This window comes from Arctopsyche grandis, chromosome 8 (assembly GCF_051622035.1).
Source record: "Arctopsyche grandis isolate Sample6627 chromosome 8, ASM5162203v2, whole genome shotgun sequence".
NCBI classification, from domain to species: domain Eukaryota; kingdom Metazoa; phylum Arthropoda; class Insecta; order Trichoptera; family Hydropsychidae; genus Arctopsyche; species Arctopsyche grandis.
Genome location: NC_135362.1, coordinates 15,002,557 through 16,076,904, shown reverse-complemented (window position 1 = coordinate 16,076,904; position 1,074,348 = coordinate 15,002,557). Strand labels below are relative to the sequence as shown.

The window sequence follows — 1,074,348 nt, the reverse complement described above, 5'->3', positions numbered from 1 at the left end:
TGATCAACAAGCGTATGGAATGGTCAACGAGCTACTACAACCCGATTAATCTCTGCAGCCCCCCTTCTATAAATTCTCATGAGTAGAGGTCGGAATCTGAAGGGGCCGGAAACGTGCCGCCTATTGTTCCATTGTTGTAAATCCTTTGTAAAAAAGGTTCGGCAAACCTTTAACAATGCATTTACAATCTTTGAACAATAAACAGCCCCTTCAGATTCCGGGCTCTACTCATGAGCCGCCACTGATACATACATAGGTGCCCATAATTACGAAGTGGTCTCAAGAAAAAAAAATCACGAACTCATCTATTTTGGATCAACGTTATAGGACGAAGGAGGGTGTGAGACTGAAATAAAAGGGCGGATTGGCATGGCGAAAAGCGCAATGTCGAAACTAAGCAAAATTTAGAAAGACTGGGTGATGAGTGAATCACACGGTGGTGCCCCAGCTTACGAAAATGTGTCCAATCCCAGCTTTGTTCTCCCCGTATATAGAGTGGAGACATTGAAAATAAACTCTTTTGAGATATGGTACTGGAGATGGATGCTTAGAATCCCCTGGACCGCAAGAACAAGTGCCTCTATTTTGCAAGAGATAAGAATCTGTCTTGGACGTATCCTCCAGTTCTTAAGATACATCGCGAGGCGAGACCAGGACTAGAGAGCGACGCGGAAGTGCGCCAGCACAGAAAAAAATAGGATCCTTTTTTCAATTTCTATTAACCTTTTTTTTTGCTCTCTAGAGAGCAAAAAAAGATTAACAATAGAAATTGACAAAAGGATCCCGTTTCGGGGCATTCGTCCGCCGAAGACCCACCAGAACAGCTTGGGAAAATTAGACGTTTTGGGAAGCTTTGAGGAAAGCAAAGAAAAAGGAATTTTTTTGCGGACTCCAGTTTAGAAACCCTGAATATGTATGTTGGATTTGAAAACATAATTTTCGGGGAAAAAATTGAAAACCAAAGATCCCATTTTTCCCATAGTTAAAAAAACGGAGAAATTCGTATTTAGGACCCCGTATCATGTGTCCGAGGTACTCCATATTTTTCCGCTTGATGACAGAAACAAATTCCCTGCCTCTCCCTATCATGCCGAGGACAGCTTCATTTGATACTTGTTTGGTCCACGAGATCTTCAGCATACGCCTGTAGACCCACATCTCAAAAGCTTCGATGCGGCTGATCTTCAGAGTCCACGTTTCACATCCATGTAGCAACACTATCCAGACGTAGCTCTTCGCAAATCTTAAACGCGTACGAAGATTGAGATGCTTGTTTGTAAGCGCTGCCTTCATTTTGATAAACACTGTTCTAGCCATCTCGGTTTAGAAACCCTGCTTAAGAATACATTTTTGCGGCCTTAATTTAGAAACCCTAATAAGTAGTCACCGGACCCAGAAGGTGCCGCGTATTGTTCAAAGGTTGTAAATGCATCGTTTAAGGTTTGCCGAACCTTTTTTACAAAGGATTTACAACAATGGAACAATGGATAGCACTGTGACTATCCTACCTCTACTAATAAGTAGTCACCGGAGCCTGAGGGGGCCGTGTATTGTTCAAAGGTTGTAAATGCATTGTTAAAGGTTTGCCGAACAATGGATAGCACTGTGACTATCCTACCTCTACTAATAAGGATAGGTGCTAGGGTGCTATTTTCCAGGAAAGACGGGTTGCCTATTGTCAATTTCTAATGTGAACCTTTTTTTGCTCTCTAGCTTTGTAGGTTGACAATAGGCAAACCCTCTTTCCTGAAAAATAGCACCCTAGCGCCTATTCTTAAACCCTACTTCCGTAATATTACGTAAGCCCCAGTGAGAAAATCTTAAAGGCATAAAGATTATCAAATAAATTAATTCCCATTTTATGAAGTTATTATGTAGATATGACCGACAATTTCAATAGAGTAATTATTTTCGAAAATGCATTTAAAACTTTTTGAAAAAAATGATTTTGCGCTGAGTTGTCTGCGCTGAAAAGTCGGCGCCGAGCTGACGAAATAAATACGGCAACTTACCATTAGACATCTATGTAGATGGTCAAAATTTTAGCATATTTTAAACGTGTCTATTACGATTATTTTTCACCATCGAACTATCAGAAACGAACTATCAGAAAGCGCACAAAATGGCAAATTATCAAAACGATCGGAAGACTGTAGGAATAAATACTGAATCGATTTCGAAGTGAAACATAGAATGGGCTTGTAAAAAATGGTCACCTTAATGAACATAGATAAAGAAAAAAAAATGGTAATGATAGTATGAGGGAACAATTTCCCGACCCATATTTTTGCCGGACGTATATTTTCATGGTAAACGGACTACTAGTCATATTTTATTTTATTTTTATTTTACATATATACCAGGAAGGCCTTACAGGTAAATCCCAATGCGCCTTCCTGGCCAATTACAAATACAAATACAGCATTTTTATTATAAGTCGTTGAATTGCGAGACACTGAAAAAACTCGCAAATTAACGAGACATCTATGAATTGTACATACATTTTTATTGTACATCAATCAAATTTTTCAAATAGTGGTGACATAGTAGGTAGGAAGGATTTTTAGCCAATTTTTTTTTCCGGGAACCGTTTCAACAATGAAATCAGAGGAAATTGGCAAACTCTGATAGGAAACGATCAACCTGGAGTCACAAATCCAGGTCTGACCAACAGCATACTCTGAAAAATTCATTTTCATTCAGGGATAGAACCCGGCACCTTCTTGACGGTAAGCAGAAGCTTAACGTCCGAGCTATGCTGCTACTGGTCACACCCTAACACTTGTCACGAGAAAATTGGACACAACCTAAAATCGGTCACGAGAAGATTGACCGAATTTAGGGTGTGACCAGTTTTCTCGTGACCAATTTTAGTGGGACGGGTGATCACGTGTGACCGATCTATAACGACCGGTTGTCTTGTGACCGGTTCACATTTGACTAGTAATCAATAGAGGTAGGATAGTCACAGTGCTATCTATTGTTCCATTATTGTAAATCCTTTGTAAAAAATGTTCGGCAAACCTTAAACAATGCATTTACAACCTTTGAACAATACGCGGCACCTTCTGGGTCCGGTGACTAGTAATCACCGAACCATTTTCATTCGGCCTTCCGATATTTGCGTTTTCGGGCGTTAGACCCGTGAGGTAGACCCATTTTCATTCCATAGGTAGGTAGATTAAAATCTAGTCGAAGCGATCGAACAAAGTTTCACCTTTCACCTTTCCACTTAATCATAGCATCAATATGGACTAGTCCACTCGCCTACAGAGAGCGAGATATCCAAAACCACCCTCACACGTTCGAACCCAAAATCGCAACGCAGAAATTCGCCTGAAATGCAAACGTGCATACACACACACACACACACATACATATGCTGCGAAAGGAATTGCGCCGCAAATAATTGCAATTCGCGAACGCAAATACACGGCGGGGCGTGTTTCGCGAACAGTCGCACAGGTGCCGCTGAGGGTCGGGGGAGGAAGAGGGATGCCATTGGCTGCGACTCGGCCGGCGAGGTGGAGGGGGGGGGGCAGGCTGCGCGCGCATCAGACTGTTTACAAGGTCATGTTTACCAACACGAGCCGGCGCGCTCGCTGACTACATACTGCACAGTACTGAGTGCTGAGTTCCGAGCGGCGAGTGCTGACTTGCTGCTGGCCGCGCTCGCGAATTCGCCAAACTCGTCACAGAGCTTTACATAGCCTCGGACAGTGTCGGCGACCGAGGACGGGCGCTCTGCCCCCGCAGGTGAGCCGCCGCCCTCCGTTTCAGCCCAGCCGCTGATTTGCGCATCGATCGACCCCTGCCACCCCCTCCCCTCCCCTCGTCATCGAATTTTTCTCGGATAGAGTGATGACGTCGTAACCCATCAGAAGTGCACCCTGTTGCGCTCTCTTCGATCCCCCTTTTTCCATCCGCAAGTGGCGCATTCTTGACCTACACTCGCCAAAAACTGGTCGATGCACCGCCGTTCAGCGGCACGACACCTTTTTCGCTTGTTTTGGTTTTTTTTTCCATACATATGTGCATGCGTGCATTTTTCTCGATGATTCACCGCACCATGTCTGCACCATATATGCACTCGATGTATGTGTTGACGAATTGTGCATGTTGGAGGCCACAAACGGGGGCCATTTCATTTCAGCTCTTTCCAGGGAAGTAAAAAAGTTTTGACCGATTTGAGTTGTTTTTCTAGGAGGGGGAGGGGTTCTAATATGTTTCAAAATTTGAATACATAAATTAGAAGACCCGCCACTGAAGGATGAAATAAGGAAAAACTTTTTCTGCTATCTTTGAGCAATGTTGCTCTGTTGTATTGCTATTTGCCATTGTCCCGATAACCTGATATAGGCGTCGAGGTTGCTTGAATACACTAAAAATGGTTCATTATTGTCAATTGCCAGATTTATTGATATCCAAACCGGGACATTTTAATTGTATTCCCCCCCCCCCCCTCCGAGGCACATATATTACAAGAATGGTGACTTTTGAATGAGAACTTTTTCATAAAAATCGTAAACTTCCTTTTGTAAACTAGTATTTCCTTTCTTTTTTTCCAGTTTATTTAGTTATTTTAATATTTAATGAAATTAATAATTGTCGAAGAAGATTGAAAATAAAATGATTTTCTCAACCGCGCTTTTCTTGCTTTTTTTTTTAACCATGTGGATCTACGGTGAGATTGAGATTCGTGTATTTTTTGCAGTTTCATAACTGCGGGGGGTCGGTATTTCTGAATAATGAAAGTTCAATAAGCAGCAATCGAAAACCAGAATATTTGACTAGGTTATGTTAATATTTAATTGATTATTTTAGTAATTAATAGTAAATATTTTAATTAAATTTTTCAAATAATTGGATTATTTCAATTTATTAAAACAGGATGACAGAAGTCTCGGAACCAGGGTAAAAGTGAATATCTTAAGGTAATAAAAGCTCAATCTATTGAATATAATGCACATTTTTCATATGTATAACTGTATTCTCCATTGAAATTAAATGAATTCAATAAAATAGTATCAATTTGAATTGTCGTTTAAATTTTTCAGAATGTATAGGATTTTATAAAAAAATCTTACTGTAAATTTAAAAGATAACATTAAAAATATATTTTTTTTTTATTGCCCCAACAAGTTCTGAGACCTCTGGGCTAGAAAATTGGATTGAACGATGGACGAGAAATGGTCTTGAAAGTAAATGTCGAAGTATACGACGAGTGTGTTGGATTGACAAAGTTATAGACATGTGTGTTGTGGAAATAAATGTAGAGAAGATCGGAAATTACTCGGCTGATAATAATGGAGTCCTCAGTACCAGTCTCGTGATTCATGACTAATCATGAGTCGTGAAAGAATATAAAATGCACATATGCAGAGGTGGCTCGTGACTTTAAAACCAGGCGAAGCACGAGGAGGCTAAAGCCACCCCCCCCCCCCTCCATATTTATTTTTTCAAAAAAGATGAACTTAATATATTTTGCGTAACATTTTATACAAAGAAAATGACTTTTTAAACAAATTGACGACTTCGTTCACTATGTGTTCTGACAAAGCAAAAATATTTAATGAAAAAATATAGACGATTGAGGCTGGCGTATTCTGCCCCAAAGAGACCTTTCCCCCTCTAAAAAAACTAAAAGCGACCTTCTGATTACGGTACTACGGATCTTTTTCTCTGCTTCAACTGTCTACACTCTACACACAGTACCACTCGCAAGTGCCAGAGTAGCAGGTTAACTGAAGCTGGCAACCACGGGACCACGGCAGATAGGCGACTGCCCCGAACTGAACTACGAACCGGTTCTGCTCACCACGTGGTGAACGGGATAAACAAACACTTGTTGACTCTTAACGAGACAAACAATATACAAAATTTATTATTTTTTTGTTTGAAAGAAATGTGTGTGGGGCAGTTCCCAGTTGCCCTGGGCCGCCAATGCAGATATGTATTCGAGAACCAAAATCAGTTAGTTCAGTAACTGAAAGGGTCTTACACTACACGTGCAATGCTATCTAAACTTTATTCGTTTGGGAAACGTTATTGCATCACTTTGATAATATTATTTGTACACATGGTACTGAACGATAAGTCTCCTTTCTACGACTTTGGTTCAATTTATTTATTACAAATGATTGAAACCAAATCTTAATTTATATATAATTCATACACAGTCGATTTTATGATTTTTGCATTTATATAATTTAATCAGTATTCACGTTGCTTTCTAACAGACTGTTATCAGTTATCACTGATTGAATAGTCTATGTACTATTTATATCTGAAATTACTACAGATTATTCTAATTATTCATGGTTGAATACTAATACATATAATAATTATACATAATGTGAAATGCAGTGTAGCTATAGAATTATGTATGTATAAATTTTCATCTGCAAGATACTTACATATCTACATACGTATGTATAATATATCGAATGATGCGTACATACAGTGGCGGACTGGGACTGAAATCAGTACATGCCAGGAGTCAAAGGGGGCCCACCCAGGGTTAAAAAAATTTGTCCCCCCCCCCCCATATGACAAAATTTTCTTCTTTCCATCACGCTAAAAATCAAGGATAAAAAAAATTCAAAAATGGGAATAAACTAATTTAAGTACAAGAAAAATGGCAAAAGCAAAATAGATCCATACATAAATTAAATATAAATTACATTGTAAATTTCGTTTTAACCCTTGTCCTAGGTAAATAGAATGCATCATAAAAGAATGCGGCATAAAAGCGGTTTTTACTTTCGGTATAAAACAATCGGGGACGTCATTTCAGCTTTTTCTTGGGAGGGGCAGGCAAAGATTGGTCAAATTGAAAATTTTTCAATAAATCTTGTTTAAAAATGGAAAATATTCTTTGCATACACCTTATTGAGTTTTAAAATATGAAAAAAATAAGCTTATTTTTGAAAAAATAATTATAAAAAAATATTATCTAAAAAGCGAAAAAAGCGCCGCAGGCGAAATTTTTTTTCTATGTACATACATATGTACGTAATAACAATAGAAAAAGTTTTGAGATCATGCAAAAATTCGAACTCATAATCGATCGCTGATCACGTTTACATAATATAGAAAAATGTGTATGGCTCTGTGTGACTTATTATTATTTATATTAAATAACTAAAACTTGTTTTGAACCGAATTCGTTACACATGAAGTTTAAATCCATCTCATTCGTTGTTTTGTGAGAGAATGGACGTCTGCAAATAAAATAAAATAGGAGAAATAAAATCATTTGTGATTTAACCGATTCAGTAAAATATTAATTTAAAACCTTTCTTGAAATCAAAAAATATACGAACTTTCGGAAAAATAAACGTTACACATTGTTTTTGAGACAAAATAAAGTAAAGGGGACCTTTCTAACGATTCGCTCCATAGGATGAACAATTTCTAAGAATTTTACCCAAGGCATACTACTTAAAAACCAAAATATACTTGTTTCGAAATAATAAAATCTTTTTTTTTTCAAAGCACATAGCAGCGATTATTTTATTAGATACCCAAAAGTAACATACAGTAGCATTCATAGATCCATAGTATATCATTAATCGTTAAATTCATAATATTTTCTAAATTCACACTATTCCTTAATTTAGGGAGGCGAGCGCCCCCCTATTACGTCCCTGAAAAAAATGCATAATATTTTCAGTTAATGTTAATCTAAAATCGGGATTTTGGGGAGGGGGCCCCTATCCTATATTTCTGTATACATGGTTGTGTCTAGATAAGGAATAGATTTTATATTCCGAAACTGTTTAAAATTGTGTATTTAAATCTTACTATATCGTCGAAGTATAATTAAATGTTATTATGAAGTAAATTTAAATCGCTGGTTGATGATGAATCGTCCTATCAAAATTGTTTTAAGCAATTCAGTTTATATTATTCACAGAAATTTGTTTATTCCCATTTTTATTTCAGTATGTAGTTGTTACATAGGTATTGGTATATACATATACATAACCTTAAGGTTGGAAATGGGCCCGGCAAAAGGGCCCACGAAAATGTTGAAACTTACATTTCGAGCCTAATAAAAAAAAGTTAACCGATCCTTGGGCTGTTAAAGCAGGTATTAATTGTTTGTGTATATCGTAAGAAATTCGTTTTGTTAAAATACCCAAACTTTAGGTCCCAAAGTGCAATATCCTATAAATTTTTACACACGTTAAAAAGTTATTTAATTTTACTGAGGGCCCCTATTTTCTAACAGATAGTGGGGCCCACATGCCATCGGGCATGTTCGCTTGTATGGCCAGTCCGCCACTGCGTACATATATATGTGTATCTTACCAAAAGAAAGCTGTCTTGGAACGGGTTTGAATTGACCAAAAACTTGGATGAGCAAGTGACTCTTGCCTCACTAAAGTGTATATTATAATGTAAGTATACAATTCGCAACTGGAACAAGATTTTTGGTTCGATCCAATCTTGAGTGATAAGTTTAACCACTATGTTGTTTGTTTTTTTTTAATGAAATATATTAACAATGAATTCCTATTTCCCAGACATTATAGTCAGATTTTTCTATTCGGATGTGGTTATGATATCTTGCCTTTAGAATTACATATGTACATATCTTGCGGTTGTGATATTAAACTGCTTAACCGTTTTTGATAAAATATGTATGTATGTATATTCACACATGACTTGTGTTGGCGTTCACACTGAATTACTGTTGATTTATACAAGTACGTATCAACATGTTCAAAATAATAAATTATCGTAAATTTAATCGTTGCCCATTCTCTGATAAAAAATACAGGTATTGAAGTTGTAAAATGCATTAAATTCGTTCATTAAAATATATGATGTAAAAAAGTCTAAAATATTGACTATTATTCTTCAAATACTGATAAATATGTTCTTAGATATGTATGTTTTTACTCTTTATTTTTTTCTATATTTGTTACTTTATTACCATAGCAACTTTTTTTTTAATACAACTTTTTCACTACGATTCACTTTTGTTGAGACAATTTTTTATGAATATTGGTAAGTATTATTTAAGAAGTCAATATTTCTTAATTTCATTCTCCAATTACATATTTGTGATACAATTCGTATTCTAAAATTACTTTTACCTCATCTGAAAGGAATTCGAAATCGAAATGTTATCAGACAAGTGAAGAGTTTCTTGTGTGGAAATCATTTTGAATGAATCATACAAAACGAAGCACTCTGTTATCATTCAATTTCGCTTTCAATGATTCATTCTTTGTATCGCAACCGAGCACGTTGTATCTTGTAACCATGTTTAAGTTGATCGTCGTAGTGCAACACAAGGCAAGTAAATATCATATTAATTTGCATACATACATATGTATGTTACAGTCCAAGTGTTCATTCTGGTTCGTTCATACACGAACTATTGGTTTTAGTTGAAGTGTTCAAATAGATTCCCATCGGGTATCGCATTTAACTTTTGATCCGTCAATACCTTTGTTGATGTCAAAATGCAAAGTATTTGAAATAGAAAATCTGATTGATTCACATTACGTCGTAGTATAATTCATGTTTCCAATGATTTTTAAAATATTGCAACCCAGGGTACGAATCAGTGACGGCTCGCGAGAATTCATAGTGGGGGGGCTGCAGCAATTAATCGGGCTGTAGTAGCTCACTGACCATGCCGATGATCAAATACAAACAAAAATAGCATACTGGGTACAAATAGTATTATACTGGGAGGTCTGCAGCCCGCAGTCCATATGGACAGCAAAAATAACATGCATTTGTACTTTACTGGGAACACTGCAGCCTCGCAGTCCATATGGATGGGCAGCCACTAACTACGAATAAATAATGGAGAATGGAACAAGCGATTGTGAATATTGTTCTTTCGGGTATAATACAATTGGCCACATTAGTTCCTGTGTGAACAAACTAGTATGTTCATGAACGATCGAAATGTACGCTTGGACTGTAACATATTTGTACATACATAAAAGCTTGTCTGAAAAATGTGTTTTTTTTTATGAAGTGGAATAAGTGACGTGACGTCATTGTTCTTAAAATTTGAATATGAGTTCAATTCGTCAAATGATTGAATGCAATTTCCATATGAATCGTCTTCATCGAAAAGTGGATGAAAGACAAGGAGTTTTTCTTCCACACTCTTGAAAAAAAGGTAAAAAAGCCCATGGTGGTGCTTTTTGTTTCGTTTTAACCATCGAACGTTCACCTGCATATTTTGAGGCGAGCCAAAGGACTAAAATTAGTGAATATTACGGACCTGTGAGATCTTTCGTTTTCCCTACTTGTTTTTTGTAATAAAAAATAATCAAAAAATAACTTGGGTGGCGCAAGCAGCTCTCATTCGCACCATTATACAAAGGGACGATACTTATTTCTTCATTTACCTTATTTTTTTACTTGAAAATTGTTGACATTATGCATCATCAGTGAGTATAATATAATAAAAGAGGACAGAAATATGTATAAGAATTACTGTTTCTAAAAAAATATATCGTGAGCGATGAAATTTGAAGCCAAATCGAAACTGATTACGGTTGTGTTTTTCTTTGTTTGTGTTTAAAACTTAAAACAACGTAATCGCACTAAAAAATCGTGACTTATTTACATAAATCACATTATAATACGTAATATAAATGATAAACTCCATGACAACGCCTACATTATTTTACAAAATATTTACATTTAATTAAAAAAAATGCAACCGTGATTACATTATGGTCTATAAATGCTTTTCGTGATTCATATTGTAGCATAGGATCGATTCTTTTAAATCAAAATATATATCGTAAAAATGTGTGCTATCTGTGACAGGACACGTACATACAATTACTGAAATATTCCAGAATTAAAACATGATACACAAGATCTTTTATAATTTTTGAAGGGAAAACTATGTTTTTAGTATGCTTTCAATTTTATTACATTTTCATATATGGTCTTATGTACATATATATGTACTTGTATTACAAATTTAAATGAAAGTACCAATAGACTAATTTTATCAATAAAGAGTCGATACTCGTTAATTTAATACTTACAGAATTTTTGTCTAAAATCAAAATATCTAAAACATCACATTTAAAATCCCTTCCCGTGTTTGAATTGGTAATTGCAGATTTAACAATCATATTTTAAATTGAGCCCACTCAATGTATCAAATATGTAAGTCCAAAGTGATCCGATTAAATCAATGGACTAATAAAAGTCTTGACACAATTCAGCTTGGCAAGTTGAAATCGAAGACGTCGCAATAGATTGACTGACAGATAAATTAATCTTGCGTCTATAACTGTCAATTTAGAAAACATGGTAAATCGAACTCAAACAATCAGATCAGAATTATTCCAAGTGGGTGCGAACACGACGCGAAATGTAACACTCATTTGAAGTTATAGAATATTCGTAAACTTTCAAATGATTCTTTTTTGCTTAGCAATTCGAGTAAAATTGAGTACCAGGACTACTTGAAAAAATCATTGTTAAAGCGGACTCAAACAATCAGCTGTATGTGTGCTTGCGTCGAGGTTTACTATGGCGTATAACACTTTTTTCATAAAATGACGTAATACGAAGATTCAAATTTGAAACCGATTTCTGAATTTATGTATATTATAAATTTATGTCTCGAGAAATTGGTGGAACGAGGTAGACCCACCCATATGTAGCGTGGTTCGGTGATTACTTGTCAAATGTGTATCGCTAACAGGATAACCGCTCGCGCTGATCTCCCGTCGCACGAAAATTGGTCGCAAGAAAACTGTATGCAAAATTGGTGGCAAATACTTTTTTTTTTACGAGATTTTTATTATTATCGACTAGACATAATTTTATCGTATGTCCGTATCAAGTGCGAAGTTCATATGTTTAGTCGATAATAATAAAAATCTCGTAAAAAATAGTATATGCGAGCAATTTTCGTGCGACGGGAGATCCGCGCGAGCGGTTATCCTGTTAGCGATTCACATTTGACAAGTAACCCGTTTACCAAAATTTTGCCCCCCCCCCTGAAATGACGCCCCTGCTCCACAGCCCTGGTATTTTATACAGGGTTTGGTGCATCCGCTCTAAAATCGCCAGTCAAACGAACGACAGATTAACAGAGCGGCAGCTTTAAACGTAATTCTCGTTTTCTCGAATGATAGATTGCACATCAGATGACGAGTAACCTTTCGATGTGCACAGATGCAATTATTAAAATTGAGTTGGATCTTTCTGGCGAGTTTAATAAGGCAGGATTCGGAACTTATCGAATATTGCCTTATTAAAATCGCCTGAAAGATCCAACTCAATTTTAATAATTGCATCTGTGCACATCGAAAGGTTACCCGTCATCTGATGTGCAATCTATCATTCTAGAAGACGAGAATTGCATTTAAAGCAGCCGTCCGTTAATCTGTCGTTCAATTTGTCTGGCGATTTTAGAGCGGATGCACCGCATCCATTTATACAAGCTTGACGACGAAATACACCGAAAAAGTTGGGCAAACGAGTCTCGAGAAATTTCAAGTTGGTGGAACGAGGTAGACCCACACGTAGCGTATATGTAGATAAAGATAAAAATAATGATAGAAATATTTTGTCACTTCAAAGGCTTGCAAAGAACTTCTGTAGGATCTCGAGGGTCTCTTTTTATTATTTTAATCTCAACAGTGCAGTGCGGCTTTTAATTTCACTTAACTGCGTCATTCGCTCGAAAGGCTGAAAAGTCGTGCGTCATAAAACAAACCAACAACAAGTGACACCTGAAGCCCATAGAAAAACAGAACGATGAAAACGATGGCGCACTCGCACCAACAGTTGTCGATCGACGCGAGTGTGTGCGCAGTCTCCGTGGTGGCGGTCCGCCTCAAGGTCACGGCTCTTCACAGACACCACAGCACCTCCGCTGACATACAGACATACAAACATAGACACCCAGACACCGACACATACTCTCATCCGAACCGCTGCACCTCTGGATCTCTGTTCTCTAGCTACATCGGGATCGAGACCGGGATAACGCCGGTCAGTTCCCGAGCTTCGAACAGACGCCTCGCGTTTCCTGCTGGAACGCAGTTCCAATTACCGAGCCGTATGTATACCAACCACTATTGGTGCATCTCTCATAGTGTTCGATAGCGAAAGTGTTATCGTTCGTGAAGAACTCGATCTGAGACGTGACCAGTTTGCCAGGTTGCTGTTTGCACAATTGTGATGCAATGTGCCATTGTGTCAACTAATGCGTGTGAAAAATGCAGTCGCTTCGGTTCTGTGTGACGTTGCTGAATGAAAATTTACTAATTTCTTCATTTTAACAGTGATCATTGCTCTAAAAATTGTGTATTCAATTTTTGTATAAGAAATTTGTTTGAACTTTATTTTCAATTGTGTTCATTGTTGATTAGTGTCTGAATGCATTAAAAGTATTGGATCTTTTGGTTGGAATTTGAATAAAAACAAGTTTTAAATTTTATATCAATGTATTCTATATGGATAGAAGGATTATATTAAATTTTTGACTAGCATAAGGAAACATTCATGAAATATAATGGAAAGTGGAGATTATTTTTAGTATGGTCAAATTCAAAGAATACATTCTTCACTTGTATGTGTTTCATTAATAGATTATTTTCTATAAATAAAATTACACTTCAATGAAGTGCGCATGCCTTCAATTTGACCATACTTTTTAAACAATTACACATATTTACTTTCTAACGTTTCATTCATTCTACTGGTTTCAGTGTAATAAATCGAGATAATATAAATGCAACCAAAAACGTGGACAGGACAAAGCACACGACAAACACATAGAAAGTGTCTTCCGAAAAGACATCAGTAAATGCTGGAACTTGGTTGTAGATCCGATCGATGACGTGTAAGTTACCTTTTTTACTATTATACATTTTTGGTTTTTAGTGGATTTCCTTTCAATTCTACTTTTTTCCGCCTTGTTTCTTGAGTTTATTCGATTTTTTATCGACGGCGTCTATCGCTGCTTCTTCTTTCGGCGCCAAGGGTGTAATATATTTATTATAAAGTTGAAGGAGTTCGAGACACGATAGATTACCAGCTTTAAAATTGATTGTATTGAGACCGCTGCTTCCTGAAAAATACAAAATTATGTTAGATACATTATAGACATTGCTATACAATAGCATATTCTTAAAATAGTTCATTACCCGCTACTTCAGGATTTAGTAAGCAAGATATGGATGGCTCTCGTCTGTCACATACAATTTCAGTTTTAATTAAGCAACTAGGATTTGTACCTAAGATTTTTGGAGCTGTAATATTGAAGACAAAATCTCTGAAACAACACAAAAATACATATAATTTTTCAAATAATATTTAAAATATAATTGAATTATCGACAGGATCATGTCTACAGAAAGAGAATTAACACCTGGTGGTCCAGAACCACTGGCGCATTTGTCGATTCCGGACATCGCATCAATTGGATTAAATGCAGCGGTTAGCATCTTGGGAAAGGCGTATGGATGCGGGCAGTGTGGAGGTAAGTTTATTAATAACTAATCGATATCAAGTAACTGCCCATTATTTTTACATTACATTAATAATGTAAGAATTCAGTCATTTGATACTTTGTTTTTGTTTTGATTTTTCAACTATGCTGTTACCGAAATGATTACATTGCTGAAAATATATGCAAAAAATTGGTCAACTAGTTTTAGATTTTTGGCCATAAACTGTATTAGATCATGTGAACATTTTAAAATGATAAATTAATTCGATTTTGAATTACAGTGATTCTTGTGACGCAATATTATTTTATTGTATCAACATCAAGAATGGGGCGATTTTCCAGATATGCAATTTGTATATTTCATTGTAAATATCAAAACACAAACATGTACGAAAGTAGGCATTGTATTAATTTACGACTTTCGATAGTCTGCAGGCAGGTTGGTTTTATTCATTCTTTATTTAAATTCCTTATCAATTTGCCTAGCATGTCGATGATGAGTATGTATGCACATATGTTAAATATGAAGAAGTGTCTATTTTCTAATTCCGCTATTTGTACACTCAATTTTCTGCCACAACAGTATGTTATACAAATCAAGATTTATTTAGAACATTCCCATGATTTATTCGGGACCCACCTAGATATCTTCTACGAACACGACCAAGGTTAATTTATATATTTGAAAATGTCACAATTGTTTGTTTTGCCCTTGGTAGAATCTATGGGAAGGTATTCTTTCTATTTTAAAATTATTATAATGATAATATTAGTGTTTGGATGACCTTTTCCACCAGTTTAATTATACTCTTAGATCATATAAATTTATTATTTATTTGGTTTGACGGAATTGTATCTGTTGATTATACATATGTTGAAAGCAAACATTGCTTTTGCATGAAAAATTATTAACAATTTCTTTAATAGATTATAAATAGAACATTTCTTGTAACCTCTCTGAAATGAACATGACCCAATGTGTGTGTTGATATGAGGTCAACTTCAATATTATTATGAATAATAACAGTTTTAAAATGTCCCAGAATGAAAGGTCTTTTTTTAGAATCTCAGTTATATTTGTAATTAATAACTGAGATTCTAAAGACTTTTTGTTATGGAATTCAAGAAATAAAACCATTATTATAAAGCTCTATGATAACTTTCAAACAAATTCAAATCAATCTATGAAAGATATCTACCCAATTTAAAGAGTGATTGCAAATAAATTAATACCGGAAATAAAAGTGCCAAAAAATCCAAAATCGGTTTTACGTCAGAAATACGTCCTATATGCCAACGACAACATTTTAATAACAATAATTTAAGTTCCCAAAAATATCAAAAGCAAGTTTGTATTGCTCATACAATTGTACAATGCATTGGCAAGAACCGATGTATTTCAAAATCTCAAAAATGGCACTTAGATCCTTTTATATTAACAGTATTCAAATATTCGCGAGTACAGCGTTCTCATTTACATAGGGTGTGGTAGACCTGATAAACATGCATCTTTGATGCTTTGTGTCACTTTTTCCAGAATTTGATGGCCCTGCTTTCGTCAAAGCATGCTTCCCAGACGCTGTATAAAAGTCCTAATATGCCAATCGTCCTTAGAACTGTAGGCTCGTGCATTTTTTCATTCAATATACTTCGGTTTTGGTACTGAGACTTGTTACAAAACTCAACAGATAGATTCGGTAATATGAGAGCAGTTTTGTGGTAGAAAACAGTAATAGCACTCGCAGGCGAGTTCATTGCCCGATCGTAGTGGGAACGATCCAAACGACTTTTGCAGAATATTGAACGCTTTGTTCAGTGCTGTCAAATTCTCGAGCGAACCTAACCTCAAAATAAAAGTCGAGCATAGTCCAGAGCGAAGTGCGCCATTTCATTCAGATCGATAAGGAGGAGGGTTAGACGAGGAAGGGGGTTAGGGGAGTGGGGGGGGGAGTGGGGGCTCACCTGCAGTTGACGGCTGCCTCGTGGAAAGGGTCGAAAGTGACGACGACGCGTTTGACAGGCTGGAGCTTGATGAGCCTCAACTGCTTCCCGACGGCCGCGGCAGCCGACGTTGACTTCCCAATGAGACCGCTCCTCGCGATGGACATCGCTCTTGCTCTTGCTCTTGCACACGCGCACTCGCGCGCACACGCAAACTCACACTCACACCCAGCCGCTCACGAACACCTACGCGTCTGCGAACACACCCACACCCTGGCCATGTGCACACCCATCGTATCGCTCACTCGCTCGCACTTCACTCTCTCTCCCTCTCCCTCTCCCTTTCTTCCCTTGTGGCTTTCGCGTGCATCGACTCCATCGAATTTTATCCATGTGGGATTTTCATTAACTTCGATTGTACTTTGCCTTTGGTATTGATCAGTGGCGTTACAAGTCAGGTGCGGGGGTGACACCAAATCTTCTTATCTTCTTCAATATATATAAAAAAAATCAATGTCTGTCTGTGTGTGTGTGTCTCGAATAGGCTCCTAAGCCACTGATTCGATTACGATGGAACTTTCAGGATTTGTTGTATGCATGTCCGGGAAGATTACTGTGGAAAAAAAACGGGAATGAGTGTCATTGCAACGCAATAATTTCAAATGTGTTCGCTACCTGCGTTTTTCCGACAAATGTGAACGAGAACGGGAACGGGAATTGCATGCGTTATTATGGCATTGCAACGCATGCCGGGGTTCAGCTAGTGAATAATAAAAATCTTGTTAAAATATGTACTACGAAATTTTAAATGAATTCATGCGCAGATCAAATGGTATTAATCAATGGTTCGGTGATTACTGGTCACAAAGTCACTAAAATCTCTCTAACGGAACATCTGCAAGCCGAAAAGTCCATCATACTAACGAGAACTTGAGTGCCAAATATTGTGTGTTCGCGATTTTCATGGCAAAAATTGTCTTTGTGACCACCGCAATGTGACGAATAGTCCAATTACCTTAATCAATACGATAATATGCGATTTTGTCTTAAAATCGATTGTGAAAGTTTATTTTCGTCGTTAGAATGTTCTGAATGGAATGAAGCGAGATCGATTTTTTTTTCATATTTGAAATATGCCGGGAAGACACCGTCTTAATGCTTGCGATATCGAACCATGAATAGATTGTAGGATTTTTTTGATGGGTAGTATATTTTGCACGTCAGTATTAATCATTTGCTAGACAAGAGGTGAACGATGAAATTAAAAAAAGTTAGAAGAGGTTAGTAAAAATTCCCCCCTGGGAAAAGCTGAAATGGCGCCCCTGATTTTTGGCTTTTACAGTCTTTAATTCAAAATCTAGTAGTAATGCTCGTTAGCGTTGAGTCAATTCCGTGTGAATTTATCAAAGTCAACGGGAGGTGCCACAAATAACACCCTACCCAGAGAGATGTAATAAGAATAGAGGGGCCTTACGAATAAATAATTGTTGTCAATTTTACGCGGTACGTCTCTATAAATACGCTACATCGCACGGAATACAATCGGATCAATTCACTTAAAAAAATGTATCCCATGTTGTTTATTGTGTGCTTTTGAATGTATTGTGCAATTTTTACCGATGTTTGCCCATCTTGCGAGTAATATAGACAAACAGAGAAGTTTTTATCGGACATACGTCGAGCACCGAGCGTCAAATACGACTGATGCTAAAATTATTTAGATCCGACTATGGACAGAATGTCACTCGACAACAATATAACACCTAAAGCCACTTCTATTAATATTTAATTTCTCTGACCCTACCACTAGCGTGGCATTGTAAATTTCGAAATAAATATTGAATGAATCGGCAACGACGGGTTGAGTCATTTGACGAAACTAGATTAGATATAAATGTGGTAGGAGCATGGTCGTAGTCGGAGGTGTTGGGAGCGGTCGCGAGTCGCGCAAGTGGCTGTGGCTGTGGTTAGATAGAACGGTGTGGGTGTGTTGTGTGATGGCTGTCGCGGCGCCCGACGACCTCCGCGCCCCCCCCGACACCTGCTGACGCCCCTCGCCTTCGCCTTCGCCTTCGCCCCTCGACTCGTCATCGCCATCGCTGTCGTCACCGTCACCGCCAACGTCATCGTCATCGTCATCGTCGTCGACAGCTCGTCACTTCTACCTCGCCTAAGCTTCGTCTTCGTCTTCGTCTTCGCTACCCGCCATCATGTATCCTCAACGTAAGCCTACACTCCGGGCCGCCCCGCCCGCCTCGCCTCGCCCCGCGTCCGACCGCCACTGACTCGATCGATACCCCCCGCCTCCCTCCCGCCCCTCGCCTTTGTCTCACCCCCCCACCACCCCTCCCACCCCACCCCCTCCACGCCGCATTGTGACCCTATTAAATATGTCACTACTAGACATACTAAATATACGAACAAGCCAATTCTATTTCTCACCATTTTTAATTCGCGACGAATTATACACACACCCCCCCCCCTCACCCCTCCTCTCCTCCACCTTCCCCTCTACCCATCCTTGTTGAATTATACTGTCAAATGATAATTCGATGTAAATGCTTCTCCCCATGGGTAAATTCGTCGCAATGTGTGTTATTGTAAATTTATAAGTATACTATTATAAACTGTTGTACCGGATTTTTTCTCATGTTCTTCTCCCGCCGGTGTGCCAGATCGTAGCGTACAACAGTATCTACGGTTCCGTTGGGTATCTTTTAGTATCGTTCGGATGTTCCTCACCGTAATTGATGTGCCAATTACTCAAAAGTTTCATTAGAAAATTTTCCGATTTGTATGTTGGGTGCAATGCTCCGTTTCAGTACAATATTTCTAGCGTCTTTTGTTTTCGTACGTTTAAATATCTTTTCTTTTATATGGACGAATTTTATTAGTTTTGTTTTTTTTTTACATTGTGTTTTTTGCATATGTTTTTAGAATGTGTTTTTTATGCATGAAAATATTTTTTATTTGCTCTGTTTTGTTTTAGTATTATTATTATTTTTAGCTTTTTTTTATTTGTTTGTTTGTGTATTGTTTGTACTGAAGCTTTTTATCAGTGACGGCTCGTCGTTTCAATTCTCGACGGTGCTGTTGTAGTCGAAAATAATTCACACTTCATATTTGTCGAGCGAAATAGCAAAATGTATGTAACAATGGTAAGACATTTAATATTGCAAAATTAACTCGAATTCAATCGGAAGTGTGGGTACTTACTTACAATACTCTCACTCTGTTCGGACTTGGCTTCGAAAGCTACAGCAGATCGTCGTCTTCATCGCTTTTTAAGTAAATTTTGGATGAGACAGAACGTTGGTATGAGAGAGAGAGTCAAAAATTATCTGCATTTTGTTCTACAATTTATTTACTACAGGCGTCGATAACCTTTTTTTTAGTTTTGGGTCAAAATTAAAATATTAAGATGTTTCGGGCCAGTGAGTGTTTTCGTTTTAGTGAAAAATAAAATATATATTATAGAAACAAAAACTCTTCCCATTTCTCGTATTCACAATTTTCAAAACTTTGTAGCTATTCCTATATTCCTGGAGTCGTTCGTTGAAATCATTATAATGGTTCATCATTTCATTAAGATCAAGTCTTAAAAAACTATTGTTTATCATTGAGTTCGAGATGATTTTTATCGATTTTGTTAGTAAATATTTGTATGTCATCAATGCTCTCTATAAATCTATAAAGAACTGCCTCAACTTAACCATTGTATTTCAGTATGTAACAGCAAATCTCCATATTTTGACTCGATGTCTTCCAAAAAAGCTTTGAATCAACTGTGTGTTAATGCAAATCATTGCTGCTATTTTGATAAGGATCTTAATAACCTTTTTCATTACAAACTCAAGTTGTTGCGTAGATGCTTTTATTTTTGACCCGGTGCATATTTTTGAATAAGATAATTTTTTTTATACTTAATATATGTAAACAAAACTCTAGCCCCAACTGGTTAAGGGCGCGATCACACAGCGAGGGAGCGGTATGCTGTACGCGGGATATTTTTTTTAGATAGTTTTAAACACACACAAAATGTAGGGTCATACCCGGTATGATACGCCGGATCTTACGGGATCGTGCGGGATCAGAGCGGTCTCGTTGAAATTCTATAGAATTGTTTATACTAACTTGACGGTGATATATAGCAATTCGTCGACCCTCGGACGACGCTTGACAGTGATCGATAACGGTGTATCCCATATTTGCAAAAAAATATAGCAGAACTTGTCGGAATAATAAGATTATAGAAAATACAAATTACATTAAGGATTTCAAGCTTTTATTGTTTAATAATTCAGTTTTAAACTTAATTAGTAAACAATTAACAAAAATAGACAAACAAGTGTCCGGTTTATAACAACAATTGACTAATATTTCCGGGTAGGTTTAAGAATTAAATACTCATTCGATACTTTCATAAACAAACTCTGCGATCACGGACAAAGATGTATTCAGCATAAAGGGTTTTATGTAGTACACTAATTGTTAACCGGAACCAATTGTTACTAAATAGACAGAAATGACTAGACAATGGACTCAAGTTTTTTGGTACAAAAACTAAATACGTACTTAAATCCCTAATACCATCAACAAATAAACGAACAAAGATGTTTTTTACGTAAAGGGCTATAGTGCACTCAATATGGACTGTAACTAATTGATACTGAATGCATTTCCATATGAATGTATGTACATGTCGATACAATAACATGTTCGTTTAAAGAGAGCCCATTTTTACTTTATTTTATATCAAGAACAAAGTATTTTTTATTTATACTTTTTATACTCAAGAAAGTGGTGACTGCAATTGCAGTTTTGTGTTTAACATCACAAACAGTTCGTCTTTTGAGCTCGGTCACCGCAGTTCATAATATCGGTACATCGCAATTCATAATGTCAGAAAAATTAATAGAAGTTGTGCGACAGTACGAATGTGTCTATGACGTCAGATCTGTTAAATATAAGGACCAAAACATTCGCAATGAAGCTTGGGAGGAGATGTCAAAAAAAATATGGGATACACCGTTATCGATCACTGTCAAGCGTCGTCCGAGGGTCGACGAATTAGTATATATCACCGTCAAGTTAGTATAAACAATTCTATAGAATTTCAACGAGACCGCTCCGATCCCGCACGATCCCGTAAGATCCGGCGTATCATACCGGGTATGACCCTACATTTTGTGTGTGTTTAAAACTATCTAAAAAAAATATCCCGCGTACAGCATACCGCTCCCTCGCTGTGTGATCGCGCCCTAACTCAAATGGGTCATATGAAATTGTTAATTGTGTCACTTGGTGACCTGGGAGTCATAGGTTGCCGAAGCCTGATTTACACAATGGTAGGGCTTCAAAATGTACATCATTTTTCTATAGTCTCCTCCCTTTATAATACACTTGGTCCAGCAGTATACAAGCTCGCATATAAGCCGCTTTTGCACCGCTTCCTGCACGTCTAAATCTGTTGAAAATCGACACATTTTTAAGCAGAACAGTCACTTGTGATGAAATGTGGGTACATCATTATGAATCAGAATCGAAGCGATAGAGTATGTGGTGGAAACACCTGGAATCTGCTGCAAAATGCCTCACTCTTCGTCGATTCTCCACAGACTTAAATGTGTAGTAAGCCGAAAACATTCTCCTTGGAAGACTAAACTAAGTGTATGTAAAACGGAGTAGACTATGTAGATAATTTATGTACATCTTGAACCTTTACCTTTGTGTAAATAAATTGTACAACAAAAAGTGTAATTAATTTTTGACTCTCATATATTATTACTTTCTTTTAAAAAACATCATTTTTGTCAATGCGATTTTGTTCTATCGACATGTCGCAGCACCGACAATAGGCCGTCACTGTTCTGTGTTATTTTTTATAATATTTAATCGACTAGTCAATTTTGTAATGAAGAATTTTTGTTTGTATTAGTCCGTAGTAAAATAAGTGAGTCTGCAGTAATTTCAACTACAAAAAAATTTATGCATAGTTCCAGTGAAAATTTAAATTATGTTTCATATGTGAAGACTTATTTGTTTAGTATGTATTTATGTAAGTGTAGAGATAAAGTTTAAGTTGATTATCAAATATCTCTAATTCAAAATTATAAGCTTGATTTTTTTTGATTTTATGTATTAGTACTACTCTAGATGGTTTTTAAATGATACAATAAATTATATACACAAAAACAAACTGGTATATTCAGACGGGTACAAAAAATAGCATGTGCATGAATTTTGCACACATGTATGTACCTCATGTGACAGAATTGTCATAAGAAATTGAAAATATTGTAAAACTTTAACAAGATATGTTCATCGTATTTTTTTTTTTTTTCAAATTCTTATGATTTTAGAAATTGGCAGTTATAATTTGTATATAATGAAATAGGTCATATAAGCAAACAAAATGTATTATTAATTAGACTATACTAAACCCATTAAATATTACATTAAAATTAGAAGTACTTATAATTTTGTGTATTGAATGTTTTATTTTCAAATTGAATTTGTATGAGATGCTACACTTATAATTACATATAATAGTTTCCAATAAAAATGTTATGTTTAAATTAGTTGAAGCGTTTTCGAGATTGATTTTTTTCGTTAATTTTTTTTTGTTTGTGTACGGATTGGCATGTGTTTGAATATATTTGAGTGTAGATTTTGGCACGAAAATAGTTTTTTTGTTTTTTGCTTTTTTTTATACATGGTGGTGGTGAATTGATCACTATACTTTCACCCTGTCATGTGTGTTATCATTTTTAGAATCATGGACCCCATCGCCGCCACGGCCCCCGAGTCCCTCACAGCCCCAGACCAGCTTCGAACAACTTTCACGTAATCTCATTTAAGACCATATTTCAAATTTACAGTTTGATGTGTAGTTTCAATTTTGAACAGAATTTTCAAAATCATTGTTTTCGTATGTGTGTGTGTGCTTGTGCAGGTGCCTGTTTATAAATGCTACATTAATAATACATACATGTATGTATATGACATATATATATATATATATATATATATATATATATATATATATATATATATATATATATATATATGTATATATTTATATATATACATATATGTATATATACGAAATCAAAATTTATTCTACATTCTATGCACACCATGTGGAATCACTAGTATTATAGTTCATCATGACGTACATCAAAATTTTTTTGTTCATTTCTTAATTTTTTAATCAGAAGTAATTGCAAATATATTTTGTATTAATACAATTTTTAGTGGGTTCTTGATACAAAGGCAATATTGTCATTGTTATGTGACTGAATAAACGTTTAGTCAAAACCACTACTAACTAATTATTTGTGATTCTATGATGGAAATGATTACAATTATTTAAACCTTCAAGCTTGTCTTAACAATTGGCTATTACTTATACTAACAGGAGATGGACACGCATAAATGAAATTTTCTGAATATAATTATGCATATTATATTAATTTTTTATTTTTATTTTAATATATGCAGAGATATTTTGTAATGATGTATGAAAGATTTGTGATTTTTCTGATACATATTATACATTATAAATATTTATTTTCCAATTGAGATCTAATTTAAAATTAAACTACATATAACATCGTACAAATGGCATAAAAATTGTGCTATTTTTTAACATAGCCAATCGATTATGCGTTGAAATCTAATCAGAATCGTTTTATTGGACGTGTCAGGAGCTCACTAATTTTAATAATAACAAATGTTCGACTAACGCTATTTTTAGAACTGCAAGCAAAAGTTTAATATCATTATTATTTATACAATACAATTTTTTTTCCAGTTAAAATGCTACTTTGACGCATTTAGAATTCGTGTTTACCTTTGTCTTCTGTGATTTAATTTTTTAATTACTTTCATATGCACACATGCTTTTGTTAAATTTGTCTACTCTTTTGGAAATGACCATTTCCATTAAAAAAAATCATCATTTGTTCTATCAACTATTTTATTCATATTTCATACAGTTGTCTCTATTATGGGAGATTTAGATACTTATTTACACAATTATCACTTAACTTAATATTTATATTATACAACTTTGGTTCTTTTCTTTTTGTTTTAATGAAAATATTTTCTGTTATGGGCACTTTGATTAATATTGATTAATGCTACCGTTTCAGGCATTTATTATAAAATTAAAACAATGCATTTGTAATATTTCAGCAATGTAGTCAAATTCATAATTATTTTAATGCAATGTATGGAACAGCAGGTTTATTTAATAATTAATTATTCTTATTTTGTATTCATTTACATAAATAAATTACCATTCCTGAGTTTACCATGTTTTTTGCAAGGAATATTTGTTTTTAATACATAAAACTATATTCGGATGTATGCGTTTTTATACATACATAGTAGAATATCTTCATTTTATGTATATCAGATAGATTCTTGTTTGTGCATGGTTTATCATCAATTTTCATTGATTGTGTTGTAATCATTTTAATTGTGTATTTTCGTTCTATAACCAGCACCCCCAGCCAGTGGAAGTGTCGGTTCCAATGCAAGTGGTGTTACGGGAGTTTCGGGAGGGAGTGGGAGTGTCGGAGGAGGGAGTGGAACATTGGGGTTGGTACCAGCCAACCCCCAACCAACCGCTGATTTACCAGTATTCTCATGCCCTCGTCGACCCAATTTAGGTCGCGAAGGTCGACCTATTGGTCTAAGAGCAAATCATTTCCAAATATCAATGCCTAGAGGATTCGTCCATCACTATGATATCAATATACAACCAGATAAATGCCCTCGAAAGGTAATGTATCGAATTTTTTGATGTTTCTTTTTTATTTTTTCGTTTTGTAACGGTAATCTTTAACGTCTTTTTTATTTGTTTAGGTAAATAGGGAAATTATTGAGACAATGGTACATGCATATAGCAAAATTTTCGGAACTTTAAAACCAGTATTTGATGGCCGAAATAATCTTTATACACGAGACCCATTACCGATTGGTAACGATAGACTCGAATTAGAAGTAACCTTACCTGGTGAAGGTAAAGATCGTGTTTTTCGCGTAACTATTAAATGGGTCGCACAGGTAATAAATATTTCCCATATAGGATTTATTTTTTATTCTATTACAATATATGAATTATTAAATTGCTTTTTATATTGTAAAGGTTTCGCTATATGCTTTGGAAGAAGCGCTTGAGGGGCGCACTCGACAAATACCTTATGATGCCATCCTTGCCTTGGATGTTGTTATGCGGCATTTACCATCTATGACGTATACTCCTGTTGGCAGGAGCTTTTTCTCATCTCCAGATGGTTACTATCATCCTCTCGGTGGGGGGCGAGAAGTTTGGTTTGGTTTCCATCAATCTGTTCGACCAAGCCAATGGAAAATGATGCTTAACATCGATGGTAAATTTTACTTTATTATTTAAACATACACGATTTTCTTAAATGTTCGTCCAAAGTGTTTAAAATTGTGATGTTTTTTAGTTTCGGCAACTGCATTTTACAAGGCTCAACCAGTGATAGATTTTATGTGTGAAGTTCTCGATATCAGAGATATCAACGAGCAGAGAAAACCACTGACTGATTCACAAAGAGTCAAATTCACCAAAGAAATCAAAGGTTTGAAAATAGAAATAACGCATTGTGGTACAATGAAAAGAAAATATAGAGTATGCAACGTTACACGACGACCTGCACAAATGCAATCGTAAGATAGATTTTAAATTCAATTCAATATTTTAAATGGTTCGTTTCTATACTAACTTTTACGGGTGTGGTTTTCTAGATTCCCTTTACAATTAGAAAATGGACAAACAGTGGAATGTACTGTAGCCAAGTATTTCTTAGACAAGTATAAAATGAAATTACGCTATCCTCATCTTCCTTGTCTTCAAGTTGGTCAAGAGCACAAACACACATATTTACCCTTAGAAGTATCAAATATCGTTCCAGGACAGAGATGTATAAAAAAATTGACAGATATGCAAACGTCGACGATGATTAAAGCAACAGCTCGTAGCGCTCCAGATAGGTGCATATTTATTGCTTGGATCACGTGGATTTACCATGCAAGTTAATATATTCATATATGACGTTCTTAATTTTACAGAGAACGAGAGATCAATAATTTAGTTCGACGAGCCGATTTCAATAATGATTCGTACGTGCAAGAATTTGGTTTGACAATTAGCAATCATATGATGGAAGTACGTGGTCGAGTATTGCCACCTCCTAAACTACAATATGGTGGACGAATTTCTTCACTGGGAGGACAAGTAAAATAATTTACATAATACGAATGATATTTCTTTGTTTGCAAACATATCAATTGGAATTTTTTTGTCAAAGTCACTTTTTATGAGATCCATTGTTGATCAATTCTTTCCTATTATTTTTTTTTATTTAATTCTTATATATTGATTGCATCAAATAAATATCATTCCATTATATACATAATTAATGGAATATTTCTGAAGCAGTTAAAAGTTTGGTTAGCGAACAGTAGCGATGTCGGAGTAAGATGGTGGCTTGTTCACAGAGTAAACAGCAGGCGCTGCCCAATCAGGGAGTGTGGGATATGCGTGGAAAACAGTTCTTCACTGGAGTTGAAATTCGCGTCTGGGCCATCGCATGTTTTGCACCGCAACGTACTGTTCGGGAGGATGCTTTAAAGTATGGTTCATTTTTAACACAACACGATTGAGCGTTTTTTTTCTCTATCAACGTAATTTTAAAATTGTTACAGAAATTTTACGCAGCAGCTGCAAAAGATCTCGAACGATGCTGGCATGCCGATAATAGGACAACCTTGCTTTTGCAAATACGCCACTGGACCTGATCAAGTTGAACCTATGTTCAAATATTTGAAATCTACATTTGTTTCATTGCAGTTAGTTGTCGTTGTTCTTCCAGGAAAAACTCCAGTTTATGGTATTTATTTTCTTCTTTTAATTTTCCAATAATATTTAAATATGTTACAGTTTTCTTTTTTATTTGAGTGAATTGGTTGTTACTGATTATTTCATTAAATGCACAAGTTTTACAAAAATTAATCTATTAATTGCATCTCAAGTATTCTCAATTTTTGCTGTTAGATATCATGCGCATTTATTTATTTTCTTTTCTTCTTTACAGCTGAAGTAAAAAGAGTTGGAGATACTGTTCTCGGAATGGCTACTCAATGCGTCCAAGCAAAAAATGTCAATAAAACATCACCACAGACATTAAGCAATCTCTGTTTGAAAATTAATGTTAAATTGGGTGGCATAAACTCAATTTTGGTGCCGTCTCTTAGACCCAAAGTGTTCAACGAGCCTGTCATATTTTTGGGAGCCGACGTGACACATCCTCCCGCTGGAGACAATAAGAAGCCATCTATAGCAGCCGTTGTCGGGTCAATGGACGCTCATCCGTCTAGATATGCAGCCACTGTACGAGTACAGCAGCATAGGTACTTCATTTTTCATTATGTGTTTCTTTACCTCACACACTTAATTTAACTACCATGATGAGTTGATAATATTTAAATATAACTTTGATTCCTTAATAATCCTTTTAACCCTCCACCCGCCAATATAATTTTCGCCAACCGGAAAAATATTTGCATACTATTTTTTTTTTTGTTATGGAGCAATGTATGGAGCGGCGTGCACGCCGGAACAACATTTGTTAGAGCCGACAGAGGAGGACCGGTTGCCGAAAAACAACATTCGTTTGAACCGGCGGGCGGGCGGTTAAATAAACATTTTTTTAATTGCTTTTTAAAATTCAATTACTATTTGGCTTTGTAAATATTTTTAACTAAAATCTACTAAGTTCTATTATTGTTTAACAGGCAGGAGATTATTCAGGAAATGAGTAGTATGGTCCGTGAGTTACTCATAATGTTCTATAAAAGTACGGGTGGTTTCAAACCGCACCGAATCATCATGTACCGAGATGGTGTGTCAGAAGGACAGTTTATACATGTTTTACAACACGAATTGACTGCGGTCCGTGAAGCTTGCATTAAACTCGAAGCCGATTATAAACCTGGTATAACATTCATTGTGGTGCAAAAACGTCACCACACCCGACTGTTCTGTTCCGATAAAAAAGAACAGTCTGGCAAGTCTGGAAATATACCTGCAGGCACGACGGTAGACGTTGGCATAACACATCCAACCGAGTTTGACTTTTATTTATGCAGTCATCAAGGTATTCAGGTAAAAAAATACTAAGTTTACCTTTCTCATGCTATCACGAAATAATTTTTTATTATGTGTGCATTTGAAAATCACGAGGTAAAAAGAAACTTTATGGTCGTCATTAAATAGTATGATGGTCATCATTACATAGTATATTACATGTGAATGTTTTTTTATAGTATTAGTTGGATCATTATTGTATTAGTTGGATCATTCATCACCTGTTTGTTTACGTCGATTTGGTTATGTGATATTACATGTTTATTTTATTTTTCAGGGTACAAGTCGACCATCTCATTACCATGTCTTGTGGGATGATAATCATTTCGATTCAGACGAGCTGCAGTGCTTGACTTATCAGCTATGTCACACGTATGTGCGCTGCACAAGATCGGTGAGCATTCCAGCGCCAGCATACTACGCTCATCTTGTTGCGTTTAGAGCTCGCTATCACCTTGTGGAAAAAGAGCACGATTCTGGTGAAGGCAGTCATCAATCTGGCTGTTCCGAAGATCGCACTCCTGGCGCAATGGCTAGAGCTATCACAGTTCATGCCGACACAAAGAAAGTCATGTACTTTGCTTAACATTTTTTAAAATTAACACGTTTTATAAATCATTTTGTTTCGAATTTTGTTACTTTATTTATATATATTTTGGAATGATATATGATATCAAAATATCTTATTTTATTTTGTTCAAAATCACCAACTTTGGCTGAAATTTCAATCATATGTGTTGCACATATATTGAATTTATTTTTATTTTAACATAAAACTACATGTGTGAACTGGCACATAGCTTATTATTGTTTAATGTTAATTTTTGTATGTAAAAATTACATAATTTTTATAACCAAAATAATATTCTGTTGAAATACATCTTTCCATTGATACATATAATATAGGTATTAAATAGATAATGATTTATCGAATTTTTAATGTTAACACATACACATTATTCTTCATATATTTATTTAAGTGAGCTTTTATTATTTAGATGACCAAAATTATTCATCATTATAATTGATCCTTGTGTAACCCAAATTAACTGGACTCAAAAACAAACCGTATCATGTACATTACAGGTAATTTAATATATATAAAAATCAGGCTATGCACAAAAACTATATGTATAGTACTTAAAACTAAATGTATATAAAATGCAATAAGTAAAAATGTGTGTTGATATAAACTTTAAAATTAATGAAATACTGTCCGGATAAATCCAATATTTTATTGATGGATGAAATTAATTAGTTTCAATTTTAATAGGGTAAATCCCATTATTTTCTTATATCAGTAAATAGTGTGTTTGGCTAAGTTTAGACTAACTCTTTCCTTCCTGAATTAAATTTAATGCCTTTTTGTATGTATTTATTTACATGTGATTTTAATCGTCATTAGTATATTTAAGTCTTATTGTTATTATAAAATGAAATTTTTCATTGAAAGTGTAATTTTTATTTATTTTACCATCAGTGTATTTTTTACAATTACGTACCTGATACACGCAATAATCAGTTTAAACCATTGTTAGTCTAAATTGGAACATCAAATCACACTATCGTAGTTAAATTAAACCATTTCCTTGGAAGTTTAATGTGGCCAAAATTATAAGTAGTGTAATCAAAATTTTTATGTGATTAAATATTTGACAACCAAAAAAAAAAAAAAATTCTTAGTTGTAATAATAATTTATAAAATGACCTGTTATTTTAATAAGAGAGACATTCAATGAGTTAATTGTATGGGGGTTTCTGAAATCGTGTGCGTTTAATTAAGTATTTTATGAAAAACAGATATGCACTTGTTTCAACTAAATTTAAAGCCTTTTATAAGTTTTTGTATATATCGAGGAAGCATTCATGTTTCGTTCTTCTGTACAAGCTATCTTGTTGAACATGCGCAAAACACGTACACATTCCCTTATAGAAAATGAAAAAGGTCTTGTCAAAATTATTTTTTTTGTGAATAACTTTCGTTTATCTTGTAGAATCTCTTTGTTTTCTTTTTTGTATCATTTAAAATAGCCCATATTAGTATTAAAAGAAATAAAATAATCGTATGGAGATAAATACATGTAATTTTAATATTAAAAAAAGATCATTTTTTCCACTGCCATATATTAATGTGTATTTTAAATATGATTGTTATAGAATTAGATCTCAAAGTTGTATAAACTTCATGCAAATCTGGATACCAAAGGAATTAATAAAACCTATGCATGCCCAGAGTAAAGTTAAATTTATTTTTTTTATTTCAAATTGTTAAATTGATTGTTTTGTAACTTTTTGATAGGATATTTTCAATACATGATATTTATTATTTTATAATTGTTTATTTCAAAACTTACAAAGCGTGCTTTTTTTTCACCACGGTTTTTGTAATAAGTTTTTTGAAATCATATATTATTCCCCCACTAGTTAGTGACTTTAAACATTAGAACGAAAAATTGACATTGTAATATTGAGATCACTCAATTGTATCATTAAATATTAACTATGTCACTAATCCACTAGTTTCTACATATGCAAAAAATAAACGTGAAATAATTTAATTATAATTAAATACATACAAGGGATTTTATGCAATTAAGTCGTTAAGGTTTTTTTTAAGTTTTTTTCTTTTTATTTTTTCTTCTCATCGTTGTTTCAACGTAATGATAATTCGTAATATTGACCACTATCTACTCTGCTTGTAATTCGTGTAATGTGAGCATATATGTAAATTGGGCTATATATGTATATACATATATAAATTATGCATTTCGTTTGAGATGAGAGAATTTTAATATATGTAGTGAGTAATTATGTATGTATATTAAAACAAAATTATATTTTAAGCTCGTAAGGGTTCAAAGAACTCCATGAGTTGTATTGACATTCAGCACGTAACCTTATTTTTTCTACATAATCATTAATTATTTTATCCAAATATATATATATATATATATATATTTGGTTTCATTACATCATTGAAAAAATATTGAATATGTTCTAAGTGTATTATTAAAGACCGACACGGTTTGATATTTTTTATTATTTGTTGGGGAAATCTATTTGCATTTGCTGCGGTGTCATTTTTAAAATGCACATGCAGTGGCTGCATTTAACAATTTTGTAATTAGAGACTTGATTTTATCACGATCGGCATTTTGTTTAATTTCATTATTTGACAATATCCTCTTTTTTATAGAACCTCCACTGATGTATTATATCTATATTGATGTTAATTAATTTAATATTAAAAATTTAGATTATCCGTGTTGAATGTTTGTGTCGTGTTTATACTCGAAAGGGTCGCTTTATTTATTTGTGCCTTTTTCCAGCATTTAAATTTGTTCTCATTGTTTTTTTAACATATTCTTCAAAACCAGTTGAAAATACTAAGCTTTGGCATTGTTGCAATAATTACCGGTGAAATTAATTTTCAAATCACTTAACAGCGCAAATTGATTGGTATTCGCCGTTTAAATTTACATACATGGATAAAAGTATGTTGCTACTAGTTTTGACCAATACTTTGACGCAAACACGTTTGCGTCTTACTTTGTGTATTCAAATTTATTTTAGTAATATCGTTTTCTACAATTCGTAAATAGTATGTAATTTGAATTACTTTGTGATCATACTCAAGCTAACCACTTACCCTGAATTAGTATTAACACCTTTTTGCGTCATATTTTATGTAAAAAAAAATGAAAATATGTGAAAACTGACTAGTTTTTGTAAAAATTACACTTTATTTTGCATTTCGGTTGCAAAGATTGTATCCAAATTAATTTAGACCTAAATTTGAGTCATTACAACACAACTCTATTGATCAATAAGTCAATTGCTAGTAAATTTCACACTTTGCAAAATTCTCTAGTCAAATTAAGTCAACAGGCAAAAAAATTAAAGAAATAAATGTTGTGGTTTTCACACAATCGTGATAGTCCAAAATATTGACTCGCTGGTGGCGGCAAAAGAGTTAATTGAGAATTATGGTGTACCGTATCTCATCAGCCAATGTCGAATGACCGTTGTAAAGCTGCTATTATTTCTCATGAATTTGACAAATTCTGTCAAATAAACCGTTGTTATACTGGTTGGTGCGCTTTCAAATGAAATTGTCCTTTCGCTTTATAGTAATTATTACTAATGTTTGCAACATGCAGCTAACTCTAAATTTGGTGTTTTGTTCACTTTATTGTATTGATTTAATAACCAAAAGCTGTTTTCAGTACTCATAATTCAATCGAATTATTCGCATTTATGTCAAGAGAAAAAAGTCATCGTGAAGTTTCAACATTATTGCAATTTGGTACAAAAATGAAATAAAAGTCGTAAATACCTTAAAATATAATGTCAATTTACGCTTAATTGCTATTGAGTTTATGTTTAGTATTCTAAGTGATCATTTGCTTTAAACATCATTAAAAGAAAAAGGAAAAATATTGTTTTCTTCCACATAATGTAAGCAGCTATTGTTGCAAGTCTCTTTATATCTGCTTAGACTACATTAGTTGATAAGTTTTAATGAATTTGTTCTACAAACGCGACCGATAGATATAATTTATTTTATTCTACTTTTAGGCTCAAATGGAACTTTTAGAATATGGAACGTATCCTGAACTATAATATTATTGTTTTTTTAAATAATCAATATTTTAATAATTATATATATATTTTGTGTAGATTCGCCGTAAGCACCAGTAACGTTTGTGTCAGTATTCTTCCTTATCAGAACACCAGTCGTCTAACCCAGATTGTCAGAAATGTCATTGTTCTTTTATTAGTGATGAAATGGAAAAATATATATGGGTTTATTTGTTTATAAGTCTTCGTGCAGGGTACAAGTTTAAAACGGATGTGGTGTGCCTACTACTAAAATACAATTGTTAGCCGACTTTCAATTTTTGCAATATGTTAATTAGTTACAGACATTCTTTAGGTACAATCTTTCTCATTATTCACCGGATGTTTTTAATTAAAATTATTTATAAAAATCCTACCATATTCTGTATGTTCTCAAGACCACAATAAAAGTCAATATTCTAGAATGAAATGTGTTTTCAATTTGTCTCCCGTTACAATTGTATTGGATTGGATTTTATAGGATGGGGAAAATTATAATAAAATTCAATATATGTACATATGTAGGTTTACAATAATTTACTGAAAATTTTCAAAATATAAATATTTGAGTTCACAATAATATATATATGTATACGCAAGTGATTTGATTAATATCTATCAAACCAATTAACTTATTGGATAAATTTGACAATGTATTTATTAAGGCAGTTCACTTAGGACAAAGTTGTCTTTTTGAAACATAAAGAAATATATTTTCTTTTTTTAATATGAACACTAGTATAAGATCGAACCCGTTGCATTTTAAGCATAGATCTCACAGTGAGTAGTGTGCAGATCAGATACATTCAATTTTAATTCCAGTTAACGGTGTAAAAATAAGCCAAAATTATAATCAGTTAGTATATTATAAATATATACAAATAGAAATTAAAAGTACACGTTTTGAAATATTAATAAACACTGACGCTTGCATATGAATGTATATTAAAACCAAGCGAGATTATATAATATGATCATTTTTTTATTATTATTATTCAAACTGGGAAAATAGACGGATCTACATATATAAGATCACAAAAATATCCTTTGCATTCAAATTTTACTATCGGTTGAAGTCAAAATATCGTTTAAAACGGCTACGTTAACACAGTACAACTCTTGGATAATTGTCTTCAACTCTTGTGTAAGAATATAGTAATCTGTTGTTTTGCAATAGGTTGGACATCTTAAAACGAACAAGTTTATAGCATTGCAGTTTCAAGCGCGTTAGCACTTTCGGTGCAAAAGCATTCGAATGTTATTAATATTATTGAAGGGGTACATTCTCTGGAATCGTGGGCGAAGTTGCTACGGGTTGCGATTTTCTACGATCTCGGCCCTCGCTCATGCATTCGTCGAAATTTTGTTCAGAATTAGACCTCGATACTTTCCCCTGAAACGAAAGATCATTCATTTTTAACATATTGCATACAAATTATATGTATTGGAGAAAATTTTCAGTACCTTTACGTTTTCATAAGCGCTGCCCATTTTTTCTTCGAATGAACGGAAAGAATCTGAATTTCTCATCTGTCCTAATTTTGAAGTCAATCCTCCGAACAAAGACGACGTCTTCTCGGCTGTTGTTTTGATCACAGATTCGGTCTTTTGGAATCTGAAAAACACACATACATAATTATTAAAAAAAATCAAACATCCACATTTGAACCCAATTACAATACCCATATTTCTGCAAACATTCCCATATATGCAGATAATAATAAATTATTGATATCACCTTATACTCTAAACTAGTTCAAAACAATTTTAATGTTCACAAAATATGCTCCATATTAATATTATACAACAATCATTTTATAAAAGTTTTATTCTAATTTTAAAAAATGTAATCCTATTTTTTGAAAATATTAAATACTAGTGTTTTTCAGTTTTAATATTCATTTTTTTTATTAAATTAAACGTCATGGAATCTATGACCCAAACAAACATACATACATACAAAGTCTCCTTCGAAATAATATATTAGATGTACGTATACAAGGTACAGGTAAAACTTATACTATTCAACAAATTTAAATACCAATTTAGCCTAAGTTACAATAATAAAAATAAAACAATTTATATCAATTTAAATAGCAAACCACACCTTATATATAAAAAAGCAACACCTGAACGGAAATCAACTCAAATAAAAATTAATAATTTAAGAAAAATGTTTACACCATGGTGTAAAATCACCACCATTGAAATTGATCAGTTTATTGTATGTCAGTGAAGGCAATGCAATTACTGTTTAGTAATAAATTAAAGGAAAATCTAATAAATGTTTATACATATGTATCGTACTTTATTGCCAACACTAATACCCAATAACCGATTTAAAAAAAAACACTGCTTATTTAGCTTAGAGCTTACACTGACTTTTTGCACACACATCTTGAAAAATATAGATCATTTCACATGATTCTGTGACTATTTGGCACATGGCGATCTCACACACGGAATATCTAGCACTCGAAATTTCACCCACCGAGAGTCACGCACGTGACCTGTCACACTAACGAGAATTTGAGTGCCAGATATTCTGTATTTCGCGAGTTTCGTGGCACCAATTGCCGTGTAGGAAATCATCCATTTAACAATTCACAATTAGAATAATTTTACATCAAACCTAAATAATAGCATAGCTGTTATATTATAGTAACATACATAACTACCATATTAGTATCGAATCAAATAAATAAAATACATGCAAATAGTGAGACTGATTAGTAAAAGAGAAATGCAAGAATATCGAATATCAGTTACGGATTACTTACACTGGAGCATCCGTAACAACTTTAGTAATCTGTCCAACACAATTTTCAACATTATGATAGCTGTCGTTGAAAGATATCCGGCATCCAAAAATAAAATAAAATGAAAATCATCAAATTACAAAAAAAAAAAACTGAATCTTCTTTTGTGCATGCCTATTATTTTACTAATTATACTAACACTAATAAATATTGACACATATGTGAATAAACGTATAAATTAATATAAAATAATGACTTACACTTGACTCTCCTTGACATTCTTGATGCCTTGATTCATATCATCGGCGAACTCTTTCCACACGGAAATTCCCAGCTTACGCTTCAGCTCTGAACTTACTCGAACCTTGCTAGCCAATACTAATCTGAGTGTGGCGATTTCGTCTTCGACTCTCGCTAACTCCTGACTCCATTCCGCTTTCTGCTTCTCGACCTCCTCCGGAGTGAGGCCGATCAGCTCAGGCACGGCTTCTTCGCCGGGAGTGACCGGAGCAGCTTCATCCACTATTAAAAAAACAACACACACACAAAATTAAAACAGACTTTCCAAACCAAACATTACCATTAGAATAGAATTGACGCACACCTCAAATGCAAAACCGTAGCGCGCAAAGGTCAAAGTACTACAACGAAAATATGCATTTGAAAGCACTACTGTTTTGCATTGACGGTGATGTGTGTGTGTGTTTGGTGTTAGTAGAACCTCCTGCGGCCAGGCCTAGGAACTTCTTGTAATTGTTGTGGCTAGAGATCTTGACTAAGTACGGTTTGGAGAGGTCCTGGAAGGTGACGCGAACGTCTCGCACCTTCCTTTTGAAAACTAGCAGCCGCCCCCGCCTCGGTTTCTGGTCCGAAACGAACTCTGTCTCCACGCAGAGGAGACTATCGTCATGGAGATCGGGTGGCGAGAGGCGGCTCCACGCCACAGCCTCCGACTCGTCCTCATCCTCGTCCTCGTCTAGGCTTGGCGTCGCGTGCGATTCCAAACGGATAAAGTATGGATCCTCGATGTACTCCAGACTCTGAGGTTCGAGTGCTTCCAACTGTTCCAGTGGTTCTAGCGAGTCGGGGTCGCCGTCCCCATCCTGCATGGCCGTCTATTGCCCACTGGTTACCTGCTGGCGTTACCTGTGCGACCGCTCTTGTTTTTTATGTTTTTACATCACCGCTCAACAGTTAGTTCATCTCAAACCCAATTCAAACGTGACGGCGTCGAGTCACACATCGAAGCGTCCACGTGTACGAAAGCAAACTATGCCAAATAACGCAAAAATGCTTTCACGACACAATAAAAACTACAATAAAAACCTTGTAAAGATACTCGAAACTACATAAATCGAATGACTCGGCTAACGACCGAATTGATCGAATCATCATATATGTATGTACGTTCAAGTCCCTTGAAACTTATATTATATACATTCAAATTCATTCGTTAGCTTATTGAGTGTATCTAAGAATCAATAACACATATTTAACCTACACTTGTGCAATGGTGATCAATCGAGTATGCACAATGGTAGTATATTATGTAGAGAACGTGATATATTATACATATAAAAGGACTAACATCCTATGAGACGAGCCGAATTTCGCTAAAACCTGTTTAGTGTAAAAAAAATCCATTTAATACTTCTCTAGTCACGCAGGCAACATGTTTCAATTCCTTTAAAGGAGCTTTCTATTTATACAATATGGAAAACATGCACAATATAACATGCTTCTCTTGTGTTAGCTTCACATTGCATGGGAAAACTCCCTTGGACATATTAACAATTTATATTTGATTTATTATTATAATAAATACAATATATATATATGGATAGATAATAACAAAACCTGTGACCTGACAGGTTGCCCCAATGCGTCACACCAGTCTTACAAAAAAAAAGAAAAGAACAATAAAAATTGGCAAATAGACTCGTGTTGAATCTCATGAAATTGACCAGTTCATCAACATGACAATCAAACAGGTCTAAAGGTTCATCTATCACATTAAGGAAAATGAGTTATTGAAAGCAGACGTTTTCGCAGCAATAGGTTGGAAAAGTAAACGATTACGCAAAGCTCTACCGCATTCAGGCGCCCAAAATTTAAGTTCCGATAAAATCGAAGGTTTGTCAATACTTCCCTTTAATACTCCAAAGAAATATTTGGAAATGGCAATAATTCTTCTCGAAGAAAATGAGTCAAAGCCTAGAATACCTTGTAAAAAGTCAGTGGGAAATAAATAGGGGTAATATTTATATTTCCTCGTATAAAGGTTGTCACAATTTTTGCTAAAACCCAGTCAACATGTCGATATATGTAGTTACTTTTGGATACAAAACGTACGCTAGTTAAAAAATTCGGATGTGACCAACCCATGACTTAATCTATGTATTTGAGAAATACAAGAAGTGTGAAAAACAAAATAAGGCTATGAGAGTATTTTCGATACAAGTTTGAGCTCTAATGTAGAGAAACTCACACAAGACAAAAGTTTTACTTCTGGCTAATCAACAATTTCAGATTTGCGAAAAAAACGGAAGGGGAGAATATCCGCCACAACAACAAAGTTAGATAAATTGCCCCAATCTAACAGAAGATGGTCGATCTAGATTTAATAACCATCCAGATTTTGCCAGCAGCGTATACAAATCGAATAATTATTCGATTCCGGCCGGAATTTGAACCCTCGACCTTTCTACTGGTAAACAATTTTTTGTAAATATAGCTACGCTGTAGCTATATTTACAAAAAATAATGATATTAATTGATTATACCATGACTCAATATCAGACCCCGAAAAATGACAACCGTAACCTACACTTACACAACTCGTGGAAAATGTCGAAATGAAAAAATTCTACCATTTTAATATTTATTTACGTATTAGCCACAGTGATATTACAGAATAGTCGCCAGAGATATGACAGAACGCGTCACTGTGACCAGACATACATACATATAAGCATAATACAAATATTATATATAAGAAAATTAGCCAGACATCTACATACATATGTATGTTATAGAATATATGTTATAGAAAAATGTATTATCTGTAATATAAATAATACATTTTTGAAATCATCATATACATATATAATATCGCTATTCTGTGTGTCTGTCTGTCTGTATGTGTATTTGAGATAACGCTCGCCATACTATAATAGTCGCTTCGATCCGACATACATACGTCACAGCTAAACCACTTCCAACCAAACGTATACGAATAACAAAAGAAAAAAACTTGTATATAAACTGTTTGCTACCAATGTTTCCTCTAGGCAAATAGACAGCGCCAAGTCTCTGAACATTTACCGCCATCTATTTAAATTTTTTTTTAATTAATTTTTCTATTGGTGTTTTATATTGTTTACATGTACATAGGTAGGTAAGTAGGTAGTATTTACCGTTTCTTTTTCATATTAAACAATTAAATATAAATATTAAATTAAATATATTTAGAAGGTATTTGAAAAAAAATCGACCGCGTGCGGATCGAACACAGAGCCGACACATTTCTTTTATTTAATAACTTAATATGCCAACACCCAAGCGATGATATTTCATCGGGTACAACACTAGTATTCAAATAGTGACAAGTGGGTAGAATGATTTTTGCCAATTTGATGGACGAACCGCTTCAACAATGAAATCAGATAATTTGGCAAACTCTGATAGGAAACGATCGACTTGGAGTCACAAATATCCAAGTCTGACCAGCAGCATTAAAAACTATGCTCAGAATAAATTTTAAAAACCCAATAAACATTTATTTCATCGACACAATAAATAGACAATTATTTCATACCAAAATAGTCAAATTACTTTCTAGCTAAATTCTAATACGATTCTAATCAACAACTATATGGTAATAATTAATTTAAATCGATATATCGACCGGGTTTCAAATACATACTCATAGCGAACGACTCGAAAGCAAACCAGCCTGCCGTAAAACGACGATATTTAACTTGAAAACGTATGTATGTAATCCAGCGCTTCTATTGAGCACAATGGCAGTGTGTATTGCATCGTCATAACGTGTTACACTTCCACAAGTATCGATCCTCGTCGTGACGCAGCGGTTAAAAGTTACGCAAAAGAAAGGAGCGTTTCAGTGGTTCTTACCTTTGCTTTTGGTAGCATTTTCAGAATTTATCCTCGCCTCGATGTCACCTGTGGAGTCGGTTGCCATCTCGCCAACCCGCCGAAGCTAATTGGTCACATTGGGCTCGTTATCAGCTCAAAATTGAACATGGAACGGAATCGAAACGATTTATTCGATAGCGTATCACGCAAATATCAATGAGCTATACACACATACGACAATTCAATCACATCGGTTGCCATCAAAAGTAAACATAACGAAAAGAGCAAGGGCATGACGATAAGGTTGTAGGGAATGGCAAAATTCCTCTCTACGAGTAAAGGTCTGTTCATACCTATCCAGCACGACCCGAATCCTGCAAGTATCCTGCAAGTACGCACAGTATTCTTTAGTACATTCTATATGGACGCGCATGAATGCGTAAATGCGCATGCGCGAATGGAGTATGAATACTTCCATATAATGTACCAAAGAATACTATCCGCACTTGCATGACACCTGCAGGATACGGGTCGTGCTGGATAGGTATGAACAGACCTTAATTCCACGGTGGTGGAAATATCTAAAATGATACCGTAGTGAGCTACATTTGGCCGAAGTTTATTTTTATAATTCTATCCTTATCCTATTGGTCGTTTTTTTTCTATAGATGCGTTGATCGGGATTTTCAATATAAAATATAATATGTATTTTAACCCTTTGAGTGCTGACGTCTTTTCTGATGAAAGCCCGCCACGCTGAAAATTTCGCCAACATTTCCAAATAGAATTATGTAGAAATCCAATAAAGGCCAAATCCAAAAAGTATAAAAATTGTAGCACTACCCTAGATAACTACCGCGAGTTTTGCAAATGTGTATTTAGACTCTCTAATCTGTCTTGCAACAATATAAAATAAACAAAAGTATGTATTTTTCCAAAACTAGTTCCATCTTCTTCATTGTTGTTAAAATGTAATGCACACAATCTAAATGCCAAGCCACAATCAAAAATACTCGGCAGTTATTTCCATCGGGAAATTCTGCTATGGTTATAAATTCAGAAATTCCGGTGTAAACCAGTCTTTATAAATGTTGACAAATGAATGACACGGATTACACGACCCATGTTCAATGCTACCTGGAAAGGCTTAGCGGGTAGTATTCTTGTTTACTTTGTACATGCTCAAAATACAACGCCGATCGGCGTTTTTCAGGTACATGGACTTGTTGGCAAAACGCCGATCGGCGTTGGTCAGCATTCAAAGGGTTAACGACATCGGTCTGCCCGTCTGTAATAAACATTACTTATTTCCTGTTTTTAACCATTGAGATGCTTGTTTGCAAGCGCCGCCTTCATTTTAATAAATGCTGTTCTAGCCATCTCGATGCGGATTCTTAGATCTTCATCTGGGTCCATCTCTTCATTCAGCCAGGTACCCAGGTATTTGAATCTTTTTACTCTTTATAACACACTCATTATAACCACTTCATATTATTATATAGTAATATTCTAATAATAATAATAATACGAAAATAACAGCAAAAATGAAATGTTATAAAAATATTCTTATTTTGTTTAATGTCTAAAATAATTAGATATGTTACAAATAGACAAAATAGAATAAGAAACATAGACAAAAACAATTAAAAAAAACATTATTAGCTAATATAAAAAATTCAACGAAAATAATTTGAGTGTGGGTGGGGGTGTTAAAGTTAGTAAATTCAGCGTTCCGGCAATCCTTTTTTCGCACTACATCCCTGCAGAGCAGGTACTAAAATACCATAAGTAGAGGTAGGACCGGAAGCGTGCCGTTCTTTATTTATTGTTCGTCGTGTATTGTTCATTTTTATGATGAATCTTTTTTTTTTGCACTCCAGCTTTGTAGTTTCCTCTATTTCCTGGAAAATAGACCCAAAACGCCCTGTTTCCTGGAAAAAGCACGCTTCCGGTCCTACCTCTAACCATAAGTAAGGGACGACGGCCGGTTTCTATTTGGACAAAAAATGGGTTGACAATTCACAATACTTGACAATAATGTTACGTACGCCGCGGATTGAGCGAACTGCACTTAGACCAACGGATATCTGTTATCGGATTAACTAAGTGCATGCACTTACTTCCAAGGATTATATCTGGACTCTAAGTGCATTTAGGCTAAACAATGACCGTTATTAGTTATTTCTCAGAATCGGTACGGGGAGACCCAATGTCGTGGAAATACATATCCGAATACGTGACTATACAACAGGTAAACAGATTAGGCGTCCTGAGAGATCTACCCTTTATAAGGAGGTACGTAGGCGATATCATGTCATTCTGGACTGAGCAGTGACAGTGCGTGTATCTCCTTAATCATCAATAAATGCTGTGAAACGACTGTTGGCCTTTTACTTGGATCCTCCACCCACCCCTACGCAACAATATTATACATAGTTCACTATTAACAATATATGTAGTTCACTATTGAGAACAATAGGAAACTCGTTTTCCTGGGATATGAAAACGCCACCGCTGAAATCTAACCATAAGTATTCATTCCAGTTATTTCCTTTCAAAGGATGCGAGAACAATATAAATTTCTTAGTATTCGTTCTTTATTAGTCGAAAAAAAAGGTTCACACCCAAAAACAGCTCACTTGGCGAACACTGTTGTTCTGAGATTGTCCACATTTTTTATTATTATTTAAAAACCTTGATGATATATTTATACCTACCTATACATGATTACGATGCAAAAACAGCGAAAAATCAGTTTTCCACAACGACAGCAGTGCAGCGGACAAAAAGTGCCGTTTTCAAAGCTGTGAAGTTCATCGCACCCATTTGTTCTGTTCTCTGGACTGATCAAGGCTGACACAAACCAGTTATCGTCAATTGATCGTTTCGAGTATAATTAACGCGAGTTAATTGTGAAGAAAATCAAAAGTTTCAGAACACATATCACAAAAATATTAAAATTCATGTGTAAATTAATAATAATAAAAAAAATATACTGAAAAATTGGTAGGTATATTTATAATTTGCTCAAGATTGGACTATGTCTACATATACATATACATATATACATATACATATATATATATATATATATATATATATATATATATATATATATATATATATATATATATATATATACATATATATATATATATATATATACATATATATATATATATATATATATATATATATATATATATATATATATATATATATATATATTTCATTTTGTGTTTGAATTAGAAAATTGATATTAAATTAAATTCTTAAATATTAAAATATTAAAAATCAAATTGATAAGTCGTTTAAAAATCCAATTGGCCAATTTTCAGTTCCGAAAACACTTTCTGTTTGACTTGATTCACAAATTGATCTCACTTCTTCGATATGTCCAGAATCTCGGAAAAAGCAGAATAAACATATACAAGCCACCAGTATTTTTAAATATTCGCAATCCGCAAAACATTATATTTAATGTTTTGCGAGATATTTTTCGAAATAAAGAAAAGTGGACTTATGCCACTTTCAATTATAACGGCTCATATGAAGTATTTATTTAAATTCCCGCATTGAACGTCGTCCTGGAAAGTCCCGCATTTGGACATGTAACCTTTTCAACATGTTCGTAGGAGTACAAAGTAGTTGGTTCCTCTTACTCGTGTTTAGTATACATGACACTGATAAATATGCTGTTTTTTTTCCTCACGGTTTATTTGTCTCACACTGGCTGCAGTTTATGCAGATCAGCATTTCGTCAGCAAGCCAGTATTGCGTATGTACTCGACTTGACGTGAAAAATGAAGTTGAGATAAGGCTTATAGTATAAGGGCGAAAACATACTATATATGTAAATGGGACGTGGTAAGTGTTTTTTTAGACACTTTTAAACATGTGAAAAAAACGCAGCACCCCCAGCCCATATACATGGTACACAGTCCCAAAAATCACCCCCTGGAGTGTTTTCGGTGATATTTTATCATTGCTTGACAGTGAACGATAACGGTGAATCCCATATTTGAAGAAATGTAGGAGAAACATAAGCACACATATGTGCATGTGCAACGACACCAACGAATTTGGTTTGGGGAACCAAACTGTCACAGCATGGAGCCATGGACGTGACGTTCCGTACTATTCAGTGTGTTTTCGCCCTAAAATGTGCATTTGATTATTGATATGGGTGACCTAACTTGAGATTATTTTATTTTTAATATATTTAGAGTTTGTACAGCAGAGATCTTGATCGGGCGGGTGAAAAGAGGAATCTTTTGTATTGCATATCGTTTTTATCTAGTCACATTAATTTATATTTAATATTTTATCTACTCCTCTTTTTAGTAACCTTTTTTCATACATCTGTATGAAAACGATTGACATAAACATTTTCAAAAAAATTTAAATCAGTGTGCACAAGACAAAACTAGATTTGTATTTACACATAGGTTTTTGACAACCCTAAATTGAAGTGTATGACTCATGACAACCAGGTGAGAGGCGGCAACGACTACACAATATACAATTACGAATCTTTTTTTTTTCTTTTATTGTTATTTTTCATGTCTGAGAATCTCGTGATATAAATAAACTTGGAAAAAAAGTTAAAGGTGACGAAACGTTGCCAAATATAGTATGTATTTACAAAAGCATACATCGTCATTGTAACCAAAATACAAAAATTTGAATAGTCAATTTGTATAGAAAATTATTTAAATTTGGTTGTACATATGTACATAAACTAAATAGTATAAACATATGGTAAGTTTTAGATTACATTTAATCTGCTTGGTTAAGACCAATGCTTATTTTATCAAACGAGAAATAATTTAAACAATTTCCACATCCGTGACGAAAAGAGATAAGAGATTACACTCTATAGACTTACAGGTCACATTTGTTCAGTAGGTGGGATTATTAATAAACAAATTTTATATAGGAAATACACGCAAACTATTGCGTGAAATATAATCATGTCTTATCACGAAAATAATTACTAACCATACCACATTCGTAAAACGAACCAATTAAACTTGAACAATTTAATAATTTAACATTCAAATACGAATCCGATAAGAATTTTGTTTAAATTTTTACGCTTTATATTGGAATTAAATAAAGTGGAAACTGAGCTGAAAAAAAAACCATACAATTTTGTATGAAGGTTTACTTTACTATTTAACACTTTCAATGTTAAAGTATAATTGTATAATCACATATTTATTATACATATTTGCTACAATATGGGATATGAATTGATCGCTATTGCAACAATAACTATGAGAGGATGTCAAATCAATAAGAGACAAAGTCCATTCGAAAGAATCAATTGTACAATTTGTTCAATTTGTATTACATCAACAATCTCATTATAATAATGAACTGCTGCACGCATATATATTTCTAATCGATTTGTCAGTGTATATAAAGAATAATCAAAATAAAAAATATAACTGCGTACATTATATGATCGCTGGGATATTGTAATGAAAATCAATATTTCGTTAAAAAATTGTGTAAACGCACTGAAAATACACACGAAACATTCGAGTGCAATTCATGCCTTATAATTTACATGAATCATATAATAAATGCGAATGGCGTCGATGTAAAGCTGTAATAGCTGTAATGAGAGGAAGCTGGTTTTTTGGTACAGTGAATGATTCATTTCAGCAAGTGTCTTCAAATGTCATGGGGAGAGTGTGGGTGTAAATGTAAAAGTAAAACGTAAATGGTAGGTCGAGGGAGGGTTGAGAACTGACCGGGTGAGAAGTGCGAGTCGGCGGGGGCGCCCCGCTCGTCGAGACTCATCGTGGGGCGGAGCGGGCGGGGTGGGGTACCAACGGGGGGCGAACGGGGGGCGGAGGCGCTCTCGACGCACGGGGGCGACGCTCGCAGGGGCACAGTCTCTCTCGACCGCACAACAAACCACCACTGACACGAAACTCGCACACTAAGTTACCCAACTATACGGCCATACTCCTACTTTTGGCATGTCAAAAATTATCGCGTCAATTCAAATATAATCATTTAATAGTTAAATTGACTACACTCAGGTAGTTTCCTTTTTAAATTATCGTTAATGATATACTTTAACTCATTTTTAGTCCGTAGAGTTATTCCTGCCTAAAATCTGTGAAGATCATGAATTTGTTCTGTAATTGTGCTATGAATTCTCTGTGTGAAATTGTATACTAGTAACATTAATTCGCCGACCTTTTATATTAAACGTATATTCAATGCAGTGAGATGATTAATTGCGAAATCTCATTGGCTATCGAGTGTAGCTCTTTCACAAGCTGTTGAGTCCCAATCACTGATTAAACGACGAGTGCTGGTCATTAACCGTACGACGAACACTGATATTCAAATTTCCACTTTACAGTATAAATTTTGGTTGTATTTACGTTTTAGATACCGATTCGTATGCGTTGAAACTGGTAAACGGGATAATTGCCTAAATCTTGTAAAAAAAAGCATTTGCTGAATAATATTTGGGCAGCTTTTTGTACGGAAATTTTCCTGTGCGATGAATTTTCATGCGACAGGAGATCCGCCCGAGCGATTTTTGTAGCGGTGGTTATGCTGGTAACGATTCACATTTGGGATGTAATCACCGAACCGTTGAAACTATAACATATGATTTTTATTTGACGCCTTTGAGAAAATTTATTTTGTATAGACATCTTGTGGCCCGTTATAGACAGGTAGAGGTACGATATGTTTTAGCAGGGCTCCATATTATACATATGTATATTAGTAAACGTCATTACTCAATGAAGGGGCGATTAGATGGTGTGCGGTTGTAATATAAGTCTGTTGGGTTGGCTGGTTTGATGTATGTATAGTATGTATAGAGTGGATTTCAAGATCGATGACGTATTTTGCTAGTCATAGAAGGGGTCCTATCAAGAGCGGGTTTGCTGCAAATGATTGCAAACCACCAGCCTGCATGCTCTTTTGATTGCATTTTAACTGTTTGAATTTCAGCATGTACGAAAGACGAGATATAAATGGGGTTGCGCAGATGCCATTTCGATGTACATTGATGATTGGCAATTCTTAAAATTGAGTTTTTCTGGCAAGTTTAAAATGGCAAAAGCCGAGACAAAAGTATGAAATGAGCATGCGGGCGCTTGGTCTTTTGCAGCGCAGGGATCTGGAGCATATCAGATGGTAATGACCCTTTTGTCTCCGTAGGAAATCGACTTCATTTTTCCTGTGTATGCTGTAAATGAAATTGAATTCAATCGGTCATCTTTTGTTTCTTAAGTATTAGGGTCGTGGTTTTATGGTAAAATCGTATTTCTTCGTACGTGTTTGATTTGATATTTAGATAGAACGAGATTGATTTTTATTATGGAATGATACATGTGTTCTCTAAAACTTTTAGGTCTCAACACGTGTGATTTAAGGTCTGTTCATACCTATCCAGCACGACCCGTATCTTGCAGGTGTCATGCAAGTGCGGATAGTATTCTTTGGTACTGTGGCGGCTCGCTATACGACATGGTCGAGTTTGATCACCTTCCTGCGAGTGGGGACCAACTCGGCTGTGTTCAGAGTAGCTACCTCACTCTGCCTTCAGCTGTCATAAATAAAACACGTGCATTAACATGCCAGTCGTCTCATTCGTTCATCCCCCATAGTACATTATATGGACATATTCATACTCCATTCGCGCATGCGCATTTACGCATTCATGCGCATTTACGCATTCATGCGCGTCCATATAGAGTGTACTAAAGAATATTGTCCATACTTGCAGGACACTTGCAGGATTTCGGTCGTGCTGGATAGGTATGAACAGACCTTTAATGTGCTACAAAATTTGTATAAACAAACACATGTACCCTTATGTGAAAGTTTTTATTCCGATCATACGGTTTTTCTTTAATAATCGTTTAAAAATGAACTGAAAAGCATGATAAAATAGACTAATATACAAATGAAGCGATTTAAAGTAAAAAAGTAATTGTAAATATGGCCGTGATAGACGTGGTTATAGTTGAAAAAGTGGCAGGAAGCTATGGCCGTAATAGAAGGTGCGTGATCGATGAGTCGGCAACGGCAACGGCAACTAGCTGGTGGGTTGCGGATCGCAAGCGTCTGTGTCAGTGTTCGTTGGTTGTCAGTGTCGCAGTGTCGCAGTGTCGCAGTGTCGCAATGTCAGGGGCTCTGTTCGTGGGGGGCAGCGGAGGGGGCGCGGCGAAGCACCTGGTGGAATTCCGCGCGGGACGGCTGGCGCTGCGGGACGGAGTGGTGACGGCCGACCGCCGGCGAGGACTGCTCTACCTCTTCCAGGGCGACGACTCGTTGCTGCACTTCTGCTGGAGAGACCGCAACACCGGACACGTCGAAGACGACTACATCCTCTTCCCGGGCGACTGCGAGTACGCTCGAGTCGCGCAGTGCACCACGGGCCGCGTCTACGTCCTCAAGTTCAACGCTTCCTCGAGAAGGCTCTTCTTCTGGATGCAGGTACTACCATCATTCACATCACCGATCACTGAATTGCACAATTTCTCAATTCTATTGTTGATTTCATTCATTTATTCATTCATTCATTCCGACCACTCTACACTCTACAATTCAATTACAATTATATTATAACAATATGTGCTACTTTTTTCTCGTTGTTCAATGCCGAGCGTCGTGGTTATTTCTATCTGGAATCTATTGGACTAGTGGATTCTGTGCCGAGTTGAGTTGCCGAGCCATCCCGTCAGTTATTTTATTTGATCCGACCATCTAGTGGGAGACCATCCTCTCACTCACTTTCCTAATGTTCCGTTGACTATAAGCTTCTCTAGAATTTACACATTCCTCCTGACAATATGCCAATAATAGGCAAGAATCCTTTTTCCAAACGTTGATTTCTTCATGCCATTGTATTGAGTCCATGAAATGCAGTGCAATGAAACGCATCCAACACCAGATTTTAAAGGCATCTAACCGGTCTCCGTGATGCGAATGCGAAAATCTAAAGATGGTAAACGCTACATACTCATGTACATACTTAATTAATTTGCGCGAGCAGAATACAACAGGAACAAGAGGAACAGGCTTTTCCTCCCGTGTTAATGTGCGCGCGCAGAATACGGGAGGAAAAGCCTGTTCCTCTTGTTCCTGTTTTATCCTGCTCGCGCAAATTAAGTGAGTATGTACCGTTTACCATGAACCCTTTTTTTTGATCTTTCGATTTTCGATCTTTGCCTTCCGATATTTGCGTTTTCAGTAATTTCACATTCCGACAATACTATGCAATCAACAGAGATCGCACTGGACGGATTTTCGTTTTACTTATTATAGAATAGTTTTTCCATATCTTCGTCATCACTGTTTTCACCGTTCCTATTCTTCTGCAAATTTCTGATTAACAAACTCATTTTGAAATAGAAACATCTAGGTAATTCAAATCGTTGACTTCGTCGTCGTCTTTCAAAGCAACCAGGATTTTGTTTGTATCTATCTTTAGGCCAGGGTGTTTACTCTCTATTTTTTTTATTCTACATAGTAGTTCGGCCATTTTATCATCATAGCTAGCCATTGACGTTGTTTCGTCTGCGAATCTTACATTAGAAATTAAATTTTTGAACAATTTTTTAAAGGAACCCAAGACTGATAAAGATGATGAATATTGCCGCCGAATCAACGAAGTGCTGAATAATCCCCCTTCAGTGGGTGGAGGCCGCAGTAGCAGCGGAGGTGCTCCGGATGGCGAACTGCAAAACATATTAAACAATATGTCGCAGCAACAGCTGATGCAACTTTTCGGAGGAGTAGGTCAAATGGGTGGCCTCTCTTCATTGTTGAGTACAATGGGGTAAATATTTTAACTTTAATTTCTTATGCTCCTCAAAGTATTTTGCATACTCATGCTTTTGTCGGTTTTCAGCCGTTCTCCTACTGGACAGAGCTCGCGCTCCAGCAGTAATGCGACGCCGACGAATCGTCCGCCTTCGGAAACCCCGAGAGCACCCTCACGTCCTCCGCGTGTTGTGCCGGTCACCGCACCGACCCCCACAACACCTTCAACCCCTAATACACCTAACACACCTAGTACTCAAACGCAACAACCTGCCACAACTAGAAGTAATTATACACATACATTTTATTAATGTTTTGGAAAATTTGTTGAATCGTCGTTAATAGCGCATTTTTGTAATTGCAGGTCAACCTATACATTTATCTGATCTACAGAAGTATTTATCTGGTTTGACCAATACTTCAAGTGATGAAGGCTCGTCTTCGAAACCTTCTACTAATGAAGTGGTAGACCTTGCTTCTGTGATATCTACACCGGAAGTCATCGCCACCGCAGGTCCACATGCTTCAGGCCTTATGGAGCATTTGCCCCCACCTGCTGCAGATCAACAACAAGACGATATAAAAACAACACTTCTTTCGCCGCAGTTTGCACAAGTAAGTTTTTATGTTATTTTAATTAATGTACTTACAGTAAAAGTATTAAAAAACGTATTTTATTATTCCAGGCAATGACTTTATTTTCCAACGCTATCGCATCTGGTCAATTAGGTCCAATTATTTCCCAGTTTGGTTTGGGGAGTGAAGCTGTTTTAGCAGCGCAAAGTGGTGACATGAAAGCCTTCATAAAAGCGTTAGAAAAGGAAGAAAGCAAAACAGATGAAAGTAAAAAGCCGAAAGAAAAAGATGAAGATGAAAATATGGCTCTAGATTAGCATTCAATTAACTGAATTTATATAAAAGCGTGGTTTTTTTTTTCACATCCTAATTATAATTAATTACAAATTATTCTTTACTATTGGATTGTATTAGCATTATTATTATTCCAAATAAACGTATAATGGCAATAATGATTTTATCATACATGACTTACCTTGTCTGCATTTATATACTTCCACACAACATAAAGAAAAAAGAATTACATATAATCAGTATATAAACTTATAAAAAAAATTAATATTAGTATATTTAAAAAAAATATACAATTTTTGAGATTTGCAATAGATAATTTTGTTACTACATATATGTACGTTTGTAGTTCAACTATAATTCTTTTAACAGCTTTACTTAAATATAATGTAAAAATGTAAGCTGTGAATGCAGAGTATTGACATTCAAAAACTTTTGTGAATACTAGCACCCAATAATAAAACCAATAAATTAAACCGTCTTACTCACTCGTCATATTATTGCGTAATTGGTTGAGAATGAAAACTTTTTTATATTTATACATACATATGTATATTCATATAAAGTTATTGGTCAAATTTATGTATGATCAAATTTTCATTACATTCTACATTAATAATATTTTTTTTCATTATGCATTGCTTAATTGGAAATGCATATGTATTGTAATTTCTGTAATTTAGATCCTGTAATAAATTTTCATGAAAAGAAAATAAAATAAAATGAACTATATTTCAGATTTTATTTCGTTTTTATCTTTTTTTTTTAATTTACTAATTTAACATCCGAAATCTACACTGATAATTTGAATTATTTAAATTTTGCGTAATTATTTTTAAAAATATAGTTTTAGAAACGGGCAATATTAGAATTTTTTTTAAAATTGACTAATTTCAAACAAAATAACCAAAGAAAAATTGCTGCGTTTTATTGAAAATATATATAAAAGAGGTTTCGATAACTTAGGGACGTTTGGAATTGAGACTGTTTTTAAACTAAAAACTTCTTAAAATATCTATTGGGACGTAAAAAAGTTAAAAGCACATTTTTTATTATTACAATAATAAAAATATAATACGTATATATATATAATTCTAGTTACTTATAAATACATAAAAAAACTAATATTTAAGCTGAAAACAAATCTTCATATGACACGATATTTCTACCATCTCTATGAGGTCCTTTCTGTGAATGTGATGCGGCAAGTGTACACCAGGCTGATGATGAAGATGCTTCGTTTATGCGTTCCATCTGAGGTTGTCTTCTAGCCATGGAAACCTAGGACGATAAGAAATAAATAAAATCGATACTTAACAACATCCATACATCAGCTTGGAAACATCTTTATACCTCGAGTTGAATTCCAGAAGCCATTGTGCCATTCATTTCAGCAATCGCTCGTTGCGCAACATCGTGTCTATCAAACGTTACGAAACCTCTGTGCAGAAAAATTGGATTAAACATTATGAAAAAAGAAAACTACATCATTTAATATGTAGGTGTAATACCTATGTTTTTCGATTTCCATAGATATATTAACAATTGCACCGAATGTTCCCAAATGCTTTCTCAAAAATTCTTCGGATATTTTGTGTCCAGAAACAAAAACAGTGTTTCCACCACCTTTCGTCTTCAAAGGTTCTACTCGTTCCTCCCTAAACGTTATCATATGAATATAAAATGGTATATGATATATGAAGAAAAATGATAAATAAAGGAGTACTTGTCGCGGGCTACTACGAAGGAGTCATAAAGAGAAGTAGCAGGTCTCGTAGGCTTAACTTCCGGTGGTTCCCCGGGAGCGGAACCTGGGCTGGCAGGGCTCGCAGGTGGCGCAGTGCCTCCGGAAGCTCCCGAACCCGCGCTGAAGGGCGTGTAATGAGCTCCAGGTCGTCGGTCTCGAGCGGCTCTGGGTCGCTTGAAGGCTTGCGGAGTTTTGGATCCTGCAGGTCCCAAGGCTCCGATAGCACCGGATTTGAGTAGCTTCCGGGCATATTCACGGGCGTCTCGTGCTCCAACCACTCCCGTCCCAGTGGCTGCTGGCTCGGGTCGCGCTGTCTTCAACGCCACCACCGCTTTCTTTTTCTTTTTCAACTTCTGGTATTTTGCTTGCAGCATCAGCTCCTCCTCGGTTAAATTTGTGGGAAAGTGCAAATACACCATTGCTAAACTTTAAACCAAACGTCAAACTCAGTCTCGGCGGCCAATCTGACAGTTCACTGTTTACGATGCACCGGTGAACCTAACACGGAATGTAATGGCTACTACCCTTATAGCTACATAAATATTGAATTTTGTAATTTCCATGAAAATACTATAAGAATATACCACATAAATAAATATTTGTATCATGGTTACGGTGACCATATTTTAGGAGAAAATAAAAGACATGTATAGTGGTGGATTAAGTAAATGGGGGGGGGGGGGGGGGAGGCCCAAGCGCCCCCGTTTTTCCCATTTCCGTTCCCGTTTTTGGGATTTTTTTTTCACAGTAATCTTCCCGGTCATGCATACAACAAATCCTGAAAGTTCCATCGTAATCGGTTGAGTGGTTTAGGAGCCTATACGAGAAAGACAGACAGAGGGACAAACAGACATTTAATTTTATATATATATAGATTATGTATATACATTTTTCGTCCAAGGCACTATTACGTGAAAGGTAATTAAATTTTCATTTGTATAATTTTTGACAAAAATTATGAATTTTTAGATTAAATAACGGGTTTCCGGAAAACCATTAGGGTGACACCACTGCCTCCACCCACTTCTACGCAACAATTCTATGTAAAATAGGTATTAATTTAATTTATTCTTTTGGCTTACGAACGTATTGTGGACAACGATAATAATTTGTAAGTTGTAAATTTTGGTAGAAAAGGTCCATTTCGGGGCTCCCAAGATTCAGGGGATCCAAGAGCGCGCTTATTTTCATGTATGATAAACCGCCGCTGCATATCTAATATATAATTTCGAAAGAGACTTTGTAAGTTTGTAAATTTGTAACTATTGTTGGTTGGTTGGTTGAACTTCGTAAACAACACAAAGTTTCTATGACGACATGGGGACGGGTGGTGCCATGGGGTGCCGGTGGGGGGCGTGAAAAGGTGGCGGGCTGCGCCGGGGGGGCCGCCGGATTCTGGTTATATATAATTTCGAAAGAGACTTGTATGTAAGAAATATTGGTTGGGAACTTCGTAAACAAGTCAAAATTTCTATGACGAGTCGTTTTTATTTTCGATTCAAATAAATTTAATAAAAAAACAAATGAATATTTACTATTAGATTCGCCATTTTTACGCTGTTTATATTACAAATACTGAGCGAAGCCGGGTAAAACAACTAGTGTACAATATATGAAACTGTTTCATAACATAAAAAAGTTATTTGCACATGTTGGTTTCATCAAAACTTAAAATTTTTATATCATTTATTATAAAATAATAGCATGCTATATATTGGTTTTTAGCATTAATTTTGATATTTTTCATAATTCTAAATTAATAAATTCACTGGCAACACAGACCAACCAAATCGTAATAAATGCGATCAGAATATTGTATCAAATATTCCTTTTTCAGTTCCGGATCTGGATTTCCGTTTCAGTTCTGGTTCCTGATTCCTTTTTCACTTCCGGATCCCAACTCGTTTTTCAGTTTCGGTTCCAGATTTCTTTTTTCAGTTCTGGATCTGGATTCCTTTTTCAGTTCTGGTTATGGATTCCTTTTTCGGTTCCGGATTCATTTTTAATTTCCAATTTCAGTATCAATTACTGGTTCCAATTCGTTTCTGATTGGCTGTGGCTAAATATTATTTTTTTTCAATTAAAATAAATTTAGTAAAAAAAACAAAAATAATGTTTACTATTAGATTAGCCATGTTTAAGCGGTTTATATTACAAATACCGAGCGAAGCCGGGTAAAACCACTAGTGTCTTATATTTATAAAAGTATTCAAAAACTCATTCTTACAAATCCTTTTGTTAAATGCTGTTTTGTTGAACAAAAATATTCAATAGTTATTTTTAGACATACTTTGAACTCAATGTAAATATGTACATTGTACATAAATATATTCATTCACATGCCTTTTCAATTTAAAAATAACTAAAACATTGATAAAAATCAGTATGTTATAGGTCACACAACAATAAAATTTACATTATGGTTTACTAAATAATTGTATAAAAGAGATGACAATGGAAAAAATATTTTAGTTATCATCAATAGTAGCTGTCGAACACTAGTGAACGTAACGTAAAATTTGTTAAACTAAATAAGTGCATATCAAAAAATGAGTACATATATATTTTGAAAATATTATCGTTGTATAGTGTTGATTCAGTAATACGTAATCATTTTTTAGAAACTTTAAATCTTCAATTATGTTTTTAATAATACTAACGAGCGTTGTGTTATTTGTATTTTGGGCACTTAAAGATTCAAGGAGACCTTCAAATTTTCCGCCTGGTACTATAATAACAAATTTTAAAAGTAGTTTGTTTAAGTTATATTAAAAATTGAAAATAAATTATATTACTGATTTTAGGTCCCAATTGGTTACCTTTTGTTGGCAATATTACAACAATAGCTAAGAAACTAAAAATTACTGGGTACCATCATTTAGTATGGGATGATATGATTAAAACTTATGGGCCTATAGTGGGCCTCAAGTTAGGTAAAAGAAAAGTAGTCCTTATATCTGATACAGATTTGATCAAAGAAGTCTCTATAAGGGACGAATTTCAGGGAAGGCCAGATGGTTTTTATTGGAGACTACGAGCACAAGGTGGACGTTTAGGTTGATATTTTTTTTATATATTTATTGTTTCAGAAATAATAATAAAATACAATATAATATTAGTGAATTATAAGTTTTATAGCATGGACTTGTTTCCACTTTGATGAAAACTATCGACTTTTGTTATTCCAATAAGTCCATATATTTGGTAAAAGTCGTATAGTCTAATTTTATGACTGTGGAATAAACACAAAAAAGTCTTTTGAAGAAAGAAAACAATCATTCCGAATTATCATATAATTTGAAATTTTCCAAGAAGAAAATTAGCCGCAAGAGTTATTGCAGTACCAAAATATCTTTACCTTTAATTTATACTTTATTAAAATTTGCAGGTATAGTTTTCAACGATGGACCAGATTGGATTGAACAAAGAAAATTTTCATTGATACATTTGAAAAAATTGGGAATTGGTAGTACTGCAATGGAAGATTTAATCATAGCAGAAATTTTGTATTTCATTGAGTGGTTAAAAACTAATTCTGATTCCCCTATTAATATTTCCCGCATTTTCACCATCCCTGTATTAAATATAATATGGACTTTAATTGCTGGCAAAAGGTAGGTGAATTTTTTTGCGATGTGATCATAAATTGTAATAATTTTAATATAAATGTTTATATTATTATTTAGATATGACCGCAAAGACAAAAAATTATTAACAGTATGTAAATCGATAGATGACAATTTTCAAAGGATTGACACTTCTGGTGGAATTTTACATCATTTTCCTATTTTGAGATTTATAGTGCCCAAGGCGAGTGGCTACGAAGCATTACTCGCAAATAATTACACTATGTGGAATTTTCTTACAGTAATTTGAAGAATTTCTAGAAATACAATTTATATTATTTTCTTTAAGTATATGTATATAATAGATTTGTTAAACCGTTATAGGAAACTATAGATGAACACAAGCAAACGATTCAACCTGGAAAAACAAGAGATTTTATTGATGCATATCTTCATGAAATTAACCACGAAAACAATGATAACACTACTTTTACAAGTATTATTTACAATTTCATATATTTACAGCAAATATGTATCTATACATATGTACAATGTACATATTCATACACAAATTCCATGTTTCAAATATCATATGTAACACACATATACATGTATGTATGTAAATATACAGGTAATTAAAATAAATAGTTATTTTTTAAGATAATCAACTACATGTTGTATGTTTGGACTTCTTGCAAGCTGGAAGTGATACTACAGGCAATACTTTAGAGTTTTTAATTTTCTATCTGACCCAAAATCAAGAAGTTCAACAAAAAGTTTATATGGAAATTGATCAAGTTGTTGGAAAATGCGCGCAACCAAACTATGAGGATCGATTAAGGTTTAAAAAATGAAATTTTTTATGATGATTCAATAGGAGAACACATTTATAAGAAAACTATGCTATATATTTCGACTTTAGAATGTCATATACGTCTGCAGTAATTATGGAAGTGCAACGGTTAGCGAATATTGCTCCTACTGGCGTTCCTCACCGGGCTAATTCCGATGCTCAATTAGCTGGTTATAAAATACCTAAGGTTCATAATTTAATATTATATTATATTGACAAATCTCTATTGAAATTTGGCATATAATCTAAATAAATATTTTGAAGGATTCAACCATATTATTACTATTTTACAACATGCACATGGACAAAAATTGGGAAGATCCAGATATTTTCCGACCCGAAAGATTTTTGGATGATCAAGGAAATCTCATAAGCAACGACAGATTTGCCCCATTTGGAATTGGTTTGTATTGTTTGATTATAACTAAACAGTTTGACTCTACAACTAGGATTCCTCGATTAAACGAGTATCCGAAAACGCAAATATCGGAAGGCAAAGATCGAAAATCGAAAGATATTAAGTCGAAAGATCAAAAAAAAGGGTGCATGGTAAACGGTACCTATGTATTTATAATATATATATCAGTGGCATGCGGTGAAATAATCACTAATGTCAATATTTCTCAAGTTTTTTTTCTTTCTAATAGCAGATCTACACAAATATATAAATATAATTCCCATCTCCGAACACATGTTAAATGAATTTTATTGTTTTAGGAAAGAGGCGATGCCCCGGTGAGAATTTGGCGAGAAAAAATATATTTCTCTTTTGCGTTTATTTATTACAATATTTCAACCTACTCCCAGCACCTTCTTTTGATATTAATAAAAAAATTGAAATTGTAAATGGAATAACACTGAGTCCAAAGTCATTTGAAATCATATTCAAACCTAGAATAAAATAAAATAAAATATTTTTTTACCACAATTTATATTTATACTCACCAGAAAAATATAACACCTTTTCAATACATCTTAAATTGAAGTTTTTTTAAAACAAACAACTTTATCGAGAAAAATAAATTGTTTCAAATTCAATAACATGTTTTTATACTGAATATATTACAAGAAATTACTCTTCATAAATAAGAAAATACTTTGTAAATAACAGTAAATATGCAAGTAAAACAAGTGACTCCTTAATTATGGCAATTAATTGCGAAATTAAGTAATTAATGTAATTAAACATATGTACACATATTATTGTATAATTTATAAGAAATATCTAGAAACATAGAGAAACTGAATTAGTAACAATAATTTTATTTATTGCCATGACTATAGTATGTACATATGTACGACGGGGTAGCCAAAATTTTGATTTTTAAAATTGTTTCTTCAGTTAAACATTTTCATAATTCAATCACCCACTTAGAGACTTGCCATTAGACACAGTACCCTTGTCTCAAAACAATTTCCTGTTCTTAAAGCAGTTGAGGAACTTGTTAAACTTAAGTCCATCGTTTTTGAGACGGTGGACAGGTGGACAACATAGAGCAAAAAATATATATTTCCAATTGGACAAAACTACGGAAGTTAAACTCGTTTTAAAAATATACGTAATTTACACAAAATTGGAACTTGGAATATAAGAACCTTAAGAGGGCTGAACACCAACGCCTTGTCCATACAAACGTATTATACTTCTCCCTTCCACAATTATGGCACTAGAGAAATTATTTTTAATATGCTATGGATATCCACCATTGGCATGCATCTGTGCTTTTATTTTTTTGATTAGTTATTTTTTATAGGAGCTAAGAGCCGCCAAACATCTATAAAATCGCCTCTTTTTTACACCCACGAAAAGAGTCCAGCGTGCTTATTTAACGGTCGATTTAAAAAAAAATTCGCGCACAGTTGCATAGAAAATATCTTTCTCATACCGATGATGAAATTTTTTTAAAAATTGGTCCAGTTTCGGAGGAGAAAATTGGAGAATACGAAACCTCAATTTTGTCAATTTAAAATACGTATTATCTGGTCGAAGCGCAACTGTCACATTCACTCAATATATATATTGATATATATTGTCGCATTCACTCAATATATATATATCGAAGAAAGGAACGGCAACGAAATTAAGGTTTCGGGTGTACAGCCCTCTTAAATGATGGTGGAAAATTGATAGCTTAAATTATAAAAGTGTTTTATTGAATATCCTCTCATACATGTATACATGATTCCAATTTAAAAACAAATACATTTAAATTTTTATTTACAATATATAATAATTAAAATTGATAAAATTTGTTTATGAATTATGAAATTTCGGTAAATATCCCAATGAATCTAAATTTAATATTGAATTTGCAATTATTCTTGCCGTTCTCTTTAAATAACCACCACTCATCAGCATCACTATAGGTATTTTCTTTTCTTTACATATTCGAAAAACTAATTCATCCCGTCTCATAATACCCTGAAATTCGTATATATTTTTACAATTGTTTATATTAAATTAAATGAATATTATATTTTAAAGTATACTTACAATATCAGATATACGTAGCAAACCCAATGGATCTCCAGCTAGTATATCAGTTCCAGCGTTATATATTAGAACATCTGGATGAAATTCACTGAAAGCTCTACTCAAACCACTAAAAAATAAGAAAATCTTGGAAACATAAAACAAACTTTAAATATTTGTAAATTATACACATTAACTTACCATTGGAGTTTAGCTATATACAGATCGTCATCTGTTCCGCAATGCAATTCTATTTTGCATCTTATCGCTCGTTTTACTTTGTGGGCTCTAGGATAAATATCTGCATTATACATGTCCAGTATATATACATTTTCGTCACCCAAAAAATCTAATTCGTATCCGTTACCCTAAATAGAAACATAAACATTGCAATAAAAATATTTAATGTAAGTAAACTTTATTGTAGCACAAACCTGGTGGGCATCTAAATCTACTATCATCGCATTTCGGACTCCTTTTCCACTGTGAAACAAAAATTTGATCAATAAAGTAATATCAGCATACGGACAAAATCCAGCTCCCTTATTGGCACTACAATGATGAAATCCTCCACCAATATTGATTGCCCACCCTCTATCGATCGCTAATTTTCCAGCTAAAATACTTCCACCAGTCTGAAAACTATTGAAAGGTTTACTGTCTTTAAAATATTTGATGATTTTAATGCTAATTTAAAGTGAATTTGTTTTATATATTTACCGCATTGGTTTCAAATATCCAGTCTGAACAAAATAATTAGGTACAAATACAAGAGGAGCAACTTCAGCGATTCTAGCTACATTCACACTCCACTAAAAGTATATACATAAAGTAAAATGACACAATATGAATACAAATTTAATTAAAAGAATACAAATAATAACATCGTATTTTCATACTTTCAAAGTATTCAAATATTTTCTAGAATGCACAACTAGTAAATCATCTTCGTCTGCCTCTAAAGGTTTCGTCACCATATCTTTCGTCAGCATTCCGGCTTCCACAAGATACTGAATAAAATGTTAAGTAGCCAACAACATAAAAGTTAACTACATGGTACACATATTATCAAAGTAGATACCTCATATATGTGACCCCATTTAGACGAATCAAAAACATGAAGTTTTTCAAGACCCATAAATTTTACGTTGTATTCTTTTCTGTATACAATTGGTAATTGTCGGGGCAATATGTCGAAATATAGGCTAAAATTGGGAAAACTTCAATTCAAACAATGTTTAAAATAACAAAATTGTCAATGTTTTTGATAAAATGAGCAATGAACTAACCTAGACATTATTAATGTCGAAAATGTATTAAACTTTCACTGAATTTTTATAAAACTCAATAAACATGAGTATGGGAATATCATGTAATGAAACATTTTGTAGAAAACTGCAAATTCATAATTCTAGAAGCAAATAAAATTGAACTGTCAGTCTGTCATTGAACAGCTGATTTTTTAAATGTGGCTACTCGAAAAAATATAGTAAGCACTGGTGCCTTGTTTCTTCCTTTAATAATATTGTTTTTGATATTCTTTTACTCTTTGAGTTATTGGAAACTTCTAATACATTGAGATTTTTTTAAAAATCGATTCTACTCATTAGTGAAAAAAATCGCTCGCGCTCTCTCTTATATAATTTACTATCATACCCCTTAAGAAGTTTAATATAATGTTTGTTCAACCTATTTTCCTGTTTGATATATTGTTAATTAAATCTATAGACTAGACATTGATAACTAGAACTAATTATTTATTGGGAAGTCAACTTTTATTTATGATTTCTAGTTTACGCACAGTTGAATTTGTCCATGTTAAGAGTAGCCAATGGAACTCGTTTAGCTTAAATAATGTGTATATCTTGATGCGCCGAAACATACTGTAGGCAGGGAAGGAGTTTTGATCGTTTCACGGCCTATGAAAAAACAGTTGTGTTTGTAAGAGGATCGTTTATTTTATATACCCATACAATTGAGTTCGATGATCACATCCCAAATGTGAACGGCTTCCAGGATAACACCTGCTACAAAAATCGCTCGCGTGGTCTCCTATCGCACGAAAATTCGTCACACAGGAAAAACTTTGTACAAAAAACTGCCCGAATATACAAAATTAATTTTGGACGACGTAACTTAACACAATTTCCATCATTGGCTACTATTGCTAATGAAATACAAGATAATGATCTTTACATACATATATATTGAACATTTGAAGCAGCTTCATGAGGATATGCAAGTTAGATTTAATGATATTATAATATGAATGTAATATGAATGCACAGTCATATGAATGCACAAGTAAGATTTAAACAAAAAAAAGATAATTTTTCGAACAGCACTGAAATAGCGAGTATATTTCCGAAACTTTGCGAGAAGGCAAGTTTATATTTCACTGCATTTTCTACATCTTATCTCGTCGAATCTGGATTTAGTCCTGGGCACAAGAATCACATTATAAAATTATCTTTCAATGTATTATTTCAAATTTAAAACTTATCTCTCAGTCAGTCAGTCGTGATTCAACGAGATTGCAGAACCGCGTAGAACCCACTACTTCACGAACGCCTGGAGGACTACGTGTAGTCCTCCAGGCCAATTCACAGCTGTACAGACGCCAGGGGTCCTTAACTCGAGAGACGCCTGAAGTCGGTTTGTGAGATAGCTCGTGGTAAGCGTGGGCGGGGCTGGTTTCCTCAAAGTGCCTTCCTTCGTCGTCGGTGGTCTGGTCTCTGCTGATGTCGGCTGCTCTGCTCTGTCCCTTTCTCCTTCGTAGTGTGCGTGGGATGCGTGATGTGGAAAAAGGGAGGGAAATTGTAAACCAATGAAAACAGGGCGTAAATATGATCACAATGATTATATTTCCACGTTGAATGTACATAGAGCAAACAGGGGGAAAGAGGGGGGGGAGTCAACAAAGAAACCACGCGTGCTTTTTGTGGTTAGCCACGCGTAGCTGAGTTGTCTGCCTTCTGGACGAAGACAGACCAGGCTTCCTCTGGCGCACACCGGACGGATACTGGAGCTGGTCTCCAAGTATCGTCTCAACCCACCAGTCTCCAGCTGGTGGTCGGTGGCAAGGAGCGAGGGCCACGCAAAACACCCAGTGTTTACGCGCCAAACCGTTGTAGGCGGGGTACGTTGTGTTGACCGTATCCCGGCCTAACGAAACACTGTTGTGTGGTTCAAAGATGGGGTCACCAATGTAGGCGGGGTACGATGTGTTGACCGTGCTGTTGAATGATCAGAAGGTTGCGTAGATCACGTCGGGGTAGTACCAATGTAGGCGGGGTAGCGATGTGTTGACCGTATCCCGGCCTAACGAAACACTGTTGTGCTAGTTTTATAAAGTTTTATTGTTTGCCTATGGTTGTACAAAGGTATAGTATTTGTGGGCAAAAGTATGTCGTTCAGCGGTCTCTGGATATGGTAGAGTGTCGCTGGCTCGGCATTCAGCTATGTTCAGAAGGTCTCTGGATGCGGCAGTGTGTTGCTGGCTCGTTGTTCGGCTATGTTCGGAAGGTCTCTGGATACGGCAGTGTGTTGCTGGCTCGTCCGGCTGGTTGATCTTCCAAGTCCGCGTAGTGTAGTGGTGGCTGGTCAGGAGCTGTATGTTGACTGGTCTGCTGTTGTGTGTCGACGCTTGCTGCTGTGGGTCGACTGGCGTTGTTTGGGTTGTACCTCCTTTTATAGTGTTTTTGGAATGCTTGGTGGAAGTGGTTATTGACGCGTACGAGAGGAATTTTGTTTTCGTCGAGGCGTCGAATTTTCTGGAATGCTTGATGGAAGTGGTCGTACGAGCATTTAGTTTATTGATGCGTACGAAAGGAATTTTGTTTTCGTCGAGGCGTCGAATTTTCTGGAATGCTTGATGGAAGTGGTTATTGACGCGTACGAGAGGAATTTTGTTTTCGTCGAGGCGTCGAATTTTCTGGAATGCTTGGCGCCTTTCCGCTCGATGTATTTTAATGGTGGCGGCGTGTTTCGACCGTTTTGGTTCCACTCGACTGGTAGGGGCGTTCCGCCTGAGTTTAATATAATGACTGCAGGTGCATGTCGTCTGGGTTTCGGGAATGTAGTTTGTTGTTGCGGAATATTCTCGAAGGTTTCGATGACGATGACGACGACGAGATTCCTACACCGTTATCGACAACTGTCAGTGGCCGTTACGGTGGCCAGCACAAAAATATATCGGCCAACTCGTGGGTGGTAAGGCCACGAAAGCCGACCATCAGACGTAGTCTGAACATACTCCCCCCGTTGGAATCCAGAGGATCGGATTCCAAAACAAATGAATCAATAGTGCACAAGAGACTAATGAAACATGACAAATGAGATAACAAAAGAACACAACAACAAAGACATAAACAATACACAATCAGTAATCAGAACAAAGGTTCGTCCACCGTCAATTGTCCCGCTGTACATTAACAGCTGACTAAGCCTGCAAGAAACAAACAAGAAAGTAGACAAACAAACAAACAAACAAAAAACAACAAAAAACCAACACCAGTGCTAGGTAACAATATTTTTTAATCGTTACATGTCCCATATGCATTGATAGCTTCATTACCAGCACCAATCAACAAACAAGAGACAAAAAACTAAATGAAAACACATTGAAATGAAGCCATAACACAAATGAAAGACGCCAACTTTAATGTGGGACGTTTTGAACGTTCGCCACTCCGTTGCACAAATTCACTGAGTGCTGCTCGACTGGCAGTCGAGCTACTCGCCGGACTGCTCGCTTGGTGTTGCTGATGGAGGAGTAGTATGACCTAGAGTAGTAACATCGCATGATAGGCGTCGCTGCCTATCACCATATCCACTGTACCGGGAGTATCGAATGACGGATCGGCAATTGGGAGATGAAGCGGCAAATGGCTCCGAATCTCGGACACGTTGCGCGATGGAAGTTGATTCGCGATCTCGGGCATGATTGCGCAATCGAGATCAACACTGGAGCCCTGATTGGGGATGCGCGGTAGAATTCGAATTACCGCGCCACTAGTAATGGACGTCCTATTTGAACCTATTCCTACCAGGTTGACGTCCATCCTTTTCGACTTTAATGGTGCTATGGAGGATGAACGAATGAGACGACTGGCATGTTAATGCACGTGTTTATTATATGACAGCTGAAGACAGAGTGAGTAGTAGCTCTCCGAACCCAGCCGAGTTGGTTCCCACTCGCAGGAAGGCAACCAAACTCGACCATGTCGTATAAGCGAGCCACCACATCACTCCCCCCCCAGCATCAGCGATACCAAAATTACAAAGAAACAAATTTTACAATAGAAAAAAAATTATTGTTACACAAAGAGAAAAAATTATTACGTGGGGAGAAAAAAAATTGTTGACGTGGGTCATCCGCTGTGTACATAGGTGTACCGCCCTGAATGGTCGGTAGATTCGAGGGCGGTGACGTCGCGAGCAGGACGGTGGCTGGTCCGATGGTCGCGCCGATGCGATGCGATGCTGCGGCGGCGCCGCTCTTCCGAGGCTGATGTCGGTTGGTGGGGCGGCGGGGGCGGCAGGGGCATCGATGTGGTTGATGATACTCCGAGCTGGACTGTGAGTCGTTGTGGCTCGTGGAGGTGTTGTAGCGCTACCGCCCGTCTCGGCGTGACGACGCTCGTGGGGACGGACGTGGCCTTGATGATGATGATGATGATGGTGCTGAGGTGGTGTATGTCTTGTGGTGCTGGATGACCGTTCTATGTGTAGTGGATCGCGCATGACTCCACATCCAGCTGTCAAGATCGTCGTCTCATTCGCTCCCCCATTTTTTTAAGCACCTGTCATCGACGTTGTGGCTGGACGTCGGTAGGTAGGTAGGTAGCCGTGTCTGCTCGTTTATTGTCACCCGCGGGCCGCGACGCGTGTTGATGGCGATGGGGGGCGCGGCGGGTAGCTTCCCCGCCTGGCTCGGCGAGGCAGGGAGAAGCGGCATGGGATGAGCGGCATGTTGAAATTGATCGAGGCTGCGTGGCTCGATGTCGGGGGTCACCAGTATGGAGGATGAACGAATGAGACGACTGGCATGTTAATGCACGTGTTTATTATATGACAGCTGAAGACAGAGTGAGTAGTAGCTCTCCGAACCCAGCCGAGTTGGTTCCCACTCGCAGGAAGGCAACCAAACTCGACCATGTCGTATAAGCGAGCCGCCACAGTGCTTACGGACTAAACCAACGACGATTTTGGGCCAACTTTTTTAATCAGCAGGATAAAACCAGTAGCGTACAAAATATTGAAATAAGAATTAAATTAAAAAATTGAAATTAAATATCAAAATTAAGCTAAAAAGCGAGATTGAGCTAAAATTAGATCATCTGTTCAGACTATGTCTGATGATCGGCTTTCGTGGCTTTACGACCCACGATTTGGCCGATATATTTTTGTGCTGGCCACCCTGCGGTTGGCACACAAACTGACAGTTGTCAATAGCGGTTTGGCGCGTTAACACCCCGGTGTTTACGGGGCCCACCTCGCCACCGAAATCACCAGCTAGAGGCTGGTGAGGGTTGTGACGATACTTGGAGACCAGCTCCAGTATCCGTCCGGTGTGCACCAGAGGAAGCTTGGTCTGTCTTCGTCCAGAAGGCAGACAACTGAGCTACGCGTGGCTAACCTCAAAAGGCACGCGTGGTTACTTTGTTTACCCCCCCCCCTGTCCCCCCTGCTTGATCTCTGTATATATATATATAAAATACAGTCACCATACAAACAGAATTACAACCTGTTTTCATTAGTATACAATTTCCCGCCTTTGTCCTGTATCACACTCACTTACGCACACTGTACGAAGGAGAAAGGGACATAGCAGAGCAGCCGACATCAGCAGAGACCAGACCACCGACGACGAAGGAAGGCACCTTGAGGAAACCAGCCCCGCCCAAGCTTACCACTAGCTATCTCACAAAACCGACTCCGGGGGTGCTCTCGAGTTGAACATCCCTGGAGTCTGTACATTTGGTCCTTCGAAAGAGCCGGATTTCTTCAGAGCTGGTCTTCCAACGTCGTCTAATCTAGGTTGGTCGTAATTAGCATTTTTCTGTTGTTGTTGTGATTTTTGGTCGCCATTTTGTTTCTTTTCCCGTGTCCATTGTTTATTTTTTGTCGTGTCCAAAATGGAAGCACTTCGGAATACGCGGAAAAGCATTCGCGCTCGGTTAACGAGAAATGCGAACCATTTGGAGGGGGATCTGAGTATTTCCATGCTCAAAATCAGACTCGAGATAATTAAACCTCTGTTGTCTGATTTCGAATCGGTCCAAGCTCAGATTGACGAGCTGGACGAAGCGGAGGCTCGGGCCTCCGAGTCCGTCATTGACGAGTTCGAGACGGAATACTTAATCGCCCTCGAACGATGTATGGAAATGCTCAGATTGCGGGAGCTGCAACTGAGCGCGTCGCGGGTAGGTGGCGCTGCCGTCACGGTTTCCGCTGTATCGCAATCAAATTCGGCAATAAAATTGCCCCGTTTGGAGTTGCCCACCTTCGAAGGCAACGTCCAAAATTGGCCCCTTTTCTCACAACGCTTCTTGGTCGCTATGGCCGGCGAAACTTCTCAACTCGCCCGTTTCCAATACTTGTTGGCAGTCCTAAAAGGAGAACCCAATCGCGTAGTCAGTGGCTTAGAGTTATCTGATGATTCCTTCTCCCGCGCTTGGTCCATTCTGGAGCAGCGCTACAACAATAAAAAAATTGTTGTTCAGTCCCACATTCGCGCAATATTGGACGCGGAACAAATTGCGTCCAATAGTTACGCAAGTTTGCATCGCTGCATAGACGATTTTAACATGCACGTCCGTGCACTGGCCAACTTAGGCGTTCCGGTCGACACTTGGGACGACATTTTGGTCATGTGCATCACTAGGAAGCTCGATCGATACACGGTTCGACAATGGGAGCTTCAAGCGCCAAAACATGAGGAGTGCACATTCCACAAACTCATCGAATTTCTGACGCTTCAGTGCCAATCGATGGCAAATACCGACTTCGTCTTAAAAGGCGAGTCGAATCCTCGACCAAGAACCATTACGAATCCGAAGGCAGCAGTTCTGCATGTGAGGAGGGAACGCCCCTCCTGTATCAGTTGCAGCGGAAGTCATTCTCTGCTAGCCTGTCCATCATTCCGCCAAATGAGCGGTGATGAGCGTAGGTCGAGCGCCATAAAACGTCGACTATGTCTCAACTGCTTGAGACCAGGGCACATAGTTCACGCGTGCCAAACAAAGCAGAGATGCTTCAAATGCGGTCATGCCCATCACACCATGTTGCATGACTCAACTCCATACCAAACTTCGCCTTCAAATAAGGCCAAACATTATCGGAGCCCCAAGAAATCAGAGAACGCCAAACCCGTAAAATCATCGTTGGTTTTACACTCGGTGAGACGCGTATCGCCTTCTCACGCCCGAACTGTCCTGTTATCCACCGTGGAAGTACAAGTTCGCGGCGGAGATGGGCGTTCGCACAAGGTTCGAGCATTGTTAGATAACGGCTCCGAACTCAACCTCATCTCTGAAGACTTAAGAAGGCGACTCGCCTTAAAGTCGAAAAGGATGGACGTCAACCTGGTAGGAATAGGTTCAAATAGAACGTCCATTACTAGTGGCGCGGTAATTCGAATTATACCGCGCATCCCCAATCAGGGCTCCAGTGTTGATCTCGATTGCGCAATCATGCCCGAGATCGCGAATCAACTTCCATCGCGCAACGTGTCCGAGATTCGGAGCCATTTGCCGCTTCATCTCCCCCTTGCCGATCCGTCATTCGATATTCCCGGTACAGTGGATATGGTGATAGGCAGCGACGCCTATCATGCGATGTTACGCAATGGCAAACGTACCATTTTAGTTCCCTCCAAGTCACGCGGTGACAGAGGAGGACGCATCGCGATGATGAATACAGCTTTCGGCTGGATATTGGGCGGCTCTCTAGAAGCGCCCACAGTTTCAAGCGATTCTCGGAATTGCCATCACACAACGGGTCGTGATCCGTTATCTTGTTTTGGCGCGAGACGTCCAGTCAAGACAGTTACGCGTCCCCTGGACGAATCGCGTATTTCCGCGGTACGAAGATTCCGCTTGCCGAAGCGCAATGTACCCGCGCCCTTTAACCCTCACATCTTTCGACCTTCCCAACCCAGCTCCCATAACTCCTGGCCAGTTCCTAGTTGGCGCACCACTAGTTGCGCAACAGCAGGAGGATCTGGTCGATCAGCCCGGAGCGAGGGTGCTACCACACCAGCACATGCAGCAGCTGCCCCTGGCAGACAGGGGCACAGGAGTAGGTCCTACTACTCCTCCATCAGCAACACCAAGCGATCAGTCCGGCGAGTAGCTCGACTGCCAGTCGAGCAGCACTCAGTGAATTTGTGCAACGGTGTGGCGAACGTTCAAAACGTCCCACATTAAAGTTGGCGTCTTTAATTTGTGTTGTGATTTAGTTAAATGTGTTTCCATTTAGTTTTTTTTGTCTCTTGTTTGTTGATTGGTGTTGGTAATGGAGCTATCAATGCATACGGGACATGTAACGGCTTAACAATATTGTTACCTAGCACTGGTGTTGGTTTTTTGTTTGTTTGTTTGTTTGTTTGTTTACCTTGTTGGTTGTTTCTTGCGGGATTAGTCAGCTGTTAATGTACAGCCGGACGATTGACGGTGGACGAACCTTTGTTTTGATTACTGATTGTGTATTGTTTATGTCTTTTTTGTTGTGTTCTTTTGTTATCTCATTTGTCATTCTTCATTAGTCTCTTGATTAATTCATTTGTTTTGGAATCCGATCCTCTGGATTCCAACGGGGGGAGTATGTTCAGACTATGTCTGATGATCGGCTTTCGTGGCTTTACGACCCACGATTTGGCCGATATATTTTTGTGCTGGCCACCCTGAGACAGCGGTTGGCACACAAACTGACAGTTGTCAATAGCGGTTTGGCGCGTTAACACCCCGGTGTTTACGGGGCCCACCTCGCCACCGAAATCACCAGCTAGAGGCTGGTGAGGGTTGTGACGATACTTGGAGACCAGCTCCAGTATCCGTCCGGTGTGCACCAGAGGAAGCTTGGTCTGTCTTCGTCCAGAAGGCAGACAACTGAGCTACGCGTGGCTAACCTCAAAAGGCACGCGTGGTTACTTTGTTTACCCCCCCCCCCCCTGTCCCCCCTGCTTGATCTCTGTATATATATATATAAAATACAGTCACCATACAAACAGAATTACAACCTGTTTTCATTATTATACAATTTCCCGCCTTTGTCCTGTATCACACTCACTTACGCACACTGTACGAAGGAGAAAGGGACATAGCAGAGCAGCCGACATCAGCAGAGACCAGACCACCGACGACGAAGGAAGGCACCTTGAGGAAACCAGCCCCGCCCAAGCTTACCACTAGCTATCTCACAAAACCGACTCCGGGGGTGCTCTCGAGTTGAACATCCCTGGAGTCTGTACATCATCGTTGATGTTTTGAATTACAACAATGTTTTGAATGGCGACGATACGCATTTAAAACCAGAGAAATATTATAATTTCTCTGCTTACGAGCGAAAAAATATCTTGATATAATTTTTTAAAGTCGTCACGATATGTTACTGTATTTCGACGTCGATGATCGATAAAAAAAAAACAATTCATAAAAAAACGCGGTGTCGGTTGTCGGTGATTTGTCAAGGGGTTTTTTTTTCTTTCGTCGAAATAAAATTAATAATTACACATTATCCGATAAATTTTACCTCTGAAATGATTTAATTACTTGATTTATTTCGACGAGAGAAACAATTGAAGAATAAAAAAATCCGTTTGATGTGACCGACAACACCCCGGGTTAGCAAAAATCGTTGGATCACCCATACTAATACATGATATATTCTCAGTAGCTGTGCTTTACGGGGAAGTAAAAATAATAATTCTTTGATTTTTTTTCGATCTTAGTGCGTATCTTCGTAAGTCAAAACATCTTAAGTCGAGGATTACCTGTATGTGATTGTTGATGATCTAATTTTAGGGCAATCTCGAAAATTTATTTAAATTGTGCATGTTCTGTTTTAACTTTCAATATTTAATTTGAATTTTAATATAATGATTATAATTTTATTTTGATACTTGAATTTAATTTTAATATAATAATAATAGTTTTAATTTTGATATTTAATTTTTATTTCGATATTTTGTACGCTACTGGTTTTAAAAGTTGGCCTGTGGGTCGTTCGTTGGCTTGGTGCGTACGCACCATAAGGCGAGTCGCCTTCTTAAGTCTTCAGAGATGAGGTTGAGTTCGGAGCCGTTATCTAACAATGCTCGAACCTTGTGCAAACGCCCATCTCCGCCGCGAACTTGTACTTCCACGGTGGATAACAGGACAGTTCGGGCGTGAGAAGGCGATACGCATCTCACCGAGTGTAAAAACAACGATGATTTTACGGGTTTGGCGTTCTCTGATTTCTTGGGGCTCCGGGAAGTTTTGTATGGAGTTGCGTTATGCAACATGGTGTGATGGGCACGGGGCCCTTAGCTCCTCGCCACCGAAATCACCAGCTAGAGGCTGGTGAGGGTTGTGACGATACTTGGAGACCAGCTCCAGTATCCGTCCGGTGTGCACCAGAGGAAGCCTGGTCTGTCTTGTCCAGAAGGCGGACAACTCAGCTACGCGTGGCTAACCTCAAAAAGCACGCGTGGTTGACCCCCCCCTCTTTCCCCCTGTTTGCTCTATGTACAGTCAACGTGGAAATATAATCATTGTGATCAGATTTACGACCTGTTGTCATTATTATATAAACTCCCGCCTTTGTCCCATATCACACTCGCTTACGCACACTGTACGAGAGAGAGATATACATCGAGCCGAGCCGACATCAGCAGAGACCAGACCGCAGACGACGACCTGCAGATCCCGTGGAGGAGACAACGCGCCTCGCTTTACTACTGAGCAACATCTCACAAAACCGACTTCAGGTGTTTCTCGACTGAGGACCCTGGCGTCTGTACAGCGTTCGACCTACGCTCATCACCGCTCATTTGGCGGAATGATGGACAGGCTAACAGAAAATGACTTCTGCTGCAATTGATGCAAGAGGGGCGTTCCCTTCTCACATGCAGAACTACGGCCTTTGGATTCGTAATGATTCTTGGTCGAGGATTCGACTCGCCTTTTAAGACGAAGTCGGCATTTTCCATGGCTTGACACTGGCACGTTAGAAAACGTATTATTTTGCTAAACGTGCAGTATTCATACTTAGGAGTCTGAAGCTCCCATTGCTGAAGTGTACGCCGGTCGAGTTTTCTGGTGATAAACATCACCAGAATTTCGTTCCACGTCTCGACCTGGACGCTCAAGTTAACGAGCGCACGTACGTGCATGGTTGCATCATCCACAAGACGACGCAGACTGACGTAATTATTGCTCGCGACTGGCTCGGCTTCAAGCAACGCCTGAAGGTGATGCTGAAAAATAATTTTCTTGTTGTTATAGCGCTGATCCAAAATGGACCACGCGCTCGTAAATGAATTTGAAGCTAATTCCAAGCCGTCAACTAAACGTTGGGGCTCTCCTTTTAGGCTTCCTAGTAAGTATTGGAACCGGGCGATTTGCGAACTCTCGCCGGCCATAGCGGCCAAGAAGCGTTGTGAAAAAAGCGACCAATTTTGGACGTTGCCTTCGAAGGTGGGCAACTCCAAACGGGGCAATTTTACTGCCGAATTTGATTGCGGTACAGGTGACATTGTGACGTTAGCGTCCTCTACCAGTGCATCGCACGAAGGCGGCCATATGCTCGCTTTCAAACACGTCCACGACGAACTCGGAGGCCTGCGCCTCATCTTGGTCCAGCTTGTCTATCTGAGCTTGGACCGCTTCGAATTCAGACAGTAATGGTCTGATTGTTTCGAGTCTAGCTTTGAGCTCGATGATGCTCAGATCGTCCCCCAATTGATTCGCATTTCTCGTTAACCGAGCGCGAATGCTTTTCCGCGTATTCCGAAGTGCGTCCATTTTGGAGACGACAAAAACAATGGACACGGGAAAAAAAAGGCGACCAAAAATCACAACAACAGAAAAATGCTAATTACGACCAACCTGGATTCGACGACGTTGGAAGACCAGCTCTGAGGAAATCCGGAACTTTCGAAGGACCAAATGTACAGACGCCAGGGGTCCTCAACTCGAGAGACACCTGAAGTCGGTTTGTGAGATAGCTCGTGGTAAGCGTGGGCGGGGCTGGTTTCCTCAAGGTGCTGTAGGAATCTCGTCACGGCAATCGAACATCTACTGCGACGGAGAATACTTTTCTCACGCTCAACCATTGACGTCATCTCGAGTCGAGAAAATTCCACCCCAACAAATCAAGCAGAATGACGCGAAGTCAAAGAACACCTGCACCCATTAAAGTGCACAAATAACGACTATATTGTAACCCATTGAACAAACATCCAGACTCACTGGAACAAAGGGCGATAAAAACTAAATCGAGTGGAACGACGCCACATATTCGAGAAACTTCTAACATACAAACAACAAACCACATTCCTCGCACACGTAAACACCACCTGCGGTTCTCAGAATCAATCGCCAAACACAAGTCACGTGGATCCCCAAAAACAATATAAAAGGAGGTCCACCCCAAACAACTTCAGTCGACACACAGCAGCAGACCAGTCAACAGGCAGCAGCCACCATGACAGCAGTCGACATCCAGCTTCTGACCAGCCACTACTACACTACGCTGACCTGGAGGATCAACCAACGAACGAGCCAGCAACACACTGCCATATCCAGAGACCTTCTGAACATAGGCGAATGCCGAGCCAGCAACACACTGCCATATCCAGAGACCACCTGAATAACATACTTATATAAACTAATGCTTATACACTTGTATACATTGTTATACCAAAATAAATACTACCATATATATAGCAGTATTAAATACTAAAACACAGACGAACCTGTCTATAATACATGGCGGACTGGTGGTGAAGAACACCTCCACAACCAAAGTCAGTCCCCATAGTGACTTCCTTCGTCGTCGGTGGTCTGGTCTCTGCTGATGTCGGCTGCTCTGCTCTGTCCATTTCTCCTTCGTAGTGTGCGTGGGATGCGTGATGTGGAAAAAGGGAGGGAAATTGTAAACCAATGAAAACATGGCGTAAATCTAATCACAATGATTATATTTCCACGTTAAATGTACATAGAGCAAACAGGGGGAAAGAGAGGGGGGAGTCAACAAAGAAACCACGCGTGCTTTTTGTGGTTAGCCACGCGTAGCTGAGTTGTCTGCCTTCTGGACGAAGACAGACCAGGCTTCTTCTGGCGCACACCAGACGGATACTGGAGCTGGTCTCCAAGTATCGTCTCAACCCACCAGTCTCTAGCTGGTGGTCGGTGGCAAGGAGCGAGGGCCACGCAAAACAACCAGTGTTTACGCGCCAAACCGTTATCGACAACTGTCAGTGACCGTTAGGGTGGCCAGCACAAAAATATATCGGCCAACTCGTGGGTCGTAAGGCCACGAAAGCCGACCATCAGACGTAGTTTGAACAACAGCTTTCTTATATCGTGGATTATTATTTCTTATACATGGAGAAAACTTGAGCGTCCCAATATAAAATTGACTCCTCGAGATTTGATCCATTCTCTAGAATTAACAGTTTAGATATATACATTTTTGTATTTATTATTTTTCTAAAATATCATCCCCTTACAAAAAAATCTTGGATTCCTCATTTTTTTGTCATGTCTCTTGTTGGTGTAAACCAGCGTTCAATCCAGAACGCGTATCTATTCCTTTCTACCGTTATTAAAAGAACGAAACCCATTTCGTTCCGGTATATTCGTCTGCACCTATAAGATGACCCATGGCTTCGTCTTGGTAGTCTATTTTTCATTCATTTTTACGCCCCTGCCACCATAAAAATATCTGCTAATGTTGTAAACCAGTTGACGTCCGCGTCAACAATCAATGGCTGCGCTGAATTTCGTTGATCTACATAGCTGACTGCACCTCTCATTTTCTGTACGACTGGGTCTACTAGTTGCCTTTTAGTGTAAGATTTCTGGACGGTTCTCTCTCGATATCGCGTCTGGCGGTTCGCGTCTCTAGTTTCAAAGCTTTGCACGAGTTTTTCTAGGTTTTTCGAGGTGGCTATCGAAGTCTACCCCTTCGAAGTCGTTCCCCTTTCAATACCTGGCTACCGAGTCATTCCCCTTTCAATCCAGACGAGCTCCCCCAAAAAAAGTACTGAGCGAATCTCTTTAGTCCCTTTTACCACGTGTCTCTTCACAAATTGAATTATAGATTTGTATATATACAAATTCATAGTCGAGCAGTGTCGACAATGAAGGGTAGATAGTCATTTTCTGAGGAATCGCTTCAACAATTAACTCGGAAAATTCTCACAGGGGAAACGATCGACTTGGACGTCACAAATATCCAAATCTGACTGGCAGTACCGCGGAAATACTTGAAATCACCCACGGTACGATTCTTTTCAATAGAGGTAAACCCAGAGCTCAAACACTTGAGCTTACGGGCCTATGGTAATAGGTTGGCGTTATGATAGTAGTGTTCCATTACCACTAGCATTACATAGCAGTGTTTGTAGTAAATGAAACTAGCATAGGGAGGTACGCGATCGAAACATGGTGTCGAGGGGAAACGATGAAAAGAATGCGCATGGGTGGGGCCGTGGAGCGCGCGGGGTGGCGGTGTAGTGGGCGTCGGGCGTCGAGTGTCGGGTGTTGGCGAGCGTGCTCAGCGTAACTGTCGGGACGCGGCAGTGGCACTCGCCTCCGCCTCACGCCAGTCTAGAGCCAGCCTTCGGAGAGGCGTCACGTCGTCGCGTCGTCATGGCTACCGTCTACAAGACCGGAGACCTCGTCTGGTGGGTGGTCTCGCCTCGTCTCCGTCTCTCGTCTTTCGCTCTCGTCTCTCCTCGGCTCGCGTTCGCCTCCGCCTCCACACCTCGACTAACATTTCGTTTGTTTTGCGTTGTTTCAGGGCGAAGATGAAGGGGTTCAGCCCGTGGCCGGGTCGAGTGAGTACCGAGGGGCGGCGCGGGGAGGGGCTCGGGTTCCCCGTCCCCCTCCCCTCCCCTCCCCTCCCCCGCTTCACCCACCACACCTCGCCTCGCACATTTCAAAGTTCGAGTCGTCGTCGAATGGAAAGAGCGAGCGCGGGAAACGGCACGCGTCACTCGTCACTCGTCACTCGCTGCGTTTCCCCACACCTCGCCAATCACCCCTCCCCACTCCCCGCTTCGATTTCGCCCCCCTCTACCAGCTGACACTTTTCAAACAATATCACGACCTCTTGTCAAATGTCATTTTTCCCGCAAAAACTATTATTCAAATTTGATCATCACATATCTGTTCGAACTCCTCACTCCCATTCTGGAGTACCCCCCACACTTTCCGTTTCATGCGAGACGCAGTGAGTCGAAGCGTCTACGAGTGATCGAATATCTAATATCCTTAACCTACACGGATGAGTTTCGTCAATTGACGAAGCGAATCGTCTAGTATAGTTCAGATCGTTCCGACCGAATGTTTTTGAATTTTTTCACTTAAGCCATTTGCCAACATTGTGCGATTGTGAAATGACAGTTTTGTCATGTATACCATATATAAATTCGAATTGAATCGATGTTTTTTTATGTAATTGGATTCGAACGTTGAGTGATAAATTATTTACGTATAAAATTTTTTTAAATAATATATTCCCCGCGTCCTCGCGATTCCGTTCGACATGTTTTCACTGATGATTTGTTCTATAATCGATGTTTGCTCCGATAGGTTTCTCATCCGACCAATGACTTGAAGCAACCGCCTAAAAAGAACGTATCAGTACAGTGCATATATTTCTTCGGTTCCAATAATTTGTAAGTGACCGTTGGAATGTTTTGAATATGTCACGCAAAAGATTTTCCAATTGTTTTAATTGATTCGTTGTGTTTTGTCAGTGCTTGGATCGAAGAGCCGAATATAAAACCATATCAAGAGTATAAGGAGCAACTCATAAAATCGTGCAAAACTGCAGGATTTAAAGACGCCATTTCACAAATCGAAGAATATATTGTGAACCCTGAGGTTAGTATTATCAAATTTTACGTTTCTTGTCGACTTTTATTGGTGATGACCCACATTTTAACCATTCGTGTGTGTAACCTACATTTGGAAATATTGATATTTTGCAGTTGTAATTGATGAATGTTAAATGAATTTAAAACACAATTAATGTCCTTAAACCTGGTATACTGATTGATTTATAATCATAGTACTTATGTGTAGTATCACTTCTCGTTTTCCTAACATAACTTTTTATTTCATAATATGTGGTTAGCTCACTACACACCAGTTGGTGTTGAACATTTCACTAAGTTTTTCAATCTTACCGTTATTTAAATAATATATGTCGATTATTACCTTATACAGACCTTATGTGGTCCAAAATTATGAACTCGGTATCATACACATCTATATATTTTATGTAATTTAAATTACATATTTATTTATTAAAAAAAGAAAAATAATGTATTACAATATTTTTTCAAAATATTGATGCCAAAAAAGTTTCTACATATTTATTTATCCATTATATATTAGCCACGATCTTAGGTGCCCTACGCGACACATGTATAATCAAACTTTTGTACATAAGTACCAAATACCATCATCACTCATAATGATTATGAGTTAAAAACAGTTCCTGGAAAGATGCACTAGATTGCACTGAATAGTAGTGCAGCTTCGATTAGTCATAATTTTCAAAGGTGCTCAAAATGAACTTATGCAATAGAACTCCACAAAAAAAAGGTTAGCACCCTCGGATAACATCCAAATACCCCTTGACGCTTTATTAAGGAATTCTATTACGTTAGTTCTTCTTGAGCATCTTTGAAAGTTTGGATGTCTCGAGAGTGCATTTTTCCGGTCGCCGTTGAAAACACTGCGACAACCCTTGCCATTAAACTCTTTCACTGCGGAATCACTATAACTCCTCCGTCATATGAGATGTTCCTCTTCTAATTCATCAAATAAAACTGAAGAGTCGATTGCAGTGCCTTAATATTCCTACTGCTTCAACCAGGAAGGTCGAATGTTCTAACATGTTATCGTCATCGCCTAGTCTTGCAAAAATGTTGAGATGATTGTTGCGAATTAACAATTGGGAAACACTAAAGATTTTATTTAGTCAATTGATTAAGCCTGATCATAAGTGATAATTCACTTATTTTCAACAAAATAAGGTTATATGCATCTAATGTGTGCTTCCACACAGCATAGAGATTAAAAGAGTCGCCATTTGACTATTATAATACTACTGAAGTTTATTGAAAAGGCATAATATATCTTTCATATAAGGAAGCTTAATCACCCAATTCTCACATGACACTCGCTCTACTAGAAACGCAAAAACTTTCTTTCTAGAACCATCTCACTTCTGTATAGAGAAAGGAATGATGGTTATCCATACTATCACACAATGCCTTGAATAACCTAGACCTCATGGTTCGATTAGGAAATTCATTCATCCTCTTCACTGAAATATTAATCTTGGTGTTCAGAAAGCTTTCGAGGATTGACGGAAAAAATCTGAGAACTGCTTCTGGTCGTTTGAAAAATGTGATTCCAAAAGTTATTAATTTATGTGACATAAAATATTGGGCATTTAAATTGATGAAATGACAAAAAAATTCTGTCGGAAAATAATCAATTTATATAGCATTATATAGTAGGCAAAAATCTAAGTGTTAAACTGATAGTTCTTCCATTGAACCAAGTTAACTGGTTTTTGATCAAATCAAATTCCACATTTAAAAATATTTCGAGATATTTTTTTGTTATTTGAATATCATCTGTGTACATTTAAGTAGTAAAATTGATAATCGAATATGATTTAACAATCTTAACAATACTCTACAATACGATGTTTAAATATGTATATACATGTATGGTGTTTTCATATTTATTTGACTTTATGATCACTTTATTTTAAAAAGCGATATCCACGAGAGTACCATGGTCTTGAATCGTATAAAAGTACTACTACCATCTAAATAAATGGTAACTATTTTCTTTTGTGTTCTTTTTGACAATTTTGACTTGGACGAATTTAACTGAAAGTGCGTAAATAATTATTTCCATCTCTCCCAATATATGTATTCATTATGAAATATAAATTTAGTGTTTACTTTGTAGGTACTAATTTAGTGTTCCACTTTAGATACGGGCAAGCATTTTTTTTATAACTTTGTCTTATCGGTGTTAGTTTGTTGTATAAACATATTTTTATTATTGTCAATGAATCGTCTGAATTTTTATAAGCTTTTTGTTAGTTGCATTCGGCTATTATGATTGCATATAATTTTTTAAGAGCTTTTTTATTTATGATACTATCTGTCCTTTTTAGGATATTTGGCTCATTTTTTCTTCCTCTCTCCTCTTATATTGTGGGTGAAGTACTCATCGGTACTCCACTTTGTTATTAGAGGCTCATATCCTTCTCTTAACCGCTTAGCTGCCCAAAGCGCCTTAAGGCGCAAACAGCCGTATTTATTATACGCTCAGCGCGTCGGCTGGGCGTCTAAGCGGTTAAGCCTTCTTGGAACTTTCCTGGTTAGCTGTAAAGTTCCAAAGAAGCTTTAGAGAGTTGTTAGTATGATTCTCCAGTCTGCTTCTATTTAGGGACTGCTGTTGTCGCCTTTTCTGTGTGTTGGTATCCTTGAATCCCTGTGAATTATACAATTTGGGACAAACCATGGAGCATCCAAAATGGCTCGCAAAATTTTATTTTTGAAATCTTTGAATATTTTCTATGTAATACGCAGATACTGTCTGAGCCCATAGATTTAGAATAACGTATGTATGTAGATGAGACATTGCAAACAAAATTGAGGAATGAATGAAAATTAATAAAAAGGAAGAAAGGGATTATGGACAATGGATCTTCTTACTTAAACGCCAGCTAGCTACTGAGGAAATTGCACTCTTCAAAAGGGGAACAAGATTCGAGCATCATACCTCATCTGTTATTTGATATATATGGCTGAGCGTCATAGTTGTATCCCATACAAAAAAAATGTTTCAAGATATCCTTATACTCGAAATTTGCTCTCCATGGTCAGATTCGAGTTTCTGATTATCTAGTAGTGCTTCCTAAGTTTCAAATTAAGTTGTTAATGTTTTGTTCAGATATTTTTTATTTATTTTATTTATAGTTAGTTTTGGACCATTGTGGCATTACAGGAAGAACCTAATACGCCACAATGGCCTACATTTGATAAAGAAAAACAATAATAAAATACATAAAATTAAAAGCAAAAATGCAAGGCAGAAAAAACACGATTAAAAAAAAGCAACAAAAGAAAAATAATAAATAAACAAAGGTGTAAAAATCAAATATAGTAGAGTAGATTAAGATTCCACACATACATCACATTCAAATTAAGAAAATAATGATGAGCGCAGGATACCAGATAAATATGTTAACATGATATCTGACAATCTATGCTCACTTAGGTGGATTCAGGCACGGCAGCAACGATTTTATTGAGAAGTCGAATAGCTCTTGGAATAGGAGCCATTCGAAAAACTGTTCTAGCAACAACGGGCATGACGTATTACCATGCAGTAGTTGGAGAACGAAAAGAATTAATGTGAAATTTCTCCGAAGTTCAAGGGAATTATACCCAAGCATGCCCAAAAGGAAAGGAGTAGGATAGAGATATGGGTAGTACCCAAACTCTTTCTTATAGAGAAAACGAAGAAATGCTTTTTGCACTTTTTCGATCATAAGAGTAATTTGCCTTATGTGGATTCCACACAATCACATTATACTCTAGCTTACTTCTAACAAGCCAGTTGAAAAGCAAGCGAGAAGACAAGGGGTTGGAGAATAACCGAGCATATCTCAAAACAAATCCAAGTCGACGAAAGGAAACGTCAGCGACTGTCTTGATGTGGTTGTGAAAGGTGAATTGAGGATCAAAAGTGATATCCAAATCGACCATAGATCCCATACGTTTCAAAAACGCGGATCCAATGAAATATCCGTGACAATAGAGCGAATGTGCACGGCCATAACTCATAATGGCATATTTACTAGTGTTCAGTTCAAGCCATAAACTGGAACTGAACTATTTAACAGCATTAATATCTGCTTGAAGGAGAGAGGCTTGTCTCTCATCCTTAACAGCAAAGAATAATTTAACGTTGTCTGCAAACAAGAGACATGAAGCATTGCGTAACACTTTAGGGAGGTTGTTAATAAGTATTGTAAATAGTAAGGGGCCTAAACTGGATCCCTGAGTTACACCAGATCGCGTAAAAAATGAAGGAGATGCAAAAATACCATATCTAACAAATTGCTTCCTATCACTAAGATAAGAAGCAAAGCATAAGATATATTTTTTCCATGTCAACCTGTGGTCAAGATGCTTACCCAGAAGTCTCATATTCAATTTTACGAAAAGAGAGGCATTCTTCTTCATTGTGAATGTGACATGGCCAAACTTTTGCTCGTTATCCTGTATTCTCCAGAGCTAAAGCCACTTTTGGATTTTGTCCAAGTTTTCTTGCAAATGAAATGAGGCCATTTTGGGATCTTTGTTTAAAGCCATTTCTACTGCGTCTGCAAAGGTCGTTTTGTGTTGTTGGTAAATCTGCTTTGTACATGAAATACAGAATTGGACCTAGATCACTGCCTTGGGGCACTCCGGATTTAATCGTGCATATTTCTGATGTAATTTTTTTTTTAACGTTTTACTTGGAAGTACCTATCCTTTAGGTATGCTTTTAGTATCAAGTAGACACTGTAATAATCCCTTTTTGTTTGAATTTGTATTGTAATCCGGTGTGTCAGGCCCTGTCAAAACTCGACTAATATCAAGGAAGAGAGTTGAACAGTATTTAATTTTATGTAGGTTCTAATATAAAAAAATAAAATATATGTTGAAATATAATGCTCCCTAATCATAACATGATTTCAATTGTATACGAGGATTTTGGTACTTGGATATATGGACGCAACCACGCAGTTAAATGAATGATCTCTAGGTGTCGCGAACGGTTTAGGTAAAGTGACAGTACATAACCAGTGAATAGTGGTTCATTGAAAAATATACTGAATTCGAAAGACACTACCTTTGACAAAAACAATGATATTAAGTTATTTGGGTAAACCAGGGCTAGTTTTTACAGTGATTGCTATTTATAGCGTTCGTTTCAGTTGAAAAACTATAATGCAGTGGTTAGTAACCTTTTTGATCAATGTACAAATTTTGATTGAATATTTTTAATTATTTAAAATAAGGAGCTGTCGGACGGAACCAAAATTGGCAAGCCTACCAAATTAATGCAACTACTTTTTATTTTTTTTGTGTTAATATATGTGTACACTGAAGGCTCGGTTGCGTCCATATAACCAATAAGTACCAGATTTTATATATATTTTGCATTATACCCAAAAGTTACCAGAATTTTGTTTTTGACAGTGTGTTTAATACACTCCATCAATCTTTTTTTAATATTTTTCAACCTTCAACTTCGTGTATTTTGGCGTTACCATTGTTTTGTGTTTTACCTATTCCTCATCTTCAAAAATATTTATTTTTCATTTGAGGAAACAGAATACGGTTACATGTCAGATGAGGGTAAGAAACAATGGTCTTGTTTTTTTTTTTAAATACGTTGCACTCGACAGTATGCACGTGCGTTGTTGAGTGTAAGAACCAATTACCAGTTCATTAAATTTTGGGATTTTCTCCTCACATTAGTTGAGTAATCGACCAACAAAGCTTGATTCAAAATGAGACTGTCGGCTTATCTAGAAGAAACGATTCGTTGCCCAATGTGTCCAATCCCTTTGAAATTAAGAAAAAAGACAATCTAAAATGGTCGTTATTATTCGACTATATGTACATATGTCATTTGCTTATCGTGATTTTTTGGGTCATAAGAAACGGGGAGAGGCTATTTTAAACTTTCTTACAGTGCAGCTCCAATGATAACGTTAATTATTGACAATGATTAGATACTGTTAAAAATATCGGAGGGATCTCGAATTAAATTGTAATGGGAGACCCTCCCATTACATTACATAGACCGATCTGTGAGTAATACCGATACGTGTTTATTTGTCTGTGACACGAAAGAGTAGGTGCCAGTTTAGCGTGCACTCCACCTTAAAGGTAACTGGTTTAGCGTGCAGTCTACCTATCTATTTTTAATACGCCAAACAATGTTTTGACTGTTCGAGAAGCCCATTTTCCGAGAGAACTGCAGGTTGACTCCTCCATTGCAATCAGTCGATTAAAGTCTCTAAGAAGCATTCTTGGGGAATAATAAAAACTAAATATACCGTCAGCACGCTAGGCCGGCGCTGTATACGCTGGCAAGATGTCAAACAAATATTATTGTCAAGTCCTGTTACGGTAGAATGCACGCTAAACCGTCAAGTTAGTTAAAAACAATATTAACATTAGAGCTACATATGTATTTAAGTGGTGAATACTGGAAGTAAATATTACCCTTTCTCGGGCACACCTTTTGTTAATGGTAGATTTATTTTCATGTGTATGGGTAGAGGTTGAATTACTGCTACGTGTTTTTACATATATGTGTACATCCATGATAATAAAGTCACTCACTGAAAATTTACTAAATTGAACTAAACTAAAAAAAATGCGCTGCAGATAAATTTTATTTTCAAACTTGAATGTTGTAATTTTCTTTATCAAAAGTGCTGTATTTTATTTTTTTACAAACTTTGTTTTATCAGTGATAATAAAAAAAAAAAAAAATATATATATATATATATATATATATATATATATATATATATATATATATATGTATATATTTAGAGTGAACATTTCCTTCAGACTAGTCCATGCAGAACCCTGCAAATAATTCCTGGCTTTTTTTCAAAAGATATTAACTATCTTATAAATAATAATAAAAAACGTTACAGAATTCGAAGATCTGCATCATTGTCACTGGCAATAATTTAAACATATAGAGGGTTAGTGATGCCCGGGGTCAATTCTTCGACTGCATTCCTCTACAAAATTATATAATATATTTAAATAAAAGTGGTAATTTTATTAAATTATTATTTATTAAAGTGCAATTTAGCGCCCCAAATGGTTTTTTTCATTTATTTAAATCTGCAGACATATATTGGGAAATCCACACTTATTCAATTCTTTGATGTGATGCCCGGGGCCGTTGCACCGTTTTTTCGGTATTTGACAATACATAACTGTCACAACTTTGTAGAACGCACCAGTCACTACCATTTTTTTTTTAAGTATGTATATTATTGCTATGATTTTCTCCGGAATCCCGAAATTGACCCCTGGAGTAGCCCAGGCCTTGGAACTTTACCCCGGTTCCCCCCCCCCCCCCCCTTGTCAGGCCTGAGTGCATCACAGATGATATTAGTATCAATGGTTCTTTAGAAGTAATTTTACATGTTCTTCATTTAAAATATCGTGGGAAGCGAACACCCATATTGGGAATATTTGTATGTAGTATTATATTTATGAAATATTCGGTTTCCTGAAAGTTAGTACGACATTATTGGTTCATTATTATTTTTTTATTTAGAAATTTGGCGATATCGATGGTCATCGAACAGATCCTGACGTCGAATTTAATAAATTGAAAGAGGCCATGGCTGAATCGGATGACAGCATCAGAAAAAGCATAGAAAAGCCCAAAAAAGTGAATTTCATTTATTTATTTTTCATTTTAAAATACATCTTTGGTGAGATTATATATCAAAATTGGCTTGTAGGAAAAGGTTATAAAACGAGCATCAACTGGGGCGAAAACTTCAATTTCACGTAAAAAAGCAAAGGCTGAAGCTCAATTATCTTATTTAAATGATTATGACAATGAAGCGGTATCGATGCTCAATCATTCTTATAAAAAATCATCATCTTCATTGCTCGACAGACCAGATATCTCTTTACCGGTAATTATTTAATAAATATTTAAAAATTTAATTTATATTATACGTAATATAAATATTATTCTTAATATTTTTCGTTTTATAGGAAACACCAGTCTTAGATTTGGTTAATGTGACAGAAACATTGAAAGGAAAAAACATTCTTCCAAGTCAGATGAAATTCGGTTTCTTGGGACTTGGAATAATGGGTAGCGGTATTGTCAAGAACCTACTCAACTCTGGTCATAAAGTTATTGTATGGAACAGAACAGCAAGCAAGGTAAGTTGTATACTGACTTTTGTTTAACATGCATGCTTTGCAACTAACGATTATATATTTGAGTGTTATGTCGTTATAATGAGTTTACATACAGTGGTGTTATTAGATGGTTCATTATCTACATATGTACATGTTATAGTGAAGTGTCAAAAAGAGAAATTCAATCACAGTGAATACTCATTTGAATAAAAAAACCACTTGTAGTTCGAGTGTGTGCAATTTATTCTGCTGTTATTGATGAATTTTAAGAAAAATGAAGAATTGTGTGAAATTTTAGTTGGTTTATTTTACAATTGGATTGAATACTAGTGAAAATTAAATCTGTATTTTAGAAATTTAATTCCACTTTCTCAAATAAAACACTATGTCTGAAGAATATCACTTTTGATGGTAGTTTTAATAAAACACATAATTGAAAGAAAATTCTTTTAATTAAACTTAATATTTTATAAACGAAGGAATCTACGGATGTCTGTTAATCACAAAAATATATTTTTTACAATAGATTTTCAGATAAATATTCCTAATTATTCTTACTAAATATCAACTCTCATATTTAATTATTTTTACTTGATGATTTGGAAATAACTGTTTTAACTTGAAGTAATACTTAGTAACACTAGTCTTTAGTCATCGTTCACTAAATATTTGAATTAGAAGTTCTATTAAAGTTAATAAAAATATACACAAAACACTCAAAAAAAAAAACATTCTTCTACAATATGCAATAATTAACATTTTTATCACTGATTATCATATTTGGCTATTATTATTATTGAAATTTAACTTCGGATTTTTAAATTCTTTTGATGCAGTATTTGTTGCTATTTCTTCACTTAAATAATTGACTAATCGATTTCTTGTCATCTTTATTGTGGATACAGATCAGTCGTCTTAAAATTATTATTATTATCATATCTCTAATAAGTAAATAATAATCACCAGTTCTCGATTTCAATTTCTTCTTGTTTTCTTAATAAATATTCTGTCACTGGATAGAGCGTGTACTCTGAACAGCTTCGTGACAACCCTGTACTACAAAGGAGTTGTTGCAGTGTTACTATCATTCACCAAAACTCCATTAGGCGAATTCTGCGAAGATTCTTGCTCTCCCGAATCCGAACTCTCGGGAACTTCAATTGCTAATAAGACTCGTGGGGGCATCAATTTGGGAATAGGAAGAATATGTGGCCTCTGCCACAACTCGGGCAAACTAATACTCTGTGTTAACTTCAAATGCGTTGAATATCGATTTCCTAGTAAAGGCTCCTCCGAATGTGCAGCAGCTTCTATATCATCTTCTTCGGGTTTTTTACCCTCACAATCATTCATCCTTTTGGAATTGCACAACATAAATTGTTGAAGATTGTAAGGTGGTAAAATGTCAAATGGTGGAAAAAATGGCATATGCTGTCCACACTCTTTCAGATAATTGATGTGAGTTCCATCTGGCATCACTGGAGGCGAGTTTCTCCTCGAATCGATCGATCTTTCACTAGGAGTATAATATATAGATATTTTACTCTGTTCATCATCAATGTTGCTAGGATCTCTCATCGTGGCGAGTTTTTCGATTTTGCTCTTAAAATATGGATCTATTGAGTCCAGATCCTGAGGATCAAACACAATAGATTCACTACGACCACAGGAACCACTTCGGCAATTATCAAAGTACAAACTCGGCAGATTTTCCAGTACTTTGTTGAGCGTTTGCTGCTGGTATTTACACGATTCGCGTATTCGCAACACCTGATGTGCACTGAATTTTCTAATTTTATTTCGTTGAAACACATAATTTTCTCTCACCCAGCTTAGTTGGTTTGCTGAATAATCGCGCACTCTTTTCACCTGATAAACAAAAAAAAATTAATATAATACACTAACATTAAAACATATGATTGCTTTAAACTAATTACCTGATCATAGTACTGATCTCTCAATGCTGTCAGATGATTAGTTCCAATGTCTCGTATTTCACGCAAATGTTTTGCTTGACTAGAATAACTGGTTTGAATCCATTCCACCTGTTGAGCACAGTTATCCCGAATGCGATTTACCTATCAAAAATTACAAAGAACACATGTAATGAAATACTAACGAGTGTGCTTTTTTCAACACCTGACGACACATTCGCATGCATATAGATAGATATGTATATAAGTTCATAATCGTTCTAAAAGATGAGTTATGATGATGCCTAAGGTATTCTCATGCAAATGAATATGTATTGTGTTTATATAATATCGTCCTTCATCGTTTCTGATGAACGACACATTTTGTGTAGAACATACATATATTGTAACAAATAGCCTCACATTAAATAAGTGTCCATATCTGTTAGTTTCCATTGTTGCGATATATATTTATATCTTATATTTACATCCTTTCCTCTATTTAACCTTGCTGCTATGTGCATTCAATACACCGCAGCTAGTCTATGACAAATAAAATCTCTTTATACAGCCTTTATTTGTTTTCACATCAAGTTTATTTATTAAATTAGCGCGAGCGAGCGTATGAATCCAACGTTGTGATTTTTCGTTAACATTTTGCACGTTTTTATAAATTATATATTCAAAGTTAACTGATCTATATGTATTAGCAATTTCAGTGATGAAAATTTGGAACATACCTGCATAGCATAGTTTTCTCTCAGTTTTTCTAATTGTTGACTCTTGTACTGTTCTATGTTCTCTAACATTGCAGAGATCTGCTTGGCACGTGGAGCATCTCTATCAGTAGTTTGACAGCAGCTACAACAGCTACAGCATTTTTCAATAATGCCAAGCCTGCAATGGTTTGCAAACATTAGTCAATTTCCAAATTTCAATCGAAGGTCGTTAAATTAATCAAATTGATACTCACTTGTCAACTACGTAACGCAGGAACTGCACCATGAGTGTCATACCTAAAAAAGCCGCTGCACAGGTTGTACCAAATAACAAACTATTAATTTTAATATCGTACAGTGTCACAGGATCAATATTTAAAATCACTTCGACCGTCACATTAGCGGTGGGATTCGATGCATAACATATGTATATTCCACAATCTTCTCGCGTGACGTTTTGCACAAGCAATGTACCGTTCTCTAAAACACGAACTCTGGAATGACTATTATCTATCTCGTTCATATTCTCACTGTGAGCTGTTGGATGTTTATGGAAGACATCGGGTATATTAGGATCGGGATTCCAGTGGAAAATCTGCCTGACAGGGGTGACCCATGTTATTGAAGGCTGTGGGTTCCCTGCATATTTACACTCCAAAATAGCATTCGATAATATCACATATCGAGACACCGGAGTGCTGTATATAATTCTGGGCGCAGTGCAGTTGAGATGTTGTAAAGTTGGGAGCATATCATTGGGATACGCGTGAGGACCGCAACTCAGTTCCGATTTCAGCACTTGTTGTCGGTTTTCTGCCCAATTGGCGAACCAAGCCATTCGACAATCACACGCCCACGGATTTTCATCGATGAAAAGTTCAATCAAATTATCTAACTCTGCGAAAGTCTTGGGTAAGTAAGTCAGTTCATTTCCGCTTATGTCCAAAGTTTCTAACGTTTTCAAGTTTGTAAAAACGTATGGCTCTATCTCTTTGAGTAGCTCATTGTTCCGTAGATATAATTTCTTTATATTCTTCAGTCCTTTGAGGGTGGTTTCTGTCAACACTTCTATTTTCGTCTGCTCGAGGTACAGCGTCTCAATTAACATGTTCTTTTTGAAGGTTCTTTGTGAAATTTTCGATATGTAATTATCACCAATGTTGAGCCAGCTCAACTGCGGTAAACCTTTAAAAGCTTCGTCGTATATGTTGAGCATCGGATTGCTTTTCAAATTTAAGTACCTCAATTCTTCCAAAGAGTCGAAGAGACCCTTCGTTATAGACGTCAGTCTGTTATTCGATAAGTCTAACTTCGTAAGCGCTTTCAGATCTTCCAAAGCGTTCGGATATATCTTCTCCAGACGGTTATCGTTGAGGAGAAGTGTACTCAGCATACGGTTAGTTCTGTTGAAGTGGTTGAGGAATGTGACAAACTGATTGTGAGACAAGTCCAGATAAATCAAATTAGCCAACGGTGCGAAAAGTTGGAAGGGAATGGCGTGCAGTTTGTTGTCGGCGACATAGATTTCCTCCAAACTGATCATGCTTTTGAAGAAGTGGCGCGGCAGATCGTTGAGTTTGTTGCTGGTGAGATTGAGCACCGTGAGGCTGCTCAGCGACCGGAAGGTGTCGTTGCCTAGGTCGGTTATATTGTTCCTACTTAAATCTAATTGCTCGAGGTGAAGATGAGAACGGAGTGCGTCCGGAGCCAGCGATCTGATCCCGGCGTCCGTCCATTTGAGCTGGCGGATCGGTTGCGGTGCGCCTAGTAGCGCCCCCGCCGTCAGTTGATGGGAGCCCCCCTCGAGAGCGGAGACGCACGTCAGGCGGCCGCGGTCGGCGCACGAGCACCCCGCGGGGCACTCCGCACCAACCGCTACCACCAATAGTAGAGCACAGCACCATGTGGCCACGTGTTTGATTCGCACGCGGCTCATCGTGCCCAGCGCGAGCGCATGGCCCCTGAAACCAGCTAACTGCAACACAATATCACACACACACAACTATTAATTCAAGTTTGCACATTTTATTACTTTTTACAATAACTAAGGAAAAACGGATTTGATTTTTTATTATATTCAATGTGTAAATACATTTCTAGGTGCATAAATACCGCACAGCATACATAAGGCCGACAGGGGGGGGGGGGGGCAAGTCCCAAGGCTCGAACTACTCGAGGGGCCCTGTGTCAGAAATCATTCCTGTTATATCACACTTTCTTATTCAATTATTGAAAAAAAAATTACAACCAACATATATGTATTTTTCTAATAGTTTTGATATACTTTTCGTATATTAAAATTATAGGTATGATACATATAAGATCATTTTATTTTAGTTTATCATAGGGCTCGAAATAATTTTTACCAGGGCCCAGGATTCCTTTCGGTGGCCCTGAGCATACATATATAATGAGCTGTGTAAATTGTTAACTCTATTTAAGATTTTTTACATTTTCAACTTTCACTTATCAGGCTCATTCGAACGCGTTTCATATCGCTTTTATTATGTAGGATTTCAGAACTTATAAATCCCTTCTCTAATATCAGCAATGATAAAAAAATGACACTGCTTTTTAATTCCAATATAGATAATGGTAAATCACTAGTTACAAACATGTCGCTAGCAAGTCATATATTATTAGTAAAAAAAATTGCGAAATTGGAGATCTTTTAATGATTCCACAGTCCTGCTTTTATATTTTATATAATTTTTACATTCACTTTTGTTTAAATTTTATTATTAAGACATACTTTCACGTTGGTACTATTGATGTGTATTCTGCTTGAAATTGCTTTTTTTTATCAAGTAAACCTTGTCAATTAAATATATGTTACTATCAATGCACTTTCGATAGTATGACTCGTTCATTTCGGTCAAGGTCTAAATTCGCCGCCTTTCAAACTCATCCATTTTTGAATAGGATTTCATATCGGCTTTTGATTTACAAAAAACCGGCAACAATACGAAAAGCGTCGTCGAACGAGCAAATTACAATGTCTAAAATTAAAGAAAAATATTTTGAGTGAAATCGAGTGTTCGTCGTCTGGTATTTTGTTATTCAACGTTGCCAAATGCGTCATTCATTCGCCGCACAAACGGCCCCTCATTATTTTATAATACAAGACAATTTGCATATGGCTAAATGACCGTTTGCACACATTTTACTTCCTTTCGCGATAAGTGTCACGCTAGACGATAATGGTTAGCACTTTAGAGAGTACTAATCGTCTCGAGACGAAAACAATTGTCGCGATGGTTCCTATCGATTTAGCGTCGTTCCGAGTCAAGGGCGCGAACGTGTAGGGTCGAGTGTACTATGTATGTAGATCGATCAGATATTTTGCAATGGATATTGCACGCTAGACCGGGATTGGGACTGTTATGCAACTGTGGCGTGCGCCAATCAGCTGTTCCGCATATCAAAACAATTAGTTTTTCAAACGCTGAAACGATATTGGAAATGGTCGACGCGTTCGTGGGTCGAATTTTTACGGTCTGATTCGTCTCCCAGATGGTTTGCGTGCTCATACTAGCGGTCTGTAATCCCCGGAAGTCGTAATCGCGCTCCTGCGTTACAACTGTTGCACTCGTTCGTAATATCGTTCCATCAAAATTGAGGTTTTTATATATAGACACGATTTTGTTGTTCGAGTAATATTTTCATATATTTGTAGTTTTACGACTTTTTGTATAATAAATGCATATGTATGGGCTACTTTCAGTCGGGTAAAATTGCGTCAATGCTATACAATTCTCTTCTAGCCGACGTTTTTAATTATTTTTGCGTTATTTGTGAGATTATATAAATTGTGTTTACGCAGGTGTAGATTAAATTTTTGTTTTGGTTTTGTTGTGTAATATTATGCGCAAAATTCTGACGACTGACTGGTTTTTTTTTATATATTTGTTTTCGCGCTTTTTTACACGGTTCGTTTTCTTGAGACAAAAGTATGTTTCGTTTGTGCTCGAACAATTATCATAAAGCAATACGATAAGAAGTGCGTGCAGTGCGCAGCCATCAAAAATATCCCCTTTATATCCGTTTTTGCTTTTAGTGGGAAAAAAAAAAAAAAAAAAACAATTGAACAACGTTTGCAACGATGCTCGTCGTGCTCATTATTTGTCTATGGTTTATTCATATGTTCGCGTTTTGACATTTGTTGCGGAGAGGTGACGTTTATGAATGTGAATGGCGATTCGAACGTGGCGGCCGCCGTTACAACAATACGGAGAGAGCGACTCCGTCAGATGTGGCGGGACGGGAGCGGGGGTGGGGGTGGGGGCGGAGGCGCATTGATCGGGCGCTCTGCCCCCGCTACCGCTACCGCTCCCGCTCCCGTTTCCGTTCCCACTCCCGCCCTTTACGACCGCACAGCTGCCGTCTTACATAATGCGGGGTGCGAGGAGAGGGGTGGGGGGCGCACCCGTCACTCTGGGTCGTGGAAGGTTCTCGGTGTAGGAGAGGAGAGGGTGGGGGGGGGAAGTCCACACGACGACGTGCGACGCACGAGCGTCGGTGACGTACCTAGAGCCGTTTGGCGATCCGTAAAGTCGCAGGTCGCCGCCCTTCGCACGGCCACACGAACACCAACACATTGCGAGGCGAGACGATACGAGACGAGAAGAGACGCGACGCGCGCCGCCCCGCCCGACGGTCGCCCCGACACTGGCGCGCGTCTCTCTCCCACCCACACTCTCGCGCTCGCACACCCACACACTCACACCACACCACTCCACTCCACGCTCGACACTACGCGAACGCGTTGCCCCCTCCCCCCCCCCGCCCTCTTCGGACGGAACCAGTCTCGATCGTCGACGACGAGGTGTATTGGCTTGCCCCTGCCGCTCCGAAGATGGACGCTATTATGCGTCTTACGGCTGCTTCTCAAAAAAAACGTTAACAACTCGTTCCATTATGTCCTGGCTGTATGCCTCGCTCTCGAATTGCAAACGCACGCAACTACATACATGCATATGGGTCCACATCACGGCATTGAATGTTCGAAAGATCGAAAATCGAAAGACCAGAATTTCGATCTTTCGAAAGTCGAAATGCGATGAAATTATCTCTCTTTTTGTCGTACAGCCTTACTTAATGTGCGCGGGCAGGATACGGGAGGAAAAGCCTGTTCCTCTTGTATCCTGCTCGCGCAAATTAAGTGAGGCTGTACGAAGGGGGTAGAGGGAGTTTTACCGCACGCCACTGATATATATATACTACCCGCTTTTCATATGCATCCATGGTAAACGAACATTTTCGATTTTTCGACCTTTCGATGCGGTGACGGTCACCGCATGCATATATGTAACGATTCTTTTACAAATCCTCATAATACACATCCAGCGCTCGGTCTCACTAGAATTGCGTCCAGGATGGTATTGATGAAGAAAATTAGGAAAATATTGCCAAAGAGAAAAACCCAACGCATTGCACAAATACACAGATATTAAATTACTAAGCAAATAATGCATGGTCTCAGTTGCAGTACTTAGGATTTCGGCCCACTCAAAGACTTAAACAACTATAAAAGAAAAAAACGCACCACGGCGAATTGTTTTAATCCTTTTCCGTCGAACTACATATATTTGACGACGGAATTAATTATATAACAAATTCGAAACATTAAACAATCAAACAAAATCAAAACAAAACATACTTAACTATTATTGCGCTCTAGCAAGGCTACAAACGGCCCACCGCTATATATGCCGATTGTTGAAATGATTTCTGAATATTGAATTTTCTAAAACATCTCATCATAAGCAGTGGTGCCGAGAGGAATCCTGGGCCCTGGGAAAAATAATGGAACTGACCTCCGATCTCTACTCACGGTACTCAAGTCACGGTTAGGGATCACCGTCTTTTTACCGTCAAATTTCATTTACCGGTAAACAATTTTCCCCACTACTGGTATACATACTGGTATTTAGCGGTAAATGGAAAAAAAATGGGAGGTAACTGAATGTGGCTACTTTTCCTAAAAACGTTAACCTAATTGAATCCTAAATAAATGTCAGGTGAATAATGTCATATTTAAAAAACATAAAGTCCATTTAATAGTTTATTTATTCACAGTTTGGATTATAATTGAAACAACTGTTGCAAGTATCAGCGTAGTCACTCTTAAAATCCATCTTTTTGGCCAAATTCCTTTTAAACTAATTCCAGACTACATAATCCACAATTCGCCATTGGCATCGATTTTCAATGCAATATTATGCAATAATATATCTGTTCGCGATAAAAATAATTTGCAGTAAATTTTCTATTGTACCGGTATTTACCAATGGCCAAATTTGGATGATTTACCGGTACGGTCAGCATTCTAAAATAGAATTTCAATATTTCAAACATTACCAATAAAAAATGCTTTAATTTAAAGGAACGAAACATAGAAAATTCGACATTCATTTAATCAAGGAATAAGAACATGCATACTTATTTAATTATCTATAAACCTATTACGCCTGAAGAAACAGATCTTTGATCAATGTGTTTTGCCAGTGATGATGTATGAAACTTGGACATTGAACGGCGATGACGAAAGAAGGACGGCTTATATTTTAGGTAATATAATAACAGTTTATGGAGTGAATTTGGACGAATACAGTTTTTACAAGGTTTATATATTAGTTTTTAAATAAAAAATGCCACTTTGCCCGAAGAAAAAGATTTTCGATCGATGTGTTTTACCAGTGATGACGTACGCATATAAAACTTGGACATTGAATGTCAAGTTGCTACACAGTCCAATGCTCTTAAAGAAGTATGGAACGCTGTATGCTTGGCATAACGAGGAAAAAATAAGAAACGGAATACGTGATTGAGAAGGATGACAAGAGTAGTGGAGAGAGTAAAGAGATTAAAATGGCCTTGGGCTGATCATGTAGCTAGGAGAATGAAAGAAAGCTGGACAAAAGAAGTGCTGGAATAGTACCCGAAAAAAATTAGAAAAAAAAATGTGTGTGGTGAGATTGATGAGAGTTGCACAAAACGAAGACGAATGGAAGTGTGCTGGAGAGGCCACCCAGGAGATGGCAAATGTCTGTAAACGATGATACCTTTTACGTTAAAATATGCAAATAAACAAATATAAATTTAGTTTTTCGTGTATAACGCAGGTCATTTAACATTTTACATGTGCCATGACCTGATAACGTTATGTACCCATTTAATAGGCGGATCTTGCCCCACGAAAACATTGATGATTAAATCTGAATCCTGATATTGTCAAAATTAGTCATATATGTTTTTGAGAAACTCAATTTTTTTTTTATATCCCTTAAAACTCGTTATTTATTTATTTAAAGTTTGAACCATTGTGGCATTACAGAGATTCCTAATGCGCCACAATGGTCAACAATATAACAGAAAAGAAGCAAAATAATAAATATAAAAATTAGGGATGACAAAAATAAATATATATATATAGGTACACAAACAAAAATACATTTAGCACAATCATATTCCAGTTGGTATAAATTGACAACTTTTTTAGAATTTAATTTTAAAATTTAGGCTGACTATTCATACTTCTTTTCTCGGCAGTAAAATTACTTTCGGCTTGTAGTTTGCTCGTGTTTATCAAGAAATGGAAGTAATCTTGGCGTTTTGACCTTTGAAAATTTTTATTTGATTATGTCCGACCGCAAAGTCAACGAATACGAGTCGAAATACGTAAATGCACCGAGCTGCAAAAATAGAAATTCGCAAATAGCTAACTTGAGTAAACATTGCACATTCGTGAAAACTTCAAAAGATTATATAGCGTTTTCTTTTGATTACTTTCGTCTTGTAGAAGTCGTAAGGTTGTCACATCGCAATCAGGAATCGTAAAACTTTTTACTAGAAATACAATTTCTATTTCACACAGTATGTATAGACTTGGAATAGTGTAGTAGTTTCATGCTAGTACCTGTGTTTTCAAATAAACCGATATCTATCTAGTGTGGCTGTTTGTTTATTAATATATTTGAACATCCATTAAGTGATGTCTGCCAAGTTTTACGCATATTTACATTTTTACATGCCTATAATTAATTGGCTGGTTTTTATTTCAATTTTTGGCTTATTTTGACAGTTGTATCGTAATTTTAGATATGAAGTTTTGTTGTCCAAAACATTGCGTTCATAATGAATTTTAAACCGAAAACATGCGATATAGAATTGATATTTAGATGATTCCAATAAAAAAGATACATTGAATGACCGAATTCGCACTTAGTTCTAACAATTAAGTTGAAAGTTACCGATCAACTGTATTTAACGTAACCAGCAGTAAACGTCTGTTTTTGCGTTAATGCTAACCACATAGGTCTCCCGAGTTCGATCCCTGGTTTGCAAAGAATTTATTCCGAGTATTTCTGTCAGACTTGGATATTTGTGACGCCAAGTCAATTGTTTCCTATCACAGTTTGCCCATTTATTTGATTTCATTGTTGAAACAGTATTTTTTGAAAAATTGCGAGATAAACGCACCATTATTTGAATATAATTTCAAAATTTATATATGTATGTAGTTTAATGTCGTAGGTGTCGTTCAGGAGTATCCCGTAATGACATGATGGGAAAATAGAATCTAAAGTTTTGTTAGAATCTCTAGCTAATGTAATTTGGATATTCGCCATATATTTGGCCATATAAGGATTTGATTAAAGTTTATTACTTTTTTTCGCCCACTTTTCTTTTTACTATTCACTAGACTTTTCTATATTCCACTTCGCTAACGATTCAGTATCTATTCCTACAGTCTTCCGATTGTTTTGAAACTTTGCCATTTTGCGCGGTTTGGTCAACGATATAAATTTAAATCGATTCTGATAGTTCGATGGTGAAAAATAATCGGAATAGACACATTTAAAAATGCAAACATTTTTGTCATCTTGTCGTTTAGCGGTCAGTAACCTTATATGTTTGACTTTTCGCCACACTCTCGTTTTGTTAGATTTTAATTGTTTAAACGCCTATAACTTTATCTTTTTCATACTATATCTTATAAAATTTGCTTTTATATGCTCTCATATATATTTTTACTTCACTAATATGTTATTTCAGATTAATGTACTAGACTTGTTAATGTAAAACAATGGTATGTATAATTATTCGTGAACGTCTTTCACCACTTTCATTTTACGTTCTACATTATTTTCTAATCAAATCAAAGTCGATTGCTTTCATATTAAAATAGATGTTTCTCCTTTTGTGATTCGCAAAATTTTCCAACGAATGCGTCCCTTTTTCTAACCTTCACTTTGACCCATAAAAGGTCAAACTTTTCGTGAGACCTCCCATTGTCGTGTCGATAATTGCCGACAACAGACTGCAATATTTCCATTGAATGAATAACTGAGCGTCAGTGTTTAAAAATTCTTTAAAATGTTTTAGAACGTGTATGGACGCATGTTTTTATATTTTTGTGTGAAATTGGGATGAATTAATTTCGCATTTTGGCGTTTCGCCTGCGAATTGTATCTACTAACATACATATATCGTTTTCGAATGTAGAAAACGGCTTTTTCCGCTCGGTTTTCCTCGCTGTGTTTGAAAAGGTTAGACGTGATTTATGTGTATTAGTGGAAATGTCGGATTCGACGGATTCTATTTCAAATAAGAACATTTATCAAATCGACGTGCGCACTCCGAGAGCGCAAATGATGTTCCTCTCTATAACGTAAATATAAATTTATATTTTATCGCCAGGCGCATCCGAGATTGCAATTATAGTATTTTTATCTCAAGAATTTTTTTCTTATCTGTGGTGAAAAATTTTATCTTAAAAGCAGTATTTTTAAAGTGTGATTCACTTTAAAAAAAACAACGGTTTTGTACCATTCTGTACATAGGAGAGGTAAGAAATTACCGGTGTTGATAAATAAAATGACAGGTTTTAAGTATTCGTTGATTTGATATCACGTGTTTATCGTTTTATAAAATCGAAAGATATATACATAGCTAATATGTTTGTATATAAACAAACCGGTCCGTATTTTGGCTATTATCACATTTTTCGATGCTCTTTTTAGTATTATTATCATGTGTGTTTGCAAAATGATCGTATAAAATTTTCTCACTTTAGCATGCGTTGTTTATGTGTGCAAGCAAACTATCAATGACAATTCAGTTTCAATTGCTATAATATAATATCTACGTGTCTAATCTAAGATCGATGATTCCTTTGTTGTATTGTAAACCGTCTCGTGTAGCCATATTTGTTTACAATACCGTTTGCAAATAGCAATTGGAAAAAAAACTGTTAAATTTTTCCTATAACGTTATCGAATTATTGTGACATTACATATTATATTATCATCATTTACAGCCGTTCACCATGTACTGCTGGACGAAGGCCTCGCAAAAATGCTTCTACATATTATGTTTGTCTCATTCATCTCACCCCACATATTGTAACGTAGAGATTAGGTGAGTGGCGCTCGTGGACTGATGGTTCACGACCGCGGATCACCTGATCTCTCGTTCCCGCCAAAAAGGCCTCCACGAATGAATCAGCCGTATGTAACGGCCAAAGGGATCGTCTGACTCATCGACCAATGATTGTTGAGATATGTATGTATGTGTACTGTGTCCAGCGAGTATAAATATGGGGCGTTCTCGGCATGGAATTCATTCCAGCCCGGACCGCCGCCAAGAGAACACGAATAAACCGCTACTACCAATCTTCCTGCGTCTTTCTCCGATTCTGGAAGCCCCCCCTTCACGTCCACGCAACAATATCTTCCTTGCTACCTTCCTTTGCACTCTTTTACATTCTCTCAAGATAAGAGGATTTCTCTTATTCATACTTTTGGCTACTTGACCCTCTTAATTCCATTTCAATCTCTTCAGTCGCTCCACTGTATCAACTACCCTTGTCATACTTCTTACCCATGTTTTCCGTTTCCTGTTTCTCCTTGTTATGCCGAGCATACAGCGCTCTATACTTCTTTGAGAGCATTGGAATTATATGATTTTATGGCGTTCAATTCCCAAGTTTTACATGCATACGTAGGGACTGCAAAATCGGTTTACCGGTAAATCCACAAAATTTCACCACCGGTAAATACCAGTGAATTTTAAACTTTGTCGGTATTTACCGAACTATTTTATCCCGAATTAAGTATATTTATTGGCATAATATTATATTAAAAATCGATTCAAATGGAGTATGGTGGATTAAGTTGTCTGGAATTTGTTTGTTTTCAGTATTAAATATGACAATTTCAAATTGATAAATTCACTGGCAACACAGACTAACCAAATTACAATAAATGCGATCAGGCGGTTGTTTTTTTCAATTTTGATCGAAACTTTCAAATGGTACAAACTTTAAATAAATAAATATGATTGATTAAAAATAAAAATTAATTTATTGAGACGAATTTACTTTAACGCATTTATATGACATTATTCACCTGAAATTCATTAATTGTTTACGATTAAATCTAGGTTAATGTTTTTAGGAAAAGTAACCACATACAGTTTTAAAGTAACCACACGATTTTTTTCCATTAACCGGTATACTGGTAGTAGGAAAAATAATTTACCGTTTACCGATTTATGAAATTTGACGGTAAATTGCAATCCCTATTCATACGTTATCACTGGAAAAAACATATTGGTTTATAATCTTTTTCTTCAGGGACGTAAATGTAGTTTTCTTATTTAGTTTTCACTTCTCACTACAATTTTGTATGAATACGTGTCGTATAACTTATTTCAAATTTAACCCAGCAGTATAGTTCGGTTTTTCCTTTAATGCTAACTACTTAGAGGTTCCCGAGTCCGCCCGTAGGTTGACTTTGATTGAAAAGTATTTCTGTAGTATTACTGCCGATCATACTTGGATATTTGTAACTCCAATTCGATATTTTCCTATGAGTTTGCCAATTTATTTGATTTCATTGTTGAAACGGTTCCTCATCAAAAATTGTCACAAACCATCCTGCCTACCATTTGTCACCACTATTTGAATATGATTCCAAATTTATATATGACCATAATATATTATATTTGAAAATGGCAAGCAGTGAAAGTCCACTTTATTTCATTTCGAGAAAAATTTCGCGAAACATTAAATACATATAATGTTTTGATTCTGGGCATATCGAGTTAAAATAAGTGATAGCAATTTGTGAATTAAGTCAAAGAAAATTGAAAATTGGACTTTCGCCACTTAAATATAACGGCTCATAGTTTAAAACTATAGGTTTCACTCAGGGGCAACCCAATTTATATTTTTTCATGATGCTATATCATTGAAAAATATAAATTTAAAAAATCTATATATGTATGTACTGGTGATTATATTAAATTAGTGATTAACTACAAATATAAAAGTAGAATTTCTGTCGCTTGCCCAATTATGTCTTACAATTTTTATGAAATATATTATAAGTTATTACTTACATTGTTGTTATAATTTATAACAAAAATGTGTTTACATGCTATGTTCTTCTGTATCGTTAAATGGGATAAAAATAAATTATGGAAAACATACCCGATGTGTAAAATATGCATTATGGAATAAGCCATGACATTTCATTTATCATTCGAATTCCAGTTAATATTTATGTTTTATTATTTCCTTCGCGGAAACAATAGTGTATACGTTGCTCAATTGAGGTATAATGTGTACAGTTTGCATATTCGAGTAGCTGTGTCCTGTGTTAATATTTCAAACGTTAATTTTATATGTAGTGTGCGAATACCAGCGCGAAGTTTATTCCTGACGCATTGGCATCTGTCAAACTGTCAAGTGACTTTTCTCCATCCGGCAATTTTACCCATCCGCCCGAAAGTCAGGAACCGTTTTGGGCAAGAGAATTTAATGAAGGCGAAATATTCATTTGCATGTCGCTGACGACTCGAATTTGACTTAATTCGCCGATTCCTATGTATATGAGATCGCAAAATGTATTCGGTAAATGAGGATAATTTTGTGGTGAACTTTGCATTTTATCTAGGGACGTGCCGTGCTATACTTACTCGCAAACATATATAGTCATGCTAAATGTGTATGCTAATTTGCTTGTGAATTGGAGGAAATAGATTCTTGAAATGGAGCGAGAGAAACCGCGGAGGAGGGGATACAGCTTTCTCTTCGAATGTCAAAGGTCGTGTCAACCACTGCTGTTGCTGAAAAACCTTTCATCGTTCTACTTGGTGCTTTCAGAATTGTTTTTTCGCGCTCCGTTTGAGATGTTAGTTTTGTCGAGCATCACTCTCGAGAAAATGGCGTCGCATTGTCAACGTGCAAATTCTCCCGTCAATTAGTGGGTTTTGTTTTGACGCCTCTTTTATGCCGGGCGTCGCCTTGCTAAATTTCAATATTGCCAAGTCTTATTTGCTAAACGAGTTCAAATTGATGACGGGAGTCTGAGCGCAAAGAACACACCCAAAACATTTCCCAGCTTAACGTGTAGACAAATTCAAAATCAGTACATGCTCATATTTTTCAATTATAAATTACACAATGTTCATATCACTGTAATCTGCTTTTCATGAATCTCATATGCTTCTGAATCAATTCAGTCAATTTATAATTCTCTTGAAACTAAATAATCCCAAAGGCGCAAAATTTGAGGTACTTCTCACTGAACTAAAATATTTCCAATCTATCGTGATAATTTTGTACTCTCCTTGAACCGTCTACCGATTGTCACACACATACATACACTGTAGGACGTAGGTTGTACATTTTTCACGGTCATGGATCAATATTGAACTGCGGACCCGTGGACACCATCAAAATCGATATACTAAAAAAGACTACGCTTACACCTCTCAATCTCACGGTATTTATTTGGTAAATTTAAATTTTGGCAAATCCAAAAATTTAAATATCCAAGCTAATTACATATTTAATTAGTTTAATGAGCTACTCATATAAATGAAAACATTGATACAATTAGGTCACATTGTTCTGATTCATAAAATTAGATTTATACAAGTGTGCCCCCCCCCCCTTACTTCGTTTGATCCTTTGAAGTTTTAAGAAATAAACAGAAAGGTGAAATCTGAGTTGACGAAGACTCGAAAAATGATAAAATGACGAAATTTGAGTGTGTACAAACTCTAATATCACGCATACACGCGTACTTGTCCCGTATTACCAGCCTGAGATGTTCTTCTGTACGAGTATGAGTTTATTTTTCGAGTCTTCATCAACTCATTTTATTTATGTTTATGCCGTAAGTGCCACCGGACGAAATCATTGTCTTAGATTCCATAGCTTGCAGCCTCAACCCAAAATCGTAAATAGTGTAAGTTCCTTTTATGAATGGTCTTATTTTCAACATTATTTTCGTCATCATATCACCATCCCTTGATAAATGAAGGCCTATCTTAAAAGCTTTACCATGGTGTTGTTATGGGATTGCCCCAATGCGGCATATATGGCCAATTTTGTACATATTGTCGGTATACTGGCAGAAAGCTTTACATAAGTCAAAAATGTTTTGAAAATTTTGATTTCGAAGCTTTCTATTTCTTCGAGACTTTTTCACCAGCAATGCCTTCAAAACCTTCATTTACTCTGACTGGATCAATCTGACCTATCTGTAGCAATATCGTCTTCTTTGCTAGTAGATGAAGATGAAGGTACGCGCATATTCGCACACCTTGGGTTTTTCGAAATCATAATCATCATTTACAAAACTTTAACTAATTTCGGATAAACTGTCTTGACAAATTTCTTCTAAACGCGAATCATCCATTTTGAAGATGGAAAAATTCAAAAAAACGAACGAAAAAACAAATAGTTTACGGAAACATCTGAACGAATATAACAGAAACTGAGGAGTTGCAACAAAAACCAATAAATAATAATGTAGAGAGAAAATTGTTTGTACCCAACATTACCAATGTTTATTATTTGTGACAATTTTTTTTCTAGTAAAGTCACGTTTTGTCTTTGAAATGCACGAAGCCACCGATGCACATGTTTGAAAAGCGAAAACGGAGTGTTTATATGTTTGTAAAAAATTATTTTTGCGTAATTTTACAGTGTGTTGGTTGTTTGTCACTGAAAATACACAACAACATTACGCGATCATCAACGCTTGCGAGTAGGTACTCTGGTCGCCGTAATATTTTCTAAATAATATTTTTCAAACCCTAGTGTGATATCTATTGTCGGAGATTAAAATATTAAAGTGCGCATATATGCGCAATCCCGTCTCCAAGCTATCGAAATGAAACGCGCACATATGCGCGCCCCGGCGCCTGGTCAAAAATTAAAAATGCATATGTATATGCGCGCCCCGGGCTCCACGTGTTAAGGAATATTTTCTTTCATACATAATTGTCGGAACAAACTATCGATTTATTTATTGCTCTTAGAACTCTTCCAATGTAAAGATCCACCTCTTACCATTGCATTGCGTGGTTTCAGATTCCATATTCTACATATGCATATACGTAGGGACGTATGTAGCAATAAGCTACCGTTTCTGAAAGTGACTATACCCGATATGAAGTCCACGTGTAATAGACGACCCCGTTCGTTTTAACGACCAACCCCTTATTGAACCGGATAACGATTTCTGTGGCGTTGTGTCGTAATATATTTTTATAGGGCGTAATATACACTTTTTTCGAAGAACGCAATTCGTAACAAACGCGATCGTGATGACCTCGTTATAAATTTATACGACCTGTCTAATAATGTCTTATCATTTTGATGCTATGTATGTATGTACATAGTTGGGTACTGGGTATACTTATAGCACGGTACACAAGCCATGACGTTATATCGATACAAGTGCAAAAATCTATAACCATATCTGTTAAAACTGCTATTGCAATGGAGTAGACAAAAGTGAGGTACATCCTTACAATGTACCGTGCAATTACAACGCCTGGTGATTATTTCAAACCAATGTCGACCTTGTTTTCAAGTTCAAGTACGAATGTAATCAGATGATCTAGATGCAATGCTTGTATTGTGAACAATTTCAATTAAATTAACGGTATTAAGGTTTTAGAGTATTGTCGTCTATTTAACTGGGGGTGCCCACCTCTCCCCTTCACAAAGAATAAACAGTTTTCCTGAAGAATTACTGCTAATTGTAAAGATTTACAACAAGAAAAGAAATTCTAATATTTTATGAATTTGATTGTATATACAAGAAAGTATTTGAATTTGCCCCCGCCCCCTCCAAGATTAAATCTTACATAGGTGCGCCATTGATACAATCTAATCCACGTCCAAACATGGTTTATTTGTATGTACTTTGAATCATTTAATTTGGCACGTGTTCTTATTTAAAAGATTGTTGAAAAATTGATTGATTTATAAAATAATAGAAAAACATCAAATATCAGTATAAATTGTATAACGTGTTGTGAATTGATTGCGGGATGACGACGATCCCCCACTTTTTACATTAAAATTAGTCAATATTGTTTTTTTTTCTTCTAATTGGCAAAATTACGATTAAAGATCCGTTTATATTATCTAGCACTGCACGTCACAGCACCGCACAGAAAATACTACTTCTATTCATACTATACAGTTGCGAGGATACGGCGCAATATTACTTGCGTCGTATTGTGGAGTCAATATCGTCACGGTATGACGTATACGAAAATATGCGTATGCGCATTGCAGCACTTTTGTTAGTACGGGTGCACTCGCCACTATGATGTCGCGGCATGCTTAAATATTACCACAATGGCCAAAGAAAACCAGTTCTGCTTGATACGTTTCGCGTGTATTACTTTGTAATATTTTTATTTTGAATAGATCATGTCGGATACGGAACATGTGAATGTGTCCATATAGAATGTTCTAAAGCATATTTTTCGTGTTGCTGTTTACGTGCAGTTGCCAATTGTTGTTAAATTAGGTTCACACATATGAAAGCGTTAATGTACATGAGCCAATGGATTATATGTATGTATATGGTCATATAGAATGTACCAAAGAATACTTTCTGTACTTGCTATTTGCGTGCAGTTGTCGGTCTGTCCTGTTCTAATATAAATAGACCTTAAATTGTACCAAATTTAAATCTAAGAATTTTATTCTTTGCGTATACGTTGATAATTGACATTTACACCTGTTATTTTTAATTTTATACTAGTGTATTATATTTTTATCAAATAGGCAATCTAGTACAGTTTTGTGATTGCAATTTACTATAGTAAAGGAATATACGTATATACACACAGGTGTTGTATTTATTTATCACTAGTCGTTTTCACGGGGTTCGCTTGGTATTTGTAATATAAACCGCTTAAACAAGGCCAATCTAATAGTAAACATTCTGAAATTAAACTGGAATCAAGATCTGAAACTGAAATAAGAATCCGGAATCGAAATTGAAACCAGAACCGTGAGTATGTACCGTTTACCATGCACCATTTTTTTTTTGATCTTTCGGCTTAAGATCTTTCGATTTTCGATCTTTGCCTTCCGATATTTGCGTTTTCCGTCGTTTAACATTCTGTCTCGTCACGTAGACCCGATATTTACATATGTACAAATGTTCACTCCAGTTCATTCATGAAAGTACTAGTTTGTGTACATATACACAGACCATAGATCTTATTTTAAGTGCTAAATATCAAATGCTTTCATCAAATAATCTAGTATGTTTATAAACATACTAATTTGTTTATACACTTCCGAGGGAAATAATGAGATTGAAGATTCTTCGTTCAAAGATACGATGTCAAAAATGTAAATGTACATTTATTACATAAGGATTTTATTAGACGGATATTTCAAGAGAAAGTAAACTTGAATTAGTGACGTGATTTTCTATTCATGATCTTAAACCTGGACGCAATTCATTAATATGTGATACACATAGCTGGGAATGGCTCAGATAAAGATAAATTGAATCTGATGGATCGGCCAACAATGAAATAAGTGACATCCGCAAACGATCCCGGTGATTGAAATGTGTCATTCTTCGATGTATCCGTACAACCTTCAAGCATAATATTTATGATTATGTCGCCAGCGTTAAACTGAAATGTCTAAAATTCCTTCGAAGATCATAACTAAAATTAATGCATCTGAAAATCCTAAATTTTAAAATCAATTTGAAAATTGGCTTCATCAACTTTCAGAGATAAGAAATAACAATTTGTTATTTTCTTGCGGGAACACGTGTGCAACCCTTTTTTCACCCCAAACGCACGTTCGTAATAACGTGACTCGTGACGTTCTTTTAAAATTTTGCAATCCTAGGTATTCATACACAGAAGAATGAGAATCAAAGGTCGGCAAGCGACTAAAAATACTTTAACTAATGCCTAATAGATTGTGTATGTGTTATATTGAAGTGTATCTTACAGTTGTAATATATTTTGACTAGTTAGAATATATTCCACCTAACCTGTTATCAATTACCGTTATAGTTGAAATTTATATATTCCGTCTGACCACATAAGTTGATTCATATGGCGAATTATATTCCAACTGGTCAACTACACTTCAACTATTAGTTGGTACCAAGTTAGATGGAGAAGTTAGGTTTCCGTAAAAACGGCACTCGACTAGTAAATTGAATTGGAAAGTCAAATTTTCGTTGTGAACACATTCTTAGAGTTATCGTTATACGATACTCATTGCCATAATTCGTAATTAATACCTAGCAAATATTAAGGCATTATTGAATTCTAAATTATTCGTTACAATGTCAGAGCTGTCAAAACTCAACTGTCATAATACAACTGGCGCACACTGTTGAAAGTGTATATGCGCTTGTAGAGCTATAATTTACTAGTTAAATTGGGTTTACCTCACGGCACCGAAAGTGAAAAGGTCGAAAAAGCAAATATCGAAAATCGAAAGTGCAGTGAAAATCGCAGTGAAATTATCTTATAATTGTCATACAGCCTTGTTTAATGTGCGCACGCAGGATACGGGAGGAAAAGCCTGTTCCTCTTGTTCCTGTTGTATCCTGCTCGCGCAAATTAAGTGAGGATGTACGACGGGGGGAGAGAGACTTTTACCGCACACCACTGATATATATGCAAAGCGTTTTTCATATGTATACATGATAAACGAATATTTTCGCCTTTTTCACTGTCGACTTTTTCACGGTCACCCGAATAAACTATGTACATAGTTGGTTTGTCCAGTATTTATTTTGTGTACAATTTGATTGGCCAGATTGGTTATTATATGAAAAACTGGTACGTTCAATGCATTTGTATGTATAATATGTTCATATTACTGACAAATATTTTGTAATTCTACAAAATTTAAAGTGGTTTTCAAAAAACAATAGAACAAAGTTCAATTGAGACAAAAATTTGTTTCACAACACTTATTTTGATAATATTATTATTGTACTGAAGTAAAACTAACTATAATTTGGACTTTGCTACTACATACTATACATTTATGAGCAGTGTGCTTAGTGATGACTAAACGAAACTAGCGGACTTTTTTTAATGTACATTTGTATACAGGTATGAATTTAAATATTGTTTGCATGTCTGAACTACGAAAGTCATTTTTAACAAATGTCAACAAATTTATTTTTGAGAAAGTCACTCTGGATGCATTATCCTGTTATTAGATACCATTCAATTTTCTCCTGTCTGTGAGAACTACCTGCTTTTTCTTACCTGTAACTTAAATAAAGGTGTTCTTCTCGCTGAAAAGGTCAACTTACGCTACCGTTGAACGTCATGGTACAGAGCACCTCAAACATTCATGCGCATTTATGAAAATTCGTACATATGTATATGTATGTATATGTATATAATACAAATACGATCCGAATTGTGTCTGAACTTCAGACACTACACATATTTTGCACAAGGCTTTGTACACGCGTAGCTCGCGACTCGTTACTTCGCAAATTTTTCTTATCAACTTCAATTGTGCGATAAACGTCGCCATTCTGAAGACTTGTAATTTACAAACGTGATACCGGATATTATTATATTACATCGCGTTGAATGTATTTCTAGCTGACGAACAAAGAGTAATATAGAAATTTGCGTACATTTGGTTTTATCAGTCGATGAGATTATTTTTAGTGAGTTTGTTTTGCTGTATATTTGATATTTTAAAATGGTTACTTTGTAGTGTTCGTCTTTGGCCAAAAATATTCAATGTTCAGACGTGAAAATTGTCTCTGAAAGTTGACGTCGACATTTGACCTTACTTCAGTGAAAATGACGAAAGTTTTTCAAATACATATGTATATTTTCGACATTTGCACTTGTAAATTGACACGATCAGTTCAACAAACTCGGCGCGTTTTTTTTTCTCTTCACTGACGAGTCGTTAAATTAAATTTCCCATCAGAATTGCAGAAACTTTTTATTATATTTTATTTTCATTATTGAGTCTCATCACATGAATTTGATCTTGGATTAAGTCCGAAATCGTATTTTATTTCATTATCGATCTTAAACCTCTAGATGTTACCATTGAGATAGTTTATATAGTTTCATTTGAATTAAAAAATATATAGTTAAAACTGTATATACTTATTGTAGAATTTAGCGTTACTCAACAGTTACTCATTTATTGGGATCATCATAAAAATTGTGATTTTGTCTTTGAAGCTTAGATAAAACGTGATGTTTCCAATGCGATTATTTTTATTTTATCAACAATACCAATGTTCCATTCCAAGTGCCTCTTTTAATGTAGTCTATGATAAAACATTTTAATGGTTTATTAAGATTAGTAGAACAAGCCAAAGTTATATATACGCATTTTTTTATATTTGCATTCCTAGTAAGAGAATTCGATTATTTCGAATGGTAAAATTGTAGTAAATCATTATTTGACTACTTTAAAGTAACATTTTCTCATAAAACGGTAAATTTTCGAGATATTTACTGCCCTTAAGCATAATATCGTTACCTCAACTTTAAAACTCTGTAAAATGTTTGTGTTATAATTTAGAACTATTCCACATCCACGCAAAAACCGTATCAAAAATTTAGGTCAAATAATCAGATACAATATAACTGCCGATAAAAAGTTTTTTTTCCCAGAACAAAATGTAATTTTGGATTTACGAGACTTACAAGTTCAGTGTAAACATATTATTTATATGAAATATGAGAGCATAATAATCTATTATTGTAATCAAATATTTTATGTTTGGTGCAAAAGTACCTAAACCTTGAGTTGTGACAATTGTACACAAATTACTTGCGAACTACACGAATATAAATTTATTTTTTCGTCGTACGTACAATTTATCGTAATCATCATTAAAAATATCGTAAGTGCACATATAATATTATGTATGTGTGTATGGTTTTCTATTGGTGCGCGTATGGCGAGTGGGAGCCATTCAATAGTCGTTTCAAACATTCGGGACAATCTCGAAATGTCGTTTTGTCGTCGGAATGGCGTAATTCGTCGAATTTTAACGATTCGATTGATAATGGTCGATATTTCCCAACAATAAATTACGAGACTGGTGTGTATTGTAAAATCGGCGTAGTCACGGGTCTGTCGTAATGGCGGCGACGCGTGGCTTTCAGCGTTCCCGGTGGCGCACATTGACATCTAGCGGCACGCGGACGAACTAAACGTATGAAGAAAAATCGATTTCTTTTGTTTTTTTTTTTTTAATTTAATTTTACTTTATTTTCAAAATTATTTATTCCATAGGCAATCAGAATTAATATGTAACTAATAATAGGTGTTATCAGTTTGAAAGTAAAAAAAAATGTATATGCACTATTGAATAAAACCACACTGTGATATTCTCATTGTGGACACTAATATCAGTAATAGTTGAAATAAAACTATTACTGATATTACTATAATTCCATGGAGAAAGATTCTATCAGCTCAGTATTGGTTTACTTTTCAGAAATTTCTATGTCAAATTAATATTTTATTTCATGGACATTTTCGATCTATTATTCCTCGCACATTTCAACAGTGAATTAATACATTTGTCGTCATGGAAAATTTTACCACTGATTGGCACTTGAATGTGACTGAATATGAAAGGATGTTTCTAATCCAAGACACTTTCTCGTATGAATTGCAACATACTAGTCACCTTGATGTGTTCATTAATTTCATCACTGTGGTCAACGTTCGTTCCACTAGCTCTTATCATTGTACTATGCATTATTTACTTTTTTTAATGAGCTAAATTTGATACTTTCATTGTCATTATTATTTTTTGTGTTTAAAGTATATTCAGAACGCCAATCTTTACTTATCAATATAAAAAAATCCACATTTTAAATGTTATTTTTTTGTGTTGTTTTAGTGTAAGGAATTTGAAAAGGTTGGTGCTACCGTAGCTGTAACCCCGTGTGACGTAGTTGAAGATGCCGATATCACTTTCTCGTGTGTTGCTGACCCGCAGGCAGCGAAAGAAGTATGTTTTGTTTGGTATTGTAATGAGAATATGTTCTAGTTTAGCATTTGAAAATTTAATTGGTTTTTACAGATGGTGTTTGGAAACTGTGGAGTGTTACACAGCGGATCACTGGAAATGAAAGGCTATGTTGAGATGACAACTATTGACGCCGATACCTCTCACGATATCGTTGAAGCCCTCAGTGCTAAAGGAGCGCGCTATTTAGAAGCACAAGTATGTTATTTCATGGTAAATAATTTAATTCGATGACATTGTTTAACATTTGATACATTATAATTTCAGATTCAAGGATCAAAACCCCAAGCAGAAGAAGGTACATTAATTGTATTGGCAGCTGGTGATAGAACTCTATTTGATGATTGTCAAACTTGTTTTGAAGCCATGAGTAAAAACTCTTTTTATTTGGGTAAGAGTAATATATGATAAATATTAGTTTTATTTGAATGTAAGTAATTCGTTATTTCGAAATTAAATGTGTTCATCTACATATCTAAAATATTGTTCAGGTGAAATTGGAAATGCATCTAAGATGAACCTCGTCCTCCAATTAATTAACGGAGTTGTCTTGGCCGGACTCGCTGAAGGAATGGCATTAGCTGATCGCGCTGGACTTAATCAAAAAGATTTACTTGAGGTTTTAGAACTTACCAGTCTTTCATGCCCGACTGTTATGGAAAAAGGAAGAGGTGTGTAATTTGAATTTATTTATTTGATTCAATTTGATTCATGTATTCTTTTCTGTACAAATGTTTTATTTTTTTTAGCTATGCTCGGACGTAGTCACATAACTCACCAACCTTTGTCCCATTTGCAAAAAGACTTAAAACTAGCTTTGGGAATGGGTGATATGTTGGAGCAATCCCTTCCTCTGACGGCGACCACAAACGAAATCTTCAAACACGCCAAACGTCTCGGCTACTCAGGTCATGATGCTAGTGCAGTTTATATAAGAGCAAGATTTTGATTGCACATCCTCGGACTATTAAGTTAAATCAAAACGTCTATGAATGTTTTAAAGTGTTTTACAGTATATCTGAAACAATCTTTAGTATTATTTTTTAAATTTAGTTCTTTTTGAGTTTTACTTTTGTAAAAATGTATAACTCATCATGTGAGTATGCAAATTTATGCGTGCTCAGTTCAATTTAATTTTTTTTTTCATTTCCGCTGTTATAACAAATATATATGTAGAATCTCCAAAAAAAAATATTTTAATCTCATTTACTGATTACAATTCTACAGAGAACTGTTTTAAATAATTCTTTGGATTTATTTAAATTTACATATATCAAATCAATTTATTCATTTTTCATGTTATTTTTATTGACTAAGTACGTTCGTAAAATGTATTTAAATATAGCTAAATCCAAATTTTTATATCCAAAAAATTGAGTAAAATTTGTAGGTATCGTAATTTGACATGGAAGAAAAGACACTTTTATATAAAAAATTGGTATGAAGAAAAATCATTTTTATATTTTATACGTACAATTTAAATTTATTAACTTGGTTTGATTTTTAATATATAAAGCAGTGAATGCGTGTTTAATACGTAATTAAGGAAGAATTGTGCAATTTTATGTATTTTTTTTACTTTTTATAATATTAATTTCGATAAAATTCAATTCTATTTGTGACCAGCTAATTAGAAGAACAATATCCAAGATGAATTACGTTGTCGTAATTAAGTAAATTCATTATATAATTTTGATAATTGCATCAACAGTAGTTTTTTTTTATTTACAATAAAACCATTTTTTTATGTAATGGAACTGATCTACATAAGAAATTTTTAGGTATATATACATGTCACTTTATTACTAAAATTCATAGTGTAAAAGGCAATTCGACTTTGTCTTTTATAAATATAACTAGAATTTTTTATGTGGATTGGTTCTGTTAAGTAGAACTACCTACATACACACACATACGTATGTAATTTCAAATTATACAGCAGGTACAAACAAAAAAAATACAGGTGTCACAATTTTTTTCTCTGAATTTATTTAACTTTTGTTATAAAACGATCGAAAATAACCATTTTTTTTTATATTATATTATGTATTCTATCAACTGAGATGTGATACAATATTTTATGTTTTCAATATCGTATTTGAATTTACACTTGGTTTTTTTTTATTATTTTATAAAATTAGTCTATAGTTTTACAGAAATGCGTGGTACGTTTTTATTATGTATAATTATTTACGTGGATTTCATTAAAACAAAAAAAAATAGTTTTTATTAATCACTAAACATCATGTTGTACCAAATGCAAGATCAGCCTTAAATTAGTTTTATGATGATTTATGCTCGAGTGTAGTGTAATACTAAATAAAATTTAGTTTCAAACATGTCCAACCACATTTATTCGTAAAATGTGCAAATGTAGTTGTCAATTTTTGTTTGAAATTTATTTTGTTATTATATGATAACTTTGAAATGACGTATCAGTTTTTTTAATATAATTTTGTAAGGTATTATGTATAAACCATAAAATTTGTGGTTGTTGTTCTTTATAACAGTAATAAAATCTATTTTCCTGCCTTAGTTTGTTTCCATCCATTCTAATTTATTTCATTTACACCTAAAACGAAATTAATTGGTAATACTATCGATATTATCATATCTTTTTTCTCATCTACGGCCAGGGTTGCCAAATTTCTGAACGCACCATTTCGAACGATCAAAAAAAGAAGTTAAAATAATCAAGGAAGAAATTAAGAAAAACATCATTTTATTTAAATTATAAAATATGTAAATAAGTATATATGTATGTAGAGAACATATGCAAAAATAATCGCATAATAATCCGCAGGAATCACAGTTATTAAAATACAATACAGTAGATACAATCACAAGAATACAATTTTGATTTAAATGAAAAAAAAATGCAACCATAACAGTTTTATTAAATGTATATTTTTGAGCCTTTAGCTTGTTTAAAAATAAGTTCGAATTTATTGCTCGATAAAAATTTTCTAAAAGTATCACAATTATAAACAAAATTTTGTCTGATCATTAATTCAGCTTCTATGGTTTTTAATAATTGTTGACACAATTTCTCTCCTTTCTCCAGGCTGCACTCATTAGACTAAATGGTCTTTTTAAAATTGCATTGGAATGTGGAATTGAGAGTATGTGGGCCACAATTTTATACAAATTATAGCAAGCAGAATGATTAAAAAATATTATCAATTTCTCACCTATTGTTTTTTTTTCTATCATATTCAGTAAAAATTTTTTTAATAAACAAACAACTTCGTATAGAAGGTCAATATCGCAATATTAAATAATTTTAGATTAACTTGGATTCAGCTGATACGAACACTTTCAGCCGACGCTGACAGTTTCAAATATTATTCATAAAAGATTAAGCGAGCCTCTATAACTATACATGTAATCGTACATTTTTCAGAGGCAATGCGGGACTCGGGATTTGTCTGTTGAACTCGGGACAGTCCCGCTTAAATAGAGACGTCTGGCAACCCTGTCTACGGCACACATAAAATCTTTTCAAATTGTGTGGCACCGCTACGAGCGAAAATATGTATTCTCTATGAAAATATGTACATATATATGATTTAAGATTTCATTAAATTTTCGCAGTTCTAGGGAAAATATATGAAACAAATGTTATGATTTCCATACATGTATTTCGGTTTTAAGGTCTTGAATGCAAAATATTCATTAATTCTAAATATTGAGCAATAATAGATAACTTACTCTTATAGCACAATGCCATATTATTGAAATACAAATATTAATAAATTTCACAAAATTTTCTTATAATCAAAGAAAGAATTCATAATTTATGTATGTATGTATATGTATATAATTTTCTTTTTTGCTATACTCCCAATATTAATACTTAATTTTCATTTATAATTTTTTGGCACGTTTGATTAAAAACCGTAAATAAAAATAGCGTCGAAAATATAATTTAGACTAAATGATTTAGTAAAACAATTATACATACTACAATATACACTTATTGTAAACACGAAATTTGCAAGTCAATAGCATATATTAGATTTTAAACACTACACAATAAAATTTTCAGTATTTTAACAAATTTTATGTTCGTCAAATTTAATATATCTGGTTAATAAAGTATAATTTAGGTTCATTCATATACGAACCTTATAAGCAACTGAAAACTTAGAATTTATGTATTCGAATCAGTATGATGGCACTCACTTATCTTGTAAATCGCATTTGAAAAATGTTAAATAAATCAAGCGATTGTAGGAATGTACACTATTTCATATACTAAGTAGTTTATTTGAAATTGAAATGCATCAGTGATCGAAATTTTCAAAAGATTGTTTTATCATAATAACATTTATGGTAAAAGTAATCGAGAATTAAATAACTAGCATTTTTAACTTAAATTATTACAGCATGACAATTGTTTCTTGCCATTAATCAACTGCTACAGGATAATCCGTAATCTAACATCTGATAAAATGACCCAGTCATAAAATTTTGAGAAAATACTCACTTATCGGAAATTATACAATAAGCAAAATACACAAACATCGTTTTGCCAATAAGTATTTCTATTTGGATCTTGCTATTATATATTTCTACTTAATAATATTGAAGTTAGTATTGACTTGAGTATTTTTTATATTTCACTTCAAAAGTTTATGTGATCAGATAAACATAAATAGAATGCAAATCGAGAAACACATCAAATACAAAACATCAAAAAAATGCAAAATAGTACATTTTCTAATTCTAATAAAAATATAGAATCAGGGATATGTAAATATAAGTAAATTGTGTACTTAAAAATTTCTACAGCTTGATATTCTAAACAATTAAATTAATACACACATTAAGAATCGTACAAATACATTTTTAATTCATACATGTTATTGATTTTGACTAATACTTTAATTAGATTCAGGCACATAAGGAGTTCTATCGCAACAAGGAACAATGAAAAACTAATTACTCTAGAATTTCTTAGGTCCTAAATCGTCATCAAGATCTTCGTTTGCCGCGTTCTCTAGAACCGGTTCGACATCTCCATAATTAGATTCATGATTCCCATTATTTACTGGTCCATCGTTGATTGGTAATAAATCTTGGGGATCTGGAAGCGATTTAGGACGAAGTGATGACGGTGTATTATTATTCAATACCATGGATTCTGGTGGAGTTTTCAGTGATTTTGCAGTGCTCGTTGGTTTCACCGCTTTTAACGCGTGAGCCAATTCTTTGATCTCCCCTTTAGCTTCAGTGAGTTGAGCAGCAATAGTTTCTTTGTCTAATCTCAGAGTAGCAATCATCGTCGTTTTACTAGAGTCAACTTTCTTCAAAGACTCCAATTCGGTTTGGCAAAAGCTAAGACTTTGTTTCGATTCTTCGAGTGTTTTGTTAAGATTGGTAATTTCGTCTTTTTGTTTGCGCAATTTATCAGTCGATTTTACTTCGTTCATTTTTGATTCTGCCAAACGGGATTCTGCATCTCGGCTTTGGGATTCTAAAGTATTTTTTCGAGACATACAGATTAATTTTTCGTCAGCGCAAATTTTGAGTTGATCTCCCATGTCGTCCATCTGTTTGAGGAGTTCATAGTTTTGCGACGATAGTGACCACCAGTTGCATGTTAGAAGAAAGCACATCAGGAACAGAGCAGCGAGGAGATAATTTGGGCATCTTGCATGACCTGAACGCATATTGTCAAATCCCATTTCCTAATTTTGGATTATATAGAATATATTAAAAATGGTAAAATAAACAAGAAATCATATCGCGTCTTTACATAAATAGCAATAGTGACAAGTCCACGATTTGAGCTATTAAAGCAGTTTGTTTCGGTTTTATTGTCTCCATTTTTGTTTGCATTACAACTTTAAATACATTATAAGTATCAAATTTAATAATTGAATTGTTAACAAATACTAGAAATAAAAGTCTAAGGAACTTACAATTGAAACAGTTAACTGTAGTCTATTATAAAAAAAAAATTTTAAGTCACTCAATTTACTGCAATGTTAATATGTTGCTTGGGGCAATTTGTAGGTCTTACGAAGTTGTCAGCTTTGCAATCTAAGGACGCGATATATGAATGTAAAATTAAAGAAATGAAAATTGACATCTAGAAACAGATTTAATATGCGATCACTTTTAAAAAGGTAAATTAAGTTGATGGATATATAAAGGTCATCAAGTGGTAGTAAAGATTAGCCAATTATTGACGAACAAATATAAGCATTTTATGACAGCGAATATATTAACTGAATAATGCGGGTTATGTGAATGTATTAGGGCGGAGCACCTACCGGATAAACACAAGAGATGTAATAAATGGGGGCTCGAGTGGCCTTCCCGCAGCTGCCGACGTAAACACTACACGACTGACGTACGTCGTAACATTTCCATTTGCGTCCTCTTCAACTTTCATTTTCAACTTTAATTCTTATGAAACATCAATATCGTGTTGTTTCGTTTTTGTTGAAGCCTTTTATTTTCGGACGTCAATAAAAAAGTACGAAAAAAATATATTTCATATTGTTAATTGGGTAATTGGATTATTCGTCACATTGCGGTTGTCAGAATGACAATTTTTGCTATTAAAATCGCGAATACGCTATATTTGGCACTCAAGTTCTTGTTATTAGTATGAAGTATGACTTTTCGGCTGTCAGATGTTCCGTTATAGAGATTTTAGTGATTTTGTGACCAGTAATCACCGAACCGTTAATTGATCAAATAGTGAATGTTTTATTTTTAATCGATCTAAGATTGAATTCAGAACATTCATTGAGAATTCAAATTTAAATTTGTCGATGCCTAAAAACATATTTTAAGGAGAAAATCTCAATTTTTTTTAATCAGACTACTATTTAAAAATATGTAAAATTTTAATTTTTTCCATTTTTACAAGGTTTTTGCCATTAGACTTATTTTCGAACAATTTTGTATATTCTAAATATATGTATGTAGAGAAAAAATATACATCTAGAGTGGGGCATATACATATGACGGATGTAAGTTATTAACTTTTAATTTGTAGGAATCTCGTCATCGCCATCGAAACATCTAGTGCGACGGAGAATACATTTCTCACGCTCAACCATTGACGTCATCTCAAGTCGAAGAACACCTGCATCCGTTAAACCAAATCGAGTGGAACGACGCCAAACGTTCGAGCATATTCCACCCCAACAAACCAAGCAGAGCGACACAAAGTCGAAGAACACCTGCATCCATTAAACTAAATCAAGTGGAACGACGCCAAACATTCGAGCATATTACACCCTAACAAACTAATCAGAACGACACGAAGAACACCTGCATCCATTAAACTAAATCGAGTAGAACGACGCCAAATATTCGAGAAACGTCCATCCTAAACAACAAACCACATTCCTCGCATAACTCGCACACGTAAACACCACCTGCGACAAGTCACGTGGATCCCCAAAAACAATATAAAAGAAGGTCCACCCCAAACAACTTCAGTCGACCCACAGCAACAAGAGTCAACACACAGCAGCGGACCAGTCGACATCCAGCATCTGAACAGCTACCACTACACTACCCTACAATGGAAGAACGCTTGCAACTCAGCCGAATGCCGAGCCAGCAACACACTGCCATATCCAGAGACATCTGAACATAGCCGGATCCAGAGCAACGACACATTGCAGATCCAGCGGCCATGACGACACCAAGTCAACAGCTAATAGCCGCTTCGAGAAACTTCCCCAAATATTCTAATACACTTGTACAATATTTAGGCAAACAATAAAACAACTTAAAACAAGCACAACAGTGTTTCGTTAGGCTGGGATACGGTCAACACTACCTACCCCGCCTACAATATATTTGATGTTTCAGTTGTTCGGGTGTTGCAGTTTCTCTCAAATGACGTCCTTGGAATTAACTACGAAAATTTAAGCATTTGACGTAGCGGATTTGTCGAATATGAGATGTAGGAATGTAGTACTTATATGATCTTATAGGAGCTTATATAATCCCGGATCGAAGTCACTGATCTTATCCATTTCCCCATAAAACACGTCGCACGGTTGGATCATTCCGTCCGAAAATGCTCGAATAAACTGTTGCCACGTTATAAGTCTGAATGCACTCGGTTCGGTGATTATTCTGCAAAAGGCGATCTCGCGCACGTTACTGAAATCTCGATCTCGCGAAATATTGTACTGACGAGAACTCGAGTGCCAGCAACGATTGTCGTGCGCGCGATCGCAATTTGCGCAATAATCCTTTTACCAATGCACTCGCATCATATCGATCTAATATAAATTGAGTCAAGTGGGACGTTGCCCCCGAGTAGCGAAGGTAATTCCTGGCGAGATTATTTCTGCATGTTGTACAGGAGCGCTGGTGATGCCATCGTGAGACTATTGTATTGTTGTGAAATATATCAGATCACCGACTTTGATTCCTGCTATATTCCTAAACATATGTGCATGAATTGTGACACGGGTATATTTTGCTCGTGTGATTCCCTGAGCATTTTGAAGTAAAGACGTGATATTGTAGGGTAATTGGATTATTACACACATTGCGATCGCCTAAAAGACAATTTTTGCCATGAAAATCGCGAATATGGAATATTTGGCACTCGAGTTCTCGTTAGTATGATGGACTTTTCGGCTGCCAGATGTTCCGTTATAGAGGTTTTAGTGAGTTGTAGGCGAGCGCCTTGTGAGCAATAATCACCGAACCATATTGCAGTGAATGGTTTGGTGATTACTAGTCAAATGTGAACCGTTACAGGACAACCAGTCGCTCTAGATTAGTCACCCGTGATCACCCGTCACACTTAAACTGGTCACGAGAAAATTGGTCACACCCTAAAACTGGTGACACCCAAAAATTAAAAATTGGTCGAATTTTTGGGTATGACCAGTTTTTTCGTGACTAATTTTCGGGTGTGACCAGTTTTAGTGTGACGGGTGATCACGTGTGACCGATCTAGAGCGACCGGTTTTCCTGTGACTGGTTCCGGTCTCCTTGACGGGCCGGAATGTGAAATTACCGAAAACACAAATATCGGAAGGCAAAGATCGAAAATCGAAAGATCGTAAGTCGAAAGATCAAAAAAAAAAGGGTGCATGGTAAACGGTACATACTCACTTAATTTGCGCGAGCAGGATACAACAGGAACAAGAGGAACAGGCTTTTCCTCCCGTATTCTGCGCGCGCACATTAATACGGGAGGAAAAGCCTGTTCCTCTTGTTCCTGTTGTATCCTGCTCGCGCAAATTAAGTGAGTATGTACCGTTTACCATGTACCTATGGGAACTAGTCTTATTGTGAAGGTCTTCTTCACCACCAGTCCGCCATGTATTGTAGACAGATTCGTCTGTGTTCGGTATTAATACAACTATATGTTGAATGTGGTATTTATTTGGTAGTAACACGTATACACAAGTATGGTTAATTGTTGGTAAAAGTATGTCGTTCAGAGGTCTCTGGATGTGGTAGAGTGTCGCTGGCTCGGCATTCGGCTATGTCCGGCTAGTCTCTGGATACGGTAGAGTGTCGCTGGCTCGGCATTCGGCTATGTTCAGCAAGTCTCTGAATACGGCAGTGTGTTGCTGGCTCGGTCGGCTGGTTGATCTTCCAAGTCCGTGTAGTGAAGTGGTGGCTGGTCAGGAGCTGTATGTCGACGCTTGCTGCTGTGGGTCGACTGGCGTTGTTTGGGTTGTACCTCCTTTTATAGTGTTTCTGGAATCGCCTGACCGATGGTGGTGGTTTGTTGATGCGTAAGAAAGGAATGCACTGTTGTCGAGGCGTAGAATTTTCTGGAATGCTTGATGGAAGTGGTTATTGATGCGTGCAAGCATTTAGTTGTTGATGCGTACAAGAGGAATGCTTTCGTCGAGGCGTAGTATTTTCTGGAATGCTTGGCGCTGTTCCGCTCGATGTATTTTGTTGTTGCGGAATATTCTCGAAGGTTTCGATGACGATGACGACGACGAGATTCCTACATACCCTTTTTTTTTTGATCTTTCGACTTGAGATCTTGTTCCGACCAAGTCTTCATGGTCAGCTTTCGTGGCGTTACGACCAAAGGAGCCGTTTTGGAGGGAGATCGGCGCCGAGCGCGCGTACCCGCCCCCTATTCGTTTTCCGCTTCGGTCGAGTGAACATCTCTGTTCGCTACCGAGTTGGTTCCCACCACCGAGTCCCGATCAGCTCAGCCTTGATCGGCAGACGATACTGGAAGTACAGCTTCAGTATACGTCCGGTGAGAAGTGAGGAATTCCTGGTCTCTCTTCGTCGAAGTCAGATCACGTAGCCACGTGGTTGAGTGAGGTTACCATAACCTCTTAAACACGTGCGCGCTAATTTCAAGTCGGACTCCCCCCCCCCCCCTTTTTCTGTCCCCCCTGCTTGATCTCTGTATATACATATATATATAAAATACAGTCACCATACAAACAGAATTATAACCTGTTTTCATTACTATTCACTTTCCCGCCTTTGTCCCGTATCACCCTCACTTACGCACACTGTACGAGAGAGAGAGCGATATACATCGAGCCGAGCCGACAGCAGCAGAGACCAGACCGCAGACGACGACCTGTAGATCCCTTGGAGGAAACCAGCCCCGCCCACGCTTACCACGAGCTTCTACGAAACCGACTTCCGGGGTGCTCTCGAGTTGAACATCCCTGGAGTCTGTACATTTGGTCCTTCGATAGCCGAATCCTCCAGAGCTGGTCTGCCAACATCGTCTAGTCCAGGTTGGTCGTCATTTGCATTTTTCTGTTGTGGTTGCTATTTTTTTGGTCGCCAGCATCCATTTTGTTTTGTCCGTATCCATTGTCCTTTGTTTATTTTTTTTCTCTTCGCGTCCATTTTTTCCTTTGTTTGCTTTGCGTCGCAGTTCAATAATGGAGGCTTTGATTGCTCTTAAAAAGGCACGAAAAGGTATTCGAGCTAAATTAACTCGCAACGCGAATCTATTGGGGGACAATGTAAGCCTCATCGAGCTCAAGGCTAGATTCGAAATGATCAAACCACTATTGTCTGAATTTGAATCGGTCCAAGATCAGATAGACGAGCTGGACCAAGAAGAGGCGCAGGCCTCCGAGTCCGTCGTGGACATATTTGATAGGGAATATATGGCCGCCATCGTGCGATACACCGAAGCAATCAATTTACGGGAGCCGCAATTTAACGTTCCGCCATTAGATGTCGTTACATCCGCTGTCACACCTGTGCCGCAGTCACCGATACCGCAATCAAATACAGCAATCAAATTGCCCCAGTTGGAGTTGCCCACGTTTGAGGGCAACATCCAAAATTGGCGCCAATTCGCACAACGCTTCTTGGCCGCTATGGCCGGCGAGAATTCGCAAATCGCCCGCTTCCAATACTTGTTGGCAGTCCTGAAAGGAGAACCCAGTCGCGTAGTTAGTGGCCTAGAGTTAGCTGACGATGCCTTCTCCCGCGCGTGGTCCATTTTGGATCAACGCTATAACAATAAAAAAATTGTTATTCAACATCATCTTCAGGCATTATTTGAAGCCGAGCCAGTCGCGAGCAACCATCACGTCAGTTTGCGTCGTCTCATAGATGATGCTAACATGCATGTACGTGCGCTCGTTAACTTGGGCGTCCGGGTCGAGACCTGGAACGAGATTCTGGTGATGTTTATCACCAGAAAACTCGACCGGCACACACTTCAGCAATGGGAGCTTCAGGCTCCCAAGTATGAAGACTGCACGTTTGTCAACATGATGGACTTCCTAACGGGCCAGTGCCAAGCCGTGGCAAATGCCGACTTCGTTCTAAAGGGCGAGTCGAATGCCCAACCTCGAGTTGTCAGTGGCCAAAAGGCGGCCGCGTTACATGTGGGAGGGGAACACCCCTCCTGCATCAACTGTAGCGGAAGTCACTCGCTACTAGCATGCACATCTTTCCGCCGTATGAGCGGTGATGAGCGTAGGGCGGCCGCTATCAAACATAGGTTATGTCTGAACTGTCTGAGACCGGGTCACATGGTTCAAGCGTGCCGAACCAAACAAAGATGCGTGCGTTGCGGTCGGGCGCACCACACGCTCTTGCATGACGCAACGGCGTGTCAGGCTTCACCTTCAAACAAGGTCAAAACTTCCCAGAGCCCCCAGAATTCGAAGTACGTCAAACCCGTAGAACCGTCAGCAGTTTTACATTCGGTGAGACACGCGACGCCTTCACATTCCCGCACCGTTTTGTTATGTACCGTAGAAGTACAAGCACGCGGTCGTGATGGGCAGTTGCATAAAGTGCGGGCTTTACTTGATAATGGCTCCGAGGTCAACATAATGTCCGAGGACTTAAGAAGGCGACTCGCCTTGAAGTCAAAAAAGATGGACGTCAACCTGCTGGGAGTAGGTTTAAATAGGACGTCCATCTCCTATGGCGCGGTAGTGCGTATACTACCGCGTCTCCCCAACCAGGGCGCCGGCATGGACATTGATTGCGCAATCATGTCCGACATCACGCATCAACTGCCATCGCGCAATGTGTCTGAGATACGGAGCCATTTGCCGCTTCATCTTCCCCTTGCTGATCCGTCATTTGACTCTCCCGGTACGGTTGATATGGTGATGGGTAGCGACATCTATCATGCCATATTGCGCAACGGAAGGCGCACCATTTCCATTCCTTCACGCGGTGACAGACAAGGAAGCATAACCATGCTAAACACCGCGTACGGTTGGATTTTAGGTGGTTCGATTGCCGCTCCCGCATCATCGAACAATGCACGTAGTTGCAATCTCTCACTCATGCGCTCCATCAGAGCATTCTGGGAACTAGAAGAACCGAACACCTCCAAGGTAGGGTTAGATGAGGGTCATCCCGCCGAGCAGTCATTCATACATGGGACTACTCGCGATTCTTCGGGTCGGTTTATGGTCAGACTGCCATTCAAGGCAGACAGTCACTTATTAGGCGATTCACGCACTGCGGCGGAAAAAAGATTCCGTGCGCTTAAGGGCAGATTTGCTCGTAACGAACAATTTCGCAATCGTTACGAGGCATTTCTGCAGGAATTTATCGATCTGGGGCATATGTCGGAGTGCAATTCAGAATCCGTCCCAAATTTCTATCTCCCTCACCACGCCGTCTCCAAAGAAAGCAGCCTCACTACAAAGCTACGCGTAGTGTTTGACGGGTCGGCAAAGTCATCTTCGGGAACATCTCTAAATGACGTTCTCCATGTCGGTCCACGAGTTCAGGACGACATATTCGACATTTTATTACGTTTTCGGCAGCACTCAGTTGCAGTGACTGCGGACATCGAAAAGATGTACCGACAAATCAGGGTACATCCAGATGACCAACCATTTCAACGCATTATCTGGGGTTTGGGTAAAGGGGCGCGAACGTATCAGCTAAACACTGTGACGTACGGCACTGCCTGTGCTTCATTCTTGGCAACCCGTTGTTTGAGGGCCTTAGCCGATGAACATAGGGCGGAATTTCCCGAAGCTTCCACAGTGTTAAGCAGAGACTTTTACGTCGATGACTTGCTCTCGGGTGCCAGTAGCGTCCAGGAACTCACAAAACTGGCCGAGCAAATTAACTATATTCTGGCTCGGGCTGGTCTCCCTCTTCGAAAATGGGCTTCCAACACCACTGAACCCATCTCCATAATACCCGCTTCCGATCAGGGCACCGATCACTGCCATGTGATCAGCAAGGACGAGACATCCACTCTCGGATTGAACTGGCACACCAAATGTGACACGTTCGCTTTCCCCATCAATCTGAATACAAATGCGCAATTCACGAAACGGAATATACTAGCCCAAATAGCGCGGTTGTTTGACCCACTGGGCTTATTGGGCCCTACCATCGTTCTTGCAAAACAGTTAATGCAAGAACTATTCCGCGGGGGCCTCAATTGGGACGAGGCTATTCCCGAGAGATTAGCGTCCCAATGGGAGATTTTCATATCACAATTGCCCAAATTGAGGGACATAATGATTCCCAGACATGTTTTATTACCTAACCCGGTGAGCATTACGCTACTCGGGTTTTGCGATGCATCGCAAAAGGCATACGGCGCATGCATTTATGCGCTGTCCACCGACCGATTGGGACATCGCGTCTGTAGATTGTTTTGCGCAAAATCTCGAGTCGCCCCCTTAAAGACTTTGACTATTCCCAGATTGGAACTGTGCGGCGCCCATTTACTTCACACATTGGTAGAGCGAGTTAGAGTCGCAATCACCGTTCCGATTGACGAGGTGATTTTATGGACTGATTCTACCATCGTGTTAGCTTGGCTCAAGGGTGAATCTTCACGTTGGACGACCTTTGTGTCCCATAGGGTAGCCAAAATCCAGTCAATGAGTGGAAAGCATTCCTGGAACCATATAAGTTCCCAGGACAATCCCGCTGATTCTTTGTCTCGAGGATTCATGCCCTCTGAATTACAAACCATGTCATTGTGGTGGAATGGACCCAAATGGATCCTCCAGGACAGGAACACATGGCCAAAGAGCCAGGTTCCCATTGAAGAGCCTCAAATAGAGGCTAAAGGGACGCGTGTAGCCCTAGTCGCTAGTACTAGTGACTGGGAGTTATTATCCCGATACTCTTCGTGGCACACGTTGACCAGAATTACTGCCTATTGCCTACGATTTATCGCGGCGTTGAGAAGAAGGGGGTCCATTAGTGGTCCACTATCGCGTACCGAACTAATCGCCGCGGAAACTAAAATCATCAAGCACGTTCAGTCGCGATTTTACAAAAGGGAAATTGCCCTACTCGAATCAGCGTTGCCAATTCCTAACAATCGCCTGAAGGCCTTAAGACCTTTTTTGGATCCAGAAGGTGCCCTACGGGTGGGAGGGCGATTGAGCCACACTCATTGGCAGTTTGAGCGCAAGCACCCTCTGATTGTTCCAGCTAAAGCCCATATTACGGAGTTGCTAGTTAGAGCCGCTCATGAACAATTACTCCATGCAGGCACACAATTGGTGTCCGCCCACCTTCGAGAAAGGTATTGGCTAATCGGGGGGAGAAACACCGTTAGTCGCGAAATTCGAAGGTGCGTACGGTGCTCCCGGGTCATACCGAGACTTCAACAACCCATAATGGGAGATTTGCCAGCATTACGCACTGCCCCGGCACGTCCGTTCCTTAATTGTGGCGTAGATTACGCCGGCCCGATCCTCATCAAGGAGAAAGCGTCCCGAAATCGGTCTTTCCTGAAAGCCTACATCTGCATATTCGTTTGCCTTGCTACCAAGGCTGTTCATTTAGAGGTAGTGCAGAGTTTAACGTCCAGGGCATTTATCGACGCACTGAAGAGATTCATATCTCGGAGGGGGCTCGTGGCTGAGATCTGGTCCGATAACGCCACTAACTTTATAGGAACCGATAGAATGCTCACTAAACTGCTAGCATCAACCGCTCATAAGCAATCGCTACATTCATTTTGTTCTGAAAAGGGAATGAACTGGCGCTTCATTCCACCACGGGCTCCGCACTTTGGTGGGCTGTGGGAGGCCGCCGTAAAGTCAATGAAGCGCCACTTAAAACGCGTCATGGGTAGTACAACCGTAACGTACGAGTCTTTGAATACTCTAATAACACAAATAGAAGCCGTATTGAACTCGCGACCTTTGACCCCGTTGTCATCTGACCCTTCCGACCTAATTCCCCTCACTCCTGGTCATTTCCTAGTTGGTGGGCCACTGATTGCGCTACCTCAGGAAGATCTGGTCGATCAACCCTTAGCGAGGGTGTCAACTTACAAGCACCTGCAGCAGATGTTGCAGCATTTCTGGAAGAGATGGGCCCGAGAGTACGTCACGCTACTGCAGCAGCGCCACAAGAGTGGCTCCAGGGAGTCACCCAACTTGCAGCCGGGGGATATGGTGATAGTCGCCGAAGAAAACGCACCTCCCTTGGAATGGCCCATGGGACGGATCCTAGCCGTTCATCCTGGCCACGACGGAGTGGTGCGAGTCATCACCATTCGCACAGTAAAGGGAGTTATCAAAAGAGCAGCTCGGCGAGTTGCTCGACTGCCTGTTGAGCAACATTCGGTTAATTTGTGCAACGGAGTGGCGAGCGTTCATAACGTCCCACATTAAAGTTGGCGCGTTATTTGTATCTGTGTTGTGGATTCAGTTTATGTGTTTTAACTTAAGTTTTTGAGTTGCTTTTCTTTTATGCTTCTCTTGTTGGTTTGATTGGTGCTTTGTAATGGAGCTATCAGGATAGATTGGGACATATAACGGTTGAACAATATTGTTACCTAGCATTGGTGTTGGTTATTTGTTGGTGTTTTGGTTGTTTGTTTGTCTATTTTTTGTTTGTTTCTTGCCGGCTTAGTCAGCTGCTTATGTAGGATGGGAAACTGACGGTGGACTAATGTTATTTTGTTTGCTGACTGGGTTATTTTGTTGTGTTGTTTTTTATTTTGTTGTTATTTTTTTGCTTACTTGCTTGGTTTTTGTGTATTTCATTAGTCGCTTGTGCACCATTAATTCTTGTTTGTTTTGGAATTCGATCCTCTGACTTCCAACGGGGGGAGTATGTTCCGACCAAGTCTTCATGGTCAGCTTTCGTGGCGTTACGACCAAAGGAGCCGTTTTGGAGGGAGATCGGCGCCGAGCGCGCGTACCCGCCCCCTATTCGTTTTCCGCTTCGGTCGAGTGAACATCTCTGTTCGCTACCGAGTTGGTTCCCACCACCGAGTCCCGATCAGCTCAGCCTTGATCGGCAGACGATACTGGAAGTACAGCTTCAGTATACGTCCGGTGAGAAGTGAGGAATTCCTGGTCTCTCTTCGTCGAAGTCAGATCACGTAGCCACGTGGTTGAGTGAGGTTACCATAACCTCTTAAACACGTGCGCGCTAATTTCAAGTCGGACTCCCCCCCCCCCCCTTTTTCTGTCCCCCCTGCTTGATCTCTGTATATACATATATATATAAAATACAGTCACCATACAAACAGAATTATAACCTGTTTTCATTACTATTCACTTTCCCGCCTTTGTCCCGTATCACCCTCACTTACGCACACTGTACGAGAGAGAGAGCGATATACATCGAGCCGAGCCGACAGCAGCAGAGACCAGACCGCAGACGACGACCTGTAGATCCCTTGGAGGAAACCAGCCCCGCCCACGCTTACCACGAGCTTCTACGAAACCGACTTCCGGGGTGCTCTCGAGTTGAACATCCCTGGAGTCTGTACAGATCTTTCGATTTTCAATCTTTGCCTTCCGATTTTTGCGTTTTCGGTCATTTCACATTCATTCCGGCCCGTGAGGTAGACCCGACTGGTTCACATATGGCTAGTAGGGTAATTGGACTATTCGTTACATTGCGGTGGTCGCAAAGACAATTTTTGCTATGAAAATCGCGAATACACAATATTTGGCACTCAAGTTCTCGTTAGTATGATGGACTTTTCGGCTGCCAGATGTTCCGTTATAGAGATTTTAGTGACTTTGTGACGAGTACTTTGTGACCAGTAATCACCAAACCGGCTAGTAGTCCGTTTACCGTTTACCGCAGTGAATGTGTTAGACGAGTGACGAGTGACGAGTGTGTTGTAGAGAGTGCAGGGTGGGGAGCGGGGTTGGCGCGGTGAGATTGCCAGCAGTGGAGTGTCGGCGTCACGTGACCGCCGGCCGCAGCACGCGGGACCGCGATTTCCCCGCCGCCCCTCGCCCCGCAGCCGCACCCGCCGCCCGCAACCCGTCACCCGTCACCCGTCACCCGCACCCCTCGCAGACATGCCCGCCCTCAACCCGCTGCCTCCCAAGGAGAACGCCCTCTTCAAGCGGATTCTGGTCGGGCCTCCTTCGCCACACCACACCACACCACACCACACCTTACCTCACCTCACTCACCACACTCGACACACTCGACTCGACTCGCACACCATGACATGCGCCTCTGCCCTCGCCTGTCATCGCTTCGGGGCTCCGTCGTTGAAACGAGCCGTCGACAGAGTCGCGGGGGGCGACTCTGTCGACGAGTCATTATTAGGCCCTCGACGAGTGCGAGTTTGCGTTATCATCGCCGACCGGCGCACTCGCTCTATTTCTAGGTTATGTCAACACGTCTAGCTGCACGCTCGCTTTGTCGTCTCGTTCGATTTTTCGACAACAGCTGATGCGATATATTGCTACTTTGACATGTTCTGAAAATACTCGGATTTTAAAATCGTCGATTTTCAGACTCAATTCTTTCTATTACGTAGCCTCTACTGTCAATCGGCGGTTTCGATTTTACCATTTTGCGCGTTTCTAAATGTACAAGTCAAAGTATTTGCGCAATGTGTGTGTAGTTGTTACACTGTCGCTGTCTATTTTTAAATAGAAACTTGAGTAGGTTCGCTACTGTCGGTTAATATATTCACAAACTATTTTATCGTGACTTGAATTAACTGTAATATGATACTTTTTGGTAATGCATCAAGAACGTTAAAATGTCGTTGGAACGTACGTAAAGATAATAGCGGGAATAAGGCTCAAAGTTTGACCATGTCATAAATGTCAATTCAAAAACTTTTAAATTAATCCCTTATATGGTTTTGAATTTAAAATTAGGTGAAATGTTAACTTCGTAGTGCGTAAAAAACATGGTTGCGGAGTCTGCTCAAAATTTACCTATTTGACTACTGATTCGACTTCAATTCCAATTTGAACAATTTTAGTAAGATCGACCTTTCTTGCCAACGTTAAAAATTAAAAATAATAGCGATTTTAAAAATATAAAAAATTAAACATCACTAAAAATTGACATGTAACCCATATGGTAATGAAATAAGTATAAATAAAAAGTAAATACAATTCATATGCATGTGTGTATACACAAACAAATAAATTTAATAAAAAAGTGAGATTAAAAATAAAGTATAAGATGGAAGAAACATCAAAATATGTGCAATTCAACGATTCAACGATTAATTCAATTCATAATTTTTATAAAGAAATTATTAAATTTTAATTTATTAGTGAATTTACTTCAATAAAATTGGACACTAGTTAAGGCGTACCATAATACTCTTGATTAAAAATAATAATAAAAGGAGTCTAAAATAACAAAACCCTGGTAAAAAAAAAATCAACATTATTTGCTAACTATTCATCCTCAATATTTTTTTTAATGTGAATAAATTCCCGATTTGATTGAATTTCTATTACTAATATTACACGCAAGAGTATATGGATAAAAATACGTATAAAATTGAAAAAAAAAATGATAATTGCATGTCTAATTTAACGGAATTCTTGTGTGGAATTCTTTCTAACAAGGAAACTGTTCATCGTCAATGACACTTGAAATACAAGGCTTATTTTGAACACTAATGGTTCACAAAATAAAGTTTATATTCATAGAGTAATACGATGTTCAAAAAGGAGAAACATTTAGGTATGATTAGACAGGAACAAAAAAAAATGTTAGAAAATTGAATATAGTTTACTTTGATTTGTAGTCGAAAATTATAATTCACTGACATACCGTACATTTACATATTTATACCTAAAGAAACATTGAAATCATTACAAGCAATGATAATTTATTATTCATTGTGTTACTTTTCTTTTACAGCGTTGCTATGAACGCAAACAATACAAAAATGGGTTGAAACTTGCTAAGCAAATTCTATCGAATCCGAAATTCTCTGAACATGGAGGTATGTGAATTTGGTTATTTTATTGTGAAATTATTAGTGATTCATAAGGTGTTGATTATTTTATCCTTTTGTAGAGACATTGGCAATGAAAGGTTTAACCTTGAATTGTCTCGGAAGAAAGGAAGAGGCCTATGATTTAGTACGCCGCGGCCTAAGAAATAATTTGAACTCGCACGTTTGCTGGCACGTTTACGGCTTGTTACAACGTTCAGATAAGAAGTATGACGAGGCCATCAAATGCTATCGGCATGCATTGAAATGGGAAAAAGACAATATTCAAATATTGCGGGATCTCTCCCTACTTCAAATTCAAATGAGGGACATGGAAGGCTATAAGGTATTGATTATTCTTCAAAATTAATTTTTAAAAATGTATTTTTAAAAAATATCGTTTTTTTGATCATTTGTTTGTTATTTAGGATACGAGATATCAATTATTTATGTTGAGTCCCACTCAGAGGGCGTCTTGGATCGGATTCGCTATGAGTTATCACTTTTTAGAAGATTATGATACTGCGCTCAGTATATTAGAAACGTTTAGAAGATCTCAAATGAAGACACAATTGGATCAAGATCATTCGGAGCTGTTGTTATATCAAAATCTCGTCTTGGCCGATTCTGGACAACACGAGCGTGCTTTAAATCATTTAGAAAAGTTCGAAGATCAAATATTTGACAAACTGACAGTGAAGGAAACGTCTGGGGAGTTGAATTTAAAACTGCATAGGTAATCTAATTCTGCTGTAATATGGATTCAATTTTTATTTATTGGATTGATAAAAATTATATATAATTGTATTCATAGGTTTAAAGAAGCTGAAGCAATATATACGGATTTGTTGAAAAGAAATTCAGAAAATGTTCTATATTATACAAAATTATTAGAAGCGAAACAAATTGAATCCAACGAAGATAAAGTTGCATTCTTTGATACTTGCCGTAAGGAATATTCCGGAGCTGCAGCACCGCGAAGGTTGCAATTGAACTTTGCCACTGGAGATTCGTTTCGTCGTTTGGTTGATCAATATTTACGAACGGGCCTTAACAAAGGTGTTCCTCCACTTTTTGTCGACTTGAGGTTCGTATGATTTCTCGCATGCGGTGTAATCACTTTGAAACGCTTTTTATTTGACTATATTTTTTAGGTCTCTTTATAATGTCAAGTCTAATGTAGAAGTAGTAGAAGCTCTGTTACACCAATACATTGACAATTTAAGTACGAATGGATGCTTTAGTGGTGAAGAAGGAGAGTTGAGGCAGCCGGCCTGTGCTCTTTTGTGGACTTACTATTATGCTTCGCAACATTATGATTTTCTCGGTGACACTACTAAGGCGTTGGAGTACATAAATACAGCAATTGAACATACTCCCACTCTTATAGAACTTTTCATAGTTAAAGGCAGAATATATAAAGTATTTATTTATGCCTTGAAAGTTCATTTTAGTAATTTATTTGCGTGTGTGTGTGTGTGTAATTGTTTTCTTTGTGAATTCATAGCATGCGGGAAATCCTCGAGAGGCCTATAAGTGGTTAGAAGAGGCTCAATCTCTCGATACTGCTGATCGATATATCAACAGCAAATGTGCCAAATATATGTTAAGAGCTGGACGTATAAAGGAAGCTGAAAATATGTGCGCAAAGTTTACAAGAGAAGGTATTATTTTGTTTCTAGTTTTCCGTTGTATAAAAAAAAGAATAATAATTAAATAGATTTATTTCTCAGGTGTTGAGGCTACTGAAAATCTTAACGAAATGCAGTGCATGTGGTATCAAACTGAATGCGCAGTAGCTTACCAAAAATTAGGAAAATGGGGAGACTCCCTGAAAAAGGTTCATGAAGTTGATAGGGTAAGCAAATTTCTTAAAATTAAATATGCATGTTTGATTTTTATATATTATTCAACGAATTCTTATATTTATACAGCATTTCTCGGAAATAATTGAAGATCAATTCGATTTCCATTCGTACTGTTTGCGTAAAATGACATTACGTTCCTATGTAAGATTGATGAGATTGGAAGATGGTTTACGTGCGCATCAATTCTACTTCCGCGCTGCCCGGACTGCTGTTGAAGTATACTTACGCTTACATGATCGTCCCCTCAAAGATGCCAAGGTGGAAACTGAAGATAATACAGGTTCGATAACACATTCTTTTATATTATTAGTTTTCTTTTCAGATATTATTTTTCATTTTTTATGGTGAATCTTATTCAATTTTTTGTTTTGAAAAATTGTGTCTTAACACACCTTAAGCGGGTCACGTAGTACTACGTTTCATATGAACTTGACGAAAAATGCGGAATACGTAGTATTACGTTTGATATTGGTTCATCGCGGAAGGCGGGATATGTAGTACTATGTTTATTCCAATAGTATATGGAGATTTTTTTTATGAGTGAATTTTGAGCGATTTTTATTATCTATTGTATTTATTCGCGCAGCCTTGTGACTTTCGCCCGCTAAAGGTGTGTTAATCCTAAGCTATTTCACGAAGTACATGCGAAGAGTCCTAAGGCATTTTTTCGTAAAAATGGTAGTTTTTATTTCAGTTAATATTCAACTCGGTAAATTTTTTTTGTAATGTCGTCTCTATGATGTATTGGGTAATATGTAATATTTATATATGTATATGAATACGTAGGTTGGAGTGCAAATACAAGAAAAAAATTTATCTATCAAAATAATAATTAATAAGTTTCAATTTTGAAGGACTGTTGAAGTAATACTGAATATTATTTGTAAATGCGAAGTACTAAGGTCAAAAAATTGTAAAAATAAACTTTCTTTGTTTATCAGCAACAAATTTCTGCAAAATTATTTTTCGGACATACAATAGAATACTTGAAAGCCGATATTTAACATGTTAACATGTTGTCAGACCAATGAGCGAAGTAAAATATAGAAGAGCTTTGTCAAAATGTGTTTGAAAACAGGAGCCGATAAATCGGCCCTTGGGATTCTTCGTGTATATCAGTGGGGCTAATAAATCGACCCAGTGGGATTAAAAAGGTTGATTTAATATGAATTTAAAATTTAAATCTATTATACTACCAAATGTGAACTTTTGATATTTTGCATGATTAATTTTTATTCAGACATACATACTGAGGGAAGAAGTATAGCAAATAGAGATTTTATATGGTCAATGATTTGAAAGGTAAACCTTTTAGTTAGATCGAATATGCATATCTATTTATTGAATTTTCGAAACTGAATTAATAATGGTTTGCAATATTTTATATTATCGTAACTTATTTTTATCTCTTCCGTAAAAAAAGGGTGAAAAAAACAGATCATCATTTCCTTGACTGTTGAGGCAATACTTTTATCATTGTAGCAAGTGGTTTGGTGATAATTCCGTAAACCACTTTGGTGATGGTTCCGTAAAAAGCGATCTCAGGCATGTCACTAAAATCTCGATCATGGAATATCTGGCACCCAAAAACACGCGAAATATTGTACTAATGAGAACTAGAACCCCAAATATTCCATATTCGCGATTTTTGTGGCAACGATAATCCGTTTAAAGTAGCAAGTATGGTCTTCTTCATTTGAGTTTTGTTAGTTATTATTTTTTTTTTTTTATTGAGATTAAAGGTACTTCTCAGTGATTACATAAGCAAATTATTATTTTCAGCATTGTTTTATTGTTCAAAATTGACATATTTCCATGATAACATTCATAGAACACAATTTGAATAAAATCGGTGTAAAAGCATAAATAATGCAAATTAAATTTACTTACATAGTATACAGATTGTCTTACGAATACAATAAATAATTCAAAGTGGAGTTATTTACACAAAGATCATCAAATTTATTATTAAATAATTTTTTGATGCATAAGATGAAATTATACGCTTACTTCTAAATTTGGTAGTATCAAAATGCTCAAAATTGATCCCATTTAACTTAATCTTTTCAAATACCTACTGGAATATTTTAAGTTTTTACAAAATATAAAAATTTAAAATAAACTCAAAGTTTGGAGATTTCGCATCGTTGAATTCATCTACATATTTGTGAATTTATTGAATCATTTCGTTTGGAATCAAATGTTGGTCAATTTTTTTTAAAATATCAAATCAACTTAAAAATTGTCTACTATTGTGTTATTGATGGTTTTTTTTGACAGTTTAAATAATTTGAATACGGAATGTTCTACATACTATGTTCAATTAATCTAAAATGAAGCAAATATGGCATTTCATGATTTTTAACAGTATTATTATACTACATTTGTCAATTTTCCAAATGTCATGCTCGATAAAACAAGATGTATAAATATTAATTTACATACTGAACAATTGTTGTTAAATAATCTCATGCAATCGATACTACATACAACATGGCTATCTACATATGTATATTTTGTGCAGTATTAATACTGTTAAATACATTTCAATTGATTATTTCGCAAGTAGCATTGTACATTTAAAATAATTTATAAGCAACGTTTTTCTCAGAAAAAATAACATTAATTTAAAGTGAGGCACTCTTCAAGTATTCATGCATTCAAATACCGAAAGAGTGCAATTTAATACTGCTAAATACATTGTTCAATCATACGTATTTATTATTGTTTTACATAATTTTACATTCACTCATTTTTATTCAATATATGTACATTTATTTAGCGGTGCATATCTGCACTTTTATGTGTTGCATGTATACATTTGTAGTTCATAGTTTTTCTACTCCTACATAGGAAAAGTATTTTAAATAGACTAGCCGGAATTCAAGACATTTTTATTCACTATAGGATTTAAAAACTTAAACTGTAACATCACTTATATTCACCACTCCAATTTCTATAAAATCTAGTTTCAATTATCACAAAATTGAAATGAGTTATCATTTCGTACGTTCTATTATAGTCTTATTATCCATTACGACACAAGTTTATCACATTTATTATTAATATTTAAATAGTTCTTATTTAGAGTTCACTGACATAAACAACAATTGTATTAAGTTTGTACTAAAACTGTTTATTCACTCAACTTAATGCTGCTATTTCTTCAGCTGTTCTATAATCGTTTCTTGTGGGCTGCGGTGTTAAAAAATATACATGTGCACCTTCTCCGGGTAATCTGTACGCCACAAGAGAACCAGGTCTTCCTTCCGCCACTTGAGTTCTTGGACCTCTGTTTTCTTTATAGTTATTTGAATTTTGTTGAATGAATCTGTTTGGAACAACAGGTCTGACTAATTCTAATTGTTCATTGTTATTGTATTTGTTAAGTTTTTCTATGTGTTCAAAACCTTCTGACTTAATAATTTCTACATTTTTTACTTTACTTTTCGAATTTTGTTCTTTTAAACTTCGTAGTCTTTGTTCTGCTTCATATTTTGCTTGTATTTCTGGATTAACAATGGGTATAAATTCACTTTCTGGATTTATCAGCGGTCTGGGCTGTCTATAATTTACTTGTGTATCACTAGCTAATGATAAAATTGATTGGGATTCAGGATTAACTCCATTTCCGTATTGTACGTTTACTCTATTGTCAATCGGAGGGATTACAGTACTAGTGCCGATTGGACTTATAGGTGCTGTAACAGCTATTCCCGTTCCATCAATGTTGCTTTGCTCAATTTTTTGTCCGAATATAGTGAAGTACTTTTTTGTTATATCATCAAAAAGACCTTCTTCTTGTTTGGTGTAATAGGCGTGGTCTATTGGGTTTTTTGTGGTTGGATGTAATATTTGTACTTTCTTAGATTTTAAAGATGAAGAGATAGCTCTTATCGAGGTGGGAGTGTTTGATTTTATATAGGTTTTCTTCTCTTGATTAATGTCTTCATAGTCATAATCGTTGGTTTTAGCGGTTGTATAATATCTCGATGACTGAGGTGATTCAGTAGTCACTTTTAAATTTTCAACAGAATATACGGTTTTTGGAGCCGACTCATATTCATTTTGAACATTGTATGGCTTGCTGTATGCAACCATTGGTCTGAAGGGTTCTGAATCCATTTCAGGTGCACGGAAAGTGTTTTGTTCCGGACGACCGTTATTACTTTGGTAACTAAATTGATATACCGGTCTAGGAGTAGGTTTAGGCTTTTGTCTCGCATCTCTATATGATGCTTGACGATAAATGTTTTTTGGTCTGTGTGTGGTATAATAATCTATCGTCTGTTGAATGTTTGCGATTTGGTCATAGAAGGACTCTGGCCTGGTTTTTTGTGGTATGGAAACTTGTTGCACGTAATTGTTTTGTATCTTGGGCTTTTGCACACTGAAATATTCTTGAGTCAACGTTCTGGAACCTTGCCTTTGAGGAATGAAGAAGAATGGTGATGGCTCTCGACTGGGCACCGGTTTGAATTCGATGTTACTTGCCGGTCCAAAACCCCCTTGATTATATGTGTATTCTTCATTCTGTACTTGTTGCGCGTTATTGTTGATTGTTTGATAGTAATTTCGACCGTCGAAATAATCGGCGACGTTTGGAGCGGCATTGGGTGCTTTTGAACCTGGCTCTTCGTAGAAATAGAATGACGCCACTGACTTTCCATTTTGGCCCGTGCTCTGTAAGAAGTCGGGTCGTATGCGCGTGATTGATGGTGCCTTTTGTTTTGCGAATTGTATTTGCGGCAGAATGTTGTCATAATTAGGATTGCTGTAATAAGCTCTTAGCGGCACGGGTGTTGAGGTGACGTACGCCTTGTCGGTGAACGGATTCACCTGTGATCTATCAGGTGGGCCGTATACGAGGAACGGTCTCGGGGAAGGCGAAACTGTGTTTTCATCGTAGTAATTTTCCGGATAGTACAAACTTGTAACCGGCGGCGACACAGGTTTGAGTGTTGTTTTGATCGGTTTGTGCAATATGGTGGTGGTGATTGGTGAGGGATGTTTTTCGGTGAATTTGATCGTTTTGATTACGTTGGGCGACGCCGTAGTTGTGGTCTGTGTTTTTCTTATTGGGCTCGGTTTTGAAATGACTACCTTGCTGGGTGTTTTTGGTGTAGGCTGTGAGGTGACTGTCTTTGGCGGTGTGGTGGAGTATTTGTCGGCAATGTTTACGCTGTTCGGTGATTTGGTGTCAATGTTGGTCGTTGGCGGAAGATACATGTTGACGGAGTGAGGACGCGTTTTGACTATAGTCGTAGATGGTGGCGGTGGTGTGGGTGCGTAAGCATGCGCCGTAGGGCGCGTCGTGGTCGGAGTCGTCCTAGTGGGTTCCAACCTCGCGAAGAAGTCGGGAGGAGGCGGTAGGACTATTCCCGGCACTAGAGGTCCCGCCGGCACTTTGCTGGTGTTATCAGCCTGATAGGAAAAACTGTACGGCGGCGGATAGTAAATTGAAGGGTCGTCCTCGTCGTACAGGTCGCTCAGGTTTCCTGGTGGTGGAAGGAAGCTGGCGCCCGGTGGTAGTCCGCCTGGAAAAGAGCCGTTTATCGGTCCGGGGAACGGGAACGGGAATTCGCTCTCGTTCCTCGGCGGAAAGTAAGGGTACGGAGCAATTGGGAACGGCGATCCCCCGGCAGAAGGGTTTCCCGGATAGGCATTTGGAGACGGGGGCGCGGACGACGGCGGATAGGGGGGCGGCGCCGCAGGAACAAGGCCGAAGCCTGCTCCCGGCGGTCTAGCCGGGAAAAGGGGCGCAGGGATACTGCCGTTCGGTGTGAGGAAGACGAGCGGACCGTTGTCTGATAATCGGACGGGAAAGGGCGGCGGCACCTCTGGGTTTTGGGGTATCTTTACTTGCCTGGGTGGCGCCTGGTAAGCGTCTATCGGTGCCCAAGTCACCGAGCTCTCGCTAGCCTTATTATTGTGCTCCGGGAACGAGCCTCCTTTCAGTACCAACAAGTGGTCTTCCGCTAGCCAAATTTCCTCGCTTTTCAAACCTCCCAGACTCTGTTCGTTGTCTTTAGCTTTCGTCTCTGGATTTGCCGTGTAGCTCAACACTCCGGGTCTGCTCGGCGTCTTTACAAACAACTCCTTCTGGATCAACCCGTATTTGCCTTCGGCCACTTGGTCAGCTAGTGTTTTTTTATCTTCGTCGTCTTCGACAGTCTTCTTTTTATTCTTCTCTTTGCCGTTCCCCGCGCTCGACATCAACATACCGTCGTCCCATTGTCCTTGGTTCCAGCCGACGTTTTGATTCTCTGTTTTCACAACGATCCCGGCGAATTTTTCGTCGCGGTTTTTGTTCTCCTTTTCGACGAAGGCGAACGTGTTTTTAGCGTGGTTAGCGAATGTTTTCGCCGGGTCCGTCGGTATTTTATTTGTGTGATTCGACGGCTGCAACTTGAGGTGACCTCCAGCTAGTCTGGCTAAGGTCCTCACCCCTTGCGACGCCGACTGCAGACTCCTCTGGTCTCGGGGTTGTGGAAAAGAAGCAGGCGGAAGAACGTACGTGGGTACTAGCACGCTGCAATGTGCTATACCCACACACGCTAAACACATCATCGCCAACACCTTCGCCATTGCATCTGACACCTGAAAACAATTAAAAACGTACATTTTAAAATGAGTCGATTAATTTTATTTTTCGCGCAATTGTAACGTGGGAAGTGCGCGCGATGGATTCGAAAGGAAACACGGCCATTACCGAATTATCCAGCAATGCGTGGGTCGCTTTAGTCGCCAAATTGACACGGTTTAAAAGTGCACATTCGAACGAATGCATCGATTTTCACCCGGGTGATGGATGGTCACTAGGAAATGAAACTTGTTGCATTTAACATGTGTTCGGTTGATGGGCCGTAGCTGCCAACCTGGTTTCACTTTCTTCTACATCGTCTGCATACTTAAAAGTAACTTTGCTTCCGTTTGATGGACGCATGTACTTCCACATATACTAATGCAATGATTTTTTTTATTGTTTCAGGTACGGAACGTTCTAACGCTTCATTTGGTTTTTAGTTTGTCATTTTGTGTGACACGCATCCGAACCGGTAAGTGTTCACTTTTTGTCGTTGGATTAATTTGACATTAACGCCAATCTGGCGAATGTCGCCGCAGTGCGCAAGGTCGTTAAATCGAAGGCTGCTAACCGCACAATTTCAAACGCGATTGCACAACCGGCTATAACATATCCGACAAAAAATAAAATAAAAATAAAATTTCGCAATTGAAACGTTGCGAAAGCTCCGAAGTAACTTTTGCAAATGTGCGTCGCTCCTCGGCTTGATTAATTGAAGAACTTATTTACGATCCGTTTCCGCGTGCTTTTTGAGTCGTATCGCCGAGCACGCACGCACGATCATTTTCTTAGATATGTTATATATGTATATAATGGTAGCAATTTCCAATTGTATCCGTTTTAGGCGTTGTCCTCAGACCTCTCTCCGAGTGCCGCTTATTGGAGCAAGGTCTTGCCGGTATGTGCCATTGTTGCTAAATAGATTTCGTTGTTAACCTCAGGGCGCCAAAATTGACCCGACATATTTATTATACGCCCGCCCGAGAACAATGTCATTTTTTTACAGACGCCTACGGCAATCGACTTGCACTCGGTATATTTTATTCTATTGTAAAAAAAATAAATAACTCGGTTTATTATTTATTATCCGACAGTGTAATTTGAACTTGCATTAGAAAAGTCACGACGCGTTAAAAACGGCGTGGGTGGAAATATTCAACCTTTTTAGATGCAAATCTCGCGCAGACAATCGACTATTGTTACATTTTAAGTGCGCACACATATACACCACGTGAGTTTCGCGCTTTTTGAATTTTTCTATCGTTATCACAATTTTCACACAGCGCAGGAGCGACAGGTAATGATAATTATCGGATAATTTCAATCACGATTTCCAATTTGTAAAAACGTTTCTCGTTTTGTCTCCGGTGGTTTGGTTAGTTGGTTGGTCAGCCGTGTGCCATTATCGGGCGGGTCCAGTCGTGACGGTGGCGCACGTTCCGTGATCCAGTTCTGATCTAATAATACCTGATCGCCGACTATAATCTCGTCTATCCACAATAAGCTTTAAAACGTATATACTATGCTTATAAATTTTACTTTTCGCAGCTCGATTCGCAACGTAGATCGTTACTAAGTATCGTTGAGATTGAAATTTTCATATTTCGAAAGCTTCCTATGGTGATTTATGGACAATGGTTTTGGTGGTTAGGAGAAACAGTATTAGTCACAAGTCAAAATATATTGTTTGAATTCAAATTTAGTATGAGATAATATTAGAGTCAAATTCAACTAAAGGCAATTGAAATTTTTAATTCATTTTTTAATCATAAATAAGTAAGTGTGTATTGAACTGCTTTCCCTGCCCGTTAATGATACAATGTTGTACATTAAAGTCAATTTACTAAGATTCCTTAATACTGCCGCATGTTTTATATGTAGATCTTTTGCAACATTTGAAATAAGCATATCTAGCACCTGTTTGTACGTATGTACATGTGTGCTTTTTTATAGGATTATTTTTTGTATCCATGACAGGTCAACTGCCATAGGCTACATTCTCGCCAGACCCGTTTGCTCTCTCACTGTGTTGCAATTGTCTACTACGGCCGATGCTAATTAAATCAGTGTAATTTATATATAAATATTCAATTTTTCATATTAAAAACCAGTTTTGAGTATATTATTTGATTATTCATTGTGTTAAGAAGCATGTGAGGTTACATTAGATTTCACCTATTTGTATGTAGTGTAACTGTTACGTGATAGGCAAACAAGTGCAAGCGTGGCGGGCACGCGAGCACTCCTCATGTTTATTTTCATTGCCTTGGGCAACAATTTTGTTGCGTTCTTCGACAAACGTACAACTTTATATATGCGAGGTAAATAAAAAAAATAAATTTCGTTGGAGTAAGAGAAAAAAACACGGTTTATTTTCACGCGATCTCGGTAATAATCTAATCGTATTCAAATCGCTTCCTGGCGAACGCCCCGTGGCGCTTAACGCCTAATGTTTATTGCGCTCACATGAATCTGTAATTGATTTTCGGTTTTAAACGTATCTTTGTCAATGTTCTTTTTTTTACACGATTCCGTTAAATTTGATTTCGAAATTGCAAGTCTGCGACCGACCGTTTTGAGCCAACATTCCTTATGGAACTAAAATCGCTATGCGGAACCGTAACTAGAACAGACTGCAGAATATCATTTCGTTTTCCAATACACACCTACTATTTATTATACATACGGTATAAAATAATTGAACGTTGAGAGCGAAAGCGTTTGCATGCCTATCTATCTAAGTATGTATGTATCACTTGTTCCTAGCCGGAGTCTATAGAATTCTTTACATATAAAATTTGCCAATTTCGTTTTATCTCAGTTTCGTTCGATTTTTGAGCCGTGTCGAATACGAGAGCGGAACTGGTTCTGCCGCTCTAGTTGAAGGTTTCGTTCGGCGAACACACCTGTCCACAGTCGTTTTTAAAGGGTAACCGTTCTGAACGAAAATTGAATTTTTTTACTAAATAACGGCGATTTTTCGATACAATGGGGCCGTTTAGTGTTTCAACAATGCTCGAGTATCAGCATTTTCGCACACTTTTCATAATAACGTTACTTGGACAAGCGCCGCATGTGCGAGACATGCTATTTACCAATCTTTTTTTCCTCCTTATTATAATTACTATTTTTTTTGTTTTGCATTAAAACTGACACACTTGAAATGTGTATTAAATTTGCACACGATCACGTACAGGTGATGTAAATAATGTTCGCTAAACATTCGGAACGTCTCTCGTACGTGCAATACCGACTAATTAATGACACATCAGTTCTTCATCCCGAAATTTTAAATTAAATAATAATAAAAAAAAAACATGTTTCTTTTCATCTCAAACTTTTCCGTCTTTTTGAATAATTGCACTGATTGCACTTTCCTGTGCGTTCAATTATTTTTTTATTATTATATTATGCAATTTCACCATTAGAACTAAAAGGTTTTTTATTGTTAATGTCATTATTATCTATTCTCAAATGTACCGATAAATTTTGTTAATGTCTTTTCCCAGACCTTGTTGTACCGAAACTGAGAACATTTTCTTTCGTTCAGGGTTCTGTCGTTCTCATCATTGTTGATTTTCATCGTTCGCACGAATACGTTTTTTTCTTTTATTTTAACCAATTAATTAATTATCTAGTATAAAACAAAATATTATTGTTCATTTGCCTATACATAGTTCACGTTGATTACGTTCTTCGTGACATTTTACTTCAGCAGTTTTTTGTTTGCATGTATGGTTCTTAACCACTGAATTTTAATGAAAAATAACATGCAATGTTTTCAATAGTGATTATATTGTTATTGTATTTATATTTATTTTCAAGTCTATGCAAGTTTGTCTCGAAGGTTTAATTAACCTACATACATACTATCGATGACTACACGAAAAGTTGTCGCTAATTGTTCTGTCTATACGAACGTGCGAAACTTTACAAAATTTTACATTATTCGTCCATCATGTATCGCGGTGTAATATCACAGCATTGCCCAACGCATCTTGTCGCCTTTGTTGCTGATATAACACACAATAAACGGGTCAACGGATCATTATCATAAACATCGGCACATCGTTGAGACACCGAATGTCTTCTATGTATAATATTATTATATAATGTGTAGTCGTCGTGCATTTTTTTTGTCTTTTCATCTTTCGTTCTACTCTCACACATTCAAGTGTTTCAAAACTTTCGTTTCTCTCCTTATCTTGTCTCGGTATCGATCGACCTGTTGGCATTTTGGGTCAACTATTGTCGTGTTTCAGTTTTTAGTATATTTTTGAATTTTTATGCGACTTGCTCAACGCAGTTTTTGTAATAGATCACACAAATGGAAACTAACGATTGGTTCTCCAATACATGATAGATCGGAAGTGTTTTAATTGCTTCATTTACTTATTTGGTAGTTAAAACGATACTTAACGTGGAGAGAGTCGTTTGTTGACCACTTGATATATATATATTTATTTTTTTCTGTTATATTATAAAAGTACCGAGCTTTCTCCTTCTGCTCGAGAAAAATGGTCGATCGTAATACTTAACGGATTCGTCACACTTTCGTTACGTAAGCTTAATTGAGAACGATTACACTTTGATTGATGTCGGTATTAATCTGACGCTATTGGAACTACTTTTGTAATGTGTGCGACACAGTTTATCGTTCGATCCTATTATTATTTATTACGAGCGTAGGTTCGACACCACCGTGCACGATATTTATCATTATCAACGTGAAAACTAGGTTGTATGATACTATTGTTTCGCGCCCTGGTTCAACTCCAACCAAGCAACACTAATATTAATGAAAATCGTATGTAAATTATATTGTGATTAGTATGGGCATTGACGCTTCGACCTCGATGGCTCGTCGGCAAAAATGGGCTAAGGCAGGATCGCGATGTGTCACTCCGACACTGTACTATCGGGTCGGAAAAACCGGATTTTCCTCGTCAGCTGATGGCGAAGCCGAGATTTTCAATGGTATAATCTCGACAGGTATCCCGGATCTAAGTTCGATGTTAGGTATGTACGTATGTGTTATCTCGATGAGTTTGATCCGTCAATTATGACATTGACTCATCGCACGATTCAACCGTTCGATTATTCTGAATATGATTTCGAATCGTGTGTGAAGCGTACATACTTGTATTACAATTGGATAACTACTTAAATGCAATATGATTATGGTGATTAGTTGTAATTTTAAAACAATGTATAGACAAGTGATTTAGTTTGCATGTACATACATATATACATGCATGTATGTATTACGTACACTGACAATTTATGTGCATGTCTATTTATAAAATCGAATGTCAGTTTGTATTTTCCTTGTATATTTCTATAATTGGAACATAATATTATTCGAATTCAATTAGATATATTTTAATATTTATCATATACGTTTTTTTTATCAAATATGTATTCAATTCTAGGCTATCCTTTTCATCTAATTTAATTCGAATTGAATAAAAATATATGGTAGTGTTAAAGATTCTTGTGATCTTTAGGAACTGCTATTCGAGTCCTTATATGTATTATGTATATACGGGTCTAGGATTATTTTTTTTTATGAATGCTAAAGGAATTCACACCTACACAGTTTGAAATAGTCTAAATTGATCACCATTATAATTTTTAGGGAGTTACTGCACAATAGTGTGTAGGTGCTGATTTACTAGGTTACCAAAATCTTATTTAAAATGATTTTAGTTTTGTTGAAATTTAAATTGTATTTTAAATTTCATGGGCATTTTTGAGATAAAGTGGCATTATTGCCAGCATTTTGTCTCCGCCTGGGTGGTATACATATTTTCTTTCGTAATAATTTCCCAACTAACGCGCGCCTGCACCGGCCAAACAATGAAACGCACACCCAGTGGCGTAGAGTTACGAAAAAGTTTTCAAAACAAATAATAATCTTTTCGACGTCTAATCTAGCTAACATCGTAGTAGTGGAGTTCGTTTGCGCAACCGGTTCTTTTTTTCGTATGACGACCGGCACTTGTTGCAAGTCACACTAAAAACACTTATAGTAATGCAATTTTTCACATGTCAATTACGTGGTAAATCTAATGTCTTACATTGAATTTGATGTGCATTGTGACGGCGAATTTTCCTTCCTCGCTCTAATTCCAATAGTTTTTATTTGTTGAGGGTTCACTGTAATTTATCAATGGAACTTGTCAACTGTTTCGAATCATCGTGTTCAACTTTTATGTTCCGATGGTACACTTTTGTCGATTTTTCACCGCACGGTCAGACACTGGTTTGGTCCTAGGCACACACTCGCGTTCGTCATCGTCAGTGACTGTAAGTGCACTGACAATTGTTTCAGTACCGATACCGTTTAATTGTTGTCGAGTAACAGTTTCGACACGTCTTCTCGCCGCGGAGGTTGAGTCGCGTTTGAGCTCGGTGGTAGGGACGCGAACAGTATATACGGTGGACAGGTCCGCTTCCAAACCGTTTGCATGTGTGTGACATGACGTTGGATTTACCAAGATGTATTCTCATCTGCCGACGTCGGTTTTGCATATCGAACTGCATTTAAAAAGAATTTGGACAACAGCAAAGAAAAAAAGTTGACATTCCTGATGACGCAAATCCCCAATCCGAAGACGTGGTCGTTCATGGTAATGTTTCGTGCAAGCATTCCGCACTAAAATGTGTCGAATAAATCGTTTATATACAATGTATTATGTTATTAATACATCAATCTTCGGTAAACTGTTGTTGATTGGTTGAATAAATTTTTGTCTCGTATTTGCGGATTCAATGATACAACTCGACTAAATTATTATCTGACTCAGAATGTACATATCTATGATGATTTGCTGAATTTTAGTCCGCTCAAAAGACACTTGTAATTGAGAAATTTGAACAAGGTCTAGTTTTAATACGTAAATATTGGCAATTTGTGTCAATTGTGCTATCAAGAAAATAAAAGAATTTTTGATTTATATAGATATTGAATCACAGTGCGCTCCGTTCTACCAACTTGCAATATCTCAAGACTCGTTTTCTCAACTTTTCGTCTGCTTAAACAGGAGTTTGTATACTGTATACAAAAATGTTTTTTGTATACATGTATGTAATATCTTTAATATACGAGACATATTATAATCATTCATAGATTTTTAAGCTATTAACACAACTTTGAAATATTAAAAAAAATCGTTTAAAATCAATTCTTACTATATTTTTTAATAGTAATGTTTATCGTAAAATAAGTATTTCAATATGTAAAACATTATCGTATGTGTGTTTTGTGTATATGTATACAAATTTGACGACGAAATATACCGAAAAAGTGGTGGAAATTGAATCACGATCCTCAAGTCTTGTAACTGATTGTTTTACTGTTTTAATTATAGACAGATGTTGGAATGAAAATGTTTAGATAAGATGCAAACACATTTTAGAATTAAAAATAAATATTTTTAAAATGATTTCGTGTGCGGATATTGCAGTGTTGTACAAAACTTCGGTTGAATATTATAGTATTCTAATTATATTATCGAATGAATACTAAACTGTAATAAATTTTCGGAACATGATCAATTTTTTTATTCTTCTGAATAGAAAAAATCGATGAGTCAAAGAAGTTCACGGATGCATTTAATATACATAATTCAATCTAGTCTTACGTGGAAAAAACGATGGTTATTTTTTTTACACCGTTTACATTTTTTATTCTAATTTGTTTACAAATGTATGCTTGAAAACAACCGCTTAGATTCGATTTAGATTCACATGCTCATCAGATGGTGAGGGGTTTTCTGTTCCTTGACAGATATGCTAATTTGTACGTGGAAAGTCAATTTGAAATTTCTTCACGATTCCTTACTTTCGTATGTTGATTGTTGCACTGAATTTCCACGATCGCATTATTTTTTTGTCATTAGTACATTTGTTTACATAAAACGTACGGTGTTACGTAGTTTGCATTGGGGGAAAAGTCACAGTTTTTCCACGCGGTATTTCCTTCGCGCGACACGCTCCATCGCGTGCTTTATTTGCATGCGAATAATTTTTTTCGACAACTTTTTTCCGATTTGCGTCCAACGTACAGACGTCGCTGCCTTGGCCTCCGAAGAATGCTAAGAATGTCGCGATCGGCAAAAGATTCCCATTTTTTAGCTCGTGTCGTTTCGTAAGCGCCATCCAATTTGTTTTCCTGAACTATCTTAGCTCAATCGAGAAAACTTCCATTAAATTGCTACATATAACGAAACTGGTATTTAATGTATTCGATTTATGAATTATTTATTTTTCTAGGACTGCGCATCATTAGCGGTTTTAATTAAACAATCGGCGCTAACCTTAATACAAATACTGAGAATGTTGAAATGCAAATAGTATTTCTGCGATATTTGTGTGTATTCTTTGTTAACGAGCACGCGAGCCATCAGTTTGTGTTTTGTATTAACGGAATTGTAAATCTTATTTTGTTTATTTAAATGTAAAGTAGCTATTTAGAATTTTACTACATTTTTATTAGATCCTCTTCAGATGCAAACAAACAGTGCGTCACAGCGATTTTTTTTATATACATAGCTCGCTCGGGACATCCTTTAATTAATTGGTTTACTTATGGCGTCATATCGAAAAATACTTAATAATTTAAGCGCTTTCTTATGTAAATAAACATCATCGATTTTCATAATGTTCAATAAACAAAATCGATATATTTATGTATGATTAAAAATTTTAATTTTATTGCAAATGCCCGCATGATAAAATCAACACACAATAAACAAATGTGTATAATAATAGAAACTTATTTTTTGCGTTTTGCCGATTATTTTATACCTCATAATGCTTAATTGCATGGTAAATACGTAATGATTATATTTAGAAGTAAATAAACCATTCGCGAATTTTCAATTATCGCTTTTGTAATTTTCCAGGAATAATCAACTCTACATTATAAATGGCAATAAATTCATCGAAAGTTCAACGAACCGTTCGGATATGTTTTCACCGAAAAGTGTTCGATTTGTTTTTATTTTGCAATAATTATAATTTCGCCGTGTCCGCGAAGAATGCACCTTTATGACCCACATAAAATATACGCTCGTTGAAATTAATTTCTTCCATAAGAATGCCTCGGCTTTATAATATTTATATTTATACTCGTCTTTGGTTCAAGGAATTCCCGGTGTAACCTTGCAAGGCCGTTCGCTTTGTCACCATGTGACCCTTTGCGTCCACGTCCGTAAATAACATCTGCGACATTAAAAACTTACTGTCTTTGCGACCGAAGTCCAATGCAGCAATAAAAGTCTTGGAATTTTAATGCCACATCCACTTTTTATTCGTATCTCATTCGTGAATTATCAAATTTGGCCGCGCGATCGTGTTTGACGTTTGCTCGTTCGTCGATGTCTCTCAGTTGGTGTGATAAAAAATAATGCCTATAGGGAAAACCAGTGATTATGTCGCAGCCTCATTGTCCTTTTTTATCACCAAGACAAATTGCGAAGTGACTGTTTCATTGTGTTGTAACTTTTCTGATCTGTTTTGAATTAAAATGTACATAATTATACTTAATTTGTACATACATTGGTTAATTTGAAGAGCCAAACAACCAAGATTAAGGGAAGTGTCTATTGAAAGAAAGCTTTCGGAGCAACTTCCCAAAGTAACTGAATATGTATGTATATTATATTTCTTTTTTTAGATTTTCTATGACACCTTTAAGATTTCCAATTCCATTTGCAATTTTACAGCATTAAAGTGAACGGGTTGGTTGGTATATGGAAAAAAGTTGCACAGCTCTTATACCTAATGACTCATTTCCCTTTTCTCGAGCTTTTCATCTCGTAAATTGTGCAAGCCGGCAATATTGAACGATGTTGTTAGCGTTGGACTTGGTTGTTGTCGTGACGTGATCAAACCCACATCACCTTTTATTTAGGTTTGTCTCGACGAATGTGTGTATTTATCTGTAAAGAAGGGAAATATCCATTATGTCATATTTTATGCATCCGGCCCTAGTACGTAACCTGTCCGTTAAGAAGGGAAAGCAATAATCTCAACTGTTGTTACCTAATGGTAGGTGTGCAATTTACTGCGACACACTTTATCAATTTGCTTTTGTGTGCAGCATATTCGAATATGTATGCAATAAAATTTTGCCGATTTCGACGAATTGCCGAAAAGTAAAAATAATGTTTGGTATTTTTTTGTCAATTTACCAGGAATTTTTGCATTTTCTGAATAAAAAAAACAATTATGTAAAGTCAACCTGACGACCTTCACGTTAATGATTAATTATTATAATAATTACATATTTTTATCATTGTGAAATCCTATTTATAAAATATTTTTGAATTATTGTCAATAATCGACGCCGACCGAAGATATTATCGATTTGTTTATTACACGTATCTAATATTGTGAATTTTTCATTTAGTGACATTGATGATATAACGTGTTTTATTTTGATTAATTGCTACGTTACCGATTATATACCCAAGCATTATTTACTCGTATACCATAGCATTCGAAATGGAAAAAATTGCTCGGCAATGAAATGATTGATTGCGCGAAACGTATCGGGAACAATTGTTTGAAAATTTTCAATCAATTATGTACTACTTGACAGTAGATTTTTAGTCTCGTTTTAAAATTGTTTACTAAATTTGTAAATTTGTGACTACTAAACACATTCTTACAATTTCTATGATGATAATTATCTATAAGGCAACATGTCGACATTCTAGAGATAATACATTAGTGTGTATTCTGCATTGGCTTGTTGAAAACGCACTACTTCTCACTAAAATTTCCAAGAATATACTTTTATAAAACGTTCAGTACCAATACTTAATATATATATCTACCTTTTCTATAAATTTATCAAATACTTGGATTTTAATTAATCATTGAGACAGCTCTTTGCTGAATTGTGACCTAAACAAACGTTCAAACCATCATCCCCTCCTTTATTCTCAAAGGATAACATCATCATCCCCTCAAATTCATCCGCTCAAAACGAAGTCCCAAAAAATAACTAATTGCAAATGTTTGTCCAGATACAATTTCGTTCAAAACTTAGTGTTAAAAAAAGAGTGTATGAAATGCATACGGAATTTAATAACTTTATATGACTCGCGCGCTTCATACGGAGCGGAATTTTACACCGCACGCGAAGTTTGCGACACATCCACCGATGTAATAAGAGAACCGCGAGCAAGGAGCGAGATTTAGGTGCTAATTAGGGTTGTTGCGGTATTTCGGCGAGATGTTTTCTCGTCGTAAGAAGGTATGAGGATGAGGCCGAGGAGCCGAGGCGCCAGTCGGCCGTCGCCACATTATCTTGTCGCCGTATACGGGGGCATGCCAAAGCCGAAACATCTCCGCACACTCGAAAGGTCACATTCTTCAGCGGCGGGGTTTTCCTCACACTCACACATCCATGACACCAGCTCGCGTGTGTTACACGCAGTGACGTCACAGTTTCTGGATCGGTGGTCGAGGTGGTCGGTCGACCTTGTCTCGACCGATTAGGCGGTGTCGTCGGTGAGGTCGTCGAGGAGATTCTCCGCAGCATCAGCGGCCGCCGTTAATCAGGTTCTGTCCGGCCGCCGGCCTGTATGCTAACGTGCTCGATCTGGTCTCGATGAAAACATCCGCTGAGGTGCGAAATATGACGCCCCGTACTTTTTTTCGTTTTGCGGGAAAAACGTTGTAAATCTTTCGTGTGTATTTGGATATATTTTTTTTGTCGAGTCTTTTATTGATCTGCATCTTCGAATGAATCTTTTCTGTACTTTGTATGCTCGAATTTTTCTGTCCTAGTGGTTTCTCGGAGCTAGCAACTTGCCTGCCAACATTTATGTCGGCTAATGCTCACAGCATGTGTATTACAATCGCACTAATGATTCTACATGATTGTTCCCTCCTTTCAAAGACTCAAAATATTGAACATAAAATAGACCAGATGATCACAATACTTTTATTTTTTTTTCTTTTATCAATATGTATCAGTTTTCAAAAAATCCATTCGTTTGGAAAATTGTTCCCATTGTCAATATGTATGTATGTATGCATATCGTTACCCTTAATTGTAAAGGGCGTTAATCCAGCTTCAGTTAATAACACTTTTTTTTGTTATTTTTGAAAACGATGTTTTCCAAATCCACCTCTATGTAATTTTTTAAAATCACTAAAAATAAATTCAAAAAAGAACGATAAAATTAATACTACAAACGTATACGGTGAATAGAGCAGTTTTCATTCTCATCTGAACAAAAATGTAATTTTGGATTTACGTGTTTAAAAGTTACTGTTGTCGTTAGACTCACGATTGTGATTTTTTATGATTTATCTATGATTTCTTCTCTATGATTTCTTCTCACTATTTTCGGTCAAATTAAGTATTATTTTTTTTGTAATATTATATTAACCTAAATAAATGTCGCTAATATGTATAATATGGTATACATATTTATAAGCCGTTATATTTTGACAGAAGTCCAATTTTCAGCTCCATAAAAACTATTTCTGTTTGACTTCATTCACAAAATGTTATCACTTGTTTTAATTCGATATGTCCAGATTCTCAGAAAAACAGAATAAACGTATTACAGGTCACCAGTATTTTTAAATATTGTAAGATGCAAAACATTATATTTAATGTTGTGTGAGATATATTTTCTGAAATAAAGAAAAGGTTGATTTATGCGAATCTTGGCCATATAAATAAATAATATTTAGCATTAATTAGACATTTATCAAAATTGGGAATATGTAGGTATAATGAATGATTGGTTCAATGTGTAATTATTTACCGCACGTCTTTTTCGTTGATTATATTAATTATATTTAATTTATTTTATACAGTCTATCGAAATTCTAAATAAAGCAATCATCGTTATGAAAAAGTATTATTGAGTAATATTATTCGCTCTCAAATAGTATCTGTGAAATCATACCATTTATATCGATATGACGTGATTGACTGATGAAAACGACATTGTTGAATTGCTTCAATTTGATTGCGTTATACACGCTGTTGATTCGTAATTATTATTGTAATATAAACTACTACGTACGTCCAAAATCCACGACGTAATTCATCATTTGTGGATGGTATTGAATTTCATATCCTGTGCCATGCCGGGCACTATGTGTTTACTGCGACTATCGGCTGCTATACTTATTGGAAGAAAGTCATGCGTGACTCGTGATCAATTAATTTTTACGTCAGTTTGACTTTCGGGTTAGGCGTGTGCCGTTGTCGTGATAGTTTGTGTGTTTATTTGGACCTTGATACAGTTTATTTTGTTGTTTGTAAAATGCTTTTACAACAATACCGCAAGTGTGCAGACGTCGGTGACTGGTGGTCTGTGTCGGCGATTGTTGCACAATAGATTTTTTTTATATCTTAATGTACATACATAGTTGATCAAAGCTTAGCTTTTGTATAGACGAAAATAACATGGGCCGATTACGATAAATATACATACAAAAGATTACGAACGCCTTGTCAAGTTTTTCCTTGTATGTTTTTCATTCAAATGTTTTAGTTTTTTTGCAGCAATCAATTACGATTGCAAATAATCAGTTTAAAGTTGTACAATAACGCTCAGAATGACCTGGGCGGATCAAGGAATATTTTAAATTTATTTTCGTATGGTTATTACACGAAAAATTGAAGATGAATGCTTTTAATAATTTTACAAGAAGTACACAATGTTGCACAATTTTCCACTTCTGAGATACATATATGTATATCAAATATGAAAAATATGAGGGACTAACTTTGCTCATACAGTTGTCGTTAGGTTTCATACAGTTTACGATTAAGACTATTAAATGGAAAGAAAAAATAAATTATATTTTGTGTGACCACTACTAAAGACATATCTTAATACTCAACATTTTTATGGAATAATTTTGCAAATAAGTTATTATCTCAAAGTTATCAAAAGTACATTATGATAATAATAAATTAATGAAGCTCGTTATAATTTTAATAATACTTTTTTTTTTTAAATTTTTTGTATCTTAATTTTTTGCTTTTGCTTTTTGTTGTATCTATTAATTTTTTATTTTATTTTTGTTTTCTCCCTCTCTTATCTTATTTTATTATGTAGGCCATTGTGGCGCACTACGTTCTTCCTGTAATGCCATAATGGTCAAAAACGTTAAATAAATAATTATTAAAGGGTTTTTTGTAATTTAGAAGTAAATAGCGGACTAACATGAGACTCTTTTAGACATTTTTCTGATCTTTTAATACAATTTTTGCCAAGTTGGTCTACATTATATACTGTAGAGCTGTATAGTCTGCAGCTACAGCGTATTGAAGTACGTTTATATTATCTAGCAATGCAAGGAAAAGACTAGTTATATTCGTGCTATAGAGCACTGCCCGCTTTCGGCACGGTCTTGCTTGTTTTGGTACGAGTGCAAGGTAAAATCGGATTACATATGTAAATTCAAAGTGTGATGATACGACGTCGTATCTTCGTGTCAATATTGTCTCAATGTGATGTTTCTGAAAATATTCATATGCACATGGCAACACTATCGTTAGTACGGGTGCACTCACTATGTCACATTATACGTGAATATTTACACAATAGCCAAAAAAACCCGGTTCTTCTTGATACGTTTCGGTGACGTGTACTGCTGTATAGTATGAATGGATCGTGTCGATTGCTGCTGTTTCGGATACGCCACATACACATTACGGAAGGTATGAATTTTTCTTACTGCTGTTTACGTGCAGTTGCCGGCTTGAGCTATACAGGTATAAAGGAATCTTTATAAATACTGTTGAATTTTACGAACCTAAACTGAATTCGTTGATTTTTAACACTTCGGATTAAAGTCAATTTCCTAATACGTATTAGCACAAATTTCAATATGAATCCACCCACTGACGAAACAACTCAACCGCGGTCGAATTTAATTAAGAATTTGTTCACTCGTTTGAGTTTCTTAAACGAAGTGCATCTTCGCAACGCGACGACCGTGACATATTGCAAAAATTTTGGTATTATTTAGATTACCTACTCTTTTTCGCCCGCGTTAATTAATTCTACGTCAACGATACGCTTGGCTCTGTTGTTATCCGCATATATGTATGTACCGTACATATGTACATTCTTATTGCCGCGTACGTGTTTACATTGAAATTAATCCTGTTTTAATATACCGATTGCATAAATGTGATGAAACTGAACCCGCGTTCTGAAACCGGTGTTTCTTATTATTTTCGCAACTGCCTTTCCGAGCTGTTTGAAGGCACAATTTTAAATTAGAATCGGTATACATTTATGCTATGTAATTTTTTAATTGATCCTTAATTTTAGAATCGCTCATTAGAATATTGGTAAGCGACGTCACGCTTGGATTATGCGTGGAATATACGGCGAAAAATATACACTTGAATGATCGTTTATCGTTTATGCAGATTCTCAATAATATGTTGTGCATTCCATGCGCCTCTTAAAAGATGGAGCCTCCGTTTGAATTACAACACACATCTCTGAAATGTCAACGAAAAGATGTTTGTTGTGATTATATCGTCAAGGTCTAACTGACGCATTAAATGAAAATATGTAAGTAGTCGCAAACCGTAAACATTTCACTTATATTTTTTTACGTTGCATTTTTGTCGAGTTCCTCGTATAAGGGTTGACTCATGTTTAATTAGAGCCAATTTGACTATCGCAGTATTTATATGTATCGTGTGAGGTGTCGTGCTGCTTCGTCCAAGTCCGCATTCTCGGTTTGATTAAAAAACATTGAAGAGTGCTAAATGCTAAAGGAGACCTTCATTGAGTTTTCCACATTTCGATTTATTGGTCCAGCATTACATCTGGATGATGTCACACACCTGAGGAAGTCGACATGTGTTCGTGATCTTACGTACAAAAATTTGTATACTAGCGTAACGACCGATCAAGTTTTTTTTCCGATTCGCGTGCAACTCTCGGGAAATTAGTCGACAAAAAGACGATTATCTCGTTATTTTTTCGAATCGACAACTTTTGAAGTTGTTATTCACTCCTCTCATTATCGCTGTGAAGGTCGACCAAAGGTACTTTTACCCATAATTCGTGTAATATTAATCATTTTCTGGTGTAATGAGAGTAAGTGAATACTGAATGCCAGTACGTGGTATGTACTGTCGTAAATGCAAGGTTACGCTAATACGGTCGATGTTTTCTTTTTCTATCGTATAAAAAATATTGGTTATCATTTCTATTACATGTAAAAAAGTTTCGATCTAATATGTTAAGCTGTTTAGGAGATAGTCAAATTCAAAAACTTAAAAGATAACACTTATAAGGGGACACTTCCAGTGAACTTAAAAATTTGAAGAAAAAAAAAATAACGTATTGATAAGCATATCAGTAACCGATATTAAGTTTCAATTTGATAGGACTAAAGGTTTTCAAAAAATCTCCAAAATACACAGACACGCATACTAAACACACTCTGATGGATTTTAAGTTCAAATCACTCAAAATCTTGCATTTTTGCCCCATGGACTTTACCCTCAAGTATAACTTTTTGACATCCGCAACTGCATTAGGGGGTATTCTAGTCTAGAAATTTGAAGAAATCGATTTTTTTTTCTTTCATATTTTCAAAGCTTAACCTTTGAGAATATGTACTTAAGAGGATTTTTCGAAATTCAAATTATTTTCGGAGATAATAGCTGCTTTAGTGTCGTGGCATCTGACCGACACGTAAGTTAACCCGAAACTTTAAACGCGTTTTTCTCGAAACTACTTTTTTCGAAACGGTTGACATGATATCTCTAGTTCTACTGGACCAATTTACTTGAAATTTTGTGTGAGCCTTCTCTATACATTCCTCTATCGCATGAACTAGAACTATGACAAAATTTCAATTTTTACTATTTTTAAAAAATTCGGAAAAGTCAAAAAAACTGGTAAAAAATAGACTTTTTATTTCAAACAGCCGCTATTTTGCGAAAAAATTTTTGTTTGACTTTTCCGTAGTTCATGCCATAGCAGCATTTGTTTGGATTAAGAATTAATTTGCTTTTTTGATTTTGGAATACTAGGAGGGTTGGAATCGTGTCAACCAGGGCGCACCATTTTTTCGAGACCCCTCACTTCATCAGCCTGTAACTTTTTGAATTTTGAATTTTTTTTTCTTTGTATTCTTCAAACATTATTTGGTAAAATAATGGCTGGTAAAAATAATTTTTGGTTTTTTTTTATTGCACCTGAAAAAATACCTAAAATTCATGCCTCTAGACTAGAATACCCCCTTAATATTTTTTGTGCAATTAACAATATATGTAATATCACTATTTTTTATTGTACAAAAACGATTCTTGAATTTGCGGATGCCAAAAATTTACTTGTCCGGGTTAGTTCCGTTAAGCAAAACTGGGTCCGTTTATTAAATTTCCAATTATTCGCTGCTTACAGGGTGATCGTGACCCAGCCGAGGTAATTGTTTAAATATCGGCCCCCATGCTCGTGGGAACCAGTGGTGTTTTAATGTTCTACATAATGAACCTGGAGAAATGGAAGAAAAATGCGGTGAAACCGCGGGAAAACACTATACCGTATATTCGACAAACTCAATTTCTATTTCGCGCTCATTGTCCGTTTCGTGCCATATTTAATTATCTCGCCTGCTGTTTCAATTGGCAAACAAACATTAGCCCTTACTCGCAGACGCAGCATCTGTGAAAGTTTTCGCTTTCGTTATTGATTTAAGTTGACTTGTCAATCAAAACTGGATTTATTAATTTGTATGTGTTGTACAATTCCATGAAGTCTGATTCATTGCTACACTGTAAGCTTGTGCAATCACTTCCTATGTTTCATATGTCAGGGAGTACGTTGAATCCGAACTTGTGCAGTCTTATTGAGCTTGCATATAGTATGTTCTTATATATCGTATACTAGTGGTTTTACCCGGCTTCGCTCGGTATTTGTCATATAAACCGCTTAAACATGACATCTAATAGTAAACATTTTATTAAATTTATTATAATAGTTTTATTTTAAATAAATTTATTTGAATACTCATTTGTTTTTTTTATTAAATTGTCACGAACAAACAAACATATATATATTGTCTCTTTAGAAATTATATGTATACCAGAATCCGGCGCCTGCGCCCTGCAGCCTTCGCCCCCGGCGGCGCCTGCGCCCTCGGTGCTTTCGCCCCCGTAGACTTCGAATCCTTTGAATCGAAAAAAATCAAATCGGCGCCTATGAATCGAAAAAAAAAAAAAATCGATGACGTCACGGACTTGCGAACCAACAATACAATACAAACATATAAAGTCTCTTTCGAAATTATATATTAGAGATGTGCACGTAAGTACATACTTTCTTTTTTTTCCGTTTTTTGTTAATCATACATATTTTAAACTTAAAAACGACGACTTAAAAGTAAAAAATGTTTTTGTTCTTTTATTTGTTTTTTTCTTTAATTGTGTATATATATCTGAATTAATTGTGTATATATATTTTTTTCATCATCGTATTCCAACTCTAGGTTTTCGATTGCTTGAGTAAAAGGTTTAATATATTCTTAAATTCTTATATTTATAAGCTTTTTATTTATATGCTTACCAGTCACTTAGTTTTCTAGTTATACATGTGTATAATACATTTTTTAGCGGCATTATGAATTGTATGGAATTTCCAATTCCGTACTGTAAATTTTATAATTTTTTTCCATATGATAAATCATCTCTTGACATCGCTGTTCGCACGAAATATTTTATTATTACGTTTTTTACCTACAAAAAAGAGAAAAATCTTAAACGACATATAACAGTCGCATTGTATTCAAATTCAAATTCATGGGTTATGGTCATTCGTGTTCACACCGAGTCAAATTTGAAGTGTGTTGCGAATTGTCAAAATACGTATGACAATAAATCATTGTTTTAAAGGTGAAATTGACTGACTCGTTTGCAAAATAATACGACTAAAAATTGAAAAACGCGTTCGAACGTCCGTCGCTCGCTCTCGACAGCATTTCGGTCAAGGATGTGCAATATTGCAATGTGGCGAAAAGAAATGCGGCGAATGTTCTTTATATTATACAATGCCCGTGACTAAGGATAATAATTTTTTATGCACATAAGAATGTACTAAGCCAGGTAGGTATCTTTTGTGATGAAAATGTAACACGCGATTACAAAACAAACGGTGCTTCTTTTTTATTATTAGAATTGGCCGCATTTTGATCGGTCCGTAACCGGTGAAATTTTCATATATGGATTGTATTGATTTTCATCTAAACTCGAACACTGTCCCACGGCACAGCTGGGTCGTATCATCATCTGTGAGAAACGTTAATTTTGCTGCCGTTGAGCTATTTCACATTATCGAACAATAATCGTCTGCAAAAAGGTTTGGCAGACATAGTTTTTCTTTCGACTGCGTGTTTGTTTGGTTTTCACCGATTTTCTTTTCGTCCCGAGAAAAACTGGTATACGTATCTGTCATTCATCGTTGACCTGCATGCGTCATGTGCATATAAGTATTGTATATTCATATCCGTTTTGCGATATATCGTGGCAATTTACTGCAATTTATTTGATCTCATCACTCCGCGCACAAACACAATTGATTCCGTCACCTTGGGAACTTCTTCAAAAAGGATGTTCCCTATTTACGATACATCAGCCTTATTAACATTTAAAATTGAGATTTTTGTCCGCGTTTTATCTCATTATTATTCGTTTGTGTGTGTGTGTGTGTGTGTGTGTGTGTGTGTGTGTGTGTGTGTGTGTTTATATGAATTACCTGGATATGTCAATGAGACGTTTACATACGTATGCCAAGGTTTGAGCTGACACATGGTCAATTAGGCTTTAGTCAGAGTTACTAATGGATTTGAAACGTTGTGGTGACGACTATTAGATCATGCGATTGTGTCACTTAAATACTTTTAAGGTATCAATTGTTATAGTTAAAATGATTTGGAAAAGTTATCTCGAAACGAACTTTTAAATAAAATTTATTGGATTATTTATTTTTAATTTCAAAAATGAAAGTAGCATGGTTTCCCATACATAAATAAATCGGCTCAGAATTTATCAGAATAAAAATACACCGCCGCACTGAAGATAGTGATTTTCAACATTTTTGATCTTCCTCATTTAAAGAAATATACGCGATTCTTATTGTTTAGCTCTAAAAGTCCTGTTTGATAGATATTTAGTGGTTGACAACAAAGATCACCGAACAGTATTTATATATTATATATTGCTTACTTCCAAAAATCTAAATTTCTCTGGACTTTTTAAGTAAAAGTTAATCCCGGTTCAATCCCGGGCTAATCTTTCATATACTGCTGGTTAGACTTTGATGTTTGAGTCCAAGTCGATCGTTTCTTATCAGAGTTTGCCAATTTTATCTGATCTTTGTTGAAACGATTGCTTAAAATTGCCAAAAAAATCATCCTACCAGCTGTCGCAAATCTTCTATATTAATGTATGTATAGGTATAATTATTTGTAAATGTATATATGTATAATTTGTAAAAATATATGTACAAGTCTAAAAATCCATAGATATCTCAATGTATTAATTAATTAATTGTTAATTTCGTGTTCTTCAGCTTCTCGATACACAGTGATTTATGTAATAAAAATGCTGCATTGTTTTTTCGTAATTAATTTTCCAGGAAGGCGCATTGGGGTCTTCCTTGTCAAGCTTTCCTGATATATATCTATGTAAAAATAAAAAAATTGAAAATATTTCATGAACACTGCACTATTTTATTTATAAATACTTTTATGCTATATGGACTGAACAGCATAAAATACTTTTATGCTATACTAAAAAGCACATATGTTAGGCTAATGAATTTGTTTAAAATTTATGGAATGTTTATCGCTATTTATTACTTGCGTGACTGCTTACAATTCGTATAGTTAAATTTTCAAACGATCGCAGTTCACCTCTTTCGACCGGGGGTGACTTTCATCGTGTGCTTAGGCGTAGTCCGATCCGGGTTTGTTAACCTATCGAATCCGTTTGGGATGACCCACGGATCCGCTTTCCGTCGACGATATAATCGCGGGACGGGGAATTCCCGCATTTTAATGGGCGCCTCGAGCAAGCCCCCCTAATAGGGCTACTTATAATATTTATTATTATGACCATGTTCCGATGCGGCCCTGTTCGGCCTTTGCTTCTTCTGCGATGACAGTGAAGGCCGCTCTCGCACCTTACCATCGTTCGCACCATTGTCAAGTTCAATGTTGTGCAGACTTTCACTGGCTCATCCGTGCTGCTGCTGTAAAGTAATCGCCCGTACCGATTTGAAATCCAGGGCCGTGCCGTTCAAAAAGTACATAAACTCGACTGATAATTCGTCGGTTAAAACTTGCACTCTATAATAAAAGTTTCTCCATAATAACAGTTGTAAGGTTTTGTTTATGTTCTTTGGAAAATTGATCTCAGCGCTTCGTTTCGTCCTGTGCTAGTTAGAATCGTTTATGAGTCAGCTTTCTTTGATTTCTGTTCTACTTAATGTTTAATTCATTTTATATTCGAATTCTGTCGCATTTTGAAAAGTATACTATTTTTATCATTCCCAAAAGAATTACTAAATTTATCCTATATGTTAGAAGTATGACAAATTTGTTTGATGTAATGGTGATGGTAAAGAAATTGAAATGGCAATCGGTGGGTCACGTAGCTAGAAGAACAGACAATATATATATGTACGAAAGAAGTGCTCGAATGGTACCTGAGAGAATGTAAAAAGAAGGAAGGAAGGCCAAAGAAGACATGGTTGGATGAACTCAAAAAAATGTGTGAAATGGGATGGATACGAATTGCTTAAAACAGGGACGAATGGAAGCGTGTTGGAGAGACCATTCATCCAGCAATGGATGGCAAATGGCTGCGAATGATACTTAACGAACTAATCTCATTTAATTATATATGATATTTGTCAATTTTTTTATCGAAAATTAGACTAACGAGTTTTGTCGAATCTTTTTACAACAGAATGGGTCTCGAGATTTGGAAAAACTCATTTAGGGGTTAAATTACCTTTGAAATTGTTGACATATAATAGCAGAATGCAAGCTGTGTAGCTTAATTGCGTGTGTATGAGTAGGATGAAAATTGAAAGTCACGCCCATGTTAATATAAGAACCCTTAAGGTGCAAACACACTGAATTGTAAGGCACGGCACGGGCGCGTTCTTGGCCTCCTGTGGTGAAAACATAACTCACCACCACAAGGATTTTTTTCGAAGTTTCTCCTATATTTCTTCAAATGTGGGAATCATCATTATCGATTACTGTCAAACCTATGTCAATACAATGATTTTTGGCCTGGGTACCATATCACAGATCAGGTGTGCTAGCGGTTTTTACATGTGCAAAACTATCTAAAAATCGATAGCGTGACATGTATTGGGAAAATAAAAAAAAAACACGTGCCGCCTATAAAATCATCATCCTCCCAATCATCTCTTTACCGAGCGAAGCTTGATCCATCAGCTATTTACCATCCGTTAAAATATGATGCTAATAAGATCTAAAGATAAAGCATTCCTTGAAATATGGAATCGTATATGTACACGCTTATGGTTTTTCTGTGTGATTGCACAAGGAAAAGTAAACTGTGGTATTTTTGTATGCCAATAAATTAGTGGTTTGTCGTTAAATAAAATAAAAAATCGGTAATGTATGCGTTTGAGTCGCGCAAGCAATTAAAATCAAGTTCAGCCACATAACTTTTTTATGTTATTTATTGTTTCAGGTGAGTTGCTTGACGATGGTGAAATCGCGAGTGAAAATTATTGTGCACTTTGAACGCACAATCACGTGTGTGACGCGTGTGCCGCACGGGAATGTCGCACAGATTTTTATCGATGCACCCACCACCCACCTCTCGTCGCCATTGTTCTTCGCGGCCTGTCCGTGAGACTATTCTAACTTAATTATTTAAACTAAGTCACGTCGAACATGTGTACGTCGACAGGTAGGTAGGTTACGTGTGGGTAAAGTACGGTATGCATTGTGGAACGGGTCATCCGAAATCGTCAATTAACCATTCTTCAATGCTGCCTCGTTTGCAACGAGATGTGCATCTCAATGAGAAATTCGTGCTCTGCTGATGTGTCTTTTTTTAACCATATTTTCTTTGTCAACTTATGTGGGATGGTTACGTACTTTGGAATCCCCCAGATGACCTGTTCGTCATAAATCTGAAGAGGAAATTTGGCACGTCCGAAAATAAATTGAATCTCGTGCGGAATGTACTCTTGTGATTTATATTCACTTTTTATGTCCGTCGTTTGCGTTCGTTCGACGGATCGTTGGTGATCAAACTTGGGAATATTTTTATTTTATAAGGAATGTGTTTTTGTATTGGATTTGAAAATATTTGCAACGTTTATGTGTAGACGCTTCCAATACGTAAACAAGCAAAAATGCCGTCTGAACATATTTGAATGTGCGGGACTTCCTTTGACATTTTTTTTCTTTATGTACGTACATGTATTTAATTTGTATTATTTTATTCGTAATGTTTTATTGATGTACTTTTTATATGTAAAAATAATTATTGGAAAACCTGATGGAAAAAATCTCATTTTTACACCATGCAAATTATGTGACATCAACGAACAGTTCGTTTCCAAACCCATTTCAATTTATCATGCTAACAAATTTTGTCAAAGTTTATTATACATATGGAGCTTCGCTTATAAATATAAGCGAAGAAAGGCTAAATGGATTTTCTTTTAAAGAAAATTAATAACAGATTTTTTCCAAGAGAAAAGTTTCATTATATTTTTTAAATGTAATATACATAAATAAGTTTTCAATAGGCCTTTACCTTTGTAAAATGTTCTCATGGAAAATATTCCAATCTGGCGTATTTATTTTCAACTCAGATTATCTTGATTTTTTGATATACGTGAGTATATTTTAATACAGTTGTATTAAAAACATACAATTTATTGCAAATTTTGATTTGTGAAATTAATATATAAAATCTTTTCATAAGTCAACGTCTTCAATCATAAATAATTGTAATACTTTTTGATGTAGTTTGTGAACCCAACGTCCGGCTTGCATTCTCTGAATATCTGTTGCAGTTTATTTGCACGAACGTAAAATTAAACCTGTCTCACTCGACAACTGTAGGCGCCACCTCTATTTTTAACCCTCGAAATCGTTTAATTCTTCTTTTGTGTTCGGATGCGACAAATTTCTGCAATCCGTTATACGCTTACGCGGCAAACGACCTTTGCGGATTCTTTACCCTCCCATTTACGCAAGATATATTATTATCGTTACGACCATCAACCATTCGAATATATTATGTACAACGCAAGAGGAAATATTTTCGTTTTTGATTTAATTTTTGACGGCACGTTGCCCACAATTGGATTCAATCAACCTGTCATATGTGTTAAATCAAGCGGTAACCTCACATCCTTATTTTCGTTTCCTCCGCCATTGATTGAGTGTGTTCACCTCGTCCGTGATGCAACTTCATCGTGCGATGAATAATCGAATTTTCAATGTGCGTATGTACACACATACAAATATGTATATTTTCATTTCTTTCCATCGTGATCAAGATCAAGATCGACCTCTAGATCTAGGGCTTATTGTTGCTGTCGAAGTCGTGCTGTGAACTTAATTACGAACTAAACCGTACAAAGAAGGTGACTCGACGTTGCTTTTTAAATTGAAAACTTGGCTTTTATCATACTTAAATACTTACGAAGAGAATGCCGGTTGTGTTTGCTTGCGTTGCGAATCGAATTCGCTTTATAATTCGCCGTAAAAATTGATTGTTCTCACCTTGTAGATTTTCACTGATATTGTATGTTTAAAATATGTGATTTTTACTCTTGTGAGACAATCGGCTTTTGTCGTCATTGTCATCGTAATTTTTTACGCTTTCTTTGACGTTACTGGTCGCCAGTTTTTTGAACCCATATACAGGCATGTGAGTTTTTATTCGGAACTGTTTTACGTAGGTGTTGGGATTTTTTCGTTTTTTTTTTAATTTTTTTTGGGTCATGATTCATAAAATTGTCTTGTTTTAAAGGCAAATCTAGTGATTGTTGAAGTTTAAGTAATTGGACAATTTATGTGCATTTTCATTTACAACAAATATTTTTATAATTTCCTTTGGAGAATGTCACGGTTTAATTATTAACCGCATATTAAATAATTCAATTCTGCAATAAAACATGATTATTTATTTTTATTTCAGATTTATCTAATTCAATAATAATCATTATGCCTACTATAACAGCAGACTTGCTGAATACCTACCATTAAATATGACTGGATTGTAATAATCATATTAGATATAAATTTTGAATCATATATAGATGATACTAAGTGGAAACCACAAGAATGTACATTTGTTACTATCGTTTTCAAACTACTGTGCTTGAATTATTAAAGTTCCTGCAGTGTAATTTTCATCGACATGTTTATTCCTTAATTGGTTTTGTAACCAAAAAAGGTTGTTCATTACTGGTTTAAAATTATACAAATTTCTTGACGCGAATTCTCCATTTAAGTTAACGACTTGGTTGACTTCTTTTTACGGCAAACTGCGGATTTTTTTACGCTGCGAATATTGTCTCAGATTTTCTTTCATCTGGCCCACGCTCGAATGCGCACGCGTGTGTTTTAAATTATATCCATGTGACATATTGTGACGAAATATCATCATCGATGTGTCGTAGACCGTAATGCGATTTTGGCAGGAATGCAGGAAACGACGCTCCACATGCGCTTCAATTTCAAAATATCGGCTCTTGCTCAAATTTCGTTGACGGAGTGGAGTGGTCGGTGTGTTGTCACTTAACGGCGTTAAAATACGATAACGATTTGTCCCATAAGACGTGTGACCCAGTCTCTCCGTTTTGTAAAATATTCTGAAAGGATCTGGCATGGTCCAGATGACGGAACGCGTTTTTAAGTGGGACGAAATCTCGGTGTGTGCATGTAGATAAAAAGTACCGTAAATTGTGCACAATCTCTTGGCCGCAGTGTCCGATGCATAACAAAGGCGTTATTAAATTCGATCTATATATTTGTAATGGTCGATCGTTTCATTGCGACATTGACTTGGACAGGGTTTCTCAACTGTGCTTATATAGCTTAACAAGATAAGAAAGAAAAATAGACTATTACGACTATTATAATAGAAATGTGGAAAATTTTGTTCAGATTTTTAGTTGTTCATCATTTTTTAACTTTCTGCGCATTGTCTGCGCAGATTATGGTGGTGACAGACAACAAATTTTATTTAAAGAAAATGAGCATTTTATAATACATTTTATTTGTATTACATACTATTTCAAACTTTATTTTTTGGTTGTGTTCAATAGTCTATTAGTTCACATTTCGCTGTGTTCAACATTCACGTGTTCAGTTTTCGTGTCTTCAAAGTTGTGTGTTCTCTTGTCATGCGTTCAGTTGTCATAAAAACAATTCTAAGGACTGTTAGGCTATATCTAATTTATAATTAATGGAATATATAATTTAACTTTACTTTAGATAGAAAGTAATACGTATTCGGCTACTTTACTCTTATAATTATATAACACTTGGTACACTCCTAAATTTATTTCGACTTTAAAATAGATACACCTTAACGTATAAAAACTAATTTTATTAGAACAAATACAAACAAAATAAAAATAAGCCGGTGTACGTAGATATCACAACAAAATAATTTTATTAGAAATACTACAAACATGGTTAAAAAAAATACTGGCGACTTTGTGTGATTTTTAAGTGTAAATAAATTAATTCCAATGATAATTATTTTTCTTATATGTATGTAATAGATTTGTTAAATGTTAGAATAATTTGTTTAGTGTTGAATACATTTAACTGAAGTTGAATAATTTGTTGAGTGTATATATTTTTTATTAAATAAATTTCGATTAATTAGAACCCTTTTGGAATTGGAGTTATAAAATTTTTAAAAGGATAATAAAACTTGTTTTGTATATTTATCAAAAAAAAAAAAAGATTTAATAAACGATGGTTTGATATGTATGGAGATTGTATATCGTGAATTACATTTAGAAATACCGTTCTTGATTATTCTGTTGTCAAAACTTTCAAAAGGTTGATATCCACTTAACTATAGCAATCATTATCCAATAGTCATAGATCAACATCGTCCAGATTACGTTATAATAATGAATGTCGACACATTTCTATTGTTGTCGTTTTTTTTTCTTTTATATTATTATTTAATACACAATGACCACCGTCTATGAAGATTTATATCTATCCACCATTCACTTGCAAATATTTTTAAATCGGTATTATAAACAAATAATATCCATCTTAAGCACGGGATGAACGTGCTTTTTGTTGGAATTTTTTTGTTCTGTTTTTTAATTTTTATTTTGCGACGTGTTTTTTTCACATCTTAAATATAAATGAGCCATAGGTGACACCATATATTTAAAGTTGTACTTTTTTCATAATTTAAATGAAAAGTGAACATTCGGCGCTTCTAACTTGTGATACTGTTGACAGGCTTTTTTCATCGTTTTTACTGTATTTTTTCATATGGCACATTTGATTGTATTATTTTGCACATCGGTGATTCGATTTACGCAACGGATGATATTTTTATTGTATGCGTATAAATAAGCACAGTTTGCAACCGAGTTTCAATTTAACGCTAAATGATCTCGATGTTGGCAAATAAATATATCATTTTTATATTGAACGAGTCTACATACATAGTAGAATTGCGCCTTTTGTCGAATTTTTCAACAGTTTGTTTGCGGAATGCAACACATTCCTTTTGCTATCGGTAAAAAATCGTGATACGGTTGCGACAGATCGATTATTACCGAAATGTCATTATGACAGTTCCTATATATACACTCGGTATGAAATTATTATTTTCGACATTGCATGCGATGACTCAACTTTTGAGTATAAAGAAGTATCTTTCAGACCCGTCGAATCCTACACACCAATTTTACCTTCACATTTAACTCTTTATAGTTATTGCGAGGCTTTTGCAGTATGGGGCGTTTAACGCACACGTTTATTACAGATGACATTTTAAGCATCTTCGAAACGTACACTTGTGATATTTATAGCGGACGATCCTTCGGTGACATTTCAGATAAAAGTTCGTGCTTTCTAATTTTCGCTTCGAGATTATAATGCGATTTGAGTCAAGTCGTATCATCTTTTGTCGTCGGGTTCGTATGCATGAAGCGCAAGACTGCAATAAGTTATACTTTCGAACGTTGCTCAACGTATGTAGCATATTTTTCAATATAATTACTGTTTTCGGTGTTATATTTAGCCCATTTTCAATATGCTTTTAGAATGTTTATCCAGCTTAGCAATCAATAAATCTTTACGATTGATCACCAAGCCACCAAACTTGGCATGCAATCTCAAGTCGCGGAGGAAACGCTTGTCGAAAAAAGTTATCATTAACATTAAACACGTATGTATGAATGTCGACAAAAAGATATATCGTATCTGCATAGAAACAATACTACAGTTAGATTTATCCAACCGAAATGACGTACGATGACTTCACATGGATGATTTTTTTTTTTAGTGAAGCGATCCCACTAAATTTGAGGCTTTTTTAACTGCAATGTAATTTGACCACTTGTCGTATACAATAGTTTTTTGTATACACTTATACACATATACACGTGCAATAAACAACTTTATCTGAGAGTTAGAAGTTCTTACGGTAAGAACACATTCATAAGTGCGGCACGGGGCGCAGCTGTGAGAGGTGATCTTCATGTCATTATTAATTCGTACGATTGTACTATTTGGAAAAGTTTTTCCCACATTTCGTCAACATACACGGATAAAATATCATCGAAAAAAATCCAAGTATGCGAAGATACGCGACGGTACAGATTTGGCCTCCCAGCGTTCTATTACATTTGCGAAACTATGTAAAAAACAAAATTTCATCTATTGTTACTACGTACATAGATAAGAGTAAAAAACGCGTGTCACATACTTCTCTGTCTTCAACTTTTTGTGTAGTTATATTGTGACTAGACAAAATTATAAATATTGAATTCCAGAAACACTGCAGTTACTGCAAATTGAAATTCGTTTTTTGTGTGTACGCGGTTGAACATTTGATAAATACAATATATGAGAATGAATTGAATATGCGCAATTTTTGTCATTGAAATTTTCATGCGAGTAACGTAGCATGGAAACAACACATTTCTTCACAACTTGTTAATTAACATTACCCAAGGTACTACGTCACACATTTTGTATTTGAAAAACACATACGAACACTCGTGCTCGTTGTTTTCTTTGTTATACATAATACAACACTACTTTGACAATGCTCGTACAAGGATTCTAGTTTTTCCGCAAGCAAATGATCATTTAATTCCAAACCTATTTTTCAATCCTTAATGATTCTTACACTTTACTGTACATTTTTTTCAAACACACAATCGTAGACATTGGTAATTACGCCCACTTGACCAGGAAGTCTACCGTTTCCAATGAAACATTCGAACGCTCCATATGTAGTAGTAGTCGTACACATTTTGACCCCTGTCATAAAAATTTAGCCCGAACGTATAGATTTTGCGCCAGATAAAACAGAAGTCAATTCGTGTGGATTATTCTATTATACATATACACAGTAATATCAAGGTCTCACTCGAACGGATTTGTGCAATTTTTTTACACGTCGAGACTACTGAAATGTACGATCAACACATGTGCACTGCAATTAACAGCGCAATCGTTAGAATAACTCAAATTTGGAAACACATATGTAGTGTAGATTTTAAAATGAAAAAAAAGGAATCATACACACATCAATGCATGTAATTTCGTAGATATTTTCACAATTGCTGTTGTGCCCTTGCTTGGTCAGATTAAATATGTTCGTACGTCTTTGACCCTATAACGCCCACGGTATATTTAAACATGAATTATGTCCGCATATTAGGCTGTTTCTTTGGTTTTATTTTCGGTTACCCTTTTATTACGTTTCGGTGTCATTACGCTACGCGTGTGCTCAGGTTATGACCGCGTGCTAAATGATTTCTATTCATGTAAGCGTTACGTTATTCTTTCAAGTGTGTGTGTTTTTACGTTTGTATATGTCGTGCACGACCTTCGTAGTCGGTAAAAGCGAATCGCTATTTTTGTGCATAATCTTAGTTATTTTTTAATTGTAAGCCTTTTTAATTATGATTGAACACCGGCAGACTTACCCACGACGTAAACTTATGGTCTCGGTACGTAGAGATTTTTCGCAATGAGATGTACAATTTCTTTTCTACTTTGATGTTACTACATACGATTACTTACTCTCTCGAAGGGAGATTTTTGTTATTTTGACTATAAAATTAAAATTTATATTCAACTAGTATCTATTATTGCAGGGTGTGAAATGAATATTCCAGAGCAGTGGTTCTTGTCACTTTTCAGTTTACATGTCACTTCTGAAATAGTTGATATATTCACTTGATAATGTTTTTTTACATCTCGACTGAAATACAGTTGAAATTATTTTTGCTGGTAAAGTATCTCTTCAGAAATTGACGATGTTCTTCAGACAAAAATGTATTTATTATTTTTTTCGTATTGCATATAAGTATTTATTTAAGAATATTTGGGAATAGCGGCATAGCCGATGGACCTAAGGGATTTGTTAATACATTAAGACATTAAGTTATACAAGAATTCAAATATTAAATAAGAAAAAAACAAAATCAAATACAAACGAAACCAAAAAGAAAATAAAGAACTCAAAATAGAGAAAAATAAAAATAGAAATTAAAAAAAGGAAAAGAAAATATAAAAGATAAACTGAAAAAAGGAAGAACTACAAAAATCTATTATTTAAAAAAGTTTAAGTTACTAGAAGTTACTAATTCATTGGATAGACTATTCCTAATTTTAACCACTCTAATTGAAAAGAAGGATTCTTGAATTATTTTGAAGTAAATATCTTTTTGGAGTCTGAAAGCGTGACCTCTCGGATGAGAGGTATTGTTAAACGTAAGGAGGTTTTATCATAGAGTTGTAATGGTTATTTATAATTTTATAGACTTTAATTAGATCACCTCTCGTCTTTCTTGTCTCCAAAGAAAATTTAAAATTATTTTTTTGACATTTTAAGATCAGACAGCTAACCTACATATGTATGTGTAGCTGTCTGATTTTAAAATTTTGCAATTTTTCCAAAGAACATAATTTCATTTAAAATTATTTCGTATTTTCTATTCAGAAGATGTTCTAAAAATACTGAAATACAGTTTTCGCTCGTTATTTTTTTATTATTCGTCTTTTATCTTAATCTTTTTATTATCATATTTATTTATCACAACTAATCCAGCGTTTGACCATCAAGTATGTATGTCGTTTTGTGATACAAATATGTACTAGGCTATTCCTAAAACGATTACTACATAGATTCGACTTTTATATATCTATTAAATTTTGTTCAAATCGCTCGCTTTATACGTACATATAGTTATATATATATACACCGGAATTGACTCTCTTACTTGAATTACATATAAAGCATATTTTGACTGTATGATGTAATTAAAAACGCATTTGGTAATGTCGTGATTCACGCGGTCACCTTTAATGTCATGAAATTATTCGAAATGGATGCTAAAATAGTTGAAATTTAATTAACGACGAACTTTTTGCACCGCCATTAATTTATTATTATCATATAAGCAAGTGGCGATCGCGCAAAATAATTTATCGTTAATGCAAAATAGAATCGCACAAAACGAACACGGCATGCTAGAAATGAAAAATGTGTATTCAATATGAACGTTGTTTATATGACTTTTCCATGTGAGTATTCATGTTTATTATTATTATGGACAACTTTAATAATTGATATAATTTACAAGACGGAACCGATCCAACATTACTTACTACCTGTTGTTACATGGATTCGCGTGACTCGGAGATGGATTTTTCTGATTTGGATTAAACACCCGTATATTATTGATTTATAATACCATTCACTTTCACCTTTGCATCACGTTTTACATCCCACAATTCGTACGCCAAAATATGTATATGTAGATTGAACTGCAATGCTATGGGTTAATTCTAAGTATAATTATTATAAAAGATTTGCTGTCTCCCGCTTTTTTTTCAATTTACACGTATATATAATATCATATTATTATCTGAATACATATTTTTATTTATGATATTATGTATATTAGTAATGCAAGAACTATTTCACGATTTTTCCTATATTAAAGCACAGTAATGTCAAGGTGTTCAATATAAATTTTCTAACATTATTATTATCGTGGTCGTTTGTTTATTCACTTTTTATTTTGATGTCGATCTGTTATTAAATTTGTACGGTGTTGGGATTTTCCAGTTTTCCTATATATCACATTAAATTATGGTATTTGTGGTCTTTGGTTACGGTCGTTTCGTTCTATTGGAAATAATTGCGATTATTTATACTTGAGTCTAGGTTCACGAATGCGGATTTTCTCGCATCGGAAGTCCGGAAAACTCGTCGTTTTTTATTGCAAATGTCGTCAATGAATTTTTTTGTGTCGATACAAAACTTGTCACGAGATATGAACAATGTGTATTTTTTGCCATTGTGTTCATCCGCTTCGCGTTTCTTGTACACAATTTTTTACAAAGGCGACCTTAACCTCGAGGCTTCTTCTCAACCCGACGCTGTTATTACAATCGTCATCATCTTAAGGCACTCAATTGACTTATGAGACCAATTTATTTTTTACACTATTGCCATATTGACACGGTTTGCTGTTAATTCTGAGAAATACGTCGAAACTAGTAATACGAGTTTAACTTTTTTGCTAAGAAAAACTCAGTGTTTCCGCGACCGTTTTTTTCCCTTCACGGTTCCATTATGCAATATAATTCAATCGCTTACAAGCAGTGACAGACGGTTAAGGATTTTTTATTATTATTTGGTTACTGTCGTCTACTATGGAACCTTCTCGAGGCGCCAAGAGTTTTCCGACCTCATATCACCGTGACCTCTCGTATGTCTCGGTTCAACACGTGAACAAACAGTGGGCCAAGGAAAACTCCACACTATGCATGTAAGTACGTACTTAACAATATTAAAAAGTATGATTCGGCAATTTTTTATTTATATACGCGCCCTTTGGTCTTTTTTCAATTGTACAATATAAGCTAATAAGCGCTTACGGTAAACTTCACTCTGCTCTTAAGAAATTTCGATTTGACTCATGCGGGGCTGAAATCACTCTTCCGATTAATTCTCATGACGTGTATTTTTTCTTTATAATTAAATCCATTGTAACTAAATAAATATGGATATGTATATTTAGTATTGTCAGATCTGCAAGCCAGTCACTTACTCAAGTAGCACGCTTTTTCAGGCTTTGGCAACCTATGACCCGCGGGTCACCAAATGACTCATTTGACAACATCAAGTGATCCATTTAAGATAACCCGTTTAAGGAGTTTTTTTCCGTATACCAAATATATAGTACCAAAAATATTTTATTTAAGAAAATGCGTCAGGTCAAAAATGAATTGTTATTTAGTGACGAAAAGACCATTGCATAAAGAAAATTTATTTGTAAAGCCATATACGCACCAAATTAAGGATATAATAAAAAAAGGCTTTCAAGATCGTTAATAAAATGATCTGCACTAACACACAGACACTAAGCTTTTTTGTAAAAAATTGAGTCTAAATATGGAGATTTGCTGTTACATGCTTACATATGATGGTTAATTCGAAGCAAAGTTCTTAATCTATATGTAGAGTGCTTTGATGACATAGAAATATTTCTTAACGAAATCGGTAAAAATGATCTCGAACTCGATGATAATAAATGGTTTTTAAGTCTTAACGTACATAATGAACCACAATATACGTAATAATTTCAACGAACGACTCCAAGGAAATAACTACACAATTTTGAAAATGTACGAGGGGAAGATTTTTTGTTTCTCAATAAAATTTATCTTATTATTTCACTTATTATTCAGTTTTCAAATGAAAATACCGACTAACCCGAACATCTTAATACGTTTTGGTTGATTTTGACCCGCGGACAAAAAAGATTGCCGTCGTCTTTCAAATTGGATTCGTGCATATAGCCATATTGCTTCCCAATTAAAATATATTGTGTTGATAAATTATATTTAGACTATTTTGATTCGTATCCCGGAAAGATGCACTAAATTGCACTGAAAAGTAGCGCAGTTTCGAGAAGTCCTAATTTTCAAAGGCGCTCAAAAAATATTTTAACATACGAATAACCCTTGACGTAAAAGGTTAACATACAAATACCCCTTGACGCTTTTTTGTGGAATTCTATTGCGTTAGTTCTCTTTGAGCATCTTTGAAAGTTTGGATGTCTCGAGAGTGCAACTATCTCGAGTGCATTTTTCCGGTCACCGTATCACCAATGTTTATTTTATTTTTAATTATATTTTCCCATCATGCCATTACAGGTTGCCGCTAAGCGATATTAAACTTGTACATATGTATATACATTTATAAATTATAGATTTGAAATCTTGTTCAAATAGTGGTGACATAGTAAGTAGAATGGTTTTGCCAAATGAACCGTTACAACAATGAAATCATATAAAATGACAAACTCTGATAGGAAACAATCGACTTTCAGTCACAAATATCCGTGTCTGACCAGCAACACTTCAAAAATACTTTAAATAAATTCTCTTTTAACCGGGTCTACCCAGGTATTGAACCCGGGAACCTCTCTTTGGTTAGCATTAACGCAACCACCGAGCTATAGTGCTGGCCCGATTTAAGTTCTGTATAAAATAAGAAGTTCAACATATTCATCCCAACTTCCTCAATATTTTGGTACTTCCTACTACTGCTTAATCCATTTATGGAGTCGTAATTCTTAAGTGAAATATTTTGCATTTGTGCAATTCAAAATATTCAATTGACTATTCCTTGACATATACATTCAAAATATTCAATTGACATACACAGAGACACCCAGATACACATACATTTTTTACTACCCTCTTCTTACTTCACTAACGATTTGGACGTCAGACGAAATTTGGGTTCTTTTCCACACTCTTCCGGTCGTTTTCAAACTTTGTTTCATGTTTCTAGATCATGAAGATGTGATCAGTGATCGATTCTGAATTCGAATCAGTAAAAATCTCGAATTCGAATTTTCGCATGAAAAACACTTGCTATATTTGAGCAATATAATATACAAATATAAATTAAAATGCTTTATACTACAAATATTTAGTTTTAGTATTGTATCATTACTAGTCACCGGAGCCTGAGGGGGCCGTGTATTGTTCAGAGGTTGTAAATGCATTGTTAAAGGTTTGCCGAACAATGGATAGCACTGTGACTATCCTACCTCTAATCATTACTACTGTCGTCGGGTTAGTGTGACAAAACGGATAAAATTTTGATTTAAAATATTTATGGTAAAAACAATATAAAAACATTGATTTATGTATACATACATATGTATATTTGCGCGTATGGTAGCTGAACGAACAAAACGTTATTGTATTACATGGGATGCATTAAATTCAACAGTATAATTTAGTCGTTTTCTTGTTTTTCAAAATTAATTGCTTATATTTTCGTGTACGGTATGTTATAACTCAAAAGCAAGATAATAATGCCACTAATACACGCACATTATCGTAAAATCTTTTGATATTCAATTTTATAGTAAAACATTATTATTTATTTATGGCGGAGTTGACTTTCGGACAAAGGGGCAATAATTGAATAACGATCCATTTAATACGCGCCGATATTTGCATATTCGTGCTGATGTCATATTATGTGCGATTTTTCACATTAAAAAAATACATCCCTGTAAGTATAATTTTAAACTTACCGATATTTTACGGTAAATTTTACCGTATCGCAATAATTGACCACGGCATGACATACATGTTAAATATGATTGCAAATTATGAGGACGCCGCATAACGAATACCTTTATTAATTTGTTTTTCATGGGAAATTCGTAACTATGTTTATATGCATGACGGGCGGAATATTCATATACATAAATATTTATAAATGTTGAAGATGTATAAACCGGACGTACACACGTAGGATGCATCTTGAACGAACCGGTCACGACGGACGACCATTATTATTAACCGGTCAAAGTTATCGCATGATTTAACCGATAGCGTCATAATTCTACGCCAGTTCGTGAGGAAGACGTTCCAATCGCAAAAAATATATGTAGTTAATTCTTCGTGTATTTTTTTTATTTATTTATTATTAAATTGAATAACGAGTTTAGTAAAAAAATGCTGTGAATGCACACATATATTCAAATGGATGATTTGATATCACTTTTCTTTATCATTCGGAAAAAATTCAATGCGATCGATCAGTTTTATATTTTGTGTTTATGAACAGATTTATGTTTTGTGTCAGGAAGATAAATTTCAATAATGAAACTTTTAACACTGCCTACGAATACGACAATCCATCATCATGATCCACTAACAAAGTTTAACTAAAAAAGACAAACTAAATTTTGGCGACTTGGAAAGTCTTTTTTACGTTTTTATCTAATACTAGGTGAACCCCGCATGCGTTGCAATACCACTCATTCCTGTTTTTCCGTTCTCATTTTTGGGAGATTTTTTTTTCAGAAACCATCGCGAACATGCACACAGTGACGTATACGTTGCAATGCCACTCATTCCTCTTTTCCCGTTCCCGTTTTTGGGCGATTTTGTTTTACAGACACCATCGCGGGCATGCACACAATAACTCGTAATCTGTTGAATGGTATAGGAACGCATACGACACAGACATTGAATGGCAAAATGTTACACAAGTCCAATGCACTCAAAGAAGTATAGGACGCTATATGCTCGGCATAACGACATAGGAAACGGAATACATGGGTGAGTATTGCAAGGGTAGTCTAACTATATATAGTGGAGAGAGTGAAATGATTCAAATGGCTATGGGCGGGTCACGTAGCTCGAAGAATGGACGAAAGAAGTGTTGAAATGGTACCCGAGAGAATGTAAAAGGAAGACGGCTGGATGAAACTAGAAAAATGGCAAAGTATGAAAACGATCGGATAAGAGCCAAAAATTTTTACTGAATTGTAATCGTAAGGCGAAGTAAGAATAGGTATGTAAAAATATTTCGGTTGAGATGGATGAGAATTGCGCAAAACCGAGACGAACAGAAGCGTGTTGGAGAGGCCTTAATCCTGCATTGGATAGCCAACGGCTGTAAATGATGATATACTTTTATAGATGAAAGATCAACAATAAGCAGATTCTAATAGTGGATTCGTAAAAATTGTATCTACTAAACCAGGGCCGATGAGTGGGGGGGAGGGGCGTGTCGGGATATTATTAGCTATAATATTAAATGGATTCCTGAGATTTGCTATCGTCATTGTTAGACGTTTCTTAGAACATCGTCGAATAAAGACATTAATTTTTTTTGAAGATGAGCCTTACAAATTTAATACTACCACGTTCATTGCATTTTTTGATCACATTTCAAACTCTCGTTAACACCAAACAAATTCTATTAGACACAAGGCTTCGCTTTTGATCCTGATCGACAGGTGTCAAAAGCAGTGCACGTTTTTCTCGTTAATACTATCGGAACGAGAACGTTTCAAATTTCAATATATGCACGGTATATACACGGTAATTGTTCGTTAATTATTTGATATTGTCGTACTCTCTCGCCCGTTGGGAATGCGACGTTTCGAAATCTCAAACAGTGCTCATTGTCTGAGCCGTGCGCCCCCGATCATTATTGTGAGATGCGTGGGAAGGTTCTTACTCACTTACATACATACATACAACAACAACAATAAAGCCAAATGCAGACATTATGTGTCCAGAAACAGTGTCAAGTGAAAAAAAGCCAGCCAAGTTGGCTCCAAAAGTGGATCAATCGCGGCGAAACAGGTGTGTATGCGTTCATATCACCATCGCTAGGGGTTTTTTTTTAATTTGAATTTAATACTGCAATGTGTGTGTGCTCTATGCTAAAACGTGTTCTGTTGATGCGATCTGTCTATTGCTTCATTGAATCCGATATTTTATGCGCGCTCGCGTTTCAATTTATTAAAATTAATCGTGTTCGATTTTTAGCTTGTATGCTGGTAGTCGATTAATGACAAGTTTAACCCTCTGGGTATTTTCAGATTACTGCAAATTTGTACTGACGCTATTTCAAGGCCAAAACGCTGAAGTGAAATGTATGGCATTTTATGTCCATTCTATTTGATTCTCAGCCCATGGTGCAGCGATTTCCAAAGTTTTCGTAGATACGCCCTTCTATATATGTATAAAAAATTTACCCTTATAATTATTTTTATATCACGTTTAATACAATTTTCTGCTCATTCAAAATTTCCTTGCAATACACAGTTGAAATATATTCATAAAGAATATAGTGAAATAAATATATTCGGAAGAAAAGTATCCATTTTTATTTAATATAAATATATCCTTATGAGTAGTCACCGGAGCCTGAGGGGGCCGTGTATTGTTCAAAGGTTGTAAATGCATTGTTAAAGGTTTGCCGAACAATGGATAGCACTGTGACTATCCTACCTCTACTTATGAGATAGTAAAACACGATGTTTCCCGCGCAGAATTCGAACAGGAAATATTTGTCAAAAACCATTTTTCTAAAATTTGAAGTTTTGACTTTTATGTGGATTTTTTCCCGTGAACGGATCCTGCAAAAAAATTAATGTCGAAACCGTTTCAGTGATCGTTCTTTTAATAAATTTAGCATTATTTTGCGCCTCTGAGTTTAGGAAATGGTGCTGTATCCTTGGAGATATGACGATTTTTTTAAAAGAATGCATCACAATTGTCTTCGTGGCATTATAAGTTGCTCGATAGCAATATTTTACGGTGTAAAATTATAACGTAGTTCAATTTATGTGTTTTTCAATTTCGTTCACGTTGCGTGTTATCGCGTTTTATGTGTGTTTTCATTGTGAAATCCTTTTGTCTTCGTCGTTTACTAAATTTTATTTTAAAATATGTTGAGAAAATTTGATATCGTTTGTTTATCGGTATGTATTTTGACAGACAAAATAACAAAATGGTTATATTTCGTTACTATATATGTACATATAATGTACATATGAAGTTGATCATTCAATCCAAAATAAGATTTCGATGAGCTTTTGAATAGTATGGATACAGGTGCTTTGAGCGTTTTATTTATAATTGTATGCATTGCATACAGATACAGTCTGTGTATCGAATCTGAAAGTGCACTCGATGCTTTCAACCACTAATAACGAATTAATAACATTCAACAGGTGCCACTTTGTTGTTAACGTGACATTTCGTTAATATATACATTCTGTTGCTTCGATATGCTCTATTTAGTCATATCCAAGTACGTTTACGCCCTTGTAACGTTCACCATCGTACATAATGACATATACATATAATACGTACGTATTTTCTTTTACTCGCTTTTCAATGAATTTTTCAATTTTCTCGCAAATCTCCGACAAATCCGACGGTGAAAGTGTCGTTAGAATCGTATAATGTGTACTAGTCGAAGAGGTAAACGCTTTCCGTTTGTTTCGCGAATGTTTGCCATTTTTTTTTCTAGTCAACTATGTATGTACATTCGCACGGTGAACTTTTTTTTTGTCCATCACGCTTTCCGTTACGATACGCTCAAGTATTTATTTCGATTGTGGAGTATACGCCGGAAGTGGTGGCATTCCGCAATACGGGCTTTTAAAAGTTAAACTTTGCCATAACTTATGTCGCTGACTGTCCTTTTTGAGTTTTGTTTATGAATCAATTGACACCCTTTTTGGGAGCTTTCTTTACAAGCTATGACGTTTCCGACGATCTTTTTAAGGCTATGCAAATTTGTAGATACACGTTGAATACGCTTTTGTACAGATGCTACTTTGTGTAATGGTCTGTTTATAAATGATTGCAATTCCAATTATTTTGTATACGTATTCGTAATATCCGTAAGATTTATGGGCGCGCGAATGTATTAGTAGAAAGTCGTGCTTTAAGTACAAGTTATCTCGCAGGTGAAAATCAGCAATTTAGTTTCGCATTTTATTAACACTTTTATTTTCAAAGGAATAACGAGAGCACTCGCGACGTTCAGATTGTTGTTGGGACGGGTTTCATTATAAATTGAACGGCTGAAAGTCCACTCGGTATATAAACGCAAGAATGCTAATCGACACTTAACTCTATGGTTAGTTAGTTCGTTGTACGTTAATCGATGGTTGTGAGCGTTGCGCACTACCCACGCAATCGTATATTTTATTTATTGAAAAATATTTGTATCGATTGCATTTTTTGTCTATATTTATATCTATGCTACTTTCTAACGTTATTATGACGAATGTCTACCAAATAATTGATTACAGTGTTTTGACTTTCATTTTTTAGGTCCAACAACCGAATGTACGTCAATATTACTCATTAATTTATAGAATGGGAAGTGTATTTGATTGAGTGTTGTTCCACATAATTAACCATCATAATATGGAACTACTTACATACACTATTATGTTATAATAGGGCAACTGACTGGTATGAATTAGTATACACCTGAATTTAGTACTATTAATTTTGATTGTACATTACTAACCTGTGTAGTTATTTTTAGACCGGATTTGACATACAGTAATTATTTAGTTTGTACACCTGAACTGATCTCCGATGAAGGTCTTATAATTTTAGAATTCATATAAACCTATGCGGAATATAATGTTTTTTAAATACAGGTTTTATTTTATACAATTTTTAAAACTGTTATCGATTTTTGTTATTGTTTCTTTCTTTCGTATCAGTATCCTATAAAATTAGATAAACATTTCATTTAAATTACTTGGATAAATATTATGAGTTTCATCTTTAATGATCAATAATTACTATCTGTAATTTGGATTTTTTATAACTTAATTACATTAGTTATGAATTTTGCTTTGAGAGATCCAAGTCATATAACTTGACATTGACACGCTTATGCTCATTTTTTTTTATTTTGTATAATTTTAAAGTCGAATCTAATGCGCTAATTTAATGGATTAATTTTTATCTGAGTGTTGTGTTAGATATTCATTGCAAAAAATAAAATAAAAATTCAGAAATAAACCGAGGATTTCCTTCTATCGCGAGAGTTGACCTTTATTCAACATTCAATGCAATCGACTTTTCTCGCCCCGCCAGCGTGTGTTCGATAGTAATCGTGTGCAATGGCGGCTTGATGCACATTCGTATCATTTGCCGAATGCAATTTTTGCAAATTGAATTAACGACATGCCATTGGGCACAAGTACACGTCGCAAGATCAAGTTTTTTCCGCAATTCTAACGATGCGACCGCGATTTTGTTATTTGTCGACGATTTTCTCAGAACGAGCGAGAGGAAATTCGAAAATAAATTGAGGAAAAGGAAAATGAGATAATTGAATGTTCATACATGTTTGTTTAATGTCTAGATATTTACGTAATTTGTCGACTCGACCGATGGAAACACTGTTACTACAGTATAACGGCGTGTATTAAATTTACTCATTCAATAATGTCGTTTAGTATGTTTGTGAATTTGGATATATGTATGTAAATATTATGTCCACTTTATTGATTTGAAAAGGCAACTGATATTAGAAGGACAGTCTGAGAAACACCGTTTTAGAACAGTGAATGTGGTGCAACGTCGTTGCTGACTGTCACCGGCCGCACCCATAGCAACCGACCAGTCGTTACTCCAAATCAGATAAATCTCTGAATTTTGCATATTCCCTATTTTCCTCTCTGAGATACAAGCTCGACACATTTCCTATTTATTTAAAAAAAATCATCACAAATTCCAATACATATTTCATTTTTTGATTGCAAAATGTTCCTCATTTTAAATCATCGATTATAATTGAAGTGAAACTTCCTTACGTACGGTAGAGTGAATTTGATTTATGTCGCTGAACTCGTTACGAAACGTTGCACTCTTGATTTAGTTTTTATTTCATTTTTCACTATATGTGTCATGACAGGTTGCCCCAAAGCGACACCTATGGTTAAACGTACATTCACACTATAAACATTATACATGTAGGTATATATTTAACAAACAAAAAATTCTGATTTGAAAGAAACAGGAGGGCAATATCGATTTGATTGGATCCGTCTCAACAATTACATAAGTTAGATAAAACAGCGAGGAGAACCCATGCCTCCATCCTGCAAGAGCTGAAGGTTGCTGATAAGCTATATTCCATATGCCTTAGGGTGAAATCACAGCGGTGAATGTGGCACGTGGTTTGTTTTAGATATGTACTTTTAAACATGCGAAAAAAATGAGGTGTGCCATGCACATATTCATGGGACGGGCAGCACGTGTCGTCCCAAAATGACCCTCTATACCTTTTTCGGTCAAATTGTATGCTTGTATTTATTGACAGTGATTGATAACGGTGTATTCCATATTTGAAGAAATTTAGGAGACCATCCATGGCGAGGAGCCATGCACACGATGTGCCGTTCATCGCTGTGTGTTTTCGCCCTTATCCTCCAGTTTGGAAAAATTGGTCGTTCTGAGGTCGTTGAGGGAAGCAGAAAAAGAGGACAATTCTCAACAAGATAGTGACCAGGTCTAGGCTGCCATTGGGAAAATGGTTATCGACTCCAGGGCCGACGAGAGGAATCCTGGGCTTTGGGAAAAAACTATTCTGGGCCCTATGACAAGCTCTAAAAGAAGATGCGAATAATCTTTCAGAACTATTTTAAAAATACTTATAACAAGTACGATTTCCGACACGGGGCCCCTCGATTAGTTCGGGCCCTTGAACTTTACTTCGGCTCCCCCCTCTTGTCGGCCCTGGTCGAGTCGTCATTGCGATCATCGGAGTGTCGAGAGGGCTGGAGGACCATGATTATGGAAATCAGAAGAAGGGAGAGTCACGATCCTCAGATACGAGGAAAGAGATCGGAAAGAAAATAAAATAGCAAACTAAAACAGGAGACGGTCGATTTGGATTTAACCATCCAGATCTTGTCAGCAGCGTATATAAATCGAATAATTGTTCGGTTCCGATCGGGATTTGAACCCACGACCTCCCTACTGGTAAACAATGGCCTAACCAGTTACGTTGTGGCTAATAGTGGGACACTAGTTGAGAATTACCTCACAAACCTAATCTGTTCCTTATTTAGTATGCATGTAGCTTTTTCCATATAGGTATATATATATTTTTTTAAGTAATGTTACAATTGACGTTTTATATGATGAGTTACATTTACCGATAGAAAAAATGTTCTTCTACATATTTGTTAAAATTCGCAATGCTATCGTGTCGTTATAATAATCTGCATGTATTATGTCTAGATACTACATATTGTAGTTCAAGCCTTTTAAAATCGTTACCAGTTATTCAATTAGAACGAACCATTAATAGATTGTGCAAAGGGTTTTGGTACATTTCAAATTTCTTAGTATTGTATTGTTATTAAGTAATTGTAGGTGTAATTGTAAATCTCACCACTTCACATTTGACCTTAAGTGTAAAGGCACGATCGGCTGCTTTATAGCTTTATGAACTGGACCACCTGGTCGCTCACCGTTCGTTACAATATATTTCCTGTTTGCCAAAAAAAAAATTTTTTTTGTCTCACCCGCCGCTCATTCTTTCACATGATTGTATGTATATTATTGCCGTGGTCATGGTGACCGGAAAATGTTTCGATATCATTCGATATGTTTCACCTTTTGGACCGGCGCTGATTTAACGAAGCCGAAGTCCGGCCCATGTGAACATTTTGCCCGTTGGCCTTTGTTCGCCGTCGGAATGCTGGTCTAATTTTTTTCCTTCCAATCTCAATATTGTTATTATTGTATGTGTGTGTGTGTGCATAATATAATATCGGTGCAATGAAAGTAAACTGCTCTGGATACGTTTAAAAGTATATGATTTGCTTTAAACCGGCTGCAAAATTTCTAACCCAAAATTGTCAGTAATATTTTTTATGTTTTGCCTTCGTCAACTATTATTTGTAAGTAATACGATTGGCTGCCATATCAATGTATCTAACCAGCGATGACGTGTGGATGCAAAATTTGGGCATTGAACGCCAGAATGCTGCATAATGTCTAGTGCACTCAAAGTAGTATGGAACGCTGTATGGTTGGCATAATGAAGAAAGATAGAAAACGGAATACGTGGGTTAAAAATATGACAAATGTGGTTGATGTAATGATGAGAGTAAATAAATTGAAATGGCAATAGGCAGGTCACGTAACTAGAAGAACGAACGATAGATGGACGGGAGAAGTGCTGAAATGGTATCCGAGAGGATTTAAAAGGGTGCAAGGGAGGCAACAGGGGATGAAACCAGAAAAATATGCGGGATGAGTTGGATGAGAGCGGTAGCCGTCACTGCATCGAAAGTGACTTGATCGAAAATCGAAATTTTTTCGCGATTTTTATGTCGATGTGTGAAATAGTCCGTTTACCATGCATACATTATTTTCGATCTTTGCTTTCGATGCAGTGACCCAGACCCGGCTGTGAATGATGATACAATAAATAGCCTGCAAGTATCACCTCTATCATTGAAGTTTATAATATCTGTTGCACACCCTCGCAAATTCTTTAGAATAACCACACTGTCATTCAAGGAATTGATGTTTACAAGCTTTTTGTTAGTTTCACTTGGTTTGTCAGGTGAAATTCTTAACCGGCTGAAATTTGTGAGATGATATCGAACCACTTCTACTCTTCCGATCGCTTTGATCGCATGTGGAGGGGTTAGATGTCAATAAATAGGCAAACGTCTCTGGCATGACGCTAGAGGAATTTAATCATTTAAAATTACATCAAAATCATTTTGTCAGATCGTAGTGATGACAGCTGGCTTTCCGGTTGACGTTTTCGCCACCCCCACACAAATTTAAATATTACGTAGTTGGGCAGTTATAACAGTTACTTTTTTCACACTACCTCATATAAACTTATTTATACTACACGCATACATACTCTGTATGACGTCACTTAGTCCCCTTGTATCCTGCTCGCGCACACATAAGTAAGGCTGGAAGACAAAAACAGGCACATTTTCACGGTACGTCACCGGATTACATACATACATTAACGATTTTATATAATTCTGTACATGCTTGGGAAAGGAAAAATATTCTTGAAGTTTTTGGTAGTTACTAAAACTAAACCTGTTGAGGTATTCTTATCTAAACAGGCATGATATGCCATTAATGCAGCGATAAGCGTTGTAGTAAGTGATCATGGCAGAGCGTGTTAACCTTTTATTTCATTAGCATCTATGAAATTAGCATTATAATTCCAATCAACTGCGTTTACTTATTCTATTCAATCGTTTGCACTTACAAGTGTTAAAACTCTAAATGGCAAAGGTGAAACCACACTCTAAATGCGATAGAAATATGGATTATTATAGGGCAGAAAAAAATCGCTTAATCGCTTTTAATTAATTTCAGTTCGTAGAGCAGGGTCAATTATAAATAAAATATAGCTGGGAGCCAATTTTATGTATTTATTTTTATTATACGTTCGGTTCAGCGCTGCTAGAGAATGTGTGGATAAAATGCTACATTTTTTACGCGAATGTTAACGCCACGAAATTACGTTCACGTGTTTTTACAAGTGGTTTTCGTTATTAGTTTGATTTATATGTAAGTTTGTAAGGTAAAGTTTTGTATGGCATTGTATTCTCTGCTCTAATTCTGGTTTTTGTCGGCAAACTTTGCCTCGGGGCAAAAGGCGTTGCTGGTTTGCAACTTGTAATCATTTCTTTGTCTCAGGAATTAACCTTTTACTTGTTATCTGGGTGCGTTTTCCGGAAACTGCACGATTGCTACAGAATATTGTTATCATATATTAATTTTAAATTAGATCAATCTTTGACATGTTCCTGTCATTCGATATTGATGCCGAGTTGTGATTAATAGCACCAACTACCAAAGTTCCAAAGGAAGTTAAAACAAATTAATTCATTAGTCTTTGAACAATCTTTTCATTAGCTCTGATTTATTTAAAAGCATCATATTTATATAATTGCATGGCTAATATTGAACAGATTCCCATTATGTGGTTTCCATCGATCCAATGTCAATTAATATAATTATTATATAAATCGTAACAATATATGACATCTATGGTCAGACATTAAAAACATCGTATACAATACGAATTTTTATATTCAATTAACATTCACAGAGAAATCTGGCTAAACCTGTGATATAACAATAACTCAAGGTTTGCAATAGAAAATTGGGGAGGGAAAGCCAATTTTACAGGAACCGTTTCAATGACAATCAGAAAAATTGGCAAATTCTTATAAGAAACGATCGACCTCGATAAACCAAGTTCTGGCCAACAACGAGACTGTGGGAATCGAACCCCTGACACTCTGCTCGAAAGAATACAACACTCACCAATAGACCACGCTGCTGGTTAACCTCTAATTAATCTAATCTTCAACAAGACTTTGTTTACTTGGTTACCATATAAATTAATCAACATTCAGTACTTGCATAATAGTGTGTGAATATGTCGTGTTTTAATAGTCGGGGAGATGAAATGAAACTTTAAAAAGTTTCCACATTGAAAAATATCTGTGAAGTATATTTCATAAACACTTTGATTACAATAATTTTAATGTTGTTGATAAGTATAATCATCTTTGTTTTTCATTCATAGTACTGTGCATACATTCACCGTTTTTTTAACTCACATATGACATAACCAAATCGACAAAATGTTATATTATATATTTTTTTGAATAAAAGTGAAACTATTATATTATAGCGTGATAGATCCAAGAAAATATTATTGACACGGGCGAGCCTTTAGGCTACTGAACCAAATTGTTGTTTTAAACTAACTGCGGTTCACCGACCCATCATTAGCATAGCAATCATCCGCCCGCTTCGATTTCGTTACAAATCACGTTCGTCTATCGATACATCGATCATCATAATCAGATCGACAACAAACACTACCGACAGGTCGTTAATTTTGACCGAATTACACGGTGAGGTCAGCACGTGCGCTCTTATGCTAATCAACCCGAACCAAAAATGTAACTTTGTACATATGTGAGTATTATATGAACATAATTCTTGAGAATTGATCGGGTGCTAATGATCAATTATCGTCAAGGACGATGACGATTGCACACAGTACTAGTATATTGATAAATGTTTCACCATTACTCTGAATTTAATTTTTTTTTATTAAAAATCTATAATATTTTGTTTCAGAATTGCTCGCTCCGGCTGAATTGAAGAAACTTCATAATAAACAAAGGAAAGCGAGGCGCAAAGCTGAGAGGGAATCAGCCCTGGTAGCTGCTAATGCTCCCAAACAACAGCACAACCGTCCTTGTCCCCATCACGATGCTCCAGATGATGCTCCCCAACTTGAAGAATTAATACCGGACAAGTTAGCTAGAGTAAGTGTGATATATGTAACTACAATTAATGGTTTACTTATTCGTAGACAAAACCTTTCAAGAATTTAAATCCCAGTGTAATTTTAAAATTTTTATCTAAAATCTATATAGTATTCCCTCCTATAATTTGCTTTTAGGATTTATAAATTCAAATCAACATCTTTGGGTTAAAATTTTCCACTTTTTCTTTTAATTGACTAATTTTTGAAATAGTCGCTGCTTATTCAGATCTTAACCCTACCATAATTACAATAGACTGGAAGAGTAATATATAAAAAAAATTCTCTCTTCTGGTGCCATTTTATCAATCTCTGATAAATCATCACTCGTCGCCTGGCTGCTCATCAAATAACAATAGACTGCTTCAAAGCAAGACAGCCAAAAAGCATATTGACAATAGTGAGCCATTTTTTGTGCCAAAAGCATTGTCCCAACGCCGATCTTTGATCATCACTGATTATATTTATGTTCTTCCAATCAATCATTACCCCATCCCCCAAGATTTTGAATTGGTCTTCCGAATCTCTTAATTTTAAGTTACCAAGGCTTTTTCATTTTCAAGCGCCTCAATTGGTGAATTAGTAGCTAACAACTTTATGGCTCTATATTGGGGTGACATTGTATTCACATTTCGTATTTTCCGGATCACCTCTCGCATTGTCTGTATTTTCAGGTACTTGTGGATCTCTGCATTTGTCACAAAGCGATATGCATTGGTCGGGTCCCCTGCGAAACATCAATTCTCGTTAAATGAACTCTCCCTTTTTATACTTATCTCGTCGGCTTAGTACTAGGATCATCATAGTAATCATTTCAGAAATATTTTCCAATATCTACTAGGTTTTGACTTATCTCAACTTTAAATTTAATATTTATTAAATAAAATTATTATATACATATATTTTTTTGGTTTCATTACATACATGCATGTAGCTGTAGTAAACATAAAATTATTATACTTATTCAAAATTGATGACAAATTATATTCAAGTATAGAAACGAAGAGTTCATTTAACGAGAATTGGTGAAACCGGGCCCACCGGTATTGATGATTCTCAGAAATTGGTTTTGGCATCTTTGTATATATTTAATATTGGCTTACCGTACCCTCACAGTTGTATGCCATACGTCCATACTGGTTTCATAATGGCTTGGTATATTAATTTTTGCAGTGCAGGTCTAATTTGGAGTGTCTTCCTATTAGCCAGTACATCTCTCTCTCTGTTTAGTTTGGATATGCTCTATTTTTTTTTCTTGATATGATGATGCCTCTATTTATGCCTTGAAACAAGGTGCAGTCCCTAAATATTTGGCTCAATTAGCTTGTGGAATTTGCACCCCGTTGATGAAAATCTGAAGGTTGATATCATTTCATCGCAGTGTAAATGTGACTTGGATTGATTCAAGGCTCGTTCAGTTTTATCTTCCAATATTTGGTCCATTGGTTTGAGATTCGCTTGATGACCTAACTAATCACTATGTCATTGACTAATGTTTCTTTTCTTGTTGGGGTGTCGGTAGGTCTTTTAAAACGGCTAATGATTTTCATGCTAAGTTAATGTTTTTTTACTTTCAGGTGGAAGATCCGTTGGAGCAAGCTATTAAATTCCTAACTCCTTTGCAAACTCTCGCCGCAAACAGAATAGAAACTCATCTCATGGCGTTCGAAATTTACTTTAGAAAAGGTTTTGTACAGTTGTTAGTTAATCATTTAATGTTTTGTAGTTTAAATCCAATTTCTTATTTGATTTGACCATTTTAGGAAAATTGCTTTTGATGCTTCAAAGTATTAAGCGGGCTAGAAAATTGGAACCGACACGTCCAGAATTGCATGATTGTTTAGCACGGTTTCATGAAGCTTTAAATGCGGCGAAACTAGAGCCCAATACTTTTGTATCGCAAGTTCTCAATAAGGCAGCGGAAGATGTGAGTCCAATATTCTTCTTTTCATATATATGTATGTAAAAGTGATAAACAATTATGTTAATTGGTAATTTCTTAGCTTTTCGGTGGAAAATCTTCGGAAGAAATAAACAAAGAGTATTTGGAAGATGCGGGTAGTAAGTCAGGAGCGGCTGCATTACAAGGAGCAAGAGTATTAGCTCGTTTAAAACCTTCACAATCTCTCAAGGCATTTAATATTGCTGCATCATTTACGCATCCGGATTGTAGTATTCAAGTAATTTGTCTAAAATAATATGACATTTATGTATCGACTATTATCAGTATAAATATTAAATTATTTTGTTATTTTATAGAATTGCGTCAATCTGTTGGAAGCGGTGAGGAATGGTGATTTTGGTGCAGATGAGGCAGCACTCGAGGATACGTGGATGATGCGTTGTAGGGAAAAGTATCCTTACACTTTGGCATTCAGGCCTGCCTCGGAGCCGGAACCGCCGCGAGTTCCAACTCCACCACCTGGCACCACTGCCATTTCTGACTATGTGGATTCACCTTACGTCTGCCCTCTTTTGGTTTAAATAAACATTATCGAGTGAGAAATGTTGATAGACTGACACATTGTTATATTATCGTAAGCATTTTTCGCCCACATCTCATGATAGAAATTAATCATTCATGATCATAGTATGATTTAAACCAAAAAACGTTTAGGTGTTTTTATTTCAAATTTTTGCGAATGTATTATTATAATATATAATTGAGTCCCCCCCCCCCCCCCCCTTCATTGTGTGAATATTTCTTAATCTTCATGTTATAATGAATGAAGTAGAACTCCATAAATATATATTTCAGTGAATTGGCCAATAATCGTACATATGTATGTGTGTGTATTGTATTGCGCTGGTTAAAACGTAACATATTATTTAAACAAAATTGACATTCAACTGCAATAATCGCATCTTCAAGATGTGCAAAAAACTATATATGTATTTCAATACCAAACAATTAATATATGTAATACACAAATACTTATTCACACAAAAATGTTACAGGCTTGTATATTTTTGCAATAAATGTTTTCTTTGCAACATAAAGAAGAATTTGATCAAACTTTCAATTATTATGTTAGTCGAATTGTTTAGTAAATTTATATGACAAGTGGAACTTTGTGGTTAAAAACGCTTTTATATTTATATGTCAAAATTGCTCTGATTAAGTCGTAATAAAAAGACCTGAAAGGTAAATGTTTGGTTTTTATATTTAGAACATTTTTTTACAACAATGAATGCTATGTTGTATTATCGATGATCAAAAAACTGATTATAAAAAAAATACATGAAACTTTTGATTAAAGTTTTATGAATTTCATTGTGTTTTGTTTGAATGTCTACATTTGTATTTGATTTTTAATATCGTATTATTATGTACATCAAATAAAATTTAACTCACTTTTAGGGCTCATCAAATTACAAAAATATTATCTCCAATATTTTCTTTTTTTTTGTAAATGGAAATGCTTTGTATATACATGAAAATAGGTAGATGATAAGAAATGTTATCTTAACATAATTTTATCTGAGTTAATTATATTTTATTTGCTTTTTTTATTATTACTAGGAAATCACAAATTTTTGGTTTGAAATCAAATGTAGTCTGGTGGAATTTAGATGGTATTAGATTTTGAGGTTAAAAACAATTACATGTACAATAAAATATATGGAGTAAATCTTTTAATGATGAATATGTACAATGTTCTAGCATGTGAGACATGATTTTATCATCCCCAATAGATTGAGTTACCAAACAGTCAAACACGTTACCAAAATGATTTGCTAATCGTTTACGAAAACATATAACAATGCATTTAGACGATAATCCATAAAATTGACTTTTAAGTTTACACCTCTGGATATTATCAATGTGGGGAGTTTTCGGCATCATCTGTCACTAACACTCACCGAGTTGTCATAACAGTTCTGTACAATGCTAACATTGTCTATTATATTCCGTTTAAACGTTTCTTTTGACTGGTGTAGTTTTATATATGCAGTACTTTGAGATCTATTAAGATGATGTAACACGTATGTCTTGTAGAAATTTTTATAGCATTTCTGGACATTGATACTTCTCTTGGAACCTCAATTTTATAGTGGACAACAGTCGTTTTACAGACAGTCTTTGAATGTCGTAGTCTTAACAATTATATTTTATACGCGTGTGTGAAATGAAGTGAAACGTAGATTAAATCTCGCAGTTCTACATTTATAAGTTTATACTAAGAAATGGCTCATAGCTTGTTCTTTCTTTTGATAATTTTCTGCTCTAGTTTTTTCCATAATGATATTCAATATTATTATTTAGCCACAATAATGATCATAATAATATTGTTACTCATGATCATAACAACTGATTTTCAAGTTTTGAGTCGGTCGAACTGCTGCAGTAACGTGGTAAGTTTAATACATTAATGTAACTAGTTTCTGCTAATAGCAACTTAGTGAATACAGGACGTAACTATAAAACTACATTTAATATTTAGGTGAGATAAATAATATGTTAATTTAACCAACTTCTGATTTGTTTTTTACAGTAGCAGTTTACTCAAGTATCGAGTATACCACAAATTTGCATAGTTTCTAAACAGGTATGTTTTAATCCTCCACAACTATCTTGCAGAGGTGATAGGCATTTTGTGTATACAACCATACAACCTTAAATATTGGTTCTCAACACAGACGTAAAAGCTTTTTTAAACATAGTAGGTTGGATGCAATCTAAAGTGGGTTAGTTTATATTTGTTGATTATTTCTTTTTACAAGCTTTTTTTTTAGGTTATTTTCCTGATAGATTTTGCGCATATCGGAATGAATTAAGTATTTTCATTATTAAATATTGTCTTGGCCTTGTTTAAGAGCATAATCTATCACAATATGAAGTTTGAACTTGTGAAATAACAATAAACAATGATTCTCAATCTGTTGGTCTGTTTACAGAATATAAACATCTCACAGAACATTTTTTTGAAAACACTGTCCTATACAATAAGAAAATTTAGAATAATAAGAGTATTGTTTATATGGCAGTGTTATATTCATTTACATATATGAGCTGTTATATTTGATAGTGTCATAAGTCCACCTTTCTTCATTTCGAGAATTATTTCGCAAAACATTAAATATAATGTTTTGCGTTTAACAATATTTAAAAATAATGGTGGCCTGTAATACGTTTATTCTGCTTTTCTGAGATTCTGGACATACCGAATTAAAATAATTTATAACAATTTATGAATTAAGTCAATTAGAAATAGTGTTTTTGGAACTGAAAATTGCACTTCCGCCACTTCCAAATATAACGGCTCATATTTGTATACACACAATGAAAATGTTTTCTGAATCTCGGAGAAAGGTCATAATAGTATTATAATTCATGATGTTTTGATGTCACACAAGTTTTATGAACACTATTGTGCTTGTCATGTTGTAATCGTTTTGTTATAAGCTTTTATAGTTGAATGTCATGGAAAAATTTGACTGTCGTAAGATCAATTTTTCGAAATGAATTGTTAAAATGCAAAATGTTCCATGAAATTAATGCAATCAAATTTTTGTACCATCAATAAAAATGAAAAAAAATATGTTCGAGTTTCTTTATGTAATTTACATGTATTCATTAATTTCCTTTTTATCATCTTCAACATTGTCGCAAATAATAAGACCATAAAATTTTCAGCTCAGTAGTTAAATCCCAAAAATAGTATCTCTTAGTATGACTTGTACGATGTTTATATTTTGATGAATAATAAATAAATCAAGTGTCCGAGTTGATTTCATCAAAGTCAATAATAATTTTCTTTTGCTTTGGAATATATTGTCTGTAAAAGTGAAATGAAATGTTCGTATGTTACATGATTAATAGTAGAAAATTCATATTTATAACATTAATACAAACCTGTAAGTAATTTTAGCAGAGTCGAGCATACGTTTTGATGCCTTCGTCCCAGGTTTATCACTGTGTTTATCTGATAAGTACACGATTTCTTTTATTCCCGATTGGATGATCAATTTCGCACATTCATTGCAAGGGAACAATGCTACATATATAGTGCAATCTCGAACATTAGCTACATTTTTATTCAATATAGCATTCATTTCTGCGTGGCAAACTAAAAACAAAAACGTCGTAATTACACGGATATATTGTAATAATTGAATCAATAAATTTAATTGAACTGCCTGACTACTGTTAAAAAAATACTTAAAAATAAAATTAAATCACCATAAGCATATTTATTGTCATATGAGGAGTCTGCATCTTTACACCAAGGATATTCGTCATCGCTGCACCCCCAAGGCATGCCGTTGTACCTTTGCAGATGTAAGATATTAAGAAAAAGATAAGTAAGAGATAGAATAAATGAAAATTTTCATTCAATGGCATTATCTAATTTGATAAATCTTTGAATGAAATTTACTTTTGATCCCAACCATCAAAATAATAAAACCTTTCGTATTGTTTTATTGTATAAATGATCATTTGAGAATTATTGAGAATATTTACCCCATGCCGACGACTTTGTTATCTGGAGATATGATACAAGCTCCAACTTGAGTGCATGGATCTTTACTCCTCTTAGCGGCAAGAAAGGCTAATGCCATAAAATAATCCGTCCATTCGAGATAAGTTGAACGCTTTCCTAGACTGCATGTTTTTGGGCTGAAATTTAGAATTCAAGTATTCAAACTATTGAATGCTTTTTTTTAATTTAACCGTTTGCCGCGGCCGTCTTCTATGGAAGCTTTGGGCGACAAGTCTGTAGCGCGGCTGTCTTCCATAGAATTTCTGAACTTTGCACGGGATTTTGAGGCTTATATGCGCCTATTTCAACTGTTTTAAGGTTCAAAATTGGTTAAATATATTACTGAGAGTCGAATGCCATCTATTCAATTGCAAAAATTAGTTTTTTGTGGAACCATACTGAAACCTCGTTTATGTGACGTCACGTCTTCATACAATTATAAAGAATGATTATTTGACAATTAATCCAAAACTACGAGATATATTATGTATTTTATTGTTGAAAATAATACTTTTTGTGTTAATTAACATATCTGGTTACTTGAGTAAATATTAAAATCTGTATTTAAGGTCGAAAACTCGATTGGCAAATTCGCGAAAAAGGTGCCGCATACAGGGCTTATTCGCTATATTTATTGCCGCGGGCAAAGGGTTAATATATAATTTCGAAAGAGATGTAAGTTTTGGGTCGTAGAATTCGTGCCGTTATCGAAAAAATATATTTTCTAATGACGATATCGAATTCGATTCCTTTTTCAGTTACGGATCCCGATTCTTTTGTCAGTACCGGATCAGGGTTTCTGTTTCAGTTCCGGTTCCCAGCAACCCAGTTCCGGATTGCTGTTTCAGTTTCAATTCCGATTCCCTTATATACATATAAAAAAAAAACCATTCGTTTCTGATTGACTGTCATTGAATATATTTTTTTTTCGATTTAAATAAATTCAATAAAAAAACAAATGAATGTTTACTATTAGATAAAGCGGTTTATATTACAAATACCGAGCGAAGCCGGGTAAAACCGCTAGCAATAAATGAACATGGTAAAAAAAGTCTTCCAACCAAACAGCACGTGTCATTTTTCTAATAGTACATAAATTCATCACGTGGTAACTTTTTGGTGAGCGTGAAAAGCAAATGTGAATGACAAAATAGGACTACCTTTGAGGAGTGACGTGTAATTTGGCTACTTTAGACTCCAGTTGTTCAGGGATGGAAGAAGCCGACGATGACACCTCCATGACATATGTCAATTTGCTCAAATGATTTCGCGCTAAAAGTATTTGGTCCACAGTTGTATTCATAGCAAACGTCAAGTTCACCATTTTACGAAAGCTCATGATGGAAACGATGTAAGTTTGTGTGGTCAGCAAAATCAATTTTCGACTAGGTACAGCTTAAGCTACGCCTTTAAAATCTGATTGCAGCTCTAACAGATACTCCTAATCTGACTTTTTTAAATATTTCTGTCGCGTTCTCTCACGAATGCACTGAGCGGTAAGTATGTTCTCTCACAATGACGGACTAAAAAAAAGAGTGCTATAATTTATTAGCTACATGTTCGAAAAAATTTTTTTTGCCAATAAAATGGTAAACGGACTACTAATCAAATGTGAACCTGTCACAGGACAACTGGTCGCTCTAGATCGGTCACTCGTGATCATCCGTCACGCTAAAACTGGTCACACCCTAAAATCTGTCACGAGAAAGCTGGTCGACTGATTTTAGGGTGTGACCAGTTTTCTCGTGACCAGTTTTAGTGTGACGGGTGATCACGTGTGACCGATCTAGAGCAACTGGTTGTCCTGTGACCGGTTCACATTTGACTAGTAATCCCCGAACCCAATAAAATATGTATTGAAAGTAGGGATGCCAGCCGTTTAGGATCGGCCTGGATTGTCTAGGAATTGAAGCTGCTGCCCAGAATCCAGGATGAATGTCAAAATGTCCCGGAATTTCAGAGAAAGTTATCGACCAATATGCAGAGAGATGTAATAAGAATAGAGGGGGCCCTTACGAATAAATTGTGGCGGCTCGCTATACGACATGGTCGAGCTTGGTCACCTTCCTGCGAGTGGGGACCAATTCGGCTGTGTTCAGAGTAGCTACCTCACTCTGCCTTCAGCCGTCATAAATAAAGCACGTGCATCAACATGTCAGTCGTCTCATTCGTTCATCCCCCATAAGATAATTGTTGTCAATTTTACGCGGTACGTCTCTATAAATACGCTACATCGCACGGAATACAATCGGATCTTTTCACTTATAAAAATGTATCCCATGTTGTTTATTGTGTGTTTTTGAATGTATTGTGCAATTTTTACCGATGCTTGCCCATCTTGCGAGTAATATAAACAAACAGAGAAGTTTTTATCGGACATACGTCGAGCACCAAGCGTCAAATACGACTGATGCTAAAATTATTTAGATCTGTCCGTGGACAGAATGTCACTTGACAACAAAATAACACCTAAAGTCACTTCTAGTAATATTACATTTATCTGCCAACGTCACTACTTTAGCGAAATTGCCCAAAGAAGGGAAGATATAATTCATACTTGATGCTATTGTTTTCTTAACACGTTCAACCCGGCGTGTACCACCGGTGGCCACGCGGATAGTGCTATAGCAGACTATAATTTTCCGGTTCCACTTCATTGAGCACCCTAACACTAAAATTCATTTAAAATTCTAAAGATTTAGGGACAACTCATTATATAAAGTGATTTTATGCCGTCACGCGTAATTGGGTGCCGATACGCGTGACAGTGCCGCCACATGGGCAAATGTATGAAATCATGCGCCGGGCTGAATGTGTTAAGAAATGCATCACATATTTAAAACAAAACTACGAATTTAACGAAAGAAACATTAACAAAATAAAATGTCTATCTTTGAAGAAAAATATAAGAATGTTTTGAATTGACATGGGAATAATTATCGAATATCCCCAACATATTGCAAATCAAAATTGATATCGATGCTCTGTATAATGAATATACAGAGCTTCGATTGGTGTTCCCTGCTCTGAACAAAAAGCAAACCGATGACAAAATATAGGCAGAGTTCTTCAAAAAAAAATGAAAAATCGGTTGAGCTGATGAAAATTGTGTCTTCTATTTTGTCCATTCCTGTAAGCAATGCCTACCCAGAAAGAGTTTTTAGTCACATGAAGGCCAGGAACAAAATGAATGTCAACTTAGTAAAGGCGGAATTGCAAGTCAGACTGAATCATGAATCGTATGCAGAATTTGCGGACATTCTTAAAATATAACAATTAAATTAAATATGAGACCAATTAAGTTACCATAATTAGATAAAGTTATTGAAAAGAATAACACAATAAAGCAATTGTGGTGAGATACAATACATTCTTATTAGATTTTAGATCTCTTATTATTGCTATGAATAAAAGTTGACCAAATAAAACATAAAAAACTGTATTATTATTTTTTTGTAAATAAAAAAATCCTCGTATGTTAAGTGGTTTATCAGTGGAGAATATTGTGAAATTACATAAACATACGTATGCATATTTGTAGATACATTTCAGTTTTGGGCTTTATGCCCAGGAATTGTCTCGGAAAAAGTTGGCAACCCTAATTGAAAGAATTATTTACTAGAAACTTATTGTTACAAAAATTAGATATTTCCACTAAGCATATTGTAAAGCATTTTCTTGGAATATATGTAGATGGTTAATGGTATTTATTAAATTAAAGTAATAAGGGAAAACATATTTTGAAAATTATTAATTATTTATTTATCGATAAAAATTTAGTGCTAATAATACATATAAAAAATTACAAAATTTATCCAATGCTATTAATTAAAATCATCCTATAAATACATTTAAATATTTATTTATTTTTAAAACGTTTTTTATGTATGTACTAGCTATGAATTCATCTAAGTGCCATAATTTTTTTCTTAATTGTGATAGAAACATCTAATATCAAAAATTAATGCATGTATGTACATACATATTCAGTGCAAAATTCATTTTTGACATGTGTGTCTATTGAAAGTTCTAGCGACTGGATGTATTAAATTTACTGAAATATTCATCTGTTGGCTCATTTCTATACACAATTTTATCATAATATGCTTTTTTATCTTTTTGTTGTTTTGAAAGCATTAAATTTTCTTCTTTCACTTTCATAGCCATTGTCCTGCAAAATTCAATAGTAAAAACATTTGTGAATACTAACAAAATTATATTTTAAAACTAGCTAACATAGTTACCTTCTTTTCTTTTGATTTTCAGTATCAGACAGTGCAGACAAATTAGACATATTTATTACAATATTTTCCCAATCATTGTCAAGTTTTTTATCAGCTTCTAACTGTGCCTATTAAAATTTATATATGTTTGTACTTAATATTAAATTATTGCATACAATATATTATTGGGTGATTCTTTAAGTCATGCCCGATTTTAAAAATAAAATTCAATAGGTTAAATTTTGACGAAAACAGTTTTATTAATCAATTATATATCCTTTTATACAAATCCTTCCTATGAGACTGTCGATTCCATTTTTGTATAACGTGCTTGTTTTTTCTTGAAATTCAGTTTCTTGCTATTTAAATTATTCTGCAGAGACTGGAACAGATAAAATATCGGAAGAAGCACCAACTTGCAATATCTCAAGACTTATTTTCCCAACTCTTTTATATATACAAAACACATACACGAAAGTGTTTTACATATTTAAATACTTATTTTACGATATAAACAATAAAAATTAAAAAAAATAGTAAGAATTGATTTTTAAACGTTTTTTTTTTATATTTTAAAGGTGTGTTAATGGCTTCAAAATCTATGAATGATCACAGTATGTCTCGTATATAAAAGATATTACATACATTTATACAAAAAAATTTTTTGTATACAATATACAAACTCCTGACATAAGTTGGTGAAACGGAGCACAAAGGCGGCGCTGAACCCATGTATCGAGCTCGGAAGCAGGGCCAGTTTGAGGGGGCTGGCTACCTGTGTGCAAATATATTTGGGTTTCCCTGCCCTTATTTCCATAAATATATTCATACAAAATGAATTAAAAAAAAAAAATTTTTTTTTAACCTCGTGCACATTTAAAAAATTCTTAATTATGTATAAAATAAAGTTTCATATTGTATAATAAGTAAATACATATGTAACTGCTATTTTGTGATTTTTCAGTCAATTATTTTGCACCATTTTTTTACAAGCATAATTTTCATACCATTCCGAAGTGTTATTCAAAACATTGAAAGATTATTTTTGATAGAATTTCATCACAATATCCAATTACATACATATGTATGTATATCGGACATAAATTCATCATGTGACATATTTAGGTAGTGATATTTTTTAACGAAAATAATTGGTGAAATAAAGATGCTAAATCCAAACATCCTATGTATGTCGAAAATCTAACTGACTGAATAGCTAATAGTGGTATGCATAAAGTGACCATACGTCCCGTTTTGAACGGGACCGTCCTGTTTTTAGGTAGCCTGTCCCGTTGTCCCCAAGCACAGCTTCGGGACGTCGAAATGTCCCATTTTCAAAAAGAGAGTATATTTATTGAATTATTATATATATATATATATATATATATATATATATATATATATATATATATATATATATATATATATATATATCGTATAATTATTGAATACATTTTATGCCTGCCCGGAACTAATGCACCCGTAAAAAGAGTCTTTTCACAGATGAACAAGTTGTGGACGACCGAAAAAACACAATTGCAAATGACAGCTCTTAAAGCGATGTTGTTAATTAAAATAAATTTTAAGAAATCCTGCCAAGAGTTTCATTCTTATTTAAAAGCAAACCCAGTAATACTTAAGAAAATTTGTTCATCAGAAAAATATAAAACAACATAAATTTTTTTGTATTTATATTATTCATTCCTGTTCTTTTCTTTTCTTCATCAACATTCCTGTTCTTTTTATTAATAAATAAAAACTATGAAAAAATACGCGTTTTCTTGAATACACATATTATTACGTAAAAATTGGTAGATGTCCCGTTGGACAAAAATAAATGGTCACATTAGGTATGCATGAACAATTTCACTATAATTGAGGAAAATATAGTATTGGCTTAGCCAAACAACAGACAATAAGAACTAAATTTATAAAAAGCGAGACTTAATACAAAACAATAGTAAAAAATAGTCAGTTTGAGAAATGATAATAAACATTGTTCAAGAAAACAAAATAAAAAAAACAAACGTTTGAAAAATCAATATAAACAAATATATGTAGAAGACGATAGACATTTCTTAAAAATATGTTACATTTATTGCATAATATGATTACATGTTCCCACGACCGGGGAAAATTATAAATACTATCTAATAAAAACATACGTTTTTTTTTCAAAACTTCGACATCACGATCTTCCATAATTTGGTGATCGATTGGATAATATGGCCAAAGACGATAATCTTCGTTGTTTCGGGTTCGGTTTTTCAATCCTCGCCGTCACGGCTGCCCCCTGCGTCTGCGTCTCTGCCTCGGTCTGAGCTCGGCCGTCCGCGTACATTGCACACTTTGTTCATATCGACGGTCCGGCTTTGCTCGAAAGTGAATCCAAGCTTTTTTAAACGGCGAAATGCTGATGAATTGTTAACGTTCATCTTCTCGGCAATCTCCTTGGTTGTAATTCTTGGGTTATTTTTCACCAAGTCACTCACGATGTCATCATCGATGACGGAAGGCCGTCCAGATCGGGGTTGATCTTCCATGTTGAAATCACCATTTCGAAATTTGCAGAACCACTTCTTAACTGTTCGGAGAGCAGGAGCATGGTCCAGATACACCTCTTGGATGTTTTTTTGTGCAGTTCCAACACTCACTCCTTTCCGAAACTCATACAACATAACATGCCTTAAATGTATCTTTTCATTTTCCATTTTGAAAATTCTCTTTCATGTAATATTAATTGTAATATAATATTGTAATAAACCAACTTATCTAGAGTGTCTCACGTCAAACTGACAGCGATTCTGTCAAATTGTAAGAAAAAAAACCAACTCAGCACCACTGCCATCTATGAAAATCGGGCACGAACTTATGCAATCATCCAATATATTACATACATATTAACTTTTTATTTGCGGAAGACTGATTACAATCCTCATCGCACTACTCAATGAATGCAGGAGACTGTAATCTCAAATAATATATGCTAAAAGCAGGAGGCTGTGATTACTGATCACAGCCCTGTTATAGCATTTTTATACTGCTCTCTATTGGTTAAAAAGTTAAGCTTTGAATATTCTTACCATTTTGAAAGATTTTCATATTGTAAAGTATACTTACTTTGTGTTCAGCAATTTGATTCAATTGAATCATTCTGATGGTATATTTTTCTTCTGGAGACATTCCTTTATACATGTAAGTGATTGATCTGTGTGGTCCAAAAACACTTCTTGCTGTATTAGGATTTTCAGTCATCAAATCGGAACTAAGGGTATTATACATCTCAGCTAAATTATCTTCATTTTCATTGTTCAAATCATTTGTAATTTTATTGGATTTTTCTTCAGCCTTTAATTTTATAAATTATATAAATACATATTTTTAAAGTAACTTTATAGAAAATAAATAAATGTGAAGTTACCAATATTTTGTTATAATGTGCATTGGCAGATTCCAATTGTTTTTTGCAATCTCTTTCGATTAGTTCCAATTGTAAAGCTCTTTGGTCCCTAGCAATAATTGCTTGTTTGTATGCACGTTCTGCTGCTTTTTGTTCGGCATCCTTAGCTTGTTTTTCATGTATCTACTCATAACATAATTAAAGGTGTATTTTATAAGCAGCTTTTATGTTCTTATGATACACTCACTACTAGTGTATATTACCTGCTGTTGTAACCAAGATGAGCATTGTTCCCTCATTATTTTTGTTCTTTCTTCACAATATAAGTCTTCTCCTTCAAACCTAACAACAAACAAACAATTTTAATTACAAAAATTTATCAAAAATGTTTAAAATATGTATAACTCATATTACTTTTGCCCAGATGGTAGACCAACATCTTCATCGGTAGAGCGGGGTGGTAATTGCTTCTTCAAAATATTTGGATCATTCAGATCATATTCCCGAGAATCAATTTGGTTTTGAAAAGTTTTTCTGTATTCGTTTATGTTATTTGATATTCTTTGTCTTTCCTGTAATAGAATTATTAAAACTCTTTATTTTTTAGTTTAAAACCTAAATAATAATAAAAAAACTGCTAAATAGTAAGACAGTTTTTATATTTATTTAAACATATTTTTAAATTAATAATACACTTAAATGTATGTATTTGATAAAATTTAAAGGCACCAACAAATGCCCTTTGCATCGAATAACTTATATTTTACCTCATTTTCTCTTTGATTTAATACTTCTGCCAATTGATTGTCTTTTAACATTTGCCTGTCGAAAGCATTTTCAAAATTTCGTTCTGCTTCTTCTTTTACCTTTTTTTCATAAATTTGAGATTGCAAAGCATTAACGTCAACCTTAAAAATACAACAGGAAAAAATAATAGGATCTGCCTTTAATTTTACATGTTAATTTTGTATAATTATATAATTTGTCTTTGTACTCCAATTTTTCGAATTCTGGGATTGAATATTCTCGCTTGTCTCTCTAATTCAATTTGACGGCGTCTTTCTCTTTCACGTACTTCTGCTTTGTCTTTTTCTGTGGCAATGTACAAATTTCCGATCATACTTACCAATTAATTTAAAACTTGAGTTATAGTGAGATAACAGACTAAGTTCATTAATTCGTATCAAAATGAAAACTAAAATGAAATTATTTATTCCTTGGTAACGGTTTCTATGGAAAGAAATTGTAATGATTAAACTGATTCAGACATGTTAACGTGAACATAAGTATATCAGAGAAAACTGTTTTTAGCCAAATAAATGGAATACAAATCAAATCACAAATATGCACAAATGTTATATGTGTTATAATATAACGTGTTTCCTGCATACATGTATACGATGGAATGAAATTTATGTTCTAGCGTCATATACATATTTTATTTTATTGTTACAATCAATATACACTCGTCATTACAGATCGCTCCAATGCGACGAGTGTACGATAACGGTCAGAAATACAATAATACATATACAATCAGAATACATAGCATATAACAATTAATCAGTACAGAAATAATAATCATAGAGACATCTATGGATTATTTTTAGATTTTTGTGTACAATTATTATTACAATTTTTATACATATAATAAACTCGAAATTATAGAGATGTCTATAGAGATATCTATAGATTTCAGATTGCTGTGCATAATTTTTACAAATTATACACACAGATTTTGTGACAACAGGAAATGATCTAATACCAATTTTCAGGAACCGTTTCAACAATGATCAGATAAAAATGGCACACTCTGATAGAGAAACGATCGATTTGGAGTCACAAAACCCCCAAACTTAACCAGCAGTTTGACGAGGACACGAACCTTCGACCTCAGTGGTGCTAAATATATACGCTACCATTAAGCCATACTGCTGGCCAATATGTACATATTTAGATTTTTTTTTCTAAATTTATAAATAGTATGAATAAAAAGTTAGGTAATTGGGAAATTTATCTGCAAGTAAATTTACATTTACATGAAAAAATGTAAATGTAAATAAAAAATTACATTAACTTTCTTGAGAAACAGAAAATCAATACGCATGTACATACATAATATTTAATATAATAAGTGTATTTTACACGTGTAGTTCATCATAATACGTATGTATAGGTAAATTTCGTACTATTTGAAACCTGTAACGGTTTTTAAAAGTATTTCAAAAATATTGTCTAAATGGAAATTCGAAAGTAAAATATTTTCACAAATAATAATACACTTAAAAACATTACACACATCGATACAGATATCTATATAAATAGAAAATTAGCATCATGTATCAATACTCAAATATGCACTGATACCGAATCATATGACATCAATTTAATTCAAAACTCGAATCCGAAATGTTCCTCTCCAACTTATATTTAAATATGTTTAAATTCGTCCATATATATGTATATATGTATGTATGTACATAGAAATTCATTGCACTCTCTAGGTATCGACGATAATATTAATCGATCCTGAGACTCATTTAGGGGTAAACGAATTATTGCGCAAATCACGATTAACAATCGTTGCCACAAAAATCGCGAATACTGAATATCTGGCAGTCAAATTCTCGTTAGAACAATATTTCACGTGATGGAGATTTTAGTGACTTCGATTGATGGAGTTTTTGGGTGCCAGATATTCCGTGATCGAGATAGTGACGTGCGTGAGATCGCTTTTTGCGGAATAATCACCGAACCCATTTAGAAACAGTCATATACACGTCGAGAATTATATCACGATCCTGATACGATAAGATGACCATTGTTTTCATATTTAAAACCGGGATGTATAAAATAGCGTAGACAGCAAAAGAGGATAAGTCACTGTTGTATAATAAATAAAATAAAATAAAATATCTCATTTTTGTTAAATGAAGAATATGTACATTAAAATGCATTTATTTTCTTAATGCTTTACATGTATTAAGGTCTGTTCATACCCATCCAGCACGACCCGAATCCTGCAAGTATTCTGCAAGTACGGACAGTATTCTTTAGTACATTATATATGGACGCGCATGAATGTGTAAATGTACAAGCGCGAATGGAGTATGAATACGTCCATATAATGTACCAAAGAATACTATCCGCACTTTCAGGACACCTGCAGGATACGGGTCGTGCTGGATAGGTATGAACAGACCTTTATGGGTATTTATACATCCCAAATGTGAATCGCTACCAGGATAACCACTGCTACGAAAATCGCTCGCGTGGATGTCCTGTCGGGCAGTTTTCTGTACGGCAATTTTTCTGTGCAACGAATTTTTGTGCGATTTTCGTTAGCGGCAATTATCCTGGTAGCGATTCGCATTTGAGATGTAACCCGTTTACCATATATTGTTCTTTACAGTAAAAAATCCTTCTGCTGGTGCATTTGTTCCTGATAAATAGAAACAAAATTTGACTAATTTGTCAATACTTTTGTAGGACACGTGATTTTTTCCGAATACTTTGTATATTTATGCATCTATTAGATAAAAAATTCTATTACATAAAAAAGTGTAATGGTTTTAGATATCCAAAAGACCGGTCTCCATCACGGGCCCGAATGTGAAACGCCCGAAAATGCAAATATCGGAAGGCAAAGATCGAAAATCTTAAGTCGAAAGATAAAAAAAGGGTGCATGGTAAACGGTACATACTCACTTAATTTGCGCGAGCAGGATACAACAGGAACAAGAGGAACAGGCTTTTCCTCCCGTATTCTGCGCGGGCACATTAATACAGGAGGAAAAGCCTGTCTCTTTTTCCTGTTGTATCCTGCTCGCGCAAATTAAGTGAGTATGTACCGTTTACCATGCACCCTTTTTTTATCTTTCGATTTTCAATCTTTGCCTTCCGATATTTGCGTTTTCGGGCGTTTCACATTCGGGCCCGTGAGGTAGACCCCCAAAATACTAATACTGTCCTGGTAAAATCAGTACGAATGGTCACCTTACACTATTTGATGTGTTTGAAATTGGTGTGAAAGGGTATTTATGTATCAGCACGGTTCCTAAAAGTTGCTAAAGCATATGAAATAATTTTAAAGCCGAATGGCATGAACGGCAAAGGGCGAGCGAGTGTTCGCGAGCATATGCGCAAAGTGGCAACTGCAACTGGCAAGTAAAAAGTGTGTGTTCGCAAGAGGCAGTAGGTGGCAGCGCGGCGAGTGCGAGCCGCGACGCGACAGTATATTTGATTTCAGTCGAGCGGCGGCTATCGTCGCGTGCAGTCGCTCTTTTGGAGCGTCGCTCGGTACACTTTAGTCGTCGGAGTCTCTCGTGGCGGCAGTGCGAGTGCGAGTGCGAGTGCCAACGGCCAGCGCACCCGACAATGAGCGGCCGACGAGCGCACACCATTCCTGCATCCGCTTCCAGACACCCCACCCCCACCCCCACCCCCTCACAACACGTGCTCCCCTCCACCCACCCCCAAACCCAACCTCAACACCCCGACGCAGCCTCCACCTTCAACCTCCCCGAAGACGACTCCAAGCTCATCAAATACATCGACGATAACGTGGTCGGCAAGAACTCTTCCTTCCAAGGACCCTTCGGACGCCGCAAAGGTAATTACAACTACATACATATATATACCAACCACCAACCACCACCCACCACCCATCACCCACCACCCTACCCCATCCAACCCCTTCTACGCTGTTTTCAAAATTCATCAATGAAAATGTCACTGCATCTATACAAATTGAATCGAACATTTCCCTAGGAAAGTCTGTGCGCAATTTCCACTTGAAATTTTTCAATTCGGTCCAACGGTTCTACCGTACGATCGTTTTTACTTTATCTATGTACGTAGTAACAATAGATGAAGTTTTGTGATCATGCGAAAATTCGAACTCGAGATTTTGTTTTTTTTATTGTTTAATCAAAACAATCGCATTCGAAACCGAACGAGTGTTTCAAACGATGCGTCATTAAAAATTTAAAACATTTGAAATGTGTATATATAATCAGGTGTTTTGTTTGAAATTCGTCGATATTTTTCTGGTAAACTAAGCTCTGATAACAATAAGCGATCATAACGATCACACCAAAGATAGACGCCGCCATTATTTTATTCTATTTTATTCTATTGTCAATCCGACTCGACGTATTCTTATTGGAATCTTATATGTATCCTGTCGGTAATTGTCACTTGTTTTTCGCCTTCCGCCGCCATTTTCTTCTTTGATTATATTCCATTTCATATCTTTCTCTTCCACACAACTCGTCTGTCGTTTCCTTTTCCGCTTTAAGCAATTCCATTTTTGGGTCACTGCATACGCAATCAGAGCATTCGATACGGAAAGGGTAGTTATTGCCTACGAAATAAATGGAAAGTAAGGGTAAGTGGAACTCTAATTATTCACTTATCCTGACTATTTGGCGCGACATGAAACTCGACATGACAATCGTAAAATATGCTAAACTTTCTATGTAATTCACAAAAACGTATCTGTTTAAACTCCTATCAAAAAATGGCCAATGATTATTAAATCAAAATAGTGTTGGAAAGGTGCAATATAGTTTGAAAGTATTATTATGAAACTGAAAAAGTTTCAGTTGTAGAAAAAAGAGACTGAAAAAAAAATTTGAAAAAGACGATGTAATACTTAAGTTTTGAAAAGGTATGCATCAAAATACAGAATATCAATATTTGAAATTGTACAAATGCAGAATATTCGAATTTAGGCGTTAAAGGACCAAAACCACCCACTCCTACCCACCTGATAAAATAATTATTTTATCGCGAATTAAGTACATACATATATAGACATATTATTGCATTAAAAATCGATACAAATAGCAAATATCAAATTCCAGAATACCTAATCCAAAATGGATTAGGTAGTCAAATGTCCAAAAAGATGCATTCGCAAGGGTGGCTACGCTGATGTTTGCTTAAGGGTAGCAACACAGACCAACCAAATCGTAATTAATGCAACCAGACGCTTGTTTCAATTATGATTCAAACTTTCAAATGTCCAACTTTAAATAAACATATCTGATTGGTTAAATCATAATCATAAAAAAAATTATAAATTATTACGAATGGACTTTTTATGTATTTATATAATATAACAATTATCTGAAATTATTATTTTTAATTATTTGTGATTGAGTTTAGGTTAACGTTTTTAGGAACCACATACAGTTATCGAATCTAATCCACGATTTTTTTCATTTAACACATATTGGTTGTTATTAAAGAAAAATTACACCGATTAATTTACTAAACATACACTTGCCGGTAATGGTGTTCAATTGTAAATCAACAAGTCTGGTAATTATTCTATTTCACTCGTCATTATTAGCATGAAAACTTTAATCTATAAACAACTAGTGTTGTTCCCGTTGATATTTCAACGGCTGATTTTGAAATGGAATTGATACATTAACCACACCCGAGGCTATGTATTGTCGCTGACATATTCTACATGCACAGCCCTTGCATATGCATATCTACCTACATATATAATATACTCTCCTCACCATTTAATGTGCTATTTATTGCTGCCCTCGCGTATTGACCCTTCATTCCACCCCCCGCCTTGCCCCCTCATTCCAACCCCGCACACTCACCCGGCCGTCCTCGTACAAATGAGTATGCGTTCTTGTCAGTGTTCACGGCGCGATCTCCTGCGTTCGTATGAACTTCTGATAGTTGTAATATTGATATTCCACATATGTAAATATAATTTGGATGCCCAATCTTCTCAAACGCTTTTGATTGAAAAAAATCATCAAATTACTCCTCGCGAATAATAAATTTGTGACATTCCCGCATATGTTAATTTTTGGTATAGCACTTTGCCTATACATATTTCTGATCTGAAATGTTTACACACATTCTGTTGTCACAGCTGATTCGAGCGTTGTTTGCTCGCATTGAAAATACGCTACAATAGTACACAGCTCGATTATGCAAACGTTGACAACACTACACTCGCCATTTTCAGAAATTCGTCATAAATAACCGGTGCACGTGTGACACATGCTCGGTTACGTTTTCTATGCAGGAGACCCGAAAAATTAAAGGAGAAATTCTAAAATACCCGACCAAGTGGTAAAATCCGAAGCTCGATTTGAAATTAGTTGTACAAATGGTTTCACAACTGAACCGATGTCAATCCAGCCCTTTAATTTACATCTGTAATCGAACCATTCGCCCAAATATTCCTTTAAGCTTGCACGTTTCTGAAACCCTTCAACCCCTTAACTGAAGCCTTAAAAAACACTAGTTGCTTTATTAAGTCAATACCCTATAGTTGCACGTTCTATTGTACTATGTTGTATCGGTATACAACATAGTTATGTAAGTATATATTCTAGAAATTTCGCATGACAATAGTCCATCTATAATTGATCTATTATTATCATCGTGATATTCAATTTCTGCTTGTTCTTATTCGTATTCGTTTCAGGAAGCTGTGATCAGATCTTTAAAAATTCATTAGGCGAGAACGAGTTTTTGTCGTTCTGTCACAAAGGATAATCAATTTAGAATCAATCTTATGCTATTATCGCGGTATATTATAATTGCTAATGCTAATGAAATACATAACTACCTGTTCTATAATTGAATTCTCGCAACAGTTATGTGGAGGAATATATCGAGTTGATCTCGTGTTTGATATATTTAGTTCCACTTAGTGCGATTATAATTATTCTGAGTAGAAATTACGTTTTATCTTGACAATGAATCTTTAATTTGTATAAAATTGAGTTGCAAGTTATTTTTTGGAATATTCGGAATATTATTTAGAATAACTTAGTGCTTTATTATATAGAATAGGGATGGCAAATATGATTTTATCGGCGTGCCAAAATAAAAAGATACATATAAAAATAATCATGTTGAATGTATAGTCATTCAACAATAATGATTTCAAGGAATAAATTTTTTTTGTGTGTCGTCGAAGATTTTTCGCGTGCCACGTATTTAGTGTTGTAAAAGCTCCGATTCAAATCGGTTAGCATTTATTGTCATTATTTTTTTCCTATTTACAGCAATTATTATCTAGAAATGGTTCATTTTTTTTAAATATTGTACCTTTGTGACTAAGAGGGACTAAGCTAGTTCCCTAAAATTTAAAAATATTGACAATTCAATTAGAATAAATTCAAATTGTTCACTCGCCCCTATCTGAGGTAGTGGTAGTGAATTGTTATGGTATGGTCCGTCGCATCGTTTGCTTGCACGGGCTGAATTCTGTTCCTTTCGTGGTACTGGCAAATTGTTATGTTTGTACAGGCGTTCTGTCGAAGACAAAACATGTTTTAAGTTACTCGTCTCTTCAAGCATTCATGGAGTTTCCATTAAGAATATTCTGATTTGTGTCGATCAAACATCATTTTGAAATTATAATTTTTTTTTCGTTAAAATAACACATGTTTACACAGAACTTCTTGAGTACAAATATGGCAAGGGACTCGGTTTGTGAAACGATTCCCTCAGAACAGATCAGTGCGGAGTGCGCGGAAACGAGTAACGAAGCCTCGGAACAAATCATTCAGAAGATAAAATTTTGAAGACAAACAAGACGTTATTAAGAAATGTAGGCTACTTAGGATATTTTTAATAAATATTAAAAATTATACTCATCACTTCAAGACAGATTATTTGGGTTATTTTAGCAAGATTGTAATGTCTGTGCTTTTTATTCATAGAATTTTCTTTTAACATATAAATACATACATATGTATGAACATACGTAGATTTTGTATGTATATTATGATACATTCCGGACTTTATCGTCATGTCCCTCAAATGCGTTCACCATAATAATAATACACAACCTTCTCGTGACAGTTTATATCTTTTTTTATGAGTCTGTTTGTTTCAAATGCGGTTCATAATTTTTCACCGTAGATATGTTCTCGAATTTTCATTTATTTTCACATACATGTTTACAGACGTAGGTAGGTATAATGTGCATATTTTTTTATAACTTCGAGCCTTTGAAGAACGTGAACATTTATAGTTTTCGATTGTACGTATCCATATTCTGTTTGAAGTTTTCTTGGAATATTTTAAATATCACACACCTTCAAGTTCGAGTCTTCGAGAACAAACGACCTCGACCCATTTCCGCGACTAATCCGCGAAAAGTATGTGATCACATTTCGCCATTCTCGTATTAAAAATACGATGAAAAATTTGAAACGTTACGCACAACATACAATACCAAGTCGATAAATTTCACCCAAAATGCTTCCCGAACAAATGAATGGATATCTTTTTGCTATTTTAAAATACGCAAACATCGTAAATACTTACATGTGCAAAATCATTTGAAGTTGAATATGTGAGTCAAGGTTTTGTTTTTTTTTCATTTCATTTCAATGTGGGTTGTCAACTTCAAATCTGATCATCAAAATTCGATAAATAAACATGGAGAGTACATACATACATTTGTGTGTAATTGTAAGTAATTCTGCCTTTGTTATAAACAGCTCTTGAATGATTTTGTAACTGCTATCAAACTTTAGCAATGTATGCATTTGATTTTTTGAAATAACAACAACCATTTCTTTCGTGTTATTATATAAAAACATGTTTTTTTACAATATTTTTATTTGGTTGAATGGTACATTTTTACTGACTGATGTTGCTCTACCTACATATACATATAAATTCATATGTACATAAATATGTTAGAGTCGCATTTATTTTATAGGTACCATTTATCGGCCCGGAAAATAAAAAGAATGCCCCTCCTAAAATAGCTCGCACGCCGGTAACAAAAATAAAATTTGACAAAAAACCCTAACAACGTAATCTTAAATGAATAGGGCCAATCCTAACTTAACCTAACCTAATATATATATATATATATATATATATATATATATATATATATATATATATATATATATATATATATATGTATATATATATATGTATATATATATATATATGTATATATATATATATATATATATATATATATATATATATATATATATATATATATATATATATATATATATCATCATCATCATTTACAGCCATTCGCCATCCACTGCTGGATGAAGGCCTCTCCAACACGCTTCCACTCGTCTCTGTTTTGCGCAACACTCATCCATCTCATTCCGCACATTTTCCTAATTTCGTTCACCCATCTTCCTTGCGGTCTTCCTTTTACTCTATTGCCTTCTCTCGGGTACCATTCAAGCACTTCTTTTGTCCACCTTTCGTCCATCCTCCTAGCTACGTGACCCGCCCACTGCCACTTCAATCTCTTCACCCTATCCACTATGTCCACTACCCTTGTCATATTTCTCACCCACGTGTTCCGCTTCCTGTCTTTCCTCGTTATGCCAAGCATACAGCGTTCCATACTTCTTTGAGTGCATTGGATTTTATTTTGCATCTTGGCGTTCAGTGTCCAAGTTTCACATCCATACGTCATCACTGGCAAAACGCATTGATCAAAGATCCTTTTCTTCAGGCAGAGTGGCATTTTTGATTTAAAAACAGCATTCATCCGTCCAAATGCACTCCACCCTAATTTCATACGTCTCTTTATCTCTTCATTTTTACTACCAGACATGTCAATTATTTGACCTAAATATAAATAATTATTTACTACTTCTACTGGTTTATCATCTAAGGGGATGCTATCAGGCATGCAATAGCTATTGAACATTAGTTTAGTCTTATCTACGTTAATTTTTAATCCTACTTTTCTACTTTCCCTGTCCAGCTGTGTTAGTCTGATAAGTAGGTCAGCTGAATCACGAGCTACTAAAACTATATCGTCTGCGAACCGAAGGTGACTCAAAAAGCGACCATTGATGCTTACTCCGGCTGTATCCCAATCCAATTTCCTGAAAACTCCCTTAAGCACCGCATTGAATAACTTGGGCGAGATTGTATCTCCTTGTCTTACTCCTTTTCCTATGCTAAATCTATCTGTACCTGAAAAAATTTTAACCGAAGCTGTGGCATTCTTATATATTGCAGCTAACAGTCCCACATAGGGTTCCGGCACTCCCTGTGTTTTTAGAGCGTTAAGTACTGCATTATGACTAACTGTATCGAAGGCTTTCTCATAATCGACGAAACCTAGGCACAATGGCCGTTGATATTCGTTGGCGCGCTCGATTAGTTCGCCAACTACTTGGAGGTGGTCCATTGTGCTGAAATTTGCCCTAAACCCTGCCTGCTCTATAGGTTGGTTCTCGTCGAGGATATTCTTCAGCCTTTCTGTAATAACCTTCGTGAAGAGCTTGTAGACCGCTGAAAGTAGACTAATGGGTCGGTAGTTCTTGATATCGCTTTTGTCGCCTTTTTTGTGTATTAAAATGATAGTTGTATATATATATATATATATATATATATCCCTTATATATATGATATATGCACTAGTTATTTTAGTTGATTTTTTATATCGTGCAGGATCAGATCCAATTTTTCAAAGGTAAACTTCTGCGTATTCAACACAAACACTAAATTGAATAAAATCATTTGAAAATGTGTGTCGAATTGGCATATTATCTGATGTCACGTTTCGCTCGAGAGCTCCTTTTGTTATGTAAAATATAAAACACACATACAAATATAATAAAATGGCACCAGTACTGTACTGTTTGTGGTGCATCGACAAAGAGGAAAACGCGCACTCGCTATGACACTAGATTCTAGTGACTAGATACACGTTTAGCTCATAAAATATTGTTGCATCTTGTAAAACTGTAAATTAGTGTTATATGTAGTTATAGGGAGTTTCAAAGTGAGTCTACGTTATGGCAAAACAGGTGTATCCGCAGACAGTGTGGGTTAGGCAGTGGTTTATATCTATGTATGTATGTAGTTATATAAAATCTAGGTAGTATATCGTGTGTGTACGAAATGTCAACAAGTCGATTAGAAGCTTCACAGACAAAAAAACATGAGATGTTAACAAACTGATGTAGCCTCTCCTACATCGTCATATCCTTGACTGATCGAGATAAAACTTTGTACTATTATCTCTCTGGTCAAATGAGATATCATGTACTGACTTTGTGTATTAATTTTTTTATGAAGTTCATTTATTTTTATTTATACGTAGTGCTATCATTTGATTGGGTTTTTATATGAAAGTTTTCTTTAAAATATTTAGAAATCCGCCTTTGTTAGTATTTATAATATAGTGCATGTTATTATATTGAAAACATCTAATATTCTCTTGTTATATTCTGAAATATATCGTCATATAATATTGAATTTATTTTATATTAGTCTCTGATATAAGATTTTTAATATCCGCTAATCCTTTTTCCGATTGTTTTAAAAATTATTTGGTATTTTTTATAAATTTAATGGGGAATATAATTGAGTTTATTTTTGATTATACATACATAATTACGTTCATGATACTTTCAGTTTGACAGACAAAAGAAGTTATGGACATAAACGTACTTTATTGGAAATATAACATTGCCAGTAAAAAAAATACCGTGTGATTTAACAATTTTTAAGTGCAAATAGATAAAATTTCAGTGATAATATTTTTTTTCATGTGCAATAATACATATTTGTTAGAATAATTTATTTATCGTTGAATACATTTAATTTAAGTTGAATAATTTGTTTTCCATGCGATATATTTGTTATGAGTGTACCTACATTATTTTTACTTACCTCCTTTACGTTTTTATGAAAGTGAATATGATCAAAATTAACGTTCAATTAATTAGCACCCAAATTTAATCACCATTGTTCCAGTGCATTTAAAACCGAGTAATAAAGTCATAAGTTTATGACTCATATCAATTTATTATTCTTTTTTTATATTCGCTAACAATAGACGAAGTTTTGTGATTGTGTAAAAATTCGACCTCGAGATTTTAGCTCATTTGAACCCAAAATCGGTCAGTGATCATGTTTTAATGATTAAAAAAAAATTTGTGTGTTTTATGTGTGCCTTTGTATTCTTCTTTAATGTATTAATAAAAATAAATAATCGGAATAGCTCTACGAAATACTGTCTTTTTAATTCATCAATTAAACAATATTTATGACCTGTGCTTCTATGTACTTATGTATGTAAACGATTCATAAATATCGTCAAATAGTTCGTATTCGCTTATACTGGGGAGACATAGAAATTCAATTCGAAACTTTGTCGCAGAATTTTCCGATTATACAATCGGAAAATTCTGACACAAGGCGTTCCGTTCCGTTGTCTGAAATTAAAAAAAAATCAAATAAATATTTTGACCTTTATCTGGGATTAATACTGAAAGATACATAGCTGCGTCATAAAAGTTTCTATATTTTATGGTTGTCCGTCTCTACGCCCACGTATGTATGTATGTCCATTGCTACATCGATTTTTCACGAGAGCGAAGGTCTCTTCGAATGGCGGTGGACAGCTACATAGCTGTTGACCAGCAACGATGATAATATGCATATCGTGTGCATTGTTTACAAAGGACCAGTTGCATTTGTAAACGTTACGCATGCAATTAGCATACATTTACAAACTGTCAACGTTGCGATACGCTCCGAAGGTCAAGCTGAGCGATTTATTGGCATTTCCTTAAATTTTCAGACTAAATGTATTTTTGCCGATGTCCGGTATTCTATTGTACAATTCACCGATCGATGCGAGGCGTGTTAGGGTTGTGCGTGAGTATATGCGCACCGAACCGCGAAGCCAAATTGTTCTACGACCATAAATGCGAAGAGTTGATAACCGTTCATACTATTTATTAATTGATTCCGTTCATATTTTTTCGATGCATCGAATCAATCCCATATTAATAAACGAGCTAATCAAAAGTATACAGTGATTTTGCCAAATCGTTTCGCATCTTCAATGAAATGGGTGAAATCACATTTGTAACTGGTGACATTTCGATATCTGCATCTGGCTTCCGAACATGCAAGTAAAACTACGTATGTGCGAGCAGGATGCAATTGTGTGATTTACTAGCGTGTGTACGAGCTGGATGCAGGATACAAGCCACGCGCATACTAACACAAGATCAATCTTCGTTTGAGGAATAATCCGTTCAACTAATATTGTAACGTCTGGACAAAAAAAGACAGGTCCGGTCGTGTCGAGACAATAGCAGCGCAGTTCAGTTGTTATTTTTGCCCATCCCTACGAAAAATTATGTTGCCAATAAATCACCCTCCTTAATATATTATGTATCGAGCAATGCTCTGTCCACTATTGATCCAGACAATGGGGGCATTCAAATTGAAAATACAATTCATAAAAAAGAGGGATGCATGACATGCATGACACCCCTTCCCATTTGGATTTGCCTTGGATTGATATTCTCGATAAATAATTTATATTATTTTAACATAGATATATACCAGGAAGGCTTAACAGGTAAACTCCAATGCGTCTTCCTAGACAATTACTGACAAATATTGCAGCATTTTTTATTACCTAAATCGCTGTATTTCGAGAGGCTGAAGAATATGAAATTAACAATTAATTAATTAATCCATAGAAACATCTATGAAATTAGAGTTTTACATAATTTTTAACATATTGTACATAAATCAAATTCAGATATATGTGACATAGCGGGTAGGATGGTTTTTGCCAATTTGATGTAGGAACCGTTTCAACAATGAAATCAGATAAATTGACAAACTGATAGGAAACGATCGACATGGAGTCACAAATATCTAAGTCTGGCCAGCAGTATTAAAGATTAGCACGGGATCAAACCCGGTAACCTCTCGGTGCTAAACATAAACTGAACCAGCGAGCCATACTGCTGGCTAATATAGGTACATATATAAGTACGTATATTGTGCAATCCATAGACGTATGAAAGCTGTATGCTCGACATAACGGTGATAGATAGGAAACGGAATACGTATGTGAAAAGTATAAGGGTAGTTGATATAGTAGAGAGGGTGAAGAGATTGAAATGGAAATGGTCAGGTCACGTATTATAGAAGAATAGACGAAATATGTGCTGGAACGTTACCTAAGAGAACTTAAAAGGGTAAAAGGAAGTTGGATAGACGAAATTAAGAAAATGTGTGGGGTGAGGTGGATGAGAGTTGCGCAAAACAGATACGAGTGGAAACGTTTTGGAGAGGATTTCATCCGGCTGTAAATGATGATGACATTCTAAATATTGAGAAGGCCGCAAGGAAGATCGGTTGAAGAAATTAGAAAAATGTGTGGGGTAAGGTGGATGAGAGTTGAGCAATCGAGAAACCAGGAAGCGTGTTGGAGAGGCCTTTCATAACAACCATTCAGCAGTGTATGGTGAATGGTTGTTTAGTGATGATATTTTGCAATTATTTTCCAAAAACACCCTTTGAAATATCAACGGGCACAAGACTAGTTTTATGATAAAAACTTTTTATTAAAAATTGGTCGTGAGCTGAATGTGGATTCGGGGCTGAAATTCTGTTTTTTGCAGGTTCAAGAATTCAGACTTTCGCGTAATAAACCAAGTTGCGAAATTTAGTACTCCTCGGCAAAACTTTATAAGTTTAATTAAATTTGCAATTTAAAATACATACGTAAGAACGTTTGCTAATTCTCTAAGAAGGACAAAACACGTTATGAAGATAAAGAAACTGATAGATATGGCTTCTAAATGACTCATGTGGCTTGTATATCTAAATACATATACCACATATGTTTGTATTTATGTATATAGAATAAGCATACAAATATTTGGCGGATTTTCAGATATCGTCAAATTTTCCTTCCGTCCATTGACTGCTGGTTTGTGACCTTTCGCAATAAAAGTCACTATCTTGTCAGCGTGACCTTAAGGTTACTTTTTATGGTTAAAATGTCAAAAGTATTTTTTTTCGTGACCGTGTGCGTGTGCTTTCACGTAATTCCGTTCGTAAATGGGCCAGAAGGTTACGGTCAGCGAATATTTCCTTTTTGTCACGCGATAATGTTGTAACCATTCATTGTCTCGAAGCTCAAATTTGATAAACATCGAAAGTTTATGCGATTAAAATATTTCACACGAAGGTTATAAGCTCATCGCGACATGTATTCATTGTGTTTAAGTGTTTACGTTGTACTTTGCGGGTAGATTGCAATTTTTGTCGCAATACGCAGTATTTATTTTTTATTTGACGTTCGGCAGTGGCGTTCATTGTTGATATATTTTAATAAATTTATTTACTGGCCTTGGACTTTCGACGCCTCTCGCTGATTTTGTTGATCGTTTCTTCTATTGAATATGCAATTGTGCATTCGCAAATACAACATCGACGCTTCTTTAAATACATCCATACTTAAAAGTATAATGAAGCAAGTATTATTGCAAATCAAATTAGATATTTGTTTGAGAACTTTACCAGTCGATTATCCAATTACTGTACGTATTGCGTATAGACTGGGTTTAAAGCCAATTTAAGTTATATAGAGATTTGGTTGACGGACTATTGGCCGAATGAACATTTCGCCGAAGGACACTAGGTCGACGGGCGCCTGGTCGAATGCACTTTTGGTCGACGGACATTTAGCCGAATGAAATATTAATTATTTAAATTTACCAAAAATATCAAATTTTAATGAGATCGCGGTGATTTCTGAATAATGTATCTGGTTTCAGTGAGTTTTGAGTAACTTCGATACACAATCAGCCTAATGATACAAATCAGCTAAAAGTCCGCGCACCAGAGGTCGTCTATTATGTAGGAAAATTTTTAGTCTAAATTTCAGAAGCGTTCACTGGTTACTACATAAGCGATTACCTACCAAAAGAGAAGTCACGGGTTCAATTCCTGACCAGAATCAAGAATCGAAAAATTTATTAGATTTTCTCGATGATCGTGAATCCAGATCGACCGTCTCCTGCTTGAGTTTGCCAATTTATCTAATTTGATTGATGTGACGGTTCCAATAAAATCAGAATTCCTTTCCTCTTTCGCAAATTTGGCTACTCCAGATCTTTTGATTGTTGCTAGCATAGGCGCCGTGAAAAAATTCGGTCCCGGGGGAAATTCTAATTAATCTAAATTCTTATGATGTACATAGGTATAATGTGTTTTGCAACTTGTACAACTTGCATGCATATATTAAAAATATCTAATATATAATTTTATATAATATATATAAAAAGTCGTCTGTGTTCAGCACACCCCGCTCGCCTCGCACCGCTACCTACGCAAAACTACTTGCAAGAAAAGTCGGAAAATATGTACATATATTTGTCGGGAAACATTTTGTCTGAATATTATATTTTTTATATGCATTCATTCAAATAGTTATCATAAAGCATATGAAAATTGTGATCTGTATTTGAATAGAATTTACATATCTTGTTAATATCTTCAACGATAGTCGAAGCCATCGAATAAAATATTCAACTTAACCAGAGATCCAATGTTAAGTCTCAGTGAGCCATCGTTGTGGATGAATAGTAACTATCATATTGATAGTGCAACCAATGTAATGTGACAATGTAACATTGATTAATTAATATTCAACGAGCGAATTTCGGTATAGCGCGTATCTCAGTAGGCGGGCCCCGTACACTATTGACATTTTTAGGTCATACAGCACGCCCAAAGCGTAAATCAACGCTTCTAATACAATGACATTTGCAAATCTTGAAGAAAAAAATAGGTTCTCAAATGTAAGCCGGTCGCGATTTTTTTTAATTTTGCAATAGCGACATTCGAAAACTAGCTTTGGATTTTGTGCGGTAACTTTCTTATATCATAAACATATGCTCATTTGACATTCGATCTTTGAAATTATGTCTATATTTTGAAGTTGTGATTTATGTATAAAATATCGCTACATTATGTATGTACATATATGTACATATGTATGTATATCGGTATCCGCGCGTGAACACGTCTCCGTGTGAAACTGCTCAGCGCCTGTAACACTTGTAATTTCGATACTTATATTTGTGTTTTACGGCGAGGAAGTAATAAAACAATAGCAAAATTATTGAAGGATGCTATTTGAAAAGGGGTGTTATAAAACATTTACAGGTAGCTATGAATCAAGAAACATAAAAACAAGTCGATCCCAAGGACGAATCCGGGAGAAAATTGTATTCGATGTTTTATTCAGGAAACACATTTTGGAACTCATTTCCTCATACATATGTACGACTATACATCGTATATGTATTATAGAAAAATATAAGGAAAAATTCGGTATTTGTACCTATGTATATTAAGTGCTATTATAATTTTAGAATAATCATAGTCATTGATTAGGTTGACATATAAAGGTCTATTCAATTATTCACTAACTAGCAAAGTAATATCAGTGCACAGAAAAGATTACTTTTTCGCATACTATACAGCAGCGCACGTTCAGATAAGTTTTGGCCGAGTGCAAGGCAAAATCAGCTTTCATATACATATGTATATTACAGAGTGCGACGATATGGCGCATTATTGCTTGCGTTGTATCGTCGAGTCAATATTGTCACAATATGAGGTATCTGAATTTATTAATTTGCGCTGCGCACTTTGCACTCGCTACTATGACGTCACGTCAAACGTGAATATTTCCACATTGGCAAAAGAATACTGCGTTTGCTGGATACGCTACGGTGACATGTACTGCTGTATAATGTGAATAGATTTTGTCGACTACTGATGAATGTGTCCATATACATAGAATGTACATACCAAAGAATTCTTTTCGTACTGCTGTTTACGTGCTGTTCCCGGTCTGTGCTGTGCCAGTATGGATATACCTTATTTGATCTTTAGAGGTTAGTTGGACTTGTCTTTTCAATTTAAAAAATGGTTGTAGTTTCAAATGGTGAGTAGAGGTTACAGAATAAAATAATCAAGACCAAGTGGATGATGAATTGAATTGGAGATGTGTGGAAATAGGCAGGAATGGAGGGAGATTGGAGAAGCATCCAGCAGCAGTGTATTGATGATGATGATTTTGGCAGGTACATTATTAAACTCTATTCTAAAATTCAGTATATTTATACTGCTCGACTAAATAATGACAACAGTTTCAATGTTTTTGAAAACTTTTCATGCATTTCTGTAAAATGTCCCGTTTTTAATCACTTTTCACTTTGGCAAACAAAACAAACTTATCATTCGTTATCTTGATCAGATAATGTATTAAATCTACTATGGATCAGTATAAATATTTTCGACATCTTTTGACATTTTTTTTCTCCTTCAGTACAATAATGTACATATGCATACAATTTTTCATACTCAATTATCTGGTTTGGCAACACGCCGCTGTTTAGAGACACGTTTTGGCACCATTTAGTTCCCAGTCCATTACCACTGTATTGTTCTTCCTACAACGTTATAAAAAAATAATCCGAGAAAAAAATGCTCGTTTTGGCAGTCTTTCTTCAACCGGTTCCACAACTATTTTACTATTTTGGAATGTCGTCGTATCTATGTATGTAGACTAGAAACTTCATTCAAATTTCTACACACGAATATCTAAATACACACAATAATAATTATATATATGTACATATATATGTATCAGTGGCGTGCCGTCATTGGACTAGAGGGATAAGGCTAACCCCCTAAAATATTTTACATAAAATTAAAAAATATTCAATAACAATAAATTCAAATTATTGTCCATATTGAATATTCTGATTCGTGTCTATCAATCTATCATTCATAACTTCGTGTCTATTAAACATCATTCTAAACTTTTTTTTAAATCAAAATAACACATATTTACACAAAACATTTTAAGTACATACAAATATGGCAAGGACTCGGCTTGCAAAACGATTCCCTCAGAACAAATCAGGGCGGATCGCGCGAAAACGAACAATTAGGCCAGTGATGGCGAACCTATGACCTGTGGGTCAGACACTGATCCAAGAATGCTTTTTTAATGACCCAAGTGTTGACGCTTTGAAATAAAAAAAAATACTAATAACGTTGAGAGAGGAGTGTACCGTCTTGACATTTTTAAAGAATTTAATAATACATTTAACTTACAGAAAATTGTTTCTGTAACAACAGACGGTGCTCCCGATATGGTGGGAAAAAAATATTGGTTTTATTCAGAAGCTTAAGAAAACTATTAGACATTCTCTGATTGAATTTCATTGAATAATACATCACTAAGTTCTATGTGCGAAGCAAGGCTTAAAAACATTTTCCAATGTAATTCCAGTTGTAATAAAAGTCATCAACTTAAACATAAATGCAAAAGGTCATAATAAACGAAAATTTGCACAAATTATTAGAAGAAATTTAGTCACAGCAATGTTCGATGGCTCAGCTGCGGTCAAATTCTCGATCGGTTTGTCAATTTATCAGAAGAAATAAAGCTCTTTTTGAACAATAAAACAATAGTCATGACGAATTTTCAAATATAGATTAAATGATTTAATGTTCTTGTGACATCACTCAGCATTTCAATGAATTGAATTAATTTTATTTTATATCCACACAAAACAGAATCTGAAACAATGCAGTTAGACTTAGAAATGCAATTAGCCGAGTATAGTATGGAAAAAAATTTGAAAACTTGATTTTCAAGTATAGGGAAAATTTCTGAAAGTAGTACAGATAATAATAGTCCGACACCAAAAATTGATAATATGATATTAAACGTGTGGGATTCTTTGTCAGACAATTATAAATATAAAAAAATTAAAATACATCTAGTCCCCCGTTTTAAAAGTTACGGCACGCCACTTTCGGGATACGTTTAAACTTGAATAATCAGGAAATTGTAGTATTTTGATTATAATGAAATTTAATTATAACATACGCTATTCATACACATGCTTGTCTGTATTTATTAATTGCAAGCTATTCTAAAATTTCATCGTGATAATGTATGTATGTCGTTGAAAACCCTTTCATGCACCTAACTGTCAAAACTGTTTTCGAGCTTATACAGAGGATCTGATACATGCTGACGTTACATATTTTATATACCTATACATATGTATTTAAAGATATAGAGATAGAGATTCGACCTCCGATTAGCGCTGAAGAAATTGATGATATACAGTATATTAATGCTTCCGATGATTATATGTATATATGTAGGTACATATGTATGTACTATTCGTACATAATAATTTTATACGTAATTTGTCTAGTATCGGAATACATACATATATTTGAATTCATGATTAGTCTATTAGAGGCAAGTTGTGCCAAATTAATTTGGGCTAGATATACAATGCAGCAAATTGCCCAAATTAATGTGTCATTCATACATTTATCGACTCGTTTAGTGCTTCTAATTTACAGTACTGACGCTGTAAACTTCGTTCAGAGTTGTTTGATCGCAGGTAGACAACATTGGTACAAAAGTTTCATCACGACAATTATCACGAACACCCAAACAACACGAATTACTAGACGCGTCGATTGTTTGAATAGACGATGAGACGCCGCTTGCTATTTTCTTATCAGCCAACTCACCCTGCTAATGTCAACAAAACGCGTTTTGATAACGCGAATAAATATGAAATTCACATCACATTCATCTTGTAAAATACCTGGAATCGTCTGTGAAATGTGTATTTTTTAGACGTATTAATAATTCGAACATTACCCCATGGGGTTTGGTTTCATTAAGAAGTCACTATTTTTATTATGCTATTTAGTAATAAAATCTGCAATTTAAATTATATATACATACATATGTATATATCTATGTTGCACTTTAAAGACCGCTTGTGCATGAATTATTTTTGAAATGTGTGTCGAAATTTGCGGTGAAAAATTGGGCAAACGGATTAATGATAAACGATCGAGGTTGATTTTGTACGTCAGTAGCTTAATTGAAAATTCGCCAGTAGGTATAATAAATAATATTTCGAATAATAAAAAAATGAATATAAAAATACCGGTTCTATTTTAAAATCTGCATATTGTGAGTAGCCGTAAATATTTTTCTAGAGAAAAAAAGTTTTTCCGGAGCGGTTATTATTATTCTTTTTCATTTTCTTTACCACCGGATGAATGTCGACCATCTATAATTGTCGTAGTGAGATTTTTTTTCATCTCCATCAAGCGGAGGAAATTGAAGATAGTGCGACAGAAAAAACAATTCTTAAAACAATATACATTGTTACTTAGAGTCGCAACAAATGTTATAATTATTTAAGAAAAACTACACCTATTCATTTTACACCTTCTACTTTACACTTACCTGTAATTGTATATAATTTTAAATCAACGAGTCTGATAATTGTTATGTTTTTTCATTTATTATAAGCATACAAACCCAAACGTTAAAAAACTAGTGTTGTGTTGTGGTATTTTTGCAATGAAATTGATACATGAGCCACATCCGAGGCTATTGTCGCTAACAGTTTCAGCAGGTACAGCCCTTGCTATAAATTCGCATATACAATATACATATGTATCTACACTATATAGTATTCATGTCTTCATTATTGTATGTGTTATCTATTGCTGCTCTCGCGCATCGCCCCCTTACTACACCTCCTGCGCTTCCCCCGCATTCCATCCCCGCACGCTCACCCGGCCGTCGGCATACAATGGCCACGGCGCAATCTCCTACATTCTTATGTATTGCCGTAACTCGCCGGGCCGTCCACGTACGAATGAGCATATGTATGTATGTATGTGTTCTTTGTCACTGCTCACAGCGCGATGTGCACTTGCATTCTTATGAGCTTCTGATTATTGTCATATTTATTTTATGAAATCTCCACATTTCTTCATTCAAAAACATAGATAGATAAAGTAAAAATACCGAGTTCCCTTGTATCTTGCTCGCGCACACGTAAGTAAGGGTGTGTGACAAAAGCAGGCAGATTTTCACGGCACACTACTGACACATACATACATCCTTTCTATATTTTATATATATGTTATACTAGTTATAGTTTTTTTTTTATTAAAGGAAAACAATAAATATAGGTTGATTTTTTCTACTTAGGTAATATGTCATAAATGTATGTATTATTTACATAAGCTTGTATTTTACTGGTATGAATTTTAGTCTATTTTTGTCAGTATTTAAATATGAAAGGTCAGTATTTATATCAAATGGCCAGTATTTCAATTAAACGACCAGTATCAATCGTTCAGTATACAAGTGGTCAGTATTAATGTTAAATGGTAAGTTTTATTTTGACGAACGGCCAGTATTACTTTTTGGTTGGTATCACCACAAAGTTGATAGCGATGCCTGATGATGGACAATTCCATCCAACAGGCATTGCTATTTTTTCTGGCGAATGTACATATGTATGTCAGATTTTTATAATATCCATTTGTTATTTATATTGATATTTAAAAATATAATACTGACCAAAATTGTATAAAATACTGGCCATTCAATTTGTTCCCTAAAATATATAATGTAAAAAAAAATCATAATCTAATATTTAATTTAGAAAGATACTTTGTATGTATGTTGGTTTAGTTCGTAGAATCCGCGACGTTCAATTTAATTAAAAAAACACATGAATATTCAAATAAATTTAAATAAAATAAAACTATTCAAAAAAATTTAATCAAATGTTTACTATTAGATTAGTCATGTTTAAGCGGTTTATATTATAAATACCGAGCGAAGCCGGGTAAAACCACTAGTATCCTATAAAAGCAGTACTCTATTGCCAATATCAAAAAGTCAATATCAAAAAGTAAAGGTCAATATCAAAAAGGCAATGAAAGTTTTTGTCATAAAATTTTTTTACAAAACAACTTTGTGAACAGACGTTGATCAATTATTAGGTTATCATAATAGTACTTGTTTAATAAAAAGGTGTTTTACATTAATTTTGAAAGTGTTTGTCAAATCTGGATTTTGTTAATTTTATTTCATTATTAGTATATACATATTATCAATATGTGTTGATTGATCTTATCAATGCATCAATCTAATATCTTTGTATGTATGTACATCCCAAAAGTGTTGTAATAACACTAATCTTTGTATTATTAGAATTTCTTAGTAAATGTAACAAATTTCAAATTCAAAATCAAGCGGGTGTCATTACATAAGGTTAATTCGTTGCTATTTTCAGATAGGTAGTTGTTTTGTTTTATAAGTGTGCTCATTATCGTGATTGGCAGGAATTATCGTAGATATGGTTGACTTCTGATTATTACGAATTCGACCTTTACATGTAATATATTGCGTATAAGTACTGTATTAATTTTACGATTGGTATCGAACTCCTGAAAACAATCTTCTGTACAGTAGTTATGTATGTACATGGCAAATTTAACATGTGGCTGGTCACGCTGATTTTTTTTACTATTTATTATACTAATGATTTCGAGTTTCATCATGGCAATGTGCTCGCCGTACGTTTTGACATATTGCGAAATATGTGGATATATTCTTTGGTTCATTCACCCACCTAAACTTTCCAATATTCAACGTGCAGATTTTCGCTAATGGCTTTTGATTGTAATTGTAAACATGCCTGTTATATAACTGGTGAAGTTAGAATAAGAAGAGGTTTTGGTAAATCTAGTTTGCGTACTAATGAAATTAGCATTGATGGGAAAGCGCAAATATGTACGACTATGAATATTTTACTTAAATTATTGCCATTAATGTTAGGCAGATGTGATAGGAAACCCACTATCGTTTTTAGTAGTACATACATACTTGACTTTGATTGACTGTCATGATGTTGATTATATCGACACATGTGCATAGTAGTATTACAAAAAATATTCACGATTGCAAAATCATACCTTCTCATGTGGGTTGGTTCCGTCTGGTAGAATTACTAATACTGATCCATGGAGTACTAATACTGAATGGCACATACATATGTGAGCTGATGTAAATCATTAACTTTCAAATAAGTTTTTTTTCCACTTAATATTTTGTATTTTTGATTTATGAATAACTAATAAAAAGTACGCATTTAGGTCCGTTTATATTATTCAGCACTTTCGTTAGTACTAGTACACTCGCCACTATGACGTCACGCCATGCTTGAATACATATATCCACAGTAGCCAAAGAAACCCTCTTCTGCTTGATACGATTCGGTGACATGTAATGCTTTATAATATGAACATATCGTGTCGGTTACTGCTGTTTAAGATACGTTACCAACAAATTACGGAACAGATGAATGTGTCCATATACATAGATTGTACTAAAGAATATTTTTTATACTTCTATTTACGTGCAGTTGCTGGCTTAAGATGTACTGATATAAACTAACCTTTTTGCATAACGGATTCGTCAAATATTAGGCTTCTCCTCAATATGACCTAAACGTGATAATAAGTGAAAGTAAGAAGAGGTTAGTAAAAAGACAAATATAGAAACACTGCGTCCCAGATCTTCATACATTATTAATTGACGAGTCACTTCTAGTTATTAATTCAATATCATTAAGTAAAAAATTAATGCGATTTAAATTCAAAATTAAAGTCGAAGTCACACGATTTTTGACGACTCCAACTGCACAACCCTAGTTGTTACACATCTTTATTTGAGCATTTTTATTCGAGTACAATACTTTGTACTATCGATAATCCACGGGAAGAATTTCTCACACGTTTTAAGTTTATTGAACATACATATTTATTTTGTTTTTATTTATAAATTTTTATTGCACGCTCGTTGTGCAATCGAGGTCGGCTCTCGCAGACGTGCTCGATCAATAAATCAAGCAATTAAACATTAAAATTTGCATCCATGAATGTCGAATAATGATTATTGCACTCATAGGAAATATGTTTTGTACATAAATTTTTACATTGTGTATAAACTGATGGGAGATTTTTGTATCAATAATAATAAACACCATATTCAAATGTTTAACTTATAAATTATCGACACTTTTAATATTTATTGTCGTGTGTGACATTGCTTTGTGTTTGGACTCGCGTATTTTTTTCCAACACTTAGTTTTTGAACACATCAATTTGCTAATAAATCAAAGGTGGATGTCCGTGACCGATATACTCGTTCGCCATTACGCGTTTTTGTTAATTTTTTGCAAAATGAAATGACGTTTTGATTTTTTAATTTTCATATTCATAAATACGTGATTTAGCGTTTACGTTTTTATGCGGTTATGTTAAGTATTACGTTTGTTTATTAAATGTGCGATGTTCATGTAATACAATAAAGCAATTTATCGTTATGGGTAGTGTTCTAATTGCGGTTTGTTGTGATTACGGATGAAAGTCAATTGTATCATTTGCAAGTCGGCGTAGATCGATGTTGTCATATTTTAGCTGTATGTTTGTACTTGATAGGCTTGTTTCCTGTAATATTATATTTTAGGTTTGTTAAATAAGACGAAATTATATTGAGAGCGTAACTTACATATACATATGTATGTAGCCGTGTTAGAATATTGATTAATACGTCCGGGGCTTAAATCCTGGCCGAAATCTTATTCGTTTATCTTCATGGATTCTATAAATGATTGCTACATATATTTGGATTTTAATTTGACTGCTAGTGTCGAGATGCTTTTTAAAAGTTCTCCCTTTCTTTGATTCGTTTCTATCTCTTTCAAAAGGCAACAGTTTCTATTAGAGATATAACTTTTCTAGAATCTTCTATTAAATACAATAATTTTAAAAGAGAAAAGAAATTCGAAATAAAAGGGAAAGAAAGTTCTTTTTACCAGTTATCTTTTCAGATCAGGGCTGTAGGCCGTCGACAATTTTTCCTAGTTTTGTTTCGATAACTAAAATATCTAAGATTAAGTTTAATAAAAATTGAAAATATGTAGTTTAATGTTTTTGTCTAAACTCTCTCTTTGGTAGGTTTCAAATGTATAAAATATTAAATTGAAACTATTAGTGCCCAATAATTGTAAAACAATCTTATTAATAAATATATTTATGGGTACATGATGGATACTTTTATCTATGAAAAAAAATAAGCCCTCTACTAATAAGATTCATAAGATAAAATACGACACCATCAGATGAAAATACTGTACACTTGATTTCAGTTCTTTTAAGCATGAATATATGTTATAACTTTATTTTATTTATCAAATAATGCTACTTGTCATTATAGCTTTAGTTACTATACATACTTCATATGACATAGTTTTGAACCTAATTTAAGTTGCAATTAATTCATTTTATCTGAGCTGATATTGTCCAGACTGCTTAAACCAAAAAAAAGTAAATTTGAGGAACAATGAAGCATAAATTGAAATATAACTGTCTAATAATTTATTAAAATATTACGAAGGCTGATCAAATTAGATCATGAAAAAGTGATCAGTGATCGATGCTGAGATCGAACCAGTCAAAATTTCCAGTTCGAATTTTCGCATGATCACAAAAGTTCATCTATTGTTACTACATACATAGATAAAGTAAAAACGTGTGTTATACATACATATGTACATAAAAATACAAATATTATAAAATTGAAACTCATTCAAGCCAATTGAGCTCTAATTAGATTATCGCTCCCACTCTATATACAATGATTTAATATTCAACGTAATTGATAGTCGATTTGATGATGTGCCAAGTGCACAATGATCATATTTTATGAGTCGTTGTGAAATTCGCTAATTATTGCCACCGTTGGCTTTTTCCACCGTGCGTCGTTGCATCCGAGGTGACAGATGCGCTCGTTTCACGATGACGATCATGCATGTGCTCTTCACGAATTCTATGCGCTGCATCATAACCTTCAGAGGGCAGCTTTTGACCTACGCGTCTTTCGGAGGTTACTAGGGCCGTTGAACTATATATGTATATATATATATATATGTATACATATGTATGTATGTATGTATATGGATATTGCGATCGTTATGATCTTTTATTTTCGGGTCGACGAATCTTTAGCTATGTTTTAATTGGACTATTGCATGTATGTTTGTATTGCTGAGGTTTGATTTTGTACGTAGGCGTGTTTTGCAAATTTAAATTATTGCCGACGTTCTGGTCCAATTGAACGCGTTTTTTCTCTCGTAGATTCTGTGACACGGTTCGTTCGATCGAGCTTGAAGCGAATAGATTAGAATAAATTGTCATGTGTAATTAGCTAGTGGTTTTTTCCAGCACGTCTAAACGACGCTTTATGCGTGACGTCATGCTTTTTTTAGTGTGATGCCAGACTGCGTGGCGCGCTTCACGCGACAGCCAGGGCTGTGCATCATATTTTTATCAAAAAAAGTTTTTTATTCGTTAAAAGTTTTTAAGTCAAATTTTTATTTTATTAGAATATTAAAATATTTTTTTAATTCTAAATTGATTTGATTTTGTGGTATTTTTCCAACGCCATTATGTATGTAAATAAGATAAGTTAAATTGTCGTGTTCCGTAAACGTAATGGTTCTTGATTGGAGGTCTATAGGATTTTAGAAAATTAGAAATGAGATTCTGGTTGGTATTGGATCAATTAGTGTGTTCATTAACCTAATTAGTGTGTTCATTGTTGTCGTGGAAAATATTGATTCAATCGATTATATACATACATATGTTATATGCACTAATTATTACTATATTTTTGTGATTATAATTGTTTTAATTTGTATATGTTAAATATATTTTATATTCCGCTACTTGCACAAAATAATAAAAATAATTCATTTAATTTAAATGTTTTGGTTTACCATGTATTTTGATTATTTTAAATTACATACTGAATTTATTGTACATATGTACATACATATACACGTCGATGGTTTAAAAATCGCTGCAATTGATTTTTTTAAATGATACCCTCCGTGTGATGTATTGATGTATATGTTACAGTTGAAGTGTATCTTCCGGTTGTAATATATTTTGTTTATTTGGAATGTATTCCATTTAACCTGGTAGCAGCTACCGTTATAGTTGAAGTATATTTTCAGTTGTAATATATTTTGACTAGTTGCGTATAATCCGGGTAAGTTGATTCATATGGTGAATTACATTCCAACTGGTCAAAATATATTACAACTGAAAATACAGTTCAACTATAAGTTAGTACCAGGTTAGGTGGAGAGGTTAGGTTTTCGCGACTCGACTAGTAAACTGAGTTGGAAAGTCACATTTTTGTTTTGTTTTGAACACATTCTTAGAGTTATCGTAATACGATACTCATTACATTTATTCGTAATACCTAGCAAATATTAACGAACTATTAAATTTTAAAGCAAAAACATCAAAGCTGTCAAAACTCGGCTGCTTGCAAAAGTCGACACAACTGGCACACATTGTTGAAAGTTTATTAGGGCTTGTAGATATATTATTTACTAGTTTAATTTTATTCGAATATAAATGACCTAAAACTCTAGTTGGAATATATTACAGCTGAAAATGCACTTCGACTGTAACATATAACATATGTACATGAATATGAACGTCAATGTCAAAACAAAAAAAAATGAAGCATTTTTACTTACATATATCTTAATATTTTTATCTTTGTGTTCGGTGGAGGATTATGGTAGTACATTTTCGAAATATATCAAATTTCCATTTACGTCTGTCTGTGGCTTTCAGCACAAAGGCAGTTCGTATTGTATTAACGTTATAACTTTCACTGTTCGTCTGAGCTAATTGAGAAAATGAGACGTAACTTATCCGAAGTGATTCAAGTCTGAGAGTAACTAACTATCTCGGAAGCGTGTCTGGGGTATGATTTATTATATTGTTTTATATTGTACATTTATAAGACGAATGCTAAAAGCTCGCATGTTTTACTATTAAAATAGCTTTCGAACGCCTTGCGTTGCGCTCTTCTTTTTTTTTTAATCTTATTTCTGTACATTTTCGAGTCCCGCACGTATAGGGTTGGCACGTTTCTAAAATACTACACGACCCTTGTGTTATTTTATTATTTTATTTTCGCACTTCTTCCAACACGATTCTACAGAAAGCTCTCGCTTGATATTTTATTTATAGCGGATCGTTGTTGCTTATACCGTTTCTTTTTTTCTAATTTACTTCAATTGGGGGTATACGTATAAATAGATCATCCATTATAGCTAAATAAACTGTCCGAGTCTTTCGATTACTCGCACGCATTACCATCAATCTTGCCTTGTCAAGAACAGTAGACGATCGATATCGTGATTGTTTCTGATCTTATCGCCGCTACAGATTAAGTTTCATATATCGAAGTTTGTTCATCAAGTGTCCAAAATTTCAAATTGCAATGTGCGCTTATTTCCCAAGGTAATCGACAAATTGTTATCGATCGTTTAATGGACGATAACCGGCTAGATTGACGTTTTATTTTATTTATTTTTTCGCCACTCGTTTATTTAAATATTCATTCATCGATGATGGAACGTCACTTTCATTTTCAAACTAGTTTCGGCGATTACTCATCGATATTTTCTAATCGGAAAGCTTTCAAATTGTATCTCACGCTCTCTATCACAGGATCTGTTTGGCACCATATTTTTATAAAATATTCATTTTACCAAGTATATTAGTTGAAGAATTACACTTGGTTGAAGAATGCTCATATAAAGGATACTCGTATTTCTGACATAATAAACACAGTAAATTTGTAGGTAAAATAATTAGGACAAAGTTTGAGTTAAAAAATATACATATTTATATTGAAATATTTATTTAAACAATTTTAAAAACACGTTAAAATAAGTTGCCGAAATATAAGTACATTTTTTCACGATGCAAATATTATAGTAACTAAGTAAACACATAAGCATTACTGTCAATACAAATATCAAATTAATTTTTTTTATAATCTATAAACATAGGTACATATGTACATACAAAAATATGAAGAAAAGTAAAAGTTATGAAGTGTGTTTGTTACATTTGTGTATTTTTTTAATGTTTGGAAATTTAAATAAACATATGTACATACATATATATTAAGTGTCTTCGTTGCCACGCTGTTTTTATTGAAACATCAGTGTCGATGAATGTATGAATTTTACCAATTTAATGAATTAGGCAAAATTGTATCGAATTCGTGAAATATGTAAAGAAGCGTCAACCACATTCGGGTAATCGTTTTGTTATTTATGCACCGATTTTCATTTCAAAACACATAATATCTAATTACTCCATTTGGTCAGTGACAATTGACGATAGCGGCGACCGACCCCGCGCTGACCCCACAACCGCGACCGATATATTTTTTAATTTTGACAATGGTTCACATTCTCGTCATCCTCATCATCGTCGACGTCTCGGCCGTCGTCTTCGCAGGCGTAGTATTTTTCTCGGAAATCCCGTCGGCTGGAACAAAGCCTGTTGTCCCGTTGGACGCAGATGGCCGTCGTCTAGTTTGGCCTACTTTCGTGCCGATGATGTGACGGTTGTCCGTCGTCGGATCCGGCCGTTTGCCAGCTAGATATAATGACGAACGTATGTCATGCTCTCGCTTGGGTTCCTGCTTTTTTCGCGATTCACCTATATCAACTTACTGCTAAAGCCGAGCGTGCGAAATTATCTGACCCTAATCGGAGGCCGCACCCATACGCTACCAATATGCGATTAACAGATCATCAAAAAACACTAGAGACATTAAAGTTCTGGTAGGTTCTAAAGCACTGGTATTATATACATACATATAAGAGTAGATCAATTGATATTGAACCTTTTTGTAGTGTAAAGCTACGTCCAAATTAGGACATGTGTGTATCCCTGTTTCGCATGCGGGCACCTTAATGTGTCTTCGTGCACGTGTGTCCTAATTTGAACGGGTCATAAGAGTAAGATGCTGGTTAAAATTATCGTTTTTTTTACATGGTTGTTCTAAATATTTGTCCGAATACTATTAGGTCTAAAGTTCAACATCGTTGACCAGTAAACCAGTGTCTCATCAACCAGAAATTACCCTTGCGCTTTTCATTAAGTTCAAGGCTTTTATTATATAAATTTAAAATAATAAACAGTGACTTCACATGCGATGTGGTTTTTTATTAAGAAATTTATTTAACACTTTGCACTCTTATTGGAATTTCTCTTCACCACTAGTCTACTCTAGGATGGAAAAAATTATACGATTTTTTTTTTTAATTTTAGTTGTTCATATTATTAAATTATATCGAAGATCGAATTGGTAAATTCATTTTAACAAAAAATACGCAATTTTTTTTTTAGATAAAAACTAAATATTATGCTCAGTTATTTTGGGACTATCTGTTCGTCTCCAATTGTGACCATAATAACATGATGTTGATTTGGGATAGCATTTTTCGAATATAGTCACTAAACTCAATTATTTCAAACCATCATAATTACTAAATCGAACTAAATGATAAGTTTTACATTTCTTGTATTATTTATGGCAGCAGTTTTGTATAATAAATGAGTTTTATTACTAGAAACTTTTAAAATATGCCTATAGAAATGTTTTCATACCTACCCTATAGTTCGTTAGGCAGTTTGGGTCCAAAGATGCAAAGCTATTGTCTGTTTACTCATTGTATTTTAATGCGGACCCACCCTCATAAAGTGTATTGGTTAGTTTTTAAACTGTTAGTTAAAATCGTATTTTCTATTCGTTACCAACTTGTAGGACACATCGAAAAAAAAGCCGGATCATCCCAGAAGGCGGGCAAAGACGAAAAGATTAGATTTAACAGATACACGGTGTTTTTGATCACTATTTTTTTACACTTTTCAAACAAATCTTGCCTTTGAAGTTCACGACAGACTCATCGACCACTATGTCTCTGCACGGTATAATTAATTGTCTGCATTTAGCATCTAAATGATTCAAAAAGCCATTGTGTTCTACATTATTATTTTTGAGTTGTAATATCCGAAATATTTGTAGAAAACGATCTCTTTTGAAGACACTCCTAAAAAACATATTTTCAACCGAAAAATAATTTTTTTTTGGTTGAAAATATGATTACTTAAAATCGACCAATTATCACTGTTTATATCTCTGATATCATCTTCACTATCGCTCAACGGTATCAACATTTTTTTACTTGGTTGGGGTTGAATGCCACTTCCACTGTCAAAATTTTCTACATTATCAAATACAAAATAGTTATCATCACTATCACAATCATTTTGGAAGTCTTCTAGGTTTTGGAAGTTTTCTAGTAGGTAACGAATAGAAAATGTGATTATAACTAACAGTTTAAAAACTGAAATTTCAATGTTGCCAACACTTGTATTTATTATTTCACCATATGCACTAATATTACCGAGCACGTCGTTATCACATCATATGTATATTCCGTAGAACTTTTATTAAATTGATTCATGGTGCAAAATATATTTCGCGTTTTTATCATTATGTAAAATTATGGTCACCCCACCGAAAATAGCTTCTTAGAGCAGAATGTATCGATACCGACTGCCCAAATAAAACGGCGCACTCAAATGTAGAAGCAGGTAAAGAATGCAAATATTCTTAGAAACAATATAGACGCTAACCCATTACTGTAATTATCCTATTTATACATTTTCTAGCATCTCGTATCCTTTAAGTACACTATTGTAAAATAAAACCTTCAAAAATTTGCCAATGAATATTAAAAATAAAGCTCCAAAGTAGCCGCTTAACAAAGCCACTATACTGGCTTTCAGAGCTGGCAGCCGAATATCCGAAAGCCACTATAGTGGCTTTCAGAGTTCAAGACGTTAATATGAATTTGAGTATTAGTGTTTATAGAGCTTTGCCAGTGCTATCTCCTTCGCATATACAAAATATATTATATAACATTACATACGTTTATATACATATATCAAGATCTATATATGTACATATATCAAGGTTTATTATACATACATGGGTTTAAAATATGAGCATGACTTGAGATATGAGAAAGTGTGCTGTAAACTATACAGTTCTACATTTCCTTTGCATTGTCAGTTAGGCTCGATTGAGCAAATATGTATGTATACTGCACAGATGCGCTGCAGCTTCTACAGCTTTTGGTTACTTATTTTCGACGAGTTTTTTGTTTGATTAATTTTCCTTGTGACTTAATAAACCAGCACCGTCAAAACTTTGATTTATGCAATCGCAAGTTTTGTAATTAGATCATAAGTTTATATGCATGTATGTAGTTTGTATGTTTTATGTAGTTTGACCATTTAATATATTGAACATGCAGTTTATTGACATCCACAATTTCATGAAACTTTTATTGCAAAGTATGAAAATAGGGCGATCGAATAAATGCACTCAAGAGAACCGCACTCTCGAGACATCCACATTTCAAAGACGCTCAAGAAGATCCAACCCAATAGAATTCCACAAAGAAGCATCTAAGGGTATTTGTATGTTATCCGAGGGTGTTCACCCTTTTTTGTGGAATTCTATTGCGTAAGTTATTCTTGAGCGCCTTTGTAAATTAGGATTTCTCGAAACTGCGCCACTATTCAGTGCGTTCTTCCGGGAACCATAAAAATAGACTTATAAATTATGCATTTTCATGTGTGTTATTTGTTAAAACTGTGTCCATATTTAGTAGTAATCATGGCACATTTGTTAGTGAATCAAATTCACCTTAACAATACCTACAAAATCTGAACACAGTTCATGTAAAAGGTCATCGTTATTGAGACCAGTTCATGACCTGCCAATCGCTCCCGATAAAGTGAACACACTTGTGAATATTGACGTGCATCATCAACACGATCGTCGTCTTTCGCAGCCGCTGTGTATTTATTACATCGATCGTAAAATTTCAGATGACATGAAATCCTAATCGTTTGATCTTAATCTTCGATCGTGTTGTGTCGCACTTGGGATCGGTACCGAGAGTGTAAATATTTGATTTGAAAATATTAATTTGTTTGCCCGAAAGCAAACATAGCACTTCGTGTTTGCGCAAGGCGATTATTTACCAACGTTAAAATTCGAGATCGAATAATATTGACTTTGCCATAACTCAGCTATCGGTTATTTGAAAGCATCATTGAAACGATGTACATATGTAAATCGTTTTTTGAAATGAGAATTTTGTATATAATATATGTACCTATGTATAATAATATTTATGGATTCGGCTTATAGCCACCAAGCCAGCTTTCCTCATTTGAAACAAGCATTCCTTTGATAATACGCGAACCTTTACGTACATTATGCTTTCTATCTTACAGTCGTTCGATATCCAAGAAACCATCATGCACTTTTCCGCATTGCTCGATAATAATCACCCATTCTCAAGTTGCGTCAACTATGTCAGGCGTTTCATAAGAACGATACCATTCTTACTACGAGTCGATTTTTAACCCCTTTCTTCTTTGGGATGTTTTAATAATTGGTCTATTTTGTATGAAATTACTAAGAATCTAAATGTACGTACGCTACCAACACGATATTCAGAGCACAAACAGATAGCAGTCAATGCTATGCATAGTTTTATGAATTTGTAAATGTAAAATAAATCTGACGCCAACCTTCCACGTCAAATACAACGATGCTTTCTCGTTGCGTTTCTCCATATTGTTTATGTGATATTATGGCTGTATTTGGCAGATAGATGACAGTGATGCCTACAGGTATTAGTTCCATTTTTTGTCTTCCATTACACGTGCACTGTAACCGACTTGGATAGTGATATTTTCTGTACACTCGGTCGACCCCCTATGGCGTAAGTATGCGCCCCTCACGTCCTGCTCTATATGTTTGTGCCTTAACAAGAACGTTACAAACAAACAGTTGATGAGATAAAAATAATTCGGGATGAGATTCTATTGTTTGTATTCTTTATTAGGATAATAACTCCTATAGGAGTCATGCCTAAAATGCCAGTTGCGAGAACGGCGTTACTCACTGTGTAAACAAAATACTTTTATATATTTACTATTTAATAAAAGGGCAAACGGTTAATAAAACTCAGCTTTGAATAATATTCTTCTTCTAAATTTAAATATGCTTATTGCTACAATTTTTGCTGCAAGATGTTTATTGCTGCAAGACAATTAGACTGGAATATTTATTTAAAATTATATTATGTTTAAATTTTCAATTCAGTACATATGTAGAATGGGGTCTTTGATTCGTGATTATAATTATTATCTTTCTAATTTAATGAATACTTTTTTTTGGTCATCGATATAATCAATCATGTTCGTCGCTTACATTTTATTGTCGAACATATCGTGCTTTTGATGACGTGTCTGACCCATTTATTTGACGAGATGTCGGCATTTCGCACATGTGGACTAGATTTCATTCCCTTTTCCCAGATTCGCTGTTTGTTCAGCTTCTCTAATAACATCATAGAAAATTTGTTGCAGAAATTACGTATGTAGGTACATAGTTAGTGTTTCACAAGTTAACTTGCATATTTGAACCATAATTGCATGTAGTGTGACCTTAAAAAGCGGTTCGTAATATAAATAAGCGTTAATTTGTACGTACTAAACTTAATTATTTTAATACGTCATATGTGTAGTCGAAATGTTTTGTTAATCTTTTGTTTTCATCTACATGTGTATGTGTATCACATGACAATGAAACTGTTGATTTACATCTTCTGAATATAAATATGGTTCATTTTGTAATTCATGTCACCTTGGTATTCGTGACATCCTGACGAACTTCCGTAACACCACTTCGTCCTTGCATTGTACGTTCACGTTCCAAAAGAGTATGTAAAAATATAAAAAAAAATCCTTTTTGATATGCAGGCAGGGTACTTTCATCTTCTCGGGACTTGTGTACTTGCCAAAAATAAAAGAATAACTTTCTTACACCTCGTACGCAAATCTGTGTTCTTCAAACGCAAATGAATTTCCATCTTGGAAACTCTTTTCTTTGCGTCTTGATTAATCTTGGTATTGTATCAACATTTGGCTTTCGTCCATGCTTTTTATAATTATTGATCTATAAATACTAATCGATGCGAATTCGTCTTGTTTTATACGAAACGGATGGTTCGCTTCTGCAATAAAAACAGTAGTGAGTTTAGTGTGTAAATATTATACTAGTGAATTGGTTCCAAGGTTTCGATTGTTCTTGCTGTTAGAAGTTTTGACGTACGCATAATTATTATCTTTATTTATTCACTTGCTTCCTGTTTTATTTCTATTGGCGGTGATTTAATTTCGCAATTTTTTTTCGAGTTTTTGAGGAGTTATCATTATATATTGGTATAACGAAGACGCCGGTTTACGTAGTCGTTTGCCTTGAATGTCTGGTCCAGACGAAAAGTTCAGTGTGTCCTAAAACTGGATCTAATGAGCGTCAAAATACATACGTACAATGCGAGCGATAAAAATTCCAATACCTAGTTAAGCTTCAGGATGTGTTTTTGACTTAAGAAGGTTTTTAATTGATGACGCATCCTTGATTTGCCACCACATTGTGAGAAACATTTCTACTTAACGTATAAATAATAAAGTGTTTCGGAAGAGTACCTTTTAGCCATTGTGATTTTCGTTGTAACTACTTTATTTTTCATTGTGAAAACATTAGTAATGATTTTCGTGATAAATATGTACATACATACATATGTTAAATATATGTAAATACATATAGAAAATGTCAATTGCAGTTTTGTCGAATAAAGGGATTGCAATAGCGAGTGTCGATACCGGTATAATCGGTATTTTACCGAAAATACGCATTTGGTAATACCGGTACTGGAAAAAGAAATACCGATAGTATCGATTTTTTTCAAACTCGTACATTTTATTTGTCGAAAACGAATATCTCCATGGTTTAAAACTACGAAAACAACCGATTCGAATATATTTTGCGTCCGCGACATTGAGCGAGTTATTATTTTATAAATCTCTATTTATTTTATCTTGCCACACGTCTGTAGTATTGTTTTATTTTTTACTCTTTTCCGAAACATCGTTATATACATATGTACAATGTTCGGCAACATTTTCGGTATCGCGGCCCCCTTTACAATGTGTCTCAAGTTCGTAAGCCTTTTCAATTTTAATTTTAATAAGAAAATGTTTACTAAACTAATAAATACAGTGCTGATTAAGTTACGTATATACATACATACATTGAAAATGTGATAAAATATATTATTTAGCACATATTTCAGTACCATATATACATACATATACGATGATGACACAATAGGGACTATTTTTCTAATTAATGTATGGAAAAAATAAGCTTAAGTCGGAATTGCAAAAAAAAAAAAACTAAAAATCACACAAAAAAAAAAAACACTTCTACGTTTCTACAAAGCATTATAATCCTTTACAACTGGGACGTATCTACTTTATAGTTTTGTACCCGAACATCATGTATTTGAATGTTTGGGTTTGGCGTATTTTTCAATAAATATGTTGAAACATGCAGGCGGTGCTCGGGATATCGGAAGCAATGTTTTTTTTTTATTAAAAAAATTAATTAATTAAAAAAAATACCGAAAGTACTGGTAATACCGGTATCGTTCTTTTTTATTTCAATAATATCACTATTAATATTTTTATACTTTTTAAAATCAAACGTCCAAATTTAGTATTATGTATTTCCATTAATCTTTACTAGTTGATTTTATGTATAGAAAACGGAATACGTGGAAGAGGGGTATGATAAAGTTGAATGATATAATGGTGAGAGTAAATAAATTAAAATGGCAATGGGCGAATCATGTAGCTAGAAGAACGGACGATAGATTGACGCAAGGAGTGCTCGAATGATACCCGATAGAATGTGAAAGGGTGCAAGGAAGGACACAGTAGAGATGGGTGGATGAAATCAGAAAAATGTGTGAGATGAATTGGGTGAGAGTTGCCCAAAACAGAGACGATTGGAAGCGGGCTGTAAAGACCTTCATCCAACAGAGATGGCGAATAGCTGTAAGTGAAGATAATGATGATGTAATATAAGGGACAAGTAAGATCACTATGGCAAGTCTTACAGAACTCATTATTGATTGAGTTAATGTAGGTCGGATTTGAAGTAAGAATTTAGATCAACCTGCTTAGTACAATCTATTAATTTTTAAATTAATTCGATGTGAATTATATTTATGGATATTTTTTTACTACACATAATCTTAAAAAAATATCTTACGTCGATTAGTTCCATTGCATAAAACTACGTCTTCCATATGGATAAAGACTATATATTCATTGTAGTTAAATCAAATAAAATTTGAATATTTGATAGCAGCTGCTATTACACTACCTGTAAATTAAATAAATTGTTCCACTTTTATTGGAATCTGGGATAGCAATTTATAAGCCAATTCATATTTTATGGTTTAAATTATTACCCACGAAAAGTTGCATATTAAAGCTTACTATTCAAGATCGAAGCTTTACAAAATAATATGGATTGCCAAATTTCATGTCGATAATAATATTAAATTAAATTACCATTCACTTCTCACTGATCTTGTAGCATTTATCAAGTTTTGGATTATATTGAATCCAAATCCCTTCCAGTCGGTGTAAAATCACTGGAAAAATTCCCTTCCCAAACAACGACGAATTTTTGGGCAAAGCCTTTAACAATGATCGAAAACGAGTTTATCTTATATAATAGCGATAAAATAAAGTGCCAACTTTTATACAAATATTATTCGCATGGACTCACATTTATTACATTATAAGAATGTAACGTTATACATAAAAAAGTACTAGCATTATTTAATAGCGACCTTGCCCCAAAGTTTGCCGTTGCGGTGACAATTTCACTGCGAAATTTCCATTTCGGTTTTCGAATATGAACGCATTTGAAGTACACACAACAATAGGCGAGATGTTTTTACGATATTACCGCATCGTCGTTCGAGTCTTTCGATGGGTGACCCACATGAGATCCATGCCAAAACATGGCGGTCGGTCGTTCTACACTCGATGGTCGGTTGTTATAGTATGCTAATGTCGACCTGACACTATTGTGCCGATCTGCGACCGAACAAACCGTCTGAGGAATATGCAATTAGTCATGAGCTTTTTCGATAGTGTCGCGAGAGAAGGCCAGACGGCGTGTGCAAAAAGAATGAAGGTCCAATTTGGATTATGTATGCAAATGACAAGGAAGATCGTAATCTAAATTTATTGTGATAGGTTGGCGCTTAAATAGGACGTCTTCAGATTAGAGCATGATTTTGATATGCATATATATAAGAGTTTCATTGAAATGTACTCTCTTCTATGGTAAAATTGTACCTATGTAGATGCCTCTCAAGATAATACAAATAATTATTCGCATAAATAATTCATTAGAAAAACACAATAAAAGTAGACGATCACAAAGATATAAATAAAATTATAGATAGTAAATGTACAGACTGTTGTTCTGATTGTTTTAAGTAGGTCAGCATATTCATAAAACTAATACGTATGTAGGTATTTTTATTCAAATTTATGTCATCATTATCGTCTTTTTTTTTTCTATCCACTTCTTGACCTTCCTTATTCAACTTCCTATAATGCGCAACTTTCATCGGTGACCTGACAACTGAACGCATGACTAAAGAACATGAGTATTTTATAATTTACCTATTATTTGGGAAATGTCGGAATTTAATATTTTGGATTCAGATATGTTAAAATGTAGAATGACAAAATCTGTTTACTTGAATTAAGGAAGAAGAACAAAAATAAGAATAAGTAAAAGAAATCTCACGGTCTTATTTCCAGATTCTTTTTAAATTAAAGATTTTGTCACTTTAAATTCACATATTCCTGTATTTCTACATTCGAGGAAAAATAGGAAGTGGAATACTTGGGTAAGAAGTATGACGAGGGTAGTGGAGAGAGTGATGAGATTGAAATAGGAATGGGCGGGTCACGTAGCTAGAAGGATGGACGAAAGGTGGATAAAATAAGTGCTAGAATGGTTCCCGAGAGAATGTAAAAGGGTAAAAGGCGAAATTGGATAGACGAAATTTGGAAAATGAGTGGGGTGAAATGGATGAGTGGAAGAGTGTTGGAGACGCCTTCAGTCAGCAGTGGATGGTTAATGGCTGTAAATGATGATGATGGCATTCTAAATATTGGGATTTGGTATTTCGATACGTACCCCATATAACCTAAATAATAACACTCTAGTTTTTTTTAAATCGCTTTATTATATTAATATTTAATCACACCTTGGTCATGCTTGGCACTTCTGTTCCATTTTCATTTTATAATACCGAAGAAATTTTCCACATTTCAGTCTTAACGTGACACAAAGCAAGCTTAAATTGATTAGTGTTCACCTGAATTCCTCGTAATATGCTATATATAGACTAGTTCCAGTCTAATTGAAGTTCTATTTTGAACCGTGGATTGTTCTGACGTGCGTTGAGTACGGTCCTGTCCAAGATTACGATCAATTTTCTTAATATTTATCTCTAATTATTCTACCTTTCCCATTTTCCGCTCTGTATGCCACATGTAGTATGTGCACAATCCGAAGTGGCGTTTAGTCGGTAAAAGTCAAGGATTTCGCAAAGAATGGAACTCGAGAGAGTATCCACGAAAGCAAGAGTTGGGTTTCAAAGGCCACACTGTCGTTTAACTTTATTCGCGGCACCTCAAATTGGCGTCACGTTCTTGCTCCGTTGAGGTTATTTGGGTCAACATTTCTTTGACAGCTATGAAGAATTACATACACACACTCACGCGTATGCGTAATTTTGCTATTTTTTTTCGCACATCGTATATTTTGTGAAGCGTGATGCTCGAGATGTATGTATATGTATCCGACGAGCACATGTGGTGCTCGTGTGTCACAAAACCGTCGAATTTAATTTTTGACAAAGACTTGGTGACACGACGATTAGTGCAGAATGTTTGCAAAAATTTATGGCATTCGAAGAAAACTTTTTCCATTTGAATTAAACGAATTTTATTTTGAATATACATATTTCGCTGGCACAGGTGTATACGGGAGTTTATTTACGATTATGGTTTTCATGTTTGGGTTGATCGCACTGTTTTATTGTACTCTCGGGTCAACCCCTCGGCTTGGTAAAAGTATATTTTTCGAATGCCATTAATAATGTCTGCTTTAGCTCCTCGGCCGTATTGGATCTACATAATAATATTGATAAAATGTGTCTTTGAAATACAGTCCACTCTCGATTATCCGGGCTAATGCTGGGGAGTAAGTACACGGATAATTGAAAAACACGGATAATCCGAATCATCAAATTTTGACTTGGTTTCCAATATAATATCATATTTACAAAAAAAATTTTTTGTTTTATAATTTAAATACTAATTTAAATATTTATTAAGAAAAACGCTCATAGTTAAGCAGATAAGTGGCCGGTAGTAGTTAGTTCTTGCTGTTGTACCGTTTTATGACTAATGTAACCACTTGTATTTTCTTCACTTGTAGTGTCACTCTCATTTTCTTCCTCTTGAGAAACAAAAGAAACGATATCTGCATAATCAATGCGTTTAAAACCTGGATCACTTAAATCATGATTGAGCCACTCCTCGATGTTTTCCTTATCCACGTTTTCAAAAAAAATTTAATTTTCCAATAATCCACATATTTCAGAAATATCATTTGCTTCATTCTCTTCAAAATCCACTAAATCTGTTTCCATGTCAGGAAGAATCTTTCTCCATGATCAAACAAGTGTTACTGGCTTTACTTTTGGCCAAGATTGTTTGAACCAATCTTAAAAAATCTCCCTGTTCATCCATGCCCCTTTCTGACTTTAATAATCGACGGGAAGATTTTTCATTCCAGTTCCTGATTTCCTGAAAAGTTTCATTTAATGAGTTCCTGATGCGTTTCCGCAACACGTGACAGTTATCCTTTCTTTGGACGATTTATGTCCAGGAGCCGACTTTTCTCTCATTGAATCCAGCGTTTTTGTCCAGTACAGTTTCATCTGCATGATAGATTTGATCGGGTTGCAAATATTCTCGAAATTTGATGCAGAATTCATCAGCAATTAAAAATAATTAAACATACGTATGTTACAAAAAAATCTTATCTGAATACACGCAATTGTTACTTCTTCGCGGATTAAATGCGACTGAAAGAATTAACGCAATAGAAAAAGACATTTAAAAAGGGGACGAAAAACATTTCTATGTGACATAATTTGTTTCAAATAACACACGTGTTTACGCATAAGAAAATTTATAAGAAAACATATAAGAAAAAAAATGAAATTAATTAAAAAAAAAATATATATATTTTTCAAACACAGATAATCCGTAAACCGGATAAACCGCGCCCGGATAATCGATAGTTTAATGTACAGGCATATGATTTTTTTTATAAATCGGACTTCTTATTTGAACGTACTATGTATGTACATGTTTCTTTCTGCCTACTAAAAATAACCTACATAATATGTACATACATACAAAAATGTCCAATTTGCGTTAATTTTAACTACTGACAGGTTCACGGGTTCAAGCCCTGGGTTTACCTCTATTGGAAAATAATATTAGGAAGTATTTCTGTAGTGCTGCTGGTCAGACTTGGATATTTGTGACTCCAAGTCGATCGTTTCCTATCAGTTTGCCAATTCATCTGATTTCATTGTTGAAACAGTTCTTAACCACATTGACAAAACCACCCTTCCCACTATATCACCACTATTTATAAAATTATAATCTATAAAATATATATGTACAAGTTTACTACCATAGGTATAACCAGGGGTAACCCGTAATGGCATCATGGAAAAATAAAAGAAAAAAATACCCAAAATAGACACACACATTTTTCTAGATCGAGATCGGTGATCGATTCTGAGTTCGAATCAGTCAAAATCTCGAGTTCGAATTTTCGCATGATCACAAAACTTTATCTATTGTTACTACATAAAGTAAAAAGAATTGTTTGATTGTGATCATCATAACACTTGAAGTCATGAATTCATGATATACATACATAACAATTGTGTCTCTGTATGTATTTTTATTGAGTTTTTTTCCATTTTTGTTATCATTTAATACGACGTTTTTCTTATCTCAACAGGATTATACATATGTATATAATAGCATTACCGCACATATATAATATTTTTTTGTTTCTGTTTCCGCAACCCATTTTCCGATTTACGTTATTCAGTACTTTCCTTTTGTGCGTGAAATATACATTGCTTGCGTGTCGTGAAATTAAAGATTAAAAGTTTGATGGCAAATATTATAGAAATAAATCATTTATTTATTTAAAAATAAGTATTTAAGTGTCGTTTTAATTGTGCGCTTAATTCGCTTGGCTAACATCTAATACGAGTAATTACAGCGTTCTTTTATTTTTTTTTAAATGTCGCATTTTGATACTGACCTATCCAATTGTTTGACATGATCATTTAATGTTGACGTCACCGTTGAAGGGTGAGTGTAACGTTTGGTGAGAGATCGATTTGGTTTCCTGTAAGTGAATATAGGTCAGGAAACTGGGTCAAGGATACTTTCCTTGAATTCGCACCGAAAATATGCACATCCTGACTGTCTTAAAATAAGGCCGAGTCATTGTTCGGCGTCTATCTTTTACTAGACGAAATTAATCGGATAAGCCTCTTTCTATTTGCAAAACAAGATAATGAATATATGCAGATATGCATGTATACATATATGTGATATGTGGTTATCGAACTATGTATTATATCGTATTCATAAATGTTGATAACGAACGCTAAACAATGCCCATATTCAGGCAAATACTGTTGAATAATTCGAATGATGGTGTCTTTAATTCCCAATAGATAGGTCTTGACCTTTTCACTATTGCATCTGGGCGTCCTTTGTCTATCTCAGATTTTACAACTTTTGTGTTGTGCTAAAAGTGGGGGCGTATCTAACCTTGCAAACTTTATACACGCATATATTATTCACTATTGAATATCATATTATGATCCAGATTCATTGGGGTATTGAGGAAATGAAAATTTTGAATGCCGCTTGTTTTACCAGAGGCGTCAGTGGAATTCAAATGTCGCCACACACAATAGCCCGTCGTCAGATATTTACATATTGTGCAGAATTTGCATCGAGTTAGTTTTGAATTAGCAAATTCACAAATTACAACGTACGCAGAGCTACCATTGTGGGACTAATTTGACGGTCATCCACCAAGTTGACCTCAGTTTGACCCCAACCTTTGAAATTTTAGCAGTGCGAAGAAGAAATGTGATAGAAAATATGTGTTTAAATGAATGTTTTCGATAGTTCGCAATCAGAGTCTGTGTGGCACTTTCAACAGAATTATTCTTCTTTCAAGGTTCAAATGTTTACCTTCTAGTCTCATGTTACTTAGCCTTATATTTGACATAGCATGTGAAGGAAAATCGTTAACCCTTTGCTGCGCTGCGCACCAGTTCGTGAATAATGAAGGGCATCAATGTCCGAGAAACTCGATACGACGGTCAAGGCAAGAGCTCAACGCTCTGCAAAGGCAAGTTAGAAACCTTTTCATGCTCGTTGGGATTACGTGTTGTTAATGTAATCAATTAAGCAGAGGAACTGTTTTGACATGAAAGATTTATTCGCCAAATATTATATTTTAGACTATTGACCTTAGAAATTGTGTTTAGTTGAGATACGCCGTAAATAGATTTGATCAAATTCAAAACAATGTATAAATATATCGCGTATTAGATAGTAGTAATTGATCACTTGTCCGATAGCGATGATGGAAACGTTATTGAAAATATAATTTAGGCAATGGCATGCTTTATTAATATTCATATTCATATATGTATGCACAAAGCAGACTAATTTTCGTTGAAAATTTGCATCTGAAAGAACGTTCCGAAAAAATAAATTCACAAGGTTCAGTTTCGGTCCGCTTAAATTCTTCCATTGAAACAAATCAAGAAGCCACACACTTCCTATCCGAAAACAGTTGGTTAAAATTGTCGCTACGTGATATCTATCGCTGATGATCATTTCCGTCATGGCACTTCCAAATTTATGTTTATTGAACTTCTCACCCTCGCCATTTAAACTTTAGTGCCGCTATACGCAAGAATAAGATTACCAATGTATCGCCAGTTTACTTCCAAGGTTTCCGTTTACGAGTGTATAGAAATACATGCGCTCGAGAAAAAAAAGCCTTGATATTAAAGCAAAACTTACTTATCTGAAGATCATGTACACACACACATGTGTGCTTGCTAAAATGCGAGTAAATCGAATCGTATCGTCGAGCGATAACCTAATGTTAATATTTATTTCATTGAAGTGCACCCGTGCAAAAAAAATATACCTTTCAGAATAAACACAAAATTAGATAAAATAGCTATTGTTTATATGGGACAAGGTCGTGTAAATTCTCGAGAATTTTTCGCATACATAAATTTAATTTGCAAATTGGACGTATCGCTCAATATCGAGTGCGTGTTTCCTTCGACTTTTTTCCTGATACTTTTGAAAGTTCGAAACGGTGTTTTTTTTATATTTATTTATCAACATAATCGTAAACAATCTTTCAGCTATCTGTAAAACTTGAATAATCAAATAATATTTTGGGTCAAGCTCAAGAACCATACATATTTACATACAAATATGTATCTACCATCTCTCTCTCTCTCCCTCTCTTTATACATATATTTATATTACACATTTTATTTACAATTTCATCAATTTCTTTAGTATTTGCATTTATGTACACAATCGTCGGTATTCTGGCAGAAAACGTCATATATGTGTATACATATACATATATACATATATTGATGTTCTCTTGAAAATAAACAGACTTATAGAAGTTGAGTATAATAAGGTCATAATAATTGCACTTTTTTATCATTGAGCGCAAATTAATGAATTTTATTATTATTGATTGCCACTCCCATATTAAGTGACGCCTACTGCCAAAGCTCCCGTTGCTTTTTTCATTGTCGCGAAGTTACCACTCATTGGTACGTTCTGCATCATAGCAGATCTTGCCTTGGTGTGTGGACAGATTCGCACGCCCATCTCGAAAAAAGCTCGGCCACTTTTTTTTTTCACTAGGCAAACAGCAGTTGCAAAAACTCATGTCGGTCAAGGACCACTTCGGAGGCGTGAAAAAAAAGCTAACAGTGTTTAACTATGAATTAAACAATTAGTCGAGAGAGAACCTCATCGGTGAGCGACCTCGGTTTTCGGCAATGCTCCACTGAACCGAGTTTTGCAAATTTTCATTATTAAAACTCGCCGCGCTTTAGCGGCTCTCAATTAGCCGTTCAACCGTAGTCGGTGCGAATGATTAGCACTGTGAAGGTCTCCTCTTCCATCTACATAATTAGGAAAGGCCTAGTCTTTTTATAGCAGAATTTCGTCTTCAATGGGCTCAATCGACACACTAGTATTTCCCTCTAGTTCAGTGGTTCTTAGCCGGGGGTGCGAGAAGGCATATCAAGGGGTGCGGGAGGCGTTTCTAACAATACATTTAGTTTTGTGATATTTGAAAACTATTTTAATATTCGATGACATCGGTTATTGACATTTTTTTCGTGACGAAAGCGCTTGGGTAGCTATAACTAATATAATATAATTTATGGCAAGATATCGCCTCAAGCTCTCACCTCATTTCTCGCAAATAATAACGACAGTTTTCTCAGAATTTGCACACCGTCGTCTCCACTGGTATACTTTTTACAATTGTTTTTGCGAAGTATAGATATATAGACAGCAAAAAACTTCTTGAGACTAGCATGTGTACACACAGGAAAGTTCGATTGCAAACGTTATCTACCATTTTAAAGCAGAAACAAATACGAATATTTAATTGTTCAGTGATTAAAGCCCGAATAGGATATAATATGATCACACAAACGTAAGAATTTTTCTCGCAAAATTTTGAAGTACTTATTAATATTATTATTTTATACGTTCTTTCTAATTATTATTTAATTGGCTGTAGTAAACCCCGCCATGTCAAAAAAAGCGCCAGTGAGGAGACGATTATGGTGGTTACAGATTCACTTGTACAACAGAAAAAATATGGTACACAACGACCTCAATGCATCTCATGTTACAAGATGTTTTCAAAATCCAATCTTAAACCAGCAAAGTTGTTAGAATATCTCAACAGTGTGCATGGTGGTGAAGGTGCAGGTCATAATAGTCTGAACATCTCGAAGTCAAAAAGGCTTGATTTGATGATGAGTGGTACAATCACAAAATTATGGGGCGCAATAATTCAAAAGCCCTTGTTAGAAGTGTCCTATCAAATGGCATATCTGTGCGCTAAGAAAAAAAGCTTGCAATAAATGTATTTTTCTAAATCAAAGATTCCAAAACTCATTTTTTAAGGGGGTGTGGGAATATATTTTCAGATTCAAAGGGATGCGGCACACTGAAAAGATTAAGAACCACTGCTCTAGTTCATATTTTGTATAATACAACTAAAGAATCACGTTTTCCATCATTGACATAAAAATATATGTACATACATGCATACAGTTATACTTATGTAGATTCTTTAAGAATTTGTTTGGTAATAAATCGGATTGAAAACTCAAACGATTTCATTACATATGTAGGATCATTTTTATTTTATACAGAGTGCACTTCAGATGCAAATGCAAATGCACTATGCAAATATTTTAGGAGATAATAAAATAGGGTCATTTAGAAGGTATCTAGAAACACTTACCTTTGTCCAAAGTCTTCAGGATAATCGGTATGTTTTCCTTTTCTTAAAATATCCCGAAATTTCGTAACTATACGTTGGTAACACAATAATTAACGGTGCTATCTTTATTTTTTTATTATCTTGTTGAAGACGAATCTAGAAATATCGGAAACTTTGATAAAACCACGTTAAATTGACGAAAAGTGTTTCTCTCGTGGCGATTTGGGTTTTCAAGGAATTTTACAAAAAAAAAACAGCACCCTTACATGTTCAAATACTTTTAAAGACATCTGGTTTTTGCCCTTTCGAATGGTATACCACTTATTTAGGTAATACGTCAATTTTTAGAACTGTGATACAATGGTCGTTGACACAAACGCACCCGCAAATCAAATTCAAACCAAAAAAAAATTCAAAACGGTCATTATATTTCAATTCGTAACGTATTTCTTCTCATCAATTTCATATATTATATCTTTAATTTCAATTTCAATTATTTATATCTGATCTGGGAATAGTCTTCGAAAATAGTTGGAGTTTCAACATTCACATTGAGAATATCTGTGATAGGGCAACAAAAATCCTTGGATTCGTAATCCGTAATTCGTCCGAACTAGGGCTCACTGCCATTCGTCTCTTATATTGTACATTAGTTCGCAGTGTGCTCGAGTTTGGCTCCATTATATGGTCTCCCTATCAACTTCGTTACTCTCTAATGTTGGAACGAGTCCAAAGGAAATTCCTTAGATTTTTATATCTGAAGACATTTGGATTTTATCCATATCTGTTCCCTAGTGCCTTTGTCTTGGGATCTTTGGGTTTCAACTCCCTGGCAAAGAGAAGAGATTTATTTCTTGGGAAACATTTCGTAAAATTACTTAGAGGAGAGATTCAAAATCCCGCTATCCTGGAGAAACTAAAATTCTGGACCCCGGAAAATCATAGAGTTTTAAGAAAACATGATATATTTTTGCCAATTAGGGCTAAATCAAACGTGCTCATGAACTCCCCCCTCTCGAGAGCTGTTCGACTCCTTAACTTACTGGCACATTACTTGGACCTATTCGATGCCAGTTATGTTCAGTTGGTGGAACACATCCTAAATAGCACGATATAAAATTTTCAATCTTATTTCTTTGTTTTTATTTTGTGTACATATTTTTTACTCGATTTTTATTATTTTTTTATGATGTTTTTTTTTATGATTTTTATTATTATTATTTTTTTTTTTTTTATGATTTTTATAATTTTTTATGATCGTTTTTTTTATAATTTTTATGATTTTTATTATTTGTATTATAATCACATTGACGCTTTGGGACAACCTGTCAAGTCTCTGTGGTATTGATTTTTTTAAAATAAATAAATAAATAAATATAGATCAATACATGTTGGGCTAACAGAAAACGATAATTTAAATCCCCTGAAATTGAAAGAAAAACTCGGTTTTTCGTGGAACGTATCTAAGTATAACGCATATTGAGGGACGATGTACATATTTATGCAGGTAGGCAGAAATTAATGAATTTCTGCATATTTTATGAACCTCTAAATAATAATTTATTCCGGAAACAACCTTTTATAGTACTGTTAATATATGTAGTTCTACCTAATGAAGCTAAGTCGTAATATGAGCATCGTTTTAACATCTGTAATTTACATTTGTATACTATTATAATTATACAATACCTACGTGTAAAAGCAAACATAAACTTAAGTTTTAATGGCATTTACAATAGGTAAATAATCTTAAGATTTTATCAGCCTTTGTTTACAATGTACAACAATAATTTACAATAATCAACAAAAAATCACTTACGTATGTTCATTTCTATGCTATAGTTGTAAATTAGAATGGTTCCTTTTGTATATAATATAATATTATGGATTTGACGGACTGTTGACGCTAAATTTTTAGTTGAATTTAGCGATTCCGAATCTTTTTAGAAGCTATTTTATTTTTTACTTTATTTTGTATTCAGATTTGAAACGCAGTGTTTCTAATAATATCTTTGTCTTTTTCGCATGTTTAGGTCATATTGAAAATTTTTTAAATCGAAGTGTTTTTTTTTAGCGAATCTGGATCTTATGACAGCGGAATTCTTTGAATTTTCAGACTCGTTTTCGCTAATTTGGACATGAGGCTACTGTGACAATACAGCGTGCAGGAAATGACCTTGACTCAAATTAAAAAAATCTGGCATTCGTCTCGTATCAATTAGGAAGGCGAAGACGAGGGGCGTGTAATTGAGAATGACCGGTTAATGAACGGTCATCGGACCGTCCTTCCCGAAGGTTTTCGCATTGCGAATAAATTTATTACCCGGAACGATTACGCAGTAATTGGCGGGAGTTTAATACCGAGGGTTTGATCGGGAACAATTAAGAATCTATCCACTTCCGAGAACCGTGCAAGATTGTTCTGCATTTCTAAGCATTCGCGTTCTATCGGCGAGAATCCGCATTTCTCACATTTTCCGACGCACGTTATCTGATTGAATCAGATCAAGGTTCTTCAAACGTTTTCCGTGGGGGAGATATATACATATAATACGTGCTAAGAAAAAAATTATACTCCGACATAATAAATTTCGTTGTATAATAATAATATATTATGTTTGCTTATATTGAGTAAATGTATGTACATTGAGTTTGCGTGAGGGTTTCCGTTTTGTGTTTTTAAATTAAATTTCTTTTTCGGGGTCTGACTCAGACGTGTTCATTGTAGCGTATAAAAATGGAAATTTTCGAGGAAGATCAAAAAGCCTCATCCAATTATAAGGTTCCGTCATTCGTGACGTTCAGCGAAAATTGTATCAAAGGCGTATTATGTGAACATGATCGAATGAAAATTCCCTTCATCTGACAAATAGTGTTTGTATTAGAAACGGAAACCATACATGCGTATTTTGGTGAATTTTCTAGATTCAATTTATAGCATATTATTGTTTGTTTTTATTTTTCTGTTGGATCACTGAAATATTGCACACTTATTTTTTATCATCGATGAACGACCGTGAACTTCGTTCTGTTTTTGCTCAGGTGGAACAAAACGTGTCTATTTGCATATTACGTTTGGTGCCATGGTGTCTTGTTTATTACCGTTACGTAAGAGAAGACTTTTACTTAATTTCGGCGAATTAATTTATATTGTTTATAAAAGTTCACAATCAATTATCGTTTGACCTTCAATATACCATAACCTCTGTTTATCCACTTGTATAAACTTTGCGGTTTCAATGATTTCATTCTACGATACTTACAATGAAAAAATAATCAATAAAAATTCTCAAATGTATGTATGTACCTACTCACCTTTGATATTTACTTTATCTATGTATGTACGTAGTAACAATATATGAAGTTTTATGATCATTTTACGAACTCGAGATTTTGACTGATTCGAACTCCGAATATATCACTGATCACGTTTTAAATGGTTTAGAAAAAATGTGTGTATTTTGGAGATTTTTTGAACACCGTTAGTCCTATCAAACTGAAACTTAGTATCAGTCACTGAAATGCCTATCGATACTGCGTATATATTTTTTTCTCTTCACTATGTACATAAGAGCACAAATATGTATGTGCTCTTCACGAAAAGTTCTAGTATAATTCTTGTATCAATTTCATTAAATAAAAAAAAAGAATATTTTTTTCTGTGTTCGTTTCATCGTTTTGTCTTGCCTTTAGTGAACTTAACGTTTCATCTGGTGTTGGTCACTATTGCTACGGGTGTTCACCGATCGACAATTATCATATAAATAGAAATGACATCATTTAATTCGCGTTTGACCTTTTGGATGCGTGATTGTCAACAAACGTCGAACGTGTTCGAGACGTGGAAAGTATTCAATTGTTTTTCACACATGGACTTGTTCGTTTGACGAAAATTATTTATGCAAAACGAATTCCCTTTTTCGTTGTTTTTCATTTTCACCTTTTAAAATTCATCGATTCACGTTTTCTATTGAAAAATCGAATATCCGATGGGCATTTTTTGGGGTGTGTGTGTTCATTATTTGTTTTTCTGACCTCGCCTTATTCACTGCTAACGTTTGCATATATTGGCCAAGGTTTAATTCGATAGCAATCTTAAAGTTAAATTTAACTGGTAAATTTAGATGAGAAACTCAGTCAACCCGAATAAAGTTTCCGGGCATATGTACCTTGAAGATAAACGGCTTTTGAATATGCGAAATCAATTCACGCTGAGTTTGAGCAAATTCTAAAGAAATTTCATTATGAATAGGCTGTACATATTTCCACCACCATTTTCAGCGTGTTATGTTTTCGTTTTTGTCGTTGTTTACATTTTTCTTCCGCTTTGAGATCGCATTTGTTTTGGTTTAAATCTCAGTTCTTCCTCTTCCTTCCCGTCTCAAACAATTTGTTTTACGTTTTATGTGTTCCACATCCCGGTGGCCTAATACCTACCCGAATACTCGGAAACATGCCAGGCACGAACGGGAATACAACAAGAAAAAGAGACTCTGGCACGAATGCACACCCATGAATTTTCATTCGATTCGAACGATCGTCTACCCTGGCTTTTATGTGTTTACATTTGGTAAATTTAAAACAATTTTGTATGGCCAAAAGCCACTAATTTTCGATTAATGGCAAAACTGCTAAAAAATTGGCAAGTTTACGAATTATTTTCAGATTTTTATTAAATAGGCTTTCCAAGTTCTACCTACACTCAATATTTAATATTTAACTACAACGAACTGGTTCGGTGACTATTCTGCACAAAGCAATCTCGCACATGTCACTAAAATCTCGATCACGGAACATCTAGCACTCGAAAATCCGTCGAGAGACACTCACGCGAAACATCATACTAACGAGAACTGGAGTGCCAGATATTCTGTATTCGCGATTATCGTGTGCGCTATCACAATGTGCGAAATAATCCGTTAACCAAACAAACTTTAATACACATGTATGTACGTATCTTCAATATTAATTAACCATTCCGACAATCCTATTTCATTTATGGCATTTCAATAATTGTGAATAATAATGTGAAAGCGGAATTTACATAAATACTGTCATATCTCAACATTATATTTATGTACTATATATTTTACGAAATTAATTTCATATTTGAACAAGGTTTTTTATGAGTGAGACAACATGTCAAATAAAGTAAAATGTGGTGAAATGCAAATACATGTAAAACACTTAAATCTCTAGCAAAATCTTCAGTTATTACTGAGAGAGAGGCTGACTCCGTGTCCCATAAATAAATTATAATTTAATAACGCTATTTCATTTGAAATTTAATTTGTACCGTATATATGTACAAAAGAACTTGCTCCAAAGATCAACGGGAAAGGTTCACCTTTGACATTCTTATTTCTGACCGCTCGAATTGACCTCTATGTGATTACAAGGGCTTCCGATTTGATAGTATAGTTTCCTAGATATACATGTATGTTTGTATGTTGGGAAAATTCATGTTTGTCTGTCTTGGTTGCGGATTTCCCATGATCGGAATGATTAATTTACAACCAACGGAAACCGGTATGGGGTTTGCACAGTTGGCTCACATGGTGCATCGATTAAATGGGTCACAGGAACGCACTTGGCGAGAGAGCTTTTCCTATAATATAAAACCGACCGAAGTGTTCATAGCATAAAAATGGTCTTTTTCAGCATTTCACCCTTTTAACCCCATTTTCTCATACTATGGAAATATTCTTTGTGTGCGTTCGTTCAATGAAATTTGCATTTTTGCTGATCACGACTGTTTTTTCTTTCTAGTATGTACATACTTAGAATGTTTGTGTGTGGATTGCGTGATTCGATTTATTTTTTAATTTCAGTTTTGATAATACATACGTACTATTGTTTGTTGTTTTCATTATGATGATGCATCGTTTGGGAATAGTCAGCGTTTGTCCAATCTTCCAAGATCGTTCATTTATTGTCTGCATTAATTAATAGACTTGGCGCAGTCGCCGTACCTTTAGTTTGTCATAAATTTTTAATGTCAGGAAACGAAACAATAAACGTGAAATGACCAAGTCATTCGATCAATTGTTTTAGTGGCGTAATTTACACATGGAAATTTTCCATACATGAAGTCTTATCATAAAACATAGTAAGTATTAGATTTAATACATCATTTTTTGATTTTTCGAGATCATAATAAATTAATTTTCATCTGCCTACGGATAACTACGTTTATTGTGACAAATATGCAAACATGTATTGGAAAAATCAAGACAAGGAGATTGAGTTGAAATATTAGTTTTCGTGCTAAGATTCAAATATCAGTCTTCGCAACCAGTGAATTGAAGCGGACTATTTTTGCAACTGCTCCGCTCCAGCTCCATGCTCCGAAAGTTTCAACATAAATCATGTGCATACAAACAGAAAATAAATAAAAAAGCCGACTTTTTTTATTGTTTTCAAATTTATATGTAAAGATCTCATTTAAATCTACTTCCGTAAATCGATCATCAATCATATGTCCCTCGCATTTTTTATTCATTGACTAATGATATTAATGGCCGTGTTTCAATTATATTTACTAAAATATTTATAAAATGATAAAATAAAATATAAATACACAGATAATATAAATTTAACAAAACTAGAGTCAAACTAAAGAGTGAGAATCAGCATACCAAAACAATAAAAATAATCTTTCCCTTATTAACATTCGAAATCCAGAATCCAGTCGCTGTCACATTAAAAGTCACCAAAGAGAGTTTATCTCTATGCGCAGCAGTGTTGCTATGTGTCAAAAGAATTCCATTGTTGAATTAACATATTTAATATTTGTTAATGGCGACACTATGAAACATTTATACAGTGCGTCAAAAAACGGCATAGGCAGGGTGAAAATAAAAATATATTCGGAGCAGTGAAAACACTACAAAATTTTACGTGCTCCGCTCCGCTCCTGCTCCGGGCAAAATGTCATCGCTCCAGTGTTCCGTGGTCCGTGCTCCTGCTCCGCTACAATTCTCTGTTCACAACCACTATCTTAAGTCATGATTGATATGGTTAAAAATAAATAATACTGAGAGAAAAATATATCAGTAGTTTCAAATACACCGCAAATTAACGCATTGTATCACAAATTGCTGTTATACGATATTCAAGTGAATTGAATTTCTTAAGAATGTTATTCGTTGAAAACAATAAAATATCCATATCGCATTCGTTGTAAAGTTTGCATTCATTTTTCGATACTTCAATGTCATTTACATAATCTACGTATTTACATATTTTGATTGATTGAATTTGGTAGCCATGGTGGTTCTAAAGTGATCTAAATATTATTAGTTTCAGTTAATATACCGATGTATTTTCATTGGTCATACTTGTAAGTAAATTAAAAAAGAAAATTATGTAAAATGTCTACAAAAATGTAGTCTATTTATAATAGATCCAATTATAATTAATAGTTTTGTCTAATAAATTGAACCCTTTTATATTCATTCTATTGCCAAAATCTCACGTAATTCGGTTGTCTGTATGAAATTACGTAATCATCGAATTAGGTACATAGAAATAAGGACACACGTGCGAATTGTGGGCAACATTTCGTAATCTATCATAGCCTTATTATGTTGTTTTGGCAACTACAGTTTGGTCGTAAATTCATATAACTTTGTGACAATTTTGTGAAGATAATTAAACTTATTTACACTTGGCTTACATGTTCATCATACATGTAAATTTTCATCATAATTTTCAACTCGGAAAATTTTATCATATTATAATATAAATTTGTATTATTATGTGTTTAAATATATCTACATATGTACATTGGTACATTAACTTGTAAACTTTGTAAATTTAAAATTACATATTTTCAGAAGAGTAAATTGCATATTTACCACTATACTATTGACCTTATTGACCACTATACTATTGACAGTTATGGTTTTGAAAGATTACACAGGTGGATTTGGTTCTAAAAGAAAACATTGAATTGTTGTTCTTTTTTACCAAAAGTTATTAACACGGCTTACAAGATGTGTAATAAATCCGATTACATACTATGTATGTACATACTACATAATAAATAAAAAAATAATTAATAAAATAAATAAATAATTCTATACACTGAGGGGTCATGGGTTGAATGCCTGCCTTGGCGTCGCTGGTCAGACCTTGAATATATGTATGTGACTCCAGGTCGACCGTTTCCTATCAGAGTTTGCTAATTTATCTGATTTCATTTGTTGAAACGGTTCCAAAGAAATTGGCAACCTATTCTCATTTGTCTCCATTATTTGAACGTAATTTCAAATTTATAATAATAATGTTATAAATTTATATAAAGTACATATGTATTTAAAAATTTGGCCATGAATGTCGCGTTGAGGCAAAATCCGTAATGGCACCATGGTAAATATAAATTTATTAAAAAATATACATACATATATATGTATGTACATACATATTTATAATACCAATAAAGTCAGGATTTTTTTTAGTATTTCAAATCGTCATTTAAAATAATAAAAAGAACAATTTAAATGCATCTCTACTGTCCAATTTCAAGCACTTACTGAAAGCATGAATGTATCAAGATTTTAAAACATTGATATGTTAATGAAATTATTATTGTGGTTGTCAGGACGATTGTTTAACAGATGGACAGAGTGACTATTCAAATGCTATTTAAAATCCTTTGAAAGATAGGAAATACATTCCCTAAGCAGATGAATTATGAAAAATGTGAATATGGAAATGAAAGAGTGGATGACGATTTTTTCGAAATCTTTTTTTCAATCAAAATACAATCGGTACGAGTATTGATGTAAAATATTTGTGCCCATTTTAACCCTTAACCTTCATCCCATCAGAGGGGTATGCAAACCGACACGTTTTACAACTTGTACCAAAAGGAGGTCAACTGGATGCACGAAAACTCCGCAAAACGAAGGGTGGATAAGGGTGGGTGATATAACGTGAACGGCCTTGAACCCCATCGATCCATGTTTTTGAGCATACGAAGGGATAAGCGGGTGGGATCGAAGGGAACCACGCAAGGTGTGGGATGGGAGCTGGGAGGGCACGTCCTTCAACGAGCAGCCCTAAATTCCGCACTTCCGGGGTTGAACGACCCATCGAAGGTCCTTTCTTCCCCGTGTACGCACACACGTTCTAATATACAATTGAAGAGACTCGCCCGCAAGCAATTGCTTTGTATTGTAACGAATACGGGTCATGGAACTTGTTCCTTCTGTATCTTTTGTGTTCGGAGATTCTACCTAACGATGTCAATTAACGTGGTTATTTGACCTTGTGTATGTATTATAGATGAGTTTCACATTACTTTAGAAGGGGCTGGCTATTTGGGGTTTCCTTTTCAATTCGTTTCGGTAGAGGAATAATAAGATTATACGTTTATATGATAGCTGTACATTCTACGTATGCCAGTGCCGAAAATATTTTACCTTTGTTTAAATTTGATAGTTCAAGGTACATGTCAAACCCTGCTTAAAGTTCTTTGTCGAAGAAGGCTGGCTTCCCATCTTCGGTTTTAAACTTTTTATTGCACTTTTTTATTTTTTCCTATGGCTTATCACATGAAATAAATAAAAATACAGGATTTTATGAGTGATATTTTTTATTTAAATTCAAATTGAAAAGGTTAACAACTATGTTGTATTCAGACAGAGTCCGATTTAGATGAAGAATACTTCAAGCTATTCCACAATATTTCTGGACCTATTTATAGGGGGGGACTCTTGAAAATACAATTTCCCCCTTTTTTTTGATATGTAAAATAACTATTACAGAAAATACGTGCGCCACAGGAAAAAAAAATTATTACTCTTTATTTTCATGTTATTTACATGTCAAAATCTATCAAAACATTCTTTGCTGCGCCGCAGCCAAAATTATTCAATAAAATATGATATTTTTGATCATAACTAATCTAAAATTATAAGATAAGATTTCAATGTTGAATATTTGGAGAGTGTAGTTACTAGATTCGGTATTGGATTTTGACATATGTATGTAGATATTTTTTATATTCAATGAAACACTTGTAGATAGATGCCTTGGAAATACCAATGTCTTTGCTCTGTACAAAAGTTTTGGTTCTAGATAGTATAAGACCAAGTAATTAAAACGTCACCTTGAGACTATGTATTCTGAATACGTTGGTAAGCTTATCAAATTTACCAAAGAAAATTACATCTGTTTAATAAACGAAAGCAAACCTTCAAGAAAATTGTTTCATTTCCTTCAAATGCATTGCTAGTACAAATTTTCTTACAGAATCGCTATTTGTAAAAAACCACAAACAATAGGAGAGACTATTTTTGTCAGTAGCTATTGATATCGTTGAAATAATTATCGGCAAATCATATGCAAAATACCGCTTGATGATAATACAGTTGGTAGAAGAGTTTTATTGTTCTGTCAATAATATTTTTATTTTTTGTATTTATATGTATGTATATTTTTATAATTAAAAAATGTGTTTGTATTAGTTTATGAAATAAATAAATACATAGGTGGGGGGGGGGGAAGGGAGGTACCAAGATTATGTTTTTTTCAAAAGGGAGTCCTAGTAGCAATAAGTTTGGAAACCTCTCGTTTTTTTTACAGGTAATTTACAATTTTCAATTTATAACCGCCATATTTTGCATACTATCTCGTGGTTACTTTGACCCTCCGTTTTTCATTCAGCCAAACAACATCTAGTAATATAAATATGCATATTGATGCGCTCATCCAGAACAAACTTCAATGCATAGAATCGCATTCGTCACTCATTTAATGTATTCACCGCTCAATTCTATCGACGATTTGACCCATTTTCCACGAACGTCCTTTGCTTTCTTCGCGACGTGTTTTCATTGCGGAAACAAAGGATGTCCGTGGATAGAGAGAGAGATAGACAGATACATATGCATATGTACATACTCGTATAATATCACGCTCGTCGCTACAGCTAGTCTCGTGCAACTGGCGCCAGTTTTTCTTACGCGAGAGCTTTTGCATAATTTTTCACGCGTCTATTCTTCGGCGTCGCTCATTCTGCGAAACTTTGCGGATGAATCGCTCGTTCTAAAAGAATATTTTATCGTTTCGAATCTTGGGGAGGGAAAAATGCGCATTTGAAAAGCGTCGCGTATAAAACGCGCTGGAAAATATATGAGCGTTTAAATCGGGAGACCGGTGGGCGACAACGAGCGACCACTGACACATAGGTGGATATTATTGGGATATATAAAATATCCGGACTATCGCACGATATGTGCATTCATTATTCGAATGTGAATATTATATTGTGTACATATGTGTATTTTTATCTGCAACTGCGCAGTTGAAAATTTCTCGTTGCACTTTCAGTGCATTCGATTCGGCGCCGTGTGGCATCGATTGTTTATCGCTGTCGTTACGTTAATTAATTGTGTGGGTTTTATATTTTGATTTAGTTGTTTGTTTGTTATATAGTATATTATTATCTATTACTTTTAAAATATATGTACTAATAATCATTTTACATTCTTTTGATATACATATGCCTGCGTAATAAGGAAAACTGTTTTTATGGTTTTCTGTAATTTTAGATTGAATTATTGACATTTTTAACTCAACGTCGTAACTTTATTATTATATAATGTGATGTTTTTAAGTTTTTAATTTAATTCCACAATCTCGTGAGAAGAAAACATACGTACATGTACATACATATATTATAGCACATTAGGCTTAAAATATGAAACTTCATCATCTACATGTAAGCACTATTTCCGTCGTTTTATTTATTAAAATTTGTATTATTTTCGATTATTTATTAACATATGAAAAATTGTGAAAAAAGAAAAATACACGAACAATTGTGTTTGTTTCGTGGATTTAACTTTGAAACAATCAATGAGAGTTTCCGAATGTTTAACGTAATCTAATTCTATTGTTATTTGTCATATGAAATACATATGTCCATAGATAAACGCTTTATATATGTAGGATGACCATACGTCCCGTTTTTTACGTACTTGCGTTCATTCCGTCGTTTTTGTAAAATTGTTTAATTTGTCCTGTTTTCTAAATAATTTATTTCCTAAAAAAAATATTACATACATATGTACATATGTATGTACATATATGCATTTACATACAATATATTCATTTATTTTTAAATTAATTTAAAATACAATACTATTTTATATTTGATATTTTCTCGTGTTCTATTTTCTTCTTTTAAAGAATCGTTTTGGTAAAAATTATATTATTTATGAACAGAAGAAGAAATCAAAATTTTCAATTGCAAATAATTTTTTCAATTATACGAAACCAAGAATATCTTTTTTAAATTTTTTACTTATTTTCTTAGTTAATTTTACGTTTGTGAAAAAAAATCTGCGTTGAATGACCATCAAATATTATATAATTTTTTTTTCTCAATTCTATTGTACATATTTTCAAAAAAAATTTAATTCCTTAACAATATTAATGGTTATTTGAGGGAAAAATTATATTTTTTTTGGACGTGCAACATATTTTTTTAAATAGGGGGGGGTAAACCATTTTTTGTGGAGTGTCCCATTTGAGTCTTGAAAAATATGGTCGGCCTAGTTTTATATGTATATTTACTTATTTATATGTATTTTCTGTAATACATATGAAGTTTTGTTATCATGAGAAAATTCGATGTTGAGTATTTTTTTTTACATACGTACGTACGTACTTCTTTCAAAATTTGTTGCATTCTGAGATTGCATTCAAGTTTTGTGGGTCGATTCTACACATTTGTCTAAAATTAGCTTCAGACACAGAGTCCATGTGGACTATGGTCCACTGATGACAGAAACGCCAGCCGTGCTAACTTCCACTTATAAATAAAGGCACGCGACAAGGCCATTGTCAATAACACGACCGGCTAATAATTATATCGAGGAGACGCGAACCGTCACATATCACACACAAACAATGTGTATCAGACGCTCACGTTTGACAAACAAACAAAAAAAATCTCATTCTCAAATATTCGGAGTGAAATGTGGGAGCTCGGTGGGGAGGTTAGTCGAGAGGAATCTTTCAGAAGGAAATCTCAGACGCATTTCGAACGATGTCTACGGAATTTCACAGAAGATCTTTGACGTTGTATAAATTTGCACGTATATACATACATACATATATAGGAAATATAGGATACGAAATATTTACCAAAATTTGTAACATTCTATGCACTTGTATGTATGTACAATAAAATAGCGTTTGAAGATTGTTCTATGAACGGTCATGTTTTCTATTTTGCATTTTGCGTACGTGATTATTTCTCGTCTCCGATAAGAATATCTCAGTTGGCTTATCTTTATACAAATGTGTAAACAAAACATTGAAGGTAAATTTATTTATTTACAAAACAATATTACTTCGCATTACATTCAGGCTTAGCTAAATTGCATATATATGTATGTACATATAAAATATGTGTAGGTTTATTCAATATTATCTAACTCGATTAAAATTCCGCGATTTTTATTGTGGTGATATGATGAGAATTGAGGGTTCTTTTTTTTCTCAAATATTAAAATACTAAAATTATAATTCCATTTCACATCTACATACGAAAATTGCGAAATTTCCGCTTTATTCCATGGTATTGTAACGTGGGAACATGAGAGAGGACGTCAGGACCAAAAAGGTTTCGCGCATAGATAATAGATACCCCGGATGAGGCTAACGGGAGTCAGTAAGTACCCGAACAAAGGATACGGTGGAGTTCTCACAGACCTGGGTGAGTTCAACACTAGATACGCCAGCGTAGACCTAGACAATAGACACACCAACAGATCGTAGAGGCGATGCTGTGCAACTTTTCAGAGGTACACACGGTAAAACAGACATTCTGGAGTGAGCGGCGGTTGTATGTGGACCTCCTGAACCCGAAAGACGTGGAAAGCCCGCTCTATAGTGATACGAAAAAATCCATCTGGTGCGATCTCTGGTGAGCCCCATGGCGTTATATGGAGACGAGACATGGACGCTTAAGGGCGAAAACCCACTGAATCGTACACCATGTACATACGTCCTCATGGCTTCCAGCTGGAAAGGGCGTTCCTTCAGTTCGTTGTTAATTCGTACGATTTTATTATTTCGACAAGTTTTTCCTACATTTCTTCAAATATATAAATCACCGTTATCGATCACTGTCACACCACACAAGGATCAAATTTCACCGAAAACACTCCAGGGATGATTTTTGGTGACTACCCCTGGAGTTGGTGACTACATGTCGTAGGAAAGATTATGTGTGCTCGCGATTTTTTTACATGTGCAAAATTATTTAAAAAAAAAAACCTTTTTTGTGCCTCTCTGTGTCTTTGCACCCTAAAAAAGACAGAAATGGTCATATGTTAGATCTAGCCTTCGAAATGTGGTATTGGAGATGAATGCTGCACATTCCATGGCCCGGGAGCACAAACATCTCCATCCTTAAAGAGTTGGTAGTTTCAGAGAGACTCCACAATATGTAGGAAAGGGATTATTTCCTTCTTTGGTCATATTGCCAGGAAGTGGAGAGTTTAGAGAATCTTGGTAATCGCCGGAACATTGGGGAGAAGGCGAGCTAGAGGACTGTCCCCCATGAGATGGCTAGACCAAATTAAAGAACTGACAAGATTTTACCTAAACGCTGCTTTTAACTTGGAACAGGATCAGGAGGAGTGGAAGAGCATGGTCCACGGGATTCCAGATGATATCAATGACCACGACGCTCAGCATTGAGCAAACGAAGATTTCTATGTTCGTAATTTTCGGTGACTGGTTTTTTGGATTTGAGATAATCGACTAAAAGTCTGGCTAATTTTGATTCAATTAGTATACAGATTTGGATTATTTGGTGGTATGAGTGTAAGGATTTGATAATTTACATGGAACGGCCTCTATGTATTAGTATGACCTCTTCAAAGGTCAACCAATTAATTTGTAAACGTCCGAAGTTGGGGTTATTGAGATTTGTTTGGGATTAGAATGGTCCAATAGGATGTGTTGCGAGGCAAAGAATACTTTCAGTATTGAAAAAGGAATTTAGAACACGTGTTATATACATACATAGCAGGAATGCTCGTATGAAGCGCAATCTTATGTAGAAACGTGCGTTTAGAAATCGTACTATGTATGTATTTCAAAAAAAAAAGAAGTCGAATTGCTCTTATCTCGCGTGGAATTTTGCACTTCGCAGAATACTAATTTGAGATTTGCTTTGTCTGCTGGTCATCCACCTTAATGCTTGGGTGTCCACATTTCGATTATGTCTGTAAATCTCGTCATTCGTTGCACCCACACATTACTTGTATGCTAGCCACTGATGAGTATATAAATATATACATATGTACATTCATATACAACGTTCCATTACCAATGATATAGCTTACATTACCTGTTCCACCCATTTCAAACATTATTAGTAGAGGTATCTGTGATTGATCGTCGAGGTCATTTTAATAATTTGAAGTGCATTAAACGTGCAAATTTCGAATTTGATTAATAGTGTGCGCATTCTTTATTTACGTGTCAATTAAAGTGTGGATGGATAGATCAAAGCGAAACCAGTATAGGAGTACATATCTAGCTGTGGTTTTTATCTCTTGTTTGAAAATGTGCGAATGATGTCATTCTCATGACCACACCAAGGTCAAACCGATTGCACTTTGTGACATTGTAAAAAATGCAATTTTTGTTTCGTACCGATTTTTATGATTGGTTCCGCTTTGTGATTTTTTTCAGCGTTTGCGGTTCAAGATCGCTCTTGGGTTATGATTTTTTGCTCAAAAATATGTATGTACATACGTAAGTTTTTCAAATTTCAATTCTATGCTGGCTATACGAGCGCTTTTCAAATGCTAATTTTTAAGTGTTTGGACGTGGGATTGTGTGCTTTATCTCGTTCATCTTATTCGGACAACGCAAAGAGCTTTTCCATTGATGACCCATTTAAGGCATTATGAATAGAAAAGCTCTAAGAGTGTTTTCAATGAACGATCACAGTTTAAAGATTTTTCCAATGGTTATATAAATGGAATTCGTGAAATAAATATACATACTTGTTAAAGACGAGATAACATTATGTTGTATTATTGTGATGAATGATACAAGCAGTCTCAAATACTATATTTGATATGTTATTTAAATATGTATTTAACCAGTTAGCTGCCCACTAGCGCAATATATGTACATACATATATGTATATTTACCTGTACGACAACAATTTTTAATTTAGTTGAATATAAAATCCCGAAAAACTCAAATCATACGTTTTATATTATTTTTGTTACCAAATTCATCCAAAGGTGCGGCTTAAAAACTATTTTAAAACGTTAAATATTGTACGTTTCTGAAGAGCAATCGACGCGACTCACTCGTGAGACGCTGGCGTACAAGCGAGTCAATGCTCTGACTCACGGGTGAGTCGCTGGCGTACAAAGTTAAACAACATGCAGCTCTCTAGTTGACTATTCAACGCGTATTGTCAAACATATTGGTGTTCTAATTCAACAGGCATAAATGTTGAATTAAAAGACCAAGATCACGGAGTTTTTTTTGAATGGTTGATACCATGAGATATGAAATCATTGATATGACCTGAATTGATATTTTCATTGTTCTGTCCTTTTTCAGAAGATATTTAAAGGACTGCAGTTTTACGTCTTCGTCGCATTTTTTTCTACGGAAATAAGAAAAATTGCCAACATAATAAAAGTTTTCCTGGAAAACTGTTAACCTCTTTTGTACGTTTGGTCAACGTACTCAAATTTTTAACTTGGCACGACTTTGGCATTCGAAATTCACAGAATACGAAATTTTATTAAAACATACATGCAATAATAAGCTGAATCAATACAATAACATTAAAATCGTAGAGTTATATCGGAAAATTTCCAGATAACAGCTGCTGTGGTCACTTGTGCATTTCCCGACCTAACCATTATCTATCAGTTAACACGTGGACAAAGCAAACACGTTTGCCGGCGATTAGAACACGTGCTGATCGAGCAATAAACGTATTTTTGTTACATAATAAACAGTATTGTTGTTGCAAAATCGAAACTATTTTTATACAGTTTTATTATAGTATAATACTTTTGTTCCTTAAAATTTTATTTAGAAATTGTTACGTACATATTTTTGTACAATGTGTTTCACGGATATTAATGATAATCGTAATCAAACAACTGAACTCCTTTCACACGACTCTTTGTGTTCCAAGGTGGTTCCATGTCTGATAAGAAAAATAAAAAATCACGACATGGAAGCAATAATATTGTACATATACCATGTTTAGTAAATAGTAGAGTGATTTATTGATATTTTGTTTTGTCGCCATCATGAACCGTGAATCAATTGAGCGTCCGCGTTGACCCATTTGGCCCTTATCGCTTTCGCAATGATAACGACCCTCGTCACCGGATGGGTCGTTCTTCAAAATGACGAATTAAGCTTGTACGATGATGACAGGCCGGACATTTTTCCTCGATTAAATTTTCCGACATTTCCTCGCTGAGATTATGTTAAACGTGTAATTTCATTTGAATATTTTATAAAGAAAAAAAAACGACAGTACTTCCTCAAAGTGATGATGATTCGGTTTGTCAAGGTGCTTTCTCACGTCATACTGTTTTTGATGTAAAATAGTAAAATAATTGACGTATTTGTTTTTTTATTATTTTACAGTTGTATTTTGTGACTACAATGGATCGGGAAGGTCACTTCAGTTCATCGAAGATTACATTCTCAAAGAAGTTTTACCTACACATGGTGGAACATGCTCTTCCATGTCAAATACGTCTCACCAGACCAATCTATTCAAGTATGTATTTTTTTTGTATTATAATTAATCATTATATAATATGTATTTTTTTTACTAATTTTCGTCTCTTGATCACAACTATAGGTTGTGATCGAGAAATCTCGTCTCGGGAAATTATGATTTTCGAAAATATTTTTTTATGAAAATTCGAGATTCTCGTTTCTCGAGAAATCGTTTATTAGAATCTCGAAAATATCGACAATATTTTAAATTTATCACTACATGTTTTTATTCAATAAACTGATTCATTTATATACATACTTGTTAACTCGTAAATAATTTTGTGTGAAATGTTTAGTGTGAATATATGAATGAAGCATGAAGTTTTTCCTAACAGACAAAGATGTTTGATTTATTATTTATGTATTTATTTCACACATAGTAATCAATTTTTGGTCAGTATTTTAATATGCATAGATGGTCAGTATTTTTATTATTTGTCCGGTATGTCCAGTATTTTTATTTTTTGATCATTATGTATATTATCTTTTGGTTGCAAAAACACGGGCAAAGCCGGGTAGTAACACTAGAATTTTTTATAAAATCCTTTATAACATATTGTTATTTTTACTATTTTAAATAACTATTGTATATTTTTCTTTTTTTTCTTTTCATGCCTTCTTTTACAATGTTTTTTTTAAATATAAATTAACTTTTTTTTTCTATTCAATGTTCTATTATATCTTTCTTTCGTCATTTCTTTAATAAATTTATCAAATAAAATATAATATAGGCTTTTGTCGTCTTTTGATTTTGTATGTTGTCGAGTTTATATGTTAAAAAAATCGATTCACTATATAAAAAAAATATATATATAATCGAGAATTCTCGAGAAACAAAAAAGAAAATCTCGTATTCTCGAGATTCAAATATTCCGAGAAAATGAGATTCTCAAATCTCGAAACGAAAAAAAATTGAGAAATCACAACCTCTAATCACGACCAACAAGGGCAAGATTTTTGAAAAGGTTCTTGACCTCTGTTTTATGAGCTCTTTGTGTTTTGACTCCGTTCGATCGATCTTCGTTTGACCGACTCTGATTTTCTGAAATTTTAGTCTGCTTGGACAGGAGTTTTTTACATATGTACATAGACATATGTACGTACATATATAAAGATGATTTTTGTATCCATATTTTATTTATTTATATTACATTTTATTTAAAAAAAATCTTGAGCCATAGTGGTTTTACACCACTACACGTATTATATATACATATAGACATAATTAAGAGAAAAAAATATATAAATAAGAGATGTAAAAATTACCTCTAACACGAAAACCATGTGAAATGCAAAGGAGGTATGTAAAAATACAAAAAGAGAACAAATACTTAAAATTTAAAAACCCCAAGGAAAGTGGACATGTTCTGGTGCAATTATAAAGATATTGAACTAAAAATTCTTAATTATGATGAAAAGCTTTTTTCAGCCACGTTATAAGGCTCTTTAATTTAAGCAAATAGTCGTGATTGACTTAGCCATTAAACCAACAGAATAAACTAAATAATAAAAACAGATATTACTTTCTTATTATTGAATGAATAAAATCTCTACTATTATGTTAAATAATTGCTACAATATGGAGTTATTAACAATATATTTGTTTAAGGAATTCTATCTATGTATGTATATACATATTTCAACTTTGCATTTAGGGTTATAGGAATTATAGTAGCACTATGTTTAAAACGTTGCTTCAAATAAGTCAAAGTGCAGCGAAAAAATATGGTTGCTCATTAATTTGTATTTAATGTTCAAAGTGTAAACAAAATTAAGAGTATATTCGGATTCGAAGTTGCCTAAGCGATTTTTTACTGTGCATACTAGCGTATAAATACCGGTTAGGATCCCACGTTTTTATGACTATTTTTTTGGGCTTGAGCAAGTTCGTCTACCTTTTTGTTTAGGAAATGTGCGAAACGCCAACGTATCAATTTGACCACGAGGAAATGATCATCGTGCCAAAAGTTGCGTGCTCGAATTGTACGGTAGTGCCAAAGCATACTATCCGCTTCGTGGAACAGAGCTTTTTCCGAACAGAAGCTTTCTTATCAAACGTATAAATAAATAGAACCATTTGCCTTATTTTTACTTTGATCCACGTTTAAGATTAATTTCCCGTAATGGCGGCGAACTGTCAACATCTGTGTTTCAACATGTACATACATACAATGTAGAAGGACGTTTCCCGTAAACGTGAATCGTGTTTTCGACATCTGTTTTTTTTTTCTTCTGGAAAACATCTGTAACAATATTGGAAGCTAATGTTTGACCTCTGTGAATATGATAGATTATGGACGTGAGGTTTTCCGTATTGGAACTAGCTTGAAAATTGATACAGGCTTGTATGAATGTACATATATAGAAGTGTGAATGCTAGCATTTGTTGATTTTGTTTATACGAAAACTTCAAAAATGATACCTTCACACAAAAATATCATCGTCAACATATAAAACGCTTGTCTTATTTAATTTCTTGCGGATTATATGTAATTGAATATTGTTTCTGTGTCTAAAAAGTAAACATCAAGTATAAGGTTAACATTTCTCACTACATTTGGTAGTAGATGCCTGTTTAGATCCTCTCGTTCCTGAGGATCCTTATCATAAATCTCTGTTAATTACTGCTGATCTAACTTTTTATCGATCACTTAAATCTAAACCTTATACTAGATTCCTTTTTGATCTTGGTAACTATAACGAGATTCAAAATGAATTAAACTCTGTTTCTTGGTCTTATTTACATACTGTTTCTCTTGATGATGCTGTAAATTCATTTTATAATCTTATATATAATTTAAGGGATAAATATATCCCACAGAAACATGTTCAAAGTAGAAAATTTCCCGCTTGGTATACTGCACCCCTAAAAAAAGTCCTGAAGGAAAAGTACAAATTTTTTAAGAAATTCAAAAATTATAACAACCTGGCTGACCATCACACCTTTGTACTATTACGCAATCGGGCAAAAACTTTAGAGAAAGAATGTTTCAAAAATTATATGACTTTAGTAGAAAACGACATTTCCTTGAATCCCAAAGCATTCTGGTCCTACATTAAATCAAGGAACAAAAACAACGTCCTACCTCATATTCTGTATCATGGTGACATTACTGCTGATACGGGGGTGGACATTTGTAATTTGTTTTCTTCCTTCTTTTACTCGACGTTCCTTAAACCGGTCTCTAATCAATCGACTTCCTCTTATCCCTTACCAACCAACGTCTGTTCTGTCACATCTTCCTCTGAAATTGGATCAATTGAAATTCGAAGTGAAAAAGTATTAAATATTTTGAAATCAACTGATATTCATAAAACAGCAGGCCCAGATTTAATTTCTCCAATTTTTATCTCAAAATGTGCTGAAAGCCTAACTTTACCACTAACCATTATCTATAAAAGATCTATTAGTGAGGGCCTTGTACCTTGTATCTGGAAATCAGCATTCATATCTCCTGTACATAAGAAAGGAAAAAAAAACGAAATTTCCAATTACAGGCCTATATCAAAGCTATGTATATTTGCTAAGATATTAGAAAAATTAGTGTACGACCAACTTTTTCCAGCTATCTCGCAATCTCTTAGTGTGCAACAACATGGTTTTCAGAAAGGACGCTCAGTTACAACAAATTTACTACTATTTAATGATTTCGTTACTAATGCCATGAACGATCGGTCTCAGGTTGATACTATATATACAGATTATAGTAAGGCATTTGACAAGATTGATCACGATATTCTCCTTGAAAAACTTTTACAGATCGGTATTCATGGTGATCTCTATAGATGGTTCACCTCATACATTACGCGTCGATCACAGGCTGTCTCATTAAATGGATTTATATCGAAATGGATGAATATTCCTTCTGGTGTTCCACAAGGCTCCCTCTTGGGACCTCTATTATTCAATATTTTCATCTTCGATATTGAAAAATGTTTTCAGAATTCAAATGTACTATTATTTGCTGATGATATGAAGATTTTCAAGAGAATAGACAACCGAAATGATGCTTTGGCCCTACAAGATGATTTGTTCAGACTAGAGGCTTATTGCAGCATAAATAAGTTGGAAATTAATGTAGCAAAATGCTCCTGCATAACCTTCACCAGAAAACTATGTCCAGTTGACTTTCCTCATTCAATTAACGGACATAGACTCACAAGGGTATCGGAAATTAGGGATTTGGGAGTCTTTTTAAACTCTGATCTATCCTTTAGTAAACATATTGACAATGTTGTAGCTCGAGCGTCGAAGGCCCTCGGGTTCGTCATCCGGTCCTCCAAATGCTTTACTTCTATAAAATCATACAAAATACTATATTGTGCATACGTAAGAAGTATTGTTGAGTTTGCATCCCAAGTTTGGAACCCAGATTACTCTGGTGCAAGAGACAGATTGGAGCGCATTCAGAAGAGATTCCTGAGGTACGTCAGTAGCCGTTTTGGATTAACCTATACTTCCTATGAAGATGCTTGTAGGTGTCAGCATCTACTTCCTCTTGTCAAAAGAAGGGAGATAGCTGACATCTCAACAATTTTGAACATCCTTAACGGCTCGATTGACTGTCCTCAATTATTGAGCAGACTATCATTGCGTGTACCAAATAGAATGACTAGATGTAATGAGCTCCTTTACATACCTAATACTTTTTCTAATTATGGAAGAAGCTCATTCATCTGGCGTGCAAGCTCCACCGTCAACACACTAATCTTAACAATTTCTATGTTTGACTTATTTAATATTAATGCTATACAAGCTAGAGTAATTATTGCAAATTTGTTTTTCGATGATTAATTTTAATGAAAGTTTATGATTATGATTATGAATTTTTATTTTGATGTATTTATTTTGTCTTTTTGTTTTTTGTTATATATTATATTTTTTATATTATTTCATAATTTTTATCATATTATTATTCTTATTATTCTGATATTTTTATTATACTGTTATTTCTATTTTTTTTCTTTTTTTGTTTTCTTTAACTATCTTACTCTATTATCATTTTTGTTTCTTATTTTAAATGTTTGAGCTTTTCTTTTTTTACCTATATGTGAAAATTATTAATGGTTTACTTAACATAATTATATTTTTTTTACTATCAATCTAATAAACTGTAAACTGTAAATTTTCCAAATAAATAAAATAAAATAAAATAAAATAAAATATATACATATATACAATAATTTGTTTTGACTAATTGAAATAATTTTCAATGCATTTGTTTTTGTTTATCTCTTGTGTAAACTGTGGAAAATGCCATTGCTTTTATGCGATCGTTTGACCTTGAGAAAACTCATGCAGAAGCAATAAATGCAGTTGGAAAAGCGTCAGAAATTACATTCCGTGCGACTATTTATCGAATGTTTCGGGAAAACAGTGTGGGAGTTCTTAATTAGATTTGCGATAGTCTCCGAGTGTGGTGTATATTTGTATATGTATGCGATTTTCCGAGATCGTATTTCTTCTTTTAAATGTGTCTAAACACATCTGACATTGAAAATAAAGGGAGCCAAATTTTATATGTTTATTTTTATTTTTTAGAACTGAAGCCAGAGAGGTAGTGCTGAATTCTTGCAACTGCAACTCAGACGATGTTGTGCTCCTCGGAGGTTCTCTGTCTTTGCTGGTGAGGGCTCTTCGTCCAAGAACACCCGTCGTATTCGTTGGTCCAGCGGAGAGCGCAGCCACATTAGCACCATGGAGAGAATGCGGCGCCACGGTAACAATATTCTACATATGTAATTTTGACACGTGTGGCGCAGGTCATCGCGCACGTGGCTCTTTGACATCGTCCCCCAGGCCCCAGGGTCGAAAACCCTCTGCTCAGGTCGAGAGCCTCACAAGTCCCAGACAGGGAAGGTCACAAACCTGAGCGCTCTCGTATGCACTCAACACGACCCCTTCGTCTGGTCGCACTTTGAGTGTTCTCTTATCCATTTACTTGGTGTTAAACTGTAAAAAAACACTGCATCGATTAATTAATTTATAATGACTTCGTTTTTAAATGTAGGATCAAAATAGGGTCTGGAACTAAAAAAAATGCCTTAAGGGGGGGGGGTGAGGAAATTAGTAAATTCAGCATTACGGCACTTCTTTTTTTAGCACTACATCCCTGGAACTCAACCTTTTTGATTTTGGGAACTACTTTTCATCTAAATTTCCATTGACAAATTTTTCAGATTTTAACAAAAAAATCTAAGCTTTTTTGTTGTTCCTTTTTTAGTACTTGAAAGTTCAAGATATTAATTTTAAATGGCAAAATATCGTTGAATAACAACAGAAAGAAAATAATTTTAATATTTCCCTCATTTCATGACTCATGTTTCAAAAGCCGGTTTTCGTTTTTTTGGAAAATGGTTAAAAACCGGTTTTTCGGTTTCGGCTTAAGCTGGCTTGGCAGCCTTAATTCAAAACACAGCTTGATTTAATTCACAAATTTAATTTAAAAATATTGTTGTTATTAAATATTGTTTAACGAAAAACATTATATTAAATGTTTTGTGAGACATTTCTCGAAATGAAGAAAAGTGGACTTGTGTTAATTTCAATTACATATAATGTACACCCGAAACCTTAATTTTGTTGCCGTTCCTTTCTTCGATATATATATTGAGTGAATGCGACAATATATATCAATATATATATATATATTGAGTGAATGCGACAGTTGCGCTTCGACCAGATAAAACGTATTCTAAATTGACAAAATTGAGGTTTCGTATTCTCCTATTTTCTCCTCCGAAACTGGACCAATTTTTAAAAAAAATTTAATCATCGGTATGAGAAAGATATTTTCTGTGCAACTATGCGCGTATTTTTTTTTAAATCGATCGTTAAATAAGCACGCTGGACTCTTTTCGTGGGTGTAAAAAAGAGGCGATTTTATAGATGTTTGGTGGCTCCTAGCTCCTATAAAAAATATCTAATCAAAAAAATAAAACGATAGATGCATCCCAATGGTGGATATCCATAGCATATTAAAAAAATATATATCTAGTGCCATAATTGAGGAAGGGAGAAGTCTAATACGTTTGTATGGACAAGACACTATTAAGTGTCCAGCCCTATTAAAGGGATGTTTTCATTTCGCCTATTTTTATGCAACTTATTCAACATGCGATCATATGTTCTTTAACATCTGTTATCGCTGTGTTAAATCGTCTCTTAATTATTCAGTTTCTTAAACTTTTGGTTTTGTGATTAGTATATGTACACTAAGCCGAATTGCCTGGCGTTGCTCGATTGGATGAAAGTTCGATAAAAAGTAAAAACTTTCAGTAGATTTTGTAGTGTGTAGTCGAAATTAGAGCACCATAATAAATAATACCATATTTGGTGGTTCTAAATTTAAAAAAAAATGTGGATAATATGTTTCTAGTTGATTTGTATAATTTTATATCACATCATTTTTGATATTTATAATTATCAATCAAATAAAAAAAATCAGTAACATATGTAAATTATTCACTTAAAGGTTCAGCTCTTTTGTATGTAAAATTATCAGTACAAATTCTTATCGTAATGTCTTTGTTACATGGCAATTTTGACCAAATTAAATTATCCATGTAACATAGCAAGCAGTTGCACTCATTTCACACACACACACACACACACACACACTCATTGCATCAGACAGGCCCTGATCGAATCAAGGGACGATTCAAAGGACTATAATAGCGTATTCGTTGACCTCTTTCAGTCTCCAATCACCTCTTGGCTTGGGGTTAACGACTCTAACGACAATTCAAATTAGATGCAGCTGTATGCATGAATACCGTATGAACTACAATGTTCTCTAAATGCAACAACTTTGTTTTACAGATTGTCCGCATTGCCGAAACCAAAGAAGGCTTTCTAGATTTGAACAATTTAGAATTGAAGTTGCAGCAGTTTTCTGGATGCGGTCGCAGACTTATTGGATGCTTCGCAGCCGCTTCCAGGGTAACTGGCATCCTAGCTGATGACGTGGCTACTACTTTACTTTTACACCAGTATGGAGGATTGGCCGTTTGGGGATGCTCCTTGTCTGCAGCTGGACGAGGACTTGACATGAACCCCTTACTTCCTGGCCTAGAGGAAGGTGGTGCTGCAGCTCGCAAAGACGCTGCATTCTTCACTTGTGCCAAGTATATTGGTGGTGTGCAAGCACCATCAGTACTGATTGCTAAAAAATCTCTCTTCAAACAGAGCCCCTTGTTTACTACTGATGATGTACAGGTAATTGAATCAAATAACTTCAAATATACATATACATACATATTTATAACTTATTTAAATGAACTATTGTGTAGGATATTATTATGAAAGAAGAAGACTGTGGCTCACTGGAAGCCGTCAGAGCTGCTCTTGTAGTTCAACTTAAAGAAGCCGTAGGCTTACAAAACATAGAGACTAGACAAGAACGCATTACTAGGTATGTAGTCGATTTGAACATGTAATATTTTGATTAAATAATCTTAAACAGTTCAAATCTGGTTTGTTTCGCATAATAAATCTTCATCTATATTTTTTTCTATGTTTATTTTGGAATATTGCCAGTGTGGTACATGTATGCTTTAAACAGGAAAAAAATTATATCTGTTCGTATATTTAAGTCAGTTTATGATATCTATTTCATATATCATATTTATCAATTTTTTTTAATTTGAATAAATTTTTTTGCCATCTTGAATTATTTTAATATTAAATTAAGTTATATTTTTTAAATTTATCAATAATTTTGTTTTCATTTATAGGCAAGTACTGTCACATATAAAGAATCTTCCGGAATTGATCCTACTTGGAAACGACATAACTTCCGTTAGAAAATTACCAATTTTCTCATTACTAATCAAACATCCACGTGGTACATTTCTTCATCACAACTTTGTTTGCGCTGTTCTGAATGATGTGTTTGGAATACAAGCCAGAGGAGGCTTAAAAAGTACTACTAACTATGGCCAAGAATTGTTGGGTATTGATGAAAATTTAGCCAAAGAATATGCCAAGCTCCTTGGTGATGACATGTAAGTAACATTTATCTTGTAATTTATTTTATGAAATTTTAAAAATTTATTTGTATTTATTTATTTATAGACATATACAATCTGACCTTCAAAAATGTTCAAATATGACCTCACAAATATCATCGACAAACATGTACGAACATCTTCGTCCAGGATTTTTCAGAATATCTCTTCCATATTTCATATCCGAGACCGAATTAGCCTTTATTTTAGAAGCGCTAAAAATGGTCGCTACTGAAGCTTGGAAGATTTTACCACAGTATATCGTAAATGCAGAAACTGGAGTTTGGACACATCACACGTATCCACCAATGCGTGATAGGAAGTCTATTAAAAACATCCGATATATGGATGGAAAAATGACAGTTAATGAAAGGAAAATTTCAGGTTTATATAATTATTCATCATAAATTCAATTTGGTTTTGAATTATTTTGTTTATATTATTCATTTTTTCTTTTTAGTGTGTGGCACTTTTCCTCAAACGTATTTTGAATGCCTTCAAGCGGCACGTAACCTATTTAGCCGGGCAAGAAAATCTGCACAAAAGTGTCCACTGACGGAACAGAATATTAAATTTAATGCAAGAGCAGACTACTTGCGATGGTATATGCTTCCTAAAGAGGCCCATGACTTGTTATTAGGAAGCTCTGCAAATGTAAAACATATCACTCCATTTGATCCTACAATGTATTCAAGTGGCAGGAAAAGTGTGTCTTCAATTTCATCCGGTCATAGTTCTCCTATTCCTTGTGGATCTCCAAGACATTACAGTCTCTCCGCTATTGATGTTAATCAATTCTCAATGTTTAATTCACATAAAACATTATCAAGAGAAGGAAGCTTGGTAGAGCATGTTGTCAAATCTCATACTGTGAATATGGAGAAACCTGAGTCGCCACCAGTAAAATTTATTGTAGGAGATATGATTGCATCATCTGCATGTTATAATGCTCCTGTGTCGAATTTAATACGAGCCGAGTATAGAATGGCTCGTGCTAGATGCCACAGCCTGGGTTCTGATAGTCCACCACCTCCACCCCATACACCCCCACCCAGTGAAAAATTACTCACTTGTAATTGTAGCAGTCAGACTGATTTGCAATCCCTCGATGATCTCAATAATTCTCCTTCTTCAAGCTTTACATTCTCTAGAACTAATTCTGCGCATTTGGATTGTAGTCAATTGGGCAGATCCTCGCCTGCAGTTTCCATAACTTCACAGACTTCAGAAGACTTACAGGCATACGTCAAAGAAATGACGAGAGAAATAGCAACCGAAATAAAATCTGAAATTAGAGAAGTCATATCTAAAGTTGAAGATGTGTTGGAAAATACTGAACACGTTGATATTTCAAATATTCATTTCAATAACAACGTACCTCCCAATCCATTAAATAATTCTGTGTCTGTATCAGATGTAGCGCAATATTTAATGGGTGTTTCGCGAGAAATGGCTAGTGAAGTTAAGCATGAAATAAGAGAAATGGTAAATCAAGTGGACGAAATGATTTCACCAGATATGGGAGGAAACTATTTATCTATGTCTTCACCCACTGCCTCAAGGAAGAGTTCTCCCCCCGAAGTTATACGACGAAGATATCGTTCTGGCTCAGAAGCCTCATTTAGTCATTTAAAATTATCTCAAAATGATTATCTAAGTGAAAAGAAAACATTGAAAAAGTCTCCTACTAGTCCTTCGTTTCACATAACTGATAAATCTAGTCCAGTTAACCAAGAAAATGATAATTTAGTTTTTTTTCGAGGCCAACCCAGAGCCAGTCAACCTTCAGGTAGCAAGTCGCCGCAACATACACCCGATACTTTATCACACGACGTTCCTTGTTCTGGAAATCTGTCATTTAATTCAAGCGAAACTTCAAGCCCTGACACGATTATTCAAGTTCTAAGCAACACAATTGTGCCCAATGTAATGACAAAATCTATCAGCTCTCATAAGTTGTCTGACGATGAAAATTCTTGTACTGAAAGCGAGTGTCAAAGACTTTATTATAAAAATAAAACGTGGTATCACAATAATTCTGTCAGTTCCCAAGATAGTGGTATAAATATGTATTTCCATGACCATGAAGGATGTCATGACGCCGGTGAGTCGATTTTTTCATTGAAGATATTTCGTATTTAAATTAATTTTTATATTAAATACATTTATTTATATAATTAACAGTCAAACGTCGACCTAGCTCTGATTCATTGTGCTATAAAAAGAAAAGGAACCAAACACGCTTAAAAAGCACATGTCATTCACAAAGGCAAGAGAAAAGTGAGGTTCCTGACATCATCGAAGGTGTACCCGTGTGCTCGGGGGAACATAAATCTCATTTTAATAAAAGTGGTGATGCTAAAGTACCACTTAGCAACAGAGTCGACTTTGAAATTCATGACAATTGTAATTTAAGAAAAGATAGCAGGTAATGTTCAGATTTGTTTTGTTTCTCTAATATGTACATATGTAGTATTTATAGATTTTTGTTAAAAAGTACATTTTTCAAATTTCAGTTGCTCAACATCTGACTCTTCATATTCCAAATGTCCTAGCAGAATATCTAACGCAAGCTCAACAGACACTGACTATTCAAGAAAGTCTAGTTACAATGTAGACACATACAGCTCAAAAAGATCCAGTATGAATACGTCATCTGATGATTTTGCAAGGTACATATTATTTTATTCATATATATGTAAGTTTATTGTATAATATTTAGAAATCTATTTTAATTTCAATGGTGTTTTTTTTTTACAGGTGTTCAGATCCTTCATGTTGTCAAAATTTGGAATCCGTAACAGATATAACGACACCTACAAACACTTGCCGTAGCAGGCTAAGTTCTAACAGTAGCACTGATTCTGAATGTCCCGGTGATTTGATTTTCGAAGAAGATGGTAAATGGCATTGCCCACCAAAAACAATATGGAAGGCAACTGTTGAGGTAAATATATTTTTTTAATAAATTCTTTTATTACACTCTTCATTATAATTATTTTTTTTAATTTTCTTCGAATATTTCAGGCAGTACATGAATTCAATATGATTCGTCATCAAGATAAAATTCTGGTTTGCATGTCTGGAGGACCCTATTCGCTTGCATTGTTGCACACATTACACCAATACCAATTCTATGCACGCGCTAAAGGAATTCATTTTACTATTGGTATGTCGATGCTTTTTATTTATTTCGAAAATCAAAGGCTGAAGCTTATTGTAATGTTATTGTTATTTTATATTAGGTGCTATTACCATAAACGATGGATCATCTGATATAGATCCATTACATTTAATGGCCTATTGCAAGACACTCGGCATCAAATATATTTATCAAGATAATTGCCAAACTCCTCCTGAAAGCGATTGTAAGTATTTCATATAATTTTGTCTAGATTTTTATTTTTTTTGTTTAAATATTCATTTTCTTTTTTTAGCTTCTAGAAAGTTTATGCGTGATACTGACCTGTGTAGTTTTACAAATCATTGGACCCGACGACAGATTTACCGTTCGGCTGTTGAGCATGGATATAATGTCATTGCAACTGGACAGCATTTGGACGATGTAGCTCAAAGTTTCATAATATCCGTTTTTCACAATGGACGACTGAAGACTATGAAAGCGCACTATATCATAAGGTTTTGATTTTTAATGATTTAAATAGATTTACTATATGAAGTGTTAATTTATCATAATACATATATGTTTACGTTTCTCAGAGAGCAAAATTTACGTGTCATTCGTCCCTTTATATATGTGAGAGCAAAAAATTTAATTCAATTCATCGAAACCAGACATATTCCATCGTTTAGTTCGGTGAAGTATGATGACGCTCATATGTGCTATAGCCCAGAGAGTACATTTACTAATGTGTTTACTGATTCTAATAATCACGAAGTTAGAGATGTTGATCCCGATGCAAGTCCCAATGAAGAAAACTGCAATTCTTCAATCAGGTATATCTTAATTTACAAATGTTTAAATATTTTGTATATTATGTACATATATTTTGGAATTATGGAGTATATATTGTGTTTTTACGCATACTTAGCAAAGTAAATCGATCTTTATCTGCTCCTGGTGATGCTGGTGATGTATCACAACAAATGGAATCCAGAGTAAGAGTTCGTGCCACTTCAGCTCCATGTGGTCCTTTGCGAGTGCCTTTACTGGCACATCAAGAAGCATTACAACCGGGACTTTTTGCCAGTCTCAAATCAGCTCTCCACCCACTCATCAGTGCCAAGTAAGTTAATTATAATTTAAGCGTTGCTTGTTATGAAAAAAAAAATTAGGATGATAATGAACTGTTGGATTTATTTAAGGAATATCGACAAGGACATGAGAGAGTACAGACATAGAAAACGATCTGTAATTCAGATGAAAAATGGTGCACCAGTTTACAATTCAGATGAAGGCACCGATGAAGAACCCGTAATGTAATGATGATGACAAATAACTTGCAGTTAACTCCATTTATGCATTGTTATATATGTATGTATATATATATATATATATACATTACATGTATATGGATAAACATCTGTATATACATACATACATATATGCTTGAAATAAATATTTTTATGAAATATGAGCTAACCAACGTTTGTTGGATTGTTATTTTATTGAATCAAAGTCACTATTTTATAAACGTTATTAAGTTTCATATATTATATAATATTTTACGAGATTTTGTCAGATTGCGTCTGTACATCTCTAATTGTGTAGAAAGCACAAAGTGCATTGAATTATTATTTATGTATTAGTTGTAGATGTGGTTCGTTAGAATTATTGGTGTGAGATTCATATAAATTGTTTAAAAATTGATGAATGAACGGTAAGCTTGACAAATATTGATAATCTTGAATTTCTGACTCAAAATTACTATTACAACTACATATGTACATATAATATACATGTGTGTTAAGATTTTATCATTAGCACATCTTCCACGCAGAATAAATTTTTGTCATGTCATTTATCACAACAAAATTGATTAATTTTTTGTTTTGAAATTGAAAATCATAAATAAAATTCGTATATTAATTATCAAGCGTAATTATACATATTTTGTGTTCCAGTGATATATGTTTTTTTAGTAAACTTAAGATGATAATTTACATCATTTCAGAGATATCGCAGTAATAGAACTGATTTTTCTATTTTTTTAAAATTAATTTTATATAAATACAATCCATCTCTTGAACTGTTTTGATTTTAAGATATCGTTAAAATTAAATTTATATTTGTTCATTATGTACACTGGTAAGATATACAAATTTATGAACTATGTGTATTGCTCTTTAGATTATTTATAATTTCTTAATGTTTTTATTAATTTTTCCATTATGTAATCGTCGGTATGTTTCTTGCAAACTCTTGAACTCGGAGCATACTGTTTGTATAATAGTTTCCATTGAACTTAATAAATAATACTACTCAAAACCAGTAAATTTTAAAGCCGGGATCTAAAAATAATGTGATTTAATTGTACATTGAAGATTTAATTTAACATTGAAGACAAATTCACCTTTTGTAGATTTAATGGACACTACTTAACTTAATTTCAAGAGATAGTTATCCGTATATCATATTTTGTCACAAATATGTATTATTTACTAATATTATTAACTCTATAATTTTTTTTACATTATAATAAAAGAGTAATGCGACATATTTTATCGAGTTTTTGGGACAAATAAATATTTTTCATATAATAGGTCTTATAACATCAATTCAATAATTTGGTAGGTTTATTAAATGAAAACTATTTTTTATTCGAAGATTTGCTCATCTGACGAGTTGTATTTAACCTTAAACGTTATGGTTTGATATTAAAATAAAATAATATGTGCCAACTTATTTAACATTTACCTCAAATATACATACTAAATACTATGCAATTAAAACATGTACCCATTTATTGAAAATGAAATTATCTATATGACTGTTATCAAAATCGAGTTTATATCTCATCATATTAGACGAGCCAAATATGTAAATGATTGGAAATTGAAATATCTATGTATTTATAATATATGCATGTATTTACTTATTAAAATTTGTTTAATTTCTGTACTCATGTACATAATATCAACCCCATACACTTATTAGTGTACCTATTATATGTAATTGGATATATTTATGAAATATTTATATTTTTTGATTATCTTTTATATGTAATAAAATAGCAGCTCACAATGAACTTCATGTCGTATATACATATTTATGTAGTTGTAGACTACTACTGTTTGTTTATAAAATTAAAGCATTTCATAGAAATGAAAAACAATTGTATCACACATCTTAATAAAACTTTGCTGCTTTTTTAAGGATTAAAATAAAATTACCAACTAAGTGTTTATATGAAAATCTTAAATGTTAGAATTAAAAAAAAAAGAAACTCAATTTCATGTGGAGAATAATGTGATGTGTGTGCTAGTATGAAGTTGAGCGATGAATTGTTGCTTCAATTTTATTGATGCAAAACACATATTCGTGCAATTATTTATAGTTATTGTATTCATATAAAGGAAATAAATGTTTTCTCTTTTTTTATAACCTTTTTTTTTATATATGTATATGTATGTAACATTATCATCAATTCAATTGTAAATATCATTACATTTATATTCGTTTGTATTTTCCAAGCAAGAAAATATTTTATGTATTGTATAGGCAGTTATATTTAAATTTTTGCTTATTTTATTTCGTTTTTTTTTATTTGTATGCTTTGTTGAGTCAAATATAACATATATTCGGAAATTTGTATGCTTTATTTCACATTATTTTTATATAACACTGACAATTAATTAAAATAAATTGTATTTCAATAATATCATATTACAGAATTACTTTCAATAGGAATTTGAGATATCTTGGACATATCAGATTATTTGAAAATTACCAATGAATGTGCATTTAAATATGTATATGCACATGTTTTATGCTTGAGGATAATATATTGGGTATATTCATTTTTTTTGTCCCTTACAGCATCCTCCTTCTCCTTTTTGATCCCCTCCACTCTTTTTCGATGCGCAGTCGCAGTTTGAACCACATTTACAATTTGCTCCGCATTTCTCTGCTGTGCAGTTGCATTCTATAACAAAACACAGATTTATGATATTCGTATGTGTATTATCATTCACATTGACAGATTAATTTTCAATGTTAATAGTTGAAAAGTTATGACCTTTTGATTGATACACAAAAGCATTTATTTTTTAAAATTGATAACAATACGATTATGTGCATAATTTACTTTTGACAGGGATATTATGCCATAGTAACAAGTTTTACATTACAATGCATAATTTACTATTGCATATTATTTTGAATTTCGTTTGAACAGTCAGCTGAATTGTGAATATGTACATATATAAATAATTGTAAATCAATTTGATTTTACTAATTTTATTCGATTTCAAATTGATAACATTCGGTAAAAAAAGTACATATCGCGTTCTTCGAGCGCAAAAGTGATAATTCCATGGTGCCAAATTAGATACCACATACCAAAAAAAGAAACAATATTTAAAAATTTGTATTTTGATATAAAAAATATTTTTTTGAAAAAAAATTCAATTTAACCAATTTTTGCATGCCAAAAGCTGAAACGACGTCCCTATAGGATACACTCGCTTCATAATAGTTTCATCGTATCTTTATTACAACATTTAAAAAACGTTATAATTGAAATATTTAATAAAGATTTATATTACGGGCATAAAAAATCTCGTGAATTTCTGTCCCGGGTCGGCCTGGTTCAGAAACCCTACTTTATACCCATCAAGAACATAACAGTATAATAATTGGATGATTATAAATATGGCCAAATGATTATGTGGTGTAATATGACCACTTTGTACACGGCTATATATTATTAATAATAACTTCCATATAGAATGCAAAAGAATTTTAACAACGAAGGTGGTTATATTACACCACTTCAGCCCCTACCTAATGCTAATTACTTTAGTTGTTATTGATTAAATCACTTTAGAAGATGAGCTTTCTTCGTTAAACTTTAAATGAGTGATAATTATGTAAGTGTAAAACATAAAGTACTGAAGGTGTACATATATACTCACTATCTCCGCACTTGCAAGGCATTTTGATCTGATGATGATGAGCAGCTTCCTCGTTAGAGTCTGACGGTCGAATGTGCGCCTTAGAGCAAGTACAGCTACGTGTCCGTCTGTAGATCGATAACCTTATATATACTCGTATATGTACACGAGAATGTTCTGTGAGTTGGGTTGCTGGGTACGTGCGCAGCTAACTCGTGTTTTGACATTAATTGTCTTCACAATTGTATGTTATTGTTTTCAGTACTCGACCAAGTGTGGTTCGTGTACTTCGAACAATGAAATGTTACCGAATAACAAAACGGTTTCCCGAAAAAAAAGTTAAATGGAATATTTACTAACAAAGTTCAATTATTTTGTATTCAATTTTGTATCAGCTTAGTTACACTGTTTTATCATATGAAGGGGTATTTTATATCACGATCTGCACTAGTAAACGGGGCGTATTTTCTTTCATCGAGGAAAGTCTAGATAAATGTACATATGCATGTATGTATATAATTATTGGTCACTGTTCCAATGATATGAATGTATTTGTAATCTAGGCATTTAAAATCTGTCAAATATAATTTTTAAAATACGCTTTCTTGCGTAGAAAGCCAAAGCATTGTAACTCATACTTGTATCACAACACGGGGAAACATTTATTTTTTTTGTAAATATATTTGTGAAAACTATCATCTACGTCGTAGATGTAAATTTTATAATGATCAAAAAAGAATATGTCCAACTGAATCGAAGCATTCTAATTAAATCTACATATTTCTTACTGCAGAATTTAATATGTAAACAGTTAAAGCCAAAAACGTAGCAAAGGAGTGACTCATTGATGTATGTACTATGATGTACTAGATGGGCCCAGACGTGTTATTTTGGTCGGAGATCTTGTCTTCACTAACTGAGGGGTGCGGGGGGTTTAACTACCGGGGAAGTTTTTTTCCTACGACGCAGCGGTACCTACCTACCTACTAAGAGAAACTGTGCATGCGCCAAAAGGGAGACAAGTATAACACGTGAGGGCGGGTCTAGTATATTCTAGATCTATGGAGTGACTACAATGTTTTGCCAATATGGTCACAAATCATAATAGTTCACAATTTGGATTTTAAAATTCAATTATAGTACTGATATTTTATGATTCGGTCTCCCTCACGGGACCGAAAGTGAAACCCCCGAAAACGCAAATATCGGAAGACAAAGATCGAAAATCGAAAGATCTTAAGTCGAAAGATCAAAAAAAAAGGGTGCATGGTAAACGGTACTATGTATATATATAGGTATATGAGTGGCATGCGGTGACATTATCTTTCTTTTTGTCATACAGCCTTGTTTAATGTGCGCGCGCAGAATACGGGAGAAAAAGCCTGTTCCTCTTGTATCCTGCTCGCGCAAATTAAGTGAGTATGTAAGACGGGTTTGTTATATTTTGATATACATATGTACAGTGCCGGTTTTAGGGGGGGGGGCTGCGTCGGGCGGCGCCCGAGGGCGCCGAGTATGTTGGGGCGCCACTCCATGCACCGAAGGCGCTTTAAAATTTTAAATTAGGGCGCCAAAGACCCAAAAATTTTTTGATCAGAATGCCAAAGGCGAAATTTAAATTGATTATTTGAAATTGAAACTTATTTCAGGTCTACAATATCACAAAATAATTTGTCACAATTTTCTAGGGGTGCTTAGAAACAAATGCCCGAGGGTGCCATAGGGTCGGCCGGCACTGCATATGTACATATGTACATAGGTAGTTTTGTGTAATGGACCTAACTTCAAATTAAGTAAAATATGGATAATAGAGAAAACCGAAAAAATGCAGCCCAACAATAAACTGATGTTTGTCATTAGATTATATCTACGAGTTTTATTTTTGTTTAATGTAAGAAAAGTAGTAATAAGGGTATCGTTTATTACTCTTAACTACGGCATAGGTCGAAATAAATCGATTCAGAATATTGACTCTGTTATGTATATGTGTATAATGTATGCACATACATATTTACTCAAATAAAATTACTTACTATTGAATTATGACTTTATATTTTTAACATTTAATAAGCGTTATTTGAATATTGTGAATACATTCTGAAAGTTTCTATTTCATGTAGAATTTTTAAACGAGAGTATTTAATCAATTCCAAGGAATTAAATCTACATAAAACTAAATTACATTGTACATACTATCAAGATAGTATGTACAATGTAATTCAGCCTTTTTCTCAACAATATTTAAATATTTTTATATATGTAGGTACTAGGTAAATAGACTGGTATAAGAGTATTTTAGCAGATATTATAAAAATGAATGATCGCTCTAAATATTAATAATATGTTCGCCCATGCTCAAGTTATTTTTGAAAAACAAAATTATAAAGGTGATTCATTTGTTTATGTGAATAATACGCGTAGAGCCACTTATCGCTTCTCTTTAAATCAGCATGTCATCAGATTTGCGCAAATTAGATATCCAGTATCTTTGAAGCTGAATATACCTTAGTCACAATATAGTTTGAGAACAAATTTGCTATTTACTTTTTTCGATGCGTATTATTCACATAAAGTTTTTTTTTAAATCTATGTAATGTATTTACGTACAGGTTCTTTTGTTATTTATCGCGAGTCGAATTGAAATGACTAGTTATTTTACTGGGAGGTTGAAATCTAGAACGAGAAAATGTACAGAACGACGATAAGTAAAAGTAGTCATTCTAGTACATATTTTTTGCCGTAGGTATTATAATATTATAACAATCATCATTTTTTATTATTATTAACATAAAGCTGATGATTCACTCGTAGCTTGCTTAATTGCTTCGCCGAAAAGTTCGCGATGTTGAACTTATTACAAGCTTTTTCTATCTATTATATGTATGTATGTAGTTTCATTAACAATAAGCTCGCGGGTCTGTTACAAGTTAATGAATGTCTCATACATTTTTTAGCACGAAGCAAAAAAAGGCTTAGAACTAAAAGTTTCTCATCGCATCACATACATGTAATAATAAATTGTTAAAAATTTATGACTTTTTAGCTAGGCCGCCATTTTGAGTAGGTATATCCTTAAAGTGAGTTATGTTGTGAATTTTGTATTAGTGTCACATTTTTTATTAAAATTATATAAAACAAACTGAATTAATTTATATGCTCTATGTCACTTTGTGCATGTGCTGATATTTCTGCCATTTTGACTGAAATATGTACATTAAAGCGAAATTCTATCAAGAAAGAATATTTATGTCTCTATGGTTTCATGTTGAGAGCAATTTCCAGTTTATTTAAGCTCTATGTATGTATGTATGTTGTATTCTAACGAATCTTACTACGGTAAAAAAATAGTTGTATGACCGGCTTTGGTAAAATCTCTATATATGTAATTATCCTGTTCGTATAAGCTTATGAATAAAATAAAATAAAAGCTTTTAAAACGAAATCCGTATACAATTTCTCTATTCTATTTCAATAGTTTTTAATTCCATTGTCAAAGGACTAAATTTTCCAGTTTTTCACAAATACGAACCTACTCAAATGTCTGACGATATATCACAAAATATGGGATGAGATATTTCACTCTCCAAATTTAAGCAAATTATTATTATACCTTCTTCTTCTTATGCCAAATTCGTCTTCTATTCGTATTCAACTACCATAGGCAGACATTGTTTATAGCCTATGCGAATTCTGTCCTATCATTGGCAAGCCCAAACAATTTTTCCAGCCTGAGTCCCATCCATGACCGGATGTTCCGGAGCCAAAGAGCCTCTTTCCGCTTGCCTTCTACTTTCCCCTCTATTATTGTTTGCAGAAGGCGATACTTGGAATAGCGTGGCCAAAATATTCCATTTTATGGTGCTCGACTGTGTCAAAAACCTCTCTCTTTTTTTATAAAGAAGCTGGAGGACCGTTTCGTTTCTCACATGCTCCTTCCATGAGATCCTTAACATCTTCCGGTAACACCATATTTCACTCACTATATTCGAGAAGGATTTTTACCATTTCCAAATACTTCTTTGGGAGGATTAAAGGGAAGTATTGACAACCCTTCGATTTTATCGGAGCCTAAATTTTGAGCTCCTGAATGTGGTAAAGCTTTGCATCATCATTGACTTTTCCAAACTATTGTTGCGAGAACGTCTGCTTTTGTTCTAACTCGTCTCTTGTAGAGGATATCCGGTTCCTTAACGTAATAGGTGAGGATTTGGACCTGTTTGTTTGTCGTGTTGATGAACTGATCACTTTCATAAGATTCAACATGAGTCTATTTGAATGAGATGAATGATTCATAGTTTATTTATTTTTCATTTTTGTTTTTTTGTAAGACTTGTGTGCGCATTGGGGTAACCTGTCAGAACACAGCGATAATTAATTTGCTATTATTATTCTTTGTCCATTTTTCTTCTTCTTGTTAATGCCTTGTCCGCATCCGGACGTTGGCGACCACCTCGTCGATTATTTGAATATATCCGCATCGGTCTTCAACGGCTCGGAACAGCTCTTCGGCGCTCATATCGGTCCACATGCGCATGTTTCGAAGCCAAGATAACTTTTTCCTGCCAATCCATTTTTTTCCTTCTATTTTTCCCATATTTTTCCCATCAAACGGAGAAATTCGTATTTTGGATCCCGTATCATGTGTCCGAGGTACTCCATCTTTCTCCGCTTGATGACAGAAACAAGTTCCCTGCCTCTCCCCATCATGCCGAGGACAGCTTCGTTTGATATCTTTTTGGTCCACGGAATCTTCAGCATACACCTATAGACCCACATCTCAAAAGCTTCAATGCGGCTGATCATCTTGGTTTTCAGAGTCCACGTCTCACATCCGTGTAGTAATACTGTCCAGACGTACATAGCTCTTCGCGAATCTCAACCGCGTATGAAGATTGAGATGCTTGTTTGTAAGCGCCGCCTTCATTTTTACAAATGCTGTTCTAGCCATCTCGATGCGGATTCTTAGATGTTCATCTGGGTCCATCTCTTCATTCAGCCAGGTACCCAGGTATTTGAATCTTTTTACTCTTTCTATCACCTCTCCATCCAAGGTTAGATTCCCGGTGTCTGTTTGCATTCTATCTACTATCATAAATTTTGTCTTCTTTAGATTTATGCGCAGACCTCTTCGATTGCTTTCTTGATGTACACGGTCTAGAGATATTTGCAGGTCTGCTAAATTTTCAGCGACTAGTGCCGTGTCATCAGCATATCTTATATTGGTGATCGTCTCGCCGCCCACCTTGATGCCCTCCGTCCATTTTTAATATATTTATTATAATAAAATAAATATAAATAAGGGACCATACATACATATATGTATAGTTTCATAGACAATATTCAATCATTTGTCCGCGCACATTTAATGGGTCCGTCTTTCCTTTGCTTATAATCATTGCTTTTGTCTTTTTAATATTGAAAGACCCCATTTTTACAAGATTTTTGTGACAAGATTCTATTGCGTTCAATGACGATTGTAGGTCTTCGTCACTCTTAGTTAGTATTGCTGTATAATCAACGAAACTGATATTATTAATAGTTTGACCGCCTATTCGTTATCCTATTCGGATATCGACTGCCTGGTTGAATACCATTTTCGAATAAAAATTGTAGAGTATGGGCGACAACACACAGCCCTGTCGCAACCCTCGACAAATTTATATGTTTTCGGTTTCCAGGACTTTGACCAATACGACAACAGATTGATTCCTGATTGGTTCTTCAAAAGGGCCATATTCTTTTCATCTATCCCTGTTTGTTTTAGTGCATGGATTATTATTATATAAACTTCGATAAATGTATAATATGAGTACACATTATATATGTACATATGTATATGATATATTGATCTAGATATACATGAACATATGTATGTATTTACATATTATGTTACATTCATTTAAATGGAAATCTTCTTTATCTCATATACATAAAAACGATTTTTTTTTTGATAATATAACCATAATTTTTGTTAGATTAATTATTGGTTTTATTTTTGCCAAATTTTCAGTATTGACGCGTATCATACGCAGTGATAAGCCTATATTTATCTGAAATATGATTCACTGTGATAGATATTCATTATTCAATGTTTGTCAAACAGTTGGTATAGACGATAAAGGGTTTCAAATATTGTTTTATTATACTTTAAATTTATTAGTTATAGAGGTCGTTGATGTAACGTATGAAGGCTTTTAATTTGTTTCCAAAACTAAGTCTTAATCGAAATATTTGCAAAATCATAGTAAAATTATTGATCAAAAATAACTCATTTCACACCAAAGGATATAAAAAAAAAAAAATTGTAAAACATTGTACCTGTTGTATACTCAATGATAAGTTATCATAGATAAGACGGATAAAGAAGCTAGTAATGGGCGTCCATAATCAGACGAGTGTAGATCGTGAGACCAAAAATACGAATTCATAGTGCTACAGTTTAGAAGAAAAAAAAATATTTCAAGATGGGGCGAAGCCCTCGTAGATCACTTTTATTAGTATTCGGACTATTTTTACTGTTGAACTTTGGGTGTGCTCAAGAAAATCCTCCAGGTGTCCCGGAGGATTCAAAGGAGGATCTGGAAAGTAAAGACGTGAAGTCGGAATCAGTGCTAAAACTCAATGCACATATACCAGAACAAGAACAGATAGTGGTGAAAGACGAGGAATACAGAGGAGTAAATATCAACAAAGAAGTTCCTTCTGAAATTCCTAAAGAACCTGTCGAGATAATAGAAGATGCGAAGGTATCCAATTCCAAGTTGAGCAAATCCGGTGCCTATTCAATAGATGACGCTGTCCCGAGTTTCAGGTCATCTAATATCGAGGAAGCTTATGGTAAATTTATGTTTTGCTATGAATATTTGGAATCTATTTAATGATTTTCATTTTGGATGAATTTTAAAACCCACCAAATTACGTATAATATGTATGCAGATGAATTCGATAAATACGAACACGGATGCGTCATATCTTAGATAAGCATATTGTCATATTTGAATGCACATTTTATAATACTCTTTTAGTCAAATGTTTGAATATCTTTTTAGTTGGACACATTGATCGATGGTCATTTTTTTTTTGTTGAAAAAATTACTACCTATATATTTATGTATGTCGCCAGGGTCTACGTGACGAGCCCGAATGTTAAATTACAGCAAACACAAATATCGGAAGGCAAAGATCGAAAATCGACAGATCTTAAGTCGAAAGATCAAAAAAAAGGGTGCATGGAAACGGTACATACTCACTTAATTTGCGCGATCAGGGTACAACAGGAACAAGAGGAACAGGCTTTTCCTCCCGTATTCTGCGCGCGCACATTAATACGGGAGGAAAAGCCTGTTCCTCTTGTTCCTGTTGTATCCTGCTCGCGCAAATTAAGTGAGTATGTACGTGAGTATGTACCGTTTACCATGCACCCTTTTTTTTTGATCTTTCGACTTAAGATCTTTCGATTTTCGATCTTTGCCTTCCGATATTTGCGTTTTCTGTAATTTAACATTCTGGCTCGTTACGGAGACCGATGTCGCCATTATGGCGATAGGGAGTGGCTTTTGATAACGATTGTGCTGGTCGATAACAAACTAATGATAGAATCGGTTGAACATATTTTTATTAACGTCGATTATCTCTTTGTTTATAATATAATACATATATAACATAGAGTATTGAGTAGAATATTATATATTAGGTTTATTAGATCGTTCTAGAAAAATGTCAGTTTCATATAATCTTATCCGTGTCGCAAATGTCAATTACTTTTTTAACTTTCATTTTTATTTTCAATACTTTGGTTGAGTTTGCTGGTTATTTTCAGATAAGTTTTTGTTAATACCGTGTTAACACGATACGAGTAAACCCAATAACTCGTACTTTGTTACGAGTCACTCGGAAGTGACTCGTAACAAAGTACGGGTAACGTCCGAGGGACCAAATTAGCGGATTCGGTCTGAACGAACTCATATCGTGTCAACGTGTTATAAGATGCCAATAAAGTCGTTTCGAATACGATTTTTCACACTTGTAAGAATTTTAGTATATATAATAATTACATAAGCTTTTCTGCATTTTTATAATATTATACGTATGGGTATTTGATCAATAAGGGCACATGTATTTGATATATGTAATTGTAATTAAAATAAGAGACAATTAACTCAAACGGTTAAATTAAACTACATTAAGTGTGTCAATTATATGCATTCATTACAGGTACTAATTTGTAATTTTTAGAGTTATTGTCTTCAATGATGATTCAATTTTCGAACTCGAAACGCCTATCTTTTTATCTATATAGTTTCAAGTATCATTCTAGGCATTCGCATTTTATGTTTTTTTTCAGTCTCGATAAGCGAATTAATCATCAGATAACGAGTCTCGTTGTCACAATAATTTCACCCACAAATGGTCACAAAATAGTACCGGAAAAATAATCTTATCAAGGTGTGGCGACATCGCATAGTCAGCCATATTGTGAAATCCTACTTACAGATAAAAAAAAATGCGTTAAAATTGGGCAATGTACTAATCGTTATGATGAATATTTTATATCCTCTGAAAACCAAATTAAAACGTTTATAATTCATAAATATTCTCAAAGTATTATATATCAAGAAAAGCATTTAAGTCAAGTAACGCTTAGCATTTTGTATGATGGAATTGGGAGAAAAAGTCGTGTAACAAGAAAAATAATAAAAAAAAAATTGTTACTTCAGCACATATCGATGGACGAGTGTCACCTTCCACAAATTATAACAACAATGGGCAACCCTATGTCATCACTGAAAATCGTTTGAAAACCTTAAGGGAACGTTTCGTGTATCCTTTCTACGATCAAGGAGGCGATGAAAACCAGGGAGATTTCCAAAAAGATATACATCATTCGACACCACAGATCCACAAGAACTTCAACTTTCAATTACCATTTTTCGGTTTCCGTTACAATTACACCAGAGTAAGTCCATTTAGAATTAAAAGAAAGTAATTGTATATAAGAGAGTTTTTTATTTATTTAATACAATTATTACTTCCAGGTTTCTATGAATGGTTACCTTGAATTCAGTGACCCACCCAGTCAGTATACGTATCCTCTGACGTTTCCCATAAAAGAATGGCCTGCAGTGAGCGATCCGTCGTTCATCGGAATATTTTTCAGCAAATGCAGAATCGGATCTACTCGTCAAGAAGATGTGAATCAGATGATTCCCGGAGTTTATTTCAGAATGGAAAGAGATTTGCAAACAAGAACTGATCAAATGGGCGTCGAGATGAGGGAAAGAATCACGTGGGACTTGAGGACAGGACTTATTGGAGCCGACACATTCACACCTAAACACTCAGTCATTGTCACATGGAAGAACGTGTCATTCGCTGGTGGTTACGGTAATGCTCTTTACAAGGTATTTTGTTTTATTCTTAAATCTACTATCACTTATGTTTGTATTGAAAAGTTGATGATAAAATTATATTGCCTTTCAGACAAATTCATTCCAAATGGTGCTTGCAACAGATGAAGTCTTCACTTATGCGATCTTCAACTACATGGATTTACAATGGAGTGCTCATACTGAAGCAGGTGGTGATACTGCCGGTGGTGAAGGAGGAACTCCTGCCTTTGTAAGTGATACAGTTTGGTCAATGTAGTGATTAACAGATAATTGAAATTTATTCTAAACGTTTTTGTGCAGATTGGTTTCAACGCTGGTAATGGAACTCAGAGCTACGAATACAAACCGTATTCCCAATCATCCATTTTGAGAGATTTGTCAGGAAGGGGCTGGGGAAATGGCTTCCCGGGAAGGCATATATTCAGAATTGACGAAAAGATATTGGTTGGAAGCTGTAATAAAGATATCGGTACGTCTTTTCATATTAACTTCTTTTAGAATATGGTTTAAATTTCTTGGAATTAAAATTTTAATGGTGCCTGTAGATGGTGCAAATCTTCCATTGATGTTCGCACCCGAAAGTGGAAACATGCTCGGTGGTACTATCGTTAACGTCACGGGTCCCTGCTTCGAAAGGACAGATAGGGTTATATGTCGTTTTGACACTGAAGATGTAGTGGGAAAATATGCCGAGAAGAATATATTCACATGCGTTCAACCTCCACTTATGGCTGAAGGATATGTGCGATTGGAAATTGCCGTCAACACTGAAAATTACAAATGGAAAGGAAGATACTTCGTTGGTAAGTTTCATCATAGTAAAGTTTCTTAAAATGTAAACAAAAGTTTAGTGTCTAAAATTTAAATTTTCATTGCAGAAACACCCGGAACAGCCACAGAAAAAATTTTCTTCGAAACAAATGATATCCATGAGAAGAATCCGTCTGAGATCAAAATCACTTGGGACAAGAGAAATTTGACCATGAACGACCAACACAATGTAATGATATCACTGTGGGGATATAGAGAAAACACTATCAGGCCACAATTCGAATACATTAACCATTTGGAATTGAACGCACAGAACGTAGGCGAATACGTCATATCTCCTGGAAATTATAGGCTGAGAGACGATCTCCTCACCAATGACTTGCAAGTCGGATTCATTCAAATCAACTTGACTAACACTGGTGACAATTCCGTCTCGCCGTAAGTACCGTATTTAATTTAATTGATGTAATATATCTACCACTACAATAAGAATATAAAAGTAATATTTTAATTTTGTATGGAAATAGCGTCTTGTGGAGTAGGCCTATCCCTCTAGCTTGGTATTTTAATTCACAATGGGAACGTTTATATGGCTACAAGTGGCCCGAAAAGATGTGCAACAATTGGTTGAGGAGTGATCGATACTTGAAAAATTTCGCCGCAGAACTGCCATTATGTCCTTGCACCTTGCAACAAGCTCTCCTGGACAAGGGAAGGTATATGCCTGATTTTGATTGCGACAAAGATGCAAATCCAAAATGTTTCTACAACAAGGGTGCTATGCATTGTGTCAAGACTGGAAATCCAAGGTAAAAATCAGAGAACGTATATTTGAAGAACTTGATCGTCCTTATAATTTATTTCGTTTGTTCGCATCATTATATTTGATTCCGCTTTATACAGTTGTAAAAAACTAGATAAAACTTTATAAATATAACGAAATCGAATTTTAGTGAAGAGGGCGCTGGACAGCAATGTTGTTACGATAAAAACGATTATTTGATGTTGTCTTATGATCAACAATGGGGATCTAGGCCATTAAGATCGCACAACTTAGGATTCTTACCATGGAATGAAGCCAACAAGGTTAGTGTTTAAAAGTTTTATTTTAAAACAAATAAAAAAGCAAAATATAAATTACAAGTACAAATTTTCAGGTACCAACAATGTCTCATTGGTATCATGACCAAGCACCGTTCTATCAATGTTGTCTCTGGCAACACGAACAAGCAATTGGGTGTGAAACATACCGGTAAATAAACTTTAAAACACTCTAAATATATGTACTATTTTATAATATAACATACTTTTCATAATATATATATATATATATATATATATATATATATATATATATATATATATATATATATATATATATATATATATAATATACTTTTGCTTTCACTGTCTGATATGTATCTTAAAGATTTGAACGTCGGCCATCTCAAGATTGCGTATCATATCAACCACCTGGTGTTGCTGCTGTATTCGGTGATCCACACATTGTCACATTCGACGATAATCAATATACTTTCAATGGAAAAGGTGGACATTATACTTATTCTCAAATTCAGAGTGATGTTATATAACAACTTTAAATTGACAAGTTTTTTTATGGTGAATTTTTAGGCGAGTTCGTTTTAGTGAGGACAGATGTGCCCAATCTTAAACTCGACGTGCAAGGACGATTTGAACAAGTGGCACCAAACCTTTACGGAAAAGTAATGGCCACCCAATTGACATCTGTAGTGGCTGCTGGAAATAGTTCTGCCACGATTGAAGTGCGTTTAAGGCCACAACATGCCCAATGGCGTTATCGTCTTGATGTTTTAGCTAATGGAAAGAGAGTATTCTTCGATAGGAAGTCACTAAAAGTACAACACTTCCCAGGTACTGTATAATGATCGTTTACATAATTGTAATAAATTCAAGTAGTTAAAATTTCATGAATAAAATTTGTGTCAATAGGAGTTACTGTTTATACTCCTACATATATTTTGAATCAGTCTGAAGTTATCATGATGTTCCAATCTGGCGCTGGGGTGGAAGTAGTCGAAAATCAAGGTTTCTTGACAGCTAGAGTGTATCTGCCTTGGACTTACATTGTAAGGAATTTAAATTCGGCAATCTTCACAATAGTGTTTTAAAGTCGACTTAATTTATAACAAGTAAGCATATTTTTACAGAACAAAACACGTGGTCTTTTTGGAAATTGGTCTTGGGAAATAAATGACGACTTTATCAGACCAGACGGTACTATTGTATCCGTTAATGTGGCCGATACTCAGAATATTCACAATGAGTTTGGAAAACTTTGTAAGTACTGATTTGATACGTGGTTGGGATACATTATGCAAAAGTCACAATTGTTAGTTCATTTTACAATATTATTTTTAGGGATGCTAACCGATAGAATGGTTGAAGGGAGAGGGTCAGCATTATTTACAAGGGAATTTGGTAGAACGGCCTCATATTATAATAACGCAACATTTTTGCCAAACTTCGTACTAGAACCAAGAGACTTTATACCACCGAATAGAACGGAGGATATAAACAAAGCAGCCGAGTTATGTGGTGGGTCATATCAATGTCGTTACGATTATGGAATGTCGCTGAGCAGAGACATGGCTCACTTCACTAAAAATTATTATGATTCAATTGTAAGTAGACAGTAATGGCAAAAAAACAGTATAAAAGCATAAGGATCTCTTTAACTTTGAATGTGATTTAAGGTCAATATAAAGGAATTAAATTCTAAAAGAGTCATTAGTTGTGGTGTGCTAGAAACTCCACGCTTTGGAAGAAAGAGTAACTTTTTCTTCGTGCCAGATACTAAAGTGACATTCGAGTGTGATAAGAACTTTGTCCTGATCGGTGATCAACGAAGAACTTGTATGCCAGAAGGAAGATGGGACGTGCCTCAATATGGCTACACCGAGTGTTTGAGTAAGTCATATTTTAAATTTATTTAATTAAAATTTAGTAATAAATTGTGGTTTCGGTTAGTCGGGCTATGTAGGTTCACTTTCTTTGTATCATTGAAACATGTTTGGTAAATACAGGAACACAGGAATATTCGTCGCGTCAAGCAGGAATGACTGGTGGAATTATTCTCTTTGTGATGATACCGATATTGCTCTTTATGGCTATAATATGGTTCTGTTGTTTCAAGAAGAGGAAAGACAAAGGCAAAACTCCGTTCTCTTTTGATTCCTTAGAACCGAGATCGCGTTCCAACTCTCGCGTCAATTTTAAGGCAGCTTCTATGGGAAACTTGACAGATTCCTATAAAAGCGATCCGTATCAGAGCCCTTACACGAGACAAAAAAGCGAACCTTATCTGTTGAGAGAAGATTCCCAACCGATAGAAAAACTCACATCTATCGATCCGGTGAATGCTGACATTGAAAACGAAACCAAAACATTTACAAGTCCCTCGCAGATGGATTCAATGAGGTCAGCAAAGGAAAGTACGTCCCCGATTTACACATTGCCCAAAAAGCGAAGGAGTTACGATAGTACTTATCGAACGCATGAACCTTTGACGGGGCATCCGAATTCTGAATTCCCTGAAAAAATTTTCGATATCAGCGAAGAAGATGTTTTATCCTCGGGCTCCAATGACGACAGTGACTTGACCAATACCACAATAACAAAGCCAGCCAAAGATATTACTTTCATAAGCTCCAACAAGCAGAAACAATATGGTAGACGACGACAAAAGAAACAGAACGATTCAGGAATATCTACTTCTGGATCCCAAGATGCACCAGTATTTGTCGATTATGATGATCAAGACAGTGCACTTTCGTCTCAATACAGCCCGACTGGATCAGACGCTTACAGTCCGCCAACTAGTCCAGTTTATGGAATGGACACTGCCAAAGGATACCTTCCAGTCATGATGCCGGTGCTTGAGGAGCCCAAGACCACGCCCAACCCCAAACTAAGTACATTCGCAACACCCATGAAAAAAGGCAAGTCTACTGATGCCCTCCAAAACCAACAAGATCCACTGGCACCAGGGGAATTGAGGACGTTTAGCAGTCGCACTACCATGGTGTGAAATTTAATTTAATTTTTAAACGATGTATAATTTGACATTTTGATTATAAAATGGATGCATTTTAACGTACAAAATACATATATAGTTTTGTTTAAGTTTATGTTTGTATGTACATATTTACATACATATATGAATCTTCTGTTGGCGTTGATTTTTGTATTTTTATAATATATGTATATTATTACATAAATGACATTTATGTAATACCTATTTTTATGTGTTCAGTTCAAACAGTATTTTAAATGAAATTATTCTTATAATATAGATAAATATATGTATGCATATTTTGGGCATTTACTTCTATCAATAACGAAATTTTAATATCTTAACTGTATTAATTAAAATTAAATTGAAATTTGTTTAGTAGAATTTTGTACTGTATTGCATATATTAAAAATATAGACAATTATAACTTTTTATAAGTTAAACTCAGATGTAAATGCCCCATAAATGGTGATAAATATTTTTATTCATCGATGCAAGTGCTTAATTTGAGATTAAACTAGGATTTATATATAAATAGTATTTACATGTTCATATTTTTAAGACAGAATTTATATTTACAATGAAAAATAAACAAAATTTACCTTTTACAATAGTGTTCATTAATCGAAAGGAAAATTTCTATTCCTCATATTGTGCGTGACATCCAAAACAACCGCAAAATAATAAAAAAGAGCAATATCGGTCTTCTATTTTTTTTTTTAACTCTAACGTTTTGATCAATTACATAGATCTGTTAAATTAATTTTACTTGCAAAATAATCGCGTGACATATGTGGAATGGAAGTTTTATTTTTGATTGATTTGACTTTTTATTTCAAGAACACTAATTATTTTTGCAAATCCAATAAAAGTTCCAATCCACATAGAAGTGATCATTTGAAATCAAAAGGTGAGAATTTTTATACATATATATATATATTTTTTTTGCATATAATGTAGTACAATGATAATTTTTGTTTTGAATAGGAAACCAAGAATATTCTTCGAGATGGGCTGGAATAACATGGGGTATTATCTTGGTGGTAGTTATTCCGATTCTATTAGTGCTCGTTTGGGCCGGATACAGAGTCATAAAGAAACGAAAAGAAGAAGAGGAAAGAGATGCATTCCCTCAAAGGTATGATTTTTCCCAAGCCAAGCTTGTCATTTAATTTTTACTTAATATATTTTTGTTGTTAAATAAATTATAATTATTCCAGACCGATTCACTTAACATCACATATAAACCAAGATGAAGACAATTTGTCATTTAAGAAAGAACCACTTGAATATACAAGTGAAGGTAATCAATAAAATAAAATATTTTAAACTTAAGACCTTATTACAGTTATAGTGCAAATAATTTATGGAATGTTGTTTGAAATAAATTTTGTGAGTATACTACATACAAAGAAAATATTTTACAACGATTTTTTTTTTGTACACAATTTAATTTTAAGAGATGTTTATGCATTAAGTTTTTTTTCTATTTGTATTCAGTTTAATAAATTTTGTATTAAATAAAGAGTTTTATTATTTATTACACTTGCATTTCTATTGTATCCAGTCGTATTGCTCAATATTTGTGTTCGCCGGAATCGAAGCAATTCTTTCGCTGACAACACAATAATAAACTGTAATAAAATCAGCACTGTCTCATATATCGCTAGTACGACAGTGAACATTGTACTCAAACGACAGCGTCAAGATGAAGTCGGCTCAGTTCCTCGTTTTAGTCGGATTTTTATATAAGATCATTTTGATAAGGACTGTTAATTGTGATCAATACTTTGAATCTAGCCAAGTGATTCCTGGTTATAACAACCATTATCAGCCCGAGTACGCAGACTGTAAAAACATATGTGCAACATATGAGAACAGGTAATTATTTCTATTAAAATGTTATCAAATACAACTATCATAGGTACATATGTTGATTTATAAGGTAAATACATATACATATATCTAGTTGAACATGTTGAGAAAACCGTTAATTTATGAAATATACATATTTCAATGGGAATTTATTCATTAATCTGGTATCTGGAATAAAATTTTCGATTATTTACATACATATCTCTAGTCATCATCATCATTTTCAGCCACTCATCATCCTCTGCTGGATGAAGGCCTCTCCAGCACACTTCCATTTTGTGCAACTCTCATCCATCTCATCACACATGTTTTTTTTTAATTTTGTCTATCCATCTGCCTTTTATAATTCTTTGGGGTGCTATTCTAACACTTCTTTCGTCTATTCTTCTAGCTACGTGACCCGCCCATTACTATTTCAATATCTCCATTATATTCACTACTCTTGTCATATGTACTTCTCACCCATGTATTCCTTTTCCTATCTCTCCTCGTTATGATATGTATATGTTACAGTGAATCTGTATTCCCGGTGAAAGTATACTTTAGCCAACCCAGTCGGTGAAAGGGTATCACACAATAGAATTATTATTTATAAATACATTACGTGTTATCTATTGGGGGAAGAGAGAATCTAATATTCCCAGTGTCAGATTCACAAATATTGTATTATGTTCCAACGGAACGTGTTCGGCATACTCCTGGAGACTCAGACTAATTGATCACGAAGGACGTGAACGCACGAAGAAAGATATACAAAAGAAGTGTAAAAATATAACTTGCCTAGAGATACAAACATTCTTCAACTTATGTGCGTTTTTAAAAAAAAAAAAAAAAAAACGAAAGAGTGAAAAAATATTGTCAGACGAAAAAATCGAAAGCAAGCTGATAAGAGGCTTGTAATAGTAAAATGGAAGGCTTTAGTTTTTAAGCTGACGATTTTCCTCTTCTTTTAATATGAATTTCTTAAAACGCCAGTGAAAGTATACTTTCACTGCTAGTATGAAATCAAATCAAATAACATATACAAAAATCAAAACAGTTAATAGTATATATGTATTTTATTGTTGATTGATCTGAAATTGAGTACAGAAACAAATGAGTATTTATTTATGTACATTTGTAAGAAAGATTTTGAAATTTCTATTTCTATCTTCTTTCAGAATTTGTGCTGGATTTAGTACTATCGAAATCTTATCGTTTTATATTTGATTGTCCATTGAATTAGATAATCTGATACTGACATATGTACATGTATAGTACGACACCATGCTATCTCATGTGTTCGATAATTTCTTCAGACTTTTGAGACTTAAAATATATATATGTACATATGTACAAATATTAAAATTCCGGGCCATCCAAGTCATATTCCATTTATCCTTCAATGTTTTTCTTTTACCTACATTCATATGTATATGCATGTTTAAAAAGTTTTATATCCACACCAGCCCAAAAACAAATTTATGTAATATTTTTACAAGCTCAACTGCTGATCATAAATAAATTTCATACGTGTAAGCAAATACACATTATTAAAAAAAATTACAATGCAAAATTTTCAACAATAAAAAATTAACAAACATGCATTTATAAAAATGCTGACTTCAAAAGCAATTATTACGTAATATTTCTCTATAATTTCAGTGAGCATTCAATGTATCAACCGAAATATTGCAATTGTCAAAATTCAAACGACCAAAACAACTACAAGCAATACATCTGGGAGGATGTAACAAACAAATTCCAATACGGAGCTCAAGGTTGTCCGTATCAGGCATATTCCCAGTCATATCCAGCATATTATTCCGAGCAAGAGTTGTATCCGCAGAATGCATATCAATATAGTCCCCCGACTGAATCTCTACACAATGAGTATCGGAGCAATTTAGATAATGCATACAATCAGAATTATCATTACATCGAGCCGGATTCTGTACCCATGCAGCAATATGATACGGATCATGGACAGTACTATATAATGAAAGATAATATTCCTATTTTGCGTTTTTCTTCCAATTTACTGAATGTTGAAGCTGTGTACGTGCCTAAAGAGCGAGAAAGTCAAACCGATGAATTGAGAAATTTAAATGTCAGAGATAATACAACTGAAACAACATTGCATATACGTTCGAGTACTACTATTTCTACTACGGAAAGAACAAACTTAACTCTTAATCAATTTAACTCAACAACAATAAACAAAACTCATAATGCAACTGAACGAGCTAACAATCAGGATAATATTTTAAGCAAGGAAAATAGTTATGGGATGAAAAATCTAAAACAATACAAAAGACATGTTTCTAATGGAACAAAATCAATAACCTACAACAGAGAAGAATTTTGCAAGGCTTTGGGAAAGGTGGGCATTCAATGCGATAGTGTATTTCGCCAAATGTGCAAAATAAAAAATAATGGATATGCATTTTGTGACAAAATGTAGTGTAATGCTTTTTATCACTGTTTGAGTTTTATAGAAATAGTAATTATTTGATGTAATTTTTTAATGTTCATAGCATAATTTAAAAAAAAGAATTAGCCAATAAATCAAGAATTTTTAATCATGTTATATCATTTCACATTCTCAAATTTATGCTTCTTTTAAAGCTTTTGTTGAATATTGAAAGATTTTGCTTTTTTATCACGCATTGTTATTATTATAATATTATTGATATGTAAGAATATGTTTAATCTTTTATAGAAAATTAAAAAAAAACATATTTTTGTTTCATTTCCAAAACAAATAGCTTTTGGCATTTAATAAAACAACCACAATAATAAGAAAGCAGCATCAACCCATAATGAGAATAGTCATTAAAATAAAAATCAGGCAAAAAACTTGGACACATACTAAGAAATATAAATCTAACATTACTATAAAGACAACTTACATAAAATAAACAAACAAAAAATATTTAAATAAATTTTTTTGACAACTTAAATAAAATAAACAAACCCAAAACATTTTAAAATAAAATTTCCTTAATATAATAGTATGATATACATATTAACATACCCACATATATATATGCATATATAAAATAAAAACTTATTTTAACTTTTTCAATTCCTCCATATTCACCTGTAAACATTTATATAATTTATAATTACAATATATTAAATTTGGAAGAAATATGTTTATACACTATTAAATTATACCTCAATATTTAGGATATCGGAGGAATTTTCTTTTTTTTCAACCTTAACATATCCACGTGCCATTAATTCTGCAAATTTAACGTGTTTATTTACAGACACAATAAAAAGTAGCTTACTGCGTTTAATGAATAGAAAAAAACTTACTCAAAAGAGAATAAAAGGATCTGACAAATACTTGGCGATGAGACACTGGCATCGACGATTCGTAATACCGTTCAGTAACATCATATAAAGTCAATTTTTTATTCTTCGCGATTTTTCTGGTCTTAGCTATTTTCACTAACAGGTGATGTGGATCACCAAATTCACTAAATAATAATAAAAAGAAAACAATTAAATCATTTGTTATATTTAATAATTATTTTATTGATGGAAAAAATGTCTTGTATACCTTAATATTTTTTGCTGTTCCTTATACTCATCTAAAGTACTTTCAACGCTTAACTCATTCCGAAAACGGTTAACATTCTCTAGTAAAGTTTGATTATTTTCCTCAAATTGAACATCTGGAGGCATTTGATTTTCTATCATTGTCACATTACGGGATTCAATATTCTCAAAACATTGTGGTGTAGTTGGTTGATTATGAACGTCTACAATGGTCTGATTTACATCGCTACGATTGATAGTAATGTAACCAGATTTAGACCTTTTTCTTTCAGGTTCACCCGTTTCAGCCATATCGAGACGTTTTAATGAATCTTGTAACAAATTAGTATCATTTCTGGATACAGATCCATGATCCAACATATGGGGTCCTTCCAAATTCTCTTCAATTAGATTTAAAGTCTGGTGTGGATTCGGAGATAACATATTGGTAATATTTCCAATAAAGCTTGCTTTCATAGATTGCTCTACTTTTGTATCTGCTCTAATATCCTAAGAAATATATACATATATAAGCATACTGTTATAATAAATATGTTATTAACATTAAATGTGTGTTTCATTGAAATAAGATTAAGAGCCTATCTTTGATACCTCTTTGGGTCTCAACACGAAAGATTCCGCATTGCATGTATTAGAATTGGGCTTTGTAATAGTATTGCGAACAAATAGGGGACACAAGGTCTTCGAAAAAACAGAATTCACTTTCAAGCCATCATTTAGAAAAGCGGGTTGCATAATTAGCCTCTTGTAATGAAATATATCTCCGTACCATACAATATCTTCTTTGGGTTCCTAAAATAAAAAAAATGTATGCTTTCATAATAAAACATTGCAATAATAAGTATAATTGTAAGACAATCTCAAAGGAAATTACTTCGCATCGCATTTCTATATTATCAATTAAGCGACTTCTTATGTAATTTGCTGACAATACCAGTTTTTTATTTATCATTTGTACTTTTGCCTTTTTTCTTTTCGGCGAACTAGGCACTATCGATTCCAAGGTCTATCAATTAAAATAAAGTAAATTTTCAGGGCTAGTAAAATGGTTAGCTTATTTTAAATGAAAAATATATTGAATTTACCGCATTGATTGAATCTAACATACGCTTCGCCAATTGACTTTGTCGAGATGTGTCATTTACTATTGCCTCCCCAATAACATTTGAAGTATCACTTGAAAATGAAATAAAATTTAATAAATCATTTATATAATAAGTGTATGTATGTTTTGTTTTTAAACTATTATTTGATAAGTAATATTTTATTTATCGTAAATCAATTTTAAAATAGTAGTAAATTGATATTACATAATACTTCCACAAAAATAAGGATACAATTTTATATTTACGAGTAATAAAAGAATGAATATTATAAAGCATTGATTGGGAGTAAGAATTCGGAAAGTATAGGAATTTCTGGATATGACTAACATTTCAGGTGGAATCTCAATGCGGATTTCAGGAATATCTAAAAGAAAAATCGAAGGAATTGATGAATATTAAAAACAATCACTATTAATATATGTACTTTAGCTCATTATGGACCGCCCGAATGTTCCGAAAACTCTGCGTTTTTTTCCCAAGTAACCGTAGAAATAATAGGTTTCGTAAATTAAACATCACTCCTAAACCTTTCTATCAATTAAATTGAAAATTGGAATAAAGTTTCTTTACAAAATTGTCTTCGACTGTATAAATTATCAGATCAGTATTTCTCAAACTTCATTTAATTTTAATGAAGGGTTCAAGTTGAGAAAAAAAAACAGTCAATTTTTATATCTGGGGATTTGAAAACTTTTTTGAATATTATCGATAAATTTATTGTAAAAAAGTCAAGCTTTAAATCATATAAATATATATATTTTAAAATGTGATTATCGTTATTTTGGATAAATATGGAAGTTTGAAACTAAATCTTTCAAATAATACTATTTTTTTGTATGAAGTTTGGAAAATTTAAAAACGTACACTTTCTAGACGGCCGTTAATTGAAATTTTATTGAAAATAGAAGGTATGTGTTAACGGTCCATAGTGAGTTTTTTAGTAATTTGGATAACATCAATATTTAGGTAGAAAAATTATAAAATTAGTTCCATTATGAAATTCAACAGGAGAAATATTAAAAATGCAACAGGATAAATAAAAATATTAGTGCAAAGGAAAATATAGTTAATTGCATGAAAATATTGTAATACTATGTATATTAGTATCTGTAATTAAATCTATATATGTATGTACGTATATATTATAAATGATATGTACGTTTATTGGGTTTATATTAATTCATACCTTGAAACACATTTATTTCCGTCTCATTTACAATCAAATTGTCATTAACCATTATTATAGGAATATTTCTTGGAGGTGCATGAATTTCAGCAGTAGTGTTTATCAGAATTGGTCCTTCACCGGCATGTATAATCTGATCCCCAGCCACATTTTCTTCGCCGAAATTCTCCTAAAATAAAGTATCTCAATCTCTCCAACAAAACAAAATAAAACCATTACACGGACGCAATTCTGTAAAACAGATCCAAACATACACACACTTTCGCATTCTTTTATACTACAAAAAACATTGAACAAATTGCAATGATAATGTGTGTTGTATCCGTTATGCAGAACAAGCCACATACAAAAACCTACATATACAATTGGAGGCACAATTTGGTCAACTTCTGTCAATGTGATTGTACTTATATCTTGAGCGATAAAGCTATTCAAGTTTATATCCTAAAATAAAGAAATAAATGCAGTAATATTAGATAATAAACACATGTGAAAGTAAAAAGGCTGGAAAATATATCTACAAGTGGAACATTTTGTAGGGGAGCTTCAAGTTCGGGCAATGTTACAGCTAATGGGTTACGTTTATTCTTTTCCCTGAAAATAAATTTTAAATTATTTACATACTTATTTATTTGAACTATTTACATAGATTTTATACAGAGAAATAATAATACTTAGTTATTGGAAGATTTTCTTTCGGTTTATCTTTTTTTACAAGATCTTTATATGATAGTACATCATCTGTAAGAATTGTAAGAAAAATTTGATAATTTATCTATGTATATATATATATATATATATATATATATATATATATATATATATATATACTTACAATATAAAGAATGTTATGTATGCATAAAGTGACCATACGTCCCGTTTAGAACGGGACCGTAGCGTTGTCCCCAAGCACATCTTCGGGATGTCGAAATGTCCCGTTTTCAAAAGGAGAGTATATTTATTGAATTATTATATATATATATATATATATCGTATAATTATTGAATACATTTTATGCCTGCACGGAACTAATGCACCCGTAGAAAGAAAGAGTCTTTTCACAGATGAACAAGTTGTGGACGACCGAAAAAACGCAATTGCAGTTCTTAAAGCAATGTTGTTAATTAAAATCAATTTTAATAAATCCTGCCAAGAATTTCATTCTTATTTAAAAGCAAACCCAGTAATACTTAAGAAAATTTGTTCATCATAAAAACAACAACATAATTTTTTTATATTTATATTATTCATTCCTGTTCATTTCATTAATAAATAAAAACTATGAAAAAATACGCGTTTTCTTGAATACACATACTATTACGTAAAAATTGGTAGATGTCCCGTTTTGAGGACAAAAATAAATGGTCACATTATGTATGCATCTAATGACTAGATACTTACAGGCAAGCAGATCAACTTTTCTCTGAAACAATATCAATAGGCCCATTAACAAACGAACGCTGAGACGGAGTGAGAATCTCCGAGAGGGAGCGCTGGACTCCGTCGATACGAACATGCGAAGATCTTCACTGCAATACATTTCACATGTAAAATTAAAGCCATAATAACAATATGCAAAGTTGAATTAAGTGATATGTAATGGATGAGAACCATATATCGATAAAGTTGCACGTTCTTATGGTTCTGTTGGTGACAGCCTTAAACTGCGTAGGCCACGAAGCGGCGAGATGACATAAATAAAAGCGACCGCCTTTCTTCAACAGTTGCAGATCGTAAAACATGTTGTAGTCTTAAGAACAGAAGCTGGAAGATAAACCGTTTAAAGTAAACTAAAATTGGAACAAGCTTTCAACGCAATCAAATGGACGCGGGCTGTAATATGTATATTGTAATAATTTTAGAAATGTCAAGCATTACTTGGTCTTTTTTTTCAAGTTAAAGAGACGCAGCTACTGAAACGGAGAAAAGACGCCACGCCAAACGGACAGTGCGCGCTTTCAGAATTACCAACTGCAACATTCAACACGCAGTGCGGAAACATTTGGCCAAACTATTTTTCATGCCAAATATTTAATTTTCTGCTTTTGAAATCATTATATATACGATTTTAATAATATTTAATGTGTCAATTTATGTCGTTGGTCATGTGATAGCCATTAGTCACTGGGTTTAAAAGTGTGACGGCTCGCTATACGACATGGTCGAGTTTGGTCACCTTTTTGCGAGTGGGGACCAACTCGGCTGTGTTCAGAGTAGCTACCTCACTCTGCCTTCAGCTATCATAAATAAAGCACGTGCATCAGCATATCAGGCGTCTGGCATCATAAAATAATACATCCCTGCACTATTGTTGGTTTGGCTGTGTGCTGCCGAGTATCGCTCTATATCGCTCGCTATACAAATACATGTTTGTTTTCTGCTCTCTACATACACAAACACGACACAAGACGGTGAATTGGAACTTTTTATTCGTAGAGGATAACTTTGTTCACATTTTAAAAGGAGATACCATCTCGCCCAAGCTATTCAATGCGGTGCTTGAGTCGCTTCTTGAATCATCTTTGGTTCGCAGACGATATAGTTTTAATAGCTCGCGATCCAGCTGACCTATTTAACAGACTAACACAGCTGGACAGGGAAAGTAGGATTAAAAATTAGCGTAGATAAGACCAAACTAATGTTCAATAGTTATTGCATGCCTGATAGGATTTCATTAGATGATAAACCAGTAGAAGTAGTATATAATTATTTATATTTAGGTCAAATAATTGACATGTCCGGTAGTAAAGATAAAGAAATAAAGAGACGTATGAAATTATGGTGGAGTGCATTTGGACGAATGGATGTTGATTTTAAATCAAAAATGCCACTCTGCCTTAAGAAAAAGATCTTCGATCAATGTGTTTTGACAGTAATGACGTATGGATGTGAAACTTGGACACTGAACGCTAAGATGCTATACAAATTCCAATGCACTCAAAGAACTATGGAATGCTGTATGCTTGGCATAACGAGGAAAGACAGGAAGCGGAACACTTGGGTGAGAAGTATGATAAGGGTAGTGGACATAGTGGATAGAGTAAAGATATTGAAATGGCAATGGGCGGGCCATGTGGCTAGAAGAATGGACGAAAGGTGGATAAAAGAAGTGCTTGAATAGTATCCGAGAGAATGAAAAGGGTAAAAGGAAGACCACAGGGAAGATGGGTAGACGAAATTAGGAAAATGTGTGGGGTGAGATGGATGAGAGTTACGCAAAACAGAGACGAGTTGGAGCGTGTTGGAGAGGCCTTCATCCAGCAATGGATGGTGGAAGGCTGTAAATGATGATGAATAATAGTTGGTCAATTTAAGAAGCACTCAGTTTCATTAATGAAATATACTTACGCCAAGAATTGTGGAATTTAGAAGTCATTGATAAATAGTTGGACGTATATTTTGGAAAAATAGCCCTTGACACTTATTTTTTAATAATGAGTTTTTGTCATGTAATGATAATTCGATGATTACATCGCAAAAATGAATCGCTACCAGGAAAATCACGAGTCGGATCTCCTGGCGCATGCAAATTCGGCGCACAGAAAACTGCACAAATATTATTGCGCGAATGACTAGAGAGTCGATAATAATAAAAATCTCGTAAGAAATACCATTAAAATATTTCCTTTTTTTACTTTTAAATACTTACCAGTAAATAAAAATACAAGCCATAGACATTCAGCTGCGGGCATGGAAGTCTCGGTGCATCTTGGTTTACGGCCAGAGCGTCGGGAACTGCCACAATACTGTCAAAATTTTCTAAATTTAAATGCATAACATGTCAGTATTTGAAATAAAGTTCCGTGTACCTAGTGAATACAATTAAAATATAATTCAATTATATATTCCCCAATAAAAATTACTTACCTTATTGTCACCATGATTTTCTCTTCCACGCTTATCGGAACGTTGTGTTTTGTTTTTCTACATTGGTTTGCATAATATCTAATACCTCGCCGAATTTACTTTGAGACATTCTAAAATACGAGTGAAATCTGGTCAGAGCCTTTTTAAGCCGTGGCAATAGTATGATACTCTCTTTCTTCATTTCATGAATTTGAAATATCATGTAGCCATAATTTTCGGTATTTTCTTGACTCTTCTTCCTCGCATAGCAAAGATACTACATATATAATAGCGTCCATTTCGTCCATCCTGCTCGGAGGTACTTAACGAATGATTGATATAATTTGATGCGTAGTTCAAATGCTGTTTACCTAATATTGCCGCGCAGCATCGCATCCATATCTAAATTTGTAAAATACGTACTAAAGAATTTGGACATAAAATTCATACTTATAATAATAAAGCATTGATTTATATATTTTTTATTAAATTTTGGCACAAATTTCTTTGGTATACAACAATACAATGAAAACAAGCATATGTTATAATTCGATATGTTAAAAAAAAAAGAAAAATATACTCACTAAAACATTGTTTGTTAATAAAATTAATAAACACGTATAATACTTTTTAATATCAATTCATAATAGTCCCATGCCATAAAAGTGGCACCAGATAACAATATCAAAGATTTTGTTCATTATCTAAATGTACATAAACCGATAAGAGCATATTTTGCCCGTAATAATTATCACATATTATCAATGTTGAAGTCTTTATGATATTTTTTATTAAGGTCTCCAATAAACTCTTCCTTTAACTTTTTCAGACACCTGTACAAATTATATCTCGTGTTAAATTAATTGTCAATATTAATTTAATATTTCATGCAGTGTATGCCATAGGTCTAAACAACTTACATTCGGTACTGTATTGAGTTTCTAAACTGATTTATTTCCAGAGAAGGCGCATGAGGCATGTGTACAATAAACGCAGATGGTAAAACAATGAAAGTATATCCTTGAGCATACATTTCCATCACGTGCGACACTTTATTCCATCCAAAACCGGTAAACCGTGGATCATATGATGGAATTGAATTATGAGCTACAATATATGGTTCATAGTCTGGCTGCCACTCAATCTACCACATTAAAAATCATTGAATTGTTTTGATTCAATAAACAATATCATATTTTTAAAACAAATTATTAGTATTATTAAATATTCAACCTGATATGGATAGCTAGAATTTCTCCACTTCAAATAGTCTGTCGGCGCATGGCCTTTCTTCCATACATGATATCTAAAGGTGTATAAATTCCCAGCCTCCAGCTGTTTCAAAACATTGGACTTATTTCTAGGAAATTTTGAGCGATAACGTTGAGTCTCGAAAGCTGGCACAACCAAAGCCTGAAAAATTTAATGAGTTAAATAGTGATTGTGACCAATAATCGTATTTTATTTACCTTTTTTAAAGGTCCTGGATTAGTAAGCTGTATCGATTTCCTAAGATAATCATAAATTCCGAACATCGGTAAGAAGTCAATATCCATTAAAAATACATAAGGAGTCACAACATTTTTCAGTGCTACATTTCGTAAGTGATTAACAGGATAGTGTGTCTAAAACACACAAGAAATATAATAATGAAAAACAGACATACATTTACGAATGAACATTAAACAATATTTTTATCAACATACCCCTTGCTTGTAAACCAAATGATATGCAATGTTTTTTCTTTTCTTTAGCAATTCGGACCAATCTTCCACGAAAGTTAGCAGTTCTTGCGATTCTGCATCAGATATGTAAAATGCCAAACTCATAGGACCTATTAAAGTCAAATATTGAATAGAACCTCACAATTGTAGTATTAATATGATAGACTATGCATTTACCTTCCCAGTGCGAGCTCAATTCTTCTACAAATTGTAGCCTATCCATCGAAAGCTGGGCAACTAAAGTTACATCATAACTATCTTTATGACTATAAGCAAACTCCATAAAATATAAATGGGTTCTCAATTTTGTCATATGACCATGACGAAAAGCAAAACATGGATCAGTATCATTGAGCTAAAAATAACATTAATTAAAATGTATTCTATGATGAAGACAATATATTAAAAAAATAATAAATGAACTAGAATTCACTAAACCTTATTAGAAGAAAAATCTTCTTTGCAAATAATTAGTTTGCTTCGTAATAAATTACCGTCATATCCTAAAAACATTTGGTGAACATTTTGGAAGTATTTAATATTTTTCAGTTTCACTTTATATTTTCTTGGTGAGTTCCAATGTATAACCTGTATGATTTTAAAATAAGAATGATTTTTTTAAGAAAAATAAGAATGATGTTAGAGTTGTGAAATTACTACCTTAATAATGCTATAGTTTCTAGCATAGCATCGTTCGCTTCTACTATTATCGCTCAATTGAACATTCCATTCACAATCCATTTTATAAACTATATCAGGGTATTGTTTAATTATTGCATTGAAAATGTCTTGATCAGCAAGTTTTGTTCCGGTGTATTTTAAAAGATTTACTTCGGTAACATTTTTCCATAGAAGTAACCAATTAATTTGAATTCTTATATTATCAAGATGAAGAAGGATGACTCCAGTGTTGAAACCTCGGCCTATTGCTGGCCAAGGTTTAAATTCATGCCACAATTTTCCCAAATACCAATCACTTTGATTTTCAACAAGACCAAAAATCTGCAAATGTAATTTGAATTAGATATGAAATCAAGATTATATTATTTCATGATTTTCAAAAATTAAAAATTTACTTCATTTTTCATTTTCTGGAACAGCACCCATAGTTCTGCGATATCAGACAAAAATGTCAAATCTGTATCGAGGACGATTACTTTTTTCAGATTTTTCGGCAGAACATTTGGCAAAGTCAATTTTAAAAGACCAAAAATCCCCGAATAATGCGCATTAGGAATCCATGAGACCATTGGGATGGCATCATTCGTATGATAAAAAGTAATTGTAACTGCAAGACAAGTAAAAATATTTAAATCATAAATACTAATGCTTCCAGATCAGAAGTAGAAAACATAAAGAAACCTTCAGGGAGATCCCAGGTATTAAATAAAGTTTCAAGTATGGTGAAGGCTACATCGTCCACCATTAAATGAAAATGAATTGGATTTCTTCTATAGAACAGAATTGATTTGATCAACGGGACGATGCCTCGTGTTGAATTGTAACCTCCACAAACCATCGCAACATGTATTACTTCGCAAGCGTCTATATTTTCATCAATAACCTGTAAAAGTCAACATTACATAAAATAATTTGCATATCGAAAAAACTTGTAAAGATGGATAGGGCTCCTAACTGTGTTGCTGAAGTCGTGATTCAAACTGACACCGGCCTTATTGTTTTTCAGCAAATCTTCCATATGATTGTGGGACATCTTTAATTGTAGTTTTAACATTTCATTTTGTTTCTCCAGAATAGAAATATCTTTGTCGGGCCATTTGTAAAATACTATCAGAAGAGTAATCCACGCGCCAAGCACGAAACTTAGCCATGGTCTCGAAATAATTCGTAGCATAACATTTCTGAGGCGGAAAGAACAAATTTTTGCAATCGCAAAGCTACCTGTGAATACTCAACATAATACAAGCTTAAACATTGATTTGAGGTTAGCTTAATTGAAGATATAACATGTGTAAAAATACTGAATCAAGTTAGAACTGATAATTCCGTCACTCGAGTGATATAAATACAGTAAAATTTTGTTATAAGAGTGATTTAAAGAGAGTTTAATAGAGTATTACGTCGATAAGCCGCCTGATGCAGCTGTCAAAATAGTCTGACAGATGAACGTTTTATGGTAGACGGTGTTGCCATAACACGGAAAATAAAAATTCATTTTACGGCGAAATTTAAATTATTATATTTGCATCACCAATCAATAAATAAACATGCGATTTTTTTATTTTGCAGTTTATTACTCTTACTCTTATTACTCCCAGGGTATAAATATAATTAAATTATGTATTTAACAATCGAGACGCATTTTTTACGTGCAGTTTTATTTGTGTTGGTTTATGGTAGGCTGAAAGCATTCATTTTAATGCATATTATAATAATCCATACACTTTTTTGGGGTCTACCTCACGGGCCCGAATGTGAAACGCCCGAAAACGCAAATATCGGAAGGCAAAGATCGAACCCCGGCATGCGTTGCAATGCCATAATAACACATGCAATTCCCGTTTCCGTTCCCGTTCCCATTCCCGTTCTCATTCTCGTTCTCGTTCCCGTTCCCATTTGTCAGAAAAACGCAGGCAGCGAACACATTTGAAATTAATAATAACAATAACGCATGTTCAGCATTTAATAATAACAATAACGCCACAATAACGCATGCAATTCCCGTTCCCGTTCCCATTCCCATTTGTCGGAAAAACGCAGGCAGCGATCACTTTGGTCGCGACGCGAAAACATTTGAAATTATAACGTTGCAATGACACCCATTCCCGTTTTTCCCGTTTCCGTTCCCATTTTATCCCGTTTTTTTTCACAGTAATCTTCCTGGACATGAATACAACAAATCCAGAAAGTTCCATCGTAATCGGTTCAGTGGTTTTAGCAGCCTATTCGAGACACACGCACACACACAGACATTAATTTTTATATATGTTACACCGAATCCGTGAAATTGTCTACTACACGCATTCGGCAAGAGAATTGCCGAATGCGTGAAAAATGCAAGCATGTTGCCCAGTTCACGGATTTGGCAATTTTTTTGGCGAATGCGTGTATTCGGCAAGAATTCGTCTGCTCAAAGCATGGAGTCGGCAAATAGACAGCAGCGCTCCGGTGTTGTTTTTTAGAACTAGACAGCATGGACAAGTGTCAAAGTTTAGTTTTGTTTAATTTACATATTATTATGTATAATATGACTACATACCTATATTTCGATCATCTCATATGACTTATACATAAATTAATGCCATTTTTATACATTTTGATCAATATTTTAACAGTGAAACATATGTATGTAGTCATATTATACATAATAATATGTAAATTAAACTAAATTAAACATCCTTATTCAGCTGTCACTTTGACACTTGGTTATAATATAGCACGCTGTCCAGTTCACGCATTCGGCAAAGAATTTACGGAATCCGTGAACTGGGCAACGTGCTTGCATTTTTCACGCATTCGGCAATTCTCTTGCCGAATGCTTGTAATAGACAATTTCATGGATTCGGTGTAACATATATATAGATGAATGAATTTGAAGACGAAAGTGATGCTGGGGATGGTTTTTTTTGGTGTATATTAAGGAATATGTATATTTTCCTGGTTTCCTAATGAAGAGAGCATCATCAATGCATCTTTGCAATGCAATAAATTTCTAATCGTAACTTGAAAAGTTGCAGTCAATATTTTAACCTTCTTTTGCACTTATTTTGTAGTTGTATTTTACGAATAACGTGGTATTATATTTACCCAGTATTGGCACATCAAATAAAATTTGAATTTTATTTGTTGCTCAACTGTAGTATTAAAATACCTACAGTTATATTATTTTGGTTTATAATAATGGGTTTGTTTTGTTGTGTAATTTTTACGTAAAATTAATTACAATAGCATTTTGGGGGATCGCGACTAATTCGTAAGCAGGTTGGCGGACGCTCTGTGGCAATGTCGACATGACAAAAAAACAAAAACAATAAATGGCCGCAAAAGAACAATTCGTCGCGATCAATAATGTGTCAAAATTGTGCATTACAACATGTATGCGAAAATATTATTCGAATAAATAATAGTAATGGGATTTGCGTGGGTTTCGTCGATGGCGTGCCGATACCGATTCGGTACCTTTTTACACCATTCGGAGACGAGCACGAAACTTTACCGAAACCGATAAATATTAGCGTATAGTCAACTCGCAAATGCAATAAATATCTGCATACTTACCATTTTTCCGATTTATACATCAAAAACATCGAAGAGAATGAAATTCTAAGGGTGCAAAACAATGCAAAGCATTGCACCTAGGAACGAATTCAACGTTTAGTAGTTTTATATTATACAAGTTATTTTACCCGGCTTCGCTATTTTTTATAAACAGCGTAAACATGGCGAATCTAACAGTAAATATTCATTTGTTTTTTTATTAAATTTATTTGAATCGAAAAAAAAAAATCGACTCGTCGTCATAGAAATTTTGTTTTGTTTACAATTACCAACCAAAGTTACTTATAAACATATATATTTACATACAAAGTCTCTTTCGAAATTATATATTAGATTTTATAAAAAGTACTTGTTCAATATCAACATCAACACTTAACATTCATATTTGACACATGGCAGTTTATAGGAATCATCTAAAATTAAGTTAGATAAAAGCCCAATCTTTCTATTGATATGGTGCAATATATGATAACTACTAAAATATAATTAAATGGCTACTTATTTCAATCGAGATGAACTGAGAAGTATCGAGATAAATTGGTGCACCCAATTTAGTTATCGTCTGTCCACTGAATCTATACATAGATAAAAAGGCCAATGGGATAATACTGGAATTAATATAAATTGTATATAAAATTATTATTTTGAATAAAAATACCAAAAATTTCATTTAACTACCGCCATTTATGTTTTAAACTAAAAACTGGATAAACGTCAGGCACTTTACAGAAATTCAAATTTAAAACGCGTCTTACACGATATTTTTGCAACATCGTAATGGCGGAGGATCCATTTACTTATATTGATGACCAAAATGAGCAATATGGCAAAGTATGAAAACGATCGGATAAGAGGCAAATTTTTTCCTGAATTGTAATCGTAAGTGAAAAGTAAAGGAGGTATGTAATAAAAATGAACTACGCCCGAAAAAGCTCGCGTGGCGTCCACTGCTGTATGTAATATATTGACAAAAGAAGTGCAAGACAGGTATTCAACAGAATGGTGAAAGGAAGGCACTAAGGAAGATGGGTAGACGAAATAAAAAAAAAAACGTGTGGGATGAGATGGTTGAGAGTTGCACAAAACAAGACGAATGGAAGCGTGTTGGAAAGGCTTTCATCCAGAAGTGGATGGTGAATGGCTGTATATGATGATGATGATGATAATGTAATATTAATTAAGGATCAAGTAGGATCACTATGGATAGTCATATAGGACTCATTATTGATTGCGTGTATGAAGATCGGATTAGAAGTTAGAAGTTAGATATCAACCTGCAATCAATCAATTCATTTTCAAATTAATTCGATGTAAAACATATTTATGGATGTTTTTTTTATTGCACGCATACTCATTTATATATTTGCGCATATAAACATGAATAATGTCCCATTTTGTGGATCGATTTTCGGAGATGGCCGTGCCGCCCAGCAGCGATGATATCCATAAAGCGATTATCATTTGTGTCAAAAGTGATTTCGACGAGGAAGCAAAAAAGTTTAACCCGGAAATTGGGTCAAAATTCCAAGCACGGAGAGCTAGAAAGAATATTGGCAAGCAGGAACCAAAAGATTAACCACTACTAGATGAGTATGAGCCAGTTTTTAAAACTTTTATTCGGCACATGTCACACATGGCTTTGTTGTATTTGCGAAATATAAACATATATTCATATTACATCACCATTTTAGGTATGTATTACGAACGACGAGACGCACATTAATAATAATGAATAAATGATTTTTAATTGTGGGGGTGGGTGTTGTGCTGATGATACGGAGAATGATTGCACATTTGTTGCATCGATTGACCCTGAATGTGGTTGAGCAATTGCAGTTAGATTGGTGGGTGTGTTTTCAAGTGCTTCTTCTGGGATCGACAGAAGTCACCCCCGTTTGTGTCTTTAGCATTTAATTGTTCATCGGTTTTGACGATAATAATGTTTTATTGTTCTTTCATGCTGGACTCTTGTCAGACTTGGCCGCACCCCTTTTTTAAGTAATTGGATCAACCTACCCCTCGTAAATTATTACGAACCGTAAATGGCGTGCAACACTGCACTCAACCGCATTTCGACCCATTGCTGGCAGATGAAATGGAAATATATGAGGGTGTGTCGATAATGAAGATTTTATTTTTAATTTTTAGCCCCAGGTCCACAAAACGAATTCTGGTAGTAATCGAAATTTTTTTTAAATTTTTGTGCCCGAGTCTTGTGTCTGAATTTGATTTTGTAAATATGTAATTCAGTTTTTTCTTGACAATCAATATTTCCTGTACTCACTACAATTTTAGATATTAACTTTCCTTTCGTCTTCATCAGAAGGTGATGGAAAATCTTAATGGAGAATAAAAAAAAAGTAATGGAGAAGATTTTACTCCAAGAAAAATCTAAAATAGAAAAGTATTCACAAATGCATGGAAATGTCTGGAATAGAGCATTCATTTTATATGACTTGATTTTATTCAGAGAAATGTCGATTTTATTCACTGGGAAGGTAAACGTTGAAATATGTATATTTGAACTATTGTGCTTCTTATAAATAGTCAAACTGTTTAATAACTTAAATTATTGCAGACGATTTGGAGAATAGTGCAATCCCTATCGTCTAAATAAACAATATACATATATGTACATAGCTAATATAAATGATAAAACAAATCAATTGACAAATAATTTATGGTAGATGGTATAGCAGTTCCATTCATCGAATATATAGTGATGAATGGAAATGAGTAGTCGCGACAGCAAAAATATAATTTGACGATACAAAGACACGATAACGTAGGGAGGCTGCTCTTACCCTGAGAATGGCCTCAAAGTATGTGCCCTTCCACAAACATCTACGACGCACCGCAACCCCTTGGTTGCCCGAAGAGTTTGTTTGTTTGATGAGTCTACTTATTTTTAAAGGTTTTATATTAGTTTTTACAATATAGTGATTTTTGTTGTAAAAAATACAGACTGAAGTGCTGTTGTATTACTTAAATTTCAATTATAAATAGAATCAGTATCAATAATGCAGATGGTTTAGTAAAGTGGTCATATTCCTAGTTTTGAAAAGATTAAACACATACTATTTTCTCCCGTATTTCTTTCGGGGCATGCTACAGACGTTCCGTGACAAGTGGTTATAAATTTGTAGGGATTACGCAGCTATTACTTCAGACTTGGGGAAGAGCGTTATGGTGCTTGCGTGGGAAAAAAATATATAATACTCGTTCTAATGAATTCTATGTAACAGATATTTGATACTTAGTACTGCCAGAATCGTGGTTGTAAGCTTGTAATTTTAGTTATTTCAATTTATTACATTTTTATAGTACATACATATGTATATTTATATCATGAAATTTATTTTAATTTAAAATGTAAATAGAACTCTTGCGTGTGTAATAATATCGGTCATAGTAGTCCCATGTGGTTTAACAATGGCCGTTATGGAATACGAAGGGGTGCGTGATGCTAAATTGTTAAAAACGGCGTTTAAGCTAAAACTCATCCATCTTTATCAACGATTATTTATATTGATGACGATATATGTATATACGTATATTTTACATGTGTGATATATGTATGATGAAAATAAAAATATATTTCTACCAATTAATCGGTTTTAATATGCGTTATCGATAAGCGTTTTCGGTCGTCAATAATTTTGAATTATATATAAAATAATGGCTAAATTTTAATTTTATGCTAACCAGTGCTTGTATGTTTTATTTTGATTTTCCGCATCGAAAAATATTTGTTTTTTTTTTTTAAGATAAACGTTCACTGCTTTACGAATCTGCCTACTCTCTCTGACCAATGACAGTATCGCGTTCCCCCTTGCGCTTTTACTTTCAAACGCTTCTCAACCTGTGTGTACTAAAGGGGCTCCAATGTTATTGTATGGTAAAATATTTCTACTATGTACACTAAAATGATTCTTATAAAAAGTATTTTGTGAGTAATAGAATCACACAAAGTTTCATCTTTCAAAATAAATGAATCAAACGTCATACGATTACAATTTAATAGAAATAATAAGCACATGAAAATGATCGCAACAATATCATCATTCATCGAGTTATGCGTCAAATGCGTCAAGCCGCAAATGCAAATTCAAATTCAGTGGTTATAATGAAGCTAAAAAGAGGCCTTGTAAAAAAATCCTCTCGTTCACGAGATCAACGCGGGACAAACACTATAAGATGACAGCGATAGTCTAATCTCCACCTAATGAAAAGTAGTATTGTAGTATTACAATTATGAAAAAAAAAGTTTGCATCATATTTTCAGGTCAAGATATATGATTTAGGGACGTTAACGTATGCTATTTATGAAAATTAAATCCAAACAATGTAATAATAGTCAACTTCTGTAGAGATTATATGTACAGACGTTGTGTGTATGTTAAGTATGTTGTTGTTGTATGTTAAGGCTGCGGAACCGGAGTTGCATTTTGACTGCTATCAGCAGAGAAATGTTATAATAATAGAAGGGCCTTTACTGTGTCAATTATACTCGTAACGTTTCCATAACTACAGATACGCGCACGTAATAGAACCGGGGTCATCACATATTCAATACAGAAATAAAAGTTTTATTTTGGGGGTTGGTAGCCAATCCGTTCTTTTTCAATTGGCGGATTATTTTTATCCACTTTTTTTGCATTTGTCTGTCTTTGGGATCTCTTAAATTAACGTGTAATGTATAGTTTTAACAAAAATATGTATAATATAAAATGAACGATGTTTATATTAATTAAACTTAAATAATTGGTTATTAATATAATTGAGTATTCGGCGCCACCAACAGAAATGTTTTTACATTTATTTAAAAATATTTTTTACATTTCTCTGGTGCCACCCCTGAAATTGTATGTAGAATGCATGCAGTCACCATACAATTTTTAAAAGCTGTCAAACTACGATGTTAATTGAACAATATGTTACTTAAATGATTAATTTACTTATAAAACTGTATCCCATGTTGTTTATTGTGTGTTTTTGAATGCATTGTGCAATTTTTAACGAAGCACTTACCCATCTAGCGAGTAAAATTAACAAACAATTGGACATACGTCGAGCACCAAGCATCAAATACGACTGCCGGGTAAATTATTATGTTATGTCCACAGACCTTTGCCACTTCACAGCAATATGAAGCCTAAAGCCACTTCTATTATTATAACTAGAGCGTGGATAGAGAGCGTGCTTTTTTCAGGAATCGGGGTGGTTTGGCTCTATTTACAAAGCTAGAGTACAAAAAAAAGGTTGGGCGAACCTTTTACAACAATTGAACAATAGCATTTACAACAATTGAACAATAAACGGCGCGCTGTGGATCCGGCCACTAATTATAACATTTCTCTGGCTGTCAGAGTCACTAGGCAAACCCCTTTTCCTGGAAAATAGCACTGTCGTGCCGATGCTTAAACATAAGTATTCATTGCAACTATTGCACCTTTCAAAAGCGGTGCCTCCTACGTCATAAACTCCCAACTTGATGAATACCCGAAAAATTAACTCGAAAAAAACGAACTCTATATAATATAGAACTATACAAAAAATATGCAAGTACGTGTGTATGCGTGAGATTCATGGGAAGGGCCGACGAAACCGTCTACCCCCACTCAGAACCTTAGGGCTTGTACACACAGTCATTTCCAAGAAACATTGTGACGATAATTTAATTTTTCTGTTCTTCATCAACTGGGAGTCTGTGCCGTAGAGTGAACCCTTTCAGAAGGGGTCTACGTGACGAGACAGAATGTTAAATTACAGAAAACACAAATATTGGAAGGCAAAGATCGAAAATCGAAAGATCTTAAGTCGAAAGATCAAAAAAAAATAAAATGGTGCATGGTAAACGGTACATACTCACGTACATACTCACTAAATTTGCGCGAACAGGATACAACAGGAACAAGAGGAACATGCTTTTCCTCCCGTATTCTGCGCGCGCACATTAATACGGGAGGAAAAGCCTGTTCCTCTTGTTCCTGTTGTATCCTGCTCGCGCAAATTAAGTGAGTATGTACCGTTTATCATGCACCATTTTTTTTTGATCTTTCGACTTAAGATCTTTCGATTTTCGATCTTTGCCTTCCGATATTTGCGTTTTCTGTAATTTAACATTCTGTCTCGTAACGGAGACCGTTTCAGAAGATACGAGAAGAATATTAATTTCTTGATTGGTATTCGTCCTTTATTAGTAAAAAAAAATAGCCCGCGTGGTCACCTTTGATATACAGTTTAGGTTTGGTCATCCGTAGTGGGTGCCGCCTCACAGTTTGACAGCCATCCCTTTTCTAGATAGTAGCCGTGCGATTACTGCGGTGCGTTACCATTTGATAATGCCGGTTCGGCTCGCGAGCACGCCGTGTGTCGTTCAAATCGTTTGCCGTGTACTATACTCGTGACAATAATACTAATAACATTATGACAGTCGACAGATCTAATTTATAATATTAAAACACGCGCCAAAATCAAATTGAAAATTACGCAGGAACGTAACGTCACAATATTTGATTTCGGTCGGGTCCGCAAAGACAGTTTATTTATTTAAAAATAAAACTAAACAATTAATTTGAAAAAAAAAAAACAAAAACTATAAACAAGTGAATATCGTTCGTGTATGATTTGAATATTCATTGACGTTATTATTTTTTTTTATTGAGTGCGTTCAAAATTCAATCTACATATCTGCAGTACGCGTGCGAAAATTTGCACGCTGCGAAGGAAAACGGACTTTTCGCAGGTGAGATTTTTGATTTATTTATATTTTAAAATGTATAACGTGTTGACGATGCGTTTTAGCGATTCGCATGGCGTACGCAGAGATTAAGTGCATTTGAATATGTCATGCAGTATGATTTGTTCTGTGGGGTGCATTGAATGCATTCATTCATGTCGGCATCCTCGGATCAATAGTGACATTTTAAAATAGAACTTAAAATTTATGTATTTTTTTTTCATTTGCATACAATCGTTGTTATTGTTTAGGCTGTAGTGAAAATTTGGCATTTATTTCATTTAAAAAAAATAAATTAATTCCATTCATATTATGTAGAGAATTAGATTATTATATATGTACGTGCATATGAACAAAAACAAATATCATTAATTTTATTCAAAATTAGTCGAATCAAAAACATTTCAGTTTATTTTTGATAACAATTTTTCTAATCTACTATTCTAAGTACATATGTACATATTTTAATAAAAATTATATGTTGTATCTTTCGATTTTATTGAAATTTCGCTTTTAGTTTTGTCATTTGAATTCAAACGTCGATGTGAACAAAACAGGTAGCTAAAATCCCTTCAATGCATTTCCTGTGAAATAGGTACCTGCACTATGTATTTCATCTACCTGTAGGATTAGTCAAGAATTAAAAGCATTCTCACGATCTAAGGGACAAATTTTAAAACTACCATGATCGGATTCAGGTAACGAAATTCTTTTATGAATGTTCACAGTGCATTACGTCGTCATATTGATACATATATAAAATGTGTACATACATATAATAAACAAAAATTTGTATGGAAAGATAATGATAATCTCAATAAAAGATACAAAGTGTGACGTTTGTATGAAATAAAAATGAGAGATTCTTCTCAATTATACAATAAGCAAAAATTTCATAGGGCATTGTTGGGAATTTTTAAGTCGGAAAATTTATGAAAAACGTGTCGGAAGTTCTCACATACGAACAATGGAAATTTGACATTTTTGCAATGCAGATCTTGATTATTGAAACTAGGATCTAAAAACCTAGAATGATAATGTTTATTTTTGCTTCATGTTATCGTAATATGGCGGAAATTGCCATCTATTATGCATATAGATTCTAATGATCTGGTCATTATGACTGACTGTTGCCGTAGTTAATAATTGCCATAAAATATGTATATAGAAAATTCACACGTCCAAATTTGTATATATGTACGTATATACGTACATATGTATACAGCATCTCTCTATCGTTTGGTATACAAAAGTCGAGAAAAGTTCTTCGAGTATTTTATACCACAAAATTAAAGTTTATCTTCGGACATGCGATCACCACAAACCGATAACCTCGCAAATGTCAGGGACATACATATGTACATATGTGAGGTTGTTATCCGACTGTATAAATACATTATAGTCAAAATGGTTCACACAGTCACGACTTCCACTGCAGGAGAATATGTATTATGTACATATGTACATACATAATTGCGGTTTAAAATTTTGATTATTATAAATTCCATCTTCCAACCATGCACAAAGATCGGCTTTTAAAGACTTTCGTAGAAAATGGGCTAAGCCTGTAGCATTATTTGTATAACCATTTTATATATACCGTATATAATATACGAATAGAGATATGTATGTATTGTGATTTGAAAATCTGACAATATACATACGTGCGTTTTATACATGTACATACCCTGAGAGTTTAATACACAATACATATGTATATATTTAATGTAAATTAAACTGTCAATCATTATACCATTTTTTTGTTATTATAAATCGAATAATGTATGCACATACAAGTACATTTTTATATCGACACTATATTTCAATCTTCGTCATTAAATGTATGTATGAGTGATTCTGTATATTGAAAGATCACTATATCTCCACTCTAGAGTTCACACTTCAAAATTTGATTGTTGAAATTCGTTATTGTTACATTTGTTTATGATTGAATGCAATTGTTTGTATTGTATTACAATAATATGAATAAAGATTTTTTTGTTTTTATGTACATACATTTGTTTATATTTATTTTACATTGTTTACGCAATGTATTTAAATTTATTTTTCATAATAATTTAAAATGAAAATTAGTATTAATTTATTCTGAATTAAGCTGAAAATAAGATTGTGCTGATTGTCCTAGCTGGATAAAGAAAGTTTATTGACTTTATTTACTAGTAAATGATTGAATGTTTTATTGACTCATGAATTGGATAAAATATTAATGTATGTAATAGACGAATGTTGTAGGTGTAATATATTTTATGTGATAGTGGGATAAGCTCGTAGAAAATTCAAATTTGTCGTAATTACTTATAATGACAAATGTTAACATTTTATTTTTGATTCCATCATTGCATGTAACATATTTTCACGATGCTTTAGTTCAGCATTGTGTTCTTTAATGCAAATCATAAAAGCATGGTGAATGTACATGTACTTGTATTTCTTCCATGCAAGCTTATCTTGCGAATGGAATATTAATATCGCGGCGAAAAACACACTGTGATGAATCACTGTGGGAACGTGCCTCGGAAAACTGGCTGCAATGAAAAGCTAGCAGCGTCTTAAGAAAACAACTTTTCCATCTATTTTTCTTGCAAGGGAAAACATCGCAATGAAAAACGCTCATCTCGCCGAGGGCAAACAGTCAACGTCGCGCAATGTTTGCTCAAATCTATCTGCACATTTGTTTCTATTTTTTTTAATCTGCAAGGCTTTGCTTTTCGTATTTTTGATTTTTGCGTTCGATCATATATGTACATTATCTGTGGATTTTCGCAGGTTTGTTCTTATCTGGACTCGGGGTTATCGCATTTGACACCTTGCTGCTGCACATTTTATTTATCGCATGACGAATTGATTCCGTTTAAAGTGAATCGTTGATTGTTATTATCGCAATTGGTCTACCGCTGATGCAATTTGTGATGACCCGAAAATATGAATTACGACTGAATGTCACTTGATGTGTTTTTTTTGTTGTTCTTGAACGCCCACATCTTCCTCATTAGTGCATCGATTTACGCCTCTCGGGATGCGGTTGTTAAATGTTATTTAATGTCCAGGTTACTTTCAAACGCTTACGATGCGTAAAATTTATAGATTTACGTATCATATGTACAACGTTACGTATAATATGATTTATACATAGATATTATAAAAAAGTAGTCAATTTCACACACGCAATTTTTTTAAATTTCAATATCAAATTCATCGGTTTTTTATTATTTATAATTGATGCATTTCAGATGATAAGTGATTTAAATAATTTTTACTTTATTAGAATGTGACTTTCTCAAACGTGTCTTCGCTGTGGGATGCGGCATGATAATTCGTGAATTCTAATTTAAAAAAATAAATGAAAAATTTTGATCTACTTGATATAAAATACGTATTTCTAAAATTTATATTGGGTATTTTTTGTTTTGAAGTCGATAATATTAACGTATTTATGGACCGCTCGAATTTCCAAAAGCTCTCTATGAGAGTCCGCGTATTTTTCGAAAAGTAACGGTACAAGTAATAAGGTTTGTAAATTAGTTGTAATTAAAAATTGGAATACAGCTTCTTTACAGTTGTCTTCGACCGTATGAAATATCAGACAGTATTTCTTAAAATGTGGTGATTGCTGTATTCAATTTTGTATACATTTTATCGGTCTCCGTGACGAGCCAGAATGTTAAATTACAGAAAACACAAATATCGGAAGGCAAAGATCGAAAATCGAAAGATCTTAAGTCGAAAGATAAAAAAGGGTGTATGGTAAACGGTACATACTCACGTACATACTCACTTAATTTGCGCGAGCAGGATACAACAGGAACAAGAGGAACAGGCTTTTCCTCCCGTATGCGTGCGCAGAATACGGGGATTTGAAATCTTTTCTGAATATTATTATTTTGGAATATTATCGATCAATTCCTTGGAAAAAAATCAAGCTTTAAACCATAGAAATATATATTTTTAATTTTATTTATCGATATTTTGGAAAAATATATTATGCTGGCATGATATCTATGAATGGGAGTTTGAAAATAAGTCTTTTAAATAATACGTTTTTTGTATGAAGTTTGACGGCTTTAAAAACAGACACTCTGTGTACCTTCGAATGAAGTTTTATTAAAAACACAGCGAATGTGTTCACGGTCCATAGTGAGTTAATAGATCGATAATTCTATAATAAAATAAATTATGGTTGACGTTGGTCCTTTAAGTCTAAAATCGCACGCATCTTATCGTAAAGTAAGTGGATAAATTTATAGTCTTAAGCAAAACATGTATTATAGTATTGTCACTGTTACTTTTGAACGTAAAATGGTATGAAATTTTAGTGTCTTTTAACATTTAAACCTGACAATACTTACGGTCAAGGATTCTCGTAAGATTTCAACTGATCCTCGCTACAGATGTAAATTTTTTATTATTGTTAGAGAGGTTCCACAAGCTCAGTGCAGTGTAGTCAGTAGTGGATGCTGATCTAAGTGTATGTATAATATATAAGCTGATTGTATGCCAACGATCAAATATAAAATATTTGTTGAAAACTATTACTAATACTACGTTTTGAATATACATTTTTTATATATAATTTGGAATTCAGTCTTCAATACCTTTTAGTTGATTGTATGAAGTATACGATTCATGAACTTGATAATTTATTAATTGAAGCAAAATTTTGAACTTTTGTTTTTATCAATATTTTTTCTATTGATTTACATACATATGTATGTACATACATATATTTCTAGTTATATCGGACCGTCCAACCTGTGCGAATGTTGGGACTTGGTTCACTTTAGACTTCTTGAACTTATGTCGTTTTGCCTTCGGGTCAAATCTACGGCGGCAATTACCTGAGGCAATTACAAACAGTGCGGGGGCACTGGATTTATTCAAATTTCTGAGTCACACATACACACCGTTTGAAACAACACGTGCAAACGGCGTCCCACGTGCTTCATAAACGGTTTGTTGTTCGAGCATTCGCGTTGCATCAGAGAGATGGCGGATGCGAGACCTTGACACGCAGAATGCCAAACCCCTGGATGGCCATGGGATGACTATGGGATGACTGGCTATGGGGAGGGGAAGGTGAGTGGGTGGTAGGGGGGTTGCAGGAGCACGTGGACCCGTACGGAGCGCATGCGCTCCGGTAGCGAGACGCTCGGTTCGATCCGCAGAGTCACCCTACCTACCCCACCAGCCCTTAAACATTCTGGTGGTGGGTAGTTGCCCACCCTCACCTGCTCCTCTACCCCCTACTGCCCTACCCACTGCTCGACGAGAGTGAAATCCCAAAGCTTTTAATATATATCATTATATTATAGCTCCCCGAGCCGTTCGATACGCTTGCACTTGCAGAATCATTCGCACCCGGCGTTTTTAATTTATCGTCAATGCCCTTCTTTTTGTTCAATTTCCTTATTTTACGGCTCCTTTCTTCGAATTGAAATTAACGCCTGTGAAGTGTGCTGATTCCTGTAAAGGTTCTTAGATTTTTCAATACATAAGATATTGGGTATGCAGTATAATGTTTATAATACCTATATGTATGTGTGCACAATATTTATTTTATTTTATTTACAATTTTGTCATAGTGACAACAGATTTACTCCAGTGCGTCACTATGGCTTATCGTATACAAAAATACGTACATACATATGTACATAAATAGAAATACACAAACATATATAGAAAAATAGACATACATACACATGTATGGCTATGTATGTACATATATGTAGATACAAAAAAATAGCAATGAAATAGGACTAAAAATCAAAAGCATCTATCTGCATATGTACATATGTAGATTAAATCACAAAATCAACAATCCCTCAACCAAATCAGCATATTTCAGATTAAACAAATCCAAGTTTATATCAATCTGGTTTAGCAGCTTGATTTTGGATGCTGATTCAATTATTATTTTTATTTTGGGTTGATCTTTATATATGTATGTTATTTATTGGTTTTTAGAAAGACTTCTAACTTTTCAGTGAAGTACATACATACATATAAACTTAGTTGCATTTTAAGTATAGATATGCTAGTTTAAAATTTTGTACTGTAAATTTTCAAACTGAAAGTTGGACTATTACTTCTGAATTTTGAGATTTTTCAGAATTTTCGCCTGAAGAGTTAGACATATCTAAAGGATAATAATTATCTGTAAATTTAAAACAAAATTGTGTTGAGAAAACTCCAGACATGTTAGCATGTAATTTTCCATTGTCGTTGATTCGACGAAAAAATTCTGTGTCTGCAAGTTGAGTATCGTTGTTCGAAGTTATTTGAGGATGTTTTGAATAAAATAGTACGCATCATGGTCTTCCATCTCACATGGTGTGAAAATCATCTTATCCCAATTTGATAGATCTGAGATAAGCTAATTTTTGTTGATTCTGCATACATATACATATGTAGTATAAATTAGGGTTGTCAGATGTCTCGATTAATCGGGATTGTCACCAGTTTTAATTCTCGTGTCCCGGTGTCCCGAACAAACCTCTCGGGACACCCAAATGTCCCGGTTTACTAATTTTTAAAATCCTACAGAAGTTTTAAACTCAGAATTAAAAAATATATATCTAACATAAACTATGAAAAAAGTTCGATGATAGATGAAAGAAATAGACTTTCTGTGGATACTGTTGAAAGTATTTTAAAATGCATTAAAAACTATGATTTAAATTGTTACCAATTGTATGATTATCTAATTACAAACAAAATACTCTTGGAAAAGGCTAAATCTAATGAAAAGTATAAAAAAATATAGATTTTAGAAACCTATTTATTAAAAAAATTGTATTTTTTGTTTGTATTATTTTTATTTTTTAAATTTAGATGTTTATGGTTGCTTTTGTTCCTATTTAAGTAATTAATATAATTAAATTATTTAATATAAATTAAAAATTATTTGATCTTATTTTATTTTTGGGGGTGGGGGGGGGGGGGTATCCCGGTTTGACTTGCATGAAATCTAACTACCTTATATAAATCTAACGCTTTGTGGCTTCGAATTCTTTTGAACTTTGCGAATTCATCTCCTGCTTTAGATTAATATATACGATGACATAGCTGTTTATTGATAAATTACTTAAAACCAGATTCAACCCTCGTTATGCTGTACAAACTATGTAGTAGCAAAAAAGTTACGCCAGGCAAAATTGAATAGATTTCATACACCCCGTAAGATGAATGAGCACAACTTCAACAAAGAAAGGCTCTATCGCTTTTCCGATAGGGTAGAATAGACTCGTTACGTTATGCCGCAGAGTGTGACTGTACTATATCTAGGAAGTATGTATTAGGCGTCTGTATTTGAGGCTGCATTTTCGCAATGCAGCAGTTCGGCGACCCCCTCTGCGGCTGAATTTATAGATCTGCTGCAGAACCTTCTTAAATATTAATGTCGGCAAAGGGGTGGGCTGTTACCGAGAGGGGAGATTGATGACCGCTCTATGGGAAAACTTCACTTCATAACGTATTCCGAAACACAATATGCCGGGAAAACAGGGTAAACATTTGTCTATTTGCCCTGTCAACGCACAATTCCGGCTTTCAGGAGTCGGTGCGAACAAGGAGGGGTCAAAGCGCGTTTAGACAATTTGTCTTTGTAATGCTTATTGTTTAGAATTATCCTGAATATGCTTCGAAGTCTAACTGTTGAATGGAAATGCTAGGGAATTGCAATCAATCATTGTCTTTGTTGGTTTTAGTACTGAGTAATCGTCTTAGATTCAGTGTTGGCTTACCGTTTAATGATGATGTGATTTTATATTATATTTTATTCAATATGCTACCATAATATTTGTGTCATTTGACCTAAGTAAACTGAAATATCGTTGAACATGATCCTAAGTAAATTTCATTATGGCTTCATCATCGCACGGTATTGCGGTTTCAAAATTTCACCCCTTTCGTTAATCGCCTCTTTTTATTTAAATTTTGGTCGAAATTTAAAATCTCAAAAAGTTTCCGACTCTTTAATAATCGTACTTTTTATACATTTAAATATAATTTGAATTAATAATTAAGGATTCTTTACATATGTATATACGTATTTATGTATATCGTGTACAAAGTTTTGAAAACATGAATTGAGGTTCCGCATTTAATATTATAGATATATGATAATATTATGTTTACATTTGTTAATTTTCTCGCAAATTTTAATTTTCATACCTTCGTTGTATGTATGTATGTATACCATTTTAATACTATTCCGGAAAACATTATAGTAATAAAATATACATAATGCACATAAACATGCGCATGCATTCCTCGTGGTAATTTAGATGTTTTTATTTGAGATAACAACACATATCATCGCGCCTCGCGCCTCGGAGGCTTCTATTTCCGGTAATATTATTTTTTACGATGTCATCTGTATCTTCGTTTATCTGATTATGCGTTTTTGATGGCAACAAAGACCGCACAATACGCTTTTAACGGTATTGCGTTGCAAAGAGGTCGCGAGTCCTGTTAAAACGTCGTAACGGACTGTTGACTGTTTTTTTTTCTTTTTTTCTGAATTATTATTGTATATATATATATATATATATATATATATATATATATATATATATATATATATATATATATATATATATATATATATATATATATATATATATTCTGCGCACGCGCAAGTTTACGCGGCTGTCGACAGATAGACATACATATGTACGTTGTGTGTGACGAAGTGCAGTGTGGTTAAATTTCAACCGGATGCTGTGTGGGGTATGTTTAACCCCCAAGCGGTTATTACACGGAAGTTGCACTTTATCTGCGGGAACTTATCCAATTTCGTCGAGGATCAGACGTGGAATTGAACTTAGGGGAAGGTGGGAGGGCGTTGACAAATGTCTTGGGATTTCGTTGGATTTGTAGAAGGTTCAAGTTTGAAAGTATCAAAACGGCGAAAGTCGATAATAAATGGTGAAATGTGGAAAAAACCCATCGAAGTCACGATGCATATACAAAATTTTTCTAAATTCAGATTCAAGTAAAATAGGATGAGGTTTGATTTGGCGGCATTCAGTTTTTGTCATGTTTTATTTGATAATTGATATTAATAGGAAGACATTTTGTATATTTCATAAAAATTAAATCTGAAGCATCGTGTTACTGTAGAAATTTTCTTCAAATATGATTGTGGCTGAATTTCAAGTCTTTCGGAAACTTGTGAAAAACTAAAGCATACGTATGTATTATATGTATATGAAATTCAACTGGTCCAATGACGGGGGGGGGGGGGGATGGCACTCCCCTTTGATCCGCCTATGTGTGAGCTCCAAATAAAACTCTATTTTTTTCCTGTTTGCATAGATGACAGATCAGTGACCTATACTTATGTATGTACCTACACTTATGACAGATCAGTGACCTATACTTATGTATATATTATATGAAATGCGCATTGTGTCAAAATTTTCAGGTGGAACTATAGGCATATATTTTTCACAATGTAAGAAAACTATAGGACGCTATTGCTATCTTTGAGGGCGGATTCATATTATTGTGCTATGAGATTATCTGACAACATAATGTATGTACATACATATACACGCTTAGGTAAAAGTCGGAATTCTCGACAGGGCGGAGACCGCTAGGTCGCTCCTTCCTGTGTTTGGCTACTCTTTGCGATGCCAATAGTATTGCCCTGCCCTGAATTAACTCGACTTTTACCAAATGAAATACTCCGACATATACTGCCAGGTTCGCATATAATTTCGGACGGTTGGGCAGCGTATGGAAATATTTCGCACGTGGCGATCTCGAACACAACAATCGTTACCTCAAAAATCGCGACTATGGAATATTCTCGCTAGTGTGATAAGTTGCGTGGTCAACTCTCGGTGGGTGGAATTTTCGAGTGCCAGATATTTGAACCGAAAGTCACCGAATCAACGAAGACACACACTTGTGTGTGCCGTGAGATGGAATAAGGAGGCAGCGTGGGGGGGGGGGGGGGGGGAGTAAGGAGGTGATGCGCGATGAGCGATGGGAAGTGACCGAAAGGGCTATGCTGAAGCCGTTAGCGACAATAGACTCTGGTGTGTTCCAACGTCTTTCCAAAATCACGAGTTGAAATATCAACGGGCAGAACAATGGTTTATAATAATTTGTGTAGCTCAATGTAAAAATATTCCACCGAACTTGAATTTTCTACCGAACAATGAGTGAATCTATGTAAGCTTCGCCGATACGAAAGATGAATTTAGGCTTTATGAGTATTGGGGTTTCCTTGACATTTTTGATTCCGGGAAATGGGAGGGAGCTCGGGATCGTAATGATGTAAAATTTGTTTTTTTCAATTTAATTTATTTTTTAATGTTATTATATAAAATTTATGGGTACCATTTATCGGCCCGGCAAAATAGCCCTATTTCCAGACAAATTAGGTATTTATCATGACATTATATGCGAATACCCATCTCTAAAACATTTCGCCGTGCAAATAAAAAGAGTGCCCCTCTTTAAAATAGCTCACACGACGGATTCGGTGTTCGCCCGGCAAATCAAACGTCAAATGGGTTGCCAGTAACAAAAATATATACCAAACCTAATCTTAAATGAATAGGGCCAACACTAACTTAACCCTTAAATAAATAAGTGTTGGCTGTTAAGATATTACAATGGGTTGAATGGATATTACGATGTATGTACATACCATGAGGACAGTGGGAATGGACAGGAGCGGGGCGACGCGCTATTATCCAACTGTCAAAAATTATAATTTCACTGATAGAGGCCAGTGAAAATGTAACTGGTTATAATTTCACAGAAACGACAAAATTTATTTTTGTTACTGGCAACCCACGTGACGTTTGATTTGCCGGGCAAACGCCGATTCTGTCGTGCGAGCTATTTTACATATAGATATGTTAATTTGACATTAAATGTCGTTTTGACATTTGTCGTATAATTTATTTTACAGCCGTGCTAAAAATATTATCTCAAAATTTATTTATTTACAAAATATTAAAAGAAATAAAAATAAAAGTATTTATTAACTGGAAAAATGTAATTATATAAGTAAATTTATTTGAAATAGCTTCTCAAGAATACTAAAATATATTAATGAGAATCCGAACGCATATTTCTGGATTTAGTGCAAATATGTATATCCAGCATAGGAAAAAAAATCTTTCAATTTTGATCGACGTCGGTTTTATATGTACATACAGACTATTTTTAATTATCTGCTTTTTCTAACACAACGAATTTTTTTTAATTATCTGCTTTTTCTCCTGTCTTCTGTCTTGTATTTTCATTTCTTTTTTTGAAGTCGAGACTATCTTTATTTACGCTTTTTTGTAGATTTGTCTTTGATAACTCCTTATTTAATTCTTCATTTTTCACCAAACAAACAGTTATCCTATCTTCATCAGAATCGAAAAAGCTTTCTTCAATACTAGAATCGTCAAAACAAGAAGGATACACTCACTTCATAATACAGTTTCATCGAAGGATATAAGTACATTCGCCTTTATTATAATATTTAAACAGCGTTTTGATTGAAATATTCTTCCCGGGATTCGAGAAAAGAATTCCCAAGACACGGGACATCGAAGATGTGTCCGGTCAAAAATCAAAAATCGGGTGTCATCGGCGTTTATCAGCAATCCTGACGAACGCTGGTTTAACGAATCTCGTAGTTTGTATTGAGGCCACAATGTGGCCAACTGTAAATAAATTGTAAAATTGTGGCGCGTACACGTGTTTAGAATACAAAAGCGCATTAAGCATGTTTGTAATTGTACGTACGTAACAAATTACGCTCTAAGCCTCGCAAATTTAAAAGTATGCGATAAGAACCGCACACAAATTTTGCATTTGCGCAAAAAAAATTAAGCCTGACGCATACTAAATACGTATATATGTGTGTATGTATGTATGCATTCGAGATCAATGTCGTCTGGTCTGGCAATATACATACTTACATACATAGAACCTTATTCGAATTTTCCCGTACACTTCCTAATAGTAGACTGTTTTTGGAATTGTAGTGTGAGGGGAAGTTTTCAACCATAAAGCGGGTCTTGACCTTCGTAAATGCTGAAAATATAGTACTGCACAATCAGCTGGGCGTGCAGTCTGGCGAAAGTGAACCTCCCCTCTCTTTCCTCCTCATTTACCTCCTCTTCTCCACCCCCCCGTTGCCTAGCAACTCCGTTCGTCTGCATGCTTTGCCAATACCATCACTTTTCCCGCCAAAAAAAAGACCCCAGTCGCTTTTATTGGCGACCCTATGACGTCATAAATATGGTTTATTTTATTTTATAGCTTTTTATTTCATAGAGAGGGGGGGAGTAGATGGTGTTAATTCAGGATGGGGAGGTAATTGGGATGTTGTGTATATTTTTTAGGCTAATTTGGTCATAAAGCAAACAATGATAAATTCAGAATACATACATATGGAGCCCTTAGAAACTCGGATTACATATGTACATATGTAATTCATTATTATTACAACGAGAAGTAAAAATAGTTTAGATTATGTTGTGTTTTAGACTGAAATATTGTGAAATTGATAAAAAGTTATAATAAAACAATACAATTTCAACACAATGAATCTTTGATTCGATTTGAATATCGATTATGTATGAAAAAATGTATGAATGCATACAAAGTATGTAATCTTAAAAATCTAAAAAATATTTTTTTGAATATCATTATTTGATATCATACGGTGACGTATATTTTTTCCACGAATTTAATAGATATCATTTATCAATACGTAGGTATGTCTCAATTAAGATCGAGCACTCATTATACACTACTGGAATTTGTTTTGATTCATTGATTGACACATATCACTTTCACCGTTTATTTAGATTCAAAACATATATGTATTAATCGATGTATCCTTGATCCTCTTAATGTAAGTAGGTAGATTCAGACAAAAAAATAAAGTGCCGATTTTTAACGTAAGTAATTAATTAGCAAAACCAGACAGACACGTAGACATTAGTATAATGCTAGTATTGATCGGTTCGCTTCGTACGCTCGAGTTAAATTAATATATATTATTAGTTTTGTGTGTGTGTGTGTGTGTGTTTGTAATCGTTATGCATCGTAGAGCCAATGCAACACATGCTTCGAATTTCTAAACGAATTCCTCAATGTTAAATACCCATCTATGTGTGTATCTATCGTCAATGATGTGAGCGATTCGCGTGCAGATTCGATACAAGAAACGTGCGAGGAAATTGAGCGCGAAGAACGAATGAATGCCTTCAGATGCATTTTTCGTGCGTTTCTGAAAGTGCACTTACACAATGAATCGTCTGACGTAAATGTGCACACTCTCAGGTGTTCGTATGAAAATTTTTGATTCGAGATTTTTATCGATGATGCACGCAACATCTCTATTGAAAACATTTATGAAAATTATATTGAGTATAATATAGCGTGTTTTGATTTTTTTTTCTTTGAGTAATTTGCAAAGTGGGCTCGTTCTACGTCGTCCCATTGCGATTGAAATTGTGTTCGCTGAGTTTGGTGTTTTATATGATTTTTAATTAAAAAAATTCGATTCGAATCTATAGTTTCTTAAACGGATGTGCTGAATCGTTGAAATGTTTTCATATAATGTGAAGTTCGTTGTTCGCATCTCGCTCCACGTTCCGTTTGTTCGGAAATCAGAGCGGAAAGGTAAAAATACATACCCAAATGTGGACTAACACTATCTAGGCTAATTTATGAATTATAATCGCGATGCATTTGTCGTTGAACACTCGATAATTCATTCTAATGTTTACGCAAAAATGATTTTAAATGAAAGTTAATAATTCCGATCGGCCATATTTTGGCATTGATCGGGGAATCAAGTGATTATGTATTCAAATTTATGCAGTATTTATTATTATTGTATAAATGTTTCAACGCTTGCTACTATCGTTGGTCAATTATGTAAAATTTACATAGATCGAAATCTTAATACAAAGGTATTATAAAATGTAATCGGAGTTATGTACGTTGTTTTGCATGAAAGGGAGAGTGAGCACTTCCGGAAGTTTATGCGGTATTTTTAAACCTTAAGATTGTGTATATGTGTATATGTAGGTACATATATAGCGCACTGACATATCGTAAACAATCGACTGAGATGTCGCAATCGATCGTTTTTCCAAAACAAAAACAAATAAAATAAAATAAACACAAACACGCTTAAATCACGGAATGTGAAAATTGTTTCCTCTGTAATAAAAATTTACAACAAGAACGCTTGACACACACACAATATCTACTCGTCACGGAATCGTTCTCCGATATAAATAAATGATTAAAAAGTCGAATTGTCGATTATGCGAAAACGAAAAGAACATGCAACATCCGCTTTTGTGCGAATTTTCGCGAAAATCGATTGAGAGTGTCCGCCGGAAAATGTCAACTTAGCGTATTGTAAAATCGGCGCGTGAATCAATAGAATTATTTGTTTTTTCTTTGTGGCATTCTTGTACATATATACATATATAGTTCAAGTGACCTTTGTGTTATTTAGGGTTACGATATTTATCATAGAATATGGCCTTTAAGTTATACATATAATATACTTGATTTTTCAAATGTTAAATGACATGTTTTTTTTTGTTTCAATTTCAGATACCTACAACTTCCTATGCTGTTGTATTTTGGACATATTTGCAAAACGTCTCATTGAGGTGTGTATTATATTTATTTAAATAGTTGTGCAATGTGCTTTATTATTCTCATGCAATGTTTATCAACAATGACAGGAAATGATTTACTTTCGAAGGTGTTCTTTACTTAATTGTCTCTCGTTTCCTCTTTTCGTTTCTGCGCAAATTTTCCCCTTTCTTTATTCTTCGCCTGATTTATGCCGGACAAGTTTTCAATTTGCAGTCGAGATTTAAACGGTTTCTGGTGTAGCAGAGGTTAACGATACCCGAGTTATAAGGACATCTACCGACAATGGCAATTGTGCTCACCAGCTACTTACTTACCGGTCAGTTAAATGCCACGGTGACCATAATCGGAAATCGAACAATAGCCGACTCGGTCACAACAAATCAAATATTCTCCGCGCTGCGACCTTATGAAACCCATTGTTTTTATCGTCTTAATATTGCGTTGCATCATTTCTCCGTGGATTTGAATTCTAATGTTGTCCGTTTTGAATTAAAAAGTTATATTATTTGAATATCGCAGTGAGTTTCTTCAGATTTCTCCACGTCACGCCGAAGAAGAGAAACTTTAACCGCAAATTTTTGCTTCTTGAACCGTTGCGTTGCCGCCGTTGATGTCCGTCATATCGATATGGCATAAAATAAATCTTTATTTTTATACATTAATAAGCTTTTTGTCGGTGTTCGGACGCTGAAGGGTTGAATCGATCATCGTGTCTTTGTTGAGTCAATGTGACATTATTATTATTGCTCGAATGAGTCATTCGAATTATTGTACTTTATTTGTTTGTACCCATTATAATAATAATAAATCTTCCGTTTCGAAACTGGTTTCGTTCGTAAAACATCGACAATACCTAATACGGCACTAAATGAAGAAAGTAATTAGTTCGATGCCATTTAAAACAATACGCCCATTTACATAGGAATTTCTTTAACATAAGGTCAACATTATAAAGTACACGTGCTGCCAGTAGTTTGCGGTTTTTTTCCCGTTTTTCAAGTAATCGGTAGCGTAGGTAATGATTTGATTTTATTATAGGTGAAGTGTTCGTTTATAGAATGGCGTAAAGATTAGGTATTGCATTTTAATGAGTATTTCAATTCGTGTTAAATAATACACGGTTTTGTTTCTTAACTGCAGTGGCGTAAATGCTACGGATAAACATCGTTTATTTAATGCGTACTCTTGGCAATTAGTGAAGAACGCACAATAATTGTAGATGGAATTTAATAGCAGTTCTCTAATTAGTAAGTGAAGGATTCTGTCAAAAAAATTACGATTACCATCTTTGAATTGTAATTTTTTTTTAAGAATTTCAATCGAAAGTTTTTTCATTTTTCATAAGCGCTTGTATTTGATCGTATGCATGATTATTTTTCAACTCTTAATGTATTCAAAGTGTGCTCATTATTACAATGAATATTAATAAGATTTGACAAGTGTTTTAATCGCGTTTGTTCAACGGAAGTGGTATTTTACTTACATATAGTACATACATACGTATTCTTACTGACTTTTCCGTATGATTTAAATGAATCATATTATCTTTCTATTTTAGCACACTATTTGGGTTAATATGTATAATTTATGATTCAATATACGTTACAATAATAAACTAGAGATATGTAGTTGCGTGTTAGTTTTACTATCTGAATATGATTGTTTCTTTCGTTTTGAAATGCCTGATTGCGATTTTTGAAATGTAACGACAAAAAAAATTAGACCTATTGTACTGTGAGAAACGAAAGTTTATCTATGATAAAGTAAATTTGGACCTTTTGAGACGTTTTTCGTTTTGAAGGAAAGTGAAAAAATTCAAATAAATAATTGAGAAACTAGAAATGATATTGGCGAGCATTTATTATACGAAATGGAGCTGAAAAGCGACCCGAATTCGACCACTATTTTTTTCCCCAATTCACGCAGTTTGATTCGATCGACCGTGACGTTTCTTATGTCCATATTATAATAGAAATAAATATACGCAATTTCGGCATTTTATTTCGCGGTCTCTCGTAATCGTTCGCCGTGGTCTCGAATTTTCATCGTGGGCTAATTTTCGACCGCATTAAAAATGTCTGAAAATTACCTCAGTCTGACAGCTTGTGAAACGATCGTCGCCAATTTCGGCATTAAAACACCATAATTGTTCCAATTATTCGCACTTCGTTAAGTGCTAAGAGCGATGCTCGATCTATCATTCACGTATGCGAATGAAAATTTTTGCGTAATTTATAATAGCTTTGTTCTCGAAATGTACAAGCGAAATTGTGGCCTTTATATGGTGCGTTAATGTCTACTTCTCGAGTATACTGCCTGTGTGGTCCCTCCACTTATTTTATTATACATATATTATGTCTGTGATATACAACTTTTGTAAGTGGACTGTCTGCTGACCTTCTAGGCAGTAAAATATTTTACGTATTTTCTATTCAAGCGCTTTTATCTTAAAGGCTGCACAAAAGCGCCTTTTAATTCCTATACTATTAATATTTATGTAAATCCATTAAAATCATTTTCTTGAATATATTATGAGGAAGTACGCTTTAGAATATTTTGTTCCATAAAAATTCCTATTGTTCTGTGTTTCGAAAAAAAGTGGCTGAGGATCCACATGTAGTATATTTAATGATGATGCATGAGTTGTTTGAATCTGAAAAGGATCGATTCTGGATAGTTCGATAGCATTTTATATTCCATAAAGATATAAATGTAGTAAATCTATAAACATACATATGTATGTATTTATATTTAAATTATATTTTATGTATGTACCATTCATATGTATGTACCATTGTTGGAATATCGAGATTTGATTAAGTTAATCTCATTTTTATCAATGCTATATTTTGTTGATATACTTACAATTTTCGTGTATTTTTGTGTTATTAATATTTCTCTAATTTTAATTCAAGAAAGGTTATGATAATATAGTCATTATCCTCATTTCGCCACCCACTGCTAAACTTCTTCAATGCTTCTTATAATATTTTATCTACTTTTTCTACCATCCGTTGGAATACTTTTTTTCCACGTTCCCGCTTGATTTAAGCATCAACAATGCATAAAAACAAAGCAGAAATTTTAGAAATACATCTGTGCATTATTGTATATATGTATGTATGTACATATGTATGTAGTAAAAGGTTAAATAGTTGGTGCACGCGACGTTGGCTGCCATCTTTCACCATCCGCTAGCATTTTTGGTAATCCAGTTGAAATAATCGTCGAGGTATCGTGGAATCGTCATTTCAAGACAAACGAGGATCAAATTGAGTTCTAGTACTTTACAATAAAGTGGAGATTCGCTGTGGTCGATTGGAATCAATTGAGACAAACTGGAAAAGTGGCAGAAGTGAATTAACCAGTCGGGAAACTGACGTTATCCGGCCCTAACGCATACATATGTATATACTACATACGTACATACTTATTACAGTCGAGTGTTTATGCAGTTTATTAAAAGGAACATGCACGTACATATTATAAACTAGAATTGTGTGTATGTGTATGGGTGTGCTAATCAGTGAAAGTGACGTTTTCTCAATAATAATCGCAACCTTTGTTGTTTAACAATTTTATCGGAATTATTTTTTGATATTTTTGTATGACAATATATAATATTGATAAATCAACGTTCATTGAAGAGTTTAATCAACTAATGCTAATTTTTTGACAAATCGTTTTTTTAGAATTCGTACCCGTATATTTACATTTATATTGTTTTTGTCACATGACTTTTAAGCTTGATTTTTTTCTTATAAAGATAACATATTTATGTGTGTGTGTATGTGCATATTTAATTGTGACCCGATTAAATTAATTAAGAGTGACTTATCTCAACTTCCAACCTTCCATTGTGTAAATGAATAGTACATTTACTAAACTACATGATTACAGTGAAAATAAAGGAGGTATGTAAAAAAGAGCTTCAATCCGATAAACGATATCGAGTCATCCAATTATCTGTCTAGTCAAATCTTCAGTCGATACTAGGGCTTCTGATTTCCCAGACTATTTCTATTCTCGGGACAGGGGGACAAAGTTCAGGATCGTTGCCAGGATCCCGGGACATAAGGATGTGTTTTTTTTTCAATTTAATTTATTTTTTATTAATATAAAATTTATTTATTTAGAAAAAATAAGCAAAATATCTATGTATTAACTGGAAAAAATGTAATTATTTATTAATTTTTTTTTTTAAATAGCTTTATTCATCGTCAATCATACAATTGTCTCATCTTCATCAGTACTTAAATAGTTTCTTCCATTGCGGACTCGTCAATACAAGAAGGATATACTCGCTTCATAATGGTTTCATCTTAGGATATACATACTTTCGCCATTATTAAGCCACTTAAATAACGTATTGATTGAAATATATTTCCCGGGATTCGAGATATGAATTCCCGGGATACAAGACATCAAAAATTGTTTCAGTTTCCGTCAATTTCTGTCCCGAGTCGACCCGGGCAGAAACCTTAGTAGGTACGCGAGTGCAATGTAATTGTAAATTGAACAAACGAGGGTGATGTTTTCTTTCAATTCCCAACCATTGGACTCTGATGTCTCATAATTTGATTAGGTCTATTACAAATTGTTACTATTGCCTGCCATACTATAAACAAGTCGTGTTAAATTGAATCGAACGATCCGCCTGCACGCATCCAAACACATGAATTGTGCAATTATATTGGTCACATGAGAGTCATTGCCAGCTTTATTGCACTTTCTTTGATAGAGTCGGTCTGTTTCGATTTGTCCATGTACTTGGAAGATACGTTAACAATCCCGTTGTGTAATATTTCGATACTTTATTTAAAGGGTTTCGTTAATTCGCTTACTGTATCACGTACGGAATAATTTAGCGGTTTCTGCAGTTCGATGCTTTTATATTCAAGAAGTGTTTAATTAGTTCGCACTATAGTTGTGCGAGCCCACTCTTAAATAATTAGCTCAATTGCGTGCGCAATTTGCTCGCGTTGCACATAAACGATGATTACGTATATTTGAGAATTCTCGATTGAACAAGAAACTGCTGGGGTGGCAATTGGAGCGTATTCGACAAATCAACAATTTTCGAGAAAGTTGAAGAAAAATCTTTGCATTGTTGTATTTGATGGAAATAATTGTTCCACTATATTATTAAATAAGGTTTTGTTTTGTTGGAATATATAATAAAAAAAAGTGAATAAGAACGATGAGTCGTTCAAAATTATTCACTCATACTGGATTGACATGGTACGAGTGCACTCAGACCGAGTTCCCTAATTTGGTTACTTGTAACGAGGTAGCGTCCGGCTAACGTAAAAGTAACTCCTGAGTGGCCAAATTAGCGGACTCTGAAAACGATACACTGAAAACGAACACTCTTTAATTGAGTTACGAATATAAAGATTTTTTTTAAATAACCATGATACCATTACGTGTTTTACACCAGGGCGATATATTTGGTATTAAACTTGTACACATGTATATATATTTATTCATTAAAATTTTGAAATCATATTCAAATAGTGGTGACAAATGGATGGTTTTGTCAATTTGATGAGGAACCGTTTCAGCAATGAAATCAGATATATTGGCAAACTCTGATAAGACCAGTAGTACTACAGATAATACTCGGAATAAAATTTTCAATCGACCCGGCAATCTCTCGGTGATTAGCATTAATGCAACCACCAAGCTATGCTGTTGACTTCTCCAGATAGTATGTATAATGGGTTCACTGACTGGAAGAGTATAAGAAAGTTTATTTTACCTTTTTTTCTAGTTAAATTACTCACATCTTTCTAATCGTGTTAACAAGCATAAAATTTTCTATGTATAATGCCTTTAAAAATTTTCCTCGTGAGCTCATTGTGTTAAGTTTATTTACAATTATATAATATTTAGTAGATACTGATTCATTTTTAAAGTAATTATTCTAAGATTAGAATTAATTGCCTACAGTTTTTGCAATACAAACTGATCTTAAATGATGATAATGATTCTTTGAAATATATGCCAGTAGTTTTAAATTTCTAATGCCAGTAGTGTGAAATTATTATTTAACTAACATTTTCCATGAACATAATCGTTCCAGCCAATTTCCATGGAAAAATAGTGTCACAGGAATACTTCAATGTATCGACGAATGTTACATATGTCTCAGAATCGGGGAGCCTATAAATAGTACCTTATCAGTAGTTAGTTGTAATAAAAATACTTGTGTTCGTATTGAACAAAATTTAATTCTTTCAGGTGTTGAATAAACACTGACGAACGATCAATTTATCTATGATTTGATTGCTTAGGTTTCACCCGAAATTACAACGCATGGCTTAGCCAAGGAATCGCAGTGGATTGTGTATTTATGTGGAGCACTTGTATGTAGAGACCGGTCCTCTGGTCAATTTCGCACCCAAAAGTCAATGGAAATGAGCAGTCAGTCGGTGCATCGCCATTGTTGAGAGCGCGAGGTCGCCAAGTCTGCCGGCTCGCCAAAATGCACCATTTAAGGGGTGGTCTCGAAATGTGAGGCAAATTTAGACCTTCACCGACCGCTGTTGGCAAAAGGTCACCCAGAGGCGATCTTCGCCACTTTGGTGCTCAGAATCGGTATCGAACTTTCGACCGGGTGAACTTGAGGCCACTGTGTTGATGCTGGACGATATGGACTAATGTTTCCTGCGATAAGAGATACGACAGCTTATATTATGTAAAGAAATTTCGAGTTCGTCGTGTTTTTTTCTTCGTCATATTCACCCGAGTCTGCACGGCCCCTTATAAATATATTTTTATTATTCTATCAATCATGCGCACTCGTCCTACAGATTGCTCCAATTCGATGAGTGTATTATACAGATCAAGAAATATCAATTATTATAAATGCATGATTATTATATACTTTACATTAAACACAACATCTATGATCAAACATTGTCCAGAAACATTGTAAGCATTATACATATATACAAGGCAAATATGATCAAAATCTATGGAGAAAGTTGCAGCACCACAAATCATCGAAAAATTGAGATGCTGAATAATTCGAATTTTTGCGAGAGATATACATAGGACAAGGATGCTAATTTGTAAGAACCGTTTCAACGAAAATCAGATAAATTGGCAAACTCTGATAGGAAACGATTGATCTGGAGTCACATATCCAAGGTCAAGCCAGCAGCAACCAGTGGGAATCGAATCCGTTACTACTTTGTTCGAAAGCATTATATGCTAATCGCTAGTTATTGGCTTCTGGTGATAATTTACTTATTGAAAGGTTCACATCAGTGGCGTGCCGTGAAAATCTCTCCGGTTTTGTAGCACAGCCTTAATTTCGTGTAATAAGAAGCATCGGTATGACGTAATGGTAAGAGCACACTGAAAAGTAATGACTCCAGATATGAGAGGCGTGTCGTCATTATTAATTCGTACGATCTTATTATTTCGACAAGTTTTCCCTACATTTATTCAAATGTGGCAATCACCGCTATAAATCATTGTCAAACCTAAATATGCATGTATGTCGATACAAGGATAAAATATCACCGGAAACGGGTGAGGTTTTTGAAGGGACACGATGGTACAGATTTGGCATACCGGAATACGTCTAGGGTTTTTAAAACTATTTAAAAATATATACGTGCCGCGTACCTATCTGTGTTTAGTAGACTGCACTGCAGCGACGCCAAATATCGTTTCTTATGAAATTTTATGAGATAGAACCCACTATGAGGGGCGCGACACTGCGCGTTAAAGTTTCCTTTTGTACCAGCTCTGATTTGCTGCGCAGTGTCGCTGCAGCGCACTGTCGCCTAGTGCGGCTAGACCTTAACAGAGTTGTTTAACTTAACTTGTGTCCTGTTGTGCGTCAAAAGCAGAGATATTTCCACGGCACGTCACTGATTCACATTCTGGCTAGAGTTGAAAAAATTGTCTGTTTTTTGTGATTCTTTGTGTATTCTTGTATTTAATTTTTAGGTATAATTGTTACATAATTTATGCGCTGAAAAACGTAATGAAATAAAATTTTACGGTGCATTTAAAATGGCGGTCAGAGCACGTAGACGTCATTGATTTTTGAATTTCGCGCCAATTAAGTTAATTTTCGCGCTTCGCCATTTTTTTCTCACGTAACAAATGATTTAATGTCTAGCTTTTATGTATCAACTTTTGTTGTAAACGACGCGTCATGCAAATGTGTACATCTGGCAAATAATTAATTATAATATAATGAATAAAATGAGTAAAATTCTTGTCGAAAAAGCAGTTTCTTATTAATTGTTTTTTTTACGCAAAATCTTCATAGCATTTAATTATTTTGTGGCAATGACTTTTTTGTTTAAATTTATACTCGTAATATTACATCACTATTGTGCGTAAAAGTTTATTTTATAAAAAAAAATATCATCATAAAAATAATACATACATTCGTGACTAGCATGCAAATGTTTACACGATCGTTATTAAAATAAAAATTATAGTACACGTTTGTGTTTCAATCGAGATAACAAGATTTGAGTTAACATGGCCGTAGTTAACGTAATGCTATAAAATTGCATAAAAATTCTTTTAATTTGCGTGAGTCATAACATTGACACAATGCAAACATTTATTTTTGCTATCGCGAAACTATAACCATGAAAAAAATATGAATTTTCCCGCAAGTGTGTACGTTTTTACAATTGGACGCAAATTTTCAGTGCCGGTTGTTATGTAAGTAAAAGAATTTTTTTTTTACTGAATTTTTCTGAAAGTTGACTTCTGTATAAATTATACACCTGTATAAATGAACGTTGTTTATTCGAGCTAATGCCTAATCACACATGAACTTACTTATCACGACAGGAAATATCTCTGTATCAATCAATACAAATATTGCTATCTTGCAATTTACCGAATTCATAAATACTGCAAATAAAATATAATATAAATCGCATAATCTACTCCACCGATCTAATAAAATGGTTATGTTATACAGGTTATACATATGTACATTCGCTTATAATTGATACCGCGTTATAAATATGTAGGAATGATAAAATGCCTAACTGTTCATGACATTGTCCATCGTTCAAAAAAAATCGATTGAATAACATTCAAAATGAGACCGGAGATATTCAATTATGTATTCGATTAAAAAAACGACCTTATGTGATACGACTTTGAAGTTAAACTGTAATCTTAACCCAGAAATTCTTCACAAACTTAAACTACATATCTAGCACAAGTCGAACAATTTGCATACGAATATGTGCATACATTTATGTACATAGATGTGGATAGAATCACGCAATTCGAATAATTACACTTTTTATTATTGTTTATTAGCAAGAGCCTATGTATTATACGTAGATCTCGTTAGCGATCAATTGTTGAAACATTTTCGGCCAATCGAAAGTAGAACTCTTGCGTCATATAATTTATTGATTCCATTTCGGAGACATGCCTGAGCCTTTTACGTAAATAATAAACGTGCGTCAAGTATGAACGGAAGCTACAGTGTGTATTATTTTCAACGAGTTGAAACTACGGTTTATTTGGATTTTGTGTTTCTTATTCCCGGATACCGAGTGCATCTGTGGGAGAGTTGCATGGTGCATTCAGAAGTCACCAGACAAAGCGGATGTTGACGGTTATTCAATTTTGAGCAGGGCGTGAACTCTCAAGTGATTTGAAGATTATCCACCATACGACACCAATCATGTAGTATGTATACGATTGACCTCTTTCGGTCGTTGTGTATGTGCTTTTTGCAATGTTAATATTGCGGATGTGTTTACAAATTATATCCGACGGTTAATTAAATCTGGGATAGTCCACTTATGTGCTGTTAACAGGAAGAAAGTCAAGAGAAGTTGTGTGATGTGCGCTCAGATATGAAAATTTCAAGGAAATGAGCTTTAGAGAGTTTAGATTATATCAAACTGTAATCTTCTCATCGTTCAGCTATATGATACAAATCAGTCGTATGTTTTACCAGATAGTCGTTTTATTCAATCAGATTAATCTACATATGTAGTAGATATGTAGGTAGGCAGTTGACTAGTTATTTTTTTTTTATATTTGAACTGACCGGATTAATTTTAAAATGCACTTTTTACAATTTTTCAATTCGGCATATGTATTGTAAATTTAAATGATCACTTTATTTTTGTATATCTATTTTTAATCAGATGATAAAAGGTTTCATTGATAAGAAAATACGCTTTATTCTTTTGTATTGCTCTCTTTTGTGCATTGTATTTTGATTGGTTTTCACAGATGAATGTAAATATAAAAATGCTGCAATTTATTTTACGATTATGATGAGTCACAAAAGAGATTTATGACTACATTAATACGACGATTTTTCGATTGAATGTATAGAATTCAGGACCGTAGTGTGGGGGGGGAGGGGGGGCAAAAACGCAGTTAGTAATATCGGTGATTTTTTTAAATTATATGATCAGGGGCGGCTCGTCCTTAAGGGAAAATGGGGCACTGCCCCATACACATTTCTCCCAACCGAAAATTAAAATAAAATTTGTAATAAAAAATGTATCGTGTTGGTAAATCTTTAAGAGTCAACAAGTGCTTCTTTATACTGTGCAGTGAGTAGAACCAGTTTGTAATTCAGTTCGGGGCAATCGTTTTTCTGCCGTGGTCCCGTGGTCACCAGCTTTGGTTTGCCTGCTACTGTGTGAAGAATGTAGACAGTCAGCCGAAGTAAATAAAAATGATACGTATTTCCGAATACAGAGAGTGGCTTTTAGTTGGCTGCGTAAAGGTCTCTTTGGGGCAGAATACGCCAGCCCTGATCGTCTATATTTTCTATGCGATTTGAAAAATACACGACACTGTCAATGTTTTTCGACATTTCGACTATATTTTGCAAGATATGCTTAAATTGTCAATTACGTTATGTCATTTTCATCATTAAATAGTTTTTTACTTTATCTATGTACTTTTAAATAAATCTATTCTTTTTTAGAACACACTATGTAAGAAGTCAACAATTTGCTTCAAAAAAGCATTTTCCTTGCATAAAATATTACTAAAAATATATTAAGTTCGATTTTTGGGAAAAAAATAAATGCGGGGGGGGGGGGCGGCTTCAAAAGTCAAAAGCAACCGCTTTAAATGATTTTTAAAATGTTGATTTACAAATTTTACAATTAATGTTTATGTATTTTAAATGCAGGTGAGGGCCACAAGGACATTTGCCCTACATATGACAATATTCTACATTTGAATATAATGTATTATTTTTAATTTTATTAAATTAGAAAACAGTAATTTTTATGTTTTACGTAAAGGACGTATTTGAAAAATATGAATAAAAAATAGATAAATAAATAATAAGAGGGGGGAGGGCTTACTAGCATGTTTGCTCATGGGCGCACTTTACCCTAGGTATCTACGGCACTGGATTATATAGGTAAAATAAAAGCAATCGATTCATACAAAACCTTGTACTTGTTTTATGTCGAAAATTATTGAGGACTTGAAATATTGATTTCGATTTATTGTTCTCAGTATTCAATATTTATCCCACAAATATTTTTCATTCGAATAATATGTATGTATGTACATATGTATGTATGCATGCATGAAAGCATTACATGCATTAAATCGAGAAATGAAAGACATAATGTGCTAAGCAATTTTCTCTATATGGATCGAGTTTTATAATCTAGTGCTATTCGACCGAATTAGACACAACATTAGAAATAAAACATAGATAAAATATAAAAAGGATTTTTACTAATGATTAGTATGTACTATACATACATATCATATGTATGTACATAGGTACAGTTATCGACATTGTCCATTTGCAAAATTATCGTATGACTATCTATGCAGAAGGTACGGTATCTACATATGTACATATGTTTGTATCATGCGATCAGATTAACAATTTTCGCCGTATAGCAAGTCGTATACCACGCACGTGAATGTATGTACAGGTGTTTAAAAGTGTGTATACCTGCTTACCTGTATAAAATTTCGTTTCGGAATTATTGTGTTTAAAATTTGCATGCGTCGAGTCATATTCGGTGACCCACTTCGTCATATTTATCCGATCAATTTGACTACTGTATATAGACAAAAGCACCATTTGTTCGCTATCTAAAACTTTGAGCACTAGACGATGGTCAAAATTTAATTATACGTTGCATTTATTGCACCACTGTGTGTATGGGTATGTGCTTTTAATCTATGAGTAAGCGTTTGGTATGAAATTCGATATTGCAAGATGTCCAGCTTTCAATTGGTCCAAATTGACATGTTTTCTTTTTCAAATGAAGTATCGTTTACGTTGTGAGATCATTTTCTAGTCAAATTAGGCTTCAAATAGACATGGATTAAAATTTTAAGTGGTGGCATAAACGTACTGCTCACGAATATCAGCTCAATTCAAATAACATTGTTTTTTTTAATTTAAGTTGTGTAAACTTATGTATTATAGAATGTTTTTAGGGTCAAACGCTTTCTTGACTGATGATTTACCGAAAAATAAAATGAACATTTCCTATACATAATTGTGTTTTATAAACAATGTTTTTCGTTTGTTTCTGTTTTATACTTACATATGTATATACATATACATATGTATGTAGATAAATATCTAAAAAAAATAGTATAATTACAGTTAAATTTTCCAAAAAATGAAAATTTGTCAATATATTACTACCAAATTTTTACACTACCGGTAGTACCGGTATTGTTAGTTTTTAAGCAGTTGGTGCAGTAAAATTTAATTAATTACTAATAAAATGTAAGTTATCACGATAATCATTAACTATTTTATAGTTAATGAGCAGGCGAATTACCGATGTAAAAAAAGTGTGAATGTGTACCGAATGTCGAATTTTGATCAAAAACCGGTAGAAACGGTTTCGTTAGTACCGGTATTGAAAATTTTAATTACAGTGGATGCATATTTTGACGAATCGTCGGTGATCTTATTTTTGACTTTTTGTTAAAATATTTGTAAGCATTTTTATATCAAGCAAGTGCTTGATATCAAAAGTTTATTTGAATATCTATTTTATTTAAATAAAGTTTATTTGAATATTTACAAAAGTTATTTTGTAAATTAAAACAAGTTGTACTTTTAGGTCAATTTTTATTGTATCGTAAATAATAGAATTGTGTATAAATCCCTTATGGAGGGGGGGGGGGGGGGTAACCCAGATGTTGATTTTTTCTTCGAGTAAAAATTAAGTGTCGCGTTTCCAATAAAAATATAATATTGTATACGTAGTGTGCTTGTTATATTGATATTCAATTTTATGCGTGAAGTAAAATTGACAATATATGTACATATGTGTTACATATTCATAGATACGTTCAGTTTGAATGGTCTACTTACATATTATAATTGACAATATTTAACTACAAAAATCTTACGGCAAACAGCAGACAGGTTTCTCTCGTAAAAATGTTATTTTTTATGTATGCATTTTTGCGGTACGATAGATCGATTGAGTTACGGTCGCCGATAGCTTGACGAAGTTCGATTGCGATTTCGTATTAATTGACAGGTTGGGTATGTTTATATATGTATGTGCTTGCAATTTATTGTTATGAAATCATTGAAAAAAAGAAACATTATTATGCGGCGGCACTCAATCGGTTAACTTCCAACGCCATCTCGGTAATTTTCTATTTGAGTTTTAATTTTAATTATGTATGAATGTTGACATCACCTTAAACGGCTAACGCGTCTCGTTCATAATACTCAATTATGTATTTGTGTGAACGTTATATATACATATATTCTATTTTAGGATAAAAAGGATAGCTTTTAATGGGGTGGATGACCCGTTCCGTGGTACCAATTTTATCCGAACACACATACTCCATTACGTCTAGGAACACCCTTGTAGACTTGTCTGGTTTGGTCTGTAGCATGGGGTTGGTATGGGTGAAACCCGAGCACTCAGAAGAGCCCCTTTTAAAATAACACTTGACTGATTAACCCTCTCGTGTCCGCGCCTTCCGATAAATTTTATCACTTTTGTGATAAAATTTATGTATGTGTGTCGGAATCGTTGTAAAAATCGTCGGCATTGATAATCGCAATGTTTTCAATATGTTATGAAATTTATGGCAAAGCAAGGTTTACTCTTATAACAGTTTAAATTGACGTTAAAATCGAGGACAACATAATCAAGACGTGCTTACCTATCTGCAGTCGCACGTGTGCATTATCAATTTTTGCATTATTCATGGTGTCGTTAGATATTCGCTCATGCTCATGTCGAAAATGGTATAACAATCTCGATAAGATCAATAAATATATTTTTAAATAAAAAAGCCTAGTATGTAGTAGATTTGGTGAAAGATAGAAAAAAATAGCAGTAAATCTAAATAATAATAATAAATTCCATCGGTTTTGTGAGGAGTTCAAATTACAAATGTTTGCTTTATCATTCAGTGGATTCATTTTTTTTACTATAGTAAATGAGATAACGAATTCTAATGGATCGTCCAAATTAAGACAAAACGCACACGGACGAACACGGGCCCGCAACGCGCCGTGGTGTAGACCCCAAAACGGCAAATATTTAGAAGGAAAATCCTATTACAACAACATTACAACGTTGTTATAATCAGAAATCGGCGGCCAGGATTCTTTTCGGCACAAAAAATGGTTCACTACTGTCAATTACTATTGTCAACCTTTTTTTTGCTATCTTGCTTTGTAGGAAAATAATCCTGGCTCCCGATCTCTGGTTATAATTCCCGTTTCTGTTGATATTAAAAATATTGCAACCCAAATTAAGCATGTTTGTATATATGTACATAGAAAATGGGATAAACAATTTAGAATACGTAAACTTTTTCTTAATAGTTCGTCGATTTCTTCTATTGTGTACAATATAACTAGCCAGATTTTTTTGTGTATGAACAAGCTAGATTGTTCATGAACGAACAAAATGTACTCTTGAATTGTAAAGGCGGAGAAACACAAAGACGCACTCTTTTTTTTGTAACCCGGATCTTACCGTGCGACTTTGGGCCGGGCCGCACCGCTCAACTCGCGAACAACTTAGTTGAGGGCTACCAGACCAATGCATGCAGGTAGATGGGACATGCCACACCCGTCAACTTGTTCGTCGCACACATTTCCATACATTTTTTCGTGTCGCGCGACTAGTCGGCCGACAAAGTTGCACGGTGCGGCCCGGCCCTTTGATCGGTCGATTAGTTGCACGACCTAACCAAATGTTTATTTATTTAATATACTTGGGGGAGGCGGCAAAGCCGATAGACCCAAGGGGTTTAGATCAAACATATTTTTACAAATTATACATATGTATGTATATGCAAATAAAATGAGAAAAATTAAAATACATTAAAAAAACAATATTAAAATAAAAATAAAACAGCAAAAAAAATATATAAACAAAAAAACAGAAATACGATTATTTTATTTTATTTTATTTTATTAATTGAAAAATCAACAGACAGGATGTACATAGATATGTATAAAAAAACAAATAGTAAATAAATAATATATGTAACATCCGAGTCCAATAATAGATTTTTACAAAAATGAAAAAGATAAATATAAGGAAAACAAATTAAAAAGTAAAGAATAAAGGCATGACAAAATATGTAGAACATTGCATAATTAAACTATAGTATTAAAATATTTGGAAAAGGTTATAAAATAGAATATAAGAAGAAATTGAAATTTACAAATATAAAACAAATGAAAAAGGTAAATACAAAATAAACAAATGAAAAGGAAAAGAATGAAAGCTATAATATGAATTAAATAGCACATTACATAACTAAACTAAAGTATAAAAATATTGGAAATATTGGAAAAATAGAATAGGAGAAGAAATGAATCAATCGGTCAAAATTCTCTTGATGTTAGACCTGAATTGATGTAGGGAAATACCAAATAGATCAACCTCATTCAGCTCTCCGTTAAACATACGATAAACGCGCTGCAGATAAAAATATTTTTGGGAATTAGTATTGAAAGGATTAAGTGAAAAGAGTGCAACGCGTCTAGAGTACCGAACTGGGATTCTGAAATTAACCTTATTCAGTAAATCAGAACAATCAAGGAAACCATTATGGGAAAGAAGAATTGTAAACAGTTAGATAGAGCGGAAGAAAAATGTAAACAGTTCGATAGAGCGGGTCACATCCGTCAACTTCTTGGTTGCTCACATTTCCATACATGTATTCTGGTCGCGTAACGAGTCGGCCGACTAAGTCATTCGGTGTGGTCCGGGTCTTAGATAGTTTTTTTTGCACATGCAAAAAAACGCTAACACGCCTAATATATGCCATCGAAATCCTTGGCAATACTCACCCCCTGGAGTATTTTCGATGATATTTTATACTTGCATTATTGACATAGCCTTGACAGTGATCGATAACGGAGATTCCCAAATTTGAAGAAATTTATGGGGAAATTGTCGAAATAATAATATCGTACGAATTAACAATGACACACCCATTCACGGCTGTAGTCTACCTAGGCATGCCGTGCCGTACGATTCTATGTTTGCGCCTTAGCACATACATACATATGTACAGTGAGTGATACAAAAACCTACGCATGGAGATTTTTGAGCAAACTTCGCGCGACAAACTTTCCTACTTACTGAAAACAAGAAAAAACCCAATTTTTTTTATAAAATGGTTCTACGAGCCCTCGGTACAGAAAAACACAAAACAAAGAGTCAGGCCCTATAAAAAACCATAAAGAATAAATTGGTTGACTTCATGCCAAGAAGAATTTCATTAGTTCTTAAGAAAAGAGGAAGAATAACAAAATATTTACATTTCATTAAAATAAACATTTAAATTAATCATTTAAAACATATGTATATAACTTGTTAATGTTGTAAAAATTATGTAAATTATATAAAAACTCTAAAAAGTCCCAAAAACCAAAAATACATTTTTCACATTCTTGGTCTATTTTTGAAAGTAAATTCATTGATATAATTCATAATTTGTCTTGTTTTATTAACTTAATGATCCTAATTATAATTATTTTATATCAAAAATATTCCTGTAAATCGAAAAGAAATTAAATTATTCGTTCACTGTATATGTACATATGTACATACATATGAAGAAAAATTTTCAGTATGAACTTTTTTGCACCAGTAAGTGAAAATGTAAACTGATCGATGTCGATCATTAGGACATATTGTGAACCTTGTCGAGTTCAAACACACTGACTCACTGAACAACGGATTCTGTTTTTTTCGTCGTCAGTTTTGTGGTTTCACGCTACAGCGGAAATACACCTTGTGAGTAAACACCGACTTAACACCTATAATTATACCAAATATCTATGACAAAAAAATAATACGCATAATTTCCATAGTCGTATTCCAGACATTGAACTTTGATATAACACCCATACCTATCATTTATTTTTTATTTATATATATATATATATTTATTTATGCGTATTGAAAATCTGTCAAAATTACATATGTAAATGTACGTACATACGTATAGTAAATGTTATAGAGTCAATGACACAAGAATATGTATGCTATATGTAATATCTCTCTGATTGCATTGTGATCGCGTTAATAAAGGATTAACCGAACTGTGGGCTCGTAAGGCTTCGTTAACCCTTTGACTGGCACACCGTGTAATGGAATAATTTGATTTATTTTTAACGCACGCGTACCGCTATATCATCATCGCGTTCGATTCATCATCGGTTCATCGATTTCACCCGAATCTAACGGAATACACACGTCGGATTTAGTCCGCTCGTTTTTTAATTGCCGCCAATTAAACCGCACGAAAGTGTGTAACTTGGATTATTCACATGTACGTACATTTTTTTTTCTCGACCGGCTCAAAATTCGACCGTTAATTATTCTGAAATCAATTATACTGACCTTTGTATTTGAGATGGCGTTAATTGTCCGATGATGGTTATTTGAATGACCGCTCGCCGATGCCATTTATACATATGTATAGAATCGACATTACGATGGATTCAATGCGTTTTTAAATTCAAAACGAACTCGCATAAATCGTACGGCTTTTATGGTGTGATCGGCTCGTCTGGGTGATTAAAATCTGTGATGTTCCGAAAAGATAAAAGCTCGCTTGATGCGGTGATCTAGCTTTAACTGGTATTAATGATGACCACACATGTGTGAATTGTAACTGAGATAATATAATTTGTAATATTAATGTTCCAGTGCAGATCTGGCCATGTACAATTTCATTGAAACTATGTATATATATATACATATATGTAACCTACATATGTTTATGAGATGGGATTTTCTATTCAACAAAAAGCTCTTTATACTTGTACTTGCACTTTTCTTTCTAAATTTGCATAACAGGATGTGTATGTGTGTATTTATATTGTTACTGAATATCAAGGCCGTGCTTGGGAAAATTGACGAAGGATATCAGCGAACTTGATTTACATCCTGTTTAGTATGATCCTATCACATTAAACGGGTTGTAAGAATTCACTATCTGTGTATATAATTAATGTGAAAAGTGTTTTGAATACAATATAATATTCATTTAAAAAATCTGTATTTTTTTATTTAAAATAATGTTTAAGCTACCTGTTTTTTGTAATTTATATACCTTTATAAAAAGCCGCCCGAAGAAAAAAATCTTCGATCAATGTGTTTTGTTTTTGAAACTGAGCGCCAAATTGTTACATAAAAACTAATGTACTTAAGAAGTGTATGTATGTAACGCTGTATGCTCGACGTAACGAGGAGATATAGGAAACGGAATACGTTGGTGAGAAGTGTGACAAGGGTATTTGATATAGCGGAGAGAGTGAAGAGATTGCTATAGAAATGGATGGGTCACGTAAATAGAAAATCTCAATGTAGAAGGGTGCAAGAAAAGCCACCTCAGAAATGGGTAGATGAAGTTAGGAAATTAGGAAAATGTGTGAGATGATATGGATGAGAATTGCCCAAATCAGATACGAGTGAAAGCAGTGGATGGTGAATAGCTGTAAATGATGATGATATGTATCTACATATATACAATCTATATTGACATACAATATCCCATATAGATATTGTCTTTATAGAATTGTTTCTAAGCTGTGTATGTCATATTGATTATTTATATGTAAATTGAATGTAAAAAACATAATTTTAAATATTTGGTAGAAATTTGAAAATAATCAATGTAGGTGTCCGAATTTCGTATACCAAAAATATGCATCTTTATTTAAGGTTTACTTCACCCTTTTGTTATGCAACGTATGCAGATTATTTTTCCATCAAAGTAGGCTTATTGGGATTACATCCCTTTTGTTGCAATTTAATTTATATCTCAATTCGATATCCCATTTTCCGCCCGGTTATGCACGAATTTTATCTTTGCGATTTGTATGAAAATATTTGATGTAAAATTGCATATTGATAAAACGTGTAACAAACTACATACGTCGGCATAATAATATTCCTAGAATATAAATAAATGTATTGAAACTTTAGCACGATCGTACAACTTTATCCATTGTATTTATTACACAAAGATACGGAGAAAAAAAATAACTCACGCGACGAATAATAAGACTTTTCCGCGTGTACAAAAAAGCTCAATCGCAATATTGTGTTGAGAGATCGAGATGCGCCATTTTATTGGCATTGAACATTACAAATATGGCCGAAGCTCAACAATGAACATTTTGTAACTTGCTATTGCGCCTTTGCTTACATTTGTTTTTTTTTATTATTATTTTGCTATCATCAATATTTATTTATATATGTATGTATGCGATTTTTTATTTATTTATTTTTGTCTTTCGGCATTTGAAGAGCGCGCGCGTTCGCAGTTACTCGCGGTGATGATGAATGTCTTCCAATTAAGCCAACTTCCATATATGCGTTGTTGTACAACATCAGCAACACGACAACAACGACGACTTTTAGCAAAGGCTCGAAGGCCGACAACGGCGTTAATATACCTACAAAAGAATCGAAAGATCGTAATCTATATAAGGTGTTATAAATTATTTTGACGTTTCCAATCAACTCGTCGACAACCGATGATTACGCGCATCGTCACAATGGTTGACGATGGAAATTAAACGAGCGTTCAAGTTCAACGGATTCAATTTTGCATACAACATAATTTGAGCCGACGCTTAAAATTCAGTAATATTTTTTTTCTTGGAATAATAATTCTAATCGTGCTATTTAGCTGGTCGATTATAAGCGCGCCATATTTTGAAATGATCGCGTGTTCATATCTCTGTAAAAATATCTATAGAGGTAAATAAATACAAATTTGCCTTTCAAACTGATTCGTTGTATACTTTCATTTCGGACCGTTTTTCAATTAATTTCAAAACGCATGTAGTGTCAAGGATTCGTCAGTGCTTAAAAATGATATTTAGAAAGTATGTGTGCATAGCAATGCACAATTCAGTCGATCAAAAGTTTAGAATAATACATATGTATTTATTTATTTATATATATTATTTTTGCCATATGTGCCATTGGCATAGCTCGGTAGTTGCGTTAATGCCACTACCGAGGTACTTGGTTTGATCTCCATTGAAAATAATTTCGGTATTTCTGCAGTGCTGCTGGTCAGATTTTAATATTAGTGACTCCAAGTCGATCGTTTCATATCGGGATTTGTCAATTTATCGAGTTGCATTGTTGAAATGGCTCCTCACCTAAATGGCAAAACTATCCTACAAATTATGTCACCACTATTTGAATATGATTTCAAATTTATAATCTATAAATGTATGTACAAGTTCAAAACCATAGGTCGCCCAAGGGTAGCCCGCAATGGCATCATGGAAAAATATAATTTAAAAAAAATAACAGGTTCCTCAAAATGAAAATTATGTCCAAATTTATACATACATACTAAAAATATTATATAATACAATGTTGGTATACAATATGTATTATATAGCAGTCAAAAAAATTCGGATTTGCGAGAAACGGAGAATGGGGTGCCGATTTTATTGAATCCGTCACAACAATTAAGTTAGATAAAATAGCAAACTCTAGCAGATCTGAATGTATATATTTATAATGCAATGGATTTTGTGTATTTTTTTTTGAAAAATAAGAAATAGTCATAAAAAATGTATGTGGTGTAACTAGATGATAAATGTGTTCCAGTTTGATATTTTATATTTTAAGATTATTTAAGGGTGAAATTAATAAATATATACATACATGCATACATATATTCAGAAAAAAGTTCCATGAGAAGTTGCTTAAAATTATCACAAAATTCAGAAGTAAGCAAATATTATCGAATCGAATCAAGCAAATATTATCGAAAATTGGCAATGAAAGTTTACGATTTTATTTAAATGTCGTTTATAGATATTTTAGCATTTGGTAATATAATAAATATATATGTACATAATTATGCGAAGAGTGTCATATGGAAAAGCTCTGAATAAGGCATTTATTCAAAATATATAGTATATATATAAATATATATGTATATATATTTTTTTTTAAGGAATTACCGTAATGTTTTTTAAATTCTATATAATTTTTTATGTTAAATTTATTTGTTTAATGTGTAAAGCGAGAGCGGTTTTTTCATCGTTTTCCTTGCATATAAAATTATAGGCGTTTATGCTTTTCAACATCTCGTAAATACGTGTATAACAATATAAAATTGATGTTACAGCAATTTCGTTTGCCGTTCTCCCTTCTATAGAGAGTGAGAGAGGGTTGTTTTTTTTCGATTGTGAGAACTCGGCAGGCCCTCATTTTCTCATTATTCCATTCACATAGTCCCTCTTTGAACCGAATACAATGAAGGCTTCCGATCCCTGGTACTTTGCTGATTTCGCTCTCGTTTAATGATGCATGGCAATTTAATTAAGGCAGTTCTTAATTAAATTGCAATCAGAATCGATAAACCCAGACAACACGTTTGTATGATACTTTTATTTTATTTAATGCGTGTTGGAACTATTCAAAACACGTTTTTATGAACTTTGAATAAAAAGGACAATGATTGCTCTGATATCTATCTTAATTATATTGAAGCGAAAAGTGCGTAGGATTGATAATTTTTAATTTGAATTCATAATGGAAGATCTTCGCTTTAAATTCGATCGACGCGTGGGTCTTTTTCGACCAATTAATTTCGTTTCATTATGCAACGGAGAATGATAATAAATTACGACGATCACTATAGCGAAGATGGCGATGATTATGGCTTGTCGTTCAGGTTGACAGCCAGTGACCTGTTTATCTGAAATGATGGTTCGAATTATTTCAAAGATTATGTTACGCTCGCGGTGATATATTATATTTGAAATTTATATATTAAACCAAGGCACTGCTAGGTATTTTTATATGGAATTTATTTATATTGAATCGTATTTTATTTAATTGAAACGTAACATTGCGCTATAGGATTCGTATAATTTATTGGGTCAAAGATTTGATTTAGTCGCTAATCGCGGACTGAAGAGAATGTGCATTTCCAGATAAATTACACTTATTCGTTGTACTGATGAAAGAGAATGAAGTCCAATTACGAGAAATATTTTTCAATTTCTAGCAAAATTTTTATTTACGACGTAAACGTTTAAAATAATTTCATTGGAAGTTACTGTCGATGGGGAATGATGAGGGTTTTTGTGATGGAAGCGTTTACGTACATATATTATGATTTCTCTTGAGTGCTGTTTTTCACATTAAAAATGCATTCATGGGAAGATATTTCTGTTTGTTTTTTTTATTTGTTTTTAAAGAAATATAACGTCAAATCCTATTTTAGAAATAAAATGACTGACGCCTGAGGGTTACCCAGAGCCTTAGCTAGGGTAGTTTGCGCCCGGGCGCAAACATGGTACTAGCCCCCCCGCAACCCTTCATATCAAATATTTATTTTTTACAATATTCGAATACATACAAAGTTTAGGTTTAAGTAAAATATGAAAATTACCGTTTTTCCATTTATTACGACCAACAAATAAATTCAATTAAAATTTTCATAAATAGGTAGTTTTCGTGCCCCTCGTGGGTGAATAATGTTCGTCTGCACTTCAAATAAACATTAATTGTAATATTTGAGATAATTATCAACATTTTAAAAATCTTCGATTTACAGACAAATCTAAATACGTAATCCCAAAATAAAATCAAAAATATTATTTTACATAATATGGAATATTACCAACCCTGTTTTTGGCGACCCCCTCAATTTTGCGCCCGGGTCATCTGCACCCCCCACACTACGGTTCTGAAGCTATGAAAGATTAAAAAAGATTTTCAATGTGACATTTAAATTACGTGTGAAAAAATTGGAAACAAATTCTCATCTTGTCAATTTTTTGCGACTTGGTCTTAGTTCACTTTTTAGTGTCTATGATACACGTGTGCACAGAAAGTTTAGATGAAATCCGTTAATCGAATGGAGCAACTAGACAACGTGCTGACTAACCGTTTTTGACGAATGCGATTTCTACAACATTTTGCCTGTCGATAATGCGTTTTTTGCACGGTTTTCATTTATTTAATTGCTGAATGTAAATGAATGTACAGCTTTTACTGCAAATTGATTGTGTGACGTTGCTTAATCCTTGAGGGATGGACGGTGCTGAGGAATCCATTTACCCAAAGCTGTACATTTTTGTACGCTTCCTCCAGGGGAAAGATTCAATTTGTTATCCAAAGGGGGATTAGTCCAATTGTCTAGATTTCCTTGGATTTACGTCCACCCTTACGCACGTGAGAAACAAATTGCCACCTTATATTTACCCTGTTACATCGCACGTTGCACTATTCATTCAACTCTTAATGATATTGTGTTATACTTGTTTCAGAAGGTGATGCAAAGACGTCAACATGAGTGTTAAGGATTATATGTTTAACTGAAACAAAGTTTAAATTTTTAATATGGCTTACACTTATCGATGTAATTCGGGACCTACGAAGTTAAACAGGACTTCGTGGGGACCCATGACGTCACCTACTCAGATCGAACTGCCTGGAAAGATGATTGGAAGGCCGTTGAGCGGCAACTTTGACAGAATCATCAACTCCTTTGACAGGACTAATGCTTTTGAATGTGTGCGGAGCGCTTTTGAGCAGGCCAGTCAAAATAAAAACGTGGACAAAGTAGTTGAAAAAAATGACATTAATAGGACTAATGGCGATCAAGTCGATGATGGTCCTGATAAGAAAGAAAGGTTTCAAGGGTCTGGAGATTTGATCGTCAATGGAAAAACGGAGAATTTGAGCAGCAGTTATGAAAGAGCTGATATCGGTCTGGCTTCGAAGCAGACACCTTGCAATGACGAGGACGTGAACGAGTACTATCGGGACAGGCTGTATATGTCGCAGGCGAGGCAGTTGTTCCCACTTCAGGAAGATCTTGCCGATTGGATCAATAAGACAATAGGTGAGTCGTTTTATTATCTAAATCCAAAATAATACAATGAAAAAATCTAAACAAATTGGTAGTCAATGAGAGTTGCTTAAGTTTGTTGCTTGAAGTTAATAAAAAATAGGTTTTGATATATTTGATGGGACTTTAGGTTTATTTTGATGGGTGTTTGTCTACTTTTGTTAAAGCGTTGTGATTAATTTGCTACTCCTATTCTGATAGCACCATTACATCCCCTACTTCTGTTTTTTATGACTCGTTTCATGCCAAGATTGAAGCCAATTTGGCAGTATATTTCAATCAACGTATACGTATGTACATATGTATATCCAAAGGTTCAATAGCATTATGTTATTATCGAATTAAAATATAAATATTTTATATTATAATATATGTATGTTCGAAAGTGAAAATCAATTTCTAAAAAAATTGTTAGAAATACGTTTTATGTCGATTTTAATTGAAATTTCTTTAGAAGGCTAGTCAGGGCGTTGATCTTTCTTTCGCTCGTGACGGTTTAATACAGTTCATATGCAGTTTTATTGCAGAAATCGATTATATGTACATATATACATACATTCATACACATACCCACCCAACTAATCACGACGTAATCGCATCATCTTAACAACGCGCTCAATATTATTAAGAATTTAAAATGTTGGTTATTTTCCACTTAATGCTTCGGATACGAAAAATCCATTAAAAATACGATAAGTTTCTTTTAAATCGGTTGAAAAGATTAGCATCCATCAGACGTAAAACGAAGTTTGATTGATGGACCCATTTAAGGAAAGATGGATCGAAGGGATCCCTTTCGGTAAACTGAAATACGAAGAGTAGTTTGTGTATTTTTTTTTCTTTATTGGGGTTGAGAACTTCTGAAAATTCCTCTAATTATCTCGTTCATTCCCAGCTCACCTCTATCCATCACTTCTAGAAGATTGATGCATAAAAACGAAAAGATGTAAACACAAAAGATTTATGTCTAAAATAAGATGTTTATGTACTGTAAAAAATGCGCAAATGCATTCAAATAGTTCTAGAACTGCAGCTGATAATTTTTCATCGTATTTTAAATTTATCGCAAGTGTATTTTAATTTAACCGCATTCGAAAAGGTTAAACAATCCATCAGGTCAAAACATCCCCCGATTAGATTCTGTCCATTAGACCTATTTTTTTCTTCTAACTACTTGTCAGATGCATTGACGTTTACCCTCGACATACATACATACCTACATATGTATTTAGTAACTAGTAAATGATCAATCGAGACGTTTAAACCCCCGGCTTTAGATGCTCAGTAAATGTAAATCTGTTCAACATCAGTTCATTACAGCATGCTCGTAGGAGAATCTTGCGAGCACATGTGTCGATTGAAATAGAAAAAAATCTCCTAGAACTTGTCGACTGCTTACAACGCAATATAATGAAATATGAGTGTATCTATATAGAACAATAGGAATAGTTAAAAAACGCACATACACATTTTTTCTAGTCGTATGCAAATTTTGGTGCGCGTATCGTAGGCGTAACGCCGTTTTGTAACGCGTTATGGGGGGGCGTGATGATCCAATGATGATGATGATGTTGATGTCCGGACAAAAGGTTGCGTTTTGTCTTTCGGGGCTACATACATATGTACATTACGTCTATATTTTTCCATCAAATAAGTGCGATGAATTCTTTACCGTCACATACTAATACGTACGTAATACGTAATTGTCCGATGCAATGAGTATTTTTGTTTTTCCTATGACTATGACTTTTATTCGAATGTGCAATTTTAATTACCGAAAACACACTCGGGTGTTATGGAATTTATTGAAAGATTCGTAAAATTAGTTTCAAAAACAATTTGTAAGTTAATAACTTTATTAGGTATTTTTGTCGATTTTTTTTTACTTATGTAAGTATAGCTTTTCCCGTTTCGATTTAATTAAGCGGCGATTCGTTAAAGCGGAATTCAAAGCAATTAATAGGTTGAAACGTTTTTTGATTCTACGTTTTACTAAAAACCGTTTGATCATTTTCGATCGGTGTTTCCGCAATTTTGTGAGAACTATTTTAATAGAATTTTCTACTCAATCTTCGACTGTTCTTGGAAAATAACAAAACAGTCGGATGTTTATTGTATAAATGTTTTCTAAGTACAAGACACAAAAGGTGTCAATTTATTAGACAATAAAAAAAATTGGTTATAAAATGTTTGATTTTGTATTTGTTACATGTATTGTATATGTTACAGCCCAAGTATATATTTCATTCGTTCATGAACATACTATAGGTAGTTCGTTTATACACGAACCAATCTGACCGGTATAGTGTACATAAAATAACAAATTAACAAACGAACTACATAGTTTGTTCATGCACAAACTATTAGGCATAAGTTTAAGAATTCTCAATCGCTTGTCTCATCCTCTTAGGTAGGTGCATATATACATATGTTTACTTTGGGTTTCAATATTTTTAATATTAACGGAAACGGGAATTATAGCAACGTTGTAATGTGGTTTCCATAGAATTTCCTTTTTAAATACTTGGCGTTTTGACATCTCAAAAGTTTTGACAGCTCAAAATTTTTGACGGCTAAAAATTTTATGCGACACTTGTTGAATCTATTTAAAGATATATTTTGACTGTTAACACTGTTAAACTAAAACAAACAAGTATGTTCATAAATGAACACATACAATATTTAATATCGAATAGTCGATACGTACAAAATTACAGATCAAACTCAATGACTAAATATGCAATGATAATAGTATGAACGTTTTTAATCAATATTGGATACGTGTCATGGTATAAAAACATGTTTAAATCATACGAATTATGATTTAAGAAACACAGCTATGTATAATAGTTGTGCGAAAATATTTTTGATTATAATTCCGTGTTGATTTTTTATGTGATTGAAAAAATTACATAATCCGAAAATGTTCCATATATGGTCACTTCGTGTATATTTTTAATATAGATAGTGATTATATTATCAGCACATAATTCTGCCTTCCTAGTGATACGTTCATTAGCTGTTTGGGAAGTGAATAAAAACGTGATAAGCGCCGTAAGCTCAACAGAAAAACATCGCTCCATATATGGAACACCGAACGTACAGATTTCTGGCATTTTTTTGCGATTCTTATGTAAATAGCGTAAGAGCATAACAAAGGTCGAATTTCCTGGTCATCGTCAGGTGGGAGTCGGCTGATCGACCATGGTCAGACGTCCGTGTCGAATGCAAAATGAACATGCAAATCGTCTCGGTGATGCATCTTCCGACGAAGGTCCGGTGTGATTTTTATTTAGAAAATTGCCAAAGATGCTAAAAATCGAGTCGGTGTTCGGTTGCGTAAGTCTTGAGTGACAAAGACGTTCGCTTTTCGGTGTGCAAAATCGAATTGGTGTGTATTGAGTAAGCGAATGGTGCACACAAAAACCTAATCGTTACACTTGCTCAACGATTCCAGTCTTCAGTTCTTTCATTTTCACGAATAAAATTTAATATTGTGAAAATGCTCGTATTTGATGAGGAAGTGTGGAGTGTTGCGTTTGACTTCAATTACAAATTAGATTACTGTTTTTCTTATTGTTATAGAATGGCGTTTTCCTTGATTGCCTAAGACATTATTCAAAATTTTCCGTGCCTGAGTAATCATTTAAAAAAATATATATATAAAACATTTTTTACTGTCATCTTTAGGTTCTGTTTTCCTTTTTGACAGCGAACTGAAATAAACCTAATAATTTTCCGGATTGTAATATCCAATCAATTGTACGTGAATACAAAATTATTGAATGGATATATACAGAATTTTAGAAACTGTTTCAGACATTGAACTAATGAAAATGATGATCCATCAATCTTTCTCGTATAAAATCTTCAATCTCTCAGACTTTCTTTTTTTTTATCCTTTTCAAGTGTGATTATAATATTTTGACCGTGATATTTTCCACCTCAATGAGTGTGGTTATCGGAGATTATTTTAACTTATTTTTCTGGCGCCGGGTTCGATCCCATGAGCTGACCTCGATTGAAAAGAATTATATATAAGAGTATATCTGTAGTGTTGCTGGTCAGACTTGGATATTTGTGACTCCAAGTTGATCGTTTCCTATTAGAGTTTGCCAATTTTTCTGATTTCATTGTTGAAACGGTTCCCGATTAAATTGGCTAAAAACCTTCCTACCTACTATGTCACCACTATTTGAGTATGATTAATGTACAATAAAATGTATTTACAATTCATAGATGTCTCGTTAGTTTCGAGTTTTCAATGTCTCGTAATTCATCGACTTAATAAAAATGCTGCATTGTTTGCAATTGGCCAGGAAGGCGCATTGGGGCTTACCTGTTAGGCCTTCCTGGTATATATGTAAAAAATAAAAATGAATTTGGACCTCGCAGGGATGTTTTGTATTTGCCGCTAACGCTTATATTTTGGTGCTGGCTGTAGATTAGGTTATTTGATTTTTTTTACTTTTTCTGCTTTTATGTTTATGTTATTGTTTTTTTACGAGTGTATTTTGTATTTTGCATCTATAAATGTATTTTGAATATATGTACATATATATATATATATATATATATATATATATATATATATATATATATATATATATATATTTATATATTTATATATATATAAATATATATATATATATATATATATATATATATATATATATATATATATATATATATATATATATATATATATATATATATACATATATATATATATGTATATATGTATATGTACATATATTTTTGTTTTTCTCATCTCTCTGTATTTTTTCGACCATAGAGGCACATTAGGGACTGCTGTAATGCTACAGTGGTCCAAAATTTAACTTAAATAAATATACTTATTTTGAAAATTTTATATTAAAGCTAAATATTCAAAAATGAACATGTAAAAATTCGCTCAATTTCAAGTTTAGATGTTTCAAAACCTCAGATAGACGAACGATACGCTTTATATATTTATATAAATTGTTGTTTTTATAATCAAGATATACGCACGTATTTTATTGTCGCTGTTTAAAACGTAGATAACAAAACACGAACAATAAAAAAATGCATACTCTGAGTGCAACGTGACACAGATGTAACAACTTTGAGGATGTACCAACATCCGGTTTTTGCTACACTAATAATAATTTTCACAAATCACAAGATAAGCGATTTAATCGTCCATTTTTATAACAACTCTGGGTACGTTCAGTTGGCGGATGCGATACTTGATGTCTGAACAAGAAATATGCTAGTGCGAAATTTGTTATTTCGAGATTATTAGACTGCGGTTTCGTCGTATTACATCGTGAAAAATTATTGAATATTTTTTATATTATATTTATGTAGCTTTCCGTCATAAGGTATATGTATGTAAGTATGTGTGTAGAATGGGAGCCGGTTTGGACGAAGGTCGCACAAATCGACCTTCCTGAATCTGGAAACCCGATTCGAGATCAAGACTTGGGATAATGAAGACATGTCGTGCCGGTCCACTTTCGCCATTCGTCCGTCTGTGCCTAGATGTCCTTAGACAGCGTGAGATAATAACAATGTAGGATCTGGTCCATCTGGTTACAATAAAAATATCAAGACAGATCTAATAATCCCTTCCTTTTCACATTTGACAGCTAATTGCGCATACCGATTCCGATGCAATGTCAACTGGGTGTATGAATAATGCGCAGCACAAATTTTGTTGGGTGTAGCTTTGAGCTTTTGTTTATTTTGGATTATTCAATCAGTGGTAGATTAGCGAGAAAATGGTACTCGCAGAATGCGTTGACAGTATGTGAAATCGACCAACACGTGTAAAAAGTCAAGAAGAGATTCACGACCCACATTTTATTTGCGTCTAAAGTGTTAGTTCAGACGTGGGCGATTTTCCATAAAAACAAAATAAAAAAAATTAAAAAAAAATTAAAACAAAAACCCACACTAGTTCGCCATTTATATTTTCTGTTTTGCAACAATGCGAAGAAGACTTGCCTATTGGGCGACCTTCGTCATATTCTAGTAAACATAATCGCACTGTCAGCATTAAATATAATTTAACGATGACTAAAACAGTTGACCCCCCATATTATATGATTATTTTATCAACAAAAAAAATGAAGTAAAAAGCTAAAAATTCCTCAAATGGGAGTGGCTCATATATATATACATCCATATGTACTGTCTATGGAAAATTATGAGATTAATAAATTAAAACATAACAATATGATTGTTTGTTTATGTATTTTATATTATGCTAAATGCGTGGTAGTATAGGACATCACTAAAGACGTTTGTTACATATGCATTTGTTTAAATTAATTTATCGAATGAATTATACAAAAATACACCCACACTACGTCATAATCAGAGATGTGTTAGAGCTCATCTTGAATTTATGTATGCATGTTTCTATTGCGATTGCGTATTTTCGCAAAATATCGATTGCGAATTTGATGCGCTAGGGAAGGAACGGGATGGATGTCGTGTCCTTGGCCCTTCTAAGGCAACCCTGGGAATTCAGTCCCGAAATTTGTAGGCGTTTGTAGTAATTTATATATTTGAATTATGTCTTTATATAACCGAATGTAATAAGTAATAATCTAGAATTGTGGTAGACAGGAATAGATGTGTATGTTTTGAAACTATAACCTAACATATGTATGTATGTAAGTACATACATGTGTTTATACATGAATGGTAATAAGTTTACATACAAAATTAGACCAATAACACGGGATGTTCTAATATGTTTATACCTACAGTAAATACCTACAAACAAACTTTATCTTTTTCAGCCTAATATAAAACATAAGTTCTACGTATGCATTTACATACATATGTATGTATGTTGCTGAAAATAAAACTAAACGCAAGATATATATAGCTATGCCTATGGTCTATTGTATGTATGTATGTATATGTTACAGTGAAATTGTTATCGTCAGTGAAATTATAATTTCACTGACTCAAGTAGTGATTACGTATTTAACAATAGAATTACAAATTCACTTCTTAATAAATAACAATAAATTGAAGAATACTAACAAAGTAGAGTTTTTTAATAATTTAAGCTTTATTGATTATTAAAACTAGTTTTTAGTAAATTTTGAAATCAGTGAACTCAAAATGTTAAATGAAAATAGTCTTCTTCTTTTCGACGATAATATGTGTGTTTCATTCAGTTTGGCGTGAATTTAAAAGCGTCATTCTGGTCGTCGTAATTTACTTTATTTTCATAGTACGTAATATCAATTAATATTGAATCATAAAGCATTATCTAATATATAATTTCGAAAGAGACTTTGTATGTATGTATGTAAGTTTTGGTTCGTAGAATCGGTAACGTTAAATTGAATGAAAAAGCAATTGAATATTTTTAAATAGAATAAAACTATTAGATTAGCCACGTTTAAGCGGTTTATATCACAAATACCGAGCGAAGCCGGGTAAAACCACCAGTATAATATAATCTTATGTTGGTATTTCACTATCATTCAACAGTCAAAAATTATAATTTCACTAATAGTAGCCAGTGAATATGCTATTTCCGTAGTGAAAATATAACTATATCCAACGAATTTGTAATTAGATATGAATTCACTGAAACGTCATTGTAATTATGATTTTATTGCTGTTATATAATTTCACTGTAACATATATTATATATAATTGAGACCTTCATGATGACTACAGATATAGATCGGATGGTGATTATGGCAAAACTGACTTACTTGGTGAAAACTTTTGTTTGTCTTCTAAAACATTTAGTAAAAATTTCAAACACGTACAGCCAGTAGATGAAAAATCGTGTTTTCCACTGGGTATTAAGTATTTGATGTACTAAAAATTACAGCGAATTAATTAGTTTGTGGGATCAAATGCTTCATTTTGTGTACACTAGTTTTCTTTTCATCGAATTTCTTTCATATTATCATCTCGTAGGATGTCAACATTCCGCAACTGGAATTGTTCATATTTTTTAATAATTATTCGATCCACGTAGGTATTCTCGACCACATTTTTATCACATTTTATCGTGTTATGTTCATAAATTCAATCCCAGCATTTCATGTCGACCAATTAGTAGTAAAAAGTTTATCGATCTTCCGTAGAAATCTCATTTATCCAATAATGCAACGTATTAATTAACCGTAGCTATTCTCACAACAAACCGAACTCGTATAGAAATAAATTATTTTTTCAAAACATCATTAAATGGTTATTTTAATGAATGTTCGAATACAAAACACACTTCCTGTAGCTTTTTTTTTAATATTATAGTCGGTACAAATACACCTCCTGAGACTAAATTTACTGCTTTGAAATAAACGGTGTGAATAACATACGTACATACATACATAGGTTTGTTGTTGAATTAATGTTTGGTTCACTTTTGCGACAAGCGACTCATTCGAAAACATTAAATCTCGATTGATTTATGCATTTTCGCTTTGCATTCATTGTTTGCTATAAATTATCTCGATTATGACGCGTTTATTATATTTATGCATTGAGATACATTGATTTGTGGGGTGTCCGTTATTAAAGCTTCGCTTATCCTTTATTGTGTCGTCCTGCTGATGTAATAATTTACGAATCGAAACGCCCACCACCCACTAGCCAGCCCCAGCATCAGCTCGAGACTTTGTTGTCTCTTCGACTTGAAGAGGAGCGCATCTCGAATAGAAAAATAAAAGATCAAAATAAACATAGAACACTTTTGTGTCCCGAGAATAAATGCAACAGGAGACATCTGCTTCCTGGTCGTCTTCCTTTTGGGTCATATCACGCGTGGCGGTCTGCGTGTATTTCTGTGTTTCTTAGAACCGTTTTCGTATACTGTTTATATTTTTTTCCACGTGGGATAAAGTCGGGTGGAAGCCGCTAATTTTCATTTTATCTTTTTTCATTACCTATTTATTTTTTGCTTTGTTTACGGTTCTGATCCGGTTAGCTCCTACGGGGAATCCTGTCAATGTTGTAACTGTATCGACCAGTTTGGTCGGACGCTGTCGAGAAATTTCCAAAACAGTCGTATGATTCGCTAGTCTTTTTTGCTCGTCTCATGTCCCCGTTAAACGTCGATTGCAATTGGAACTGATCGTTGCAAGAAAGCGACCAGATTATCTCCAGGGGTCACAAGAAACTGTCGTAGTTTGAACCTGACCCCGAATAGCGTGCCGCGATGTCAGCGATAGTCAAATAGTCACGTTGTCCTGTACAATATAACGTAGATACTAACAATTTGTTAAGCTGTATTTGTTCTTTAATTCTTCAATGTGTCCTCCTATAGATATCGTAAGTTGATTATTTAAGTTTAAAGCACTTTGGTAATATGAGTATATGACCTTGAATATACAAATGTGACTCCAGGTAGATCATTTCCTACCAGAGTTTGCCAATTTATCTGATTTCATAATTGAAACGGTTCCTCACCAAATTGGCCACCTTCTTTTCGTTACCTATATAGTACATACATATGTATATGAAACTTTGGTCATAGGAGTCGCCTGGGGTAAACCTGTAATGGCACCATGGTAAAATATAGGTATATAAAAAAAAGATTACAAATCTGTTACATAATTAGTTCTTAAATATCAATAATCTTCATAGTTACCCTACACTGTAAGGCTTGCAGTCATGCTGCAAATAGAAAAAAATCGAAAAATTGAATAAATACACTTTTATATGGGATAAATCCAAATATTTACGTTTGGATATAATGTGAAGACCACAGTATTGGATTTTAAAGCTGAATGTAAAGTCATATATGTATGTTTGTACTAATTTTCAGATTAGAAGCAAACAAATATGTACACCAATGTAGTCGTAGGACTCTATGTATATACATATGTACATATGTATATAGATTTTCTTGTAATCTTTGTAAACTACAATAGGCCAGATTAATTATATTAGTCTTCCTGTCACCAGATTTATACAAATTTAAACAACTTGCAATAGAAAATTATTTTCTGCATTTCCATTTCAAAGCAAACATTTTTGGTATGTTTTTATTAATAATGTTGTTTGAAAGCATCATATAAATGTTTGTACGTAATAGACAATTATCGAATATTAATTCATTAGTTATAACTTATTTCTTTTATTTTATTTTAGGTATAACTCATTTGACTGGTGAAAACTTTTTGAACGCATTGGATAATGGCGTAGAGTTGTGTCAACTTGCTACCATCTTAAGAGACAAAGCCAAAGAAGCAAAAGAAAAGGGCATTTACATTGGGGTAAGACAATGATTTATGTGTATACAATGATATTACTTAAAAAAAATTATAAACATATATATTATAATATGAAATTTACTTTTCCAATAGCCGATACCACAAGTGCAGGGCAAATGTTGGCAACGTGCAGCTCGTCGAAGTTTCTTCTCAAGAGATAACATGGTCAACTTTATAACATTTTGTCGACAGCTCGGTGTGCACGAGAGTCTACTTTTCGAAAGTGATGACTTGGGTTTGTATAAAAATAGACATATTATTTGTTATTTGACAAATTTGCAATGTTGAAAATAATCCGATTCTTTTACAGTGTTACACGCACAGCCAAGAAATGTTATTTTGTGTTTGTTGGAAGTGGCAAGAATAGCCACCAAATTCAAAGTGGAACCACCCGGACTTGTGCAGTTGGAAAGAGAAATCGCTTTAGAAGAAGCCGGCGTGATGGACGAAAAAGACGGTAGATTAAACTCAACTCTGGCTTGGCAATTTCAACAAGATGGTGATGATGCGTCGAAAAAACAGTAAGATAATAATATGTACATACATATGTTGTACAATGCCAGATATTTGATTTAATAATCAGATTGTTTTATTTAATCGAATTGTATGCATACTGATAAAATAAATGTATTATTTTTAGATCTGATACAAAACTTGAACCATCTCCAATCGAAGAAGAAGGTATTGAATTTATTTATCAATTTTTTAATACTAAAATTCAGAGGGAGATAAATATATTATTGCTGCTAGGTTTTAGTAGTATATAATTACAAATTATTTGATGTCCTAAAATGTTTTAAGTGGAATAAACTTTGATTGAAATTTTTGAAAATCAATATTAATTTATTTTGATTTTAATTTCAGTGTCGCTTCCTGTTGGCCTGTTCGCTGCTGAAAGTGAAGACAATCGTTCGGTTAATACAGAAGATACTTGGTCAAGGGGAACTCCAGAAGATCTTGATGTTCCATTAAAACCTTTGACTGAATTGGATAAAAGAGTATGCTTGACATTGATTTAATAAGATATACATAAGGCTTAACCAAAATGATAATTAATATATGGTGTCCTTATAAAGAGGATGAAATATGTATTGATTCGAAATTGGCGCATAAATATATATGAAAAATTTGGTTTAATTTTTTATGCACTTGGTAGCATAGGAAAAGCTGCCTTAAATTTCATTTAAAAGATAGTTGAATATAATTTTCCTTAAAAAGGTTAAACAGAAGTGCATTCCGGCGCCTTTTTTTTCAAAAAAAGGCCCTGAATATACATACATATGTAAGTGCAGTAGATCTGATATAATTCAAATATGCATTTGCTTTCCAGGTTCAAATTGTAACTAGATTGATGAAACGGAATTGTAATTGTTCTGAAGGAAAATGTTCTAAATTATTGAAAGTGAAGAAAGTTGGCGAAGGACGTTATAATATTGCCGGACGAAATGTATTCATTAGGGTAATGGTTTTTATTTTTGAATTGTAAAGTATGCATTACAAGTTTGTGTTAAATAAATAATATTGTATGGTTTTTGTAGTTGTTGAAAGGACGTCACATGATGGTGCGTGTCGGTGGTGGATGGGACACCCTGGAACATTTTTTGACTCGCCATGACCCTTGCCAAGTACGTCTTATATCATCACAATCGTCGTCTGCTACACCGAAGGTTACCACAGTAGATCTAGTCCAACCACCGCCAACGCTTGACACAACTGCAATTGAAAACGCAATTTTAGATAGTATAACGGCACAAAGCAACGCCAATGGTACCATTTCACCCAGTGAAATGATCATGTCAGCCATCGATTCCTTATCAGAAACATCCTCCGTTAACAGTACAACATTTTCGAGCACATCGAAAACTTCTAATGGAAAATGTTCTCCGAATAGTGGAAAGAGCACACCAAATTCCACTAAATCAAATTCCAACAGACGTTCGTCAAATGGTAGAACGACTCCCCAATCCACTGGGAAAACTTCACCAAGAAGCGTTAAATCTCCAACAAATGGCAAAGTTTCACCTATAGAAACTAAACCATTCACGAATGGGAAAATGTCTCCGTCGTCATTGAAATTAGACTTGACGGCGCCAGTCAGCAATCGCAGGATCAAATCAGCGGGTGTGATTAATAATAGGATGATTTCACCGATTGAAAGTAGCTCTAGGTTACTTCCGGCAATGTCTAAAATTAACGCTCAAACTACTCGTTCCCCCAGAACTCCGACAGCCGATAGTAGAAAATCAGTTCCGTTGATTGTAACTCCTGATAATAGTGCTGAAAAAATGAGGCGGAGAAGTTTAAATCTTACCTTGACCTCAACGAAACCTTTAAAATCACCATCACGAACGATAAGAAGTCAAAGTTTAAAATCGCCCATTAATTGTAAATCATTGACGACTAGTCCCAGATCCCCTAGCTCGCCAATAATTTCATCGTCTAATATCGAGAAAAGCGTCAAAATGGCTCTGCCATTACAAAATAGTACTCCAAACAAATCATTTTTGCAAATAAGAGCTAAATATAGAAGTCCTCCACCCAGAGATGTGCCGCCGAGATAAGACCATGATTTAGAAATTTCATAATGAATTCCATTTAAATTTTAAGTTTTTTTAGTTTTTAAACTTAAAAATACCTGATTTTATAACTATATTGTATTTTAAGTGATTATCTTCCAAAATGAACCAAAAGAGGTCTTCCCATTTTGTAACCATTTCGAAGTTGTTTTGTAGATATCATTTTGTCAAACTCGTCATTTTTTTAAGAAACGAAGCAATATACAAACTAGTCAGCTGCGTTTATTGTTAATTTTTTAAGAAATATTATATGAAAAATCCCTCACCAAACCAAAGTAAACAAAATACGTATAAACTTACATTTTATTTGTAAATTTTTATACATCACCCCGCAAAACATAGATTTTTGTCATACGATTCAAATTTGCATCGTTAAAAACATAATATGCGTACACATTTGATATTTCATTTGTTCAAATAATTTAAGCTGTTCAGTTCGACAGTGAATCAAATCTAATTACGTATATCTCAAATGTATGGATTGATTCGTTACATTAGTATCTAATGATGAACTAATATCGTTATCAAACATATGGTAGTATTTATTTCCTTCTTGAATAATTATTGTTACCACGAATAATGAATAAATCGATAAAACAATTTTACTATCATTTTATCGTAGATTTTTAATTTCATGTTAAAAATTTGAATATAGGAAAACAAAATGTGTTCACATTTGAATCAAAATTAAAGATCATACACATAGGATTTTTTCAACCACCTTCTGCTCTGTGAATTTTATATATTTTGTCCACAACTATTATAATTAAGAATTAGTGAGGATGACTAATATTTGATAATATATTATTTATTATAGTTTTTCATGCAATGAATAGTCAAATAAACAATTAAAAACGTAAAATGTAAGCAATTTTTAATTTAAAATATAATAATAACAAATGTGTGATTTTCATAAACATTTGAAATCCATGTTTTTAATATAAATTAATATGCCTAGAGATATTTTTCCACATTTTGTATTTATCCATATCCCATCATTTGTATAACAATAAAATCACGAAATCCCATTGACAGTACAAAACAAATTTCTTTTTAATAGGAATAACATGGTACACTAATACGAAAATGGATTTATGTATAAAATTGATTCTACAATCATTCTCTTAGCTCTTAAAAACTCTTAGCTTACGCAAATGCAGTCATGTTGAAATTCCATTTTATTATTGTAATTTTACATTTTTTGATATACCTATATACATTTATGACAATTAATCAAATAAAATAATTTCTTATCATTTAATATATGATAATAAAGAAGGAGATTGTTTGATTTTAACATGCATTGTTCGAAATATTTACTAACAACCCATATACATATATTATATTTATCTCGAGTATTTCAACTCATTGTGATTTTTATTACATTTAAAGGACTGTAATTCATTGAATTTATTGTTAAATTTAAATGTAATGTTTGCAACACAGCGTTTCAAAGTTCTGCAGGTATTTCCATATAAATATTATATACGAGTATGTCCATACATACGTACATACATACATATGTATGTATTTATGTCGATATATTTATACATAATATGTATATATGTATGTACATGTATGTTATATTATGACTCTTTCTTTATTAAACTGTGTAAAAATTGTTGGTATTCAAGTCTCTGTCATTAAGACTTGTAATAATATTAAATTTTAATTCAAGAATTTAAGATGTAAGCTATTTATATCAAAAGTGGAATAAGTCTTAAATATAACAGAAATAATACTCTGCGACTATATGTTGTGAAATACCAAAAGTAGAGTTGGCGAAAGTTTAATTTTGCTATTGAATGATTTCAAAGTGAAAATTTATAAAGCAGCTTAAAATTTTTTGAGTTCCTCAAAAAATAAAAAAATGATTTATTCCATTTTTAAATAAAATGCCCAACGTTAATTTATCGATACATAAACATTTATGATAAATTATATTTGAAAACCTTTACAATGTAGTATGTGGTTTCATTGATTTTTATGTTGTATTATGCAGAAAAAAATATGAAATGGTTGAGCTATTTGTTTTTATATCTGACCAAATTAAAAAAAGTACGATGCTGAAAAAATATTTGGTAGAATAAAATACACAAATTTTTCAGCAACTGACATTTATTATTTGCCTGATTGTAAATTAATTGTTTGACACAATTAATTTTCAATTAGTTTAAAATAAAATAATTTATGGGAAATACCAAGTAAAGACAAAAAGATTTATTTGGTATTAACGTCGATGAAATTTAAAATTGCCTTTTAATTAAAAGAAAATAAAAACAGCAATCAATCATAACGAGTGTCATAGAGCTAATGAAAATGCAAACCGTAAGCCACTAATAAATATTGTATTCCAAGCTTCACTCTATTGAATATTAAAATCCCGTAGTTTTATTGATTTAAATCTATCTGGGAGTTTTAGTAATTCAAGGTGTAGTAAATATAATATTATATATTAAATTAAGTTTATGAAGATATTCACATTTAACTTTCTTTAATGCATATAATCGAAGTACAATTATTTTATAAGAATTTATCCATTATGCCTACCAATATCAATATTTATTTTGATAATAACAAAATAAAAACTATTTTTACACCCATATTATCACAATATCATATAGCCTTTAATTAGTATACTCTTACAAATATATAATATTTTTAAATACTTATGATAAGAATAAGCTAACAATTGCCATTTTCATAATAAAGCCATTTTTTGTTATAATTAAATAGCCTTGAAAAAAAAAAACAATTCTATATACCCATATAGAAGAAACATTGTCAACCACCAAAAAATATATAAATATCACACAATATCACAATTGCATCGTTATATTCATATTGCACCAAGTAATTTCTCGATCCATAATTTCTCACTTACACGTATGATATTATATTGCAACTATTCGATGCACTCAATCAATGCTTACTGTACTTTGAATTGCACATGCTCTATGCTTAACAGTCACATATACATTAAAATAAAGAACATATAAAGTTTAATTTGAATTGTTTTATTTTTATATGTGTGTATGGCTGTACATATATTAAATCTAATGTATGATGAGATTGTCTTATTACTGATGCAATTTGTTTTTAGGTGTGCCGTGCTGGGAGAAGATACTGCCCACCATCCAAACCTATGCTCAATCTTAACTCCAACGCCAAAAAGTTTACTTATTATAATAATTTTTTTAAATTCAACGTTTCTCGCGATATAAAAGTCACTCTTGTTTAATATCAGACTTCTACAAAAATGAACTATTTCAAAAATAAAATGAATAAAATACATATATGAGTGACTAGTAAGTACAGTAAAATATGTATTTATAAAAACATATTATTTATTGTGTTCCAAGTATTATATAATTTGGGATTAAAGTACATATGTATGTATGTATGTATGTACATATGTCACCTATGTGGTTATATTTATTGTTTTCAGTATTGTAGATATGAGTCGTTATAATTGAAAGTGGCATAAGTTCACTTTTTTTCATTTCGAGAAATATTTCGCCCAATATTAAATACTAGCTGTATTACCCGGCTTCGCTCAGTGTTTATAATATAAACCGCTTAAACATGACTTAGCTAATTTAATTAAAAAAATAAAAAAAATTTAAAAATTTAAAAAAAAAATAAAAAAAAAAATCAAAAAAAAAAAAAAAAAATCAAAAAAAAATAAAAAAAAAATCAAAAAAAAAATTTAAAAAAATCAAAAAAAAAAATCAAATTTTTTTTTTTGCCTTCTAGGGCTTCGCCCTCGGCACCCCCCTGAGCCTTTGCCTTCTAGGGCTTCGCCCCTCCACGCCCCATGAGCAATTGCCGTTTAGGGCTTCGCCCCCATGATCAGTTGCCTTTTAGGGCTTCGCCCCTCCGCGCCCCCATGATTCAAAGCCGTCTAGGGCTTCGCCCCCCTTAGTTAATGCCTTTTAGGGCTTCGCCCCCCGCGCCCCCAAGATTAATTGCCGTTTCGGGCTTCGCCCCCCTTAGTTAATGCCTTTTAGGGCTTCGCCCCTCCGCACCCCCATGATTAAATGCCGTCTAGGGCTTCGCCCCCCCCTAGTTAATGCCTTTTAGGGCTTCGCCCCCCGCGCCCCCAAGATTAATTGCCGTTTAGGGCTTCGCCCCCCTTAGTTAATGCCTTTTAGGGCTTCGCCCCCCGCGCCCCCAAGATTAATTGCCGTTTCGGGCTTCGCCCCCCTTAGTTAATGCCTTTTAGGGCTTCGCCCCTCCGCACCCCCATGATTAAATGCCGTCTAGGGCTTCGCCCCCCCTAGTTAATGCCTTTTAGGGCTTCGCCCCCCGCGCCCCCAAGATTAATTGCCGTTTAGGGCTTCACCCCCCTCCGCGCCCCCATGATTAAATGCCGTCTAAGGCTTCGCCCCCATGATCAGTTGCCTTTTAGGGCTTCGCCCCTCCGCGCCTCCATGATTAATTGCCGTCTAGGGCTTCGCCCCCCTTAGTTAATGCCTATTAGGGCTTGCGCCCCATGAGGCTGGGCCCCCCGGGCCCCCTTCGGGGCCCCACGGGGCTGCGCCCCTTGTGGCGCCCCCTTTTGAGCCCCATGGGGCTGCGCCCCATGAGGCTGGGCCCCCCGGGCCCCCATTCGGGGCCCCACGGGGCTGCGCCCCTTGTGGCGCCCCCTTTTGAGCCCCATGGGGCTGCGCCCCATGAGGCTGGGCCCCCCGGGCCCCCATTCGGGGCCCCACGGGGCTGCGCCCCTTGTGGCGCCCCCATTTGAGCCCCATGGGGCTGCGCCCCATGAGGCTGGGCCCCCCGGGCCCCCTTCGGGGCCCCACGGGGCTGCGTCCCTTGTGGCGCCCCCTTTTGAGCCCCATGAGGCTGGGCCCCACGGGGCTGCGCCCCTTGTGGCGCCCCCTTTTGAGCCCCATGGGGCTGCGCCCCATGAGGCTGGGCCCCCCCGGGGCCCCACGGGGCTGCGCCCCTCGTGGCGCCCCCTTTTGAGCCCCATGGGGCTGCGCCCCATGAGGCTGGGCCCCCCGGGCCCCCACGGGGCTGCGCCCCTTGTGGCGCCCCCTTTTGAGCCCCATGGGGCTGCGCCCCATGAGGCTGGGGCCCCACGGGGCTGCGCCCCTTGTGGCGCCCCTGGCGGGGCCCCATGAAGCTACTCGCCTTGCGCCCCCGCGGGGGTGAATCCATTGAAACGAAAAAAACAAATCGGCGCCCATGGATCGAAAAAAAAAAAATCGAATCACGTGTTCGATGACGTCACCGATCTACGGACGACGACGACGACGACGACGAAAACGACGACGACGACCAAGGATATTTACATACATACAAAGTCTCTTTCCAAATTATAGATTAGACTAGCTGTATTACCCGGCTTCGCTCAGTGTTTATAATATAAACCGCTTAAACATGACTAAGCTAATTTAATTAAAAAAAAAAAAAAATTAAAAAAAAATTTAAAAATTAAAAAAAAAAATAAAAAAAAAATAAAAAAAAAATCAAAAAAAAAAATTAAAAAAAAATAAAAAAAAAATAAAAAAAAAATTAAAAAAAAATTTTTTAAAAAATCAAAAAAAAAAATCAAAATTTTTTTTTGCCTTCTAGGGCTTCGCCCTCGGCGCCCCCCTGAGCCTTTGCCTTCTAGGGCTTCGCCCCTCCACGCCCCATGAGCAATTGCCGTTTAGGGCTTCGCCCCCATGATCAGTTGCCTTTTAGGGCTTCGCCCCTCCGCGCCCCCATGATTAAAAGCCGTCTAGGGCTTCGCCCCCCTAAGTTAATGCCTTTTAGGGCTTCGCCCCCCGCGCCCCAAAGGTTAATTGCCGTTTAGGGCTTCGCCCCCCTTAGTTAATGCCTTTTAGGGCTTCGCCCCTCCGCACCCCCATGATTAAATGCCGTCTAGGGCTTCGCCCCCCTTAGTTAATGCCTTTTAGGGCTTCGCCCCCCGCGCCCCCAAGATTAATTGCCGTTTAGGGCTTCGCCCCCCTTAGTTAATGCCTTTTAGGGCTTCGCCCCTCCGCACCCCCATGATTAAATGCCGTCTAGGGCTTCGCCCCCCTTAGTTAATGCCTTTTAGGGCTTCGCCCCCCGCGCCCCCAAGATTAATTGCCGTTTAGGGCTTCGCCCCCCTTAGTTAATGCCTTTTAGGGCTTCGCCCCTCCGCGCCCCCATGGTTAAATGCCGTCTAGGGCTTCGCCCCCATGATCAGTTGCCTTTTAGGGCTTCGCCCCCCGCGCCCCCAAGATTAATTGCCGTTTAGGGCTTCGCCCCCCTTAGTTAATGCCTTTTAGGGCTTCGCCCCTCCGCGCCCCCATGATTAAATGCCGTCTAGGGCTTCGCCCCCATGATCAGTTGCCGATAAGGGCTTCGCCCCTCCACTTCCCCATGGTTAATTGCCGTCTAGGGCTTCGCCCCCCTTAACTAATGCCTTTTGGGGCTTCGCCCCTCCACGTCCCCATGATTAAATGCCGTCCAAGGCTTCGCCCCCATGATCAGTTGCCTTTTAGGGCTTCGCCCCCCACGCCCCCAAGATTAATTGCCGTTTAGGGCTTCGCCCCCCTTAGTTAATGCCTTTTAGGGCTTCGCCCCTCCGCACCCCCATGATTAAATGCCGTCTAGGGCTTCGCCCCCATGATCAGTTGCCTTTTAGGGCTTCGCCCCCCGCGCCCCCAAGATTAATTGCCGTTTAGGGCTTCGCCCCCCTTAGCTAATGCCTTTAAGGGCTTCGCCCCTCCGCGCCCCCATGATTAAATGCCGTCTAAGGCTTCGCCCCCATGATCAGTTGCCTTTTAGGGCTTCGCCCCTCCGCGCCCCCATGATTAATTGCCGTCTAGGGCTTCGCCCCCCTTAGTTAATGCCTATTAGGGCTTGCGCCCCATGAGGCTGGGCCCCCCGGGCCCCCTTCGGGGCCCCACGGGGCTGCGCCCCTTGTGGCGCCCCCTTTTGAGCCCCATGGGGCTGCGCCCCATGAGGCTGGGCCCCCCGGGCCCCCTTCGGGGCCCCACGGGGCTGCGCCCCTTGTGGCGCCCCCTTTTGAGCCTCATGGGGCTGCGCCCCATGAGGCTGGGCCCCCCGGGCCCCCTTCGGGGCCCCACGGGGCTGCGCCCCTTGTGGCGCCCCCTTTTGAGCCCCATGGGGCTGCGCCCCATGAGGCTCGGCCCCCCGGGCCCCCTTCGGGGCCCCACGGGGCTGTGCCCCTGTTGGCGCCCCCTTTTGAGCCCCATGGGGCTGCGCCCCATGAGGCTGGGGCCCCACGGGGCTGTGCCCCTTGTGGCGCCCCCTTTTGAGCCCCATGGGGCTGCGCCCCATGAGGCTGGGCCTCCCGGGCCCCCTTCGGGGCCCCACGGGGCTGCGCCCCTTGTGGCGCCCCCTTTTGAGCCCCATGGGGCTGCGCCCCATGAGGCTGGGGCCCCACGGGGCTGCGCCCCCCGGGCCCCCTTCGGGGCTGCGCCCCTTGTGGCGCCCCTGGCGGGGCCCCATGAAACTACTCGCCTTGCGCCCCCGCGGGGGTGAATCCATTGAATCGAAAAAAACAAATCGGCGCCCATGGATCGAAAAAAAAAAAAATCGAATCACGTGTTCGATGACGTCACCGATCTACGGACGACGACGAAGACGACGACGAAGACGACGACGACGACCAAGGATATTTACATACAAAGTCTCTTTCCAAATTATAGATTAGATGATGTCTTGCGTTTAACAATATTTATAAATAATGGTGGCCTGTAATACGTTTATTCTGCTTTTTCAAGATTCTGGACATATCGAATTAAAATAAGTGATAACAATTTGTGAATTAAGTCAAACATAAATAGTTTTTTTAGAACTGTAAATCGCCACTTTCAAATATAACGACTCATATACGACGGGCTGAAAACCAGACTGGTACAAGTGAAATTTAAAAAAAAACCTGGTTTAAGTGCTAAAATAATAGCATTTCATTATGCTATTATTTTAGCACTTAAACCAGATCTTTTTAAAAATGTCACTTGTACCAGTTTGGTTTTCAGCACGTCAAATTTATGTATTTTAATGTAATGTTTGAAAGAAGATCATATTTGGGAAAAGGTTCAAGGACGCAATTTGGGGGGGGGGACAGGTAGGTGCATTTGCCCCCCCCCCCCCCCCCCCCGATCTGGCCAGGTCAGGAATATTCATGTCATTTGAAGAAATACTATGAATTTTAAATATATCGATTCTTCATTACTCAAAGTGTAAGCCAGCAGAAAATACAACAAGTTTTAAATATGTCGATCAGAAGCTTCTTAAAATTTTAGCCAAATTTTGCCCCCCCCCCCTATAAAAAACTGAAATGACATCCCTGAAAAAGTTTAAACATCCATATATTATATACGTATGTCATATTTATACAGAAAATTAGGTTGTATTAATATCTGAATTTTTAAATGAAATTTTAATATTAAAATTTATAAAATATTTTTATAGTTACATTTCAATATCAACGACGATTATATGAAGAAAACAATGTTAAGTTTCATTTAATTTATGAATAATCCTTGAACAGATTAAATTTTAGATTTACCATTCGGAAATACACGATAGCAAATGGAGGGTGAATCCTTGTATTTGGTGAATATTTTTTTAATGTTCGTCTCGATGAGCCGTTTTTCAAATCTGGCACCTGTGCTTTGAATATAAATATTCACAAATGAACCACGACTACCTTCGTCATGTATTGAATGGAGAGTAGCGTATTATGATAAAATGTCGATACATAATACTATTTTAGAATTCCACTCAAATGAATATACATATAACCAAATCGTGTGTATGTATTTAAATTATTTCAAAATCGTATTAAATAATGAGTGTCGTCATAATGACATTTGAATATGTACAAATATGTATACTATATATATATGTATGTACACACTAGTATAAATTTAAACGTAAAAAAAAATGTACTTAAAACACATATGTACATATTGTTTTTATACGGTAGTTTTTAGATTTCGTTTGCAGCGTGGGAATCTGGCAAGTTCGAATCGTATCAAATCCTCAAATTGGTCCCCGAGCTCAGTACATAGTAAGGTCGAACGTTCCCAGCCTTCGAAAGATGGTCCAATATGGGATTCTGTTCGTGTAACACCGCATTACTTTATTGGTCATAAACGTTCAAGCTAAATTGAAATTTGTACATCATCACAGATGGACGAATCGATGTGAGATAGGATCTGAAACAGGATATGGTGGTGTCGATTTGCAAACGCGAGGAGTGTTACGGCGGCGACTCGTGGACAACATCGCGTTTCCAATAGTAATCAGCAACACTTGAAGCTGGCCGTTTGAGATTGATCGATATTTCTCGGAAGAAGCCGTCGCGCGATGAATATCGATCAGGTGGACTCCTGGCCAAGAGGCCAAAACTCACTGCACGCGCCATCACCTATCCAGTGCCAAACGTGGCGTGCCCTGGGTGGTAAAAGTGATGCACAATAAGATTGCTTATTATTTCAATCTTCTTGATCGTCTGCACTAAAATTTTTGATTAAATATTCATGAATGTGTTTTTGTCGTTACAGAAAAAAAAATTATTTGACTGATGTATTTTTCGTTTTTCTTTTTTTGGACTTTTGATTCTAATAAAAATGCCACTTCTGCTATTTTTATGCAAAAAATTGAGATTGAAACAAGATTCTGATTGCAAATATAGGATAAATTTATGTTGATAAAAATTTTAGTATTACATATATAGTATGTATTTTGTTATTAAGATCATTTCCAAAATCTGCATGTATGTACTCGGTGCGCCCCGTTCTACCAACTCACATTATCTCAAGACTCGTTTCCTCAACTTTTTGTCTGCATAACCCTTTGAATGCTGACCAACGCCGATCGGCGTTTTGCCAACAAGTCCATCAGCCTGAAATACGCCGATAGGCGTTGTATTTTGAGTATGTTAAAAATAAACAAGAATACTACCCGCTAAGTCTTTCCAGGTAGCATTGAACATGGGTCGTGTAATCCGTGTCAATGTTTATAAAGACTGGTTTACAGCGGAATTTCTGAATTTATAACCATAGCAGAATTTACTAAAATACAGCAAACTGCTGAGTATTTTAGATTGCGGCTTGCCATTTTGATTGTGAGCATTATATTTTAACAACAATGAAGAAGATGAAACTAGTTTTGGAAAAATACATTCATTAATAGACTTCTTTTGTTTATTTTATATTGTTGCAAGATATATTGAGAGTCTAAACACACCTTTACAAAACTCGAAATCCTTGGCGATAGTTATCTAGGGTTTTTTGGATTAGCTACAATTTTATACCGGCTTTCTATTGGATTTCTAAATAATTCTGTTTGGAAATGTTGGCCAAACTTTTAGCGTGGTGGGCTTTCAACAGAAAAGACGTCAGAACCAAAGAGCTTAACAGGAGTTTGAATATTGTATACACAAATATTTTTTGTATACGTGTATGTAATATCTTGAATATACGAGACATATTAAAGATATTACATACGCATAAATTTAAAGCTATTAACACACCTTTAAAATATAAAAAAAAATTTAAAAGTGAATTCTTACTATATTTTTTAATACTTAATGTTTATCTCGTAAAATAAGTATATTAAGTATATTACAATGTGAAATATTTTCGTATACGTGTTTTGAATATATAAAAATTCAACGACGAAAAAGTTTGGAAATTGAGAGATTTGCAAGTTGGTGGAACAAAGTAGATGCGAATGTACTATGTACGTTATTGTGATTTGCAGTGAATGCGCCCAATTTTAGGCAATTTTCACAACCGTTAACAATATATGTAATATTAACAAAATTGATTCTTCTTCAATGAGATGTATAGATATGTCATAAAAAAGACCCAGCATTATATAATTTGGAAAAAAAATAGATTTATATTATTTATTTCAAGAAACATTTTCCATATATATTTTTTTTTTTAATGTAACATACGAGTGTATATTTAACCGGTCTCCGTCATGGGCCCGAATGTGAAACGCCCGAAAACGCAAATATCGGAAGGCAAAGATCGAAAATCGAAAGATCAAAAAAAAGGGTGCATGGTAAACGATACATACTCACTAAATTTGCGCGAGCAGGATACTACAGGAACAAGAGGAACAGGCTTTTCCTCCCGTATTAATGTGCGCGCGCAGAATACGGGAGGAAAAGCCTGTTCCTCTTGTTCCTGTTGTATCCTGCTCGCGCAAATTAAGTGAGTATGTACGAGTGTATGTACCGTTTTCCATGCACCCTTTTTTATCTCTCGACTGAAGATCTTTCGATTTTTGATCTTTGCCTTCCGATATTTGCGTTTTCGGGCGTTTCTCATTCGGGCCCGTGAGGTAGACCCGTACATACATATATGTATATATAAAATTGCACCTAAAACTGCATCTCCCGCTCTATCGCACACATGTACTCGGATATACTCTTCGCACGCATGTCGCGAGCTCAAATCGGTTATTTATCTCTTATATTATTCTGCGATCCGGATACATTCACGACGAATTTCGAATGTTGAATGCGTAGTTTAAATACTACACGTAGTATTTTTCTCGTTATCGTATCCATCTCTTTTCTTTACGTGTACTCCTAGGAGAATGGAAAATATTTTTCGAATTAATTAATTAATTTTCGAACTGGGAGGGTATGGGGGGTATGAGGGGTGATTCGTTGACTCCACCCATGATAACGCCACTGATTACGCCTTTTTCGGGCATTTAACATTCGCTAAGAACTAATTCGGGCTCGCTACGCCAACCCTTTTTTACCACACCCCTGAATGTATCGAGCTGAAAATTTATATTTGTATTCTTTATGTACTAAATTTGATAAGGTTTTGGTCAGAAAGCAATTTTATTAAATAACTAAAACTTTTATTGGACCGAATTCATTACACATGAAGTTTAAATCCATCTCATTCGTTGTTTTGTGAGAGAATGGAAGTCTGCAAATAAAATAAAAATACGATTGTGATTGAACCGATTCAGTAAAATATTAATTTAAAACCTTTTTTGAAAACAAAAAATATACGAACTTTCGGAAAAATAAACGTTACACATCTGTTTTTGAGACAAAATAAAATAAAGGGGACCTTTCTAACGATTCGCTTCTAAAACTTGCTTCGAAATAATAAAATCTTTTTTTTTTCAAAGCACATAGCAGCGATTATTTTATTAGTTACCCAAAAGTAACATACATTAGAAATAAAGGTAGCATTCATCCATAGTATCTGATAAATCATTAAATTCATAATATTTTCTAAATTCACACTATTCCTTAATTTAGGGGGGCGAGTGTCCCCCTATGCTCCCCCCCCAAATTATGTCCCTGAAAACAATGCATAATATTTTCAATTAATGTTAATCGAAAATCGGGATTTTGGGGAGGAGGCCCCTATCCTATATTTCTATATACATGGATGTGTCTAGATTAGGAATAGATTTTATATTCGGAAACTGTTTAAAATTGTGTATTTAAATCTTACTATATCGTCGAAGAGAGAAAATAGAAAAGTAGGATTAAAAATTAACGTAGATAAGACCAAACTAATGTTCAATAGTTATTGCATGCCTGATAGCATCCCATTAGATGATAAACCAGTAGAAGTAGTAAATAATTATTTACATTTAGGTCAAATAATTGACATGTCTGGTAGTAAAGATGAAGAGATAAAGAGACGTATGAAATTAGGATGGAGTGCATTTGGACGGATTAATGCTGTTTTTAAATCAAAAATGCCACTCTGCCTGAAGAAAAAGATCTTTGATCAATGCGTTTTGCCAGTGATGACGTATGGATGTGAAACTTGGACACTGAACACCAAAATGCTACATAAAATCCAATGCACTCAAAGAAGTATGGAGCGCTGTATGCTTGGCATAACGAGGAAAGACAGAAAGCGGAACACGTGGGTGAGAAGTATGACAAGAGTAGTGGACATAGTGGATAGAGTGAAGAGATTGAAATGGCAATGGGCGGGTCACGTAGCTAGGAGGATGGACGAAAGGTGGACAAAAGAAGTGCTTGAATGGTACCCGAGAGAATGCAAAAGGGTAAAAGGAAGACCGCAAGGAAGATGGGTGAACGAAATTAGGAAAATGTGCGGGGTGAGATGGATGAGTGTTGCGCAAAACAGAGACGGGTGGAAGCGTGTTGGAGAGGCCTTCATCCAGCAGTGGATGGCGAGTGGCTGTAAATGATGATGATGATGATATCGTCGAAGTATAATCAAATGTTATTTTGAAAGTATGAAGTAAATTTAAATCGCTGGTTGATGATGAATCGTCCTACCAATTTTTTTTTAAGCAATTCAGTTTATATTATTCACGGAAATTTGTTTATTCCCATTTTTATTTCAGTAGGTAGTTGCTACATCGGTATTGGTAAATACATAATCTTGAGGTTGGAAATGGGCCACGCAAATGTTGAAATTTACATTTCGAGCCTAATAAAAAAAGTTAACCGATCCTTGGGCTATTAAAGCAGGTATTACTTGTTTGTGTATATCGTAAGAAATTTGTTTTGTTGAAATACCCAAAATTTAGGTTCCAAAGTGAAATATCCTGTAAATTTTAATACACGTGAAATAGTTAAAAAGTTATTTAATTTTACTGAGGGCCCATATTTTCTAACAGATAGTGGGACTTGCCATCGGGCAAGTTCGCTTGTATGGCCAGTCTGCCACTGTACATAGGTATGTGTGTACATATGTAAAGTTTCGTTCCAGTTGTATACGTCCTACCAAAGTAGGAACTGGAGCGAAATCTTCATATAAAGTGTTTCATTTTTGTTAATCGCATAGTAGCGAATTTAACTGTCGTGAAACTAAAATTTATATTTTGTCTAGTAAAAATTTCAAAACGCGTACGTTTTTTAACGCGAAATTGCACGCCTTGCATTTCAATCGGACCGATTCGCTTAATTTTCGCTGTGCGACACATTAATGGCATTGCATAAAGTAAACGGACCAAATTTAAAGTAAGACTATATATAGAATAAATCAATTTAAATTTGGTACGTCGAGACATCAACGTCGTGCTCGGTTGTCAGTGTTGCCACGCCACAGTAGCGCCAACCTTGTCTGCTAATCGAGCTAATTTACACATTTAATGGCGTATTTCCGAGTAATGAAATAAAAGTTTACGTGATTCGCCTCAGAATAGACACATTGAATTTTGTTATGTTCTATGAGAAGACGTGATTTTTGAAATTTTGAATTTTTAGACGATTTCAATGTGTCTGTACTATTTTCATCCAGTAAAAAAAAAATCATATTTAAATTTAAAAAATGTTAATTTTACAATTTTTATTTTGCTGTTTTAAATTATCAGAAAAATACTCAACTAGGTACAAATTAAATTCAAATCAGTAACTCAATTGTATAAAAAGTAAGTACGACATTGGATGAAAAATAGATTGTTTATTTCATCGCTGCACACTTCGATAACTTCCGTATATGTATAAATGAACGTTCACTTTTATTTTTTAACGATAATTCACCTTTTTTGATTGGAACCTTTTTTTTTTAAATAAAAATGATGTATCATGAAATAAAATGGCAACAAATTATTTGGTTAGTTTATAATTCCAAGAGTGAACAGTAAACAAATGAAAAATTTATCAGTAATTAATTATAAACTTGATCAGCAACTTATTCTAAATGATCAGTAGAATATAATAAACGATCAGTAAATTATACAATTTTATTCAGTAAATAATTTTTTTTTCAGTAAATAAATCCTTTTTGATCAGTATGTTATTTAAATACTTAAAATCAAAAATAATTTTCTATCAGTAAAATTATAATTTTTGACAGTTGGATGATAGCGCGTCGCCCCGCTATTGTCCATTCCCACTTTCTCATGGTCCACATACTGTAATATCCATACAAACAAATCGTAATATATTTTGTTTTTAATTTTATTTCATCAATATATTTAAAAAAAAACATATCTTAGCTGCCAACACTTTTCTTTAAGGGTCAGGTTAGGTTAGGATTTGGCCCTATTCATTTAAGATTAGGTTGTTAGGGTCGGTATTTATTAAGATTAGGTTAGGTTAGGTAAACGTCAACAGACACGCGAGAACTTAGTGAGACTGATCTGAACCCGGAGCGAGGACCGAGGGGGTTGAAAACGGAGAGGGGGAAGATTATTAAAAGAATGTTGCTAAGTCGCAAAATTACTGATCACCTTATAATAATCATCGTCCGTTTCATTTTATCATCTGATCATTTTGGTTTTATAACTGATCATTTAGTTTAATAACTGAGTATGTACATATATGACAATTGATCACAGCGTACTGATCATTTAGAATACTCACTGATAATTTCGAAATATTTACTTATTTTTGACAATTTAGTTATTTTGTTGATCAAAAGCTGAATAAATTACTGATAAATTAAATACACGCCAAATAAAAATATACTTGACCTTTGTGGTGACAAAAAAAAGAAAATATTGAAAAGTTGCAACTACATATGCATGTTGCAACTTTTCAACAAAATCAATAGCTTTGAAAATAGTTTTACGTGTACAAATATATATGTAAGAAAACCACGAATATTTTATTTTATTTTTACTTTTTTTTATAGACATATGTAGATATAAGAAGGCCTGACAGGTAGACCCCAATGCGCATTCCTAGACAATTAATAACAAATATTGCAGCATTTTTATTACATAAATCACTGTATTTCGAGAGGCTAAAGAACACGAAATTCACAATTAATTAATTTATTAATCCACCGAGACATCTATGGATTTAGACTTTTACATCCATTTTTAAGTATTGTACATAAATCAAATTGAGATATTTGTGACAGCAGGTAGGATGATTTTTGCCAATTTGAGGAAGCTTTTCAATGAAAATCAGATAAATTGTCAAACTCTGATAAGAAATGATCGACTTGGAGTCGCAAATATCCAAGTCTAACCAGCAGTATTAAAGATTAGCACGGGATCGAACCCAAAACCTCTCGATGCTAAACATAAACGCAAACACCGAGCCTATGTGTATATACATATGTACATACATATATGTATGTAGGTATAAAGTAAAAGCTCATTTCATGCTGACAAGCTCGTGAGCACCAACCGAAAGCACTCTCAATTGGCATAGAAACGATATCAATCTCCATCAGATTTTCTGAATCTAATGGATTTGAATTCGAGTGCAGTTCAACTCGATCGTTCCGAAAACAAAAGTATAAACAAATAAAAAATTCACCATTCGAAACATTAAATCAATGACATCCTTAGTCTATCGCTTTTCGACATCTCATACAGAATTGAGGTCGTCGTTCAGTCTTGAATTTTCGTAACTAGAGGACACACGAACACATCGATTCGTGTCTGAGAATAATTAACAACATAATCATCATTTTCGGTTTGACTCGTCGCAATGTCAAGGATTTTCCACGTTGATAATCGTACCGGATTTTTCTACAAAACGAACACCATATAAGGACAGCTTAAAAAGAGTAATACTGAAATGCATAAATATACAGTGCATATATATACATACATATGTATGTATATAATAAATCAAAATCCAAACATTCGTTTTGCATTACCGTACCGTTATACGAATGAAACGTGACCTCTCTCATATTTGCTGATCAAACGTGTTGCATTTTTTTCTCCTTTGATTTATCTACTTAATTTCCATTGCAGACATTGCAGAATAATTGAAAGAAAAGTGAACTTGATCGTGATCTTGAAAACTAAAACCCAACGTCAGTTCTGAAGAGCATCTCCGTATTATTTTTATTAAAGAAAAACGAGTTTCTAATCAACGATCACCTTGTAAATAATATATGTATAGTGTTAACATGTGAAAAGACATAAAAGATGTTTAATAACAAGCCGGTTATTAATAATACCTATAAATAAAATATTATTCATAAATATTACGTATATTAAAATATATTTAATAAAATAACAATTATGTCATTTGAATCTGTGTATAAACTTTTGCTCAAACCTACTACGCACCTCTTATTACTACATATTATAGGCCTGTATTTAAATGGTCAGTTAATAATTAATTTTCAGTTAGTATTATTAGTCTGTTTGCGGTCAGTTAACACATTAAATTTTCTGCAATTAATTTAATTAGTCAGTGATTCAAAATAAGAACACTCACATGGAGAATTCGATTATGTGTCTTTAAATAATTGGAAAACATGAAAGCAGAAATCACATCACTGTACAATTTGAACATTCAAGTCAAGTAGAATAGTGGTGTTTGGACCATACCAAGATATTCAGAATTCAGCATATGTAGTTACTTTGCTAAACGTAGTATTTTTTACTGACCGTTTAATGTTTTTACTGACCACTTTTATGAATACTTCCTGGCCATTTTTCTAATTTAGTTACCGTTTTTGTATTTAGTAACTTGCCAAAAAATTTGTTGCGCATATTAAACAGTAAAGTAAAATTTTCGCAGTTTGTGCGTTAATAAGATAAAAGTTTTTCCAATGCGACTGATATAATTCGAACATTTGTATGTAGGACAGCAAGAAAGTGTTCTGTGAAATAATGAATTTGAATAGCTTCAAACAGTAAAAGGTTGGAAAAAGTTTAAATATCACCAATTTCAATAAATAACCTAAAAACAATGTAATTATCATATTTGTACTCATTTATAACTTTTGCTCTTCTAAATTCATCCGAATTCGCAAAAGCGATATATATATATATATATATATATATATATATATATATATATATATATATATATATATATATATATATATATATATATATATATATATATATATATATATTATAATTAATCTTCCTTCTGTATGTGCATATACGTATATAAATGTGTCAATTTCATTAAAGGGCAAAATCTGTTGATCAATACCATATATTTTTCTTTATACAAAATTATTTAAATTTTAAAACGGCGCTAGTGAGACTATCTGGCAGCACTTTCTGGAGACTAAAGGACCTTGACTTTGTACGACATCGGAATACTTAAACAAGCCTAAATCTGAAACTTGAATTGCATTAAAATCAAATGGAATAAATACATCAGGCGATTCAGTCGTAGACGAACAGGATTTGAGTTCAAGGGTCTTGCGTGTGTGAATAATCATCGAATATTCCACAATCACGATAACACGACTGTTATTTTATAATTTACTACGACGCTTACATGTATGTACGTACATATATGTAATGTGCTATCGTTGTGCTATCGTTGTGTCTGGACGTGTTAAATCGTTCGCATTCTACCATGGAGGATATTGTTACTATAAGCCAGAGAATACTCGCGGACCTTTCAAAAAAAGGATCTGGTGCCAATGTCCTTACCAAGGACAGGGTGCGATACATCAGCGACGAAATTAAAAATATAGTATCCATCGCACGCGTCGCTTTTAATAACCTGGCCTCGCTAAAAATCGCTGTGGAGTCCCTCCAGACTATCCACACTGATGTCGGTGAAATAAAGAGGATGATGTGTCGTCCCTTTCCAGCAGCTCTGGCTCCAGCTGTTTTTGTTGAACCTACAACTCTGCAATCGGGCGAGGTAACATTACGAGAACTCTCCACACTGTCAACTGAATGTAACAATACTACAGTACATAAACAAACACCTGTCAGATGCCCGTATGACGTTATAGCGGCATCCTCTACCGTTTCACCTCCGCCTTATTCAGCTTCAACTTCACTCGCGTCTGCTTTAGCTTCAGCATCTACTCCTGGGTGTGCTACTGTTTCTGCTTCTACTGTTTCTGTTTCTGCTTCTCCTCCTTCTATAAAACCTGCGAAATCTTACAGTCAGGTCGCAGCGCTATCTTCTACTGCTTCACCTCTGCCATCTTCATCTTCAGCTACACTTACATCAGCTTCTGCTTCAACATCTGATTATGTTCCTGTCTCTTGTGCTCCTGCTTCTGCTTCTACTGTAGATCCTTCAAATTCGTTCAGTCAGGTCGCTGGGACTTCTTCCGGGAGACTGCCATACACTCGTGGATCTGGAGCACCTGATAAAACTTTACAGGTGGCCACTATTCCGAAATTGAAGAATGTACACGTTTTTAATTTGGCAAATAACTGCACTTGTGATACTGTGAAACAGTTCATATTAAATAAAATTAAAAATAAAAGAATCAACGTTTCTCAGGTTGCTAAAACTGACATGTGCTCGTCATTTAAAATTAGTGTAGATACTGAAACTTTTAATATAATTATCAATCCTGAATTTTGGCCTATGGGTACTGGCATAAGAGAATGGTTATTTCTCAAAAAAATCTCTTCGAAACCGATTGCCCAAACCCGTGACCCGTAGCATTAAACTTTATTATCAAAATGTGCGGGGTTTAAATACAAAACTCAAGGAATTCTACAACAACGCCGCTTCTAGATCTATTGACGTCCTTGCTATTACTGAAACATGGCTAAACTCATCTGTACATGATGCCGAAGTACTTGACAGCAGTTTCAATATATATCGCCATGATAGATCTGCCAGAGGTGGTGGTGTTCTTCTAGCAGTTAAAAATACAAATATTATTTCGGTTGAAAGACTTTGTCATCTTGAGGACATTCATGAATGTGTATGGCTAAAACTAAGATTTGTTAACATTCCTTTTTTTATATACATATGTACTATTTATTTTCCACCAAGATCTCCACCAAATATTTATAAGCGATTTTTTGATTTAATTATATCTAATTATTCACATTTAAGTAATGGTCGCATTTTTATATCTGGAGATTTTAATCTGAATTCTTCTAACTGTTTTCCTGATGACCTTAATTTTTTTATATCTTTATTCAACTTAAAACAAATTAATACTATTCGAAACTATTTTAATAATTCCATGTTGGATTTTCTATTAACAAATTTAGATTGTCAGAATATTATTATTTCAAATTCAGTTGATTCCTTGGTTCCTGAAGACAGCTATCATCCTGCTCTTGATATTCATTTAAAATTAACTATAACTTATTCCTCACTTCGTTTAATAAATAACTGTCTTAATACCTCTGTCATAAATGGATGGTTATTTACAAATGTTGATTTCAAATATTTAAATGATATTCTTTGTAATTGTCAATGGGAGCGAGTTTTTGAGTGCAAAGATGTTAATTTGGCCCTCTCTAATTTCTATGACATTATATATTCTATTTTTAATGATTGTTTTCGGTTGAAAGGATTAGTGACGAGTAAAAGGATTTATCCGCCTTGGTTTACTAAAGAAATTATTAATCTCTTAAAAAGTAAATATCAAACACATAAACTCTGGAAGAAATCGAGCAATCCTCTTATCTTAAATAATTTCCGTATTTTACGTACGGAAATTAAGAAATTAATTAATAATGCATATAATGTTTATGTAGCTGATTGTGAAAGTTCCATAGTTAAAAACCCTAAGAAATTCTGGAACTTCATTAATTCTAAACGTGTAAATCGTGTAAAGTCGACCATTATGTACAATGATTCTGGATTGTTAGAGGGTGATCAAAACATTGCTAATGGATTTGCCGACTTTTTTAAATCAGTTTTCAATAATCCTACTGATTCCATGGAACCTACCAATGACTCGGAATTTACTTTCCCCACTTTAGCGATTAATCATCTTGACTCTTCCGATCTGAAATATGGCTTTCTAAAGTTAAAAAATATTTATTCTTCCGGTCCTGACTCCATCCCTAATTACATCCTAAAAGGATGTGAGGTTAGTCTCTTAGAACCTTTAAAATTCATTTTTAATTTAATTCTAAGGAACTCTTCATTCCCCAATTTATGGAAATGCTCTAAAGTAACTCCTATTCATAAGAAGGACGATAAATCTTGTGTAAGGAACTACAGACCAATAACTATCTTGTCAGCGCCAGCCAAAATGTTTGAGGTAATATTACACAGATACATTTTTAATCACTTTCAAAGTATGCTCATTGATCAGCAGCATGGCTTTCGTCCGGCCAGATCAGCCATTACCAACTTGTTATGTTTCTCTAATGACATAACCAGCACTTTGGATTGTAATAATCAAATGGATGTAATATATACTGATTTTGAGAAGGCGTTTGATAAAGTTGATCATAAAATTTTGGTTAGTAAATTAAGTTTTATTGGATTTACTTATAATCTTGTTGGTCTTTTTATTTCTTATTTACAGGATCGACGTCAATTCGTTAAGTTTGGGAGTTGCTTTTCTTATGAGTATGTTGCCACTTCTGGGATTCCCCAAGGATCAAATCTTGGCCCTTTATTATTCCTAATATTTATCAACGATATTCAATCTTCTATTCACCATTCTAAATTTTTATTATATGCGGATGACTTAAAAATCTATAAGAGAATAATTGATTTACCTGACGCTCTTTATTTGCAAGAGGATTTGAATTCTATTTATGAATGGGCTAATGTTAATAAACTTCCCTTCAATATCCTAAAGTGTCGGGTCATTTCTTACTCTCGTTCTCGTTCTCCTATTAAATATCCGTATAAATTTCATGATTCTCTTCTTCAGAGAGAATTATTTATATCTGATCTGGGAATAGTCTTCGAAAATAGTTGGAGTTTCAACATTCACATTGAGAATATCTGTGATAGGGCAACAAAAATCCTTGGATTCGTAATCCGTAATTCGTCCGAACTAGGGCTCACTGCCATTCGTCTCTTATATTGTACATTAGTTCGCAGTGTGCTCGAGTTTGGCTCCATTATATGGTCTCCCTATCAACTTCGTTACTCTCTAATGTTGGAACGAGTCCAAAGGAAATTCCTTAGATTTTTATATCTGAAGACATTTGGATTTTATCCATATCTGTTCCCTAGTGCCTTTGTCTTGGGATCTTTGGGTTTCAACTCCCTGGCAAAGAGAAGAGATTTATTTCTTGGGAAACATTTCGTAAAATTACTTAGAGGAGAGATTCACAATCCCACTATCCTGGAGAAACTAAAATTCTGGGCCCCGGAAAATCGTAGAGTTTTAAGAAAACATGATATATTTTTACCAATTAGGGCTAAATCAAACGTGCTCATGAACTCCCCCCTCTCGAGAGCTGTTCGACTCCTTAACTTACTGGCACATTACTTGGACCTATTCGATGCCAGTTATGTTGAGTTGGTGGAACACATCCTAAATAGCACGATATAAATTTTTCAATCTTATTTCTTTGTTTTTATTTTGTGTACATATTTTTTACTTGATTTTTATTATTTTTTTATGATGTTTTTTTTTTTTATTTATGATTTTTATTATTTTCTTATGTTTTTTTTTATTTATGATTTTTATTATTTTTTTTATGATGTTTTTTTTGTAATTTTTATGATTTTTATTATTTGTATTAAAATCACATTGACGCTTTGGGGCAACCTGTCAAGTCTCTGTGGTATTGATTTTTTAAAATAAATAAATAAATAAATAAATAAATATATATGTATGTACATACTGCGTGAGAATGTGGAGCTTTTGATTTAAAAGCGAATCCAATCAAATGTGTACCTCATTAATCTTTGTATCTATAGATATCTGTTAGATTTTGTCCCAAAGAGTGTCGTTAAGTTGATTCAAACGACTGTTATGCGGTGTGACTTAAAATACAATGGTTTGTTGATTATTTCTGCGGTGGTAATAACACCAAATGATCATATTGTCAATACAGTCAGACGGCATGACGCTAGACGTGCCTTATCTTTAATTGACGCTCGTTCACGTACAACATGAGCAAACAGGAATTAAATCAACAAATCATCAAGGGCGTGATGGCAATTATAGTGGTTAACAATTAATTTGATACGACAAACGGAGCTTTACTTTTGAAAAGCTTATAAGTTATACATTCAGTTGATGTTACAAATGTAGCATCATCAACTGGATAATATTTGCAGTATTCTAGCATAGCAACTACATATATGTATAAGTAAGATGACACGTCTTCACACGATGATTATTGTCGTTGGCAACTGGAAAATTCAATGACCTTCAATTATCCTTAATTATACCTACCTATCTTGTGAAAACACACCCACCGAAATAATTAACAGTGCCGCCATAATCACATTCGAAGTTTGGTCACGAAGATGCCAAATATCGTAAAACAATCCGTTTACTAGCTTCTCAAATACATAGATACATACATATATTATAGTAAACAATAAAAACATGACAGTTGAAATATAGATTTAAGGCAATATTTTAATGTTGAACGACCAAATGACCCGAGTTTAATAATTGTAAAAGTTATTTTTATTTATGTATGTATATGTTTAAGAATATTTTGTATGAGGAAAAAAATTGCTAAAATTTTTGAAAAACTTATTATAAATGTTACGAAAGTATATGATCACTGTCAATTTTCGTTTGGAAAATTAATGAGTGCTATGATCTTTCGTCAAAATAATAAAAATGTATTAGCCCATTAAACATTCAAATAAAAAAATTATCATTAGAATTTGGATTTTTTCCCTAGAATTTGTTTTGTAAACCAATATGTAGTACACTATAAAATTAAAACTAAATAAATACAAAAATAGATTGATATTGTTTTCGTTCTCTCTAAAATGGGACATAAAAATTCATAACGTGTGGAGTAAACGACAATTTGCTTTTATTTGGACATTTGTAAGAAGGTGCAATAAACCTCGAGATCAATAAATTATTCACAAGGTTAGTTCGTATTTTTTTTTAAATATACGACAAGATAAAATCTAAAACACAATGCAGGTATTTAATTATCAAAATTATATTTATAGTAAAAATAAATACCGAAAGTATCCAGATATCAGAAAGCCTCAGTACAAATTCGTCAACAAAAAATCAATTCTAAAATTAAGAAATTAATTGAAATTGTAATCAAAGCTGAAAAGGTTTCACAGTGTTGTCCGTAGTGAGATATACGATAAAATGCGTAGTTCAATATATGATGAAATATTTTTACACGATTCATTGCAGCATGTTCTCAAAAAAAACAAAATATGATAAACTTCGTTATTGGCGAAAATACGCCTATAGCGAACATTTAGATACATACATATGTACATAATTAAATTGACTTAATACCTCTATATATGTACATATATATTATATGTATGTACATGTTTCACGAAAGAGTTGACCGAACCGGTAAGATGCAAACCCAAACTTTTCTTGACAATGTGTGTAAAACTGTAAACTGTTATATGTAATATACACGTTAGCAAAATAGAATACCTACTTTTCGAATGTGTATTTATTACGCCATTATAGCTGACGTATGCTAATACACACATCACTAGTAGTAAGGACGTGATACGAAAGCGTTTGGATTGAGCGGGTTTTACCTGAAAGCTTCTGCTGCTTAAGAAACTTTTCAAATTCGAGATGAATCAGCTGTAGTTATGTACAATAGATTAAAATTCACATTCGCATTTAAAGCTGTGATTTAAACCAATAGGTGATTTTCAATATACTTATGAAATAATAGGCAAACGAGGTAGTTTAATTTTCTGCATTGTTCTCCTTCTAAATATATTATAACAAACTGTAGATACTTGGCCAGGTAAATAGTGGAATCTCCAAAGACTATACGTGACCAAAGTCGCGTACGCATTGACAAGGTGACGTACATGCAAATTATCATCTCATTGAGATTTTACTTCGGTCATAAATTATGACGATTGGGATTTTAAGGGCTGAATTTACCCGAACGAACAATCGATTCATAGCCTTCGTTTTCTCAATTAATTCCTTAAAATCCAATACAGGGTACAAACCTTTAAACTTTTCAATCCTCCTTACTTTTTCATGTATCTTCATACTGTTATCAATCTTCCAATATTTTAAAATTTCAATATATGCACATATGTAGTTCATAATTTCATATGATATATGCAATCATATGAATTTAATTATTCTCGATAGAATCTAAATTAAAAATCAAGATGCATATGAAATAATTATATATGCAATTACAGTGACATTGCAAATGTCAAATTTCAATGACGAGCAGCCTTGATTGTTAAATAACATTGAAGAACGACATTACTGAAGATTTGTCAATTTTCCATGGTTTTTTAGTTCAGAATTTGGACACTCGAATTATACCAAATTATTTAAAATCACTGGGTTATTCCACAGCGCAATAAAAATAATTGCTTTCTGGAAAACTCAATTTAAACGCAAACGTTATTTAATTCCTGATCATTATGATAGTTAGGAATGTGTACACTTAAAAACGTACACGCAGTGGATAATTAAGTGGAAAATTTTCGTGATTGTATTTTCACTAGACAGGAAGGGGTATCGGAATGCAAATGAGACTTTTATCATACCGATTGATATCTTTAAGTATTCTGCGTATGAGCCGTCACACTTAAATTAGCATATTTGTTTAAGGATCCATAGTGAAAAACATCATCGCGAATGTCACCCTCATCTTCAGTATTAAGTAATCGTGCACACACCGCCCTATTTAACAAGTATACATATGTATGTAGACACATTCATACGTATACATATATATATATATTTGGATGGATGAGTACGCGTGTGCGTGTGAGGGCGAGAATTCCAAGATGTGACGAGAATTTCATGGCAAAAAATTGAGATCCGTATTCGGCGGTTGCATTTACAATGCACATTGTCCAAGTTTCGTTTCAGGGACGGAAAAATCAAAATTAATTATTCGAAATATACTGGGTGTTTGGTAGCTAAGTGCAAAGCCTTAAAGGGTTGATAGCTCATATAATTTAAAACCTTTTGAGCCACACATACCTCAGTCCAAAGTCTTACGGTTTTTTTTTATTTCATTTTTAAAGATTTTTAGAAAAAACATCAAAATATCACAGTTAATTGCTAATACTGCCTAAATTTGAAGTGGTATGTTATTCAGTTATTTTTTTGTTTGTCTAATGTTTATTCAATCAAATAAAAACAAATACAACCATCTGTGTATGTGTGGCTCAAAATGTTTCAAATGATATGAGCTATCAACCCTTTAAGGCTTTGCACTTAGCTACCAAAAACACCCTGTATTATTGAAATGATCGATTTACATATGTAGGTGAAATTCTGAAACTACAAAAATGTACATATGTAATGCAACCTTTTAAGAAACTGCAAGCCAATAAACGCATTTAAAATACAATTAAAATCAATACATTATATCTTTCCAGGTAAAAAAAAATAATAATTATAAATGGTGTGGTGGAAAAATTAATGCCTCACAGCCTTATTGTATAATACATCTTTTATAGTATACTAGTGTTTCCACCCGGCTTTGCTCGGTATTTGAGATATAAATCGCTTAAATGGCTATACATGGCTAATCCAATAATAAACGTAATTTTTTTTTTATTAAATTAATTTTAATCTAATTTTTTGAATATTTAACAACAGCCAATCAATAATTGTACACACACAAAACAAATTACATACATACACACAAAATGAACGGTCTTTGTTTTATACATAAGACTAGTGGTACTACCCGGCTTCGCTCGGTAAATGAAAATGAAATGAAAACCATGAAGGAAAATCTTCATTTGCTTTTTAATTAAATTTATATATATTTGAATGGAAAAAAAATGTATTATTTAACGAACGACCAACCACAAACGTCTTTGACCAATCCAGCCAATCAGAAACGTCTTTGACGACAGGCGTTTCTGCTTTATACATACATACATATATATAAAAAGAAAAAGGTTTGTATTTATAGCCGATTGTATATAACAACTAGTGTTGTACCCGATGAAATATCATCGCATGAGTGTTGGTATAGCAAGTTATTAAATAAAAATAAATAAAAGTAATGTGTCGGTCCTGTGTTCGATCCGTACGCAGTCGAATTTTTTCAAATACCTTTTAAATATATTTAATTTATATTTAATCGTTAAATATGAAAAAAAATGGTAAAAACTACCTACCTACCTATATGTAAACAATATAAAACACCAACAGAAAAATTAATTATTTAATTATTTAAATAATTTTTTTAATAGATGACGGTAAACGCTCAGAGACAGCGCTGTCTGTTTGCCTACAGGAAACATTGGTAGCAAACAGTATATAGAGACTTTTTTTCTTTTATTATATTCGTATACGTTTTATTGGCAGTGGCTTAGCTGTGACGTACACATGTACAAATGTCGAATCGAAACCACTATTATTATATATGTGCATTATTAAACGGTGAGCGTCATCTTACACAGACACACAGACAGATAGAATAGCGATATATATGTGATTAGAAAATAACTTGAAAGAACATAATCATAATATAAATTTGTTGGTTTAGTGTTGGTTTAGATTATTGATAATGAATTCTTAAAATAATACTCAACCAAGACTTTCATGAAATTCGAATTTGATGAATTTTTGGGCTAAATTTTCTCACCTTTTTCGAGCGATACTATAATAACTAACATTTATTGCATAATTTGAAATTTAAAAGGTTTTTCAGTTTCATTTGCAATCGAAAACACGTTTTCTTGTAGGAACATTATTAAGACCTTATTTAGGATATGGAGTAAATAAGACTGCACACTTCTCTCAGTTCCATTTATTTAGAGGCATTAAGCGGAGTTGAGAAATTTCTGTTTCAAAATTCCTCTAAGCCAACTGTCACATATCGTTACATCTTGACTTCGAGGAGGCCACGCCATATCAGATCCACGTTCAACCCATCGTTCACTGAATTTGTCGTCAAGATACTCTCTAATGCGATGAGCATAGTGTCAACATAGCAAATAAACAACACGTAGCAATTCACTCAGCACGAAATATAGCAAAAGAAAATTTTAGACATCTCAATTATGGGTGGCAAAATTTTAAGACATAAATTATTGCCGTCTTTATTTTAATTGTTCATATAGAAAATGTCCAGAAAAATGGGAATAGAGAAGTATGAAGGCGGCAGATACACATAATCGTACGGCACAGCATGCTTAGGAAGATTCCAGCTGTGGATGGGCGAGTCTTATTTTATTACTAATTCGTACGATTTTATTATTTCGACAAATTTCTTCTCCTTTTATACAAATATGGGAATCGTCGTTATCGATCACTGTCAAAACTCTGTCAATACAAGAAAAAATTATCACCGAAAACATTACAAGGGTGAGTTTTGACCTGGCATAGATCATGTGTGCTAACATTGTTTTATATGTGAAAAACTATCTAAAAAAAAAAAAACACGTTCCGCGTACCACTCTGTGTGTCTGAGCCATAATTCCAATGTTCACTTATTTACTATCCACCCCCAAAACCACTTACTATTTTTATACGGCCTACCGGACAAATATACATTTATGAAAACTTGAGACCTGCTAGGAATCTCATTCAGTATCAGTAGAGACACTAATTTTGGGCATTTTGCTATTAATGCTTAATTGATGCTAAAATTCGGAATAGATGCTAATAGATGATAAATTCGTAAAATATGCAAAAAGTGAAATTTGCATAAAATTTATAAAATTAATAGAAAATTTAGAAGGGTCTTCCTATCCCTTTGCCCATTTATTATGTGAAGAAATTGAGGGGATAAAACAGAGCTTATAGTTTACCATAGACGGTGTTTTTCCTGTCGAAACCAAGCAACTGCTTTTGTCTACTACTCTAAACAGTTGGAGCTGTGTATCCAAAAGGCTGCTCAAAAAAGCGTCTTAAAACTAGACTTGCACTCAGTACTAAATGAGACAAATCTGTTCCTCCAAACATTGAGTAAACTACATATTCAATCTACATATCTGTGGCAGGTACAAAATTTAATATTAATGTTAAAGAAACAGTTTTGTTTTTTAGAAATCTGCCATTCTTTAATGTATTTACAGAGGCTCAATGTTTGGAAGGATATCAACACTTTTTTAGACAATTAATAGAGAATATAAAAAGTTAATCCACGCCGGATATATTGCTATTATCGATGGCAATAAAAATTAAATATGAAGAGTTTGGTTGTGCAGCTCTAAAATCTATTTGTAGGTAGCAAAAAAAAAATTTGTAGGTAGCATTTTATAAAATTTAACAAATTCTAGATGAGGTGGGGGCTACCGATTTATTGGATCCGTAACAATAATTTAGCTAAAAAATCGGAAAATTCTAGCAGGGACGGTCCATCTGTATTCTAATAGCCATAAGATCTCAGCAACATATTTGGCCGAGATTCAAACCCACGACCTCTCTACTGATATGCAATAGCTATAGCTCTACTAGTGCACTACGCTGTGGCAAAATATATACACAAAAGTCACGATTCTAATGAACAATAAAACATCTATATTAAATATGTGCATATACTTATGCACATACATATGTATGAATAAGAAAAGGCAATTTACGATTGTTAGAATCAAGCCAATGGAATCCCTGCACCCGGTGACCAAATATGGCAAGTCATTCATCAATACCAGAAACGGCAGGAAACCAGATGCGGTTTTGATAAGAGCGCAATTCGGCAATAATTCAACAATAGCCCTAAATGAAAAACAGTAGCAGTACCCTTCTGTACGTGTGATTCACATAATTCAAATTCAAATTGCAGCTCCACCGCACATGCTAATCGTATTGACGCGGATATGTTGAGGTAGTTTCTAAGAAATACGCGTGGTTTTTTTGACCATTTGCTGCTGCCTCTTCTTATTTTGTTTTCATCTGTATTTCGTCGATCCTCACTTGTTCATGCGAGAGCGCGCTTCTTGCGCAATCAGATCTGAATATCGCGGATGATTCCGGTTTTGGCAGCGGTCGAAAACAATCGTTCCATCGTCAACGAAATCAACTAACTAATAAGGACTCTTATGAAATGAAAAAGAGCGCTTCCGATATTATTTATTGATGACCTAGTGGCTACTGCTGGATTTTGATTCCTATTGGTTTTTTTTAAGAGTATTTCTAAATTCCGCAATTCCAATACCCATAGGAAATGCATGTTTAGAATATATTTAAACCTTCAAATTTAACAAAAGCTTTTGAAATATTATGAAAATAAGACGGATTTTCAATGAGCGAAAACTTTATAATAATATTAAAAATCACAGTCATACCAAATTTATAAAAAAACTAAGTTTTAATGTGTTGGAATTGGTAATCATCGAGCTACACCGATTTCACAAACCCATAAAAAATCTTAAAATGTGTTCATAGATAGGTACTAATGATTGCAATTTACAGTCAAATTTCATTTACCAGCAAACGGTGCGCATTTTTACAAGCCTATTCTGTTTCACTTCGAAATCGATTCAGTATCTATTCCTACAGTCTTCCGATCGTTTTGATACTTTGCCATTTTGTGAGCTTTGGGCATTTGCACTACAGGTATACCGATATTTACTGGTAAATGAAAAAAAATCATGAATAAGATAACTGTATGTGGTTAATTTTCCTAAAAACGTAAACCGAAGTTGAATCATAAATAAATAAAAATAAATTTCAGATGAATAATTACATACAAATACATACAAAGTCGTAATAATTAATAGTGTTATATCATATTTATTTATTTATAGTTTGGATCATAATTGAAAAAACCGTCTGATCGCATTAATTACGATTTAGCCAGCATCAGCGTAGTCACTTTTACAAATGCATCTTTTTCAACATTTAATAATGTAAATAAACAAATTTTAAACTACCTAATCCACAATGCGCCATTTATATGGATTTTCAATGCATTATTATGCCTGTACATATAGTATTTAATTCGCGATAAAATAATTTGCCGGTAATTACCCGTGGTAAGATTTTGCCGATTTACCTAACATTTAAAATTTTTCACAAATCCATAGTCACTTTTTTAAGTATTTAAAGATAGCACTTCCCATATAAAGTAAATATTATATTACATATCCATCAGTCTGAAAATGTGAACCGCTATTTTCAAGTCCAAATTTTCAGTTGCAAAAACGCTATTTCAGTTTGACTTTATTCACAAATTGTTATCCCTACTTTTCGATATGTCCACAATCTCGAAAATGCAGAAGAAACTTAAATAAACAAGCCAACAGTATTTTTAAATATTGTAAATCGCAAAACATTACATTTAATGATTTACGAGATATTTCTCGAAATGAAGGAAAGTTGATTATAGTAAGGTATAGTAAGTTGCCGATCAGTTTAACTATAGATACCTGTGATTATATGTAATGTACAATTATAGAATTAAAAAAAATATCTCGTAATTTAATGCGTGTGGTGTTCGTTTAATTACGGACAAATTTGCGTCAATATTGTAATCTTATTAAATCTTTTAATTTCATCGATGAACGTTTTAGTCATCCATACGTGGATGATCATAAATTTAGAAGCTAGTCGCATACAATATGACGCTGAAATATGTGCGTGTCGGTTCGGGCAGTCAACACTTGTCCGAAAATAGTGTAACGGTCGTGCTCGGTACTCGTCAGCTCGATTTCGCACATATGTGTGCGAGTGTCGTCAAACAGTTCTCTGGGATGCAAATCTGTCTTCGGCGGCCTCCCTCATGCCAATGAGGCCGCCTCATGATCGCGCAAATAACTTATTAAACCAAATCACATATGCGAACACCGAAAAAATCCTCCGGCGCTGGCCACTTTACATGCATGAACCTGTGACACGACGAGAATACATTACGGACCCCTACGGAAGGTGACGAATGGGCGGGGAGGGGGAGGAGGTCGGAGGGTGGGGAGGTAACAGCCCCGACACCCGCTATATATACCGAAGCAGATGCCTACACAGTTATCTTCACTCGGGTGGAAGTCACAAGAAGTTGGCTTAGCTCCCAATCGAAGACTTCTTCAACATTGTTCTAAGCAACATACGTAGATAAACCAAGATGAAACTCCTCCTCGTATTTTTGATCGTCGTTGGGTGCGCTCTCGCCTATCCCAGAAATAACAGAAGATCGTCCAACACTCGTAAGTCCACGCAGCAGTTCAAGTGCCCTTACAAAATTATTGCGATAAAAAAAAACTAAATTAAATTTTAATTTCCACAGAAGCAGCTAGATTGCATACAGCCAGATTGCAAACAGCCAGAATACAAGCGGCTAGATTGCATGCAGTCAGGCCGCAAGCCCTGCGCAGATCATCGGCTGTCGTTCGGCCCAGACGAGCTCCGATCCATCGAACCATGCTCATCAGTGGCTATTACAGTCCTTACAGGGGTCAGCACCTGCGCCGCCAAGGATTGGAACCGGATGCAGCCATGGCAGCCTTCGCCACCGGAGATTCAGTAGCGGCCGGTTCTTATCTCGGATCCAACTTCGGACCAAACTGCGTGTCGTGTGATCCAGCAGTCGAACAAGACAACTCAGAGTTGCTCGGAGCACCCGAAGCCGACCCAGTCGAAGATTACCCCGAAGCTCCTCTTGGTTTGGGTCCAGTCGCTGATGCTCCTCTTGGTTTGGGTCCAGTCGCTGATGCTCCTCTTGGTTTGGCTCCAGTCGCCGATGCTCCCTACAACGAAGAAGCAGTAGATGTCCCAAAACGCAGACCGAATAAGCTCGCTGAAGATGACGATGATGAAGAAGACAGTTACCCCGTTAAAAAGACGAAAGGCACCAACAACTATTTCCCCGTCATGTTCACCGTTCCCAGGACAAGGTCTGGAGCTGGTGGATCAGGAGGTGGTGGTGGTGGTGTAACAGCTATTGCCAACAGTTACAGCACTGGAAAGGGTGGTGTAGCCACAAGCCACGCTACAGCCTACGGAGGTGCTCCACCAAAATCCAGGAAAAGCGCTCCACAAGAAGACGACGACGAATAAATGTACCAACTGAACCCAAAGTAATACTGCCACATTCGCTTATATTATACAAAATCGGTTTATAATATTATAGTTAAGAATTTATTTCATTTATGTAATATAAATTATAACAAAAAAAATATATATTATTAAATAATGCAATCTGAAATATTGTTGAAGAATAAAGAGTATGAGAATATTCTCAATAATTTTTTTTGTTTCATTCGAAAAATTCTATTCAACACAATATGTACATTTTCAGTCCAAGTGAGACTTCGAAATCAACGGTTATGCTTCCCATTATGCATTACTGCGAGATAAAAACTGCTGTCAGTCTAGACTTACAGTAAGTTGTATCAAAGCTATAATAGTCTTATATTTTATTGACTTCGTAAGATTTTCTCAAAACTTAAAATCTTACATTAAAATTTACAAATCTTGAACATTTTTTATATGTACATACATATGTACATACATATGTACATACATATGTACATACATATGTACATACATATGTACATACATATGTACATACATATGTACATACATATACATATGTAGTTAACAAAATAACTTTTTTAATAATTGAAATTGATTTTATAATAATAATTATATTTAGAAATAAACATATTGTAATACATAACAACGTTTGATAATTGATAAGTATTTATATAAAATGAAATAACTTTTAGATAGTGTAATTAAACGAACATCTTTTATATAATCAATACGGGAAAAGTTTAAACAAAAAAGGAATACATATGTAAATATGTTCATACATTTAATAATCGAAATCAAAGTAATATTTTTTTAAAAGTGACATTCAATAAACAAATCATTTCAAATCGCCAGTTTGACTCCGAATGAGAATTTATACAAAGTTTAGGCTTTTTATCGATTAATTCATTATGTTCGACTAGCGTTAAGACACACACACACACATACACAGATTACCGTCTTCATATATTATATAATTCTGAATATGAATTACATACACCTTACCTTCTAGAATAGGATACTATTATATTTAAACGATTTCTAAATTTTACAAGCTTTGATAGGCAGATACCAAAACAGAGCAATGAGAAGTATTCTAAATGTTAATTTATATGTATACTAGAATAAAATCCATATTGAATGAATTGAATTGGATGAATGTTATGGATACTCTTAAAAGTATGTACATATGTATGTTGGTCTTTATTTACAAGACAGATAAGAAAATGTTACCTTTATATTTTAATAAGTACTAGCGGTTTTATCCGGTTTCGCTCGGTATTTGTAATATGAACAGCTTAAACATGGCAAAACAATCTAATAGTAAACATTCATTTGTTTTTTACTAACTTCTTTTACGTTTCACTTATTTGTTAAACTTATTTGAATCGAAAAAATATATATATTCAGCGATATCGATATAGTCGTCAATAGGGATCTCAAATATTCGTCGACTTCAACTATTCGAATGTCGAATAGTAAATCAAGAGCTATTCGAATATTCGAATATATTCGAAAATTAAAAAAAAAAGGTTATTACATATGTATGTACCAAGCATAAATTTGAATGAATCGACTTATCCGAGTTGCCATTGAATTTCACCTCGTTTTTACAACCAATAATAATTTCAATTTTTTATTTTCTTTTTTCATTATGATTTCTTGTAAAAATTTATATTTCGCCGGTGACTTCTTAAATATTCTTATTATTTTTCTGATGATTTCTAAAATTTCGTAGAGATTATTATCGATCGAAAAGTGATTTTCTTCAAACATTTCCGTATTTAATGAATAAAAATCCGTTTCTTCACATGTAGACATTTCATCTTCTTCATTATATTAATTTTTATCACAATAATTATCCCCATTATATATTTCATTTTCTTTATAATCGTCGGCTTCTTCGTCATCACTGCTTTCGTGTTGATTTTGTGTATTTACTTTATAAAAAAATATATACACGAATAATATTCGAATAACGAATGGCTGAAAAATCAGACGAATAATTCGAATACTCGAATATTCGAATATTCGATTGGGACCCCTAGTCGTCATAGAAACTTTGATTTGTTTTCGATGTTCCCAACAAACCTTACACACAAAGTCTCTTTCGAAATTATATATTAGATTTTGTAAGAGTATTAGATATACGTAATTATGGTACTAGGGGTAGTAATAAGTTAGAAGTGCAGAATTTAAAGTTAAAGAAAAATAGGAAAAACGTATTATATGTATGGAGCTGTTGTTAATTATAATAAGTCGGATAAAATTAGGAAAATAAACAATATTGACAGATTCCATATGAATAAATACATAGGTATAGTTTTTTATTCTTTATTGGTAATTGTTCCATATAAATATATAATACATATGTAAATGGATATGTACATATGTTTATTACTTTTTATATTTTTACATTATTACATTATTGTTGTTATAGATTAGCTATTGGAGCTACTTCTTAAAATAAATAAAAAAATTCACATGGAATTACTGGGCAAATATGTATATGTATTTTCTAAATAATATCTAATATATAAATTCGACAGATACTTTGTAACTATGTAAGTATGTAATGTTGGTTGGTAACATCGTAAACAAATCAAAGTTTCTATGACGACGATTCGATATGGTTTCGATTCGATATATGTATATTTAATAAAAAAACAAATGAATATTTACTACTAGATTCGCCATGTTTAAGCGTTTATATTACAAATAATGAGCGAAGCCGGGTAAAACAACTAGTAATATATATTTTTGTCGAGCATATAAGAATTTTGTCGAGCTTTTTCATGCATAGAAAGTATGTAGTTTAGAAAATTTTGATATACCGTGGAAATACAAGTGGTTTTTCATGCTGTCGTGCTGCTTAAAAAAAATCTCTAGCGCACATATAAAAAGTTCATAAGATACTCAGACATTACCAAATTAAAAATCGTATGCGGTTCAAGCGAATTAAAATATGACAGCAGTACTAATCTCACACTTCCGATCTCAAAAGTTGAAACGTTGCAATGCACAAATGATACAATACAATAGTTTTTTTTTTTTTACTGCTGGCGCATTCTGATGATTGCTTTTGATTTTAATGAGTGAAATTCTAACAAAAAATCATACTAAATAAAAAAGAACGAGTTTTTACCACCGTGTGTGCATATAATTGTAGCTTGCCAATTTCACATTACCGAAAGATAAAACCATACAAGATGTCGGTCAAGATTTGCATACGAGAAAGATTAGATCTGTTTTAACTTTCTTTTAATGCGAATCCCAGCGTCGAATTCACTTTAAAAGAAAGTCAAAAGTGTTCATGGTAAATGAAAAAAAGCGCCTGGCTTGGGTCACACTTTCAAGTCACTTTCTAGCCTGATTTCAGACAAAAATAACCCTTAACTCCTTATTTATTTTATTGCGATGATTTCAGAAATAAACATTACAAAAACATAAAAAAACATGTACATATATTATTCCATTTTATTATTCGGTTCTAAACGAGATAACGTAAATTCGCAAAGAGAAAATGATTCACGCCATCTTACACAATATGAAAAATTTGAAAACTCCATGGACTGTATGTAAGCAATAACTTTGAAAAATATGACTGAAATTAACGATCGTATCGTGTCCGTCACTGTTGACGTTTTGTGAGACTGGGTGTCTGCCGTGGTTCGGCAGTTCGCAAATGAGTCACACATGAGCTGTGGGTAGTAAGGATGGTAAGTGATGCTAAAAGAACCGCAGAGCAGATCATGCGCTGAATTGACAATGCAAATTGCATCAGAAATAAATAAACATAGTGACATTGACGCTGCCCGTCCACATCAAAGGAAACACGATATAAATTTATAGGTCGTTGTGAGCCGAAAACCAAATAATACACCCAACGCAAGTACATATGTATGTACACACGTCTACAATTATAATGATCCGTGTCAATGCACTGTCGTGTCACGATTTCGTTTTGAAACACCTCATTAATTCAAACAGAATTTTAAAAATATATAAAATTAAATATTTTTCCGACTTATTCCGATATTAATATACAATGTAACTAATTTACTTTTCAAATTTTAAATCCATATCTTCTTCACTATCTTTCTGTTCTACTGAAGGCTGCAGACTGTCGACAACAGACTTCCATTTTATTATTTCTAAAACTTATCGATTCCCGGGACACGAGACGGAGCTCGGTATCGTTTCCGTTATTCCTGAGACCCCGAAACATACGGTTAAAAAACTCACCCCCTGAGTGCTTTCGATGATATTTTATCCTTGTATTGACATATGTAGGTTTGGCAGTGATCCCATATTTGAAGAAATATGAGAGAAACTTTCGTACAAATTAACAATGATATGGAAATACGCCCATCACAGCTGGAAACCACGAGCACGTCCTATGCCGTACTTTCCTGTGGGTTCTTACCAATATGAATCTCTAAGTTACTTGTGTTTTTTTTTTTTTTTAATTATTTATGCTTCTTTTTATACGCACTCAACAGATATTTCTCAGCCACGTAAAATTATTTTATAATGTAATAGACACATAAACTTCTTCTAGGTATGTATTTATATCAAACAGGTACATATATGTATGTATATAATGTGTCTTAGTATTGTACACATTGCAGCCTTTTCTACATATATTCTCATCATTTCCATTACCTTTCTATTTTCTACGTACTCATTCATGCTTTCGTACCCAATAGATAATTACATTGGCGCAGAGGGAACTAGAGGCATATTTTCGACAGACATACATATGTATGTACATAGGTACCTAGCTAGTGGCGTGCCGTGGAAATCTCCCTGTTTTTGTCGCATAGCCTTCTGACGTGTGCGCGAGCAGGATACAAGAAGTCATACCGAGTCCATTTATACATACGTACATTGCATCAATCAGATTAATTATGTGACCAGGCCCAATACATTCCGGATTCGAGAGACGATTGGAAAATCTTTATAATCATGATTATGTGGTTATAAGATTTTTAAGGATATAGACCAAAAATTTTATCTAGTTCTTTGTTGATTTTACATATAGTAAATACATATTGTATGTACATACCTAGATATACTCGTCAAATTGAACTCTTTCGTATTATCACAAATTTCATAAACTAAAATTGAGAAAGGATTGATTGGGTTCTACCCAATTTGTAATTTTGAGTATTATATTTATAATATATAGGTTAGATTGATGAAAACCCCAAAATAGCTATAAATATTTATGAATTTGAATCGGCACGTGGTTTTCGCTTTAATAATGCATTGTATCCTAATTTTTGTATAGGGAACGTGCTTGCGGTTATGCTTTCGGCTTCTTTTTTTATTGTGTCCCTTGACATTACCTCCATTATTTAAAATTTACGATTGGTTCATTTGCAAACGTTAAAATGCAATTACCATAATAGAGGTCACTAACAGAGAAAACAGTCGACACGCACAGACTAAGAAACGATTTCGTAAAAAATCAGTTTATACAATAACAAAACGCTTGGATTGATTCATAATACGCATGAATATTAACAATATAATCGAGTGGAAAAACTAGTATAACCTGAACATCCCACCGTTAAAATTTACCGTGGAAACTCACCGATCAAAAAAAAAAGTAATAACCGGTCGTCTTCATATTTTTTCCTTCGTTTAAATTTGCATTTGAACGCCGATTTTGATCTCTCGCTCCAGTGATGTAAATATTATCTAAAATTTGACCATAATGTCACCGCACACAACTCGTATATTCAGGAACGATAATACAATTTTTCCATTCTTACCTTTTACCATAATATTAAATAGTTATATACTATTAAATGAATATTATATAGCAAAAAGTTTTGTTAAAATTAACATATAAGTTATATTGTAAAATTGAATCAGACAATTACGTGAATATGAATAATATCCATCCAATTACGTGAATATGAACCATGCAATACCCAAAATCCATGTCCAAATATTATAAAAAAAAATCATCGTGTTTCGTCGAAGTCCTAACGCTTTCATCCGTCTTCTCTAGAAGAGTCTGATTTCAACCGTATATAAAATATAGCCCTTAGAAATTGTCTGATGCCAATTGGCCAGTAGTACAAGTCCCGAGTTGGAGCCCTGGTTCAACCTCGATTGAAAATAATTTACTATGAGTATTTATGTAGTGCTGCTGGTTAGACTTGAATATTTGTGACTCCAAGTCAATAGTTTCCTGTCAGAATTTGTCAATTTATCTAATTTGATTGTAGAAACGGTTCCTCACCGATAATTAGCAATCAACCTACCTACTATTTTTCACCACTATTTGAATATAATTTCATTAATTAATTTTATAATCTATAAATTTATACATTTATGTATGTATGTACAAGTTTAAAACCATAGCACAGTATGGCCTTTTGCAGATCTCCCTAAGCACGCGCTTACTTTGTTTTAAAAACGCAATTAATTTGTTTTAAAATCGAATATATAATTTCGAAAGAGACTTTTTATGTAAGTATGCAAGTATGTATCTACATATATACGTAAGGTTTGGGTGGTAGAATCCGTGACGTTAAATTTAATAAAAATACAAATGAATATTCAAACAAGTGTTGCCCCCATCAAGTTCTTGTTTTCCATATTTAGAGGCTTTATCTCCTGTCCGTCTATCCTGGCTGAGTTGGGCCTTCATTATCCGGAGAGTGTGATATGGACCCGCCATCGTCCCCTTTTTCACACTCCTTTGGCTAAAACCGTGGCTTATAGTAATTATCCCATTCCTCGTGGCCTCCGTTTCTTAAATTCACTGGATGGTGCATTTGACATTTGTCACATTTGCTTCCTGAGTTACGGAAGTCGCGACCAATTAGAACGGTTGAGTTGATCAGTTAAGAACTTTTTAAGAATCTATTTTGTCATATTTCTTTATTTTTCTTTTCTTCTATTTATTTTACTTGTATTTCATGTACCCTTTGTTAATCTTTTTAGCACACTCGTCGCTTTGGAGCAATCTATTAGACGAGTGTTTTTGATTAATTGATGTCTTATAAAAATAAAAATAAAATAAAAATGGAATTTGCCGCTATCAATCACTGTCAAGCTTATATCAATACAAGGACAAAATATCACCGAAAACACTCCAGGGGGTGATTTTGGGACGGTGTGCCTTGAATATGTACTAGGCTTGCCGCATTTTTACTAGCCTCTTCTTACTTTGCATTCGATTTTTTTCGCATGTTTAAAAGTATCTAAAAAAAACCATGTGTCGCTTTCTTTTCTGTGTGATTTCGCTCTAACTGGTGATTACAACTGAGCCACGTAGACTTCAATTTTTGCGGTACGCCCCTCAGCCTCTCAGCCCCTCATCACAGCCTCGCCAAGAAATCGAAAGGACAGAGCAGTAAAAGCTCCCTCCCAACCCTCGACACCTGCAGATGTCAACCACAACCACAGCCGAGGACGAAGTCATGCACGACATCACCACGCACCGAGCCGCCATCCTACATCCAGCTACAAATCAGCCATCACCATGAATCATGAACCGTTAACGATTAACCCATGTCTACGGCCGTGCACACAAGCTTTTTCTACTAATTTGCTTTCGAATCTGCTGTCCTACACCCAGCTACAAACCAGCCATCACCATGAATCTTGAACCATTAACGATCAACCCATGTCTACGGCCGTGCACACAAGCTTCTGCTACCAATTTGCCTTCGAATCTACTGTCCGACACCCAGCTACAAACCAGCCATCACCATGAATCATGAACCATTAACCATCAACCCATGTCTACTACCGTGCACACAAGCTTCTGCCACCAATCTGCCTTCAAATTTGCGGTCCTTCAAATCTGCTGCCGACCTCGAGCAGAACGCCCAGTTGACATCCAAAAGAGGAGGTAATGGATACAAACGTACTTTATTGGAAATATAAAGTTGCCAGCATTAATAACCATACATGTTGTTTATAAGTTTAAAAGTCCTAGTAATAAATTTAATTAAAGGGTGCTAATGAAATGAACTTTTTATTTTACCATTTTCACTTTCATTATAATAATTTACACTCTTTACTAATATATCGCACTAAAAGCAAATTATTCAACTTTCATTAAATGTATTAAAAATTTATTAAATACTCCAACATTTGACAAATATATTGCACATTTGAAATATTATAATCTCTTAAAATGCTGTCGTTTCTTTTATTCCAATACACATACATATATAGAATCGGTTTCATAGCGACAGAAGGACATCAAACTCTAGAGCTTTTGGTCTACGTGTTTGCTATTTCAAAGCGTGTCGCACGTGCGCTTCGGAAAGTCCACAGTCTAACTGTTGTTGGCAAGTGTTGCGTTTTGTGGAGGAATTCGTTTGTCATTCGATAGGTTGGGGATATAAGAACAATGTGCAGAATATTTTGCGGTCATTCCCGACCATTGTTTTCGGCTACCAGCTGGCTGCAGGTGTGTCCTCAAGAGAAAAGACAGATAACATCACCGGGACACCGTTACTATCACGTCAAATTGACACAATGATGGCGGGGAAAGACCACACATTAGCTGCGGGCGAGCTTACGCACGTCACAAATTTGTTTAAATTACCATTATAAACAAATTAAATAAATACATAGTAGTACGTATTGTTATATCTGTAAACTCTCTTTATGTTTTGAATATTTGAAGAATACTTATTTAAATTTTACGAAACGTCCAAATTCGAATTTCCCATCCGACATTGATTTAAACAACGTTAATTTTATGAGTATTTTTTTGTTCAAATTAATGCTACATACCCATGCTAGCTCTCAGCAGCTTTTTCAAAAAATCCACAGGAGCATGAAAAAAATTACGATTTAGTAAAAAAAACGCTTTCCCCATACAAACACCTATTGCGAGCGCGACGGGTTTTGTATGGGGACTTTCGAGCGAAACTGCCAATTTGAAATCTCGTTAATCAGTCAAAAATCATTATAATCAATCCAAATAAACTTCAATAGGTGAATATTGACTCTTTATTTTCTTTTAAAATAGTGAAATAATCGAAACTATTCTCGAAAAAGAGATATATGAAAAAAAACTACTTTTTGTCGGTTGGAGACACAGGACATTGTACAAAACCAATGATTTTTAAACTTATGTTCCATTGATACATTAATTTAAAAAGATCCCTTAAAAGCTATCCATTAGGTTCATAGGTGAAAATCCAAAATTCGAGTTTTTTCGCTCCGGCGTTTAGGTTTTCTGATTTCCTGGGACATGAAACGGAGTTCGAGATCATTCCCGAGATTTCCGGGATCCCGGGACGTTTTATGTAAATCTTTTTTTTCAATTTAATTTATTTATTTAAAAAAGTAAACAATATATCTATTTACTGGATAAAATGTAATAGTAAAAAGAAATTTATTTGAAATAGCTTCTACCAAATGAAGACAAAAAGCTAGATTTGGCATAAATATTTCCAGCATTAGAAAAAACTGTTTCAGTTTGGTTCGATGTAGGTTTTATAGTCGAAGGGACGAAAACATTTCTTTCGTCTTCATCAGAAACTAAAAGAGTTTCTTCCATTGTAGAATCGTCAATACGAAAAGGATAAACTCGAAACATACATGATAGTTTAATTGTAGAATATACATGCGCCTTTATTAAACCATTAAATGAACGTTTTGATTGAAATATTTTTCCCGGGATTAGTAATAAGTAGAGCGCGGATAGAGAGTGTGGCTCTATTTACAAAGCTAGAGTGCAAAAATAAAAGGTTCGGCGAACCTTTAACAAAGCATTTACTACAATTGAACAATGAACGGTGCGCTTTGGGCCCACTCACTAGTAATAAGAATTCCCGAGACACGGGACATCAAAAATTCCACGTGTTCCCGGAAATTCTTGTCCCGGGTCAACCCAGGCAGAAACCCTAGTATGTATGTACATACATATTGGAACCAAAAAACCAAACCAAAAGTTAACAAAAATCTTCCAACGATATTTTAGTATTTTTCAATACCGTTTTAGTTGAAAGCTCATTCAAACTTCTCATTCTGGTCGTGAAGAGCAATTATGAAGAAAATCAGATACCTACGTTACAATTTATTTATATTGAATTTATACATGCATTCATATATTTATTTTATTCAAATTTAATGAAAGGCTTCAAGAATCACAAACTCGAGGTCGAATTTTTTCATGATCATAAATCCTCATCTATTGTTAATTGTTCATAGATTAAGTTAAAAACTAAATGACAAATATTTAAAACTATGTAAACTCCAAGATGCACTTTTTCGAAATGAACTCGGAAAAAGCCGGGTATAAGACAACTTAGTGTACATACATAGGTACTGAAGAGCTCTATATATCAAAATAGAATAGTAAAAATGAATTCGCAGTATTCTATGCCGAATGTTTTTATATATGTATGTACTCGTAGCTGACTTTTTTTAAAGTTCAGATCTGTTCGCACGATTTATAAATACATATGTACATACATACATACATACATAGATAATATCATAAATAATATAAAAGTTGTAAGAGTAAATTCCCCGTATTAAATATACGACCGCTTATACATATGCACCTTTTGAAAACAATATAATATAAATATTGTTTATACACTGATACGGATCATTCTGTGGAATATGAATACATAAATAATTCATTGTTTTTATTGCATCAATGAGGATAGAATATGTATGTATGTACATATATATTTGAAAAATGACAGCCTCAGGAGACCGCTTTCCAAGAAAACTCACAGACAATTAAATTTTACCGAGTAAACGTGATTTTATAACCTTCAAATGTAATTCAAATGCACTGTGATTAATTATTAATGTTTCAGTAAATGCTAAATATGTATGTATTTATTTTAAAGCACCTAAATATTGTACAATGTGAACAGTTTTAATAACTATTAGATATTTTATGTTTGTGATGAAAAAGTGGTTTTATTTTTAAAACCATGGTGTTTTGTCCTTCGCTGTCGATTTAACATTGCAAAATCCCGTAACCGAGAGAGTTCCTGTTTGATTAAATTTATGCTTTGTTCTATTGTCTTCGCTTTGATGTATTCAAAAAATAAAAAGTACATAATTGACACGACTGTAAACAAGGGAAAAAATACCTATATATTTAAGAACGAAGAAATTCACAAATTGTTAATTAGAACTATGAGTATTACAAAAGAAAAGTGAAATTATTATTTTCCTGGTCCCAATTTTTCAACTAAGGACTAAATCGTAGATGCAAACAATTCTCTGAAGCTAATTTTAAATTAAAAAATAGCTTTCAACTATTTTTTTTTCATCATAAAATTGAAGTGTAATATTGAGGAACCGGGTTAAAAAACCGTATACTTAAAATTAATACGCGATCTCTAACTGCTGCTAACAATATGTTAATAATATTTAGAACAGTTTCAAGAAATTTAAATTTGTGTTGAAATGAAGAACTTCGCCATTTTAAATTAGATATACAACATTTTTTTAGTAAGTTTGTAACGATCGTTCTATGTATGATATAGTAAACATATTGACCATGAGATCACTCAACCTGCCTCGCGCAAAATATCTATCCCGACAACACAACAGATTTTTTTCCATACAGTTCATAGTATCGTGACTATCGTATATGGATCTATATTATAAATAATGATACCTAACTAAAAAAAAATTAAAAAATATATAAATAAACCCAGTGGTATACGTTCCTTAATTATACGGCAAAAGACCGGTCTTCAGATGTGCTGAAAAAAATCGCGAAAAAAGCGCGGCTCTAGCGAGAGAGCCTTTATCTGTTGTAAAAAACCGAAACGAAATAAAACAAATTAAATAAAAAAGAAGTAACAAACCAGTTTGTACGGGGAAACACCACAGTACTGGTGCACCGAAGGATGCTGGAAGTAGCTGACGTATAAATGGATGGAAACTAGATGCGGTTGATTCAGTCTCCATCGAGCAATTTGATCGAGATGAACAAGATTGTGGGTTTGTTCTTGGTGCTGGTGCCGTTGGTGGCATGTCTGCCAAATTTAAATGTTGACGGTAAGAAAGACATAAAACTAACGTATCATTTGTTTTTCATTTTCAAACTATGATATTATTACTATTATATTACATTCTTATTCTTAACTAAACAAGGTTCATATTACGGATAAATCGTATTTTGTAGCTCATACATGACATATTAAGCATAAAAGGAATTTAGATAGGGATAATAATAAGCAAGAATACAATCTAGTAAATAAGGAAATTAAGAAGAGAATAGTCAGGGATGTCAGGGATTTTAACAGCAAGCTAATAGAAAATACCATTAAGAATAACCGTAGCCTGAAAAAGTGCAAACAGGATCTTTTCTTAGGCAAAAACCAAATGATCGCAATCAGATCAGAGAGCGGAGTAATAATTAGGAATAGAGAAGAAATCATAGACAGAGTTTACACGTTCTATGCAAAACTATACGAGAACGACAACGGCCAATTCCCCACTCTGGAATCGACACACGGCCAAAGGGTTCCTGCAGTATTGCCTAGCGAAGTAGAGGCCGCGCTAAAAACTGCAAAGAATGGTAAAACCCCAGGGGAAGATAATATTCCCATCGACTTACTAAAATGTGGCGGCCCCCCCCTAATTAATATCTTAGCTAGGCTTTTCAGCAAATGCATCCAGAACCAAGCTATACCAGAAGGATGGAATAACGCAACTATCATTTTAATACACAAAAAAGGCGACAAAAGCGATATCAAGAACTACCGACCCATTAGTCTACTTTCAGCGGTCTACAAGCTCTTCACGAAGGTTATTACAGAAAGGCTGAAGAATATCCTCGACGAGAACCAACCTATAGAGCAGGCAGGGTTTAGGGCAAATTTCAGCACAATGGACCACCTCCAAGTAGTTGGCGAACTAATCGAGCGCGCCAACGAATATCAACGGCCACTGTGCCTAGGTTTCGTCGATTATGAGAAAGCCTTCGATACAGTTAGTCATAATGCAGTACTTAACGCTCTAAAAACACAGGGAGTGCCGGAACCCTATGTGGGACTGTTAGCTACAATATATAAGAATGCCACAGCTTCAGTTAAAATTTTTTCAGGTACAGATAGATTTAGCATAGGAAAAGGAGTAAGACAAGGAGATACAATCTCGCCCAAGTTATTCAATGCGGTGCTTGAGGGAGTTTTCAGGAAATTGGATTGGGATACAGCCGGAGTAAGCATCAATGGTCGCTTTTTGAGTCACCTTCGGTTCGCAGACGATATAGTTTTAGTAGCTCGTGATTCAGCTGACCTACTTATCAGACTAACACAGCTGGACAGGGAAAGTAGAAAAGTAGGATTAAAAATTAACGTAGATAAGACTAAACTAATGTTCAATAGTTATTGCATGCCTGATAGCATCCCCTTAGATGATAAACCAGTAGAAGTAGTAAATAATTATTTATATTTAGGTCAAATAATTGACATGTCTGGTAGTAAAAATGAAGAGATAAAGAGACGTATGAAATTGGGGTGGAGGGCATTTGGACGGATGAATGCTGTTTTTAAATCAAAAATGCCACTCTGCCTGAAGAAAAGGATCTTTGATCAATGCGTTTTGCCAGTGATGACGTATGGATGTGAAACTTGGACACTGAACGCCAAGATGCAAAATAAAATCCAATGCACTCAAAGAAGTATGGAACGCTGTATGCTTGGCATAACGAGGAAAGACAGGAAGCGGAACACGTGGGTGAGAAATATGACAAGGGTAGTGGACATAGTGGATAGAGTGAAGAGATTGAAATGGCAATGGGCGGGTCACGTAGCTAGGAGGATGGACGAAAGGTGGACAAAAGAAGTGCTTGAATGGTACCCGAGAGAAGGCAAAAGAGTAAAAGGAAGACCGCAAGGAAGATGGGTGAACGAAATTAGGAAAATGTGCGGAATGAGATGGATGAGTGTTGCGCAAAACAGAGACGAGTGGAAGCGTGTTGGAGAGGCCTTCATCCAGCAGTGGATGGCGAATGGCTGTAAATGATGATGATGATGACATGACATATAATGAGACTTTCAAAACACAATTTCATAGATGATGTATTCGGACTTCAGTTGCAAGTTCTATACAATTTTCCGATGAAGGAAAATTTTTGTTAGTATTACTTAGTATTTTAAATTATTTATTTATCTACGTAAAAGTATCAATACATGAAGTGTTTTGATTTTTATTTGTTTTAAATAGTAAAATTTGAAAAAAATTATTATTGAATAATTGATTCTCTTTGCTCATTATTCCAAAATAAACTGCCACTTCCGTTTGAGGGATGCCTACCAAATGTTATACATAACTTGGTATTATGCTTAAACTTCTAGATATGAAATTTCAGCTCAATAAACCAAAAGGTTTCTGAGAAAAACATAAAAAACCTCGATTCTCTAGAGTAAAAGTACTAGTTAAGGTTCAGGTAAAAATATTTAAAAAATATTAGGTTATAGAATTTATAATTTATATTACATATAAAAAAAAATTAGTTCGATTCAGTTAGCGGTTTGGAAGATAATTGAATTCAAAAACTTAAAAAAAAGAGGACACCTATAAGGGGAGGTACCATTTCCGGTCATTTTAAAAATTTGAAAAAATTTTACGTCGTGTCGATAAGAATTTCAGTAACCGTTATTAAGTTTCAATTCGATAGGACCAACGGTGTTCAAAAAATCCCCAAAATACACAGACACACAGACACACACACATTTTTTCTAGATCATGAAAACGTGATCAGTAATCGATTCTGAGTTCGAATCAGTCAAAATCTCAAGTTCGAATTTTTGCATGATCACAAAACTTCATCTATTGTTACTACGTACATAGATAAATTAAAAAATACCAGTAACAATGGCTAAAAAATGTACGTTTATTTTGATACCAATAATCTGCATTGAATTTGGAATATTGAGTGCTAATATGACTATTAAAGTTACTTTATTTATATAATACGAGTATAATAAACCTAGTTGACTAAAAATAATAGTTATGTTTTTTTTTTGTTACCTAGCTTAAATCATTTAAAAAGTATTATTTCAACGTTCATATTCATTATTCTTACTATTATTTATACATACTATCCAAGATGGTCTAAGGAGGCCACTTATAGAGATGCATATATTTTTTTTTTGCACAAATAATGGCAACTTGTCTAAAGAACATTATCAAACAGCATTTCTTTGCTCATTGGATATACATATATCTTTAAAAAAAATCAATCCATTATTTTTTTTATTTTCAGAATATGTGCCATTGAAGAGGGTTGCTAGAGGGTACGGAGGTGGAGGTGGTGGTGGTGGAGGCGGTGGATTTGGAGGTGGACAACATGGGGGCGGTCACCACGGTCACGGAGGTGGATTCGGTGGACAAGGAGGCGGTGGCCATGGAGGCGGTGGCTTCGGTGGACTTCATGGCGGTGGCGGTGGACAACATGGGGGTGGAGGACTTCATGGGGGCGGAGGACTCCAGGGAGGTGGCGGTTTCGGTGAATCAGGTTACGGAGGAGGTCTTGGAGGACAAGGAGGAGGTCTCGGAGGGCATGGAGGTGGCTTTGGAGGACAAGGTGGATTAGGAGGACATGGCGGTGGTCTAGGAGGACAAGGAGGTGGATTAGGAGGATTAGGTGGACATGGAGGTGGCCTAGGAGGACAAGGGGGTGGATTAGGTGGACATGGAGGTGGCCTAGGAGGACAAGGGGGTGGATTAGGAGGATTAGGTGGACATGGAGGTGGCCTAGGAGGACAAGGGGGTGGTCTTGGTGGACATAATGGCGGTTTGGGTGGACATGGAGGAGGTTTTTCCGGTTCCAACTCACAAGCTCAAGCTAGTGCGTCTTCATCATCCTTTGGAGGTGGATATGGAGGGTAATTAACTTATTTATTTAAGAACTCATTGATTATTTAAATTATTCAATGTGAAATAACTGGCTGTCAGTTAATGTACGGATATTTCACATTGAAATTAATTGGAAAATTTTCTACACAAATAATCAGCATACATGTAAAACAAACTAGGTTGATAATATACCAAATATTCATTTTAATTTGCAGTCACAAAGGTTGATAACATCACGTGACCGAACTACTGAAGATCAACTAGAATTGCACCAAAACTCATATTAATTAGTGACATCTTGTTTGAACCCAATTGTGATATTAATTTTAAAAAAATTATGTTGCTGAAATATAATTCCAATATGAAATCAAACACAACACATTTAAATTGTGAATTTAAAAAGAAATTAATATGTTTGTGTATTTAAAGTTTAATTCAAAAACTGTTTCTTATATTTTCATGTAAAAAGTTAACTCAAATAAAGAATGCTAAAACAAACACGAAAATGCAGGTCTTTAATTCGAATACCTTTAATTTTTAGAGATCTAAGGAGAACTGATTTAATAGGTGTGTCATGTGGTACCGCAAGACGATGCCGTTTTAATCAAAATAAAAATAAATATAAGTGTAAGATGTAACGATAAACTTTGTGTATTATGAAAATACAAAGTACAAAGTAAAATTAAGAATCAAATATTAGATCCTTATAAGGATTCGTATACGAAACCCATTGTGAAATTAACATGTATTATATTCAAATATGAATTATATAAATAATCAGGGAGGGTAAAACAAACACAATAAGAAAATTTCAATAAAAAAAATTAATTAAATATATTTCTTTTACACAAATACAAATAATTATTTCAAAACAGAAACTTATGGACTTAAAAATCTAAATTATCTGTATTGTAATATTGGCACCACAAATAAGAGTTTGATGAGATTCGACAATTTAATCTCGGTCCGCTCATTAAATGGTATTTAAAACATTAATGTCATATAAAATATTATTAATCGTCATGAGTGTATGTATGTATGTGTAATATTGAATATGGTATGATGGCGTGAATATGGTGCTCTTTAAAGCTATATAGCAACTATTGCCTTCGGAACTTTTATTTTTTATTATTCGCATCAAAATAAAAAAAAATTATTCGTCCTGAAATATAATCGAGGACATTTATGATCCATAATATTTATTAAGAATATTTGCGATCACTATGATGTGTGGTAGATACATTAACGCTAAAAATAGTAAATTTAGTTAAAAACAAAATTTATAAAATAACAATATTGATTGAAAAAATTTACATTAAAATTAAATTAAAATATAAATACATAAATATACAATATAAAAGGCAAAAATGGTAATAAAAACAATACAGGAAACAATAGAAACAACAACTCGTAACAAATCATTCTTCGCAACAAATCCACATGCTACAAAATAGAATTGAATTACACATTACATAACTATTGCACTATATCACACTAATACGAATGTGTATATTCTTTCGTTAAAATGCACAAAGGCAGTATAGCAGTATAAATAATGTATATTTAATTAAATTATTTATATAAAAAAATATGCTAAAAGGACATTATTATTAAACGAATATTTCACATGATTACATTATTCACCACCAAAAACAACAAACAACATTCATTCACACTACAATCATTAACATTAACACAAATAATTATCTAAATTATTTTTTAGACACACACGCCTTAAGTATTATCGTATGATACATATACATACGTACATACATACATATATGTATTATATATATACAAATATGTTATACGGTTACAGGAGGTGCAAGGAGGGTAAAATTTTACATACAAAAAACGTAACCATAATCACAGTTCTGAATATTATAGGTTATGCATGTACCCATTCACTAAAAAAAGCACCTAAATATCAAATATGTATATATCGATGTACATATATTCCAAATATGAAAATCAGTTCTGTTTTTATTATATTAAAAAAAACTCTCACAAATAACTTATTTATCAGTAATTAATTTATCATTCGATAAAAACAAGTTGTTTAAATTTTCCCTTCTGATCAAAAACGAAATAAAAAAAACTCCATCACAAGAAACTTTAAAGGTAATAGTCAAATGATACATAAAAAAATAAGATGTAAATATAGAAACACCAAATCTTCAAAATATCTATTGTATATGTATGTATATGTATATTATATATTGCACTAAAATGAATGAAAACGAAACAAATTTGGCTAAAATATTCAAAATTGCGCATCTAATTTCAATTATAAATAGTTTAATTGATATTTTGGGGAATGCGTTTAACAGCTAAAATACTGATAATTATGCAAAATTAACGTTATTTTCACTCACATTAAAAAACACATTAATGTAATAAGCAGTAATGTATTTCATTGGTCCCAATAATTCTACGTAAGTGTAATACTGCAAATGAATTACATATTTTTTTATTGTTCAATAAAAGGAAAAAAAAACTTTAAGTAGTATACATTAAAATATTTCATTCTTCGACAAAACGATACTAAGAAATTTGAATGTACCAATCGACACGAATTGTGGCATTTCAGCCCTTTCACAGTATTACATGGACGCTATGATAACATTATTTCATTTAAACAAAATTAAATGAAATATTCGTAATTTTTTTCGTAAATTACAAGAAATTTTATCAAAAGAAAACCAAGAATTTAGAAAGCAATTAAAACGATACAATCTCAATAAAATATTATTGAATAATTGATATTTGCATAGTATATATACGAAACATGATAAAACTTTTATCAGCACATTTGAAAATCGTAAAAATGTAAATAATAAATATAAAATACACATAAAAATTGTTTAAGTGTATTATATGTATATATACATACATATGACCTAAATATTTTATATAAAGTTAACAGTCCTTTTAACCATTCCAAAATTGGATGAAAAATATTAATTATGCATTGCACTTCGACGTTTATTCAATTATGACAATTCCATGATCTAATTAAAAATTTTCTAATCAAAATATAATTTGTTTAAAGCGGTGAATATATTTCATCACCATAGACATATGCCTAAGTAGAAATGTAAAAATGTGATACAACCAGTGGCAAACCCAAGGTGGGCATGGGGCACTACCTTCCCCCGAAAACGTAAAAAAACATTATAAATGTCTACAAAAAACTAAAATTTAATTATTTCAAGGCCTTTGAGAGAGAGGCTGGCTTTTTTTCTTTAAATAAATTTTCATAATTGTTTAATAGATTTTATTAAATTTGCTAAAGACATCTTTATTTGTTAAAACCATTTCTCCCCCCCCTCTCCCATATTGAATCCTGAATATGCCACTGAATACAACATACAATATTAGTATGTACATATGTAGATGAATATAATAATATAAAAAACCAATATTTAACATTTATTGTATATAAAATTATCTAATTGTTGAATTTTCCACTAAGCATAATTAAAAATGGTGAAATAAGGTAATTCTATACGTTGATTTCAATAAAAATGCGAATACGCCTCAAATACTTCACACAATAAAATAAATCTTTATGCAAAATTATAACATATAAAAAATATTAACCTTAATTTACATACGTATGTATTGCATATGTATGTATTGTAAATGTTCAAATTATCACTTTTCATTCAAAATATTTAACAAGAATAATTAATTAATATAGTAGCTCAATAATTCACGCACTTCCTTTACTTATATTATAAACATTTATGGCATTTTTATATAAAAAAATATTATAGTAGATCACTTTCAACTGGTACTATGATATAGTATTATAAAAAAATTGACTTAAGTAAATTCTTTACCACTCTTTTCGTATCGCAACGACATGGCTTATCGTAAAGTTCATCACTCTCACATTAAATAATAATATTTCATATTAGTCTATAAATTTCATGTTTACAATTATCGTTGAAGCGATATTTGTTTACAAAAATTGCACATAAAGTCTTCACACCGTGGTATCGTTCGATATCGCTGTAAGTGGTGTTGTCGATAAATCTTGAGGTAGAGTAATGGGTTTAGGAATACACTCTACTGACTTAGATGATACAACATCAGATATGTCACCTTCTGGGTTAATATCTATACGACTTGCTTTATACCAAACAACTATGTCGACAACAAAAGCTAATCCCATTATACCTCCAGTTGTACCTGAAATTCATGAAATTAACACGAGATTAACTAGAGTTTAGAAATAAATTCATATTATCATAATCATACCAATGTAAATGACAATTTTGAAAATTCATAATGGCTATAAAAATTTGACGATCAATATCAAACATGAACACTGAAAAAGAATGTCTCTTACCTAAGAAAAACTGTCGGAAAAGATCAGAATCGTATAGGAAACAGGCTCCTTTCTTTCCACAAACTGAATCCCATAGCAAACAAGCCGAGTCTACCACTACACCGAATATTATTGGACAAGGAACATTGCCAAATAGACCAATTGCAAACTGTATAATTCCCATCGCCATTGCTTTGTCTGAAAATAAATTAAAACACATGCATAAATAACAGCTGATACTGTTGTAAACACTGGAATGTGTACAATATTGATTATTAAATGATACATTTGGTGATATATTTTATACCTATGTACATTTTGTACGTATGATATAATTTAATTGACAAAAATAGAAATACACACATAAATATATCTATGTGGGAAGTATATTTAATCAATTTACTAACCATAAATTTCCGTTACAGATACTAAGGCGAGAAAGGTAATATTGAACGTGATCAGTATTAAATTTTTTGATATTATATTGTTAACATACATATGTACATATGTATACATATATTATATTTTTTGAATTTACTTACATAAAGATTCACAGTCACATACATAAGTTTCATATATAAAGAAAAGGCTTGCACATAGCATCTTATATATAAAACAAAGACAGTTTGTTGTGTGTGTAATTTGTTTCTGATTAGCTGTAGTTTAATACTCATTTTTCGATTCAAATAAATTGAATAAAAAAACAAATGGATGTTTACTATTAGATTGTCCATGTTTAAGCGATTTATATTATAAACACCAAGCAAAGCTGGGTAAAACCACTAGTATACATATGTATAAATCGTATTGTAAATAATATTCCCGTATTCTAACTGGTATATAAATTATATTTGTTAAGAAAAATAAATCCCTTTAACGTGCAATTATTGCAATAATAATAAAATTTCATAGGCATCACCGAAATTATATAAATTTAAATCCTCAGTTACGAAATTTCAAGTATCAAAATTTGGCAATTATTCACATTGCTTTTATCACACAACTACATACTATTTCAATTACATGACTAAAATATTATATGTGAATACGTACATATTTGTTAAAATAATACCTTTTCCAATGTTGATAATATGAGTAATAAAATAAAGTACATAATTATGATTTTAAATATATTGTTCATAAACTTCAAATCTTAATGTTTAAAAAACATCACGCTCAATAGTTTCATTATATCATTGGTCATATTTTATTCCACCTTTTGATGTCAAAACATACATTAACAGATATAGAAAATACGTAATGTTATACAGATGAAGTCAAGAAAACGATAAAATTTGGAGTTTATGTACTCTGCCTAAATGGGAAATACTTTATAACATGTGAATTCCACATGATCCATAGCTAAGATATAAATTAATCAATTTATTAACAGAGTACAAAAATATACAAACCTTTTGGATCTGTGCATCGCATAATGAGTAAAATTGATCCAACTTCGCCCGTGGCATGGGTGAACATAACAAATGAAAAAATACATATGAATAAGACAAAATTGTGACAGTTTCCAGTGCAGTATCCTCTAGTTGCAAAGCCCCACGCCGAATTTACGCCATCAGGATTCTCAGCATCAGTTGATATTTTCCTAATAAAGAGAAGAAAAAAAATTAATTCTAATTTCAAGCTTACTTATATGTAAATGAAGAAAAAAATTTAAATGAATTCATTTAAATTTATCTTACCAATTATTGTTTTCTTCCAAATTTGTTTTAATACATTCACAATTGAAATATTGAAACGTTCCATTGACGAGACTGACGTTGTGACAACCCGCATGACATGCTGAGAAATATGTTTTGCCATCCTTAAAAAATCAATAAAAACATCCTAATTAATTTCATAATATGTATAACATAAACTATGCGAAACTTTAAAATTTAAAAAATATATAAATTTTATAATTACATCTATAAAATTCGATTACTTACTTGACCACAGATTACACTGAATTCATCTTTATCACAATAGCAATCCGACATGCATACAGGTTTGGTGAAAAATCTAGGCAGGCCTTTCGGTGTTATAGTATAATTAGTGACAGGAACATGTGATGAATGACTAAGTTCACTCAATCCCATTAAATCATCCATAGGACATCCGACAAACATCAAAGTAAACATTCCTAAAATGGAAATCAACAGTTATAATTAATTGATCAATGTGTAATTTCAACTGCAAGTGCATAAAGCTTACCCATTGCGTAGGCAATAGCAGTAAAGGCTATCCAACCGGCTACAAATCGAGCTGTAGGTACAAACTTCAAAATAACAGCCCCACTTAATAGAATACCCATCCCCATTACGAGTATGCCACCAACACCTAAAATGAAAAAAAAAATTATAAGCATAAAATTGATTTTTGAAATATTTATAATTATAATTAGATTTTCTACTAAAAAACGTCTGAACGTAAAAGTAAAAGAATACTATACATTACTGTACCAGATATGAGATTAGCCTCATGCGTCGCTAGTCTGAACTGAGACTCCAGATATTTGGGCAGAAACGTGTATAATCCAGCGACGGGTAACAAATGCAACACCGAACTAGCCGTCCTAAGCATCAATATGTCGTTGTTAAATTGTCGTTTTAATGTTTTTGGAAAGTCTGAAAACCACAAATTACAATTTAAATTAATTCTAAATTTTATAATAGTGTGAATTTTACAATTGAAAATTAAATTCACCTTTCAATTGTGGAGTTTTCTGTGGTGGGGGTTTCATATGAGGCAGCTGACGGGAACGTGCAGCCTGGGCAGCTCGTGATCCAGGCAATTGACGAGGGAAGCAAAACATCATCAAACCCATGATAAAAAGTAATGAAGAAACCAAAACTAGACCTGTAATCAAATCAAATTCAGTATTAAAATTTTTGCATCGATACTTTCACTTTCTGGATAGTAAATTTTACAACTTATTTAAGATATATTTTTATTATGTATTGCTCAGAGCACTATGTAAATATGTATGTACATACATACATGTTGTATGCCAATTAGAAGAATCAAATACAAAACACTTTTTGTATGATGTATTCTTTAAACAACTCACAAAAACGTTAAAATGAATATGTTCATTGTAAAAATCTTACAATGCCCTGCTATATATTTTTGAGTATGTACATATATTATACAAGAAAAAATAATTTTGCTAAGTCAATTTTATATTGTAATGCCTTAAAGTACAACGCTTTGATTGTTTTAAAGATTTTGGAAGAAACGTGTTTCGAATAACATGAATCATTTTATTCAGCGAGATGAGATTCTGAATCAGAAGCGACCTGAAATTTGTAGATTGACTCATCCTCTCGAAACATGTGCCTCGTTTGGACGACAATTAAAAATCGTGTAAGCAAAACGGCACAAAGGAAAAGCACTGTGTGCGACGACCGATCGCATGGGTTCACCTGTAAAAATTACAAGAAATCCACAAGAACCTGTTCGTAAATCTGCACAGGCATTTGAGCGATTCGAAGCACGCGATGGATGTCTCGCAGAGATTGCAAAAATAAAACATTGCATCGCTCGTGTAGGATTTACAACGCATTGCCAATTTTGAATTTGCTTACAAATAACCAGAAATATAAAGCCAACGTGGGCGGTACCTAGATAATAAGTATGAAAAAAAATATCAATTCGAAGGATTGTTGACCGTTATTTGGCGAAATTGCGTCTAGTCAACTTCCGCATAGAGGTATAGAAATCTAGAGGTTCTATCGAGGAAAAACCCGACTTCTACGAACAAAGTTTCAGAACACCTGCCAAAATTTTAATGGGGTCATCGCACGATTCATATACATCGTATAAAAAAAGGTGCAAAGGTATTTTTAGTCATACAAATTGAAAAAGAAAACAGAATCGAAACGAACTTCAAAAGAAGATAGTTTGTTTCATTCTTGGAAATAAAAATCAGCGTCAGACCTACGAAATTAGTGCAACTAAATTCGCAAAAAATAACGGGTTGAGCACACATTTCTAATTTATTTTGAGATAAATACGTTGAAATTGCACATGTCCAAAACGTGAGCTTCCAAAGCTACATAACATCAAGAAAACATATAAATTAATTAAGGACTTTGTTCTATAAAAAGTATGTTTTTGAAAAAGCAATTAAACTTTTGCAAAACAACAAAATTACAGAAAACATTCTTTTACTTCAAAATTACAGAAAACGTTCTTTAAACGCTTCTTTTATTTTTCCAATTTAAATTTATTTCTGAACATGTGTAGAATCTTATAATCACCCCGAAGAAAAGTCACTTGGTGTAATTTCTAAGGATAATCTACATTTTGTCGACGCTTTAATTCACTATTATTCGAAATATTGAAAAATACTTGAATTTTCTTTCGTTTTGCATTATAGTACAGCTCAATTGTAGAATTTTACCAGAATATTTTTGATATAATCTGCACCTCGAATAGAAAATTGATCCAGACCTTAAATTTGTTTCTAGGACCTTATATCAATATGAAATAAACAAAAACAAGAAACTTAGTATTGACACAAAAACATAGAAAAGGCAAAAACAAATGAACTATGAAAATACATGCGATTCGTATTTATAAAAAAAAATCATCTTTTAGAATTTGATCTAACAATCGATGCCTTAGTAAGTATAAGACTTAATAACTTGGAACTATCTACATATGTATATAAATATACATACAAACATTTGTATAAGTAAAACTAAAAAAATAAACCACTTCATCAATATAGGAGTTTGATAAAGTTCCGAGAAACATAAAATACATACAATGCAAAAAACAAATGACCAATGATAAGTTTTAGATATGTTTGTACATATAAAAGCAAATAACAAAATAATCAATAAGTTTTGCCCATATCACGGTGATTAGATTATAACAATGTAAAGAAGCTTTTGTAATATCCCGAAAGAAAATACATATATCATAAATGAGCTGCAGTCAGGCGAACCCGTTGAACCATATTGTGTTATGTGCACAAAGTGACCCAGTTGTATTATCGCAACACCGAATGTGACCCGTATACAAAGATAATCGGGTTACAGGACAGATGTTCAAAAACTATTTTTCGTGACTTTTTCGAAAGCATAATCATTCAAAATTATGTGCATTTTTTGACCATTTAATTGAATGTCAACTAAAATCTTTTTATCGTGGTTACACTGGAAACCCACTCGGGTGTGGACCATTTGTATAAAAGCTTCCTTTGCTTTATTGCTCCATTTGATGAACGTCTTCTGCTTATTCTACCAAACATACTTTCTGTTTATGAATCTGCTTCCCTCAATTATTATTCCTTTGGGATCAAGATATCTGCCTTCTTAGCGAATTACCTTATTGACACTTTCTAATTTGAAGTTAATATTCATTTTCATTGTTTCGGGCTTTGTCTGGCATTGCGATAAAAAACTAACGTGCCTGAATATTGTAAAAAAAATATTTATTTTAGCCAGTACTTTTTTATGTGTTAATATAATCACAGTACTCTCGGCTTTCGATATAGCACAATTTTCAAATAATTATTTAAACATCAATCAGAAAGGCCAATTTCTGGAGGAAGTTAAAACAATATTCCATTAGTTTTGAGTATTTCCATGGTTGATAGTATTATAATCCAAACTGGGTGCTTCCTGTCAGAATTTATCAATTTATTTGATTTGTTATTAGTTGTTACGAGACTTCCACACAAAAAGTATTAAAAAAAAAGATTCTTACCCATTGAAATAATTGCCATCTACGTCCGAATTTCAAAGTTACGATATTCTACTATTTGAAAATTTAATTTTAAAATAATTTTGTAGTACATAGTTAAAATAACTATTATATGTATGTACATATGTATACATCTATAAGCAAAGGAAGTGTTTCTTCTCTGTCGAATCTTTGAGTAGAAAAGATTCGACACTGCCCCGAAATTCTTATTTAGAAAATTTCAGCAGTCAAATCAAATTTGGAGCTTTTTTTGAAATAAAAAAAGACATCACCATATTAATTTCTTCTTAAGCGTACTCAATCAACAGGAAGAAGACATATATTTTAAACTCGTTTCTAAAAATGATTTACACAGGACCTATGTATAGCGAGAGAAATGTTAAGCAAACTCTTTGGAAGCAGCGAAAATAATTTAGAATCCGTCGATTGTGTTAAACAAAATGTATCTCATGCTGAAAAATATTTATCGATTAAATTTATCTATAACAGAAAGCTCAAAATAATTAAGGCATGGAGATAGTTGTGATAATGATGATTAATACCGGTTTCTAATTGAAGACTTTAATGTATTCGAAATGTGTTAGCGAAAGTATTAGCGATTTTTTCGACAAATTTTTTTAGAAATAAAGTGAGAATTCCTTTTTCTCAAGAAATACATTTCAGAAATCAGAAACACTAGTCAATTCCGATAATGTTCCCAAAACAAATACATGCATAGTGGTGATAACGATGAAATAAATTAGTGTTATAAAACAGCTACTCTGGTATTTTCATGTCTGCGAGAAACCCAAAGAACCAGGCCACACCGGGTGACTTGCGGGCAACTCTGCGAGTGACTTTGTTACCCAAGCATGGTTGCTTGTTGTCACTCTTGGTCACCCAAATCGGACAACCAGAGGTGACCACGAATCCGGTCAATGTGTGACGATGCAGCCACACATGCTAATAGATTTTTCAATACGGGACGATACAGCCACACGTGTTCATAGTTTTTTCACTATAGTGTTACCCATGGTCACCGACAGCTAAATCACTGTGTGGCACTCTTCAATACAACGAAATTAAGGGATCGAGTCGGTTGCTTAGATAATAAAATCTCGGTGACCAGACCCAACGCCGGCAATCTATCTCAACAGCCAGGTGACTAGACGCCCTGGGCAACCGATGGGTTGCCTGGTGTGGCATGCTCCATTCAACTGTATACATTTGAGTTGCAACAAAGTCACCCGCAAGTTGTGCGTGAGAGTTGCCCGCAAGTCACCCGGTGTGGCCGGGCTCAAAGCTTGGGCATATCCATAGTAGTTCCACGTAAATACAGCTGATGAATCGGCTTCGACCGATGTAATTTTCAAACAGTTCTCAGATCACCATTTGAAAAAAGTTAGAGAATCCGTGGCAGAGGCCGCGTCAGTGGTTGAGTCACGCGGTGCAGGTCAACAATGCAGACGATTCGACGTGACGCAGGTACGAGAAGATGAGCCAAGAAAATCCCGTGAACGACGGTGAATGAGTGCATTTTCGCACGCGTTGGTCGTGGCATCGAACCCGCGGACACTGTTTCGTCACAGCCACTCCTCGCCTGCGATTGCTCTTTAAAATGCATACATATGTACAGGTATATATGTATATATATATATATTGTACATAAAACATAGACGAAGACCGCTCCTGTAGTCCGAATTCAAGTACTGAAGGACCAACACTGTAGGCATATCGAATCTGCTGTGAAGAATACTTTTGTGTTAAAATGCATTGTGTTTATTGTTTGCCATACATACACACTTTGGGTGTGCCAATTGTGCAATGAATAGTTTTGAATCGTACAGTATATGCACATATGTACATATGCAATGTACCCTACGCTCCGTAAGAAATATTGATGAGTATGTAGGTACATATGTAATATCGTCTTGCAAAAGCTGGACCTCTATGTAAATGTACAAGATTACATTATCTGAAAACGTTTGTGTATATTAACTTTATTTTTTATTATATACGAATAAACGTTACCTATTGTACATATGTACGTAATCAACTAAAACTCCATACTGAATGGAAAAATTACATGCTTAAATCCATTAAATTGCATTTTTTTTAACTTGTTGTAAGCGTTGTTTTCTGCATGTTGAAAAATTTTGCTAAAGGTATTTTTTCTGACATCTTCAATGCAAGACAAAATGCAAAATGATGAGGGGCAATTAATTGCTTGGATAAATTCCGACAAGACAATTTTGACGGAAACTTTTGAGTTCTATACAAACAAAAGAAACGACCAATTTTAGTTCAAAATTTATAACAACAATGTTGGGAATATATAAATAAGTAAAAACAATCGAATCAATATAACACTGAAATGCACCTATTATTATAAAAAAATATATTCTTATTAACTAAATAGCAAGCAAACAAACACGAGTACGACAAATAAACACGTTTTGTATATTTGTTCGTTGGGCTAAAGTACAGTTTTCAATTTAGAACCACCAAATCAGGTATACTATACACATATATAATTATACTCAAATGTACATATATGGCTTTAGTACGTAGTCGAGCGCGAGATTACTATACCGAATTAGTATACCGAATTTTCTTGAAAAAATTTCACCCACCCGAGCAACGCCGAGCAATTTGACTAATCTATGATATACTACCATTTCTCACTAATACAATTTCTTTAATTTTATGTGCATTTAGTAGATAAAATTATATTATATTTATGTGCATTTAATAGATAATAGTGCAGTACACACAGATGCAGGCACACAGAGTGGTACGCAGCACGTGTTTCTTTAAAGATAGTTAAAAAAAACACTGGCATGTCTATTCTGTACCGTCGCGATCCTTCCCAAAACTCACCCCTGTTGTGTTTTCGGTGATATTTTATCCTTGTATTGACATAGTGTTTGACTGAGATCGATAACGGTGATTCCCATGTTTGAAGAAATGTAAGGGAAACTTGTCGTAATAATAAAATCGTATGAATTAATAATGACATGAAAATACGCATATCACAGCTGAAGTCTACCTAGGCGTGCCGTGCCGCACTTTTTAGTGTGTTATCAATACCCAGATTTAACCAGTACGTACATGAAATAGCTGCATAATAAAAACAACTAAGATAAGGCTTTCTGTGGAAATTTGATAATAATAATATTTCGGATTCCCTACACGAGATAATAATCACCGATTAAACGAATGTTTTACAAATACGTTTACGCATCCACGCACGCGTCGGAAAAATCAGTATAGTATTCGCGAGACAAGCTTGGCCCGTCTCCACGGACGCCAAAATAAAACGAGAAAATAAATTGTGACTTTTTTAATGCAAATGACTTCTAAGAATGCAATGTCAAAATTATTTTGACCGCTGCGTGATTTCAATGTCTAATAGGACAGACGGTGAGCGCGAGCGCGCAACAAACGACCGCACGGCCGATTTTACCTGTCCGACCACTCTTCGGCCGGTGCAATAGACGATACTGCATTTCCTCATGCACATATGCAACGTGTGTACATGTAGATCCGCCAGCTGCCTATTTTGTCACAAGTGTGGAGCGTGGAGCCGAATTTATGATCGCCTCAAGTGGTTCTGTTTAAAAACCACGAAGACGCAAATTGACGCCGCGGCAGGAAGCTGCGCCACTTGATCGTCATCTAGCCGAGGGACCACTTATCCAATTGCCGCGGAAAAAGCGGTTCCGCATCAGCACTGATGACCACCACTTAACTAGGGGGGAAACTCTCCATCTCAACACTCAAAGTCAAATATATTTATTGCGAGCGTGCGCGCTCGTGACAGACATCTAGGCGCTGGCATAATCCGAAAGCGACTCAATTATGGAATCATCAGAATTTCAAATCTGACGAGTTCATAACGTGGACACTAGAACTGCTTGTGTGGTGATATGCTGCTTTGATTTTTGGCAAGATTGTGCTATAACTAGACGATTCGGTGACTATTTCGCACACGTCACTATAATCTCGACCACGAAATATCTGGCAATCGAAAATTCCACCCACCGAGGGTAACCCACGCGAACGATCACACTGACGAGAACACAATTGCCAGATATTTCATATTCGCGATTTTTGAGGCAACGATTGTCGTGTGTGAGATCGCCGTGTGTGAAATATGACAAATAATACACCGCTCCAACAAAGTGTTCAAAGTAAGAGATCAAAAAAATGTGTTTCTACGAAGCTAACAATAAAAAAAACCCTTTCTTTTTCAAAAGATATTATAAACATGAAAGAAGTTGATGCTAAATCATGTTTCAGAAGTCTAAAACCGTTATCTTCATATTTGTTGACAAACATTTGAATCATAAAGCTTGAATGAAAAGATAAGAGATTGATTATACTTATATAATGTATATAATACAGACTTCAATGTTTTAAAATAAGTTGAATCAGCTTTATAACATTACATAGTACGAGTTTATGAACACGGATTTTTTTTTCCAACTCTTGACAAGATACCGAATCGCTAAATCTTGAATAAATATGGACAAGCAGCTGTACTTTAAGGGCGCAGATACACAGAAGCGCATGCAAAAAAACGGTAGCGCGCATAATATATAATATAGCACTCAGGCTTAAGATCTTTGTACGGATATGGATTTGAAATTTTTTGATGACGGTGATTCCCACAGAAGAAATGTAGAAGAAACTTGTCAAAAACAATCCCCCATGGTTTTTTCACCACAGGAGGCCAAGAACGCGCCCGTACCGTCATTCAGTGTGTTTGCGCCTGGGTCAAATTTTTACATTTTGTCACATATTGATGAAAAGTATGTCGCATTATTATATTGAATGACAAGCATTTCTAGCACTAAAAATATGATAATTATTTCCAATACTTAGTTTGATATTGCCAAATTTCGACATAGACACGTCTTAGATTATGGTTCAAATATGTATGTACATGTCCTAAAAGATTAATATTTTTGCAGCCTTACACATTAACTAAATGACTAAATGACATTACTAACAAATTAACTAAATGCCGACGGCAAGTCAAAGGTTACAAAGAGAATAATGCTAAAATTACAATCGTTTAGTTTAAATCATAGAATTTTAAGTACATTGAAAACCGTATTATTTCTAATAAGACTATATGATAGCTGAAGTGAAAATTTTGCTGTGATATGAAACACTGTGTAAGCAATCTTATTATTACTGGCAATTATCTCATAAATGATAGGCAGAATAAAAGTCACCGACTAAAAAGTGTTATCTATAAACAACTCGCACTTTATGTGGTCATCAGAGCGTAATTAATAACACAATGGTACTTAAGTTTCATTGAAGTTTTAGAATTTAAAACATATTTATTTTTATTATATGCCAATTTGGATATGTTGCCGTGGAATGTTGACGAGGGTTGGTAGATGAAAGACTCACCGAGCCACCAAGCTCCGACCCACCGAGGGTCCGTAGGTCGGAGACCAGCTGGTTCAGACAGGTTCACGTAGACCCGAGTGCAGAATGAACCCAGGATGAAGCCAAGAGCCGGACCGATGATCCGCACGCCAATAGTTATAGCTGCAAAAAGAAAGTAAATAAAGTTTAAGTCCAATTAATTTTGAAGCAAAAAACACACATTGAAAAATACGCAGGACGTAATCGAGAGCAAAAATCAAATTTTATAGCCGTCACATCGTTTGAAACTCAAATTGGGACGACTCACGATGTCGATATCAAAAGGATCATACTACCAATTAAGATTAAAAATATAATATTAAAAAAGAAAATAATTAAAGGTATCAACCCTTTAAAATCTATAAATGGTTATCTTTTTTTTTTCATTGAAATGATTCGTATGTTTGTATATGTAATTGACATTTGGAAATGACCAATCACTATTCGATGGTGCGAAATAAAAATCTTGAATAATTTACATTTAAAATACGAGTTGGTTCAAAGTTCAACTTATTAATGAGTACTTATTTATCTTAAATTGTTTTGTAAATGCCTAATTAATTTCACAAAAAAAGTTGAATCGAAGTGAATCAAAACAAACGACGATTTTTCGTCTGAAATTGACTATTCATTCGTTGATACATTTTTTAGAAATGAATTCTGGTTAAATAACTAGCCGGGCCTAAATTTATACATACATTATATACATACATATACTCAATATACGTACGTACATAATTCATCATTTCCCGACTTAAAAATACCTAAATAAATAATAAAAATGACTCGAGCTAAACACTTGCATATACAAAACTAATAATAAGCTTGTAAAAATATAATTATTAGTAACTTAAAAATTATAAAAACTGCGACATTCCAGACTAAGTAATCTCACATTGCTAGCTATTGAACACAAACAATAGTCAAAAATGGAACTTAGTGATTTTGAAAACCTTAAATAGAGAAAGAAGAATTTTTAAAATCGGTCAGTTAAGTTAAATCTTCTAATATATGTATAATTTGGAAAGAGATTTTGTATGGAAGTTTTCGTTCGTAGAATCCGTGACGCCATCGAATAATCTAAATTTCTATGACGACGATATCTATTTCGATTCCGATTTCATTTCCGATTTTCAATTCCGATTTCAGTTGCGGTTTCGGATTCCAATTTTAGTTTCGGTTCCGAGTTCCTTTTTCAGTTCCGGTTTCGAATTCCTTTTTCAATTCCGGTTTCAGATTCTAATTTCAGCTGACTGTCGCTAAATATATATTTTTTCGATTCAAATAAATTAAATTAAAAAAATAAATGAATGTTTACTATGAAATCAGCTATATTTAAGCGGTTTATATTAAAAATACCAAGCGAAGCCGGGTAAAACCATTAGTTTACTATATTTATAGTCCTATCAACAAATAATTATAATTATTTCATCTCATATTTTTAAAAAACACGACAAGGTCCAAAATTCCTAGCTACGCCACTGGTAAAAAATAAGAATCAATACTTCCGGTTAGCATATTGAAAACCTCATCGAGTACAACTATGTAGGTATATATATATATATATATATATATATATATATATATATATATATATATATATATATATATATATGTATATGTACTTTGAAATACGAGTGATGATTCATAGTTTTCTCGATACATACTGGACGAAAGTGTGCTTTTCCTCAATGACATTCTTAAACGTTACTATAATAAGTAGTGATAGTAAAAATACCAACACGAGTGTAAAGCATGAACATACGACTACGGAAGTTCACTGCACATGGATAATTTATACATACGACAATTGCATACGACTCGTAGACAATTTTTGAATGTCGTCAATGTGTCCATCTAAATTGCACAATAAAGCCATCAAAATTGCGCACCGCTAAAAATGTACATGCAATTTAGAATTTTTTATCGATGTGCATTATGATAAAGAAAACACAGACGGAGGAAAGCAAATAAAATGAAGTGGGGTCAATATACACCTAGTGAGACGTTCCGTAGTTTGACCTTTATTATCAAAGGTTATCTATCGCTATCGGAATATACATTCGCGTGTTTTATCTTTGATATTGTCACCCTGTTTAATCTAAGCGCCTGCGCTTTTCGAACTGTACTAAAATTAGCCTATGAATGAACGGTACAAAAAAATGTTAAAAAGCATCTCACATACGTATGTATGGGCCGCATAATTAAAGCAACACAATAATTTTTCGAAAATGCATACGAAGACACCTTTGTTTATAGCACGAAAAAACCAGACAGACGGATTCAATTTATTCATGAGACGAATCGCGTCTCAGAGATGCGTCACAAGATCCACAGAATACCATAGTTTTGTATCTAATTAAAAACCAAATATATTTCTGATCAATCTTTGGCATTGACTATTATTAAATAATTTTTATTTTTATCACATATTCGATTTTGAGCATTGCTGCTGAACTATCAAAGAAAAATATTTTTAGTAGTGAAATAATTCAAATGTATACAATTTGTCTTTACTATTAATAAAATTATTTGAAAAATCTGAACTTACTAGCAGTAGAAAAGAAGCTTGTAATGAAAATACAATACAGTGGGAAAGATGAATTTGCTTGAAGAAAAGCTATACGAAGTCTTTTAAATTATTATTTAAAAAACAGCAGAAGACGACATGGATTAATATGATTAAAATTTTGGCGGCAGTCAAACTGGTATCATCATTATTTACAGCCATTCGCCATCTACTGCAGAATGAAGGCTTCTTCAACAGGCTTCCATTCGTCTCTGTTTTGGGCAACTCTCATTAATCTCATCCCACGCATTTTCCCCTGTGGTCTTCCTTGCACCCTTTTAAATTCTCTCGGTTACCATTCAAGCATTACTTTCGTCCATTATTCTAGCTACGTGACCCGCCCACTGCAATTTCGATCTCTCCACTCTCTTCCACTATATCAACCACCCTTGTCATACTTCTCACCCACGTATTCAGTTTCTCATCTCCGCTCGTTTTACCGAACATACAGCGTTTCATACTTCTTTAAGTGCATTAGATATGTGCTTTGAAAGATCATTAGAAAGGTTTAAATCTCAGATATTTAGGCTCATCTTTGCAAAAAATTGCATCACTGTCAGGAATAAACAAATTCATTGTCAAATTAGACGGCGATTAATTTTCTTCGAGCAGGGGTCACCAGACCGTCGGACCGTGGTCGTCCAGTGGCGGCTCGCACTTAATTTAATAGGCGAAAAAGCTTTAGTGCATCCTGTGGACGCATCGGTCAATTCAATTATTGTTTTACCCTATGAACTGTCCTGGATGCGATTCAATAATGGAGCGGAACGCGTCGAGATCGATACGTCTAGACTGCAATGAATGCGTCGCGAACCAAAAACTAAAAAGCAAAAAAAATGAAGGTCGACAGACGACCGAGTGCATCGTAACAGGGTCACGGTCAGAAGACGCCGAGCGATGACGCTAGTAGTCATCCAAAGTCAATGTTATCAGTAAGAAATGGGAGGACTGCTAAAACTGCTTTTCTATCGAATGAAATACAAGCTGATTGTAATGTATATAGTGAAAAACACATAAATATGTATGTACGTGAATTATATCCGTTAAAGGTATTTTTTCAAAGTTCTTATCATTTATCAGTAAAAATATTCAAGATTTATAAATCAAAAGAACACTCTTTATACTGTTACAAAAATCTGTAAAATTTTTGGTTATTTTTTTTTTATTATATGTATCTTCATACGTATATTGCATATATTTACTGTGTCGATTCCACTTCATTTTTCATTGTTCTAGTGGCTAATTGGATAACTTTACATATATTCACAATAGTCAATAAATCACTATAAAATGCACTTCAGATTTTGAAATCATATGAAAACAGATTAAATCGAGGCAAGGATGTATTTACATATTCCATTTGTAAAACTTGCTATACATGCATGTACATACATATGTATGTAGGTATTCGGCACCCTGTATTGGTAATTCAAAAATATTTGACAATTAACCCAGTGGTAAAAATAGGGAAAAAATTTATTTTTTTTAAAAATCCGGGTCTGGTTGTGGAAAAATGTCAGAGTCGGAGTCGTGTTTTTTTTTCACGACTCCATAGCCCTGATTGCAAGTATTATAAGTCTAAAGCCCGGATAACCAGCGTGCCGTTCATTGTTCAAATGTTGTAAATGCATTGTTAAAGGTTTGCTGAACCTTTTTTACAAAGCATTTATAACAATTGAACAATGAGCGGCGCCTTTTGGGTCCGTACTCTAATTATAACAACAATTCGAATTCAAAGGACCCTTCATAATATTTACAAGATATTGCTTAACATGTGCATATACGTACATACATACATATATGTAGACACCACCCCTCCTAAACACATGCCTAAGTAAACAGAATTCAAATGACATAATAGGAAATATAATCAAGGGGAAAATGTATTCAATGCATACATACATCAACCAATAGGAAGCGTTTAGAAATGCATTCTAACGAATGAGAAGACAGTCATAACAACAAGCGACCAATGACAGGGCAGGAGATGACAGATAGAATACTCCCGGCTCGATGAATAGATTCAATTTAAACGCCTGGATAGGTTAGATCAGTTCGAGCATCGCCAATAGCCAAACGACTGACATTGACCGAATAAAAAACGAGAAAACAGGCTTTTAATTGAGACGACGACCGGATCGGACCGGATCGGACCGTATAGGATGCAAGTTCCCATGCGAAGCACTAACTTTACACCTGTTTTGCAGATATTCGACACCGGGAGTAAGTGGTACTCTGATAACGAATCGAGGAGGTACAAGAATAAGGTCAAGTATAACATTACACCCGCATACTATAATACATCGGCGTTTTCCGAAGGACGAGAGCGAAGACAGAAAAAAAGCAAGAGTCGGTTTTCAATCCGAGTGCGCAATACAAACCAGTTACACAGTTGGATGAAGACCGGTGTAATAAATTACGCTAGATAGTGAACGTAGGATCCCTGCTGAGTTATCTGGTCGAAAGCGACAAAGCGCATTAAAAGCGGTCGTAATTACCACAGGGAGTAATTGGACGTGGGAACGGATTACTGTGAGCACGGTTAATGGGTTAAATAGACTCATAATAGTGTGGATGTGCATAGGTAGTGCAGCGCGTGCATCGTGTCTAAATCGATAGAGCGCATCGAAAGCAGCTTTAATGACTTTCAATATCGAATCGTAAAATTATGCAGGTCGAAACTTTCAATTCAGTCGAATGCAGCCTACAAAGTCCCTATCGATTTAATTAAACACCAATCTCATTTAAGTAGGCATAACGAGAAGTTACTATGCTGCCGCGATCTAGATCTCAAAGAAAGTATACCGCTTAGAATTTTCCATTTGCAGATAAAGATAGATACATATAATATGTATATAGTCAGAATTGATTTTGTTTTCTAGTGAAAAAATCACTCCATTTTAATTGCAATTAATAAAATTCGAGTCAATTTTGACAAAGATACATTGAGTCGATTTTAACAAAGATCTATCGGGTCGATTTTGAAAATGATCCATTAGGAAATTCATAATTGTTAGTAGTGGCGGCTCGTGCATATGAACTACGGCGCTGCAGCACCCCTAGAAAAAAATATTTCGCGTACTTGCATTTAGAGGTTGTGATCGAGAAATCTCGTCTCGAGATTTCTCGAGAAATGTAAATATTAAATAGAGATTCAAATATTCCGAGAAAATGAGATTATCAAATCTCGAAATTCAAATATTCCGAGAAAATGAGATTCTCGAATCTCGAGAATCAAAAAAACTCGAGAAATCACAACCTTTACTTGCACTGAGATATTCGACATACTCATTCATAATGAGTATGTTAAATATCTAATCATTTTTATTTTAATTATATTCAAGGATTGTAAATGTATACAAATGCGATTTTTCCTAATTTTTTTCTGAGGGTGCTGAGCGCCTGCAGTGCCGCAGTTCCTATGCACGTGCCACCACTGGTTATTAGTGACTCAGTAGACAGAATCAAAAAGTTTCTAAAATCCTTTCCATTCTTGACAGTGTGCATTGAAAAAGTTTTAAATAATTCGATTTTCTTATCGATTTCAATAATACACATGGTAAATACATACTACTGGTTAAATTTTAAATTAACTCCTATATATTTTCCCAGTATCATTACTAGAGGTAGGATAGCCAAGGTGCCGCTCATTTTTCTATTGTTGTAAATCCTTTGTAAAAAAGGTTCGGCAAACCTTTAACAATGCATTTACAACATTTGAACAATACGCGGCACCCTCTGGGTCCGGGCTATAAATTCATTACATACATACATATTTACAAACATTCAGCAAAGTTTACATTTATCCTTAAGTTATCTTATGTGTCACCTCAAAACACTCATCAAACTAATCGCAGAAAGTTCAAAATACTACAAATGACCCAACTGAAAATGGGCGAATGGCACACACCAGTCTAAATAAAAACTTTTAAAAGCATAACTTTCATGATTTGATTCAAATCATCATCCATATCCAAATTCATCATATCCATTCGTCACTGTTTTGCGCAACTGTCATCTCATCTCATCCCATACATTTTCATAATTTTGTCTATCCATCTTTCTTGCGGCCTTCCTCTCACCCTTTTATATTGTCTCGAGTACCATTTTAGCACTTCTTTTGTCCACCCTTTGTTCATTCTTCTAGCCACGTGGCCCACCCATTGCCATTTCAATCTCTTTACTCCATCCACAATGTAACCATTACATCAACCAATTTTATCATACTTCTCACCCTACTAATTTGGTCTTAACTACTTTTACTTAACTCATTTTGAATCCTACTTTCCCTGTTCAGCTGTGTTAGTTTGTTAAGTATTATAAGAAATTTAAATATATTTGAGTATTTTTTCCTCTTATCCCTTAAACACTTACATACATTAAAATAAGATAATAGTAACAGTACTAACAAGAAAAGTAATTTGTAAAATAGATAATGATTACAGGATTAGGATCTATGTATTAGATAAGATGTATGGCAATGTAAATATAATTTAAACTCACCTATATAAAGTGGTGATTCTCTGCTGGCAACATTGTCGTCGATGTACGGAATTCCCAGAGTGCAGATGGATGTCTGTCCCACGCCGACAGCAAGTAAACACAACACAAATATCGGCATTACTATGGACGTCATGTGAGAGTGAGCAGCCTGTTCTTGCATCACGTGTCCTTCGCACCCGACAGATCTGATAGGTCCCGTGGGACCATGCAGGCACACTCCAGGCATGCTAGGCGTTGACATGTTGTCAATGGTACCGTGCATCACCTGGCTGGTCTCCAACAGCCGACCGCCAAAAATGAAATGCGGCAAAGCACACCCCAGAGAACCGATGGCGAAGATGACCATCCCCAAAGCGATCCAACGAGGACGATGCCCGCTTCCGGCATAGTAAGTGAGAAGAAGCGCCGTGCATATTTGACCCACTTCCGTTGCCGCCAGTAGTATTCCAGTAGTTTTCGATTTGATTTGGAACAGCTTCTCTATGGTAGTAATCATGCTAACGAAGTATGTATAAAAAACACCCTGCAATACCCAGCCTAGTAAAAATACCACCATGAAGACGTGTGTGGATTCGAAAACGCGCGCCCATTTCGGCTGCCATGATCCCAAGCCGCAATGGGATTCTTGGTCGTCCTCCTCAAGATTTAAGCCCGTTACGGTTGCCGTTTTACCATTTACGCATCCATTGTCCTTTTGAGGCAAAGGTGACCAACCCCCTGATCTTCCGTTAAGTTTGGGAGCTGCCTCTTCAGCCTCCCCCGAAAGACGTATGTTGTCGACGTCTTCATTCTGGATGCCGCCCATTGTTCCACCTGTCGACAATGCAAAAAAAATCATAAAAATATAAGCCAATGAATTACCATATACTAGAATAGACACTCGATTCAATTGTGGACGACCTTGGCCATTCGGTAAAAATCGTATTTAGTTGGCAATTAACCGTTTATAAATATTTATGACTTTGGTATTTGTCGGGTGCCCCAACGCGTGTTTGCGTATCGATCGATCGAACGAACGCGGACACCGCTTGCTGCTCCAATAACTATCATAAATCCAATTGTAGAACGCGTGCGTATCATTGGAAACATTACCGAATCATTATGTAACTAGGTGAACGTTCAATCAGTACTTCTCAAACGTGCTAGACTGCGGAAATAGCTCCATTAGGAGCCTAGATACAGTTTTACGATTTCAGGTATTTTCAGATTAAAAGTATTTTCATACAAGTTTTGAACTTCCTGGTAGGAACATAGCATCAAGATGATGAAGATGATGAACGACGAATCTGGAAGATATTATTTGATTCGAGCTACAGCGCGAATGGATATTATAGATCAAATCCAATTTAATAGAAATCTGGTTGAGGAGCTGGATGCCCCTGGCCAACAGGCACGAAAACATCAAACTGGTACGTGCCCCAGGAGAAAATAATAAGATACGGTATCCAATGTATCTGAGTTGGCTGGGAACATTGAAGCTCGATTCGGCCAGAATTTGAGGATTGCTCACCAAAACCAACCAGTAATTTATAAAAAATTTCCCCTAAATATACTCTACGTCGTGACTCGATGGAATTACAACCTAGTGCTCTCAGCAGGTATGCACTAGGATAGAACCAAGGGTAGCGATCGTAAACCATCATGTAGGTATATCTGAGAAACCTTCTCTGTACTCTTTCGATTCTCAAACAATGGACCCTATCACTAGAAATCATATAATAGAGTATTTAAATTGGTTTCGCGATCTGGTGAAGCTAGAGAGCTGCTTTTCTCGATGTTGAACGGTAACATGAGCATGAGGCATTATACATATGTATATTAACTCCGACCATACATATGTATGTGCCACTACAGGTTGCCCAAGGTGACACCTATGATCAAACTTTTGTACATTAGTACCAAATACCATCATTACACATAATGACTATCTACAAAATATGAATTGAAAGCACTGTGCGACAATCACTCAACCCATCCACTGCGGAAGCCGCTATAGCAGTTCCGTCATATGTAGATGATCCTCTTCTCAAATTCATCGAGGAAACCAACACTATTACATTTTTTTAAAAATGAAAATCTTTCATACACAAACTAGGTTTTAGTTTAAGTGCTTAAAGTCAAAAACACTCCCCCAGTGTCACATGAAACATTTATCTGTCAAAAATCCAAGTATTTAAAATGGAAATTGGAGCAAACGATTGAGAATACTTATGTCTAATAGTTTGTATATGAAAAAACTAGTTCTTTTGTCAATTTGTTCTTTTGTGTACAGTACAACTGGCCACATTGATACTTGTATGAAAAAACTAGTATGTTCATGAACCAACATGATAAATACTTGCTTATCAGCTTGGTTTCGGAAGAATTTTAAACATTTCAACAACGTTCCAACGTAATTTAAAATATCTAATCTAATCTACCTTGAATCTGGTACATTTTAAATATAACGTAATATGCATGTTTATATTAAGATTTTTGATGAAGTCTGAGTGTTGAAATGCATTATAAATAAATCAGGTATGTATGTACATATATATTGAGTCGGTTAGCAAATAATAATATAATGTAAAACGAGGCACAGATACATAATAAAAAAAATGATATCTTTATAGGCCTAATTTATTCAAAGACTGAAAGTGTTAAGTGTACATACCTATCTATGTATGTATATATTTAAAAAATATATATGTGTATATAATATACGCAAGCACGTCAAAGATTTGTTTAATATTTTTGCTAACATTAAATTCCATTAATGTATACAGCTAAATAAACGAACAGATGGCTCGAATGATAAATTGGACAAAATTCGAGTGAAAGTGCATGCATAATGCAAAAAACGACGCCTAATCATTGCACTATTAGAATACGTTAGCGCGAATTGGATTGTTAGAAAGCTATCTGTGGATTTAACTCTAATTTAAATTCTGAATAAATTCAAACATCGAAAAGAAAATCTTATTTTACTAAGCTTTTTATTATCACCAAGATAACAGACATTGTATCCCACGAAAATATTTCGAAGCATTCTTGACGGGATTGGTTGGTTTTAATTACAGTTTTGGAATCAGTGGTGTCGCTCTTAGGTCAAGAAACTAATGCCACTTCATAACATCACGATTTGGCCTTCGATTTTTTTGCCAGCAACCGAATGACTTTCTTGTCGGTCGAGCTTCTCAGTCGTGTCCAAGATGCCCGATGCGGTTCCGATGCGATTTTGCAAAATCCACTAAACCGAAGATTCCCAAGCGTCAACCGGTATGCAACCAAAGAGTATGGAAATTTAGAAAAGATGAAAAAATAAAAGCTTCAAGTGAAACCAAGTGTGGCTTATTAAGTTATTATTGCCACAATGAGTGTGGAGAAGATGGCGTGACAAGATTTTCTCAATTTTTTCATGCATTGCACAAAAACAAACATTGACGTCATTTAAAGTCGTTAATGAAAGTCTGATCAACACTAATAAAACCGAACAGGCATAATTGATCAATTTAGGTCAACGGGTTAAAGATCCGCGTGTGTCAATAAACTAAGTAGGCCGAAAAATTCAATATCATTAAACTTAAGTAAGTACGCATTTTCATTTCGAAAATTATAAATTTATACTCAAAACATTGAAAACGCCTGAAATGTATTTATTATTAAAACAAAAAAAAAGAGATAACACTCTTAGATGGTGAAGGTCGGTCAAACGTGGGTAAGGTGAACCACGAAATGCAAATAAGTGTCTAAAATCCGCATGTGACGTAGCCGATAACTAAAATATAATTAAAATACATCTAAATATATCTCCGAGTATTATTTTACGATTTAAAATATAGCACTAGTATATACTTTGACACGTCCGATATTTTACATCAACTTTTACACACTAGGTGTATGCTAATTTTGATTTTTTTAAACACACCAGCAAAAATACATAAAAAAATAATAAATAATATTACTTCGCGAATTTTTCGATATTGTGCAATTTCTCGTGGATTATTAATTAAAATAAAAACGGTGACACATCGCAGCCAGTGATTTCCAACGGAGGGGAGGGTGAACACACACACCATTAATCATTCGGCGATCATACGCGGCGATAAAAACGTCTTTTGTAGATTTAATGCAAAATTATTATATAAATCATGACTGGGCTAGTATGTAAATTAGTAACACGATCTGATTGCGCTAAGAATCAAAATATAAATAAATAATAATATGCACGAGACGACGATCGCTCGGCGTTTTTATTAATTATTTATTTTGAGTTGTGAAATTAATCAAAAGTATTTTTTCAAAGGCACGTGTTGAGAATCGACGCACGTACCCACCCGCTCCCTATACTATTGAAACTTCTCCGAATTTTTCCAACTATGGAAAAATTCCAAGGAAAATCGATTTATATAACAATAAGCCAGTTTTACGAGAAAGCGGCTTTTGACCTCAACTATACAATCAGTTAAACATAATATAATGTAAGCTTGTTTTATATTACATAAAGTAATGCCTTATTGTAATATAGAAATGTAATAATTATATTAATACTATTACGATAAACTAGTGATAAACGCGATTAAAATTTCATCGGGTGTATTATAAGTAAAAATTGCCTACATACTGACATATAAACAATATAAAAATCTGATTTAATTAGATTCAGTAGATGGCGCTAAATGCGGTATAGTATTTATGTATATGTTACAGGCCAAGTGTAGATTTCGTTCGTTCATGGACATACTAGTTTGTTCATACACGAACCAATCTGGCCAATTATAGTGTACACAAAAGTGATATACGAACTGGTTTAGCACAAACTATTAGGCATATGTTTAAATACTCTCAATCGTTTGTCCCATCATCTGAGTATGTATGCTTACTCTGGGTTACAATGTAAGCATAAACGAGAACAACAGCAACGTTTTAATGTGTTTTCCATAGGATCTCACTTTTAAATACTTGGCGTTTTTACATTTCAAAGGGTTTGACAGCTCAAAAGTTTTATGTGATACCTGGTGTTTTGAGTGTCAGCATTTAAACTACTATGTTTATGAACAAACCAGAGTTAACACTTGGACTGTAACATACATATGTATATACACTGATTGCCAATTACATATGTTTATTGTGATATCACTACAAATGATGTGGTAAATAATCCACAAACAACCAAACACGTTGTTTGGTAGAAAAATCTATTTATAGCCGCCAAAATGGTTAAACTTTGTACATTTTTCGAACAAATCGCCTTAGAATGTTAAGCTGATAACTCCACAAGACCTACTTACATAATTGTCCAAAGCAGCTTTTAAATCATTACAATAAATCAAGAGGAGTAAACATAAAAACGAAAATATTGTGAGGGTTCACTCCAGTTAACTGCCATTTAGTAGTAAGTTCCTTCAACTTTAATTTTCTACTAGTATTTTTTCCGGTGACATTTCAATGAGTGGTTTTCGGTAGGAAAGAAATACATGGTTTGTAATGAAACTTAAAACTTTATTTTTGTACATCGTATTGCCAAAAAGGGGGGCGTTATTTATTTATAAAGTTACGTATAAATCAGGAATAAATCAATTTAGCCAAATTGTGGATCCCTTGCACACATATGTACATTACATTACAGTAACAAACCAGTGACCTGTAAAGGCTTCTAAAATCAAATTTAACAAATCTTTACTAAATTAAAATTGATAAATACAAAATTTACGGTATATTGAAATTATAAACGAGTAATAAAAATCACCAATTATTAAAAACATTGATTATATATAAATTTCATCTCAATTATGTTGTTTTACACCGCAAAGTACTGTCAAATAACACAAATAAATTCTTAATATATATGTATAATAAATCTATTAAAAAATATATATATGTACATACATTGAAATGTGAAAATGTGGTAGACTGATTTATTCGACTGTTATTCTATGAATGTACATACATATGTACATACATATGTTAAGAAAACTACATAGTAAGTTTGTATGCGAAAATGAAGAAATTTATACTCATTCGCATTGAAAAAGGAACATATTGACGTTCATATAATATATTTACATATTTATAACCGAGGAAGGCTCGTGGAAAAAAATTAAAACCTTCGACTATAAGCAAATAAATCAAATGGTTCACCGTTTATTGCAGTTAAGTTTGACGACTTCGATGCAAATGAAAAATTTGAGTTAGGCGCAGAACAAAGAGGGGTTAGTAGAATGAAAACGAAACCGCGCGATGCGCCTAAGCGGAAAATCTATGGGAAAATGGTCACACCGAACGCGAGAGCCTAAATGCATAACATTTGCGTTATCGTAACGGCGTAACGGCGCATTTTCACTTTCGACTGGCAAACGAAAGAAACGACTCGGTTTAGAAATGTCGGTCGATATGTGGAACGTCTGCTTTTCACTTTCGTCGCATTAGTTTTCACTTTTTTAGACAATCTGCCGACTAACGGCCGACAGGTCGACCGACCGATTCGCTTTCCACATGTGGCCGTCGCCGAATCGCCGAAATCGACTACCAACCGCGACCGGTTTTCCAATTTGATGTCATCAATGATGGCCACGTGGTCGGAAAATGTGAGCTTTCGATAAATTGGAACGCACATTATATTTTTTTAAGTCGAAACTATTCATCGTTTTGGTTAACTCTGCAGTAAGAAGAAAAATACGCCATTCTTATAGGTCAACTAAAACGATCTAACCGATAGGAATTTAGATCTAGAGTATTTTTTTAATTTAAACTTGAGAAAGCATAGCCGATGGACTCAATATTTCCCCGGAAAGCCAGTTGCCTGTTGTATAGTATCAAACTTATATAAATTTAAAGATTATAAATTTTTAAATCATATTTAAATAGTAGTGACATAGTGTCACTACTATTTAAAAATGGATTAGAATGGTTTTGCTAAGTTGACGAGAAACCATTTCAATAATGAACTCAGATAAACTCTGGTAGGAAAAGATCGACCTGGAGTCACAAATCTCCAAGTTTGATCAGCAGCACTACAGATAATATTCGGAATAAATTCTTTTCAATCGAGGTCAAGCTACTAAAACGAACCCAGCAACATCTCGGTGGTTAGCATTGACGCAACCACCAAGTGCTGGCTCTATGTATGAACTCTGTTTTAAATTGAATACTGCCTGATCTTTTTGCGGAAACTTTCTGTGCAAAGATTCAAATATACTAGCAGTGGTTACTAACCATTAATTGTACCTATATAATCTCAAACCAGTTAATTGAATCGAAAAAATACTTGTTTAAACGTGTTTCTACACTGCTAATAAATACTTAAGTATGTTTAGATTTTTAATGGTATTTGGAAAAGTTTTCGAAAATATATGATATTTCAAAAGTATAAAGCGTAGACGGAGCTACTTATTTACTGGTCGGGGTGTACAACATTACTTTCAGTTTTTATACATACACTGTATATGTATATTGTATGTATGTAGGAAACCACTGGAGAAAAACTCAAGAAAACTGTAATGGAAAAGCAGTTAAGCTCGAAATGAAGTAAATCTACAATAACTATGTGTATACCAGACATGTGGAGAATTTGGTTTCGTTACACTAATTAGTAAAAAACGCAAATGACATTTTTTATCAACCTTTATCTTTAATCGCTTTTTCGACCATATGTTTAAATTTTTACACAGATGTGGATTTGAAATACATAGTTCTAAAATGATTGTATGAAAATATTGTTTTTGACCAAAAGTGGATTTACAAGTTAGAGAAACGACGAGGAACATATGTACCTACATATACATTATGCAAGAGCACATTTTTTCCCTTCAATACGAATATATAATCTCTCGCCTTTTACGAATTATTTACAACTGAGCTTTATACACGATGATGAAAATGATACGATGGAGCTTTCCGTTTTGGCAATATGCGGCGAGAAATGAATGAGAGACGCCACAATAAGTACCATCAATTATGAGTCAATGGTGCGTGTGCGTACCCATACAAATAAATAATCGAGTGTTAATTGGTGAAGTGAGCAGAAAAAGAAGTCTGAAATCAATTTCAGGCCTGGGCAACTTTCACCTGATCTTCCGGCATTTTTTTAAAAGCCGTGTGGGCCCACGAGCAATTTTACACACGTCGACAATACAGGTTTCGTGGGCGGATAAATTGCTCTCCAAAAACAAGAGAGAAATAGTATCCGAGAAGCGCAGACAGCGTGGCTTTGCGCACAAAACCTAAACATCCAGAGGTATTTCTAATTGCGCTGATGAAAATAATAAACAAAAAAAAATAACAAAGCTCGACCATCCGTTTTGGGATGTGCATAGTTTTGTGAACGACCGCAGATGCGCGTCGCGTTCCTACATACATAGAGATACATTCGAAACGCAAGTTTCTCAATCTGTGAAGCTCGGGTTCAAACGAGAGTTCAAGGCGTGTATCGACGCAAATAACCCACACTTCTATTTCAAAATTGACCGATTAACGAGCGGTACGTTCAAACATAATATATGCATAATGAGAATGTACTAAAAAAAAATCAACATCAGGACACGCGTTTAAATGTGGGTCAAACTAGACTTGATAAGCTTTTTACGTTCACTTTGGCGTGTGACAAACGTATGTACGTATTCGATTGCTCAATTCTCAAATTAAACAACTTACACACACGCGCACAATGGAAATATATCGTAGTAATGTGTGTATATCCCAAGCAAATTAGAATCAGTATTGCGTAATCTCTTTGCGCAATTGACAGCTTCGGTATATGCATGCCTCTCAGATCTATACATATGTACATTCAAACGTATAACATGTACATAAGTCCTGATATGATATGTGAAAGATTTGTGTGAAATTTTTAAAATTGCGTGTTTTCAATGACGCTCGTGCATCGGTCGATATGTTACGCAGATGAAAATGACACGACAAAAGTTATCGGCGTACTAATGCAACCGAAATTATAATACATACGAATAATGTAATGTATCTTTAGAATTCAAACTATGCCGGAGGTATGTAAGAAGATGCTGAACTTTGTACTCGACTCAAATGATGAAAGTTCAGACAAATATTAACCAACATAATTCTAAATGTCTTATAATATGAACGTTGTGATTTTTTTAACTAAACACTATAATTTGAAATTAGTAGGCAACACATGTTGCCGTTTTATTACTATTTTAATATTTTATTAAAAACAGATTTATAAAATTATGTTACATGTTAACAATTGTCGTCTCTTTGTGACCCGGACGTGTGGATCAGATTTGTATGCGACTGGTGGGCGAACTAAAGATGAGATTTTACACCAAAAAAAATAATGAGACAATTCTAGTGAAACTTAAAAGTATTAGTATAAAAACCAGACCGCATAGAAGTCTATTCATACTATTCAGTAGTTCACGGCTACAGCACAGCACAGCAGCTCGCGTAAATGACAGTTTCTATTCAAACTATCCAACAACTCACGGTTCCGGCACGTTTAAAAAAGTTTTAGCTGAGAGCAAAGCAAAATCGTGCGTAAATATTTTGCTTGATACGTTACGGCGACATGTCCTGCTGTATAGTATAAATAGATTTTATCGGATACTGCTGTTACGTCTACGCTAATGTTAGACATGAATGTATTCATACTTAATGTACCAAATTGTACTTATCATACTGCTAGTATCAGTAGTGTCGCTAGGCCCGTGCGGGGAGTGCGGTCTGCACCGGATGACACCAAATTGTCCAAATTGAATAACGCCAATTCGACATATTCGTTGTTTGACGGTCCTCGAGCGGCTCATTGCAATTTCTGTATATACAGATTTCTGTATATATACAGCTTTCTGTATATATACAGCTTTCTGTATATATACAGCTTTCTGTATATATACAGCTTTCTGTATATATACAGCTTTCTGTATATATACCACTTTCTGTATATATACAGCTTTCTGTATATATACAGCTTTCTGTATATATACAGCTATCACGAAATCCGTCTGGTGCAACTATATATATAGCATCAAATACGAGCCATAATTGGTTATTGTTCGAATTCCTGAGAAATCAGTGTATATACCTAAAAGTAAGAAGGTTAACTGATTCTGAACTTAGCTTGTCATTTGGCGCTTCTCTCTCGTAAGTCATAACAATTAAAAAATATTAATAATGATATATATTGTTTTTAATACGAAGTATCGTTACTTTGCATTAAATACTCAATACTTTTTGGCTCATTTGTGTAGATACAATTGTTGTACCGCACCAGGTGACACTACCCCTAGCGATGCCACTGCTAGTATGAATAGACCTTAGTACACACAAACGTAAATAAAAACGAGTATTACTTATGTACATATGTATTCAAAATAAATTTATAGTTCCAATTTTCTGAATAAGTTTCGAGCATTACATAATATGACGTAACAGTAAAAACATGCCCATATAAAACATTATTATGTATATAAATCAATATATCATGTGACATATCATCAATTTTATCAGTTTCTCTTGACCTACGACTATCACAAAGTCACTTATCGCCGAATGCATTTTGACGCAACGCGTTATAAACATGTATACATATACATAGATAAAAAAATGACAGTTTTGATATAACGAACCAACAACAATCCGTCGCGTGAGAGAGTCCCTCGTGACATTATCGAACGAGTGAAAGGTTACCGTTTCATACGATTAAAATTTTATCAAGCACGGAGAGTAAGATAGGAAGCAAGTGAATAAGTAGGTACGCACTAGCACGGTGTGTGCAGTACAGTTTATATTTGGCCCCGAGTTAAATTTAAATCCAGAACACGATCTGAAGGCGGTCATCAAAAGCGAGAGCTTTCGAATGCATCGGACATGGGAAAAGTGATACGGAATCGGCGAATGTGAATTCGATTTCAAATGGCAAATAACCATATATGTACATATGTATATACGTATGTACGTACGAGTAAATACGCGAGTGCGAACAAACAGCAAAGTCCAAAAAGACATTGGACAGAGAGCGGAATCGAGTCGAGCTTATTTTAATTGTGCTGAATCATCGTTGGGATACGCAAAGCAACACACAACCCCTATACGTACAATCATAAACCCATATCAACGAATTCAAACACGCATACCTACAGGAAGTTTTATTGATTTTTTCATTTTTAATAATTTAACACCCTGCTTTATCAATTGGTCATGAAATAATTACATTAATATAATCACTATTCTGACACACCAGTACTTGCAGTACAAAAAGAAGATATCGAAAAAGCTTTCTATGAAATCGGTTCCGTGACAACACTACACAACCTGAAAAAAACTTGAAATAGTAGTACAAAAAAAATAAATAACTCATATTCTTTTGGCAAGCGTTCAAGAAATCATATACATAAATTAACGATTTTCTCCTGGATCTCAATTAGAAACTACAGTTGGCATCCTAGACGACAGAATGAAAGCAGGAAGGTGAATTGGATTTGTGTGATGGGGGTCTGCCTCGTTCCACCGACATCAAATATCTTGAGACTCGTAAATATTAATTTTACGAGAAGAACATTAACTATTAAAAAAATATAGTAAGAATTGATTTTTAAGCGTTTTTTTCATTTTAAAAGTGTGTTAACAGCTTAAAAATCTATAAATGATCACAATATGTCTTGTATATTAAAGATATTACATACACTTATACAAAAATACATTTTTGCATACAATATTCAAACTCCTGTTCAAGCAGACGAAAAAAGTCAGTCGAACGGAACGTACCGGTCTGATGCCAATTTAGTATGAAAGTCAATAAAAATTGAAAAATTCAGACAGAAGACAATTTGGATAAGCTAGATTTCAGACAATAACATTCTTAATAAATCTGATGGCGAAAGATGTCCTTGACCATGAACGCGTCAAAAAAATATTTATTATCAGATCAGTTGAATTCTATCACTCGTGTGCAATTTATGACCCAAAAATAAAATGAGCTAAATACGGTGGAGGACTCTATCGGAGGATAGAGTTTTGTAGAGAAGAATTGTGTGTTATCAATAAAAATCTCGCATCAAAAACAATTCCACTTGAACCAAATAAGACAAAAACAAAAACAAGTACATTTCAGAAGAAATTACACGGTATTTTAAAAAGTAAATACATAATGTACATTAGACATTGTTTGTATACTATTGGACGCGTTTCAGCATAGTTTCTCTTAATTAGCATTGAATTCATACATAGCGTTCCGTATCGTGACACTAATGCGACAAATGCCCATTAAAATTCAATTTTTCCAGTGCTACCGACTCCGACACACCAAGAGACCGATCGGTAAAAGTAGTACCGTGGCTAAATTTCGCACTACACAATGACGACAAACATTTTCATATTTGCAACGAGATTAGAAACGCTTAGAAAGAAAACGAAGATACTTGGACGAGACGACCGGAGCCCAGCTGCCGAAGGTAAAGAACGACCGGTCGTCAATCAGTCGAGTGATGCAGAATGAAGAAGCAGAAATAGCAGCAATGGACTCGACAGGAGGTCGACGACTGCAACATCAGCAAGAAGCAATAGTGCCGACAATGATGATGATGACGATGGACGAAGATGGGACGGGACACGTAGACGTAGGCGAGCACACGCCTATTCATCTGCATTAATTCGACCTGATCTAACGCAACGAAGCTGTAGTTGCGAGTCCAATCACACACATGCAGTTATGTATACAATAATACATTCATCTGATACACAGAATGTGTATTGTGTATTGTGTAAGACACAAATTGACGACACTAAAAAGAGAGCCTCGGAACTTGACCGAGTCAAATTCCCGAGGACATTTCTCTAAATGGTTTCAATCATCCTTTTGTGTCACCTATGTATGTATGTATATATATTATATAAATGTCTACTTAGATTATTGGTGTGCAGGAAATGCGTATGCGTTTCTTGAAGCAACTTAATATTATAATATGATGTTAATGGAAATTCAAACAATAAAAACATTCTTCTAAAACCTTTATTGATGTTTTATTGAGACTTTATAACGTTAAAGTCTTAACAGATAGCTTTAAAGCGACGACTGTGGTATATGTACAGATTAAGAATTATTAATTATATATACAGGTATACACCCATATATGTATGTATTTACATTAAACATGACATCTACATAAATTATATAAACGAATTACATCGATTAACATCCACAGAGACATCAATGGACAAATTTGCAGCATTTACATATAGAAATCAGCGAAATTCCAGATGTTGAAAAACTTAAAATTTTGCGAGAAAAGTGTACAGGTTGCCAATTTGTTGGAACTTTTCAATGAAAATCAGCTCTGATAGGGAGCGATCGACCTGGAGTGACATATCCAAGTTCTGACCAGCAGCAACCGGTGGGATTGAACCCGTGACAACATTTTTCGATGTATATATGTAAATATATATAAATAAATTCAGCGAACATTCATAAAAAATAGCTGTTGAAAGAAAGAAAAGAACATAAATAAAATTGTAAGTTTTATTGACAAATATTGCAATATGTAGATTTGATGTTATCTTCTTAGACTTTGATTTGATATGAACACATATGTATATTATGTTGTTAAAGAACGTTAAACAAACAGTCGTTCGGTTTTTCGGAATGAGTGCAAGTTGCTGTGACTAGCTTCACTAGCAAATTTAAAAAAAATAAATATTAACATTTATTTTCCATAAAAGTTCTTAGACACTTTTAAATATACATATGTACATTTGATTTTATCACTGAAAGTGTGTCAAATGTCAAGACAAAATAAAAACGACATTTCCACGAGAGGAAAATATGGAAAATCAAATGCGTCAAAGTACACACAAGAATGACCCAATTTATCATACATATTATACACCACACGTATGCGACACGATTACCTATCAATTTACTACATCGAATTCACACATGAAAAACCAACCAAAAAAAAAAAATACATATATATATACATATATACATACATACATATTAATAAAACACGATAATATTCCACGCACACACACACGCCATTACATCATTCCTACATATATCTACGACGACGGTGGCAATTGTATAATAGCGTCCGAGAGCGAAAAAAATGACATTGAACTTCAAACGCTACGAACGAGCACGACACGACACTTAGGCGATTGAATCGCTCTGTCAAACCCCGAAACGACCAGGTTGCAAGCGGAAAAATTTCGACAGGTTTAATTTTCCGACAGTTTTCCGAGCGCCACGCGAGAATGTGTCGATTCGTTAGGTTTGTGCGTGAAGAAGCACTGACCATTGGTTACATCAAATGTGGGTCGCGTTGTAATTTCAATAAACTCGAATTGCGCAATATTCGTCGAAGGAGAATATGTGTAGTGTGGCAGTCGTCGTCGAAGCATTTGATCAGCGAACGAATTGAGATCGCCAAATCATCAACGAGACCGCAGGAAAAGTGCAAATAGCCGGTTGACCCACAATGTTAACTCGGACAATGTTGAGAAACGAGAAATGCGGTATCGATAATGCGTACCAGAAGTCGTATTTCAACGAGAAGGATATTCAAGCTATAAATAAATCTAATCCTTCACGCTTTCGATTGATAAATCAAGAGTAAGTTCTCCACCTTCGTATTAAAACGATAGTGAAAATTACGACATAATTTAATACGTAGGTTTCAAACTATTCAAACTAAACTGAGCACACTTGGGTCGCCACAAATCAGAATTAACCATATGTATCGAAGATTTTCTCTTGTTTGCCATTTTCTGTGACCCAGAATATCCACGTTGAAGAAAGTTGCCTCCAATATAAGGACATATAATTTAAAGATTCAAAACAGTGTAGTATGTATGATTGTTACGCATATAAGCCAGCAGTATAGCTCAAGTCCTGGATGACCTCAATTGACAATCATTTATTCGGAAGTTTTTCTGTAGTACTGTTGGTCAGACTTGGATATTGGTGACTCCATGTCGATCGTTTCCTATTAGAGTTTGCCAATTTATTGAATTTATTGTTGAAACAGTTCCTTATCAAATTGGCAAAACCATCCTAGCCACTATATCACCATTACTTGAATAAGATTTCAAATTTATAATCTATAAATTTATACATGTATAAGTTTAATACCAGGTGTCACTCAGGGACAATCCGTAATGACATCTTGAGAAAATTTAAAATAAAAAATACATTACGACATTTACGTAATCTCTAATATAATGGAGTAAATAAAAATTGATTAAACGATATAAGTGTAACAAAGAGAAAAAATATTAAGCATACTGAAATGTATATTTAAAAAATATCTGATGATGATGAACATAAATAAAGTTGTTTTAAGAAAAAAAATAGAAGATAAACTTTACATACAGGAAGAATGAAACCTATAGGAAAGCCTTAAAAGAGTGTTTATATTTACGGACAACATAACGAGGAAGCCTTGAAAAAGTTAACAAATGATTGAACAATTACCTAATGAAGCTATGAATAAAGACTCAAATAAAAGCTTGTACAAGTTCTGTGATAGGACCAATTATATGCAAACTATGTGGATACTAGTTCGGTTCGTAAGCTTCGAAGAGATTTTCATGAGGGTGGGCCGATCAGCGGGTAGATAGGAGTACGAATTGAATTAAAGTAATATTTGATTTAGGTGTAACAAATATAAGCATGCAACTCGTAGCCTTGAGAGTTCAAGACAAGAGCCAGATTTTTTTGATATACCGTCTCAAAAAAAAGCGCACCTCTCGAGATCTCAAAAAGAAGCACAAGTACGAGAGAGACCGGCCAGCCAGCTAAACACCAAAACGAATCTTTCCAAAGAGCCAACGCCAAGAGAATAAGACGAAGGAAAAAAAAGAAGTCTTCGAACGGCGATGGAGAAAAAACTTGGCAAGCGAAATATATGTAGTTAGCATGCCGCGGTGGGTACGCATAATCAGAGAATCGGCGTTAAAGAAAAATGACTGAAAATTTTCCCTCAGTAGAAAAACAACGTATGACGTGTGTCACAATACAATCAACGATCAAACTCTCAAAATAAGTCTAGTAAAACTGTAATGTACGAGTTCAATTACAATGACTTCTCCAACCCAGTATAATATTTTTTAAACTTAAATTTTCGAAGATTTTTTTATATAAATCGTCTAATTTCGAGATGCTGAAAACTCCCAATTTGCGACACATTTATGGACAAATTTGCAGCACTGTTTATACGAATCAGCGAAATCCAAGATGCTGAAAACTAGAAAATTGCGAAAAAATGGGTAAAGGTTGCCAATTTGTTGAAACCGTATCAATGAAAATCAGATAAATCGGCAAACTGACAGGAAGCGATCGACCTGGAGTCACAAACCAAGGTCTGGCCAGCAGCAACCAGTGGGACTCGAATCCGTGATCACCATGTTTGAAAGCATATATGCATTTATGATGCCCAAGTTGAAATAAGTCTAAGCTAACAATACAATATAAAAAAGTAACCTTCATCTTTCTCAGACGCCCAATTAGATGCAGTAAAACAACCCTAACGACAGATTCCTACCATAGTTTAAGCCTGCCAATTGACACTCCTTGCCAACTGGATACTGTCTATCTTAATATACGAACAACACATCTCCAATAAACAAAACATAAAAAACTTTCTTGCTATATACTAAAAGAACAAATTCATAAACTAGGAACATCAATAAGAAACACAGTCAATAGTATATCTAAAACTTAACACTTGATTACTAAGCGTGAGCTGGATTTCAGAATTGTAAAACTGAAGTACGTATGTACATATGTACTTGTTTTTATGAGTAATCTTTCAAAGGAAATTACGAAAACATAGACACACAAAAATCGTATCGATTGTGACACTTACAGATAAGAGAAAAAATATAAGCTTATAGCAAATTTGCGTGTGAGCAACGTTAAATATTTAAATAAATTAGAAGTGATTACAACTAATTAACATTTTGCGAAGCAATTTTTCGCACGGGGCAATGACATTATTACAATTCGTTTTGTAACAATTGAATCAGTCTAATTTACACTGAATGTCTCTCTAATTTACACTGAAGGCATCACTAGCATATCTTAAACATTCACAGCCTCTTTCACCATAACAATTACGACCTATTCACACGACGATCTTTTCTAATTGTGCCTGAGTGTACGTACACAAATTGATCGTTAAATTAATACAAACGAGACACTCACTTCCTAATGACTTTTACATTAGAACGAATCGACGTATAAACGTGACAAAAAATCGGCTACAATTAATCATCAACTCCAATATGCACACGCGCTGACGCATTTCATAACAAATAATTATCTGAAGCAACGTGAAAAAGCATTTGCGAGCAGCGGGTATTGTGTTATCAGACAATCCAACGACACCCACGATAACCTATATATGTTTATTTACTTTCACTGTCGTTTTATCTCATCGCATTGCCACTATATAATTATAAGGGTAATTTGTACGATGTTAAATAAATACGTTATTTTTATAAATCGCGCGCAACAATACATAACAGACTCTAATCGGCCGAATTTCACTCTGATGCTATTACGACGAGTGTGAAAGACTAAGAGGAATAAGTATGTATGTAGAACGTAAACAATACGTAAACAACGCAATCATTATCTATCAATGTTTAAAACGGTACGGTGATCATTGGTCACAAAAGTCACTTTAACGGAACATCTGGCAGCCGAAAAGTCTATTTTACATACTATAACTATCATACAAACGAAAACTTGAGTGCCAAATATTCCGCATTAGCGGTTTTCATAGCAAAAATTGTCTTTATGACTAATAATCCAATTGCCGTTTAAAACTGCTATAAATATGTATATCTTATTCATGTATCGACCGGTTGAATCATCGGTCTAATCTTTCAATTTATGGAATGTAGTATCTACATAGTTTGCAACAAAAATGTACAAAACAACAAATTTATACAAATAATAATCGACAGTAACCAGGTGCGGTACATCCATAGAGACTAAGGTACTGCAGCATCCCAAACAAACCGGTATTTATATGAAGAAACTATAGACAGGTTCATGCAGTACTTTAAAACATTTTCCACGTACTGATAGTAACAACAATATACTGTTTGAAATTTGTTGTAAAAAAATAATCAAAATATTACATTATGGAGTAGATCTTTTCAGCAATACTTTATCCGTATTAACTCTATTGAGAAGTTTGAGATTTTCTATTACACTATTAGCAATAAGTAGCATATTTTTAACTAGCAATTAAGATACATCTTACATAAATAAATAAATAAATAACTAAATATATGTATATATGTATTCGGGAAAATATTTCTACAAGTTACTGGTTGGTTTGGTGGGCAATCGCTATACTTGGCTCTATCCTATGTAGTTCTTACCTCCTGGTAGCACTACATAAGTTATAAGTTATAGAGTCACGGCGTAGATTATATTGGGGTAAACATTTTTATAAATTACTAATTGGTTTGGTGAGCAATTTTCAAAATCTTGCAGAATTGAGCTTTAATGTTCCAAGCCAACTTAAGTAATCTGAATGCCGCAGTTTTTTCCCTTCTCCCGTGGCACGTGCCAATTTGATGGCTTCGTCACCTGTCACAAGGGGCATAATACTGCTTAACCAAATTTCTGTTAGCTAGGATTTATTTAATCAAATATCTGGTTGAGGGATTGTGCAATTTGAGATCGTGAATGTGCTCTATTATTATTTATGTGGTACTAGTAAGGCATAATTACTTGTGATCGAACTGCCTAATTAATATCTACATACTTGCTAGCAATCGATCTCATCTTTTAAACTTGCTAGCAAACGAACGACTATACTTTAGATCAGACCCCATTAAAAATAGATTTTGAATTGGTTGAATAGAAGATTGTTACATTTTAGATTTTAATGATATGTCAGGGTTTTTTGTTTGTTAATTTCGATATCGAGAAATTCAAATGTGCGTACATACAGTGCAAATATAATTACATACAGTGAAATATTAAGCAACTACGAGCACACCCGTACACCCGTACGATTTTTCAAGAAAACTTTGAACAAAATTTGGAAAAATTGTTGACGATCGCCTCATCCCACGCTAGTCACGTAGGCAAACGCTTGTTCTCAGGTAGGCGACTGGTGCCTCTATATGTTAACCTTTATTGGGGTGCCGGGTAATAAAAAAAAATTGTCTAGCAAGCAGGTGGTTGTTACTTTTACGCGTCAGCCCCATGCCATACTAACTGTACCGTTAACCGTGCTGCGGATTTGATGCAACGATGCAGTTTTGATTAATGAAGATTGCACTTTAATAAGCGAGCAAAGATTTAACCCTTCGCTGCCGCCTCGCCGGGTGGGTTGCCAACCTCCATTATTTATCATGATATCAAGACTCTAAATATGGATCATTTAGCCACTTAAATTATGAGATGAATCTACATACATACATATGTATGTAAGTGCTATGCAAACAATCACACCGCAAGAATACACGCTATCATGGACGAAAGACAAATATCGCACTAACGTTAAAAATATGCACGCAATGAATTTAATTGAAACGAAAGTAAAAATACAAAATAGATGTACATGGTAACGATATTATTTCAGTACACAAAAGAAACGTTCATTGCTATCAAAAAATTATTAACACCAATACAGTACGTACAAAGTGCGCGATTAATTTTTCATTCGAAAGAGGTACGCCATTTGTAATATGTATTTTCACACGAGTCATCTTCCCATTAAGTGATCATTTTGATGATAAATTGAATTAATTAAAATAACACACCGATGTTTTTATCTAAATAACCATTTACAAGTCAATTCCGTATATTTTGTAGAGTAGCGTTGTTAATAATCATAATAAAAATGTTCATAAATAGCTTGAAATATTCAATTATCCCTCTATATTATTATTCTTATAAGATTCTAGCATGTGAAAAAGTTAATATGCATATTTCCCAACGGTCCGCGCTCAAAATGAAAGTTTTACGATAGGTGTATTTCCGTTCCCGAAAGACGTACCGACGTTAATCTTTTTGCGACAGATTCAGACGAGACGGATAAAAACTATTCGGGCAAATTGGTGCGCGGCAAATCTCCGCGAACGGCAAATTCTGGGCCAAATCAAAGCAGCACAGAGGCCGAGTTTTCGATCGACGCGCACGCCGGGGGTTAAAAGCGCCGAAGCGAAACCGGTCTCAATCGGTTGGCTCACTTTCAGTTTCTTCCCAGCATCAGAACTGGACCGCAGCAGCGGCAGAGACGACCAGTATTAACACTGTTTTTGCAGACAAGTTTCACCGCAACTCGAGCAAAATCCGGTGCCGCCATAGAACGCGGTCGAGACATATCCACTCCTATTTATTACACGCGCATGTATACCTATTAGCGCGCGTTACTTTCGCTACGAAATAAAAAGTGAAGAAAAAATCAAATGAGGAAAGAAAAGCGATAGTAAACCATCACTGTCGCTATCGAAGCGAGAGGAGTGCGTCGGCAGCTCAGATGCGTCAGAACTTGCACTTTTCATGTAGACAATCTAAAAATATTTCGTATTAAACAAACCTGCATCAATTCAATAAACAAAGTTTGTTTACACTCGACGAACAATACGAAGGTAGGTACCACTGAAAAAAGGAGCATTAGCATAAACTGGAGATTAACATAAATTATCTACTTTCAATAGAAAATATGACCTCAAAACAAACACGATACCGAACTTCAAAACCTAACAATTTTCAAATACGTTTTCAAAAACTACTATCAAACAAAGTTAAATTGTTGTTTTAAAAGAGCACAAAAAGCATTCATAACTCCATACTTAAGGCAGATTCTACAAATTAATCGAATATATAATTTCGAAAGAGACTTTTTGTATTTATATATGTAAGGTTTGTTGATAATCGGAAAACAAATCAAAGTTTCTATGACGACGATTTAATATGGTTGAATATTTCTTTTTTTTCGATTCAAATAAATTTAATAAAAAACAAACGAATGTTTACTATTAGATTCGCCATGTTTAAAGCTGTTTATATTAACAAATATTGAGCGAAGCCGGGTAAAACAACTATCAATATAATAAAAATAACTTTTAAACGTATAACAAATTTAATATATACATGTTACAGTCCAAGTGTACATTGCGTACGTCCCTTCAAGAACATGATAAATTTGTCAAACGAACCAATCTAGCCAGTTATACTGTACACAAAATAACAAATTGATAAATTAAATAGATTATTAGTCATAAGTTTCTCTATCGTTTGCTCTATCTTACAATCTCTTTTATGTATACGTACCCTGGTTTTAAAATGGAAATGGGAATTATAGCAACGTTGGAATGCGGTTTCCATAGAATTTCCCATTTTACATACTTGACAGCTAAAAGTTTCATGCGACACCTGGTGGAAATATATTTGAAGAAAGCTTGAAAAAACTAGTTTGTACGTTCATAAATGAAACGGCGTGAACACTTGGACTGTAACATATGTATATTTATACAGCAAATCTAATTGGAATATGTATAAACGGGAAAATTGCATGAAAAATTCTTATAAGAATAAAGAAAAGCTGAAAATTTCCAGCCAAATTTTCAAGTTAATAAAATCATGACACAGAAAACGTTTCTAATAATAATAGAAACTTGTAAACAAATGTCGAAAAAAAAAGACTTTTCCGACTTGGCACATATGAGAGATTGTTGACACGGAATTTTCCCTAGATATTTTCCAAATCGCTTTCAGACGAATACCAAAATATTCCACACACACACAAACATCCATCACACCGTAAACAGTCAATTTAAATTCAGATCGAATACGCATCAATGAAAAATCGTCACATACGAATCGTTCAACTCGTCTCTATGTATGTAGTTGATTTCGGATTTTCCGACGCTTTTTATTTTCAAACCTCAACTACGAACGTTCGGAAGGCCGCAAAAGGTCAACAATATTTGAATACACACATCAGAGAGACGATGGTTTGTTGCGATTTGTTTACGGGCGTGTCGCAGAAGACCGGGCGGCGTCTATTTGTAAACACGGTCATGGTCGACGAGCGTGCGCTTATGCTGAAACGTGCGTTTTTTTCAAAATTCACCCGTCGATTTGTTTACGCGCACGCGTTCAGATCCAAACGGCCACATGCGACATGATTCAATATTCATAGTTGATTGTTGACTTACGTTATTACGCTAGTGGCGGAGACGATTGTTGCGTGCGATTTCGAAGGTGGTCGCAAAATAAGTGCGAGGCTGCTGCGGGGCTGTCGCGTGGCTGAAGTGCTGAAGCGGCGGCGGGGTGGGGGGGCGGGCGGGGGCGGAGGCTCTGGGGGCGACACTCGCTCGTCTGGTGATAGGTTATGCGCGAGCCGAGTGTCAACAGAAAGCGCGCGCTCCCGGTGCGAAGACCGGCGGCCGACTGAGGCTTGAGCCGATCGCCACAGACCGACCCCCCCTCTTGCCCCCTGGCCCTCCCCCACCCCCTCACTCTTGAGCTCGTTGCCCTCCCCCTCACGTATCCTACCCGCACCCCGCGTTCCCTTTCCCTTACCCTTTCCCATTCCATCTTCTCACCCCTACTGCTCTAAATATATAGAGGTGTTATCGCAATGACGAGCGTGCGGGGGTTGGCAACCTGATTTCGTCTCCAAGTGACATTTTCAAATTTTAATTTGAAACATATTTTCGATACTCCTTTGTTTTTCGAACGATTTATTAGCACTGAAACGTTTAATTTCAAAATGCCACTTTTATGATTATGTGGAAAACACGATTTTTCTCTTACTTTTTTGTTGTTTTAATTTTTGTCTTTACCAAATACCATGTTATAAGTGATTATAACAATAACTGCTACAGTCTTTTGAACGAACACATATTTTGGTCATATCAACTAGTGTTGTGCCCGTTGAAATTTTAACGGGTGGCGGCAAAGCCGATAGGCCCAAAGGGTTTGAACAAACATATTTTACAAATTATACATACATACATACATATATGCAATAAAAATGAGAAAAATTAAAATACATTAAAAAAACAATATTAAAATAAAAATAAGAGAAAAAAAACAGAAATACGATTATGGGAAAGAAGAATTACAAAAATCCTTTAGTTTTAAATAAAGTATCGAGCTTATTCTTAAAAATATTAATGTTATCAGAGGTTACTATATCATTGGGAAGACTATTCCAAACTGAAACCAGTCTGTTTGAAAAGAATAAATCTCTGATCAATTTATTAGATTTTTTTCGTTTTGGAGTCTAAGCGAGTGTTCTCTGAGGCGAGTGTTTACGTAGAATGTAATAAGATTAGACATATGACAATTATAGTGATTATTAAGTATTTTATAGACTTCTTTAATAGACTTTATAGATTCATTCTTTTCAATCTTTCGTTATAAGTAAGTGATTTGAGTTCAGAAGGAATCTTTGCAATTCTCCTTTGAACCCTTTCAATACATGTAATATCCTTTTTAAAGTGAGGATTCCATATGTTAAAAGCGTATTCTAGTCTATGAAAGTTTTATATAATTTTGATAAAATAGTTAAATTTAGAAAATTGAATACCCGCTTTATAACATAATAAAATATAATAAAAATGAGTAACTTTTTAGGTCGCAAGTGGTGATACCTAGCTCTAATTGGTGTTGGACGCAATTGAGGAAAAGGTTGATGATTTAAAACAAAGTTACAATACGTATAGTAATAATTAATCTGAATCGGAACTGAAACCGGGATCGGTATCCAGAACTGAAAATGGAGTCCGTATCCGAAACAAAAAGGAATCCAGAACCGGAAATGAAAAATGAATCAGGATCCAGAACTGGAAAAGGAATCGGGATCCGGAACTGAAACAGTAATTGGGATCCGGAACTAAAACAGTAATCGAGGCTGCCGTACCGAGGGGGTGCCCCACCGGCGCCCCGCGGCCGCCACCAGTTATTAAATGAAATTATCAGTATGAATTGTGTACTATTCATATAATATTAAAGGTATATATTTAAATCTCAACGACTTTTATTTTCAAAATAAACACGGAAACATGGAAAAAATTACGATTTTCTGAAAATAACGCTTCCACCATACACCCACATATGGAGACTTTTTGGCAAAACGGCGACATGGAACTCGCGGTAATCAGTCAAAACATATGATAATCGACCCAAATAAATTTCAACAAGTACATATTGAATGGTTTTTTTAAACAGTAAAAAAATTAAAACCATTCTCAGTAAATAGATGTATGAAAAAATTTTGGTCGAGATAAATCGATTGGTTGGTGGCACAGGACAATGTTTAAAATCAATAATTTTTTTTTTTTATTAACGTTCCCTTTATACGATGAAAATTTTCTACTAGGTCCATATATGAAAATCCAAAATTCGCGTTTTTCGCTCCGGCCTAATGTATGTACATACATATGTAAGTAAATAGAAAAATTTTCAGTTTTTTTGAACGATTACTAATCAAAACTATTAAAACCGAATACATTGTTAAAAACAAATAAAAAAAACGATTTTTATGATGTATTATAGATAAATCTTTTAACTCCATAAACTGATATATAATTATAGTATTTAAATATCATATAAGTGAAAAGAAGCACATATTTTATTTAGCATGATTTACTTCGACAAGAAATCGATCCCCTTTAGTTCCATCTTTTTATATCATGTAATACAATTGATCAATTATTGACATTAACAACTTAGAATAAATTCTTATTTTGTACAGAAATTCTTAACTGGATAGTATTTATAAAAAAAATAACTACAAATAATACGTAAAATAGATACAATTTTGCCTAATGGAACAAACACAAATGTGTAATTTTTTGACATCCAACGACAAAGTTCACGAATCACGAAAGTTTTTTTTAACAATATATTCTCATAAAATTGAATAATGGTAAAATTATAATATATTGTTGTTAATTCCAAGTTTTATGTATAAATTATGCATAAAATGTGCGAACATCTAAAAATTATTCATGTGGGTGATTACATGTAGCAAAACTGCATTCAAAAAGTTTTACCTTTTATTATACCCACATAATAATCCAGTATCTAAGATTTAACTTTTTACATAAGAGATTAATTTTTATATAAAAATCTTGGCATAAAAAGATTAATTTTAACGACGTATGTATGTATGTAGTATGCATACACACTTATTCATATATTTTTGTATGACTATAGAGTACAAAGTGTTCTATTGCTTGTTCACACCGTCTTCCATTACAATGATACAGTGATAATGAAAAACGTCAGTAATTTTAAACTAACTTTACTATTGTTTCGTTAGTCACCACGTTCATTCATAAAAAGTAAAAGTACTTATTTGAATTATGAGAAAATAAAAAAACGAAACTTAAAAATGCATACATATGTTATCGGTAGCGAGCATCAACAGTATGCACTCATTAGCATTATTTAATTCATCTCACATCGCTTCACACGAGCGTAATCAAACTAATGCAACGAAAAAAATCTGTTACATTATTGTTTGAGGCACATTAAATAACATCTACGGGTCTAAATAACACTTGAACATACATTTATATCAATTGTTCATATTGATACACTGATGTTGGAATGTCAGCACCCGCATTAGAAGAAATCGCACATACCTCCTATTATAAATTCCAATTAATCCAGACTCGTCTATAAATGTTACCAGATATACATATACATACATACGTACATATATGCGTAAGTAACATGATAACAAGGTAAATTAATAATATACATACATGCGGGTAAATGCTAAATGCCAATAACAATAATAATGTGGAAACCAAACTTTTATAATTACCAATTAATTTACAAAGTTTGTCAGTAACTTTTAAAATAAATGTTCAGTAACGATATACGAACTTAGTCATCAGTCTTATCAGTAGAAAATCATTCGTGTGCGTAATAGGTAACGAATACAATTAAAAATCAAATGTGAAATAAGACTGGCAATTTAGTACTGTTTAATACTGGCCTAAAAATACCCCCATAGTATGTTAAGAATTAATTTGACTAATAATAATGATTTTAAATATAGACAGAATTGAAAATGTTTTCGTGTATTTGTCCGGGATAAAATGTATCATATTTCATTTTTTAACCCACTATATTACATGGTATATGTACACTGGCCTGGCCCGAGGGTATATGGTGCCCGTAGGCAGATTGGTTTCAGCGCCTCTCCCCCCTCCCCTAAAATTTTTAAACAATAAATTTCATGAAAGTTCTTGAAATATTATGTTGAGGAAAAATATAATAAGACAAAAACAAAAATTTAATTTAATTTTTTTATTCAAAATAGGCACGGCACGTTTTATGTATAAAATAAAATAAAATACGGATAACTATGAATAAATTCGGTAATGTAGACATTAATTTATATTCAACAATTGAAGAATTTTATAGAGTGACATTTCTTCTTTCAAATATGATTAACATATTTAATTTCGTGAAGCAAATCCATCCATGGTATGTATGTTTCAGCGATATTTTATATAAAATTCAATTCCAAATTACCATTTGTACCGACAACAGTTTGCCGTTTTACAAGTTTTATTCGTGAGTCGTTGATATTTGACAGTTGACTTCCTGCGTTCCTCCTAAATTTTATATTTTACAATCAGTATTGTTACTTAGAGTAGAAAAATTAAGTCGAATATAGTGTTTCACAAATTCAAAGAAATCCAATTTTTTTTTCAATTAAATAATCATAAAAAGAGAAATGACGGCGCTTCGCAGCGCCCCTTGTCTATGGCGCCCTAAGCGTGTGCCTAGTCTGCTACACCTTTGGGCCGGCCCTGTATGTAAAGTTATCGATTATATCTATGTATGTAAGAATACAAAGGTGACATCTAAGTTTTAATGATTGAAATCATCGTCTATTTTTTACTATTTACCTATTTATTATTTAATCATATCAACTAGAAAATATAACCGGCGTTTCGAAGTTCAAAATTATAATTTGATCTTAGCAATATGTAAGCATAAAAGTTATTTTATTGCTTATAATCATTTGTTTGGTCTTGTGTCGCTAAGCACGATACATTTCAGTGTATTGATTCGTTTTGTGAACAGCACATAGTTAAATCGACAAACAAGGTTCAAGCGAATTCCTTCAATGGACCAAAAAAAAAAAAAAAGTCATTACTTATGAATTAGTAAATATAATCAACTAACAGAATGCAACGTGATTTAGTGTACTTTAAGACTCAATAAATAAAATCGACCGTGGTTGTTTATCGAAGTTCTCTATAAAATGATTATACGTTTATTCAGCTAGACTTATAAATAATAAATCACAAGTCAAACCAAAGTATATGCTAATGATATTAAATTATTTCACGGCGAGAAACTGAAACAAAAATCGAATCTGTCTGAATCGCATTTTTATTTTTATAACGTCCAACGATAAATACATGTAAATGTGTTTTGAAAAAAAGCAAGTCAAATTTCAAACACAAAAGCATACATTCGTACACAAATAATACAAACTGATGACGTGAAAGTGTTAGTATTAAATTGCCTAATATGGAAAAGTATTTCTATGAAAACATTCAACAAGTTTTGACAGTATAGGTCGGTGTTGAGGTCAAACAGTAAACAATACAAAGTGAAATGTGATGATTATAAGATCACAATTTGAGGTTATCTATTGTGTTTTTCTTGAACAGAAATGTTCAAATCAACACATTAATAGGTTATAAATATCAACCGATAAAATATTCATTACATAAATTGTTACATCCGTAAAGAGAAGACATTTCATTAAAACTTTTAATTTTTTGTTCATAGTTATACAATACTTGGTTCTGGTCAGTTTTTACGTACGTTTATCTGAGATTAAGTTTTATATAATTACATTATTTCAATCATGTTAAAATAAAATGAAACAAATGCTAAAAACAAATGAATGTTTCATATAAAATTTTGAATAGAATACATTTATTTGATTAAATTGAATAAACATTACATCACAGCGTATTGCTTAGAATAGTTAAATTTAAAAAAAACTGCCTACTTAAATGTCAGATTATTCTAGAAAAAAAAACGCATTGAACGGAAAAAAGCGATGTCTCTTGAAAGTCGACAAATCAAACAGGATAAACAAGTCGATTTTAGAAAATAGATCACTGATTTAAAAAATCGAGGTTACACGGAGTGTTGTCGCCGTATTACAATTTCAGATTAACCCTATAAACGACAGGGTGTCTCGATTAAATTTATCGCTTCATAAATAAGACATGCGATCGCATATTTATGAGTTGAAGACAGGACGAAGGGGGAGGGAGAGAATCTACAATGATACTTTAAAATTCCATACAGAGCAGGGGGCAAGAAGGAATAGGCAATGGGAAGTTAATGGATTCGGTTCGAAATTTGAATTAAGCTACTGACGCAAAAGAATTTTAAATAGATAAAGAAGAGCATTTGAATAGTTCTGGCGGTGCAAATTTTAATCATAATTTAGCACGATCGGTAACGGTTAGTTTGAAGGAATATAACAATCATGATTGACATGACGAGTTGGGAAATTTATACGACAGGATGTCATTTTGTCCTGTAAAATACATTTAACCTTCTGACTGCTGTCCAGAGACGGTAATCACAATAGTCGCAATGTAACGTCGCATTTGCATCCGAGAAGTTAACGAAACGGAAAATTCAATAAAAGAATTCGTCGACATCAAAACCAAATGGTGTAAATGGAGCATTCTAAAAACACGACGAAACAAGGAAAAAATCCCAAAATAAAATATTTGCGATAGATAAAAAAACACTGCTACAAAGAAACTGCAAAACGCCAACTATACATACACAATAAATAATAAATCATCGAAACCTTATTTATAAAATATGCGTGGGGTTGGTTGAGGTAAACTTTTATGCATTTAAAAAGTATAAATAAAACATACGAATCGCCTTTCAAATAAATATTATAGAAAAAAAAATCTTTTGAAATCTCCCGGGGACGCATCTGCATTTTTATAATATGCAACTTTTGATATATGCAAACGTCACCCATTGCAGTTTAGGCAAGAGTGCACCTTTCTAAAAGAATCATATTATACCTTTTGACGTCGTCTTCGCTTCGAATAGCGCTTTGAATATTAAATCGCATGTGACGCGCTACAAAAGAGAAATATGCATTTATGAAATTTAAATTTGAGCACGAAATACATATATACATGAATGTGAAAAAAAAACACATCGAATGTGGCAATAACAAATAGGCGAATTCAGTATGTTGAAAAATTGCCAAATTATAATCGGTCCCCCATAATGCACAATTTAAATTTCTAATGTAAACTCCGACATGGTAAGCAGATACGGTCGGATCTATCTGCACTCAATATTAATGAGAACTAAAATTTGCGTACCGAGGCACCATTTCTTACAAATTTACAAGTTTGACAAACAACTTACAGTTATTCACGAACCTACATACATATGTATAATATGTATGTAGCTAAGTATACTTTTTATTGTAGATAGGGAAACGTCAAGTTCCATCAGTCGTATATACATATGTATGTATGTACATAAAGCTAGTCACATGCCAAGATCTAACGATCATAAATCAAAAGGCGAGTTTATTTCCATGTCCATACTAACAATGTATATAGTATCAAGATAATATAAGAAATTAATATGTCATTTAAAATATTTAAACCAAGAATTTTATATACTATATACATATGTATGTATGTATGTTACAGTCAAGTATTCACTCCGGTTCTTTCATGAACATATGTACATTTGTACTAGTTTTTTCATACACGAACTAAAACCAATAGGTTTTAGTTTAAGTGTAGTCAAAATCTATCTTCAAATACTTTTAGCCGTCAAAACCTTAGAGATTTCATATTTTATTACATACATACATATAAATATCACATAAATTACCTTGAAAGGAAAAACCTGAATTATTCCAGCATCTACAAACTAAAAATTCGATACAAATTTTTAAAAATTACATCGTATCGATAAGAATTTCAGTAACCAATTCTTATTTTCAGTTCGATAGGACTAACGGTGTTCAAAAAATGCCCAAAATACACAGACAAATATACTAACATACACACACAGAAACATAGTAAAAGACAGACACAGATACACACACACATAAATTTTTTCTAAATCATGAAAACGTGATCTGTTATCGATTCTGAGTTCGAATCAGTCATAGATAAAGTAAAAATACAATACATACAATATCTTTGCACTGAGCCATCGATATATGCCATGACAGGAATCACCCCAAGGCAACACACGGTTTGATTATTTTTGTACATCAGTACTAACAATTTTTCAAACATGACGTTATATAATACAAAAGAATACAACAGATACATCTCCATCAACATTTTTTTTAAACAAAGCAAATTTGCGGGAAATAAAAAAATTAAAAAGCATTTTAAAAGATTCAACAAATTTGGGATGCTAATAACTCAAATTCGCGAGAAGCTGCGGGGGAGGATACCGATTTATTGGATTCGTCAACAACAATTAAGCTAGAAAAATCGGAAAATTTTATAGGAGACGGTGGATCTGCGTTTTAATAACCACAAGAGCATATTTATATTTGCAGCTTATTTGGCCGGGACTTGAACCCACGATCTCTCTACCAGTGAACTACGCTGTAGATTTCAAAACGCCAAGTATTCAAATATAAAATACTATGGAATCCGCATTATGACGTTGCTATGATTCTCGCTATAGGATTATATTAAAAATGGGACAAGGATGGGACAAACGAGTGAGAATACTTAAACTTACGCCTAATAGTTTGTGCATGAACAAACTAGTTCATTTTTTAATTTGTTATTTTGTTGAAAAGTTGTTATTTTGTGTATAAGTACTATAACTGGCCAGATTGGTTCGTGTATGAACAAATTAGTATTTTCATGAATGAACGAAATATACATTTGGAATTTAATACATATATGGTATACGGGATACATCCCAAATATGAACCGTACAGAAAACTGCCCAAATATTGGTCAGCAAATGCCTTTTTTTACGAGATTTGGGCAATTTTGAGCAATATTTGCGCAGTTTTCTGTACGGCAATTTTACTGCGCAATGAATTTTCGTAGCGGCGGTTATCCTGTTAGCGATTCACATGTGGAATGTAATTACCGAACCGTAACATATACATGATGGTAACTTATAATTAGCTTTGCTGTTTTAGAATTCTCGTAACAATTTATATTAGAAGCATCTGCCCGCTGAGCTATTATTGGTGGTTTTGGAAGGCAATTGATAATTGACAATAGGTCGGTTAAATAATTGATTTATCTCGGTCACCCGCATGGAACAAATGTGAATTAGTCAATACGTTAAAAAAATCACACACACACATTTTTTCTAGATCATGAAAACGTGATCAGTGCTCGATACAGAGTTCGAATCAGTCAAAATCTCGAGTTCGAATTTTCGCATGACTACAAAACTTCATCTATAGTTACTACGTACATATGTAGATAAAGTACATATATGAATTCGATGCCTCCAACAAAAAAAACTCCTATTTAAACTGAAGCAATGGCAAAGTTATAGAAAATTCATGCGCGAACGTATATGCACCGTTCAATCGCATGTGAGAACGTTCGTGAGTGCACTCGTATGTTTGTGTCCTAACGCTAGCCGAACATAACGAATCGATAAAAAGCCTAAACTTTGTATTAATTCATTTTGCGAACACAAATATCCTCTTATAGGTATGTATATCTGAGTTCGGTGAGCTAACCATTAAGCCATCGTCGAATTTTCCACGTCGAAAGCCACGCCATATAAAAAGTACGTAATAATGATTTTATTTAGCAAGGTTTTGAACCATTTTTTTTCCATATTAAACAATTAAATATATAAACTAAATTAATTATATTTTAAAGGAATTTAAAAAAAATTACGACGACGATAGAAAAATATGATCAAATATTTGCGTTCGATCAAACACATTTTCTTGAATGTGCTCGATCGATTCCGGTTCCGGATTCCTGTTGCATTTCCGGATCTCGATTCCGATTTCAGTTCTGGATTTTGATTCCTTTTTCAATTCTGGTTCCGGATTCCTATTTCAATTCCGATTCCCGATACCATTTTCCGATTTCGATTTCATTTCCGATTCCCGATTTTGATTTCTATTCCGGTTACTTTTAATATTATTTTTTATTGAATAATTTTATGTTCCATAATAATTGTATGCACATGCGATGATATTCAAATCTATCTAATCACTAGTATTGTTATATTCCTTATAATAAAGGAGAACCAAACTATTAATTGTACACTGAACAAATATCTTCGCAAATAATATAATATATTTTATATACATATAACGATTTTTCCTAATCCTCATCAGTGTTTATTGTATTTGGCATCTAAGAAAATTTTAATTTTAATTTTAATCGTTTTAAGTTCAGTGAACCTTTCCATGTGCATGTGTACATATTATGTATGTACATTAGTGCAAATAAACTCAAAAACATTAATTGAAAATCAGAATTTCAGTATACTACCTATACATTTTTCTAGATATGATGAAAATAAATATAATTAATTTTTATGCAATTAATGAATCCTTTTGGACAATCAAAATGTGCCTATCTAAATATTATATTATATGTATGTATACCAGAGTTCAACAACCGACATTTCTTAAGTAAGAGTTGATTTTTATTAAATACATTTCATCACACGTCGCCGACGAGCACGCAATAAAATGCCATAAGAAAACGTTAAACATTAGCCAATTATGTATAAATAAATACACGATTTTATTATATTTTGTCGAAGCAAAACGACCCGATTGAGAAATATGCCAACATTTTGAGATAACACGTCTGAAATTCACAAATTACATAGATATGTAGATTACAAATTTAAATAAAACATCGTGCAAACTTTTTCATATGTCATAGTCGATTTAGATTTATAAAATTAAATTTAGAAAAATTGCCTTCCAAGTCCAATGTAGTTAAGTCCAGGGGTGTACTTAAGCCGGCTAGCTCCAGCTCGCGCGAGTCAATTGAAAAGATTTTTGAAAATCGGCGAATCTTTTGTTGAACTCCAGTAAAAAATATACTTTATATTTCATCAGTCTAATAAAAACAAACTAAATCGGATACCGTAGCATAATCAGCTTGCAGCTAATGTCCCAAATACAAATATTTTAACAAAATGTAATTTTAGTCGAATCCATTATCGAATATTTGTACCATTTCAAACCAAAAATAGATTTTAATTCAAAACCTGTTCAAATTTCAGTTTCCATCGACAAGTTTTTATTTTTTAATGGCCAAATGACGCAATTTTTTTTTTCTTCAAAAAAATGGGTATTGGTTGTTATCAATTTAGCAGAAAACACCCCTGGTTATGTCCATATTAAACGACACAGCTGTTTGCAATGGGAGGAAAAATACGCGATACCCATTCGTCAGCTAAAATGTTCTGACTAAAAAGAATGTATTATGTATTATGAGGTTTGCGTACATCGAATCGTACGTGGCACGTGTTTTTTGTAGATAGTTTTGCAAACGCAAAAAAACACTGACATGCGTAGTGTGTGCCATCGTAATCTTCCCAAAACTCTCCCCCTGGAGTGTTGTCGGTGATATTTATCCTTTTATTGACAGGTTTGACAATAACCGATAACGGTGATTTACATATTTGAAGAAATATAGGAGAAATTTGTGGAAATAATAAGATTGTGCGAATCAACAATGACCTGAAGAAATGCCCATCCCCAGCTAGAAATTACAAGCACGTCCATGCCGTACGATTCCTTAAATTAAATAAAACTTTTTGACTAACAAGAATCGAGATTTAGAGTTTGCCTAATATAAAACTACTGAAATGAAATATAAATACATTTAAAAAAATAAATAAAATAAAAACTGAAACGTATGTGATCCCAAAGTTAAAGCAAGGTTAAACAAATACATCGAGAACCAATGATCAATTTAAAACAATGTATTTATACAGGAATGACGTTTGATTTACCTTTGTTCTGAGAATGAAAAATATATATGTCTAAACTTATCTGTCAATTGTAAAATACAAGAAGAATCGATTTAATATGTCATTTGTAACCATTCACTATCCACTGCTGGATGAAGGCCTCTCCAACACGCTTACACTCGTCTCTGTTTTGCGCAAGTCATCCATCTCACCCCACACATTTTCCTAATTTCGTCTACTCGTCTTCCTTGCGGTCTTCCTTTTATCCATTTATGTTCCCTCGGGTACCATTCTAGCACTTATTTTGCCCACCTTTCATCCAAACTTCTAGCTAAATTCTCATATGTACCTACACACGTATGTAAGTAGGTACATTACATTAGTAAGTAGGAATTAGTAAATCAAAAATTAAGTTGAAAATAAAAATCAAACATGTTTATAAAATATATGTACATATGTACATATGTATAAGAAAAAAGGCACTCTTGGTTTAGGTGCATTTTGTAGATAGATATTTTCAGAAAAGGTAATAAATTTAATGAACATTGCTTTAAAGATAAAGGAAAACTATAGGTGAAACGAATCGGTTAATTGATTGTATAAGAATTTCTTAAATAAAAACTATAATGTAGCCAAGCCGCGTTTAAAATTATTATAATTGAGGGTCCGAAAAATAAATAATGAATATTTTAAAAGTCTCAGTAAAATACTACATATACGTTACAGCAATGTGAAGAATACCGCGGACATAATTCTCAAAAAAAAAACGTTTTCTATTTTATTACATGCAAACTATGGACGATTAGAACAATGTCTGAGCTACTAAGCCACTACTAGACGATATATATATATATATATATATATATATATATATATATATATATATATATATATATATATATATATATATATCAGTGGCGTGCGGTCCATGGATGCGGTGGATGCGGCGCATCCCCTATAACTTTAAAAAGCCAAGAGTATTTTTAATAAATATTTGAATTTCGCTTCGATGTATTCTTAGTGATGTACGTGATTATGATGTAGTATATGATATATATTTCACATATCACGTGTTTTTTGTTACATGATGCATTATATAGGATCTTTTGATAATTTTTATTAAGGATTCGCATAGGCCGCATTCGCATAGGCCGGCCACAGGCGAGTGACGCTGGCGAGTAGACGCTGAGTGAAGTGCGCGCGCGTCATGGATTCGGAGTCGCGACCGATCCCATTTGCGCATGCGCACTATGAGGCTGTCATATTCGCGCGGACGCGTTGACACTTGTTTAACCTCTACGGTGGATTCGGTTTCTCTGTTTGCTTATCTATTGAGTTTCACTTGGAAGCCGCTGTTGATCGATATTTCCGCACGCTACGCCCCAAGTTATTTATCAAAAAGCTAGCCGATTCATTTCTTTAGACGAAGTTAATCATTTATACTGTAAGTTGGTTATTTTTTACTTTTGAATTAAGTTTTCATTTAAATTAGTTTCGTCTAACTTTATTTTTAGTTTACTGTTCCACTACTTACGAGTTTTCATTATTGCCTTTAATATGGATATCGAAAATAACAATGAGAGTGGACTTGTCGTCGAGATCAATAATAATTGCAATTGTTTAATTGAAAATGTGCTGAAAAGAAGATTTGCTTCTCTCCCATTTAATGAAAAGGAGATTATTGTTAAGAGCCCCAAACCCACACCAATATTAAATATTCAGTCTAAAACAAAAACATTTAAAAGGTATTTTAACACAGAAACATACGAAAAAATTTCATGGATTTGTGGATGTGCTCACTTAACGAAATTATTCTGTTGGCCATGTATTTTATTTTCTCAAGAAGTGAATGTCTGGAGTAAATTTGGATTTTCTGACCTAAACAATTTAAGTAAATCGCGCAAGAGACATGAATGTTCTCAAGCTCACATATGTTCTGCTGCTCAATTTAAAAAATTTGGAAAGGGACCTCGTATAGAAAATTTTTTAAGTGCTCAATTTAAAGCAAATATTGAAATGCACAACAAAGAAGTTACTGCAAATAGATACATTTTGTCGAAATTAATAAGCGCGATCTGTTTTTTAGCAAAACAAGAACAACCTTTACGAGGACATTTTGAGCACCAGGAATCGGAAAATAGAGGGAATTATATTGAATTGCTGTATCTGTTGAGTGAATCAGACATAAAATTGAAAACTCATTTAGATAACTCTACGGTGTTTACTGGACTATCGAACCATATACAAAATGACTTGGTATCCGCAATATCAAAAGTCTTGCTAGATGAGATTAAAACTGAAATACGTGCATCAAAATTTGTTTCCATAATTGTGGACGAATCTACAGATATCAGTCGCAAAGCTCAGCTATCTACTATTTTTAGATATGTAGATGAAAATAATGAAATTCAGGAGAGATTTGTTGGATTTGTCGATGTTAGTCCCAATAGAACAGCTAATGCTCTTTTTCAGCACATACGTGAGACCTTGGAAGAATTTGGTTGTTTGGACAAATTAATTGCACAAACGTACGATGGAGCGGCTGTAATGTCCGGGGAGCATAATGGAGTGCAACGAAAAATTCGAGATATTTGTCCTAATTCTTTATTTGTCCATTGTTACGCTCACAGATTGAATTTAGTTTTGTCGCAATCTGTTAAACATATATCCGGATGCAAACGTTTTTTCAGCCGTATGTTGTCATTTTCAACTTTTTTTTGTAAGTCTTCAAGAAGAATTTCCCTTCTCGATTGTCAAATAAAAAAACGATTTCCCACTGCTGCCCCTACACGATGGAACTACAATAGCAAAATTTTAAATATGATATTAGAATATCAAACAGAATTAATGGAAATATTTAATCAAATAATTAATGACGAAGACGAATGGGATACTGATGCTGTCATAAATGCTGAAGTCCTTCATCGTTATTTAAAAGAGTTTGAATTCAATTTCAATTTGCATTTATTTTCTGCAATATTTAATTCGGCAGATTTTTTATTTGAAATTTTACAAAAAAAAACCTTTGACATATCGTATTGCGTAAGTGAAATTAAAAAATTTGTAAAATATTTAGATAACAAAAAAGACGATTTTGATTCATTGTGGAACAAAGTAATAACTAAAAATTTTAATAGAAAAAGAAAATATGCTGAATGTGAAGAAGATGTGAAAACAACGTATAAACTTCACTATTCTGAAATTTTAGAAACTCTTTCAGTAAATACAACCAATCGATTTCGAGATATCGAAAATTTAAAATTTCTCGAATTTTTTAACGTCAAAAAATTTAAAGAATATGAAAATAATTTTCCAGATTTCCTATTTAAATCACTCCACCTAACTTATGGAAAATACTTTGATTTTATGAAATTAAAAAGCGAATTAATTTACATGTACTCAACGCAAGATTTTCATTTGAAATCTATAAATGACGTAAAGGAATTAATTGTGAAAGATGATCTAATAGACGTTTTGGAACAAGTATTTAGTTTAATACAATTAATTTGTACGATACCTTCCACGAGCGCATCGGCTGAACGATCATTTTCGACTATGAAAAGAATTAAAACGTTCACCAGAAGTAGTCAAAGTGAAGAAAGACTCTCTGGTCTTGCTTTAATTGCAATCGAAAAGAAAATAATGTCAAATTTAAAAAACAATAAAAAATTCTATGATGCGGTTATCGATGAATTTTGTAAAAAGGAACGAAGAATAAAATTAAATTTTAAAAAATAAATTGGTCGGTTTTTTTTTTCAAACAAGGGACAGCATCCCTTGTTTGAAAAGTCACCGCCCGCCACTGATATATATATGTATATATATATATATATATATATATATATATATATATATATATATATATATATATATATATCCACATCAAAATTGCAAATAATAATGGAAAGTTAGTTCTGAAAGATAGGCGCAAACCGGGAAAGCACAAACGCCAATCGCATAAAATTTCATAACAACAAAACCTCGATAATGTCGAGCACACACGTTTGCAAGAAGAACATGAATACAACAAAACGACGCTGGATAAAGAGAAAGTGAATGATGTGCAAACGCGGTCAACACGAGCTTCTGAATGACACTCCATATGTCAAAATGTAACGTGCGAGATGAACAAAAAATATGTGTACGGTTAAAATAATAAAATAGCCACGCAAAAAAACATTAAGAATATTGTCAAAAGAGAAAAAGTGAAAATTTTACTTGAAAGATTTTAAACAAGGAAGAACCATACCAACGCGACGAATAGCAAGTCTCAGAAATCTTACTTCTATCCAAATAAAATTAAATGTCGCGATCAATATACATAAGTGTTGCGCATGCCATTTATACTAAAGGTACTAAAAGGTACATTTATACTATAATGTGTGATATCAATAGATTTATCGAAACCTTTTTTCATTCATCTTTTAAACGCGAAGCCGTCGTGATGACTCGTCCTATGTACCATCCCGGAGTCCGAGTCCGCAGATTGGCGAGAGAATGATTATGATTATAAGAAATATAAGAAATCGCTTCACACTTCCTTCCGTTTACTCTGTTGGCGTATGCGGAAACAAAAACATTGTCACTCAGCGGCGTGGGTCTATGGCCTCATACAACCATATGATAGATTCGGCTAATATTATTAGTATCAATCATTGCATTAAAAACTCAGTCCGTATTATATGTACATATATGTAGTCTATTCTGCTGGTTATGTATTATATAACCAGTAGAATAGACTAGTGGTTAGCATATAATGCTTTGAACAAAGTGGTCACGGGTTCAAATCTCACTGGTTTCTGCTGGCCAGATTAGATTTGTGACTCCAGGTCGATCGTTTTCTATCAGAGTTTGCCAATTTATCTGATTTCCATTGAAACGGTTCCAACAAATTGGCAACCTTACCCATTTTCTCGCAACATCTCGAGTTTTCAGCAATCTCGAATTTCGCTGAATTGTATAAAATTGCTGATAATTTACACATTTGACCATAGATGTCTCTGTGGATGTCAATTGATATGTAAAATACTAATAATACTTATATCAAATGTACAATGTTTCTAGCCAGGAAGGCGCATTGGGATTACCTGTTAGGCCTTCCTGGTATAAATTAAAAAAATATATATGTACATATTTCACTTCAATAGTCTTTACAATAGACAAACTCCATATCACGATTCCTATTGGTCGAAAAACTTTCTAATGGACCTCACGATTCTTAAAGCGAAAACACACTGTGGTACGTTTTTTTTAGATACTTTAAAACATGCTTAAAGAAAGCAGCACCCCTAGCCCATATACATGGTAAACAGTCCCAAAAATCACCCCCTAGAGTGTTTTTTTTGTTTGTACTTGCAAGTGCAAGTATACCCGAATTCGGTTTGGGGAGCACCCACTGTTTAAGGCAAGGACACGTGACGTCTTATACCACTCGGTGTGTTTTTGCCCTTAATGGCCAGAAAATCTTAGGCCGACCAGTTGAAATAGCGAATTTATATCCCTGCTGCCAACACTAACATAACGGTCAAGATCTGTCTATCTAATTCAAAAAACTTCGAAATCAGAGTAAAATTTATCAATAAATTAAAACAACAAAGAAGAATGTGATTTTATTATACATACGAGATATTTTCTAAGAAATCCTTGAAGAAAATTGAATTGTAAAAAAAGAGAAAGATGTGCGTAGAAATTGCGTAGGAGTATCCTACTTTACAGCTGACCTTTAAGACGATAATTCAACATGGAAAATAATAATTATGTAAATTTTGTTTTAGATGTAGCATTACTATTTCAGAGGATGTAATGTTATTTCTGAGATATGAAGATATGATATGAATTCACATTTAATTTCGACCCAGTTTCGATTCGTTAAACTTACGCTCGCCGTTAATTACAAACGATTTACAACAGAGCAATCTTCCAAGTGTGTCGATCGATGTCACTGTCGATAGTGAGAAATAAGCAACGGATATATCTAGGTATGTTTGTATATACTTACTTATGTATAATTCCATAAAGAAAAAATCGAATGCTGAAGTAAGTGGTAGGAGAGGATGGCGACAGTGCGCGAATGTGCGAAGAGGGTCAATGCCGAATCGGGTCGACAAACCTCAAAAAACACACTCAAAAGTGGAGAAAGTGGCCCAGGCTGAAGAGTTTACGGCGACGAGAGACTTGCAAAAATGACCAACAGCCGACCACACAATGCCGACCGCGAATTTAGGACAAAAGTGGAGAATACTTTCACGCGAGAAGGTACCAAGTCGGAGAGCTGCGAGCCTCGTCCACTTGCAACCCCGTTAGCCGAAGACGTACCTTGGATTAATATATGCCCAATAATTCGTATGTTGTGAAAGTGTCTTGTGCACCTACCTACCTACCTTTCTTGTGACAAAGACTACAAAAGAAAGACAATCGAATACTAGAGAGGTAAACTGATCTTGAAATTTTACCTGTACCTGATAAAGACGTATTTTAAAAAATCTACTGAGCGGGTTTTAAATGTAAATAAGAAACAATTACGTTAAAATTTAAACAATATTAGCGACCAATAATTGTAAATCTATATACATACATACATATATAAAAAAATCAATGTTTGTCTGTTTGTCTGTCTTTCACGTATGCGTTCCTATACCATTCAACCGATTGCGATGAAACTTACAGGAGTTATTGTGTGTATGTCCGCGATGGTTTCTGCAAAAATAATCGCCCAAAAACGGGAATGAGTAGCATTACAACGCAATAATTTCAAATGTTTTGGCGTCGCCACCTGCGTTGTTAGGGTAAAATAAACAAACAATTGAATAATTTCAAATGTGTTCGCCGCCTGCGTTTTTCCGCATTTTTCCGCTGGATAAGTCAGATTACCACGACTTTAACTCGGGAACGGAAAATGCATGCGTTATTGTGGCATTGCAACGCATGCCGGGTTCAGCTAGTATAATATATATTATACATTGGGGGCATTTATGAAGACTTTTTTCGTGGAAAGTAAATACGTGACATTTTACTAGTGCAAATCATTATCATTGGGTTCGGTGATTACATCCCAAATGTGAATCGCTACCAGGATAACCACCGCTACGAAAATCGCGCGCGCCGTCGGGTCTCCTGTCGCACGAAAATTCGTCGTACAGGAAAATTGACGTACAGAAAACTGCCTAAATATTGCACAGCAAATGCTTTTTTTTACGAGATTTTTATTATTTATCTTATCATTTATGTAGTTTTCAATACATACATATATGCTTCACTCAATGTTTTCAATATAATAACCGCTTAAACATGGATATTCTATAGTCGATCCGATGTAGCGTGAGACGAGAACCGAGCATGCTGTCGCAGTCGTGTAATGTGTTGTAACATCGAAAGGACGTGAAATAATTTCTTTATTTTTTCTTATTATATAATATTATTTCAATATAATTGAATGCAAGGTCTTTAATAATATTACTGTAAGTTTTTCTGTCCATAACATGACGTAGACCATTACTTTTATCGTCTAAAAAATATAAATTTCCATCAATATAAAATATAAATATATGTATTCCGTAAATAAATTAATAATATCACCAACTTACTTTTTTATATTAAAATTTTATTCATGTAAATATTTCCAAATACGAAACACAAACGAATTTAACGAAAGCCAATCAGAAACGAATTTGATGATAGCCAATGAGAAAAGAAATACACACACAACGGTTTTTGCTTTATATATAAGATACTATTATATGGGGCCCTAGTGATAGGGTCCATTGTTTGAGAATCGAGAGAGTACAGAGGACGTTTCTCAGATACATACGTACATATATGTACCTACATGATAGTTTATAATATGAAAGTTGAAAAATCAGACAAACATACATACATACACACATATGTGCATACATATATTCTATTTTTAAAATCCCACAGTGATAAAGATCAATGGTTTTTTGGCTTTCTAAAAATTTTAGTAGTACATATGTACGTGAATTTTGACGTTGTCCACCATTATTCATTTGTTCGTATTTAATGAAAAACTTTCTAAAGAATATACCGATTTAAACGAGGGATTTCATGAGTTTTCAATAATATTCTAATTTTAATTGAAGCACATTCACTAGAGGCAGCGGCGGTTTATCATACATGAAAATAAGCGCGCGCTTGGGACCCCCGAATCTTGGGGGCCCCGAAATGGGTCTTTTGTACCAAAATTTACAACTTAAAAATTATTATCATTGTCCACAATACATTCGTAAACCAAGAATAAATGAAATTAATACCTATTTTACATAGTATTTAAAATAGTACCTATTTTATTCCAAAAACTTTTAGTGTTTCATATAGTAAACTTACATATAGTTAATGAATAAAAAAAATATGGTTATGTAAAATTCTAATGAAAAACCGTATACTGAAAAACACGTTAAAAAACGATCATAACATTTTTTTTACTGAAGTGGATTCCTCAAATTCAAATGCCCTTCGGGCCCCCCATTTACTTGATCCGCCACTGACTAGATGTTTCCAATTTTAATCCTAAAGTTCGGTATGACTTACATATTTATTTAGTGGTACATAAAAAACAAATTAATTAAATATTAATTATATATAATATACTCAGTCTGTAGAATCCCACTGCAGGGTGTAAGCCTCCTTCGGGGCACGACAACTCAATCTGTCACGAGCCAGTCTCAACCAGGGTTTACCTGGTGCTTTATGTCATCAGTCCGTATGACCAATGACGGCCCACATTTCTTTTCGCATCTCTGAGCTACCATTGGGTGACACATTCCGTCTAGCGTTCTTCTGACATTCTGCAGACTTCTGATCTCTTCATTTCTGACTTTCTTTTAATGAGATGCCCAGCATTTTCCTCTCCATAGCTCTTTGGGCCATTTTAAGAGCATGCAAAGCACGTTTGGTCAGAGTTCAGGTCTGCAGCCTATATGTGATAGCTGGTGCCGTAATTGGTGGTAATTTCGATGAACAGCCCAGCCGTATAAGTTTGCGAATCTCTATCATTCGCCCAAATGTGAGAAGATGACCCAAATATATTACCTGTTCTATCACCTCAATGTCAATGCCATCTATTTGGATCTTATGTGTGACCTAATCGTAATTTTTTAAGATCTTTGTTTTAGATACATAGGTTCATTTTAAATCCTGCCCCCGACGATGCCGAACTCAGATATGTGATCATTCCGCCAAGTTCCTTCGACAGCTCCGAAAACATCACTATGTCGTCTGATTTATAAATCTTATTTAAATCACTATATAAAATTGTTAAAACTGTATAAACAATGTATAAGAGTAAAGTTTCGCTTATGAACTATAATCATTTGACTACGAATGTAATCGTCCATAATGTCTTAATGGATATTAGCAATTTTGTGTCGGTTTAATGACATGCGTAGTCAAAATAAATAGCTGGGTTCTATATTCTAAATATATCGATTAATAGCCACAATCATGATAAACAAATACATGAACATTGCATAATATTGTGAATTACGAAGTCTTATCTCCTGACCCACATTCGATATTTACTTAAGCACACCCAACAGGCCAATTTGTGTACTAATCGGGTAAATAGCGATATATCAATTTGGTACATACAAATTTCAAAACCACGAATTATTTTGTTGAAATTTTGCTATTTTACATATATAAAAAATAATAAATAAGTTTTGAGAAAGTTATGTATAAATAAGTTTATTGTAATGAAAGATTATATTTCCAAAATTGTAAAAACCACATTATTGTCCCTACACATTTTATATTGTTATTTAATTAATCACACAAATACACAGGTAATCGTATGTATATATATATATATTAAGAATATGATTTGATTGAAATATTTCAATGGTAATAATTTACGTATTTTGAACGATAGCACAGATACATATGTAGGCACAATCAGATATTATGCCAGATACTAAACACGATGTTCACCAATTTGCAAAGTCTATATCAAAAATTTAAAATATAATTGAAATCAAAATTGTAAAAATACATAGATCGAGATCCATAAAAATACAAATTAAATGATTTACAATATAATACAAATTAATTAGCAAATAATAGTATAAATATCAAAATTAGGTGTACCTCACGTAGATTTTCTGTTAAATGGAAGCTGTCGTGGACCATAGTTCACCATGAGAAGGAATCCCACAAATAAACCAAAAATTAAAATATTTACGTGATTCGTTGCCAGCTCCTCTAAAACTGCCACGACAGCTTTTCCAGTATTTTCCGATCCACAACACTCCCACATTTTTTCAAGCTGAAGTTTGATTAATCAACTGAAAAACTCAGGAAAAGAATTGACGTTTGCATTGACGTTTCAACTGTCATAAATGTCACAACTTTTGGCCATAATACACTAAAAAGCATACACCATAGATGTCATCTGTCTTCGACTTTCATACTATTTATTTTTATTTTTATTTATTTTATTTTTATTTTACAAAATCAATTAATCAAGCACACTCGTCTAACAGATTGCTCCAAAGCGACGAGTGTGCTAAAAAGATTAAGAAGTACAATAGGAAAAAATACAAGTTAAATAAACAAATTATATATACATATATACAAATTAAATAAGGAAAGGATAACTAAATAAAACATGAAATCATAATAATTTAATAATAATTTATTTTAACCAATCGTTATTATGTTATGCTAACAATTTTCACGCCGTGCCACCCCGTTACATGAAAAAAAATCCTGGGATATACAAAGGGAGAAATTAAAAATTAAAAATATTTCAACAGAAAAAAAAGACGAAATTGTTAAGCAAATCAGATAATGAGAACATCAAACAAACAATTGGCCGGTAATTGGATTATTAGTCACATTGCGGTGGTCAAAAAGACAATTTTTGCCATTAAAATCGCGAATACGCAATATTTGGCACTCAAGTTCTCGTTAGTATGCAATGCCGGCCTTACACCCGATGGCGCCCCCGGGAAATTTTTTCTAAACACCCTTAGAAAAAACTTTCACTTTTGGCGCTCTAATCTAAAATTTTTAATGGCTTTTGGTGCTCTAATTTTAAATTTTAAAGCGCCTTTGGCGTATCGTGTGGCGCCCTAACTTATATGGCGCCCTCGGGTGCTGCCCGACCCAGCCCCCCCCTAAACCCGGCACTGTTAGTATGATGGACTTTTCGGCTGCCAGATGTTCCGTTATAGAGATTTTAGTGACTTTGTAACCAGTAATCACCGAACCCAATTGGCCACAGGTTTGTTTCTTCTTCAATTTAGCCCTGAAAGTATGAAAATATATTTAAAAAAAAAGGACAGTATATTTACATACTTTCAGCACTTTTGTAGATATACTATGGTAAAGACGAGCAACTGTACTGTTATCTGATTAATTGTTGCTATAAACTGGCAAAGAAAATTAATTGTGGATCTAGTATTTCTAATCTTAGCACTGAAGTTTATTTTTAAAACAGGTGTGCAAATCGATGAAATTCAAAAAAACCGTCAATTTGGAGCATGGGATGTCCTGAATATGTTTTTAATATATTTTATCTCAATGACCGTCTTTTATAACGACAATAGAGAAACGACACACAAACTATGTATTTAAAAATGCGAAGTAACGAATGCGCGTACTACTCTCGAACGGGCGGGTAGGGGGCGAAAAGGGCGCTTTGTAAGCTACCGATAAGCATCGACGCAAGGTGGCCATCGTGTAGCTCTCTCAACCCGTTGTACGTTGTTTGTCGCTACCGTAGCTTTCACGAATATGGCTTTAGCATTGCAAAGAAGAGCTAATGTAAGTTTATATATATATTCAATATTATTTCCATACTTATTACACGTATATTTTATTCGATATCCAATTTTCGTCCGAGTGATTTGTTGGCTCACAAACACTAACATAACCTATAAACAAAACTTTTGACATTTACTTAAATTTATCCACTCAATTTCACATCATCTCAATACATACTTAAAACAAACTCTTTTTTAACCTATTTCATATATTTTAGCTCCGTCTTCCTCCAGAAGTCAACAGAATACTATATATTCGCAATCTACCATACAAAATTACGGCCGAGGAAATGTATGATATATTTGGAAAATACGGTGCTATAAGGCAGATCAGAACGTAAGTATTCTTTTAAAGACATTATAATTAGTGTGCATTGCATGTTATTTATGTGGTTATTTTGTTACAGTGGAAATACTCCTGAAACCAGAGGTACCGCATTCGTAGTCTATGAAGATATTTTTGATGCCAAAAAAGCATGTGATCACCTCTCTGGTTTTAACGTGTGTAATCGCTACCTGGTTGTCCTCTACTACCGATCAAACAAAGCTTTCAAGGGAATCGATATTGATAAGAAACAAGAAGAATTAGACACAATCAAAAAGAAATATGGCATAACCACAGAAGAACTCAAGAAGGGATAGTTTATTTAAAATTAGTTTATTATTTAAGTTATAGAGTAAGGTTAATGTCATATTTTCTGTACTAAATGATGTAATTTTTCTGTAACTACCGGGACTGCAAAGTCGTCATTAAAAATCGAAATACGCCTCATTTCTCATTTAAATAACTAAATATTTTCACTTGATAACACATGTAAATATTGAATTATTAACTAGCTTGTAGAGCTTATATTTGGCAATGCGGGTGACTCGCCATTGTCCAGTGTATGCCGATCTAAGCATTGTGCTTCATTATACCAACTTACAATATCACGAACAGGGTTTTCTCAACATTTCGTCTGCTTAAACAGGAGTTTGTACATTGTATACAATTTAATATTTGGGTACATGTTTGTAACATCTTTAATATACGAGACATATTGTGATCATTCATAGAAACTACTTCGTAAGTGACCAAGATCTATACACAAAACTATTTGAGTATAGTTTAAATCACCCCCTTACAACCAATATTTACTAATCTCCCATCGACAAAAAGTTCAAGCAACTTCAGACAAACGTACCTATTTATTTATTAACTTCATGTGAAGTAAAAAATTTGTTAATTTCATGATACATCACGATTCTGGAAAAATAAACTTTTACACATTTATTTTTTTCTTATTTATTTCATATAGATACTAATATATGTAGAGTATTTTCTTACATAGACAGACACATTGATAATTTTACATGTTAACTGATGATTCTACATATATTCGAAATCGATTACAAACAACTATCACTAAAATAGTTGATGCTATGCATCCACAACTTAATTGACGCAAGTTATAATCTGTTAACATTAATTACATTGCAATTGTATATTTGATATAATGGTACAGGCATATTGTCATTCAATATATATATGTACAAATAATCAATTGTTATCTATGCACTTCCTATCAAGAAAGTAATCAATATATACATAAAATATAATACTGTTAAATGAGAATTTTTTCCTTTGCAACTTAATATTATAACACAAATCCAAACACTATCGGCAATTTTACATTTAAAAAAAACACAACATACATACATACGTGGAAACATTAAATTTGTATACACAGTTATTTTATGAAGAGGCGATACCGAAGAAAACACCACCAGCGAAACCAGCTGAATAGTAAGAGTTTGTTTTCATAAATTCAATGATCTGAAAATGAGACAGAAAATATATGTAAATAGCCTAAAGAAACAAATATTAGATAATAATTTCATGAAAATAAGTCTTTTAACATACTTTATCTAACCAAGCTGATGATCTTTTATTTGTTTCCTTTTCAATTTTTTCACTGATGTTATCAACATTCTTGTGAATTTTATCCCAATTAATATTCACATAACCACCTTGATTGGCTAAATGTAATAGTATAATTCCACTACCAAGTCCAACGGCAGCCACTTTGCCAACTTTCATACCAATATAACCGGTGAACCTTAAAATATTTTTTAAATTAAAACCTATCACATGACTACTGCGTAATAACAATAAAAAAGCAAACTAATAAGAGGCTTGTAATTAATAAAAATATACCATCCTGAAGCTGTCCCGAATACGAGCTGTTTGGTATTTGATGATTTTGCGATGTCACTAAATGCTCTATCTATGACTTTTTTTGTTTCTTTGATGAAACCATCAACTTCTTTTTTATCATCGGCAGGAACCACGACAGGACTCATAATTAAAATTCTAAAAATCAGTAATTTAACACAGTTAAAATGTTTCTATAGATAGAGATATTTGAATCAACTGATCATTTTTGAGGCTGTGAAATCATTAAAATTATAATCTAGTCAACCTTGATATACTTTTCATTGCTTGTACTTACATCATTCGCTCAAAGAACATAAAAGTATTTAAGACAAATGAAACAATACATAATTATATGTATATAGAAACCTTAAAAAATTAGTAAGTTCGTTAATTTACATAAATACAAAGGTATTTATATAATTCAGAAACAATTGCGTTGACTTATTTTTTTTTAGCAAAATTTTTCAAGCGAATAATGACGAGTATACTAAAATGTATAAAACATGATGAATAAAAAAATAGGAACAAAATTAAAAAATATATTAGAATTACCAAGGATTTGCAATAACCAGAAACGTCGATGGCCCAACCAACCTACAAACGGTCAAAGCACAATGGTAACTGACCATAAACGTTGCTAGGTCGGAGAGGTCTGATTTTTGCGTTGTACGAAAAATCAGCGAAAATTTAATTTGTAAGACTTCACGTAACCCACGATCTTTTGGTTTTCAATAAAATGCTAATTTACTATTTTAGTAAGGTATTACGGTGATTGGCTCAGTTTATGCGAGTAACTATCGACTGATTTTTTTTAAGTAGGAATAATAGTAAGATTCTTGGGGGGTACACATAGATATATAATACACATAGATGGGCCCTGACGCGAGATTTTGGTCGGAGATTTTGTCGTCACTAACTGAGGGGTGCGGGGGGTTTAACTAGCGGGGAAGCTGGGAAAAAAAAAGGTTTTTTTTTCCCTACCACGCAGCGGTCGGCGTTTTTTTCACTTCCCCGCTAGTTAAACCCCCCGTAACCCTCAGTTAGTGACGACAAGATCTCCGCATATCTATCGACAAGATCTCCGCAATCGACCTTTCCTACTTAGAAGCTAACTACCTACTGAGAGAAAGTGTGCATGCGCCAAAAGGGAGACCAGTATAAAGCGTGAGGGTGGATCTATGTATTATAAATCTATACAATAGTATTGTAACGTTTGAAATATTCAAAACATTCAAGAATCCAAGCCTGTTCAAATACTTACGTACCTGGATAAGAGACACGCCGGATAAACCTTATCAACTACAAAGACTGTACTCTCAAACAGACAAGTCAGACATTCTCTAGTGAGCGGCTGTTCCGTGTGGACGACATTAATGAGTCAGACTAAAACTACTTTAGCTTCTCATTTGGCATTCATTATCGAGTTACTATTACTGCTAAAATTCAAGAAACCAACTACATATTGTAATCACTCGTCTACTTTGCTGCCAAAAAAGTTTTATGCATATGAAACGATCATCATTTTTTATCCATTTGTAAAGAAAACCTAGTAGAATAAAATTAGAATCCTACTCACTACATGTTTGTTACTGAGAGCTGGCGCTCACACAGAAGCGCGCGAAAGAGACAAGGCGTCTTTTTTTTTTTATTGAATGCAGCTATTCACCTATTCACTGAAACTGCACAAGCGCATTTGTTCGTGCCAACTCTAGGTAACAGACCTATGCGTCTTTTACTCCTATCTGTAATCTCTTTTTCACGTCCACGCAACTATGTTTAGTGTGCTCGATTATGTTATTTCTCGTGCTAAGGTACATAAATTGGAAATAATTGTTGCATGAACGTAAAAATGAATTTCTCCAAGTAAGAGTGATTGTAGGAATATAGCACAAATTGTAGTCGAGTTCCGTCACCTTCCTGCGAGTTGGGACCAACTCGGCTGTGTTCAGAGTGGCTACCACACTCCGTCTCTGGCTCTCATAATAAAAGCACGTGCATCAACATGCCAGTCGTCTCATTCGTTCATCCCCTATAATATCATCTACTCCCCCATTGAACTCTAGCTGTACAAATTACATCATCGCTTCCTGTTCGAACACGTAAAGTCAACTTTGGCCGAAATACCTTCCTTCGAACTAGGGCAAAAACACCATCAACTCGCTTCAGATACAAAATCACGAGTACACGGTAACCCCACCGGAACCGATGATCTCACCACTAACTACGCACCAACCAAACCTTGACACAGCTACACAAAGGACAACCTCGAAATCGTAGAAATCATAATTATAAATCACCAGCCAAGCTACCCGTTGCCCAATCAACGGCTAATATAAACCAGCGCGTCATCTCCTGATGCCAGTGAGCTTCGGGAGCTCAACCTGTTCACTCCGTCGAAGCAACTACCTACTTCGCCATACATACAATCACGATGCGGTGCAAACGATCGAAAAGCGCCAGACAGACTGAACCACAGATTAACGACACTTGTACCTTATGCGTGCGTACTACTCGCACTTACACTAAGCGAAATCTACCCGAAGTCCCGACATACCTACCCTGTATACATTCTGTGCTTCTGATACTTTAGTTCCGAATTTTTCCTTATTAAATTATTAAAAACTCGCCAGAAAGATCCAACTCAATTTTAATAATTACCATTTTAATAATTGCATCTGTGCACATCAAAAGGTTACTCGTCATCTGATGTGCAATTTTTCATTCGTGAAGTCGAGAATTGCGTTTAAAGCAGCCATCCAGTTAATCTGTGGTTCAATCTGTCTGACGCTTTTCGATCGTTTGCACCAAACTCCACTTGCCACGTAAAGGATGTAACATTAACCGAATATTAACTTGGCGATGCTTTAGTGTGAGGACCTGATGCAAGTGAGGAAGCGGCTGACTAATGGATATAAAGAGAAATGCTCGAGTGGGGATGCCAGAGACAAGCGCATAAAAGTCGGTGCTAAGACCAACGATTGCTGAAAGTGTGACAGCTGACCGTGAAAGAAGGGCGACGGCTAGTGTCTCCGTCTCAACTTCTCCTTTCTGCCATTAATCTGACGGTGATTCGACGCAACCGTTCGAGGAGTATCGCGTTGATATTTGAACGAATCCTTATTGCTGCGAAGTAATCATGAGTCGCCGAAGTAATTCGCCTCGCGCTGAAGATGCGACTGAAAAGTTGGAGGACGCCGTGGAGGACACGCGGAAATTCCTCGACAAAGCAATCAGCGATATTGGAAAGAAGGCCGCGCTGCAGCAACTCGTCATAGGATCTATCTCCGGATGGTAAATACTATTTATATATATGATGTCATAATATTCGACTATAAATGTGCGTCATATCTTAGACTGCTTTCGATTTTTTGGCACAACTATACTGATAAGATGTCATCGTATTAATTCAAACGCGATAGTGACGCGCAAAACCAATATTTATTCAATTCGTTACTTACTGACGAATAAATGCACACATTTCAAGTCATCCAAAATATTTACTCAATATATTTGTATTTTTCCAATGGTGTGCATATATCTAAATCGTGTAATTTTATTGAATAATTTCAATGCCATTTACTTTCGAATAATTTGCAAAAAAAAAAAAAACATTAATGAAAATGTTTAAATTAGGCTTACAGGTTTCGTTGCCATGAAGATAGGTGGTCTTTCTGGATTTAGTGTTGGCGGTGCTTCAATGGGACTCCACTATGCACAGCAGAAAGGATATATAAATTTAGACTGGGATAAGATTAACAAAAAACTCGATAAAATAAGCGACAAGATTGAGAAAGAGGCTACAGGAAGTACTCCAGCTTGGACAGATAAGGTAAATGAAATAATACTTTGTGTAACAACCAACATTTCTTGTGATTTATTAAATAATTATATTTTCTTTTTTGCAGTTGGAACGATTTGTCGATCGAAAACTAGATAAAGCTGAAGATCTCTTGAAAAAGAAGCAACTTAAAGCCAAAAAGTGGTATCATTCGGCTACAGGAGATGAGCATTACAGGGCATCCGAAACTCATGTTTTCCTTGCATCGTTTGTCGCCGGTTTAGCTATTGGTCTTATGTGTGGTCGCTGAAATGTTTCATAGTTTAAAAAGAAAGGATAATAATTTTTAATACGTTTAATTTTTGTAACAACTATTATATCATAAATTCATGCTGTTCAATCGATATTATATTATTGATTCATAAATTCGAACATGCCTTTTGTATATTTTTAACAAGTTATATTTATATAAATTTGATTTTATATATAAAATATATTTTACTAAAAATCCCAATATAATTTAGAATCTCAAAAAATGAATTAATTGCATCTAGTCTTGCTGACTATATGTACGTCCACAATGAAAAAGTATTTTATTTATCAATAATCTAATTAATTATGATTCGGAGATACTACAGTATTGCATTATCTAATATTTGAAATAATTGATTTTATAAAATTAATCATATTTAGATGTTTCATGAAATTTATATAGAATTTAATAAAAAAAAGTCTCAACAAATATAGTTGACTAAAATTGTATTTGCTTACTGCAATACACCAAAAGTCATATTTTCGCTTCATTGTGGCTATTGATGAGGTACATCTCTAATAAGAGACGTATAAAATAAACCGTTCACTCAAAACCCTACATTAGGATTTAAGTTTGTATTTTTTTTTTTGTTTCTTAATGATTATAATTGTGATATTTTTTCAACTATAGTAAGCGCTGATATTTATGTTAATATTATGTATTGCTTAGAAAATAAATTTGAACTAAAACAATTTCGCATTTTACTACCTACATACATATTAACAAATTTATATTCCTATACCTTTCACAATTTGTGTTAAAAATAATATACAGTCAAATTCTCTGCTAAGATAAAATAAATATTCTATTAACTAATTAAGTGTAGCTTCACAGTAATACACGGCATCACTGGCAATCGTTTTTGCTCGATTTTTAACTTTATTACAGATGTTACTGGATAATTCAGAATTACAAGATTTTTCGACAAACCTTTCAGACTCTTTAATTATTTCTTTTTCATTTTTTAGTGGCACAGATTCTCCAGATAGTTTAACAGCAGTTGATCGTTTTAGTACCCCAAAATCACGCCGTTTATTTCTAGGTTTAATAGACTTTTTCCTTTTTACTGGGGGGTTAATGTGCTTTTTTTCACGATGATGTTCAAGTTTTTTCTAAAACAATTTATCTCTCGATAAGTTATTACAATTATTTTAATAATAACTTATATGAAATAAGAGAAAACCTTTGTGGATAATTTAGCTTCACATCCGGGAAAAGTGCAATCATATGTCAAATTTTCATGAACTGAATTTATATGATGTACTAAATTGCTTTTAAATGTATAAAACCTATGAAAGATTAAAATGTATTTTAATTACACACATGAATAATCCGATGCTACCAATTTGTCAAGTTGTTAAACCAATGAATGAGCTATAATACATCAATTACGCCTCACCATATGTATGTACATTATCAGGCGTGGTCTGTCCATATACACCGTTCATGCAAAACTTGGTGTGGGTTCTACATGAACGCCATATGAGGATGGCACGCCACTGGAGCATATGTATACTTACTTTGGACATGTAGGACACAGAAATATTTCTCTCTCTTGATTAACAGGGTGTATTTTTAAATGTCGTACAATATGAGCTCTCATCCTAAATACTCTATTACATATATCACACTCGTATCCTGCAAAAAACCTCACTTACTAATTGAAATGTACGTTGGCTGAAAATAAAATAATATCATATGATGAATACTTACTATCGCTCACATGCTCAGTTCTTTTATGTTGCAGAATATCGGCCCACCTTGTAAACACTTTTCCACATTCACATGTGAACATTTTATGATTTCTTTGATGTTTGTACCTAGCTGATTGATTATCAAATGATTTATCACAAAACTTACACCTGAAAGAAAAAGTTTGTTAGGATATCCAATTTCATAAATCATTTAGAATTTGCTGAATTTTTAATACTTTAATAGTTTAAGTCCAGTGTGTAAATAAATGTGTGCTGCCAGATGAGTTTTTTTCTTAAAACCTTGTAGGCAATATTCACATTGAAATGGAAAGTTTCGCTTGTGTTTGTTTAATATGTGTTTTTGGAGGCTTTGTTTACTACGAAATCCTTGTTGACAATCAGTACAGCTGAAAAAAAAATTATATGTGATTGTAATATAAAATTGAATTATAAAATAACTAATTTTACTTACATGAAAGATTTCTTTTCTAAATTTTCACCAGAGTGTATAATTTTTATGTGTCTTAGCAGGTGTGATCTTGTGGTGTATTTTTTTCGACACTCTTCATATTCACAGGTATAAGGCCTCTGTAGTGTGAAATAATTAAAACACATTATAATAAACTGTAGAAATACATACTTCATTTTAAATATTAAACACATCTAAATGATACAACGATCACGGTAAGTACAGATATTTGTAGGTTAGGCAAGCACAATACCTCAATATTATCATGGGACGGTGGCTCCGGGAGTTTTGCAGTCTCTTCCACCCGTGAACAATCATGTTGTTTGATTTTCACACTAATCATTCTTGAAATTAACTACAAAATATTAGCGTAGTGTCAACATAATACACTACATCAAAAACGTCACACAGAACACTTGACGTTTGTTTCGATGTTACCACCCTCAAAAATAAATAATGTGCATTTTCATTATTTTATGTTTGGTTCGGTGATTACTAGTCAAATGTGAACCGATCACAGGACAACCGATAATTGGTCACGAAAAAACTGGTCACACCCAAAAATTAAAAATTGGTCGAATTTTTGGGTGTGACCAGTTTTTTCGTGACTAATTTTCGGATGTGACCAGTTTTAGGGTGTGACCAGTTTTCCCGGGACCAGTTTTAGTGTGACGGGTGATCACGTGTGACCGATCTAGAGCGACCGGTTGTCCTGTGACTGGTTCACATATGACTAGTAGTCCGTTTACCTTTATGTTTATCTATGAGAATAAAGGTTCGGTGATTACATCGAAAATATGAATCGCGCGAATAAAGAATTGCAGACGAACGGTTGAATAAAAAATAATTTATTTTAATATTCGGTACAAGAGTTGATTACGGATTAACTTAAATTCTAACAATATTGAGTTTAAATACTCTTTAGCAAACAATGAATGTGTTGAAGACACGTGTTGTACAATCTTGGTTTGTCAGTGCATGGGTTTGGTGGATATAATAGTGTTATTCATTAACTACGTGTGTCATTAATCAATGGTGTACTTATAATATTAGGTGTGTCTTATCTCTACTGGTTAGTCGTTTGTTCTTTATATTAATCATGTGACAACGAAGGAGTCAAATGGTTTTTTTACGAGATTTTTAATATTATCGACTAGACATATGAACTTTGCATGTTGATACGGGCATACGAGTCCGTAACGTCATTTTACATTTGATGTAGTCACCCCTTTACCGATAAATAGGTAAACGGGTTATTGCGCAAATTGCGATCGTGCAATAGTTGCCACAAAAATCGCGAACATGGAATATCTTGCACTCGAGTTCTCGTTAATACAATACTTCAATACTAATAGGGCTCCCTAAATACTATTTTGCAATCCCGTCTCTAATTATGATTCTTGATAGATTCCAATGTCATACCCAGAGCCCTCTCCCTCAACCCTAAAAACAAAGATCAAATAGACAAAACGGTAATCGGATTATTTCGTAAATTGCGATTGCGCACACGACAATCGTCGCCACGAAAATTGCGAATACAATGGAATTTTCAGGTGCCAGATACTCCGTGACCGAGATTATAGTGGCATGCGCAAGATCACTTTGTGCGAAATATTCACCGAATCAGAAAAAGCACCCGAATTTTTTTTCCAAAGACTACGGCCAAAATATTGTTGCGTAGGGGTGGGTGGAGGATCCAAGTAAAAGGCCAACAGTCGTTTCACAGCATTTATTGATGATTCAGGAGTTACACGCACTGTCACCACTCAGTCCAGAATGACCTGATATCGCTTACGTACCGCCTTATAAGGGGTAGATCTCTCAGGACGTCTAATCTGTTTACCTACTGTATAGTCACGTATTCGGATATGTATTCCCACGGTATGAGAAGTGCAATCATTGTTTAGCTTTCATGCACTTAGCTTGTCGTTAATCCCTAAAACCACTTACACCGGTCTCACGGTCTCTCAGGACATCTAATCTGTTTACCTACTGTATAGTCACGTATTCGGATATGTATTCCCACGGTATGAGAAGTGCAATCATTGTTTCATGCACTTAGCTTGTCGCTAATCCTTAAAACCACTTATACCAGTCGCACGGTATGCATTTAGTTAATCCGTTAACAGATCACACAGTCTCTGGGAGAGAGAAAGAGTCGGAAAGTAAACGGATTGAAATGGAATTCAATCGGAACCATGCAACGGCAGAGAGGCACATTTATCAGATTGGATAAATGTTGGTTGGTCAGTCGGCGGAGTCAATCAAGTCACTTTTGGGAGGATAGAGGCACCGCTTCAGAGGGAATGGCAAAGGAAGCACGTTCTGGGTGGAACGTTGGTCTGCAGCAGGATGCTGGGCCACATGACAGGAAGACGGGGCCACCGCAACAAATTTGGACGTTGGGGAAACGAGCGACTTGGATCAACCACGTGAGGGCATTTGAAACCGAAGAAACGCCAGATTGCGACTTCAACGAGAGAGAGCGGAACAATTGATATACGTCAACATCGAAAAAAATCTAGTTGGAAACTAATGGAAACACGAGTACCTGAAAAAATACATGGACAGTTGCAGCAGTGATTAGATCATCTCGCAGATGTAACGGGAAAATACATCAGAAAGAAATGGATTTCAGTTGGGTCAATGGAACGGAAAAGAAGCACATTCAACAGAGTGGCAGACTGTTGGGTGCACATTTACCAAGGTCAATGGAACGGAAAAGAAACACAACCAGCAGAGTGGCAGACTGAGGTGTGCACATTTTCCAGGGTCAAGGGAACGGAAAAGAAGCACCACCAACAGAGTGGCAGACTGAGGGGTGCACATTTTCCAGGGTCAACCGTCACTTTTGTGAGGATGGTGGCGATTCTTGTGGGACATGGCTTTGGAGCACGTTCTGGGTTGAACGTTGGTCTGCAGCAGGATGCTGGGCCACATGACATAGGAACACTGGGCCACCGTAGCAAATTTGGACGATGGTGACACGAGAGACATGGACCAAGTCACTTTTGTGAGGATGGGAGCGATTCTTGTGGGACATGGCTTTGGAGCACGTTCTGGGTTGAACGTTGGTCTGCAGCAGGATGCTGGGCCACATGACAGGAATACGGGGCTGCCATAGCAAATTTGGACTTTGGTGATACGAGCAACATGGACCAAACACGTGAGAAATTTTGGACCGAAGAGCTAACAAATAATGATTTCCAAATGTAGAACATCGGATGACTAATTTTAGGCGAGTAGAAATGTAACTGTAACTGTTTCCATTGTAAAGGTGACGTAAAGTGAAGTGTAACGAAAGTTTAATGTAATTGTTTCCATTGTAAAGGTGACGTAAAGTGAAGTGTAATGAAAGTTTTTATGTAATTGTTTCAATTGTAAAGATGACGTAAATCGTAGTGTAACGAAATTTTAATTGTTTTTGTTTCCATTGTAAAGATGACGTAAATTGAAGTGTAACGAAAGTTTTATGTAATTGTTTACATTGTAAAGGTGTCGTAAATTGAAATGTAACGAAAGTTTAATGCAATTGTTTCCATTGTAAAGATGACGTTAATCTAACTGTTACAGAATTTAAATTGTAAAGGTAATGTTAATGTAACGGTAGTAGAAATTAAATGTCATTGTTTTCATTGTAACTGCAAAGATAACGGCTGTAATTGTAAATGTAACTGTGACTGATATCGGAGATAAATGTAACTACTGTAGATTTATCAGTTATGATTTGTTGGTCAATCGGGACGATTTGACCTAAGAGGGAGGCAATGTTACGTACGCCGTGGATTGAGCGAATTGTACTTAGACCAACGGATATCTGTTATCGGATTAACTAAATGCATGCACTTACTTCCAAAGATTATATCTGGACTCTAAGTGCATTTAGGCTAAACAATGACCGATATTAGTTATTTCTCAGAATCGGTACGGGGAGACCCAATATCGGGGAAATACATATCCGAATACGTGACTATACAACAGGTAAACAGATTAGGCGTCCTGAGAGATATACCCTTTATAAGGCGGTACGTAGGCGATATAATTCATTCAGGACGGAGCAGTGACCGTGCGTGTATCTCCTGAATCATCAATAAATGCTGTGAAACGACTGTTGGCCTTTTACTTGGATCCTCCACCCACCCCTGTACGCAACATTATTATATAAAATTAAATTTTATATTTATATTTTTTCATAAAAAATGGGACTGTCTCATTCAAATGGTACATATAGTACGTTTTGGTCAGCCTAGTAATATAATTCATATCCTTGAATATTCTACATATGTGCGACACTTTAATTTTCCCATGAAATTTCTTATTTATAAATTCAATTCGAATAGGAAACACTAATTAGAAAAAAATCAATTTAATGCACACTCGTTTTATGTACGATGAAATTGTTAAATCGATTTGTAAATTAGAGCAAATCTAATTTATGAATGGGTGGTTCTTCATGGGTCATCCATATATCCTATTCATGATGTTGTAATGCAGTGGCGTGTTTATATAACAACATATTTTTATGAAAATATAATTTAATTTTTAATAAATAATTACATGGAATTTATTTAGACTGTAGAGTGAGACTATGTATGCATGTACTTTGCATTTGCTTTAAAAAATCTTGACAAATATTGGAAAATATTTTTCGGATAGTGTTAGCATTAGGGATAGGGTAACCAGACTTGTTGATTTTCTCAACCATGTCCTCTTTTTAAAAGCGTTTCGGGATATCAAGTAGGAATTTTAGTGTCTGTTAGATATTCTTGCAAACATTGAAAACAATATTGCTAATATGTATAAATTATATGAACGCAATGTTTATAGTTACAGCCATAAGTCATACAATATAGGTTTATGTTCAAGTTACATTTCAAAATAAAATATCCCATATACTTAAATAGGGTCTACCTCACGGGCCGGAATGTGAAATGCCGGAAAACGTAAATATCGGAAGGCAAAGATCGAAAATCGAAAGATCTTAAGTCGAAAAATCAAAAAAAAAAGGGTGCATGGTAAACGATACATACTCACTTAATTTGCGCGAGCAGGATACAAGAGGAACAGGCTTTTCCTCCCGTATTCTGCGCGCGCACATTAATACGGGAGGAAAAGCCTGTTCTTCTTGTTCCTGTTGTCTCCTGCTCGCGCAAATTAAGTGAGTATGTACCGTTTACCATGAACTCTTTTTTTTTGATCTTTCAACTTAAGATCTTTCGATTTTTGATCTTTGCCTTCCGATATTTGCGTTTTCCGGCATTTCACATTCCGGCCCGTCACGGAGACCGACTTAAATATTATGTACTTTTAAAGGAAATAAATTGCAAATAGTTAATTGATGTTATATGTGGCTTTCCAATAAACATAACACACACTATTTTTATTACTCAATTGCAAATACGTTTACACAAAAACTGTTTCCCTACCACTGAAACGCGTTAAAATTTTAGAGAACACATTCTATATATATGTACACATATGCCACTTATTAAGTAAGTCCACTTTCAGTTAGTCTGCTAACATACTACATTTACTTTATATTTCTACTTAATTTATATCTTCATAAAATGTTTATTTTATTTAAAGCTTTATATCTATTATTTATATTTTCTGTGGTAAATTGTCATGAGGTTTGTTACACATACATATCTTGAAATTAAAGTTTAAAAATTAAAAAAAAATATAATTCACCATTGCTTTATTTTAGAATACATCAGATTATGAAATCGAAGAACCAGAGGTACTATTGGATGAAGACTGTATTCAACAATCCCTTGCAACAGAACATGATATCATAGCATTAAAAAACTTTCAACCCCCCAATTCTAGAGCCGGACGCTGTTTACTTGCATGCATGTACAAAAAAATTTCAATAGTTAGTTTTATTATCATTATCTTTAACATAAAAGTTTTAATATATAATATAAGAATATTTACATCAAATGTATTTACATATATTACAGATAACTCCAGAAGGAAAATACAGTATTGATGGCGGTTTAGTAGCAATGAAACGAGCACTAGATCCTTACCCTAAAGTGTTAAGTAGTGTTGTAAGCATTATAGACCAATGTGCACTAAAAGGTAAGCATTAAAGTAAACAATAATATTGACCAGTGCGATTTTTATGGAGGAACGAACTAGAATAGCGTTTTGACACCTATTTTCGTGATTTAAAGAATTGTTCAATTCAAAAATAAAATATAAACCACCACACGCAATAAAAATTGAATTAACTATCCCGATAGTAAATGTTCGATGCTAGAATGAATAAGCTTAAGACGCGGGCTCTGGCATCAGTTCTTCTACAAAAACGCACTGGAATTAATTAATATAGCGCAATAAGTTTATATACATACATACATGTATGTAAATAGCATACTAATAATTAATTTGTGCTATTTAGTAAATGAAATTGAAGATGATAGTGATGGCTGTGAAGTGGCAGCTGCTCTTTTTACATGCATAGTCAACAACGTAGAAGGGGTAAAATATTCAAATGTTTTAATATACACACATGTATTAGAATATTTTAAACAAAATTAAATATTTGTATCATTTTGATTTTCAGTACTGGCACTCTGATAGTGATACAGAAAGTTCAGAATCTTGAAGCCCAAAAATAATAATAGCTCCAAGTCCATGAAAAAAACACGTTTATTATCTATAAAATACTTCTTTATTTTTTTCCAATATTTTCTATATAATAAATCAAACTTGCACTATATATTTTAGTTTAACTGCAAATAAACAAATTTTTATATAGAAAAATAATATATAAAAATGCAATGTGTACGTACTTAAAAATGTACAAATAAAATATAATTAATAACAGAGGTGTTTAAGTCAATTGATAATGGTTTAAAACTAAAATATGACGGGATTTCAATGACTTTTCTATTCAATTTATTAAAAATAATTTAACACAAACTTTAAAAATATATTTATTATACGGAATGTCAGATTGAATTTGTTGAAAATGCCAAATGATGAAAATTAAATATTAATTAATTGTACTTTCTATGACATTATAAATTTAAATACTGTGTGATAATTTTATATTGCAGTATCATAGACTTATTCCGAAATTCCTTCTAGCAATTTTTCCTAGAAAAAAAAAGAAAAATAATTATGTATTACACAAAAAAAAAAAATCGATGTTTATTAATTGAAGTGAAGAGAAAAATTCACAATCGAGGACCACTCTAATTAACAGATGTACATATTTAAGCTGTAAATAGAAATACATACGAGCATCGCTTCATCGCCATCTTCCAAATGCATCACTTCAAGATTTTCTTCCAAATCATCACCAAGAAGATTAGCAACCTCATCGTCAACCGGTAAATCCATTAGTATATCTTTAGTGGTTTTAATTCTGAAAATAAAATATAATAAAGACAATGACACATATGAAAAAAATAAAACTGATGTAAACTTTATGATATATTATTTTACTTTATTTCTTCGGGTGATATTTCAGAACTATCTTCCGATAACCATGTTCCATTAGAAACCGCTTCATTGTATTCTTCTTCTAAATTTCTTTCAACATTTGACACACCGAAAGGCGTTGATTTTATTTCTTTTTGCCATTGGATTCCATATTCTTTCTGATATTTCTCTAATCTAAGCGAATCCTAAAATTGTAAAATTTATAAATTAAAACTCTCAACTAAAAAAAAGTATATATAAAAAAAATAAAACTAACTTTAAGTTCGGGGAATAGATTATCATAATTAGCAGGATCGGCGAGAGATTGTCCAGTTTTTTCGTTAGTTGCTGATGCTTGTTGCCTCCATTTCTGAACAACTTCTGAGATACGTGAAGGCAAGTATGATCTAAAATAATAATATTAAATAAGATTCAAAATTTAAACGTGTATCAAATACATACTAAAATATAAAAAAAATACCTAGCAAAAAATGCAGCTAAAGGTAAACTGTCACCAGATATGAGTAAATCTAAGCACCCATCAATGTCCCCCAATAAAAATTTCATTAAAAATTTAACATTAGCCGCCGTTTCCTTTTCATCATCATTAGCTAGCTGCGATAACAGTTCCTCATCACCTAAAAGCATATTTAACTTTTAATAAATAACACATTTAATTTAACGTTCAAATTAACAAATGAAAAAAAACATACCGGAGCTGGTTGCTAATGTCAATAATCCTGTTACATCATCCGCTTTCCTGAAACAATGACTAGCTAACTCCAAATTGGACTTTTGCAAAGCTAAATCTGCTACACGTAACCAGCGCGAAGGGTTGTCGGCCAACTTGGAAGCTACATCGACATCTTCTAATTGTATGGCAAGTTCAAAGCGATGTTCTGGATCAGTAGATACTGCCAAAGCTTGTTGTTTGAAACCCTAATAAAATCACATATAACTGAGTAAGTTTATTGTAATATTTTATAATAATAAGAAAACTTTATATGTATACCTGTTTTTCAAGGAAATGTGCAACTCTGATGCGATGTTCCTTTGGAACGGTTGGTAAAACTTTATCAGCTGTTTCGAAATCACTCCTCATAACAGCAGTCTGATATTCCAATACTGATAATAATATTGAGTACGATATTACATTCAATTCCTTGTCACCGACATAGAGCCTGTAACATTTTATTTGCAAATTAATACATTATAAATATAAGTACAATATGCATAGAAAATATGATAAAATATTACCTATTTTCTTTGGGGACGTAGCCCAGTAAATACATTGTGTGATCGAGATGGGCTATTGTAACAGTCTCACCTCCAACGTAATAATTTATACGATTTACGGCATTAGTGTATATGAAACAGTCCCCAACCCATAATCCAGTTTTTACACATTCATTTACTTCACCGAGGACCTAATTTGTAAGTAAAAAACAATCATTGACATAAAAAATATTTATATTTTTGCAAAAAAAAAACATTTACTAATAATTTTCGAAATTAGTTAAAACATTTACCTCAAATGCATTTTCTATTCCGTCCTCTGATATTCCTTCATTAGTTTCACGCGCTCGAGTAACGACAGATGCATCATATTTCAGAATGAAATAGGAATCATCTGTGGCCAAACAAACCAAGTTACCATTCTCTGTCCAATACACATGCTTCGGTTGAATTTCTATCCTGTAAATAGTATTAAAAATAATCGTTTCCAGTTATAAAAGTAAAATAAAATAACGTATGTATTTATTTGCTTAAATACCGTCTTATTAGATCCAAAGATTCCCAGTCATAAAATGAAAATGCCATTCCACTGATCGATTTAACACCCAACATATAACCGCCGAAAATTCCTACAATCACAATTTACAGTATATATAAACATATAACCCAAGGTGACATGTTTCATTATCAAACAATGAAGCATTAACATTACCTTCAGCTCCGTAATCAGGTTTGAAACTCTTCCTTTCTTTGAAATTTTTGAAAACTTTGACAGTGCTTGAAGATTCGAGCGTAGCATATTCAGAGCTATCACTAGCCCAAACGAATTCTTGAGCCGTACCGAAAGCCTTATTACGCAGAGCCATTGCAGTGTAAATTATATATTCACCGTCTCCACTAACAACCACGAATCTTCCATTTGGGTTATGTGCAATAGTTTGAGGAAAGATTTCACATGAACCCATATCTTTCACCACAACAGGTAAACGCTCGCCATCTTTGATATCAGTACCTAAAATTATTCATAAAGTTAATGGATAAAAACTCTCAATTAATTTATCAACTTAAAGATGTACGTATCGTACCTTCAGGCAAGGCTTTTAAGTTGGCTTGTTGTATTTCAGAGTGTTTAGCCCAAATAATTTTACCGCCATTAACATCCATTGACATTGCTGGTTCTTCACGGCCTACCTTTATCATAATGGATCCCTGATCATATCTGAAAACAATTAAATAAATATTATATTATATTTTTCCAATGAAAAATGGAAATGCATATGTATTTAAAAGAATACCCAAGTGCCACATTATTTGATCCGTGCATGCAAGAAATAGTCCAAACTCGTTCAAAGCCATAGTTCAAAGACGACTCCAATCTAAAATAAGTAATTTTTAGAAATGTAATATTTTTAAATTAACTCAATAAGGCGAACAACCAAATTAAATATTCTATACCTGTATGTTCCTGCATGCCAAATTTTCACTGTGCCATCTTCTGATCCTGTAATTAATATGGGTAATTCGGGATGGAACGAAACAGCCGAAACATTCTGAGTGTGACCTGATACGTAAATACTTTGGTGTAAATAAAATCGTAAAAAAATAAATATATCTTTCATAGTAGGGATTTAAATGGTACCATCTAAGACTTGTACGCAAGTTTTATTTTGATAATCCCAAACGCGAACAGTTCTATCATCTGCACCGCTAATTAAATATGGTTTATCCCCACCATGATAATAATCAACACAGTTCACGCCCTTTTCATGACCTTCTAGAGTGAAATTGGCTGTAGAGGATCCCAACTGCCAAACCTGAGCAAAGTCAAAATTATTATAAACTGGAAATTAAAACTTAGTTAAAATCACAAAATATCGACTTACTTTAACAGTTCTATCAAGACTGGCACTGGCAAATGTGTTATTGTCTTTCGGATTGATCACAATTTTCATAACATAGTGGGTATGGCCATCAAAGACTTGTTGACATGCCCAAACCTTTTCCCAATTCCACAATTTGATTAGCATATCATCTGCAAAATTAATGAACATATGCTTTCAGAGAAGGGTTTTTATAGAATTTGTGAAGTATCTTTTATTTCAACTTACCGCTGCTGGTTAGCACGTACGGTTGGGTAGGATGTACGGCTATACATCTCACATAATCTGAATGTGCTTCAAATGCGTGCACCCGCTCTAGCGTGTTATAGTTAAAAACGCGAATCTGCATATCGTCAGATCCTGTGATAATCCAATTTTTTCTTGGAACGAATTGTGCAGCTCGCACTGGCAAGTTGCAAACCTATAAATGTTGATAATAAATAAATAAAAACCCTAAGCTCTCAATTGCTTGAAAGTGCGATAATATTACTTTACCTCAAATCGCTTAACTTGCAGTTGTGTTTCATAATTCCAAATATTAACATCGCCATTGTATAATGAACAAAGAATCCATGGCTCCGTGGGATGCTGATCCACCGATTTCACTCTGTCCGAGCGAGCCGTCAATTTACGTTTTATATCCAATCTTAGAGGCTGTTAAACCGAAGATTTTTAAAAATTGTGTAAAATATTAAAACCAAAATTTCAACTATCGTAATTTAAATAATAATGGAAATAAATGCATAATGCCGTTTAAATTAATATTATGTTATAAACATCAAATGACACATTCATACATAGGGGTAAAAAAAAATATATGATCATTTTATTTAAGATGTATTATTTGATTTGTGACATAGCGACATTACAGATGGCTCATTTTATAACACAGTAGAGGTTCTATGTTGTAAGAAAATGTGTTAATAAACTAATGCTATACAGTCAATGATAGTGTCAATGAAAGGAAGCGTGCCATAAGGTATTATTATATGAACCAATCAATACATTTAGACATCAATTTGTAATTCAATCATTTTCCATTCAAATAAAGTTCATTAAGCAAAAATGAAATAAAATCGAACATAATCTCAAAATAATCAAAGACGAAAATAAATCCAGTTTGAACTAATGGCTATCGGCTTGACATGCCAACTCATTAGTTACTAATATAATAGTAGGTTTGAGTAGGAACGAATTAACGAATACGAGTATATAAGAGATATATAATAATTGCCAGTTTGTAAATCCAAAGCCTAAAATTCGACAAAATTTCAATAGAATACCATGAGTACTTCGATTACGATATATGTAACCATTGAAATTGGATCATCATCAGTAAGCGGTCAAATAATGAAAGTGTCACATTTTAGACAGTGTATGGGATTATAAATGGGCAGTTATAAAAAAATGAATTGTAGGATTGTTATATATAATTGAAATATAAACCATTTTGGTGTATCGGCGTGTCAGCGAGACGTCAACGAATCACCACACCGCTGACAGCTCCTGGGAGACGTGTCGCGTGTCGCCTCTCGCCACACCCTACACAGCCAGCACCAACAACGATACTTATTATAATGGTAATTGGATTATTAGTCACATTGCGATGGTCACAAAGACAAGTTTTGCTATGAAAATGACCAATGATCACCGAACCATTAAAATATAGATTTTTGTTTTTAATTTAATCTTTTTATTTCAGAGAAACGCTACAGTATTGGCCGTCCCACTCAGGGTCGTTAACCATTTGAATTTTAGCCCAAAAAATAAGAACCCTATGATATTGTTGCGTAGGGGTGGGTGGAGGATCCAAGTAAAAGGCCAACAGTCGTTTCACAGCATTTATTGATGATTAAGGAGATACACGCACTGGCAGTACCCAGTCCAGAATGACCTGATATCGCCTATGTACCGCCTTATAAAGGTCTGTTCATACCTAGTCGGCACGTACCGACTTCAGCAGGTATCCGGCCGTACGAAAAGTATTCTTTGGTACATTTTGTATGGGTATATTCATACCAACCGTCACGTTTACGCCACGGCAGGCTTACAGCAGTACCCGACATTTCCTGTTCATACCTTACAGCAACATCCGTCAACGTATCGGATCCGTTTTTTTGGCCATCGTGGAAATATACACGCGAATTACGTGCCATGAGTCTGCCGTTTTGCTGTTTTGGACCAATTATCGATAGTGACAGTTGACAGCTGTTCAATCTTTCAACATGGTTTTGGCGCAAATATTTAAATTTTTTTTTAATATTTTACGGAAATATTTAAAAAAAATTTGTCCATCATCCACAAGCTCCTTATACAGTGTCCAAAACTCGCCTTCGGGTTTTCTATTTTTTAACATGGGATGCACATAAAAACGCCTCCGTGCTTTTTTATTGCCTTCCTGAGCTTCTTCTTCCAACAAAAACGAATGCACGCGTATGCATTCATATTGTAAGTACTCAACAATACGACATAAGCAATATTGCGCCGTGTCGTCATGGCCTGTAATGTATAAGTAAGCCGATTTTGCCTTGCACTCGGCCAAATTACTGTAAGCGTGACGTGACCGCGACGTGTAGGTAGATATGAATAGAAATGTAATAAAATGACATATTTGAAACGGAGTCGTGCAGTGCTGAAGCCGTGCAGTGCTGTTAAGTATGAACAGACCTTAAAGGGTAGATCTCTCAGGACGTCTAATCTGTTTACCTATTGTATAGTCACGTATTCGAATATGTATTCCCACGACATTGGGTCGCCCCGTACCGATTCTGAGAAAGGACTAATAGCGGTCATTGTTTAGCCTAAATGCACTAGTCCAGATATAATCCTAGAAGTAAGTGCAAGCACTTACTTAATCCGTTAGCAGATAACCCTTGAACGATCACATAGTCTCTGGGATTCTATTCGCTTAATCCGCGGCGTACGTGACAATATTATTGCGTAGACGTGAAGAGGGGGCTTCCAGAATCGGAAAGAAAGACGCAGGAGGATTGTAGAAGGTGTTTATTCGTGTGCTCTCGTCGACGCTCCAGGTCGGAATGATTTCCAGGCTGAGAGCGCCCCATATTTATACCCGTTGGGCACAAAACACATACATACATACACATGTAAACTATTGGTCGATGAGTGGGGCGATCCCATTGGCCGCTGCATACGGCTCAATCATTCGGCGAGGATATTTTGGCGCGAACGAGAGATCAGGTGATTAGCGCTCGTAAGCCATCGGTCCACGAGCGCCACCCACCTAATCTCTACGTTACAATATTACTAAGGGTCAACGGACTATTTCGCACATTGCGATCGCACGACAAACTTGCTACAAAAGTCGCGAATATCGAATATCTGGAACTCGAGTTCTCGTTAGTGTCATAGTTCGTGTGGATAACTCTCGATGGATGGAATTTTGGGAGCCAGATGTTCCGTGATCGAGATTTCAGTGACGTTTGCGAGATCACTTTGTGCGGAATAATCACCAAACCATTATTAAATACAAAGTATCCGTTTTTTAGTTCAAATAAATTAATACAAAACTTATTTAATTAGTATAAATTAAAAACCTACCTATAGTTGCTGTGAAGATTGTTAAATTTTATCTTCAAATTATCTCTTGTCGTTTTCGGCGTGATTATTTTATATTATTGTCAAATCTTATGAAGGCTTTCATTAATTTTACATTTATTAAGGTAATTCATATCATTCAGGTTCCATAATGCAGAGAAATTATCGTAAGAAAGAAAGAGTTTATTGAAATTTGTTCTCGACACAGTCTGAAATGGTAAACGGGTTACTTGTCAAATGTGAATCGCTAACAGGATAACCGCTCGCATGAAAATTGCTCGCGCGGATCCCTTGTTGCACGAAAATTGGTCGCAAGAAAACTGCGCGATTTTCATGCCAGCGGTTATCCTGTTACCAATTCACATTTGACAAGTAATCATCGAACCCTCTGAAATATTGCGAACTGAGGGAAGGGATTGTTTATAATTTAATCCACGCTTCCTGGTATCGCGGATTTCAAAACATTTCGGATACGCGGCAATATTTTAATGATACTTTGATATTATTCCGATATAGATCGCGTGATAGGTTGATAACTGATAATATTGATTGTGTAATTTTATTCAATTTTGACGTGGTATTAATTTCGTCTGGCAACCCCGATTATTTTATTTCATACCCCGTCTTGGTTATGGAGACTGACAGTTCAAATGGTCGGGGCGGTGCGCCCAACAATGAGATGTCTCAAGAAGAGGACCAAAAAGCTTCAGCGTCTCCCACAATTGATGATGATGACTGGCTGGTAAATTTTCATATTACTAAAATTATGACTTATTTAGATTTAATTTTATAACCTATCATCAATGTAGTGTTCAAATTTTATTTTAGTACAATTATTCGACAGCGCATCTTGAAATCTTGAAATATTTTTATATCGATTAGGTATTTGATAAAAATTTGAATTTGTAAGCTCTCACACTTACCGCCTTTCCCCTGAACTTCTCCAGAAATTTAGAACTGTTCCTTATTACAGTCTTATTTTCTAAGAGTTTCGATCCGAGTGTTTCTTGTTTATAAAATTTAATATACAATCAACTCGGGTGAAGTTTATGGTTTGGGCGTGTGAACACCATGTATGCTGACTTATAATTTTACAACACATATACATTAAGAAATTGCTTGAAAAACATTAGCAAGCAATTTTTTAATGTATGTATAACAATAAGAATTTGCAAAAAAAACAATAGCATTAAACAAGTATGTATATATATGGAAAGCATTGGTGGATCCATATTGCAATTCAGATTTTTGCTCACATACTTAATCAATAATAATTTCACCACATATGTATGTGTTCATAATATTCCAATATATAATATGTATGTATATACATAGTTGAAAATAAACATGGAATCATATAAAAAAGTGACATGTTCGTTTTTATAGATCAGACCATGCGATTCTTACAAAGATGAATATAAAGATTGCAAAAGTTTTAAATCTCGATTTCACCAGTATTTTGTTTTTGGCGAGTTTCAAGATTGTAATCAATGGAAAAAAGATTCCGACAATTGTTATAAATGGATAAATTATCAAGACTACAAAGCAAAAGTAAGTTGAAGTATAATAGTATAATGACTTAATAGTATAATAAACCGAATTGTTTCGATATTATCTAATAAGCAATTCCAAATTCTTATTTATCAATATTTTATAGCATACCCTTATTCAAAGTGAATCAGATAGAAGAAAAGTTCGTATGGATGCACATTATAACAACAATGTATGGAGAAATAGGAAAGAGCCTCCGAAAGATTGGAATAAACCATTACCTGAATGGATAAGACAAAGAGACGAACATTCATATTTAACGGCAAAATCTCAACAAATGAAAGGCGAGGAAAGTATTTATATGGATCCAACTAATACGTATTGCTCTATTTCGTGAATATAAAGTACAATAATTTATTACATGCTGTTATTTTAGTTAATAAAATATTTGTTAAAGATTTCTTTGTATTTTTAAATTGAACAAATGTACACTTATGAAACCCATATTATGTAATAGAATAATGACCGGGTTCACCTCAAAAACTAAGGATTATACTATCAATGTACCTAAGTATATATAGCGTTTCTCATTTATCGATGTTTTCCATTTCTCGAGAAATGAAAATTTTTTTTAATTTCTCAAGAAATATCTTCATATAAATTTTTTTTTCATAATTAATAAAAAACTCATTTATTGACTATATTACTAATTAGTTCTTGTAATTTTAGTTATAATACAAATTTTAAAAATTATTAATAAAAATGTACGAACACGAACCTAAAAATGCAAACCACTAAAAATAACTTTACAAATATCAGATGTAGTTCTTTACTTACGATTTATAAAAGTCTTATACTAATTCAAAAATATGTGTTAAACAAACAAAAAACAAAATACAATCTATTTATTGTACAAAACAAACCCATTTGAAAATTTCGCATGAAGTCATTTTGATTACGATGTACATATTTACAAATTATTCTTTAAATACCCTCTTAAAAACATAAACCATCTAGAGTGGAATCGGCCATTTTCAATCTTTTTTAGTTTTTTCAACATTCTCACTTATTTAGAGTCGATATTAGCTTATTCGACATGAATAGTAACTGCAAATTCATTATCCGCTTGCCCATCGATTCGAATACTTGGAACTCTTTTTCTTATAAATCGGGACTCGTTGGTGTTGTTGGATTAGTCTCTTTGATGGAAGAGATTGGGAGATTTCATTCGTTCGTAGATTTTAAATGTTCAAATAAAAATTATTTTTGTAAATGTATTAGTAATGTCATGGTTTAATTCCTTACAGAAGATTTTATATTGTCAAGCAATATCTAAGGGATTTTACAAGTGTTCAAACAGGATTCCATCAATTTTCGAAAGATATGCGAATTCCTCGAGAAATAGGAAATCCAGATTTTGGATAATTCTCGAGAGGAAAGACTATATACATATGTGTAGATGTATCACTGGTGAATGGTAAAACTCACTAACAGTGTTTCTAACGCATGTCACCTGCAGAATCACACATCTTTGAAACTGCTTGCACACGTTTCTAATGCTGTACGATGCAGAATTCCACCAGCCAGACGGCCAAATTCCATTTATTTTCATTTGTTCTTAAATAACAAATGTTTCCAACTTTACCAGTTAGATTAGTGATTCTGAACCTTTTCTGGATTCACAGAATATAGTATTGACCAGTGTAGAGTGGACTATTTCATGCTGGTATACTTTTATAAAAGTGTAATATATATGTATATATACATACATGAATTATATGGTCCAAGCTCCCGATAGTAGGCTATTTTTTAATGTCTATATTTGCCTCATTCCATCTGGATAGTCGTCGCTCCACTGTATTAGTTTATATTTTCATTTAAATGTTATATGTATGATATATAACTATTGTAGCGTATGGGAAAAATACGTCAAAGAGAAAAATAAAAGTCAAATGGCGCGCCGTTTGACATAATTGGTTTCGAGGATTATCTCCAGGCAGTCGGCTAACAATGGAGACCCCCGAATTGACTTAGTGGCCGGTAATGGCACTCGGTCGTTTCCCGCTAGAGTTCTCAGAACTGACAGCGCGAAAACGTGGGACTGCGTGCCTTGCTCCGTGGGACTGCGTGTCCATGTACGTGCCTAAACAATGAAGAAGTAAACGGACGTCTAAGATGCAGTGAGTGACCTGCCCTTTATAAGCAGGTACTTTGGCCATATCAAGGCATTCTGGACGGAGCACTGGCTGTGCGTGGATCTCCTTAATCACCCAATAAATGCTATGAAGCGACTTTGGCCTTTTATTTGGATCCTCCACCCACCCCTATGCAACACTGGTTGTCAGAAGTGGGATCCAAGATGAGCTGAGGAACAAAGTCACCAGCGAAGGAAGAGAAGCTTCAGCGAAGCCATCCCTTTTTTTCGACTATAAAGAATCATCACACGCGTGCACAACCCATGCATATCCGGAGTTTCACGGTCATTCTAACCTAACCTATCCGAAATATTTTTCCGAAATTTATGGTTGCCATTATTGTTAAATGAAATAAAATTTAAAAAAAATTATAAATGTATTGAAACGTACAAATTTAGTATAGACTCTATGGAGGATGAACGAATGAGACGACTGGCATGTTAATGCACGTGTTTATTATATGACAGCTGAAGACAGAGTGAGTAGCGGCTCTCCGAACCCAGCCGGGTTGGTCCCCACTCGCAGGAAGGCAACCAAACTCGACCATGTCGTATAAGCGAGCCGCCACAACTCTATAAATAAAAAATACAAAATATTCAAAGTAAAAAGTTAAATTTACAGTTTATAATTTATAGTAGCTTGAAAATTAGGCCTATGACAAAAAAAAACATTTTTGATTCCACGAAACTGATCGTTTGACAAGAGAGCACACAACCATTGAACGAATAGAACAAATCGCACGATTGTTGAACGCAGCGTCAAGTTCACACAGTGGCAAATTAAGCCCTGCGCTACAAACGATAGCAAACCATGCAGACGCATGCTCATTTCATACTTTTGTCTCGGCTTTTGCCATTTTAAACTTACCAGAAAGATCCAACTCAATTTTAAGAATTGCCAATCATCAATGGCTACGTCCACACTACCGATATCTACACCTGATATTTTCGAATTTTCCATATCCAGTTCCCATATTGCAACCTGTGGTTGCTATTTAGGAACTGGTTATGGAAAAATTCGTAGATATCGGTAGTGTTGACGTAGCGAATGTACATCGAAATGTCATCTGCACAACCCCATGAATATCTCGTTTTTCGTGCATGTTGAAATTCAAACAGTTAAAATTCAATCGAAATGAGCATGCAGCCGAGTAGTTTGCAATAATTTGTAGGAAAACCCAAATTAACTTATGTAAAGGCAGCTGAACACATGTACCGCTGAACACAATTCAAAAAAAGTTTTAAATGGTGTGTAATACAAATAAAATAAATTGTAATACATCATATGAACGGTCAGAAGAGCCTCACGAATGTTAAATGAAGGACATGGATGTTTTATAATTTATTTTATTTGTTTTACATACCATTTGAAACATTTTTTGGATTGTGTTCAGCGGAACGCGCCTTCAGTAGCTTATTAAATTCACTTGCCCCTGCTTGAACTTGACGCTGCATTCAACACTGTGTAATCAGTTATCTTCGTTGAATAGCCGTACGTTCTTTTGTGAAGCGTTTAGCTGTTTGGTCACCAGAAATACGCATCTTAATAATGAGTAATGAGTTTGCTGATCGGGGAACGGGGCTGCCAGATGCCAGCATGCACTATAGTTGTACGAAGTTGCCAAGTTGCCAGTTTGCCACTCACCGCTACCAATCCACTGCACACAGCACTAGCACTGGCACTGGCACTTCCAGTAGCCACTACTGCCAGTCGGTGACGGGTCGCTGTCAGGTGTGGTGTCGCGTCGAGTTTGTGTGCACTTTGTCTCACCTCGTCTCGTATCCTCTATCACTAATCCGTGTGTTTTATCACCGTACTTACTCCCTGTCATCTCTTCGTTTCTCATTCATGCATTATTGTCGTTTATTTCTGGGTGCTTTAACGGCTTTTGGTTGCCAAGCGACTCTACTTGTTTACACACACACCAATACTCTCCCCACTAAAAACAACAACACACCTCATAGTACACCCCTCATCCTTTTTCTTTTTTTAATTTTCATAAATAATTTAAAATGTTTCAATTGTATTACTTTAATTGTCCACACAAGAAAAGTAAACTTTTTTTTTCAATAATTGTGCAAGGACAATATTGTCACCATTCTGTTGTACATATATATAGTATGTCAATTGGATGTTTATTGCTTATGTTTTTACATTTTTATTTGATTTTTTTTATCAATGTACCTTGCCTAAAGTTGATTCATTAAGAAAATATTAATTCATTTTTATTTTAAATTCCATAAAATATTTAACACCATATAAAAAATTCAAAATAATAAAATTATTTTCTGAAATATTAAATATAAATTTTGATATATTCTTATACATAATAACAAAAAATATAATTTTAAAAGCAAAAACATATTCATATTGGTTGTAGTGTGCCAAAACAATAATATTTATTACAAATATTAGTTTCATTGTAGGTATTGTATGTAAACAAAAAGAGTTCAACATATATTGTATCTTTAGTTAAAAAAAATATGTTGAATACCCGTGCAAATTACCATAATGCATAATCAGATCTTGTTCATTGTTCATTATAAAAATAAATTCATATATTGAATGTACTAGTAACTGTTGATCTTCTTTCAGGTTAGAAAGGACCAGTATTGTTGCTGTGAAATACAAACTTTTTTTAAATTTATTCTTAAAAAATATCAATAGTTAATGATGTCGTCTCGGTAGTGTTAAAACTTCACGTACCTTAACTCTGTGTTCATTATATGCATATGAAGTATTATTAATCGATTATAAAATTACAAAATCATCACTATATATATAGATTTACTTGTTTGTATCGAAAAAATATTGCTCAAATTCGTGCGTTTGTACCGTTAAATAGTTACCGTGTGCCAAGTGTTCAAAATGTCGAATACAAACTTTTATGGAAAATCAAAGTGTAGTGAAATCTTCGATCCGAAAGACGATGACTATTTGACCGAGTATCGTCGTTTCTTCGAAACGGTGAACCAAACGGAACCGGACACCTTGGTTTTGAAAGTTTTGATTCCGTACGTGTCCGAAGATGAACTGCCCGGAGATATATTCAGCTATGCAATGCAATATTTGGATTTGAAGTGAGAAAATTATATTTTTTTTACAAGCTTTTTATTGTATTTTTAATTATGTAGATATTTTTTCTGGTATATCAATTTATCATGTATGCTAGAAACATTTTTGAATATACCTACTTTATTCCTATGAACGATAATAATGTTTCTGGTTAACTAATATGAAATTGATGTATGTTCTTTGATCTTTATAACTCTTCTATATGCATGTTATAATTTTAATGGAAGGTAATTAGTTCAATTATAGCACTGAAACAATTCGAACAAACGGTTTATATTATGCAATTAACGGTGTTATACTAACAATCAACGAGTGAATAAATCAGTTTCGCTCCACGGTTTACACTTACATATTGGAGCAATATGCGTTTTGTTATATATATATATGAGATCTATTTTGACATGAAATGCAAAATTCAGTTTTGTTCGTGGCCGTTGGGTCCATTTTAATTTGGCAATACGTTTTTTCCTATAAAAGAATGCAAATTTTACACAGGAAATTGCAACATTCGTGCATGTATTACTCACCTTTTGATTGTATGTATGAATCCACTGTTTTTTTTTTTCACTATTTTAATGCAAAAAAAAAGACAATATATAGGATCATGTTAACAGTACTATAAAAGATTTCACTCATACTTTATTTTGATTTTGAAATGATTTTATTGTTTATAATATTAGATCTATTATAATCGTTTCTGATCTAGTGATCCTTCTCTATTTTACAAATGATCTTATTTGAGTGTTAGTCAGTGTAAAACATAATAGGAAAAAAAGCTCAAAAACCTATTTACAATTTCACTTCATGCTTAATCCTTATAGTATGCATATAGAATATTGAATCTTCATATTATACAAATTCACCTCCAAATAATATTGTCTTAACAAAAGTTTACATACATAGTGATGAAAATTTTTAATAATTAGTTAAAAAAAAAATGATAATCAGAATAAAATATTCAAGAGCACATTCAAGTCCACGTTCATTGGTAGCTCAAACAATTTTCTCGACCTAGTTTATTATTATGTTCATCGATAGCAACAGCTCTATAATTGTTCTAATAAATAGAGATGTTTACAATTCGTCAGTCAATCTATAATATAAAGTCTTCTAGGTCGATTACAACACACTGATAGTCTACTTTGCATTGTGCATTTCAAATATGCTAACGAGTATACGTACCGTATTAATTTTGCAATTCAAAAATGCACACAAAATTAGCTAAGAATTAATTGTGTGCAACGAATTGAGTTTCCACACACGATGTCTGCATTTTTGACGTTTCAAAGCCAACCCCCTCGAAGGGGTTGATTTTCTTTTGTGGCGAGTGTTCAAGGTCGACAGGTCGACAGGTCGAGTTTGTGCGCATGTTTTCCGACCCGTGACGTCACCACGTATACGTAAGGGCGTGGTCGAGACCACGTGTCGTCACGTTTTCATTCATAAACTTGCCGATGAAGCGTCACGTGACTCACGGATACGATTGTACTACGTTTGATCGGGGTGATATTGTGTGACCATATTGTGTGACCACCACCCCTACGAAACATCCATGTAGTAGTTCTAGTACACTCTTACTATTATGTATTTCCTATATTACTTTTTGATTACTTGTGTATATGTACTAACTAATATCTTTCGGGACCCTACTTACTATAAATATACAAAGTCCCTCTTCTTTGTTTGGATTTTTTAATCTGATGTGGTTTCTCTTCGTGACTGCAGACCGTTGTCGCCGAGTTTTTCATGGAATATTCAGTATACATATGTATGTCGCCGGTCTCCGTGACGGGCCGGAATGTGAAATTACCGAAAACGCAAATATCGGAAGGCAAAGATCGAAAATCGAAAGATCTTAAATCGAAAGATCAAAAAAAAAAGGATGCATGGTAAACGGTACATACTCACTTAATTTGCGCGAGCAGGTTACAACAGGAACAAGAGGAACAGGCTTTTCCTCCCGTATTAATGTGCGCGCGCATATCGATTTTCGATCTTTGCCTTCCGATATTTGCGTTTTCGGTATATAATGTATGTCGCATCATTCGATTTTGATCATTGATTTTTCCTGTCGATTTTCTATCAAATTTGCTGACGTCCTGTCATAAATTCGAGTGTATCAAGAATTTCGTATTTAGTATTTAGTCACATTTTTCGGTTGACCGTCAAAAAGTCGACAGTGAAAAAGTCGAAAATATCCGTTTACCATTCATACATATAAAAACGGTTAGTATATGTATATATCAGTGGCGTGCGATAAAAGTCTCTCTCCCCTCGTCGTACATCCTCACTTAATTTGCGCGAGCAGGATACAACAGGATCAAGAGGAACATGATTTTCCTCCCGTATCCTGCGCGCGCACATTAAACAAGGCTGTATGACAAAAAGAGAGATAATTTCACCGCATGCCACTGATATATGTAAATTATATATACATAGTACCGTTTACCATGCACCCTTTTTTTTGATCGTTCGACTTAAGATCTTTCGATTTTCGATCTTTGCCTTCCGATATTTGCTTTTTCGACCTTTTAACTTTCGGTGCCGTGAGGTAGACCCACATTTTTCATACATGATTTTTTTTAATTTTTGAATTGTTCATATATTATGTCAATACATCTTAGTTCAATTCAATTAGCTACTTATCCGGTGATTTTACACATTATTTATTCTTGTTAGTATTTATGCCTATAGTATTATCTTATTTTGATGTTAGTGTATATGTTACAATCCAAGTGTACATTTCGTTCATACACGAACCGATCTGGACAGTTAAAGTGTACACAAAAGAAAAAAGTTTTTTCATGTATAAACTATTAGGCATAAGTTTTCCCATCCTCTATTTATGTAGCGGAAACAAGAATTATAGCAACGTCGTAATATACATAGTTTCCATAAGATTTCCCTTTTAAATTGTTGCCGTTTTGACAACTTAAAGGTTTTGACAGCTCAAATGTTTTGACGGTATCACGATAAAACGTATATAGATAGAACGTCTACGCCAAAATGATAATGTGACATAATGTCTACGGACAAAAGGATTACGCGAAATAATGTACATACACAAAACATTGATATGTTCAAAAATATTTTTTTTAACGAAAAAACGTATAAGTGTTCAATAAAATGTGTGATGACGAAGATTTACATATAATTTTGTCCGTAGACATTATGTCGCGTTATCATTTTGTCGTAGACGTTTTGTCGTGGAAACTGTTTTGACAGCTTAGACATGCATAGTTCGTGTATGAATAAACTATTATATTCATGAGCATATTAAACATATTAAACAAACTAGTATGTTCATGAACATATTAAACATATTGAACAAACTAGTATGTTCATGAACCAGAGTGCACACTGGGAATAACATACATACATATACAATATAATAAAATAAAAAAAGCTCGTAAAAAAGCTTAAACCTATTTACAATACTTATAAATGTTCATAAGACATTTTATACACATACCTACATATGTATGTTATTTTTAACTTACATTTTTTTTAAGTCGACGATCTAAACCAAATTGCGTTCAGGTAAACTTTGTTTATACCGCAAGTGTATAGACATCTTGCAAACACCGAGAGTCTTTACAGGTGTATAGTGTATTAATGTGGTTATTAGTGATTTTGTTATAAAATCTCCTGGCTTACTTGTTAATAATATCTACGAATGACGGAATGATATTTTGGGACTGTAGTATTTTCAGGCTATTCTACACAGGTCAGGTACAGCATATGTTAAAAAAAAATCCATGGAAAATATGTAACCATAGATATAAAATAATTCTGTTTATCATAATGAAAATAAGAATAATAATGTTATCCCATATCTATGATTGAAACTTTGTATCGGTGTATTCCCTAATACATATGTATATCGTAATATGTTGTGAGTGACGAACTAAGAATTTTTATAGAAAACTGGCATATGGAATTACAATATTGGATAAGTTCGTCGATGGCGTTTGTAATCTTCTTTCGTTCCGTCATTACTCATTAGTTTATTTTTGTTGGTGATATGATAGTTTAGCGTTGCAAGCGCGGAAAATTTTTACTGTATTGCAGGAACACGTTGGGTTCAACTTGAATTGCATATATGCGAGTGTGGTATAATTGCAGTTAATTAGGAGGCGATAGACAGATATGTATGTATACTCACAACGATTTTTCAAATGATCATGGTTCATGGTCCAATGATACCTACTTAAGGTTTTTTTTGTCAAAGAGTAGAAAACTTCGCTGAGCGGTTTCCATAACCATCTCAACTCGACGATTAGCAGAGACTTGTCTAAACCATAGTTACTTTCAAATTTCTGTCAAATGGAGATGGTTTGGCGTAAATGCATTTACCATCAATTTGCAGTATAGTGGCGTGCCGTGAACATCTCCCTGTTTTTGTCGCACATGCTTACTTATTGTGCGCGAGCAAGATACAAGATACATCTCGAATTTACTGATATTATAAAATGATACCCACGTTGTCTCTATGATACTGTATAATTGTTTGTATTTGGCCAGGAAAGCGCATCGGGTTTTACTTGTTCTAGTATATATGAATACATTAAAATAAAATAAAGCCGAAGTCGATAAATTTTGATCCAACTCCACAGCCCTGTAATTATACTAGATTTAATTTAAATTAAGGTATACTAACTTTATAGATACAACTGCCTTGATCTGCGTTTAAATTCAACCGACGCTTCCGAAAGGATTGGATTTTTATTAATTTAAAGAAGACGGTTTGAAAATAAAATGCACAATTTGCAAGATAAACTGGTTTTGTTGATGCGAGTGAGAGAGATGCGATGCGCTCGTCGAAACATTTTCGCAAAATCTCGAAAAAGCAAACGTCTCTATTATCCAAATCGTAAAAATGAAAGTACATTCACCGTTCTCTGGATGAATCAACCTTAACGACCAGTGAGATGGTGGGTGGATCGATTTTTATGCCAGAATAGAATGACGACATGTCTGACCAACAAAATATATTTGCATTTTCGTTTAACCTTTTCGTATTTTTTTTTCTTCGTGTACATACACACTTGCGAATGAATACGTCGTGTGCTGCGACCGATTTGCAAACAAACATTGACATTCGTCTTAATGTTATGTACTTATAAATTATTCGGAAGTGTTCCAAATTTGGAAGTGTGCTGCTCTATTCGTAGATTCGGCAATTCTACTTTTGCTATTTGACGATTCGAAATCGCGCTCTCAAGGACCCCTCATAAATCGGTACTCGAAACTTTAATCTCCTTTCGTTTCCAAGCGCAATCGAAAATTCTTTCATCGCCACTGGTTGAATCAATTTAGAGCTCCCGAATTAGTGTTAGCGTATATGCGGGACAAATTTACAGTCACTCGAGCTCCCGTTTAGTGTCAAATTATTGTAATCGACTGAGGCATAACATGTCAGCATTTCAGCGGCGTCAGCATCATGCATGTTCATCAAATATGATTGCATACAAAACTGATGGCATTCTTCTGAGAAATCTGCATTCGATACTGCTTCGTGTCTATCTATGTAATTACATACTATGTGCCATCTATCTATCAATTTATCAATTACTCGAAGTCCATTGTTTGATGCTCGTTTTACTTTATGCATGCATGTACGTAGTTTTGTCGCGTTATTAGTGGATATCCCGAGAGCAGGATCTATCCATCCGCGGTCCTCTCTCTCACTCTTTCTCCCCCTGCACATTCCCTACGAACGGGACGGAAGTGGGCGATTGATAAGAGCACCCTGTGTGGGTGTACCCTGTAAACAAACGTTTAGATTTTTAATAATAGACCGTGAACTCGAATAGTTTTCTCTTCCCTAGGTCGTTGATTCTTTTGCTGCACTATTTATACTGCACAATTATGTTGTTTGATATATTTCGATTCTAGATGTTCATACATTGTTTTTCACTTTCAATTTATTTACTCTATTAATGTCTCCTCTTAACTTACGTACGCCGGCTCGATCCTTATTGACAAATATTTCAAAAATAAAGTACCAAAATATGCAAAAATGTACTTTTAATTGACTTCTAAAGAAATCATTAGAAGCTGTTGGAAGTCTTCTTCTTGTTCTGTGAACTTTGGCTTAAATTTATCGTACTTTCCTAGATGATCCCTCTTTCAGTCACTAAACAATTTTTCATATAATGTATAATTTCTATATGTACATGTTATTTGAGCCGTTTTAAAGGTCAGTGAAGTCAAAATATAACACCTTCAACTTGAGGCCACCACCCCCCAATGAATAGGGTCTGAAAGGTCTTTTCTTCGGAGAACGAGACACATATATTTTACAGAAACATCTATGAATAAATTTGCATTTTATTTTTTATTATTAATTTCTTTTATAAATCATCGAATTTTGAGATGCTGAAAAACTCAAAATTTGCGAGACATCATTGACAAATTTGCAACATTTTATAAAACAGCTAATTCGAAATGCTCTATAAACTATATATATATATATATATATATATATATAAATAAAATAAATCTTTCGAGAGAGTTGCGAATTTGTTGGAACCGTTTCAATAAAATCAGACAAATTGGCAAATTCTAATAGGAAACGATCGACTTTGGAGCCACATGTCCAAGATCTGGTGAGCAGCACACCCAGGGATTGAATCCGTAACCACACAAATGCAATCCATTGATCTATGCTGCTGGTAAACGAACTATAATCTAACATAGTGTGGGATTTATTTTTATAACCTAGAATAATGCATGTATTGTTGATTAAGTTGGCACGTTTGAGTATAATTAATGATGAGGTTGGTAACATTTAATGTGACGCTTAAACCGTTGCGGCGCTCCGTCAAATAAACCATGTTTTAAACCGCTCTACGAGTCTCATTTTACTCTACCGCCTTTGTCTCCTGACAACCAGATCCTACAATATTCATGAAAATGTAATGAAATGAAAATTAGTCGGAAGTAGATGGTACAAATTTTGCATAGAACACGTATTTTTTTTACCAAGACAGATTGATTCTCGTTGTCTAGTCGATTGATGTATCAATTCGCTATTCCAATTTTTACTTACTCCATACTCTCTTTGTAAACTATGTATGTACATACATATGTACATTGGTTAGGCTGTTAGTACAATTCTGTTCATGTCGATGATACAGAATTTTGATTCCTATACACTGTGAACAACTGTTTCGTGAAATTTGGTTAAAATTTTATACATAATTAACTCATGTAGTTTAGGAAGGGCATCAAAAATATTTAATGTAATTAGAAGCATTCTGAAACCATCTGTTATACGAAATATAATATCAAGTAAGTGCGGGGTTACCGACTCGTTTATCTGTGCGATATGGTAACATATGGACCATTCAGCTTAATGTGATGCCTAGTTGGATTCACAATCGTGGCGATTTGGTAAAATGCGATATACATATGTAGATATAGATACGTATGCAAAGGTACATTTGTACATATATAAGGTCACTAACATCCATTTAACTGGCGGATGACAATTTTTAAATGAATGACTCACGTACAATAATAATACCGCAAGCACTCTGGCTCAACTCGACTCCAAAGTTTCGAATGACACCTAGCAATTAATTAATTATGCAGTTAGTTTTTAGCTGGCGTCGCCAAATAGTGTTGAGGATTGAACCGTTAAATTGGATTTTGGACAGGTGCATCCTATCGTGGCTGAAGATTCGCCAATTCCACTTCCCGTTTTGGATGTTGATAATGATGCGGAGTCGCTTATGCAGGATCGAACGTGCATTCATATGTATAAGCGATGATGCAATCCACCATAACTAATATTTTATAATATGCATTTTAAAATAGAACAGTTGCGCAACGCGTGTGCACGTGAAGTGCTAATAAATTATGAATCGCCGAAGAAACGGTACAAACTCGAACCCGTAATCTTTTTAGCATTTCTTTCAGCCGATACGATCTGCGTCGTGTTTGGCAGAAGTGAAAATTGTGTACGTTTTGTATTCCTCGAGGTGCTTGTTTAAAGATTTTATAGTGTTAGAACGTAGAATCAACAACGAATCTATGCGGGCGTTTTCGATTTGTATTCCAGATAAGAAATTTCCGACGTGCACTTGTGGTACTTTTACGCATGTTTTATGGGTATGACGAGGAGACTGCTCGTCGTGGATGAAATCCCATTTATAATGGGGCACCGTGTTTTGTAACTCGTGATTTTGAATGATCGCCTGTCTCCGAGACTGTTAGCTATCGCTTTGTTGTTAATGAATGATTGCGTTGCACTTGCCTGATGATGTTATCTTAATAATTTATTTGTTGTTTCAGGGATTGTCCTCCTGGTTTAGTTACACCACTATGCCGCGCCGTTTTGGACTCATCGACGAAGGCTTGCGTGGAAGATCCTGCTTGCCTGAAAATTATAGGAAAACGACGTAAATACCTATATATATAAATTGAAAATTCTAGAATAGAAATTTTATACGTATTGTATTTCAGAAAAATTCTCGTGAATCATCTGGTTGATCGCCTCTAATTGAATCACGCACAGTTCATAGTACGATATGCCCACTTATTCCACAATTTATATCCCTGCGGGCTTTGCATGTATCCTGTAGTCCTTTTTTTCTTACTTATGAGCTCTACCAAAATATTATATTTAATATAAGAATACCAACATCTTAGTTTCTGTATCCTCCGAAGTCGAGAATGATTCAATCGATTTTCGGCATATCAGGTTTTAAGCTACACATTAACACAGTATGAGTTCAATTGGGAAAGTGATGAATTAAAGCTAAACGACGAATATTTGAAACATTATATATAGAAAATATACATATTCATAGGGCATATTTGAAAATAGGCTTTTATTTGCTTGATTTTTAAATATATAAAATGTTTTAAGTTTCTATTTAAGTATTTGAACAAAATTGGGTATGTCTGTTAGTAATATGCGTGTAATTTAAACGAAAACTTTGATAAGTTTAATTTTGTCATTTTCTTGTGCAAAATTTCAAATTCCATTTGTATGGTTTAAATTCAATGGCGTAACTAGAGATTTTGGGCACTCATATAAAAATTACGTAAGGGAGGGCCCCCTAACATTTAAAAAAAATATGAAATGAAATAATTAACTACATAAGAAAATAAATTAGAAATAAGCTCATTTTTCTTGTTTAATATTTGCGAAATCACTAAATATGTTTTACAAGTTCTATTTTTGATGCTTGTTTATGTTCAATGGCCTGTTATGCGAGATTATTTAGTCTTGATTCGTCTGATTTTCTATTATGTTGTTTGAAGTCTCTAGAAAATGGCGCTTTAGGCCCTGAAATATTTTGATGTAGATAATTTGTGGCAGTGTTTATAAATTCGACATTAGATATGTCTTCAATGTTTTGAACCTCGATTTCTTTGTCTATAACATTTAGATTTTCACGAGTTTCGGATTTTTCATCATTTGCAACAAATTCGATGGCACTTTCTCCTTCGATGCTTTCCTCAATAACATAATTTGCGTGTTTAGAAATTTGGGCCCTTTTACAAGCGGGGCTCTCAGGTTTTACATGACCGTGTTATGAGGTAGCTACGCCACTGGGTTCAATATTATTTTGGGTTTATAGATATGTATACTTTAACTTGGACATTGAACCAAGACGTTACACAAAGTCCAATGTACCTAAGAAGTATGGAACGCTGTATGCTCGGCATAACGAGGAGAGATTATGTACCTGGGTGAGAATTGTGACAAGGATAGTGGATATAGTGGAGAGAGTGAATAGATTGAAATGGCAATGGGTGGGTCACGAAGTTATGAGAATGAACGACAGGTGGTAAAAAGAAGTGCTGGAATGATACTTGAGAAAATGTAAAAGAGTGAAAGGAAGACGGGTAGACGAAATTAGAATGAGGTAAGTGGAAGCGTGTTGTAGAGGCCTTCATTCAGCAGTGGATGGTGATTGGCTGTAAATGATGATGATTTTTATATACCTTATGCTATTCGAAACGTCTAAATATTATTGGAAACCATTTATTCTACGAATTTCTGATTTCCGATTAATCTAAGTACTTCCGAAAATTGCTCGATATCGGATGTATTATTGCATTATCGTGGTTTTTGTTTGAAGTTTTAACCGCACACTAGTTAATCGATTTTAATTGTTGCGGACCCATATGGAATATACGAATTTGGGATTCGACAATTACGTACGCAAAAAATATGTATTCAATACGCTACTGGCTCACTTTTGCCATATTGAAAAACGTGTAATACGGCGAGAAAAATCTCCGTAAGCATAAAACGTAAACGAGCACAATATTGCGATACGTTTTATGGTCTTATGGGTTTTTTCATACCTTGACGCGTGGTTTCGTATGCGAAAGGGCTTATATTTCAGAAGGCTTTTTAGGAATCGTTTGTATGCAAGTCGCGCTTTTTCGTCTTCGTCTCCCTCGCGCGTGTTGTGCGGAAACACGCCTCCTCTTAGGGCAAGATGTTGCAGATCGATGATGGACCCTCTCGCTTTTCCCTCTTACGGGATTTTCCCTCGGAAAATTTCATCGATGCCGCGCCGCACTGTTTTTGTATCGGTAAAAACTTATTTTTTTTTATTTTTTCCGCCCGTTCACAGTGATATATGAGGCTGTGTTCCTTCTTTTGTTCGAAGCCCTGTCCTGTAAAAACACGACGCTGTGTAGCTTCTGGGAAATCGGGATTTGTCATGTTATCGTATGCAAATCTCAACCGGAATAAGTTCGGCATGCTCGAACCGACCGTTTCCTTTCATCGGAATCTACATAGATATCGATTTTCCAGTGAAATAACTCAGAAATGTCAACAAAATCGTCATGTAACATAACATATTATCGTTAAGTTCAAAACTGTCGCAATGTTTCTATTGGATATACATATATGATATGTTTTAAATACCAATTTGTTAACACTGGAATATTTGAGTCTTCTTTAACTTAAACTTATTTGATCCTATGGTCCAATTGATTATTTTATAAGCATACTAGTAGTTCTACGCATCATTTAAATCTAAATTTAAATTTTATTAATTTGAAACTTTTTTATTAAATTTATTTGAATACTTAACCCTATGAGTGCTGACGTCTTTTCTGTTGAATGCCCGCAACGCTGAAAATTTCACCAACATTTCCAACTAGAATTATTTAGAAATCCAATAAAAAAAACGGGATAAAAAAAATATAGCCAATCCTAACTAACCTTAGATCACTACCCTAGATAACTACCGCCGAGGATTTAGAGTTTTGTAAAGTTGTGTTTAAACTCTCTAATATATCTTGCAACAATATAAAATAAACAAAAGAAGTCTATTAATGAATGTATTTTTCCACAACTAGTTCCATCTTCTTCATTGTTGTTAAAATGTAATGCTCACAATTTAAATGCCAAGCTACAATCTAAAATACTCAGCAGTTAGGGATTTCCATCGAGAAATTCTGCTATGGTTATAAATTCATAAATTCCTGTGTAAACCAGTCTTTATAAACATTGCCACGGATTACACGACCCATGTTGAATGCATTTTTTTCAATGCTACTTGGAAAGGCTTAGCGGGTAGTATTCTTGTTTATTTTTTACATACTCAAAAAACAACGCCCATCGGCGTTTTTCAGTTGCGTGAAATTGTTGGCAAAACACCGATCGGCGTTGGTCAGCATTCAAAGGGTTAACAACAGCCAATCAGAAACGAATTTGACGACAGCCAATCAAAAACGATCTACACACATACACACACACAACGATTGGTGTTTGTTTTATAGTAAACGGACAATTTCGCACATGGCGATCTCACACACAAAATAATGTGACGCTTTGTTTTACTTTATATGTAGAGTCGGAGAAATGCAATAATACATTTCTATATGTGTAGAGTATAGACTAAGATTGCCGGTTTAAAATTAAATGGTATCGAAATGCGCCAAGTTACTTTACATTCTACAATATAAAAGATTCATGAAGTTGCAGTTGTCAAAAAAAATCTTGTGTGGGTTGCAGCCTTTTTACATAATTATTTTCGTCTACATTAAATATGTTTCGTATAAACACTGACTTGGCCAATACGATATCGATACCTATGATTCAACGTTTTATCAGTAGGTGTGTGATACTTACATTATTTGCGTATACATTCATATGTAAGTACATACATATACATACATACTTATGTATATACTGTCAGTCACCATCTAATTTTACTTTCTTCAAAGGTTGATCACATGCATATATATTTATATTCATAGTTAGTTTACTTTAGGAATAATATACACAAGGATATGTACTGCTTGTAATGCACCCACGACCTACGTCATCCCTTACCGCAACGTTCGCTTTGCACATTTCCTTTTCCTTATTGCGTTTCGTAGCCACGTGGGAGGGTCCCAGAGGAGGCATTAATGTTTATGTCCTTTTCCCTATTCGGGGTTGTTTCGTCCGTCGAGTTTTCCCCTCGTATTTCCCTCTCTGCACTCGGCATTGGATTTCGATCGAGATCTGAGTCTCACGTCCGCTTTCCTAGAGAGAAATCGTACCCATATTTAGCAAAAATACCGATACGGTTTTCCGCGTGTTCTGCGATGAAATAATACACCTACATATGTGTATATGTATGTATGATGATATTTTAATATTCAACCGGCGATCATTACCGGTCAGTGATCACGGTTACTATGCGTAACTAAAGCAGATAAATATTCGTCGGTTGCCAAACGAATGTTCCACTGTACTTTTAGTGCTAAACTACAATGCTGAAATTAAGATGAATGAGATTTGCTGTTTATAATTGAGAGACATTTTTATAGCTCGTTTTGTTACGGGAAAATAGTATACTATGTATACTAAAGACTAAAGACAGTTCCATGTGGAATATGTAAACATACGTATTCTTCGTTCCTAAATTAACATTCATTTTATTACGAGCGGTTCATATTTGTAAAGGAAATTCTTCTTTATAAAACTTATTTACTCAGTTGCAATTCAAAATTTCAATTTATTGCTACGCAAAAGAATAACAGATGTCAACATAATATTTGTATGACATTAGACAACACAAAGGCATTATTAGCTTTCGTAGAATTCTTCTGTATCAGTCAACAAAAGCGATGTACAATAATAATAGGAGTTTCCTGTGCTCGTTGTATGAATTCTGATCAATTCGTCGATATAACAAGGGGAAAAAATTTCAGCGTGTTTGCCACTGTTTTTATGCACCTCAAATTCTCCTCCTCCTCCCCCTTCGTCGTCCTCTTCGTTCCCTCTTCATCCCCCTGCTCTCTTCCACCAGGTGGTGTCCCGATGGTGTCGTAAACCTGTTCAATTAACCTGAGACTCTTTGCGTCTCGTTTCTTCTCGCTGTTTCATGCGCTCTTTCTATGTTACGATCCCCTATTTGGTTGCACGAAGCGCCTCTGTTTTTTCATAATATCGTCGTTTATCAGGATTTATTCTCTCACTAGACAGGGTAGTTGCTTTCCTGTTACGCCTGTGTAATTTGTTGACTTGCCGTGTTCGATTTGCCCCCGGCAATGCGATTAGTTGTATACTTCGATTTTGATTTCATCGCAGATTGATTCCTACAAAATTTATATTATGTATTAATTTTTTATATTCATATATTTTACAAACATTTTCATTTCATTTCAAGTGTAAAATATTAATATTTATGAAAATATTAAAATGACATCGAAAATAATTGTTTTTTTATAATGTTTTCAGGTTCATATCAATCATTACGAGTAATGAATAATGTAGTAAGACAAGTGCATATTGCATGTAAAGAACACCTGGACAACGTTTTGGCCGCTTCCTTACCGCCTCCCCGTAACTTGCCAATTGTAGCCGCTACTCTTAACCGTAATGGAATGCGTAAGATGGAAGATCGTCATGTTATTATCGACGATTTAAACCATCTCTGTGATATTGAGGTGAGTCAAAACAGTATTGATTAATTGATTAAAATCTAAAGTAAAATTTTCAAGTGCCGTAATTGGTAACACGTTTATTTACTAATTTATTATTGCAGAGCACGCAACCGGCTGGATTTTATGCGATTTACGACGGTCACTGTGGACCATTGGCTGCTGTTTATGCTACTTCTCATTTACATATGATAATGGCGAGACATCCATTCTATCTTCAAAATCCGCAAATGGCTTTGCGACATGCATTTGTTGCGACCGATGAACAATTCAATGGAAACCAATTAATTGGTGTTAGTATGATAATTTAAAATTGCAGTAAATTTAGTAATATATGTATATGCAAATAACAAAATGATTATAGTAATTTTATAATTTTTTTTTTTTTTGATATGAACCTAAATTTATAAAATATTGCTAGTGTGTTCATGAACGTTTTGTTAGTAATTTTCAGCCAACTTTATTCTGTTGATAATTCAAAAATATCTTTATTGATATTATATACATAAATGTTTAAATTGTTTGAAATAATTTTTAATTCTATTGTGTGCATTTATTATAATGTTTTTTTTTCTTTATTATTTTTAGGGTTCAACTGGCACAGTTTGCTATCTTCAAGGAAATAAACTATTAGTTGGCTGGGTTGGTGATTCAAGAGCAATTTTAGTGAAAAGTGGTGCTGTAATGCCACTTGTTAATGCCCATCGGCCTGAACGATACGTTAGTATTTTTTATTGAGTCAGCATATTACAATTACACCAAAAATTGATTTTTTTGATGAGAATGTTTTAGTTTCTATGATTATTTAATGCATTTATAGTAATATAAACTCGCAAATATACTACTGAAAGTTTCAGCACATCCTGGAAAAATGAATGTGTTGTTTTATGTTTTATTAATCTTTGCAAAATGAATGAGACTACAACCTATTTTGTATTATCGAGCTTTTTAAAATTGCCGGTAGATGTCACTTTTCATTTACATTTATTTTTATTTTGAATTTATAAAATAAACATAAATATCAATAGGTCTACATTTATTAATTATAATTTAAAATATATTTCATTTGTTTTTTTTCTTAGGACGAACAAAGTCGAATACGTAAAATGGGAGGATATGTTTCAAATAATGGCGTATGGAGGGTTAACGATATTCTTGCTGTATCGAGAGCGATTGGTGAGTTTATGTTTATTAATACAATACAAAAAGCATACATTTTAAAGGTAGATAAACAAAAATATATGAGCTAATATCTACATTTTCTAATTTGTCAAATAAAGCTTCTGCCATATGTATTCATGCATTGTCATCTGAAAATTATGTGTACTTATATATTGTGAATAGAATTGTTCTATTCGATTTTACATGTATGGTGTTCTATTGATTGGAATTCTTTTGTGACATAAATAAATCAAATGGTTCGTTAAATTCTTTGAAAATGGTTGTCTCGATGCGCGATTTATTACATACATACGTAGTATGTCAGTTCTCCAAATGGTATTCTTTCGAAACAGTAAATCGCAGTGTCATCCAAGCTATTTTCACTATTGTTTTTATTTAAGATTTTTATTATTTATAATCTAACATTATTAATATCAAAATTGTTATAAATTAAATGGTAATATAATTTAAAAAAAATCGTGCTATCTATTAATTTTTACATATTTTTAGTTTTGTGTAAATATATATGTACGTAACATATTTTACATACATCAGAATACTTGATTTTACTTAAAATTAAAATATCTGAGTCTACATGTTCTATGTAAGTTTTTTTTACATACTCCCAAGATCTGGTGAAAAATGTCTGTTTGATTTATTTCAGTGTATCAAAAATAGAATCTTCTAAACAAAGTTTATACATAGCCCCAGTAAAATCCTAAGCTTTAACTCGGGCCTACATATGTATATTGTTAGTAATACATGTATGTATATATTATATTTATTTTTTAACTTGGAAAGATTAACACGGAAAGTTATTATTTAATTAGGCAATGTATGAGATGCATGTATATGTACATATAATATATGCGATGTACTTATTTATTCCTTATTGTTCAGTATGGACTAATAAATTTTCCACATATTAAATTATTTTTAATCATTGTGAATGCATTAAATATGTGCAACCACTGATTCATCTCTATGTGGACGCATTCTGATTGTAGTGAGATCACTCAGTTTTTTAAAGATCTTGGTGTTGTACCAAAATAACACTCATCTTGGATGATGATCTTGCTAGATATTTCCAATTCATTCATGTTTTTCTTTTTAATTCTCAAAAATTCTTATTTATAATAGAAATTTTAGTCGGCGGATTTAATAATAATATGAATTATTTATATGTATACTTATGAATAATATGTATGCACTGATATGTTTACTTATACATATATGTTTGTATAATTAATTTGTACATAAATTGTTAAAGCTAGAATACAAGATTAAAAGAGTTTTATTAAGTTTTATGTCATCAAATTGATATTTAAATAATTACTAGTTACTGTGATTATTTGAAATGTAGAAAAGGTTTGAAATAACATTCATATTACAAATTAATATTTACATATGTATGTACATGCAGGGTAGAAAAAAATTTGTAATATTGGGTGTAACTTTTTTAGTATTAATCACATAAAAAAAGCTACCTAAACACAAGTGACTTTAATTATTTAGTTACTTTTCTAATATGATATATAATTTTATCTTTATATTCTATAAAGATGTAAAAATAGTATTTGAGAGTTGATTTGCTACAAATTAATTTTAATTATTACCAGGGCTGTGGAGTCACTTCAGAATTTACTGACTCGGACTGTGACTTTTGCCTTATGCTTGGACTCCGACAACAATGATTTTACTAAGATCGACGATTCTTTCCAACGTATAAAATTGGTAGTAATAAAATAATAGCGATTTTTTAAATATAAAAAATCAAAGGAATTTAAAAATTTACTACAAATTGACATGTAACGCAATTTATTGAATTATTGGTAATGAAATAGGTGTAAAAAAAAATTACATTCATAGTGTATGACAAATCAATTTAAAAAAAATGAGAATAAAAACAAGTATGAAATGGAGGAAACAATCGGTTTTGCTCTCCCGCTACCTATGGAAAATTCATATTTATGATTTTTATTAAGAAATTATTAAAAATAAATTTATAATTTATTAGTGGATTTACTTGAATAATATTGGAGACTCCAGTTAACGCATTCCGTAATACTAGTGATAAAAATAATAAAATTGATTGAAAATAATAAAAAGGAATTGGAGTTTTTTTACGATTCTGACTCCACTTGGAATGCTGCAACTCTGCGACTCAAACTCTGACTCTACAACTCTGATTAGTAAACTTAAAATTATTTCCCTTTCCACTAACAAGGCAATTGAACGCTACTGAATAATACCTTATCTAAGATACTTCACTATTTATGTATGTAGCTGTGAAAATATTTGTTTCATACATATGTATATTAGATGTTTCTAACATTTGAAAATCCGATAGTTACTTTTTTGATCGCAATCAGAATTTGTATTTCACCAAGTTAATTTTTGATGCCATGATAAATTATTATGTACATATTTCTGTTTTTTAACATATTTTGATTCATAAAAAAATTTTGACCACATGTTTATGGCATGGCATTTGCTTTTGAAAAATCTTGCGTGCTGAGAGCACCGTCAAAGGCACACCGGCCATACATCAACTCACAATTAATTTCATATTCCCACGTATTTTATTATGGGTTACGTCCGTATCAAATACTTTCAATGTGACCATTAAAGGTACTCTCACGTGTCTTTGGAAGAACACGAAAATCGTTTTTGCTGCGCGTGCACATCACACGACACGTTGAATTATGAGGAACACGAATTGCTCTAGCCAGGATGAATTTACAGCCGACCCACGCAGCATTCGAACTAATCTCAATCTTTCTTATTTTTATTTGTTTATTTATTTTTTAACCCTACGACACACTGTGTGGGCAGCTTCTGTTTCCGCCGATCTAAGACGCTCTCCCGCTACCTATAGAAAATTCATATCGGATGATTGACGATGACTCACGTGTACACTTTGTGCATTGTCAGGTTTGCAATTTATGGCGCATTGTGCACCGCCTGGATGGGCGGTGCTGCATCGTGCATTTATGGGCAAGTGCATTCGGAATAAAGTTGTACTGTTATTATGTAGTTTATGTATACATACAATTCTGTAGACCTACGCGAACTACATATGTATGTACATATGATGGTAATGATTAAAAAAATCTCATATTTATATTGCAGTTTATGATGCAATTCGATTTTTTCATTGTCAAATTGAATCGAATTGCACTATTTTTTTAAATTAAAAAAAAAAACTATATGTTACGTTTTTGATTCTGGACCCCTTATATTATATGCGTGTAACTAACTACTCCTTTTTGAAGTCATTACGCAAATATCTACAATTCAAGTTTTTTTGTGGATTTTTACTCTATTGACCTTCTCACAAACCGACGCGAATTATATTTCGCGTAATAAACAAGTTGCGAAATTCTCAAATATGTATGTATGTACCAGTGTCGTGCCGTGGAAATCTTCCTGTTTTTATCGCATAGCCTTACTCACACGTGTGAGAGTAGGATACAAGGGGACTAGGTGGAGTCATACCGAGTCCGCCTATATCCTGCTTGCGCAGTAAAGTAAAGCTGTGCGATAGTACAAATAGAGAGATTTTCATTACACGCTACTGGTATGTTCGTCGCATGTACATAACTTCGACGTATTTTTATTTATTTGCATTACTATCCCTAATTACGGTATTGCTTTCAAAAATGCTGTCGGTAATTTTGTTAGCAAATGATTGCTTTCTTGGGTATTTCTTATTCGTATTCAAATCAACTTTAGGACCGATCGGTACAATTCGTATGGAAAATTTTTGAATTTGTCACAGTGAACAATGGCCAATTTGTAAGGACGCACGTCGTTTGTTGACGCACTCTGCATCTGTAATTTAATATTCAGTTTCTGGGTCTTGTCACATTGAAATGTCTCTAGTCTATTTGACGTTTATTCGATTGCAGCTGTAGTTTCATTCCTATTGTTCCGGTTACAAAATGATCGACGTTCGATGGTTCTCACATTTGAATCTCGTAATTATCTTATTGCTCATTATTTTGTCGATAGAGACTTTCTAGAGAATGGCTTTCCTTCTGTGCCAATGTCTTTATAAACATTTGGATTCCTAATTGTTTTGGTATCGCAAAATCTTAATTATATTTGAACTTTTTTTTTGCATCTGCGAAGGAGACGGTAGAGCGATGCACTAATTAAGGTTTGTCCTTTGTACGCTTAGTGAACTTAGGTTTTTTCTTTATTTTATCAAGCATTTAGATATTTAGAATTGTTACAGAGCATTCTATTCTCTATTCCATTATCGTTATTTGTTCAAATAATAATAATCCACAACCCTTGTTTGATTTATGTCGGGTCAAAAGTAAATTTGACATGCAACCATTATTTCTCAAATCGATGTAGTAGTATATCTGTGTGCATCCAACTCCCTCCCAAATATTAAATTACATTTATCTGCCACTTCGGAAACAATCAATCTTTCATATTTGTAGACCCCGTATATGTGAAAGGGTGGGTTCAGTTCGGGCTTTTTTGATTTTCGCATTAACTAAATTTTATTCGAAACGTTTAAACTTATTATCCGACTGTTCACTAAAGAGTTTATTGGTTGCACTTTCTCATGGCAACTAGCCACTAGCGTGATGAATAATTAAATTGATAATGCGAAGAAAGGGGGACCTGAGGTTGTTAAGAGGCGTTGGCCACCGTCACGGCCGTGATCGGTACCACTGGGGCACTCACTACCAGGCACCACCTACTTGCATCTCATCACCGATGGACACGAAACTCTTATCAGCAACTCTCTGCCCCGTTTCGACACTGTATTTTTCTTGCCGTTTTCTCGTGACAGAGTTTCTTTCTAGTTTCAGCTGATTTCTTCCGGCGCTGTCCAAATTTAGTGTGCGGGTCGTGAAAGTTGCTCCATCTAATTGCTTATTTACTTTGGGTCATCACATAGCAGTTAGTGATGGCTTTCCGTGGTCGAGGGCCGTTTTCACACTCTCATGGGCGAGGTCTGATGAATACTTTACGATCTACCAACAAACCAACGGGCGAAACGTTCAATCACGACACCACACTGGCCAGCGATATCTAACCAACGGCACTCGAGCCGTCTGTGTGCTGTAACTGTACTTTGGCCAGTGGGGGCCTCGAAATGAAAATCAGAGCTTTGCTCTTCTTTCTTCCGAACGATCGAGCTCGCTGATGGCCGACAACAATGCGTTGCGTATTACGTTATTAAAATTCCTCATCTTGCTGTTGGGATTTTGCTCTTCATTTTTTCGCCTACTGCCGCTTCTACGGCCGATGCGTTTCTTTCCGTCGACGACTAATCGTTATTTAATCGTTGCAAACGACGCTTATGCGACACACGGACGTTAACGTTCGCGTTAAACAGTAGAGCGTTAAGCAAATTTGTCTTTTTGTTAAAGCTTGTACAGAGGGAACAGTGCTTGATCCTGCATATTAAATTGTTTTTATCAGTAATTAAGGCTAGTTCGGATACATTCATTAAATATAAGCTCTAAACTTTAAACAGGTGTATCGGCGAACAAATCCCATTTATTTATTTCTAGACTAGGATAGCAAATAGAAATTTCGAACAGACATTGAGAATATTCTACATCTCGGACTCTTTAGAGTCGGATTGTATAATAGAATCAAAAGCTTTTAGGCGCAGACACACTGAATCGTACGGCATAGACATGCTTCCAACTGGTATGTGGTTTCCAGCTGTGATGGGCGTATCTTGTCATTGTTAATTCGTACGATCTTATTATTTCGATTACTTTTCTTCAAAAATGGGAATCACCGTTATCGACCTCTGTCAAACCTTTATCAATGCAAAGATAAAATATCACCGAATAGACTCCAGGGGATGAGTTTTGGCCCGGATTGCGATGTATACATATGTACATAGATTGGGAGCGTTTTTTTTTACAAGGCCTCTTCTTAGGTTTACTTCGCAAACGATTCAGTATCTTTTCCTACAGTCTTCCAATCATTTTGAAACTTTGCCATTTCAGTTTGGTCATTATGTGTTCAAAAACATCCAAAAAAAAAAACACGTGCCGCGTACCACTCTGTGTGTCTGCGCCTTTATAGATTACGAGTTTATTGAACGCGTGTACGTATTCTAAATTCTGAAAAATTCATATAAGGTTATTTCAGGTTAATTATAATTCGGATCATGTAATTGAAAAATTCGAAATAAGATTGTGCCATATAGATAATACTCTAATTGAAATTATCCGTTGAAGTCATCCATGATATCATGTAGCATTGTTTTTTTTTGTTTTATAGCATTTTTGCTACAATAGACGATGTCAGGTGAAAAATAACCGTGGCGAATTGAACCACGGATGAGTCATTCGTGTCAGGTCGCTATCTCTCTGTTACAACACAGTATATTATACTTGTGGTTGTGTGCTGACCATATGTTACGCAATTTATTCGCTTTTACCGTGAAAAATGCAATATTACCTTATCTATTCTCCATCATATACATACATATGTATATATTTATCTTTATTTTTTATTTTTAAGAAGAGATGCGTGATTATTTTTAAGCATATTTTCACTTTCTCTTAATGTTTTTATTTTTTATTCTGACTCGAGACAGGCCACATCTAGTTTAATTTTCTTCATAACGAATACGCCACTGGTACATACATACATATGTAGTGTAATGTGCATCATACATAGATTCGTTTCCGTGTCAGGTTCATCCTATCTGCAAAGTATGCTGCACCCAGGGGTCGTTAACGTCCAACTGGATTTAATTTATTATGTTGAAAAGTCGACAAGCTCTCGTGTGTGTGCTGAAAAATTAACAGCTTCATGGGTTAATGCGAAAGGCGTGGTCTTCACTTCATACTTTCATAGTAACAATGTCTATCCATTTTCAAGCCTGTATGTATTTAATTTGTTTTCAACGCGCTAACTCTTTATGATCTGGTAATAGTTTCTACCGTATCGTTAATCATCGTTACGTTTCATTCATTCGTTCATTTATTTTCATGACCTTTATACGCTCGAGTTTGAAAAATCCCGTTTTTTATCTGGCGCAACTTTAAGATGACACAAAGCACCGTCTGAAACAGTTATAATCACTTTACGATCGTTATTAATCTAAAGCAACCGAGTTTTATGAACTTATGCATGAAACCGGGTGTAAATAATTGCGTTCGAGAGCGTTCGACCGCGGCTTGCGGTTATGTGGTTCAGGGAACACTGCGATTTTGCTGCATATCATAATCTGTTCTAGGTACGATCTTAGTTGAACCTTATCAATATCAAAGAAACGACATTTAAATATATCCATCCATAAATGAGTGATTCCAAAGTGATTGGAATTATTTGCATGGGAAAAACAAAAGTAAAAGCTTGTCAACGATAGATTTTCTTGGAACTAACATTGACTTACAGTCATGGCCATGTCATAATATGACATGGCCATATGCCAGGCAGATATGATATCATACTATTTCCACCTGGTACGTACTAGGATTTCTGACCCGGGCCGACCCGGGACAGAAATTCCCGGGAATTCACGGAATTTTTGTTGTCCCGTGTCCCGGGAATTCTTATGTTTAATCCCGGGAATTCGATTTAAAAAAATCTTGAAAACATACAACATTTTCACGACTGCACGAAGGGAAATAATAAATCAAATACACAAAGAATCGTAAAATATTCTCAAAAATTAAAATCGAAGAAAGAAGAAGCATAAAACTGATTTTTTTAACACAAATTTGAAATAGTTCTGATTTTATACCGAACAAAACATTCTTTAAATGTTGTAATTAAAGCGAATGTATATTCTACGGTGAAACTATTGATGAATATACAAAATAACGTAAATAAAAATAACCTCGACTTTAAAAAATAAATTAAAATATACATATGTATGTACATGCTGACAGGAGAAAAAAACGATAATTTAAAATAAGAAGAGGTTAGTAAAAATTGTTTTCGTCCCTTTTAACAATAAAACCAACTTCGACCGAAACTCAAAAGAATTTTTTCCATTGCTGAAATTTTTTATACCAAATCTAGAATTAGACTTTCGGATTCTCATTTAAATATTTAAACTTTAAATAAGTTCCCTTTTATAATTACATTTTTTCAAGTTCATAGATGATGATTTTGTAAATAAATAAATATTTTTTTATCAATAAAAAATACATTAAATTGAAATAAAAAGTTTTTTACATGTGTCCCGGGATCCCGGGAATCCCGGGAACTATCCGGTCCCGTGTCCTGTGAATTGAAAAAGTCTGGGAAATCAGAAACCCTAGTAAGTACATAAGTTGAGAAAAGCAGTTTCGCATCGAATTTTGTATGACTAATTAGAAGTCTTACGAGAAGGTCTGACTTGTGTGCTTTGGTCACTGATTTTGTTTTATTAAGTATTAAGAGAAGTAATGAAGACATTATGTCTTCTACTCGTGAAATGTGACGTAATATCCGTGCTGTTGAATACACGTGGGCTAAATCGCGCGTACACATTTAATGCACCGTTACCCCGCTCCGACTCGCATTTGAATTGTGCACTTGAATACCGTAATTGGCACTCGAAGATGCAGCGAACGTGCACCTGCATATCGCGCATAAATTTTTGAAAATGCGCGATTGTTGTCGTTTTTTTTTTAATGATAATCAATTCTGTTGGGATGGCGCCCCGAAACGATTGACTCGAGCAATTAAGCAGTCGCCATCGAGTCGATGACTCAAAGTCGAGACCAGTCTGTAGGGATTTCGCAGCCCACGTATCCTTTGTGTTGCCCGCCCATCCTTTCTGGTCATCATCGAGTCGACTTCCTGACTCCTGGCTCCTAACGCCCACTGGCTGCAGATTATCTCCTCCTCTTACTTCTCTGTTCCATACCCACACTTTGAGATTTAGTACTTTCACTCGGTTTTGCCTGCATCTCCTCACTTTGTTTAGGTGTAAATTTAACTCGTGTTACTCATCCGGGATAATCTAAAACTAGAAGTTAAAATTGATTGTGTGTGGCAATGGTAGTCATCTCCTCCACCTGTTGTTTGAATACGTTTTCGATTAAGTTTAAGATTCTGGTGGGTGTAGGGCTCAATATTTATTTATTTATATAATTTTAGCTATTTAGCTAATTTAAAAATACATTTTTAATTACTTAACTCTAAAATTTTATGTTTAACTTATACATACATACATATGTACTGTCCCTCACAGAGGTGTCTCTTAGCACCTGGCAAGAATGCATCCACGGTCTAAGAAGACCTGATGCACTCAGGGAGGACATTGTACATTAGCACACCCCTGTAAAAAGCACCCCCAGCTGTCTCCTTTTTTCTTACTCTACTTACAACTAGTTTGTCCTTATTTCTAGTATAAAAACTATGTATATCTCTATTCTTTATTGTATAATCCTTAAAGTACTTCAGTAATAACTTATGATCTAACTTATAAACAAAAGACAATATACTAAGGTTTAAACTAATTCTAATACTCATCCATCCCAATTCATCTAACATACTTGTAATACTTTTTAATCTACCCACATTCAAAATACCTCTCATAGCTTTATTTTGTAATTTTTGTATCTTTCCTAAATCTTGGCCATTAAACATAAGCACAGTGGCACAATAAACCACGTGTGGCAAGACAATTGTATTATAGACTAAAATTTTACTTTTTCTGCTTAAAATATTTCTTAACCTACATAATAATACACCAACTTTTCTAGCCATTTTTTAAATTATGTATTCAGCGTGCACTTTAAAATTCAGTCTCAAGTCTATCTGGATTCCCAGATATTTTATATTATCAACTATTTCAATAATTTTATCATCAATTCTAACTTCACTAAATACATTTTTATTATTCAACCACATCATTTTTTTTATTTACATTCAAATGTAATTTATTTTCACACAACCAATCATTTACATAATTTAATTCTTTATTTAAAATTTCGGACATTACATCAACATTTTTTCCTATGATATATATTAATGTATCATCTGCAAACAGATGTATTTTACATTTATTAACTACCCTAACAATATCGTTAATATATAAAATAAATAATAAGGGTCCCAATTTGGACTCTTGCGGCACTCCATGAGGTGTTTCATACTCGGCATATAACACCTCATCGATTTTCACAATTGCCGTCTATTATTTAAATAATAGCAGCACAGGATTAGTTTAACTGGAATAATCTGAAACATTGGGATCTTGTTTTGAAGGCTCGATGTGGTTGAATAATAAATAATAAATGTGTTCGATGCTTGCACTCTTTGAGAAACACTTGATATGCCTATGAAGATTTTAAACATCGCAAAGATGTCGCTGGAGCTGCAGCATTTTGGCATTTAATGTACGTACCTACTTTTTAGACGGAAATGTGCGATTTCACGAGCAATTTGCACGGTCCTAAATGAAAACCTTATGCGGTTAATGGCGAATCCGCTACTGAGTTTACGCGAGTGAATATTTTCGTACTACGTATATGTAATATCATTGCATACCAACAGCTTTGTCGCTTAGAACTCATTTCGCTGTTAGAATTCGTTCGTAAAACATTTTTTTTCTGGTATTGTGTACGCAGTACTTACTAAAATGTAAACATCTTTCAGCATAAGTGAACTTTAGTATAAAGTTACTCTACATATTAATTTCACCGCTCTCATTTCGTGCGTTAGTCTGTGAGGTCAAACGCTATCGTAATACACTTTCAATATTTGTCTGTCACTAGAAACGTATCGAATTACCCCCTTGTCGAAAGCTGCAAATTGAAAGGTCCTAGCGTTCGTTATGCCAATTATGTTGACAAATATGTCGAGTTTGGGATCGGTCAATGTCTACTCCCTAATCGCGTGTTAATTCCTACAAAAATGGCAACATCGGTTTGACCTCTTTCGTGTCGTGCCAATCCCACGCTGGGAATACACGCCTTTTGTCCGTTTTGTATAATATGTAGTTATATAAATATGTTGTGGGTACCTAATATACGTGCTATGTACATTATAATTAAAGCGAGGTCGTTTCAGCTATGTTTTTCACTTATGAATTTTTCGTGCATTGAAGAATCGAGCTCGGATAACATACAAACATGTCTATATTGGCTCTTTACCTCGGTTGACCGTTCTAAGTGTAAACTTCGTGTATTAATCGTGTTCATATAAAACATTACATTCTTGGAATACTGTGAGTCATATTTATTTTATCTTTTGAGTATCAACAGTCAGATAACACCGGTATGCTAATATGCACTCAACAATGCAACGATATCGGATAACTAATATGAGCAAAAGATATCAAACGCAACAGTATATATATATTAAAAAAAAAACGTACGAATAGGGACTATGTACATATGTATATATTTACTTGCGAGTGTATTTTATGGTCCGTTTTTGCTTTGTAATCCTTGTCGTTGGACCCTTTTATGTGTGGCTCGTTTTTCCTATAGAAAACGACATTTTTTCGGCAACAATACCCCATAACGTTCATATGTAGTACATGCATAAATACATGTATTGTATTATGTTAACCATGCTATTGCTGACCAATAATGCTTTGTTGAGGATCTTTTTGGGAAATTTGAACTACATAAGTATCATTAATGAAATATATTTTTTCGTTTCGGTTTATGTTTTAAGATCTAAAGTATTTTATTGGGAATACATATATGTACATGCGTTATTTTCCTTACATACATACATACATAGGTATCGTCCATATCTTTCAATATCTCGTGTTTATTCTAGCGCATCCTATAATTAGTTGCTCTCGCCTTTTAGACGCGCGTGCGCTTATCCTCCTACCATCTTCATTCGTGGTATTTGTTTATCTGGTGTTGGGTCGTAGGGAGGACACGCGTTTCTATGCTTCCAACTACTGATCTTCTCTATGTTTAGAAAATAGTAACTTCTTCTATGGAGCTAAGTGATTACCACTTTTGTCATTTTGAAAAGCGTGCGAGCATAATTATCAATTTTAAATTGAAAATACCGATGCCATAATGCACTTCTGAGTTCGACGACAAGACAATTTTATATTTTGTGTTGCAGTTTCCAGTCCCTTGGATGCTGCTCTAATTAAATTTTAGGACGCGTGAAGATATTACGTTAGTTCCAGATTTAACTTACTAGACATTTATTAATTACCAGTGGTTTTACCCGGCTTCGCTCAGTATTTGTAATATAAACCGCTTAAACAAATGGCAAATCTATTAGTAAACAACAATTATATCAATATCGTCGGCATAGAAACTTTGATTGGTTCGAAGACGTCACGGATTCTACGAACCAAACAAACGTACGAATTCTCTTTCGAAATTATATATAAGATAGTTTTGTTATTTAAAATACATTATATGTATGTACGTACCTATGTAATTGGAAAGTGATTCTTCAATATTTAGATTTTCTTTGGTTGTTTTGTATACCTTATAATATATAATATTAGGTTGTTATTGTAGTCAACAAGGAATAAAATAAGGGATTGTCAACTAGTCATGCTCTTCTCGGGTTTCATTGCAAAATGTACAAATGTATATTTACAAGATAAAAAACGGCTTTTAACCGACTGTATGATGACCTCTCCATTGCAGAGGTATTCGCCAAAATTACTTTTGATCAACCCGTTTATACATTTAAATGTTTTAATGTAAATATTTTAGTATACATTTAAATGTGTAGTCTTAAGTGCTGTTGTGCATACTTTTTGAATATATTTTTCTTGCCCTTATTTTTCTTTTATACTACATATATGCATATTCAAGAGCATTCTGGTTTTTCCAAAATTTCGTACGTCGGTTTCTGTACTGAGGTTCGCTTATTTAGCAAAGCAGCCGTTTAACCGCTCGTTAGCGAATAAACGTAAAAGTCTTCGTTTAACCGGTTAACGAGGGCGTCTCGTTACCAAAGCTTCTGCATCCACCAAAGAGCCGTTTCTTTGTGTGAAAATCATTCTCTCTCTATTCGACTGTGACTCCATAAATCTTCATTTCATCAGCGTTTACTCGCGCCAATCGAAGTCGATGTATATTTCATCGCCCTCGCCTTCTATATAGCCCACGTCTTCGAATTCCTCGAAATCGACAACTAAAAGGAGGAATCGCTCGTTTTAATCGAGCGTCTGTCACTTTTATCGCTTTCAATTTTTGTAGAAGTGTATTGATGAAAGCCGGTATTGTTGTCAGATGTGTTCAATATACGAGGGGCTTGTTTTTTGAATTTATTGTCTTTCATTTTGTTAAAACGAAACATTCGCATGTACACTAATCATGTTTACATAATGAATCGTAGGCGTAATTGACTGCGAAATTGAAATGTCCAATGTTGTAATTGGACTGGACGCAGACTAAATCAATACTGGAATATTTTATGTAGGTATTTAGGTATGTACGTGCGTAGGAACCCTAAATATCTTTTATATAGATAAAATATCTTTATATAATAGAATTTACTTTTTTAGTTTATTTTATTATTTTCGATAAAGTCAAATGAATTGTTTTTTAAGAAAATACATATTTTAATTAAATGGATTATAAAAACAATATTTTTTTGGTGAAATTTCCTGTTTCTTATGACAAAATCATTCAGTGAAAGTTAGATTCTTTCATGTTATTAAATACTAGTGTTGGGCCCGTTGATTTCAACGGGTGGTTTCGAAAAGGAACTGAAACTCGAATAAAAATAAAGTTAAAGATATTGAATCGACTGGTTTCGGAAAGAAATTGATGCACGAATTACGAAGTGATTACGAATTACGAACTACGTTTTGTGCATCGCCGACCTCCTGCCGCCTTTGCCCCCGATGCCTCCGTCGCTCCGGGGCCTTCGGCCCCAGCGCCGCCGACGCCTCCGGCGCCCCCGACGCCTTCGGCACCCCGGGGGCTTCGCCCCCAGCACCCCCGATGCCTTCGGCACCCCGGGGGCTTCGCCCCCAGCGCCGCCGACGCCTCCGGCGCCCCCAGCCCCCCCGATGCCTTCGGCACCCCGGGGGCTTCGCCCCCAGCGTCCCCGATGCCTTCGGCACCCCGGGGGCTTCGCCCCCAGCGCCGCCGACGCCTCCGGCGCCCCCAGCCCCCCCGATGCCTTCGGCACCCCGGGGGCTTCGCCCCCAGCGCCGCCGACGCCTCCGGCGCCCCCAGCGCCCCGATGCCTTCGGCACCCCGGGGGCTTCGCCCCCAGCGCCGCTGACGCCTTCGGCGCCGCCAGCGCCCCCGGCAATGAAAAAAATGAAAAAACTGAAAAAATGAAAAAAATGAAAAAACTGAAAAAATGAAAAAACTGAAAAAATGAAAAAAATGAAAATTATGAAAAAAATTAAAAAAACTGAAAAAAACTGAAAAATATGAAAAAACTGAAAAATATGAAAAATATTTGATTTTTGATTTTTAAATGCTTTTTATTATTACGAAATTATGTTCACAATACATCTTATATCTATTTTAATAGCTACTGATCTACTGATCATTTTCTATTTTACAATTTTAATTTAATTTGGTTAGTAATCACAGTATTATATTATTCTAATGTTAATCTAAAGCATAATAGGAAAAAGAGCTCAAAAACCTATTTACAATCCTTATAAATGTTCATAATACATCTAATACATAATATTAATTAAATACTATCTAAAGTCGATGACCTAAAGCAGATTGTGCTTAGGTAATCTGTGTTTATACCTGAAGGGTATAGACATTTTATTGTAATCACCGAGACTCTTCACAAGTGTGTTAGTATGGTTATTAGTGATTCTTTCATAGAATCTACTGGTTAGTTTGTTAGTAATGTCTGTAACAAACGGAATATTATATATAGCATGCAGTTTTTTCAGGTTAGTATATATGGGTGTATTATAAATTATTTTAAGGGATTTATTTTGTATTACTTGGAGCTTGGAAAGGTTAGTATTCGAGGCGTTATTCCATACAGGTGAAGCATAGGTTAATAATGGTAATATGAGCGCGCGATATAATTTTATTTTATTTAGCGTTGATAAAGAACTATGGCGATTAAATATTGGATATATTGAGGATATACACCGCATCGCCTTGCATTTCGCTGCCTCAATGTGAGGTGCCCATCTCATTCTTTTATCACACGTTACTCCTAAATATTTTATTACTGACTGCCATTTCAGACTTTCTCCAGAGGGGATTTTCAGATCTGAACTTGGCTTATGTTTTCTAACACTAAAGAATATGGCGTCTGTTTTGGTTTGATTAATTTGAATTTTCCACTTAGTGAAGTGTTCAGTCATTGTTTTAATTGCAAATTCAAGATTTTTAAGAATAGTGTCTGGTTTTTTGCTACTTGTGAAGCAAGCTGTATCATCTGCATATAGGGCTATGTGACAGTTTTTTGGAATAGGTATGTCATTTATATATATGGAGAACAAGAGTGGGCCAAGCAAGCTCCCCTGCGGAACGCCAGCTGCGATTATTTTTGGAGACGATAATTCATTATTTACGCTAACCACTAGCTTTCTACGAGTTAAGTACGATTTGATGATGAGAATTAGGTAGTTTGGTATTTTGTTAATAAGGAGCTTATGAATGAGTCCATCGTGCCAAACCGTGTCGAAGGCCTTTTCTATGTCGAGACATACCATTCCGGTACTTCTCTTCATATTAAAGTTCTTCGTCACGTGTTCAGTTAGTCTTGTTAGTTGTTCGGTCGTGGAATGTCCAGTGCGAAATCCGAATTGTTCATTTATTAATTTCTTATTTACGACTTTAAGTAAACGTGTGTAGATTATTTTTTCCAGAATTTTTGAAAGCGTGCAAAGTAAGCTAATGGGTCGATAATTGGCCGGGTTTTTTGAGCTTTTATCGGGCTTAAGTATGGGAATTACGTTGGCTGTTTTCCAGTATTCTGGGAAATACCCGGTGAGTAAACATGCGTTGAATATTTTAGATAGTGAGACTAAAGCTTTAAATGGAAGTTGTTTGATTGTGATGTTATCTATTGAATCTCGCCCAGGTGCCTTTTTATTTTTTAAATTACGTATTATATTTTGGATTTCACACGGATGCACCAATTTTATATTTTTAGTACTGTTAGTGGGAGTTTTTGTGATGATTTTAATGGACCGGTTGACTTTATTATGCGTTGGTATGTGATTGTAATGTTGTGTGAGTGTGTGATGTTTTTGGAAGGATTTTGATAATAGTTCTGCTTTGTCGCTATCACGCGTCACTGAGATTCCTGCATCATCTAATGGAGGAATCGAGTTTTTTGTCCTGCGAATCGCTTTAGCTAATTTCCATAGAGAGCCATCAACTGAGCTCAATTTTTCTAATTTTTTAGACCAAGCTTCATTTTTTATTTCTTTGATTCTAATTTTAATTTGATATGTGAGCTTATTAATTAATGTTTTCAATGCTGGATTTTTTGATGTTTGCCAAATTTTACGGAGTTTATTTTTACTTTTAATTAGATTTGCAACAAAGTCAGTTATCTCTAATTTGTGTTCAATGTATTGTGTCTTAGGTATGTGAAGGTGTTTGGATCGAGTTATTGATTCCGTTAGGTGTATTATGGAGCTGTCGATTTCGGCTTTGTTTGTGAGTGTGGTAGAAGTTAGAATGGTTTGGTCATTTATGTACGACTTGAACTCTCGCCAGTTAGCTCTCCCGTAATCCCAACTATGCTTGATGATTTCCTCGGGTTTCCCGTCGATTGAGAAGATTATCGGGAGATGATCAGACGACAGGGTTTGAAGGGCATTTGGTGTCGATATTTTTGGGCAGTTCTTGACGAGGACAAGATCTAGTGTGGATGGTTGTGAGTTATTTGTGGGATAGTGTGTGTATGTATCCGGATGAAGTAAGATTGTATCTGTTAGTTGAATGTATTTAAAAAGAGTTGTGCCTTGTTGGTCAGTGTTTACGCAACTCCATAACGGATGTTTGGCATTTAAGTCACCAGCTACCACTACCGAACTACCAATGTTAAATATTTTGTTAAGATCGGATGCCAATAATCGTTTTTGGGGAGGATTGTAAGCGGATGCTACTATGTGACGGGTGTTGTTAATTGTTAGTTCGATGGCGGTTAGTTCTAAATTTTTTAGTGGCGGAGTTATTACGCGACAATGTTTAATTGACGATTTTATAAAAATGGCAACTCCCCCTCCATGCTGTTCTCGGTCTTCGCGATGGCAGTTAAAGTTAGGTAGGTTAATACGGATATGAGGTTTTAAGAAGGTCTCGGAGATTAAAACTATGTCAACACAGTACTCACCGATCGCCGACTCTAGTTCGTCAATCTTATTCTTAAGTCCACGAGCATTCCAAGCTAGAATGTTCAGGCGCCTCCCGTTAATCAAAGACATCGAGATATTCGACAAGCATGAGTGCCAGCTCTAGTTTGTCGGTGCAACCGCTGGCCTTGGCACGAATCTCCTGGAGGATCTTCAACATCTTCGTCATAGACGCCATGGAAGTTAGGTCTGTTGTTGGTTGAATGTTGGGATTGGTTGGTTGGTGGGGTTTTTTAGGGATATTTGGGATATTTGATGAAGGAGTTTTAATGGTCGGTAGCTTTGGGAAGTTATGATCGTTAACGACCGGGATATTTTGTGGCTGCACCACTGGGAGTTTCCAAGGGTTGGCTTTGACAATTGATGCTCGATTCTTCCTCGATTCCAGCATTTTCAGATAGCTCTGTCTTTTTGGACAGTCTTTGAAGTTAGCGGGGTGAGATCCTGAACAGCCTGAGCAGACAGCAGGGGTAACTATTCCTTGATTGCATTGTGCGGTGAGGTGAGTGCCGGCACATTTGACGCACTTGGCCTGCCGATTGCAGTTTTTCGCAGCGTGTCCATATTCTTGGCATCTGAAACATTGAGTAATATTTTGTGATTTACTAGTATATTTAACGACACTGACCTTTGTGTAACAGATGTACCGGATTTCTTTAATCTTCTTTGCCGATACCGATGGCTCGAAGAACACCAAGTATAGCTCGGTGGCGTTGCTCCTAGGCTCCTTCGTCTTCATCTGTATGACTTTGGTTACAGGGAATCCCTGTCTGATGATGTCATCTTTAATATCAGCTTCCGGCAATTTCGGCAAGCCACGTTCGACACTTTTTATTTCCTTTTCCTCCTTCCTGGAAAAGGTATGGAATTGTCGGTCTGGTGTCAATCCATCCCGAAGTTTTTTAAAGTCTTCAAGACTTTTACATTGTATCTTGACATTATTTTGACCAATGTAAGTCATTGTGAAGTCTTTTATAAACTTCTTGATCGACTCGATCATGCTGCCGTGAATGCCAGTAGCTGTCATGATGATGGGCGGGATTCTTCCACCGCTTCTGGGGACATCGGAAACTTCCAAGAGCCCTTCAAATTTGTTTTTCTCCTGAATTTTAAATTCAGGAGCAACATCTTTTACGTTCTTTGCCGTATGTTTTGGAAACTGCCACTCGGTCTCCATCTGAGCGGTCTGAGAGCAGCCTGGTTGAGGAGCTTCGGTTGTAGTTATCAGTGTCTTCTTAATTCGCTTTTTCAGGTTGGATCCTCGCATGGTGCCAACATGTGTTCGTTTGGTGTTCGTTTTGTGGGGGGTGTTTGTGGTGTATGTTAAAAGGTGTGGGTTTTTTGACGGTATGGCGTATCGCTGTATTATGAGCGCTCGCACAGAGAGTACGTCTTCGGCACGTCCGTTCTCACGGAGCGTCGAGAGACGAGTGATGAAAAATATGAAAAATATGAAAAATATGAAAAAAATGAAAAAAATGAAAAAAAAAAAAAAAAAATTTTTGTTCCCCATACTGGTTGACGGTTGATCGTCCGTCACATATATACAAATATACATACAAATATACATACAAATATACATACAAATATACAAATATTCAAATATACAAATATATTTAGCGACAGTCCGTTTTTATATATATTATATCTATGTATGTATGTACCTTCTTATTTAAAAAAAAATGTTTTTCATCAAACCGCAGAAATATGAAAATAAAAAAAATCCTTTGACAGCAAAGTGACCTGAATTACTTTGCTTTTTATGTTATTCAATAGTTTTTACGCCTTCAGACTCTTTTGAAAAATATGTTGTCGTTTGAACTCTTTTGTATGTATTGTTTAGATTTTTTTGCTTTCTTACATAAATACTAATTTCTAGGAGGAATAAATAAATGATAATTATTTAATTAAATTTCGGACGTTGAATGATTTCGCCTTTTAATTGCAATGATCGTTAAAATGTAAATATAATACGTTATTGACTTAAAAAATAAATTTAAACTTGATTTTCCCACACTTGAATTCATAGATCATTCCCAGCATCCTATATTGTCATATTTATATAATATTATATGAAAATTAATTTCCGTAAATGGATACTCATGTACGACAAACACGCCCTACGTACCACAGCATTCCCATACTAATTGTTTTAATTAACGTTTAATGTTGGTCGGATCAAAGCTTCGGGTCATGTCCATCTCTCACACGCGAGTTGACCAAACTACATGACCGTTTAAAAAAATAAATATATATATATATATATATATATATATATATATGTATGTATGTATATATATATACACTAGTTGTTTTATCCGGCTTCGCTCAGTATTTATAATATAAACAGCTTAAACATGGCGAATCTAATAGTAAATATTTATTTGTTTTTTTTTTAATTTATTTGAATCGAAAAAAAATCGCCTCGTCATATAAATTTTGACTTGTTTACGAAGTTTCCAACCAATGTTTCTTACATACAAAGTCTCTTTCGAAATTATATATAACAAAAGCCCTGGGGGCATTCGCCCTCCGTCCCCATGTCGTCATAGAAACTATGTGTTGACGTTAACGTAAACGAATTCCTAACCAATGTTACATACAAAGTCTCTTTCGAAATTATATATTAGATATCATATAAAAAAGTTATGTATGTTCGTGCATATGATACATATGTACATTTGTATGAATACTTTCATCTCACTTCAGCCACTCCCAAGATAAAAATAGCAACCGGTAAAAGTTTTTTGTTGGCGTCTGCACTGAAGATTCATTTATATTATATTTCATTACATTTCACCAATCACCATCTCTCGGTCTATTAACAATGGTTCGAATCTTATTCGCGATGATCTTTGGTCGGTTGGCGAATCTATGGATCGTTTTACCGGTGAAATCGAGACGATGACTTTGCGCTGCAACGCGGTGACACACTTTTCAATTTTCACGGTCGATGTGATTCATAATCGTCTCGTTTTGTATAATACATAAATACATACATATTTTGTATGTATACAAATTTGAAAGATCTCCTCTTTCTTTGTTGCTTCGTTCTAATAGATTTTATGTCTATCAAAGGATTGAATGTCCCGGTGCTTATTCATTAGTCATAACGTTAATTTTTGAAAATGTTACTTTCGTTTGACCCGCTTCGGTTAATTTTGAACAGCCTCGCCATAACGGCTAAATTCAAATTCGTCTGTTGTTTAACAAGCGATATGGATATTGAATTTGCTTTTATTTTTATCGCGTTTTTTAAATATAAATCATCTACTTTCTCTTGCTAGACACCGTGCATGTAATATATTCACAATTATCGTTGTACGATTAGCTTTTATTGTTTGTTCTTTCTATTGTAAATTTGATCATTTCTATTCATCCTTGGGGGTTTCCCCTTGATTTTTACAATGAGTACAAGCGAGATTAATGTGAATCATTTTACCAATAAATAAAACAGATGTGCATATTGCCATGGAAATGCTAGCTTTTTCAAATTTCATATTTACATTTAAAATTTAAAATGATTTAAAAAATCCTAATATTCTCGAGAAAACTGCATCAAAATTGATTCAACCGTTCTCGACCATAAGGATAGGCCGACGTATTGTTTATTTTATAATATTATTCATATATACAGCCATGACCCATTGGATGATGCACCTCTGCCTCTTTTCCACCCTTTTATTAGTGTTCCAAAATGTTATACATATTTACAAATACATATGCCAAGAGGCATCTATCTGTAATAATGTCACATGTTCATGTGCATGACTTAAAATACAAGCCACGAGTTTGTTTTATGAATTAATTCATTTCGTGATGATGAAGCATCGTTTTCGGTTTATGTTCATAATATTCGTCATATTTAAGTCAAATTGTCATTTCGTCGAATTATAATTTGGTCACTGTTACAACGTCAACCTTTCTGATGAATAAGTTTTTATCTATTTTTTGTTTAATTTCTATGAAGACATTTGCCACTAATCAAAAAGTTTTTAGTTTATAAATAAAGTAAAATAAAAGCGTAAAATGTACCTATGCAAATAGTATATGCCTATAGGCTATAGGAGACGTGTCACGTTTACACACGTTCGTAATTATTCAAATTAACACATTTCGTATTATCAAATTATCATCTAGTATTGCTAAATGTTATTATCATAGATACATTTGTATGTATAAATAAATAAATTTCATGTTGAAGATTGTACTAGGTATATATTAACGTGCTATTTACTTTGTGTATATTTTTTTTATCTGATTTTTCTTTTCTTTCAGGCGACGTGAGTCTGAAGCCCTATATCACCTCCGAACCGGATTTCCTAAACGTGAGCCTGGATGGTTCCGAAGATTTCTTGGTGATGGCCAGCGATGGATTGTGGGACTTCGTGACGGATGACGACGTCGCCAAAGAGGTGTACAATCTGCTCACAGCTTTCCCAGGTGTGTAAATTTTTCGTTTTATAAAATTTTCACAGTGAAATTGTGACGTCGCATTCTGTTTTTCCCTGTATCGCGTCGCATCGCTTGTATTTTCTACATTTTCATTCGCATCACGGGTAAAAGTCTTCGCGTGCTCTTCTTTCTCCCCTTCACTTACCGAATTTATACGCTGAGCTCGCCCCTCGTCGATGTCCCGCGTTTATTTATTTTCTTAACCTTTATTGCCCCGTACGCGCGTGCTCCTTTATTTTCTTGTATTGGTCAATATCTTCAAATTGCCCCTTTCCGATAGTATATTACCGACTGTCGTTTCAGCGAATAACCAAAGTCGACACTGCTTATCTGTGATGCGACGAATTTTCTCTAACAAAGCAACGGTGATGAAACTTTTCTAATCTCCATACAAAAAAAGGCAAGTGAATGCTTGTGTCAAGTTTAGAATAATTTAACCGATTTTTTTGCGGCTACCTAGAGCATCTTTAAGATGTATTATCATGGTATTAGACTTTAGGAGAATGAATACTACAGAAATTCTAAATGATGAATGTTTGAAATGAAAAACACGATTGTTGCACACTAGATTCACTTGAAAACCTTTTTCACGTGGAAAAGCTTTACATGCTTATATTTGCAATATGTATTTTTTCCATTAAAGGAAATTTGTCTGAGTATTAACGGCGTCAACTTGTACCGCAACCATTTGCATAATGCGCACCGTACCAAGGCTCCCCCCGCCCTCATCTCACCCCTTCGGCAATTGTTGGTTGGCTTTCGTTCTCTCTTTGTGAGGGTTTTTCATTTTAACGTTTAGCAGGTGTGAGTGTGTAATCATATCGAAAGCTTTAATATTTATTGCGGGCGTGGCAAGGATGAATCAATAAACGTCTGTTTGTATGTACATACATATGTATGTAGAACCACCACGTGAAAATGCAATTTTGGTGCAACCGCACAACGTGCAATTTTTAGCCACAAAACCCTCCCTTTCTATTCGGATTCGAATCCCGCGCGTAAAGTGCTCGATGAATGTTTCATTGCTGGCGTTGCAAAAAATCTGCTGGCTTTGTCTGGGATATGCAGCGGGAAATGAAAAGATTTGAAGTTCGTCTGGCCCATTTTTTCCTACACCCCCCCCCCCCCTTATTATTATTTAGCTCGTATGCGAGACGAATAAATTGAATGATATATTCATAGACATTTTCTTACGTACTTATTTAAATTATTTTTTGTCTTCTGATGAATTTTCGTAGGGTTATAATTTATGTATGTAGTGTATTAGTTATACGTTGTATTATACGTATCTTTCTTAATATGTACATATATTTTGAAACAATTGAATTCTAATTAAATCAATTCGCTCATCAAAAATTATTTTCCTTTTTATTATTTTTATCTTCCTCTTATATGTGTACTTAGATACATATTACATACATATGTATGTATGTTTCTTGTATATCGTTTATAAAGCCATCATATACATAGGTACGGGTGACCGTCACCGCACCGAATGTTAAAAAGTCGAAAATGTTCGTTTACCATGCATACATATGAAATACGGTTAGTATACATATCAGTGGCGTGCGGTAAAAGTCCCTCTCCCCCCGTCGTACATCCTCACTTAATTTGCGTGAGCAGGATACAACAGGAACAAGAGGAACAGGCTTTTCCTCCCGTATTCTGCGCGCGCATATTAAATAAGGCTGTATGACAAAAAGATAGATAATTTCACCGCATGCCACTCATATAACATTTGGGCTGAAAAGTTCGTAGGCTAGCATAGAAAAAATCTAAGTTTAAACTTAGCAAACCACTTCTCAACGGTTGATTTTCCTGGTGCAAGGTCCGAATAATGTTTATCAAGCCAAACCTTGGCTTCAATAGTATTTTTTTTTCGCCGAAAAACAAAGCTTTATTAACACACGAAATTCCTTTTTATCCATTTTTTCAAACTAATAAAAGTTGCTTCACTCAAAATGCTATAACTCACAAACTAATAGTATGACAGCTGTCAAATTTATACACGTGTCTTTTTAAGGTTAGGACTAACTAAAAATCATATGGATTTAATACTAGTAGCGCTATCTATGTGTCAGCCTACGAACTTTTCAGCCCACCTAATATATTATATATATACATTTGTAGTACCGTTTACCATGCACCCTTTTTATTTGATCTTTCGATTTGCGATCTTTGCCTTCCGATATTTGCGTTTTCGGGCTTTTCACTTTCGGTCCCGTGAGGTAGACCCCATAGTTACATACATACAGGGCCAGTTCAAATGCGCACAAGACTTGGCACGTGTCTAAGGGCGCCATACCCAAACGTTATCTTTGAATCGAAAGCGGAAAGTTTTTCTAAACTGAAGTTAATAAAAACGAGTTTTAGATTATCTTTGAATCGGAAGCGATTAGACAGACGATTTGGTTGTAATATCCATTGAACGAGACATTCTACAACAACTCGACATGGAAGAATTACAAATTTTGCACCAGCAAAAACCAGGAAAATTTTTATTTGTAAATATTTTTAAAAAATTTACTGTTTAAAAATATTAAGGGTGGGTGGGGGTTTAAAACCAATCTGCCTAGGGGCGCCATATACGTTTGGGTCGTGTATGTCGTGTATGATTTAATGAATTGTTTTTTTCATCGTAATTTTTTTAGCAGTCAGATATTCCACTGTACTCTGCAGTGCAGACTCAAGTACTCGGTCGCGTATAGTCAGGGATGGCGAACCTTTTTGGGTCCGCGTGACAAAAATCCTCAAATATTATTTCTCGATTGTGTGGTGTGTCCAAGCAGTAAAAAAAATCAACAAAATATAAAAAAATAAAAATGTTCCTAGTTCTCATTATTTCTTCTTCTGCATTTTATTAATTACATATGTTCGTTAATCGATCACTTTCCATTATTTCCAAATCATTTTTCAAATCAACAAATTTTTGTTTCCGTATCGAACTCGATTGAAATATGTACGATAAATTGCATTTTAATGTCTTCCAGATTTAGCCACTCGAAAATCTCCAAATTGAGGTCGTCTGCTGATAGTGTCTGGATATAAAAAAAATTTTGATGTCTTTTCAAATCTCCTGAATTATTTGAATCTTGAAGAAAACTCGTTGATTACCGATTGAATAACTACATAAATTTCTCGGGTTAATTTGATTTGATCTGGCTATTCTTTTGCAAATTTTTTTTTTGTATTTGGAAAATATTTGAAGATGTTAGATACAACGTCACGATCGAAAATTTGTAATTTGGCTTTAAATGCTTTGATTAAATCAAACATGACAATAATTGTTTTGTTAACACCCTGCCGTTTAATATTTAATTCATTTAAATGTAAGCACAAATCAGTAGTTTTGAAAGCCATTCGACGTCCAGTAACTCATTGTATTTTTTTCAATGACATTCTCACTAATTAATAATGTCAGATGAAACTTCCACTTATGTATATTGATGACCAAACCGTGAAAAAGGCAAAGTATGAAAACGATCGGATAAGAGCCAAAATTTTTCTTGAATAGTAATCGTAAGTGAAAGTAAGAAGAGGTTTGTAAAAAAAGCTTAACTTCATCCAAACACTCAACGAATCTTTGAAGAACTTTTCCACGACTTAAACATCGCACATTGATGTACATATGTATGTAAGTAAACCATTATACACCAGGTTTACCTCATTTAGTAATCCAAAAGATTTTTGGTTGTTTAATCCGCGTGCAGATATCAGATTGACCAATTATGTTACAAGAATCGTAACATCTTCCAGTGACTTAAATCTGTGCTTCGCGCAAAAAACTAGCTGGTGTGTAATGCAATGAAAGCCCAGAACGGAATGTCCAATACGTTCAGTAAATAAATTGATAAAACCATTTTCCTCTCCAGTCATACTGCGAGCACCATCTGTCGTTACTGATACAATTTTGGAAAGATCTATTTAGATGCTAAATTCGTAAAATATGCGAATAGATGCTAAAATAACAAACAAAAGTGAAATTTGCAAATTGAGGGGATAAAACAGAGCTTGCAGTTTACCATAGACGGTGTTTTTCGTCTTAAACTAGACTCGCACTCAAGACTAAATGAGACAAATATATTCCTTCAAACATTGAGTAAACTATTCAATCCATCTGTGGCAGGTACAAAATCTAATATTAATGTTAAAGAAACAGTTTGGTTTTTTAGAAACCTGCCATTTTTTAATGTATTAACAGAGGCTCAATGTTTGGAAGGATATCAGCACTTTTTTAGACAATTAATAGAGAATATAAAAAGCGAATCCACGCCGGATATATTGCTATTATTGATGGCAACAAAAATTAAATATGAAGAGTTTGGTTGTGCAGCTCTAAAATATATTTGGTGTCTCGTCAATAGTGTGGATGCTGAAAAGTAAATTAGTAAATATATTATTATATAATATAAATGTTACCGATCGTTGCACGAATCTCAAAAAAGAATCTGTAGAAATATGCTCCATGTTGAGTTTTAATAAATTTTAATTGGTATTATATTTTTATATTCATATTTTTTGTCTTATATTCGTGTTTTTTTCATTATAATTTTAATTCCAAAACATTTTTGAATTTTTTTATTATTTTTTAATTGTTGTGTTGTCTTTACATATGTATATACATTTTAATAAATTCATAGAAATTTTTTATTATTTAAAATTAAAAAAAAATAGATGCTAAAATTGAACATTTTTAATGCCCTAAAACGCTAAAATGAAAATGCTAAAATTGACAAAAATAGATGCCCAAAATACGTGTCTCCACTGATGAGGTACATTTTTGGCCATTTCTACGATTCTATCTTTCACCGTATTTCTAGCCAAAGGGATATCTTTTATTCTTTGAATCACTTTTTCCTTGCTTTAAAAATCTTCAAAGAGATTGGGACCGCATTTTAGCCATGCTTCTTTCAGATATTCTCCATTGCCGAATAGTTTTCCGTGTTTAGCGATTATGTTTGAGGCATCAAAACTAGCAGCAGTTATATTTGAACGACCGCCGATAAATATTATTAGGGATGTTGATTGCTCATTTTTATTTGCCCAAACAATAAATTATTTTTGTTCTTCCTTACTTTTTTCAAGGAGAGATTTATGGTTTATATCAAAATGCCGTTTAACTGACGAAGTTCTGCATACAACTGTTCTAGAACATAAATCACATACTGCTTTTTCGCCTTTGTTATTCCTATTTAATCAAAATTTTAATTTTTTTGAAATTGGAAATCGTTCGCGTGCCCTAGGTTCACCATACCTGGCAAATACGGCCGTATCCCAGGGAGATCTTTCCCTCCCGCCACGTATGTAATTGAGTACGAACTCCCCAAACTCACACTCCCTTTTCTAACTGTATAGAGGCATCCCTCCACTTGCTACGAATGAAGATGTATGTAAAACTGTTTTCATTAAATATGTATCACGGGAAATGGCAAGACATTTTATTCCCCTCCGGACACATAATACCACCAATATTGTACATCTTGTATGCGCTTTTTTCCCTCTCACCCATCTCCCATCGTCCGTTCAGACCCCCCCCCCCCTACTTCTTTGTGAATGAAAAGCGACTTCTTATCTTGGAACGTGCCATTTACAATGTATAAATTTTTATTTCGTTCGCATATATTTACTTATAACGTATGTATATATGTTATGTGTACTTGTATATGTTGAAATGTCCCCTAAGTGCGAATCGTAATTGAATCACAGTGGATCCGAGCTAATTTGTACTTCTGCACACTGTCCAGCTTACTGAGTACGTCCATGCCAATCAATTTCCAATTTACCTATTCGTATGTTACCCTCCTTCTCTCATTTCCTATGACCCTCTATTCCTGTAGTCAGAATTTGGACCCCTGCCATTCCAAAATTGCATGTCTTATTTTATATTGTATAAAAGTTAATGGCTTGGAATTAATAAATGTTTTTGCTTTGCGTATTATTTTCTTTTATTATATTTATATTTAGAAATATATCCGTTGTCGTAAAATGATATCTTTATTATTTCACCCCATCTGTTTCGATGTCTTTCCCCTTTATTTTTTCAGTCGGAACAATCTCTACGAGTTGCTCCATCGATTAAATCCCTTGTCAATGTTAGGGGTATTGTAATTAATTGCTTAAAAATGTACATATATAACCCGTCAGAATGTTGATTATGTAAGAGTTAAATATCAACTATGATGAGTCAATTTAATCTGCAGGATTTTTTATTTTGACTTATGTGCCATTTTTTTTTCATACCATATCAAAATGACAAATATTTATCACCAATCATATTACGTCATATTTTTATACGTGTATTTCAAAAAATATTATTTTTGACCACTTCCTTAGAAGATAAATTAAGTAACCTTAACATGGTACCTAAGCATTGTATACATATAACGTAATAATCCTGAGGATAATGCAGATTCATTCGATCGTATAATAATTCATCGTAACACCGATTTCATCCCCTCGAGTTACGACGAGTGGAACAAATATCATAATTTTGGGGATGGTGTCAGGCTTTATCACCATGGGGGGTGGCGGTGAACCGCTAAATATTCGGAATCACTCTAATAATTGTCTGATGCAGAACCTTCGAGAAGTGCAGCGATGTAAGAGCGACAAGGCGCCCCCTACGAACTTGCAACCCCTCCTCCCAACATCCTCTCGCTAGACGTACATTGGGGGATGGGACGACCCCTCCTGTCTGTTTACATTCCTTGTGACTAGATAAGTCCTTATCGGATCCAAGAATCGATACTTTCAGTTTTTCGTCCTCCCTGTCTTGTTTTTTTCGTGAGACGGGACAGAAATTATTTGCCCAGACGGGATATAGTGTTTATAGTGCGCCTTGAGCCAAATGTCAACACGGGATTTATTTACAGATCCGTGCCGTATTTCGGCGCTATTCTGTGGGGAAAGGAATGTCTGTCTTTATGACTCTAGTGTCTTATTTAACCTATTTCGATTTGTTAAATAAAATCGGAATTGTATCAAAAAGGGTCGAATTTCAATTTGATTTTCAGATCATACGTTTGATGTACTATGTATGTATATAGATATTACATATATGTATTAGAAATTGTTAAGTAGCCACGTAATAATCGCATTAACCCCATGGCGTGTTAAACATAAGGCACTTTTTGGTCATTCTACTTTTTTAAATGTCAAATACGTATTCATTTTTGACCAACACGCAAGTGCTTGCGTGTTATCAGACCAAATTTTGACCTACAGGGTGGGTCAAAAACGTTGAAAGGTCGATCGTGATCCCGCGTTCTTGTCGTAGAATTCACAGTTGAATGTAACCTTCTATATATGTAAAGTACTTTCACAAGTACATACATGCGTTACGATTCGTATCATGGCTGTGGAATCGGAATCAGAGTCGCTTAAACTTAAAAAGCGACTCCGACTTTGGTTTCGCATTTTTTTGTACGTATTAATGTATCTATTGTATATGAATATTGAATTACTAAGTGACTGAATAATCTACCTGCATAAACTGCCTTTTCTCAAGGTCAAATTAATCTACCTGCATAAACTGCCGTTTGTTTTTAGGTCAAATTAAAAGATGCTTGATATTTGACAAATCCGTTATGTCAATGGCTTACATTTTATTAGTTTCATGTGTGCATGTATTCATAAATAAAATATACAAAATATAGAAAACAAAAAAGCTTAAAATTACATCAGCCCACTTTATATGCGGCACCCTATATTTGTACCTACTCCAAAAATATCGAAGTTGGGTTTTTTTGCTAACAACTCCACAGCCCTGATTCTTATACATATTTTGGCGGTTGGTCACGAGAATCTCCGGCTATTTTTTTATATATCAACATTTCTAAATGCGCAATTGATAATAAATCTGCGGCTGTTCATGTTCTTCTCCACTGCTGCTGCTGCTGCCGCTGTTGCTGGTTTCCTGATCGGCGCAATGGATATAGCATTATCGGTGTTGTCATATAAATTTTACCCAACACAAAGACTCTAAGACTCTAAAGACACAAAGCTCTAGGAAGAGTAGCTCGCGCGAGATCAGCCAACTCATGGCGAACGCTTCAATTCGATGAGTTACTGCCAGTATGCGAAATAACCCCCGTGTATTGAGGCTGTGCAATCTCTACGTCGTTTAAATAAAAATAATCATTTGTATGCTGTGTAAAAGAATCATATGTTTTTTGAACTTGCATATTTTGTTATATACATATTTATTGTTTTATTGGTGCTATTGGCATAGTACTTGAATACCCCTTGCTTTATTGGAAATATTCGATGTTATGGCAAAAGTTGTGGCGTGAAGTCCACTATTTTACGCCGAGATACATACATACATACATTACACACATAAGTCTAATTGATAATATTTGTATTACGCATCATTTACAACATTCCTCCCACTGTACTTCGGCTGATGCTGTTATAAATAATAATTTGGTTTGATTCTCGCATGTTGCAGATTTACAACCGCATTGTTATCGCTGGAGTGCATTTATGCGTTCTCTGATCGGCTTACATAATAAATTCGATCTTTCACCGGTGCAACGATGCATTTCGGTTGATTTTCAATAAATTTTCCCTAAGAGTATGGAAGGTTTGGATTTAAAAATTTTCATTGTACGCCTCGTTGTTTTTTCGCATGTTCAGTTAGTAATGAGAATGATATTGTGTACATATTTGTTAAAGCGTTAGGTTATACAGAAACAAATTCCGTTCATTTCACGCTAGTTTTATACTTCGATTACCAATGATGCGTGAATGTGCGCACATTATTCTGCGACTATAAATAATATGATTGGTCTTGTTTTTGAGATAGGTATGATTTTATTCTATAAAAATAAAATCTTACATCTTTTTTAGTTTAAATATTCACGCACATATTTTTGCAGATATTTTTTATCTGTAATATTTTTATTGGGAAATTATGCATGTCGATTTACAGCTGTTTCCATTCCAAAATTAAATCTAAAATAATTTTTTCCATAATTCCCTCAACATAATTTCGTATATCCTAGTCCAAGGGCGGGTTGATCAGGGTGGGCGGATATTCATCTCTAGCACAATAGAATCATTCATTTTAAGGAGTGACATTGTGAGACAAACACGCCTATGGGTAATTTTAGGTCGGGCGCAGACGATTACAAGCCTCTCTTTGATTGTGGGATATTTCTTCTTCATTCACAATCTTGACACTTTTCATCAGTCCTGCTATTACAGATTTAAGTAACGTTATATTTATTTGTTTTATTTTTGCATCATAGTAAAATGATAATTGCGAACGATTGATAACACTTCACACGGTGCTTTCCATATTTATTATATTACAATGTTGCTATGCTCCGTTATGCAAATTTTTATATCATTATGCTCCATTATAAATTTCAACTGGCGGTTGATTGTAGCCATCAGCTTCGTGTAAATTTCATTAAAATTTGCATATGAATATTGGATATTGTCCTGAATGAAATCGGTTTAAAAAGACGTCGTATGTTAGTTCGAATTTATTTGGAAAACAGTTTGAGAATCTGCAACTTTTACAATAAATACATAGCATGCAATTGGGCGAATGGCATATTACCGACTCATGAAAATTGTGTCCAAAATAAAACAGCCATTATCCCACATAGCTAAGGGAGCGCGACGTTCCAATCCGATTTAAAATTAATTGTTTATTTATATTTGAGTTTCGTCGCTCATTTATTGTATCGCAAGCGTTAGATTTTTGTTTTCACGTAATGAAGTCAAAAACTGTAATTAAAGAATTAATCTGTAAATCGTATGCCACACTGTTTGAATTTCAAATAGAAGTAATAAAACTTCGACATGCATAATGTAAAGTACATGTTAGAAAATTAATTGAATTACGTATAATTCAACGTCGACTCTCAAGCTGTAAGTTTTCGTTTGTTAACGTGACGTTGAAAATTTTGTTTTGCTATCAAAGTAAATCGCGTGTCCTATATAATCTCATTTTTCCATTATAATAATTATTTTACTTTATATGTATACGATTTTTTTTCATAATAAAATGGTGTCATGGACAGGTGTGGCCACCTCAAATCATGAACAATCCTATTCTGTACTGAGTACCGTGAACCCAGATATGCTTAGTAGTACGATGAATAATGAATTTGGTAAATGGTGCCCACCTTTTTTTTTTTATGAAAAACAACTCCTCCCTTAAACACGAACCTTTCGCCTGGAACTTTTCAGGTCCCAATTTAAGTTTTTCGTTTTTATCGCGTTTGTCCTTTGACCACATTTAAAATTTAAATCGACAAATGTATTTTTTCATTATAATCGTGTTATTAAAACCACTAAAAGCTTTAACGTCTCGTTCGAGTGCTGCTATTTATGGGACTGCCGACGTTCATGTTTTCACGTATATACACACATATGTACATACATACATATATACAAACACGTATTCTTGTTATTTTTAAGTTTATTCAGCATTGTTTTTTAAACCTATACTTAAAAAGCCCACACAACTAAATTTCAAAAGAATTCATATGAAATTTAATTCTTTTATGCAAAATCTATCTACACTTTTTGTTACCATCATTGATATAATTTCAATACTGTTGTGTTCATTAGACAAAATAATCGACATACTTTTTAGATCCTCGATATTTTTATTGTTCACCAGATTTAAATTACGGTACATTTATTAGTTTGGTTAACCTGCATTTAGCCATTTCGTAACCAACAGATAGTAAATACCTTTGGTATCTGAATCTAAATTGCTCTGTTCGACATCACGATTAAGCTATTTTATTGCACAAATGTGGATCCCTATTGATTTCCGAACTGAAGAACCGTTTCTGCCGCCCTGGGGCAATCAGTTAAGTTCGCGTTAAACAATCTCGTTCACATTGTTTGTAACATCGCCGACAAAGTGTATTTTGTGTGAAGTAGAAGAATTGCTATTCATTTCATTTAAATATGAAACATTGTATCGATTTCAGCATGGGTGCGCCGATATTGCTCGGAAATGTATACAGATCGAGATAATGAACTTTATTACCTTGACAAAATGTTTACGCTTTTCTACATTTCAAGTGAAATAATAATGAAAATATATTTCAACTTGCTTCTTCAGATCCCTTAAGGCTGTGTTTATTTTTTGATTCTGTATAAATGAAGGGATTTAGAATTTTGCTGGATTTGATATTGTCCCAAGAAATTCTTGTGTGTTCAATTTTATTATGACATATTGCTATATTCAAACAATGCGCATTTTACTCATCGTTAAACAAATACATATGTCGTTTCCTTTTGTTTCCAATCATAATAGTTATCATTTTTTACTAGAAAAACATTTGTCGCCTACAATAAACTATTTGCCGTTGCCGCCAAAGCAAAAAGAAGAGAATTTGCATTCTCCGCCAAAGAGAAATTGACGGCGAAAGTAATTAGACGGTAATGCCCATATTTTGATTAGAGGTTCGGGAGAACATCTAACTTCTGAAGCGTATCCCCCCATTCGAATTTGCGAGACGCGGTCTATTAGCTTCGCTCCGCGCTGTTGGTTACGCGAACAAATATGTACGTAGAGATGCGAAAATTTCGATTTCGACTACCGAAAAGTTAATGATTCCGAATTTTCATCGAAGAAAATGACCCTAATAAGAAGAGTTGTGTCGAATTTACTTTGTATGCATTCGGTAACCTCCCCTTGTTTGCTCTGTCGTTTCTGATGAGTTATTAATGTGTCCGTGTCTGGTAATGGATTGAAAAGTTCCACGTAGATTTTTTTCTATTTTCAGTTTCACAACTGTTTAAAAGCAGATTTCACGATTGAGCATTGTCCACTGTCCATACGGCGTTTTCATGCAAATTTCGAAACAACATAAAATTTATTGCACTCGCTGAATTGATGTGGAGTTTTTTGTGAAGTTACTGCTTATTTTCTCTTAAAAACATTCCTCTTCTTTTTAAAACCATTCCTGATAAATTTTTTTGAGTTTTATTTATAGTTAATTCGATTGATACTTATCTATCTGACTGTTGATTTGAGAATGCATCCGTAAAATTATTAAGGATCTGCCTGTTCAAACATCTTCATTTTAATAATATCGATGAAAACAACGTATGTTTGTATGTGTTATTTTAGGAAATGATTACATGTAGGTGGCACCGTATTTAATAATAATGAAAACCAATAACATTACACGAGTACAATTTGAAGCTGTGTGTGTTCGCATGTTGGGCGGAAAGTTGACTGGAAAGCTGTCGACACGAGCGTTGTTCACGTGAAAAATGGAAGAAAGGAAGATAGAAAGGAATAGCCGTAGAATGCGGAATGTCGTGGAAGGCGTGTGTTACAACGACGATTTTCGACGGGTCATTAAAGCCGAATAAATGGTCCGTGGGTACGAACGAAACCGAACAACTGACGGCAAAATGCATGCGAAAATCTCTTATCCATTATTCAACCGGTGGACACTGTAAAGAGAAAGGTGGATAGATTCGACAGGGGAGATCGTCTTCGTCGCTTCTCATAGTGCTAATCTTCCACTGCAACGCATGCTAGTTGCATAACCAAACAACCAAAATTAAATTGTGCATCCTATGAATGGAAAGTCCATTTGCATATACATATGCATAATATGTGAAAAGTAATTGTTGAACTTGATTCATACGACACTCAAATTTAAAAAATGAGAAGGTCGTTATTATGAAATATGTAGGTATCAATTTTTTTTATAAAAGCCTGTATTTAACCTCAATAAAGACATAAATCGATAATATCGCCGAATAAAATAGGTGCACGTCGTTACGTAAATTACCGAGTATGTACACATTCTGTTGAGTTCAAAAAATTCTTTTGGGAATTGGTGTGCGGTGACATATTTATAATACTTTTTCAGCATTGTTTATGTCGTGTGGTAAATTTTGGTGGCATATTTATAATATAATATCTATAATTCGCGATGATTTCATACGCGTGTCGCTTTGTAATAATTTTTGCACACCATATGGTCTGCGGCCGTCGGAGTTGACCCCCCCTGGGAGGGCTTGTGGGGGCGGAGGGCGAGGCCGTAGTTACTCCGGATCCTCAAACTTCGATTCTCAATTTTTTCTGCACATTTCTAAACTTTCTCACGAGTTTCTAAAGTGTGCCTTTCAGAAACAATTCGTACAATCATTTTGGTCAGCTCGATGGGCTTTTGTTCGTTTTTAATATACCTATACATATAATCTTTTTTTATCAGTAGCCTACTTACGGATAGCCATATGTATTTTGAATTGCTTACAATGTTAATTAATGTCGTTAATTTGAATAGATAGTCTCAAGTTTTATACACGCATAAATAAACGGAGAGCACATTTTTAATTGCGTTATTCAAATTGTGTATTATCTATTATTTTGTACACCAGTTAAACATTAATTATTCGTGATTTAGTGGCTGTTGCGAATATTTTTTATTAATTGCTATAAAAATGCATGCAAATGGTTTTGGAATTGGTATATATAAATATTTCTTATAAAATAATTAAACGAGTTTATTTAAATATTCACGAATTTCTATTTTTATTTAGAGTTTGCGCTATTGCAGTGATAAAAAATATATTCGGAAAAATCATCTGTGACTCATTAGCATTTAGCCAATCTACAGAGACAAATTTCTACGAAACCTAACTACAAGGCCTTTTCAATTACTGATTTGTAACTCAATTTTGTTTGTACAAAGTATGCCTTTATGTAGTGATTAAATTAATTTTTGAGTATATAATTGGATGCGATTGTTCACGTCGGTTACACAAATACGCTACTATTCTTCGTAGTAACTTATACCACGGTCTATTTGAGCCTTACCTTCAGAGGGTTGGTCTTCGTCAGGGCTGTCGAAAGCGAACCCGGGTCCTGGAAAAATAATAATTTAAGATATATATTACATATTGTTTACGCACCTTTCCTTCGCACAATCCACCCGCCCGCCGTGAGCACACATACATATTTGAATGTATGTATGTATATGTACATACATATATATGTATTATTATGCTTTTCTTTAGAATCAGGCCCTTCAAGTAGCACGGGCTCTGGGAATTTGTCCCCACCACCCTCTCGCCAGCCCTGGTCTTCGTTATCCTTCGGCGAGAAACAACACGTGTCCTGTTTGTTTTTGAACGAGAATGAGAACGCGAGATCAATAAATAATAAGAAGTCCATCACGGCGCGTCGTCATTGTTCTCGGTCACGAGCCGGTGGCTCCATTGGTCCGACACAAAGCCCTCTTCGTCGTCTGCAGCCAATACAATAGAGGAAGCCAGAAAAGACTGTAGAAAAAAGTCTACCAGTCAGATGTTATCGCCTATCCGCAGAGAACGTCTCTCTGCCATCCGATACCCATCGCTAAAGAGGCTACTCGTTCAAAAAATTTTAAAGAAAAGTTTTTAAGCACTTGACGATCTGCAATCAGTATTGTCGTTTTAATTTATGAAAGTGCTTTATTCTTCCATTATTTATGTAAATTTTCTCCATATCAGTCATAAATTTGGTTGATTTGTTTACTTTTTCTTTTAAAATATATAATAAATATTAATCTAAATGACAAGCATTCATCATTCATTTTGATTTGGACACTCGGAGAATATAACTTTTTGTGGTAAATTAAAAAAAAATAGGGTTGTGGAGTTGTGGCTTTTTGGCTGGAGTCGCAGTGGCAGCTGTAGGAGTTGTCGTTTTCTCATGTTTAGGCAAAATTGAGAACAGTCCTGATATTTGACAAATCAGTTTCGCCAAATAAGGACATTTTATTATTTTCCTTTAAATATTCATTAATAAAAAATACGTAATATTAAATTAAAAATTTCAATTAAAAGTTAATGATTTTTATAAGCTCACAATATATACATATATGTATATGTACATATGTATATACTATAGAGACATTCGAAAACTAACCCAACGGAACACGAGTCGGATTCGTGTACTTTTTAACGACTCCACAGCCCTGAAATAAAATGTATGTATAACTATAGGTCGCAGGAATTCGGTGCAAATTCATAGACAACTTTTGCTATGTAAGGGAACTGATGAATATGAAAAAAATACTACGCTAGTGGACGTTTGTCATTATTTTTAGTATGCTTTTATGGACCATTTCCACTCATTCAATGCGTGGGAGTCAAATATAATTTTCATATTATTTTTTGTAATATTCCACTTACTTCCGGGAAAAATTCCTATTGGAATAAATTTTCCTTGTTTTGAAAGAAAAAATCTAATAAGAAAAAAGTAGACAAGAAAATCTACATTAAAATAAAATTAAGGGTGCAGCGTAGATACGGTGGGTTTTTCATTTTATTGGAGCTGAGCAGTCCTTTTCAACAATCCAAACACTCCGCCTATTTAGCCATGATTGTATTGCTCTGAATTATTGTTATTGCGATTCGTCTTGCTGCTTTGAAAAAGGGATTGTTATAAAGATCGAGAAACAAATTGCATCAGACGAGGGCTGTGGGTAGGCTGTAGAGTGGAGTGTAGCTGTAGGTGTAGAGTGCAGACGTAGAGATTGGCGGCCGCGGTGAGCTGGCAGTCATCGACCTATGCTGGGTGTTGTGCCGGCGCTGCGCCCCTCCCGTGTCCGGCGCCCCCTCCCGCTGGCGCCCCCTCGGCCCTCGCTCGGCCCCTGTGGTCGCCCGGCTCGACAGCGGTGGCCACTGCCAGTGTCAGCCGCGCGTCGTCGCTCGCCGGTCGCCCCCAGTCGCCCCCAGTCTCGCACACTCTCACCCACTCGCCGATATCAGCCCCTTTCAGAAAAACCTCACCGAACACTGTCACCGAAGCACGCCCCCGCGCAGCAGGTGAGTCGCCTGCACCCCCCCCCCCCCACCATCCACAGTGATTTTTGTGTCTCCTCAAAGTGATCTCCAAGTTATATATCAGTGATTCCTGTGTCATGATAAAGTATATGTGTGTGTGTGTGTGCGTTTGATTGGTGAGGAATAAATATCTCGTCCTAAAATATGTTTCGTCTCTTGGTCAGGTCGATTGAAAAAATAATTAAAAAATACCCCTCTGAAAAATTGTAAATTATTATAATTTATTTTTCTCTTCCGATCTGTCGTCGCATATATTTCGCTTTTTTATATTTTTGCATTCGGGATAGAATGGGATGAAAATTAATTTTGAATTCTTCACTATTTTGTCGTTTATTGTGCATATTAATTATTATAAAGCATAATAAAATATTTTTTCAGGGAATTTTAATTTCATCCCCAATTGATGTTTACGAATTCGCCTCAGATTGTAAGCTAGAGTTTTCAATTATTAGGATGGGGAGTGCTAAAAATGGATAAGCGCCCCCCTCCTAAAAATACATCTATTTTTTTGCATACCTTTTATTTCGTTTCTTCATGAGCAAATGATTACTTATTATAATTTTTTATTTTTCAAAATTAAAAAAAATTACATCCCTTGTCTACGTATTATTATTATTATTATTATTAAATATAATTAAAAATGTTCAAAGTATGCACATACATTGAAATTTGTTTCAGTTGAAAAATTATATATCTATACATACCTACATACATACATACATATATAGTATATAAATAATTATTGATTAAAAAAATATATTTCATTTTGAGTTTGAATAATTTTACCAGGTGTGTAGGTTCTAAATTTTGCGTTTGCTGAATCATATCTTACCTGTTCGTTACGCTTTATGCATCCCCACGTGCTCAAATGTCCTATATTAGTCATTTTAGGGTGCTTTCCGGCGGTTAGTGCAATTCGTAAGGGTAGTTAGTAACTTGCAAGGTTTCTAACAGTTTTAACCCTCCTCCGGCTCACATCGCAAGTGACAGACAGGTGCGAAGTAAATTACTGGGCTTTTAGTACTACATACATACTTCACTGTTGATTAGGGGGCACCCTCAAGCTATTCGACGTAATGAAAGTTTAATATTTATCAAGGAACAAATCTCCCCCTCGGAATATAATTATTAAATCTGCAGTTTTTAATTACACCGAATTAATCTTAATTGAATGAAAATTGGAAAATTTACTATATAAAAGTTCTGTATCGAGATGTTTTTCTTTTCGGTAATGAAATTGAGTTGGCAAATGGCAAAACTTTTCGTCTTTTAACGGGATCAAAATTCAATGTCTGCAAACTTTTTTGCAGTCTATTCGGTTCAATGATTACCCAACGAAACGGTCTCAAGATTATAGGGGGAAAAAATGAAGCCAAACTTTTCAGCAAATGCAATAATGCTCAAAAAATTTTGTTTAAAATAAAAAAGGCACTTCTCACTTAAAATTTCCTATACAAACTGAAGAATGTTTTTATTCGGCTTTAACGATTTGTTATTTCGAATACACCATCCAATCTGGATTCCAGATGAACGGACGAAAAAAATGTTATATTTTCGAATCGGTTAATTCTCGTAATATCTCGCTTAGAAGTGCAACGTCCGTCGTCGGGAAGTACGTCATCATTTGCACACAATTAAAAATCGATTTTTCACAATACATATGTATGTACATATATATATATATATATATATATATATATATATATATATATATATATATATATATATATATATATATAATATATATATATATATATATATCCATGCGTCCCGTGTATACATGCATCTATCTATATTCTTTTCGGTGTATTCTTTCCTCTTTTTTATTTTTTTCTTACCAATGTTTATTTTTTCATTTCGTCCCCACAAATTCGAAATGCGGTTGGTTGATGTCTATCTTGCGCGGTCGTGTCTGAATTACCTGTCGAAACGAAAATTATCAGAAAATTGGATCCTGTCCGCAATGAGATTTGTAACCAGCCGTCTATGGCAAATGTGCGTTTTCAAAAACGATTTCGTTAAATTGAAAGTATTCAACGATGAATAATTAAAATGCTTTTTATGCACAACGAAATCAAATTTGTAACACACATCAGATTATCTTTAACTTTTGAATAATTATAAACCGCACGCTTTAGATAGAAGTGTTTATTTTTCAATGATTCATAAAATTAATAAATATTCGCTTCTATCACCCATATGTATCCGAGTATAAGAATCCTGGTAGGCAGGAAACGATGTTTATACTTCTCACAGATAGCAACGTCAACATATGTTTTGTATCTCATTGTTTTATACGGAGCTTTCTAGCGCTTTTTTTCTACTTTAGCCACGTGCTAGTTGTGGGAAGTTCAGAAAAGCTCTCTATATCCGTGCGTCATGGAAAAGCTAATTCGTAGTGCAACCGGCTTATTCACCACCATCCGAGTGATTCACTTTGCCAAAATATATCGCATCTTTCGTTTTAGCACCCTCCGCAAATAAACGATGCGCTTGCACACATAAACGCACTCCCACGCACGTAGCGATTGCGATTGAAACCGTGACCCATTCAAAATCACACATACTTTTGGCAATACCGAAATAGACGGTGTCTTCTTTTCCTTTGGAAACGGCATGCTTTCGCATAACTTCCGCACGTTTCAACTTACGCTCTCGCATTTTCGCTGCTTTGAAACCCCTCAAGAGTGTGCACGTATCGATTGCACCCTGCACCTCTTCCTTTTATTTTATTCTTTATTCTGTGTATTTTTTTTACATCGTTTCCCTTATATGCGTTAATGAGTGTTGCACTTCCTTTGTTCATCAGAACAATGCATATATATACTACGTGCACTCATTCGTCTTCTGTTGGGAAACCCTGACCGCGGGCCCATATAGTGCTTCCTACGTGTCACAACGCTCTTTATTGCTATGTTCTGAATATTGTAAGCACGTCTTTTGACTATTCTAAACCGTCTTCAATTTAAACTTTCTTTGTTGTATTTTAAAGGGCGTGTATGCTTTTCTCTTGCTTTGAATGTTCAATGTATATATATTCATCTTGAGCCATCTTAAGTTTGACAGTAGTAAACATGTGCTTGTTTTCACAAGTAATTCAGATTGAAATCCAATTTTATCATCTTATGATTTTGTCTGGTTTACACATCTACCTGCATAATTGCCTATTCGGTCTTCTTTATTATGTATGTACATATGTATATTCTAAAATTTTAACATCCATATGAGTACCAGTCACTCTTCACATTTATATGTTCTTTTAATTTTTCCCACGCTTTTATCGTTTAACTCTCAAGAATTATATCTATACGTTACCACTGAAAAGACCATTAATCAAAAACTTTCTTCTTTAAATACAGCGGACTATTGATTCTGAAAACTATTGTTTATTTTTTCTGTTCCATGTTCGTTTCCACTTTTGTTTGTTGCCATCGATCCTGCTGCTGTAGGTGTTGAGTTCTTCGGGCTGATGGTTTCCTCCAACTCGCACGCTCTTTCATGTCGTAATGGCTATGGTGATTGACCACGTTCCATCGCGGAAGAACAACACCAACACCACCATATAACATCATGCATACGCGGCACTTAGAAAGCGGCCAGCCCGAGCTTTCCGACCCGGTGGACAGCGGGTGAAACCATAGCGCCAAACTCCCATGCGAAATTTTTCTGTCACTAGTGTCTCCGTGTGTATGAGTGTACGTCAAAAAAAGCACTGTCACAAAAGTTGGTTATCTCAAATTTGTTTTATTCTCTCTTCAGCGATTCATTGGAGCAATTCGCAACTTTTACATTTGACCCTTGTCAGGAGTACTTGAAGAGTGATTAATTTTACTTTGTTATTCACCCGCTCGCTTCGTAGCATAATCGTAAACATTATTAGTTAAACGAGTTAAAAATATTCGATTACACGCCTTTGTGAGTTCAAGATCGGCATCTTCAATTACAAGGCCTATTCAGTTTCCATGAATCTGTAAGTAAATATCGATTCGTGAAGGTTAGAATTTTTTTCGTGGTATGTTTTTTATATTGTGTTACTGATTACTGATACCGCCTCTTCAATCGCGCTATTATCCAAATTTTATTTTATAAATCTATTCAGTTTCACGCAAGAATGCATACCGACATGAGGTAACTTTAATGCATTCAAGTAGAACAATAATAAACTCAATCGTAGAAGGAACATTTCATCTCATCTAGATTTCACTTCTGATATAAGCACTCTTATTTTTCATTACCTTAAGGGCTTTTACATGCGTTATATACTAATTTGAAATTTGTTATTGATACATCCATTGTATTGTTTTTGATATGTGAGTTGCATCGTACGCGTGGGTTGTACACGACATAATTACAGGTTACATTGTTCCCTACCGCTATTTGATCAATATCATTAAATTGACATTGTCTGACTTCAAAATTCGAGGTATTCTTTGTTAGAATTTTTCATTGTAAATTATGGCTTTCTTCTTTGATATAACAAATGGAGAAAAATAGTTGACAAAATCATTATCTATCCAATATTTTTATGTTGTGCCGCTACGCAGACTTTATCGTGAATTTCGGTATATAACTAACTGCATATAAGCCGTTATATTTGAGAGTGGCGGAAGTCCAATTTTCAGTTCCCAAAACACTATTTGACTTTATTCACAAACTGTTATCACTTCTTTTAATTCGATATGTCCAGAGTCTCGGAAGAGCAGAATAAAAATATTACAGGCCACCAGTATTTTTAAATATTGTTAAATGCAAAACATTATATTTAATGTTTTGCGAAATATTGCTCGAAATGAAGAAAAGTAGACTTTTGTCACTTTCAAATATAATGTCTCGCTGAAACAATCTTACCGAAGCAGTTGAAAAATCCTAATAAAATAATAATCTCAGAATGCTTTTTCGAACGAATATAATAGTAAAATATGTGATAAAACAGACAGGGAAGTGTAGCGATGAGTTGTATGTACATATGATAAACCATGCATGGAAAATCTCGAAATGCTTCGTATACCACTGATTTTAATGATGCTCCACTTTTATATTGAAGGAGGATCGCTTAAAAAACTCGACAAGCTGTAATAATACAATATTTATTCAAAGTGATTTATCTCTTTTATTGAATTGAATTTATCTCGATTCTGGAGAATATTATTTAATTTGTAGTATCTATTTCTGAACGACAGTGGTGTAAATATCATTAAAACATTTCAAATTATCTTTTGAAACTGTTTAATTGTCTGTTTTTAACAATCGTACATTTTAAAGCCACGGGCATACATGTGAATGTTGGTATATTATAAGGTACAATAGTACGATGGCGGAAGAAGTTTTATTACTTTCGTTCATATTTATGTATGTGTATGCATATGTATTTTAATACTCTGATGTTGGTCCTATTTGATTAACATATTTTCTGGTCCTAAAATACTTACCGATACGAAAAAAATAAGCCTTGTCCCGATTTAAACATAATTTTCGCATACCACATAATAAAACATCGTCGAACCTCAAAATTAACTTGTTAAATGATCTGTGATGGTCGTGATGATGAAATTTTCGAAATGCCTTTGCGATTTAATTTTAAAACACTGAATCACCACCGTTAGGAGTGCCACTTCACCGACTATGACTCAGTGCGTTTTTGGATGACTGGCTCCCCGACATCCACCCCCTCAACTCTCACACCCTCCATTATTTACCACCAACTCCTCATCCCCTTCTCCTCGTTTATATACTTATCAATATTTATTTATATTTACGTTTGACTTTCCCTCAAAATGCGACCGGAGCAAATATGCGGAATCGTTTCCCCGGCACTAATACAGCTCACCCTTGTCCTTTTTAGGGCGCGTAATACTTTATTAACAACTCACGTGTGTATCCTTTTATACTGAAAGATCTCCTTTAACCTTCTCATAATTTCAAAAGTGATCCTCCTTTCATTTTTTTCACATCCGTTTATCGTTGTGGAATTAGCATTACCGATACGTATTCAGTTATGTTTGAGAATATAATTTTATATTATTTTCGCTATGAAAACAGGGCGTGTCATGCTTACGAATTCCACAGACTATCATAATAATATTTGGAACATTTTTGTTTCTCCCAGACGGTTCGGTCCAGTCAGTCGTTATTTAACGGAACATCAAACCATTCCACCAGAACGAATAGTAAAAGTGGACGATGATCGCCATCATCATCACCTGCCATCACCGTGAAAATTATGAAATCATGGGTACCTACATAGGTACACATAAAACAATAAACGAACGTACGCGCACTACGGCCAACTAGATGGATCCATTGCTACCGATTTCTCGGCTTTTGATTGCATCAACGGGTTGCGTCCAATTACGGTAATTATATGATTCACGTCATTAACTTCAATCAGTGACCATTTTCGACTTCCAAGCGCAATTTGCCCTAATCGTTGTTGTCATACTCTTTTCGCCGCTTCTGTACCAGCGACGACATGACACGAATTCGTCTCTTTTGTATGTGTATATTTTTTCATTCCGTGTATTTTGGACAATGTCACCTATGTATGTGGGACAAACACACTGATTCCGTTTTGGATTTTCCATTAGACTTGTTTTCTTAATCGTGTAATAAATTTCCTCGAATGTGGTTTATTTGATATACACATTGATCTAATTTCATAATTGTCGAATTATATTAATGGTTTTATCATTACACAAATTGTTATTTGTGTAAACTGATTCATAATTTTTCCCTTTTATTTTGCGACTCGGCTAAAAATTCAAAACTCCACTACCTAATCAATGGTCATGAATATTATTATTTATGTATATAGTAAGTATCATCGCAATCGAAAAAAATTACGTTTCAAGTATTGTGTAAACTCAAAAATCAAAAGTAAGTTTGCCCCTATTTTTACTAGCCTCTTCTTACTTTTTACAAGGTTTTTTTACAGATTTAAATGTAGCATTCATTCTTAGAATAATTTATAATATTTTTATACTTTATATATATGGGTTTAATTTTTAAGGTACGTTTGTAGACGTTCAGCTTTTTGGCAACATGGAGATGTTCCCATTCTTGACATGATAAACTGACAGGAAACTATAGTTTATTGAATTTACCTTTACCGTAACTGTTGTTTAGTGCTATTTATTGAAATAAAATTTCACAGCCGGTACTGATATATACTATTGTATTGTATAGACTATAGGCATTGGTTTCTTCGAAAGTGCAAGATTATCTTCGTTCGTGCATCAGTGCACTCTTCGTCGTCTCGATGATATTTCGAATCACGAACGAACGATGCACTCTCAAGCAAATGCTTCTTCCCGATGTCGATGGATTCATTCACGCGCATCGGAGACCTTCACGTTCACTTGGTGCCATTTGCTTGCGATCGCATGCACTTATCCGTTCGATCAACAATGCGTTTATTTAGGCACGTGTCGGCACTGTTTATTGTGTTTGTATTTATTTTTTCATTCCACAATGGTCGGAATGACCCGTTCATCGGAACGGGAACACGCTTCGGTGAATCATCGGCGACACCTCGGTCACATCAATTTCTCACCGCTTTCAATGTTAAATGATGTATTTATTTGACACACCGTGTGTTTATTTTATATATAGCTTTCCGTATGCGTTTTGCATTGATGAAATGGTTGTCTCATTTGGTTTATCGCAATACACTTAACGGTGCTTGTCATTTTAACTCTTGTGACATTAAACACTGGAAGCTCGGAGAAGTCGCGTTGGAATCATAAATGTCAAGCCTATTCACACTCAAGCTCCACTTTGGATTACATCGACTGTATTGGTCTGACCTGAAACGCTCTGGAATGATAGTCCTTGAATAGAATTCCAGACAAATTATATCCGAGACATAAATTGTTTGGGAAAGGGGAGAAAAAGTGATCTCACGTTATATTTTTAATCATTACATATATAATAAGAAAATTGGAATTATATATTACTAGTTGTTTTACCCGGCTTTGCTCAGTTAAACATGGCGAATCTAATAGTAAATATTCATTTGTTTTTTTATTAAGTTTATTTGAATCGAAAAAAATATAATATTCAACCAATTGAATTGTCATCATAGAAACTTTGTTTTGTTTACGAAGTTCGTAACCAAAGATACTTACATACATATACACATACTTGGATACAAAATCTCTTTCGAAATTATATATTAGATTTGGCACTTAAGTGAAATACAACGAAAATTTTTAATACAGTTGACAAACCAATTTAACTAGAAATCTTCAGCATTCGAGGTTTATTTTTTCGTCGTTTCCAAAGACTGCTCTGGTCGAGGATGTCTAATAGTTTGTCACAGTTTGTCGCCAGATTTGAATAGGGTCCATCTTGATTTATTCACAGATTTTTCGGACCTTGTACTCAATTTCAATTGAGTTTGTCGATAAGAAATTGTGTCTTGTTGTTAACAATTAAGGAAACGAACAGAAAACGCGTACTTAATGCGCATATTTGTAGGCAATTTAGAAAATTGTTGCAATTATAGATCGGTCGTGGGCGCTTTCCACCATTCGTAATGATGCGCTTCAACGAAGATATGTATCGTAAGAACCTGAGGATATGTATATGCACGAAAACGCACATAAAAATAAAGCCATTTTAAAATAAAACAAATCAGTCAAAATCTCGAGTTCGAATTTTCTCATGATCACAAAACTTTATCTATTGCTACTACGTAAATAGATAAATTAAAAAAAACTTGTGAATATAGTAGCATTTTGATCAATCAGTATTAACAAAACTGCTGCTTTTGCAATTTGTACGCGCTCTTCTATTCCACTTAAACGCTCGTATAATTTCACCTGTCGAGAAATCTGATATGCACTATCAGCTGAATTTCACGTGAAATATGCACTATTAGAGGAGAGTTTTTGTAATCGTTTGCAAATAGTGACAGTTTGCATTATTTTAATTTTATTACTTTATGTATGTACGTAGTAAAAATATATGAAGTTTTTTGACTGATTCGAACTCCGAATAAGGATCCCAAATATTCGTTGACTTCAACTCTTCGAATATCGAATAGTAAATCAAGAACTATTCGAATATATTCGAAAATTAAAAAAAAAGGTAATTACATATGTACCAAGCATAAATTTGAATGAATCTTAGTTATACTAGTTGCCATTGAATTCCACGTCGTTTTTACAGCCAATAATAATTTCAATTTTTTATTTTCTTTTTTCATTATGATTTCTTGTAAAAATGTATATTTGTGATTTTCTTCAAGCATTTCCGTATTTAATGAATAAAAATCCGTTTCTTCACATGTAGACATTTCATCTTCTTCATTATCTTCATTTTTACAAACCTCCTTTATTATCACAATTATCCCCATTATATATTTCATTTTCTTCATAATCGTCGGCTTCTTCGTCATCACTCTTTTCATGTTAATTTTGTTTATTTAGTTTATAAAAAAATATATACACGTATAATATTCGAATAGTTGATGAAATATTCGAATAACGAATGGCTAAAAAATCAGACGAATAATTCGAATAATCGAATATTCGATTGGGATCCCTAACTCTGAATCGATCACTGATCACGTTTTCATGATCTAGAAAAAATGTGTGTGTATTTTGGGGATTTATTGAACAACTTAGTCCTATCGAACTGAAACTTAGTATTGGTTACTGAAATTCTTATCGAGACGTCGTAAATTTTAAGGTTGACTCCCCTTAAAATTTACTAAATGGTACCTCCCCTTATATGTAGGTGTCCTTTTTTTAATTTTTTAATTCAATTATCTCCTAAACCGCTAATTGAATCGGACTGAAATATTTTTACTTGTAATAGAAGTTATATATTTTATACTTTAATATTTTCTGAATATTTTTAGTATTACTTTTACTCTGAGAGAATCGTGGTTTTTTATGTTTTTCTCGGAAACCTTTCGGTTCATTGAACTAAAATTTCATATCTAGAAGTTTAAGGTTAATACCAAGTTATGTATACAATTTGACGATATTTCTTCCACCATTTTTTTCGACCCCTTTAACATGTCTGCTCTTCACGAAAAATTTCATGTATAATTCTTGTATCAATATGATGAACATAAAAATCACTAAATTTAATAAGCCGGAAGTGAAATTTTTTCCTCTTAGAAAGGTCAAAAATGTTGTGGCTACTATTCTTTCCACACCCCTGAGCGTATCAAGCTAAAAATTTATTTGTATTCTTTATGTACTAACTTAGATCTGATAAAGTTTTGCTCAAAATTCGTAGCTCAAAAAAGGTAGTATTTTTTTTTTAAAACAATATTTCATTATTTTATTTTGACCTTTTAAATTATTTTGATTTTCTTGATATTTAATGTATATGATGATTATAGTGATTTTAAGCAATTAAATTTTTTGAACAAAATCCGACAACCGGAAGTAGAACTTTTGTCTTGTGTAAGTCCCTACATTTTCGCTATATTTGCATTGAAAATGCTCTCATAACCAGTATGTGTGAACGTCTATTTAATTATTGAATTTTGTTTTGTGACCTTCTTATATTCCTCAAATACATATATAAAGTCATGGGTGATCACATGCGTTTTTTTTTATACGACGGTGTCCATACATAATTTTGATAGATGCGCTTGAAAGAACGGTACATTTTAGAATTTTATCATACGTATATGTATATGTAAGATCGTGAATGTACAAGATCAACAGACGTGAGTCATGGATGCAATAGGTCATTCCCTCAAGATTTCTTCATTTTTGCAGTGTTCAGTCTATTGCGTCAACAAATTTGTTTAACTATTCGCTGCGAGAGAGCGGAGCTTAGTCATCGGCGGTTTCCTTTTTTTGTCGATTTGCACGGGCTTAAGAAAAAATGCATAGAAAAAACAAGTTACCTGCTATTGTTTTCTAGTACATACCATTTTATTTATGCAAAAATTTTGGTTTTAAATTTAGGAGATGCGGAATTAATTATAAGTGCAGTGTTGTTCATCGTTAATTTTTGTACAACCTTGTAACGTTTTTCTGGTCATATTATAATTATATGTACATATATTTTTTTGATCGCAATGCAATTTAAGGGGGGAAATTTTGCGGTTTATGCATAAAAAAGAATTGGTTTTCAAATAAATTTTAATTTTTAACTCCAATGTTCTCAATTTTTTTTCAAAAATATTTTTTTTTCAAAAATATTTTTTTTTCATAAATATTTACATACTATGTGTGTTTGCAAGTTGAACCCAAATACATACATAAATAATTAATATAGTAACAATAATAGGTACAATAAATTTTCTCCAGTCATGCATCATTTTGTGTGGTATATTAATTTAATTTTTTGTCACGTTAATAATGAGCCTTTCAAGCGCCTGAAAAATGTTGTTTTTTTCCTTTTATTCTATAAAATATGTTGCTGCGTTGTCCTGATTAATTTCATCTGTCTTGGAATAAGTAAGGAATACAAACATTATTTTTTTCTGTTGTTTTTTCTTTCTTTTTGTTACCCGTGGAATCTAGTCATCTCTGTCTACTGTTTCAGATTATATTACGTATGCGTGTATGCACTTGTATGATAATAACGATCCCGTTTAAAATAAGGTCTAATTGCGTGCTTAATGAAGTTGAATATGACGATACAGGCGTTTTTCATTTTCAAAAGCAGAATTTATTGCTCGGTGTTTTTTTACTGTTGTTATTTATTAATGTTATAATAATTCACAATACAATATTTCAGATTTTTACATTGTGCTTTTTTGTGTAAAATTGTTTCACTCTGTTTTAATACAGAAAATTTATAGGCCCATCCATGCTAAAAATAGAATATCATATGTACGTAAGTGCATACTCATCCACCATATGGTCGTGTGGTTGAAAAGAGGATTCCGAGAAGCCTGAAGCGATTCAAATCCCGTTTTCTCAGCATTGTCTTATTGAAATATCATGCTTTTATCTTGATTTTTTCTTTTTATTATACCTCTACCAAGGCTCGTTTTCTTTTCCGGCAATTGTCTTGTCCGGGCATCTTCTACCGTAACAATATTCCTCCCATATTTCGCAACTCGGACCAAATGCCTCAAACCGCCTGTGCCTCTGGCAAAACTAACACCATTTGTCTAACGAAATGAGTTTTAGACTATTAACTAACAGTCTTTCGGATTTGCAATAAATCAAAATGCCAATAGAAGTTAGTCATCACTGGACTGGTGACATTTTGATCGGCGCTAGCTATGACCAGACACCATCAGCCGCATCTGATGATCTAATTGGTTTGCTGGTACATCGAGCCACTGCTGGTTTTTGGTCTCTGTATAATGATCGCAATTAGCTTGTGCGTCATCGCCAGTCACATTTGCTGTGCCCTCCAAGAGACTTTGTAGTCCCCTTTTACTCCCATCGGATCCCCATGAAGTCACCGGGTTCATTTCACTCGACAACCACGTTTGAGAACGCGTTCGGAGTTGATTCACGTTTTTTTTTGCACAATCGCGGGAAGCTCGTTAAATGTGTGAGAAAATTTTAATACCAATTCTTGGCAGCACTGACGAAAATTCATGTGCCAAAATTATTTGGAATATTCCTCCATATTCAATTGTAAAAATTTTGTATGTTTGAAAATTATAATGCCGTGTTTGGAATACATAATGTACATACATATACTCGTTTGTAATGAGTGTTTTCTATAATTCTCTCACAAATTTTCATTGTAAATTTTTCCACCATGGCGTTCGGGCACCAAATTCGACTAAGGACATACTTAGTCGAAAAATTTTGTATGTTCCAATCGTAAATTCACATTTACGTTTTTATAACTAATCCGTCACGAAAAAATGTTTTACTTTTAATTGATATGTAATTAATAATGTGGCTTAATATAAAAGGTACAAACCAATATAAATTTTTCACTTCCGACGCACTCGAATAGATTTTGTAATTTTCAAAAAAATCAATTTGATGTTGGAATAATTATACTATGTCGGAATACTAAGTCGGAGTTCTTAATTAAATAGACTAATGATTAATATATTTTTTATTTTATATAATTGGGAACCTTAGCTTTTTAAATTTAATCCATTTTATGATATGGCTTATACCGGACTCGCTTGCGGTTTATAATAAAACGAAAATGTAATCTAGCAAATTTTAAAAACACTTTGTTTATATCATCGTCCCCTTTTGCGCGCTAATTATCGCTATATTTTATACATCTTAACGAGTAATGATAACAGCATCGTTCTCTCACATTACGGCCTCATTTATATCATCATGTCACAATTATCCTCGGTGTTAAATTGCATCGTCGAAAAATTTTCGTATAAGTATTATTCGCCGGTTTTGGAAATTTATTCCGTTTCGCTTTTGACCCGAAATCGGCACACTGTACCTACCTACTGTTCCTTTTTGTCGAGACCACTCGCGGTGGTGTGATGCTGCAAGATATGCACTATGCAACAACAACTTGCATCGCATTCCGATATGTTCGCCGACCGCCTGGTTCATTTTTCTTTTATTGCGTTCCCATTCGATACGGTGAAATTGTGACCTGTGCATTGCGCGTATGAAATTTCTCGATTAAACGATCGCCATTGTATGATAATGACTTACCGTTCGCGAATGTGTTATTTCTGCTCAACAGTGGATGATTAGCTGGTGATTTGATTGACGCCATCGTTATTCGCTTGGACAACGCTCAAGTCGAATGGCTACGCTTGGATAAACATGGCTTATTTAAAGCTGCATATCGCTATCCTAGATGGTCAATATCCTGTTGTTTAAAAAATCCACAATATGATATCATCAAATTCAATGGCCTAATGTCGTTGTTATCTTCATCACGTACGCCGCTCGGACAGTACGGTTGATTCATCGTACGAGTACATAATGTGGCACATTCATTACTCTCGTTGGTTATGCATATTTTGCACATAGACGTCAACCCAAATCCTTCAAACGCTTAGATGAAATATACATATGTATATCTAGATTGATATGAATCAGAGGATGATTTATCGATTGCAATCCGTATGCGTAATTTACGCATTGTACAATAGTATGTTGCATGTATGTATATATGTGTAACTGACAATCTTGACAGGTAATTGAAAATCAGTATTCCACGCCATTTACCACCGGTTAAGAAATTACCGTCATTAAGAAAACGTGGCATTACCGCATCAGCCCCGGGGACGTTATCAATCAATCTGTTCGAGAAAACTTCTCCAATCTGGGAACCGACTTTCCTCCATTGCCTTTTGTGCGTTAGAACAATCGTGGACACTTGCATACTTCGACAGACTCCTGCATGTTTCCCTATTGTTTTTTATGCATTATATAGTGGGTTTCATAAATCGACATACATATGTATCTGTTTGTAATTTTTCACGTTCCTTGAAAGTATTTGCTTCGCAGCATTACATCGTGAGTGAATGTTTTTTTCGATTTCGAAATTTTGATAATGAGTGTATATGTATGTATGTAGGTATGTTTCGATGGTGAGTTTATGTTAAAGACAAAATTAATCATAAATCATCTTTTGCGCGTTTGGATGTTAGTTTGCCATTACGAAATTCGCATCTAAATCAATTAACGCATTGACACCGCACTTCACAATTTTTGGCCAAATAGCTTGTCACTTAGTTCCCATGGAAAATTTTTTATATTATTTCTAGAATTTTTAATGTGAATTTAAATTTGTATTTAGACGTAGTTTTGCAAAAACGATGCAAAATATTATACATATATTTACTACGGTTACTTCTTGGATCTTTTTTGTACAATGATATTACATCATTCCAAAGTACAAATCCCTGATTTTTACCATCTTGATAGTTTCGAGTAGTATTTGCAATGTAATATGTACATATATGGTTTTGCCGATTCTTTTGAGAATACTTTAATATTGATCTAGAGACATTTTATATTTTTTACCATGCCAAAAATTGAGTATAAATACCGAATACTGAAATTTTCATGTATTATCCCAAATAATATTAAGATATCAATATAGTTGAAGTGACTGCTCTACCCTTTTCTGCTTAAATCAAGTGCACTTTATTTCCTGATCACAATCCAGATATGAACCCTCGTCAGAACCGCGGATATTACAGTATTATCTATGTACATTCCATCTTTTCATTCACATTTTTCAGAACGTTCTCTGTATGATTTTGAAAGAGGATGAACTACATATGTATGTACGTGTACAATAGTCTTAACGGAAAGTTTATTTGAATTTGCAATTTGATTCACACAATTAACCCGTACCATTGAATTTGTCGAATATCATTAGTACGAAAGTACGACCCTACGAATATCCACCCTTATTTCTTCGAACCGCGCCCGATTGCATCGCGTTTGTGCATCGAGAGAATTTTCGGGGAACGTTCAAAACTGGAAACTGGAACGAGCGCGCAGGTAGCACGAGGTCACGTGACCCGCCATCACCGTTCGGCTCAGGTGACTCACCGTTCGTCCACGCTTCTCAAACTGTTATTTGTTATTTAATTATATTTTTAACCCGCATTCTGCATGTGTATATCTTTCTTCGAGTTTCGAAAATTTTCTCTTTTGAATTTGAGCGTTAAAAAAAGTGTGTTGGTATGTGTTGAAACACACGCGTTTAACCATACTAAACGTATGGATGTCTTTCGTCCCTATATGGGTATCCCAAAGCGACGATTGTACCTAAATAAATAAACACAATAGGATATAAAACGTGCATACAAAAATATACGCTTATATCACATGCTGTTGACTCATACTGTCGTCAATAACGTTATATTACATACATATTATCTTTTTAAGTTTGAAGATATTTAAAAGGAGTAAAGGTACATACATATATGTAAGCAAACATTCTCTAGCTTCAAACATTTATATTTCCAGAAATTTGTCTCATACTTTTTTTATCATGTGAATTTAATTCGTTTTTTTTTTAGAAGATGAAATCATTCAAGGAAAATTCGAAGGAAAATAAAATTCCAGCCAAAATTTTAGACCGTCTATATTTCATTCTAATCAGAATTCTTCAGGTTGTTTACCGATACGTCGTATCATGAACTAATCGCCTTTTCTATAAACGTTTCAGAACAATCTACATACATTTCTAGGTTGTTCGCTCTATCGCTAATACACACTTATACTTAGTGTTCTTTAGCACTATTTGATAAAAAGTCAGTTCACCGTCAAAAAAGCAGTCTGTTGACAGAATTCGAGAATGCACATATGTATGTTTCACTTTGCTAATGATTCAGGCAATATTCTTACATCTTCCGATCGGTTTGAAACTTTGCAATTTTGCGTGGTTTGATAGAAATATCACCGATAGAAATTTAAATTGATTCTGATAGTTCGATGGTGAAAAATAATCGTAATAAACACGTCTAAGATTGTTTTATAGATACATGTACATATTACATATGTATGTATGTACTGTAATGAGATTTTTTGTCACCACGTTTTTTATAACAAGTCGAATTGACTACCACTGTATTAAAGGAGATTTTTCCTTAAAATAAAAATAAAACTTGTAATATCCTTTTTTCTCTTACATGTTTCACGAGGGTCTCAATTTTACCTCTTCTAAACTGTTTTATTTCTTAAGAATGCTGTTAAAACGAACGTGACCCATTCGAGTATTCTTCCTTGAACTTGGCCAGATGCTTACTGCAGATTTCTTCTTTTATTGTGTGCGAAATTCAACAAAAGTTTCGTTCACAATAAAAGTTTGAAACCCCTCCCCCTCTTCGCGCGATGCTGAACGGTGAACATGCGTCGGTCTTTTGCAAAGTTTTACGCGCCGAAATTGTGATCCGAGGGTGTTAACCCTTGCTACCACCACCGAGTGTCTTTTTTCGCAAATTTGCAAATGGGGGAGGGTCGACAAAAGACACGCCTAGGCACAATTGTGCACATAAATATAACAGTGCTCAAAAACCGAGTGGTGCTCGTTTGCGCGCGTGCACCACCGACTGCACTCATTTTCCGGTTCGGATACTCCAGACGTCCATTATTTATTCACCCCTTGCGCGAATTTTATTTTAATTATCCCACGCGATAATGAGAGGATTCAATACAAATGGAACATATCTTTGATATGTTGTACAAACGTGCTGGGAAACTAGGCTTTTAGCTGGGATTCGCGAGGCGCCTCACGCGATGTTAGGGTTTCGAACGTGCAACAGATTTTAGAAGTTTATTTTGCATACGGCGTGTTTTGTTATGCACACCAAACACGTTCTGCATATTTCCTCTCATTAATTATTTACACGTAAGCCGTGCATCATCACGCCACGCGTCAACTTCCACAGGATGTCTGCTCGGCGTATGTGTCGCGTTTTAAATTGGCGACTTGCTTCTATTGACACGCCATGCACTCTATAATTCGTAGACGCCATTTTTTGAGAGTCTACGTTGTTACTAATTTTTGCTTTTTTTATTTGTTGCAGGTTGGTTTGGCTTCATATTTATCTGCGCTTTCGTGTATGTGAGTTTTTGAAGGCTTTATACGTGTATGCGGCCTTCCCAATGCAATGAGTCATAAAAAAATCTTAGCATATAATGTAAAAACAAAACATTATTGTGTTTTTTTGTAATGGTTCTATAGGTTGTTACGGTATTAATTTCAACGTGCAATAAACAACATAGATATATACGTACATTGATTTTTTTCGTTTTGTTAATCAATCTTTTTGTGGTATTGTGTCAGTAGCTTGTTGGCCCCGATGATTCATACTGCAATTGCATAACGCCGTTTCTCGATCTATGTTTCGCGTATTAATTGTAAATTTAGCTAACTTTAATACATTATAGCCATATTATACGTATACATACATTGTGTATACTATAGGAAAAAAGGTTATATACGTGTAAGTGTACAATATTTGCATTATTGAAATCATTTTTATTTTTTAATTGGAAAGGTTCAACAATTGCTATACCTACGTGGGTTTTTTACTAAATATTTTATTTTTATTTTTGTGGTTTTTTGAAATGTTAATAGTAGGTCATTTTTTTATTGTGCATATAACGTCATTTTGCGGGCGGTGAATCATTTTCATTTAATATCTACTAAAACGAAAAATTGATTTTTTAAGATTTATAGTTATGCATATAAATTTCTGTTTCATTTCAGATTTTTCACTTTATGTGTAATTTTTTTTTAATTTATAAAACGGCAAAATCTGCATTAATGTCGTAGATTGGTTTTTAATTACATTTTAACGATTTAGATGATTTAATATATTGTATTATATGTCCGTATTTATAAGCTGACCTAACCTACCCAAGCATAACTATTCCGTTATCCATTGCGCACTAAAATTTAGTTTTAATTTCATAAAATTTTGGTTAGTTGAAAAATGGTTAAAACATTTTATCATCAATTTATTAATGTTTTATACATGTGTGGTTCAAATAGCCTCTATTTTGAATTGGTATATTAAATTTTGGGGAGTTTTTGGGGAGTAATGTTGAGCATCGTTGATTTTGTATAAACTAATCAGCAAGTTTCCGAAGGGGACCACGACTGGCTTGAATCAATACAACCCCGTTTGGCCTGTCCGGAGACTTGACGCATACACAACCATCGACCTATTTGTTTTGAATGCATCGCCCATACTGACAAGTCATCTTCGCCGTCATTTACCAATGTTTAATATTTTCACTAGTTAAATCTGTACTCCTCATTTGAAGGTCCGTCATGCTACGTAATGGGGTGGCATGCCGTTCCGGTAGCTCTATTCTCATTATTTAGGTCAAATGCTTCGGAATGTTTAATGTCTCCATTACAGAGGTTTAACAATGTAAAATGCATTTACTTTCGTTTGAGAAATTTTGTGAACGGCTTTAAGTAAATATGCATAAATAACCCCGATCGAGTAATGGAGTTTTATCTGATAGTTCACACGATAGGTGTTCAAGTGAATTTGTGGATTTGAATACGTTCGTGGTGCAGTCCTATCTATTGGCTTTGTACTGATTCTGTGTTTATTTGATTGTATGTATGTATTGACTGTTCCAAGATTGCTTCACGATTTTCTTAATCCATATCTGTCGATGCTTCAATGCTTTTTCTTCGCAATTTCTGCTTTGATTGCGCTGCTATTATGAACCATAATTTTTTTTCGCTCATAACCATTTTTAACGAGCAGTTCGAATCGGTGCGAGATTGTTCGGCTTTCACCGACTGTGAAAGTATAATCCGCATTATAATATCTTCCACTATTCCAAATTTCGTCTGTCGCTGAAACGCAGTTTGAACACGCCGCGAGACGACAACCGCAGGAAAAATTAACGACCCGTCGGTAGGCACTATAATATGGTGAAAATTTCCAAAACACATACCTGCTTGAAAAATCTTTTGCGATGATACTTTTTGTAAAAGCTATAAATTTTTAAGCAAATTGTTACTGTTGCAGAATCGAACTAGGAATTTATGATGCATGAAGATTGAAGAAAAAGTCATGAAATTTATTCGTATATTTTTAATATTTTTTGTTTGACTTGGGTTTTAGCATCTTTTGATTCTCCAAGCTTAAAAAAAATTGACGTTAAGGCCTTGTTCATAGTCTCGACAATGTCGCTGCGACAAAGTTGCAGAAGTGTCGCTGTTCATACTAATGTCTAAGGCCTTGTTCATAGTCTCGACAATGTCGCTGCGACATTGTCGAGACTATGAACGAGGCCTAAACTAGTAGTGTTTGTAGAAGGATCGTTCGGCTTAACAAATGGTGATCATAGCACGAACGTCGTCTCTCGGTCACGCTCCGCTTTCTATGTGGATCTCAGTCGGATCTGGGCTACGACCGTCTCTTGTCCAAATTTTCTCATTTTCATTTATGATCCACAATGGTTTTGTTCTACAGCCAATTAGAGGAGCTGTTGCGGGGCAGACCGTGCGAACCGAAATCACTTCTTTATGGTCCGACGCGCGTCCGGCCTTCACACTCTCCACCCCATCATCTCCGAAAATTCCTCTTTAGTAGTTGCCATGGATATTTAGTTTGTATAATATAATACATACATACATACATATCTAAATATCTACCTATATATGTTTGGTATCGACTGTGCTGCCGGAAACACAATAACATTTCGCTATTGATTTCTTTGTAATAATACGTGTCCGTTTGTTGTTATTCTAGATTAAAGCCGTAATTATCGTCGAGATTTATAAATTGGACTAATAACTTATTCTCTTGCGTGCATCGAACCCAGTGATTTATTTGTTTTATATATGCAATTGACCTGATATCATTGTACAATCGTAAAACGTTAATGCTATTTGTTAGTTCAATTCGAGTTATCGCTTTCCATTTGTATTATTTGATACTAAGAAATCATTTATATTCAGTGTTCTTTATAATCTATTTTGTGCATTAATGGAAATTTAGATTTTCTTTGATCTCGAACAACATTATATGAATTTCAAATTATAATTAATCATTGTCAAATTATTATACATTCATACATTTCATACAGTTTAATTTAAATTTCTAAAAACCTAATAAAAAAATATTTTCATAAATACACTTATTTAAAATTTAATAAATTTTCACTGTGTAAAAATGTACATACATATGTAAAGTAGAGCTGATTTGATTTTGAGATGTTAATTTGGAGCTTGTCAGTTTATATCACATTGTGTATTCAGAGATTTTTTTATGGTTATAGTACTATTTATCAAAATTAAAAAAATAAAAACAAAAAGAGAAAGTTATATTGGATGTTCCGTCAATTTCGCTGCTTTTTGATTTTTCCGATTTGTCACCGTGAAATCGTCTTCCAATAATGGAAGACGATCGCTTTCTCGTAAAAACGGCCGTCGCACAGTGTCGTGCTCCAGTTTATTTTTTTCGCATGTACATTTGCATACGAATGCATGAATATGCATGGCATCTCCGACCGAAAAAAATGACGTTACCTCTTGTTTATTTTACACGTGTTTGAGATTTGAGAATCGGCCGACTGATTGTTGAAAGCAAGCGATTCGAACAAATGTAGCGGAACTATAAATGCCACGATCCATTAATCCCATTATTCACACTTTTGCCGAAGATTAAAATAAAACATGCAATGAGCTTTTTCTTTAATCTCCAAAGATAGTCTGAGCATGTCGATCGAGTAATAATACTCATACATACATATATGTACTACATAGTACGCGCATATTTGACAAATTATAGTATTGTTCGATGGGTTTCTAGCGGGGATCGTCTCGCGTCTTGTCTCGGGTTATCGAATTTCTTCAATGCACTAGCACGCATCTCATTACTGCTATCTCGACAAGATGATAGAGTGCATCATGTATCATCTAACTGCGCACCCGGTCGAAGAATTATGGCATCATCCCACCCACCCATTCTGTTTGTTACCTACCTCCTAGCTCTCTCGTGCTTTGTTCATGTTACATAGGATTGATCCAGCCGCTCCTAGGGGCCAACCCTTGTTAACCCTAAGAATTGAAGCCGGCGTCGATAAATCACTTGTGAAATTTGTAGTTAATGAGCCCTTTTACCAAATTACATCATATTTACTACGCTACATGTAATTTTCATTACACAAATTGATCGAGGTTTTAAAGATACATTACCTATATGGAAAAGTTTTTTTATTAATCAGATGTTTCCCATCCTTCAATACTAGTTGGTTGACTCACTTTAACTCTCCAAGCTATTTCTTTTAAAGATCCTTTAACAAGTATTTTCTTTTATCTTTGTGTTTTTTACTTTTTTATGTATATTCATTTATGTGCATTCTAAAGATCTTTTTGGTATCGGTTTAACAGTATAGAGCGTCTCCATCACATTCCGAACTAAATTCGAGTTCATAATTAAAATGTATAATTTAAAGTGCTTTTCAAGACTTGCTCCATTTAATTGTTAATTTTGTATCACGCGTGATATTGTGGTCGTTTTTCTTCTTAGAACCCATCAGATGTCTCGTCTGACTCCCATTATGGTCTTCGCCGAATCCTACCAATCTGTTCACGTTTTGTGAAGACAAGTTGAAAAGAGAGAAGAGAAGAAGAAATTCCATAATCGATGCGGGCCACTCGAACCGACCCGCCAAACAAGGCCGCATCTATAATTGACTCCATAAGGGGAATATAAAGTGTTGTCTGGCCCTTTGGAGTCTTCCTCTTCGTCAGGATTATTGACGTTCAGATGATGCCCAGCCATAACATCTATTGTGTTGTTCGCCTTATCGTTTGATCGAATTCTTCTCCAGCCATTAAATGCCAGATGTTTGCTTTCGATTTGTCACATCTGAAAATTCCGGAGCACTTTCTGGACAAGTTCGTTGAACCGAAATGTAATTTTGTCCATTGGAAGTTCTCTCTTTCGATCATTTTATTCATTGTATGGCGTCAAAAATATTCCTAGAATGTTTTGTGACGGTCGAGTGCGTTTCAGGCATGCAGTGCGTAATAGAAGCAATTTTCACTTGCATGCGAAGTGCAGTGTTATGACCCTCTGTATGTATGTTTTCTTACTTCCTTCAGAAATTTACAATAGATTACGTATTCGATGTAATAGACGTTGTTTGTATTTATTTAATGACTAAAATTTACAGCTGTTGCTAATCTACATACATACATATAAACACATGTCGTTTAAATACAACAATGTTTCTATTGAAAACTTATCCTGAATACATACTTATGTACATTCCTATTTCCTTCGAAATTCCTTAGTCATAAATTCTAAAATGGGATATCGTAGAAGTAGCTAACGCTGTTATTTAGATATACGACTTCTTCATGTTTGTTTGTTTTTTTTTATCAGTACACTTTCTATTTTACGATAGTTCTAAAATAAATTAAACACAGCAATACTTTAAGATTAGATACTATACATATGTGCAGCACTTGATTTGATTTTTTTTCAGAAATTTAAAGCATGTATCGCTCGCAACGGGTCTGAAGCGATTGCGATCTATGTACATTCACTCGATTCTTTCTCGGCCACTTTTTCAGATGCGATTTACTAGGCCGGAGAGAGAGAACAAGATCGCACGGTCGCATTTTGTGCTCCATTAGAAAATATCGTTCGTGTTCATATTAAACACATATATGTATGTAGGTACATAAATAATATTTGTTGATATGATATTGTTCAATCACTATCGATTAATTAGTGTATTTTTTGCGACCGTTTAGTTGATGTTTATATGCCGACTGAGCTCGCAATGGCGGTGTGTAATAACAACCGGTCGAGTAGACTGCTCGTTATCACCTGTGTGGCCATTACGCAACCTGTCGGAAGTGGCGGCATACGCTTTACCTGTGAGTCATGCTCTTAGTTTTGCATTTTGGTATATTATATGCGACGCAAATTTACAGTGACCTCTAGCGCCTCGCCCCAAATTCTCCGCTCACAGAAAACCCAATCATCATGAATCCTGAAATTATTTCTATGCTTATGTTATTATTACAGTAGAAAATAATTAACTTTTTAAGTTTTCGATTTTGAATCATCTCGCGTCGAATTAGCGGTTGGTAAAACAATTCATGAAGATGGCGCTTCTCGTTAACGAAAAATCCTATTACCAAAGTCATTACCGGGAAAATTAGTTTGGAAAAGCGTGTGGAGGACTTAATGGCGTCGTTACTGGCATCGGCGCTTTAGAAGGAATTTTAACATGATGTCATATAAACGCATACAATTAAAAGCAGCCGTTTTGACAACACATTAACGGCTCCAATACACTCATACTGAAATGCGTAATGTTTTATTGTTGGATCGCTTTGAGGAGCCGTCATCGTTGCGTTGGATATGATTTTTCGATGCGATTATTTGTTTAACGACATTAATTATTTTTTATGCAATTGCTTTAATTGGCTCTCATAATCGTAATCTCTTTCATTTCCGTTCTATGGTCGCCTATCGGCAAAACGTACGTATAGATATTAATTACATATCTGTTGTTTCTGCACGTTTATGAATCACATGATTATATTATATTGTACATATATTACTACTTGCGATGCAAAATTTAAATATGGTGTCATTTTTATCATAAAATTAATACATATTTCGTTTTTCCGGTTTGCCAATATGTACCTCGAAACACCTGTACGCTTTATTTATATCACGTTTAAAATCCAATCTTATTCCTAGTAGAGAGCCATTAATTCCATATTTGCATCCAGAACCTGGGATGGCAGTAGCGGAAGTTCAACGCTCTGCACTTCCTTATCCGGTGCGCGCATTCCAATATGTGTACGGGTCCTAAACAAAAGATTTTTAAAGGTGATGATTTTTTCCTTTTCGACAATATTTAATCAAAGTGATGCATACGATTTCAATAATATAGAACACGTTGAACTTTTCGCGACGAGCTAAATTTTAAACCGGATGTCGCGCGGTCCGCGACGACTTCTAAAATTTCTCACCGGTTATGTCAGAACATCTAATAACGCTTCATTATTGTTTTTCATACCTAAGTAAGTGTAACGGAGTTCCATTCTTTGCAGCTACGTCTGCTATTTGACCCCGACTGTGAGAAACACTCTCGCACCTTTGGATAATCGCTGCATCACGAGCGACTCGTGCGACCGTGAACATACAGACATTAACACTTCAAATTAAAATTCATCGACAATGGCAAAGGTAACAATTGGCTTTCGCTAATCGTTCTATTGCTGAAAATATCATACGTCTCGAAAACCAGTTTATATGTACATACATACGTATGACAGTTTTCAGTTTTTGTGTATGGAATAAGAACTGTATCGCGCTGTTTTTAAAGTTTTTTTTATTAGTATCTTTGGATCTATTTTTTGTCCAAATTTTATAAAAATTGAGACCAATTAGATCTTATGTGACTTATGTGACCAACAGATTTTTTTCCTGATTGTATAGCAAAAAATCAATATTTTTCCATTGGCTGTCTAAAATTGAATAAAGTTTACCAATAAATCTTCACATGTCTCCATTTGAGACCTCGGATTGTATTTCCACCTCAAGTGGGTATTGTTTTCGTTTTCTGTCACTCGCAATTCTTAATTTGCCACCACCGGACGGTAACTGTATTTTTTCGTAGTGGTGCATAAACAACCGAGGAAGTGCAAGCGTCTGTTCTTCCGTCCATTGTGTCGCGGGGTACAATCAGTACCCTTGCTGACAGCTTCCGTTCTTGATCTGTCCTTTCGACACAAATGTCAACGAGTCACCCATATACAATAAGCATTTTTTCATTGCACAACTCAAACTATCTTTCATTTTTCAGCTGATATCAAGGACTTATAAATACATATCATTATTAATATTACCTTTCACTTATACCACATCAGTACAAATTTCCAAAAATAAAAATGTATGTATGCATATTATAGCTATGCATCACCCTAAATTGACATTTCCTATGTTTTTAACACGTAAATAGCCTTGTCGTCCATTACAATAATTCTCTCTTTTTCGGTGCATTATTGTAACGCGCCGTATGCGTATGGGGGAGTGTATCATTAAAATCTCATTGAAAATGCATTCGTTACAATGAAAATGCGGGGGTCTTTCCTCGCACACGCACTATTATCGTTCGTTCACGAAGAAATCCCATGAATAATTTGATTTGCATATGTTTTGTATTATTTACACACTCACACGTACACACTTGGCGCGCGTACGCATAATTTCCATATATTATTTATAATTTTTGTTAATTTTCACGGGAGAGGTGCTAATCGAATTAGTGTACGATTAGGGCCGGGCATATTTTCAGAGTTAATATTTTTATATTCATGAGTCATCTGATCGCTTTCGGAATGTCAATGGCAGTATCCATATCTGGTTGACCTTTGGGCAGAGGGGGTATCGTATGTATGTAAATTTCAACAAGATATTATTTTGGGCCTTCCAAAACTGTGTGTCGGTGTGTTATTAATTTTTGGAATGATTGATCACGATCATCACGCTTGCCTCTCACCAATTTTGTACTATTTTTGATTGATGACGCTTCGGTGCAAAGTGACATTTCTAGGAAGACTATTTGTTTCCCGTTCACTCTCGCGGAACAAATGATTGATAATGCCAGTTATTAATCCATCCTTTGCTTATTTATAGGCTTTGTATTTTAATCATACAGTGGATGAGTTCCTATCGGTGGACTTTACAAGGAGGTCTTGTCTCGGTAAAAGCTCAACGAGCTTGAATTGCTGGGTTAATTGCAGGAAATGTTGTACGATATTTTTCCTGGCATTTCTAAAGGTATGCGTGCCTCTTGCTTGCTCGAACGGCTATTGCATGTGTTTTCCGCGTACTTGATGGACTTTACAGGTGCAAAAAGCAAATTTCGTCCGTAGCAAATAACGGCATTATGCAAATCGCATTTATTTCTGGGTCACGATCAATTGAACTTTTACGTAGATCAATCGAACGAACCTCAGATAATTCAATCATGTTAATGTTCGTTTGTGCTCGTTATTAACTAAAAATGGTTACTTGATTTCAGAACAACTACTAACCAAAATATGCATACAATAAAGTAAACTATGTAAGCTACGTACTATATTTAATCTAGAGGTAATTCCAAAATTATGTACCTAGTATATTAGTATGTATTTTAAAATGTTGTAAAATGTCTAATATTGACTTTTTGATGAAAATGGGCACATTGTGATGCCAAAATTTTCTTTATTATCATTTCTTTACCGCACAAACAATTATATTTTTTTAATTAACAACCCCCACCCCCTTTATTTACATTCATAGAATAGAAATTGAGATTTTTTGCGCCGTGAGATTTTAATTCAAAGCTGAATAGTCCCATTTACGCTAGGCGCACACTTTATACTTCAGAGTTCAAACGAAACTATAAAGGTGCCTTATGTACTTTTATTGCATCCCAATAATTCTCTTTTTCTTCATTTAGCATTATCCCATTTATTTCAGGTCGACTCTCCTAGTGTGGCTTATTCAGGATCGCCTGCTCTAAGTTGTCTCAGGTGCTAGTTAGTTTGGCATATTTGACAATTTTCAAAACTAGCCTCCATTTACGTGAGTTTAGGCCTAGCGCGTCATCTTTGATGTTTTTCGATTTCCAGAATTCTGCGTGTCATGTGGTCCGATTACATGTCAGTAATCCATCTAAACATAATATTAAAACGTGAAGTCTCAACCCGGCTTACTCGACAAGTAGTCTACAGTGTGCGTTTAGGTTTATACATACATAGTTAAGAAGTTTGAGAGTCGCTATAACACAGACACCCACAAATATAAGATAGACAGTGAGTCATTGGCGCATAGAGAAAAGTAAAATAAAATAAGACTAATAAAATGGCTCTCGGAAGCAAGTCGTGTACAGTAAATGCAATTACAGGCCATTAAATTAATGTTTTAACTGCTTTAGGTTATCCAATTTAAATATAAATAAATATCTTGCAAGAAAATCGAAAATGATATTTCCTCAATATTTGCAAAATGGTTGGCCTTGAGTTTGTACTTTATGCTTATAATTTTGTTACAATGACAGTAAATACATATGTACTTATCATATTGATTACAAGTAATATATTGATGACGATTTCAAAGTACGACGTCCATGTTACTTTTTATTACAAATCGCTTCTTTGCAGATCGCAGTGTTGTTAATATGCAGGAAATTTACAGCATCCTGTTATGCAAGTCGGTGTTGCAGGATGCGATCGTTCCGCGCTTGAACAATGCGCAAAAAATTAATTAATTTCGTATATTTTCGATTGCGAATTTTCCACAACGGTAACGCATCAAATTTGCAAATGATTGCATTGCGTCATCGTTAACCCAAAGCCCTACTTCCTAACTGGTTCCATTCACAACGTAATCCTTTTTATTAGTAGTACACATCAAGTTTTTTTCGTCAATATGTACAACCTTGAACGTGTAGGATGTGCTATTAATTGTGTGCGAACGTTTGAAAAAACACGTGTTATTATTACGTATGGTTCTATTACAACTTGCTATTTGAGCTGGTACATACACGTATCATTAATTAGTGCCGCGATGAAAATCTGATCTCGATTATAGCAATTTGTAATTAAGAAACGTGCAATTATATGCGTGTTTTGACCGTTGTCCTAAATGTGACCATTTATCATGCACATAACGCTAGGTTACATGTCCACGGAGATCGTCTGGCGCTTACATACATGAATATTTGATTACTTCTTCATAATTCCTATCTAAAATTAGTCTTGTGTCATTTAATCATTATTAAATTTTTGATTGCCTTGACTCGTAATTGTTGTTTTTGTGAGCTATCTACCATATGGGCGTTTCTCTTTCGAAGAATTATGACAGACTTACCCATCTGAGCTTCGTTTAATCTCATGATTGTTTGCTTAGCTATTTTTGTATGCATCGTCGTAGTAATCTAATCATTCAATATAAAAAATATATATATTCACAATATACAATAAAACCACTGATGAAAAACCACATCGTGATCGTTTTTGCCGTAAATTACTTTTAAAGTATAGTAAATAGAATAGTACGTATGTATATATTTTAAATTGTTTTTATTAAGTTCTATAGAGATTACAATTTTTTTCCTGGGTCTGAAGTATCTCAAGGACCACAGGTTGGGCACCGCTGTGTACTAGCTACCTACATAGTACACATCTTCATTAAATTTGTTCTATAATCTTATGGAAATTTTACTTACTAAAAAGGGCATGCAATTGAACCGCTTATTCTCGATCCTATGCATGCTTCACGTTCAGACAGACATATAGAAGTGCATTCCTTTACTGTTGTATCTGTCTGAGAATCTCACTGGCCTTGTACTCACTGTACATTTGGTCAGGTACCATCTCATCAAAGTGCAAGAATGTCAGGAGTATGCCACGCCTTCTACTTACTGGATTGTTATCACTATGTACTCGCATCGTTTCTGAATATCTTCTCGAATCATAATCAAGACCATCATTAGATAAACGGATTTTGCGCATTTGAAACGAGTATGTGTAAGGCGATGTGTCACCTGCCCTCTCTCCATTCGAATCTTTCAAGTTTCAAATTTTCCTTAGATGAGCACACTTCTCCGTGCGATCTAAACGAATGTTGGCTAGTTGCGAGAGGCCATACGTACTGACTTCAAGGTTTGCCAGTCATTCACACTGAACTTGATTTCGGATCGTTGAGCACTGTCTGCCCGTCTGAAATGTTGCAAAAACGTGCCACGTTTTGTTACGAAACGGTAACAACCTGATTTTTTACGTCGTTCTCTACTGTACATAAATACGGAAATACTAAATCCTGCTTAATTTCTATTCGACTGAATTTATTCAAATCCCCATTTGAGCGTTTTTGGGTGTGCGTGGATTATATTGGATAGTGAGCACCGCGAGACAAATTCCCAGACGACTCCCACTCTGACTAGATCACACAATTGAATCAAAGGGATTCGCCTGTCATCAATCATAAGCTTTTGACCCCGTTGAATGACAAAGTCAACCCATTCTATTAAGATCATAATTTATAACTTTCCGTGGTTTTTTCCTAGGCTTAACTTTCGTATACATTTCCATACTTAAATAGCTTTTGTTAGTAAGTATGTGTTGTGATATTTTTAGGAATTGTTTTTTTCTTTTGATGCTATTTGCATTTAATCAATCTGCGGAATGTTTATTCTCCGTCAATCAAAATTCGCACCAGGTTCGCAAAACGCTCTTTTTCCGTTCGTTGCAATTCGTGTGACCCTATTTTTTACTTCATTTTATTTTATCCCAAGGTACGTTCCAGTGTATCTCTCGCGTTTTTTGAGGTTTTTACACCTTTTATGTACGTTTTTATTACTTTTTAGCTGCCTCGAAATAGCTTGGGTCTGTCGAGCGTCAAAGTGTAAATAAAAAAGCAACGGTTCCAGCAGTCCGTTCCGAAGACCTGCTGTCGTGGATTTCGTACAATATTTTAGTATTCTGATGCGTACATTTTATATTTATAATCTTGTGCATTATTAAATATGTCGGAATGTGATGTTTCGCTAAAAAAAAACAATATTGAGTCAATATTGAAATTGCCTTGGCCTTGTAAGATACCAGTTAACCACTATTATGTGTCCATTAGATTATTAATAGTAAAATAAATTTTCTTATATATGTAGATGAAAAACTTGAAAATTCGTTGAAAGTTATTTATTCTACATTTTTTCGCTTCATTTCATTCGTTTTCCATTCAATATTATCCACAAAGCGATCTTCGTTTCGCCTTTCTAAAATGCTGCCTTTCTCCCGTTCAATTTTCAGATTATGATAAAACTTGTGTGAAATAAGATCAATCGATCCGCTATTATCAACGTAAAATTAGCATATATGTACCTACATTTTTTTTTTCGATTTCGTTGAAATTTCCTACGCAACACCGCATGCTTCAATTAATTTTGCTGCCCACTGGTTTAGAAACATTGGACCTTGTTATAATTATAGCAACAATAGATTCTTTATACGGTATCCGTTAAGTAAATAAATAATATCTTAATTTTATTATAAATATAATACTTATCGAATCCGCCTTCTAATTTATTTGCAACCATATTCATATTATGGATTTATGTGAAATTTTTATCTCTAGTCGTTCAGATAGTGATCAGAAGCCCGTGCAATTTTGGTTTGAAAAAATCAATATGTCGTTTATTTCATCGTGTCAACCGTTTATATGCATTTGACAGCCAATTTCAAGGTTTCGTTATTATAATTGTAATGAAAGATATAAATAATCTAAAAGTCGAACGGATGCCAACTAAGGTTAGCTGAACAAACCTTGACCACGTTTTTCACCAACGATTTTCTGTTTTCATTAATCACAACTAATTCTTTTCTTAGCTTACTTACATATGTACATACATAGATCGTTTTGAACATGAAGTCAGATAATCTAAACTCCTGCCTTTTTCGTTTACGTTTATCTTCCTCTATTATTTTTATACAACATCAAACGGTGCTATTTTTTGCGTCAGTTTACATAAGACGTAGAACTTTCTTTCGATGTTGCATCACGTCTATTTTTCCGAACAGCTCTTCATTCAACATTTTTTTAGTAACTCAATATGAAAAACTCGTTTGCTCACGACCTTGATTGTTGCGTGTTTTCTTTTAATCATTTCAATGACTTTTCTAATTTTAATATTCAGTGCCAAATTTCCATCCTATCTCATTGTTATTATATTTCATTCTAAAATATAATTTTTAAATTTAAGTTAATTTCATTTTAGAAGACATTGAACTAGTGAGATTAAAATATGATACAAAAATATGTGTATGTACTCGGTAGAGCATTTTTAAATTTTGTTTCTTTAATTTTTACGTTGCGATACTTAATGCAATTGCAATTTATTTGATTATTACTATTATTTCGTTTTGAGATAATAACGAAACTTTATCTTTATGCGGTTTTAAATTATATTTTTCAGATTGCTCTCGTTCAGTGAACCTTTATTTTAATGATGTTTCAAAACAACTTTTTCATTTATTTTGTGAGACTTTTTCAGTTTTGCGTCTTAATTAGTAATGTTGCTTCAAGACAACCACCATTTTCATCGAATAATTAATTCAATTAACCTTACAATATTTTTTCCTTCGATTACATTAAATCTTTGTATTTGTGCGTTTTCTCTCCAATATTCCCAACCTTGTACGTGCTTATGATCAGTCTCTCATCAAATTATGATTTTGTTAATGCTCAAAATCGATTTGAGCTACATCTTTTATAAACGTGTACATCCAAAGGCGATTATTTCACGGGCTGATATCCTCGAAGACGTATTAATTGCGAATCGAATTCAATTTATTATGAAAACGATTTAATAAATAGGCTCATTCCATTCAAATTGCAATTGTGTATTACTTACACGTACGTTCAATTTTTAAGGTAGAAGGTATTGACCTCAGATTTTTTTTCTATCTCGAAGTTTTCGTTTTTGAATGCATTGGGAATTCATAGAGGGTCATTCGACACACACTTTAAAATCGAGATATTTCTGTCTTGCGTCAAATGAATATTTCATCGCGGCAAGTTAACCAGTTCCCATAGCCATAACGGATTAATCCGTCATGCATTCGTTTATCGATCTATACCTTTCCAACCGTGATATTTTTTCACTGCACTTTTTATTGTTAAGTACAATATGTAGGGACCGAATACTCATTACTGTGGGTTTTGTGTATGACCATTCGTTAAATTACGTTCGAGTTATAATAGTTTCCGACTATAATAGTTTCTGTTTACTCGGACGTTTTGTGGAATGAGACAAGACATTTCGTGATACGCCATCTTGCTTAGTTCAGTTGCACCGTATTTATGGGATGCACTTTAGCCGGTTAGCGTTCACCTGATTATTGCACCTCTGCATTACACATCAAACATGTTGACTCATCCACTGTTTTTAGTTTACATTTAACTTCTTATACACGTTCGTGACGAGCCTTCGTGACTTTCGGATAATAACTGTTGCCCCAATTCCTCCTTTTGAAAACACTAATACTTTGCTGATACCAAAATGAAAAAAAAAAAACAACTTTATTTTTAACGACTTGTGCTGCATTGCAAAAAAAAATGATTTAGATACATCGTGAATCAATTTACACTGAACCTGTCAACACCAAAGTCACTTGATGACAACAATTCAAGAACCGCTATTAAACGTATTATTTAAACACATATGTACAAGTCAGACATCTTAGCTCACAGATCAATTTACATGTCTGGTTTAGAGTTTATTGGGTGCTAACACTCGGAATATACTGAATGACAGAAGTATTCATTTGGAGGGGTTGTGAGAGAACTCCTACCACGAATTTGGACACGATTTCTCGTTTTTTTTTAAATTCCTGTTTATTTTTCTGTTTGTTTTGTACATCTAGTTATTCGTTTGATTTTTCCAATGTTATATAATGTTCTGTATTCTGTAAACCTGAAGTTACTAATGGGAGTTAAAATGTAAGAAACTTAAATTTCTTAATACATATTTGACATTTAATCCAGCTATATGAATTAATTTAGCTGAAAAAGTTATTACATAGTCACCGCATCGGTTTCAAGTGCATATCTCTTCTATCGACACGTTCACGATACACTTATCGACTTGAGTGATTTGGCATCGGCTTAGTGTAATTTTGTCAAAAATCGATTATGGTTTATTTTCGTGTCGTATTCGCGATATTCTACACCGATGTCTGTATACAGCGTGGGGTGGGGGTGACCGCATACATATTCGTGGCGACTAGATGCTGCCGACCGCAGACAGAAGAAATTCAATATGCGGGAATAATAGTCTTATCGAAACTTATCTAAAACTCCAAGAGTACCTACCCAGTTGCAGCATTCATAAGTTAGCATTTTAGCTCTGTACAAGTGAATTCGATTCGTCTGGGTGCATTTCCACTGCAGTCTCCGACTACTTCCGTAATCGAAAAATTTCCTTCCGAAAAACTCTTTTCAACATCAGCATGAATTTACTTTTCCAACGTGATTACTTATGTTCATTTTTATTTTTGTTTCAGGTAAGCGCTTGCTATCCGTCTATTCCATTGTCTAAATCTCCACACAGGTTTGCGTATAATTATTTTATCATTTCGGTGACATCTTCAACTTGATTTGTGTGATTAAAATGTAATTTTGGTATTGGAGCAGGTAGTCTAAAAACTGAACTACATACTTATATTATTAATAAAAAATAATTTGGCAGCCAAAATTAATTTCAGATTTTATCAAATGAACACATCCATGTGTTTCCTATCGATTATGTAGTTTTATAAACATACATTTTAGCTATGTATAGTATTATAAAATTGCACGTTAAAATGATTTTAACATATGCTATTATTACAAACTTCTTTCCACACCCATGACTTATATTTTCATTAAAACTGAATTGATAAGACCATTTAACACTTACGCAAGAAGTAATTCGGCGCTAGGTGCATACATATACTTCAAATGATAGATCATTTCAACTTTTTTCTGCATTCCAGAATTAGGTATTATGTGGCCAAAATATTATAGTTTGCCAAACAGTGCATTGGAGTTTGAGCATATTTACACAACTTTCATATCGGAGCAATTTGCTATAAAACAAACAGCGATAAAGAGCGCAGATAACGTTGCACGCGAAATATTATCCTGGATTTTTTTTGCATCACAGTAGAGAAAATAATGTGATAAAACTCGATCCACTAGTGTAAGAGGGGATAAAGCTGTATGTGTCTACAAAACAATTTACGCAATGTCACCCCTACTAGAGCGAGGTGCTCGGGGCAATCGTCTGGGTCGCTCCTGGGTAATAAAACCATGCAAATGTCTTCATAAATTATTCAAAGGGCAACCTATTGGATACAGTGAATCATATTATGCACCTTCAGCACACTTACAAATCCCTTTGACCTTGCACACTTCGACGATGAGTGCCCTCAGTGACCAAGTACATATCTGGGTGCTTGTGAATACGGTGCTATTCTGGATATGATCTCTAGTTATCTCCTTTTGACCGTGGCTTTCGTTCAATGCGTTTGAGTCAATGCACTTCGGTTGGCCAGCGTCCAAACGATGCTTTCGTCGAATCCGCAGTGCATCTTCGATGCATATCTCATATCGTTTAATACTGTCATATAATATTATTCGTGGACGTGTTCGCTTCAATTTTGCATACATAAATGGTGAACGTGCCCGAAAAAAATGCACGCTACGTCACCGGCAAACTGAACAAACATCGACTCTCATGCAAATTTCGGCAAACTTGTTTTTCGTCGCCTATACTTAAGTTTCTATGTTTATAAACGTATCACATCCTGCGTGGGTCATAAGGATTCGCTTGGAATGATCATTGGAAGCAAGGGCGGTCTAAAACCTGACAGTGTAGGCGAATTATTATATTATATTTGTGGCTTAACGGCCATGTTTTGATTGGGAAAAATTATTTTGAATTGAAATTGACAATGGAGCATTTGTGGTTTTGTTTACATAGAATTGATTTTCTGCGAAATACAGTTATGGCTCTATATTGTGTCAGCGTATTCTATGGAAGTACATACTATTTTGAATGCTGATTTGTTTTTGAGAATATGAGCCGTGAACTTTTTTACATTTTATATGCGCAAAGAAGCGCTGCCCACTTCCGTTTCCCCCAAGATTGTATCATATTTATTATAATGTGATGGTGTTATTTTTGCATTTTTACACAACATTTCATAATTATGCATACGAATCTCGTGTTCATTCATTAGCTCTCGTTTCGAAGCGATTGTGATATTTTTCATAGACTTTTTGTCAGTCTTTTCATACATAGGGATATTTTGAGAATGGTTGGTTGGTTTAACTCGCACACGATGTGCCTTCCTCTCAGTAAAATTTCGCTAAATATAACAAGCCTTCCCCTCCGGCAAAAGTGCACCGGTGCAATAATAAAGTCTCCGTATTTTTTCAGCTTCAGCTAACGAGTGCCTGATGAATGAGGGTCTGGAACTAAAGAGACCGACGTTTCCACTCACTTGGATACGCGCTGCAACTTTTGCCTTTGATCGTTAACAAATGACGCTTTTTATCTACGTATGAAGTATATATGTACATATGTATATGCATGTACATTCTTATGTATTTCCTGCATGTATTCTAATTTCGCTCGTGCAAACTTATTCACATGTAATCTTTCATTTTTTCTCACTTCTGCAGTATCCATTGGACTGGGTCGTAGGCGTCGACCAATTAATTTTTGTAATTATTTTTTATTGTTTAGAAACGCTATTGTGTCAGATCCATTGATTTTGTGTAACAAATGCTTGTCGACGTTTGTGCGTCGGCGTCGGTAGTAGACGCCGTAACGTCGACTCTTTAATTTGATGGTATTGTTATGATAATATCACCCACGATGCATTTTTGTAAAGGTCGTTCAGTTTCGATTTCCTCGATTAAATTTATGTTTTGTTCCGTAAAATTGGTTACACGTCCATAAATTAGATTCTTATTTATGTACGGGTGTTTATTCACAATATTTAAATTAGTCATTCAAGACCACGAGACCGGAATACTAATAAAATTGAATTTCTCCACTCAAAACGATGCCCGCTTTATTGAAATTTTCTCGTGAGGCATTTAAACTCGACTCTTTTGTAAAAAATATGCTTTGATTGTAATGGGTACCATTTATCGGCCCGACAAAATAGCCGTATTTCCAGACAAATTAAGTACATATTTATCACGACATTATATGCAAATGACCATCTCTAAAACATTTCGCACTGCAAATTAAAATAGTGCCCCTCTCTAATATTAGCTCGCACGACCCAATCGGTGTCCGCCCGGTAAATCAAACGTCAAAAGGGTTGCCAAAATGACAAAATTTTGACAAAAATAAATACCGACCCTAACAACCTAATCTTAATGAATAAAACCAAACCTAACTTAACCTAGCCCTTAATAATTAAGTGTTGCCTGCTAAGATATTACGCTGTGTTTGGATGGATATTACGATGTGTGGACCATGAGGAGGGTGGAAATTGACAGGAGCGGGGCGATGCGCTATCATCCAACTGTCCAAAATTATAATTTCACTGATAGGGGCCAGTGAAAAAGTAATTGGATATGATTTCACTGAACTATACCTAGTGAAAATATAACTGGTTATGACGCCGAATCTGTCGTGCGAGCTATTTTAGAGATGTTAATTTGACATTAAATGTCGTTTTAACATATGTCGTGTAATTTATTTTACAGCCGTGCCAAAAATATTATCCTTTTTAATTACTTTATTCAATTCATTTTTCAATAAGCAGTTAACTAGACGCTCAGTGGTCGTTCTGGTTATCATCATAATTATCTTAGTATACTATTTATTATACATACATACATACATTTCGATTAAGTGTATCGTTTCATTTTGAGGATAAAGGCTATATAAACTCAACCATTAAATACCTATGTATGTATATGTATGTATGTATAAATACATACATATGTAACACAAAGCTTCGTCTTGAATTATTATTTTTACTTCATTCGCATTGAATTCATTAGTGCTTTATTGCTGGAAACTTCAAAAGCAATCTTCGAAAATCCTACATAATTTGCATTGTCTAATAAATTAAAAGCTTTTAAAAACATGTTTACATTTTAAAATACTTTCGTTTTAAGTCTTTACTTTAATTCAAACTAAGCCCTTTAAAATTTCAATCTCAGAATTGGTTTGGATTTTCAATCAACTTAAAGTTTTTGAACGTGTGAGCTACAATGCCAATATTTTCTTCAGACATTGGACAACATCCTTTTTTTATTTATTTAACTTTGCCAAAATCTTCGTCATTTAGCAAGAGGGATCTTTTCGTATTATACAAGGAACATCGACCCGATCTTCCAATGCGAAACCTGTTTGCGGCCATACACCCGAAGCTCACAAAAGTTAAACCTTTACGTACCGTTGTTGGTTCCGAATATGTACTCCAATCGAGAGGGCTAAGCATCCAGATTTACCCTCTGGATGCTTCTGGATCGCACTCGCTATTTCCGTCCTGTCTCCAGCGTTGCCCGACTGCGTTATTAGCGTCAACTTATTTTTTCTTCTCCTTCCTTTTTCAATTCATCTTCATCTCCTTGTGTCTCTTTTTGTATGTGGACGACCGAACGCCTAGTTTCAGATAATGCACTGGCGACTTTTTTGTGGGATGTTGTCACGCATGCGCCCGCTCGGCCAAATTGTGTGGGCAGTCGATTCTGATTTTGAATTTTCAAATTGAATTTGATTGCGTTTCCATAAATACCTACCAGTAATAGATTATCTGTGTGAATTGAAATTGGCAAAGACCAGACCAAATTAACATGAAATTGGCGAAGAGGAAGATGTTGATCCTTCAGTTGCATGGTAGTGTCACCTGTCTCTGCAGAGTAAGGGCGAAAACACACAGCACGGAACGTGGCACATGAACGTCGACAAGTTCTCCTACATTTCTTCAAATATGGGATACACCGGTATCGATCACTGTCAAGCAAAGATATAAATACGAGGATACAATTATACCGAAAATACTCCAGGTAGTCATATTGGGGCGGGGCGTGTTGGGCGTTCCATGAATATGTGCAAGGCACGGCCCATTTTTTTTCTCAAGAAAAATATGTGCAAGGCACGGCCCATTTTTTTTCGCAAGAAAAGTATGTGCAAGGCACGGCCCATTTCAAGTATCTAAAAAAAACCACGTGCCACGTGCATCGCTGTGTGTTTTCGCCCTAATTGAATTATATCGTGTTTGCAATTTTCAAAGCATCTACCTCTCGCAATTTATTTAAATTTATTTACGGTCTTAATTTTTCAAAAATTTCATTTTAAAATTGTCAACGTTGCTTCTCAAAATTAAATCCATCACAAATCCCAGGCCGAGCCCGGGTCGTTTCGATCAATAATACGCTCTGTGCCGTTGCACTACTCGCATACTATATAGACACGTATATAATAAGTATTAACTGTCCCAGTTTGCACACTCGAAAGCTGCAAGCCGCTCTGCATCCTGGTTTAATCCTATTATATCCCTAGAATCCTTCACACGGTTTGTTGAGTCCGAAATAAATCGACGATTCAACTTTTACATCAAGTCGCTTCCGCCATCTTTCTAATCCTGTCATGTTTTGGCCACCATTTGCAAGCTGACAGGAAGTCGGCCCCCGAGTGGATAATGGCCATATTTAGAATTGGACAAATTGACTGTAGCGACAGTACTGATGTACGTTTCGCCAGTATTTTATACTCATGTATTTTTCGTTATAAAATAATGTATCTGAATACTCCTTAACGGTTGAGGTTTTGTGCTTCGCAATATTCCATCATGTCATGTGTCCAGTTTGTGCGGTTATTCTGGGAAATCACGCAAAACCCTCCTCCACCGTCTTCTTATAGCTTTGCTTATCACCATCTGTTCCTGTCCGAAGTCTCCGAAAACTGCGATTTATTAATCCAGAGTGCAATTCACAGCAGTCGTCGTCGAGAGCTTGCATTCGTTGCAAGTAGCACTGATTAATTGACTCAATTACAAACCTCTACACGCACAAGAAAAGCTCGTTTTTCTAAAATTGCTCCCAGTTTGCATATAATTATGTTTGCACCCTTGATTTTATGTTTGCACTTATGAGCAATTGCGTGTATAAACCAGAAATATATTTTAAAAAAGTAACCATCTCATTAGATTTTAATCATGCTCGTCCACTGATTTCAAATACATTGTATGATAATTTGTTACACCAATGTATATTTGGTTGAATCATACATACACGTAATGATACTTAATTTACCCCTATCTATGCCGGCGTCATTACAGAATCATGCGCCGCATTTATTGATGGTCGGTTATATACATCTTCATTTTACTTCTGCGTAAATATAGCGTAGCCGGCAACGATTTGATTTGTTTCTTCAACTAGGCTCGTAGTAAATTGGAAGTCTTAATTATGCCTTGAAATCGGTTTAAATTATGCGTTCGATAATTACAACAACGTTCTGGCTTGTTTTACGATTTATTTTTGTGGTATATGTACACACGAGGTAAAATAAAAAAAAAGTGTTTCTGAAATACGGCAACCATACATAGTTGATTTTCATTGTGTATTTTAAAAGCTCTTCTGTAATCCTACGCTGCTTTCATCTCATCGTACGATTGAGGGTTGGTTGGAAAATCCTCTCGAAGGCCTTAATCCATTTTTTTCGATTCAGTTTCGAATGTACATAGTGGCAAATGTCGCTTTGATTCGGGTTGGCTTTTGCATCCTTTGAACGATTTTATTCCGCAGGATTTGCATAAATGAATATTTATCATTTTGGAATTATACATTCAGTCGTGCACCATCCACTACTGTGCGCAAGTTTCGATTAACGTACTTTTGTATATTCCCTCTCAATGCTTTCACAAATGTATATAATTTAATATTATATTTGTGCAATCGGTTTTAAAAACTAGTTTAATTCCTGTAAAATTTCCATTGTAGCTTTGATACAACTTTTGAATTCATATACCCAAACGAAAGCTGAAGTTTTATCGAGTTTCAGCGAGAAAGTGTTGGTTACCAGTTTAATTGCGCATGAAGAAAGTGATTAGATTGATGTCTTTCAACTTGTCGATTTCGATTCAGCTTCCAAATGAAGCTATACGCCACAGAAAGAACTGTAACAACTCGTCTAGCATTGACACCTGTCCGTCGTACATCAAACGACTGCGTTCATTATCATCATCACTGCCGTCATAATCAACCGCAGCATCAACATACAATGTATACAATTAATCAGCGCCAGCTACGTAATTATCCGGTTCGGTTGACCGCCCTTGCTAACTGGCCCGGTTTTTCGCATCCGCTGCTTCTTCCACTTCTTCCTGTCGATTATTTTCCTTTCTTCTGCGGTCCTTACTTTGAAGAAGACTCGTTCGTTATCTTCATGGTCAGATTGGCGCGAATTTTGTTCAGTTACTACATACTCCATACATTACCAATCGTGTCCTTATCTTTAACCGCTTCCTTTAATCGCACGATACCCACCACTCACTTCTTTGTTTGATTTTTATTTATTTATTGTATTCATCATTTCACAACTTATTTTATGAATTGTGACATTTCGCATTCATATGTTATTATATGTATATTATTTAATTGTACATACGAGCACATACATATGTGCTTATACATTACTACCCATAGTTAAACTTGGGGAGATGATACTAGTTCAATGGAATGTGAAGTATGTGGACAACGCGGCCATTTGCACCTTATTTTTGTACGACATTGCAAGATCGTAATCCTACAGATATAAATTCCATGATTATTTTAGTCACATTTTTTTCATATTGGTTTTTTAAAAATAGTAAATAGTACGAGATTTGTTGTTGTTTGAGGTATAATATTTTATATATAATCGTATATATTTCTTTAAAGTATAATTTTAGAGAGGCTTCTTTGAAGCGCTTCTTCACCATCTCCCTTTTCATAAAGTAATCAGTAACAGCCCCTCGTCGAGTAAAGAACGCCCCTAGCAAATTATGCATTGAATTCTCTTCGATAAATAATACCTCGTTATGAGATGATAACGTCCTTCTTCTCTTTGCATATTTCGGACACTTTAATGAATGTCATTATATTTCTTTTGATATCTCTGATTCCAATGCATTTGCTTTGGCAAAATGGCTTCATCGCGTCACCTCAAAAATATATGCAAGGAGTAAATACATACAACTTAGTTGGTGGTGAGAAGCGCTGAAGCGCAAAATTGATGGCCATGACCGAAGCTCTTGGCCTTTCTCACTTTTGTGCGATGACCACGTGATCTGTAAACATTAAAAATATTCATACATATATGTATATATTTACAATATAAGATGTAAGCTATTGCTTTTTACCTACTTCGCATACAATTTAAAATTAAGTTGACATATTTTTATGTCACAACGTGCCAGGTACATACATATATTCAAACAGGTAAATATTTAGTTTTATGCTTCCATTCTTTTCTTGTATGCCGACTGGCGCTATTGTATGTCAAGTGTACTGTATGTAAATTCCTAGTGATGAATATCGAATGTGAGCTGAGATGTCAGTTTGTCCTTCGGCGTGTGCTTTATTGGGTTTTCATTTCCATTTCAATCACCATTCTCTCTCCTGTTTACCCACACTCTTCACCCACATCGTTCGCGTTTTCGGAATCGTTTCTTGATCTAGATTTCTCGACGCATATTTTGAATGCATTATTTATGCACGTACCTACAATAAATGTACAGCGTCGTGAATTATTTACAGCACCATTCATTATAGTTTTTTCAGTTCGATAACAAGTCGACTTGTCCAAAACGAGTGGGGTCGAAACGATCGATTAAATTCGCTACATATTATATGTATGTATATGTACATTGCTCTCCACAATATCGTCCGTCGGCAGTCTGGACTCGAAAGGGTTGATTTTACAGTCAATGGTTGGAAAATTCGAAATTGCGCTGCGGACAGAATGCTCACTCTCCCGAATGGAAATTGATGAATATTTCAATTGCAAAAACGTCTGTTTCCCATTTTCATATTTATTTTTGTTTTTAAATATACATACATATGTATATTTATGGAAGGTAATCTTTCTATCGTATGTAAATTTGTACGATGCGAATTGACGAGGCGTACAAGCTTAATTCTTTACGAGCTTTTAAAGGATGGGGAGGATTTTAAAATGCTTCTAATGAAATGCCGGGAGGGGTCGTTAATCCCTCTGGTAAACATATCCCAAGCATATTTCACCAGTGGCATGTTGATTATCATGTAAATTGTATAATTTTATATAAGTACGTGCAAATGGGCATTATGCAAATTACCACAAACGTGATGCAATTGTGTCTTACTTAACACCTACATATGTATGCTCCAATTTGTAAGCAAGTTTAAAATTTCTTTCTTGTAAAACGTGCACACACTCATTCGTACATCCTGAAGCTTTCAGCATTGCGGTTGTACTACGGACATTGCAAAATACATACATATGCAATATGATGATTGTTATTATATCTCCAAAACGTATGACTGAAATGATGAAATTTCCGTTAAAATTTAAAAAGTTAAATGACGCATCGTCGTTGGACTGAAAAAAATTGAATCTTCTCACTTTTCAATATTTTAAGATATTCTGAAAAAACTTCATTCGCCTGCAGCAGGTTGGTCATTTTCCGTGACCGCAGACCATTACGTAGTTTCTTGGTCATCAAATCATCCGTCACCGTCCGGAGGGCTGTCACGCAATCGTGTGCCCTCACCCTCTTAACGTATTTCATTTTTCACATTAAGCGACGCTTATAGCTCCACCATATTATTTTTATGTGTGTAATTAATATATTTCCAGCTATTTCGTTTAGTGTTCTTGAGCAAAATGGCGTCTATATAGTCTGCACGGTCGTTCAAACACACAATTTTCGTCAAAATAATGCAAATACTAACTACGTAGGATTTGTCATCCGCTGAATCGGTAATGAAGTTGCCATTCGTGCACGACGTTTTTCTTTTTTTTGTTTTCACCATGCAGATCGTGCGAATTGGACGCTTCTCAAAAACCCAAGAATCTTGCAAAACAATAAAGCGTACAAATGATAACGAGCAGATTTTATCTTCCATTATATCTCCAAAGTTCTTCGTAGAAACTTATACATACATATGTATATAATATAATTCTTTTGCCTAAATATACATGTGTATATTTTAAAACAAAGCGAGAAATTGAGACGTTATTGACTGTTGACATGCTTCTGTGATCAATCGCTTGTTTGATTTCATCTTCCGAATAAATATACATACCTATATGAAAGAATATCATTTTTTTTTTTTAAAAGAAAGCTTTTTCGTGGGATTGCTGTTTTAAAACTATTTATAAAATATGTATGTATACATAGATACATATGTACATTTACATGTATTGCTTCACATTAATTCAGTGTGGAATCATAATTTATTTTTTTATCTTTCCATTACAGATGACCTAAAGAAAGCGGCAGATCGAGTGGTGCAAGTGGCCAAGGCAAACAAATCCACCGATAACATATCAGTGCTGTTGATCTTGCTCAAAGATCCGCATAAGATCGCCGAGCAAGCGCAGCATATTCAAGTATACAGCGTCAACATGGACTCAAGGTACATATTCGATAAATTTTTCTATAATTTTCTAGTTTTTTTGATTTATAAAATTTCGAATTCGTTTTCAGCTTCGATAATTCGTCGTACAATGCCCAGAACAACATGTTCCACGTGAACTCGAACCAAGACGTGGCATTCTCCAAGGACGGACTCATGTTCGATCTGTCTGAAGGTATCAAGCAGCAGAATGGAAACGGCGACGAGGACCATGCCCCTGACGATCATTTGAATGGCAAAAAATTCACCAATGGCAAGACTGCAAGCGATCCGATGTTCGAAGAAGACGACGAGGACCTCGGTCCAGAGACCGACGTGGATGCTGCCGACGATGTGCATACATCTCCTAGCATGGAGGCCGCTAGGGCACTGGCCGAAGGTCACTCTTTAGGCCAACATGCCGATTTTTCCGAAGACGATGCCGAGTTGCAGACCAGGGAGGACGAGGATGTTGAACCGCACCGACCAGTCCGAGAGGAGACACCCACACCCCCTGCCGACACAGGTTGGTTGTCTTCTCAAGTTTCAACTTTTTATTTGTGCTTTAAAAAGTGATGCTAAAATATTATGTTGGATCTTTTATAAAGTGTGCATAAGTTTTTTTTACTGGTCGACTATTTTGTCATCCGATGTTTAGATATCAAACATTTTTGAAAATTATATGTATATATTTTTTTAATTTGACCATCTAAAGATCTATTCATACTATCCAACAGTCCACGAATACAGTGCAGCACAGTAGCTCACGTAACCGTCAGTATCTATTCATATTATCCAGCACCTCACGGTTCCGGCACCATTCAAGTTTTGGTCGAGTGCAAGGCAAAATCGGCTTTCATATACATTTCAGACCGTGACAATGCGGCGCAATATTGCTTGCGTCGTATTGTCAAGTCAATATTGTCACAATATGACTTTTGCGAAAATTTTCGTATGCGCGTGCACACCTTCGTTAATACGCGTGCACTCGCTACTATGACGTCACATCATGCGTAAATATTTCCAGTGGCAAAAAAAATGGGTTTGCTCGTTACGGCGACAAGTACTGCTGTATAGTAAGAATAGATTTTGTCGGCTACTGCTGTTACTTGCTGTTTGTCTACGTCTATTAATTTTTATTGTACACATATGAGTATTTATAATGAAGACGTGTCTGGTTGAAAATATACATATTTTCAATCATTTACTCACTTATTGGGCGTGATCCAAAATATTCGCTCGATTTTATTTTTTAGTTGTTTTTATTATTTATTTGTTGCATCTGTTATCAAAAAACATACTTACTCATTTTGTTTAAAAAGGAATTTCTCATTCATATCTACGTATTTAATCTTATCGAATTTGATTACAACATTGAATTTTGCAATCGACAAATTAAATATTTAAATTATTTAACCTAACTGAAACCTTATTACTTTCGATCGTACTCAATATATTTATTATACGTAGATTATACTTGTGTAAGCAAGGTTACTACATACATATAATAAACAAATCTACATTTCGGTCGGCGAATTTATCATTTTCATATGATAATTTACTTTTGCGCTTTCTATTTGACGGATAACGTGTATGTATGTACCTATGTTTGGAAATTCATTAATATATATATATATATATATATATATATATATATATATATATATATATATATATATATATATACATATATATGTTCAGTTGTTATATATTTTGACTAGTTGGAATATATTTCGTCTAACCCACGTAAGTTGATTCATATTGCGAATTACATTCAAACTAGTCTAAATTTATTACAACTGAAAATACAGATCAACTATAATTTGGTACCAGGTAAGATGGGGGGGGGGGGGGTGTTAAGTTTACGTGAAAGCTTCACTCGACTAGTAAATTGAGTTGGAAAGTCACATCTTCGTTTTGCTACATTTTTAGAGCTATCGTTATACGGTACTCATTACCTTAATTCTTAATACCTAGCAAATATTAACTCATTACTGAATTCTAAAGCATTCCTAAAAACATCAGAGCTGTCAAAACTCAACTAGCGCACATTGTTGAACGTGTATTTGCATTTGTAGAGTTATAATTTATGTACTAGTTGAATTGTATTCGAATATGAATGACCTAAAACGCCAATTGGAATATATTACAACTGAAAATGCACGTCGACTGTACAAATATGTACATATATACAAAATGATTGAAAAATATTTTATTCGTTTTGATATAGTAATTATTGAATTTGTTTATTTGTAATCAATCGAGTCGTGTCTAGCGTAGCATGTCATACAACCCGCATCATTTGACAGAATCAGCTGATCCATTGTCAACACGCGAATCCAGCCGATTTGAATGCGATCTGCGAGTAAGCATCGCGTGTCATTTATTTTTTATTTATATTTTTCATTGCATCGAAATCGTAATCGAATGAAAAGCGCATCGCTATTGAGTGTGTAAATCGGCATAAAGGTGCGTGAAAAGTGCGTGCGTGACGTTTGATAGGCGTGTCCGAGGGGTTGCGCGCGGTGGTGGCCCGCAAGTCGACGCGATTGCGCGTCACCGGGCGAGCTTTCGCCTTCGACCGGCAGGGGCGCTGCTCGCCGATCGCCGCTCGATGTGACTCCTCCACTACTTTCAGTCGCCGGCTGGGAGCGTCTCGTCCGAACGTCTCTCGCGTTCTCTCGGCAGCGCTCGCGCCTGCGCACTTCACTTCGCCCTCCGCACTCTGACTCCCCTCTCCCTCCTGCCGCCCCCCCTCTGCCCCCCCCTCTCCGTCTCGCCGCCGTCTCTTCTTCGGATCGCCGCATCTCAAACTGTGATGACAACACTAGTACGTGACGGTGACACTAACCCCTTCCACCGAAAACTTATTTTTTCCCCCGTGCTGATCTTGTGACGCAACGCGGAAACCGATTCCGATGTGACATGTGTGAATGTTTCGTTGCTAGTGTGGACTAGATTGTGTGTGCGACACTTCCTATTGATCGAAGATGTGATTCGTTTACCGTTCGATTGAGTAGATTTAATTATCGATTTGTATGCGAGAGACACCTTTTTTTATCTTTTGCGATTGCAACGTCGACTCGAAGATCATTTTCGGACGGGCGAATAAAAAAATTGCGCTCGGCTAAGTTTTGCCGAAAATATCACACTTTGAATGCTAGCATCTATTCGAAAGCCACACCCCGTACACCGATTTCTTTGAAAATGTGTATCGCCAATTCAAACTCGTCGTTTTATTTAACTCAAAGCAAGGGAATCGCATTTGAATAGATCCGTCAGTTTGCATTGTTATATAAAGAGTAATGTTTTGAATGTATTTTTTATTTTATTTAACTGCGTCTCATCACAGTTAATTAAATGATTTGATTAGTTGCATTATAGGCCGGCAAAATTAGAGGAGCGGATCTGGATGCTTTACATCCGATCTGGACCCCTAAAAATAAAAAATAAACATAAAAAATGAAAACACAAACACTCGCATTACCGTCTTGGTATCACAGGTTTGAAGACGAGTCGTCCTCTTGATTCTTGCTTTTCATGGCGACTCTAACAATACATTTTTATTTTATCTATATGTAAGTCAGCGGTTTCCAAACTTTATGCTACTACGCCTCCCTAAAAAAGAGGTTTTGTGATCATGCGAAATTTCGAACTCGAGATTTTAACTGGTTTAAACTCAGAATCGATCACTGATGACGTTTTCATGATCTAGAAAAAATGTGTGTCCGTGTATTTTTTGAACACTTCGTCCTATCATACTGAAACTTAGTATCGGCTACTGAAATTCTTATCGATTCGACGTTTTATGTCGTAGATTTTTTGGGGCCTAAATTTGAATACGCATTTCGCTTGAAAAAGGCCGATCTTGGTCGCAAGATACAATTTCATCATAATTTACAGCCATTTAAATCTACTGCTAGACGAAGGCCTCTCCAAACGATACGATTTAACGGCGACATTAATGTCACGTTAAACTTGCACATGCAAGACCGACATGTACACATTAAAATGTATTTTCACGGGTAGTAATAGGGTGAAAGCTGTGTGGATATGATCGATCAGATGGAGAGGTGAAGAGAGGCGATAGGGCGATAGGGCGATAGGGCGATGGGGTGATAGGGTGTGTCTGCGCTGCACAGTTGTAGTATTTGTGATCTATTTATAGTGTCCCTCCCGGCCGCATCGAAACGCCTGTTGATTCGTCTCGTCTGGCGCACGCCGCCGCACGACTCTGACCAGACACACAGTCGAACCGACACTTTTCGAACAGAAATCGCAGTTCGATAATCTCCGTCTCGCTCTTTCGGTAGCGCGCCGTCTCGCTCTCTCGGCCCTATCCGTTCCGAATGCATCGAGCGCTATTTCCTTCGTCATTGTACTCGCTACTTGCCGCACGCTGCACCCTCGCCACTTTCATTATTTTTAGAATTTGCATATGGAAGTCTTTACGCAATGTATGAATCGTGCAAAGATACGTTATGTTGTATGCATATGAAAATAATGATGACGATTTCGGCGTTCGCTTTGAAGGCCGCTCCAAAATAGCGGAACACCTCTCCACCTCTCGTCGGTCGCCGATTTGTACAACTTTTCGCCACACATACATATTCGAACGTGTTTTTTTTTTTTTTTTTATTTTACGTGTTACTTTTGCGAAGAGAAATGTTGCAAATTTGTCGTCGGATGTAGCTGTAGCTGTAGCTGGTCGTATTTGGTCGTGTTATGTTCGACGCGCGTAGTTTGACAGTGCTGGGCTGTTGGCGCGTTTCTCGCGGTCGTCGTCGTCGTCGTCGTCACCTGGAGGGCACACGCCCCGAGCTAGGCACTCCGCCCCGTTTCGTAGCCCCCGTTTGCATGTTAGTTTTTGTTTGTTGAATTTGATTTCGATGTTGTTTGGCTGTCGCCATTTCAATTGTGCAAAATGGCAGTCGCATTTCTCCATGCGTTTCTATTGTTTTAATTTTTCAAAAATAATACTGATTTTTGTTTTCGACCAATCGCGTCGTCGCGTGCTCTGTGATTGGTCTATAAAATATCACAGAATACTATGATTTATTTCGGTATTATGAATTGTATGTATAGAAGAACAATTTTCAATTGCAGGAATAGAAATTGCCGGAGTTTTGGTGGATAATGTAGCTGAAAGTGGTGGCGAAGAATCAGAAGACGAGTGGAACTACATTAAAGGAGAAGAAAAATCTGACCTGCTTGATTCCCAACTGTTAAATCAAGTAGCGTCGGAGCCCATCGATTCTGTATGATTTTTTTTACAATAGTCAAAACAATGTTTTCACAATTTGCTTTGTATTATTAATTTTTTTTTCTTCGCAGGCTATTGAAGTTTCTGATATTGTCGATTCAGAAGACAATATGAATTCACCGTTGAACCCGGAGGCAGCGCCTTTTGTGCCTGTGACGCCTACTCATGGTGGACTATCGCCTGATTTGTCCGCTATTCCATCTAGATTACTGCCGGATGAAGTTGTTTCTCAATCACCACAAAAACCTGTCCCCATGGACGATATTGTCATTCCTGAACCAAACGAATTCGAAAATGAAGTCTCCACTAGACTCGCCGATCTAGGAAATATCGACGATAAAGAATATTTGAATGGACATTGCGATAATAGTGTAAGATATTGAGTTTTTATAATATTCTTGATAATTTTTAATGTATATAGTTTGTTTAATTATTTTTTTTTTATCATTTTACAGGCTTTGTCCTCTCAAGAAAATCTTAAGGAGACTCTTCACGGTAATGAGAAACAATTATCAGACTATGCGGATGACGATATTGTTGAAACACCAATTAGTTCCACCAATAACTTTGTTGATCAAGCTGAATTTGAAAGGGTTCAAAAGGACACGACTGATTTCTGTGATGTTCAAGTAGCTTATATGCAACATGGCAGTCAAGCTTATGACGATGAAGGAATTGATGAAGAATTATTTGAACGCCTTAAAAATAAAGAACGAGATCCCATGAGCATGTCTTTCTATCAAGAAAAAGATGAAGACACGTGTGAAATGCAACACAATCCGTTTGACTTAAATGCTGTCCAAACTTTACCTAATGATAGTGATGAAGAGTTTGGAAATAATGAACCTCAGCCAGATAATTCGTTGTATGGTGTGAATCCGTTCGCTCAGAAGCAACCCGATGTTACCACAAATGAGATAAATGCAGCAATTTCTCACATTGATAATGTCGTTACACATGAAGGAGGCATGTTTGATAGTACAGAATTTGTAAAGCCAGAAAGTCCATTTGTCATGGAAAAATCTGAAGTTCAAATGCCCGAAGAATCGGATGATATCGTATCTCCCATTAGTGATAACGTTAGTCAGTTGACAGAACCAAGTGATCATGAAATTATTCCTGAAACTCATTCAGAAGTCATTGTAGAAGTCAATCAAAACGCAGCATTTTCGCCCGCAGTATCTCCTGCCCCGTCACCATATGAAATGGAAAAAAAGATTTGCGTGAGTCCACTACCAACAGAACCAATGCCAGTGGAAGAATTCCTAATTGATACAGTGATTTCTAAGGCAGAATCACCAGAATTGTTGGCACATTCTCCCCACGATTTAATTGAATCGGAAGATCATCAGGTATCTCAGATCCAATCCATGGAACCTGTATGCCAAACACCGGATCTTATCACTCAAACTCCAGATGTTGCGCGTTCACCTGAACCCTCAATTCCGATTGCACAATCCCCAGAATTAATCGCTCACTCGCCTGAGATTTTCGACTATCATTCGGAATCAATTACCCATCCCCTTTCTCAACCTCAATCGCCTTATCCAAATATGCAATCTCCATTGCCTGATGCTCAATCTCCATTGCCTGACGCTCAATCTCCATTGCTCGACGCACATTCTCCATTGCTCGACGCGCATTCTCCATTGCTCGACGCGCATTCTCCATTGCTCGACGTTCATTCTCCATTGCCTGACGCTCAATCGCCATTACTGGATGTGCAATCTAATATTCCCGCTGGTGAAGAATTTTTGATTCCAGAGAGTCAATCACCCGTACTAGATGTTCAATCTTTGGTCTCACCACCAAAATCACCAGCATTTGATAATCACACAGCATTTACAGACATTATTGCTGATGAAATATCTAATATCTCTACTAATATGCAAGCCGATGACACTCTTTTACAAGATGCTTCATTTGCCAAACATGAAATGGAAGCAGAATTGGCCGCTATTTCTAATGCTAACGAAATTGATGTAGATTTATTGGGACAACAAAATAACTTCGGAACAGACTTCTTAACTCAAGTAGAGAAACAAACATGTGAAATTATCGAATCTAATGTTGTTGAGAATTTAATCAAAAACGCAGACGAATTTATGACGGAAGAAATTTGCAGACCTCTTGCATCACATGAACAACTTCAAGACACATTCTCCCCACTTATTGATAGTGGAATTACAGAAGAACCTATTAAAACATTCACAAATACTATTGAGGATATGTACGGAGAATCAAAATTGGAAAATTATGAGCCAATGATTGAAAGCGAAAAAATTGTTCCGGTCGAACATTCACTTCCCACTTCTGAAATTGTACAACCCGAAGTTCAAGATATCATTGGTAGTGTTATTGAAAAGAAAGAAGAAAGTGAGATTGTTGACACCAATGTTGAACAAATCGAATCAAAGAACATGGTTGATTTGATAGCACCTCTGGAAATTGCTGCCGTAGCTGGAGTTGCTGCCGTAGCTGGAGTTGCTGCCGTAGCTGGAGTTGCTGCCGCTGGTGTTGCAGCAGCTGTAGCATCAGTCGTATCTGACGATAAAAAACCAGCCAAGTCAAAACCGACAACACCTGCCACTAAAAAGGCGACAACTACCACTAAAACAGCTGTTTCTCCAACAAAAACTCCAATGAAAAGCGCAACATCGCCTACCAAACCTGCAGTTTCTCCAACGAAAGCTGTAGCACCTAGAGTTGGTGCTACTGCTACTAAAAAGCCAACAACACCAATAACTAAGTCTGCATCTACAGCTCCTAAAGTACCAGCTGCTAAAGCTAAACCTACTACTACAGCCACTTCCCCAACAAAACCAGCACCAAAACTTCCCTCTAGCACTACCACTGCTGCTAAACCGAGACCTACTACAATGTCTGCTAAAACTTCGGTAGCTGATAAGAAACCGCTAACGAATGGTGATGTAAAGAAAGAAGTAGTCAAGAAGACAATAACAAGCACCATTACAAAAACTACATCTGCTCCCAAACCAGCTGCTTCTAGCACTGTTACCAAAACTTCAACAACCACTACAACAAGGACGAGCCTAGCTGGAACTACTCGTCCGACAACAGCTCCAGCTCGCACCACAACAGCACCTCGTCCAGCTCCTGCTAAGCCAGCTAGTGCTGCACCCAAACCACGACCAGCCCCAACACCCGCTTCTAGGTGATTGTCCTTTTTAACATTCTATAATGTGTTTTAGTATAATATAACAAGTTATAATTTTATTCAATTACTATTTTTAGGGCACCTACAAGAGCAGTCGGAGTAACAGCTGCCAAAGCTCCAATTACTGATAAAATGACCAAGGACACTACAAATAAACAAATTTCTGCTTCACGTCCAACACCAGCACCACGATCAGGATTAATTTCTAAGGTTCATGACGTTAAAATATATTTTAATGTTATTTATTTTAAATATCATATTTTAGAATGAAAATCTAAATAATTGTGATTGATATTTCAGAGTGGAACCAAAACGGCAACGAAAACGACAACGACTACAACCAAAACGACCAGTGCTCCCCAACCCATTAAGAGGCCATCCGGTACAACAACCAAGACAGCCGTAACTAAATTAAACAAGATTACGACAAAAGTAGTGGACAAGAGCGTAGCTGTTGAAAATCAGAATGGAACCTTAGAAAAATCTGAAAAGGAAGAAGTGATACTTCAAGAGGAGACGCGTGTAAATGGATCACCTTTAATTACAGATATTCCATTGAAAGAAGACTTAGTTCAGCAAATGGATGACTTAAAACCATGCTATTCCTATTAATTCGACATTAGACTGTGACTGCTATATGGGGGTGATAAGATATAATTATTTACTCTTAAGCATCCTTTCCTTTTTGATTTTATAAAAGAATATGATATGAAATTGAGATTTTTAAGGTTTCCTAGTTTATATTGTTTATTTTATGATTATTTGTTATAGCTTTAGGAATGTTATGTCTTGTAATTCGATGTAATTTTTGTGTGAAAGTTTTATTTGTAGCACTTTTGATGCACATTTCAATTTTTACTAGAAATTAAATGACACGGTTTATTACTGTATTCTCAAATTGTCACCCATATTAAATTCTTATGAGAAATGTCTTTGAACACTATGAAAAGTCTGAATTTATATGCTGATAATAGTTGTGATTTAGTTAATGTTGATGTGAAAATGGCTGTTCGCTTTGGTCTCTCCTGCATGTTTAGCGGGGGGTGAAGTATATTAAAAGAAACTTAATGAATTAAGATTTAAGGTACATTTATATATTGAGGTAAGCATTGAATTGAATGTGAGTGTTTGTTAATCGGTAAAATACCGATATAGACTAGTTTCTATACTTAACATATGTTACATAATATTTAATTGTTTCTCTATATTCATAAATGTCCAAAAGACTCAATTTTTTCACGTGGTTATTTTTTATATTTTAAAACGAAATTGAGAAAGCATTTGTATTGCATTGTTAAATTCCTGGCTTAACAGCTTATTGTATTTGTATTATAAAATATTTTATTGGATTATCTAATACTTTAAGTAAATCTAATTCAATTTTGCGCCTTAATAATTTTCATTATATTTCACTCTTCGCTTTAATGATTAACAATGTTTAAGTAATGAGAGTATTTTTTCTATTTTTAAGTTTTTATAAATATCGTATAATATTGTATACCACAAGAGACACTTGGACGTTCACGAAACTCTTTATTTAAGATTGATGATTTCTATTGCCAAACTAAGTTTGTTGAGGGGAAGGGGACAGAAGAAGACAGCACACCATGGTTTAAAAATAATATTAATCACAAATACTTCAAAATGCATTTTAATACCGTTTGTAAATTGGTCTTTTTTATTATGTACATAAATTTAGTTAACCATTCAGACTAAAAGTTTTTTATATGTATATTTTTAAGGTGCTATAATGCAATGCTGCCAGAGACAGAGATATAAAAAATGTACGTATTTAGAAAAATTACGCTAAAGTCTTTTACGCTTCTTTTTTTGAGGAAACCATCAAAGCTTTAGGAGTAGTTTCGGCATTGCATTCAACATTTTAGACATCATTACTACTATTATTATATTCTCAAATATAACATTTTGTCGATGGGTCAATTGACTTTTGAGGTTAAATAATAGATTTCAATTATTATTGAGATCAAAGTGTTTTTATTATCAAATTAGGGCCTTTTATTGCTAGCATTGATTTTCTGCAGTCTTAATTTATTACTTTTTGTATTATTATTTAATAAAAAAAAAAAGAAATTCAATGTATTGCCTTTATTTCTACTTGAACCTTACATATCACCTCACATCCTTTTAAAACTGAGGGTGCTATCCATAATTTCACGTTCAATAAACCACAGCCTCTCATTTTTATGGGCTGTGCTCCCCCTCCCCCATCCCTTTTTTATCCACAATGGCAACGGCAACTTGGGGAACACTAAATTGATGCATCACTCAATTTGGTACATTCATACCTACCATATCATCAAGTTGTTTCAGATGCTCGATAAACACAAAATACCACTATTTTGAACTTCAATGTCGTTAGTGGCCATTTTTACATCGTTTTAATATATCATTACGACTAGCCCCTCCCCCCAGTTTCCTGTGGTCTCGGGTTGAGAAACACTGATCTACATAGCTTACTCTCACGAAATCTGTTTGTATTCAGAAGCGCAACGAAAACTCAATAATAATAGTAATAGAAATAAAAATGAATGGAATCATTGGCGTGCAAATGCAGAGTAAACCAATCGCTTTTCCTGCCGAGTATATATTTTCAAATGAAAACGAACATTCAATATTAAGTTAGTATAAAAAGAATCGGAATCCAGTGTATAAAATAAAGGTTAATGAGGTGTGTGCGACAATTGTAAGGAAAATCACGACTAAATAAAAGTACACATTAACATAGAACTAATATATATTTTGTACATATTTTGGGGTGGTATATTGAAACATTGATTCATACCATTTAAGTTCAAATTATCTCTATAGACATTCTAATTCCAAATATTTGATTTAGATTGGGGGGAGAGGAGGGGATAATACATATTTTACATAAAAAATAATAATACATATGGGTATACGTATAAGCTTATTTACAAGGCAAATAATATATATGTTAAAAAATCGTTATATAATTCATATACATACATATAACAGTACATTATTATAAATGCTAAGAAGTAGTTTAATTACTTCAAATCTAACTTACAAAATCCCCTTTCAATAACTAATCTAAATAAATCTTAAAACAATAAAAACTGTACAAAAATTATTGAAGTTAAATAATAATAACTTATTGTTTTTGTAACCATTCAGAATAAACATTGAGATACACTTATTTTTTATTTATATGGAATTATTACCATAAAATAATAAAAAAGGGAATGTTATCAAATATAATTTGAAGTGTGCAGAAAGAAGTAGCTATTTCGAAAACTACTGTTATTTAATTATTACATAGGTTATACACATCAGACAATTCATAAATGAAATAACTAATTTTACTAGCACATGCTTCATTTGTATTTTACAGGGAATTTAAATAAAAAGCTCATGATATACTGGTATTTTATGTCTAAACAAGGTTAGCTTGTTAAAATTTATACTTATTACTGTTCTCCCAAGTTTTCATAATAAAAAACTACCAATTTGTTTTTTTCGTCAGAAGCAATCGATTTTTCAATTACATATTTATATTTACACAACTTAGATATGGTGGAATATGATACCACAATAGTGGAAATACATTCATACATACATAGTTATGTGCACAACTAAATGTTATACATCAATATATTACGTGTAAGACTAAAAACAAGCATATCATCCTTCATATCCAGGTGGTGGAGGTTGTCCATAGTCAAGTTTTTGCCTCTTAAAAGGAGGTGGAGGGACACTAGTATCTGTCATTGGTGGGGGTGGAACAGATGGAAGTGGAGGATAAACTGAAGATTTATTTGAAGGCAATAGTATTTCATCATCTGGTACCATACTAAGTAACTCTGCCTCACTCAATGTTGACAACTTACTAGTACCTTTGTTGGTGACATCCATTTTATTTTTAGCAAAAGTGGGAAAAACTGGCGTATTGATCATCCTCATATCAACATCACCAGAAAAACCTTCTTTATAATAAGGAGAATTCACAGAAGCAATAGAACTGGAAAGTATTGGTTGGGGTACGTATGCCTCTGTGGAACTTTGAGAGTCAGTTAGATCATTAGTTGGTCCTTGAATCTTTTTTTGTATGCTAGCTAAAATTTCTTGTAAATTTGACGGTAGTGAGATCGATGACAGCTCCGGAAGAGGATTTCCAGATGCTGACGGTGACATCGGACGTGATGGTGAATATGGTTCATCCTGAAATTTGAAAACGTTTGAAAGTGCATTCTTAATATAAAAAATAAAAATAAAAAATATATCAACAACAAATATTAAAATACCAAAGAATCTCCTGAAATATTTACACCCATATTTTCAATCTGTTTCTTTTCTTCCTCAATTTTTCTAGTAAGTTCGTCCATTTTACGCTGCAAATCATCAGGCGTTAGCAGATGATCTTCAGCTAATGGTTGTTTTAAAGTAGGAGATCGGGATCGTTCTAATGAACCACTATCACTACCACCAGGACTGTAAGGTTCATCATCATCGGCAGATGCTAGGATAAAATAAACAGATATAAAATTGAAAATTATTTTCGCCTTAAAAGATCATTCAACTATGTATTATATGTACCCAATGTAGCGGCTATTTTATCTCTCACTGTAGGCGACAGATTTGGTAAAAATGAAGGAAGTGGCATTCCTGAAATAACAGCTGATGTTGATAACGATGGTATTTTTCGTTTAGGACTGCTAGGTGGTGTGTAGGAGTTTTCAGTTGGAGGAGTATATGACCGATCACTTGAGTGGCCATGTTTTGCAATCTAAAAATTTATAAAAATAGCAGTGAATACTACATTATGCACACAAAACATTGTAACATGACATAATAATGATATACTTTTGACGGTACTGCTGATAAAGAGGTCAAATGAGATGCACGTTTTCGTCTTTGTTTAACAATTATTCCTAACAAAAGATGTGGTCTCATTTCTTCAAAACCAGGTCCTTGTACAGGCAATAGAACTGGTGGTAAGGGTAAGTGTGAAGCCAAAGGAAGAATGTAAAAATCTTTAATTCCTCCATTTCTTACACGGATAACTCCAAGCCTATATTCAAATTTGAAATTGTTATACAAAACTTTCAGTAACCTTTCAAAAAAAAAAAAAAAAACTACAATATTATGGTGATAAACTTACCTACTGCGGCTACTTAAATAATTGTATAACGCCATATACTGAATTTTCTCTTCATCGGAAGTGGATGAAAAACGCAATATTAAAATATCATTATAGCCTTGCTTTTTCATTTTACTTATATAATCCCAAACAGTATCAGGACTAATACGTCCGACAACATCGAATTCAGATTCTAATTCTTGAATTATGTCTTCACTTTGACCAGAGACCTAAGCACAAATAAACGTATGTTATGAAATACTGATATTACCATTGATAAAATAATGTAATATTAAATAAAATACTACCTCTTGAGCCGATACACTAAACCTTGCCACATCAACCATGTTAATAGTACCATTCCAGACCATAGAATCCATAGTGCTACTAGGTTCTTGGTCACTTTCGGTACATCCTATTTGTAAATGGGAATAAGAAATACATGAAAATAATTGAATAATATCTTTTGTACGTTACATATAAAGTTGACAACAAACCGATGAATTTTTGATTCGTACTTAAATCCGGAGTGACGGGAGATTTAGGGGAATTACTATTAGGCGACATCAAATCATTTCCAATTTCATTTAAATCGTCTGGTTTGCAATCATACAAAACGGGACTTCTTATATTTTCAAGTCCTATAAGATCCATTTTAAATTCATCTTTTTTACAATCTAAATCTTTTGGAATTCTAAAACAATTAAAATTTTGATTTTATAAACATTGAAAACGTAAATATGAAATCATAATAAAGAACTTAAAAAGGTCTCTCACTGAAGATCAACTGACTGTTTCTTTTCATCGTCAGTTTTGGAAGTAGATTTGGAATGAGATGAAATTCTAGATGAATCACTGTGTCTTCTAGAACTGCTGCTTTTCCTATCTCGGTCTCTAGAACTTCTACGGTGGTGGCTTCTATTATCAGATCGGCTGTCTTTTGAAGATCTATGTTTGCTGGATGAACGTTCACGTTTGGTAGTAGAATTATCGTTTTTGCTATTTGATTTTGAACTTTTGCTTGATTTACTTTTATGCCTAAAATAATTAAAATAAAATGCCAATGAGAATAATAAAATGTAGATTTTATTTTATTATTATAATACATAAAAATGAATAAATCATAATAATAACAATAACCTGACAGGTTGCCCCAATGCGTCACACCAGTCTCACAACAAAAAACAACAAAAACAAAGAAACAAGAACAGTAGATTAGAAATCATTCATCTCATTCAAATAGACGTGTTGAATCTCATGATATTAACCAGTTCATTAACATTCTAATCAAAAAGGTCTAAATGCTCATCAATCATACTAAGGAACCGGACAGCCTTTACAAGAGACGAGTTACCGAAAGCAGACCTTTTCAAAACAATAGGTTGAAAAAGTCGACGATGACGCAAAGCTCTACCACATTCAGGCGCCCAAAATTTAAATTCAGACAAAATCGAAGGGTTGTCAATACTCCAAAGAAGTATTTGGAAATGGCAATAATTATTTACGAAGATAGTGAGTCAAAGCCTAGGACACCTTGTAAAAAGGCAGTGGGAAATAAATAGGGGTAATATTTGTATTTCCTCATATAAAGGTATCGGTATATAACTGATAGTTCCGAAGGTTATAATACAATAGGGGACAGCGACCTTGAATAGGAAATAATATGGCACTTTGTCAAGCTGAATGGTAGATTATTATTTGGAGACAAAGCAATTCTAAGTCATTCTGCAAGCCCTCAGTCAGAATGACAGAATGATTGTTTTAAAAATCTTCAAGTCATCAGTAAAAAGGAGAAATCTAGAGTGATTAATTGATAAACCAGTATCATTAACATACAAAAGAAACAATAATGGACCTAGGTTGGACTCTTGCAGTACACCAGATGAACCATGATATTCATCCGATCGATAAATACCGCAAGAAACATACTGCTTTCTGTTCGTCAAATAATCGGTAAAACAAACGCACTACATTATCAGATAACCCAAAATTAAAAAAAAATTCGAATAAGAATGCCATGGTCAACCTTATCGAAGGTATTTTCAAAGTCAGTGTAAACAACGTCTACCTGCAGTGAAGAATCAAGAGATTTGCCAATTACTTCAGAAAGAACAAAGATTGGTCTGTAATTTCCAACCAGATATTTATCACCTTTTTTAAAAATTGGTGTCACTTTTTCATATTTCCAAAATTCAGGGAAGGAACAAGTTTTCAAAGAACGGTTGAAAAGGAACTTGAGCGGCTTCATGGGGCTCCTCTCGCATCCCTTCAACACAAAGTCAGGGAGAAGATCACGACCACTTGAAATCTTACACTTCAAACGATCAAGCCCACATTTAAATGTGTCAAAAAATTCTCTTGACACCCAGCGTAGGGCATGAAATACCAATAGCGTCAGCATCCTGAACATACGAAGACGATGGGTGGAAGACATACCCAAAATACCCTGCAAATCCATGAACAATTTCACACTCACCCTCAAAAATAATATTACTACGGATGGTAGAAAATTTATTAGGACAAACTTTACGAGATGAAATATTATATGTATATATCCAGAAGGTCTTTGGATTAGCAGAAATATTTTTTAACAATTGTTAATATATCGAGTTGATTTTGGTGGGCGAATCGCAAAATATACCGAAACTAATGAGGTTCCGATACCTTTCCATATCTTATGAAAAGAAAGTTTCCAATTGATCATGTATTATATATATATGACATGTGTGTATATATGTGTGTGTGTTTGTGTGTGTGTATATATGTGTGTGTGTGTATATGTGTGTGTGTGTGTGTGTGTGTGTGTGTGTGTGTGTGTGTGTGTGTGTGCGTGCGTGCTTATGCACGCATAATCATGCGCACATTTATGTTTACTTGAGGTGTGCGTGCATTCGCACGGCACATCTCAGGTTTTGTTTCCTACCGCATGCGCGCTTTATGTGTTCATGCGTTGTTGTTAATTTTGTACTTGGTTATGTACAGTGTGGTTTTTTTATTAGAACAGTGATGTGCGGTTGTTCTTGTGCGATATTCATGAACCATCTCGTTCTCCGACGAAAGGGTCTCTTGGACTGTATTCATCGGGGGGGGGGGGGGAGGGTGGCCTCATGTTGAGGGCTTTAAGGGTCAAATTCCGTGACCTTTAAAGCGGGCTTAGAAAATATATACATATATGACATCTGAATCAAACCATTTGGGAAAAGATCTTGGGTTGTCAGAAGGTTTATTCAGAAACAAACGATTAAACACACTATATAATGAATGATAAAATGCACCAACTGCATCATCAACATTTGTGTTATCAAAAACTCGACTCTAATCCTGAGACAACAACGAGTTCAACCTGTCAAAATTGATATTACCAAATATCCATCCAAGCTCATGAAGTTGTTCAGACGGCACAGAGCTACCAACAGATATAACGCTACAGCATAATTTTAAAACAAAGTTTAAGGCCTGGTATCAATTGTCTATGGCCACGAATTGAATGTCATCAAACAACTACATTTTAACAATCATTTCTGTTGGTAAATATCAAATCTAATCTGCTGTCAAATTTATTTACAATAGTATTTAATTGCACTAAATTATACAACTCACACGTCATTAACAAATGATCATTCATAGATATGTGTCACCAAATTTTATATATGACAAAGATTACCTGTAATGTTTATGATGTGAGGAATGACGATCATCTCGAAGCGTGGTAACAGGCGATGTTTGTCTACTACCACCTTCAGTCGACTCACCGCCAACATCAACCGATTTATTAAGAACTGATACGAGATCTTCCATGGGGACATTAGGATCCAATTCAGCCGTTCCTGTGGTTCGACTTTCCATCACCTATCAAAATAAAATAAAAATGTTTGTAACTAGTCGTCAAAAATTAAATAGTAATTTTAAATCCATGTCAGTATATAATGTAATGTGTTATTATTTAAAATATTCATGAACTTGATCGATAATATCACAACATACCTCTTCGCCTTTGTGCGTTTTGAGAACGTAGGTCTTATTGCAAGATAAAAGGTCAAGCTCAGACTTCTTGATGAGTTCCAATTGATGTTTCACCTCTTTATCTCTCCATTGTGCCAGTTCTTGACTAGCCAGCTCTTCGGGTGACAGCCGTACCTGAACATCACAAACACACAAATTACTACCTATTGTAGGTAGACTCGAGCGTAAATGTCACACTTGGAATAATTCTATTACCAATTGTTTAGGAGTAATGGAGCGATCGCAAATCTTTTGCCACAAGGTTAAATTTTTCCTATCCTTCAAATTGAACATGAGGGACCTGTATTTGGCCTTGTATTTTGCACCGACATCTTTGAACAAATCGTGTAACTCATACTCGGTATCGACAGAGAATTTGTGGATTTCCTCGTGTGTGAATTTTACATCCTTGGACTCCAACATTCGTTTACTGATTTCATCTCGCAAAGTCTTCTTGACGTTGTCCCGTATCGGTTCAGTATTATTTCCAAATCGTTGGGGAGTGAGAGAATCGTCTCTTTTCTGAAAGATAGTAGCAGTCGGTGATCTCAATGGATTTTGCTAGAAGGCAAAAGTTATTGAAAAAAACGCAACGTCACATAGCGAACATTCTAAAATAAAATTCAAGACGCTACCTTTTGCACTGGAGCTGGAGTTTTCGGAGTAGGTGGAGACTTGAGAGGTATTTTAGGAGTCTGAGGTCTATTCAACAACGTCGGCGATTTGATGGCAGTTGCAGGATACTGTGTAACCGACTTTGGTGACGATTTATTTAAACTGACAGTCTTTGAACCGGGAGAAGAAAATGACATCTTAACGTTGTCGGGGCCAAGTGTCAAAACCGATTGTACTTTGGGTGAATTCTGTTTCGGTTTAGATTTAGACATGTTCATAGTAGGTTTGCTAACACTGGTCCCAGGTTGGACCACTTCATACGTAGGATGTTCTTGTAACCAAGTCTTTAAATTGCTCGTCGTAGGAGCACTAGTGCCAGCTAATATTTTCCCAGTTTTCCTTTCGTATACAATAACCTGTAAAAGGCACAAATTTCGAATTGAGAATATAAACACTTCATGTATGGATGTGATCTTAAAACATTGATTCACTTACCCTAGTTTCAGGTCTTGGTTTATTTGATGCAGCGTCGCGAACATTTTTAGCATTGGTGGGTGCAGGCGGTGATGCAATGTTAATCGAATCTTGAGCGTGCTTTAAGATGCACGCATCACTGCAAAATATGCTGCTAGTACGTGCAGGTTTTTTGCAAACAATGCAAGAAGTACTCGAGTCGAATTGGCTCCCAGCTCCATCGGTGGAGAGACGTGACGGCCGCTCGTCAGCTTTCCCCTCGGTACTTTTACGCAGCAATAAAGACTACGGAAATCAATCAGTTTATATTTTTATTTAGTTTTCTTTATTTAAAACTAATGTTACTTAATTTATATTGCATGTGAGATAACTTATAGTGCTACGACAAAATGAAACAATTTCACATTTAGACTTTATTTAAGATAAGCTAAGTCGAATAGATATTACAAACAGTATTTGCCAACATGAAATGAAACGGCCATGGGATTTACTTCAAAAGGTTTTATTAAAATATTTAAACAGATAACAAATATCATCACAAAATGTATACAAACCTTGAACGAAGGATTGGCATGGCCCTTCTTTTTTACACAATTCGGACAGCGCCATTCGATACCCCTGTCTTCCATTTCCTGACCCATCGCTTTAGTGACGTTAACGCACTTACCGTGGAACCAATCCTCGCACGAATCGCAGCAAATCATGAACCTGTTGTTGTGCGGTTGCTTGCATATACACCACAATCTGATACAACCAATCAAACACGTTCAAAAACAAAAATACAGCATTTCAAACTCAATCAAAATATTGGCATCAAACAAACCTATCAGGATCATCTTCCGAATTCCAGCTTTCATCAGATTCGGCATCATCATCCTTTTTATCGTTTTGCACTTGAGATACAGACTTGGACTCAGAAGCCCTGTGTGATCTGCTGTACGTTTGCACTGGTTGTTTTACCGGTGTTGGCGGTTGCGGTATCAACTTGGACACATCTGGACTCGAAACGCCAGGATTTATCTCCCCAGACGTGTTCATCATACTCTTACGTTTCGACGATCGGGTTGCGGGTGCTTCAATAGGCGGTAAAATGATGACTCTTCCATTACTTCGAACTATTTGAATGGGTTCTTTTTTAACAATATTAACATTGACTGGAGCTTTTTCAATTTCTGGCATGATTTGCTGAGGGATATTGTGTTCGATTTTGGCCAATAGTGGTTGAATTTGTTTTGGAGCAATGTTGTTTACCTTTCCAAGGACCTGCTTATCTATTACTTCCTGCAAATTTTCCGAGCTTTCTACCAATTGAGCGACATGTCTGAGTAAATCTTCCGAGAGACCTTCCTCTTCGGGATGTAAGCCACCCAAGAGGTCTAAACTAGGCGATAGAGGTGCATTCAAACCGCCCGAGCTCAGAGAATTAGGACTCATGAGAACGGAATTGGTAACACTTAAAGCGTTTGGATCATGTTTGTCTAAGAGTGGCGTTTGTACGGTCACTGGTCCGAGGACCATCGGATCTGGTGAAAGCATTCCAGAATTAGTCTCCTGCAAGAGTTGAGCTAAGCTAACTTCGTCAAACGGAGACATAACATCCAAGCCTTCTTTCTGATTTTTATGTCGTCTGGTTGATATGTCGCTCATACTCTTGGTGACAACCTTGGTAGTATTAGTATTTGTATAACTTCTTTGGTCAGGTTTTGGTGAAGTAATTTTAGAAATGTGCATAGTATCGACACCGATTTTATCTGTGACATTCAAATATAACGTAGGCTGATCTGATTTTTTTAACAAACTGTTTATGATTTTATCGGGTGTTTTAGGTGGTTTAGAATCGGTTGAAACTCTGCGAATTACATCGGGAGATTGAAACAATGAAGTCATATCATTCAATAGAGCAGTATTGTGAGAAGATGGTTTTTTATCTTTTTTCAAAACAGACTTTTGATTTCTTTGCGCATCAAGTTTGGGGTCAGATTTCCCAAGATCTCTGGAGGAATCGCTGTCACTCAATTTCGTATTTAACAATAAAGGTTGCCTTACATTATCACTTCCTTTAGAAATGTCCATTTTTAGGAGGGAATTTTTCATTTTTTCATCCACGATTTTTTGAACATTGTATGATTTTGAAGTTTTTCTATTTCTGTTGGTCAAATTTTGATCATGTTCGACCATTTGAGGAACAGTGCTAAGCAATCCATTATTTTTAAGTTCTATTTTTCTACTCAATATTTTCTTAACATCTTTTTTAAGTAATGATTTCGCCCGCAAATTACCATCTTTGTTTGTGCCATCTATATTTAAATAATCTGAATCCAAATTTTGTTCAGCATCGTTTAAAACCTCATTATCACTAAAGTTGTCGTGTAACTTATACAACACAACATTTTCGTGATCGAGAGACTTCAACTGAACTTTATCAATGTCTACCCTTTTAATTAATTGTGTACTCTGTGACCCTGGACGTTTTACAATATCTGAACCTTTTAAGACTTCTCGTCCACCGCTTGAATTATAATATTGGACATTTTTTCCTTTGGCAATGATTTTATTTTCCAACACAGTTATTTTTTTAGAATTAGGTATATATTGTTTGTGTAAACTTGGGGAATAAGATCCAGTTTCTTCTTTGAAGAGATTTGAGTCACATTCTGAATTTCGCCTGCTTTGACTTGGAGAGGTAAGTGGTGTATAGCAGTGGTCATTTTGAAAGCCAATTAATGAAATCTCAGAACCAAAGAGATCTGAAACATATTCACTTTGGGAATCTAAAAAACGAAAAAAAACTATATAAATAAAATCTAAATTTTAAAATCGAATATTCACTTGAAATTAGTAACAACCTTTCTCGTTGGTGACAGAGTCGAAAAATGCATCAACCGTTAGATTTATGTGTGGCACTGACTCATCAGAACTGTGGTCACTAGCGTCATCCGGTTTTCCATCATCATTCATACGTACGATACTAACTGTAGCATTTTCATATTGACTCTCTTTACGAAAAAAAAAAAAAATAAACCATGTTATACGATAAGTAATAATAATATATCAACTCTTAATGCACGCATAGGAATTTTATCTCACCAAGTAACGATTGTATAGCATCTTTTTCAAGTGACACAGATCCATCTTTGTTAACTATGATAACGAGTGATTTGTCAGCGTTTGTAGATTTTCCACTCACATTTGAATAGTTGGTTACTATCGTGTTTGACATTTTAAAACAATCTCAATAGCCACCTGAAAAACATACAAGAATAAAATAAATACAATTATATCATATGATATAAAAATAACACGGTTATTTTTTTCCATAAATAAACTTTGCAATTAATCGCTCATTATATGTGTATGTATATAAGCTAATGATACTAACATTAGAAATACATTATGATTGTATTACGGCAAGCTTATTTTTATATGTTGCACGATTAGAATAAATACGTCACTTAAATAGTTACATATATGAATTTGATAGAAATGTTATCGTGTGAAATTTCAGCCCAGTAATACAAAGGTAGTTATCTCCTATGAACTAAACTGAGGTAAACAAGTTCAGCAGACAAAAGAAATTTTACAATCAAAATAATAAAATGTGGTACTTTCCCATTATCTGGAGGCATTTTAAAAACAAAATATATATTTAAAAAAAAATACCTATTCACTCTATTATCTACCAAAGATTGCGTGATATTCTTAAAAATATATAGGAATCTTGGCAGCAAGGATGTTGTGTGTAAGAAAACATGAATTGAAGCTCTAATAGTCTTGTCGAAAGAAAGTCAACATCCAACATAGAAATTGATTCAGCAAGTCTTCTACGATTAATTCAGTTCAGAACACTAGTGATGCTTTGTTTTGTCTACTACAAGAAGGCTTTTGACTGTGCGAAATGGGAGTGCATGTATGTGGAGGGTTCTTATAGAAATCGGTGTTCTGGCACACCTTGAAAATCTGGTAAAAAACCTATATCGGGACAATTCTGCATCAGAAAGAGTAAAGAGGCTGTTAACTTTAAAAGTCCACAAGGGTGTGCATCAAGGATGTATTTTATTCAGTATTTATGGGCAGTACGTCGTGAGAAGAGCGTTTGATGACTGGGAAGAAGGGGTAAAACCATATCCAATTTCAGATATGCAGATGGTATCAATCTCATAGCCAACTCTGAAGGGGAAATACTGGAAATATTCTGTCGTATTTAACTCGTGTGGAAGAATGGTCAATTGGATGTGAGACAGATTGGCTTAATGTTGAAACTGTTTTGGTTCCCCCTGTATTTTTATGTAAAGTGGAGATATAGACGGTGTGAGCTCGAGAATGGCAGAGAATAGACACTTTTGAGATAGGTGCTCAAAATGGATGCTTGGAAAATTAATTCCTCCATCCTGCAAGAGTTGAAGGTTTGTGATAAAATATTATCCATCTGTATTAGACATATCGCGAGGCAAGAGAAGATCTCCAAGAAGTGATCAGGTCAGGACTGCTACTGAGAAAACTTTAGAGGCATCGCAAGCTGTGGTATGTTGAGAGGTCTGGAGTATTAAAGAAGGGCTGTATTATGGAAATCAGAAGACGGAAAAGAAGTTTTATCAATTATTGTAACAATAGGTTAGGTTTTGTTTAAAATAAAAAAATATTGTGTTTAAAAGAAATGCCTCCGGATATGGAATAGTACCTAAAATTTGTAATTGGAAAACATATGTAGGTAATGTGTTAATTATTTGGTTTTAGGTGTAAATGAAATTAAACATTTATAAAAGTATCAAATTTATTTATTGAAACAAAAGAAACTAACGAATTGCATAAAATAATAATAATAGATAATACTTAATATTAGTGTTTTTATGTAAAGTGAAATTTGAAATATTTTAAAACCAAGACAGATTAGCCTTAACCGTCGCGCCTATTTTCAATACAAAGTGCAATAATTTAACACGAAAATGGATGCAAATAAATAATAATAAAATGTTTCAACACAATGGTATTCGTTTTACTATACGGACTCGGTATTTATAAAAAAAAAAAGAAAAAAACAAACAGAACAATAAAAAGGTTTATCGTCTAGAATTGAACTTGAAAACTGTATAGCGATTAGCGCGAAACGTTTGGCGACCAGTCTATGTGAGTGTATGCGTAAGCGTATGCGATTGTTTATGTCGAGTTTTATCACGACGACGTTCTCAGTTTACACGATATCGAATATGAAACTATGAATAGTACGTTTGATTGAAATCCGAGACGAGAAAATAGTACAAAGGAAGCGTGGGAAGGACTGATAGTGAGAAATAAGTCGAAGTTGACAGATGGGAGTGGAACGCGAAACGCGAATCTCAGATGGTGGTTGGCAGCCCTGTCGCCCGGACTCGACGCTGCGAGCGCCGGCTTTCGACGATCAGGAATCGAGGATCGAGGATCGAGGATCGAGCAGCGGAGGCTCTGATTCCCCGCTCTGCGAATCGCGAACCCACACGGCGCCGAGCGAGCGAGCCCGAGCCACAGCCACAACCACATAACGTACCGCCTCGCCGGTCGCCATTTTGATGTGGCAGGGCGGGTCGGGGCGAGGCGGGGCGGGGCGGGGGGGGAGCTCGTTCGATCGGCACGCGGACCGGGAGGACGGCGGGCGAAGAGAGGAGCGGGGAGGGGAGGGGGCGCAGACCTCACCGGCGAGCAGTCGGGGCGAAGCGCAAGACGGGGGTCGCCGACTAGGCGTCGGGGATCGGAAAGAAAGGGGGCGCGCGCTTGGGGTTGGCTGCGCGCGCCGCGCCGCCCATCGCACGCAGACGCCGACAATAATACGCCGCCATAGACAATAGACAACTCGCACGCGCACCACCCACAGCCCACAGCTCACAACCCACGGACCCACCCTCGACACCACTCCTATTCGACGATATGTTCAATATTTTATCGATTATCGCTCATCGCTCATGCGTTCGACCATTCGAATCTAGTACATTTCTACAAAAACGGGACATTTCTACGAATTCAGCGAAAATCTCACCGACTTAAAAGCTTCTTTGTACGCTAAAGCGGTTCGTTTCTCGCGGTCAGCACTTTTTACGAAACACAGTGCATAAAATAATTTGACGTCTGCTATTTTTTTGCTGGCACCGTCATTTTTACGATGAAACCTTTTTAAACAATCCGTTTGTTTATTTTATACACTTACTTTGAGAAGCGGCCACGGACATCTTTTGAAGGTTCGGAGGGGAGCATTTGCCTTTCCCCTAGAATAGGCCAGGCCAGGAACGTGCATGTTATTTGAAACTCTATGAATCGATTATCCTTTACGGCTTGTATTTACAGCTTGTAAAATGTATAAGATACGATCAGTATGTTATACATTTTGATCAGTATTATATTTAGCGAATTATCAATATTTTATACTAAATTGTCAGTATATATTTATAAATAAGCAATATCCAAGTAATTATTAAAGTGGTCGATTTAATCAGTATAATAACTAATAGATCGGCATAAAATATAAACAGTAATTATAATAATACTAAAAGCGTCAGCATGAAATATAAATAATCATTATTTCGATGAAAAAATGTCAGTTGGTATACTTCACAATCAACACTATCTACTCGCGTGATGTTGGCTTGAATATGATTTATTATTTAAGTATTTATTAACCTAATCTATCATAGCCTATAAATAAAACGAACCCTAACCTAACCTAACCTTAAATAAAAAAAAACCAACCCTAACTTAACCTAACCTAGCCTAAATAAATAAGTGTTGGCTGCTAAGATATGATATATTTACTTTCGCATCCAGTCCCACACATGCAACATTAAAAAAAGCCAAATCGAAACAGATAGTGGACCACGAGAAAAGTGGGAATGGGCAGGAGTGGGGTTCCCGGGAGGGCATGTGAGCGCGAGTGATTCCCGGCGACGCACTATCATCCAACTATCTAACCAGATTTTATATACATACTAGCTTTATAACCCGGCTTTGCCCGGGGCGTATATAAAAAAAAACTTATCAAGTTCTTGTTTTCCATATTTAGAGGTTTTATCTCCTGTCCGTCTATCCTGGCTGAGTTGGGCTTTCATGCTCCGGAGAGTGTGATATGGACCCACCATCGTCCCCTTTTTCACACTCCTCTGGCTTATAGTAATTCTCCCATTCCTCGTGGCCTCCGTTTCTTAAATTCACTGGATGGTGCCATTGACATTTGTCACATCTCTCATCATTTTCTGCACCACTTCCTAAGTTACGGAAGTCCCGACCAATTAGAACGGTTGAGTTAGTTTGATCAGTTAAGAATTTTTATGTCATGTTTATTTATTTTTCTTTTTCTTTCTTCTATTTATGTATTTTTACTTGTATTTCATGTACTTTTTTCCTTTCTTAATGTTTTTAGCACACTCGTCGCTTTGGAGCAATTATTATACATCAATTAATCAATCAACGAGTGTGCTTGATTAATTGATGTATAATAAAATAAAAATATGACGATCTATCGACATGTTATCGACGATGACGATATATTTTAAAATAAAAAAAATTATTATTTTGCGTGTAACTTATCGAATGCTCACTTGATGACGAGCGACTCGTGTCGAAGTAAGCTTTGTGAGGTTAGTTGCATCGCAAAACTCGGTCGAGTATGTGGTTCTCCGTAGCAATTCATACATGATTCAATGACGATAAAATGCATTTGAATCATTATAGAGTGTGATAATAATAAATATTTGAATTGTTTTCATTATTACATTAGCTTTTAACTTCGTTTTGAGTGTATTTTTCTCAATTTTGAGTGGGGGTTACTTTGTACCCCCATGTAGCTGGGCGTGTGATTTTTGAGGTATCGGTACTCAAGGGCTAAGCATGTCGATCAGATGCTTCTTCCAAAAAAATAGTTTTGTAAAAAATAGCCACATACTAATCAATCTTTGCCCCCCCTGGAAAAAGTTGAAATGACGTCCTTGGAACAGTGGCGTAACTAGGAATTTTGGGCCCGTAAGCAACAAATCATCAAAGACCCCCCCCTCGAATTTTTAATTTGAAATACCAAATTTTTGGTTTCGCAACGCAGTATTAATATAAATATAATTATTATAAATGTGTAGGTACATAATATAGTTTATTTATAGTAGGTACAAAATCACGAATTAGTTGTTTGAGGTCCATTTTGACTGCTTCTTTGTGCTCAATTGTAAGCAAAGATAGTTCATTGAGTCTGGTTTGACCGATCGAATTTCTTTTGTAATCTTGAATGTTTTTTCTACACTAGCCACAGTTACCGGAAGAGTAAAAAAATAACATGAATGCAGTATATACATATGTATACTTCTGAAAAATCACTCTCCAAGCAACTGTACTTGGTAATAGTAATTCTTAAAATTGCCTTATGGTTATTGTTTCAGAAAGATCTTTCTTTATTAATAAAACTACATGAGTAACTTGAGATTCGAATTGATCTGAGAAAACTTCTGGATATTTTTTTTGAGATTCAAACAATGGTCTGGAATATCTGTTTCCGGCATATTAAAAATTTTACTAGGTTCAAGAAAACCAAAATAGTTTTTCACAAACTGCATTCCCACAAATCGTGTCTTAATTTGAACAGTTATTTTGTCGATTTATGGCCCCCTATCTCCGTGAGCCCGTAAGCATTGCTTACCCCCGCTACATAGTAGTTACGCTGCTGCCTCGGAAGCGGAATAATTGGTGAGCCTAGGGAATTAGCTTACGTTTATTTAAAAGAAGAGAATTTCTATCAATTGAGTTAAATTCAATTTATAGGTATGCTCTTGATTGACTGACCTTTATATGTAGATTGATTAAAAACTTTTTCGTACGCTGAATCGGCAAATTTTCCACGATTTGCACTTTTGATGAAACACGATATGACAATTAATCGTTTGCTCTTTTTTAGCTCATTCGTCATTTTTACCATTACACATTTATATATTTTATTTTATTTAAAATACATATAATGGCACACATACAGAATAAAAATATAATAAAAGAGAAATAGAGTGAAAAAAATATAAATAATATAAAAATATAAAAATTCAAATGTATTTTTTTTATGTATAATTGATGAGTATATTATTTTAGTTTAATTGTTATTTTGTTTTTTTTTTGTGTTATATTTTTTGACCATTGTGGCGCTTTAGGAATTCCTGTTATGCCACAATGGTCTGTTTAGAATAAAATAAAATAAATAAAATAAAATAAACAAAAGACAATATTTAAATTCCTATTAAAGTGAGCATCACCATATAATAAAAACAAAAAATGAGCAAACAATATTATCAGTTTTTAAATTGATTATGTATGTATATGAATAATTTATGTATCCAACGAAAGATTTACACTGATCGTGGGCGAAGCCATAAAAATGTGTTCACGATTTATAATTAAAAATATAACGATTTCTTTTAACGAAGACAATCCAGCATTGAAAATCATTAAGTGTTAATTTAAAATTCGTTATTATTAGAAAATTAAAAATAATTACTTACAATAAGGACCTGAAAAATAAACTTGTCTTCAACCTTTCTCGTCTTGTTTAAGGTTCTGTCTTTCTGCGTGCACGGTAAAATTTAGACCTGTCATTTTTATGAAATTTATTTTATGTAAAATGATGACCGAGTGCTTTGTTTTAATTATTAAAATAATGTGTGACAACAAACTATGCATTTCTATACTATGAATGCTTTTGTTTAGTCTACGATGTCATCACTTCACGATTGATAGCTTACTACTACTGCTCGACCACAAACCGCGATCATTTTTATAGTTTCTCCATCCAGAGCCACACCGTCCATATGTGCAAAACACACGGCGGTCGAATTTCTCGAGGCGGCCGTCCACGAACAAAAAAAATCCTTGGGTCCCCTTTTGAGGTCTGTTCATACCTAGTCAGCACGTACCGACTTCAGCAGGTATCCGGCCGTACGAAAAGTATTCTTAGGTACATTTTGTATGGGTATGTTCATTTCAACTGTCACGTTTACGCCACGGCAGGCTTACAGCATTACCCGAAATTTCCTGTTCATACCTTACAGCAACATCCGTCAACGTATCGTATCCGTCTTTTTGGTCATCGTGGAGATATACACGCGAATTATGTGCCACGAGTCTGCCGCTTTGCTGTTTTGGACCAATTATCGATAGTGACAGTTGACAGCTGTTCAATCTTTCGACATGGTTTTGGCGCAAATATTTAAAAAAAAAAAATTTTTTTACGGAAATATTCAAAAAATTTTCGTCCATCATCCACAAACTCCTTATACAGTGTCCAAAACTCTCCTTCGGTTTTTCTATTTTTAACATGTGATGCACATCAAAACGCCTCCGTGCTTTTTTATTGCCTTCTTGAGCTTCTTCTTCAACAACAACGCGATTATACATACATAATTTTTCGTTCGATAAACACCGAAACATTTTTGCTGACTTGTATTCTGACGCGTAGCTACGAATGCACGTGTATGCATTCAAATTAAAAGTACTCGGCAATACGACGTAAGCAATATTGCGCCGTATCGTCATGGCCTGTAATGTATAAGTAAGCCGATTTTGCTTTGCACTCGGCCAAAGTGCTGTAAACGTGACGTGTAGGTAGATATGAATAAAAATGTAATAAAATGACATATTTGAAACAGAGTCGTGCAGTGCTGAAGCCGTGCAGTGCTGTTAAGTATGAACAGACCTATAGTAGTTGACCATTCAGATTTAAGTAATACATTATCGTCAATTAAATATGCAGTAAGTATTGCATAGGAATACCACCAAAGATGTAAAAAATGTACTCACTCGAATATATCTTTAAATATTTAAAATTTAAAATCTTTCTCCGAGTTGCACTTCGTTAGCATTTCTCCTGCAGTTGGTACGAGTCTAAATGGTCGGAATAAATGGTGCTAGAGCAGAAATCAGACGTGTGCTGTCAGTGCGACAGTCGAGGCGTAGACCATCAGGAACGTAATCATCGTGGAGTGCGATAGTCAATAGTTGATAGTTAAGAGTGATCAAGATGGAGGCTCCACTGCACGTGAGCCTGACGCAGTGGCTGAACACACTCGACCTTAAGGCGGCCTCCGTCGACAACGGTATTCCGACCCCTCACCAACACCTCACCGACACCTCACCGACACCTCACCGACACCTCACCGACACCTCACCGACATCTCACCGACACCTCACCGACACATCACACCGCCACCACACCAACTCGAATGGTGCTCGTGTCCGTGTCGATTACACTACAACTGAAACTGTTGTTTCTTTTATGTACTCTCACATTGCAATATTTACGCTATCTCTTATCTACATGCTTACATTGCTTATTTGAATTGTTTAGAAATTTCGGATGGTGTTCTGATGGCCGAAGCTTTGACCCAGATAGCGCCTGACTTTTTTACCCCAAACTGGAATTCTAAAATCAAAGCAGACGTCGGTTCCAATTGGAGACTTAAAGTCAGCAATCTAAAGAAAATTGTTGAACGTATTATTGGTAATTTGATATGTTTTACGAGCATCAAGATGTATTTAAAACTGTTGGTTTATTTTATGACTATGTAAAATTAAAAGGGATGTTGATTTATTTTATGTCTATGTAAAATTTAGCCTTATTATGAAACTACATACATCGTCATTTTGTCATAGCTTACATACTCACGTTCATGTATAGTATTTGTTTTAATACCTTCCACAGTAGCTTTGGTTGTGTTAGAACTAGACATTTAGTTTTTTTCTTTTCAGATTATTATCAAGATGTGTTGAGCTTGAGCCTTGTAGAATTTCCGAAACCAGATGTGAATAAAATAGCAGAAAAGGGAGACATCGATGAATTGGGCCGGCTTCTACAATTGATTTTAGGTAATTATGTGTATATATTAGCGGTACCAATAAGAAATCGCGTATTTTAAAAAACGGCATTAAAATGTATTTATTTTATAATTATGTACATGGTACCATCATATATATAAAGACGGTAATCTGTGTGTGTGTGTGTGTCCTAACTCTCGCCGAACATGATGAATCAACCAGTATGGGGAACAAATTTTTTTTTTTCACATTTTTCATTTTTTCAGTTTTTTCATTTTTTTCATTTTTTCAGTTTTTTCATTTTTTTCATTTTATCAGTTTTTTCATTTTTTTCATTTTTTCAGTTTTTTCATTTTTTTCATTTTTTCAGTTTTTTCATTTTTTTCATTTTTTCAGTTTTTTCATTTTTTTTTTTCATTTTTTCAGTTTTTTCATTTTTTTCATTTTTTTAGTTTTTCAGTTTCCCGGTTTTTTCAGGCCCCGGGGTGCCGAAGGCATTGGGGGCGCTGGGGGCGCCGGAGGCGTCGGCGGCGCTGGGGGCGAAGCCCCCGGGGTGCCGGAGGCATCGGGGGCGCTAGGGGCGAAGCCCCCGGGCTGCCGAAGGCATTGGGGGCGCCGGAGGCGCCGGCGGCGCTGGGGGCGAAGCCCCCGGGCTGCCGAAGGCATTGGGGGCGCCGGAGGCGCCGGCGGCGCTGGGGGCGAAGCCCCCGGGGTGCCGGAGGCATCGGGGGCGCTGGGGGTGAAGCCCCCGGGGTGCCGAAAGCATTGGGGGCGCCGGAGGCGTCGGCGGCGCTGGGGCCGAAGGTCCTGGAGCGACGGAAGCGCCGGGGGCGAAGGCCCCGGGGTGCCGAAAGCATTGGGGGCGCCGGGGCCGAAGGTCCCGGAGCGACGGAAGCGCCGGGGGCGAAGGCCCCGGGGTGCCGGAGGCGTCGGCGATACACAAAATGTAATTCGTAATTCGTAATCACTTCGTAATTTGTCATTCGTAATTCGTGCATCAATTTCTTTCCGAAACCAGTCGATTCAATATCTTTAACTTTATTTTTATTCGAGTTTCAATTCCTTTTCGAAACCACCCGTTGAAATCAACGGGTCTAACACTAGTCATATATATAAAGACGGTAATCTGTGTATGTGTGGGTGTGTGTGTGTGTGTATCCTAACTCTCGCCGAATATAATGAACGAATCGATAAAAATCGATTAATTAATTTTTCGACGAGACGACTTTGTCGCGACTCGAACCGATCACCCCAAATAGCCTGAATATGGGTCTAAATTGAGCTAATGGTCTCGGACATCACGCCAAATCCAATTTTTCATGTCGCCTTTTTTTTTAAACATTAATTGAAATATTCCTTTTCGCCATATAAAAATACGTAATTTTAATAATTTCATTTAGCGAGGTTTTGAACCATTTTTTTGTGTATTTATTTTCAATTAAATTATAATTATAATTTAAATTATTTATATTTTGACGATATTCGAGAAAAAAATTGATTTCCATTCACCGCGGGCGCCGGGAATCGAACCTCGGACCCTCCGATCTAAACGCAATGGCCCTCACGAGCTCGCGTCGCATGCCATATCCTCGCCCAGAATACGTGTTGTAAATACACATCATATGTATATGCACGTAATTTGTTATGTGTAATTATAATATTCAACGTTACGAGGTCAATGACCGTTTGTGTATAATCGGAAAATATTACATTTTGTTAACGTTAACTTTAAGAATTGAAAATTATTACAAATAAAGAATTGAAAACTATCTATGAGAGTCTACGAAAATAACGGTTCCAGTTCCGGATTTTTTTTTTAGTTTTATACGGGTATATAATAATTTTATACCCATGCGATGATATTTCATCGGGCTATTCACTAGTATAATATAATTTCCGTCATCATTTGCGACTCTTTCCCATTGCTCTTGTAGCTTTTCGATTCCCTTTTTGAAACAACTCGCTGTTTTTGAATTAAAATACTCGTTCAAGTGGTTTTCGATATCGGCCGCATTTCGAAATCGTTTTTCTCTTAAAGTATGCCCCATGGACCTGAAAAGGTAATAATCGGATGGGGCGAGGTCTGGCGAATATGGAGGATGTGGTAGAACCTCCCAATTTAACTCCTGAATTTTTTCGCATGTCATTCTTGCCTTGTGAGGCCGGGCATTGTCATGTTGAAGAATTATTCCTTTTCTGTTAAATAAACTTGGACGTTTATCTTTTAATTTCTGTTTTAATCTTTCCTATTGTTGACAATAAACTTCGGCTGTAACTGTTTCGCCCGGTTTTAGCAATTCATAATGGATTATTCCACATACATCCCACCAAATGCATAAAAGAAGTTTTCAAAGGGTCAGCCCTGACTTAGGGGATGGAATGGGTGTTTGATTTGGAGACGACCATTGTTTTTTCCGACTAACGTTGTCGTAAACGATCCATTTTTCGTCCCCAGGTGTAAAAAAGGACGAATTCTTTGTCTTGACAACAAAGTAGTGCAAGTGTTTCTCCGCTCGTCTTAGTTATCCTGGGAGAGGTCATGCGGCAACCAAATTCCCATTCTATTCAATTTGCCGATGCGCTTCAAGTGTAATTGCACAGTGGACCATGGACATGCGAGTTTCTCCGATAGTTACTGGGATTTTACCAGGGATTTTAATACGTCATCATCAAAATTTGTATGTCGTCCTGATTTTGGCGCATCATTTAAATTTCTTATTACCTAATTTAAATCTTTTAAACCAAAATTGACATTGGTGGACTGAAAGCACTTGACCATAAATTTCATTAATGGCTTTAGTGGCCTTGCTAGCGTTCAAGCTCTGATCAAAGAAAAGCAGCATGCAATGTCTGGAGTGTTCTCTGTCTGCTTCGGGTTTGGGAATTTTTACCCTTAACAATAAAATGAAATTTATTGCTCATAAATAATGTTTAACAATTTGTCTACGAAGAAAAAAGCTTACAGAGATGCTTCCTTCACCGTGTCTGTACACAAACTGAACTCAAACATCTGTTCGTAAAATGCGCGATTTCTTATTGGTACCTCTAATATACAATACATATATTGTTGCGATGTTGATTCTGTTATTTTTTTTATATTTCAAACGTCGTTGTTTTCAAGGTTGTGCTGTAAACTGTGATCAAAAAGAAGAGTATATAAGACGGATAATGCAATTGGAAATTTCTTGTCAGAGATCCATAATGCAAGCAATACAGGTAAATTTTAGTGCTTATACATAACATATGTATGTACATATAATAATATAAACGACCTCTAAATATGTAATTTTCTATTATTTTTTATAGGAGCTAGAATCCAGTATTCACAATAGAAATAGATCGAGCATTAGTCTTGAATTAGGTGGAAATGCTGCTCGTTTTCAATCTGAATTAGAAGCAAAAGCCCAGCGTTGTCATGAATTAGATCTTCAAGTGAGTTATTAAGTATATGAAATTGCAAAAGTATTTTGTATGAAATTTTATAGTAAGAAAAAACTAAAATTTCAGGTAAGAGTGTTGATGGAAGAAAAAATGACATTGAGTAGTGAAAATCAAAAGTTGCAATCCAAATTACAAGAAGGATCTTATTATATATCAGAATCAGTTGACGATTGTGGTGAATCCATAGGACCAGCACTGTCTGGCACAGTTCGTTATAATGACATGCGAAGACAGGTTGATTCCTTAAAAGATGAACTTTTTAAAATAGAAACAGCACGCGATGACTATAAAGCCAAAACAATAATGCAAGAGAAAGAAATCATTTCATTGTATGCTAAAATTGAAGAGTTACAGGTGATTTATTTACTATCCGTACTTCTATAATAATTTAAAAGGGATGCTACAGTTACATATTAAGACTATACTATTAATATTAATTTTAGATTGCTGCCTCCGAGTCTGCGCAGTTAAAAGACGAAGTTGACGCTCTCAGAGAATCTGCTGATAGAATGTCTAATTATGAAGCGACGATTGAAAGTTTCAAAAAAAAAATGGAAGATTATGTAGATTTAAAAAAGCAAGTGAAAATTTTAGAACAAAAAAATGTGGAATATGTTCAAAGAAGTATCGAACACGAAGAAGATGCCAAAAAATGTACTGTTCTAAAATCTCAATTGGAAATTTATAAGAAACAGGTACTTTTTTCTCAGTTGTATTTTTGTATTAGAAAAGAATGGAAATAATATTTTATTCATAATTTAGGTTTCTGATTCGCACGAAAAATTGGATGCTGAAATAACTAAAGCTGACAAACTAGAGATTGAAAACAAAAAGATTGCTACTAAAGCATCTGCTTTACAAAGAGAAAAAGACAGCCTGTTACAAGAAAGAGATACTTTGAAAGAAACATGTGAAGAATTACGTTGCTCTACACTTCAAACCGGTAAGTACCGAAAATATTATATTATTGGATGGATAAATGCCGACCACAATAGAGAAGATTGGAACCACATCGAATACACCTTTATCTAACAGTGAAATTACAACTGTCAATAATGATAATGATGATGATGAATATTATTTAGTCATCATATTACTATTCAGACAAGAAATTTTAAACCTCACTAATACTTCTTCACATTGTCCATGGGTTACACGACAATTGGTGTAAGTCCAAAAGGTTCAACGACAAAATGTACCCGAAAATTAGTGCACTGACAAAATGTACCCGCGACAAAATGTTCACGCGACAAAATGTACCCGCGACAAAATGTTCAAAAATCCTAAATTTTTAATGGAAAAAGTAACTTTTTATTGAATTATATTTATCGATGTATATGGTACTTTTTATCGTATACATCGCGGATGTTATTAAATTAGTATAAATTACAGGTGTTCTCAACCGTACCAACATATTCTTATTTAAATTGAACAATTACATTTTAAGCGAATGTCATTGTGACTCATTGAATATCATTTTAAGATGTCATTGAATTAATTTAAATGTTAGGGGTTCTTAGCCGTATCCAATATTTACTTATTTAAATTGAAAAAAAAAACTTTCTAAGCGTATGAACTGCAGATTACATTGAATTAGTTTATATGGTAGGCAGTAAATTATTCATTTGAAATAAAGAAAATTTTGGAGACGGTTGAGAAGCCCTGCCATAAAAACTAATTCAATGTAATCTGCAGTTCATACGCTTAGAAAGTTTTTTTTTTCAATTTAAATAAGTAAATATTGGATACGGTTGAGAACACCTGTCATTTATACAAATTTAATAACGCCCGCGATGTATACGATAAAAAGTACCAGTACAAGATACCATATACATCGATAAATATAATACAATAAAAAGTTACTTTTTCGACTAAAATAGGAAAATTTAGGATTTTTGAACATTTTGTCGCTTGAACATTATTTCCGTGGACATTTTGTCGCGTGAACATTTTGTCACGGGTACATTTTGTCAGTGCACCAGTGGCGTAACTACCGCGCCCGCAGACCCCGCAATGCGGGGGGGCGCCGAGACTTCGAGGGCGCCGCTGGCGCTCCGACCAAAATTATTTTATTGCAGACCGTCATAAAAGTCAAAAGCATGTCGGTTTTATAATGGGTCGACCTTTTTTTCAACATAAGTATAACGTCTTTCCATTAATAAATCATAGAACGCGACCAAAATATGTCAATTTTACAACTTTACTCATAAAATCATTGTGTTCGTTCAGACTTTTCTTCAGTTGATTTTGAACACGCTCTGGAATCGGATCGCGATTGATTATCATTAAAACTAGCTCCCGAAACGTGTTTGATCATTGTAGCATAGCCAGCAGCATAGCTCGGACGTTAAGCTTCTGCTTACCGTCAAGAAGGTGCCGGGTTCTATCCCTGAATGAAAATGAATTTTTCAGAGTATGCTGTTGGTCAGACTTGGATTTGTGACTCCAGGTTGATCGTTTCCTATCAGAGTTTGCCAATTTTCTCTGATTTCATTGTTGAAACGGTTCCCGGAAAAAAAATTGGCTAAAAATCCTTCCTACCTACTATGTCACCACTATTTGAAATTTGATGGATGTACAATAAAAAATTATGTACAATTCATAGATGTCTCGTTAATTTGCGAGTTTTTTCAGTGTCTCGCAATTCAACGACTTTTAATAAAAAAATGCTGCATTTGTATTTGTAATTGGCCAGGAAGGCGCATTGGGATTTACCTGTAAGGCCTTCCTGGTATATATGTAAAATAAAAATAAAATATAAAAACTAACTCATTGCTCAGGGTAAAGTGACGTGAAGTGTACCATTGTGTTAGCGATACATATATTTTTTTAATATGAGTAGTTTTAAGAAAAAATTCAGTGGAGCAGAATCTCGAAAGCGAAAATATACTCAAATCGCGAGTTCATCGAAATTGACTAAAATCCACAAATTTTTCAAAGCCTCTAGTGACATAGTGGAATTAAGTCCTCCAGCAGTTTTATCAGAAAAACAACCTAGCTCTCCTTTGAGCAATACCGATGTAATTGAACCAGCAGTTACGGACAATACGGCGAACTTAACTGTTGCAGAAATTCAGTCGACTGAGCCTAGCTCTTCTTCCTCAAACATTTCTGGTGAAGTGGTCGATTCATTTATAAGGTTCCTTCTTCAAGAAAAATATCCGACTGACCGAGGACATTACACAAATGAGCTGACAGAAAATGACACTAATCTGAGGAAATTTATATTGAATCACGGTACTTGTCAACCTGATCTTGTATCTTTTCCTCGAGACCTCGTTGGAAAAAGATGCTTTTCTAAAAAATATTTTAAGTGGACCAACCAGTCTGGGATTGAAATACAAAGGACGTGGCTAGGTTACTCGGTAAAACTGAATAGAGCGTACTGTGAACCGTGTTGGCTTTTTGCTGACAAAAAAAAAATATATTATAATTCCTCTTGGGTTAAAGGCATACAAGACTGGAGAGGACTTTCAAAAAAAATTTCAATTCTCGAAAAATCTCAAGTACACACTAAATCCTGTTGTACGTACGATTTGTGGAAAAATTCTGAGACAATGGATGAATATATCTCGTCAGAATTGAAAAGTCGTGTGAACTACTGGCGTCAAGTGATTCATCGTATTATTAATGTAATATTAACATTGGCCAAATGTAATTTGGCATTTCGAAAATTTCTTTCTCTTATTAAACTTCTGGCAACTTATGATCCTCTTTTGGAATCATTGATAACCAAACATAAGGCAGGTTTTGTGACTTATTTGAGCGCGAAAATTCAAAATGAAATCATCCAATTAATTTCGACACAAATAGAAAATGAAATATTTAAAGAGATAAACATTTCGCCTTTCTATTCAATCATAATTGACGGTACTCAAGATTTAAGTAAAATTGAGCAAGTGAGTGTTGTTTTTCGATACATTGTTGTTCAAAAAGATGAAATTCAACGTCCAATTGATGTTGAAATTAAAGAATCATTCGTTGGGTTCTTTAATGTTAAAAACAGAAGTGCAGATGGTTTAAAAAAAATTATTTTGGATTTATTGACAAGTAAAGGACTAGATATTGCGAAATGTAGAGGACAGGGTTACGATGGTGCCAGAGTAATGAGTGGTGCATACAACGGTCTACAAAAGAAGATAACTGAACTCGAACCAAACGCTCATTACGTTCACTGTGCAGCTCATAATTTAAATCTCGTCATTAAAGATACAGTATCTGATGTGCCAAAAGCTTCTTATTTTTTTGATGTGGTTGAACAAATTTATAAATTTTTCGCTGTCAGCATTAACAGGTGGAAAGTTTTTAAGGAAAATTCACCATCAGTTACTTTAAAAAGATTGAACCCTACTCGTTGGTCTTCAAGACTAGATTCCATCAATGCACTTCGATATTCATATACAGATGTTTTAAAATGTCTTACAGAAATAATTTTAAAAAGTAAAAGAAAGGATGAACAATCAGAAGCAAAGGGACTAAAAAAGAAAATGGAAAGTTTCGAATTTATTCTCCTACTCGTGCTTTTTGATAACATTCTTCAGCCTCTCAACTTTGTATCAAAGCTCCTACAATCAAAAAACGTCGATGTTATCAGTGCTCAGTCAATGATCAAAAATGCATACGACAATCTCAATCGTTTTAGGAATACATTTGAAGAATTTGTAACGATTTCATCAACGATTGCAACAAAATGGGGTTTGGAGCCAAAATTGACATCGAATCGTCAATCTTTTGTCAAAAAGCACTTCGATGAACTTAGTAATGATACACGATTCCAAGATTCATTGAAAAAGTTTGAAATAACAATTTTTAATGCGGCACTAGACGTAGCCTTGATGCAATTGAAGGTTCGTTTTACATCTTTTAACGATATTATTTCAATGTTCGCCTTCCTACAAAGTAAAAATCTCATTCAATTATCAGATGACGACTTATATCGTGAAGCCAAATCTTTAGCCGACCAATATGTCAATGACTTTGACAAGTCACTACATAACTAGGTGCTTGATTTTCGTTCGTGCTTAAGAGAAAAAATAGAGAAGATCGACAGTGTTCATAATTTGGCGAAGCTCTTCATTTGTGATTTTTACACTATAAATTCGTCATTTCCTGATATTGCCACCGCAATCATCTTGTTCCTCACGCTTCCGGTAACTGTAGCCACTGCTGAGCGCTCGTTCTCTAAGTTGAAACTTATTAAAAATTACTTAAGGTCAACTATGTCACAACATCGACTCAAAGGATTAGCGCCGATTAGTATTGAACATGAGAGAACAAATAAAATGAATTTTAACGAAATAATCGAAGTGTTTGCCAGTGCGAAGTCCAGAAGAACAGATTTTTCTACATAAAAAGGTATGTATTTTGAAAAATTATTTTGCCGAAAAGAAAATAATATGTGTATAAGGGGGGGGGGCGCCGTAAAATATTTTGCGGGGGGGCGCCTGGAATTCACGTTACGCCACTGCAGTGCACTAATTTTCGGGTACATTTTGTCGTTGAACCTTTTGGACTTGCACCAATTGTCGCGTCCCCTGTCCATGTCGGTGATAGTGCAACTGATTCAGTTAAAAACATTTTTGTTTTATAAAGTGCAATATGTATAATATTTTTTCAGGAAATAGCGAAGATAGCGTTTCAAGAGAATTAATGCCGGCTGATATTAAAGAGCGTTTAATTAGATTGGAGCATGAAAACAAAATATTGAGACAAAATCAAGGTAACCAAGGTGATCATGCATCGGTGCAGGTAATAACATATATTGTATTTATACAAGTATGTATATATCGCATAATTTCATAATGTCACTAAATACATCATCTTTGTTTGCTCTGAAACAGGCTTTATTGGAAGATTATGCGCAACGTTTAGAAAAACAACGAAATATAAACAGAGAAGCAAACCAAAAGATTATGCAATTGGAAGCAAGCATAGAAGAAAGTAAAACTGCAGGAGAAGTGGGTCAAAAAACTCAACAAGTACAATTAGAGACGAGAATGACTCAAGTTCTCGATGACAATCAACGAAAAAGTATCTTTCTTTCTATAATCTATATGTAATTAATATTTTGTAATGTTTTAACATTGATTGTTAAATTTTTAGGTTTGCAAATCGATGAATTGATGGCTGCGATACAATTAGAAAAACAAAAAACAAAAGTATTGCAGGAAAATTTAGGGCAGAAAGAAGGCGAGCTATTGGCTACTGAAGAAAAATATAGAAAATGTATTGACAAAGCTAAAGAAGTTATTAAAACGCTGGATCCACGTATGACGGGTAGAATTTAGCAATGAATGAAATATATTGTTGTCATGTCCCCTCATTTAAATTGTTAAAAAAATTTCAGGTCAACAATCTCTCACAGACATGACTTTGCTCAATAATAGAATAATCAATGAAAAGGCAGCTTCAACATCAGCTCAAGCGCAGGGGCAAAGTGGACCAAGTGTAAGTCGTGCTTCGGGAGGTGTCGTCGGACAAGACGCAATGAGAGAAGGGGAAGAAAAACTCCTCGCTTCAGCTTTCTTCAAATTGGGACTAGCTTGTCATCGAGACGCGGTTGACAACAGACTTGCATTATTGACAGCTGGACAGAGTTTCTTGTCTCGCCAACGGCAGGCTGCACCTAGAAAACCTTTACATCCTTTTAGAACGAAATAGTCTTTTTTTTCCTTCAATTATTCTTGTGCTGTCAAATATATGTATATATATATTAAATTGATTTTATTATTGTATTTTGTAACATCGTACAAAATAATTGTTCATAAATTTAAATATTTTGAAAAAATATTAATTATTTTATACATTATATGTTGGCAATTACTATTTTGTTGCTGCTTTTGATATTTATTAATTTTATTTTAAAAACGGTGGCAGACATTTTAGTAAATCAGTGATACCAAATAGTTTATTTTGTATAATGTGAATACATTTTCAGCAATTTTACGATTCATCCTTTAAACTATTTTCAATCATTGTCCCAGTGCAGTAATGTTTATTGTGTTTGCCACTGTCTTAATATTGTCTGTATAGATCTGTATTGTGAAAGTTTATTTATTTTATATTATTATATGCACAGCGTGAACAGGCGAAAAGAGGGTGATAATATAAACTGTATTTAATATTATTGTGTGGATAATATTTGTATGATTTGCACATTTATTAATATAGTTTTTATAAAAAGCTTTTTTTTCATAGGCGTGATTTTAAAATTGATTTGGCTTACTAAAAGTTATTTATTGCACTGGCTGTGAGATAATAAATACAATAATTTGTATGAAACATTCAATTACAAAAAAAATATGTGTAAATGTGTCTTTGCATATAATATATTACTACCGACTTGCCTTGTAAACTATTTATGTAATTTAAACCAAATAAGTATTGTTGAATTTTACTATGTAAACATTTTGAATTTGTTATTTTACACATTTATTTAAAAGGATAATTTAATATTCTTAAAATATACATTAAATATGTCAAATATTTTACATTCATTTAAAAACTGACTGTCAAACTAACTGTTAAATTGGATTATGCAATATACATACATATATATTTTTAGTATTATTTTACTCTATGAACAAATTCAACAGTAAATAAGTAACCCACACGCACGTACGCTTCCAAACGTAACTGTTACAAGTCTTCTGACAATAAGACAAACTTTCTTGTTCTTTTTTTTGATTTGGAACATTTATAATAAAGATTCAGAAAATTTGCGTCATAGTTTCTTTTGAAAGCGTACGCTTAAATGTTATATTAAAATGTAAGAAGAAAATAATACAATATATTTTGTAAAAAACTTGAAATAATAATCTTTTTATTTTTATTTACCTTAAAGTTACACATATATTAAAAAATAGGAATATATTTTGTTTCAATTTGGAGCAGTACCTTCAACTTCAACTTTTTCATATGGCCATTTACGATTTACTCTGTAAAGATTAAACAATTTAAAGAAGTATAAATACATATAAAATAACTAATTTAATTATGTTGCATTCAAAATAATCACCGGCAATCTGGTCCACATTTGGTAGACGAGCATTTCGGACAAGGAAAGTGACAACCAGGACATGATGGATCAGTACAGTCACAAATGTCCTTTCCAGCGATTAAACCTTTGTTATCGTAAAGTCTATTGTGTTTGCGTCTACAAGAAATTTAATGGTAAGTATTATTGTATACATGTTTTGTTTACTGATGGTTTCATTCAGTTTAATAGGAGGTTATGTTAGTTACCCGACAGTGTATACTTTTCTTGTTAGTTTTCTTTTTTCACGTACGGACTTTTCAGGATCAAAGTTTTCTAAAAACTTTAAAGTTTCCCTCCTTCTCTTCTCCATATTAAAGCGGCGTTTCGGAATCGTAAAGAAATAACAAACTACACAGTCTAAAACGCACAAATGTCAGTGGCGTCAACATAAGTTTGGCCATAAGACCACAACCAATGTAATCACTAATATCTTAAATGGAAAAATATTCAATAATAGAGGTCTAATATTTGGTTCGGCGATTATTCCGCAAAAAGCGATCTCGCGTAGGTCACTAAAATCTCGATCACGGAATACCTGGCACCCAAAAATATTGTACTAACGAGAACTCGAGCGCCAGATGTTCCGTGATCGAGATTTAAGTGACTTGCACGAGATTGCTTTTTGCGGAATAATACCGAACTCCGTTTATCGGAATAATCCATTTACTTAAGTAGTAAATTAAAAAAGTCAAGTGTTTGATTTTTATAAAAATACTAAGAAATTGGAAATATATGCGGAGATTTATATTTTATTATCGTCGTGTTCAGCCAAAGCTATGTATATTTATGAACCCAATATCATTCTAACATTCTATTACATTCTCAAGATTGTTTATGCAACTATTTTTTCAATATACATATGTATCATTAATTTATTTTGCCATACTTATTATTATAATTAATCAACAATAAAATATTTTAATAGAGCGTTTAAAATAATATGGATTCATTTTCAATTACAGTTGTTTTCCATTTCACCAATATACTGCTGAAAGTTGTTTTCAATTATTGAATGTTTTTTTAAGTCTTAACATCAATTATCACAATTTAAATATTTATTTGATTTGGCAAAAACATGTAAATGTTAAACAGGTCAGCTTTAATATGCAGAGTAAATTTGTATTTGTAATACAATAAAATTAGTCAACAACAACTATCTCATGACTTTATTTTTTGTATTCACTTATAAATACGAACATTACGTATACCAAGTGATCAAAGTATTCAAAGTACGTTCGCTCTCTAGATCGAACCATCAAAATACAAAACGTAAAGGAGGTATGTAATAAATCATATTTAGCAGGGCCGCGACTACGAGTTCGGCCGCCTGTGTGCAAACTTAAATCGGCCACTCTTTCATTTTATCAGCATTTGTATAAATCATATTGATAAAAAAAAAAGAAGTGCATGCGAGTAGTGCAAAAATCTCACCTTGTGATAAATATTGTGTTAAAAATTAATCAGAAAAACAGAAACCAAAAAGTTTAGTTCTGAACAGGACCAGACTACAAGAGACTGAACCTTTTCAAGTTCATTTATGAAAATATAGTGTTTTTCCCCCAATTCCACACCTAGGAAGTAGGAAATTGTTCTTTCGATGACTAACCAATACTAAATATCCTTGAAGAAATACATCTAGCAGTCGCAAAGATAATAGAACATAAAAGAGCTAGCTCTGCGGACCGAAGCTATAACTGCTCTCCCGAATTATAATTCAGGTGTTTTACAAGTTGTAACTTGCAACAGCAATCCACAAGTATACAACAAGACAACCTAAATGTACATATTTCAAAATGTACGATGTCCGGTTTCGTATTTTTTAAGAAATATATATTTTTTGAATCCCATTTCTTTCGGCCGCCTGTGTACGTTGAACATATTTGTACATATGTATGATATTTAGTTATATATTCAGTTAATTTATTTCATAATTTTTTTTTGGATTGTGTATGGGTGGATTTGCATTCGGTATCAAAATAGTATTAAGCTGAAATTTTTTTATGTATTGACTTGATAAGGCTTTGGTCAGAATTCGTAAACCGAAAGTAGTTATTTTTTTAAAAACAAGATTTCATTATTTAATTTTGACCTTTTAAATTATTTTTGTTTTCTTAATATTTAATGTAAAATTTAAGATTTATAGTTATTTGATGTAATAAAAATAAATAGAACAAAATACGACAATCGCAAGTAGAACTTTTGTCTTGTGTAAGTTTTCCTACATTGGCGTTTAATTTTTTTTGGAAATGCTCTCATATCGGTATACATATGTATGTTTAATTATCGAATTTGTTTTGTTTTGTAACCTTCTTATATTCCTTAAATACATAGATAAAGTCGTGGGATGGTCACATCCGAATTTTTTTTAAAGATGTCTAGAAGAAAATTGCTCACAAAAAGCCGGTATTCAGTTTTTTTAGAAATAAAAAGCCGGTTGGCCGGCTTTCACCGGTTTTAGAAAATTAAGATTAAAATTTTTATATCGAAAAAAAAAATGTAAATATATTATGCAAAAAAATAGTTTCTTATAAATTAAATTGAGCTATAAACATTATGAACTTTCATAAGATCATTATTATATATTATTATTACAAATATTACAAATAATACAATTTGTATTATATGTATATCACAGCCAAAATGGCAAATCCTAAATACGTACAAATAATTAAATGATTTAAATAAACTACTATCAAGAATATATTATTAAAAAAATAATGTGTAACTATAATTGTGGAATCGTGAATGGATATTAAGAACTGCTAAGATTCGCTCTGAGTTCGTTCAACGTTGAAATACTTCCATCTTTCGCTGTTTTAAACACATCTCTTTTAGCTTAAAAATCCAAAAGATTTACAAACCGTTGCAAATTTCAGAAACAAATTCATAAGAAACGGCATATCACGAACACGATAATAATGTTTTCTACCTGTAGTTGGGTAGGTCATTGAAACTACATACTTTCAATAATATTTTATCTTCGTCCATTACAAATATCAAAGAAACCGCTAAGTACCTTTTTTTTGATGTTCAAATAAATATACGCCTTTTACCTAAGCGAGTTTAGATATATACATTTATTTTGATCTTTCAAAGAAATTTGAAATTCATAATTGTTAATTTTGAGGAAAAAAGCATTAATTAAAGAAAACCTTAAAAATCCGGTTTTTTGAAAAATGATCAAAAAGCCGGCTTTTCGGTTTAGGTTTAAGCCGGCTTGGAAGCCCTAGGCCGGCACTGTTTGCACTCCCTTGATCTGAGCAAAATGTTGTTTCCAGGCGAGTAAAAATTATTAATATAAAAGAAACACGTTAAATATTGCATGAATAAACAGTTCATGCAGTATATGCAGGCCCGGATCCAGGGGGGGGCAAGCTGGGCATTTTCCTGGAGCGGTAGATTTGGGGGGAGGCAAAAAAAATGTTTGCCCAAAGCCACGAAAAAGCTAAACGGAGCAATGAAGTTCTAATGGAAAATGAAAATTTTTCATAAAATTGTTAAATGTCTTCATTAATAAATTTCGATTGTTAGCAACCAATTTTTGAACTTTTGGTAATGGATTTTTGTCAATAAATGAAAATTATAACCTAAATATTATAGTAGCGCATTGTTGAATCTTAATAGGGGATACGGGTCTGGAATATTTCTTATTTATTTATTACCTCTGATACAACGTATTACAACCATTTCTTTACAGCTCTAATGGGTATAAATAAATTGAACCCGATAAAAAAATCATCGTTCATCATCCGTAAAAAAAATTTAGGATGTATTATAAAAATTAGTATATTAAAAAATTTTCTTTGTAATTTTAACTACGAGATGTCTTGTTTTATTGGAAGCCCGTTGTCATACAATTTTTATGCAGGAAATTGAGGAATCACTACATATGTATGTATATATCGTATAATATATGTACATTTTAAAAGATATGACTAATTTTTGGCACAGGCTTATTTTATAATATAGATAGAAGCCAATCATGTTTATACATAGTTATTATTGGTTTCAATTGGTCAATATAATCACCGTTGACTTGTTATGCTAATAAAACGTCGATTGCTTTGTTGTTGCGATTTTTTTATATACCTATGTAACTAAGCACGCATTCAAATAAACGAAATGTACTTTGTACACTTTTACTGCACGTCCACAACCAAGTTTTTCACATACCTACTCATTTTTTCAATAATCAAGGTTAAAAGTGAACGATATCAAGGAAGAACCGTAAAAATAATATATTACATAAACTTATTAATTGAGTAATTGAAAATTTAAGTTTATTTAATTCAAAAAGAATTTCGAATGAAGATTAGAAATAAGTTTAACATACATACGTGTCAGCTAGGGCTTCCATGCCGGCTTAAACTGAAACCGAAAAGCCGGCTTTTTGACCATTTTTCAAAAAACCGAAAACCGGATTTTTTTTGCTCGATCGACCGGCTTTTTAAGGTTGATCGAGCAAATTGGGTATAAAATCCTTCCTAAGTACACAGTAAGTACTTGTAAATTATTGTCTATTTCGTATCAATCCAACAATAAATTGGTTATTTGAATACAATCGGTTTCATTCTTGAGTATAAAATTCATTTAACGAGTAACGTATCCAGCTTATTTGTCAAACTTTGATCAGAAAATTTACTGGTGCACAGCGGCAAGTCCATGAATTTGATAACCAGCGTATACCTTGTCTAGTAAGAGTATCTGTGAAATATAGCGTTGTAAGCTTTATCTAAAAATCAAAGCTGGTATATGCACCTACTAGATACACCGAAAAAGTCGAGTCTCGAGAAATTTAACGTTGGAAAGGAGTAGACGCCATTGTGTAATATATTATACAGGTGCATGTTTGTTTGTCCACTATGTATATCTACAGGTTTCAATTTAAAGATAAAAAAAATAAACTTACTATTGTATGTATCTTTTGAAAAAAGCCTTAATCAATTTACCCAAAACATAAAACTTTTACATATATTTCGTCATTACATTGTATTTATTTTCCATACATTAAAAACAGGTCTACCTCACGGGCCCGAACGTGAAACGCCCGAAAAAGCAAATATCGGAAGGCAAAGATCGAAAATCGAAAGATCTTAAGTCGAAAGATCAAAAAAAAAGGGTGCATGGTAAACGGTACATACTCACTTAATTTGCGCGAGCAGGATACAACAGGAACAAGAGGAACAGGCTTTTCCTCCCGTATTCTGCGCGCGCACATTAATACGGGAGGAAAAGCCTGTTCCTCTTGTTCCTGTTGTATCCTGCTCGCGCAAATTAAGTGAGTATGTACGTGAGTATGTACCGTTTACCATGCACCATTTTTTTTTATCTTTCGATTTTCGATCTTTGCCCTCCGATATTTGCGTTTTCGGGCGTTTCACATTCGGGCTCGTCACGGAGACTGATTAAAAACCTGTCCCACAAAACGAACAAATACGCCTTTTTGTGATAAAAACACTGCCCATATGTAGAAAGGTGGCCAATGTTTTAAAATTCCAGAAGTTTAATTGAGATCAAAACATGCGAGATCTCAGTCGAGTGGCGCTATATGGAGTTTATCGATTCGCGAGGCGCCAATTGGTCACAGATTACGTCACGTGACGTCACGAGTCGGGGGGCCCGGCAGTCGAGCCCCCGAGCCGGCGCCCCCTCCTCGCTATCCAAGGGGGGCGACCATCCGCCCACTCGTTTGTATATAAGCATAGAGCAGCCTCTCGGGCCAGTCATTGACGAGCGATTCGACGTGGAGGCCGACGCCCAGTTCTGGCTCACCATTCACCAGGTACTTACATATACATATAATAGTCTACCACCATAATCACACCCCTATTGGAATTGTTTCCCTATAAAAGTTCTCCCACACGTGGTCTCCGAGTATTGATCCGAAGCTTCGTGCGCGCGTATCGAGAAAGCCGCTCGGGTTTTCCGGGATGTGTATGTACCTATTGCGATTGTCAACACGGCTGAAATGTGCGCGTGTTGCACATTTCACTGACTTTTCCGGGAATTTTTCTCGATGAATTTTCAATTTTGATATTAATTTTTCAATCTTGCTTGATACAATTTATTAAATATATAAGTAAAAGCTCATAACATATTAGTATTAATGGTTTCATTCACCATACATCGCTTTGACACTTGTAATTTGAATTACACCATAAGAAGTTGTGCTCTTGTTGACATTTACATACATATATAGCACTTCTCTTAAAATCTAATATATCTTTATTGTATTTATGACATAAAAATATAATTCCTTTTTTGAACGGGTTTAATTTTTGGATATAAAAATTCAATGACGCAAGTGCTAAAATGGCGCATTTACTTAACTTCACTCGATTGATCGTCGACAAAACGACGTCAGAAATTCAATATTAAATATAAATAATTTCATCATTTTATTATTGGTGATAAAATATTTTAAGTAATTGGGTAATTATTGTGTTTATGATAAAGTAACTAAATTCCTGATGTGACGAAATATTATTTGATGAAATAATGCTAATTATATTAATAAACGCTAAATAAATATAGATAAACAAGATTTTTCCCGCATCCAATGCCGTGTTTCTACCAAAAAGACGCAACTGCGAAATTAACTTTTTCTTTTTATGGATTTATATTTATGTTTAAAGTACATACATTCATATATACCTGCATACTCTGTATGTATAGTTTGTTAAACATTTACTTACTAGCTTAGAGATCCGAAAACCGGTCAAAATCGAAAATATTTGGAAGAGGCAGCATCGCCGATGGAACGAAAATGTATTCGATAACTGACTAGCATGGTAACCAAAAAAAAAAAAAGCACACAATTCTGCCGCTGTTTCGAGAAATCAAAATTTCCAAAGGCGCTCAAGAAGAAATCACGCAATTGAATTCTATAAAAATGGGTCTGCCCCCTCGGATAACATACAAATATCCCCTTGACACTTTTTTGTGGAATTCTATTGGGTGAGTTCTTTTTGAGCGCCTTTGATAGTTTGGATGTTTCGAGACTGCGTCACTAACGTGTGCATTTCTCCGATCATTGATTACGTACATACATATGTATGTCTATTGCAGTTGAAACGATTCTATACAAAATTGAAGTCACCAAAAATCTAGCTTACCCACTAATATCATTGGAGAAAAAAACTTTTCTCAATGAAAAATCATAAAAATATTCGTAATGCTAAAATCTGCAACGCTAAAAATTATATAGAAAAAAAAGACAAATGTATTTACAAATCGGGCCTAAAATATATACATATACATACATATGCATATGTATATGTATGCATATCAAGAAACAAAATAAAATCTAAAAAGTGTTCGATAATAACTTTGTTTAATCGTATTACGGTACAAAAATCAATGTTTTTGATTAAATAAACATTTCCTATGTTATGTACAGAGCGAATAATCGATCATAAATTGACGATAAGTATGCATTTGACGATAAAAAATTGACTGATGATCAAAATCTAATATGGCATGTTAAAGTCTACAGATTGTATCGACAATATCAATCATAAATCATCAATATCAGATCGACGTGAAAAGTGTGTTGAATTATTACTACGTAAAAGGATGTTGTCGTTACGCACGAAAGAAATCGCGTGGAAAATGAATTATGATTTACAATTACATGCATTTATTTATTAAATTCATTTAAGAATAATTTAAGGATTTAGGCTAAGGCTTCGATGTTTCCTTTTATACTAATTCATGATCATCTTGGTAGTTACATTATTTATGTATGTTCGTAATGAACATATAATAATTTGATTTGTTTATATATAAATTTATATACGTATACATATGTACAATAACAGTTGCTATAAAGCAGGGTATTTCGTGTATATTTTCAAATTGATGATTTTTTTGTGAAACGTTTGAGGTACAAAAATTGGCTAAAATATTCATAAAAATTGGTATATTACCAAAAAAAATGATATTGAATATACGGCAAAACAGTTGATGAATTTGTGACGCTATTATGAACAGCAGTCAATACTTTTTACAAATATAAAATGCTCATATTGTTTTGCGGGAACGGTTAAACCTTGAAACGAATGAAACGAAGTGTCAAATTTCCATTCAAAATTATACAAATTCATAATGGTAATTGTTGCGAGAAAATTAGACGTGTGCGTTAAAAGAATACTCTAGAAAAAATTGTGAATTTGTCCCATGTGGAAATCCACAGTTTTCAACATACCAAATTTGGTATACTGTCTCATAGTTCCTTAATTTAAACCGTATATGCATTTTGGGAAAGATTATTGCTAATCTGCCCAAGCAACGCCGGGCATCATCGACAATGCCGACTAGTCTAATATACGATTTCCAAAGAGACTTTGTAAGGTTTAATGTATTTATGTAAGTAAAGTTTGGATGTTAGAATCCGTGACGTTAAATTAAATAAAAAAACAAATGAATATTCAAATAAGTTTAAATAAAATAAAAGTATTCAAATACATTTAGTAAAATGTTTACTATTACATTCATTAGCTATGTTGAAGCGGTTTATATTACAAAGACCGAGCGAAGCCGGGTAAAACCATTAGTAATTAATAAAATCATGTCGATAAAAATCTTGTGCGATGCCCGATTTCTAAAAGTTCTGGTCATTATCAGTACGAAAGTGTTGCTAAGTCCAAATCCTAAGGGTAAAGTTCATCGTCGCTTCGACGGGGGGTAATAATTTTATGCTTATCTCGAACTTGAAAAAATAATAGTACATCACCTCATTTTTACATTATCTCTATAATAACAAAATTGACATATTAACTTGATAAAAATTATAGCTGAAATAAAAATACGTTAAACATACGTTAAAATACGCATTACTCTTTAGTGTTCGAAATTTAAATGTCAATAATAATGGTAAAAATAGAGCATGCGTGCATAACCTTTCGCCTTTATAAAATATGGATATTGTTATGAATAAATTTAGAGAATTTTAATAATAAAGTATAATGCATGTACATATGTACATATTTATGTATAATAGGTTTTTTGGAATATTAAAATTAAATTTAATATTATTTAATTAAGTGAGAAAAAAATATAATGTAATTTAAAAATTAATTAATTTAAGTATATGATTTAATGCTCAATTTTGAATATCTTAATTTATTATTTTATATTTTTGCAATACTCGATTAAATGACTCAAATCTAATATTTGCATGTTTTTTCCTCGTTGATCGAAAAACTGTGCCCCCAAGTACTCAAAAAAAATTAGAGAATATTTGAAGAATTGCATAATTTATTTATCACTAGTATTTTGTCGCCGGGTCAATTTTTATTCTTAATCTTAGAGTGCAAAATTTTTGCCATAAATATTTTTACACTTCCTGATCATTGACGCTCTAAGTGTGACAAACGAAAAAATAAAAAAACATTACAAGAGATTAACCTCATTGATAACGCTTATCATTTTATTGTAATAATATTTTTTTGTGATGACGGAATTGGAAAAAGGGAATTTTAGTGTTTACCGAATTCGTTTGTATTTCGAATCAAATTGAGGTATGTATTATTAAATACAATGGGGTATTTTTAGAAATTAATTCGTTTTAAATTTCCATAATTTATTTACATATGTACGTAATTTTAGAATAGATCAGTATGTGTTTATTAAAATGTTATTTTGGCTAATTTACCCTACGATAAAAATTATAAAACGGTATTTTCGTTGTAATATGTCAAGTTTAGCGAATATTTTTTACTAAAATCGTTTCGTTGTTTCATATGTATGTATGTATGTATGTATGTTTGTACATATGTACGTATACATACATGTAACGTGAAAAGTATTCATTGCAAATGGCCTGTTCGTAAACAATGATCTTGAATAATTGTTCAGTGTAAGTGATTCAACTCAAAAGTAACCATTGAAACACTTTATGTATCATATGCATTGTGAAAATGTTTCAGGGGTGTGTCTGCTATTTATATATAATAAAAAAAATGTCAAAATATTATAAGTAAACAATAAGTTTTTTTATGTAAAAAACAGTTCCGCGTCGTTTTTTTGTGTAAAATTACACACTTGATACATATATATAGTTGGCACCCTTCCACTGGATTATTTAATCAAGCAAGGTCAAGTTTTTATACAGCAGTTGATTGCAAAAACGTAAACAAAAATAATTTAAAAATAGTTGGTACGAAAGTTGTTATTTTTGATAAAAATACAAAATAAGGTACCAATGCATGAAAACACAAAAATGTATCAAGGAAAATGTTATCTCTCATGTATGTATATGAATTTCGCTAGTAAAATTTAGCTTTTATAACAATATAAGATTAGATAAAACCTTTTTAAGCAAACTTCTTAAACACACTCAATAGTACATCGTATGTACTTTCATCGAATATAATATACTTACATACCTTGTGCAGTAACAAGGTCAAAAACAAGAAAAATAACTTTCGAAAGTGGCTTCCTTAAGTCTTTGCATTTCATGAATATTCAAGGTTTACTCTTATCGATATACGATTTTGATATTTTTAATTAAAACTATTTCATATTTGACGTTGATAGTAATTATTGAGTGATAGCAAATCGCCAATACTGTCGTGGAAAATTTTCACAGAGAGATTTGGCATAGATAAAAACCCACCTGTTCTGGATTTGGTCGCATGTCCACGAACGAATCATAGCCTGTTCGTGCCCATTTGGCAACTGGCCAAGGAACATCGTTGTTTCCAAGTGAAAGAAAGCTGGCATCCACCAGGAACTTGTGAATTGAAATATATACCGATACACAAAGTCTATTGTCATACGAGCTAATTTTAATCAAAAGCATTTAATAATTTAATTTTCAATAACTACTAGATTATGTTCATGCAGACATGCAAAGTTTATTAAGTTTTATTTCCTTATGTATGCGTGAATCATGAACGTAAACAACAAACAAAAAAAGCTGTTGCTATGCTGATAGTTAGTACAAAATAATTAAATACATACATATAATATATATATATATATATATTATATGTATATATATATATATATATATATATATATATATATATATATATATATATATATATATATATTAATATATATATATATATATATATATATATATATATATATATATATATATATATATGTACTGAAATTTGAATACATACATATGTACATATATTATGTATACTAAAATGTGAATACAAGTATGTAGAAGTGGGTCTAATTTTGAACCTGGTCTACTTTTTGTTTATCAAAACATTAGTAAGTCGAAAATATTTTATACTGCGCATAATAACACTGAGCAATAAAAAACGAGCCGGAGTGGAAACTAATCAATCTTTGTTAAGTTTAGCCCACTTAATTAGAATATGACAATGATTTTGTTGACTTTCAAAAAATGTGTAAAAAAATATATTTTTGACTTTTAAACTTGGCTAGATAATTAATTATAAGTATTTCAAAGCATTAAAAATTGAAACTAATAGAAAAAACATATAACTAATAATTTCAATACTCACTTTTGGCACAGCAAGACTAGATTTGAATTAAAGACTGCTAAAGTAAGAATCTGTAAGAATTGCACAATTTTTTAAGCGTTCATATATCTTAAACGGGAGCATGGCAACAAAAATTATTGTCATATTCGAATTCAATGGACCCAAATTAGTTAAAGAGGATTTGTTTCTGCTCCGGTAAATAAAAAGCGTGATTTCTTGTTTTTATTTGTTATTTATTGGGCGATTAAATCAAAAATATATCTACTAATTACATCAGATAGCACATTTCTTTTAATTTAATTTCGGATATACAAACATTCAATGTTAAATTTTTCACCGTATTGCCAATTTGCCATAAAGTATATAGCCTTATTCATATGAAGTTTGCAAGCTGTTAAAGCTCTTATTGAAAAGCTGAAAGAGACAACGTTGGTCGATCCAGAAATAAATTCTGAATACGACGAGGTCATCCGAATTCGCACAATATTACTAATTCTGTTGGCTCTACAGACGGAAAATAGCCGCCTCGACATTGGCATTAGCAGTTCAGAACTTGTCCTCAAATGAGGACCACGCATTTTTGACATCTCGGGGATTATCCGCTCTTGATCCCAACAGTGAGAATAATCAAGTCTCAAAATTAACCAATCGATTTACTCTTTTGCTTATTTAACTGGAAAATCTAGTGCTAAGCCCAAATAGTGTGAAGTATTAAATCCGCTTAATCGTTTGTTGATTTTGTTTTATACACGCAGTTGATAATGTGCGAATTTCGGCTTAAGACCTTCAGAAACGGATTATGATTTTCAAAATTTTGAATTAGGCTCTGCTTAATGTAATTGGGTAACGAATTGTTATTTTTTTTAGAATCCATTTTAAGTGGAAACTATTGGGGTTAGTGAGGTCAATATCGATCAGCATTTCTCACTTTTGTTTTGAATGTCCCACTTTAATGTGCGTCGCACCAAAACCAAATATCGACTTTTCTAATACCATGTCATTTGACCTTTTTGTAAGCAATCGTTAATGAACGCTTTGGATATTTCTCTTTAAACTGAGGAGTGTATTATACGTATACATATGCAGTGGCGGACTGGCCATACAAGCGAACATGCCCGATGGCATGTGGGCCCCACTATCTGTTAGAAAATATGGGCCCTCAGTAAAATGAAATAACTTTTTAACTATTTCACGTGTGTAAAAATTTATAGGATATTGCACTTTGGGACCTAAAGTTTGGGTATTTCAACAAAACAAATTTCTTACGATATACATAAACAACTAATACCTGCTTTAATAGCCCAAGGATCGGTTAACTTTTTTTATTAGGCTCGAAATGTAAGTTTCAACATTTGCGTGGGCCCTTTTGCTGGGCCCATTTTTAACCTCAATATTATGTACATATATACCAATACCTATGTAACAACTACCTACTGAAATAAAAATGGGAATAAACAAATTTCCGTGAATAATATGAACTGAATTGCTTAAAACAATTTTGATAGGACGATTCATCATCAAACAGCGATTTAAATTTACTTACTTTCAAAATAACATTTGATTACTTATTATTATTTAAGTACTTCGACGATATAGTAAGATTTAAATTCACAATTTTAAACAGTTTCCGAATATAAAATCTATTCGTAATCTAGACACATCCATGTATATAGAAATATAGGATAGAGCCCCCTCCCCAAAATCCCGATTTTCGCATGATCACAAAACTTTATCTATTGTTATTAAGTACATATGTATGCATGTATGTACATAGATAAAGTGAAAAGACAGTCGGTAGAAATTAAGTTGATTGATAGTTTTTTAGTGACTCAGTTTGATGGTCGATTTTTGTTGACCATGTGAAGATTTTTAGAAAAAAATTTTCGCCTGCGGCGCTTTTTTCACTTTTTACATAATATTTTTTTATAATTAATCAAAAATAAGCTTATTTTTTCATATTTTATTACTCAATAAGGTGTATGCAAAGAATATTTTCTATTTTTATTCCGATATAAAAAAGATTTTATATAATTCAATTTGACCGATTTTATATAATTCAATTTGAGCGCCCCCCAAGAAAAAGCTGAAATGACGTCCCTGATTGTTTTCTACTGAAAGTAAAAGCCGCTTTTATGCCGCATTATTTTATGATGCATTCTATTTACCTAGGACAAGGGTTAAAAAAAAATATACAATGTAATTTATGGATCTATTTTGCTTTTGCCATTTTTCTTGTACTTAAATTTGTTTATTCCCATTTTTGAAAATTTTATTTTTTTTACCCTTGATTTTTAGCGTGATGGAAAGAAGAAAATTTTGTTATATGGGGGGGGGGGACAAATTTTTTTAACCCTGGGGGGCCCCCTTTGACTCCTGGCATGCACTAATTTCAGTCCCAGTCCGCCACTGTACATATGTATGTATATGTATGTTACAGTCCAAGTGTTCTCTCCGATTCGTTCATGAACATTCTAGTATGTTCATTATTGTTTTATCAACTACTAGTGGCCTGTGAGCACATAATTGTGCATTCGGTAAAATATCGCAATTCCGATTAACAGAATTAATAATTAATAATCTAATATATAATTTCGAAAGAGACTGTGAGGTTTAATGTATCTAACTAGTAACTACATATGTAAGGTTTGGGTGGTATAATCCGTGACGTTAAATATAATAAAACAAATGAATATATTCAAATAATTTTAAATAAAATAAAAACTATTCAAATAAATTTAATAAAATGTTTACTATTAGATTATCCATGTTTAAGCGGTATATGTACATATATTGCAAATACCGAGCGAAGCCGTGTAAAAACACAATTGATTTTTTTGAAATTTTTTTTTTTATTTAAAATGTTTTTCTCGGCCGATCATATGAATGAAGTGATATGCCTCGTTTCTTTCCACGATATACGATTCCATGGAGAGAAAGAGAGACGGAGCGTGTTAGCCAAAATTTACACGCACTTAACACTTTACACGCACGCAGGCACCCGGGTACGCACGCACGCACGCACGCAATAGACAATTATTATATATGATTGACCATTGATTTTAAGTGCTAACATTCGAAAGCTATCTTCAAATAGACTCACCAGGTGTCACATGACACTTTTGGCTTTGAAAATCTTTGAAATATCCAGAACGCCAAGCATTTAAAAGGGAAATCCTATGGAAACCATATTACAACGTTGTTAAAAAAAATGTATCTCAGGCTAAGCATACATATGTATGTACACACATATATAAAGAATGGAAAAAACGATTGAGAACACTTAAACTTATGTCCAATAGTTTGTGCACGAACAAACTAGTTCGTTTATTAATTTGTTATTTTGTGTACACTATAACTTTCCAGATAGGTTCGTGTATGAACAAACTAGTATGTTCATGAAGAAATGAAGAATACTGTAACATATAGATATGTATGTACTTATGTACATATGGATGGCTTGATGCACATACATATATTGTATTGTAATATTAAGTTTGTAGATGCTGGAATAATTCAGGTTTTTTGTTTCCAGGTAATTTATGTACACCACATTCGATACAAATTCAAAAATGGACATACAATATCTGTGCACCAAGCCATTGACGTATCAACGATTTATTTATGTTACTTCCATATTTTCTAGTTCCTTGTATTACACATAGCCTAGTAATATTTTCTAGTCGAGAGTAGACCTTTTAAGTGAATAATCTCTGAAACCTGCCAGGTGATTAAGCTGACATTGAATGACAGGTGATTAATCTGCGTTCGAATGTACATATTTACACTCGTTTGGTCGTCTGCTTACCTATGATCAATATATTTATTTTTCCAAATATATCACAAAATCGGTTTTCCTCTGTTAGTCCACAGTTCATCGCATGAATAATTCACGGAGCAAGTGGTATTGACCTGTCGCTATTGGTCGATGAATTGATTTGTTTGTATTCGAAAACCACACTCAAATTTGATCGGTGGAGTTTGATCGGAACTTTGCAGAACGAGATAAATGTAAATTAACCGAGTAAATTTCAAATATGTAGACGCATGTCGTCTCAATTTACGTGTGACACATTGGTATTTTATTGTCGCTGGTTTCACTTCTTTGTCACTCGTTTAATTATCTGCATTGACAGTCGTCCATAATCGAATCTGGTCTATTTACTAATATTTGTATGTATGGTTCGACGGACTTTACTCGGAACGGTATAATGATTCCTTGCAATTGCAATGATAATATGTATGTAACACTTGCAACAGTAAAGAATGGGTTAAATCCATACAAGTCAATACTTATATGTACATTATGTGACACAAACACATTTTATCTTATCCTCATTATGCATAATTTATGTTAACCATTAAGCGAGTTGAATTGATATGCTTTTTATTATAAACATTCACATATGTATATTATTAACTTTTTATAACTGTTTTAAGTATATATGTATGTATCGGTCTCCGTGACGGGCCCGAATGTGAAACGCCCGAAAACGCAAATATCGGAAGGCAAAGATCGAAAATCGAAAGATCTTAAGTCGAAAGATAAAAAAAAGGATGCATGGTAAACGGTACATACTCACTTAATTTGCGCGACCAGGATACAACAGGAACAAGAGGAACAGGCTTTTCCTCCCGTATTCTGCGCACGCACATTAATACGGTATCCTGCTCGCGCAAATTAAGTGAGTATGTACCGTTTACCATGCACCCTTTTTTTTGATCTTTCGATTTTCAATTTTTGCCTTCCGATATTTGCGTTTTCGGGCGTTTCACATTCGGGCCCGTGAGGTAGACCCATGTATGTATATATGTAGGTACATATATAAAAATATAGTTTTATGTATGTATTCACGTATATCCTGGGTAATATGTATATATGTATGTTAATATACTCTAATCTACGAAAGCCATTCTTGCACTGTCATATACCAAATACAAATATTGATATGGAAATTCTGCCAAAACATAAATGGCTTAGGTGATTTGCCTCGACAATATTGAAACTGTCGATGCAAATACTTCTAAGTTGGATACTATAAGCATTTGACCTTTTTTTTACTTCAATTAAAGTAATAAAAGTGTGTCGGGGTGTAGACTTTGGTCGTCTAAGTTGATCGAAAAGTTCAAACACTGAAATTTATCAGTATGACGTAAGTTCAAATTATGTTGCATGAGAAAAGTTTTTATCAAATATAAAAATGCCATTTTTCAACTTCATAATAATTCCACCTGTAGATGAAAAAAATTGAGTACGTTCAACATTTTGTACCAACAGCGTCACAGAGTTGAACAAACATGGGTTAATGATATTACATTATCAACACACAAAAATTTCTAGCGTTGGAATCTCGTTTGTATGTATATACGTATGTATGTAGAAAGTAGGCATAGGTCCCTACAGGTATTACTATGTGAAATTTCGATCGATCATGAATATTAATCGACGTGTCCACTTGTGCTCATGGTAAAGCATGCCTGTATTTTCATTGATTTTATCTACTAATCTCACTGATCTGTGGATTTTGTCAGCTTATCACCAATGAGCAACTGTGCAATCATTCTTGTTTCCCAGAAAATTCAACGATATTGCATTCGAATATATACATATGTACATATCATTATATGGTTTTATCTGGGTTAACATTTTTCCTTATCCGTGTCAAATTTTGTAATACATCTTTGACCCACTGATACTGAACAAATTTTCTTGAAATTTTGCACACATACGTATTTCTGACGACAATACAATATTTTATCATAATTTGAGTTGATCTCTTCACCCAAAAAAGTTGTTTGTAAAGCCTTTCAACTGTTAGCGAGAGTTAAAAGGAGTGATGGATAAATGATAACTATCTACATACTTGGTAACCATATTAATTAATTAACACCTAGTTCTTACTTTTATAAAATTCAAGTGAACACGTTTTTTCATTAAGTTGAGGAAATGAAATTTTATAAAGCCAGTTAACTTCAAAAGTTCTTTTACATATTATTTCACAAATAAAAATTTACTTAACATAACCAAAGTAATCCAGAAGTATTTACATTCTTAATGCACTATCTATTATAAATAATATCATGTTTATGTATATTGTTTCAGTTGATAGTATGAACAACGGGGTGAGCTACTACCAATTCGCAACACCTTCAACAGCACCCAGCTTAACACTCAGTATAAAAAACACATACAACAAGGATTTTAGAGAGTGCCTTTAGTTGCAAGGGTATCAAATCTCAAAGAATTCCGTACAAATTAAAGTGATATATAATCTATATTGTTTGCAAGGTAATTAATCATTTGTAAGATAATAACATTTAAATCAAAAAATTAGATCATTAATAGTATTTAATTTTTATTTAGATTTCAGGTGTGCGTTACCAGTGCCAATATTACTGTGATATTGTGATTTAGAGTTTTCAAACAATTTTTTTTATTTTTTTACAAATAAATTTTAAGTCTAACATACATATAACGATTTAATATCAACGAGATGGCACCAGCTCCACCGGTTGACAACTCTCCATTGGGGATAAAACTGTTGACGGCTGGAACTTCGGGATGTGTTGCAGATTTCATCACATTCCCTCTAGACACAGCCAAAGTTCGATTGCAGGTGAATAATTTAGAAATTTAAATATTAAATACAATACAATACATACAAGAAAATTTAAATTTAATAAACTAATATTAAAAATTGGGTTTTGTTTAACAACGTAAATTAAATTAGTATCGTAACAGTACATATTATGTCATATGTATGTACATATCACTCATGTTAATGAACGATAATTATGGTTACTAATTGAATAACAGTAAAATTTTATGTAGTGTTTTTGTACTATATATATATATATATATATATATATATATATATATATATATATATATATATATATATATACATATGTATGTTTGTGCATTATAAGACTTTAGTTAAATAAAACACAATTTTTGTTTTGAAATAAAATATCTATTTACTACATATATGAGTGAGTTCGAATGTTTGTTTGTTCATTGTACAAATCTACAGTTTTTATTTTAGAACAGTCGAATTTAGTATACTCGCCATACTCTAATTTATATTGTAGACTTTTTTTTAAAACATTCAAATTTTTTTCTCTTTCCAAGATTTACTTTCACGATCAACGCCAGCTAATTCAGCTAATATTTAATGTTTATTTTGTTATCCTTTTACAGATTCAAGGTGAAGGTCGAGCTGTCGCCATCGCTTTAACTGAAAGTGGGGGAGCTGCAGTTCTGGGAGCTCCAGCTATAGCTCCGACATATAAAGGGGTCGGAGCAACACTCGCTAAGATTGTTCGTCAGGAGGGACCAAAGTAAATATTGTTCATATATGTGGAATGCTCACGTGTAAATTTAAATTTGAAAATCATATGTAAACTCAAAATTGAAATACATATGTACATATGTAGTTCAAAGATAATTTCAATAGATTTTCCCATTTGATGAAGGCCATTGTGGCGCATTATGTAGGTTCTTCCTGTAATGCCATAATGGTCAAAAACGTTAAATAAATCAATAAGTTATACTCTGTATTTAAATATATATGTACATACATATATAAAGGTATGTGTTACAAATAGCATAAACCTGCAAGTTATGTATATACATAGCTATAAATTATATAAAGTCAAATGTTTCATGCTATTAGTGACTCGCTGCATTCTTGCTAAGAAGTACCTAGATTCTAGAATCATGGTTAATGTAGAATGTGGTACTGAAATTATGTCATGCCTAAGCGGTCAAGTACAAGAGAATATATTATTGTGGAAACTTGATTGATATATTAAACGGTGTAATGTTTTATTTTTTCTTAGGAAAAATAGGACATTGATAGTAATATGTATAATTATAAAAAAAGCTTAAATTTGAATTCTATTTTAATTTTTTCAGAGCATTATATAATGGACTCTCAGCTGGTCTGCAGCGTCAGATGTGTTTTGCTGGAGTTCGGCTAGGATTATACGACACTGTTAAAGCAATCTATTTGCCATTCTTCGACAGTAAGTCTCATCTTTTATTTATTTTTTTGTTTAAATAAATTTTGAATGTAAAATAAGGTATTTAAATCGAAAAATAGGTGGAAGACGTGGTGGTGGAATGGATATTAGTGCACGTATAGCTGCTGGTATCACCACGGGAGCGATGGCCGTTCTACTCGCTCAACCAACAGATGTTGTTAAAGTTCGAATGCAAGCACAAGGCGGAATGTGAGTGGATTTTATAAACTTGAAATATCAAAGCCAATGAAGGTTTTATTTACAAAATTGCTTAACATTACAGATACAAGTCAACAATTCAAGCATATAAAAATATTGGTAGATCTGAGGGTGTCAAAGGACTTTGGAAAGGTTAGTACGATTTTTTAAATATTAGTTAGATGAATATAAAACGGAACATATAATGAAAAATTTTTACTTTCATTTATTGTTGATTCGATTTGAAATATCATTAAAAAAAAGGCTAGCGATGGGTGGCATTATATTTTCGTCTTTTTTGCTGGATTTATATTATTTAAAAACTTGAAGATTATTCCTGAAATAAATATATGTACTACGAACTCAACGTTTTAAATTATATTACAATTTTATAATAAATGTGTATTATATACCGGAAAAAAATCTCTTCTAAGTATATATTATATATATGTACATACATACTCACATTGTATTGTATTATATCTACTGCTGACTAAATGTAAGTGACAGTACATTAAAAGATGACTTTTTAATTTCAGGAACACTTCCAAATATAGGACGAAATGGAATTATCAATGTTGCTGAAATAGTTTGCTATGATATAGTTAAAGAAATGATTCTCCGCCGGAGTCTAATGGAAGATGCCATTCCTTGCCATTTTATATCAGCTGTCATTGCAGGTATAACCGATATGTATTAAGAAGTACTGTTACTTTTGAATGCCTTTTTTATATATAAGATAATTATTGTGGATATTGATTTAGGTTTTTGTGCAACGGTCGTCGCTTCTCCCGTTGACGTGGTAAAAACTCGATATATGAACTCTCCAAGTGGTAAATACAAAGGTGCTATTGACTGTGCCATGAGAATGGGCATGCAAGAAGGTCCAACCGCTTTCTATAAAGGGTAAATATTTTTATATATCAAAAAAATATAAAATAATAGTGACTAATAAATGGGAAAAATTTTGAAAATAACTTTTAATTTTCAGATTTATCCCATCGTTCTATCGATTGGTCTCGTGGAATATCTGTATGTGGATTACATATGAACAAATTAAAAAAGTCGTCTCCAGCAATATCAATTCCAAAAAGAATTAAAAGTTTTGCACGGCAACAAATAATGTATTTTGTATATGGCTTGCAAATGATTCTACCTATGTATATGTATGAATGTATTCTTTATTCAAATGCTATGTAATTTTAGCAACATATCTTTGAAATTGAGTAGTTGATGTAATCAAGTTGCAAGTGTACATAAAATAATTGGATTATATTATTATTTGTAGATTTAGGGAATGTATACTGCATACATATGAAAACTGTGATGATTGAATTGATAGAGAAGTATATTTTATTACATCAAAAGCAATAATTAAAGATAAAAGAGAAGAAATTTGTATTTGAAAATTATACACGCGTATGTATCATGTTTATTTCTTATCAATTTTCATAATAAACTTGATATGGCTAAGAACCAAATATGTAAAGTATTGTAAGAGTTAGTGTTTGTTTGGCTGGACCAAGTTTTATATTTTTGTTTCGTATATGAAGAGGATTTTGTCAGGTAGAAGAATGAGCAGAAGTAATAATGAATAGAACTATCAGTAGTGTAGTAAATTGTATGAAAATGTTGATAAGTATGTGATATTGGAAAGATATGAAAATATTTTATGTATTTGTATATTTTAAATTATATTGGTGATGATTTGTAAATATACATATGTATATTACTTTATTTTATATGACTGATCGAAACCAACATTTGTGGATGTTAGGTAATTTAAAGCATTTTAAATCCAAATACACATGCAAATTTCACTTTTCAAAATATTTGTATATGATACAAATCAATAATATAATAAAATATTATTTGAAATTTGAAAAATTACCATTTATGATAAATTCATGAATGAGTAAAATTTATATATTTTTCTGGAAACTGGTTAAGTGTAAATATGGAGTAGTTTTACACATTCAATGATGAATTGAATAAAAAATGGGTTTCAATAATATTCAGATTGATTAATTATTAGATTGGACGAACTTTGCTTTTGTTTAAATTAAACATATAAATAACAATATTTAATAATATCAATAAATATATGTATATAAAATATGAAAATAAAATCATAAGGAGGTAGTTCAGATGGCCTAAAAAAGTAGAGAAAAATAATAATTGAAAATAATATGTGCTATTAATGCTATAATTGTAGTTGGTTCAATCAACTCGAGACAATAACATTACCCTCATTTATAATAGCCGGGTATAGAAAACTATATCTACATATATTATATATGTCTTCTTTAAAATATTTCGCATTTAAGGCTTTCAACTTTCATTGTATTGTAAAATTTGAACAACAAAAATATTATAAGCATTTTTCCTCTTCTATTTTAAACATAGAGAGATGATAGCTATTTTTTTAAAACAATTAACGAACACAACATTTTCGTTCCTCGATCAAACAATGAATAATTTGTTAAATATGTATTTTTGTATAGATAGTTGTCGAAAACGAATATTAAATGTAAAAGGTAGTATTTTATAGGAATATAACTTAATAAAAATAAAGCTACATACATTCAATTCCATGTCTTTGACTCGATACCAAAATCGACCTATTCATATATTATATATTATATGTACATACATACATACATACATACATATGTACATACGTATAAGAAACTATTACTTCAGGTCCAAATAATAAAATACATCTATACCTATTCATATAAAATGAGAAAAAAAAAAACACGTAATAAAAGATAAGCACAAATTTTGTTTAATATTTTATTATTTATAATAATTTACATTATTGATTAAAATTTAAAATATTGAGTATGTATTATACGTAGTTTTATAACAATTATGATATTATGATATACATTATATCAAAAAGGATTAATTCATAGTAAATTTGTCTTTAAAATTTCTTTAATTATAGATAATCACTAAAAAACAAAACAAAAAAAGCAATGTACATATACGTACATTCTATTAATTTTTAAAACTAATGCACAACCTTTAAAGTCACACTACATGGTTAGCGTGTCTCAGTCGAATGTTAAAATATTGAGCGAAATAATTTAATTAGTAGTAATTTAATGCCTATGCGTCGACAATATTAAATCAGCATTTAAATTAATACGATAAATATAATATTTTGATAAGCAAGTGTGTAAAATATCAAAAAACGTAAAAAAATCAACAAAAATGATCAAATATCAATTTTAATTTACAGCCTTCTATAATTTTTAATTAAAATATATAATATTTAGATAGTAAGATTAGCATCTAAACTATGTAGTTTATTATAAATTATTGTCTTATAAAATTTTTAATTTGATGAAATTGACAATAATATATGTATATAAGTAATGAGATAATAAACTATTACTAACACAATAGTTGATTAAAATATTAATCGATTTCATCATCTGTATCAGATAATAATAGACTTTCAGAACTGGAATCATCACTGTCAGCGTCTTTATTTCTCCTATAACAAAGAATTGCGATATGAGAATTTATACGTACATACATATGTATTGTTAGGTTAAAAAATATTTATTACATTTTAATTATCATATGAAATATGTATGAATTTTTCAGCAAAAAATAGCATATCATTATTTTTCTTAATGCTCCAATTAGTAATTTATTAAGCAATGGGAATATTTACATGTATTGTCAACAATATGAAATGGTATAAAAAAATGACTAATAGAATTTTTCAATCATTGACATTCGGAACATGACATGCTATTAATCGTGACTAAAAATAAAAATAATCAAAATTCATAATTCATGCAACGTATATCCGCACAATTACAATAAAGCAACAAGATACATACATATTATATATGTACATAGGTATATCATCATTTACAGAGTTTTATATCGTTATATTTGTTTATTCGTCCGTTTTACCAGTGATGACGTACAGATGTGAAACTTGGAAATTGAACGCCAAGTTGTTATACAAAGTCCAATGCACTCAAATAAGTTTGGAACGTTGTATGCTTGACATAACGAGGAAAGCCAGGAAACGGAACACGTGGGTGAGAAATATGACAAGGGTAGTTTAGTGGATAGAGTGGCGAGATTGAAATGGCAATGGGTGGGCCACGTGGCTAGAAGAATGGACGAAAGGTGGACAAAAGATGTATTAAAATGCTACCCGAGATAATGCAAAAGGGTAAAAGGAAGATAGGTTGACGAAATTATGAAAATGTGTTGGATGAGAGTTGCGCAAAACAGAGACGAGTGGAAGCGAGTTGGAGAGGCATTCATCCAGCAGTGGATGGTGAATGACTAGATGATTACAATGATATTTGTTTATTCAGATTTTATTTCGTTTTATTGCAACATTTATTTATTTTATCATTCAGTTTATAATTGTATTACTGACAAATTGACTGTGTACTACCTTGAAACGACAATTAGGACGTGCGAGATTTGATGTGTGGGTTTTGGTTGTAACATTCATCAAGCCAATTCAATGTATGTACATACATATATAAAAAGCTTCCTCAGGAAGCCAACAATGAATCATCATGTTGAACTTGAAAAGTGCAAGGAATGACCTTGTTTAGCGCCATTTAACATTCATGGAAGTCATCAGATGGTGGTGGCTCATTATCAGCATTTTAAATGTTGTTCAAAGATAAGCCGAATGTACGAACGGTGTTTGGTATGCGGTTCCCGAAACAGCGTGTGCATTTTTATTTTATTTATTTATTACAATCGACAAGATGGACTTCCAGGAGACCGTAGGAATTTCAGTCACCGGTTCGAAGAGATGTTTGAACATATCGCAGGAAGCGTAGAACGGATACTGACAGACAGACAGAATATTAATGGACTTGGCTAGGATGCGAGCGGAAAAAATCGTCTGATTGTGTTAAATTTGTATTATGAATATTATTAAACTACCAAGAATGGCATTGTATGGGTTCTGACTTTTTTTTTGTAAATAATAAATTAGCTTTATAATATTTGGGTAAACCGTTCAGGAAATGCGGGTTATATCTGACAAAGTTTAACCAAAACTGACAGATAAACAATGTGAACAATGTGGGTTGTAACTGTAACTTTTTACTAGACAACGTATTATTATTTTGTATGTATTCATATATGAAATTTAAATGAACCATTAATTACACTGAGCAACAAAAAAAATCACGTTTTTATAATACTTACTGGAGTGGAGACTAATAATTCTTTACTAAGTTTGACCCATTGAATTCGAATATGGCAATATTTTTTATTATCTAAATCTCGTTTAAGACATATGAGCGTTTAATAAAAATATGTGCCATTTTTTACAGATTTTTAACTTGGCAGTCATTAATCCAAAATCTGGTATTGCTGTGCCAAAAGTGAGTATTGGAATCAATAGTTAGATGTTTTTTTTCTATCGATTGTCATTTATTGCTTTAAAATATGTATAATTAATTATCTAGCGAATTTTAAGTCAAAAATATATTTTTTTTTCCATAATATGTACTATAAACTAATTTCGCTAACTTTTCATTTTACCGCGTTTTTCATTATCATTTACCAACAAGTACAAGCAGAGGTTTTAATTGTTTTTTTTTTTAAATGTATTAGTTTTTTTCATATGAATATTGTTATTATATAACGAACAAATGAATCAAAAAAATTAGTAAAAAAAGAAAATGAAAGCCTCAAACATAAAATGTATAATAATTGAAAGGATGTATCCTTGCCCTTACTTGTTCACAATTTGATTCATAAATATATACTTCATTTCTGTCGAAATAAAAAATAATAATTATAGCTAAATTTATGAATATAGAGTGGATATAATAGGTTTTGATAACTTTTCTCAGAACTATACCCATTTTCGTCAGTGGTCAGATAGAGGTCAGCCGGAGAGGTCTCCTTGAGGGTGGCGAGGGCAGTGCAAAGATCCTTGCCTATCTCTTTGAGGTGTCCAGTATTTAGCTGCAGACCCTATAAATTTAAATTGGAAGTCAGTAAAAAACATAAACTACGGTTTAAATAAATCGTGCGATGCTAATTAGTATTCACTATGAATATGATAGATATTGTTTTCTTTGAAATTTATTGCATAGTACGTTTTGACACCTAAATATATCCACGGAATACCAAATGAATACAGTCATCAAATCTACGACGACCACCCTAAGACGTTTGTATCATTTATGAGATATTCAAATTGAAATATCCTTTGTCTATTCGCTGTATACTATTACCTACTGTTTATATTAATATACATATCTGGTGTTCTAAGCTTCTGATTCGAAGGAAATGACCTCATCCTTCGGATCGCAGTTAGTCGTGAGTGGTTGTTTTGTGGCAGGACGGGTTTATTACCTTGTAGGGTCCTTGGTCGAAACCGCAGAAGGACGTTTCCAGGGTGTATGAGAGCTGGACACCCAATTGGCGCCATACTGTTACACGAGCGGTAGCTTCTCTTTCACGTTCAATCTTAAAACTGCAGCTTCCCAATGAAAAGGAAGGACAGCAATGGTGCATCGCCGCTGGAAGACACTGAAATATACAAAAACAAGGTCTAATAGAAATATCAAATATACATACATAGTACCTAATAGTATATAATTTTGGTGTCTTAAATAAAAAAAAAACAGATGTTTACGTGATCAAAAATATTTAGAATAAAAAAATTAAAAATAGCATGCGTTTAATATTAGTATCTTAAAGATATGTACAAACCGAATGTCTGTGTTTTGACGTAAAAATTGTTTAATTAAATTTAATAAAAAAGAAAAAAAACATTCACAATTATATCTAAAGAGGAACACAGTTTTTAATTCATATATATATATTTTAGATTTTTTTTCATTACACATTTACATCGTTTTTCGCACGACGTATGCTTATCGACGGTGTATGATATCACCGACGAGCATACTTGAAGCAAAAACAAAACGACATAACGGTCACGCAAGTCTGGTTTTTCACGTGAAAATTTATCAAAAATGCGCAAAGCATTAAATTGTTTTAATGATTTTTTGCAAGTTGTCGAAAATTGACGTTTAATTCGTCGACCCTTGAGATTCACGGACCTTGAGTTTCGTAATGTCGCCTCGGTATTTAATAATAACGAGCGTGCAATCGAGACATTATCATTCCGTTACCGAGAACACGGTACATGTGTGTTTTTGGGGAATTTTCTTAGGTAGTGTACCGCTCGTGCAATTACTATCATCATCATCATCATCATCATCATAATCGACAGTTTTCCAATTGCAACAACAACAGCATCTCACACGATTTCTACGAGAGATGCTTTTTCAACGTTCGAAAACGTGCAGGGGCGTTTCATCGAAGCCACCATTCCTCGCATGTTCAAATCTGATTTTGAATCATGGCTAAACTGCAACAAAGTTGTACCATAAAAGCAATGGTTGCAGAGATAAAGTATAATATAAAGAGCAAGATGTACACATCTAAATATGGAAAACAGCCACTACACGTGTATAACACTATCTATAAAAAAATTCGAATGTGACCAACCCACAGAAAAAATCCCACTTGATTTTTTTATTTTCATTACAATGATACAAAATTTAAATACTTAAATTTTCTCGCACACATATTTAAAGGGTCCAAAAAAATAAATAAAAATAAAGAAAAATAGAAAAACATTTTATTGCAATAATATTCTGTAAAATAAGCCTCAAAACATGTAGCATGTAAAAGAAAAACAAGGTTTTCCACAAAACATATCATTAAAATTAAACACTACTTCATGCTTGCTTCGTACCAATTTGATAGTTCCGTCGTCTGTTACAAGGGGCATCAAGCTCCTCAACCAGATTTCAGTTAACTTGGATTTATTCAATCTATTATATACTAATCTAGTTGAGGGATTGTTTAATTTGAGATCAAAATGTGTTCTCGCATTTAATTTGTCCATATTTTATTTTATTGTTATCTTTGTTATTTACTTTACATTACCGGCAGCACAGATCAATAGATAACGTGTAATGCTTTCAATTGTGTAGTCACGGGTTCAATCCCTGGCTGTGCTTATGGCCAGAACTTGGATATGTTACTCCAAGTTCGATCGTTTTCTATCAGAGTTTGGCAATTTCTCTCCATTGAAACGGTTTCAACAAATTGGCAACCCTGTCCATTTCATATATGTAATTTAAAATTACGAATTCGCTGATTTATAAAATACGAAATTCGGTGATTTATAAAAAAAATGCTGCAAAAATAAAAAAAAATATCAATAGATAGTCTCTAAGATGCTCTCTAAAATTACTCTATAAATTGTTTATCGATGTTTGTACATACATAATTAGCCAGGACGGCAGGTTGGGGCTTACCTGTTAGGCCTTCCTGGTATATATTATATAAATGTATGTAAATAAATAAATAAAATATTATTTTCATACTCTATTTTTGTATATATTTAGATTTTTTTTTTGTGGCTTTCAATTATTTTTTCATGTATAAATGCTTAGCTATAGTGACGCCTTGAAGTATATCTGTTATATCACCATGTCTTAATTGTAGTAAATAAATAACGGTTGATCTACGAATAATTGTTAAGATTTGTGACTGATTTTAATCGTAAATGTATTTTATTAATTTCGCAATTGATCAAGAAAATTATCAACACAATCGCTGAGCACATTATATCTGTATTACTTAAAAATTAGCCTTACGCTCGGTTCGGTTAAGTTTGTAGTCAATCCTTAAACATCGCAATTTTTTACAAATCATACACAATTGTCCAATATATGATACAACAAAGTTGTGGCCGTATTGAACGTGTCAAATGTTAAATACATTTTATGTACATATGTACATGTATGTACATTGAAAACACTTACCGAAAACACGACACCGTTCTTAAGCTAAGATATTAAACGTCATGTATACATGGCGAAATTGCAACGTTTAAATCGGCGACAAAGTAATATGCACGTATAATAAAATTGCATCGGGCTTAGTTGCCGTGTGCTGGGGGGACACTTTTCCTGATTATTATCCTAATGGCCGACCGTACCGCGACTCGACCATTAAACGGCTGATAAAAATGCATCGACGATTTTATTGCATTTGTTTATGTCTGCAAAAAAAGCATCATTGTTTCAGGCGTAGAGGTAGAGATGCTGGAAGGTCGATAAGGTGGTCGGTGAACCGGCCCAGTATCTGTCTCCATCGTCGGCAACACCAGGTGAAAACCACCGGTAGCTTTAGAGACAAGATGCTTTTGAATTGCACATTCAATGGGCTGTGTGGTTCAAGCGAAGATTATCTCACGAGCTTCCATGCTGAAAATCTTTGGTGAAAATCCACAGCTTCTCACATCTATATATAAGTTTGGATGGGTAAAAATCATTATAGCATTTCAACTTATGGTCATCAGACTTTTGAAAATAACTGGAATATTTTTACATCATTTCTCTATTACCACTCTATATGAAGTCCAATATTTTGAAGTTGACCGAAAATAGCCCGACTGAATTTGATCAAATGTTTGTGGTTTTATTTATTGTATGCTATTTTTCAAAAACTATGTATATTAAGAAAGTTGCATATGTCATGATAAAAAGTTTCATCCTTTTTACTTTATCTACTTATGTATGTACATACATACGTAGCAACAATAGATGAAGTTTTGTGATCATGTGAAAATTTGAACTCGAGATTTTGACTGATTCGAATTTAGAATCGATCACTGATCACGTTTTCATGGTCTAGAAAAAATGTATATGTGGTTGTGTATCAGTGTTATTCCTATCAAACTGAAACTTAGTATCGGTTACTGAAATTCTTATTGATACGACGTAATTTTTTTTCAAATTTTTAAGTTGATTGGAAATGGTGCCTCCCCTTATAGGCGTTTTTAAGTTTTTGAGCTCAATTATTTCCCAAACTGCTAACCTAATCAGAATGATAATTTTTTACATGTAAAAAACCTCAACCGGAAGTAATACTTTTACTCTAGAGAATCGAGGATTTTAAACAAAGTCATGGGTTGGTCACTTATTCAATATTGGTATTTAGAAGTAAAAAATGGATTGGGCATAGTACTTTTCAAAAAATGTACAGTCGAAATGTTTTTTCATTTTTTCCTGTGCTGTTGAGATAATTCACAGAGAGAATTGGCGTTACCAAATAATCTTCCCATTCTAATCAACTTATATTTTTGTTCATCTTCCTATTATTCTTTCTCGTTTGCTCAATTGCTCAATGTTGAGCATCATGGTCATTTATATCATCTGGGATCTGATGGATTTACCTCTACTCCTAGTCCTGTGTCAAGTTGAGAGCATAGTTTAGGAACGACTCCGCCAGTTCTTTAATTTTATCTGACAATCTTACGGGAGACCGTCCTCTTGCTCGCCTTCCCTCTAATGTTCCGGTGAATACCAGCTTCTCTAGACTCTCCACACCCTTCCTGGAAATATGGCCTAAATAGGAAAGAATCCTTTTCCTACATGTTGTCAAGAGCCTCTCTGAAACTGCCAGATCTTTGGGAATGGAGATGTTCGTGTGTCTTGTGGTCTGCCTTACGGGCCACCAGTATTTTTAAATATTGCGAGATATTTCTTGAAATGATGAAAAGTGGACTTATGCTACTTTCAAATATGGCTCTCGACTCCATACGATGCAATGTGGATTACCAGAGGTCACTCCAGATTGATTTTTTTATAGTTCATCTAATTTTTTAAAAACCCAATGCACGAAGAAGAGAAATATCTACGACCAATACCAAGTCCCAAAAAAAAAATTAAGAATCTGATGCATCACTACTGAATAATAGCTTTGTCTGGTTTTTTAAAATGCCACATACATATTATCAGTAGAGAATCAAGTAAATGGGGGGCCCCCAAGCGCATTTTAAATTTGAGGCCCCAACTTCAGTAAAAAAATGCTATCATCGTTTTTTACCAAGCTTTTCATTAGGATTTTAAAAAACTATATTTTTTTTATTTATTTACTTCCTTGAAACACTAACAGTTTTTGGAATAAAAAGCTACTACATATTTTAAAATACTATGTTAAATAGGTATTAATTTCATTTATTCTTGGCTTACTAACGTATTGTGGACAATGATAATAATTTGTACGTTGTAAATTTTGGTAGCAAAGGCCCATTTCGCGGCCCCCAAGATTCGGGGGCCCCAAGCGCTCGCTTATTTTCAATGTATGTACATATGTACATATGATAAACCGTTGCTGCATATGATACATGATTTTTAGGCAATGTCATAACGAATACAATTCGACTTACGAGATAATTGAGCGGACCATCCGGTTGGGTCATCTCAGCATCCTTGGAGCACCAGCTCTGCTGAGGTGAGCATCCGTAAAGGAAGACGTTCTTCTTACGAGAGTGACCGTGGAAATCGCAGTAAACGGAAGCTGGCTTCTTCAACGCTCGCGACATGTACTCGAGCAAACCCTGAAAAAATAGAAGACCAAGTTCACGCATTACTCAGGAATGATACCACAATACCGTTGCGCAATTCGAGTGCGAATTTCCCATGATGCCATGGAGAGGGGGGGGGGGGAAGAGGATACAATTGGGCGCTTCAACGTTTTGTGAGAAACTCTCTCACAATTCACCATCAACGTGATGTAATTGGCTTTGTGAACTTGACTGCTCGCATATTACGCAAAACCATACCAGTTATTTATGTTATACATAAAATGATAAAACATACCTGGCTACAAATCTGGTAGCTAGACGAATGCAAGCGAACCTTGAAGGAAATGTGCAATGCGAAAATTTGCTATTAAACTCTATGTAATTTGTTATGCTTGGTATATTTATAATTTTGCAATAGCCGACTAAGTATCATGATGCGCATTTCAGTTACAGCATATTCATTGCGGTCAAGAGCAATGATCTCTTTTCAAATACACGGATACACACGCGTACGAATGGGATAAGAAGCTGTTAACCTTTTCATGGGCAAATTCGTATCAATGTGATGAGTAAATGTATCGAAAATCAGAAACGAAATCGAATTCAGAAGAGTATCATTCACGAGTCCTTAAGATGCAATCAAACAATGCGCATATGTCGTTTCATACATTGGACATGAAAGCTATTTATAAACAACTTTTATGGAGCGCGTTCACTTAGTAAAGATACGCTTTTATGTGCAGAGATAAATCTACAATTGTTTGAAAGTGATATTCATTGGTTTTTAGGCTTGCGATCGAATACATATATATACAATTTCAGACATACTTTAGTTAATAAGCGCATTTGTGAATTTTCCGATGGGTCACCGTGAAAATTATTGAAATTTTAGCTGGTTTTGTTTGTGTTTTCGTCTATCTCTGTATCTATTCCCTTATACGATTCATATTGTAGTGTTAACAACTTCGATAGTATTCCCTTTGAACTAGGTAATATGAATGAATGTATTTATGTATATTCTGTTGTAAAAAGGCAAGGATAATCTTTAAACAAGCTATTTTGACTTAAATTTCAAACTACGTGTCAATACTGAAATTTCAAGGTATATTGATACCGGCACAGCACAGACCAGCAACTGCACGTAAACAGCATTACGAAAAATATTATTTAGTGCTTAATAGCTATATATGGACACATTCATATGTTCCGTAATATGTGCGTGGAATAGCCGACACGATCTATTCATATTATACAGCAGTACATGTCACAGTAACGTATCAAGCAAATCCTATTTTCTTTGGCCACTGTGGAAGTGTTCACGCATAACGTGGCGAGTGCACTCGAACTAACGAAAATGTTGCCATTTGCATATGAATATTTTCAGAAACGTCATATTGTGACAATTTTGATTCGGCGATACTATGCAAGCAATATTGCACCGTATCGTCGCACTTTGTATTGTATAAGCCGATTTTGCCTCGCATTCGGCCAAAACAAGCTTGAACATGCCGAAACGTGTGCTGCTGTATAGTTTGAATATAAGTAGTCTTTTCCGAGCACTGCTATGTCGGGCCGTTGACGTGCAGTGCTAGTTAATATATGTATGTAAATAGACCGTAAAACAATGGTGTCACCCGGTGAAGAGTGCGGAGTGACACGAAGCATTTTTGGGGTGAAACGGAGTTGTTTAAATTGAAAAACGCTAATTCGACATATTCGTTGTCTGACGGTCCTTGAGCGGCTACAAGCCTCATTGCAATTTCTGTATATACATATATACAGCCAGTGGCGGACTGGGACTGAAATCAGTGCATGCCAGGAGTCAAAGGGGGCCCCACCCAGGGTTAAAATAATTTGTCCCCCCCCCCCATATAACAAAATTTTCTTCTTTCCATCACGCTAAAAATCAAGGGAAAATTTTTTTTTTCAAAATTGGGAATAAACAAATTTAGGTACAAGAAAAATGGCAAAAGCAAAATAGATCCATAGATTATATTGTATATTTCGTTTTAACCCTTGTCCTAGGTAAATATAATGCATCATAAAAGAATGCGGCATAAAATCGGCTTTTACTTTCGGTAGAAAACAATCAGGGACGTCATTTCAGCTTTTTCTTTGGGGGGGCAGGGCAGGCAAAGATTGGTCAAATTGAATTTTTTTTCAAAAAATCTTTTTTATATCGGAATAAAAATGGAAAATATTCTTTACCTTATTGAGTTATAAAATATGAAAAAAATAAGCTTATTTTTGAAAAAGTAATTATAAAAAAATATTATGTAAAAAGAGAAAAAAGCGCCGCAGGCGAAAATTTTTTTCCACAAATCTTTACATAGTCAACATTAATCGACCATCAAACTGATTCTCCAAAAAACTATCAATTAACTTAATTTCTACCGCCTGTCTTGTCACTTTATCTATGTACATATGTACGTAATAACATTAGATAAAGTTTTGTTTTGTTTTTTTTCAAAGCACATAGCAGTGATTATTTTATTAGTTACCCAAAAGTAACATACATAAGAAATACACGTAGCATTCATAGATCCATAGTATCTCATTAATCATTAAATTCATAATATTTTCTAAATTCACACTATTCCTTAATTTAGGCGAGTGCCCCCCTATGGCCCCCCCAAATTACGTCCCTGAAAAAAATGCATAATATTTTCAATTAATGTTAATCGAAAATCGGGATTTTGGGGAGGGGGCCCCTATCCTATATTTCTATTTACATGGATGTGTCTAGATTAGGAATAGATTTTATATTCGGAAACTGTTTAAAATTGTGTATTTAAATCTTACTATATCATCGAAGTATAATCAAATGTTATTTTGAAAGTATGAAGTAAATTTAAATCATCATATCAAAATTGTTTTAAGCAATTCAGTTTATATTATTCACGAAAATTTGTTTATTCCCATTTTTATTTCAGTAGTTAGTTGTTACATAGGTATTGGTATATACATAATCTTGAGGTTGGAATAGGCCCGGCAAAAGGTCCCACGCAAATGTTGAAACTTACATTTCAAGCCTAATAAAAAAAGTTAACCGATCCTTGGGCTGTTAAAGCAGGTATTAGTTATTTGTGTATATCGTAAGAAATTTGTTTTGTTGAAATACCCAAACTTTAGGTCCTAAAGTTGCAATATCCTATACATTTTTACACACGTGAAATAGTTAAAAAGTTATTTAATTTTACTGAGGGCCCATATTTTCTAACAGATAGTGGGGCCCACATGCCATCGGGCATGTTCGCTTGTATGGCCAGTCCGCCACTGTATACAGCTTTCTGTATATATAGAGCTTTCTGTATATATACAGCTTTTTGTATATATATACAGCTTTCTGTATATATACAGCTTTCTGTATTTATACAGCTACCGCGGAATCCGTCTGGTGCAGCTATATATAGCATCAAATATGAACCATAATTGTCTTTTGTTCAAATTCCTGAGATATCAGTGTATGTACCTAAATGTAAGAAGGTTAACTGATTACTGAACTGATTGCATCTCCGTCTTACTGAAGACGGAGATGCAATCCAGAAACAACGTGTTAACTTAGCTTCTCTTTTGGCACTTTTCTCTCGTATAAACAAAAATTAACAAATATTAATAATTAATAAAATATATTTTTAGTTGACACCACCACACACCAGGTGACAGCACCCCCAGCGACGCCATTGGTAATTGAAAGATAGCTAACTGAAGTAAGATAAAGAAGGATTATCATTTTTATATTCTAGTCTACATATTATAGTAACTCCATTTTATTGCAATCCATAAAACTTTACGACGTCTACTTAGCTTTTGCATATAATATGTAGTATACCTATGCATAAAATGAAAAATAGAATATATATTTATCCCCATTACCCATTGATTCAACGATAAGTAGACCTTTGTAAGGCTAAATAAGTTTATATTAAAGATTTACGAATGTGATTAATCTGCAGACGGACAACTTTATGCGATGCACTTTTTGTTCGATCGAATTGCGCGAGCGCACGTAACATGGCGCCGCGCATATTGCATAATGATTTACGTCAGGTTAAAATGGACGCTCGCCAAGTTCAGGATCGGTCGTCCTGAATCGATCTTGGCGTGCGTACACACACACACCAGCTCACCTTGGTATGGTATATGTCAGGATGAAGAATGGGGCTGGGTCGGCTCCAGCGTCGGTTGAGGTCCTCGTTCGTCAGACCGCATCTGTAACTAAAAACAACAATAACTTCAGTTGAAATATCGAAAATTCTCTTTTTAAATGGATTCACATATATAAGTTTATTATACGTACATAAAATAGTGTATAGATAGTGAGAGTAGGGGAGCGCAATAGTATCAGTCTGTTATTAATATCGGATTAAATTTTGTAGTTATAAATTGGAAGCGGTCGTTCGAAAGCGCTTTACACAATATAAATAAAAATGACGTGGATTTATGTGAAGAGAGCTTTAAGTCTTGAGAATAAGTCCAATTACGTTGGAAATGATAGGTTTTTCTCGTGTCGGACGATGACGAAGATAATGACGATGCGTGCGAGGATGCACCAGGACGGAAGCCTCGTCCGGTGCGTCATCCTCGAGACCGACGTCGTCAATCATGACGGTCGTCATGTAAATTCGCGATGTCATCAGGTATGCCTGTCGTCGAATGTGCAGATTGAGAGCTAAACAACTCGTATACTCTACGAATGACGAGCATTTCTCGGGTTCTTATAAGGATAGTACTGTCTCCATTAGAGTTGCCAACACGAGTACTCGATAGTCGGAAAATCGGAGATTTTTTTAAACTTTTTTCGATATTTGAACTATTCCAATTATTCCATCGAGTACTCCGGTAGCAAAAATTTGTATTTTAGAAAATATTTTTGCCCAAAATATTATACATGTAATCCGATTTAAGGTGTATTGAAATTTTTAGTTTAGCTGCCTGTATCCCTGTTGTGGGTAGGTATGTAAAAAAGATAAAGATAAAAAGATAATAAATAAATCTAAAAAAATTGTTTCTGTAAAAAAAAATCGCCCAAAAACAGGAATGGGAACGGGAAAACAGGAATTATTGGCATTGCAACGCAATAATTTAAAATATGTTCGCCTCGCCACCTGCGTTATTATGGTAAAATAAAGAAACAATTCAATAATTTCCGATTATCATTACCGTAATTAAATTTTATAATTAAGTATTAATTTGAAACTGAAACATTTACTTATCGAAACACATCGAGAAACGGGAACGGGAACGGGAATTGGATGCGTTATTGTGACATTGCAACGCATGCCGGATTCAGCTAGTCTTTAATAAAAATTACGGTACTAAGAAATTTTTGGTACTTGTAATGTATGTAAATATATGTGGAATTTGAAAATGAAACTCATTTACTGACAAATGTAAGGTTCAAAGGAAGCGTTTTACTTGAATTCTTTGTATTTAAAAATCTGTACTAATCGAAACTTAGACGTCGAAAATTTCAATTTTATCCTTTCTTCGAAGCTACATAATATAAAACGTATGTTTTAATATGTACTAGTATTTAGGCCCTATATTTTTAGCCACATAACCGTTACAGTTTAATTTATATGCACATACAAATAATAAAGAACTATCACAGTGTTATGAGAAGGAAAAAAACTGTATTTTTTGATCCTGAAATATTTTTAATTTTTAATTCCCGGAATTCCCGGGTACAAATTGGGGAAACGTCGAGTAATATGGCATCATTGTTCTCCATCATTATGTTTTATTAAAATATCTGATGTTTAAAATAGGTGATAATAGATGTAATGAAGCGGATAATTCCAATATTACTGACGCTACTATTTTGCAACTTTTGGTGGAAAACACTGTTTTTCTTTTATAGGAATTAATATTACTATTTTACATTCATATGACTATTTTACAGCGTCTTGTTATAATAAACATTTTTAGTAAATTCATCCTTAGTTCAATAATTATCACTTTGCAATTCTTTGCTTAGCCAGCAACATATGTAGATCAGTGGTTAGCTGTAATGCTTTCGATTGTACGGTCATGGGTTCTATCCCTGGCTTTGTTGTTGGCCAGACCTTGGATATGTGATTCCAAGGTCGATCGTTTCCGTTTCCAAGGTCGAGTTTGCCAATGTATATGATTTTATTGGAAACAGTTCCAACAAATTCGCAATCTTGTCTTATTTCTCGCAAAATTTGAGCTTACAGTATCTCATAATTTGTTGATATTTAAAAAATGCTGCAAAAATTTGTCCATAGACGTCTCTATGATGATTGTAATTATTGTGATCGATGTTAGTAATTAGCCTTGAACAATACTTATGTACAATGTTGATCATAGATATTGTGTTAATAAAAATGGGTGCATAAATAAATCAATAAATTATGTACTAAGACAACAAGGGAGTTGGAAATCAGCGAATTTGAATTTTTTATAATGTGTTAAAACAAAATATTTAAATCGAATAGGTTTATAATATTTAAATCGAAACAATTGTCTTATTGTTCGTGGCTGATGAAAATCACTAAAGTAACCTTTTTCAACCCTGAACTCTTCCTGAATATGATTATGATAAATACGTGATTGTTGCAACACGCAACGTATATGTCCATATCCATATACATACATACATATGTATGTAATTTTCATCTGACGATGCAGTTTGAAATAAAGAAGATTTGGGTACCTACATATCTATGAATTTAGGAGGGGATTTAAACTGAAGTATTGTTCAACAAATAGAGTAATAGTCTCTAGGCCTACAGTTTGATATTAAAACAATTATAAATGCCATAATCGTAAATGCCGAGGCTGACCTTATGATATTGATCAATTTAAACGCATAATAAAATTAATGTGTTTCTGAAAAATACAGCCATTCACCATCCACTGCTGGATGAAGGCCTCTCCAACACGATTCCACTAGTCACGTCTGTTTTGCGCAACCCTCATCTACTGAACCCATACATTTTTCTAATTTCGTTTACGCATCTTCTTTGCGGCCTCTTAAATTCTCTCGGGTACCATTCTAGCACTTTTTCTGTCCATCTTTCGTTCATTATTCTAGCTACGTAACTAACAGTTTTAATCTCTTCACCACTATATCCACTACCGTTTTCATACTTCTGAACCACGTATTCCATTTCATATCGCTTCTCGTTATGCTGAGCATCCAGCGTTCCATTATTATTTTAGTATATTGGACTATCGAACATCTTGGCGTTAAATTTCTACATATGTACCAGTGGCGTGCTGTGAAATTCTCCCTGTTTTTGTCGCACAGTCTTATTAATGTGAGCGCGAAAAGGATACAAAGGGACTAACTAGGTGACATCATACCGAGTTCCCTTGTATCCTGCTCGCACACACATAAGAAAGGCTGTGCGACAAAAAAATGAGAATTTCACCGTACGCCACTGATATATACATAAATATATTCCTATTTAACAAAAACAAACGACAATCTATGTATATTTGAAAATAAATATATGTATATGTATTTGTACAAAGAATCGGAAATGCGTTGTTAATTCATCACTATCAAAATTCCTGCTTTACATTCCAAATCTAATAAATATAACTGTTGTTTTATATAATAGTAATATAATGTAATTCAATCTCTCAACAGATAGAAGCTATTTAAATTCATTAAAAATCCACTAAAATAAAAATATCAAAATGAAACAATGAAATTTAACACGTTGGAAAATGTGTGTATGAAAAAAATAGTACATAAATATGCGTGACGCAAACCGCTAAAGAACAAACGCATTCTTTTCCGATAAGAATCTTCTCGCACAGTGTTTAATAAGTTTTCGAGTTGTGCTCGCAACTCGAAAGACGGTCCAAAAAGTAGCACAAAACAAAACTCGGGGAGGAGGTCTTGTAATTTTAGCGCATTTTTTCCTGAACGAGTGCAGCCCCTAACGTTAATAAATCGAACCGAGCCCCGACACCTGGCCGGAGCCCGATACACACCTATAAATACCACGCCTCGGGATACAGCAGGATTCTCATCAGATTCGTACAGCCAGGACCCTCCATGAGTGCGGCAGGATGAGCGTGTATAGCGATTTGGGTCCGACGACCGGTTCCAAGAATAGATTAGATCAGCAAAAAGCGCTAACAAAAGCTAAGTATTTCAAGGTCGAAGACTACAATGACTTTTTTCTTTTCCAATTCGCCAATCGCGCTCGCATAAAGCTCGTAAATTGTGAGGGATGCGTCGCGGTATGGATGCTAAATCAGAGTCGCGGATAGTCCGCCGTAAACGTCATCAGAGAAGTTATGTATGTTCGGTTGAATTTTTTTTACATATGTATATGATATTAACGATAAATAGAATAATGAGCAAATACATGCATACAATGTAGACTAAATAGTAAATTGCGGGGCTTTGGAGAACGAGTCGGGCTATTTTGGTTATATCCAGTAGTGCAGTGCTAAATAAAAAATAGCCAGGGCGGTGTTTTGTTGACGACCCCCCCCCCGTTTTTTTCGATACTTCAAAAATATGTATCCTAATATTGGTAGTTAATTGGTAGAAATCCCAACTCAATAACATGAGTGTGTGTGTGCGCGTGTGCGTGTGTGCGTGTGTGTGTGTGTGTAAGTTTTATAAGGAGTGAAAGTCATCAATTATCAATCATCATCAATGAATGTTAAATATCTCGAAATTCCAAAATAAGCCTTAGTGAAAATAAAATGAAAATGTTCTTATGAATATATGAGCCGTTATATTTGAAAGTGGCGGAAGTCCAATTTTCAGTTCCAAAAACACTATTTTTGTTTGGTTTCAATCACAAATTGTTGTCATTTCTCTTAATTCCAAATTTCCAGAATTTCGGGAAAGCAGAAGCCATCAGTATTTTTAAATATTGTTAAACGCAAAACATTATGTTTAATGTTTTGCGAGATATTTCTCAAAATGAAGAAAAGTAGATTAGTGTTACTTTCTTATATAACGGCCCATATATAGAAAAAATATATATATACACGTGTATATTTGATACATAACGAACAATATAGCTCAGTGGTTAGCGTATAATGCTTCAACCTTAAAGGTCCAATCTCTGGCCCAGTGTTGCTGGTCAGACCTTGTATGTAGGTACATATGTGTATTAAAAATCGGAGTTCAGGTGGTATTTTTTTAACGTCTCTGGTTTAAGCAGCCCTGGAAAATGAATTTTTCCACTCGTGCTTTTATCGCGTGTCGCTCTGTGCTATTACTTATGGAACATCCATTGAATAAGCGACGTGCATATGTATAACGGGATTTAAAATCGTAGTTTTCGCGTTTCCATCTTGCACGAATAATATAAAATAAAGCGATGATGAATTTCTCGCGTCAAATCGCATCAACGGCAACAATGGCACTCGGGATGCTATGTAGATTTGATGAGTTCGTTCAATTCAAAGCGATAGCGGACTGCAAAAGGGATATTTCATCTTAGACCTCATGACGGGGGAAATTTCGAAACGGCACTTTTATTCTAGAAAAGAGTTGACATAAAACTGAATGTCCACAAGAAATATATGTATGCTTGTACATACATACATACATAATTCCCTCGAGTCACGGCGTAGAGTTTTGGGGAAACATTTCTATAAGTTACTGGTTGGTTTGGTGAGAAATCATCAAATTCTTGCAGAATTGAGCTTCAATGTTTCCAGCCAACTCCAATACATTAGATGCCGCAGTTTTAACTCTTCTCCTTTGGCACGTATCGATTTGATGGCTTCATCACCAGTCGCAAGGGGCATCAAGCTCTTCAACCAGATTTCTGTTAGCTTGGATTTGTTTAATCTAAAGTATGCTGATCTGGTTGAAGAATTGCTTGATTTGAGATCGTAACGTGTTCTATATTGTATTTGTTTTATATTTATGTTTATTTTTCTTATTATTGTATTATTTTTTTTTTGTTTAGCCATAGTGACGACTTAAAACTACTCTGTAATGTCATTATGGCAAAATTGTAAAATTATGTATGTTCATAGATATGTATATTCAGAAGCATCCGTCAACTGTTAGATCGAAGGAGTTTTCTGTAAGAAATTAAATTTACTGCCCGAGTGTGTCGTTTTACTACATATGTATATAACAAAGGTAAATATTGTGATCGTTTTCTATTATTGAATATATGTATATAATACGAAAACTAGGTATCTATAATGTTCGATGAGTTTCTATGTACATACATACATACATATGTAGCAAATGTTTACGATTGTAATAAAAACATAAATACAAAAAGAATATAACAAATATAATACACAAATAAACATTTATAGAATTGGAGATATTTTTTCAGGGGTCACGAGCCTTGCTTGTTAAACGTGTATGTTTTTTTTTTATCTATGTATGTACATATGTTTCTTTCAACATACATACACATGTATATACGAAGATGTAATTTTTCGATCATCGTAAATCGATTTTTACGCTTTTGTATCTTTTTTCGCTCCGGTCTTCTTTTACGGTTGAATATCGAAAAATATATCATCCGGCTTCGGACAAATTACAAATTTTATTTACAGTTGTATGTAAAGTCAATTCGTCTATTGAAAACAAATTAAACCGGTCAAAAAAGCAACATTTAGTAGTCAAAAAGGCAACATAGTGTAGCTCAGGTTTCGGTAACCTTTTTCGACCGCGGGTCAAAATAAAAAAAAAAATTGTCAAGAATACTATTTGGGTCAGTGGGTATTTCCATATACATATTATCTATATTAATAAAGCAGTCTTCAGGTTAATAATAAAATAAATTTTAATATTAGAAAAACAAAATTATTTTACTGCTTGTATCCAGTATGAACTTTATTTATAAAATTTTTCATTAACCTTTCATTTCATATTTTGTTTAAATTTCATTGAAAATAATATTGAATCACTCAATAATCACTCAATATAATGAGGGAAAAATAATTTTAAAAAATTCAAGTTGAAAATTAAAATTATTATTGCAAAATTTATTCTTATTAAAAATTCGCAACAACGTGATAATGGAATCTTAAATAGAATGAGACTTAGTGAGATATTTTTTAAAGATGAAAACTTCATGGGAAGTGATGTCCAACACGTCGATATCATGAGAAGATGATTATTTTCCGTTTTTTATAAATCTTTTCGCAGTGTTACGAATTTATCTGTCCACAACGTTGAGCTTTTAAAATCAATCATTTATAAACTAAGATTATCGATTTTAAGATATTTAAAATATTGTCTCTATTTTATCGGGCTTTATTATAAAGGTAAACATTTCACCGTGGTTCTTGAAATTTTGAAATCTATTTTCAAATTCATTTTCAATAATATCAATTTCGAACAAAAACTTATCCATTCCTCATACATTTTCAAAATTGTGTGATCATTTTCTTGGAGTCTTACATTGAAATCATTACATATAATGTTTTATTATATCTGTCTATTAAGTCTTTAAAACCATTGTTTACCATTGATTTCATGATCATTTTCACTGATTTCGTTAAGAAATATTTCTATTTCATCAAAGCATTGCCAACCTAGTCATACTATTTACATTGGTACTTTCATCGATAGCAAAGCTAATTACATCACTAGATAAAAAATCGTTTTTTACCTGGACGTCAATATTTTTCGCCATATCTTCAACACGACGTAGAACTGTTCTGGCTGGTAAAAGCAGTTCTTTCAATCATTTGTTTTTTTGTTTTCAAAATCATCGAAAAAGTGTGCAGATCTATCTATAAACGTATTTTTTAAAAATTCGCCATCTGTAAATGGTTTTCCTTTGGTACCTATGCTAAGAACTACAACAAAGCTGGAAAATGTAGCGTAATTGTTACTGGCAACTAAATTCTGTAAAACTGTTGTTTGTTTTACGAAACTTGATACACTTTTAGAAATGTATTCAAATTTTTCTTCATTTGGCATTTCACTAATATCTTTGTTTTGAGAAAAAATGGCTTACAATGTTGTAAGTCCTGGCAGTAATTGTATCAGTGCACACCAATTTAGAGTCCTACTGCGGATTTTAACAATAAGGAAAAACTGAATTGTTAGGAGGAAATCAACACCTCTATACAGCATTGATGTAATGACCACATTCTGGGAAATAGTTCAACGTCCCTTGATTTCTAGGAAGCAGCCTTCCAATAAAATTATTGTAAAAATAAAACACCACAAGGCAAAGATCTTAACGTTCAATTGCGATTGAGAAATCCGAGAGGAAACAAAAAACCAAGGCTCATCTTAAAGAATAATCACACTGTTTCGTTATGATCTAATAACCAATTAGAGGGAAAAATAAATCTTTTGTTCCGTTGCGTTGAATTTTTGACCATTCAGGATTGGCTAGTTTTGTTGTATAATAGACACGCCGAGTCCGTTACTTTGGCTAATTTATGTGCGATATAATAAAAACCGCTTATCCTTATGCCGTGAATCATTTCAAATGGATCAGAGATGATGCCCAAGAAAAAATAAATGAAAAGAATGCTTGTTAAAATAGAGCTATACAACATCAATACAAGAGAATATGTAAATACATCAGATATACGAGACACATATTAATCACTCAGAAGTGTGTGTACCGTTAAATCGACCACTCGCAACGATAAAGGTGTTCCTGAGTAAAATGATATTCATAAATTTTAGCTTGATGGTTATTCGAAATTAAAGTGAACCATTCGACTCGTGTTAAAGGTTGTGTAACTTGTGTAAAGATAGGTTCATATTATGTACATACATATGTAGTTGAATTTCAGGTGGTTCTTTTTTTTAAAGAATTTTCCGAAATAAATTTGAAGTGTTGCTAATTGAAATCAAGATCAACGGATGCACCGAAGGACCGAAACGAATGATTATTTAGCGGATAGAAGTTGGATCTGATGCCGTCAGACGACGAGTACAGTTAAAAATGGTTCATTGACACTCAGGTCGCGGTGGCCGGCTGCTGCTGCTGCTACTTCGACTTCTTCTTCAGCTTCTGTCTCGTTGTCTGGTGTTTGTGGTGGATTTGCTGCTTCTTGGGAATCTTCTTGCGTGGGGTCGGAGCGATCGTAAAAAGAAAAACACCATGGTCATTAAATTCAGATTGGCGTCGTAATTGCTAAGAAGTCACCGACGAATTAATAAGAAGAAGACGCTCACGAACCAACGCTTGATTGACAATGAACGAGAGTTCGTAAAGACGTACTTAAAAATACTAGTAAACTATAAATTAAGAAATCCTTTTGAAAAAAAAAACATTAGATGAAAATAAATGTCTGCAATTTTAAACTCGCTTCCTATCAATTGAATAGTACCTGTACCCAGAATATGGTAATTAAAATGGCTATAAACTACATTCCGCAAATCTAAATTAGTAGAATTTGATAAATTGAAGGAGATAAATCGCTTAAAAACTTTTACGATCGCTGCAAAAGTTTAATGGTGGAAATTGTGGGAAAAAAATATACCCATGGTGCAAACAATCCCACGATACTAAATAATATTTTCAACAATATGAACTTCTTCCATATCAAATTAAACCATATCCTCTGAAGTTTCAATGAAGCGGTCGTCTGATGATTGATGATACGTTTAGGTAAAAATTTGCGAGCAATAAACAAACAAAAACCGCAACCTTCGTTCTTTTACGACGCGAACATTCAATATATAATACTATGGGAAAGCGCAAATCCTCCTCCAAAGAAATAAATTAACTTTAAATCTCCATATTTATTGCGCTCGTATTGAATGTAAAGAAATTAAAACATAATGACCGTATTAAAATGATACACTTATTACCCTTATTTGCATAAGGCGAAGCCTATTCAACGCCAAGGGCGTAGGAAAAAATCAATAGAATACGGCATCGATAGATGTTTTGTCTATAAACAATAAAAAAAAATCTGTCAAGATGTGATCGTGTGGAGATCTTATTCATTATAACGCAATACAGCGATCACTTGATTAAGTCTCGATTCTTGGTGTTTGCAATATCTCACTCTCGATCTTAATCGTTTGATTGACATTCGATTTAACCGATTAGGATAGATCGCACGATATAGAAAAATAATTGTATCATCTTCAGATCACCTGTTAACGTCCGAAGTCTGAGGTTCTCAACTTTTGTGTGTTTTATTGCATTCGAACAAAAATAAACGATTGTTGTCGAGTCGTAATTGCGCAATAACTACGTATGTATGTACGCTTGCTGGAAGTCTGCAAGGATCGGTATGATTTATGATTCGTGTGATATCTTCGTATAATCAAATTCAATTTCGAACACAGTTACATGTATATGTACAATGTGTAAGAAAAATCCAATTTGTTCATAACGTATTATAATACAAATTGCGAGAGTTGTTTTTTGTTTACTATTCTTTTTATAGCGAGTTCAATCACACAAATATAACATTCTAATAAATCTTCAACTATACGTATTGGCGTAATCATATTTCAATACCTTATAATCAAATGCTGCTATTGAATAATGATAATTGCATTGATAATTCTATAGAGATAGTCAAAGATTGATGAGATTCTAAGAATATCTTCAGATAGAACAACCTGAATCAAATATACATGTACAGGAGTGATTATTTGAGCTTTAATTAAAGCACTGCTTGCTAGCCGTTATATTTTATCTATCAATTTGAATCAAAGATAACCCCGTGCATCGATTTGTACCATCGATGTATAAATGTAAGGTATAAAATCAACAGTAAACAATGTTAAAGCAATAAATAACATTTGTAAGTGTAACAAATCATTTAAAATAGATGAAAAACCTGTATATATTTGATAAAAAAGAAGAGTGATAAAAGTTTGAATAGCACTCATTTCGAACGCTTGATGTACCATTGCCGTATGTTGTACCTACCCATAGATATGGGGATAATTTAGTACTTGGAACGCGAATTATATCATTGGGTATATAGAGAAGACGAGAAGATGAGAATGTGATGCAAACTTTTTGCACGTAACGATCGCTCTGACCGGCCTTCACTTCTCGCCCGCGGCTCACGTCCTTCGCTTCGGCGCAAAAAAGCTCAACAAAAAGCTGGCGTTTGCAGAAGAAGAAGACCAAGACAGTTAGAAAGAAGCTCGACGACGACGACTACGAAGACTGTTCCAGAACAGGACAACCGTGTGCAATATTAACAATATCGCAAAGGTTGAGAACGGCAATGACCGCCGTGAGACGCGACCAGACGCCGAGGGGCGGTCATCACGAAAAGGCGACATTCCCGCGCCTGGTCGTGATGATGCTGAGGATCGATCACGACCAGATCATGCAACTGGCGACGATGCCACCACCTCCCCAACGTCACCAGCTCATCCTAAAATCACGACGAAAAAATCACAAAGAACCGACACCTTCAATATGCACCAGGGAGTAGCATCTTAAAGAGGGGAGAAGCCGAATATCAAATACATGGAGGAAGTAGTCGGATGTCACCCCTAGACCATAAATCTTTTTAAACGGTAAACTGTTCAAGTAATTAAAGTCTAGTATGGTAAGTTGATAAGTCGATGCTGGTGGTTAAATGTTTTAAATGATACTTGTGTTTTAGACATTTGCAAATGGTCAAGCTAAAAAAGATTATATATTTTTTTGGTGTAACGTATGAAAATGAATGGATATGAAAAATAATTTATTGACGACAGATCATCATTCAAAAGAATTTTGGACTGAAAATATATTCATGTATCACAAATAATACTTTAATTTGTTTAATATTTAATATCTTTCAATTTTATTTGGGTCATGTCATGTCCATATTAATCGAACTATTTGTAGTGTATAAGCAAAATTTGTTAGTTGATGAAAAAGATTATTGAATTAGAGATCGAGATTTGAATCCTTATAAATAAATTTATTTTTACAAACCACTCTTAATTTATCGATTTTTAATGTAAGATATTCTATAAAAAAAAATCACAAAAATCATTAACCAACAATACATACTTTTATCTCACTTTTAATTTTGTCGTGTTTAAAGGCGAAAAAGAATAATACTATGATATCACTCGATATCGGAGTGATATCACGGTATTATGATAATATGGCCGTGTATCCGAAATTTTGAAATCCGTAATGACAGGAGGTGTGAATTAAATTATAAACAATTCCTTCCCTATCGCCAGTACGCGCACGACAGCTATAGAAGATGTTGATGATATTTTAGACCGTGTCGGGAACATATTTAAATAAATTCATTCTTTCTTACGAGACTTGTTCGGCATCATGGAAACCGAATGATAGGAAATAGTACCTTAATAAATGTAAAAATAATGAAAACCTTGATAACTTTTATTTGATTATTTTTTTTCTTAATATATTGATGTTATGATTTATATTATATATTATATTTAGTATTATTTTATTTATATTATATATTCCTTTTAAGATTTATTTGATTGTTTTATATTTTTGTAAAAACAAGAATATAAAATAATCAAATAAGATTTTTTTATCCAACAAGCCTTTTGTAACTTTTAATCGTGACCTTGAGATAATATTGTGATACTAGAATCACTATCCGTATTGATAGTGTAATATGAATTAAAAAGTCCAGGAAATCGGAAACCCTACCTATGTTTAAACTCGTCAAAAGGTTAAGAAGGCAAGAGAAAACTATCGAAGAAAAATCTTTTTCGATCGACACCCCTTTTAATAATAGTAGTTTGAAAAGTAGTTTGGCAGACGACAATCTTTCTGTCAAGGCGAAGCAACTCTAGAATAGGAAATTTTTAACAATTTTGAAGGCAATTTCATGCTTTTTAAATGGAAATTTCAACGATCCAGTCCACTTCTGGTCACTGCTGTGCACTATTCAATATAAACAATCTTTGACGGCTACTTACGCTCATCCAGAGAGTGTATCTTAACGCATAAAGGCTGTTGGATCTTGTGTGTGTGGTCTCGTTACCTTTTCAACGTAATGTGTACATTATTCCGTTTCAGCGCGTGCGCTCTCGCCTTGCCTTGTGTACAATACAATGCACTCAACAGCCAAGATGCTTTCGCAAAGGCTGAAGCGCGAACGCGTTCGAGGCAGTCATCGGCAACAACAAAAGACTTAAAAATGAATAAAAAAAACGCCTTTCAAATAAAATAAAAGGCTTGAAAGGAGATGTTTGCACAGAGCACGACAATTACTGTGCAAAATGTGCGAAGGGCAAAATCCATTGAAGACAATGTCTGGTAGCATCCTCCTCGTACTGCTTACAATGTGTAGAATAATGGAAGTTCGATTTTTCTTATTATTTTTTGTTCAAATGTTTCTTTGCCTTTTCATCCCGACAATCGTATTGAGAAAATAGATAGGATAAAGTCAGAGGATTTTACAATCAGATAAGAAGAAGCATAAATAACAAGTCTAGCAACAATTACCGTCGACCGCGAATACATAGTGGCATTAAGTTTTAGCACGTCATAGGATTCTCGATTTGATTATCCAGGAAAACGCAAGATGTGAATATTACGGTATGCTCGGGTTACTAGTATTCGTAGAAAATTATTTATAAACATGAAGAAATTCTTATTATATTTACATCAAAGAATCACTTTTATACATAAATGGATCAAAATATATAATCGACAAAGACCATCTACGCCGCGAGTGTCTTTTAAAATTTAAAAATGCTTATTTACTTAAATCCCATTTTATACGAGTATATGTACATACAGTCGATGCATAAATCTTCCACGTTAGATAAATGAGCACGAAATTATGCATTGTATGTATTTTCAATCACTTACGGAAATTTATTAGAATTGCAGGGCAAAATTATATAGCAATAATAAACAGCTGGAAAGATCATAAATTAGAGAAGTATGCTTATATTTTATATATGATATTTTCTATAACGTAGACGTTGAATTTTCTAACAAAGAAGACTCGACAAGCACCCACTCGATGCACACGATGAGTCACACATTAACTCCTCACTGGATGAAAATGCATAGAAAAACCTGACGAAATAATACATAAAAAGAAACGAGCAACATCCGAAATAACTACCCACAAACATAAAATTGACAATTCAACTACCTACCGTGCAATGCATAATTTGCTACTCGAGTTCCGTTGAAAGCAATTTTCCGCATGTGCATTTTCAGCAGCGCGAACACGTGAGAAAACTAGGTCTGACCCTGGCCGCCGACCTGCAGCGACGAGAGAAAAACAAAGACTAAAAAGTAAAAATCGAGGAAACGACGCAACTTCCTGCTGGATATAATCGATGCTTTCCTGGCGATGGATGTTCGATCCCGGGAGAAGAAAAAGAGAGAGAGAGCACCCGCGGCGTTTGCGACCGTTAAGCGTAATTGCGCGTTATCTACCTACGGAACGGTGGTGTTGATGGACAAGTGCAACGGCGAGATCGTGCCCTTTTTTATTGCATTCCGAAACGGATGACCCTAGCATGGCCAGTGTGCTTACGTCTCTTGGGAGCCATAGAAGAATACGTCTTTATAGTTGGTCCGGAGCGATGATGATGACGGGTCATTTCGCGTCATTACCGATAATTGGCGGTGGCGGTGCAACATCCGTCGTTGGCAATTAGACCGAACATCTCGAAAACAACGTGTGAGACAAAACGTAAATCTTCATATTCATACATTGTACGTCCTACACCAATCTTTATCGCACAACTGAATTTAAAGTAATTGATTGTTAAAACGGAAACTTTTATATTCTAATTTTAGATGTAAATAAGCCCATCCACTTGATAAAATGAAGAGAAAAAAATGATTTAAGAGAACTATGTATATGGAATCTAAAAGCGTACCGCACACAATTTGCCACAAATACCACTTTTCAAATGATCAAAGTAGTATATTCCGGTCAAGAAACTTACATCGATGCATTTTATAGTGTGCGAACTAGGGTTTCGGATTTCCCGAACTTTTTCAATTCCCGGGACACGGGACGGAGTTCGGGATCGTTCCCAGAATCCCCGGGATCCCGGAACATACATATGATTTTTTTTCTTTTTTTCAATTTAATTTTTTTCAACAACTTTTTTTCAATTTAATTTATTAATTATTAATATAAAATTTGTTTTCATTTAAGGTCATTCTTTCAAGGTCTTTTTATTTACGTTATTTCGTAGTTTTGTCTTTGAAAACTTCTTATTTAATCCTTCATTCATCATCAATATTGAATTGAATTGAATCATCAATACGAGAAAAATATATTCGCTTCATAATAGTTTCATCGTATGATATATATTCATTCGCATTTGTCAAACCATTTAAAATACGTTTTAATTGAAATATTTTTCCAGGTATTTGAGATAAGAATTCCTGGGAAAAAGGAATGAAAAACTCCGTGAGTTCTCAGAAGTTTCTGTACCAGGTCAACCCGAATGATTGTAATGGTGAGTTTACATCTAACGAAAAGAGTATCAAACGCTGCCAAACGCAGAAAAAATCATTCATACATTTTATATTTATGTGTACTGAGATTGTACTATCATCTAGAACCGTGACAACCAGTCTTTATTTTGAGAACCAACAACATAGCAGTAGTTAGCGTATAATGCTATCAACTGAGGTCATGGGTTCAATTCCTGGTCCGGTGTTGCTGGCCAAACAATCGTTTCCTATTAGAGTTTGCCAATTTATCTGATTTCACCGTTGAAACGGTTCCAAACAAATTGGCAACCTATCCTCATTTGCCATCATTATTTGAATGTAATTTCAAATTTATAACAATACTTTTATAGATTTATATAAAGTACAAATGTATGTAGTATGTACAAATTAGGCCATAGGTGTCTTTTTTAAAAAAAAAAAATGTTTTTTCTTATCTCTAACCCATCTCTATTGGATATTTTATGAATATTGTGCTACAGATTTTTTTTTCAAAGTTAAAGTAAATTTCTTAAACGCCTCTGACTCGTATTGTGAGAAACAAATCGACAAAATTGCGAGAAATGGTTGTTTGTTTATGCAACACAGCTAAAAATGCACTTTTTTCTAAGAAGTTTTGCAGATAAAAATAAATCAATAAATTTCAGAAATCAAAAATAAAAACTAAATTATTTCGGTTCACATTTAACCGTTGGTTTTCAAATTTACACGTGTCGAGGTCAATTCACATTGCACTTGAGGTTGCTTAGCGTCGTTAGTCGTTGCAAAATGATAGTTTAATAGTGGGGATAATATATGTATGTACGTACATATATCGCGACATGTCGGTCGTTTGATGTGAAAATAAATGTAACGTTGAAGGGTTTATAAAAATGTGTGTATGCACAAGTGCAGACAGGATGAGTGTTTGTGAGGTACTCGCAGGTAAACGAAAAGAAAGATATAAATAATAAACGACTATTTTCAGAAACAATTTTGAACAGGATAAATCGAATAAAAAACACCGCGTTTAACGGAAAAGACATTAGTCGTAAGTAGCGTTATTACGATTCAATAAATATTCATTATACGGCCATTATGAATTTATAGATTCAACGGTATGTGTGCCATTAAGCGACTCGAAAAATATGCATTGACAATATTGCAATTCATTCAAATTTCACAATGTAAAAAATATTTAACGAGGTGAATTATTCAGTGCCGAGTTCAATTATTTGAGAATTCAAATTATTTATATAATATACATACGTATGTAATATTTCAAGTCACTATTTTTTCAAAATTCATTACATCTCACTTTAATCTTATTTTGAATAAAAATTGAAACAAAATGGTTTTGTACAAATTACATACATATGTTCATGAGTCGCATAAATATGTATATGTATATGTATTTATGTACATAATATATATGTATCAAAAAAATCTTTAATACCGGGTGGATGCGATACGAGTGCACTAAGACCGAGTCCGCTAAATTAGCCACTCGTAAGTTACTCGTTACGTGGCAATGTCCAAGTATCGTACGAGTATACTTTGTAATAATAATAATTATATACCATAGATGTCGTATTAATTAAATAATGGGTGTATACCTGTATATATAAAAATAAACGACCTCTACAAGTTTTCTTTTAGATCACTATCGGATTTAATAATTTATCAAGTCATCAGAATAAAATATGTTTAAACCAAAAGTTAAAACTCGATAGCATTTTTTTCTACAAAAAAGTGCAATCTGGATAAGTATATCTTTTTTATTATTATTAAAAATTAAAAATAAATACATTGAGTGTGGATATTTCAACATCGGTAAGCACTGGCTAAATAAATAGCTCTATTCGAGCAAACTCGACTTTGATAATAATGGTCAAAGGCTGACTTGGTTCGTCTATAATTGAATGCGGACTTTATGGTTATAATGGCGAGCATGATTGCGGCGCTTTCGTGATTTATTTAGCTGCCAGCTCCCGCTCGATCGCGTGAACAAAATGTAATTTTATGAAAATAAACAATAAAGGGGAGGGGGGGGGGCGGTAATCCAGCCAATAAACAAATTGCATTTCCAGAGTAAGAATCGGTTGGAATTTGTCGTAGAATCTAAAACGCATTTTCCCAAACGGGCATTCCGCAAACCGTTACCATAAAAAAAATACCACTTCCATTGTTTTCAATTTGAAGACCGCAAAAGCGCGCTCGAAAACGGCAATTCACATCAATGACAACAAAATAATAAATTAATAAAAAAAATAGCGTATTTTTCGCATCATTCTAAAACCGCTCTGCTCCGACCCTTGACCTGCGTACCGTTAAATTGCACCAGTCTATTGTAGACCATAACAAAATTCGATCGTTATGTCATTTATATGTACATATTTAAAAAAAACTACAAAAAAATATCAGACTTTATTTATTGATTAGTTTGATATATATGTATGTACATATGATTCAGATAATTGTATTTTATTATATTTTGACATCTGTCAACTGTTCTAAGTGCATTTTAATTTAACGCATTCTTCAATTTCATTTTCGATGCGGTGGGTGCGGATACAAAATATTATACATTGTTAAAAGCATGTAAATTGATGTAAAAAGGGAAAGTGTGTACGTGAAGCTTTACGAGGTATCCGTATGAACTCACGTGGTGATAAAATTTGTTTTGTGTCACTATTTTTTCTATAATACAACGATTGCGTATCAAGAAAAATCTCAATCATAAACCATCTACAACAGTGCTTTTCAAACATCATATAGTTATGCCTCTATTTTTCATAATATAAATAAATGTTTAAAAAAGTATATTTCTGTCAATGAGGATACATACATATGTATGTACATACATATGAGCCGTTATATTTGAAAGTGGCGGAAGTCCAATTATCAGTTCCAAAAACACTATTGACTTAATTCACAAATTGTTATCATTACTTTTATTTCGATATGTCCAGAATCTGGGAAAAGCAGAATTATTTCTCGAAATAAAGAAAAGTGGACGCCAATTTCAAATATAACGCCTTATACGTACGTACATATGTAGGTACGTACATACGAAACGGTGTCTAATAAAAAATTACAACATTTAATAAGTGTCTTTACTAAAAGACCTATGAAAGGCTGCATGCTCGGCATAATAAGAAAATATAAGAACATGGGTGAGAAGCGTAATAAGGGTAGTGGATATATTATATGTAGTAGAGAAAATGAAAAGATTGAAACGTCAATGGGCGGATGGATGGAGGAAAGGTGGATAAAATAAGTGCTAGAATGGTACCTGAGAGAATTTAAAAGTGTAAAAAAAGATTGCAAGGAAGATTAACAGACGAAATTAGAAAAATGTATGGGGTGAGATGAATGAGTGTTGCGCAAAACGGAAACGAGTGGAAGCGTATTGGAGAGATTTTCATCCAGCAATGGATGGTGAATGGCTGTAAATGATGATGACAATATACAAAGTGAATTTTTCTTCTAGTGCGGTTTAATTTAATCATAAAAAATACTGGACGAGCGTTTTTATTCTTTTACGCTAGATTTTCTAGCGTTGAAAATTGACGTGTATTTTACAATATTCCAATGATAAACTGGGAATATTTTATGACATATCATATTTAAGCTTTAAATATGTACATAGTTTGTAGGCGCAAAGAGCCTGGAGCAAAATGCCTCAATCGCAATACTTCCCAGGATAGAAAGACGCGTCGAAAGGCTGTGACGAGACGTGTCTGACAATTATGCAAGGTTCGTATACTTGGGCGCTGGTTCGTGCTTTTATAGAACCGACAAGAGGAATAAAATTCGAAACGATCGACAAAAATAAAATAAAATAAAATAAATAAAAAGGCACCTCCTCGTCGAACCACCCCGGCTAGACAAAGAGAGACGACACTAGAGATTCCTGCCCGGCTGCTCGGCCGATTGATTTAGTGGTCAGCCGACCGTTCAAGCGAATTCGTGCTGCAATAAAACCTCATCCGACCCTTTGTCCTGGCCCCAAGGGCTCGACCTTGGATCCTCGCAGCCTCCTTGCACGTCGGATCTGCATACGAGTCCAGCTATCCTTTCGAGCGCACGCTAATCTTCGAATCCCATGCGAGCCGAATGTATAATTAAATATCTTGAAGCCATTCAATTCAAATCAAATTTACGACTAAAACTCAGTTTAAGGCGAAACTTATATTGTACATATATGTATGTATTGTATAAATGTACATATATTCCCTTCGTATACTTTGGTAATTACTCTACCCATAAATTTTCCAGCCCATAAACAAATTAATTTGTCTGTTTTCTTTTTCTTAATTGTATTCAATATTTATTTTATATTACTAATTTGGTTCTTATAGTTGAGGTTTGCTATTTTCGCTATTGTAAAAATTTCCATCGATGACTCCCATTTTGTCATGTATTTACATATACATAACGAAATGGGTACACGACAAAATAATGTAGAGCTATTACCAAAGTACAACTAGTAGAACTAATCTGATCGATTCAGCATCATTTCCTCCGGGTCACACAAAGAGAATTTACATTTCTTCAAAGAGATCCTCAGCATCCATCACCAGCATCAAATCTACCAGGAGACTTCTGCACAACAAGAGCATAGCTTTACTCCACTGAAAAATATAGGTGGAACTCCTTGACATTGTTAGCTTTCTCTTCAATAAAAGCTTTCCGAGAAAAAATAATATATACAACATCCACTTCCCGATGAAAGCCTCTCCAACACGCTTTCATTCGTATCTGTTTTGAGCAACTCTCATCCATGTCATTCCACAATTTTTTTCTGATTTCATCTATCCATCTTCCTTGTGGCCTTCCTTGCACCCTTTTATTTCTATTATTCTCTCGGGTACCATTCGAGCACTTCATTCCTCCGTTCTTCTAGTTACGTAACCCGCCCATTGCCATTTCAATTTATTTACTCTCACCATTACATCAACCACCTTTGTCAGATAAAAGTTTTATTCTGTTACAAACGCTATTTGATGATTGTTGTCACACACACTGACAGCTAATGCGTGTGCACTGACGTATTATTTTATTCTATTTTGTTTATTATTTTCTTCTTATAACTTATTATCCTCAACGCCACCATATTGGGCAATCTGTTTTTAAAATTCGCGTTCGCATTTACGTCTTTTCCAAGATGAACTGAAACAAAATCGAGTTCGATCATTAGCCCGGGATTATTGATATCCACTTCGTGGATTTCAAAAATTCTCTTAGTAACCAATAAATCAGATCCTGATCCCAATAAACCAGCTCCCATTTGTCAATCTGCGCATTATTTATGGCAGCGCTTAAATTATGTTCCAGCATCCACGTATCTGTAGGTTAACTCCATTTCTTGTTACATTTTCACACATTTGTATGTTAGTATCCATAAATATATATATATATATATATATATATATATATATATATATATATATATATATATATATATATATATATAGCATATGTGAAATAGAAGAGATAGTAGAAGTGGGTGGAGATGAGCGTTTTGCGCAACCGTAGGATTTTATGCGTTTTTTTTCAGACGATGCACCCGCTCCGATGCAATACTAGATATACATAATGGACGACGCGCGTGCGTCCTACGACCATGCACAAGCTATACTTACACACATATACACGTTAATAATAAATAAACACAATCGAATTTCTACTGCATTACGATCGTAAATCAAGATTTTAGAGGTGAGCGCGCGAGATGAGTATTAAAATATTATACGCTGCGCGGACCGAGAAGATCGACCACTGTTATTAAAGGCGCATCTCGTGCGGCGAAAGTGTTTTATGGCCATTGTCGTAATTTGATTACCTATCGTTCATTGTTCTTCCGCGAGAGTAATTAAAAGCAAACAACAATCAAACATCGAAAATTGTATACCGTTCATAGGACGTGCGATAAATTAGTTGTTGTGAAGGCGAAATTGACCGATGTTGTTTGTACGCTTCATCGCCGAAAGGGTGAAGAGAATTATTTACCAAAATTAGTTAATTTCAGATGTCCGTATGCAGGTATGAGAGTGCTGGTGTTATTGCATAAGTGTACACGTGAGGTAAACAGAACTAGACATACAATATTACATAAAACGTCGGCAGTGAAATCCTCAGTCAGGGTCAGAGACGGCCGTGGGACCTGCACCAGACACAATGTTGAATCAGTGCTTCTCAAAATGCAAGATATTTATGAATTCTACCAATGATAGATACATGATATGACAAAATTGTCCGCCTCAACGTTTTGAACTAGAAATTTATCGAATTTACTCACAAAAACAATTTTAATACAACTACATAATAATAGCAATAGCATTATGTAACAAAAACATGATTAATAGGAAAAACAGTTCATTTTCACAAGCTTTTAATGTAATCACGATGATCTATCGTGATATGATTGTTAAACTTCTTTAACATATTTATGTAAATGATTTATTTTAGTATGTCAAATGATTCAAATACTATAGATTATATTTTATAATTATTAATCTATCCAATGACTACCAGCTTTTTATTTTCACTAGAAATTAAACTGTATTTACATTTAGGAGATATATGATACGTAACCTCATTCCACCTTTATAAAACTAAAAATCAACACCTCACTTAAATAATAATGTCATGAAAGGACTTTTGATCTATAGCTGCATGGCTAATGATGATTTTTCAGCAGTTCAATCCACATCTGATACAATTTCTTTATAATATTAAATACTACCTAAATACACATACGTTCTTCAACTTAATATGAGATCATTTTTATGTATACTTTTGTAGATTGGTTTTTAAACACGCTCATTTGACTAATTTAAATGATTTCTCTCTAAATGTTTTTCAATTTATTATTATTTAAATAATAGAAAAATAGATTTGATATTTGAAGACAGTTATGAAATTTTAAGGAGCAGTAAATTGTTGTGTTTTTATGTAATATATAATATTCTATTTTAGATCGTAACTTTTCATAATAATAATCAACTTGGAAAACATTTTTAAGGTAAAAACCAGGGCTGTGTTTATAGTTGGAATTGGATTTGTAAAAAAAATTAACCGACTCCGACTCCTTTTCATTATTTTCTTGAATTAATATAATAGTATTACGGTATGTGTCGACTAGAGTCTTCAATTTTATTGAAGTAAAACTACTAATAAATGTAAATTTAATAATATCTTTTAAATTCATGATTAAATTAAATAAAAATAAAAATCTGCTTATGCTTTGTGGCCAAAACCGATTGTTTCCTCTGTCTTATACTTTCTTTTACTCTCATTTATTTTATAAAATTGATTTGTTTGTGTATGAAATTCATATATGTATGTACATAATGTATGAATGTACTTACTTTTAATTATACCTATTTCATTACCAATAATTCAATAAATTGGGTTACATGTCAATTTTTAGTGCTTTTTTAGTCCCATTAATTTTTAATATTTGAAAATTGTTATTATATTTATTATTAACAATTTTATACGTTGGCAAGAATCTTGCTAAAATCGTTCAAGTTGGAGTTGAAGTTTGGAGTCGAAGTCGGAGTCGAATCACAAGATAAAGTCGGAGCCGATAAATTGAAGCGACTCCACAGCCCTGGTGGAAATGCACATAAAATGTCAGAAGAACCGATTTACAAAAAATAGGAAACATTAACGATGCATTAACAAGAATAAGTTTCCATAGCAAAGTTGTTCAAAATAAGAAAAACGTTTAATAACTTATCGATTTTATGTGAATCTTCAACAAAGAAATAAGCTTCTTAAAGATTTTTTTTATCCCTGCTCTAAATTGCCAGGAGGCGCTACTAATACTCCCACAAAACGTATAAATAAAAGTCGACTATTAATTTATGGTGAATTCTTGTAATGGCGTACTAATGAACCGCTTCTAACTTTGTATTAAGATTATGCGTACAATTAAGAGTTTATTGGCAGCGGTAGATATTTTTTAATCATCTTACTGCACGGAATTAGTTACAATTTTAGTTTGAATGCAAAGTTGCACGACGACTTTCAGCTAATCTTCAAGATTGATGGTGATCGCTCTTTAGACATTGTATACAATGTGACTTGATACGAGGAAAAATTCAATTTGCATAGTGTGTGTGTAAAATGTTCTCAACAATAAACAATAGGGAATGCGATATTCTATAGTGCGATGTGAAAATTTTCGTACTTCGCAAGTAATTACATACATACATACATATGTATGTATAAAGCAATGAGGTACCGTTGCTTCCTAATTAACGTCCAGAATTTTATGTTCACTTTATGTGAATTAAATTTTATATCTGCGAAAAAACCTACAATTATAAGCAAACGGTCTGTTCATTTGTGATTCGAATAAAGACAGGTGTTTTTTCGGAATTTAATTCAAAGTCATTTTATGAATTTTTAAGTGTAGTTTGATATGAAGCGAAAATATTCTTAGTTCAATCAAAGTACCAGTATTCGTATGAACTTTCTTATTACTAAACAAATAAGTTTGTTCTGATCATAATAGTTTTTCCTATAGATAGTGAGAAAAATGGTACAATTTCAGTTGATAAATGAATATTTGATTAAATACATTTGATATTTTAAATGTTTGATTTATCAAATGTGTTTGTAAGTCTAACATATGTATGGACCAACTACTCTAATTGCTATTATTAAAACATACACACACATGTCAAAAACAAAAATAGAACCAGAAATCGGTCAAACTATACTCGAATGAAATTCTAAGGATATTGCAAGACGAAGGTCAAGGATTTGAGGTCAATTACCTCAGCGGACAGTCTACCACCTAACGAAGATATCGACGGACAGCCAAATGAGTTTCAAATTTAGCCTCGCGGACCGTTATTCGAACCTGGCAAGTTTTTTTTTATTGTTTATTTCGCAAGCGCATTTTTAAAAGCGGAATACCCCCCAGGAAATGGGTGTCGTATAAATCGAGCGACTATTGGGTGTTGGAGACCAGTTCTTGGCCGCGTGCAATGCCGCCAACCGGACCTGGACACGAAGACCACTTTTTTTTCAGCCGCAGCTTCAATACTGCAAATGCAAAATTCACATGATGTCATCATCATCATTGTCGACATCGAAGAATCTGCTAACCAGGGACGACATAATGATTCCAATCGTTATACACGTAATTTGCTACGTATGAATATTTCGTTAAAATGATAGAAGCACCCTATAATTTCATAAATATTTACATATATGGAATAAAATACATACATATACATATATGTATGTATTTTATTATACTCTTGCAGTCACTTTTATAAAAAGCTTATCGTCACTATAGGTTGTCGACCGCTGGTATATAACATATCTTTATAATTGAAATGAATTTTTCGAAAGTGAGACTTTCGCATAATAAACATTTTATTTGAAAAAACCAGTTGAATCGTTATCTTATTGATACCTGATAGGTATACTGCTTCAGATTTGCCATCTTTAATGCTTCAGGCAGGGGCGGCTCGTGACTTTAAAAACTGGTGGGGCACGAGGAAGCCCCCCTCCCACCCTACATTTTTATTTTTCCAAGATAATATATTTTTAGTATTTTCTTATACAAGGAAAATTACTTTTTTTTAACAAATTATTGACTTCGTTCATTATATGTTTTGAAAAAGTAAAAATGTTATTAATAAAAAATATTTAATGATAAAATTGTCATATTATGATTGACAATTTAAGCATACCTTGCCAAATATAGTTGAAATGTTGAAAAACGTCGTGTATTTTTCGAATCGTATAATGAATATAGACGATTGGGGCTGGCCTATTCTGCCCCAAAGAGACCTTTACACGGCAAACTAAAAGCAACCTTCTGTATTCGGTAAAACGGATCTCTTTTCTCTGCTCCTACTGACTATCTACACTCTACAGTGTAGAGTCTACACAATGTCACTCGCAAATGCCAGATTAGCATGTAAACTGAAGCTGGCGACCACGGGACCACGGCAGATAAGCGACTGCCTCGAACTGAATTAGTTCTGCTCACCACGTGGTGAGTGGGATAAACAAACACTTGTTAATTCTTAACGAGACACCAACAATATACAAAATTTAATTCCTTTTTTTGGTTAGGAGACATATGTGTGGGGCAGTACCCTCGTTGCACTTAAAGACGAGCTGCCACTGGCTTCAGGTATATGTATGTACTAATGCTTGAATTGCACGTCTAACTATTAAACTTGCTCATAAGAGATTTTTACTACCTTATATTTAAAGCAGGCGGAAAATTAACAGAACTGATTATTCACATCACACGGAACATCACCGTTCTTATAAATAATACTATTATCCATGAAAATATATGATTACTGCAGAACTACCATATAAAATCATTCACCTCTCAAAGGTCTTTTTCACGGTTTTTATACCATAAATATGTTTGAATGATGGAAATTTTCCAAGACCATAAAAACCGATCCTTTATGAAATAAACTAAAGCCGTTTTACGCCAACAGACTTCTGTACTTCGATTTGTATGGACTAAACGCGTCAAAAGCAAAGGACGGCACAATTTGCGTTCGAGAATCGATCGCGCCTCAGGTGAGTGCAATTTGCGATTAAACGCAATTACTTGTACGACTTTTTTCAGGATGCGGGCAATTTCAATGCATACGAGTCTAAGCGCGTTACGTAAATAAGACCCTCGATCTACAAAATAAACAACATTTTTATACAAAATCCTAGAATAGTGTTGTGAGGATAATGAAGCCCGACTAAACGCGATAGCCACGGTTGCCCTTCAGACCATTTTTGGACTGTGCAACATTGTTCATCGCCTAATGAGATCTCGTTACAAGAGTGCAACAATGGTTTTTGCATCGTTGTCGGCGACTTCGGCGGTGCAAAATACACAAAGCTCATCACTTATAAAAAACCGCACCCACCCAAGTCAGAAGATGAAAAGTTCCTTGATAAATACATATGTATGTACATAGATATGCTAATAGCGCTCAATTTAGGAAGTTTTATTAAACACATCATCATTCCAGCCTCTAAAATAATCGTCTCTGTTTTGCGCAACTCACGTCCGCTCATTGTCATTTCAAACCCTCGGCATGCTTCTCATCCACGTTTTCCCCTTCCTATATTTTTTCGTTATGCCGAGCATGCAGCCTTCCATACTTCTTTTGGCCAATTTATGCAGTAATTTTTACAGAGCATCATGGCTATGAATAAATTTTGACATATTTGATAAATTTGCATTTTTTTTTTATAAATCGCAAAATTTCGAGATGCTGAAAAACTCAAATTTTGTGAGAAATAGGGCAGGATTACCAGTTGTTGGAATTATTTCAATTAAATCAGATTAATTGGTAGACTCTGATAGCATACGATCGACCTTGGAGTCACAACCAAAGTCTTGCCAGCAGCACAGCTAAGAATTGAACCCGTGACCACACAATTAAATGCGTTACACGCTAACCATTGATCTATGCTGCTGGTGATATATGAATCTGAATTCGTCAACCATATAAGAAAAAAAAAAGAAAGTGTTAATTTATATAATATGTACATATGTATGTACATACATGAAAATATGAAGAAGAATATTTTCAGAGAATCATTATGAAAATGATGCATTAAAATCACGAATGTCATAATATATGGACGAAAAGCACGAAAAGACTCATTATTTTATACCGATAAGCTTTGATTTGTGGTGGCTATTCGACTTTGAACAATACTTTTCACTTTCAGTGTGCATACATACCTTTGTATGTATAACACATTGATGTCTGTTTTAAATGACCCATCTGCCCAGAGAAAAGAGAACAAACTTTGATAAGTGGAAAGAAACAAGGGTAGATTTGATCACTACTTCGAGAGAGACGGGAATTTTCCTTTGGAGTAAATAAAAAAGATGGTCTGCATTGAAAATGTAAAAAAAGCTTGATACAGTATAGCAAGTTTTCGTACATTTTCAATTGTTTTGTTTTCTATCTTTAATCTTACAAATTAGAACTGATGACACATTTGCAAAAAAAATCCTTTAAATTTAGACCTGAACCTAGTAGCGTAGCTAGCTCATACCAAAATCATGCAAAGCATGAGACCCAGCTTGAAAGAGGGTCCAAATTTATATATACATATGTACATTTGTAAACTCAATATAATTTAACATATGTAGTTTAAAATATTGAAAGTAAAATGACTCATACATTTGTGCGTATATGTATAATATTATTTTGCTTCACCTTTATTTTACAACGCAGAAATGTGAAAAGGTCCTAGTAACTATTTGGGCTTGTATCGTTGCAGATTATAAAAAGCCATTTGGGTTCAAGAGGGATAATTAATCACGTGACGCCATTATTAAAAAAAAAACCTTAATTGGAAATATATTCATATGACGACAATTTTTTGCAAACATTAAATCGAGAAAGATGAATTTTTAAAATGGATGAGCTAAGTTATATTTAATTTTTTTTATTGTCGTATATAAATATGTATCGCCAAATAATTTGAATAGTTTTAAAAATCAGGTTAAAAGGAGGATGAAAGAGTGGGTCTAGGATACATTTTGTATGAGGGCCCAAAATTCTAACTACATAAGCCTCAAACTCGAACCTTTTACTGTATTGATATTAATTCGAATCGAAACCGATAGCCCATCGAACGACACCACATTTGAGGAGTGGATCGAAAATGGCGAGTCCCGGGTAATGGTGGTCGCGTTCCGGGAACAACCTCGAGTTTCCCCGGGCGCATGCGCGCGCGCATCTTCACGGGAGGAAAGAGGGCCTGGGGGAGGGAGGGAGGGAGAGGGGAGTCCGCTTATAAAGGGGAGAAGCAAGTGCGGCCGCGTGTCCGTTGTTTAGACGTCGTGAGAGACGCACCCGCGACCAACTCCAAAACTCACTTCACCTCACTTCGCTCAACCCCCCACGAAGAGTCAACATGTCGCCTCTGGCTTGGCTGGTGTTGGCGTTTGCTGCTGCGGCGCCTGCTGCAGGTACCGATTCCACTTTTTATCATATCAACCGACACTGTATCAACAAGACTCGCGCTCGTCTATTCGGGATGTTCTAATAATTTCGGACTTTTTTTTTTGGTCTCGAAATTTCAAAGCTTAGGTGGTTTCAGCTAAAATTAAGTATTGTATAAGTTTTTTTTCGTATGAAACTTTTAAGTCGCCCTACAGTTTGTACGGTTAGATTTACTAATTTATCAGCCAACATGATAAGATTATTTTTAGTGGTTGCATGTGTACATACATATATACTGTGCTTCTGTGTTACAAAAACAAATATGTATCTCATATATGAAATTTTCATAACTTCAAAAAATATTTTTTTTAATTAAATGTATCACGCTTTTTACTTTATCTATGTACGTAGTAACAATAGATGAAGTTTTGTGATCATGCGAAAATTCGAACTCGAGATTTTGACTGATTCGAACTCAGAATCGATTACTGATCACGTTTTAATGATCTAGAAAAAATGTGTGTGTGTCTGTATGTGTGTCTGTGTGTGTGTCTGTGTGTGTGTCTGTGTGTGTGTCTGTGTGTGTGTCTGTGTGTGTGTCTGTGTGTGTGTCTGTGTACTTTGGGGATTTTTTCAACACCGTTAGTCCTATCGAACCAAAACTTAGTATCGGTTAATGAAATTCTTATAGACACTACGTAAATTTTTTTCAAATTTTTAAGTTGACCGGAAATGGTACCTCCCCTTATAGGTGTCCTCTTTTTTTTAAGTTTTTGAATTCGATTTTCTCCCAAACTACTAACTGAATCGGACTGAATTTTTTTTGCATGTACTAGAAATAATAATTTTTATAATTTTATATTTTTTAAATATTTTTATCTGAACCGGAAGTAGTACTTTTACTCTAGAGAATCGAGGTTTTTTATGTTTTTCTCAAAAGCCTTTTGATTATTCGAACTGAAATTTCATATCGATCAGTTAAGGCTCAATACCAAGTTATGTATAAAATTTGGTAAGCGTCCGTCGACCGGAAGTGGCAGTTTACTCTTGTTCGATTTTTCTTCCACTATTTTTTTCGACCCCTTAAACATGTGTGGTCTTCACGAAAAAATGCAAGTATAATTCTTGTATCAATGTGATTAAAATAAAAAAAAATCACTAATTTTAATAAACCGGAAGTGGGATTTTTTCCCTTCCGGAAGCATCCGGAAGGAAGGTCAAAATGTTGTCGCCTGGATCCTGACCACACCCCTGAACGTATTAAGCTGAAAATTTATATTTATATTATTTATGTACTAACTTAGATTTGGTAACGTTTTGGTCAGAATTCGTATACCGGAAGTAGTATTTTTTTTAAAAACAATATTTCATTATTTTTTCATTATTTTATTTTGACCTTTTAAATTATTTTAAGCGTCTTGATATTTATTGTGTATAATAAAGATAGTGATTTTAAGTAAAAATAAAAAATAAAATCATCAAATTTAATGAACCGGAAGTGGGATTTTCTCCTATTAGAAAGGTCAAAAATGTTGTCGCCTGGATCCTGTCCACACCCCTGAACGTATTAAGCTGAAAATTTATATTTGTGTTGTTTATGTACTAACTTAGATTTGGTAACGTTTTGGTCAGAATTCGTAAACCGGAAGTAGTATTTTTTTTAAAAACAATATTTCATTATTTTTTCATTAATTTATTTTGACCTTTTAAATTATTTTAAGCGTCTTGATATTTATTGTGTATAATAAAGATAGTGATTTTAAGTAAAAATAAAAAATAAAATCACCAAATTTAATGAACCGGAAGAGAGATTTTCTCGTCTTAGAAAGGTCAAAAATGTTGTCGCCTGGATCCTGACCAAACCCCTAAACGTATTAAGCTGAAAATTTATAATTGTATTCTTTATGTATTAACTTAGATTTGGTAACATTTTGGTCAGAATTCGCAAACCGGAAGTAGTATTTTTTTTTTAAACAATATTTCATTATTTTATTTTGACCTTTTAAATTATTTTAAGCGTCTTGATATTTATTGTGTATAATAAAAATAGTGGTTTTAAGTAAAATTAAAAAATTAAATCACCAAATTTAATGAACCGGAAGAGAGATTTTCTCGTCTTAGAAAGGTCAAAAATGTTGTCGCCTGGATCCTGTCCACACCCCTGAACGTATTAAGCTGAAAATTTATATTTGTGTTTTTTATGTACTAACTTAGATTTGGTAACGTTTTGGTCAGAATTCGTAAACCGGAAGTAGTATTTTTTTTAAAAACAATATTTCATTATTTTTTCATTAATTTATTTTGACCTTTTAAATTATTTTAAGCGTCTTGATATTTATTGTGTATAATAAAGATAGTGATTTTAAGTAAAATTAAAAAATTAAATCACCAAATTTAATGAACCGGAAGTGGGATTTTCTCCTATTACAAAGGATAAAAATGTTGTCGCCTGGATCCTGTCCACACCCCTAAACGTATTGAGCTGAAAATTTATATTTGTATTCTTTATGTACTAACTTAGATTTGATAACGTTTTGGTCAGAATTTGTAAACCGGAAGTAGTATTTTTTTTTAAAACAATATTTCATTATTTTATTTTGACCTTTTATATTATTTTTATCCTCTTGATATTTAATGTGTATTATAATTATACTGATTTTAAATAATAAAAAAAATTTGAACAAAATCCGACAACCGGAAGTAGAACTTTTGTCTTGTGCAAGTATTTGCATATATTCGCGCTCAATTTGTATCGCTATCATAGTTATTAGTTCAATATTGAATTTTGTTTTGTAACCTTCTTATATTCCTCAAATACATAGATAAAGTCATGGGTTGGTCACACCCGAATTTTTTACTTTATTTTCACGATTATGAATAGATCACTCAGGGAAAAATTCTTTTCCTATTGTTACCTTTGTAGAAAAACCATTTTTTACAAGCTTTTTTTGCCCTAGATTTGCCCTAATGAATATATATAGAATTTATGAAAAATGAATGAATCTTAGAAATAATACTTATGAATTTATATAGAACTAGTGATTTTACCCGGCTTCTCTCGGTACTTATTAATATAAACCGCTTAAACATTTCTAATCTAATAGTAAACGTTTTATTAAATTTATTCGAATAGTTTTATTTTATTTAAATTTATTTGAATATTCATTTGTTTTTTTATTAAATTTAACGTCATGGATTCTACGAACCAAAACATACATATGTACATACAAAGTCTCTTTTGAAATTATATATTAGACTAGTGGTTTTACCCGGCTTCACTCGGTATTTGTAATATAAACAGCTTAAACATAGCAAAACAATCTAATAGTAAATATTCATTTGTTTTTTTATTAAATTTATTTGAATCGAAAAAAAAAATAATATTCAACGATATCAATATCGTTGTCATAGAAACTTTGATTTGTTTTCGATGCTCCCACCCAAACCTTTAAACCTTACATACAAAGTCTCTTTCGAAATTATATATAAGATTAGTAATTCTAAAAAATAACAGAAAGACGTAGTTTTTGACTCAAATTCGATTTAAGAGGATTATTATGTACATAGTTAGAATAATGATTTTTATTGATTCGGCGACTAAAATTATATGCGAAATTAAATTTTTCTCGTAATAGAACTTCAAGTGAGGGTTTCAACTTTGAACAGGGTTAAATTTATTAGTAATATTATGCAAATATTATGCAAATATAAAAAAACTCAAATATAAGTAAATATTTAAAAGCGGTTTTCAATAGGAAAAAAATTCTCGTCTATTGGGTTGAACTCTGATCTTTTAAAGTCCATTGCACTCAAAGATACGCTCAAAAGTGTATAAAAGCTTTGCATTATCGTAATTTTAAATTTTAAACTAACTATATTACACTAAAGCAAAAATGTTTTCAACTATTATAAAATCTTATGCAAGTCAAAAATAACTAACATAAATTTCGTACTACACAAATGTGTGATAACAATAATTACGAAAACTTTAATTATATATTTTTAATATAAATGTGCAAATTTGTATACAATTTCATATATGAATGTGTAACGATGTTTGTGATTAAAACGTCAAATTAACTCACGACGTTGCATAAACAAATCGCGTTAATGTAAAAACGGTACGAAACAAAAAAGATTAAAATCGGCAAATGAATCAAAGACACGCACGCGCACGCATTCGAACACTTTTATTTTCTCGTGTTTCACGAGATAAACAAATCGATCGAACAGGTTTATTACACCTGAATATCGAGATACTACTCGTATAATGCACATCGCGTACCTAGATAGATTTCCTCGCAACGCGTGTAATACGATTCTCACTTTGCATTCGTAATGTTTGTTGATACAAATCGCATTGTCAAAGCCTACGCTCTAGTTGTTTACGTGTATTTTCCTTTCACTCGGTAATTAAATTCGCGTATCGCATATACGTTAACGATTAATTTATGTAATATTTTAAGAATAAATATGAATTAAGAGGCTTTGAATATCCTAATACCCTACTTTTAAAACATATATTATACTAAGCATATTCTTGCCACACAATAAGCTTTGCAGAATTACCCTTCATGTAGTAAGCATAATATTATATTATCGAAAGATATTTGTTACATGTATTTTCTTCCAAAACCATCATTTATTTTTACCATTGTATCATTGTACGATATTGTCCCAAGGCGACATCAATGGCCAACTTTGTGAATATGTACATATATAAATTAATAATATTATAATAATTCGAAAATAAATTCAAATAATGGTGATAAATGAGCAAATTTGATAGGAACCATTTCAGATAAATATAACACGAAATATTGAGACATGCAATCATATAAATAGGCAAATTCTGATATGAAACGATCAACCTGAAGTCACATACAAACATACATCTAAGGTCTGGCCAGCAACGCTGGATTTGGTTGGAACTTGCGACCCCTTAGTTGTTAGCATTATACGCTAACCACTCATTGTGAGCTTTATAGCTGGTAAAATAAGTAATTAATTAAAAAGTTAATGATGATTAACAGAGCGTATACATACTTTATACATTTTATACTTTTACATATATTATGATTGATTGGTTGCGTTAATGCTAACCACCGAGAGGCTGTCGGGTTCGACCCCATGGGTTGACCTCGATTGAAAATAATTTATTCCGAGTATAATATGTAGTGCTGCTGGTCCACGTTTCTTGTCAGAGATTGCCAATTTATTTGATTTCATTGTTGAAACGGTTCCTCCATCACATTGGCAAAAACCATCCAACCCACTAATGCCACCACTATTTGAGTATGATTTCAAAATTTTATAATCATTAAATATATGTACAAAGTTAATACCAAAGATTTCGTTCAGGGACAACCCGTAATGATATCATGGGAAAAACAGATGAAAAATAGTCTGTCTTGAATCATTATCTTTTAATTAAAACCTATATCTAAATTCATATCAATTTGTTACACATTAATAGGGTTCATAACTTATCTGTATGGTGTAGCTATGTACATCCACAGCCCATGACCCATGTCCTAAATCCACTTAAAAAACCGAAAAATATAGTATGTAGAATCAGAACCATTACAAGCGAATCCGCTTCCATTCAAAATGACGAAGTGTTTTCGATCCGACCATGGGATACGATATAGGCATATTTTGTTCTTTCGTTTTCGCTTGGTAAGGATTGGACGTGTTCGCGACGAAACAATGGCTCGCCTCGTACGCTTTCTGCATTTCTAATCGGGGTTGGTAGAACATTGTATCCCTCTGAAGTCCCTCCCGGTTACCATCGTCGCCTTCCTTCCTCCCAAACGACGGATACATAGACTTGCACTGTCGGAATACGCAATTAGCTGCACTCGAGAGGGACCCACGCGTGCCACCTTCCAATGAATACGAATTAACAACACCAAGAGGGGGAGGACCCAATATGTGGAACGTGGGCGCCTCGCATCTTCGGACACATCCCATGGCGATAATATAAAAATTACCCACCAACAATGCAATATAAACACCTCACGAAAAACCACGGCGGCGAACCGCGGCGAGGGGTTAAAACTAGTTATGGCGCAATTGCCCCGGCGCAAGTTCAAGGATCCCAATTACATGCGTGTTATGCAATAGCGCGCTTCTTCCATATACGATGATTTTCATATACATCTGTTTTTTTTTCTTCTCGTTGATATTAATTTAATTTTGTACCTTTCTCGTGAGAGTGTAATTATTCTGATGGATCAGACGCGGCGGTTTAATGGTCGTTTGCGGCGGTGATGTAACCCGGGGGCATCACGTCCATCCTTGCCTAGATAAATGATATTGGTTGGGAAGCAAATAACAACATCAGAATAATAAAATAATCAACAATGAATAAAAAACAACAATGAAAACAATTCAGTGCGGTCCGAATTGAAGATGGACAGGTAGTCAGACGTTTAATTTAAAACCCTCTATGTATGTATATTTGTAAGCCTTGACTTTGAAAAAAATATATAATACGCATAGCGTCTCGTGTTACTTTTTTTTACGATGTAAATTAGTTATTCAACAGTCAAAACACATTTTTTTAAGGATCCACTGACCACACATTAACATTACGAACGAAAAAGATCCCAATATAAATCGACAGTGTGTACTTACATACATGAATGTCTATGAAAGGCACCCATCCAATAAACAATACGAACTTTATTATCCGAATATAAATAAAACGCCAACGGCATTAAATTCCCTTTTTGCACAAAACCCTCCATCCTTCATCATTAAGGTAAAAATAAAACCCTTCTCGCCCATTTTCCTGACAGATTAATTACATCGTGACCGGTTAATTTAATACACTCGACGCATCACTTTGGGCACTCCGCGTGTTGGGTGAGGGATAGAGACTATCCTTCATTATCGCGAATGAAAAATCTGATGGAGGTCAACACACCTAATTGATTCCTTCCTGGCAGGATGTGATTAGTGTGCGATAATTAAGGATTTGGGTGAAAAAAGAGGCGGGTCTTTTCATTTATAGATCAAGGAAGATTGACACTGACTGAAAGTGTTTGGCGCGATTGAATTCGCAGCATGTCGCCGCAAAACGAATTTGCATTGCTTTGTCAAGCAAATCAGATGTTGTTGGTAATCGACCACGCGCGTGTCACATCCGAGGTGTCCTCACGTTGCTGATCGTCGTTGGTAGGTAGGTCGGTGGTATAAATTGACAGCAATTACGCTTACCCGACCAGAATTTGTGATGGCACCCACTGGATGGACAGATGTAGTCAATGAATAAGATATGTACATACATATTTAAAAAAAAAAAGAAAATGCCTAGTACGCAGATTTACAAACAAGGCCCACCTCTCCGTGTTTGCAAGGAACGAGATTGAGAGTTCTCGTGTTCAGGGGCTGGATTGGTCCCGAGCTATATTTAGCTTTAATCGTGACCACGGTCAGGTATTTACCCTTGTACCAAGATGGTCATGCCCGCTGTCGATGACTTCCACCGTTTCAAAGACCAGAGCTTAATAAGCACCTCTTGGTTACGATGTATTAAGAACAATGCAAAATGAATTGTACATGTGCAGCGAGGGTATGAAGTCATCGGTTTTAAACAATCTTGAAGTTTTATAGCCCTCGGCGAAACGACGGTTATATAAATAAGAGCTTTTAAAACGTGCCCCAGGAGTGGTGGAGCCATACCAGCAGGACAATTCAGAATGCAGTGCAAATATGCAATGACCAAGCCGAACGCAAAGAGCAAACCAGAAATTTTTGTAGTATTCACATACATAAACATACATAGTGTCCCCACTCGAGACAAAAAACAAATATTATACCCGCTGTATCGCAAACACAATGCTAAGAAGAATGGGCATTTATTTATTTACCGCGGTGGTAGGTCGCCGACTTCATGACTTATGGATGATCGCGCTTTTTACGCATCCCAACTCTCCTTGTTTGCTCTTTTTTTATTCCATTTTCTTTTTCATCCTTCGGTTGTTTGGTTATGCACTCCAGATATGCATCGCAGGCTCAAAGTGGAACGCAAACCTTTTAATCGACGCTCAAATATTTGATCTCTGGGTCGAAAACGAAACTTTGACGGTCCACTCAACCTCGATCATTTTTTTTTCTGTTTATTTTTGCATCCAAATTTAAGATGCATCGTATGCACACGTTTAAAATACCACGCGTGAATTCACAATGACTCCATTAACCGCAACACACGATTCCTTAAAGCGGACAAGGACATATCACTAGAACAAGATCAATTGTGGGTTAAATTTCATTAACACTCTCGACTTACGCGTCTACGATCGCGAGATAAACAAACATGGATGCATCAGAAATTTAACACAGATTTCACAACAGATTATTGCTACTTGAAATTTATTATGCATTTAAAATCATACACGGGTCGATGGGTGCGATTTCCATAAAAATGTCGTCAGTGAAAAGTGAATCAATTTATTTCCCATACTTATATATTTAGTAAAAAAACACAACTAGTAACCAGTACCTTAATTTATCATCACACTAAAATTAAAATTAAGGAATGTTCGAGATAGACCATCTTCATTAAAAATGCAGAAAATACGATAGAAAACACACACTACTGCTTCTACTACTACTTTATTTTATTTTATTTGTACAGTTGCTTTGTAATATGTATAGTAAGTACCGAGCACGTATGCACGAGTCTACCATATACGGTTTACATTCATTTGGCTACAAAAAAATAATACTTGTATCCAGCTGTGGCTTAACCAAAGGTGAACCTTGCAATCCAATGGGAACCTACTCGCGTACAAGCCAGTGTAACTTTTTATGAAAGGCGATGAAAAATACGAATGAGTCATACGTGCAGCGATGACAATTGACGTTCAAGTCACGTCTATCAGACTTCTCAAACGGTTGTCGGAAGCGGAAGTGTTGATGACACACACACACAATAGAAGAGGAGAGGGTAGATAATTTCGAATAGGACAGAACGACACTATCAATCGAGCCAAAGATTATAAAAAAATACCACATACTACATTGCAAATGTGAGTTCGTCGTCTCGCGTATGTAAATACAAGATGCATAGATGCAACAGGCGAAGTCGATTACGAAATCGTATTAAATTAATAAGCGGAAGTGCCTGACCGGTTGGCTGGATGCTAAGACGTGAAGTGCAGGTGGAAGTGCATCCTAGCTATATAATTTTATATACATATGTAGTTTCATAATGATATTGCCTCGCCGTAGAGACGGACGCCCGTGAAAAATCAAAAGATACGCCCAGGCGCAATTAAATGGGTAACCCTTGGCCAATTCTAAATCGCAATTTACCGTGTCCGTGAATTCTCACCGAGAGCGAGCAACAGACTTTTTGCCCATTCATCCTGTCAAGTTGTCTTATTACGATCATTCTCGGTTTAAATGCAATCTTTCATCGGAGCGTGCATTGACGCCTACGCAACGGTGAACAGTCTTTAAAACACCATTTCATATTTTCATCATTCAACACTTGCAGATTAGATCTTTGAGATTGTACAAATACGCATATTTTAAATATTTAAGAGGGACGCCATTAAATGAAACGTATGTAGATACAATAAAAAAAACAAGAAACCGAAATTTTAAAATGTTTTCAAGCTTTGAATTCAATGAAATACATAGTATAAATTTAGAATTTTTACTTGCCTATTAGTATACCTACACGTTTGCGTTCAAAAAATATATCATTTAAAAACATTTTAAACTGCGCTAATTTGTATATTTACTGCTACTCGTGACAATATTATTGTATCAAATACTGCAAAGTTTTGAAAAAGAGTATGAATTCAAATTTGAATTTCAATTAGTATATGTACATATGTATATAGTACAATTAGTTGACCATACGTCCTTTATTTCACAGTTCTGTCCTTTAGATTTATTTATTTTCTAAAATTGCGCTTTTGTCCTTTATTTCGTAATATCGACTATCACTAAATATACAATTAACGCCGAAATATTTAAATATACAATTCATAAATATTAACAAACCTGTATAGATTACCGGAGCGGAGACTAATTAATATTTACTAAGTTTGACGCACTGAATTCCAATATGACAATGATTTTTGTTGGTTGATTTTTGTTTACGAGATATGACTCAAAATCTCTAGTATTGCTATGCCAAAAGTGAGTATTGGATCAATAGTCATGTTTTTCCTATTGATTCTGATTTTTCAATGCATTAAAATACAATTTTTTTAAGTTATAAATTGATTCTTCCATTTTCTCTAAAAAAATATGTTCACCGTAAGTATAATACTGATTAAAATTGCCTTTTATTACAATAGCGATCATAATTTTCACAAAAACATAAGTTTATAAATTAAATTTACAGTGAAAATATGTATTATAGGCTAATTAAAATTAAATTGTGCGATTTTTATTGCATTTATTGCATTCATAAAATTTTTTGATTGCCTAAATTTTAAATTAATCTCACGATTTTAATTGAGTAGTCCACAACCATAAATTTAATAGTCTTTTCATATAATTCCTTAAAATACACAGAGCAAGTGTGGGAAAATTTCAGTTGAAATTTAAATTTCAGGGTGTAGCAAACTTTGGATTCCATTTTCAATTGATCGATCTTTGTTATGAACCTATAAATGCACGATTCCTATCGGTCAGAACATCTTAACAGACCAATAGGAATCGCATTATTCTCAAATTAACTGAATTTAAGTACGTGTCAATAAGGCGAAGTGAAGTTTAAGTAAGGCAGGGCGTCAAATTCTACCTGCTTCTGTCTTCCAGTCTTACTTACGTGTGAGCGAGCAGGATACAAGGGGACTAGGTGACGTCATACCGAGTCCCCTCGTATCCTACGTAAAGTAAGGCTACGCGACAAAAATAGGGAGATTTTCACTGGTATTAAATTATTAAACTAAAATTCACAAAATTCCACTAAATTACACTAAAATTGCCTCAGTATATGTAGCTAAATGCGACTTGTAAGCAACGTACACAGCTGTGGGACATCTTTTGACCCCAGCAAGACTAACCAACACCGGGAGTGTTTATACGTTGCGCCTGAGAGATTTCGTTCTCACCCAGTACACACCTACCGAGGGCGATTGGCACACACGTAGTATAATGAGAGTACCTATTTCGAAGAGGCGCGTTCGCAAAGCAAGGCGCCACGAGGAGTTTGACCAGCTCGACCTCACGCATTGACCTCTAGGGGCCAGGGTCGCGTCTGCCCCGAGGCTGTTTATTCCCATACACCGCGAATAAATCTAGCAATCGTTGCCGCGGGTGGCCCCCTCCGTCATTGCCCCATGACAAAGGGATCCTTATCCGGATTTATGGACGCACTCCCGCCGTACGAATTGAAAGATTCGTTCTGAGATAGCTATGCGTTCGCGTCTAGATAGCGGTAATGACTTTTGCATTCTTCGAATCGCAGTCCGGTTTAATTGATCGGATCCTGAGGGGGTCCTTTGGGTACTCGAAGCCACCTCGTCGATGCGTCGACTGCTTTGTACACAAAGGGCCAAGACGACGAGGCGGTCGAAAGGGCCGCCATGAACGTCTCATGTATTAGCATTATAACACAACGTGCATTGTTTGTTACAGGACAAAGGATAACGACCATCCAGTTGGACGGCGTGCAGTACTTCGTATCGCGCATGAATCCCTACAGCCCTGAACTCAATTACTTCTTGGCGTACCAGTACTGCAGGTGAGCAACATGCACATAATAAAATCATGTCCGATGATTACCACTCATTTGTAATACATATTACGCGGCGGTGAAGCCACTCTGATGCGCGGACATGAATGTTTGAGGTTTACCACAAAAAAAAAAGAATTGAAGACCACCGAGATTCACTGTGAGCGCTTTGGAAGCTCAAAAGTCGTATGACTCATAAAATGTTACTTGCTAAACGATATTTAGTCGGAACTGTTATTCTGAGCGCCACGCTTTTTGCACCACAAATTGTGTTAAACCGACTGCTTTGTATCGCGTTACCGTTACTTCTCATCGTTGATCGTTTTGTCGCCGCTTCTTCTTCGGCAGCATCTCGACTATCATCATCGTCGTCGATTTGCTCTTATTCGCATCTCGACTTCCGCGCCGTGGGATCTCCGGTAGCTTCATTAGTCGACGCCGCGCCACTATTATGCTGGAGATTGCCAATCTTGGATGTTCAATGAACTCTGAGAAAGAATTCCGTTCGCGGAGAGGAACTGCGGCGCCACAATTCAATTCAACAGCTGGACAAAGAGACGTTTCGTGTAAATCCTCCATAGAAAATGCTCTCGGAAAGGTCTTGCTCCACCGTTAAATCGCCTTAAGCAGATACCATAACGGTCGCATAATCAAACGAGGCCATAAGCCGACTTGAAAATATGTAACGTCGACTACAAAGCAGCAGATATAAACGATCCAATAAAGAAGCTTCATAAAGTTTTCACTATCAATCATTACGTAATCTGATAATCATATATCTATATGTATATAATCTACAAAACAAGATAATTTTACTTCATAAGCTTCAATATTGCATATATAGATTCAAACAAATCCGAAATAGATTTATGTCTGAATTTAAATCCTGACATGCTTAACCAGTAAAAAGAAAGCTCCAGCTATTACATCAATATAATCAATATTTTTTCTAAGATGGGGAACTATTAAACAACACGTCACTAATATTTTTTGGAGATTAAATAAAACTATAAAAAATCGAAAAAACTGTGTATTTATGTATATTCTAATGATCATAAATATTAAGGGAATTGGTTATCTATTACACATTCAAATCCAAATCCCTAAAAATCACCATGAATTTCTGCATATCTGTACGTTTACTAATTATTAGTAATCCTTCATTATTTGCAGCTGCTTAGTACATCCATACATATATGCTAGAAGAAAACACTTTAATTTTCCATGAGCTTTCCAAAGTTTAGCGAAACTTTGGGTGAGGGATCCCCGCACACCATTACAGCATCGACATTGACTGATTAGACATAATGTTTGTTTTCAGGTCGCTGGGTCTACAGCTGGCTTCTTTCGAGACCAAGGAGAAGGCGGACTCCATCACGACGTACCTGAGCAACGCCGGTAAGTTGAGGGGAGACGCAGCACGAGGCGCGGACATTCAACCCAACACACACTCATTACATCATTACGTTGCCGCACATTGCTTACATTACGCACGCGCACTTACGCTACGCAAAAAATAGAAGAAAAACGCAAAGAAAAGAGCAAAAAGTGCAAACTCTCGTATCAGGATCTGCAAGGTGCGCTGCACTCGCTGAAAGACAGCTGCGCACGAGCTTAGCTACATTCATATTGTGTATACGTATGGTACGCGTTCGTCTATTTAGTAAAGCTTTAGAGCTTTTTTCCACATGGCGAAATAAATAAGAATTTTTTTAAATAGAACAATTGGATGCGTCTGAAACACTTGCACTCTCTCTCTCTTTCTCTCTATTTCTCCTCATGCGCTCGTTTTGAAAACTGTAATTCGGTCATAGAGTGGAATTTCAACAAAAGCATTTTTGGCTGTTACATACTGAAAGAGAATGAATACATAATGAGCACACAGGTTGGAAAAGAAAACAAACGGGAGAAAAAAGGCAAAAGATACAGTGGCGTATCCGTTCGTTTGACCTACAATTAATAGCGTGATAAATATAATAATTTTTAAAGATATAATATACAACCTTAATCTAAAATAATTTAAGCTAAACTCGGATTAAATTTCATATGAAAAAAAATTCATTAGTAATTTTCTAAAGGTCCATCCAATGAATTAGTAACTGAAACCTTTTTAAAAATAAACTTGATGTTTTCCTTTAAATAAATAGGTTTTTGTAAATCTTCCTTTTTTTACTAGCCTCTTCTGACTTTCATTTACGATGTCAAGTCAGAAGAAATTTGGGTTTTTATTTAAGTTAAGTTTGTTTTTATTTTATTTTCTATTGTTTATTTTATTTTCGTCTATTTTGAGTTGTTAATATTTTCTTTCCGGTTTTTTTTTTGTTTTTGATTTTTTTTTCACTGTTTTATTTGATATTTGTATTACTGTACTACTGTATGTATGTATTATCATACCCCTTGGGTCCATCGGCTTTTCCGCCATTCCCAAGTATTCAATTAAATAAATAAATAAAAAATGTTCCCACGTGAATATTAAAATTTGACTTGGGACTCCGGAATCTAAATTGTGCTTTTTCATATATTCAAAATTATCAATTTCTCATATATCTGTCAGATTGGACCTGGGCTTTTATACTTTAAAGAAAACGTTTTTATGATAATTTGGTTGTCTATATTGGTAATTTTCATTCTTTGATTCTCTTTTTTCACACTATTTGCAACGCATTTGTCAGCTGAACGAATGCTAACTTTATTCACACTCCTTTACAGAAATTTAGTACAATACATACAAACAATTCGTTCCGTATTTTTTCGTTCTTCCAAGTTATATACAAAAATCGCCGATGGATAAAATAGTTTTTTTAAAATCTCGCTCATTCCATCTTCTATAAATTGTATCGGCAGGTCACAATCCACCGCTGGATAATTGACTTTCCAGCGTGTTGTTGCCATGCACGTCGGCGCCTGTTGGTCGTGTCCATTCAACGACACATGTTTTTTGAATTCCTCAGACCATCCAGTGTATCTATGTATCTAGTGTTTTTTCGGAAGGACTACCACAGCGATCCAGTCCGAAGTATTAATAACCGAGACGTACAATTTAATACATACTAGAAATGGATATGACGCGCGTAATTATATAAAATTTGGTCACAGCTAATTTAAACAGCAATTTTAGAAATCAAAAAAATAAAATACCGAATACTAATAGTCAACGATTAAAGTTTCTCACACATTCGAAAAGCAATTTACTATAATGCATTTTTCCCATGGTCACAGAGCAAACAACGTGTCCACATCAGTACTGGGTACTTCCGAAAGATGTAGAATTATCAATCGTACATATATACATAATTGGCCAATTTGCTACTCCAAACATAACCAATGCCACATTAAACAATGAAATTAATCGCACACAATTACAACGTACAAAAACTTTATTTTCAGGATACACGAAATATGATTTTTGGACGTCGGGTAACAATTTGGGAACAGATATGTTCCTTTGGATGAGCACTGGATTGCCTTTCAACGCCACGTTCAATTACATGAAACGTGGTGAATTGACGGTGTCTGGAGCTGAAGCTACAATCCCATCTCGTCCGACGAGCATGGATCCCGTCGATGTACCTCAAGGAAGTACAGCACCCCAGCGAACAGCGAGACACGGGTAAATTTACAGCAAAAGTCGAATGCAAAAATTCGAACGAAACAATTTTTTTTTAAATTTCAAATGTAATTTCAGCACGGAACATGTGTTGAGTGACGGTTGCGTAGCATTGAAAGCCCCCACGTTCCATTGGGAACCCCAACACTGTGGAGATATCAAGGACTTCATTTGCGAACAGACGAGATGTTACTACTACAACTACGGCTCTATTCCAGTGTCATCGGCGCAGGGGTAAAGCCATTAACAGGTGAGATACAAGCCAAAGCTACAAAGATGACCAGCGGCCAGATTCTAAACAGTGCCTTGCTCGTTGAAGTAAAATCTTGACAGAAAAGCAAAGTGTGCCCATTGGGCCTTTGACATCAGTGTGGCTTCATGATACCTTATGATATCAAGCAATTGTGATCAAGAGCGATGTCATAATTGTACATGTGCAATCTCTGGCATGGAATCTAGCCTCTGACAATGTTCATAGACCCAGCCACCAAAATCATTTTGTATTATACATACATATGTGAAAAATGCAAATTTTTGCGAATCCTAATACTAACTGATATATATTTTTTAACAAATGGTAATAATTTATTCTTATTTTATTCTAAATTGGCTTTACTTGGTGGATGGGGAAGAAAGCTTTGCTTGGTATCTCATCATGAATTTGCCACATATTATCTTAATTAATGCCGATTCTCAGCCATGTATATATTTTTCTTAATTCTTACATTAACATTTTATAATTTTCGAATTGAATTCATTATTGCCATATACCGTTATAATTTACATACATACATATCCAATTTACATTAATACATACTAAAGAATTTAACAATAACAATAAATCAAACCCGATTTATACTTTTTTTGCTTAATTGTAAATATATTTTAATTTAAATGGCTGAGAATCGAATTGGTACAAATAAATTAATATTAACATGATGCAATTTTTTAATTTATTTGATAGGAAGCCTCTTTCTCTGACGACAACGACAACAGCACCACCGATAACGAGCTCGTCCCCCGTTCCACCACGCTCAGAGCATTTACCCACCCACTTCACCCTCAACGACCTTCTTGGCAAATTACGCCCTAGTTCATTAGACGGTTTGCAATCCCCTCACTTGAAAGCTGCCTCAGCTTTGGCGCACAAGAACCCACCGCAAATCGACAGCCACTATTCGGGCATCAACAATCACCATGAACACGCGCAAGACATACAAGAAAAGTCCCTTGAGAAAGAGGCAACATTGGTGCCAAGTACTTACGACGGAGATACGGATGTTAATGACACCCCCACACAGCTACCCAACGATCCTAATAACTCTGTGGAAGAAGACGGCTCCGCCACTATGGGACCATACAATCACAACGCTTACATGCAAATGGGGGACGATCCTAATGCTTATGCTGCCGCTTCTTCCAACAACAATGAAGATGAATATGTATCTACAATAGAACCTGACATTGTCACGACGTACAAATCTGAACTATTAAAAAAGATTGCTGGAAAGGTGCTCGCCGCTCCGTCCCAATAATGTGATTTTTTTCATCCTAGATGTGAATATATCAAAGACACTCCATAACATAAGGGGACTGATTCAAATTTAGAAAGTCCAACATATTATAATGGGGTTTCAAATGGGACCATTAGTTACATTTAATAGACTTAACTACAGAAATAAGAGATTTTTGAAATAAATCTGAACAAGATATAGTATAGGTGTATTTCCTACAATTCTAAAATTGTACTTTTAAGTTTTTGTCACACTAGAAATAATATATATATATATATATATATATATATATATATATATATATATATATATATATATATATATATATATATATATATATATTATATATATTTATATATGTAATTGGCTCAGTTAAAAATTTAAACGTATGTTTTTGGATGAAAGATTTATAATGTTCAAAGAACCTTTTATAATGTATCACTTCAACATTCCAGGGAACCCGGCAATGAAATTTATAAGATATTGGTAATTCAAATCATTGATAGCTATAATATAGGCTTTAATGATTACTTGCCAAGATCTTACTATATTGGTGTAAGAGGGGAAAAAAGTTTCATTGTCGAGTAAGCGTATTATTGTTCCGGTCATATCAATAGTTGCTTAAGATAAAAGCATTTTGTATTTGACTTTTTGAGAAAGCGAAGAATTAGCTATAAAGACAACATAATTAATTTTAATTGTAAAAGCTTTACCAATTGAAGATTGATCTTTGACGAACCATTTATTCTCAATTGCATTAAATACTATATTTTGAAAATATAACGTTTTTTAATGTTCACCATATGTCTGTATGTACATACATACAACTAATCCCAATAATGTCTCCTATAAAATACGATTTAAAAAAATTGAAAAAAATCACTCACCATCCATTTATAACTCCTTCAACATTCAACATTGGAACTATCTTGAAGACATATGATAAACGAAGAATTTCAGATGTTGACGAGTTGTCTAGCAGTTGTTTTAATGTTCCTTCCATAACCCAAGAAGCGTTGCTTTCTCCTGGATGAACTCGAGATGTAAGAAATATTATTTCTCTGTCCTTAAATATTTCGATAATATAAAATAAAAACATATATGTACATATACAACACAATGGTACAATATACATATGTAAAATAGTACCTGGATAGGATTATTGATGGTTTCTTGACCAGTTATTGTCAATAAAGGCACTTCATTGTTATTAAGTGATGAACATAGTGGTTCTGCACGAAAGTATACATTTGGGGGAAGATTTTGAGACCACAACCAAATTTTCGTCTTTAAAATATATTTAATCATTTTTACAACACTGACAAAAAATTAAAATAAACATTAAGAAACAAAATGTTACCATCATTTGTGAATAAGTATATGGAAAATGGTATGCCAAATAGCACACATCATTAGAATGAGGAAAATCTATCGTGAACGTAACCGTTAGATAGCTTTTAGTAGGAACTTTATTTTTGTAGCATTGATAACTATTTCTATAGTAACATATATCAGATCCAGCTCTCACCCAGCCTATAAAAAAATATTTTAATAAGTTCAATGCTTAATTGAGAAAATTTGAATTAAAAATAAGAAAAATTAGAACACACCAGGTCGTCCTAAAGTCGCTTCCTTTACCGAATACATAACTGGTTTCATTCCAAAGTTAAATTGACTATCAGACTTTTCACAATTCACAATATTGAACACGTAGGACCCATTACTAGACATGTTACTAACTTCGAAATAAAACCATAAATGTCGCTTGGTTGAATTAACATCTGGCATAAGTATTAAGTCATATTCTCTGGGACCAGTCTGAAACGGAAATGATTATTAAATTTATCAATTACAAGCCACAAATAGTGTATATGTAAAATCAAATTACCTGTATAACTTTTCTTAAATTTCCAGATTCAAATCTTGATTCAAAATCCAATTTTTTGTATAAATATTGATGATTTGTGAGTTTTTGTAAATCACAGTTACTCAGAATTCTAAAATTAAAATTCAGAATTTTTCAAAATTGTTGTACAAATAATATAATATCACATGTAACGTAATTCTAAATATATTGTTGTACCCATCAGAAGATTTGCTCATATCACCAGAACAAAGACTGTCCAAATCATAAACAACTTCATTCATCACTGAATCAGGATTGATTGCACGTTCAACACATGATATCAGCTTCTTTCTAATTTTAGATATTTTCGAAAAATTAAAATTGTGTAATTCCTAATCTTATTTAAATTCATGCAAATAGTATGTATGTAATACCTGCAGGTAGATCGTTCAACATAATTTAAATATTCAGGTTTATTAAACGCATCGCCTCCGCAAAGATTTGGATATGCTACTTTTACAAATGGTATAATACTTTTTACTTTAGATGCCACATTGATATATATTTCTTGTGTATTAGATGGAAGAGGATCTCTTAAAATTTTCAGAGAGCATATAGAGTTACCTAAAAACACAAATTTTCCTAAAATTTCATATTGCTATTGGAAATATACTTCATATAAGTAAATTAAATGTCTTTGATACTTGAATACAAGTAAATGGAGTTCAGTTTTAATTTTTACATGACGGTAAATCAAGCATTTCACATAACATGGATATCATGTTGGGTGAAATGCATTTTTAAGTGAAATGATTATTTGCATGAAAATCAATATCTACATACTTTATTTTACCTAAACAACTATTTTTATTTTCATTTCTGTTGTAATTTAACCATATTTGAGAAATATTATTAGTTTCCCTATTATAAATCAAAGAAGGTGATGAACTTGCGAGTAAACCTTGAATTAGATTGGAATGTTCCGTTTTACTAATATTGAAGTCGGATGAAGATATGTTGCTTCCAGAATCCTCTAAAATGTTTGCCTTTGAACCTCTGATAAGACGCAATTGCTTTTGCAATCTAGTAAATTCTTTGAACAAATGATTATATCTAAAAATGATTTGCAGTGGATAAATATATTATATTTCAAAATATCTTGTAAACAATTATTATATATTATATTGAAGGAAAAATACCTTTTTAATTCTTCAAAATCTCTCATTAATGATTGAAAAATAAAATTACTACTATTTGTGAGTAAATCAGTACAATTTTTAGATTCTTTTTCAAAACTCTCATCTTGCGCACAGTCAGAATCAGTTCCCGTATCGCTATTGTCTTTAGACAAAATATGCTCATCATCTTCAATAGCCGTTTCTTCTTCTGAACTACTTCCGGCAAAATCATCAGTTTTATAATCCAGATTATCATAAAATGAATCTCCTGAAACGAATTATTACATTGTTTCTCAAGTCATACGCAGTAATAACATAAATATTTAAATAAGAATTGAATATTTACCAGATGAAATTTTTGTCAAGCAAAAGGTTGCTGGACTTGATGATGATACAGGTAATGTTTTACTGTTGATACACAAACACAGAATAGAGCACACTTTCCCCAGAAGTCGGTCAAATATATCCTCATCCGGACAGCTGTGACAGAATCTTTGTAATATCTGCACATGCTTTTTAATAGCAATGGTTCGCCTCCCAGACTCTGAAATATTTTAAATATTATAAAAAAAAACATTCAATTACATGTATTTACATATATTATAATACTCACTTATTATACAAATATGATAAAGTGTTTGCAATATGTGAGTACAAAGTTTTATTCTCATTTTGCCTTCATATTTGTCCCAACGATCAAATACTCTCAATAATATGTGGATCACTCCGGCTTTGACTAATTGTATGCAACACGTTTCTAAAATTAGAAAACATTATTGGATTTAGTCCTAAGAAATTTTGAAATGCCGTGCTCCACCCGATGGTGAATAAAATTATGTTAGTAAATTTCCTTACTATTTCTGCTAAAGTAATTTATAGAATCAAGGCAAAGTCTCATTCGTGCTGTAGGCAAAAAACCCAACGATATAAGAACTTTCTCATAAGTTACTATGACTCCGTCTCGAGCGAGAATTGCAGTTGTAATTGCTTAAAATTTATAAATCAATAACACAAACAATAAATTAAAAATATTCAGATATGTTTCACAGCAATACTTACGATGCTTAGACAATTGCTTCATAAGATTTAGTAGAGGAAAAATTATTTTATTGTTATTAATGTTAATTCGCAACAGATTGTGTATTAATTTAACAATACCTAGCATTCGAGCTTTTATGCAGAATTTCGGATCTGCAATAAATTTTTGTATATTAAATACTAAATTAATTTGATCATTGAAAAAATATGAGAAAAAAGTTACCTTTTTGTGAAAGTTGACTTAGCACCCAAAGAATGTCATATAAATATGATTCGACATTAACATCATTAGTTTCTTTTTTAGATTGAATTTGCAATAAAACTCTTATGATTGTTATGATAGAGTTCTGTTCTATCGTTTGCAAGATTGCCGCTTGCCGTGCTGTGCTCACTGAAAGATCATATGTATTTTAAATGTGTTGCATATACATGTATATAGGGGATGAGTAAGTAAAAATTGTTTAATTTTTAGTATTAGTAATATTAAATATTATATATTTGGATATAGAAATAAAAACAAATGTGGGATGTGAAAGGAGTTACATATATGTAAATGAAAAAAAATGTACAAAATATTGTAATCACAATGTGCAAAATTTGAAAATATTTACAACAGTCTGAAGGTGCTACATATATATGTATGTATGTACACATGTATATCTCAAATATAATTTCGCAAAAATTATAATGGCGTCATATATTCCATTATTTGGAACAATTATTTTCCCAATTTTTATTTGAAAATCTCACTCAGCAGCAGTCAATTAGTAAGAAAAGCGTTTCATAAATATTCTTCATCTTGTTTTTACATACCCTTTTTATCGTTTATTGGATTTTTTGACGGTTTAATTTCTACAGGTGACAATACAACACTATTTGGTAGTTTCACATTAATTTCATGACATTTTTCTGTGCTTATATCAACTGAACTCTTCTTTTTAACCGCTTTCCTCCGTGCTGTCGGTTCGTGAATACAGTTAAAAATGGCAAGAAAATTTAATTAAATGTGTACAGAAGGATACAAAAACAAAAGATTCTTCAGAATAGGTAAAATGAATTTGGGAAACAAAATGAATGTACATATATGAAATACCTTTGTTTGCTTTACCTTTGCCAGATTTTAGGCAAATTGTTTCTCGCAATATTCCAGCTAAGTTTACTCCAACTCCACTGTCTCGACATGACTAGAATAATGAAAAATTAGTTGTATTAAAAACTATCTTAAAAAAATAAGATTTATATTAATATTTATTACCTCCAATAGAACAATCAGTAATGATATATTCCCAGTATCCAATTTCCACAACGTATCCAATGTGGACTGACGCACATTTAAATCTGAAAAAAAAATTGATTATTCTAATATTATTATTAATATTAATATTATTGCTTTTGATTATTCTAATCAAAAGCTTTATACGGATATACATTTCAAACATTTTAGATCAAAAGCAGGCAGAATTTATTTTGCAATAAATCTCGCAAACGTACACAGGTTAACGTTCTCCGGATGCATCACATCGGGAAATACTACAAAATAAGAGAAATACGTATATGAAAATGCGGAACACTTCAACATATAAATTTTGTCTCGCGAAGAGACTGGAAGACGATTGGAGCGTCGCCAAGTAGTTATCAGGATGGGCTACAATAATTAAGTTGTCCAGAAGCAATACATTACAAACTAAACGACGCTTTCGAACAGAATAACTTTGCATCTATTCATAGATTAGGTCGATCGATTATGGTAATATTTGCATTATCGAGGTGTAAAAATCCGTTCAAGTGTTTGATCGATGCTTTCAATGAACTAAACTCATTAATGCGAAACACTGCTTGTAAACAAACTTAGATGAACTTATATACATATGTATGTATGTAGGTAGCGTGGCGAGCATAATTATTATAGCTCGAAGAAGTACCAAATTATTCATTTTGATGTATATATATATATGATAGATTTTATTTTTACAACAGTGAAAGTTCGAAAAATAAAACCAACCCAATTGTCAAAACGGTGTCGAATTATTTAAAGAATTAATGAGCGGTTCGCTATTAAAACTGGGCTTCTTGCCACGACCACAAATTATTAAACGCATGTACATACATAAATCAAGTTTTGCATATGATCATAGATCGAGCTCCATTCATAGTGAAATTGGTTATATATAATTGTCTCCAATCACAGCAATTTCTTTAAAGGATGTTTAGGGGAAAACTACCAATTCGGATATCTAAAGAAAGTTGTTTCAAAAGAACATAACGTCACGCCACGCGCTAAAACCGTAACATGCACCGGTTTAATGCAATGCTATTTCTCAGAAAGTTAGCTTAACTTAATTCCCAAATAATTTTAAATTTAACGAATCCAACGAATAAAAATCCTTGTACTAATAAGTCATACATAGTAAATAATTTAAGATTACATAATAATAAAAAAAATTATAAACAAGTAATTAATTCTCTCAATACACTTCATGAATTTTTCTCATATAAATCTTACATTTCAGCACAAGCGCAGTACAAACAACTTGACAGATTTATGCGACTTCGGTGTATAAATAAAATGGAAATTGGCAATTGATTATTTCGAAGAATGTAAAATTTGAATTTGAAATTTTAGAAACGATTAAGCAAACGCATAGCATAAATATTATATACAGAGGTATACATAATATTAAATTTCCACAATGGAAACCTAATAAACTAACAACCTTTACGACACTCAAATCGTTAACCGACATTTCCATATTTACATGCATATGTATGTAGTACATTAGGGTTTCTGATTTCCCAGACATTTTTAATTCTCGGGACATGGGACGGAGCTCGGGATCCCGAGATCCCAGGACATTGTATGATACAATTTTTTTTTTTAATTTAATACACATATGTATGTACTTTTTTTTATAAATATACAGTTTATTTATTTACAACGCATTAAAAAAAAGTTAACAATATACATATCTATTATCTGGAAAAATATTATTATAAAAGTAAATTTATATGAAATAGCTTCTTGGGAATAGTAAAATATGTAAATAAATTCGAAATCCTATTTCTACATTTGCCACAAATATTTCCAGAAATGGAAAAAAACTCTTTCAGTTTCGGTCAAAGTTGGTTTTATCAGCCGAGGCTATTTTTTTTAATTACGGTATTTTGTAGATTTATCTTCATCTTCAAACACACAATTGTCCTACATATCTTCATCAGAATTTTGAAAGAGTTTCTTCCGTTTTGGAATTGTCAATACAAGAAGGATACACTCGCTTCATAATAGTTTCATCGTACGATATACACACATACATTCGCCTTATATTTATATAATATTTAAAGAACGTTTTGTTATCAAAATATTTTTCCCGGGAAACAAGATAAGAATTCCCGGGACACGGGACATCAACACGGGTCGACCCAGGCAGAAATCCTGATGTACATACGTACATACATACAATTATAATAAGTGTGCATCAACATGACAGATGGTTTATTTATGTATACATTTCCCATTTCTTCACATTATTTTTGATTGATTTTTGGACACGTCGATAATGTTTACATTGGCACATTGGCGATATGTTAGAATTTGCCAACCATCGATCTTGACATGAAAACTACTCTAATTTGCCAATCATACTGCTGTCGGAGTATGCGCGACGATAAATTACAACGAATCGATTCGACGACAAGCATCGATGGGTCAGGATCAATGCGCAATTCAAGATCAAAATCAATGTCAATTGTGACGATTTAAATTCACCAGGGCATACATTCTTATGTGGAAGTTTCTATAACATCGAACGTATACAAATTAATGCTTGTAATAAAAAACAAAACATTATATACATAGCAATCAACTGAGTGAATTTAGAATATGTACATCAATCTATGTATGTATAATAAAAATTTAAATTAAATAACAAATATCACAAATCTTGCCAGCATTTTTTTATATAACCGATAAAATTTGAATATATGTATGTAGTATGCATACTCATTCGTATATTTCGTTTAACGAATCTAGTGTGATTATACAATAATGTGTATCATTCACAATCGCCAAGTATCGGTTACGATTTGTTACAGGTGTTGTTTCGTGTCAAGTTCAATGCTATCGATCACCGATGATGATGACGATGACGCTGACGAAGACGATGACGTGAACGAGATACGACAGCAAGGGCTGGCCCGACTCCAAGTGGTGCCGTCTGCCGAGAGCCACTTGTTTACCATATTAAAACCAACACGACAACAAACCGTTGACATAATACACCGACAACTTCACTTTCTTCGCGGTACACTGAAACTTTCAGTATTTCTGCAATTGTCGGCAAACATTTTTGAACGCCTCGCATTTCCATTTAGTCGAGCGTGACACTGACAACTGTCATCAAACAGCCAACTGCGAAATTCCATTTCCGAAAAACGTTTTGAACACCTGAACGAGTGATCGAGTACCGAATACTACTACCATAGAATAGCTGAATTTTGAGCTATGTACATACATATATATCCCATCCTGATATAAAATTGATTTATTCAACTATAAATTATCATATAAAATAACGGTTAATATTTAGTTGAAGGACAATGCAAGGGCATCAGTGACTTTATTTTTTTGTATTTATAAACATTCTATTTCAAACGAATAGCAAAGATTCTAAAAAAAAATCGTTGCATAATTACATTGTGCTTTCTTTAAAAGCATTTCGTTTTATTCGAGTGCCGTTTTAGTTGTTTTTTTTTTCAGAAAATGTAAAGAAAAGTTAATGCTTTGTTCAACACATAAAAAATAATCCACTTTTATTCAACAGGAAAACCATTGTTATAAATATAATTAAAAGTTATTTACTGTTCAACAAACATGTCTAAACTATTTTTAAATATAACAAATGATACCTGTCAATCAAATTAAACACTCGTGCATACGAGTAGCTTAAGAAAAATAAATTTTCTACGAAAATCTAATTTGTGCTAAATTATCACCCCATCTTGTAAACAATACTTTATTTTAATTGATAAATTTCACACGTCTATTTTAAAATTGCGTACTAGCATACAAGTGTTCGATCAATGCCGAAAGCACATATTAAATAAATCAAATTTTAAGATGGATTTTGATGGATTCTGGGTTTGAAATAAGCACGGGCGTGTTTACCTGTCGAGGATTGATGTTCCAACGATAATTAATAAAGCTAAATATAAGCCTACAACCGCGCGAAAAGCGCTATTAGCGTAGATTGGAAAAATTCAGAAAAGCTCTACGAAGCTTTTCCGAGCGTTCAAGTCACCGTTTATTTTGGCCGGAACGCGTTTCGCAAAATGGTGGAAAAAAAAATTAAAATTGAATAAAAAAAAAATGAAAACATAACAAAAGCAGCTGTTTCTCTTGTTACGGTTGAATGAAAACTTGATGAGATGACAGAGGTGATAAGTGGAGATAATTAAAATGCTCTAATAGATGTTTAGTGTATTCGTCAAAAGGCTTAAATGTAATTTGGAAACTCATACAGAGGTATTTTTTAAAATAATAAAGTATAATATTTTCGCTACCGAGTATGCCATCAATTTTATGAAAATCATAAATCTGAAATATGGTGAAAATATAAATATAATAGACTTGTCTGAAAACGAAGTGAAAAATTAAACTTTCCGCTAAACAATAAATAAACAGAAAAACGCTCACATTGATGCTATTTTTGCTCGGTTGATTTATGACGGGTGCATAAAAAAAACTATTACATGCAAAACTTCGACATCGTAATAATACGATCGAAAACTATAAAAAATAATTTTCCCCATAAAATTATCCGATTTCCTCGACCTAATTTCGCTGCTAGAAAACATGTCTTATGATAGTATAGCGCGTTATATCTACACCTACAAAATGGCTTATTCAGGAGCTGGTAAAAGCCTCGCGCCTCTCAATTCAATAAATTTGAACTGTTCGACACAACAAAAGATTCCACCTGGTCGTTAACGTGTTGGTAGGGTTGTTTCACGAAACCCATTAACACACATATATTTCAATGTGAATAATATCCACGCAAATCACAACGTACGCTCGGCTTACATGCAACATACACATGTGTGTAGACTTGAATTTCACATGGATTTCATCAATTTTCATCAAATCCATGCAAACGATCTATTAGCAATGACCCACATGGACATATATCGGCCGAAAAGTTGCCAAGACATTCTGGCAACACGGTCACAAAATCAAAAGACTCCACTGTGACAGTGCCATCATGATAAAAACGGCAAGTAAGGTCAATTACTATAATTATGACAATGAAAGGCGAATACTAATTCACATATCCAATATTAGTTATAACTATCAATGTGTTTTTTATACCATAATGTTTACAACAACTACAAACATGCATGTTATCAAATAATAATTAAATGTTTGCTCACAATGGGCACCCTTTTCAAGTTTGACGAATGCTACAAGAAATTGATAGTGCTATTGACAATGTACACCGCTAAATTTAATCGCATCCATCTCTTCGCAAACTAGATAATTCCGCTATAAAGAACAGTCGACAAAAATAGCCGGCGACTATTATAATTTTTTTAAATTATATTTTGGCGCGTGCGCATTCGGAAACGCGAATGATATCAATCTCTTATTACAAAACAGTTGAAATTATTGAGTTATAAAAATAAATTATATATAAACGATTTTTTATAGCGGTTTGGAAAAGTGCCACTTCGTGGTTGTATCGAGTAGGTAATTATTTTATTTTATTTTTTTATTTTTTTTTTTGCATTTAATCATGGGGCGCAGCCCCATGGGGCTCAAAAGGGGGCGCCACAAGGGGCACAGCCCCGTGGGGCCCCAGCCTCATGGGGCGCAGCCCCATGGGGCTCAAAAGGGGGCGCCAACAGGGGCACAGCCCCGTGGGGCCCCGAAGGGGGCCCGGGGGGCCGAGCCTCATGGGGCGCAGCCCCATGGGGCTCAAAAGGGGGCGCCACAAGGGGCGCAGCCCCGTGGGGCCCCGAAGGGGGCCCGGGGGGCCCAGCCTCATGGGGCGCAGCCCCATGAGGCTCAAAAGGGGGCGCCATAAGGGGCGCAGCCCCGTGGGGCCCCGAAGGGGGCCCGGGGGGCCCAGCATCATGGGGCGCAGCCCCATGGGGCTCAAAAGGGGGCGCCACAAGGGGCGCAGCCCCGTGGGGCCCCGAAGGGGGCCCGGGGGGCCCAGCCTCATGGGGCGCAAGCCCTAATAGGGCTTTTTTTAAATTTTTTTTTTGATTTTTTTTTTATTTATTTTTTATTTTTTTTTTTATTTTTTTTTTAAATTTTTTTTTTAAATTTTTAAATTTTTTTTTTTTTTTTAATTAAATTAGCTTAGTCATGTTTAAGCGGTTTATATTATAAACACTGAGCGAAGCCGGGTAATACAGCTAGTATATAATATATATAACATCCGAGTCCCATTGCAGATAATTAAATTAATTAATTAATTATATATAATTAGAAAAATATACATATATATATATATATATATATATATATATATATACATACATATATATACATATACATATTTATTTAGGTATATATGTATGTATTATAGATAATTGGGAAAACTTTATAACGTAACCGGAAGAACCAAAGAAAAAAATCACGAAGCTTTTTGAAGTTTCACGTGTAATAAATTGGAGCGATTTAGCATATAGCGCAATAACTTACGCGAGACACGTGAAGAAAAACCGCGTTTTCCAACTTCATATACTTATCCGGTGTAGCTGGCACGCCACTGGCGTAAAACTATCGAATCGAAAAATTCAAAAAAGTGGTCTCATTATTATACTAATGCGGCCTCTTTTGGCTCTGTCAAATTTGAAAAACACGCGACCGATTTTAAATTTCAGCCGAGGGAGCGTGATCACATCGAGTTTTGCCACGATTTTACGGCCCAAACTTATACACTGCATTAACTCTTTCACTGCCGGGTGCGAAACTTTCGAGACGACATACACAAATGACGTTCATTTCGATTATTTTACTTTTGGGGAAACTCCCCCGACCCAGCGAACTCGTTCTATTATCGTACGATTCAATTCCGGCAAACTTTTATCGGGGAGGCGAGGACATTGTTTACGAGGTGGTTCGTTTTATTAGTTCCGAGTTGAATTAGGGCGACTTATTCTACGGTGTTAAATGGATGCGTGAGTATTTTCGAATCTGGAATTGCCTTCAGAAATTGGGTCGATCATAGCCGAATAATTCTAAACACAGCGACCGAAGTCGTCTATAATAACTGCAAACTTTAATCGGCTATTAAGCGCAACATTATAAATGACGGTTTATCGTCATATTTGTGACTTTCGCTAAAGAGACTACGTAAGTCGTGCGGCAATAATTTAAAAAGTTCGGTTTAGTAATATATCGTAGGGGATATACATACATACATAGTTTCTTTAGAAATTTTGTGGTATGAAATATTTATAATTTATATGAGTATGAAATATTGAGTTTTTTCAGTCTTTCCTCAATTCAACTTATTGCATATAAATTTGAATATATTATAGCTATCAAACCTCACAGTTTCAATTTAAGACTCCTTACTTTTGTTGAAAAATAATATAACAAATACATATCTATTATACATCATTTCGTCATCATATTTAATATCTTTAACAATATTATACTTCATAGAAATTTTTAAACAATTATAAAATGAGAACACGCGCCCGTAGACAACAATTTAAAACGTCTCATATTTTTACAAATCTAAAAATCTATTTATAAAAAGCATGTATTATTATTATCATTTACTGGGGTAAAGAAAGCCACAGGGAATTTTTGTATTTAATGACATAAAAGCAAAGAAGGATTTTTTTTGTCAGTTCCGTTTCGGGCCCGCCTTCGTCCTGCGCCTTGGGCCTGTGCACTTGTCGAACCTGCGTATTTAGCCAGCAGCGTGGCTGGGTGGTTGCGTTGATACTAAGCACCAAAAGGTCATCGGGTTCGATCTCGTGAGCTGAACTCGATTGAAAAGAATTAATTCTGAGTATAATCTTAAAACGCTGCTGGTCAGACTTGGATATTTGTGACTCCAAGTCGATCAAGTCGATCGTTTCCTATCAGAGTTTGCGAATTTATCTGATTTAATTGTTGAAACGGTTCCACCATCAAATTGGCAAAAACCATCCTACCCACTATTTGAATATGATTTCAAAAATGTATTATCTATAACGCTTACATATCTGGTCAGAGTGACAGTAAGTATTCTGTAATGTCACTGTGGCAAATATGTAAACAAATAAATAATATCAGTAGATAGTTAGTCATATAATATTATTTATTTATTTTTTAAAAACAAAAACAAACGTACTGTACAATATTATACTATACAACGTATTGTGACGTAGGAATCCGGGACCAATGTAAAGTGGAGTTTTAAGGGGTGGTTTGTAGTGAATTCCCAGTTTGTGGGAAATAACGTTCATGGAGAATTATGGGGCTGCTCGGACTACTGCATGTCTGAATACTCGGCTACCTGCCTTTAAAAGAAGGTGGACACGGTGGACTGGATATTCTGGAGTGAGCGGCCGTTTCGTGTGAACTTCCTGAGTCATAAAATAAATGCTGTGACCGACTTTGGCCTTTCACTTGGATCCCCAACCCACCCCTATCTAAAAGTAGATAGCATAACATTGATACCAAAAAAGATTCTAAAAATAAATTATAGCAACCAAATAAAATAAAAAGCTTCGAACAGTGGGGATATGTTATATTATGTAATACTTAGATTAATGACCAAGAAAAGGAATAATAAAATGTGAGTGCCAATGGGAATTTTATTAAAAGAAGTGGAAGATCTACTAGGTATATTATAATTTGAATGTGATGTATGAGTGCAATTTTAATGTTTTGTATTTGTAGCTTGTTCTTATTTATCGGAATAGGCTGCAGGTGCCGGACATTCCCATCTTTGTATTTTTACTACTTATCAAATTATCTTTGTATTTTATTACTCATTTAAATTTTCATTCATCTGCTATTTCATTACTTTACTGTTTTTTTATGATTGTGTTTAAATGTTGTTTTTTTTTCTTTTCTTTTCTGTAATTTTTTTTTATCTTATTTTTTGCTTTTGCTTTTTGTTCTATCTATTTATTTTTTGTTTTCTCCCTCTCTTGTTTTATTACCTAGGCCATTGTGGCGCTTCCTGTAATGCCACAATGATCCAAAACTTTTAAATAAATAAGATATTAATAACTAAATGCCAAATCTTACTCAAACCAAGATCAAAGACAAATTTCAAAGTGTTCGTAGAACTCTATGCTTGCATACATCATTATCGTCGAAAATATACGAATTCGTTTCAAATAGACGTGTATCAAAGATGAAAAATATTCATACTTATTCATAAAATATTCACATGACCGGTACAAGTGGAACCATTCGTCTTCTTCGTCCGTTTTCCTTACCCACCGATAAGTAAGTGGCCGATAAAGAAGTGGTTAGTCACGCGAACCATCCATACATTTCGCCGATAACACCGGTGTTCTACTTTGTACATACGTGTACAGACGTATGTATATATCGAACGTGTAAATGGTAACTTACGCGGAAAATTTATTCCAAAAGTGTTTTCCGATCGTGCAGTCGCCCGAATCGCATGTCTACCAAGCCCCATCATCGTATTCAAACATGCTCGGGTGGCTGAATGATATATTATATGTATATTATAAAGTCAGGCGACATGGAAAAAGTTGGACAGCAGTTCGAGTAACGAGTTCATCGAGGTGGGACTAAAAGGTTTTAAGTGCTATTGATATTTACTATTATCTTTTATCCTACTGTCTGGTGTAGGCGTTAGCTATTGATATCCCTCCAAATACATACATATTTATGTACATACATACCAGTGGCGTGCCGTGGAAATCTCCCCGTTTTTATCGCACAGCCTTACTTAGGGGACGTCATACTAAGTCCCCTTAAATCCTGCTCGCGCACATGTGAATGAGTCTGTGCGACAAAACAGAAAAATTTTCACGACACGCCACTGATACATATGTATGTATGTATATAAAGCTTCATAAATCTCAAGTGGAGTATGCACTCACGGCCAAACCGTCACGTTCAACTTCAGTCGGCTAAATTTGGTAATAATTGTGATTTGCCTCTACAAGCTCAGTTCGATCTAGCCGAGTTTCATAAATATGGGATCCATGAATGTGTGCGGGAGGATATTCAAAGTCAAAGTCTTTACGCAACTCATTTAATGTCTTCGCTTCGGACTCGACCAGCGAGTGACGCGCAAAGCCTGCCAACTTAAAATATTCTCATTCATACCAATCCCACATACATACATATATGATCTAAAAACTCTTACGAATGTCGTATGAGAAAGATTTGAACTACGATACTATGTACATGTCAGTAAGAATAGTCAATGTCATGCGATGTCCCTACAGATGATGGCAGGTGTGACTTTTAAGTGTGACTTTTGCATAGATGTCAGGGCCAACAAGAGAGGGGAGGGAAGCTGGGGCTAAAGTTCCAGGGCTCGGACTACTTGAGAGGCTCCTTGTTTGGACGTTCGACTGATCGATACTGATATTTTATATTATTCTACATACAAATACATATATTTCTTTAATGCTAAATGTTTATCATTTTTCGATCCGCGCATTCTTTGTGTCCATGTGAAATCGTACCTGTCATAGCATTTAACATATAAGTATTTTTCTAATGGTTCTGATAGATTTTTCGTATATTAAAAATAAGGGATTATTTTTCCAGGGCCCGGAATTCCTATTAGAGGCCCTGTAGATAGTATGAGATCGGTTAACCATGAGTACCAATTTTTAGTCGCATCACGAGGCATGATTTCAAAATTTCATCCGTAGCCTTTATGTATCTAGTTATTATCCTCTCACTTTGCATTCTGCGTTGTTATTTCAGATCAGGGCTGTGCACACAGGATGTTGATGACCCAAATATTGAGAGATGAAAATATGTACATAATTATTCATAAGACACGATCAAACACGGCCCACAGACGATAATGACGATGCCAAATTGATTTTTGTACGGTTTTTTATACGTTTTATGTTCAAGATAGATTGATGGATTGTCGTGTTTATTTACCTTGGCCGGTGAGTCTAGCGTGTAACTTCGTAGTCAGAGAACGAATAAGTGTGATGTTTTCAGCAGCAGGTCTGTGAGATAGAGGGCGAAGTCTCTCCAGCAGAGACTCCGCGGTCGCCTCCTCACTCATTATTATACTCCTGTTGATTAGAACAAATTATTAATTCATTTAAATTATATATTACAAATCTGTTCTCATAAAATTCGGTATGAACAATGTAGTTTGGCCCAAGTTATGCAATATATCAAATTATCCGACTAGTAAATTTACACATGCAAATATGTACGTACATACATACATATACCAAAGGTTGAAGATTTCAAAAACTTTAAAGGTGAGATTATTGATTGGATAACGGGGGCTACGCCCCAATTAAAGTGATGCCCTTGCGAGGATAGGATTCAGACGAAAGGGCAAAAGTCTCATAAGTCTTCTATCATATTTACATACATACATATATTATATAAGGTACAATGTATTCTTATGAATATCAAACAAAGGCCAGCAATCTATGTTTAAACTACTTTTAGATAGACTTTTATTTTTTATTCGACAAATGTTAGATTTTAGCAATCGCAGTATTTATAGCAAATCAACAGGTGCATAATTTCTAATAGTAATTTAAAGAATATATACATACACACTTTTGATTTGTTTGATTTGTATAAATATTTAAGGAATTCATTTATATTCAATTTCAGGAATTGAAATTTTAATCATTATATTAGCAGACACGTTATATACTCACAGAAAAAACATCAGAATAAAACAAATGAAAGTAACAAGTTTATGATTAAAAATTTGTAACGACTTTCAATAAATAAAAAATAATCTAGACATGGTCGATGATTTGAAATTTATTAATTTTAATAAAATAATGGTATAAAAGCTTATTGAATAATTAAATAAATAATAAATTGAATTACTACGTAAGATAATCAATTATTTTTTTCTATTCTAATTTATAAAAGTTATGCACAAAAACGAATCGATGATTGTATATGTAAATATACATATTTCAATAATAAAAAAGAGACCACGACATAAAAACAAATTAATATTTCCGTCCGCCATAAGAGCATAAGATTGGATGGGCTTCAGAGCCCATCCAATCAAAAATCCAAACACGAAAACTTTCAGTACAAAATTTAGCTCAACATATATTTCATGCAAACGAAATACAATACTCATTTGCAAAAATTTAAAACAAAATTAAGAAAACACATTCTGCCAAGATTCATGGTCAAATTTTTAGCATTTTTACGTCGCGTGAGGTGAAAGTCGACGAAACAATCGAGAAAATGCACACTCTTCGATTGTGCGCGGACGGCATGTGTTAAATTTTCACCCTCGTGTTTGCGCGTGTAAACAAAAAAGCCGGTGACAGAGCAGCCCTTCTTCGGCTGTCAAAAATGAAAGCTGGCACACCCACCAAATTGGAATTCAAAACCGAATCTCATCCACCGAAGACTTGATGCGATTTGCAATTTTGATTATTTCAGAGAAAATGTCAAAATACATGAAAAGAAAACAGCGAACGAGACACGCGTTCGAGGCGACACTCGCCGCTGTACTGAGCTCGCGAGCGTTGGCGCGTGTTCGTGAGCCAAACAGCTGATCGTTCAAATGTGTGTATGCTCGATATTCGTATACATATGTACATATGCATAGAATAATTTTGGGGTGGATTTTGACGTCGTATAAGTTTCGGCCGTTGCGTATTCGCCTTCTCGTTTGACCGTGTAAGATGACTTGTTTGCTTAGGTTTGAAAAATTATACGTGTATCCGGAATGTATTCACGTTAGATTGTACTCAACGCGGGGTGAATTCGATGAATATGGTAATTCGATACGTTTTCAATATTATAAATGTTGCTTCTTTTTTTTCTTATTATTTTTGTCTATAGTAGTATGCTAATTCAACTAATGTGCATACAATGTTGGATTGAATCGCGTGTTGTGTAGGTGTAGATAAAATCAGTGTGACCAACCGAAATACATAAACGGGGGGGAATGATTTGCTTCTTTTGTTTTTTTTCTCAATTATGGTAGCAAATTTGATCTTTTTTATATTGAAAGATACACTAAGCATTAATTTACGTAATTTTATTTTTATTTTAGTTTAAATTAACAACATAAAATTTAAGAATATATTTTATGTAAGAACTGCCGGGAAACTCGAGATTGTCGAAAATACCTCTTGTCAATAAAATATTTAAGTGCAATTTTGTTAAGTATGATATGTATTTAAAATTTAGAAAACAATTAATTTGGATAGTAAGTGCCCGCTTTTCCTTTAGCCAGCAGCATGGCTTGGTGGTTGGGATTTTGCCTAGCACCGAGAGGTCGCCGGATTTGATCCCGTGAATTGACCTCGATTGAAATTTGAAAATTATTTATTCTAAGTATAATCTTTAATGCTGCTGGTCAGACTTGGATATTTGTGACTCCAAGTCGATCGTTTCCCATCAGAGTTTGCCAATTTTTCTGATTTCATTGTTAAAACGGTTCCTTCATTAAATTGGCTAAAAACTCATCCTACCCACTATGTCACCACTATTTGAGTTTGATTTATGTAAAATGAAATTTATATAAAGTTTAAAATTTATAGATGTCTCGTTAATTTCGAATTTTTCAGTGTCTCGTAATTCAGCGACTTATATATTGAAAATGCTGCATTGTTTGTAATTGGCCAGGATGGCGCATTGGGGTTTACCCAGAGAAATGTAATAATAAAAGAAGGGTTCTTAGGAATAAATAATAGTTGTCAATATTATGCGGTACGTCTCTATAAATACGCTACAACGCACGGAATACAATCGGATAAATTTGCTTATAAAAATGTATCCCATGTTATCTATTGTGTGTTTTTTAATGCATTGTGCATTTTTTACCGAAGCTTGCCCATCTTGCGAGTAATATAAAAAAAGAGAAGTTTTTATCGGACATTGAGCACCAAGCATCAAATACGACTGATGCTAAAATTATTTAGGATTGTCTGTGGACAATCGTCACTTAACAACAATATGACGCCTAAAGCCACTTCTATTAATATAACATTTCTCTGGGTTTACCTTCTTGGTGTATATGTAACTAAATATGTAGACTTTCATATGCCTCATGCAGTGGCGTAACTAGAAATTTTGTGCCTGTAAGTAAAAAATCATCACGGAGCCCCCTCTGAAATTTTTAAATCGAAGTACCAAATTTTTGGTTTCGCAATGTAGTATTAATATGAATATAATTATTGTAAATATGTAGGTACATAATATAATTTTCTTAATTTAACTCACATGTATATTTTAAAATTTCTTCTTTCGAATCTTACTGTTTGCAAAATCATGAATTAGTTGTTTGAGGTCCATTTTGGCTGCTTCTTTGAGCTCAATTGTAAGCAAAGACTGTTCATTGAGTCTGGTTTGACGGATCGAATTTCTTTTGTAATCTTTAATCATTTTTAATCTTTAATTATTTATTGAATGTTCTTTCTACGCTAGCCACAGTTACCGGAAGAGTAAAAAATAGCATTGAATGCGGTATATACTTCTGAAAACTCACTCTCCGAACAACTGTACTTGGTAATAAGAAATTTTGAAATTTGCCTTATGGTCATTGTTTCAGAAAGATCTTGAATATTTTTTTCTGGGATTCAAACAATGGTCTGGAATATCTGTTTCCGGCATATTAATAATTTTCCTAGGTTCAAGAAAACCGAAATAGTTTAAAACCAAAACGTGTCTTAATTTAAAATATATTGACGATTTATTGCCCGTAACCATTGCTTACCCCCGCTACATAGTATTTACGCCACTCTCCTCATGTCTTTTTAAAATTGTAATTCTCCAACAATCTAAAAGCTGATATGATTTTGAAGGTACGTAACTAAAGGCGTATTAAGATCCGATTTCGACACAGTTGTCGGAATTCCTTAATTTTCTTTGTAGAATTGAAAGACGAAATATTTTGACAAAATAAAAATTTTTTTTAAGCAAAATTCAACTCTATATAAAATGAGACAGCTTATTGATGTGAATTAAAATAAAAACTTTTCCTACATTTGATAAACATAAAAGTAACCATTTAAAATGTTACCAAATAAAACCAAAAACTCTAATATCTAATTATAAGTATGTTTTTAAGTTTTACTAAACTTTTCTTAGTTCAGAAACGATTTTGTCGTGTGACAAAGTTTGGGTTCTTATCCGATCGTTTTAATTTTTTATGAAGTATAAAACGTAGGAATTTACTTTTGTCCTCGGCGGGCTTTGTCGGAGTGACGTATTGTATATGTACCTACATACATATGTACTTATGTACATATGTATATGTAAATTATCACTTCAGCTTTATCATAATTTATTTATTTCATGTTCATACATTTGTGTGTGTATGTATAATATTTGGTGTAATTTGTTTGATGTTTCTTGCTTCTAAGCTTTTATTGATTTTTATCATAAGTTTGTCTAAAATTAATCGAGTTGTGTAAAATTTTGAATTTATTTTTAAAATTATATCGCTTTGGCAGTATTCCACAGTAATATCTTCATAATTTTCACTGCTCATTAAAAAATCCATGTTATTCTGATTGCAATAAAAAATAATTGTTTTGATACATACAAACTTATTTGTGTGGACGTAGTATATGTAAAATATCAATCAAATATGAGTTTGTTTGAAAAAAAAATTATCTCGTCGCGGTTCATTACGCACTTAACAACATTAAACTACATTTTAATCATTTCTGAGCAGCATCCGATTGAGTTTGTACGTTCGATATGTATTTAAAAGTGTCGATTGTTTTCTTGTGTTTTTCAATGGTCAACTTTGTTCTTGGAAAACCGGCACTGAGCTCAATGTTTGTCATACAAAATGGTAATACGACAAAATTGGATCAAGAAGTGAACAACGTGGAAACAGATGAACCAATTTTAGATATAAACAGTTAGTACTACATTATAAAATATTTTCGTGACTACAATGTTTAAAATAAAATCTTTATAGCATAATATTTGAATTAGAACTACCGGTGAACACAGCAAATTATACGATAACTGAAGACGGACTGTTTCAAGGCGACTGTAATAGTAGTAGTCGCAAACCATTGATTTATACGGAGAATTTCATCTTGGAAAACGATAATAAGTCGCAGGTCGTTGCTGCAATGGAAGTTAGTATTTTTGTATTTTGAAATTAAAGTTTTTTAAATTTTAATTTCGTATTCTATTTATACGTATTTTAGATAAGGCATAGCGATAGAGCAAATATAACGTGCGTTGAAATCAGCGATAGAAGCAACAGTACTGAAGATCCTAAAATACTTCGAGGAGGAATCGGTTCAAGTTTTGTGGAAGTGGCAGTCTCCCCAGGATATGGAAAAGGCTTCGATTTTTCCGTTAGATTATATGGTTTTTATCATTGAAACTATTGTTGAAACGAACATTTTTTTTCTAATAAAATTTCTTGCAAGATTAATGACCTTCATTTGTTTTCATGTTTTTAATTTCAATATTAAAAATGGTCATATTATTTTGAATGTATGTATATATGTAGTTAAATGTGAATTGATTATGTATGAATGTACATTTCTACATGTGCAGTCATATGAAGATCCGTCATTTTGTCTTGGAAAGCGACAAATATTGTTCCTATAGACGAATAACTAATCTAAAAAACAGAAAAAATGTTATTTTTAATATATTTGCATACATATGTACATACATATTTACCAGGTGCATTATTGCTTACATATATGCATAATAATATTATAGTAGTGGCAAGTTACTTGTGATTTTTATTATTAATAAATTTAAATGTCATTAAAATACTACGCTAATATGTATTTGAATACATAATCAGACGACCCAATATTTTAATTTATATCAATAATATGTAAAAAAATAAAACTTCTAATTTTTATTAGTTTCACTATTTTTACTTATTTACCTATTACCATAGTTAGTTTTAAATTATTGATGTGCAACAATATTGTACAGTGAGTCATTCATTTTGTGTTTATTTTATAGGGGGTAGTAAATGAATGTAATAGAAGTAATGTTTCAAAACTGAATAAGAAAATTCATCAACAGCTTGATATGCTTAGACTTAAATAATCAAAATTGAAAATATTGTGACAAAAATTAGTCAATGTCATTTATTGAAAGTTTAAGTTATATTATTTTTAATGCCAATTTTAGTATGGAAACTTTTCGATAGATGTCTATAATAGAAAAAATAAACGGTTTTCCATTTATTATGTGATACAAAAAAATGTATACACATTATATGTTCAATACATATAGAGATAATTTTTTTTTTTTAAGAAAAATTTTATGACTACAATTAATGAATTTTAATTCTGAAACTGAGCTTGGAGTGTAACGTTACAATATATAGATTCCTATCTAATACAAAGCGTGCCATTAAGATTTTATCTTAAGTCATTAATAAGACGGAATAAGCTTTAATTGCAAAGTAATTATTTTGGAGTTGTCAATGTTGGACCGATTTTTTATCGTGTCCTTGTCAACTTTGAAAAGTGGTTCCAAATTGACATACGAAATGGATAGGTAACTCAAATACGAGAGAAAAATAAATAAAGAAAAAAAAACAAAGAAGAGATCTATATTCGCTTCAATATTTTATAATAAATAGTAATACATTTTTTTTGAGAATTAATACTTCGATTTGAAAAAAATATTTCAAATCGACATACACGTGTTCATCAGTTCTTATATATGCGTAGTATGCTTTGGAAGTGGGTAGTTTTTAGCTTGTAGGCTTTTTGCTATTGTCGTACTTCAATCCACCTACTGGTAGAGGTGGAGGCGGCACGTCCGGTATGTCAGAGTTCTTGTTACTGTTGTTCTTCACGTTCAGATCAGGAGGTGGGTAGTTGGGCGGTTCTGGTTTCTTAGCAGGAGGCGTCTTTTCCGATGATTCTGGCTTAGCAGGTTGTCTCTGTGGCCATTCCTGGTTAGGCCACGGCTGTTGAGGTTGTTGAGTCTGCTGAGTCGGCGGTATGCTATAGAAGGGAGCGTGGATTATGGAATAAGGATTGAAAGGATTTTGTGCAAACGGTGATGGAAAGTAAGGATTATACGGATTGTTATAGGGCAATATGATGCCATTGTAAGGGTCGGAAAAATAGGGATTGTAATTATGGTACGGATCGTAAGGGTACGCTAGTTTGGGTAGTGAGTATTGGGTATTATAGTTTTGAATTGGAACAAGACTTGGTGGAAGTCCGAATTCGTTCAATTTCAGCGGAATGTTTTCTTTGGGTGGGTTTTGCGATTGATTTTTGGATGATTGTTCTTGCTTTGGTCCTTCAGTCTTTTCCTGTTCCGGTGGAGGGCTTTTGATTTCGAATGTGGGTTGCTCTCTTGCCTGTTCTGGTCCACTTACATCCACTTGTTGAAATTGCTGTTGTTGCTGAAAAAAGGTTAAGTTTTATGAATATATACATATATATGTGCATATGTATGTATTTCACACAAATAAGATTTTTATTCGTTTCAAATTGTTAAAGAACAGTTTCATTCTTCGTTTCAAAAGTTTAAAATAAACATTTTCAGTATAATATTAACGCCAGCTTTGTTAACAAGGACTATGAAGTGCTATAATATGTAAGTACGTAAGTCGTATGTACAAACTAAGTTTATTATATGTACAAGGCTACGTCGTTTGAAGGTTTGCCAAGAGAGCTCGATCCATATATCATGTCGTGAGATCATGATGGCATGTTGTCGGTGCTCTGGTTCCACCTCGTCCTTCGTCTTGGCTATATCATGTTCTTGTCTTCACCGAGGAGGGGCTTTGTCGCCAGTTATCACAAGACTATGATCGAACAGAGAGATAACAAACAAATATGGACCGTGTTTTGAGAACGAAAACCAGTTTGGGTTGAGACCAGAGCTCAACGTACAATGTACGCGCTTGAAATAGTTCTCGATAGTAAATAAAGCTAAAAATGCAACGCAATGCACATTTGTCTGTAGGCACAAGTGAACTTGCAAAAGCTTATTTCTCTCGACCTATTTATTCGCTTTATAAAGTATTATATGTACACAGAATATCAATTTTTAATAATAAGTAACTCATGGACGCTTTTAATGCAATATTGAAAAAGTAAAGCGGTAGATGAATCAATTTAATACCTTTAGTTCTGGGTGATAGAATGGCAGCACAGGAGATAGTGGATATCCGAGAGCAGTTTCGTGCACTACTGGTTGTATCAGTGGAAACGCCCTGCTTGGGGTCAAATTGTCACTTGAATTGATAATGGCATTATAGACCTTCGGCACACGTAGCAGACCACCGCTGCAAGTGCTCAGCACACAAAGAATTAAACAAGCTGACCAGTACATCTGAAAATGAAAAAAAAAATGAGCATAAGACGAAAGATTGTTTATTTTTATTGTTCCTATGTATTTTGGGGATAACAACTCATAAAGTTTTTGGGGAAAGCTTAAAAATATAGAACTCGGTAATAGTTACGAACTACACTAGATTACATTTTTATTATTTATTTATTTATTTAACCCTTTGAATGCTGACCAATGCCGATCGGCGTTTTGCCAACAAGTCCATGGCCTGAAAAACGCCGAAATGCGGTGTATTTTGAGCATGTCAAGTAAACAAGAATACTACCCGCTAAGCCTTTCCAGGTAGTTTTGAAAAAAAATGCATTGAACATTGAAAGACTGGTTTATATCGAAATTTTTGAATTTATAACCATAGCAGAATTTCCCGATGGAAATCCCTAACTGCTTAGTATTTAAGATTGTGGCTTGGCATTTAGATTGTGAGCATTACATTTTAACAACAATGAAGAAGATGAAACTAGTTTTGGAAAAATACATTCATTAATAGACTTCTTTTGTTTATTTTATATTGTTGCAAGATATATTAGAGAATCTAAACACATCTTTACAAAACTCGAAATCCTCGGCGGTAGTTATCTAGGGTTTGTTTGGATCACCTACAATTTTAATACCTGCTTTCTATTGAATTTATAAATAATTATAGGTGGAAATGTTGGCAAAATTTTTAGCGTGGTGGGCTTTCAACAGAAAAGACGTCAGCACTCAAAGGGCTAAGAATACTTGGGAAAGGTGGCATAGTCGATGGACCCAAGGGGTTCGAGAATACAAATAAGATTTTAAAAAAATCATAAAACCAAAATAGAAATAAAAATAGAAAGCAAAAATTACAAAAAAATTGGAGGAAAATAAAATAAAAAACAAACAATTGTAAAAAAATACAAAAGAATAAACTTAAAAAGAAGAACCCAGGTCAAACCCCCAAAAACCCATGTGTTTGAAGTTTAAGTTTGGTAAAAGTTTGAACAACTCGATTAAGATTAGTTTAACTGATATAATTAATGCCTGTAATTTTACAATGTTACAATTCATAATAACATTAAAACAGATAACTAAATTATTAGGTATAAATATTTATTATCGCCCAAATATTATACAATTAATCATCTCTGAAATGTGGATTTAAAAAAATAAATTAAATAATGCATATGCATACTTAACTGTACACGTTACAGTTATAATTATTATCTTTTATATACATATGCATGTACTATATACCGGTCTCCGTGACGAGACAGAATGTTAAATGACAGAAAACGCAAATATCGGAAGGGAAAGATCGAAAATCGAAAGATCTTAAGTCGAAAGATCAAAAAAAAAATAGTGCATGGTAAACGGTACATACTCACGTACATACTCACTTAATTTGCGCGAGCAGGATACAATAGGAACAAGAGGAACAGGCTTTTCCTCCCGTATTAATGTGCGCGCGCATAATACGGGAGGAAAAGCCTGTTCCTCTTGTTCCTGTTGTATCCTGCTCGCGCAAATTAAGTGAGTATGTACCGTTTACCATGCACCCTTTTTTTTATCTTTCGACTTAAGATCTTTCGATTTTCGATCTTTGCCTTCCGATATTTGTGTTTTCTGTAATGTAACATTCTGTCTCGTCACGTAGACCCACTATATACATATCTCTGATTGACATCATGTGAGGTTATTAAAACTTTTTTGAGAAGGTCGTTTCAAGAACATAGGAACTTTGCTAAACGCCAATAATTTAATATAATAAAACACAAAACAGACGCGATTGTTTTTGTACGTGCGTAAATAATTTCATGGTTGACCGAATCGAATTTTGTGGTCAAATAGAATCGGTGAAAAAAAAAATGGCAATCGGCAATGACAAAGCGTTCGGTTCGGTAATGGATATATCTGGTATATTCGACAGCATCATCGTGTAAATTTACAAAGGAACAGAATTCAATGAATGGACAAAGTTGCACAATGTTAAATGATTTGACAAATTGAATTCTATTCAATATTAAAAATATTGAATAAAATAATCGAACTCATTTTTTATTTATTTTGTTTGGATAGAGAAATTTCTTCTTTCAAATAACTTAAATATAAACATGTAAACTTATTTAAACCAGCACATTACGATTCTTTTGTTTTTACAAACATATGCACATGTTGTAAATAGGAATAATTTACCAATTGAAATTTCTCGGAAAATCATTAGCATACAAGCAAACATTATCGAAAACGTATTGTGCGCAAAAGTGCAATTTACCGAGAAACGTGATTCAAAATCTATACAATTTTTTTCAATTTAAAAATAAATGTACATATATACTTATACATTTTTAAATTGCATAATTTGTAAAAGGTTTGTATAAATTTATATACATTAAAGTTGATAGTTAAATTTTCGGCACACCTTTGTATCTTTGACTAGATGTTAAAGTTTATCGATTTTTAATTATGTTGATTGCTGGTTATCATTTCAATGAATTTACTTTCCAGTTTAGAAGTTGACAGTTTCGAATGTGACATAATACGCTTTGTAAATATTGCATGTTAAGCAGTCGCATTTGGCTCATTGACGATTTCTTCTCTGAGAACCTCTCACACGATCAATATTTTGAACATTTCATGATATATTATTATACACGTGTGTATGTACATATGTATCTACATATATGTGTGTACATATATTAATAGCGTAGTCGAGATATCATCGCATACTCCGAATTTAAAAACTTTGAGTATAATTAGTTAAAATCAACAAGATATTTATCGTTTGCTCATAATATTTTTTTTGTTAATTTTACCAAGGTTGTTTTAGTCGTGAGCTCATCTTTTCTATGAATGATAGTTTCTCACGAAAATATAACGATCGACTGATTAACATTTCAAATAATAAATACAATTTGTCATACGAAAATGATTTATTAATTAAGATATTAGACTAATTTATTACTACTGGCGAATTCATAATTAGCGTACTAATATATTCAGTACCGAAAAAAACGTTCGATTTATTATAACTTCGCTAAGGTTAATGACCAATACTATTGATACACGCAATAATGAACCAAAGCAGTGCAGGTTCATGTTAAATTAATGTTCGATTTCATTGATGGACGTACGGAAAATATGGACGGTTGGTGATTTTCAATGATTTTTTTAATATTGTAGTAGCAATTTGATAAACAAATACATACATATTATACATGCGTATTTGGCAAATAATAGAATATATAAATTTTGTTGGGTCATAACTAATGATCACCAAATTTCATCTTATGTAGGATTCTTAAGTTGAAATCTGTGGATTTCAATCACGCACAAACAAGCATACAAACACTTATTTTTATATTTTATACACATATGTACATGTGTACGTACATATGTATGTATATGAAAGTATTTCTTGTGAAAGTCTTCTTTTGCATACAAAATTATCTAATATGTATTTTAATGAACATCGTAATATGATTGCTAATTATTTGAATACTGTTAAAAAAAACCGAATTTTTCTTTATAATGAGTGTTAGCAGTGAATATTTTTGCAGTGCGAATTCAAAAATTGTTATGAATTGTTACGATTTTAATAATAATCAAAACTTAATATGTCTATAAATAAAACGTGAACTTTTTAGAACAAATTCTCGATTTTAATCTATTCAGTTAGGTGTTTGACCTTTTTTTTATTGTATAACGCCTTAAAGTTTAAGGCTTAAACACATACTTTAAAATAATATATATAATAGAATAAAAAATAATCACCGGATCAGTGACTAAATAGACTTATAGTAAGAACACAATCAAAAGTGCGGCACGACTCCAGCGGTGAGAGGCGTATCTCCATGTCATTATTAATTACTTCGGTCTTATTATTTCGACAAGCTTCTTCTACATATATTCAAATATTGGAATCACTGTTAACGATTGCTGACAATACAATAAATAAAATATCATCCAAAAAACACTCAAAGGTAGACTTATGAAAGAATGCGGCGACACAAATTTGACGTACTAGTGTTTTATTGCATGTGTAAAACTGTGTATGAGACCTTTGAACCAGGAATATAGCTCAGTAGTTAACTGAGGAGTCATCGGTTCGATCCCTGGCCCAGTGTTGCTATATATGTATGTGACTACAGGTCGATCGTTTCCTATTAGAGTTTGCAAATTTATTTGATTCCATCGTTGAAAAGTTTCCAAACGAATTGGCAACCGATTACCATTATTTGAATATAATTTCAAATTTATAATTGTTATGTTATAAATTTACAAATTAATTATATGTACAAATTTGGCCATAGGTGTCGCCTTGGGGCAAACCCCGTAAGGAACCATGGTAAATATAAATACATAAAAAAAGTATTGTGAAACAAAAGCTTTTAAAAATCAAATCAATTCATTCAAAATGCAAAGTCCCCTATTTTTCTAGCGCATCATCGCTATGACGTTTTCCACGCGTCGTTCAGAAATTTCGTACATCTTTACATGTACGACGAAATGTACTTAAACTGAAAATGGAGTGCGATAAATTGCACAAGCGGTTCGACAATCGCGTTTCACATCAATAAACGCCGTTATAAACAAACACGTACGAATGAGATAAGAAAACTGAAAGTTGACCATGACCCCGATCTTCGCATGAGAATTTGCCTCTCGACTATCGGTCTTTGTGTTTGTTTTTCGAGTGGAAGACAGACCCGACCGACCAGCTAGTCTTAAACGGTTTTAGCAGTTGAGAAATAGCAAATCGCACGATACCTTAGCAGCACTTTCCCTGCAACTAAGTAAAGTCACCTACGAACAGTACCCGAATGATAATAAAATACGTACAGCACGCAAAGATGCCTTTTCATCTGACGGAAACGTTAAAATATACTATGACGTATACGTAGATATAAATTTTACCGATGGTAGAGTCTATCGACGAAATCGAATTACGATATTGCGAGGTTTCGTAACACACAAATGCTATTACGGCTGTTAATGTCTTAAAATATCGTATAAGTATTATATATATATACATATATAGAATTCGTTACGAGATCCCTCTAATAGAAGTAAATTGAATGGAATATTACATATATACATACAAATATACTAATAAATGTATAATTGCATCAAAACAAGACCATGGTATTAAACCTTCGAATCAATGCCTGGCGGCAGATAGCAAATAATCAAAAATTGGAGTCCTGTCCCGTGATTGATTTTGTCAAAAAAACGTGAAAAATTTATCAGTTAATGATTTAATAAATCAAATAAAAAATTATATGTTCTATGTATGTATGTGTGTGTGTGTTGTTTTATATGAAGAAAGCTTTATTGGAAAAGGCTGTCGATTTCATATACACGATATAATGAAAAATAAATTACTATACATACAATTTGATTAATATAACATAATATAATAGAAAATATATTTAAAAAAACAGTTTCATGCCAATATTGCCCGTTATTTTTAATAAGAAATAATACAAACTATTATATTTCCTTTACAAATTATCTTTATGTGAGTATGATATTTCACACTTTCTACATCGCTAATTTGACGAAATTTTTGCAAATTAGCATACTCTTTAAATAAAGAACATCAATTAAACAACAATTCAAAGTTCTCATGTCAATACGTATATGTATGAATCTTCATGAATGATTTTAATATAACACATCTTAAAACTGAATACATCGATACTAAAACTACACACACATACATTAATTTAAATGTATATGTGTTGTTATTAATAACACAGAGTAAAAACTTGAAACAGTATTGAGAATACATTTGATTACTGCAATGATTGAATTAATTCATTACATACATACATATAACGCAATAAATGTTTACAAATGTAAAACAGTCGATTGATTAGGTGATGCACAGGCTCAAGGAATTATGTAAATTTCTAAAAATTCTTACGTATGTAAATAGTGATATGATCGAAGATATTAAAAAAAGGGAAACTGTTACAGATTGAGATGTGTGTATGTATGTATGTATGTAGTACCTTGCTGTGTGATGCTGGGTGTCGGCGCAGTGCAAGCTACGAGCCCAGCCAGCGACCACCTCCATCTGGTTGAATGGCAACCAGCACCAGCGACGGCCACTGCAGCAGCTGCTGGTGGCCACGAAGGTTGCGGCAGGTGGGCCAGAGGGGGAGGGGCTCACAAGGACCACCACCAGCTACGCTGCACTTAATGATGCACTCCAGGTACTGCAGAGCTTTGATCTTTGTCGCTGCACGCATCACGATTCGTCATTGGGCAATTTATTTCGTGTGGGGGCTTCCCCCAATATAATTGATCTACTGTTGAATTTCAGTGCTGGTCCTCGTCAATGCTTAGCTATTTTACTGGAGCCAATGATGATTCAAGCGTTCCGGTAAGGATGTTTGTAATGAATGGAATGCGATCATTTTTTCAACCAATATCGATGTTGTAGAAAAAAATTAATAAAAATAATACTGAAGTATCGAAAAAATAAATCAATAATATCAAAATTGTATTTAAAGATCGGAAAAGTCCCGGAAAACTGCATCGTAATACTGTACACACAATAGTTTGCTTCACTTATTTTTATGGAATGTTAATTTATAATTTTTGCGTAATATAGATTGAGAATTACTTAAGCATTATATATTGCTCAAAATATTATGTATATTTCTGTCAGAGTACAAGTTTTCACTCCTATTCGTTTATGAACATACTAGTTTGTTCAAACACGAACTATCGGTTTTATGTAATTTAAGTGCTAACAGTCAAAAGCTATCTTCAAAGGTTCATGTAACTCACTGGTGTCACATGAACCTTTTAGTTTTTTTTTCAACGTTCCCTTGATACGATGAAAGTTTTTCATTAGGTATATCGATGAAAATCATTTCATCATCATCTACAGCCATTCACCATCCACTACTGGATGAACTCGTCTCTGTTTTGCGCAACTCTCACCCATCTGACCCCACACCTTTTCCTAATTTCGTCCACCAATCTTCCCTGCGGTCTTCCTTTTACCCTTTTGCATTCTCTCGGGTGCCATTTAGCAACTTGGCGTCCAATGTCCAAATTTCACATCCATATGTCATCACTGACAAAACACATTGATCGAAGATCTTTTTCTTCAAGATCTTTTGACAGTTTTGATTTAAAAACCACATTCATTCATCCAAATGCACTCCATCCTAATTTCATACGTCTCTTTATTTCTTCTTCATTACTACATGTCTATTATTTGTACTTAATATAAATAACTATCGACTACTTCTACTATTTTATCATATCTTGTGATGCTATCAGGCATGCAATAGTTATTGAACATTAGCTTGGTCTTATCTACGTTCATTTTTAATCCTACTTTCCAACTTTCCCTGTCCAGTTGTGTTAGTCTGTTAACTAAGTTAGCTGGATCGCGAGCTATTAAAACTATATCGTCTCCGAACCGAAGATCACTCAAGAAGGGAGCATTGATTTTTAAAGGCATTTATTACTCCTGCTGTGTCTCATTCCAAGTTCTTGAAAACTCCCTCAAGTACCGCATTGAATAACTTAGGCGAGATGGTGTCTCCTTGCCTTACTAATTTTCATATGCTAAAATCTGGTGACTGGAAAAATGCACCCGAGATAGTTGTACTCTCGAGACATCCAAACTTTCAAAGATGTTCAAGGAGAACTAACGCAATAGAATTCCACATAAAAGCGTCTAGGGGTATTTGTATGTTATCCGAAGGGGCTAACCTTTTTTTTGGAATTCTATTTCGTAAGTTCGTTTTGAGCGCCTTTTAAAATTAAGACTTCTAGAAACTGTGCCATTTTTCAGCGCAATTTAGTGCATTTTTCCGGGAACCTTTAAATCTATACGTATCTGAAAAAAGTTTAACCGAAACTGTGGCGTTAAATAGCCCCACATAGGGTTCGACACTCAAAGTGTTTGTAGACCGTTAAATATTGCATTGTGACAAACTGTGTCGAAGGCTTTCTTATAATCGAATCCTGGGTAAAATCTATCATACCACATATTAAGCCACACACTAATGTGTGAATTATATTATGTTATAGGTTTTACTAAAGATCAATTTTAATATTGTAATAATATACATATGTACATATATAATATAAATCTTAGAATCAAAATTACTCATTTTCAATGTATGTAATGCATTATAATTTCAATGCTCTAAATGTCACACCGGAAATATCTACATTGTCACACCGTGCGTGGTCCATTGAATCAATTATCTAATGAGATTCAGAGTAGGTTTTGCATTTGATGCGAAATTTGGTTCGTATGTGGGATTCAAATTTATTAAAATACGCTTTAATTATAGTGATACAGCGCTACTTGCAGTAGTATTTCGTGTTTTAGTGGGGATATATTAAGCGTGTGAATCGATTTTATCAACTCCAATGGATATTAAATTAATAATGATGGTTAAAAGCAGTATTCGACATTTGAAAAATATTAATCGAAAGGCCTTTTATTGACCAACAGTGATGTCGATTAATTGAGTCTGCTCGTTTATGATTGATTCGCACACCGTCGGACCAATGTCTCTGAATCACCCAGATAATATTGAACCTGTGCTATTATTATTATATACCTTTTGTATTTCCGTTATGATTTATTAGATTCGTGTTCACTATATTTATCCGTCTGTCTGTCCGGGACGACGAAGCGTTGCTCATTCATAGCGTTCGGTTGTTTTTAGCAAATTAATACGTTACGTTGCGGGGTGCGGTCTAATAATTTACGATTTCGCGTAATCTAGATCAAGAGCTACTTAATTGCTATAAATTGATTGATGTATGTAGTATATAAAAGTATTTTTTTGATCGATATCAACCATTTTATGTGTCGTTAGTGACTTTTGAAAATTATGTAACTAGGTATTTTAATGTAAATTAACTGTGGTGTAATTATTAATTTAATTAATTTTCTGATATTGATTTAAAATTAAGCGAGAAAATACACAATTGTTTTAATTGATATCGGCAACCGGTTTCATTACAATTCGAGGCTATGTGAGTAGAACAAAATTGCCTATTGATAAATGATTGGAAGTAGTTGTGTAATGTTTCTTTAAGTTTACATCAAAGGTTACACAGGTCGTTAGACGTAAAAGCTGAAACGTTAAGCATAGGTAAAATTAAAAGAGTATTATTTTATTTAAACTTTTCTTCCATCGTCACTTTTCTAATGACTGAAAATCCGCGAAACTATGCAATGAACTGACATTTCTTCATGACAATTTTTTTGCACTTGGTTTAACATTTCACAGTATGAGCACTAAAAAGAATGAAATCAGGAACTTCCTTCAATCTGATGTTATCGTTCCTTTTATCTTCCACAATTTGAATAAATCGGAAATCGATTTTGCTGTATCCAATAATATATGTTCAAATTTACTTTAATCCAGATCATATACAAATAACTTTTGTATTCCACATCAAAATGGATTCAATGCTTAACTCTTAACTTTAACAAGATCCACTCGCATTATGTTATTTTTCTATCATTTCGCCAAACTAACTTAATTATTGAAAAGAATGCTGAAAGAAATTAAAAAAGTGTACCACACTTGGTACTTTTTCAACTACTTATTCAAAAAATAAATGTTACAGAAAAATATACATACATAACCCATTTTTTTTTAATTCAAGGATAATATTTATTACAATTATCAATCTTGGAGAAATTTTCATTAAAATTGTAGACTGGATAAATGTCGTTTTGCCTTGCATTTTACATTGACGCAGCGAAATGCAAGGCGTTACGGGGTATATCCTCAATATATCCAATATTTAATCTCCATAGTTCTTTATCAACTTAAAATAAAATAAAATTATATCGCGCGCTCATGCTACCATTATTAACCTATGCTTCGCCTGTATGGAATAACGCCTCGAATACTAACCTTTCCAAGCTCCAAGTAATACAAAATAAATCCCAAAAAATAATTTATAATACACCCATATATACTAACTTGAAAAAACTGCATGCCATATATAATATTCCGTTTGTTACAGACATTACTAACAAACTAACCAGTAGATTCTATGACAGAATCACTAATAACCATACTAACACACTTGTGAAGAGTCTCGGTGATAACAACAAAATGTCTATACCCTTCAGTTATAACAAAGATTACCTAAACACAATCTGCTTTAGGTCATCGACTTTAGAGAGTCTTTAATTAATATTATTTATTAGATGTATTATAAGCATTTATAAGGATTTTAAATAGGTTTTTGAGCTCTTTTTCCTATTATGCTGTAGATTAACATTAGAATAATATACATATAATACTTTGATTACTAACCAAATTAAATTAAATTGTAAAATAGAAAATGATCAGTAGATCAGTAGCTATTAAAATAGATATAAGATTTATTGTGAACATAATTTCGTAATAATAAAAAGCATTTAAAAATCAAAATCAAAACCTGGTATCTCCATATAAAAAAGACATTGTTGGCAAATCTAGAAGAACTTGTTGTTTATTCTTATTTCATCAAGATTTTTTTCTTAAATGCTAGATCCTTAAAATTCTCCTTTACGTCTAAATTTGATCTAAATTAATTTGAAGGAAGTAAGATTGTAGTTAAGTGCAATTAAAGTGCAGTACAATGCAGTATTTTAAACTTGTTACTCATCGAGCCGTGACCTTTACGGCTTGACATTTTGAATATGAGCAAAGGTGAGATGAATTTCAATGGTACGAATGTAATTAATCGTACTGAATGTTTTAAAGTTTAATAAAAAAAAACTTTGTCCCCTTAAGGCTAATAATGCGAGAAAACACGTCCGATATGTTTGCAGTCGTAAAAATGTGGCTATCAAACGTTCTAGGGTCTCGCAGTTGGGGGAACAACCTTCGACAAGGTGACTGTGCAAATCTCGAATGGACCTCATGTGGAAAGGCATTTTATTTTCAAGGTGGTTCCCCCTCAGACAAGAATGTAAGGAGTGTGTGCCAGCATGATACTGATAATGACAGCGAACTACAACTTCCTCTTTCACCGGATAATCCATCACTAACAGTGCAGTGCCCCCTTGTTTAAGTCGACCACTGGTCAAATAATAGCCATTAACTTTTGACAGTCACGATCTTTCACCAAAATCGAATATATATAGCCAAAGTCATTCTGGACATTTATATTTGTATATGAAAATATGTCCACATGATATATGTACATATGTATAGATTCAACTCTTTCTGTCTTATTACAAAACTCTTTCTATATATTATATCTTTTGGACTTTTCCGTGTTTGATTACTTTGAAATGATCATGAATCTTAAATTCTCGCCGAAAAGGAAATATCAAACACATTGCCTTATCGAAAAACCACTTGACCGTTGAGTTCCTTTCGGAGGTGTCGACATTCTAAATAGTTTGGACAATATGCAGATTTACAATGGTTCAATAATTCATTCGCACATAATTGATTGTTGACTTGATTGCGAACAATGATTTGTTGTTACTACGTGTTCCACAATTAAATTATGATTTTTTTATCATTCTTTTATACTTAACAAAATTATACACAGTGGAAAACTCGACTTTGTAATATTAAATTTAGTCTCAATTATCCAACGATTTACATAAATACGTACTATTAAACATTTTTCACATTTGCTTGATGTTATAACGTATAACCTTTGGGATTTTATCGTGAGACTCGCTTTGTAACTAGTTTCTTTTCAATGCATTTTATTTAAGAGCCATTGTAATCTGATGGTCGATTTATTGAAAATTAGTAAATAAAAAAATATCAATTTAAATGGAGATATCAACAGAATTTGAAAACTTACAGGAAAAAATAGTTCAAAATGAATCGGAATAAAAGGGATTTCTATCGGACCGAAAACTGAATGTTTCCCTTCTAAACAGTGATTTTCATATTCTGTGGAATGAATTTTATATTATGTAAGCTGAATGAATGCACTATGTATATACATACATATGTATGTAGCTCTATCCGATTGACTTGACTTTTTTGCTTACACGGAAACGGATCAGTATAACATTTTTGCTACACTAAGTTTCGAGGAAATTAGTCTCATATGGAAACTCACAATTGTTTTTTACGACTTAATTGCCACTAATCAATGAACACCTTTTGTTGATAAGGATATTGTTGTTTTTTATATATATCTCTATAGCTATTTATGTAAAACGTTTATTGTGGCAATCAATGTCGTTTGCAACAACATTTCCATGTCATAAAAATAATTTACACTAATTAAATTTGCAGTATACTGTAGCTATTGTTAATATATGCGAAGAAAATCGACGTCGGATGCAAATGGGTTGAACCAATAGAGATAGTAGTCAATAAATAAAAAAAAAATAGTAATACATTGTGTATAGTTGATATTAGATAGTCGATAAGGCTCAGAGCAACAAGCCTAATAATAAAATGTCCAAAGTTTTTTTAAGTCTTATTTATTACCGAGCTTGCTCGAGTTGGTGTAATGCTGTCAAGAGATAAGTTTCGATTTGCTGATCAGATTTTGAGAACAGATGGTTCACGAAACGTACATACATAAGTACACAATGTGTGTGCTCATTCTATTCCTTTGTGCGGTTAATCTCACACGCCATAATAACAGCTTTCATCATGTTTTCAAGTAAACATGTTAATCCTCAAATCCCACAAAATTAAACCATAATCTCCGGTTGACCCTGTTCGGTTGCTTCACTCACAAAGGTATTCCAACTCGCATAAAAAGCGTTTTAATGCATATTCAAAATATGTAGAATCTACATATTTAGTGTCATACTCGTACGAATTGTTTTGATTTTATCGTTCTCTTGCGTTCAAGCACGTTTAATGCCGTCTCGATTCTTCCTAGCTAATTTTCAATTGGTATTCAAACGTCGTTTCATTTAAAAGGTTGTCGATCGCCGCTATCACGAGGAAGCCGATAGAAAGGTATAAAATAAAACGATGTTGTCAATATAGTGTGTCCAAGGACAATCGTTCGGAACAAGTGCTATATTATTTTTTGGTGCACCACGCCCTGTCCCCACCGCATTAAATCACAATGATAAAATTTTTGTTATTTGTGGTGGGTAATTCAATGACTGATGGAACCAGTTGACGTGCACGTGTTTTGCGACATGATTTTTTTTCCACCTCGACCGATGGATATAAAGTGGCCAAAAATGTCAGTGATAAATAAAAATACAAAAAAGTATTCGTTGATTCGTTTTTCCATATTTTTTTCATTGAAGAGTTGATCTGATCTTGGCAACAATTGAAAATGTAGATAAATTGATAAGAAATTAAGAATTTAAGTACAAATTTCAAATGTTCGAGATTAAACAAATGAAATAATATTCATGCTGTTAATAAAACGAATGAAGTTTGTGTTTTCCAGTACATGTACAATATGTACATACATACATATGTACATATGTATATAAAATGTATGAAATAAAATTGGTGGCTTACTTTATAAGACACTAGTGGCTTCGCTCGGTATATGTAATATAAACCGCTTAAACATATCTAGTCTAATCGTAAACGTTTTGTTAAATTTATTTGAATAGTTTTATTTTATTTAAATTTATTTGAATATTCATTTGTTTTTTTATTAAATTTAACGTCACGAATTCTACAAACCAACGATAGTTACATAGTTACATACATACAAAGTCTCTTTTGAAATTATATATTATGTAGATGGTTGATCAAAATTAATACCAACAAGATATCTATACCCTTGAGATATAAACACAGATTGCTTTGACACAATATTATGAATATTTAGTTCAAATATTATGTATAAAATGTCTTATGAACAAAATTGTGAATAGGTTTTCGAGCTTTTTCCTACTATGCTGTACACTAACATTAAAATAAGATAGCACTATAAATATTACCAAAAACAATTGTAAAATAGAAAATGATCAGTAGATCAGTAACTATTATAAAAGGCCTCTATAAAAATTCATTTTTATAGAGGCCTTTCAATTCATAATTAAAAAATTTTATCAGTAAAATAAACATTTGGTAGGTAAAAATAATGGATTGATCAGTGAATATAATAAATGATCAGTGAATATAATAAATGATCAGTGAATATAATAAATGAGTTTTTTATTGATCAGTTGCTTTGCGATCAATTATTAAATAGTAAGATAAGTATTTAAATAATATGAATAGAAATTAAACCAAAATGATCAGTATATAAAACGAAGTGATAAGATTTTGACATAAATGATCAATTATTAAATGAAATAATCAGTTTTATGCATTCTGACAGATGAAATAGAGCCAATGTTGCCATATCGGATCGTTTTCGGGCTTCGAATTCTTTTTTCAACTGGCTTTCTTTCACTTGCTGACGCTACTGGCTTCCTGATTTTTGTTTTATCCCTTGGACTGACTTTTTCTCAGATAGGCTTTAACAACTTGAACATCGTTCATAAACAAATATTGATCCCCTCTCCGTTTTCAACCCCCTCGGTCCTCGCCCCTCGCTCCAGGTTCATTTCAGTCTCAATGTCTCAGTTCTCGTGTGTCTGTTAAATAATAAATACCGACCCTAACAACCTAATCTTAAATGAATAGGGCCAACCCTAACTTAACCTAACCTAACCTGACCCTTAAATAAATAAGTGTCGGCTGCTAAGATCTAAGATGGACGACGCGCTATCATCAACAGTCAAAAATTATAATTCATTTGGTTTTACTTATCATTTATATTATTTATCTTATCACTTATTTAATTAATTACTGATAGAAAAATTGTTATTTACTGATCGAAAAATGAATATTTACTGATCATGTATATTATTAAACTGATCACTTATTTAATAAATTACTGATCATTAATCCTAATTTTTAACTGATCATTTTAGTTATTTTTAACCCACCAAATAATTAGTTCCCTTATAAAATGTATATATATATTATACATAAATTTTTGGTGAACATAATTTATAAAAAATAAAAAGCATTTCAAAAAATAAATAAATACCTTTACTTCATAGAAAGTCCATGAACTAATATTGGATGGCATTTGTGAATTTATATTACAAATTATGAACCTTACGTTTGTGGTTCGAACATTCTAGATTCTCTTTGGAGGCTGTGGAGGTTCTAATAATATAATTTTATTTGTTTTTGTTGATTCGGAATAATTTACATAATTTTAATGTATTTCTTATGAAGTAAAAACTAGCTTTCGTTTATTGAATTCGGGACACTTTTTCATTGTTCACGTTATTTTTATAGCCACTTCTTTGAAGTTACATATGTACATATGCCTACATACTTCATTCAAGAATTTGTGATAAATTTATTTTAAATTTTTTGTTTGAATACCAGAATTTTAGTAAGCAGAACTTATTAAAAAAATATTTGATTTCAACTTCTGCATCCCCTTATTCTGTTCAGGTCGGGGTTCCAACGATTGCACTTATTTACATATGTACATATACATACATATGTATATCCTTCAAAAGAACCTGTCCCATACTTTCTCTGCCTTTCACATTTACTTAAATTTAATTTAATGTAAACCATGTAACGGTTAGGTGTTTTAGATTAACACTGAGAATTATTTTATTATATGTAAGTATATAATCAGGAGCAAAAAATCGTGCCAACTTTAAAAACACGATCAGTATTACCAGTCGTTGGGCGAGAGCAATTATGGTACATAGATCGGAAACGTTGCAATTTCGATATAGAATAATTTAGCTGTGCAGTTTGGTTCCGATCGTGGGAATGCAATTTGCCTTGCAGTGTTGCAACGAACCACTTGTCCACAGAGCAATCTGCAACTATCGGGGATGACAAAACGTTGCGCAATCGTTGAACTGACGAGGCTGCTCGCTTTCTCTTACGTCATATTCGTAATAAATAAGTAATAACGATTTTATTTAAATTTTTTTACATAATTTGCAAATTTATTGAAATTTTGCATTCAATACGTTCCGCTATTGAGCAACAATTATAATATGCATACTGTATTCGAATGTGCGTAATCGATTATATGACGGATCGTCTAATCATACTGACGACCTACAGTTAAAATTATTTCAATTTATGTATTACTTTAATTTTTAGAATAAAAATTGAAAGTGGTAACGCTAAATATAAAATAAACATTTACATACCTTAAATGGCTTATTGCATGTATGGATATACCAATTGTATAATGTTAAGAATCAATTGGCTTCTGACGAAAGTGCAAAATATCATCAATCCTACGAATCACCGTGGTTTTTATTTTTTCGCAATGATGTTGAATTTATTGTTTGGGTCAGCGTGAGGTCATCGCTGCTGATGGATCGATGAATATTCATGTTTGAACAATTGATTGATGCGTAAACGAACCCATTATAGCTAATTACGAAAGGCCACCTTGAAACGTACAGAAATTATTTTTTGTATGGAAACGCCAAAAATATAGATAATAAAAAACAAAATTAGATGCTAATGGCCGATGGGGAAACGCTGGCATAAAATGACGACACACACGGCACAAAAATATTTGAGAAATTCCGTGGATCGTGAATCACGACCGGGGAAATGATTCTTCTCTCGTTGCCGACCAATTATGTCTAATGACTTATCGTTAACTCGTCACACAAATAAGGCAAAGCTCACATGTTGACGGTCACGCAGCTTGATGATCCCCCTGTGTGAAAATGTTGTCTCCTGAATAGTCTAAATATGATTTTTCTAAGTGGAATTTTATTTAATTCTAATATAAAGACAATTTAATATATTATCCCTATTAATTTAATTCAGATTCGTGTAAATACGAGTAAATAATAGTACGAGATGTTAACTCGCAATTTTACCGATTTAAAATTCAGCACACTTCCAATTAACCCTTTTAAACGAAAACAAAAAATAATATGGCTAGAACACTATCTCAATAAACATGTTTCAACAGAAAAATCTCAATATAAAATAGTATTAACAGTGGGAAAAAATCCCAAGTGAAAATACGTACTTTTGACTTTTGATTTGAACTGGACGACTACTTAGAGAGATTTGAAAGCGAAAATCGCGCGATTTAAAAAACACATATATCTACGAATCTCGAGCCAATCGACATTTTTTATTACCAGATTCGTGTTCACTGGGCATAGATCTATAAGAAAAGTCATATCTCGTCTCTGAACCAAACAAAAAGTCGTCATTTGTCGAACAGTGTAATTTTATACGTTAGCAAGAAAAGTCGATCTTACTAAAATCGTTCAAGTTAGAGTCAGAGTCGGAGTCGAAACATAACAAAAAGTCGGAGTTGTTAAATTTTGAACCAACTCCACAGCCCTGGTTAAAACTACTTAATTCTTGAAATCAAATTATGAAAATGAAACAAAAATTTGAATCAATAAAACTCGTTTCATTTTATTAGAATGCATTTGTCAAATGGTATGTCCAATGTATGTGAGAGTGTTAGTAATAATTAATTCATTAAGTTTTTTAAATATTTTGACAATTGGTAATAGGTTGTTAGATATAGATAAGATTAACAGATAGATAAATGTGTAAATATATTATCAGTATGTAAATAAAAAGAAAATTGCTTTGTTTTTTAAAAGGCTCATAATAATATCATAATATGTGATATAAAACATTCACACGTGTTCACCTTTTTGCTTGTGAATTGATTTATTAAATGCCTGCTAGTATGGTGTTAATCATTAAATAATTAACATTAAAACATAATAATATTAAGAGGGCTGGACACCAGCGCCTTCTCAATGTAATACAAGTGTAATACAAACGTATTACACTTCTCCCTTCCTCAATTATGGCACTAGAGAAATTATTTTTTAATATGCTATGGATATCCACCATTGGCATGCATCTGTGCTTTTATTTTTTTGATTAGTTATTTTTTATAGGAGCTAGGAGCCGCCAAACATCTATAAAATCGCCTCATTTTTACACCCACAAAAGTCCAGGGTGCTTATTTAACGGTCGATTTAAAAAAAAATATCTTTCTCATACCGATGATGAAATTTTTTTTAAATTGGTCTAGTTTCGGATGAGAAAACTGGAGAATACGAAACCGTATTATCTGGTCGAAGCGCAACTGTCGCATTCACTCAATATATATCTCGAAGAAAGGAACGGCAACAAAATTAAGGTTTCGGGTGTACAGCCCTCTTAATTGTTGGTGTAAGTTTATCGAATTTCAATATCAATGGAATTGAAAAGATGAGTGAAAACGTAAGTATTCATTTTGATTTACTTCAGAATTTCATAAATAATATTATACTTAAGACACAATTATTATCGAAAAAAATTTTATGTTAAGGAAGGTCAGGTCGAGCAAATTTATCTATAAATATATTTTTATTAAATCTACAAATTATGTACACATATGAATGTATAATACAACCGTAAATATAATTAGCATTTATCTTATTTGCGTGTTTATAATTCGGGGACCTTGAGTCGGTTCAATGGAAAATTCGTCGAAGTCAGTGTTATCCAATGGTCCGGTGACTGTCAATCAAGATCGATCATACTATCTGATAAATATCTAATTATATATTCACAATGGCCCATTTGCTGTTACGACAATGCTCACCGGACCAAATAAAACAAATAAATATCTTGGGCGTGTCCTTTAATCCGACAATTTACTACCACCGGTTAATGATTATTTACATAAATGCGTTCAGGTCGTATCAATGACAGGTGAATTTATTAACTCCGTTTTAGAACTAATTAATTAATGGTCCAACTTTAAATATTTTGTACAATTTTTAGTTATCTACAGTGGCGGCTCGTCCATACGCACTGCGGTACTGCAGCACCCCCAAGGAAATTGAGAAAAATTTAATATTATTATATACATAAATGTATGTTAATATATGAAAATATCAATAATATTTAAGTGTGTATTAAGCTCGCCCGCACACCGATACATCCAATAATGATCATACATCGCGGTACTAATATCAGAAAGTGAGGCATCGTTTATGATTTTGTGCAGTACGGTTTTCGATGGAATTGCTCGAGTGGGCGAAGGAGGGGCGTGGGGGCAGCTAGAAGCTTGGTCCGTACTGCACTCCCAACAGTCCGTACTACACATTTCTTGTTGCGTTCGTGTGCGCGCCGCGCGCTCGACACGCTCCTCACTTTTCGTCATTTCTTCTGCACCTTTTGTCTTTCTTTCTACACCTCTTACACTTTCTATCTTTCTACACTTCCTTCTATACGTCACAGTATTTAAGATGGTATAAAAATCAAGAGAAGCTGAGCCAATGTTTTCAAGAACTTAAATATTCTTCTGAAAATACCGATAAAACAATAACAGATTCTACCAATTTAGTGAATACAATTTTTTATTTTAGTCAGAACTTTTTCACAAGTTAATGCCGCATGTATAAATTATTTATAACCAAATGCAATCTAGTAATATCGATGCATTTTCAATTAAAGAAAACTTATAAAGTTTTACTAATGTCATTATACAAATACGAGAACAAAATAGAAGCCAAAAATATGTGATGCATATATTATCGCACATATTATAGAAGCCAAAAATATGTGCGATGTTATTATTAAGGATATTAAAGAAAGATATACTTTTTCTAATCAATTAAAAGCTGTGAAATTATTTAATAAAGAAAATTTTGAAAAGTACTCAAAGAAAATGTCAATGAAAGATCTACTACTAACCGTTGAATCATATCCAATGCTAAATAAAGAAAAACTTCAAACTGAATTATAAGTTTTTTACTCAAGGAAAGAAATGCATAGTATTAACGATTTATTAATATTTTAAAAACTTATTTTTGGAATCAATTTATGCAAAGTTCGTGTGGAAATAGCAAAACATATTCAAATTCTGCTTACCTCTGAGCCAGAACGGTGTTTTTCATCAATAAATAGAATAAAGACATACATATACGAGTATAAGAAACACAATGGTTCAGGAAAGATTGACGGCTTTGTCTATGCTGTCAATTGAAAAAAATGATTATGGACAGTAAAAAATTTAACGAAAAGGTGATAGATCTTTTTTCAAAGAAAAAAGACAGAAGAATCAATTTTATAATGAAATAAAATACATATAATTTTTAATTTTGATAATATTGATGTTAATAGTAAAATATAATCCAAATAAACATTTTTTTTATTTTTAATCAACCGCAGCACCCCCAGATATCTTATTCACGAGCCGCCACTGGTTATATACAATATGCTTAGTAAATATGCCGATGCGGTGCAAACGATCGAAAAGCGCCAGACAGACTGAACCACAGATCAACGACACGTGTACCTTATGCGTGCGCACTGCTCGCACTTACGAAGCGAAATCTACCCGAAGTCCCGACATACCTACCCTGTATACGTTCTATGCTTCTGATACTTTAGTTCCGAATTTTTCCGTATTAAATTATTAAAAACTCGCCAGAAAGATCCAACTCAATAATTGCATCTGTGCACATCGAAAGGTGCATCTGCGCTTTTCGATCGTTTGCAACAAACCCTAAATATGCATATTTAAATTTTCGTTATAAATTTTGAGGGGTTAATTCAAATCATGCAAAATATTTTTAAAAACATTCGATTGTTTTTATACTTTATATAAATAAACATAGATATAAACAATATGTGAATCATTGTTTAATTTGTAATAAAATATGTCGTCTTATGTTAAATCAACGATTGTAATAGAAAGTGGAAAACCAATTGAAGATGTTTTCACGTCTCGAACTGAGGAATTGAGGAAATTAGTCCGGAAAACTTATGAAGTTGACTCAGTTCAAGTGCCAAAATTAAGTACTATGTGTATATACACAATTTCCAAGATTTTTGACAAATTTAATACTTTCATGAGAGTGTCGAAGTTGCCTAAACAAGATTACGAATTCTTAGTGGAATTATTGCCGACGGATTTGCACTTGAAGTATACGATAAATGTTATTGAAGTAAATATTGACGCAATCTTTGCGAATTTGTAACTAGTTTGCTTTCGATTTTATCTACATCGTATACGTTAATTGGTTTAATTTCGTAACGACAAGTTTATGTATATGCACGGATTTCATGTACATATATATTTTCAGGATGAAATCTATTGGAGACGTTGTTGCATTGAAAAATGGCCCGAGAGAGTATTCAATTCCAATAGATGTCCAAATTTTTGGAAAGAATTGTATTTACGAAAATTCCTTCAACAAAATATACAAGAGGCTATTCCTGGTGATGAAAAATCAGTCATTGAACTTGCAAAACTAGTACTCGACTAAACTAGATGATCCCGCTTTATTTTTTTTTAACATGTTATGTAGTATATGTTTAATTTAAATTAATTATTTTAGATGAATCCATTTATAAGTGAAATTGAGTTGATGTATTTTCAAGCTGAGAAAGAAGAAAAAGAAACCGATCATCTCGCACTAAACGGAATATTGAAAGAATTAGTAAATTTAAAAGATATCCGTTTACATGGAAATCAGGAATTTGCATTAAATTTATTAGATTGGGAATTGTTGTTGTCTGGATTGGATACATCATCAAATTTATCTAAATTTTCTATTATTAATTGTGAATTAAATTTATTACAATTTAAAAATCTGAAGCAATTTGTTTTGCATAAAAATAGTGTTGAAGAATTAAATATATCTCATTGTAATTTAACCGAAGAAATAATTTTGCAATTTGAAAATATTCTTCGACAACATACAAATTTGAAAGTGTTGAGGTTGAGTGATGATCAAATCAATGACAGAGGAATTCAAGCATTATGCTTTTGTCTATCTGAAAAGTTTTCAGCTCCTTTAAAAGTTTTAGGTGCGTATCTACCAAAAAGCATAATATTTTCCTTCTTGCTTCGTTGTGCCATCTAAATCAAACTACCTAATAAAATTTTCAGATATTAGTATGAACATGCTGTCATATAAAGGAGCATGCTATTTGGCTTCAGCTTTGGTGAGATGTAAAGAAAAGCCAAAAGAACTTAACGTCTCTTGTTGTGGATTTATAGACTCATCTGCTGCCGTTGTAAATAATAATCAGTATAACTAATTAATTGGAATGTAAACGAAAACTGAAATATTTTGTCATTTAATTATAGTTTTCAGAATGTTTGGAATATAATTCAAGTCTTCGAAGCATAAATATAAGCTCCAACGATTTTTCAATAGCAGAAACAACTTTGCTGACAGCTATAAAAGCAAATAAAAATCTTGTAAAAATTGATATGCAATTTTCAGGTGTATATGTACTTTGATGTTACGACAAATAATAAATTTCTTTTAGTTAAGATTTATTAGTCAAATCATTTTCAGGGATTTCTGATGTTGTTTCTGCTGAAATTACAAAAATCCTAGTGAGAAATAGTTCTCGCAGCAAATCTGAAACCAATTCTTTATCAGAAACCTTCAATTTGGACGAACCAGAATATTTAGTTTGGGAATACAACCCTCACAATCCAGACCATATACCGGGTCTTTATTCAGATGAATTCGTTTAAAAATTTTCAACATAGTAATTTCGTATAACTTTTGCATAAAATTTTGAATAAAATAAAATGCCTTCATAAAATTATCATAGGCATCTATGAAGGTAATGCAAAATCTGTAGTTTTTATATTTTTTTTAATTGCCCCTTTTCCTTATTAACATGTATATGTACATATAAATATTATATACATACAAATGTACATAAGTGCATACATATGTATATATTTAATAGTTTGCTATCAATAGTGTTTCTTCCTTTTAAACTTGTTTTAATTTGTGATCACCATTATATTGTCACTGACAGCATTATGAACTTTTCCCAAATTCATTCATTCTTAATGTGTTCGTTACAAAAATTTTATTCTTTTATTTTTATTTTTATTTATTTGTGAGCACATTTGGTGTGTATGTTTTAAATTAAACAGTATATATACATATACATATATATCTAATATATATTTTCGAAACAGACTTTGTATGTAAGTATGTATGTATATATGTAAGTATCTTTAAACAATGTTACTATGTCGACAATTCAATTGGTTGAAAATTATATTTTTTTCGATTCAAATAAATTTACCATTTAATATTTACTATTAGATACGCCATGTTTAAGCTGTTTATATTACAAACACTGAGCGAAGCCTGGTAAAACAACTAGTATTAAATAAAACAATACTATCATATTGTAGACAATATATTTTAATTTTAAAACTTTTGGTACATATTTATTGCACTATTATTTTCTAATAGCATAATTATTGTTATAAGATTGTAAAGGTACATATGTATTTTAATACGATAAATGGAAGACATTTGAACTTGGATTTTCATAGCTTGATAATTTTTACAAAAATACACATTCATATAAAATACAATACAATTGTAAATGGAAGACATGCTCAATTTCAATTTCAATTTAAAATTTTGAAACACATTCTGGTTTCAATTGGAAGCCGTTATAAGAACACTATGGTATAATTAACATTCTATGTAAACAGTAAATACAAATATGAATATATAATACATACATATGTATTTTCTAATGCACTGTAAATGCAAATTCTTCTTTGGTTAAAATTTTAATATTATAAAGTTACATATACCGAAATCAATATGATCATACAAAAATAATATAAAACGTTTATTATTTTCTTCATGTTTTGAGAAGTTTATTTGACTTCCTTGAGAACACTGCGGAAACCATCTATAAATATTTCAGCATGTTTAGGCGTGAAGATGAGTGCTGGTCGCAATCGTATAGAAAGTTCTCCACATCCACCAGTCTGGAAGCCTTTAGGAATATACCAAATATAATATTTGCTAATGAACTGTCTTATTAAAGTCAATAAAAGTACAAACGTATAATTGTATACAAAATGTTATACCTTTTTGTTTCATTTTATTGACAAGGTCATCTCTAATGGGGGTAGTTGGACAAGTGATGGCTAAAAATGTACCACGCCCCCTTGTAGAGTTTAATAAGTGTGGAAATTCTTTTTCCAAACTGAGCAGACTACTTTTGAGTACATTTCCAGTCTTTTGAACCAAATCCAAAAGATTTTGCTTCTGAATGGTGCTAATTACGCACTCCAACAACAACAGCTTTCCTGGGTCTCCCATCCATGTATTAAACACTCTATATGGGTGAACAGGACTAAAACAAATATAAACATGTACATATATGCAATTCAGTATCTCTGCAATTAAATGCGCTGTATTACATAACATTAAAACAATTAATATTGATTATAGATTTTATTATTACGAAATGGTTAACTATGTACATATATAGCTATAGGAATATTTGATTTTTAAAAGATCCTTTTAAAAAATATAATTCGTTTAACCCCCTTCTCAAGTACTTATTAACCTTTGAAAATCGATAAACTATAATAGATCTTGTTTGAAAATATTTTAATCGCAAAATGCAAGCATCAACACAGAAACACGGCCTTGACATATACTCTACATTTACTTTAATACATATCGTAATAATTATGCTTTTGAATTTAATTATTGACATAAATTCTTACGACATCTCTGGTGTGTGGAAGTATCCTCCAAGCTGCATCTTTTTGCTGAATGTAACAATATCCGGTGGCGAATCCAAGTTGAAATGTTCGTGACACCACATTTTACCAGTTGGTCCACCACCAGTTTGAACTTCATCTATCAATAAGCCACAACCTTTCTGAAATAAAAATGTGTTTTAATATTTTTACTACATACATACATATACATATATTCATTAAATTAAACTTGGTATTTTTTTTCACCTTCTTAGCAATGCGCTGTAGCTTTTGAAAGAATTCCGGAGAAGCTTCATTATCACCTCCTTCAGATTGAATTGGCTCAACGATGATTCCGGCAACAGGAATATTTTTTTTATTGTATATATCAATTAAATCCTCCACTTCAGCAAGGCACCTTAGAAAGAAAACTTTCATTTAGAAACGGTAAGTGATATCTTTCAAATTTAAAATCATATAAAATTATTACTTTATAACTTTTAATTCATAACAATAATATATATTTTTGGAGATTTTTTTTAGATCAATGATACCATAGTTATATCGATAATATCAAAGTCATAATACTATGCCCAATAAATACAACTTTAAAATTGTGACGCAACCTCATCTTATTATCTATAATATTACAATTAAAAATAAACATATATATAATACTTTGCGTCTTCTTCGGCATTCTCTCGTACATTTTCTTCCAACGGATATTTATATTGTGGAAATCTAGCAATTGGCCAATCAAATGCTGGAATGTCCAACTTGTGAATTGCTTTTGAGTGAGTCGTTGATAACACTCCTAAAGTACGACCATGGAAAGCACCCTTAAAACCATAAAATAAAGTAAAAATTATTTTCTGGTGGAACACATACCTACATACACATTAACATATAAAAAAATTACGAGGAAACCTTGAAAGACAATATAGATAGGGCTGGTGATCCAGGTGCTTGATTAATCATGCAAGATTCCATCTCTTCCTTGGAAAATTGCACATTTTCACCCCGCTGAGTGCGTCGGTACCAGATGAACATATTCTTGAAAGCATTTTCATTTGAGCAAGATCCACACATCATAGTGGTCAAATTTGACAAACCTTTTGGAGCTACTTTTAACAATATTTGTTGTAGTTTTGATGGCCAATCTGCGCCAGGAAAAACACCCAAAGCTGGTCTATTCACTAAAGTTTTCTAAAATGAATTAGAACTTTAAACCAATTTTTATTCTAAATATATGAGCAAAATAATATTTAACTCACGATATTGTGTTCATTGGTGAATACGTTGAGAATATCTGGGTGGTTATATCCCAATGGCATGGATGAAATCTGTGTATAAACATCCATCAAAACGTTTCCATCGACATCTACCAAGTAATTTCCATATGAACGATCATAATCCGCAAATAACTGAACTGATTGAGCTTGCTAAAAAATCATTTTTAAAAGTTTCAAATTTTGAAGCAAAAAACAATGTGATACAATGAATATTAATGAAAGAAAATTATATGATTCTTTGTAAACCTGAAGATTATTCAATTCCGCATAGAGTTTCTTTGAATTAGGTCCCGGAACAGCTGTTTTAACGGAAGGACCTGAAGGTTCGGCCAAAGCACCTGCGGCTGAAATATTTCTTTTGTAGGATAATCTTGAGAGCAAATTGACTGAAACAAAACGAAATAGTTTATCAGAATATTTTTTTTATTAAATAATTCGAGTTTTAATTTATGATAACCTACTGCAACCGATATGTTTTTTTCAACTTCCTATACAATTTCAAATTGCAACATTCAAGTTTTTATCAGCTTAAAGGAAAAATATCAAAACAATATACATAAAAGTTAAAACATAAATTTTATCAGAATTCGAAAAGAGTGCAGATATAATTGATCCAATTTAACCCTTTGGCTGCTACGAGGTTTTTCAATGTCCAAGCGAAAAATGCTAACATTTGTAATTATTTTGAAAAAAAAAAAATATAATATTTTTTTTACATACTTACTTCGCCGAACGCTCGTAATTTTTATAATACTTTATATACATTTTTAAGAAGCAGTGCTCTCTCTTTCTGTCTTGCTTTTACATGCGTGCGTGCGAAAGAGATACCTACATATATACACTAAATAAGTTTTGACGATTGTTTTCCGACGCTCTATTTTTTTCAACAATCTATTTTTAGACATCGATGAATCCTTACAACATGCGATATATTCGAAACAGGTAGCGGTCTTTCTCTCTTTCTTTCTTGGTTTTAATTGTGTACGTGTGAGCGAGACACACAAGGATGCGAAGTTTCTAATAATCAAATAATTTTTCAACATGTATCATAAACATTTTGTATGCATTTCAGTTGCATTTGATTGATTGCACGAATTCGTGACGTCTCGTGACCTATATAATTGAAAGCGGATTTCTAATGTTTTTTGCCATTTATTTTAACTCTGCAAAATGATATTGGACAGTGAAAGTGATGAAAGCGAAATAATAGCTCCTCGCCGAGGAACTCGACAAATCAGCAGCTCTACTGATTCTGAAAATTAATTTATCGACAATAATCAATTCCCAAGTAATAACTCCTTATATGACATTGACAACGAACCCGAAATTTACTTTGATGATGAACCCGAAATTGAAGAGCTTTTATTTAAAAAATTGATAAATATTTATAAAGCATGATTGAAAAATAAATATAAATACGTATATAAAAAAAGTGTTTCTTGCCACTGATGCGCTGGCGACTCAAAGAAAGTATTGAAATACGACAATTAATGACAACAACAACGATCGTCGTAGCAATCTTCGCCTATTTCAAAACAACGATTTATCGTTGTTGTAGCAGTCAAAGGGTTAAAATTTTAAAACTCGTAAAAATTGTAAATCTGTACTTTTTATCCTATCAGTCATAGTCGTTTCATACATAATCGCTTTATCACAATTACAATGTCAATAATAAAATGCAATTCGGCAGAAAAACGTGTTTCAAAATGAAAATAAAATTTGCAATTGCCATTATTAAAAAGCGACGCGGCAAATTTAAATAGCGAGACAATTGGCAGACACGCTGATTGAAAGATGAATGAAGCGAGACAAACGCGTAAATTTTCAAATCATCAGAGCAGTAAGGAAGACAGACTAACTATTCAATCGTCTAAATTGACCATACATAAAGTGAATACAAAAATAAAATAAAACAAAATTTACTACCGCAAAGAAGAGTCTAAATATAAAAACGTCGTGCGTAGGTAGGCTGCGTTATTTTTAAACGCACGCGATTTTCAGGAAAATCCGAATTCACTCGGTTAATTCTCTTTAAAAGGTAGAAAGCTCAAATTCAAACGTAGGGAGTGTTACCGGCTTTTCTGGCATTATTGATGTTGGTGGCGACTCCAGCCATGACTCCGAAGGCGAAGAAGATGCGCGCGGTGAAGAAGCCGCGCCCGTAATGTGCCTGTAACGCGTATGCCGGCACTCGATAGCCGATGGCCGATAGTCGTCTCACTCCCACACACAATTGACTACAATTGTATTGACCTTGCCTCTGCTGGCTGCTGCTAGTGTGGTAGTCACCGGTAGAAGAAGAGGGAGAGATCGTCGCACATGCGTACTACTTCCGCATCTCATAAACAATGCTTATCTTGGGCGGATGCTGTACTTTATCAAAGGGACATCATCAAACACGAATTTTATTCACTACCAGATATGATTCAATCGGTAAACGGACTACTAGTCATATGTGAACCAGTCACAGGACAACCGGTCGCTCTAGATCGGTCACACGTGATCACCCGTCACACTAAAACTGGTCACACCCTAAAACTGGTCACGAGAAAACTGGTCACACCCTAAAATCGGTCACGAGAAAACTGGTTGACCGATTTTAGGGTGTGACCAGTTTTAGTGTGACGGGTGATCACGTGTGACCGATCTAGAGCAACCGGTTGTCCTGTGACCGGTTCACATTTGACTAGTAATCACCGAACCGATTCAATCAAATTGTTCATTATTTTGACAATTTTTCTCTTACTCTAGACAAAATTCATCAATAGTTTACCTGCTTTATATAATTAAATATTACAGCTCATATTTGATGGTATATATACATAGCTGCACCAGACGGATTTCACGGTAGCTGTATAAATACAGAAAGCTGTATATATACAGAACTTGCAATGAGGTGTGTAGCCGCTCGAGGACCGTCATACAACGAATGTCGAATTAGCGTTTTTCAATTTGAAAAATTTGGTGTCACCCGGTGCAGACCGCACTTCCCGCACGCGCCTAGCAACACTACTGCCTTTATAAATTAAAGAACAAGATTTAAATTACTTACTATATCGCCATCTGAAGATTATCCTTAGTGATTTATGACATTTGGAGGGTTCAAAACGGATTACAGATGGGATGATGAATCATTATCGGTTCGGTGATTATTGGTCACAAAGCACTCGCCCAAAAGTCACTAAAATCAGTCTAACGAAACATCTGGCAGCCGAAAAGTCCATCATACTAACGATAACTGGAGTGCCAAATATTCTGTATTCGCCATTTTCATGGCAACAATTTTCTTTTGGGCGATCGCAATGTGACTAATAATCCAATTACCATCTTAAACGAATCAAGTTGGTAGATTAATTTATCAAAATAATTTACAATTCGCGTGCCCGATATTGCAACTAATCATATTTTGTTTATATTAATATCTTATATGTACTTCCACATGTCACTGATATTATGTAACTCACTTTGAAGGTTAGCATACAAAATTGTTTCAAAGTTATCTCTAAGCTGCATTTAATTATTATTAGAGAAAACGTTATTTACCATCTTAATCGTCATGACTGTTATCATATTTTTAAAGTAGGAACTATGTGTGTGATCAAAATGTAAGAAACTGATTGAATGCTGTATTTATAAGTTCATCTAAGTCACATTACACATATGCATGTGTAATGTGATATGCGCAGAGAATATGTAAAAGAGTTTTATGGCAATAGTAATAAAATTTACAAATGTGGCAAATATCTTTATTATATTACACACATCCAAATCACTCATTCCGTATTATTGAATAGCTATATTTTGCACAATATATTTATAAAACAAAAGAAAACATGTAATTATGGAAACAATGTCATTGTTTTACTGGTAAATAAAATCACACAACTTCTATGGAAATTTGAGAGCATGTATTTTACATCCTCATAATCATTTTCAAGGTATTCAAAAATATAGCATTTTCTTTAATCATATTTAATACAAAAAATTTACAATAATAATACACCCTAAATAATTTACAACTTAAATATAATAAAAGTATATGTAAAATTTTTAAGAACAATGTTACTCAACATTAAGCTGTTGAATTTATATAAAAAAAATAGTAGTGTAAAATAATTTTGTGCTAAAATCAAACTATAGTTCAAATTCTATTGTAATACTTCTATAAATTATAGTACAAACAAGATCCATTTATAAGTTTTACAATCGACTAACACAATTCTCTGAAATTCAAAATATCTGTAAATAATTTTGTTGAGTGGAGATAAAAACTTAAAAAAGCGATAATCAAATATTTCGAGACGTTTAATGTCAAAAGGATACATTATAATCTTAAAACTGATCGAACAAATAAAAGATCAATCGGTGTGTTGTACACAAGACACTAATAAAGCGATTTACACATTGATGTTACAATCTATGTATGTTTATCTGTATTTTATAAGGCCACTATCCAGAAACCCAAGATACATAGAACATTGAACATTTTAAATGATGTGAAATTAATATTGAATAATTACAGACATTTACATTGCGTATCATAAATTATACAATACAAAACTTATTATTAACAAAGTACATTCAACGATACATTCACTGGAATTCGAGTTCATGTATGGTATCGAAGTACTTAGTACGAAATAAATAGTATAATAATAGACCCAATATACATAAATTTACTATGTATTGTAAAAAAAAAATGTTATAGTTCAGTCCATCTTACACTTATTTACAATATATAAACTATGAGGGGGTTATAACATAAACTAATATATTTACACTATTATAGTAATGGCAAATTGTTTTTCAAAACTCATGTGTAACCAAAAACTAATTCAGTTAAATTATATGTTATTGATTGGCTTCGAAGAGTTTTTCACGAAAAAATTTTATTTTTTGCACAAAAAACGCTTCCAACCCCTCAGCACATCTGTAGAATTGTGAATCTTTAGGGTTAAAGTATCTACAATTATCAAATATTTTTGTCATATCACCTATCAATTCACTTAACATATTATAGGTTTGTTCATTAATTTTCTTCTCAATAACCTGCAAATCTATTTAAAAAAAAAAAAGATATTAGTTTAAAAAGCACAAAAACTGTTATAGTGATAGAAGAATGAAAGAAACATACCCATTGGTTCTTTTATCACTTTATAGTACATTGGTGCTTCCCTAGGATCAACTGGTTCCATGAAAGGCCAAGCACTCTTATGATTTTGAATTTGCTTTATCAACTTCTTCAAATTTTCAAAATCCTTATAACTTAACTCTTTCATATTAGCAAAATTGACAGAATTATTTTTCTGGCAATTGGGACAAATATATTCATCGATATTGTCTGCTTCTGATTGAAGTATTCCAACACATCTACCATGAAACCAATCTTGACAACGATCACAGCATATGTAAAATCTGTAAAAATTGTGAGTTTAACTAAAATTCAATAATTATGAATCACATCAACATGTCGTCAAATACTCACTGTGAATTATCATATGGTTGTTTACAGAGACAATATAGTTCTTGGGTATCACGAGCATGTTTACATTCACTACAAACAAATTCATTGATGGTTTTACTCATTTCTTCGGTTATACCAACGCAATCACCGTGGAACCAATTATTGCAATGTTCACAGCCAACATAAAATCTATAAATCAACATATTTTCACATGAATAAATGGTATCTAATTTAAATAATGTTACGAAATTACAAGTATTTACTTAGTATCGTCATAAGGAGTCTGACATATGCAGAGTAACTTCTCTTTCTTTGCACGTTGTCTAGAACGAGATGAAGAATGTCCTGAAGGAGTTTGACGAGTGCTGTTACCACTGTGTTGTGGACGACGTCGGGAGCTAGTTCCACTGGTAGGATTAACATTACTACTACGAACTTCATCTTGTTTATTTCTTTCGGCTTTGGTACGAAGGGCTAGCTCAGCTGATAATTCTTTCTGTATAAAAAATAAAACAATTTTAGAAAAAAAAATAACCACAAAAAACTAAGGTTGTAATCAAATTTTTTTAATTGTGTTCAAGAAAAAAGTAGTTGCGTTAATTTGCCTGAATTTCCACCCCTAATTCTTTTTCAAGAAGTCCCCTTTTTTTAATGATCATTTTCTTTAAAATTTCCTTATGACGATATAACAGAAGAGGTAATCTAGAAAGATGATGAACACGGCGGCGTTCATCTACTGGAATAAGAGCTGACGTCAATGAGTTCTGTGGTACATTTGGTTGGGAAGGTGCCTGTGAAGCAGATCGAGACGGTCGAGATCTGTGAGAACTTACATTTCTTGATTCATCAAATGTCTCCGATCTAAAAGCGAAATATATATTATTCATATTTCATTGCAACATTATTGACCACCTCAAATTTGATATATATGATGATACCTTTCATTGTGAGCTGCAGACGATCTGTTTCGTTTTCTTGGTATACTTTCTATCCATTCATCATCATCAGTATTCCTATTGGAAGAAGTAGGTCTTCGGCGGGAAGTAGAGTTCGAATTTCCAAAATTAGCCATTGACCGAGTATGATTTGGGGAATCAGTCCCTCCATTGCCGTTACTAGGATTTTCTGGTTTCATCTGTTTTTCTTGATACCTTTGCAATTGAAGCAATTTTTCTTCGATTTCCGGATTTAAGTTATCTTGCTTTAAAGCATTTTTAATTGCTGTAAAATTAAAATAATTTTCATCAAAATACGTGCAGTGCCATATGCAATTATAGTAGTCGATTTGATGACTTACTCTGTTGAATATAATCTGGTGTGAGTACAAATTTATTGGATGAAGTAGGAGAGTTTACATTGAGTTCACTCGATTTTTTTTCATTTAATTCAGATGACTTTGAAGATATGATTGCGTTTGGTTTGAGAACAATATGTGCAGGTGGCTCTGACGGATCTTGACCGTTTATTAAAATTGCTGAAGGCAAATTTTTTTTATTTGCACTAGATTGTAGGAGTGTTGCAATGGATTTTGCTTGTTGGTCCTAAAATAAAATAAAAACGATAAGATTTTTATGAAATATTTGTTTGAATATTATTTCATTTTCATGTAAGCAACAATTATATTTCTTGTAAACTCAAAAAGACCAAATAAATATTCTTGAAATATATGCAAGTAGTTTGTAGTATATGTATTGACTATTCTTAGTTGCGAAAATGAAAAATTTGCTTTATAAATTAAAAATCAGTCAAGTATAAATTTAATGAGTAATGTGTGAAGTAAAAAAAAAACACAAATAAAATAGGCACAAAACACTCTTATTTGCTTTAAATGCATAAATAATGAATAAATTTCGATTTTAAATTATAAATATGAATACTTTTCGCACTTTCACCTCGATTTAATGAAAATATTTAGTTATTGGATTAGAATTGCTTTCATGCGATGATTAACTTGTTAATTAAAAATAATAATAAATACCAAATTAAATGTGTTGTGCAAAATATAACTTGGGCAATTAAGAAAAAATAGAATGAATAAATAAAGCAGGTTGTTTATAATGAAACGCCATACATGTATTGTTATGTAAAATTATTTATTTTAAAAAAATTATAAATTACTAAATTTGTTGAATACAAGTTCAACAAGGTGAAAATGTTTTCGAAATCAACAGTAGTAAAAAGTATCATACATTTAACAATACACAAATGGCATATTCATGGCACAACACATACACATGCACAGTTTTTAACAGAGGATTTGTGACACCTTTGTATCCCGAATGTTATCATTACATTGCTCAGTTGGGAAATATGATTCGAACAACAATTAAAAAATTATAGGAAACTCATAACCTTGATGTATATGTATCTATGCGCAAAATCGGTTAAACATATCCGCCAGCGAATCGAACATAAATTTTGACTAGTCATACAGGAACATAGACAATATAAATAAAATAAAATCGGTACATCTAAACATAACAAACCTTAACTTGAATATTAAACTCACTTATCGTCCAGTATGTTTGTCCCTTATATGCTTATATTCAAAAATTTATTTCGATAGCCATTCAATATAAGAACTTATAATACTAATACCTGATTACAAAAGTATTTAACAAATTAAATAATAAATCAAGGAAAAACCTCAAATACATTGTTTATACATTACAGATCAGTACACATGTAAATTGTCATTCTCGCATCAATTACGTATTCTACAAAATATACGACAGATAATAATGAAAGTTCATGTTTGCAAATATTGCATTTAGAAATTCAATTATTCTTAACTATCACTTAATGTTATATATTTGGTATTTTCTTAAGAGGTTTAAAACAAAATGAAATACGTGCACAAAAAATGACAACTGATGAGTACTCACATCCCATCATATGCAGAGTCAAAATCTATTTTGTTCGCTTAATTACAAAGTAACTATTATATTCATATACACATTTTCTTATAAAAACTAAATTTTCGGAATGATTTCATTATAACTTTAGTTTAATGGAAAAGATAATTACTTTTTAACTTGATACTAACTTTGGATTTATATCAAAAATAAAAAGAGTTAGCATGAACAAAAACAATTTTCTAAAATTAGATGCAATTCGACATAACAGACCATTTTCTTCAAAAGATTTTACGTAAGTTTGTAATAAATGCACTTACAGGAATAATGCAAAATTTTACATGTATTTTTATTACTAATTGTCACCTTCACATTCCATATAAACTGGAATGTGAAAAATTTTGTTTAGATATTTGGTTTTTATATATCACAGATCTACTTATAAACATATTGCACTATAATTATCATACAAATATACATCAAACAGTCTTCGATAGTAACGTAAAAAAATAAAATTCAGCTACTTTCTGCTTCTTACACATTTCCACACACCGTTTAAACAATGATTGATTTTTGACACAACATTGACATATAATTGACATTTATATACCTGAAAAACACTCCATTACTTACAAAACACAAATGAAGATACAATGAAACAAAAAAGATTACTTTCACATTACAAATCTTTCAATGTTTATAGCTATTCTTACATCTAACACAATTTTTGAGGCGAAAATCATGATCCCTAATATTATAACACAAATTTACTTGATACAAATAAATAAAACAAAATCATATCATTTTAAAAATAACTATGCACGAATTTTCTTTTTCAACGTGATGAGCGATCGAAACGATCATTACTTACACACATGTAATTTGCAATGGAAATATTAGTAAATCAGTTAAATTGCGGATCGATTTGATTTGATATGACCATTAGAAATAGTAGAACAGTACCTGCGATATTTGATTATGTTGGGGTGTGCGTACATTGGTGAGTGGTGGTGGACTAGAATGCGCGATTGTCGAATTAGCTACAGTTTGAGACGGTTGAACGGCCAGGTAAAGCTTTGTAGGTCCGAGAACACCTTCTTTACCAGTAGTCTCTTGAGCTGAAATTTAAATATCAAGCGATTAATAATAAGAATCATTACCAATCACACCAGATTTACATTTGACAAAAACCAACCAACCTTTTAATAGTTGTTGTTTAACCTGGTGTTGTACCAATGCCAACTGCTGTTGAGTTAACGAGTTGCCCTGTAAACCTTGCAAAACTATTCTAGGATTACCGTGAAACTGCACCACCTGAACACAATATTAAAAACAAATTTAGTTCATTTCAAATTGAAAAATGTCTAAATTTCAAAACCAGCCTGGGAAAGGAGCAAACCTGTGCTGTGACGGTCTTGATAACTGTTCCAGGGGGTTGTCCGACTAGTAAACGCTGCTCCATCAGCTGTTCTTCTGTGAGCGCAGTCGTCTGTTGGTTGGCCAATGGTGGTGAAAGTACTTGTACTTGACACTGCTGTTTAACTGGCGACGTTAGTGGAGCAGTGGCATTTTGGACCACCGCTTGGCTGGGCATAGTCTGTTGTACGACCACATTTTGAACTTGACTTGTGGCGATGGTCTGGTTCTGTGCAGTTGCATCACTCTGGGAATTGTTTTGGGTAGATTGTTGAGTAATGTGAGCGACGATCATAGCCTGATTATTGCCAACGGGTCGAATCAAAACCTGCTGGCCGTTGATTGTGGCCAATTGCAGTTTGCCAGCGGCCAGCTGCTGCGCCAAAGCCGGATTATTCACGACGATTTGTTGTCCCGGATTGACAGCTCTGTTTATGACCTGCGGTGAATTTGCATTGGAAGTGGTCAATTGTGTAGTTGCCGGACGGACGACTTGTCCTTGAACTACGGTCGATCCTTGTAAAACTTGCTGACCGCTTTGTACAACCTGGCCTTGAATGATCTGTCCGCCCTGTACAACCTGCCCTTGCACTATTTGTGAATTACCTTGCATCACTACAGTTTGTAAAGGTCTACTATTAGTTTGTAAGATGGTTCCTTGCGATACTTGAACCAACGGTGATGGAGTCATTTTAACTTGTCCTTGTACAATCACTTGTTGGGGAGATTGAACAATGACTTGTTGGTTTCCTTGAACGATCATTTGTGGAGTCTGTGTGACAACTTTTAGATTGCTCTGTGGTGTCTGACCATCGACACCCACAGCATTTATTGTTTTCACTGGATTTTGTCTAATGATTACTTTTGAAGTTGGCGTTGTAGGGGTCGAATTTGAAGCCAAAGGTTTAGTCGTTGCAGTGGTGCTAGAGACTAATTTTGCGTGTGGTTTGATTGCAGATGTGACAGCAATTTTGGGAGTTGGAGCAGCTCCTCCAGTAGCAATAATTTGTCCACCAGCTGGGATGTTTCCAGTTTGCCCGGAAGCTATAACATGCAATTTCCCATCGGGCATTTGGAGCAATTGTTGGCCAGGAATCAAACCTCTCACCGTGATCTTCCCGTCAGGACCCCTGATTATTTGGACTTTTTGAGGACCTTCTTTTGGAGTTTGGTTATTTTGAGTTTTCATCAAAGATTGTTGTTGATTTGATGTCTGTGGAGACGGTGTAGGTGTTTTTTGAGCTGTTGTAGGCTGAGCGATTACTCTCGTAGTTCCATCAGCACCTTTCGTCATGAAAACTCTTCTAGTACCAATTACTGTTTTATTGCCAGTCGGAGTACCTGAATTGGATGTCAACAATGAAGTGAGTGCTGATTTTCCAGATTGAGGAGTTCCATTTTTGTTTAATAATTTGATAGAGCCATCTTGTACAGCAACTATGTACAAAGATTTTTTCTTTATTACAAATCTCAAAAATAATAAAAACTAAATTTATTTCCTTTAAGTCCAATGAAGATGAAAAATTATACAAAAAATGGAACTGGTTAACTTCACTCTTTGATTTATTATATATGTATCTTTGGTCAATGTGAAAAACTGGTTTATTATTTATGATAATCAGTTAATGCGATTAATCAGATTAAGAGAGGGAAGGGAGGTAAGTTAAGTTTGGTTAAAAATGAATAATAGCAATAATTTATCAATAACATTAGCATTAACTGGATCACATTGACCGTAACATTAAATTGATACGAGTACATGATAATTAGTAAAAAATTGAATGTAATAAAACATACCTTGCGACATCTCTTGCGCTCTTTTCTGTTGATGCGCCGCTCTTTGCATACGTAGTTGCTGTTCCATTTTGTCCTTGATTTCCTGAGCGGAAACTTTTGATGTGGTACTATTAACAGCCATGTCTCTCTGATCCTGAGTACTGCTTCTGGTCAACGGTAACTTTCCTGTAAAAGTACGGGTGATGGGTACTGCTCTCTCCACCCTTTCGCCGTATTGTTTAATTTCCCACAATTCAAGTTTATCTTCGTCCACCCACTCCTCCGTAACCTGAGGCTCCATACTTTGAGGTGATTCGGCCCGCTTACGTTTACGAAGACCGCTTCGTATAGATGTAACTTCTCTCACAGTTTTGGGAACTTCGAGGGGTATTATCACTTTGCGTCGCAAATATTGGGTTTTGTCCAAAAATTGGCCAATATTACGATGTTTCAGCATTTCCAATGATATAATTTCAGTTTCTGTTGTTATCTGATGTTTACCGTCGTTGTTCGAAGGCTTTGTCGCCATATCGTCCCACCTTATGCACACCCACAAAATTCGCATTTGAAGTGAAACTGCCGCCAGCGTTGACAAACTAAATGTACGATATAGCCAGCAGGTTTTGAAGGTTGGTCTGGCACAGGGATACGGCCAGATGCAACTGTTCGGTTTCGAATTGTGATTAAAACCAATAACTTGCAAACGTCCTCCATTCCTTGCAAGCCTGTTGAGCTCATGTGCTGGCAAAACCATAATACTTTTCGCTTTGCTTCTAGTATGAAAAGTAGAACAAAGTGGATATTTGACAGTTACGCGTTTTTTCTTCTTTTCGGGAGATGGAATTTTCTTCAAATAAACTTTTCCCATAGTAGATGTTGTTGAATATACTCTAGCACTACCATCTGGTGCCAATTCAGTTTTTATTGGCCTATCCTCTTTTTTAGTATAATTCTTACCCAATAGAAATCGTCTATTGAACGCCGCTTTATAGGTTGGCTTGTTAGAAACTTTGACTTCACTTTGAGCTAGAGCTTGAGATTTTGCTGATTTGCCCCTGGTGGAGATACGAAGTTTTGGTATTGGAGGTCGATCACTGTCCGCATCCTCGTCATTTGTTTGTTTTACAATACTGACGTCTCTAATTTTACGCTCTCGTTTACTTCTTCTTTCGGTCTCAGAATTGTCAACAACTTTTTCAGTCTCTGCCATACCAACAAGATCAATTTCATTCTCACTGCAAATATATTGATCGAGTTCCATCTCATTGCCCACCGCTGGAATTACGGATTCTTCTAAAACTTGCTCTGATTTGATGTTGAGACAGTCTTCAAACGAGTCGTGTCCAGAATCTTTTGATTCAGTTTTGACTTCGCAATTTTGTTCAGAGTCCATTTCAACTTTAATTTTTTCACTAAACTTCACAATTTCGTTAAGATACTTCCTATCATAATTGTGTGCTGAGGCTATAGCAGAAGTTAAATCTTTTAAAATCTCATTTTTTGCATTCAAATCTGATTTGGTTTTCAAGTCTAAATTTTTCCCTGATATATTGCTATTAGATGAATTATGTACTTTCTTAATAAGTGCAAGTAATTCTTTTCTAAGTTTATCTTTTCTAATACACAACGGAGAATAACAGTTGCATATAAATGATGGCGCTTGCGATGCTGAAGCACTTGAATTACACCCTTTCATATAACACTTGTACCCCTTGGCTAGCTGCACAGTTTCAGTATACTGTTGCCTAAGTGTTTGTATTTCCTTAGTCATATTGGTAGCATCATCTTTGTTTGGCAAATTTGTTTCAATTGTATTTGTAGACAACAATGCTTCGTTTTCATCATTTTCAACATCTACACTTTGATCCTCTTCTTCTTTCATAGTGTCTTCTTTAATTGGCATAAAAATATTTTGGTCATATTGTCGTTCTTCTAAAATTTTAAAATGAATGCGACGAGCCAGTAAACAATCAAGACGAGACTTTTTGGCAACCTTAGGATAGAGCAAGCGCGTTGGGGATGTCAAGGCCTTTTGAATATCAATTTGTTCAAAAAATTGATGGTCGATGCCCGTTTTTAAGGCTTTTATATTGTAAGGAACTGAAAACAATACAATATTTTCAATACTAAAAGTAATTGATAAGATTAAAAGATAGCAAAAAAAATGAAATTACCTTGATCAAAGAAATCGTCATCTGTATTCTCTTTGGATAAAAAATCATAGGTTTTAGGTTGAACACAAATAATCTTAATTGCGTTTTCTATTTGGACTTGCGCAAATATTTTTTGTGGCCCAGAACTTAAGCCAGTTTTATAATTGGGGTAACGTCTAAATTTACGTGTAGCAGTATGCCACAACCAACCCCATTGACCATGTATTCGATATTCTTCGCCTTTTTGCTTCCAAATCTGTTAAAAATAAAATATGTTGGCATCGAAAATATCACGATAAATTGAATATTATAAATAAAAAAAAATTACTTGGTGTTTGAAGGATATAGGATATTTAACAAAAAACGAAATTTTATTTCGTTCCTCTTCTTCCTCTTTTTCCTTCTTTTCACGTTTTTCTATTTTTTTCCTTTCTTCTCTATCTGCTGCTGTAATTCTTTGTAAACGAACATGACCAAGTTGTTCATGCCAAACGGGTAAAAACACAACGTTTTTTATACAAGCCTAAAAATTGATGGGTAAAGTGAATTATTAAAAAAAAAACGATATATGTATGTAAAAAAAAATGTCACTTACTTGCAAAACGATTATAGCACGTGCAAAGTCTCTCGGCACAAGAGACGCCTGCACAGCTTGCAACCAAGGTTTTCTTAAAAGTGTCCAATTTGGATGCATAAAAACGGAAGAAACGCTATTTTCTAATTGAAGTAGTGTCTGACGGAGGGTATTGACGAGGAGAGATCTTGTACCTGAAACAATTCATAGTTAAGTCATTACAAAATTAAAAAGATAATTTAAAATTTATTTAACAAAAATGAAAATCACTCACCGTTCAATAATCCCACCCACTTGAATTCTTGAGCACAAGATAACGAAAATTTATGGGCTAAGTGTCTTTTTTTGTCTCTCTCTTCATTTCGCTGCGGTTTGTTTAAAGCCAAGGTGTTAACGGTGTATTGATTTACGTACGTTCTAAAATTAGTGTCGTTGCCCAATTTGAACAATAATGTTCCAGATGAAATTTGACTAAACTTTAATCGGGTAAGTCTTTGGGTATCCAGGTCTACAATGAAAAATTTTAAATTAGTAACTTAGTTCGAAAACTAAGTAATAAAACAAAAAAACAGGGTCAATCATTCTACCTTCAATTCTTTTTTCGAGTTTTTCCTCGGCTCTTTTTCTCGCATCTTCGAGCCCAGAAGAGGCCTTGTCATTTTCAGCATTGGAAGTAGTTTTGGAAGAATTCTCTGCCGTATTAATGGGTGATACGGTTTCGCCTTCAGCATCGATGGTAGAGTTGCAGCCAACGACGATCGCTTCAGAGTCAACCTCCATCGATGTAAGGTCATCACCATCTACATTTTTGCCCTCATTTTCGATCGTTTTCTTTTCATTTCGTTCTTTTTGCAGTCTTAATATTATCGAATTTTCTACTTCAATGTATGATTTCCTATTGCCTTTCAATAGATTAGTAATTTTATCAGTAATTTCCATCTGTCGTACTATTTCTTGCTTGCATTCCATTAATTCTCTATACAAGCCGTTTTCCATATTTTGAGAATCTATGGCGAAAAGTAATTCTTCAAATTGAGGAATAGTTGAATAGTACCAAACGATTCCTTCTTCAGATTCACTGTAATAAAATATAATTTTAATAAAAAAATTTAATTAAAATTTGCACAACAATTATTTCAAGTTTATATAATGACAAATATTGACGGTCGGTGCTTACACAAATATTCTTCGACATAAAAACCAATACTTTCTGCCCTGTCTATCAAAGCCTAAATGTTCGTGACGGCATAAAAGTCCCTGTTTTTCAACATCTGACACGCAATCTGTGACGCCTTGCAATCGGTGACTCTTGCAAAGCGCACATTGCCAATCTTCCGACGGGACATCGACGAGAGGTGGATCCACACACTCGAGATGGAATACTGCAGGACACGTCTCACAACATAGCAGGTCACCCAAACGGTGACAAACCCGACAATGGTCATCGTAATGAATAGACACTGAAACAAAATAAACGGTCGGTATTAGACGAATCGTTTAGTTTAATTTCATAATAATTGGCCTGAAAAATTAAACAAATACAATATACAATTTATAAAAAGTTCACTTTTGTATACCTTCACTGGTCAGATCTTCTCTGATCGGATTCGTAATTAGGAACTGATCGCACAAGAATTCCAACACTTTTATTCTCTCTTCGAATCCGGTGAACGGATACTCGCAAGAGTTCAACATAAGCAATATGTCCCGATTGAAGGACTTATCGCTCTCTACGTAGGCTCGTAGCACTTCGGGCCACGTAACAACGTCCAACATGTAAAGAGCGATATTCACGCTGTCCTTATGATCGATGGGACCGAAGTGAGTCTGCTGAGAGTCTTCCTCTCGGAGCAGCGCTCGAAGCAAGGCGATGTGAATTTCGGCGAGGAGGCTGCTCTGTTCGTCGCAGGCTATAGCCGCACAGAGGTCTTCTAAGCGGAACGGAGACAGTCTTATGGGGTGTCGGAAACGACGTAGGATTTCGTACACGGCGGACACTCTCAGAGCTACGTCTCTAGGCACGAGTAGATCTTCGGAAGAATCCGGCAGTCGCAGAGGTGGGACAGGACGATCCCGCTGGATCCAAAGCGGTTCCGGACTAGGCGGCCGTACTAAGAATCGACGCACCTCTCCGGGGCTGGCTCGCCCGCCGAGCGAAAAATCGCTATCGCTGGCGGGGTCCGGTTCGGGGCTGGACTCGGACTCGGATTCGATTTGATCTTCGGGCTCGGACACCTCTTCGGAGTCGTCGCCGAAGTCGGACCCGTAGTGGTATTCGGAGTCGCGAGCGTCGGCAGCTTGCAAGTCGTAGCCCCGGGCGGCCCCGGCGTTGGAGCGGCGGCCCCGTCCCGTGTCCGGGGGGCGCACCGGAGCTCGCTTGGGGGCGCGCGGCCGCTCGGTCGTGGCAGCCGCGCGCCTCCCGCGTTTCCTTCCCGATCGCGACGACATGTCAAAGCATGAGTTGGAGCGTGCGCCCCTCCCCCTTCACCTTCGGCCTCAGCGTCTCAGCGGCTCAGCGGCTCATCCCCCCCTCCACTGCGTCACACGTGCGTTCCCTCGCCCCGCCCCGCACCCTGCCGAAAAGTGTGCGCACGACGCGAGCTTTACCGCGCGATAGAGCGCGCTTCGGCGCTGACAGGTGCGGACGCTGGCCACGAGCTTGCAAACGGCAAACGCCAAACGCCAGGGAATACGCGGCGACGGTGGCGCCCTCGACGGCGATATCGATCGCAGACGACGCCTCTCGGCTGCCGCAGCCGCAGCCGCCGGCCGGTCGCCCCGCACTGCTGCCCTCGGGCTGCGCCCTGCGGTTGCGTCAGACGTGGGGCGCGGAAGCGTCGCTGGGGGCGCGGACCTCCCGCTCCTCGAAACGCGAATCGCACGCCGGTTATTGCCCGCCGACGGCCATCTTGGACACCCCGCTCACCGCCGATATGCCGTCCTCCCCTCACCTGTACTCTGTGCAAAGCCGCCGCACACGCTTCCACTCTGCGATTTGCCGTTTTTACTTTTTTACTTTTTTTTTCCTATACAGATTTTGATGACGAAACTTATGTAGGCATCGAATTAGAGTGTCGAGCGATTACGTTCTAGCGGTTTTACGAAGGAGAGGTGGCACACTGGCGCCCGAAAAAGTCGCGCAGAATTCCGCACAAGAAAAAAAGTGAACGACATTTGTTCTGAACTGCATTCAAAACATATAAACCAGCAGCGTGGACTAATGTTTAGCATATATGCTTTCGAATATAGTCACGGGTTTGAGTCCCACTGATTGCTGCTATAGCCAGACCTTGGTTTGTTACACTGGGACGTCTGAAACGGACTATTCCGCAAAAAGTGATCACGGAACATCTGGTACTCGAGTTCTCGTTATTTCACATAGTTGGCTTTTGATTTATGGAGTTTTTGGGTGCCAGGTGTTCCGTGATCGAGATTTTAGTGACTTGCGCGAGATCGCTCTAATCACCGAACCATTTCTTATCACTGAAACGGTTCCAAAAAATTGGAAATATTTACCCATTTATCGCAATTTTTGAAATTTTAGCATCTCAAATTTTGCTGATTCGTATAAAAATGCTGCAAATTTGTCTGTAAATGTCTCGCCAATTACGAATTTTTCAGCATCTAGAAAATTGGTGATTTACATACATATATGAAAATGCTCAGAAAATGTAAGTTTATCAAAAAAGTATCCATAAATGTCTCTACGATGCTTCGTTAAAATTATTCTAAAAATTGTATATCGATGTTTGTAATTGGCTAGAAAGACGCATTGGCGTTTACCTGTAAGATTTCCTGGTATATATGTATGTAAAAAAAATATATTCTAATTTACTTGCAATATTATGCAAAGACATTAAGGGCAAAAAAAACACCGAATGGTATGGGACGTCACGTGTCCTTGGCTTCCCGCTGTGACCATAAAGAGTGGGTGTTACCCAAACCGAAATCGAGTGTTTTAGAGGTCGCACGTGTATGCATATCTATATATGTACAACCGACAAGTTTCTGCTACATTTCTTCAAATATGGGATTCACCGTTATCGATAACTGTCAAGCAAGGACAAATATGTACAAGGATAAAATATCACCGAAAACACTAAAGGGGATGATTTTTGGGACTGTGTACCATGTATATGGGACGAGGGGTGCTGCGTTTTTCTTCGCATATTTAAAAGTATCTAAAAAAAAAAACACGTACCACTCGGGGGGCTTTCGTCCTAATGGTAGCAGTATTTCGTATATTTACACAAGGTTCCCGGATCTTGCCTCGTATTTTTTAATTACAATCAGCAGCATGGACTAGTGGTAAGCATATAAAGTGGTCACGGGTTAAATTCCCACTAGTTGCTACTGGCCAGACTTTGGATATGCGACTTTTCTTTTCAATTCTTTCGGATTTTGAAGTTATGAAATCAATTTCCAATTATGCAATTCATGAACTTGAACTTATGCGCACTTCTAAATTCATGTTTTTGTAGAAATCTATTGATAAAAGACGAAAAATGTTGAAAATAGTTTATCATTTGGTTTACAGAAGTGAAAATAAAAAGATTAACATAAAAATTAGCATTGGACTTTTTGATTAATCTTATATTTTTTACCTTTATATATTTTCTATCAACGAATAAACTATTGAGCCGCAACATAATGTTGCATACAAGATTATCAGTGAAAATAAATTCAAATGGCTATAATTGATTCAAAATGGCTATCTATTGAAACGTACAAAGTGAAATGTGAGCGAATCGAAAATTGCTCCAAATAATAAACATACATAGGGTATTACGATTGAAATCAAGCTTCTAGAAACAAAGATTTGATTAGTTCAAACGACAGTAAAATGCGTACATAGTAGATAGATACGAATGAAAAACAAATTGAGGAGTGAATGGGGTTCGTAGCGGAGAACGCGTCCCGCACGTGCGCCATAGTATAACGTCGTTCATAATCATTTCGCGCGTTCTTACGAATTACGAATTACGCGATTCGAAAATAATTTCGAAAAGAAAATATTATTTTGACATTTTTATGTTTACATGCAAACAACAACAGAGTCGGCGAAATGTGCAAAATAAAATAGCGCTCGAAACGAGTGTTTCGAAAAGGGCCCGCTAGAGGTCGCGCGGGTGGCGAGTGTGTGCAGCTGTCACCGAGAGAGGCGCCACTCGCGCATCCGACGTTCGACATAACCTCACCGCGCGGAGGGCGGAGAGCGGGGGCCGAGCCGCAGCCGAGCCGGGGTGTGGGAAGCGGAAGCGGAAGCGGAAGCGGAAGCGGAAGCGGAGTGGGAGGGAATGTGTGCGGCCACGAGCTGCATGTACCGAGTGGCGCCGCTGGTGGAGTGGCCGCGCGCGCCGGAGCTGCCTTGCGGCATGTACCGGCTGTCAAATCTGCACGCCACGACGGAGGCGGGCGGGTCGGCGAGCGCAGAGACGGCCGCCGTTCCCGACATCCTGTCGCAGGTTGTGCGGCTGCTGCAGGTGTCCTTGCGGCGGGTGGCAAGGAGCGTGGGGCGCGCGGGGGCGGAGCCCGAGGGGCGCGGCCGCGGGGTAACGCTTAGCGCGGCGCCCCGGCCTCGACTGACCGAATTCAAATATGTCCGCCGAGCTGTCAGCCCTCCTCCCCCGTCCGCCCCCCGTCCTCCTATCGATTCAAATTTGACAGGAAACCTTCAAAATTCCCGCCAAAATCGACCAAATCCCAATTTTATCGCTAATTCCCTCGTCGAGGCGGGTTCCTCCCCGGAAATTCGTATTTGCCACCTATTTCGAGAACGTAGTGGTCATTCTGATACGTCGCTTTGGTTATTTTTCCGCACGTTTGAACTAGATATGCCACAATTAGACTAAAAGCCTATTTTTATAACTCATTCGATACAAATTTGATGGTTTATTATGTAATAGTCAATTTTGTGAGATTTTATCAAATTCAGTTTTCGATTTCGATTCCCTAATTGCGAACTATGCTTTAAATTGTAAAATTTGACAGTAGTGTAAAGAAGATATCGTCGACGGAATTACCACTTACATATATTAACTGTTATTATATTTTTGTACTATAATCATTATTATATTTGTTTCAACTTTTCTCAGTCTATTGAAAAAACTCGTTATTTGAAAAGATATGTATATAAATTAAAGGTGATAGCATATTGAACAATCATTTAGAATTTGACCCATTTAAACCTCTTCAATGTTTGAAATGCTCGAATAAAATGTAAATGAGATCATTCAAACAAGCTAAGCTAATAATTTGAAATGTTAAAATTTGATTTAATAATATTAACTTCCTTTCTGAATTGCACTCGTCTCATTTTATTCCGAGTGATCTCACTACATTAAATAAGCTCACTCATATATTTTCAGATTCTACACACTTAAATACCATTTTATTTAACTCGTTCATTGTCGACCAATATTGTCAAATTGCTTACAATTATTTGCCATTTAGATTACTTATTTTTTTTAATATATTTTACAGCGACCTTCGAAACAGCTAGAGATGTTGGAAACTAGGCAAATACGCTTATTAGAACAATTAGAATGTCTTCAGAAGCAAATGCAAACTATGCGAGAAAATTTATTATCAGTAAATACTACAACTCAAAGCGTCGTAGCAGTGAAGAAATATCAATCGGTAACTATAATAATGATAACAAGTGTAAAATAATATGGAACACAGATGTGTGACTGAATTAAATTGTCTATATGTATATTACAGAATGATCTTCCTCGTGATGTAGTAATCAATGTAAGTCCGGACCATCCTCCGTATTCGCTTCTGAGTTTGAAGAAACTTTTGAAAATAAACATAGACTGTCATACACATTCTTCTGTACCTAGTCTGAAAACATCTCTGAAGGAATTCAACGACCGATTAACGAATTCAAATACGTCGAATCAAAATATGAATATAACTCTTATATGGAAAAATGGTAAGTCAAGGGTCTGTAACTGAGCAACATTTTTAAACGATATCGTTCGGTAACTATCCAACAGCATTTTCAGCATCCCATGCGCAATATGTGTCCCAGCAATGTGTGGTTCTGGTGCGCTCTGTTCGACCGACCTGAAATATCCCGAGACTCGTTTTCTCGATTTTTTGTCTCCTTGAACAGGAGTTTGTATATTTTATACATGTAGCAGTTTGTATATTTTATGCATGTAAGAGTTTGTATATTGTAAAATGTTTTTTGTATACATGCATGTAATATCTTTAACGCTTTTAATCCTACGGGCCCAATTTATCGGTCCCACTGGTATATGCGAAGACTCCCAGGGTCCGATTTATCGGCCCCTGCTTTCGAACACATTTTGAGACTATATTTATTTACTATCGGCGAGAATTGTTAAATTTGAAGCTATGTCTTTACTGCATATTGAATATCTGGAGATAACCAGATATTGGTTTTCAAGCATTTTATTGTTTGACCGAAAAAGCATTTCGCAGCAATTTGTTGTGCTGTATAGAAAAGGCCCAGCATGCTAGTGGCTTACAGGATAAACAAAGTTTATTTTTAGAATTTTTATGCCTTTGTACTTCGTATTTAGAAATAATATTTTGTATTATTTCAAAAGTCGTTCAACATTCAAACTCAAAAATGATTATTTTGATAACTAAATTTTTGTATTCATTCATTTACATATTTGCTTTACAGCCTATATATAATTATTATATAATTATCAAAAAAATAATACCAAGAATATAGTATTAGCTGAGATAAATAATAAAATAAAGACTACCTTTTTTTTTTCTTCAAAAAATGCCTTAGGATTCTTCATATGTACCGCGCAAAATAGTTTGGGATTAAAATGGTTAATGTACGATACATATTGTGATCATTCTTAGACTCTTAAGCTATTAACACACCTTTAAAATATTAAAAAAAACATTTAAAAATCAATTCTTTCTAAAAAATTTTAATTGTTTATGTATATCTCGTAAAATAAGTATTTCTCTATGCAAAACATTTTCGTATGTGTTTTGTATTTATGCAAACTCGATAATGGGATACACCGAAAAAGTTGGGAAAACGAGTCTCGAGATATTTCAAGTCGGTGGAAGGAAGTAGACCCGTGTGGCTCATTATTTAATAAGTTGCTGTTTTGTTATTATCTAGATTTTGTGGTAACACGCATTGTGTACTCGGAAATCATGGATAGTCTTTGTGCTTACTGCATACAATTTGATTTTACAAAGAAATCAAGAATGTATGTATGTAGATAAGGTCTTTGTTCACTCTGTTTGTACACTTTTAAATTTTTATTCGCTTTGCGAGAAATTTCATATTTTTCCGAAATATATAGGTGTGTATGTATGTATATATATATACATACGCCCAACTATCTTTCTTTATAATCAGTGGCTTTTACATTCCGCAGCACTGTATTTCATTTATGAAACTGGGTGCTTTTTCATTTGTACAAAGTTATTCTAAACTAAACAAAACACATTCGTATTCATTGTGTCATTGTCGTATCCCGAAGCCCCACATTTCAGCGACAGAGACCCACACATGTGAGAGAGTGGTAAAGAAACATTTATTACTGCGAATTTTCTTATAGCGAGCGATATCATCAGCAATAGTGTCATGTAACAAACATAGCTATATGACCATATTGCTGACCGTTCATATTCATTGTCGTAAAAATTTTGCTTGTTTACAAACCCCTTAAGAAATCAGAAATATTTGATTATATTATATATCTACATATTCTTTTGTTTAAACAAATTGGCATTTCATGTTGCAGTTGGTGCATATACTGAATTAATTGTTTCTTCTGTACCGATAATAATATGTGGGGAAGTCAATGTTCTACGGTATATCGTATCAGCAATAAGTTGTTCTTTTTCCTATTCTGAAAAAGATTGTTTTTGGGAGATTGATTCTCTTCTAGACATTTGTCATAAATTACAAACACTCAAAACAATGAAAGAACGACAGGCTGTCATTCGGTCCTTGGGGACTAAATTGGGAAAAGGAAAATGGATTGGAGGATTTACCGACATGTCAATTGTCGATGTGGCAGCTTGGAGTATTATCAAGCAATTAAATATCGAATCTGAATTGACTGATAATATGAAGATTTGGTTGCAACATTGTGAGAGTAGTGTCATTGGCAAATAAATTACTGAAATCTGTATAGTTATTTATTACTACTAATTTTCCTGCATAATAATGCCAAATTCCTCACTTACGTGTAATAAGCTTGCATTTTCAACTTAATAAAATGTATTGCATGATAACTTGATTTTATTTATTTGAATAATTAATCAACCTAATTGAAACCTAAAGAGCTAACTAACTAATAATAGTTGCCACCTCAGACCCAGGTCTAGACCTAGAGATTATGACAACAATTATTTATATTTTATTCATATAAATTATTATTAATAAAAAAAATCATAATTTTGAAATTATATAAAATAATTTTCGGTGAAAAACTTATAGGAAAATATTTTTATCAGTAAGCAAATTGAGCAGTTTGATGGAAGGAATGATAATTTTAAGAAGATGTCATCATACAATTAATTAGCATCTAATTCTACATTTACGTATCTATTCTACAGCAGTGCTTCCCAAATTGGGGGTCGCGACCCCCTGGGGGGCCGTAGGATTTCTCGCGGGGGCCGCGAAAATATTCAATAGAAAGTACAAATATTCATTTATAAATATTTTTCCACATTACATATTTAGGGAATGTATATATTTAAGGAAATATTTCCCAAACTTGAATGAGGATGAAAGGAACAATTGGATAAGAACACCATTTGCCAAGTCCTTAAAATATGATCATACTACATATGAAAAAAGTATTTCAGAATTTTGGTTAAGGCGACAGCAAAAATATCCTGCTATTGGAAAAGAAGCCCTGGTAACTCTTATTCCTTTTGCGACTACGTACCTATGCGAAACAGCATTTTCGTCATTACTTATATTAAATAACACGAAAACCATGTGAACTTAATAAGAAGTAAGTAAAAATAAGCAAAGGTCATGCATTTCCACAGAGACTTTGGAAGATGCTTTGCGAGTTAGCATTTGTGACATTGAACCCGATATCGATTTGTTATGTAAAAACGCGACCTCATCTATCGCATTTTTTTTTTTATTTTTAAATGCTTTTTATTAGGAAATTATGTTCATAATACATCTTATATCTATTTTGATAGCTACTGATATACTGATAATTTTCTATTTTACAATTAAATTTAATTTGGTTAGTAATCATAGTATTATATTATTCTAATATTATAATATTATAATAGAGCTCAAAAACCTATTTACAATCCTTATAAATGCTCATAATACATACTATTAATTAAAGACTCACTAAAGTCGATGACCTAAAGCAGATTGTGTTTAGGTAATCTGTGTTTATACCTAAAGGGTATAGACATTTTGTAATCACCGAGACTCTTCACAAGTGTGTTAGTATGGTTATTAGTGATTCTGTAATATAATCTACTGGTTAGTTTGTTAGTAATGTCTGTAACAAACGGAATATTATATATGGCATGCAGTTTTTTCAAGTTAGTATATATGGGTGTATTATAAATTATTTTTAGGGATTTATTTTGTATTACTTACAGCTTGGAAAGGTTAGTATTCGAGGCGTTATTCCATACAGGTGAAGCATAGGTTAATAATGGTAATATGAGCGCGCGATATAATTTTATTTTATTTTGAGTTGATAAAGAACTATGGCGATTAAATATTGGATATATTGAGGATATACCCCCATCTATCGCATTAAATTGTTTCATTTGTGTATAGATTTTATATTAGAAAAATGTTTTTAAGCAAGTTCCTATAATTTTGTACTGAATATAAATGTGTTTTATAATTGTAATAATTACTGCCAAATAAACCTTTTAACTAGAAAAACAATTTTTTTAGGGGCCGGGAATTAATTATTTCAAATTTAGGGGGTCGTGACATGAAAGTTATTGGGAAGCACTGTTCTACAGCATCTAAAAAATCTTGGAATTTTAAATTTTCGTTCGTAAGTAATAAAAAATATTTTCAAAATTATAAAATTTTACCAAGTAATCAATAGCCTTTATGTCAACCTTCGATTCAGTATCAAATTTTCGTAAACAAGACCTCTTTTTACAAGGCTATTCTGTTTCACTTCACTAATGATTCAGGCAATATTCCTACATTCTTCCAATCGGTTTGAAACTTTGCCATTTTTTAGTTCTTTATACGCTTTGCATACAAATTATAAATTTCTACTATATGTAATTTTATTTGTTTTAAAAAATTTGTGGAGGATTTTACTACACATCTGGAGCCCAGATACGACTACCTGAAAACCTTAGATTCCAGTTCGCCTCGATGTCTCCGGGTCAAAACCGTTGGGGCGGGAACCCTATACATGACTAAGATGTAAAATTTATTCAAGATATCTCAAGAATATTTCTAGCAATTATTCTACATGAATGTGATGTGAATCCTGGCAGATAGCGCTGTCCAGGATCACAGTTGGGATGTGGAGGGCGAAGTGTAGACCAAACATGTTGGCTTTTCAATCATGTTGTTTATTATTATAATGATACAGGCGGGGCTTAACGGCCGACCGCTAGGAGTGCAGGTTAACTACCACTGACGCTTACATCTCTGCTACTTTCATCCCCTCCCCACAATCAGTCATCATCCCCATAAAATACTCTTTCTCAACTATAGCCCATACATTAGTCCCTCGTTCAATTTCAACCCTACATGAATATATACGTTTTTATGTCAAATTAAACTTATTGAGTTGTTTTATTTTTATATTAAAGCACTTCATTGTTAGTTTTTAGATAAATGAAACAAGTTTGATTAATGTGTAATATAATGTAGTTTTGTAAAAAAAATCATTTCGAAATCATGCAAGCATAGGACGGTTCGCCACTCTAAGTTCGGAGTTCAGCATTATTTGTCATGCATGGACTAGTTAGCAATAATGCACACCGCAAGCAGTCAGATCGCGACAGTATGACCGTCCGAATGCAGAACTCGTAACAACAGACCGTCCTCTGTCTGCATGGGCTCTTAGATTAACCAAAATCTCAGTCTCATTAATGATATAATAATATATACTTACATATCTTAATTATTGATTTTGACAAGGTTCCTTATGATTTTATATAGAATAAATAAAACACATTGTGAAATCACAGATCATTGTATTGTGATGAAAAATACATATTTCAATATAATTAGTCACATTTTTCTTAAACATTAACTAATAAAGGCAATATACATTTTGGAAATAGAAAAAATTATATCTAATCAGTACTTTCGAAAAGTTCATGTGCACACGCACGCACACAGTAGTTTTAAAATATTTAAATTACACTTAGTCAGTTCAGAAAGATTTCCTATAATAATTAAATAAAAAAATTCGCACTGGTATTCCAGTTGCAAAGTCGAGATCATATAATTTTATTTATAACATCTACACTTTGCGATCTATCATCATGCTTTCTCATAGAACATAACTGCGTAAATGGTAGTAATGATAAAAAAAAGGGAATTTCATTATCGACAAAGAGTCCTTGTTTAAAATCGATATTTATAACATAGTAAGGCTACACACGTGATTCGATCTATGATGGCATGATAAACTTCAAATGCAATTTAACATTGTGTCAATTCAGTTTTAAACATTGGCCCCTGATATGTATTTACAAAATACATATGTAATTAAACTGTGCGCCGCATCTAGAAAAATTGATGTTATGCATTTATGGCAGGAATGTTTTAGAAGTTTTTCAACATTCGGCAGTTTTATTTATTATATATTAAACTGATACAATATTTACTTCCAAGTGCTCAGATATTGATATAAATTTGCGTGTCGTGTAACATGGATTGCAATTGTGAAACACATACATATATAATATAGAACTGAAATCGCGAAATAGGTGCTGCATAAAATATATGGCACTAAATGCATGCTATCTAAATGAAAAATAAAATATTACATGCTTTTGTGTGTATCTTGTTTGTAAAACTACCAAAATTTAAACGCTAAAAGATAACTTTAGCATAGTCAGTACTCTAAATAACCATATAGGAAGTAATGGTTATTTCGAGGAATTTTATCTAATATACATATGTATATACCTGTGGTAAGACATCCTTACATACTGTTCATCCAGAATTCAAACTGAATCCAACATAGATCCTACACAAATTCCAACGTGAACAGAGTAGTTAAGTTGTTTTATATACCCAGCTCTTATTGAATCTTACAAAGCGTCTACATTAGTACAAGTACGAGTTTTGCATGAGCAGCATGTATGGACGAACCATGCCTGGTATATACATTATATTATTATCCTCATTCAATAATTTTCTAAAAATGATTTAAATAAATTTTGAGATGAAAATAATTAACTAAAATTTGTTGTACTGCATATCTATTCTAAAAAAATGACAATTATATAAATTACATAATTTTAAAAATGTTTTGGTAATAAAAACATAAATAATAAATGGTAAAAAGTAGAAAAGACATTTTATAGTCAAATTTACTAAATCGGTAAAATGTAACCGATTAGGAAGACTTAAAAAGTGTTTTAAATATGTATGTACAAAAATTTCTATTTTATAAGATATGCTTATTCAATAAAATCACAGAATTTTACATATATACAAAACGACTTAAACTGACTCGCAGAAAAGTGAATTCGTAATACAAACCACAATTCGAAGAATCATTAAAGCGATCTCCTATTTATAATGATCTACAGGCTCACCATTCTTACACCATCGAACTATCGAAATATTATAATAATAGTTTGTGCTGATAAGTGTAGTTTACTTAAAGTAGAAATGCGGTCACACATTTCGTGTCACAAATGCAATATTGAATTTAATTCACTATTATAACTATTCTTCATATAAAGTCGCTCTTATGTACACAATTAAGTTATGTAGATTTTTATATGTGAATTGTATCCGTTATCACAATATCACTACCAGAAATCTCTTGTCAAACAAATGATGAAAATCCTGGTAAAGGTGCCCGTGAACGAGCCATGTTGTTCATTATAATTTGTCCTCCATTAAGACTTACAACTGCACTGCCCTCTGGTTCAGAGTCTGTGTAACTGGAATAATTTCTAACAGGTTTTTGTTTCTTCCATGACTGTCTCAAAGAGTCATTAACATTAGCATAATGATTGACAAATGAATGTGGATCTGAACGTACACTTTCATTCTCACTTTCAGAACCCTAGAAAAAAATCAATACTTAATCGAAAGAAAAAAGACAATATAATAATTATACACATATTGCCAAAAACATACTTGTGATTCAGATGAGCTAATTTCCGAAGGTTTTTCAGTGACAGAACTGTCATCTGGATTTTCATCGTAGTCTTTTAGACTTTCCTCGTCGCTATGGTATGCAACAGATGCAGGTGAGGGTCTCGGTGGAGATTTACCAAGTGGAGGTGGATGTGCGGGAGCTGCTTTTGCTCTTGAGCTAGTTAATGTGCTTCCGAGATTAGCTTGAGCCCGACGCAAAGTCCCCGTACTTCCTAGAGTGCCATTATGTCTGGTTCGATATAAATCTAATGCTAACTCTCCTCGTTCTTCAGCATCCATAGCCATCGATTCTTCGAGAGTTTTTTGTGCTTCTTCTGAATCAAATAAAATTTTGTTTATTACTATTGCTAATCAAAATTATAATACAAAAAATAATCAACGATGAACACTTACGCTTATATTTATAACTTTTGCTTTTAACACAAAGTATTGCAATAACCATTATTATAATGATGATAGATGTAGCTGCTAAAGCTACCATAAACCATGTTTGTCTGTAGAAGGGTCGATGTTGTAAATAACCATATTCCAAGTACAACTTTGATGGTGTCATTATAACATCGTCTGAATAAACCGGATAGCTTATACCGTACGTATTGTATGAAATTACTCGAAAAGAGTAGCCAGTGGATGGCAAAAGAGTTTGATATGATATCGTAAAATCTTCCAAAGGTCCATTATTTGTTCTTGTCGCAGTTTCCCAACGAAAATCGTCTGCAATATTATTGAAAACATTAGTCGAGTTTCCAATTTGAAAAATGACATTTGAATGAAGAGTATGTTTTATTTGAAAAAGAAATTTGACTATAAAGGTTTTTATTAACTACGTCAGTTTATTAATATTTAAAAACAAATTATTTAAACTGGTTTGATTATATAATTGGATTAATAAAAAAATAATACATCAACAATTTGCTAGAATTGATTTAGAAAAAAAGATAAAAAATAGAAGCACTATATTAGTGTCTAAAAACTGTTGCAGATGCGTTATACTAATTTTCATTATAATTATGAATCATAAGGTCTTTATTTAATTTATAAAATGAAAATGTCAATATGAAAGTTAAATTTTAACACCAGAATAATTTGGTTTGAGAATATTACAAGGGGTAAAAATTTTCTTGTTCAAAAAGTGCAAACAGCGAAGTATCAAGCAAATTGATTGAGTTTTCATAATTCAGTCAAAGGTACATGCAAAATTTATCAACAAAATCTAATGTGCATTTTAAATATGGAAAAATATTTAAATTTTAAGAGTATATACTCAAATTGATGAAATTCTAATTGATTTAATCAGATGACATAGCAGCCAATGTTTTTCATGGATATGTTAAAAAATTAAAAAGATAAAAAATGTCGAAATCATGAACAATGAACGATATTTCATGAAAAATTTATAAAAAACAAATGCTGGTGAAGAGTCGTGAAGAATTTACATGCTGAAATCAAGAAAGTGAAATAGCTGAAATCTACATTCACTCAAAAATCGCCATAGATGTGATTCCAACTTACAGTATTGCCAGACTTCCTTGGCTATTCAAAACAAAAAAAAAATCATCATAACCAAATCAGTGATTATAATAATAATAATAATAATAATATGTACTAAATTATTAGTATAACTAAATTAAATTTTATATTTTTCACGAAGTATAAAATTAAAAAGCACATAACTTATAATATACAAATATGTTATACAGAAAATCTACATAATGCAACAATACACATTAATATTTTAATTATACGGTCAACACTTGCTCATTGGGTATGGTATGCTCAGCTGAAATTTAAATTTGATAGTAAAATAAGATGAGCAAGTGTCAGAACTGACAGAAAATGTCAATAAGATAATTATATTAGCAGATTTCCCCCCCAATATATTAAATCGAATGAAAACAAAAAAATATATGTACCTTTTTTCCTAGTTTCTATGTAATATCCCAGCAAAGGTCCTTTGCCACTTGGAGAATTTAACCAATGTAAGTCGACACCTGTTGGTGTTCTTGTCAAGCTTAATTGTTTTGGTGCGACTGGAGATCCTTCTTGTGGTCCGGTGCTAATATTACCCCACACCGGGGGTCCCAAATCATTCGTCATTGCCCGGACACTAAATGTATAACCAACTTCTTCTTCTAAACCTCCTACTACTAATGTAGTATCTGTTACCTTTTGTTTGACTTGTTTACTGAATTCTGTATAAAACAAATGGAATGTAAATTATAACATTGGTACAATTTTAAATGATTAATTACATTAATTAATTTAATGTATGTTACTAACTTTCATTTTGTTGAGTAGTTTCATATGTAACAATATATCCGACTATTATGCCATTTCGTTTCTTTGGTGGTTCCCAATTCACTCGCATACTTGTCATCGTTATGTCGGTGAAGTTGAGAAATTCTGGTGCACCAGGTAATCCTTCATGAGTTCTAACAGAGATTGCTTGCGATCGCGGACCATCTCCGGCGGGATTAAATGCTAATATTTGAATACGATATTCAGTATATTTATCGAGAAACACTAAACTATGACTGACAGATGTTGCAGGTACAATTTCGATCTCCTCTTCTATCTTTTTGGTTTTGTCTTGTTTTTGTGGAGAATCAGTTACCAAATAAAACACCTAATAACAACAAAATATTACAGAAACAGAACATTATATACTATATATTTTAAATTGAGTATATGACACACCTTATATCCGAGAAGATCACCATTTTGAGTGCTTGCTAGTAAAGGTTTCCAAGTTAGTTCAACTTCGGTGGATGAACGCGGAGTTGCAGTAACGTTTCTAGGTGGAGCTGTTGGAACTGCTTCACCAACCCAAACAGCAGCTACTTGTCCAGGAGGACCTTCGCCTTGAGAATTGAACGGTCTGACTGCTACTTCATAGCTCGTATCAATGGATAATTCTGCTAATATAATTCTATCAGACTGAAAATGTAAGTGTTTAGTGAAATATTGATAAATGCATTGAAAATACAAGTCAACTTATGGAAACAACAATACTTTAATTCCCATGATATCTTCTTTAAGCGGCGATTGTAGAACCGTAGGAAAATCAGATATAGGCTGATATACTATTCGGTATCCACCAGTTTTTGTATCACCACTCCAATATTTTTCTTCTATGGGATTCCAATATACTTGAACACTGTTTGTAGTAATTGGTACAACTTTCAAGCCTTGAACATTTTTACTTGGAGCTAAAAAATAAAAACAATATAAACAACTTCTAAACTAATTTGCAGATTAGAAAGAGCAAATTTTAACAAACCTGCAGGCAATGTTTTAACTTTGTCAGATTCTTTGCTATATCGGCTAGGACCAATATCATTAGTAGCACGAATTCTAAATTCATAAAATGTATAGGGTTTCAGATCACTGACTGTATACGATGTAACAAAAGGATCCACTCTCTCAGGTACCGTTTGCCACGTACCATCATTTTCTCTCAACTGCACTGTATAATATCTATAAACATATTTTTTTTAGTTTTATGTATAATATTTAAATGAAAACGTTTATTTGACACCAATTATTACCTTAAAGGTGCATATCCATCTCTACCAGGTGTCCAAGAAAATGTAATATGATGAGGTTGCAATTGTCCTTGAGACACTTGTGGTTGAGAAGGTGGTTGAGGAGGACTACGATTGTTAGTTGTAAGTACAAGAGCGCGGGCTGTTTGTCCCCATCCTATTCGCGTTTGTGCGGTTACAGTAAACAGATAATATCTTTCTGTAGTTAAGCCCGTTGATCTGGAAAAAAAGAGTTCATTAAAAAACTTATAAAAAAATCAATCATCAATTAATAAATAGCGAACTAGCATACCTGAAAGTACGATCTGAAGGTAAAAACTCTCTCGAAAAGATGCGATCTTTAGTACTGTTGAGATGGTAAGTCACACGATACGCTAAAATTTCCCCATTTGGATCTTCAGGAACGTCCCATATAATTCTGGCAGTAGTAAAGGATACATCGGGAAATGATACATTGGATGGCATTCCTGGAGCTTTAAATTTCATGATTAATTATTAACCTTAATATTATAAGTCATTATATAAAAAAAAACACTAATGGGTATATTATTAACACTAACCATCTTCGAAAGTTTGAACAGTGATTGGAGGTTTGCTCAAAGAACCATCTCCCAGTCTCGTGTAAGCCAAAACTTGGATTTGATAAGTGACATATTTTCGCAATTCGGTGAGTGTAGTTGTGTGAGTTTGATTTGATGGTATCGGTTTACATTCAGATTGTGAATTTCTGATTGATAGCGACCCTGGTAATGATGGAGATGATAAAGGAGCATAACAGACTTTATACCCTTCCACCATGCCATTCTGATGTTGAGGTGGCACAGTTCCCCAAACGACAACAATAGTCGTTGATGATGTTGCATTGGCACTAACATTTTCCGGACCCATTGAAGGAACTAAAATGAAATAAACCATGGAAGAAATTACATTCATATCACAAAAAAACATTAATGAAATATTTTATAAGTTCGCATCAAATTACCTGTTTCTCTAGTTCTTTCAATGGCTACTGAACTTCCGGGAGAAGATCCAACTTCATTACAAGCCATAACACTTATTTCATACTGAGTCCAAGCTTGAAGATTATCGAGAACGTGAGAGTTTGATGTGTGATCATCAATAAGTACATTTTCTACTACTTTTGAGTTGACTCTTTTGTACGTTATATTATAGCCACGAGGATTTCCAAACCATTCAGTTTGTTGTAAAGGCTGAAAAATATTAAAATTTTAGTTTCAATTTTATCCATGTTGATCTATTATACAAATGAAATAAAACATGACTCACAATCCATCTGACACGCAAATCGTTTGCACTGACTGCCCTAACTGTTACATTATTAGGCGGATTCATTGGAGGAGCTTGAATAGTTTGAAATTCTTTGCAAGGAGCACTAGGTGGGGAAGCTCCAACTACATTGTTAGCGATAAGTCGTAAACGATAAGTAGTGAAAGGTACAAGAGTTTGAACTACAACTGATTGCGCTTCTGGTGCAGATACTTCATATATGGTCATCCAACTCGTATTTCTTGCAGTTTGAGCCTATAATATTGACAAAAATCATATACATAAAATTCTAAATACATATATTGAATATATAGTGTATATTCATGAAAATTTCAATACCTGAACAGTCCATTTTGATATTGATGAATTACCATCGAAACCTGGAGTAAACTGTAGTACTACAGAAAAAGCTTCAATATTTGACAGTGCCAAATTATATGGTGCACTTGGTAAGACAGGTTTGATTCCAGATTGAATTGTCGCTTCTTTAAAAGGTCCATCTCCAATTTCGGTAATAGCACATATTTCAAATGAATAAAAGGTAGTCGCCTAGATATTAACAAAAATTCGGAATGAAATACAAAATTAAAAGACAAAAAGTAAAAAACAATCACTAATATTAAAATTACCTCAAGATGCTCTATCATCACAAAAGTGACATTCGGTGGAAAAACTTCTTCACGTAAGGTACTTTCTTGGTCTTTCACTTGATACCTCAATTTATAACCAATTAAAATGCCATTACTCTGTTTTGGCGAGGACCATACAACCTTAACTGCCCTATCTGACACATCATCGAAATGAAGACTGGAAACCTCATCAGGAACTGTAAAAAGGTTTTAAAAACTTTATATTTTAAAAAGGAAACTATAAATTTTGAATTCAGATAAAAAAAAAAAATACCATCTTGACTTGTTATGACATGAACATAATCGCTTCTTTCACCATCACCAGGATCCGTAAAGCACACAACTGTAATATTATAAGCGGTGTATTTTTCTAAGCCTCCAATTATGGCCGATTGCTCTGCCAAAGGATCTAAAAGACTAGGTGGAACACTAATCACTTTCTTTTCAACATTCTTTTCTTCAAGATCGTCCCATCTCCATGCTTGAAGTTTATATCCCTATTGTAACGAAATAATTAAAACATGGCAGAAATAATAATATTATAAAATCAGATAAAATTCAATCATTATAGATACCTGATTGATTCCATTAATTTTTTGAGGATCTGGTGGAGTCCATGACACAGTAATCGACGTTGAATTGAAAGCTTTAGCTTTCACATCTACGGGAGGTGCTTCTGGGACACCTTCTTTAGTTTTAATCTTGGCACCTTCAGTAAATACACCCACTCCCTTGTCATTATATGCTGCTATTTGAACGACGTAGTCTTTCCATGTGATCAAGTCTTGAATCAAGTAATTTCGTTGTGCGGCATTTGTGATGTTCTGGTGGGTCCACGGACTGTGATTATAGCCATAAAGTCGGTATCGTATGACGTATCCCAAAATATGACCATTTCGATGCTCTTCTAATGGTGGTTGCCACTGGGTAATGATTTCGGATGACGATCGCGCAGAACCAACAAAACCCAATGGAGGACCAGAAGGTGCTATTAAATTAATTCAAAAATAGTTATTAATGACGCTATTCGAAAAAAACTAGGTTCTACAAATAAAATAATATTTTTGAAAAGGAAATTGTTATAATTTTATGTTTACTTTCATTTTTTTTTATTTCTACCATGCAAAAAATATTCTAGAAAAAATCTAAAATTTGATCATGCTTTATATATTTCATCTTTTCATATAATTAAATAATAAATGATAATTGTACAAAATATGTCGATAGTGCTTAAATTCAATAAGTACTTACATATTCAAAGTGTGATAATAAATCACTAAATTTTGGGAATATATCTGATAAAGCGATATCAAGCGACTAAATAATATATTAAGGCTAAAATCTATTTTAAAAAGTCACTTTATTCAGATATGAACCCATTTTTGAATAGAAAATTCAACACATTCCAAGCATTAAGTAGTGTGGCATTCAGCCAAATCCAAATCAAAGGTAACAAACCAATTTATTACTTTTATAAACGAAAGTCAACATAGTAAAAACATTTAAACCTAAACAAAAAAGCTCCACAAATGAACATCAAAATAAAATGAATGTACGGAAAGTCACAAAACCTAAAAACCATGAAATAAAAATCGTTGAATGATATTTGTAATGAAATTAAAATAACTAAATTAAGATTAAAATATATGTAAAATCGTACGCAATAGGAAAAAAAGTGAAAAAGTAAAATAAATAGGTGATCAATAGAATGACATGAAAAAGTCACAAACAAGTAATACCTTGACAGCATATCAAATCGCTGGCTGTGTAACAGTACAACAGCTGTGACTATTTTGAAAATTTTACGAAATATCACACAATTTGTTATAAAATTATAATTAATTATACTACATATTATACATATAAAGAAAGGTGTCAACACTGCAACATTGTTGTGCTTATTGGATTTATGGTCATATAAATAACCACACGATTTTGGGATAATTCCGGTTCAAATTCATCTAAGTAAATACAGTTTTTTACAATACATATGCTGAAATGGAAATGGTAGTACTTCTTTTTTGAATGAATAAGAATGAAAATGGAACGAAATGGTTATTTTTATATGGAAAAAATGTAATTATTAAATTTGCGAAATGTACACTAGTGTGTTATGCATATAATTTTGAAGAACTATAAGAAAGAGTGAATTGGTGTTCATGTTATTATATCCATAGTTTGAAATAATGTCTAGTCTAATGCTTTTTGTTAAGTATGACCAATTCCTTATCAAATATTACATAATTAAGTGACAACAAATATATAAATATATATCAAACCTTCTTGTGGTAGGATAATAACACCGGTGGGATCTGAAGGAGAACCTTCACCAACAGCATTAATCGCAGACACTCGAAATTGGTACGCAGAGGCTGCTTTCAATCCAGTAAGTAGCACCCATCGTTGAGTAGCAGATACATTACTCAATTCAGTTACCCAATTGAGTAAAGGATCAGGAATTGGACCTTGATTAAACAGAGATAAATTAGAAACTGGCTAGACGATAAATTAAATATAAAATAAAACTAGTATGTGTTAAATTATATACCAAGTTCAGGAACTTCTCGCTTTTGGACAATAAATTTTTTGATAGGAGAGTTGCCATCAAATCCCGGCGTCCAAGTGATGTTTACTGCCCTTTGAGCAGACGAATCCACTTTGATGGCTCTTAGATTGGTCGGAGCAAATGGCAATTCAATAACTGATAGCACAGCATGTCGGGTATAATTACCACCGGGTGATGTTACCGAGCAAGTATATTCACCAGCATCGGTAGCACGCACAGCACTCACTTCAAGACTACCATCACTTCCGACCCATACTCGTGAACCAGAAACCATTATTCTAAAAAAATAAACATAACCGCTATTATATAATTGAAAAAAAATAAAGTAAAAGATTAATCAAATTTTTAATTCGTACTGTTTATGATGAAACCAGTCAATGTTGAATGGAACACTCGGATCACTCGATACTTTACATTGTAATGTTGCTGTATGTCCCAAAAGAACTTTTGTGTCAACAGGGGGTGCAACAATTTGAGTGCGAACTGAAATTTACAATAATTAAAATATGCTTATTATGAAGAAAAAAAAAGTATAAAAAAAAAAACGCTTTAACATACCCATTACTGTTAAATAAGCTTCTCCTTGTACGTGACCAGCTTCATTGGCTCGGATGCATTTATATTTTCCCGTATCGGCGATGGACGTACCAGCAATAAGAAGTTCTCCTTCATCAAGTATTTGGACTCTACTGCTTGTATCTTTCGACGCAGTCAATATCGCCGTATCTACATACATATATTTGTATGAAGTAAATTTAAAAGAATCAAGTAAGTAACTTGGTATAAGATGCAAAATTCGCAATTTATAAATGAAATATCAATAATCAAAAAGGAAACATGATCCATACCGTTGAAATACCAGGTGATATTTGGAGTGGGTGCACCAGCCGCTTTGCAAGGAATAGTGGCATCTTTCCCATCCAATACGGTCAAGTTGGATGGGGCTAATTCCATCACTGGTATGGACGCTAATAAAAGATACAAGCCACACATTTGTTAATATACAAAACACTAGCAATAAGTGCACATACAAAATGAAAACGTTCAAAATATAAAGAGCTGTGAATTCATGCACTAAGGTGGTCACTACACAAAATAATAATAAATAAAAAACATCAAATTAATAGTGCAGTTTAACTTGCAAACACGTGATTATAAACGATATAGTACATACATCTTTATAAATACTTAGTATTTATCATATAAATTTGATATTGTTTAACAGACGATAAATAAGCAAAATTGTGAATGTTTGCCACCTAAGCCATATTATATTATATTTAAATTATTTATTATGAAGATATTGTATCTCAGTAAATAAAAATTTGTTAAATTAAATAAAATATTCTATGCTTTGGTAGTAAATAAAAAAACAGAAGTCGAAGAAATTGGTGCTTAAAGTAATTATTGTATCTTATATTATAATATTTATTAAATTATAATATAAACATTTGGAAATGTAGGATAGTAAAAAATGTATAAGCGTCTATCAAAATAATTATTTCAATCAAAATATTTTCATATCATTTGTAGGTTATAACACCGTTTGTGCCACATTAACTTAAAAAAATAAAACAGCACACTGCAAACAGAAATATGTGAAAACAAAATAAACGTGAAAAATCTAATCATGGTGCATCAGCTGTAGATGAGAGAGAACTCATCTACTATGATAAAAAAAAAACAATTCGACTTTTGATTAAAAGGAATAATTCTTACTGCCGGAATCAAATCGGAAAGTCTTTATTTGTTTGTCAGGTGATCTCATTCTGATGATTTTTGGTTGAGTTCCTCTTGCCAACCGTTTACGCACTAAATTAGTTGAATAATTTATTTAACAATTTGAGCGTTCAATTGTCTAAATTTATAAGCATAAATGTATGCTTATGTATTGTTAGTATTTAAAGATTTGATTATGTTCAGGTAATAGTAAAATAATGTCTTACTTTTTACTTTCAGCCATGTGTAAATGGAAGCTTCACCGGCGTCATTGGCGGCTATACACTGAAATATTCCAACATCTTCGATTTTAAGTCCTTTGATAACGAGCGATCTGTCTTCTTCCACAGAATATCTTCCGCCACCAAATTCAATATCGTCAATTTGATTATCATCAACAATTACTCCTGTACTACCAACTTTTTTCCCATCTTTATACCATGCGATGCCTGGCGGTGGTACACCCTGCACGTCACAGTCAAGTTTTATAAACGCGCCATATTCACCCAAGGTCTCAGACTTCAAATTGCTTAAAAATATTGGTTTTTCTTGAACAAACACGCTGGACGTCGCAGTAATGGTCGGATACCCTCCAGTTTTCAATCTGACCTGGCATGTGTACTGACCAGTGTGGGTCAGATTGGCAGAAATCAGATTCAAGGTACGGTTCCATGGATCGGCCAAATCGTAAGTAATACCAGCGGTGTCAACAATAATGCCATCTTTGAACCACAACGTTTCAAGTTCATGCAGAGGACTGGCGTTAGCTATACACTGCAACTTTGTGATTTCTTGCCCCTTAACTGCTGTGACATCTTTAGGTTTGATGATTATTTCAGGTGGAATTTCAGCGCTGCCATCTCCTGTCACTTTAAGTATAATATATGGACTATTTTCTTCTTTGCCTAATTGAGTATTTATAGCACGCGCTCTAAAATAACGAAATACAAACACTTGAAAATATTTTAAATACTTATGAGTAAAAATAAAACTAGCCTGTTTATATTCAATTTACCTATATGCCTTTTCGTCTTCTTTGGAACTGGATAATATAACTAATTGATTACTTTCAGTTACAGCATATTTGCGATCGTATCGAAGTAGGCCATTTTCATCCTGCCAACTAACTGAAGGTGGAGGATTAGATTCTATTTGCGGCAGATTCAATATTGCAGCTTCTCCATATTCAACAAAAATTGTTTTTTCAGACGAATCTTCGAATATACCCATATCTGAAAAAAATAATTTAACTTATTATTGTCAATATTTAAAAAAATAAATCAGCTATCTAATTAAATTAAAAACTTACAGGCTACTTCAATGTGATTTTTTTCGCTAAAAATAGCTCCAACATCGTTTTTTGCTACACATTGATATGCTCCAGCATCTGCTCTTTGGGTGTTTATAATTTTATAAAATAATTCTGGTGAATACTCTCCCAGTGGTTCTCCATCTCGTAACCATCGATATAGCGGTTGAGGTATCCCTGAAAAAAATGTAGAAATTTAAAAAAAAAAAAAAAAAATAGCAACACAAAGTATGTAAAGTATATAAATAGAGCTAGAGTTTGTTCTGTAATTTTCGTGTCAACCCTCCGAGGTAATGGACTTTGGCCATTAAGCCAAGAAACTTCTTTATTCTCGTGGTTCCGACATCGGTGTATTTTTAATGATAATGCACTTGCACTGTTGAATCATTAATTCCGTTTTTCAACGACTATACAGCGTCGGAAGCGATACTCAATTTGGAGTACATTGTAACTCTTAATTATATTTAAAATTACAACTCGCATTATTACAAGTATAACTAAATATATACACGAAACAACAACCCCACTTTTGCCCATTGTTGGACACGTAATATATTTAAATTTGAGTGCGTGAAAAATGAACAATGCGGAATAAATGTAAAGTGACAAAGTGATAAATCACTTATTACTGTCAACTGAAAAGTATCTTACTATGGAGATTTATTTCAGTTATCAAATAAAAACAATGTACACATTTCTCGCGTATGTAAATTACACAATATGTATACTTTGAATTTGTAACGTATCTAAAAAATAGTAAGATAAAAAGTAAATCTCGAGGGAGATATGGATGACTGGATTTTAAACCGGAACAGGATGCACGTGATCCCCCTCCCGTGTAGAATAATGAACGATCCTAAAAAATGTGAGAATGCAACTGCAACACCGGCATTGAGAACACAGTTGAGGGGTTTCCGTTAAGGTCCTAGTTTTCTAGTATTTAGAAGTCGGTCACGTATGAAGTCATCGGATGCAATAGAAGAAAATGTTTAACCCTTTGGGTGTCAGAAACACATACATATGTATGTACATATCAAGAATGAAAATTCCAACGCGTCAATATAAAAAACCAGAATTCAATAACTCAAAAACAGATAATAAAAAAACTATAACGATGAAATAAGATATCAAAATGATGAAGGTATAATAATAATGTAAGGGGTAACTGAGTTCGGTGTAGAGAAAATTTTATACATATTAACTTCAGGTACGAAAGTATAGGGGTAAAAAACTACATATAAAAAACATTACAAATATTTTGGACACCAACATTTAGAAAATGTAATTTCAGGTTATCGGAAATCGTTTATAGTAAAATATAATTCATAAGTACATACATATATAGATGTGTTCATTTATTTTATGGTTTTAATTTTTATATAATACTAGTGTTTTCACCCGGCTTCGCTTAAACATGGCCAATCTAATAGTAAGCATTTTATTTTATTTTTTTCAATAGTTTTATTTTATTTAAATATTCATTTGTTTTTTTATTAAATTGAACGTCACGGATTCTACGAACCAAATATATATACATACAAAGTCTCTTTCGAAATTACATATATATTAGATTTTAATCAGTTTTTTTTGTTTGTGTTTTTAATTATGATGTTTGTTTTAGATTTTCAACTGGGTCATTTCGGTCACCAAAATATTATTAAATAAAATAATATGCTACATATGTATGTATATGTGTACAGGGCCGCCGAGAGGAATCCCGGGCCCTGGAAACAATTAATATTTCGGGCCCTATGACAAACTAAAAAAAAAGATCTTTTGAATATATATTTAATTTTTCAAAAAACCATCAGAACTATTAGAAAAATACGTATATGTTGGTTGTTATTTTTTTTTTTAAATAATTGAATAACAAAGTATGATATAACAGGTACGACTTCATTTATTTTTTAAATATATTATTGTTACGATTTATTATTTTAAATATATTATTGTTTTGATTTTCTCTGGAATCGGTCATTTGGACGTCCCGATATGGTGCCCCTCAAATATTCCGGGCCCTGGAATTTTACCCCAGCCCTCCCCTCTCTCGTCGGCCCTATATGTGTACATATACATATATCACTAATAAAATTATTATTATTTTATATATCTATGTTTAAAACTAAAAACTGGATAAACGTCACCCACTTTTCAGAAATTCATATTTCAAACACGTCTTACACGATATTTTTGCACCATCGTAATGGCGGAGGATCCATTTACTTATATTGATGATCAAAATGAGCAATATGGCTAAGTAAGAAAACGATTGGATAAGAGGCAAATTTTTTCCTGAATTGTAATCGGAAGTGAAACGTAAAGGAGGTATGTAAAAACAAGAATTTTATTCGAAAATTAATTAAATTATACAATAATTAATTATAATATATTTTATAACCCAGTCCAAAAAAAGGATTTCAAGATCATTCAGAATTTTAAATGTGTTCAAAATGTCAGACAGTGAAAAATAAAAACAAACATGCTTAAACTGAAAATATTTATTACACTTAAAATTTCCAATTTAAGGAATCGGTAAAAATAAATTAAATTTGCATAAAAATAAGCATTGAAACGAGCGAAAAAAGAACAGAACGGTTAGAGGTTAATTAATTTTTACGAAGAGGGTTTACGATATGCGTCGCACGGTACCTATAAAATCAAAATTTTAATCAAAATTGTAACAAAAGTATTCCCGCATGTACGTCGTCAATTTACTGTATAAAAATCTTTCTAATTTTAATACCTTTCGTTCGATAGCTATACATATCAATATAAATCGCATATATACATATGTACATACGTTAGAATCTCATTTACTAGGAAGCGGAACTTCGTTAACAGAACAATGCATAGTTAGCAGAGTCTTTCGCGAAAGTCAGCATTCTGAATGAGTCCAAGTTTCAAGCTGAAAAGCCACTCAAACGTATGTTAAACAGTTCAGCAGTTATTTAAAATCAAACGCTCGCAATATCAATCTAAAGTTTCGCGAAAGCTGCCTTGTGTTTTTCTTCTTACGAATGTGTGTATGTATGTATGTGTGTGTATATTTCGAAGCGGCTGAAACTTGCTGAAACTTTTATACAATGTATATCTACACTAACATGCGTAATTGTATATGCGATACGGGCGTATAGCTTTAGGCCAAAACTAAGGAAATGAAAATTTAACAAAATTAGTCAACCGGCGATAACTGTAAAATAATGCAAAACCGAGAGAAACGTTTATACATTCCGCTCGCGTAATGGATCACATTCGCAATAATATGCGACAAAACCAAATTTGGTTACAATACTTTATATTTCGTACGACTCGTTCATTTGCCCGTTATTTGTTTATTAAAACGTAGTTTGAAACTAATACATATATTGTATTTCAAATATTAGATACATAAAATTATTTATCCTATCCGTTAACTGTTGAAGCGTTTGCTCACGAGCACGTTACAAGTGAATCATCGGCTTTACACTCAATCTCATGAATTAGAATTTGCTTAAACATATATGATCTGCTTTTTATCATACATACTCGTATATACGTAATGTAATCTAATGTTTTAACATTAGATAATATTCAGCCAAGTTTTGCTTACGATCCTGATTAACATTAGATAATATCCAGCCAAGTTTTGCTTACGATCCTGATTGATATTACGCAAAAATACATAATACATCTTTAATAATTTTAAAAGTGAAAATGATATTACAAAAAAATTAATCTGTTTGTTTTATTTGAAAATGGTGAATGATTAGCATCGAATATTTTTAGGGTTTTAATTAAATGAACTTTAATTTTGACCATTTTCACATTCATAATAATGATTTACACTCAAAAACATTAAATAAATTATTCCAACATTCAACAAAAATATGAAAAAAATTATCATCACTGGAATTTATTTATTTGCACTTTAAATTACGAATCGGAAAGTGAAATACTTCACAATAGACGTAAGGCAAAGATGAAACGACAACTCTTGCCAACTCAGTTTTAAACAAAATTTTAATGCCTAATTGACGTATCAGTATTGGAAATAATGTTAAGATGTACAAAGTTAATATTATTTATTTTTAAGTTAAGTTTTTGAAATAAAGTTCCGTGTACTGAGTGAATACTAATAATAGTTCAATGTTTTTTTTATTTATTTATTGTAAGATGTGATCTATCAGCATATACACATGTACATGTAACGAAACAAGACAAAATGCAAGGATTCGGTTTCAATGTGAAGGAAAATCAGTTTCGGTGTTGCGACAGGAGCTTGTTCAAACAGAAGTAGTGATGAGCCGACAACAGCTCAGAATACAGCTCGTATTTAATTCATAAGGTACACGAGTCTCCGACCGCTCGAGGACCAGCTCGCGTGAATGGATCGAGTATGAAATGAAAGCACCGCTAGACTCTGACGATGATATTCAGGACCAAACCAAGCTTTCAGGCTTTTGTCTCATCGCAGTATCCCAGAGGACCGCACGAACCAGAACCACTTTAGTTCACAGGTACTATGTATGTATACATATTTCTATCGCAACAACATTATAATAATAATTAAGTTGAATAAAACTCACCTAGAGCTGAGCATTGCAAAATTTTGGTACGTCCTTCACTGACTATACTTCCGGAAGCAGAAGGCTGGGTGCTGAAGCGTGGAGGTTGAAGTCCTGCAAAAAAGAAAAAAATCAATATTATTATAAATATATTAGATAATGTAAATTAGAGTGGTTATATTTAACACCGACGATCTGGTGTTAACAATATAATCGTACAAAGTATTCAACCCATATTGTATAAGATTAATATATTGTACCTCATTTTAAACAAAAAAAATATCAATAGGGGAGAATTATACTGAAATTTGATCAAAATATTGCTGGAAATTCCAAATGATTAATCAATTGAAAAATCAACGACGTGTAAAAGTGCCAGCCATATGTTGCGCCGAAGAAGCCTATGAAAATATGTTCATAAAAATAGCACATTTTATGAGCTTTTTTTTTGTTCAAAGATGCACGCACTTAATGTGAGCCATAGTCGACACGGAAACGAAGCTGCTGTACCGTATTATCATTTAGAAAAGTTCCCATCGGCTCCACTTAGTTTTCTTATTGAAACTTAAGTACTAGTACTCACCGAGAATGCGCTGAGGTAATTTCAAAAACAAAAACAAAAAAATGGAAGAGGTATTGTGTAACGATCACTACAAGGTGAAAGAAAGTCAACCGAAACTAACATCGGAAGACACGCATGTGCATCATTGACCGACGAAGAAAGGACGTGAAAAATCGCTGATGACGAATCACAGATTTGTGTCCAATTACTCATGCTGGTTTTGTTGCACTCGCGTGGGTCAACCGAGCGTGAGTAAAATGGATTGATGCAGTAACACTCTAAATGCAAAGAAGGAAAACAAAGAGAGCATTTCGATCAGATAAACAAAACTAGGAAAACGAAAATACATATTCACACGACGGTATGTATGTATGTACACGTTTAAATATACGGTATATATCGTTTAAAACAATTTTTACACACAATTCATATTACATTTTAGTACTACGATACCTGGTCAACGAAAAATTGACATTTAACACGTAATTCAATACTTCAATATAACATATGGTAAGTACACGTATTAACAAACAAAAAAGCGTAAATTTATTGGGCAAGGTATAAAATCGCACTGAAGCAACTGGAATTCCAAAAAATCCAATACGAATGGTATTCGTTGGGTGCAAGCAAAGATCGGCGTTCGATGGATGCTTTTCGCACAAGAATGGTTCGCTATTGTCAATTTCTTAGAAAAACCATGCTTTTTTGCACCCTTGCTTTGCACACTAATTGAGAGGTCTATTGTTATTTGAAAAGCATCCATCGACCGCCTAAGATAGTATGGTGTTACGTAAAAGACGATTTGATACATATGTACTAGGGAGTCCAATTTACTCTAATTTCCGTTTACCAGTAATCCGATTTTTTTTTTTTACAAATTATCGGATTCAAATATAATTTCCTAAAGGACTAAATTTTTAAGTGATTTTTTCAGTTTAATTTCATTTCATCAAAAAAGTCCTCTCCTTTCTCATATTTTTTTCTTCTGTGTAGGTTTCTTTCCCAAACTGAATTCAATCTATTCATCCAATTTATTCATTTATTCATCCAAACTGAATTTAATTTATTTCTAATAGTTGACTGAAGCCTTCATTTTACTAATAAAACATTTATTAGTAGATGGAACTACAATAGAACTACTATGGAAACTGATAGATTTACTACATCTTCCTTGTAAATCCGTTCTATTACTTTTACTATTATTTGTACATTTTTTTTTCTCCTGGGTGAAGCACTGGGTCGGACCAGCGTTGCCAGAAGATAAAATAAAGGAGAGGAATTTGATAAAACTCAGTGAATGTTTTGTTGATTTACCAGTAAATATGATAATTTACCGAGCTATTTTTCGAACCGTTTTACCGGTAATGGGATATGTACATATTGCCAAACTGAAAAAAGTTAGATTAATTAGTAATCGTTTTAGTAATTTCGTTATCAATAGCTTAATTTTAGGTATATTAATTATTGGAAGTATATTAATTATTGGAAGTATATTAATACCCATCACCTACTTGAGTGTTCTTAAAATTTATTAATCATTTTCATCACATGATACTAAAAATAGTTTTAAAGTCTACTAAGTCAAACTAAGTCTTACTCAGGCAATGTCCTAAAAGTGACTTTTAACTCAAAACTGTACATAGGATATCCAGTATCGCCATTTTCAATACCCTCAGCGTGTATGCAATTGAAATAGATAATATACATATGTACATACGTAGATAATGTGCATATAGATTATACCGCGATTTCAAACTCGTCTACAAATGAGTGTGATACTAAATTATTTAAATTAGCGAATCGCAAACTATTTCTAGTGTTATGTAGGAACTAAATCGGAAACCACCATCTAGCCGTGCACATTTCCGAGCATTAAGTTTATTATTCGAATAACTTAAGTCCACTCTGGTGCACAGAGAAATGCGCGGGGAATCCACACGGTCCCTGGTTAAAATTCCCGGAGCGACTGCTCGGGTGCACTTTTTGGAATTAGCACATGCATAGCGCTGCACTATTAGACTTTAATGAGGAACATAGACAAAGAATCCCTCTTTGGGTACGACCGAGAATTTCGTCGCTCAACTTTTTACTCGCCGACAATTTTAATTGCGCTTTTGGGTGTTTCCAAGTGACAAAACGTCGGCCACTTTTTTAACGGCCACTGTGTTACTCTCTTTCTCTATATCTGGAGTTCGGCAAATGAAAACGAATGAGGTTGCGAGACGGGAAAGTTAGCAAGTCGTAATTCGACTAAGGGGTGTCTAGAGTGAGAGGAGGGTGTACCAGTAATTAATTTGTTTCGCGAAAGCGTTCATTATATGCGAAATTTCGCGAGAATGGCATTTCGAATGATTTACGCATATAATCCGCGTGATGTACGCGCGATGTGGAAGAACTTCACCGTAGTGGTCCGGCGGCAAGCTGACAAATTCTCTGTTTAATTTGAGCATGTACTGTTATATTAACTGTGTTATCTAATGTCTAATCACTTACTGCCATTCCGAGTGTGTTGTGTCTGATATTATCTGAAATGCTTAAGCATGCTACATATGTACTTAGTTTGGTGCTCGAAACTCCTTCATTTTGGGAGGTCATGATGCAATGGCTATAAGAAATATTGTAATCGAAAAATGGATAAATGACGTAAAGCGAATATTTCTCCACACTTTCTTAAAAAAATTCGGATGTGACCAACCCATGACTGTATCTATGTATTTGAGGAATATAAGGTCACAAAACAAAATTCGATAATTAAACATACATACACGTTCACACATACCGGCTATTAGAGCATTTTCGATACAAATTGATCGCAAACAAAAAATACACAAAAGTTCTACTTCCAGTTATCGGATTTTGTTCAAATTTTTTTTATTACTTAAAATCACTATAAATATTATACAAATTAAATATCAAGAAAATAAAAATCAAAATAAAATAATGAAATATTATTAAAAAAAAAGTACTACTTCCGGTTTACGAATTCTGACCAAAACCTTATCAACTGCCAGTTAGTTCGTGGTCACAACATTTTTCACTTTTCTAAGAGGAAAAAATCTCACTTCCGATTTTTTATATTTTTATCACCTTGATACAATAATTATACTTGAATTTCTTCGTAAAGAGCACACATGTCTAAGGGGTCGAAAAAATAGTGGAAGGAAATTCGAACAAGAATAAACTGTAAACTGCCACTTCCGTTTGACGGATGCTGACCAAAATTTATACATAACTTGGTATTAAGCTTAAACTTCTAGATATTTATTTATTTATTTTAAACAGACCATTGTGGCATAACAGGAATTCCTAAAGCGCCACAATGGTCAAAAAATATAACACAAAAAAGAAAAAAAACAAAATAACAATTAAACATAAACATAAATACATCCATACATACATAAAAAATAGCATTTAATAATAACAGATAAAGTAAAAATATCAAATAAAATATAGCATAAGGAATGCCTTGCACCTACAGCCAGTTTCAATAAATATGTAAGAAACAACTACAAATACAAAACATCCCTGTAAGGCCCAAATGGAAGAGAGTTAATCAAAATTTCACTCATAAATCACAATCAATCATGAAAACAATGATGAGCGCAGACTACCAGATAAATGGGTTAGAGTAATTTCCGACAATTTACGCTCACTAAGGTGGAAAATATCACATTCAGTCTCGGCAGCAACGATTTCATTAAGAAGTCGGATAGCTCTTGGAATAGGAGCCATTCGAAAAAGGACTGTGCGGGCAGGAGGTACAGCCAGCAAATGATGATGTCTACCACGCACATAGTGATTAGGGACATAAAGCCCCAACTGCTCCAGCAACAACGGGCATGACGTATTACCACGTAAGAGCAGGAGAACGAAACGAATTATATGAAATTTCAGTTCAATAAACCAAAGGGTTTTTGAATAAAACTTAAAAAACCTCGATTATCTAGTACTAAAAAGTACTACTTCTGGTTGAGGTAAAAATATTTAAATAATATTAGGGTATTATATTTATAATTTCTATTACATGTAAAAAATTTATGTAAAGAAAGAGAAGGCACCATTCTAGTCAACTTGAAAATTAAAAAAAAGTTAAAGTCGTATCGAGAATTTCAGGAATCGATACTAAGTTTCAGTTCGATAGGATGAATGGTTCTCAAAAAATCCCTAAAAAACACGGACACGCAGACACACATTTTTTCTAGATCATGAAAACGTGATCAGTGTTCGATTCTGAGTTCGAATCAGTCAAAATCTCGAGTTCAAATTTTCGCATGATCACAAAACTTCATCTATTATTACTACGTACATACATATGTAGATAAAGTAAAAAGCTTATCATTACTAAGAAACGCACTCGTTGCCATATCGTTTTAAAATTTATCAGATGTGCGATAAAATAATTGTTGCACTCAAACCATCCGGGTGTTTTAAATTTATTCACAAAAGACAGTAGAAATTCGTCATGCGGGTTTTTCACTTTTAGGTAGGTACATATACTAAAAAAAATATTTTTGCAACTATAAATAGCTTAAGATATACTAAATATGCGAACATTGCTATTCCAATAATTTTAATAAAAACAACTTCGATTGTTTTGAAAACGATTGATTTCTTCCTTCTACGCATATAAATTAATTTATTTGAATATAAATTGAAATAAAACAGATAAAACGTCAAACGTATTAAATATGGATCGCACTTTACGGTTGAATATAAAGATAAAAACTGCACAATCAATATTACGAACGAATCACCATAAAGATAAGGTACGATGCGATATGATAGTACGACATATTCAACAGAAAATATTCCAACATATGTACATATTTATACATATGAATAAAGATCAATTAACAAGGGCGGTTCTTTCTCGAAAATGGTTAACGACTACGTACAAAGTCCAACACCTGAACTGTTAATTATTAACTCAGGTTATCTCTTAATTGACCCAGCACGTTCAGTCAGAGCAGTAAAAAGCTTCCGTCGAACCGGTCGACTTAATAGAATATTACTTTTTTTCAAACAGACAAATAATCAAGCTGGTACCACCCCGGCAGCTAATTTCACACATTAGCTCGAAATTGCTATGAAATTATTTAAAACGGAAACGCGCGTAAAAACGCAAAATTACTCAAACGCACGTAAAAAACACGATTGTCGAAACACACGATGAAAAGAATTAAATTGTCAACTTTACGGTCAAATTCAAACGTGCAATCTACATTAAATATAAAAGCATTTAAATTCTTTGTATAAGCAAACCACTGTTTGTAATATCTGCGACGCGAACCACATGTTGAGAGTCTCCACATATGCGTGTAATTAACGTCCTTTTTAAGCAGCTTATACGTGTGCGTCGATCAAACCGAGTAACCAGACAGATCAATCTGGGAGATAGTTGTGGAAGATTTCGGATAGCGTAATTGCCTGTGTTGAGGTTTGATCAAAACATATTTGTAGTTAAGGCCATTTCATCGGGTTAGATTTTCGGCTTTGATAATATAAATTGAATGCTCAATAATTAAAGGTGTACTGCAAACTGGTAGCGACCCAACCTTACGATGAAATTCACTTTATGTATGCATACTATCGCACTCTAAATTGTATGGAAGAATATGTAAATCAAGAAGGAAAAAATACAGTTTCATTAGGCATACTTTGCAGCTGTATAGTAGTAGTCATATTGTTACAATACCATCCTCTGGGAAATATTGTGCCAGAGGAGCATAAGAAATTCAAGACAAATATAATATTATACTCGTACAAGTGGGACAAATTTTGTGCATCCCCAGTCTATATGAAAAAAAAGCCAGACAGTAGTTTAAATCAAGTGAATAAAATGGTCGTTGAGGTGACCTATTTATAAATTGATTCAACGACAGAATTGATTGGAACACATCACTAACTCAACAACGTCGATTTTAGTTGCAAAACTGCCACCCGCATAGCATTTATGTACAAACTACATATGTACATATATCCATATGAGACTCAAAGAAAGCCCTTTATATATGTAGAACATCTTTTGCCACGAGAAAAATTACCTTTTTTTATATAAAAATCCAATCAATTGGCGTAGTACCTAATACTACATTTTTGATAAAATGAGAATAAATAATTTGACTTATGGGAGATTCTTATTTGTCTCACGCAAAAGAGTGCGCAATATTGTTGCACCATAAACCTTTCTTTTTCAAAGTAATTGCGCGTGAGTGCGTCCAAGTAACGGCATATATCAAGAACTTTTTGTACTAAAAGCGCATCGTTGAGCTCAACTTCTTTTAATACATTTAATGGATGAAAACGGTCCAGTCATAACTCACGGGCTGGTCTCCATGCTGGAACAAAACAACAAAAACATACATACGGGATTTTACTTTACACTTAAAAACTTATGTGGGTGCAGATGCGCTTCGTGCGAGTACACTTTGTCATACAAATGCACGCTGCGATTGCAACAAGATGGCTTGTTTCGCTATGGAACTTCCTCAGGGAGATGAGAAAACGAGGGTGATCATTGCCTTCACACTGATAATGCTATACAATGGTCGAATTAGTACGGATACTACACTATTTTCCTAATTATATGTACATATTGACTTAACAGTGGAAACTATATATGTACATATGGGTTACACGACAATTGGTGCAAGTCCAAAATGTTCAACGACAAAATGTACCCGAAAATTAGTGCACTGACAAAATGTACCCGCGACAAAATGTACCCGCGACAAAATGTTTAAGCGACAAAATGTTCAAAAATGTTCAAAATGTTCAACCGTATCCAATATTTTCTTATTTAAATTGAAAAAAAAAAACTTTCTGAGCGTATGAACTCCAGATTACATTGCATTAGTTTATATGGCAGGGCTTCTCAACCGTCTCCAAAATTTTCTTTATTTCAAATGAATAATTTACTTTTTATCGTACACATCGCGGGCGTTATTAAATTAGTATAAATGACAGGGGTTCTCAACCGTATCCAATATTTACGTATTTAAATTGAAAAAAAAACTTTCTGAGCGTATGAACTGCAGATTACATTGCATTAGTTTATATGGCAGGGCTTCTCAACCGTCTCCAAAATTTTCTTTATTTCAAATGAATAATTTACTTTTTATCGTACACATCGCGGGCGTTATTAAATTAGTATAAATGACAGGGGTTCTCAACCGTATCCAATATTTACGTATTTAAATTGAAAAAAAAAACTTTCCGAGCGTATGAACTGCAGATTACATTGCATTAGTTTATATGGCAGGGCTTCTCAACCGTCGCCAAAATTTTCTTTATTTCAAATGAATAATTTACTTTTTATCGTACACATCGCGGGCGTTATTAAATTAGTATAAATGACAGGGGTTCTCAACCGTATCCAATATTTACGTATTTAAATTGAAAAAAAAAACTTTCCGAGCGTATGAACTGCAGATTACATTGCATTAGTTTATATGGCAGGGCTTCTCAACCGTAATATAAAATCTTATAATGAAAATAAATAAATAAAAGCCAAAATTACAAATCTTTTCTTCATATGAAATAAGTTGTATTCAGTTGAAAACAAAACAAAAATCATTTAAACATAATATGAGCATACAAAATAGATAAAGAAAAAAGATCATCATTTGACATGTATTTTTAAAATCATTTTTAAATTTTTTACTTAATTTTGTAATAATATTTATTTTAATAAATAAACAATATTCAATTAAAATAATACATCATTAATTGTAAGATTAAAAGTGATCTGCTCTCAAATAATGGAATCATCATAGTTCGAACTGTTGAAATGCACATGTCATTAAATTTAAAACATTAAAACACAAAATTTATCAATTTTCAGATTAAAACAATAATTGTTAAATTAAAAATTTAAAATACCTAACATCAGTGACAAATTTAGTTATAATATAATTGCTTATCAACAGCTACCGCTGCATAAAAAATATTGATGTCATTTAAAAAATTTGAGTATATTATGACTTAATTTATACATTCTTAAATAATAAGAAATAAATAAGCAAAAAGTTGTGCATTTGATGGTTAATTCATACGTTCTTCTCTCGCCTTTACTCTTCTTTGAATTGGGCGACTTCATGTTTTCGTTTTTTGGAGCAGCTCTTTTTCCCCTTTTATATAATTATATAGTTCAATGCACGACATTTTATAATACATACACTTTTTTATAACACGCTTTTCACTGTGTCAATATAATGCGAATTGCGCTCATCTGTTCAGTGAGCTTTATGTAATTAATGAGAACACACGTTCAACATAGGCATTTTGCGGTGGGATGGTGAACAAGTATTGTTAACTTGATAACCTTATTAGAACTTTATAATACCAGAGAAATTATAAATTTATTACATAGATATATGTATATTTTTCTATAATAAATGTGATCGAGCTTATCAACTGTGAATAGCTAAAAATTATTATTCTAATGCTACAAACCGAAGTTGAAGAGGACATTGAAGAGATTTCGAACCCACCATTTGCCTATTGTCCTAGGGTTTTACGCAAAGAAAAAAATGCATTCAATAGCCTCTAACATGAGGGTAGTAAAATTTTATAACCCATTTGTCTTTTTACATATTTTCGTCCATTTGTGTAGACAATTCATCTGTCAATCATAGAACTAATTTCAAAATATATTATTGTTTTGCCATCTCTATTCAACGCGCGTGATTTTTTTTACATTTACATTTTAATTGCATTTTACATCAATCGTGTGTCTTTTACATGTCAAAATTAAATTTTGTATGCAACTCTTACGCATAATAGTTAGTTGTAAATGATGCAATATTAATGTGAAACATAAAGGAGGTATGTAAAAATAATTTTAGCTGGGGATTAAGGAACCCGTTGCCCAAAAAAAAAAAAGGTTGACTATTGTAAATTTCTAATGTCTGCCTTTTTTACATACCTCCTTTTTTCTCCAATACAATGTCCGATTCATACATTTGTTTTTTGTTAAACACTAAGTAAAATCTCTCCATCATAAATCCTAATAGTCGTAATTCGAGACTTGATTGTAAAATAATACATTAAATTTATCTAAATTAATATTTGATATTCTTGCCTTATAATTGTATAATGAAATATTAAGTTTAAAAAAAACTTTCATTTTACATATAGCTTGCGAATGTACACTAGAAGACTTATTTGCAGAAGAAATAAAATAATTGCATTTTTAAACAAAATTTTGGAAAAAAATTATGTGAATTTGATTTAGAGACGCCGTAAAGGTCACATTCAATGTTAAAACTCGAAGTACACGTGACCGCTGGCTGGGAACTGTTTTATCAAAATAAAACGTGGCGATCAACGTTTATTTATTTATATATTATCTTAGCTATCAAGCTAATTTTAAAATTACTTAACTCTAAAATTTATAATTATCTTATATGTACTGTCCCTCACAGAGGTCTTCGGTGTTAAACTAATTCAATGACATACGCTTAAAAACTAAATTATTCATTTGAAATAAAGAAAATTTTGGAGACGGTTGAGAAGCCCTGCCATATAAACTAATGCAATGTAATCTGGAGTTCATACGCTCGGAAAGTTTTTTTTTTCAATTTAAATACGTAAATATTGGATACGGTTGAGAGCCCCTGTCATTTATACTAATTTAATAACGCCCGCGATGTGTACGATAAAAAGTAAATTATTCATTTGAAATAAAGAAAATTTTGGAGACGGTTGAGAAGCCCTGCCATATAAACTAATGCAATGTAATCTGGAGTTCATACGCTCGGAAAGTTTTTTTTTTCAATTTAAATACGTAAATATTGGATACGGTTGAGAGCCCCTGTCATTTATACTAATTTAATAACGCCCGCGATGTGTACGATAAAAAGTAAATTATTCATTTGAAATAAAGAAAATTTTGGAGACGGTTGAGAAGCCCTGCCATATAAACTAATGCAATGTAATCTGCAGTTCATACGCTCGGAAAGTTTTTTTTTTCAATTTAAATACGTAAATATTGGATACGGTTGAGAACCCCTGACATTTATACTAATTCAATGACATCTTAAAATGATATTCAATGAGTCACAATGACATTCGCTTAAAATGTAATTGTTCAATTTAAATAAGTATATGTTGGTACGGTTGAGAACACCTTTAATTTATAATAATTTAATAACATCCGCGATCTATACGATAAAAAGTACCATATACATCGATAAATATAATACAATAAAAAGTTACTTTTGCCATTAAAATAGGATAATTTAGGATTTTTGAACATTTTGAACATTTTTGAACATTTTGTCGCGGGTACATTTTGTCGCGGGTACATTTTGTCGCGGGTACATTTTGTCGCGGGTACATTTTGTCAGTGCACTAATTTTCGGGTACATTTTGTCGTTGAACATTTTGGCCTTGCACCAATTGTCGCGTCCCCGTACATATGTATGTATTGTAAAAACATCGATGTGAGAATATGATTGATAGCCATCCTTATCAGCTAGTGATTAATAATAAAATACAACGTTAGATAAATGTTTTATGACATACATTTCGAAGATTCCGTAATGAAATCCCACTCTATCAATGGGTTAAAGGGTCAGAATTTCTATGCGTAGGTTCTTGCGCGTGTTCTATTGAGTCAGACAACAAAGGCTACTGATATATTATGTATTAAAATTAGTGTTTATATAAAATTATCAATTTGATAAGTAGTAATATAACTAGAATCCGGTTACTATTATATTATACCAAACATCATGCGTGTATGTTATGTGGTGATCGATCGCTTTGCCATTATGTCAAGTATATGGAATCAAATTGGCTTGGATGTGTGGTAGCAATGCTAAAAAAAATAAAATTAGGCTAATGTTGGTTTACTGAAATTGGAAATAATGGAACTTAAAAGGATTGCTTGTATGTAAAATATCATCGATTTATATTAATGGGCCATTATAAAAACATTTTAAATTGGTGATACGGTATGATTTGTATATGTATATGAAACGACGCAAGTAATTCCTTTTAGGATCGCTTAGAAATAAAAACTAAAGAAATAAAAACATCGACCTTTGTCCCAAGATAATTGGGATAAGGATAGGATTATCCACAGATTATCCCAGTTATCCGACATTCCCTTGTTTCCTTTAATGGATAGCAACTTTAAGAATAATTTCATTTCGTACAAATAATGCGATTTTCCGACATTCTATAACACAAATCTTCTTTTATAACCCTCTTCAGAAATAAATCTTTCCATTGGTAATCTAAAGCGACGTATTTCATTGTATGAAATCAAATACGTAGTAAAAAACACAGGAAACTAATATATGTAAGTTGAATAAAAGCGCCCTAATTGGATATGATATATCAAGTCGAAAGCATAATTTAAAATTTGAGAAGCAGCAAAGTGTTTTCGACAAACACAAGTGGTTTAACTAAATCGCACTAATTAAATTACGCGCTTGCAAATCCAGACCATGCATGCTGTGCTAACAATAATACCACTTGAACCGACCAACATAATAAATTTAATAAGGGACCATCGTCGAGTGGTAATACAACCCTTTCAACGACAGATGTCCTCAATGAGCGAGCTAATGTGGATGCATATGTTGTTGTGTGCACATATCGGTGCAGTCTGAGCGGGTTAACTTGGACAACGTACGACGTTGTCAGATTGAGGGTGTGTGTCCGCTGGGATATTCGATCCTTGCGAGAGAGTGAACATCCTGGGATTATTTATGGATTGTGTAAGGTGGAGGAGTAGCCTTGGGTTATAAGCTACGTTTATTGGACACGGTACGGTAATCCATCTAAATATGAAGATAAGCCCGGAGGCTTCACGTGCCTCTCGCTACTAAATGATAACATAATTTACTCACGGGTGAGTAGCGATCGTGAAAATACTCTCGTGCATTTTGAATGTATCGCTCGCAATCAAAAGGTTAATTCTTTGTGAATTTGATTTTCACCAAGTCAACTGGCTGCATATTTAAAAATTTCAATAAAAGGTTCATCACACAAATAATAAATATGACACTGTTTAATGAAATGTACTACGGAACTCCCTTTTCACGTTCGAAGTTTACTGGTTGCTAACCAAAATATTTTTTTATGTATTCAGAAGGAAAGTATCGATTAAATGAATTACGTATATACGTATGAAACATATTTTTATTTATTTTAGTGAGATATTCAACATCCAAATTGTATCCTACTTGTGTATCAAAATATCAAATAAATAAGAAAAACACATCAAATCATTAACATATATTTATATGTACATACATATGTAGATTCTATTAATTTATACAATAACTAAATACGTAGCTTAAATATGAAAAAGATCAAAATCTCTTTAATAATAATATATACATACGTATCAGTGGCGTTCCGTAACTTTTAAAACAAGGGACTAGGTATGGACAAAAATATGAGTTTGATTTTTGGGCCAACAAAAATATCATAAGTAGCACGCCTTTCTTAATAGCATCTTGTTTGTCTTCAAAACTAAATCTTCAGAATGATTTGTTGAACAATCGATTAAGAATGTAACATTCCAAGGCCTCGTTATTTGTTTTCGCGAATCGTTTCGTGAGCCGAGTCTTTTGCTATATTTGTACTCAAGAAGTTGTTTAAATGTGTTATTTTAACAAAAAACAGTTCAGAATGATGTTTGATGGACACAAATTAGATTATAATTAATGAAAATTCCATAAACTCTTGCGGAGATGAGTTAATTAGAAAATGTTTTGTCTTTGACAGAACGACTATACATAACAATTCGACAGTACCACTCAGGGAAGAGAATTGAGACGGCGAGGCCGCGCAAGCGAACGGCGCGGCGGACCATACCATAACATTCCACTACCACAACTACCTCAGCCGATTAAGTATTAAGTAATTAGCTAGGGCCGATTCCTGTTTCTGAACTTTGCTAATTCGAGTGGACAATATCAATATAGACAACGATATTGAATTCATTGTAATTGATTGTTGAGATTTAAATTTTAGAAGATTTTAGAGGACTAACCTAATAATCCCTCTAGTCCAATAACGGCACGCCACTGGTACATATTTATACTTATGTAACAAACTATTTCAAAGCAAATACATATATGTTCTTGATAAGGGTCGTAAAGGTCACCTAAATTATAATATATTATGAAAATATTTAAAATAAGTTACACACAAATACATATAAGAAGTTCAACTACATAAATGCATATATCTAATATATAATTTCGTACTTTATATAAAGATTCAGCAAATCTTCGAACGTTCAATTGATTAAAATGCCGAAATGAAAATATTATACGACGGTTCAAGAAACTTGATGCAATTAAACGACCCTTAAAAATCAGATTATACACACACACACACACACCCAATCATAAAAACAATAAAACTTCTCATAAAAATACGAAGAATAATTATATTCTTATCAAAGTTTTTGTTCGAAACACCCAGATCATATCGTAACAATGAATTATTTTAAAAATGAAGGACGCACGTTAGAGTTAAGGCAATTAAAAATACGAATAAGTTATACTAAACCTTTCTCAATTTTACATAAAAAAATCGGGTCAGTATTCATCACACATGTCAGTGCAGTTATTTGGTATCATGCAAAAATCTTCATTCATAACACGAAAAATAGCCACGATGTTTAGAATTTCCACTCACGTAGCATATCCTTTTATTTACTTTTTGATATTGGTGCGGTTTTCTGCTCCCCTCCCAACCCCCATTTCGGCGAAATAAATATATAAATTTTATAACAGTTATTTCAAAATAGTTCAACGGCTTCATCGGTTGTCATATGTGATAAATATAGTCAACGGATGTCCAATATTAAAATAGCTATTTGTTCACCTCACTGTAGTACGCTTTCTAGGTGTTTATGAAGTACCGTTGAATATTAATTAAGACATTGTTGGTAATTGTGAAGTAACCCGAAACTGTTGCTTCAACTACCCACTCTTGGAAAAGCCGTTGAACCAAGATTTAATAAATTATTAAATATCAAATCTTAAGACAGTGCGTATGTTTTACGATAATCGAGTTAACTACATATTGCGTTAAAAGTAGATAAAATAATAATCAGTTACAGAGTTAACTCGATTCAACAATAATATGGAATTTCTGATCACTGTTGATATGTATGTATTTATGATGTAATTAAGAGAACGGATGCAATTTAACCCTGTAACATCAATTTTCAGATTAACTCGATATCTGCCGCTTTATCTCGCAATTACAACCTGCAATTATTCCAAAGAATTATAATTAAGTAATGTATAAAAAACGTGAATCGGTACAAATTAAAATTGATCTACTGTGATAAATTAAAAAAATTACGATGAAAAAAATTTATCGTGGAAAAAATACACATTGAAATTTAACAAGAATAAAAATGAAATTTTTCGAAATATTAGAATTTCTGGCAAAACAATAGCATGATTTTTTTTCAAAAATAAAACATCAAATTGAACTAAAACAATAAATGTATCGACATACCACATTTATTCCTACATTCTGGTGATTTTGGAGACATATCTTGATTTACGATCGCACTCGAAAAGGTTTCTCGGTGAAATGTTGGAATATAAGATCTCAAATCTCTCAAAGTATGCAATATGCAAATATATGCAATATAATGCTTTGTTAAATATTTCAGACTTTTGACTGAGGGTTAAAATTCCCAGTTTCTACGCTGATTTAAATAGCACAGAAACTAGTAGGTAGATATACGAATTTCTGAACAATCCTTGTTAGAACAGTGTACATAATATTTTTGCAAAATCATAGGAGGCATATTCGAGCTCCATGTCCCCGAAGCTAAATAATAATGAGGTGATTAAGGGTTGTGCGGTGAACTAATCGAAAACTAGGCAGTGCGTCAGGTTGTTTAGGCCCGACTCAACGCCGTGATTTCGATGTAAATAGAGGTGTACATTTTACATGAAACCATCGCGCGGTTTAATAATTTACAACGTCGGATTATCAAGCGTTTGCGAAAGGTCGTCGGTGGTGAAACGGTTCAAAAATAATTGAAAACTTGACATAAATAAATTTTAAGATTGTGCAAAGTTTCAAACAAAGTGTCCAATGGTAAAAACGTAATGTGCCAGAAAGCAGGCGTTAAATTGCGTCCCACCGCAGAGCAAATCCTAGCGTATTTACGAGGAAAATTCGCTAATGAAAACTATTCACTTGCCGCCATTATCCTCAGGAGGAAAAGAGGACCGCTGTTAAAATAAATTTATTAGCCCAATTAGTAGCCTTAATTATGCGTGCTCGATTAAATTTATATTTTAATTTGTTACATCGAATATTAACCAAGCATAATGTAATGATCATAAGGACATTGTATTCAATAAACAATGTGTCTTACACAACTTTACATATTGATTATCATATATGTACATATGTATAGTAGTGCGATTATGCTATCTCTCCCTCTGCAAATGTTATAAGATATAGTGTGAAAACAATAAAATTATTGGCGTTTAAACAATTAAATCTGATAAAACGAGTGGGTGGCGGAAAGTCAAACATATAAGGTTACTGGCCACTAAACGTTAGCTTCTCGAAACTATTACATTCTAAAACGGAAGCGATATAAATTTCTATCGGTGACCAAACCACGCAAAATGGCAAAGTTTCAAACCGATGAGGAGAACGTAGAAATATTGCCCGAACCATTAGCGAAGTGAAACACAAAAGCCTTGTAAAAAAAGCCGAAACATGACCCGCACTCGGACCACCCAAATTTCCACTTGAAACCATCGATTATAACACGTTGTTCGAAGTGTGTTTTTTGATTTTTAAAAGCTTTTTATTATTATCTTATATCTATTTTAATAGCTACTGATCTACTAATCATTTTTTTTATTTTACAATTTTATTTTATTTGGTTAGTAATCATAGTATTATATTATTCTAATGTTAATGTACAGCATAATAGGAAAAAGAGCTCAAAAACCTATTTACAATCCTTATAAATGCTCATAATACATCTAATACATAATATTAATTAAAGACTCTCTAAAGTCGATGACCTAAAGCAGATTGTGTTTAGGTAATCTGTGTTTATACCTGTAGGGTATAGACATTTTGTTGTAATCACCGAGACTCTTCACAAGTGTGTTAGTATGGTTATGTTTCTGCTATTTCCGTCTTTTCAACCGTTACATGAATAACTCGTCGAAAATTTAAATACCATCGTGACTAAATCTGGTTGATCACATGACTGGTCACTGGCATTTATTTTTGACATTATTTAAGTCCATTGTTGATTATATGTAAATGTTACGAAATGGTTTGAAGGTCCAAAACGGTGATCGGATAAATGCACTCAAGAGAGCCGCACTTTCGAGACATCCAAACTTAAAAAAAAAAATGCTCAAGAAGAACTAACGCAATAGAATTCCACAAAAAAGCGTCAAGGGGTTATCCGAGGGTGCTAGTCCTTTTTTGTGAAATTCTTCTAGGGCGCCTTTGATAATTTGGATTTCTCGAAACTGCGCTGCCATTATTTAATGCAATTCAGTGCATTCTTCCGGGAATAGTCCAAAACAGGATATGATTGCTATAGCGTCACATAACCGTACCTCTCATGTTCCGCGGAGATCCTTGAAATAAGTAAAGTATAGGTAAAATATTTTTTCTCAGGAGGAATGACTTCATTTTCAGCAGCATTCAAAAGATGATCTATCACGACTTTATAACTGTCGGCACACAGCTGATTTTGTTTTGTCTTGATCCATTTTAAGTCATTTTCTTCGACTTTAAATATGAATCTACGGGAAATCTTTCTTAGCCCATTATTTAATTCCTGTTTTTTTGTAGCACCAAGAGGCATTTTCACTAAAATGTTCAATTTGTATAAAAATAATATATTAAATTTTTATGCTTGATGATTAAATGGCGCCATCGAAGAGCTGTTCTGATAAAGGGTGAAAATTAATTGAGTAAAATGGATATACATACGTATTTATGTACTTTATTAGGAGTTTTCACGGTCGATTTGATCTTTTTCGCGAAACAATCGCCACAGAAGGAGCTTTGGCGCAGCTAAAGACTAGATATTTTGTTATCGCCGTTCTTTTCTGTTCTTCTGTTTCGGCAGGAGAAGAAAAAATTGTTTCTTCACTTGGCCATTATGTACTCTCCTCGCCTCGCGTCTGGGGAGACACCGTACATACCCACACCCAATCCGTGTTAGGGGAGGATAGAATCTATTGTGAAGATATACCGCTTTGTCCGCAAAGACAAGTGTCCAGCTAAAGGAAAAATTGCACCACCACCCCCAGCCCCAAACCCAACATCCTCTCACCGCAGCCCCTATATTCGGTTTCTGTCCGGCGGGATTAGGACAGGAAAATGCGCATTTCAAATGTATAATAGTAGACACGCCAACAAAGAATCGGGTGTATGCCTAATTAGCCTGTTGTATACGTAGCGGACTTAATTTCTGCAATTAAATTACACCAAAGTATGAACACTATACACAAAAGGAGCAGAATTTACCAAGAATCATTAATTTTGTCAATTTCAAACACATTACACATTAATATTTTAACGACCCTTTCTGTAATTTTTCCTAATGAATAAAAACCACAAGACATCCACAATTCTGTTAATATTTTATATATGGTACAAAAATAAATTCATAAAATTGGTTTATATATGTATATACATGTGTATAAAACTGGAATAAACATCGCCATTGCAAAAGAAAAGCGAATTGGTGATATGGTGATAGTGTAGCCCAATCAGAAAAAACCAACAGTAAAAAATAAATTTATTCAGACATATATATTATGATAATATAGGATGCAATAAAAATTATACAAACGACTCCTTTATGTGCAGTTTTCCAGACTAACCAAGTAGAAAAACTTCACTTTAATCTATTCTTATCCCTTCGATAAAGATAATTCTTTATAAAATTGTATAAATAACGAATATAACGTATGTATACAAAAATGAAACGTATGTATGTATAAACCCCCCCCCCCCCCCCATATGTACATACATACGTTCTAATCACAGTTTCACAATAACGCACTTGCGACTGTCGATCGCGCGATCTTTTTCTTGCGCGACAGAAACCATAGAAAGTGGCTGTGATTATTTGGTCGCATATGCGCGCAGTCGTACTTAAAACTGGGTGTTGTATTTTTGCGACTAAGTGATCGCGCGACAAAAAAATCGTCCAATTAAGTTATAAGACAAGAACATGAGAAGTGTCCTTGAAATTTCGTCGTCTTCAATTTGAGACGATTTGTTTCAGCGATTCAATTACGACTCATTTCCCTAGTTGAAATTGTTTTTTAATTTCTTGAAATTGCTCAGAATTCTTATCTATCATCGGGGAAGTCGTGAGTTTTTTCAGCGGCCTGAAAATATTACATGTAACGAGACAGCGCCGACAGCCTCATGATTAAGTGTATGTGGGTTTTGCTTTTTGCATGTTTTACGTGATCCGCAATGCAAAGCGACGAATAATAATTGTACACACTTCTATGGTGTGTTTAACCGCCATAAACGATACGGCAGAAATGCGATCGAACTTACCCGAGCGAAGGCCACTTTCGCGCGGTTTTTTCGTGATTAATTGTCATGATCAAGCTTCAATAGACGAAAGGGGATATATTTGTGTGATATTCGAAAAGCAATCAATACAATCTCCCAGCGGGAACAGGGCATGGGGAGCATTTAAAGCGCACAGAGATATTCCCACGATGGTAGTTCGGCGGCTTTCGCGCTTGATTTACGTTCGAAGATTGCGCGCGTTTTTATCGCGATCATTGGCCGATCTCGAAAATTCTCGCTAAATTGAATGGGCCAGTGAAATTCGCGAACGCAATGCAATAAATCTAACTATGTATGCTAATAAATAAACGGCGGATAGGTAGGAGGTAAAAGGGGTTGTTAGGTGACGTGCCGGTATTGTTGGCGTGCCGGATTAATGCCACACGATATGGGTCAGGGAGTGTAAACACACACACAAAACTATAATAAATATGAAAACATTCCAGACAGATCCTTGGATAGTAAATCATAGACGTGTTTGAATAGATCCTATTCATTAAGCACTAATTTAACTTTTGCAATGCAACATGAAATATGACTGCAAAATTTCTAAAATTTTGCTGATAGCATGTTATTGCAAGGGGATATACAGTAAAATTTGTACATACAAAAATAGTTCTCTCATGAACAAATCTCTACATGAAGGTGAACATTAATGCAGAGATTTGTCTGCAGACAAATATTTAGTAATCTGTTTATAAACGACGAGCAACTTATTTGATAAGCATTTTGTTTACGACATAATACAATTTATCGGGTGATACTAGGTGATGAAAAGGCTTGAAATATGTAAATATTACTAATAATGAAAGCAACATTATAATCAGAAAACCATTTTTAAATTATTTACGAAAAAATATATGGGTATAAAATGTAACGAAGTAAACGATAAAAGATTCTCAAAAAAAAAAAAATCTAGGTCTCTTGGTTACGAGAAATGTAATAATCAGAGACTTTACGAAAGATTTATTTGCCGACAAATTCGTGAATGCCCACCTTAAGCGTATTCCTGGTCTCACAAAATTTTAACAGAAAACTTGTTTGATTGTAACAACTTCATCCGTATAAATATAATACATGATTAAGTTCTACTTAATTGAAACAACTCACTTTGTATAAAATATTTCGATAATCGCAAATTTATGTATATATAAGAAACTTATAAAATAATAGAAAACTTCAACATACTCATTACTACTAAATTTTATAAGATTGATTTTACTTGTACAAAAGTTATCTACATATAAAGTTGCGATTATCATCAAATTATTCACGTTAGACGATTTCGTAATCAGAAGCACTATGACCAATACTTAAATTAATTATTTAAATGGACAAACATAATACGAAGAGAATAGTTTGAAAATTTCGATCCTAATATAGGGACACAAAAAATTATATGCAATCCGCTCTTCCATCCAATGTCTGGACCGTCGAGCGAGACATTAAAAATTTACTCCAGCATCCATTTCGGTGAATTCACGGTGAAAAGTGCAGTGTCAGCGCCATTCCAAAATATATACAGTGGATCGATGGGGTCACAGTGTCACGGGTCGTTGTAAAGCTGGACACGTCGATGGAATATTTCATGTGTACCGTTTAACAAATTTGGTCCACTGTATGTCTAAAAGAGCTGTGTTCTAAAACCGGCCGTGACATATCTTTGTTGATTGTCGTCGTATGTATACATATTTGGAGGATATTTGCAGTGGATTTTGTGTCGAACCTTTGGCCTAGTTCCTGTTTAGTTAAGTCTGGGTCGTGGTTATATTTGTAAAGTGGTGTTAGAATTTATAACATCCGTCTATCTGTATATGCATAGGCTGATTGATGCAGGAGATTAACGAGTTAGGCGAGTCAGAATAACGTTATAAATATACCCTTCAATATAATCTATATGTACAAATACCATACGTCCTTTAAATAGGAGGACATCCCTGTATTTCACTGCTCTGTCCTTTAGATTTATTTATTTTCTAAAATTGCCTTTTTGTCCTTTATTTTGTAAAATCGACTATAACTAAAAATATTAAGGATGCAATTCATAAATTCCATCAAACCTAAATTGATTATTTAAACAACTCTGACAAAAGTATTGTGGAAATGGACGTATTTTAATGGCTCCTATTACGAGAAATCCCTCTGTGGACGAAAATCGAGGAAAGCTATTTTTTTATTTACTTGACGGCAAATTATTCGATGATGTTTTAAAACTTATGTCACAAATGAAAAGATCGAAGAATAGCGAAATGACGTCTGCCAACGTATGTACATACATAGGTGGGTTAAAATTTTGATGAAATTTTTTTTTTTTAAATGGTTGAATTTTCCTTATGTCTCCCTGGATCTAATATCCCCATTTAACGATTATTTGAATTAATGAACCAAATGCGGACCAATTAAAAATAGACACATTAGACGCATGTATTTATACCAAATGCAACTTCAAAATGAGCTGTCTATATTTTTACTTTATCTATGTATGTACGTGTGTGTAGTAACAATATTTGAAGTTTTGTGATCATGCGAAAATTCGAACTCGAGATTTCATCATCTAGAAAAAATAGATGATGAAATGGTACCTCCCCTTATAGATGTTAAATAAGTCATGGGTTGGTCACATCCGATTTTTTAAAGCACGAAGCTGCGTTATTAAAAAATTTCATACGTGTGAAAAATATCAAAATCAATGAAATTTAAATTTCAATAATGTGTAATAAATATGTATGATTGTAAAAAATTATAAATTTTGTATGCTAATATTTTATAATAAATGTTTACAACTTATAAGCATTTTTTAAGTTAAAAAATTGTTCTTTATTTTCTCAAAAAAAAAAAAAAATGATCACCTAATGCTGCGTACGGACCAAACCAACGACGAATTTGGTCCAACGATTTAACCAGCAGGATTAAACCAGTAGCGTACAAAATATCGAAATAAAAATTAAATTTAAAAATTGAAATTAAATATCAAAATTAAAAATATTATTATTATATTAAAATTAAATTCAAATATCAAAATAAAATCATAATCAATATATTAAAATTAAAATAAAATATTGAAAGTTAAAACAGAACATGCCCAATTTAAATAAATTTTCGAGATTGACCTAAAATTAGATCATCAACAATCACATACAGATAATCCTCGACTTTTGTTTGTCGAAGATGCTTTGACTTACGTAGATGCGCACTAAGATCGAAAAAAAAATCAAAGAATTATTATTTTTACTTCCCCGTAATGCGCAGCTACTGAGCATATATTATGTGTAAGTATGGGTGACGTCTTCGATCTCTTCAACCCGAGACGTTGTCGGTTTTATCAAAGGAAATTTTTTTGTCTTCAATTGTTTCTCTCGTCGTAATAAATCAATTAATTAAATCATTTCAGAGGTAAATTTTATCGGATAATGTCTTCAATTGTTTCTCTCGTCGAAATAAATCAAATAATTAAATCCATCTCAGAGGTAAAATTTATCGGATAATGTGTGATTATTAATTTTATTTCGACGAAAGAAAAAAAAACCCTTTGACAAATCACCGACATTTTTTTTGTTAAATATTTCATCGACGGCGAAACACATTGGTGTATCGTGACGACTTATAAGAAACAATAACAAGGTTTTTTTAGCTCGTAATTATAATATTTCTCTGGTTGTAATGCATAATATAAGCATTTTCTATCAAAATGTACGAGGCCTTAAATCTAAACTGGATGAATTAGGTTCTAACTCGGCTATTCAATGTGCTGACATCCTGGTACTAACGGAAACCTGGCTTGACGACTCTGTGCATGATTCTTTTTAATTTACATTAATGACATCTCAAAAATAATTAAGTATTCAGACTATCTTTTATTCGCCGATGACCTTAAGCTTTTTAAGACAGTTAAGTCTCATAGTGACGCAGCCCTTCTCCAATTGGACTTAGATGCGCTGTCAAGTTGGTCTGTCGATAATAAATTATTTTTTAGCATTCAAAAATGCTGTGTTCTCAATGTGACAAGATCTTCAAATCGCTTGATTTATCCATATCGCCTAAGTGGTGTTGAATTAAAGTTTGTAGATGAATATTGTGATTTGGGGGTCTTGTTCTCGAATAATTTTCAATTTAAACGACACATAGACAATATTTGTTTGCGTGCAACAAAAATGCTGGGATTCTTACTAAGAGTTAGCAAACCTTTCCAGAGTACGTTGGTGCTTAAAATTCTTTATGAATCTTTAGTACGTAGTATTCTAGAATTTTCTTCTATTATATGGAATCCTACCCATATAACTCATTCATTGAAGATTGAGAGAATCCAAAAACGGTTTCTCAGATATCTTTATTTGAAACAGTATGGTTATTATCCTTGGCTATATCCTAGTGCATTCCTATTAGGGGCGTTAGGTTTCAACTCATTGGAGTCTCGTCGGAATATGTTACTGGGAAGACACTTTTTTAAGCTGTTGAATGGGATAATACACAATCCTCAGGTTCTAAAGGAATTTAGGTTTAATGCACCTTGTAAATTCAGGGACTTGAGAAATCGTGATTTGTTTGTTCCTCCTGTGGCTCGCACAAATATGTTGTCAACGGCTCCTATAGCTAGAGCGATATATCTGCTTAACAGGATTTCTGGTGAAATTGACCTCTTCAATATAAAATATACTAATCTGGTTGAGTGGTTGTTGAGGAATGCCAGTGGTTGATTTTGCCTATTATAAATATTAATGATTGTTATTACTTTATCTATGTTTTTTCTTTTTTTTATGATTTTATGATTTTAATGATGTTGTGTTAATATTGTTATTATTATAAGTTATTATTACTGTTATCATGTTATTATTACTGAATGACCGGCCACAGCGACGCGTTGGAGATCTCTGTAATGTCACTGTGGCTAATATGTTAAATAAATAAATAAAAAATTAAAAAAATGACGTTGTAATTCAAAACATTGTTGTAATTCAAAACATCAACGATGATCTAATTTTAGCTCAATCTCGCTCGTTAGCTTAATTTTGATATTTAATTTCAATTTTTTTATTTAATTTTTATTTCGATATTTTGTACGCTACTGGTTTTAAAAGTTGGCCCAAAATCGTCGTTGGTTTGGTGCGTACGGACCATTACATGCGTGATGAAACTCACAATATATGTATCTGGAAAAAAGGATTGATATTATTACCTTTTGAATCAAATAGCAATGGCGTTATTTCCAATTTTAAGTCACTAAATGTGAATCAATTAAACTTCAAAGCAATAGAAATATATAGGTAAAAAGAAATATAAATAACACTGAAAACCTTGTAATAGTAACGAACAGCAATGAATCAGTGTTACTAAATTAAGCTTTTATTGCTATTACCGTACGTTAAATTAACATACATACATATGTATATGGTGGTTTCGATACAAAATAGATTTCCATCATGTTGAACAAAAAGCAATTTAACATTGCACACTTACATCGTGCTGCGGTGAACTAAAAAATGAAACGCAAAGCCAAACATCGCAAAGGTTGAGTGATAGGGGGTGTAAAATCGGAGAGGCGAGATGGTGAAGAGTCACTGACTGTAAGCTGCACAACGCGAGCTTAATGGAAGTGCATGCCAGGTGGGGAGGGGTTACTGGAGTAGGCGGCATTGCAAGGACATAAAATGCATTCTGACAGATCAAAATAACACTTGCGAATGTTTAAAAATAAATTCGAACCATATAAACCAGATAGCAATATGAAAACGAATTTAAGTCATTGAACGAACCGCAATTAGATATGCCTATCCCTATTTAAATATGCCATATGCATAATCCACGGCAGATGTGCAATTGGTGCATGGAATGAAACTGATGCGATAATTCTACATAGAGGGTTGTCAAGTCACGAGCCCGTAGTTCAAACTGCGGACAATGCACTTATGTATTGTATAAACTATAAACGGTTCGAACATAGGAAGTTATAATAAAATTAAAAAAAAATTACCAACACGCAAAACGACAAGGTATAAATATTTAAAATTATGAGGTCACTATATTGTGAATGCATAACGTGAAAGCTAAAGTGCAACGGTGACACGCGACACCGACGTAACGTGAACGTTTTGCGAGAAAAAAAATAGGAACTTTTAACGTGGGACTTATAGATTTATAATCACACGTTTATAATATCGAGTAATAATAAAAAATAATTACAGGTTAAATTAAATGTTGGGCCGATATTGTCGGACGTTTGCACGACATTTCCGATTTCAACCCCTTCAGTTGAGAAAAAATATCATTTACACATATTTTATCGATAACACATACATACATATATGGTATACTACACACACCAATGGACATAAATAAATACACAATTTTTATTAATTGTATAAAAATGCATGCTCGTTGTTCAAACGATTATGATGAAATTCCGAAAAACTCGAAAAATAAAATTGTTTCTATAAATTTAATTAGTAAAAAAAAAAGTTTTGCTTAAAATTTCAATCCAGCAGTATAATAGCTCAATGGTTAGCGTATGTTGCTAGCGACTGAGAGATCCCGGGATTGAAACCTAGTTAGAACGATTGAAAATACGCTTCATGATTTTGGGTATTTCTATGGTGCTGCTTGTCAGACATGCATTTTTGGTACCATGGTGTCTTTACGGGTTTTCCCAAGGCAACACATATGGCCAAAGTTGTGCATATGTACTATAGAGGTGACAAATACAGTTTCAATAATAAATTAGATAAATTGGCACTCTGATGGGAAACGATCGAGCTGGAGTCACACTTATCCACAAGGTCTGGCAAGCAACACTGCTGAGAGCCAGGGCTCGAACCCGTGACCCATGAGTTATTAGTATTATATACTAACCATTGAGCTATGCTGCTGGTTTGCTATGTTGACTCAAAGTCGATCATTAGTCAAACTGCCAGTTTGCTAATGTATCTGATTTGATTGTTGAAACGATTCTCTTTGTTTTCTGTTTGATTGATTGTTGAAACGGTGTTGACTTCCTACCCTCTATTTTTCACGACTGTTTAATTGATAATACTTCAAATTTTGATATATGAGCCGTTATACATGTATTTGAAAGTGGCAGAAGTCTAATTTTCAGTTCCAAAAAGACTATTTGTTCTAGACTAATTAATTCACAAATTTTTATCACTTCTTTTAATTCGATATGTCCAGAATCTCGGAAAAGCAGAATAAACTTATTACAGGCCAGTATTTTAAAATATTGTTAATCGCAAAACAATATATTTAATGTTTTGCGAAATTTATCGAAATTAAGAAAAATGGACATCTGCCACTTTTAACCTGTAATGGTAAAAGGGTACAGGTAAAAATTAAATAAAAATAATAATTATAATATACATAAAACAGCAGGAGTTTGCGTTGATGTATTGTAAGTACTGCAGATGATTACATATTATTAAATATATTTTTTAGACCACCCAAATGCCAACGTTTAAATTTTTAAGAGATAAATAAGGATGGTATTGTAGTTTTATATACATAAGTTAAATGACAGATTCGATTCGATTTTTAACTAACAGCTGACTTCGTCTTTGGAGTGTTGAAAGGAATTTTTACGCACAACAAGAGGGAGAAATAATTTATGTATCCATTTTCTATGCACCGGAATATATTATGTGGTATAAAAAAAACCGGATACTATATGTATAAAATTGTGACCGTAAGGAGTTTTCTAAAAAAAAAAAACATTTCTACTAAAAAAGTGTCTATTTCCGCCAGGACATCCCCTTGCGGATATAAAATAGGGTAGGTGCTTGGGGAACGACCGAAAATCTCGAAGTAGGAAGGGAGGACGTGACTGAAGTGGAACACACCGAACACCATATGTATGTCGAGTGGCCTGTCTGAAAATAATAATAAAAAGGTTGAGGGAGACTGGACTAAAAACAAATAAAAAAAAGTGACAAGTGAGAATTCAACTACCACGGCAGTAGTAAAGTTGCAGTTGCATCTGCAGGCGTTTGTCGCCCGTTGCCAAATTACGCTAGACGTGCTTGTAAACTTATCCAAAATGGCAAATCCAAGTGGCAAGTGAAAAATTGCATCAGAATTGTTGAAAAGTAGTGCAATTGATTCGTTCACTCATATACATGTACATATGTAATGCATACGCATTGATAAATATTTGACATTCTATTTTCGTCTATCCTTTCAGGTGAACTGAAACGCTATCATTATTAAGGGGAACGTGTAACTTATCACCGAGCGGGCAATTTAATCAGAACATAGTAATTATAGCGTGCCACGTCGTATAAAAGAATTTAATTGTTTCAGACCTAAAATCGTTAACTTGGCCACCAGCACACATTTTTCCACATCGCGTTTCTCAAATAACAATAATTAATACCACGTGAAAGTATACTTCTTAATACACCGACCAACTCTTATATAAGTAAAAAAAAAGAAGTATTAGAAGCCTAAACTACTCTATTTACGGACGTCTGATCTATCGATATACTTGTATGCCCTGGCTCAATTGTCATTGTAGAGGTTACTAACAGCTATTGTATAATGAAAATCCAAATTACTTCAATGGATGGTGGTTTTTTTTAAGAATCCATTGATAAAATTATAAGAACGATTATCCATAAGAGTTGTCAGCCTTATATAAAATTTTACTTGGGTATAATTTCCTTGAACTTCAGAGAAACTTCTCATTATTTCGATTTATTCTCCAGCTTCTATGTACGTGGTAATACGTCATGTCCGTCGTTGCTGGAACAGTTGGGATTTTATATCCCTAATAATTATGTGCGAGGTAGACATCATCATTGATGGTCGTACCTTCTGCCCGCACAGTACTTTGTTGGATGGCTTACTATTCCAAGAGCTATCCGACTTATTAATGAAATCGTTGCTGCCGTGCCCGAGTATATTTTTTTCCGCCTTAGTAAGCGAAGATTATCAGAGATTATTTAAATCTATTTGTTTGGTAGCCTGAGCTAAACATTATTTTCATTTTCATGAATTTTGATTTTCTCGCTTATATTTGGCCGCGTGGGGATGTTTTTTATTCACAACTGGCTCTTGTAAAATATTGGTGCAATTATTTTATTGTATATTGTACGTATAAATATATATTTTATTTCTGTATATTCGATATATTTGTTTCTTCTTTGTGATATTTTCGAGCATTATGGAGAGCATTAGGAATGCTTGTAATGAATGCCACAATGATGCAAACTTTAAATAAATAAATACATTTTATAAGTCATACCCGTTTCCAAAATTGGAGTAAAATGAAACTTCAGTGGGTAAATGTTAACATTTTATTTGGAAATAATCAGCAAATTTTATCTATTCAAAATACATTGTTAGATTCAACAAAATAGCATAATACCACCAGTGCTATTCAACAATGATATAAATGCCGTTCATTGTTTTCATTTGTTGAAAGTTTGTATTTTCACAACAAACAAATCCATAGTCGAGTGTGCATTTGTACTTTAACAAGACTATCACATTTTACTCGACTTAATTAACTATGATAAATTCATACACTATTAAACCATGCTACTCACCCCTACTCACATAATTTATTTTAAATACATATAAATAAGTTAACAAACGAGTTTCGAATTTAGAAATCACCGCACTTTATCCACCCCGCTATAGTTTTCATAGTGTAAAAAATCCAGCGGGGATTCGAGTTTGCGGTACAAATAGGGGTGGTCAACTAAACTTAATAAATTATATTCGAAAAAGAAACGATACAACTAACGATCCTTGAAGCCATACGATAACAATGGTGCATCTTCCCGGTCGATTCCATAGTCATCATCATCATCATCATTGTTATCGTCATCGTCACGCTCGCGTGTAATTAATGTGCGTATGAATGACAAAAGGTGAGCATCGCTCGTTACCACCTAACTGAAGAAAATGTCCCATTTTTCTTCGTCAATTTGCGTGTACCTATACGTTTTATTTTTGACCGACGAATAATTATGACAGACACGGTCATCCGCTTTCGTTGGCCAGTCATCGTCCATTATTTCCATTGTACATACGATGAAATTCACACGCCCGAAAACAATATTGCGAACCGATAATTATTATCATACAAAAACAAACACAATAGTCAAAAAAACGTATGAAGAACAATTAGAGCTGTCGAAAAGTTAACGCGTTAAATGCGCGAATGCCAATGATGGAACTTTTAAACTAATTATAACGCGTGTACGAAAATTACTGTTGACACGTTAATTTGTCACAAACTACGATGATTTTAATTCGGAACGCTAAGTTTTATTTAGCTATAAGAATATGTTATTTAAATTTTTATTATTCAAAACACTGAATTCGACTACGAATCAATCAAAACTAATCTTGTATGACTCATTCAAACTGCAATAAGTGACTAAATAAAAAAAATCCCTTTCGTACGTTTTTGTTTCGCTATTGAGTAATCTAAAATTTGCATTTTTCGCTTTGACTTAATGTATGTATGTATGTATGAAGTACATATTTACATACACATGCAAATAAAAAAGCGCTAGCACGCCCAATCTATACCATCGGGATCCTTGGGAAAATTCACCCCCTGAAGTGCTTTAGGTGATATTGTATCTTTGTATTGACATACATAGGTTGGACAGTGATCGATTGCGGTGATTTCCATAATTGAAGAAATGTAGGAAAAACTTGTCAAAATAATAAGATTGTACGAATCAACAATGTTAAATGGAGATACGCCCATCGCCGCTGTAAACCGTGAGACGTACCGTACCACATTTTTGAGCTTTCATTTGAAATTTATCGTTTAAAATTGAAACAGCTAATAATAAGTAAGCTAATAAGTATTCATAAGTACACATACATAGCATGATTTTACACAATGAATAAAATCAAACAATTTAATTTCGGAAACTTAATGTAATGAACGAAAGTTGCATTTTTGATGTTTAGAAATATAACTTGATAATTGGCTACATTTTATTTGAAGGTATTTTTAAAAACGAAGGTCGTTTACGAGCTGACATTTTAACAATAAGATTATAATTCATTTACATTAGTTTATTGCTACTTTTTATTATAAAATATACAACGATATGAAAGTCGCACGATGGAGTAAATTCGAACTCCCGCAAGGCACCGGTATGGTAGGTACTTATACATAATAAAAATCGAAATTCGTTTAAAATTGCTAAAAACCATTTCAGACTGTAATAACGCAGTAAAGAAAAGTCATAAATAATAATATAAGGTTTGCGTGCCAATGGTAGAGCTTCCCTGACTAGTTTGGCGTTAGTTCAACCGTGGAAGGGCGGACGAACAAACTCCCCACAAACACAAAAAAAGCTCAATCATCCGCGTCATTTCAGTAACTTTTTTACAATGAACTTAATCCGAAAATGCATCTGGTTTATATTGGGTGGGGGTTGAGACAACTCTCCACTATGCACCCAGGGACCGATAAAACAAATTAGCCGGCATTCAACCTGCACCACAATACAATTATACAATGCACGCGCCAGTTGTTAAATCGACGAGAAAAAATGCGATACATTATTGAAGGAATCTAATATGAATTAATAACGATTTAGTGATCACGTAACGCCCTTATTTTATCTCTAATTCGTTGATCTAACGTATGTGAGTGCCAACACCCACGCAAACTTTCTCAACAAGGCGCTATTTTTTATTTTTCCTTGAACAATCTCCAAAATTTAACATTTTCCGGTCCAAATCAAACTTGTGTGTGCCCACGCCGCTTTTGGACCGCACGCGGTGTCGTAACCTTTGATTAATCCCCATTTGATAAAGTCCAACAAGTTACAAAATATAAGTTACACGTACGTAAAATGAAGACCAAAGTCGTCGAATATACACAACAATAGAATCCAGACATTTGAAAACATGTGATTAATCAAAATTAATTAAATTAAAATGCGGTTAAACACAGTGACTGGCAATTAATCATCGTTTGAGCGCGAGAATGATCAAGACTGGCGTGACCGGCAAGTAACCGAATAAAAACAAATCTTTACAAATTGATAACAAATATTGACGGATAAAATACTATTGAATTGGGGACACATCGATGCTGGGGGGCACAAAATGTCGTATGTCGCAACGGTAACGGTCCATCTTAGTGTTGAATTATGACACTAGCCGAAATAAAAAAAATATACAATAAATTGAATTTGACGCTATCCGAGAAAGTAAAGAAGGTACGGTTGAATATATAGTTCGATTGAACTCGTATGTTTGACCATAAAAGCCAACAGTGGCGTATCATCAATGGTGAAGGTGATGTAATTGTACCAGGGTCCAGAACTTTGGGGATGCTTTTAGGAAGAGAAATAAATTTATTTATTCTATAGTTGTAGCGAAGGCAATAAAAATTATATTTTATGAATATTTTATAAAAATATCCACTCAGGTGTATTAACAAAACCGATGCATACCATCTTAGAACCAATTTTATTATTATTTAATAAAATTAGTTAGAACCAATGTTATTCAGGAAAATTTCACATGAAAGTTCCCTTAGTTGCTAAGCTTCGTATTTTGTAGAAGTCCATACAACAGGAACAAGAGGAACAGGCTTTTCCTCCAGTATTAATGTGCGCACGCAGAATACGGGAGGAAAAGCATGTTCCTATTGTTCCTGTTGTATCCTGCTCGCGCAAATTAAGTGAGTATGTACGTGAGTATGTACCGTTTACCATGTACCATTTTTTTTTTTTGATCTTTCGACTTAAGATCTTTCGATTTTCGATCTTTGCCTTCCGATATTTGTTTTTTCTGTAATTTAACATTCTGTCTCGTCACGTAGACCCGCACGTACTATATGGAAACGTGCGGCAATACAATTTTCAATTTTATCGGGTTTATATGCAACGAATTGTTTGATTGAAATGATTGTTTTAGCAAATTTTTAATGGGGAAAGTTTTGTTAAATGCTCAATAAACATTCCAAAGCAGAATGGAAAATCGGAATAATATTATTGAGCACTGCAGACACGGTCCAAATTGATAAAGTGCTAGTCTTTTTACATAGAGTACATATGAAACGCCATTAATGCAAAAAATAAGTGGGGAGTTGATGTGTCAGTCAATTGATTGGATGCGATGTTCATAAGAAGTGTCATTCATCATCGTAAAAAAAGACCAATTATAGTAATCAATTTCTCGCTTACTTCTTGGAACAAGAAAAATGGAAACTTTATAGGTCTAAATACGTTCGATTTTTCGAATTTTATTGTGAGTCAGTATAGGCAACAGCATACCATTATAAAAATGAAATCACACACGATTTCACTCTCAATAGAATGAGAGTGACGTGTCTACAAAGGAAGTTTGCCGGAAAATCATCAGAAAATATAAGCGGGTCTCCGGAAAAACCGTCACGTACGGTGTCAAGCGTCAAAAACAATCGCGAATATGTCAAACACAAATCGGCTATTTCACTTAAATAAATAACTTCGGGGCAAGACGAAACGCGAAATTTTTGTACAAAAGAGGTCAATGTTTTTTTTTTGTTGTTTTCAAGTTTGATACAATTCAATCGACGTGAGAATCAAAACGCGTTTAAATCATAATGCGCGCTAAATTCTAAACGAAATGACACAAAAATTTTGTAAAAACAATAAAGTATACTTAGATATAGACATAAAGAAACGAAATTCACACGTTAAAAGTGCATAAATAAAACTGGATAAGATAGCAAACACAATCGAAACGATCATATTTATGGGAATGATCTATTGTCACTTCTGCCTATCCATGTTCATACGTCTAATTAACTCCAAAGACTAGGATTTGTGTGTGAAAATGGGAACATCGGTCCCAACGTAACGAATCAATTACGACAATTTAAACAATAGTTATTTTGCATTTTTATGGAATAACAATGAAATCGCGATGAAAAGTTTAACGTGAGCATTGGCAATCGTAATACTTGGTACAAAACCGTTGAAATCGAGATGAATTTTAGCTCGTTGCACAAGAAAAGAGGTTGATGGTAGAGAACGGGTGAACGAGAACAAAAGTGACTATGTATGTAGAGCTGGTAAACTGGTCTTCAACCAGCCAGTGTGACCATGTTGGGTTTATTATACACATCCAAGAAAAATGCAAGCGTTTAAAATAAACATTAATATTAATTATATATTTCTCAATCGTGAATAATGCTAAACTTATGAAAATTAAAAATTTAATGTATTACAATTGTTTGTTTACTTATGTAGTACGGAATGCATCACTACATACATACATATATATGTACATATGTATGTATGTAGTATGCGTGTAAAGAGGTTCGGTGATGACTGGAATAAAACTAGAATATCACGTGAGTTTATCCGTGTCTAGAATTTTGTAATATTTATAAATAAATAAACAATACAATATAAACAACTTTTGGGTGGTGGATCATTTTAATTGAAGATCTAGTAGCAACAAAACACGAACCCTAATTCTTAAACTACATACAAAGTTACAGAAGTTATAATTAACTTTTTATGTGGATATATATTTTTACATATATATTTTTTTATTTTATCTTTAATTTATACCAGGAAGGCCTAACAGGTAGCCCCAATGCGCCTTCCTGGCCAGAAACACTGTACATTTGATACAAATATTATTAGTATTATACAAAGTACATAAATACATAATAATATCCACAGAGACATTTATGGTCAAATTTGTAAATTTGCAGCATTTTTATACAATTCAGCGAAATTCGAGATTGCTGAAAACTCCAGATTCTGCGAGAAAACGGGTAAGGTTGCCAATTTGTTGGGACCGTTTCAATGAAAATCAGATAAATTGGCAAACTCTGATAGGAAATGGTCGACCTGGAATCACAAATCCAAGATCTGGCCAGCAGAAACCAGTGGGATTTGAACCCGTGAGCACTGTGTTTAAAGCATTATATGCTAACCATTGGTATATTCTCCTGGTTTTATATATTTTTATTTTATTGTTTTATATGTACATTTATATATTATTTTATATATGTATATTTTAGCCCTTGATTCACACTTGATTTAAAGCATAATCACTCAATTTTAATCTAGATTAAGATTTCTATGAGAAATAAATCTCATTTCTTGTATACGTATTTTAAATGTGGATGAGAGTAAAAAGGAAAAAAATGAAATTGTAAATTTGATACTAAACTCCCCTGCTACCAGAGCGGAACGCAACCAGTTGGAGTCCGCAGTTGGAGCAAAAAACTCGACATATTACACATAAAAGTATGGACAGGTACTACATTATACATTACGTATTTTTCTATGCAACTATTCCACTATATTCCCATCATCTGAATACCTAATCTCATCGTCTCTAGAGCTCGCTGAATACTTCTCTAATGACCGTCCTATCTTTTATAGCGGTGTACTTCTTTTTAAAACCGTCGTCGGCAAATTGGTAATACAACCTGTTATGACCGAACTAAAATATGGCCACTTCCTCTCCAATTCCTAAATGAATTTAATGAGTAAAGATTAAAATTTGACTCACCGCGATGTTCATTAGCGCGCAGAGATGTATAAAGATCATATTATTTACCTGGAAAGAAAGAAAAATGTTATTAGTTGTGGTGTAATTTTAGTCATATTGTTGTCCTCGGATAGTTTTTCACCTATCCGGAGAAAATAGAGCGAAATATCAAATTAAATCCGGTGAAAAGATTCTACGACAATGGCTTGCGAGGATAATGGGAAATAAAATCTCGTCGCTTGACCAGTTGATGAAAACGTATGAATGGAAAAAATGCAATTCTTGGTTCATGGTACGCTTTAAAACGAAGTCGATATCTGCCTTAGTAGTTTGAGACGAGATTGGATTATGCACTCGAGGAGATTGAGGATGCTGGTAGTACAGAGTCTAGATTGAATTTTGCCGTAGGATTAATTTGTGTGCGAGAGTACGATGTAACGAGACTCGAAGGATAGACATAGTATGTACATACATACATAAATGCAGTGGTTAAAGAATAATCAAAATTCGCTTTGAAAGTCCCAGAGAAACTGTACAATCGAGTTGCAGCAAAGGAATGTGTGAATAAATAAGAAGAGGTTAGTAAAAACGATTTGCATTGAATGGACCGATGGCGTCATCAATAACATCCAAATGCAGTTCTCCTTTCTCTTCGTTAATATGAATATTCAGTATAATAAAAATAGCAAAGGTTACTTAAAAAGGTTATATAAAAATGCGCACAAACTAGTTTTGATCAAAATTCAACATTTTTTAATTTTGTCGTTAAATGAAATTAAAACGCTGGATTCGCAGGAGATGCGTAATTAAAATTTCTGGTTATTTTTCAAGCAAATAAGAACACGAGTTTTAGGCATGTTTACTCAGGGATCGTACACAAAGGGGTTGAGTATGTTAACCGAAAGAATAATCTGATCAAAAATGATAAAAAAAAATATACGTATGGTTCAAAAAAATATAAAGCCGAAAGAGTCAAAACGTTAACGCTCCAAAAACACCGTGTTACCGCAGATAATATTTTGCTATGTACGTCGTTAACCCTTTTACCGCCGAAAATAAATAGCCCTGTTTAATTTATAACGCACAAAAAAAATAAAATGCTTCATATGCGAGCAAAAACTTGCGCCCTATAGGTAAATGTATACATCAACTTTTATCATAGTGGGATTTTTATGCATGCAGAGTTGCAAATATGGAAAAGTTGAAAGGCGTACATAGTTAGAATATGTATGCTATGCAATATAAGAGTTGCTTGAAAATTTAATTATTTTATACAGCGATGCATAAGGCTAGTAAAAAAATGAAATGGAGCACAAAATACAAGAGTTAAGTGAATTACGACGAAACAATATTTTTATTATAAACAGTAACGTTTCGTGTCTCCCATGTTGCACAACGTTCAATTTTCCTAAATTATATACTCGTACAGAAGGAAGTGTGTAATAATGCTATATAGGTAGTACACGCTTTGTGGGATAGGAAACATCTGGTCTTCCTTTCCCTTCGAGAAATTTTAAAAAACAAGACAAATAAGTAGGAATTCTACTAAAAACTAAATTGAACTACATATAACATATAATGCCTTTATATGCACATATAATGGTGAACTAAAACATAAAATATTGAACGGTAGAATCGGAAACACGCAAAGCTATAAAATATATACATATATGTATATATGTACATATCTCATTGAACAGGATAGTAAAAAGATATTAGGCATATAAAATATAATACGAAGATTAAATCTGGTTAAGCGCAATGACCCAACAAAAGCTCAATCCATACAAAATTAGTCAGTTACGACCAAAACGGTTTTTCGCGTTCAAATAGAAAAAGCAAATTTCCTTTTTTTATAGTAATAGAAGCAATGTCCAAAACAATTGCAGAGCGAAACTGCTCTTGCTTTGCTGCCCATGGACATGGTTCGTCGCACAGAAAAACCTGTAATAATAGACCTGCGCCGATTCACCTGCACAATACGAGCTCAATTAAATGGTCCTTCGGTACCAAATTCGACTCTCAACTCCAACAAAACTGTGACATCAATTAGCCAATACGATTCGAGAGAAATCTCAATGCTGCAATAAGTGAGGATTAATTCGTTGCTACATCTTCGAACTCAAAACAATGAACTAAAAATCTAATTTACAGAAGCTGTTGGGAAATATTAAGATAAGACCAACGAAGCGTAATGAAAAATTCGTATAAAATTTAAGTAATGAATTAACGCGTACATCATATTTAAACCAAAATACAAAATGAGTTATAAATATTTGATTTCTACTTATTTTTTTTATAAACTTATTATTATAAATACATTAGGAGCAAACCGATGTATTGTACAATTCAAATAATACTTACAATTTAATTTAATTATTATAATATAAATGTAGCAAAATTCTGGCATTTTTAATTCAAATTTATATACATATATGTATGACTTATTTCATTTAATCAATTTGAATTGGAATAAAATATGTCTACCTCATTTTTTATTGCTAAAAAGGTAGAATTTCCAATGAAATTCCGACTACAGAGCTAAGATACGAATAGATATTGGAAATGTCCACTGACACTGCAGACTATATCGACGACACGAAAAGGATATTGAATAACCACTGAATATCAAACAAAATGACCCAAAAGAGCTCAGAGCGACCAGAACTTGCAAAAAAGCCTTTGTGAACTTATACCTTTGTTAAGTATGTATGTAAGTATCGATTAAAAAAAATACCAATGTGTACACTATTAAGGATTCTTTTCGAATGAATGACGCGGCAAAAGAATTAGCCCTTCACTGTTAAAGTAAGTGGTCTTACCGAATAATTGACAAAGTATTATCATGTACATACATACACACATATGTATCAACATTACGATCTACGATCAAAAGCGTCGAAAGTAATAAAATAAGTTAGGCGCTGCTACTTTGAACTTCCGACAATTATTATCGCAATACATACATATATTATAATATGTATAGCAAGTATGAAAATCCAAAACCGTACAAGAATCGCATTTCGCATACGTATGTATGTAAGTATAATACAATAGATGAGAAATTTTGCAGCTAAAGAGAAATGGGTTATCCAACTTTCGCCACTTTATACGCAATACCGACGCCTCCATTACGGTCTATAAACGTAATAAATATACGACCGAATTCAAAACGATAAAAAGGAAATCAACGCTTTCCAAAAAATAGGGCGAGTATTCCAGAAACGTTATGGAGAGATTCCGAAAGCGATAGACCCGCCTTAGTATGTATGTATGTACGTACATTTAAATATCTAACGAATTTTGATAGACCATTAGTGAAATCCATGCATTGTATGTGGTATAAAAAATATATAAAGGTTCTCGAAACAATTAATTGAATTCGTGAAGTGTATTCGATGTACTTACACATTTCTCAAAACACTCCAATTCCTTAACAGGATATTTTACACGATTAGGGTGTAGGTTCTACTAACAAGTCTACCAGAAGCAATCTGAAAAGTCAGATCTTAGTAGGTGACATGACCTTAAAATAGAAAATTGTAGAATTTCAAAACCATTCGAAGGACACTGTTGGCAAGCTATAATTGTAGCAACAAGTGTCAATATTTGTATAGATAGCACTGTAAATCTAAGGCAGAAATTTTCAAGTCTATTCAACTCACTACATTTTGAACGGGTTGTACAATAATAACTAGAGGTAGGACCGGAAGCGTGCCGTTTATTGTTAAATTGTTGTAAATCCTTTGTAAAAAAGGTTCGGCAAACCATTAACAATGCATTTACAACATTTGAACAATATACAGCCCCCTCAGGGTCCGGGCTTTAGTAATAACATATTTTTATTATAAAAAAATCGGAATATTAACTATAACCAGAACAAAAAAATAAGTAAAAATCAGAAACTTCGAAATTACCAAGGCAAACCAGTTAATATCGTTAAACATACGTCATGCTAGATAATTTTATGCAATTTTATTTATGTTTATAAATTTTGCGTCACAATAAAACTTCCGAGATTTTCGTTGCAAATTCGAATACATTATAAAAATATACTATATATATTTACATATTTACTGCATCATTGTATAGATATCAAACAAGGGAGCTTTTAAAATGAACAGTCGCATCGCTGCTGCAAGTCCACAATTAGCCGGCTTGTATTTCACAACTTTGGTGACAAAGATTATTAATATTTTGGAACAGCTAGTGCTCAAAAATACAACAAATGCCAAATATCCAAAAACGTGTCATAATAATCTGAGAGCATTTAAGGCGAAAAATAAACCAATTACATTTCAGATCGACAAAATACCTCATTGGGGACTTGAAATAGATGGGTCAGATTTGACATGAGAGCAACTGCTAGGTCAACAGTTTTTTTCTCTCCGGACGATTCGGCCGAAAAGTAGCTATCGACAGTTTAGGGTTGTGCCACAAACGAGCTATGCGTCCCATAGGGATGTCGCAGATCCGAAATAGGGGGGGAGCTCCGGTTGAAAAATGTTGAGATGCGACGATTGAGTGCGGACACGCGTTTACAATTTATATAACAATCCCAGTGAATAGTCTCAACAGGGCCGAACGGGGTTTGAAGCCCGTGAATTGTTCGGTACGCATCAGGCCGCATCCGTTCTATCAACAATGGAGCCGGGATGGCTATTATCGTCAGGAATACTCGCTTTTGGGGGCACACCGACAAACAATAACTTCAATTAAGACGTGAGAACATTTGAGAAGCAGTTCAACCCCCTCCGTAGCCCCCCCGGTGTAGCTAATCTCGCGTTTTCATATTGAAACACCTCGCGAATGGGGGTTCAGGGGGTTAATTCGATAAATTAATTTACCAATAGTACGTACATATGTATGTATGTACATACGTTGTAGCAAGTTAGTGGAGCTTGAGAATGATGAAGAGGAATTTTATGGTTCGATTTTTCGAAAATAAAAGTCAATATCGGTGATATATTCTGATATAGCAGTAAACATGAATATACGATACATATAAACTTGGTGTCTTCAACCACACGTTCGCCTGACGATGTTGAAGAAATAGTGAGAAACAGCTGGATGCAGTGAAGATAGAATAGCGAATATTGGGGGAGATATTCAGCAGTTAACTGACGTGCATTGAGGATAATGATTATGAACATGAAGTTAAAATGAAAGTAAGAAGAGGTTGGTAAAAAAGCACATCATTGAATTATAAAACTTTTAGTTTAACTATTGGCAATTTTAAGAATTTATTTACCAGTAAATGTACACAAAATCTAAATAAGATCAAAATATTAAGTTTTTTTTTTATTTGGGAATTTTACATTTTTAATCGTAATGAAAATGAATCCTACCCACCAAATCATTGTATTGTATTTCCTATTAAATAGCTATCCGGAGTGTAACGAGAAACCGCTGAACTATATCGTTATTCATTACCCATTTATTATATTTTAAATATTTTTAGCCGTGTAGTAAAATGGTCTACTTTTTGGCGTCCGAAACTTTTATCAACAAATTGTAATTCTTTTTCCCTGCTCTTTCAGAAGTCACAGGACGGAAACTAATAGTTTATTTTATTTTGGATGAAAATTTTAATCTTTTCATATACATAGAAATCATCAAAAAATTAAACGAGAACCATATCATCAAAAGCTATGTTAGAATTTTTTCTTAAATGACACAGTGAGTCCCAAAGCGAAGCTGTCGAATCTACAAGCAAGAAAGAAAAATCCTCACGCATTAATTAAATCGTCACAAAAAATGTAATAATTACCCTGCGAAACGTGACTCGCCATATAGGATGCGGATGAGCATGAATATTCAAATTTTAATGAAATTTCTTTAGACTATTCGTCAGGGGATAGTTATCATCGGGTAGCGAACGAAATTTCAGTGTGGGTTAAGCGTTTCCGTCGAAAACTGGGCATGCGGCGTTCCAACTTCATGATTCACGAACAGCTCGATCGATGCCTTTGGGTCGTTGAATCATTCGCTGATGATGGCATCGACGAAACGAAGATTCGTAATTGATCGAATAGTCGCCAATGAGAGCCTTGGCATCTGATTCAATATAATTCAAATTTGCTTGAAATTGATCAGTAAATTGGTCTGCCACCAAATGATTAAATGTATGTGCAAATGTACCTATGTACATATACATATTTAACCCCTTGAGTAATAAATCTTGTTTAGTAGATTTCTAACAGGTATATGTATGTTAAGATTAGTTAAAAATGTCCTATATGTTGTATATATTATCACGCATTCAAAATATCCTATTTGTATACATACATATGCATTTTTGATAGCTTAATGTATTATGTATGTAAAAATCATGACGTAAATTCGATGCCAAATTTAAAATATTAAACTAAATACTTGTGTAGACGCTTTTATTTAAAAAATATCTTTAAGCTACTTATATAAATCTACCAGCAAAATATTTCATATGCAAAATATATGTACATATTGGAACAAAATTGAAAAATTTAGATAATAACTGTGTAATAGAATATGTCATTTATATTTTAATAAGATGCATTTAAAGCAGTTTTTTTGACACAAAAAATTCCCATCATGATGGAAACTCGCTTCTCAAACCTACCGTAGCAAATATATTTTATTGCGCTATTTATATTTATTACCCACATTATTTACGAAAAATAGCTATTCAATAGATTTGGAAAAGGAACATTATATAATGAGGTATAAAGTGATGAGATTATTTGCATTTCATAGCAAAAGGACAATTAATAGATATATGTAATCTAAACACATTTACATATGTACGTTTGATACGTTTCATGGTTCAAAAATCAGTATGAAATAAACGTAAAATAATTTAATTGAATTGGTTGTCCTTAAGCTGTGAAAAATCTTAAATAAATATAGATATTTAAGTTTTCGAAAGCTCTGTGAAAATTTCAAGCGGATTCTGCGTATATAAAGCCTATAGAAAAAGGCGAATAACTGAATAAAATAGCCGTTAGAGTAAATACATACAATACATTCAATACGTGATAAAAACAGAAACAGGAAAATGAATGCAAGATGTAACAATAATAAAGTGTGTTTGTGTTGTATACAATTTAAAGTTGTATTATGATATATGTACATGCATGTACATATGTATGACAATTCACATATAGGAAATTTAATTTAATTTAAATAAAACTGAAGGCGATGAATTCAACGAAAAAATAAAATTGTGTTATGTTGAACGTGGTCTGATTTCGAGCGCTCGTGGGGCGAAGCGACTGCAACAAATTGAATTAACGTAGCGATAAGACAAGAAGAAAAAGAAGGAAACAAGAACAATGGAAGAATACCCATTTCGCGGAGAGGAAGTGTTAAATTCTTTCCCAATAAGAGAATTTAACAGTGAGCAAGCGTGACCCGAGATGCACTCGAACGCAACAAAAACTCCATTTACATATCCGTTCTACTGTTACACAATGTTTACCGAATAATTTCGACAAAGGTCGTTCATTGCACGGAATGCGATCGATTAATTCTTTGTGTGAGTAAATCCGATTAACCCCTTCGTGCGCACACTAGAGCCTATTTATTAATACTAAATATTTCTGAGGAGAAATTTGTGCGAATATATTCGAAGAATGAGTCGATAAACTAACGTCGAAAAGTATTCATATACACACTTTTTACAATATGCATATATATGCGATTTATTTTATTAATCATTTTGAAGAGATATAAATTTAATTACGCTATGAAATTATAATTAGATATAAATTTAATTATAATTTCACTTGAAGAGGCCAGTGAATATGTCATTTCCGTAGTGAAAATATAACTATACCCAGAGAGTGTGTAATTCACTGGAATGTCAGTGTAATTATAATTTCACTGTAACATATGTATATACAATATGCAAAAATATAGAAGACTGGTCAGTAACGCTCGCGTAAGCTTTGCGTGCGTACGTACAAAAATTTCCCCTGTGAAATTTATAAATAACCTCAAAAAAGGAAAAATCACTATAAAAGAAATGCATCAAATTCGTGTAAGCCGTAAGTGAAAATAAATCGTTGCCGTTTACGAGAGGCGTTTTTAACTATTCATGTCGTGAAGATATCATCAGTCGGTCGTAATAATATCCTTCTTCGGCAAGTATATAATATGTACATAGTTAATGGGTATATAAGCTGAAAAATGTGCGTGGCCACTCATCGTCCATCATCAACGGTGGCTAAAATTGCGTAAATCACACGAGACAACACGCCACTTGATAAACACACGCAGAGTGAGGGGTGGTTAAACATAAAAATTCACACCTAGCACAATTAGACACGAATTAATGGTTTGACACTATCATAAAACGCATATTCCGTTTAATAAGCGACAGAGAATTGACTACATAAGAATTATGTTTTATATAATTGTTTGGATTTTTTTATTATTTACCAATACAAAGATGATGACCTTGTGAATTTCAATTTGTTTAATGCAGAGGTGGTACGTGACATAGGGGAGCGATCTTCGATGAGAAAACACAGGTAGTACTGTGAAATTTCGTGCAGCTTCCAAACAAGTAGATCATCCTTCATCCCCCGTGAATATTTATACAAGGGAAAATAATTATTAACGAGGGACGCGTAAATATTTTACGAACCGTCACTTGTTCGTATGTCAAGTCTTGTGGACAAAAGCGAATCAGAATGGAGTAGAATAAAAGAAAAGAGACGCCGGGCGAGATTAAGGAGTTAACAAGAAAACAAGACATCCTCAGGCTAAAGTAAACAATGGGAAATAGCGATAAGAAAATATACAATAAAATACATTTTGAATTTTTTTTGTTCAAATAAGAATTTCAGACGTAATTAAAAAAAAATATTAGTAAAATTAGATGGCTATGTATGTATAATAACCGGATTTTAGGCATAGTTGATCTTCTTACAATAAAAAATCGAAGAAAACATTATGGGTGTTTATTGTTAAGATTTAACAAGCAACTCGGAAGGAAAAGAAGTAAATAAACGTATTCAACATCTATAAAGCGCGTTTTCGCGTTATATGCGTACATAAACAGCTAAGAGCTGTATTCACACAACGATAAAATTTTAGGCGTTTTAATACGACATTCTACAATTTAGAATAACATTGTCTTCGTATAATATTTTCTACGTGATTTTCTATTTATTTTTACGCAAATTAGGCGATTCAATTTAAAGGGAGCTTTTTTAATACTATACCATTCTTACATACATTGATGCTTGAGCAAGGGTGAAAAAATGTGACCGCCATAAAACTAAATACGATGTTATTATATTGCCGATCGACCGTTAATTTTCGACGATTTAAAAAAACCAGATCAGCGGTTTCCGCAATAAAAATAATTAGCGGTTCAGACGCGGGCAAACTATGCGATAATCGGGATACCGAAAGCCCGAACAAACCGGTTATCGGCGAAAAAATAATTATTTATATAAGGAATCTGCTATGAAAAGCAGGGCCGTGCAAACAGAGAGATTGCTGCACCACAATGCAACGCAGAAAATAAACAGAAATTTCCCGCTTGTTTAATATGCAGCTACATACAACTCTCGCAGATGGCTATATGAACTGATGAATGTTTATACAGTCTCGCCTAGGTGGATCGAGGTATGAGTTGAAAAGTATATATTTATGGAGCTACGAATACACGCATACAATATATACTTTGTAAGCCCAAATTAAATAAACAGGCTATAAAATCATTACGGAAAATATTTTGAACTCGATGTGTTGAGTGGTAGAGAGTTTACGAGTTGCACGTGAGCTTTGGTATTTACGAATAGACGGGATGTTTGTAAATTGACTGTATAGCGCATTTATCGAAATAATTATTCAATTTCGAAAATATATTACCAATATTACCAAAATCCACAACGCTGAATATGAATCAATACAAATACAAATATGGCAAAGCTCGACAGTTTGATATTTAATACAGTGTAGTGACAGGTGGATTACACATATCCTATATTAATAAACATGTTGTTTGAAGTACATTTATCGATGGTTATTAACACTTCATTACACTAAAATCAAGGTCAGGAAACTTGGTTTTAATTTAAATCTGGCCCTGGATAAAAAAACTTTTAGGACAAAATTCGCTATTTATACGAAGGATACGGCGGAGTGAACAATGAGATGACATTAAATTCGTACGATAAAAAAGCGTTAACAATAAGCGGGCGTCCTTTAAATTGTATAAAAAGTCGGCGAACGTTTGAGAAGCGCTAAAGAAATTAAATTATTATATTTGAATATGAATTGAAGAGTATATATGTACATATGTATAGCTAAATGTATAATGATTGTATGTAAAGCAGAATGAGTAAATCAAGAATAAACATAAAAGTTTATTAGTTATGCTATGTAAGCATTAGTAGTATTTCCTTTATGCGAAAATAATTTATACGAAAATTTTGCGCGAGAAAATGTTGAATAAAACATGTAAAATGGCTTAAATATCAATTTCGGTTTACACAACATAAAATCAAGGATATGAGGTGAAAATAAAAATTCGTTATTATAAAAGCAATCACATCCGTGTATTATACAATATATTGAAATTTCATATATATAGAAATGTAAAGCTTTTATTATTATTTTTATTTATAACTATTTTCCATTACATTACGCGTACGCCATTCCAATCGACGGATAAAAATAAAGTCATAAAAGGTTTCAAAAAATTTTATACGACATCATAATTTATGTAGGTGAGCTGTACATTTCAACAGCACGAATATTTTCACCCGATGAGCGCAGCGCTTAATGGGTTAACTGCAGCTACGGTAATATGCGTTCACTTGTTTACATATTTTCGAGGGGAAGTGAAAAAAAATTAAAATAAAAAAATAGGTAAACACGTGCGAGGCGAACTTGCGTGAACGTTGTTTAGCTACATACATATGCATACGTAATATCATACAGGCCGACTCGACGACTAGGTACAATGTAAGCGACAAACTAGCAGGGAAGTGTTGATTTAATAAATATAACTTGTTAAATACCACTCAAACGTGATATCATACTTAGAAGAATGTTTGAATAGACGCACAAGTCTTTCAGGGAAGTAATCTATAATATGCGTATATAATAAAGCATGGCAACATGACACAACGAATTTTCATCAAGCTTTCAAAGCTGCCCTGATGACGGTTTTGTCGTTACCAGTCATCGATGATGGTTCCCCGATTTCTGTCATATTACATCGATTCGCGTTTTTACTTCTACTATGTACGTAAATCAATAAGAGCGCGTACACACAGAGTGTTACTCTGCACGTGTTTTTTAAATAGATATGTAGTTTTGTGCATGTAAAAAAAGGTCAACACGCCTGATCTACGGTATGGTAATCCAGGCCAAAAGTCACTCCTGAAGTGTTTTCGATGATATTTTATACTTGTATTGACATAGGTTTAATTGTGATCGATAACAGTGATTCCCATATTTGAAGGAGAAACTTTGTCGAAATAATAAGATCGTACGAATTAAGAATGACTTGAGGATACGTCCGTCACAGCTGCGGTCTACCTAGACAAGCCGTGCCATACGATTTAGTGTGTCTGCGCCGCAATACATATATCGCCGTTTCCTGGCACATCTATAATAGTAACTGTGCAATCTAAATAAGTTATAAGGAAGTCTTTCACTGAGATTTAAAAACATTATACTTATACGTATTTATTTATATGTAATTTTTAAACAATGGGAATATATAATTGAAATTCATTTTGGTTAGTATTCCCTAAATACTCGGAACTTTAATTCGGCTGCTCTTCACTTACATAAAATTGGATACTATTCACTTGGTAAAATCTTAACTTATTTCGAATACCGATAAGTTAAATATAAAAGACATGGTTTCATGAACTTTTTATTAAATAGTTTTCAGTTGGAAATTTAATATTTGAGACATTTTTAAAGATGATATAATTTTGTTTAAAACTGAGTTGTGAAAGGTCATAAGTTCTAGCCCAGGTTCGTTTAACTTCGTTCTAACCCAGGTTCGGTTCATCTTTGCCGTACGTCTGTTGTGAAACAAAGCAACATTCAGTTTGACAGATAAAAAAACCCGTGTGGTTTGGTGATTTTAAAGTGCAAAGTATTCGTTTTTAAGTGTAAATAAAAAAATTCCTCTGATAATATTTTTTTTCATATGCAATATGTTTGTTGAATGTTATAATAATTTATTTAATGTTGAATACATTTAACTAAATTTGAATAATTTGTTTTTTGTGCGATATATTTGTTATAAGTAGAGGTAGGATAGTCACAGTGCTATCCATTGTTCGGCAAACCTTTAACAATGCATTTACAACCTTTGAACAATACACGGCCCCCTCAGGCTCCGGTGACTAGTTATAAGTAGAGATCGGCGCGACCCTGTGCTATTTGGACAAAAAATGAGTTCACCATTGTCTATTACAATGAAATACAAAGCTAGAAGTCCAAAAAAAAAAGGTTGGGCATTGTAATAGACAATGATGAACCCATTTTTTGTCCAAATAGCACTGGGTCGCGCCAAACCTAGTTGTAAGTAGAGTACGGACCCAAAGCGCGCCGCTCATTGTTCAATTGTTGTAAATGCTTCGTAAAAAAGGTTCGGCAAACCTTTAACAATGCATTTACAACATTTGAACAATGAACGGCACCCTGGTTACCCGGGATTTAGTTATTTTATTTTATTTTATTTTAAAAAATCAATACCACAGAGACTTGACAGGTTGCCCCAAAGCGTCAATGTGATTTTAATACAAATAATAAAAATCATAAAAATTACAAAAAAAACATCATAAAAAAAATAATAAAAATCATAAATAAAAAAAAAAACATAAGAAAATAATAAAAATCATAAATAAAAAAAACATCATAAAAAAATAATAAAAATCAAGTAAAAAATATGTACACAAAATAAAAACAAAGAAATAAGATTGAAAAATTTATATCGTGCTATTTAGGATGTGTTCCACCAACTCAACATAACTGGCATCGAATAGGTCCAAGTATTGTGCCAGTAAGTTAAGGAGTCGAACAGCTCTCGAGAGGGGGGAGTTCATGAGCACGTTTGATTTAGCCCTAATTGGTAAAAATATATCATGTTTTCTTAAAACTCTACGATTTTCCGGGGCCCAGAATTTTAGTTTCTCCAGGATAGTGGGATTGTGAATCTCTCCTCTAAGTAATTTTACGAAATGTTTCCCAAGAAATAAATCTCTTCTCTTTGCCAGGGAGTTGAAACCCAAAGATCCCAAGACAAAGGCACTAGGGAACAGATATGGATAAAATCCAAATGTCTTCAGATATAAAAATCTAAGGAATTTCCTTTGGACTCGTTCCAACATTAGAGAGTAACGAAGTTGATAGGGAGACCATATAATGGAGCCAAACTCGAGCACACTGCGAACTAATGTACAATATAAGAGACGAATGGCAGTGAGCCCTAGTTCAGACGAATTACGGATTACGAATCCAAGGATTTTTGTTGCCCTATCACAGATATTCTCAATGTGAATGTTGAAACTCCAACTATTTTCGAAGACTATTCCCAGATCAGATATAAATAATTCTCTCTGAAGAAGAGAATCATGAAATTTATACGGATATTTAATAGGAGAACGAGAACGAGAGTAAGAAATGACCCGACACTTTAGGATATTGAAGGGAAGTTTATTAACATTAGCCCATTCATAAATAGAATTCAAATCCTCTTGCAAATAAAGAGCGTCAGGTAAATCAATTATTCTCTTATAGATTTTTAAGTCATCCGCATATAATAAAAATTTAGAATGGTGAATAGAAGATTGAATATCGTTGATAAATATTAGGAATAATAAAGGGCCAAGATTTGATCCTTGGGGAATCCCAGAAGTGGCAACATACTCATAAGAAAAGCAACTCCCAAACTTAACGAATTGACGTCGATCCTGTAAATAAGAAATAAAAAGACCAACAAGATTATAAGTAAATCCAATAAAACTTAATTTACTAACCAAAATTTTATGATCAACTTTATCAAACGCCTTCTCAAAATCAGTATATATTACATCCATTTGATTATTACAATCCAAAGTGCTGGTTATGTCATTAGAGAAACATAACAAGTTGGTAATAGCTGATCTGGCCGGACGAAAGCCATGCTGCTGATCAATGAGCATACTTTGAAAGTGATTAAAAATGTATCTGTGTAATATTACCTCAAACATTTTGGCTGGCGCTGACAAGATAGTTATTGGTCTGTAGTTCCTTACACAAGATTTATCGTCCTTCTTATGAATAGGAGTTACTTTAGAGCATTTCCATAAATTGGGGAATGAAGAGTTCCTTAGAATTAAATTAAAAATGAATTTTAACGGTTCTAAGAGACTAACCTCACATCCTTTTAGGATGTAATTAGGGATGGAGTCAGGACCGGAAGAATAAATATTTTTTAACTTTAGAAAGCCATATTTCAGATCGGAAGAGTCAAGATGATTAATCGCTAAAGTGGGGAAAGTAAATTCCGAGTCATTGGTAGGTTCCATGGAATCAGTAGGATTATTGAAAACTGATTTAAAAAAGTCGGCAAATCCATTAGCAATGTTTTGATCACCCTCTAACAATCCAGAATCATTGTACATAATGGTCGACTTTACACGATTTACACGTTTAGAATTGATGAAGTTCCAGAATTTCTTAGGGTTTTTAACTATGGAACTTTCACAATCAGCTACATAAACATTATATGCATTATTAATTAATTTCTTAATTTCCGTACGTAAAATACGGAAATTATTTAAGATAAGAGGATTGCTTGATTTCTTCCAGAGTTTATGTGTTTGATATTTACTTTTTAAGAGATTAATAATTTCTTTAGTAAACCAAGGCGGATAAATCCTTTTACTCGTCACTAATCCTTTCAACCGAAAACAATCATTAAAAATAGAATATATAATGTCATAGAAATTAGAGAGGGCCAAATTAACATCTTTGCACTCATAAACTCGCTCCCATTGACAATTACAAAGAATATCATTTAAATATTTGAAATCAACATTTGTAAATAACCATCCATTTAGGACAGAGGTATTAAGACAGTTATTTATTAAACGAAGTGAGGAATAAGTTATAGTTAATTTTAAATGAATATCAAGAGCAGGATGATAGCTGTTAGATGATAGATGATAGCTTATAAGCAGTCTTAGGCATTGGCTAGGTGCTTTTCAAATAGCAATAGACCTATCCATTACCGTACAAAGCAAGAGAGCAAAAAAGCATGGTTGACAATAGCGAACCATTTTTTGTGCATAAAGCATCGTCCGAACGCTGCCCTTTAGTTATGAGTAGTCACCGGACCCAGAAGGTGCCGCGTATTGTTCAAAGGTTGTAAATGCATTGTTAAAGGTTTGCCAAACCTTTTTTACAAAAGATTTACAACAATGGAACAATCGATAGCACTGTGACTATCCTACCTCTAATTATGAGTGCACATTATTTTTATAAAAGTGAATAAGGTCGAATTTAAATATCAATTAATTAGCACCCTTAAACAATTGAGAGAAATAATTTGTTTGGCGTTATTTACAATGAACAATACCGATCATTTCAATTTTTATTGAATAATTAATTATTCTCAAATTGAATGACATGTACCAACTAATAATATAAATTTTTCAAATATATTTATAAATATTATGAGACGACACCGAATACAAAATGATTTTGTTCATAAATGCTTTGATTTCAAAACACATACATAGGTGGGATGAACGTTATAAATATAATATAAGTCAATACACAAGTATGGGTTAATGTGAAGCTGATATCAGTCAATTCACAACTTCATAAATGAATAATCAAAACAAGTATCATTAAATTCGGTAGCTTATAAACTCAAATACTACTAAAATCCCTTTGCAAATGATATAAATTTGACATCACGCACCAAGGCTGAAATCAGAGTACATAATAAATTGCGCAATTTGCCGAAATTGAATCAGACAGCTTAACAAATTGATGTGACCGCACACGGAGCGTGTACATATTTATAAACGAGGAAAAATGAGAAACGCAATGAATTATGATTCATAAGAGACACTTCGAGATCGGACAGACATGATCAATCAGACAGAAAAGAAGTTCGAAGCGAACAATATATAAATTGGCTCAACTGACCGACAATTGATACTATTGCGCAAACAGGGGTATTAATAGGCTCGGCCGCAGACCGCAGGTTAGGACCAGGTGTAGTCAAACGAGGAGCACGGAAATGAGATCAGATTACGAACCGCAACTCAAGGGATACAATGACGATTCGTTCACGAATTAGTCTCGTTTAAAAAGCTCACATTACAGCATAGCGTTGTATCTATACCTTGATATGTGCATATAAATTAAAATATTCTGACGTTATGAGGTTTTGTTGCGGTATCGCTTGTATATTTACTGCACCGGGAATGCAATAAATCGCATTACAAACTCTTATTATTATTGCACCGTTATATCAGAGAACTGATGCTATGTATTATGTATGTAGGTACAGTATATGTACATACATATGTAGGTAAAGATTCCACAGTTTGTGGAATTCCTTTACGATATGAGGTCACATTATAAACAATTTAATTATGTTTATATGTGCTTCATTGTGTTTGAGTTATGTATGTAAAAAGTAATTGAAATTTATACGACCTAGTACGTACATTTATGTGTGAAATTAATTCACTGTAACTACAGTATAATGTGTACTATAAGTATGTAGCTTTAAATGTGTGCACAAATTATTTGTTGAAAATAAATTCACAAAATGATGATGTGAGAACAAAGTTTCTGTAACTTCAGTTATTAAAACGTACACGAAGTTTATCCAATTTTATAATTATACATCTGAGTACCCTGACTTGATGTGTTTGAAACTTCAAGCGCTCCAATTGCTATAATTTACATTTAAAACTTATCGCGTATTTTGCATTGGAAAAAAATTACAGTTTTTTAATTCATAATTTAGTTATTAGAATATTAATTCATACTGACTAGTTTATTTTAGCAGTGGAGGTTTTTTTATTCGAAACATTTCATGAATATGTCCAAGACAACGTAAATGACAAACCAGTAAAAATAAATTCGGATGTGACCAACCCATGACATTATCTATGTATAAACACATTTTTTCTAGATCATGAAAACGTGATCAGTGATCGATTCTGAGTTCGAATCAGTCTAAGTCTCGAGTCGAATTTTTGATCACAAAACTTCATCTTTTGTTACTACGTACATATGTAGATAAAGTAAATATATAGATATTACATTTGTATGCATGTACATATACATATGTATACGTACAATCAGGTCTCTGTTTATGCGATAGATGTGTTCCAGAGGATACCATAAAAAATTATATCGCATAAATAGACAGCTTACGTAAAAAAGTAAGGATGCGTTTCATAACTTTTAAGAAAATGTAGGGATGTGTTCCAAATCCAATGTCCTGGTCATTATAATTAGGAAAGAAGGGGGATATCGCTCGGGAATTCCCAATCTTGTCTGGCCGCAGCCCGAGTTTGCACAAAACAAGGCCGGTTGGGCTTACCTTCCACCTTCCTCAACATCGACATAGATACATGACAACGTAGCCTTGCGGTAAAACGCGACAAACACTGGATTTCGCACGTGGCATATATAAACAAATAAAACAACGGTGCAACGATTTAGTATAAATGATCGAAACCAGCTTTTATTTTATTTTGAGAATTTGCATTAAATATAACCCGCACAAAAAAGACCTGAGAGTTCATATATTTCCATATATGAAAAAACAGAAATTTTATTCAAATACAAACGCAATGTTAGTGACATTAGTTGGATGACAGGAAGTGACTCATCAAGTTACTACTGATAGTATCCAGGTATGTAGTAACATAATTTCCAATTTAAGAAAGAAGCATAAACTATAAAAAAATAAAATCAACACGAAATTTTAACCAAAAATTACAACGAAAAATGTTTTACGTTGTCAAGTTATTGGGTGTTAATATTCAGTCTACATGCTTTATGATACATTTTCATTTATTTTGTTCGTAAATATTACGCGCAGAAGGTCGAGAAATTTATTAAATGGAAGATGATAAACATCGACCGAAACAAATTTGGATATTCATTTGTTTGAAAATTTCCCAAATTTGTTTACGCAATCTTAATGAAATATAATGCTGATTAAAATATATAGCATTTTTTTCAATAATTGATTTTAATCATTCCAATGTTTTTAATTGGACTTAACACGTGGTTTGGCGACAAAGTGAACTTTCTCCCGCAGTAAATTGGCCACTTTTGTTGCAGGCAACAGGGTTGATACATCCTAGGGCGGGTTTAGAGCGTACAATTTAAATAATGACCATGATCGCATGCACCGGCCGATGATTGTTGTAAAACGAGTGGACAAGAAGAGTGGACAAAGGACCGGCACGCCACATGGCATGCCATAGGCGAAATAATAGCATCATAGTAGGAGAGAGAGAGGTCCACGGGCAAAAATTCAAACAACCGTAAGCAAAAAGGGCGCGAGTAGCTCAAGTGAGGTCGACTCGGTTCACCGCAAAACACATGCCCCATATAACCGAAGAGTACGGAGACCATAAAAATCCTAGGCCAGTGTAAAGTTATGCACGCGCACGTAAATATTGCATTGCTCCGTATATTTGTATATGTAGGTAAAACAACAACACACGTGTTTTATATATTGAAACGTGTGTTGAACCCGCCAAGTGACGTCGCGTAACTGTTTTGTTAAGAAATTCGAGCTTTTATTGCGCAATTCGCACAGTCCGATAGTGCAGTGGGCTTTTGATTCACAGCCGATAAAACCTTACACGGCTTTCTCATTACGAAAAAATCTAACACGTATTCACACACCGATCATAAATTCCACTATTATTTTTACTGTAGAACAAGTGCGCCTAATCGGGCGGGTTTAATATTCTTACTATGTGCTGATATAAGATGGGATAAAAGAGTGGACTGGGCTATAAAATAAATTGAGATACGTAGTAGGTATGTACATAAGTGTTGCACAATCAAAACCAATTTTTTCCAGCTATTTCACTGCTCAGATAGATAAACTACATGTCCAACTCAGATACATTTGCAAATATCCAAGTAAGACCAGCAAGATGGCTCGGTGGTTTCGTAGATATTAAGCACCGAGGGTCGCCGGGTCCGATCCCGTGTAGGGATTACATTACCGAAAATACCGATACCGGTAGTATCGTACTGGAACAACATAGCATAAACACATAAAAATTAAGAAGAGGTTATTAAGAAAAATACCATAAAGCACCTTCGACCATCTTTAATAATAAGGGCCTCATATAGTTCTGCACATGCAAAAAAAAAACACTGGTAGGCCAAATCTATTCCGTCGCTATACTTGGCAAAACTCACCCCCTGAAGTGTTTTCGGTGATATTTTATTCTTGGCATAGGTTTGACAGTGATCGATAACAGTGATTTCCATATTTGAAGAAATGTAGGAGAAACTTGTCGAAATAATAAAATCGTACGAATTAATAATGACATGAAGATACGACTCTCACGGGGACGCGACAATTGGTGCAAGGCCAAAATGTTCAACGACAAAATGTACCCGAAAATTAGTGCACTGACAAAATGTACCCGCGACAAAATGTACCCGCGACAAAATGTACCCGCGACAAAATGTACCCGCGACAAAATGTACCCGCGACAAAATGTTCAAAAATGTTCAAAATGTTCAAAAATCCTAAATTATCCTATTTTAATGGCAAAAGTAACTTTTTATTGTATTATATTTATCGATGTATATGGTACTTTTTATCGTATAGATCGCGGATGTTATTAAATTATTATAAATTAAAGGTGTTCTCAACCGTACCAACATATACTTATTTAAATTGAACAATTACATTTTAAGCGAATGTCATTGTGACTCATTGAATATCATTTTAAGATGTCATTGAATTAGTATAAATGTCAGGGGTTCTCAACCGTATCCAATATTTACGTATTTAAATTGAAAAAAAAAACTTTCCGAGCGTATGAACTGCAGATTACATTGCATTAGTTTATATGGCAGGGCTTCTCAACCGTCTCCAAAATTTTCTTTATTTCAAATGAATAATTTACTTTTTATCGTACACATCGCGGGCGTTATTAAATTAGTATAAATGACAGGGGTTCTCAACCGTATCCAATATTTACGTATTTTAATTGAAAAAAAAAACTTTCCGAGCGTATGAACTGCAGATTACATTGCATTAGTTTATATGGCAGGGCTTCTCAACCGTCTCCAAAATTTACTTTATTTCAAATGAATAATTTACTTTTTATCGTACACATCGCGGGCGTTATTAAATTAGTATAAATGACAGGGGTTCTCAACCGTATCCAATATTTACGTATTTAAATTGAAAAAAAAAACTTTCCGAGCGTATGAACTGCAGATTACATTGCATTAGTTTATATGGCAGGGCTTCTCAACCGTCTCCAAAATTTTCTTTATTTCAAATGAATAATTTACTTTTTATCGTACACATCGCGGGCGTTATTAAATTAGTATAAATGACAGGGGTTCTCAGCCGTATCCAATATTTACGTATTTAAATTGAAAAAAAAAACTTTCCGAGCGTATGAACTGCAGATTACATTGCATTAGTTTATATGGCAGGGCTTCTCAACCGTCTCCAAAATTTTCTTTATTTCAAATGAATAATTTACTTTTTATCGTACACATCGCGGGCGTTATTAAATTAGTATAAATGACAGGGGTTCTCAACCGTATCCAATATTTACGTATTTTAATTGAAAAAAAAAACTTTCCGAGCGTATGAACTGCAGATTACATTGCATTAGTTTATATGGCAGGGCTTCTCAACCGTCTCCAAAATTTACTTTATTTCAAATGAATAATTTAGTTTTTAAGCGTATGTCATTGAATTAGTTTAACACCGAAGACCTCTGTGAGGGACAGTACATATAAGATAATTATAAATTTTAGAGTTAAGTAATTTTAAAATTAGCTTGATAGCTAAGATAATATATAAATAAATAAACGTTGATCGCCACGTTTTATTTTGATAAAACAGTTCCCAGCCAGCGGTCACGTGTACTTCGAGTTTTAACATTGAATGTGACCTTTACGGCGTCTCTAAATCAAATTCACATAATTTTTTTCCAAAATTTTGTTTAAAAATGCAATTATTTTATTTCTTCTGCAAATAAGTCTTCTAGTGTACATTCGCAAGCTATATGTAAAATGAAAGTTTTTTTTTAAATTAATATTTCATTATACAATTATAAGGCAAGAATATCAAATATTAATTTAGATAAATTTAATGTATTATTTTACAATCAAGTCTCGAATTACGACTATTAGGATTTATGATGGAGAGATTTTACTTAGTGTTTAACAAAAAACAAATGTATGAATCGGACATTGTATTGGAGAAAAAAGGAGGTATGTAAAAAAGGCAGACATTAGAAATTTACAATAGTCAACCTTTTTTTTTTGGGCAACGGGTTCCTTAATCCCCAGCTAAAATTATTTTTACATACCTCTTTTATGTTTCACATTAATATTGCATCATTTACAACTAACTATTATGCGTAAGAGTTGCATACAAAATTTCATTTTGACATGTAAAAGACACACGATTGATGTAAAATGCAATTAAAATGTAAATGTAAAAAAAATCACGCGCGTTGAATAGAGATGGCAAAACAATAATATATTTTGAAATTAGTTCTATGATTGACAGATGAATTGTCTACACAAATGGACGAAAATATGTAAAAAGACAAATGGGTTATAAAATTTTACTACCCTCATGTTAGAGGCTATTGAATGCATTTTTTTCTTTGCGTAAAACCCTAGGACAATAGGCAAATGGTGGGTTCGAAATCTCTTCAATGTCCTCTTCAACATCGGTTTGTAGCATTAGAATAATAATTTTTAGCTATTCACAGTTGATAAGCTCGATCACATTTATTATAGAAAAATATACATATATCTATGTAATAAATTTATAATTTCTCTGGTATTATAAAGTTCTAATAAGGTTATCAAGTTAACAATACTTGTTCACCATCCCACCGCAAAATGCCTATGTTGAACGTGTGTTCTCATTAATTACATAAAGCTCACTGAACAGATGAGCGCAATTCGCATTATATTGACACAGTGAAAAGCGTGTTATAAAAAAGTGTATGTATTATAAAATGTCGTGCATTGAACTATATAATTATATAAAAGGGGAAAAAGAGCTGCTCCAAAAAACGAAAACATGAAGTCGCCCAATTCAAAGAAGAGTAAAGGCGAGAGAAGAACGTATGAATTAAAATGTTAAGGTAAGGTTGTATTTGGTTTTATTAAATTTAATCGCCTATTAATCTATATTGTTTGATTTTAGATTTGGTACAGATGCATTGTTTTAAAAGATTGCACAATTTTTTATAACAAAGCTATGAATTTCGAGTGTATAAAGCTATGAAAGCTATGAGTGTTTTTTTTTTTTGGGGGGGGAAGTCCCCTTCGGTGGTCCGACAATTATGGCAACCCTAAGATACGTACGTACATAAAAAGTAGTAATTAGTCACAGTCAATATTGTGTGCACTACAGCCCTTTACGCAAAAAACAGCTTTGTCTGTTTATTTATGAATGGCATATGTCGTTTCAAATGAGTATTTATTTCTTAAACTTACCCGGAAATATTGCGGCTGTTGGTTGTAACTTTCTCGAAAACAACAAAGAGTCAAGTTTTATTGTTATTGTTAAGAAATATTTTGTTGTTATTGTTTTATTGTTATGACTAGAAATTTTAATAATATAACTTTTAAATCAAATCGCCACCCTGGCACTTTGATTGATATAAACATTGTTTTTCGAGTACAATTAAAAAATATTTTGACTAAAATTTCACATAAAATTTTGTATTCCAAATATTGTGAGCAGAATCTCGTTCTAACACTCGAATAGTAATCTGAGCACATTCAAAACTTAAAAGACGTTTAGTGAAATTTATTGGCTTTTTTATCTAAAACCACCCAAAACTTCGAAAGAAAACATTCTTTGAACCATTGACCATACACACTTGAGGATACATAAAATGAGGGAAATCAGCTTAAATGAATAGTGATCTCTAAATTCACATGTTAAAATTTGATAGTTTTTTGACATACATATGTACATGGATTTAGAATTGCTAAAAGGAAATGTTGCTGTTGACACACGAACACGGGTTTTGCAAAATCAAGGTGTTGAAGAGGATGCATTATGGAAGTTTTTATAAAATATAAGAGAATACATCATAATTTCTGTTTAATCTGAAAGTTTTAATCTGAAAATTGATAAATTTTGTGTTTTAATGTTTTAAATTTAATGACATGTGCATTTCAACAGTTCGAACTATGATGATTCCATTATTTGAGAGCAGATCACTTTTAATCTTACAATTAATGATGTATTATTTTAATTGAATATTGTTTATTTATTAAAATAAATATTATTACAAAATTAAGTAATAAATTTAAAAATGATTTTAAAAATACATGTCAAATGATAATCTTTTTTCTTTATCTATTTTGTATGCTCATATTATGTTTAAATGATTTTTGTTTTGTTTTCAACTGAATACAACTTATTTCATATGAAGAAAAGATTTGTAATTTTGGCTTTTATTTATTTATTTTCATTATAAGATTTTATATTACGGTTGAGAAGCCCTGCCATATAAACTAATGCAATGTAATCTGCAGTTCATACGCTCAGAAAGTTTTTTTTTTCAATTTAAATAAGAAAATATTGGATACGGTTGAGAACCCCTGTCATTTATACTAATTTAATAACGCCCGCGATGTGTACGATAAAAAGTAAATTATTCATTTGAAATAAAGAAAATTTTGGAGACGGTTGAGAAGCCCTGCCATATAAACTAATGCAATGTAATCTGCAGTTCATACGCTCAGAAAGTTTTTTTTTTCAATTTAAATACGTAAATATTGGATACGGTTGAGAACCCCTGTCATTTATACTAATTTAATAACGCCCGCGATGTGTACGATAAAAAGTAAATTATTTATTTGAAATAAAGTTAATTTTGGAGACGGTTGAGAAGCCCTGCCATATAAACTAATGCAATGTAATCTGGAGTTCATACGCTCGGAAAGTTTTTTTTTTCAATTTAAATACGTAAATATTGGATACGGTTGAGAACCCCTGTCATTTATACTAATTTAATAACGCCCGCGATGTGTACGATAAAAAGTAAATTATTCATTTGAAATAAAGTAAATTTTGGAGACGGTTGAGAAGCCCTGCCATATAAACTAATGCAATGTAATCTGGAGTTCATACGCTCGGAAAGTTTTTTTTTTCAATTTAAATACGTAAATATTGGATACGGTTGAACATTTTGAACATTTTTGAACATTTTGTCGCTTAAACATTTTGTCGCGGGTACATTTTGTCGCGGGTACATTTTGTCAGTGCACTAATTTTCGGGTACATTTTGTCGTTGAACATTTTGGACTTGCACCAATTGTCGTGTAACCGACTCTCACACATGGAGTCCCGCGTGTCTACTTGTCCCGCGCCGCACTTTTGAGTGTGTTCTTACCATTACAGGCCAAACTACATACAGCATAAAATCAATATTTGTCAACCAATTAATCAATTTATCAATCGATATTTATTGTACGAATGTTTCAGTTTACATATTATAAAGACACAAAATAAATAAATATATGTTTAATTAAACCAGATTGCTTTTCAGGTCACTAAAATTATTACAGGTGTTACAGATTATAATGTTAGACATTTGGTACTAATGTGGCCTTAAAAATAAATCTCGCTTACAATCTGTAATCTTTACCTAAGGTTTCCTTATCTCTAGTCATTATTCTGTGTTTTGGGAATATTATGCCATACAAGTGAAGTTTTTTTTTATCGTATAAAATAAAGGATTGGAGCTTTACATTATATTTCAAAGATTTAGTAAGTTTATAATGCAAACGCAATTAAAAAGATTTTACCAATTCCATTATTATATGAATATAAAGTAAGTACATATGTATATGGTTTCTATATTGCGAATCAAATGAATGGTGATCGATTAAATAATGTCGAAATTTAGCGCAGCCTCAGACTACCTGTCAAAATGGCATTTGTTATATAGCGCAACAAAGCCAAAATCCAATACTATTTTTCATTCGTCATTATCGTATCATTATTCAAATTTAGCACAACGGTAGTAGTGTCGAATGTAAACGACGACTGAACGAAAATTATTTTGTAAAAGAGTGAACAAAGAACTCTCAATTTTTGTCTAGCTATAGTAAGAATATATTTATCAGAGATTAATTAAAATAGCCCATAATTAAAATAAAAATGTAAGATTCCGTATTTGATTTGGTTTATGATTTTTTTACAACGCACGATACAAATTTTCGCGTGACGATCGAACGCAAATTTATAATAATCAGTGATACTCGACGGGGAGTAATGAACCGATTACAACTTAGAAAAAAGTAGCACCTTAGGTGCTACAAATAGCGACAAAAAGCAGTGTACTAAATAATTATGTAAAAATAGTCGAAGCAAGGGGTTAATTTGTAGCAAAATGCGCCTACGCCATATCGGCAAGGGCATCTTGCGTCAATCATCGTGTATTGTTAAAATTACGCGACATGTTTAGCATTAATTTGTAAAAATATGTTTCTGAAACATATTATATTTATATATATACATATTACGGTGTAAACGAGAAAAATACGTTCACCTCTTGTGGGCGTCTTATTTTAACCGGCGGCGAAAGACTAGCTCCGTAATGGTTTTAATTAAGACGTGGGAACTTTTTCACAATGAAGAAGCCTTCTAACAAGGGGGGCAAAAAATGTGCGGAATTCGTTAGAGAAATCCCTTATGTAAGATTGGATTGGACAGTGTTAAAATACCACAAATATACCCACAGATACGTGTGAAAATTTCATAAGATTCTAGCTGGCGAAAAATGCAAAACGAAAGGAGTTAATTAAAATACAATTATGAGATTTATATTAAAACATACTCACACTCAGGAAAAAAATTCTAATTATATCAATACCTTATACACTGTTTCTACTTTCATAGTAAATAACACAAAATAAAAAGGATTTAATTAATATACCAGAAATTAAATAAGTAACACTAAATGATAAAAATCAAAGCTAAATAAAAAACAACTTAAATAAATATGTATGGATTTTTAGATATTGTAACCTATCCATTTTCGAAATAAGGTCAAATGTGCATAAATGAATGAATCGAAATATTACACCAAATTGTGAATTCATTTTAAGCAGTCAATTTAAAATGGAATGTGGCAACAAGTCCCAGTGGGCGATAAGTGAACTACACGACAGAATTTTGTAAGTATTATAAGATCGCTTTCATCACGAGTACATATTTTAAATTGGCTAAATAAATCAGATCGCTTAGAGAATGAACCATAAAAAATATATACATACTAATCATTGACGATTGGAAGCCTCTATGCGATATTTTACTAATATGTATGAAACTCTACCATTAGTTCGTACATACAATATTGCAATATTATATTGATATCCACGTAAAATAGTATTTACATACGATTCTAATCTTTTAACACACAAAATATACTTGTTGCAAGTTTACGTATCCTACACTTGATGGGAGTCTTCCGACATGCAAATATAGCAACTCTGCAACGGTTAATATGCAAATGGATGCGCAGAACAAGTAAGTACAGAATGGAGAACACATACGTATGCCGAATATTTCAGGTAAGTATGCTAATAATATTGGACATGCAATACGGCCCGCTTTTGCGCAATATGCGTCAAAATGCATCAGCGGCAGAGCCGGGTAATTGCCAGTGCTGCCGTAACCGGATTTGCCAGGGCATTGTTGAGTCCGGCAACGAGATAAGAATCTGGTCTATCGACGGTCAAACACACCGTTCTCTATGTACAAGACCCTTCCAATATGGGTCGATGTGATTTAATCTTGATTCAGCGGATACAATGGTCGTGAGGTTTTTGTTCCGTTTCCAAAATTTGTCTGAAAGCCTCCCAGATCATTTCTAGCCGTATGGTATTTAATGTCGGGTTTAGCGATATAGTGGTCTTTATAGGCTACTGTGGTTGTTGCGGTTCGGTTTCATCACAATTCAAATATGCATATCCGTTAGAACACGTGAACAGTTCAACAATCCCAGTTTTGGGTATGTGAGTAGTATATGCTGCGCCATGCAAATCTTTCAACAGCCGTCCAATAATGCTAATGTAACAGATTACCCGCCAAAACACTAAAATCCATAGTGGCTGAACGTTGATCGTTTTCAGGCATTAGCATGCGGTGAAATTATTGTACTGTCGACAACAAAAGTACGAGTTTCTATAAAACAAATGCGTGTTTTAGGACTTCAAAAATACATATATACATATTTTGAATATCTGATCATTCACATAGGTAATAAGTATGTATAATTTAAACGCTCTAATGTCAATCTACCTAATAACTCAAGTCTTAAGCCATATGAGTAATCTAATATATAATTTCGAAAGAGACTTTGTATGCATGTTAGTATGTAAGTATGTTCAGAGAGTGGAGGTCGGGGGTGGAGTTTAGCCGGTAAAAATCCGGCACTACCCTGCAGTTCGGACTGTAGGCTGTCTTTCGAAGATTCCCACCTCCAGCGCAGCGAAAAAAAAAGTATGTAAGTATGTATATTTGTAAGTATCTTTGATTGGGAACTTCGTAAACAAAACAAAGCTTCTATGACGACAATTCAATTGATTGAATATTATTTTTTCTTTATTCAAAGAAATTTAATAAAAAAAAACAAATGAATAATTACTATTAGATTCGCCATGTTTAAGATGTTTATATTACAAATACTGCACGAAACCGGGTAAAACAACTAAATGACTTATGTATATACTTAGGTTTTTTGTATTGGGGTGTAAAAATACACGCATGTATACTCGTACATATATGTTTCTACCAGTGGCGTCCAATCACGATTGAACTAGATGTACTATTCTAGTACCCTAAAATTTAAAAAAAATATCAACAATTCAATTATGTACAATAAATTAAAATGGATGTCCATATTGATATTATTTACTCGTATTAGTGAAGTTCAGAAGCCGGAATCAGCCGTATCAATGTTAGGAGTAGTAGTGGATTTTAATGGTATGGTCCTCCGCATCGTTTACTTGCACGGACTCGCCGCTTTAATTATGTTCCCTTCGCGGTATTGGCGGATCGTTATTTTATTATATTTTATTTTAACAGGTAAACCCCAATGCGCCTTCCTAGCCAATTACAAACATTTCAGTATTTTTTTATTACATAAATCGCATAATTTCGAGATGCTGAAGAACACGACATTAACTATTAATTAATTAATTCATAGACATCTATGGATTTAGACTTGAACATGATTTTTTTTACATATTTTACATAAATCAAATACAGATATTGGTGACATGATGGGTAGGATGGATTTTGCCAATTTGATGGAGGAACCGTTTCAACAATGAAATCATATAAATTGGCAAACCCTGATAGAAAACGGACGACTCGGAGTCACAAATATCCAGGCTGGTCAGACTTGACCAGCAGCATTAAAGATTGGCACGGGATCGAACCCGGTAACCTATCGGTGCTTAGCATAAACGCAACCACCGAGCCATACTGCTGGCTATAGGCTTTATCGTATAGTCATTCCGTCGAAGACAAAATATTTTGTAATATATACTTGATAAAGAATATTCTGATCTGTGTCTATCAAACATCATTTTTAAGTTGTTTTTTTTTGTTAAAATAACACATTTACACAGAACTTATTGAGTACAAACATGGCAAGGGACTCGGGTAGAGAAAAGATTCCCTCAGAACAAATCACTGCGGAGCGCGCGGAAGCAAATAACGAAGTCTTGGGATGATACATTCTCGGTCGATTATTCGACAAATGATTCAAAAGATTAAATTTTATAGTTATCGTTCCAAGACAGATTATTTTAATTCAAAAATTAAAAATATTTTTTTGTCCAAATATAGTCACGTCACGCCACTGGTATGTATAATACATACATATGTACATATGCGAAAATAAGGATATTCATTTTAAACTCTAGCATTATATTAGTATAAAATCAATCTCAACAGATGAAAACTCATAATATGAAAACTAAGATGATGATTTCATCATAAGTATAGGTATGAATGTATCTAATCTCTCAAACGGGAGGTATCATCCGTATAAGAGTCGATTGGATTTAAATCCATGGCCAATCTAGCATTATTGGCCGTATCATCCAAACGTGCATTAAGTTACAAACCGACCGCATGGGTCTGGCCGCATGGGTCGATATTATACCATTTCACGGACGCAAACGATATTATTACCAATTTCAATAAAGGACACCGTTCAATTTTATCGAAACGAAGTCACGAGAAGGGATTGTCGTAGTAATAAGCCATTAGGTTTCAAGTCAGATTTGCCCCGATGCGAAATTAGAGAAAAGGCGACATAAAAAGTATCGGATAGTGTGCCGGTTAATCGGCAATTTCGTACGCGAGCTGAATAGTCCGGATAATTTCAAACGGACAATAGTTTCTTTTAAAAATGGTTTTAGCAGGTACACCAGGAGGTACTACATATGAGAGAGCTTTTATCCCATTATAGGGATCATTCGATCAAACCATACGCGGAGTTTATTTCACTTTTAGGGGCTTCTTTTGATAGTTTAATCAGTTCCTACATTTTAGTTCAACCTTATTTAAGGAGGTGTTATTACCGCACTGGGGGAGTTAAACTACTTCTTAGATATTACTCACGAGTGAGAATCCTTACATGTAAACTGTGTAATATAAACCCTTGAATATTAATCACACCGTCGACGCGGCTAAAGACGTAATTCGAGATGTACCTGTGCAGGTTTTTTTTAATATTATTTCAACAGTTTTTTTTAATTTAATCTTTACGATTTGATGTAATTTGGATGGTCATTAATGAATTGAGTCGGAGTGCGAGTTGTAGTTAATTTACCATCGGGTGGGTAAACACGGTCAATTCGTCACATAATATCGATTTAACACACTAATACTATCGTTCGAACAACGTTCTGCACTATGAGACATTTATCAACATATTTCATTATAAAATTTCGACAAATTAAAGAAAATTTATTTATTGTAAAACTTAATAAACTAGGCATAGTTTGCCTACTTTCTTACGCGTAAAAAATTAACGCCCAATTTCCCACTGGTTCTTCATGAATAATTTTATACAATAATAGTGTTGTGCCCGTTGAATGAACGTGTATGTGTGTCATCGTAGATGTGTGCGTATGTGTACGCTCCCGTGCAGCGCACAGCTGACGCTGACGCCACCCGTTCCAACTCGCTCAATATAAAGAGCACATGTCAGACGCTCCAAACCCCCCCCCCCCCCACTTCCTCGCTTCCTCACATCTCCTCGACACGGTCGGTCGTCATGCCACATCCCTATGCATAACGTATACTCCTGGTATTCTAAAATTTGTTTTTTTGAAATCTCCATACTTGTCGATGCACATACCCACATACATCGCGTCCGTTTATTTTATATATACACTTGTGTTCTGACCGTTGATTTCAACGGGTGGTTTCGGAAAGGAATTGATGCACCAATTAAAATAAAGTTATATGTTATAATATAAATATTTTGTAAGGTATGTAATTTATAGGCACGCGGGCGCACGTAATATTAATATTGTTATAGTGAGCCTCAAAATCTAGTATGTACATTGTATGTTTTGATTTGTATACAGGCAATGGATAGGATGTTCATGAAAATGATGAAGGAAAGCCTTTGCCGCAATCGATAAATCTTCTGAAAAAAAGTGTCATTGTGTGATGAAAGGCGCGGGTCTGCGATTCGAATGGAACGCATTTGGTGAGCAGGAAAAAACATAAATCGTACAAAGCAAAAATAATACACGAAAAAAATAAAATAATAATAATACGCGAAAAAAGAACGAAGCGTAAAAAGCGATGCATAAAGATGAGCGCGGCGTGCAAAACTTACAAAGGCGTCGAACATTAGGGAATCGCCCCGTTGCGTTACGGCCAAAAAACCGTTTCGCGCGCGAATTTCGCGGGAAAAAAACAGACCAGCATTAAATTCAAACTGGGTCGTAATTTTTCGCAACTAAGCCCCGACAAAGCTGCGCGTTTTGTTACGAATCCTGGCGAGCACCTGGTGTGATGCTGCGACAAACCGCGAGCGAGAAGAAAACGTATGGAGTTCTGCGGCCGCATTAACGTAACGAGGGTTGATCACAATAAAAAATGTATATATTTCAAACACACCCATATTCATACATTTATACAAAAAGCCCCTAGAGAATCATCGTACAATAAATTCACAGTTGTGGCTATGTAATTAGCAGTTTTGTAAATATGTATATGTATGAAACAAAAGGTAATTGCAGAACCTAATAATATAATAATATATTATGGAACAAATCAAAGCGACATATGTACGTACATACATATGTATGTAGATGCCAATCATATTTCAATTAATAAATCTAACTAATGAAATTCACTGAAAACTAATTGAAAGTAATTAATTAACTGCACGCACGCCCACTCAACGATTAAGCGACTGATGTGTGTCAACTAGTAAACACAATAACTAGCGACAATTGTAAGAAATGGTCCAAATTAGCCTAAAACTGTATATAATACATACATACATACATATGTAGCATTAATTATATATAGAGAAACAGTATTTGAAAAATGAATTGGAAAATATTAAACATATTGAATACTTTCTAAAATCATTCAATACATTCCATACACGTTTAAAATTCAAGTCGAAATACATAGCTTCAATAGTACTAAATTTTTGCTATTTTATAGAAAGTCAAAGCGATGTGTTAGCTAAAGGTTTTAAAATACAAACTGTTTGTTTGCTGACTTCCATTGCATTTAAAAGATTACTCTTTTGAAATTTTCTTCAATGTCAGTTTTAATTTAGAGAAACAGTTAGGATAATCCAAAACGGTGAAACTCTCAAGTTTACCGTCACGCCCGAGCTTACAGTCTTATTATAAGAAACTATTAACGTAGTGAAGACGAAGAAGCCCTCGAACGAATTACATTTTGTATTTAAATTATCTCTGGAACCCTTCAAAACGTGCTCGAGTGTTTGGAGACGTACAATAACCCCACTATCCATCGTCGAGTGTGCCTAGAATTTTTCGAATAGTTAAAAACACTCAGGAGTCGACTCCAAAAAGAACGAATAAAAATATTCAAAACTTCATTTCCCCTGTATGTATGTATGAATGTACGTTGAAGTGGTGATTTATGATTATCCTATGCAGAAAACAATAAGTATGTTTAACGTAATAACCACTTCACGTGTGAACGACTAATTCCGTGACCGCTCCACTGTTTTCTTTCAGATTCGATACGCAAATTAATTCGACATTTTTGTGAATTAACTAGGCAGTGAGGACGGGGTCATTTTTAAATTTACTGAATATAAAAAATGCGTTCACGTATGCCGGCCATCAAAATTGAGAATCATATTTCAACCCTTTTACGTCCAACGTTCGCTTTGCAAATGAAGTTCTGTCAGAGCGGAGCGTACGTTCAATTTGTTCAACAAGAGTACTTTCGTTTATTTCGCGCTAAAAACAAAAACCCATTTATATGAAACCAAAATTAAATAAAAGGAAATACATTAAAAAATCGACAAGTCGACAGTGTAGTTAATTTCAGCACAATATCATGGAATTCATTCTATAAAGTGGTCCAATGTAAAATATAGGAAAAGTAAGCAATAAGAATATGTGAATTACGCATATTATATTTTACGAAATACGGGTAATATCCAAGCCAAAAACAACGGCCATAATATAAAAATAATGTGGGACGTGATTCATTTGCAGATTGAACAACGTTATACAACAGCAACTTTGCCAAATTGGGTCCGCAACTTCAATTCGAAACATGAAGTTCTATACTATGTGAAATCACTCACCGAAGAAGGGCGAATAAAAGCTACCATATAAATAATATACACAGCGAAGGCATGTAATTATAAGGTTTTAAAAGGTTTTGATATTTTTTGCATTACATTAAAAAGCGACCTTGATGATCACAAAGAACCAGACATGAAAAGAAATGAATTGAAAGGAGAACGAACAAAAAATAGGTACATACATATATATTCAGTACATATAAATTGATCCTTGATAACCTAAAACTACACATACTACCATGCATTTAAATTACATCGTATTTAGAGGTATAGAATTTTTTAATGAAAAGAATTTACATCCCAAAAAACCGATATAGAATAATTTAAATCAATGATAAATGTGTGCTACTTACTACAATATTTATAATGGCGACGTATAGAAATGTCCCACTTTCAAAATTCTAAATCCGTGATTTATAGCATATTAAACGTTCGCTACAGAACAAATCCGAAAAGGGATCAACCACCCACGACTAACCACCCCTTGCTGTTGAAATTCAGATCCCTTATTCGATCCACTGTATGTACATAGCTATTATAGAAATAAAGCAATTTATATAAGCGATACATACCGGAACGAACAGAAATCTCCCAAGTACTTACAAAGATCACGATTCAAATTTTACAGTTACGACTTAAAGATGGCAAAAAATGACGTCTTTACGAAGAGAGGCAATCAAATTTTAAATTTTGAGCAGTCATCAAGACAAACTAGATCTATTGTTGAGTGAGACACGACAATGCGTAACAGTATACGCAAAGTACAATGCGACGCTTCACTATGGCAATTAAACGATCGTCATTAGTACATACTGGTACAGTCAAAATTGCTCAAACTCATTCATAATTTCACTTGACTTTTTATACCGGATTTTAGAACATATATATATTAGAAATCAACTTTTGATAGTGTACTAAATACATACATACATATGTAAGTATATAGCATCAGCGGTGGATTTACAACTGCAATTTCCTCAGAATCTTTTCTTGAATGGAAACATGCGAAATATAAATAGAATACAGGAAACACACAAAGCAAATTAACGTTCAATATTACCATTATAAAGATAGCCATTTATTGCGCCGGACAGTAGTTTATTGAGGGTTAATTAGTCAAGCATGGGATAGTAATAATGGGTCTTAAAAGGGGGCGGATCAGATTAGCCTGACAGCGTTATAAACTCGATTTAAAAAATTAATTAAGCTAATCACACATGTGCACATGTATTTATGTATGTTATTGTGTTTATGTATTATGATATTATGTGATATTTATGCATATAAAGCTCAAAAAATTTAAATATTACGTATTCGCAATGATAAATTTTGCTCACAACAAAGTTGCCATAATTCCCTTCAATTGATATTTGAATTCCTCATAAATTAATAAAAAATACTACATATTATATTATAGTGATTTGTTCTGATTTGGGGAAATTTCTATTGACGTAACTTTTTGCTTATCTACATACATGTAGATAAATACTTCTTAAGTATCTTCATTTCTTTCTATATTTTCGTTTTTTTTAGTTATTATTTTAATGTTTTATTTTTATCTTTTTGTAATTTCTGTTATTTTGTTATTTCTTTTTCATATTTATATTTTACTCTGTTATTTTTATTTTATTATTGTTATCTCGAATGTTTAATTTATTTTTTTAGTTTTTCCTCATTTAATTTATATACATAAGTATAAGTCAAACCCCCTCGGTCTATCGACTTAATCGCCTCCCCCAAGTATGTTAAACAAATAAATAAATATGTATATACATCCGTATATATTGTGTGCAAAAACTTCTGTCATGTATTGTGTTAACTACAATATTCAACCTCCAAATTTAATTATCCTTTTTAATGATTTTTCATTTAACGCGCCATAAAGGTAATTGAATTATCAATCTACTCGCATGATTATTATCCTTATGACGACAAAAAATGGCAAATAATCCATTATATACCACTACAATCGCAACGGAAATAAGCAATATACATGTATGTACATGCCTGTATACAGAAAAAACACACACACATCAATTTGATGTCATTGACGAAGTCGGGCGAGATTACTAATACCGAAAAGTAACTTCAAATAGAGTCGCGCAACTTAAAGGTTAGCATTTGAACTCTCTCACGTGTACATACATATGTGTGATATGCCGTCCAAAATAAACGGATGGTTCGTTAATGCGCGATTATGCAGCGTCAGAAACGCACATTACTGGAAATTTGAGAAATTAATTAGAAGCGATTTGAATGCGTGTTTTGAGAGAGGCCCGAGCGCAAACTAGTCGGATTACCCGTAGCGATACTGAGGGTTTGGGGTACGTACCAAGTAGCCACCCACCTAAGGGCCCTGTTTGAGGCTTTTGTGTGTGTATAACACCCGATTTCAGTAATTAGCAAACGTTAACTTTAATAAATCAACGCCAACGCGGTCGCGGCGCTATATATTTACAGGTATATCAACGAGGCGCGTTTCAGCGAAAGTTTCAGTATGCGACGAAGCGTAAATTTCATAATTGAAAGTCGTCGAATGTGCTTTCCACAACAACAATAACAACAGTGCAACGGAAATGTGCATTGCAGTATGTCTAAAATTGACGATGGCCTACGGATCTGTTAACAAAAGAAAAGTCTTGTCTGGTAGCAATTGAGCTGTAGAAATAAGTGACTATGAATAAATATTTTCAAAATAATCACGGGAACACGAAAAAATGGCGAATTAGTGAAAAAAACGCTTCCTCATACACCCATTGCGAGCATGGCGCGCTTTGTATGGGAACTAGGGATTGCAATACCGGTAATTACCGGAAACTATTTTATCGCGAATTAAGGATAATACATAATAATTAAGGATAAGTCATATTATTGCATATTACATTCAAAGTCGATGCAAATGGCATATTGTGGATTAGATTGTCTGGAATTTGTTTATTTTCGGTATTAAATGTTTCAATTTCAAATTGATAAATTCACTGGCAACACAGAACAACAAAATCGAAATAAATTCGATCAGACCGGTTGTTTCAATTGTGATTCAAACTTTCAAATAGTCCAAATTTTAAATAAATAAATATAATTGGTTAAAAATAAAAAATAGATAATAATTTATTTATTAATAATATTACGAATTTACTTAAATGTATTTACATGACATTATTCACCTGAGATTTATTTTTAATTACTTACGATGCAACCGATGTTAAAGTTTTTAGGAAAAGTAATCACTTAGTTATGAAATCCACGTTTTTTTCATTTACCGGTAAATACCGGTATACCGGTAGAAGGAAAAAGTATTTACCGTTTAGCCGGTTTATTAAATTTGACAGTAAAATGCAATCCCGTACAGGGACTCGCGAAAGAAACGGTGACTTTGAATTCTCGTCAATCAGTCAAAACATATCATAAACTTCAATAGGTGAATATTAAGTTTTTTTTTAAATAGTAAAAAAATCTAAGCTATTGTTAAAAAATAAATATATGAAAAAAGCCTACTTTCTCGACATTTTTGTCGAGATAAATGGATTGGTTCACAAGCACTACAAATCGATTGATTCACAGATTAAGGCACAGGGCATTGTTTGAATTCAATAATTTTATTTTATTTAACGTTCCATTGATACATCAAAAGTTTTCCACTAGGTCCATTAATGAAAATCCAAAATTCACGTGTTTCACTCCGTCCTAATGAACATGAATAAACTTTGTCTATTAGTTTCTGGATGCACAGGTATCACATCAATGCTGTTTCATTGTAGGGTGAACTACACTAATAGAGTGAACTATATAGAAATAGTTATTGATGAAATGTTCATTGCATTGCATTATATTCCGCGAAGTATCTTTGCAGTCCGCTTTTGACTATTCCCAAAGTGCTGTACAGAAACCAGTTAATAGATACAATGAGTACAAGTTGAGCGTGAATAAAATTTCTGAATTTAACTCAGTCGAGGCAAATGACTTCAAAAGAATTTTTTGGACAACTATTTACTGATAGGTGACCTTAGTAGTGTCGAGATTATCGTGGGCGTGGTACATATCTCCAGTTGAATTTAGAAGTGAATACGAGATAGCGGGTCCTTATAAGCCCATTCACATTGATCTCTAATTCTGCGTACAAAAAAGACGAATTTTCGCATCATGATCGCGTGTTTATTTTACAGGTAAGCGTGAGCTATTAACTATGGGCGAAATTGTAACTAAATCATTCGATCCGACATGAAAGCCGCAAATTCGGCAAAAGCGAACATTGGGTACACAGTATCGCAGAATATTTTCGATATCGGATGTTGTTACAACGTTCGCCTGAAATTAAATCGAATTATATTCGAAAGCCACTTCGGTCGGTGCCGCAAATATCGATTTCCTAAAAGCATCATTAAATACAGGTAAACAACGGAAAAAATGCGTGACACCAAGCCGTATTGTCGTAAAAAATTTGCAGTTGCAACGAACAATTAGGCGCGGCAAATTTAAATTTTCCGCTAAAATTTTAACGGCCAATTTAAAAGTGGGCGCGCTTAGATCAGAAATCAGTTGTAAATTATTTTGATTCATTGTATTAAAAAATAAACAGCTAAATTGTTTAAATGGGCCAAGTGCGACACAGTATGAAGTTTATGCATAGTAAAATCTTATAAAGTCTAATTGCCACTTGACAAAACTCAAAATGGCCCAAAGCCACGAAATAACCAAAGGAACAACTTTAGCAATAAATTAAGTATCGAACTGTTAAGATTGTGATCGAACCCGTTCGCAAACAATATATGTTCGTAACAATTGTACGTTTAACCCTTCGCAGTGGGTATAATTTGTATATACAGTCGATTATTTATGGCCGATCAGATATTAGGAGGTATCGAGTGATACATACGTAATTGAAAAATATATTAATTATTCATACATATGTATGTATGTATATCGTATTTTAAAATATTGAAAACTCCTGGATTATAAAAGATTCGTAGGGTCCGAGCTACTATGCATGTGATACATACAGGGTTCACCGGCAGTTACGGTACCTTCTCTAGAAGTTTCCCATTTGCAGGGGAGTTCACACGAGGGCCCGCGAACCTCAATAAATTTACGGATTTCGTACGCAGTGTAATAGAGACGCACGACTTTATGAACAACCCTCCTCACGGTCGACTGCGTACATTTTCACGAGCAAAATAATTTTATAACGCGTAATCAAAAACGTGAAACTGTATACAATTCAACTTCGGACGTTGCTACTTCAATGTCGAGTCATTCAATCAAGTGTTGTAGGAGGATACGGGGGCACACCATTTATCAACATAAAAAATGATGGAAAGCCATATAATTGGTGGATATTTTGCATGGTAATTAACTCATGGCTGAAGAGTAGACGGCATTATATTTTGGGCTTGAAAAAGTATTATATAAGCCGTTATATTTGAAAGTGGCCGAAGTCCAATTTTCAATTCCAAAAATATTATTTCAGTTTGACTTAATTCACAAATTGTTATCAATATGTCCAGAATCTCAGAAAGTCAGAATAAACTTATTACAGGCCACCAGTATTTTTAAATATTGTTAAATGCAATACATCATATTAAATGTTTTGCAAGATACTTCTCAACGCAAAGTTAAGTAGTCTTATCCCAATTTTAAATATAACGGCTGATATCTAATTAGTTAAGTCAGTTTATTTCTTGGTTGCGAAAGAGACCATCACAAAACGGAAAAACTTGGGAATAAGAAGATAATATTTAACATTTGAAAATACTATCAGAATTTATTCCCCGAAAAACATTACTTAGGAAGTTGATACTGTTGTATTATGATATTGTATAAATGCCCGCAGTATATATACATAGCTCGGTGGTTGCATTAATGCTAACCACTGAGGGGTTAGAGCTCTAAGTTGAACTTAATTAAGAATAATTTATTCAGAGTATTTCTGCAGTGCTGCTGGTCAGGCGTGAATATTTGTGACTCCAAGTCAATCTTTCAGAATTTGCCAATTTATCTTATTAAATTGTTGAAACGGTTCCTCATCAAATTGAAAAAGCCATCCTACCCTCTGTGTCATCACTATTTGAATATGATTTTAAATTTATATACCAATGTACAAATTTAATAACATATGTGTCAGGGGCAGCCCGCAATGACATCGCGGTAAAATATAAATAAAAAGTAGATGTGAAAAAATTCGCACATCAATCATGGAAATTAAATTCAGTGACTATTTTCCTCACGGATATTGCACAGGTACATCATGGCATACGTTTTCTCACAATAAAGTAGATTAAAAGTGTCACAGTAGAATATAATACATCATATGAATAAATAATCATTTTCAAAAATTGATACAAATGACGTATCTTATCGAATGAAAAGGTGGAACGATTGTTGTGATTGTACTATCTACAATTGATAAAATTGATTGCACATGATAAAATTTAATTGATATCTTTAAATTTATTACATATATCAAACGGTGATATATGTTTATATAATGCATATATGGCAATAAAATTTTAACACGAAATTGTATCAATAAAGCGTTAAGATACCAAAGCAATCGTGTTCGGTGACCTGAATTGTCGGAGCCTCATAATTTTGACTCCACGATAAAAGATTCAGATTTTGGGTCAGTAAAAAAAAGGTGGACGAGCCCTTCGGCACGTTACGTGAACCAACGACAAAAGTCCACTTGATTGGGCCGCTAGCGTAAACTTGCTATTTAAAAATAACAAAAAAAGGGCACCAAAAAGTAGACAAATTTGTTGCTCAACCCTTTACAGGCTAATGTATAGTATGTACTTACGTATATATTGTGTTGGAAACGCATCTAAACGAGTCATTTAATTTAACGACTCATCGCGAAGCCGCTAGAGATGACACTGACATAAACAACTCGAAATTAACGAGAAGACACAAATTAGAAATGCCTATTTTTTAATAACCACGGATTTAATATAAATCACCAACTTAACGCAATCGCCATACATACATACGTTAGTGTAGATTCCTCTCTCAACCTCGGTGGTGTTTATTTTAACTAGGCGCAATGTTTACCTGCAAACAAAATAAAAAGAAAAAGAGGTTAATGGAGTGTCGAAAATTTACGAATGGCATAAAAAGTGGACGATAAATTTAACGAAAATCGATGATGGCGATGAGAATATTCGAAAAGCGCCGGACAAATGTGTTAAAAAAGTAAGAAGAGGTTAGTAAAAAGAGAAGATGAAGGGCTTGGCGCTTTCGTTGAAAGAAATCTTCCGAGTTTATTTATTGTTGTTTTCGATAAGGCACGTGTTTGCGAAATTTTTATTACAAATCTGTGACCCTTAAAATTTCAATCAAGAATTCGCTCGTTATTCGTAGGCGTCGTGAAGACGTTTTGCTGAAATTCAATTTCACGCATATACAACAAATTGTAGGCAATTTATCAGTCGTCTTTGAAAACGATAAGAAAGGCCTTGTAAGTGTGTATTCAAACGAATTATTTCGTATTTCAAATGTGTTAAAAATTACACGTCGTAAAAGTTTTCGAAAGTTTGATTAGCATTATATAACTATATAAGTCAACTACAGGAAGTTTGATAGAATTTTAAAAAGTACTTACATATATCAAATACGTAGTGAATTTTTGAAGAACATGTAAAATATCAATTTAATTTTAAGTGTTGAAGTTTGTAGAATAAGGTTCTTGATCGAATGATATTTCATATGTATCTATACATATGTACATATAACGATGGATAAAGAACGAATAAATATACGTAAATGTATGAAATTGAATTGATAATGAAACTAACTAATACATACTCGAATATGTGTTTCTCATAAAACTATAAAGGCGAAAACAAACTGAGTGGGTCGTGTACCTTTTTTTTTTAGATACTTTTAAATATGCGAAAAAAACGCAGCACCCCTAGCCCATATACATGGTACACAGTCCCAAAAATCACCACCTGGAGTTTTTTCGGTCACATTTTATCCTTGTATTTATACTAAATCCAACTTTATACATATCTATAAAAGATAAATTCTTGCTTGACAGTGATCGATAACGGTGAATCCCATATTGAAGAAATGTAGGAGGGACTTGTCGGTTGCATATGGATATGCATACACATGCGACCTCCCAAACATATGCATTCTGCACGTGCAAGTACATCCGAATTCGGTTTGGGGAACACGCACTGTCTACGGTCACAGCGGGAAGCCAAGGACACATGACGTCCCATACCACTCGGTGTGTTTTCGCCCCAATGGATTGAAAAGTATAGAATACTACCGACTTCAACATTTGTTTTTCAACTCCAAAAGGGCAGAAACCCTTACATCTATGAATACATGTCACACGTCAACGTTTAATGTAATTTTTTATTAATACATATAAATGTACATATTCAAAAAAGTTTTACTACTTATCGTATAATCTTTGCCATTCAGTGAATAATCATAAATAGCTGAATTATTTATGTTAGGTACATATTATAAGTTCAACATTAATATCCAAATAGTCTTTATGTTTTCATACATGTACAATGTAAATGTGTAAAATGTAAAGATCGTATCCGTCCATACAAAATGCTAAAATATCGTTAGTCGGTGAACTACTGTTTACCGTTAAGCAGCAAACAATCATAATGAAAATAGAAACTACAAAAAAGTGAAACCGTAATCATCTTATCAGCGGTGGATATCAAATATTATACATATGTATGTACATATATTGTGGTATGAGCAGTCATTTAAAATATTGTATAAAAATGAATAAACTGATCTTTTAATTATTTATTGAAAACGAAAACTTCTACAAATAATAATAACGATTCAAAAATTGGTTAAAATTGATATAAAGCGAACCCCTTAAACCACGTATTGTATTATTTTAAAATTCCAAATTACAAATTTCAATTAATCAAATTATTGCAATTAACTCTTTCAAAAAAATATACACAAAACAATGGCTGGCATAATATTGAGGATTCGATTCAACTTTGACACTTGTCGTAGTGGTTTAACGGGGCTAAAAAGAAACTGTGTATGTCGCCAGAAAAAAATAACAGACTAGGATTTTCACTGCCGAAAAAGTGAAAGAGGCCGTGGGTAGCGAGGGGTGAAAAAGCACCCAAAATCGTAATTTATTCAAGGTTTTGGGTAAAGTTTTTCCTCGATGGCAACCTCTTGGCGGTCGCATTCGTGTTAATAAATCAACCGAAGAAGCACGCATACGCCGGTTAAGTGCCCAACTTGTAGAGGCCGAGCTTTTGCGAAGACCTACACTCACTGGTGTTGTGCTTTCACTGATACCGAAGACGATCGACATTTTATATTCCTCCTTTCTATTTTAACACCCACCCCCTCCTCCAATCTCAACACAAAAAGTGGAACTTTTCGGTTCGCGTGAATACGAAACATATCCATTAATACCTTAGGGTAGAAAAACTTTAACGAGTGCCACACGGGGCGAGGAGTGTTCTCGTAAGCGATTACAATAATGTATTCTTCTGGAGGGTGGCTGGTAATTCACCTTTTTTTCGCTTCCAGATATTATATTAACGTATACCTTGCCAGATACAAACGAACCGGAAGAGAGAAAGGTGAGTTAAGACGCGGCAAAGATATTCAAATGTTCGCCCATCCGAGTGATGCCGCACCAGACGTCGCTTAACTTCGTTGAATAATGTACTACGTCGTTTACATTATTATTATACAAGAATAAAATGAAAAATGTGCTATTTACCTGTCGGTCAATAGGTTTAATTCTATGACGAGCTACTATAAATATGAGATATAAAAAATGTAAATGACTTTTAAAAGTTTCAACTTGGAAAAGTATCTGTATGTTTATTTAATAGAATGAATTACGCTAATTTATATTAAAAGTTTAGTTAAGTTATTGAGAAAATTTTACGATCGTAAAACACCGGAAGGAATCCTACCGCATCCAGAAGCGTCGCGTGATGCAAATAAGTCATTAATAACACACATAAAAAATAAATATGTGACATGAAGTGTTACGAACTTTTATTTTGCAAAAAAAAACGCTTCGTTAAAATGATTAAATAAATCGTCCCACAGATAAGTCAACTTTGCATGTAGGTACGTACATATATACGTAAATAAAAAAACAAATTTAAATATAAAAATTTGTATACAGTATAATTTTATGACAGCCTATTCCGAAACAAGCAATTTTACATTTTCGATTAATTAATTCGTATATTCAATAGAATACAATACAATATATGAATATAGGACAAATTGGTTTTCAGTATAATTTTGTACAAACGCACTTTGAATTTCAATGCGCAAGCATCAACAGTAATTTCTCACACGTTTAATGGTTAATAACTAGTATGGCATATCGAATTGAATCAATAGAAAATTCCGGATAATTAAATTTAATCGAACAGTTAATATTTAACGCTCTTAGCAGCTGCGTAAGATATACATATGTATATACGAAATGCACATTCGATTCAACATTACACAATAAGTTGCCGATCGAAGTTTGAGAGAATACAAACACGATTTATATTACATTGTATCCGTTGTTTTGATATAAACAGCAGATAATTCAAAATGGATCAACGCGCCAAAACTTCAAAGGCAAAAGAAAGAGAGGAATCGAAATTGAACTTTTTTCCCTTGCCAAAAAACTCATACCCACCATAAAAGCTCCAATCAATCCCGTGGAAAAGAAGAAAGAAAAAAATAGAAAGCAATAAATGAAGGAGGGAGTCGTCGAAATGGGTCATACACACTCGCTGGCATATTGCAGGACCCCTGGAGTGTACAAGTAACACTAGTCTAGGCGCAACAATAAAAAGCTCCACGTGAAAATAGAACAAAAACCTCGAGATGAGCGTTGCGTGCCGGATCCGCTTAACAACGGGGAAAGGAGAAGTGGGAAAGTAGCTTTGTGCAAGATGGAAAGCAACCCGACAATCGTCCTCGCAAACGAGCTGGCACAGCACAGCACATTCGACGAAATCCAGCAACGAAACGGTTAATAAATTTGAAAATACGTAAATATGTAGTAATCCCGCTAATATGTTTCACAATCATTTCACACATTTATAACGCATTGATTGACAGTTGCAAGATAACATCGAAAAAACGAAACGAAAATCGGTATTTTTTATCGTAAACATATGTATGAACAAAGTCACATCGGGTCTACGAAATGTACTATATATGTATTTACTAGCACAAAGCAAATTTCACGATTTTTATTTATTATATTAACATCGTATATACACGGCAGTCGAAATGTTAACTCTGTTAAATTACCTATTCCGCCAAACAACATCGAAATATTAATAGCCTCCGAGTTAATACTCCTTCGTGTAAAAATATATTTTATTTAGCATTAAATCGCGATATTATTAACGAATGCAATTATTTTGATTTTATTGACTGAATTCGTTACGCGAAATATACAAAAGTTGACGAAAGTTTTTGTATAAAACAAAATATTGATTGCCAGTATAAAAATGTTGCGCAACATTCATTATGATGACAAATCAACTCGGAGCAAAAGTATAATTTGAATAAAGATTGAGTGCTTAAAAATTCGCCTATTATCCGGATCAACACCGGAAAGTGATTGATATGAAGTAATTGAAAATGTACGCGTAAGTATCATTTACGCCATGCTAAAGTGCTATAATTATGTCGTAAAACGAGTTACGACCCTATCCTCGATTCCATTAACTGGGTAAAAATTCGGCTAAAGGTTATCTCAATTAACCTATTCGCCGCTCGAGTTTAGGAATTTTCACTTGACGCAACGGTCGTTACGCCGGCAAACAAGTGAATGAGTGATAATTTTACCTTTCATGCGACAAATTTGCTACTTTTTTCCTTCCTAATTTTACCTCGGCAAGTGAAATAACGATGAGATCGCGTGGCAGAAACGATGGGCGGTTGCCCTTTTGCAAATTGACCGAACGTTAATGAAACGTCTACGGTTTGGTAAATTGTTTTTCCTCCGAGTTGAATTCTAACAGTTAAAAGGTTAACTGAACCAGCGTTGGCACCGATTTCCACCGCGGTCGACGTCGTCACCCATACAACAGCCCCTGTCAGGGCTTTCCAACTAGCTCTAATTAAATATGACCGTATGCCACTCAAATTAAAGCCGACAGACGGACAGACAGAATTAAAGCCATCCCAATTTAGAACGATCGGGATTATATATTACAAATTCAGTAGAAGGTGCGATAGAAGTACTTAGTGCACTGCACTAACTATTTAATCCAACGACTATTACAATAACGATTCGTGGAAGTTGCCAACACTGGAATTGAAAACAGTTTCCATTTACATACATATATACATTAGTGCCGCAGGTTGTTCTCTTCTCCTATGGGCCGGGCCGTACCGTGCAACTTTGTCAGCCGACTAGTTGCGCAACACGAAAAAATGTATGGAAATTTGTGCGACAACAAGTTGACGGGTGTAGCATGTCCCATCTACCTGCATGCATTGGTCTGGTTGCCCTCAACCAAGTCGCTCGCAAGTCGCACGGTGCGGCCCGGCCCTAAGGCATGTTCCAATTTGATGGTTTGGTCAAATGATGCATCAAGCTTCTCACAACCACATTTCTGTTAACTTGGATTTGTATAATCATATGCTGATCTGGTTGAGGGGTTATTTAATTTGAGATCGTAAACGTGCTCTATTATTGTTCGTTTTTGATTAGTTTTTTCTCGTGTTTATTTTCATTCTTATTTTATGTTTTTTGTTTAGCGCCGAATTGAAACTACTCTGTAATGTCACTATGTCAACATTTAAAAAAAAAATTATACCTCTCAGAAGTACAAAAATCAAATAATTTCCCATTGATCGTACAAACGATGTAGATACCAATACAGATAACCAACACGTACAATCATTACGTTACGAATCATAAATGAAGGATTCATCAAAGGTATACAAGTTATCATAAATAATGGGTACAGCATCAAAAGGGTAGAAAAGTTGGCTATTAATTGACTCTAGTATAATGACAAAATCGAATTGCATAATTAGCCGATGTTAGCCACTAATAAATCGACTGAAAGCGTTCGGCGTAAACGAATCGTCGTTGGACATGGAGTTGAGTTCATTTTAACGTGAGTGAAATTGTAATCAAAATTGAGTAGTTCTCACATTAAACGTGTATATGATATTAACAATTGAAAACTATTCGAATCGACAGAACGTTTTGAATATTTAAATTTGTCGGATTCGAACATCAGACACACATTCACAGGGCATTATCTATATTAGACGTGAATATTTCACGAGATATCGAAACATGTCACACTTTACCAATAAATCAATAATAACAAAATAGATAAGCTAATTATAAATTGACTACGTATTTATACTGTACTATAAAACAAATTTTATTCGATTCAAATGAGCGTTAAAGGTTTGAAATTATTGGACAAGCGTCAACTATTCAGCGATGTTACTTATTTTAGAATTTAATTGTGGAATACGTATCTTCTTTAGGAACAGTGGTCGCATTGCGACATATTATTTATAGCGGAAATAAATTTAACAACTTAGCCGCGGTTATGGCGGTTTCCAGTTACGGATCATATTTATCGACGGTCGTAAATAAGCCGGAAGAGGAGACGAATGAGTGATTGTCAGTCAAGTCAAAAGATTTCTTAATAGTTTTAAGATTTCAAAATCCATTAGCGCTTAATAAAAATTTTATACACATACATGTATGTATGTATGCACATATGTATATTGCGCAATAAGCGACCCTTTAAATACGAAGGTAAATTAATAAATCTTTGAATTTTTCGAGTGTTGCAGTATCTGCAAAAGCCCAGGTGCGTGTCCCAATTTCTGGACCGAACTTCCAGCATTTAAAAAATAAGTAAAGAAAAATCGCATTTTCCGATCGACTTGTATTAAAAGACGTAATTGCTTTATCTTTTATATCGCCGGCCACCAAAGTTTCATTCGTACGGTCGAATAAACCGAATCGTGGAAAAATCGTAATTTTCAACGACGAAGCAGGGGAAAGCGGTGGAAGAAGACTGAGTGGGAGTAGTCGGAAAATTTTCTATACACACATAATATTTGCAATAAAATAAACAAAGTTCAATTAAACTTTCCGTGCGATTTGCAAGTTCAATCCGACTAACCGAGGGGAAAAAAAGATCATATATGTAGATAGGCAGGCACGAACTTTTTCTGTTTCACATAAATCACGGAAGATTCCGTACTGGTGCTAGCGAAAAAGGTATTTTATTAAAATTATTTAAATTCTCATTTGACTTTTGACATAATTTCAATTTTCTCCAAAGTTGTGTTGCTGTTGAATCTATTTACCAGAATATTGCAAAAGTTGTGAAGAAATGAAAACTTAATTAAATAATGATTAATCACCACGCTTAATATTTGTGAAAATTCCAATTATTTTAATTGACAATGATATTCAAAATGTAAGTGCACGGCGGGTTTAATTATTTTCTCAGTGCAGCAACGAAAGGGTTAGCATCGAACAGAGTGCGGCGATAAATATGGCTTTGGACACCAAAAGCGAAGTCGGCGTCAGAGCTGAAGCTACTGAGCGAGTACTGCAGAGGGCTCAGCCCCTCCTCTGATTAAAGGGCAGTATTGGAAGGGCTCGGAGTCGCTCAGAAGGGTTGTTAACAAATAGCGAACATCTGCTGCCTGTCTTCTGGACGGGGCCGACTGACCCATTTACATTTTACCATCAAATATTCAAAGCTCAAACATGTAACATTCATTTTTACAGATGGGAATGAGGTGGGTTGGGAAAGTAGTGAGGTGAATACTTAAATTGCATTCGATGCGCTTAAAAAAATCGACAAATTCTAGGTCAACTAATTTTTATTCCAAATATACATGTGTACATATGTATGTATATACAATGCATCTACTAAAGTAAATGGTCCCTCGTATTAATAAAGACAAAAAGTACAAAAAGCATATAAAAGTTTTAAAATGTGAACAAATTCGTGAGTGTCGTTTCTAATAGTTGATTGTATCCACGTGATTAAATATTCCATAATAAAGTAATATTGAATTATATAGTAAGTTTGTCGCACTTTTGAGTGGTTTCCCTTGTTAATCGTACAGTCAATTAGTTTTACGACAAAAGTTAAATTTTGGCGTCCCAAATTGACCAATTAGGGACAAAGTATCGTCTACGCATCGCAACTTGATCCGTTTTCTTCCAAAAACACTTTCATTCGGAGAAGTTTATCCAAGTAACTGATAAATATTAGATAGTTTAATTAACCGATTTTCAGTTTGCTCGTAAATTAATTGCAAACGTACATTCACACAAAAGTTCAAAATGTTTCTCAGCAAACATTTGAAAACTATTTCATTATACAAAAATATATGTGTGAAGGAAAATATGGAAAAGTCAAATGTTTCAAGATTGTTTCAAATAGACTCGAAAAAATCATCCAGCTAATTAATAATGCTATGTACATATGACGAAATTTTATATGTATGTATGTATGAGTGAAGTTCCATATTTCAGCAATTACGGTTGCAATCGAATAGCTGCATTATTTTTTTTTTACTTTATCCATGTACTCAGTAACAATATATGAAGTTGTGATCATGCGAAAATTCGAACTCGAGATTTTGACTGATTCGAACTCGGAATCGATCACCGACCCGTTTTCACGATCTAGAAAAAATGTGTGTGTGTGTGTGTGTCTGTGTATTTTGGGGATTTTTTTTAAATACATAGCTGCTAAGTGAAATTGGATTTCAATATTGACAAAGAGCGGGATCGCCGTGCTCGTACGTTTATCTTGGCGAAAGTGCTAGACCAGAGAAATGCATATCGTTTAACCCGCAGACCGAATTTATGGATAGTGTCCGCTGAAACTGAACCGCTGCTGAACGGAACGGTTAAAACTTAACCGTTTTTCAAAGGAACGAATCGGCGAGTGGTGAGCAAACGGTGGATAAACACATATCCACACGTGTAAGACTATCTATCGGACTACCGTTTGTTTAGGCGGGTTTTATCCGAGAACATTAAAAAAACCTTTGGAGGTAGAGAAGATGTTACCACATCAAAAGGGCATCGTGTATTTTCGGATGTGTTGCTGATAAAGAAAAGTGAATAAACTCAGGGCTGACAAACTGTGAACGCTTCGAACGCAGACGCCAACAGACAGGAAACGCATACTTTGAACGCATGTCGAATTGTCAATCAATTCTGGGTAAAATAAATAAATAAATTTAAATTGTTTTCTCTCGAGTCGGTTTCAGACTACTGATTCGGTTAAAGTTTAATATTTCTGTAATTTGAATGCACGTGATTCAGTCGCCGAACATCGGTTCCCAAACATCAATGATTTTATTCTATAGAAAATCGATATCACAGAGAAATAAATTTAAAAATATGTACATAAATATATAAATATTTTCTCAATTTACTCTGAGTGAGATAAGTGAAAATTAACAATGATCATCAAGTACTTAATAATTATTAGTGATTTATTACAATATATCTACATATGTACATATGACGTAAATACCAGGGCTGTGGAGTTGGAGTCGGGAGTCGTGGAGTAGGAGCATTTCAAGCGGAGTCGGAGTCGTACAAAATTAGCCGACACCAACTTATTTTTATTATTTTCTTTAATTAATAGTATTACGGTATGTGTTACCTTTAGTCTCTAATTTTATTGAAGTAAATCCACTAATAAATTTAATAATTTCTTTATAAAAACCATGATTTTAAATTAAATTATAAATAAGATCGTTGAATTCCACGTATTTTGATGTTTTGTAGCCAAAACCTATTGTTTCCACCGTCTCATACTTTTTTATTCTGGTTTTACTCTCATATTTCACATTGATTTATTTGTGTATGAAATTCATAAACATACACACCATGAAGTACTTACTTTTTATTTATACATACCTATTTCATTACCCATAATTCAATAAATTGATTATAAGTCAATTTTTTGAAATTTTTTAAATTCCTTTTTATATTTTGAAAATCACTATTATTTTAAATACTAACAATTTTATACGTTGTCAAGAAAAGTCCATCTCATTAAAATCGTTCAAGTTGGAGTCGGAAGTCGGAAAATTTTTCATCCGACTCCACAGCCCTGTTAAATATGTTTATATATATTTTATTTTTACATATATTTATTTTTTACATACATATGTATGTAAATATATACCAGGAAGGTCTGACAGGTAGACCCCAATGCACCTTCCTAGACAATTAATTACTAGCATTGCAGCATTTTTATTACATAAATAACTGTATTTCAAGAGACTGAAGAATACGAAATTAGCAATTAATTAATTAATTAATCCATTGAGACATATATGGATTTAGACTTCAAATTCAGATATTCGTGACAGCGGGAAGGATGATTTTTGCCAATTTGAGGAACCGTTTCAAAAATGAAAATCAGATAAATTGCCAAACTCTGTTAAGAAACGATAAGATCGATCTCAAATATCCTAGTACAAATTCAAAAGCACATATGTACTCCAACAAACAGCTCTTACAATTAATTTTAGCTGATTAACCAGGGCTGTGGATTCATTAAAAAAAACTTGACTCAGACTTCAATTCCGAGGAAAAAAAATTGTACGTCAAATTGAATATTTTTCACATTTTTATTCCTGTATGTGAAAGATCATTATCGGGTACATAAATGCAATCTTAATTTCACCATCTAATGCGACCAATGGGATAATTATCGAATACTTCTGGCGTACTAATACAGGTTGGCGTTTATGTGAGCTAATGTAAATCATTTTTACGACTCCCGACTCCGACCAAAAAGCCACGACTTCACGACTCAAACTCCACATCCCTGTGATTAACGATTAATCAATTTTTTATATCTAATACTCAAATGAAAAATTTCAATAAACCCACATTTACGTTCTCAGTGGTAAACGTGTATATATTACATAGTGGTTATTACATACGTTTACTGTAAAATTACGAACGTACATATGAAAATATATACCTATATGTATGTACATATCCTCCAACATAAAATATTATATCTTCCTTCGTTTTGTATTTAGGAAATATTATTCGCCAATTACAATGAAACAATGCGAAACTTGTGCATTCGACAACACATAATAAATAGCTTTCGGTTAAACATCGACAATAGACAATCGTGGACAGATTTGGTATGACGATAGTAATTTTTAAGACTGCGGTGACAATAAAGCAATCAGATTATGTTATTCGAATATAATGATCGGCAATAGCAGCGTTTGAAGATAATAAAAAATATTAACAAAAATGCACATACATACAAGCACAGGTACATATTTTGTATGAATCGTGAGAAATTCAACAAAACTATTCACACGCTGCTTGCTCACCGGAAAAAGTTCTTTTGATGATTGTTACCCTGTGAAATGCAATCACGGACGACTCGGGTCAACTACAAACTGAAATAAAAAGCCGGCGTACTTGAAAAGTCAAAGAATTCGCACTGTTTATATCAGATGAGAATCGACAAGAAGACAACTCTTAAAACATCCCCTTTGAATGAACGAACGTTAGCCTGTGAAGTGGCTGAAGTATGTACATACATACACCTTTGCAAATATACGTTTTCTAAGCCGAGTCCATTTAAAGTCGAATCGTTTCGATGCCCTTTAAAAGCAGGACCAGTCTCAGTTTGAAAAACAGAGAAATCTTACTTTTATCGACGAGACGACAACTGTGGCTTGCGGCACGTTCTCCTCCCTGATATCGGGAAAACTGAGGAAACGTGAGACAGCACTTTGTCCGTGGAGGCGAAATGCGAAGACAATGGAAAAATGGATGAAAGAATCGGAAAAATTCATGACGCGATTCGTATTTGGCCTCTTTTGCAAACCTTTGGGCGAACTCAGAATAAATATTCCAGATTGTGATAGTTATAAGCAGTGACGGCTCGTGCATAGGATTTACAGTCGCTACAGGATAATAGTCACATTTACAACTTGCATTTAGATATTTGACATACTGATTAATAATGAGTATTGCACAATACTGATTAATAATGAGTACAGAACAAGTTGCACAATGCAGCTTCTATGCACGAGTCACCACTGGTTATCAGCATTTGAAAGATATAGCATTAAAAAAAATTGTTTACTTGTAATTTGGGAAATATTTTACCTAGTATTAGGAACACTTTCTTAGTCGAAGTAAAAAGTGCAAAAGTTAAAATGGCATTCAGCCTATACTCCTATAGTCCTTTTTAAAAATGTTACACTAACGAAGACAGTACACCACACCTATTTACATATATTATTTCCACATTATAAACCGTATACATACAAATAGATCAGAAGCTTCCACTGAATATCAGATCTATTGAATTGAGGATCTGACCTATTCTTTCCATCATCACAGACCTACAGCTAAAATATGCATACAGAAATCGAACAAAAGACAAAGTATGAATATTAAGGTGATGTTTTTATGTATCTATTGATAAAAAATATGGATACATCACTTTTATAAATACGGGCATGATTCAACTGTTATTGTCAATTGATTCGAATGTGTGTACTGTTGTTTGTAAATGATTATTGGCTTATATTTTGAGTACTTCGGTTGGTGCCTAATAAAGGAATCAAAACCCAAAAAGATAAAAATGATCAGTATAATCGACGTCCCCTGTATTATTCATGACATTTATATATGTATGAATATGTATGGGTATATGAAAGGCGCACAGCGTCCAAACAAAATCAAAAACAAAAGCAAGTTCATTTCATTATTCCACATACAAATGTACATAGATAGACCTTAAAATACGAACAGCTCAAATATACAGTTTGCCGTTATATACGATCGAATTTCTTTGCTAAAAAAAATATACACGTTGTGTACTGACATTTCCCCCTTTTACGTTCCAAGAGGAACGAAAAGAGTACACTTTTCGATTGAAAAAATAAAAATGAAATAAAACCAATGAAAAGAACTGTTCGATGACTGATAGTGGTACCTGGAGGCGATACAAGTTCCGCAAAACGTGAGCAATGACGTTTTTCCTGTAGCTTTCAGCCTGAAAAGTTAAAAATATACCAGTGATATAACGAACAGAAGGCTGAACACGAAAACGAGATTCTAAAAGACGATATTTTCAAAATATAGCACCCCACAACTAACCAAAAAAATAACTAAATACCAAATTAATTAAATTGTAGTTTAGAAATGATAGGACTAAATAAATAGCGCCGGCGCATTCGTTCCAACGTCACTCAAAGCTATGCCCTAACAAGCGAACGTTTAGCTATTCAACAGTTTATACACATCTAGCTACGTACATCCATACATATGTTCATATATATACATACACACATATATATATATATATATATATATATATATATATATATATATATATATATATATATATATATATATATATATATATATATATATATATATATATATATATATATATATATATATATATATATATATATATATATATATATATATATATATATATATATATATATATATATATATATATATATATATATATATATATATATATATATATATATATATATATATATATATATATATATATATATATATATTTCGATTGGATTTAAATCGGGACTATTGCCAGGTCATGGTAGTGTCTTTACACCCATTTCTTGTAAATAGTCCCGAACTTAAAAAAAAGTAAAAAAAAAAATTCAGTTTTTTGATTGAAATTTTATAATTTATATTCAATGCTATCAAATAAAATGAATACTCACCAATTTAGCTCGATGACAAGGGGCAGAGTCATCTTGAAAAATTATATCATCGGAATATGAAAGGTGGTTTTCCATCGATGGGACAAAGCTTTCTTCTAAAATTTTTTTATATTTTTTTCCATCGATGGCACCTTGTAGAAACTCCAATTGTCCAATGTTATGGTACGAAAAGCATCCCCAGACCATTTGACTTGGAAGAATCTTAACAGTTTTAAGGGTACAATTTTCATTATACCTTTCGCCAACTTTCCTTCGGACATACGGAAAACCATCAGGACTATAGAGGTTAAACTTTGATTCGTCGGAAAGTATCACTCGTTGGCAATCTGATGGACTCCAATTTTCATGTGCTTTCGCCCATTCCAATCGATTGTTTTTCATTCTCTTGGTTAGTAATGGGTTTTTTGCAGCTTTCCGACCGTACAGTCCAGCTTCTCTGAGTCGCCTTCTTACTGTTGAGTCGCTGATTTCCATGGAAAATTGTGAAGATGCATCTGTTCTTAATTCTACAGCAGTTTTGAATCGCTGCTGTAAAGATAATCTGGTTATTACACGGTCTTGCCTCTCCGATGTGCATCTTTTCAGTCCGGTCCCCTTCTTACGATCAAAACTTCCAGATTCTCTTTTTTTTTTCCAGTAATCTCGAAACAGTCGATATAGAACATCCCATTTTCTTGGAAATTGACCGAAAGGAAAATCCTGAACTCGCCAATGTCGCGATTTTTACACTCTTCTGCAATGATAACTGAGCTCGTTTTTTCATGTTGACGTGTTAAAATTCGAATTTGATGCTTTCTCCTTGAAAACCCACACTAAACTGAACTCAAATCTTAGAAAACAATCATATTTAGAATATTTGGTCGTTAAAAACCCTACACATAAAGGGATAATCCTTTAATGGCCTCGAAGTCATAAAATTCACAAGCGTTCCGTTTTATGTGACTGCCGGTGTATATATATATATACAGTATAAAAAATAAAATAAATAATATCTATTAGGATTCTGACAGCAATATAAATACAGTGCCTAAAATCGAAACATCCATCATCGTATAAAACGATCGTGACGTTGAATGTTTGCTCGTTTGTTGTATGAAGATTCGGCCCTGATTCGAAAATTATACAAACGTGAAAAAGATTTACCAAAATGCATTCTCGTTTCGAATGCATTTTAGGAGAGACAGAAATGAAAAATATAAATCACTTTTACAATATAATATATATATATATATATATATATATATATATATATATATATATATATATATATATATATATATATATATATATATGTGTACATACATACCTATACATACGTTTGTGAGAGCATAATGTCATATCGGTGCACACTGTGCAATGTAAGACCGTAACTATAATTTGCATCCCCGCTTTTGCAAGCCGAAGGAAAATCTAACACATTAAAAACCACAAAACATTCTGCGAAAAATATGTATCTATGTACAATTAGAACTTCTATTATCCGGATCATTCAAAACAAACCCAAATTTTACAACATAAATATTCCAACGTTAGCATACAAAAATAATGAAGAAACAATTATCAGCTTACACAAGAAAATTAATTCAAAACATTGTTGTTACATGGCAGCAGAATTATATTTTTTAAGATGTGTTAACTTTGAAAAAATCAAGAAACGAAAAATATAAAAGATCGTTAGTAAGTTCCAGCAATGCAGCAGAAATCAATTTACAAGAAAAGCAGTAGCACAAATTTTAGGAGTGGTTAAATTACAATGTGGCCGATTCTGGATTTCAAATTTTGAACAATGCGTAAATATGGAAATGTCTGGCTCTCAGGATTAAAATCGAGAAGACGAAAAGGAGATTCTCGAGGGGGGAATATCGGTCGAACACTTTCGAAGCTTTTCAATGTTTAGATGTCGCCATAAAATGGTTTGAGAGCTAAGAAATCGTAATTCGTATTTGTAATTTGGCAGCTTCGAAAAGAACAGCTATACCATTAATCAAAAATCAATAATTGACTTCCTTACATAAATCAATTAAACATATGTACCTAATATTCATACCAAATGTCCTTTTCTTTCTTTCTATTATCCGGACTACCTTCATCTCCAATTAGTCTAGATAATCGAGGTTCTTCTGTATATATGTAAGTATATGTGTATATTCGGCGACTGTTGTATATTTTTTATACATTTATATATAAAAACATCTGTATATCCTATTGCCTCTATTATTGTAAACGATGTTTCAAATGTGTATTATTTCCGCTCTGTGATGAATATTATATAGCCTTTTGTTGCGCGACTAAGGAAATTATATTGAGGGCAAACTATTTAGAAACTTGTGCCGGAGAAAGACAGCATAAGCTTATCATATTTTTCGAAATTATTTAAAACAATGCATGAATTGAGCGATTCAAATTTCATTAAATTTAGACTTCATCAAAAACGTGGTTGAATTCAACGTGAAAAGAGAGGTTGTGCTATCTTCATTTCATGCAATATATTAGATTGAGCTGACGGTATGAAAATAGTGAATTTATTAAAATTTCACGGAAAGCAGTAAGTGAATCTGAAATGACAGCGGCACGCAAACTTTCCAATTATCAATGAGGGAAAAATCAGACAAAATTATACGGCGAGCGACCCTTCATGTCTGTTGTACGGAAGGGTTGCTAAGGGGACTAAACACCGCCCCCGATTATTATTTCAGACGCGACGGCTATGAATCAAATATGGCACGTCGACGTCGCAAACTTTGATAGATAAATAGCAAGAACGGAAAACACATTAATTGTATATTCACTATTAGACCAACGGTATCTAGTGTTACAATATGTTAATGGCATAATGTGCACATATAATAAAATGTGAAGTGGTGAACGTGGGCGGCCAAGGTGTTGATTCGTTTGCAGGCGTTTTGAAGGCGGATTTGCAACAGGACCAAAACTGCACACGACAAAAACAGCAACGCCATGCCGGTCTAATATTATAACATCATAAAATACCCAACGAAGATCAAAATGGTTCACTAAGCCAATAACTGGTGGTGCAAATCCTTTCTATAATATTACGATAAGTGGTCACACACAAGATTATTAAATTATCTTCGAGCGTCTTTCCTTCAGCTTGATATATTTTTAGTGTCTTCTAGTAAACTTACATATGTATACGTATATAAAATGGATTCGTATCCAGTGATTTTATGTTAAAACTAGACCGCAAAAACTACTCAGGTAGGAATGATTAAATTTTTGTTAGAAATTTATATTTGAGTAAGATGCCATTACGGGTTGCCCTTTAGCGACACCTATGGTATTAAACTTATAAAATTGTACATATAAAATTATACATATAAAATTGAAATCATATTAAAATAGTTTTGACAAATTATATGTAGGAATGCTTTTTGCCAAATTGCTGAGGAACCTTCTCAACAATGAAATCAGATAAATTGTAAAAGGAAATGATCAACTTGGAGTCGCAAATATCCAAGTTTGACCAACAGCACTGATTAGCTGAGGACCTCTAAGGACCTGCTATTATACCGCTCATGCCACTATGTGGGAAATAGTAAATATAACACAATACGCGAGAACGGTAAAGGAGAAAGGTAGAAAGTTGACAAACAATAATTAAGTTACTGATATATTATACATACATAAGATTTTATTATATTATAATGTATAAGATTATATTATAAATAATGATTGTCAAAGTTGTCAGGTGATCAAACCTAAACCAAACATTCATAAGAACGATGCTTAGCCAACTTAACTACTCGTGCTATTTTTAAAGAGTTTTATTTCAACATTTACAAATTATTACAATCCTTGTTCCGCCTCTACATGATAAGACAATAAAAAAATGCTTTTAAAACCTTATCACACCTTATCAGGAGAGCTTCCACTAATCAAACAGGAATTTGAAACAGAATTGTGTCAGTCGACTTCAAACGTCAACTTCAAGGAGAATATTGATTATATTACAAGTCCGAAACTGTGTGTAAATAATTAAACTCAAACATAAGTACGAATCGCATGAACGCTCATATCGAAAGCGAAAGCTTTCACGAAAGGATAAACTTATCAAGGCAGTAGCTTTCGAATACGGCTCGTAAATATAACAAAATTCATACGCGACTGAATACGTGTCGAGAGAAAAAAAATGAGCAAAATCCCCGTAAATCCGGAAACGGACTTAATTGAAGAGACGGGAGCGGTAAATGTACCGAAAAAGAGATTATACACTGAACACGAGACAACAATGTAGTACATATATCGCCTAAAAATCTAAAAAATATATTTGCAAATAACAATGCAGAAGCCGGGACTTATTTTAGATTATATAAACTTACATTTAATAGCAATGAGAGTTCATTATCATAATGCAAATTGTCCAGTTTCGCTCTAGATAACGCGACGCTTTTTACGTATTTGATGCTCTTGAATGGCTCGGTGTGAGTATACGTTGGACCAACACATTTGTGTGCGGAAGCTGAACGAGCACAACACTCTCTTTACGTGTTCATATTAAACATTCAAAATATAATAATATAACGCCATTTCAGTATAACGTTCTCGTTGTATTATAATAACGCACGCGTAGAGAGTATACAAATGGTTCGAAATTTTCGACAGGTACATATATGATGGTCTCGGTGCCTTTCGCTGTTGAACTAAAATTAAAAGTATCATATTATTAATATACTCATTGTGTCTTTTTTTTTAACTGTTCAATTCTATTCGAGAATATAATGGTCAGTGGGAATAGTGGTCGTCATATACATATATGTATAGGAATCGTCGTTCTATGTATAGGTACATATGTAGGAACGAAACGATATTGTTGTCCTGCTGAAATCATCAACAATCAATCAAACCTACGGATTTACTTTAAACTAATGGAATTATAATGAAGATGAACATAGAAAGCAATTTTGAATCACAAATCTCAATTTATTAATGTATTCACAAAAAATAATCTCCTTGGAATACTACTATAGTTAAACTTGTTGAGCGCTGAAATGTTCTCATTTGAAAATTTTACATACTTGAGTATTATTTTTAGTAAAAAACAAACAGAGAGTGATCTATCATCATAAATTAAATACATTTTTTTACTACACATACATAGTATTTTAAGTAAATAAATGAACAACCAACGTCCCAAATTATTAACAATCAACGGCATTTGCTCGCATATCGTAATAATTTGAAGTTCAACTAACGTCTCCGATCTAATCGAACTCCATTATACATAATCATTATGGTTTTATATCTGCGGGTTGACGATCCACGACTTCGAGTTATGTGAGGTAATAAACCTGGATCTCAAATTGAAATTGCAGGTATACAGAAGTAAATGAATTGATGATATCTGTATTCACCGTAACGATGTAGCTGTCATGAACGAAAGCATAGGTCGTTAGGTATCAGATCCTCGAAAAAGAAGCTGGAATCCAGGAGGGGGGAGCTCCTGAAGGGTATTTAGTGACTCACTGTGGAATGCCGCAGGGACAAGGTCTATTTCAAGAAGCAAAAGGAATCAAAACCCCTAGTAGAACTCGAGGACAAATAAACGAGAGCATTTACATAAAGCAAATACATAGATCCCCTGTCAAGTGGAGACAATAAAGGCAGAAGAGGAGCCACCACATTTGTTAACAAAAGTAATTGTCAAAATTTTAAACGCAAGTTCCTTTCTACAAAGCAGCACTTGATGTCGATTTTCATATAACAAATAAACTATGTGTGTATGTATTATATATGCATGCATATTTATATAAAATTAGATATCACGGGAAATTTGAGGTTCAAAGCAAACATTACCTTACTTTTTCTCGCATGTTATATTATTAAAGCAATGCGATAATTTAGAAGTGGGTCAGTAGAAATGTCGCAAATGTGTCCCCTCTCCTTTTACAATTTTACGTGCGAACATATTTTCAAATTACAATAAATTAATAATATTCGCAATTTTCTGGCATAACATATTGCCAGATTCCAAAATTAGTATGCACAATACAAAAAAAATTGGGTCTTTAGCGTTCATAATACAAAATTGTCACGAATCGGCGCAAAAACGCTATGAAACTCTCATCGCTTTTTGGTGAAAAAAAAAACCAAGAAAATTACTACATTTAAAAGTGTTCGAAATTATGCTAAAAAAATAATCGTAATGAACGTATGTAGTAGTTGGGACATGTGTGCTGAATAACTAACACACGTACCGACTACAATAAATAATAACGGGGCATTTTCGATAATGGAGTTTAAACAATTTCATACTTCATAGTAATTTCGTTTGAAACAATGTTTCGGTTGCGAATAGCAAAAAACCGGATTCGATCAAATTCGATCGAACTTACAATAAGCGGCGACTGTCGATCTGATTACAGTGATGGGCCTCAAAAAATGCATACGTTATAAAAAAATTCCATCCGTAAGGAAATATAAAGATGAAATAAGATTCCGCGTTATGACATAAATTTTACTTCTCATATATATCTCATCACCTTTTGAATATTAAAACTCACAAAAAAAGAAATACGCCTGAATCGCTTTTCTTCCAACTTTATTGATAGTTAAAATAATGGTTATCTTGTTGGTATCTCGTTGTACCAACTTGCAATATCTCGAGATTCGTTTTCTCAACTTTTCGTCTGCTTAACCACTTTATCGCCGCGCGTTTAAGAAACCGATTCGATTATTATTTGATTATGTGTTTAGTGCCAACCCTTGCCACTACCTCTTGAATATATCACAAACTAACGAAAAATATTGACTTTTTTCAATTTCATTAGTATCACAGGATATTTTTAGATGTCACTGTGAAGAAACCAAAATTAATTTTGAGTTATCATAGCCTTAAATAAAAATGAGCGCGCACCGGTGTGCTTATGGCGATGAAGTGGTTAAACAGGAGTTTGTATATATTATACAAAAATGTTTTTTACATACATGTATGGAATGGTGACACGACAACTCGTTCACAGATTTTCCGTAAACCGAGGATGCGCTCCAGGCATTACGTATTACATTACATTACTCTTTCACAGACCGTCTGTTATCGGTGAACAGACGGTCTGTGAAAGAGATGGCTGCAAACGTAATGGCATAGCAAACGAGATCTTGGTGAACAGACGGGGTGAGAAAGAGATGGCCGTATACGTAATGCCTAGAGCGCATCCTCGGTTTACGGAAAATCTGTGAACGAGTTGTCAGGTAACCGTATGTAATATCTTTAATAAATGAGACATATTGTGAGCATTCTTAAATTTTTAAGCTATTAACACACCTTTAAAATATAAAAAAAAATCGCTTAAAATAAAATTGTCCGTATATTTTTTTAATAGCTAATGTTTATGTCGTAAAATAAGTATTTCACTGTGTAAAACATTTTCATATGTGTTTTATATATATACAAACTCGACTCGAAAACGTGTCTTGAAATATTGCAAGTTGGTGGAACGAGGTAGACACGATACGTGTTCATATATACATATTATCCATTTAGGAGAAATTACATCGAAGAAAATTCTCGAAGGGAATGCGATTGAAAGTGTCTCTTCAAAACGACCAAGAGATGGGAAATGTACCGTTTGGTAGTACATACCAAGATCCAAACAGAGAATCAGGTGAAAACTCACTATACATATGTACATACATACATACGTATATTTAAATCGATGGTCTGTTCTTTGAACTCATACTAGTCACTCTCCTAAAGAGTCCAAAGTTCAAATGACCACACACCGCTGATCAAAAGACGAACCAAATTTTAACAAACCTAATGTGGAGGCAAGTCAAATTGTCAAAGACTTGAGCTCATAACTTGGACATACGCTCACGCACCCAACACCACACCACACCGCATTCATACGGAAAGGTGTGTCGGCCATTTCGCTGCGGTGAATCGTCCCGCGGGTCTCGCGAAGGCCGTCCAGCATTCCTTGCGGCGGTCATTTCCTGTCTTTGTCCTCAACAGAGGTGCACGGCAGGTAGTTGACGACTTGGCTGCATCGACCACCGACAAAACCTACCTGGTCGACTCACACACACACACAGGTAAACGAAAGCCAACGAACGTACGACGTGCGGCCTTTCGCGAGACCCGCCCCAGCACCAGCGTCACGAGCTGGTTTCCTTGACATATTTCGCACATAGCCCTACCAGCGGATTTAACGAGTCATCTGATACACTTTCCACGTCTTGACATTGGACATTAAAAAGGTTTGACCGTTGTACAAAGAAATACCATTCGGATGAGTGACTCATTGTGTGGCCCCTACACCTGGGTCATCTATGTATGTACATATGTACATAGCTGCAGTCGATCGAGATGACGTGACAAAGACGATAGATGAATAAAAAAAAAAACCAACGGAATTTTACATACATACTAACGTATTGATGAGTTGCGTTTGTTGGGCTTCCTTTCACAATCGAGATAAATCGATATTGCCGCAAAAATGAAATAAACATTTCAAAAACCCCGTGCATATCACGTTGCGTAAATGTATGAACAATGTACAATACGTTCAATGAAGGTAAAAATATCAGGGCTGTGCAGTCGTGGTTTCGTTAAAAATTCGAACGCTCCAACTTCGCTTTTGCGTTTAAATTACATTTATTCTTGTAATTAATAATGTACATATGTATGTATATGACTTACTCACTAAGATTGACCCAACGATATTTGCAGATCTGAGACACAGATCTGCAAATGCGGTCTCCGTGATTTGACAGAATGTTCAATTACAGAAAACGCAAATATCAGAATGCAAAGATCGAAAATCGAAAGATCTTAAGTCGAAAGATCAAAAAAAAAATGGTGCATGGTAAACGGTACATACTCACTTAATTTGCGCGAGCAGGATACAACAGGAACAAGAGGAACAGACTTTTCCTCCCGTATTAATGTGCGCGCGCAGAATACGGGAGGAAAAGCATGTTCCTCTTGTTCCTGTTGTATCCTGCTCGCGCAAATTAAGTGAGTGTGTACGTGAGTATGTACCGTTTACCATGCACCATTTTTTTTTTATCTTTCGACTTACGATCTTTCGATTTTCGATCTTTGCCTTCCGATATTTGCGTTTTCTGTAATTTAACATTCTGTCAAGTCACGTAGACCCCTGCAAATGAATATCTATTTCTATTTTTTTTCTCATGTTTAGGACATTCAAGAGAGGTCAGATATTTGACAAATCCATTATGCCAAATAGTAACATTTTATTAGTATCACATAGTTTATTCATAAATAAAAAATATAAAATATGGAAATAAAAAAGGTTTAATTAAAACTTCGAATAAAGAAATTGAAATGGCAATGGGCGGGTCACGTGGCTAGAAGAACGGACGGTAGATGGACTAAATAAGTGCTCGAATGGTACCCGAGAGAATGTAAAAGGATGCATGGAAAGCCACAGGGGAGATGAGTGGATGAAATTAGAATTATGTGTGGAATGAGATGGATACGTGTTGCTCAAAACAAAGACGAATGGAAGCGCGTTGGAGAGGCCTTCATCCAGCAGTTGGTGGCAAATAGCTGTAAATGATAATGATCAGCTCACTATATGTATTATATATGTATTATATAGTTATTATTTTGTTTCTTTTATGTTATATTTTGACTAATGTGGCGCATTAGGAATTCCTGTAACGTTACAGTGGTTTAAACTTTAAATAAATAAATAAATGTGTGTACATATACAGCATCCGGTGTTACAACCATGGATATTCGAAAATTGGCTTAATAAGAAAAAAAAAATACATTTTGAAATTAAATTAAAATCAGGTTCGGATTGTGGAGTCGGAGACATTTTTTTAGGTTTTTATTAGTTTTTAACGACTCCACAGCCCTGGTAAATATAAATTTCACAATATTGAAAAGTTGCTCTCCCCGTGAATTGTTCGAATGATAGTCACTTTTAGCTTCATTGTAAAACTTTACTTAACTGTGACAGCTAACTGTTTTCTATAACACGTATGTATGTATGGATTTGTAATGTGAACAAAAATAAATACGCTTTTATCTAGCATGTCAAAATTTACTTTTAAACGTAAGAAGATTATCGTGCTGTATTACATACATTGTATATATGTACATATTATGTAGTAGGTATATTCAACTAAAAGATTTTATTTTATATATTTCTAAACGTGGAATTGACCTAGCACAAACGCGAATTCGGTCGTTTAGATCGATTTCGTACAATTGATGGGTTAACCGCGTATAAAATTGATATAAAAACGGCTAAAAGTGTCTCTGAAACACATTGTCTTCTGATTTTATCACTGTCGTAAATTTTCCCAAGAATAAACGTTATGTGGAAATCAAGTTCAATTGGATTTACGACTATCGATTTATAAACAGTGCCTTATCGACACTTGAGCGGTTTCTAATAACAAATCGTAAAAAAACATAGACATCATACTTAGTAACGTAATGAGGGCATAAATACAATGTACATATAATATCTAACGAATGTTTCAAACTCAAAAATTGAATCCGACACCCATGTATTTTAAATATATGCCTTCACTATTCTTATGATAAAATAAGAAATAAAATGACTCTTATAAATAAAAATGTATCATTCGCGGAGTTAAACGACCCTGATCCAGAAGTCCGGGCACAAACGGGATCGGCAATAAAATCGCTGTCCGTTAGCATTAAATAATACGCGAAAAGAATCCCAATTAAAGGAAAAAAAATACATTGCGAACGAAGTTAGGATAGTTTGTGGAATCCATAACAGGTCGTAAAACGAAAGTTGGTTTTGCGATAGAACCTCTGGCCGGAAGTCAGCACGGTCAGTTTCTCGATCTCCCGAAGGAACGCGACTTACTGAATTATTCCTCTTTTGAAAGACTTGGCGAACAGAGATTAAACAATTCACTTAATTATTTAATCTGTAAGTAAAAATAAACCGTTGGCGTAGCGATGACCTCTTCGATGACCCCAATATCTCCGCTGGACGATCGCTGCATCCGATTCGCGAAGAGGAGGTTCGGGGTTTGAGTACCGCTAGTTCTAATATGAAACAATGCTGGACCTCTACTCTACTATGTATATGTATAGCTCTATAGTAAATATCTTTGATCAATGTGGTGTGCCAGTATTGACGTATGGATGTGAAACTTGGAAATTGAACGCCAAGATGCTACACCAATGCACTCAAAGAAGTAAGGAAAGCTGTATGCTCGGCATAACGAAGAGAGAGGAAATGGAATACGTGGGTGAGAAGTATGACACGGGTAGTGGATATAGTGGAGATTAAAATGGCAATGGATGGGTCACTTAGCTAGAAGAATGGACAAAAGAAGTGCTAGAATTAAACCCGAGAAAATTAAAAAGGGAAAAAGGAAAAACGCAAGGAATTTGGGTAGACGAAATTAATAAAATGTATGGGGTGATATGGATGAGAGTTGCGTAAAACAGAGACGATTGAAAGCATGTTAAAGAAACCTTCATGCAGCGATGGATGGTGAATGGCTTTAGACCATCTACTAATGTCAAAAAGTGCAGTAATGCAAAATTAATATTAATTTCAAAAGAAACAAAATCTAACTAAAAAAATAATAATAATAAATTTTAATTTATGGCAAAACGTTCTCAAATTAATTTATAAAGGAAATTTTAAGTTAAGAATAGCCATCATCCATCCGCATACGATAGTATATTTGGCAAGCAATGTGTTAATCGATGTATGGACTACTTATGTGCTTTTGAAAAGAATATTTATACAAACAGCACTCATAAATCAACACGGTTTCGATAAAAATACATATGTCAATTTTTGGATAAAATTATCATAAAAAATGGCTTTCGATAGTTGAACGCCATTTGAGCGCGATGACAGTGATTTTAGTCGCCATTATCATGGCATCGTTTATCATCAAGCTAATTTCTTTTTGTATGACACCTAAACATAAGTCAATCGATTCTTTGGCAATCCGGTCCTCAATAGCACCGATGCATATTTTTTTTCAAATGCATACCTGGTATTTTATTCGACACAAAGTCATCAAAGAAACTACCAAATTAACTTAGGTATACATACATTTATATATACATAGGTACACCAAGGCATACATATGTATGTATATGTACATTTGTATATGAAAGAAGGGATTGCGTAACATTTTCAGAGTGAAAGTGGGAGGAATTTCAAAATGTATAATACACAGAACTAGGAAATCATTAGTGATTCCGTAGCCCGAAAAAATCCAGAAGTCGATCGTTGAAGGCGTTTTGGAAGCAACCAGTTGTAAATCAGCCTTCCACATGCGTAACAAACGGTTAAACGTTGCATAATGGCTGTTGGGGCAGTTACAACGACCTCTCCTCATCAGAGGCACAATGCATCAAGCATGGCAGTTGGAGACCACGGCAGAATCGATCCCAGGACCGGTTCTACGACCTTATAAAAACTAGTCGAGCTCTGTGTGGTAAAGTGCGATTCACCATATGGAGGAGACCACTTTTATTCCTAATATCGACAGGGATCGAAGTGCGTTCAACTCAGACAACGAAGGAGAAGATCCTCAAGCGTGCTTCCACATTTGCAGCTAATAAAACATAGAAGGTGTAAACTTTAGAAACACTTATCATTATCAATGCATGGCAAAAATCGAGGTGTATGATTATATGTATGTATGTATGTGCAAACTTTACCATCATACAAATTCACATCCCTTGACCACTTAGTGCAGTGGTGTTCACCCACCCTGGTCAGTTTTATAACCCCCCTCATAGTGAGTTTACGAATATTAAACTTACGCGGAAAAGTATTCCCAGCGTTAAAGCATGCTTCATGAATATGAGCATAATTACCTACTCTAAAAAAAATAATGTAACACTTTAAAAACACCACGTTGTCTCCTATGGGTCGTATAGTCGTATATTTCGCGACAGAACGAAAGTTTCACAAAAATTACGTTATATTATACAATCGGCGATAAAAAAGTAGAACTGACCCCAAATCCGAAAACAATAACTTGATTTATCGACGGCTGAGAAAGAGTTACAAAAATAAGTATAATAAAAAGTCATGTAATATGGATGAAAGTGAAATTAATTTATGAAAGGTTTTAGCGATCCAATTTAAATGTTCGTACATAGTTAAAACGTTCTAGTTTGCAAAATGAAAAGAGCGTTTAATTGAATGGGCTAACTGCGAAATTTGGTAAATATTGACTCGACAGTTATGCGTCATATTTCATCACATATTGCAATAAATTGCATTGATGCAACAATTTAGTAGTCTTACACAATCGATACTTACAAATATTTTTTTTTAATTCTAAATAATTTCGCAGCGAAAAAGTATAAATCGCCAATTCATAAAAATGTGTTTAAAATTTAGTTTGTAAAACAATTTAACTTCCAATTGTAATGTAATATGTATACTTAATACATGTGTACATACGTCAAATTTCAAAGCAAAGCAAATCATTTACAGCCATTTACCGTCCAATGCTGGAGGAAATCCTCTACAATACGCCTCCACTCGTCCACCTCACTCCATACATTGTTCTAATTTCGTCTACCCATCTTCCTTGCGACCTTCCTTTAACCCTTTTGGATTCTCTCGGGTATCATTGTAGCACTTCTTTTGTCCATGCTTCTAGCTACGTGACCCACCTATTGCCATTTCAATCTCCAATCTCTCCACTATATCCCCTACCCTTGTCATACTCCTCAACCACGTATTCCATTTTTAATATCTCCGTTATGCCGATCATACAGCACTCCATGCTTCTATGAGTGCATTGGATTAAGTGTAGCATCTTGACGTTCATTGTCTAAATTTCACATCCGTACGTCATCACTGGTACTGGCATCATTTTTCTTCAGGCATTTTTAATTTTAAAACGGCATTTATTCGTCCGAATGCACTGCATCCTAATTTCACACATCTCTTTATTTCCTCTGTTCAATATGTTTGTATACGATATATGTATGTATGTACTTCAGAAGTCTCAAAGGTTAATATCATCAAAAGCTGACTTGAATAAATATAGTATAGAAATTTGAAAATGTGAGATTATCAAAAACGAGAAGAAATTATCTGGAAAGTCATCTATCTTCATATACTAAATTAGACCTTTCAGATCAGAAGGGCAACCGAAATTAACATTCAGTTTGAAATATCTTCTTTATTGCAGACACTTCCGAGACGATTACATCTGTAATATTAAATAGTGATTCGAGAACATTTAATAATCCGTCACCGTCCGAGTCCAGTTAGTGCCTGACGGGATATTTTAATACTGAGCAAATTTGAAAATCAAAAATCGAGCGAAAGGGCAAACGATTCAAAAGTGAGCGAGCGTTATAGCCAAGTCAAGAGTCACGGTACCAGATCAATTTTCATAAAACACAACGCGGAATATAATTAATTATTTTGCATAATTATTTTCCGATATGGCCTTTCGCGGAAGTTATACAACAAAGCAACCAAGTCGAAGTTGACACGCCGAGGTTCGGGGGGGAGGGGTGAGGAGGTTTGGCAAACTTCACATCGACGACCCCATGGGATGAACCCTCTTACCCCACCATACTTTCATTGTACATTCAGGTACATTCGGATATATTTTCGACACGTACTACCAGCCGGTCGCTTGTTTGTTTGCCAGTTGTCTTCTGGAGTTGAATTTTTCTTCCCGTTTTCTTCATACATCTTGAAAAGATTAATGGCCAACTTGTCCTGGCAGTCGAGATGTAAGCGTCTGAATAGAAAATGGATATCTTCTTCGTTGAAGAACTGTGATTTAAAAAAAAGTCGTGAACTTCTGTACCCAAAGTATGAAGTCCGTCACGTATAACGGATGGGCGGATGAATACATAATTTCAATGTTTGCACAATGTTTGTAACGTTTAATTTGTAGAAATAAATCGTCATGAATAACAAATACCCAACAATTGTTAACGGTTATCGCTTTCCAAAAGAATTCGTAGTAAACGTGCACCTGCCAATTTAATCGGTACAATTTGATACAATAAAAATGGGAATCGAAAAAAATGTATACCTGAGTGTGCCGAGCAGGGAACGATGATCAGAACTATGAGGGTCAGCAGAAGCTCCAACGATTTTCTTCTAAAATGGGTGCTCTTGTTGAACTGCAACGAACTCGGACGTCTCTCGTCCTCTTCCATGTTCCTTTTCGATGAATGAGTAAAATTGGAACTTGTCCGAACACTGGTTTCATTCATGTTATATTGAATTCAATTAGATTTCAGCCGAAATTTTAATTAGCACATGAGATAGCCATCATCGGACTGCTTTACTACATATGTGTTCACTTCATTGTTGACTGGAAATTTAATTAACCGGTTAATTATATGCAACGATTAGTGTGTGCGGTGCGCTTTATTTGGATTTAACAAACCAACATATGTACATAGAATGTAATTTAATAAATTTCAATTCGAAGATGTATCATTCGCAACAATGAATAGAATAAACGCACATTATGCAATGGTTTGATGACTTTTTTTGCAAAACGGAATCAAAGACGAAAAAACATCAACCAATGACAAAACCAGCATTTTTATGATTGAATAATCTCATTTTTTTATTATTGCCGTGGATTTAAGCTCTTTGATTGCCGACATATCTAACTAGAACAAATTAAGTCGAGCAGAACACGATCAATATATACGATAATACGCATAAGATTTCCAAATATACACCTATTTTCAAATATGGAACGTTGCATGTTTGACATGAGACGCGATAGGAAACGGAATAAAATGGAATAAACGGAAAGTTAAGATATATTGACAATTCAGTGGTGTAATTTCTATGACGCGGGGGTATGCGGTACATGCGGGACCTTCAAATATTAATACATATATATTTTAAAGAACAAAAAAGTTATCAATGCACAAAAGAAAATCAATTTACACTGAAAACAATCTTATGTATAGAAAAAAAAAATATCATAAATCATCACGGTTTTGAAGCGCTAGTTAAATACTAATATTTTGTTTATATCCCAAAATTAAAGAGTAAAGCTGTGAGTCGTTGTCTCCGTGCTGTTTTATTGTGTTTTTTTTCTGATTTGGATTCGTCGTCTATAGAAGAAATTTAATCGATAAATCTAGACTTGGTGAACTTTCAATAATAACTATTGAACATGAAGAAGCTCAGAAAATGTATTTAAAATATGTGATCGCAGAATTTGTACATTTAAAAACAAAACAAAAAAGACATTAAAAGTTTGTAAGTTAATTTAAAAAAAATGGGGGGTTCCCTTTGGTAACTTTTGCATGCGGGCCAAATTTTTGTAGTTACTCTATTGATAACTAGACTTCGGTAAAGGTTCGGTGCAGTTTCATATAACAACAGACCGTTCCATTAGTGTTCAAAGCAAGAGAGTAAAAAAGCATGATTTTTCTAAGAAATTAACAATAGTGTCCCTTTTTTGTGACCATTGCACCGATGACTAGTCGCCTTTTACTGATAACAAGAATAGTTGATATAGTGAAGAGACTGAAATGGCAATAAATAATAGAAGAACGAAAGAAGTGCCCCGAAGATACCCGAGAGAATATAAACGGGTACAAGGAAGGCCACAGAGGAGATTAGTGGATCAAATAAGAAAAATGTGTGGAATGAGATGGATGCGAGTTGCTCAAAATACAGACGAATGGAAGTTTGTTGAAGAGGTTTCCATCTAGCAATGGATGGTGAATGGCTGTATATGATTCATTTCCAGAAAAAAAATTATAAATTGAAAAAGATGCGCCGCGGACGAAAATTTTCTTTAGTCAAATTTTCAACGACAATGAAGTCAACCAATATTTATTCAAATCAGTATAAATATAAACATTTTCAAATTTTTATACAATGGACATTCTAAAAGATCTATATAGAAATTTACAAGTTACAAGTCGCCTAACCTCAAATTGTTTAGTACGGTTTGTTATTGGATTCATCCCTTATTTGATCTACTGATTAAAACAAACCCAAATCTGTTAAACAAACAGTTATTTATCTTAAATTAAATATATATACACCTAACATGCAGTGAACTAACGCACGTGTGAAACGCATTCAAAACAAAACAAAAGAACCCGACATTCGAATTCACAACGGTTTCAAAAGATCGTTACGTTGCAGCGAAGAGCAAAATCGAACCGCTCAATATTTAAAACATCCATTGAAACGTTCTAGGAAGTCGTATAGATTATATTATTGCATAATTAAATGATGCAATTTGCAACGAGATCTTCGCACCGCACACACCTATACCTATGCGTAACCGCTCAGGTTAAACGGAACGGAACGGAACGTGTCGCGTTTCAAAAAGCGGGTTTCGTTTTTCGAAACGAGATGTAAAGTCAAGAAGTGACAATGAATAAAAACCACACTAGTGCACTTTGAAGTGCATTCGATGCACTCGCGGAACTTTGGTGAAACTTGAACGAACCGTTTAGCGTTCACCTGAGATGGAGGCGGGCAGGGAGGCCGTTGCCAGGAGTCGCACCGCCACAACACACCTGTATGACGGTGAGTCGCGAGTTGCGAGTCGCGAGTCGCGAGTCGCGATCCGACACCACTCAAACTGCGATCAAGTCACGATTGGCAATCGACGGTGAACTTTGAGCGACCGCGGTGGCCGAATAGTCTTCGAAAAAAGTTTGCCGAGTGGTCGAGTGGTCGAGTGGTCGAGACGACGTACGAACGCGACCACGCACCACCACGTTTCGAACCAAACTGACTGGTGACGGCAAGTAACCGGTTCAACAACTTGTTTCTCTTGGCGCATTGTGCCCGCCGCAGCGCCATCTAGTAGATATTTTAGCACTTTCATTTCTTCGTTTCGAATTTTGCCCGATAGGTGGCTTTATTAATATTGTTATTATTTTGACAGAATGTGTAACTTTATACTAGCAGTACAGTAGAACATTGATTATCCGGATTGTTAAAAACAAACATAAATTTTACGATTTTGTTGCTTTGAAATGCATAACATAAAAATTCGAAAATAAGAAGGAGAAATTACTGTTATCTTCAAAATTATTCAAGGATGTTTCTTGAAAACTTGATCGAGATTTAAATATTTATTTTTAATATTACCAATATGGAAAAGAAAACGTGTTGTATTATCATTAAAAGACAAATGAGATAAAACCAATGTTTTAATAAAAAGCGGTGTCTTAGGACGTTTTTGTCAAATAAAAATGTTGGAACGTTAACGATCTCGGATATAAAAAAAACAACGTGAAAAAATTATAAAGTTTACTGATTCTTAAATGTCAGAAGATGGAAGCTCTGAGGGTAAAATTATGAAAAAATCAGGAAATCAAGAAGTTAAAGAGTGTATTTTTATGTGGACAGCCAATACCTGGTCCATTATTATATAAAAAGTATTCGCGATTTGGCAGTTTCAAAAAGAACAACTAACTTTAAGCAAAAATCCATAATTGAATTTCTCAATAAAGAATAATTTAATATTGATCTTCATATTATTATATATGTAAATGTAGACAAATAAAAATTATTCATACTGAATGTACACGTCTTACCATATTAATTGTGATCTTTTTCGATTACCCAGACTACCTTCGTCCCCAATTAGTCCGGATAATCGAGGTTCCATTGTATTGCTAAATAAATCATTTATAGAAAAAATTCGGTAATAAAAAAAGCATTTGAGGGAGAGATATTTAACGCCTCCCCCCCACCTTCTAAATTTGCCTAGGCCAGGCCTTGAAATTTCTAGACTTGTTTTCTCGACATTTCGTCTTCGTACTTTGTAATTATATTTAGGTAGTAACTTGTTGGTGATACCTTAGTTATTATTTTTATTACATCATGACTTGATCCTAAATCTTATTACTCCTTAATGTATATCGTGAAAAATATTTATTTTCAATTTTGAAACTTTTTTTAGGGGGGACCCGGCTTGGAATGTGTAGACCATGCTATGAATCTTAATCAAATCGATTATTCGTTTTCTGAATGGTTTCCACTTTTTGTTAATAACAAATTTTTATCACATTAATTTTTACTAGTTCACTTTTTATGATCATTTTATGTACAATTTCCAAAAAATACGTTTCTCAATTTTCATAAAAACTGTTTTTTTCTTTCACATAATTTTTAATTTTTAATGCCTATGCTTAGTTAAATAATGAAAGAGACTGCTCTGGCTAAAGGTAAGTTTTCTTTATCACCTAGCTGTGAAGTCAAAATTTACCGACTCCGACTTTAATTTATGATTTGACTCCGACTCCAACTTGAACGATTTTATTAAGATAGACTTTTCTTGTCACAGTATAAAATTGTTAGTAATAATAATAGCGACTAAAAAAATCACTAAAAATTTACATGGAACCCGATATATTGGTTATAAAATGGGTATAAATAAAAAGTAAGTACATTCAGTGTATGTAAGAATTTCATGCAATCATTAACATTGGAAGTAAAAAACAAATAAATTTTAATATACATACATGTGTATGTACATTTAATTATATTTACAGCATTATAGGATTTATTCTTTGAAAATTCTGATCGTCAACTCTGAATAGTTATTTATTTAGTTTCTGCATATTAAAGCCAAACACCAAAATTCTCTTAGTCGCCAATGTTTTTAATATATTAAATATATTACTGATGTAACATTATTCTAAGCCAATTCGAAGGTTTCAAGGGCCTGGGTATTATTATTTGCATAATATAATTTTTTGAATGAAATGAATAAATAAAATAGTTCAGTCCTTTTATATAAGCTTCACTCTGTTATTTTAAATGTTAATTTTTTGAGTCAGAGCCAGCCCCACACAGAAAAGATGCATAGTAACAACTTTACATTCGGAAAAACATTATTTAGAGATAATCGTTCTGCATTGCTATCATTTGTCATGAAATAATGTGGTAAGCCCAACTCCTCAGATGGCCTCTTTCAGCAATGAAAAAATTTGAGTATATTCATATCTGAAGTCGTTTGACGTTCAGATATGAGAATAGCAAAAAGCACAGCATCTCTGGAGCTCATAGCTCCACACGTGTTTTTATCATGATAAACAATGTAGTGTTACGGGGGAAGAGTCGGTGTTTACAAAAATCATAAATACAATTCCGTTATGCTTATATTTTATTTCCAATTGCAGTTAATATTAACGAGATTCATATTTACATGTTTTCAGATACACGATATGTCTCGAATTATAAATACAAGTTAGGCAGTTTGATCGCAAGTGACTTAACAAAGGTCTAGTATACATATATGTATATTTATAATCTGCTGGTTGGGTTCAACCAATCACAGATCAGTTTGAACGAAAGGTGTAATATAGGCAAGGGTAGTGATTAGTATTTATAAGGGTTTACAGGGTACAATAATAATTTAATAGTAGTGGGAAAATAGAATTCATGAAAAATACTTTTTTAATTTAAACAAGACATGTTTTGGAACAGGCAAATTATTTTAGTAATAATACATATACATATGTGGGATTGAGTGTTTGGTAGATCTTCCACATAACATTAGATATGCTTCTTTTTTCTCTTCTAACTTCTGAAAAAATAAAAAATACACATTGGAGTTTTATATTTTGATAAAATTATTGTTTATACCGAGTTGACATTATATGAGTGCACCCAGTAAATGTGATTGACACATCGCCACCCAGACAATTTCAAAATGACGAATCTGGTTCTGCAAGTTATATCCTGCTGTCGTGAACATGTTGATAAGAGAACTAGAAATTCATCAAACTCTCTCCGTTCAGTGAACAGAAGACGTAAGAAGGCGACTAGATTTTAAGGTACGGTGAGTTGGGTTTGTATAGTAATTTTCTTTCAGAAGTTCAACAGGGATCACATAATATTAACAAGTGAACAGTTTGGATTTCTCTTGGAGCGGATCAGACCAAAAATCCAGAGAACTGATACTATCATGAGAGTCGCTTTATGTGTATGATTAAAACTGCAAATAGTAATGAGTTACCCGGCGATTGATGACAATTTCCACAGCTTCGAAAATTTAAACCGAGTTCCAAAGAGCACCATATCCAAATTTCTTCTATTAGTTTTGGAAGCCATTTACAAAGTATTGAAGGAATTCATTCAGGTATGTAAATTTTTTTTTTCAATCGGGTACCTTGTATTGTCAAAAGTCATACAATCTTTTTAGGTGTAGTCATATATATTTATTCTATACCACCAATGCTTCATATAGCATCTTCAAAAGTGTTGTTTTCAACTCGGTGCTCCGTCACTTATTACTAATATTATCATTACAAGTTATATATGAAAATCGTTTAAGTTTAAAATATTGTAATTATTTTTTCAATAAAATTTATCTTATTATTCACCAAGACTATTTTAAAATGAAAATACCCACTGACCCAAAACATTTTCAGTCATATTTGTGTTGATGTTGACCCGCAGCCAAAAAAGGGTTTCCGACGTCTGATATATACTAACAAATTCAAAGGTAAACAATCTAAGTACATAAAAATAAAATTCAATTATACCTTTATAAGATGTGTTTTCTTTGCACGCTCGTTAATATTTTTATACAGATGGTGATTTGTGTACCACAGTGCAATTTTTTGGTTTTTATTGGACACGATTTAGATTTATGAATAGCACTGTAGCGACTCACGTACATTTTCCTAAAAATAATGCAATAGAACGTAAATATTTGAAAAATATTATATTTGTGTTATACAATAAATATCAGGATGATCAAACCTCCGAAGTTCGTTGTCTTATTCTTGCGGCATGCTTTAACGTTCCTATGGATGGAGGTTATACCGCTAAAACTTTTAACCCAATCACATTCCTCGAGTTAGTGAGGGCTATATATAAATTATGTTTTCGCCGTCATCGTTTTCAATTCTGCAATCGTATTTGTCAGGGAAAAGAAGCGACATGTAAATAGAACTTTTGCGAAAATTTTCAAAAGTTCGTACGCTCCCCAAAACGGCGCGCACGCAACTGACAACCTTTGTGACCAGTTTTCTCGTGACCAGTTTAAGTGTGGCGGGTGATCACGTGTGACCGATCTAGAGCGACCGGTTGTCCTGTGACTGGTTCACATATGACTAGTAGTCCGTTTTCCATAAATCAGTTTTCGGCTAGTATTTTATTTACAAAATAGTCAGTATTATATTATTAAATGTCAGTATAAATAACAAATGGAGAGTTCACAAATCTAACGCACATTCGCCAGAACAAATAGAAATGCCTGTTGGTTTGGATTGTCTATCAAGATCGTATCAACTTTGTTGATAATAACCAAAAAGTAGTACTGGCCATTCATCTAAAACAAAACTTACCATTTAACATTAATACAGACGATTCAATATAAATACTGACCTTTTATTATTTATGCTGACCGCTTGTATACTGAACGATGGATACTGGCCGTTTAGCCAACAGTATGGCTCGGTGGTTGTGTTTGTGCTAAGCACCGAGAGGTTACCGGGTTCGATCCCGTGCTAATCTCTAATGTTGCTGGTCAGACTTGGATATTTGTGACTCCGAGTCGATCGCTTCCTATCAAAGTTTTCCAATTTATCTGATATCATTGTTGAAACGGTTCCTCCATCAAAATGGCAAAAACCTTCCTACCCACTATGTAAACAATATCTGAATTTGATTTATGTACAAGTCTAAATTCATAGATGTTAATATGGAATAATTAATTAATATTTAATTTCGGATTCTTGAGCAGCTCGAAATACAGCGATTTATGTAATAAAAAAATCTGCAATTTTTGTAATTGGTTAGGAAGGCGCATGGGGGTTTACCTGCTAGGCTTTCCTGGTATATATGTAAAAATCAGAAATCAAAATATAAATACTGACCTTTCATATTTAAATCATGGCTTTTCACGAATGAGAGCGCTCGATAATTTTCAAAACATGCTTTTGATTTTTTTATTGTATTAAAATACATTATATTTATATCAGAGCCGGGACTAGACATTTTGTCATGCGAGTCAAAAGGAAAAATTGGCACCCCTATGTAATTTTATTTTTTATTTTCAATAACTATTTCTTAAGCAAAAATAAGAAATTATACATATAATATTTAAGGGAGGCCTTAATCTTAATTTAATGAGGGGGGGGGGGGTGTGATAAATGACTTGTACTTTAAATTATATATGTAATAATATATAAATATAATTAGTACAATTTATATATGTAATATGTAAAATATGAGTTTACAATTTTTTAAAATTAGAACATCAGAATTAAAATATTATCTTTATTTAATTAAATGAATTCAAAAGCTTCAGCAGTACCTACCTAATTTATTTTTACTTTGATATAATTTCGGTTCGGTGATTACTAGTCAAATGTGAACCGGTCACAGGACAACCGGTCGCTCTAGATCGGTCACACGTAATCACCCGTCACAATAAAACTGGTCACACCCTAAAATCGGTCAACCAGTTTTGTCGTGACCAATTTTAGGGTGTGACCAGTTTTATCGTGACCAATTTTAATGTGACGGGTGATCACGTGTGACCGATCTAGAGCGACCGGTTGTCCTGTGACTGGTTTACGTATGACTAGTAGTCCGTTTACCATAATTTCACGTATTGTATTGAATTTTGTACGATCGAATATGGTCGTAAATGAGCGTGTTTAGCTATAAATAAGAAAGCGCTCAAACGTCAAAGCGAAGTCAGTGCTGACAACCTAACGGCCACTTCCTTTAACCCTGCGGTCCCGGCCTGTAAGGTGCGCCCGCCGCAGCAAAACTCACCGCAGGTAATCCACACTGAAATGAAGCCATCCACTGGTTTATTCTGGTGAAAACGCTGGAGAGAGCCGTGACGCGACTCCCCGATCCATTCTTGGGCGAATAGGAGGGCCCCGCGCGGACTCGAGACCACGGCACTCGCCCGTCCCGACGTGTACACATATGCCCTTTGACACATTGTTTCTTGCGATCGGCACTACTCCACCACTCCAATACCACCACTAGCGGTAAACTCCATCCCTAATGGCCGCCCTCCAATAATTCTCTCATCTATTTCACCGTTGTAGTGTATTTTCGACCTTTTCCATTCGGGCACTTTTTGAGGTTATGTGTCCGCCGAATCAACATTTAACTTGGGTCGCCGGGAGCTCTTTCTTATTTATCTCAAGTGCCTTCAACGAATTCATTCCGTCCAATCTTCGCCTTTATTCGTTTCTGGTATATGTACATTTCTATAATATATCTGTTGGTTTGTTTCAGCCATGGTGCGGATGAACGTATTGAGTGATGCTTTGAAATCTATCAACAATGCCGAGAAGAGAGGGAAACGGCAAGTGTTACTTCGGCCGTGTTCCAAAGTAATCGTGCGTTTCCTAACTGTGATGATGAAGCATGGGTACATCGGGGAATTTGAAATAGTGGACGATCACCGTGCTGGAAAAATTGTTGTAAATCTTACTGGCAGATTAAACAAATGCGGTGTCATCTCACCCAGATTCGACGTACCCATTAGAGATATTGAAAGATGGACTAACAATCTTTTACCCTCCAGACAGTTTGGGTATGTTTATTTTTTATATATCAATATCATAATTTTAACCTTAAATATTAAAGCATGTTGTAAAATACAAAATAATCACCATGTGGTTACCTTTCTGAACTTGTAGACTTTGATAAATGGTTCGGTTTTGAGTATAAATATTTATCAATAAGCTTAGTTTTATTAGACCAACTAATCTTCAATTTTTTAATTGCCTATTTATATATTTCAAACTTGAAATCCCAATTCTTATTTGCCTAAAATCTTTGAACCTCAAAATACTCAGTTTCTATCCGTTAGTTGATTTAATTTGTGGAATTATAGTCTTATTGAAATTCATTCAACCACATTTTACAATATATAATCATAATCATACTTGTAATGTGTTTTCTGAATTGTATATGTGATGTGCGCATTATTTATTGCAGATACATTGTTTTGACAACAAGTGGTGGTATTATGGACCACGAAGAAGCCAGAAGAAAACATCTGGGAGGAAAAATATTAGGATTCTTCTTTTAAGAACTAATTTTTTTTATTTATACAATGTATGAAACAACACAAAAACAATAAAAACAAATACACATCTACTGTGTAATTTTACTTTTTATTTTATGTACATTGGATTCCTAAATATCATCAATTTTCAAACTACACTTGGGAACTCTCTAACTTCATTGATTATGATTAAAATTTAATATACAATAGTCAAGTTGTTTTTTTTATTCGCTATTTTAACTACTAGGATGTTAAGAAAAAAAAACTCATTTAAAATCAATTCTTTTGGTGGTTATTGTGAGGGGTTTATGCCAGTAAATTTTATGGATTATCGTTAATATTAATCAGGGCAGTTGGGTCAGCTCTAGTATTTTAGATTATAAATGATAGAATTGAACGACTCCACTCTTTTCAATCCCGTTATATCGTATTTTAATTATTTGATGTGTACATGTATGTACGTATAAGTAAAATATATAGAACTTCATTTACAACGAGAATGAATCATCGATTTTGAATATTAAAGATCTCCCAAAAAGCGTATTTATTGCATTGGTAGAATCAAGACTATGAACTTGAAAGTGGTCTTTTAATTACAGAAAAAAATAAATGATATTGATTATGGATTGGAGTTTTTAACTAGTTGCAGTCTTGCTTTCAAAATTAAATTCTTGGAACATTAAAGCGGTTTTACAGGCAGTTGAATTGTTTAGTTAATCTTTTTATTACTACATACCCCATCTGCCCCAGTTGCTAGAATTTTTTCACTGAGGGTTTAATTTTGTTGGAAAATCAATAGTTTATTTTTTATGTTGGGTGAAGCACCATTATTTGAACAGGTTTGTCGTTTCTGGCCTTTAAACAAAGTATGAAAATCTGCACAAGAATCAATTATACAGACAAATTGCAAAAACTCTAGATATAAAACTTTCATAATTCAATGTGGTTAGCTGGTTTCAATTAAAAGTGGTTTAGATGTGATTTGAACTCAATTTTTGCAGATAAAAAATTAGAACGTTTGAAAAGTTGTCAACATGCTCTGGTAGAATGGGAATCACATTGAAAATTCAATTTAGTCAAATAATTAACGGAGCCAAATCACCTAAACAAAATGGTTAAATATAGAAAGGGCATATTTAAAAAACAATTAAAATTTCTGATAAAAGGTATCTATTTCATACCAGAACCCAAATTGCAAATTCGATCATTTAAAAAAAAAACACTAATAGTTCCTTACGCAATTAGAACTTCGTCCTTCTATCTATGTATGCTTTCTTCACAGTTGATGGATGGACTTACGTAGTATAGCGAAAAATGTTAACATATGTGATAAAATTGTAAATTCATTGCATTAAATACACACAGTAACTATTTACATACATACATATGTATATTCATATGAGCAACTTTATAATTATGAATTTTTTTTAGTTTTGATAATTATAATTATACTGAAATCCACTAAATATGAATTTAACGTTCTTAATTAATAATTCTACCATGGTGACGAATTAGTCACTAATATTGCCCCATGAAATATAAATTTTTATAGGATGTAGAGAACTTCAAATTATTTGACCTCTTAAAACCAAATATAACTTATTGAAGTCAAGGTAAAGAATAAAATTGTGATGGGAAAGCCAAGTTAACCCGAATGCTTTCTTGGGATTTGTCGATCTATACGTATAGAATTTTTGACAATTTGTGAGCATCCAAATGCATGGATCTAATTCCCAGATTACAATCAATGAACTCAGTGAATCCTATGTTTGCTTATACTAGTTGAGACGCTTTGTCTAAATGGAGTAGAATATAATATACAAGGGGCCCCATGTCGGGACATCCGACACAGGGTTATCCAATAAATACATCGATATTGATATTCTATATAAAAACACATGCATTTATTCAATACCAAATGCTTATTATTTTTCGATCTACGCATTCTGTTTTCATGTGAAATCATACCTGTTATATCATACTTTCTTATTCAATTATTTAAAAAAATAGCCAGTAACATGCAGGTATTTTTTGCATATTAAAAATATCTAAGATTTTCTTTTAGTTTGTCAGGACCCGAAATGATTTTTCCCAGGGCCGGGGATTCCTCTCGGTGGCCCTGGTTGTTATCAATAAAAAAAAAGCGTTGAACAAACCAATGATGGGAAAGGAATCTTTTTTCATACACCTGCATAAATAGACAAAATGGTTTGAACTCTTGCAAATACAAATTGCTGGTAGGATTTTGGTATGTTAGATGGATAAATGTGAATTGGTTAAGACGAATTTGTGATAAAAAAAAGTCTTTTTTTTTTTACACGGATTAATTCTATTTTTTTATGACTTTATTATAATCCAGGGTATATAGGTGTAAGTCATAATTATTTGTATAAAATTAAAACATATTCAAATAAACTCAGTAATATTTTCAATAAAAATGTTCAAATATTCTAAAAAAAAATAATTTTTCGTTTAGGAATGTGAATTTTTGAATATATTTCGGTATTTACTTTGAGTTCTATAGTTTGGCAGCAAAAAAACTGACCCATACGTTACTGAGAGACTCCACTCGTAAATAAGAAGTCAGTTTGTTTTTGCAAAACTATGGACATGTTTTGATGAAAATATTTGAAACAGTCGATTCATCAAAATTTGAAAAATATCGCAGAAATGTCATATACAAGCACAGTTCATACTTTTAAAATCTACTAAAATATAGTACATTCACATCGTCGCAACCCTGGCCGACCACTTTTCATGATATCACTACAGTCTTTGATAAAAAGTATACAAGTGCGTCGTCTTCGATTGCACATTTACCTCATTGCAAATTAAATACGCAGCAAGCGTGTGACAAGAATGTTTTCCTTTGCTATTAAAAAACTACCATATGTTTATTTTGATTTAATCACCAAGAAATAAGAGGAACATCAGTCACAATATAATTTAGCGTTAATTAGTTTTTTTAACACCTGTTATTACACATTAAATAAATGCCTACGTATTTATTTAGTTTTGTTGCATCGATATACAACACCTAGACTAAAAATATCATACTTATTTTATTATAATTAAAACACTAAGGATTCTCATTACTATGGGGGAGGGGGGGGGGGAGAGACATAATGATCGGTGAATTAAAAAAATATATAAAACAACGATGGGGAATTAAATTAGTATTACATAATTATAAAATAATTCATAGTGAATTAAAACAGTACATATTACATATAAAAACAATTGGTTGTGGATCTAAGATGTATGTAACATGATTATGCAAAAATAAACGAATCACGCAAAAATAGTACAGCGAAAAGCGTAGATCTAAGCTAATTTTAAAAGCTTTTTGTGAATTTCGACCGGGATGATCGTTTAGGAAATAATTTTTTATTCGTTTATATTTGATTACAGCTGATTGCAGGACAGGAAAGCCAACAAAAACAATTTGAGTATGTTCCTTGCACCTACTTAACTGTAATGTGTACAGAAAGTCTTAAAGATTACATTCGGGTCAAAATTCACAAAATGCTCTCGAGCACTTCACTGACAAGGACAATTAGATTCATTTCAACAGTGACCTGTTTTTTTAGCAGTTTGGCACATACACTCTTGAAAACAGGCCGACGGTTCGATTTTACTAGAGTTCACAATAGAGATCATCGGCAGCAAAACTTCCACAATATCACCGTTAAACTACAATACTTTTAAATTTACATTATTTCAGAAGGATTTTAACACTAAAATCAAATTATGCACTAAAAAAATGGGAAGATATGATTCAATAAACATCCAGTGACTATTAAAAAAAAGCATACGTAATATCAGTCAAGGATGCCACTAATCACCCTTAGTTTTCCCCACAAGTAGCACACCACTATGACTAAGGAACTTTTAGTATAAAAAAAAGAAAGACAATGGAAATGGTCTAACTGAAAATTTAATAACTTTAGTGCGCTACAATAGCGAGAAGGAAATGAAGTGCACATTATCGTAGTTAAAAAATAATAATCATTTGCCTACGATGAGATTTACATTATTGGGGTACAATTAACACGTTAAGGACATAGACGTTTAATGAAATGCATCAAAGGGTGAAAAAAGGGGCAGGTGCCGGCAGGAGCGAAAAAATACAAAAATTTAGGCAATCATGTTGCATATCGCTTGGTCCAGAGGCGGGCGATACGATCGTGCTCTTCTCGGTTCTGTAAATATTGGGTTGCGATGCTTCCCACAAGTGGATCGGCTGGAAAGGAAAAATGTTATATAATATCGATTAAGATACATCGTACGATTTAAAGCGCATTTCTTACCAGGATTACAATCTGTTAATAGAGAACAAATTGATAGTAGCACTTTTGAAATAGTGAGAGCTGGTGACCAGTTGTCTTTTAATATATCCAAACAGATAACACCTTGACTGTTTATATTGCAGTGGTATATGCGCGTTCGAAATGTAACCTAAAATTATTCGTAACATATTGAAAAAAAAATGACTTAAAATTAATAAAACTCAATTAAGAGTATAAAAACAATACGCACCTTTGGGGGTTTAAAAGGATATTCAGGGGAAAAATGAATATCTAGGAAAAACACACCGCCTTCGTATACGGAGCCGGGGGGGCCGAGTATGGTGGACACCCACTCGTACAAATTATCACCTTTAGGACCGGCGCTACAGTTTGGCGGGGGGTCTAATGTGATTTCGGCTAATTCTTTTTGGATCCGTTTGGCAGACGTACCGAGCGCTTTAGACATCTTGGGGTTTGGTTTAGTTTCTTTTGTGTCAGGTTTGTTATCTCCCATAGCAGTACAACCCGAACCACCAGCACCTCCTCTCCCACGGCCTGTTCCACTTCCTGATGAGCCTGAGGCACCTGACATTACTCGGGCACCTGTAACGTAAGTTAAAAATTAAGATTAAAATATATTACATAAAAGAAAGCATGCTGCGAAACGAGAGATGAAATAATTTAAACCAATATCAGTATTTCGATTGTTAAATATGAGAATGCTAACATCGGTCATGTATATTTAAGATTAAAATAATAATGTGATGGGGCTAAATGACAAATACCTAATGTAACATTAGTTTAAAGATGATGTTACAGATAAGGAGGAGTCGTGAATTTGACTTTGAAACCATTAAATTATGGCTAGGGAATTTCTTTGTTTCATTAAGATACTGAATATAAACAAGTGTTGACTTTTTTTGTAAAAATTTTATCGTTTAGCATTCTGTAAGATGAGTGGTTGGGTATAATTTGTATCCAATGAAGAGCCTCAGCATGATTTTTTGGTTAGTCTGGTCGCACATCAAAGACGCATGCAGCATGTATGCTGCAAATGTTTCAGGAAGCATTTACTATTCCCATATATTTGAATGGTAGCATGCACACTGGGCAAAACATTTGTTGCGTGGCGCAGTATGAGTAATAAATGCTTCCTGAAGTATTTGCAGTGTGCATGTGTCTTTGGTGTGCGGCAGGGCTTAAACTTCATAATTAAGGTTCTTCATTAGCGACCAGTGAAAATTTGGACATGACAATTGAAAAATTATTAAAATGTAAAGACATCATCGAAACGTTTGCCTTGACAACTTCAACGATGAATTTAAGATTCTGCTATGGTAAAAAAGTTATTATTGTGGGTAATTCATATACAGAATAACATAGATGGAGAGCATTGCCAACATTTTTTTCCGGAGAAAACGGAACAAACAATGGGGAAAAAAAAAGAAGGCAAAAATGACAATGAATCTTCTTACTTAGAAGCCAACTGAGAGATTGAACTCTTCAAAAGGTTTAGAGCGTCGGGCCACATCTATGTTTTTCTATATCGATCAGGTAATTACATCACCAATTACATGACAGCATTTCAAATAAATTGCGACGAATTGTTGAGAAAAATTCGTATGAAATTCTATTTTTAAATTTTTCCTAATTAAAGCAATTCTGTTATATAAAACGAATTGTATTTTGTACATTTTGAAGCGGAACAAAATTGTTGCAAGAAAAATAAGAATAATCAAAAAAAATCTTGAAACAAATTGTTCAATGGAAAAACAAAGGAATATATGTTTAATTGTTTTCTTTTTTTTTTTTCAAAACGATGCTAACTGGGAATCATTACAACCAACCACCATCACAATGGGCAATGGGTAATGGACGTCTGGTGTGATGAAGCATGCAAAATCGATACGAATCAATCGGACGTAAAATAGAGATGGGTGGGAGGGGGTGGAGCACCCGGAGGTCCGGCCTCTGCTGAGGTACGGGAGGGAGAGGGGGAGGGGAGGGGGTGGGGGCGCGGGGCGAGGCGAGGCGCGGGAGCTCACGTCCCGCTGGAACGACGGTGCTCCACAGGCGGCCATTTTGTAAGACATGGGACGGGGCGGTCGCCGGCGAGGCGGGTGCGGGGCGCGGGGCAGGGTGGGGACGGGGGGCGGGGGAGGGGGACGCGCGCGGAACGGCGGGGGCAGATTCCTTCGCCCGCCGCATTCCTTTGTGTGCGTCGGGGCGGGAGCGAGAGCGGGGGCGGGGAGGGGGGGCGCGCGGCTTTACCGGCGACATGACGAGGCCGTGGGGGGCTCAGCGCGATGCGGGGCGAAGGCGGGCGGGCGGAATCCTGGCGTTCAAAGAGCGGAGCGTCACGTCGCTGCGTCGAACGCAGACTCCACTCGGACAGACAACAGACAACAGACAACAGACAGGCCGACGTCCGGTTCGGGCCGAAGAGCACGGCCGAGTGTTGTGCCGAGTGTGAAGTGGCTCGTGTCACCGCGACGACGATGATGACCGATTTCTCGGAACGGAATAAAAGGGGGCCCGAGGGGTGAGGGGTGAGGGGCGACGAGAAGTATCCTTACGGAGGCCGAGGGGTGCGGGGGTGCGGGTTGAGGTGCCGCCGGGCGGCTGCTCCGGCCCACAACAACACAGCCTCAGATCGAACGCTTTACGAGCATCTACGTCTCGTCGACGCACCTGTTTCCCCTCGGCGATTACAAATTGATCATATCGACGATGTCGATTCTTCGAAATATTTTACGATCACGAAAACTGCGGACTATCGATATTTAAACTGCGGACTATCGTTCGCCAAAAATATTAGCATGAAAACGGATCCAAAAATATTAGCACGAAGTCACAAAAAAGAAAAAAAATACATCGAATCCATTTTCAAATTACAATCCGACATTGATACTCGAATGGTGTAGCGCAAACCTTATGTATCTTAATATTTTAAAATGTTTCTCTTTGACACTTTTCAAAAATCATCATTTGATTAATTTCATTGGCGCCATCCACACACACGATATCTACTACCGATATTTCCATATCCAGTTCCCAAATAGCTACCAAAGGTTGCAATATGGATGAACTGGATATGGAAATATCGATAATAGATATCGTGTGTGTGTGGATGGTGCCATTGATAACATTAATAGCGTAAACCTTATCCAAAGACTTGAGCGTTCTTATTGATTGTGAATTGTCATTTGAATCGCTGCCAGAATAACCGCCGCTACGAAAATCACATGCGCGGATCTCTCAGCGCCCGAAAATTACGCCAACAGAAAAGTCAGCCTAAAGAAAACTGCGCAAACATAAAATAATAATAAAAATCTAAAAAAATCCATTCGCGCAATAATGTTTGCGCAGTTTTCTGTACGCCGAATTTTCGTGCGCCGGAAGATATTCGCGCGCGATTTTCGTAGCGGCGGTTATCCTGGTAGCGATTCACTTTTGCGACGTAGCCCGTTTACCGTTTCGGTCATATGGTTTCCTTTTTTACCAGTCAATATAGATCGTTTAAAGAGTATTCAGAAGTGCTTACTGCGTATTTTATCCTATCAGGTTGATGTTTTGTTAGATTGTTACCAACCTATAAAGACGCATTTCAAGATCATAAGTTTGTATCAGCACAGAAGAATTTCTGATTTATTACTCTTATGGGGGTAGGGCGAATGGCCACGTCCACACTACCGATATCTACACCCGATATTTACGAAATTTGCCATAACCAGTTCCTAAATAGGGAACTGGATATGGAAAATTTGCCATAACCAGTTCCTAAATAGGGAACTGGATATGGAAAATTTCGTAAATATCGGATGTAGATATCGGTATCGTGGACGTAGCCAATGAGATGACTGGCTTGTTAATACACACAAATGTTATAATTGGCAGCCGGGGACGAAGTGGTATAGCAACTTTTGAACGCGGCCGAGTTGGTCTCAACTCGCAGGATAGTGACCGAAACTCGACCATTTCGTGGGGCCGCCACACTCATATAAGATAGTTAATGACGCTATTGATACATCTGTTTTGGTAGATACTAATTTTACAGAACTTTTTATCCATCATAATAAAGATTATTTCTGCCACTGGCCGATATCCCATTTGGTTCAGTAGACCATTAGTAAAATATCTTAAGTAGAAAACCAAGGTACATATGTATTTGGTAATCCCAGAAATTATGACACATTTTCAATGTTAAGTATTCGCTCAAAAAGACTACTATCCAAATGAACGCGCACTTCAATTGAAAGCGCCGAGTGTGTACGGGGGTTTAAATTAATGTGGCCTTTCTTTAATTATTACCTATGTACTATATTGTATTATTTTGGTCAATCTCAAATAAAAAAATACAGTTTTATGTAAAAAAAACCCCAATTTTTCAATTCAAAATTCTAAACTCCAAGTACCCGGTTTTTTCCCGTTCGTTCAAAGTTCCCATTTTTGCCCATCTCTACTAGCAGGTGTGAACGAACGTTCGTAGTTCCCTTTGGGCCGGGCCGCACCGCTCAACTCGCGAACAACTTGGTTGAGGGCGACCAGACCAATGCATGCAGGTAGATGGGCCATGCCATACCCGTCAACTTGTTTGTCGCACACATTTCCATACATTTTTTCGTGTTGCACGACTAGTCGGCCGACAAAGTTGCAGGGTGCGGCCCGGCCCAAACGGTCGATTGCTGACATTTCATCGAGATGATGTTACAAAATGGACTTCCGACACAACCTCCAAATGTATAGCTCTGTATACAGAACACGAATGCCTCTGGATAATTAATAGTTTGACATATCGCGACAGAGATGTGAGAGACATAAGTCTAAGAAACATTATTGAGAGCAGTGGCGTGCGCTGAAATTCTCTGTTCTGAACAGGCTATTCCTCTTGTATCCCGTTTGTGCACATTAAGTAAGGCTGTACGACAAAAAGAGAGAGAATTTCAGCGCACGCCACTGATTGAGAGGGATGTTTCCAGACCAGTAAAAAAATAAATTACACTGTAATAACATCATAAATCATTTAATACAAGCATGCTTGAGCGTCTTTACTATTATTTTGATTGTACAAACGGCTTGAAGCTTGATTGAATTTTAGTTTGCATATTTGTACAAATAATGCTTGAGCAAGCGAGATTGAACATGTGTGTACAAGTTTGTGAAAATTTTCAATTCGTATTTTCAGTATATTTAAAAAAAAGTTTTTCCTTTCATAAATCAGACTTTAAACCACATGTCACGGTTTCTTCTTTCGTATTTATATAAACACTTTTACCATAATCAGTAAATATATGAAAATGCATCGGCATGGCATCGCGTCGTAACTTGTTGCCGTTAAATTCATGAATGAATTTTATTAGAAGAACTGATAATCATTCAATATTTATACATTTAAAATATAATTTTTATTTTTTTACCAACATCTTCTGTGTTCAGAATCGATTTTTAGATGTTTTCACAAATGTTTTGGTATTTTCCTTTCATAAATTGATGATGTAATCAAAATAAATTTAAAAAGTTTATGTTTCATCGCATAGATGGCAGCACTCGACTTATTTAAAATTTAAAATTAAACCAAAAAAAATATGTACATATTACAAAATAAATATAAGTGTATGTACGTTTTGCAGAATGCCCTAAAAAATGGCACAATAGCATTCAACAATTTGTAATATAATATGTGTTATGTGTTTTGTCTCTTGATATTCAATGGGATGGTATTTTCAAATACATAATTGATATAAAATAAAAAGAAAAAAAACTATTGATTACTTCAGACGTCAGCGGGAGATACATTACAGTGTTGGCCATGCGATTGTTATTGACCACTTATATTAAAATAGTACACACATTTATGATAAAATAATATATTGCCACTAGTTAGTAATGTATTAATAGATGTACCATCAAATTCAACCAACCACTAATTAGTATTAGTATGCGCATCAGTGAAATCCATAGTTTAAAAAAAAATAATGATCTCATCGCTGTGCCAGGCAGAATAATAGAGTATTGAATCTAATCATGATAATTGATTTAGATTCACATATAGAAAATATGCGTTCTGAAGTATTATACATACATATATACTTTCATTATTCAGGAAAATTTAAACATGCATCGTCGCTTCTGGACGTGTCAAACACAAACCCATCGACCCAATTCAGTAGCCAATATTTTTTATAATATAATTTTTCTATGCCTAAGTACATACATACATATATACATATGTATGTACATACATAGTTCGACTCGCGGAAAGGGTCTAGAAAAATAGTCGTAATCCGACTCTCGAACACTCATTCTTCTATATCGAATAAAATCGTGTGATTTCAATTTCAGATATCAGCATTGAAATAAATTGGAAGTCAGTCGGTCGCTCCATCAGTTTTCAGATCAAACCTTTGAACATGTTTGTTGTGCCTACGAAGGTTAATAAAAAGGCTTCAACTGTTTTTATTTCGTAAAATAAATATATTTACATATGTATATACATATGTATGTATGTATAAATAATGTGGGAAATGTGTTAGAATTTTAACTTAATTTAGAATTCGCAGTGTTAGATTCTCCGATTATACCAAAAAATATATACTTACTCCACAAAAATAAAAAATATTTTTCAAATAAAAAAACAAAATAAATGAATCGAAGAAATAAAAATGTGCAAGAAAACGGAAAGTAAAATGTCCTGTAATCACGTAGGTACGTTATTTTCATTAATAGTACTTAAGCAAAACGTTAAGCCTTTTTTGAGTTTCAAAAAAACAAACAAGCAAACATTCTTCAGATTATAATATAGATTAAAATGTTTGTTTGTAGGGAAAATCCCTACATTCGCCATAAATTTCTTCCTTGTTTTCTCATTCTCTCTTATTCACTTTTTCCTCGTTTGGTGACTTAGGTCCCATTTTCCTTTCTTTTTTCTGAGGTTTAAATCCCTTTAAGCTTGCACGTAATTCTTCTATAACCTCTGCCTCTTCTATAAAAGTTATTAAAAACATATATTTGGCCTTTCCAACAACATAATAAACATATGTATATAAAAAGTTAATAGTGATATCTATGATCATACTCGTAGTTAACTACATGAAAAATGTTTTATTCTTTTCCAGGATATGTGGATTATTTCAACGTTGGAATGGAAATGTTGTAACAACTGACACGTGTGAGTTTAATAAAGAGAAAATTTTCATTTCAAAATCACAGCATACCATTATATAATACATATATAATTCACCATACATTTGGACCGAACCTATAATATAAACTATGACACTATTTTCATAAATGCATTGAATATTATGTATTTTGTACAAGGTAGCGTTTTATTTTTAATTTCATTGATACCTGAATTTTTATCAATTTAAATTTTTCGTAGAGAAGCCATTCTGGTAAATAAAGGTATAATATCATATTTAAAACAAATTTTCAGGCAGTGTAATTAAACAAAACACACCCTTCGCGTGGATAATGGAGGGTTATATAATATGTATTCGAATCCGAAGTGTATATAAATATTCATAGTTTCGGACAAAATTAAGTATGTATATATATATATATATATATATATATATATATATATATATATATATATATATACATATATATCTACATAACTAGGTATTTACTTTTGTGCGGGGTCACACGCGATAGGGAAACTAATTTGGATTCAGTTGTCGGCACACTACAGAAAAAGGTCCAAAACCCTATTATTTCAATTTGGAATCCATCAATTGATCATTTTGCCTTAAGAACTTTCTTCCTTCCTTTGCTCGTCTCTCATACTCGATCAATTTCGACACGGTTCGATGGAGTACTATTCACAGTTTTATATGGTATTACACTTAAATTTCTCTTGTCGTGGTTATTAGGATGAGCTCATTTTTTTGTAATATTCGTGTATTTGAAGTGAACATTTGAAACACGAGATAAAATTTTTGGTCACTTGATACGGATACTTAATAGGTATCTCTATACATAATTATCTACGTACATATGTATAGTACATACGTACATATGTATAGTACATATAAATACGTACATATGGAGATGTTAGGATAGCAATTTTGAAGCTGAAAGGGTCTGTTGGGCCTGACGGTGTGCCCCCTGACGTATTAAAGGCATGCTGTAATTCGCTCTTAGAGCCTCTTCAGTTTATTTTTAACCTTATTCTGGATTCTGGTAATTATCCTGAAAAATGGAAATTATCTAGAGTCATTCCCATTCATAAAAGTGGCTCTAAAAATGAGGTTGAAAATTACAGACCTATTGCTATCATCTCGGCTATTCCCAAAATTTTCGATAATATCCTTCACCGTTTGATTCTTTTGCAGTTCAAAAGATTGTTGTGTGATGAGCAGCATGGTTTTTCACCATGTCGTTCCACTACCACTAATCTTGCCTGCTTTTCATATTATACCATGTCTAAAGTTGACCGTGGACAACAAGTTGATGTAGCCTACTTTGACTTTCGAAAAGCATTTGATCTTGTCAACAATGACGCTCTTATGATCAGATTAGCTGAAGTGGGCTTTTCTCCACGTCTTCTTAAACTCTTTGCTTCTTATCTTAGTGATAGGAAGCAATTTGTTAGATATGGTATTTATGAATCTCCTTCATTTTTTACGCGATCTGGTGTAACTCAGGGGTCCACCTTAGGCCCTTTACTATTTACAATAGTCATTAATAACCTCCCAAAAGTACTACGCAATGCTTCATGTCTCTTGTTTGCTGACGACGTTAAACTATTCTTTGCTATTAAGGATGAGAGGCAAGCCTCTCTCCTTCAAGCTGATATTAACGCTGTTTTAGAGTTCAGTTCCAGTTTAGGGCTTGAACTGAATACTAGTAAATGTGCTATTATGAGTTTTGGACGTGCGAATTCGCTCAATTGTCACGGATATTCCATTGGATCCGTATTGTTGAAGCGCGTGGAATCAATGGTCGACTTGGGTATCACTTTTGATCCTCAATTCACCTTTCACAACCACATCAAGACAATCGCTGACGTTTCCTTTCGTCGACTTGGATTTGTCTTGAGATATGCTAGATTATTCTCCAACCCCTTGTCTTCTCGCTTGCTTTTCAACTCGCTTGTTAGAAGTAAGCTAGAGTATAATGCAATTGTGTGGAATCCGCATGAAGCAAACTACTCTCTTATTATAGAAAAAGTGCAAAAAGCATTTCTTCGTTTTCTTTATAAGAAAGAGTATGGGTACTACCCATATCTCTATCCTACTCCTTTCCTTTTGGGCATGCTTGGGTATAATTCCCTTGAACTTCGGAGAAACTTCTCGTTAATTCGTTTCGTTCTCCAGCTATTGCGTGGTAATACGTCATGCCCGTTGTTGCTGGAACAGTTGGGACTTTATGTCTCTAATAATTATGTGCGTGGTAGACATCATCATTTAATGGTTGTACCCAGTGGCGGACTGGGACTGAAATTAGTGCATGCCAGGAGTCAAAGGGGGCCCACCCAGGGTTAAAAAAATTTGTCCCCCCCCCCCCCACATAACAAAATTTTCTTCTTTCCATCACGCTAAAAATCAAGGGTAAAAAAAAAATTTTTCTAAAATGGGAATAAACAAATTTAAGTACAAGAAAAATGGCAAAAGCAAAATAGATCCATAAATTACATTGTATATTTCTTTTTAACCCTTGTCCTAGGTAAATAGAATGCATCATAAAAGAATGCGACATAAAAGCGGCTTTTACTTTCGGTAGAAAACAATCAGGGACGTCATTTCAGCTTTTTCTTGAGGGGCGCAGGCAAAGATTGGTCAAATTGTTTTTTTTTCAAAAAATCTTTTTTATATCGGAATAAAAATGGAAAATATTCTTTGCATACACCTTATTGAGTTATAAAATATGAAAAAAATAAGCTTATTTTTGATAAAAGAATTTTAAAAAAATATTATGAAAAAAGCGAAAAAAGCGCCGCAGGCGAAATTTTTTTTCTAAACATCTTCACATGGTCAACAAAAATCGACCATCAAACTGAGTCACTAAAAAAACTATCAATTAACTTAATTTCTACCGACACTTTATCTATGTATATACATACATACATACATATGTACGTAATAACAATAGATAAAGTTTTGTGATCATGCGAAAATCAGGATTTTGGGGAGGGGGCCCCTATCCTATATTTCTATATACATGGATGTGTCTAGATTACGAATAGATTTTATATTCGGAAACTGTTTAAAATTGTGTATTTAAATCTTACTATATCGTCGAAGTATAATCAAATGTTATTTTGAAAGTATGAAGTAAATTTAAATCGCTGGTTGATGATGAATCGTCCTATCAAAATTGTTTTAAGCAATTCAGTTTAATATTCCCATTTTTATTTCAGTAGGTAGTTGTTACATAGATATTGGTATATACATAATATTGAGGTTAGAAATCGGCCCAGCAAAAGGGCCCACGCAAATGTTGAAACTTACATTTCGAGCCTAATAAAAAAAGTTAATCGATCCTTAGGCTGTTAAAGCAGGTATTAGTTGTTTGTGTATATCGTAAAAATTTTTTTTTGTTGAAATAGCCAAAATTTTAGGCCCCAAAGTGCAATATCCTATAAATTTTTACACACGTGAAATAGTTAAAAAGTTGTTTAATTTTACTGAGGGCCCATATTTTCTAACAGATAGTGGGGCCCACATGCCATCGGGCATGTTCGCTTGTATGGCCAGTCCGCCACTGGTTGTACCTGCTGCTCGCACAGTCCTTTTTCGAATGGCTCCTATTCCAAGAGCTATCCGACTTCTTAATGAAATCGTTGCTGCCGAGACTGAATGTGATATTTTCCACCTTAGTGAGCGTAAATTGTCGGAAATTACTCTAACCCATTTATCTGGTAACCTGCGCTCATCATTACTTTCTTAATTTGAATGTGATGAATGAGTGGAATCTTAATCTACTCTCTTCCATTTGGGCCTCGCTGTGATTTTATTTTTTATTCATATTTTGTTTTATTTTATTTTATTTTTTCTTTCTCTTTTGTACATTTTTATATACTATTTTAATTTTGCTCAGTGTAAACAAAGAATGGGATTTATGGATTTTATTTTTAATTTTTACACTTTTGTTATTTTTTTTTCTCTCTGAATGATGTATTATTTTCCTTTTGTTACTTTTTTTATTATTTTATTTTACCATGTTTTCTGCTTTTGCTTTTTTCCTTTATTTACAGTTTACTTGTTTTTATATCATGTTTTTATATCTTTTTCAAATGTAGGCCATTGTGGCGCATTAGGTTCTTCCTGTAATGCCACAATGGTCCAAAACTATTAAATAAATAAATAAATAAATGTATAGTACATATACATACGTACATATGTATAGTACATATACATACGTACATATGTATAGTACATATACATACGTACATATGATTACCTATCTACGTACATAGGGTATTATGTATGTATATTGGACTGAAATAAATTTATTTATCGATGAATTTGAATTGAAAATGAAATACATATAATATCGATATGAAGAAATAATGAAAAGGGGTCAGGCCATTTTATTACATTTAAAAGACTGACTTCTAGTTCTTAAGTAAAGACTATATGTAGTCGATCCGATATAGCGCGAGATTTACGAGAACCGAGGTTAAAATGCAAGGTCTTTAATAATATTACTGTAAGCTTTGCTGTTCATAACATGACGTTGAAAATGACTTTGTATCGTCTAAAATATATCATTTTTCGGTAATATACATAAAAAAGCCAGCAGTTTGGTTTAATGGTAGCATATGTGTATATTTAGCACCACTGCGATCGATGGTTCGATTCGCCAAAAAAACTGATGGTTAGATTTGGGGGTTTTGTGATTCCAAATCGATCGTTTCTCTATCAGAGTTTGCCAATTTTATCTGATCATTGTTGAAACGGTTCCTGAAAATTGCTAATAGATCCATCCCTGTTGTCACAAAAAATCTTTGTGTATAATTTGTACAAATTATGCACAGTAATCTGAAATCTATAGATGTTTCTATAATGTTGTGTTTATTATGTGTAGAGGTAGGACCGGAAGCGTGCCGTTTATTGTTCAATTTTTGTAAATCCTTTGTAAAAAGGTTCGGCAAACCTTTAACAATGCATTTACAACATTTGAACAATATACAGCCCCCTCAGGGTCCGGGCTTTAATTATGTGTATACAAGTTGTAATAATAACTGTGCACAAAATCTAAAAATAATAATAATTATTTCTGTACTTGACTAATTACACTGTTCGACAAATGACGACTTTTAAAATGTTTCAGAGACGGGATATGACTTTTCTTTTAGATCTATGCCCAGTGAATACGAATCTGGTAATAAAAAGTGTTGATTGGCTCGAGATTCGGAGATATATATATTTTTTAAATCGCGCGTTTTTTCTATATCTTGGTGTTATTTGGTCGATTTCTCAAAATCTGTTAATTTTATGTTCAAAATGAATATTGGAATCTACAGTCGGGTATTTTATCTTTCATTTGTAGTACTTTTCAGCTTTCAAATCTCTCTAAATAGTCGTCCAGTTCAAATCAACAGTCAAAATTACGTATTTTCACTTGGGATTTTTTCCCACTGCTAATACTATATTATATTGAGTATTTTCTATTGAAACATGTTTATTAGGATAGTGTTCTGGCCACACTATTTTTTGATTTTGTTTAAAAGGGTTAACTGGAAGTGTGCTGAATTTTAAATTGTAAATGGTAAAATTGCGAGCAAAAAGCTCATGCTAGATCAGTTCAACTATAGTACATACATAGTTCTAAAATTTAAATCAAAGGCTTGTAGTTCTAATATTTTCATATGTTCATACATTTGCCTCATTTCAGATAATTTAACAGTAGAATATTGTAGATCAGCGGTTTTTAAATGAGGTCACTAGACGATTTTGCTGCGGTTTATCACCCATGAAATGTATAAGAATGGGAATTAATACTACTTTATCCTCGCACGTTTTAGTAGACATCTGTATCGATAATATTCAACGCTCACGAAAAACGTGGATTTTTTTTAGTTTTGAAAACTTTTCATTGCCGTCGTTGCATGGAAACCGAAATATATTTATATATTAGATTAATTTAAGGTGTAGTGACTATATGCCCATTGACAGGTGCGTGGCGATTTCGAACCTAACTCAAGCGCCCGTGGGTGGGCGCATGGCGATGAAGCGATAAAGGTTTGGATGATGTCATTAAGCAGCAAAAAATATGTATTTCTGTAGGTTAATCTTTATATATAATTCGTCTGCAACGTGCATAATTCTGAATAAAATTTATGTATAATTAAAATATCCCACATTTTTTTCTTGCAGTGCAATATAAGCGTATCTCGATCATGTTTTTAATGACATTTAAATAATATCTTAAATGCACTTTTTTTTTTTGCCTAAAAGTTGAGAACCATTCGGTAAGATCTCGATTTATAGTGAACTTTTAAATGCGCGATTCAAATTGATAAGATTATTTAAAATGCTAAGTTGACTGGTATGAGCAATAATTCATTAATTTTTTTCAATAATGGGGTATCGGAATTATAAAATAAACTATCACTATTCATATGCATCGTAGAAAAGAATAATAAAATGTATGGATATTTGAAAAAATATCCAATAATTGGATCACTTCTTTGCACCCTTCATGTGAAGGTCGCGCGCTCCCCAGCTCGGAAAACATTGTATGTACTACGATATCTATCGTCTGACTCGTTTTCATTCGAACGAATTTATTCGCAGTGCGCTGCGTTGTAATGCTTCGCAGCTAAATTGAGCAATGTATCTATCTGTAGTCCCTTCGGCACAATCGCCAATATTTTCGATGGGCACCTACTCGGTATATCTTCCAAAGAAATAGTGACGCGGTAGGGCGCTTCGCTCGGCGTGGGAGTTTTGACCGTGCGATACAAAGGACCGGCTATATTTCCATCTTAACGACTGAATTTGCATAACTGCCCCCCAAGTTTTGGATGAATGGAGCCGGAGCCAGTGAGCAGCAGTGGCGGCCGCACCACTCGAAAGGGTATAATTGGTACGAATTCGCAAAATAGCCCCGGCCATTGTTGGAGGCGTTGTGTCGCGGACTCGGCTCTCGGCCATTCCTGCGCGCCGACACAAAAATAATAAGCGATTCGGAATGCGACCATTGGAAACGACCGCAACCGTTGGTTTAATTTTAATTAGTTTAGACAATTTAGAAAATGGCGGTGGGTGCCATTTTCGCCCTTTGAAACTGATAAATTTGGACTTTCTCTCTCTCTCTGTGTAGTGTAGGGCGAGGATGGCTAGGGATAAGTAGCTCGAATGACCCCCTTTTGAATGGTGCTGCATATGTTAACTTTTTAATGGATTTTGTTTTATAATATGTACAAACGTCGGTCGATTGTTTTTTAAATACTTACTTTATTTCCATGTTGCTCATCAGTTTGCTCCAGCTGTTTCTTGTTGTGGTATTGTGCTTGTCATAATTAGAGGTAGGATAGCCAAGGTGCCGCTCATTGTTCCATTGTTGTAAATCCTTTGTAAAAAAGGTTCGGCAAACCTTTAACAATGCATTTACAACCTTTGAACAATACGCGGCACCCTCTGGGTCCGGGCTTTAGTCATAATTAGACACCGGATAGTCACAGTGCTATCCTACTAGACACCGAACCCAGAAGGTGCCGCGTATTGTTCACATGTTGTAAATGCATTGTTTAAGGTTTGCCGAACCTTTTTTACAAAGCATTTACAATAATGGAACAATAGACAGCGCGCTTCCGGTCCTACCTCTAGTCATAATATGCACATACAAATATTCACCAGTGGCGTACCTTAATTTTAAAAACAGGGGAATAGGTATAGATAAAAATATATTATATGTATACAATTTTTTTTTGCTGTGTATAGTATAAGTGGTGAGTATAATTGTTCATTTTCGTGTTAGCAGAAATATCCCACGTAACCTTTCTTGACAACGGGTCTGGGTCACTGCAACGAAAGTGACTTGAAAGAAAGTCGAAAGATCGAAAATAATGTATACATGGTAAACGGTACTATACATACATATATGTATGTATGTACATATATACTACGTGCTCTTCGTATGAATGTATGGTAAACGGACTATTTCACACATTGTCAGAAAAATGTTACGACTTTCGTTGCCACCGCAAGTCGACTTTCAGCCACCGTAATCCACTATCTCAGGTAGGGTCGATTTCGGTTTCAGAACTTCTCTAATTAACGTGAATGTGGGCAATGATTTCAATTTATTGTAATTGAATTGCTGAATTTTTTATATTTTAGGGGACTAACCTAGTCTCTTTAGTATAATGACGGCACACCACCGATATGTAAATACGTATGTGTACATTTTTATTTTATTTTTTATTTTTTATTTTTTCATTTAATTTACACCAAGAAGGCCTAACAGGTAAACCCAATGCACCTTCCTGGCCAAAGACAATTATATAAACATATATGTATACCATCCATATATACACAAATTCTTACACGTATACACAAATACAGATACATACATTCATAAATATAAAAATACACATATATACATATACATACATACACACCTACATATATATATATACATACACACATACATATACATATATACATATACATACACACATATATATACATATATACATATACATACATATATACATATACACATACATATATACATATATATATATATATATATATACATATATATATACATATACACATACATATATATATATATATACCCACACATACATACATACATATACATACATACACATATACATATACATATACACATACATTACATACATCCATAAACATACAAACATTATACATGCAAATACACATAAACACATCAATACACATAAATAAAGATAAATTACTCATATATATATATATATACATATATATATATATATATATATATATATAAATAAAAAATAGCATACATATATAAATATAGATAAAACCAACATACATACACATTATGCTAAATAATAACATTACAAAATGAAAACAACATGTGTAAATATGTATGTAGCTAGAAGTCATTTAAAATATGCTGCCTGACAGAACTGTATGATGAAGTAAAAACATCAAGATGAAACAAAAACATAGTTATTTAGAAACCAGAAGTCAAAAAGTCAGACGAATATAAATGTTATATTGATAAAGTCAGTTTATGACAAAATTTTATTGTGCTTATAAAAAGTTGGGGATCATTTTTGTATTGATTATTTTTTTACGTAAGTGAACATGCGTACATGCATACGTACATACATACATATGTACATAGGTTTGAGTTTTCTAGCTGAAAATTCTGCTGAGAAAGCTTATGTTATGTTTGAAACAACTTAGATTCTTTGTTGGGAACAAACTCAAGTCAAGATTTCTATACGCTTTTCTTTTGAAGTAGTTCAAAAATGTCTTTTGTTCGGTGCATTTTCAACAAACTACTTTTATAAACCGTTTATCGTTTATAAAACCATTTTTATTTTAATTCAAATTTCTTCACGAATTGCGCGCTGCGTTTTATAATTTAATAAGTTTTTGCTTACATCAAAGTTGATTTTTTTTACCTTTGATGCTAGTCTAGTCGTTGCAATACAATTTGATTTTACTAAATATTTTTGGTACTTTTATTAATATTTCGTTGGCGATTTCTTTTCGTTTCGTGAGTTAGTAAGTGTTGTGCTGAACTTAGCTTAGCGCAATTACTGCAAAAGTATTCGAAGTATTTTTTGTATTGAGATGGTGTGATGCAGCTCTTTTTATATTATACAATATGTACATACATATATATGTAAGAGTACGCCCGATTTTGATGTTCTATGTTCAAAATAAAAATGATTTTTTGCGGGATTCGCATATTATTTTTAATTTAAAACTTCGGCAGCTCGTAAAGCAAATCCGACGAAATTTTATGATTCAAATAATAATAAGGAGGCTCGACATAAATCAAGAGGAGTGCTAATCCTCGCGCGTGGTTCAAAGCCTAGCAAAGCACCGGCGAGCTTTAAGTTTTGTTTAAAAACCCCCTTCCTCCCATATCTTGACGCCCGGGTTGAAATTCAAAGTTGGTCTCGTAAAACGCCAGACCGGAGTTCGTTACGAGGCTATTCTTTAAGAAACAAGAATTAGCGTTCCGAGTTTTATTTGCGTAATGCGCGGACGTTATGGCGGCCGTTTTGCGAAAGTGGAGTTTTAAGACTGTGAAAAAACAACAATGTTTAATAAAAACCGTCGTGAATAATTATGGCGAATACATCTTTAAGCAGATTGTATTTGAAGCAGTGGCGGCTCGTGAGAATTCATAGGGGGGGGGGGGGTGCAGATATTAATCGGGCTGTAATACCGACAGCATGTGTAATGCAGACAAAAATAGCATGTGTAAATTCCCAGTGGAGGGTCTGCAGAGATGAATCGGACTGTAGTAGCTCGTTGGTCATAGCGGTGATCAAATGCAACCAAAAATAGCATATACATATATGTACTAAACTAGTAGGGTTGCAGCCCCACAGCCCATATAGACGAGCCGCCACTGATATGTACTACATATACTGGAAGATCTGCAGCCCTGTAGCTAGAGGTAGGATAGTCACAGTGCTATTCATTGTTCCATTGTTGTAAATCCTTTGTAAAAAAGGTTCGGCAAACCTTTAACAATGCATTTACAACCTTTGAACAATACGTGGCACCTTCTGGGTCCGGTGACTACCTGTAGCCCATATGGACGGCAGAAATAGCATGAATTTGTAGTAGGGAGGGCTGTAGCTCCGCAGCCCATATAGACGAGCCGCCACTGATTTCAAGACAAACGTATGCACATTGGTTTCACATTTATATAAAGGAATGGTAGATTTGAATAATCGAGAGTATTGAGTATTTATTATTTTAAATTCTCACCAGAAATAGTGTTTTAGTATTTTTTAATTCAAAATCGGAATTTTCATTCAAAATCTGGATTTTTCATTTTATTGTGTATATTTGTTGCAAATACAACTGTGTATCTTTTGAATTTGTCTACATCATTATTCACCATTGATCATAAATTACTGCTCTGTAGATTTATATTGACTCAATGGTAAATAATGATATGTATTGAGTGCACTCTGGCTGCACTCTATTGAGTGCAAATGCTGCGTAAACACATGCAGATAATCAGATTTATGTATGTTTAAATCATTTGGATAAAATTACAAAAGCCATTATGATCGATTGTAATGATATACTAGATGTACATATGTACATATGTATGTAAATATGTACATATACTACCTATGTATATGTATATGAATGAATAAATAATAAATTTTAGTCTCAATAAGAAAAAAAATCTTTGATGCCCGAAATAAAGAAAAGCATATATGTATGTATGTACATATATAGATATACGTCATGTGAACCAAAAATACAAAAAATAATGGAAAACAAGATTGAGGTTGAAAATTATCGGTATATTTTCCACTAGCTAATTGGACAACTTCTTTCGCATTCATGGCAGTAAATAAATTTGATGTTCAGAATTATCTATAAATTAGCTTTCGGGACTCGAAACCATGTTAAATAGATCATATTCTGCTCATTCAATCGGAATTGATCTCCAGCTGACTAGCGTCTATTTGTCACACGAATTGCGCAAGAAGACGCCTGAGATGAATATAAAAAATATGTTAATTTTGAAAAACGTCATAAAATCCGCGTAAATTAAAAGTGTTCATAGCATATACGTATGTACACATGCTAAATTTTAAAATTGATGTGTTTACTAGGTAGAGTAATTAATTGTCTTCTAATTTAAAGCCTTCTACGGAATTCTCATTAAAAATACGCCTGGTATTAAAGCCTCTACATACTTACATAGTTGTATTTTTATATATGTAAGTACATATAAAAATGTCTATGTCAACATTTTCCTGGCAGGATTTTCATTTTCAATCTGCATACATTTTCGATTGATTGACGTTTGAATTTGTGTTATCTGATGGTTTTCGGCAGACACTTGGCAATTCAGTCGGCGTGTCGTTATGGCGCGCATCCCCGCCGATAAGCGCGTCTCGGCCTCAAAATCGTCAATATACGCTAATTGAGGGGTGGTTTTGTCGAGTGTCGCCCGGCTTCATTGTAATGAAGTCGCCGTGCCGTGGGGGCCTCCGCATTAGGGCTAAGCCTCCGACGGCCGGGCGGGGGCCCTACCTGAGCCCCACCGCGCCCCCATTAACGACGTCGTAAATCACGCGGAGCCCCCGCGCCGCTATCTGGTGACGCGCTGCGAACTTCACATCAATTATGAACACTTCAGATATCTCTCTCACTCTTTATACACACACACACACACACACACATACACACACACACAGACACACATGTGCATATATTAATATGTGTGTGTGTGTGTGTGTGTGTGTAGTTTCACCGCGCAAGTCGTCCGTATTGCACGTAATTGTAGCTTTTATTTCCATTGTTTCGCAAACGACGTGTGGTTGAATGGAAAGTGATAGCGTGTGAATGTAATATATATACACATGTACATTATCTATTATTTTTCATATTTATATGAGAAATAATAGATGTATGTAGATATAAATGTATATATTTAAGATTTATCGTATGGATAATTGTAACGTTATATTACATATATTTTAAAGTGTCGGTTAGGTGAATTTTCCAATTTTCAGTTCCAAAACCACTATTTCAGTTTGACTTAATTCACAAATTGTTATCAATTGCTTTTAATTCGATTCGATGTCCAGAATCTCGCAAAGGGAGAATAAACTTATTGCAGGCCACTAGCATTTTTTAATTAAAAATAAAATCACAAAACATTGTGTTATGTTTAATGTTTTGCGAGATATTTCTTGAAATGAAGAACATTGGACTTACGCCAATTTCAATTATAACGGCTCATATGTAAAATGGTAATTGGCGGAGTTATAGGGATGATGATAAAGAGGTGGAATTGCTCCGTGTGAATTTTAGGTATTTCACAAGATTTTTATTTATTTTATATAATTTATATAATATAATAATTAAGCTAAGATTTTTTTTCTCGATGGTGAGATATGTAAATGTATTGATTTTTGTAATTTTCTTAGCTCTTTGCGTAGGATTATATGGAGTTTCGAATTATAAATAAATTTCTAAGATAATTCAATCAATGAATCACCTTTTTTAATTTTAAAAAACAAACTGATCGATTGGATTGGTTTATTATCAATATTGTAAGAATCTAGTAAAAATTTCAGATTGGAACAATCATGCTCTTTTTTTCAAAATTTATATTTGTAGTTTTATAAAATAAGTTGTTTTTATATAATATTTAGATATTCTAAAATCTTTTACGTATTTTTTATTTATTTATAAGGGTACATTTATATGTACATATGTATGATGTATGTAGTTAAAATTTTGTTTTTTCTAACTGAATATACAAACATACATATACACAGTTTTTTTTGTTACAATTTTTATGATAAAAATACATATGTATGCGTTTTATCGTTATAATATTATATTTATATGAATTTACTTATCATAAAGGATGCTGCGCGGGCGTGCGCTTAAATAATACGTATACATTTGTGTTTTTTACATTTCCTGTTGAGCGACATGATTAAGGGATAGATAAAAAGAAATATGGGTGAAATGAAATTTTTTTTTGTTTATTTCTAATTTTTGTATTCGTAAAATCTGTACAAGTTAGATGAACACCCTTACATTTAGTAGACAAAATAGAAACGACACATTTATCATGGACATCAACGAAAATAATAATTCATATGCATATACATATGTACATACATATGTAAAGATATAGGAAAAAATAAGCTTTCCTTCCACTTTTATGGGAATGTAAAAGCGTATACGACTTGCGGTTGACCTTTATGTACACAAACGTTCACGAAACAATTTGGAGTTTTTAAAACATTTACAATTAGTCAAGTGGATGTTGAAATCGTAAATTCCCACCAAAAATATAGTATTTAAATGAGTTTAAGATAATATGATATTTCTTATTAGATTGAAAATACTAAATATATGTGATTAAGATGAAAATTTTTCGACATCCAATATTTTCAATGATAATTAAATTTACTTTGAGAAACGTAAATGTGGGCGCATTTCTAATTTCACTTGACAATTGTTGTTTAAATAAACGCCAACACGTATATAAAATAATTCTTCTAAAATAACTTCCTTAATAATTTTGTTTTTGTAGAAGTAGTCTTACATGTTGATATTTATATACTTTTAATATATATATATATATTTATCGCTATTCAGGGGCTATAAAATTTGAATTTCAAAAAATATAATAATAAAATAAGTTTCATTTATCGGCCTAATCATTGCTTTTGTAAGTTGAAAATTTTGGTCAATTGTTCTTTACCATTCGGTCGTTGTCGGTAATCTGTTAAGAAATGACGATATCTAAATTATAGCCTCCAAACTTTAAGACCTGAAAAGACAATAAAGCCTACAGAACGCTCCATTCAGCCGAATCATCTGACAGGCAAAGAAAATTCTAAAAGGTTTTTCCTTTCATAGAAATTTAAGTAGAAACGGAAAATTAATTAAAAATTGATAATCTTAAAATTATTAAAACTTGTCCAAGTTTATGTGACGTTCACTTATTTAATACGAACCGCATGTGCGCATAATCTGACGAATTTACATTTTTATATTATATTTTATATATAATAAGTCACAATTGATTTACAAATTATCTTCTAAAATAAATTTTATATACACACTTTATTTTACATAAATACGGTAATATATTTGCAGTTGATGTTCAAATTTTATTTACATATTTATTAGACATGTCAGTTCAGGATTGAAACACTACGATGATCATACGCTCGCCATGAAAACGAGAGTGATGATCACGATTAGTTGTCAGCTGATAATGAAGAGTTTGGATTGAGTCTGACGATGACCACGCCCTCTCTGCATGGCCAGTGGATTTTCTCCTGAAAACAAAAATCGCACTAAAGTGAACCGCATACTACATCACCAGTAATTGTTTTTTTCGTGTTGCAATAATTGATAGGTGTATTCGAAGACGATAATATAATTTAACCAAACATATATTAAAGAAACACGAATATATGTACATACATAGATGTATAATATAAAGGTAATTGTGAATTTCTCCGAAATAGCAATTTAATATTGGGATTTTGCTTTGACGGAAATTGGAGCGTTAAAATTGTCAAAATTAAATTACAAACGAATTATTACGATGTTCGGTGATGGAAAAAAATCATGGGAGCTGTTTGTGTTTCCTTTGAGATTAAATTGTAATTAAAGTTCGGTTTCTTTTTGTTAATTATTTTCGTGTTTAATTATTATTGTGTTTCATACGAAAATGCTTAGCTAATTTTTCAATACTTGCATTACTAATTTATATATTTTCGATATAAAATTTTGAAAAAATTGACCGCAATACTAAATGGAAGTATCAGCTTCGAATAAATAATAAAATATATAGCAACCTTTAAGTACGTGTACAGAAACGGTGGTAGCCGAAACATCTTCCAGTGCACACGTGTAGTTTCCAGAATCTTTTCGTGCGGCGTTTGCTATATATAGCCTGGACAGTGCTCCACTGTTGAGAACCTCGGTTTTAACGCTGAAATCAGATCATAAATTCATAATATGAAGTAATGGAAAAAAAACGTTTCGGTAATCCGATTAAAAACGTACGACTCTGTGAGGGATTTGAATTAACGATGAAAATGTTATTCGAGCTTAAAAATAATGTGAATTTATTTGACCAATCCGGCATTAGTGGGACTACTTTATATTAAAAGTTTTTAGCAAAGAGAAAAGAGATTTTATTCAAATTTTAAGTAGAGTGTATTTCAATGAAATTCACACAGATTTTGATTAATTAAATTATTTCAAATTTCCATACTTTGACAATGAGTTATTATATTAAAATGGCCACTACAATCCATTCGTTACAGTCAATTTATTTTGATTTAATTTATCTTACATATACTATTATCTAATATAATTTCGAAAGACACTTTGTAACTATGTAAGTTTTGGGAGGGAGCATCGTTTTCTATGACGATAATATCGATTCTGCTTTCGATTTCGATTCCGTTTCCAGATTACTTTTTCAATTCCGGTTCCGGATTAATTTTTTAGTTCCGTATTCGGAATCCTATTTCAGTTCCGGATCCGGATTCCTGTTTCAGTTCCGGATTCCTTTTTCAGTTCTGGATCTAGATTCCTTTTACAGTTGCGGACCCGGATTCCTGTTTCAGTTCCGGAATAAAAAAACAATTGAATTTTTACTATTAGATTAACCATGTTTAAGCGATTTTTATTACAAATACCGTGCGAAGCCGGGTAAAACTACTAGTATATAATATATTAAAAATATGATATCTTTTTCTTATTAGCTAATAGCACCAAATTTAATTTGTTATAATCTTAAAAATAATACTTTACTATGAAATAATATTCTAAAGTAAAACTGAATGCCAAATTTTCCAAGCTTGAAATTAGAATGGGACATGATATACGTATACGCATGTATGTATTTATAAATCGCTTTTCATGTCAATAAACACGGAAACATATCGTTGATCTAAAAATACTTGATCGAATCATTAGTCGATTTATGTTGACGGATTTCAAGAAAATTTGGAGGGTGTTATATGGATATTAAAAAAACCCTTATAGTTGTTCATTTTTATACAATATGTACATATGTGTGTATGTACATACATTTGGTATTTATAGATGTTTTTTTATCATCGCAGAGACTGTACAAATGTATTAGGTATAAAATGAGTAGTAGGATGTTTTATTAGCTGAGTAAATACGATTGGAAATGTCCCTATGAATTTATACTCCGGCTAATAATGCAATCGGCCAGTGAATGGGGCCGGTGATATGGAGGGCCAGCCCTAATGGAAGGCCTTCGAGATTTGTGCGAATATGGAATAACCAAGTGGAAATGCAAATAAGGCCTCGACACACCGATCTATCTTGTCGATACGTATCGCCAGTAGACGAACGTCGACAGAGGGTTAACCCTTGTGGTGCTGTCTGAATTTGAATTTTTTAACACTCGACTTTCCTTCGCTCTTGATCACTTTAGCTTTTGCAATCCTGTCTCATTGTAGCATTTACATTTACAAAATATATACAGGAAGTATAAATCAAAATTTTATTTACATATTATATAATATGCATGTACATATGTATTTACATATATGTATGTGATGGAAAAAAGCCACACAAATAAAGTCAATGGTATTATGCTATCAAGATTAGTAAATATTAAATTTTGACAAAAGTTGTATAATATCTCACTTATTACACGGTGTCAACAACTGCAAACGAAAATAAAATTTTATTTTTATTTTATTTTATTTATAGAGAAATCAACAGACAACGGGATGTACATAGATATGTATAAAAAAACAAATATTAAATATATAATATATGTAACATCCGAGTCCAATTACAGATTTTTACAAAAATTATAAAAAAAAAATGAAAAAGATAAATATAAGGAAAACAAATGAAAAAGAAAAGAATAAAGGCTATAACATGACAAAATATGTAGAACATTGCATAATTAAACTATAGTATTAAAATATTGGAAAAAGGTTATAAAATAGAATATAAGAAGAAATTGAAATTTACAAATATAAAACAAATGAAAAAGGTAAATACAAAATAAACAAATAAAAAGGAATAGAATGAAAGCTATAATATGATTAAATAGCACATTACATAACTAAACTAAAGTATAAAACTATATACTGGAAATATATATATTGGAAATATTGGTAAAATAGAATAGGAGAAGAAATGAATCAATCGGTCAAGATTCTCTTGATGTTAGACCTGAATTGATGTAGGGAAATACCAAATAGATCAACCTCATTCAGCTCTCCGTTAAACATACGATAAACGCGCTGCAGATAAGAATATTTTTGGGAATTAGTATTGAAAGGATCAAGTGAAAAGAGTGCAACGCGTCTAGAATACCGAACTGGGATTCTGAAATTACCCTTATTCAGTAAATCAGAACAATCAAGGAAACCATTTATGAGCTTAAAGAAGAATATAGCATCAGTATGTCGTCGCCTGACAGAAATATTGTTAAAAGAAAGGATTTTTAAAATGTCGGAAACAGTAGAATGGGTATAGGTAGGAAAAAGGTAGCGTAAGGATTTAATAAATTTAAGTTTAACTTTCTCAATACAATTAATATGGGATAAATAAAAAGGTGACCAGATAATTGAGGCAAATTCAAGGTGAGACCTTACAAAGGAAAAATAAAGTAATTTAAGTACATAAGGATCATTAAAGGGTTTTGCTGAGCGGAGTAGGAATCCAAGAGATTTAAATGCTTTGTTGGTAAATGTTTAAATGCTTTATATGAAAATCAGTATTTTTGTCGTTTACTCGGAACTAGATCCTCACTTCTTATGATTCGAGTACACACGCCTATGTATGTAATAGTAGTATAATACATATATGTATTTGAAAAATGAAAATTGTTTTTTGATTTATATATATGTACATATGTACATATGTAGTTAAATACTGTTAAAATGTGCTGATTCAGGGATTCGACCCTTTGGGACTGTGACGATTTGGTAATGTAAGCAGCCGAGATTTTTGAAGATATGATGCTTAGCATTCGTTTCGAATAATATGTATGTACATAAGTATTGCACATCATTTTTTTAGATTTTTATTAACGCAGTTTTTCGTGGGACCGTTTGTTGCTACATACATATATAATTATGTTTGTCTAAACATTTATACAAATCAAGGCACACATGTATGTATGTATGTATGTATGTATTTAGGATAAATGAATGTTTTGACGTAAAAAAGGCACACATTATGCTTCGGAGAGGAACATCTTAATTATGTATATAAATGAGTTACTATTGTAATTGTTAAATAATAAATTTTTCTTTGATCTGATTTGGGTAATTGGGTATTTTCAAAATTAAAATCTTTTTGGCGTACGTATCTCACTCGTAATTCCTCTAAGGTGTCTTTTGTCCTATAAAATTTCATGTAAGAATTACACCAGCTTATGTAACTGCGCACTTAATCGTAATCCTTTTTACAATTCCGACTTGTTCAAAAACTTCCCTCGCACATTTGGACGGTGAAAGATTACGCTGTATTTTAATCCACATGATCCTGGCGCGTAAAATTAACATACATAGGTACATATATTTCCAAGTCTGACGTATGAATATAAAAGTATCGTTCAATAAAGAAACTTAATTATAATAGTTGATTGATGGTCAGTTTACAAGTACAAAGGTGAAATTGGTTGAATAGTCGAATTTTAAAATATTTTATGACATTTGGTGTATGGGTTTTGGGAAATATATTTGATCGTCAATGGACTCAGATCGTGTTATAAAAGCTTTTACCATTAAATAAATATGTGTATACATACATATATATGTATGTATGTATGTATGAAGTAGGGTTTCAAGTTTTGCAATTCGATTCCATTGTGAGGTTCTCCGATAGCAGAAACATTGGGATTTCACGATCGAATTTCGCCTTTATATAAATCTTTAATAATTGCGCGAAAATCCGCCCGCGAAAAGCTTTTACGATTGTTATTCTCTGATGGAAATTCGATTGACGCGTAACGCCCTAGCGTAACTTTTTAGAAAGAGTTTGTCTAGGACTCTAGGCCATACCTTTGCTGTTCTTTCTTATTCTTCGGAGGGGAAAGATATAAATTTGTTGGGATACGGGATAGGAGATTTCATTGTTTCTCCCTGATAGGGCGTGCCAGGGATCGCGAAGCCACAAATGAAAATATGAATTTCGCAAAGCGTGCCATCGCTTTATCTTCGCCTCTTTGGGATTTTTCGGCCGGTTGTTTTATTTTATTTAAATCCCTTAAGAGAATAAGGGAGAAGAATACGAAGAAGAGATCATACAGTGTTTTGCTTCAACGGGATGATTCCCTTGCGTACTAAGCTACTTAAGCTGTCGGGCTTTTGAAATAGACAAAAATTGCTCAGTTGTAACACAAAATTCTTATTTATGCGTTTTGCCTTTTTCGTGTAAAAGGCTTACTCCAGAAAGGAAGGCGGTGCCTTAGAAATGCACTGAAAGTCTAGAAAGATACTGAGAATAATTTTGAAAAATAAGTTAATTTTTATTTACGTTAACGACGATTGCTGAAAAATATTTTTGTACAAATATGAAAATTTTTCATCAGGAATGAATGTAAATATATTTGTTTTATGTTTATATATGTGCATATTATGATATAAAATGGCACGTTCCCAAAGTGAGGTATTAAATTTTCACGTCACTACGTTTCTGGCTACCATTATTGAAGGTCCTCATTTTGTTTACGAACATGGGGCTGTGATTTATAAGTGACATTTTCTTTAGAAATTATGATTCAAAATATATAGCTGTGATTTGATTGTGAATCGTTCGTAGATATACTATTTAATTTAGCAGTCAGTTTCATTTATACATCTTTAATAATAATCGACAAAAAGTTGTTCGCTTGTCACGATTTATTTCACTTGTACGATTGATTATGGCAGTAAAACAATTCGATACATTGAATATGAAAGTAATACTGAGTGATGTCAAAGACGTATGGATGAAAATAAAAACCGGATCTGGGTGGCATTTACGCGGGTCGATGAGTATAATAGAACCATTTCGGGACATGTGTGAGTGTATGTGTAATTAAATAACAAGGGCATGGCAATTTGAAAGTCAATGGGGTTGGGACCCAGAACTTATAATGATAACGGGTAGGTTGTATTGTCTCGTTGGATTTCGGGCACGCTGCGGTTGAAGGCATTGAGAGTCACTTGCTACGAGAAATATGTAATTTTGATGAAAATCGCTCATTTTAGAGAGAAAGCGAGTGGGCGAGAAATATTATATATTTTTTTCGTAGAATGATATATCATAATATTGTGTGAGCGTGGAAAAATAGCCAATTCTTGGTTGCGGTGTGGCAATTTCACGAGCGCTTGTGAAAAATGGCCGATTTCGAAAGAGGCAAACAAACGTTCGCCGAATTATATTGTGTAAGCGACTTTTATGGTCGGAAAACGGCGTCTACGACGGCCAAAAGGCGTGTTTGTGCTATACGTTTTGCGTAAATTTTGTAGTTAAAGTCGCGTACGTTCGTTGGAAGCTTTAAAGTAGATGCCCATAGAAGAATCTTAGCACAGGGGTTTTGAATGCGTTGAATTTATGCATATTTAAAATTCAACCTTTAGGATGCACAAAGATGTCTCGTAACAAACATTTTAAATTTATATTTTCCCCTTTGTATCAACTAACTTGAAGACATTTTTATTTATACGTACCTATGTGTTTACATTTTTGAAATGCTTTCGTTGCTTTGATGTATTATGAATGTATAATATATATACATATGTACAATATATATATATATATATATATATATATATATATATATATATATATATATATATATATATATATATATATATATATATATATATATATATATATAATAGGCAAAACGGAACATTTATCGTTTGATTGAAAACGTTTTGGTAGAATATCTTTTTATATATTAGATGTACATATGTATGTATATTAAACGATTGAAAGCTAATTTATATATTTGTATAAATATACATACATATGCATATACATATTCATATATTTAGACATGTTATATGTATGTTAAGTACATTCATACTGAACATTTCATCGTTTGGCATCATCATTTTATTTCAATCTGACAGTATTACTTTTTAAGTATTCTTATAAAATGCCTTTTGCATAATGCGCATTAAAAAAAAATGTAAATATGTACGGATATGTTATGTACAGTCGAAGTGTATTTTAAGTTGTAATATATTCCAACTGGCGTCTTAGGTCATTCATACTCAACTCTATGTAAATCTAAATTTCATATGCAGGTACGACATACATACATATGTATACATTTATTGTAAATTATATCGAGGAGAAAATAACGTTTTTAATAATATTTATATTTAATTTAATATTAAAATAATTTATTCCAAAGCAATAAATTTGTAAAATATAATTATTGGAAAGGATAATTAAGATATTGAGCGTGGTATTTGGGAAGGACTTTGATCTCGCAACAATGGCACAACTTTCTTTGAATATAATAATAACGTGAAATAAAATTATTTTAAATCTTAAATTTTATCTCACATTAATTGAATTTTATTGTATAATTATAATGGCTTGATAAAATAAAGTTTAAAGCTGTATTTTAATATGTATGGATATGTGTGTATTATATATGTATATATATGTAGATTTGCGGTTTTGCAAGTATCGATCTGTGGTTGGGAATCCGTTGTTGGACACTGTTGCTGTACTAACAATACCAAGACGTCATTCAAATTCAGATCGATCGTATTTGGAAATGCTGAAATTTGTTTTAAAACTTCTTTGAAATGATTTTCATGCTTTATTATCATTTTCATTAATTAATTATGCCCTCTCTTTTTCTTATCTCGCGCAGAAGGTCGTCAAAAACCGTCGAATATATTATTATATTTCAAATCGAGAATAAAACGTATTTTAAAGGTATTTAAGAATACATACGTAAAACTAAAAATAGTAACAAACAATCATACTACCATTTCTCCCCGAGGTATCGCGAGCAATCGACCGTACACTCAAGCGGGTCAACCGCGCTGTTCGATATGTTCCTAAACACTGTCACCCGGCAAAGTTTACTTCTCGAACTGGGACCGTGTCATTTATTCAACGGGTGATCGTTTGTTTGTCGCGCGACACCACTGAAATATGAGATTTTACCGAATTTTCGTCAAAGTCGCACGGAAAACTTGGCCGTTTTCCGTTCGTTTTTTCGATTTTTTTTTTGTTTCTCTTTTTTTCGCCATTATTATTATTTTTTTACAAACTTCAGCAGATGCTCGACGTTCGAGGCGCGCCGTCGCGGCGGCCAAAAGGGAATCAATCAAATTCGGGCAAAAATGGGGGCGGTTATTGGATAACGCCACATGTGGCGGCTGGCCGCGGGGAAACCGCCATAAATCAGTAGGAGGACCCCTACGCGCTAACTGAGACGTGGAAGAGTACGACAATGTGACACAGGCGTAGTCAACCCTTTTCCGATCAATATGTGTCCATATGCATATGTGTATGTGTGTGCGCGTATGTGATCCCGATTCGTTTTTAATTAAAACTTCACTAAAATAGAACCTATTATACCCTCATCACGTGGCGATCGCGTATTTTTACTAACAAGCATCTACGCATGTAACTACACATTAACTAGAGGCCTCGTGCTGTTTTTATAGGCGGAAATTCACGGAGAAATTTATCTGTGGACGTGAATTTTTTTTAGCAATTGATTTGTCGTAGCGGGTTCTCAAACAACAACAACTTGTCTGCCAACAGATAAGGTTTTTTTACGGCACATTACAATCGATCAGGCGATTCTTTTTGTGTCAATCGCTGTCTTTTAAGGATTCGAATTATGAAATATGATTCTCATTAGGTATATAATTGTAGTATTTTTAGCTACGATGAACTTAGTAGTCAGAGACTCACCGAGAGATTTGGCTAGACCGAGAGAATGCCCACTTCGCAATTTTGATCAGTTGCAAATTCAATTTGCTGATATTATAAAATGCTAGCTACCCCGTCTCTTTGATACTGTATAATTGTTTATAATTGGTCAGCAAAGCTCATTGGGGTTTACCTGTTAGGTTTTCCTTGCATATATGTACATATATGAATAAAAAAATAAAAATAATGCCCACTTCACAATGAATTCAAAAATAGAAGCTCAATTAATGAGACTAAAATAGTTTCCACGTGTAAAGAGTTTTCTCATCCGTGTTAAGTTATCTCAATACTAAACACGTAGGCTTAATTTAGAAAGTGTTCAAAATTCGCTCACGCTCAATGTGTTTGATATGTAATAATGATTCCACCTGCTCACTTATAAAGCAACCTTTATTGTAGGTAATATGTTTCGGAAATATGTACTTATTATATATTATTTGCTTTGAGTTTCATTAAATGTCAGACAATGTAAATGTTGAATTACACTTTGATGGTTTGCAAATATGAAAAACGTTTCATATGATGGGTTCAGTATAATGAAATATTATGTCAAAATATGAATTGTAATAGGGCCACAATTGAGTTTAATAGGAATTTTGTTTTTCTTTTCAATATACATAATTTTGCGTTTACAGGTTGAAAATGGGATATTTTAATATCCAATATTTATGTAGAGTTTTTAAATTATTTTTTTTACATATGTAAAAGTTCAAATTTGTACAGATGAATTTTAATTGATTCTATAGTTCTGTAATGTCAAAGCAAAATTCGGTCGTTGGCCCGTAAGTTTTCTACGACTGGAAATATTCGACAAAAAGAGCCACGAGATCCCAATCCATCAAGTGTACGCAGTTTTTGTGACTTTCTTCGTAATACTTTTCGACAAGGAGCTAATCGCACCACTTTCTTCCCTCTAATCTCGGACATTTTCGATGACTAATGTCACGTGCCTCATCGAGAAAACACGAAATTCGAACGAGTGCATGCGAGAGGATAATATGTGTATGTATGTATATATCTAATATATAATTTCGAATGAAACAAAACAAAGATGACGACAATTCAATTGGTTGAATATTATATCTTTTTCGATTCAAATAAATTTAATAAAAAAACAAATGAATATTTACTATTAGATTCTTCATGTTTTCGCTGTTTATATTACAAATACTGAGCGGAGCCGGGTAAAACAACTAGTGTATTATAAACAAAATATAATGTCTACGCCTAACTCAAATGGTGGCGACTTTTCCTATCGGCACTTTTGAAGTTGCGAAGTGCGCATATACAAATGAGTGCACGCTTTCAACGACTTTATTCGAAATTTATGCCATAAACGGGCATTCAAATCGCACATTTAAACCGCAATTGGCGTGTGCCGAAATTCGCGTTTCGTAATCGCGAAAACCGCAGGGTTTCCGCGCCACCACTTATCACCTCTCTTAACCACGTGCGTCGTACGAGCTTTTGATTAAAAAGTTGTTTATCAATCTCGTCACACGTTAAGGCAGCGAGAAAAACTCGCTTAACCTCCTTCCTGCCGCTTCCCGACCGCGACAACTTTTACGAATTTTTTTTACAGGTTTCGCGCGTTTTTACCACGCAAATTTTATTTATGAAGCGCTAAGGGTGGGCGTTAGGGGTAGCGATGTTTTTTTGCACAGCTTCCCGTACTCTCTCTCTCGCTTCTTACCCATCACCAAAGGCCGCCCATCGAATGGGTCCCCGTAAAATATGTTACGGATCATATTGGCAATAAAAATAAACTCAACCACCGCGGAAAGCTCACGTTCTTGACGTCCGCATTCGCGCCACTGTCGGAATATATTAAATAGGACACGTTCACTGGAGGTACCTACATATCGCTGGGTTGAAAAAGACGGGGATGGGATTTTTATTATGAGCAAAATGTATGTACATTCTCTATGGATAATAAAAATTATGGTGGGAATATACACGATAACGTTTTTAAGAGTCGTAAAACATAATCGTGAAATAAAAATTGAGATCATTCAATGGACAGATAAGGTTCATTTTGGTTTGCTTCCCGCAAAAATTGGTTGTATATTTATGGTGAATTAACATGATGTTTCTAAGTCAATATTTAACTCATTGGTCAAATATTGACTTATAAAATATTATATCATATATATAATATCACCAATATCATATTCCGTCTGTGCGTTTGTGTGTCTGTCGTGTCGTTTCGATTCGACATATGTACATGTGTACGTAAGCTAGACCGCTTCCAACAAAACGACGAACGAATATAATACGAATAATAACAAAAGAAAAAAAGTATACATAATAGTATTTAAAATATATTTAAACGCCATATAAATATATGTATATTTGATTTTTTTTGGTTGGTACAATTTTTTTTCTAGATTTATGCTTGAGTGAAACTTTATGCGCTAATGGTGTTTGTTGTTTATTATTAGGATTATTATCTTACGTGTGTGTTGTGCGATTGTTAGTGTTTTTCACCTGATTCCACCCCGTTTGGTTTCGTAATTGAGATGTTTTCCAGCGTGTGTCCACACAACTTGTCCACTCGGCTGGGGAACTTTGCTGATAACACAACGCAACTCTATAATGGAGCCTTCTTTGTAGAACTTGTCAGACACGGAAACACCTCGCTCATCCACTATCTCGACTTTTGGTACTGTAAGAAAGAAAAAAACGACAGTATTAAATACAGAACGAGAATTGTTTTCACTTTACGTTGACGAATTACATTACGGTATGAGTACCCGATGTATCGAATTTCGTTTGAAATTGTAAAGCGGAGAAGTGAGAATTTATTAAACGGGGAGTATTTTACGATGGCAAAATTTCTTCATGCTATTACACAAGTACATACATATATTATTATGTAAGTAGGTAGCCTTATACATGCATACATATATACATACGTTTTAATATATATTTTTTTCGTTGAAATATATGTGTCACCTTTATATTTCGCATTTCTGCGTCTTACTTTTCGATCCCGGTTGGACTCTTAAGCCTCTGTCGTTTCGTGTCGTTTTCTCGAGCGAAGAAACGTCCCTTGCTTTTTTTTTGACGTAGACCATTGTTAATCTCTAGCACGAAAGAGCTTCCCCTCATATGAATTTATATACATGCATATGTACATATGTATTTTTCTCCAAATGAAATTACTGAATTTTACGGATTTTTTTTTCACTTCTATTGGTATCTTTAATTTAGCTGCTTTAATATTATAATAAGACCGACGCTATTTTCGAATATATGTTCATATATTCGATTTTGAGTGTAGTGAACTTCACTTTTTATCTTTTGTGATTTTCTGGAGCGGAAATAATAGAAAGCAGGAATGGATAATGATTTGGGTTGTGCTAATTTAGTATGGACCGGTAAGTACAATAATTTAAGTAAGATAAAATCAGCAAACTCTGACAGGAGGCTATCGATTTGGATTTTATACATAATCATTCAGACCTAGCCAATAGCTATAGATATATGTACATATGTACATATATCGTAATCATATGTACGTAATCATCTAGCAAAATTTTCGATTTCTGCAACAGTAAACAAATGCTTAACATGTGAGATACTCTGTGAATATTATTGTAATTATATTTAATTATTAGGCAGAATACTGTTTTGAATTTTTCATAATTATTATATAATTATTATTACATTATGTATTTTTTTGTGTACTGGATTTTTTTTACAAAGAAATGTATATACATATATTATGTATGGTAGGTACATACAAAAGTCGAATTCTATGTAACGACTTTTCGCACTGTTCCCGAATAAAGAAGCGGAAGGAATTAAAAGATATTTAGGCTTTTCATGGATGCGATAATGGAAAAGGCATTCGCATGCCGGAAATGGAACTTTGTGACCTCTCATCCATTTTGCGAATAAAAACATTTTTAATTTTGAAGTTTAATAGAATAACTTCGCAAACGGCACGGCTAACACGCCGCTATGGAGAAATCACGTACTAACTGCTCTCGAATTGTACAATAAAAAAGTACACGTAAATCTGCATAAACTTGTATCTATGTAGATATTATTATTTTTTTTTCTTATGTTTATATTTATAAAAATATCTTTTATGTATTTTCTGGACACAGTGTCATATTGGGGAGACACTGTGGTATACTTGTGTATTAAACAAATATATATGTACATATGTATGTATAGTTAGCTGATAGGTGAGTTTAATCTTACCGAGTACTGAAAGATGAACCGTTCTCACAAGTGGTGGATGGGTTGATACTTGACATTCATATGGTCCATGGTCCCTGGCTGCAACCGGACTTAGGGCCAATCTCCAATCTCCGTGGCTTGCAGCTTGTAGAGACCAACGTCCATCACTGGCTAGTGTTAAACCACCAGCAGACAGAAGAACTAGTTCTTCTCCACGTCTTCTTACCCAAGATATCTGTGGAATATAAAAATAATAGAATAACCGTAACAATTTGTATACACATTATAGTTTCAAAAAAGAAATAAAATCTTAGTGTGACGAGGCTCAGTGATATATAAACTAGCTAAAACTTTAAAATAAAGTTTCTTTGTTGAAACTATATTTTCTTGCTTTTTATTCACTTTAACACTTTGCGATTTGAAGCGTGTGATCAAATTAGTGAAAAATAACCGCAACGAAGTATCTCAAACTTTGAGGAGGTGTGAGGTGGAAATCGCATTATTTTTGCGTTACTTCAAACACTATAATTTACATTTTATCATCGTCGTTGGTTTATATTATAATAATATTTATCCACAACCCGGTAATAGGATTAGGCGTGTTTGTTTTTGGGGGTGGCAACTTTCTTGATTAATTATGCACAGGAAATTAATCGTGTGCGTGCAGGCACGAAAATGCGCCCGAAAAGCCTTTAATCGCGTTATAGGGTTAATTGTGAGATTTGGCTGCAATCAGAATTTGCAATTACATAGGTAATTATCAAATTAAGTTTCCAAAACTTTAATTGAAATTAATTTTGTTTGTTTCAGGGATGTGTGACAGGCCGTCAACAAATTTAACTGTTCAGCTCAAAACAACAACACCACTTAATGAAGAACAAGTGTGTATATGTAATTCTCTAGTCTTTTGTATTCTAATGTAATTTATATTGAAGTGGGATAACACGTATATTATTAACACATATAACATGTACATACATATGTATATATGTACATACATACGTATGATGTAACAGTTAGTTTTCTTGAAAGTTCATTATGTAGAGATAGTTCTAAACAAACGAGAAATTTATGATAGTTGTGAAAGATTAAATTAGGTTAGGTTAGGTTGTGTTGGTTACGCACTGTTAAAATGCCTATCGCTTCTTATTAAACCTACTACATATATTTCAAGCGAGGTCTGACGATGTTCATTATTTTATAAAATATATTACTATAGGTTAATTAAGAATCTTGATAGATTATATGTATAAGACGAATTCGGGATTGTGTTTATATTTGTCGTTCTAAATAATCTCTTCGCGTTGCTTTGAGTAGATATGTTGGACCAGTATTACAGAAATGTTTTGTATTACAGAAATGTTTATAATATTTAAATGTAAAATTTAGTTTTTCAACTTGTTACAAGATCCGTCTGGGTTAGTACTCGGCTAATTTAACTCTATCTCAGTGGGTAATGTTGACTCAGTAGTTCAGAAACTGTAAATAAACTTTACTTTAAGTTCATTTTAAGCCCGTTTATGTTTACACTGTATGTATGTATGTACACAAATATTCACGTATATTATCAAATTGGATTATGTATAAGAGGCTAAATTGAATGTACAAATATCATGTGAATTACATATTCATCGTTGAGGGGTGAGTGATTGGGATGCAAGGTGTGGCTATTGAATTTGATGGGAGATTTAGGAGGCGAGCGGTTCGAGCCGACGTTTTGTCGCAATTTTGTCGATTTACGAGCGTCGTTGCAGGGTTGAACGCTTAGCAAATTGTAAGGCGAACCCTAGGGATATTCGGGTGGGTACGGTTTTCCTTATCAAATTGTACTAACAACCCGACAAACAGCGTTCGCTTAATTTATGTGCGGCGAGACGGGTCACGGACGAAATTCTCGCGCTTAAGTGCGACACGTTCCCAAACTGCGGGTCGCGAACCGACGGGACCATCCTGCGGGGGATCGAGGCGGGTTGCTGTGAGGTTTTCACCTCCAAAGCCGCGAAGGCTTTCGCGCAAAACACCCGAGGACATCTGTCAACTGAGCGGAAAACTGCGTCACGCTCCGGCACGCTTGCGGTTCCCCCATTCGCGGACGCGAAACTCTTTCGCGATACGTGCGATCGGTTTTCCGCTATTGTTGTGTCCTTTTATTCTATTTTTTTTCATTTTCATTTTTGTTTTGCGTTGCTGACAAAAAATATTTTCCGCATTCGCGATTCTCGGGGTGTAACAAACCAAAAAAATATAAATCTAGTCACCTATTTTTGTTTTTTTTTTATCGCGCTCTGTTTTGGTATATGCGTCTTTGTTCTTTTTTTACAACTGAGATACTAGTATAATATATTTTTTGATACAATACCGTATAAATCTTTTCGGTGACGTGCCAAAATTTTATTTCAATTTTTAAAACATCAAGAATTTTATCGTAATGTGAATTCTCTGTTTTTTATTTCTTTCTAAATTACACGATGCGTGCTTAGTATTTTAGAGTCATTATCTCGTCAACTTTTTTTCCAATTCCAAGTGTCTAGTCTAGATGGTTTCTTGCAAAATTGCCATTTATTCAACACCACCATTGCTCATTTTATTAATAAAAAATAGGAAAAATATGTACTTTTTTATTTAAAAAAAATTATATTCGTTTCATATAAAATTTCATGTTAAGTATTTCCCCAATTCATCAGAACATGATTCGGTAGGAAAATAAAATGTAATTATGGTCGATATTTGTTCCATTGTGAGTGTTTGTTGCGTATCTAACTGACGTTTGTTTTGATTACTGTAGGGAACTCAATGAATAAATTTAGATTCTATTCCGGGGTAAAAAAAGAATTTGTAGAATCATTTTTTTAGATCTGTTCGAAGAGAAATTTTAAAGAAAAATGTTAACGCATTTACCGAAAATTCAATATCCAAATTTAATATAACACGCTTTCGGTAAATTTACATAACGATGAATAATTTGCTGTTACGCAATGTTCAGTAAAATAGTTTACAGTTCACACTAGAAATCTTACTCTCTCAGTATCAAAATGCTAGCTGTAATAACGGTCATCGCTTATTTCTATTTGCTCGGTTCAAATCCCCTCCCCATTTTCTTCTATTTAAACATCCCTCGCATCTCCTTCCCTTTGCCAGATTTAAATAAAGTTAGTCCTGTGGAATTGTTTCACAATTATACGTTTCGTGTTGACCAAACGGGATTAAAGGCTCAACGTTGTGAAAATAAAACAGATTCAATATTTAAAACAAACAAACAAATATGAAAACCTCCGTGCGGAAACTTAAGCTGTTTACATGTAAAAGTATCCAACAATATTATGCTTTTACGTTTATTCGATTGAGCAAAATCTGTGCATATTTTACAATAATAAAATGCATTAGAAACGATGAAATTGAGTTGATATATTATAACGACGGCTTAGATTTTCATCGATAAATCACATTATATTAATTTATACTTTCAGTATCAATTTCGTACCCGCACGGGTCAAATTTCATCCCTTTTTATTGGATTTTCCACGTTCGAGGGTGTTGGGTTCAATGTTCGATTCTCGAAGCCGGAAACTGTAACGGACGACTAACTTGGGTACCACATTGGGACAGGGTACATCCTTTGTTCCATGAGAGTTTCGTCGTGCCCTTTATCGTTTTTATCATGTTCGTGGAAAATTATAGGAAAATACTTTTTTCTGCGAATATACGTATAAGAAAATGTTTATAATACAATTTCTCTCAAGGGAGATTTGAACCCATCAAATGGAATTAGTGACGTCTACCATCAGGGCATCACAAATATAAGATTAAGATTAATTTTTAAATATGTAGTTTTAAATAATAATTTTTATTATATGTATGCAGATGAACGCCTACAAATATTTATGTGGAAAATGCTATTATTTATTAAATGAAGTATCATATATAATACTATGGTCGGATTTTATATCTGACATTTTCCACGTTCACACAGGGCGCTTCATAATAAATGTATGCTACGAAGCAACTGTTATTCGCAATTCTCACGTTGCTTTTGTTTTGGGTTTCACATTCGTATGCAGAAAAAAAGTACAAAAACACAACCATTCGACACCCATTTCCTCGGCGCGAAATAAAAAATGGTTACATTTTTTACTTGTTGAACGGACTCGGGTCGACATCCCGGCCGATTTGCGTTAATAATTTATTTTAATATACGCGCTGGGGGTGGGGGTCGGGGGTGGTTGGGGTGCTCTAGACGGGTGGTCCTGCGCGAAAAAGACCCTTAATTGTCGGATTTATGGGTAGACGACTTAATTTTTCCGCGGGCGATCGGAATGTAAATTTGGGTATGGCCGTAAATCACGCCGTTTCGCCGTGGCCGACGCGCAAATTCGCGAAGACCGGTACGGTACGCTCGGCGTGTTTAATTAAATGCGGCTCCTTGTGTTGTGTGGGTGCACGTATTGATGTGTTTGTATGGGAAACTCAAAGCGAAATGGTGGTCGCCAACCATCGGTGTATGCATGTACATATGTACATGTGTATATGTACATATATCCGTCCACTAAAAGGACATTTCCATTAAGTGTGGCCGATAATTAACCCGATTGTTTGATCAACTGGATGTAAAGGGAGACGGGAAGAATAGCCTGTATTGATTCGCATAATATAGATACGTTTGTGATTTTATGTATGTATGTAATTATAAAAGCTTTGTTTATGATAGATTGATGACGGCTAATATGAAATCGTTTGAATTCGTTTTGTGAGATTTATATTATAGGGGAAGTAACTTTTCGACAAGATAAGAAGTTTTAGAACATTGTATAATAAATACTTTATTTTAAAAGTTATACATATTAAAAAATTAAACTAGATCTGTTCAATTTGTTCAATATTTGAACGAAAAATGTTTTCCGTTGTACATACATAGTGTATTTATAAAATTAGGTAATATCATAGTTTTATATATATTTTTACACATATTATACATATTTTGTATATGTACGTAAATATTTAAGTGGATACTGGTGAATCCAACTATGCAGTATTCTTATGGATTTCTACTGCCGAAGTTACGAAAAAGAGGTCAAATTAATGCGATGCGTCAGCCGTTAGGACGTGGGTCTTTCAAGTCTTTGAAACTTGATAATGGCATTCAAATGTCCGGAGTTTGGTTTAATGTTGAGTATTTTTTCCTTCGAAACTATTTCAATTACTATTCAATTTCGTTTTGTAACTAGACAATGATCTCATTTTAAGTAATTTCACTCGAGAATTTTTTTTACAAATGTCGAGTTTTCCAATGGGACGAAATCGACAACTTTTCGAACAAATTAGGTCGCTAAAAAGTCCAAAGTTTTAATAGATACTTCGAATTCAGAATTTAAATCTGACATTTAAACTTATCGTAGCTGCCTCGTGGGAAATTCGAAACAGAAGAATTTTCTAAATAAATTAGAAAACACGATAGTCTATAGAATTGAATAATTACATTCTTACAATCGTCTTATTATTTATTTTTCTTGCAATATATGTTTATATAATACGTGTATATGTTTCGGATTGAAAAAAAGGACAATTTATGGAAATGGGTCTTTGACTCGAAACTCAAAGACCCACTTTTTGTCGTTCTTCCGACACGTGCGCGAATTGAAACGTAGAAAATTCAATTTAAAGGGTCACTTTGAGACTCGAATTTCAACTATCGTAAACATTTTGACTTTATTTTCGAAAATCGAATCGCATTTAAGAAGAAAAAAAAATACGAAACGAATCTCACACGGGATAAAATGTGCTAGAAAGAATTGTAAAAAAAATACGATGTACATATATGTAATTAGTTTAATTTAAGATTAATTGTTTTATAATTGTTGTTTATAATAATTGTATTTAAAATTGTTCAATTAGTATTGAAAATCGAAATTAATTGTTTGTTAGAACTGATTTCAATTAAACCCATTTGAAATTGTGTTTATGTATGTGTGTATATTATAGTTTTAGAGCTATTTCGTATCCGAATCAATTTGATTGATTAAATCCGAATTGAAAGATTGAAACTTTGGCAACACAACAAAATAAATTGATTAACTCGCTGGATTTATTTAACCCAATCTCGACGCAGAGTAGTAGTAATAGGTACTTTGTATACTAGTATTGAAAGTTTCACTTTGTCTGTTTACTTTATCGATTTAAAAAAACTGATACTTTTATTCATTTCGATGGAAGCTTACATAAATGAAAAATAAAAAGATTGCACTGGAATAATTTATCATATTCTGCTTCAATGGTCGTTTGATTTTAAGCGAGTATTGCAGCGATATATGTACATATGTACATACGTATATCTACCGAAGTTTTTATTGATATGAAAACGGGAATTTTCCAGATGGCATATCATAAACACGTGCGAATAAGCTCGCCGCGGAAGGATTTGAAAAATGCTCGCAAATCTGTTGATATATTTTCATGTCATAAATTTATTCGCACATAAAATAATAGACGGAGAATTTTTATGTGAAGTATGATATCTAAAGGAGATGGGGAGTAGGAGAGGGTGTGAGAGAAATATAGGGAAGGAGAGGGAAATTTCTGAAAATTTTCGAGAAACAACACCTGCTTAACAATTCAAGAAAGCAAACGAGATTCGAGCTCCGTAGTGTGGGACGATGTAAAAGCTAAAGCGTGTCGTGCTCGATAAAGAGAATCGTCTAAAAACTGAAAGTGCTTTAAAGTTATTTTTTATACGGACTTTTGTATTTCAAGGGCTCGATCGAAACTGCCACCGGAACGTTTAAAGGCACATTCATATTTATGGCGTCGAATCGTTCTTCGCAGCTAGGATTAGGATATTAATTTTTATGCTGTAGTAATATTTCATAGGATCATTGAAATTTCTCGTCTACTACATACATATATAATAATTTCTCATCTACAAATATTTTGCCATACGCTAAGCAAAATTTTATATTCTAATAAACTTGAAATGTTTCCACATTTTTATGTATTTTATATTTTAATTTTCAAGAATGACGTAGCCTTCAGATTTCAAAAGTATTCATTTTTATCCATTTGAAAGGCACATACATATGTATATAAATATCGATCTTATTGCTTAACGAATGGAAAAAATATTTAGATTAACAAAAAAATCTTGTAAAAAACCGGTAGTAAAATGGCTAACAAGATTTCCCAATCCCAGGTGTAGTTAAAAATAAATAAATAAAATGATAATTCAAAAGTTAACCAAAATCTATAATTAAAACTGAAAAATCAAGATTTTCAGCGATATCATTTTCAGTAGATAGAGTTTGAAATCTGGAAAGTCTATTTTGTGACATTTTAGACCGGAGATAAGTTTTAAGTTTCGAAAAACTTATCTTTATTTTATAAAAAACGTTCACCACTTGATACAGTTTCAGGCAGCGTCAGCATAATTCGCATAGCAACCCAAATGTTCGGATACAATTCTTGTAAATCATACTGTTTTATAAAGTTTAATACTATGAGTGGATTTATTTTAAAAACCTTGAATTTTATTCGAAAGAAAGGCTTTTAAAATAACAGGTTCATCGCTTAGTTTATTACTAATAATATCAGATATTTACTTCATGGTGAGCTTAATTTGAAGATCGGCTCTTCCCGGTAGATTGTTTACAAACTACACAAAACCCCCACGTCTCTGAATATTTGTTCAACTGTTCGAATCTTTCTTTCATTGACACTAATGTTGTATCCGATAATTAAAAAATAATTTAATTGAAAAAGAACACTACTAAACAATGAATGAAACAAGAAAGCTGAAATTTTTTAATTAGTTTAAATCCTCTAATGTGATTGCTTCATGAGCTACACCTGGATCCTTTCTTTCAGTTTCGGATAAAGTAATTAAAACATCATAACCGTCAACAATTTGATAACGAACTGCTTTGACACTTGCTTTTTTTCGCTTCCGATCGTGTGTCAGATAATAAGGAATTATTTAAGGAATATAATTGCACGTGAATCAGTTAGAATCTTCCAGCATGTTTACAGTTTAGAAAGTAGAAGCGCTTTTGGCCCTCTAATCTAAAATTTTTAAGGGCCTTTTGCGCTCTAATTTTAAATTTTAAAGCGCCTTTGGCGCATCGAGTGACGCCCTAACTTACTCGGTGCCCTATATATATATATATATATATATATATATATATATGTATATTTATAATTTAATTAATTACTTACAGTTTTGTCCCCAAGCTGTCCCACTCGGCAGTGTAGTAAAACTCGTCCACCAAGTTGAGCCGTCACGTTTGATGCACTTCCGTCCAAAAAATAGGGCAACGGCTCCGGGGGACCAGTGCTGCTGGTCGTCTCGAAGAAGTCATCTTCGTCGATGTCCTCATAGGATTCAGTGTACGGTGAAAAGTCGTGCCAGTAGTGGCTGGGCACCGAACCGGGTATAAACTTTGACAGCTTACCCAGTCTACTGGAAACTGAAACAATCGTGGAAAAGTCACATAATATGGAACGTATATACATATGTATGCATATTATTGTCAGAACGTCGCTCGTAATTAAACAACACTCGAAAATGCCTGTCGTGGACAAATTAGTGAATTTATTGACACGCATTCAAATTTTGACAAGGGTATTCTTCATTGGATATTGTTAGTCGACGACGAGGCGCGAGTTGCTCCGTGGCTCGGTTGGAGAAACTTGGCCAAGTTTCAGGGTCGCACGTTTGTTATTAATCTCGTGGATTGGGTTTCTCCACATAATTTTGGATTATGTCGCAGCGTGTACGCAGAGCGGTGTTCCTTAATTGATTTAGCAATCCGAAACGCTTAGTGTTTAATTTTAAATTATGCTAAAGATATCGCTTTGAAATTGGCTAATAGAGATTTATGTCTGTCTGCTCGTATAATTTTGATCTAAAATCATAAATCGCAAGAAATATACATATACAATATATTTATCTCACAACGGTATGTATTATATCACGATTCACACTAATAAAATGTGTGTATTTGCTCCCCATCAAAACAAGTTTCTATCAATGCAAAATATTTTTATAAACATTGTATCACTTGAGCTTAGACCACACTAGGTAGTACTGCACTGCAGCGACGCAGCGCGGCCAAATATTGTTTGTATGAGATTGTATGAGATAGAAAGCACTTCAAGTGGTGCCACACTTCACCTCAAAATTACCTTGTACCAGCTTTGATGATGATGTATCAACTTTTGTACCAACAGCTGCGTTGCGTTGCTGCAGCGCATTGTCGCCTAGTGTGTTCGGACCTTTATACGTTTTCAACATTTACTGCTTTTAATTTCATCAAAGGCGTATTGTAGATATGTACTTATATCACGATTTGAACTAATACAAAGGCATAAATGCATATTCTTATCCTTCAAAAAACATATTTATAATAGTTTAATAGTCATTTATGCCATTTCAATGTTCACGTATTTGTTTATTGTATATTTAAAGCTGGACCGATAGAGTTTTTGGCAAAAAAATACTAAAAACATTGAAGAAAAAATTAAATTAATTACAGAACTAAAAATAATTAAATCAATTTGGCTATATTAAATATTTTTCAACGTAGGTAGAAATTTAAAGTAATCTGTATATACCTTTAAATGAATGCATGTGGTTGCAAAATAGACGATGAAATGTAGAATTATGCATGTAAGGGTAAAATTTCAGTTGAAACCAGTCGACCGGAAGTGAGGGCTATTTGAACCGTATCGAATAGCAAATGAGAGGAAACTGCATTTTCAACCGTATCGCGAAATGAATGCGTATTGTATTTTTTTAAAATTATTTTTCCGATTTATTTTAATATAGATAATTGTGTGTTGTACGTATATAATATTCGAAGTGGCGTTGATTTTCGATATACATCAGATGACAGAACAATTTTCCGGGATAAAAATCACTCAAGTGAGTTATTTGCGCGTTGTTCGTGATTGATGTATTAAGTATCAAGTACATATGTATGCATATGTTGTATATATGTATGTACTTGTTATACGACGGCGGGTATTGATTTTTCAATCAGCGGCTATTTTTATTCGACAATTTAATTTTGGAATTTTTGCGATTCAATAATTATTCTATCGATGCAGACTAAATGAGAGGAATTTTCGGAATTGTATTGACTTTCACTGTATATAATTTTATATAAGATAAATAGATAATTTTATATTCGTTAATGAAAAAATCTTAACGCGGAAAATGTTATGAATTATTCATGAAACGTTTTATGTGAATAAAATACAAGATGAAGTACAAATAGACATCCTTTTACGCATAAATCTCGATAGACATCATTTTTGACGGGCGATACGTCGTTTATATAATATAAAAGAAGTACACGTCTGTTTTGATTGAACGCTGTCAATACATTGACTGATTTTTTCAATGTTGCTCTATGTCACATACTAACGCCTATTTTTACAAAAAGTACGAGAATTTTTCGGATAAATAATTCCCCAAATTTGCACGTAAATTCGTAAACTCTTGAAATAGCACAATTCCGATACGATTTCAACTGTTCTGCGTAAAACAAAAGCGTTTTGATTAATTGTTCTATGGAGAATAATACGGTTGTCATGTCGGGCAAAAGCGACCCGACAGAACTATCATGTAATATTAAAGTTGTCGTGACGTTTGATGATGTCATCATCATCATCATCATCGTTGCGTGTTAGGTCTGTATCTTTAATTAGAAAGCACAGTTATTGACAATATAAAAGTCTTTATTTTTACTTTATCTATGTACGTAGTAACAATAGATGAAGTTTTGTGATCATGCGAAAATTCGAACTCGAGATTTTGACTGATTAGAATCGATTACTGATCACGTATTCATGATCTAGAAAATATGTGTGTGTGTGTGTGTCTGTGTATTTTGGGAATTTTTTGAACTCTAGTCCTTTGAACATTAGTCCTATCGAACTGAAACTTAGTATCGGTTACTTAAATTCTTATCGACATGACGTCCATTTTATTCAAATTTTTAAGTTGACTGGAAATGGTACCTCCCCTTATAGGTATCCTCTTTCTATATGTAATAAAAATAATAATTTTTATAACTTGATATTTTATAAATATTTTTATCTGAACCGGAAGTAGTACTTTTACTCTAGAGAATCGAGGTTTTTTTTATGTTTTTCTCAGAAACCTTTTGGTTTATTGAACTGAAATTTCATAACTAGAAGTTTAAGCGTAATAACAAGTTATGTATAAAAGTGGCAGTTTACTCTTGTTCGAATTTTCTTCCACTAATTTTTTCGACCTCTTAAGCATGTGTGCTCTTCACAAAAAAATTGAAGTATAAATCTTGTGTGAATGTGATGAGAATAAAAAAAATCACTAAATTTAATGAACCTGAAGTGGGATTTTTTCCTCTTAGAAAGGTCAAAAATGTTGTGCCCCTATTCTGTCCACACCCCGAACGCATCAAGCTGAAAATTTATATTTGTATAACTTAGAGCTGATAAGGTTTTGGTCAGAATTCGTAAACTGGAAGTAGTATTTTTTTTTAAAACAATATTTCATTATTTTATTTTGACCTTTTAAATTATTTTAATCTTTTTGATATTTATTGTGTAAAATAATGATAAGTACGGTTCAATATAGGATTTTGTTTTGTGACTTTCTCATATTCCTCAAATACATAGTCATGGGTTGGTCACACCCGAATTTTTTTTGGTTTTGTTTTCAGTTCTTTTGTGTATATATTAAAATATGCACGGAATAAGACAGGGCTTTTAGTGCGAAAGCTTGCTGAGCGTGACAGTTTAATGAACTTGTGCATAAGCACTTTCAGCTTTCCGGGCGAAGTAATGGTATTATATTGTATAATTTATCTGATGATGATAATTTCGTTCTCTTTATTAGCGCACGTATGTACATATGAAGGAAAAATTAACATATTACGTATGTATAGGGAGTTTTTTTGGTAATACTAAACATTAAAAAAAATTAAGCTTATTAAGTAAATTATTATAAATTTTTTTTTATCTTTTATCGTGCGTATTATATATTATTGTATTAAATTGCAGTTAAACATCTTTTTCTTATTTTTAAAATTGAAATGAAATAAAATAGGTACTTTAAACCAGAAATATTCTACTTTTGTTTCAATTATTATATTTTTTGCATTACATATTACTACACTAATACGCAATACAAGTAATTACTAAGTAATATGGTATTACTCGAAAAATTGCGTTTAAATTATATTGTTTTTTTGATGATAAAGTTGATGGATATTATAGATTCCTCCAAAAAATATCGTGTAAAAGTAGTTCTATAAATTATTTCTATGTTTTATTTTTAATTGATTGCACCTACAGAGCTTTTTTGGTTCCGGTTCTGACATTTCTTTTGAAATTTATGCATATATAATATTTGTATTAAATACATACATAAATATTCACAAAAGTAGGCGCTGAATGTCGACGAAGTCATATGAATGCGTCTTTTCTAGAGGATAGGTATCGATGGCTACGTATTCGTATTATCGGAGAAACCTTTATGCTGAACGATTATGGTGATGAATATGCGTTTGCGGAAAGTCGTTCGCGTCGATATTTTCCCATTTGAAAAATAGGAAAATATTTAAGCATTCATTCGAAAAAAATAATGAAAGTGCCGATATAATAAATAATGTCAATGACGGTAAAATGGTCCGCAATGTACGACCGTTCTCACAATACAGTGAGCACACATTGCTGCGGAATTTTCGCCACTGTGCTAAAGGTACACAAGAGCTACGATCGCGTGTCACAGCGTCGTGTCTCATTTTTTTGGCCCCGGTTGGTCTCTTTTGTGTACAATAGAAATTAATTTAGCGTGTGACACCGTAAACAAAGGTAGGACGTTCCCGTATCACGATAGCAATGACCGAAACGGATAGATGTGTGCCGCAGGGGATTATAAATTCTCGTTGTCTCGTCTCCCCCATCTCGTGTTCCGTTTAATCCCGACGAGGAAATGGTCGGAAAAGCGGGTCATTAGTGCCTCCGCCGAGTCGACAACAGATGTAACGTTCGCGCCTTGAATAATACCGGAAAGGTCATTTTCAAACCTCTCGTTTCCCCCATTAAAATGCCCCTCTGGCCATGCACTCTCGGTCGAAATGGTAAAAAACAAAAACAAAAAAATAAAACTATGAAATGTATGTAGTCCGTACATATGTACATGCATACATACATATGTATATTTGCCACGTGATTCTCTCGAAAAGTTCTACGATTTATACGTATTTAGAAAATAGTGATGCACACCGTATATATGTACATATGTATATTCGAAAGCTTCTTAAACTTTGAAAGCTTCCCTAACTTTCGAAAGTACACTTGATAGACTACTGTGTTTGAACAAGTATTACAGTTTCATATAGCTTCATGCAATGGTAATGATGTGGTAGAAACTAATTTTCCGAAAATACTAAAATAGTTTACCTCGGTGGTAAATTGTAATTCAAGTAATAAGAGATACGGTTAGATGTTACATACATATATATATATATATATATATATATATATATATATATATATATATATCATCATCATCATCATCATTTACAGCCATTCGCCATCCACTGCTGGATGAAGGCCTCTCCAACACGCTTCCACTCGTCTCTGTTTTGCGCAACACTCATCCATCTCATTCCGCACATTTTCCTAATTTCGTTCACCCATCTTCCTTGCGGTCTTCCTTTTACTCTTTTGCCTTCTCTCGGGTACCATTCAAGCACTTCTTTTGTCCACCTTTCGTCCATCCTCCTAGCTACGTGACCCGCCCATTGCCATTTCAATCTCTTCACTCTATCCACTATGTCCACTACCCTTGTCATATTTCTCACCCACGTGTTCCGCTTCCTGTCTTTCCTCGTTATGCCAAGCATACAGCGTTCCATACTTCTTTGAGTGCATTGGATTTTATTTTGCATCTTGGCGTTCAGTGTCCAAGTTTCACATCCATACGTCATCACTGGCAAAACGCATTGATCAAAGATCCTTTTCTTCAGGCAGAGTGGCATTTTTGATTTAAAAACAGCATTCATCCGTCCAAATGCACTCCACCCCAATTTCATACGTCTCTTTATCTCTTCATTTTTACTACCAGACATGTCAATTATTTGACCTAAATATAAATAATTATTTACTACTTCTACTGGTTTATCATCTAAGGGGATGCTATCAGGCATGCAATAACTATTGAACATTAGTTTAGTCTTATCTACGTTAATTTTTAATCCTACTTTTCTACTTTCCCTGTCCAGCTGTGTTAGTCTGATAAGTAGGTCAGCTGAATCACGAGCTACTAAAACTATATCGTCTGCGAACCGAAGGTGACTCAAAAAGCGACCATTGATGCTTACTCCGGCTGTATCCCAATCCAATTTCCTGAAAACTCCCTCAAGCACCGCATTGAATAACTTGGGCGAGATTGTATCTCCTTGTCTTACTCCTTTTCCTATGCTAAATCTATCTGTACCTGAAAAAATTTTAACTGAAGCTGTGGCATTCTTATATATTGTAGCTAACAGTCCCACATAGGGTTCCGGCACTCCCTGTGTTTTTAGAGCGTTAAGTACTGCATTATGACTAACTGTATCGAAGGCTTTCTCATAATCGACGAAGCCTAGGCACAGTGGCCGTTGATATTCGTTGGCGCGCTCGATTAGTTCGCCAACTACTTGGAGGTGGTCCATTGTGCTGAAATTTGCCCTAAACCCTGCCTGCTCTATAGGTTGGTTCTCGTCGAGGATATTCTTCAGCCTTTCTGTAATAACCTTCGTGAAGAGCTTGTAGACCGCTGAAAGTAGACTAATGGGTCGGTAGTTCTTGATATCGCTTTTGTCGCCTTTTTTGTGTATTAAAATGATAGTTGCGTTATTCCATCCTTCTGGTATAGCTTGGTTCTGGATGCATTTGCTGAAAAGCCTAGCTAAGATATTAATTAGGGGGGGGCCGCCACATTTTAGTAAGTCGATGGGAATATTATCTTCCCCTGGGGTTTTACCATTCTTTGCAGTTTTTAGCGCGGCCTCTACTTCGCTAGGCAATACTGCAGGAACCCTTTGGCCGTGTGTCGATTCCAGAGTGGGGAATTGGCCGTTGTCGTTCTCGTATAGTTTTGCATAGAACGTGTAAACTCTGTCTATGATTTCTTCTCTATTCCTAATTATTACTCCGCTCTCTGATCTGATTGCGATCATTTGGTTTTTGCCTAAGAAAAGATCCTGTTTGCACTTTTTCAGGCTACGGTTATTCTTAATGGTATTTTCTATTAGCTTGCTGTTAAAATCCCTGACATCCCTGACTATTCTCTTCTTAATTTCCTTATTTACTAGATTGTATTCTTGCTTATTATTATCCCTATCTAAATTCCTTTTATGCTTAATTAGGTTTTTTGTTTCCGCTGAAATTTTGCTTAATTTAATCTGTTTCCTGAAACCACCTAATTTCTTACCTGTTGAGGTTAGAACCGAACTAATTACAGTGTTCAATTCCTCGATGTCTGCTTCTGGGTTTAATTTCCCGTATCGATTTCCAAGTTCGAGTTCGAATTCCTTTTTCCTAGACCTTAGTTGAGCGAAATCTGGAGAGTTACTGCATCCTTTTATTAATTTCCTACGTTCGCAATTTATATTAATGGCCATCTTGGCACGGACTAATCTGTGATCGCTGCCTATATCTACTTTACTTAAAACACTAACGTCTTTAACGGAGTGCAGGGCATTTGTTAGGATGAAATCGATCTCGTTTCTGTCTCCTTTAGGACTCTCCCAAGTCCACTTATTGTTGGTGTTTTTCCTGAAAAATGAATTAGTGATGAAGAGCCTGTTGTGTTCTGCGAATTCTATGAGGCGATCGCCTCTGTCGTTTCTTTGGCCGGTACCAAAATTGCCTACTGCTCTTTCTGTGTTTGCCTTTTGTCCTATTTTTGCGTTAAAGTCGCCCATGATTATTTTAAAGTGGTGGCGGCTATTATCGTATGCGCCCTGTAGTTTTTCGTAGAAGTCTTCTATTTCCTCGTCTGGGTGGCTAGATGTGGGGGCGTACACTTGGAAGATTTGACAAGTGTACCTGCTCGAGATTCTTAATACTACATAGCATATACGTTCCGATATGTCGTTTATTTCTATAATATTTCTTTCTATTCTCTTATTGATAAGAAACCCTACTCCTCCTATTCTACCATTTGGTAGCCCTCTCCAGTAGAGACAGTTACCACTTTTTAGGATTATTTGGTTTTCCTGTTTTCGTCTTACTTCGCTAAGTCCTACTAAATCCCATTTGATACTTTCTAGTTCATTCTCTAATGCAAGCACACTTCCTTCACTCGATAACGTTCTTACATTGTACGTGGCTAAATACAGGTTTCTATTAGCTAAGCTATCATCCATCGTCACTCTTACCTTGTTGGAGGTTTGGATATTATTTTTCTCGCATTTATCCAAGATGTGTTGAGAAAAAGGCGGTACTTGAGAGAGATTTCCATTCAAGGAGTGAGTTCTTACCGCCATAAACTCTTCTCTGTGGTCAGCTTTGACATATAGTCATCCTAGGTATCACTTGGATCACTTATGAGTTATTACATGCCATTTAACAGGGTTACTTTGTAAGTGAAAGTAGTTAGTTATGATAATAATAGATTAGCAATTGTTATACTACTTTTTTACAGATCTTTATCGTGAGACGCCTCTTTGGAGACAACGGATTTATATATGTGAGTGCGGTTTGCAATTTAATATTTTAATAATAACTTTAGTAAAGTATATAAAATTACACGAATTACTTTAATATAATTTAAATATGAAAAAGAACTGATAGACAGTTGGGAAACACCGTTTCTGTTTGCTATTATTCTATTAAGTAAAGTTCGTTAAAGATTTTTGGCTGGAAGCAATTATGTGGAAGATTTATTGCTTCTGTGGGACCGACTTGGCTGGCGAAGGACCCTTTTTTTGTATTCAGGTAGGGAGATGTATCTCGTTTGACACCGATTTGACACAAAAATTAGCACAAAATTTTTCGAAATAACTGATATAAAACCGCTTTTTACGACCGATTTGCTGTTTATTTTTACACTTAAATTATACTAGGATGCAATTAGTAAAATAAGTGATTAGATGGTTAAGTTAAATTTCGTGCAATAGCCGGGTTTAAGCGAGTAATAGCGGGAGGAACGCAGAAGCACGTCCTCCTCACATGACACGAAAGACCGAACTCCCATATATATATATATATATATATATATATATATATATATATATATATATATTTATATTATATATATATATATATATATATATATATATATATATATATATATATATATATATATATATATATATGTATATATATATATATATATATTTTTTTTTTTATTTTTTTATTTTTATTTTATTTCATACCAGGAAGGCATTACAGGTAAACCCCAATGCGCCTTCCTGGCCAAATTACAAACAATACAGCATTTTTTTATTATATAAGTCGCTAAATTACGAGACACTGACTTAAACTCGACAATTAACGAGATATCTATGAATTGTACATACATTTTTATTGTAATATTTACATTAATCATACTCTAATAGTGGTGACATAGTGGGTAGGAAGGATTTTTAGCCAATTTTTAATCGGGAATCGTTTCAACAATGAAATCAGAGAAAATTGGCAAACTCTGATAGGAAACGATCAACCAGGAGTCATAAATCCTGGTCTGACCAGCAGCATTACAGATATACTCAGAAAAATTCTTTTCAATCGAGGTCAGCTCAAGAGATCGAACTCGGTGCCTCTCAGTGTTAAGCAGAAGCTTAACGACCGATATTATATATATATATATATATATATATATATATATATATATATATATATATATATAATGATAAAATAAATTGAAGAATTTTGAAATAATACTTCTTTACGGAAGTTTGGCTTTGATAGTGACGTCAGTATTGCGAAGTGTAATAACGTTGAAACGTTGTACGAAACTAAAATCAGCTCCTTCCGGTGTGTATGTGATAGATTTTGAATATTTTTCATTTTACAGCCGTGATATTATTCATCATAATCTATGAAATGCTCATATACATAATATAATACGATGAAGCACACATACATAAATATGTACATACATAGTTAAGTTTTATACCCATTTTTTATGTTTTTAATTCAAATTTATATGGAACGACAACGATTTACATATGTACATATGTATGTTCATACAAGAGTCATATTAAGTCAGTATACATAAGTATATTTGTAATCATATATGAGCCGTTATATTTTAAACGGGCTGAAGTCCAATTTTCAGTTCTAAAAACACTATTTATGTACGACTTAATTCATTAATTGATATACGGACAAATTATGATATGTCCAGAATCTCGGAAAAGCAGAATAAACCAATTATAGTCCACAGTATTTTTAAATATTGTTAAACGCAAGACATTATATTTAATGTTTTGCGAAATATTTCTTGAAATGAAGTAGACTTATGCTACTTTCAAATATAGCGGCTCATATGTACATACATACATACATATAAATGTATATACGAGTATATATGTATATATATATATATATATATATATATATATATATATATATATATATATATATATATATTATATATATATATATATATATATATATATATATATATATATATATATATATATATATATATATATATATATATATATATATATATATATATATATATATATATATATATATATATATATATATATATATATATAAAAATAATATATATATATATATATATATATATATATATATATATATATATATATATATATATATATATATATATATATATATATATATATATATATATATATATATATATATATATATATATGTATGTATATATATATATATATATATATATATATATATATATTATTTTTAAATCTTAAGTATTAATATTTCGTGAAAGTATTCAGGTTGGTAAATTAATTTAGTCGTTTCCAGTTCCAAAGTGTGGAATTAAATCACTATTGTCTTAAATGGTCATTTATATCATTGAATTCGTAAATGAAAATCCAGCAAGCATTTTCCTTCTATTGAAAAAGCGGATACGTTTGACAGTTGGATCGAAGGATTATTCGTATTTATTTAATATTTTGATTTATTGCCGAGCCAAACGAAACGCCGAATAAACCTCATGAATTATTTATTATTCAACTAAAAACGAAAGCCTCACGATGATAATTCATTACGGTTGTACCTATCTAAAGAAGAATTGGAAAAATTACTTTGGAATAAGCAAGTCTTTCAGGAATTCTCAACCTTCGAGGAAAATTATTTGTCGATAGCAAATGATTTTTATAGTTTTTTAAATTGACACTTTAAATTAACGAGGACTTTATTTTGAAGATTAAATTAAAGATAAAAGTCAGAAGACGTAATCTTTTAGTTAATCATTCATTGAGATTGTAATATACCTAGCAACAAGTAGCTTCGAAACAATCGATTTTATATTTAGTGTCTCGTTTAAGGGCTTTCAACCATCATCATGGAGATAATCAAATCGTAAAATTTACGAATTACGCCAATAAAACGAGGTTTAAAATAAATTTAAAGCTTAGGAAATTGCACGGTGTTTAAATATATTTTTGTTGTAATATGTTTAGTGGGATTACCGAGAATAAGTGTGATAAACATGATATAAAAAATGCTCTGCAAATTAATGGGCGAAAATTAAGTAGCGTTTAATCTGACGGTTATTAAGTTGGAGATAATTACTCCCCGGGGAACGATTCTGTATAATACTGAAATTTATGATATACATATAATGTACCTATATATGTACAATGTATGTACATGTGTAGGCATGATTGTTAGTAGCATAGTTTAATACCGACTAGAAATGTATACATACATACATATGTAGTTGTATGTAGTATATTTTGTGCTAGTTAATTAATACCTTACAAATGTTCATTATGGCTGAATTTAATTAATCTATCGTCGGAACGGGTAGATGAAAAGTGTGTGAAATATCGATCATACTCACGTTTATAAATAGTCACATCAGGCTTTGATTTACATATATAAATGATGTTTTAATTAAGGTGCATACATACATATATAAGGTATTGCAAATTTTTTGAGAATTTATCAGAACTTCATTATTCTATATCGCGACCCTAACTTGTAAAACTGGAATGAAAACTGTTCTATAGTATTTTATCAATCTTATCTCATTTTGAGTTATTGGTTTTAAAATTTAACGTAGAGGTGAATTTGAAATGATTGATTTCAAAAGATATTATAAATTGGATTTACACAAGTTTAGATAATCGTATACATATGTACATATGTATGTATGCATTTGTACGTCGCATATTGGATGTGTTTTCAAAATCCCATTTCCCAAATATGATAATAAGAAAAATTTTACATGAAAGAAAACATTAGCTGTGATTACTATTTGTAAATAAATTTATTGTAAGGTATGTATGTATGTATGTATAAATTTAACTTAACCATTAAATATAACGAAAAACAACAAAAAAACCCTCAAAATATAAATTTCCATCCAAATAATTTGCAAAATTAAGTAAATGAAATATCGCGACATTATAAAATATTAATAAAATAATTAATATATATAAAATAACTAATAAAATACCAGTGGTTTTAGCCGTCTTCGCTCGGTATTTACAATATAAACTACTTAAAGATGGCTAATCTAAAAGTAGACATGTTATTAAATTTATTTGAATATTCATTTGTGTTTTTATTAAATTTAGCGTCACGGATTCTACGAATCAAAACTTACATACATATGTACATATAAAGTCTGTTCCAGAATTCTTTATTAGATGGTTCATGGGCGTTAAACAGAACGAACACATATACATATGTACATACATATATGTGTTCACACTATAATACATTGATGAAAAATATTATTTACATAAATAATTCATAGCCATATGTATTATGTACATATGTATGCACATAAATACATATTTGTACGGTTTGGATTTTTCGGTCAATCCTTGGTGAGTCTGCGCCATATATTTTTAAGTTCATACATTTTTATTTTTTCCTTCATATACATAAAACAAAAAATTGTTTAAGTTTATTAAAAAATATGAAAAAATAAAAATAAAAATACTTTTCATTCCGTAGTAATTTATTTTGGCCGTTTGATGTTATTTATTTAAGTCAAATTAATTATATTTACTCCCGTTTAATTTGTTTTCAAATGGAAAATTATTTTAGGCTTTAACAAATTAAAATTGTCTCTTTGGTTTTAATCATTTGTAACCTCAAGACGGACGTAGGAGGATGTCGAATTTGAGTCTGTATGTATGTATACATTGAACAGATTCAACAAAACAACAAAAAATATTATACATAGTTTCGTAAATTTGAAAATATACTTTTGTTTATGAAATATACACATATATAATATGTATTACATATTTATATATCTATAACAACAATAGAATTCAAGTCCGAATTGGTCACGTAAAAATTTCATTTCTCTCTGGGAAAATATTTTTTTCAATTTTCGTTGAATTTCAAAACGCCAACTACACATATTCGTATATACATATGTATGTGCATCCATACATATATGTTCACGTAACTGCATATTCCCGAACGCGGACAAATCGAATTTTAAAAAAACATACGTCGATCGCTCCGCTAAAAGGAAAATTAAAAACATAAAAAGGAACATATTGGCGGAAGCGTCGAATGATATTTGATTATTTTGGCACAGTGTGCTGCAAATTACAGTTTCGTAAATAATTGTAGTGCCAATGAAAAAAGAAAAATTGATTTCGATGACAGGAAACACACAATATGTACGCTGTTAAAACAAAAAAAGCAATTGTTCGACGATTCACAAGGCTTTCGTTTTCCAATCGTTACACTGTCTGGCCATACAACTATGATGTGCGTCATCTGAGAATGGAATGGGGTGGTTTGGGGTAGGGTAACGGCTCGTTTCACGTCGAGAATCATCTTCCAATTACGTGATCGGCCAACAAACGAACCTGTTGTCGAGCGAACGATACATATTTTTTGTTTTATACTTCTCATATTCCCGGTCTTGCGTTCTATTCTTTTGCATAAGGCTGTATTACGTGAAATGTGTGTAAACGATGTGATTTATGTTGACAGATTTACCCAAGAAGCACCTGATGAGGGAAAAGCACGAACACGAGAAGCTAATATCAAGAGTGTCCAAAAATATTCAGCTGTTTCACACGTTTGTGTTTGGTTTGTACTGAAATATTACTCAGTCACATTACAATTAATTTTAAACATATGTATGCATATCTAACTAAAAATTACAAATTAATGTAGTCTTAACAAATTAGTGCAAATTATTTTTATCATCCGCCTAGTTCATTATTATATGTATGTAGTAATACTGTGTAGGCATTTATCTCATTTTACGGTCTCTCAAACTTTATCATTGTATACGCATTATATTTTGATTAAATGAGGATTCCTTGAACCACTCTTCAATACGGGAAACGTATCAAACTCCTAACTATATTCTATTCTACCTATAGTTATCAATATAGAATCCGGTGAGAGTTTAAGCGCCGAGCTGAAAGGTTCGAAAAGTTAATTTCAAACTTAAAACGTGTAATATAACACGGGTTTTCAAGCTAAGTTTGAGTTTAATATAATATACATAAGAGCCTATATATTATGTGCGTTATATGTTAGTATGTACATATATTACATATATTACGCAGCGCGATGTTTGAACATTCTGTTGTTTTATACCAACTGAGAGAAGTTGAGATTTTGCGTTTACAAATAGTTACACTTTGCACGTTAATATTACTTCGCTTTCGCGTTTATGCAATATAATTTCAAGATTTACGAACGCTGTTAAAATATTCATTAAGTATCTTGTGCAACTTTGTCTTTCTTACTGTATACCTGATTCTATTTTTTTCGATTATTTATGCGCTTGTAAATTTATGTGAAAATCGGGTTTCCCGTTAAGATTTGTTACGCGAAAAAGCACATTTTTCATTCGAACGAGACATGGGGATTTTCTACAAATATTTTTTCGCGAATGAAAAGCCTATGCAAATTGCACGGTTCTTTTACAACCGTGGTTACCTTTTGATTTTTATTTTAAACGAATCTAGATGTCTATGTATAAGTATACATACATATTTAGTTATAGGTATACATACATATTTAGCCAGTAGCATAGCTCGGTCTTTAAGCTTCTGCTTAGCGTCAAGAGGCGCCGGGTTCAATCCCATGAGCTGACCTCGATTGAAAAGAATTTTTCTGAGTATACATATCTGTAGTGCTGCTGGCCAGACCTGGATATTTGTGACTCCAGGTCGATCGTTTCCTATCAGAGTTTTCCAATTTTCTCTGATTTCATTGTTGAAACGGTTCCCGGTAAAATTGGCCAAATATCGTTCCTACCTACTATGTCACCACTATTTGAGATTGATTAATGTACAATAAAATTTATGTATAATTCATCGATGTCTCGTTAATTTGCGAGTTTTTCAGTGTCTCGTAATTCAGCGAATTGTATAATAAAAAATAAAAAAATGCTGCAATGTTTGTAATTGACCAGGAAGGCGCATTGGGGTTACCTGTAAGGCTTTCCTGGTATTTGTATATGTAAAAAAATAAATAAATAAATAAATAAATATGTATGTATGTATAGGGATAATTAGCCTGATTTTTTTCATTATTTTACATATGTACATATGCACATATGTACATATGTAAGAATCAGCGAAAGTCGAGATTCTGGGTAAATGTTGTCAATCTCTTGGAACCGTTTCAATGAAAATCAGATAAATTGGCAAATTCTGATAGAAAACGATTGGCCTGGAGTCACAAACTAAGGTCTGGCCAGCAGCAACCAGTGGGACTCGAACCCGTGACCAATTTGTTCGACAGCATACATATGTACATATATGCTTACCACTAGTTTACGCTGCTAGTTATACATTTTATATCTCATGTAGTAATTATTTTTACATATGTATGTACATACATACATAGATCGAACTTCATAATGCCGAATATTTTTGCTTCTTCCAAGAAGTAGATAATTTTTTATTAAGGTTGTCTTAGCAGGGACCTAAAAACCCCAATGTATTGAATTTGTCGTTTGTGAATATTATATTTAATCATTTGCAGAATGGCAAAGTGCCTTTTGTTTTTAGACATGGGTTCGTCCTTTATGTTGTGTTTACATCATTGTTTATTCTGTATAATAAATTGAAAAATAATATTTGAGAGGAATTGGGTTTGAATTTATCGACAGATCGTTTATTTATATTGTATACATATACACATACATACATATGTATGTAGATACGTTTATACATATGTACATACGACAACCCACTTGGAAAAAATCTGTCCTTAATTAACATTTATTAGGATTCGTTATTATTTTATTAAACCAATCATTGATATTTACTTTATCTATGTACGTCAGCGGTTCCCAAACTTTATGCTACTACGCCTCCATAAAAAAAAAATTTTTTTCTGCTCCTCCCTACCTTTTTTTAAATATATATATATATATAATAATATAGGCACGTTTTAAATAATAAACCTTTATTTAAAAAAAAAATACTGAACACTACAATAGACAGAATAATAAAAAGGTTTTGCTATAACATAAATTTATACGAACACGTATATTTATTTTCATATTAAATTACTAATTAAACTACATCTAACACATCGAAATTTAATGCGAAGGATGTTGTTGTTTATCAAATCTTGGGGGCAATATGGAGAGTGCCACTCGTAACTCCTTTTCGACTATTAACCTGGCTCGATATTTGATTTTCATTGCAGCTAGTGCCGAAAAGTCAGTTTCGCATAAATAAGACGTTACAAACGGTAGAAACACTTACATTGCTTTGCAATACAAAGATTCATACTCTCCACTAAGATTCATCCAAAATTTAATTATGGATTCATTTTGAAACATTTTTTTTCATCACATCACATGATAATTCTATCAATTTTTCTTTTTCGATGATTGTCAGCTCGAATTCGTCTTCTTCATTGTAGTTAAATGGATTCTGTATCCACAAAAACTTTGAGAAATCAAAGTCTTTGAAATAATTGGGAAAATGCATGTGGTCGATAAAAAGATTTTTACTTGCTTCAATATTGGCTGTGGGCCAGATATATTTGGAAAGTGAAAACATATCCAACTTATTCTTTTGTAAATTTTATTTCCATAGCTTCAACTTTTTAATGAAAGCTTTTACTTTGTCTTTTTGAACAATTGACTGTATTTGTGATCCCTGCATTGATTTATTTAAACCACTCAATTTTCCAAAAAATTATCAATAAAATTATCGTTGTTGGTTTTCTTCGAGAAAGGTTGCTATTTCTTCTTTGAGTTCAAACACCCTTTGAATCATTTTTGCACGAGATAGCCAGCGAACTTCACAATAATACAAAAGTGAGGTATAACTAGCTTCCATATCAGCACACAGCTTTGCAAACAGCCTTGCTCTCAAAGGACTGTTCTTAATGTAGTTTATAATTTTTATAACTTTTGTAAAAATGCTGTTCAGTTCCTCGCTCATATTTTTTGACACTAGAGCTTCTCTGTGAAGCATACAGTGCGTCCAGATAGCGTGTGGTGCTTTCTTTTTGACCAATGCTTGAAGACTTGCTTTGTGTCCGGACATTGAGTGAGCTCCATCGGTACTAGGGTTTCTGACCCGGGCCGGGCCGGGACAAACATTCCCGGGAATTCACGAAATTTTTGTTGTCATGTGTCCCGGGAAATCTTATCTCGAATCCCGGGAATTGGATTAAAAAAAATCTTGGAAATATACAACATTTTCAAGACTGCACGAAGGGAAATAATAAATCAAATACACGAAGTATCGTAAAATATTCTCAACTTCGACTGAAACTGAAAGAGTTTTTTTCATTGCTGGAAATTTTTGTACCAAATCTAGAAATAGGCTTTCGGATTCTCATTTAAGTATTTTAGTATTCTTAAGAAGCTACTTTAAATAAGCTTACTTTTATAATTACATTTTTTTCCAGTTAATAGATATATTATATTATGTATTGTTTACTTTTTTTTATATTTTGTAAATGGATATTTTTTTATTAATAAAAAATGTTTTTTATGCGTGTCCCGGGATCCCGGGAATCCCGGGAACGATCCCGGGTTCCGTCCCGTGTTCTGGGAATTGAAAAAGTTCGGGAATACAGAAACCCTAATCGGTACACAGTCCAACGCAATTATTCCACTTTATGTCGTTTTCTTAAAAAAAAGTATCTATTATATTAAAAATTTCAATGGATGTGGTCTTCACAAGAATGGGTTTGCAAAATAATATCTCTTCTAATATATTATTATCCGCGACATATCGAATATATGCAATTAAATGGGCATCTTTAGCTAAAACAGAGCGTTTGCAAAGGTGCAATTTTTAAAATCTTCCTCTCCGGATAATTTTTTATAGGAATTAAATGTATACATATATACATAAGAATTTCAGTAACCGATACTAAGTTTCGGTTCGATAGGACTAACGGTGTTCAAAAAATCCCCAAAATACACGGACACACAGACACACACACATTTTTTCTAGATCATGAAAACGTGATCAGTAATCGATTCTGAGTTCAAATCAGTCAAAATCTCGAGTTCGAATTTTCGCATGATCACAAAACTTCATCTATTGTTACTAGTAAAAGTAAAAATGAAAGAAACATAAAAATAAACATTCATGCATTGAATTTTTACTGAAGCTACGATATGAAGTTTTATTTATTTGTAGATATTATGGTATGAAAATTGTTTTCTTATTAAAAAGTTTTGACGCCTCCCCTGGCAATAGTCTGCGCCTCCCAGTTTGGAAACCGCTGATTTACGTAGTAACAATAGATTAAGTTTTGTGATCATGCGAAAATTCGAACTCGAGATTTTGACTGATCGGAATCGATCACTAATCACTTTTTCATGATCTAGAAAAAAAATGTGTTTGTGTGTGTGGTTTTTTGAGGATTTTTTGAACAACGTTAGTCCTATCGAACTGTAACTTAGTATTAGATACTGAAATTCTTATCGACACGAGGTAAATTTTTTTCAAATCTTTAAGTTGACCGGAAATGGTATATTGTACCTCCCGTTATACATAGGTGTCCTCTTTTTTATGTTTTTGAATTCAATTATCTTCCAAACCGCTAACTGAATCGGAATTTTTTACGTGTAATAGAAATAATATTTTTAAACCTTTATATTTTTTAAATATTTTTATCTGAACCGGAAGTAGTACTTTTAGTCTAGAGAATCGAGGTTTTTTATGTTTTTCTCAGAAACCGTTGGGTTTATTCAACTGAAATTTCATATCTAGAAATTTAAGCATAATACCAAGTTATGTATACAATTTGGTAAGCATCCGTCAACCAAAAGTGGCAGTTTACTCTTGTTCGATTTTTCTTCCACTATTTTTTTCGACCCCTTAAACATGTGTGCTCGTCACGAAAAAATTCAAGTATAATTCTTTTATCAATGTGATGAAAATAAAATGGAATTTTTTCCTCTTAGAAAGGTCAAAAATGTTGTGCCCACTACTCTGTCCACACCCCCAAACGTAACAAGCTGAAAATTTATATTTGTACTCTTTATATACTAAATTAACCGGAAGTGGGATTTTTTCCTCTCAGAAAGGTCAAAAATGTTGTCGCCTGGATTCTGTCCACGCCCCTGAACATATTAAGCTGAAAATTTATATTTGTATTATTTATTTACTAACTTAGAGCTGATAAGGTTTTGGTCAGATTTCTTAACCCTAAGTAGTATTATTTTTTTTACAACAATATTTAATTATTTTATTTTGACCTCTTAAATTATTTTCATTTTCTTGATATTTAATGTGTATAATACTGATAGTGATTTTAAATCAGTTAAATTAAAGAAGTAGAACTTTTGGCTTGAGCTCCATACATTTGCGCTCAATTTGTATCGAAAATGCTGTCTTAGCTATTAGTATTTCATAATGTTGCCGGTATGTGTGAATGTGTCTGTACGGTTCAATATAGAATTTTGTTTTGTGAATTTCTTATATTCCTCAAATACATACATTTCAAAAACTACATTATACCTGAACAACATGGTTTTTTTAAGGGGAGATCGGTAGAGACTGACCTGCTTAATTTCACTAGTACTCTCACATCTTATATGGACAAACGAATCCAAATAGATGTCGTTTATACGGATTTCTCTAAAGCTTTTGATAAAATCAATCACAACCTATTACTCAATAAACTTTGGTCCCTCGGAATCCGAGGAAATTTATTTCGTTGGATCTCTTCGTATATACTAAATCGTCACCAAATCATAATTATCAATGGTTTTAGATCATCACTTAGACATATTCTTTCCGGTGTCCCACAAGGGTCGCATTTAGGTCCCTTATTCTTTTTACTCTATATTAATGATATCTCATACATCTTCAAACATTCCTTTATACTTCTTTACGCTGATGATTTAAAAATTTACAAACCAATATACACCATAGACGATTGTCATAAGATACAAGAAGATCTAGATAGATTCTCTATATATTGTTTAAATAATGATCTTTTTATTAATCTAGAAAAATGCTCTATTTTAAATTTCACTAGAAATAAGTCAATTATTACCAATCAATATCAATTAAATCATTCAATCGTTAACACGTCATCTTCTATTAAGGATCTTGGTGTAATACTCAATAATAAACTAGATTTCTCTGAACATATTTCTTTTATTACCAACAAAGCATTTAAATCTCTTGGATTCCTACTCCGCTCAACAACACCCTTTAATAATCCTTATGTACTAAAATTACTTTATTTTTCCTTTGTAAGGTCTCACCTTGAATTTGCCTCAATTATCTGGTCACCTTTTTATTTATCCCATATTAATTGTATTGAGAAAGTTCAACTTAAATTTATTAAATCCTTACGCTACCTTTTTCCTACCTATACCCATTCTACTGTTTCCGACATTTTAAAAATCCTTTCTTTTAACAATCTTTCTGTCAGGCGACGACATACTGATGCTATATTCTTCTTTAAGCTCATAAATGGTTTCCTTGATTGTTCTGATTTACTAAATAAGGTTAATTTCAGAATCCCAGTTCGGTACTCTAGACGCGTTGCACTCTTTTCACTTGATCCTTTCAATACTAATTCCCAAAAATATTCTTATCTGCAGCGCGTTTATCGTATGTTTAACGGAGAGCTGAATGAGGTTGATCTATTTGGTATTTCCCTACATCAATTCAGGTCTAACACCAAGAGAATCTTGACCGATTGATTCATTTCTTCTCCTATTCTATTTTTACAATATTTCCAATATTTTTATACTTTAGTTTAGTTATGTAATGTGCTATTTAATCATATTATAGCTTTCATTCTTTTCCTTTTCATTTGTTTATTTTGTATTTACCTTTTTCATTTGTTTTATATTTGTAAATTTCAATTTCTTCTTATATTCTATTTTATAACCTTTTCCAAATATTTTAATACTATAGTTTAATTATGCAATGTTCTACATATTTTGTTATGCCTTTATTCTTTACTTTTTAATTTGTTTTCCTTATATTTATCTTTTTCATTTTTGTAAAAATCTATTATTGGACTCGGATGTTACATATATCATTTATTTACTATTTGTTTTTTTATACATATATATGTACATCCTGTCTGTTGATTTTTCAATTAATAAAATAAAATAAAACAAAATAAAATAGATAAAGTCATGGGTTGGCTACATCTGAATTTTTTTTAATTATAATATAAAGGAATTTTATCAATCAATTTTTGAACTTTTCGATTAATTTAAATAAGCAGAGTTCGAAACACACGCCCCGTCGTCTAAAGCGACAATCGACTAATGCTGCGTACGGACCAAACCAACGACGAATTTGGTCTAACGATTTAACCAGCAGGATTAAACCAGTAGCGTACAAAATATCGAAATAAAAATTAAATTTAAAAATTGAAATTAAATATCAAAATTAAAAATATTATTATTATATTAAAATTAAATTCAAATATCAAAATAAAATTATAATCAATATATTAAAATTAAAATAAAATATTGAAAGTTAAAACAGAACATGCCCAATTTAAATAAATTTTCGAGATTGACCTAAAATTAGATCATCAACAATCACATACAGATAATCCTCGACTTTTGTTTGTCCAAGATGCTTTGACTTACGTAGATACGCACTAAGATCGAAAAAAAAATCAAAGAATTATTATTTTTACTTCCCCTTAATGCGCAGTTACTGAGCATATATCATGTGTAAGTATGGGTGACCGAGATGATGGCTTCAACCCGAGACGTTGTCGGTTTTATCAAAGGAAATTTTTTTGTCTTCAATTGTTTCTCTCGTCGAAATAAATCAATTAATTAAATCATTTCAGAGGTAAATTTTATCGGATAATGTCTTCAATTGTTTCTCTCGTCGAAATAAATCAAATAATTAAATCCATCTCAGAGGTAAAATTTATCGGATAATGTGTGATTATTAATTTTATTTCGACGAAAGAAAAAAAAACCCTTTGACAAATCACCGACATTTTTTTTGTTAAATATTTCATCGACGGCGAAACACATTGGTGTATCGTGACGACTTATAAGAAACAATAACAAGGTTTTTTTCGCTCGTAATTATAATATTTCTCTGGTTGTAATGCATAATATAAGCATTTTCTATCAAAATGTACGAGGCCTTAAATCTAAACTGGATGAATTAGGTTCTAACTCGGCTATTCAATGTGCTGACATCCTGGTACTAACGGAAACCTGGCTTGACGACTCTGTGCATGATTCTTTTTAATTTACATTAATGACATCTCAAAAATAATTAAGTATTCAGACTATCTTTTATTCGCCGATGACCTTAAGCTTTTTAAGACAGTTAAGTCTCATAGTGACGCAGCCCTTCTCCAATTGGACTTAGATGCGCTGTCAAGTTGGTCTGTCGATAATAAATTATTTTTAAGCATTCAAAAATGCTGTGTTCTCAATGTGACAAGATCTTCAAATCGCTTGATTTATCCATATCGCCTAAGTGGTGTTGAATTAAAGTTTGTAGATGAATATTGTGATTTGGGTGTCTTGTTCTCGAATAATTTTCAATTTAAACGACACATAGACAATATTTGTTTGCGTGCAACAAAAATGCTGGGATTCTTACTAAGAGTTAGCAAACCTTTCCAGAGTACGTTGGTGCTTAAAATTCTTTATGAATCTTTAGTACGTAGTATTCTAGAATTTTCTTCTATTATATGGAATCCTACCCATATAACTCATTCATTGAAGATTGAGAGAATCCAAAAACGGTTTCTCAGATATCTTTATTTGAAACAGTGTGGTTATTATCCTTGGCTATATCCTAGTGCATTCCTATTAGGGGCGTTAGGTTTCAACTCATTGGAGTCTCGTCGGAATATGTTACTGGGAAGACAATTTTTTAAGCTGTTGAATGGGATAATACACAATCGTCAGGTTCTAAAGGAATTTAGGTTTAATGCACCTTGTAAATTCAGGGACTTGAGAAATCGTGATTTGTTTGTTCCTCCTGTGGCTCGCACAAATATGTTGTCAACGGTTCCTATATCTAGAGCGATATATCTGCTTAACAGGATTTCTGGTGAAATTGACCTCTTCAATATAAAATATACTAATCTGGTTGAGTGGTTGTTGAGGAATGCCAGTGGTTGATTTTGCCTATTATAAATATTAATGATTGTTATTACTTTATCTATGTTTTTTCTTTTTTTTATGATTTTATGATTTTAATGATGTTGTGTTAATATTGTTATTATTATAAGTTATTATTACTGTTATCATGTTATTATTACTGAATGGCCGGCCACAGCGACGCGTTGGAGATCTCTGTAATGTCACTGTGGCTAATATGTTAAATAAATAAATAAAAAATATCGTCGTAATTCAAAACATTGTTGTAATTCAAAACATCAACGATGATCTAATTTTAGCTCAATCTCGCTCGTTAGCTTAATTTTGATATTTAATTTCAATTTTTTTATTTCGATATTTTGTACGCTACTGGTTTTAAAAGTTGGCCCAAAATCTTCGTTGGTTAAATATTTCCGAAGGGGGAAACACAGTAGTGTATCGTGACGACTTATAAGAAACAATAACAAGGTTTTTTTCGCTCGTAATTATAATATTTCTCTGGTTGTAATGCGTTTTGTCGTAATTCAAAACATTGTTGTAATTCAAAACATCAACGATGATCTAATTTTAGCTCAATCTCGCTCGTTAGCTTAATTTTGATATTTAATTTCAATTTTTTTATTTAATTTTTATTTCGATATTTTGTACGCTACTGGTTTCAAAAGTTGGCCCAAAATCTTCGTTGGTTTGGTGCGTACGGACCATAACACACTAACTTCGGTGAATATTTCGAATATGTATGTAATATTACAATTAGAGAATGATAATAATTTCTCACCTGGTGTCGAAGGTGCAATCCTCAGGTTGACAAGGATGGCCAGCAAGAACAGGCGACCGGAAACGGGGCACATTACGTCACCATCCTCTGGTCACGGCCTTATGGGGGGGTAGGGTGTTTGCCGGTCGGTTACGGCTCCTTAGCGCGTTCTACAATCGCTACCTCTACACTTTCTCAGCACAATGTGGAACCACTGTAATTAACACTTTGGTCGTCTCGGTGGCGCGTTAACTACAACTTTGAATTGTCGCCAGTCGAGGACCACTTATCTCGCAGCTGCCTTGTTTGAATTGCTCTCGTGCATACTGTGTAGTTTATTTATCTGTCGGTTGAGATGTACATATTTTAACAGACCGTGTACTACAAATTTATATTGTACTCTTTTTTATACGCTTGTATGTATGTATGTATGTACATATGTAATATGTATTTAAGTTTGATCTGATTTTAACGGTGCGAGTTACAGGGATGTCTGAAAACGATTGATTTAAATGTTATGACTCGAATTAGATGAGTTGTATTGTACGGTGTAAAGTAGAGGTTGTTCAATGTTGATAGTACATACATTTTGGAGGGAGTGACAGTATAGGTCGTTTGTCGAAAATAATAGATTTGATTCGCCTCAAAATTGATAAATCGGATTTAGTTGTGATAGTGTAGCGAACTAATTAATTTGATTATAGCATATTGTTTTTGATTGAATTAAACCGCTTTGAACCCTATATAAAAGATCATGTAAAATTTATATATGTACATTGTATGAATTAATTAGGGTTTCTGATTTCCCAGACTTTTTCAATTTCCTGGACACGAGACGGAGGTTGGATCGTTCCCGGGAATCCCAGATTCCCAGGACAAAGGATGTAAAATTATTTTTTCAATTTTATTTATAAATAAAATAAAATTTATTTATTTGTTTACAAAATATTAAAAAAAGGAAAATATATATCTTTTAACTGGAAAAAATTGTATTAATAAGAGTAAATTTATTTGAAATAGTTTCTTAAGAAGAATAATATGTATATGTATATAAAAACGGAAATGATGTTGGTATGTGGGTATGGACCAGACCGTAGACACACAGCCACTCAGAGTCATGTGGTAGTGGGTTAGTGGGGGGGGGGGGGTTGTGGAGCGTCATGTGACGTAAGGCCGAGTGATGACAGGCATGTGCGACGTCAGGCCGAGCGACGAGTGATACACATACATTTATTCATGATTTTGAACGGGTGATCGACGCATTAATACCCGCACGCGCCTATACATACATTAGCTTACATTATATTTATATATAATATATATAACTTTATTTTAATTCGTGTATCAATTCCATTCCGAAGTCGCCCGTTAAAATTAACGGGCACAACACTAGCACTAAAATATTTAAATAAATTTCGAGATTTTGTAAAATATTTCCAACAATGAAAAAGAACTCTTTCAGTTTCGGTCAAAATTAGTTTTACAGTTAAAAGAGACGTTTTTTTCTGTACATGTGTATATTTTCATTTATTTTTTAAAGTCTAGGCTATTTTTATTTACGTTATTTTGTAGATTTATCTTTCATAACTCCTTATTTACTTATTAATTCATCGTCAAACACACAATTGTGTAATCTTCATCAGAATCTAAAAGAATTTCTTCTACATATTGTGGAACTGATACACTTACTTATACATAATAAGTTTCGTTGTAGGATATACATAAATTCGCCTTTATTTAAAGAAAAATAAAGGAAGACATTTAAAAATAGTTGTGATTGAAATAATTTTCCCGGGATTCGAGGTAAGAATTCCCGGGACATGGCACATGAAAAATTCCGTAAATTCTTTGGAATTTCAGAAACCCTTCTACATAAATATGTTTCTTTTGTTTGTTTATTATTATTATTTGAAGCAGTAATTTCCATACTTGTGGAGCGAGGAAAAACGTATATTTATAAAAACATATAGTTCCTAAATTCAAACAATTATAAGTTGTACGTTGAAATGTTTATAAGTTGAAAATGTGTTTTTTGTTATTTTATTTATAAAAGAGTTTACGATCTGTACTCTACTCTATTAAAAACTTAATAAATTATTAATATCTTCAGACTTTTTTTATTGAGACAAATAGATTTGAGAGTATTAAATCTGTGACATCAAAAAATACTAGCTGAATTTTCAAAAGTTGCTCGGTTGGGTGAAAATTGGATTACCATGAGATATGTAGAATAATAAATTTCGAGGTTTGGAATTTAAAACTGTACATTTATTAGCGGTTGAACAAACACACAAAAAATATTTATCTTTACATAGTATGTACATGCTTTGCATATATATACATACATACATGCTTATTAATCACAATTACTAGACGTACACATTTTTATAAACAGTGTATCAGTAAGGGTGCTAGAATTAGTAAAAAATAGATATTGTATTTTAATACTCGCATAATTAAAAATGTACCCATAAGCTAAGAATTGTTTGATATTTGGTTATGCTCAAACGTAATTATAGGCAATTTTGGAGTCACGGAAAATTTTGTTTTTATACGTTTCGCTTGGACAAATTCGAAGGTTTAAATGCGAACTGCCAACATATTGTTGCGGAGGGCTGGTTTAATCTGTAGTTTTGGCTCGGCGACATTGACCCGACAGAATTAATTTCAACTCACAGTGTACACCAGAGTTGAAAACAACTAGGAAATTTAATAACACAAGCAATTTTGCCGTGTTGGAAGCCGCAGGTTTAAACCACTGATAAAATCCCAAGGCTCGGCTGGCAGAATTACCGTCCGTGCGCGCTTTCGCCGGAACGTCTGCTTCACAGACCTGCATAACTGTTTCGGGGATTTATTTAATTATTCTATTTTATTTGTGCTGAAATTGTTCAGAATCGCTCTTAAGTTGATTATTTTGAGCGGAGCTCCGTGAACGATCCGCGTTTCTACAGACTCCGTTCAAAGTTCGGTCAAATATTATCATTTGGTTAACGGTTAGTGAGGTTGTGGAAAATTTGTATTCACTTTTGCAGTTGAATTTTTGTAATTTTTCCAATTGCAATATGTATACATATGTATAAGTAATCATTGGATTTCAAGATGCTTTACTAAATGAATAATATGGAATATATTGTACACATCTACGCAGAATATGCTAATGATATTTGATATGCGTCATCATTTACAGCCATTCACCATCCCCTGCTGGATGAAGGCCTCTCCAACACGATTCCACTCGTCTCTCTTTTACGCAAGTCTCATACATATCATCTAGGGTTTCTAAATATTCGAATATCGAAGAGAATCTTTAAATGGTTATAATAGATGAAGTTTTAGAAAGGTAAATATATTATTCAAACACCAAGAACGAAATGTGCTAAAAGTTTTATTATTAAAAAGGTTCAAGTCTAAGTTGCTCCAGATGTTTTTATTAAAAATATGCATAATATATTCATATTCATTGGAATTTTGTTTTCGAAGATATTAGCATTGATATTCAAATGATAAAAATACATACATATATAGCACTAAGAAAATGATAAAAATCGTAATATTTCAATAATATATGAATGAAAACATACCAACGTCGATTAAATTTTCTCATTATTTATTTAACAATATTCGGATCATGCGATAGAAAATAACAACCGATAATATAATATCTTCTGCTATGCCTGCTCGTTCCTCGTACATTTGAACTGCTATATATGTACATATATACTATTTTTGTTAGTATATTTGTACTTTATTACGTTGTATCTGTCTGCGTATTGTTGCCTCGTTGATATGATGTTTGCCCATCCGAAGAGTACGATGTTAATTCGCAACGTTCTCATCTCGATAATTTGTGATCATCGACTAATTTCGTTCGCGTGTTTACATGCCTGCCGAATATTATTTTCCTTCGCCGAATTTTGCCAGTTCATGTTTGATATCGATAATTGTAATTGACGTTTCAATGATTCCGAGTATTGCGAATCCACTTTTACTCGTTGCGGTACATTCGACCGTAACGAGTTGACGTTTCATTTGGAATATACATTTTTAAGTTTATTTATTTTTAAGTGCTCTTACGTTTTTTGCATTCATTTCACACCTCCTCGTTGGAAAGTTTGTTTTATTTCTGTTTTTCGAATGCGACAATTTGTATGTACTTTGTCGAAAAACAATTTGCTTCGTTTAACCCCAAAGCCGCGCGCTGGCCGCCGGACAAAGCTGAATATAAGGGGTAGCAAGGTTTATGATAATTATTTTGTTAAAACTTTGTATACAGGTGTTCTTTACCTTCAGTTATTTAACTATTATATTTCCTAAATGAAATGTGCCATGAGAGCAATTATGTTGTTTCGAGGTGAAAGTGTTTAAGAAAGTTTTGCTGCAGCTGAGATAATGTTATGTACTTTGATTTCTTCAAGGCTGTCTGTCTTACTTCGGCATTATTTTTCTATGTATGTATTTTTAATGTACATACATACATATAAATGGTAGAATCTTATAATTGGATAAATTATCTTTGAATTTAATTTATTTTATTTCAAAATTAAATATTTAAAGCCGTTGCGTAGCTCTAGCGATGTAGTTTTCCTCTGTCCACGATTTTTTGATATCCATTACTCTTAGGAATAATTATTTTTTTAGAAATAAATATTTAATGGATAAAATGATCGTTAACATAAATGATCGTTATCGAGTGAAGAAAGTGTGCTTGCATTAGAAAATGAATTAGAATATATCAAATGGGATATAGTAGGACTTAGTGAAGTTAGACGGAAGCACCAAAACCAAATAATCCTAAAAAGTGGTAACTGTCTCGGACATATCGGAACGTACATATGTATGCTATGTAGTACTAAGAATCTCGAACAGGTACACTCGTCAAATCTTCCAAGTGTACGCCCCCACATCTAGCCACCCAGATGAGGAAATAGAAGACTTCTACGAAAAACTGCAGGGCGCATTCGATAAAAGCCACCATCACTTTAAAATAATTATGAGCGACTTTAACGCAAAAATAGGACAGAAGATAAATACAGAAAGTGCGGTAGGCAATTTTGGTACCGGCTGAAGAAACGAAAGTGGCGATTACGCGGGCAAATTACGAGTTTCAGTGTAATGTGAATCGAAATGTGAATCTCGGCGCACCGAAATGTACATACATACATACATACATTCATATGTAGATAAAATAAATATCTACCTGTTTCATACGAATATTGAAATAATTATTCATAGGTACATATGTGCGGAAATATTGATCGTCGGTGGGAAGCGAAACTGATTCATCTTAAAAAAATATTTTTTTTACATTTCAGAATAAGTTTCGGAAAGTTCAGATCGCGTAGCTGGCCGGGCAAACAATAGGTTCAAGTTAACATACGAAGTTGGCCGGGAGGCTTTATCCCGAGTTTAACCCCACTTTAAAGAAGCTCGCCATATCTTCTTATTAGGATGAAAGCTCCCCTCGGCCTCGAGATTAAAGAGCCATGGCCATTAATTTTCGCCGAACTAATGTCTCTAATGTTTTAAGTTACGCACATCCAATCTAAGTGTTTTAACGGAACGAGTTGTCAAAGTTTTGTCGATAGCATATTATAATAATTAGCGCCTACTTTGAGCAACCTATACACACATTTACGTAGATACTCCTCCTTATTTCTATTGTGTACACGTGTGTGAATTCCTAGTATATATGTATGTATATATATATATATATATATATATATATATATATATATATATATATATATATAATATATAATATTTGCGTAATTTCCAAATTAGACAACGTGATTGGAATATTCAGGAAGTCTTCATCAGACGCAGAAGGCTCGTCGTTTTGTTGATGACACGTATGCGTTCGTCGTAAATATGAAACGGTTTTGTACATACGTATATGGGGTGTGTGGGCTCGAATTTACGTTCATGGGGGGTTTACGTTACGTTCGTAAGTCACGATCTGACATTTGATACGACGATATGATGCTGTAGAGGCGTCGAGAGTCACGAGATCGTAAGTCACTGAGTCGTCAGTGGCCGTAAACCGTTTACAACACGCGTGTTATGAGTCATTGGCAAACTTTAACGAGTTATCTGTGTAGTTAGCACCTGTGATTTTGATGAGATAGTATCAAGACGAGCGTGTTTAATACAGTTTCGTGGAAGCGTGTTCTTATTGAGCTTATTAGACTTTTCATTAGTTGAACGTGCGCTTCGTTTCAGTGATATTAATTTTGAATTGCGACTGAAAATACATTAGAAATATCCAATTTTTGGAGAATGACATTTTACGTTATATTTTATTTTAAAATGTTTATCATATTCTTTCCTGTTTTTACTTTATCTGTGTATTACTGTTTTTACTTTATCTGTGGCGGAGGTCTAATTTTCATTGCCCAAAAAAATATTTTCACTGTTGTCAATTACTATTGTCCTACAAAGCAAGAGAGAAAAAAAAGGTTAACAATAGAAATTTACAAAAGTGAACCATTTTTGTGGGTAATGGAAACCTGACTGCCGCCTTTTACTGATCACGTTTTCATGATATAGAATATATGTGTATGAGTTTGTGCGCCTGTGTGTCTGTGTGTCTGTTAGTATGTGTGTCCGTGTATTTTGGGGATTTTTTATCATGTTTTTTTTTCGTATTTGTGTATTTTTTCTTTTTCATGTGAATTTTTTGTTGTTTAAATGTTTGACAACGGTGTCATTTTGGGCAAGTGTAATGACACTGTGGAAAAAAAATAGACATTTTTATTTCTTTCTATAGTTGAATAAAAATTGAAAATGTTGGTTGAAACCTTTAAAACCAGTAATTCAAAAATGTCAATTAGTAATATAATTTTAACCAAGCTTAAATCGCAAAAGAAATATATCAGGAAGTTAAATAAATAACGAAAAAGATGATTGCAAAAGGGTCAAAACATTGAATTTGATTTCGCTTATTCCGGTAAATGGTGGGGTTTAATTGTAATACTATTTCGAGTTATTTTGACCGAGAACGTTATCGGGTCATTGTTTACGAATTTATTCCGGTTGGCATTTGGAACGAACGGACATTTGAAAGGGGAGCTTATCGCGTATAGTGCGGCAGAAAAAAGGTAACGAACCACTGCCAGACTATTTTTCATTTATTTTTTTTTGTGTAAAGAGCCGTATGAATGTATGTGTTTTTTCTTTCTATGTTGGGAATAGTATTATAGTAATGCTTAATGGCCTTCACACGTCGCTATCTCGGATCGGTGGTAATGTCTCATATAGAACGTGCTTGGAAAGTAGTTCCTCGATCGTCCCCAGTGCTTATTATAATCATTTCAGGATGAGAAATCCTTGGAGATAAAACAATCTCTACCAAATGTCGTTCTCGTGTTGAAGTAGTGACCGATCGAACGATTGTGTATAACCGCAATTAGATAAATTAACTGCCAACTGTTCGCGAAGAAAGTTTGCGGCTCGTTCAGAGGGATTATTTTGGAAATTTTATATTTTTTACAAGGCTCTTCTATATTTTTGTCTGTTTGGAAACCGATTTAAGAGTCCGCATTCTTTCACGTCGTTCACGGATTGTTCATCTTTTTGAATATATATGGGGGTTAATTTGAGTTTATCGCTTCTTCAGCGAAAGCGCTCTTCCGACCCTTACGAGTGAAAGCATGTTTATTATTATGAAAAGCGGAGAGAATTCTGAAGTAAACTATTAATTTTGCATATAAAATATGCGTTTTCATGTTTTTATCATCGAATAGTAACTCAACTTTAAAATTATGCATATATGTACATATGTAAGTACATTGTAGAATACGATGTACTTCTTTTTTACTTTATCTATGTACGTAGTAACAATAGACGAAGTTTTGTGATCATGCGAAAATTCAAACTCGAGATTTTGACTGATCGAATAGATCACTGATCACGTTTTCATGATCTAGAAAAATGTGTGTGTGGCTGTGTGTTTGTGTATTTTGGGGATTTTTTGAACACCGTTCGTTCTATCGAACTTAAACTTAGTATCGATCACTGAAATTCTTATCGATATGGTGTAAATTATTTTCAAATTTTAAAGTTGATCGAAAATGGTAACTCCTCTTATAGGTGTCGTCTTTTTTTTTAAAGTTTTTGAATTCAGTTATCTCCCAAACCGCTAACCGAATTAGACATTTTGAAATTTTTTTACATGTAATATATATTATAAATTTTATATCCTAATATTTTTTGAATATTTTTACCCCAACCGGAAGTAGTACTTTTACTTTAGAGAATCGAGGTTTTTCCCTAAAAGCTTTTAATTTATTGAACTGAAATTTCATATCTAGAAGTTTAAGTTTAATACCAAATTATGTATAAAATCTGGTAAGCATTCGTCCACCGGAAGTGGCAGTTTACTCTTGTTCAATTTTACTTCCACTATTTTGTTCCACCTCTTAAACATGTTTGCTCGGTAAAAGTCTGAATTCTCGACAGGGCGGACCCTTTAGGCTTGAAAGCGAGGCTCGGTTGACCCGCTCCTTCCTGTAATTGGCTACTCTTTGCGATTCCAATAGTATTGCCGTGCCCTGAATTAATTCGACTTTACCTGATGAAATATTCCTACATATACTGCCTGGTTCACATATAATTTCGGTTGGACAGCGTACGGAAATATTCCGAATTCCGGTGGTTATAAAAGTGGTTATAATTTCGTGGATCCAAATGATAGTAAAATACATACGCAAAATGTGGAAAATATGTGGATGCGTGTGAAAAGAAAGATGAAGCGTCAAATTGGCAGAACGCGTGCCCGTTTTGATTTATATTTAGATGAAATTGTATTGAACCACGAACGAATGCGTGTATATTCCATTCGCAATATGTGTAATATTTCCATACCGCTGCCCAACCGTCCGAAATTATATGCGAACCGGGCAGTATATGTATGTCGGAGTATTTCATCAGGTAAAAGTCGAGATAATTCAGGGCACGGCAATACTATTGACATCGCAAAGAGTAGCCAATAACAGGAAGAAGCGGGTCGACCGAGCCTCGATTCCATGCCTAGAGGGTCCACCCTCACGAGAATTCAGACTTTTACCGTTGGCTCTTCACAAAAATTGATGAAAATAATGACTAAATTTAATAAACCGAAAGTGCGATTTTTCCTCTTAGAAAAGGTGTGACCACGATTTTTTCCACACTCCTCAACGTATCAAACGGAAATTTATGTTTGTATTCTTTTTGTACTAAGTTAGAGTTGGTTAGGATTTGGTCAGAATTCGTAAACCGGAAGTAGTAATTTATAAAAAAAAAAAAATTATTTTATTTTGACCTTTTAAATTATTTTTATTTCTTGATATTTAATGTGTATAATACTTTTAGTGATTTTAAGTAATAAAAAAAATTTGAACGAAATCTAACAACCGAAAGTAGAACTTTTGTCTTGTGCAAGTTTCCTTACATTTTTTTGGAAAATGCTCTCATAGCCGGTATATGTGAACTTGTATGTATGTTTAATAATCGAATTTTATTTTGTGACCTTATATTCCTCAAGTCATGGGTTGGTCACATCCGATTTTTTTTAATTTCTAGCTGTTTTGATGCTGACTGCTTGATTTTCGTATGCTTGTAACTTTCAATAAAATTCTTCCACTACCTGAAACAAAGAAACATTCCGGTTACTTTACTGGTACACATTTTAAGCATGTTAATATTTTAAAGGTCTTTTAGATTTTTAATATTTAATGGGTATTTTATCATCCCGAAATAGATATTTAATTTCGTTTATAGTGATATGTGATATAGTGATTCACTCAAGTTAAAAAAAAACACTTCTCCTTTGAGTGTGATAGTAAAAGTTGTCTAGTATAAATATTATATTTTGAGGTCTTAGAATAATGTATGTATGTATGTATGTACATATGTATAATATATTGCATATTGTTTCAAAAATAGAACGGAGATCTCCTTAAAACTTTCCATACTATCTTAAATCGCAAGTAAATATTTTATGTATGATTTTAACAGATGCATATAAGCTTGATGAATTATATTTATTCTTCACGAGGATAAATATTTGGGGTTGTTGAACGTTCAAGCGCTTCTCAAATTGTATGAATATATAATGAATTTCCTGTTGTGCGTAAAGTTATGCGAATCTGCATGGTGGGGGTAGAGCGTTAATTACGTTTATGTAGAATAAACCCCAGATTATGTAGTCCAAAATAAGGGCAAAAACAGGCTTTAATCCGACTGAATACTAAATATGTAATATATTTAAACATAAGATTAAGTACCTACAAACTTATATAAAACATTTGTTTCGTTCTATTAATGTACATACATACATACATTTACACCTATGTACATATATGTTAATTTAAATGCAGAAAGTCACTCTATTATTAATAAAACTTTATTTTAAAATATATTAAGGGCATAGGAATTTAATTTATTTTGTGTTTACTCGTTATTTATATGATCAATTCTCATTGACATACATACATACATATGTACATATACATATACATATATGAACACACATTTGTTTCATCATAGACTCATCTAAACATTATCAAGAAAGTCACATACACGTTGATATTTGTATCACGATCCTGATATTTATGACATGTAATGAATGATTCACGTCTCATCGTGATGGGGGAGGGTATATGTATGTATGTAGGTGCGAGACAAATGTATGTTTGTAATTTTACATTTTTCTCTTTTTCTGTTCCAATGAAATAAACCATATCCATGTCCATAAATGAAATTGTTTCAACAGTCATAGAAAGGCGGGAAAACGGTAGCCTGTTGAGCGGCGATCTCTCTCCAAGCTCCCATACCACTTTTTCTATCTCATCCAGTGACACTTTGACGGAGGATCGACTCGTTTGTATTGTCAGCGAGACTCATCCAGCGCTCATTAGCGTAATGAAGAGGGGGAGGCTCTGGAAATGCTCCTCTACCCTGGAGTTTGCACGAGTCCGAGCTGTTTTTAATTAAAAGGTTCGGGATTTTTTTTAACGAGATCGCAACGTTTTATTGCGAGTTCAACGGAAAAATGTTGAACATATGTGATATTGGAATATTTTTCACTATTTGTTTTTATTTTTCACAAATAGATGTACACGCTGTTCAATCGGGTGTTCTAATTTCCTGTCGTGGGACTGTAGATAAAGTAAAAATTATGCTGTCATACATGAAATAAAAATTAAAAGAGACTTTTTAAAATGTCTCTATATACATATACATACTTCGGATTGATACATGTTTATATATATATATATATATATATATATATATATATATATATATATATATATATATATATATATATATATATATCTATATATATATATATATATATATCTATATATATATATATATATATATATATATATATATATATATATATATATATATATATATATATATATATATATATAAATTAGCTCTTATATATACATTTTTTTAAATAATTATTTTGTTTGCACTGAGTAGGAATAGTTGCCTTTGCGTTTGTTCGTTTTGAATTGTAAACATTGCGGTGTTGTAATTTACGTTGGCAATTATGAGTTTGTGTTTTAGCTAAGCACTCAAACAATGGTCACTTTAACGAATTAATATATCAACTTCATTAAACTGCTGAAATACGGCAATAAACATAAAATACGATAATGTATTCGGGGCCATTGTCGGAAGCGTGTGCGTTTATTATGGCGCACATACTGTACGGAATATGCACGATATATTTGACCCACATAAACCATGCATAGTACGTGATATTTGATAATACGAACATAATGTGTAAATATATACTGTAGATCTTGGATAAGTCTTGAGACGCTCAGACACAGTAAACATCCTTGCGCTACAAAACAGTCGTTAAGGAGACGCCAGTGGTCAACAAGCAAAGTGCTTAAAAGCCATTACTCGACAAACACTAATTAATTACTTTTCAAAAGTTTAAGCGAGTGAGCACTTTTACAAATTTGACTGTGAACATGTATAACATAATATACAAATGTACTTACAGTAGTCATGGAAAAACTTTGCAAAGAAAAAAAAATATTTATAAAATATGTGTCCTTTACAAAACAAGGAGACAAGAAAGAGGGCACTTGGCATACGAAGGTCAACAATCAGGATAGATTTTTCCGGAGCAAGAAGGAAAGCGAGAAAATGAATATATTTAGTTTATTAGAAAATATTTCATTAGAACTTGTAGTTTCATTAGAAGTGTAGTGAAGTTGTTTTCTGATTATTATAATGGCTTATTTTGAAATTCCATTTCTTCAACATACATACATATGTAGGGGTGAAGTACCATTAAAGGGCCATTTTTTTATAAATCGATTCTTAAATACCGTTTAATCAATCTAAAATGGAAAAATATATTAACAAAACATCAAAATAACCTTAAGGAAGGGAAATTGATAAAAATCATCATAAATTGTTCTTACGGTTTCGTATGCAGTGTATATTTAAAAAAACATTAATTTTGGCCCTTTCGTGGAAACCCGTCCATGAGAGGGCCATTGCAATTATATGTGAAAAATTTGTTTTTGTTTATGTGTGTGTTTCCTTTACATCAGCGGTTTCCAAACTGGGAGGCGCGCCTCCCAGGGGAGGCGCCAAAACTTTTTAATAAAAAAATAATTTTCATACCATAATATCTACAAATAAATAAAACTTCATATCGTAGCTTAACAGTAAAAATTCAATGCATGAATTTTTATTTTTATTTTTCTTTCATTTTTATATATACATTTAATTCCTATAAAAAATTATCCGGAGAAGAAGATTTTAAAAATTGCGCCTTTGCAAACGCTCTGTTTTAGCTAAAGATGTCCATTTAATTGCATATGTTCGATATGTCGCGGATAATAATATATTAGAAGATATATTATTTTGCAAACACATACTTGGGAAGACCACATCCATTGAAATTTTTAATAAAATAGACAGTTTTGTTGAAGAAAACGACATAAAGTGAAATAATTGCGTTGTGAACGACATAAAATAATAATTGGACTGTGTACCGACAGAGCTCATTCAATGTCCGGACACAAAGCAGGTCTTAAAGCATTGATCAAAAAGAAAGCACCACATGCTATCTGGACACACTGTATGATTCTCAGAGCAGCTCTATTGTCAAAAAATATGAGCGAAGAACTGAACAGCATTTTTACAAAAGTTATAAAAATTATAAACTACATTAAGAATAGTCCTTTGAGAGCAAAGCTGTTTGCAAAGCTGTGTGCTGATATGGAAGCCAATTATACCTCACTTCTGTATTATTGTGATGTTCGCTGGCTATCTCGTGCAAAAATGATTCTAAATGGTGTTTGAACTCAAAGAAGAAATAGCAACCTTTCTCGAAGAAAACCATCATGAAGAGGCACATTTGTGGACGAACGATAATTTTATTGTTAAACTTGCCTATTTGGTTGAAATTTTTGGAAAATTGAGCGGTTTAAATAATTCAATGCAGGGATCACAAATACACCCACTTGTTCAAAAAGACAAAGAAAAGCTTTCATTAAAAAATTAAAGTTATGGAAATCAAATTTACAAAAGAATGGGTTGGATAGGTTTTCACTTTCCAAAGATTTCTGGGCCACAGTCAATATTGAAGCAAGTAAAAATATTTTTACCGACCACTTGGATGTTTTAGTGCTGCATTTTTCCAATTATTTCAAAGACCTTGATTTCTCAGGTTTTTCAGAAGTTTTTGTGGATACAGAATCCATTTAACTACAATGAAGAAGACGAATTCGAGCTGACAACCATCGAAAAATAAAAATTGATAGAATTATCATGCGATAGCTCACTAAAAAAAAAGTTTCAAAATGAAACCATAATTAAATTTTGGATGAATCTTAGTGGAGAGTATGAATCTTTGTATTGCAAAGAAATGCAAGTGCTACTACCGTTCGTAACGTCTTATTTATGCGAAACGGGCTTTTCGGCACTAGCTGCAATGAAAACCAAATATCGAACCAGGTTAATAGTCGAAAAGGAGTTATGAGTGGCACTCTCCATATTGCCCCCAAGATTTGATAAACTTTGTGCCAATAAACAACAACATCCTTCGCATTCAATTTTGATGTGTTAGATGTAGTTTAATTAGTAATTTAATATAAAAATAAAAATAAATATATGTACGTGTTCGTATAAATTTATGTTATAGCAAAACCTTTTTATTATTCTGTCTATTGTAGAGTTCAGTATTTTATTTTTAAATAAAGCTTTATTATTTAAAACGTGTCTATATTATTATATCTATTAAAAAATAAAAGGTAGGGAGGCGCGGAAAAAAATATTTTTTTTAGGGAGGCGTAGTAGCATAAAGTTTGGAAACCGCTGCTTTACATTGTCATATTTTTGTTCTATCTAATTTATAATATCGGTTAAAATTTAAAACAATATCATTAAAATATAAACATTGAACATAAATCTCAACATTATTTATTGAAATAAAAAAAATAACAATATTTTAAAAAACTTTTAATTTAACATTTGAAAAAGTAAAAATATTAAAGAATATAATAAATCATAGAAACCCGAATTCCGAAAGCAGGATGCTTTGGTTTTTTTTCCAGGAATGGGCCGTTCCTTTTATTGAAACATTGGCCCTTTCAAGGAAATAGTAGTTTTTGAGAAATAACCTAAAAATAAAAATATTCACGTAGTTAAAAGAAAATAAACTTATAGTGCTTAATCCTTGGTAACTGGTGTACCTATGTATTTAATGACTTTCTCAAAGTACTACATACTAAATAAAGTTATTTGCCTCAGCAGAAAACAGAAAAAACACCTTTGGTAACGGAAATAAACTTTTGCACACAATTCCGAATACTTTCCGATCAGATCAAGTTCAAAATGAAATTCAAAGTTCAATATTTAGTTGTCCTTAGAGTTTTTCTTAGGCTTTGATCAAAGGTCTGATTGAATGATTTTAACTGAATATTTTTTCTGTTATTATTTTATATGAATGTTGAACTTGATATATGCCTTGCTATGCCTTCCTGGTAAATATCCATGTAAAAAAAAAAAAAAAAAATATATATATATATATATATATATATATTTTTTTTTAAATGAATATTTACCAGGAAGGCATAGCAGCTAAAGCTAAGCTTTTTTTTCATTTCGGGGCTGGGGGTGAAGGCCCAGGGGTTTCGGAGGCGCCGGGGGCGTTGGGAGGGCTGGGGGCGCTAGTGGCGAAGGCCCCGGGGCGTCGGCAATGCACAAAACGTAATTCGTAATTTGTAATCACTTCGTAATTTCTAATTCATAATTTGTAATTCGTGCATCAATTTCTTTCGGAAACCAGTCGTTTCAATTTCTTTAACTTTATTTTTATTCGTGTTACAATTCCTTTTCGAAACCATCCGTTGAAATCAACAGGCACGACACTAGTCTTATTATATAAAACACTAAAGTTTGTTCGTATGTATGTATGTATGTACCTACGTATTTTTCGTCAACAGTCTATTGTCCCCTAAGGGACGCAGACGCCTAGGGCGGAGCCCTAGGGGGCGCAGACTCTGGGGGTGTACATATAATTTTTTATAAGAGACTTTCTATATATGTTTGTTTGTTCGTGACAGTTAATTTAATAAAAAAAACAAATGAGTATTCAAACAAATTTATATAAAATAAAACTATTCAAATAAATTTAATAAAATGTTTACTATTGGATAAGTCATATTTAAGCGGTTTATATTAAAAATACCGAGCGAAGCCGGGTAATAAAGCTAGCTAACATTGCAGAATTTTTTATTTTATAAATCGCTGTATTTTGAGAGGCTGAAGAACACGAAATTAATGATTCCATAGGATCTATGGATTTTTACATATTGTACATAAATCAAATTCTGATATTTGTGACAGCGGGTAGGATGGTTTTTGCTAATTTGATAGAGGAACCGTTTCAATAATGAAATAAGATAAATTGGCAAACTCTGATAGGAAGCGATCGACTTGGAGTCACAAACATGCAAGTCTGATCAGCAGCATTAAAGATTAGCACGAGATCGAACCCGGTAACCCGGTAACAACCACCGAGCCATACTGCTGGCCAAATGAGCCGTTATATTTGAAAGTGGCGGAAGTCCAATTTTCAGTTCCAAAAACACTATTTCTGTTTGACATAATTCACAAATTGTTATCACTTCTTTTAATTCGATATATCCAGAATCTCGGGAAAGCAGAATAAATGTATTACATGCCACCAGTATTTTTAAATATTGTTAAACGTTGCGAAATATAGAACTATTATATGATATTTTATAATGCAATTTTTAATTAATATTATATGTATGTACATATATAATGCTTATCAGTGATAATTTTAATATTATTATCACATCTTGTTTATTTTGAGAATTTATTAAAGGAGTGAATAGATTACGCCAGTCATGCAAAAATAAGGTAAATAAAATAATTAATTCATTTCTTGCCGTTTCATTCCGTTCATTAATTAAGGATGCCTCAGTAGGGATGAGCGTCACGTTTCGTGGGATGACACGTTCCGAAATCATCATTTTTTTCTCTGGCACCGTTCATTTTCCCCTCCTGCTCATTTTGTTATTAAGTGAAAATGAGATGGGAGGATAGGGTGACCGTAATGCAACGGGATGACTGTGAAAATTAAATAGAAAAGTGAGCCATAATGAGCAGCACGCTTTCAGGAAATGAGTGCGAGGCTTCACCCTAATGGGCGCCCATATGTTTCAATTTAAAACTACTCTCGCCTCGGCACTGCCAGTCGTGAAATTAATCTATTCATTTATTACAGACACGCAATCGCCATTTTGTGGCCAATTTGCCCACAAAATCACAGCCAACTATGTAATTTGAAGATCTCCTTCAAATTGCAATTATTTGCGAATTTCCGGATTTGGTTAAATAACAGGTGATATTATACTCTTGAAAATATGTCAAAATGTTGAGGAACATTAGTGTGTATGTATGTACATATATGTAATTCGAATTATACGACGCTTTGCGATACACTGACAACTTTGTTCAGATTGTTGTTGGAAACTTGACAGTTTATTATGCCTCACTATGTATGTGTACGTGTTCAAGTTTGGCGTCGTTGATTTTACTGGCTGTCATGTTTACGATGATTGTTTTGATGAAATATCTCTCGCTTGCTTTTATTATACACGGATACGTAGAAGTAAAATTTGAGAACATTTGGCTAAGGTAGAGGTTTTTTAACCTTGAATTTTAAGATTTTTTTAATGGACTATAATTTGTTCCACATTGGAAAAAAATATTATTGTTGCGTGGACGTGAAAATGGCTTTACATGATCGGAGAGAAAGACGCAGCTAGTGTTGTAGAAGTGGTTTATTGGTCTGCACCCGTCGGCTCTCCAGTTTGGAATGCTTTACAGTTCAAGTGCGCCCAATATTTATACTCATCGGGCGCAGTACACATACATACATATATACCCGAGATCCTATTGGTCGATGAGTAAGGTCAGGAGAGTAGGGAGGGTGCGGTAGAACTTCCCATTCCAGGTCAGAAATTTCTTTTTGTGTGACGAATGCTTTGTATGGGCGTGCGTTATCGTGCTGAAGCAAAATGTTACCCCTCCTGGCTAATTGCGGTCGTTTTCTTTGAATTTCTTGTTTCAATTTGTCAAGCTGTTGACAATATTTGTCTGCCGTTACAGTTTCTCCATATTTCAATAATTCATAGTAAATTACTCCTTGAGAATCCCACCAAACGCACAACATAACTTTTTTGTTGGTGAGGCATGGTTTTGCGATCGTTTGAAATGATTCACCAGGATTCGCCCAACTCTTTTGTCGTTTTTTATTACTGTATAGTATCCACTTTTCATCCCCCGTAATTAAAGTAGATAGAAATGGTTCCCGAATTTGACGAGACTTCAATGAAACGCACGCACTCATCCTTATTTCGCGTTGCTCCGGCGTAAACTCGTGCGGTTCCCACATGTCCAGTTTGTTTACTTTTCCAATGCGATGGAGTGCTCTCGACACGGAATTTTTTGATGAATTCATTATCACTGATATCTCACGCGTTGTTAAACGCGGATCCTGTTCTATAATCACTTTTAATTGTTCATCATCGAACACACAGCCGCGACCACTCCTTTTTTTGTCTTTTAAGTCAAAATCACCAACACGAAATTTTTAATGTTTACTGCATCATCCCCCTATAATTTACAAATCTTTTCACTAATTGTTTTGCGTCCTTTCCTTTACGAAAATAATACAACATAATGTGGCGAATGTGCTCTTGTTCATTGCTCATGTTGAGGGGTGCGAAAAAATTAAACGGAACATTTTTTTGAAAAAGATCTCACTGAGATGTTGGCTGCAGGACATCTGCTGAACAACTAAATGCATTTTAGAATTCTTCCTTTTGAAATATAAAAGTTGCGAAGCAAACAAAAAAGCAGTGTAAATCACTGACACCAATTATATTATATTTATTTTAAGAGCACACCAAAACCCTAATTTAAATAAACCCGATTGTCAATCTGAACGTACACGAACGAGTGAAATTGTCATTATGGTCAAAATAAAATATGGATGGGATAACATCCGCATTACAAGGGATATCGCAAAAATACCATCGTTCGGTTCGGTAAGACCCTTCATCGTTTCGTAAACGCTAATAATATAATTTATAGTTGGTCGTTCGGTCGGCTGAAAACCATTTGGCCGTCTTTGGAACACGTTCGTCGTACGTTAGGGTTAGGATTTCAGTCGGGTTTTCCTCTCTGTTTGCGACGAAAATGAAAGGTTTCAGCGCAAAGACGAGTTCGCTTTCAATAGTCGTACTGTGCGTTCGGTGTCTTTTAAAGCGATTTCACGCTCTATTTGCCAAACGGCGTGTACATACATACTAAGTTCGTTCCTCGTGAGGGCTAATTGGAGTGGGCACAAGAAAACATTGTATTTTGGAAATGGGTTTCTTTGACGGCAGCTTTAGTTTCAGCCACATGATGGGTATTTTATTTGTCGTATGTGGTAGTGGAAGTTATTTGGTGTTTGGGTTGCGTTCACTTAATTTATAAGTTGTTGTGTAATGCATCAGCTGTAAACGAAATGTATATTTATAGGTACAAAATTCTTTCAACTATTATTATTGTATATAAATGTGAGTGAGGGAAATTTTTGAGCCTCATGTGTGAGGACCGTGCACCTTTGCACGTCTTTGAAGGGATATGTCTTTGAGGATGCACTGGATCGTAAGTGTTCCACGAATTCTCAACATTTTTTCGCCGAACGAACCCCCTACGATAATTTAAAAACTTTTGTGGGTGATTCTCGCGGTCGACGAACGTCACCAACTTTCGCCGCAGACGTGTAGAAAGTTTTTGAGCTCGAGTCTGCCAAATAAGCCAAGTTTCACCTAAACTCCACTGTAACGTTTTAACGTAGTTTAACCGACGGAATTTTTTTGCTTCCTTGGTTCCCCTTTCCAATGCGAGATTTCAATTCTACGTATTGGTAGGCTCTTCTGGGGGAGTTTTTCCTCTTTCCACTGTTCTATGTCCTACTGCGCCGTTTTGTTGAATTCGTTTCGAAAGAAAAGCTTCAGGAATTATCTGGGGAACGAGAGGAGCGCTCCGAATGAATTTTAATTCGTTCTCGCGAACCGGCCGACTATACATAATCCAATGTCAGCGGGAATAACTTGATTAAACGACTTGAAAAAGAAACAAAAGTGTCTTATTTTTCATGATAAATATATGAATATATATATATATATATATATATATATATATATATATATATATATATATATATATATATATATATAAATATATATATATATATATATATCATCATCATCATCATCATTTACAGCCATTCGCCATCCACTGCTGGATGAAGGCCTCTCCAACACGCTTCCACTCGTCTCTGTTTTGCGCAACACTCATCCATCTCATTCCGCACATTTTCCTAATTTCGTTCACCCATCTTCCTTGCGGTCTTCCTTTTACTCTTTTGCCTTCTCTCGGGTACCATTCAAGCACTTCTTTTGTCCACCTTTCGTCCATCCTCCTAGCTACGTGACCCGCCCATTGCCATTTCAATCTCTTCACTCTATCCACTATGTCCACTACCCTTGTCATATTTCTCACCCACGTGTTCCGCTTCCTGTCTTTCCTCGTTATGCCAAGCATACAGCGTTCCATACTTCTTTGAGTGCATTGGATTTTATTTTGCATCTTGGCGTTCAGTGTCCAAGTTTCACATCCATACGTCATCACTGGCAAAACGCATTGATCAAAGATCCTTTTCTTCAGGCAGAGTGGCATTTTTGATTTAAAAACAGCATTCATCCGTCCAAATGCACTCCACCCCAATTTCATACGTCTCTTTATCTCTTCATTTTTACTACCAGACATGTCAATTATTTGACCTAAATATAAATAATTATTTACTACTTCTACTGGTTTATCATCTAAGGGGATGCTATCAGGCATGCAATAACTATTGAACATTAGTTTAGTCTTATCTACGTTAATTTTTAATCCTACTTTTCTACTTTCCCTGTCCAGCTGTGTTAGTCTGATAAGTAGGTCAGCTGAATCACGAGCTACTAAAACTATATCGTCTGCGAACCGAAGGTGACTCAAAAAGCGACCATTGATGCTTACTCCGGCTGTATCCCAATCCAATTTCCTGAAAACTCCCTCAAGCACCGCATTGAATAACTTGGGCGAGATTGTATCTCCTTGTCTTACTCCTTTTCCTATGCTAAATCTATCTGTACCTGAAAAAATTTTAACTGAAGCTGTGGCATTCTTATATATTGTAGCTAACAGTCCCACATAGGGTTCCGGCACTCCCTGTGTTTTTAGAGCGTTAAGTACTGCATTATGACTAACTGTATCGAAGGCTTTCTCATAATCGACGAAACCTAGGCACAGTGGCCGTTGATATTCGTTGGCGCGCTCGATTAGTTCGCCAACTACTTGGAGGTGGTCCATTGTGCTGAAATTTGCCCTAAACCCTGCCTGCTCTATAGGTTGGTTCTCGTCGAGGATATTCTTCAGCCTTTCTGTAATAACCTTCGTGAAGAGCTTGTAGACCGCTGAAAGTAGACTAATGGGTCGGTAGTTCTTGATATCGCTTTTGTCGCCTTTTTTGTGTATTAAAATGATAGTTGCGTTATTCCATCCTTCTGGTATAGCTTGGTTCTGGATGCATTTGCTGAAAAGCCTAGCTAAGATATTAATTAGGGGGGGGCCGCCACATTTTAGTAAGTCGATGGGAATATTATCTTCCCCTGGGGTTTTACCATTCTTTGCAGTTTTTAGCGCGGCCTCTACTTCGCTAGGCAATACTGCAGGAACCCTTTGGCCGTGTGTCGATTCCAGAGTGGGGAATTGGCCGTTGTCGTTCTCGTATAGTTTTGCATAGAACGTGTAAACTCTGTCTATGATTTCTTCTCTATTCCTAATTATTACTCCGCTCTCTGATCTGATTGCGATCATTTGGTTTTTGCCTAAGAAAAGATCCTGTTTGCACTTTTTCAGGCTACGGTTATTCTTAATGGTATTTTCTATTAGCTTGCTGTTAAAATCCCTGACATCCCTGACTATTCTCTTCTTAATTTCCTTATTTACTAGATTGTATTCTTGCTTATTATTATCCCTATCTAAATTCCTTTTATGCTTAATTAGGTTTTTTGTTTCCGCTGAAATTTTGCTTAATTTAATCTGTTTCCTGAAACCACCTAATTTCTTACCTGTTGAGGTTAGAACCGAACTAATTACAGTGTTCAATTCCTCGATGTCTGCTTCTGGGTTTAATTTCCCGTATCGATTTCCAAGTTCGAGTTCGAATTCCTTTTTCCTAGACCTTAGTTGAGCGAAATCTGGAGAGTTACTGCATCCTTTTATTAATTTCCTACGTTCGCAATTTATATTAATGGCCATCTTGGCACGGACTAATCTGTGATCGCTGCCTATATCTACTTTACTTAAAACACTAACGTCTTTAACGGAGTGCAGGGCATTTGTTAGGATGAAATCGATCTCGTTTCTGTCTCCTTTAGGACTCTCCCAAGTCCACTTATTGTTGGTGTTTTTCCTGAAAAATGAATTAGTGATGAAGAGCCTGTTGTGTTCTGCGAATTCTATGAGGCGATCGCCTCTGTCGTTTCTTTGGCCGGTACCAAAATTGCCTACTGCTCTTTCTGTGTTTGCCTTTTGTCCTATTTTTGCGTTAAAGTCGCCCATGATTATTTTAAAGTGGTGGCGGCTATTATCGTATGCGCCCTGTAGTTTTTCGTAGAAGTCTTCTATTTCCTCGTCTGGGTGGCTAGATGTGGGGGCGTACACTTGGAAGATTTGACAAGTGTACCTGCTCGAGATTCTTAATACTACATAGCATATACGTTCCGATATGTCGTTTATTTCTATAATATTTCTTTCTATTCTCTTATTGATAAGAAACCCTACTCCTCCTATTCTACCATTTGGTAGCCCTCTCCAGTAGAGACAGTTACCACTTTTTAGGATTATTTGGTTTTCCTGTTTTCGTCTTACTTCGCTAAGTCCTACTAAATCCCATTTGATACTTTCTAGTTCATTCTCTAATGCAAGCACACTTCCTTCACTCGATAACGTTCTTACATTGTACGTGGCTAAATACAGGTTTCTATTAGCTAAGCTATCATCCATCGTCACTCTTACCTTGTTGGAGGTTTGGATATTATTTTTCTCGCATTTATCCAAGATGTGTTGAGAAAAAGGCGGTACTTGAGAGAGATTTCCATTCAAGGAGTGAGTTCTTACCGCCATAAACTCTTCTCTGTGGTCAGCTTTGACATATAGTCATCCTAGGTATCACTTGGATCACTTATGAGTTATTACATGCCATTTAACAGGGTTACTTTGTAAGTGAAAGTAGTTAGTTATGATAATAATAGATTAGCAATTGTTATACTACTTTTTTACAGATCTTTATCGTGAGACGCCTCTTTGGAGACAACGGATTTATATATGTGAGTGCGGTTTGCAATTTAATATTTTAATAATAACTTTAGTAAAGTATATAAAATTACACGAATTACTTTAATATAATTTAAATATGAAAAAGAACTGATAGACAGTTGGGAAACACCGTTTCTGTTTGCTATTATTCTATTAAGTAAAGTTCGTTAAAGATTTTTGGCTGGAAGCAATTATGTGGAAGATTTATTGCTTCTGTGGGACCGACTTGGCTGGCGAAGGACCCTTTTTTTGTATTCAGGTAGGGAGATGTATCTCGTTTGACACCGATTTGACACAAAAATTAGCACAAAATTTTTCGAAATAACTGATATAAAACCGCTTTTTACGACCGATTTGCTGTTTATTTTTACACTTAAATTATACTAGGATGCAATTAGTAAAATAAGTGATTAGATGGTTAAGTTAAATTTCGTGCAATAGCCGGGTTTAAGCGAGTAATAGCGGGAGGAACGCAGAAGCACGTCCTCCTCACATGACACGAAAGACCGAACTCCATATATATATATATATATATATATATATATATATATATATATATATATATATATATATATATATATATATTCATATATTTATAAAAAGAAAAACTGACAGGTTAATAATTTGATTAGAGATTACGGCTGTTTGTGAGCAGTTTCCTCAATTTTTTTTCAATATAAAATTTATAATATTACATATCACATATGTATACATATAACACGACTTGAAAAATTAAATTATATTTTATTTAGAAAAAAAGCACTTTTCATACGCTCCAATAACGTTTATATTATTTTACGTATACGCATATTTTTGAGAAATTAGTAAATACGCACATTTTGAAGTGAATAAAATTGATGAATTTTCTTAATATTTTGACGTTTCGTATGAAATTCAACTTACGACCGATTCGACTTACGCCCAAGGTGCAAGAACGTATCTCCGTCGTAAGTCGAGGAATACCTGTACATTATAGCGTATATATTCAATACCTTATTCAAATTTGTGAGCTTACAGGAACAAAGTCTTATTTTTGAAAGCACAATTTGAAAGTCATAAAATTCAACAAAATTCTTAGAATTTCACTTTAAGAAGATTTTAATTAACTGAATTTTTGTTTTAATTACACGTAGCTCAAAACCTTAATTAACTGAATTTTACTTTGACTCATCTAACGAATGGACAGCATAAAAATTATTAAGTTTTCTATTTCATTTTCCGTCTCTTGAAAATATTCCTATAATTTTAATAGTTTACAAGCGTTTATGTTAATATTTATAATATACACACGCATACTAGAGCAATAGTCATAATTAACTGGTAGCACGCGTGCCGGAAACGAGCGTTTCAAGTGACACGGTACGAAATTACTTTCGCACAAAGGGTTTGCATATACCTCGGCTCAATTATTATTATGATCATCTGTCGACGCTGCATCCAAGATATGCGGAGATTCTAAGTTTTCGGTTCCAATTTCAGAAATCAGTAAGCTTTCAGTTTTTGAGGAGTCAACGATATCGTAAATTGGGACGCAAGCAACTTCAGCACGTTTATCCGGTGAAAATACAGCCGGTGTGAAACTTTTCCATGTTGAAATTTTTTAGCAACAGACTTTCGGCGATTAAATGTGCTGGGCGCTCGTGGAAAATATGGTAATAACATGGCGTAAAGCGTAACGATATCAAATTATAGTTTAGACGAGATGAGGTAAAATAACGTTGCTCCTATAACGAGGTGTACATTTTTTATTTTTTAGGAAAGATCGAGTAACGCTATGAGTATCCTCTTCTGTTTTACATATATATTGCGGTTAACGTAGAAGGGCTTGTTTATTGAGCACGTTATAAAAGAGTAATGATATTATTTTAGGTGTGACGTATTTAGTGACATGTAAACTTTCCAGTTTTTTTCTGAGAAAATTTCCCGAAATATTCGGGTTGTAACTAAACATTATGTTGTCGCTGTAAAAATATTAAAAAAATACACTCAGCCCACAAGATAAAATGAAATTATTCTCCTTGTTTGTTTTTCATGAATCAACTTGATTTTTCCATTATCATTATTTTGAAATTGTGGTTTCAGTTAATACATTTCAATATTTAATGCTATGTTCGTATGATAAATTGAGTTTGTAGGATGTTCTGTTTAATATTAATTTCATATATATACTACAATAGTCAAAATAAACGTTTACGAAATTAACGTTATTTACCTATTTAAAAAAATCTATTTAATTCTAAAACGCAGATGTAGTCGTTAGAAGCGTAAAGGTGAAAACGAATAATAGCCGAGATAAAGTGACTACTGAAACGAAAGTTTGATAAGGTTTAAAAATTAAATTGATTTGAACTTTCGGCTTTTTTCCTCTTTGCGCGCGCACAAAAGAAAAATTATACAGTCAAAGTACAACACCTCCTTTTGTACGGTGGAAATCTTTTTCTTTTAATAATGGCGATAAAAAAGAAAGAAACTTTCCCCTCAACGAGTTTCTCTTTTTTTATTTTTCTTTTTTCCACACTTCCTTTTCGCCGTTTTAATTTCAATTCTTATCTAACGTCCCGCGCAAAAAGCCGACAATGCCAAATTGCGCGTATGTAAAGGTGAAATGATTCATAATGGGCAATTATGTAAAAAAATATGTACATATGTATTTACCTATTTATCTATAAATACCTAGGCATACATACGAGTAGAAATGTAGTAAAAAAATTAAAGTAAGGAAATTACGTGATGAAAAGAAAAGCACACGCGATTCAGAAGAAACATAAAAGCGACGAGGTTAGGTTGGGGGTGAAACTTTTCCGCGTGAAGTTTTCCGCGCCGGTTGCTCTCTGCGTTCATCTCGTTAGGTTTTTGGACCGGGCGCCGTAACGACCCGCCAATTAGCCTAATTAAGCAGTTAAGTTACGATTCTTTCTTACCGGCGAAATTTGAGCTATCTTTGCCAATCTTTTCCGAGCGCTTGAGCAACGCAAATGGTGCGTTCAATTCGTTCCCGTTCCGTTACGGACGCTGCGTTAATTTCTGTTGCGGCTTTTTCCCCTATTACCTTTTTCCCGTCTTCGGGATAAAATATGGTAATAATACGGTGAATAAGTGGCTGACATTACCGACGGATTACAAATACGAATCTATCCATATGATATGTCTACACCTATGTACGTATAAAAGCGTAATATGTATATAAAATGTAGCAACACATATTATATACATATATGTATACATATGTATGGAAATTCAAGCTCATTTTGATATATGCATTAGTGCTTTCTAAGTGAAGTAACTTAAACATTGTTTTGATTTTATATGGTTCTGACTTGGCCAGGAAGATGCGTTGGGGTTCTCCTGTGGATAGGCCCTCCTGGTATATGTGCATATAAAAATAAAATAAAATATATGTACATGTTTACGCCTCTTGCTATTTATAGTATGGCCTTTCATTAAGAATCATATATGTACATACATATGTAAGCAACAAACGAAAAAGGATTTTAAGTTTTGTGTATATTTTTATAAAACTATATTTAAGAAATTATTTTTCTCATCTCCATTCTTTCGTAGGTTTTGTCTCAACTCAAATCAAAAAATATACGAATATATATGTACATTTATTCATTCCAAAATAAATAAAAAGAGAGTATATTTTTGATCTTTCTTTCCGTTACTCTTGACGCTTATTATAATAATTAACTCTAAGACTAGGAAACAACATTTGCTTAATTTAAATTTAATTTTGTCAAAATTGTGTACATTTATAAATTCCAATATAAAAGGGTTTATTTTTATAAATAATGAATTTCGTACTTCTGCATATGTACAATATATATTATATATGTAGACGTAACCTTTTATTTGAGAATATATCCATTGCTTCATCGTCAAATTGTCCGTGAAATTGCTATTAATCATTTCGATACGTACTCACACGAGGTCTTACAATACACTAGGAGATAAAATTTCCCATTATACTGAATAATGTATACAGACGATAAACAGCGCGAAGTATTCGGTTGACAACATCCTTCATTCTTGACAAAAAGGCCAATTTCCCACAGCGTTTACTGGAGCGTTGCGAACGCCGTTTCCGCTTGTCGTACGTACGCGAACACCGTAACATATAGCCAGCAATATTAAACATTTTCCATACGCGCACCCATCAAATTAACCCGCCCTTCGTTCCAGTTTACGAAACTGGTGAAATATTAGACACGGGAAATTCCCCCGCGGAATTCCCGATTATTCGGCATATGTCGAATCAAGATTTTCAGGAAAACCGTGTGCTTTCGCCGGCATTACCCCCACTTTGTATGGAGAGCGGAAGATACTTGGAATGGTTCCAAGCAGTGGCGTGCATTGTCTACAATGCGCCAGGACCACGTATGCGACAGACAAGACCTGATCGGAAAATTTGAAGGAAATCCTCTCCCTCCCCTTCCTGCCCGATGCAAATGTGGTGTATCCGAAATTATGTATGCGTCGCGGACCAATACCCATGTTCTCTCTTGTTAGGATAAAATGGTAAAAATCATTCCGAACCTATTTATGTGAAATCGTGATTTTTATTATGTCTCGTGTAACATATATGTATGTATGTACAATTGTATTTTCAAGCATACGATTATTGTTCGTGATATTTTGACGCCATTCAAATGCACATATTGTATTGTCAGTGAAGGATATATTTTAAAAGCTTATTTATTTTTTACAAATTTATTTGTAACCTTGTTGAACTATTTTTATGGCTTAGTTTTTCGTGAAATTGCTTCTTATATGGTTCAAATAATAACGTTAACATAGAGCAAAAATAATTTTGAATAGAAATTGTAAAAAGTATAATATTTTAGTCAAAATGGCTGTTGATTAATTTTTTTATATTAACATAAACTTGAAAGATTTTTAGGAGTGTATGCCATATATAGCTAAAGGGTAATTTTGACTGAAAGTCGTGTGAAATGTGGTTAGCCCTTTATATCACGAAAACGTGCGGTTTCGTTGACATTTCTACGAGTACCGTTATAAATACAGTTGTAAAACTATTTTAACACTCGATTTTTATCGCAGTATTATAATAGAATTTTGACATACTACACAATACGAATATTCGATTGAGTGGTAGTTTCGCATCCATGTTCGCATTTTATTTTTGGTCATGAATGTTTCATCGTAAATTTTAATAGTATAAATATTGAGGGTAAGCACTTCAACAACAATACTGTATGTAAATCTTGAGTTTTTTTGATTTACTGAATGCTCTAGATATATTTTTACAGATGAAATGTCCAAAATTCATAAATATTTCGATTTAATCATGTGAAAGGTTCACCGTTCACAAAGTTCTGTGTCATCAATCACGCTTTTCCTTATACACAACGCGCGTTTGAATTTTCTGAAAATTGAATTGCGACAAACATTTTCTGTGTCGAAAAGGCTTTGGAAGACATGCAAGTAAATATAGATTATATTTTAAAATTCAAATATAGTTTTATTTCTTTTAATGTGTTTCAATAAGAATAATGCGCATTGTGCTTATTTTGAATATACACAAAACACGGCGCTTTTTAAAAGGCTTTTCATATTATTATCTAAATATATATGTATGTACATACATGTATGTTAGATTGTCCACTATGAAAATATACAGTTTTCGACTCAGAACTATCGAATTTTTGGTATACATGGCATTTTAGTTTGGACCGAAAAAGGTTTTTAGAAAGGCTTGAAGCTCGGTGTCAAAGGGCTCGCATACATTTTTTGAAATTTTTACCTACCTGAGCAACACCGGACAATTCGATTAGTCATATAATACAATTTTGTATTATGCTTTCAGTACTTATAAGTAAAGGTAGGAATTCGTTTGTTATTTTTATATCGGAATTTTTCTGGGAAAAAAAAGGAAAAGCAATAATCAGCTTGAAGTGCGCAATAACGTGATTTTTTTCTCTTGCTCTGTGCCGTATTTACCTGGCGTAGCTACATACTGGGGTAACTCTCATTTCGTTTACGGCAGGGTTAACTTTATTTACGAGGGTAAATAACGATGTATTCTTGAAGTTTTATTTGCATTTTTTTCCATACTGAAAGCCGTCCCCGTGAGTTATGAATGATTGCCAACAATAAAGCTTTTCTTTAAGGGGTATTTAAATTTCACCTGAGGCTCTGAAGAAACTTGATCCTCACCGAAAAAACAAATAATTTTCACATTATGCATGTACTAGTATGATCTAAACCTGCTTTTATTTACTAAGAAAAAAATAAATGAGAGGCAGAATGAGTGCTCAATTTCCAGATTACGATGCATTGGACTTAAATTGAGCACATATGAATAATCAAATAATCAAAACCGATAATACTCAATATGAAATTGTTGCCTAAAAATTTTGGACAGCTTTCAATTATTTTGTGTCATTATTTTCAAAGGAAAAAATCTAATTAGCTTAGGACTTTTACAAATAAATTTTTTACCAAGATGAATGTATGTATGTTTGTACATATGAGTCGTTATATTAGAAAGTGGCATAAGTCCACTTTTCTTCATTTCGAGAAATATTTTGTGAAGAATTAAATATAATGTTTTGCGTTTAACAATATTTAAAAATAATGGTGGTCTGTAATACGTTTTGTTCTGCTTTTCGGGATTCTGGACATATCGAATTAAAATAACTAATAACAATTAGTGAATGAAGTCAAACATGAATAGTATTTTTGGAAATGAAAATTGGACTTACGCCGCTTTCAAATATAACGGCTCATACCTATGTATATATATTTGGGTTGAACTTCGCTTAAAGAATTTTTCTATTTTAATATGTGTACTGTATTTTCCTCCGAATGAATCTCCTCCGAATTATAAATTCATTTTTTTCAAATTTGCAAAATAATTTTAATGTTTTGGCTGGCAGGAAAGTCATGATCTTGGGTGATTTTAATCCTAGGAGTTTGAATTTTGTTCCTAATGAATTAATTTTTATGTCAGAACTATTTAATATGAGTCAATTGAACTCAATAACTAATTGTAATGATTTATGTGTTTATGTGTATATGCATGTATAATGTTTGTATGTATATGGATGTATGTATTGTATGTGTATGTGTATGTGTATATATATATGTATATGTATGTATATGTGAATATATATATGTGTAGGTGTGTATGTATGTATATGTATATATGTGTATTTTTATATTTATGTATGTATGTATGAATGTGTATTTGTGTATACGTGGAAGTATTTGTGTTTATTTGAATGGTGTACATATATGTTTATATAATTGTCTTTGGCCAGGAAGGCGCATTGGGTTTACCTGTTAGGCCTTCTTGGTGTAAATTAAATAAAAAATAAAAATAAAATAAATATATTACTACTAAGTGAATATAATTTTATAATTCATATGTGTGTACATGATCTATAATATTTTATTTTTATTTACATAGATATATGTATACCAGGAAAGCCTAACAGGCAATCCCCAATTTTTCTTCCTAGCCAATTACAAACATTGCAGCATTTTTCATTACATAAATCGCTGAATTTCGAGATACTGAAGAATACGAAATTAACTATTAATAAATTAATGAATTAATGCATAGAAACATCAATGGATTTAGACTTGTACATATTTTTTACATATTCTACATAATTCAAATTCAGATATTGGTAGCATAATGGGTAGGAAGGTTTTTTCCGATTTGATTGAAGAACCGTTTTAACAATGAAACCAGATACATTGGCAAACTCTAATAGGAAGCGATCGACTTGGAGTCTTAAATATCAAAGTCTGACCAGTAGTATTAAATATTTGCACGGGATCGAACCCGGTAACCTCTCGGTGCTTAGCATAAATATAAACAGCCACCGAACAACACTGCCATGTATACCAAATATGTACATATTTTGTAAATATGTATGAATATGAATATATAGGTATGTACATAAACACATATGTACTAATATATAGCGAAGGCAACATAAATTTTAAAATATTATAATACGTATCTGGTCTTAGTTCCGACCTAATAACTGGTAGAACTATAAATATATAAATGTGTTTTAAAATATGTTTTGTTGCCTTTTTCGGGTCATTCTGTGCCTACCAAGCGTTCCAGATCATCCGTGCGATATTTCTGCCCCGTTACAGATGCAAATCCAGTCGCATTTTACGGGCGGATTGGCTAGATTTTTCCACATTTTTATTTTATTTTAATGCCAAAAATTCAGTCTTTTTTATCATACGCACCGGACGCTATAATTTTGCCTTATTTTCGCTTCTGCGGTGCCATTGTCAAATGATACAATTTAAATATCCGCCCACGCCGTCGGCGAAATTATCCGAAACAATGGCGGTAAAACGGAAAAGGGAGCGGAGATTTTGTTGCGATCCGTTGTGAATTTTTAATCCACGTGCTCCGGCCACTTTGTTGTTACACCCCGTCGAGCGGCAGAAGTCGACGAACTTTTTCCTTTGTCACATATTATGTCACATATTTGAGCTCGTGAATGCTTTTCTACAGTTGCGGATACGAGGGGTTGTAAAAAATTATGTGCGACACTTTGAAGTCGATGATGTTTCTTCCTTTCATAGAAAATGCCGCTCGATTTGGGTCATTATGTTCGCGGTCGAATGTTTGGATAAAGTTTTGGTGATTATTCAAGACGTATGGGACTTTTATAATTTGTTTATATGAATAAAATGGTGGCAGTTTGGAGGAATTGGTTCGTTGTTGAGTATACTCGACAAAGTTTTGCATTTACGCCTGTCGTAAACGTGTAATTGTCGTAAAAGTTCTAAACACGCAAAAGTCATCGACTTTGTTTTATTACAATGTAATGTGATGAGTTTTTTAATTTTGATATGGCACTTTTTCGTTCCACGAAAAAATAGCTAGCACTACGGAATTTAAATTTCGGAAAATCCGATTTTAGTGGTTCAAAATATAATGGATAGAAACTCGCTCTCTAGAACATTAACCTTTTTAATTTTTCATTTACCCGTATTCATAGACTACATATACATACATATATATTTGTGTATCATCCTACGTTTTTATAAAATATGTCATCATCATCTTCATCATCTACAGTCACTTATCATCCAATGCTGGATGAAGGCTTCTCCAACACGCTTCTATTCGTATCTGTTTTGCTCATCAATCTCACGCCACACATTTTCCTAATTTCGTCTACCCATCTTCCTTGAGAACTTCCCCTCACCCTTTTACATTCTCTAGGGTAACAATTATTTTGTTCACTTTTCGTCAATTCTAGCCACGTGACCCACCCATTGCCATTTCAATCTTTTCACTCTCTCCACTATATTCATTACCCTTGTCATTCTTTTCACTAACGTATTCCGTTTCATACATGTATGTATCTAGTTGTTGTGCCGAGTATACGGTATTCCATAATTTTTCGAGTGCATTGGAATTGTGTAGCATCTTGGCGTTGAATATCCAAGTTTTACATCCATACGTAGGGATCCCAAATATTCGTCGACTTCAACTATTCGAATATCGAATAGTAAATCAAGAGCTATTCGAATATTCGAAAATTAAAAAAAAGGTAATTACATATGTACCTAGTATAAATTTGAATGAATCTTGAATGAATCGTCTTATCATAGTTGCCATTGAATTCCACCTCGTTTTTACAGCCAATAATAATTCATTATGATTTCTTGTAAAATTGTATTTAATATTTCGCCGGTGACTTCTTAAATATTCGTATTATTTTTCTGATGTTTTCTAAAATTTCGTAGAGATTATTATCGGTCGAAAAGTGATTTTGCTCAAACATTTCCATATTTAATGAATAAAAATCCATTTCTTCACATGTAGACGTTTCATCTTCTTCATTATCTTTATTTTTATCACAATTATCCCAATTACATATTTCATTTTCTTCATAATCGTCGGCTTCTTCGTCGTCACTCTTTTCATGATGATTTTGTGTATTTAGTTTATAAAAAAAATATATACACGAATAACATTCAAATAGTTGATGAAATATTCGAATAACGGATGGCTGAAAAATCAGACGAATAATTCGAATACTCGAATTCGAATATTCGATTGGAATCCCTAATCTTTACGACATCACTGGCAAAACACATTGATCGAAAATATTTTTCTTCAGGCAAAGTGGCATTTTGATTTAAAAACGGGGTTCAATCGGCCAAATGCTCTCCGTTCTAATAGCACAGGAAAGATATAAAAATAAACAGATAAATAAATTTGTACATATTTAAAAAAAAATTGGAATTATTTCATTAATTAAATCGTTTTACAGATGGACAGGCAGATGTATGTAATGTCACACGTATACATTACGAGTATACGTATGACATTACTTGTAATAGACTCGTAACATGTCTAGAATTTAAGTTAGAATTGGATTTTAAAATCAGCATTTAGTCGTTCATTTATTTTTAGATTATTTAATAAATATGCATAATCTGATAGCTCGTTACAATTATATTGAGATATTTTCCCGTATACAGCCATGGACAGTAAATTTTATTAGACTACCGCCTTTTCTTGAGATATCTATTTGTTCCATTCCTGGTAAATTGCGTTTCAACCCAATTCATATTTTTTTTAGATTTATGGTAGGGAGCATTTTTCTGTTGATACAAATAGTCATCAAGAGGGATGTATAATATGTATGACTCATGGTCATAACCAGGATTTTTTAACGGGGACTGAAACACAAGTGTACATATGTTTTCGGCTAGTGTATATTGTCAATGTTAGGGGACATATTCTTCGGCACATTTAAAATAAATATTTATGCAGGGAATTCGTACCACTAGAGTATCACGTTGAATATAGTAATCAATTTTTCGTTATATTGACTTTTATGGAGTAAATTATGAAACTAATTTTGCTATTTTTTCGAAAAAAAATTACATCTGCAGCACCTTAAACGGGTTTCTTGTTTGTTCAATGAAATAAATAAAACACGCGTGTTAAATTCGAGGCTCAAAAATTCATTCACTATCATGTGATATATCATGACATAATTCTCACAGTTACATATAATATACTAGTGATTTTACCCGGCTTTGCTCAGTATTTGTAATATAAACCGCTTAAACATGGATAATCTAATATTAAACATTGATTTGTTTTTTTTTATAAAATTTTTTTGAATCGAAAAAAAAAATAACGACAGCCAATCAGAAATGAAATACACACACAATGAATGTTTTTTTTTATATACATATAACGGAACCGGAACTGAAAAAATAATCCTGATCCGGAACTAAAAAGGAATCAGGATCCAGAACTGAAACAATAATCCGGAACCGGAACTGAAAAAGGAGTCTGGATCCGGAACTGAAAAAGTAATTGGGATCCGGAACTGAAACATGAATTGGAATCGAAATCGCTATCGTCGTCATAGAAAATTAGATTTTTTCGATAACGTCACGGATTCTACCACCCAAACCTTACTGACATTAAACCTTACATACAGTCTCTTTCTATATTATATATTAGGTTTTAAATTTATGAGGGAGAGGGGGTGGCGTCCTCATTGCCCCCCCCCCTGCCGGTTACAGCCGTGATATGACTACTAGTATATATTATATGTACACGTGATTATGTATGTTTGTTTATGAGTAACTATAAATCTATCAAAACTATAAATTCATCTAAACTTGTATTATGAAAACTAAATAGACCTTAAACATTTTTAGTGCCGCTGGCAGTTTATTTTTTGGTAAAGCCGACTGTTACGGATCACTGCTTTGAGCGGAAGCATTCAAAGCCAAAGAAAGCCAACACGTCGAGTGTCGGCCTTCCGCCTCGACTTCAGCACACAAGAACACACACACACATGGTCACATTTTCTTACACACACAAACGTGTATGTACATACGTAGACCACACTCGAAGGATTTTCCTTTCGGTTTCGATCGAACACAAAAAGGGGAATGATTATTATAGGAGCCGTTTGATTGGCACTACGAGAGTCCCGATGAAATGCTGTGGTCGATTTTTTTTTGTGTGCGTCGGCCTACGTCCATTATTCATTATTCGTCCATTATTCAAGAGAACGACTCTCTATTCTTGCAAGTGAGCGGGGAATGGTGGTTGTGAGGGGATGAAGGGGATGTCGGTAATGGCAGCCACTGCCTGCTTCGTTGTTACAGCCATCGATCGACAGCACGCTCTTTCCGCCCGACTTGCGTCCGAAATGGAGATTCTCTCGTCTGTCGCCTGATTTATTGCATGGATATGTGTGTGCATTTTGTTTCATTGGCATTCTATTCCAACACTTTTTAGCACACGGCAGCGTTTCTCAAAAAATTTCAGTTGCGGCCTGCTCTGTGAATCCTCGTATATGTAGACCACGTTGTTTTGAATTGTTGTTGTAATGTCGATGGTTTATTCAAAAGTGTCCAGAAGTATTAATATTATTATTTGGCATTTATTTATTAAATTCTATTTTTCGAATGTTCTCGAATGGAATAATATGATTATAATAGACACATACGTATATGTAGATTCATAGTAGAAGTTAATTTAAATAATTATTAGAATTTTTTTAAATAAAGCGAGTGTCTGTTATAGATATATTTTTTTCGTCTTGGCCGATTTAAATTTTCGCCTCTTACTGGGCGTCTTATTTCGTTGTCCACCTTTTTTTGGATTTTTTTTTGTTAATATCTCGTTTAATTGGCTTGTATATTTAACTTTGTAATTTCGTCCCTCCCGTTTGTCTTTCTTTTATACACATTTCTCAAACCCATCCCCTTCACGCTGTTGAGTTTTCTCGACAACTTGAACTTATTTATATTTACATATTTTATAGCCCTTCCCCTGCCCCTCAAAGAAAATTTTCTCGTTTATTATGTAAGTTGTTCTTCATAATTATAATACGTATATTAGATTTAAATATAAATATGCAAATCAGTAAAATAATATACATACATATATATATAATGTACGTAAAAACAAACATATATTTTGGGATTCAACTCAAGATGATTAAAATTGTTTCAATGATTTGTTCATTTTTTATGTAAAATTTTGAAAAGTAATGTTAGTATGTGCATATAATGCCTCTTATTAATCTACTACTAAACGGAATTAAATCATAAAATAAGTGAAACCTTGAGGCACATTGATGGAAATCTATAACTATTTTTTTGTTTTTATTATTCACGGTGTTATTTTTTTTTGTTAAAAAGTGATAATCAGCGGTTTTGGAGCTGTTTACTTTAAAATTCACCCTCTCACACAATTCTAGTGTCTATGTTTGAAAGAAAGGTCGTTTGCGTTTGTTGCTTACACTTAGTACACATCAAACACGCAGCTGTTATTTTATTTTTTCATTCTCATTTGAAAACAGTATTTGAATAAGCAAACGAGACAGTCCCTGAAAAGTCGATTTTCAGATGCGAAAAACGAGGCGGCTTATTTACACAGGGCTCGGTTGCCCAACGGTAATATCTCTTCGATAAACATTTTCATAGTCGTTTTTCAAAGTTGCCCTTTGAAAGTTTGCACGTCTCTGTGCTAATGCTTACCGCCTGGCTCGGATGGTCTGAAATTTTCATGGGACGCTCCTTGTTTGACTTGTAAATTTGCCATAGAGCCTTCTGAAGTCACCGGGGACTGCACCCCCTGAACACGTTCAATTGAGACATTTCCTTACCTTTGGCCATCTCACTCTTCATTTGACTGAATGAAAATTTATAAGTACGCACAGGTAAAACAAAATCACTTTTCAAAACATTTTTTAAATCAAATTGTTATTGAAGTTTTTACGTGATTTTTCATATTTATTATTTATTATTTCCACTTATATATAAAATTTGTTACATATGTACCTCGATATTTAATCTTTTGGAATTTGACACTATTTTGCATATACATATGTATGTACTATAATTTTAAAGAGTCCGCCTAGGCAACGCATTTATGTAAAAACATAGAAGGTTTTACGTGATTAATCATGTACATAAATTCCTTTGTAGTAACTAATATTACGAATGCCTCTTCTTGAGATGATGTATTTCACGCATATTAGGTGCGATACATTCCCTTCATATTTCATTCTGATGTTCGATAAAATTTTCATATCAATCACGGCTATTTTTTCTTCTCCTGGGTGTCGGGCTTATTTTCTTCTTCTTTCACTTCTATTTTTTTCCCGGCTCGACGGCTTTCCACCGTTAGCGAGATGACGAAGAACAAGAGAAAAAAATCAAATAATAGCCCGAGTTTCGCGTTATATGTATGATGAAATATTGGATGAGCTGATGCACGACGTTGACACGGTGGCTTTCTTCTGTTGCGAAATCCAACGGAATCGTATCGTGCGAATATCTTTTATCTACGGTCTGTTTATTAAAATTGGCCACGTTTTGTGTTTTTCGACGGCTATCTCTTTTTTTACGTTTTTCGTAGTCGTTATTTTCGTATATATAATAATGCGAATGTGTATTATTTTCGCAGTCGTGTGAAGGAATTTGAGCGGTGTTTGTGGTCCCGTTGGGACGGTCAATTTATATGTCTTTTGCAAGGAAAATCGCGTTAAAATATCAAAAAGGATTTACTAATACCTTTGTTTTTTGACTTTCTTTTCACCGATAACAACAACACGATTGTAAAATCAACGAAACAAAAATATTTTGAATGCGAAAGATATCCTTATCACAATCACAATTTCACCAATGCGCCGCTTTGTTTTAAATATTTTAATATTTCTTGATTAAGTACAATTTCAGTTTTTTGATTTTATCCTAGATATATTTCTACAAGCCACAAATAAACCTGTTGGTTAAGTATAATTAATGACTAGAGGTATTTTTAGGTTGCCTTTTCTTTTAACGAGCTAGGAAATTATCATACCTATGTACATGCATACATACATATATTAAATAGCGTGAATTTCAGGTGATTTCGCTAAAGCGATTTGCGTATAAAATAGGAAATGGAAACGATTTATGTATTTTTCATCGACATTTTCATTCGTCAACAAAGTCGTTGCTTTTATGATAATATCGTGAATACAAATACCGTTCGCGGCTTTTAAATTTTATTCTACGTTGTTGCTTGGCATAGTGTGTATAGGGAAAATGAAAAGTTACCGAAGTTAGATGCGATTTGTATGTATATTGAGTCAGTCGATGATACATGATGCGATTAAGTTCAAGCAATATGAATTTAGTTTTGTTTACAGCGGCAATTTTTATTGAATAAAAATTCAATTTGAATAATAAAAGTTAAAATACGATAATGCCATCAAAAAATTGTTAAAATTTCGTCGCCTCGTCAATACGATTATCACGGTCAATTTCAACAGTTTTCCAACCCGTAAAAATGTTCGCTCAGGTTCGTGATTACTTTTCCTATTTTTGTACACTTTTTAAAATATAAATTGCAAACTCTACCTCCCTCTCATCTTTCCTTCCCATACTCTCCTGCGTTCATTTTTCGAGGTCTTCTTTGTAAATCACGTTTTAATGTATTTTTCGCGGGTTGGGTTAGTTGAACGAGAGGATTGAAAAGCGAAATTTCAATTTTACCCAGGGAATTTCGGCGAGTGAAAATTCAACTTCCGCAGAAAAGTTACTCTCTGCGGGAAGAACAGTAAAAGTTACAACGTTTTTTATGTATATTTAATGGTAAAGAAGGGGGTGTAATTTTTGATTTACAATCTGTTCCCTGTAATGTTATAATAATGGATCATTAAATGTAATAGGTTTTACTGGCGCAACCAACCGGTTTTACAATTTTATTACCGTCCACACCTTTTCATGAATAATGTATCGAAGTAATTTTTTTTACGTAAATAAAATGCAAGTAAATATAGCACCATCATCATAGTTTTACTTTTACCATGCCAAATATCTCTTCAATTTCATACTAATACTGTATATACTATATGTATATCTACTATCAGTATACTGGTTAACCGGTAAATCGTCAAAATTTTCGCCATCGGAAAATACCGGTAAATTTTAAAATGTACCGGCAATTACAGGTTTATAGTTTCTCTTTTATTGAAACTATTTTATCGCTTATACATATGTATACGCATTTAATTATATAAAAATACATAAACAAAATCAATGCTAATGGCTTTTTGTGGATTAGGTTGTCTGGAATTTGTTTATTTTCAGTATTAAATGTGGCAATTTTAAATTGATAAATTCACTAACAACATAGAACAACCAAATCATAATAAATGCGATCAGATGGAAACTTTGAAATGGTCCAAATTTTAAATAAATAAATATGATCGGTAAAAAATAAAAAATAAAAATAATTTATTGTTATTCCAACAAATAATTTTCAATAAATAATCAATTAAATGCATTTATATGACATTATTCACCCGAGATTTATTTAAGATTTAATATAATAGCACATACAGTTCCGTATGAAAAAAACCTAATCTAATTTAGAAAAAATCTAATTCATGAAAAAAAACCCTTTTTTTTATTTACCGGTAAATACCGGTATACCGGTAGTAGGAAAAGTAATTTACCGTTTACCGGTTTATGAAATTTGACGGTAAATTGAAATCCCTATTCATCAGTGATAAATAGCATCGATCAAAATCTTTCATTTTCAGCTTATTATCAATTTCAAAAGTACTATTTTAAAATTTCATTCTTCTTCCCTCTTCTTCATTGCAGGAAACGATACACATTTTGTCTTAGATAGAAGTACATATGTACGCATGTATGTACATACATATTTAGACTTATTTTATAATTTTGTAGATTGAAGTTTTGATTTTTTCCATTCGATGACTTTAAATTTATAAGTTAATTAATTAATAACGCAAAAATTTAAATTTCTTAATGTACCGTATTTTATATGCAGTTTTTCCTGAAGGATTTATTTACTCACTGTTTATTTTAATCACATACATATTCGTACTAAGCAAGCATAAGTAATTTCAAAAGAACAATAGGGTGTTTTCTAGAAAATCTTTTGAGTTTATCGAAACCGTTTCAAGCACAGAAATGCAGAGAAGTTCAATTAGGTCGACGCACTTTTCTCATTCGAATATAATATATACAGCTTGGAAAAATAATCATAACGCATTTTCACAACCGAGCTTAGAGCTTGCGTGAGGTATTAACGACATTCCGGCTCTACGGCGGACTGTTGATAAAATCGCAAAGGACGCATGCGCGCCAATTTACGACCGCCGCCGGCATTAACGTGTTAAATAACGAATTTAAGGGGTGCCGGGAGATGTTCGATTAGGGAGTTAATCGGACCACACGCCCACTCCTTCATATTTCCCCCCCTTTGCATTACAGGCTTAGGTGTACGAATTTCGACAATTATTTTGATATGCGCCGTCGAATTTCAATTGGTCGCCTAAATTACCATGTGATTCGAAGTCGTAAAAGTCGCGAGTCGCAATCGAGATAAGGGAAGGAGGTGGGCTCGCTTTATCGTCACTGACTGATCGGTAAATATGGAGCCAGGAACGAACGTGGAAATAGATTTTCCTGACGTGACTGTTGCCGTTAAAAGTCGTATGCATAAATAATAGTTCAGAGGTTGGTTCGTTAATCGGGTTGTGAAACTCGAGTATTAAAAACTAACTCGATCGCCTCCATTTGTTGTTTAATTATTAAATTAATTAATTTGTTTAAAAATGTGTCATAAATAATACGTACAAATATCGCTGTGTTGAATAATGTTGTGTTGGCATTATATGTATGTATGTATGTAATGTCGATTTCTTTGTCTCATTTCAACTCAATCTCATGGGAACGTACGTAGATATTTTTTACGAATTGTATTTTTTTATACGACCAAATACAGTTGATTTATTATATTTATGGTGTGTACATAATATATGTACACACCATATTGTATACATAATATATGGTTGTATATATTGATCACTTTTCTGAGATTCTAGACACGTCGAATGTAGTGATAACAATTTGGGAATTAAGTCAAACTGAAACAGTTTTGTGGAACAGAAAATTGGACTTCCATCACTTTCAAATATATTCATATGTTGTTATAATCAGAGATCGGCGGACAAGTTGCTTTTATCCACAAAAAATGGTTCACTATTGTCAATTACCATTGTCCTACAAAGCAAGAGAAAAAAAAGGTTGACAATAGTAATCATTTTTTGTGGGCAAAAAAAACTTATCCGCCGATCTCAGGTTAAAATAGCATGTAAAAGTACATAGATACATATGTATATATCTATCTATACCATGTATGTGTACATATACTATGTATGTAAGCGGTGTAGTATTTATGTATGCATGTGTAAATTTTTTAGCCATATATAAATGTATTATAATCATGATTAAAAACTAACAAATACCTTGTAAAAATCTTTCTTTAATCATATATAATTTTTATCACAAATAAATAACTGTTTTAAATAAATTCATCTGAAGTCATGAAATGATATTGAATTTCAATAAACTTTGTTTCTAAATGCACATAAAAGTTTTTAAATAGCGAAATAGTTTACACCACAGGAATAGTTCGGATTTCTCGAAGAATATGTTGTTTATAAATTGAAATTTTCCGTAGATATTTTAATATAATACAGGATGATCCATGGTTATAAATTAAACAGTAAATAAAAAAATTGACGATGAAGAAATAAAAATAAAAGTATGCCATTATGAAATGTTTATGTTCTAAAAATTCCTAAATCTTCCAAACGATGACTGTTTTGTCGAACACACGCTTTCGGGAATTTGCATCCATTCTTCCCAGTGTTTTCATCTGTTCAATTTGGCTTTGTATTGCAGTCTTCAGTTCTTCCAGTGTGGGTGGCTTTTCTTCGTACACGTGTGCTTTAAGATAGCTCCAAAAATAAAAATCATATATGGATAGGTCAGATAAACGGGTAGGCCAAGGGATATCACTAAAGCGTGAAATTAACCGATTAGGTAACAACGCTCGAATAGCGGCCAGCGGAGCTCTGGCTGTATGGGCAGTCGTCTTGCTAGAACCATACATTTTCCCTGTTAATTCCTCGTCTTTGAAGTTCTAGTTATATTCATGGTTACTAGCATGACAACAAAATGGTATAAATTGAGGTATTGAACAACCATCACCACAGGTTTTCTCCTCTCTTCAGACGCCGAGTACTACTTATTACGAAAACGATCGATTCCTGTCGACCACTCTGTATGAATGAGATTATTTTTATCTCAAATGCTTCAACATACTTAGCATATTCGGTTTTTTTTTCATTTAAATTTCAATATTATTATTATTTTACGGGTTTTCAATAGCAGCAGCGTAAAATATTTATGTTTGTACATACATATGTACTTTATTATTGTTGTATTTCTTACAGCGCACGAATGCGGTTTAAATGCAAATCAGGGGGAAGATGCTAAGTCGAATCGGATTTACGCGTTCGGAGTGACAATAAAGTAAGAAACGGCCGGCCCATCGTCTAATGGCAATAAACCGGCAAGGACCCTACTCCCTCTCCTGCTTTCCTTCCTCCTCTCATTCCCGAGTCCAGCTTCCGGTCACGTGACGAGGCACTGGCGAACGGAAACGAAACGGAGAGGTTTTTCTAGTAAACACATCTCGGACTGGAAGGGGTTCACGACAGGATGCGGACGCCACCGCCAGCCAGTTACCGGTTCGGGAAGGTTCACTCTCTTTATTATTTTTTTATTTTTTCCGTTGCCTTTTTTGAGGTCTTTTCGGGGTCGAGACTTTGGCAAGCGTCCCGCTATTTGATTACGCAAATAAATAGCAACATTTTGTGGTACGGTCGAAAGTCAGACGTTCTCAAAGTTTAGCTTGCACCCGACGTGTCCTTCCGGCACTCTAAACGTCGATTGGATGCAGTTTATATAATGGAATCATTTATTTAGTTGTTTTGCTTTTTTTGTTTATTTTTAAAGTCATATTTCTGACTATGCGATCGTTTTTAATTTTTATTAATAATTTTAATCCGCATCGTTTGAGTAGGCAGTAATATAGAGGGAAATGTTATAAAAGCGATAAAATATCTGTCAGTTTAATGGGACACATGGGAAAAACTGACCTATTTGCCTCCCATTCCTTTTCCTGTAATATAATTCGGATATATTAATATATGTATGTACAAACATATACATACGTATATACGTATTAACACACATAATATAGGATTTTGCATGTCAGAAAACGGGTCGTTTGAAAATATCGATTTTGTAATTGTTATTTGTCATATCATTTTTGAATAATCTTGATTTTTAATATTACAAGTTTGCATACATTCATTAGACTCTTGAGAATCGTCGTTTGAGCATTATACCTTTGATAAAATATGTATTCATCGTTTTGCCCCCAAACTTTAAATATGTATCCTTTTCTTCCGCTTTGTTCCTCAGTATCTTAAGACACGTATCGGAAACAGTCTCTATTTTAGCAAAAAAAGGAAAAATACAAATACTCAAAAAACTCGCACGACAAAATTCCGTGAAGATTGCTTTCGTTTCATTTTGAACAAAGCCAAAAATATTTTCAATTCGTGCGAATTTTCGATGCGTAATGTCATATGAATTTATCGGACAAAAGCTGTAGGAAATTGCTATATTATTACGTTCGTAAGATTGCATTGTCGATAATTTAATGTCGAGTGCCATTTTCGGGTTATTTTTCATTATTGGAGCGGTTCCAATGTGTGCGATGTGAATTGGTGCATTATACCTTAGCATAATTCATTTTCATCGCGAAATTAGATTTCGACGTACTTTGCTGGAAAAATGCGTCGCTTACGATGAAATTGTTTTATTGGACGTGAGGAAAATACAGGAAAAGCTTTTCCGAGCTTTTTACTACACACATACATTTGCGTGGTAAATATGATGCACGGTGGAATTTTGTCAATTTGTGGCAAAATTTAAATGCTTTCAGACGTTGAGCGCACATTACAGAATTTTAGCACAAAAATGCTCCCACGAATCTTGTTGAGATGAAGATTTTTATTTTCTCAGGAATTTCAAGTCACAAATTTAAATTTATGATAATTGATGGAATATGAAAATACCAATAATTTCATTCTTCCTTTGTAATTTTATAAGATTTTTTTATAATAATAATAAGAAACACTGGCCTTATTCTAGAATATACGCAAAAAATATTCGGTGAAAATTATCAAGTGGATTCATTGGAGTCGATTCGCGTAAACAATTGTGCGTCGCATTGGGATGGAATAAGAGGCGCCGTCTTACCCATTTTCATAATAAGAATTCGCGTGAATTTTTCTGGACACGGTGTGCGAGCGACTTCTTGGACGATTTGGTTTTGTTTGTGGTGGCCGTTTACGGTGTATTAAAGTCGGTAATTTAGCGGAAAAGAAGTCATAGTGTGTTTCGGCTAGAATTTATGGTGTCGCTAGTTGGTCGCCCTGCCGCCCCATAAACGTAATTAATGGACACAAACCCAGAAAATATCGCCGCAAGAAGGCCAAGATAACTGGTAAATTGTCCTCTTGTAAATCAACTTATGTATATACAATATATGTATTTTTGTGTAAACGTATCCTAGGTGCATCGGTATTGTATACAAGTAGGATATATGTAGGACTTACATAATAATTTATGTATGTATGTGCATCGATAACTTGTTGAAACGGTACTTTCAAAAGTAAGATTTAAGTTCGAATTTTAAAAAAGTTCAGAAAGGCAATTTACTAGCTATATAATGATTTAGGGAAAGTAGGATTAAGAATTAACGTAAATAAGACCAATAAATAAGACCAAATTAATGTTCAATAGCTAATTATAGAATAGTTAATTATATTTAGGACAAATAACAGACATGTCCGGTAGTAAAAAAGAATAAATAAAGAGACATATGAAATTAGGATGGAATGCATTTGAACGAATGAATGTCGTTTTTAAATCAAAAAGGATGGGGAACGGACGAAAGGTGGACAAAAGAAATGCTAGAACGGTACCCGAGAGAATGCTAAAGGGTAAAAGAAAGACCTTAGGGAAGATGGGTAGACGAACTTAGGAAAATGTGTGGGGTGAGATGGATGAGAATTGCGCAAAACATTAACGAGTGAAAGCGTGTTGGGGAGGCTTTCATTTATCAGTGGATTGAGATGGCTGTAGATGATGATGATGATGATATTTAAAAGTGGCGGAAGTCCAATTTTCAGTTCCAAAAACACCATTTCTGTTTGATTTAATTCACGAAGTTATCACTTCTTTTAATGCGATATATCCAGAATCTCGGAAAATCAGAACAAACGTATCACAGACCACCAGTATTTTTAAATATTGTTAAGGCTAGGGTTTCCAAATATTCGAATATATTCGCATATCGAATAGTATCTAGCTTTAAATAATTTATTTGTAGTTTTAAGAAGGTCAAGATATTATTAAAATTATAAGAGAATCATAATCTGGAACATCAAATAGAACTAAATGTGCTGTAGATTGAAAATATAAAAATAAGTTTGTACAAAAAGTATTCAAATACTCAGATTTGGAACCCCTATGTTAAACAAAAAACACTATATTTAATGTTTTGCGAAATATTTATCGAAATTAAAAAAGTGGACTTATGTCACTTTCAAATATAACGGCTCATATATGCAAGTAGATATTTACATACATATGTATGTACCTACATATATGTATATTAAAACAATGGGAATTTATGCACATAAATTTGCTCACCCCTGTACGACTGCTTGTTGCTAATATTAGCTGTATCAACGAAATTGCTTCGGGAATAAGATATTGACGGTTCTCAAATAGCGATAATGACACAAGCATGTCCATGATATGTTTATATATCGAGTCCTTGTTATGTTCGTTCATCATCCGTTTTTTTCTTCCGTTGATTTAGTCGAAGTAAAAGCAAACACGGGGACTAATTCCCTTGTAATGTGGGTCGCGAATCTTTCTAGGGTAAATATTATGCTTGTCAGAGCTTCCGATACGAAATGCCTGTGTAAATATAATAAGTATGTATGTATATATAATAATAAGTATGTATGTACATATGTATGTACATACGTACATATCTATTGCATACTCAAATTGGTATACGAGAACCTCCACTCTCTCTTACCTCGTGATTTTATATTTAAATATAATATTATTATTTCACATACGGTTATACTGTATATGAATGTGGAAAACATTTTTGTCTCGTTGAAGTAAATTTTCTCGCAGTTTTCCTCGTACACTTCTGTGGTATGCTTAAAGGGAATCTAGTTAATTTTGTTCCTCTCCCTTTTCGCTTTCCACATTCACTTGCACTTGGGCCTTCAAGACCATTTGGAAAAGGCTCTAGTGGTCGACGACCACCGTTTCTCTAATGAACACTAAAAAAAAATGTGCTCTAGAGCGTTAAATTGTAACGAAACCCTGACAAAACCCTGGTGCATATACTTTCTCCACATGAAATAGTACGGAAAAATAAAACAAGATCTCTTTTTAAAGAAAAAGTATTTTGTCCTTTGAATGTAAATATATGTATGTTTTAATATAAAATGCACTTAAATCTAAATTGTATTACCTAAACGTGCAAAATTTCATCTTTATGACGATCATGTTGAATTAATCGCAGGCGATCTTCATATTCAAAATTACTCTAGGCTTTTATACACGTAATATTCAGATTAAGTGTATACGATAACTTTAAGATATACCGTTTCTCATTAAATTTGAATCTCAGGTTATGCTTCGTGTCCTTTTTGGTGAACATCTACATACATACATATGTATGTGTATAAATGTACATACACACACACATACATATATTATGCAATACATCGAATATTTGTTTTTAGACGCTTTTTTTTTAAATCGAATTTGTTTTTCTAAACATTCCACATTTTCACAATAATTTTGAAGCATAGTAAGTGAAAAAATAAAAATACGTGAAATATTCTGAAACAAAGCAGCCAAGTACGCGCCCGCACGCATAAAGGATCTGAAATTCGAGGAATTTATACGAACGCGACGTGATGTAATATAAAAAAAAATATGTATACGTTCAGATGTACGGATGTTTTTTTGTGTATATATGTTTAACGTGCGTAAAATATTTATTTATTTACACACTAAAATATAGGAGGACGTAAATAATAAATAATGTAAGAAAGAAAGCCTGAGGACGGATGATTTATTTACCACTTGTGCGTAACACAGTACTTCCAATCGACTTTGGTTATAGATTTAAGACCGCGCGTTTGGTTGTTTGAGATAACGCTGCCACACATTTTCATTAAAAATATTTATCCTGGCTTCTGTTCCAACCCCAGATACGATCCGAGTCCGCAATGCGCTCCAAAATCGACTCCTGGCTTTTAAATGGCGCAATGTTTCTTTTAACACTCTGGTTGCGAGAGTTCGTCGCGAGATTTCGACGATATTCCTGGAAACGTTCAATTTAAATATTCATTAGTCAACGACGTGCTTTGCTTCCGTTTCGTTCTCCCTTAAGAAGAGGGTTTTGTACTCTTGCAGTTAGTTTACGTACGTTTTCATACGAAATACGAGAATAAGTAGAGTGGGTCGTTATCTTCGCAAGCAGTGTTTCTAAAGGACAAGACAGCCCGGATAGAACGGGAAGTAGATATGTAGCAAAAAAAATAAAATAAAAAAGCGTAGGAAAATAAGGGGAAAGCGTCCTATTAACAAAAGCATCTCGTAAGTCTCACATATGAGAATTTTTTTTTCTTCTTAACTTTAAAATATTCCTTTCGCTTCGACGAACTAAATATATTGGGAGTTATATTCACATTTTTTCGCTCATATATTCGGGAAAGCATTTATAAGTAACGCTTCTCGCAAAATTATATTACACGAGATGCTTCGACAGCATGCGCGTCTGAAATTATTCACGCATAATAAAAAAAAATGATTGAAGTCTTGCCCAAATGTAATTTTCATAATGCCGATTTTTTTATTGAATGAATTTTCAAATAAATTTGATCGCCTAGGATACTCGTAATATGTTGGCCATATATTAGTATAGGACTCATTAATTTATGTAGTGCTATTTCGTAAACATGGTTTATGTGTGTAAACGTTACGAAGCCAAGTTGGATATTGCGTAGGGTCTTTAGTTACGTGGTTGCGTTTAATTGAATATAGAAACGTTGTCAACTTGGAGTATGTAAACAAGTTTAATAAGTCTCGAATGTCCCAACGACGTAAGTACGAGTATGTATGTGCAGCTTTCCTCAAGCTGAAAACTTGTTAAACTCCGCTAATTTGACTCGCGCTAACGAAACTTACGATGTCTTTTTTTTCATTTACTTTTTTTTAACTTAAGCGAAGCATTGAACGACTTTTGAAACTTTCCCATACGCGCAGACCGGATTAAAGGACAAAAAACTGGATAATTTAAACGTGTACGTGTGGAGGAACTATTTTAAATTTGTATGAGATGCTGTGTCGCGTCTTGCATAGTTAAAGACCAGGCCTAGTGGTATAAGACTACGTATAGTGTGATATTTTCTCGCAAGCCATCGGCTCGTATCTATTTTTTTTAGTTTGATTTATTTTCGTGAATTTGCATAGGAATACGATAAATTCAATTTGTGCTCTGGGCCAAAGTATGCGAGAGCTTGAGTAAATTTGCGGCGAATGAGTAATTACCAAGTTGGTTATTTGCGCTTTATACGTGTAAATGCTGGGGTGGGATGAGACGGGATGGGACTGGATGGTGCGAAAGGCGAGAGAATCGATAGATTTGCAATCGGATAGGGTTGTGCCGTTTGTTCCGCTGGCGAAAGTCAATTTAAGATGTTAATCCCGAATTTTGTCAAGCTTTTGAATTTGCCTTATAAAAGCTTTTCGCTTTCACCACACAAACGCGGCTTTCCAATTGTGTGAAGAACGAGCCGTTTTTGAATTTTAGAATCGCAAACGAAGAAATTGAACCTCTTCGGAAGCAATTTCAAATTATTTAGGTCACTAAAACGAGACGGAGGCCTGTTGTTGAATATTATTAATTTCGACTTGACTTTTCATATTATATACCGATTTTAAATCAACGCGTGCCTTTTTGAACTAAACATGATGAATATTCGTATTAAGAGTATATAGGTAATATTATAATTAAATTTTAATCAATTTCATTGATGTACGAATTTTTAATTTAAATTTTAACAAAATCTATTTTTGAGAACAATTTATACCAATTGAATCGAAAGCTTAAATGATTAATATACCGCAGTAAATTAATTTATCATTTTAAAAATTAATTACAACTGCTTTGCTCCAATTTTTATTCCATATATAATATAATATATCTATGTACAAATTATATATGTACATATGCATGTATGAAAGCTTATGCGAATTTCATTAATTACATTCAGTACATGCTATAGATTTTTTTTTGATTGGATGTCTATTTTTTTTATTGTATGTATATCAATACATTTCATATTTCAAACCGTAATTTGAAAATATGTAATAAATATATAATCTAAATTCTGTAAAATTTTACATATGTACATATGTACATACATACATACAAGAAGGAGGGGTGAAAGGGAGAGGGGAGGCCAAATCAGCAGGCGTAAAATCATCAGAATTGAAGGTGAATTTTAGATGAATTCCCAAAATTTTCAGTGAAATAATTAGTGCAAAGAATTATTTCACCGAAATTGTCGCAATTGGATGAAAATGAAAAAAAAACTGCCTTTAAGTCTTTTGATTATTTTTTTCCGACTTCATGTCATTTTCTTACAAGCTTTTTATTTCTTGATAATATAACATAAATAGATATGTTATTCATCTTCGCACCTAACGAAAATTGGAATTAATTTATTTATATAAAAATGAATACGATGGTGGGTGGGGACGACTGATACAAACTTTTGCGCCGGGCGCAACTTTTTCTTACATAAATATGTATGTATGTATGTAAATATTATATATGGCCAGCAGCTTATATCGTTGGTTGCGTTGATGCTAACCACAAAGAAGCTCTCGGGTTCAAACCTTGGGTCAACCTCGATTTTAAAGAATTTATTCTGAAGTATTTCTGTAGTGCTGTTGTCAGACTTGGATATTTCTGACTCCAAATCCATCATTTCCTACCAGAGTTTGCCAATTTATCTGATTTTATTGTTATTTATTTTTAAAAGGGTTCCTTATCAAATCAGCAAAACCATCCTACCCGCTATATCACTATTTGAATATGATTATATTAAATATGTATGTACAAGTTTAATACCATAGGTGTCGCCCAGATGCAACCCGTATGAAAAAATATATAGATATATGCATCTATGAATGCTGAAGCTGCATATTAGGCATATTTTTCTATACACTCGTTTTTAAATAGGTATGCATGTATGTAGATATAAAAAAGGATTGTTTTTTCACACTGCTGGGCGTCAAGCAACTGACACACAAAGCGCATGTGCTGAGGTATAATATTGTTCTATTTAATTTAATTTGTTCTTTTTTTTTTGCAATTTTTTTCATCGCCGCCAATTGGTCAGTTCACATTCGCGTTCGGTGAGTGATCTTTTCACCTAATGGATTTGAAAAATTCACTTTTTATCAAATTTTACAATATGATATTGCTGGCTTTATACAGTCGGCATGGCGAACTAACTAATCGAGTGCACTAACGAGTATCAACGGACATTATGTCTAGGTTTCGTCGATTATGAGAAAGCCTTCGACACAGTTAGTCACAATGTAGTATTTAACGCTCTACAATCACAGGGAGTGCCGAAACCCTATGTGGGGCTGTTAGCTGGAATATACAAGAACGCCATAGATTCGGTAATTTTTTTTCAGATACAGATAGATTTTGCATACTAAAAGGAGTAAGGCAAGGAGATGGATGAAATTTTCGCAAAACAGAGACGAGTAGAGGCGTGTTGGAAAGGCCTTTATCCAGCAGTGAATGTCAAATGGCTGATTATATACAAATACATATTTAGCACATGGAGCATATTAGTTCGCATTTGGCCTTAAGTTCCTATTTAGCTCAGATTTTATACGTCATCAAAATAATGATTTTATTACACAATATGTATGTAATTTATATAACCCAAATAGATGTACATACATGTATGTGTACATATGTACAAATATAAATATGTATGTACATATACTATATACCCTCGGTTTTTTATGTAAACAATAAATTGATCCCGAACTATTTTCATATTTATCCAAGTGTATTTATTTACGACCGCTCATCGCAATAATCGACGTAACGACAACGATGTTGTTTGTATACTTTTGCTTATTTTTATTATTATTCTTATCATTATTTTTCACAGGCTGATAAAAACTTGTAAAAATAGGACGGTACTCGGTGTCTCCGTGTGAAATTTCCTTTTTTCGTTTTTGTGGCCAATTTCAACGCTGGAAAATGTATCGTTCATACATACATACGTATGTATATAAATCTGAGTGTGGTTTTTACGAGCACGCTTACGCTACCGTATAAGCCGCGGGTTAAACTTACATACGGTTTAACCGCGTAAAAGATACACTAAACCCATAGTTATCCACGAAAGATCGACGTTTATTTGTTCGGCTGTGTGTGCACACGGTTAAGTTGGCTTTTATGGTTTTCGCCGGGTAATAAAAGCCAGATGGAAAAGTGTGCAACACTCGCACACCTTGTGTTTAATCACGTTGATTTATTCGACAGTCGTATGAATTATAAATTTGAATCCAAATCTAAAATGCGACCGTTTTTTGGAATATTTTTTAAGAAAATATTTTGATAGGTCGAAAACGATTTTAAGTATTGTAGACCTAGCAAAATATGTATGTAGGTACATATCATAAAAATCAAACTTATAATATTGCTGTAACCATTGATAGAATTTTTAATATTAATTTAAAATAATTTCATACTCTCAAATATGGAAACCTTTAAAAATTATTATTAACAATATTCAAAACATTCGCGCACCCCAATACACACCCGCAATCTTTTTCATTCATAGATAACGAGCCACGAGTAGGTAGCTACACAATGTCTCCCATTTTTCTGGAACACCACGGAAACCTCGTATGTATGCAAACGCGTGTACACACACCCGTAAACACACCGTGAAAACGGGAAGTTATGCGACTTATACGAGCTCCATACCCCCGAATTAATATCGACGAAACTACCCCCCATTGTGGGGCAAGACGGTGGAAAAAATCTAGGACAGGAGGGGTGGTGATATGCGATACCGGCATTGTTTTATTGGCCAGGAAATTGGATCAGGGGTACCGCAAACGAACGATACTTTTACCCCATTTCCCTGCCGTCACTGCTCACAATCATATCCGGTGTGAAATTGCTATTGTTTCGGTTGTCTAAAAACACTATCTCCTCCGGTTACAATATATTTTTTTGTCTAATAGAATACAAATAAATTGCATTGTTGTACTCTGACAAAATTGTTTTTAAATATACGTAAATAATAGTTGTGAATTTGTATATCAAATTAAATATTAATTTAAATTGATTACAAAATATGTATGTAATAATTTATTAATTAAATTCGGGGAACGCTTAAAAATGATAATGTTATGTATTGTATAATATGATTTCATTTCGGACATGAATATTGATACTTAATTATATTTTATATATTAATTTGGGCGGCCGCTAAGTTTACCGGAAAATAGCTCGGAAAATAACTCGGTAGTTTATTGATAAAGTATTATTTTCATAGGTAAATCAACAAAACATATTCGCTGTGTTCACATTGACATTCATCTCTATTTTAACTTCTGGTAGTACTGGTCCGACCCAGCGTTTCATCCAGTAAAAACAATGAAAATAATATTAGAATTTATAGAACGGATTTACAAGTTTCAAATTCCGATGATGATAATATTGCAGTAGTTCCATTGACGACTAAATGCGTGTTATCATTCAAATAAATACTTCAGTTAGCTATTATAAATAAAGCTGAAGTCAGTTTTATTCAGACAGTTTTAGTCAGATTTTAGAAAAAATAAAGTAAAAAAGAATTTGTGAGAACGGAAATTACTTTTTTGATGAAATAAAAAAAACTGAAAAAATTACATGAAAAATTATATCACAACTATTTTTTTTTGGGTTTACAATCTTAGTATATATTACATATTGTTTATGAGCGTTCGGTTAAATATATTTAGTACAAAAAAATTTGTTTATATTTGAGATTGAAAAATCGGTAAAAAAATTATTGGATTACCGGTAAACGGAAATTTTGATAAATTGGACTCCCTATATAATGTCTTTGTATATGAAATATATCTATGTATGTATGTATGTACCTACAATAAATAAAAATATTATGTTTATTAATCAAATGTTGGAATAAGGTAATTTGCATAATAAGGTATACTTCTTTAACTTAGAGTTGCGAATTCTGATTTTTGGTATAGGCTTGTTGACATGAATAAAATTTGTTTACATACAATTTCTGTAGAAGACGTGTGCTGTATGCTCTACATACATACATGTACATTTATTACGCAACTGTTAGGGTTACGCTCAGATGAGGGGTTTTATGTTACAAGGAAACTGTTGTTTTCGTAGGTCCGGAAAAATTGTTTTCGGTTATACTTTTGCTGTTATTAATTTCAATTTGACTATTGTACTATTTTTTCTGGTAAAATCTGCATGAATATTGTTTATATAATATTGAAGCCACTATAAAATATAAAGTAAAAATCAGAAATAAAACCAACCTACGACTTTATCTACATATGTATTTGAGAAATATAAGTAGTATAAAAACAAAATTCGATAATGAAACAAACGTACATACACGTTCACGTGCTATGAGAGCACTTTTGTATGCTCTAATAATTATGATAATGATAATTAAACATACATACATACACGTTCACACATATCGGCTATGAGACCATTTTCTATACAAATTGAGCGAAAATGTAGAGAAACTCACACAAGACAAAAAATCTTCTTTAGGCTGTCAGATTTTGTTCCAATTTTTTTTTATTACTTAATACGTTCAGGGGTGTGGAAAAAATCGTGTGGTCACAACATTTTGGACTTTTCTAAGAGGAAAAAATCCCGATTCCGGCTTATTAAATAAAGGGATTTTTTATTTTCATAAAATTGATACAAGAATTATACTTGATTTTTTGTGTGAAGGGCACATGCTTAAGGGGTCGAAGAAAATAGTGGAAGAAAAATCGTAAACTGCCACTTCGATTGACGGATGCTTACCAAATTATTTCATTATGAAACATTTGTATTATTTATACATTACGTGATATTAAGCTAAAACTTCTAGATATGAAATTTCAGTACAATAAAACAAACGGTTTCTGAGAAAAACATAAAAAACTCGATTCTCTAGAGTAAAAGTACTACTTCCGGTTCAGATAAAAATATTATGGTATAAAATATATAGTTTCTATTACTTGTAAAAAAATTTCAGTCCGATTCGGTTAGCGGTGTAGGAAATAATTGAATTCAAAAACTTAAAAAAAAGAGAAAACCTTTAAGAGAAGGTACCATTTCCGGTCAACTTATAAATGTACGTCGTATCGATAAGAATTTCAGTAACCGATACTACGTTTCAGTTCGATAGGACGAACGGTGTTCAAAAATCTCTAAAATACACAAACACACAGATGCACAGACACAAACAAAGACACACACAGGCACACAGACACACACGCATATTTTTTCTAGATCATGAACACGTGATCAGCAATCGATTCTGAGCTCGAAATTTCTTTTCAATCCAGGTCAGCTCATGGGATCGAACCCGGAGCCTCGGCAGAAGCTTAACTACCAAGCTATACTGCTGGCTAAAGTATGTGTACAAAGATAAAGTATAAAACATACATTTCTACTTATGATAAGGCGAGTAATACGAGTGAATTGTTTTGGGAAATACTCTGAGCCACTGTGTTGGCTAACGACGAAATATGTTCTTTTTTTCAGCTCTTTCACTAAAACCAATCTCGATGAGAACTTATGCTTGACAATTTCACCATCCATAAACAAGTGGTGGGGTTGAAATCAATTTACCTAATATCTTCTATTTTCTATTTTCTAGTCAATTTCCGAGACAATTATCGCTGTATACCTTCAAATCGAGTACACCAATTTTGTATTTTTCGATGGTAATACAGTGTTCCGTCTAGTTATATTATACATATACATATACGTGTATACAAATATGTATATAAAGCAAGAGCTGAGGAAAAAATTGAGGGAAAGAGTATTCGCATAAAAGTGAATTGGTATTAAAAGTGTGGTTCGTGTGCCAGCCCACCCCTTTCGTTCGTTGCGGGCCACCGGTGCGACCAATTTTGGTTCTTTTTTTGTATGTGCTTGGACGAGGAATGTTTTCAAATAGGAATTTTACTGGAAATTCCGAAATGCGGTAAAACGTGAATCTATGTACTGTGTACAATTTTATACTGTGTCACAATCGTCAATTACAAATCACTTTTCTTTTTTACATACACGTTGACTAATTGGATAGATGTAACAAAAGAGGGTCCCGAAATGTAAACCAAAATAATACAAATGTTTCAATGTTCAACATATGTTGAATATATATTTTTAAAAACATAATGTCGAATAAAAATAATTGATGTTATAAAAGCGTGACGACAATCACTTTACACTGAAACATGAGTAGATATGTAGATTGCTTTTTTTTTAAATGCTTTTTATTATTACGAAATTATGTTCACAATACATCTTATATCTATTTTAATAGCTACTGATCTACTGATCATTTTCTATTTTATATTTTTAATTTAATTTTGTTAGTAATCATAGTATTATAATGTATTATTCTAATGTTAATGTACAGCATAATAGAAAAAGAGCTCAAAAACCTACGTAGATTGCTTGAAAATCATAACATATACATATACATATATGGTTTTATTTTTACATACATATATGTATATACCAGAATGGTCTAACAGGTAAACGCCATTGCGCCTTCTTGGCCGCTTACAAACATCGATATAATATGTACGATTTTTAGAATAATTTTAACAAAGCATCATAGAGACATCTATGGATAAATTTTGACATTTTCGGAGCATTTTTTTTATATAGATCGTCAAATTTCGAGATGCGTAGAAACACGAAATTTGCGAGACATTTATAGACAAATTTATTTATTTAGTTTTTATCGATTAATCATGAACACTCATGCAATATATGCATATACGTACAAAGAAACGAATTGAAAATTAAAAAGTTAATTTTCAACTAACAGTATTATACATCACTTTCGATTCGAAGCAATAAATATTCGACGGCGATCGAAAACTGTCGAATCAAATTGTCTCTCAAACTAAATTTACGACACTCGCTTCAAAACCGAATTATATACGAATCACTCAAAAGATTCGCCTGGAAATGTCTCTGATAAAAAGGAAACGAATGTAAAAAGGCGAATACCCGTAAATCAATTATGTCTACTTCTCTGGAAAAATATTTTTGTGTGCGTAGTGTTTCACTTATGTTCACATGTACATACATAAGTAAAAAATTTCGATTTTTTTTTTGTGCCATAATCTTTGATGAAAAATAAATATTTGATTTGTGCTATGGGGAACGAAAGTAAACGGATATTAAACTGTATTTGACAATTAACAATATATGTATGTATGTATACTATAAATATTGATCTGGTACTATTTCGTTTTATTCGATATTAATAACCTAATTGAGTCGGCTGGTTCAATTACGAACAAATATTTTGTGTACAAACGTATAATCAATATATACATAAATGTTGGCGAGTGTTGTTTTCAATTCCTCTCTTAATAAGTCTCTTTAGAAGATGAAATTAATTTTCAAATTAATTCCAGACGACAGCTTTCCTCTTGAAGTTGACCCGAAACTTCAAAATATCAAAATTGCCTTCGCGGAGAGTTTTATATTAATTTTAATTAATATTTATCACTATATTGCGCCGTGTACGCGGCCAAACATTCGCAATTTTCCCATTTCGAGACGAGAATATAATTGATAAACTTCTCGCTGCGCTATAGCTAGGTTACTGGGGGTTTCCAAAGTTTTTTTTTTACACACAAAACATCCTCCTTCAGTCTCGAGTTTATTGGATGGTGATTTATTCGTTACTGCCACGTCGAATAGTATATATGTATTGTATTATGTATATATCTACGTTGTGGAGTTAAATGGAAGTGGAACTCATACGCGCGTGACAAAATAACAAAAGGTAGCTGAAATAAAGTTCAAATGATAAATGAACGTCCGGTGGAATTTATCAACAAAATTTTCCTCTTTGAACGGGAAAAGTTCACCCCGGGAAAATTCGACAAGTCTTGACGTGCCCGTCGGATGAACGGATTCGATACGAAATTCAATAGTTTTGCTTTTCGTGTATTAAACTAAACCCTTTTCGCGTACGTTTACACACAACTGAGCTGCTAACTTGTTCGGTCGGACTTTTTGTGCTGTGTACGTTTTTTGGCCGCCGCCGGTTAATGTGATCGAAGTTTATAATGGGACTGTCGGACTACGACGTATGTTCGTACTCGGTCAAACTTCAAAGTGTGATTTAGAAACCGCTTCGGTACACACGAATCGAATATATTACGTAGGCATGTATATGTATATGTTTTAAATAATAAGTACTACTACTGTATTCGGAAATTTGATTTAAAGATATATTATTTTTAATTTCCGTTAAAACAACATACACAGGGTTTCTGACCCGGGTCGACCCGGGACAGACATTCCCGGGAATTCACGGAATTTTTGTTGTCCCGTGTCCCGGGAATTTTTATCTCGAATCCCAGGAATTG

General features: G+C 34.1%; 53 protein-coding genes and 1 long non-coding RNA gene across 101 annotated transcripts; 26 read left to right on the top strand and 28 right to left on the bottom strand.

The window, feature by feature from the left end:
- Positions 1–3,455: 3,455 nt before the first annotated feature.
- AGO1 (protein argonaute-1) lies at positions 3,456–31,125 on the top strand. Of its 20 annotated transcripts, none has more exons than XM_077435714.1 (16): positions 3,456–3,756; positions 13,725–13,858; positions 14,358–14,497; positions 23,183–23,254; positions 24,919–25,199; positions 25,283–25,483; positions 25,566–25,809; positions 25,891–26,113; positions 26,192–26,437; positions 26,516–26,681; positions 26,927–27,078; positions 27,152–27,336; positions 27,541–27,856; positions 28,037–28,138; positions 28,241–28,610; positions 28,870–31,125. In XM_077435714.1, exons 3-16 carry the CDS (start codon positions 14,362–14,364, stop codon positions 29,176–29,178), a joined length of 3,003 nt encoding a protein of 1,000 aa, XP_077291840.1. In that variant the 5' UTR covers positions 3,456–3,756; positions 13,725–13,858; positions 14,358–14,361; the 3' UTR covers positions 29,179–31,125. The 20 variants fall into 20 exon arrangements, with proteins under 20 accessions (XP_077291840.1, XP_077291842.1, XP_077291851.1 ...); XM_077435716.1 differs by having other exon boundaries at positions 26,945–27,078; positions 28,870–30,916; XM_077435717.1 differs by lacking the exon at positions 3,456–3,756 and adding an exon at positions 12,755–13,072 and having other exon boundaries at positions 26,945–27,078; positions 28,870–30,916.
- On the bottom strand, positions 13,446–18,696 carry mRpL53 (mitochondrial ribosomal protein L53). Its single transcript, XM_077435736.1, has 4 exons — positions 18,467–18,696; positions 16,430–17,021; positions 14,163–14,290; positions 13,446–14,086 (listed from the first exon to the last, which is right to left on the bottom strand). Exons 2-4 carry the CDS (start codon positions 16,573–16,575, stop codon positions 13,917–13,919), a joined length of 444 nt encoding a protein of 147 aa, XP_077291862.1. The 5' UTR covers positions 16,576–17,021; positions 18,467–18,696; the 3' UTR covers positions 13,446–13,916.
- Positions 13,707–13,886, bottom strand: LOC143915214 (uncharacterized). Its single transcript, XM_077435737.1, has one exon. It carries the CDS (start codon positions 13,884–13,886, stop codon positions 13,707–13,709), a length of 180 nt encoding a protein of 59 aa, XP_077291863.1.
- Positions 31,126–33,631: 2,506 nt separating the features above from the next.
- Positions 33,632–40,245, bottom strand: LOC143915210 (tumor protein D54). 3 transcript variants are annotated; one of them, XM_077435713.1, is made up of 5 exons: positions 40,109–40,245; positions 36,232–36,493; positions 35,993–36,052; positions 34,677–34,827; positions 33,724–34,605 (listed from the first exon to the last, which is right to left on the bottom strand). In XM_077435713.1, exons 1-5 carry the CDS (start codon positions 40,173–40,175, stop codon positions 34,480–34,482), a joined length of 666 nt encoding a protein of 221 aa, XP_077291839.1. In that variant the 5' UTR covers positions 40,176–40,245; the 3' UTR covers positions 33,724–34,479. The 3 variants fall into 3 exon arrangements, with proteins under 3 accessions (XP_077291838.1, XP_077291839.1, XP_077291837.1); XM_077435711.1 differs by lacking the exon at positions 40,109–40,245 and adding an exon at positions 36,693–37,098; XM_077435712.1 differs by lacking the exons at positions 35,993–36,052; positions 40,109–40,245 and adding an exon at positions 36,693–37,098 and having other exon boundaries at positions 33,632–34,605.
- Positions 40,246–48,076: 7,831 nt separating this feature from the next.
- On the top strand, positions 48,077–51,488 carry Rpn13 (regulatory particle non-ATPase 13). Its single transcript, XM_077437188.1, has 5 exons — positions 48,077–48,550; positions 49,681–49,895; positions 49,968–50,164; positions 50,244–50,494; positions 50,566–51,488. The coding sequence occupies exons 1-5, from the start codon at positions 48,236–48,238 to the stop codon at positions 50,770–50,772; spliced, it is 1,185 nt and encodes a 394-aa protein (XP_077293314.1). The 5' UTR covers positions 48,077–48,235; the 3' UTR covers positions 50,773–51,488.
- A 283-nt stretch (positions 51,489–51,771) lies between these two features.
- On the bottom strand, positions 51,772–52,970 carry Nelf-E (negative elongation factor E). Its single transcript, XM_077436373.1, has 4 exons — positions 52,473–52,970; positions 52,258–52,404; positions 52,100–52,187; positions 51,772–52,027 (listed from the first exon to the last, which is right to left on the bottom strand). Exons 1-4 carry the CDS (start codon positions 52,910–52,912, stop codon positions 51,875–51,877), a joined length of 828 nt encoding a protein of 275 aa, XP_077292499.1. The 5' UTR covers positions 52,913–52,970; the 3' UTR covers positions 51,772–51,874.
- A 2,150-nt stretch (positions 52,971–55,120) lies between these two features.
- LOC143915294 (methyl farnesoate epoxidase-like) lies at positions 55,121–57,890 on the top strand. The gene is made up of 9 exons (XM_077435856.1): positions 55,121–55,218; positions 55,298–55,549; positions 55,882–56,107; positions 56,180–56,360; positions 56,444–56,555; positions 56,720–56,900; positions 56,982–57,099; positions 57,177–57,315; positions 57,630–57,890. The coding sequence occupies exons 1-9, from the start codon at positions 55,134–55,136 to the stop codon at positions 57,815–57,817; spliced, it is 1,482 nt and encodes a 493-aa protein (XP_077291982.1). The 5' UTR covers positions 55,121–55,133; the 3' UTR covers positions 57,818–57,890.
- Positions 57,891–59,036: 1,146 nt separating this feature from the next.
- HDAC11 (Histone deacetylase 11) lies at positions 59,037–60,849 on the bottom strand. Its single transcript, XM_077435855.1, has 8 exons — positions 60,675–60,849; positions 60,467–60,590; positions 60,285–60,395; positions 60,106–60,197; positions 59,820–60,027; positions 59,587–59,753; positions 59,407–59,515; positions 59,037–59,334 (listed from the first exon to the last, which is right to left on the bottom strand). Exons 1-8 carry the CDS (start codon positions 60,680–60,682, stop codon positions 59,167–59,169), a joined length of 987 nt encoding a protein of 328 aa, XP_077291981.1. The 5' UTR covers positions 60,683–60,849; the 3' UTR covers positions 59,037–59,166.
- Positions 60,850–71,341: 10,492 nt separating this feature from the next.
- Positions 71,342–72,013, bottom strand: LOC143915859 (uncharacterized). Its single transcript, XM_077436680.1, has one exon. It carries the CDS (start codon positions 72,011–72,013, stop codon positions 71,342–71,344), a length of 672 nt encoding a protein of 223 aa, XP_077292806.1.
- Positions 72,014–74,092: 2,079 nt separating this feature from the next.
- Positions 74,093–112,139, top strand: LOC143915654 (cytokine-like nuclear factor N-PAC). The gene is made up of 12 exons (XM_077436370.1): positions 74,093–75,283; positions 75,400–75,436; positions 76,194–76,279; positions 76,361–76,487; positions 84,009–84,125; positions 84,199–84,378; positions 84,461–84,634; positions 109,466–109,576; positions 109,649–109,792; positions 109,862–109,985; positions 110,086–110,265; positions 110,344–112,139. Exons 1-12 carry the CDS (start codon positions 75,249–75,251, stop codon positions 110,541–110,543), a joined length of 1,515 nt encoding a protein of 504 aa, XP_077292496.1. The 5' UTR covers positions 74,093–75,248; the 3' UTR covers positions 110,544–112,139.
- Positions 84,835–92,012, bottom strand: LOC143915653 (uncharacterized). Its single transcript, XM_077436369.1, has 5 exons — positions 91,773–92,012; positions 87,500–89,220; positions 87,267–87,423; positions 86,551–86,691; positions 84,835–86,482 (listed from the first exon to the last, which is right to left on the bottom strand). Exons 2-5 carry the CDS (start codon positions 89,179–89,181, stop codon positions 85,670–85,672), a joined length of 2,793 nt encoding a protein of 930 aa, XP_077292495.1. The 5' UTR covers positions 89,182–89,220; positions 91,773–92,012; the 3' UTR covers positions 84,835–85,669.
- A 150-nt stretch (positions 112,140–112,289) lies between the features above and the next one.
- On the bottom strand, positions 112,290–115,973 carry LOC143915655 (uncharacterized). Its single transcript, XM_077436371.1, has 2 exons — positions 115,876–115,973; positions 112,290–115,287 (listed from the first exon to the last, which is right to left on the bottom strand). The coding sequence occupies exon 2, from the start codon at positions 115,282–115,284 to the stop codon at positions 114,544–114,546; it is 741 nt and encodes a 246-aa protein (XP_077292497.1). The 5' UTR covers positions 115,285–115,287; positions 115,876–115,973; the 3' UTR covers positions 112,290–114,543.
- A 4,495-nt stretch (positions 115,974–120,468) lies between these two features.
- Positions 120,469–125,673, top strand: LOC143915858 (uncharacterized). The gene has a single exon (XM_077436679.1). The coding sequence runs from the start codon at positions 120,469–120,471 to the stop codon at positions 125,671–125,673; it is 5,205 nt and encodes a 1,734-aa protein (XP_077292805.1).
- A 1,422-nt stretch (positions 125,674–127,095) lies between these two features.
- Naa15-16 (N-alpha-acetyltransferase 15/16) lies at positions 127,096–189,905 on the top strand. Its single transcript, XM_077435707.1, has 14 exons — positions 127,096–127,383; positions 129,152–129,236; positions 129,311–129,573; positions 129,656–129,963; positions 130,042–130,314; positions 130,382–130,649; positions 130,735–130,891; positions 130,961–131,085; positions 131,162–131,375; positions 184,971–185,161; positions 186,738–186,846; positions 186,924–187,087; positions 187,164–187,340; positions 187,420–189,905. The coding sequence occupies exons 1-14, from the start codon at positions 127,327–127,329 to the stop codon at positions 187,642–187,644; spliced, it is 2,616 nt and encodes an 871-aa protein (XP_077291833.1). The 5' UTR covers positions 127,096–127,326; the 3' UTR covers positions 187,645–189,905.
- On the bottom strand, positions 132,834–144,205 carry LOC143915207 (uncharacterized). Its single transcript, XM_077435706.1, has 2 exons — positions 143,762–144,205; positions 132,834–137,695 (listed from the first exon to the last, which is right to left on the bottom strand). The coding sequence occupies exons 1-2, from the start codon at positions 143,777–143,779 to the stop codon at positions 134,240–134,242; spliced, it is 3,474 nt and encodes a 1,157-aa protein (XP_077291832.1). The 5' UTR covers positions 143,780–144,205; the 3' UTR covers positions 132,834–134,239.
- Positions 189,906–190,676: 771 nt separating the features above from the next.
- LOC143915209 (deoxycytidylate deaminase-like) lies at positions 190,677–193,720 on the bottom strand. 3 transcript variants are annotated; one of them, XM_077435710.1, is made up of 6 exons: positions 193,662–193,720; positions 192,806–193,168; positions 191,627–191,782; positions 191,345–191,433; positions 191,018–191,231; positions 190,677–190,940 (listed from the first exon to the last, which is right to left on the bottom strand). In XM_077435710.1, the coding sequence occupies exons 2-6, from the start codon at positions 192,982–192,984 to the stop codon at positions 190,877–190,879; spliced, it is 702 nt and encodes a 233-aa protein (XP_077291836.1). In that variant the 5' UTR covers positions 192,985–193,168; positions 193,662–193,720; the 3' UTR covers positions 190,677–190,876. The 3 variants fall into 3 exon arrangements, with proteins under 3 accessions (XP_077291836.1, XP_077291834.1, XP_077291835.1); XM_077435708.1 differs by lacking the exon at positions 193,662–193,720 and adding an exon at positions 193,245–193,392; XM_077435709.1 differs by lacking the exon at positions 193,662–193,720 and adding an exon at positions 193,263–193,324.
- A 1,954-nt stretch (positions 193,721–195,674) lies between these two features.
- LOC143915857 (RIB43A-like with coiled-coils protein 2) lies at positions 195,675–200,887 on the bottom strand. Its single transcript, XM_077436678.1, has 10 exons — positions 200,263–200,887; positions 200,036–200,176; positions 199,683–199,840; positions 199,532–199,610; positions 199,290–199,451; positions 198,952–199,216; positions 198,697–198,716; positions 196,548–196,643; positions 195,890–195,996; positions 195,675–195,816 (listed from the first exon to the last, which is right to left on the bottom strand). The coding sequence occupies exons 1-10, from the start codon at positions 200,386–200,388 to the stop codon at positions 195,675–195,677; spliced, it is 1,296 nt and encodes a 431-aa protein (XP_077292804.1). The 5' UTR covers positions 200,389–200,887.
- Positions 195,909–198,662, bottom strand: LOC143915206 (histone-lysine N-methyltransferase SETMAR-like). Its single transcript, XM_077435705.1, has 2 exons — positions 198,034–198,662; positions 195,909–196,250 (listed from the first exon to the last, which is right to left on the bottom strand). The coding sequence occupies exon 1, from the start codon at positions 198,577–198,579 to the stop codon at positions 198,136–198,138; it is 444 nt and encodes a 147-aa protein (XP_077291831.1). The 5' UTR covers positions 198,580–198,662; the 3' UTR covers positions 195,909–196,250; positions 198,034–198,135.
- Positions 200,888–203,470: 2,583 nt separating the features above from the next.
- On the top strand, positions 203,471–281,169 carry LOC143915492 (uncharacterized). The gene is made up of 17 exons (XM_077436179.1): positions 203,471–203,880; positions 265,259–265,394; positions 270,939–271,116; positions 273,219–273,614; positions 273,689–273,810; positions 274,133–274,402; positions 274,473–274,789; positions 274,866–276,509; positions 276,590–276,833; positions 276,922–277,077; positions 277,166–277,352; positions 277,433–277,574; positions 277,651–277,773; positions 277,843–278,044; positions 278,126–278,362; positions 278,458–278,652; positions 278,732–281,169. Exons 1-17 carry the CDS (start codon positions 203,646–203,648, stop codon positions 278,847–278,849), a joined length of 4,902 nt encoding a protein of 1,633 aa, XP_077292305.1. The 5' UTR covers positions 203,471–203,645; the 3' UTR covers positions 278,850–281,169.
- A 7,433-nt stretch (positions 281,170–288,602) lies between these two features.
- On the top strand, positions 288,603–298,237 carry LOC143915636 (protein mesh-like). Of its 2 annotated transcripts, XM_077436348.1 has the most exons (18): positions 288,603–289,318; positions 291,199–291,437; positions 291,517–291,882; positions 291,962–292,099; positions 292,171–292,339; positions 292,416–292,673; positions 292,749–293,079; positions 293,169–293,450; positions 293,595–293,727; positions 293,799–293,893; positions 294,071–294,189; positions 294,274–294,534; positions 294,613–294,749; positions 294,831–294,960; positions 295,042–295,304; positions 295,377–295,590; positions 297,683–297,833; positions 297,916–298,237. In XM_077436348.1, the coding sequence occupies exons 1-18, from the start codon at positions 288,946–288,948 to the stop codon at positions 298,007–298,009; spliced, it is 3,753 nt and encodes a 1,250-aa protein (XP_077292474.1). In that variant the 5' UTR covers positions 288,603–288,945; the 3' UTR covers positions 298,010–298,237. The 2 variants fall into 2 exon arrangements, with proteins under 2 accessions (XP_077292474.1, XP_077292473.1); XM_077436347.1 differs by lacking the exons at positions 297,683–297,833; positions 297,916–298,237 and adding an exon at positions 295,707–297,301 and having other exon boundaries at positions 288,827–289,318.
- Positions 298,238–298,380: 143 nt separating this feature from the next.
- LOC143915856 (uncharacterized) lies at positions 298,381–301,069 on the top strand. Its single transcript, XM_077436677.1, has 3 exons — positions 298,381–298,576; positions 300,215–300,967; positions 301,048–301,069. Exons 1-3 carry the CDS (start codon positions 298,404–298,406, stop codon positions 301,067–301,069), a joined length of 948 nt encoding a protein of 315 aa, XP_077292803.1. The 5' UTR covers positions 298,381–298,403.
- Positions 301,070–301,108: 39 nt separating this feature from the next.
- On the bottom strand, positions 301,109–306,153 carry LOC143915855 (uncharacterized). Its single transcript, XM_077436676.1, has 14 exons — positions 306,023–306,153; positions 305,813–305,940; positions 305,086–305,152; positions 304,933–305,005; positions 304,769–304,855; positions 304,412–304,580; positions 303,457–303,589; positions 303,205–303,295; positions 302,994–303,125; positions 302,711–302,911; positions 302,121–302,608; positions 301,874–302,037; positions 301,730–301,797; positions 301,109–301,652 (listed from the first exon to the last, which is right to left on the bottom strand). The coding sequence occupies exons 1-14, from the start codon at positions 306,151–306,153 to the stop codon at positions 301,620–301,622; spliced, it is 1,965 nt and encodes a 654-aa protein (XP_077292802.1). The 3' UTR covers positions 301,109–301,619.
- Positions 306,154–308,709: 2,556 nt separating this feature from the next.
- Positions 308,710–312,142, bottom strand: LOC143915635 (xylosyl- and glucuronyltransferase LARGE2s-like). The gene is made up of 12 exons (XM_077436346.1): positions 312,063–312,142; positions 311,618–311,883; positions 311,344–311,545; positions 311,058–311,269; positions 310,642–310,983; positions 310,420–310,569; positions 310,159–310,336; positions 309,964–310,091; positions 309,727–309,882; positions 309,491–309,670; positions 309,178–309,401; positions 308,710–309,090 (listed from the first exon to the last, which is right to left on the bottom strand). The coding sequence occupies exons 2-12, from the start codon at positions 311,834–311,836 to the stop codon at positions 309,009–309,011; spliced, it is 2,073 nt and encodes a 690-aa protein (XP_077292472.1). The 5' UTR covers positions 311,837–311,883; positions 312,063–312,142; the 3' UTR covers positions 308,710–309,008.
- Positions 312,143–320,496: 8,354 nt separating this feature from the next.
- On the top strand, positions 320,497–373,874 carry LOC143915489 (uncharacterized). The gene is made up of 10 exons (XM_077436166.1): positions 320,497–320,968; positions 335,582–335,640; positions 359,421–359,998; positions 370,124–370,248; positions 370,339–370,480; positions 370,556–370,766; positions 370,886–370,926; positions 371,110–371,243; positions 371,576–371,704; positions 371,784–373,874. The coding sequence occupies exons 3-10, from the start codon at positions 359,494–359,496 to the stop codon at positions 372,804–372,806; spliced, it is 2,310 nt and encodes a 769-aa protein (XP_077292292.1). The 5' UTR covers positions 320,497–320,968; positions 335,582–335,640; positions 359,421–359,493; the 3' UTR covers positions 372,807–373,874.
- A 9,258-nt stretch (positions 373,875–383,132) lies between these two features.
- On the top strand, positions 383,133–504,729 carry LOC143915854 (uncharacterized). Its single transcript, XM_077436675.1, has 7 exons — positions 383,133–383,213; positions 386,157–386,177; positions 391,342–391,815; positions 503,711–503,878; positions 503,967–504,087; positions 504,410–504,489; positions 504,575–504,729. Exons 1-7 carry the CDS (start codon positions 383,133–383,135, stop codon positions 504,614–504,616), a joined length of 987 nt encoding a protein of 328 aa, XP_077292801.1. The 3' UTR covers positions 504,617–504,729.
- On the top strand, positions 404,460–405,686 carry LOC143915673 (uncharacterized). Its single transcript, XM_077436394.1, has 2 exons — positions 404,460–404,646; positions 404,727–405,686. Exons 1-2 carry the CDS (start codon positions 404,565–404,567, stop codon positions 405,494–405,496), a joined length of 852 nt encoding a protein of 283 aa, XP_077292520.1. The 5' UTR covers positions 404,460–404,564; the 3' UTR covers positions 405,497–405,686.
- Positions 417,393–421,823, top strand: LOC143915490 (uncharacterized). 11 transcript variants are annotated; one of them, XM_077436174.1, is made up of 5 exons: positions 417,393–417,490; positions 420,708–421,028; positions 421,089–421,142; positions 421,173–421,329; positions 421,516–421,823. In XM_077436174.1, exons 1-5 carry the CDS (start codon positions 417,418–417,420, stop codon positions 421,526–421,528), a joined length of 618 nt encoding a protein of 205 aa, XP_077292300.1. In that variant the 5' UTR covers positions 417,393–417,417; the 3' UTR covers positions 421,529–421,823. The 11 variants fall into 11 exon arrangements, with proteins under 11 accessions (XP_077292300.1, XP_077292302.1, XP_077292298.1 ...); XM_077436176.1 differs by having other exon boundaries at positions 421,089–421,163; positions 421,194–421,329; XM_077436172.1 differs by having other exon boundaries at positions 421,089–421,329.
- On the bottom strand, positions 425,177–488,131 carry Oatp74D (Organic anion transporting polypeptide 74D). Of its 2 annotated transcripts, none has more exons than XM_077435768.1 (11): positions 487,874–488,131; positions 443,845–444,657; positions 436,755–436,895; positions 428,340–428,492; positions 428,096–428,260; positions 427,848–427,973; positions 427,583–427,776; positions 427,337–427,458; positions 427,049–427,239; positions 425,658–425,834; positions 425,177–425,497 (listed from the first exon to the last, which is right to left on the bottom strand). In XM_077435768.1, the coding sequence occupies exons 2-11, from the start codon at positions 444,647–444,649 to the stop codon at positions 425,292–425,294; spliced, it is 2,280 nt and encodes a 759-aa protein (XP_077291894.1). In that variant the 5' UTR covers positions 444,650–444,657; positions 487,874–488,131; the 3' UTR covers positions 425,177–425,291. The 2 variants fall into 2 exon arrangements, with proteins under 2 accessions (XP_077291894.1, XP_077291893.1); XM_077435767.1 differs by lacking the exon at positions 487,874–488,131 and adding an exon at positions 465,985–466,221.
- LOC143915104 (zinc finger MYM-type protein 1-like) lies at positions 479,016–481,560 on the top strand. Its single transcript, XM_077435535.1, has 2 exons — positions 479,016–479,216; positions 479,287–481,560. The coding sequence occupies exon 2, from the start codon at positions 479,330–479,332 to the stop codon at positions 481,508–481,510; it is 2,181 nt and encodes a 726-aa protein (XP_077291661.1). The 5' UTR covers positions 479,016–479,216; positions 479,287–479,329; the 3' UTR covers positions 481,511–481,560.
- On the top strand, positions 486,125–491,163 carry Sf3b6 (splicing factor 3b subunit 6). 2 transcript variants are annotated; one of them, XM_077435773.1, is made up of 3 exons: positions 486,125–486,142; positions 489,771–489,889; positions 489,960–490,825. In XM_077435773.1, the coding sequence occupies exons 1-3, from the start codon at positions 486,125–486,127 to the stop codon at positions 490,192–490,194; spliced, it is 372 nt and encodes a 123-aa protein (XP_077291899.1). In that variant the 3' UTR covers positions 490,195–490,825. The 2 variants fall into 2 exon arrangements, with proteins under 2 accessions (XP_077291899.1, XP_077291898.1); XM_077435772.1 differs by lacking the exon at positions 486,125–486,142 and adding an exon at positions 489,407–489,553 and having other exon boundaries at positions 489,960–491,163.
- LOC143915228 (FUN14 domain-containing protein 1A-like) lies at positions 490,844–492,443 on the bottom strand. The gene is made up of 4 exons (XM_077435769.1): positions 492,302–492,443; positions 491,750–491,905; positions 491,456–491,651; positions 490,844–491,368 (listed from the first exon to the last, which is right to left on the bottom strand). Exons 2-4 carry the CDS (start codon positions 491,893–491,895, stop codon positions 491,288–491,290), a joined length of 423 nt encoding a protein of 140 aa, XP_077291895.1. The 5' UTR covers positions 491,896–491,905; positions 492,302–492,443; the 3' UTR covers positions 490,844–491,287.
- On the top strand, positions 494,476–496,525 carry LOC143915106 (FUN14 domain-containing protein 1-like). Its single transcript, XM_077435537.1, has 3 exons — positions 494,476–495,040; positions 495,383–495,578; positions 495,655–496,525. Exons 1-3 carry the CDS (start codon positions 494,886–494,888, stop codon positions 495,835–495,837), a joined length of 534 nt encoding a protein of 177 aa, XP_077291663.1. The 5' UTR covers positions 494,476–494,885; the 3' UTR covers positions 495,838–496,525.
- Positions 495,597–498,530, bottom strand: LOC143915105 (zinc finger and BTB domain-containing protein 41-like). Its single transcript, XM_077435536.1, has 8 exons — positions 498,257–498,530; positions 498,007–498,122; positions 497,771–497,941; positions 497,554–497,702; positions 497,361–497,478; positions 497,024–497,129; positions 496,771–496,952; positions 495,597–495,833 (listed from the first exon to the last, which is right to left on the bottom strand). The coding sequence occupies exons 1-8, from the start codon at positions 498,344–498,346 to the stop codon at positions 495,821–495,823; spliced, it is 945 nt and encodes a 314-aa protein (XP_077291662.1). The 5' UTR covers positions 498,347–498,530; the 3' UTR covers positions 495,597–495,820.
- Positions 504,666–510,132, bottom strand: beta'COP (coatomer subunit beta'). The gene is made up of 19 exons (XM_077436165.1): positions 510,000–510,132; positions 509,049–509,207; positions 508,782–508,974; positions 508,557–508,705; positions 508,313–508,487; positions 508,129–508,234; positions 507,969–508,049; positions 507,759–507,892; positions 507,386–507,685; positions 507,212–507,302; positions 506,967–507,132; positions 506,695–506,864; positions 506,450–506,618; positions 506,151–506,376; positions 505,919–506,075; positions 505,715–505,844; positions 505,462–505,643; positions 505,255–505,381; positions 504,666–505,110 (listed from the first exon to the last, which is right to left on the bottom strand). Exons 1-19 carry the CDS (start codon positions 510,000–510,002, stop codon positions 505,081–505,083), a joined length of 2,748 nt encoding a protein of 915 aa, XP_077292291.1. The 5' UTR covers positions 510,003–510,132; the 3' UTR covers positions 504,666–505,080.
- Positions 510,133–512,732: 2,600 nt separating this feature from the next.
- On the top strand, positions 512,733–514,062 carry LOC143915634 (synaptic plasticity regulator PANTS). Its single transcript, XM_077436345.1, has 3 exons — positions 512,733–512,853; positions 513,498–513,662; positions 513,769–514,062. Exons 1-3 carry the CDS (start codon positions 512,743–512,745, stop codon positions 513,997–513,999), a joined length of 507 nt encoding a protein of 168 aa, XP_077292471.1. The 5' UTR covers positions 512,733–512,742; the 3' UTR covers positions 514,000–514,062.
- Positions 514,063–517,456: 3,394 nt separating this feature from the next.
- On the top strand, positions 517,457–625,524 carry LOC143915487 (uncharacterized). Of its 2 annotated transcripts, none has more exons than XM_077436163.1 (15): positions 517,457–517,595; positions 518,393–518,877; positions 527,174–527,280; positions 532,587–532,795; positions 532,894–533,082; positions 533,378–533,509; positions 533,872–533,965; positions 555,462–555,626; positions 614,871–615,027; positions 615,099–615,532; positions 620,113–620,264; positions 620,341–620,640; positions 620,725–623,444; positions 623,525–623,657; positions 623,748–625,524. In XM_077436163.1, exons 2-15 carry the CDS (start codon positions 518,666–518,668, stop codon positions 624,057–624,059), a joined length of 5,316 nt encoding a protein of 1,771 aa, XP_077292289.1. In that variant the 5' UTR covers positions 517,457–517,595; positions 518,393–518,665; the 3' UTR covers positions 624,060–625,524. The 2 variants fall into 2 exon arrangements, with proteins under 2 accessions (XP_077292289.1, XP_077292290.1); XM_077436164.1 differs by having other exon boundaries at positions 517,506–517,595; positions 518,398–518,877.
- Positions 625,525–625,534: 10 nt separating this feature from the next.
- pps (protein partner of snf) lies at positions 625,535–639,507 on the bottom strand. 4 transcript variants are annotated; one of them, XM_077436159.1, is made up of 18 exons: positions 639,325–639,507; positions 636,745–636,900; positions 636,504–636,653; positions 634,481–636,428; positions 634,212–634,401; positions 633,679–633,942; positions 633,204–633,599; positions 632,785–633,129; positions 632,551–632,703; positions 632,231–632,415; positions 629,344–629,604; positions 629,064–629,260; positions 628,875–628,981; positions 628,588–628,796; positions 628,290–628,497; positions 628,023–628,212; positions 627,731–627,945; positions 625,535–627,647 (listed from the first exon to the last, which is right to left on the bottom strand). In XM_077436159.1, the coding sequence occupies exons 2-18, from the start codon at positions 636,875–636,877 to the stop codon at positions 627,111–627,113; spliced, it is 5,688 nt and encodes a 1,895-aa protein (XP_077292285.1). In that variant the 5' UTR covers positions 636,878–636,900; positions 639,325–639,507; the 3' UTR covers positions 625,535–627,110. The 4 variants fall into 4 exon arrangements, with proteins under 4 accessions (XP_077292285.1, XP_077292288.1, XP_077292286.1 ...); XM_077436162.1 differs by having other exon boundaries at positions 632,785–633,090; XM_077436160.1 differs by having other exon boundaries at positions 639,320–639,483.
- A 5,025-nt stretch (positions 639,508–644,532) lies between these two features.
- Positions 644,533–656,090, top strand: hook (hook microtubule tethering protein). 3 transcript variants are annotated; one of them, XM_077436197.1, is made up of 12 exons: positions 644,533–644,738; positions 644,990–645,142; positions 645,391–645,507; positions 648,578–648,672; positions 648,763–648,888; positions 648,964–649,251; positions 649,341–649,592; positions 649,660–649,840; positions 654,515–654,645; positions 654,738–654,927; positions 655,000–655,173; positions 655,244–656,090. In XM_077436197.1, the coding sequence occupies exons 1-12, from the start codon at positions 644,663–644,665 to the stop codon at positions 655,555–655,557; spliced, it is 2,097 nt and encodes a 698-aa protein (XP_077292323.1). In that variant the 5' UTR covers positions 644,533–644,662; the 3' UTR covers positions 655,558–656,090. The 3 variants fall into 3 exon arrangements, with proteins under 3 accessions (XP_077292323.1, XP_077292324.1, XP_077292325.1); XM_077436198.1 differs by having other exon boundaries at positions 655,000–655,164; positions 655,244–655,658; XM_077436199.1 differs by having other exon boundaries at positions 655,262–655,658.
- LOC143915508 (zinc finger MYM-type protein 1-like) lies at positions 650,957–654,252 on the top strand. Its single transcript, XM_077436200.1, has 2 exons — positions 650,957–653,744; positions 653,821–654,252. The coding sequence occupies exons 1-2, from the start codon at positions 651,732–651,734 to the stop codon at positions 653,851–653,853; spliced, it is 2,046 nt and encodes a 681-aa protein (XP_077292326.1). The 5' UTR covers positions 650,957–651,731; the 3' UTR covers positions 653,854–654,252.
- Positions 656,091–656,115: 25 nt separating the features above from the next.
- Positions 656,116–657,360, bottom strand: LOC143915509 (ARL14 effector protein). The gene is made up of 3 exons (XM_077436201.1): positions 657,142–657,360; positions 656,915–657,052; positions 656,116–656,834 (listed from the first exon to the last, which is right to left on the bottom strand). The coding sequence occupies exons 1-3, from the start codon at positions 657,243–657,245 to the stop codon at positions 656,777–656,779; spliced, it is 300 nt and encodes a 99-aa protein (XP_077292327.1). The 5' UTR covers positions 657,246–657,360; the 3' UTR covers positions 656,116–656,776.
- Positions 657,361–662,444: 5,084 nt separating this feature from the next.
- LOC143915119 (dicarboxylate carrier UCP2-like) lies at positions 662,445–679,210 on the top strand. Of its 2 annotated transcripts, none has more exons than XM_077435558.1 (10): positions 662,445–662,717; positions 674,504–674,689; positions 674,765–675,017; positions 675,602–675,741; positions 676,319–676,428; positions 676,506–676,635; positions 676,709–676,776; positions 677,163–677,303; positions 677,388–677,529; positions 677,615–679,210. In XM_077435558.1, exons 3-10 carry the CDS (start codon positions 674,895–674,897, stop codon positions 677,721–677,723), a joined length of 963 nt encoding a protein of 320 aa, XP_077291684.1. In that variant the 5' UTR covers positions 662,445–662,717; positions 674,504–674,689; positions 674,765–674,894; the 3' UTR covers positions 677,724–679,210. The 2 variants fall into 2 exon arrangements, with proteins under 2 accessions (XP_077291684.1, XP_077291685.1); XM_077435559.1 differs by lacking the exon at positions 662,445–662,717 and adding an exon at positions 668,912–669,020 and having other exon boundaries at positions 677,615–679,204.
- Positions 679,211–680,362: 1,152 nt separating this feature from the next.
- Positions 680,363–754,901, bottom strand: LOC143915853 (cytosolic carboxypeptidase 1-like). Its single transcript, XM_077436674.1, has 26 exons — positions 754,759–754,901; positions 753,326–753,465; positions 742,466–742,548; positions 742,304–742,394; positions 742,024–742,167; positions 741,434–741,601; positions 741,232–741,363; positions 741,028–741,159; positions 740,786–740,929; positions 740,519–740,716; positions 740,194–740,440; positions 739,956–740,107; positions 739,429–739,618; positions 739,232–739,345; positions 739,037–739,145; positions 738,759–738,966; positions 738,509–738,681; positions 738,298–738,435; positions 738,036–738,214; positions 692,164–692,251; positions 687,896–688,066; positions 682,993–683,169; positions 682,493–682,608; positions 681,618–681,660; positions 681,374–681,523; positions 680,363–680,404 (listed from the first exon to the last, which is right to left on the bottom strand). The coding sequence occupies exons 2-26, from the start codon at positions 753,453–753,455 to the stop codon at positions 680,363–680,365; spliced, it is 3,519 nt and encodes a 1,172-aa protein (XP_077292800.1). The 5' UTR covers positions 753,456–753,465; positions 754,759–754,901.
- On the top strand, positions 720,204–737,308 carry nw (narrow). 2 transcript variants are annotated; one of them, XM_077436259.1, is made up of 6 exons: positions 720,204–720,346; positions 731,931–732,036; positions 733,349–733,425; positions 735,415–735,637; positions 735,713–735,884; positions 736,599–737,308. In XM_077436259.1, exons 1-5 carry the CDS (start codon positions 720,292–720,294, stop codon positions 735,870–735,872), a joined length of 621 nt encoding a protein of 206 aa, XP_077292385.1. In that variant the 5' UTR covers positions 720,204–720,291; the 3' UTR covers positions 735,873–735,884; positions 736,599–737,308. The 2 variants fall into 2 exon arrangements, with proteins under 2 accessions (XP_077292385.1, XP_077292384.1); XM_077436258.1 differs by having other exon boundaries at positions 735,713–735,868; positions 736,599–737,271.
- A 3,158-nt stretch (positions 754,902–758,059) lies between the features above and the next one.
- LOC143915505 (uncharacterized) lies at positions 758,060–759,899 on the top strand. Its single transcript, XM_077436196.1, has 3 exons — positions 758,060–758,267; positions 758,345–758,493; positions 758,566–759,899. Exons 1-3 carry the CDS (start codon positions 758,102–758,104, stop codon positions 758,743–758,745), a joined length of 495 nt encoding a protein of 164 aa, XP_077292322.1. The 5' UTR covers positions 758,060–758,101; the 3' UTR covers positions 758,746–759,899.
- A 21-nt stretch (positions 759,900–759,920) lies between these two features.
- LOC143915504 (uncharacterized) lies at positions 759,921–767,880 on the bottom strand. Its single transcript, XM_077436195.1, has 3 exons — positions 767,686–767,880; positions 761,483–761,692; positions 759,921–760,757 (listed from the first exon to the last, which is right to left on the bottom strand). Exons 2-3 carry the CDS (start codon positions 761,690–761,692, stop codon positions 760,092–760,094), a joined length of 876 nt encoding a protein of 291 aa, XP_077292321.1. The 5' UTR covers positions 767,686–767,880; the 3' UTR covers positions 759,921–760,091.
- LOC143915503 (ribonuclease inhibitor) lies at positions 767,718–784,246 on the top strand. Its single transcript, XM_077436194.1, has 6 exons — positions 767,718–767,889; positions 782,739–782,909; positions 782,994–783,465; positions 783,548–783,675; positions 783,749–783,887; positions 783,963–784,246. Exons 3-6 carry the CDS (start codon positions 782,994–782,996, stop codon positions 784,145–784,147), a joined length of 924 nt encoding a protein of 307 aa, XP_077292320.1. The 5' UTR covers positions 767,718–767,889; positions 782,739–782,909; the 3' UTR covers positions 784,148–784,246.
- Positions 784,247–784,816: 570 nt separating this feature from the next.
- Positions 784,817–789,926, bottom strand: Gabat (4-aminobutyrate aminotransferase). Its single transcript, XM_077436193.1, has 9 exons — positions 789,514–789,926; positions 787,687–787,826; positions 787,423–787,590; positions 787,076–787,354; positions 786,827–786,987; positions 786,416–786,566; positions 786,173–786,330; positions 785,525–785,793; positions 784,817–785,430 (listed from the first exon to the last, which is right to left on the bottom strand). The coding sequence occupies exons 1-9, from the start codon at positions 789,554–789,556 to the stop codon at positions 785,309–785,311; spliced, it is 1,491 nt and encodes a 496-aa protein (XP_077292319.1). The 5' UTR covers positions 789,557–789,926; the 3' UTR covers positions 784,817–785,308.
- Positions 789,927–791,168: 1,242 nt separating this feature from the next.
- Positions 791,169–806,163, bottom strand: E(bx) (nucleosome-remodeling factor subunit NURF301 E(bx)). The gene is made up of 18 exons (XM_077436189.1): positions 803,256–806,163; positions 802,856–803,138; positions 802,266–802,756; positions 801,953–802,186; positions 801,700–801,872; positions 801,433–801,627; positions 801,126–801,360; positions 798,973–801,051; positions 797,159–798,612; positions 796,959–797,073; positions 796,723–796,877; positions 794,202–794,445; positions 793,843–794,125; positions 793,510–793,765; positions 793,168–793,400; positions 792,926–793,093; positions 792,575–792,855; positions 791,169–792,497 (listed from the first exon to the last, which is right to left on the bottom strand). The coding sequence occupies exons 1-18, from the start codon at positions 804,124–804,126 to the stop codon at positions 792,292–792,294; spliced, it is 7,956 nt and encodes a 2,651-aa protein (XP_077292315.1). The 5' UTR covers positions 804,127–806,163; the 3' UTR covers positions 791,169–792,291.
- AIMP2 (aaRS-interacting multifunctional protein 2) lies at positions 804,294–812,562 on the top strand. Of its 2 annotated transcripts, XM_077436191.1 has the most exons (5): positions 804,294–804,678; positions 806,734–807,143; positions 808,162–808,317; positions 808,402–808,615; positions 810,432–812,562. In XM_077436191.1, the coding sequence occupies exons 2-5, from the start codon at positions 806,976–806,978 to the stop codon at positions 810,806–810,808; spliced, it is 915 nt and encodes a 304-aa protein (XP_077292317.1). In that variant the 5' UTR covers positions 804,294–804,678; positions 806,734–806,975; the 3' UTR covers positions 810,809–812,562. The 2 variants fall into 2 exon arrangements, with proteins under 2 accessions (XP_077292317.1, XP_077292316.1); XM_077436190.1 differs by lacking the exon at positions 804,294–804,678 and having other exon boundaries at positions 806,561–807,161; positions 810,432–810,936.
- A 1,277-nt stretch (positions 812,563–813,839) lies between these two features.
- Positions 813,840–937,771, bottom strand: sdk (sidekick cell adhesion molecule). Its single transcript, XM_077436158.1, has 28 exons — positions 937,483–937,771; positions 935,077–935,361; positions 831,628–831,720; positions 827,063–827,239; positions 826,769–826,985; positions 825,981–826,684; positions 824,883–825,002; positions 824,593–824,760; positions 824,391–824,517; positions 824,017–824,312; positions 823,748–823,933; positions 822,044–822,456; positions 821,743–821,965; positions 821,469–821,665; positions 821,179–821,388; positions 820,840–821,094; positions 820,535–820,763; positions 820,113–820,448; positions 819,845–820,025; positions 819,556–819,771; positions 819,288–819,484; positions 819,020–819,216; positions 818,705–818,944; positions 818,288–818,633; positions 817,921–818,199; positions 816,401–816,721; positions 815,987–816,321; positions 813,840–815,912 (listed from the first exon to the last, which is right to left on the bottom strand). Exons 2-28 carry the CDS (start codon positions 935,258–935,260, stop codon positions 815,670–815,672), a joined length of 6,690 nt encoding a protein of 2,229 aa, XP_077292284.1. The 5' UTR covers positions 935,261–935,361; positions 937,483–937,771; the 3' UTR covers positions 813,840–815,669.
- Positions 937,772–940,133: 2,362 nt separating this feature from the next.
- On the bottom strand, positions 940,134–942,117 carry LOC143916029 (uncharacterized). The gene is made up of 3 exons (XR_013260938.1): positions 941,760–942,117; positions 941,540–941,680; positions 940,134–940,578 (listed from the first exon to the last, which is right to left on the bottom strand). It is a non-coding gene; the product is annotated as an uncharacterized LOC143916029 (long non-coding RNA).
- Positions 942,118–943,659: 1,542 nt separating this feature from the next.
- Positions 943,660–945,131, top strand: LOC143916028 (small ribosomal subunit protein uS8A). Of its 2 annotated transcripts, none has more exons than XM_077436884.1 (3): positions 943,660–943,789; positions 944,262–944,562; positions 944,970–945,131. In XM_077436884.1, exons 2-3 carry the CDS (start codon positions 944,264–944,266, stop codon positions 945,061–945,063), a joined length of 393 nt encoding a protein of 130 aa, XP_077293010.1. In that variant the 5' UTR covers positions 943,660–943,789; positions 944,262–944,263; the 3' UTR covers positions 945,064–945,131. The 2 variants fall into 2 exon arrangements, with proteins under 2 accessions (XP_077293010.1, XP_077293011.1); XM_077436885.1 differs by having other exon boundaries at positions 943,700–944,008.
- Positions 945,132–948,390: 3,259 nt separating this feature from the next.
- On the bottom strand, positions 948,391–952,031 carry Ubc2 (ubiquitin conjugating enzyme 2). Of its 2 annotated transcripts, none has more exons than XM_077436883.1 (4): positions 951,600–952,031; positions 949,579–949,931; positions 949,350–949,497; positions 948,391–949,282 (listed from the first exon to the last, which is right to left on the bottom strand). In XM_077436883.1, exons 2-4 carry the CDS (start codon positions 949,918–949,920, stop codon positions 949,185–949,187), a joined length of 588 nt encoding a protein of 195 aa, XP_077293009.1. In that variant the 5' UTR covers positions 949,921–949,931; positions 951,600–952,031; the 3' UTR covers positions 948,391–949,184. The 2 variants fall into 2 exon arrangements, with proteins under 2 accessions (XP_077293009.1, XP_077293008.1); XM_077436882.1 differs by having other exon boundaries at positions 951,905–952,025.
- Positions 952,032–971,239: 19,208 nt separating this feature from the next.
- LOC143915852 (opioid-binding protein/cell adhesion molecule-like) lies at positions 971,240–993,416 on the bottom strand. The gene is made up of 6 exons (XM_077436672.1): positions 993,308–993,416; positions 992,339–992,589; positions 984,161–984,374; positions 982,436–982,613; positions 971,839–971,975; positions 971,240–971,313 (listed from the first exon to the last, which is right to left on the bottom strand). The coding sequence occupies exons 1-6, from the start codon at positions 993,414–993,416 to the stop codon at positions 971,240–971,242; spliced, it is 963 nt and encodes a 320-aa protein (XP_077292798.1).
- Between the last annotated feature and the right edge of the window lie 80,932 nt (positions 993,417–1,074,348).

Coding starts and splice junctions, on each gene's coding strand:
- beta'COP (XM_077436165.1), bottom strand. Junction 508,706..508,781: donor GTACGTGCTAACCAGCAGCG/GTAAGTTGAAAT, acceptor TTAATTTTGCAG/ATGATATGCTAATCAAATTG. Junction 507,133..507,211: donor TCTTTGGATCTAATAAGACG/GTATTTAAGCAA, acceptor TACTATTTACAG/GATAGAAATTCAACCGAAGC.
- LOC143915654 (XM_077436370.1), top strand. CDS start 75,249: ATGGCTACCGTCTACAAGACCGGAGACCTCGTCTG. Junction 76,488..84,008: donor AATATATTGTGAACCCTGAG/GTTAGTATTATC, acceptor TTTTTTATTTAG/AAATTTGGCGATATCGATGG. Junction 109,577..109,648: donor ACCCGCAGGCAGCGAAAGAA/GTATGTTTTGTT, acceptor TGGTTTTTACAG/ATGGTGTTTGGAAACTGTGG.
- LOC143915294 (XM_077435856.1), top strand. CDS start 55,134: ATGTTTTTAATAATACTAACGAGCGTTGTGTTATTTGTATTTTGGGCA. Junction 56,108..56,179: donor ACTTTAATTGCTGGCAAAAG/GTAGGTGAATTT, acceptor ATTATTATTTAG/ATATGACCGCAAAGACAAAA. Junction 56,556..56,719: donor TGATAACACTACTTTTACAA/GTATTATTTACA, acceptor TTATTTTTTAAG/ATAATCAACTACATGTTGTA.
- AIMP2 (XM_077436190.1), top strand. CDS start 806,976: ATGTGTGCGGCCACGAGCTGCATGTACCGAGTGGCGCCGCTGGTGGAG. Junction 807,162..808,161: donor AGGTTGTGCGGCTGCTGCAG/GTGTCCTTGCGG, acceptor TATATTTTACAG/CGACCTTCGAAACAGCTAGA. Junction 808,616..810,431: donor AACTCTTATATGGAAAAATG/GTAAGTCAAGGG, acceptor TTCATGTTGCAG/TTGGTGCATATACTGAATTA.
- LOC143915105 (XM_077435536.1), bottom strand. CDS start 498,346: ATGATTAGTGTGAAAATCAAACAACATGATTGTTCACGGGTGGAAGAG. Junction 498,123..498,256: donor CGTCCCATGATAATATTGAG/GTATTGTGCTTG, acceptor TTCACACTACAG/AGGCCTTATACCTGTGAATA. Junction 496,953..497,023: donor AAGCTAAATTATCCACAAAG/GTTTTCTCTTAT, acceptor AAATTGTTTTAG/AAAAAACTTGAACATCATCG.
- LOC143915490 (XM_077436167.1), top strand. CDS start 417,418: ATGAACAAGATTGTGGGTTTGTTCTTGGTGCTGGTGCCGTTGGTGGCA. Junction 417,491..420,707: donor GCCAAATTTAAATGTTGACG/GTAAGAAAGACA, acceptor TTTTATTTTCAG/AATATGTGCCATTGAAGAGG.
- Nelf-E (XM_077436373.1), bottom strand. CDS start 52,912: ATGGTGTATTTGCACTTTCCCACAAATTTAACCGAGGAGGAGCTGATG. Junction 52,405..52,472: donor TTCGTAGTAGCCCGCGACAA/GTACTCCTTTAT, acceptor GATAACGTTTAG/GGAGGAACGAGTAGAACCTT. Junction 52,028..52,099: donor CTTCTGGAATTCAACTCGAG/GTATAAAGATGT, acceptor TTATCGTCCTAG/GTTTCCATGGCTAGAAGACA.
- hook (XM_077436197.1), top strand. CDS start 644,663: ATGGAGGCTCCACTGCACGTGAGCCTGACGCAGTGGCTGAACACACTC. Junction 649,252..649,340: donor CTAAAATTGAAGAGTTACAG/GTGATTTATTTA, acceptor TATTAATTTTAG/ATTGCTGCCTCCGAGTCTGC. Junction 649,841..654,514: donor TTGCTCTACACTTCAAACCG/GTAAGTACCGAA, acceptor ATATTTTTTCAG/GAAATAGCGAAGATAGCGTT.
- Naa15-16 (XM_077435707.1), top strand. CDS start 127,327: ATGCCCGCCCTCAACCCGCTGCCTCCCAAGGAGAACGCCCTCTTCAAG. Junction 129,574..129,655: donor GGGACATGGAAGGCTATAAG/GTATTGATTATT, acceptor TTTGTTATTTAG/GATACGAGATATCAATTATT. Junction 131,376..184,970: donor GGAAACTGAAGATAATACAG/GTTCGATAACAC, acceptor ATTTTGTTTCAG/AATTGCTCGCTCCGGCTGAA.
- LOC143915228 (XM_077435769.1), bottom strand. CDS start 491,895: ATGAGTCCTGTCGTGGTTCCTGCCGATGATAAAAAAGAAGTTGATGGT. Junction 491,652..491,749: donor TTCGGGACAGCTTCAGGATG/GTATATTTTTAT, acceptor AAATATTTTAAG/GTTCACCGGTTATATTGGTA. Junction 491,369..491,455: donor CATCAGCTTGGTTAGATAAA/GTATGTTAAAAG, acceptor TCTCATTTTCAG/ATCATTGAATTTATGAAAAC.
- Sf3b6 (XM_077435772.1), top strand. CDS start 489,524: ATGGCTTTAGCATTGCAAAGAAGAGCTAAT. Junction 489,554..489,770: donor CATTGCAAAGAAGAGCTAAT/GTAAGTTTATAT, acceptor CATATATTTTAG/CTCCGTCTTCCTCCAGAAGT. Junction 489,890..489,959: donor GCTATAAGGCAGATCAGAAC/GTAAGTATTCTT, acceptor ATTTTGTTACAG/TGGAAATACTCCTGAAACCA.
- LOC143915653 (XM_077436369.1), bottom strand. CDS start 89,181: ATGAGCCGCGTGCGAATCAAACACGTGGCCACATGGTGCTGTGCTCTA. Junction 87,424..87,499: donor CTGCGTTACGTAGTTGACAA/GTGAGTATCAAT, acceptor AAACCATTGCAG/GCTTGGCATTATTGAAAAAT. Junction 86,692..87,266: donor GAGAAAACTATGCTATGCAG/GTATGTTCCAAA, acceptor AATTTTTGATAG/GTAAATCGCATTCGGGATAA.
- LOC143915852 (XM_077436672.1), bottom strand. CDS start 993,416: ATGTTGAAAACGTATAAAGGTCCGAACACACTAGGCGACAATGCGCTG. Junction 982,614..984,160: donor GGTTCATCTTTCAGTACTCG/GTAAGATTAAAC, acceptor TCTTTCTTACAG/TACCAAAAGTCGAGATAGTG. Junction 971,976..982,435: donor ACCAAACGGGGTGGAATCAG/GTGAAAAACACT, acceptor ATCTGATTTCAG/CGTTAAAACCGAGGTTCTCA.
- nw (XM_077436258.1), top strand. CDS start 720,292: ATGTCGCCTCTGGCTTGGCTGGTGTTGGCGTTTGCTGCTGCGGCGCCT. Junction 720,347..731,930: donor TGCTGCGGCGCCTGCTGCAG/GTACCGATTCCA, acceptor TGTTTGTTACAG/GACAAAGGATAACGACCATC. Junction 735,869..736,598: donor CCAGTGTCATCGGCGCAGGG/GTAAAGCCATTA, acceptor TTTATTTGATAG/GAAGCCTCTTTCTCTGACGA.
- LOC143915210 (XM_077435711.1), bottom strand. CDS start 37,080: ATGCAGGATGGGGACGGCGACCCCGACTCGCTAGAACCACTGGAACAG. Junction 36,053..36,231: donor AATGTCAAGGAGAGTCAAGT/GTAAGTCATTAT, acceptor TTTCAACGACAG/CTATCATAATGTTGAAAATT. Junction 34,606..34,676: donor GCGCTTATGAAAACGTAAAG/GTACTGAAAATT, acceptor CTTTCGTTTCAG/GGGAAAGTATCGAGGTCTAA.
- LOC143915655 (XM_077436371.1), bottom strand. CDS start 115,284: ATGGGATTTGACAATATGCGTTCAGGTCATGCAAGATGCCCAAATTAT.
- LOC143916028 (XM_077436884.1), top strand. CDS start 944,264: ATGGTGCGGATGAACGTATTGAGTGATGCTTTGAAATCTATCAACAAT. Junction 944,563..944,969: donor TTACCCTCCAGACAGTTTGG/GTATGTTTATTT, acceptor TATTTATTGCAG/ATACATTGTTTTGACAACAA.
- LOC143915104 (XM_077435535.1), top strand. CDS start 479,330: ATGGATATCGAAAATAACAATGAGAGTGGACTTGTCGTCGAGATCAAT.
- LOC143915858 (XM_077436679.1), top strand. CDS start 120,469: ATGGAGGCTTTGATTGCTCTTAAAAAGGCACGAAAAGGTATTCGAGCT.
- Gabat (XM_077436193.1), bottom strand. CDS start 789,556: ATGGCTGGAGTCGCCACCAACATCAATAATGCCAGAAAAGCCG. Junction 787,827..789,513: donor CAATAATGCCAGAAAAGCCG/GTAACACTCCCT, acceptor GTTTTGTTTCAG/TCAATTTGCTCTCAAGATTA. Junction 785,794..786,172: donor TTCCACACACCAGAGATGTC/GTAAGAATTTAT, acceptor TATTTGTTTTAG/TCCTGTTCACCCATATAGAG.
- LOC143915119 (XM_077435558.1), top strand. CDS start 674,895: ATGGCACCAGCTCCACCGGTTGACAACTCTCCATTGGGGATAAAACTG. Junction 676,429..676,505: donor CTATTTGCCATTCTTCGACA/GTAAGTCTCATC, acceptor ATCGAAAAATAG/GTGGAAGACGTGGTGGTGGA. Junction 676,777..677,162: donor TGTCAAAGGACTTTGGAAAG/GTTAGTACGATT, acceptor TTTTAATTTCAG/GAACACTTCCAAATATAGGA.
- LOC143915855 (XM_077436676.1), bottom strand. CDS start 306,153: ATGTTTTACGATCTGCAACTGTTGAAGAAAGGCGGTCGCTTTTATTTA. Junction 305,006..305,085: donor GAAAATCTTCCAATAACTAA/GTATTATTATTT, acceptor ATTTATTTTCAG/GGAAAAGAATAAACGTAACC. Junction 304,856..304,932: donor CCCTACAAAATGTTCCACTT/GTAGATATATTT, acceptor TCTTTATTTTAG/GATATAAACTTGAATAGCTT.
- LOC143915209 (XM_077435710.1), bottom strand. CDS start 192,984: ATGAGCTTTCGTAAAATGGTGAACTTGACGTTTGCTATGAATACAACT. Junction 191,232..191,344: donor TGACAATAAATATGCTTATG/GTGATTTAATTT, acceptor TTTTGTTTTTAG/TTTGCCACGCAGAAATGAAT. Junction 190,941..191,017: donor TCTGCTAAAATTACTTACAG/GTTTGTATTAAT, acceptor TCACTTTTACAG/ACAATATATTCCAAAGCAAA.
- LOC143915635 (XM_077436346.1), bottom strand. CDS start 311,836: ATGCTACGAATTATTTCGAGACCATGGCTAAGTTTCGTGCTTGGCGCG. Junction 311,546..311,617: donor ATCACGACTTCAGCAACACA/GTTAGGAGCCCT, acceptor TGACTTTTACAG/GTTATTGATGAAAATATAGA. Junction 309,402..309,490: donor ATTCTAGCTATCCATATCAG/GTTGAATATTTA, acceptor TTAATGTGGTAG/ATTGAGTGGCAGCCAGACTA.
- LOC143915206 (XM_077435705.1), bottom strand. CDS start 198,579: ATGGAAAATGAAAAGATACATTTAAGGCATGTTATGTTGTATGAGTTT.
- LOC143915489 (XM_077436166.1), top strand. CDS start 359,494: ATGGCTTACACTTATCGATGTAATTCGGGACCTACGAAGTTAAACAGG. Junction 370,249..370,338: donor AAAAGGGCATTTACATTGGG/GTAAGACAATGA, acceptor CTTTTCCAATAG/CCGATACCACAAGTGCAGGG. Junction 370,767..370,885: donor GATGATGCGTCGAAAAAACA/GTAAGATAATAA, acceptor TATTATTTTTAG/ATCTGATACAAAACTTGAAC.
- mRpL53 (XM_077435736.1), bottom strand. CDS start 16,575: ATGTCCATCGCGAGGAGCGGTCTCATTGGGAAGTCAACGTCGGCTGCC. Junction 14,291..16,429: donor GAGGCAGCCGTCAACTGCAG/GTGAGCCCCCAC, acceptor GTGTTGTTTCAG/AGATTTTGTCTTCAATATTA. Junction 14,087..14,162: donor ACTAAATCCTGAAGTAGCGG/GTAATGAACTAT, acceptor TGTATTTTTCAG/GAAGCAGCGGTCTCAATACA.
- AGO1 (XM_077435714.1), top strand. CDS start 14,362: ATGTCTACAGAAAGAGAATTAACACCTGGTGGTCCAGAACCACTGGCG. Junction 25,200..25,282: donor CAGATAAATGCCCTCGAAAG/GTAATGTATCGA, acceptor TTATTTGTTTAG/GTAAATAGGGAAATTATTGA. Junction 26,682..26,926: donor TTTCTTCACTGGGAGGACAA/GTAAAATAATTT, acceptor TGTCGGAGTAAG/ATGGTGGCTTGTTCACAGAG.
- LOC143915508 (XM_077436200.1), top strand. CDS start 651,732: ATGAGTAGTTTTAAGAAAAAATTCAGTGGAGCAGAATCTCGAAAGCGA. Junction 653,745..653,820: donor TAGCCTTGATGCAATTGAAG/GTTCGTTTTACA, acceptor TTCAATTATCAG/ATGACGACTTATATCGTGAA.
- LOC143915857 (XM_077436678.1), bottom strand. CDS start 200,388: ATGATCGGAAATTTGTACATTGCCACAGAAAAAGACAAAGCAGAAGTA. Junction 199,611..199,682: donor GGTCTACCATCTGGGCAAAA/GTAATATGAGTT, acceptor GTTTGTTGTTAG/GTTTGAAGGAGAAGACTTAT. Junction 195,817..195,889: donor GAAAATCAAAAGAAAAGAAG/GTAACTATGTTA, acceptor TGAATTTTGCAG/GACAATGGCTATGAAAGTGA.
- LOC143915487 (XM_077436163.1), top strand. CDS start 518,666: ATGTCGAATACAAACTTTTATGGAAAATCAAAGTGTAGTGAAATCTTC. Junction 615,028..615,098: donor AGCGTCAACATGGACTCAAG/GTACATATTCGA, acceptor ATTCGTTTTCAG/CTTCGATAATTCGTCGTACA. Junction 623,445..623,524: donor GCCCCAACACCCGCTTCTAG/GTGATTGTCCTT, acceptor TACTATTTTTAG/GGCACCTACAAGAGCAGTCG.
- LOC143915492 (XM_077436179.1), top strand. CDS start 203,646: ATGAGCGGCCGACGAGCGCACACCATTCCTGCATCCGCTTCCAGACAC. Junction 265,395..270,938: donor CACCAGACCAATCTATTCAA/GTATGTATTTTT, acceptor TTTATTTTTTAG/AACTGAAGCCAGAGAGGTAG. Junction 277,078..277,165: donor TCATCTGATGATTTTGCAAG/GTACATATTATT, acceptor TTTTTTTTACAG/GTGTTCAGATCCTTCATGTT.
- LOC143915504 (XM_077436195.1), bottom strand. CDS start 761,692: ATGTACTGGTCAGCTTGTTTAATTCTTTGTGTGCTGAGCACTTGCAGC. Junction 760,758..761,482: donor TCTATCACCCAGAACTAAAG/GTATTAAATTGA, acceptor ACCTTTTTTCAG/CAACAACAGCAATTTCAACA.
- LOC143915503 (XM_077436194.1), top strand. CDS start 782,994: ATGAATCCATTTATAAGTGAAATTGAGTTGATGTATTTTCAAGCTGAG. Junction 783,466..783,547: donor AGCTCCTTTAAAAGTTTTAG/GTGCGTATCTAC, acceptor TAAAATTTTCAG/ATATTAGTATGAACATGCTG. Junction 783,888..783,962: donor AATTGATATGCAATTTTCAG/GTGTATATGTAC, acceptor AATCATTTTCAG/GGATTTCTGATGTTGTTTCT.
- LOC143915509 (XM_077436201.1), bottom strand. CDS start 657,245: ATGGAGAAGAGAAGGAGGGAAACTTTAAAGTTTTTAGAAAACTTTGAT. Junction 657,053..657,141: donor AGAAAAGTATACACTGTCGG/GTAACTAACATA, acceptor AATTTCTTGTAG/ACGCAAACACAATAGACTTT. Junction 656,835..656,914: donor AAATGTGGACCAGATTGCCG/GTGATTATTTTG, acceptor TAATCTTTACAG/AGTAAATCGTAAATGGCCAT.
- Rpn13 (XM_077437188.1), top strand. CDS start 48,236: ATGTCAGGGGCTCTGTTCGTGGGGGGCAGCGGAGGGGGCGCGGCGAAG. Junction 48,551..49,680: donor GGCTCTTCTTCTGGATGCAG/GTACTACCATCA, acceptor AATTTTTTAAAG/GAACCCAAGACTGATAAAGA. Junction 49,896..49,967: donor TCATTGTTGAGTACAATGGG/GTAAATATTTTA, acceptor GTCGGTTTTCAG/CCGTTCTCCTACTGGACAGA.
- LOC143915853 (XM_077436674.1), bottom strand. CDS start 753,455: ATGAGTGAGGAGGCGACCGCGGAGTCTCTGCTGGAGAGACTTCGCCCT. Junction 738,215..738,297: donor CCATCAATAATCCTATCCAG/GTACTATTTTAC, acceptor GAAATATTTAAG/GACAGAGAAATAATATTTCT. Junction 681,661..682,492: donor CTGACCACTGACGAAAATGG/GTATAGTTCTGA, acceptor AAACTTTGTCAG/ATATAACCCGCATTTCCTGA.
- LOC143915214 (XM_077435737.1), bottom strand. CDS start 13,886: ATGTATAATAGTAAAAAAGGTAACTTACACGTCATCGATCGGATCTAC.
- LOC143915636 (XM_077436347.1), top strand. CDS start 288,946: ATGGGGCGAAGCCCTCGTAGATCACTTTTATTAGTATTCGGACTATTT. Junction 291,438..291,516: donor TCCGTTACAATTACACCAGA/GTAAGTCCATTT, acceptor TATTACTTCCAG/GTTTCTATGAATGGTTACCT. Junction 293,728..293,798: donor CATGGAATGAAGCCAACAAG/GTTAGTGTTTAA, acceptor ACAAATTTTCAG/GTACCAACAATGTCTCATTG.
- LOC143915859 (XM_077436680.1), bottom strand. CDS start 72,013: ATGGCCGGCGAGAGTTCGCAAATCGCCCGGTTCCAATACTTACTAGGA.
- LOC143915505 (XM_077436196.1), top strand. CDS start 758,102: ATGTATTTAAAAGTGTCGATTGTTTTCTTGTGTTTTTCAATGGTCAAC. Junction 758,268..758,344: donor ACCAATTTTAGATATAAACA/GTTAGTACTACA, acceptor TATTTGAATTAG/AACTACCGGTGAACACAGCA. Junction 758,494..758,565: donor AGGTCGTTGCTGCAATGGAA/GTTAGTATTTTT, acceptor TACGTATTTTAG/ATAAGGCATAGCGATAGAGC.
- LOC143915854 (XM_077436675.1), top strand. CDS start 383,133: ATGTTGGCCAAACTTTTAGCGTGGTGGGCTTTCAACAGAAAAGACGTC. Junction 383,214..386,156: donor TTAACAGGAGTTTGAATATT/GTATACACAAAT, acceptor TTATTTCAGTAG/GTAGTTGCTACATCGGTATT. Junction 386,178..391,341: donor TAGTTGCTACATCGGTATTG/GTAAATACATAA, acceptor CAATCGGGCGAG/GTAACATTACGAGAACTCTC.
- LOC143915856 (XM_077436677.1), top strand. CDS start 298,404: ATGAAGTCGGCTCAGTTCCTCGTTTTAGTCGGATTTTTATATAAGATC. Junction 298,577..300,214: donor TGTGCAACATATGAGAACAG/GTAATTATTTCT, acceptor CTATAATTTCAG/TGAGCATTCAATGTATCAAC. Junction 300,968..301,047: donor GATAGTGTATTTCGCCAAAT/GTGCAAAATAAA, acceptor TGAGTTTTATAG/AAATAGTAATTATTTGATGT.
- pps (XM_077436159.1), bottom strand. CDS start 636,877: ATGTCAAACACGATAGTAACCAACTATTCAAATGTGAGTGGAAAATCT. Junction 636,654..636,744: donor TGCTATACAATCGTTACTTG/GTGAGATAAAAT, acceptor TTTTTCGTAAAG/AGAGTCAATATGAAAATGCT. Junction 632,704..632,784: donor CCATTACTCCTAAACAATTG/GTAATAGAATTA, acceptor TGTGATGTTCAG/GTACGGCTGTCACCCGAAGA.
- HDAC11 (XM_077435855.1), bottom strand. Junction 60,028..60,105: donor GGATATTTGAAACCAATGCG/GTAAATATATAA, acceptor ACCTTTCAATAG/TTTTCAGACTGGTGGAAGTA. Junction 59,516..59,586: donor TATATAGCTAAACTCCAATG/GTAAGTTAATGT, acceptor CTTATTTTTTAG/TGGTTTGAGTAGAGCTTTCA.
- sdk (XM_077436158.1), bottom strand. CDS start 935,260: ATGAATGAAACCAGTGTTCGGACAAGTTCCAATTTTACTCATTCATCG. Junction 825,003..825,980: donor CACATGGCTGAAAGTAAAAA/GTAAGACATTAT, acceptor ATCTTTTATTAG/CGTCCATACCAGTGATGGAA. Junction 824,761..824,882: donor TATCACCTGGTATTTCAACG/GTATGGATCATG, acceptor ATATGTATGTAG/ATACGGCGATATTGACTGCG.
- LOC143915673 (XM_077436394.1), top strand. CDS start 404,565: ATGAAACTCCTCCTCGTATTTTTGATCGTCGTTGGGTGCGCTCTCGCC. Junction 404,647..404,726: donor CAGAAGATCGTCCAACACTC/GTAAGTCCACGC, acceptor TAATTTCCACAG/AAGCAGCTAGATTGCATACA.
- Ubc2 (XM_077436883.1), bottom strand. CDS start 949,920: ATGTCAGGTGCCTCAGGCTCATCAGGAAGTGGAACAGGCCGTGGGAGA. Junction 949,498..949,578: donor ATCCTTTTAAACCCCCAAAG/GTGCGTATTGTT, acceptor GAATAATTTTAG/GTTACATTTCGAACGCGCAT. Junction 949,283..949,349: donor ATTAACAGATTGTAATCCTG/GTAAGAAATGCG, acceptor TTTCCTTTCCAG/CCGATCCACTTGTGGGAAGC.
- Oatp74D (XM_077435768.1), bottom strand. CDS start 444,649: ATGGGCGGCATCCAGAATGAAGACGTCGACAACATACGTCTTTCGGGG. Junction 427,974..428,095: donor TGAGGCTAATCTCATATCTG/GTACAGTAATGT, acceptor TTTTCATTTTAG/GTGTTGGTGGCATACTCGTA. Junction 427,777..427,847: donor TGCTATTGCCTACGCAATGG/GTAAGCTTTATG, acceptor TTTCCATTTTAG/GAATGTTTACTTTGATGTTT.
- LOC143915106 (XM_077435537.1), top strand. CDS start 494,886: ATGAGTCGCCGAAGTAATTCGCCTCGCGCTGAAGATGCGACTGAAAAG. Junction 495,041..495,382: donor ATAGGATCTATCTCCGGATG/GTAAATACTATT, acceptor TGTTTAAATTAG/GCTTACAGGTTTCGTTGCCA. Junction 495,579..495,654: donor CTCCAGCTTGGACAGATAAG/GTAAATGAAATA, acceptor TCTTTTTTGCAG/TTGGAACGATTTGTCGATCG.
- LOC143915634 (XM_077436345.1), top strand. CDS start 512,743: ATGGAGACTGACAGTTCAAATGGTCGGGGCGGTGCGCCCAACAATGAG. Junction 512,854..513,497: donor TTGATGATGATGACTGGCTG/GTAAATTTTCAT, acceptor TCGTTTTTATAG/ATCAGACCATGCGATTCTTA. Junction 513,663..513,768: donor ATCAAGACTACAAAGCAAAA/GTAAGTTGAAGT, acceptor AATATTTTATAG/CATACCCTTATTCAAAGTGA.